The 990301-nt window shown below is 36.1% G+C and overlaps 2 protein-coding genes across 2 annotated transcripts; both read left to right on the plus strand.

Annotated features, from left to right (window-relative positions):
• Window positions 1–196568: 196568 nt before the first annotated feature.
• Window positions 196569–290660, plus strand: KYNU (kynureninase; the record flags this gene model as incomplete). Its single annotated transcript, XM_079710171.1, is given in 15 exon segments — window positions 196569–196615; window positions 201182–201363; window positions 217663–217783; window positions 225486–225568; window positions 234980–235041; window positions 236840–236911; window positions 238119–238193; window positions 240980–241126; window positions 257677–257775; window positions 258571–258644; window positions 281366–281418; window positions 283278–283363; window positions 288976–289206; window positions 290513–290629; window positions 290631–290660. Coding segments are annotated over 15 exon segments (1479 nt in total).
• An 82802-nt stretch (window positions 290661–373462) lies between these two features.
• ARHGAP15 (Rho GTPase activating protein 15) lies at window positions 373463–968880 on the plus strand (the record flags this gene model as incomplete). Its single annotated transcript, XM_079710401.1, has 13 exons — window positions 373463–373627; window positions 427285–427353; window positions 440149–440210; window positions 454624–454711; window positions 473979–474068; window positions 659516–659614; window positions 660927–661056; window positions 710623–710745; window positions 741447–741545; window positions 772135–772212; window positions 840963–841097; window positions 909146–909251; window positions 968697–968880. The coding sequence occupies 13 exons, from the start codon at window positions 373463–373465 to the stop codon at window positions 968878–968880; spliced, it is 1428 nt and encodes a 475-aa protein (XP_079566527.1).
• Between the last annotated feature and the right edge of the window lie 21421 nt (window positions 968881–990301).

Genomic DNA, 990301 nt, shown 5'->3' on the forward strand with positions numbered 1-990301 from the left:
TTCAGAAGTCTTTAGGCCTATAAAAGTATTCACTAACCCTGCCTATATTTAGGATTCTTTCTCCTATGATTTACTACTACTCTTTTCAGTACCAAAGAGCAATTGTCTTTAAAACTGGTTCTCTACTGTCCAGTGATATATGTTTCTTCTCTGCTAAGGAACCTACTACTTTTCCCACAGTCTGTTAAAGCAAATCCAAATTTCTACAACTTTCCTTATCTCTGCCTTGAATTTTGATTCTTATCTTTCCCTTTTCTTTAACATAAATTCTCTATTCCAAAAATTTTGTCCTTCCCATGTGTCATCATAATGTCTGAGTCCTCATCACCTTTCCATTTCCAATGAAATGGAATTGTCTTTATTCTCCATCAATCCAAATCTTATGCTTTTTAAAACATATGGTTAAATACCTAACTTTTCCCAAAATAACCCACCATCTCATAGATCTCTTTTTCTTTGAATTTCTAAGTCTCCTAGGGCATCTCTTCAAATTTCTAAGTCTCCAAAATAAGAATGAGATGCACATTCCTATTTGTTTTGTGTTACTTAAATTCTACTTCTGGACTGATAAATTAATTCTATTTCTTTGGAGTTTTTGTACATTTTTTCTCATTCATAATGTTGATCACCTTCTGATGTTTGCTGATCATTAGTTGTGTGCCTCAGTTTTGTGACAGAATTCTCACATTTTATTCTGGGCTGTCTGATCTCCCTTGAGGGCTGTGACATTCCATTTAGGTCCTTTTTGCTGTTGTGGAAAATTTCAATTGGATGCACTATTTTTTTTTCAAATATGTTACACAAATTCAGTGCCTCTGAGAATTCCCCTTTGTTTTGGTCATGGCTGTATACTCATTAATTAGTTTTTACATTTTTTCCCTATACTTTGTAGATTTGAGATGGCAAGCAGTGATTTCAATGTGTGTTTGGTCTGCCACTTTGATAGTGGAATAATGCACAGTACACTTTATGTTGTCTTTTACATAATTGACAGGTGTCATATTTTCATCATTTTGGCTTACACAGTAGCTAAAAGAGTATCTTAAATGTGCTAAGTGCTCAATTAAAGTTTTTTGAGTGACTTTAAATACTTTGGTTCTAACATAGGGTTGTAATTCTGACACTGTCTTGGGATATGGTTTTAAACTGGAGTGAAACCACAATATCCTCTAGAATGTAGACTGAAAGAAAATGTGTAACAAGAGGTAAATTTGAGAATTAGGATTCACTTCGGAGAAAACTATAATTTTAGATTCTATCTAGGTTTCTGTAGCCTTTCAGCTCAGACTGTGGTTTATTCCTTCATTCAGAAAAGATTTACAGAGTAAATAATGTTTTCAAGTATTGTTCTGGATACTAAGTTTGTAGAAATAAAGTGAAAAACTATCCAGCCATCAAGGAGTTTATATGTGTCAGGGCACTGATGTATAGTGTATCTCTTGTTTTCAAGGAGGCAAGTATGACTGGAACAGGAGTGATGGGAAAAGTACCAGATGATGTGGGCAAAGAAGTAATGAATGAAAAATTGTGTAGAAAATCTTAGGCCATGGTAAAGATTTTGGTTTTTACCCTGAGCTATATGGAGGACTACTGGAAGGTTTTGGTAGGGGAGTGACATTATTTCACTTTTTTTTTTTTAGCAGTATCACCCAGGTTCCTATGTAGCTGTCAGCCTGCTATGCAGATATCAGCCTGTAGGGGTAAGGGCAGAAGCCTAGACTCCAGTTAGGATATCATGTCATTATATAGGCAAGAAATGATGGTGACTTGGTTCATGAGTAATAGTGATAAAGGTGATAAGAACTGGTCTGATTCTGAGGTATACATTAAAATGCAAAGACTGAAGGAAAAATAGGTTTTGGGAAAAGATGAGTACATATTTTTTTAAATGTCCCAGGATAAATGCTAGTTTTATTAACTAAAACCATACAGGTAAAAGGAGACTATTCCAAAATTCTTATACCCACAAGAGGATCTCTCTCTCCCATTTTAGAAGACATTTCAATCTTCAAGTCTTTACTAGAATGGGACAGACTTATTGCCGGAGGGGCAAGTGCTTCACATGATATTGTTCCCTAGTCTCTCTAGGCAGTGGCCATCACTTTTACTTACTTTTACTACACCCTATAGCAGTCATTCTCAAACTTTTTGGTCCCAGGACCCTTTTAACATCTTAGAAATTATTGAGGACCTTGGGTCTAACCAGGAGTCAGAAATCACAGAGAGATTTAAATAAAGGAAGTTTAATGTAAGTAATTATTATAAAGCTGATATTTTAGAGTAACTATAAAGGTGAGAAGATGATTCTGAAGTGTATCCAGGGGCTGAGGGAGAGTTTCCAAAAAAGGACAAACTTGAAAGGGAAATGATGACCCCAAGGTTGGGGCTCAGACCTTTTGAAGGTCTGGTACAATCTACCAGATGGTAGAGAACTTTGCTGAGCTGCCTGAGCAAAGCTGGTCCAGACTCATCGGGCAAGTGGTAGAACCCTCTGAGGTGCCTGTGAGCTGAAGCTAGTTGCCAGGCTCCCAGAGGGAGTCAGAGTACCATTGCGGGAACTGCTGAAAACTGGAGCTGAACAGGTTTCCCTCTTTATGAACCTTGGATGCTGTGCCTAGGTGGTGTGGGATAAAGGTTGGGTGGTTTGCTCACTAGAAGTCAGCCTGATGGGACCTCTAGCATGTGCATTACATGATACAGGTCTGTCTTAAAACTGGTCATTCAAATATTTCAAACAAATTACCAATAACCAAAGTAATAAAAGTCCTTTAGATTTTAGTCTTCAAGATGTTCTGAAGTAAGATATACACTGCCTCCACCTCAACACCCAATTTATATCCGTTGAAATGAATAGAGAAATGACATTTTCAATTCATATATTCATAGTTCATTAGGTTTAATAGTGTACAAACATTATATTTAGAACATCATTGGTAATACCTATACTCCCCTTCCTATGGGCAACCAAAATTTTGCGTTCAAACAATTCTAGTAAAAAACTTTAAATTTGAAATGTAGTTATAAATCCAGTTACCTTCTCTTAGAAGATTTTGAAATTTCCTGTAATTTATCCATTCAATTTCAATGTAGTTCATTTCAAAGGCCTTTTTACAAAATGGAATCCTTTTAGATTAAACTTTCTACAATTGCTACTTCCACAGTTTTAGCATATAACATAATTTTGCTTAACAAACAAAAAATAGGCTCTTGAACCTTCAACCCTGTCCTAATAGCTCAGTGAAAAGTTACCAGTAAGTCAGTTCTACTCTTTTACATAAATTGGAAAGAAAGTAAAGACAGTGGATAGGTTTAGACTTTTCTAAGACAGTTGCTGGCTACCTTGGTGTGCTAGTGGATCTGCTTGATTCAAAGAACTGGGCTGGCCAAAAGGTTCATTCTTTTTTTTCTGTAAGATGGCTCTAGTAGCGCTTAGTTGTCTTTAACTTCATTTGAAACAATTTTGTTAGATTGTATTGTGACAGGTGTCATATCAGTGTGCATTAAAAAATATCAGAATTGGTGAATTTTTGTTTAACCATTTTAATATTGAAGATGGAAGAAAAAAAGCAACATTTTCGGCATATTATGCTTTATTATTTCAAGAAAGGGAAAAACGCAACTGAAACACAAAAAAAGATTTGTGCAATGTATGGAGAAGGAGCTATGACTGATTGAACATGTCAGAAATGGTTTGTGAAGTTTCCTCCTGGAGATTTCTCGCTGGACGATGCGCCACGGTCGGGTAGACCAGTTGAAGTTGACAGCAATCAAATCAAGACGTTAACTGAGAACAATCAACGTTATATCATGCGGGAGATAGCAACATACTCAAAATATCCAAATGAAGCATTGAAAATCATTTGCACCAGCTTGGTTATGTTCGTCACTTTGATGTTTGGGTTCCACATAAGTTAAGCGAAAAAAACCTTCTTGAGCGTATTTCCGCATGAGAGTCTCTACTTAAACATATGTAAATGTTCCGTTTTTAAAACAAATTGTGACGGGCGATGAAAAGTGGATACTAATGTGGAACAGAAGAGATTGTGGCGCAAGTGAAATGAACCACCACCAGCCACACCAAAGGCCTGTCTTCATCCAAAGAAGGTGATGTTGTGTATATGGTGGGATTAGAAGGGAGTCCTCTATTATGAGCTCCTTCTGGAAAACCAAACAATTAATTCCAACAAGTACTGCTCCCAATTAGACCGACTGAAAGCAGCCCTCGATGAAAAGCGTCTGGAATTAGTCAACAGAAAATGCATAATTTTCCATCAGGATCATGCAAGACCGCATGTTTCTTTAATGACCAGGCAAAAACTGTTACAGCTTGGCTGGGCAGTTCTGATTCATCTGCTGTATTCACCAGACATTGCACCTTCGGACTGCAATTTATTTCAGTCTTTACAAAATTCTCTTAATGGAAAAAATTTCAATTCCCTGGAAGACTCTAAAAGGCACCTGGTACAGTTATTTGCACAAAAAGGTAAAAAGTTTTGGGAAGATGGAATTATGAATTTGCCTGAAAAATGGCAGAAGGTAGTGGAACAAAGGGTGAATGCGTTGTTCAATAAAGTTCTTGGTGAAAATGAAAAATGTGTCTTTTATTTTTACTTTTAAAACCGAAGGAACTTTTTGGCCAACCAACATAAGGTAAGGGTATATGCTCTATAAAACTACCCAGTTTTTCTGCTCATATCTCTATTAACTTCATCCAGTATAATTATTTAATGATAACATAATTATTGAAGACTACTGATCCTCCAAAAGCCTTAGTTCTCTTTCAGCCACTTATTCATATACATATACATCTTCCTAATTTTGTAACTTAGTTTCTCAAGTGTACTTCAGTATATTTGCTGAATGGCTACATGGGCAAGCTAAGTGTCAAGTGATGTGGTAAGAAGGCCATCATGCTGACATCTCAGAGAAGATTTAGTCAGTCCAGAGTAGGTTATACTGTGGTAACAAACAACCCCGAGGTCTCTGTTTTAACAGAACAAAGATCTATTGCTCCCTCGTACATAATCTATTATGGATTAGGGCTAATGTTCAGACAACTAGGGCCCCAGCAATTAAGACTGCACTGATCTTATAGCTCTACCACATCAACATGAGGTCTTGTCTGCTGTTGCCTTAGGGGAAGGAGAACTAGAGAGTTATGTGCTTGCTTTTCTCAGTATTGGCTAGAAGTAACACACATCACTGCTACCCATAGTCCATAGGTCAGAACTCATCACATGGCCAAGAGGACCAGGAGAGTAGTGCAGATAGAATGTTTGGCAAATGCAACTCTCAACTCCACTGTGTAAGTCTGAAACTATCCACGCTTTTATAGTAACAGCACCAACAAGAAATTCTGCTAACATCCTAGGAAGGAGCAGGAATAGACAACATGAGACCATAATAGATGTAACTAGTTATTACTTGGTGAATTGGAAACTTTTTGATTTATTGATTTTCTAATTTTATACACTAGAAATAATTTGAGTTTTAGATTTGGAGAATCAAGAAATGTTAACAGACCAGATATTAAATATATGTTAATCTTCCACTTGACCTCTCTTTCTTTTACCTTTCATTTGCACTAAATTCATAGAAAATTTAAGAAAAAAATTTAAAAAGCATACCTTTTGTATACTAAAAAACATGCATTTTGTAGACAGGTTTAGTAAATTATGACTTTTAAATCTTCAATATAGCTTATGATTATAGGTCCCATTCCTACTCTTTATAGGTGAGAAAATCGAGGAAGCCCACAGAATTTAAATGACCACCATCACTCTTGAACTTAAGCACACAGCCAACTCTGTGCCTTCTGAATCCAAGCCCTGTGCTCATATCTTGCTCCTTTTATCTTATAGTTTGAAAATATCTCTGTGTTGTGTTTATCTCACACACTAGACAGAGATTCCCTTAAGGTCAAGAAACATGGCTTGATCTACATTGCAATGGATTACTTATTTGATACAGGTGATCTCACCAGGAATTCACTGACTTATATACACCAAAGATCAAGGGAGGCACCAGGGTGTATTCACTCTTATGTATACACACTTATGGCATCAAGTCCAGTTTCAATATTTTGAGAGATATCTGAAATTTATCACTGTTTAACATTTATACCACTATTATAAAACGCTAGATATGATAATTGTCCAGTATAAACTACTAATGACAAAAAGGAGAGAAATAGAAGAATGGGGGGGACCATGTTCTGCACATGATGATTGCATTACATTATTTAAAATTCAATAACTGTATTGACAAATGAGTTACCTAGCTCAGAGAGGTAACTCTCCAAAGTTAGTGTTAAAGCTGAGATTTGACCTCACAGCTTACCTGATTCTAAATGTTGTATGTTTCCTCAATCCCACAATGACCCTCTGACAATGAAACATTTAGTACTTCAGCAAATAAAAATATCAGCATGGAAAATTGCAGGTCCTATATCTCCTCCTTTCCTATTTTCTTAACATACTCTTTACTTTCATATTGGGTAAGGCTTTCATCCACATATAACACCAGTAAGCCCGCCAGTTGATCTACTTTGTTAAATAAGGTAATAGTGCATGAGGATTACTGTTTAAGTATTTCCCATAGAACAGGCTTCTGTATTTTTCTTCTTTGATTGGAAAAGTTCAGAGGGCATTACTGTCCTCAGGCTAGGTAAACATGTTTTGGGGATATCTTAAGTTTGTGAGAATAGTTATATCTCTTACATGTGTATCAAAATATTCTAAAATGGAATATATTAAGGAATTGAAAAGGGAAGGGGCATACTCCTTTTTTTCTGTGATTTTTCCAGCCCTCCTCCTATTCCAAAAAAGACTTTTTTGTAGAAATTCTTTTACTGTTTTTTTCACTGGAGGTCAGAGACATATCTGACAGCAAAAAGAATTCCAATATTTTTTAAACTTTATTCATTCAGTAAATATATATTTATTGAATATTTATTGAATATTTCAATGCCAGATACTGTAGGCATTATGTACCACTGAAAGCATATTTACTGTTCTCTTTCAATTTACAGTCAAAAAAGATGGAGCAGACAGAGATAGGAGATGGGAAGAAGAAAGAGTAGTTATCTCCTCTCCATCAATTCAAACATAACAAGATGAACAATTTCAATGTTCTAATAAAATTTTCAATTCAAGGACATTAGGACAAAGAACACATTGAAAGTCTTTTAATGTAACAGAGTCTTGGCTCTTCTTCAGCTTTCCAAGTCTTGGATCATGCTCTGGGCCAGAGGAAGAAGCCAAGCACTCTTTCTATTCACCCACATAATTGGTGTCAAGTTTATATGTCAGTCTTTTACATTTGTTGTTCCATCTAAGCAGCATGTTTTTTCAGTAAACCCTGTGATTCATTTTGGGGGCTAGGGAGGGACAGAGACAAAAATATTTAAGTAGATCTTTGTTCTGAATGGGAAGTGGCTTTTTGGTATAAGCTTGATCTACATTGTAGGGGTTACTTATTTGATACAGGTGATCCCACCAGGAATTTACTACCTAATATAATCAAAAGGTCTAAGGAAGCACCAGGATGTGTACATATACACTGATATCATTAGGTCCAGGTTCAATATTTTTGAACCTGGGGTAAAGAAGCAGCCAGAAGGTAGTTTAAATTAAGGAAGACATTTTCTGACTATTGTCTCTGGGTATAACTTGAACAGACTTCCCTGGGCTACTCAATTATTCCTGTGTGTATGTGAACATAAGTTGGATTCTCACCCATCAGGGATGTTGTCAAGGTGTTCAAGCTTTACACAGATGATTGGACCATGTAACTTCTGATGAGTCCATCCTAATATATATAGGATCAGAAAATCCAGAAGTCACAGAACATCACAGATTAAGGAAATATTTGTTCACTAGTATAGAAGAAACAGATTTTATTTTAAATTTGAAAAAAAAAAGCGCTGTCAATTTGTAAGAACATATATACTTGGTTGAATTAAAAATCTCAAAGCACACAAAACACCAAACTGAATGTATTTATAATTAAAATATGCCCTCATACTTTGTGTTGCTATTTGTAACTTGGATGTAATAGAAATCTATTTCTGATTGGAAAACTTGATAAAAGAACTACATTAAGAATTGTCATGGTTTTTTGACATTCCTGAAATAAAATCTGTGAAATCTGTTTTTTCTCCCCTGAAACTGAGTGGGTCTTTGTGACTGCCTTGACAAAAGGAATGTGGTGAAAGTGATGCTGTATGACTTCCAAGGATAGTTTAGAAAAGGCCATGCACATTCTGCTGTTTCTCTTGGGACAATGGCCTGGGGCCATTGAGCTGTCATGTATGAAGTCTCACTACCCTGAGCTGACACATGAAGATAGATACCAGGTTGAGAGAAACAGGTCTGCCCACAGGACCCAGCACCAGATGCTTGTAAAAAGCCTTCCCTATGTCCCAGCTCTACCCTGAGAAAGAACTGGCCTAGCTGAGTCCTGTCAACCCCCTACTCCACTGTTTTGGAGTAGTTTGTTACACAAAAATAAAATAGAACACACAGACATCTCACTATTATGCTTTCTTTATACAATGCTTACCCATTAACTTGAAAAGGGAAAAATTCAATTATCACTATTTTTGACTTTCTCAGCTCTAAATATAATTTTCTATTAACTTACTGGAGAAAGTACATTTTTGGGACCATGTGAAACTGTAGTTCATGTATGAATTTAAATAAATAGACCTTTCCCTTTATTGTTAGTTTGTAATATGTGAGGTATTAACTGCAAACAAGAATATATATATGTATATATGTATATCTATCTATCTATCATCTATCCAAATGTTAATCAAATTCCTGTGTTACGTAAAGAAAGTGTTTCATTATGAATAGCACAAAGTAAACTTTGTAGTGCTGAGAAAAGTAAACGTCTTAGTTGGTCAGACCCTGGAGATAAATAACCATCCCAAGAAGCAATGAATGCCAAAAAAATGAACAGTGAGTCAGTGCCAGAATTGTGTGTGGAGATGTAATCGATAAATCAGGTTAGTGAAGAGAGCCTCAACCCACCGAAGCTATCCAAATGACACATCCTTTTCAATATGTCACAGGACTCACAAGAGTTTAAAGAATTAAAATTTCATTAACCTTTTCAAACTGTAGCTTGTTAATATACAGGTGAAATCTAATTGTTACTATTTACTCATTTCATGTATAGGTAAGTATACTATTTTAATCAGTATTATCTATTATCAATTGATTAAAATTTGATAAAAGTTAACATTTTTATTTTGTAGTTTGAATGTTACAATGACATCATTCCTAATAAAAACATTAAAATATCCTATGCAAAAGTAACAGTAAAAAGAGATTACTTCTATTTCATTGTTTTGTATATTCTAGGTTCAGAGTAAAATAGAAAAGAGGTAAAATACATATACTTTCTCATGTAATATTCAGCATCTTTCAAATATATTTGAAACAAAAAAGCATGAACTTTCAACAACACATGTTCTTTATATGTATAAAAAGAATTTTATATATATTTTTAAATAAACGTTATAAAAATGAGAAAATCTTGAAAAATACGACTCAATTTCTTTAAAAATTTCTTACCAAAAGTTAGTAGCTATGAACTTTAGTTTTCCTGTGAAAACCAATTTTAATGTATATCTTGTGCATGCTGTTGTATTGCATTAGATGTTAATGTAATCCTGTTAATTGCATATATTTTCCATTCAAAATTTTTAAATGATTGATGAGATTAGTTCTCATCAATATTTTCTCTGGGGCCTCATGATAATTCTGCTTTGCATAACAGCAAATTGAAATGAACGCTAATTTTTTAAAAATACTAAAAATTCCTAATTGAAAAATGGACATTAGTTTATAGACCAAGATTTATGCTCAAGTTAATTCTTAGGTGTTGTCCTAAAACCTTTCTTTCATTCTTACAGGAATTAATGAAATCTGTTTTATTAGATGAACAGGAGATTATTTATAACAGCAAAAATTACAAGGTGATAAATATGAATAATGTCAAAGTTTAAAGACCACAACCAGTGTTAATTACCCATCCCCAAGTGATTATTAGAATTAAAAAAGGAAATAAAAACTGAAAGTTTCATTACACGACATCCTGATCGTATAAATTGTACAGTACAACAGTATAACAGTGCCTCCAAGTGGCATCTGCCAAAATTCCACATGAAAAATTAAAACACAAGATCTAAAAGTTAAGTTTTAATAACAACAGACCCTAAAGAAAGACTATCCCACTTTTCTTTCTACATACTTACACTCTACTCTTCCTATTTATGATTCTCTTTATTAGAAATCCCTGTCATTAAATACTCTCATTTAACCCCATTAATCCTCAGAATTATAGACTTTTTTTAATACATTATACTGTCTTGATATAGTGTTTTGATGGCTAATATGTAATTATTTCATTCCCATTAAATTTGTACAGTAGTAGGGCTTCCCTGGCGGCGCAGTGGTTGAGAGTCCGCCTGCCGATGCAGGGGACATGGGTTCGTGCCCCGGTCCGGGAAGATCCCACATGCTGTGGAGCGGCTGGGCCTGTGAGCCATGGCCGCTGAGCCTGCGCGTCGGAGCCTGAGCTCCGCAACGGGAGAGGCCACAACAGTGAGAGGCCCGCGTACCGCCATAAATAAATAAATAAATAAATAAATAAATAAATTTGTACAGTAAAATCTGGGTTTTTTAAATTATACTATGCCTCTTTTTTCAGTATTCTTAGAAATATCACCCATATTTATTAATCTTAGAGGAGAAGAGGGACAAAAGACTTCTCTCCCATCCATAGAATCCTAGAGTTGTAGGATTATCTAATTCCTTCTCTCTACTTTACAATTAAACACAAGAGTTTAAGCAATTTACCCAAGGTCAACCTGTTTTGTGACTTAACTAACGGAATCTGTCTCCCCAGACTTGTAATTCAGGACTCTTTCAAATGTATTTGCTATGATACCACAAGTAGAGCTCTCACCCATGCCTTAAATAAATGCACATTTAGTACATGGTCTTCTTTTTTTTTTTAATTAATTAATTAATTTATTTATTTATTTTTGGCTGTATTGGGTCTTCATTGCAGTGCAGAGGCTTCTCATTGCGGTGGCTTCTCTTGCTGTGAAGCATAACTCCTAGGTGCATGGGCTTCAGCAGTTGTGGCACATGGGATCAGTAGTTGTGGCTCTCGAGCTCTAGAGGGCAGGCTCAGTAGTTGTGGCACACGGGCTTAGTTGCTCTGTGGCATGTGGGATCTTCCTGGACCAGGGCTCAAACCCGTGTCCTCTGCATTGGCCGGCGGATTCTTAACCATTGCGTCACCAGGGAAGCCCAGTACCAGTACATGGTCTTTTTATTTTTATTTATTTATTTTTTTGATGTGGACAATTTTTAAAGTCTTTATTGAATTTGTTACAATATTGCTTCTGGGTTTTTTTGGCCCTGAGGCATGTGGGATCTTAGCTCCCCAACAAGGGATCAAACCCACACCCCCTGCATTGGAAGGCAAAGTCTTAACCACTGGACTGCCAGGGAAGTCCATGGCCCTACATCTATTTGCTTCAGCCAGATGTCTAAGAGATATCACTCTTTTGGCTACTTTTATTCTGATTTTTTTTTTCAGCTTTACAGTTCTTGGACAACATGAGTAGTATATATATATTTTTTTAAAATAAATTTGTTTATTTATTTTTGGCTGCATTGGGTCTTTGTTGCTGCACGTGGGCTTTCGCTAGTTGCAGCGAGCAGGGGCTACTATTCATTGCGATGGCTTCTTGTTGTGGAGCACAGGCTCTAGGCACGGGGGCTTCAGTAGCTGTGGCTCACGGGCTCTAGAGCACAGGCTCAGTAGTTGTGGCACACAGGCTTAGTTGTCCACATCGTGTGGGATCTTCCTGGACCAGGGATCGAACCTGTGTCCCCTGCATTGGCAGGCGGATTCTTAACCACTGCGCCACCAGGGAAGTCCCATGGTCTTTTTAAAACTCAACCAAACTCTAGAACACTAAATAAATTTTAGATGTTACCTAAAGCAAAAAAGTGCTCAAGAATTGACAAATAACTGATAGGTTCTAAATATACTTGCTAAAAAATTAATGAATGTGTAATGTCATGGAATTATCCCAGTTATATGCCACAGAAATGTTTAAATCAGTACAGCAAAATGGGTTCTAGAACCATAATAAATAGGGCAATTGAATTTATAACATAACTTAAACATTAAAATTTGTTTGCTCTGGGGAGTTCCCTGGTGGTCCAGTGGTTAAGACTCCATGCTCCCACTGCAGGGGGCACAGGTTCAACCCTGGTCAGGAAACTAAGATCCCACATATGCCATGTGGTGCAGCCAAAAAAAAAAGTTGGTTTTTTTTTTTGTTTGTTTGCTCTGAAAAGGTAGTCTTTATAGTGAAAGTTATTTTTAAACTGATTTTATTTGTAAATGCAACTATTTCCATTATTCCACAACTCTTTTAATACTTTTCTGAATATCATATTTTATTGCTTATTTTCCCTTCTTCTGTTCCATATAAATAATTGCAGTAGGGCATCTTTCTCACTTTTCCCAGAGGTGTCATACCAATGCTATTCTTTACTAATTCTTATTCCTTTTCTACTACTTAATTGCTCCTTATGGCTCTTTCTCTTTTTCTCTTGCCACTTCATCTACCACTTTCTTGGAGTGAGTGAGCCAACATTGACAACAAGATTTAAAGTTCAATCTCTGAGGGGCTATAAGTAGATATATCTAGAGTATTAAATATAGAAAAGTGCAAGTAGATTTTTAAATAGATACAGAGATATCCATATCTATCTATATATATATATAATATGAACTATTGTTAAACTTTTACTGTAATGCTGTAATATTTATGGAACTATTTTGCTGTGAAATTGGAAGAAATTTGTTCTTATTTAATGTTTACTCTTACCTATCTCCAAACTGTCATTTAAAGATTGAGCTCACACTCTACTATCTATAGTTTCCATTAATTTCTTCATCTATATCACATTTAAAAAATTTTATGTGTTTTAACTTTCTTACCAAGATTCCACCCGTTTAAGGTAGTTTCAAATTGTGCCTGCTTTTTTTTTTCTTTTCTTTTAGTGGTGTTTTCACTATCTGCCAATCTGAGCTCATCTCAATTTCATTTGTACTCTATTTACTCCATCTCTGAGATCACTAATGAGGTTTCAAATAAGACCAAGCTAACATTCATCCCTATGGCACCCAGAGAACATGACATTGTTTACCTTCACTCTTTGATTCAAGCCCATCGGTCAGATTTTAAACATTATGACAATGCTCAATGCAAAGCCTATTTAAATTAGCTTCTCTGAATTAAATCTGTGACTGAAATTTAATGAGACACATCAAAACTTGGTTATAATTAATACAAAAGTTCTTCTACATTACTATAGCTGTTAATCCTGCTTATTTCTCCCATGATTAACTATTCATATGTTTATTTTTCCCATAGTGAGTCCTTCAGATATTTTCCTTGATATTTGCTCTCATTTTGTTAGTGATAAAAGATACATGTCAACTTTCACGAATACTTCAATACCTTTTAGTTTGGTAAAGATTATTTAACTTTTCATATTGCTTGCCAAATAAATCCAGATGGTATGAATATATCAGAACTAAATACATATAATTATAAAATCCAAGTTAATATTTTGCCACATTTTTGATGACTAACTCCCAGAATCAGAACAAGGGATAAACTGAAAATGAGTAAACCACACATTTTCTGGGCTTTATGCTAATTAAATATAGCAATAGATAGAATCATTTTTAAAAGACAAAAAAATAAGACATTCAGATTAAACTGAGTTATAAGATATTTAATTAAATCTAATAATAATAATTTATTTATATTTATGGGCCACCTGTCTTTCAACCAGATGGCAATATTTTATGTTACATGTAGGGAGAGACGTAAAATTACCTATATTTTGTATTCACTCTGAATGAGGATGATTAGGGAAAATAATGTTGAAATAAAAGTAATAAATAATATATATTTGAAAATTATGTTTATTAGAAACTACTAAAAAACTACTACTTGGTGATTGTTCCACAAATATCCTAAAATCTGTGCTTATATATTATCTCCTTAAATAAACTGAAAAATACTTAAAGACCAAAATATATGCTATTGAAAGTAATACAGAGTTTTTCACTAAATAAACATTATTTGTGTTTAAAAAACAAAAAGAAACAAGGCCAAAATTAAGTCAGCTGTTCTAAGTACCACATCATCATACCAAGACTTAATTCCTCACTTAAATACAGTTTCAGCCTCTTCCAGAAATGTAACGTTTAACCAGTCAACCCAGAATTACCTGGCCAGCAGAGAGATAAGGTAATCTGCCTGACAGACCCAAGCCTTCCTCCAAAGGAAGGTTACTGCCTGAAATAATCTTTTCTTTTGCTATGACTTCCTTGTCCCAGGCCCTTTCTGCCCCTAAAAACCTTTCATTTTCTGCAGCTCCTGGGAGCCCCTTTCTATTTGCTAGATGCTGCCCAATTGGTGAATTGTTGAATAAAGACAATTAGATTTTCAAATTTACTCAGCTGCATCTTGTTTTTTTAACATTTGCAAGGTGACTGATGTTAATGAGCTGTATCCCTATGACAGTGTGGTCTCTGTATTAATCTGCTTCAAAATTACTAGATTATGATTGTCAATTACTGAATCAGAATCTCTGAAATGGGGGAGGTTATAAACTCCCCAGATGAGTTGTGCACTCAACAATGTTTGAGGAACATTGTTCTGTAAGCAACATATGCAATAAATGAATGAATAAATGAATAGATGAAAGAATGAATCAAGAATATTTAGGTGTTGTCCAAAATACATGATGAAAAAACAGCAATAGCATTTCTATTAAGCTAAGAGAGGAAAACTTCACAGAACATTTTTGAGTTGATTATCAGCATTAATAAAATTTGATGACCAGAGAATTACTCAATTTATCTGATTATTCTGTGTTGACTGAATATGACATATACTGTTGCTGCTTAATGACATAATCAAAATGTCAAATTATAAATGACATGCCTCAAATTAAAATGATAGTGAAAGCTAAAAATGATCAAAAGTGTATTTTATATTCATGCCAAAGATTTAAAGATATCTATATTGGTAAAATTGTTGTCAACTATTGATCTGGAAAACTTAGTCAAAACACAGTCACAATGGATGTACCTAAATTATTTGGTTTATTGCCTCTGGATTCCAAAATTAATATTCCAGAATAGAAGTTACCCAATTTCTTCAATAGTCCCAATAAGTTAATGTAAAGAATAAATGTGTAAATATTTTTAAAATTTTCATTATTTCAGTCAAGAAAGTGTATTTGAAGAAAGGCAAATTTATGATTAAATTCTCATCATAGGATAGTTAGTGGAGTGACCCGAGACAAGTTATTTTCATTTGTATTCTCTAAAACGAATAATGAAAAGGGGGTGAGGGTGGGGGAATTCCTGTCATATAAGATGATTAGATGTGGGAATAACACAAGCTCTGAAACCTAGTAGGGGCTTTGTGAAGGTTTGTTATTACTTTAAAACTTTGTGACTTAAGGCAATCACAATGATAGGAACTTAAAGGTACTACAGTTAAAGAGCCTGGTAGCAGAGAGCAACTACAGTTCTTCCCTAATGTAATTAAGCACACTACTCTTTCTCTGTGTGGGCCAGAGTCAATGAGTTCACAACTTCTCATTTGCTTCAAGAAAATTTTGTGATTCATGATTTTGTCCCAGTGGAAATGTTATACTGAGGAAGAAGCATATGTCAGGGAAATCTCTGTACATCCCATGAATTGCAGCCTCTGGAGTGAGTACTTGAACAAAAGAAAAGTGGCTTTGATTAGAGAGCCATGAGGAAAAAGGTCCATTTGCACTGATGCAGATAGCCTATCTAATGTTTTAATTAGTAGATGACCAAAAATTTGTTGGTGAGTTGTTTTGACATATCTAAGAGGGCACTAAAACTAAATTACACAGCTTTGTTGTCAATCTTAAATATTATTGTTAACATATAAATTGAATAAAAATAACTGATATTAAGAGATTGTAAATTACTTCTGCCCATGATGCCTCAAACATGGTTCATAGAAGTCAAATAAATGACATTTTATAGAAATTATTATTTCAACAATGTGCTAAGTACCTACAATATATAATCACATGATGATAGGCATTTTCAAATACTGAAAGTACCAAGAACAGTCTTAACCATATCTTCAAGGACTGTACCATTTTATCCAAGTTTACATTAATACTTGCAAAAAATTAGAAGACAATATAAGAAAATATATACATACAAATACTATAGGAATTTAAAGGGTATAACTTGGGAAAGTTTCATAAGGGAATGACTTTTTAAAATTAGTTCTAAGTTTTTTTGTGAAAATGAGGGTCATGTAAAATATTTTTAAGTTTAATTCCTGATTTTGCAATTATATTCATATTTCTAGGATGATCTCAGAAATGTACAATTTGAAGAACCATTTGACTTTGAGGCTCTTAAATTAAGCATTACAATGAGTAAGATTGTGAATCAACAGATTTAATAAAGAAGAAATAATTATTTAAGTTCAGACCAAAAAAAAAAAAGAGAGAAAAAAGTAAATTAACAAATTTAAGTGCAAGAACAGAAGGCAATGTAATAGAAGTGAAACCCATAATTCCAATACACAAGTAATAATACTTAAGAACAAATTCCAATTACAGAAGATATCAAACACTCTAAAGATATAAATGAAAAAGGATGAATAAAACATAAAATATACATTTTAAATAGTAAAAAAAAGATTTTTAAAAGCAAATCTAAAAGACATGCTTTTCAGTATGAAGAGAAGTAAATATGTAGTAAGAGAATATCTCTGGCAATAAAATATTAAGGGAGGACTTCATTGTTGTTAATGAAATGTTATAATATATTCACAGATTAATTATCCAATAAAGATAAATAAAGCTATTTGTGACAAAAACTTTGTGACATGATTTTTTTTAATTTTAAGAGAATAACCCTATGTGTCTATGCAGAAAGAGTCATTTATGCTTGGTCAGCATATGTCCAAGATATAGTAAAATAATTTAGTTGCAAAAAAATACCTATTTTAACATCACTAAATTTGGCACAATTTGTTCTATCCACCCTTCATTTTCTTTTTAAGCTGTCATAACTTCTTCTCTGTTTAAAAAGCATTAAATAAATATAATGGATTCTTCACTGGAAAATGTAATGCCTATTTGTTACCTCCCTGTCAAAATATAAGGTTAAAATTCTTTTAGTGAGAAGATCTCAAAATAGAAAGGTCAGAGAAGAAATCCCTTTAAGATACGTAGCATAACCAATGTTTTATATAGTACATAAAGTAAAAAATAAACAATGATGTTTGAATTATCTGGTTTTATGATGGGATCAAAAAGCAAGAGATTTTAGACAGCATTAATTTAGTCATTAGGGAACTTGTATAATAACATATATATTGGTTGGTAGTAATCATGCTTGTGCTTTGCAAATAAAAACTGCCTCAAAATTCTGGTCAAGAAAGATTTAGAATCTTGAAGAGCAGAAGATGTAATATCAATAGTTTTCAAGAGCTGTGACAATGGAATTGCCACAGTTCAATTATTTATAGTCATTTTCAGGACTGGGAAACACAACGATATCATAAATTACTTTTTAGCAGACAATATCAACCATTTACATATACACAAGAGAGATGATTTTAGCAACAGTCCAGCTAATTGCCTGTCTTCTACAAATTAACAACTAGGAAACTATTTTCACTCCTCGTGACATCTATGTCTGTACAGTTTTCTGCTTCATTTCCCAGGTCATCTTGTTCTACCTCTTTCTAAATTGATTATCTCCTAAGCATACTAACCTCATATTAAAACATTTGAATAGCCTTACATATTTTAGTGCAAATTCAACACAACAAACATTTACTGAAAACATATTATCTTGAAGAAATATTTTGGATAATGTAGGATGGTCAAACATTGACCAGAAAAGTTCTTTGCTTTCAAGGATATAGAAAGGGGAACATACATGTATGCCACAAAATTTAATTTGGTATTGACCATCAATGTGTTTTAATTTTGCATAACACAGAAGTAGCTATGGAAGCTCAGAGGAAATTGTTTTGAATACACTGGGGGGAAAATGCATCAATCATGGTATCTATGGCATCTGAGATGGCATTTTATGAATGTGTAGAATTGGAGTTGGTTGATATAGAGAAGTCAGATGGGAGGTATGAATGAAAGAGGACGAATTTTAGAATATATTTTTTAAAGGTGTGGAGACAGAAGATGGGATTTCCCTTTCGACGTAGAAAGGAGGAGTCTGAATTATATTTTAAAGCAAGAAGTTCTACTAGCCATTGTGTACTGTTCTCCTGTCGGGCTTACAGGATTCAGTTACTTACTCCGCACTTTGAAATACTGCTAACATCTGTACTGCACTGCTTGGTGACTCTTTCATATATACAACTCTCATTCAGCAAGCTGATTTTCAGGTTGAGCAAATTAACTTAGGTTTCCTTTCATTATAAATATTTTTACTTTAGCTAAGATTCAGAATTTTCTTTGGCTAGATTTGAATAAAGAGAAGACTGAAAACTTTGAGTCAATTTCATTTTAACTTAGCTTCAAAATACATCCATTTTTTTCCTTCCGTTGAAACCTTAAAAAAACTTTTTTTCTTTTAGCAAACAGCTTTCAGATTTACATAGGCTATCTAGATTAAATAATTTACATTTAGCCAGGAAAAGTTGATGAAACTCTCATTCAAAAATTGAAGACACTTCACTTTTTAGAATCTGGTGTTTACCAAATCTTAAAAAAGTTCATCTGTAGGATTATAATGAAATTGCCTAAAATCACAAGACATTTGAATTCAAACTTTTCAATTCCTACTATATAAAATTTGTAATCCATAAATTTTTAACTTCATAGAGTTTAGCTGCATAACATTCAGCACCCCAAAAATATACTGGGTAAAATTCTATTGTGCTCAGAAAAATGCAAGGAGTGAATGAATAGGAGGTTACATTGACAGTAAAGCCTTCCCTATAAAAAGCAACTCTTTCATGGCCTACCTGCATCTGCAGGAACTAGTTGGAACACGCCAGATGGACAATTTTGTTTAGCATACAAGGACACTTAGTGTCTATTCCAGTCTCTAACTTCCGTGCAGAAAACTTAGTATTAACTGTACAACTAGCCAGCCTATGACTGTGAATAGATTATTTTATTTCTCTGACCCTCAGTTTTCTAATCTGTAAAGTGGGAGTCAATAACAAACATCACAGTCCATGCTTGAAAATATCAGCTCTCTCTCCAACCCACTCTACATTCTGCAATACCCATCAGAACAACAACTATGCATAGGCACTAAACACATTATTTTCAAAAATAATATCCATATAATAAGGACATGCAGAACTTAGAAGAAAGGGTCCAAGAAGACATAATGAAAGAATGTCTCTCTTTGAGATAATGAACAGCAAAGAGTAGTTCTCAAACTTTAATGTGAATGGGAACCATCTGAGAATATTGTTCTGACTCAGTAAGTCTCAGGTTCTTAAGAGTCTACATTTTTAACAAGCCATTGACAAAGATATGCCAGTGCTGCTGGTTGGCAGACCACACGCTCAGCAGAAAGTAATGAGAGGACACTCAGAAAGCCCTCGGATAACCCAGTGAGTCATGAAGACAGAGAAAAAAATTTTATATATGTGCCCAAGCAAATAGGTGACCCAGGATCTCACAAGGGGCTGCCGTGCTCCATATGGCAATATTCATCACCAAAAATTGTTACCAACATACAAACAGAGCCTTAATTCTAGACATGACCTTGCTGTTGATTCTGCAGCTAAAAAATTTCCATCTCTTTATAGGCAGTCTAGCTGAGTATCTGGAAAGATCCAGGTCTGAAGAAGAAATAGGGAATTGAAAACATTGAGAAGGAAGATAATTAAGAAATATGAACCAACAAAAGTGGCTTTCTATTTTCTGGAGAAAATATGGTGGAAAAATAAAACTGGGAAAATAATCGCTTTGGTCATCTGAATATAACTTAAAAAGTAGTTGTTTCTTTGATCTCCAATATGGCTTTTTCTGTACTGCTCAGCTACATTTCTTTCAAAATTTTCGAAATATAGTTCATTTGTTTCAAATAATCTTTTTATTTTCCTTAATTTATAGTTACTATTCTCTTATAATATACCATGTGAGTACAAAGGCTTCAGTTTTCTCCATGTAAATTCAGAAGTTCTTATCTTAGTTCAACACTGAGTTAATGATAAAGACAGGATGATGGTAAATTCAGGGCTAAAATCTAGGTTTTTAATTCTCAATTTACTTCTCTCTCCACATTATCATAGCATTTCCTATTTACAGTGTTAAGGTGTAATGTAAAACTGAAGACTTGGAAGTAAAAAACCAGGTTCAAGTTTTGATTTAAGTAGCCTTGGAAAAGTAATTTAATTTTTCTGATCCTCAGTGACTTCATCTATGAAATGAGGATAACTGTAATATCAATTCAAAACGATGGTTTGAAGATGATATGACAATGTTTGGTTAGCCATTAATTACTATACAGCCATCTCATAAAAATTATAAAAATATGAATTATTATTAAGCAATGTTGCTGCTGTTATGCAAATAATCCATTGGGGATCATAAATTACTGTTTTCTAATGTTATCCTAATAAATTTAATTATTCATATTTTAAAACTAACCTATCATTAATGAATTTCTATTCCAGATAAACAGTTTGCCCATAATTATTTTCTAAAACAAAAAGGTATATATTCCTGACTAGTCAAATAATTATAATCTTTTATGTCAAATACATTTTCTAAAAGGTTTAACATATTTTTAAAAACATGGCATCACCCCTTTTCTTCTTAGTTGCAAGAGTTCTACTGGCACACTGTTATTAAGCAATCCTCTTCCTAAGGTTATGGTGCCTCAAACTATATTCTGTCTCAACAACCCACAGGCCTACAGTGAGGTTAACTGTTTTTGTCTGACATTTTAAAATATCAGCTTCGCTTCTTAAAGGATAGAAATGGATATGTTTGACACATATAACATTTTAATTTTGGGATACCCACAAGATTCAAAGTTCTGTTTCAAATAAATGATTTGGACAATTACATTCTATTTCCTAAACTTTAACAGCAATCCAGGTCAACAATCAAGCGATTGTATTCTGACATCTTTGAAGTATCTTGCCAATATCATATACAGGACAAAGTTTTTTCTCAGTGGGGGAAAAAACACAATGATAACAGGATCCCAGGACCCTGTAAATGCAAGACTAAATAGAGAAGAGGCACTTATTTTCACTCTGTTTCATGGAAATGCAATGGAAAGAAGGAAAAATTTATGAAGAATCCTCCACTCAAGGAAATACAAAAGCTGAGATATTTCTAGCTTCAGTTTATTTCTAATTCAGTGAGACTGAAACCAACTTTCTCTACAGGAGCCTTACTGCTCCTCCTTCTGCCCAACCACCGAGAATGAAATGTGTTTTTAAAATAACTCTTTAATTAAAAAGGATCATTTTAAATAAAATTTGCTAACCTATAATCATAAAGGTAGTATTTCCAATAGACCATAATTAAGGAGTAATTTTTAAGATCTTATGGTGGGTTTCTCTAAAACAATAAGTAAAGGAAGGAAATTCAACAATTACTGCATATCTGTCATTTTCTTTCACACGAACCTACGAAGTAGTCATTTTCAACACAGAGCAAATGAAAAAATTGGGACCAGACAGGTTATAAAACTTGTCAGATATTAAACAGCCAGTAAGTTGAAGAAGCCTGGATTCTCCCAAAATCATGTTCTGAAGGTAAGGTCTCATTTCTTCTTATCCCCAGATATGTCATTATCTTTATGATGTCACAAAATCTTTATCTTTAATCTTTCTGGACTACAATATATGCCTCTATACAATAAGGCTGTATAAGCAGAAGTTCTCATTCTGTTTTGTAACTCTGTGATATCATGAGTCTGGCCATGGCATACATTAATAGTATAATTGGCCAAGAATATAGGGTCCCGCCATAATCTCTGAAGCTTGCCATAATAAAGAAAGGCCAAATATAATAACAGCACTATTATAACTCACTCAATAGTGTTGCTTTTGCCTGGAGAGTTAACAAACCTCCCTGAATGCCTTGTCTAATATGAGACAGTAAATGAGGCATTTGGGAGATGGAGATCAATGACATTCCTACATGCACATCAACTGCAGTATAATTAACTAAAACCTAAAACCAGGAAGTTCAAAAATTGAAATGCTCTCCAGTGCACTTTTATATCACTAATCATTGTTGTACATTAATGTACAGGATGTACTTGTGATTGAGGATAGCAGCCTTGACAATTTAATGAAGAAAAGATAAAACACAGTAATCCTATAGAAAGCAAAGCTGGTCTCCTATTTATCAACAAATGCATTAGGAATCTTCCATCATTAAATTATACATCAATAATAGTAAGAAATGAAAAGAAACTAGTGTCAAATAGGTTCTTTGATATAACAAAGGTGTTGGAAATGTAAGTCCTTATACTCATGTAAAAAAAAAGAAAAATCCTACTATTCTATGGCCTAATTGTAGAGTGATATTAATAGGAATGGTTCTGTAGTACTTAATCAAGCAAAAATTCCATTGAAATAAAGGATGTGTCTTAGAACTACGTCATAAGTTCCAACAGACTGTGTAAATAATATGCAATATTTTTTAACTTATAAGGACACATAAATTAAAATAATAAGGCTGTTGAAATCACATAGTTCTGCAACATAGAAAGTAAAATAGCCTAACAAACAGAAAACAATCAAAACAAACAAAAATGCTATATATTTTAAATATAGCTTCTTCAATTAGACTTTTGGGGAAAAGAGTGGAAAATTTTGGATTAAATTTCAGAGATTACAAGATAACTTTCAAAGAACATTCCAAAAATTCAACAGATCAGGAGAGAAGGCTGGAGATTCCTTTAACTTCGAATTGTATATGTTGTCATTCTTAAATAAAAAATAATTTATTATAAATCATTTTGCTTTGCTATATAAGTATTCAATTCCATGTTTGAAATCATAGTCATGACAATGACCCATATGTAGAACTAGTTAGTGAAAATAATAAAAATATTAAGTTCGACTATAAGAAATTATAGAAAATGTAAGATTTTAATTTTTTAAGAAAGACATTGTATATCAGCATTAAAATGAGTAGTATCATTTTTCAAAGTAATTGTTCTGGTAAATTTTGCATCAACTCTTAGAAATACAACAAATGTTCAAAAATTTTTGAACTTATCTTTACAACTATAAACTCAGAACCACAGGGAGAAAAAATGTCTGTTTTTCATTTTGTTTTTAGTAATTGCAATCACCATCCTGATACATTTCAGGATGTACTTGTACTCAACATTTGTAGAATTCTTGAGAGATCCTGTTTAATTTCAATGGAGATGCAATAGACAGAACAGCAGTGTAGTAAAAGCATCTTCCACTTTCTGGCTACATAATGCTGGGCAAGTTGTTTGAACTCTCAGAGACTCTATTCTTTTATCTTCTAGATGGAAATAAAATAACTACAGAATACTCAAAACATCACACACACACACATACAAACTACATTAATGTATGTTAAAGTAAAACTTCATTAACCTTAATAAGTGAGGAATGGAAAATTCCAATTGAATATTTTTGATTGTTTTATGTTTGGGGTAGTGTTTTGCTAATATGTATATCAGCCTTCTTTTTTTCTCGATTAGGTATCATTTAGCAAAAATAAAATTACATATATATTTAATTAATTTATTTATTTATGGCTGTGTTGGGTCTTCGTTGCTGTGCATGGACTTTCTCTAGTTGCGGCAAGCGGGGGCTACTCTTCGTTGCGGTGTGCGGGCTTCTCACTGCTGTGGCTTCTCTTGTTGCAGAGCGTGGGCTCTAGGCATGCGGGCTTCAGTAGTTGTGGCACATGGGCTCAGTAGTTGTGGTTCGTGGGCTCTAGAGTGCAGGCTTAGTGGTTGTGGCACACGGGCTTAGTTGCTCCGCTGCATGTGGGATCTTCCCAGACCAGGGCTCGAACCCGTGTCCCCTGCATTGGCAGGTGGATTCTTAACCACTGCGCCACCAGGGATGTCCCCAAAATTATATTTTTTAAGCAAGTGAGATGATGAACAAAGTTTTTTTTGCTTAGAAGAGAAAGAACAGATGCATGTGGACTGATTTACGTACCATGCAATCCTAGCCCATATAAATTAAATATGTATTTTTCCTCAAATTTTCTGCAACTCAATGAGTCACTCACTGTCAGAGCACCTTTAAACAACTCACAGAGATTTAGCATAGTGGGGAATTGAGTGTTAAGTTGTTTTTATCAATATACTGAGGCTTATTATTGCATTGACTGATTCACTCGACTTTGTTCCACAAAATTTTTAATTTTCTTAAAGCAAATGTATGTAGAAAATAAAACTACAAACTTATCAGACTTAGAGATACTACAGATCAAATCAAGACTGGGAATCATTAGAATATAGATGTCCTTGTCATAGTGTTCTATAATTACTCATGCAGAGTACAAAACTTCACTCTCTTTTTGGCAGCTTGTGCAAAATAGACACTTTCACCACTTACACAGTATTTGGCAAGGAAAAAATGTTCTGGTCTCTCAGGGTATACAAAATTTTCCTCCAAGTTAAATCTGAAATTAAGCTTAAAAGTCAATTTCTGTGATATTTTCTTCCATTTTTTTAACCACTCTTATTCCTAAGCACCTCTTCCAAGAGGACTGAAAGGGAAGAGATGAACACCTACAAAAGCCTTCCTCTGCTTTGCCTAGGTCCAACCTGCCTTCATCACCAGCCTTAAAATCAGAGAGAACCCCCAGCTGCAGTACCTCCTTAGTACACACAAAAAAATTTCCTGAATCTCTAAGCATATATAAATAATCAGGCCATTTTCTAAATCAAACTTTTCTGTAGTTTTTACCACTGTGATCCAAATTCCCCCCCACCAAAAAAAAGAAAAAAAAACAAAACAAAACTCTTAAAACTAAGTTTAAGTGCTAAATTCTATCTTCTGGGAATAAATCTCAAAATGTCAGAAGCTGTGAAAAGTGATTTATATATGTTATGGTTGCAATTATGTTAAAAATAAAGGTATGGGCTTCCCTGGTGGCGCAGTGGTTGAGAGTCCGCCTGCCGATGCAGGGGACGCGGGTTTGTGCCCCGGTCCGGGAAGATCCCACATGCCGCGGAGTGGCTGGGCCCGTGAGCTATGGCCGCTGAGCCTGCGTGTCCGGAGCCTGTGCTCCACAACGGGAGAGGCCACAACAGAGAGAGGCCCACGTACCGCAAAAAAATTAAATAAAATAAAAATAAAGGTATGCATATAAAAGTACTAAAAGAAGCTAAATGTTAATAATGGTTGGTTTTTGTGTTATGGAATATGGCTGTTGTTGTTTCTTTGTTTATTTTGGAGTTTGAAGTTTATTATGTAATATGTGCTTAATACTTTTCAAAACATAAAATAACTTCATTAAATGAAATGAAACAGATGTGAATATATAGCATTAAATAAACAGAGAAAACAATGTTGAAACCTTTAAATGTACAAGGGCCTCCAAAGGATTAGGTAAATTTATAAACAATTGACTGATCAGAAACTGTAAAAGCATACATGCCACCAATACAGGCTGATGTTAAAATATAAAATCACAGTTTGAACATCTCCTAGAAATTATTTTGCTTCTCATTGCAAAGCTTTCAATATTAAGACTGTCATTGTTTGGGGTCAAAATACTTAATCCCTACTTCAAATAACCTTCCAAGCAGAGCTTGTCTTGCTTATCCTCATTCTTTTGCTTCTAGGAAAATATTGTCATTAAACTGTTGTATCATATTCTATTTTTCAGTGATTATAATTAAATTTTAAATGAACATGAGAACATGGCTCATGCTCAAAACTGATCATTCTATTATCTTTTAAGTGTAGTTGCTGAATAAAATTCTTAATATTTCTATATGCATTCATTTACTCAGAGAGGCAGGCAGGCAGGCAAAGTACTAATATTTTGCATTTTAAAAAAATTTTAATATTGAAATGTTTTAAGCATATAGTCAGAAACAATATTGTGATAGATACCCATATTCCCACCATCCAGATTTAACAACTGTTAACATTTTGCTGTAGTTGCTTCAAATCTTATTTTAAAGAAATAAAACATTTCATAAACAGTTAAAGCTTTCCACTCTATTGTATGCACCCATTTTCCTCTTTATCTAAAGGTAGTAAGTATCCTCAAATTGTAGTACATTTTTGCTGCATATGGTATCAAATGTCTACTATTTTGTATTCATAAATAATAAATAATATTGTTCAATATTTAAAATTTGCATACAGGCATCTATTCTTCTTAACTTACTTTACTGCACAGTAGGTTTTGAGTATTATTCCACTGCATCTAACTAATTTATTTTAATTGCTAGTTAATTTATTTATCCATTCTCATATTGATAAGCATTTAGAATTTTTTCCAAGATAAACAATACTGCAAAAGCATCATGCCATGAGCATCCTTATGTACATATAGTAAGAGTTCCACTAAGGTAGACACATTTTTAAAAGAAATTCTGAATCATACAACATGACTGTCATCAATTTTACTAGATATAACTCAATAAAAATCCATAACAATTTTGTCAATACACATTCCCTCCAGCCATGTATATTTTTTCATATCCTCATATCCTTGTTGAGATTTTGATCAGACTTGCAGTAAACTCATAAATTCATTTGGAGATAATGAATATATTTCTATGATTTCTGTGTACATTTATATATATAAAATCATATTTATACATACTAATTATGGAACACAGTACCTGTTGGGAGAGACAGTTATTCTTCTGCATTTTGTGTTCCTCCTAAAAATCTTGCTGAGTGTGACTGCTCTCTAGTGGACTGGAACAGGACACATCTCAGAGTTGTTTATGTAGCTGGTAAGTTTGAGAAATGAGATAATGCTTCCCCTCAACTGAAAAACAAAAAGAGGCTTGCTTACTACTTGCTATGAAAGCAGTGGATTCCCCAAACTCACCTATAATCCAGCCCACTGCATGTGCAAGCATCAACATGGTCCCATCAAATAACCCTGTTGTCTTGGGGGATCACAGACAAGAGGACTAAAGCAAATATGGCAATACGAATGCTGCTTCCTTAGTGGTGAGTACTAATGTTTCTTTTTTCTAGCTCAGGAGTCTTGTGTCTTCTGCCAGAATCTATGAAACACTAACAGGTTAATTTCTCAGCTTTGAAGTATGGTAAAATTAAATCTTAGAGCTAACAGTGTACATTTTATTTACTGAAGGCTTTATTTGTAACCCATAATACAGATTTACAATTTTTGGTATAAAGGGCTTATGCATCTTCTGTCAGAAGAAAGGAAGGAGGGACGGAGGGAGGGAAGAAAAGTGTAACACTGCATTGGTTAAATAAAACACATTTTTCAATCAAATTTGGGATTATGGTCTGCTAAATTGCTACCACTGTGCTAAGCTGTCCAACCTATGTACTTTGTACTTTGTACAAGTATATATTACTCCCCACAGCCTATTTTACTAGTTATTTGGTTGTATTTGTTTGCCTTACTGTTCCTCAGGAGTAGATACTCTGTATTAATCTTGTCATAATTTATATATTTGGTATATGATGTGCATATGTTATCTTTCATTCACTCACTTAAGATTATCATGTGCCCCCTTTAAATTGTGAAGTTTTCCAAAAGACACAGATCATATATTTTCCTTCCTTTCTAACTCACCAGTTGGTATAATATAGAATGCTCTATGTGTACTCATAAAATACATGCAACTGACAGACGACTGATTATCCTAGTTGGAAGCATATTTTAAGATGTTCACAGCAGTTACTCTCACTATTTAAGATGATTACAATCATAATAATCACTTTCATTTGTATAATGCTTTCTATTTTCCAAAACCCTTTTCATATACATTATTTAATGTGAAACTCATAACAAGCCTGGATCTACAGTAATCAACATAAATAGTATCCACTTGGCAAGATAAATTGATTATATTTATTTATACAGATAAGATTAAAATAAGCTAACATTATGAAAAACTAAAAAAGCAAAGAACACATTTGCTTGTTATTTTACCTATGGTGAGCATTAATCCAAATCGTTTACGTTGACTTTGACCAAGCTACATCTGTTTGTAAAAGTGATTTGATCTGCTTTACAAAGCAAGCTGCCCCTGGGGTATTAATAGACTGAGAAGAAGAGGGTAAATTATTTTTTCCTTTCATATTTTGAATTAGATAGCATTGCTTAGCCAAAATGTCTCAAGGCTGTGATATTACCATTCTCAATTTAATTTATAAATGTGTTCATAAGTCTTTTTTTCCTCCTTCCTAACCCATTTGTAATATTGCTTACTGCACTCCAGGTCTAAAATGTTTCTATGCTTAATCATGTTAAAGTGTAAAATTGTCTCTCAATTTGAAGATCCCTAAGATGGACTGAGTTCTTTTTATTCTAATGTTCAACAGAGATCCTCATTTCTCAATGTATGTTTCCCACGTGTCACATTACTATGTGGAAAGGAGGTCACAGGAAGAACAGTATTGACTTTTAAGGTCTCGTATTCAAAAACGCTGCTGCAGTGAAACAGCATGTTCTCAAAGCAATGATATCTAAAAGGTCATTGTAGGGACAACCACAACCACATAATAATGATGGCAAAAGTTCAAGAAATCTTTGAAGTGGTAGAAAAACTGTTTTCAACTAAATAATGTACTATTATAAAACATGGAGAATATATTTATGTATGCACCGTAACCTTCAAATAGCCCATTCTGCTTAAAGATAATACTGTAATTGATACAACTATGATGACTATTAAGATTTTAATGTAGAGACTATGTTTTCAGCAATATAAGTGAGGCTATTGAACAATACAGGCAGATCAATTAATGAGGATCTGTCTAAATGGAAAGGTGTTGCAACCAGGGATAAACTTTGACATACACAATTTTAAATTACAGGTGAAAGAAATGTTAAAAGATATGAAGGAACAAGGGGAAAATGGGAAGGAAGGGAGGGAAGGAGGTAAAAGGAAGGAGTAGAAAACCCTAACTGGTATATATTTTATCAAAATACCAATCAAAGCAATATATGTTATCTAAAATATGTTTACTTTGGCAAAAAGTAAAATTTTATAACTTTACTAGTTGGCTTCTACTTTTTTTAAACAAAAAATCAGCTTTATAGAGGTATAATTTACATACAATAAAATCTACCAGTTTAGTATATAATTCAATGAAAGCATACATGTACATATTTGGGCATCCACCACCTTTACCAGGATGTAGAACACTTCCAGAAGGTTCCCCCGTGCCTCTTTGCAATCAATCATCCCTTGCACATCTACAGATGACAACCAATCTTTTGCCTGTTGCAACAGTTTCGATTTTCAGGTTTTAGAAACCCACACCAGTGGAGCCACATGCCATATGAATATTTTTGGGTCTTCCTTCTTTTGCTCAGCATGGTAGTAATGAGTTTCAGGAGACAGTGTGTATCTATATTCTGTTCCTTTTACTGTAATCATACACTAGATTGTTTATCATTCATGAGTTGATGAGCAGTGAGCTATTCCAGTTCCTGCTGCTAAGAACTTTCTTTGAGTCTTTTTTTGGGTACAGGTTACCCTTTCCCTTAGGTAAATAACGGGGAATGGAATGACTTCTTTGTATATTAACAGTGTATTAAATTTATAACAAATCACCTAGTTATTCCAAAGTAGTTGTACAATTTTACATGGCCCCCATCAAAGTATGAGAATGCCAGATCTGTATCCTTGCCAGTATTAGGTAATGCCCATCTTTATTTTTCATTAAGGTATATTTGATTTACAGTATTATATTAGTTTTAGGTATACAACAAAGTGATTCAAAATTTTTAAAGGTTATACTCTATTTATAGTTATTATAAAATATTGGCTATATTCCCTGTGCTGTACAATACATACAATAAATGTAGCTTGCTCCTTTTATACTTAGTAGTTTGTACCTCTTAGTACACTACCCTTATCTTGCCCCTCTCTGCTTTCCTCTCCCTTTTGGTAACCACTAGTTTATCTTCTATACCTGTGACTCTGTATTTGCTTTTTTATATCCATTCATTTGTTTTATTTTTTAGATTCCCTATATAAGTTATAACATCCACTCTCTTTCTGTCTTCCATTCCAGGTACGAGACAATTCTTGGCTAGTGCTTTCGGTTGGAAGTTCTAGGATTTAGACTGCAGAGAAATACATGGTGTTAGCAAGTTCTTTTTACTGTAGATATAAAGATATGCTCTGCAATCAGCTTTATCAGTATTAAAGCTGACATGCTGAATTCTACTTGCCTCCTAGAAAATGCTACTTAAATAGTTCTAAATTCAGAACAGAAAAAAAAGAGTGTATTAGTGTTCTAAAACCATAGCAACTTGGTCTTTGTCTACGACCTTGAGAAATACACAGGCTGGCACTTGGCGACCAAAATAACAAATAAACATCAAAGTTTATGGTAGGCGACAGTCAGCTCTACCCACCACCAGTCCCTCCCATCAGGAAACTTACACAAGCCTCTTAGATAGCCTCATCCACCAGAGGGCAGACAGCAGAAGCAAGAAGAACTACAATCCTGCAGCCTGTGGAACAAAAACCACATTCACAGGAACACAGACAAGATGAAAAGGCAGAGGGCTATGTACCACATGAAGGAACAAGATAAAACCCCAGAAAGACAATTAAATGAAGGGGAGATAGGCAACCTTCCAGAAAAAGAATTCAGAATAATGATAGTGAAGATGATCCAGGACCTAGGAAAAAGAATGGAGGCAAAGATCGAGAAGATGCAAGAAATTTTTAACAAAGGCCTAGAAGAATTATTTTTGCCTAGGACAAGACTCTAGCAACTGGAGAGTGACTTGCATTTCTAAAATTTATGACAGGTGTTTGTATTGTGCATCTAGCTTATGCCATTACTAAAAAATTAAAGAACGTCTGTGAAATTTGGGTTAGATTAATTCAAATTTTGAAAGTACTGAAGAAACTGCACCTAGTCTGTTTGTGCATCTGTGTTGCAAAACCTCTGATAAGTTCTTATGTGCAAGGTAGCTGGGAACAATCTGAGATGTGGATTAGAATAAAGAATACAGTTTGCGACATGGAGTTAATTATATTAATGCCATTTTATGACCTATTTTAGAACTTTCTTGTGATAAAAGGTAAACTGAACACTAGTGTCCCCAGAAAAATACTCCCCCAAAAAGAGCAGTACTAGATATCATGGAGAAACCTGCTGAACTGCTGATTTCTCTTGCTATGGGACCAGTCATGTTTTTGATTGACTAAAAATTTAACTGTCTCTAATAAGAGACAGGAAACTACAAAGTATTAGATAGGGGTACAGAGCAGGTAACATTCATTATTCCTCCTGCACATACAGAGGACAGCAAAATTTTACTCCACTGCCCAACTGGAAAAAAGTAATGGAAGAAATATTTCCAGCTGCACCATGTCCTCACTCATTCGCCCCCTGGGAGGAATGGCCTATCTGAAGAATGACTGTGGCAGAAGAAACTTCCTTTGTATCCTGATCTCTTTCCACATTTGCCTTCCTGTGAAGAGGTTGCATTTTGCCTGTTCCTTTGGGGCAGGATATGGTTGTCCAGCTGGGTCAATAACTGGGTAAGTGAATCTGCTGAATTTAGGAGAGTTAGCCCACTTTCCCTGTTGATTCAAAACCATGTTCTTCAATCAACTTTATTAGCAGTAACTATAAATATAAGCTTGATCTCCAAATGTTTGATCCATATCTACATTTCAATTGGTTGTGAACTCAGGAGGGCAAGAGTGGAGGCACTATTTCTACTCAGGATGAAATATGGCGGTTTTGGTACTGTATGTCAATCAATAGGGCTTACTAGCTTTCTTGTACCTTAAAAGTCCCATTGTTTCCAGGTCAGCCCTGCATCTATTCTTTAATTTTGCCAGGATCATTTTTCAATGACAGACAGTAGTCAGTGTAAAACCTGATACCTCCTGCCCATAAATATTAAAACTATACATGAGTGGTAATGGAGAAAAAAAGAGGCAAGTTTCTAATATAGAGGAATCTATAAGTAATATTTTTAAATGTTAGCAATAGAAGTAACTGATTTTTGTTCAAATTATGAAATATCAAACATTATATTGATTTCCAAGAGGTAATATTTATCTCCCTAAATTCATCTTACCCCGAAATAATTAGCAGTAGGGGATATTTTTGACAAATTAAAGACTGATTTAAATAAAAAACTACTATTTTACAAGTTCACCTAGTGTTTCAAAAAGACAATGATCACATCTATTATTCTTTGTTAGAATTTTTTTTGAAAATACAAACAAATTAAAATAAATCACATAGTATTTGCAATCATTAAATGATTAAGTGGAATTTTTTCCTATTGAATATGTGTACAATTATTTGAAGCTAATGACTTTTAATCTTATTAATAATTATCTTCCTGTTTTCTTCTTTCACATTTTGCTCTCTGGTCAAGAGATATAGTACTTTTTAACATATATTTGGATAATCCATTGTATCAGGATGATTTTGGCTACAAGGAAAAGACTAACTCTATGAAAAGGAGCTTAAAAAAATAAGAACACATGATCTCATGTAACAAAAAATATGAAGGTTGGGTGGTTCCCCCAATAGATCTCTCAACAATATCAGCAAGTCCCAGGTTCCTTCCATGTCTCTGCCTAGGCTTTTGCAGTAATTAGCTTATCTTCTTAAGCTAACTCCCCTCTTGATCCAAAGGTAGCCACTATTTCCAGGTATCACACAAAGGTGGAAGACACTACCGAGATCCAGAAATGTGTCTTTCTTCCCATGACCTCTTCTCATTACTATTAGACAGAATTGGATCCCATGTACTTTTCTAAGCCAATAGAAACAAATGAATTATTTGGGAGTGATATTTAAATATTTAACAACCAGTGTAGCTTGGTCACGTACCAATTAGAACAGGACATTACTAATTAGAATGGACAATGGTCATCAAACAGTATGTGTGAATATTCAGGTTTTTACTGTCTATTTGTGTAGCACTAGGAATTACGATTATTGGCTTAGACTAGTGGTTCTTAAATTGTATTCTCTTCAGCACCTTTTTGGGAGCTAGTTAAAAATGGAAGTTCTCAGGCCCCACTTCTGATGAACTGAATTAGGAAACACTGAGGGTAGGACCCAGAAATCTGTATCTTAGCAAGTCCCCCTGGTGAATCCAATGCATGCTAAAGTTTGAAAATAACGGGTTTAGCCCAATCATCATCCCTAATCTGAAACACACAGTCAACACATACATACCTGAATTAGATATTTAATATAGCCAAGTATTATAAAGCTAGAACTAATGTTCCAATAAAAAGGAAGAAACAGAGGGAACAGATAATGGATAGGAAACCAACAGTGTTCCTGCCATATCTACTCTATCCTTTTAATCTTAAAAAAATTCTCTCTCTTTCTCTCTCTCTCTCCCCTTAACATACTATGATCTACATTGTATCATGCATTTAAAAATCCAGAAGAGTTGTAGACAGTGGTCAGGTAAATTAAAGTATAAAACTGATGCTACGTTATGGTTAATTATATTTTATTTGCTTTAAAAAAAAAAACTTGTAGTGAAAACACTCATTACCATGGTTCTTTTTCTTGTGATTATTATGATAAGCTAGAATATCTAGAGATAATTTCAAACACAAGTGAGTTAATAAATTATCTAATTATACAAATAATTACTGAGCACCTATTACATTCCTGGCTCCATGGTGTATACTGATTATCTTGTATTTCTACTTAAACCAATTTAAAAGATGTTTTCACTGTATATTAGTAGGAGAGAAGTCTTATGGTGAGGGAGTCTCTTAGGTCCAAAATTATTTGATTCTTAGGTCTCAAGGCTTCTTCTCTGAGGAGAGTCATTGCCTCGTCATTGATTTGTTATGGAGTAAAACAACATTGATAGTCTAGGTATAGAATGATTCAATGTTGAACACATATACAGATAACAAATAATATTTTACTAATCTGTAATCCCTTCTGTGGTTTCTGTCCCCTTTTATGAACTCTGTGGAGGGAATCACTTATGACAAAATGCTTTACGGGTAAAAAAACATTTTCAGAAGTTCAGATTTGCACTTCATTGACACTTTCCCTACAGAGATAGGAGGATCACAGTTATTTTCTTTAAAAGAGATGTAAGTTAAAGAAAAAAGGCAAACTTTAAAGCTTTCAGGACATCAAATAGAATAATCAGATATTTTATAAAATATATATCTTGATATGTCAGCCAATATGTGTTTTCAACAGAAGAAAAAAGTTGTAAAAACCCTCAAACAACAATGATTTTTGTGCACGTAAACATAAATGTTAGCTTTGGGCTTATTTTAATTCTACTGAAATATTTAAACTAGTTTTTTCATATTGCTTCTTATTTTCTAACCCTTCTGACAAATAGACTTTACACAAAAAGTGAGACATTTGCAAGCTGATGAATCATTATCAATTCATGAGGTATGAATATGCAGTGAAATTTTTCAACTAAAAGATATTAATAACTTGCAATTTTGCAATGATTTATTATATTTCTTGCACCCAGCAGGTAACAGTGCTTTGAACATTTTAGATTCATTATATATTATAGAAACTTACCGAAATAAAACCAAAAATTCTGTATATTGGGTTAAAATATCATATTTACTTATACATTTCCCCCTCATGTAGTCTTATTTCCACAATCAATTTTTTTAAATAAATAAATAAATTTATTTATTTATTTATTTATGGCTGTGTTGGGTCTTCATTGCCGTGCACAGGCTTTCTCTAGTTGCGGCGAGTGGGGGCTACTCTTTCATTGCAGTGCGCAGGCTTCTCGTTGCAGTGGCTTCTCACGCTGTAAAGCACGGGCTCTAGGCGTGCGGGCTTCAGTAGTTGTGGCACGCGGGCTCAGCAGTTGTGGCTCACAGGCTCTAGAGCACAGGCTCAGTAGTGGTGGCGCATGGGCTTAGTTACTCTGCGGCATGTGGGATCTTCCCAGACCAGGGCTTGAACCCATGTCCCCTGCATTGGCAGATGGATTCTTAACCACTACACCACCAGGGAAGCCCCCCACATTCAATTTTAAGAATTATGTTTTGACTCAATTTTATGTTTTTCTCTTAAATTTATCTAATATAAAAATGTAAGAGTCTTTCTGAATTTTTAGCCAGCACATGTGAATAATACACAATTATTCTGTTTGAAAAAATATAAGAAATCAGACCTGTAGAGTTAACAGTGGACTCTACACTCTCCAACCAAATTTTAGAGACTACACTTGAGTGAAAACTTTGCTCCTAACTACAGAGGCTAAATACATCAAGGCTGCTCGCCAGATACAGCAACTCCGCTAAATCTGAAAGGATGCATTCTTATCTTATATAGTGTTGAAAAAAGGGGAAAAAAATCTGAGATTAAAGTTGTAAACTGATATTGATTGGAAGACACATCCTGATTTTGGAGACTTTTCAATACGTAAATAAGTGGGTCTTAGACTGAAAAAATAATCTACGTCATAGATGTTTTCCTTCCTCTTGGCATTATTTCCAGAAGTGAGAGAGGCTTATACAAATTAAGAGTCCACTGCTACTAGAAAGTGCATTATATCTTTTGAAAACTTTTTATTAGAACAAATATCAAACTCTACAATTCAGATTTCTCAGTTTAATTCATTACTTTACTTCAGTTAAAACTAATACTAACAACTAAAAACAGTTATCTTAATGTTCAGATCTGAAAATATCACAATAGTTTATCCACAATTGGAATCTGGGACTAAGACACAGGTCTAAATAAAGAAGAACTTGATTAATGCTTATCAATCGCTCTCCACTGCTTACAGAAGAAAGTGCAAATCCTCAGCGTGACCCACAGGCAGGCTGGAGCCAAGCCTCTACCTCCCCTATAGCATCTCACTTAGGTCTTCCCTTTAAACCCTATATCACCTCCATACACAATGCAGTAAAGTTCAATGTCCTCAAGCTGATTCCTACTTCTGTGGTTTCACAGATGCTCTTCCCATTGTAGACTCCAGGAAATATTCCTCCTCATCTTTCAAGCTCTTCTCAAAGTGGTTCTTCTTCTCTGAAGACTTTTCTAACCTACTTATTAAAAAGCTTGCATTTAGTCACCATTGTTTCTAGCACCTATTTTACAGGATTATAGTGTGTTAGTGTGCGTGTGTGTATGTGTACATTTCTTAAGGAGAAGGATCATATCCTTTATCTGTTTCCAAAACAATCACAGTGCTATGCACATAACTGTCACTCAATAAAACCTTGTTGAATCAATAATTATTTAATTAAATGGAATCTACGGAAACATTTATACTTTGGTCAAACATATTAAAGTTCCTTATTAGAATTTTTTTTTCATTTTTCATTGTCTTGATTGTGAAAATGATGAAACAAGAGCTTTCTTTTATTTCTATACAGGAAGGGACACTGGTGATCGTTTTCTATAGGAAGAGTGAGATCCTTGCTTAGGACTTCATTTTTGAAAGGAAAGTTAACATATTTTGTTCCTGAATTTTCTATTTTTATTTAGATAGCATATATGGGATGGTAAAGAAATAATTTGTTTTTAGCAGGATTTTTAAGAGAAGGGACAGAAAGCTCTAAGAAATGTCTTAACAAATATTCTTTCTTTAAGACCTCAATTAGAAAAGCTTCCCAAGATTTCTGAGTGAATATGAATTAGAATTAGAATTTTATTTTCTCCCTCCTTTTTTAATAGAAATGCAGATAACACAGGAAGTCAGGTAGGACCCTCCATTTAATACAAAGGTCACCCATTCACACTTGCTATAACTACTAACAGTTTTGGCTTGATTACTTTCCAACGGTGATTATATTTCTTTAACTAGCACTCTTGACAAAATATACATCTTCAGCCACTGTATATAAGCCACCACCAAGGGCCTCCCTGGTGGCGCAGTGGTTGAGAGTCTGCCTGCTGATGCAGGGGACATGGGTTCGTGCCCCGGTCCGGGAAGATCCTACATGCCACGGAGTGGCTGGGCCCGTGAGCCATGGCCGCTGAGCCTGTGCATCCAGAGCCTGTGCTCCACAAGGGGGAGAGGCCACAACAGTGAGAGGCCCGTGTAACGCAAAAAAAACCCCAAAAAACACCAACAATTTATCCATACCAACTCTCTCCTTACACTCTTTTCTTCCCATAGAAAAAAATAAGAAAATAAGATTTTGAAAATACTTTTACTTCCTCACATCCCTACAAAGAGAGGAAACTATGTGAAGTACTTTCCTTCCTCTTCCACTCCATCCCCATTCAGTGGGTTTTGTTGTAATTGTTTAGTACTTTTACTTCCTTTACAGCAGTTTGTATCTTCTTTAAGAAACTATAACTAGGACTGATTATATATAATTAGTTACCACCCTTACCCACCACTCACTAGTATATTGTTTCCCCTCTTCCTTGCACTGAGATCACTGATCTATTTGTTTGCTAAGAATTTTTGCTTGAATATTAAATATGAGGCTAATTTTTTGAAGTCTTATATATTCTCCAATATTTCATTGCCAAGTGAAAGCTATCTTACCTGAGAAGAAGATTCTTGGATTTGTCTGTTTCTTTCAAGAATCAATACTATATTCTCTTGTAATATCTGGTGTCACTGATGAAAAATTATAGGTTTTTTTGTATATAACTTCAGCCTTCTATATGGCAGACAAGAGGATTTTTCTTTAACCTTGAGAGTTCAGGATTTTTGCCAGGATATACCCAGGTCTGTGTTCCACCAATCCTGCCTGGAATTCACTGAACAATTTTAATTTGCAGACTCAAATGTTTCTTCACACTAGGGAAATTTTCTTCTTTATTTGTTTAATTACTGTCTCTCCTCCATCTGTTCTTTTTTTCTCTTTCTGAAACCTCTATTATTCATATGTTATGTCTTCTATATCTATTCTTCTTGCCTCTTTTCTTCCACTTCATGATTTTTGTCTCTTTATATTTTTGCTCTGTGGTTTTTGTTTTTTTTTTTTTTCGCTGCACGTGGGCCTCTCACTGTTGTGGCCTCTCCCGTTGTGGAGCACAGGCTCCAGACGCGCTGGCTCAGTGGCCATGGCTCACGGGCCCAGCCACTTCGCGGCATGTGGGATATTCCCGGACCGGGGCACGAACCTGCATCCCCTGCATCGGCAGGCAGACTCTCAACCACTGCGACACCAGGGAAGCCCCTTGCTCTGTGTTTTGAGATGTTCTTCTACTTGATTTCCCAGACCACTAATTCACATCTCAACCAACAGTGATAATCTTTCCTTTTTATTCATTCTCTGAATTTTTGGTTGAAAGCATGCCCTTTTACTTCTAGTAAGTTATTATCTGTTCTGTGTTGACTTTTCAGTCATAGATAGGTAGATAAATCATACACAGATAGAAATATAAATATAGATATAGATATAAATGTATGACACTGGAAGCATAATGTGCATTTATTATCTGGATCTTGCCATAGTGCCGTATATGCTTTTAAAATATCCCTTTAATAGTTGCCTTGTAGTTTACTGTTTGGCTACATCAAATTTAACTAAACATTTAGTAAACATTACTGAAATTTTGCGGTATTATAAGTGTTGTGGGGTTTTAAATATTGCTGTGGTATTCTTCCTAAGCATGCATATTTTAAAAGTCAGTATACATGTGTGTTAAGATCGATGGGTTGGGTGAGATTATGAGCGTTTTTTTAAAATTTGCTTCATTGTCTACCTTATGAAAAATTTCTAAATTAAATGCATATTACTTTTACAATAGAAAAAATGTATTTAAAAGTTAATTGAAAAACTTAAAGAAAACAAGTCTGTTTACAGTACAAATTTAACTATTTCAGTGTTTCCATATTTCTCAGCTCACTTTCTGACCATCCATTCCTTCCTCTTCTTTGATTACTTCAATTATAATTGTATTATTTGTATATAATTACATAATATCTTTAGAATAATGAAAATTTATTCAAGGGAAGAAGTGTTTTATTCATTTACACTCATCTCACAATGTTAAAACAAGCCATTGAAAAATGCTGATAAACAAAATATGAAAAATTAATAGATAAAAGGCATTTATTTAAGTTCCATTGCTAATATTGCGTTCAATTTTCGTGCAAACTTTTGTCACTGAACATAGATGAAATTCAATGCTTACACACTTCTTTTAGCTGAATGGACTAGGAAAATACATTCATATATTCATTCTTTTTTTCCATTCCTCATTTATTCATTCCTTCATCTAACGTTTATTTTGTGTTTTGTTCCAGATCCTCAGCTTAGGGCTAAGTATTCTCCTCCGTTCTTTTAAAATGAGAAATGGCTTTCTTCCTCTCCCTTCTACACCTCACTTGCCTGGTTTAAAAGGCAATAATATTATTGATAGCTTCTGCATCCGCATCTCATTCTTCTCATTTAATCCATCTTTCAGTTAGGAAATCTCCCACCTCTCTTGTTGAGATACCATTCTATCATCTATTGCATATGTTGATACAACTATTTTGTTTATCAAAGAAAGGATTCTTTAAACTGCTACATATGATGCTTGGTCTTTATTAAGTTAGAGGAAAAAAAAAACCAAACACAATGTTATTGTTTATTCATTCCTGCCTTCACCAAACCTCTAAAAAAAGATTGATGCTTTGGGGTAATAGTAACTGTTAATGAAGTTAGCATGAAGTTTTGAAAAAACATCTTTAGCATTAGAGTTAGAGATTCTATTCAATTTGGATGGACTGCATAGGTGTACAAAATGGAAAACAGCCTAATTCCTGCCATCAGTTGTGAGCTGCAATACTATTCCTGTGTGCAGATGGGCTGTGAAGAGCCTTAAGCATTATAACGGTAATGCCAACTAATGAGAAGCAAATGTTGCCATGTGATTATGAGTGAGCAAAACCATACAGATAACTATATTTTAATAATCAAAAGTGTTTTGCCATTTGCAAGAATATTGCTTTGCATTCTACTTTATATACAGACTTCTCCTGATTAAGAAACAATGAATCAGGCCTAGGGACAAAATTCTCCTCTAGACTAGCAAGCCATCAGTTTGAACTATTTGATTTTAGTACTATCATGGATTCTTAAAATTGAAAGCAGAAAAGGTTTACATATGTAATATGAGACAACTAACTAGATAGGAATAAACTCTAATAAAGGCTGCTCTGTAAGAGTACATTTTGGAATATCTGCCTTTCTAGGATCGTTTAAAGGGAAACTATGTGTCATTTATCTTAGATGTATTTGAAAAGAAGAAGAAGAACAACAAAAAAAAAACCCTCATATATAAAACACCAAAATAATTCTGTGAGAAAGACTATATTCTTACAATAGAATATCAACCATGCAGTTAACTTGAGTCAATTTCATGGAAATCTGCTAATTCTATGCAGTGTGATTATGTCTCACTAAGGAATAAGTGAAATTCTTAGCAAAACTCTAGAATCATTTCTTTCTAATGACTCAGCTTAGATTATCTCCTTGATTAGCTCAACATCTCATATTCTCCTAGAACCAGTGGGTTCTTTGTTGGAATGGTAGGCTGTACATTATATCAGTGCATTACACTAAGTGAAAATAATTTCCAGACTCTGGGTTTGCAGCTGTTCAGATTCAGATTCTAAATAACTCCAGTTAGATATAATAACTCCAGTTAGATATAACAAAGTCCCTTGCTTTCTGTTCACTCTGCAGAATGTTAACCACCTTTAAAACTTTGGAACTGTCTCTTTGTGCATCATTTCAGTCCTCAGGTGTGTCTCTATGGGCAGGTACTGAATTACCTCTATGTTCCACTCATACCTGCAGAAGAGGAAAAGATCTGAAGCCCCTTGCTTTGTGATTCAGACTAAAAAGTTTTCCAAATTAAATAGAAGTTTTTACCATATTAATATAAGCGTAACTCTATTAAATTATCTTCCTTTAACTTTGAAATTTACTTCCCCCCACCCCCGGCCCCCTATCTTACATCCCTGGCTGCATGTCTCGGTTAAAGTTCTTTGGTTTGCAAGTAACAGAAAACTACTTAAGTTAGCTTAAAAAAAATGTGTGATAAAACTAAAGCTGTAGCTCATGGACCTCAGGTGAAGGTCACCTTGGAGGGGAGAGAACTAAAAATATATCAGAAATTAAGGCAATTCCTCTGCAGTCCCTCTGGTCCTTCTCATTCATTTTATCCCCCTCTTTCTCTCCTTCCTCCCTGTAGAAGGGTAACTGAGGACATGGGAAGAGACATGAGCCAAGAATCGGTTCACCTAGCAAGCTGGGTGCGTGAGAATGTTTCAGGACTGCAAGCAGTACTGATTGCTCTGGGCACGGATCCACGCATCTCCTTGGTATAATTGGGAACATAAGAAAATAAGGAGGTGCATCGCTTAGATGATCAAGGACGACACAGCCTGTGCTAAAAAGAACCTTTTTGTATTAGATAAAGCTTAAATAAATATGCCACAGTGGACTGAGGGCTTTGCTGTTTTGCCTGAGCGAGCAACAGCCCTCTACCACTGTGCTTTAATGCATACATCTCGTGTGTTGGACTCATTTTCGTCCCTGACTGAACAACTGCAACACTCCCTCACTGTTTAGGATCACAGAGTCTTTCAAATCTGATTCATTCTGAGTATCTTAAATTCCACTGTCTCTACCTGAAGTCTTTTCCTGCTCCTCTTTCATATGGGGAAAATATTTACCCAGCACGTTTGTAGTTTGCAAGTTTCTGTTTAGAAAAGACCCCAAATTGACTAGTATCTTTGAATTCTTAATCCAAAATTCCTGTTCCATCCAGGTATCTAAACCAGTTGCAGATAGCTACGTCCAGGAAAATGAAGTCATGCAGAACAGTCACAGCTGCCAGGACCCCCACTGGGAGCATGGCAGACAATCTAAAAGATCTCTATTACACTATCTAAAAACAAATAAACAAAAAATGTTTTTTTCCACAATGTATCCAAAATAAACACTCCTAGGTCATGAAGAAAAAAAGAAGAAATAGAAATAGTTTTTAGAACTACTATAGTCAAAAAGTATATCAATGCAAGTCATTTTTCACACATTGAGTTTATACAAAGAGGATAGGTTTGTAGCTTCTTCAGAAAAATTAATAATTAAGCAGTCTAATGAAATAGAGGGCTAACATGTAAAGATTAAGGATCTCATTGTTCCCATAAAGAAATAGATGCAGAAATAGTGCAGGAAAAACAGACAATAGCTTCTTCCTTTTAGAAGTTCTTACAATCTATGTAGAGTGTGACACATTTGATATATCCAGAGAATCATATCAGCCAGTTTAAAGTCAAGTGTCAAGTAGCATGATATGAATTATTAGGGCTACTAGAAATCAGAGAAATCAGTTATTGATGGAGGTGGTAAGAGTGAAAAAAGTTTCATGGTGAAGACTAGACTTTATCTTGGCCTTTTGTTTAAGTGTAGGATTGGCAATACAAGAAGGGCGGAGGGGTGGGGATAAGGGTGGGAATGAGAATTGTTTGGAAAATGACTAAAAGATAATGTCATTGTCAGAGAAAGTGTTAATAGAGCAAGGCTGTTGTCAGATATACTGATTACACAAGCAGATGTTTAACTTGTTTCCTCCCTAAAACGATCAGAAAAAAAAAACATTTTTCTTATCAGATTAATGTGACAACTAGTTTTTGACATCAAAGTGTCAAAACGTCATACATAAAATGTTACCAATATTATTTCAGTAATTACCGACAGACGTCTGAGAATGGCTACATACTTTCACAATTTTCAGAACGGGAAAGTGATATATTAAAGTAATTAAAATAAATATATAATTCCCAGAAAAACTGTAGATGAATTTACTTATCAAACACAGTTGGTAAAGCACTTAGAAAAGAATGTAGTTCTCATGGAACAAATCAAGTTAACCTCGTGTTTAATAAGATTACTGGATAGAAAGACAAGAAAAGTGCCATGATATAATACAACTTGATCACAGCATAACGTCCTTCAGATGGGTCTATCAGTCTTAGTTGTAAACAGAATCAAATTCTGGCTGATTAGGAAATAAAAACAAAGACATACTATAAAGGTTATCCTAAAAAGAGCTGATTAAGACGAAACCAATTTTTCCAAAAGGCTAAAGCATAAATCACAATTTGGGAGGAATGGAGAATCAGACTTGAAGATCAGGTGCCAGGCACCTAGCCCAAAGCTACAGCACAGGTCTAGTCTTCCGAGGAAATCACTCTTGCCAGCAGTACCTATCTGAGACCACTGATCATGTGATAAAGTCCTCAGTATTTTAGTTTAGGAATGCAATATTGTCTAGTGGACATGAAAGAGTTCAGGCTTTCAATCAATCTCCTTTGTAGTTAAATAACCTTGGGAAGCACTGGTTTCCCTGTCTGTATCACACAAATAAAAATAACTCAACTAACATGGTTGTTATATAAATATGTCAAACTGCTCTATGTAGTACCTGACACATAATAACTGACAAGGAGTAGCAGTATAGTTGTTAATTTACCCAATTTTGACCAGCAGAGGGGCTGGAGCACAATGACTTTAGCACTAATATGTAGTCCATAGAAAAGAGAATAGTGCGGTTACCCATTGCATTTGTTAGGTGATATAGAACACTGTTCAGTTCAGGGTGTTATTTTTTAGAAAAATTTTTAAATCTGGAAATTTAATATTTGTTATTTGGAGGAATACCATGTAGAAACAGAATACAACAATCTGTATAGTTCCATAGATGAAAGTGGGAACCAATGAGTTGGAATTACAGGGAGATAAAGTTCAGTTGAACATAAGAAAAAACTCCCTAATGATTATGGAAATAAGGCATTCTTTCATATTCAAAGAGGAATATAACGACTTTCTTTGAAGAATTGAGAAACATAGACATCTTCAAGCAAGAGTTAAATGAACATTTTTGGATATATTATGGAAGTTCCTATATTTTATGGGATTTTTAAAAGGCCCTAAGATCATTTCCCATGATGAGTGAATTGGTTTAAGATTATTCACCTACACCTGTGAAATATATTATACAAGTTAACTTTGAAAAAAATGAGATCAGTGCAGCAAATTGCCAATACCCCATACAATATACTTACATTTTAAAAAGCACTTTGTAACACATCAAATACCCCTTCTCTTACTTAGAAATTTCTATTAATGCTTCAGGAAAAATAATGACAAAATAAAGTTACCCTAAAAATATTTTTGCTTAGGTGGCCAGTTTTGGAGATTTTCTGTTAAGAGGAGTGAAAGACAAATATTTACACAAAGACAATGATCAGTGATTCTTTCAAATGCTTCATAAAAACATGAAATGATATCAGAAATTTAATGAAAATAATTGAGGCTTTCAAAAGTTTGGAACAATTTATAAAAGTTGATATTCATAGTAAATTTTACTATTTTCAAATAGCAGCATAGCTTAAGAAAAATAAATAAAGGAATTTTATTTCTTTAAAAAATTTTTTTTCCTTATTTCTTTGATTTTAGTGATCTTTTAAAATATGACTTTTTTTCTGTCATATGAAAAATAATTCTGGTTTCATAAAAGTGCTATAAAGACTGGCTTCTAATCAAATGCCAAGGCAAACTATGAGTAGTATAAAATTAGCATCCCACTGATTTTCAAACAAGGTCCCTTTCATGTGGAGAAAGCATACACGATGTTGTTTTAGCGTACAAGAAATAAACATGAAAGTATTATTTTACCAATCTAGTAATCCAGGGGATGTTACCTCTCTACCAAACAGAATCAAAGACTACAGAAGTCCAAGGAACAAGGAAGTTATGCAGTATAGGGGGAAAAAGCTTAATAAAGTATGGAGTTTGTCTTGAATTCTCTACTCAAAAACCCCGTGGCTTTGAATAATTTGCTTTTTTCTCCATTTTTTTTTCTCTGAAAACTGTAGATATATCTTCTGATTACATTATACCACTGTAAAGATGTTGGCATACTGTGAATCACTATGCAAGATAAGAGTATTATTATATTTTATTATAATTACAGAAATGAAGTCTCAGAGCTACATACTGGTTTAGTGGAGCAATTTTCTGAAAATGCTTTCCATGTAAGGAACTCAAATGCTCAGAATTTTAGACAAACGAAAAATTTAAAGTGAAAAAAAATTTACCAAACTTGCCAAGGTTAAATTCAAAACTAGCATGAACACTTTTCTGATGTTATTTTAGTGCATCAAGTATATATTGAGAAAATGAAAAAATAAGCATAAGCATTAAAATAAGCATCTGGCCTTCATCGTAAATGTCACACTACTGTCATTTCTCTCACCTCTTCTGATCAATAACTATGTACGGGAAATCATAAAAATAAATAGAAGAACAATTTCAATCTTACAACAGTCTTTATATGCATTGTTTCTAGCACATCAACAATGTTAAAGTACGGTACTATTGTGTTCATTTTGGGAAGGAGGAAACAGGTTCACAGTAGCTGCGACTTGCCTTAAGAGAATACAGTCAGTAAGAAAAAGAAATGAGTTTTATTTCAGGCCTCTGTTACTTTAAAATCTAGGTTTGCATTACTCCAAGTTTTTTTTCAAGATTCTATGGTATGTCCGTATCTAGCATGTGGATCCTCATCTCATGATTATATAAAAACTGGTATGGAAAAGATAATTTGCTTCTCTGGTCCATTATGCTCCATGTCATTCTATTCCTGAAGGCATCCTTGATCATATTCATCCCTGGACAGAGCTGCCTGTTTTTCACTTTTCTTCTAATTGCCCATCAGAAAGTATAATAGAATGACTAACTCTTATTCTAAGACAACATCTACAGTCCCAAATGTTGAGACACAAAATACTTTAGTTCCAAAGATATGTACTCAACACTAAAAGTGTCTGTGGATGTGCCTGTCAAGACATAAGGAAAATAAATCTGAAAAGTAAAGGAAAATAATCATAGAACACAGTCATGAGAAGACAGACAGATATAAAGAGGATATAGACAGGCTGCCTAAGAGAAAGGCAGTCTTGGTATGTAGACCAAAAAAACAGGTGGAGGAGAAAAAAAATAGGGGAATATAGCAGAAGAGTATTAAAGATTTGCTCTTGTGCTAAAAATGACAGCATAGATTGCCACTCTGCACTGGAGTACAATGACGATTATATGTAAGGATAACTGCTTTGGTGTATATTGTATTATATTCTCCAATCAGAAGAGGAATTTTTTTCTGAACTTAAAATTGATTATTCTTTCTAACATATAACAACTGAAATAGATTTTGTACATGAGCTATACATCTATCTATTGATCAATCAGTCTATACCTATAACTGATAAGTTTAATTTGATCATAGAATCAAAACAATGTTTGAAATTATTAACAATTGCTTTTGGTTTAAAAGTAAAAAAAAAAGTATTAGTTACTTACAAAGGTCAGATGCATGAGCAGGGTAACATTTTGTTTTGTTTTGTTTAAAAAATATGTACCTCTTTTCTATACTAAACAAATATCACTCAGCTCAAGTTAAGTCAGTTTTCTTTCAATCATCACATAAGTTACAAAGACAACCAGACGCATTTTTCTTTTCTATATCTGGTGTCATCAAGATGCTCCAATTGACTGAATATATTATGTTAGCATCGAATCTTGTTGGCAAGAGCTTTATCTGACAATCTCTACATTCCTTACCCAACCATCTGTTTTTCTTGGTCCTTAGTCATAAGGAAAAAAAAACTCTAATTTTTTGCAACACCAATATCAAGCTAAACTAATAACAGATTCCCACGGACTTCAGAGAATACTCAGCACTTGGATTCTTATCCATGGTGTGTGAAGAAAGATGTGAAAATGATTCAGAGAACGTTAAAAATGAAGCAGCATCGGGCTTCCCTGGTGGCGCAGTGGTTGAGCGTCCACCTGCCGATGCAGGGAACACAGGTTCGTGCCCCAGTCCGGGAAGATCCCACATGCCGTGGAGTGGCTGGGCCCATGAGCCATGGCCACTGAGCCTGCTCGTCCGGAGCCTGTGCTCCGCAACGGGAGAGGCTGCAACAGTGAGAGGCCCGCGTACCGCAAAAAAAAAAAAAAAAAAAATGAAGCAGCATCATCACTGGGGGCAGATACAGATGTCTTCAGTTTTCTACACTCTGGATTACAGTAAACTGAGACCAAACAGTCTCAAGTACTGAAACACATTGCAAAATAAGGTATTTTTCAGAACAGATTAGATGTACAATGATGTCCTCTATTAAATATGTTTTCACATATCATCCAGTTGATTTGACAGTACACAATACTGCAAATCAAGTTTGCCCTTGTAAACCTATCAATTAAAATTATTACTGGCCTATATATCCATGATTTAATTATAATCAACACACTGGCTTTTATTCACACCTAACAGCTTCTTTCTGCTAACTTTTCATAACATTTTCCTTCTCTAAAGATATCATCAATTTGCATATATTCAACATTTATGAGCACAAGCCATACAACAAAAGTAATAATTTCTCATATGGGATTTATAATTATTTTAGGTTCATTCAGTCACCAGCAAGTTAATGAAGACCTTCTATGTCCTCTAGCTGTGCTTAGGCTAAGACATAGTCTTGGTACGTAAGCAACTTCCACCTCCTTGAATAGGGATTACATGAGCCTGTATATTTTTCTCTTCAAATGAACTGTAAAGGCCTCAAACATTAGCAGTTGCTGTTTATTCTGTATCTCAATAGTTTGTTTAGAAACTCAGGCACAATCCCTATGCTGATAGTGAAAAGCATAAACGACCATGGGAATGGCTATATCTGGAAATACCTTCTTTCCGCCATGTTGTGCTCTTACTGTGAGTTCTCTCCATATTTGAAGTAATTTGAGGATAGACACCAATTCTATTTATCTTTATTTCCCTCCAGGATTCAGCACAGTGCTTGACACAAGTAAGCCTCTAAATGGCTGCTCCTTAATCATCTACACTCTATATTAAATCAGTTTGTAATTCTGTCATATTTCTATGTGCATTACATTATTCTACATAGTAATAGCAGTCTTTTTGTTGTTTTTTCCCTTGAGTAGAGGCATTTGATCAAAAGATCTACAATTACAAACAAATATTTATCTTCCTGACAAAAGAACATGACTATTCCATTCAGACAGCAGCCCTTATAACTGAGAGTTACAATAAAGTTCTGCAAAAATATTCCACATCAGTTCCAGTCAAGGCATTTGTGGATTTATTGGAAACATTCAAAATGGCTCCGCTAGTATATGGGATAGTGACAATTGTTAGACTAAGCATTTATGGTTTTCTGCAATCTCAACCACTTTAGAGAACTTAGTAATCATCCAAAGTTACTCCTTATGAATGATTGAAGCTTTCTTTCAGGCATTCAATGCAAACCTCATTGATTCTCTTCATGATTTATTAAGCCAGGGCACTTTTGTGGTTAAGTGACAGAATTCAGATTTCACTGTAATATCTTTTGTAATGGTTTTTCAAAAGCTTTTTGGAAGAATATGAAGATGTATATTGCCTAAATTAAGTGTGTACTTATTCAAACAAATGTGACGTGTTTTAAAACAATTTCAAAACTGCTCATAGTTGATGCTTGCATCAGAAATAGAATTATTTGACTTTAGAGTATGCTTAAAACATCTGTACAAATGTATTGCCTATATGGTATGTATTATTTTAACTAGGGCTTGGTTGGAAAGAGGATGGTCCTGTCAATAATGACCAAGACCTGGGAATCAGGTGGGTTAGAGTATTTGAGAAAGACCACAGAAGATAGGCACTTGGACTTCAAGAGGATACCATTTAAGGAGTTTGCTAGGCAACTGGCCTTAGAGGCGTCTGAAAGCCAGCAGTGAAGACTCTACCATGAAGAAGAGGAACAAGAAAGGAAATATATCTCTGGAAGGATGGAGAACAGGAGAACGAAGGATTTTGGCTCAGTAGAACTAGAATATTCCCTAAAGAACTAAGGAAAAACCCAATTGTTTGCTGATACAGCGGAGTAGCAATCATCAGAAATGTATAAAGTAAGCTCCTGGTCATAGCCACTGAAAAGCCCTGCTACTAGGCCTGGTGTATAACATGAAGGTAAGACCAAAAGCCTGGCTGACTTGATCTTAAAGAAAATAAATAATAGCCCAGAGATTTCTTTTTAACCTACCCAAGGGTTTCAAATTCTGTGAAGAGCTCCATTTACATAGGAATTTAAATGACTCCAACATCAAGGGTCAGAGGGCTGCAGAAGCTGAAAGCCTGGCATAATCTGTAGTCACTGCCTTTACTGCTTCCATGAAGATTATGGAAACCTAAGGGCATTTAAAACAGAGGAGAAAGAGACTGTAAGACTGTAGTGGCTGTCTAGAATTTTCTGTGTGAAAGTGTGCAAAAGGAATACACCTTTACTTTGCTGATATGTTTTGCTTTTTTAGAAAAAAAAAACAGTGGAATCAGGAATTTTTTTACCTTTCCAACAAGACAGAATGTTGGCTGGAGGAAAGATTTATACCTGAGGTAGAATAATGATGGAAGAGGTGGAAAATTTTGGTATTTCCTCTGTTCTTAAGTTATCAAGGGATTTAACTCACTGCCTAGAGAAAGGAGAGAAAGAGGGACAGAGAAAGAGAGAGAGAGACCCTTGTGGGCTTTTCCCTCCCCTTTAAATACATATCATTATTTATCTTGATTACTCTATCACGGTATATCACTCTTTAATTTACTGTGACTTTTTTCTTTTATTTATTTATTTATTATTATTTTTTTTTGCGGTACGCGGGCCTCTCACTGTTGTGGCCTCTCCCGTTGCGGAGCACAGGCTCCGGACGCGCAGGCCCAGCGGCCATGGCGCACGGGCCCAGCCGCTCCGCGGCATGTGGGATACTCCCGGACCGGGGCACGAACCCGTGTGCCCTGCATTGGCAGGCAGATTCTTAACCACTGCGCCACCAGGGAAGCCCCGACTTTTTTCTTTTAAAATGCCATTGTCTTTGGAATGGAGGAAAACATAAGAAAGCAGAAAATAATACTTTGATAAGAGCATCAATGGCTTTATTAGCAAAATTACTCCCCCTTTTTTCCTTCATTTTTCCCCACTTCCCTCAACAGTTTAAACCTGAAAAATCAATCCACAAGCGCACACTGGTCCTTTTCCCCCTAGATATGAAGGAGTCAGTGTGTGGTATGAGCACATAATTCAGAAGTAAGATTTCTGAATGAGGTAACTGCTTCTATGAAAAGGTTAATGAAAGTAGGGCCTGCTGTGAGGAGAACATTATTTTATGAACAACAGAGGTAGGGAGTCTTCATAATAAATTATAATTAGCCTTTTCATAATACATTTCACAAATACCATTGATTTAGATAACCACTTTCTTTGAGAAACTCAATATGCTTCAAAACTCAAAATATCTAAAACATATAAACAAATCTGAATAAATCTGAACTGACCATTAGACCTAGGCTCCGCAAAAAACTGTATGTAGAATTAGTAGGGGCAGAACCAAAGACAGGGGACTCCTGAAATTTTTGTGAGTTTATAAACATTTTATAAGCTAATTAATTTGCTTGCCCTTCTTGCCAGCTGTCATGAGTTTTCTCTCTTCTCTCTTCTATGTAGCCTCATTTTGGATGCAAAAAGATGAATCCAGGTCACTAAATAATTTACATCCTTCTGAACTCTGTGGGAAGAAACTTGATTCCTTGCTTAGGTTTCTGACGTCACTATACGATCCTTGAACCAGTGTCTTAAATTGACGGAGTCTATGTTATCATTTGTAAAAGTAGAAGCAACAAAACTATTTTACTATTCTTATGGATGTGTCAGCAAACAACAAGAGTGTACACTAGGGCTTCCCTGGTGGCGCAGTGGTTAAGAACCTGCCTGCCAACGCAGGGGACATGGGTTTGAGCCCCGGTCCAGGAAGATCCCACATGCTGCGGAGCAACTAAGCCCGTGCACCACAACTACTGAGCCTGCGCTCTAGAGCCTGTGTGCCACAACTACTGAAGCCCGTGCGCCTAGAGCCTGTGCTCTGCAACAAGAGATGCCACCACAATGAGAAGCCTGCTCACCGCAGCGTGCTGCAACTGGAGAAAAGCCCACACGCAGCTACCAAGACCCAACACAGCCAAAAATAAATAAATAAATAAATAAATAAATTAATTAATTAATTTTAAAAAAAGGAGTGTACACTACACAGCTAGATTAGATTAAAATTTCATTAAAATACAAGATACTGGGATTAATTCTGGCATTCTAAATCACTTACTCCTCTAATGCTGAGGCCACTTGAGTCTACTCCTGAAAATTATCAGAGCATTCTGAGGGTATGAATTGCCACTGCCAGCCTGGAAAAGGATATTAATTAAACCCTAAAAACGCATTCATTGCTCATTCAATAAATATTTACTGAACACCTATTATTATGTACCAGGCATTGTATTAGCTGCTGTGTACAATAGTAGATGAAATAGACATAATCATTACCCTGATGGAGGTTACATCTAATGGTGAAGCAAACTATTTTACAAGAATTTTGCTTAAGTGACTCTTCTTGTGAGAAATAAGTTTTCCTATGAAAGGCCATTAAATTTTTAATTTAAGCCTATTATAAACAATTTTATCATTCAATTATAAACAATTTTATCATTTTATCATTCAATTATCTTCTTTGGATTAGATTTTTGATTCCTGGTATGTAGAAGAATAAAATAGGAGAAATCACAATGTTAAAAAAAAAAAATATATATATATATATATATATATATATATATACACACACACAGACACATATACAGCAACAATTTACTCTTTTTCTCTGCTTTCTTTAACTTAGACTTGGATAAATTTCTCAGCTAACTTGTTTCTATAGTCTACCAAGACAGACTAAGGGGAAAAAAGACATCAAGACTGATTTATAGCTTATCAAAATCACTCCACTAGTAGAGATTCATCAAGATCAACTGAGTAATGGTCAGACCAAGTTAGTGAAGTCAACATAGTGCTGACACAGCACATCTTAAACTCAAGAATGATAGCTTTGAACTGGTGGCTAAGAGAATGGATGCTACATTTGCCTCAGTAAAATCTCAATTCACCAGAAGTTAAAAGAAAGAAGGCTATGTACATATTCGTTTGTCTGATTGACAAAACACTAAACAAAATTTTTCTAGCAGGAATTTTTCCATCTTTCTTTCTTAGTAAATGTACAGATGATTGAACTTTTTGTGATTCAGGTTCTTGTGCTTCAAGTTCCTTAATTTGTCTGTGAAGAGCCACTGAAGAAGCCATTTTACATTAAAGACAAAAATAATATTCAGAAGTATTTTATACCTTGTAAAAAATACAGTTGATAATTTTGAAATAAAAGATGTGAAAGGCAACATAATGTAGTAATTAAGCAGGTACTACAGAGCCAGACTTCCTGAGTTCAATCGAATTCCCTAAATTCTTAGGTGTGTAATATTGGACAACGCTTCAGTTTCTTTACTGACAAAATTAACATTATTGTATTAACTACCTCATGAGGTTGTTACAGGAATTAAGTTAGTAAACACTTAGAAAGGACACTGCCTAGAACAATGTCTGCATCATATTTAGCATACATAAGTGTTTCTTAAAAAATAATATGCACAGAGACAAACAATTTTCTCAGGTGACTCATAAATGGGTTTCTGAAGTTGCATGAAAACAAAACAAACAAAAAGCTTTAAAAATATTTTGAATAATAACAGTGTCATTAGGATAAATAAATGGCCCTTCCAAAGGTGACTGATTAGAAGAAAATATTAATTTAAATGTATAAGCAGAAACATGCTTTTTAAAAGCTATTTCATTTCTCTTGAATCACACCTTATATGATAGCCTAGATCTGTCTGCTAATCACATCAAAGATTTTGTTTTTGTTGTTTACTTCATCTGGAACAAAAAGGAAGCGCTGAAGGCAGATGACAGAAGTGAGACCTAGTACATTAGACAAAATAAAATATTCTTCTTTTTTCAAACTAATAAATTGTCATTAGCTTTGTAGGTAAAATCAAAACTAAAAAAGATAAAGTACAATTATTAGGGATCAGAGCTGGAATTCATGAAAAATATACAAAAATATAGGAGGATTAGATTCACTTAGCTGTTGAGGGTATGTGTGTTAAAATTTCCCAGAGGGCTTTCCTTTTAAAAACAACATTTAAATCACAATTCATATCAGTACAAAAATATTAGAACTTTTGGTGTCAACTCCAAAGAATAAAAATTTTGGAAGCTTAATGCTAACAATGAATTGTGAAAAACTGGCTAATTTAGAAATATTTTGTATTTAAATTTCTTGGACTCTATTTGCCCATGGCCAGAAAAGCAACGGGGGAAAATGGAAATTTATTGAAATAATTGTGTTGTGGGGAGGACTTTTGTTTATTTTGTTTATTCACACAACACTAAGTAAGCAATCAACTTTATTTTGCTTAATTTTAATTTAATTTTATTTGACATGTTAGTTTGTGGTTTTATCATTCTCAGAGCCAGATTTAATTGGTGAAGTTGTAGAAATAATACATGCACTTTAAAAAATATCAAGGCATGAAAACTATTCTAAAGGAAGAAACAATATAGAACTCAGGAAATGGAAACTGTAAGTGGATTTAATGGTTGTCAATTTGCTGAATGATCCACCACCACCCTACAGATAAAAATCTCCTGACTATGAGTCAAAGCTAACAATGCTGACATCATATTCTATTGTTCTCTTCCCTCACTCCCTCTGCCCCAGTCACTCTTGCTTGCCTCATTGCTGTTTCTTGAATTCACCAAAAACCCTGCTGTTTTAGTCAGGGTTCTCCAGGAAAACAAACCATCATATATACTCCCAGATGTGTGTGTGTGTGTGTGTGTGTGTGTGTGTATACACACACACACACACACATATATACATATGTATTTATACATAAATATACATGAAGGTGGAGGAGAAAGAGAAAGAGAGAGATACTTTAAGGAACTGGCTCATACAGTTGTAGAGATGCAAGTCCAAAATCTTCAGGGTAGACCAGCAAGCAGACTGGAGCCCCAGGGAAGAGCAGCAGTTTAAGTCGAAAGACAGTCTGCTGGCAGAATTCCTTCTTGCTGAAGGAGGTCACTCTTTGTTTTCTTAAGGCTTTCAACTGATTAGCTAAGGCCCATTCACATTATGGAGGGAATCTGCCCACTGATTTAAATGTTAATCTCATCCAAAAAACAGATTCACAGATGTATCCAGAATAACATTTGAACAAATATCTGGGCACTATGACCTAGCTAAGTTGACACATACAATTAACCAACACATCTGTCATATCTCACTCAAGGCCTTTGCACCATCCCCTATGACAGGAATATTCCTTCCCCAGCCATCTATGCAATACCTTCCCTCCGTCCTCTTCTAGTCTTCTCTATCCCTATTATTTGCTCCACGGTACTTATAGCTACTTCACTAGTAATAGAGACACCTGTTTTTTGTTTCTTTGTATGTTGGTTTTTGTGTAGTGTCCCTCTTCCTCTACTAAAATGAAACCAGAGATATTGTCTGTTTTGTTCACTTCTGCGGACTCCCCATATATAAGCAGTCAAATAGTCATTTAAAAATAATAATGATGAACTAATGAATGGACCATATTATCTTCAATCAACTCATTTATTACAGGGAAACACATAATCTCTTCAACAAGTTGAACAGTTGTATTTCATATGAATGTTGAGGAATAAATCAGACAACTCTCTTCAATACACCACACTGTCACTCTGCCACTAGGTCCATAGTTTAAGCTATGCAAAGTGTCCCCCAAGGAGCACACTACTGGAAGATCTGTACTTTCCTGACAACTCTCTACTTTATCTCAAATACATCATATCAGTTAGAATTTATATATATATAAAACAACAAAAGTTACAGCTATTTAAAAATTACTAGATCCAGGAGCACAAATAACGTGGTTAAGAATTAACCTTACACTGCAAAACTCAGCTCATGTTTTCATTCGGTCCTAACACAGGTTTTGCTTCTGTGATGGTAAGATGGCTCTAGGCCTACATGCTCACAGCTCAAAGTCTGGTAGAAAAGAGGAAAAAATATCTTTTTTTAGTCCTACCAGAAAGCACTTCAGGATTTGCTCTGAGTGAAATGATATGGATTATATGTCCATCTGTGAAACAATCTCTGTTTTTTTGTGTAGGAGGCAATGCTCAACTGAGCCAGGCCTGCTTCACATTTCCACTACTGGGGCTGGGCACTGAGCCAGCTCTACCAAAGTGGCATCATCTTAGAATGAACAAGTGGATTTTTTTAAAATAAGCTTTTTATTTTAGAACACTTTTAGATTTACAGAAAAACTGCAAAGATAGTAAAGAGAGTTCCCATATACCCTGTACCCAGTTTCCCCTATTATTGCCATCTTATATTAGTTTGGTGATTTGTTACAGTTAATGAACTAATATTGATGCATTATTATTAACTAGACCCCATACTTTATTCAGATTCTTCAGTTTTATTTAATGTCCCTTGTTCATGCCAGGATCCCATTCAAGATACTGCATTATATTTAGTCATCATGTCTCCTTAGGTTACTCTTGACTGAGACAGTTTTTCAGATTTTTCTTGTTTTAAATCACCCTGACAGAGTACTGGTAGGCTATTTTGCAGAATATCTCTCAATTGGGGTTTATCTGATATTTTCTCATGATTAGAATGGGGATATGAGTTATTGGGAGGAAGACCACAAGGTAATTTGCCATTTCAATGCATCACATCAACAGTATATACTATCAATATAACATCACTATTGATGTTCACCTTCATCACCTGGCTGAGGTACTGTTTGTCAGATCTCTCCACTCTAAAGTTGCTCTTTTCTCCACCCAATTCCATAATGTGTTCTTCAGAAGGAAGTCACTATATTCAATCCAGACTTAAGGAGTAGGTAGTTATGCTCTATCTCTTTGAGGGCAGTATCTACATAAATTATTTGTTATTCTTCTGCATGAAATATTTGTCTATTCTCCCCCATTTGTTTATTTATTAAACCATTTATTTATATCATATAAATTCATGGATATTTATTTTATACTTTAGGTTATAATCCATTTGTAAATTATTTATTTTGTTGCTCAAATTGCTCCAGCTGTGGCCTTTGCGTGCTCTTTCAACTGAGTCCTGTGTCCCTTTGTCATAACTCCAACATTGTGGGACTTATTTTTTTAGTACTTTCTTATCTTATGACACTACAAGATGTTCTAGAGGTGGAATTTTAAGGACGATATGGGAGAAATGATCAGAAGAATTACAAATGCATATATGCAAAAACAACTGAGGCCAACTACATGTATCAAATTCCTTATATAGTATTATATCAAGAGAATTTCTGTGAACTGAGCTCACATTCTGTTCTATGATGTATAATGTTTTGTTTTTATTTTTTCTACTAGAAAAATCTGAGATTTTGAGCTTACACATATCACTGACTGTTACACAAAAATAGTTTGTTTAAGAAATGTCTACATAATTAGGCGCTGAGGATAACATTCCAACTCAAATGCTAAGGTCTATATTGATTGGACTTCTTTTAGCTCACATATCCACATTCAGTATTTAACACAGAAGATGTTAAATAGAAGCTTGATTGTCTAAAGCAGTGGGCAAACAATTCTTTCTTATTCATCTCTAAGTTTTCATATAATTCAAGCATTCATTTTCTAGAAAATATTTTATTTCATAACAGATCCAAAAATCATGGATTAGCATGGTTAGACAGTAAACCACTCATTTTTATTGCATCAATCCTGATAAAATAGTTTCAGTTCTGAATCCTGTTGTGTAAATGCTTATTGTAACACACAAAGTTAAGGCAGAAAAAGAAAAACTTACTGTGCTAAGACTATTTCTGTGAAAAATATGAACTTGGTCTTTATTATTCTCTAGAACTCAGTCTACTGTTGTGTTTCTCCACCCAGTCATGCTCTGATTCCTACAATGATTCAGACTTTAATATGATTATTTATCCTACCTGCAATCCCTCAGTCTAAAGTCACTTTCTATCAAGAGCCTATATTTAGTCTCTTAGCCAAAGACTATTGTCTCTTAGAAAACTATCATTTACAAACAAAATGCTTTATGGCTTAGTGTTATTTGAATGTATATTTTCTGTAGTAAAATTGTTATTGCTTGTTATAATTTCCTAGTGGTTTCAGAAAGGTCTTAACATTATTTATTACTTTGGAGCCAGCTGAAAGAGAAAAGAAGGTGCGTCTCTGGATTCCTGGCCAGTGAGATTGTTTAGAAATCTATAAGCTTGTAGAAGGTTGTGAAGCTCTGTGCATGTAGTACTCTCACAACTCCATGACTCTCCAAGATCATGTTTTCTCAGTATCAACAATCTATAGGCTTGTTACTGAGTCCAAGCTCGCTCTGCTCACCGCACAACAGGCCAATGAATCAGAGACGAAGTGCTGAGGCAAGGAATACAACTTCATTTGCAAAGCCAGAAGACTGAGAAGATAGCAGACTACTGTCTCTGGTAAAATATCTTATTGGGGTTTGGATGCCGGTTTCTTTTATAGCACAGCGAGGGGGAGGAGGTGAGGAAGTAAAGTAAAAAGGCCATAAATTCTGCAAATATCCCCTGGAATGGCCAGCCTCAGTGAGGGGGATGTGTTAATTTCTCCTTTCTTGTAGCCATCCACAGGTGGGCAGGGTCAGACTGTCTCCCTGTGAGCTGAACAGAGGCACTTTAGTTTTTAATATTCAGGCAGAGTGGCAGGGTTCCCTGAGGCAGGCCATTATGTATGATTATAATAACAAAAGCAACAAAAAGCAAAGGTTAAAGTCAAAGAAACAGATTGAACATGGAGTCCGATTTAGCTCTTCCCTGTTACAGGCTTATAGCCACATCAAAAAATTCACAGTGTCTTTCCTCTTTTCTATGTTTCTCTTTCTGAGTATCCTCACATAAATTCTTGGTTGATGCCCTACAGCTCTCCATTTCTTCTGTGTGGTATCTGTTGACAATGTCCCCTGGATGACTGACCTTAAGTGCTCTTATCATCTATAGCCAACAGGAAAGGGCAAAGCAGTTAAAAAAAAGTGATCAAAGATTAGAGTGTGTGTTTGTGTGTGTGTGTGTGTGTGTGTGTGTAATTGATACTTTCAACATAACATTATCAAAATATGGGATCAGAAAAAAATGTATTACTGTTTCACTTTAAAGCGGATCTAACAGCAATATTGGGGGTGGAGAGTGGGATGGTTACATTTCCTACACCTGTGAATAAAGAATCCGAACAGCCCATGATTTCTCCCATCACCTAAAAGTGTCCACAGACACATAATATCACAAACACAATTTCAAATAAGTAATTTAAATTATAAAGTCCCATGTAACAATCAAATCTTCAAAATTTACTCCAGTGAATAGCTAGCTGTGGGGTGAGGGCAGTGGTCAGCAAACTCTTCATCCCTATTAGAAATATTCTCCCAAATTTTAGAGGCAACATAAAATACCACATAAGATTAGAATGTACAAACCTGAAAGTTAGTAAACAATAGCTTTAATTTATAAAAAGTTAAAGCAAGTGATAAAATTTGAAACACCAATTAAATCATTTTATCATATCTCCCTCATCCAGCTTAAAACCCTTCAGCGACTCCTTAATGTCAAGAAAATTATGGTCAGTTTGCCTATTAAGTTATACAGGATATGGTATGATTTGTCTCTTGAATTCCTCCTTAGCTTCACTTCTCACCAAAACTTTCCTTGTATTCTCTTGCCTTGTACAACTGCTTGCAGTTCTAAAAATTCACCATGTTATTTCAAAGCTGTCATTTTCTATCATGTTTACTTGGACTGTATCACTTCTAATAAAGCGATTAAAATCTCAACTTGCTGCTGGATATTTAGAGGCTTGATTCTCCCATCATGTTCTGTTTTTTTTGTATATTATGTTTTATTCCTTGTTATATTCGAAGTGTCTAGCAAAGTGCATAGCACATATAGGCACATGAATATAGGACAGAGAATTACAATAAAATAAAATAACAAAGACAGTATAGCACATGTAATAATATGCATACTTAGCTACTGATATAAATGGTGACAATTTATGTATACATATATATGTGTAATATATAGTGTATACAGTACATATATAAAATAAATGTAGTAGGTTGAATAGTGTCCCCCCAAAATCTATACCCATTTGGAACCTCAGAATGTGATTATATTTGGAAATAGGGTCTTTGCAGATTGGATTATTTAAAATGAGGTCGTATTGCATTAGGATGGGCCCTAAATCCAATGTGTAGTGTCCTTATAATAGGACAGGAGATACAGAGACATATTGGGAAGAAGGCCATATGAAGAAGGGGGCAAATTCCTTATGAGCCAGACATTCCAGATCCTCTTCCTAGCAGCCACAATTCCTGAATCCAATGCCTAATCACACCCATTACTAATGCCTAGGGTAGAGATCCCTTATATTTCTCCCTACAGATCATGAATCAATTCCCTCTTGGGTGTTTCCATATGGAAAGTCTTTACATATATTCATATATATATATATATATATATATATATATATATATAGAACTGAAACTAATACAACATTGTAAATCAACTTTATTTCAAAAAATTAATAAAAACATATATCAGCTGTAATTCTGTGAGGTAGCCTACTATTCAAACATCTTTCTTTTTCCAGGGTTACTCATTCCTTTTCCTTCCTCCTGCAAATGGCTTTGTAGTAAAAACAATTGCATTAACTTTTAACCAGTAATACTGCACTGTTCTACATGTGAAAGGCTGAAGGTAGCCAATGAAAGAAGTAGAAAATAACACAGGAGGAAGAAAAAGGGGACAGGGTTGGAAACTGAAGAGGACTACTCTCTTTATCAACACTATATGACACAAACGACAAGAATGGATGTACTGAGGGTCTTGTTGGTAGTCAAATATCAAAGCTCAGAGCAAGTAAGTGTGGGGAGGTGTTTAAAGGAAGGCTCACTAATGGCAGAAGCGGACTTCAACTCTGCTAATGGGGAATTTGATATTTGGACCAACCCTTCTGCTTAGGAACTCTAAAATGGTAGGACAAAATATAAAGATGATCAGACAAACATTAAATAGCTAATAAAGTAGTAAGGAATTAGACATCTGAAACTCAAGACAGGCAAAAATCACAGAAGTGAGCCCAACATTTAGGGCTGCTTACGGCTAATTTGCTGCTTTGTAAGAAACTTCAGAGATTGGTCTTTATTATTATTAGTCCAAATCTTGGAGCTGCCACCTTTTCTTAGACAGTTTGCTTCCAATATCCACAAGACTATGGAAAACATAATGCTGAGCAGAGGTCTTTTCTATGAACTTAGATGTGGCAACAATTTAGCCTTAACTCTAAAAACTGTTTATGACCCCGTGGAAGAAGGACACTTTTTTTTTTTTAATATATGAGGGTAGGAAAAACATCTGAAAATAAAATACAAATTAATAATAGACTGTATTAAAATTTCCTGTCTCATTATCAACTCAATTCATAGAAAGGTTAAATTATGCCCAGTGTCCCCAGTTACAGGAAAGTACAGGAATGTGAAATTTACTTCTATAAAACCACTCCTACTAAAATGTACTGAATAAATCAAGCAATACTGTACAGCACCTGCCTTTTTATATCCAAGCACAACAACAGCCTTATAACTCCTACCAAATAAATATTTATTTAGTAGAAAGAAACTGTGTGTTAATGTTTGTACTAATGATTTCATAAACTACCAAAAGATGGCAACAAAATCATCAATTGCAAAGTCCAAGGATCCTGGGTCTTTTCACAGAGCCACTAGGGGAACCCCAGTTGGAGCACTGTGATGACTTACTGACACTATTTTAAAAAAGAACATGGATTCATCAGGAATCCAATTTGTTGGAGGTTAATAACATTTAGCATTTGACTGCAGAGGTCTGTTAGCATAGAATTTAGAAAATGTATGGATAATTTAGACACTGATGAAAGGGAAGCTAAAGAATGCCAGATTCAGGTGTTGCTTTCTCAGTGAGCAATGTCTGTTAAGAAAAGACTATAAAGAGACTCTGAGTATAATTATTAGGTAAAGGATGAGGCCCTAGAACCACCATACTTTCCCAAACTGAGAAATAGCCATGGCATGTTATTAACATTTTCACATTTTGAAATGGGATTTTTATTTATTTCCCGACATTCTGTTGAGACAAGGTTAGGTCTTCAATTTTCTCCCCTGTATTACAAACAAAAGAGTGCTCTTAAATGCAAAATAGGAGTTGAAACTGATAAGATTCAGGATTTGTATCTTTAACATGTTAAAAATTAGCTAGAGACATCAATAGTAATGAGGAAATCTGTAAAGAGAATCTATATCATTTTAAATTGTTTCTAAACAAAATGAACATTCGAAAGTAAAGAATTTATTTTAATATCAAGCTTGAAATCCACAAAAAATTTAATTGCAATTATGCAGTGATATTGAAAAAATAATACTAATGTTGTACTCTGTTTTAAAGAATATTGATGTTTACAAGTTAACACAGAAAGAGATACAGTTTGACACAGCAACTGATTTCAGTTATTATTCAACACACTGACCAAGCACTACCAAAATTTTGCTAAGTAAACCTTATTGAATAGCTGTCTTAAAAATGTTTAAATCAATAAGAAAGAAAGTTTATTTGACTTGTAGTCAAAAAGCATTCTTTAGCACCAAATTCTCTTGTCACTGTTAATTCCACTATACCACCTATCTTAACAAAGGTCCAATTCAGTATGTGGGGTGGGAGAGTTAAAAACAACCTGAAAGATTAAACTGATCACTTATTCTTCGAGGTGAGCAAGGATGAGGAATGGTGTTATACTTTTAATCTTTTATGCTCACATTTATTTAGCAATTTCAGGAGCTTATCCAGTCCAATGCTGGGCAAGTTTTGAGATGGGAACGACTGGAATTTGATGTCCTTTCACATTCTTATGCCATCTTTATTTTCTGTGGTTCATTCTTATATCAAGTGTCTGAGACCTTCATTCTGCTCACTCATACCCAGAATTACCCATCATAACACCTAAGTAGCATTTCCTCTTAAAATAGAGCTATACTTTTCCTGTGCTTTTTGAAAACTACCTACTTTACAATTATTCTTACAGAGGATAAAATTTGAGTCTCAGAGATATTAAATATCTTACCAGAGATCACCGTAGAGAGATACTTTTCATGGATTATAAGATCCCACACTCTATTTCTTATTGAAATAGATATATTCAGTAAGAGTATTTGAGGTAGTTTGAGTTTTATCAAAACCCAGAATTCAAAAATCTATTATAGCTAACAGTATGTAGTTCCATAATTGAAAAGGACCCGGACTCAACAATATGAGCTAAACAGAGAGAAGGAAGGAAAATAAACAGAGTTTTCTTTATTTACCTTGTTGCCCTTTCCTCTGTTACAGGGAAAGATGAAAAGCAGATAATCAAAAGTGCTTTGTTTTTTCTAACACATCATTATATAAGATGCATAAAATGTATTTATCTTATTTATTGCCTGTCTCACACATTAAAATGTAAGCTTCATGAGGGTAGGAATTTTTGCCATTTTATGTTTTTAGCATCTTTAACTGTACCTGACACAAAGTAAATGCTAAATAAATCTTTGTTGAATGACGAATTCCTTGACTTTGAACTTCTAAGGGCCAACATCCTAGAGATTTAAGGGTGGTTTAAGGGATTTACAGTTTATGTGACCATGTGTTATTCTTTATTTTATTCTCTGTCTTTAGAATCTAATCCTTACATAAGCTGAGGCACTGTCATTTTGAATGAACATTTTATGTAAAATTTGTCCATGTGCTCAAATTATACATTTATAGCACAACACATGGTGAGCATTCACAAATACATAATCATTTGGCAGCATATGTGTGGAGTATAAAGGAAAAATACCAACAAACAGGAGCTACAGTCTAATAAATTAGAAATATCAAAAAAGAAAGACTAGTATTATATTTAAATTTTTAAAATACATTAACATCTAGACCCAATACTTTTGAATTCTAAATATTTTTGTGGCTTCACAAAGATTTTTAGCATTAGATGGATTCCATGAAGCCCAGCGGTATCTCATTTGGGCGATCCTCTTAAAATCATATCCAAAATGTACAGATTTTCAAATAGAGATTGCTTATTTACATTTTGCCAGGGAACAAATCCATAGATTTTATCAAATTTCAATAAAATTAAGTTAACGACTATTGATGAATGAGATTTTTAAGTTTTTTTTTTTTTTTAATGCATACTCAGTCATTTTCGTTTATTCGACAAACACATATATATGCTAGGAGTATATAAAAGGTACATGCTATGTGCTCCAGCTAGACTCTCAGGATACAACAGTAAGTAGAGGCTCCTTTAGTTAAAGTCTAGTGACTAACATCTGTAACTGTTAAAAATTATCGGGCTCCCTGGTGGCACAGTGGTTGAGAGTCCGCCTGCCGATGCAGGGGACACGGGTTCGTGCCCCAGTCCGGGAGGATCCCACATGCCGCGAAGCGGCTGGGCCCGTGAGCCATGGCCGCTGAGCCTCTGTGTCTGGAGCCTGTGCTCTGAGGAGGGAGAGGCCACAATGGTGAGAGGCCCACGTACCGCAAAAAAAAAAAAAAAAATTATCTAGTTTTGGACCAAAAAGTCCTCATCCTTTCTGATTTTACCTTACTAAAATTTAAATCAAATAATATTTCAATGAATTCAAAATTTATTACCATAGAGATAAGAATCACTCTATTTTACATTTATGAAAATGTATTTAAAGAACATGAAATCATACATTTCTCGTAATGTGATGTAGTATCATAAATTATTGACAGTCAGCTTTCCATTTACTTGTTAAAATATGCAGCATTTGGTTCTGATATTTTAAGTGTTTTACACATTTACAAAAATAAAATAGTCAGCACTTTAGAGTTGTTATGATCCCAACCTTATCCTAATGCAAATGTATAAGTTTCTTTCTTGTAAATTAATAAGAAAAATATTAATTTATTTTTAATTAATTAATTAAATTAAAAAAATAATTAAATTTAAAAAATGCTAATTTTAAAAAAAGCTAATTTGAAAACTGTCTTGTTCTCTTTAACTATTCCTAGTGCTTCTTTATACTTTTTAAAATTGTTCAGAAGTACTAGATCTCTTCATGTGGTACTTAATCTGTTAGGCTTCCTCTTCTTCTGTTTACAGAATATTAGTCTTCTGACATAAGACAATTATTACTCTTGTGGACACTTAAAAGGTCATCACTGTTTTTCTGATGTATGAATAATCAGGTCAAAGATCTGTCTAAAGTCCTTGTGAGATAATGGCTGTTAGCTTCAGGTTCATTTTTTTCTCCTTTCCACATTTCTTAATTCCACACAACATGATGTAGATATGAGTAAACTGTGATTCCATTCCTTTTATTCCCTTATTTTTGTAATCTCTCTATGTAGTTGGCATTTATGCCTCCTCTGGTAATAGTAAAAAACGAGGCTTTATTTTAATGGGGAGAGAGATCTTTTTTGGCTTTTTCCATGGACTCATGCAACTCTTTCTTTTTTTTTTTTCATGATAAACTAATATTCAAGTAAGTGCTGATTTAAGGCCACTTTTACCTATTGAAAACCAACATTATCTGTAGAACCCTGCATTGAATTTATCATCAAATTCCTTCTGTTTTGTTCTCAGCCTAAAGGATTTAATCAGCGGACCTCCAACTAAATGATTGCCATTAAATATGCACTTTATTATTTTAGGTGCTGCCCGGAACCTACCTTTTAAGCACTGTTTATATTTTTCTGCATATTTACTCTCCTCCTGCACTACATACGCACTTTAGCATGCTTTAATTCCCTTAACTGGCTTAAAAAATATTTTATACATCTTAATATTATATCCTGCAATAATGTTATAATTGCTACCAGCAATTTAAATTTATTCCCAGATTCAAACTCTTTGCTTTTTTTTCTTGTTTCATCTCCAAGATTCCACATGGAATTTTTTCTTTTCTACCTGAGGTTCTTATATTTTCCTTTGGGTTTGTCTGCTGGAGACGAATTCTTACTCTTTGTATGCAAATGCCTTTAGGTTACCTTCATTCTTAAAAATATTATCTATGGTGGAAAATTAGCCTGAATAATTCTGTCCTTTAGCATCCTGAAGACACTTCATGGTTCTGTGGCCTCTAATGTTGTTCAGTAGTCACTCAATCATTCCTCTGAGGTTTAATCTTTGGGTACTTTCAATACTCTTATGCTTTGTTTCCTTCATCAATTATGGGAAATTCTCAGCCATTATCTCATGAAAAATTTCTCTGGGGCCCATTTTTTCCCTTCTTTTATTTTCTAAAATTTTAGTTAAAAAGATATTAGACCTTTTTCACTGTATCCTCTCTTACCCCTTCATCTTTAATTCTGTATTTGTCTTTCCTTGCTTCTTTCTAGCTGAGCTGCGTGTAACTGGCTATTAAAATCATTATGTTGTCTACTTGGTTTTAGTTATACTTTTCAATTCCACAATTTTAGTTGATTTTTATTCATATATGCCATATTGCTTTCTATAGTTTCCAGTTCTTTACTCTAAATTTTAAATGTATTTAGGGAACTTCCCTGGCAGTCCAGTGGTTATGCAGGAGGCGCTATTTCGATCCCTGGTCCCTGGTCGGGATGTGAGATCCCACATGCCCACGTGCCACGTGGCACAGCCAAAAAAAACCCTGTATTTTTATTCTCCTGAACATGGTAAATCATTGTATTACAATCTACATCTAATAATTCCCCTAACCAGACTTCCTCTCAACCAACTTCTGTTGAATATTGTTCTATTGATTTTAGCTTGTGCATTTTTATTCTGCTATTTGCGTTATTTATCTTAGATTGTTTCTTAGAACAATTAATTTCAGAAATAATTTGAGTCCTAAGATGTTTCTATACTCTTTTGAAGATGACTTTTGTTTCCTTTTGCCAAGCAGAAGTATGTGCTAGACGACCAAGACCAAAACTTAAGAACTGTTTGTGTTATCTACATGGCCTGCCAGAGTCTAGTCCATACCCCACCTCCTGAAGGCAGTTTCTTCAGGTTCCTGCTCTGAGCAAGGGATTTCCACAAGGGTTTCTACTTTTAGTGATCACTTAAATTTAACTTCCATCTTTTCAACTCAGTTAGTCTCCTGACTGATAGGTTTTCTCTCAGATGTGTCCTGGGCATTGGCAGAAGTTCCCAGTACAAAGGTGGCAGTGTAGCCCTAGCAATCAGAGAAGGTCCCTGCTCCTGAAGGTCCAGGGCTTTGCCACCTGTTGTCTGCTGCCCCTCAGCTGTCTGGTATGAGTGAAAATGCCCCTAATAAAGAATTGGCTTATTCTCTCCTTTGTTATTATATGAGGACCTCAGCATATGTACTGACATAACATGCTCAGCATATATAACAGCTTAGTGTATTAGTATGTTTTCTAGGTCAAGATTTTTAGGTGCCTTTGGCAGGAAGTGCTTTGAATCACCTAGGTGACCACTTATTGGAAATGCATTTCTCTCAAATGTTAGTTTTTCACAGACTTTATTCACAGTCACGTGATATTTGGGAGAAGTTAACATTTTGTAAATCTGTGTTGGAGATCTTAAAAATATTAGTAACTCCTGCCTTGACGATTTCACTCTGGCAGTGTATTATTTGAAGAAAAGAGACCAAAGGGAAAAAACACGAAAAACTATAGGAACACTTTATACAAAAAGATATTAATTGTAACATTTTTTAAACTCCAATAAAAAAATGAAAACAAATGACATATCAAATAAAATGGAATAGATGTGCTAACTATGATTTATACATACAATGGATACGTATTTAGTAATTAAAAATAATATTTTTCTATAAGCATGCTACCTAAAATCAGAATATAAAATTTCATAGACTATGTGATTAAAATTATATAAATAAAAGAAACAGGACTATAAATTAGAAACACATGGAGACAAATCACTAAAAATCTGTAGATTATTATTATTATGAATGCTGACTTATATATTTATTTATATTTTATACATTTTTCTAATTATAAAGTAAAACCATACTACTTTTAAAATTAGAAAAATATTATTCTAAATGCACCTAAAAGTAAACATAGCAAAATATAATCAGTAATTTTATTTGGGTAGTGGGGATTTAAGTTTCCACACTTCTTTCAATTTCTTTGTATTTCACAAATTCTCTAAGATTAGCATGCAGCCATTTTTTATGATCATAATAAAATATACTCTTTTTAAGCTAAATTTTTAAAAATCCACTTTTATTCCTGCCTGAAAATAATATTACATAGACTCTTGTTTATATATTTTACATAAAACTGTCCCTAAAAATAAGGTTAAAATCATTCAATCATGTAAAGTTCTGCAAAGTATGTTCTAGGCAGCATGGCTACCTGTCAGTGTTTACAATAATTGTTCACAAAGGTTATCAACATGAATTGGCAGGAATTTTTTTTTTCAAATTCTTTTTTTTAAAAACAATTTGGTTGTTAAAAAAAAAAGCACTGTTTAAATAAGGTCTGAATTAAAGGAGAATTTCATCTGGCATTAACTTTTCAGCCATGTCCTCAGTGTAAAATATAGCTTAATAAGGGAAAGCAGTCTTTAAAGGCTTTATATTAGAAGTAAAATACCATATGCTATTAAAAAAGCAAGAGCATATCTTTTGTGTTTCTTTCTAGAGCATATCTTTTGTGTAATAAAGACCATAACGTGAAAGGGTAATATAAAATAATTGCATAAACGTACAGCCTTCTGACCCATGTAATGTGTTCCTTTCTCTTTCAGCACTGAATTGCTTTCTGCAAAGGATCCTTAAGTACTTTATCTCATTTTAAATGGTGAAAGAAAAAGGATTTCTAATTCTTCCCATTTTCGTCTTGGTGTCCAAATCTAATGTTCTCCTAATCGATCATCTCCTATTAATTCTAGCTTTGTTTCCTTAGTCACGCCTAGCAACACCCACAATTCTGTTTCTGATGCTGTGATAGCTGTTATGTAATATTCATCTAGCATAGTATTTATGAAGTATAATATTGTTCACAATAATCTTTAGTTGTAGAAATAAAACAAATTAAACAAAAATACATTATGCCCTTGAGTTGTTTCTTGCCTGCTCAATAGTTTAACTGTGACCTCAGCATAAGGAAAGAATAGCTAACTAGGCTGAAATTAGGTTACAAAGGTGGTCTGACTTGTTTAGAAAACAGAGTGTTGCTCTTTGCAAACTAATCCTGTAAAATTGTAATTTTTACTTTCTTCACAAATCAAGGACTTTCAAATACACATTTGGTTACTCCTGATATTTGGATAAGCACATCAGGAAATGTTTTTATATTCCAAACTTGTCAAGATTTTTAATCTTGTTTTCCTCACCAAATTTGTTAACCAGATAGTCTTATGGCAAACATAAATATGAAAGTTTTAAAGTCAAATGCTTTTTTTTGGTGACTTCAGATACTTTATAATGTCTTTTTTTTTTTTTTTTTTTTTTTTTTGCAGTACGCGGGCCTCTCACTGTTGTGGCCTCTCCCGTTGCGGAGCTCAGGCTCCGGACACGCAGGCCCAGCAGCCATGGCTCACGGGCCCAGCCACTCCGCGGCATGTGGGATCTTCCCGGACCGGGGCACGAACCCGCGTCCCCTGCATCGGCAGGCGGACTCAACCACAGCGCCACCAGGGAAGCCCCAAAATGAGTCTTTTTTTATATCCATTCATTCATTTGTACCTCACCTTGTCTGAAAGGTTTTAAGATATTAAGAGTGTGTGCGTGCATGTAATGAGGTAAAATACTAATAAAAGTAATGAGTGAGGAAAGTAGGACAAAGAGAAAATGACAAAATGAAAGGTAAGGTGAAACGAACATGACATTAATACAGGAAAAGCTCATCAAGGGTTTTTACATATCTGTTGGTTGCAGAATACAAATTTCACCCTAAATTAATTAATGAATATGAAATTCATTCGAGTAATTAGTATGAATTAAGAAATATGATAACATAATTCAGTAAGAAAAAACAAAGAGTTGTATAAGAGAAGTATCACACTCCCTGATACTAAGGGCCGAGAGAAATTACTTCTGTGAATTCTCATGAAAAGGATGCTATATTATTCAAACAGTAATTTTTTTATAGTAAACAAATCAACTTATTCAGTGGTGCTGTTTCCTACCTAATAGGCTCATTCTGGGTGAATGGGAAAAGACCGTCATTCAACTCAGGAAAAACAGCTAGGTAAGGGGACATGAGATGAGGCCAAGTGTATAGCTCTCTTCCAGTCTACTTAAATCTCCTTCAAAATTGTTTTCTATGAATAAAAATTCCCTTTACTGAGACTTTCATTTGTATTAAACAACACTGATTCCAAGATTTTAACCCTTGACCAGTAGCTATGTTTCAAGTTAAGCAAAGAGCCAAAAGCAACATCAGTCAGTTGAGCTAGCTTATGTGTGACATCTGTGGGGATGGAGCATCCTAGCAAGGAGCTACCAAAAGAGAAGGCAACTGTCCCCTCTTCTCAGAAATGAAGGAATACTCATGGGCTGGATGAAGTATCTCTTAGAAGTAGTTGTGAATATTGTCACAATAGGTGCCACAACTTAGAGCTATCAGTATGTCATCTAAAGGGTTACATCTATGGGGGTTTGAGAGCACCTTTTTCTAATTCACATAAAGGATCTCTAAAGCTTAGCTTTGGCGAGGTTAAGATGTATTAATAGATTAAGTACAAGCAGTCCCTGCTTTTGCATGATTCTGAATGCACAACTTTCAGTAACAATGATTTAGTTAAGTAACCCCAGTCCCCCAACGACACAGTTTAAATTTTGCTTATCATGGTATGAGGTGTGAGGAATTACATAGTGATACAAACTTCACTACCAGCACTTCAGTCCACGAATCACTAAGTAAATAATAGACCTGCATCATGATCAATGACCCAATTGTGTCACTTGTTTCAAAGTCTGTCAGTGATTGATTTCTGAGCATCTGTTAACAAGTCCACACACAGACATCAAGGTATGGAACTGTGTTGCCTTCTTGTCTCCCAGTGGTAAATCTATGTGACATTTTACAAAAATGGATAATTGAAAGACAGAGAGATACGGTCAACAAAGATGAACGTGCAGGGGGAAAAGGGAGGAAGGCAAGGAAGAGGAAAAAGAAGAGAAGGAAGAAAAGGAGGAGGGGGAAAAAGAAAAGTGGTGATGCTAGAAGTGAAATTCAAATCAAATGTAAGTAGAGTTACAGTACAAATAGCTGAGTGTAGGAATGTTGACAATGACACCATTCAAGAGACTCTAAACATGTGCCATAGTAAGTTAGTGAGGGTAAACTTGTTAACATAAATGAGTAAAGTAGTTGTGATGGAAAGGAAAGAGATGTCTCAGAGGAAGGAATGCCAGCAAAAACTTCACACTGAAGGAACTCTCAGAGATATTTCAAAACATTGAAAGCACAAAGGGTAAACGCTGGAACCTGCTCCAAATGTTGAAAGGTATAAGGAAATTCTCCAGAGCATAAGAAAAAAAAAATGCTCACTTCATATTTTAAATTATATGAAGAGAAGAAAAGGGAAATGCTATTCAAACTACTCTCTTGATAAGCTATTTTACAAATAAATAAAACACTTTAATTTTCAACATCTCCAATGTTTCAGTGCACTAAATAAATGTTTTACTAATTTTTCATATACATATCTCTATAACCAACAGAAAGAAAATTTTTAATGTTTTGACAACAAAGTTTAAAAGTCATGGAACAATCATAATTTTCCCATTGATCATTAAAGTTGCTTTCATGTTTTTAGTTTGTATGATTATTTTTACAGTCCCACACTACTGTGCAAAGAGAGGACTTCTTGTACTAAACACTATGAGTAGGTAAATATGTAAATAAGATAGATCACAGTACTGGTAAAACAAAAATAAATGCTATGTATGAAAAAGCCTTTTGAAGTATTATAAGAAAGGAAGAAAACATAAAAGAAAATTTATTCATTTAATAATATTGATAACTTCTTCAAAAGTGACATAAGCAAAATTAAAAGACAACATATTAGAAATATATATTTATAATGTGTATGGAATAAAAAAATAATTAAGATAAAGAGTTCAAACCAAAAAAATTAGCAAGTATCCCAAGAGATAATGGAATAGCTGGGAAGAAAATAAACTCTAGAAAAGATCTGGTTACAAGGAACTAAAATACACTTTAGCTTGCATGAAATAAAAAGAAATAAATGAAAAGCAAGAATTTCATTTAGTCTTCATGGGGATTGAAGCTTGGAGATAGAAAGTCAGGAATGGAAGCTGTTTTATTTTTCTCCTCATGGATTCTCTAACTTTCTCTCTGCTTTAAAGCCAGTCTAGATTTGTTCATGCAGCTTCTTCATAGCTGCAAAATGGCCACCTAAAGCAAAATCTCATCACCTTTTGGTTCAACAGCTACTGTAGCTGACTTTATTTTCTGAGATCTGTTTGTCTAGTTCTCAATAAAGATTCGGTTTCAGGGCAGACTACTTATCAGAAGATGATGCAATTTGTTGGCTATTTCCAGCAACTTTGGGCAGGGCAGATGCATTTACTGACATATGCAATTCACTTAATTAACAAAAGAAGAAATTAAAAAGTCTAATGATCATTTGAAGATATTTTAAATTGCAGTCAAATAATTGATCCATAAAATAGTGAAACATATTATTATTTATAATAAAATATGAATAACCAAGAAAAAGCAGACAAGAAAGAAAATTGACACACCCATGAGCACTGCTTGAGAGATTACAAATTAGTACAATTATTTCAGAGAGAAATTTGCCAGTGCACAACAAAAGCCTCAAAAATCTGGATTTCCAGTGATTTAATTTCACTTTTAGAAATTTATCTTCAAGAAATAATTATGGGGACTTCCCTGCTGGCACAGTGGTTAAGAATCTGGCTGCCAATGCAGGGGACATGGGTTCAATCCCTGGTCCAGGAAGATGCCACAGAGCAACTAAGCCCGTGCTCCACAACTACTGAGGCTGCGCTCTAAAGCCCGCAAGCCACAGCTACAGAGCCCACACGCCTAGAGCCCGTGCTCTGCAACAAGAGAAGCCACAAAGCACATGCACCACAACAAAGAGTAGCCCCCACTCGCCGCAACTAGAGAAAGCCCGCGTGCTGCAACAAAGACCCAATGCAGCCAAAAATAAAATAAATAAATTTAAAAAAAGAAATAATTATGACTTCATAAAACAGTTTATGTACAGGGATGTTCATTTTTATATTATGTAAAATAGAGAATGAAATGAATAACTTCAATATTCAATAAGAAAGAATGACTAGTTGGTCATGTTTTCAAATAATAAAATATTATTCACTCATTACAATTCATAGAAGTCCCCATATTCATTTTTGTAGACATCTATATTCACATGCAATAACATGGAGAAAAGTGTAGGTTCTGTACACTCTGAGAGAATATTTTAAAGTATTTGGAAGAATTTGATAAAAGTCACTTAAGACAAAGAATAATTGTAGACCAGTGTTTCTCAAACTATATGTGGTAAAAGACCAGTGTTGTTGTTGTTGTTATTCCTTCTAATCCTAATTCACTGGAGACTAATATGTTAAAAAAAAAAGCAATAATAAAATAAATCAATACAAAAATGAAATAAAATGATGACATTCAATATAAGTTTTTATATTAGATTCAATAGACAAAATATGTCATTTTGTTATATATGTTTCTAAACACGTTCAGTTTCTATACTTATCACAGACTGGTAACCAATTTGCAGACCAACGAATTGTGAAACAGAACTTGAATAGCACTGTAATTGATCTTTATTATACTGTCTCCTAAAGAGTGTTGGTTTTATTAACAGCAAAGCTTTTGATTCACTAAATGATACGCAAATTTATTATTAAAATTACTAATTATTTTAACTAACATATACTGAAGGCTTTCTATGCCTGTCACTGTTTTCTATACAAAAGAAAAAAAAAAATTCAAACCTAAAAATAACCCTGAAAGATAAGTAAAATTACTCCATTCATTTTACAGACATACTGAAGAAATTTTCCCAGGGATACACAGCCAGTCAGTAGCAGACCTGGGATTTGAACTGGGGCAATGTGACTTTAAAGCCCGTGTTCTAATGCACTATTCTATCGCCTCTCATAGCACACTGCCTTGTGACCTGAAGCTGAACTGCTTAGAACCATGGAATAGAGGTTGAGCACTAAATCCAGACTCTGTAAAGATGGGGCTCTTCTGGTGACAGAAAAGAACTCACAGACACACGTTAAAAGGAGAATTAACAGAGTTTAATGCGAGATGTGTTCCAGGAACTCCTTTGTCTATTCTAGGACATCTTTGATAAATTTGGGTATTCCAATTCCCCCAAAATATTGAGTATAACTGGATATTTAACTAAAATATAAAACGGGCTGAGGTGTGTTTCAATGTCCTAATTGTCACTACCCTCATCAATTGTGCCATAGATAACACACCAAAGTTAACTATGTTAAAAGGTTACATTTTTTAGATTAGGAGCTTATTATTTTCTTTTATTTATTTCCTTTTTATTTGATTTTCTGGACCTCAGACGCGAAATGTTGTATTAACCATATGCCTCAGTTAGTAACTCACATTGATCTGAGCAAAACTCTTTTAATTTTGATTCTCTTTTGGCCCAGTTTCCTACTCTCATTTCTCTATCCACCAAAAAAGGCACCCATTTTAATATGTTATAGATAGGTAGGTAGGTAAGCAGATTAGATAGATAGAGCTATATTAGCAGCTGTTCTTTAAAAAAATTATCTTTTATTTGTATACATTCTTATAAAACATATTTTTGTACTATTTATTTTCTCTCAATACAATGTTTCTACGATTTACCTACAGCGCTGGGGGCACAACTCCCTCATTTCCTCTGAGTATGCCACAGTGTGCCTTCAGTATGCATTTTTTAAAATTAATTTATTTATGAATTTATTTTTGGCTGCATTGGGTCTTTGTTGCTGCGCGCAGGCTTTTCTCTAGTTGCAGCAAGCGGGGGCTGCTCCTCGTTGCGGCTGGCGGGCTTCTCATTGTGGTGGCCTCTCCCGTTGAGAAGCACAGGCTCAAGGCGCACGGGCCTCAGTAGTTGTGGCTCGCGGGCCCAGCGGTTGTGGCTCCCCGGCTCCAGAGCGTAGGCTCAGTAGCTGTGGAGCACGGGCTTAGTTTCTTGGCAGCATGTGGGATATTCCTGGAGCAGGGCTCGAACCTGTGTCTCCTGCATTGGCAGGCGGACTCCCAACCACTGCACCACCAGGGAAGCCCCCTTAAGTATGCATTTTAGCTTCAAGGGCTCTTTTCTGGAAGCCCTGGGACAAAATAATTATAATCCACTCATCTAAAATAATTCAACATAACAAAAGGGATCTTGTTATGTAAAATTAAGTAAACAAAGCTCTTTTTGTGGTTTTTAGCTTAACTATATGACATGCTAAAATAAAAACTGAAAGTTAAGGTTTATTCGGTTCTGGTGAATTAAAATAACTTTTAAGTGGTTTTACTTTTTAGAACCCAGGTTTATAGGCCATTACTTTCCTATTTGCAAAGTTCTGGGAGCAAAAGGTCATTACATGTATAATTTTATGGATGTTCATGGCATTTCTAGAGTATTACTTTGAGAATTAAGCATCCTAGTTATGACTCAACTAAACCCCAAATATGCTTAGGATTCTGGATAAACAAGATAAAAAAAAATAGATGCTTTAAATTCACCAAATTTTGACAATCAGGCCTGGGTGGAAAAAAAATTGGATGATTAAATCCACCCTGTACATGCTTAATATAGAAATGGAAGACCCATTAAATTAGTCAAAATTTAAAGCAATTTAAAAGAGATTCAGGACTTCCCTGGTGGGGCAGTGGTTAAGAATCCGCCTGCCAATGCAGGGGACATGGGTTCGAGCCCTGATCCGGGAAGATCCCCCATGCTGCGGAGCAACTGCGCGCCACAATACTGAAGCCCAGGCGCCTAGAGCTCGCGTTCCGCAACAAGAGAAGCCACCGCAATGAAAAGCCCACGCACCGCAATGAGGGGTAGCCCTCGCTTGCCGTAACTAGAGAAAGCCCGCGCACCGCAACAAAGACCCAAGGCAGCCAAATATAAAAAATTAATTCAAAAATAAATTAATTAATTAATAAAAAATAAAAGGTATTCAAATTTCATTTGTATTTAGATGATTAGTGTTCAACATTCTTTTATGATTTTAATAATAATATCTCAAATAACATATGGCTAGGAATACATTTTTTGTTTCTTTTCTATTATAAAAAGAAACAACTCTTTAATGAAATTGAGAAACTGACTGTGGATAAATTAAAAATTAACAGTAGTGCCAGGATTAAATATTATTGAGACCACTAGACCATGGGTTCCTAAGAGGATATTAGATACTTACCTTCATTCACCCAGCATCTAGCATCTGGTGGGGTGCACTGCACACACAGTAAGGTTTGATAATTGGAAGGTAATTTAGCCTAGTTAGTAATATTGTCCATGGGACTTCCCATATTTTAGGGAAGAGTAAAAAATGTACAGAACTTGAGGAAAGGAAGTAGGTAAGCTTTGGGGATGTAATGTTTAATGGTGGAGATAAACTAAAATACAGTCAGAATAAATTTCAGGAGGTGAAACTTACTTTAACATACACATGCACAGAGTGCTATATATGGTGCTTTAAGAGTATACTATTAAAGCTAGTACCAGTTTAGAGGTGTGCAATTCATTACATATATGCTATCCCATCATTAATAAGATATAACTATAATAAGCTTATAAGTGCTAATTTTGTATGTAAAGATGACATTCCAGACCTCACAATTTTCAGGTTTATTTTTTTCTACGAAGAGTGAGGTAATGTGAGCCTATCCACATACTTCTTTGTCTCTACTGTAAATTTATTTATTACTTTTTTCTGGTGAGATATAGTTTGAAAGAATTTGATCCCCACATGGGGATCAAACCCCATGAATTCATAACATTTGTTTCCTACTTTGGTGAAGTCTTTCCAGCTACTGACGTATGCTCAGAAATTAATTTTCTCATTCCACCAGTGTGCACTCTGTGCCTATCAGTTCCAGGCATTCTGACTGGGGCCAGAGAAAAAACATAGAGGTTGACACTTATTACAGTACTTAAAATCTGAGAGGAAAAGCCAGTATATAAATATAATAAGATGAGAAAATATGAAATAAAGAGCAAAGGTAATTTAGGAAAGTGAGAGATCACATCTGGCTACACTGATAAAAGAGGATTTCTTGGAAGAGCTCATATTTAAGTCTGTATTGAGAGTTTTATGTCATGGAACATGTGTATAATAGAATATATTAAGATCTCAGTCATCCCCATAAGAGAGAGAGGGTCCAAAATTCTGCAGACTAGGAAATTTGAAGGATGTGGGTAGCAAGTTAACTTATGCAAATAAATCATCTTAATTGAGATTTCTCAACTAGGGTTCCACAGCTGAACCACAGAACATAGAAAATGTCTTAAGTGATTATTTTACTTGTCTCAATTAGTACCATTTGAATGGACAGGTGAAAAGATAATTCATAACCTTCAAAAATGCCTTAGTGGAATAGGACTTAATTCTCTCATGATGTTCCAGTTGAGAAAGACCTAGTGTCTGATATTTATGTTTATTGATGGATATATCTATATTTATCTATATATTCTATATCCATATCTATATATGTAATTATTTATATACCTATATCCATCTATATACCTATAAATTTGTGTATAGCTATTCATCTATTCTTTTTTCTTTCTAGAGAGAGGTTATCTATTAATAATGAGAAATATGACTACTAAATTTACTGAGCAGCATTTTCAATCCCTGAAGGTAGACCCACATAGAAGACCAATTATTATTAGAAAGATTTTTCTTGGAGTATAAAATAATAGTACCATTGAGTCATAAGGACTTGATTTATTTCTCTCCCCAAAGAGATAGTCTCCATGTGAAGACTGGATGATTACTTGCGGCCCAGAGCACATTCCCTCTCCCCTGAGCCTTAGGCATGGTGCCACTGTTTGCTTCTCTCCCTCTTTTTACTCCTTACCTGAAAACCTCTCTTCCAATTGAATCATTCTCTCTTTGATATCTCTCGTATATATTATGCTAAAAATGTGTTTGACTTAATAACTTTCGAAGTCATATGGCTTGCATGTTTTAAAGAAGGGGATGCTTTTTGCAGGAGCTTAAAATATTATAAAATCTCTAAGTGCATATCACATTTTAGATGTGATCTCTGCTGATTTATTTCAAGCATTTCATACATTTCCTACTTTGATCTTTCCCTTCATAACTGAACACACAGTTGACAGGCTTAGGTCTAATGAGCATCCATTTGAGTCAAAATAGTTTCTACTTTCAACTTTCCTAATGAGTTTCAACTTTTACCTCAAGTATATCAAGGATAGGAGACCTGAATTTCTCATCTTTAGAACTAGCACCTTCATTTTCTGTTTTTTCACTCATTCAATATAATGAACAAGAAAAAAATGCAATGCAATAAAACAGTGGTTTTAAATGTTCATAAGCAGAATGGTCCATTATTCAAATGACATGTAAAAGGAGAACGAGTATGCCTGAAGTGTAGTGAGTGTCAGGAGGCCCTCTTGCTTGCTCCCTCCTTTCCTTCAGCCTTCGCTGCAAAAAAGATTTCTAAGGTACATTTGTGGTGCCATGCTGCAAGGCTTTATAAACCACTGAAAAGACATGATAGATACAGATATTTAGATCAATAGATAAGTAGACATCCGTTCTGTAGCATAGAGCATTTGTTTCCTTTTGCTGCTGTTAACAAAATGCAACAAACTTAGAAGCTTAAACAATACAAATTTAGTATTTTACTGTTCTGTAGGCTACAAGTACAACACAAAACTCACTGAGCTAAAATCAAGGTGGCAGCAGGACTTCATTTCTTTCCAGAGGCTCTAGGGTTTTGAAAACCTTTCCTGGATCATTTGGGTCTTGGCACAATTCAATTCCTTGCAGCTGCAGGAGTAAAATCCCAATTTTCTTACTGACTGTCAGCTGAGAGCCATTTCCAGCTTCTAGATGCCTTGGCTGATGGCCCCCTTTTTCCAGCCTCAAAGGCATCAGCAGAGGTTCCACCTCTTTTATGCTTCAAATCCGTCCTCCTTCTTTCCTCTTCATCTTTCTAACTCAGCCAGGATAGGTTCTCCACCTTTAAGGATTCGTGTGATGAGGCCAGGCCAACAACATAATACAGGATAATCTCCACATCTCAGGATAATCTCAAGGTCTGTACTCATGATCGTATTTTAAAGTAATGTCTGTCATATAACATCCACAGGTTCCAGGGATTAGAGTGTGGACAGCTTTGTAAGGGGAGAGGTCATTATTCTACTTATCACAAGCAGTGTTTGTGTAGTTATTTGCATTTTCTTCTAAAGAGGAAGTCTTGACCAACAGGCAAGGCTACTAATATTTTGATGTTATTTTGTATTTAAATGACATTTAATCCATTTTTAAGTCATGAATATCATTCTTAACTTCAAGGCTTTGCATACCACAGTTTGGTTAATTATACCTTGCTTTTCAGTTAATTTCTGGAGAAGAATCTCACATCTCTATTTCCAATATTTTAATTGAACATGCGTGGGAGAAGCTCACAAAGAACCATTAACATAATAAAGGGGGTTTTATTTTAGATTATGGCTGTCAATCAGTAATAATTTATGTTTATGATAATAATTTATGATTTCAATTTGCCAGCAATTTAGCTATAAAACACACACACACACACACACACACACACACACACACATATACAAAACATAGAGACTTACTGAAGTGAAAGAACTGACCCATAGCCAGGCTGACCACAGTTTTGAATACACTGAAGGACTAAATTTTAACATGCTTATTTGAATCTAATTGGAAATTCAGATCTCTATACAGCCATTTATCCTTTTTTTTTTTAATTAGTTTCTGCTTTATAACGAACTGAATCAGTCATACATATACATCTGTTCCCACATCCCTTCCCTCATTCATCTCCCTCCCTCCCACCCTCCCCATCCCACCCCTCCAGGCGGTCACAAAGCACCGAGTTGATCTCCCTGTGCTCTGCGGCTGCTTCCCACTATCTACCTTACGTTTGGTAGTGTATATATGTCCATGCCTCTCTTTCGCTTTGTCACAGCTTACCCTTCCCACTCCCCATATCCTCAAGTCCATTCTCAAGTAGGTCTGTGTCTTTATTCCCGTTTTACCCCTAGGTTCTTCATGACATTTTTTTTTTAATTCCATATATATGTGTTAGCATACGGTATTTGTCTTTCTCTTTCTGACTTACTTCACTCTGTATGACAGACTCTAGGTCTATCCACCTCATTACAAATAGCTCAATTTCGTTTCTTTTTATGGCTGAGTAATATTCCATTGTATATATGTGCCACATCTTCTTTATCCATTCATCCGATGATGGACACTTAGGTTGTTTCCATCTCCGGGCTATTGTGAATAGAGCTGCAATGAACATTTTGGTACATGTCTCTTTTTGAATTATGGTTTTCTCAGGGTATATGCCTAGTAGTGGGATTGCTGGGTCATATGGTAGTTCTATTTTTAGTTTTTTAAGGAACCTCCATACTGTTCTCCATAGTGGCTGTACCAATTCACATTCCCACCAGCAGTGCAAGGGTGTTCCCTTTTCTCCACACCCTCTCCAGCATTTATTGTTTCTAGATTTCTTGATGATGGCCATTCTGACTCGTGTGAGATGATATCTCATTGTAGTTTTGATTTGCATTTCTCTAATGATTAATGATGTTGAGCATTCTTTCATGTGTTTGTTGGCAGTCTGTATATCTTCTTTGGAGAAATGCCTATTTAAGTCTTCTGCCCATTTTTGGATTGGGTTGTTTGTTTTTTTGCTATTGAGCTGCATGAGCTGTTTATAAATTTTGGAGATTAATCCTTTGTCAGTTGCTTCATTTGCAAATATTTTCTCCCATTCTGAGGGTTGTCTTTTGGTCTTGTTTATGGTTTCCTTTGCTGTCCAAAAGCTTTGAAGTTTCATTAGGTCCCATTTGTTTATCTTTGTTTTTAGTTCCATTTCTCTAGGAGGTGGGTCCAAAAGGATCTTGCTGTGATTTATGTCATAGAGTGTTCTGCCTATATTTTCTTCTAAGAGTTTGATAGTTTCTGGCCTTACATTTAGGTCTTTAATCCATTTTGAGCTTATTTTTGTGTATGGTGTCAGGGAATGATCTAATCTCATACTTTTACATGTCCCTGTCCAGTTTTCCCAGCACCACTTATTGAAGAGGCTGTCCTTTCTCCACTGTACATTCTTGCCTCCTTTATCAAAGATAAGTTGACCATATGTGTGTGGGTTTATCTCTGGGCTCTCTATCCTGTTCCATTCATCTATCTTTCTGTTTTTGTGCCAGTACCACACTGTGTTGATTACTGTAGCTTTGTAGTATAGTCTGAAGTCAGGGAGCCTGATTCCTCCAGCTCCGTTTTTCGTTCTCAAGATTGCTTTGGCTATTCGGGGTCTTTTGTTTTTCCAAACAAATTTTGAAATTTTTTGTTCTAGTTCTGTGAAAAATGCCAGTGGTAATTTGATAGGGATCGCATTGAATCTGTAGATTGCTTTGGCTAGTAGAGCCATTTTCACAATATTGATTCTTCCAATCCAGGAGCATGGTATATCTCTCCATCTATTTGTATCATCTTTAATTTCTTTCATCAGTGTCTTATAATTTTCTGCATACAGGTCTTTTGTCTCCTTAGGTAGGTTTATTCCTAGATATTTTATTCTTTTTGTTGCAATGGTAAATGGGAGTGTTTTCTTGATTTCACTATCAGATTTTTCATCATTAGTGTATAGGAATGCCAGAGATTTCTGTGCATTAATTTTGTATCCTGCTACTTTACCAAATACATTGATTAGCTCTAGTAGTTTTCTGGTAGCATCTTTAGGATTCTCTATGTATAGTATCATGTCATCTGCAAACAGTGACAGCTTTACTTCTTCTTTTCCAATTTGGATTCCTTTTATTTCCTTTTCTTCTCTGATTGCTGTGGCTAAAACTTCCAAAACTATGTTGAATAAGAGTGGTGAGAGTGGGCAACCTTGTCTTGTTCCTGATCTTAGGGGAAATGGTTTCAGTTTTTCACCATTGAGGACGATGTTGGCTGTGGGTTTTTCATATATGGCCTTTATTATGTTGAGGAAAGTTCCCTCTATGCCTACTTTCTGCAGGGTTTTTATCATAAATGGGTGTTGAATTTTGTCGAAAGCTTTCTCTGCCTCTATTTAGATGATCATATGGTTTTGCTTCTTCAATTTGTTAATATGGTGTATCACATTGATTGATTTGCATATATTGAAGAATCCTTGCATTCCTGGAATAAACCCCACTTGATCATGGTGTATGATCCTTTAAATGTGCTGTTGGATTCTGTTTGCTAGTATTTTTTTGAAGATTTTTGCATCTATGTTCATCAGTAATATTGGCCTGTAGTTTTCTTTCTTTGTGACATATTTGTCTGGTTTTGATATCAGGGTGATGGTGGCCTTTTAGAATGAGTTTGGGAGTGTTCCTCCCTCTGCTATATTTTGGAAGAGTTTGAGAAGGATAGGTGTTAGCTCTTCTCTAAATGTTTGATAGAATTCACCTGTGAAGCCATCTGGTCCTGGGCTTTTGTTTGTTGGAAGATTTTTAATCACAGTTTCAATTTCAGTGCTTGTGATTGGTCTATTCATATTTTCTATTTCTTCCTGATTCAGTCTTGGCAGGTTGTGCAATTCTAAGAATTTGTCCATTTCTTCCAGGTTGTCCATTTTATTGGCATAGAGTTTCTTGTAGTAATCTCTCATGATCTTTTGTATTTCTGCAGTGTCAGTTGTTACTTCTCCTTTTTCATTTCTAATTCTATTGATTTGAGTCTTCTCCCTTTTTTTCTTGATGAGTCTGGCTAATCAATTTTGTTTATCTTCTCAAAGAACCAGCTTTTAGTTTTATTGATCTTTGCTATCGTTTCCTTCATTTCTTTTTCATTTATTTCTGATCTGATCTTTATGATTTCTTTCCTTCTGCTAACTTTGGGGGTTTTTTGTTCTTCTTTCTCTAATTGCTTTAGGTGCAGGGTCAGGTTGTTTACTCGAGATGTTTCCTGTTTCTTAAGGTGGGATTGTATTGCTATAAACTTCCCCCTTAGAACTGCTTTTGCTGCGTCCCAAAGGTTTTGGGTCGTCGTGTCTCCATTGTCATTTGTTTCTAGGTATTTTTTGATTTCCTCTTTGATTTCTTCAGTGATCACTTCGTTATTGAGTAGTGTATTGTTTAGCTTCCATGTGTTTGTATTTTTTACAGATCTTTTCCTGTAATTGATGTCTAGTCTCATAGCATTGTGGTCGGAAAAGATACTTGATACAATTTCAATTTTATTAAATTTACCAAGGTTTGATTTGTGACCCAAGATATGATCTATCCTGGAGAATGTTCCATGAGCACTTGAGAAAAATGTGTATTCTGTTGTTTTTGGATGGAATGTCCTATAAATATCAATTAAGTCCATCTTGTTTAATGTATCATTTAAAGCTTGTGTTTCCTTATTTATTTTCATTTTGGATGATCTGTCCATTGGTGAAAGTGGGGTGTTAAAGTCCCCTACTATGAGTGTGTTACTGTCAATTTCCCCTTTTATGGCTGTTAGTATTTGCCTTATGTATTGAGGTGCTCCTAGGTTGGGTGCATAAATATTTACAATTGTTTTATCTTCTTCTTGGCTCGATCCGTTGATCATTATGTAGTGTCCTTCTTTGTCTCTTCTAATAGTCTTTATTTTAAAGTCTATTTTGTCTGATATAAGAATTGCTACTCCAGCTTTCTTTTGATTTCCATTTGCATGGAATATCTTTTTCCATCCCCTTACTTTCAATCTGTATTTGTCTCTAGGTCTGAAGTGGGTCTCTTGTAGACAGCATATATATGGGTCTTGTTTTTGTATCCATTCAGCCAATCTGTGTCTTTTGGTGGGAGCCTTTAGTCCATTTACATTTAAGGTAATTATTGATATGTATGTTCCTATTCCCATTTCCTTAATTGCTTTGGGTTCGTTATTGTAGGTATATTCCTTCTGTTGTGTTTCTTGCCTAGAGAAGTTCCTTTAGCATTTTCTGTAAAGCTGGTTTCGTGGTGCTGAACTCTCTCAGCTTTTGCTTGTTTGTAAACGTTTTAATTTCTCCATCAAATCTGAATGAGATCGTTGCTGGGTAGAGTAATCTTGGTTGCAGGTTTCTGTCTTTCATCACTTTAAGTATGTCCTGCCACTCTCTTCTGGCTTGTAGAGTTTCTGCTGAGAGATCAGCTGTTAACCTGATGGGGATTCCCTTGTGTGTTATTTGTTGTTTTTCCCTTGCTGCTTTTAATATGATTTCTTTGTGTTTAATTTTGGACAGTTTGATTAATATGTGTCTTGGCGTATTTCTCCTTGGATTTATTCTGTATGGGACTCTCTGTGCCTCCTGGACTTGATTAACTATTTCCTTTCCCATATTAGGGAAGTTTTCAACTATAATCTCTTCATATATTTTCTCAGTCCCTTTCTTTTTCTCTTCTTCTTCTGGAACCCCTATAATTCGAATGTTGGTGCGTTTAATGTTGTCCCAGAGGTCTCTGAGACTGTCCTCTGTTCTTTTCATTCTTTTTTCTTTATTTTGCTCTGCATCAGTTATTTCCACTATTTTATCTTCCACCTCACTTATCCATTCTTCTGCCTCATTTATTCTGCTATTGATCCCATCTAGAGTATTTTTCATTTCATTTATTGTGTTTTTAATCGATGCTTGATTCACCTTTATTTCTTCTAGGTCCTTGTTAACTGTTTCTTGCATTTTGTCTATTTCCAAGATTTTGGATCTTGGAAATAGAATCTTGGATCATCTTAACTATCATTATTCTGAATTCTTTTTCAGGTAGACTGCCTATTACCTCTTCATTTGTTAGGTCTGGTAGGTTTTTATCTTGCTCCTTCACCTGCTGTGTGTTTTTCTGTCTTCTCATTTTGCTTATGTTACTGTGTTTGGGGTCTCCTTTTTGCAGGCTGCAGATTCGTAGTTCCTGTTGTTTTTGGTGTCTGTGCCCAGTGGCTAAGGTTGTTTCAGTAGGTTGTGTAGGCTTCCTGGTGGGGGGGACTAGTGCCTGTGTTCTGGTGGTTGAGGCTCGATCTTGTCTTTCTGATGGACAGGTCCACGTCTGGTGGTGTGTTTTGGGGTGCCTGTGGCCTTATTATGTTTTTAGGCAGCCTCTCTGCTAATGGGTGGGGTTGTGTTCCTGCCTTGCTAGTTGCTTGGCATAGGGTGACCAGCACTGTAGCTTGCTGGTCGTTGACTGAAGCTGGGTGCTGGTGTTGAGATGGAGATCTCTGGGAGATTTTCGCCGCTTGATATTATGTGGAGCTGGGAGGTCTCTTGTGGACCCATGTCCTGAAGTTGGCTCTCCCACTTCAGAGGCACAGCACTGACTCCTGGCTGCAGCACCAAGAGCTTTTCATCTGCTAATGCCGCACGCCACTCCTGCTGATGATTCAGCCACCTTGGCCTCTTCATATCATCTCAGCAACTAGCTTTCACATATTTTTTTCTTAAACTGATCTTCTTTTCAATGAACCTAGATATTCCCTACTCTCTCTGGAAAGTCTAGAAACATTCTCGTTTAGTTTTTGAAATTCTTGTCTGAAATCACAGTGCCTTTGCCAGCAGTGAACAACAATTGTAAATCTCTGTTTTTCTTCAGTAAAATGAGAGTGTTATCTTATTTTCCATCTCCGAGAAAACACATGGCGCGCCTCAGCCTGGTACAACGTCACGCCGGCGTCTGCCGCCGCAGGCTCGCCCCTCACTCCGTACCCCTCCCTTCCCCCGGCCTGAGTGAGCCCAGCCGTTTATCCTTGAGTTGTAAGTCATTGCATTTCATCTGTTATTTATGATCTCATTTAGATTTCAGAAAAAATCCAATACTTCATGACACATCTTAATTTATACTTTACCTTTAAGATCTGGCTACTCTTTGAGCCAAGAGCACAATGCTTATTCATGTGCATGGGAGTTATGAACCACCACCAAAGGTCAATGAATGCAGTCATATAATGAAGATAGAGTTTTTTGTCCACCTTGGTGTCTGACTGGTGATTTGATTAGTGATAAAAATGATGCTACTCTTTCTGTTAGTTCTAAGGCAGAATCTTCCTGTGGGATCATGGTTTTTGGCCAGCCACTTCCCAAAGCACCAAGAGTAGCAGAGGAAGGTGGTGATCCTTATAGCCATCCTGGTGTTGCTTTTGCTAGCTCTAGTCACTGGGGGCTGATGTGATTGCTAGCCAAGATAGAACTTCTATAAAACCCAGCAGCAAAATGCTACACATACCTAACGTGTTAATAAGAGAGAGAAAAACTTCAACTTTCTTTTCTCTCTCACTTGGGATTCTAAAGGGCAACAGGGCAGCTACCAGCAAAAAGTCCAGAGGCACAAATCTACCAACACAGAATTCCAAAGGTACATTTCACAAAAGGTATATTTCACATTTCCAGGCTTTTTGCTGTCACTTCAGAAAATAATACAGTCTTCTCTTTCAGAGTTGATAGATCTTATTGAAATTCAATTCAGTGATTGTCTTTGGACGGTAATTAAGAGAAATTCTTGAGACTGGTGTACCAAATTATCTTTAGTTCAAACCTCAATCTTCTTCAAAACCAACCAACCAACCAGCCAACCAACCAACACCTAGTACAAAACAGAGACAAAAATAGACACTGCATATACAGTCATCTAGAATAATAAATAAGAAAATAAATAGGCAGTAATATAATGATATTTTCCAAATCTATTAGGAAAGGTAATGCCATTCTTCCACTAAGTGATTTTTAAAAAATAGGTTTTATATAGATATAGATGATCGCTAGATATAGAAACTATTTCTATCTCTGTATGTGTGTGTGTGTGTGTGTGTGTATCCAACCCAAAGAGTTATGCTATATGATTTCATTTATGTAACAACCTTGAAGTGACAAAGTTATAGTGGAAAATGCATCAGTGAGTACCAGAGGTTAGAGGTGGAAGAAGGGTATAGTTATTAAGGAGTAATATGGTAATAGTAAGGAGGGTGTGCGTGTGTGTTTGTCTAATGGAAAAGTCTGTGTCCTGATTGTGGTGTTTATACTCAAATCTATACATGTGACAAATTTCCATATAACCATACTTCTTGCTCAACGTGTGCGTGCGCGTGCACACACACACACACAAGAGTATATGCAAAACTTGAGAAATTTCAGTAAAGGTCTGTAACTGAGTTAATAATATTGTCCCAGTGTCAATTTCCTTATGTTGACAATGTACTATGGTTATGTAAGATATTATCATTGGGGAAAGTTAGGGGAAGAGGACATGGGAAATCTCTGCACTATTTTTGCAACTTGTGAATCTTAAATTCTTTCAAAGTAAAAAGTTTATTTAAAAATCTGACCCATAACTGACATATGTGTTAGAATTAGCAGCAACAAAGGTCATTAGAAAAGTATTTTAACCATATTTTATATGTTAAAAAGTTAAATAGAAATCTGATAGATATAAAAATGACCCAAATCAAGTTTGTAGAAAAATGTTTGAGATGAAAAACACACTGAGTTTTATAATTGTACTATAATTACATAAGAGTGTCTCTTTAATACATTACTAGTTCAAAATTATTTCCAAACATTTTTAAAAGAGAAATACATGGGGCTTAGTGTTGGTGATTTTTCCATGGTGTCATAGATATTGAATGTCAGAGACTACCCAGTATTCTTGCTAGAATAATGCATTCTTGTGAAATAGCTCCTTCCTTTCCTTTTTTTTTTTCTTATTTAAATTTAATTAGGTTCCTTTTCTTACATTAGATTACTTACTTTGTCTCAGGCTATGTTCTCCCTATATTTTCACTGCAGCAACATGTATCTATATACAAATTAAAGTTTTTTACGTTATCAACTCCCTCATGTACAAGATAAGAATAGTGTAAATATTCTGGCTTTATGTATTCTATATGATTTATTTAAATGAATGGTAAGAATTTGCAGTAAATTATTATAGTGCTGATCTCATGGCAAGCTCATCTGTTACTATCAAATCTGAAAATATGTTTCTGAACTCTGAGGAGAAATTTGGTATTGATGGCAAGGAATTGTATGACTCAATGACAACACTGTAATAGAAATGTTAACAAATGTGACCCACATGTTGGGATACGTCAGTAGAAACCATATGACATGTTAGTCTTTTAGTAGATTTGTTTTAAGGAACATAAAATTCAAGATGTGATTTCATTTTATGCTAAAATTTGAACAAAAGATATGTTATTTATGAGATGTTTAAATAATGGATATTAAAGGGAATAGAAATTGACTTGTAAATAAAGCTGTCAATAATCACACACTGGGTTTCAGGCACTGTTCTACACATTTTATATTCATTATCTTATGTAACTGAATGAATTTTTGCAACAGTGATGCTCTTGTGATCATTATGAAGTTGAAGAAACTAAGATTACAAACACTAAGTAACTCTGTCCAAATCACATAGCTAGTAAATGGAAAAGGTGTGATTTAATCCAGTGTGTCTGATATTACAATAAACATCCATGCCTCTATACTCTACTTGAATGAACAGCTCTATTTGGATGTCTCCTAGGCAACTCAGACTCAACTGGTAGGGGCAAAGGGCTTCCTGAAGGAACTTTAGATCCATTCTGTTCCCCTCCCCATGCACACTCACACACATATTTTTTCATATGGACAAGTGATATTTTCCCAATCTTATGCAAAATGCTATAAAACACAGCTTTGGTAACTCCATCTATCCTGATTGCCAACCATAAGGCCATGTTAATTAGAAATTCTGGAAAAGCTGCTGAAATCTAAATAAAATTTTCAAAATTGACTTTGTCATGTGATTTCACTGAACAGTAACCTGTCCTATACTCCCTGATTTTGATTATATCACAATCAACTTTCTAATCACTCTAGTGAAAAATGGCAGATCTTTAATTTTCTTTTTCCTTGTGCCCCATATCTAACCAGTTGCTATCATCTATGTATTCTGGTTCATTGGTTAGATCTTCCACTTTGTGATTTCATTATTTTCAAACATTTTACTTTCTACTCTTCTGTGATTTCTTTTTACCTTGCTTTTTCCATGCCTCCCAGTATCCATATTTCCTGTGTTCTTTTGTACTGATTGAATTTTATTTATATTCCCACTGCCTTTTCCCCCAAATATATACCCATACACTCATTCTACTAGTCTGGAAACAGCATAATCTATGTCTATTTTTAGTGGTTACCCTTAAAATATAATATGCATACTTGGATTTAGTAAGCTCTGAAACAATAGAAGAACCTTAGAATCATCTGTTTTCACTTGCCTCTGTTCTTCTACATGCTATTGATATCTTGCTTTTTTTCTTTTTTAATAATTTTTCCTGTTTTCTAATTACATGTTATATTAGTCGTCAAACTACTATTATTGTTTTATATGTGTCAACACATTTAGATTTGCTCATATTTGCAATTTTCTTGCTCACCATTCCTTTTAAGTATTTGTCTTTCCTTCCAGAGGGTCTTCTAAGAAACATACACTTGAATTGCTTCAAGGAGTGTCTGTGCTAACTTTTTTTGCTGTTTTTGTTGTTTTGTCATTTGTAATGAAAGTTTCATGAGGTATATATGTGATTGGCAGCCTCTAGATGACCCCCATTGATCTCTGCCTCTTGGTATTTACTCACTTGTGAAATGCCTTCCCCTTGAATGTAGGCCATACCTAATGTCTTTCTTCTAACAAATAGAATACAGTGAAAATGATGGGATGTCACTTCCAATATTAGATTTACCAAAAGTCTATGGTTTCCATCTTGTTGGCCTTTTCTTCATCTCTCCATTGCTCCTTCTAATGGAAGTTAGCTGCTATGTTTTGAGCTGGTATAGGCAGAGGGTCACAGAATAAGGGACTGAGGGAGACACGCAGGGAACAGTCATCAAGGAACTGAGACTGTCAGTCTACCAGCCAGCAAAGAACCAAATCCTGCCAACACCAAGTGAGCAAGTAATAGTGTCTGCTACAACTTCATTGATAACCTAACTGGAATTTCTTTTGAGCTCTCATACCACTTTATATGTTTCTCTATTATAGAATTTCTCACTTTCAATCATGTGTTAGATTTCTATGGTGCACATGTCTTACATCTCCTAGTAGATTCTAAGCTCCTTTAAGGTTAAGATTTATTTATTAATTTTTACAAAATATTATAGAATATATATAAAATATGTAAGATTTTACTTAACATATTCCTGATACCACTAGAACAAAATTTTAAAACAAAAAGCATAGAATAAGATTAAGAAAGAAAAACAGGTAGAGTAAAAAGCAAGTGTAAAGCAAATAATTTCAGGTAATTGATATAACGGGGGGAATAGGATTCCACTTTTTACATTATTTGGATGGTGGTGGCCACATTCTATATAGATGGATAGACCTGTATGAAAAATACAGAATATGGGGGGAAGGAATTAATCTATTAAATACAGTTTTGCTAGGTGTTTACTCTTTATCAGACACTGCATCAACCATGTAATATTTAGAATACCCTTGTCACTGAAGAATTTACTATTTAATGGAGGAGGTAAAAAAGTACAGAAATAATTATATTGCAGTGTAATTTATAATGATAGAGTTGTTGGACTCAAAAAGGGCACCTAACACATGATGGAGTTTGAAGAGTTGATTAGAGAAGGCTGCCCAAACTAATTTATTTAGCCAGGTGAAGAAAGCAAATTGGGGAAAATTTAGTCACACCCCCAGACTTCTGGAGAGGGGAAAGGGGATGGAGGTTGAATCAATCACCAAATGCCGGATTACCCTGGTGGCACAGTGGTTAAGAATCCGCCTGCCAATGCAGGGGACACAGTCCGGGAAGCCCTGGTCTGGGAAGATCCCACATGCCGTGGAGCAACTAAGTCCTTGCACCACAACTACTGAGCCTGCATTCTGGAGCCCGCGAGCCACAACTGTTGACCCCGTGTGCTGCAACTACTGAAGCCCTCGTGGCCTGGAGCCTGTGCTCCGTAACAAGAGAAGCCACCGTACTGAGGAGCCCGCACACCACAACAAAGAGTAGCCCCCGCTCGCCGCAACTAGAGAAAGCCCCGCGCAGCAACGAAGACCCAACACAGCCAAAAATAAAATATAAACAAATAAATAAATTTAGAAAAAAAAACTGTACATAAGTGCTTATTAAAAAAAAAATCACCAAATGCCAATGATTTAATCAACCATGCTTCCATCAAAACTGCAAAAGGTCAGGGTTGGGAGAACTTCCAAGATGGTGAACACGTGGAGATTCCCAGAGAGTGTTGTGCTTGGAGTGGGCATGGAAGCTCCAAAATATGCCCTAATGGCATACTGATTATTTTGAATTAAAATTACTTAAGAAACAGTAGATGCAAGAGGAACACTCCTCTCTGTCTCCCTGAAAGCAGGAAATAAATCTCCATGTGAAAGGTACCTTCCCTGTACTGGGAGGTAGAAAGACATCCTCATTACCAGAGATAAGGAATTCAGGGCTGAGAAACTTGTACAAACAAACCTTGTTACTTCTTTACTAATTTACTACTCAAGCTCTAACTTTGCTTAAATTTTCTTACAATTTAAGCACCCAATCTTCAGTTTCTTTGCCCCATTAATTCCTCAAATTTATTGTTTCTTTGTCTAAAATGTATAAAAGCTGCCTTCTTTCACCACTTCTTAGGTCCCATTTCTATGAGACTTCTGCGTGTACCAATTAAGCTTGTTTCTTTAATCTGTCTTGTGTCAATTTTATTATTAGTCCAGCCACAAGAACTCAAGAAGGGTAGAGGGGGAAATTTCCCCCTCCCTGAAAGATGTAAAATAGGATTGCTGACTCAAAAACTTCTACCAGAATCTCATCCCTTTCATTATGTCTCTTTAGACATTTTCAAAAATGGCCAGGAGTGACTTAAACATGTTTCCAGAGTGACTATCTATGACTTTTGGTCTCACCTTTCTTTATCTCTGGATCCCAGGGCATTTAATGTGTCTGCCAATGATGCTATACATCTATCTCTCAATGAATCTATGAATGCTTTGAAACCCATATATGCCTTCAAAATACCACGTATATCTGTATTCTCTCAGTTTCCATCTGCGGATTTCCTTCCCATCTCTTCTGCTCATCTCAACTGTATAATTCTCTTAGGTTTACAGTATACAAAGAGCTTCTTTCTTTAAGTGCTTAAGTAAGAAAGGAAGATGTCCAGCTTTAGATATTTTGAGATTCATATTGACATAATTATATGGGGTTTTACTATATGGTACTCATCCTCATAGACTGCATAGATGCTTTGAGGGTGGGGCACACAGCTGAATTTAGTGCGCTCAAGTTTGGCTTCAGCATGCATCTCAAAAAATTGCCAGTAGTTGTTAGCAAAATCTTGTCCCTGTCGTTGGATATGGTCCACCTTTATAAATTCATTCTCCTTGGGATTTTTTTCTCAGGACCACAGTTGGTACTTCTTAAAATCAGATTACTATATGGTCTTCCTATTCATTAGACATGTCTGTATAGATCTGGACTCCTACTGTGGACCATGTTCAAGTTCTTTCTCTTGAGGGTTCTAAATCCCCATAGCTCAGGGTGTGTGGCTTGACTCCTTCCTGTTGGATGCTCAGATGTTGCTTGCCCAAAGGACATTTAATACCATTAATGACGACACTGTCTTTGTGAACATGCAGTGAATTAGCCAGGCCATCGCCAGGCCATCGAAAGATTTAAACAAGATAGAAAAAAAATCCAATCTGTGTTTTAGACACAGTGGTATCAGTGTAGATGATAGAGTAAATTCAGAGACAGACTGGAGGCAGAGGGATCTTCTGGATTACTGCCATAATACAGGTTAGAAATAAGGATAGCCTGAATTAAAGCTGGGGCAGTAGAAGATGCAGCAAAAGAAGACAACCTGAGATAAATTTTTATTATCAAATATACATGGAGCAGGAGGAAAGGTAAAAATCTAAAATGCTTCCAGATCTCAATATTTCCTTCTTGTCACCACAGAATTATGCTATATTAAGAGGTGGCATGGGTTTAGGGTACCATATAGAGATCAAGTTGACCTCATTAACCCAATACACACTGTGTAAGACCAAAAGAAATTATAGCTACACTAAGGGGATCAGCTTGGGGCCCTAAATAAAATGATGCAGTGAAGCTACATAAGTATAATGCATTCTGCCTGTCCTTTCTACTCTTTGGCTCTTTAGGGAAATATTTATTTGTGAGGGAATGCTAACACATATTATGCTGAAAGTATTTACTGCCAGCACATACTTAAGCCATCTTAACCTATAATGTAATGGGAGAAGAGGAAAAGGTTATGGAAGCAATGAAAATATACAGAATTTGTATGTGAGGCTCATATGAATTTTGCAATCCAAATAGATTTTCCATAGATATAAGAGTATTCCAAAACTTTCAGTATGGGATAGTTTGGGCTTTCACAAATACGTCAGTGTAAGTTTGCACAAGTGAAAAGAGTCTTATTTCTTTCCTACAGCTGTGCACTGAAGTAAGCAATTATGTCAGTTAGCAAATACAAAGGTCATAATAATTTCAGACCTTCCAACTGTTCATGAAGTTGGTTGATATTTGTACACTCACCTCCAGGTACCTGCTTGATGGCGGTGTAGCTAGTGCTCAGTTACATTTCTTGAAGAAAAAAAGTCCACTAATCTTAAGTGCTGATGGTGCCTGCTGTTTATAATTCTCTAGCATAACCTAATCTTTAAAAAACAAATCCTTGTGCTTTCTCGCATCAGAATATGAGAAATATTTTTGCCCATTGAATGGAAAATAATAGGTGGTTGGATTTTGATAATTACTGCTTCATTCTCATCTTGTGCTAAGGGTAGACTCCATAATGCATTAAAATTGTTGTAGTTTCTAAGAAGATCATCCCATAGCCTATTCTTCCCTCAGCTGTGGCAGGTTTACCAGGGAGCTTGTTCTTTTCCTTTTTGTATTGTGAAACTTCAATTTAATCATTCCTAAAATGCATTTGTCAAGAGGTGAATCTGTAAAAGATTTTGTAACAGGCCCCTGAATTTGACCCTTTGGGACTGGGAGGTTGTTTGTCATTCTTGTTATTCGGAAATGGATCAAACTCTTTGAACATAATGATGCATTCACTAATGTACTCCTTGTATTTGTGAGATTCATTAAAATCAGGCACAGAATGCCTTTGAACTGCAGTATTTCCAAACACATGTAGTGGTATTGCTTTTTATTCAGTAAGTTCTGTGATTTAACCTTATATAAAGTTACTATTTATACACATTTTCCATTTTCAGAAATGTGCTATTCCTTTTTTCCCCATATTGCTTGTCAAGAATTTAGAAACACAGCCAAGAATCTACTTGGACATACTCTGGCACTGAGAGAGAAACTTCCCTAAAGGGTGACCGAAAGCTGTATTCTTTGAGTAAATCCCTGTGGAGTGGGGAACGGTGATTGGCATTAGCTGACCAGGACACTTGCGTTCTGTCTGTTCCCTGAACACAAATTCCTTAGCTGAATGCAAAACACCAACCATTTCATAAATGACAAAGGTGCCAATTGTGATGGGAATTGGCATTTGAGAAATAGCCTGACACTAGAGTATGCAAAGAAAACACATCTTGTGTCTGATCTTGTCAAAAAGACTGGTAAATTCTTTCATAGATATTATTTATTATAATATTTTATAATTCACAAAATTTAAATACTTAAAGTTAAACAATTATATTTGTAATAGTTTATATTTGTAGTAATCAAACCACTGTGAACACATTTGGGGGCATTAAGTAGTTAAAGTATTGCATTTGAAAGAGTGGTAATCAAACTGCTAAATTTTTTGAGACTCTTTCTACTTCTCATTAACTAGTAATAATTATAAGAAGAAGATCTGCAGCCAAGGTAGCAAGGAGCAGAAATGAATAGGGTAATCATAAGAAACTCTGCCCTATCTGACTGTATACCACAATGCACTGTGTTCATTGTGCTCCTGTGGGCACCAGAATGTAAGCATGCTCTGACCTTCTTTTCTTTACCTTGCTGGGAAAGGTAATTTTAATAGAATATTTAAATTCTCCAAAAACAGTTTTCACAAATAGAGTTGTAACTTATGTTTCTATGACTATGGTCAGTCAAATAGTCTATAATTTCTGACATGTCTCTGGACATTCACTTTAAAGCAAAGTAAAACATAGACTTGATCTCAAGAGAGGAGAAACTATGAAAACATTATTTTTGTAGGGTTCCAAGTCTCTACTGAATCTATTGTGTTGATAACATTTATGTGCTACAGGCATTGTTTTTAATGTTTGTACAGAAAATGTATGCAGATACGACTATTAATTCATTTTTAAATGTACAATACTGGTTTATAAGTGAACCAATGATGTACTCAAATTGCTTCTATTATTACAGAATTATTTTCTAGCAAATTAGACATATAACTTTAAGTTCTTCTGGCACTATGGATCCTAATGTGTATACCAGTCTGTATTTCTAAGGGTAAAACTTCCCAAAGTAAATCTCTTTGCTCAACTATATATGGCACAACAATATTGGGAAATAATAACATATTTGGTTTCCTTTCCATAGTTTTTTTTCTTGCCATCTTGATCTCCTCTAATTAGCTTAGTGGCATCTTTTGCCTGGAAGGTGGGATTTGGGTAGTGGGAGTACAAATAAAAGCGAAGTAACTAGCTAGATTTCTTAAAGAGATTATTTTTAAAACTCATAGCTCATACTATAGTCTTAAACCAAGGCACCTTTGAACTTGAATAGCTGGACTGTTTGAAAGACGTTTTAATGTTTTATAATAGTTTTCTATTTTTTTCTTCAAAAATCAAAGCATATAGTTTATATCATAAACAATAAGTGAAAAAATAGATAATGATAGAAGGGTAACTTCTTGTTCCAAACTAGATAAAGATATATGGTTTGAAGTGAGAGAACTTTGAAAGAAAATTTAAAATTAGATAACTAATTATCTAAGGCCACAAAGGCCTTCAAACCCTTTCTCACTGGTCTTCACTCCCCAAGCTGCCTACTAGGGTTAGGAGTGAATAACAAGCAACCAATGGTTTAAAAGGAACCTAAATGCACAAGAATTGATGTCTCACTTTCTTATATTGGAGCTTGTAAGGAGAGTTCCAAGAATGAATGTCATGGCATGAATTGGCAGAAACAGACTTCAACTGCCTCTAAATTTTTCTTGCATTCAGAGAATCACAAGAGTTTTAATGTTCCTTCACTTTCATCCCAAGAGGAGCACAGAGACTGCTAAGGGCTATATATTTGGGATGAAGAGGGAACAGAAAGTCCAAATTTTCACAGTGATAAAGGCCATAGAACCCAAAACTTGAGTAAATCAAAGCCCATGATTGAAAATCAGTGGGAATTACACACCACAGTAGAAGCCAGGAAGATGCTTGTTGACACAAAGATGAGACATTTTCCCTCTATTTGAGAATAATGTTTGAGCCCTTGACTGATATTCCTTATTTATCTCTCCAGAGCTATTCTTCTCTGCCCTGTTTTGGACCTAGAGGCTTACTTATATGGACTGCCTCACTTGGGCAGGTTCTGTTGCCATCTGGATCATGGTTGGGTTTGGACAATAAGAAGCATTGGAAAGAGATGAGAGAAGAGAAACAGGTCAAGATATTTACTTATATGCCCCATCTACTCTCTCCATACCTCACCCCACTCCATCTGTTTCCTGCCAAGACAAATTTTGGCAGTGGCTGCCTTCCTCTTTATAACCTGCAACTATTTATTTTCACTGGGTTCCTTTGTTGCCTCTCCTGTTGCCTCTTTAGGTATAGGGGTAGTAACAATGTCCTCCTCTTTTGAATCCCTAAGTGACTCTCCATCCCTTATTGATATTTCTTAGCCTTGCCTATACCTTTATAAATAATCTTGTCGTCATACTCTCTTCCTTTATTCCTTTGAGTGTTCCATTTGTCACCTGATCTTGAGTTTTACCTTCTAGCAAAAATAGAAGGAAAAGGTGGAGGTAGAAATTACTGAACTGATTAAATATTTACCCAAAAAACATTAGAAGCTATGAGTTTCCTTAGAACCAGTAGATAATTTTTTCCATCAGTAGAGAAAATGCTATACAAAACCTAAGTAAAATTCTATTAGACACAAAAAATTTCTGATTTTGTACACTTGAATTTGTGGTCTTTAAAATTCAACCAACTATATACAAAGACATTGTTCTTCAATATTTTTCTGAACGCAATTTCAAAAAATAAATTTCTATTCATTCCAAAAGATGTCATTTTTAAAGGAATTCTCTAGATTATTTTTAAAGTCTCATAATCGAAAATTAGTCTCAAATCAAATACTCGCAGGCTAATTTTCTTAACCTCTCTATAACTTACTTGTAAAATTGATATGAGAGTTTAACCATACATTTAAGGAGTCATTTTTAATCTAGAAGCATTACAGATGTAATTATTATTTTCAGCTTGAACAAGTTTACATTTATAAGCCATTAATTTACTAGGTTTTATTCAATTCTATGACTTACAGAGATTGAAAATTTAACCCAAATTGTCTTTAAACACAATATCCTCTGGCTGTGTCCATTCTTTTAAAAGAGATCATGCATGTGTCTATGTGTTTATTTCTCTGTATGTAGCTGTGTTGGGCAAATCCCAAATAGGATAAACCCAAAGAAATCCATGACAAGACACATCATAATCTAACTTCTGAAAAGTAAAAACAAGAAAAAAATCTCAAAAGCAGCAGAGATAAATAAGGCATTGCTTATCTGAGAACAGCAATTCGAATGACAGAGGATTTCTCATCTGAAATCATAAAGGCCAGGAAAAACTGGCACACCATGTTTCAAGTGCTGAACAAAAATAACCACAAATTCTACATCTGATGAAAATATCCTTCAGGACAAAGACATTCTAAGATGAAGGAAAACTGAAATTTGTCACTAGCAACTGTATCATTAAGAAATGATAAAGGAAATTCTACAAACAGTAAGGAAATGATCACAGAAGAAGTTTTAGAACTTGAGAAAAAAAAAGAATATTGAAATGGGTGAAAAGAAGGGTAAATACAATAGACTATCTTTTTTTCTCATGAGTCTTAAGACATATTTGATGATTGAAGAACAAATTAGAACACCACGTGATGTGGTGCTCAGTGCATGCAGAAGAAATACCTAAGGCTGTTATATTTTAAAAGTAGAGAGGGTAGGGCTTCCCTGGTGGCGCAGTGGTTGAGAGTCCGCCTGCCGATGCAGGGTACACGGGTTCGTGCCCTGGTCCGGGAAGATCCCACATGCCGCGGAGCGGCTGGGCCCGTGAGCCATGGCCAGTGAGCCTGCGTGTCCGGAGCCTGTGCTCCACAACGGGAGAGGCCACAACAGTGAGAGGCCCTCGTACCGCAAAAAAAAAAAAAAAAGTATAGAGGGTAAAGGAATCTAAATGAAAGTAAAATTTCTACACTTCACTTGAAAGGATAAAACATCAATACCAGTAGTTTCTAAGTTATATAAGTATACTATAACACTTTGAATGGCCACTGAGAAAACTATACACAGATTTTATATATATATAATGTATATATATATAAAACATATGTATATATTTTAAGCACGTTTTTAAAAATAAATCAGGATGAGCCTTTTTTCTCTTCTAAGTGTTAAAATACACCAATCAAGTGTCATAAGGGTAGAGCTATCTAAATGTTTCTTTCACAGACCATGGATACAGTGGCTGAGATGCCCTAACTAAGTAGCTGACCATGGGTTTAGGGTTATACTTGGCCTCCATAAGGCCAAATTCAAGATGGAAGGAGGTTCCCACCAGGGAGCACACTGGGTAACATGGAGTCACAATTATGTTATTAAAATCAATTATGAAAATTCAGTAAATAAAAGACAGTCCAATAAAAAAACGTCAAAATGCCAAAGTCAGCAGAAAGTTCCAAGTCAAGCCAAATGAGACCGGAGCGAGACGAGGTCTATCGGAGTTACAGAAATTAGGGAAGAAAAAGGCCGGTTCATGGCTTGCTGCTATGGGCTGACAATTGTGTGATGTATTATGCTGAAGGTACCTGACTCATCTGAAGTACAGGGGACAGGAAGTACAATGTAGGGAGCACGTAAGAGCAACTTGGTTTCTATATCTTCAAGCATTTTTTCCTATATCATCTCATTTAATCCGCTCACAAGCCTGTGTGACAAGATATTTTAGCCTCATTTTACAAAAGACATAATTGAGACTTAGAGAATTTAACACCTTGGATAAAATTATTCATTTTATGAATAATGACTCAACCAAGATAGGCATCTGGTCTAACTTTTACAGATCTTTCTCATTAGGAGGATTCTAAACTGGACTGAGCAAAGGATCTGGGTTGGTAAGAATGTAATAATCTCTCTACCACCTCCTCCAATATTATGCAGCATGGACTTGTTTAGTCCACAGTTAAGAAACCTTTTTCTTACCTTTTTTTCTTTAATTATAAGAGTGGAAAAATTCTTAAAATAAAGCAGGACTTGGTGACTGAGAGCATAAGGAGATTTTTAAAATGAAATAAATGCTAAACGTGAAAAAAAAGAGAGGATTATGCAACAGAACCAATTTTTGTTAAAATGTTAGTGTTTGTCTTTATTACTTTTTTTTAATAAATTTTTTTTATTTATTTATTTTTGGCTGCATTGGGTCTTTGTTGCTGCACGTGGGCTTTCTCTAGTTGCGGTGAGTGGGGGCTACTCTTCATTACGGTGCATGGGTTTCTCATTGTGGTGGCTTCTCTTGTTGCGGAGCACGGGCTCTTAGGTGCATGGGCTTCAGTAGGGCTCAGCAGTTGTGGCTCGCAGGCTCTAGAGTGCAGGCTCAGTAGTTGTGGTGCACAGGCTTAACTGCTCCACTGCATGTGGGATCTTCATGAACCAGGGCTCGAACATGTATCCCCTGCATTGGCCAACAGATTCTTAACCACTTCGCCACCAGGGAAGTCCCTGACTTTATTACTTTTTAAATGATGAATCTTGTAAAAAAGTGATGCATGTCCACTATTCATATTTTTCCTGAGAAATCATTTTGCCCAGTGTTTAAGAATATAGGCTCAAAGTCAACTGACATGGATGAATCCATAATCTGCTACTTCTTAACTGTGCAACCTTGGGAATTATATTTAAGCTATCTAGAATTTAGTATCTTCATTTGTAAACTGGGGGTAATCATTGGTGCGCTTGGAGATTAAATCAATGATACATATAAAATAGTCCGGTAACTTCTTGGCAAAGTATTTCTTGGAAAGAAATCAACTTTTTAAATGAATATCTGGCAAACGTTTGTTTAAAAACATTGATAGAAGATAATATTGACAAGGTCATAGTCATGACCTCCCATTGGAAAGTTACCTCTACTTCTATCTACTCTTTGAACCCTGAACAACAACAACAATTACAACAACAAAAAACTGCAAATAACTCATTATAGTCATTTGGGATCTGGGTGAAAGGGCATAGCAGGATCAAAGAAAATGCAAGCCTGCTTTGGAAAGAGTATTTCAAAGTCTATCCCCTACCTAACCTGAGTCAAGGCTATCATGTGGAACATAGAACTGCACATTGTTAAAGTGTATGTTTTATAACCTTTAAAGAAAACCAATGTAGCAAAACATAAAAGAGTCTGAAAAAAATACAGTAGAAATATAATACTTACTCAGTGTTAGAAAGATGAAAAAAAGTCTTATTTGGAAGGAAATGATTGAAAAGACAAACAAGCTGCAGCTTTTCTTACAGCTAAAGGCCATGGAATAAAAGATGAAAACTAAGCCTCTTAGGTGGAATGCTATGAATTCCAGCTCTGTATAGTGGAGGAATTGACAGAAGACTAATTTCTCAAGAAGAAAATGCTTTAAAAATTAAGCACTCAAATCAATATATCATTCTGGTTTAAAAGAGAAGAAGTGACATCTGGGAAGTGGGTTTTTATTTTTTAATCAAATGTAAATATAAAAACAAAGATCCTTTACAACTTTAAGTGATCAATGTTACCATGAATAATTGCTATAATTTCATTTTTGTAAGGCACATAATTGATTAAAAAATTAACTAGTTTCTGGTAGTCATTTATCAACAATATATTATTTTTGTAAAGTATTCTAAAATGATAGAATCATTTGTCATTGTAGAAAAATCCTATGCATTTCAAACAATTTACGAAGTATCAACTCCATAACAAGGGCCTAAATTTTTTAGAACTCATTTAAAAAATTAAAACTTCAGAATTAAGATTTCCATTTTATTATACAATATATGTCAGGTTAATTAATCATTCTTGTCCATTCTCCAATATTCAACTAGTAGTGAAGTGTGAATTGGTGAATCATATTCACTAATTCACGTCCTAGGGAAACTACTTTTGTCAAATAAGGTAATGTAATAAAAATTTAAAAAAAATGTTTCCTCAAATTTGACTGCTACTTGGTCCTTTCCAAGACTTTTAGTACAATATACTTTTCTTTTATTTAACATCAAGTTATTTCAAAATTGTGAGATGCATGTGATAATTCTTAAAGTCACTTGGATAAGTTTCTCCTTAACATTTTTCAAATTTTTTCTACTGGAAATCTTAGTATGTGTTCTCTTTCCTTGCATTAAATTTCATACATAAGAGAATGAATTTTCTATAAGAACTTCTGAAGCCAAATCTAAAATGAATTTTATCCTGAAAGAACTGTCAGTTACTATTGTATTTGCTTAGAAACATAATTGGCCATGTTTTAATGTTAGTACTAAACAGAAGCAGAAATAAAATTTAGACAATACTACTCTCTCTGTATCTCTTTTCATAGGACAGAGATTAATGTCATGCTTTGGATTTGATCTGGGATATTATTTTTCAATTTTAAGAAACCTTCAGTTGCATCTATAACCAGAGAAGTCCCAAGTTCTCTAGCTACTGAAATTACTATCTTCTTTAATGTCTAAATAAAATGACTCAAGATGGATCCTATGTGGTTGCAGAAATTAGAGTCCTGCTTTGAAAATTCAGAAAGATGGGCTAGGGGAGGGAATGTGAACAGTTGCTTTCTTATACCTCTCACTGCCAACTTCTCTTTCCAATAATGCTTTGATCATCTCTCACAATGCTATATCAGCTTACTCCAGTTTTTGGTAAACACAAAACATGAAAAAAGTATGTCTCTTTCTCCAAGGCAGAGCAATGACAAGGCTAAAACCAAATTTATAAGTTAATAAAACTTTTTTTTTTTTTTAAGGTTTGGGAGATGTGGTGGGAAGTTGGTGAGGGCAACCACATTATGAAATAGAAAATAACCAAAAAGTAGATGGTACATAAAAAGTAATGAACTCTGAACATATACAACCACAGAGATGAACCTCAATTGCCTTATATTAAGGAAAAGAAAGCTAGACTTGAACGGCATGATCCAATTTATATTATAGGTAAAGCTCTACAGGGACAGAGACTATAGGTACAGAAACAGATCAGTGGTTGCCAGGAGCAGAAGAAAGGAATAGACTACAAAGGGGCATGAAGAAAATTTACGGAGTGAAGGAACTGTCAAACACTGGTTGTGATGGTGTTTACCTGACCATATTCAATTATCAAAATTCATAGAAATATACATGTAAAAAGGAAAATTTTACTATATGTAAATTATACCTCATAAATTTCACTTCATAAAAATGGATGTTGTGCAATAATATTCTTCATATCCCTTATATAATCTTGAATGGATTTTCTTAGAAGTTCTCTTTCCACATGGCCCTCACTTCCTGATTTACTCTAAAAGCAGAAATTCTAGCTCCTCTTAATCCTGTTTCCCATTTTCAGGATACCCAAACTCCTGTCTTCCTAATCCCTCAGAAATAATTCACAAATCTCTTAAAACTGAATGAGCCAATTCACTTAGCAATTCAATTAGCAGGCAGAGAGATTTTTGCTACCTACTCATTGATTTGAACCAAATCATAAATTTTTCTTGATCATAATCAACATTTTTTTCTTTCCTATTTTCTTTTAACACAAATAGAAGAACCATCTCTCAAAGAGTGATTTGCTATCCATCTTTGGCATCTCAATGGCCTGTGGTTACATTTAGAGTCATCCTTCCACTCTCCCAGTTCCAGATGTACTTTTCAAAAAAGACCCTGCTTCCAAGTAGCAGGGTTTTCCTTCCCTGCTCAGCAGTTACCAAAAAAGGAAAGGATTAAGTACTAGAAAATTCATCTATTTGAAATTTCTTTTCAAATTTTAATTTTTGGTTACCTAATCTCTCTTCAGTCACCAGGCATATTAACTGTTCAAAGGATAAAAGAGCATACTGTATTATCAACTTATTTGTTCACTGTCCTCATAGATTACTATTTAGACAATATTTATATTCAGAACTGATTCTATATTAAGAGTAGAAAAAATGGTGTTAATCCAAAAATGAATTTTTTTTTTTTTTTTTTTTTTTTTTTTGCGGTACGCGGGCCTCTCACTGTTGTGGCCACTTCCGTTGCAGAGCACAGGCTCCGGACGCGCAGGCTCAGCGGCCATGGCTCACGGGCCCAGCCGCTCCGCGGCATGTGGGATCCTCCCAGACCGGGGCACGAACCCGTATCCCCTGCATCGGAAGGCGGACTCTCAACCACTGCGCCACCAGGGAAGCCCCTTTTTTTTTTTTTATGTGGTACGCGGGCCTCTCACTGCCGTGGCCTCTCCCGTTGCGGAGCACAGGCTCCAGATGCGCAGGCTCAGCGGCCAGGGCTCACGGGCCCAGCTGCTCCGCGGCATGTGGGATCTTCCCGGACCGGGGCACGAACCCGTGTCCCCTGCATCGGCAGGCGTACTCAACCACTGCGCCACCAGGGAAGCCCAAAAATGAAAATTTTAAAAACTACTTTGCACAGCTGCCTTTATAAGTGTTATAGTAGTCTCAAGCTTATGGATACAAATGAGATCACACTAATATCCCCAGCCTCTCCTGCCCAATAAACCATAACTCAGCCAGTCCCCAGGGGTGTCATTCCTTTTGGGAGACAATTCTCCATGGTCTCTAATATTTCTGCATGCCTTTTGAGCAAAGGCATTGACAGCTGTGCTCCCAAATATCTTATCAAGGATGTTAGTACACAAAGCGCCTTGGAAGATAAAGATAGTGTCTCTCTCTAGGGCAGTAAGCAGATTTCTTTCCTTGGAAGATAAAAATAATGTCTCCCTCCAGGACAAAAAAAGTTGGGCAGATTGACTAATAGCCCCTTGAAAAGATTAGGGTTTCTAAGCCAGGAGTACTCAGCTGTGATGCAAACCTACTGCCTAGACCTCATCACATGGGCCATCCTGCTTAACCCTGTGGGATTTAGGGTGTGAGGGGAATAGAAGTGACCATGAAGCTCATGACTGTTGTTCCATCAGTAATAAGGTCTTTTGTTTCTGACCCAGGAGTTTCATGTCTTCTGCCAGCACTCATGAAACTGTGGCAACCTAACTTATTAACTGACAAACAATGTAAAATCTCAGACCCTTCATGGTTCTTGACAACACCATATTCGTGAATCAATCCAATTCACATCTGTGTTCCTCTCAGTGGGCTGATACCACCTGCAAGCTACTGGGTTGGTGCCTACAGTGCTGCATCTAGATCACAGCCCTACAGATCTCACCAGAAAACTGCCCAAACCACCACCACGTTACTGCACCAGAACTGCTGGCAACAGCTACCCTCAAGAAGCTGCTCTTTTTGTTGTGCTTCCCTAGGGCATTCTCTTTTTGATTTTTGAAGACTGCTACACAAACCACTGATGTCATTACCAACGACTGCCCTATTCAGGCCTTTCTGAGATGTTCTATTGCAAAATGGTAGGGAGACAACTTCTCTTTCCCCCTTGTGGGCTCTTCTGTACATGTTTCATGGCAGGGTTGCTTGGCCCTATTACAGTTCCATTTGGCTTTACAAACACATTGGCCTCTGTGTCCAGGATAAACACCCAGCACTATCTGGTAGCTGTCTAAGGTGGGTTCAAGTAAAACCAACATAATGTAACCAGGTTGATCCAGCCTCTCCAACTCTTAAATCCTATTGTTGAGTCAAGCCACATTTGATGTGCACTCTCTTCTCTTATTAGCATATATTCTCTACAGAGAGCCTACAATAACTGCTAAATTAGAATAATTTGGATACTGTTATGAACTGAATCATGACCCCCCCCCCCAATATTCATATGTTGAAACTCTAACCTTTACTGTGGTTGTATTTGGAGATGGGGCTTTTAGTGAGGTAATTAAAGTTAAATCAAGTCATAAGGGTAGGACCTTAATCCCATAGGACAGATGATCTTATAAGAAGAAGGGGCACCAGAAATCTCTCTCTTTCCGCATGTATACAGAGGAAAGGCAATATGAGGGCACTGAGAGTAGGCTTCTGTCTACAAGCCAAGAAGAGGGCCCTCAAAAGATCAATTCTGATGGCACCTTTTTCTTGGAATTCTAGCCTCCAGAACTGTAAGAAAAAAAAATTATTTTGTTTATACCATCCAGCTTGTGGTATTTTATCATGGCAGCCTGAGCTGACTAACACAGAAACTCCTGTGTCATGGCTTCCCACCACCTCCTCCACAGTTCTACTACCCGGGCAAACCTTGAGTTAAAATAGTTACTCATCAAGTGACTGGTTTTGGGGAATGCTTCATGTCAAACCCTGGACTACTGTGGGCTTCTATTTGCCCAATGTGGGACATATAATGTTTACTGATTTTTATTCTCTTTTAATAAAGCCTTTTATGCCTTCAAGATGGAGACATTTGAGACAGTGGGCTGGGCTATTCAAGGGAAAGATTTCACAAGCTGCTAACAAGAAGCTGATATTAATATTATAAGAATCATGACACTTAGGATTCAGCTTTGACATACGGGTCAAAGACAATCTGAAACAGTAGTTTAAATATTTGGAAATAAAAAATCAATGTCTTTCTATGAGTACACATGATCAGAGGAGCCCAGCATGCTCTGTTGCAAGAAATGGCGTGAGCCACTGCCATGTTGCAAAACACCTGTGGGTTAACCATATACTTCTCTTTCAAGGGCAGGCAGGCCTCATAAGAAGAATGAAGCAGCATGTTTATTGCTTGTTAGTCCTTTCTTTGGGGGCTAGAACTCGCTCTCCCTGCTCCATCTCCTTGCAAAGAGGGGACATAAAGAAATATAATATCACCATTCTATTTTTATAACTAAAAATATTTTTCCCCAAACCTACACTATTTCAAGTACTCTAAAACCATATCAAATATTTGATCCCAATTAGGAAACATAAAATGCTATGATAGTAATCTTTATAATTATTATTCATTTTTATTCTGTCATATAATTTTTGTTTTTATATTTTACACCAAAATTGTATTATTTATACAGTCATAATATTTTATATATTTTTATAGAACTATGATATTAACAACACGTTTCATCTAGTTAGCTATAAAATCATGGTCCAAAGTTCCCTAAGCATAAATCTGTATGACTCAATGGGCTATGTTACAACCTGTCACTAGGGCAAGAGGCTTGATGACCATTGCCTACAGACTAGCACTAGACAATCCACACTGACACATCAGAAGTTTAAGGATAACATTGGTGATAATTTCCCCAAATGTAAAAATGTCCTTAAATTTATTAGCTCCTCTTTAAGAACTAATTAGGATTAAACTTATAATCCTCTTTTAGTATGTTTTCCTAGCACTTTGTTCTGATGGTGAAAATTTTTTAAGCATTATATATTTCAGTTAATTGAGTCTTTACCCAACACTAAGCTTTGTCATTGAGGAAGAAAAACATTTTTGAAATAAGTTATAAGAATGAAGCATAATGCATACGAGAACATTTATGATTACTTTTTCCTCAGTAAAGGCAGTCTATAGATACTAGGTTAAATGTGGAAAGAAAATACAAAACTAATTTAGTATGTGGGTATTTAAAATCAATTTATTTAACTGCAGAATGTTGTAAAAGATAAGTACATTCAATATCCATAGGTGATAAAACTGAGTTGTAGAGAAGTTAAATAACTTACCCAGTATATAAAACTAGGAGGTAACAAAGTTAAGATTTAAATCTAATGTTTGAATCTACATTTCAAGATTTTCACTACTATAATATCCTAAAACAAATCCATATGAGCAAAAATTCATAGTTTCTCAAAATGAAACTATGGTAAAACAATAAATAGAAAACTAGAGATAAAATGTGATGTCTAAGGGAAATAAAATATTTTAGATGCCTCAAATATGAAACATATAAGCATCCAGTTCCAGAAACTTTTGGCAGATACAAAATTAGAAACTGTATGACCTATTTAATGAATATAAGCATCCAGGTGCAATAGTTACATTGAATAACCCATAATCAGAAACTGTGTTGGTTATTTTTGCTATAAAAATAAATCTCCAGTAAAATGCCCAATAAGGTTAACATTTAAATGGTAATGCTTATAATTATATTCTGGGTTCACATTTCATTGAATGCCATAATTTGTTTACTGCACATTTCCCCTGTGGACAAAAGAAAATGCTTTTGTTCCTGTGAAAGTTCTTGATTATCATTTTTGAAACCTTGTTTAATAACCAGTTTGAATGGAACAACCCACATTTTTATGGAGGGGGTTTCTGAAGCAAAAAATATATTTTCTATTTATTATGCAGATATCTATCCTGGGAAACAAAGCATCTCCTAAGTAATACAATCAGTCAAAATCTTACAATTCTCAGGAAAAAAAAAATGGCTGCCATGTGTAACTGTAAGGTATTCTTTCATATGTGGCTAGAATTCAGTACTACAATCTTTAACCTCTGAGGTAAATAACTAACTTTTATGTAAAATTGTATTTGTTTTAGTTTAACATGCTAAGTGTAGAGACCAGAATACATTTGTCTTTGGCAGATGTCAAGAGATTACACTTTTTATATTTCATAACTGAGACAGGCATATGTATTTTGTTCGTCAGAACAATGGAAAGATGCACAAACTCAACCTTTTATTTTACCTCTTAATATTCAAGATAAAGAAGATGACTTTGTACAGCTCCAGAAGAAATGCCTCAAAAGCAGAGAGGAACACCAGTTGGTTAGATAAGCATCGCCATTGGCTTGTGCTAGTTTGGGATATTTTTGTTTTGTTTTCAAAAAACATTTTGTCAGTATTTTAACATTATTACAAAGAAGAGCTTGTGAATACTATGATCTATAAGTTCTTGATGTTTACTAGACTTTGATTTCCTTAATAACCCATTTCTTTCAACCTTCTTGTTAAGAAAGAAAGAAGAAGAGAGAGGAAGGAAGAAGGAAGGGAAGGAAGGAAATGATGGAGAAAGAAAGGAGAAAAAAAGGAGGAAAGAAAGAAGCATCAACAACAAAATAAAAAGACATTCTTCCAAAAAACCAATACTCTCTACCTTCAGCAATTTCTTCCCACCTTTCCCATTTAGTGTCACCATTTTCTTAAGCGGTTGCTAACAGAGTGAAGAACACGACTAAGAAAGGACATGTTAGGTTTGGTTAGTTGTCCATGCTTCATAGAACACCACTGCCTTCTTTCAGTGTCAGAAGCAATTCTGGTTCAAATGAAAGTGTGGCCTCTCAGGGCTGTCAGCACTGCCACTTACTCAGTCAAAGACATAGTATGCTTCCCTTTTACTTACTTTGAGTCTTGCTGAACTTACATGCATTGGGAATACACCAGAATTCTCTGTTCTCAGGGCATCACCTGTCAATGGGGTGGCAAGGAATGGCAGTGAACATATTCCACGTATTCCTGTACTATTGTGTATGTTCCATTCGCCTATGGGACTTCATTTACAAAACACAAGTTCAAAGATACAATTACGAAGAATTTCAAGATGGTGACAGCAGAACATTAAACTAAACATAGGTCCTTTTAAACCTGGGACCCTTTGAGACTACACAGGTTGAACATACAGGAAGCCAGCCCTGATTTCATAGTTAGATAAGTAGGTAGATAGATTGAGGTAGATATTAGAGAAGGCTTCTTTAAAAGGTAAAAGAACCCTCAAGAGAATAAAAGTGATGAGAAGTGATCAAAATATGAATATTGATTTCAAAGAAAAAAAATCAAAAGAAATTGAAGGTTTGGGGCTTGAGAAACTAGAAAGATGGAGTTATTATTTAATCAAACAGGGAATACTCCAGGAGAAGGTGGTTTGAGAGATGAGAGATAGCAGAAGTTCAATTTTGGATGAATTAAGTTTAAGTGCCTGCTATGCATCCAAGTGTAAAACTCAATTAGGCAGTTGGATATGTGTGGAGTAGAGAAGATATCTGAGCTGGAGATTTAATTTGAGAGGAGTCAGCACAGTGGTGACATGATATTTAAAGCCACGAGTGGTGAGAAAAGCTGATGTAAGAAGTACAGATGGAGAAGATAGAGGGTTAAAGACTCAGATTTGGCACACTCCAATATTTATATATAAAAGAAATGGCATGTGACCTACAATGGAAACTTGAAAACTAGTTTTGGCAAATGACAATCTCTCCAAATTTACTCATCTACAAAATAAGGGTGCTAATACTTCTTAAGATTGCTAGGGAATGAAAGATAAAAAAAAAGTAGTATCTTAACTGTCTAAAGTATCAACAACATTGCCTCCTTACTCCAACTACAGTGTCTCCCTCCTCTTGTTCATTTCCTATACTTTCCCCATAGAACTCAATAAACAACAACAACAAAAAACCCTAAATCTATTCATATATTCATTTGTATTACCACTGTTTGCTTTCCTAATACCTTCAATTACCGTTCAATTGTCCAGGACAGGAAACATGTCTTATTCATCTTTGTAACTCTACCATTAAACATATTGCCTGGAAATGAAAGACACTAATATTAAAAAAAAAAAAAAAAGAATGTATTCTCATCAAACAAGGTCATTCCATGGCCATAGAGAAGCCTTTTACACTAATGATAACTTATATAATTGTCTCAAAGGACTAGATGCTGAATGTAGGAGAATATGACATCTACTCCTGTTCAAAGTTGCTAAGATTTGAATTGTATATAGCTAAGTGAATATATATATTCAATAAATATATATGGCACTAATTCTGGCTAAATCAGTTGCCTTTCTCGTAAAGCTTTCTTCGAAGGCTAGCCACTGAGAGTATGCAGGACTTCCTAGAAACTAAAAGTTAAAAATTGACCCTAATATTTCTTTCAAATGATCTTTGATTCAAGTACGTATCCTTTGATTAAGGGGAAATCAGAGGCCGATGACATCTAGGAATACTGGCCATCCTAGAGATAGGGCCAGGACACAACTGGGAGTAAAAAAGAAACCACTATGAATATATAAACAACAGGGACTGAATCCTTTGATTAAGGGGAGATCAGAGGCCGATGACATCTAGGAATACTGGCCATCCTAGAGATAGGGCCAGGACACAACTGAGAGTAAAAAAGAAACCACTATGAATATATAAACAACAGGGATTGAAATGCAAAGAACTGGCTAGACAAATAATGAAATAAACAACAACAAAATCAGCAAACAGGAGACCAAAAGGGAATCCAGACACTCACAACAAAAGGAATCCCTTACAATCCCCATCATCAGACTGAAGGAACAAAGGGAGGAGGTGGTTTTACTAGGGCCAAGGGACCAGCGTCATCTGGTAGAAGCCAAGGATTTGTTCATAATAACTGGTCAGCACATTCTTTCTACATAAGACAGTGTTCCTCAAATTTTGTGTGCATAAAAGTTACATGGGCAGTTGCATAAAATGAAGACTCCTAGGAATCACCATCAAAGATTCTGATTCAGTAGAATCTGATTCAGTGGTATCAGGCCTAAGAATATGTATGTTTGACAAATATTATTGGTGATTTCAATGTAAGTGGTCCATGAGCCACATCTGTAAATGTACTGTGAAGGAGACATTTCACGGAAGATCAAATTAGAACAAAACTGCTTGTTGAGAAAGAAATCAGTCCAATGCTGTGTGGGGAGTGATGGGGTAGAGAATGTTTAGAATGGATTAATTTCATACTTCCTTTAAAGCCTGGTTCCTCCATTTCCTTTTCTTACACCCCGTGTTGATCACATTCCACTTATCTCAAATAAACCATTCGTACATAAAGGTATATATTAACTGCACTAAATTTCAAGTGATAGAGACAGACACAGATCACCTCAAGATTTCATATCAAGTGACTCAGGAGGGTAAGGAGCAAAGGAAACTATTTTAACAGTTGCACAACTGCTCCTGTAAAATTTAAAATTTAAATAATTATTTAGGACATCATGTCTAACATCAACCGTGGTGATCCAATTAAAAGTCTAGTGACCTAGTGTTTTTTATATTCTCAGATACAGGGGTTTGCACCTCTATTTCCTTAGCCATTCTCATGACTCAACTGCTCTTATTACCTCCCTCTTTCCATGTCTGTTTTATCTTTTCTCCATGTCTGCATCTTCCTCAAATGATACATTCATTGCTAACTCTGATCTAAAGTAATCTATAGTTTCCAAGCTCCCCCAAAATGTTGCAATCAAGTCAATTAGGTAACATCCTTCATGGAGCCTATAATAAGCAGAGGTCTCAGATTTGTTTAGACTCTTCAGTAGGAATCACATTCCAGTCCTGCTTTTATTAAGACTGAACATCCCCATGTTTCTTCATATAATATTAATGGACAGTCACTCTTGTAATTTCAGCAAATAACTAATTTTATCAATTTCATTTTGATTTTTTTTTCAAATTCCCTCAGAATTATGGACACTCCACTGTTAAACCCATGTGTTAACCAACCATTCTCTACACACAATGAATCAGCTGCTACTCAAATGTTTCACATAAAGGTGTCCTCACTATGTAATCTGTCTACCTTTTCTATCATTGCAGATCATTCATTATCTGAAGGATTTTCCTTGTAAGTAGCAGCAACTGCTTCATTAAAACTTTAATACATACAAGTGATGTCTGAAAGATTTATAGAATACATAGAATCTATTTTTTTCTCCAACAGAATAGCTACTCAAATATTTAAAAGCATCTATTGTGGCTCTCCTAAATCTTTTTATCTCCAGACTAAAATCCTCCACTTCCTTTCATCTTTCCTCATGTGTCAGAGTTTTCAGATTCCTCACTGTTCTGCCAATATTTCTTTTGCATTGTGATGTATAGCGTTAGAGAAATTATTCCAAGTGTGAACTGCATAGTAGATGGAATGAATAACCTTCTTATCTAGACATGAGACATTGATAAACACAATGTAATACCATATCATGATAATATTTTCAGTGGTATGATCAGAGTGTTGACGCACGCTGAGTTTGTCATAATCAACAAAAACACAAGAATTTTCTATTCAAAGGTGCTATCATATCAGTTTTTCCCAGTCTTTACCTACATAATTTATTGTTTTTTCCTAACTAGTAAAGGTGGATACTGTCATTTGTTCCTTTTAAATTTCATAATATTGATTTAATTCTCTTATTTGTTTTTATAACAATGATTTGAAATGTTATAATCACTGAATCTTAGAATGGAAAAACAATTTAGTTTTATCTGTATAATCAAAATAAAGCAGAATGGACAAGATAATCTCTATAGTCCAGGGCTGACTGACCTTCCCTATACATCAATTCTGTGATTCCTTAATCCTATATTCTAGCCATGCATGTGCCATATGAATATTTGATAACTACAATCAGTGAACCTAATTTGTTTCCCAGTTATTCAAAACTTGAAAAAAAATAATATTGCCTCTGATGTTTACAGCATCTCTGAGGCAGACAGCTGAAATCATTATTCACGTTATAAGAGTCACTGATGTCAAAAGTTTGCTTAAGAAATTAAAGGTAGTATAATACACAGCAAGAAACAGAACAGAACTAATCTAGACAGACAAAAAAGTAGTCCTAGGAAGGGAGGAAAGGATTATAACGGCGCATGAGGAACCTTTTAGGATGATGGATATATTTATTATCTTGATTGTGGTTGTGGATTCACAGGTGTATTCTTATGTCAAATTTATCAAACTGAACTATATTAATATTTGCTGATTATTGTACACCAGTAATATCTCCAAAAGCAATTAAAATATATTACTGAGGGATCCAAAGGTCTTTGTTCATGTTAATTATATCTACCAATATTACTGAATAGGTGATTAAAATTGAGAAAGTTTAAAAATAATTTTAGTTATTCATTTAAAAATTTTATAATAATTTCATTACATGCTAACATTTAAGATAAACTATTTTCCAAAATAAAAAGTTAGTGAAAATAGGGATAATATTTTACATTTTTGCAAATCTCTTATTACATCTAACAATAGAAAGGAACTGGATTTCATACACTTTGACTTTCAATATATTGCTAAATGTTGTATGAATTGATGTGTCTCAAGAAATTACAGCCTCACACAGATTCATAGCTGGAAATGAGAGGCGCATTTTAATAGCCTTTTCAGATAATTCTGAATATTCTTTGATGCTGCACCAAAACTCAACAAGTGATCGCTGCTTAAAGGTGCACTGAAATGTGAAAATTCAAATTATATCAATAAACTTTATATGCTCTGTTACTTTAAAATCCATTGGATTCATTGTACATTAAATAGATTTTACCCATGCATGAATGTGTGTCATGCACTGTAAATGTGAAAAAATACTGATTCTCTAAGACCTTCAGTTCTTTCCAAATTATGACCCATTTTATTTTACAATAGCAAAATGACAAATTCCAGTTTCATCTTGAGAACGGAGACTATTTCTTCTCTGTTTCACTATTGTTTTCTTGGTCCGGCAGGTGATATTCTGATTCAGTAAGGTAAAATATGTAAACAAATCTTTAACTTATGGTATGGTTATCTATCCTTTTATTGATAGAGACTGTTTCAATACAAAATGTACACTTATAACATCTTTCTATGGAATATGAGGCTTTCAACATCCGCTTCCTTATGTATATCTGCAGCCTTTTCACCATCTTATTTACTACATTCAAAGATTCCTGACTTCAACTTGTTTGTGCACATTTCCTTGACTTTCCACATATGTAAGCATCTTATTCCTTTTGACCAGAGAACTCTTACTGTCTGAAAGGATGAGATTGTTAGCCATTATTTGAGATAAGCCTCTTTAACCACGCAGAATGAGGTAAGGGTTTATTTTATGTGGTGTATACCAGCTGATCCTCCACTTCCTTAGTCTTTCCATAAAGTTAAGGAAAGGCATTCCTTCCAGCAGGATGCAGGCAAGCACAGGGCTTGGCAAGCTGATAGTACCTTATGCAATAAGAAACAGGCATATCTTCCTCTCACTGGATACAACCACCTAAAGGCACAGGGCTGAGAGGAAGAATTGGCTTGGATTTTAACCGCACAATTTGCAAAACATACAAAATTCTTTCTGGATGTCCTAATCCTTTCATAGCACTTTTCATTTGCACCATACAAAGTCATGTCTTCAGATAAACTCTAAGCACCCTGAGTAAAGAATTTCTGCTTTATTTACATCCCCAAGATGCGGCACAACAACTGACACACTAGAAGCGCTCACCAAATGGGTACTGAATGAGTGAGCATTTGGTAAAACATGTCAAGATGGAAATCTACATACAAGAAGAAATGACACTCATCAGGAACTTCTTTTTGAAAGAAGTCTTTTTATGTCATGGTATATATGTATTTTCCCTCCACTGCCAAATTCATCACATCATCAACCTTCATAGGATAGATTTGTTGGAAAGATAATGCATTAAAATGAAATTATTCAAGGGAAAGCATTTTTTTTCTTTTCAAAATGACCATGTAAAACATGAAAAAACAGATAAATAAATATACTTAAAATATTAATTTGGCTAGTGATGGAATGAGAGAAAAACAGCAATTTTCAAATCTTCTCTGGATTAACAAGGTTCAGAGGAAGTGAGACACCATGAAAAGAACATAGACTGTTGTCCTTGGCAAGTGTGTTTAGGAGTCCAGCCTCAGTCACTTTCTGACCACATGAACTACAGCAGATTGCCTAACCAATTTGATCCCAGTTTGTCATTTGTAAAACAAATGTATATTTACCTCCATAGTAGGGTTGTAGCAGTGATTCAAAAAACAAATGATACATGTAAAATAACTAAAATAGTATTCATCACATTATAGATACTAAATATTTGGTAGTTCTTCATAATTATTTATATTTTCCTCATACTACTAAAGGTAAAAACTCCATGGGAAGAGAAAATAAATTTTAGATATGAAATTCAAAACCTGAAATTCTTGATTATGTTTATACGTCATTTGTCTTGAACATTTCCTCAAATTACATTTTCATATCAGTGACAAATGCATGAAAAGGTGTACATTTTAAAAATACATCTAAATCAATATAGTGTTTAAAAATGCATATTATCTTTTATTTGGTAGTGCATTTGCCTTCAAACAACCAAAAGCATAACAAATAGCAACTTGAAAAATTACAGTTTGTTTCACGTAACATGAAGTTTTGAGAAGAGACAGACTAGAGCTGGTGAAGAAGCTCAATATGGAAAGAGGAACACAAGACCTTTCTCTCTTTCTTCTCCACCCATAGCTTGCTTTGTGGCAATCATCAGTGAAAAGTGCGTTAGGAAGGTCTCTTGACTGAGACTAACTATAATGTATACTACAGCAAGTAATCAAACTACATTTACATGTTTTCATATAAATGTTTGAGACTAAATTTAAACACATTTACCAATATTCTATATTGTACTTCTTGCTCAACTTGCTTTTGTACTTTAACACTGAAAAATGTCAATTGCAAAAAGTATACCCATTATGTCAACAAATATGCAATTAGAATATTGTAGATTTAACAAGTATTGAAATGGATATCAGCTTTATTTTGGTAGATCTAGTCATTCAAAATTGATTTTAGTTTACATGAATTATTCTCATTTCAAACAGTTTACAGAACTTACAAAATATCTTAGATTTAAACACTCTAAATATTTTTAAAACAAATCACGTAAATTTTTTATTAACTGTTAACTTGTAATATGTAGATAATTTCTTTTGCTATAATCATCAATATTTTATAACAACATGATAGTCCTTAAAATAGTTGCAGATGGGAGTAGGGAATATATACAGTGAGAATAAATTAGGTTTACTGTAGAATCTGATGCCACTAGGGATGGAATAGATTTCTGACTAAATTTCTGAAAGAGTTATCAGTAGATCAGAGAGCTTTATAAGTGGGTGCATTTCGTATTAACATCAAATCTTTTGATAACAATTTATAATATTTATAATTTGTTTACCATGTGCTTACAAAAGTGATTTTTGATCATGTTGTTACTTGTCAAAAGCTAATATACTCTATGCATATTACTATAAAAGGAGACAGCCAGATTTGAAATATGACATAACTTTAAAAACTTTCAACAGTATCATATCCTTTATTTAATCAGTCAGACTTTTTTCTTCCTCTCTAATATCCCTAGTATTTTCCTCTTCATCACCCGTTAATTTAATCCTTATTTAAGTAGGAGTCATTATGAAAGTATTATAATAGCTTTACCTTCTTTGATTTTAGAAGAAAACCAAATATTTCAAATAGTTCAATTTACCCCATAATTTCTTAAAAGCATGTTACATTCACATTATTTCCCTTGTTATTTTTTTCTTTTTTCTTCTATGCTACATTTTGAGACTTTTTAAATCTTTCATTTGCTTTTATTAATTTATAAATTATTTATCCTGTTCCTGAGGATTTTTTGTATTCTGGGGAAAAAAAACCATGAAATTGTATGTATAGAAAAGTAGTTTTAGAGGTAAAATTATCATTATATGCAGATGACATGATACTACATATAGAAAACCTTAAAGAAAATCCACACAGAAATTATCAGAACTGATATATGAACTCAGCAAGGTAGCAGGATACAAGATTAACATGCAGAAATTGGTTGCCTTTCTTTACACTAACAATGAAATATCAGAAAGGGAATGTAAAAAAGAAAGCCTTTTAAAACTGCACCAAAAATAAAATAAAATACTTAGGAATAAATCTGATCAAGGAGGTAAAAGACTTATATGTTGAGAATTTTAAAACATTAATTAAAGGACATTGAAAATGATTCAAAGAAATGGAAAGACAGCCCATGCTCTTGGACTGGAAAAATTAATATTGTTGAAATGGCCATACTACCCAAAGCAATCTACAGATTTAATGCAATCCCTATCAAATTACCCATGACATTTTTCACAGAACTAGAACATATAATCCTAAAATTTATATGGAACCATAAAAGATCCAGAATTGCCAAAGCAATCCTGAGGAAAAAGAACAAAAGAGGAGGCATAACCCTCCCAAACTTCAGACAATACTGCAAAGCTACAGTAATCAAAACAGGGTGGTATTGGCACAAAAACAGACATATGGATCAATGAAACAGAATAGAGAGCCCAGAAATAAACCCACACACTTACAGTCAATTAATCTTCAACAAAGGAGGCAAGAATATACGATGGGGAAAAGACAGTCTGTTGAGCAAGTGGTGTAGGGAAAGTTGAACAGCTCATGTAAATCAATAAAGTTAGAACATACCTTCACACAACACATAAAAATAAACTCAAAATGGTTTAAGACCTAAATATAAGACATGACACCATAAAACTCCTAGAAGAGAACATAGGTAAATCATTCTCTGACATATATCGTACCAATTTTCTTAGGTCAGTCTCCCAAGGCAATAGAAATAAAAGCAAAAATAAACAAATGGAACCTAATTAAATTTATAAGCTTTTGCACAGCAAAGGAAACTACAAACAAAACGAAAAGACAACCTACGTACTGGGAGAAAATATTTGCAAATGATGCAACCAACAAGGGCTTAATTTCCAAAACATACAAACAGCTCATATAGCTCAATAACAAAAAAATAAACTAACAACCCAATCAAAAAACAGGCAGAAGACCTAAATAGACATTTCTCCAAAGAAGACATACAGATGGTCAATAGGCACATGAAAAGATGTTCAACATCACTACATATCAGAGAAATGCAAATCAAAACTACAATGAGCTATCACCTCACACTTGTCAGAATGGCCATCACCAAAAAGTCTACAAATAATCAATACTGGAGAGGGTGTGGAGAAAAGGGAACCCTCTGCACTGTTGGTGGGAATATAAATGGGTGCAGCCACTATGGAAAACAGTATGGAGGTTCCTCAAAAAACTGGAAATAGAGTTGCCATACAATACAGAAATCCCATTCCTGGGCCTATATCTGGACAAAACTATAATTCGAAAAGATACATGCACCCCTATATTCATAGCAGCACTATTCACAATAACCCAGACATGGAAACAACCTAAATGTCCATCATCAGATTAATGGATAAAGAAGATGTGGTATATATGTACAAAGGAATACTACTCAGCCATAAAAAAAGAATGAAATAATGCCATTTGCAGCAACATGGATGGATCTACAGACTATCATACTAAGTGAAATAAGTCAGAAAGAGAAAGATAAATACCATATGATATCCCTTATATGTGGAATCTAAAATATGACACAAATAAACTTGTCTATGAAACAGAAACAGACTCACAGATATAGAGAACAGACGTGGTTGCCAAGGGGTAGAGGGGTGGGGGAGGGATGGATTGGGAGTTTGGGGTTAGCAGATGCAAACTATTATACAAAGAATGGATAAACAACAAGGTCCTACTGTATAACACATGGAACTATATTCAATATCCTGAAATAAAAGAGCATGTATTTTAAAGGATTCTTATAAATCAATAAGAAAAAGACAGTAAACCTAATAGAAAAATAAGGAAAAGACTTAATGGGCACTTCACAGAAAAGATACCATATGTCCAACCAACAAAAAGTATGTTCAACATCATTAATCATCAGGGAAATTAAAAATGAGATCCATAGATCTACTACATACACACACATATTCTCTCTCTCTCTGTCTCATACACACACACACACCCCCCCCCGAAATAACTACAAATTGAAAGACTGACAGTATCAATCATTGAAGAGGATCGACAGTAATTATAACTCTCATAGTCGGCTAGTAGGAGGTAAATTCATACAACCACTACAAAAAAACTAGCAGTATCTAATAAAACAGAATGTATATCTATTCTATTCTATTACCAAGCAGTTCCATATGTACATATTTTTTTCAATAGAAATTTTGCATGTGTGTTATGAAGGACATGTACTCAAATGTTCATGGCAGCATTATTCATAATAGCTCCTAACTTGAAACTGTTTAAATGTATGTTAATAGTAAAATAAACAAATATATTGTACTATATTCATATAATGAAATGTTAATTATTAATGAAAATTAATGAACCATGCTACATGTAAGTACACAGATAAATCTTACAAACATACACTGAAGGAAATACATGAGAACAAAATGATACTATATAAATCTAGTTATATAAATTTTTAAAACAGGAAAAACTAATCCATGCTGTTAGAAGTCAGGGAAGGTAGTTTCCTTTCAACATTATAATGACTGGGAAGTAGCACAAGGTGGCCTTCTTTAGTCTGGCTATATGGCTATTTTTTTTTTTTTTTGGTGGTGGTTAAATGAATTGGTAGCATTGTGATATTTATTTATTTAGCTGTGTACTTATTGTTTGGGTAATTTTCTGTGTGTATATTATACCACAATAAATTATTTGTAAAGCTACATCATATAATTGGGTATTAGCCCATGTAGAAAATATTTTGCTAAAGAAGCTTCACTTGAAGCAAATCTTCAGAGTAACACACAACTAATTTATAATGAACACCACCAAACTCCCTAACTATATAACCTGTAAGAAGCTAAGAAAGCTCTGTCAGTAGAAATTTGGAAGCATTATTTTAATGATAACTGGGCAAAGTAAATGTTCCTACAGACCATGATGATTAGATGGATAGATAGAAAGACAGATAAAATATAGATGGCTTCCATGACATTAAATATATGACACTATAATGTATATATATAACATTATGATATATGTGGCATTATAGATATATATGGCATTATATTATGTATAATACTAAATTTATTATAGTAGATATAACACATATATACATTAATACTAACGATTCTGAAGATCATCCAAGAGATTACTGAAAACCACTGATTTTTTAAAAATCAATTTTGTTTTAATGAGCATTAAAGCACGAAGTTCAATTTCTAAACAAACAAAATGTTTACAATGACCAGTAAGTCTCCCTTCTACTTTTTCCTCCTAGATCCCTCCTGGGAAATAACTGCTATGAACACTTTCTTGTTTATCTTTCCACTCTTTCTATATACTTTCCCACACACACTATTCTACACTTTATTTCCCCCCAAATAAATAAATCTAGTGCATTTTTATACATACAGATCTGTTTCATTCATTTTAATGGCTATGTAAATTCTATCGTATTAATATACCACAATTAATTTAACTAGTTCTTTGTTGATAGATATTCAGCTTTCCCAAATCTTTTCTATCATTGATGTGCAATGTGTATTCTTACACATTCAACATTTTGCATGGGTGAATACAGCTATAAGATAAATTCCTAAAAGTGAAATTGCTCAGTTAAGTGATATGTGGATTTTAAGTTTTGACTGATATTGCCACAAAGTTGCTCATTAAGGTGGAAGCAATTTACATTCTCATCAAGTATATATGATTTTAAGCATTTGTGTTTTAGAAAAACGATTCTGTGTGAAACTTGGAAGATGGACCATGGCAGAGAACAGTGATATGTGGGTTGCTAATTTGGAGGCTAATATAATAATAGTCTATGCAAGTATTCAGGCAAGGGCAATAAGAAGTGAGAGGAACTAACGATTTCAAGAACTATTACAGTAGGAGAGTTGAGAGGATTGAGATAATGACACCTTTGAGTGCTCTATCCATAATGGCCTTAAATATATCTTTTACTAAATCATCCAAACAGAAGTCCCAATAATTCAAGAGACAGCCAGTCCATTACCACCTCAACCTTTGACTTGTCAGCCTCTCAGTTTCTTTTGCCAAATTCTCACTTCATTAAAGTGCTACTAAAATGAATTACCTTTGTCAGATGTCTCCATTAAGCTATTAACATGGGCTCTTCTCTCTCAAAACCTTTGGTCTTAAAGGTTAGCAAACTGGAAGTTCAAGTATTTGGCCTTTATCATTAAAAGGTTAAAGAAAAGCTATTCTTAAATCTGCCTCCATGTTTAGCCTCCAAATTATATCTGGTCCAGCATTAACAACTATATTCCCCAGAGGAGAGTTGTCCTTGTAATTTACATGTGAGGAAACGTTTCAATTTCTTTCAGAGAAACTAAAGTTTATCAGGAAATACAAGCAGGAACTCTTAATCATTTGCATAAATTCTTCACCATAGACAACCAGTTTCCAAAATCCTTTTTATATGAAAAAATGGACTTTCTTCCTGATATGAGAAAATCATAATCCCTCTGTCACTCTTCCAAATGTCATCAGTCTATCAATTTGGAAGATGGTAACTAAAGCTAAAATTGTGAAGCAGTTTCTCCTATTGAATAACAGTAAGACAAACACTGATTTTTGTGAAAAATGTTACTTAACAGTTTTGCTTGGACCTGTATTCCACTTGAAAATCTCACTTTGGCATGAAAATCTCTGAATGGTCTTCCCCCATTCCCTCCCCAGGTGGTATAACTAGCTGACTGCAACATAAGAACAAGTTGGGAGAAAGAAAAGGCAGTGATACCTAAAAAGGATTACTAAGGGCATAAATAGATCTTTTATTGGTAGAGATCTCTGTAGAGGATGGGCATACCAGAAACTTTGATTCAGGCCTAGATGCAAACTTCATGCTAATATCTTTGAAATCTAAAGCTGGCATAAACAAAGCTGAGAGCATGGTGGAACAAACAAATAAATGCTAAACTAAACAAACCTGATCTTTCACAGTCAGGATGCAGTCAGGATGTTTTCTGCTTTCCAATTGTTAGAGACTTGTATTCTACTTTCATGGAGGCTGTTTTATAATTCCAGGAAAACCATGCACTGAAAATGTGCTTTTTAATTTTGAAAATGTAAAGCAGAGATGTGACTCCAAGGGATGCAATTGCTCTGTCAGATAATGCAAAGAGGTTGGCTATGCTGCAAGTAGAGTTGCATATCTGCAGATTGTGCTCCCCTTAGAGGATTTCTTTTTTCCAAGTGTGGCTTTAGAATGTGCTGTCTCTGAAAATTATAGCAAGTCCTTGGGGGAAATTCTTGTGAAAACAACATCCACAAGACATAAGCAATTAAGACCTCTAAAGACTTAAAGAAAGATGAAAAAGCCCAATTAACTTGAGCTAGAAGCAAAACTCTACATTGGAAATAAATTGGGCTTGGCTAAACACTGGACTATTGCATCAAACTGCTGATATCCCACACTATTATTATTTAAGACAAATAAATTGTCAGGTAAGGGGCTGATGCATGACTACTGTATTCCAAGAAAATTGTTCTTTTGAAGACAATGGGCCAGACTGCACCTCTGTGGTTGGAGGTGGAATCTTCCTTAAAATAAGTAGAACTGTTCATGACGACCATCCCATGAAGAGGTCAAACTGGGGACAGGAAATGAATTCGGTAGGTCTCAGATTCGAAGAAAAGAAAGACATTGTCTGTCCTCCTGTGGGTAGTAGGATTGTGAAGCTCAAGAACACTCTTTTAAGTGTGTGGCGAGCAGAGGAATTAGGAGGGAAGAAAATTGGCCATTACCACACAGATACAGACAGGAAGCTAAACAGGAGCCATCCTGTTAGAAATGTCTTAACGGCAAGTTTAGTTTAGGTGGTACCTTTGAGCTGACCTGCCCAGTACCAGTTATAAATTACACCCAGGGTTTTGTTTCATTTCTATTATATTTTAATTTTCAATGTCTTCAGTGGGAGATTAAGGGAAAGTTCATGCCCATGCTTGAGAGACAGAGCAAGAGAGAAAAACACATTCAGAGACAACATACTCATTTGTTCATTCTGTAAATGTTCGTCACACCTTCTCTATACCAGGCACTATTCTGTATGTGGGGAATAGATGGGTGAGCAAAACAGTCTTGATGAGTAAGACAATGTCTCTCATAAAGCTAACATTTTAATATGAAGAGATCAAAGAAACAGAATTAGTAATTTAAAAATCAACAAAGAAAATAATGCGAAGAATATCAGATGCTTATTAGAATAATAAAAAAAGTTAATAAATAATAAATTACTGCATGATGGGGACATCATTTAGATAGGCTGGTCAAGGACAGCCTCTCTTAGAAATGACTTTTAAACAGAGACCTGAAACGATGAGCAACCAGCCTCCTGAAGAGCTGGGTAAAACACATTCTGGGCAGAGGGACACCAAGTTCCACAGTCTTGAGGAAAAGCAGAGCAGTAATGTCCAATGGGTGGGCAGAGCAAGAATCAACAGACCAGAACCAGATGTGGAGGTAAAATGAAAACCAGGAGTGCTCTCTAGAATATGTAAGTGTACTCTAAAACCTTTCTGATATTCTGCAGAAGAGGAATTCATTGAAAAATATATTTTTATTAATAAAATCAGACTTGCCATTATTGGAATGTAATTTTGAGGGAAAACAAGAGCTAATTTGATACTCAGGGACTCATTAATACCCTGGCCATACCATTCATACTTACATCTTTTAAAAAAATAAAAGAACTAACTTATTGTGAATAGACATTAATGTTTGAAGCTGATATATATATAGGATCTCTCTCTATATATATAGAGAGAGATATATAGATAGATAGATATGTAGATATCCTTTTCTACTTCAAAAGTTGACCTCAACCTTCATAACAGGCCCTGATTTCTATTTGGGGATCTATGTTGTCCCAAACAACCCAACTATCCCCACAGTGCTAGGGCAGAACACGTGACCTAAGCTAAGGCAGTCAGTACCTTTTTTTTTTTTTTTTGCGGTACGCGGGCCTCTCACTGCTGTGGCCTCTCCCGATGCGGAGCACAGGCTCCGGATGCGCAGGCTCAGCGGCCATGGCTTACGGGCCCAGCCGCTCCGGGGCATATGGGATCCTCCCGGACCGGGGCACGAACCCGCATCCCCTGCATCGGCAGGCGGACTCCCAACCACTGCGCCACCAGGGAGGCCCGCAGTCAGTACCTTTTCACTACAGGGATTGGACTGGGGACAGGCACTTGCCCCAAGATGATCCAATCAAATTGAATCCCTAGAGCTTTTCAAGGATTTCTGAGGCTAAGATAAGATGAAGGAAGTAGGCAGTCCTCTGAGCTGCTAGATACCATCTTCATATCAGGAAGGGAGAAAGTCTTAGGATGACTCCAATAGCATTAAAGGTAAAGTGGAAAGTGAGAAAGAAACCTCATCCTTGGGAACATCACTGAGTCTCAAAATCAAGCATTACTGAGGACACTGCTCCATCAAGTCTAGGTATGTAAGTCAGAAACTTCCTTTTACTATTTAAGCCAATTTTTGTCATGTTTATTTATTGCTACTCCCAACAACAAAAACAAAACACTGTACCACAAATTTGCATATAAAATGGAGACTAGCTTGTAGTTCACTAGAGTGCAGTAACTGGAAATGTTTGTTAAATGTTGTGGAATTCTTATGAGAAACTGACAAAAATCATCAGATCAGAAGTACACAGAGTTTAATATTACAGTACTTTACAGCATCACATCTTTTATGCCACAATTAATGGTTAACTATTCTTATAGCACCAAAAGTGTATATTTGTGGAGTTTTTTTTTTTTTTTTTCCCAAGAACCTTAGAAGTCCTTGTTAAGTAACTCATCAACCCTCCTCATAATCTCTCTCTAAGGTAGTCAGGTTATAAGCAGTATTATTCATATTTTACATAAGGCAAGAGCAATTTAAAATTCTCATAATCCCAGTTATCGTAAAAGATAAAACTATTTACCTTAAACCGAAGTAAATATAACTTGGCAGTGAGATATGTGGGTCCTGAGTTGCTTTAAAGTTTAATTCATAAGGTAACTAAATGCTTTAGATCTTTAGTTTTTTTTTGGGTTTTTTTGTTTGTTTTAATTTGGAGCAGGAAAAGCTGGTAAGGAAAAAACCACCAATTTAACAAAATCTTTCTTATGTGGTAATGTATTTATATTTATGTATTCTAGTTACATTGTTTTGAAACAATATTGTCATCATCTTAAGACTAAATTAATATCTCATTTTACATGCAGAAAAATGACAACTAATATGATGTCATCAAATAGAAAAAAGTTTTGAGACACTATTTTAATTATGTTATTAATTATACTGAATAATATACTTAATATTGATTAATTTAAGTTCATCCATCGTACCCTCAGTATGTCTTTGGATTAATAATGCATATTTTGAAAGACCAATTGTCAGAATTAGAAACACAGTATGTGGCAAGAAATTATCTATGTTAACCAACTGAGACAATTCATTAATTAACAGACTGACAATCACTGCCTTGCTAATAGTGAGCAGATAATTATCATGACTTCCCACAGTAATCTGTGAATTTTAGACTCATTTTATAACATTAAACATTGTTCATACTTTGGGATTACAGTTAGTAAACTAATTTGAGGCACATTATCATTATTGAATGAATATATCTTGCCTGCACACACTGCCACAAAATCTGGTGCTATCAGTTAATGAGCTTAATTTTCAACTATTACATGATTGCTGCCCAAACAGTCAAGTGTTCTTTAAATATCTTTCTAACATAAATGAGAAATGGTGGATCTTCCATAGGCTATTTAAGAAACTAAATACATTTTAAATTTACTTTTCATAAAATCCCATTCAAATGAGGTAATGATGAATTTTCATAAAAGTAAATTCTAACACAACGTTACTAGAAAATGAATCAACTTTAACTCTTAAATCCTTTCTAGATTAATATATGTTACTAGGAAATTCACTGTAGTGTGCACATCTGTCACTTTAAACTACTAATTGAAATGTCCTGGACACAAAAACTCACCTTAGATTCTGCAGTGACATGTCTCAAAAAGTTAAATACAAGTTCCAGTAAATTTTACTCCTGAAATTAATAAAGTCTCAGTAATTAGAAGTTTCTGTAATTCAGATAAAAATCATACTCAATTAAGAATGGTTTTAATAAAAAGTAAAAGATTGATATATCTGTTTAAAAAAAATTATAAGCTGGTTTTAAAATTGAAATTTTCCAATATACACCAGTTTCCTTCTAAAATTGCTAAAAATGTTAAGGCGATGATTTACACAGTAGCTTTTCTGGCAAAAGGGATACATTAAATAGTATAAAAATCTAATTTCAGAAATTAGGCAATGTAGAAAAATGAGCAAATATTGAAAAGAACAATATTTTCCTAATCTTGTTGACACTTGGTTAGTGAATTATCTAAAAACTACAATGCCTCTACATTTTAATTAATACCGTTAGGAGCATTCATCTTCAAGACAACTAAGGATTTTAAACTTGAGCTTGTCAGTGCTGACAACACTATGTAAGTAAACACACAAAGTAAATTGTTTAACATACAGTTCATTCAACTGAAACATTCCTAAAGTTCACTTCATAAAGGAATTTTACTGTTATCTGTCTAATTCCTGCCCCATATGTGATATGCAGGGGGGCACACACACACGCACACAAATATAAATACAAACACAGCAGTGTGATCTTCATGCTAGAGTTCCTCATCATGTCTTTTATCACGATGTATAGTGTTGAAATGAGATTCAGGTTTGGGTAAGGAACTAAGTAAATAGTTGAGTAGCAGATATAAGGTAAGACTAAGGTATAGAGTGATTTCAAGATGAAGTGGGAGATGAGGCAGTTTCAATAAAATAATTAACAGTAAATTATGCTATTTAACAAAGTAAATTAATAAAAAAAAATTTAAGCTCCAAATAAAGTTACATATTTAAAACCCAGTCATCTCATTCTTGAGAATTGATTCTTAAAGAAAATATGTAAAATCCATAAGGAGTGGGAGATCAATTGTATAAATAAAGATGCTCCTTGTAGTGACAACATTTATAGTGGCAGATGTTGGAAACAATCTAAAATTCCAATAATATGCAAATAGCTTGCTTATTTTAGATACACCTACTTGATAATTTTTTTTTGCATCAATTTATTCATTTAGCAAGCATTTACTGAGTGCCTTTTCTGTTACAGGAAATGACCTAAGTGTTGGAGATAGAGTGGTGAAAAGTTATTCATGGTTCCTGTCTTATTGGAATTAACTACAAATCAGTCATCATCAATTATGACACTCTTGAAGGCTGTACAAGTGCATGGAACAATGGCTATGAATTTTTCAACTACTGATTTAAAAAATTTATTTACAAAGAAGTTGCAGGGCTTCTCTGGTGGCGCAGTGGTTGGGAGTCCGCCTGCCGATGCTGGGGACACAGGTTCGAGCCCTGGTCCGGGAGGATCCCACATGCCACAGAGCAACTAGGCCCATGTGCCACAACCGCTGAGCCTGCGCTCTGGAGCCCATGAGCACAACTACTGAAGCCTGTGTGCTTGGGGCCTGTGCTCTGCAACGGGAGAGGCCACCGCAATGAGAAGCCTGCGTACCGCAACAGAGAGTGGCCCCCGCTTGCTGCAACTGGAGAGAGCCTGCACGCAGCAACAAGGACCCAACACAGCCATACATACATACATACATACATACATACATACATACATACATAAATAACTAGAAGTTGCAAACATGATGCAGAGCATTCTCACACATCTTTCACCCAGCTGCCCCTAAAGATAAAATTTTACGTAACCAAAGTACAATTGTCAAAGCCAGGAAACTGAATAAAATACCTAGGAATAAATTTAACCAAGGAGGTGAAAGACTTGCACACTGAAAACCATAAGACACTGATGAAAGAAACTGTAGAAGATACAAATAAGGCTATTATTAAAATGACAAGAAATAAGAAGAGTTTGGAAGGATATGAAGAAAAAGGATCCCTTGTGCACTGTTGGTGGGAATGTAAATTGGTGCAGCCACTGTGGAAAACAGTATGTAGTTTCCTCAAAAAAGTTAAAAATAGAATTACCATATGATCCAGCAATTCCACTTCTGGGTATTTAACTGAAGAAAATGAAAACTCCAACTCAAAAATATATATGCATCCCCGTAATCATCACAGCATTGTTTGCTATAGCCAAGATATGGAAACAACCTAAGTGTCCATCAGTGGATAAATGGATAAAGAAATTGTGGCATATATGCAATGGAATATTATTCTGCCATAAAAAAAATAATGAGATCTTGCTATTTGCAACAACATAGATGGACTTTAGGGCATTATGCTAAGTGAAACAAGTCAGACAGAGAAAGACAAATACCATATGATCTCTCTTACATGTGGAATATAAAAGACAAAACAAAACAAAACAAGCTCATAGATACAGAGAGCAGATTGGTGGTTGTCAGAGGCAGGTGGGGCAGGGGGCAAAATGGGTGAAAGGGGTCAAAAGGTACAAACTTCAGTTATAAAATAAATGTCATAGGGATATAATGTACAGCATGGTGAAGACAGTTAATGATAGTATATTACATATTTGAAAGTTGCTAAGAGAGTAGATTTTAAAAGTTCTCATTATAAGAAAAATAAATTTTTTACTATGTATGGTGATAGATGTTAACTAGACTTACTGTGGTGATCATTTTGCCATATATACAAATATCAAATCACTATGTAGAACATCTGGAACTAACACCGATGTTATGTGACAATTATACCACAGTTTAAAAAAAATAGGAAAATGACATTGGCATGATATTATAAACTACACTACACACCTTATTTAGATTTCTCTAGGCTTTATAGTCATTCATTGTGTGAGTGTATAAATCTATACAATTTTATCACATGTATAGATCCATAATCAGGACACAGTAATATTCCCTCACTCCAAACAAAATTCCTCTCACTACACTTTGTCACATCTTCCCCACAACACTAACCCTTGACCACCACCGATCCTTTTCTCATCACTACAATTTTATGATTTCCAGAATGAGCAAAATCATACAGTATGTGACCTTTTGAAATTGGCTTTTTTCATTCAGCACAATGCCCTCAAGATCTACCCAAGATGTTGCATGTCCCAATAGTTTGCTTTTTCTTATTGCTCAGTAGTATTCTCTTGCATATGTGTATCACAATTTGTTTACACATTTACCCATAGAAGAATATTTAATAATAGATTTGTGATAATATTAAAGTGACATGAGTTATGTGTATGTATTTTAAAAGTATAAGAGTACATGTATTCCCTTAAAGTCTCAGCTCCTAGGCAGATGACTAGACGCATGTGGAGATTAATAAATATTTATTGTTTGCATCAATTCCAGAAAAGAAATATGGAAAAATTATATCAATTTTTTCAAATGATGTATATTAATGGTTGTTATAATTTGGTTTATAGAGGTCTATTTTGAAAAGAGCATGGGATGTGGAACATAATAATTAAACTTACATCTCTATCTCTTATTAGCTATAATACTTTGACATTCTATTAATAATTATCTCCACACTCTAGGTTATATTACCTCATTTAATCATCACAATAAAAAAGTTCATGAATTATTATTCTACCCACATTCCAGATAAGAAAACTGAGGCTCAGCAAATAATGAAGAATGCATACAAATTAATTTTAAAAAGAGACAAATTCCCTGACAGAAAAATGAAGAAAGAACATTAAAGTAATACCTAATAATTATTTTAAAATATTTAACTATCTTAGTTAGCAAATACATACTTATTGAAAGATCAATATTATTTTTAACTACCAAATTACAAAAAGTTTTTTAAAGGATAAATACCAAGGACTTGTATCTAACTACTTATGGGAGCAAAAGTTAGCACAAAGTTATACAGGGCAATTGACTGTAAATATTTTCACTGAGATTACTTAATGAATCCACTTCATGTATTTTCTTAAAGAAATAATTATATGTATGTGTGTGTATACACATGTATATATGCATCCACAAACACATATATACACACATACACATATATATATACTTGTTTACAAAGGTATTTATGCTGATGACAAAAAAGTTACATGCAATTTATATATATAAGAAAAGTGATTACATAAAAAATGAATAGCAATATCTACAGAATTTATAGATTTTTTCATATAGTGATCTCTCTAATTTTTATGTTTCCTAAAGTTTTACAATATATTGCAATATTTATATATACTATGATAATATATTTTAAAATAAAAAATATGTATGTAAAAAATATATAATTTGTTAAGCCACTTTCTATGCTTAAAAATCACCTCACCTATGTCTCACATGACTTTCACAATAACCATTTAAGAATGTCATTGTTCCTATTTTGCTGACAGAAAACTGAGACCTAAATTGATGAAGAGATCTGCCAATATCTCACAGATAGTGAATGTAAAATTTAGTTCTAACAATAGTGTTTTCTTTCTCAAAATGCAGTATTCTTTGTACTACATCTTGCTGACAGCATATGAAGAATTACAGTTCATCGGTAATAAATACATTTCACCAAACTTATGAGCTTTAAAACTTACATTTGCATGAGTAGTAGTTTTAAGTACACAGGCCTAAAATGGTTATAGCAATTTTTACATCATTCAGTACTTGACAGATCTAAATGGTGACAAATACATTTCCTATCAAAAGAAAGATTTTCAAATAACCAAACATTGAAGGAAACACTGCCATTGAGATTTCCAATATTTGGTAGCTGTGAGGGACAGTGAATTTCACTGTAATACAAGCACAGACCAGGGGTGCTATATTTAAAACTACATCGGAATTTCTATTAAAATTTAATCTTTTCAAGGGTTTATGCCAAAGCCATAAAAATTCTATTTGATAGAAGACAGAATTGAAAGTCTCTGTGGAGATTGTTTTCTTCCTTTTTCATATAAAACCAGCCTACCTATTTGTTTTCTTCATGGAATCCAAACACTTTAGCAGATCATGAATCTTGGATAACTATTAAGCGGTTAAGGTATATCAGCACTCTACCAACCTGAGAAAATGTGAGCGGGCCATACTGTCTGAAGGCTTGCCTATTCCAAATTCTGTTCTTATAAGCCTATAAAAAAGCTTTTGGTAATACTAATGGACTTGAAACCCAGAATATTTTGAGTCACTGTGCCAACAGTTTATACTGAACAGAGAAATGATATGTTGGTTTTTCCATGTTGTTGAAAAAACCCTATGATTTCTATTTTATTTTGGAAGGATGACACAATCCTCTCAGTTATCACTCAGAGGCATATGAATTTTAAAACTCTTTATAATTCTTTTTCTGTTATTCAATTAAATATACTTTTACTGAGCCCTAGAATTCTCTGCTTAGAATCATGTTATTACTGCAGGAGGTAAGGGGAATTACCAGAGATGGTTCTGTCCTTAAAGGGCTAACAAGTTCATTGGGGAGATAAGATAAACCTATGAAGCATCATGGTTCAAATACATAGTTGTAATCATTGTGAAACATTTGCTAAGAACAGAAATGAAAAATCTTGTGCTGTTGAATACAACTCAATTATTTCCTCACTTCTTAAGGACTTTACGACTGAAAAAAATATGACACAACTGTGTTCATAAGGAACATTAGGAAATTGGTAGAGTTATTGATCAAACTGAGTCTCAGTTTTCTTAACTATAAGGTGAGACTTCAGTGTTTTTTAAACTTAAAAGGGACTATTTCACCTCCTTTAGTGTGCATGAAATCAATTAAATGGGTCACAACCAGCAGTCTTTATAAAATTAAGTAGTACAGAGTAGATAAAATAGAAAATATCAAAGTGCATCCCATAGTGTGGGTAAGTGTTGTTTCATGAAACTTTTTTTAACTTGCATGTGTGTGTCTGCATATGTAATCCATCATAACATATATTTCCTTTGGTGGGTCATAATATGTAAAGTTTAGATTAGATGGACTAGTATCATTCCATCTATTAAGGTATATAGTTTTGTAAACTGTCTCAGATTTCATCAGGCTATAGAAACACTATATCACATTAAATATTAATCTCCACTGGCTTTAAATATTCATCAGTTTAAGCAGAAATTTATCTCATAAAATCCCTGTTCTTCAGATGTTTTTGTATAGAATATGAAGGTCGGTAGTATCTCATGTGTCATGACTTTTCTAGTATAATTTTTCTACCTTGACATTCTTTTCTAGGCATTGGACCCATCTATCCTGAGACACATTGCCAGTCCTTGAAATATTTGCAAGTGCTGTATTTCATGCAGAGTATCATGCTGACCTTGAAACACCAAGGATCATTCCTGAGATCTCATAGCACAGCTAATAAACTGAATTCTCTCAACTCTTTTTTTTTTTTTTTGGAATAAACAAAACAGAATTTATTGATTCACCCAACTCTTGAATCTGCTTTTTTTTTTTTTTTTTTAACCAAAGCTCAAACCCTGTCCAACTGGCTGGTAGGGCAACAGATGCTATCATTTTCATATTTTGTCACTTCTCTTGCCTTGAGTACTCCTGAAAAATCCCTTAGTCTTCCTCCAGCCAAAAGAGAACAGTCCTTTGTGTAGATCATTTGTCTATTTGCTTTTTGCATTCCAAACTCCACCTTTCCTGCCTCTGTTATATAGTTTAGGAGTCTTGGAGCCAGAACATTTTATTTCCCAAATCCCTTTTGACAGCTGGATTTTTGATGATTTCTTATCATTAGGAGGTCAAACAGGCAGTCAGAAAGTGGGAGGAAGAAAGAAGCTTCCAGCTTCTCGCTCCCACAATTCGGTAGTTGTTGAAAATTGCTAGAGATGCCGCAAGGGGATACGATATTGGGCCTAAGCAACCTGAAAAAGGCAGTTACCTTTTCAGAGTCAGTCTTGGTTGAGCTGAACCTCTCTGGTGGATAAAGCAGCAACTACAATGGTTTCCAACAGCTTACCAGCAGCATAAGCTCATGGACTCCAACACGAGGACTTTTGCAGCTCTTGATCTTTATATATCACATTTTTTTTCTTTTTATTTCTCTACGTAATCCATCACCACCTTTTTTCCTTTTTACTCTTCATACCCTTCCAACACTTGCACAACCAATTCTCCAGATTATATTTCCTTTAAATTACTAGAGTTGATCTGTATTTCCTAACTCAACCCTGACTGATACAGCCCTATATATGTTAAATCCTTCATTGCAATTGGGGATGGGAGACGTATCACTGAACAACACTCCACAGAAGAATCTCAGTTACAGCTCTGGTTTAGTCTATGAACTAACCAAGGGGAACATTTGCCTTGGGTTTATTAGTCATTTTAGTAACCCATTTTTTCGCCGAAAGTACTTGAAGTAGTTTGGAGTATTTTTCAACAAAAATTCATTTCCCTCTAACCTCCTCATAGGGAGTATACTTCTCTGCTCCACAGAAGTTTTGTATGGCCATATGATTTCTTCTGACCCACGGGATGTGACATGAGTAGCAGCAATAAAGTAATGAGCCTAGCCCTTATGGAGCAGCCACGTATTTCTGCCAGTTCCCTTGGGGAACTTCTGACAGTTGCCAGAAGAAAATCACAACCACGGCTTCTGCCCCTCTAGCCTAGGAACTCAGCATAAATATGCATGGAACAGAACCAACTCAACACACGTGGGACCTGCAGCATGAAACTGAGTTGCCAAACACAGTCCCATGAGCATGTCATTTGCCATTGAGATTTCTGCAATCGGTTGATTATGTGTACAAAGCTACTAATGCCACAGATTCGCACCATATTTTTTCCTATCTTGTTGACGTAATTGCTGACATAGATAATCTCTGCAATCAATATCTGTGTAACTCTGACCTGGCCATTCTGATCTGTTGTAACCTGCTACATAACATCTGGTGATTTCACTTAGAACCCTGAGAAAATGAAAATGTGATTAATATTTCAGGAACTGCATAACACTGAAAGCAACTAACAGGCTTAGTCAACACTTTTAAGAAATAATATTTCTCAAAAAAAGATATTGTACCCTGCTTAAACTAAAATCTTATCCTTCCTTCCTTCCTTCCTTCCTTCCTTCCTTCCTTCCTTCATCACTGTTTCAGTTATGGGGAATACAGCAGCAAACCAAATGAAGTTCCCTCTTCTCATTCTAGAGGTGAAGACAGACTCCAAAATATAAACACATAAATCTTTATACTGCCACTAGCTGTTTTAGGCAGATTAATCAGAGAAGACCTCTGGCCTTCTGCCAGAGTTGCAGTAAACACTAGCAGAGCTTATGTTTATGTTATTGTACATATATAATAAATTAGTTTATAAGGTTAGTCCAAAAATATGAATGTTTTTCTGTTTCATTCAGCAATAATTTTGTTAAATGAGTTCCTATGCCTTGCAGAATACCCGATGATTAAAAAAAAAAAAGTTGGCCTTTATTATAAAGTTACAAAGGGCACCTTTCAGAACCCAACAGTAAAAACTGAAACCGGACAATCAAGTGTTTAGAACAAAAAATTAGAAAATTTCTGAGCTGATTTTTCCATTCCTCTTTTTTCTGAAACTATATATTTTTTTGTTTCTGCTTTGTTCTTTGCTTCATGAACATGATTTATTCTTTTCTCTGCAAAATAACTTTCTCTAATTGCACATGACTCAACCTGGCCACTTCAGCCCCAAACTCACAGATTTTACATAAAGATAACTGGTAACATTACCCAATTCTAAATTCTAACTAAAGGGAATCTTATTATCCTTGCCCAAGCTCGCAACTTCTCTACATCAATGATTACCAGTGTGATCCCTGGACCAGTAACAGCAGCATCACCTGTGAATGTGTTAAAGACGCAAATTCTCAGACCCAGGTCCAGATTTATTAAACTAGAAGAAGCTCTGGGGTGAGGATTAGAAATATGTGTCTTTCAAGCCTTTCATGTGATCTTGATGCATGCTAAACTTTGAGAACCACTGTTCCATGCTGTAGCACTGATGAAATTAGCTCTAGGTAGATTGCTTAGGTCATAAAATAAAACGTCTTCATTTTCATGACCCATTGCGTGGGGTGGGGAATGAGTGTTAAAGGAGAAACTTCTTTAAAATAGAAAAATAAAATATGGAATATAGAAGAAATGATTAACTTCCTTCATACATTTCCTAGGATCATTCTCATCTATTGTTCCATTTTTGGAAATTGATTATTCATAGGTTTCTCTCCACCTACGAATTAGGCTGTTTCTATTAATAGAAGTTGCTTCTATTAAATATAAAAATTTTGTTTCGGGTATTTAAGTAAGTCATAAGTTGGAACACACAAGAAATGTGCTTTTAATTTTTTTTTCATATGGATGAAAAAGACATAGAAAATAACTTTATTTATATGGCTCCTCATAAAAAGTAGAGTATTTGAATTTCTCCTATATTGACTTTGGGATTTTAAACTAGGATAAATATTCTTTTTAGGGCAGTTTGATGGCTAAATAACTCCATGGGAATCCTAACACAATACAGTTCATAAATACTGGATAAAGGTATTTGACATTCATGAAGTCTTTTCTCTGACATCCTTACATGCTATGTTAGTATTAAATTCATAAAGGTAGCAATGAGATTTAAAAGCATTACTTGTTCAGAATTCAGAATATTTTCCAGTAGAAGTGTGAATAGAGGTCTTGATATTTGAGTACATGACAGTAGGAGAGGAGAAAATTCTGGTGACTTAATAACCACCATTTACCCTGACAAAGTAGAAATTAAAGAAAATCCTCACCACCATAATGCTGTCACAGGCACTGAACAAAGAAAACTTTAAGACATACACTTTGTCCTTCAAGAGATTACTATCTGAAAACATTTATTTTGCTTTAAAGAAACAGACTTAAGTGACCCAAGGCAGAGCAGAAGTCATACATACAGTTCTCAGGCAGTTAATATGTAGATAAAACAGAAATGGGAGAGACAGGACTAATTTTATATTGATGGAAATGCAAGCCTTCTAAGGGTAGGAAGAATCGCTCTTTTCTCCTGTGTTAAATACTCATAAGGCACAAAATAACTTACTTGATTTCTGTTCAAAATCTTTTCACTGCAGTTCACTACCTTTGCTTCTGTGTTTTCTCTCTCAACTGTCAACTGCTAAATGAATCATAGGAAGTAAGACAAAAAAATATTTTTCTTGGGGGGGGCTTCCCTGGTGGCACGGTGGTTGAGAGTCCGCCTGCTGATGCAGGGGATGCGGGTTCGTGCCCCGGTCCGGGAGGATCCCACATGCTGCAGAGCAGCTGGGCCCATAAGCCATGGCCGCTGAGCCTGCGCTTCCGGAGCCTGTGCTCCTCAACGGAAGAGGCCACAACAGTGAGAGGCCCGCATACCGCAAAAAAAAAAAAATAATAATAATAAACAAATAAATAAAATAAAAATCTGCACTAATTTTTTATATACTTTCTATCCATGTATTTTGATATATAAACAGTATTTTTAGTTTCTACTAGAAAGATACATATTGCATTCTGACAAGGATGAGGAGAAAGGAGCATGGTGATCAGAAAGGACTTAAGCTTTAAATGTAACACTCTTATTATTTTTTAAAACCAATGCAATAATGCATTACTTGTGTAATTAATTTTTTAAAATAAATACAGTATTAAATAAGATCAATGAGGTACTTTCCGGGAAGTGGAAGCCTGAATCGCACACTCAATCTGGACTCTAAATGTCATATATATTGTATCTTCATGGAAATGGATGTCTCAGATAATCATAACATGGAGCATGAAAATAATTGTTCTTCCTTTGAAGTATATGTTCATCTAGCATCTTACAGTTTTGACATCTATCAAGGAAAGAATATGCTAAGCTTAACAAAATAAATTCATTTGTTCAGCAAATACTGTATGCTTACCATGCAAAAGTCACTGTTCTGCATTGTGGGACTATAACTGAACAAAACTAGCCATGATTCTTGCCCTGTGGAGCTTATACTGTAGTGCAATATATAAAGATGTTAGGTAGGAGTAAATGATATGGAAAAAATAAAACAAAAAGGAGGACACAAAATTTGAGGAGGGAGTAGTTGGGAAAGAAAGCTGGGCACAAGGATCATTAGATTGTTGTAAGTTATTCTCAAGATTTTGAATCTTACTCTGAGTTAGATGAGAAGAAGTTGGTGGGTTTTAAGTGGAGGAGATTTTATTAGGATCTCTTTGGGGGTTGTGCTGTGAATACACTAAAAAAGAGCAAGGTGGAAATGAGACTCTTTAATACGTTACTACAGTAATCCAGGCAAGAGAACATGGTGGTTTGCACAAGTGTGATAACAAGGGGATGGTATGAATGTTCTAATGTGTTTTTAATGTAGAGTCCACAGGATTTGCTGTAGGATGATTGTGAAGGTTTAGAGAAACACGGAAGTCAAAAATGAGTTCAAGGTTTTTGTTTTACGTTATAAGGATCCACTGACAACTGAAATGGCTAACACTAAAGCAGGAGAAGATTTGGGTGTTTGATTGGGTGTTGAACATATTAAAACTGAGTTCAATATCCCTTAATATATGACTGCTCTAATTCTCACTGTAAATTAATAATAGAAATTCTGGTTAACATATCGTTGCTATTACGTGTGATTTAAACAATAACATAGCGCCACTCTCAATACACAGGTACGATCATGAATTTAAACTCTAAAGAAGAGGAAATGACTGGATTTTTTGGAGAGTCTCAGCAGTCGGCCAGCCAGTCTGGCATGTGACATTTTCTAGGGACATCTAGGCTTCAGAATCTACCTGCTTTCAAACTTTAGACTATAGTGAAAGTAACATATAACTGAGACTTGATAAACCTCATCTACCATCAACTTAGAAAAGGAAGGAGAACAAGGGTGTGGGCTCCATTTCCCAAAAGTATTTATTCAGTAAGATGTACTGAGTAGGAAGGAACAAATAGCAAATGAGGAACTATGTTATGAACTTGGATTTGGCTGTGGTTGACTGCCTTTCACACACATCTTCCGGAGGGTTGAAACACAAGGAAGCAGTCTTATCAAATTCAGTTGAATTTCCTTCAGTTGAATTTCCATATATCCTAGAACACTTCTTTATCTTCTTTGCTGCTTCAAAAGCTCTAGCAAAGAAAAAGCTAAACAAAGCTTCTTTTGCCAACTAAGTTCATCCCAGATTAAAATGTAGTTATAGGGCTTCCCTGGTGGCGCAGTGGTTGAGAGTCCGCCTGCCGATGCAGGGGACACGGGTTCGTGCCCCGGTCCGGGAAGATCCCACATGCCGCGGAGTGGCTAGGCCCGTGAGCCATGGCCGCTGGGCCTGCGCGTCTGGAGCCTGTGCTCCACAACAACAGAGGCCGCGATAGTGAGAGGCCTGCGCTCCGCGATGAAGTGTGACCCCCCGCTTGCCACAACTAGAGAAAGCCCATGCACAGAAACGAAGACCCAACACAGCCATAAATAAATACATTTGGAAAAAAAAAGAAGAAAGTCTATGTTAATTTAACTTGTGGAACAACAACAAAATGTTACTATATTGCTCCGTTTCATAATCACAAGACACTTTTTTTTTGCATTTTTACTCTGCATTTAATCTTTGCAATGGATGTGTATTCAAATCAATAATGCTTCCAAACAGCAGTCAGCCAATTAGCAATTGTGGCATAACTGCCATTGCCTGTGTATGGGCAACCATCAAAATGCCAGATCAAAACTCACAGAAAGGATAGCAGTGGCCTGTAAAAAGGCCCAGGGATAATTCTGGAGTATTCTTTTAAACTCTTAGACACCATCAGTAAAGACATTGAATTAGATAGTATTTAGCAAAATTTCTGAAATGGTATTTAAAAGTAAGCTAGATCTTCATCACCTCAAAGTTGTCTTAGGGTCTATTACTAAAAGGTTTTAATTCTCTTGTGTAAGATTTTAAGAAATGCTGTATCATCAATGTTCTTGAGGATATTAGTGACTGAATTAAAAAATTTCTAGAAAACTTTTGTCTGAATATATAAAATTTTCAGGAACAACTCAACCAATTTACTCTGATTATACTTTGCTTATATGCATGTATAAGATTGATAAAAGATAAAACCCTATGTCTAATTAAGCCTGGAAGAGTAATTTCAATATAAAAGTATAGAATATGAATCTAAGTCACAATAAGCACTGAATTATAGTTTAATTGGAAGCATCTTTTTTAGAGGTAACAGTGCATCTTAGAAGCAATGGTGACTTAAAGTCAATGAAATACAGTATATGCTTTAAAGTGATGGCTTTTTATCAGAAGATCAAGTTATCTTTAGAAAATGTGATACCCCAGGAAAAGCACTGGGTGGTGATCAACAGGTCTAGCTGTGACACTAACTTGCTGGGAGACATTAAGTAGCAATGAAATTTTGCTTTATTTTACTGGTCACTTATGCAAAAATGGAAACAATTCGTTAGGAAGTAAATTATCTGGCAGAAGTAATTGTGCAAATTCACTTAGTGTTCCAAATATTTTCATGGCTCCTTACATACAAAACAATAATCTGCATGGCACATAATGTTACAGCAGTCCTTTTACCAAAGATATGACAGTGCATTTCAAAATAGCAACTTTAGAATTAAGTATCTATAAACGCTCAAATATAGCATCAACTCTTAAGTCAGTGAAGTTATCTCTTCAGGGACCAGAGATAATATGATCCTTTTGGAAAATCTACAGAAAAAAAAATCTGTCCATTTGTTTCTGTGATGATAAGAAAAATAAAAATTATTAAAATCAAATAGAAATGTGAGTCCTGTCATTTCCTTGTCTACCACATATGAAGTAGAATCCTAGACACTCTTTGTTACCTGCTTCTGCCTTATTGTAGTTATAGCATGTATTATATTTGCATTTTATATTATTTCTTTATTAATTATGGTCCTTCTCTCTCTCAAGAACATAATGAGAGCAAAAGATTGGTCAGGACCTTTGTCTCCTAGGGAGTGTCTGATATATAAGGCATTTTCAATAAAAAACTGTGTGTAATGGTTTGATAAATTAGGTGTTTGGGAAAATCTTTAAGCAAAAATATTGCTTTAAGCACTATATAAATGCAAAATATTGTGAGAATGAGATAAAGGACAGCATGAACCTTACCCTATATTTTCAAAGGCACATATGTATAGGGTGTATTTATTTGCCTGGGGGCAAGTCCACTTATATGTGATGCCCAGCAGAGATGTTTTCAATCGAAAAGATAAGGCAAGGGTTAAGAAAATCAAACTTGATCTTTCTTCTATTCTCTGGCTTCTCTTGTTTTCCATCCCATTCTGACATAATTTAAGAGAAATTTTAATGTCATATATTCTATGACATGGAACAATTTAGTGATGGCTTTAAGAAGAATTTTGGAGTAATTTTTATATCATAGTTACTGAAACTTAAATTACTCTGTTTTCTTTTAAATTGCTATGGTTATGTATTTGTTATAAACTCTCAAAAAGAGCTTTTTACTGCTTTGTAGTTCTCTCTTGCTTAAATTTGGAATATATGTTTTAGTTATCAGTGAAATTACTAATCTATTTTCTAAACAATTTAATTTGAACAAGTTGCTGTTTCACATTTTTCTTTAGATTTAGATCTTTGATCATCTATATATAAATAATTATTAACAATTTTATATATTTTTGTGTTTGTAGCACATGTTTGACCTTAAGCTAAACAATTTTTCAAAAAGCAGGTAATGAATAAATAATGTGCACATATGGACATTTAGAGAAAATTAATCTTTGAAGATTTTTTTGTTTGCAATAAATGGTACTTCACTTCTAGATATGTGTCTAGTCACAATTATAGAATTGCTCAAATTTTTAAATTGTCAGACAACCATTTTTCATGTTTTCTCTCCTGATTATGCAAACTAATAAAGAGGGAACATTAAAGAAGCTCTCTGTCAGTTAATCTTCAGAATTTTCAAAATTTAACCTCATCTCCAAGTCTCAGATTACTTCCACTGAGGTAAACATTAACACATTAAGCATATTCTACAAGGATTTAACAAAAGTTGACTGCTCTCCTTCCTGTCTCTCATCAAAAGTTGAAACTATTCAGGCCATAAAAATAGTACTAACAACAACTAACATTTTTACACCCTAACTACTTGTCACTAAGCACTAACACAACTGTGTATAACTAAAGCACTCAGTACTGTATACATATTCCTTCATTTAATCTGAAAACAACCCTATGAGGTAGATAATATCTTACAGTCTAGGTAAAGCAGTATGAAGAGGTATATTGAAAAAAATCTACAGATTTCCTCCTGTGTGTTTCTCCTTTACTTTTTTTTCTTTCAGTTTTATTGAGATATAATTGACATACACTACTTTGCTTATACACAGAACACTATTACTGACACTTCTGGTCACCAAATGTGTGTGGGTTTTTTCCCCACACCAAAGCAATTCATGATACCAGCTGGGTATCCTACAAGTTAACTCAGTTCTGGAAATGGGTCAGACTCCACAGGTTAAGAGCTCAGTCCCACAAGAATGCTCCCACGACACTTTAGATACCAACTGAAAGTAGTAGGTCCCCAGAGTACCCACAACTTCTGTCTGACTTGGCTACAAAATGGAGGTTTTCACAATTCCCTCCTCGGGTTCTATTAATTTACTAGAGCAGCTCACAGAGCTCAGAGAAACACTTATTTACATTTACCAGTTTATTAAAGAATACAATAAAAGAATACAGATGAACAGCCAGATGAAGTAATACATAGGCTGGGAGGGCCGCAAGCCTGGGAGATTTTGTCCCTGTGAAGTTGGGATGTGTCACCCTGCACATGAATGTGTTCATCAACCTGGAAGTTCCCAGAACCCCCTACTCTTGAAATTTTATGGAGGCTTCTTCACGTAAGCATAATCAATTATTAACTCCATTTTCAGCCCCACTCCCTTCTTTGGAGGATGGGGGCGGAGCTGAAAATACCAAGCATCTAATCATGTCTTTCTGGTGACTAACGCCCCTCCAAGAACCAACCAGGAGCCCACCCAGAGTCGCCTCAACAGAACAAGATGTGTTCCTAGTGTTTTCATTACTTAAGAAATCACAAGGGTTTTAGGAACTCGGTGTCAAGAACTGGGAGCACAAACCCATATTCTATTACGTCACAAGAGGTAATGAGACTTACCTTAGATTAAAGAGTTTTCAACACAGGTCTTTCCAACTCTAGATCTCAGATCTTGACATCAGTGCTATAAAGAAATGCCATGAAATAATTAATTATCTTACAAAATACAACCTTGTCAATTACACAATTTTACTACAATGAAATGTAGCTGGTTAAAACTACTACTATAGTTATTCCTAATAGTTCTATGTCTCAAACACCATACTTGAGAGGACTTAAACTGATATATATTTGAGAAAATTCTAAGGTATACTAGTTAGTATGATGAGCAGATCTTTAATTCGAATAAGGAGACCTCCAATGTATCTTCTGTTATTCTTAAAAAAAAAAAAAACCCACATTGTACCTTCAACACATTGTAATTTGGCTCAAAAATTTTACTACAGATGACTCCTTTGACCCATGTGTTTTTAAATTATTATTTATATGCCTTACAATTTGTCACATTATCTAGATATATTTCAATGTAAGTTCTTTCAAAGTAAACTGCAGAACATACTCATATTCTTTTATAGATCATAACATTTGCCATGTTATAAATATTAATTTAATATTTTAATTAAAAGGAATAATAAAAAAGGGAATAATAACATAAGTATCAGAAAATAATTATTCTGAAAAAGTAGAGATACGGTATATGGGCCTAAGGAATATCTACTTTCTAGCTCTGCAGTTGTCCTAAAATGAATTTGACATGTGTGGTAAACTGAATAACCACCCTCAAAGATGTCCTTGTCTTAATCTCTGGAACCTGTAAATATGTTACCTTACATGATAAAAGAAACTCTGCAGACATGATTAAGTTTAGGATCTTGCGATAGAGAGATTATGCTAAATTATCTGGGTGTGCCCAAAGTAATCACAAAAGTCCTGTAAGAGGGAGGCAGCAGGATCAAAGTCATGAAAAGGAGTTGTGAAGATGGTAACTGAGGCTAGAGTGAGGTACTTTGAAGACAGAGGAAGGGACCATGAGTCAAGGAACGCAGGGAGCCTCTAGGAAAGGAAAATTAAAGGAAATGGATTCTCTTCTAAAGCCTCCAGAAGGTCCTGCCAACACCTTGATTTTAGACCTCTAGAACCATAAGAAAATAAATTCATGTTCTTTTAAGCTACTAAGTTTATAACAATTTGTTAGAGCAGCATTTGAAAACTAATAAATTACGGTTGTTAAATAGAACTTCTCACACTTTTACCTCTGGCCAAGATTTACCAAAAGTTTGTTTTAAGCAAAAACAAGCAAACTGACATATTGAATACAAAAATAAAAACTAAACAAAACCCAAACTACCAAAAATAAAAAAAAAACTATATGTGAAAAGTAGTTTTCAAAACAATGGATATCATGAAATGAATGTTAGTCATCCCTGACAGGCACGAAACAAATAAAAGTAGTCCAACAAGTTTTCTAGTTTAATGCTTTGAGAGACTTTTCAGGCCATGGCACAGGGAGGAGGAAACTAGGCGTAACCTGGAGAATGCACTGAGCTGAGGAGACAAGCAGAGTCTGAGGAGAACCTGGCAGCAAGATTCCACAGAACAGAGTACCTGAAGAGAAGGGGCCGCTGAAGAGACCTAGAGCTCTGGAGATCTGCTAGTGAGGAAACCACCTGAGGCTGAAGAAATGCCAACCTTAAGAATTAGAGTGAACGGGGCCTGGAACACAGACATGGTTCGAATCGTGTCTGACTCCTCCAGGCAGCCTGTGTAAACTCCTAATTCACGCGACAGAGTGCTCAGAAAATGTTTACCTCAGTAGTGGGGTATAATTATCCATAAACTGAGCACTGTTCCAGGCACATATAACAAATTAAAAAAAAACAAAAACACCTGAAAGGACCAAACTTCTTTCCAAGTAACTTCTCTGAGCCCCCAAAGCTTAATATTTATATAAATTCAACAAAATACGCACGAGGGGCTGTGTGGCGCATCCTGCGGGCGGTGGCGGGCAGGCGGCCGGGCTCAAGATGAGGAAATTTCGGTTCCTCAGGCAAGGCTTCAACCCGCCGCACGAGAAGCTCAAGCAGGAGCTCTTCGCCTTCCCCAAGACCAAGGAGCACGGCTTCCCCAACCAGCCCAGCCAGCGCCCTGGCCTTCGACCCTGAGCTTCGCGTCACGGCCAGCAGCACCAGGTCTGGGGCCGTCAAGATCTATGGTGCCCCCTGGTGTGCAGTTCACGCACCTGCACCGAGACATGGCCATCATCACCCAGATGCACCTCCAGCCCGCCCAGGGCCACCTCCTGACCCTGCTGGACGACAGCAACCTCCATCTTTGGGAGATCGTCCACCACAATGGCTGCACCCATCGGGAGGGAGCCCTCAGCTTCCAGCTGCCTAGGCGCCTGGACTTTGACAGTGCCACTGGCCGGCAGGCTCACGCATATCACAGTGGTCCGTCTGGTGGCTTCTGGTGACAGGGCAGCCCTGGGCACTGAGGGTGGTAGCATCGTCTTCCTGGATGTTCCCACCGTGACGCTGCACGAGGAGGGTACACCCTTGGCGCTGAAGAAGTTCCGTGAAGGTGAGGCTGTCAGGCTTCCCAGCATCCTCTTTTCCGGGCAATCAGCTACCCGCTCACACCGCCCCCGCCCCCCGCTCCTGCCATGCTCCCTCTGGGGGGATATACTATTCATATATATATATAGTATGTACTATATATATATATATATATATATATATATATATAGATATAGTACTAAACTATACTATACTATATATATATACTATATATATAGTACATGCACACGCACATGCACACACACATGTGGGCACACACACATAAGGGATAAATTTCAAAACGAATGGCATCTAATCAGACTGCCAGGCATGAAAGAAGTAGAAAAATAAAACCCGCAATGAGAAGAGTAGCCAATCAATTGAAACCAGATCAAAATTTACACTGATATTAGAAATATCAGAGAAGAATTTTAAAACCATCATAACTCTGCTGTATATGCTGAAAATGCTAAGTAAAGACCCGGAGAACATTTTTTAAAGACTCAAATCAAATTTCAAGAAACACAAACCACAATGCATATGATGAAAAATATACAACATGAGCTTAATGCAGATTAGAAATTACAAAATAAAAGATTAGTGAACTTGAAAGATATAGTCATAGAATTATCCAAATTATGTTATCTAATGGAATAATCCAAAGTGAAACACACAAAGAAAAAAAGGATTAAGAAAATGAAAAGAGCATAGGAGACCTGTGGAACAATTCAAATGATCTAATATGCATGTAACTGATATTTCTTAATGAGATGAGAGAGTGGGGAAACAGAAAATTTTTGAAGAAAAAGTTCTAAGTTTGATTAAAACTATAAACCTACAATTCCAACAAACATAATGCACTGTAAATACAAGAAACTTGAAGAAAGCTACACCCATACAGAGTATAATCAAATAGATCTAAACTAGACAAGGAAAAAACTTAAAAACAGCCAGAGGCAAATGATACATTACATACAGAGAAACAAAAATATTGATGACGGCAGAGTTCTCATCAGACATAACACAAGGTGAGAAAACACTGCATCAATGTCTTTAAAATACTGAATTAAAAAGAAAATCAACCAGGAATTCTGTTCTGAGTAAAAATATATTTCATAAACAAGGTGAAATAAAGGTGCTTTCAGACATTCAAAGCTGAAATAATTCTTCACTAACAGACCTGTTCTATAAGAAATGGTTGGGACTTCCGCGGTGGCTCAGTGGTTAAGAATCCACCTGCCAATGAAGGGGATAAGGGTTCAAGCCCTGGTCCAGGAAGATCTCACATGCCACGGAGCAACTAAGCCCGTGCACCACAGCTACTGAGCCTGCACTCTAGAGCCCACGAGCCACAACTACTGAGCCCACGTGCCACAACTACTGAAGCCTGTGCACCTGGAGCCCATGCTCCACAACAAGAGAAGCCACCACGATGAGAAGCCCATGAACCGCAAAGAAGAGTAGCCCCTGCTCGCCACAACTAGAGAAAGCCCACGCAGCAAAGAAGACCCAACGCAGCCAAAAATAAATAAAAATTTTTAAAAAAGGATTACTATTGTTTAAAAAAAAAAAGAAATGGTAAAGGACATCCTTAAGCAGAAGAAAAATAATAACAGCTGGAACACTGAATCTATACAAAGGTAGGGGAAAAGAACCATAAATTACAACTAAATGGGTAAATACATGATTTTTTCTTAATATTTAAATCTCAAAAAATAATCACAACTTCCACATCTAGAAAGATGAAATAAATGTAAATTTTTCTATTCCTCCATTAAATATAGTTATGCATTCTGTACATTATATATAAAACAAATATAAAAACTTTCTGAAAGAGAGAAGGCAAAATAGCTAGAGAACTCAAGATTTAAGAAATGTGCTCAAAAAAAAAAATGAAGTTCTTAGGAAGTAAATCCAATAAAACATGTCCAGTTTTGTATGCTGAAAACTATAAAATGGTGATGAAAATAGTCAACAAAGGTCTAAATAATTGGAGAGATATAGTGTGTTTATGGATTGGAGGACTCAACATAGCAAAAATATCAATTCTCCCCAAATTGATATATAAGTAATATACAATTTTTATCAAAATTCAAGAATTTGTAGAAATAGACTAAAACTATTATAAAATTTGCATAGGAAAAGGAAGAAACTTGAATAGCTTAAAAATGTTTTGAAAAAGAACAAAGTGGGAAGAATCAGTCTACCCAATTTCAGTTACTAGATAGCTACAGTAATTGAGACTATGTGATACTGCCAGATAGACAAACACAAATCATGGAATAGAACAGAAAACCCAAAAATAGACCCACACAAATATGCACAAACTGATTTTTTTTAAGGTGCAAAACTAATTCAATGGAGTAAAGATAGATTTTTCAACAAGTAGTGCTTGAAGAATTGGATAGCCATAGATTAAAAAAAAAAAAAAAGAACACAACCAGTTTCACATCTCATAAAAATATTAACTCAAAATGGATTGTGAATTTAAATGTAAAACTATAAAATACTTAGGGGAAAAAAAAACTAAGGGAAAATTTTTGATATCTAGGGCTAGGCAAAATGTTCTTGGACTTGATGTCAAAAACACATTTTATAAAATAAAAATAGATAACTTATACTATATCAAAACTTAAAACTCTGGCTCTGCTAAATACCCTGATAAAAGAATGAAAATATATGCTGCAAAGTGGGAGAAGATATTTGCAAACCATTTGTCTGGCAATGGACCAATACCTATAGTACATAAAGAACTTTCAAAACTCAACAGTAAAAAACAAATAATGCAATTAGAAAATGGGCAAAAAACATAAAGAGACATTTTATTGAAAAGAATATATAGCTGACAAATAAGCCCTTGAAAAGATGTTAAACATCACTAAAGATTAGAGAAATGCAAATTAAAACCACAATGAGATATCATCTCACATCCATCAGAATATCTAAAATAAAAATAGTGTCAATATCAAATGCTGGTAAAGATAGAGATGTGAAAGGGCCAGATGGGAAAGCCAGCCTCTCACTCCTTCCTACTGCAAGTCTTTCAGCTGAAGCTGATCTCAGCCTGGGATGGTAGAAAAATCTTATGTTAAACAAACTGAAAATTTTGATTATTAAATAGAATTGGGCTATTTTCTAAACTGAGACGGTTTTAATTCAAAGTGGCCCACAAACTATTCATATTATACAGAAATGTATTGGAACTGAACCAAGTCTGAGACTGAAGATCTAGCCTCTATTGAATCTATATTGGGAACAGCGGAAGACAGTTTCTTTATGATAAATCATTAATTGTAACCTGTAAAATATTGTGACTCATGTAATAAACAAGAGCTTGCTGAGAAATCATTCAAAATAGTTAAAATACTTACTTTTGACAAAGAATTTCAGAAATAGGAACATGAATAAGGTCCAGTATTATACAATTAATGAATCCCATTTTTTTAAACAATCCCTGTAAAAGAGGTATCCAAATATTCTCTGGAACATGAAGTCACTGATTGTAGTGCTCCTGGTGATAATGGACCTGTTAATGCATTTTTGTATTTAACCAAGAACCATGTATTAGAATACCTTTAAATATTAAGAATATTTATAATAGGAAATGTCATACCCTTTTGTAAGTAAAATTGAAAGGACTTTATTCCTTTCCATCTGCAAATAAACACCACATCTCTATTGGCATCTTTATTAGTATTGCTTAAACTGATGTTTTCACAACTGCCCCTCATGAGAACCCTGCACTGGGAGTCAGCAACTCTGGATTATTTTTTCACCCTGTTGCTGGCTTAACACATTACTCTAGACATACTACTTAACCTCTCCCTCCTCTCTTTCCACATTTTTTTTTTTTTTTTTTTTTTTTTTTTGCGGTACACGGGCTTCTCACCGCTGTGGCCTCTCCCTTTGCGGAGCACAGGCTCCGCGGCCACGGCTCTCGGGCCTAGCCGCTTCGCGGCATGTGGGATCTTCCTGGACCGGGGCACGAACCCGTGTCCCCTGCATCGGCAGGCGGACTCTCAACCACTGCGCCACCAGGGAAGCCCTCTTTCCACATTTTTTAAAAGACATGTATTATAGCTACTCCAAATAGGCCAGAAAATTATTTTCAAGTGCCAGGCATGTATTTATGGCATGGTTTCCCAATATCTGGAAGTATGCTTTACCTTGTGCTTAAAGGAAACGTATTGAAAGATTTAAAGTTGCCTAGAAACAAGCTGAAACTGAAGTTTAAAAAATGGGATTGGAAGGTGCTAGAATAACCAAGCATTCATATGGGGAAAAACATTCCCTTCTATTTCACCCAATACATAAAAAAAATATTTAATGGGCAAATTCTTAGAGACAGAAAGTACAACTGTGTCTACCAGGAATTTAAGGTGAGAGGGGAACGGGGAGTTACTGTTTAATGGATACAGAGTTTCAGTTTGGGATGGTGAAAAAATTCTGGAGATGGATAGTAGTGATGGTCACTCAGCAGTTTGAATGTACATAATGCCAATAAGTTATACACTTAAAATGGTTAAAATCATCAATTTTATGTTATATACATTTTACAAAAAAATACAATTGAAAAGAGAAAAGGAATTGAGTCTTTGGAAAGCAGGGTGGCCCTCATAGCAACCTCTGGTCCTAACTAATGTGTAGCTTATCAAGTAGGATGGGATAAAACCACTGCCTCACTTAAAGGCTGGGGTTAAAAGACTGAATAAAATAATGCTTCAAGACTTTAAAGTATACATCAAACTGGTGGAATAAAAAATGTATAGCAAGTATATGTTAAAAATGTGTGCTTAGAACTATAAAAAAAGTGAAATAGCATAATTTCCATTAGACTGAGACATCAGACTCCCTTGAGATGCCATACTTGGCGTCCTATGCGATATGTGCAGTTTAATGTATGCCAATTATACCTCAATAAAACTGTTAAGAAAATTTTTCTTAATTCAAAGTGAATGATAGAAAGAAATTTAAAAGCTAAAAATATAAAACTTCTAGAATAAAAGAGAAAAATATCTTCGTGATGTTAAGATAGATGAAGTTTTCTACAGAACACAAAGAGCCCTAACAATAAGAGAAAAAAATTGGTAAATAAGACTTCAACAACAAAAAGATGTGTGCTCATCAGAAGGAATAATTAAGAAAATAAAAACATAAACCACAGACCTGGATATTAATATCTGCAATGCCTATATGTGATATAGAACTTGTATCTAGAATATACATGTATTCATATATATATATATATATATATTTTTTTTAATCCCAAAAACTCAATAATAAAAAGACAAACACAATACAAATGGGCAAACAACTTGACAGACACTTCCCCAAGAACATACAACTGGCCAGTAAACACATAAAAGGTGTTCAATATTATTACTCATCATAGAAATGCAAGTAAAAACCACATCACGAGAATTGCTAAAATTAAAAAGAATGACAAAACCAATTGTTAGTAGTAGACATGTGGAGCCACTGGAACTCCCATATTTTGCTGGTGAAAGAGGAACTGGTACCATCACTTGGAAAACCACTTGGCAGTTCACTATAAAGTTAAAACATACCTACCCCATGATTGAGAAAATTCACCTCAAAATACTTTTCCGGAGGGAAATAAAAACTTCTGTCCCAAAAATCCTCGTACAAGAATGTTTATTACAGTTTTATTTATAATACTAAAAACCAGAAACAAATTAAAATGTGAATGAGTAAACAAATTGTAGATATTTATACAAGGGGATACTAGATAGAAATATAAATAAAAGTACAATCAAGGCACACAACAGCATGGATGAATTCCACAGAAATCATTTTGGGCAAATGAAGCCAGGTATTTAAAATTCCATTTACATACAGCTGTAAAACATGAAAAACTGGTAATAGAAATTAAATCAATTGTTGCCTTGTATTTCGGGAGAAACAATGTAAGAGATTGAACGTGAAGGTGCATGAGGAAACATTCTGAGGTGATGGAAATGTTTTCGATTATAGTGTGGTCAATAGGAATATATTTGTCAAAACTCATTCCACTGAAAACTTAATACCTATGCATTTTATTCAAATTATACTTTGTGATGGTTAATTTTATGTGTTAACTTGGAAGGTATTTGTGGATGAGATTAACATTTAAATCGGCGGTTTGAGTAAAGCTCTCCATAATATGGGTAGGCCTCATTCAACCAGGTGAAGGCCTGAATAAAGCAAAAAAGACTGGCCTCCCTAGCAAGAGGACTACCTTTCTCCAGCTGACTACCTTTAGACTTCATTTGCACCGTTGGCTCTCCGGCCTGCCACCCTACCCTGCCAATTTTGGACTTGCTAGCCTCCATATTTGTGTGAGCTAATTTCTTATAGCAAATCTCTCTCTCTACCTCTCATATATACATATACACAAACACACATCCTATTTTTTTCTCTGGCAAACAATGATTAATATGTACTTCAAATCCAGAAAATAGTATAAAGCAAATTCTCCAGAAACAATATGCTAATTCAAGGAAATCCTTCCAAGACAGTAGATTTCATTCCAAGCCAGATTCAGAGTCCACATCTCAGAGGTAACCAAAAATACTGTTTATTTTTCTTTATGAATCTTGCATAATCCTACTACTGGGAAAATCAAGTTTGAGCTTTCATTCTATCAACTTTCTGCTTCCTGAAGGTTCTGAGTCACTATCCGCCATGTAATCTATTTCTTAGCAGCTATTTCAATTTGTCCCTACTCTAGGACCAGAGTCATTATGGCTATACTCCTACAACAGAATCTTACTGCTCTTCATGACCTTTCTGGGTCATGGCTGGAAGCACTTGGAATCAAACAAGGGCCCTCCAACCTGTCAGGGTCTGAATAAAGTGTCTGCCTTCCCTGCACTGTGTACCTGAAATTCCTGCTCACCTGTTTGGCTTTTAGCCACTGTTTTCTGCCAGGTTTCTTGAAATCTTGCTCTACACAGGCATAGCTAAAGAATCAGCCAACTACTTGAGAGAAAATTTGCATACAGATTATTGTATCCACTTTGCTGAAGTTCATCTCGCCAAGATGTTTCTCCCTCAAGTCCCATCCATTTTCTCAGTTCCAAGCTCACCTTTGTAAAATAGGCCATTTTCTGCTTTGGCTCTATTCCTAGGAACTGAAAACCAAAAAATATCTTCAGACGAAACAGCCAAAATATTTGAGTAACATCATTTTCCTTCCTTTCTCTTAAAGAAAGGAGCCCTATACCCAGCCTGTCTCAGTTGCTCTCCAGGGCTTTCCAAAAGTTGCTTTGTGTAGTTTGTCCATATTTAGTAATTATTTTCAGGGACATCACAGCTAGAACCAAGGTTAGCAGAGCACATCTTTAAAAACATAAATTTTATCAAGTCACCCCCACTCCCCAACCTTAAAATCCTTCAATGGCTTCCAACTACACTTTGAACGGATTCAGATACTTAGCCTTGACCTAAAAGGACTGCATAATCTGACCCTGCCTATCTCTCCTGGTTCACCTAGAGCCACTGCTGTATTATGTTCAGAGTTACTTAGCCACATGTCCCTTCTTGCAACTCTTGAAACATAACACTACCATATATAAAATAAACAACAAGGACATACTGTATAACACGGAACTATGTCCAATATCTTATAATACCCTATAATGGAAAAGAACTGAAAAAAATGAATGCAGACATAAGCATATATATATATATATATATATATATATATATATATATATATATATAATATATAACCAAATCACTTTGCTGTACACCTGAAACTAACACAGTATTGTAAATCAATTATACTTCAATTAAAAACAAAAGACAGAACTAACATAACAAGCCTCTTGGTGGCTCAGGGCCTTTATTTTGGCTACCCCCTCACCTCTGCTTGAAACACTCTTCTCTCTTATTAGCTTATTTCTTCTCATGATTGACCATGATTGATCCCAATGCAACCTTTTCAGAGAGGCCCTCCTTAATCACATTATGTAATCTCATACTCCCTTGTTATTCACTATTTCTGTACACTCTTTTTCACTTTACTCTTTCAATGTGCATCGCAATATAATGTTACATAGCAAAATCATACCCAAAGAAATGGAGAAAGTGAAGAAGAAATAAGTAGGATTTAGCTAAGCAGAGAAAGAGAATACAATTACAACATCTTCAAAGTCACTTACATGCAGAGATTAGTAATAATATTCAAGTCCGAGGAAGGGAGATGATAAAAGGGAAGTAAATATGTAAGGCTTTACCTAAAGTCAAGTCACTTTTTGTATACTGTTGCAAGATTTGATTGACTTGTGAAATAAACAATTAACAAACATGAAATTATTTTATTTTTATCAATACTTAGGCCAAATTTGCTTTGTGTGTCTTCATCTCTTTCTATGCAAGTGAACAAAATTAACATTAGTGGTGTCTTTTGTTCTCAACTCACTCATACAATTAATGGGATTTTTGTTTTCTACTAAAAACTGTCTTCAAAGTATTTTATGTATTCATTTTGCAGTAAGATCAGTAAATCTTTATTAAATCTATTGTACATATTTTAAAAGTTCTTGACATTTATTGTAAATTTTTTGCCATATCAAAGTTTGAATTTTTGCAGTTAAATCTGTCTTTTTCTTTATCACTCCTCTTGATGTGTCACCCCTAGAAGGTGCTTCCCTACCCTAAGAAGCATTCAAGTTTTTAAGTCATCTTAAAATTTTATTGTTAGTATGTATTAAATACATTAGAATTTCTTTTGATTTATGTTGTAAATAGGGAATCTAAATTATCATTTCCTAAATGTCAGACAATCATCACTATATACTATACCATAATATTTTCCCCATAGCTTTAAAATGTCAATAATAAAATACTTAATATTTACGAATATATGAATACGTGTGAATTCAGTACATACATACATACACCCCTGTATCTAGGTATTTTGCTCTGCTTAATTGATACATCCATTAACCTTTATAATAGTGCTTCTTAATGACTATTTGTTAAATAAATAGAATTAAATTACATATTAATTAGTCATTAAATTTTTACTTAATATTTATTTAGTAACCAAATTAAATATAGCATCTCAACTTTACATGTATATTTTAATATGTTCTAAAACAAAGCACTATTTTTTACCCTTGTTTTCAAAAGTTATTGAATATTTTACTTTGTTTATTCTTTTTTTTTTTTTTTTTTTTTTTTTTTTTTTTTTTTTTTTAGGTATGTGGGCCTCTCACTGTTGTGGCCTCTCCCATTGCGGAGCACAGGCTCCGGATGCGCAGGCTCAACAGCCATGGCTCACAGGCCCAGCCGCTCCGCGGCATGTGGGATCTTCCCGGACCGGAGCACGAACCCGTGTCCCCTGCATCGGCAGGCGGACTCTCAACCACTGCGCCACCAGGGAAGCCCTGTTTATTCTTAAAGTAACAATATGAAATGATCATCTCAGACCACATTAGAAAAACATGTCACATTTGATGCAAAAAAGAGTCATCTAGAGACTGGTATAAATATACTGAGAGAAATGTTTTCTACAGAGCTGGGATAAAACTAGATTTCGAAGATTTGCTCAACCTTATTTTGATTCATCCAGTGCCCTTACTGAGTACATAGAAACCTTTCAGTAAATATTTATTGACTGAAAAAATACTTGAAGGTGTTTCAAATGTGAGCTATTTGTCCAAGCTGTACAAATAAAATTACACAGATAAAAAAAAAACTCCCCTTTATAATTTTATTAGACATGAGTTTTCAACCAGCTTGAATTAACAATTAATACATATTTATTGGCTGCTTGTAGAAGTCTCAATTGTTTTTACGGTATATACAAAGAAGTAGAAGATGTAATGAGTCTCTTGTTTCAAATAGTTTGCAATAAAATGGGGAAATGTAATGTGCATTTAACCACTAGGAGGAAATTAAGAATTCTTAGGGGAAGGAAGTTTGTAAGGTCTGGAATCGCATAGGTTCCCCTATAGAAGGATGGATGGCCTTTCACCTTAGATACATAACAATAGGCAGGGAAAATGTCAACACAGCAGAGATCCTCCCCTCTAGTACCAGGAATCTTGGTGTGAGAGCTTTGATGAACTATTCCCATGAAGCAAGTAGACTTCATGAGTCCTATGCCAATTATTTTAGGTAGAATTCTTTTTGAAAATATATTTAACTGGAAAAAAGTAAAATATGATTTTTTTACTCTACACATAGTGTGCATTTTCCTTTCTTTTTTTTATTTTTTACTTTCTTTTTTAAAATTCCATTTTCAGGCAAAAGGCTTGGGTTCTTGGCAGAGGGTATTAATGTAAGTATTCAGTTATGTATTCTCCAGTTCCTAGTACTACTCAGACATTTAGGTTATCTATTTTCTACATATTTATTTTCATTAACTGCATATACAACAAACAAAGGAAATAAGGGAAAAAAGGATTAAATATATTTAAGCCCACTGTGTGTTGTGCCTGTAGACATGATGTTAGGAATCCACATGAAAATACAAAGATCAAGCCCTTCAACAGGTTTGATTTTTGGTGCATTGGGCCAAGACACATGCAAGAAAAAAGCAGAGCAGTTAATGAGCTAGTGAAAAAATTTATTAAGATTAGAACCTACATAATTAGATGATACTTGCTGATGTTTTTCTTAGTGTGTATATATCATATATCCTTAAAATATCTGTAGTATTTTGTTTGCTTGGAGAAATAAATTCAAAACAAAAAGCTTCACAACAGATATGTCAACATAAGGATCACATTTCATATTTTATCCTGGAATGTTTATGAAATCTCTGCTCCAGTAAGTCTTCACCCCAATAACCTTAGAAAGCCCATTGATATTACAGTTTAGTTCCTGTTGGTTGATATTTATATCTTTCAGCAATAAATGCTTTTATTTTGAAATTGCTTATGAAAAGGTTAAACTAGTTCACCATATGCAGAAAATAAACACGTATTTTTCCTCGGATAAAATGCCAATAATATGAAAATAAACAGGTGGATTTATGGATGTATACCAAAACATCACTAAAGCTTAGTTGATTCTACTTACAAAGCCACCTTAATATTCAGTGGAGATCACTGCCAGATCCATTTGACAATAGTGATTGATGTAAATAAGTAAAGACAGAATCATTCCCCTAATTATATTGCATCCTAGCTCAGCTGTTCAGGCTAGGCAGCCATGGTTCCAGATACTGAACTTTCTCTGTCACTCTCCCCTTCGTTAGTTCTCTTTTATCTTCAAACATTTTGTAGAAAATAGCCCACTTTTGACCCTAGAGGGGTTTTTTGTTTGTTTGTTTGTTTGATTTGGGGTTTGATTTTGGCCGTACCACAGGGCATGCCGGATCTTAGTTTCCCAACTAGGGATCGAACCCATGTCACCTGCAGTGGAAGTGCAGAGTCCCAACCACTTGACGGCCAGGGAAGTCCCAACACAAGAGTTTTAATATAAAAGTAAAAAGGTCTCTCTCTCTCTCTCTCACTCCTAGACCTAGGTCAAGATGGGAAGGGGCACAGGGAGACTCAAGTGTCCTCAGTAACTTTACCTTGGTTTTGATATGTAGTAATGACTGAAAATGGAGTAACCAAGGCATTTAGCCCACAACTATCTCTTCTTATACTGAGGGTGAATTGATCAGCAAGGTTCATGCTCTGCAGGAAAGCCCTGTGAGCAAATAGATAACAATTTATGCTCTTGCAAATCCTTTCATAAATTGCACCCTTGCTGTTAGTGTTCTTCTTGGCAAAGAAGCTCCTGGGAGAATGGGAGATCTAGAGTGTCCAATAAGTAAGACAAAGTCCTTTGGATTTCTCAAATTTTTGGAAAAATATTCTAATCCTAGTAGATAGTTCACAACACTTAGATTTTAATAGAAGTTTTTCCAGTTTTCTGTTCTAGTCTAACCTTGCCTATAAGCTGTTTCAAAGGGGCCCTCAATAAATATGACTTCTACAACAAGTGTGATGGTTTTCATCTGTTAATGAGAATCAACTTGGATGTGTGTATCAGTTACTGTCAACATTATGATGACTCTGAACCACAGTCAGAGTGGCAGTCCCTTGTTTAATGTTTTTTTCCTTCTCCATTCAATGTGGTCATGACTCACATGTTAAGAATAGTACTACTTCATAGTGTAAAAAATTAATAAACAGAAGACTCAATTAAATAGAGCTGCAAGATCAGAAAGGGGAATTCTCATGCCCTGTGACGGTAGCAGAGCCCAACAGGAAGAAAAACTTCTCTTCTTTCCTGGCAAGGACGCAGTCAATAAAAACCCATAGACTCTTTGTTCTACTATAGAACTACCGGGCTTCCCTGGTGGCGCAGTGGTTCGAGTCCGCCTGCCGATGCAGAGAACGCGGGTTCGTGCCCCGGTCCGGGAAGATCCCACATGCCGCGGAGCAGCTGGGCCCGTGAGCCATGGCTGCTGAGCCTGTGCGTCCGGAGCCTGTGCTCCACAACGGGAGAGGCCACAACAGTGAGAGGCCCGCGTACCGCAAAAAAAAAAAACAAACAAACTACCAACTTCCTTTTCCTCTTTATAAAAGCGTTCTCCTTCCCTTGTCGGGTGGGACCTTGCATGTGGCCACCATTGTTGCAGACCCCAAATTGTAATTCTCTGCTGATTCCAAATAAACCTATCTTTGCTGGAGAAATACAGGGCAGTCTGCTTATTTCAGGTCAACAATAGTATTGGGAGAATTAAATGAATTGATACATTATAGCATGTAGAACAAAGTAAGCATTCAATGAGCATTAATAATTTGACCTTTTTGCTTCTTGCTGTGGCTGTTGTCTCTATCATTACCAGTACTGAACGCCAGCCTACATGACTGCCTCACCCTCCCATTCCCTCTCCAGCCCCCATATCCTCTGGACCATTGCAGATATGAACCTGAAAGCAGATGGGAGTCAAGGCATGATGGTAGGGAAGGAACAGCCCTCCACTTTAACTTTTGACATGGGGACTTAAAATAGGTCCTCCCCTAAAACTCTCTCAGCAGGATTGTGACTAAATTGCAACTTTACAAAAGATTTAACTGAAAGTTCATGGTTAACAAAGGGGTACACAATCAGCAGTTATTTTCAAGTGCCAATCCATGTGGTTCATTTCAGAGCACTCTAGCCCAAGATTACCCACATGGATTTCCTAACAGTCTGGCACTCTAGATGACAACTTGCCTGCAAGCAGTAAGGTCAGTTTAGCTTTCATTATCAAAAAGGCAGTGGAGCATTCTGTTCTACATTTAATAATTATGATACCCAGAGAAAAAAATTCTCCCATTACCCCAAATGAAGACTTGTTTCTCAGTTTTCTCATTTCTTCAGATTCTGGTTTATCCCAGAATCTGCCTTTTCCTCTGAATCATTTTCAACAAAAACTCTCATCTTTACAATATAACAATACAGTTTAATGTAGTGTAATCCATTCTAAGGCTTCTAAAGAAAAGAAGCATTTCTACCATGTGTTTCCTCCAGCCTTCTCATCCAGGCAAATACAGCAACAAAGTCAACAGGGACAGAAACTCTCCCTCAGCCAAATGTACACAATTTTATATTGCAAAGCTGAATATTTAGCTTCTTAATCTAAATCATCTGCATTTAGGTAAAGGGCCACTTCAGTTCTTCCCATAGAACAACAGTTGGGTACATTATGGGATACCATGAACAATTACAGATGCACTCATTAATTTATTTCAAAAATTGCTTTAATTGCTTATGATATGCCTGGCACTGGAAAATAAAAACAATTAAGAAAAAAATTTTGAAACATGAGCCTGTCTTCTGAAGCAAAAAATCTAGTGTTAGAGAAATAATAAGTTAAAAACCAAAATATTATTATAGAGTGCTATAAGTTTCATGAAGGAAACAGGGATCTGTGCAAAACAATGGCAGATGGCATTAGTGATGATATGGCATCCTTTCAGTCACTGTGTGCTTTATTCAGCAATAGTATGTTTTCTGGGTATGATCTTATTTTTGAAAATATCATTGTCTATGTTACATCTAAAAAGTACAGAAGCTGGGTTAAGAGTTGAAAATATTAGTTACAAAAAAGTGTTTCACTATAGTGAAACTAAAAGTGGTAGCAATAAAAATAATTAAATATGTAAAGAAAATGGCAAATTTGGCATGTCAGGGATCAATCTTTTGAAAATAATATAGATTCTGAGGAACAAGTAGCAAAGCATACATTATGTGAATAAATCATGCTTATGCAGAAGTCCATAACCAGCAAGAGTTGTCTGCTGCCTTCCCTCATCCCCCATCTGCTCTGTTATTCCAGAGTTTTAACCAGCATCCAACATTCCTATATATGTTTCTTATATACCAGGTTTATTGCTCATTTATTCCCATAAACTGTAAATTCCACAAGATCAGGGTTTTCTTGTCTGATGAATTTCAAGCACCGTGAATAGTACTTTATGCACAGCAGGGTTAAATAAATATTTGTTAAATCAAGAAATATGTAAGTAAATGAGTATACAAATGAACCAACAAAGAATCTAATAATTTCAAAATGAATAATATTGGATGAATTCTAAAATTAACTTGCATTTTTGTCTTTTAAAGCACTCTGAAGTAGACCCATTTAATCTTCCCTATTTTTCCTTTCTCCTATAGAAAGCTGGCATAATTTCTACATATAAGTAATTTTCATGACATTTTTTATTGAAATATAGTTGAATTACAATGTTGCATTAATTACTGCTGTACAGCAAAGTGACTCGCTTATGCATATATATACATTCTTTTTCATATTATTTTCCATTATGGTTTATCACAGGATATTGAATATAGTTCCCTGTGCTATACAGTAGGACCTTGTTGTTTATCCATTCTATATATACCAGTTTGCATCTACTAATCCCAAACTCCCAATCCAACCCTCTCCCACTCCCCCTCCCCCTTGGCAACCAGCAGTCTATTCTCTATGTCCTTGATTCTATTTCTGTTTCACAGATAGGTTCATTTCTGTCATATTTTAGAGTCCACATATAAGTGATATCATATGGTGTTTGTCTTTCTCTTTCTGACTTACTTCACTTAGTATGATAATCTCTGGTTGCATCCACATTGCTGCAAATGGCATTATTTCATTTTTTATGGCTGAGTAGTATTTCTAATTTTGATTACTTATATGTTTTATTAAAATATAAGAAAATAATGTGAAAAATACTGGGGGAATAATTCATATGAGCAAATATAGGGATTTTAAAAATATTCTAACATGATGGCCAACATATTCATTCATTAGTTCAACAGATATGTTTTGAGCATCTGCTATGTGTCAGGGGTATAGCTTTGAAAAAGGAAGACAATATTACAGAACTCATGGAAACACATGTAAAGAAGTAAACAAACTGAGTTATTTCAGAGAGTGCTAAATGCAGTGAAAACTTAAAATGGAGAAGGGATGAGGATCTTGTTTTTGGTCAAGGTAGTCAGGGAGAGTCTCCATCAGAGGTGACTTTTGAATTGAGACCAGAATGGAGACACTGCACACCCTATGGGAACGTGGAAGAACAGAGTTTTCTAGGCAGAGAGAAAAAGTATGAGAGATTAGAGGGAGGCAACATGAGCACAGGTACAGAAAGGAATGAAGGCCAGTATGGCTGGAGGCCACTGAGAAAAGAATATGATGTGTGTTGAAGTCAGAAAGGTCTCAGGGACCTAAATCACGCTGGGCCTTGTTGACACAGACAGTGTTTGGCCTTTGTTTCTTGTTCACTTGTACTTTGCTGGAAGGTTTCATCTTGCAAGTAACAAAAGTTGATTTATTTCAGTTTTAAAAATATCCCTAGCTGTGTATAGAAAATGACCAGCACTGCTGGGGGAAAGTATCTTCCTCATGTGTAATTTTCTTTTTCCTATGAAATCTCTCGGTGAGGAAAGATAGTATGTTGAATTACTATTACAATTCTACGCGCCTTGCCTTTTATGCTTTAAAAGTCACAGTTTTGCAATTTTATTGATGTGCACCACAAATACAATTTTTTGTTTATTGATCACTATTTTTTGTCTAAAAGGTGTCCACTTCTTTAGAACTAACTTAAGTTCTCCAGAATGTGGGGGAAAAAAATTAATGACAGTTACTCCAGTCCAAGGATATTACTTTTGATAGAAGTATCCCTAAATCTTGGTTTACTTCAGTCCTTTGCAGTGAAATTGCACATTAACGTTGGCAGATTGCAATGGGTAAAAATCATCAATATTCCACTTCTTATTCCTCCTAACAAACTAAAGCCTGATGGGCTAAAGTAAATTTGAAATCTAAACCACAATGTTGTATTAAATTCAGTTTTGGCAGTTAGTAGATATTTTTTATCCTACAACAACAGATGTGACTAAAAGAATTGATCTTGTTGACATTGCTACCCTTGTATGGATAGAAATCAATATTAACAATATAATTTACAATTGCAGATTTTGGCAAGGAAATTTTAACCATTCATAAAGTCAGGCTGAGCTTGTTCTCCATTGCAGTGTCACAGCCTACTTCTGATAGAAAACATTTTTATCTGCAGTTGGCTAAGTCATTTATCTTAGTGAGACATTACAGGCAGTAGATGGCATCAGCAAGTAGATATAAGAAAACCGCTATCATTAATTATAGTGAAGGCTGGAATTGGGGTTGCTGAGCTTCCAGTGACAGACTCACAAAGGAGGTAATAAAACTTGCGATTCAAGCACAATTAAGTGTAATATATTAATGTCTTTTTAGTCACCTCTTTAAGTGCAGGATTAACTCTAAGTCTTATTATAATAACTAGTGTCCAACCAAATTTGGGAGTGTTTGATCTAGATTTAGTACTGTCTTTGCATTTGAACTTCCTGACAAGATTCATGACAATCACCCATGTGTTATGGGTAAATTTAGCCAGTATCTAAACACAAAAAATAAAGTGGAAGACTGAAACAGTACTCCAGATAGTTTTTCCCATGTTTTGATTGTCTGCATGATCACAATTTCAAGAGTAATTTGCAGAGAAACAACAAGTTTTCATTTTCTGAAAAGTCTTCTGTAAAGGTTATTTAACATACAGTTATGTAAGAGCATAATCATTTTGACAAATAGGACATACTTTCAGAACATAAAATGGAATAAATAAGATTATATGAAAAATGTGCAGTACATTTTGTACCTGGCATAAGGTATTCAAATCTGGCTAACCCTAATAACTATTAATAAATATTAATTCAGTTACTTATGCATTTAGCTATTGTGTTTTATATTTTCTGTCTTAAAATTTGCAGTTTTTAAATACATTTCTACCTTTTTTCTTCCATATTTATTGTAGTTTGTTTCTCTCTAGCCTCTGGTTATTCTATTTGATGCCTTCTGTAGCATTTTTCTATGCTATTCCTTCCATTTATACTCATTCAACTCTTTAATATTTTGAGTGTATTTAGCATTGAACTTTAAATTTGGTCTGACTGTCTATTTTTTTCTTTAAAATTACTGCAGTATGTCTACTAAAGTTTATCAGAACTTTTATATACTGGTTTATCTATTTTTACCTTTCTTAAATAAGGGGAAAAAAACACCTTATACAGTAAATTTCAGCACCCATTCAGAGAATTCCTTGATTACATAAATCAGTGATAAAAAATGCACATACCTGTTACAAATGCTGTTTTTTAACTCGATTAAATTTAAAATATTTTGCTATATGTAAGGCTGGTTTTGTTAGAAATCCTAAGTTTACATTCAAAAAGACAAAATTTATAAATCACTCAGAGATGTGTATGGTTCTTAGAAACACTATTTACCTGTCACCTATCAGTATGCATATTTATAAGTTTGTGTGTGTGTGTGTGTGTGTGTTGTGATAGTGGATTTGGAGGAATCTGTTGGTTTGGCATGATCACGGGAAAGCCACATTTCACCGAACACTGAGAAAAATAATGAAAAGTTGTATACGTATCTTTTGTTTCTATTTGTTCCCTCACTTTGCTATGGACTTATATAGACTAGTATTGGGGTGGTAGCATAGCAGTTTCCTGTCTCAAGGTGGCTTCATACTATTAAAAGCAAAACAGCACACTCCCTTTGGTTCAAAGGAGACTAGAGTAAATAATTACTCACATTGTGAAGGTGAGCTCTTTCCAGATACAACCCTTCTCCATCCAGACTGATGTTTCTAATCTTCCGTATCCATTAAGAGATGGATGGGATATGGGAGAAAAAAAAAATCCCCGAGCAGGTTATTATGTGCATGCTGCTCCTGGGCCATGACTCATCTAGTGAGCCTCCTGTAGGAATATTCTTACATGAATATTATCTCATGGAATCCTCAGAACAGTTCTGTGAGGAAGGGAGACATGATATATTATTACAGATGAGGAACCTGAGACTCACAGAGGCTGCCTTTTGCAAAGGCTACATACTAGAAAGGGGCAGTTTCTCACTAAGAATTCTGTGTGTTCTGACTTTAAAGTCCACATTCTGTCCACATCATGTAGCCCCTAAAGCAGATCTCAGCACAGCTGGCAATGCCCGCAAAGCACGATGAACTATTGGGTTCTGTTATTCTGCTCTCTAAGAAATTTTTGGCCCGGTTATACAGCACCAGTTCTTGCTTTGCAAAAATAGAAAAAAAAAAAAGAAAGAAAGAAGAAAGGTAGAAAACAGTAAGAGTCGGTCTTGTGCCCATTACAGCAAGTGGTAATGTATGTAATTTTTCGATTAAAAAAATTTCAAAAGTTTCCATATATTCTCCAGTGGTCTGCCCCTGACAGCTTCGAATTCCACCAATCTTACTCTATTAATTCATGTTAGGCATTTTCTTCTCATGCTTCAAGTTGCAAATATCTCTGGAACAAGTGGGGCACTGAAATTAGTGTCACATATTTAATTTTCTTAAGTAATTGGAAAGGCAAGCAGTATGGGAGCATTGGAGAAACTGAAGTGGGAGAAAGAGGAGAATGAAGGAGGATGCCTATAAAAACACCTCTCCATTTCACTATTTCTTTATATTCGATCTTGCTCATAAATCAAGTTGTACGAGTTAGAAACATAAATATCATCATAAATGTCTTTAAAAAGGCACTGATGACAGTTCCATACAGGCTTTCAAGGGAAACAGTGGTGTTTTGGGAGCTCTTTTTTAACATTCAGGTAAGCATCATGTACCACCACATCTCCCCACAGCAATTCTTTAGTGTCCTAGTAAGTGACAGGATTCTGATAGGGACAGTGCCCAACTGACTCAGAGTAACAAATATCATACTTTTGGCTCATATGCATGGCCTCTGATATTTTGATGCCATCTGCAGAGAAATAAATCATCATAAAGTTGACTGAGTGTGTCCTATGTACATCTGCTTGACTATATTTGATATAATTGACAACAATAAAAAGAAATTAGAGAAGAGAGGCATCAGTGTTGTCAAGTGAGTGTCACCTGACCCACGACTTCCAAAGGATAGTCAGGATATGGATGGGCTGAGAGGAAAGAAGAAGCCATCCAAGAAGAGTAGGGATAGATAGTACAGAAATAGTGTAACCATGTGACATCTGTGTCTGTGTTTGGAGGGGGCTGCATGTGGTGGAAGAAAAAGGAGAGGTATTTTGCAAAGTTAGAAGGTTAGTCTGATTAAAATAGTTCATGGTACTAACAGGAGATCATTTTAAAACTGTAGAATTCAGTGAAATTATTGAATACCATAATTTGGGTTTATTTTTATATCACATTTGACATCTCAGCACAGTAGCACTTATAGCACATGGAGAAAAAAATAATTATGTTTAAGTGGGCATTCTGTATAGGCTGTGGCTTTCGTACTTGTTCATCCTCTGTATACCAGAATATAATAGAAATATAGTATACCTAACAGAAAGTCAGTGTACAGCCAGACCAGGATGCTCTATCTATAGCAAAATGTTGAGGTGTTCTTGGAAGGATTGTATAAAGAGAAAGAAAGAATATGTAGAAAATAGGTGAATGCATATCTGTTATGAGAGTCAAGTATATGTTACTGTAAATACTTATATGCAATGAACTCTAACATCCACCCAGGGGTTTTTGTTTTAATGTTTAGTTGCTCATGTTAAAGAAATCATGGAAACAATTAGCCAGTCTTTCTGATGGACTGTTTGGATTTACTGCCGTCTCTCTCCTGCTTAAGGATTGTTATTACTCATCAGATAAGCTGAGTTCTTAGCATTTTCTTGTTAATTCCTTCAATCACTTTTGAAGCTTTAGTTCTGCTTTTCTAACTTCAGTGACTTGTGTGTGTGGTCTTGCCCTTTGGGTAGCAGTGTTCTAAAATGAGAGAGAGAGAGGATTTTTTTAAACTTTTCCTGGAGGATCTTGTGACTAGAGTCAATCTAAAAAGAAAAAAAAAAAGTGTATATGCCACTTATACATGTTGAGTTCCTACCATTGAATTATCCCAATCTTAGAAACTTGTTATACTTTAAACTCTGTCTTGTAAGTAAATGGTCAGGGCAAAGTACTTAATCACTGTAGGGTAGCAGACTATGCCACCCCCAAACTATGCCACTTTAGCATAGGGGTTATTCTGAGCTGAAGTTAATTGAGAGGAATTAGATACAAAAAAGTTCTCTGTCCTCCTCCTATTTCTCTAAAAGTAGAACATAAATTTAGGAAGGTGTCTCTCCTCCCCTCTCCAATAGGAAGGACAAAAGTTAATCATTGAACATTAGTTTGTATCTCTGAATCCCATACCCCTAACTTGCACCCCCCCCCCCCTTAATAGATAAGCAACGAGGATATATTGTACAGCACAGGGAATTAACCATTATCTTGTAATAATTTTTGAGAGAGTATAATCTGTTAAAATTCTGAATCACTATGCTCTATACCTGAAATTAATATCATATTGTAAATCAACTGTACTTCAATTAGAAAAAAAAGTTAATTACTGAAGAAAACTTTAGATCCTAACAGCCTGGAGACAGCATCAGAGGAATCTACATAATGAGATTTACTAAGGAGGCTTTATCTACCATTAGTTTCTCATGTGTTTACCTTTCCACATTTTCCTGCCCTTAGAGACTCAGGGCCTTTCCACTTCTCTAAAAATGTATTATTTCTTTGTTAAGATGCTGTATAAGTCCAAGTTCTAACCAAATCTTTGAGTCACTCATCTCCAGGTACTCCCATGTGCCATATGCATGATGTACATGTTAATAAAATTCTGTTTTGGTTTTCTCTTGTTGACTTGTTTTTGGCCAGTCTAATTTATAGGGCCCCAGCTGGAGAACCTAAGATGGGCAAAAGAGATTTTTCTTCCCCTACATCACTTAATTCCAAAATTCTGTGAGTTTCTCTGCAAATTTTTATGGCTATATAATTTTATTCAATGCCTAGACATAATATTCAATATGAGAACCTTGAGTTCCAGCCATAGAGTGCTGGGCAAATCCTTTGCTCACCCAGTCTCACCATATGGTATAGCTCTAAAGATAGATAAGAGCAATGAAACTAGCGAGCTCCTGGGCAGGGAGTGAAATGGGAATGACAGCATGAAAAACAGAAGAAACAACCAATTTAATCAGTCAACATGGATATATGATGTTCCTACTAGAGTCCATGCCTGGCATTAAAGGAAGAGATAACATGGGCCTTGCCTTACAAGATCTGATTTAGAGATCCCATAATCATTCAAATATTTCCAAATATTTATTCCAATGTTCCAAAATTCCAATATTTATTAAATAATTAAACTTGTAAGAGCCAATGGTGACATTAAAAATAGTTAAATATTAATGTTATATGGAACCATTAGGACTGAAATGTTCAGGGAAAGATTTTTTTGGGTAGGACTTTGCAGCAGGGTTTAAGATGAGGGAGTTTCAGAAACAAATATGTAGGTATCATAAGAAGCGGGAACAAATGAAGCAGAGAAAGTGAGGAAAGGCTAAAGGTGGAATATTCTGGAAATAGTGAGATTTCACTCAAGAGAGGCTTTCATCAAGACAGTCAGGAATAACAAGAAGACCAGCTCTTAAGCAGTTGGAAATGTCATGAATCACTCAGCATAGGCAAAGGGGCTGCAATTCAAGGGACAAAGTGCAAAAGGTATTGAAAAAAAGTTCAGCAATTACAACAGCTTTAAAATCATGTTTCTTACTGATGGTTTGTTGACATTCTGCACATAAGAGGTGTCCAAATAATACCAGAGAATTATTGTCTGGGCAGAATGAAATATGTCGCTTTAAAAGTCAAATTGAGGCTTTTCTTCCCTGAATATGTTCTGACTTTGGAGATTTATAATGATCAATTTCTATCACTGGTAGAGAGCTATACACTGAATACTGAATTTAAGATCTATCATTTGCTTGAGCTACATTATAATAGTTTAATTTTTAAAACAATACAGCTGAAATAGTTTTCATACAGGAACTAGATAATAGACTGTAATACAGATTAGAAGAAAGTACAGTACATTTCTTCAGGGTACAAAGCAGGTGCCTTCAATGTTTGTGTATTTTAAATGGAAATTGTTTTCTTTTAAGAGAAAATATTATATAGAATATTGATACAAAGGGATTATATGTTTTTGTTTTATTTTCCTGAGTTGTAAAACTAATTTTCTTCCTCTAATGTGAGTTCCGTGAAATATTCCATGAAGTCTGTAACAAATTTGGCCTTTAAGGAAATGGATTTATATAAACTATAGCTGGGATTTTTCTGTATCTCAATGCAATTTCTTTTTTTGTAACATTTTATGCAGGCTTATTATGATTTTATCTACAGAGGCATTTAGGTATGTTTTAAATGGTAAGGAAAAAATCAAAATTTGAAATTGAAAAAAATAATTCAAAGTGAGTTACCAGGACAAAGAGTTCTTGGATACTGAATTTTAGAAGTAAGATCAAATTCTTACTATATAGAGTGCATATCTGAACAATTTCCAATTGTGACCTAGTAATCAAGACTTCTCTATAACACTGCCTATGATTGCCATCATTAAGAATGGTATGGATATTATATATAAAAAAACACTGGAGAGGCCTCCTTTGAAATTGATGGCCAATATAACTATAACTCAGAGGCATTTACACGAACAATTTTGTAATAAAGAATAAGCCCAATGGTGTAAGAACAAGTTGATTTCAATCACAGTTTTAAGTTAAAGCTTGTGGGGGCCACAGTGAGTGTCTGTAATTATAGGAATGTGCTGTAGGATGGTGTGGGGTTTTTTTCTGAAGAAGACAAATGAGGCATGATGGTGGTACTTTTTCATTGGTTATGTTTTCAATAGATCTTTTATAATGAATGTAAGGTGGCTTAGGAGAAGAAAAACTGATAGATCTGAAAATATAGATACTAGAATGATCTCTCTATGCAATGATGAGCAAAATAAGTAGTTGAATTCATCAGTGAAACATATCCATGGAAAATGGACAGACCATGTATTGTTATTGTTAGAAAAAGAGCTGGAGCTCCACAAACATCAAGTAAAAATGTAATAACCAAAAGAAATTCTGGAAAAATGATTCCTCAATAGATGTTCTGACCATCCAACCCTCTCAATTCCAATATCCTCAACTACTGCTTTTATATGAAGCACTAATGATAGATTGTAAAAGTCTTAGGCTTTGTTGGGTATTGAGGCAATGAGGAAATAATTAAGCATACCACTATCTAAACTCTAAGTTCAGGATAGTTCTATTACTGTTCAAAACTGGTCTGAAGTGTAGAGGCAGTGGGCTCCTACCCCGCTGCACTGCATCAAATCTATTCTCCCAGTAAAAACATAGGCCTTTGCCCTTTTTGAGCTCAACCCTGTCCCGATAAACTGACTACATGGGTGAGCCATACAAAATGCAACTTTTCCACAGATGATCAGTTCTAAAATACAGAAAACTCAGACGTGGTTGGAGCAAAACAGTAACTCAAGCTGAAGCTTCTCCACATGAAAGCTTGAGGCCAGAAAAACAGAACTCCTGCCCTCAAACCCAAACCCAAACTTGGATCTGGAAAGAAAGAGAAGCTATATGCAGAAAGTTTATCTTCTTTTAGCCAGAAGGATGCCTGGAGACAGAGGGTAGACAGTCTTGGGATAAGAATTAAATTCTGAGGTTCTTGGAGAAAACTCAATCTGCAGAAATCCATAGACTGCTGGGAAGGAAGGTGACATTTGAACAAGTGTGTAGTGCTAAGAGCACTCAAGCCTTGGAAGAAATGCTGGAGCATCATACCATTGGACACGCTTTAACCTAAATCTCATAAAGTAGCAAATTTTTCAGTGAAAGAGACTGTGAAGTATAAAGTGTTACTGATGGAGCCTCAACAGAGGGCAGATAGATTGAGGGTGGTACATCATCAATGCCCAGTTGTAAATACTGTAGAACCTCCCACCACTTGTATTCCTCATGATAGCTGAATAGCTTGATCTGAGTCATAAAGGCAAATAAAGCCAAGAGTAAATATATGCTTAAGAAAATTTAGCACATAACACAGAACACCCAAAGAAAACAATCCAAACAAGTAGGTTCTTCCAGTGAATTTGAATCTGGAATTTGAATTTGAATCTCACCTTGAAATTGAATCTGGAGGAAACAGATGAAACTGTTAGAGAAATAAAAAGGAACACTGAGATTAATTCAATGATCATAATAAGGCTTTCAGGTATGGAAACACAATTTTTAAATTTAAAAATTATTAGAAATACTGAAAAAATAGATGGTGATTGTTAAAAATGAGGCAGTATCCTGAAATCTTGAAATGATAAAAATGCAAAGAGACTGACAAGGAACTTGTAAGACATATCCAGGAAGTCTAACACCTGAAACACAGGAGTTAAAGAAAAAGGGAACAAAGAGGTTGGGCAGAGACAATTGCTAGAGAAATGACAGAGAAGAATTTTCCCATGCATATGCACATACAAGCATGCTCATGTGCATACCTACGAAGAAATTTTTGGGTCAAACTTCTGAATTCTAAAAATAGAAAAAAAATTTCTAACAAGATTCCACACAAAAGAAACAAGTTGTTTTTTTGTATTTTTGTTTTTTAAAAAGGAAAACCAATTAGACTGGCATTGAGCTTTTCCCTTATAATACCAAAGGAAGAAGTGTATGGAATAACATCTAAAGGCTATTGAAAGAAAAGGATTGGAACCTAAGTATCTACACCCAGCTTAGAATCATTCACCTGCAAAAAAAGAAACATATTTCTTGATAGGCAAATATTCAAAACCATATTATTCTAGATCCATCAAAGGAAATACTCGAGAATGGATTTAAAACCAAAAAACAAATAAGTGGAACAGTATCCTTATATATCATTATGGAGGATGATGGGCAAGAGAGTTCCTTCAAACAAAAGTGAGTTTTGTTATCCCTGTCCTGCAGTATTTGTATATGTTTTATATCAAGGGCATATTGCTCTCATTTCACTGACATTTCTTTATAATAGTTTTCCTCCACTGCTTTAAAGTGGGAATGGGTATCTGGGTTCATTTTTATTATTAGTCATGAATGCCAGAATAATGAGAAACCATATTTATAAAGAACAAGAATATCCTAAGTTTCCTAACAACACATATCCTAAAGTTCCTGTTTTTAGAGGGAAATGTTAATTTGGATGAAGTTTGGATTGTCTCTCTTTAGAAATAGGGTAACTGTGTTTCAGTTGCATATGGAATTGCTGAATTGGGTCCATGGACACAGGTTTAGAATTATGTATCTGGGGGAAAAGATTGGGGTTGCCAGAAGTGAAATTGTAGTGAATTTCACTACAGTATAGTAGGTATATAGTTTGGTCAGCTTAGATTAGGGAGCAGCCGAAGTCCTGCTCTATAATAATTCTTTATTCAACTGTGTCCAGCCTAGGGTTATTATATCTATGGATTTTTGTGTGTCTATCTTTTTATTACCAAGATTTCAATTGATATTTCTTTTATATTCATATCTTCTTGTTGTTGTTTTCATTTTGTTTTAAATAATTGAAAACATACTTATTCCTATTATAATTTTATGCAGAGTGAATTTATCATGAGTATTTAATCACTGAGTACGTCTTTCTTAGTACTATACTACTTAATATAATATGCAGACTTATTTTGAAAAAGAGAATGTCATGTGATTATTTACATTCTCTCTCCCCCACTCTAACTGCCTTATCAGAATCATGCCAGCCCACTCACCCCTCTTTTTCTAAGGCAGCAGTCATGGTTCTGTTAGCTCAACTTGTAATTGGCACTTTTGTTTCCTACAGCAGCCAAACGTGTAGGCTTTCTTTTTTTCACCCAGATCCACAGCCTTGCAGGACCATAACTTCAGCCCTACTCACTTCTTTGGTTTTTTGTTTTGTTTTGTTTTTCTATTTCTTATCCACAGAAATATTTGCCTTTTTATTTATTTTTTGATCCCAGCTACAATTATTTTGTTTTTCTCTTTTACTATAGTATCTACTAGTGTGGATTTGGGGGTCTATATTGCATGGAATATTCCCTTCTTCTCTCTCTCTCTCTCCCTCTCTCTCACGTGCACGCACACACACACACACACACACACACACACACACGCACATTTTATTTCCTTTGATGCATTTCCTCCTCTGTAAAGTAAAACAGTAATAGTACCTATAACTCTTTTTTTCTTTCCTCTAAAGATTAAGGGAGATAATACAAATGAAACCCTAGTACAATACTTGACACTTAGATAGGGTTAAATATATACTAGTTATTAATCCTGTTTCAAATTGAACTGACACTTCTGTGGGACTTAGATACACATATAAAATGAGATTTAAATTTAATTTTAGTCTAAATTGAAATTGAATAATTTGTTCTGTCCTATATTTACTCCCTCACCAAAGTCTCTGAGAATGTACAGTATGGTGATAAATGGAGGAGGATGTAGCTGGGAAATCAGCAGCCATAACTCTGCTCTTGAACTCACATTAGCCTGGCACTCCCGCCTGTGTGGGAAGCAGACCCTGCCCTTAAAGCTGACCTGCCTTTGTGCAGCAAGCACCTGACCTGCTAATGATGGAGGAACTCTCATCTTTTCATTTGGGCCAAATGTATCTATTGAATCCATATATTTATAGTCTCAAACTGCAACACGTTCATCGCCATTACTCTTGCCTCTAGTGCATGATTTATCACCCAACATGTCAAACCATTTTGAGGAAGGTATCAGGAAATACAAAGTCAAAGTTGTATCTGATTTCTTTACTGAAGAACAAACTTAGAAAGGAAAGAAAAAACAGCATTGTTAATGTCATGATAGAAAATGGAATCATTCTTAAATTCATGAGGCAAAATATGTTTTCTAAAATCTGTATTATAGATATTGGCAAACAGAGATAGGTACAAAAAACAGTAGGGCAAGAAGAATGTTCTTATAAGTGCATGGAGTATTCTCTTAGTAGAAACGTTTCCATTTAGTTACTAGACAAATTCTCTAAACACTGAAAATATTTTAGAACTTCTCAGGAAATGATCATTAAAGTAAATTGCTAGTGTTTGATAAATTCTCACTCCAGTGTCCATCCATGGCTCCTTCAACCAATACCTCTGTCCTCGGCCAGATTCTTTACTAGCAAGGAGTTCTGGGAGCATTTTATATTCACTTGTCTATGTCATGTTTGTCTAAGATGCTCAGCCTAGGTTGGTAAAAACATTCCATCCCTTTCAAAATTAGTTCCTGGAGTACTCTGTTAAGAAGATGAAAGACTGGACTTCCCTGGTGGTGCAGTGGTTAAGAATCCGCCTGTCAATTCAGGGGACACGGGTTCGATCCCTGGTCCGAGAAGACCCCACATGCCGCGGAGCAACTAACCTGTGCGTCACAACTACTGAGCCTGCGCTCTAGAGCCCACAACTACTGAAGCCCACATGCCTAGAGCCCATGCTCCGCAACAAAGAGAAGCCACTGCAATGAGAAGCCCGCGCACTGCAATGAAGAGTAGCCCCACTCGCCGCAACTAGAGAAAGCCCGTGCACAGTGATAAAAACCCAACGCATCCAAAAATAAATTAAAAAAAAAAAAAAGAAGAAGAAGAACATGAAAGACCACATCTAGGCACAGAGAAAAAGAGTACAGTGTGAGCTCCATTAACAGGGACTGCCATAGGCAAGGAAGAAAGGAGTAGCTTCATAAGTGTAGGCACTTCTTTGGAATACCCTCTGACTTCCCCAAGCAGAAACATCATTGCTTCTTCCCATTTCCATGGGGATGTATTTTCAGGATATTTTGAATAATTAAATTCTAATTATGTTCTCTGGAGATTTAATAGATCAAATGTAAATATGAAATAACTACTATCTTGGAAGTTTTTAGATCAACTATTCACCTTTATTACATTAATCAATAAATTCAATTAGTTAATCAAGTGGATTACCATGTACAAATCATGTATTTAAGGACTGTGCATATGCTAGGGCTATCTAAACTGAGTTAACCCTCTTATGTAATTCAACGAGCAATATATGTATTTTCTTATGGTGTTTGGATTATTAAGAAGGTATTGCACACTGTTCTGTAAACTCCATGTTAATGGACCCAAGTTTCACAATCATAGTAAGAGGTGTTTATTTTTAATTGTGTAATTATACTGTAATCAAGATGTACAGCACAAGAAGCAATAGTAGTAAACACACTAGTCATATCTCATAAATCATGAATAGGACTCTTTTAATAAGCAAAGACCTTGGGTCAACTCAGGCTAAGAGGCAGAGCTGCAAAAATAAGCTTTTCATAAAATCTCTTTAGCTGAAAATGTAAGCACAATCATTTTTGTGGTTAAACAAGGGAAATGATTAATTCTAACTCTGTGGATATGTGTGTATATATTTCCCCAACCAAACTTACGATTGCTCATAATAGAGGCAACTTCATTTTTGAAAGGATTGGCTATGAGGTTGTGATAATGAAGAAAGAAGCTCTGATAAAGCATATTTTTTTCTAGTGTTTCTACAGCTAGATTTAGTACGTGTTGGGTATTTTTATTAAGCTGATGGCTTCTCAAAGAATATGTTTGTTTTATTGGTGGGTCTTTCCTATATCTTAATTAAAATTGCATACCTCTACCATGTTTTATTTATAATTTTTATGACAATGATATATACATTAAAATAGTTTTTACAGAGCACTGACCAAAAAATGGTAGTATTTTAACATACTTTTCTATTTGAAGACCAAAAGTAGATCTCTGAATATCAGAAAAACCTTAAAAATTAACATTTAAAAAATAACTGTAACTTTCACCTTTATCAACTTGATTTGTGCCTGCTTAAGACCTCATGTTCAATTCTGATAATGCTGGGTCTATGTGGTAAACAGGTCCCCAGACTTACGGTCCAGAGTTTTGTTTTGTTTTTAGATTCATATTCCATTGCCATAATGCTTTTTCCTTTTGTTCTCGTCACTATTAATGATATTTTAATATATTTAATTTATCAGTTTAACTGGTTAATAATAGATCCTGGTGAATAAAAACAATGCAGAGGCAATCTAACTAATAAAATAATTTAACAACTTGAATTCAGGAAACATTTTATTATCTACTATGCAAAAGGAAGTAAAGAAAGATAAAACTTCATGCTCAAGTAACAAGTACCCTAGAAAGGAAGAAAATTGTGCATACAGATATATTAAGAACTCAGCCTATGCTAAGGGCTATTAACAGCAGTACAGAAAGAGCTACATGTACAAAAATGAATGCATGTATTTTTATTAGCAACAGAGGGAAAAACTGTAGAATGAGACTGGAAAAGAAGAAGAGACAAAGGAGAATGAGAAAAAAAGATTAAACTGAGATTTGCACTATGAAAGAACTGATAGGAACAAGAGCTTTCAGTGTAGAGGCTGTCAGCGGAGAAGGCAGTTTGAATTTGCCAATTAGGAAATCATTAGAGCTGTACCAGAGAAGAGGTTCAGTAATATAGTAGAAGTGGAAGTGAGATTTAAGGGGAGCTTGCAGTTAAGGAGGCACTTTAAAGGCATTTCTACTCTGTTCTTCTCTTTGAAGGCAAGAGAAAACTGAAAAGAAAACTTCTTAGAAAACGGAGAAGAAAACTCTCTCTTTAATAAAATGGGTAATGGCTATAATTGCAAATGACAAATTATGAAGAATAGCTGCTGAATACAATAAAGACTCAGACCTAACATGTCTGGGTGCGAAGAGTGCATTCATATCTCACATGGTGAGCCCTGGAGTTCTCCCAAAGCAGGTGGCATGGTCCTATGGGAAACTGTAAAGAATATCTTATCCAGAAAAGTAATTCTGGAAAATAGGACTGGCTAGAGAACAATCTCTAAACTCCATTCCACTCTGAATATAGAAAAGAGACGTAAGAGTGGAGGAAAGTACACAGATCAGCCATCATCATAAGAAACTGCAGTCATTATGGTAGTGGGGGGAAAGAGCAGGAGCAATTCACTTTACCCACAATGACAAGAGTTAGCTAAGTCATCTCACAACAGAAAAACCTGTGTCACCTGGGCCTAAATGCTAAGCCATGTTGATTTACTGCTGCAGCAACAACAAAAAAGAATTGGACCATACTGGGTAGATAAATCCCCTCACACCTCCTGGATACCTCAGTCATACTTCTGACTTTAACTCTGTCAAAGCATAATCACTGAGTTAAATAAAATATCATAAGAAGCATTATAAAACAGACAATAAACCCTGACTGGAATATAAAGAAAATCCTGAGCTAAGTGAAAACTTAAGTTCATTTTTGGAAGAGGGCAATCAAGAGAGAAAAGAACATTTCAACCAGAGGGAAGTAACAACATAGGGAAAAACAGAAGTGGGTGGAGAGTTTGGGCATCAAATTCTCATAGTGAGTTTAGCATGGCTGGATTATAGCATCCATGGGGAAGAAGGGCCCAAAATGAGGCTCCAAAGGTAGGCGCAGTCCAAACCATAAAATACTTTCTATGTCATGTCAATAACTTCATCCTTCCTGGATACAATTTTAAAAGTCCTGTAAGTAGCATTTAACACATGATTTGAAAGATTAATCTGTGAATGACATGGAATTTAGATTACAGGGGAAATATAGAGACAGGGAAGCAAGTTAAGAGACTGTCCAAAAGAAGTCAAAAGGAAGTCATAAAGTGACGACATGTTAGACTCGGACAAGCAGTGAGGGTAGAAAGGGACGGAAGGAATGACTAAACAGTACTTGGTCAAATTGAGGACTCCATGCTTTCTGTAAAGTACCTATAGGATGATGATTCTGCGATCACATAAAGAGTCACAGATAAAAGGAAATTAAGAACAATTCCTCTTGCACATCTTTTCCCTATTGATGATATTTTTGTTTTCTTTAGTTTTCTTTTATAAATTTAAATTTCAGATTGTCCTACTTGGCTATTAATTGCTGTTAGTAAAACATTAACCTCCTATTTCATCTGTACTGGATTAGGGCAGTGAGTCCAAAAGTCCATTCTTGTAGGCACAATAAAGTTACAGGAGCCTCTTGTGAGTGTAATAGTTACAAAGAATTCCTTAGGAATAATTATAAAGAACAAAGAATAAAGATAAATGAAAAGTTAGAAGTCAGAGGATTTATAAACTGCCTGGTTGAAAGTAGGTCCTAAGTAAACTGCATAGGAGATGTAGCTAGTTACTGACCACTCTACAGCTACTTCCTGGCTTGGACACCACAACAAACATCCAAACCATAAAGGCTCCTTGTCTCACAGAATAGCCTAGGGATGCTCTGATCCAACAGGGAAGGCTATGGAGATCTGACCCTGCATTTTGAAGGCTTCCTCAGAGGAAAGACCATGAGGGTGAATATTTTAAATGGATTCTCTAGAGCATATAATACTAAATCAACAGGTAAGGAGTAAATGGATTACTGAGCAGCAATTAGGGACCAGTCAAAGTGAGAGAGGGTAAATTTGTATGGGAGTATAATCACCTTCTTATTTATTTACTTATTTGTCCATTATCATTTAACCAGGGTGGTGAATTTATATTATCAATTAAAAGGCCACATGTAGGTTGAAAAATAAATAAATATACTGATCCCATAGAAAGATTATTGTACAGTAAATACAAGAGGAAATTAGAACTCAGTGATGTAAATGAAAAGTCTCACTAAAGGTAGTGCAAAAAGTTGATTTTAACCTCCCTAGCAGCCAAAGCAAAGAGTAGCACAATTCTTCATGGTTTTTCAAAAACTAAGACCTGAATGATATTTCTCCTATAATTTTTCAAAGCAAAATCATGTTTTGAGGTAAAATATATATAAAGTGAAATGCATGATTCTGCTCCTTTTACTCTCTCAAGTCACACTGAAGCAGAAAGTCAAATTGGAGTTCTGTAAGATCCAAATTCATTAAGAGCCAAAAGCAATAAGGTTCAACTGTGTAGGCTGAGGTAAAGTCTGAAGATCATCAAAAGTCATCCAGTTGTCATGGATTTCACCATGTTCCTTTAAATGCTAATGATACCTGAGGATATTCATCCTCAGAATGCCTTCCCTTGCTCCAAGGATATGTGTGGTGAGTGGGAGAATATACTTTTCATCACCTCTTTCCTGCATTCTTACTTGAACAAATTTATTTCATTTTGTAGACTATCTCAGTCCATTAAAGGTTGTCTCTTTACTCTACCAAATCATAATGTGTTGAACACCAACACTATTTTTTTAATTTCCATCAAGAATAAGACACAAGGGCTTCCCTGGTGGCATAGTGGTTGAGAGTCCGCCTGCCGATGCAGGGGACACGGGTTCGTGCCCCGGTCCGGGAAGATCCCACATGCCGTGGAGTGGCTGGGCCTGTGAGCCATGGCCACTGAGCCTGTGCGTCCGGAGCCTGTGCTCCGTAACGGGAGAGGCCACAACAGTGAAAGGCCCGCGTACCGCAAAAAAAAAAAAAAAAAAAAAAGACACAAGACTTTTGGCTGGAAACTTACATAGAAAAAGGTTTACATTGCAGGACAGTAACATGAACAATCACTAAGGTTCTTTGTCTTTTTCTTATCTCCTTGTCCATCACAAACTCTTCCTGCTTGGGCCACCCAGATTAAATGGTTTTCTATATACCATAGAAAGATAACTTATTTTTTAATATTTTAATTTTATTGGAGTATAGTTGATTTACAATGTTGTGTTAGTTTCAGGTGTACAGCACAGTGATCCAGTTATACATATACATATATTCATTCTTTTTTTAGATTCTTTTCTCATATAGGTTATCACAGGTAGAGTTCCCTGTGCTATACAGTAGGTCCCCATCGGTCATGTATATTATATATAGTAGTGTGCGTGTGTTCATCCCAAGCTCCTGATTTATCCCTCCCGCCATGTTTCCCCTTTGGAAACCATAAATTTGTTTTCAATATCTATAAGTCTGCTTCTGTTTTGTAAATATGTTTGTATCATTTTTAAGTTAGATTCCACATATGAGTGATATCATATGATATTTGTCTTTCTCTTTCTTCACTTAGTATGATAAGCCCTAGGTCCGTCCATGTTGCTGCAAATGGCATTATTTCATTCTTTTTATGGCTGAGTAATATTCCATTTTATATGTGTATACCACAACTTCTTTATACATTTTTCTGTGAATGGACATTTAGTTGGCTTCCATGTCTTGGCTATTGTAAATAGTGCTGCAATGAACACTGGAGTGCTTGTATCCTTTTGAATTATGGTTTTCTCAGGATATATGCCCAGGAGTGGGATTGCTGGATCATACGGTGGTTCTATTTTAAGTTTTTTAAGGAACCTCCATACTGTTCTCCATAGTGGCTGTACCAATTTACATTCCCACCAACACTGTAGGAGGGTTCCCTTTTCTCCACACCCTGTCTAGCTCTTATTGTTCATAGGAAAATAACTTATAAAATTAAAAGCAATTACAATTGTTAATAGTGAATATCTGAAATAACTGGGAAAGAATTAAAGAATTATGAAATAAAACCAATGAGATAAAATGAAAGAACAGAATACAAACAAATAAGTTGAGTAAAAATAAATAATAATAAACAATAAATAATAAAATAAATTAAAATGGCATAACAAGAAATAATAAAGGTCCATCTGTGTAAAGAAAATAATTTAAAATAACAAAGATTAAAATAAATAAAATAAACATTGAAAATGTAAGTGAGTTATGAAATAAAGCAGGGAAAGAGATTTTAAAAAGTAAAAAAGAGTTAAAATTATAAAAGAATCAATATTGGAGTAATAAGTAGTAAGAAGGAAACACAAGGATCAGACTGGACAAAAGTGAAAATTTAAGGCAAGAAATTTGATTGGAAAAATTAATATTAAAAATAAGTTGAGAAGGAAGTATTATATGGGAATTCTCTGTACTTTCTGCTCACTTTTTTTTTTTTTTTTTTGCGGTACGCGGGCCTCTCACTGCTGTGGCCTCTCCTGTTGCGGAGCACAGGCTCCAGACGCGCAGGCTCAGCGGCCATGGCTCACAGGCCCAGCCTCTCCACAGCATGTGGGATCCTCCCGAACTGGGGCACAAACCCGTGTCCCATGCACTGGCAGGTGGACTCTCAACCACTGCGCCACCAGGGAAGCCCTCTGCTCATTTTTGATGTGAATCTAAAACTGCTCTAAAAAGCAAAGCCTATATAAGAAAATAAAAAAGAAAAAATAGATAAATAAACTGAAGAAGAAAAAAAACCAGTTGAAAGCCATGTAAAGAAGAACAAAATATGTTAAAACAATGCAGTGGAAAATAGCTATAATTTATTTTAAACAGAATTAATATATCATGAATAAAGATAAATGATTCTAATGAAAACAGTTAAGGGGCTTCCCTGGTGGCACAGTGGTTGAGAGTCTGCCTGCCGATGCAGGGGACACGGGTTCGTGCCCCTGTCCAGAAAGATCCCACATGCCGCAGAGCAGCTAGGCCCATGAGCCATGGCCACTGAGCCTGCGCATCCAGAGACTGTGCTCCGCAACGGGAGAGGCCACAGCAGTGAGAGGCCCGTGTACTGAAAAAAAAAAAAAACAAAAAAACAAAACAGTTAAGCAACATGATTCTTTATCAACACTTTTTTTTTTTTTTTAAACGAAAATAGCCTTTTGTACCTTAGACTCCTACATTATCAAGTTTGGAATTGAGATTAGAAAAACTACAGAAAATAAACAGGAAAGCTCATTTTTCCCCCAGTGGTCTGGAATAGTTTGAATAATATGGGAATCTCCTATTCTTTTAAGCTGAACTATAATTTAACAGTAGTTGTACAAAAGTATTCAAACTTCATATTGCCTTCTGTATGACAGCTCTTTAAACTCATTTCTAACCTCTTCTGAAGGAATTGTTCTTTCAAGTATTCCTCCAGTTCAGTCAATTTTGAAAATGTGTATCATGTTAAAAAATAATCCTTTTTCCAGATTATAGAAATATTTCTATAAAGCAGGATACTATTCTCATATATAAACGCAACTTAAATTTCAAGTTTATGAATGTTATTTTCTACTTCTTACTAACTCTTCTCTAATACAATGTACTTTCCTTTTCTAAAGAAGAGCCGCTTAGAAGCATTTCCTGTTGGCCCTTAGGAACTTACTGTAACATTCTTTGGATTCTAACTAATAAAATCTCCCCCATGTTCAGTGTGGGATTTAGGAAATTGCTATATTTTGGTGGATGTGTACTATAAAAGCTGTGGGAAGTAAATAAGTAGGAACCAGCGAAGCTGGTGTCTAGATAATGGACACATGCACAATGAGAATTTTTACAGCATTTGTTAGTGGTGCTAGAAACCATTTTGCCAGAGAATCACAGGAAGAAAAGTCAAATGCTAGAGGAAGATCTTGAAGAGTCACCTACGAACATCCACCCTTCATTACCTCTCTTGATAGTCACTTTTAATATTTTAAAAATGTTTTAAGGAGAAGTGAGTTATTAAAGTAAAAAGAGGGCACTTGTCTTTGTACTTGTACTGTGAAAAAAATTCTAGTGCATAAATCTTTGCCTTTTAATGGAAATTTTGCACGAGTGACATCAGCATCATGGTAGAAGACACTTTCTTTGTCTCACCACTTCAATCTACACACAAACTACAACCAATGAAACATCCATAACCCAACAAAAGTGTTCTCTTAGCTTCATGGACTTGTATATCCAGTTCTTTCCTTAGGTTTGGAAATTTCTTAGCTATTATTTCTTTAAATAAACTCTCTACTCCCTTCTCTCTTTCTTCTTCTGGAATACCCATTATCTTTATATAGCCTTTTCTATTGGAGTCAGATAGTCCTCATAGAGTTTATTCATTTAAAAAACAAACAAACAAAAAAACTTAGTTCTTGCTCCTCTTCTCCCCGAATCATTTCTAGCTTTCTGTCTTCGAGCTTAATAATTCTCTTCCTTATGGTCTGCTCTATTTCCAATGCTCCATCTCATTTACTGAGTTTTTCAGCTCCAGAATTTCTGTTTGGTTCATTTTTAGAGTCTCAGTCTCTTTGGTAAAGTATTCCTTCTGATCATTAATTTTATTCCTGACCTCATTGAACTGCCTTTCTGAGTCTTCTTGTAGCTCATTGAGTTTCTTTTTTTTTTTTTTTAATTTTTTATTTTTTGCTTTATAACAAATTTAATCAGTTATACATATACATATGTTCCCATATCCCCTCCCTTTTGCGTCTCCCTCCCACCCCTCCAGGCGGTCACAAAGCACCGAGCTGATCTCCCTGTGCTATGCAGCTGCTTCCCACTAGCTATCTACCTTACGTTTGGTAGTGTATATATGTCCATGCCGCTCTTTCACTTTGTCACAGCTTACCCTTCCCCCTCCCCATATCCTCAAGTCCATTCTCTAGTAGGTCTGTGTCTTTATTCCTATCTTACCCCTATGTTCTTCATGATATTTTTTTTTTCTTAAATTCCATATATATGTGTCAGCATACAGTATTTGTCTTTCTCTTTCTGACTTACTTCACTCTGTATGACAGACTCTAGGTCCATCCACCTTATTACAAAAAGTTCAATTTCATTTCTTTTTATGGCTGAGTAATATTCCATTGTATATATGTGCCACATCTTCTTTACCCATTCATCCGATGATGGACACTTAGGTTGTTTCCATCTCTGGGCTATTGTAAATAGGGCTGCTATGAACATTTTGGTACATGTCTCTTTTTGAATTGTGGTTTTCTCAGGGTATATGCCCAGTAGTGGGATTGCTGGGTCATATGGTAGTTCTATTTGTAGTTTTTTAAGGAACCTCCATACCGTTCTCCATAGTGGCTGTACCAATTCACATTCCCACCAGCAGTGCAAGAGTGTTCCCTTTTTTCCACACCCTCTCCAGCATTTATTGTTTCTAGATTTTTTGATGATGGCCATTCTGACTGGTGTGAGATGATATCTCATTGTAGTTTTGATTTGCATTTCTCTAATGAGTAAAGATGTTGAGCATCCTTTCATGTGTTTGTTGGCAGTCTGTATATCTTCTGTGGAGAAACGTCTATTTAGGTCTTCTGCCCATTTTTGGATTGGGTTGTTTTTTTGTTATTGAGCTGCATGAGCTGCTTATAAATTTTGGAGATTAATCCTTTGTCAGTTGCTTCATTTGCCAATATTTTCTCCCATTCTGAGGGTTGTCTTTTGGTCTTGTTTATGGTTTCCTTTGCTGTGAAAAAGCTTTTAAGTTTCATTAGGTCCCATGTGTTTATTTTTGTCTTTATTTCCATTTCTCTAGGAGGTGGGTCCAAAAGGATCTTGCTGTGATTTATGTCACAGAGTGTTCTGCCTATGTTTTCCTCTACGAGTTTGATAGTGTCTGGCCTTACATTTAGGTCTTTAATCCATTTTGAGCTTATTTTTGTGTATGGTGTTAGGGAGTGATCTAATCTCATACTTTTACATGTCCCTGTCCAGTTTTCCCAACACCACTTATTGAAGAGACTGTCCTTTCTCCACTGTACATTCCTGCCTCCTTTATCAAAGATAAGGTGACCATATGTCCGTGGGTTTATCTCTGGGCTTTCTATCCTGTTCCATTGATCTATCTTTCTGTTTTTGTGCCAGTACCATACTGTCTTGATTACTGTAGCTTTGTAGTATAGTCTGAAGTCAGGGAGCCTGATTCCTCCAGCTCCATTTTTCGTTTCCAAGATTGCTTTGGCTATTCGGGGTCTTTTGTGTTTCCATACAAATTGTGAAATTTTTTGCTCTAGTTCTGTGAAAAATGCCAGTGGTAGTTTGATAGGGATTGCATTGAATCTGTAGATTGCTTTGGGTAGTAGAGTCATTTTCACAATGTTGATTCTTCCAATCCAAGAACATAGTACATCTCTCCATCTATTTGTATCATCTTTAATTTCTTTCATCAGTGTCTTATAATTTTCTGCATACAGGTCTTTTGTCTCCTTAGGTAGGTTTATTCCTAGGTATTTTATTCTTTTTGTTGCAATGGTAAATGGGAGTGTTTCCTTGATTTCACTTTCAGATTTTTCATCATTAGTATATAGGAATGCCAGAGATTTCTGTGCATTAATTTTGTATCCTGCAACTTTACCAAATTCATTGATTAGCTCTAGTAGTTTTCTGATAGCATCTTTAGGATTCTCTATGTATAGTATCATGTCATCTGCAAACAGTGACAGCTTTACTTCTTCTTTTCCAATTTGGATTCCTTTTATTTCCTTTTCTTCTCTGATTGCTGTGGCTAAAACTTCCAAAACTATGTTGAATAAGAGTGGTGAGAGTGGGCAACCTTGTCTTGTTCCTGATCTTAGGGGAAATGGTTTCAGTTTTTCACCATTGAGGACGATGCTGGCTGTGGGTTTGTCATATATGGCCTTTATTATGTTATCTATGCCTACTTTCTGCAGGGTTTTTATCATAAATGGGTGTTGAATTTTGTCGAAAGCTTTCACTGCATCTATTGAGATGATCATATGGTTTTTCTCCTTCAATTTGTTAATATGGTGTATCACGTTGATTGATTTGCGTATATTGAAGAATCCTTGCATTCCTGGAATAAACCCCACTTGATCATGGTGTATGATCCTTTTAATGTGCTGTTGGATTCTGTTTGCTAGGATTTTGTTGAGGATTTTTGCATTTATGTTCATCAGTGATATTGGCCTGTAGTTTTCTTTCTTTGTGACATCCTCGTCTGGTTTTGGTATCAAGGTGATGGTGGCCTCGTAGAATGAGTTTGGGAGTGCTCCTCCCTCTGCTATATTTTGGAAGAGTTTGAGAAGGATAGGTGTTAGCTCTTCTCTAAATGCTTGATAGAATTCGCCTGTGAAGCCATCTGGTCCTGGGCTTTTGTTTGTTGGAAGATTTTTTATCACAGTTTCAGTTTCAGTGCTTGTGATTGGTCTGTTCATATTTTCTATTTCTTCCTGATTCAGTCTTGACAGGTTGTGCATTTCTAAGAATTTGTCCATTTCTTCCAGGTTGTCCATTTTATTGGCATAGAGTTGCTTGTAGTAATCTCTCATGATCTTTTGTATTTCTGCAGTGTCAGTTGTTACTTCTCCTTTTTCATTTCTAATTCTATTGATTTGAGTCTTCTCCCTTTTTTTTCTTGATGAGTCTGGCTAATGGTTTATCAATTTTGTTTATCTTCTCAAAGAACCAGCTTTTAGTTTTATTGGTCTTTGCTATTGTTTCCTTCATTTCTTTTTCATTTATTTCTGATCTGATTTTTATGATTTCTTTCCTTCTGCTAACTTTGGGATGTTTTTGTTCTTCTTTCTCTAATTGCTTTAGGTGCAAGGTTAGGTTGTTTAGTCGAGATGTTTCCTGTTTCTTAAGGTGGGATTGTATTGCTATAAACTTCCCTCTTAGAACTGCTTTTGCTGCATCCCATGGGTTTTGGGTCATCGTGTCTCCATTGTCATTTGTTTCTAGGCATTTTTTAATTTCCTCTTTGATTTCTTCAGTGATCACTTCGTTATTAAGTAATGTATTGTTTAGCCTCCATGTGTTTGTATTTTTTATAGCTCTTTTCCTGTAATTGATATCTAGTCTCATAGCATTGTGGTCAGAAAAGATACTTGATACAATTTCAATTTTCTTAAATTTACCAAGGCTTGATTTGTGACCCAAGATATGATCTATCCTGGAGAATGTTCCATGAGCACTTGAGAAAAATGTGTATTCTGTTGTTTTTGGATGGAATGTCCTATAAATATCAATTAAGTCCATCTTGTTTAATGTATCATTTAAAGCTTGTGTTTCCTTATTTATTTTCATTTTGGATGATCTGTCCATTGGTGAAAGTGGGGTGTTAAAGTCCCCTACTATGATTGTGTTACTGTCGATTTCTCCTTTTATGGCTGTTAGTGTTTGCCTTATATATTGAGGTGCTCCTATGTTGGGTGCATAAATATTTACAATTGTTATATCTTCTTCTTGGATCGATCCCTTGATCATTATGTAGTGTCCTTCTTTGTCTCTTCTAGTAGTCTTTATTTTAAAGTCTATTTTGTCTGATATGAGAATTGCTACTCCAGCTTTCTTTTGGTTTCCATTTGCATGGAATATCTTTTTCCATCCCCTTACGTTCAGTCTGTATGTGTCTCTAGGTCTGAAGTGGGTCTCTTGTAGACAGCATATATATGGGTCTTGTTTTTGTATCCATTCAGCCAATCTGTGTCTTTTGGTGGGAGCATTTAGTCCATTTACATTTAAGGTAATTATCGATATGTATGTTCCTATTCCCATTTTCTTAATTGTTTTGGGTTCGTTATTGTAGGTCTTTTCCTTCTGTTGTGTTTCTTGCCTAGAGAAGTTCCTTTAGCATATGTTGTAAAGCTGGTTTGGTGGTGCTGAACTCTCTCAGCTTTTGCTTGTCTGTAAACATTTTAATTTCTCCATCAAATCTGAATGAGATCCTTGCTGGGTAGAGTAATCTTGGTTGCAGGTTTTTCTCCTTCATCATTTTAATTACGTCCTGCCACTCCCTTCTGGCTTGTAGAGTTTCTGCTGAGAGATCAGCTGTTATCCTGATGGGGATTCCCTTGTGTGTTATTTGTTGTTTTTGCCTTGCTGCTTTTAATATGATTTCTTTGTGTTTAATTTTGGACAGTTTGATTAATATGTGTCTTGGCGTATTTCTCCTTGGATTTATTCTGTATGGGACTCTCTGTGCCTCCTGGACTTGATTAACTATTTCCTTTCCCATATTAGGGAAGTTTTCAACTATAATCTCTTCATATATTTTCTCAATCCCTTTCTTTTTCTCTTCTTCTTCTGGAACCCCTATAATTCGAATGTTGGTGCGTTTAATGTTGTCCCAGAGGTCTCTGAGACTGTCCTCTGTTCTTTTCATTCTTTTTTCTTTATTTTGCTCTGCATCAGTTATTTCCACGATTTTATCTTCCACCTCTCTTATCCGTTCTTCTGCCTCAGTTATTCTGCTATTGATCCCATCTAGAGTATTTTTCATTTCATTTATTGTGTTTTTAATCGATGCTTGATTCATCTTTAGTTCTTCTAGGTCCTTGTTAACTGTTTCTTGCATTTTGTCTATTCTGTTTCCAAGATTTTGGATCTGGGAAATAGAATCTTGGATCATCTTTACCATCATTATTCTGAATTCTTTTTCAGGTAGACTGCCTATTACCTCTTCATATGTTAGGTCTGGTGGGTTTTTATCTTGCTCCTTCTCCTGCTGTGTGTTTTTCTGTCTTCTCATTTTGCTTATGTTACTGTGTTTGGGGTCTCCTTTTTGCAGGCTGCAGGTTCGTAGTTCCCGTTGTTTTTGGTGTCTGTCCCCAGTGGCTAAGGTTGGTTTAGTGGGTTGTGTAGGCTTCCTGGTCGAGGGGACTAGTGCCTGTGTTCTGGTGGATGAGGCTGGATCTTGTCTTTCTGGTGGGCAGGTCCACGTCTGGTGGTGTGTTTTGGGGTGTCTGCGGACTTTTTATGATTTTAGGCAGCCTCTCTGCTAATGGGTGGCGTTGTGTTCCTGTCTTGCTAGTTGTTTAGGGTGTCCAGCACTGTAGCTTGCTGGTCGTTGAGTGAAGCTGGGTGCTGGTGTTGAGATGGAGATCTCTGGAAGATTTTCGCCGTTTGATATTATGTGGAGCTGGGAGGTGTCTTGTGGACCAGTGTCCTGAAGTTGGCTCTCCCACCTCAGAGGCACAGCACTGACTCCTGGCTCCTCAATTTGGGATGATTTGTTGTCTATTCATGTATTCCACAGATGCAGGGTACATCAAGTTGATTGTGGAGCTTTAATCCGCTGCTTCTGAGGCTGCTGGGAGAGGTTTCCCTTTCTCTTCTTTGTTCTCACAGCTCCCGGGTCTCAGCTTTGGATTTGGCCCCGCCTCTGCGTGTAGGTCGCCAGAGGGCGTCTGTTCTTCGCTCAGACAGGAAAGGGTTAAAGGAGCAGCCTCTTCGGGAACTCTGGCTCTCTCTCATTGAGTTTCTTCATGACAGCTATTTTTAACTCTCCATCAGTTAGATTCTGTGACTTTAAGTTTGTTTTCTGGAGAATTGTCAAAAGTCAATTACAAAGAATTTTAAAGGCAGCCAGGAAAAAAAAGGATAGTAAACTACAAAGGAACCCCCATCAGGCTATCAACAGATTCCTCAGCAGAAACTGCCATGATCAAGTGGGATTTATTCCAGGATGCATTGTTGGTTCAACATCATAAATCAATAAACATAATTAAATACATTAACATGAAGGATAAAAATTACATGTTCATCTCAATACATGCAGAAAAACTCTTTGACAAGACAAAAACTCTGAATAAAATGGGTACAGAAGAAACACACCTCATCATAATAATAGCCATATATGATGAACTCACAGCTATCATACTCAGTGGTAACAAACTGAAGGCTACCACTCTAATACCAGGAACAAGACAAGGATGCCCACTCTTACCACTCTTATTCAACGTAATATTGGAAGTCCTAGACAGAGCAACTAGGCAAGGAAAAGAAATAAAACACATTCAGATTGGAAAAGAAGAAGTAAAACTGGATGACATGATTTGTGGATGACATGATTATATATAGAGAAAACTCTAAAGATGCCACCAAAGGAATCTATTAGAATTAATAAACCAATACAGTAAGCTTGCAGAGCACAAAATCAATATAGAAAAATTTGTTGTCTTTTTGTAACTAATAACGAGCTAACAGAAAGAGAAATTAAGAAAACAATCTCACTTACAATCACAACAAAGAGAATAAAATACCTAAGAATAAATTTAACCAAACAGGTAAAAGACCTATATACTGAAAACTACAAGACATTCAAAAAAATTGAAGAAGACATAAATAAATGGAAAGATATTTCATGCTCATGGATTGGAAGAATTAACATTGTTAAAAATGTCCATATTACCTAAAGCAATCTACAGATTCAATGCACTCCCTATCATTATTCACAGAAATAGGACAAAAACCTCCTAAAATTTATATGGGACCACCAAAGACCCCAAAGAGCCAAAGCAATCCTGAGAAAAAAGAACAAAGCTGAAGATATCACATTCCTGATTTCAAACTATATTATAAAGCTATTGTAATCAGAACAGCATGATACTGGCAGAAAAACAGACACATAGATCAATGGAACATAATTGAGAGCCCAGAAATAGAACCACACATACATGGACAAGTAATTTATGACAAAGAAGCAAAGAACCATACAAGGGAGAAAGGATCATCTCTTCAATAACTAGTGTAGGGAAAACTGGACAGCCAGATGCACAAGAATGCAACTAGACCACTATCTCACACCATACACAAAAATCAAAATGGATTGAAATTGAATGCAAGACCCTACACCATAAAACTGCTATTTAGACAGTATGCTGTTTGATGGCAGTCTTAGTAATGTCTTTCTGGATATGTCTCCTCAGGCAAGGAAAAAAACAAAAAAAACCAAAAATAAACAAGTGGGATTATATCAAACTAAAAAGTTTCTGCACAGCAAAATCTACTGTCAATAAAATGAAAAGATAACCTACTGAATGGGGCATTTACAAATCATACATCTGATAAGGGGTTATATCCAAATATATGAAAGATTTATTCAACTCAACAACAACTAAAAAACAAACAACCCAATTAAAAAATGGGTAGAGGAGGGCTTCCCTGGTGGCGCAGTGGTTGGGAGTCAGCCTGCCAATGCAGGGGACGCGGGTTCGTGCCCCAGGTCCAGGAAGATCCCACATGCCGCGGAACGGTGGGGCCCGTGAGCCATGGCCGCTGAGCCTGCGCGTCCAGAGCCTGTGCTCCGCAATGGGAGAGGCCACAACAGTGAGAGGCCCGCGTACCGCAAAAAAAAAAAAAAAAAAAAAAATGGGTAGAGGACATGAAGAGACATTTTTCCAAGGAAAACATACAGTTGGCCAATAGATACATGAAAAGATGTTTAACATCACTAGTTATTAAGGAAATGCAAATCAAACCCACAAATATCACCTTATGCCCATTAGAATGACTACGATCAAAAAGTCAAGAAATAACAAGTGTTGGAGAGAATGTGGAGAAATGGGAACCCTGTGTAGTGCTGGTGGGAATGTAAACTGGTGCAGTCACTATGGAAAACAATATGGAGATTACAAAAAAATTTAGGAATAGAACTAACATACGATTCAGCTAATTTGCTTCCAGGTATTTATCTGAAGAAAACAAAAACACTAATTCAAAAAGATACATGTACCCCTATGTTCATCGCATCATTATTTACAATAGCCAAGATATGGAAACAACCTAAGTGCCCATTTATGGAATAAATGGAAAAGATGTGTGTGTGTGTGTGTGTATATATATATATATATATATATATATACACACACATACACACACCACACACACACACACACACACAAAGGAATACAACTCAGCCATAAAAAAAGTAATATTGCCATTTTCAACAACATGGGTGGACGTAAAAGGTATTATGCTAAGTGAAGTAAGTCAGATGGAGAAAGACAAATAACATATGATTTCACTCATATGTGGCATATAAAAAACAAAGAACAAAAAAAACAAAAAAATCAAAATAAATGAACAAACTAAACCAAACAAAAACAAATACAACAAACACATAGATACAGAGAGCAAAGTAGTGATTACCAGAGGGAAAAGAGTGTGGGGGGAGGGCAAATGGGTAAAAGAGGGCCAGCTGTGTGGTAACAGATGGAAATTAAACTTTTGGTGGTGAGCACAGTGTAGTGTATATAGAGGTTGAAATGTAATGTTGTACACGAGACATATAATGTTATAGACAAATGTTATCTCAATAAAGTAAGAAAGAAAGAAAAAAGAAAGAGAGAGAAAGGAAGAAAGAAAGAAAGAAAGGAAGGAAGGAAGGAAGAAAGGAAGAAAATAACGTTTGCATTGCCTGTTCCCATTTTGCAGTTATCAAAACTTTAGTGCTGCTGTCATGAAGTTAATGATGTCAATATACTCATTATTTTGTGTCTTCTATTTTATAGAAACTTCAGAAAACCTCTCTTTATCGAGAGGATGATAGCAGTAACAACATTACTTTGAGAAAATCAGTTATTAAATAAACAAACAGTAAAAGCATAACTACTACTACTAAAAAATGGTTTATTTGAAAGCAAGCCCTTGCTCTAGAATGGGAGTTTTAAAATCCTTTATGGTCATTTTCTAATTCATTAAAGTTCCCTCTATTCAGATGTGATGACTCATTGAAATAGGGCCAGCAATATTAAAAGCATTTGCCTATTTCAAAACTGTTTTGAAAACTCTTTGTAGCTCAGCTCTGATTCTTTTATCTGCTTACTATTTGAATACAGAGGAAAAAATATATAATTTTGTTAATTCCAGTTCTTCATATACACAATCAGATATTTGGGCAAATCAATACGCAAACATATCTAATAGAGAATATTCAAGTTCCCCTGCTAGAGCACAACATATAGATTGCCTTGAATGCCTCTGAATTTAACAGTGAGGGGGAAAATTTGATCTAGGAAAAAGTGCGTGGGTTATAGGAATTTTAGTTTACAAATGAATTTTTTAATTAATTAATTAATTAATTAATTTGATTGTGCCGGGTCTTAGTTGCGGCAGCCAGGCTTCTTAATTGCCGCTCACCTGCTCCTTAGTTGAGGCTCTCTGGCTCCTTAGTTGTGGCATGCATGTAGGGTCTAGTTCCCTGACCAGGGATCGAACCTGGGCCCCCTGCATTAGGAGCCTGGAGTCTTAACCACTGCGCCACCAGGGAAGTCCCTACAAATGAATTTTAAGGACCAACCGGCAAAATGTCATCTGCTTATAATAAACCCTTGTATTTTTTCTCAAAAAAAAAGACTCAAAAAACTAAAATACTGCATATAGAGGCTAGGAAAGCCCGTGCTCATTACTGGGGAATTTTTCTAATAACCAGAATATATATCTCATACGAAAGAGAGAACAGATTATCTATTTAGCCTAGTGATTTACTGTTATTTGCTTTCCCTGTTAAATGTGAGGGAGAGGGAGAAGAGGGAAGAGAGGAGGGGAAAAGAGTGGAGGAGAAGGAGAGGAGGGGCAAGAAGGGGTGAGGACAGGAGGGAGGGAATGGAGAAGAAGAAAGAAGAAAAGGGAGGGCGGCAAGAGAGAGAGAAAAGGCAGGGGAGGAGGATTAAGGAGAGTAGAGGAAGAGGGGGGAGGGGAGGGAGTAAGAAGGGGGAAGGATAAAAAGGGAAGGCAAGAGACGAAGGCAGGGAAGGGGAGGAAAGGAAGGAGAAAAGGAAAGGGGAGGGGAAAGAACAGAGGAGAGAGAATTTGGGGTGTTCTGTTCTTGATATTGTTCCAATATTTTCCCCTACCCATATAAAAAAGATTTGGCATTCCTTGGTTTCAGAATGAAATTGCTTGACAAGAACCCCCCGACCTGGGTTTTGAGAGAACTTATGTTATATTGGTTAACCCTAAGAGGAAGGGGAAAGAGTGTTGGCAGTGCAGGGTGATGAGGCTGGCAAAGGAGAGGCAGAAGGGAAGAGAGAGAAGGAAGCTACTAGGCTGGCCCCAGAGTATTTTGCTATGTGTAAAACGTCTGGGGTATTTCCAACACCCCCTTGGAAGGAGAAAGAAGGAGAGTCCTAATAATGACTCAGATTAAATTTCCCTCCACAGAAGTGAGAAGCGAGTTCCTAAATGTTCTTACTTAATTAGAAAAAATAGATCTATGTGAAAGGTCCTATATACTGTAGGGGAGGAAAAATAATTTTCCCTCTACCCTTCTGAGTTCTCAGCTGGGATCCCTGTAATAAAAGACAGATTAACAAGAGAAAAAAACCCGTAAGTTTATTAACATGAATACCTCATGTATACATAGGAAATATCCAGGAGAAAATGAATAACTCTCAGAGCTGGCTTAGAATTCAGGCTAAATGCCCATCTTAATAGGGAAGGGAAGAGGAATGTATGCCACTTCGTGGAGAATAAATGATTTTTAGGAAAGATCAATGGGCCCTTAGAAGAAAGGGTGACAGATACAATAGCTTGTGACAAGGTCTGTCTGTGTGTGGTGCGGACTTCTAGTCTCTTCTGTGATAAGACTCAAACTTCCCTGGTTAATGAAACTTCTGAGGAGGGCATTTATGAAAATTGGGTTCCTTTCGGATCTATCTTTAGGCGGATATAGGGAGTTCAGAGACATCCTCTCCCTGCATTTGCTGTTTTTCAAGTGCCTACAGCTCATAATAGTCAATATGCCACAGTGGCATGTTTTGTGGTGACATGTTCTGAACTACTACAGTTCTATTTTGGGGTGGCATATTCTGCTACCCTTCGACACTCAAGTTTGAGACTGCAGCTTTTTATCAGTCCGTCCTCACTGGCCCCCGAGGTTCTCTTTTACTTCTACAGAACACTTTTAATAGTTGGACCTGAACTGGCCACCAACCAGCATCTTTGTCTTAGTCACATACTCGTTTTTACTTGCTGAACATTTAGCATTAGAGCTTCATAGTTGGATCTGTAGCCTTGGATTATTACAGAAACAGTTTGCTACACTGAATTTAATTTGATTAATAATACTGTGAGCCCCCATTGAAGTCTACTACTTTATGCCACGCACTGGCCCAGCCTTAGTGAATAAGCCTTGAAGAGTAAATATAAAGTTCACTGTTTAAGAATTAGTTTTTGAGAGAACAGACTTTCCCTCATATCCCCAATCAGCAATTTTGATGGAAGGAAATGAATCATCTTCTGAAAAACAGAAAGAAGAAAACAACCTAATTCAACAGATATTTTCTTAGCTCTATTCATGGGCAAACTCTGAAGAGGATAAAATCAAATATTCTGCCTTTCAGAGACATATCATGTTACAGGCCAGATGACATACATGGAACTTAACAGACAACTCTGAATTGGTACAACATTTATCCTGGCAACATGTTTCCTCTTTCTGTTTCCAAAAAAAGAAGAAATGGAAGCTCACTCTGTTCTTTCTTTTCTCTCCACAGCTGGCCTTGCAGTGGATCTTTCTTTCACCACTCCTGTCACAACTTGTTATCTCACAATGCTTTATATTTTTAGGGGTTTATGTGAGTATTATAAAGATTTTATAATGGAAAACAATTATATCCCCAGGAACAAAGAATATTCTTAATACTTTTTAAAAAATGAATGAAGGTAACAGATTAAAAAAGACAGATATACAAAATATAAGAACTAGAATGACAGCTTAGACCTCCAAGCAAGTTCTTTAAAAGTGGCTATGTTAAACAATAGTTTTTAAGACAATATTTTTATGGCATGGTCTTTAACATTATCAAAAGACTTTAGAAGAAGTAGTGTGAAAGCAAGACACTTTATCTCTACGTCTATATGTATCTATATCTGTCTCCTGTAGTTAAAGGAGTATAATTCTCCTACCAAAAATGACACAGACTTCACTCTCAGGCTCACTTCCTGGATATTAGAACTGGACAAATTGTCTAACACTCTTACAGCATAAGTAATAAGCAAAATAGAAAAAAAACTCACAAAATTTGAGATACTCTGGATTCAAAGTTTTATTCTTCCAACTTAATAAAATTAAGACACTCTACTTACTCTATAGTATTATTGTAATGATAAGATTCATGTGATGAAATACATTTTCTTTTCACTGTTCAAATACTTGTATGAAAGTGACTTCATGTCTTTTATCCCCATCTCTCATACACTGGAGGGTAATGCTTTTGGTCTGGTTAACTAAAAAAAAAATAGGGACATGTTACTCATTAAGTTATGTGCCTTGGTACACTGGCTCTCTAGGTGCATTGCTTTATATCTCAGTAATCTTGATGGAAAGGTACTTTTATGTCTCCATCTGATAGATGACATATGAGCCTCGGCACAGGTGAGGTAAATTGTCCAGAGTTACACAGGAAACATATGGTAGAGATGACTGAATTAAATAATGCTATACCTGGTATGGTGTGGGGCTCAACAAGGGGTAGATGTACAAGTGAGTTAATTATTCAGGCCCAGTCTCTATCTTTGATCTTCATTCTGAAACATTTTGCTCTTGGTTTTTGATACCTAAAAGGATATTCACTAAAAGACTCAAGCTCGGGAATAAGTGTAAAGAGATAATGAAGGTAGAACAATAGATAGCCCACAGGCTTAAAGGAATAATTTCCATTTATGAAGTTTCTTAGGCTAGTTTCCACTTGATCTTCAAACTCTAACTCTTTCTTCCTTGATTGTTTTGTTAACTGTCTAGATTTATGATTTAGGACTTTTTAAAATCCACCTATTGGGCAATAAAGTATATTCTAGAATTGAGGGCCAATATTAAACTTTCCACTAAAATGTTAATTCATTAAATATCAAACTCTACCTTCAGACTAGAAACTCACAATGCTTTTGACAGTGGGGTACTGCCTCAAAATCTAAGTTTTCCTTATCTCCGAGAGTTGGGAAAGAACTTTTCTCCAGTCCTTAGTGTATTCCATAGCCCAAAGCAAGGAAGGAATGCAAATTTGGGTATTTAGTTCCTGGACAAACTCATTGGTTCATTTCACACAAAAATGAGGATAATCTATTTACTCTATAGGATTATTATAGGATATAGCTCACATTCTCAAAGGTCTTAGTTGGAGGACAAAGAAGTGTTTAACTAAGTGTAAAGGTCAGAGCTCCTTAGGGAATTGCCCTAAGCAGAGCCCCTAGTGTTTGAAATAGAGACCAGGCGCAGCATTTTGTTTAGATGTTTGTCAGTGACTGGAGATTTACAATCAGCATACACAGAGTGGGAAGAAGGAAAGTTATCTCACAGATTCCCCGAAGGGTGGAGTCTGAGCAGAAGTGCTTTCAATTTCTCACCCAGAAGTCCGGCCTATAAATTTGTAAGGAACTCTTGAGAGGTTTTTTTTGTTGAAGGAGAAACACTGGGAGCTGTGGACCCCACTGGAATCCTAGCTGGTAAGCCCTGAGACACTGATATATGTACTATGTACACAAATATACATTCAGTGATTTTTCTGAAGGGATATTCTGCTAGAATTCTTGTCATAATGCTTTAGAGGTTTCTTCTGCCAGTTTCTTCTCTTTTTCTCCTCCAAATTATTTTCATAAAAACGGTGCAACACCCTAAAAGTGTTCTCACCTTTAAATTTGTGAGTTAAATGAAGAGATTTTTACCAATATAGTAAAAAAAGGATTGATGTCAATAGTATACTGCAATTCATCTACTAAAAGATAGTTATAGTTGAATAAATTAATCTTGGTACTTGAGTTTAAATGGTAAGATTTGATCAAAATTCAGATTATTAAATAAGCTTTAGGTCCTTTGTTTTCTGGTAATTCTAGTTGTCTTTGGTGCTGTTAGTCATATTCAGTTTTTGTTTAGAGAAGTGAAAATGTCTATTTCTTGAGTAAGGTTTCTTCCCCTTTCACTCTGTGAAATGTTTGCCTAAGAATGGAAGGTTGATACACATTTTTTCTATATAGCTAAAAGAGTTTCTTTTTTCTTTCCTGCTTTTACTTTGAGGACGGAGGGGTGTTTTTTAGGTAGTAATATTGGAGCAAATGCATTGAACTTATTAATGTGAAACTCAGCATATAATTCATATAAGCTTAGATATGAAGTATGTAGCTATGTCAGTGATGTCACTCATTCCTCAAACAATGATATATTTAAAGAACACTGTTCTATGCACATATATTAAGTAATACTTTCTTTCTCAGTGAAAAGCTACACACTTTCTTCATAATTTGCTTTACCAGGTTCTAATCTTTGGACTCAAGTGAATAATTTGCTCACTTCAGGCATGAAACCTGAAACTGTGTAAAGATTAACTACTGGGTACTCATTGTCATTTACTTAACTATTTAACCTTAGACCTGTGGGCAACTAGGAGATCCTGAATTCCATAATTCCATAAAAAAGTTTTTATGATTGTAAGAGTTTCAGCTTTAAAGTTTTAGCTGTCTAAATAAAATTGAAAACACAATTTACAAAATTTCAAAAGCTAAACTGACAGTAAAATGGCAATTTCCATCACAAGGTATTAATATGAAAACATATTATGAGACTATCTTTTATCTCTTTAGAAAGGAATTTACTTAAATAATTTTATTTGATCCTAACCATGACCTTCTGAAGTAGAATTTAAGATAGTTTTACATAACATTGCAGCAGAGAAATGTTAGGTGACTCGCCTAAGACCATATGTGTACATGTCCACTTTTAAAATAAAATTAACACTACATACGTGAAGTATAAAATTTGGAATTTTTTAAAACTTGGGTTGAATTTCTTTATTTCAATATCAGAGCATGTCAATTTACCTGCAAATGGTAAACCTAAACAAGGCATAAAATTACAGTTTATTAAGCACTAATTGTCTTCGTGGCGGGGTGAGTGCAGAATTTAGCAGGAATTGTTATGAGTTAATAAACTGCTTTCTTGGAGTAAGGGCACTGTGTTATCATGGGCACCGAGGATTTTATTTACTTCTGTTGGGAGCTGTGCCTGTTGGAAGGGTGGTACCCAGTTTGCTCTTCTGGAAAGACTATTTCACCAGCAGGTATCTTACTGTCAGTGCAGGTGAGGTTTTGACACCTGGGCTATGACAGGCCCAGAAGTAGGACCAGCACTTTAACCTTTGCCTGGCTGGGACTGAAAGGAGTAAAAAGAGTAGATGGATTTATAGCCTGTGGTGCTTTGCAGACTGAGTACAGGGCTGAAAAAAGAAATAAAGGGAGAGAAAGGGAATGAACCAAAGAAACATTGAAAGGAAAATCAGGAAACAAGATTGAAAGAAAAAGAAGTGAGAGGTTCAAGTCTTGGGTCAGGAATTCTTCTCTGCACATTCCACCCACATGCCCTGTCAAAGACAAGCACAATTTGACTCAGCTCCTCAGGCAAGTGCAGTCCCAAATTGTGAGCTCTATTATCCTTCTCTTTCATTTTTGTTTCTACTCTATTGATTCCAGAGTTTGGTCTCAAAATAGGGGAAAATGATTCTGATCCCTCAGAATTGTTACAGGGATTAAATAAGAAACAAATATAAAGGGGCTAATGAGTTAATACAAATATTTTTTTTAAATGAAGTTGAATTTTATTGCTAATATGGTAGAAAATTAATTTGTGTATTGATTTAGATAACCCAGTTAGAGTTTAGAGTCAACCCTGATGAACTCTGAAAGTGCTGACTCTCCAAAGGAAGTCTCAAATGTAAGGCAAGCTCTCTTGATTCTGAATCCCATTGAAAATGTTCCTTTATTATTTCCTCTGTGGTTGGAATGAGGAAGGTATTCCTCTAGTAACAAGTCATTAATCCTGTCAAACAATTCACCAAGCTATTTTGTGAATCTTATTCAATTGCCATTTGGGGGCGAACACTCTATCTAAAAGACACTGCTCAGGAATGGGTTGGCTACAAAGATAAATTAAACAAGATTCAGGTGCCCAGGTAGAATACAGTTCAATAGCAACTCAATCAAGCTACCATAAGTAATGGGTTTATAGTAAAGACACACTTGATAGACAGTAAAACAGCTCATGGGATTCTTGGAACAGTCAAGCAAGCAGCCTCCCAGGCCTTGCACATAGTTTATTGTACAAAAAGATTCAATGACTCTCCTGACTGGCTTGTCTTGTCACCTTTTCAGGAGGCATAGCTGTTTTATCTCTTGCCATCATGTAACTAAGTGATTCTTACTTGCTGTTGGAATCACTTCATGTTTTAACAATCAGTGGTTTGGTCTGAGTCCGAAAAATGAGTCACTCATGACAATACTCGTTCTAGACCCTACCATTTTATTGCTCCTGTCTTGACTCTTTTAAATTTTTGCTTCTGTTTCTAACTGAATAAATAGCTATATCTCACAGCTCAGATTCTTGGAAGAATTGGAAGAAAACAAAAGAGTGCATTGTCTTTAGTGGGTCGAGTGTCCAGCAAAGGTCTGATCTACTTACTGTGACCAGGCAATTGATAATGTCAAGCAGTGGAGACACAGTCATTGCTATTTAAAAGGCAGGTTCCTGGGCTTCCCTGGTGGCGCAGTGGTTGAGAGTCCGCCTGCCGATGCAGGGGACACGGGTTCGTGTCCCGGTCCGGGAAGATCCCACATACCACGGAGCGGCAGGGCCCGTGAGCCATGGCCGCTGAGCCTGCGTGTCCGGAGCCTGTGCTCCGCAACGGGAGAGGCCACAGCAGTGGGAGGCCCGTGTACCGCAAAAAAAAAAAAAAAAAAAAAAAAAAAAAGGCAGGTTCCTTCATCAGAAAACTATAGGTAGAGACCCAGATAAAATCAAGTTTGTAGGCATGGCAAGCATGTTTGGTTTTTCCCACACGCATATGTATCTAAATAACTATAGTACCTAGCAGAATATATTATCATAAGAGGTGTGCTCATAGGTGTTATTAGGTGTCCAGAAGAAAAGACTACTTTTAGCTCAGATAACATGACAAGCCTCATGAAAAACAACAGTATTTGAGCTAGGGCTTGAAGGGTGACTAGGATCTGAATATGTAAAAGGGAAAGTATAACATTTTAAGCAAAGGGACAGAAAAATCACAGAGACAGAAAATTTCATGAAGCGGCCAAATAATTTAGTTTGGTCAGGTATTAAAAGAACCATCAACATCAATATCAAAAGCTTTGACATTCGTACAAAAGCATGAATCGGAGCAACTGGAAACTATTAACTAAAAAAAAAGCTAAAAAACATACTCAGATAAAGCTCAGTAACCTTATCTGGGAATATAAAGAATGGCTCATCAGGGGAGACAATTGGCCATTGAAAAAGGAAGAGGTCAAATAAATAAGCAGGAGAATTTAAGTGCAGAATACAGGAAGTATGTCTATTGTAAAACACTCAGATATACAACTCTTAATTGCTTAACACTGTGTGTGTTGGTTGGGGTGAGAGGAGAGGTGAGGGGTAGAAGAAAGATGACTGAACTGAGATTCTAGAACCTCATCTCTGTTAGTTTCAGTTGGTCCCTAAGAGTTCTAGACTTTATGTACAGTCTATGAGTTGAAAAATATCAAACTTCTACCTTGTGATGCAATTTTCTCATGAGCTACAGACTCAAACATTCAATCCCCAGCTTGATATTTCTACCTGGATGTTTAATACTCACCTCAAACTTAACATGTCCTAAACAGAACTCTGATTTTCCTCCTCAAAATTCTTCTTTCCTAGACATTTCTTATTTCACCACTTTGAACATATTTGCTCATATCCCAAAGCTAAAAGTCACTCCCTTTCTTCTTCTCACCAGAAATAATTTATCTACTTTTTTCTCCAAAATATGTCATTAATCCACACATTTCTACTTTTCCCCTCACCACATTTAGTCTACTATCATTTTTTCCCTGAACTACTAAAGTAGCCTTAATTTGCCTCTCTTTTTTTCACTCTTATAATTCATCAGAAAGCAGAAAAAATGACTTTTATTTAATGTAAAATAACATCATATCACTCTTCTACTCAAGACTCTACAGTGATTTCCAGTTAAACAGAAAAACAGCCAGACTCCTTTCTGGCTTTCAAAGTTCTTTATGATAAACTTTTGCCTCTGCTTCTCTTACCTTATAGTCTTCCCTTCTCCTTGATTCCATGACTGCATTAGTTGAACAGCCCAAACCCATCTCCACCTCAGGACCTTTGCACTTTCTGTCATCTTCCTCCAGGTTCAGATCTTCACATGCCTAACTTTCTAACATGATTCAGAAATGCTCCTATATCCCTGCCTCAGAGAGATGCACTTGATCCACCCCTCTAAGGTCACAGTTCTATGCCCCAATGACTCTCTATCCCATTCTCTGCTCTCTCTATCCACAGCTCTTGAAACTATCTGAAGTTACATTATTTTATGTAATTATGTTTCCCTTCCTCCACTAAAAAGTGAACTCAACAAAAGTCACTATTTATATACCCTCTTAGATACTGCTGTTCTACTAGTGTTTGGAGCTACACTGCAGTTGTTCAATAAATATTTGTTAAAAGAGTAAATAAATGGAAGACTGTATATGTGGTGTCGACAGTAGTACAAGTATGTAAGTAAAGCTAGCCTGAGAAAATTTCTTGACACCCACCAGGTTCTAAAAGGTTCTTAGATGTGTGTGTTAAATTAGATGCCCACCTCTCAGGCCAGAGTTTTAATATAAGCAGGTGAGCCTCCTTGACTGTAAGTCTAAGCACAATCGGCTGCCTCTGAGCTGGCCCCTAGGACAGGTGAGTCTGAGCACATAAGCTCATTAAGAGCTATTACTCAGGTCCCTACTCTTTTGCGAGTCTTGGGACTCCAGCCCTATTGACTTTCCAAATTTTCTGTTTTGGGGGCTTGTCTCTTAAATGCATGTCTTAAAACTTGAGGTATCTGACGTAGGGTTTGAATCCTTTGCTTCTCAGGGAGAAGCTCCAGGTTTTGATTCCCTCCAGATTGTGGGTCACCACACAGGCAAGAGGGTGTTAAGGCTAGATTGTGTCCTAGCCTCTTCTACTCACTTCAGTGTGGTTTTCTCCTCGTTCTCCTGATGTGTAGTTGATGCTCAGTCAGCCTTTAGGTTTTTTCAGAGGAAACTGCTTCATATGTAGTTGTAGACTCAGTGTGTCTGTGGGGTCAAGCGAGTTCAGTATCTTCCTGCGCTGCCATCTTAAACAGGAAGCCTCTCCTATTCTTGCTTAATTTCAAAAAACTAAAACTTTGGGAAATAAATACAAATATAAAAAATAAAAAAATAAATATAAATATAAATCTCCATTGTCATTTATCCCTTTCCAAAATTTAAGTTTTCTTTCCAAAAAGGTGGGAAGTGTTAGATGATGACTAAAGGAAGCAGGATGTGGTTTCAAGAAACACCACAGGGTCCTGCTTTGTTCAAAAATGCTCTGTATGGGCTTCCTGGTGGCACAGTAGTTGAGAGTCCGCCTGCCGATGCAGAAGACACGGGTTTGTGTCCCGGTCTGGGAAGATCCCACATACCGCAGAGTGGCTGGGCCCAGGGCTGGGCCCATGAGCCATGGCCGCTGAGCCTGAGCGTCCGGAGCCTGTGCTCCGCAGCGGGAGAGGCCACAACAGTGAGAGGCCCGCGTAATGCAAAAAAAAAAAAAAAAAAAAAGATGTTCTGTATGACTGTGAAAGAGAAGTTTCTCATTAGCAGCAGCAGGTAGATCTCTTTGGTCTTTATATGGCAAAAATTACTAACATTATTTAAGGTGTTTAAATACTTTTTCATCGATATTGTTTTTATTTACAATAAAGAATTTATTAAGGTTTTATTGTATATATGTTCATATTTTTAGAACTATAATCCAAGAATCACTGGGGAGGGGAGAGTGGAGGTGGGCTAAGGAGAAGGAGGATAAGGTAGTTGGGGCACTGCTCTTTTATACTTTTCACAAAAGCATCTTTACTGTTACCTCCTCCTAGTAAGACACCTAAAGGAAAAAGTGCTGACATTATATATGTTTGAATATCATTAATTTGGACAACTTCTCAGAAAATAAGAATGGAAAGAGCTAACACTTATTGAGAGCTTACTTTGTCTTGAGCACCATTACCTAATTCAGTCCTTTCAGCCTCCCTAAGTTACTATTATTTTCATTATTATGTGCATGAGAAAAACTCAGGCATGGGGTTTAATGCTGATTGTTAATTATATTATTTGTAAGGTTGGGAAGATGAGAAGCTTAGTTAAAACCAAAGGTGTTTTACCTAAAAGCTAATTTTCTACCAAAAAAAAAATGATGGTGGCTAGATTCGTTTTAACTTTTTTCAAATTAATTTTTAGAGGAGAACTTATAATGGACCCTTCACCTCTTGAGTTACCAGCTGACACAGTCCGACGCATCGCATCTGAACTTAGATGTCACCCAACAGATGAGAGGGTTGCCCTCCGCCTCGATGAGGAAGATAAGCTGAGGCACTTCAGGGAGTGTTTTTATATTCCCAAAATGCAGGATCTGCCTCCAAGTAAGAACACTGGAAAGGGTTTTACTTTTCTTAATCAATTTATTAACATATTTGCTACTGCATGTGTTCATCATAAATCTTTGAAAATCATTGTTCTGTTACATAATAGAGCCATTGCAATTGTGTCTGCAAAACAGCAGGCTCCTGGTGGTATTAATTCAACCTGTCGGCCTACCTTAGTCTCAGATTCTATGTGTTTCCTCTCCTCTTCTGAAGAAAATACAGCGTTCTTATATTGTCATCTAGTTCTCTGAACAATAGACTTACTGATTGAAAATTGTAGCAGATGCATTTACTTGTTCTCTTAAGCACTCAGAGCTCAAAACAATTCTTTTTCAATACAGTATTAGAATACCTCTTGTTTTGTGGCACCTAGTTCATGATAACATATTTGTCTAAGAGAGAATATTATTTTAGGACTTGGATATATTAGGAAGGATGTTACATAAGTAGCCTTTGTGTGTTGCGGCATGTATGACTTACAAAAAATAATTAAATAAAGAAAATCAATGCCTAATAAATGCATATTGCATTTCAAAAAATTAATACAGTAAACTGACTTTGTTCTTGTTTTGGAGGATGTTCTGTTTAGAAAAAAATAGGTAGCACAGGTAAAAAAAATGAAACAATTTTTCATATTTGGCTTAGCTCCATTTTCCATCGATGAAAAAGTTTACAAGTTGAATAGAACTGATCCACCAAAATGGATTTCACATACTTAATAATTCAGTCTAATTTCCTTTTTTCTTCAGATTAACTGTGGCAGGTACAATTTTGGATACTCATAATCCAAGAGCATTAGCTAATATGATTTTAAGATGAGATTCGGTCACATAACTGTCATATTTTGCTTATATTTTATTATGTAACACAGGATGGCACCTTGTAAAATTATGGAAGTGTAAAATAAAAGGAAGCCTAGTATCCAATTTAAAGTTGCTTACTATCAATTGAGGAAGACATTGATGAGACCAGATAAAATGGGGTTGTAAGTGAAGTGATCTGGGATCACAGGAAAAAATCTTCTATGTCTTTCTGGAATCTAAAATGCAAGGGCATTTTGATTTGAAACTTAAGGAATAAAAAGAAATATTAATGTGTGAAATATGATGAAATTAAATCTAGGAATATTCTATCAGTGATGGGAAGGAAGGGGCCTCGTAACATACAGAACACAGTGTGGAAGTCCTCAAAAATTCCCAGGACCCACTTAAGACAAGTTAGCTCTGCTGACCCTGCCCCTGTGTGCTCTCCAGCCTCTGGGCTGCCTGGGGCTTTGATAAGCCCATAGTTCAGGTGTGACAGCAGAACCCTGGAGTGCCACAGAGTTTAAGACTGCCTTCTCAGCACACAACAAAACTATAAATTGGGAATCAAGGCTCTAGAACTTTCTGCCATTTATTGAAAGCTGTAATTTCCCCATGATTTAAAAAAAATATTTTATTCCTTTTCATGAGTGATAAGAAAAACAGACACAACAAAGTAAGCAAATAAATACACTAACAAGACCTTTCCAGTGAGGGAAGATGATGGTATCAGAGAGAAGGAAGAACTGAGGAGAGAAAATGGCCAGTGGTACATAGTAGCTGCAGCCTGGGCCGAGATTTCTTGGGAAATAATGCTAACTAATGGCCACATCTAGACACCCATCTATGAACAATGGCTACTTCCTCAACACTGGAGGTGATACATTAGGGTTTGATTTCTTTGTCTGTCTTTCTTCTCTTAAGATGTCTTTCTTCTGTGTACTACCATTAGGGATTTGACGTAGGACCCAACTCTGGATTTTCAGGTATAAAACCTATTGAAATGAATGGGTACACAGAAAGTTAAAATGCTATTTTGAATTTATCACTTTTTCTGTTACTGAACTTAAGCCTCATTAACTAACATAACTCTCATCCTCATGTTGAGTCACTTACATTCAACAAATATTTATTAGTTACCTTTACACATTCCCCCTCATGCCTTGCAACTTACTTTCTAATCCAACTCTCCCATTCCCAGCTCAATGGATTTGTAGTATAAACAACTAACAAAACTCACAGGGTATGTCCTGGGAGGCAGATCAACACAGGACTCTTCTACTAAGCTTTGAGATAATTTAATCAGAACTCAGATAAAGATAGTAATGTACATATAATCACTTCATTATACTTAAGAGTTGACTCTAGTATCCTGATTATAAATATCACATTTGTATAAATAGAAAATAACTTAAAAATCACAATCTTGGTTAAGTTATTGCTGATTCTTAAAGAAATATAAGGGGAAAGAAGATGAATTGATTCAATAAAAATTTAAACAATTCATCTGTTTAAAAAAATACAGTTTTGAATGATACAAAAATTTACTTCATTAACCCCAAGAGTTTTTCTAAATTAGTTATTGTCAAAGTGTGTGGTCTCCTGACCAGCACATGAGGATCACCAGGGAATTTACCAGAACTATCAATTTCTTGGGTACCACCCCAGAATTACTAAATCAGAGACTCTGAGGAGAGCCCAGTCATCTGTACTTGGTCTCTTCGGACAGGTGTCATAGAGAGTTGGATTAATTAACTTCTATTCTCATTATTCTCACTCTAGGAGTTCCTTACTCTCTGAAGGTTCATCCTTTCAACAAATATTTATTAAGCACTTTATCTGTTCAAAACATTATTCTCAAAACAGTTTATCAGTGAACTAAAGAGCAAAGTTGTCACTTTCCTGAACTTTTATTCAAGTATGAGGAGACAGATAATAAACAAAATTACAAACAATGTAATGTGTACTCTATCTGGTAGTGTTCTAAGGGCCAGGAGGGTGGGAGGAGTGTCATTTTACTCAGCGTGGTCTGGGAAGGAAACACTGATGAGATGACACCTGAGCAGAGATAAGAATAAAGTGTGAAAGTGAGCCTTAAGGATACAGAGGTGAAGATAAGCCTGGTGGCTGTTTAAGTTTGCCCTGCCAACCATCTTTAGTAAGTTAAATTTAAGCTATCCAAACAAGATCTACTATTAGTCTGACTCCGTGATATTTAGCCTTGGTTAGATAAAACTGACATAGAAAACTATCATGCTTGAGTTTGTATCCAGGGATTCTATATAACATAACAAAGCCTCTTCAGTACAACTACTGTTAGTCTCTGAAGACAGTGACAAGTATGAGGTATCAGTAAACGAAATAAAGGAAAGTGTGCTTTTCAACATAAACTAGAATCCTTTATTTAATGATAGCTAATGTTGTGTTAAATAAAGGCTTTATCCAGCTATAAAAGACATCTATTTATGACTGTGATTTTAATAATGACTTAAATAATATCCATAAGAAAAACAATGGAGTATCTCTTACTTAAAAGCTAAATTTTCTAGACATTTTGAACTTCTCATGGCAGTTGTATTCTGTAATTTAATGGACTTATTTGTATCCTTCTCTTTTCTTTTGTATTACTCTATCTGCTCCCTGAGAGTAGGGACTGTCTGATTTCTCTGTCTGAGTGGGTGTCATCTAGGCAGACCCTAGTTGGGGAGGCAGCCAATAAGATCTTATCCCTCAGAGGGAAGAGCATGTGCAAAGACACAAGCAAGAGAAAGCAAAGTTACAGACATGATCAAAAGATACTATGTAAATAGGTGGGTGTGGGTAAACAGTAAATAGTATATATACAATAGGGTAAATAGGATAAGAGGGTAATCACTATAATAGTATAAATAGAAAATAGGTGGGTGTGGGTAACTGGCAATAAACTAAATTATTCAAAAAAAATTTAACTATTAATACTTTGTAGTGTTTGAAATTTATGCTGAGTTTATACATAGCTGTGAAAAATAAGCTTGTGACAACAAAATAGTATATTCATGTTATAGATATCATTTCATCAACAGTGTAGAATCATACTGAAGAGGGTGAAAATAGAATTAAAGAAATGATTTAGAATATCTTTGCAGAAATCCAAAAGGGATTGTGAAAATCCAAGTAAATGCATTGGAGGGGAAAAAAGGGAAGAGACTCAAGAGATATTTGGAAGACTCATTGAATAAGCCTGAATCATTAGCCATTGGATAAACTATTAAGTAGGAGAAACATAGTGTGAGCCAAACTTTCTGATTTAAGTAACTAGTGGTAACTAGTTACTTAAATAACTTACTCGGAAACTGTTTAAAGAGAACCCAGGTTTTTTTTTTTTTTTTTTTTTTTTTCTTTCTTGTTGCTCTGCCCTTTGAGCCTTCACCTCGGAGTCCAAGAAGTTGGTAACTGTGTTTCAAGCAGTAGGAGCAGGTAGGGTCAAAGAAGAATGTGTGTGTGTTCTCCCTTGAAGAAGGTTCCCAGAAGTAGGCTTATTACATATCCACCTACCCACCATGCCATGACCCCATCTCTCTGCAAGGAAGACCGAGTGTAACATATCATTTTTATGCTTGTGTTACCAAACCAGGTTCATCTGCATCACGACAAACACTGAGGTGCCAAGATTTGCAGCAAGAAAAGGGTTATTCATAAGGCAGTCAAGCAAAGAGACAGGAAAACAAATCTCAAATCCTCCTCCCTGGAGGTGAAGGGCTTTAGATATTTATGGGATAAAGAAGCAGGGTAGTCTGGGGCATGGGGGTTGTGGAGAAAGGTGACTGGAAATAAGAAAAAGGTGAGGTAATTGTAATTCTGTGGCAGCACAACTGAGCTACATGCTTCTTCATGGGACACATGTTCACAAAATGGTGACCTCAGATGTTCTGAGGGTGGACTTTTTTGCCCTCTGACATCAAAAGCTCACCATCAGATGCTGGCACAGGTCCAGTGGTCAGTGGTCTCAACCTTTCTTAACTGGTTTGAGCTCAAACGGGACTGAGTTGACTCCAAGTTCCTGAAAAAACGACTTGGGCAAACATCTTATTGTTTAGGTTACATGCTGCTTAGAGGATATGCAAGTGTTTGTAAAAAAAAAATGACAGCCAGCTTAATCAGTGAAGGCAGATTACAGCTTATTATTCATTAAGCAAGTTATCATTTAACGGATCTAACTGATGACTACCCTCAGTTTCACTTGGAAGCCACATGCTTTTGTTTTGCTTTGTTTTGTTTTGTTTTGAATAAGAAGATTAGTCCCAGACCTTCTGAAATAACTATATAAGGAATTAGTTGGACAAATTTTAATAACATGCCTATACCTACATCTCACACCAGACCAATTTTTTTTTTGGCTGCAGCATGCAGCTTGCAGGATCTTAGTTCCCCAACTAGGGACTGAACCCATGCCCCCTGCAGTGGACACGTGGAGTCTTAACCACTGGACCACTGGGAATTCCCCAGACCAATTAAATTGTAATCTTTGAGTCAAGCCCAGGCACCATATTTTTTTTAAAGCTCCTGATGTGATAGACTAGTACATAAATTCAAATGAAATATATAAAGATTATGAGGGTATATATATTATTTTTAAAAATTAACATTTCATGAATAGATTATCATAACTAGTTTAAAAAGTACTATACCCATATATTTATAATTTTAAAATGATTACCTCTTTCAAAAACAGAAGAATATCTGGTACTGGTATCTAACAACATATTTGCAATTAGGATCATGTTTGGACAACTTTGATAATATTAGTTGGATGCTCCAAACACACTGAGTGCTCTTTTTGTGGAAAGCATTAGAGTAGGAAATTTATATATGTTGAAGACATAAAACTCTACTCAAAGACTCTAAAATACTCACAACTCAAAATTTTAAATAGCTTCATTAGCATGACAATAATTAATATATTAAGGGGGCATGTTTCCTTTCAGTTACCTGAACCTAGTGAAATGTAGCAGAATTTAAATCACTCCAAAAGCACCTGACCTGAGAGGGCTATTCATTGGGTTATTTTAACTACAGCAGAAAGGGTCTAGAAATATACTGTAAGAGGTGGCAGGCAGTGGTAACAGATAGGATCAAAAGACACCAGCAGAAGTGTGCATTCACTACTTTAGGCAACTGGATGTGGGAAGTCTCCAATGAGGAGGGACTGCTAAAGAAAAAAGTACCGAAATGTAACCCATAAAGGAAAGATCTACTAATATAAAGACACTAAAGCCAGATTACAGTTTTCTTATCTTTATTTTCTCACTTCATTGAAGGAATTAAAAGCAGCAGCAGTGAGGAACAAGAAGAACAAACTACAATAGACATATTCCTCTGTTCCAAACTATAATTTTCTGAATTAGGTCAACCCTGAGCTGGGGATGGGGAAAACCTTTGAATCTGAAGTGATGTTGAAATTTTGATTCATATTTAAGAAGCAAAAATGAAACTGGTTCCTGGGGTAGGTTTGAAAACATATAAAGGAACTAAAAGAATAAGCAAATAAGGTCCAGAGTGATGGACATTTTTGATGCATTGAAATTACTAAGAAGCAAACAAATGAATTTCCAGAATCATGAACTCTAGAGCAATCATAGCACAACCTCTGTCAAGAGATGAGACTTCCAGACAAATGAGGTGAGGCCTGTTTGTAGAAAGCTGAAACTCTTGAGTTCTAAGACCATTTGAAGTCAAGTGAACCTTTAAGGAGGATATTATAGGTTGAATTGTGTCCCCTAAAAATTTAAATGTCCTAACCACTAGTACCACAGAAAGTAACCTTATTTGGAGATGGAGTGTGTAGATGTAATCAGATTAAAATGAACTCAATAAGATGGACCTTAATACAATATGACTTATAAAAAGGGGATATCTGGAGACCAATGGGGAGATATGCAAGAGGACTACTGAGAAATTATAAAAGCTTATGCCCAAATCGACATCTCCTACTTCAAAGAAAAGTAATATGAAGGCATCATTTCTAAAATACATATTCTGGCAGAACACCAAATCCTCAATAAGCTAAAAAATTGTAAACAGACAGAAAATATCCTGAAGAACAAGACTGACTGGTTTAGGTCAAACCTGACTTAACTTTGGAAGAAAGAATAAATGCAATGAATGTTTTCAGAAAGGGAACTCTCCCCAGGCCATGAACATGGAAATATTAAACAAGCTGCCCAATAGACCCCACAAGATGTCAAAGTTGTGTAACAGTCAGACCACTGGCACTGAATGAATAGGAAATAAGTTCTAACCTGGAGCCCATCCATTCTCATGGATTTATTCCAGAAGACTCTAGACTCAGACTCAAGCTATAGGAAGCAGGAGACAATTATCAGCAATGATCAGTGTGACAATCAAGAACAACTGACATGACAATTGACAATTTAAAGATGGGAACCAATGAGTCATGACTGACCCTGAGGTCCAGCAAATAATGGACATCCTAACCAAGGAGCTTCTCTTGGCACAAATGCAGAACAGCTCCAGACACTCAGGGAACACACAAAGAATACATAAAGTATCATGTCATCTGCAAATACTGACCATTTTCTCTCTTCCCTTCTAATTTGATTGCCATTTCTTTCTTTTTCATGTCAGATTGCTGTGGCTAGAATTTTCAATCCTATGTTTAATAGAAGTGGTGAGAATGGACATCCTTTTCTTGTTCCTGAATTTAGAGGAAAGGCTTTCAGCTTCTCATTATTGAGTATGAGGTTGGCCATGGGTCTGTCATAAATGGCCTTACTATGTTGAGATATGGTCCTCTATATCCACTATGATGAGAGTTTTTATTATGAACAGATGGTGAATTTTGTCAAAAGTTTTTGCTGCATCTACTGAGATGATCAGGTGATTTTATCCTTCCTATTGTTAATGTGTTGCATCACACTAATTGATTTGTAAGTACTGAACCATCCCTGTGACCATGGAATAAATCCAACTTGGTCATGGTGTATGATCCTTTTTATATATTGTTGGATTCAGTTTGTTAATATTTTGTTGAGGGCTTTTGCATCTATAGTCACCAAAGATATGGGCCTGTAATTTTCTTTTTTTGTACTGGTTTTCTTTAGTTTTTATATTGGGGTAATTGTTGCCTCATAGAGTGAATTTGGGGGTGTTCAGTTTTTTGAAATAGTTTGAGAAGGATAGGTATTAGTTCTTCTTTATATGTTTGATAGAATTCCCTTGTGAAGCCATCCGGCCCTGGACTTTTGTTTGCTGGGAGTTTTTGTTTGTTTGTTTGTTTGTTTATTACAAACACAATTTCACTAATAGTGATTGGTCTCTTCAAGTTGTCTATTTATTCTTGATTCAGTCTTGGCAGGTTGTATGTTTCTAGAAATTAGTCCATTTCTTCTAGTTGTCCAATTTGTTGGCATATAACTGTTCATACTCTTCTCATGAGCTTTTGTATCTCTGTGGTATTGGTTGTTATATATCCTCTTTAATTTCTTATTTTCTTTATTTGGGTCTTCTCTTTTTTCTTCTTGGTAAGACTGGCTAAAGGTTTATCAATTTTATTTATCTTTTCAAAGAACAAGCTCTAGGTTTCATTGATCTGCTCTATTTTTTTTTTGATCTGTATTTTATTTATTTCCTCTCTGTTATTTATTATTTCCTTCCTTTTGCTGACTTTTGGCTTTGTTTCTTCTTCTTTTTTCTAAATATTTTAGGTGGTAGTTTAGGTTATTTGAGATTTTTCTTATTTCCTGAAGAAGGCCTGTATCACTATAAACTTCCCACTTAGAACTACTTTTACTGCAACCCAGAGAAGTTCTCACTCATAATTTTTTTTTTACTTTTATTTATTTCTTTATACAGCAGGTTCTTATTAGTCATCCATTTTATACACATCAGTGTATACATGTTAACCCCAATCGCCCAACTCATCTCACCACCACCCCCACCCACTGCTGCTTTTGCCCCTTTGTGTACAAACGTTTGTTCTCTACATCTGTGTCTCTATTTATGCCCTCAAACAGGTTCATCTGTACCATTTTTCTAGGTTCCACATGTATGCATTAATATATGATACTTGTTTTTCTCTTTCTGACTTACTTCACTCTGTATGACAGTCTCTAGATTCATCCACATCTTGAAGAGACTGTCTTTTCTCCATTGTCCATCCTTGCCTCCTTTGTCATAGATTAGTTAACCATAGGGGCGTGGGTTTATCTCTGGGCTTTCTATCCTGTTCCATTGATCTATATTTCTGTCTTTGTGCCAGTACCATATTGTCTTGATTACTGTAGCTTTGTAGTATAGTCTGAAGTCAGGGAGTCTGATTCCTCCAGCTCCATTGTTTTCCCTCAAGACTGCTTTAGCTATTCGGGGTCTTTTCTGTCTCCATACAAATTTTAAGATTTTTTGTTCTAGTTCTGAAAAAAAAATGCCATTGGTAATTTGATAGGGATTGCACTGAATCTGTAGATTGTTTTGGGTAGTATAGTCATTTTCACAATATTGATTCTTCCAATCCAAGAACATGGTATATCTCTCCATCTGTTGGTTTCATCTTTAATTTCTTTCATCAGTGTCTTATACTTTTCTGCATACAGGTCTTTTGTCTCCCTAGGTAGATTTATTCCTAGGTATTTTATTCTTTTTGTTGCAATGGTAAATGGGAGTGTTTCCTTAATTTCTCTTTCAGATTTTTCATCATTAGTGTATAGGAATGCAAAAGATTTCTGTACATTAATTTTGTATCCTGCAACTTTACCAAATTCATTGATTATCTCTAGTAGTTTTCTGGTGGCATTTTTAGGATTCTCTATGTATAGTATCATGTCATCTGCAAACAGTGACAGTTTTACTTCTTCTTTTCCAATCTGTATTCCTTTTATTTCTTTTTCTTCTCTGATTGCCATGGCTAGGACTTCCAAAACTATGTTGAATAACAGTGGTAAGAGTGGACATCCTTTTCTTGTTACTGATCTTAGAGGAAATGCTTTCAGTTTTTCACCATTGAGAATGATGTTTGCTGTGGGTTTGTCATGTATGACCTTTATTATGTTGAGGTAGGTTCCCTCTATGACCACTTTCTAGAGAGTTTTTATCATAAATGGGTGTTGAATTTTGTCAAAAGATTTTTCTGCATCTATTGAGATGATCATATGGTTTTTATTCTTCACTTTGTTAATATGGTGTATCACATTGATTGATTTGCATATATTGAAGAATCCTTGCATCCCTGGGATAAATCCCACTTGATCATGGTGTATGATCCTTTTAATGTGTTGTTGGACTCTGTTTACTAGTATTTTGTTGAGGATTTTTGCATCTATATTCATCAGTGATATTGGTCTGTATTTTCCTTTTTTGTAGTATCTTTGTCTGGTTTTGGTATCAGGGTGATGGTGGCCTCATAGAATGAGGTTGGGAGTGTTCCTTCCTCTGCAAATTTTTGGAAGAGTTTGAGAAGTATGGGTGTTAGTTTTTCTCTAAATGTTTGATAGAATTCACCTGTGAAGCCATCTGGTCCTGGACTTTTGTTTGTTCGAAGATTTTTAATCACAGTTTCAATTTCATTACTTGTGATTGGTGTGTTCATATTTTCTGTTTCTTCCTGGTTCAGTCTTGGAAGGTTATACCTTTCTAAGAATTTGTCCATTTCTTCCAGGTTGTCCATTTTATTGGCATAGAGTTAGTTGTAATAATCTCTTATAATAGTTTGTATTTCTGCAGTGTCAGTTGTGATTTCTCCTTTTTCAATTCTAATTTTATTGATTTGAGTCCTCTCCCTCTTTTTCTTTATGAGTCTGGCTAATGGTTTGTCAATTTTGTTTATCTTCTCAAAGAACCAGCTTTTAGTTTTATTGATCTTTGCTATTGTTTTCTTTGTTTCTATTTCATTTATTTCTGCTCTGACCTTTATGATTTCTTTCCTTCTGCTTACTTTGGGTTTTGTCTCTTCTTTTTTCTCTAGTTCCTTTAGGTGTAATGTTAGATTGTTTATTTGAGATTTTTCTTGTTTCTTGAGGTAGGCTTGCATAGATATAAACTTCCCTCTTAGAACTGCTTTTGCTGCATTCCATAGTTTTTGCATCATCGTGTTTTCATTGTCATTTGTCTGTAGGTATTTTTTGATTTCCTCTTTGATTTCTTCAGTGATCTCTTGGTTATTTAGTAACATTGTTTAGCCTGTGTGTGTTTGTGTTTTTTTTACGTCTTTTTTCCCTGTAATTCATTTATAATCTCATAGCGTTGTGGTCAGAAAAGATGCTTGATATGATTTCAATTTTCTTAAATTTACTGTGGCTTGATTTGTGACCCAAGATGTGATCTATCCCGGAGAATGTTCTGTGTGCACTTGAAAAGAAAGTGTAATTTGCTGTTTTTGGATGGAATGTCCTATAAATATCAGTTAAATCTATCTGGTCTATTGTGTCATTTAAAGCTTGTGTTTCCTTATTAATTTTCTGTTTGGATGATCTGTCCATTGGTGTAAATGAGGTGTTAAAGTCCCCCACTATTATTGTGTTACTGTCAATTTCTTCTTTTACAGCTGTTAGCAGTTGCCTTATGTATTGAGGTGCTCCTATGTTGAGTGCATATATATTTATAATTGTTATATCTTCTTCTTGGACTGATCCCTTGATCATTATGTAGTGTCCTTCCTTGTCTCTCGTAACATTCTTTATTTTAAAGTCTATTTTATCTCATATGAGTATTGCTACTCCAGCTTTCTTTTGATTTCCATTTGCATGGAATATCTTTTTCCATCCCCTCACTTTCAGTCTGAATGTGTCCCTAGGTCTGAAGTGGGTCACCTGTAGACAGCATATAGATGGGTCTTGTTTTTGTTTCCATTCAGCAAGCCTCTGTCTTTTGGTTGGAACATTGAATCCATTCACATTTAAGGTGGTTATCGATATGTATGTTCTTATTACCATTTTCTTAATTGTTTTGGGTTTGTTTTTGTTTCCCTTTGTCTTCTGTTTCCCACTTAGGGAAGTTTCTCTAGCATTTGTTGTGGAGCTGGTTTGGTGGTGCTGAATTCTCTTAGCTTTTGCTTGTCTGTAAAGCTTTTGATTTCTCCATCGAATCTGAAAGAGATCCTTGCTGGGTAGAGTAATCTTGGTTGTAGGTTCTTACCTTTCATCACTTTAAGTATATCATGCCACTCCCTTCTGGCGTTTCTGCTGAGAAATCAGCTGTTAAGCTTATGGGAGTTCCCTTGTATGTTATTTGTCATTTTTCCCTTGCTGCTTTCAATAATTTTTCTTTGGCTTTAATTTTTGTCAATGATTACTATGTGTCTTGGCGTGTTTCTCCTTGGGTTTATCCTGTATGGGACTCTCTGCACTTCCTGGACTTGGGTGGCTATTTCCTTTCCCATGTTAGGGAAGTTTTCGACTATAATCTCTTCAAGTATTTTCTCGGGTCCTTTCTCTCTCTCTTCTCCTTCTGGGGCCCCTTAACGTGAATGTTGTTGTGCTTATTGTTGTCCCAGAGGTCTTTTAGGCTGTCTTCATTTCTTTTCATTCTTTTTTCTTTATTCTGTTCCACAGCAGTGAATTCCACCATTTTTCTTACAGGCCACTTATCCATTCTTCTGCCTCAGTTATTTTGCTATTGATTCCTTCTAGTGTAGTTTTCATTTCAGTTATTGTGTTGTTCATCTCTGTTTGTTTGTTCTTTAATTCTTCTAGGTCTTTGTTAAATATTTCTTGCATCTTCTCGATCTTTGCCTCCATTCTTTTTCTGAGGTCCTGGATCATCTTCACTCTCGTTTTTCTGAATTCTTTTTCTGGAAGGTTGTTGCCTATCTCCACTTAATTTAGTTGTTTTTCTGGGGTTTTATCTTGTTCCTTCATCTGGTACATAGCCCTCTGCCTTTTCATCTTGTCTATCTTTCTGTGAATGCGGTTTTTGTTCCACAGGCTGCAGGATTGTAGTCCTTCTTGCTTCTGCTGTCTCCCCTCTGGTGGATGAGGCTATCTAAGAGGCTTGTGCAAGTTTCTTGATGGGAGGAACTGATGCTGGGTAGAGCTGGTTGTTGCTTTGTTGGGCAGAGCTCAGTAAAACTTTAATCCACTTGTCTGCTGATGGGTGGGGCTGGGTTCCCTCCCTGTTGGTTGGTTGGCCTGAGGTGACCCAACATTGGAAACTACCCAGGCTCTTTGGTGGGGGTAATGGAAGACTCTGGGAGGGCTCATGCCAAGGATTACTTCCCAGAACTTCTGCTGCCAGTGTCCTTGTCCTCACAGTGACACATAGCCACCCCCTGCCTCTGCAGGGGACCCTCCAACACTAGTAGGTAGGCGTAGTTCAGTCTCCTATGGGGTCACTGCTCCTTCCACTTGGTCCCGATGAGCACACTACTTTGTGTGTGCCCTCCAGGAGTGGAGTCTCTGTTTCCTCCAGTCCTGTCAAAGTCCTGCAATCAAATCTCACTAGGCTTCAATGTCTGATTCTCTAGGAATTCCTCCTCCCATTGCCAGACCCCCATATTGGGAAGCCTGACGTGGGGCTCAGAACCTTCACTCCAGTGGGTAGACTTCTGTGGTATAAGTGTTCTCCAGTTTGTGAGTCACCCACCCAGCAGTTATGGGATTTGACTTTATCATGATTGTGTCCCTCCTACCGTCTCATTGTGGCTTCTCCTTTATCTTTGGATGTGGGGTATCTTTTTTGGTGAGTTCCCGTGTCTTCCTGTCGATGATTGTTCAGCAGTTAGTTGTGATTCTGGTGTTCTTGTAAGAGGGAGTGAGAGCACATCTTTCTACTCCGCCATCTTGAACCAATCTCCATAATTTCTTCAAATACATTTTTGATCCCCTTCTCTGTTCTAAAATCCCTATAATGTGAATATTGGAATGCTTAATGTTATCCTAGATATCTCTTAAATTGCTTTCATTTTTAAAAAAATTTACTTTTCTGTCTGCTGTTCCGACTGTGTGATTTCCATTATTGTGTCTTCCAGATCACTTTTGCATTCTTCTGTATCACTTAGTCTGTTATTCATTCCTTCTAATGTGTTTATTTTAGCTACTGAATTATTTATTTTTGATTGGGTCATTTTTATATCTTCTAGTTCCTTGTTAAAATATCAGTGTTTAGATCAATTATTTTTTTCTAATTCAGTTAACATTTTTATTATCAATGTTTTGAATTCTTTGGTAAATTGTTTATTTATGTTTTATTAGTTTTTTCAATGGCTTCCTCTTGTTCTTTCAATTGTGGGTAGTTCTTCTGACTTTTCAGTTCACTTAACTTTGCCTCTATGAATTTACATGAAACAGTTACCTACTGTGGTCTTGAAGGGATGTTCTTAGGTGGGAGCATCCCTATGCAGACTGTGTGTGCCCAATGCTTTTGGTGGGAGAGCTGGATTTGATATGGATACTAGTCACGCCTTCTTCCAGGGTGTGCTGGCAGCTATCTTATGATGTGAGTATCTTATGACTTGGTTAGGTGAAGGTCAGAAAGTTCTTCCTACACTCGCCATTTCTCAAATTCCTTCAGCTTAAAACATCCAATATGCCAAAGTGCTGTATTTTTTTTAAATACTTTCTAAAAAATTAATTAGTTTATTTATTTTTGGCTGCATTGGGTCTTCGTTGCTGCGTGCAGGCTTTTTCCAGTTGCGGTGAGCAAGGGCTACTCTTCATTGCAGTGCACAGGCTTCTCATTGTGGTGGCTTCTCGTTTTGGAGCACGGGCTCTAGGTGCGCGGGCTTCAGTAATTGTGGCACACAGGCTCACTAGTTGTGGCTCGTGGGCTCTAGAGCACAGGCTCAGTAGTTGTGGCACATGGGCCTAATTACTCTGTGGCATGTGGGATCTTCCCGGACCAGGGTCCATGTCCCCTGTATTGGCAGGAAGATTCTTAATCACTGTGCCACCAGGGAAGTCCAAGGTGCCATATTTTGAGGTAGCATGTCCTGAACCCCATGACTGCCAAGAGTACCAACTTTTAATAAGAAATTTTCTCATCATTCTTCAGAGAAGAGAAGCCTAGGCCCCCACAGCTTAAAGTCCTGTTTGTCTTTCATGTTGTAAAGATCTGATTGCATTAGGTTGGAGAGGGGTGTGTTATCTCTTCATTCTTGTGGGTAATTACCAAAGCACTTTCTTGATACTCTATTCTACCTCTTTACATAATGCCAACTGAATGCTCACATGGTGACATTTGATGTGCTTTGAGACAAACAAACAAACAAACAAACAAAAACTCAACCAAGTAAAAGGAAAATAGTTGAAGATGGTGAACCACACTTTGCAGAGGCATGAGATGAGATAATTCAGTTTACAATTCTGCTTTTTTTTCACACTGAACACATTTTAAAAATGACTTTCTAAGTAAAAGTAACCCAATACTTATTTATCTGTAAAAGTGTCACCAATGAAAGAACAAGACAAAAAAAAAAAAATGGGAGCAGAGATCTGGGTGGTTGCCTCCTCTTCCTGGGTTGTTGATAGGGCTGACACACACAGAATGTGTTTAGTCTTTAAACTATGTATTTGAATGCTTAGTTGAAATGTGAGCCATGGTACACCAATTAAAACCTCTGGATTCTAAATTAAATCCTTCAGTATTTGTTCTCTAGATTGACAAAGAACTGTTAATTAATCCAATTTAAATGTGTGAACAGTACTTACACCTCTTTGATTGGGTCTGACTTAAGAAATGCCAATGAAAAACTGACACAGGATCTATAAAAGTAGATTGAATTAGATGGTATGCTTTTAAAAAGCCTGCAAAGATTTAAGTAGTCTAAATAAAGACAAGTATACTACCAAATGATTCAAATTTCAGCAAGAAGCTTAATCTTTCTTCCCATAGAATTAAGATAAAACTTAGTAGAACACAATTATAAACTTGTGCATTTCTAGAAAATACTTTAAGCATATAGATTGGTTTGCTAATGAAATTGCATTTACTGCAATCAAGGAAGATTATAAAACAAATCACTAAAGTTCTGATTTATTTGAATAAAAAGTAGATATAGAGAACAATCTTTGCCTACATATGTATTAATATTATATGCATACAAAGAGGACAAAAATCTATAAATTCAATATATCTTCTTCAGATGTATAATCATTTAGATTTTTTTAATTTGCCTGATCTACAACACCAGGATTATTACTTGTCTAAATTCTGGTAACCTTCTGGTATGACTAGATAGGCTGATATAATTTCTGTAAAAATTCTGGTTTTAACTCTTTTCTATTGGCTATTTATGATTGGTAGTAGCTGTTAATCTAGATTTCCTCTTGGAGCATAATAAATATGACAGATCTGAACAAAAGCATCTATCTGTTTAAACTGTATTTTAAAATATAAGTGTAAAAGATTATTTTTCAGAGAACCTGATGTTATCCTTGGGAGGAATCGTAAGATATGTATCACCTTTCTTGGAGTTAATTACATTTATTGTTTGTAGTGGATTAACAATGCCAAATGGAAGAATGTTAATTAATTGAATAAGTATTTTTTTCCTTTTCTTCTATTTCAGTTGATTTATCTTTAGTGAATAAGGATGAAGAAGCCATCTATTTCTTGGGAAATTCTCTTGGGCTTCAACCAAAAATGGTTAAAACATATCTGGAAGAAGAACTAGATAAGTGGGCCAAAATGTAAGTATTATTTCAAAAGCTATCATTCAACATCTCATATAAGAATTTTAAAAATCACGCCAGGTTGTCTAATATTTGGAACGGTGTATAGTAGAATCTTAGAATTTTAGAGCAGAGGGAACCCGAGGGATTGTGTCATTCAATACTGGATGAAATAACTGAGGATCAGTAAATAAGGTATTATGGCAAGTTAGTGGCAGAATCAATAGTAAAACTTTTGAAATATTTAAAAATTTAAGTTCTCCCTTGAATTGACACATCTACATAGTATGAAATTATTTTATTTTATTTTCTAAATGATTAACAAGGCAGTTAATATTTAGGATTCAATTTGGTGTTTTCATGATTAGTTCTTGGCTAAACTCTACCACACTCATTTTTATAAATAACAAAATAAAAAATTGTTGAGGTGGGGACAGGAGGTTGAGTGGAACAGAAGGTGCTTCCCTCCCCAAATTGAACATGATTATTGAGAAGATGCTCCATTTGGGCTTAGCTAACCATGCCAGAATCTTAAATTAGGATTCATTTTTTTCTCCTTCTTTTATGTTCTGCTTTTACACTTCTGCTTATGAAACCCTTCATACTCTCTGCTTACCTCAATGCTTACCCTCTTTAATATCAACCTTCTCAACCACTGATTAGCCCTCCCTGAATGTCTATTGCATTAATAATCAGTGCTCTACAATAGGCAGTTTAGAGGTGTCTACTTTCATTAGTTTCATATTCTTACCTATATTGTAAATCCCTTAAGGAAAATAACCTAATCTTATCTACTTCTTATCCTTCCCCAGTGATTACTGATAAAGCTGGAACTGAAAATATTTTAAAATATTTTAAAATATTTAAACATTTTATATTTAAAATATTAAAAATAGTATAACTATTTTAAAAATATTTTTTGACTCTTAGAATCTGAAAAATAGATATGAAGGGGAAGCTAAACCTGAAGGACAGGCAAAAAAAAAATTCAGGAAGATGAAACCAAACCAGATAAGAATTCTGAGCAAGATATTTGGTTCTTATAGAAACTCAGAATGTCTTTTCCAGCTTTCTATATTCTTTAGGCCAGTGGTCTTTTACATTGGGACCAAAACCTCTTCTATAAAGTTTAGTTTACACTGACTATGCCAATGATTACTATCATGGCTATTAGATAACATTGCAAAGTTTCTTAATTTAAGTGGTTAAGAATGTAAGTTCACAACTCAATGCAAGAATAATAGAGTTTTATATAGTTTATTAGGCGTATTATAACTTTATCTGCATAATATTTATGCATAAATTGAAAAATAAATATGACCATATTTGGAAGCATTTTGCACTAGCAGGCTTTAGTATTTAAAAAATGAGGGTCATAGTTAATAAAAATGGTTAGTATTCATTTTTGGCCTTAACGTAAAAGATACCAAAGAATTAGATTGAATTTGAACTTTGGAGAGTGTCCTTGACTCTTGGATATTCATTCAGCAAGACTGTGAATTTTTATCCTTCAGGTATTTTAAAAAGATGTCGTTCTTCTATCCTATTCATATTCTTATGATTACCCTACTTTATTAAAAGACTGGTTGATTTTTCTCAAGACATGTATTCCAATTATGTTCTAGGAAAGTGCCTCTCTGTCATAATGCCCTTCTACCGTTGTTACCTTTCCATTTTATATTTTACCTTGTGACAACAGAAAATTACATAATCTTAAACCCTTCTACCTATTTTTCATCAGAGAGACAATTTAGCAAGGAGGTGCATTGTAATGCTTCAGGCAATGTAAACTAAATTTTGAAAAGACTTCTTCTGAGAAAAAGATTAGGTAGCTAGTTTGTTTTATTTAGTCTTTTTGCTGTAAATTGTGGTGGCCCAGTCAACATCATAGCCCTGCCAGCCCGATGTCAGTGGTGTTTGAGGTGCATGATCGCAATCCTGTTTTCCCCTATCCCATCCTTGATCTTTCATCTCAAATGGGTTTGTTCATTACTCTTTGCTCCTAAATATTTAGCTTAAAATTCCACTCTGGCCTTTTCCAGCTAAGGTTGTGTTGGGAGGAAAACTTTTCCTCTACTAACTTACATTCTAGTGGTTGGGGGCCTGAGAATTAATTGACAACAGACAGATTAGCAGGAGAAAAGTTTATTTCACATGTGTGCAGAAGCACTCTACAAACAGTGATTCACTGATCAGCCAGAGTAAAGGTTTAAAACCAACTTAACAAAAGGGGCGAGTTTTAGGGCTTCAGTAGGAAAGTATGGAAGGTTCTGTTGGGCTTTTCCATCCTGATGATAATGGGCAGTATCTTTCTGGGCTGGAAGTCCCCCCAAGCAGAAAACGGAGGGAAAGTAAATGTGTAACTCCTAGTGCTAAGTGCCATTTTTCTCTGACGGTGGGTCAATGGCAATGGCATTTTCAGGAGGCTTTCCTCAAGTCTAGATAATGTTTCTTTCTTAGGCTGCTGTTTGTCCACATGCTTTTAGTTTAAAGTAACTTCATGCCACTCTGGTGGCCTGTTGGTTCCTTCAATTCCCTCTCTGGCTATTGCTTTTGTTTTTGTACTAAATCTCCCCTGCATATATTTGATTTGCCTCTAGATCCAGGGCCTCCCATTACTGTGGTGAGTTCTATCTGATTATCTGTTCCTCTTCATCTCCTCCAACCCCACTTCTGCCCTACTTCTTAGCTGATACCCAAGCCAGGCCAGTGTCTCCCCCTCTTCTAGATCAATGAGAGATTTTGAGAAGAACTGAGTCAAAGAGAGCTACACAGTCACTAAACACTCTAATGCAAACTGAAATTAGTTGCTTACTGGAAAAAAAAATAATATTAAAAATTTATAATCTTAACAGTAACATAGAAATTTGAGTGCTCTAAGCAAGATATTACTCTGGGATACTGATATCAAGTCTCTGGCCATCCATGACCTATAATGTAGGAAATGACATTTGGCTCACGGTTTTCATCTTCTATGTCATCATCTTTTATGGCCTATTGTAGACATACTACCTACCTATCTACAAAATAAACCACCACTGGTCACAGTGCCATCCAATCTTATAATTCATATGGCTACCATATTTGATTATTTATACTAAAGAAAAGTCAAGGATACAGGCACACTTAGAAATACTTTAAGACCCAAATGATTTCTTCTAAAACTTCAAGTTACTTAAGGCAAAACTATGAAAATAAAATACTTCCCTCTGTGTTTTTTATAAATGATTATCATTATTTTCCAAAGTCATTTTCAACTGTATGTGATTTCTAAAGTAGGTTAATAACGCTTTACTTTGGAGAATATATTATTTGTTTGGTAAAATGATAATCTTTAGATAATTTTAATATTCTGAAATAGAAAACTTTTAGTGTAATTTCACTCTTTGATATATAATAATTAGTTATCAGCAAGAAGCTACCATAAACAATAAGAAGCAACAATATCATATGCTTGTTCATTGTGGGTCTGCTAGGATGGATAAGCAATAAACTTAAATAATTTTTGAGAACATTTAAAATTATATATTTTACCAATGGTCCAGATTATTTAAAGGAGAATAACATGGGTTAATATTCATAGTGGTAAAGTTCGGCTAGAAGGAAAGATATGTCAGTCCTAAAGAGCACATTGTAAGCTGAGAAATGTATATTGTGTCCCTAAGATATAATCACTATATCTTAGGTCTTCTGGGTTGTCTTATCTGCTAGATAAATAAATTTCTTTCTTTTTCATAAGAGCAAAAACTTGCCACATTTGTGTTTTTATAGGGATTCTTCTAAGAACTGAGACATATTAGGTAGAATTATTTAAAGAGAAAAATAGCCCACTGAATTACATATTAGGAACAAAAGGCCTGGTTTGCAGACAGTGACTTAACTTACATGGCAATGTGTGTAAAGAAAAGGTACTGGTAAAGCACATGGGAGAGGTCTGCTCCTGCAGACCTGCAGTGGTTCAATTCATGGGTTTCTTTCTTTAAAAAAAAAAAAAAAAGTGTATTGTAAGGGACGAAAGACTGTCCCCCTACTCTCCTAGATCCATTAGCTGGGTCTATGAAATAAACACAACAGGCAGATTAACAAGAAAGAAGGCATAAAAGTACACTTTTAACATTACGTGCATGAGGGCATCACAGGAAAAAAAAAAAAGTGAATATCCAAAAAAGCAATGAGATTTGAGAGCTTACGTACTGTCTTAATAGGGACAGAGGAGGGGTATATAGGCTACTCTGGGGAAAGTAAACGATTTTTAGGAAGGATGAATGGAACTTTAGAAGAATAGATGGGAAGTGTGATAGCTTGTGACAAAGTTTGTCTGGCTGTGGTGCTGACTTCTAGTCTCCTCTCTTGTGACAAGAGTAAATCTCCTCTGGTTGATGAAATTCCTGAGGAGGGAATTTATGACAACTGAGTCCTTTTTGGAGGATCTGTCTTCAGGCAGATAAGGGGAGTTCAGAGATATCCTCCCCATGCATTTGCTGTTTTTCAAGTGCATTCCTTTTTATTAATTAATTAATTTAATTTATTTATTTTTGGCTGTGTTGGGTCTTTGTTGCTGCGCGCAGGCTTTCTCTAGTTGCGGCGAGAGCGGGCTGCTCTTCGTTGTGGTACGTGGGCTTCTCATGTGGTGGCTTCTCTTGTTGTGGAGCATGGGTTCTAGGCACGCAGGCTTCAGTAGCTGCAGCATCTGAGCTCAATAGTTGTGGCTCGTGGGCTCTAGAGCACAGGCTCAGTAGTTGTGGCACACGGGCTTAATTGCTCCACGGCATATGGGATCTTCCCAGACCAGGGCTTGAACCCATGTCCCCTGCATTGGCAGGTGGATTCTCAAGCACTGCACCACCAGGGAAGCCCTCAAGTGCATTCTTTGTGCTTTGTGCAAAATAATCCTTATGCCAAAGAGGCCAGTTTTAGTGTGGCATATTCTGCCACCCTTCAGTATGAATAAGAAAATATGTGGTATGACATGTGACAGAGCTTTTCCTGACACCTCTGTTGGCTAATCAACAATTGGGTCACAGAAAAAAAACTTGTGATATCATTAAGGAAGACTGTGAAGTCTTATTTATTCACTTACTGGGGGGAGCTTTTAAAAGCAGGGCCACTTTTCATTTTGTAGGATGGTTAAATCACAGTCGTATTTCAAAGAGGATCCACATTTCTATTAACTTCCTAATTAGATTTTATATTCTGAAATTTAATTTTCTGAGCAAATACCGTTTTCTAGACTTCTCTGAGGACAGCCCACTCAGGCAATAATTGATGCTATGGTAGTGAGTGAATGCTTTCCTATGCTCTCTTTTCCTTTCCAGCATTTGTAAAAGAAGATTGCAGCTACACTGCAACTATTTTAAGCCATTTTGAATGAGAACAACATAATCTTTCTCTTAACTTGAATATGTACGTTATGACTGCAGTGTGATCCACATCAGCTCTTTCTAATGACAGGCCACTTTACTTTGAGTTTATTTGGGTAACACTTTCTAAATACATTTCACTATCTCAGGTTAGGAGACTGACAAAATGAAGAAGCTGACTCTGCGTGTGATATTTTAAAGGGAGGAAGATGACAAAAGCATTGCAAGAAGAAAGTATCCTTAAAGATTATTATCATGGTGTCTACCAGAGTGAGAAGTAGGTGGCATCATATTCTGAGATATAAATTCTCTGAGGCAGAACATAGAATTTTACTACCTAAATGTAATAAGATGTATTGTGCTATCAGCAAGGCCATGGAACTCTATATGATTAAAATAAAAAAGTATCCAAGCATCTGCCTTTAAATACTATTTAATGATAATGATTTTTTTTTTTTTTTTTTTTTTTTTTTTTTTTTTTTTTTGCATTACGTGGGCTTCTCACTGCTGTGGCCTCTCCCGTTGCAGAGCACAGGCTCCGGACGCGCAGGCCCAGTAGCCATGGCTCACGGGCCTAGCCGCTCCGCGGCATGTGGGATCCCCCCAGACCGGGGCACGAACCCGCGTCCCCTGCATCGGCAGGCGGACTCTCAACCACTGCGCCACCAGGGAAGCCCATGATAATGATTTTTGTCTTTAGTATTTATATTGGAAGTCAAGAAAGAGGCAAGCTGCAGGCTATCTAATAATAATATGAATAATATGCACTAACAGTTGCCCTTCTTTTCCTCCTTAGTTCTTATAGTCTATGCTTATTCTCAAAGAAAGTCTTCTTCCTTCATCTCAGGTTATATGGTAACTGAAATATTAGTTTAAAAGTTGTGTTTTACACCTCATGCTGGTGAAGTGAGTTTTAACATTAGATTTTCATTAGGAAAGAAAACTCAGAAAAGGGGTACCATGTACCAATCTTTTTCACATGTTATTTGTTTTTCATAGCTATCCTTTAAGTTATATATTGTAACCCATTTACTTTTATAAAAGTGGAAAATTAGGCCCTATAAACCTCTAATAAATGTAGCCTCGGGCCCAATATTGCCCTGGACCTGTCTCATCCCATGTGATGGAGCCAACTGCTAAATATTCAAGATTTTTGTTGATACCAAATTGGCCACGTGAATGGGGGTAGTCATACCGCAAAAAACAGCAAGGGCTAAAAAACAGGGCTCCTCCCTTCCAGGTCCCCACTGCTCTGTAGAGGAGAAAAAATATTTTCCTTTACCCTACTGAGTTTTTACCTGAGAGCTTGTAATAAAAGATTAAAAAGAGAAGAACAAACAGAAGTGTATTAACATGAATACCTCATGTATAGATAGGAAATACCCAGGGAAAAATGAGTAACTCCCAAAAGTGGCTTAGAATTCAAGCTTAAATCCCATGTTAATAGGGAAAGAGGAGGAGAGATGAAGGCCTCTTAGAGGAGAGTAAAGGATTTCTATGAAAGATGGTCCTTGAAGAATAGATAAGAGGTATAGTTTGTGACAAAGTTTGTCTGGGGTGTCACTGACTTCTAATCTCTTCTGTGCTAAGAATCAATTTTCCCTGGTTGATGAAACTCCTGAGGAGGGGATTTATGACAACTGAATTCCTTTTGAAGGATCTGTCTTTAGGCAGATAGGGAAGTTCAGAGAGTTGAAGTCCTCTTATGTATTTTGTGTTTTTTCCATTATGCCTAGTGGGATACTTACTAGAATAATAAAATTGAGCTAGAATATGATAGATGAAATTGCTAGAAAATAGGTCAAGAAATAGTGTTGGCTTTGATTATCGCAACGTTTTACTATCTACTTAAAATGTTACCATGAGTATAGTCACATTTTATATACTTCTATTTAATTTACAGATTGTAATTATATTTTAAAATTTAATTAATAATCATTTTAATCTCTAGCCTCAAATAACAGTTAATATGTTTTAGTATAGGTACAACTATATGGTATGGTATACAAGTAAGATATTCAAATAGTCTTGAAATTTTCAAAAGAAAAGAGAAAAAAATAACATCTTAGACTCCAAAATAGAAAAAAATAATGAAATATATGGGTAATTGCCCCTATGCTCCCCAACAAAAAGGAAATCAAAGAAATTTTTTAAAATGACAAGTTAAAAAGCAGAGTTCTCAAGTATTACTTTTGGTTTTCAAAAAAGCATGCTTTTTATTAAAACACTACAAAGACTCATTTAGAAATGTCCAGTTGCTAATGCTGATATTTGAAAACTCACACACACACACACTCTCACACAGATACACACAGACACACACATAAACTAAGATTGTTTATCTCCCTTTTCAATTTCAGGGGAGCCTATGGTCATGATGTAGGGAAACGTCCTTGGATTATAGGAGATGAGACTATTTTAGGACTTATGACTGACATTGTAGGTAAGTATAAAATGAATTTTTTCCAAAAGAATCATAAAGATAGAATCATTTAGTTATACACATAGGTTATAAGGTAAAAATTTTATTGAAGAATGTCCTGATTTTCTATTTTAATCCATAATACTAAGGCATAAGCATGCCTTTAATTAAGACTTATTGCTAATGTTATTTTTTCTTATATATTCTAGGACTAGTATTTGCTCACCAATAAGAAACACACATATTTATAATTAAATAAGTTTCATAAAAATCAACTTAAATGAATTTTCTAAGGTTTTATTATATGGTAAAATAAACATTAACCTTAACATGCTAAAGGTCTAAAACACCAATATGTTTTGGTTCATTTCAAATTAACTCATGGTGATCTTTTTAAAATTAGGCTGAGTGCTGTTGAAAATAATATAGTTGATGCTGTTTTTTGGTATATAATATATTCCTTAAAGTGAATTCTATCTACTCTTGGTAAAACTATTCAAGGTAGCTTTAGATGGTAAATGTGTTAACATTTCAAAAAAAGTTATCTGTTTAATTGGGTTGATTATTCAGTATTGCCTAAAATCTTATATGAAATTTAAGGTATTAAACAAACAAAAAATATAGCTCTGGTGACCAGAGACGAGTGTGCTTCTGAGCCCCATAGTAAGTTTCCTACATACAGCCTCTTCTTTAAGATCAGGAAATGTAACAAACTTCCCTAAAACATACAAATAAATATAGAGAGTTAGTCAAAGTGAGGTGACAGAGGAGTATGTTCCAAACAAATAACAACATGAAACTGAAGAACTAAGTGAAGTGTTGATAAGTAAACTACTTGATAAAAAAATCAAGGTAGTGATTATAAAAATGCTCAATGAATTAGGGAGAATGTATGAAAACAGTGAGGAGTTAAACAAAGAGTTAGAAAATATAAAGAAGAACCAAACAGACATGAAGAACACAATAACTGAAATAAAAATACACTAGATGGAATCAACAGTAAATTAGATGACACAGAGGAACGTGTCAGTGAACTGGAAGACAGAGTAGTGTAAATCACTCCAGCTAAGCAGAGAAAAGAATAAAGAATTGAAAAATAAGGACAGTTTAAGAGACCCCTGGGACAATATCAAGTGTACTATCATTCACATTATAGGGGTCCCAGAAGGAGAAGAGAGAAAGGGGCAGAGAAGTTATTTGAAGTGATAATAGCTGAAAACCTCCCTAACCTGGGAAAGGAAACAGACATCCAGGTCCAGAAATCACAGAGATAAAATCAAACCAAAGAGGTCCACACCAAGACACATTGTAATTAAAATGTCAAAAAATAAAGAGAAAGAGAAAATCTTAAAAGCAGCAAGGGAAAAGCAAGTAATTACATACAAGAGAATTCCCATAAAACAGTCAGCTGACTTTTCAGCAGGAACTCTGCAAGGCCAGAAGGGAGTGGCATCACATATTTAAAGTGGTGGAAAAAAAAAAAAAAAAAAACCTACGACCAAGAATACTCTACCTGGCAAGACTGTCATTCAAATTTGAAGGAGAGATGAAGAGTTTCACAAATAAGTAAAAGCTAGAAGTGTTCAGCACCACTAAATCTGCTTTATAAGAAATGTGAAAGAAACTTCTGTAAGTGGAAAAGAAAAGGCCACAACTAGAAATCTCTCTCTCTGTTTTAATGTTCTTACACAGTATTCATTTGCTCTGTAACAATTCACATTTTAAATAGTGCTTCCTGACAACATGCCAGCTGGCTCTTCTTGAATAGGGGCAATAAGGATAGCAATTCACATTCAAGGTGGTGATATTACCAGACCACACTAGAAGGGTAAGCAGAGATCCTGGGGTGGGGGGGGGTGGTGTGGTGGGGAGGATATTGTCTAGGTTAGAGGGTTTGTAAGGGAAGGAAAGAGGAGAGGTTGGGAGAAGGAACACCCTTGAATTTGCAGAAGTCATTATTCTATCTAAGTAGTGGTTGTATTGGCTTTGCTGGTAACCCCATGTAGGGAGAAGAGGAAGAAAGGAGCACTTCCTTAGATGTTTGGTTGGGGGCTTGCCTGTGAGGAGAAGGAAGTTTAGGGACACATTTGACAAGAGACCAGGACCCACACCAATCAGGTGAAGCTTACTCAGTCTTCAGCCACCATTTACATCCTCTGTACTGGCTGCAAGAGGGAGAGGAAACCTCAAGCTTTTGTACTGTGTTTAACAAGGAGAGATTCAAACTTATTATAGTCAAAACAATCTAAGGCAGTTTGCAAACATACCACAAAGAATTTAGGGACATTGTTTTTCTAGCTTTTTCTTATGTATTTCTGGGAGTCACCCCAGCATAAATATAGTCCTCTGCCCCAACCAACCCCCCCAAACCAGATCCTCATTAAACAACTTTGCATTTTACTCCTGCCCAAAGTGGCTGGCTTCCCAGAAAGCCTCAACATGGTAGAGAACCAGGCCTAGATGGCCCAGCCCAGGTTGCAGGACTACTGCCCAAGTTTAGGTATTCAGTCAACTAAAAATTAGTCCTTAGAATTCTCTATTAGACTAAAATCTCACTGGTAAAGGCAGGGAGGACACAGTTCAGTCCATAATATATTCCCTGGTGAAAACAGAGTTAAATAAATGTTTATCCACCTCTACGCTAACTTAGCTCCCAGTGTCTAGGCAGGAGACTGGAAAAGTCTTCTCTGCGATATTTGGGCAATCTGAAGGTTCTGACATGGGTTTTCATAGCACGACAAACCCCACCACATGCACAGCGGGGAACACAGTGGGTGCTTAACACACCCCAAACTACCAGACTTTAAGGAAAACCTGTTTTTAGTTTATGAACTATATGAATGTGTAACCTGTCCCATTCAGCAAGTTTAAAACAAAAACAAACAAACAAACAAAAAACACTCCATCAAAGGGTTGCAAGCAAAAGCAACAAGTTCTGTTTGCTGCTAGTTATTACTGAGTAATCATTACACTACACACATTTCTGTTTTATGTGGTTATATTGTAGGATCAGAAGATTGGCTTCTAGTTTAAGATAACACATTAAGTACAAACTGAAAATGCTCCCTTCTATTCCAAAAACAGAGAAATGATAGAAAAAAATTTAGATTAACACACATATAGCAACCCCCCAAAAAAATTAAATAGAAATCCCTACTGACCAGAAATATAGCAATTGCTGAAGAAAGAAGCAGTTGAAAGCTGGAAGCACAATATATGGGGATAGTGCATGGAGCCAGGAGTGTGTAGGGCCTGAGTCCAGGACTCTCACAAGAAGCCCCAGGGCGAATCTGCAGAGCCCTGGATGCTTGGGGCTCAAACTCAAGGCCAGAACCTTGTCAGCCAGGGTGGGTAAAGGTGAAAACATAGCATCTCCTGCCAGACCAGTCAGGATCTTGGGAGCACAGAGCATTTGATCAGACTGACAGCATTATCCAGAGGAGTGTATATTCTCATGGAGGGAATTCCCACCTGAACAATCCTGGACTATATTTACAGGTGTATTAATTAGTTGTTTGACAATGCTTTCATTTATGTTCATTTTTTAGACGCCTATTATATTCATTCAAATGCCTAACATGTAAATTAAAAAAAAAAATCCTGCATTAATTTGACCTGAGCATATATGTTTTCCTTAGATGTGGACTGTTTCTTTCTTTGCTAGATTTGCTTTGAGAACATAAATTGCATTCTAATCCTATTATTTTGTGATTAGTATTTATCATCCTCTAAAGAGGAGGTCAGATGTTTATATACAGGCCAGGGAAGTGGTAAGGCTATCATTTACTGAGATTTATTTATGAAGCCCATAAAACCTACAAAAAGATTTCCTTTGATCCTTTAAAAGTTTATAGCTCTATTGCAACTTATTAAATGTGCATGTGTTTTGTTGCCCAGCAAACACACATGTCAGAATGATCACTGAAATTTAAACCAGCCCACATCTCATTATGATTACTAAGGAAATTAAAAAACAACAACAACTAAATATTCAGATTTATTTAGATAAGTAAGAAGATTGAGCTTACTAAAAACGTTTAAAGAATATTTATCAGTTCTAGATTTAGGGATTTTTGTGTGTCTTTGAAATACCATACAAAGCTGTAATGTATGTGACAAACTTCATTATGTTTTCTGTGATTTTTGTCCTTGAATGTTGTATAAATTAAATTACAGTCATTTGATCCTAATTATACGGGATATAAAAATAACAATTATGTCTTGAAATGGGCAAAGTCACATTTGTACATATGAAACTCAATAAACAGTATATGTATTGTTTATTATATATATATATATACAGTATATATATATATTCTCAAAGTTTCAAGCTTTAATATGACAAATGCATTGTCATATTTTATTTGAAATATTGTCAGTGCATTAAACTAAATCTTTAGTTTAATGATTAGTTTATTAAATGTTTACTTTGTTCTCTACAGTTTATGTTGTATCAGGAGAAATATTTCTACTTTTTTTTGTTGACAGTATCTGCAAAAGTATATTATGAGCAATATTTTAAAAGCTTGTTTTTTTTTTTTTTTTAATTTCAGTAGCTATCATCTATCCCCAAATTTCTTTACTTTTAAAATTGTATATATTAGTCCAAGAAACAGTTCTTAATTTAAGTTGAAAAATGAATGGGTTCACTTTGTTCGATTTAGTAGGAATTGATTCTTTTAGAAGGTATTGTGTGTCTGTTCATGTTTATTTTCTTTGCTGCAAATCCCATGCAGGTTCCCTTTTGCCTTGGTTACTAGTAAGTTCTGAGAAAATTTGGTAGAGTTTGAAGTAGCAAAAATATTTAATAAAAAAAAATTTTTTTAATAGCTCCTAATTTGTTTCTCATCCACATATATAGTACTCTGTTGCAATTTTTTAAAATCATTCTTTCTCACATGTAATACAAGAAACCTAAAATCCTCTTTGGAAGTAGATATTGTATAAATCACAAAATAAATTTTAAAATTATGTATTAACTACAGAAGAGAGTAGCAGAAGTCAAATTGATTTTTGCTACTTGTGGGCTGTCTAAATGTGTCATGAACAAAAAGACAAGTTGTATATTTTGGACTATGACTGAATATTCCAGGTTCTTAAAACCACAACCTGTATTTTGCCATAAATTTCTCAAAAAGAAGTAACAGGAGTATAATAAAAATTATTATGTGTACAAATTGATAGAGTAGATAGAGAAGAGGAAGAGATAGTGAGCAACCCTACTTATTCATAGACATAGAAAAGAATTTCCATTTCAGATGAGAAGAAAAACCATTAATAAAACATTTTATATGGACCTAACAATTCTGCAAAACATGGAATAACTTTCCCTTATAGTTAGTGTCATATTATCAAGATGCTAGAAATAGAATTGCTGAAGAATATTATTAGTATTATTATTAAGCCTACTTCTCCCTGGGTACATAAACATCACAAAGGGCTAGATACATACATTTCGGCTTATAAAAATGTTGTAATGTGAACATAAATTTGCTTTATGAAACTTGTGGTTGACCCTCAGAGAAGCAATAATCCCTGGGAGCTCTCTCCAAAGTCATAAATCCTCAACCACACACTAGCCACCTCTAAGGCCATAGGAATTTGCTATTTGAAAAACAGAGTGCAAAGTTCTCAGACTTAGCCTAACTACAAACCTTACAACAAAATCCACAATTAACATTTGCATCTGCTTGATAAAATATACAGAACATGGTATGGCAGTTATGAGATCCATCACTAACCTTCTTATCAAACACTAAGCAGCCTGGAACCCTGCTGACCTCACTTTGCAAAATATTTGAAATTAAATGAAGACTAGAAAGATGCAGAGGGATGTTGGTAATGAACATGGGCTTCCTATATTTGACTTACAGGGAGTGGATAATGTAGACAACACTTCCAAATATTACCTTGAACAAAGATTTTAATTAATATTTTTTTCTAAGAGAGGGTAAGATTTTGTCTCCTACTTCCTATCTGTGAGACCTTAAGCGAGTTAGTTCATTTCTGTGCACATCAGTTTCCTCATTGATAAATATGGAAATCAAAGTAGATACCTTATCAAGTTACTGTGAAAATAATACAAGTTACATTAGAAGTGTTGGCACATAATAAGGGCTCAATAAACGTTAGCATGCCAGGCATTGAGATAAGAAGGCAGTGCTTGTACATAACTTTCACCTTCTGGTAAACAAAAAGTTATGTTCAATAAATAAGCAAGCAAGAAAGCACTCTTCAAATTAGAACCCTGGCTCACACCCATCTCAGATGAAGTAATTCAAATTTTTACATTTACTGCAGTGAGTTTTATATGATCTTCTAAAATAAAGACTCTTTCAAATCCTCATAAGTTTTCATGAAGTTTTTAAAAAAACCTTGGTCTCCAATAAATTTGCCCCCAATACTTGTAGTTCTTTTTTTATTTTTATTTTTTATTGAATTTTAGTCAAATGAATGGATAAAGAAGATGTGGTGTATACATATATAATGGAATACTACTCAGCCATAAAGAAGAATGAAATAATGCCATTTGCAGGGGTGTGGATGGACCTAGAGCATATTATGCTTAGTGAAAGAAGTCATACAAAGAAAAGACAAATACTGTATGATATCACCGATGTGGAATCTAAAAAATAATACAAAAGAAGGTATATGCAAAACAGAAACAGAGTTACGGATGTATAAAACAAACAAGTGGTTGCCAAAGGGGAGAGGGAAGAGGGAGGAGCAAATTAGGGGAGTTACAATCTACTATGTATAAAATAGATAAGCAAAAAGGATATATTGTATAGCACAGGGAATTACAGCTCATACTTCTAGTTATTGATGTTTCAACATTATTTCACGAAAAGTTCTTGGGAGAAAGAAAAGGTACAAAGAAAAACAACTTGAAATAATTTCAGCTTGCTTTAAAAAAAAGATTTTTGTCTTATGGAATGCTCATAATATTGAAATATCTTAAAACAACAAATGTTGATTTCAGAAATACATATTGGACCTAAAGAGATAGGTCAATTAGATATATTTCCTTTGGAAAATAGGCTAAAAATCAGTCTGACTGGTGGCCCTTTCATGTTAACAACGCTTGATTCTTTAGTGCCTTTAGGTCATATTTGGAATAAACATTTCTGTTAATGTTCTGCAGCATTAATATTTGCACCATCCTTAGATATACATAGGTACGCATGCACACGTTAAGTACACCGAACCTCTCCTTGACAAAGTTCGTTAGCAGGTGAGGAGGGCATTGGGTGAAGAGCTTGATTGAATTTAAAGTGTGCCAAGGTGGGATAATTTTTGCGGGCAGACAAATTATTCAAGTCAGTGAGGGATTATTTACAAAGAATTGATCCAATGTCAGCATGCCATTGAGAGTGAGGGGAGGAAAGGCCACGTGTATGTCTAGATTAATTCAGCCTAGCACTTGTGGTTCATCACATTCCATGCGAGAAAAATTTTAGGTGATCCAAAATGAACACTATTATTTGAAGGACTAACATTCCTAAAGAATGAATAATTATTTTAATCAGAAGGTAATCATTAAGCAAAAATTAAATGCCTGACCTTGTATAGAGTCTCCCTCCCTTCCTGCCTCTTCTATTTCTTTGTTTTCATTTTGTGATAAAATTTATGAACTTTCTCCTCTTTTGTTTTCTTCCCACCACATTCTTTCAAATGCTTTTCTTTCTACTAATTCTGCTTTCTCAGTATGTTTGGGGCATGGCTCCCCCACGGATACCAAAATAGGAGGATGCTCAAGTCCCTAATATAAAGTGAGTCGTGCCATGAATACAGTTCGTCCTCCATATCCGCAGGTTTCATATCCACAGATAAGGAGGGCCAAATGTATTATTTTTCCTTCGTTCTCTCCTTCCACACTCCCTGCCAGAATATTTTTTATTAAAATGAATAGTGTTCAGAAAAGATGTGTGTAAAGAGCTAACAGGGAGTTAAGGGTTCTATAATATTGATATAATAGATAATGTTTTGTTTCAGAAATAACAGTAAAAATTCATACCATAATGCAAAGAAACAAATAAAATAAAGCTTGCAGCATTTCTTTCACCATATTTCAAAAAGACTTTTATACTGTAGGAGAAGACATATGCCCCTGTATACAAATTAAGCTTTCTAGTATGTTTGAGACATTTTATTTAGTGCTAGGAATGCAGAATGAGGTTGTCGTTATTGTCCCTTGACTTGAGACACTATTCACATTACAATGACCAGAGATACTACTCTTAACAGCCACCATTTATTTACCAACCTTGCATTCAAATGGGGAAATCCATCCATCAAATGCAATAAAAAGTTTTTCTTGACTAAATGAAGACACAGGCCTTTCCTTAAATGGCTATGTTGAAATATAAATTCCTAAGTTATACACTTATTTCCAGTGGCCTCCCCTCAAGTGAACTTAACCTAAAATCTATCTATTAATTAATTAATCTATTAATTAGATTAATTATTCTACTTACTGTCTATTCTTTTAGTAAAAATGGGACTCTATCAGAAGTATCTCATTGGATACAAAGTGCAAGACCTGTATGATGCATTTTCTCTAACACCTAGTACAGCCTTACAAACATTAAAGCTCACAGCCCATTTTTCTCAGTGATAGTAAAGAGAAATTATTCCTATTAAACAGGTCTAATTGCCTTTAAGAGACATCATAAGAACTAAAAATAGGGAAAGTATTATTATCTTTGTTATTGTGCTCTGAGTTCTTAAGTATTCAATGTATGCTTTGTCTCTGGGTCTGTTTCCAGTGGCAAAACCCTTGTTAACAGGAATTATATCAGATTATGATTGTGTAGTGTATATCTTAATTTTGTGTGTTTTCTTCATCAGACAATACATATCTATATTAATTATCTTATATCAGTGTGTATAAATAAACCCCTAACCTATTTAGCTCTTTGTACTTTGCTCCTAGCTCTTTTGTCTTATGAACTACAGTATTGTATATCTCACTGTAATAACAGTGAATTATGTTTAGCAACATTGCCTTCTTTTATTAAAGGTGCATTTTAATTTGATGTTAGAAATAACCAGCTTTAAAAATGTGATGGGCTTTCATTTCTTTTTAGATTCCTTTTGGAGATACACTTACCACAAAAATGTACTCTGTGGGAATTTAGCAACCTAGCTGATGATAGGATAAATCATTTTTAGTTTAGCAAATGCTTCACTATTATGTTATTATTATTTACTATGTCAAAAGGAAATATAATTTTTAGCTAGCTACGTGCATATGAGTCCAGCTATCGTTTGATAAAATGAGTCAAGTGGGAAAACTTCCATTTCTTTGTGATGACACATCAAATGTGTCCTTATCTCTGAAAACATTAAGGATGAGGAGTGATAGTTTGTTTTTCCAGGTACTCTTAGAACTAATAGAAAAATCTAAATTATGATATATTTATTTTGCAGGAGCCAATGAGAAAGAAATAGCCCTAATGAATGGTTTGACTGTTAATTTACATCTTCTATTGGTAAGCTTCCTTTTCCATCAATGTTTAGTATACACTGTTTACAGAATCTGACATTTTTCAATCTTTAATCCATGAGAATTTGGAGGTTTACTTACTTATTTAAAAATAAGTCGTGAGGTTATTTTCATTTCTACCAGGAAATGTTGGACCAGGATAGAATGGCTTCTTCATAACCATGGGAGAATTGACTCTTGCAAAGAGCTTTAGAATAATGAATAGTTCTTATCTCAGAACATAAGGAATAAGAGTCACAGTGGGTAAAAAGCAAAACTGCTGCACACACACAAAACAATGATGTACGAATGGTAGCAAACAGTGAGCTTTTCAGAAAGACAGTTTTCCAATATGCTGGGCTTTAGCAGGGTGGGACTATGGATTAGTATGTCTTTGTAGACTAATTTTGAGGGAGTAGATTAAAAAAGAATTAGAAAATAAAACTAAATTGGAGAAAAAGGACCTGGTACCTTAAATGAGTCACTGTGTTTAGGTGTTTCTTACATCCTAAGAACTTAATAATGTGTATGCCTTAGAATGTCAAATATATTATTGATTTGAAATATCTTACCTATAGTAATTGTTTGATGCTAAGAAAAATTTGTATTTCATTTTTAAGTGAGATTTTGAAAACGGCTACAGGACAAAGATGCACAATTAAGATATTGATATTTTATATTGATAAAATATAGACATGATTATTAAATATGCCTGAAGGAAAGTACTTGTGGAGTATGTTAACTATGATGGTAAACAGCATAGTTTTCAGTTCAGACACCTCTGTCTTGGCTCCCAGCTAGGCTACTTAATACCTGTTTGACTTTGGACAAGGGTTTTTTTTTTTTTTTTTTTTTTTTTTTTTTTTTTGTGGTACGCGGGCCTCCCACTGCCGTGGCCTCTCCCGTTGCGGAGCACAGGCTCCGGACGCGCAGGCTCAGCAGCCATGGCTCACGGGCCCAGCCGCCCCGCGGCATATGGGATCCTCCCAGACCGGGGCACGAACCCGCATCCCCTGCATCGGCAGGCGGACTCCCAACCACTGCGCCACCAGGGAGGCCCCTGGACAAGGGTTTTTAAATCTTAATTTTTTCCTCTGTAAAAATGAGGATGATGATACCTACCTCGTACACATGAAACATGATAATATGTGAAAATCACTTTAGCACCCTGGCCAGTGGTCAACATCCAATTAACAGTAGTAATCATCCTCACTGTTATTACTGTCAGTCAGTATTGCTTCTCCAGGAACTGTGTGGAGAAATGAAAAGGCCCCACTGAACACATGAGCTACTTCTCCCTGGTGTCTCTAGAAATGCCAAATGTTTCATTAGGGCAAAAGTACTTTGAGTTGGATCTAAAATTAGATTTCATAAAATCATAAAACTGTAGAAATCTTATGTATTAGAAACCAATTCTGCAGTGCTAGATAAATCAATATAAATAAAATATACACAGAACATGATATTTGTCTCATAATAGAGAAATTGCCATTAAACGCATTGGGAAGTTAATTTTTCAATTAACATTTAAGTAAAGTTTGAGAATGTGTTTTTATCTGATTCACATTTTCTCCCAAATTTGCTTTCCTATTGATAAACATAATGAGCAAGTATCTTCTTCCATTTTAGAATTTACTGGAAACAAGGCTAATCGGAGAAGGTACCTTTGACAGACATCTAGCTGTGTAATTAATGAATGCCTTTAAAATGCTGGAGATTATAAAATGAAAGTGTGGTATATATAAAATGAACAAATGTCTAAGTTGTGCATTAACGCATTTCTCAATAAATCCATTTCATTGCAGTTATCCTTTTTCAAGCCTACACCCAAACGGTATAAAATTCTCCTAGAAGCTAAAGCCTTCCCTTCAGATCATGTAAGGATTCTTCAAATTATATTTATATTCTTTCTACTCTTCCTAAAGGAGCAGCATATCATTTGCCTGACTTGAATGTTTATTCACTAGTCTTTTCCTAGTACCTTATAATAAAAAGATCTGTCAAATGTTTTTGATTTATGCATTTTTTTATAGATTGTAGCTTTATTTCTTTTGTTCAAGTAAAACATGTGTTAAAGGAGGAAAGAATTGAATGGGAACACTGATTTATTAGTCTTTCTAAAGACATTGAGCAAACCGCTGGTCTAAATCAAGTGCAGTTATAAATGTTTTATTAATTCTTGTTGCTGTTTTATTTTATGAAATTAAATCGATACATATACCAGTACTTAACCTTTTAAGTACATAAAGTAGGAATCTAAACATTTATTTGTCCATTTGTTTTCATAGCACACTAGCATAATTACTGGTACTTTATAATTTAAAAAGTGTATTAAGGACTAAAATAATTTCTTGTGGTTCAAGAAAAAAAATCATGCTACTTTTTCAGGAATCACAGTTGGTAAGAAATATGATTGTTCCAGACACAGACAGACACAGATTAAAGTATATTGCAGTTTTAGTGCTGTATTTCAGTTTTAGTGTTGGAGAAACTTGATATCTGTCTTTTCTAAGTATTCTAGCCCACACCTTGTAATTTTAAGGCACTTAATTAATGCAAATTAATAACCATGATCTTACTAAAAAGGATCAAACCCCTATTTTGAAAAACTTCTAGGTTCCTAAAATTTCTTGTTCCCATTTATATCTTGGGCTCTCAATGAAGGGAACTTCTTGATGTCCTTTTCTTTTACTAGCTTACTCTTTCTAGGACAAGCCACTTCTGTACTCTCTGTTGGAGCCTAGCAAATCCCCACTGCTCACTTTGGTTATTTTGTAAACTCTGTTTTGACTTGCATTAGATGATTTAATATCTTATTCTAAAAATCTATTGTACTCCTAAAGTCTAGATGACCCCTACATTTCCATCCATTTCTAATATTTTGTGTTTCAAAGAATGTTCAGACTGTTGCATGTAAATTATGTTAAGCAATTCTTCTCTGATATATTGTTTAGTCACTTTTAACCTTGACCTTGTATTTAATACAATAATATGCTTTTATTGGTATTTTATTATTTTTTCTGAGTTGTTTCAATGTACTTCTGTACACTGGACTTGATTTAATAAATCATCTTTCTTTTCCAGTATGCTATTGAGTCACAGCTTCAACTTCATGGACTTAACACTGAGAAAAGTATGCGGCTTATAAAGCCAAGAGAGGTATATGAGAAAGATAAATATTCATCATTCTTCTATTTAGTATTGATATTTTTTCTTCATTTTCTTCAAAAGTTTATTATCTTCATTACTTTAATGGAAGTTTCAAGAAAGTATAAAAGGCCTATACTCTGTTACTGTTAGGTCATTTTGCTTAAAATAGAGAATTAACTCAGAAGTGTATTTTTTTAAATTTTTCAAGGGCTATTACAAGCAAACTATTTTCCTATTAATACCACTGGAGTCTACCATATTCTTCAATGAGATGGGAGGAGATGACAAACTGCATACATCATTTTCAATTTTAAATGCCATTGCCTGTGGATGCCATTGAAATCATGTTAAAAATTAGTGATACTTGTTGAAATTGAATGATGCCTATCTTTTATGCCCCTCTTAATCTAAGGATCAAATATTTTCCTCTGAGCTTGGCCTGGGGAATAGAAAGGGATGTGGTGTAGCAGAAAAAAACTAGGCTTAGAACCTCGCTATTACTCCCCAGGGAAATCCCAGACCCACCAACATACTGGGTATGTGACTTTCTGATAGTTACTTTATCTCTGAGATTCCTTTATATTTAAACAGACAACGAAGGAAATACCTAGTCAGGCTTGACCATGTGTTCAAGGTCTAAAATACTGTGCACTTTACATTAATAAAGATATAAGGCTAAGTTGTGCAGGTTTTGACCTATAAACCCTGCATCTTGTGTAATTTTGGCACCAAGAGATCCACACAGAATAAATTTTAGGTTTCACATATGTACGATGCTCCCAGGCTGTTAAACCATTCTATATGTAAATGTTTGAACATTTATTTCTTTCAAGCCAGAACTAATTTGAGAAATTAAAGGTCTACTCTATTCACTTCTATTTGCCAACATGCAATAAATTAATGGAATAGAAAGTTCTCACAGCTTTGGAACAACATCTGTTTCATATGTTATATATAAATTGCTTATTTCCAGCAAAAATGAGCATAGCCACTAATATATCACAAGTTTTTACTTTAAAAGTGACACGTGGGGACTTACCTGGTGGCCCAGTGGTTTAGAATCTGCTTTCCAATGCAAGGGACACAGGTTTGCTCCCTGGTCAGGGAACTAGGATCCCACATGCTGCAGGGCAACTAAGCCCGCCTGCCGCCAACTAGAGAGAAGCCCGCGCTCCATAACAATAGATCCTTCATGCCACAACAAGGATCCTGTGTGCTGCAACCAGGACCCAATGCAGCCAAATAAATAAATAAATAAATAAATAAATAAAATGAAATAGGGAACAAACTGACAGTTACCAATGGGGAAAGGCGGGGGGACAGGGCGGAGGGGAGGGATAAATTAGGAGTTTGGGGTTAACACACACAGTACTATATATAAGGTAGATAACCAACAAGACCTACTGTATAGCACAGGGAAATATACTCAATATTTAAAAAAATAATAAAAGTGACAAATGTTGTAGAGCTGTATGAGTTAATCATAATTTGGGGACCACTCTTTAGCATTACTGGATTAGAGCACGTCAACATGAGAGAGAACCATATCTATCATTGAAATATATATTTCTTATTTGCTTAATACTGATTCTTTAAAGAAATAAAGCATTAGTAGATATAACACTTTCCTTACTTTTTTGAAATTATGGTGGACAAACTGTATTAGCTTCTTCTAAGGGAAAAAAGAGTTTGGGGTTATGATATTATTAATTTTACTCTGAATTTTTTCTTAGAATCACTGAAATCCTTCTCTTTATGTATAAAGTATGCATCACTTAATAATTCAAAGATTTCATTGTCAATCCTATTTTTATAGATTATCATTTTTTAAACAAGTCTTAGACTATTAGCAGAAATTAGAGTATTATTATATTTGTGATACATATTATATATGCCTAATGTGGGATACAGTAACTGGCAAATAGTAAGTTACCAAAAATTAAAAATAATTGAAGGAAAATTCATTAATGCCTTAATGAGTTTTCCCCACATATTAATGTAGTTAATGATGCTTTGACTTCATAATCATGTCAGATTTAGCACTGTAGAAAATTCATGAAGACTTCATAAATAGATGAGAATTATCAGGATACAAATAGACTATGTATATCTAAGTGAGTTATTTTCACTCAAGTTGTTTATAAGACCAAACCTAATTTCATTCACAATTTTCAGAAAGTCACTGATCACTAGTCTTAGGTGGGGAGTTGTGGGGGAAAAGTAACTTTGATAATATTGAGTTTTATTGATATTTTCTTCACGTTTGGATCTTGATCTTTAGATTGGTATGGAGGAGATTTTACTCTTAAACTAATAGAAAATATTGGTTAAGTTACACTCAGATGAATGATGTATATGTGCCTTTTTTTCTGGAAAAAATGATATTAGATTGATGAGTAAAATACTAATTTCCAAGAAATTTGCCTTGATATTTAATATTTTATGGACATCCTGTACTTTCTGGTATTTTATTTGATGGGAGTAAGAAGGAACAATCTATAAGTATGTAAATAGTAAAGATTAAGTGAAAAACTGAAGAATAAAATCAAGCAGTAGGGTTTTGCAAAGATACTTTATAAACCCCTTTTTTACTATTTTATTATCATTTCTTAATAACAAAAAGATATTCAAATACATGCTCTTGCCCGATTTTTGAAGATTATTAATTTGAAAAAAAATATCTTTGATTTTTCTTACGGTAGGAAAGACCTCAAGGTGAATTTTAGATTGGGAAATGTAAAGGGACAAATTTGTTATTGTGGATATAATGTAACTTGTGCCTAACGTGACTTTAGGGGGAAGAAACACTGAGATTAGAGGATATCCTTGAAGTAATTGAGAATGAAGGTGACTCTATTGCAGTGATCCTGTTCAGTGGTCTGCATTTTTATACTGGCCAGCTCTTTAATATGCCTGCCATCACAAAAGCCGGACAAGCAAAGGTATGTACGTCATTTCCTCCTTTGCCCCTTGTCCAGAACATCACTCTATAGGAGTATTCAACTGCACTTCTAGTAAAATACCTTTGTTTGTGTCTGTGTAAAATTATTTAAAGAGTTTAAAAAAAGAGTAAGATATATATCATATATATGATATATGACATATATATGATATATGACATATATATATAATATATATTAAATATATTTTAGAATATATATATATATTTTGCCTTAGGCATCTCTATTTAAACCTCTTTTTGTCACTTTTGTGGTCTTACCTCCTTATTAGCATCTGCTCTCCCAATGTCTACCTCTAACCAGCAGTATAGGTGAGCTTCCTATAAGTGATGTCATAGAGCTGCTCAGTCAGCAGGAAGCAGACAATACTTAGGATAGTAACTATATACTAGGACTGTTAGAAGCTCAACTCTGGTGCTTTGTCATTACTATAACTCATTCTATATATAATCCATGCTCATTAACACTATTACCTGAAAAAGGGGAGATGGAGAATAAAAGTTTATCAGTAGATGGAGTTTTACCCAGTTCACTTTAGGAAGCCATTATACTGCCTATAACAAGCAATTTTCCCTCAATACTACTGAATAACACTTACATAGTTTACTATTGTGAAAGAGTAGCTCTTTATATATAAGTGCTTGTAAGAAAATGTTTTTAGTATTTGTGTGCCTAAGGAAAAAAAAAAGAAATCAGAGGAACAACATTAAACAGTTACAGTTTGTATTTAAAATCTTTAAATAACAGTTCTATTTGATTCAGCAATCAAATCATGTATTTAAGAAGGTGACAACTGAATTATACTCTGAACATTAATAAGTTATGGGATTAATATATGTGTGATATCTAGTTAATATACTCAGTTATTGAAGTTAATGAATGGAACTAATGAAAAGAAATTTAGCACCGTTATCAGCAGTCTCTGGGAACTTCCAACCAAGACTTCCAACTGGTTTGATGGATAACTGTGACAGTGGTGCATTACAAAAGATATAAAGATAATGTCTTCTTAATTTAGATATTAAATGTTAATCACCAAAATAAAGGGAGGCCAATAAAATATATTTTAAAATGTTATTCAAGTAATCAGAAGTCCCTGATTGCCTTAGTATACATGCATGTCTCATTAAACTTCATAGAAATGAGGCAGGATGGTAAAGAAGAAAGATCATGGGTTTTGGAATCACTCAGTCTGAAATTCATATCTTGACTAGGTCATTTAATTCTTACATGATCTCAAGCAAGCTAGTTACTTGACTTTTCTGAGTTTCTGTTTTCAAAACTGTTAATTTGGGATAACAGGACCCACTTCATAAATGCAGTGTTGATTATGAAGGGTATAAAATATCTCTTGGATTGTACACATTCTACTGTTAAATGGTGGTTCCCTCCCACCTTCCACTGTCCTCAACAAATATGAAGTTATAGAAAGTGGCTTAAATATACATTTCCTTTCATTTCCCATTAAAAAGCAAAATAAACTTGTTTAGTAGATGTTATATGTAATTCATTTTTTTTTTTTTTTTTTTTGCGGTACGCGGGCCTCTCACTGCTGTGGCCTCTCCCGTTGCGGAGCACAGGCTCCGGACGCGCAGGCTCAGCGGCCATGGCTCACGGGCCTAGCCGCTTGGCGGCATGTGGGATCTTCCCAGACCGGGGCACGAACCCGTGTCCCCTGCATCGGCAGGCGGACGGACTCTCAACCACTGTGCCACCAGGGAAGCCCTGTAATTCTTATTCTTAACTACTTTGCTTACTAAAACCATTCTCTCAGTATTTTGCAAGCTTTCTTTCACGTAAAAAAATATGGTAAGTGCCTACCAGGTAAAACTCTCATTGAGTTTTCAGTCAAAGAAAGGAAGGTAGGAATGAGCAGTTCCATATAAATGTAACTGCACAGGAGTGATGGATACTATGTGAGTGAAATGGCGATCTAGCAGACTTCAATGTATCCATTATCAAAATTATTTTAACAGACATTTATACTCTGGCTAGACAATCCCCTCCATTCTCAATGGAGATTTAGAAAAATTCTTTATAATGTAGACTTATATAGCTCTCTTGGGTGGTCTATGAAGATAAAGCTGAAGAGAGAGACAAAGAGAAAATTAAAGGTGTCAATCAAGAAAGAGCTGGGAAATTCAAGGGGAAAAAAAGTCATAAAAGAGCCACTGCTAGGAACGGCTAAGTGACATAAAAAAGATGAAAGTTTCCAGAAGTATGGTTGGAACCAAAAATGATGGATTAATAAAAGTCAACAAGAGTAGATTCTGAAGTAGAAACTTCTTATGAAAGGGAAGTGGGGATAGGAATTTTGAAAAACATGTTATTAAAGAAATACATGTATACCAAAAAAAGCAGAAATCATAAGTGGCTTGATGAATTATTTTGAACCCTTATAGCCATCACCCACATCAAGAAACTTCTAGAACATTTATAACACTCAGAATCCTCCTTCTCCCAAATACTGCCTATTACCTCCTCTCCTGACTTCTAATCATATATAAAATATATATATATATAAAATATATAAGCTTTGCTCATCTTTAAACTGTATATGAATGGATTAACATATATTCTTTTGTGTCTTGCTTATTTGCTATTATATTTGTGAGGTTCATCCATATTGTATGTAGCAGTTTTGCCTGTTTTTCTTTACACTTCACTATATTATTATAGTGTATGAAATAGATCACAATTTATTTTTTTCCATTCTAATCAGAATAGATATTTGAGTTTCATTTCCATTTGAGGGCCATTACAATAAATTCTACTGTGAACATTCTTATAAATTTCTTTGGGTATGCCTTCATACCCATTTCTGTTAAATATATACCTAGAATTAGAATCCTTGGAACATAAAGTATGTATATGTTAAATCCTAATCAACAATGCCAACTTTCCAAAGGTTTGTATCAATTTGTCATATACTCCCACTAGCATGTATGAGTTTCTGTTGCTCTTCATTCTCACCAATAGCAAATCTGATTAGTTTGTAATAATAATTCATTGTAGTTTTAATATGCACTTCTCTGACTATTGATGAGGTTGAGGATCTTTCAAATGTGTACTAGCTGTCTCAGAATCTTCTTTTATGAAATGCTTATTCAAGTGTCTTGCCCAGTTTTGTATTTGGTTATCTGTCTTTTTGTTGTAAGTGGTATAGAAATTGACTCTGATGGAAAGAGAAAATACAAGATTTCTAGTGATCATCTAAAAGGAAAAATAAATAAATTAATAAAAGAACAGTTGGTAGGATGGCTCTGACTCACATAATGAATTTAGGGAATGCTGAGACTTTTTTTAACTGAGGAGAAGCCCTGGGATGGTGGCAAGTGTGAGAGGCCAAGGAAAATTAAGCATAAGATCACGCTAGAGAGCCATATTATAAGGGAAGGCCAGCATGTGAAAAGAGACATCAGTTTGAAGACACACTTTCATATTTTGTCTTAGAAGCCATCTACTTAATTTTATATTATTGGCCAACCTACCATCTTGGAGCTCTGCCTTACTTCTATATTTATATATTTTTCATATACTATTACTTATTTCTACTAATAATTTCTTTTTGTCTACACTCACTGAATGTTCCACATTGTCCTTTGAATTACTATCCCTAAAGATTTTTAACCACTGCCACGACTCAGCTCTCACTGTCAAGTAAAAGCTACAGGCTACTCACACACTTGAAAATTGTTATTTATGAGCATCTGCCTATTACACCTTGAAGTCCTATATGCACCTTGAGATCAGTATGTTCCAGACTTGTCTCCCTCCAGAATATCCCTACTGTTTGTTTCATGCCACCATCCTTATAGACCTTTAGACTCAACTCTGACATTTTCCTGTTCTTTACCTTTTCAACCAATCACTTCTTAATTCTACCCTCAGGGTTAGTCTTTCCTTTAATATTCCTGAATCACTTATGAAGGTTTTCAGCTGCAAGAAACAAAATCCCGGAGAAAAATTAGCCAAAGGTTAGGGATTTACTTTTCTCACCACAGAAGACTTGAGGCAGGAGGCTGCTAGGATGCACTCAGCAACTGAGTAGTGTTTGTGTGACATCTCCAGGGCTTTCTTAGATTTTCTTCAGTCTTTTCATGTCATGGTCACAAGGAGAGTTGTCCCAAATCCAGATAGCACAATTCTATTTACAGCAGAGAGAAAGACGAAGGGAGAAGTAGCAGTACAGCTTTATCTGTCCCTTTCATCCAAAGTGCAAAGTCTTTCCCAGAAAAACCTAGCAGTTTCCTGTTTATGCCTTCTGAAGTAGTAGTTTCAAAGAAGCATGAGTAAAGGAGTTTTTAGCTTTTATGGACCTATAGTAGAGAGAGGCTGAGAAGAGGGGTTGGGGTTAATTTACCGACAGTACTTCTTGCATTTCCCAATTACAACCCCATGGAGCATCACTGTTTCTAATCTGTTTCCCTCTTTCCTCTTCTAACCCTCTTTAATTTTTTTCCTTTTTTTCTCCCTTCCTTCCTTCCTCCCTCCCTCCCTTCTTTTTTTCTTTCTTCTATTTTCTTTTTTGCCTCATTTCACAAAGCATTTGAAAAAATTCGTGGAAGATTGATTAGGCTCCATAATGAAATATAAAGAGAGCAAAATAAAGAGAAAATATATATCATCTGGTGAAATGAATAGGCTCCCCACAAATTATAATTTCTCAAGTTGAATTATGATAAGAAATAGGTAATTAGAAATTACTGTCAATGGAAATTCTTGGTGTATAAGGTAGACTAAGTCTTGGTAACAATTAAATAGAGCCATAAATGCCTTCACTGTGATAGATTTTTTTTTTGGTTGCTCATGCAACAGTCAGGGATTAGCTTTCTCCAGTGCAATGATTCAGGTTACCAGTGGTTCAGGGTTGTATCCTATGGCTTTCATACCCTAGAGCTTCTGTCACTATTCAGCCAAAGAAATGGGATAAACGGATTTAAAGGGGAATACTAACATCTTAAAAACATTAGCTTAACAATGAAAAAATTTATTTCCACTTATATTCCCTCGACTAACACATGGTCATTTTGGGGAAATTAAGTATATTTGTGTGCTTAAGAAGGACAGTTATTAGCCTTGCCACACCTGGAATTCAGGCATTTTTGGTTGCTGATGGAGTAGGATACTTATTCTGAAATGCAGTATAGCATTTGCATGAATGAAATGTTTAGATAGTAGAGACAGAGCCAGACCTGGCCTTGAACCCACATCTTTCCATTAGTTTCTAGCATAGTTTAAATGGCTTAATTCATTTACCAATATGACTTAATTTCTCCACTTAACAAATGGGGAAGGTAAAAGTGCCTATTTCATTGGTTTGTTCTACTGAAAAACAAGGAACTATTCCTAAAACACTTAGTACTTAGTGCATTGTAAGTAATCAGTAAACGTTATCAATATATTAAAAAATCACATTGGCATATCCAACCTACAAAAAAATAATGAATCCTTAGAAAGTGAAATATTAAGAACTTTAAATGAAAGACTCTCATTAGACACTTCTACTCTAGATTATAAAAGAAAACAATAATCTAAGCAGCATGGTTAGGACTCAATAGACTGGACTGAAAACTTTAAAGTCTGGGTAATGGACTGATAAAAATTTTAATAATCTTATCCCTAAAAAAACTCAGTGCCAACTGCTTGCTTTCCACCTTCCCTCTCCAATGCCACATAAAATGGCCTACAGCACTCTGGAATTCATGGTGCCTGGCAGACAGTGGTGCCAAATAAATATTTTTTGAGTGAATGAATGATTGATTCCCTTATTTATCACATCTTTTATACTATCTTACTCTACCTTATATGGATGCTGGCATGTTAGTTTTCTTTTAGCCTACTGAAAATTGAAATGCAAATGACAGCCAAAAAGAAGACTGAATTTTGCAAACCTGTGCTTTGCTTTATTAGCTTCTACCTTGTTATGTGTCACTCTCTACTGGGTATGAGTACAAACATCTCTTAGACCTAACTATAAGTTGCCTAAATTATCCATAAATAATAATCACAATTACAGCCCACACAACTTAAAAACAAAATTAATTGGGGGCTTCCCTGGTGGCGCAGTGGTTGAGAGTCCGCCTGCCAATGCAGGGGACACGGGTTCGTGCCCCGGTCCGGGAAGATCCCACATGCCGCCGAGCGGCTAGGCCCGTGAGCCATGGCCGCTGAGCCTGCGAGTCCGGAGCCTGTGCTCCGCAACAGGAGAGGCCACAACAGTGAGAGGCCCGCGTACCACAAAAAAAAACAACAAAAAAAACCACCACTTCAAGCCTTTTATGATTGTGCATATACCTAAGTTATCAGTATCGTATTTTCCTCTGCTCTCCTTCATATACTAATAGTTAAACTAAACCAAATGTGTTGCATGTTTTCTGTCCAGATGTCATACTTTCAGTCTCTAGGCCTTTATTCTTAGCTTTCCCTCCTCCTAGAATTCCCACATATGAAGATTCTGTTTCTCCAGCTCAGCTCAACCACTATCTGCTTCACAGGTTATGATCTGTCCTAGAGATTTGCTTTAACCCTCTTTGTATATGCAAACATGGTACATTTAAATTTTTTAAATCACATGCCAATAATGACAGATCAAGAGATTTCATATAGAAACTCCTAGTTTCAAATTACAGGTTTGGCAACACTAGACCATCTTTCTTGTAGGATAACAAGTGGCAAGCCTGAATCATAGCTCTGCCCATTAGATGGGACTTCAGTTCTTCAACACAACTCCCATGTCTACCTACTGACCTCAGCACTGAAGCAGAATGACAGCTGGTGTATATATTTCTGCTTACATTGCAGCATTCTTACCAAAAACGGTAAAGTGGAGTATTTCTTACAGGCCCAACTCATATATTTCTTGACTAACTCCTGTAGAAACATGAGGGGGTGATCCTTGAACTTCATCATAAAATTTTTCTTGCTCCTCTGTGTCAGGCTAAATCTGTCTTCCTGCTGTATTTCCATAGCATGATGGAAAATGTATTATTGGTCCTCTTTTGCAATATCTTGTAATTATTTCTATGCCTATCTTAACTATGAAATTTAGGAAGCTTTTGTCAGTAGTGTGTTCAATGACTGATTGAGGGTGGACCCTACAAACTGCACAGGCTTATACTAGTGCTTTACACATACATAGTCATTTATCATTAAATGCATACCTGTTTGGCCAGTGAATGGATAAATGTGTGTTATCAGCAAGAATGGATTAGGCTGACTTTATGGATCACACATTGCATAAAAGACATAACTGTGCTCCCATTTAATTAGAATCAGAAAATTCTGAAGAATTACTTATAATGGTCAATTGCTCTAAAAATTAAAATACTTGTAAAATTTGAGTTCTTTTTCAAACTCCATTTCTACTCTTTGACACACTTAGGGCGTGCAGACTGCTCCACTAAGTTATTAAATATTAAATGAACTAAATTAAGCTTGAAAAATTACCTTGAGCTATTTTTCCCATCTTGAGTATCTGAAATAAATCAAACAAACTATATTTTGTGTGAGACCCTTGCCAGCTGGAGAAAGACTCCAGAAGAGAACAGTGTTACTTGATTTGTTTTATTTTTCTTCTTTGGTTTTGTACTTACTTCTGACCATAAACAGAGGAGACAATTGCTGTTTTTTCCTGGTAAAAGAAGTAGCTGAAATTTACTCTTGAAAGCACACTCTATTAGATAGTAAGACATTTCTACCTGTAAATTACACAACACTTTAGGGTCTCAAGGGTGTTTTTTTTTTTTTTGCTTTTCTTCTCTCTCAAATCCTTTACTCTTTCTCCCCATGTAGCTGTTAGCTCTTAGCTCTGTCTCAAACCTTCTTAACTGATACCTCCCTCCTTAAATTTCACTAGCAAAATGCTCCTAATGCTCCCCACTTTATACTTCTCATCTCTGGATTTGCTAGTCTCATCAATATTTACTTTTAAAAAGCCAGGCTAAAAGGATGAATCTAGTTTCTGCAATAGTGCTTTGTACAGATGTGAATAATACTAGGTGCTGCTGATGACCTACTGTGCTTCAGGCACTTGGCATGTAGTATTTACAATATTCTCAGCTACCCTAATAGGGAGTTTTTCCCATGGCTCAGTTGAGGAAACTGAGTCCAAGAGAAGTTAAGCACTTGCTCAAGCTGACTTAGCCAGCCAGTAAAGGTTGGACTTGGAGTCTGGCGCCGATACCATACCTCTCTTTCCACTACATTTTCTCCTTTTATATTTGTAAACTGATTGTGTAAGGGCAAAGAGGTCTCAACATTTGGAAAGTCAAAGAAAATATATATAGCCCCCTTTCTTGGTTATTTTTTTCCATGGGAGCCTGAAACCTTTGTCTTTATGGTTGATATAATTGTCTCTTCAGTTTAGAGAATATTGAAAACCACAATTTTTACTTTGCCCCTAGATGTCAAGTATAAGGAACAGAATTATTGCTGAATAAGATTCTATTCAGTGCCAGCATTCAATAGTGGCCCAACTCGGAACCTCTAACCCACTCCTCCCAACCGCTCTCTTTAAGACATGCCCCAAGACACTGGTGGGTCTCCTTCTGATGGGTCTCTTAGGTAGTTCTATTGGCAATAGCTTCCACCAATGATAGCCCCATTGTCATTCCTGTTAGCAGCTCTTCAGAGCCTTTAGATGTATTTGCAGGTGCCCTCCCTCTAATTAAGAGCTTACAAACTCCTATATGACTGGGAAGCGAATCTACATGACAATAGGGAGAATTTCAACAGGAAGTCCACTGAACCTTCTAATGGTAGCTGAGTTGCAGAGTATTCTCAAGAAATTTCATTGTTTCACAGGTATATTGACCCCTCACTTAACATCAGTTTCCAGGATTTGAGAGGGGGAGAGAGAGAGAGACAGAGAGAGCGAGGGAGACAGAGAGAGAATAGAATAAGAAAAACCCCACTGTGTATGACTTTAAAGAATCATATGGGACATAGAGACATATATATAGAAAACTGCTTTAGACTGCATTAATGCTCAACAAGGGTAAAAACAAATCCATGAAAATGTCTTAGAAAATCAATCCAGTCTAATACCACAAAAAAAACAGAGTTATACATGCTCCAATTCATTTTACCTTATGATTGGGTCAAAACCACATATTGCAAATTGACTCAAGAAGAAGTCAGATAGTATGGGGAAAAATCCCCACTCAAGTTCGGAAGCTATCATTTTCCTCCAGGCATCTGTTCACAGAACTAGGGGACATAGCTATTAGGACATAGCTAGTATTCCAGACTCTGGTTGCCAGTGTTCCCCATGGGCTACCTGGCCTGCTGTGTAAGTTCCACAGCTAAAACACTTTTGGAATTTAAACGAAGGGTACCTTGAGTTATATATTAATTTCAAAAAAACATACAGGTTCCATTTCCTGTGACATAAATAGATCCCAGAAAGGCCTCCAAAAATGCACTAGGTTGGCCATCTTCAGCACCTGAGTAGAGTTCTACCACCCCATTCAGGACTCCAAGGTTTCCATCCAAAGAAAAGCTCCTTAGTTTTCCTGTGTCCATCATCTTCTTCCCAAATTTCCACCCCCTGTCACTTTACTTTTCCAACAGGACACTTCCTTCATATTTTCTTTTGGGTAACTATAAGTTACTATACTTTCTGAAAATATGGAAGTATGGCTTGATATAAGTGGGTAATAAAATCCTAATACTGTATTAGTCTAATTTGCACAGGTTGACAAATAAATGAATATTTCAGAATGGATTCCACTTTCACTTTTTAGCTTACCCTTGAATCCAAACCAGAGTTTTTAAGTCACCGAGTGAAAGCATTCATTCTGATTTCATTTTGATTTCAAGTTAAAGGTACTCGTTTTTAATTTAATTAATTCCCTGTTATCTATGCACAGCCTTTGTCATGAAAGACTCTTTCTTGATTCAAAACTCTCCCTTATTGGATATCTTATCTTTTTCCAAATTAAGCTCTCTGGAAACCAAGAAGTATAGTCATGGCTCCCCAAATCCCTAGCAATAGCCCACATGAGAGGCACAGAACAATGTTCACTTTATCAGGGGTTGTTGTCTCTGCTGTATACACATTTTGGCATAAATACCATCAATCAATAGCTCTAGGACAATGGGGGAGCTTTCTTACTCAAATTATCATGTAGGCTAAGGGTTATTTGTGATACCATCCTTCTCTGTACACTTGCATTTTAAAATAATATTTTGATAGAAGATACATTTGAAATTATTAGACCTTAACCTTGGAGTAATTCATATGTCTAGGGTAGAATCTTGTCTACCCTCCTTATTTTTCCTGTTTCTGTTCCTGTTTGCTGCTGAACTTAATATGAACATTTAGAATTATCAAGTCACTAGCTTCCTGGATGGAATACTGTGTGTATTTTTTTTTTCTCCTGCAGTATATATGCTGATTACTTATGTTTCTCTGGTATCATATATTATCTATAAGAGCCTCAGGACTAAAATAACTTCGAGTAGCATTCAGGTTCTGCCTTACAGAAAATTTTAAGTTTTGGTTCTAGTTGCCCAGCTACTTGATTTCTAAAATATTCCCTGCAGTTCCACTTGGAAGATTGTGTTTTGTCCCTTTTAACTTGTGAAAGTTTATTCTCATTTTGTATTGTTTTATGCTTTAATAGTGAGGAACAGTTACTCCCATTAAACTACTGGTATAAATAAGTGAAGGCTTAACATAGTACTTCAAAAAATAGTAGACAAAAAAAAAATAGTAGACAGCTGTATTAAATAATTTGGGGAAGGAAACTGTAATACAAATTACATATTGACTTTAAGTGCAGAGTAAACACAGTATAAGAAATAATGCATAGTTCCTGCTTATAACCAGAGTTGGATGAAAAGGAAAAAAAAAAAAGTGAGAAGGATATTTGAAGGCCACAATAAATTTTAGGATGAAAGGACAGACTTTCACAATAAAAATTCACTCTGAAATGATATACTATGTTTACAGAGATGGTAGAGGCCCCTCTTACAGAGATATTTACTGGGTATTACTTTTTTTTTTTTTTTAATTTAGCATCTGTGGATTCTTTTGAATCATAGCACTTGAATGAATTTTACAAATTTTAGTGCTTCAAGACTATGGCAAGAGACCCTACCACCTTTCATCTGCTTCTTCTTCATTTTCACCCTCCCCAGTACAATTCAACACCTCCCTAACTGTGAGCTTCCTTGGGAAATCCCAGGATCAAAGCTAACTAGCCAACCTGTTGTTAATCCACCATTTGTCCATATCATCTATGTAGAGTTGAACAACAACACACACATACACACACACTCCTATCATTTTTTAAAATTTTTGTTCACTGTCCTCAAATTTTCCCATCAGTTTTTCCATTTAAGGTAATATTGTTCAAATTTATAGCAATGTACTTCTTCAATTGTTTCCTGTGACTTTATATCAAAACAGGAGTGATATTTAGAATACATAAAGATCTCTTTAGTATGGTGTGGAAACTGTAGTTCCCATAAACTGCCACGAGAGAAGTCACACTCCTATTACTAGTATCCAATTACTAGCCTTGAAGGGACTTGTAGGCCCCTGTAGTTTACCCACCATGATGCTAATGCCACTGCCAAGGGCATCCACTGAAGTCTGGACATGCACCCAACTGGTATGTATGAATGACCACAGGCTGTGTGACAGGCATCTCTTGCAGGTACCTCCTAAGTAACCTGGGTGCTTACTCAAGTGGCTCAAAGACAAAGGTTACTTACCTATACTTACCTATCTTAAGTATTTTATTATTTTAACAATTATTTGAACATACAAATGCATACAAGCTTTCATTTCTGTGTATAGCTACAAATATATAATTATCCCTTTTCCCACCAAATTTGCTACTTATTCATGGTCTTCATAATTTATAGGATTTTTTTTTTTTTTGGTGAAGAAAGAACAAACTAATAATATCTGTCCAAAGCCAACCTGTTATAGAATAAATCAATAAAGTTATCAGGACTTTAATGCTACAAGGGATAAAATTAAACTGTACTATTCCATATTTCATTTTAATTAATAAACAAATAATAAACTAAATTTGAGAGACAGTGATCTAGCTCTTTACCTGGAAATCTCAGCACAGACCCTGTGTATTATTCCACTGGTTAGAAAAATTTTTAGTATTGTGTTGTAAAGATGGCAAAGACAAAAAGTCATGATATTCCTTGTTTTATTGAAAGGGATTTTAAATATATTTTAAACTACTTTTGACTGTCCAAGAAACTTCATTTTAAAAGATGCCAAGCCTGAATAAATGGTTTATGCAATAAAATTGAAACAGAAATAAAGGATATCAAATAATATTTTAACATTTAGCTTCAGTTTACAGAATATTTATTGACAATTCTTTGACTTTGTTTTTTTACTTATTTATTCAACAATTGAATTATTTGAGTTCATATTATATAAAAATAGAAGACAGTTTAAGATTGGAAAATTGCTACAAGAGTTTTATGCAACCAGGGCTGTAAGATGAGAGAAGAGAGAGGGTTTGGCAAAGGTATCTTCCTATGGAAGTTATCTTGTGATCAAAATTTGAGCTACCCAGGCAAATGAGGAGGGAAAGAATACCCCAGAGACAGAGAACGGTTTATGCAAATAAATGAAAGTAGGTGTAGGGCACCCGGGACAGGAAAGCTGGAAAGAACCAGATCATAAAGGTCTTTAAAAGCCATACCAAGGAAAATGAGTTACATTCTCAAGTTAATGGGGAGATCTTTGAAGGGACACAGGAAGTCTTATAACCAAATGTATTATTTAGAAAGTTCATTGGAAGAAGGCAGGCTGGAAGTAGTCCGAATGGTTAGAAGACTACTGCCATAGTTTGGGGACTGACTGTAAAGCCAGGTAACACGGTGGCTGAACACCGCTGCTGTGCTTGTATCAATGAGAGTCTGAGTAATTGTGGGTAATTTGAATAAAAATCTGTTGAAAAATATTTGATTTCTATTTTTAAAATTACATAAAGTATGCACTCAAGGGTGAGGTCTGTTTTCACACATTCATATTGTTTTACCTACTCTTATTCGTAAAATAATGAAAATGTTAACTGCATGGCTATACAGAGGTTTTGGAGAACTGTTAGTTTTTTTTTTATTTTTAAGATGCTGCCATCTAGTGAAACTTTTGTAAAATGCCTTTGTGATGATCTCACGCAAGTTTGTATCTTACGGTCATTTCCTAAAAACAGTCACATTTTAATAATTTATGTTCTCTGCCACCCATGGGGAAAGAATTGTACATGCATTAAAACATACTGTAGGAGCCACAAGTGATTATTCTACATCGTGCCACAGATGTGACCACAGGGCTTTTAATAACAGGATACGGTAGGTGAAGTTTCATGGTTTCTTCATTGTGCCATTCTTTATAAATAATTGATAATAAAAGTGCTGCCTTTTTATTCCTTGAGTTTTCTAAGAAAAGTTGTGTTGTAAAAACTTGTCTAAGAGAAGTTAAGTTGTAAAAATTTCTTCATAAAAAAACACTTTAATTAGATGTGTTGGTGAGAAAAAAGAGAATTTTAAATTCAGAACTTTTTTCCCCCAAATTTAATTTCCATATTAAAAGTGTATCTTAAAATACAAACTAATTGCATATATGTATGTGTCTGTTTATATATCTATTGAACCTAGTCTGCAAACCTAAGTTTTGATGACCTCTAAATCTTGATGGAAATTAACTGTATTTCTTTCCTATTGCTCCAAAAATTTGTGCTAGCATGAAGCATCTGTCATATTTTTATGACATGTATTGCTCATTTTTTGTGTTTTAGAAACAAAATACCTGTAAGAACTTTTTCTTTTATGATGTTCTAGTTCTGGCCACATTACAGTAAGGTTTCTAATTAACTGACTCTCCAATATATTGAGTTTTCTCTATGGAAACCAGTGCTATAGGGCAGGGGTCAGCAAATCTTTTCTGTAATGGGCAAAATAGAAAATGTTTCAGACTTTTTCGTTCATATGGTCTCTGTTGCAGTGATTCATTCGTGCTTGCAAAAGCAGCCAAAGACAATATCTAAACAAATGAGATTGTTGTGCTCAAATACAACTTTATTCATTAAGAACAGGTCATGGTTTGCATCCCTCTGTTCTGGGGAAAGTACCTGTAATAGCAGTTTGGGGTTATTTATTCTTAAGAGGTGTTAGAACAATTTAAAATTGGTCCTTCTGCAATTATTTACTTCAAAAACTTCAATCCATAGATGTGTTTCTTCGAAGTTGCAGGAAGTCTACAAGTTTTAAGAATGTAATTATTATGTTTGCTCTTAGTAAGCTAACAACAGAAGAACTCAGAGGTAACACATGTTTGCAAAGTGAACTATCACCCCCATTTAACGATCAGCTTTTCTAAAAAATTCATATCATTAACTGAGACAGAATAGAGTCAGATAGTAAGAGACTGTTAGGGTCTCAAGTCAATGTACAGGAAGAACACAGTATAGAGTCAAAAACAGCATCATTTTTATGGGTCACCTTTGTGTCAACTGATCTAGACAGGACTTGGTTGCAGGGATCCTGCTAATCTCAGCTGAGGTCACTCATGCATCTCTGGCCAACTAAGAGAATGTGGGAGAGTAGAATCCAGGCTGAGCCCAGGGGAAGATGACTCTGATCCACAATTTTTTCATCTTCCATCTGGGCCAGTAGGTTGGCCGAAGCAAATCCTTATCATATAGGTGGCAGAGGGCAAGAGAGAGCAAGCCTCATCACTCAAGTGATTAGGAGATTCTCTTTGTATTATATGTGCTGATGTCCCTTTGCTCAAAACAAGTCACCTGACTGATCCCAGTGGCGGAGAATTGCACCCTGTTCGCAGTGAAGGAACTGAAAAGTTACGTGGCAAGGGACATGGATACAGGGAGGGACGCAGAATCGGAACCACTAAGGCAATTTACTACAGCATGAATAGACTTGATCAAATTAAATGACATGATTAAGTGATAAACTGAAAATTTTATTAACTCTTTCAGGTTAACAGGATATACTAAAGCAGCAGTTCTCAAACTTTTTAGTAATGCAAACCTTTTATATTCTTAAAAATCACTGATCACCTCAAAGAGGTTTTAATATTGTTTATATCTATCTATCTATATTTACTGTATTTCTAATTAAAACAGAATTTTAAAATACATTTACTTATTTTAGGACAAAAGTGGCAAACCCATTACATATTGACATAAATAATATATTGTTAGGGAAGCAATACTGTAGTTTCTAAAAGAAACAATAAAAGGAATGTTTTATATTTGGCAGATATTTTATATAGATAGAGAGATCTTTACTGTTTGGCTTCATAGAAGGCAACTGGTTTTATATATCTTCTGCATTCAATCTCTTGATTTTTTTTTCCTTTGTGAAGCACAGGAATAAAATTGGACCTTGTACAGATACATATTTAGAAAAAGCAAAATTAGTCTAATAGCTTTTTCAGTTAATTGTGAATAATCTTTGATACTACACCAGAATTTGACAAGTGAGAACTTCTTGGGAGTTGTGGTATGAAATGTGAAACCAAATCACTGATCTTTCTATGCTTTGCTACATTAAAATCCATTGGCTGATCTTTCATTTTGAACAGATCTTTTATCCATGCATGATATATAACAATAAGCGTTGGTCATTTGGAAAATATTGGTTCATTGTTATGCATATTTTACAAACACTGATATTTACATATTTCAGTATATGTTCTTTTAAAAATTATATATTACTTCTAAACTCATCAGAAATATCTTTAAATACTGGGAAATGGTCATATTCATAAAAGTGGATACAAGTTTTCCAAAATTCTACTTTATCTTGGTAACTACTTTTTTTCCTTGGCAACAAATCCTGTGAGTTATTTTCCTTAAATTGACAGACTCATTTAATTTTCCAAAATATGTCTATCAAATACCTAAGTATGACTTACTATTGTTTGTATATAAGTTGCTCTTTCATGCAAAAACAGGTTTCCAGTAAGCTAAAGTGGCTAATTCAGCTTGCAACTCAAATAATTGCATAAGTGCATTACTTTGAGACAACCATCCTACTTCAGGATATGGTCAAATGTCTTATGCATAATTCCCACATTAAATCTTAAAAATAGGAAAATTAAGATATTGAGATTTAATATAAATGTATTAGTTTTATACTTTTATCATGGAGATATATAAGTGAAATTAACTTTTTCATGCTGTAACTGAATGGCTTTGACGCACAATGACAGTACAAGCTTCCACTACCTCGATTTGTGCTGAGGTGCCAGCAATTTCACCCATCATTGCTTTTGCATTATCATTGCAAATGTCAACACAGTGAAGAAGGCAAAGAATGTCTTCTTCATGGTATGAAAATTGTTTTGACCTGAAAGGGTCTTGGGAATGCCCAGGATTTTGTGACTCACACTTTGTGAGTCACTGTACCAAAGGATGAACTATATTTATGGTATAGCAGTGTGTCAAAGATTTTCTTAAGTATACTGTCTTTACTATTTTAAATCATTAAGCGAATTCAAAATTTATTATGTTCTTCCACAGGGTTGTTTGGTTGGCTTTGATCTGGCACATGCAGTTGGAAATGTTGAACTCCACTTACATGAGTGGGGAGTTGATTTTGCCTGCTGGTGCTCCTACAAGGTATCAACAAACTAGTTGATATATTTTTATTATTTTATTCCATATTGACATTAATCTAAATGTAAAACTGGATCAGTGGCCAATTTTAAGTATTTGACTTACCTCCATTTCTTTCATTACTGTATTTTCTGACTTTAGTTAACTGTAGAGTCACATGATAGAATAGTATAGGTTATTAAATTCCATCCTCTATAGAATACTATTCCTTCAATTCCCTGGCTGCTCTGTAAAAGTCAGGAGGTTCTGGAAAAAAAGCTCCACACTTAGAACTTAATTCAAATTGATCTGAGTTTTTTGTTGATATGTTGTGAAATTTCTACATAAGTAAAGATAATTCTTATGGAATCAACTTTGTATTGACATTTGAAGACAAGTTAATTGACAGGGAGCATGGAAATAAAACCAATTTTATTTTAATGTAGGTGTTTTAAAAATATAATCTTTTATTATTATTTAAATATTTTGTGACAAAATAATTGAAATGAATGAGCTCTGAAATGAGATAAATGTCACTGGAACTATTATCTACTAGTTGGGGCAAAATTTGGCTAAAAAAGTAATAGCTATTTATTCTCGATTAATAATGCCATGTTTCATTTTTTTTCTTTAAACAAGGTAACTCCAAATTCTGTTTTATTATAAAAGTTCAAATAGTCACACATTCTGATCTTGTCAAAAGTTGGTTTCATAACAAAAAAGTCAAATTATTACATTGTTTACTTTTGTCATACATATTTAGGTAAACCCATACAGTTTAATTTATTCTCAATCCAGTAATTTTTTTTTTCAATCCAGTATTTAAATACAGGAGCAGGAGGTCTTGCTGGTGCCTTTGTCCATGAAAAGCATGCCTATACAATTAAACCTGCGTGAGTACTATCTTTAGATTCTTCTTTGGTGATGAATAAATGAACTTGCATTAATAATATGCTAAATTTACATGAGCTCTTTAAGATGCTATCCAATAAGAATCTGGACTGATTATAATTATTTTACTACTCTATGAAAAATGATATGCTTTATCGGAAATAAATGGTTTCCAAAGAGCTCACTTGGTTGAATAAGAAATTTAATCACAAAAGGGAAGCTTTAAGGCTAAAAATGAGTCCCTGTAATCATGCAGAGCAGATGGTTTAATGCAAAGAGACTACTTAACTTTTTTTCAAAAATTAGACTTTAGAAAATTTCAGGTTTCTCACATTGATGAATAAATCAAAGGCAACTAGAGCTGTGCCTAATAGAGCTTAAAAGTGGTATGTGATTATTAAAACTACATCTACCTTTAAAGCTGGAAACTTATAAGATGGTCTTGTAAGGAGTATCTTCTGTCCTAAAAAATTTTATAGTCCATGAAAACTGAAGAAGCTGAACCCTGAACAACAGACTGACTACATAAAAAGAAATACTTTTCAATTTTTATACAGCACTCCATTTTTTTAGAGCAAGTATAAATGCAAATGTGATACACCAACAAATTTACACATTTTTATTTGACTGGGGGACTCTTAAGTGTTTCTATTTTTTTAATCTGGTATGGAGATAAAGAAATAATATTCTTTAAAAAAGATCCTTTCAAAGTTGTATCAGAGTGTATGTGATGAGGAGACTGTCTAGACTCCTAATAGGTAATATAATAACATTTGATTAGTTTTCTGAATCTTCTCAGTCACTGGCTGAGTGGTATAATCGTTATAAGAATTGAAACTGAATAAGTAATAAAGCTTGGAGCACCTCACATTTTTGAGATTCTGTGCATATAAATCTTACAAATTTAAGATGATTTTCTATAGCTCATTTAATTATGTCTAAAATTTCCACAAGATTTTAAAGTTTTAAAATTAAATAGAGCATTTTTTAGGCAAGTATTTTGTTAGGCAGACATCTTCCTTGAGTATATTGTCAGTACATTAGATTTCTCCCCTTGTCCCAAATTCTCTGAAAAGAATATAAAGCGTATATTATAGGAATATCATACATGTTTTAAAAGGTCTCTTTTTCATTTTTAGCAAACCGCATTGACAACATTTTACCTAGCATAAGTGTTTTCCATATAGACGGTATATAAGATATTGCTTGCTTTTGTGTGAAGACTCACTACCTTGAGCATTTCCAACTCTCCACTTATTTAAATTGCAATAGAGGAATCAGCAAAGGGAAGCGAGGGTGTAGTAAGTATTCTACACAAATTCTAGAGAATGCAAGTGTTATCAGTTTAACTGATTTTACAGCATCTCTATTGCACTTCAGATTTCTTTCACTGTTATTTGCCCTTAATGGATGAGGAACTGGAGAGGGTGGAGGGGTTGTAGTGTGTTTGCATGTGCCTCATCTTGTAGAATCCCAACATCCTCTAGACCCAGTAAGCAATTGTTAAGTCTATGCTCCCAAGAGAAAGACCATGCAGACAGACCAGATTTACATTCCAGCTTGATCACTCACTTGCTGGTCCATAACCTGAAGAATGTCCTTGATTTCATAGTGTTCTAGCCTCTATATAAAGATAACATCAGCATCTACCTCATAGGCAATTACTGTGAGATTAAAATGGGATGATGCATGTAAAGCACTTAGCATAGCCACTGAAGCATGACAGGTGATCCATACATGTAGGCTAAGTATTTTGTTGCCTCAAAGTGAAGTTGCATGTTAACTTGTAGAATTTTGCCTAGTAGAGATCATTTCTCTCGAGCAGGAAACATAGCCTTAAAGATTACGGCTTGTGACCTTTAGGACATTAAACTGTTTTGTACCTATTGCCAAGTTCAGACTGACCCTGTAAGTCTCTATTCCTTGAATTCTCTCTCGTACTGGCCTCACCATCTTAATTGGCTCCCTTGCTAATTAATGAGTTGATTGAGATCTTTATATGTGTTCATTTTATATTTGTATGAGAGCCATGCTTTTAACTTTTTTGAAAATTATATGTTATTAACTATTGTTGCATTTTAACTACCTAGCTTTGGAGACTGACGACTCAATTCAGTCTGACTCATGTAGCCCTTCTTACAGGAAAGTCTGTTTGTTGTTTCTTCGTTTGTTTGTTGTTAAAGCTTCTTTTTATGTGATATCAGAGGGACTAATTCCGATGGTACCAACTTCTACCCTATAGTGGAACGTAACTGCTATTGATGTTGTAAACTTTGTCACGTAAACTTTGTTGCTTAAGAAAGGGTGACATCTAGTGGCTAAACGCATTATTTCAAATAAAGAGTGCATATAACTTTTCCTGGTCCATTCATCCTTTCATCAAGTATTTTTTAAGTATATATATTTAAATCGTTTTTTATTTTATATCATTTGACCCCATATTTATAGTGCAATGATCGTGTAGTCAAAGCCTTCGATAAAGAGGTAGGACAGGACGAAGGTGGAAGTTAGTGAGGGGCATTCTAGGTGCATGGTTTAACGTAACGCATAAATGTCTATCAAGGCTGAGAAGAAGGGCATTATGGGAGTGGTTGGCGGTTGGCCTACCTGCTGTAGTGAGTGGATCCCGGAACATGTAATCCTGCATTCTAAAAGCTTAATATTCATTATATAATTTCAAAGTATCTTTATATGATGTTCCCATTAGCGACTGGTAAATTACATCTGTACCAAGAAATTTCACTTCCTTCTTTTGTTTAAATAGGCATTTTGGCCATTGTTCAAAACTGATGATGACCTAAGACTTTTTCCAAGAAACTCTCCCAATAAAAAGAATGAGTAGAGGCCAGAGTCAGTCCACTGCATTAAGCATTATAACTCAAAGCTATTATTCTCAACTAGAATTTGACCTTTTCCTAGTTTATCATCAGTTTTTCTCATTCCAGTGTCATATTCTAAACCTTGTCTGTAGCTAAGAATTATACAAAATTAGAACTGGTTGTGAGTAAATGTCATCTTGTGTCTTTTTCCTTCAGGGCTGACTTCAATTTAGTCTACACAGTTAATTATTGCTCTGAAATATGAAGGGAAGTATTTTAATTGTAAGAATTTGACAATCAGAAATGTATCACTTTAAAAAAAATACTTCAAAATCTTGAATTTTTCTTTTTAACTTTATAAGTGTTGACCTTTCTGATAGACTTTAGATCAATAGTTAACCTTTTGGTTTTAAGGAATTCAAGCATATCTGAGGACCATAAAAAGATTCTTCTGGGAGAGCCTATAGACTGCAATTCAAGACACCACCACCCACCTCTTCTTTTTTTTTTTTTTTTTTTTTTTTGCTGTACGTGGGCCTCTCACTGTTGTGGCCTCTCCCATTGCGGAGCACAGGCTCCGGACGTGCAGGCTCAACGGCCATGGCTCACGGGCCCAACCGCTCCGCGGCATGTGGGATCTTCCCAGACCGGGGCACGAACCCGTGTCCCCTGCATCGGCAGGCGGACTCTCAACCACTGCGCCACCAGGGAAGCCCTCACCTCTTCTTTTTTTTTAGAGAGACTCTAGCATGAAAACAGGAGTGGATTATGTGAGCTATTAAGATTCCTTCTATGGCTTACTTTTTTACCCTGTCCAATGAAGTAACACATACAAGAAAACTGCTGTTCCTCACTTTCCATGCTGGCATAAAAAACCTCCAAATGGTCTCATATAGTAAATATCTTGAAATGCTAGTTTCCCCTACAATTTTTCTTTTTTTTAAGTTTTCTGAGTGGCCAAGAATGGGGCCTACTGATAATTTTTTTTAAATGCCGGAATTTCAAATCATGCCAACACATTTCCACAAACAAACAGCTAGAGGTATTTGATTGAAGACTTTAAGTAGAGATAACATTTTCAAGGCTTTATTGAGAACTTGACTCATCTCCTTTATTATAATAAGTCATTTGCAGGTTAAAAAGGACCAATAGAAGAGGCTGGCTGACATCAGTACATGGTTAAGGCATATTTTAGAACTCAGAAATGTAGGTTATTATTGTTATTAGGGAACTTAAAAAAAAAGAGGAACAATATAAGAAAACAACATTGTTTCCTATAAAACAATATAGGGAAGTCTAAGAAAGGATAATAATAAGCATCAAGAAAATTTAGTAAAAAGACTTAAAAAATTATAAGCATGTACCATGCTTGACCCAACTGTACAATTAATGTTATATGGAGAGATCATCTAATGCACATTTGTTCTGGGGAGTGCTGACTTGATATATTTGATTCTACATACTTTTCCAGGCAATACTGGAGAATACCATAGCCCAAAACTCATCTATAATTTAAACCTTGTTTTGGTTTCTGTGATTCTTTCTGACTTACTACTTATCACATCCTTGTCTACTACCTGCATAAGGTCTTGTTGTTAAATGCTGAGAGAACAAGGAAGTGTAGGTGTGTGAATTCATAAGACTCCAAATGCTTTCAAATGGACCAGGCCAGTATCAAGATTTCTCAGTGAGAGTTTTCACAGAATCCCTAGTTGATCTATGACCTAGACCTCCCAGGGCATCTGTTCTACCTATTTAGCATGTTTCTGGAGTTAGATGTTCAGTATGAATTAACATGGATGACTTCTCAGCCACAACTTCCTGCCCTATCAGACAGCCATATTAAATGTACTTGGCCATCCCCTTTGTCCTTAATGTGTACCTCCCACAGCCCTAATCTTCCAGTGTACCACTTTCTCTTGCTTCTGCTCCAATGTATGTGATTACTCTTCTATATTTTATAAGGTTTTCTCTTTCACTTTTTCATTGATTCTCTCAATGCCTCAACCCTTGGTCCTCTTGCCCAGGAGTTTCTCATCCACAGTCATTATGTCAACAACAGACATTTGTAGAAGACACCAATTTGCATTTCCAGCTTTACCACTTGCTTACTTTCTAGCCCTCACTTTCATCTGATTGCAAATTGCAAGAGTTCCTGATTACCAAAGCATTATTCCAGTCCCCAAAGAAAGCAAAAACTGTCATAGTAGGAAATTTTCACTAATGAACTACCCACTTATAAAATTAGCCTTTCCTAAACACCCTTTCCCAATTAGTATTAGCATTTATCTCTATGTTATTATAAAAAAGTTTGGACTCTTGCTGATTATAGAATTATAAGCATAACACAATAAAAACTTAACGGAAATGAATTGTAAAGTAAAATTTTTCAAGAGATTCAGGATTTCATGATGCAAGTGATACTGAAGAACTGCTGAATCACAAAATCATGGACAATGAGAATATGTCAGAGTCAGAACCACTAACAGATGAAGTAGATGAAATTAGACACGGTACTTCAAGAGCAAATGACTAGAATATCAGAGATTAAAAGGAAGTGATGAATGCTTCAAAAATTTTGTGGAAATGATCATCTTTATGCTCATGCTAAAAAAGTTAAATATAATACAAAAAAGATTGTAGTTTGCTATCACATTTGTTAAAATACACACAAAACCCCACAATTTATTATTCTTTTTAATAATTAGCATATTATAATTTTAATGTAGGTTTTGTCAAATTATATTTGTTTTACAATTCAAATTTTATTTTTCAAGAGCATCTCAATCAAATCTTTTATTCTTTTTTCCTCCATTATTTACTTCAAAAAGTATGGTTTACTGTTTTAAAATAGATGTATTTTAAATGGCCTTTTCCCAGTATTCCATTTGTAATCAAATAATGAGGACTTCCAATATATCCATACATCTTTCCAATCTTAGGAATTAAACATGATGAACCTTCCATTTTATCCTACTCCAAAACGAGTATCCTTTCTAAGGTGCTCACTGCTTTACCAAGTAAAGAGAATGTTCCTGAGTCAATTGAGGAGGCATGAGCAAATATAAACAACATAGATTTTTGTACAAGAAACTTTAATAGATAGAAATAAATATAGGCTATTGCATATGATTTTTAAATCATACAGTCTATTTGGAGAGATGCCATTTCAATAGCTGAATAAACAATTTAAATAACAGGTAACACAGGGACAGAATATGTGCCACAAGGCAATTTCTTAATAATCGCTGGGTGAATTTTCAGATATTGCCATAGGAAGAGTGAAGGAATAGATAACTTTAACTCAGAGCTGCTTTGGAAAAGCTTGAAGAAGTTGGTGGTGAAACTTACAGATACAATTCCTCTGCAAAATGGAATGCTATGTTAACTAAGTGAGTAAATTTTCTCTCTGTTACTTTGAAAGCTGAAATTGTTGCCTATGAGGGAGATTTCACTTGATTAGTTTCATAATTTTAAGGAAGTATAAAGAAGAAAGAGTTACTTAAATGACATTTCTTTAAGGAATATGTCAAGTGATCTTTTTCTTTTTATACTCTTTACTAGAATTTTTATGGAATCTGAGTTATTGACTTAACATTTAAAAGTCTGCCGATTATCATAGAATTGCTCTTTATATCTATTCTACAATATTTTAGAAATTATAAACAGTGGTAAAATCAAGTGTGCTTCATACTCTTAGTTTCAGAGCCATTCTCACGAGTGGTTTATACCTATTGTAAATCTTAGTCCCCAAAGCCTCATTGTAAGGGATCCAAAAGAAGACAATTTGATTGAAGAAAACACATTTATGGATTCATGGCATATAACCTATACCTGTTTTCATTCAGAAACCATTTTAGATCAATAACTCTAAAAGGATCCCTCATCTTCTTGGCTTGACACTTTTTTACTGTGCAAAATCATCTAGACAATTTTCGTGTGTGAATTTAGGCTGGGATCATAAAAATAACGTTTATGCACTGAGGCATGATCACAGTTAAAAATAATTTCAGTAAATAATCTGATTTTCTCAATTTAAGAGATAAAGGAATCCTGGCTCTTAAAATAAAACCAAAATAGTAATCATCAGTATGAAAAGATACATTAAAGCCATTGTTGCTCGCAAATCACTATTCTCAGATAATGATGACATAAAGACTAATTTGAGAAAACTGAAGTCCTTTGAAACCTCAAAATTTATTTTCTCTTTGAAAATTGCAGACTAGTGTCTCTGGAGATATATGAGGTCAGTGAACCTTTTAAACACAAAAAGTAAAACTTGTCAAAGAGCTTCAGCTCTTGTTTTAATTACTTCAAGTTTTGTCCCTAAAGTAACCTTCAGAATCTGCAAGGGTTTTTAATATAAACTATGAAGAGCTATTGCTAAACTTTTATTTGTTCTTGTTGAGAAAATACATGTATCCATCTGACTCTTTATGACTGTCAAAACAACCACGGTGCAATGATACTGTTGTGTGGGGCAGCTTGGGAGACTGCTTATCACACACAGACCCACTGGGTCCTGGTGCTTCCAAGACTGAGCTGTGCCAACTTCACAGGCCACAGGAATACTTGGAATGCATTACTCAGAAGAGAGGTCTGAATTCCTATGATCCATTTTCTCTTTGATCACTTGTTTTTAACTCCACCCCAGAGGAGAGGGTTTGATTGAGTGGGAGTTATCCTTTTCTCTAGAATGGAGGTTTGTCTCCATCATGGTAACATCTTGTAGAGATAGCTTGCCTTCATTCTCTTATAAATCCTTGCTCCAATCAGATGTAGTCAGAGTCTCAGAAGATTTGGCACAGGCATGGAAACCTAGGCAGAGAATGCCCATTTGATTCTTTTTTATTTTTTAAGGGGGCCTGCGATCCTTGTGAGAATTCATCTTAGTATGTCCAATGTGGTTGTTTGAAAAATTGACTAAATTAATTCTAAATGTTTAAGTACAAGGACACTGTCCTTTTGATTTTCCTTTACTTTCATAATCCACAATGCCCAAGAAAATATTTTTAAAAATTTGTTGTTGGATATATGGCTCTTTCTTTACTCTCAGCATAACAGACAAACCATCTTCTAGCATATGGAAGCATTTCTACTTTGCAAGGTATTCTGAAGTGGGTATGATTTGCAAAATACTGTCAAATTAAATATGCATTTCCATATGCTTCTACAAAGACCAAATATATCCATGAAAACCAGCTATATACAACTTCAAAAGTCCTTCATGAGTATTTTAATCAACATTTCAAATAGTTCTTTCTAAAGCCCTAAATTCAGATATCTTCTTGATATGTTTTGTGCTTTTAGCATCAGTATTTCCACAGATTATAAACCAATATTTTATAGTAATAATACATTTCAATAAATCATATGCAGAAATTTTTTCTTAATGAAGCTTTCACACCAAGAAAATATTGATTTAGCTCTTGTAAGGACAGCATATTATTCTGAATCTTCAGGAAACAATTTTCATTAACCAAAACTTACAATAACAGGAAGTACTTTCTTATAACTATGCTTATCATACTATTAGCTCACTGAACATATTTTAACAAGCCTCCTTTTGAGTAAGATTTGAAGATGTAATTGAATATGTAACAGAACCAAGTAAAGCACTCTATCTTAACGATATTTACATTATGATTGGGCAAATGAGTGGAGGAAAAGGAATTGAACCCCCATACATCCACAACTCCTTTCCAAAGCAGTGTTAAATCAGCTGACTTAGAACAGAGAAGAGCAATTGTGAATAGATGATTTTTTTTAGAAACTAGGAACTGATAAAGATCTTCTTTACTAAGAGTGAGTTGGTAATATTTTACCTGTCTAATGTCATGGCCATATTGAGTCTTATAATAGTCATGCTTAGGTACTAGTTGCTGACATCAAGGGATGAATGCACAATTCACGGACTGAAACATCCTGTTTTGTCAAGATTTTTATTGTCACTAGCACCTTTGAATCTGCTTCTATCTCTTAGCCGTAAGTTTACTTTTCCTTCAAATATGCTGTTCACCAACTGCCTGGATTTAGGTTTTCCTTGCTCCTTCTCTCATTTTTAGTTGAGCTTTTGTTTTTGTTTTTTTGCCTTTTGTTATAGTTTATATCTGTTTTCTCTGATCCTTATTCCTATGCTATAGCTCCACCTTTCCTACATGTGCCTGAACTACTGGTATTTTTGAATTTCAATATCAACTTGAACTTTAGCAATTGTGTTCCTGTTTCCCAAGCCTTTCTTCTCACTCTGCATGGTAGTTTAGCAATATTAATGCCTCATTGTGAGAAATGGCCTAAAAACTTTCTGGGATACTTATGTACCCACGCAACCATGCCCATATCCTACCCAACTGATATTACTTCCCTGAAGGCAGTGTTTTAGTATTCTCAAACTCACCCTTGTTTGCATTTGGTCATCCTATTGGATGGCTTGCTTAGAAAAGACTGTCAGTGGAGGCTTGAAGAAACACCTTGGCTGATTATAGATGAATAGAGCTTGGAGTAACCAAAAAGAAAGAGGAAAAAAGTATATAATTGTTCATGAAAAGAAGTTAATATTGTCACTGAACATTGTGGAAGAATTTTGACTTATAATCTTTCAAGGCACAGCTGCATAATGTCCTTGTACCACATTTAGATTCATTAAAGAAATATTTATTGAGCATCTACTATATTCCAGGCATTTTTTTTTTTTAAGTGCCTGGGATATATGGACAAATAAAGCAAAGATTCCTCCCCTTATAGAGCTTACATTCCAGTAAGGAAAGACAGATTATACACATAATAAAGAGTGAATTGTATGATATGTTTGAAGTTGATAAGTCCTATAGACAATTGGAAAAACAGGACATTAAAAGTAGGTATAAGAATACTCTGCAGGGCTTCCCTGGTGGCGCAGTGGTTAAGAATCTGCCTGCCAATGCAGGGGACACAGGTTCGAGCTCTGGTCCGGGAAGATCCCACATGCCGCACAGCAACTAAGTCCATGAGCCACAACTACTGAGCCTGCGCTCTAGAGCCTGCAAGCCACAACTACTGAGCCCACGTGCCACAACTACTGAAGCCCGCATGCCTAGAGCCCGTGCTCCACAACAGGAGAGGCCACCATGATGAGAAGCCTGTGTACCGCAACAAAGAGTAGCCCCCGCTCAATGCAACTAGAGAAAGCCCACGCACGGAAATGAAGACCCAATGCAGCCAAAAGAAAAAAAAGAAAAAGAATACTCTGTGGAATCCTTGGCATTGCACAGTATTAAAAAGGCATTCAGGAAAGCTCACCATTGGGAAAATATGATGTGGATGAAGAGGTGAATGAGGTGGAGACTGGACCAAATAATTATTTGGTGAAGAGGGTTCCAGGCAGTGGGAGTATTTTATCAAAAGCTCAAAGACAAGAGTGTGTTGAGAAAGCCAGCATGACTGGAATAGAATGAATAAGCTGGAGATTAGTGAGACAAAGTGGTCCAGAAAATGCAGGCCCTTATAAGGCAATGTAAAGACTTGGGATACATTGCCCATTTTGCTGAAAAGTGACATGACATAGCAAATTTAAAATGATCATTCTGGTGGCTTTCTTGGGAACAGGTTGTAGGAGGGTAAGGGTAGACTTTGGGAGACCTGCTGGGGAACCATTAAGGAATGCAGACAAGAGGTGACAACAATTCAAAGCAGGGGAGCAGCAAAGGAGGTGATAAGAAGTTGTAGGCTTCTAGATCTATTACAAAAGATAGGTGGCAGCACTCTGAAGGAGGTCAAAAACAGAAATGTGGACGTCAGTTAAGGGATGTTTGCAATCACACAGAAGTGAGCCACTCACTGTCTAAAATATAGTAATGTCAAGTGGGATAAAGAAAGCAGGACAGAGTTAAAAGTTATTAGGAAATTAGAGGACATAGAGAACAGTTTGGCTTAAAGGGATAAGAATGAGGGGAGAATCAGACTGATGTCTGTCCAAATGATGCTAAAATACTCAAATGTCATACAGTTATTTCAACTATCAACTAAAAAAAATATTTCTTGAGCATCTACTACAGACAAAGCAGTATGCAAACACTGGGGATACAGACAAGAATAAGCCTGTTTTCTTGGGATTTATCATTCAGTGTGACAGGGAAAAGGAACAGAGACGTTGGAGAAACCTTTGTTGAGGAGGTGATATTTGAACTGACTGGAGAAATCCTCCTAACTCTTAGTCAGGCTGAAAGGGAACAGGCAGTGGTGGGGTGTTCCAGGCAGGATCATCGAGGTACTTGTGTTTCAAGTTAAAGAGTTTTGATTTTTATCTTAAAAACAAAGGGGTGCCATTGACTGCTCATATGGAACAAGACTGCAAATTCAAGTCTCATCACCTCTCCAGGTATTGGTTTGATTATGGGAAAAATAAATAGTTAGGCCTGGGCATCTTTAAGATTCCCTTCCAGTTTTTAAACTCTCTGATTCTTTGGTAATAAACATGAAGCTTTGGAATAAGGTAAACTGCTGATAGGGATAACTCAGAAATTAAAACCAATTTAATGGAAATCTGTGCATCATCAGTTATATTAATGAGTTTGATGACCCTCTTCCCCTCTGTTTTTTTGTAATAGGTGGATACAGTAATGCCCAGTAAGTTCATACAAATTTATAACAAACTTTACTATAACTTTCTCATCATTTTCTTTTTCTCAAGTATGAAAGAGTACCATGTTCACATTTCCTAAGTTCAGCTACCAAATTTTTTATTATGAAAATTAAGACTATATAAAAGCTATTTGAATGAATACATTTCTCATTACATCCTCAGTAAAACAACCTTTGTGGAACTTTTCATTCTGTGAAACCTGATTATTTGATGAGGATTTTAAGTAATATACTTTCACTTGAGGTTTGGTTATAGAGGACATTAGGATATGAGATGATAGACAAACTTATTCACAATTGCTATTACAGATTTTGCTTAAAAATAAACAATTATGCTGTACCCCAAATGTTCCATTTTTTTTAATGCTATAACAGTTTTGTTGATTCAACACATTTTCTGAAACCATGAAAGCAGTAAGACAATTGTATTTAGTTCTAAGTTGTGCCTGAGAGAGAAAGAGAGAGAGAGAAATGAGAGAAGAGGGGTGGGGAGGGGAGGGAAGAAGAAAGGAAAGAGGAAGAGGGAAAAGAAAAAAAAAAAAAAGAAACTTACTCCCAGTCAGGTTTATATTCCTAAGCACAGACTTAAATTATTAAATGTGTGGTGATAAATTGCCAAATTAAAGGACATCATGAAAGCAGTTTTTAATGCAAATGTACTTCCTTAGAAAAGATTGTGATCTATTTCTTTATATGTGGGATTTTGCTCCAATGAATAACTGCACTTTTAACATAAGCTAAGAAAATCGGGATAAGTTGTTTTGTTTAGTTTTGGTGAGGTATGGGGTGAGGAGAGGTAAGGGCTTTGCAGAATAAGTTAAATTAATTCAGTGCATGAAATATTTAGGGATTCATACTGGAGATTCTGCCATTAAAGGTTTGCTAAGGAGATCAAGGAGCGTTTTGATATTTCATTTCATAACTCTTAGCATCCAAAATCATATTGATTGGATCCCTAGTGGCTTCCTCTTACTGAATCTGAATATAATGGCTCAAAGATGCCTTTATTGTAAGTGATGCTTTCCATTTGATAATACTTATTTGAAACTCCTTTTAGGAAATTTATGATGTTCAAAGAACAGAAAGCATATTAAAATCTTTACTTTTTATTATTTATTGGATCTCTCCCAACACCTTCTCTCAAAATTCTGTTAACATCCTCATTTTAAGTAAATTTCCTCACTGCTTGATTTTTAATTTTTGATGGCAAAAGATTCAAATTTCTATCCAAGTATGATGATGATCCAAGCATCTTAATTGTTATTGTTCATATTCAATTTGTAGATATGATTTATGAGCTTGTGATAATAGCTACTTATAAGCTAATTTAATGGTTTTTAACTTTACTGCATTAGCTTTAGAATATTTGTCTTTAGAATTCATGCCATGATTTCATTTATATTACATTTCTTTTGTATTTTGATTTTCCCTTTCCTGCATTCCAAGTGGTGGAGTCTTAAAATGAATTTAATTTTCCCCTAGGTTCTTAGAAATGTATTTTGAGTTTGAATAAATATTCTTTGAAATAATCATTTCTTTATTTGACTTTAAACAGCCCCCATTCCATCTGTCAAGACTTTAAGGTGTAATATATGATTGATACACATACTCAGATTCATTAAATTAGATACCTAGGTCCGTGCATTTTGAAGAAGAGAAACTAACTACAGTGATTATGAAAGGACAGAGTCAAAAAACCATTTTTTTTGAGGAAGGGAAAACATTGTATATTAAAAAATGTGGCCGTCATCTAGCCTGGCATTTTGCCAGGTCAGAACCTTAAGCGTAGTGTTTAAGTAATCTAAGGAATATTGGGGTTTTTTTTAGACTCTTTGATGAATTAAAAAAAAAAAAAAAAAAAAAGACTTGCCCAGGCGATTTTGCATGTGTTTGTGAATATACTTGGTCATGATGGTCTATATCTGTATTTGGGCTTGAAGGACTAATAACTGTATTATCTTCAACCACTTTTTTAAATTAATTTTTTTGGCCACCAACATGAGGCATGTGGGATCTTAGTTCCCCGACCAGGGATGGAACACACGCCCCCGACAGTCGAAGCGGAGTCTTAACCGCTGGACCGCCAGAGAATTCCCTTATCTTTGACTATTTATCCAGCGTCTTGGAACCTCAATTTTCTCATCTGTTTAATGAGGATGATAATAGTATCTACATCACAGGATTCTTTTGAAGATTGATTGTTTAGAACAATGTCTGATTCATAATGAAATCTCAGTTAACATTTGTTTTTGTTGCTCTCAAAATTAATAAAACAACTACAAGAACCTAAATCAGGACGAACCCACAAAATCAAATCAAATTCTTTTGAGTACTTTTACAAGATCTTTGGTTGATGTTTGAGGAGTCAGTCACCTGGTTTCACGTTGTTCACTTTCCAGCATTGGAAAATAATACGGGGAAAAGACTTTATCTTTTGAACATACTATTTTAATAAACAGAATTCTTTTTCCTTTTCTTATTTAAATTAACAATGATTTTCAAAATTTTAATCTAGTTATGGTAAAAGTTATATTAGTATGGGCTCTTATATTAAACATATATCACTGATGTTATTTATCATGAAAATATTCAGGATAACCTGAAAAATGTTAGAAGTTAAAGAAGAGATTCTAAGATTCTTTTACTTTACAAAGAATTACGGGTAAAAATAAATTTTAATAAGATAAAAATGTCATTCTCTTGCTGTAACACCCCATTTAAATTATTAATTTTTATCAAGTGAAAGTATAGAGCAATTAATTTTAGAAAGTTGTAATTATTTCCAGAAGAAATAATATTTAGAATTTCATTAAATTATAGACACCACAAATGATTAAAAGAATATGGTAATTATTAATATTTTATATCAGAATAAAGACAGAGAGGAAGAAAAGCATCACATGAAAATCAGTGACAGTTTGGGACAATTAACCACTACTGGCTTCAGGACTTTGAAGCACATACAACATGGAATAGCTCCTCCATCCTCTTTTTCATAACTGTAAGAGTGTTTGTACTATGATTTGTTGAGTTGTTTTGATGAAAATTTTCAAGTAATTGCTTTGGTAACAGAATTCAGTGATGTCACTGTCACATCTAGATATTAGACTTTACTGCCATATATATTATCCTCCTGCTCTGGAGCACTCTCACCCAATTTACTACTAATTGTTAGGGAATTATGGTATAAATAGCGTCTCTGAAGAGCCGCGTTTTCTTTCTTCTGTTTCTCTTACTCTACTTTCCTTCTCTTAGTGAGTTCAATATTCACGTTGATGAAACTGAAACTTCTTACCTTGAGTCTCTAATTTCATTTCTTTCAGGGTTTCAATCCACTCAATGTCTCACTCCTAACAGAATCTGTCAGCAACTCTGTGTTCCTTAGCTCTTGTTTAATATCAGACATCTAGGTTTGAGTCCATTTTCCCTCTCTCAATTCTTTTTACTTTGCTATGTCACCTGAATCCATTCTTCTTGAGGAAGAGACACAGGTCCCACCCACAATTCTTAATTGTGAGCCACATAAAGGCATGAACACCAGGAGTCAGAGATGGGGGGCTACCCACCCACCCTTTGTTGAATTAATATTTGTTTAATTAGTTTATACCCTGAGTCACACCCACACCCAATAGACTTTAAGCTCTTTGTGGGCAGGAACCATTTCTAGTACAGCTCACTGTACTATTTCTATCTCTTGCTTCTATCAAGGTGTCTCAACTATTTTTGAAGAATTAATGAGGGAAATATAGGAAAACTCTAATAAGCCTGATAAAAGAAAGATAATTTAATTAGTCACATAAATGATAGAAATAGAGTCCCTTATAACAAGCATCAACTCTACTCTAACTTCACACTAATTTCCTTTAAACTATTTTATTTTACCTGAGTCTACTTTTAGCATTTGCTCTTCTACTCAGCTTCCAGGGACTGACCATCTCAGCTTCTATTTACTTATTGGTTTGTTAAGATACTTGCTTTGAACCCCCTCCTTCAACTTCCTTCTGATGACGCTATATCAACCACAGCTTCTCGCTGTGGGTCAGTGTTCCTGCTCACTTACTGGGCAGGATATGGGCTTAACTAGCTACGTTCCTTTAGATGATCACTCAAACTCTGTAAGCCTTACTTTTCTCAAATATAAAATGATGGAAACAATACCTACATCAGAGTGTTGTTGCAAAGACTAATAAGATGACATGAAACGATCTTGCCCATTTTCCAGCAAACGTGTTTTTGTCTCTGCCCCTTTTTTTCCTTAGCAGTTCACTATGCAAAAGCTTTGCCCAACCATGCCTTTTGAATAGGATTTCCTGTTGGCATGAGAACAAGCAATCTGATTTGATAGATCACTCTGAAATGTTCTATAGGATTATATAATTTCCATCCAGAAGTGACATAGATGTGGTGGCTAAGGGTGATGGATAGCAAACAATTAGAATCTCCAATGCGGCTGGCCCAGAGGTTAGTCTCCCAGTATCTTTTGTACTAAGCCATTGGATAGCAAAATATAATCTCTTTAGTGAATAAATTCAAAAGAAGCATATTATCATCAAATAATGAAGCAACTCAGAAAAAATTACAATATCATATTTGTACTTTTTCAGATAAAAAGTTAAAGCACTTTTATGGATTCAGTAAATAAAGCATAAAAAATGATGCCTTGACCTCAGTTATAGACTCAGGTCCAAGTATTTTTTCCTCTAAAGAAGAAAACTTCTTCCCTCTGTGTATTTACTTGTTCCTTTCATATTTGGGCCATGAACATGCCATCAGTACTTTTAAGCACAAACTATGATTTCCTCCTATGATACCACGTTCATATCTAGGTCTTTGATGGTAACTTTGGATACCATGTATCTAGGTCTTTGATGTTTCTGTCAGATATGCCCAGCAATCATAACTCATACTCTTGAATTTTTAATAGCACTCTACAAACGGAAATGACAAATACCTAGTCTTTTTAATGAATACACAAAAATGAAGGAAAAGTTGCTAAATAAGAAAAAAAGTATTGAAGTACTCTCCCAATTTTTATTTTAAACCAGTTGAAAAAAAATGGAAAAAAAAATTCCCAGTTTTTCATTACCCTGTCTCATAGCCACTGTGTTTGCCTCAGATTTTTAAAAAAGAAAATGCCAAGAGGAAAATTTTGAATCCGTTTCCAAAGAAAGCATTACGTGCAAAAGGGCTCATACATTATTTTTTGATTTGTAACTACAGAAGAAATCATTCTCTTTAACAAACTGTAGTATTTTCTTCTCTTTCAAAAGATAGAAATAACATAAAACAATAGTCAATGCCTCTGTATTAAATGATAGTGAATGAATCTAATTCATTCAGACTAGAACTCCTTTCTTTATTCCTCTTTTTTTACGCAAACATAATCTTAGCCTCAATAGAAAAGGTGATACTGAGTTCCCCTCAGTACCCAGCACAGTTCTATGCCTGCTGAAAGAATGGGTTTTCAATAAATATACACCATGATAAATATAAGTACCTCAAATAAACAATTACATTGTACAGTGATTTGTTTTCCCACTCAATTTAACTCATCCATATAGCTCAGTTATGTGTTCAGATTAACTAAAGAAAGGTTCTGATTCTGGATATTTAATACAAAAACATATGAGAACTTTGATAAACATACTTTTCATTTTATAATTGATTTCAGTTGTCATCAGAAATTTAATAATTTTTTAGTAAGTTACATATGTAAATGTCACCAGACCATAAACTTAGGTGGACAAATAATTTTATTTTCTTTGTTTTCATCTATCAACTCATTTGATTCAGGAAATTGTCTTATAACTTTGAGGTATACTTAGTGACTTTTCTCAGTAAATTCAGAATTTAAGCTCTGTCAGTTCAGAGTTCTTTTCTTGTCCTTCTCTCCTTAGGATGGCATCTAAGGTTGCACGATGGGTGACGTACAGAGTGCCCAGACATAGATAAAGGAGAGGCATCTTGTCTACAGCCATCTCCTGGAATCCATTAAAATGTACCTGGCACTCCCTTGGTCATCTGCTCCCATTACTGCTACATCCTCCAAGATGTCTGTGGAGCTACCATGACCCTATGCCCTTTATCCCAAGCTCCAGTGGGGATGCTGACTTTCTCAGTCACTTCAATTTCCTTCTCTGGGGAAACAGGAATTTAAGGATACTCTCTTGGGTCTCTTGGGTTAGTATGATCCTAAATTATAAATGGAGGTGCTATCACAGGCCCTTCTGCTAACCTTTTTTGTATGAAGATTATGGCACCAACCTGGCATGGAGGGATTCTTACAAACCCTTTGGATTGCCTCGTAGGGCTGAGGGAACATGGCTCAGGAATTTCGTATCATTAGATACTCCCAAACATATCTGGAATTCCCACTGACCTCTCAACCATCCCAATTCCCATCCCCTAGAACTTAACTGGGGGTAGGGAGTATAGCCCAGCTCTGTATTAGGAATATGAATCCAGTCTTTCTATTTCCCTTTCTGAAGCTTCTCATTCCTCAGCACTCACAAATGTAATTTGATTCATGGGTTAGGTTTATTATTCTCTTTTCTTTTTGCTGTTTACAGCATAAACTTTATGCTAGGCTATTATATGAGACACTTGATAATTAGAATGCCAAAATGTCTATCTACTGCAAGTCAAAAACCTTGGCTTTTAAAGACTACTGACTCTGCTATAAGTTTCAATAGCTTGTTTTGAACTCAAAGCTAAAAGGAGTATACATCTTTTGGTGCTCTCCACTTAACAAATGACCCTGAAGCAATAAAATTTATTGATTCACTGTGGAGAAGAAAATTTTAGAAAATTATTTGCAAATGATTAGAAAATTTTTAATTAATACCTTCAAAGTTTTTTTTTTACCACCCCAAACATTTTTTTCCAAACAATATTATGTCAGTAGTTGTCCCTGAAGCCATAGATTTTTCAAGTCAAGAGAAATTGTCAATTAATATGTGACTAAAAATATCATACATAGCAGGAGCAGAACCCAAACTGGATCATCAGTTTTCTAATAAGTTTTAGAGCTTTATTCTGGAAAAATCATTTGAAAACTATTCTGAAGTTCAATATTAAGTCTACACCTAGAAATTTAGTAAACTCAATAAAAAAATCAGCAGAATTCATTTAAAGTCAAACACTATAACACACACAAAAATATAAAAGTTGAAAAGGGAGGTGGTGTGAAATTTGCCCTCATAATCTTCATATGTGCTGGGCCTTTGAATATGCTATTTGACTATCTGGAACACTTTTTCATTCCTCTTTTGCTGAAATATACTCATTCTTCTGCTCAGCTTCCTCGTCAGAGCCTCCCCTGACCATCACCACACTAGTCAGTTGCCTGAACTCATGCTTCTCCTAACAATCTTTTACCATTCGTCACACATCCACATTACAAACACTCTTCTACAAACACTAAGAGACAAGTCCCTGATCTCATGAGCTTACATTCTAGTTGGGGGAGAAAAATGAAGATAAGCAAGATAATTATCAAGTTCATAAAAGATACTACATGTTCTATTGTATATCTTTATTTTTTGGTTTCTTATCTCTTGCAATCATTCCCTTTCAGGACCCAGAACTCATTCTCATTCACTTTTGATATAATGACTATGTGATATTTTATAATATAAATTTAGCATAATTTATAAAACTAGTCTTTTATTGAAGGAAGTTTAGGTTATTTTCAATCTTGGACTATTACTAAAAGGGATGCAATGGCTATACTTATACATAATTCACTTCATACTTGTACAAGTTCTACTGGAGAAAAAACTCCCAGAATTAAATTTGCCAGGTCAAAGAATACATGTATTTGTAAATTTTATAGCTGTTACTCATTTGTTTTCTAGAGGGGTGCATCAATAATACATATTCCCATAATAATACATGAACATTACTTATAAAACATGTTAATACTAAAAGAGTCCTTAATAAAACTTTGGAATTTTTTCTACTCTAAGAGGACGGCAAATGTTATCTCAGTGTAGCTTTCATTTGTATTTTTCTTATCATTAGTTAGGTGGAGAGCTCTTTTTAAAAAAATTTTTTTGAGCCATTTTCCTTTTCTATATATGTTGGTCATTTTTTGGGGGGTTGTTATTTTTGCATTATTGATCTCTAGATTTTTTTTTTTTTTTTTTTTTTTTTGCGATATGCGGGCCTCTCACTGTTGTGGCCTCTCCCATCGCAGAGCACAGGCTCCGGACGCACAGGCTCAGCGGCATGTGGGATCTTCCCGGACCGGGGCATGAACCCATGTCCCCTGCATCGGCAGGCGGACTCTCAACCACTGCGCCACCAGGGAAGCCCTATCTCTAGATATTTTTATACTACAAAGATTAACCTCTTGTGACATAAGTTGCAAACATCACTTGACAGAACTTTCTCTTATGACTCATTGGTCTATGGAGATGATTCTATAACTTTTTCAGCTTTATTAATACAATGAATGGTATATTAGTTAATTTGTTAACACAGTTCCACACTGTTTTCATTTTGAATTTTTATAATATAGTATTATTTTGTCATAGCTGTTATGTTGTAGCTGTTATGTCAATGTCATAGCTGTTATTTTTTAGGAATTTTAAAAAATTATTTGTTTTTCCATATGGCATTAGAATCAGCTTGCAAGTACCAAATGAAAATAAAATCTGTTTGTATATTTTACTGGGGTTATATAAATTTATACATCAATTTGAGGAGAATTGATTTTTTAAAAAAATTTTATTTATTTGTTTGCTTGTTTTTGGCTGCGTTGGGTCTTTTTTGCTGCACACAAGACTTTCTCTAGTCAGGGGGTGATGGGGGGCTACTCTTCACTGCGGTGCGTGGGCTTTTCATTGCAGTGGCTTCTCTTGTTGTGGAGCACGGGTTCTAGGCACATGGGTTTCAGTAGTTGTGGCTCACTGGCTCAATAGTTGTAGCACACGGGTTTAGTTGCTCCGTGGCACATGGGATCTTACTGGACCAGGGCTCAAACCTGTGTCCCCTGCATTGGCAGGCAGATTCTTAACCACTGCACCACCAGGGAAGTCCTGTCGTTTTTCTTGATGTTGAAAAATTTTCAAGTATTTTTGCTCTTGCTGTTCAGATTCAGAAGTATTTAAACTTTTTTTATGTAGGTCTGGAATATTTCTTATTAATATATCAGCTTGTTGAAATTGTAAACTTCAGATATTTAGTTCTCATATTAATTTTGTACCAGATTACCAAATTAAATTATCTTTTTGTTCATACCAGCTACAAAATTGTTTAATTTGAAAGTAGTGATAATTTACTACCTCTTTTTTCAATTAGTATAACTGTAAAATCTTAGTACTAATGAAAGTAACTTTGGTGTTTCTCCATTATGTCTAAGTTTGACTTGGATGTGAATAAAGAAAAAATTAAAAATTTTAACATTTTGGCCATAATTACATATAAATTAATGCAATATATTTTATGCTAAAATTGGAAACATAGTTTAAATATTGGTATCTCCATTTTATTCTTTTTGAATATACATTCTTTCAAATATGATTTTTATAATGGCTACATAATATTCCATCATATAAAAGTTGTATAATTTATTTTATTATTTCTGTGTTACAAGATATTGTGGTTGCTGTGACACTGTAAATAGTATTGTGTTCATTGTCCTAGCACACACATCATAGTGTACTCCAAATAGTGTAATCTGAATAGTCCTTTGGATAAACTGGAACAAGTAAAAGTACTGGGACAGAAAACTATACAATATTTAATTTATATTTTCAAACTGTACTCCATAAAGGCTTTATTACTTATATATTCATTATTAGACAAAGAGCTTATTTCCTTTTTACTAAATCCTTGATGCAAATAGACATATAAATTTTAAATGACTTTGCCAATTTGGTATGTGAAGCATGGTCTGATCTTCTTGTTTTTTCATATTTTTAATTATTACTGAGATTGAGGGTTCCCCCCCCCCAGAATTCATGGGGCATATGCATTTCTCCTTTTATAAATGCCTTGTCCATGCTTTGTGGCTGTGTAGTTTTGGGGGCACTGCCCTTTCTCTGATGAAAAAACTCTTGGTGAAAACTCTTTTAAATGTGGCAAACAACTTCCTTCTCCCCATCATTGGTTTTTGTTTTGGTTTTTCATTTGTTTTTTCTTTGTAATACAGAATTTTAAATGTGTCTGAATATATAGATATGTTCCTTTATATTTTCTTTGGTTTTCATAGTTAGAAATTTTTCTTTTAAGAATCATATAAATATATGAACATATTTTCTTCATCTTTGCATTTTTTGGAATGTTACAATTATCACTTATTAAATTGTTGTATGATCTGAGGACTGTTTTTTATATTTTCTGCCATGTTCCATTTATCTCCCTGATGCTTCTTTTAATAGTATTGTGCTCATTCATTTAACGAATTTTGTAATATACTATATAATATAGAGCATATTCACCTTTATACTCTTCTATTTCAAAATTTATTATTTTCACTCATATATTCTATATAAATTAACAACATTTTGCCAAATCCAAAAACAACATACTTGGAATTTTTAATTTTGGCAGTATTAAAACTAGCATTTAGGAAGAATTGATTATCAGGAATATTGTATTTCTCTTTCTCAAATTTTATATTTTTCTTTAGATATTTTGTAATTTTTTTCATCTAATAAGCACACACACATACATATGATTTTTCCTATATATACTGTATTTTATATCTGGCTAATTAACATTCTTATTAAAATCTGAAAGTAACAATTTCTTTAGAAAATTATTTTAAATTTTTCAAAAATTATGTAGGTTATTTTTATGCCATTTCTCTTTAGAGAGCTTACTGCAAGAAAAATACATTATTGTATTAATCACTTTATTTTTGAGCTTTCTTTTCACCTTTGTTTTAATATCTAAAAAAAACAACATTTTTGTTCATTTTAGTTAATTTTAAATAAGAACAAGGTCATTAAGTACAGGTCTCCAGATGATTTAACTTTGAAAAGGTAATACAACTAATAACAAGAATAAATTGATGTTATACTCAATCTCAAGAAGGTTATAAATATTAATTGCCTTATGATATCATATAGTATTTATATGCTTAAGTATTTGATGACTTGTATCATAAATGATTTTAAAACGCAGGCCCTAGAGTCCTATATTAATTGTGACTATTTTTATAGACCAAAATATCAAATGTTAGTATTTATGTTTTAGCTTAGTGGGATGGTTTGGCCTATATTAATTGTGACTATTTTTATAGACCAAAATATCAAATGTTATTATTTATGTTTCAGGTTAGTGGGATGGTTTGGCCATGAATTAAGCACCAGATTTAAGATGGATAACAGTAAGTGTATTCAATTTTACTTCACAAGTCACTTTGTCTTAACTTTATTTCAATTTTCATGTCTTTATATGATATGTAATATACATGCCTCATGGAGAGTGCACTTTGAAAATGCCACTGAGAATTCTTAAAATAAGAAATGACATTTCTTCAGTGTAAGACTAAGTGTTCATAGATTTTAGCATGATTTTGAGTCTATCGTTTCATAGGGAAATAAGAAGAAGTGAAATCTAAAATATTCAGATCTCATCAACATGGAGTACCTAAAACATCAGGCAGGGAAAACAGAAGGAACTGTTGGCTTGAGGTCAGACCCAGAGAGACTTAGGTATCAAACCCACTTTGCTGCTTAATAGTTTTGTGATGTTGCACATATTTATCATTTTGGATTTTTTGGGTTTTTTCCTCACATATCTAATGTGAATAATAATATTTCAGGGTTTCGTTTGAGGGCAGGACACATTCTAAGCTATAAACCAAGTAGCATACTATTTAATAAATGTTCATTTTTATCCCTCTATTTTCCCAAAATTTCCTTCTTTTGTGGCTTTCACCACATACCAAATACTAACCCTAATGGGTAGAAATGAAAGTACACCATGCGCAGGGAGTTATCAAATTGCCCTATTTCTTTTTCCTGAGTGACTTTATTCTTCCATCACATGAGATACAGAGAACTTCCTAAATGTTGTGAGAATTAAACTTAAACTTGATCCTTCAGCCTGCTTCCAACCCTGAGATATGATTTTAAATATATTCACATTTGCACCAACCAAGATGCAAAGAATAAAGATGGGCTCTTCAGTCATATCAGGAAAGCTGTGTTTCATCTTGGCTGCTGAAATAATGAACTCTGTTATTATGCCAGTTATTTAAATTGTTTGTAGTGGGTTTTCCTATCTGTAAATGAGGGAGCTGGATTAGATCAGGGGTGGACAAAGGTTTTCTATGAAGGGTCAGATTGGAGATATGCTAAGCTTTTGGGGCTATGCTGTTTCTGTGGCACAACTCTGCCATTGTGGTGCTAAAGCAGCCACAAAAATACATAAATGAATGAATGTGGCTACGTTCCAATAAAACTTTATTTACAAAAACAAGTGGTGGGCCAGATTTGACCCACAGGATATAGTTTGACTAGCCTTAATTAGATGCATCTCTAAAGACCCAGAAAATTCTCTCACTCTTAGTCAGTATTAGTTTTTAACTTTATCTCTAACTAGCAGTTTTAACTCTTGGATTTAACTTGCAACTATTCAATCTAATTAATTATAATTAGGATAATGTCTGCTATTAATTTACCTTTTTAATATATCATACTTAGGCAGATCATTTTTTTTTAAAGCTTTTTTTTTTCTTCTTTCCCAAGAGAAGCTACTTGACCTAGTAATCCTAATGTTAAAAGTCACCTTCCTAGGTCATTTCATTTATATTTCTGCCTTTGGGTGACATTACAATTACAAGCCATTCGAATCTTGATATATTCCCCTTGTTGACATGGTTTCATAATAGAAAGGCAAAGCATGGAGAAGAACAAGGAATGCTGGCTTGGGGATGAGAGGGCAGAGGATGGGGTGCCGAAAATCTTCTAGATGACATTATGTTTGTCTTGTGTCTAAGGGCTCTAATTTTTGGTAGGCTGCTATGAAGGTGGGGGCAGAGGAGATGGAAGTTTTAAGTGAAGGAGAAATATGCCGGTATTTTAGGTCCATGGCGTTTCTCTTAAATATCTCAGAAATCCCAGGAGGAAAAGTTTTTAAGTCTTAAATTTTTCTTCTCTACTTTACTGTCATAAAAAAATCCATAAAGGACACCTTTTTAGGCAAACATTCTATAAAAATGACACGATATTAATTTTTCAGAACTGCAGTTAATCCCTGGGGTCAATGGATTCCGAATTTCAAATCCTCCCATTCTACTGGTCTGTTCCTTACATGCTAGTTTAGAGGTAAGTGATCTATGCTTCAGCCTTCCCACATCTTTACCTGAGACATGTTGTTTATCTGCTGATTAATCAGCTAGATTAATATGCAATGTGCATAAACAACAGAGGAAGGGCAGGGTTCTCCATTAGGACAGTGACTGTGTGCTAATGTCACTTTTTATTTATATATTCAGCCCCCAACCCAAGGCTTGGCACACTGTTGGCACTTAATAAATGTTCAGTGAAACTTACCTGGGGTGACACATTTTTAGTTCCACTTAGAATTTGTGTGAACCTGAATAAGTTATCTAATCTTCTACTGGTCTCTCTATATACAAAACAAACATGCAATATTTAAGTCTTGATTAATTCACTCATTCAAACACTTACTTATTAAGAAATTATTGTGTGCTGGACGATGTTGTGATTACTGAGGACTCTGTTTCTTCTAGTTCTGTGAGTCAATGAACTGACAAACTGCCATGTGACAAAACTATAGGAAGACTTTAGGGAGTTGGGGAGAGTATGAATAGTCAGAGTAAACCAAAGATGAGTAAGGTTGTCCCATGAGGTAGGGTGGATTTTCTTTTTCCCCATTGGGGTTTCTATAACATTACAGCCACGTTTAATTTCTACTATTACTGGCTCAATATTTTTCTTTAAGTTCATTCATGCTTCTACTTAAAATTTAGTCTCACCCTAAATAATAGGGTACTTACCTGTATCTATTCATTTTTACACACATATAATGCATATATATATGTCTCCTAACTAATTATTTGGATATTGGATATTCATTAATTTCATATTAAGACTAAATTTATCTAAGTAAATATATATTGTTAATAATTATATCTATATAATAATAGTATTAATACATATATTAAGGCAATATATATTTTATATACATACATTTAAGTAAAATATATTTTAAGTAAATATACATATATGTTTCTAATAGAGATTTTAAATATATAGATATTCAAATAAAATTTTGATTTTATGTTTTTTTTTAAATTGAAGGCCTCCTAAAATCATCTAGTTTAGGAAATTCTACTGTGGCGTATTTTGGCATGAGTGACCGGATAAAGGCTTCCAAAATCTCTTCCAAACTTAAAATTCTAGAATTCTGTGAACATTCACAGTAGTTTCTCAATTTGGCCACTGGACAGCAGCGTCAAGTTCCTCTGTTTTTATACAGCTTCACCACTAGATAGTAGTAATCAACTCATTTCATTTCATCCCAATTTAAAGAGCACATATTCAATATGACCACTAGATGGAGCTTGTGCTGTTTTCACTTTTGGGCAGGTTTTTTTTTTTTTTAAGTTGAAATAGACCCAGTAACAAGATTTCGCAGGCAGTGATACATATTTAAAAAAATCTTTTTCAGGGGGGTGATGAAATCTACTCGGCAAATCAAATAATGATATTTGATTTGCTTTCAAAATATCCAACCTGAGGAACACTTCCGTTAAACATTTTTATTTTATTCTATTCTATTCTATTCTATTTTTTTGGCCGCATTGCGTGTTCGTTGCTGCGAGCCGACTTTTCTCTAGTTGCGGCGAGCCAGGGCTACTTTCGATGCAGTGCATGGGCTTCTCATTGCAGTGGCTTCCCTGGTTGCGGAGCACAGGCTCTAGGCATGCGGGCTTCAGTAGTCGCAGCACGTGGACTCAGTTGTTGCAGTGCATAGGTTCAGTAGTTGTGGCGCGAGGGCTCAGTAGTTGTGGCTTGCGGGCTCTAGAGCGCAGGCTCAGTAGTTGTGGCACACAGGTTTAGCTGCTCTGCAGCAATGTGGGATCTTCCCGGACCAGAGATCGAACCCGTTTCCCTTGCATTGGCAGGCGGATTCTTAACCACTGAGCACCAGGGATGTCCCCCGTTAAACATTTTAAAAGAAGATAACGTTTTGCTTATTTTGAAAGTTTATATCAGGGAGAAGATGAATTATAGTAAGAAAAAACAAGGCACCAAGGAATACCTTAGGAAAAACTAGTACTTAAAGTTTCCTCTGATTTTATCTTTGCAAATGACTTCCTAGCCGTATCTAGAAAATGTCTTTTAGACACTATCACTTCGGTATTCTCTGCAGTGGACTGACTGTTGTTCGGTATTCACCTCTTCTGCCACAGGAAGTCTTATTCCTATTTTCCCTACCAATAGTTTTCTTCCACACTGTATTATAGTCACCTAGACATGGTTTCTATTCTCAGCTGGAATATGAAGACTGATTTATCTTCTCCTTTAATATCCAAACTTAAACTTGAGAAAAAGACTCTAAATGCCACAGAAGAGGTATGTACACTGCTCTGGAGCTTCTTATCACTTAAGCGTTTCCTGCATCCTCTTGGAGATATCTTATTAAATCATTCACTGTCGAGGCTATGTTCTAACCAAAATTATCTTTAAGTAATCAAACCTTATGTTAAAGAAGGTGTTTTCGAAAATCTTGCTTCCTATTATAAATTGCAAAATTCTGAAATTACAAAATAATACGTTTCATTGTTTCCCATTCTCTACTTAACTGTTAAAACACTGTACTTTCTAGATGTTTCTGAGTTTGCCATGTGAGTGTCAGTGAATTAACCGATTCAGTACTTACCTTATTTATTTAAAAGTTATGCATATAGGAGATAGGTAGCTGAAGTTTGAGTAAATGAAAGAAATAAATACATGAATCAAGCTACCTTTCGTTGTTATCTCTACTTCCCTTTCGAAAAATATTCTCACACAGTCAAATGCCAACCGAAGAAGAGATTCTATACTTAATAATCAATGTACATGGATATGATTTCAGATTTGCAATACAGAGAATTTTTTAAAAAGATTAATTATGGCTTTGTTCACAATTAATGTGTATTTGATTGATTGATGGATACCATGGAAAATAGCACCTTATAATTAGTTTCAAAATGTTTCTTCATACTGCTGCCTATTTAATCTTTTGTACAATAATTTAAAAAATACTGTGGATCAAGAGAAAGAGCAATAAGGTAGGAAGCAGGAGGCAAATACTCTATCCCTCACTGGGACACTAAGTGTGACCTTCAACAAGTGACAACTACTCTTGAATTCATTTGCCTCAATTTTTTAATGAAGATGTTTGGACCAGATTACTTCAAGGTCACCTCAACCTTCTAATTACTAACTTGAAATTAAATAATACTTATATTGTATTTTGCAGAGTCATATTTCTATGTAGCGATTAGGTAGACAATTTTAGACTTTTTCAGTACATAAATATACAATTAAATAAATACCTTAAATATATAAAATTAGAACATTCAATTAAAATACAGGGCAAGTCAGAAGAAATGTACTCTGTCTTTCCTCAGAGTTATTAGGGAGCCAATTTTAAGAATTTAAGAATTGAAAACATCATGCTATACTTATTTTTCCTATTTAAACATATCTAACTTTTCTAGCTTTGCATTTATTTTAGTTAGCAAGAAAACTCACCCAAATAGTGGAAACTCTGCCAAGAATTCTGTTATAAGCTGAATATTTTCAAACTACACTTTTCATTTTTCCTAATTAAAAAATTATTCCACAGTACTGAAAGCATGAACATAATGAGAAGCAAAAAAAAAAAAAAAAAAAAGAAAAAGAAAAAAGGACATTTATTCTACTTCACTGTTAACTCCTATTATCCCCTCTTGATATTTTTATCTGAGGCCTCAGTAGAGACTTTTACACTCTGAGAAGAACTTAAGACTGCCTCAGAATGCAGCTTCTCTTGTTGTGGTTGTAATGTGGATATTAGTTTTACATTTAAAAGTTATTTTATTATTAACAAAGAGTCATGATATGTTAAAACTGAGATATCTGTCATGAAAAAAAAATTGGTTGCTTGCTATCAAATCTGCAAGAGCAAAAAACTTCATTAAAAAAAAAACCATAAACTTAATATTCCCCAAAGTCTTACTAACCTATGAATACAAATGAAATACCATTAAAAGTACTACTTTATACATTGTCCCCATCTGCATCTTATGGGGCCCAAAGCGGATCCAGAAAGTGTACTAGAATTATTTAAATAATTAAAATGTCCTCAAATTATTATTAATCTCCAAAGAGAAGTTTGTAAAGATTCCTGTCACATTTTTTTTTAAAATTCCAAACCTGACAGCCAAACCACTGGTGGGCTACACCTTACCTGTCCCTGCTCCTGCCCTCTGTAAGAATGTTGATTCTTGGATCAGGCTCTCTTGATCCAAAACTTGGAGGTGTTCCCTTGAGTCTTCATTGTGCCAAATCTATGGACATTTTGTTTTACACAGGAAATGAAGAGATGCCTCTTACCAAACTCCATGTAACTGGCCTAAAGTAGCATTTTTTTGCACTGAATATGTCAGATGCTTTTTGACATGGACCTCAAAGACCTCAGCTTCTATTTGCAGCTGAACTCTTCCCAGGCTGCAGACACAGTCCATGACGTCTGGTTGGGAAGAGAGGCAGATAGCTTTCTATCCTCTGATTTTCCTCTCTTCCTTCAAGACATTACCTTACATACAACTCTCATCCTCTCCTTCAGCCACATCCACAGCCTCCATGCAATAGGTCAAGAAAATCTATGCCTGAATGGTTGAGTTCTAGTAGAATGCCTGCCCACACATGCCATGTGTATACAGAGAAAAAACTATTTTCATAGACTTCAAAAAGCATAGATATCACCAAATGACCCTATGTTTGCTCAGTGGCATAACATGATACAGAAAAGGGATATTAAGTGGCTTGCCAGTGCATCTTTCTCTGTTTGCAGTTATTTCAGTTGTTATATGTAGAATATATTTTTAAACTCTACTTGACCTTAAGAGATAAGCTAGAAAAGCATGTCTGTTCTGACCCCTAATGTTCCAATACCAGTTATTTTGTGCCCTTTTGTCACTCATCTTAATATAAGACACCTCAGGCAGCAACGGGCAGTATTTTCACACCAGTGTTAGAGTTTAGCAGGGGAGAAAATGATGAAAGAAGAAAAAAAGGAAGACCAAATGCTTCAGTAATAATACATGCATGATCTAACATTATTTGCTTTTCTGACAAAACTTAGCATCACTATTTAACTATTTGTTTTCTTACTGTTAAACTGAATACTGTTAAACTGAAGGAGATTTAGGAATTGGTAAAACAAATATAAATAATATTGGTAACATTGCCTTCCACATAAGCGTTTAGCTCTTACTGCACCATTTTGTGGATTAAACAAACTTTATATGGGAATAGAAAAAAATCTTGATTATGATTTTATAAAATGTTTGGAGGAAAATTTTTGACATTTATAACAGTTAAATGTATTTATTAAGGTATGTTTTACTTGTACTAATTATATGAAGCTAATTTAAAATAACTCTGAAGGAACATTATGTTCACTTTTTTTTTCTGCTTTTGCAGGTATTGTTTAAATGACATTTGTACAGTTTTTCTGTCATGGACACTTTGCGTTTAATTTTTAATAGCAAAGCACTTAAAAGAGGACATGTTTTCACAAAAAGATTATCTAAAATGGATGTTTTATTGGAAAGGTCAAAACTGGGCATTTCCCTTTTTTTATGTATGATTTACAGTTAAATTTTGCTTCTTTATAAATCAACAAGAAACGGTGAACCTGATTGTTTCTTATTCTGCAGATCTTTAGGCAAGCAACTATGAAAGCACTGAGGAGAAAATCTATTTTGCTAACTGGTTATCTGGAATACATGATCAAGCATCACTTCAGCCAGGATAAAGCAGAAACCAAGAAAACAGTTGTGAACATAATTACTCCATCCCGTATAGAGGATCGCGGCTGCCAGCTAACCCTAACATTTTCTATTCCAATTAAATATGTTTTCCAAGAACTAGAAAAAAGAGGAGTGGTTGTACGTATATCTCTTGCTTTGTTACCAGGTTTTTCTCTATGGGTTACATGTTGAGCACAAAATTTGAATTTTTTTGTTTATTCATTTTTCCATGTTATTTCACATCAGTCAGTGAGGATAAGTTAAATGCCAACTAAGTATTCAGCACTGTGCTAAGTGAAGGGCACGGAGATCTGTCATTTCTGATAAAAGGGAAGAAACCACAAATTTTGGTTGCAGGAAAGAGTTTTATGTAATTTATCCATTATTTTCATTATAGTTTGGATAGAAAAAAATTTAGTGAAAACCCTAATATATTATATATTTATTGAATGAGTGGAATTAAAGAACATACAATATAGTAAAGGGAAAAAAAGGAAATCAGTCTTACTTAGTTGTTTGATTGAACTAAATTATTTTCAACTTTTTCACTTCAGTCAAGAAAGATATGTAGACACAGCTTAAGAGTGTTAATGTTGTATGGAATTTTTTTTTTAACTGTTGGGCCTAAGTAGCCCTCTTAGTCTCTTGAAGAGAACTAAAAAGTATTTAATGAGTAATTTCAGGGAAAATGGTGATATCTATTTCCAGATTTAGAAACTGCTGCACTCAGTCTTCCGAACCTTTAGGAGAGGTATCCCCAGATTCTGAAGACACAAATCAGAATATCAGCATTCCAAATCACACTCTACCATTTACAAGCCATGTGCTCCTGGGAAAGTTAGTAAACAACTATTGACTTCAGATCCTTCATCTGTATTTTTGCTGCAAAAATACTTACCTCAAAAGTTGTTATGGAATAAAATGTGCCAGCACACATAAACCATTTATTATATTGTCTAGCCTATAGGGCGTGTTTCTTAAAGACAGTCATAGTGATCTTCAGACTATGCTGAATTATCTGAGCCGAATTCATGAGATTAGGGATTACTGAATTTAATGGAAATATAACTAAAACTCTCCAGATCTCAGTGAGGTTCTCAATCATTGAAATGTGTGCAAGGGTTCCAGTCTCTCCAGGGTCTCTCCACAGATAAACTGTATACTCGATCCATTGGTTGCTTAAAAAGGATCATTGCTGACTGGACTTCAGGAAAGTACTTAGGATATTCATGTACCAACCCATTAATATTTTAATTATTATTAAGAGGGGAGTTTCAAATAACATAGAAACACTATTCTTTACTTAAAGAGAAAAAAATTGCTTATATATTAAGTTTTAGGGAAATCAGTATGAATGTTTTATGTAAGTTTCTCTTGAATGTGGATTTCCATTATATGAATGATGCCAACATTAATGTGGTTTTACTTTTTGTTTCCCCTACAGTGTGACAAACGGGATCCAAATGGGATTCGAGTGGCTCCAGTTCCTCTCTACAATTCTTTCCATGATGTTTATAAATTTATCAATCTGCTCATTTCTGCACTTGACTCTGCAGAAACAAAAAATAGCCGAGTTTTCCATAGCAACTTAAGCAAATAATATGGAAAGCCTGTGGTTATTTTATTACTATTATTCAAGTTTTAATTATTTCAAAACTGATTACACATAACTGGCAATGAATTGTTTACTTTACAGAAAAACAAGACAATTTTTTAAGGGTCTGTGGCCTTGAGATATCTGTATGGCTGTCCAATTTCTTGGTGTTCGGTGGATCAAAGTCTTTACTAGTGCAAGTATTATGTGCACAGTCTTGATTAGCTGTCATATTTCATTGTTAATGAAATGTTTTTTGTTGGTTTAATTTATAATTTGACTGACAACTTCACAATGTATGTGGAAAATTTTGTGTCAATTTTAGAAATATAACTTTAATTTTAATTTACCAAAGAGTTTCTTATAGGCACTGTAGTTGAACAATCTGATGTATGTATGCTTTTTACAATGTTCCATCTAACTCCAATCTGAGGAAAAGAAAATGCATTTTCTAGGGCAGTGGCTTTCAAATATTTTGGTCATAATCCACACTAAGGAATACATTTAATATCAGAGTTTAATTTGTGTACAAGCCTTATTTCATTGATTCTAATACACAATTTTTTTAATCGTATGTTAACATCTGGTAAAAAAGAAATGTCTTTCAGTTTTCATTCTGCAGCTTCTTACAATTGCCATTGGCCATTCTTTCATGTTACCATCCCTGACATTACCATGATTTTCATAGTGAGTAGATATCATCCTAGATCTGGCTTTAAAAATGGTATATATAGCAAAAACAAAAGTTGCGTAAATTATTTGCTCGTGCTTTCATATTTATTATTTTATCTCATTACAACTAATGTTGGTTGAAGCTCATTAAATTGATTTCTTTACTCACTCTAGGGTCCTAATCCATTTTTCAAGGATGTCCCCTTATTTAATGTTATCATAATCTCTTGGTTTTGTTTAATGGGAAATTATCCTGATAAAAGACTTTAGATGCTACTATGTCTCTAAAATAGTGAAATAAATCACTCTAAGATACTTGTGATTGAGGATTAAAGTTAGGAAATAAGTGCTTCATCACTCAAGCTCTAACCCAAACCTATGGACCTTTGTTAATCACTATGAAAACACAACAGTTACATTCAGCCCTGTAAGATCCCCCTAGTTCTCAGCTGTTGATGCCATAACCACTATTCATGAACTGGCAAAATATTCTACATTTGCATACATAAGCAGCAAGAAAGAGTGACTATGACGGTATTAGCTTAGCCAACCACTTTGAGTGGTAGAGTTAAATAAAAAGTTGCAGAGCTCTGACACCAACACCAGCAAGTACTGATATTTATCAAGTACTTCCCATGTACCACGTATTGTGCTATTCTATTTACATGATATCTCACTTAATTGAGTGGTTGCATAATTGCTTTAGAAAACCTTCCCACCTCCACTTTTGGCAAAACTCATCTTTCATAGATGGAAAAATTGCCAAAACCTTAAAATCTGACCATACATGACTTCATCTAGAAGAAATTGTTTTTGAACATCACAGTGGTAAAAAAAAAAAGACATAATTTCAGCTCTCAGGGAACAGGTAGCTTAGTGGGGAAACAGATAGTAAACCTATAAACATCCAAGTAAACATATAATTACAAACTGTAACTTCTTCTATGAAAGATAAACGGTGATACTATGAGAGAAAAATCTTAGGGGTATTAACTAGATGGTTGAATAAGGGAACGTATATGAAGGTGCTTATCAGTTAAAGTTCTAAGATATTTCATGTTAATCACATTAAAATTACATCAAATTATGGAAACAAACCATTCAAAGCATCATCAGCACTCTGTCCTCATCACCCAGGTGAAGAAAGAGCAGTAGAAACTCGCTTGCTCACAGACTCTGGGAGGGCTCATGCCAAAGAGTACTTCCCAGAACTTCTGCTGCCAGTGTCCTTGTCCACACCATGAGCTACAGTCACCCCCCGCCTCTACAGGAGACCCTCCAACACTAACAGATTCACAGAAAGACAGACAAGATGAAAAGGCAGAGGGCTATGTACCAGATGAAGGAACAAGATAAAACCCCAGAAAAACAACTAATGAAGTGGAGATAGGCAACAACTTTCTAGAAAAAGAATTCAGAATAATGATAGTGAAGATGATCCAGGACCTCAGAAAAAGAATGGAGGCAAAGATCGAGAAAATGCAAGAAATGTTTAGCAAAGACCTAGAAGAATTAAAGAACAAACAAACAGAGATGAACAATACAATAACTGAAATGAAAACTACAATGGAAGGAATCAATAGCAGGATAACTGAGGCAGAAGAACGGATAAGTGACCTGGAAGAAACAATGGTGGAATTCACTGCTGCAGATCAGAATACAGAAAAAAGAATGAAAAGAAGTGAAGACAGCCTAAGAGACCTCTGGGACAACATTAAACACAACAACATTCACATCATAGGGGTCCCAGAAGAAGAGAGAGAGAAAGGACCCGAGAACATATTTGAAGAGATTATAGTCGAAAACTTCCCTAACATGGGAAAGGAAATAGCCACCCAAGTCCAGGAAGCACAGAGTCCCATACAGGATAAACCCAAAGAGAAACACGCCGAGACACATAGTAATCAAACTGGCAAAAATTAAAGACAAAGAAAAATTATTGAAAGCAGCAAGGGAAAAATGACAAATAACATACAAGGGAACTCCCATAAGGTTAACAGCTGATTTCTCAGCAGAAACTCTACAAGCCAGAGGGAGAGGTATGATATACTTAAAGTGATGAAAGGGAAGAACCTACAACCAAGATTACTCTACCCGGCAAGGATCTCATTCAGATTCGATGGAGAAATCAAAACCTTAACAGACAAGCAAAAGCTAAGAGAATTCAGCACCACCAAACCAGCTCTACAACAAATGCTAAAGGAACTTCTCTAAGTGGGAAACACAAGAGAAGAAAAGGACCTACAAAAACAAACCCAAAACAATTAAGAAAATGGTAATAGGAACATACTTATCGATAATCACCTTAAATGTGAATGGATTAAATGCTCCTACTAAATGACACAGACTCATTGGATGGATACGAAAACAAGACACATATATATGCTGTCTACAAGAGACCCACTTCAGACCTAGGGACACATACACACTGAAAGTGAGGGGATATAAAAAGACATTCCATGCAAATGGAAATCAAAAGAAAGCTGGAGTAGCAATACTCGTATCAGATAAAATAGACTTTAAAATAAAGAGTTTTACAAGAGACAAGGAAGGACACTACATAATGATCAAGGGATCAATCCAAGAAGAAGATATAACAATTATAAATATATATGCACCCAACACAGGAGCACCTCAATACATAAGGCAACTGCTAACAGCTATAAAAGAGAAAATCGACAGTAACAGAATAAGAGTGGGGGACTTTAACACCTCATTTACACCAATGGACAGATCATCCAAAATGAAAATAAATAAGGAAACAGAAGCTTTAAATGACACAATAGACCCAATAGATTTAATTGATATTTATAGGACATTCTATCCAAAAACAGCAGATTACACTTTCTTCTCAAGTGCGCACGGAACATTCTCCAGGATAGATCATATCTTGGGTCACAAACCAAGCCACAGTACATTTAAGAAAATTCAAATCATATCAAGCATCTTTTCTGACCACAACGCTGTGAGATTAGAAATGAATTACAGGGAAAAACACAAACTCATAGAGGCTAAACAGCACATTACCAAATAACCAAGAGATCACTGAAGAAATCAAAGAGGAAATCAAAAAATACCTACAGACAAATGACAATGAAAACATGACGATCCAAAACCTATGGGATGCAGCAAAAGCAGTTCTAAGAGGGAAGTTTATAGCTATACAAGCCTGCCTCAAGAAACAAGAAAAATCTCAAATAAACAATCTAACCTTATACCTAACGGAACTAGAGAAAGAAGAACAAAGAAAACCTAAAGTTAGCAGAAGGAAAGAAACCATAAAAATCAGAGCAGAAATAAATGAAATAGAAACAAAACAATAGCAAAGATCAATAAAAAAGATAAACAAAGAAGATAAACAAAATTGGTAAACCATTAGCTAGACTAATCAAGAAAAAGAGGGAGAGGACTCAAATCAGTAAAATTAGAAATGAAAAAGGAGAAGTTATAACAGACACTGCAGAAATACAAAGCATTCTAAGAGACAATTACAAGCAACTCTATGCCAATAAAATGGACAACCTGGAAGAAATGGACAAATTCTTAGAAAGGTATAAACTTCCAAGACTGAACCAGGAAGAAACAAAAAATATGAACACACCAATCACAAGTAATGAAATTGAAACTGTGATTAAAAATCTTCCAACAAACAAAAGTCCCAGACCCAATGGCTTCACAGGTGAATTCTATCAAACATTTAGAGAAGAGCTAACACCCATCCTTCTCAAACTCTTCCAAAAAAATTTCAGAGGAAGGAACACTCCCAACCTCATTCTATGAGGCCACCATCACCATGATAACAAAACCAGACAAAGGTACTACAAAAAAAGAAAATTACAGACCAATATCACTGATGAATATAGATGCAAAAATCCTCAACAAAATACTAGCAAACAGAATCCAACACATTAAAAGAATCATACACCATGATCAAGTGGGATTTATCCCAGGGATGCAAGGATTCTTCAATATACGTAAATCAGTCAATGTGATAAACCATATTAACAAATTGAAGAATAAAAACCATAGGATCATCTCAATAGAGGCAGAAAAAGCTTTTGACAAAATTCAACACCCATTTATGATAAAAACTCTCCAGAAAGTGGGCATAGAGGGAACCTACCTCAACATAACAAAGACCATATATGACACACCCAAAGCAAACATCATTCTCAATGGTGAAAAACTGAAAGCATTTCCTCTAAGATCAGGAACAAGACAAGGATGTCCACTCTCACCACTGTTATTCAACATAGTTTTGGAAATCCTAGCCATGGCAATCAGAGAAGAAAAGGAAATAAAAGGAATACAAATTGGAAAAAAAGAAGTAAAACTGTCACTGTTTGCAGATGACATGATACTATATATAGGGAATCCTAAAGATGCCAGCAGAAAACTAGTAGAGCTAATCAATGAATTTGGTAAAGTTGCAGGATACAAAATTAATGCACAGAAACCTCTTGCATTCCTACACACTAATGATGAAATATCTGAAAGAGAAATAAAGGAAACACTCCCATTTACCATTGCAACAAAAAGAATAAAATACCTAGGAATAAATCTACCTAGGGAGACAAAAGACCTGTATGCAGAAAAGTATAAGACACTGATGAAAGAAATTAAAGATGAAACCAACAGATGGAGAGATATACCATGTTCTTGGATTGGAAGAATCAATATTGTGAAAATGACTATACTACCCAAAGCAATCTACAGATTCAATGCAATCCCTATCAATGGCATTTTTTATGGAACTAGAACAAAAAATCTTAAAATTTGTATGGAGACACAAAAGACCCTGAATAGCCAAAGCAGTCTTGAGGGAAAAAAACGGAGCGGGAGGAATCAGACTCCCTGACTGCAGACTATACTACAAAGCTACAGTAATCAAGACAATATGGTACTGGCACAAGAAAAGAAACATAGATCAATGGAACAAGATAGAAAGCCCAGAGATAAACCCACGCACCTATGGTTAACTAATCTATGACAAAGGAGGCAAGGATATACAATGGAGAAAAGACAGTCTCTTCAATAAGTGGTGCTGGGAAAACTGGACAGCTACATGTAAAAGAATGAAATTAGAACACTCCCTAACACCATACACAAAAATAGATTCAAAATGGATTTAAGACCTAAATATAAGACCAGACACTATAAAACTCTTAGAGGAAAACATAGGAAGAACACTCTTTGACATAAATCACAGCAAGATTTTTTTTTTTTTTTTTTTTTTTTGCGATACACGGGCCTCTCACTGTTGTGGCTTCTCCCGTTGCGGAGCACAGGCTCCGGACACGCAGGCTCAGCGGCCATGGCTCACGGGCCCCGCCGCTCCGCAGCATGTGGGATCTTCCCGGACTGGGGCACGAACCCGTGTTCCCTGCATTGGCAGGCGGACTCGCAACCACTGCGCCACCAGGGAAGCCCTCAGCAGCAAGATATTTTTTGATCCACCTCCTAGAGTAATGGAAGTATAAACAAAAATAAACAAATGGGACCTAATGAAACTTAAAACCTTTTGCACAGCAAAGGAAACCATAAACAAGACGAAAAGACAACCCTCAGAATGGGAGAAAATATTTGCAAACCAATCAACAGACAAAGGATTAATCTCCAAAATTTATAAACAGCTCAGGCAGCTCAATATTAAAAAAACCAACAACCCAGTCCAAAAATGGGCAGAAGACTTAAATAGACATTTCTCCAAAGAACATACAGATGGCCAAGAAGCACATGAAAAGCTGCTCAACATCACTAATTATTAGAGAAATGCAAATCAAAACTACAATGAGGTATCACCTCACACCAGTTAGAATGGCATCATCGGAAAATCTACAAACAACAAATGCTGTAGAGGGTGTGGAGAAAAGGGAACCCTCTTGCACTGTTGGTGGGAATGTAAATTGATACAGCCACTATGCAGAACAGTGTGGACGTTCCTTAATAAACTAAAAATAGAATTACCATATGATCCAGCAATCCCACTACTGGGCATACACCCAGAGAAAACCATAGTTCAAAAAGACACATGCACCCCAATTTTCATTGCAGCACTATGTACAATAGCCAGGTCATGGAAGTAACTTAAATGCCCATTGACAGATGAATGGATAAAGAAGATGTGGTACATAAATACAATGGAATATTACTCAGCCATAAAAAGGAACGAAATTGGGTCATTTGCAGAGACATGGATGGATCCAGAGATTGTCATACAGAGTGAAGCAAGCCAGAAAGAGAAAAACAGATATCGTATATTAACGCATATACATGGAACCTAGAAAAATGGTTCCGATGAACCGGTTTGCAGGGCAGAAATTGAGACACAGATGTAGAGAACAAACATATGGACACCAAGGGGGGAAAGTGGCGGGGTGGTGGTTGTGGTGGTGTGATGAATTGAGCGGTAGGGATTGACATGTATACAATTATGTGTATAAAATTGATGACTAATAAGGACCTGCTGTATAAAAAAATAAGTAAAATAAAAATAAATTAAAAAAAAGAAACTCGCTTTCTCCCACTTACACCCCCCTCCTTCCCCAAGCCCAGAGATAATCATCGAACTAAATTTTGTGTTAATCATTCCCTTACTTTCTTTCAAATTTTATAACTATGCATGTACCCATAAAAATATATTAACTAAATTTGCCTGTGTGTGAACTTTATATAAATGTAATCGTACTGTATATATTCTTCTACTTCTTTTGCTCAGCATCCTGTTTTTTGAGATTCATTCATGTGTTACACATAGCTTTTCATTCATTTTCATTGCTGCTCAGTATTCCATTGTATAATTAGAATTATAATTCATTCTACTACTGTTGAAGATGTGAGTTGTTCCAAATATTTGTAATATTGCAACAATGCTGCTATTAACATTCTTAGTGTAAAACATATTTAGTAAAACATATTTATCCAAATTCCTGTCTCAAGTTCCTAGGGAACCAAATCTAAGACACCATTTCCTTACTAGTCTTAATAATCATAAGTATTTTATATTCTATATCTAATATATGATGAATTACAGTTCTGTTTCTGTTGCTTTTCACATATAATGCTAGTTTCCTTGTATATATTGTAATTCTTAACTTTAAAGTGCTCGTTTATCTTGACCCTGTGGAATTCTTTGAGAACTGGGTTAAAGTGTGTTATTTGAAAGGTATTCACATTTGCTTCTGCCAGTTGCTGAGGGTGATTTCTGACTTGTTTTCAGGTTTTTCAACTCACATGAACAGCATGCAACTGGATATATTAATCCATGTGAGGACCAATTAATAGTTACAAATCTTCACAAGTTATTAATTTTTCTTGCTGATCCTTTATATAGTCTTTGGTTCTCAACATTATGCCAGGCTCTCCTATCAGCTTACTTACCTTGGCCAATCCTAGGCTTGTCTCATGTCCTATTTAGTTACCAACACTGAAGCTCAGTGACTCTGGGATTCAGCAGAAATTCTGAGGATGAAAGCCATGCCTTGATCCTAAGCTTACTTTGATCTTTGCTTACTTCCCAGTTTCCTGCTTTTATTTCATTTTGGGGTTCTGAGAATTTCTCACTTCTGTGCCATCTCATTTTAAAAGGCTTTTTTGTTGTCATTCTTTTTTTTTTTTTTTTTCTTTCTGGTATCTAATCCCCTACAACATGCTAAACTGTCAAGAAATGGTTTATGACTGAAAACTATATATATATATATATATATATATATATTATATATATGTATGCTTCCTGTTTTCTTAAGTAGAATGTGTGAAAAATGAATTGCACTTTCTCAATAACTCATGCACATCTATATAAATATCAATTCTTTTATAGCGATGCCCTTGGGTGCTATTGTAATACATAGGTCTGTTTGTGTAATTGTGAAATTATTATACAAAGCTTACTGGAGAAAAGGCTGGATGTGAAGTCAATAACTTATTTTCAAATTAAAGAAATAAACTTTTTCTACAGCTATTTTCTGTGCAATAACTTTCTACTTATTCTTGAGTTCAAAACTATACGGGTTTACATTCAAATTTTGTTATGTCTTTGTTTCACAAATTGAAGTTGCTAGAGCATTGATTTGTAAGTAAATGGATTTTGGCATAATCTTAAGAAAGAAACCTGCAAACACCCTGAAAGCACACTATAAAGCACAACATGGTAATCACTGGATTAGGGCACCCTATTACTGAGATGATGGATTTGATGCTTGTGTGGGCCATTAGCATCTGCACTATGTGTTTGAGAAAGGTACAGGATATGTACCCAGCCCTCTAGTAGTAGTATTTTTAATCTCGGCAAGATGTACTCTCAAAGAACAAAATGATAAAGAGGATCACTATAATGGATTTAAACATTTCTGATGTGGTTTTGGCTTATTGCAATTATTCTTTTTATTAATGATCTAGTATTCCGATTTTTGACTCTTTAAAGTGGCTCCTGAGTCCTTTTGACATTACCTCAGCTATTTTTTGATAGCTTCATTGCTTTTGGTCTGACAAGATGTAGGCTTACTTTGTATATTTCCTACCTCAAACTTGACATCACTCATTTCTTTAAGAATATTCAATTTCTTTTGGAGAAAAGTGGCATTTAGAAACCATAATCTTAACAGTAAGAGTGCTCATTATAATTAGGTTGATCATTATTTCCACGATTTTCAGTAAAAGCATTAGGAAATATATATTTTTATGAGAAATTATATCTTTATTTCATATTCATCTTTTCAATTTAATTTAGGATGAGTTTTTATTTAACTTAATCTATTTTATATTTTTATCTCTTGTGCTGAAAAATCTTTGTTCTAATAATATTATCATATATAATATACACTATCATATATATGCATATATATTATATATATAGTTTTAGAATTAGTAATACTAAAGCTATCATAAACAATATGATGAAAACAGTTTAAGATCTTTTGGAAACTTCTTTTTGTCCTTAGAATACATCTCACTAGGAATAGTAAGTCAGATTACTGTGTTTTAAAGGCACTTGTAATAACTCGTCTCTGTATGGTTCCATCACCAATTGTATACATATTTAGGTTCAGTACTTTGGAATTATCTTTTCAATCTTTATAAATTTCATTTTAGATATAAAAATTATTTCAGAATTGTGTAATATAATTGGACAATTTCAACTTCAAATCTGCAAGCCAGGTATATTCAGAAAACTCTAGATTCTGTCCCTATTCCCTTCATCCTATTTCCTCCCAGTATTTATACATTTTTTTTCATGCTTTGGTTTATCCTTTCTTTTACTTTACATATAGATAGATAGATATAGATATAAATATAGGTAAACATATGTATATTTCTCTCCTTCCTTATATAATATATAATAAATATAGTAGCATGTTACAAATACTTGCTTCCACTTTGTAAAAACATTCTTTTATAGAAAATTATAGTTAATACTTAAGGAATAATAGAATTAGAAAATAATTCATTTTCAATTCTTATTAGAATAATTGGTTCAGGCAAAGATCAAACATTATAGGAAGAGTTGACGAGAAAGTACATAGTGGGGGCATTGGATTGTTACCACCTAAACTCACTGATCATCACTAATACCAGTAAAAATGGAGCAACCTGTAACTATGTGCCTGTGATGCAGGCTATTTACTAAGGATATAATAAACCTGAATCCAATAAAACTTTAGGGCTATTTTCCAGTTTATAACAATGTGAGGAATGGAGGAACAAGCTAAATGACCCCACAGACCCCACAGAGAAGCAAATATGGGCCATTCTATATGGCAACTGGTTGGGTTTCTTCAACAAGTCAATAGCATGAATAAGATAGGGAAGAGCTGAGGGAGAAGGAACTATTCTGGATTATGAGGCTGAAGAGACAGCAAGCAAATGCAACGTGTGTACTTAGTTTGGATCTTGATTCAAAGACCAGCTATAAAAATATATTGCTGAGAGAACTGAGAACATCTGAATGAGAAAATAATTTTTATTTAATTTGTTAGCTGTGATAGCTACTGTGGATGTAAGAAGATGTTAGTATATCTAGGTATATATACCAAGTACATAGGAATAAAATGATGAAGTCTGGAATTTGCTTTAAAATTCCTTTGTTCCCTCCCTCCCCCCCCCCAAAAAAATAGAAAGAGTTTCTTATTATATCATGTATATAATATTTCCCACTACATATTTTTATGATGGAAACAACCCCTTCTGCCTTCACGTGTCAAAAAGTTGTTTCCATGATTTCCTTATGATGGATTTTGAAAGGAACAATATATCCTATGCTTATTTGCATATTTGTCTTTTCCTATTTAATATCTTAAATCAAATGAGAATAGTGTTTTAAAGCATGACTTCTCATGAAAAACAAAGAAACAAACTAACATTGGATTCCTGGGCCTCAGTTGCAATTTCAATCACATATACTCATAATATTATTTTAGGTGAAAAGAACTGCATTTGGGTGCCAATATTTACTAAACAGAGGTCTTAATTTACTCTTTCCCAGTATGTGGGAGCTTCATTTCATGCAGCTCTCCTTGCACTCTATTGTGCTAAAACAGCAAGCTTGTCAAGAATGGAGACATTGCAATGATATATGCAGAGTCTATGGGAGACATTTTCTCTATGGGTTAAAGTAAGTAGTTGGATCAAAGTCAGGACGTAGATGCTACAGCTGGTCTGGGAAAAAACGGCAATTAAGAGGAAAAAAAAGAACAGAAAGAGAGAATCACAGACAGTCTTTTTTTAGGTGGCAACAACAGAACCAGACTGTTTGAAACTGGTAACTGACTCCAAATGTCACATTTTTCACTGAATGCTAAGTAATATTGCTATTTCATAACTGTTATTTGGTTGTATTGATGGCCATATTAACTTACTTTGTAACAAACTTGTTACATATATTTTTACATACTATATCTGTTATCTTTCTCTTTCTTATGTATCTTTCTCTCAACAATACTTAGGAGGATTGAAGAAAAGCATATCAAAGCTTAGAGAACACTTCCTTTGAATGACTTTCAATCCAGCCAAACCTGGCACGTTTATTGTGATCAACTCATGCACTTCTGTGCAGTTCAATATCCAGTACCTGTGTGATTACCTATCCATCAGAAAATTTCATCTTCCTTAAATACTTCAATGTGTATTTGTGTCAGAAACATAAGAATAAAATAAGACTAAAAGAAAACTAAATGCTTTAAATTAATTTCTCTGGGAAAGTTGACAATCATTTTAGGGGAGCAAATTTACTGTATACTAATCTATATTTCCAGGTAATATTAGTCATCTATCTCACAAAAAATGATAGTAAATGAATAAATGTGGCATAAACATAGAAATACCCCCAAAATGACAAGAGTCAAGAGTGCATGGAAGATGTCAATACACTTTCAAAACTGGAAAGTAAACTGACTCAGCAGGACAAAGAAAACTGGAATATAACTGCCAACGTGAGAGGGGAAGCTATCAAAGAGTATTAATCTAATTCAGGTCAAAGCCATTGAAATGTTTAGGAATTGGAGGTACCTGTTATTTCTGAAGATCAGGATGCACAGTGGGACAGGAAATAAATGGTTGAAAGTCTATATAATTCGCAGCTGGACCACAGATCCTTTCCTCAGCCTGTGCAACTGGAATGTTACACCTTCCCCACACCCACAAAGACAAGAGTTCACTTTCTAGAAAGGATGAACTTGTGTAGTTCTAGACGTGGGGCCATGAGGACAGCTGAGGAGATGGATGAGCCATTTGACTAAATGATGAATGATTTAGCAAAATTTTGTATTATAAGTGGTGAAAGCCCTTATTCCTTTCCCTTACTTGTCTCCCAAGAAATTATGCATGTGCCTAGGTCCATGTCCACCTCCCCTCCAGCCCACCCCAGGAATATGAGTATAGAGTTCTCTCTGGGAAAACTGTCTAGTCCAATTGATATGAACTACAAATCTTTACATGGGTCTCATTGTGGTATAGTGCCACCCACCCATCAAAAAGTTCCACCCCTGCACAAAATACTTGCACTTGATTTTTACAGTTCCAAGTTTAAAATGAATAGACATGGAGTATCACCATACGTTGAACAATAACATTTAAAATGCAGGATATAATCCAAAAGAACAAACAGGAAATAAGTAATACAATGAAAAAGGAAGAAAAAGAGGAGAAAAAGGAAAAAAAAGCTACAGCTAAAAATCTTCAAAGAGAAAAGAAAAATCTTGGAACAAGAATACTATACAATTAAACAGGGTTCAGAGAACAAGAAAAAGCTCTTGAAAATGAAAACAAATATGATATCAGAAATAATTCAAAGGAAAATTTGGAATATAAAATTGAAGAACTGTCTCAAAAGGAGAACAAATAGATTAGATAATTAGGAGGTTAATTCTAGAGGTCAACACCCATCTAACAGTGGCTGCAAAATAAAAGAGCAGAGAAAATATTGGGTTGGCCAAAAAGTTCGTTCGGGTTTTTCCATGTTACATCTTGGGCAACCCAATCGAAAAATTATCAAAAAAGAAAACTCCTCCCAAGAACTTTTCCCAAAACAAAGATGTGCTTTCAGAAGAAAGAGGCTTAGTAAGTACTAAACATGATCAACTTGTTTTGTTTTTTTAAATATAAATCACATTATGGGAAACAATGTAAGACACTGGGGATATAAAGAAGATTCTAAAAACTTTTATAGAAAAAATTGTTACATTAAAATCAGCAACCATAATGATGCAGAAATTCTTACTACAAAATCTGAAAAACAGAGAACAATGGAGGATACTTTCGTTATTCAGATGGGAAATTATCTCCATTTAAGACTTTGACTACAAGTCACACTATCAATTAAATGTGAAGATAAAGATGTTTTCAGGTGAGCAAGGTTTTAGAATGTTTACTTTCCATGCACTACTTCTCAGAAGCTACTGGAAAAGACTGAGGCAATAGGATTCCCAAAGAGGGCATGAAGAGAGGTCTCATGCCAACAGCCCTAGAGCAGAACCACTCCGGACTGGAATAAATCCTCAGAGGGCTCCAGGAGGTGGATATTTACTTCCTCTCTCTGTCCCTCCACCACACACACAAACTGATGAAATACCTAATGCCTCATATTTTTCATTATTCTGATAAGTTTTAAATTCTGTCAGAGCTAATTTGAGAATTCAAATTAGTAAACAGACAACAATATTGAGCAAATGTAAAAGAAGGCAATTATTAAGTCTAAAACATAAGATTGTACAATAAAAGAAACATGATTAGAGTAAAACATGCGGTGTAAAGACATACCCTCTATATCTCAGTTTAATATTACAAAAATGCTATGTTCTCAATATATTTTAACATATGTCCTGATTCTTTCATATCCACACAACACCAGCTGTAAATAATATTTATGTGGTTATAAACATGCAAACAATGAGTATTGAGGCAATCTAAATAATGATTTCACTATATGTGGAGGATAGGGGAAGAGAATATGTATTTGTTTGTATGTATGTGTCTGTGGGCCATGGGGGAGAGGGAGATCTATGATAACTAAATCCTCAATTTTCACAGTAGGAAAAAAATAATGTTGCAAATTAGAAGATGAAGAAATAGCTATAAATTAATATTATTTAAAAATATGGGACTAAATATAGATAGAAATAGCTAAAATAGTTGAGAGCTGTCGCCTTTTGGTTAGCAGGAATTAAAGGTAGGTGTGGGTGGGTCAGAGGACTCCTGTTTTGGGTGTAAAAGTTGAAACATGCAGAGAAGTATGCTGTAAGAGTTACGTTCACAGACTCTGAAACCAAGATACAGGGCTCAAATATTGGGTCTACCACCTACTAGTTATATGATCTTGTGACATAGATGCTCAGTGCCTCCATTTCCCTTTTGTAAAATTAGATAATAATGGTGTTACCTCACAGGGTTGTCTTACAGATTAAGTAGTTTAATAAACAAAATCATTTAAATAGTATGTGGCACACATTACTAGTGCTGGCAGTTCTAGGTAACTGTTAAGTATTTACATGAGTTACTCTGGTAAAAAAAAATATTCAAAAGAAAACACAACACATTGTGCAATACACAGAAATTAGTCAAGAAATAAGAATCATTATATTTAAAAACTAAAAATTGATGAATTGCCATCAATGGAATAAAACTATCTTAAACTACTAAAGTATGTTTCTTACTGTTTAATATCTAAACAAGAGCATTTCATTAATTATGCTTCATATGAAAGATTAATTTGTATCTATTGTAACTATCAGTATATGAACATATTGCATAAGATATGAGTTGAAATTGGCTTCTAAAAATCAGAAGCTCATTCACTGAAAGAAGTGAAGAGAGTAAAATTGATAATAATATTCATTGGACTTCCCTGGTGATGCAGTGGTTAAGAATCTGCCTGCCAATGCAGGGGACATGGGTTTGATCCCTGGTCAGGGAAGATCCCACATGTCACAGAGCAACTAAGCCCGCAAGCCACAACTACTGAGCCCACGCACCACAACTACTGAGCCCACGCACCACAACTACTGAGCCCATGTGTCGCAACTACTGAAGCCTGTACACCTAGAGCCTGTGCTCCACAACAAGAGAAGCCCCCACTCGCTGCAACTAGAGAAAGCCCATGAGTAGCAACGAAGACCCAATGCAGCCAAAAAATAAAATAAAATAAAATAAAAACTTGTTAGAAGGCTAATTAATATTTATGCAAATATTTCTTCTTTTTGGCTGAACACTGGTCCTATATCTGCTTTGATATTTTCACATAATATCAGGTATGCCCTCTATGCTTCAACTTAATATTCAGAAAATCCTCAATTCTCAATATATCTTAAGATATGTCACTACTCTTTCATATACACTTAGTGAGTCCAAAATTTCAACAAAACTATACTGATTTTTCTTTTTCTCCTCAGTAGAGATTAAGGACACATTTTTTTTTTTCAAAAACGAACTGTGTTTAAAGAGATGCTATTAAGTGGGGAAACAACAGGTAATGTGTTGACTGAGGTGGTTTTATTAATTGTAACATATAGTAAACCATGTTTTTGTTTTTATTTATATTTTCAACATGCGATGTAAATTAGAATACCTCCAGATATTCTTTTGGCAAGCACAAAAGCTGTTTATCCCACAGATGATATAGACAATAATGTATGGCTCATAATTTGGAAGAAAGCTGTAACTTAAGAAGTTCCGATGACATTCAAACAGTTTGTGTGTAACTAAACTAAGGCTGTTAGTGAATGGCAGCTTTAAAACATTTTAAACATGTGGACAAAAAATTGAATTTTTATTATTGTAAACGAAAAAGGAAGGTTTCTGGAGAAGCTAGACAACATACTGTAATCCAAGCTTGAGCAAGTTGAGGAGGTATGGTGTCGTATAAATAGAAACCTACTCTTCCCTTTATGTGTTTAACATACATAATCTGAAAAAGAGGAGAGATATGGAATGATAATGTACAATATCATACATCTAGCACAGGAATAGAAATGTTTTTATTCTGAATATCAGAAACTCAAGGAAGAATCACAATGAGACATTTATCTCTGCAAATCTAGGTACATCCTGAAAATTTTGAATAATATACATTTTATGAAAAAGATTAAATTGAGTGAGTTTGTATATAAGTGTATGTGATGACTGAAAGAGAGAAGTGACTGAAGGACAAAACTTAATCCAGTCATTGCTATCAAACATATGACAACATTTAATGACATTTCTACTAAGGAAAGTTTGAGTACAGGAAAACTGTATGATAAAAAAAATCTTTATAGTCTTCTGTTCATTCAACTCATAGTGTATTTAGTTATTTATAGCTTAGCGAATACTTTAAAATCATATTCACAGTTTTATTACATAGAGAAAGTGAAGAAAGAAAAGAATAATATAGGAAAAAAGAAAGGAAGATGGATTTAAAGGATTGAGAAAGTAAACTGCTTCTTTTCTTTTGAAACATTTGTCATAAAGAAAGTTCAATTCATTTTATAATTTTTAGGAATTTAGTAGAGAACCATTTCTTAATATAGAATCCTGTATACTGTAGGTATTTTTATAATATCCACTATATATTGAATACCTAAGCTGTGTAACCTATGTTAATGCAAAAATATGTACAAAGTGGTTAAAATTTAAAAAATAGAGATAATAACTGCTGGCGAGGCTGCAGAGAAACTTAATCACCTGTATATTGCTGGTTAAGATGTAAAATGATATATCTACTTCTGCAAAATAGTTTAGCAGTTTCTTCTAAAACTGAAAATGTGCTTACAATACAACCCAGGAATGGTACTTTGGGAAATTTATACCAGAGAAATTAAAACCTATGTTACTGCAAAGAAATGTACAAAAATATTTATAACAACTTTACTTATAGTAGAGAAAAACTGAAAACAACTCAAATGTCTTTCAATGGATGAATGGTTAAACAAACTGTGCTATATCCATACCTTGGAATACTGCTCTTTTCCCTTTATCTCTTTAGTTAATTTCAATTCACTTTCACCAATCAATAAAGACTTTATTTTGCCTGGAAGATTTTCCTTCTAGGCCAAGTTGAGTATCTTCCACAATATAGTCATTCACTTGGGAATGACTTAACACAGAGCTTAAATACTGAATGAATGAATGAGTGAATCATAGTAGGACAAATGATCAATCTCTGAGATATGGAGGCTATCTGAAAAAATGAGAATTCCATTAGTGAAAATAAACTCTTGTCCAACCAAGAATTACTTTTGTTTCTTTCTTATTCATTTTGGTTGAGTTCTTAGAAGTTAAAAACTTCCAGTTTTTTTATAATCGGTTTCATTATTTAGTCTAATAGGTATCTAATGGATATCATGATAAATAATAGTTCAATAAAGGCTAGAGTTAATTGTTCTCTTAACGTATGCCAGATTTTTGTCTTAACACTTTATATTTAATCCCTATTCCAACCCTATGAGATAAATACTATTATTTTGTTCACATTCTAGATAAAGCAGGAAAGGATAAGTATTGTGTTAAGATCAAACAACTAGAAAGTGGTAGAGTTGGGACCCAAATCTGGCGGTCTGTATCTAGGGCTCACATACTTAGCCAACATGCAATATTTCCTCTCCTGAAGCACACTGATAATTTGGTTTATTTTAATTGCTCACAGCTTTCTCACCTTTCATAACATGCATGGTAAACTCATAAAATACTAACTTTGTAAGTCCATTTCCTTAGATGTAAACCAAGATAAAATAACTACTTACTCCATTCACTTCTCAAAAAAATAAACAAGGAAGCATTTTGTAAACTCTGAAGTTCTATCATAAGGCTTTTGTCACAGGCAGTGATATCCTCTGGTTTCTTTTCTGTATTAAAGTCATCTTGTCATGTCCCTGCCTTATACCTTTTCAACTGTCATCTTTTTATTTCTTAATGTAGTCCTAATTATATTAAGTTTCCAGACTTCACCTCCCTAAAAAGGCTCACTTCAATCAAAGACAGTATGATTTGGTCTGATTCACATACTCATCCTTCAGAGGTACAGGCATACCTTGTTCTATTGTGCTTTGCTTTATTGTGTTTTCCAAATATTGAATTTTTTTACAAATTGAAGTTTTGTGGCAACCCTGCATCGAGCAAGTCTATCAATGCCAGTTTTCCAACAGTTTTTGCTCACTTTGTGTCTGATTACATGTTGTTAATCCTCACAATCTTTTGAACATTTTCATTGTTACCATGTTTATTATGGTGATCTGTGATCAGTGATCCTCGATGTTACTACTATGATTCACTGAAGGTTCAGATGATGGTTAGCATTTTTTAGCAATAAAATACTTTAAAATTAAAATATGTACTTTTTTTAAAGACATAATGCTATTGCACACTGAATAGGCTACACTATAGTGTAAACATAACTTTTATATGCACTGGGAAACAAAAAAATTCATGTGACTCACTTTATTGACATATTTACTTTATTGCACTGGTCTGGAACTGAACCCACAATATCTCTGAGGTATGCCTCTGTTAACTGAGCCCTGACTACAGACATTTCCTCATGCTAGGCTCAGAGATTAGAAAAAGGGCAATCATCCCAGCCAAGGGAGCTCAGAGTCTGGGGAGATAGCCACCATAATGTAGACGTGCTCCAGATAGTAAAGGAGTAGAGTTCTGGTAAGGGTTGTAAAGAAAAAGGACAGAGTGTGCAATGGAAGACTGACCAAGGGAAAATTTTCACCTATACGTCGGTCAGGGAAGGCTTCCATTGAGGAAGTGATTAAATGAGACCTGGAGGATGAGAAACAGGGAACGCAGGGCAGAGAAAGAGTATTCTAAACAAAGTCCATGAGGTTAGAAAGGGCTTCATGTAGAAACAAGCTTCAGTCTTTTGAGAAACATATTTAATAGGCAAGATTTCCTATTTAAAAGTTCAAAAACTTTTTCTAAGTTTTTAAAGATTTTTTCCAGTTTTCTTATTATATAATTTGATGAAACAACAATGAAAAAACACATTAATTTGTGAATGTATTTTTAAAAATGAGTTTGAGTGTTCCTGTGGCTAACCCAGTGACTATAAAATAACCTGCAGGGCAACATCAATCTGAGGTGAGTAGTAATTATTTTGAACCAAAACATCTATTGGATCTTTGAATGTTCCTTTTATTTAATCAGTTCTCACCCCAAAGGGAGATAAGTGTTTCTCTATTTTGTCCTACACTGACAATTCAACCACAAGTCATATACCAGGGTCAGCAAACTATGGTCCATGAGCCAAATCCCATCCAACATCTCTTTTTGTTCAGTGTGTGAGCTAAGAATGGTTTTTACATTTCCAAATGGCTAAAAAAATTTTAAAGAATAATATTTAAAAACATATGATAATTACATAAAATTCAAATTTCTCTGCCAACTATTTTTTTTGAGGGGGGAAGAACTCAGTCATGCACATTTGTTCATGTATTATCTATGGCTTCTTTTACTCTCTAAGGTCAGAGTTGTGTAGTTGGGACAGAGACCTCATCATCCACAAAGCCATTTAGACCATCCTCCACAAATATTTACTCACTGGTCCTTTAAAGAAAAAGTTTACTGACCTCTGCATTAAAACATTAGTTTGTTGAGGTGTTATCGGTAACACATTCATGCCACTAATCTTCAGTTCAGTTGTGTGCCCATGGCTTTATCATAAGCTTTAAATGTGTATGAGCTGCTTTTTCTACCTTTAATTTTCTGAACAGTATCTCGTTAACATACTAGACAATCAAATGATTTTATTTTGAAAAACTATATGATTTTTGTTTAATCTTAATTTTTGGTAGCTTTCTAAATTCTATTTTAGGATATTGAAATTTTTTCTGACATTATAATACATAAAGTTAACATTAGGTGTCAGTATTTTACATAATATTTAGTAAGTGTGTGTATATGAAAAAGTATTGGATTATTACAGACAGCATTTTCACTGGAAAATTTCAACTTTGTTATAATGCTTGCTCTATTGTTTTTGTTTTTTTGGTTTCTGTATTATGGAAATATTCTTTATGATATCTACTAAGAAATCTCTTTAAAATGTGGCCCATCTACACCAGTCCATTTGCCAGCTGAATATAACTGTACCCTCAATTGAAGCCACAAAGAATAGAAGCTCTACCAAATTATGGACCAAAACATTCATGAGGTGTACTAATTTTAGCCTCTAAATTTTGAGGTGATTTGTTAAACACCAAGAGATAATTAGAACAATTGGGACAATCCTCAATGTTGTAGACAACAGATGCGGTAGAGTGAAAGAGTAAGAATTTAAACGTTACTACCCAATCGAGCAAAAAAAATATAACACTCAGCCCCCACTCCCAAAAAGTCTATTGCTCGAAAGCCCTATGAGGCAACTGGGAGTAGGTGTGGGAGGGACTCAAGCCTGCTAATTAAGGGTATTAACTTATTTGACAGCAAAACCTGATCTGGTCCAAACTCATTTGATCAGCATTTACATAAGACTATATATTGCTTTTATTTATTACACTTAGTGTGAATATTCAGATATTTGGTTACAGTTATATTAATGCACTTAAGTGATACTGTCCTAGACCCCACTAGAAGTATTATGTATTACATGATGTATATATTATATTACTTTATAAACTCAGAAAAATTCTAAATTCTAAATCATAAGTGGACCCAAAAGTTTCAAATAAAGTTTTGAGAGCCTGTATTATGTGGCAGTTGAACATGTCATTTTTAGGAGTCATAGTATTCGGTTAAATTTTCAACTCTGAACGCAATCGTGGGAAAGTTACTTGGTCTCTCTGCACCTTAATCTCCCCACAATCAAATGAGATGTGTTCACAAAACATATCTTCAGGAAAGCTTATCCAAATATTATTTATAAAGATAGAAAAATAGAATCAACTTAAATGAAGAACTATAAGGGACTAATTTAATTAGGCCATCATTAAAAATTCTGAATTTTTAAATATTTTAAAATGCAGTACATTCAACACTGTAAATAGATATTGAAATAGTGAAAACATTATTGCTATTCCACAAAAGTAAAAACCAGAAATAGATATTAATACGATTAAATCTAAGCCAGAAAGAGCTAAACAGAAGTGCATTTACTGTACCAAGTTTTATGAAAGTGAAGAGGAAGGAGAGTTTTAATCCCGCCTAAGGGGAATAAATGAAGACTTCCTCTCTTTTATAGTATCTTGAAATTCTCCAAAAGTCCCAACGTCATGGGTTATCATTAATGCAAGGAGCAAGTAAGTCAGGGAGGAAACAGTGTCATGTAAGCACAGTGGCGCTGCATATACTAGGGTTCACTTTCAAAAACTCAACTAAATTATGCTCAATCAAAAAAGATTAAACATAAAAAACAGTCTAAATTGTTTGGGTGACTGATGCAGCACTACAGAATGAGGTGAGGACCCAGATAGAATGTGACAAGATTGACAGCAATTCCTCCTCACTTTCTAGATGCCTCTCAGGACATAAGCATGACCCACACCAGATGTGATTCTAGTGTTGAAGACTAGATGAAGTCTATTTTTAATAAATATTTCCAAGTATTTATTTTTCCAAAACATAAGCCATAAACTTTATCTAGAAATCAACCAAAGCATCTCATTTTCCAATAATGGAGGAAAAACTATTCACACTGGACTTACTTAAAGAATATAGGTCTCCAAGATGTTGCCTTCTTTGAAGATCTGCAGTTTGCTTAGGGGTCACTTACATCCATCCTACATACCCATATCTTACAGATGTAGAAACTCAGGACCAGCACAGTCAAGCACTAGAACCCTGAAGTTTTCACTCTATGCATGTTACTTTTTCCTCCTTTTTCTATACTATTTCTGTGAGGATTCCACAATTCTCAGTTGCTACACAACCCTCTCCGTGGGGATAACAAATGGGGCTTGCTGATGATTCTGTTTGCTGCTTAAGTGTCCCCATAAACCCGCTTCTCTACTGTTGGAAAACAATAGCACCTCAGAGGATTCTCTGGCTTCAGTTACTACACACATTTCAAATATGAGAGATTCAGCAGGGACAGCAAGATCTATCCATTGATTTGTAGGCAGTTCATGAGCAACCCTTTCCATACACGAACCTCCATCTCAGCCAGGAAGAGGTGTACCACCAGCAGGAGTCCTTGTTTTTTCTCTCCCATACCTGTTTCCACTGCTCTCACACTAACTTGGAGGATAAGTAAACAATAATTCTAACATTTTACCATTGAAAATACTAGATACTAACTTAGTCCCACCTCCTGAAACCTATGGAGAAGGGGAGACATTCTCTGAGTACCAGTACCCCCTTGTACCTTAGTTCTCCAGGTCAAAACCCCTCAACCCTTAGGAATACACTGGACAGTTTTTTCTTGTAGCCTACCAAGTTTTGAATGAACGTAAAGACAGGAAGTTAGGGGAAACAGTAATCACACCCTACCCACCAACTTTCATCTAATCTATAATAAATTATTAATCTAATTAATATTAGATGTTCAAAAAACAATGCCTTCTCCCATAACCATTACCTGACATTCTCACAGGAGTAATTTGTCTAATTTATCTCAAATAGTACTTCCTTCTCAATAGCTACATACTTTCTAGATTTCATAATTAACAAAACTAAAAGTAACTTTTAAAAAGGGTCATCTGTATGGTATAAGATAGTGGTCCAGTTTCATTCTTTCAAATGAGGCTGTCCAATTTTCCCAATACCATTTATTGAAGAGACTCTTTTTCCATTGTATATTCTTGGCTCCTTTGTTGTAAATTAATTGATACATATGCATGGGTTTATGTCTGGGATCTCTATTCTGATCCACTAATTGATGTGTCTGTTTTTATGCCAATACCATTCCAATTACCATAGCTTTGTAATATAGTTTACAATCAGGGAGCATGATGTTCACAGCTTTTTTCTTCTTTCTCAAGATTACTTTAGTTATCTGGGATCTTTTGTGGTTCCATACAGATTTTAGGATTGTTTGTTCTATTTCTGTGAAAAATGCCACTGTAATTTTGATAGGGATTACATTGAATCCATATATTGCTTTGAGTAGTATGGACATTTGAACAACATTAGTTCTTCCAAATATGAGCACAAAATATCTTTCCATTTACTTGTGTCTTCTGCAATTTCTTTCATATATTTCTTTCTTAAATTTATTATATTTTGTAGTTTTCAATATGCAGGTCTTCCACATCCTTGGCTAAATTTATTCCTAGGTATTTTATCCGTTTTGATGCAATTGCAAATGGGATTTTTTTTTTAAGCTTCTCTTTTTGACAGTTCATTATTAGTGTATAGAAAAGCAACAGATTATTGTGTATTAATTTTGCATCCTGCACAGTCCCTTTGTCATGTAAGGCACCGTATTTATAGTTCCTGGGGATTAGGGCATAAACATCTTTAAGGGTTATTATATTGCTCACCACCATTGGTTTCTGAGCATTTCCCTTTCTCTCCTACTTTGGCTTTGCTCCCATGTAGAATCCCTGAAGCCTTTTTACCCTAAAGTGCTTTGCCTCCATTTTCTATAACCTTTCAGTAACCAAAGGCAGATATTTCCTTGGATGGTAGGCTTCTAGAGCGTTCCTCTATGCTCTCTTTGAAGTTGTTAGTTGCAGGAAGCAAACCCAGATGGAGATTTATGTGCAGGAGTTTTACTGGAAATGCTCTTGGGATGAACATGTGTACGTGGGGATGGGGTTGGGGGACAGCGAAGGAAGCAGGACTGTGCTGATGGGAGAAAATGAACTTTAATACAGTTATAACAAAGTTCTCAACCAATCCCACAGGGAGTCTGGACCAAGATGACCCTTGAGAATTGCCCTCCAATTGAGGTCCCTTGTATGAGGCTCCAACATCCTTGTCATAGATGCAAGAAACTAGGGCATGGAGAAGTGAGGGAGGGGCAGGCATGACCTCAGGCTAGGCACAGAAATTCACCGAGAAATGTCTGTCCCCAACAATCCCAGTAAAAACTGTTTTGAGGAATGAGTGTTTTGCAGCTAAAGAGTAAGAAATTGGCCTTGAAATAGGAGAACAAAGATGACACTTGGGTCAGGAAAATAAGATCAAAGATTTGGGATCAAATGGAGGTGGGATAGTCTAGTATTTCCTATACCAATCACTTCTACTTCTTGTAGCTTGTATGCACAGGTGTATGGGAGATGTGGGGCTCAGCTATCAGGAAAAGAAAAGGGGTAATGATCTCATTCCTGCCACCTGCCACATTGATCCCCGCTCTCCCTGAATGGTTCCTGATCTTTTATCTTTAAACTAATAAGCCTGGGTACATGTTTATATATGTGTATTTTATGATAAGCCATCAAAACTTCACATTTAATGTAGAAATGTTATCAAATATAAATGAACCATTTTTATGTGTGTACATATGCATATATATGTATTTACACATATGTGTGAGTATATACATATATATACATATATATACACAGGTATACATACACATGGAAACACACATATATTCAGAAATCTGTGTAAACAGCTAACCTTGCTTGATAAGTGTGTATAGTTTTTTGGGGTGTGGAGTGTCCTTGAAGCTGATTTTGGGGTAACTAAAAGTCTAATCTGAAGTTGCTTTTGTTTAAAAAAAAGAAAAGAAAAAAACCCAGTTCTTTTGTAACTACTAGAATCAGCTCACAAAATTTATTTTTTATCTGTGTCCATAAAATTTAATAAATTTAATAATTTAAAAGATTTATAAAGGGAAAATTGTCCCTAACATGGTCTGGGACAGACTTTTTAATTCACAACCTTCTTCTGGGAAGAAATTAGCATTCTTGATAAACTGCTAAAGCAATTTTCAGATAAACTTTTAATGGTATTAAGACCTCTTCTGGGAAGCCAGCTGTCACCCCACTCAGCCAAATGATAGTCAAAGAGTTCAATGATCTTTCACCAGACATCTTTTTTTCCCTTTTTGTGTATGACACCTTACCACTCTTTCATATATGTTTGTATGCGTGTATGTGCGTGTGCATGTGTATGTGTGTGTATGAAAAGAGAAAGCTTAAAGTTGTCCAATTTAGAATTTGTAATAATTTAAAAATAAAATTTGATTAGCATACATAACTAAATTTTCTGGGGAAAAAAGTTTCAAACAGGAAGTATTTCATTAATATTTGGTCCCATTTAGAAACATAAGAGCCCCTAAACATTTTAAACTACAGTTGTGAATTTAATACTTGATTTCATTTTTAAAATATTTACATTTAAATACCTTTAAATATTTACATTGTCCGAAAAAAATTTTAAGTATTTACATAATTCTGTAAAATTTACTAAATTAAATTTCAAAATAGAATAAACCTGTGCCAAAAGGCATTCTACTACTGTATATGAACTTACTGAGATTTTAAGTTAAGATCTCAAGATGAAATTGATTTCACAATTGCATATTTTAAACTTGAGTCACAAGTCTGACCCATCCTAATATACTAAATTCTCCACAACATTTCAGATATTTAAAATACCAAATGTGCACAATTTACTTAAGAAAGATGGCAAAATAATAATAATATCATAGATGTGATTTTCTAAAACATTTTAATACTAATTTTAAACTTTCCCAAGTTTAAAAAAATGCTGCACATCATGAAACAATTATGTCACCCAACTCATTTTTGGTGGTTACCTTCCCATGAAATTTTTGGAATTGCTTTCACTTTCCTTGTTCTTAGAGACCAGAATATATTGACCAAAAAGCAATGGATCCTTATCTGGGATTCTGATGGATTTCCCATGTATATAAAGAGGATCCAACAGTCTTCCTAACTTAAAATGTGTAGACATTTGGACCATTTTCTTAGACTTAAGTCTCATCATTACCAAATTTTCAAATGAAACAAGGTCTGTAATCCACACCAAGGAATTAAATTTGACTTTGCATTTCTTTCTATGGAAACGTGTCTCCATTCAAGGTCTAAAGACCCATGAGCTTGAAGGATTTCACATTATCTTAGTACTCTATAAACTGAGGAGATATGAAAATTATATCAAACTAATTCCATATGTCTCTCCTGGCTGTGTGTTATTATTCAACCGTAATTTCCAAGGTCATTCTGTGAACGTTATCCTTTCCCCTAAGCTCTTCAACTTCTTGCTTCCCTTCTCTGAGAACAATTTCATCAAACCTTATTTTCCTCACTACAAAATAAGAATAATAAGATACAACTCACAAGTTCGTTGTGAACACTAAATTAGATAATATATGCAAATTTTCTTTGTAATAAAATTAGTGTTGCTGTGAATTTTTTTTTTTTTTTTTACTACAACTACTAATACCTTGTATTGAGTTTTCACTATAGGGCAGATCCCACAAGAGGGATTTAATATTATCTATGTAAAACTCTAAACAATGCTAGGTGATGACTAATAGTAATCTCCACTTCAGAACCAGGGCTTCAAGACCACAAGTTATTACTTAGTTATATAACATATTGCTAAATTATGCCCATAGTTATGTTGCTAATGCTTGTGGAGCTAGAATTTAAAGCCAGATATGATGGATTACAAGGGTTGTTTTTTAAACCTCTATTCTAAATACTCTAGGCAACCAAGAAAGAGGTGATCAGTGTAAAGTGTACTATCCAGATCTTGTTACACAGGTGTAACACAGGTGTTACACAGGTGGTTACACAGGTGGTATCCACTACTTCTTTCACCATCCTTTTTTTATCTCCACCAATGACCTTTTATTTCTGTTTTACTATTTCATCTTTGCAGAGTTTATATTACCAAGTATACAATAAGCTGTTTGAAGCACCGTTTGGTGTTCCTTGGTGAATGCCACATCACTCCTTATATGTGGAAGGTGCTACAAAAAGAGTTGTTGAATGAATGGGGCAAAGCATTGAAAAAAAAAAAGGAACACATTTGTTATTTAGTATAATACTTAGAAGAGATATTTTCTTGGCGGGGGAGAAGAAAATGAACCCTTTAAAATGTATATTTTTTAGTTCTTCTATGCATTAGGCATTAGTTCTGTAATACACTAGAAATAAAGTAACACACACTTTATTTCATTCAAGCTTTTCAATAACCTGCCAAGATTTGTTGCACAACCGCTATCTATTACTATTGTTGTGGAGACACTAAAGAAGTTAAGGAACTTGTCAAAGGACAAAGATCAAATGTTAGGACCAGACTTTGGAGCCTAGTGGGTCTGATTTCAGTAATAAAAGGAAAGAGCCTTTCTTTTGATCATAAAGTGAGTACTGAAAGCTGCTTATTGTTGAAATTATTTCCTATCAAAATGCTGAGCATTCTTAATAGAACCTTTTAAACAAATTTCCTGTATTCTTCAACTAAATTGATTTAAAGGTAATACTCCTCATATTGGGCCAGTCATTTAAGAAAATGTAAACAAATGCCAAATTGATCTCCATGTCCTCCCACCCACTTCTTAAAATATTTTTACTGAAGTGTAGTTGATTAACAATATTGTGCCAATCTCTGCTGTACAGCAAAGTGACTCAGTTATACACATATAGACATTCATTTTTTAATATTCTTTTCCATGATGGTTTATCCCAGGAGATTGGATATAGTTCCCTGTGCTGTACAGTAGGACCTTGTTGTTTATCCATACTAAATGTAATAGTTTGCATCTACTAACCCCAAACTCCCAGTCCATCCCTCTCCCTCCTTTCCTCCCCCTTGGCAACCACAAGTCTGTTCTCTGTGTCTGTCTGTTTCTGTTTTGTAGATAAGTTCATTTGTGCCATATTTTAGATTCCACATATAAGTAATATCATATGATATTTGTCTTTCTCTGTCTGATTTACTTCACTTAGTATGATAATCTCTGGTTGCATCCATGTTGTCGAAAATGTCATTATTTCATTCTTTTTTGTGGTTGATTAGTATTTCATTGTGTATATGTACCACATCTTCTTTATTCATTCCTCTGTCAATGGACATTTAGGTTTCCACCCCACTTTTTTATACACCCCTTACCCTCCAAACACCTAAGGGCTTTTTATCACCCAGTGCATCCTCACAACTTTCCTGTGCTACCTCTCCTATCCTTACACAAGTCTACAGTGAAACTCTGACATCTCGCTCTCAACATGGTTGAAATTAAGTTTACTGTCTTTCCAACTGCCCCAAATAAACCTTGTCTCTGCTCTTCCTCTTTTGTCCTCTATGTCATATAACAGCATTACCAGCTATTCATTTGACTGTTCCTCAAGCCTCAAGGGGCCTGTGGGGCCATGGCCCCACATCTAATCAATCACCAAATTTTACTGTTACTATCTCCTACTACCTCTAGAATTCTTTTTTCATTTTATTCCACTCCCATTGTCAGAATCATAGTTTAGTAGATATCTTTTTTTTTTTGCCTTGGATTCATGAAAACGAACCTCTTATATATTTTCCCATCTTGAGGTACATCCTACCTTTTGAGTTCTCTACACTATAGCCAAAAATATAACAGGCAAATAGGTTCTATTTAGATCCCTTTTTAAAATGTCACTATTTCCAGGAATTTGGGGACAGAATACATATCTGATTCTGAAACCCTTTCAGGCCTCATATTTCTTTTCTTTTTTTTTTTTTTTTTTTTGCGGTACGCGGGCCTCTCACCGTTGTGGCCTCTCCCGTTGAGGAGCACAGGCTCCCGACACGCAGGCTCAGCGGCCATGGCTCATAGGCCCAGCCGCTCCGCGGCATGTGGGTTCTTCCCAGACTGGGGCACGAACCCGTTTCCCCTGCATCGGCAGGCGGACTCTCAACCACTGCGCCACCAGGGAAGCCCATGACCTCATATTTCATCATTCATTTGTTCCTCCAAACTGCTCTTCTAGAATTAACTGTGCTTTCTCTTGATTTGTGCTATCTGCCATTCTCTGCTTAGAAGACATTCCTTATGCCTTGTCCCCTGATTACATTCTACTCTTCCTTCAAGTCTCGGCTGAGTCTTACTTAACTTGCTAGTGAAACTGTTGCTGATGGGTATCATCCTTACATCCCATAGCAGGGAAACATGAGCTATCTAAATATTCTCAGCAAAATTAAGTTCTTCTTTATCTGTGTTTCCATTGCAGTTTTGTACTTCCCTGTTTTCACCCCTATCTATTGTATTGGTCCTCATGTACTAAGTATTGGACAGAGATCTGGAACATAGTAGGCATTCGCAGAACCCTTGTTCACTTGAAATATTAGATATACTCATAATATTTATTATTAATTTAATGTAGGAAACTTCATATAACTGAGACACAAATTTTTAATGGGTTCTTCCTATATTATAAATTATATATGTAAAGCAAAAATAAGAAAATAAATCATGTTAACTAAAAGTAGAACGTTGTACTTACATAAGATGAATGTGGAAATGTTTTTAATAAAAGTGTGCTAAATTAATGGAAGAATATTTAATAAAACATATTTATAATATTCTTATATGACATAATGCTATACATTTTAGTTTTCTTCTATTTTGAGCTCTTTTTAGAACATAGCTGAGCATTCTATTGGATGACTCTTTGGGTCAATTTTATTAATTTAATTAATTAAGTGGGATACTGAAATTTAGATTAAAGAGGAAATATTAAAGTTAACGATAACAGAGACAGAGTTATAAAACAATGAAGTTTGTATAAGTGAGGGAACATAAAATGCTCAGTCAGATTAAAAAAATAAAAAGTTCAATTTTTTGATATTATGGCATGTGTCTTTCACTGAATTTAACATCTTTTCTAAGAAAACAAAAGTCACGTAAGTTCACTGAATTTGTATTGACTGGTTGGGATACATTTGATAAAAAACATAAATATTCTGCAAGACTTCTGGTGGGTAACATAGGTTTAGGTACTGTTTTGACCAGTTAAGTAATAAGAGGGGTTTTGTTTTTTTGTTTTTTGGGTTTTTTTGCTTTTGTTTTGTTTTGTTTTGTTTTTATCATGCACAAAACTTTCACTCAATATTGGTGACACATTTTATTTACATGCCCCACAATCTGCACAAATGACTCAGTTATAGATCAGTAATTCATGTTTTTTTATTCTTCAATTTTATTACCTAAACTTACTCTTCTAAGCATCGTTTTATGTTTCTAGTCAAATATAAGTGAAAATTGATTGGAGTATTTCTCAATGGAATTTTATCTTTATTTCATCATAATTGCTTCATATTTGAATAATGACAGGTGAACTGCCTCATTCAATTGCAGCTTTAAGTCTTTGAAGTCACAATAACAGCATAGGATTTAAATCCTCAAGCCATTATTATAGCAGAAAAGACATTGTTGAAAATGAAAACTTATGATGCTATAATTTGATGGGGGAAAAAAGACTCCAATAGTTAAAACATATTATTTCCTGGACAATTTCTAACCTAAGACGTTATGACACAAGAGTGAACTGGACAGTTACAAGGTGGTACCACCCTCCTAAATTACTTCTAGAGCAATATTTTATAATTATTGAGCAAAAATTCACATAGCAAGTAAATGGCACTAAAATTATTTTGCTTTAGGATGAAACATTATCTCAGTGGCATTTATAATTCTATTCAGCAACAATTCAGTATTTCACCAATAGAGAATTCATCAGATCTTTTTCTTTTTTTCTCTGACATTTGCATCAACAGCTGAGTACTTGTTAATACTCCAAGGTATGCATTCCAAAGTTCTCTTTGGCTTTGTATTCAGTTTTAAGTAATGAATCAAATACTATGCAAAGGCTAAAAGTAAAAAAAAAAAAAAAGATCCTGCATTTAAAATTTTATTAAATATGGCTAATATGTTTTGCAGTGGCTGATTTATACATACAACACTTTCATTTTTTGACTAAGACACTATATTTCTACCAATGTGGCATCAAAAGATTTTCAGGACCTCAGTAAGCAAAGTAAATAGAATAAATAAAACCTATGTAACACATACTTAACATAATTCAGAGTACATAAAATTACACACATAAGAGGGAATATTTGTGAATGATTACAGTGAATAACATGAACATGAAAATGGCTCCCATTTGAAATTACAGAAAGACCCCTTTTTACTAGGGATTTTCTTCAGCCATTTATCAAAGCAAGTTGATACTCCTAGTAACTCAATACCTTTCTTTAAGAATGAAATTACATAGAATAAAATTAATTATGTGTTATAAAAATATATTTTATACTAACATTAAATTTTGTGAAGTTACAAAACCCAGTAAATATCAGCTTCTTGTCCAATAGGAAGAACATCATTAGATGTTTCTTCTATAAAAGATCATAGATCATAGAACACTATGAATGAAGCACCTCAGAGTCAGGCAAAACCCTGCTATTTCTCTAATTGCATGGATGTTTTCCATGCTAGTAGAATCTGTTTAAATTCTAAAACTCTGCTTGTTTACATTTTAATACGGTTTAACTACTGGGATGTCCTATGTCATTTGAGCTCTAGGGGAAAAGTGAGATTGAATGTTCTATCTATGCACCCAAATTCTTCTTATGTTGCAGACTATTAACTAGATCACCAAGGACTTTTGGATCTTGAGGATGAGTCTACAATTTAAGAAAAAGATATTTTATAGCATACCATGACAAAACCTATATGCATAAAAACTTCACTGACTACTATTTTCAGAAAATACTTTTACAGTTCATTTCATCCTTTCCCTTCATCCTGTCCCTCTTCAATAGTTTTAGATTCCTGCCTGCCTTGAGGAGAGCTTACTTTGGTACATTATCTTTGAATTGAGTTTGATCTAGCTTCTTCAAATTGATCAATTAATTCTAATCTCCTATCTCGATTTACTGTGATTCAAATCTCCATGTGCCAACTTATCTGAGTTTCTTTCTTTAAAACAGATCAGGCATTTAGGAGTAAATGCTGGCAGCAAATGTTGGGGTCTAGAGATGGCAAGAGGGAAGATGAAGAATTGTATGGAAACATACAAAAGCTCATTTGCCTCTCTGTGCCTTAATGCACACAAGGATCTGGTTTCACAGATCTAGGAAAACGTTATAAAGAAAACTATTCCTGGGACTTCCCTGGTGGCGCAGTGGTTAAGAATCTGCCTGCCAATGCAGGGTACACGGGTTCGAGCCCTGGTCCGAGAAGATCCCACATGTCGCAGAGCAACTAAGCCCGTGTGCCACAACTACTGAGCCTGCCCTCTAGAGCCCGTGAGCCACAACTACTGAGCCTGCATGCCACAACTAATGAATCCCGCGTGCCTAGAGCCCATGCTATGCAAAAAGAGAAGCCCCCTCTCTCTGTGACTGGAGGAAGCCTGCATGCAGCAACAAAGACCCAAAGCAGCCATAAATAAATAAATAAATATTTAAAAAACAAAAAAACTATCCCCACGGCACATTCACAACTTACTTTCTGAACCGAACTCAGATTCTGGACACTTTATCTCCTGTCTTTCAACTCTGGTGCATATGCCTTTACATTTCTAAAACCCTTCATTGATAAACCTTGACCACAGTGCTCCAGAACTAAAATAATGCTCCTTTTCCCCACTCCCTTCTAGATCTGCCCCTAACACTTGCAGAACCCAGGGCAGGATGACAAATAGCAACTAAATATTTCAAAGTTGCAAACTACATTGTTAATAAGCTGTGAAATAAAACCAAGTTCTATCTTTCTACCTTGACATATATTCCCTTATAATGTCCTGGAAAACCAGATTCGAAGTTAGAATTCTTGTGCTCCTTAGCGTTCCCCCTTAAATGAAGGTGAAAGGAAGCCAAACCCCTGCCCTTAGTCATCAGTTTGAGCCCTGTTCTCCCTTTCCACGCTGGGCTCCAGTCTGAAGCTGAAGGAACTTTACTCCCATGCATGTGTGGCTTCATCTAAACCCTCCCCCAAAACAGCTCTTCCTTAGCCAAGCCTGAGGGTTAGTGGCGCACACAACTGGCCGTGTGGCCTATTCTTGGATAAATGGAAGCAGGGAAGAGGCTTTCATAAGGTCTGGAAGCAGGTTCAGAGCTCTTTGGGCAGGAAATTCCCTGATTTTTGATATCTGTAGATATCTAAGGGTTCAGAGACACTGATTCAAACTGGGTACATGCCTCTGGTCCTATGGATTTCCTCACTCGTGGGGAGGAACTGCTGGAAGAGAACCAGAGTAGGGACCTCTGAAATGTGGATCTCATTTCAAGGCAGGGGCTCTCTCGTCTCAGTCACATGTTAGAGAAGAAGCAAACTAAGGTCATTCATATTATTATGAGAATGGTCAATGATACTAATCTTTAAGTAAGGCTGAAATGGCCCCCTAATTCTGAAACCAATGAGGTCACCAACTTTGAATTTTAAAGATCCATTTGCAATGTGGTTTTTTGAAACTTGGAGTTCTGTTGTCAGATGGGTCAGCCAAAGCCTACTTAGATTACAATATAGTTAAATGCTATTGAAAAAAAAAATGAGAGATAACACTATATCTTGCAACATTGGTTAATTAAATTACATATAAAAACATAAAACAAAGGAAAATAAACCCTGAAGTCTTTGTTTCCTATAATTCTTCATACAATTTGAAATCTCTCAGTAGTAACTTTTTATCGTATCTGTAGTTGCCAATATCCTGGGACCATTTATATCAGAGTCTCCTAAACTCAACTAACATTGAGATTCAAGGAGAGAACTTAAAGAGCACAGTGTTGGCCTTATATTGTTCTGTCAGTTTGAACCTGGAGCACTGCCTTTGGTTATGGCTGGCATCCATCCAGTACGGATGTAAGGCTATATCTGATATTTATGGGCAATAGTCATCTAGTCAGTGTCTATGCCTTATTACTGTTTAAATATTTTATATATTATCCTTGTTTTTTGGATTGGTTCCTTGTCTTTGGGGCAAATTAAGTAAATAAATTACCTGAAATGTAATCTCAAACAAGCTGTATGCCAGAAATTAAGAAATGTATTTTAAACACAGTAAAACCTTGCAATAAATCAGAATCAGATATAATAAGAATGCTATCGGCCCTCCATTATTCAATGTTTCATTAGAAAGGGAGCTTTTTTTCATCTTTTGAGGAGAGTAGGCAGAGAGCACACAGAGGCAGCCCTGACTCAGGAGACAAGATGTATTCTGCATTTCCAGTAATTTTTCTGCCCAAATCTTACCAGATTTGTCTGACTGAATTAAAGCAGCCTCCAACTAACTATAGAACCATGTGACTGTGAGATTTCTGAATTTACTGTCTCCATACAAAAGTCCCAGGCAGCCACAAAACTCAGAATGGTCCTCAGTTATATTTAAAGTAAACAGGTGCCACAAGGTGGCACCAAACCATGGATGAAACCAATACTAATCAGCTGGCTGGACGACAGGCTAGCCCCTGTCATTTAATTAACCTCATAACAATACAATCCTAGGTTTTACATGATTTATTATTCCTTGGATTTTTTTTATTATTGCTTGGATCCCATTTATCTTGACTTAAAGGAATTTTACTCTACAGGTAAGTAAAACAAAGAGAGGAGATAGAGACATCAGTCAATCTGTAAAGACAAACAGAAAAGTTTTCCATAATAAGAGTTGGGACAGACACAGAAACTTTGAGTTTGGATAGCAGAATGTCTACCAACTGTGAAGGATACCTATATGCAATTCTACAAACTGGAGAAGGACTCAGTTACATCTTCCCACATGGGCAGCATTTTCTTACTGTGTGACATTGTCCTGTATCAGCCAGTATCCCAAGAAGTATTTCCCTGAATTAAGTGGCATAATAAAAGTAGCTACAATCTATTCACCAGAATGTTTGTTAGTACAGTTTGTATAACAAACCTTTGATGGCTCCCCTCTGATTTAAGAATACAGGATGAGCAAACTGGACCCTGGCCTTCCTTTGATTCCTTGATATGTGTATGTGTGTGTTTACACACACACACACACACACACACACACACATGCTCTAGCTAGACCCACAGAACTATTTTTCATTAATTATGTAGTATATACTTAATTGTTTATAGCTGAAGATAGAGTATCTTGTTAGATTTTACATCTTGCTAAATTTTGTGACCTGTATAGTAAAAAATAAAATCAATCATATTAATCGTTTAAAACACACCTTAGCTAAACTCTGATTTTAAAGACTAGAAACAATTATTAATTCAATGACCATTTTCCCTTTCTTCCTAATAAACAGAACACTAATTTTCTTTTAGGCTGTCATGTGTCCAGCTAAAAGATTACATTTATAAACTTTTTTTTTTTCCAGCCAGTAGTGGCCAAAAAGCTATAAGCAAAATGGTCGGTGGAACATTTGGGAGAGTGCTTTCTTGCTCATGGAACTCAGACATGAAGGCAGGAGCTAATAAGACAGCCATCTTAAGACTATAAGGGCAAAGCTAAAAGTGTCACAGGTTTCTAGACCTTGACCATCCCAAGCCACTGAATCAGGGCTAGAAACTGCCTACTTCTAGATTTCTCATTATGTGAGAAATTAACTGTTCTGTGTCCAAGCCACTGCCATTTTTTTTAATATGTAACTGAATCTAATCCCAACTGATATAGCGGGTAAATAGCAATCATCTTTTACCTGTCTTGAACATACAGGTGCTCTAAAACTCAACATGAAGCCCATACTCAATAATAATAATAATAAATGTTTATTGAAATGTATCAAACTAACATTCTGCATAGCTTTTACTATTTATAAACTGAGTTCACAAGCACTATCTTATTTGAGCATCGCAAAACTTCAAGTAATTCAGTCATTATTTATTAGGCATTTACCATATGCCAGGCACTGAACCAGGTGCTGGAGGTACATATTGTAAGCAACACAAAACCTTATTTGAACAAATAGAGCTCATATTCTTGAAGAAGGTAAAATGAAAAAATAGAAATTTTTTTAAAATTCAGTACAATAAAAAAGAAATAGGGGGCCAAGATAAAACTATGGAACAGAATGGGGTGCTTCATACATAGGTCAACAGAGAGATGGCATTTTAAGCTGACATCTGTAGAAACTAGCTATGGGAACAATGGGAGGTGGGCATGAGGAGTGGGTGCAGAGCCTCTGAGGCAGAACGGACAGATAGAATGAAGGTCATCAAAAAGAAAGAACTTTGCACATTCAAGGAACTGGAAGATTAGTGGGGATAAAGTAATGCACAAAAGAGGAGTGCCTAACATGTCATAAATTCTTAAGAAACAGTTGTTGAAAACTACAGTGAAATAATTCTATGAATCAAATAAATTAATTATAACTAGGACTGAACTAAAATATAAAAAAACAACTTATGCTAAAATAGCTCAATTTTTAAACCTGAATCTGTAACTTATGGTTTACCAACAATACTCTCTTTATTATAAACTAAAACATTATAAATAGATAACAGTAGAAGAGCTCATTGATAACACTGATATATTCTTTTTTTTTTTTTTTGCAGTACACGGGCCTCTCACTGTTGTGGCCTCTCCTGTTGCGGAGCACAGGCTCCGGACGCACAGGCTCAGTGGCCATGGCTCACGGGCCTAACCGCTCCGCGGCATGTGGGATCTTCCGGGACCGGAGCATGAACCCGCGTCCCCTGCATCGGCAGGTGGACTCTCAACCACTGCGCCACCAGGGAAGCCCTACACTGATATATTCTTAAACTTGCAATGTTTTTTCGTAGTTCAATTCACTTTTCGAGTATTCTTAATATTAATTCATTTATTAGAGTGTCCATAAAACTTATTAGAATCAATAAATGAGATTGAAAGGCATTAGAGTAATGGAAGTAATCAAGTTAATTTTCAACATTTTCTTCACTTTGCACTATGCTCTACGTATGGTCATGCCCCATCAGATACTAAAAAGGTTTGTTTGTTGTAAAGTAAAGTTTGTTGAAGAGGGTAGGGGAAATTTCTTGAGAAATAAAGATGTCAACTGCCTTCATTCTAAAAGTATCTACTTCTACTTGATCAGACATATAGAGAGTAAAATTTCTAAATACTTGATTTGATATTTGAGGTTAAAATGAACAGAACCTTTCATCTAAAACAGAGTTACTCCTTATATGTCATTTTGGTGATTATTTTAACTTACAGGTTTTAGATTATCCTAATATTTTTAATTTACCCAAGATATACATGAACTTGAAGAGAAAACAGTCACGACTACATCTTTACTTTGCCCAGTTTTTACAACTGTATGTTTATAACCAAATTTTAATGAGGAGGTTGTTAATTCTTCATCTTCTGAGTATTACTGAGCTATAGTTTATTTCATAATATCTGCAGATTATTTTTAAATGTATAAGAAAGTTAATATATTATAGCTCAAGCATGATAATGAGTATTACTATATTGAATGAATCTGAGTATGCTGAGATAAAATTGCATGTCCTAGGATTTTTTTTTTAGTGGAGATTTTCTGTACGCCATATCTAGAAACTATGATTAAGTAAGTCATTGGATAAACATTGAAATATTTATTTTTAAAAATCCTAATCATTATGGTGCAGAAATTTTGACCAGCTTTTGGGGAAAATAAACAAGCAAGCAAGCATGCCCTCAATCTTCTAGTTAGCCAGTAAAGGTTTTCCACAGAATTAACCAGAGGAAGAAGATAGCATTGTTTCCCAAGAGCAATAGTACAGGTTTTGTCCACTGTGTGGACAAATAAATATATATTTTAATTTTAACTAAGTGAGTATATCCTGAGAGTGAAAATGTAACCTAGCTGAAGAGTCATTTTAGCATTGTTTTTTAAACTGGAAAATTTTCGCCGCTAGCTGTCTGAGGAAATAAATTATTTCTCCTAATTTCCTGATTTAGTTATAGTCATAGTGTACATAAAAACAGATTTGATTTTCTTGGAATCAAACATAAAATGAAAGCCAAGGCCTTATCACTGAAACAAGACAGCAGTTTTGCAGAGCTGTGTACATCCTTTGAACTCAGATGACATTGTCTCAGAGGAAAAGATGTTTGATGAGTTTTTTACACTTTAAAGCTCTTTCTAAGGAAAATGAGCTGGGGATCTCTTTTGGTAGAAATGAAGGGGGTGGATCATTTCGTCTTCAAAAGATGAGGGAAAAAGTGTCATTTTCTATTTCCCTTAAGTATCATTCTTTCAAATGCTTGTGTGACAAGAGGTTCAACAGGCTTAGATTTGGGGTTTTAGTTTTCCAGAAATGCATGTAGGACTTAAATGGCCCTGCACATCAAAAGGAGAGAGAGAGAGAAAAAAAAATCCCCTAGAAAAAAGAAAATAGTGCAGAAAACTCTTGAAAAATATAGTTCATAAAACTGCTACAATCAATTCAATATCCTACAATTTAAAAGGAAATTAACACTTGAAACTCAAAACTGAATTAAGTAACATTTTGTACATCTAACTCAAGTTGTCAAATGATAAACCAAGTGAGAAATGGTCTTCAGAGATAGAAACTTATAAATGCATTGGTTCATTTAACAAATATATATCATGAGCCAAGTTCTGTACTAGGTGCTATTTTCATATACAGAGGATGAGGTTAGGTTGAGTAAACAAAGAATAATGAGAAATAAGGTGATATAGAGTGGAAGGAGGGATGAAAGTATGAAATGAACGGAGACTGAAATGATGAACAGTGCAAGGAAGAAAAGCCAAAACTGGAAATATTGATGTGTTGAGAATTGTGAAGGGTCTGAGATTTTGTACTACTTACAAGCTCACAAATCAGTCTGCTGCAGTTTCACAGATGGTAAAACACAGAAGATTCCTGGGTCAAAGACAAAGAACTTTTACTCACTGCACAGCAAGCAGCCTGTGTTTCATGTCCACATCAGTTTCCCTTGCTCTGCAGATCCCCTGAAGACAATATGCAGAGAGGCTCACCTGGATAAAGTACACACAGTGGGTTTGCATCACAGCTAAGGGAACTTAAAATTTAAAACTCTGAATAGTATAAAGGCAAACCTACTCAGTGAACCTTTGTCCCAAAGGGAGATATAATCTTCATTATCCTGAGCAATGAACAAAACTCCGCTACTCCAGGGCTTCCCTGGTGGCGCAGTGGTTGAGAGTCCGCCTGCCGATGCAGGGGACACGGGTTCGTGCCCCAGTCCGGGAAGATCCCACATGCTGTGGAGCGGCTGGGCCCGTGAGCCATGGCCGCTGAGCCTGCGCGTCCGGATCCTGTGCTCCGCAGCGGGAGAGGCCACAACAGTGAGAGGCCCGCGTACCGCAAAAAAAAAAAAAAAAACCTCCGCTACTCCAGAGGAAGATATTACACCTTCCAAATCTGTGTGCTATACAAAATTCTTGAACAGAGCCATTAGTGCCTCTAGTTTATAGATGGCCAGAAACGCAAGAGATCCATAGAAAATTGTCTCCCAAGAGGATGCAGAAAGTACAGGAGAATTTCAACTAGCATTCTGTAACATTGGGCCATCATTGTGCCATATGATCTTTTAAAACTCTACTCAGCTGAGTCAGTCCTGAACAAAGCAACCGTAAATGTCTTGCTCGCTTATAACACATACAGATGTATACGGCCCATGACAAAGTTATAAAGACATAGTTTTCAGCTATTTTTACCATACATGTTTTAAAAGTGATTTTAAAGGATCCTAATTAAATATTTTTATTTATTCTTATTGTTGGTTTTTTAATTATTTCTATCTATCTATCTATCTATCTATTTATTTATTTATTTATTTATGTATTTGGCTGTGTTGGGTCTTCAATGCTGTGCATGGGCTTTCTCTAGTTGCAGTGAGCGGGGGCTACTCTTCATTATGGCGCGCGGGCTTCTCTTGTTGCAGAGCATGGGCTCTAGGCACGTAGGCTCAGTAGTTGTGGCTTAGTTGCTCCGTGGCGTGTGGGATCTTCCTGGACCAGGGACTGAACCTGTGTCCCCTGCATTGACAGGCAGATTCTTAACCACTGCACTACCAGGGAAGTCCTGTTGTCACTGCTTTTAGTGTAAAATCTATCGTTGTGGTGTTTGCCAAGTCTAGCAGCTTTAAGCTGTTTTTTATAATTTTCTCCGTGTCCTAATCACGCTCATTTCTGGCCGTGAACAAAAACAAGGCACTTCAGCCTCATTATTGTGTTCTTTCACAGAGGCAATACCAGTACATTTGAACCTAACAAGACAGAAATGCTTTTATTGTGTGTCAGCATGGATCACAGTAGTGCTTTATTGTAATCTAAAATCTTGAAATAGTAACCTAAACTCTGTCTCTGACAATTTATGTAACCTGGAGAGAGAGGTGACCAAGATGGCCGAGTGGGGAGAAACTGAACTCACTTCCTCCTGTTGACACACCAAAATTACAACTACTTACAGAGCAACTATCTATGAGAATGACCTGAAGGTTAGCAGAAAGAATTTTCCACAACTAAAGACATAAAGAAAGAACCACAGCAAGATGAGTATAAGGGGCAAAGATGTAGTATAGTCAGGACCCACACCCCTGGTTGGCAACCCACAAACAAAAGAAATATCACAATCATACAGGTCCTCCCCAAGGATTGAGGGGCCTGAGTCCCATATTGCGTTACCCAGCCCAAAGGTGCTGCACCAGGAAGATGAGCCTCCAGAACATCTGGCTTTGAAAACCAGTGAGGCTTATGTTCAGGAGAGCTGGAGGACTATATAAAACAGAGACTCCATTCTTAAAGGGTGTATGAAAATCTCATAAGCTCTGAGTCCCAGTGCATGGACAACAGTTAGAAAGAGGTCTCCACCTGATGAGCTCAGAGAGCCTCCTGGAGAGGCAGAAGGCAACTGGGACTCCCTGTAAGGACAGAGACACTGGTAGCAGCCTTTTTAGGAGATCATTCTACCATAATAACACCGGCACTGATAAGTACCATTTTGGAATCCTCCCTCTAGCCTATCATACTGCCTGGGATACAGCCGTACCATGCAACAGACTGGCACTAGGCCTGTGTCCCGCCCTGGCCACACAGACAGCCCTGCAGGGACCAGCTCCCATCCTCCAGTGGGCCAGCACCAGTCCTGCAACCTCCCTGGACCACACAGACAGCTGGCTGGTACTAGCCCCAAGCCACCCCAGGCTATGCAGTCAATTGCAAGGGAAACCTAGACCACCTTCCAGCAGCCCAGAGCCACCACACAAGGCAGGGCCTCACAGCCAACTGGACTGGGGGCCAGCCCACCTACTAGTATGCCCACAGTAGTCGACCCCGCCACAGCAGGAGCACATGCAGCCCACACAGGGCATAGCCCTAGAACATAGAGCTCTGGCAATCAGAGGGGTGTGTGCTGCCGAGCCCCATGATCTAGAAGACAAAGTAGTGGAAATCTCCTAATCTGTGCAGAAAAAAGAAAAAAAAAAGAATTTTAAAATATGAGGATAATTAAAAAGACCACTGGACAACATCAAGCTTACTAACATTTGTATTATAAGGGTCCCAGAAGGAGAAGAGGGAAAGAAAGGAGCAGAGAACTTATTTGAAGAAATAATAGATTAACACCTTCTTAAGCTGCAGAAAGAAACAGACATCCAAATCCAGGAAGCACAGCATCCCAAACAAGATGAACCCAAAGAGATCCACACAAAAACACTTTATAACTAAAATGTCAAAAATTAAAGATAAAGAGAAAACTTTAAAAGCAGAAAGAGAAAAGCAAAGAAGCTATATACAAAGGAACTCCCATAAGACTACCATCTGACTTTTTAGCAGAAATCTTGCAGGCCAGAAGGGAGTGGCACAATATATTTAAAGTGATGAAAGTTAAAAAAAAACAAAAACCCTACAGCCAATAATACTCCACCCAGAAAGGCTATCATACAGATCTGAAGAAGAGATAAAGAGTTTCACAGACAAGCAAAAGTAAAAAGAGTTCAGCACTAGAAAACTGACTTTAGAAAAAATGTTTAGAAGACATACATGTAGGATCTGAAAACATAAAACTCCTCAAAGAAAACATACATAGTCTGCTTTTTGACATCAGTGCTAGCAATATATATATATATATATATATATATATATATATATTTTTTTTTTTTATCTGTTTCTTCAGGCAAGGGAAGCAAAAGCAAAAATAAACAAACTGGGACTACTAAATCAAACTGAAAAGCTTCTGCACAGCAAAGGAAAGATCAACAAAATGAAAAGGCAACCTACTGAATGGCAGAATTATTTGCAAATGATATACCTGATAAAGAGTTAATAAGGCCAACAGACACAGGAAAAGATGCTCAACATCCCAAATCATCAGGGAAATGCAAATCAATACCACAGTGAGATACCATCTCATGCCTGTCAAAATGGCTATCATGAAAAAGACAACAAATACAAGTGTTGGTGAGGATGTGGAGATTGCACTTACCCTGTTGGTGGGATTGTAAATTGGTTTAGTCATTATGGAAAGCTGCATGGAGTTTCTTAAAAAAAAAAAAAGGCCTACCATATGATTCAACAATTTCACTTCAGGTTATTTATCTGAAGAAAATGAAAACAATAATTAGGAAAGAGATGCGGCCCTATGTTCATTGCAGCATTATTTACAATAGCCAAGATATGGAAGCAACCTAAGTGGTCATCAATAGATGAATGGATAAAGAAGTGGTATACATACACAATGGAATATTACTCAGCCATAAAGAAAAATGAAACCTTGCCATTTGTGACAACATGATGGATCTAAAGCATATAATGTTAAGTGAAATAAGTCAAACTGAGAAAGATAAATACTGTATGTTATCACATATGCGGAATCTAAAAAAACTAAACAAGGAAAATGAAATGAAAACAGATTTATAGATGCAGAGAACAAAGGGGTGGCTGCCAAAGGTGAGGGTGTAGGGGTTTGAAACAGATGAAGGGGATTAAGAGGTACAAATGTCCAGTTATAAAATAAATAAGCTATGGGAATGTAATATACAGCATAAAGAATATGGTCAATAATACTGTAATAACTTTGTATGGGGACAGATGTTTACTAGACTTATTGAGACGATCATTTCATAATGTATGCAAATGTCAAATCATTATGTAGTACACCTTAAACTAACATAATAGTGTATGTCTACTATATTTCAATTTTTTAAAAAAAACAATAATTTGAGAAGATAGATGCAGCCCATGTTCATTGCAGGATAGCTTCAATTATATGTGATAAATTATTTAATAACCGATTCTGAAAACTTTAGGCCCAAGTTATAGCAATTGCCAATTTCTGTGGTAAATACCTCTATTATGGCCAATTTCAAATTACCAACGTGATGTCACTGAACATAGGGTTGAGAAGATAGGTCATATTTGAATCTTGTAAGGTGGCTTAAGCCTGCTCCAGCACACTAGTGGATAGCTCCATCTATCACTTATACTTTCCATTTGTAATATAGCTCACTGGAAAATTGGAAGGCTACCATTCAATTTGTAGTTGGCAAAATAAAATTTATACTCAGGTATGATAAGGGTCAAGTCATCACAGAGAGATTAGAGTCCTCTCCTACTTGTGAATATGGGATTTATACATTACCTTATTTACCAAAATAGAGAACACAGTTTCACCAACCAATAGCTTTCTCCACCTGCACACATGCCCATCCTGATACCTCACCAGCATGTTTCTTCAAAATTCAGCTCTGAAAAGTCTCAGCTCATGCAAGTCATACCTGAACCTACCTCTCATCACAATCCACCATCCTCTATTCTGCATTTCCATTACATCCTCAAGTCTTTTTGTCAAATCAAGCAAATTCTCAGGCTTTACCTCATTATATTTTGTTCTCCCCTATTTTCTGTATTCCCTTCCTCTGGTACTCCTTTGAGATGCATTCTGTCCTTATACGTTTTATTTATTCTTTCATATTTTACATCTTTTCAGTACACTTGCCACATGCTAGGAGTTTCTTCAAGTCTATCTTCAAGTTTACTATTTTTTTCTGCACCTGTCATTTATTTTAATATGCCTTTTGAGTTTTTAATCTTACTTTTCTTTTGTCTTAGCACCAAATTTTTCTTGAGAAACAGAGAGTGGAAAACTACAGTTTTTGGCTGAGAGTTCAAGATAATTGGTATTTATTACAACACAATTGGCATAAAGTGATAAAGTGGAATTGTCAGACATTTTACATCTGCATTATTTTTAGAAATTAAAAGAAAAAGCTTACCACCTACAATGCTATCAAAGTTTCAGTATTTGCCATCTATCCATTAGAAAGTAGATATATATTTTAAGGTTATTTCAGTTTTAAAGATGTGAAATACAAGTTGCTGATATATTCCATGAGATACAATTTTTTTCCATATGCAGTTTTTACATAGAAGTCATTTTTAGTTTCTAGTTCAATTCTATAGAAAGGAAATAAAGAAAAACAATAAAAATTATAATCTCACTAATTCACAGAATTGCTTATTTTTCAGCTAGAAAAAACGAAGTACATTCTATCTATGATGATGTAAATGATCCTTCTATTATATTTTAAGACTGACAAATTTATTTGAAGTAAATTATTTTTAGGTTATATTGTTTTTTAACTCAAGAATATTGCTTGGTCAAATCTACTTTCCAAGAGTTACATCTGAAAAATAATTATGTAAATGACTCAATCCTTGATTTATAATGATATATATTTATCAAGGAAAATCATATAATGGTGGAATACTTCAGTTTGAAGGCATCATAATACAGAACTTCCATTCTCATTCATGATGCAATATGGGTATACTCACTATGACTATAACAGGGTCATCTTTCTACTGCTAGAAAAATTCTCTGGTGATCAAGAACATATTATGATTTGTCCTTAATATGTATTTTTTTAAATTTATATTTGGTTCTTATGAAAACATGCCAGTCATTTTTTTATGGAGCTCTGTTTTTTCTGGTGGAATCTATTTCATTTCTAATCTTTGTATTCAACTGAAATATACTCATTTCGTAGATCTTTTTCAGATTGCCTATAATCTCAAATTCTGAGGAATCTCATTTTTTGTGATGACTTTTGCAAATGGTTGATGATTTTTTGATATGCAGTGTCATTTTCATTGTGAAAGCACCTTATGTGGATAGATGTGCATGTACTCTGGCTTGAGGAAGTATTTGCTACATAACAGTTTTGCATTTGCTCCTTCCATAGGCCACCTGGTTTCACTGGTCTAAAGGCAATTTTACATGAATTGTAGACTTGGAGTTTCCAGTATCTGAAAACATATTATGTATCTGGATCCTCAATATGAATCAGTTTTTAATTTCTCAGAAAAGACTTTTCTTTGTTAAACCAAGGACCCAGTATTGACAAGCTTTCTAGTTTTTATCTAATTTAGTTCCTCTTTTGTGGTGGTGATAGCCATTCTAGGGTCCTATCTTTAAGGCAGGAATCAGTTCTAACTGATGGCTTTGCGCAAGCGCAGCACCATCTTTTCATTTCCTTGGTGACCGTGAAAATCTCTGACCCCAGGGACTACCTGCCTCCTCAACCTGCCATAGCAGCAGTCTGCAAGCTTACTCCTTAAGCTTCAGATTTCCTTTTTAATCCTGTCTTTCAGTGAGTTTCACTTGCTTTTCTGGGATGCTTAGCTATGTGTTTAATATTTTGTTAATCCATAGTTTTTCTTGCATTTTTAAGCGTTTGCAGTGATATGGCAGATCCATATTAGCTCAATAGGCAATGTTGCTAGAATAGGAAGTCTCTCCATTTTGCACATACTCTTACGGCATAAGCTTCATGTTTTATAACTAGCTTGTTTCCTTTCCTCTTTCTCTCACTGGAGTAATATACTCTGGGGCTTTCAAATAGGGCTGGAGGCCAGGGACCTTGGGACCTGGCTTTGTACAGATACCCAGAATCTTAAGGCTCCAAAAGTACATTCCTGATCCAGGAGCCTTGAGACATCTCCTTCTGTCTACTTAAGTCAATAAAAGGAAGATAGCCCTTACCCCTGTTACAATATCCAAACATGTAACATGAAAAGAATGAGCCAAGATGTGATGACAGTGCCTTGATAGAGGTTAAGGGGATGGAAGGGAGGTGAAGAATTTTGTCTCTAAAGTCTCACTTCTTAGCAAAATGACTTTTGCACAATGTGCATAAAAACTATTGTTCTTATTTGGCAGCCAGTGCCCTACAAAATCTTGCCCTCACTGCCTGCTTTCTAGGCACACATGTCTCATTGCTATTCTTCAAATTGCCAAGCCTGCTCTAACTTGGCATTTACTCTTTCTTCTGCTTGGACCACTGTTCTCCATATATACCAGGGTTCTCCTTGACTTTTTTCATGTCTTGTGCCAAAAGTCACGTTGTCAGAAATGTCACTCCTGAAAACCCTATATCTAACCACCTTCATCTAGATGCTCTCCTTTTTCTCCTGTTTCTATGAATTACCTATGACTTGATGCCAAGGCCAATTTCTCCCCTTTCACTTACTCAGGGTCATTGTTTCAGGGAGCATCCTTTTTATGTTAATCAACAAATTTTCCCTTTCTACTACATCATTTCAAAATCAGCATAGAATCAAGCTATTATTATTCTCTGATCTGAAAAACAAAACATTTTTTCACCTCTTCCCCCTCAAAGCACTGCATATCTAACACAAATCTAACTTCCTTTTAGATTATGATTTCTTGGAAGAGTTGTGTACACTTGCTATTTGCTGATCTTGCTTTACTTTCTCCATGGCTCTTACTACTCTTGAACATTATTAATTAATGTGTTTTTATTCTTATTTATTGTCTCTGTTACCTCCACCAAATGACATTAAAAAATCTCCAAGAAATTGCATCCTTGGAGCTTGGTGTTATGTCTAGAATAAAGTAAATACCCCAAATATATTTGTTGAATGAGTGAGTGATTGAGTGCACACATTTTTTTCCTACAACAGTATAACACTTGGTTGTAAGAAATGTCAAATTTATTTCTCTTTTTATAAATAATCTAAGTCAGGTCTTATTCTCACCTACTTTCTTTAGTTAGAATTAAATTTCCATCATGCTTGGCCCGCCCTCCTCCATTCTACATCCAACTTTCAGCCCTTGAAACTATATGGGATTCCCTGCGGCTTCCATAGTCCTCAGGGAAGCTCCTCCGGTCATTATGAATGTCACTGAAATACTTCTTGTCTAAGTTCAGGGGCATAATGTGAAACAGGTGGTTCTGATGCTCCTGGCAAAATGTGGGGTATGGAGATGAGTCCACACTCCACCCCAGAAACCTCACAATGTTGGACTATTTCACTTCGGGGTATTTACTTTATTTGGGGTACTTACATTATTACTATTTTATTCTCTCTTAAAACCTCTAACTCTTCACCCCATTTTCACCCATTCTAATTCTCATTCCCATCTTTCTCCTTTACTGACAGAATTGTTGTAATCAGAAGAGAACTTTCACTGACCTCAAATACTGTACCCAGCTGCAAATTTGTGCCTTGCCTATGTGCTCTGGCTTCATTTCTGGTACAATGAAAGAACTGCCCATGCTTTCAGCCAAGGCTTAGGCCATAAAGCTACTTATGCCTGAGATTCTATTCCCACTCTTCTGCTTCAGGACTGCATCCCCTAACACTTTCCTTTCTATCTGGTATAATCAGTTTTTCCTTCTATAGGATCATCTTCACTTCTTCTACTTCTATTCTTTCCTGTAAAGTAAAACTCCTAAAAGATATCTGTATTTGCTGTCTTCAATCTTTTAAAATAAGATTTTCTCACTCATATGCTACTAAAACTTTTATCATAGTCACAATGACCTGTATGTTGCTGTATCTAAAGGTAATTTTGCCACTTTCATTTTACCTGAGTTTTCAGTGGCATTCGACAATCTATGAATCTCTCATCCCTGAAAAATATTTTCACTTGGTTTCCAGGACATCAAATTCATCTGTTCTTTCCTCCTTCCTTCCAGACTACCCTTTTTACATCTCCTTTGTGAATTCTTCCTCTCTCCCAATCTTAAATTAAGCATAGATACTTTCCTTGAAACTTTTCTCTTTTCTATATACGCTCTGTATCTATATTATCCAGTCTCATAGTATTAAATGCCATTTTTATGCTGATGAGTTCCAAATTTATATCTAACCTGGACTCCCTTCTTGACCTCCAGACCTTCATATCTAACTGCAAAATAGTCAACTCCACTACGATGACAAATAAGCATCCCAAAGTTATCATGTACTACAAACCAACATGCCCCAGTGTACCAGCTCTTCTGAAGTCTTTTTTGTCTCGGTTAAGAGCAACTCCATTATTCAGCTGTTCAGGTTGCTCAAAAGGAAATGGTTGTTGGATCCATTTTCAGAACACATACAGAATTTGATCATTTCTCCCTTATACTTGCTACCATCACTTTGGTCCAAGTCCCAATCATCTCTGCCGTGGATTATTGCAGTAGCTTACTAATTGGTCTCCTGGGTTCTATTCCCATTCCTTTGGTCAATCCTTCATACAACAGACAGTATGCTCTTGTAAACTTGTGAGTCAAATTATTTTAATGTTTCCCCTCCTCACTCAGATTTTTCAAAAAGAGCAGGAGAGTCCACGTGGTCTAGGCCTTATTACTTCTCTGATACTATACCCTATACTCCTCTTTCTCACTCTACAGTCACACTGACCCCCATGCAGCTTTTCAATGATCCCAGACACAATTTTCATCCAGAGTTCCTGCACTTCTATTTCCTCTCCCTGGAATACCCACCTCCCACCTCTAAATCCACATGGCTAGATGAATCACTTTCTTTAAATATTTACTTTCCTTGATAAGACCTCTCTTCTCATCTGACCTCAAGTCTTATACCTTCTGAACATTTTATGTGCCACTTCACTGCTTTTGTATTTCTTTCCTTATCAATAAATTATTTTAATTTATCTTTTTTTCTAATATTCAGTATATCTAAAGCTTGCTATATTGCCTGGTACACAGTAAGTGTTCAAGAGATGAACAGACGTTGCCTCCAGTTTAAAGTGTTTGCCAAGAAGGGGCAGCTTCTTGGGAGTGGGGCAAGCTCTCCTCCAGTAAGGGAAACCCATCTCTCTCTCTCATTCCTATCATAGGAAATTGAAATCTTTCTCAATCTAAGTCAAGGCTTTCTTCTCTTTTCTACTCTCCTTTAGTGTCTAACTCATAACCTCTGCTCAGAGGGCCTATAAACTTCTGTTTTTGTTTTCCCTAATCATACACAAACACACAGACACAATACTAGTTAATATTACCTGAGACACAAGAACCAAGACCTATATCAGTTAACTAGTTGTGATAAACGAGGGAAAACAAGGTTTTGTGAGGGATTTATCTGAACCTATATTTATAACAGAATTGGGTTGCTGGAACATAGTGCATGCATATATTTTATTTTGCTATATTTTTTTTGCCAGATTGCTTGTCAGAATGGCATCAGTTTATAGTTCCACCATCAATATATGACAGTTCCTCTCTATAAATTCTCATCCAGATTTTTGCCATTTCAATAGGAGCTAATTTAACTTGTTTTTACAGTGACTACTGGGGAGGTGTACATCTCTTTACTGATGGATATTAGTTCAGTCCTTTTCATGAATTGTTTATTCAAATTACTTTCTTATTTCCCACTTAGGTTTCCTACTGACTTACACAAATCTTTTGTGAATCTATGTATGTTCTACTAGTCTGTTATTTTTCTGTAACTTTGTTTTATAATTAACAGAATTCTTTAATTATTGTATAGTTAAGTCCATATATTTTTTCTCTTTTCCTTTTAAGTTAAGGATACTATTCATGAATGCATTTTGCAAAAATATATTTCTTTATATTTTGTATCAGCAAACGGATTTACTTTTCAAATGTAGATTTCTTCCATCTACGGTCCATCTTTGCTTGTGGTCTAATGTAGTGGCCCAACTCTATTATCTTTGATTTAGTGAGTGTGTCTTGCCAACATCATCTACTAACAAATCTGTTCCTTTTTGTTTACCATATGATGCCATCTTTGTCATATATCAAGTTCTCAAATAAATATGGTCTGCTATTGGACCAGTACTCTAATGTTTTTTAATACTGTGGCCTGGACTATGTTAATATCTGACTAATAAGTCATCAGTCTTTGCTGTTCTGTTTCAAAATAAACTTAGGTACTTTGGGACATTTGTTCTTCTATGGAAGTTCCTGGAATAGCTTGTTGTATTCCTTAAAAATTCATCTGCAATATATTGAGATTTTATTGAATCTATTTGTTGATTGACTTGGACAAACTGACACATTTTCACTGTTACTTTTCTTATCTATGCACATAGTGTATTTCCATTTATCAATTCTTTTAATCTCTTCAATATAAATTTAAACATAGAGAACTTTGGGGAGATTTGATTTTAGTATGAGTCCTAAGAATGATTTCTACCTGCTAAGTCTATCATTCCTGTCAGTGAAGAAGCAAAAAGAAATACCAGGGGTGAAACTTGTCCTTGGCATTATTTACTTTGAGTTGTGCTGAATAAAACATGGTTAGGAGATAGCATAGTAATTTAGAACAATGACTGTGGGATCAGGGCCCTTGGCTGGACTCCTGGCTCTATTCCTTACTAAACTGGGCAATTATATAATCTCAGTTTCCTCATAAGAAAGAAAAAAAGAGAGTATAATATGTAGCTCATAAAGTTGTTGGAAGGATTAAACGAAAGAAAAAATGTAAAGAAATTGGTACAATTCTTGGCTTATAGCAAGTATTCAATAAATATTAGATACATATTGAGTTGCAAGTGTCAAAGCCTAAGCTAGATCCTTAATCGTAAGGGAGCAAAATGGTAAATATATTTCCTCTAGCCACCAAACCCAGGTATATCACTGCCTGAGTTGCTCCCCTCCCATCCTGTACAAAGAAAATGTACTTTGCCTTTATTTAATGTCTACTTGTTCTTGATCAAAAATAAACACTGAAAATTTATACCTTCAAGTAGGTGTTTGTGTTTATTTATTTCCCATAAGGGTACATTGGTGTTTTGTATTTTTTCTATTCCAATATCTGTTATCAGTACCTATGTAAAAGGAAAAGCCTATTTTCCTTGTTCTAGATTTATGAGCCTGACTTGGACTTACAAAGGCTTAAATCGAGTAGGATGTACTAAATTTATCTGATGTTTCTTGGGAGGCATCATCATTTCCTAGCTCATGCTAATGTATAAGTCTGCAATTCTTCATTATTTACATCATATTTAAATCTATTTACTTATTTTTGTTGGAGGAGGTAATTGGGAGAATGTGACCTCCAGTTGAGCCCCAAACTGGACCCAGGCAATCAGAGGCTCCTCACCTCCTACCCTGACCTTGGAATGTATGTTCTGCCCACCATTCCCACAGCGGGAGCCATTTTCAAGGACGCAGCCTGAGGGAGCAATGTGTTATTGAGATGGTCTGGACTGTATGCATGGCTGAACCCCGTTAAGTCCTCTATCTAAACTTAAGATTCTGGTGGGCAGGCACAAAGATCTACTTGTCTTGCGGCCACCCAAGACAATCTTTGTAGGTAAGTTCCTTTGCTTATTAAACCTGCCACCTACCAATCTGGAGTGGTCTGCCTCTTTCTTTGGTCTCTTCTTGCCCTCATCGTATGGGGGCCAGTTTCAGATTTCACCGGGGAAGCTGCCCGTACCAACCAACAATTTTTTTCTGGTAGATGGATATTTTTTATATGTATGTTCCATTATATAGATAAATAACCTTAATTTTAGAGAACTTAAGCGACTTGGCCGAGGTTAAATAAACAGTAGTGTCAGAACTGAAGCCTGAAATCTGGTTTCCTCACTTTCATTATCATGTCCTTTCTATTTTCTCTTCAACGTTAAGGAGGAAGATTGAGTACAAACCTTCAGGGCTCTAAAAACTTAAAAAGGTGTATGCTGGAATGACAACTGACAGTGAGTTCTAGGGTGAATCTGAAATATGATTTTAGAAAGAAGAGTCCTAGAGAAATAAGATTAATTTGCAGGGACATGCCATGCATATCTTGGGCCATATACGCCACATATATTTTTAAAGTTTTTCTTTATGTGTGCCAAACATTCCACACCACTGAGAACTACTACATAGATTTCTAGTCTGATGGGTTTGTATGACAAGAGATTGTGATTTAACTTTCTCACATATTTGGAAGGGAAGATTTTCCTTTTGTGAATATCCTACAAGTCTCACAAAACCAGCCAAGCTTGCACGCCCAGGAGCTCACTTCTTGGAGCCCATGGCTCAGTAGAGAGGCACACCCTACGGCTATTTTGAGTCCCCACCCCACCCCAAACGTGTTTTGGATGGGTGGAAGTTTGACACAGAAGGGCACAGAGCAGCATGCCAAAAATGACACCCCTTGGAGCCTTTATTTTATTTTCCTTCTTAAGTCAGGCCACACAAAGAATCATTCAGCCACAGCAAAAGCTCTTCAGCACATATCAGAACTCCTTAGGCAACTGCGAGAGAGGACACACAAGTGTGAGAGCCACCTAGAGCAAATGTCAACAGTATGTGCTGGATGAGCACCTTCCATTCCGCCAGGTGACAGCAGGGCCCTGGGCTGTGTTCTCTGAAGTTCTAATGTAAGCTGTCCAAAGCCTCATGAACTTAGTAATGGAGCACCTCTTTGTGGGGCCCTCTGTGAGTTAGAAGCACCAGCTCTGTGAATGGAGATCGTCTCTTGGCTTCCGAAGCCAATAAGCAGAGCCTCCTGAAGGCATATGGACTCTAGCTGACTGAGGAGAGCAGGCTTTAGGCTTCAAGCCCTTGCTAGAAGGCAGAGAAAGAGGAAGTGTCCTCGGTGCTTAGCAGGCTGCCCCTCTCCCTGCTAAATTTTTAACCATACATTTTGCCCCATTAAATCAGAATTGATGAAACCTTTACAAATGTGCAGTGTCTGAAAATTGAAAATCACACTGAAAAATAACAAGATTGTTCACTATAGAAGGCAATTTTTTCAAATCGAGTAATGATGTGATGTGTGTGGTTAACCGTATCTACGCAGGAAGTGGTTTATTTAAAAGTTTTTGTGCTCACTCCACACCCACCCACCCCGCCTTTTTTTTCTCCTCCAGTACTGAAATTAAGCAGCATCCAACCTAGGCCTACTTTTACAACATGTGACTTGACTTTACTGTTTTCCGTTTTTGCTAAAAGAGTCATTAACAGTTAGAAGTTGATGGCAGTTTCAATAACAAGTCAGCACTGAGGAAAGGTAAGTGAGTTCATACTGAACGTGCAATTTACACTTGAAAGTATTTGGCAGACTATCCTATGCTTCAGTGGGAATGTATTAACTTTTCCTACAAAATTGTGATGTTTTCATTTGTGATTGAAACATCAGTTTGTTTCCTTTGGTGTAGAGAAGAATATTGTTTTTAAATTTGCAACAGTTAAATTCTAAAGTACTTTAAAAGATCTTATACTAAGATTTTATATGAAAATATTAAAAACAGAATAAGGTATAGTTTTAGTTTGAAAGTGCTGTTAAAAATTGGGACTTTAACTGACTGCTCTATAAAAATATGCACTCTTCATGATCCAGATAATAAAAAGAAAAAGGCATTTTGTAACAATTAGAAATAACATCTGAATTGCATGCAGTGTGAAAGATACCCACTGTAAAGTGTTGTAGTAAAGTTAGCATTAGAAACCCTTAAAAGGTGTAGTTTATTAAATTTACAGCTTATTAAATAGCTATTAAAAAGCAGGAAATTTTCAAAATGCCAAAGAAATTTCTCTATCATGACATTTGATTTTTTTCCTAAATTTTATTTAAGATATAGCGTGATATGAGGGCACGTTTCTATTTCATAAGCAAAACTGTACGTTTAAAGGAGAAGTCACAGATTACTTCACAGGGGGTTACTTCTGGGAAAAGAGGCAAATTAGAAATATACTTCTGTTATTTAGGTAATTATATAATTTTCCTTCTTTGAGATTTCCAAAACAATAACCTCAGAAATTAAAAGGATTTGTTAATCATTAACTGACAAGAACTTTTCTTTTATAGTGACTTCTTGCTTTTATAGAATGTCTTTGTGTGCTGTAACATATGTACAAAAAATATAAAAGTATTGCTCATCTCAGAGACAAATACCTAAAATAAATCTGACTGTAGATTTTTGAAGGAATTTTAATAAAAGCTCCAGATACGATCCACCCTTCCATAATATTATTTTTATTGTGCTGTTGGATGGGGGACATGAGGGCCCCACAACACCTATTTTTTTGTATTATTAAAAAATGGTTACAGGGTTGATAAGCGGCAACAATTTTCTTTTCTTTTATTGTCTTCTATTGAAACACTCATATAAATGTTTTTTGATGAGGTCAATTTGGTAGGAAATTATTAGTTATACTAGTACACTCCATTTTAAGACCTCTTCAATTGTCAATACTGAAGCTAGCTACTTGTTGACTATTAAAATGATCATGAAAAAACAGAGATTAGGACTTGATGTTCAATACATTTTTTGTTGTTAGAGTGTAAGAGAACCCTGGTAATATGTATTTGCTTTGATATTCTGATTAGCTTTTCAATTTGCTGTGTTTTCTCACAATGGAAAGCATTATTTAAATCTGTCTTCAATACTGTGGTTCTGAACCTCTGCATCTACAAAAGCTTAATAATTCAGATAGTTTTGGTTGATATGTTATTACTTTATTTCATTTTATTATAAAAGAACATCACATGAATAAACATATGTAGTACTTATATATTAGCAAGAATGAATATCCACATAAGCCTTTGGTACTGAAAAAAGTCCACTGCAGTTTTTTAAATAATTTAATATTTTTACAAGCCAAATCTTTGTAAAATGATTGTTTCTTGCAGAAACTGTTAAATTAAAAGACAAATATTTTATGGAGTATGTATAAAATTAAGAATTAATTAAACAGACTTAATATGGATTTATAAAGAGAAATAAGTAGAGATGATATTCATGTAACCTAAGATGCTCTCAGAATTGTTTGTAAAAACTACTAATGCATTATCTCTGGGATGTACAGACCAAATCTTAAGAGGGTAAATTACAAATGGGTTATTATAGGTAGGTTACTATATCTTTATGCATTTTAAGCAAATAAGAAACAAATTTTGATGAAATAAAAACAATGCAGAGAATCTCATTTGGAAAGTCTTTAAAAAAAAAAAAATATGGGGCTTCCCTGGTGACGCAGTGGTTGAGAGTCCGCCTGCCAATGCAGGGGACACGGGTTTGTGCCCCGGTCCGGGAAGATCCCACATGCCGCGGAGCGGCTGGGCCCGTGAGCCATGGCCGCTAAGCCTGCACGTCCGGAGCCTGTGCTCCGCAACGGGAGAGGCCACAACTGTGAGAGGCCCTCGTATGGCAAAAAAAAAAAAAAAAATATATATATATATATATATATATATACACACACACACATATATATATACATATACATATATATATATATATATACATATATATGTATATATATATATGCTTTTCCACTTGGGGCCAGGATTCAGCAAAATTCAGAAAGGAGACATTTCCCCCCCTTGATATTCCTTCTCTTGTTCTTTTTAAGTGTTCTGTCCCAGAGTGGCCTACTCTGTCCCCGACTTAAGGTCTGCCAGCCTTGGTCCTAGAGAAATACACCCTACACTTTTCCTTCCATCACACTCCCATTGTTCTTAAAATGTACTCATCCTATTTTCCAGAAGTTAGGGCATCTGATAAAAATAATCCATGCTCACAAGAGAGGGCTCCAGAGCTTTGTTTCTTGTAACCTGTAATTCAGGCCTCCCTTTCTCCTCCCAGTAGAATTTTAATAAATTCTCTCAGCAGACAGGATCCAAGGGAACAGCTAACTGTTGAGGACCTCAGTCTAAAGTTTGGAGACTGATGCCATTACAAACAGCTTGGGGAAAATAATTTGGGGGAGAAAGAGTGTTTTGTTAACCATTCGTCTTGTCTATGGCATTTAAACAAAATTTCTGAGTATGTTTTATGTGAAGGGTCCATCACAGAGATGTGTCCATTTCTCTAAGATATTCCTTAAGAAATATACATCTTTCTTGTAGTAGATGAAAATTAACTGCACTACATCTTCAGACTATTTTGGTATTCCCATACACTTAGAAACTATCTAACATAATCAAAAGTTTTACTTATGTATTTTAAAAATCATTTAATATCCTGAATTTAGCACCATATTTTTTGTACTGCAAGATAAGTGTTATATAACTAAACTATAAAATGTACTTATAAGTATTCTAAACTTTAGCTTACAGTAGACAAAACTCCTTTGCTTGCAAATGATAGAAAATAAGCTAAAGTTAGCCTAGGCAATAGAGATAGGCACTGATTTGTATAACTGAAAATCCAAGGAAAGAAAAGTCAGGCTGGATCCAGCAGCTCACACAGATTTACCAAGATCATTTTCTTCATCCCTTAGCTCTTTTTTTTCACTCCGCTATAAACAGTCTCTGGCAGAAGCTCACACTAAGTTGACCAGAAGGCTTCAGGTTTACCTCTGACCCTTTCAGCAAACTTTGTACAAAAGAATGCCTTTCCCCCATCACCACAGCAAAGGAACCTCAGATTGAGATCTGATTGGACTGAAGTGGGTTACGTGACCATACTGAGCCAATCACTGCCTCTGAGACACAGACACCCTGCGTGACCAGGCCTAAGGTCACTGGCCCACTCTTGCATTGATGAGCCACCTGCCCCTGCAACACCTGGACTCTCCGCTGAAAAGAGGGGTCCCTACACTGAGGAACTAAATTCTTCCCTCAGAAGAAAAGCAACTTTATGTCTTAGAGGTAATACATCCATAGAAAACTACCACACGGCCACATCGGGTCACATTTAAAACCATTACTTAAATTTTCCAAGCTCTGTAATCAGACAGAAAGACGGCGTCAGTTTAAGCGTAGGTCTGAATGAAGCAAGTGTTTCAATTAAACTGAATTTTAAAGTATTTTTCAACAGCTACTCCATGTACAAACCCCTGCCCCACGATACTTGTCTTCTAAAAGCTTATAATCCAGTAAAAGTACTAGATTAATAATTATAATGCCAACAACTTTTTATCAAGTACCATAAAAAGATATAAGAAATATTCTATTAGGATTCAGAATTTCATCAAACATTTTTGTCTTCCTGTTATATGGCGGGCAATAAACTAGAGAATTTTGCAGGTGTTATATCATTTATCATATCCAGTCAGAGAAATCAGGACAGTTTTGGAAGAAATATTTGTACAGTAGTTCCCCCTTCTCCAGGGTTTTGCTTTCCGCGGTTTCAGTTACCCGAAGTCAACCACCATCCGAAAATGTTGAAGGGAAAATTCCAGAAATAATCCACGAGTTTTAAATGACTCACCTTTCTGAGGCAGCGTGAGGAAGTCTCGCTGCCCCGCTCCGGGCCGGCATTTTCGCGTTCAGCGTTTCCCCGTGAGGCACTGAGCTGCCTTCCCGCTTATCAGATCGTCGCTCTCGCGAGTTTGAGGTATCGCGGCGCTGGTGTTTGCGTCCCCCTTAATTTGCTTAATAGTCTCCAACGCGCGAGTAGTGCTTCCGGCCAATCGGGCATGCCAACGCATAGCCTTGCAGTGCTTCCTCTAAGCCATAGGGTGCCAGAAAAAAAAAATTCATAGGCAGAGGTTGCTCAGATCTAGTGTACGGACAAGCCTGAATTTTCTACCTGTGAAATTGTGAAGAAGGAAAAATAAATCTCTGTCCGTTTTGTTGTGGCACCTCGAACTGCAAAAGTTATGGCCGCAGTGTGTGGTAAGTGCTTAATTAAGATGAAAACGGCATTGAATTTGTACAATAAGATATTGTGTGTGTGTGAGAGAGACCACATTCACATAACTTTTTTTTTTTTTTTTTTTTTTTTTTTGCGGTACGCGGGCCTCTCACTGTTGTGGCCTCTCCCGTTGCGGAGCACAGGCTCCGGACGCGCAGGCTCAGCAGCCATGGCTCTCGGGCCTAGCCGCTCCGCGGCATGTGGGATCTTCCCGGACCGGGGAACGAACCCGAGTCCCCTGCATCGGCAGGCGGACTCTCAACCACTGCACCACCGGGGAAGCCCCACATAACTTTTATTACGGTATATTGTTATAATTGTTCTATTTCATTATTAGTTGTTGTTAATCTTTTACTGTGCCTAATTTATAAATTAAACTTTACCATAGGTATGTATGTATAGGGAAAAACATAGTCTATATAGGAGTCGGTGCTATCTGCGGTTTCAATATCCATCGTGGCTCTTGGAATGTGTCCCCGTAGATAAGGCGTGGAGGGCAGACTACTGTGATAGTATCCAGAGAAAGCTAGGACTGGGGAGATGAGAAACATTCCAAAAGACAGGAAGGGAATGTGTCAGGGGACAAAAACGTGGAGTATCAGAGAATTTCCCGGGCAGAGTGAGTTGTCTCCTGTTGTTAGCTGTAAGTATACTAGCAGGAGGTCGGGGCAGACGGTTTGAGATTCTAATAGGGTGAACCTGCTGAGCAGATCATGACTAAGGGCTGTAAGTACCAACAGCGTTGTTGAGCGGGGGAAATCCATCTCTGGATGGCCACGTTTTGCATCTGGGTGGGCTACCTAGCATCAGGATTTATTTACTTCTTGTATATACGTCACTATTGGTGACATACTCTTTAGGGTGATTTGGAGAAATGGTGGTCGTCTGTGAAGGGAGGTATTCCTTTAAGACAAGTCACTGGCGCACCACCCCAGGTGCCTCGAGGTTCTTATATAGGCTGTGGTTATAATGATTTTTTTTCATATTTCGGAGCTTTGTTGTGTTGTTTTTAATTTGAGAATAAGTGATACAGTGAAATGGTTTGAAAACAAACAAAACCTAAATATAAATATTTTAGTGAAAGTCTTTCTAACATTCCTATTTCTATATACCTCTGTTTACTCCCACCTTAACCCAACAGGCAACCACTTTTCATAGTTTTTTTTTAAATCCTTCATAGTTTCTTTATGCAAAAGCATGTATGTATATGCACACGTGTGTGTATATATTTCTTTATTATATTAAAGAGAGTTCACTATATACACCTCTCCACTCTTTTTTTCTTTCAGTAATATCTTAATTACATTAAGATATTTTAATTATAAAAATAAGAAACTGTCAAATTCTCTCTGTCTCTCTCTCTCTCTTTATAGTTGTACAGTATTCCACTGTGTGGATATAGTGTACTTAATCTAACCAGTATAAAAGAGTCATGGGTGTTTTCAAATTTTTGCTAATATGAAGAATGTTTTAATATAATTGTGTAAATTTGAAAATATATCTATGGAATGAAATCCCAGAAATTTCATTTATTAAAACTATTTATTTATAAGCCAAGAGATAAAATAATTTTGATAGTTATTGCCAAACTATCCTTCATGTTAGTTGTAACTTTTTGAATTTCCATCAGCACTTAACGAGAGGGCTGGCGGAAGCTCCATAGCTTTTCTAACAGATTGTGTTACCAAACATTTCAGGTTTTGCCAGTCTGTAGAAAAATGTATCCTGATATAGTTTTATGTAATATTTCTGTTATTATGATTGAGGTTGAGCTTGTTTTTAAAAGATTAAAGGTCTATTTGTTTTTCCTAATAACAGAATGTATCCTTTCTCAGCTGCATAATTAAGGACCAAAAGCATTAGTTAAGTTCAAGCCTAGAATGAGATGTTAAAGGAAATAAGGAATCGGGGCTAGCATATGTAAAAATACTTTTTATAAAGCTTGAAATAAGCAGTAGCTTAAAAAGGATGAAACATGAACACTGAAGTGAAGGAAAAGAGAAAAGCAATGAAAATAAAAATTAAAAAAATTTTAAAAAAAGAAAATATATCCAGACATCCAACAAGGTCTCAGAGGATACAAGCACAGATGGGTGTAATCACTAGCTCAAGTAGATAAATTAACCTGAAACAGAAGGAAGAGCACTTTAATGAGTGTGCATGTAGATGAACTGGATACAGATAAGATGAAGTGAGGAGAGGAAGGTGAGGAATACTTGCTTCATGGATTCTATCTTCTTTGAAGTGGTAGGAAAGTCCATTTGATGAGAGGGAGTATTTAGAGGATGCCAAAGAATAGGCAGACTATCTTATTTTAAAAATTGACCTCGTCAAAAACATATAGTACAACTGTGAATTTTAAAGTTGATTTTTCTCTTTCAATGGGCATCAGCCCTATTCAATTCCATAAATTCCATATTTATTATTCCATAAATAATTTTGAGCTCCAACTAAGTACACTGTGCTATGCTAAGAATTACTGGGGATACAGAGACTCAGTGTTCTAACTAGCCAGTGAAACCATCTTAGGTAGCTTAGTGCACAAATACAAGAATTTAAATATAAATTTATAAGTATAAATGCAAGGCCTTAGAAATATTAGAGAACATGCTATGTCAGAGTCCCAGTGGTTTCATTTTACCAAATCCAATGGCTATTTATGCATCTTCGTATTATCCATATCTGAGTTGTATTTGATGCAACTGAACGTTCCTTCTCTCTTGAAACTCTCTCTTCACTAAACTTCTATGATATTTCATTCTCCCAGTTTTTCTCCAAACTATTGCGATGCTCCTTCTCTGTCTCTTTGCTTAACTCTTCCTCATTATCCAACCCTCTAAATGTTAAAATGTCCTGTACTCAATCTTCAGATTTCTACCTTTCTGGTCCTAGCTATCGTCTTCTTAGTTTATTCCTAGGTGCTATTATTTAGTGCCATGATTTTAAATACTATCTATATTCTTTTTTTTTTAATTTTTCATTTATTTTTGGCTGCGTTGGGTCTTTGTTGCGGTGTGTGGGCTTCTCATTCGGTGGCTTCTCTTGTTGCGGAGCATGGGCTCTAGGCATGCGGGCTTCAGTAGCTGTGGCTCATGGGCTCTAGAGCAGAGGCTCAGTAGTTGTGGAGCACGGGTTTAGTTGCTCTGCAGCATGTGGGATCTTCCCGGACCAGGGATCAAACCCGTGTCCCCTGCATTGGCAGGTGGATTCTTAACCACTATCTATATTCTATTTAGACCTCAAGACCAAAACTTTTTGTTTTTTAACACTAAAACTGTAAATGCAGTTGCCTACCTATCATCTCCAGTTGAATATTTCAAGAGACATCAAAATGAGTATGTTCAAAACTAAGCTCTTATTTACTCCCCACTTACCCAACCCAACCTGCTTCTCTCCTATTTTCATTTATCTCATTTAATGGCACCATCATTCATCTCTCTGTTCAAGATAATAAATTAAGAATTACCCCCAGGGCTTCCCTGCTGGCGCAGTGGTTGAGAGTCCGCCTGCCGATGCAGGGGAAACGGGTTCATGCCCCCGTCTGGGAAGATCCCACGTGCCGCGGAGCGGCTGGGCCAGTGAGCCATGGCCGCTGGGCCTATGCGTCCGGAGCCTGTGCTCCACAACGGGAGAGACCACAACAGTGAGAGGCCCACATACCGCAAAAAAAAAAAAAAAAAGAATTACCCCCAATTCCACTCTTTCTCTCATACTCCCTACCCCAAACCACATCCAATTAATCAGCAATAAGCAGAGCCTGCAAAATTGACTTACCTCCCATAATCCTGTTTACTTTTCTTAATGATGGCTCTTGAAAAGTTATATCTTTTTTTTTTCATACTAATGGCTCTTTTTATTTTTTGTTTCTTGGTATAATGAATTTTCCTCAAAACCTGCTACGTGAATACACTACAATATGTGACATTTAGATGACATCACAATTTTAGATAAACCACGCTTACTAATTCACTTTCTAGTTTCAAGTTAGAGAAGAATCATACAAAATATATGGAGCAATGTTGATTTGAACATTTTTGAATGAACTCAAGAAGGTTGAAGAAGTAGCAACTTGTAGAACATTCCAGTCAGGTTTGTTGGCCCTAAAATTGTTTTTTTGTTTTTTGTTTTTTTTTTGCTGTAACTATGCTTTGACAGCAAGAAAACTGTAAGTTTCATAAACATTGAAAATATTGATGATGTAAAAGATACAGAAAAAAAGGAAATTTAATAAATATACTTTTTATATTTTATGTACTTTTTTTCAAATTGTTGTTACTACTTACATAAACCCATTTTTAAAATCTATTCATGCATTTTTATATTTATAAATGTTGATTGGGTATCTTGAGCTTTTATTTAACTGATTTTCTCTTAGCAAGAATGAATTAGACATTAAGTAAGGGGTAAATGTGTATCAAAATATCCCGAATTTAATCACTTCTTACCACCTCTACCGCTGTTACTGCAGAGTCCTCTAACTCATCTCCCTGATTCTAATTTTTACATGATAGTCATTCCCCAAAGAGTAGTCAGAGTGACTTTCTTAAGACTTAAATCATACAATTCTCCAACTAAAACATTCCAAATGATTTTCTGTTATACTTTAAATTAATTCAGTCTTTTTCCATGATTTGTCAGGCTCTCTATCTAATTACTCTGCTTTTGTTTGCTTAAATAGCATTTTGGATAGGAGGAATCATTATTACATTGTTTAGTAGCTATCTTTACCCTGAACTGAATGGTCCATGAGAGTACTGACCTTGTTTGCCTTTTTACTACTGAATACCTAGACCAATGGTAGGCATATAATAAACACTCAATAAATATTTGATTAGTGAAAGAACAAATAATATAAAAGCTGACTGTGGGCTGTAGAGTCAGGGAAGGCTTTCTGTAGATTTGTGACTTCTCTTGGATATAAAAAAATAAGATAAGTTTAGGGGAAGAGAAGCTAAAAACATATTTTAAACAAATGACACTTTATGGGTTCATTTTGAGCAACGTGGCAGTGATGAAAGGTTGGAATGGAATGCTGGATCCATTATATACTGTGACACTTTTTTGAAACTCAAAACAAATAACCCTCCATCTGAAAACATATTGCGTAAATTGATAGAGAGCACCAGCTACTTCTAAGCATTTAAATTTTAAGCTGTTTTTCTAAAACCAGGGTATTAAAATTGAATAATTTTGTTTACTTTAGATTCATTTACTAAACACTTAGAGAACTTTTTGTTTTAGTCTCTGCTGATGTAATGACAAGCTTAGAGTCAAAACGAGATTTCTTTTTAAAATACCAAGGAAAGGTAGAATGCTCAGGAAATTAAGTGCTGAGTTGGGGGAAATTTTTTTTTTTAATTTATCTTTCCACTTCAGTTAATTTCATATTAGAATTTTAAGGGATAGAAACTGAGCAATGAAGCCCTTATTCATCATATTCGGGAAATGAAGTAATCTTAGCCTCTATTTATACCTTGATTGTTCTCCTAAAGGAAGTAGAATGTAGGAGGAAAAATGAGTGTTGATTACCCCAGTGGTGTCTCCAACACTGTGGTAGGTACCATGGTGTTACCCCAAACAAACAATATCCCCTTCTTGTCTAGATGCTTACAGTAGCATGAGACATTCATTAATATAAATTATTAGCGTGGCATTATTAATAATAATCATCAGAGCTATGATTTATTCAACGTGTATTCTGTATCAGGTGTTTTGCATACCCAATAGTATTTGAACCCCACAAAAATCATGTAAGAGAGTTAGTATCTCCATTTTAAAGATAAGGAAGCTTAGGTTAAGTGGGTAAGTGCCCAAATTTATAATGCTGTTTGGTTGGTGGGTTATGATTTGTAGGCAGATTTGGGTAATGCAAAATCTGTGTTATATTCACTATGCCATGCTATAATTTCTAATCCTGTTAAGTGTCAGCAGTTAAGTGATACTGGACTTCATTCATGAGGCCCTATAGTCTGAAAGGGTCTAGAAGGATCCTGCTTTATTTGATATCTAAAACTATGCCATCTGTGGAAAACCTGTTGCTTTTTCACTATATACATATATCCTTATGCAGAGATGTTATAAAATATGTAAGGAAGAAAACATTTTTTGCCTTAGTTTTTGTCATACTGTAGGTACTTTTTCTATTTCACTTCTTCTGTCTTCTCTGGACCCTATGTCTCCCTTCTGCCCTTAGATTCCCAATTCCTTCTTAGAATCATGCTGTCCATTATGGTAGAGACTAGCTACAGGTGGCTATTTAGCACTTGAAATGTGGCTAGTTTAAACTGAGTGTAAAATAAACACCAGTTTTTGAAGACAGTACAAATAAAAAAGTTATAAAATATCTCCTTAATATTTTTACATTGATTATGTGCTAAAATTATAAAATTTTGACATAGTGGGATAAAATACATGATTAAAATACATTATTTTAATATAATCACTTATTTCATTTTACTCATCTAGTATGGCTACCAGAAAATTTTAAATTATTTGTGTGGCAAATTATTTCTAGTGGATGGCACAGCTTTAGGCCATCTCCTCTTCTCACAAGACTACTTTGACATTCTTATCCACTCTTACGATTTAAATTTAATCAATATGGTCCTTAATTTTTTATCTTTGGCTTTGGTCTCTCTCCCAATGTTGTTCCTAGTTCCAATTGTCACTTGATAACCTCTTCCATGATGTCCCATCAGAAGTTCAAACTGAATATGTCCCATGTTAAACCTATAATCTCCCCACAGAATCCCCATTCTCTTTCCAACTTCAGTTAAGCTATCTCTGTTCTTCAAATCACTTAAGTAAGTGAGCTTGGTATCTCAAAGGACTCCTGTCCATACATCCAATCAACTGTCATTGTTAGGGGCATCCATTTCCTTCTCTCTGTGTTTACTTATTGTCATAGTTACTAATTTGGATACCCATTAAGTTTTTTCTAGACTATGGCAAAGGGGTTTTATTTACTTTCATACTCCTATTTCTCTTACCTCTTTATTTTGCATATTTAAGATTTATTTTATGTCTTCATGGTGATGGTTGGGTTCAAGTTAATTAATACAAGTAAGAATTCCTGTGACTTAGTTATATTCTATTTAGAGTTTTAAAAGTGATTTTGAATAATTATTTTATGTGATTATTCTAGCAAGCTAGTGGTAAAAGCAGAAGATTTAGTAGAAGACAAGGAAGCTTGGAGAAATAGAAGTGTTTGAGGACATGCTGAGAACATATTTCTCCCAAATTCTGGTCTAGAAACATTTTTATTTCTTGTGGAGATGGTGAAGTTTTTTTTTATTTGGAGTATAGTTGCTTTACAATATTGTATTAGTTTCTGTTGTACAGCAAAGTGAATCAGTTATACGTATACATATATCCACTCTTTTTTAGATTTCCTTCCCATTTAGGTCACCACAGATCACTGAGTAGAGTTCCCTGTGCTATACAGTACGTTCTCATTAGTTGTCTATTTTATACGTAGTAGTGTATATATGTCAATCCCAATCTCCCAATTTGTCCCACCCCTCCCTTCCTCCTTTGGTAACCATAAGTTTGTTCTCCACATCTGTGACTTATTTCTCCTTTGCAAATAAGTTCATCTGTACCATTTTTCTAGATTCCACATATAAGCAATATTATACGATATTTGTTTTTTCTCCTTCTGACTTACTTCACTCTATATGACAGTCTCTAGGTCATCCATGTCTCTAAATGGGACAATTTCGTTCCTTTTTATGGCTGAGTAATAGTCCATTGTGTATATGTACCACATCTTCTTTATCCATTCCTCTTTGATGGACATTTAGGTTGCTTCCATGTCCTGGCTATTGTAAATAGTGCTGCAGTGAACATCAAAAGGGGTGCATGCATCCTTTTGCATTATGGTTTTCTCTGGATATATGCCCAGGAGTGGGATTGCTGGGTCATATGGTAACTCTATTTTTAGTTTTTTAAGGACACTCCATACTGTTCTCCATAGTGGCTGTAGCAATTTACATTCCCACCAACAGTGTAGAAGTGTTCCCTTTTCTCCACACCCTCTCCAGTGTTTACTGTTTGTAGATTTTTTGATGGCCATTCTGACCGGTGTGAGAGATAGTAAAGATATTAAGAGCACTGCCTGGGAAGTCAGAAAAAACAAAGTTCAGTCTTGGGCTCCACCACTTGCTAGGTATTGTATATGTTATATTGTACAAGTTACTTAATCTCTCTGAGCCCAAGTTTCCTTATCTATAAAATGAGGAGTTTCCTCACAAGATAAAAAAAGAATGTATATAAAGAACTTTGCCTACTTTGTGTCACACAATATTGTTTTAGAAGGGTTAAATGTAGCGTGAATAGTAGTTATAGTAGTAGTTGTTTTATCAGGTTGTCTTGAATCAAATGATGACCATTCTCCCCTTCATTATGATATAAAAATCATGCCAGGATAATTTTGATTTATTTCAATTCTAAGTATTATGATAGGATTTGGAACTCATCAAAGCAATTTCTTGCTATTAGTTTCATTTCCTCAATACAGCTGTGTGGAGGAGAAGGAAGAAGACTCACTCTTTTCTTGTTTGTTTACCAATTTTTGGTTGATATGGAAATTTTCCTCTGAGCAGCTCAAAATGTGTCCTAACCAAAAATACCCTTTAATTTTGAAGAATTAATATTCATCACACAGAGCAGTTTAAAAAGTGAAAGGCAGCCACTGACTCTTGGACTTAAAATTAAAATGAAGCAAAGAAGAACTACAGAAACCAGGAGAGAGAAAAAAAAGTAGAATTCTTTTCACCCATTTTTATATTATACCTAATTTTTCCCTAGGGTTATAAAGTATTAATGCAGATTGTTCATGAGGCATGGGGGTCCTAGCAAAATGATTCTGAGGAAAAAAATAAGATGTTGGGATGTCCAAGGTGCTTATTCAGTTAACAAAGTCTTTTTCTGTTTTTATTCTGTTTTGTTTTCCCCCTGAGGAAACCTGCTCAGGATTCCATGTATGGAGGTTGACTGAATACACCAATCTCAATCCTAATCCTGAAAGCACTTGGTATTAGGATATCCCTTAAATGACAGCAAGGTGTGGCAGTGGGAAGTGACTGACAGAATGCTCGGGAGATAAGTGGCTGTGGTGCTGTCCCTGGAGAATTAGCTGCATCCTACAGGCCAGAGGGCTTTAGGTTAGAAGTCTGGCTCTAAGAAAGTGGATTAACACGTGGGCCATAGTTTCAGGATGGGAAATCAGCTTGAAAGGAAAACCAGAGACTAGTCAGTATGGCAGATGGGTAGAGTATGTCTTGAGTCAGGGATGGGGGCAAGTTGAGATGCAGTGGATGTTCTGACTTCCCCTAACCATCATGCACTGTATCCCAGGTCCATTTGGCAGCTTTTGATGTAGAGAAGTAGGAAAGAAGCATGAGAATCCAGTAACACTTGGGACTGAGAATCAGGACCATTCTAATATGGTGGCAAACCTGAACTTGTTGGAAATGCTCATAGTACTGGCAGAATTAGAGGCAGAGGATTTCAGACAGGCACCAAATATCTGTAATGTTCTTGGTCCAATGCAGAGCAACAACACTGGAAAAATACAGCGTCTGACTTTAAGGATCTTACAGTCAATTTGGCAGAAGGGACATGCAACTCAAATAGATAACAGAGAACAAAAGAAGTCAGGATATGATTATGTGCCAAAATATAATAGGAACAGTAAAGGAGGTCAGAGCAGAGGGGGAAATGGGAATTTGCTTAGCAATAGCAAAGAGCACAGCACAATATCCTACTCTTGGTAATTTCAGATCATGTTGAAAAAATTGTACAAATAAATGAAATAATGTTAATCTACAGTGAACCTCTTTCTAAAGCAGAAGTACAAATTCAGTCTCTTGGTTTTGTTCTCCATTTTCAATCCTACCAGCTTGGAATTTAAAATCATAAGATGTTGAAAATGATATTAATTTAATATGCAGCAGAAACTCTGCTCAAACCTCAAATCAGAGGAGCAAAACTCCTAGAGGTGATTGACACCTGGGGTCACAGTCATGGATATTCCCAGATCAGTCAAGTTTTCTATGCAAATCAAGGGGGAAGGGAGAGAAAGTCTGAATCAGAGAGAACTTGTCCTATTTACAAGACGTTGAAGCTGCCCACCTCCACCTGACAGTTACCATGCATACCTTGACCAGTTTTTCACATCTCATCATTTTTCAAGAGAAGACACACAGGTATACATTTTTTTTTAAAAGTAAAAATTCTCATGTTTCAATTGGAAACTGATTCAAAACACTCCAAAACATTGTTCAGGCCCAACAACATATGTCTGTGGGTTGAATTTGGTTGGCAGTCTGCTGGTTTTCCACCTCTTCTTGAATTTATAGCTGTTCCTAAGAAAACAGGAGCAGGGTGTAATGATTAGAGAGAACTAGAATCCTCCAACTAACTTCTATACACACAATAAATCGTAATAAGTGTTTAGAGAATGACTAGCACATTACTTTATGAAAAACCTCCATTTATCGGTAACTTTTTCATTTAGGTCCTTGTTTTGTTTGTCTGCCTTTCACGACCAGGCTCAGTTTCCTTACTTGGAAGAACAAACTCTTCTGCTGCCAACCCTCTTCAAAGCATTTTTTTAAACATTAAGATATGTCTCCAAAAGGTTAACTTTTCTAAATAATAGCAAGTATAGTAATCCTTAGTTTCCCTGATTTTCACAAAATCAAAAGATATTGGATACCGACCAGAACATCTACACTTGTAAAGGATGAATTGTTGTAGGGGAAATAAAAGAGAGTTTACTATGTCTTAAATGGTGATAATAATAGTAACAACAATTTAAACATATGTGCACACATGCATACACACACATGTGTGAAATTCACAGTGCATAGAATGAGGAAATGTAGCCCAAGTGTGGTTGTATAACCCATTTTATCATATGTGTTATCTATTAATAGATGATTATCTCTAAGTTCCAGAAGTGGTCATGACAATAGATATAAATGATATGGGAGGACAGACAGAAAAAGAAATATTGTTCAATAATTTTTTAATTAAAAAGGTAATCCTGATAGACATTTAAAAACTCTAACATTTATGAATTCCTTTTTTACTTCAATGTATCCAAGCCAAAATCCTATAGTTTGCTTTATGAGGAGCCTAAATTAAGATAGAAATTTAGCTACATTACTTCAAATTACAGTAACACTTAATTAACTGGAACCTAGTTCGATAATGCATATAACCATCTCCTCTACCTCCTACCTCCTGTGGAGAGGCCTCTGAACTCTACTTTGAGGAGAGAGAAGCAAAACAGGACTTATTTAAGTGGGAAAATATCGCCCAAACAAATCCTGGGTTGAGGTTCCTAATAATACAGCTGAAACTCTTCAAGAGACTATAGCATCATAATAGCCTTTAGTTAACCAGTCTAGAAAGGACGCAATTTAAGATGTATAATATACAGAGCATATTGAAGTATCTTCAAAGACTAGGATTGGAAAAACTCAGTCAGAAACTTTTAATTTAAATAATGTGGACTGCTAAATATTTTTTTTTTGCTATTTTGACATTCTCGGCTTCATGAAAGAAAGCCTCACTTCCACAAAATTTCAGATTAAATTTGAAAATAACAATATTTTGTGGAATCTGTTTTATTCTCACACTAAACACCCTTTGATATTTAACAAGCAAGAGAACAGTTTTCCAAGTGTTCAAATTGACATTGTTTTACTCACACTTACTATGTTCATGATATAAACATTAAAAAAACAAACAAACAAACAAAAACCAAGTTGCTGAAAGTTCTGCAATAGACCTAGATCGTTTGTGGTATGATACTACTGGGTTTTTTATTTATGTAAAATAATTCATTTTGCAGCAGTAGTTAGGACTGGATGTATGTTCTGGATAGCTAAACATCATATTTTAATTAATCTCAAATAGGATACTCATAGTATTACTGTCACGTACCTATGTGTCTGTGTGTCAATTTATATACTACCTACTTAGCTACCTGCTCACTTCTCTCCTCACTGTTCTCAACTGTGATCCACACCACTCCCCCAAACCACCAACATATTCCAAAGTGAGGTTTACTTCCAGAAAACTTAATTAGAACAAAAATATTAACAAATATGAACCTAGTACCAATGGGCTTTAAAAATAAGACACTGTAGTAATTGGTAACATTTTTAGGATAATGCAGATGTGAAATAAAAAATAACTTTATGTAATTCTATAGATTTGTTTCTCATCAAAGTTCAGTGTGCATTTGAATCACCAAGGGTGATGGCCAAACATGTCCTTTCTCAGCCTCCTCCTCAGTCTTGCTGAATGGAAATATCTTGGGAATGTGCAGTTAAATCTGCATGTTTATGAAGCTACTCACACTGACCCTTGAGAATCATTGCTCTATAGCTGTCTTCTTCCTCACTTCTAGAGATACCTTTTCATTATCAACTGAAGTTGAGTTATTTGTGACCCTAACTCCCAGGAGAAATCTTAGCTTAATGCAGGTGATTTTTAACTAATTCCAGTGAAATGGAGTTCTGTGAGTTCAATAATTATAACAAGTGATTATGGCTTTTAGTCTGCACTTGCGATACACAAATCAAGTGTATTGCCCCCTTATTTACAAGTCCCAGTGCCTCAGCGAGTCCTTCCTCATTAGGCATTTGTTTTGTCCCTGACCACAACTTCCTCTATTGGAAACCTGGTCATTCATTGCCTCATTCTCTTGCTAGGATGAAAGTCCTGCCTCTCTACTGAGAGGCTCCCATGTGGATAACTGAGCTAGCTCTGAACAAATACCCAGTGTTCAGAACTCTGACAGTAACAAACCTAGTTGATAACAATCTGCAAATCTGAACTTCTGAGTATCGCTCCTCTCAGAATGGTTGTTTCTTCCCACCTGTTAGATAAATCTTTCTATTCAACTTGGATACCCAGTTGCCAGTATTTACCAAGACTGTAACCAGATATTTATGTTATTATTAGACAAAACTGCACCTACTGTCAATATTTGTGGATAGGAAAGCTCTCCAGCGTCTGTTCACTTCAGACGGAGGGCCAGATCCTGGTCCTTTTTTACCTAGATAAATCACGAGATGACAAGTCCTTCTAATTAAAAAAAAAAAAAAACAACACACACACACATATATGAATTATTTATATAGAAAGAACGTTATCCTGCCTCACACCAAGCACAACAGTTATTTCCAGAAGGATCACAGTTCTAGAAAAAAAGTTTAGGGACTTCCCTGATGCCGCAGTGGTTAAGAATCCGCCTGCCAATGCAGGAGACACAGGTTCGAGCCCTGGTCTGGGAAGATCCCACATGCCGCGGAGTAACTAAGCCCGTGCACCACAACTACTGAGCCTGCTTTCTAGAGCCCGCGAGCCACAACTATTGAGCCCACATGCTGAACCTACTGAATCCCGTGCACCTAGGGCCTGTGCTCCGCAACAAGGGAAGCCACCGCAACGAGAAGCCTGCGCACCACAACAAAGAGTAGCCCCCACTCGCCACAGCTAGAGAAAGCCCACGCACAGCAACAAAGACCCAATGCAGCCAAAAATAAATAGAAAATAAATAAATAAATCTTTAAAAAAAAGTTTAAATAACAAAACTTTTTAGAGGAAAATATATGAATAGTCTTTGTAGCCTTGGATTAGGCAAGAATTTCTTAAGAGGACAAAAAAAGCACTAATCGTAAAAGGAGATAAATGATAAATTGGATATATTAAAGCTAAGAACCTCTACTAATGAACATATTACAGTAAGAGAGTAAAGAGCAACCTACAAATGAAAAAAAGGATCATTATTGCAACATATATATTAAAAAGAAACTTGTATCCAGAATATAAAAACAACTACAAATCATTAAGAAAAGGACAAACACCCTAATAGAAGAATTAGCAAAAGTTTTTCACAGGTGCTTCCAAAGAATATCACACAGCAATCAGCTACACAAATGAAAATTTGAGTGAAATAAGCCCAGAAATTAAAAAATATATACTCTAGGTTTCCTTTTATATAAAGATCAAAAGTAGGCAAAACTAAGAAGACAGAATGTTGATTATCCTTGGTGAGGTGGGTAGTGACTGGAAGGGAGCTTCCGAGGGCTTCTGGAGTGCTGATGATGTTGAGTTTCTTGGTTTGGGTGTGGTTACAGGGGTGTGCATTCAGTTTGTGACAATTCATTGAACTTTATATGCAAACGCAATCGTATACATATACACACATAAATACAAAAACGATTTTAAATGTATTTTATGCATATATAATTGAGCAAGAGAGAAACCAATTTTTAAATGCATTTAAAAAGATATGCTGCAATGTTTTATCTTAATGGTGCTGTCATTGTCACAACAGTGGACTATATTACTGTCCCATCCTCAGACAGGTCCCTTTGGCACTGAAATCCAATTCAGTCAATTCAGAGTTTGAAGACATGAGCGTTAAGGAAAGACTAATTGGATACAATAACAAATTTGCTAAGTAAAACAAATGTCATCCACATTTTCCTACTGTCAATTACTGACTCCCGTTAATTACTGTCAAACACTACGCAATATGCAGCTTCCTCATATTTTAACTTGGGCAGGACAAGATGGAGATGGAGGGAGCCTGGTGTACTGCAACCAATGTGTGATTAGATTTAATCTGCTTGGTAAAAGAGCTTTGCAACTGAGTCATGTCCTTTAGGAAATAAATACTATAGAACATGAAATTTGAGGAAACAAGAAATCACAAGTTGAAATGTATATTTGTGCACTTGATACTCTTCCAACAAAGATCAGAGAATGAGCCCTGCCCCAGAGGGTGAGACTGCTTGTTTTGCCAGTGTTTTTTAATTCTGTGGCTGCCGAACAACTTCTTCTACAGCTGATGTTTTCTCCTTAAGTGACATTTCATCATCCAGTGCCCTAAGATAGTCACCCTGTTTTCCCTTAATTGATACTTGTATGCAAGAGGCGGAAAATGGCTCAGCATTTCTTGCTAGATTAGTTCAAAACTGACAGAGGAAACAGAGAAAAGATTGCACTACTTATGCCCCTTATGGTTCTCCTGTGTATCTAAGGAGATTGCCATTTCATAAAATTTCTTATGCTGCCTGAACATAATTACAATAATGCAGGCATTTTGTTCCTATTTGCTTTTCTATTTTTTACTGCTTACCTGATCACCAGAGGGAAATTCAGAAGCAGTTTCACTAATCTTAACTTTATTTTCTTTTATGCCCTTAATAAGATGTAATTGTACCCTTAGACCTCCCTTCCGTAAATGCTTCATTTTGTCATTCCAGTGAAGCCTTTACCTTTCTCTTCATTTGATTGGTAACAAGAAGCATTAAACATGTACCTGGAAGTTCAAAGTGAGGTTCCTGAAGTTTTTCCCCCAAGTCATGGGGTGCTCTTTTCATAAGATTAGTGTTTACAAATAGATGCTGTGATATTTATTCTGATTTAAAGTTAATTAAGAACCATCCCACGAGAATGCTACTGTTCGTTGCACAGCCTCAGTGGCTGGAGATCCATTTTTCTGGGTCCTTTCCACCAAGTCTTTTGGAAAGGGATTATGCCTTAAAGTCATCAACGTTTCCAGGGATCTATAAGAGCCCACTGTTTTTTATAAAATTTTATTTTAGAATTTATTTTATTTTTTTTTTGGCTGCGTTGGGTCTTTCTTGCTGCACGTGGGCTTTCTCTAGTTGCGGTGAGCAGGGGCTACTCTTTGTTGTGGTGCGCGGGCGTCTCATTGCGGTGGCTTCTCTTGTTGAGGAGCACGGGCTCTAGGCACGCAGGCTTCAGTAGTTGCAGCATGTGGGCTCAGTAGTTGCAGCACACGGGCCCTAGAGCACAGTCTCAGTAGTGTTGCTCATGGGCTCTAAAGCGCAGGCTCAGTAGTTGTGGTGCACGGGCTTAGTTGCTCCACGGCATGTGGGATCTCCCCGGACCAGGGATCAAACCCGTGTCCCCTGCACTGGCAGGCAGATTCTCAACCACTGCGCCACCATAGAAGTCCCAAGAGCCCACTTTTTTTAATAGAGCTTCAAGTTTCTCCTAATCCAGCCCTAATCAACTATCTCTCCCTACGTTTCCAAACTAGCCACCCCCACTCTGTCATTTGTTGTGGATGTTCACTTTGCTTTTCCTTAAATCTTGTGATCTCAGCCTGCACTGCTGTTGATATCCCTTCTCTGCCTTTTGGATCCTATTTATCATACAACATCAAGTTCAATGTCACCTTCACCTGGAAATTGCCCTCAGTCCCATTCTCCATTGCACTCTTAATCAGACTTCATTGTAAGCAAGCATGCTTATGTCTAACTCTACCCCAGAATTCTTAACAATTTTTGTAGAAACTGTGGTACCTAGCAAGTCTGTTTCTCAGGGTAGAGGCTCAATAATTATTTGAAATATAAAATCAGTTGCTTTGCTCCCAGTAGGATGGAGACTAATGGGCTAAGCTGCCCAGGGGATGAGAGGTAGCAACAAGATACCAAGGTGGACTACCACACAGTTTTGTTCAGTACTTATTCTACTTAAAACATATTTTATATTTTACTTGTCATTTTTACCATTTAGGATACCCATATGCAATGACAATAACTGTATTACAATTTATCCATGCAGATATCTGCCAGACTTTGTCAGTAAATGCAATCTATCACCCAGATTTCCTGATATATGTTAACTAAATGCAAAGCCTTATTATCACATCTCCTATATATAATACCTGCCAAAGTCAAAGACAGTGTTACCCAATGGGGTGGCTATGGTCAAATTCCTTTACTGTGATCTTCCTTTCTCATTATATTTGACATTTTTGAAGCTGAATTTTATTGCACTCTCTGCGCTTCTGAAAGTGGTCTGGGAAATTAGACTTAATAGAGATGTAGAAGCTACAGGGAAAAAAGAAAAGGAGAGTGAATTGGGAGGAAAGTGAAATTAAAATGTTATTTTGGTAAATGGATGCTCTGGTGGAGACGACAAACAATTGCAATGCAAGTTAATTACTGACCTGTCAGGCAAGTGTAGCACAGAGGTTGTGCCACACATTACTGGAGCTACCACTGCCACAAGTCATTTCCACAGGGGAACAAACAGACCGTGCTCTACCACAGATAAGTAGAAGACCTTTCCAGGGGACAGAAATGAGTTTTTCAGAGATATCATATTCATCTGTGGAGTTTCCACACACTCTTACTAGACCTGGAGAAACAACTCATCTTACACATTCCGGAAAGGGAATGGGGTCATATTGCCACAGAGGGTTCCTGTGTGTTAAGGCCTAGAGGACCTTGGTGGTGACCAGACAGCTCACTGCCACACAGTGAAAACCCAGGCTAAGACCCATGGAATGGGAAAACACTGGGGCACACTCAGTGCTTATCTCTGAGACAGTTCTCCTCACAAAGTCTTTAGTGAGAATCCATGTCAGGCAAGAGAGTCCTATTAAGAGAAAAAAATGTTAAGCACCTGAAGAAAGCTGAAACTCCAGGGAGATGTTCTCTATTGTTAGAACACAGAGCCCTGCTCAATTGCAAGATGGTCAAAAATGTGGTCATTTTTAAAAAATAATAAGTAAAGAAAAGGGTTATCTGAAATGGGAATATGGTATTGTTCATATTTTTAAAAATTTTGTATGATTTTCCAAATATACTTTAATGTTGGCCTCAAAAGGTATGAAAAGCATTGCTTCTTTGCAGCCTTTAACTTATGAAATATCCATCGTTCATTGGCCCTTAGAACCACTGGGCAGAGCAAGTTATACATATTCTTTTTAAAATAAGAACTAAATTAGGTCAAAGACATTCCTACTGGTAATGCTTTCCTAAGCTATGTACTCTGGCATTACCTAGGTTCTATATTTGTTTTCCATTTCTATATTCTGCAAATATTTATTCAGTCTCTATTGTTTTGTCAGAAAGCATAGGGACATTTATAAATGATTAAATAGAAAGACTTACATGATCTATACTTAATATGGATGCACTTTGATCATTTTATATACCTTATCTCTGTCAGATTTCCTTTGGAATTCTTGTTACCTTGTTTTTCCAGACACAGTTGCCACTTGACTTGGGGGTCTATGACTAAATCAAGGGTGTTTGGAGATGCAGGACTTGAGCTCTGTCCTGGGACTACTTTGAACAGGTTGTGGCACCTTGGGGAAGAGTCTGTATCCTTGAAGTTCAATTTTCTCTGCTCTGTAGCATGTAGATAATGTCATAGTGCCTATTCAGTTTCTACTAACTCAAATAATTCTTAATATATTTTTATTTTAATGTTACTGATGGGAAAAAGATGTCAAAAATACACTTTCTACCTCAAAAGGGCAAGCTGCTGAGCCTTAGTGTAATTAACAGAGTGCAACAAATAATTGACAGAGCAGCTTTCAAATTTATGTTTAGATGAAATATCACATTCATTCCTATTTGGGTATTTGCAGTGTGAGTGGGAGAATCAGGCCCAGAATATCACTGAGCCAAGTCTGTTGAGCAGAGCCAAAGTTTGTGTGGCTCTTATGAAGTGCATTCTCATCACTGTTTCCTGTTTTTAAAACAGTATTGAAAGTGGAACTAGTGTAACATCACAAGCTATTCTTGCTCTTCTCTTGGTACATACAAAATCAGGAAGTCTACAGAAATTGTGAAGCCAGTCTTGTGATTTACATTTCAATTTCTAACTCAGGGATATTTATTTGGAGAGTTTTGTAAAAATCAAATGGATATTTTAAACACGTGCAAAATGAACGAATGTGTTGTCATTAGTCATTCACCATGCTTCTGTGTGCCTCCTGTAAGAATATAAATGCATAAATCATCAATGTTTTTTCTAATAGAATTTGGTAACAATGATGATGATGATTAGATGATATGTTATAGAAAGAACAAGAGAAATACTGAATAAGCATGTAGATCACATGAAACTTAAACTTCGTATGACTTATAGTTAACAAAATGTTTGATGTTACGAAGTTGCATAGAAATAAGCATACAAAAGTATTATTGATTTTACGAAGTCCTCTACCAAATCTAGAAAGTTAAGGGTCAATGAGAAATGAAAATACAGGTGGAACAACAGAATATGATTTCAAAACCCTGTGTATATTCTTGGAATAATAACTCAGAAAGACTCATAGATTAGAGCTCTTCATTGCCTTTCTGAGTATATTCTGAAATTGATACTTATGTTCCTGGAATTATATTCACTCCCTGATGCTGGTAGCAAGTTATGATGGACCCTGGGGTTTGAGGGTTTCTCTCTTTTTTAAAAAAATGTTTATTTATTTATTTAGCTGCCCGGGTCTTAGTTGCGGCATGGCAGATCTTTTAGTTGCAGCATGCAGGATCTTTAGTTGAGGCGTACAAACTCTTAGTTGCGGCACGTGGGATCTAGTTCCCTGACCAGGGATCGAACCCAGGCCCCCTGCATTGGGAGCGCAGAAACCCTTGAGGGTTTCTTTTGACTCAGGGTTGGGAAGGCTTTATATTGGAGTTTATTCCCCTAGAACCTTCTTTCATAAAGACTCAAAAACTAGAGCACCACGGCAGGGCCATCACGTCCCACAACTCCAAGAGGCACCCTTTACTAGAATGCAATGCTAATATCCTATCCCTAGTCACAAATGCTACCTGCCTCTACATTTACTTAAGATCACACACAAAGTAGAGTAATCAAAGGTTTTCTACTGTAAGATATTTTCCTACATAGCTGGAAGAGTTTCCAGTATGAGATTCAGGTAAATGATTCCCGGAGAGTTCATGGGAAGTCTGACTAATCATTTATGACAGCGTGTTAATTAGTTTAATCATTCCTCTCCCATATATACATCTAAGTGATTCACTGAGCAGATGGATGTAAGTAAAAAGATGTAAGTAAGGAAGAATGGATGATGGAATTTCAGATATGTTGACCCTGTAGATGAGATGGGGCCTAAGTAGGTGCTGCAGTGGGGGGCTTTGGCAGCCAAAACATGAAAAGGATCATAGTGTGCACTGTAGAGGAAAACATGAGTATCAGGATGCAGGTGAGGGGAAAATGGGAAAGTTGGAGTGTAAAGAGAATGAACTGTAAGTGGGGTCCAAACACAACTTGCAAAATTGGCCTAAAACAGCCTTATCCACCTGCTATGAGAGGTTTCTAACAGGATGAATAAGAATAAATCATCTCTGAACCCACAAGTACAGCAGTTAGAAGTTTCACAGCCACTAACACAGCTGTCATTTCTGGCCATTAGATTTCCTTCCTCCTCTGTCCTCCCTCCTTCCTCAGTTCCTGCTTGGGGTGAGGGGTCCTGCTTCCTTCTGTTTTGCACTCAATTCATCCATACAAGACATTTGTGTATTATGCCAAGGAAAGCCCTCTTCCCACATTCTCTCCCTCAGAGTGTCTAGAATACCAGCCTCTTACAGCACTGGTGGCCTTAGAAGGGATTAGGCTCTCAGTGAACCCTTCAGCCCCGTAAGAGGATAGAAAGACAATCAAACTCACCCACCCTGAGGCTAAATGCCATTTTCTTCATGAAACCCAATGCTTACCTTTTCCTTGAATTTTCTTGGTACTATAGTTTTTCTTCATGACATATTTCAGTATCTACTCTATAATATCACAGTTATTTGCATACCTCTGCACTGCTGAGCCCTTTGCCCGAAATGCCCAACCTGCCCTGACTTAGCTCCAGCGTCAGCTGATCTTTTGTGGACTTTCTCTCTCCACACCTCCCAGTTCTACTGTGGTCTGATGTCATTTCTTCTCTCCCCACCTGGGCACCACTCTATTCTCATTTAATTATTGATTTATTTCTTTATCACACTCACCAAACTACTGTAAAACACTTGGTTGAAACAAACAAACAAAAACCAAAAACACAAAAAAGAGTATCTCCAGCTTCTAATGTAGTGCCTTGCCACTCAGGAAAGTCTCAGTAAATGTTAAACAGATCATTTATTTTCTGTGTGTAGGGAGAAGTTTGTGTCATTTTCTGTATTCTTCTCAGAGCAACGTGGTGCTCTGCAAAATCAGAAACCACCAAATATTTGCAAACGTGAGAATAACTATGAATAGTATCAAGTGAATGCCATTGTAGAACAAAATACAAAAGAAGTTGAATAAAGAGAAAAAATTGAGTGCAATAAATAGAATATGAATAAAAAGTGAAGGGCTTCCCTGGTGGTGCAGCGGTTGAGAGTCCGCCTGCCGATGCAGGAGACACGGGTTCGTGCCCCGGTCCGGGAAGATCCCACATGCTGCAGAGCAGCTGGGCCCGTGAGCCATGGCCACTGAGCCTGCGCGTCCGGAGCCTGTGCTCCTCAACGGGAGAGGCCACAACAGTGAGAGGCCTGCGTACCGCAAAAATAAATAAATAAATAAATAAATAAATAAATTAATTAAATAAAATGAATAATGAAGATGAGGTCAGTTGGGAAAAGAAGTGATGGCTAGGGGAGTGAGAAAAGAGAAATAACATTAACATTGGTAGGGGGAGAGATCAGCTTAAAAGAAAGATCTGAAGGAGGAAGATTTTGAAATTCTTTTCTGTAGACTGTCCTCGAGAAAACAGATGGGAAAACCAGGTAAGAGGCTCTTTAAATTAATCCAGCCTTTTGACAGTAACCCATCACCAGGCAAATTATGGGTTAATTGTCAAATCAATACAAGAATGCAAATGTTGATTTGGCGCTGAAATTTGTTCAGAGTATGAGAAACAACATGCCCTATAAACGGCACCTGGTAGGGCTATGTAAATACAGTGGCCTCATGCTCTTGGTCAGAAGAGAGTGGCTTTAGCCTGAGTATTTCTCTTACCAGTATTACAAACACACCACCTTAGAGTTTGAATCTAATGAATAATTTGGAAGATCAAGCCTTGAATGTACTCCAAGGAGAACCCAAATTTTTCAGAAAAGATTTATATGTTTAATCATAGATCCCCTCAACCCTCACTCAAATCCTTGGGCATCAGATCATACCAAAGCATTTACATTGTTGCTAAAACTACCTAAGACTACTGAGCTCTGTAAATCTGCAGTAATACTCCTTGAGCCCCCAGACTTTTACACAGCAGTATCAGAAGTGAAAAGGACCGTACAGATCATAGCAATCCTTTTAGTTGCCCATGCCCCCTCGCTATAAATTTTTTCCAGTGATGAACAGAGGTCCACGGACTTGTTCAAGGTCACAAAGGTGGCCATTAGAGACAGTGCTGCACTAGAAGTCATCGTAGGCTCTTTTTATGCAACCAGTCTGATTATAATGAATCCAAGGCCTCCATTACAATCACAGTACCTAGATTCTCATTCTTTCATTCATCCTTACTTCATCCACTGAAATATACTCTGAAAAAAACTCATCTTTTATTAGTAGCATCTTTATAAATATAAAAAATCCAGAGATTTGCTTTATTTTGAAATAATGTCTCTTGGCTAAGAAAAATTGAAGGCCTCAATAATAAATAATACACAGAATAAAACCAAAAATGTTTCTCCTGTACTGGGGTACGTGGAGAAATAACTATATCATCTGCAGGTGATTGCATTTACTTTTTTTTTTTTTTTTTTTTTTTTGCGGTACACGGGCCTCTCACTGCTGTGGCCTCTCCCATTGTGGAGCACAGGCTCCAGACGCGCAGGCTCAGCGGCCATGGCTCACGGGCCCAGCCGCTCCGCGGCATGTGGAATCTTCCCAGACCGGGGCACGAACCCGCGTCCCCTGCATCGGCAGGCGGACTCTCAACCACTGTGCCACCAGGGAAGCCCGATTGCATTTACTTTTTAAAATACATTCATATATTAAAAACCCTATCTTATTCTAGTTAGATATAGAGGTAAGATCCCTTATGCATACATTAGTGGTCAGATTTGATACATTTTATAGTCCTTCTTATTAATGTGGCTGTCATCATATTGCTGTGGAATAGCGGGGATAAGATTTCCTTTTATTCAAATTTTTATTTCAAATGTCAAAAGAGTTCTCTTATTCTCAATTAGATAAGTTTTTAAAATATATCACTCATGTATGATTATGAAAATGAATATATTCAAAATAAAATAAAATAAGTAGCAAAATAAATTGGTTAAGGAATTCTTAATAAAACTGTCCTGTAAACAGCTTTGTTAGGTATAACTGAAGTACAATAAAGTGCAAGTGTTTAAAGTGTACAATTTGATCATTTTTATTATATGTATACTGCTGTTAAACCATCACCACAATCAAGATAAAAAAGACATCCATCACCCCCAAAAGGTTCCTTGTATCCAGGATCCACCCTGTCCCTAGGTAATCACTAATCTGTTTTCTCTCATTTTATGTTAGTTTGCATTTTCAAAAATATTATGTAAGTGAAATCGTAAGTACTCAATGAGTACTTTTTTGGTGGGGGGCTTGATTTCTTTTACTCTGCACAATGAATTTACAGTTCATCCATGTGGTTGCAAGCATTAGTAATCCAGTCATTTTTATTGTTGAGCAATATTTCATTGTGTAGGTAAACTAGAATTTGTCTATCTATTCATCTGTTGATGGACATCTGGGTCTTTTCTTGTCAGGGGGGTGGATAAAATAAATACTCCTTCACTTCTTTCTGCCCAGTGTCCTTAAGAAAGTTGTTAGTCACTCTGATCCTCATTTTTCTCCACTATAAAAATATGAGTTCAATTTCAATATCATAGGAACTTTGTAAGGATTAAACCAGCTCATTGCCTGGCACATAGTAAATACTTAATAAATATTAACTTCTTTTCTCACTAAATATCACTCAATTGCCTAACTGGTTTCAATTATGAGGAAACACTTTTCCTCCCATTAAAATGCTTTTATTCTTTTCTGATCCTTTTAGTGTCCGCTCAACTTGAACATTACCGTGATTCTAGCCCCGTTGTCTGTCCAGTCAGGTAGAGGTACCAAAACAGTTGGCTCCTTAAAATATAATCCTTCTTTTGGATTATATTGGCTTCTATGACTGGTTACAGTTTTTCTAATGTTGTACCCACGTGCCTAGGCTAGCTATGAAATGTCTATATAGGTGAGACATAGAGAAGACATTCAGGCCAGAAGAGGGTCTGTTTCTAGAAGCTTTGAAGCTATATTTGCATTGCAAATATCCTATTTAAAAAGAGTAGATGTATTCATTTGAGGAACTTGTGGGGAGGAGCAGCTGAAAAGGATTATGGATTTGGGAAGCAACTAAAAGCCCTCCTGGTCCACCCACCCAATTTATTTCCCTTGTTTTCTTTTTCTGAATTATTGTTTTCTCACAGCCACTCCTTTAAAATTTGCCCACACTGGATTTTCCTACCTGAATCAGACTCCTTCCATTAAAATAAATGTAAATTAATAAATAGTGTCAATGTGCTGATTTTCTCTTTCTTCATAGTCTTCATAAATATTATATCCAACTAAGCTACTAAATCTATTTCAGTTGACAGATGGCAGTGGACAAAGGAATTTTAATTTTTCCCTGTGGATATTGCAAGTGGGGGTGGGGACTGGGACTCTGCACCATGCTAATGAGGCCAAGCCGACATATTTGATAGTCAATGGGACCAGCTTGCTTTCCTCCAATTTTACACACTTAAATTTGACCTTATTCACAGAGGTTTTTGTTCACCAAAAAAGGCTGCTGGTGGTAGTGTCTGGAGGTGGGTTGGGATGGGGTGGGTGACAGATCAAAGACATTGTGAATGAAAAGAGCATATACCCAGAAGATGCTTAGTTGGCAATATCATTTCTATATAAGGGAGACCATGTCATATTGCCATTAGGAGTTCCTTAATCGAATTAAGAAACTACACAGAATTTGAGTGTGCTATCTATGAATTGAAATCCTCTGGCATGTATACAGTACCATCGGAATACAGAGGTCCAATTGATAAAAGCACTACAAAGTAACTACCTTCTTCTTCACCACTCAAAGAGGCGGAGACTTTATTTCATTTTTGTACTTTAATGATGTATAGGGATATGCAATCCACCAGGAGTTTTTCATGGAAAAGCATATACTTAGAATAATATAATGCTTTTATATTTCATCAGGATAGCATTGTAATATGCAGAAGTCTACAAATTCTGATACCTCTGTGGAAACACTGAATCCCACCCGCCAAGGCACTGGAGCTGTGCAAATGAGAATCAAAAATGCCAACAGCCACCACAGCAGGCTGAGCCAAAGTAAATCCATGATCCTCACCGATGCTGGGAAGGCCACTGAACCTGTAAGTCAAATACCCCAAGTTCCCTGATATATAGAATTTTGTAAAAGAAGGGGAAAAAAAAAAAACCCAGCTAATTAGCCTTGTTTTATTTGTTTTCCTAATGTGCATGAGAAAACTGTTTTTGTAATGCATTTTATCTTGCCTACTTATAGTCATAATTATATCCCCAGTTGCAAGAGAAGAGCTGGGCTTAATCCAGAGTGATAAAGTGGATTTGGAGCTAGACTGAAGAGCACCTTTGACTCATTTTAAGGGCCTCCACTATCATGCTTCAGTGTCATAAAAATAATGAGGTTATGGTAGCATGTGGTGTTTGTACTTCCAAATACAGTAGTACATCACTTTGAAAAGCCAGAGGCTAAAATTAGCTAAGAATAAACTGAGAAAAAAATCTTTTAAAAAACATGAAAATCTCTTCCTTAAATTCTCCCAACAATATATGATATTGGAAATTACAATCTGATTTGGAATGAGCTTGAACAGTTGAGATGGTGTGGAGATTTAAGGTTTGGAGAGGAAGCCATTTTGTCTCCATAATGTGTCATTAGGAAGATTTGAAATAAAATAGAGATGAACTCTACTGCCAATTGTGTCCCTGCCCCTGCACGCATCCTGAGCCACTAAACACACTGATTGCAATGAGTCTCCTCTGGTTAATTTTCTTCCATAATGGTGGTAACTTGCAGCTGAGGCCATAGGATGTTACAAAATTATTTATGCAATGTTAGCCACTCTTTTGGACCCCGGATCTATTTTGTTTCTCACAGTGAGAGCAAGAGCAAGAAATAGGTTAGCTGGGGACAGGCTGTGAGTCCCAGTCACCCTGCAGTAACATGTGAGCTATTAATTGAGTGTTCTGTTAATATCATAGGGGCCTATGAAATATTCAGCTCCCTAACTGAGTTATTAAATGAGATCAACTTGCTGAGTAGCATGTTACCGATTATATTTATTCGCTGTTTTTCACTCGAATTTCAAGTGCAAAATTAACCCGCAACGATCTCAGGAGCCTGAGAAATGTATGGTCTTAATCATCCTTTCTTCAGGTATTATAGACAAATTTAGCATGAGGAAGCCAGTGATTATATTTTGAAAGTGAGAAACATATCCCTAGTTAAGGTACTGAGAGATGCGTTTTTCTTTCTTTATTTTCTCATTTAAAAGTATTATCTGCTGGGAGGCACAACACAGCCAGCCTGACTTGGCGTTGAAACCTGCTAAAACGTTCCTCAACCATGAACTTGAGACAATGGTTAGAGTAAATTATTAGAATCTCTATAATGCATTATCAGTAAGAACTGTACCTTTGGAAAAGTTTAAAAGTTAAGTATATTTAATGATGCCTAACATATTTTATTGGCTGTGTTTAACAAAAGGCACTATGCCGCAGTTGTTTTTGACAAGCATGAAAACATCACAGCATGAGACTGCAAAAGGAATTATGGAGAGAAATTACAAGTGATCCATCTCTCAATGAATTATCCACCTCAATAGCCCGCAGAACTCAGCTACCAATTAACACCTACTTTATTACATGTTGGGATGTACTTAATAACTTTCATGTGTTTATGCACTATTACCTTGACTGATGCCTCTTGTACAATTAGGCATAATTGGCATATCAATATGCAAAAGTTAAAAGGATTAACCCTCTTAAAACTAATGAGCATTTCTGTATCCAGCTGCTAAATGAGACAAAATTAGCATTTTTCACTTTTGGGCAGGATTTTATCATGCAGTTTCTCATTGTTGATATTACCTTGTTACATAACTTTAGTTTGGGCGGTTATATGCTGGACTGCTGGAGAATCAGAGTTTTCCAAAGTTAAATTAGCTATAATTATCCCATCTTTTGTTTCCGCATTCTTAGCCTCGGCAATATGTATTCCTCGATAAGGAACAAAAATAAAAGTTACTTTTGGTTATGTGTGCTCGGTGCATAATTATATAAAAGGGGTATTTTAGTGAGGATATGTCATTTCACCGAGAAAACTTGGCTCAGAGATACTGTATTGAAAGCTTGCCATGGCACTAATTTTCTTTCTGTCTCAGTTCTTTTCATCTCTTTTTTTCCATGCACAATTTTCTGACTAGATACTGACAGAATGTAAAGTATTTTGGCATATTTATTCAAACAAGCCTGTTAAAGATATCTGCTCAAGCTAAACTAAGAACTTGATTTTTCAGAAGTTGGAGGTTGGGGTAAGGTCAAAGGGGGAGATTTTGAACTTAGGAGAAGTGGGAGGAAATGCACACTAAAAATGTGTTCACAAGTCCACATGTGGCATGGCTTGCTGTAACAGAGATACATTTAATCTGTACAGAAAAAAATTGAGTACTTAGAGACTGTATATGTATTATGCATCCTATTTAATATATATGGCGTATATATACTACTTGTCACTTGCATATCAATTCTGCAAATCTAATATGGACTTATCAGAGTATATAATAACACAAATATCTGGTATTACACATTTCTATGATTTCACTTATTACAAAAACATACAAATATTCTAGGGTCAAATCAATTGTATAATTTTGTCATTAATTCATAAAGTCCTCTTAAAATTTTGCTTAATTAAAAACATGTTAATATGACTGTGAACTCAGAACACAATAAAAAATTCTCCTATACATGTCATAAGAGCCTGTATTCTTCATATCTTAAATCGAGGAGTATTTTGAAATGCCAATATAAACATTTATTCGACCCGAAGCTGTGCAAACACAGGTGAATTTACTTGTTGAATTAAAAGTTTTGATTGCCTAAGTGCTGCAGGGAAGCATTCCAGTAAAACAGGTATCAATACTCCATTAGTATTTTATTGGTGGCATGCATCATTTTCTTTAAACACCAAACAATCATTTTTATGTGGTTCATAAGATCAATGCCTTTTCAAAATTCAGAGGCCACTTTGCTTTCTAAGAAATGTTGGAGAGGTGGGAAGTTTGGACATCTAATGACATGGTTAGTAAGAAAACTGCGTATCTGTGAGAGCCATCTGGAGACCTTCATTTGGTGGGGAGGGAGCGCTCTTTGGTCTCACTGATTTGTTGTTGTTTCACCCTGAGCATTGGAGTGAGACCTCTTAAAGGTGGACTGCTGATTTACCTGAATGTGCTAAACACAGAAGCAGAAGGCTTAGTGAACGTAAATGGGGGCAAGTAAAGTGTGCCTCTTTAAGGGCTAAAAAGGCTAATGTGCAATCCAGCAAATAGCTAATGCAAAAGGTTTAATGTGGCTTTGATGTTATTTATAAGAGGTATGCCCAGCCTACTAGACAGTTTGAAAATAGATATTAATGAAGAGTTTAAATAGCCCAAGTCAGGAAACTGCAGACATAGGATTTGCAGGCAGGAGCAGTTCCGGCATCTAATACTGGTGTCTTAAGCAGCAACATGTATGAATATTCACCATTTCTATCTTGTAAACCCTGCAGAAGTGCATCACTCCATTCATAGCTATCATGGACGGGGAAATATTTTTTTTAATTAGTGTTCAGATAAAGACTTAGGTCAAGCCATTCCTAAACATTAACATACAAGACTCCTTGTGCTTCTCTTAACATACAGTGTTCCTTCATTTTTCTTTTTAATATATTATAAGGAAAAAGAGGAAACAATTTTCCTTTGTTTCTTACTTCTGTGATTTTAGGATACTTGCCAAAGTTGTGGCTAGCTAAAAAGGCAGACATAAAAATTGCTACTAAAAATATAAGCCTTCTGTTTAGCAGAGATTTTGAGAAATATTATGAGGCTGTAGGACTTGTCCATGTTTACTTCAAATCAAGCTTATAGATAGGTTTGAGGCTTTGTTTGTATAAATTGTCCTGAAGTGGATCCTGATATTTAATTAAAATGACACTAAATCACATTGAATTGATAAGACTTGGCATCTCAAACAAAGGTAATTGCCCGTATTGGTTTTATACAAAAATAGCGCTGCTTGGAAAATGTGCAGCCAACACAGACTGTCAACTCCATTTATAGATCAATATGTGAAAACCATTGATCAGGCAGGCATGTATAACAGTAACACTTTGCATTTATTTGTTGTTTTTATACCACATTAAGGCTTACAGGATTATAGGCTTCCTAAATATTTTGACTTCCTCATAAATATATGATCTGTTGAATGGTAATTAAATGAGAGTCTGCAGCCATCTCTAAAATTGTTTTTAGTTTGATGATTTCCTTTTATTGCTGTGGATCGTATGATCTGAAAATGGATTAGTTTCCTTCTGCATAAAGATTATTAAAGCCTTAATGTGTCCTATTTAGTGTAAGATGTGGCTGCCTTTTTGCTTTGAAAAATATAGATACAGACAATTATTTTCTCTTAGCGAGTGGCTGATCTCTTTTTATTAACTGGGCATTCTCAGAGCTCAGGGTGGAATTATTTCCTGACATAGTTTGCACAATCTGTAGATAACGGGTCTTCTTGATTTTTCCTGATAGAATTTGTTTTCTTTTCTTTTTATCTAGCTCTGTAGTACAGGCATCTGATCAAACATTATGTAGAAAATAAACTCATCACCTCGATTAAATTCTAGACACACACATATAATTTGAATTCTATTTTTCTGATTCAAGAAGAAGCCTTATGAACTGTTCTTATACACTGCATACTACAGTTAAATCTTTCTTATCTCATCAGTGTAAGGACAGTGTTTTGTTCCTAATCTTTATTGGACTATTGTGGATGACATTTGTAAGCCATTTTGGTTTATAAGGAAAAGCTGGAGGACAGTGGAGTCAGACTCTCCATAGATCCAAACCTCAGATATGACTATGAAATAATGTGTCTTCCACTGCAATTTTCTCTGCCACTGAGAGGTCAGTTTTGTTGAGAAATCTTTTTATATCCTCTATATACATTAGGAGTACTGCTTTCAAGACAATACTTGGTTTTATATATGATATTAAAACAATAATAAAAGAAACAAGATTTCAGAAATAGCAAAAAAAAAAAAAAAGAAATCATGAAATTCAAGGGTTAGCTAAGGTAACCAGTCTGCTGTAAAGCAGAAGAAAATGTTTATTTAGCTAGATTTTTGACTCTTAAATAAAATGCCCTGGGGTGGGTGGGAGGAAAGAAGAATAAAAGAACACTAGAGATTTCTTTCCTTGTCCTTGCCGTCCCATGTCATCCCATGCTGTGAAAATCTTTAACTCTGTTTACCAAGCACAAATTGGACTTGCCAAATGTTCAGGAAGTTTTCATTGACAGTGTAGAGTCTGTACTTCAAAGAATGAGCTGGGGCTCTTGAGTTCACGTTCATGGTTGCATCGTTTCCATTTTAACTTGAGCATAGCTAAATTTGTTTATAATCTCCTACTGATTGAACATGGCGCTGAATGTACATGAGATACATTTTTTTTTTTTTACTTTAGTCCTCTGATTACTAATTTGAATCCAAAACTCTAACCTTGTTAGCATCTGGACTTATTTCCATAATAACAACCCCTTCAGAACCTACAAAGTAATGAATAATTGACAACAAATGAAATGTTTTGATAGTTGTCGGCACAAAGCATGTTTAATGTTTTGTGTTGCTTCCTAGCTAATTATGTAGATGACACATTTGTCAGACCTTGACTGCCATTAGAAACGTGTTTCCAGAGGGGAGAAAAACAGGCTATTCATAGAGTAATTAACTAGAATGCTCAATGACCTGTGAGAGATTCAAATCGCTGCCAGTTCAGACATTGTTTTGTTACAGAAGCAGAGGGGTAATTAAAATTCCAAATTACAGTCCTATGATGGAGCATTTGTTTGTTGACAGTATACTCTTACTCTAGTTTGTTAATTCTTTCTAAAATTGCTTCTAATCCATTTTATAGCTTTAGGAGTTCCGTCTTTGAATTTACTGACAACTAATATTATGGTAAATTGTACTTCAATGGAGTACTTACTGCCTTCCTCACAGTTTCAAGGGAGCACAAGGTGGGTGGGATAAAATAGCTCCTTCCCTAAACTGACATATCAGGTGCTGTCAGTGGGAATGCCACTAAAGTGTAACATCTTGTTAAATACTGTGCTTCCAGTTCTATATTAGGGGAAAATGTCCTGGCAGAAAATACAGAGATTAAAAAGGAGAGCAACAATGAACATCTAAAAAGGAGGAAAAAAAACTCATCTCCCAACAAGAAATGATTGATTAAGGTGTTCTATTAAACAAGGAGGAAGAGGGAGGAATTAGGGCTGAGGATGATTTGGGGAATGTGTTGAGTTCAATGCAGAAGGTGCAGCAGTCTGTAGGAAAGTTCTCATGGATCAGTCAAAAAAGGGCGTTTTTACAGCAGTACCTTCCATATCAGGTCAATAACAAACTGTAGGATAACGGGTATCATGCATGAATTTTTTCAAGGCATTATTGGCATAGTTTACAAATCTGGAAGGCCAACGTAGTCTAAAAAATTCAGCTCAAGAGAAATATTTATTCAGGTTGCTGAAAGTGAGAACATAGTTTTATTAAAAAGATCTGACAGAAGTCACACGGTATTTGATGCAGGCGAGCTGACAGAGGCATCCAGTGAGCGTTGATTATCCCGAAGTCACTGTCAGCTAGGATTGATTTTCACTTTCTCCGTTTATGTAACAGTTCCTGTAATACAGCTGACCCCGAATCATGTTACCTTGTCATTTCTCTGCATGGATCAAGAAGAGATGAGCTGAAAATAGCTAGACACTGACCTTGAACTTGCCAGAAAAGTGAGAAGTGACAGTGGGGTTTTTCTGTAGTACGTGTACAAAGATTAAGGCGAACTGTTCCTCTGTTGAGTTCACTGTAGCAGCACAAGGGGGCAGAGCAGTACTAGAGATTACAGGTAAAATAGATTCTGCACCAGCATGTAAAGGCTCTGAAATACCGAGTTGAGCCAGAGGTCTCATTTTTACGTCTTAGTGTAGACATGAAGGAGAATTACTGATGAATCAAAATCTTGGGTCCCCTGATGTTCATAATCAGTAATCTAAAAGTGTACATTCTAATTAAAAAAAGGTTACCTAATACTCTGTGTGGCAGCAGCTATGCTTTTCCACTAAGTTATTTGCAGCATCTCTTATTTAATTCATATAATACTCTTCACCCTTAAAACAAGTTAGTCACTTAGAACCTTAGTCACTATTATTATGAGGGTTTTATGGCAAATTCCTAAGGTAATATGTGCCATTTAAGGTACAATTGTATCAGAAGCTGGGAACAGTCTTTTTATACTATTAAGTATCAAAACCCCCAAATTAAAATTGGGCAGTGTTATATGTTGATGTACATGCACAGAAAGGTAAAATGCAAGCTGGTAAATAATATTTGCCATTGGATTTACGTTTTTCTATACCTTGTGCATTTTCCCACCTTAATACTTGCCTCAGTTTTCAAACATTTCCTTTAATAGATCATCACTATAACCTTGATTAATCTAAAACACAGTATGTTGAACATTGTCCTTTGATTGCTAGCACTTAGCTAAGCTAAGTCATTGTTTTACTGATGCAGAATGTTTCTTATAAATGACACTCAAAGAACTTGCCAAGTGAAGCAGAGAACTGAAGCAGGTTGAGAAACAAGAAGAAACACTGACTTGATTATCCCCTAGGCTGTAAGTGCCTTATGCAATGGCAAAATAGCATCTTTGCATGCGTGATGGCACAATAACATTGCAAACCTCCACAGTAACAAGATCCTTTCTTGCATATAGTGGATTCTTTCTGTGTGTGTGTGTGTGTGTGTGTGTGTGTAAATAAACACACGTATCTATTATGTATATATAAAAATACAGTAAACATATATATACACACAAATGCATATATACATCTCTCACTTCAGAGTGAGAGAGATATGTATATAATATTTATATATTTCAGATTATATTCTATAAAAAATAGCCACCTACATATAGTTATAAGCTGAAATATCAAGATTGCTTCAATACTCTTCTTCCCATAGATTTAATTCAGGACAGACAATGTTAAGATCTGAGAAATAAGTCGAATTCCAGTATGTTTCAAGGATGGAATAAGTAGGAGATCATTTGGTTCCCAGAAATGAGGTTGGAAATATTCAGAATAACTATGTCATCACAGAAATCTACAGTACCTAGTTTTTGGCCTCACATGGAAGAAGATAGCTTGTGCTGTCGGAGCATAAGTCCCCCAGTGTAGGTTTTGATGTGTGTGTATGTGTGTGGGGTGGGGGAGGGATGGGGATAGGGTAGATTTATAGTTACAAAATTGGTGTGTCTAAAGCTGGTGTCTTTGAAGGCAATCCTGAGGAACAGTTGCTTTCCTTTAGAGTCACACAACTACTTTGCATTCCTGCTCCTCAGACTGTGCAGAAGACCTCTTGTGTGCCCTCTCCCAGGTGGTAGGAAACCCATCCCTAAATGGTTGATTAGCTTCTGCTTCTGAGGTCAAGGCAGACATAAAGGTGTTGGCTGCTAAAACACATCCCCAGAGTTGTCATTCCCCGTCCCTTCAGTGTGTAAGGCTTTTAATAAGGGACTTTAGTCCCTCATATGTTCAGATTCAGTTTATTGTTACCATCTGTTTAATTACCCTCTCAGGTTTATGTTGGGAAGCATGAAACTATTTTATCCAGCCTTTGAATCTCTGTGTTCCTAAAGAGATGTGGGTAAAGTACATGTCAGTTTTCAAAGACCATATTAAAAACTGATAAGCAGAACCATTTCCAAACAATACCATGTAACAAAAAGGCATTTTTGTATACATTAATGCATGTTGCAAGTAATTAGCAAATGCACAGCGATGTGGCACTTTCTCCCAGAAGTGATGCCATCTTCTTTATGCGCAATCTCACATGCTTCTCCTTTTAGGTGACGGATTTTTATGATTCCCATTCACTTCCAATGCACTGGCAGTACATTTATTGAGGAAGAGATATGGGATTTGAGTTGTAACAGGATGTATGGTTGTCATATGTCAAGCAAGTTTAAGGATATGCTAAAATGAGAGATAAATCATATGCTCCAAAAATGAGGATAGACTCTTTGGGGAAGGTGTGAAACCCATAGGAAGTTCAGTTACTTTATTCTTTCTCTGCTTCCTCCTCTACCTCATTTTTATTATTGCATTCCATTCTTTTTTTTTTTTTTTTTTTTTTTCTGGAGAGGCACCAGCATGTTTTTTCTGGTGGCCACTGTAATCACCATGATATGATGCATTTTTCCACATGTAAATTCCTTTGATAAAATTACACTGGCTGACACAGACCTCTCACTCATTTATATCCAAATTATTTTATATACCAGCATTTGGGTGACATAAAACATAACATAAAGTGAAACAAAGCCAAATTCTGGTGTTTAAGTATCAACATGTTGTAGAGATCTGGCCTTGAAAACCAAAAGGAAATAAATCAGGTGATTACACTTACTAAATAAAAAAGAAATTGTCAAATGTTTACTAATGTTTCATATTTACTTATCCCTGAGGAGGTGATTTCAATAAGTGATTTTTTTCCTGAGATTCCAAGATATCCAATTAATAATGTGTTTGAAAATGTCCAGAAGTGGTAGTCTTGTTTTTATGTGAGTGCTCTTCCACAATACCATAAACACAAACGACCATGGTACTGTTTTTTTTTTTTTTTTTAAATCCCTTCATGAAGAAACCAGTGCTGTTCTTGCCTCATAATCTTATATTATTTCTATGGAGGAGGAGGAATAGTGATGACACTAACTTTCCTCCACTACTTTTGGACACCTGACCTGCTTTCTTTCCCACAGGGTAAAAGGAAGCTGCAGTCTTCGTATTCCCAATGAGAAGGGACATGTGTCTCCTTGCATTGAATTGTCTTAGATCATATCATGTAGCACAAAGTGACCCAATATAGGAAGACAGGAAAACAAAGTGACAGTGTTGTTTGCTCAAATATAAACACCAACATCAAAACATGGGGGCAAATCCTAGAGTCCCACTGCCAGATCACAGGAATTAAATAGCAAGAGCTGATATTCTGTACTTAGATAAAATGTATTCAAGGAGTAGTCTAAATCAGCAGGGAAAGGATAATGAATAAGCTTAGCTCAGGTTAGACAAAGTGAGTGTAACTACTACTCTTAAAATCCATGAGAAAGTTAATCTGGCTTATACTTGATAATATATCACCCACTGTGGTCTTACCTATTGATCATAGCCTGACAGTGGGTAACATTTCATGGCAACTTCCTCTTTTACCATGAATTATTGACAGTATTAATGCCAATAACACATGATCAAATAGACAGGAAAGAAGTTTACATTCCTGGATGTGCTATCTTTAACCTCCATGCTTTTAATATCATCGTTTAAAAAAAAAAGGAAAAAGAAAAGAAAAGAAAGAAAGAGAGAAAGAAAGACATTTTCTTTCTTGTCTTGAAATTACCAATGAATAAGATTTTACTATCACACAGATTATTAATTTGGTAGCTTTATAATTCTCATCTACAACACATTTTGGGTAATAAAGCCCTAAATATAAGGGAATATTATAATTGTTATTTTTATCCTGGCATCCTCAGTCTTATGTAACAAAAATCCTAGAGAATGTTACTCTAACAGTGTGTCCTGAGGTCCCTGCATTAATAATTTCCAGCTCATGGAGTTGTCATCATCCCAACCCATTAAGAGTCCCCAGACTGAAAAGTGGGTGAGCAGGTCAACTACTTTCATCCGTTCATTCATCAGTCCATTCTTTTATTCATTGGGAAGACATTTACTGGCACCTACTCTATGTCAGAGACTGTGTTGAAACCTGGGGATACAAAACAGAACGGTTCTCTGTCCTCTTGGAGTTTACATTCAGGTGAGGTAGAATCATTATATCTATATAGCTATATATATAGCTATCACAGGATAGCTCAGGCTCGGCCTGTTTGCTTTCTAGATGTCATCGTGGTCACCACCAGCTCCTCCTCATTCTCAGTACTGGTACTAGCATCATGTACCTTACATTTTGTCAGAAATATTATACACAGTGTTTAAAATTGACCTGTGAAATAAGAGACCTTCACTGACTCTTCCTGTAGACGCATTTCTGTGGGTTGTAAATCTCAAACAAGACTTTTTTTAAAATTTGAAATTGTGGAACTCCCACCTGATTTTAGCCTACTTTAAACTCTCTGTAGCACACTTTAGCAGACCTATTTCCTATGTCTTTTTTCCTTTGGCAAACACAAGTTATTAGAGTACTTTTTTTTTTTTGGTAATAAATCAAGGTGCAAGTATTCTCAACTGGTTAAATTTATAATGCCATTTTTATTCATTACCCATTCTTATTCCCTCTTCCTTAGTCTTCAAAAACTTATCATAAATGTTTAACTGGAGTAGTTGAAATAATAATTTTTATGAATACAAATTAAAATGTTAGTATGTATACTTGACATCTAGGGCTGTTTATGCTTTCAACAGGAAAATTGAATACAGACCCAACTTAGACTTTTACAGAGCATTCAAAATTTTCACCAAGTTCTTGACTTTTAAACATTTTTTATTATGATCTTTGCCAATTATCTGGCTGAACGTTGTCCTCCAAGTACCCATGATTTGTGAAATTTGGGGAGTTGATCATGGAAGGAATGACTTAATTTACACACCCACCTAAGTAGCCCCTATCATTAGTGTTATCCTCATCTATTTAAGACTAGCATGCTATCATAGTCCTTAAGACACATTGCCGGCTATGACGCTAATACGCTCCTACACCAAAGCAAAGATCAGAGAGCAGAGGCTCAGTTGGCAGTATGAGCTATTTTGAAGTTTATTCTATTCAGGAAAAAAAAGAAAGGAAAAAAATGTTTTGAAGAATAATTTCTTCAAATTGCATAGACAAACTAGGGTCAAAATACAGTAATATCCAGGTTTTGAAATAAGCCAATCAGTTGACCAGTTTAAAGACTTAGCTCCACCTAAAGCAAGGCAATTCTTAGGTATTTCCGAATAAAGGCCATATCTCCCTTTATTGCGCTTCATTTTATTTCACTTCACAGATATTGCGCTTTTTTTTTTTTACAAATTGAAAGTTTGTGGCAACATTGAGTTCAGCAAATTGGTGCAATTTTACCAAGAGCATTCGCTCATTTCGTGTCTCTGTGTCACCTTTTGGTAATTCTCATGATATTTCAGAATTTTTCATTATAATTATATTTGTTATGGTGATCTGTGATCAGTGATCTTTGATGTTACTATTGTAATTATTTTGGCATTTTTTAGAAATAAAGTATTTTTTAATTAAGGTATGTACTTCTTTAGACATAATGCTATTGAGCACATAAAAGACTACAGTATAGTGTAAACATAACTTTTATATGCCCTGGAAACCAAAACATTTGTGTGACTAGCTTTATTGTGATATGAGCTTTTTTGCAGTGGTCTGGAACCGTACCTGCAACGTCTCCAAAGTATGCCTGCACTTGATCATGCACAAAATAGTTTCTATCGAGACTTCATAGTTTCTTATTTCTCTAATGTGTGCATAATTGGACAGCAGTCTTGCTATGAGAATGGACAAGGAAACCCAGACTAGATCCTGGATGCATTAAAGAGAACTGTTTTACACCTTTTGACTGTCAATCTGAGCTTCTCTCCACTCATGTTGACCTTTACAATTCTGAGATTCCCCACCTGCTGCCTGACGGCTTAGCTGAAACCAATCTTGAAAGATCTATGCTTTCCAAGATCACAAACATGTACCTAGAACTCTGATAGCTTCCTTTTACCTATGCTTCAAGGATTTGTTTAAGGACAATATTGATTTCATATATACTAGTGACAAGAGGCTAATAGTCTAAAGCAGAGGTCACAAACAAGTGGATGACCCAATTTTGCCCATAGGTATTTTTTGTTTGGGATGGTGTTTTTAAAATTTTGACTTTGAAAGGCTTTAGTTGGAGTAGCGGTGTCTTCATCAACTTATGCTACCTGCTTGGCCCTGAAGATATTTCAGCTTGTAATCTTAGAGTTATTTCAGTGACTGACTATTTAGAATTGAGAACATAATGTGGCAAGTCAGAAGATGACAACTGTTAGTTATCAATTTGAGAATTTAGAAGATGACAATTGTTAGTCATACATTTGGAAATGTAGTCTCTACCACATTTCACTGAGAGTGTGAAAACATTCTGTTATATAGCTAAATATGAATTTTCTTATTCAGATTTTTTCACTTGGGATTAATTTCAATTTTAGACTCTTATATTATTATAAATTAACAAACAACTTGCTACCTTTTAGACAACACTAAAAGATAACTGTGATTATCTATGCAGATAGTGTTTTCTTCTCACTATGTTATAAATATTCTGTTTATTCTGATTTATCTATGATTTAACTTTTGTGGGTTTTGTTAAATATTTCTGAAAGCTTGATGATAAGCTGCCTTGTATTTAAGTGAAGCAGTGCACTTCTAAATATTACAAAAAAGAATCACACCAGGCCCTTAGAAATGAGAAATGATGCTATCTGACAGTTCACAATATTATACAAAATTTAAATCAATTTAGATTTGACTAGTCATCTTATCTTTTACTTTATCTTATCTTTTACATCTTATCATTTACTTTACATTTTTACTAATTAAAGTTAATTTGAAGACTATTAAACTTCGTTAGAATTTTTATATCTTTTTCAATTGACATGTAACATCCCATAAAAAATGAAACACACAAAAAAAGGAACTCCACAAACAGTCTCAACACAGCTGCTTATAGCCAAAATTTCTTTTTCTGGAGCATCGGCTTTACCAAGTCAGAAGCTGTGTGCCTTTGTGGAGAGAAGATAGGTTCATATAAGGAAGAGAAAAGCTCCTTTGAAACAAAGATCAAAGGGCTCTCAGAGATCTCTAGACTTGCATCTTGCATGCTGAATCCAACCTAAAGATGTGTTTTGTCTGGTCCAGTTTCCTTCTTGTTTTTTAATTGGGCTGACATTTTAACATTGTGACCTTTCACAAGAATTTGTATATGTGACACATCTCAAAATATCAGAAATTCTGGCATCAAAGGGCTGGCTCCCCAAAGAGCAGGCAATAACCATCTAAAGGTAAATAGATGCTGCCCTGTCTAGTTGGGGCAAGTGGCCTCTAGTTCACAGCATTCAAACGAGGTCCCCTTCACTGGATCCTGTTACTTACCTGACATTTGAGTTGGCAATGTCAGCTTTAGCATATCTATTCCAACCTTCTTTAAATGCCCACTAACGTTCAAAAAGAAGCTGTGTTATCATTCAAGTAACTGCAAAACTCATGTTTCCATTGAATGTAACTTTTCTAAGTTGCCTCTTCTAGGTGGGCATAAGGTTTGGAAATAGGAAGAAAGAGTTCATTTATGTACTGAGGTGGTTATTTACATAAATGAAACCTTGGAAAACTTGATCCTCTGCTGATTCCCAGAGACACTAATTAGTGCCCCTGTGGCACACAAATCTCCAATGACAAATCAAAGATTCAGTCATGGGGAGATGTGGCAAGTCTCTGTCCCTGAAGTGGTCCCTCCAGGTTCAGTCAGAACTGTCAGGGCAAGTGTCATACAGAGGTTGTAATGTTCTCGTTTGTTAGTTATGAGTTTGGTACACGTTCAGTATTTTGACCAGTAACATTTGACTCTAGCCAGGATTAGAATTATTTTAGGCAATGTAAATCAGGCATAAATCATCCTCTCAAGCACATCTACATGATGGTTACCTTCAAAGTGCTTTGCCACTTCATGGAAGCAAATAGAGGAGTCTGGTGATTATAAACATGAGCTAGTGCTGAGCAGACCTGGGAGAAAACCCTGGCTCTGTCACTTACTTACTATGCTACTTTGGGCAAATTTCTTATCTATCTATCTATATCTATATCTATATCTATATATATATATATATATATAATTTATTTATTTTATTTATCTTCTCTTCATTTTTTTGGCTGCATCGGGTCTAAGTTGAGGCACACGGGATCTTCATTGAGGCATGTGGGATCTTTCATTGTGGCACCGGCTTCTCTCTAATTGTGGCGTGCAGGTTTTCTCTCTCTAGTTGTGGCACATGAGCTACAGGGTGCATGGGCTCAGCAGTTGTAGCATGCGGGCTCAGTTGCCCTGCGGCATGTGGGATTTTAGTTCCCCGATCAGGGATCGAACCTGTGTCCCCTGCATTGGAAGGCGGATTCTTTACCACTGGACCACCAAGGAAGTCCCCTGGACAAATTTCTTGATAGTTTGGGGGCTTCCTATCCACAATTTTTAATGAATATAAAAATATCAGTTACCTATAGACTGATGAGAATTAAAGAAGATAATGTATATAAAATGCTAAGTATGATACCTGGGCACATAAGAAGTATTCAGAAATTGTAGAAAATCACTGTTATAATCATGCCACTCATTTGAATAAGGTTCTACAGACCTGGCTCTGTAGCTTTGAACTTCCCTGTGGGCCCCTCTGCCATTTGACCAACACCTTTCAGCAAAGTTGTTCCAATACTCACCTGTATTCTGAAACATTTTGATTCAACTACCTTGAACTCTTACTCAACCTATTCTTGATTTCTTTAAGCTTTTAATTCTTAGACAAATATTTTCTGATATCTGATACTGTTTTTACAATGCGTTAACGCCTGCCAGCTTCCATCCTCAGCTAAGACCAGAGTTAGCTCTTAAGTTACAGTAATACAAATGTTTGCCATTTGGGGGCGTCCACTATGTACGTGGCACTGTGCTAAGTGCTGTAACAAAGAAGACTTGATTAAAGCCTCACAGCAAAAAATAAGTGATGGAACTGAGACTTGACTCCAAGGATGACTGATACCAAAGCCCAAGCTCTGGCTATTCTGAGCCACAGTCAGTATTATAGTTCCTAAGCCCTGAAACCCAGCCCTGCTATAGACTCCATGGTGACACTCTGCTATGTTCAACCTGGCCCACAGAAACAGTGGGAAGCAGTTATACATTCTCTTTTTATGCCAATTAAAATTCTATTCAACTTTAAAGAATGAATTAAAGCTCAATCTCCTACACAACAGTTTCTCAACTGGCTTTTCCCTCATCTGAACTCCAATAGCAATTATTCATTTGATGAATTATATAACTTTTTATTATGCACAGCTTTAGTGTATTTCTCTCTGTTTTATTTTGAAAATTTATTACCCTTAATTATTATTGTTCAACTTTTTGTATTTTCCTATTACATATCCCCTACTAATGTGAAAACTCCTAAAAGTCAGACATCATGGCAAACCTCAACTGAATCTGACTGAAAGTGAGCATTTAGTATTTTTAAAAAAATTAAAGTACTTTTAAAAAGTTTAAAATAGTATATGGCTAGTAACATCTAACGATATCTCTTCTATTTTCTGAATAAAACATCTCTGTAACAAAAATGTATAATTTTTATCTGTACAACAGGAGTAAGAAAAAATTAGAATCTAGGGATATCTCATACTATAAAAATAAAGAAGCTGAATTGAGAGCAGGAAAACCCCAGCAGTCCATCTATGTTTCTAATCATGGACAGTGAATTCATCATTCCATCCACTGAGTCCGAAATAGGTAGCTTATCTCTTTGACTGCCTGCCTTGTAATTCAGAAATGATGGCATGTGTGCCAACCACAAACTAGGCAAGAATCCCTGTACTGAGCAGGTGTTGTTTTATGAAACAACCAGAATTCTGTTGCTCTTTATCCTTTCCCCACCTTTTTATATCCACTCAGAGATTAAAACTCCCAGAAAACACCATTGTAGAGATAGTAGGGGACTGGCAGTGGGATAAGGCGTTGTTGGAATTATAGTAACCACAAGTATATTGCTAAAGGTAGAGCTAGAATTACCATGAGCACCAGTAGAAAGGTGGGCTGGGATTTAATTTGATATATACATATATATGTAAAATTATATTTAACTATGTATATATACATAATTAGTATATAATTATACACTACATATAATAATATATTATTAGTATATAGTATATAATTATATATAATTAGTATTTAATTATATACAAATATAATTAAATAATATATATAATTAGTCCAACACATCAGAGAACAAGGCAGGGAAAGCTAAAGATGTTCCCACCTGTATCTAGCAGCACTATACTAGGCAGTCTTGTTGACTGAAACTGTGATGGAGAGTGGTGGTTACCAAACTGCTCTCAAGCTGTATCCAACTCCAAGAAGGGAATTCAGCCACCCATCTGGATAATGAATTCAGACCAGAAATAGTCACATGACCTTCATAACCATTACAGATTGCATTTGGTCCCATGGGACAGAAAAATGGACATATTGGCTTAAATAACTAATGGGCTTATTTTTGTGTGTAACAACAATGCAGAGGTAGTAACTACCAGGCAGTTGTAGTGCTTCACTAAGAAAAATGTCAAAGACACAGGTTTCTTCCAGTCACCCTCCTTAGAATGCAGTTTATTTCCTATTGCTGATCTTCTCATGGCCAGCAGATGGCTGCTTTACCTTTAGCATTTCAAGTGCATTCCAAGCAGGAAAGAAGACAAGTTAAGGGCAAAAGGCCTGTGCAAGCTGAACCTACTGTCTTTTAAATAGCTTCTACAGAAGGTCCATTCAATGATTCTACTTATATCTTGTTCAAAACTATATTACATTTTCACATTTAGCTTCAAGGAAGACTGTGATATGTAATTTTTGATCAGGAGACTTCCCTGCTGCAAACAAAATAATATCAGATAGAGATAAGGCTAATAAAAGATCAGAGTTAAAGGACAGAGTGGATTAAGAGTGAGGTGGGAGTGGGAACATTCCTTAGATCATGCAGGGCTTTGTAGTCTACTAAAATGAGTTTAGATTTTATTGTTTGATGCACAGAGGACACTGAAAGATTTTAAGCAGATGAGTCTCCCTGCTTGGTGGAGAATAGGTTAAGAGAGGAAGAAAGAAAATGGGAGTGCTATTGAGTTCAAGCTATTCTTGACCCAATAAATCATGGTAACTTGCACTAGATTGGTTGAGTGGAGATAGATGGAAGAAAACAATTAACATTTTAAGCATAGAATTGAAAAGACTTGCAGACAATTGAATGTAGGTGGAAAGGAAGTGGGGAGGTTTCCAGGTATTTAGATAGAGAAAGTGGATTGATAATAGTGCCAGTCACTGAGATGGGAAGAACAGAGAATGGACAGATTTGACAATGTGAGTTGTCAGGTGGTCAGATTTGGTTATGGATAGTTTGAGATTTCCAATGACACATCAAAGTCAAAGTGTCGAGGTGACAATGAATTATGTGGGTTTGGAGCTCAGAGAGTAGACATGACCAGGAGATATAATTTTGATGCCAAGAACCAGCAGATGATATGTAATGCCACATATATAACCAAGAGTCCATCGGAATAAAGCATAGGCAGAAAAGAGGGTTTAAACCTGCAGCCTAAGCCTGCAAAGAAGTTGAAGGAGTGACTGGAAAAGCGGGTGTGAACCAAGAGATGTCCATGAGTTTCAAGAAATAAATGGTGCCTGAGAATATTCAAGTAAAAAAATATATATTTCACTTAAGTACCTGTAGATTCAGTTTCTTTGAGTGAAAAGTTACTTCATAGGAATTGGAAATGAGGCAAAAGTAGTGACTCTAAGTGTTAGTATTATGATCTAAAGATACAATTAAAAACAGAGATGTTGTTTGTTTCATGTATAAGTATTTTAGACATCGTTTATAGTCATATATGAATATGCATGCATATATAAGTACTATTTATATACATTTGAATGTATGCTCTGATAAAATCTAAGCAATATTAGTATCTTTATATGTTTCAAATATTATTTTTCTTTTCCTGGTAGAGGAAAACTCAAAATTTATTTTGCACTTTTTTTGTTGTTGTTGTTTGTTTGTTTGGTTGGTTTTTTTGCGGTACGCGGGCCTCTCCCGTTGCGGAGCACAGGCTCCGGACGCGCAGGCTCAGCGGCCATGGCTCACCGGCCCAGCCGCTCCTCAGCATGTGGGATCTTCCCAGACCGGGGCACGAACCCGTGTCCCCTGCATCGGCAGGTGGACTCTCAACCACTGCGCCACCAGGGAAGCCCTATTTTGCACTTTTAACTTTCCCATAAAAGAATATTATCTTGGTTCTTCCAACATCACAAGGAATAGGAAAAAGTCAAAATGTCTGGAAAATACTGGTTTCAACATGTAAAACAAATGTTCAAAGATAGAATCAAAGGGCAAACATCAAGGTAAAGATAAAGAAATAAACTACACAGAGATAATAAAGATAATCCACAAAACTTAAAAAAAAACCCTGCAACTCTAATTTTATCTTGAGTAAATTGAATGGATATTTTTGAGCTTTGTTTTTCATTTACAGTTTGCCCCAGGATAAAATGATAAGCTCTATTAATCAGAAAAGGTTAATGGCATATTATTTCTTTAGTAGATTGATAACAGTTTCTGGACCAAGTTGTTTGTAACTTCTGTCCAAGTGGACTGTTGTACCCTGGCAGCAAATCACATGAAAATGTCAACCATGTGTTTGATTTTACCCACTTACAGAAAAAAATTCCTCAAGGAACATTATAAGATAATAGAATGTGTAAAATTAATCGTTTTTCAAGGGGTCTTTTCCAATTTTATTCTCCTTGGTTGAATTCCCTTCCCAATTTGGCCCTCAAATATGCATTTTCTTATTGGAAGATGTGTTTGTGGCAAGGGTACTAGAGCCCACTTTGAGTCAACTTACATTTATCAAACAATTCCCTCTCACCCAAAAATTCCCAGAGTAGTCACTACTAGCAATTCTCCTTTATTTGTACTCTCTGTTTGTACCTGGTGGATTCTATATTATATTAATTCTTAAAACCAGCTCTGCCAGACTCCCTATGGTTACAATTATTAAGGCTGGAACTGAAATGATATCTCTCATATTGATCTTCAACCAGAAGTTCTTGTCCCTAAGCTTTTGTTTCCCATTAAGACGCTAATGATAGCCTCCACCAAATGAGCAGCTTAATAGTCACAAAAAGCTGAATGAAAAGACTTTGATCATCACCTTTGAGAGCTCTATATTTCAACATCTCTCCTGTCCGTAACTGGCAAACACTAACAGAGCTTTCAATTAAAAAACAAACAAACAAAATGCTTTAAAGAAACTTTTTTTTTTAACAAAAATCATCTCCTTTTTTTGTTTGTTTTTGCCAAGTAGTTTTAGCTCTACAGGCTCTGTTTGCTTTCCAGGTCATACAAAGACTGTTTGCCTATGGATTATTTTTAATATTCTAATTTTTAACGTTTCATTTTCTTTCTATAAGAACTGAGATGTTATAAATCCAGTTAAAATGATAGAAATTAGGAAGCAGTTTCGAGTGTCTATTTGACTTATTTATTAAGAGAATTGGTACAGATTAGTCAGTGTAGTCTCCGCCATGTCTGGAGGGACAGAGGAACTACTTGATGGTTCTTTCATATTCACATCTCCTCCTGGAAAAAGTAGAATAATGACTCTATAATGAAGCTCTTATACAAACACAGTGTATCCTGAAAAAATATTAATGATATTTTGGTAATTGATCAAATGGAAAAAAATCTCTTTAGGTATTAATTAGACATATTAACGTTATTCACTCCACTGCTAAAAAATAACAACACTATGGAGACTTTTCATATCCAAGTTTTAAATCAACCTCATATTGTAGACATTTAATTTTCCCTAGAACGCTGCAGATGCATAATTTAAAAATGTACACTCTGTAGTGGTGGACTTATGCATACATAGAAATAAAACTAGAGAGGGTTAAAAAACATCAAGCCTGAAATTTTATGGGCCATTAGCTCTTCAATGCATCTCATGGGCTCCTAAACCAATGAACCAAGAGCCTTGGGAAGCCTAGCCTGACCCGAGTGGAAGAAATGAGGAAGAACACAAGTATTAACAGTGCTCAATGCTATTAAAATATTCACAGAAGACTAATTTGAAAATGTATTAACCACATAGTAAGTTAAGGCCCATCACAGATCAAAAGCTAAGTTTTGGGACAGGAAGCAATTGTTGAAAGTAATTGGCTGATACTGGGAGGAAAGACTGGAGGAGAGAAGGCTGGATGGAAAATGACCTGATAGCCTTTTAAGACCTGTGGTTGGCAGAGGTCCCTGTGATAATGATCTGCTTCCCTTGGTGTTTCTTCCTTTAGGAGACACATGCCTGAAACGTGGAAGCTCTGATGTCTCCATGGATATGGAGCAGGCTTGTGCATGGAGAGAAGGAAAAAAGTTATCCCCACCATTTTTATTGTCAACCACAGATCTTGGGGTGAATAATGATTTCTAAAGTCATCTTCAGAAGCCACTATAATTCTTTTACTCCTCAGCCTTCTTCCTTGAACTTAGAAATTAGTACAATATTTTCAGGGAGGCCTCTCTAACTATTGCAAACCTCCGGTATCTCCAGGGCTATGAAAAATGGTCATCTTGAAAACCCAACCTAATAGCAGATGTAGTTTCAATAAAAGAAGAAAAAGTCAAATTCAAGTCATAGAATCATGTCTATTTGAATAATAATAATATAATGTGTACAATACCTTAATGAAATTATTATTTTATAATACATTAAAAATAAAATACATGTTACTATCTAGAGAGAACTTTTTTATTATTTGCAAATTTCAAGGGAATCACTACACTGTCAAGCTTGAGCACAACTGAGTTCCTATATTTTGAAAGGTTCTTCTACATTACCAACTGATCATGCAAGAAAGTGAGATGACCTCATTCCTTAAGCAAAAATACTTCAGGATGCTTTTGTCACACAATTATAAAGATTCACAAAGATTATTTTATATTGATGGAAAATAAGCGAACAATGATGTAGGAAACTTTACTATTATTCATCTATACAATAATACATTTTCTCAAAGTTTTATTTGCAACTTTCAAAAACAATTATGGAAATTACTCAGTAAGAAAATAAATCTACTGCTTTGTTAATTTATCTGTTTCACATCATTCAAGAGCAAAGTGGAATTGATATTTATATGCAGAAGCCAAGCAATTAAAAATTAATCATTATATATCCAAAAAGACCATGGGCTTTGGGCAACTGGTTAAAATTATTAGATAATAGCAGAGGAAATCACTTAATATTAAATAGTGAAAAACAACTAACAAATCGGAGAATCTATATAAAAATCATCTTGTACTGGTCAATTCTTTTGTTTTCAAATGTAGAAACCCAATTTAAATTAGTTTAACTAGAAAAAAATGTATTGGTTCTCATAGAATGTATTAGTTATCTATCATTGTGTTATTTACCATCCCCAAATGTTTATGTAACTTATAAATCTTCAATATGGGTAGGACTCAGTAGGGAATGCTCATTGCATTGGCTGGGGCAGCTCAACTCAGGCCTGGAGGACTTCCTTCCAAGATGGCTCACTCACATGGCTGGAAAATCAATGCTACTGTCTCCTAGAAGCCCAACTAGAGCTGAGGAATGAGGGGTAAGGGGACTCTATTTCCTTCCACATGGGCCTTCCATGGCCTGTTTCAGCTTCTGCATGGCACATGACTAGTTTCTAAGTGTTAGTGTCTCAAGAGGACCAGATGGAAGTTGTATGACCTTTTATGTACTGATTTTAGAAGTCATATAGTGTCACTTTTGTGGTAGTAACAGACCCCCTAATTTAAGAGAAACCAATATGCAGATTCTTAATGGAAGGAGTGTCAATGTAATGTTGTAAGAAGAACATGTGGCATGGCAGATCTTGTGGACACCTTGGAAAACAAAATCTGCCACATAATCAAAATTTAGAAAGATTCTATCCTCTACCTCTGCCCCTTGCCCCTCTAAATACTAGCTTCTTTCCCCCCTGTGACAGATAATCTTTTCTCAAGAAAGTGGATAAGATGAGAGCTAGCAGTCCACATGCATAGGGAGGTCTCTTGTAGGAGAAAAAGTCCTTCCCCATCAGTTTGAGCAAGAAGAATCCCAGTCAAAGACTTGGCTTTGTTTTGGTTATGGAGCCATTCTTAGACCAATGACTGGTCACCTTGGATGGGAACTTAAAAGGCGAGAACTGAAAGGCAAGCTTATAATTTGGACAGTACCCACCAGGATGATTTCATTGGATTAGGAAAGGCTGTCCCCGCTCTCACCAAAGAGGGAGTGGATTCAAGACAGATAACATAAAGAATATTCACTATAAGATTTGATAACAGGAAGAGACTTTGCATTTTTCTGCCTTTTACTTTCAATTGTATATTCATTTGCTCATTCATTCATATATAAGTGCATGTAGATCTGACAGGCAGTGTTCTACATCAGTGATTGTCAAAAGGGTCATCTAGAGATTCCTGTGGGTTCCTCGCCTTTCAGGGGATCCCAGAGGTCAAATCCATTTTCATAATAATTCTAAAATATTATTTATATTTACAAAAAATATAATTGAATTCCTCTCTCTCACTGCATTTTTCTTTGTTTTGGAAAACAGTTATTTTCATAAATATATGGGATTTATGTTAATAAGCAAAGGATTTATTATTCCTATGTATAAATTGATTAATACATAAATATTTTTTTAAATTACTCAGTTTAAGTTCCTAATGTGATAAATATTGTTAGATATATCCCACATTGACAAAGTCTTTAAAGAACTTAAAATTTTTTAAGAGTGTAAAGTCCTCTGAAAAATGTTTGAGAACCTCTATCTAAGTCGAGAATCTGGCATCCAAGAAAGCAGACTAAGCCTCTGCTCCAGAGCATGGTAGAGATACTAACCTACTTTGAGTAGGATTCCAAGATTTATCATGCTGCAATGTACTTGTCTATCTAATTGTCAGTCTCCTCCCTAAGACTAAAAGTTCTTAGGGGGTAAGGATTTTGTATTGTTTTCAGAAAAAAAAATATGATAAAAATGATAGCTATTGTTTTTACAAAGAGAACTACAAATCAGCACTCAGTTTTATGCATTTATGAACCCCATTAAGGGATGAAATCTCTCTTTCATACTGATTTACTCTAAAGGTGGCAAAAAAATGAAATTGAGAAGTTACCAGTTAGTTTGAAAGTTCTCATTAAAATTTTCAATTTATCACAAACGGATACTGCCTAAATATTGTCTAAAGTGACTAATAAGTGTTCATGATGACTGGACCGTAGAATTCATTACACTCAGAAAAATAGCATTATGTCAAGCACATTTTAGTAATTTGGAATCGTTATACACCTAAAAACAAAATGTTTTGGCTGCTGTTTTTCTCTGACATTGTGTTGAGTTTTGTTGTTGTTGGGGATATATTATATATCCTTCATAAATCTTAAGCTTTATTTTCTGAGATGAGATGCAGAATGTAACATAGAAACACAATTCAGAATTGCTTGAGCCCTTGGAGATCATTGGCTCCAATCTCCTCATTTCACAGATAGGTTAAGTCATTGAATAGCTAACTAGCTTAAGTTGTGGCCAGCTGGTCTATGGCCAAGAAATTCCCCTGAAATTTCCACCAAGTATTATTTGTTGGATTAAAAATGTGGGCAGACAAACTAGGTTCAGATCCTGGTTTAACAACTCACTAACTGGGGGACATTTTACATGTTCCGTAACCTCTTTGTGTCTCAGTTTCCTCACTAAAAATTGCAATGATAACAGTAATTTCTCCCAAAGGATTGTTTTGAGAATGAAATGATGACCTAATACACATGAAGCACAAAGCAACTGTCACATGTGAAACTCCAGTAACCGTTACCTTCTCTTACTTGCAAGCCATTGCTCTCTGTTATTGTCATGGTTTATGATCACAAAAAATTTACGTGAGAGTTCTTTGGATTGCTAGAGGATTTAATAGTGATAACAATAACATGATTTAAATCTTGGAAAGACTCTTGGGCTGGTGTGCAGAACTTCTAACTTCTGGTATCAGTCCTGTACAGACTCTGGGTATCATTTTTCACAAGTTTAAAACTGGATATTTGGACTAGATGATGTTATATTAGGTTCCAAATTTTGTATGGTTATATTAAAATGGGTTTGGACACTGGGCAAAGTAGATTTGACAGCCTTAAATTAGCTGGAAATTCACTGAGTCAGGGCAGACCAAGTTGAGCAGAAACAACCCCCAAAAGAGCATCAGTGCTTTAAACACAGTCTCACTTAATCTCTATACCTACAAGGTAGGTGTTAGTAATATGGTAACTAACAAATTTACAGAGCAAAGATATGGCCCTAAATAAGGATGCAAATCCCAGGGTGTAAATGGCACTGTCATTCAGGTGTTTTTCCTGCCTTTTTAGCAATTTGAGGTTTATCCTCACTTATAGCCAACTAAGTAGGTGCATTGGATTCATCAGCTTTAGTTTAATCTCACTGGTATAAGGAGCAGTCCCTTTATTTGGTTCGCATTACCAGTCGCTTTTCTGGATATTCCAGGATTATCTTCATACCCTTTCATCTTTAACATTTTTATGGGCAAGCCATGTCTAGGCATCCATTCAGGACCTAGAACAGGATAGATCTCTTTTCCTGGCTTTTGTTCTTTCATTCTGGAAAATGCTTTCCAGTTATTCAGCACTGCCTTCATTCACAACCTGAGATTACTAGTTGATTTCTTTGACGATGATTTCGAAGTCACCAGACACTAAAACCAAAATCCTAGAAGTAGGGTCTTAGGCTCACTTGGAATAGGAAATGCTCTTCTACTACCACACTAGGATACATTCTGTTATGTAGGGTACTCAGGGGAATTATCACCTTTCTCTATTTCAGTGATTACAAAATGTGGCTGATCATAAGAATCACTGGCAGAACTTTTTTTTTTTTTTTTTTTTTTTTTTTTGCGGTACGCGGGCCTCTCACTGTTGTGGCCTCTCCCGTTGCAGAGCACAGGCTCCGGACGCGCAGGCTCAGCGGCCATGGCTCACGGGCCCAGCCGCTCCATGGCATGTGGGATCTTCCCAGACCGGGGCACGAACCCGTGTCCCCTGCATCTGCAGGCGGACTCTCAACCACTGCGCCACCAGGGAAGCCCCAGAACTTTTTAAAAATACAGATTCCTGAACTTAACCTAGATCTTAGGAATTAGAATCCAGCTTGTACTATTCACTGGGTGCCAAACTTTTCAGGCTCCAAAGTTAAATAAACAAACAAAAACTAAGAGTACTCTCTATTGGCCAGCCTCTGCTTTGAAACTGAGCCTATGAAACCAATAGCACTACACTACAAAGTCAGCTTGCATTTAGAAGCCAGAAATGTTCACCCTCTACTCTGCATGTAAGGTTCCAGTTCCCTCTACGTTTTAGAAAATCTAGACATATTTCATCTATGTCTTAGATAATCTATATTTTTTATTCTTTCTCTACTAAACCTTTCCCTAAGGAGTGTGTGTGTGTGTGTGTGTGAGTGTGTGTTTTAGAGAGACAGAGAGGAACTTAGAGAAAGACAAGAGAATATTGAGTTAGTACAGAACCAACATAGCATCATCTATACGGCTTCATAAACCTTGTAGGGGCTTCTCTTCTCTCTTGCTGCCATTCACCAGAAAAACTCAACCTCTACTAGGGTGGGAATTAATACATTAGTAAGGACTATCTCTGGTAAGGCAAATGTTTGATGCTGAAAGAAACTCAGAGATATTTTAGGCAATCATGTTTACCAGCTGGTTCAAGTGCTTGGCAGGAACAAGGTCACAAAGAATTTAAATGAGATGGTATTCTGTAATAAGGTATCTGTCTATATGTTGCAGGGCCCCCACTAGGCAGCAGGGATACTAAGCATATAATCTAGTCCCAGGAAATAGTATGAGCAGGATCTCAGGGGAGGCAGCCCTTCAGCAACCAACCATGGTTCAGGACAGGCCCTCTCTCTCACTGGAGAAGATCAGGGTACCAATGGCTAGCTGTCAAGGATAGGAGATCAATCTTATAGCTGAAGTCAATACTAGAGGCAGGCAAAGAAGATACAGAAGGGCCACAGGAGTTCTCAAATTTGGACCTAACATTCAGGCTTGACTGGCATCAGAAATTTAGGGTGGTTGTTCACCAACTTGGAGTCTTGAGAGGCTCACTGACTATTCATCTTCTTAAGGTAGTGGGTCAGAGAAGGCTGACATATTCTTGCTCCTGTTAGGACTGGTTCTGGAGCTATGCTAAGCCCCTTAGAAGAGCTAGTCTTCAGAATCTAGGACAAAGCAAAGGTAGGAGAAGGTCAGCAGGACTGTTGGGTGTTGTCAAATATTGTAATTTATTCATAACCAATCATTAATTATTATCAGCTTCAAGGGGTCTATGTTATTGGAATTTTAGAGATTTAAATTCTCTTTCAAATTTAAGGCATGTTTCTTCTGTGTAAAGGAAACAATGATCAATGAGGAAAATGGAAATGACTTCAGGGGACACTATCAAAGACTACCATTTTTCTTTGTACTGATATAAACATATCTTTGAAAAAATAATCAAGTATATTAAAGTATCAAAAATAGGATCAGATAAGAAACAGGAGCACACAAAGGGGAAATAAAATTATATAGCAACTGAAAGAGTCACACAGTTCCAATATGAGTATGAGAATAGGACCCTAGGTAAAACACTCTGTAGATTTCTCTGTATTGGATTGTCTTTTTCTAAAGCTAAAGATAAAATGCTGTCAGGTTATAAGTTTGTTTACTGTAAGCAAAATTGACCAAAAGAAATAGACACTGTCCTTAAATTGAAGTTTAAAGTTAGAACCACATAAAAAGGTAATCTTTATAAATCATCAAGTTGGCACAGCAGGATAAAAGACAGGCATGTAATATTAGGCAAGCCAAAAGTTTCTCCTTTGTGATTGCCCTTGCTTTTCAGAGCTCTTTCCTTCTCTTTGACTAGTAGCCCATGGCAGTCTAAGGAGGTCAGCATTCCAGCAGCCCAAGTCTCATGAAGAAAGGACAGAAACATGTAACCTGAAATGACACAGCCGCTGATGCAGCTTGTTGCTCAGTTAGCTTATATTTTGAAGTATATCATGTGAGCTGAACTGCAAAGAATAACATTCGACAGGGTGAAGGATTCCATATACTAAAGAGAAGGCAAGATTCCTGGGGAGGCACAAGTCTGAAGGACAAGTGCCTTTAGCACCAGCTGAAAGTCTATCTGTATAAATGTGACCTCAAAAAATTGGACAGCACTGATAGCAAACTGGACAAACTTACTTAGTTTTGTTGCTTACTTAGGAATACTCATTGATGACTTTGATTTGAATAAAGCAGAACTACTTTCTTTACTCATATTTCCATCTATATTTGGGATGGCATGTTCCAATGGAAAGACAGCTGCTGATTCTATTTCATGTGTCCTCAAGGAAACATTGTGGATAGGTATAGGATCTGATCTAATATCTAGCTACTTAATATCTCTGAACCTCAGTTTAGAAATCAATGATACCAATTTAAGAGGCTGATTTTTGTAGATCAAATGACATTTGGGATGTAAGTAAAAAATAAATATTATTTATTATCATTGTAATCCTACCTGGTCTATGCTGGACTCAATATTTTGCTCATAGAAATAACCCAAGAAATACCCATTTAAACTGTAGCCTAATTTCCTTATCTTCCAAAAGGATGTAATAATTTCCTGTATATTGTACAATACCATTTTTTAAGAAAATGGACTAATTATATGAAATCATTTTGAGAAATAAAGTGAAATATTTTTATTGATATTTTAATATTCAACTTAACAACATTCATTCCATGCCTGCCATATACCAAGTACTGTGCTGATCTTTGGGATTACTAGCATGCACTGCATATAGCACTGCCTTGAAATAAAAATATGTTTATTCTCTTTATAATTTATCCTACTGAAACTTTCTTTGCCCCATTGCTTTTAACTACTAACACAGATTTAAGCTCATATACTTTGAACATTTTCTATATTTTTCCTGAGTTTAAACTTTTGGTTCTCTCGTTGATTTTTAGTCTAGGATCAGGGTAGGAGCAGGTTTTTTCAAATTGCAGTCTTCTCTAAGATTCTGTAATATAAGACTCTGCAATGTCTGCTAGGAGTGCTACCTGATGCCTATAATCACTGCAATAGTAAGAATTGTTACTTACAAGTGTGTTTCCTTCAGGTATGTTGGAGGTCCAAAAAGAGTTGAGATCCTTTCTCTAGAAATATCTTTGTTTTTTTTTTGTTGTTGTTGTTGTTTTGTTGGGTTTTTTTATTTTTTATTTTTTGCCTTATAACAAATTTAATCAGTTATACATATACATATGTTCCCATATCCCCTCCCTTTTGCGTCTCCCTCCCACCCTCCCTATCCCACCCCTCCAGGCGGTCACAAAGCACCGAGTTGATCTCCCTGTGCTATGCAGCTGCTTCCCACTAGCTATCTACCTTACGTTTGGTAGTGTATATATGTCCATGCCGCTCTTTCACTTTGTCACAGCTTACCCTTCCCCCTCCCCATATCCTCAAGTCCATTCTCTAGTAGGTCTGTGTCTTTATTCCTGTCTTACCCCTATGTTCTTCATGACATTTTTTTTTTAAATTCCATATATATGTGTCAGCATACAGTATTTGTCTTTCTCTTTCTGACTTACTTCACGCTGTATGACAGGCTCTAGGTCCATCCACCTCATTACAAATAGCTCAATTTCGTTTCTTTTTATGGCTGAGTAATATTCCATTGTATATATGTGCCACATCTTCTTTACCCATTCATCCGATGATGGACACTTAGGTTGTTTCCATCTCTGGGCTATTGTAAATAGAGCTGCTATGAATATTTTGGTACATGTCTCTTTTTGAATTGTGGTTTTCTCAGGGTATATGCCCAGTAGTGGGATTGCTGGGTCATATGGTAGTTCTATTTGTAGTTTTTTAAGGAACCTCCATACCGTTCTCCATAGTGGCTGTACCAATTCACATTCCCACCAGCAGTGCAAGAGTGTTCCCTTTTTTCCACACCCTCTCCAGCATTTATTGTTTCTAGATTTTTTGATGATGGCCATTCTGACTGGTGTGAGATGATATCTCATTGTAGTTTTGATTTGCATTTCTCTAATGAGTAAAGATGTTGAGCATCCTTTCATGTGTTTGTTGGCAGTCTGTATTTCTTCTGTGGAGAAATGTCTATTTAGGTCTTCGGCCCATTTTTGGATTGGGTTGTTTGTTTTTTTGTTATTGAGCTGCATGAGCTGCTTATAAATTTTGGAGATTAATCCTTTGTCAGTTGCTTCATTTGCCAATATTTTCTCCCATTCTGAGGGTTGTCTTTTGGTCTTGTTTATGGTTTCCTTTGCTGTGCAAAAGCTTTTAAGTTTCATTAGGTCCCATGTGTTTATTTTTGTCTCTATTTCCATTTCTCTAGGAGGTGGGTCAAAAAGGATCTTGCTGTGATTTATGTCATAGAGTGTTCTGCCTATGTTTTCCTCTAAGAGTTTGATAGTGTCTGGCCTTACATTTAGGTCTTTAATCCATTTTGAGCTTATTTTTGTGTATGGTGTTAGGGAGTGATCTAATCTCATACTTTTACATGTCCCTATCCAGTTTTCCCAGCACCACTTATTGAAGAGACTGTCCTTTCTCCACTGTACATTCCTGCCTCCTTTATCAAAGATAAGGTGACCATATGTCCGTGGGTTTATCTCTGGGCTTTCTATCCTGTTCCATTGATCTATCTTTCTGTTTTTGTGCCAGTACCATACTGTCTTGATTACTGTAGCTTTGTAGTATAGTCTGAAATCAGGGAGCCTGATTCCTCCAGCTCCATTTTTCGTTCTCAAGATTGCTTTGGCTATTCGGGGTCTTTTGTGTTTCCATACAAATTGTGAAATTTTTTGTTCTAGTTCTGTGAAAAATGCCAGTGGTAGTTTGATAGGGATTGCAATGAATCTGTAGATTGCTTTGGGTAGTAGAGTCATTTTCACAACGTTGATTCTTCCAATCCAAGAACATGGTACATCTCTCCATCTATTTGTATCATCTTTAATTTCTTTCATCAGTGTCTTATAATTTTCTGCATACAGGTCTTTTGTCTCCTTAGGTACGTTTATTCCTAGATATTTTATTCTTTTTGTTGCAATGGTAAATGGGAGTGTTTCCTTGATTTCACTTTCAGATTTTTCATCATTAGTATATAGGAATGCCAGAGATTTCTGTGCATTAATTTTGTATCCTGCAACTTTACCAAATTCGTTGATTAGCTCTAGTAGTTTTCTGGTAGCATCTTTAGGATTCTCTATGTATACTATCATGTCATCTGCAAACAGTGACAGCTTTACTTCTTCTTTTCCAATTTGGATTCCTTTTATTTCCTTTTCTTCTCTGATTGCTGTGGCTAAAACTTCCAAAACTATGTTGAATAAGAGTGGTGAGAGTGGGCAACCTTGTCTTGTTCCTGATCTTAGTGGAAATGGTTTCAGTTTTTCACCATTGAGGACAAAGTTGGCTGTGGGTTTGTCATATAAGGCCTTTATTATGTTGAGGAAAGTTCCCTCTATGCCTACTTTCTGCAGGGTTTTTATCATAAATGGGTGTTGAATTTTGTCGAAAGCTTTCTCTGCATCTATTGAGATGATCATATGGTTTTTCTCCTTCAATTTGTTAATATGGTGTATCACGTTGATTGATTTGCGTATATTGAAGAATCCTTGCATTCCTGGAATAAACCCCACTTGATCATGGTGTATGATCCTTTTAATGTGCTGTTGGATTCTGTTTGCTAGGATTTTGTTGAGGATTTTTGCATCTATGTTCATCAGTGATATTGGCCTGTAGTTTTCTTTCTTTGTGACATCCTTGTCTGGTTTTGGTATCAGGGTGATGGTGGCCTCGTAGAATGAGTTTGGGAGTGTTCCTCCCTCTGCTATATTTTGGAAGAGTTTGAGAAGGATAGGTGTTAGCTCTTCTCTAAATGCTTGATAGAATTCGCCTGTGAAGCCATCTGGTCCTGGGCTTTTGTTTGTTGGAAGATTTTTTATCACAGTTTCAATTTCAGTGCTTGTGATTGGTCTGTTCATATTTTCTATTTCTTCCTGATTCAGTCTTGACAGGTTGTGCATTTCTAAGAATTTGTCCATTTCTTCCAGGTTGTCCATTTTATTGGCATAGAGTTGCTTGTAGTAATCTCTCATGATCTTTTGTATTTCTGCAGTGTCAGTTGTTACTTCTCCTTTTTCATTTCTAATTCTATTGATTTGAGTCTTCTCCCTTTTTTTCTTGATGAGTCTGGCTAATGGTTTATCAATTTTGTTTATCTTCTCAAAGAACCAGCTTTTAGTTTTATTGATCTTTGCTATCGTTTCCTTCATTTCTTTTTCATTTATTTCTGATCTGATTTTTATGATTTCTTTCCTTCTGCTAACTTTGGGATGTTTTTGTTCTTCTTTCTCTAATTGCTTTAGGTGCAAGGTTAGGTTGTTTATTCAAGATGTTTCCTGTTTCTTAAGGTGGGATTGTATTGCTATAAACATCCCTCTTAGAACTGCTTTTGCTGCATCCCATAGGTTTTGGGTCGTCGTGTCTCCATTGTCATTTGTTTCTAGGTATTTTTTAATTTCCTCTTTGATTTCTTCAGTGATCACTTCGTTATTAAGTAGTGTATTGTTTAGTCTCCATGTGTTTGTATTTTTTACAGCTCTTTTCCTGTAATTGATATCTAGTCTCATAGCATTGTGGTCGGAAAAGATACTTGATACAATTTCAATTTTCTTAAATTTACCAAGGCTTGATTTGTGACCCAAGATATGATCTATCCTGGAGAATGTTCCATGAGCACTTGAGAAAAATGTGTATTCTGTTGTTTTTGGATGGAATGTCCTATAAATATCAATTAAGTCCATCTTGTTTAATGTATCATTTAAAGCTTGTGTTTCCTTATTTATTTTCATTTTGGATGATCTGTCCATTGGTGAAAGTGGGGTGTTAAAGTCCCCTACTATGATTGTGTTACTGTCGATTTCTCCTTTTATGGCTGTTAGTGTTTGCCTTATATATTGAGGTGCTCCTATGTTGGGTGCATAAATATTTACAATTGTTATATCTTCTTCTTGGATCGATCCCTTGATCATTATGTAGTGTCCTTCTTTGTCTCTTCTAGTAGTCTTTATTTTAAAGTCTATTTTGTCTGATATGAGAATTGCTACTCCAGCTTTCTTTTGGTTTCCATTTGCATGGAATATCTTTTTCCATCCCCTTACGTTCAGTCTGTATGTGTCTCTAGGTCTGAAGTGGGTCTCTTGTAGACAGCATATATATGGGTCTTGTTTTTGTATCCATTCAGCCAATCTGTGTCTTTTGGTGGGAGCATTTAGTCCATTTACATTTAAGGTAATTATCGATATGTATGTTCCTATTCCCATTTTCTTAATTGTTTTGGGTTCGTTATTGTAGGTCTTTTCCTTCTGTTGTGTTTCTTGCCTAGAGAAGTTCCTTTAGCATTTGTTGTAAAGCTGGTTTCGTGGTGCTGAACTCTCTCAGCTTTTGCTTGTCTGTAAACGTTTTAATTTCTCCATCAAATCTGAATGAGATACTTGCTGGGTAGAGTAATCTTGGTTGTAGGTTTTTCTCCTTCATCACTTTAATTATGTCCTGCCACTCCCTTCTGGCTTGTAGAGTTTCTGCTGAGAGATCAGCTGTTATCCTGATGGGGATTCCCTTGTGTGTTATTTGTTGTTTTTCCCTTGCTGCTTTTAATATGATTTCTTTGTGTTTAATTTTTGACAGTTTGATTAATATGTGTCTTGGTGTATTTCTCCTTGGATTTATTCTGTATGGGACTCTCTGTGCCTCCTGGACTTGATTAACTATTTCCTTTCCCATATTAGGGAAGTTTTCAACTATAATCTCTTCAAATATTTTCTCAGTCCCTTTCTTTTTCTCTTCTTCTTCTGGAACCCCTATAATTCGAATGTTGGTGCGTTTAATGTTGTCCCAGAGGTCTCTGAGACTGTCCTCTGTTCTTTTCATTCTTTTTTCTTTATTTTGCTCTGCAGCACTTATTTCCACTATTTTATCTTCCACCTCACTTATCCGTTCTTCTGCCTCAGTTATTCTGCTATTGATCCCATCTAGAGTATTTTTTATTTCATTTATTGTGTTTTTAATCGATGCTTGATTCATCTTTAGTTCTTCTAGGTCCTTGTTAACTGTTTCTTGCATTTTGTCTATTCTATTTCCAAGATTTTGGATCTTGGAAATAGAATCTTGGATCATCTTTACCATCATTATTCTGAATTCTTTTTCAGGTAGACTGCCTATTACCTCTTCATTTGTTAGGTCTGGTGGGTTTTTATCTTGCTCCTTCTCCTGCTGTGTTTTTTTCTGTCTTCTCATTTTGCTTATGTTACTGTGTTTGAGGTCTCCTTTTTGCAGGCTGCAGATTCGTAGTTCCCGTTGTTTTTGGTGTCTGTCCCCAGTGGCTAAGGTTGGTTTAGTGGGTTGTGTAGGCTTCCTGGTCGAGGGGACTAGTGCCTGTGTTCTGGTGGATGAGGCTGGATCTTGTCTTTCTGGTGGGCAGGTCCACGTCTGGTGGTGTGTTTTGGGGTGTCTGCGGACTTTTTATGATTTTAGGCAGCCTCTCTGCTAATGGGTGGCGTTGTGTTCCTGTCTTGCTAGTTGTTTAGGGTGTCCAGCACTGTAGCTTGCTGGTCGTTGAGTGAAGCTGGGTGCTGGTGTTGAGATGGAGATCTCTGGAAGATTTTCGCCGTTTGATATTATGTGGAGCTGGGAGGTCTCTTGTGGACCAGTGTCCTGAAGTTGGCTCTCCCACCTCAGAGGCACAGCACTGACTCCTGGCTCCTCAATTTGGGATGATTTGTTGTCTATTCATGTATTCCACAGATGCAGGGTACATCAAGTTGATTGTGGAGCTTTAATCCGCTGCTTCTGAGGCTGCTGGGAGAGGTTTCCCTTTCTCTTCTTTGTTCTCACAGCTCCTGGGTCTCAGCTTTGGATTTGGCCCCGCCTCTGCGTGTAGGTCACCGGAGGGCGTCTGTTCTTCGCTCAGACAGGACAGGGTTATAGGAGCAGCCTCTTCGGGGACTCTGGCTCACTCAGGCCGGGCGGGAGGGAGGGGCACGGAGTGCGGGGCGAGCCTGCAGCGGCAGAGGCCGGCGTGACGTTGCACCAGCCCGTGGCGCGCCGTGCGTTCTCCCAGGGAAGCCGCCCCTGGATCCCGGGACCCCGGCAGTGGCGGGCTGCACAGGCTCCCGGAAGGGCGGTGTGGACAGTGACCTGCGCTCGCACACAGGCTTCTTGGCGGCGGCAGCAGCAGCCCCAGCGTCCCACGCCCGTCACTGGGCTCCGCGCTTTCAGCCGCGACTCGCGCCCGTCTGTGGGGCTCCTTTAAGCAGCGCTCTTAATCCCCTCTCCTCGCGCACCAGGAAACCAAGAGGGAAGAAAAAGCCTCTTGCCTCTTCGGCAGCTCCAGAGTTTTCCGGGACTCCCTCCCGGCTAGCTGTGGCACATTAGCCCCCTTCAGGCTGAGTTCTCGCCGCCAGCCCCAGTCCTCTCCCTGCGCTCTGACCGAAGCCCGAGCCTCAGCTTCCAGCGCCGCCCGCCCCGGCGGGCGAGCAGACCAGCCTCTCGGGCTGGTGAGTGCCTCTCGGGCTCGTGAGTGCCGCTCGGCACCGATCCTCTGTGCGGGAATCTCTCCGCTTTGCCCTACCCAGGTATGTGGGGAGTTTCTTGCCTTTTGGGAGGTCTGGGGTCTTCTGCCAGCGTTCAGTAGGTGTTCTGTAGGAGTTGTTCCACGTGTAGCTGTATTTCTGGTGTATCCGTGGGGAGGAAGGTGATCTCCGTGTCTTACTCTTCCGCCATCTTCTGTTTTTTGGTTAGGATGAATTTTACCTTCTTCACCAGGCACTGTAGATTCCCATATTAATTGCTATTGTAGGAAATCTATTTATCCTTTGTCAGTATCATCAGAAGGGCTTCATAAATCCTATGAAAGTGATTTCTCCTAAGCAGAAATTTTAACTTATGTTTCATAAAATGAAAAGAAAAAGTATTCTATCTTAAGTTTACAAGAAAAGTATGAAATACATATTTTAAATAATTCCAACCACAAATTTATTAGCTTTACCAAACCTTCTAACCCCCAATCTTATTCCTTTTCTTCTTTATTTCTTTATTTCTTTTTGCGGTACGCGGGCCTCTAACCGTTGTGGCCTCTCCCGTTGCGGAGCATAGGCTCTGGATGCACAGGCTCAGCAGCCATGGCTCACGGGCCCAGCCGCTCCGCGGCATGTGGGATCTTCCCGGACCGGGGCATGAACCCGTGTCCCCTGCATCGGCAGGCGCACTCTCAACCACTGCGCCACCAGGGAAGCCCCCCTTTTCTTCTTTAAATGAGACCCCAAATTAACTTCCTGTAGCTGTGTGCAATATGTCCTGTTCTCTGTGAAAAACCCCACCAAACTCTTGTAAAGGCTATTTAATAAATACGCTTTACATTCCTTCAGGAAACTTTGCCATTAAGCTACTGTCGAACTTGTGGCCAAAATTTCAAAAATAATTATCAGCTCTTTCTTTTTTATTGCTGCTGATTTGGGTGTGTCTTTCACTGTGGCTGGATGAGGAAAATCAAATAAGCAGTAAAGCCACAAATAACCAGGGAAATTTGAGCATATGAAATAGGAACAAAAACATTTTTCTTTGTTTATGGTTAAAAGTTAGCAATCTTTATTTAAATTATTTCTACTTACAAAGAGCAAGAATTTGACATTTGCACTATGAAAACATTTATTTTGAAAAGTTAATAAGTTAAAGTTTTCTGTTTTAAAGTTTAGCTGTATATAGTTTTCATTTTAGGAGTTTATATGAGAAAATTCATTTATTATAAAAATTTCCTTTTAGTATATGAACTAAAACATTGTTTCCTAGGTTTGTTTTGCACCTGTTTTCTATACCATGGTTTAAGCTTCTTTTCCCTCATTTTTGAACTGCCACTGATTTCAAATCCCTGTCCCCAAACCAATATAATGACCATTCTATGTCCCTTTATCTTCAAAACATTCCCACTTGGTCCTGTACTTTATTAGCCTTCACATTTCCCTTAAAATATCTCCTAAATGAACCACAGAGGATTCTCCCCTAAATGCTCAGGATCACAGTTTGGGAACAATTACTCCATGTGACTGATTTCTCCCCAAACAAACACTTTGATCAGTTAAAAATGATGGCCCTTGCCGAGAGCACTAATGAGCTGACTTGTGCGTTGTGGTGGGTACACAATGGAAGAGAAAAAATGGGCTCAGAATTAGACTCCCTCTTTATTTATCCAAGGGGAGCATTAGTGAGAGAGTTATTTTTAAAAAATTAATACAATTTTGGCAGCTTCCCTTGATTCGAAAATGAAAAGTTTTTAAGTAGGTGACTAGTGAAGAGGCTTTCTTTTTTCTTTGTAGATGTCTGTAAAAAACAGAAACTTGAAAATCTTTTCGTGGACATCACAGAACCAGGGATCTAATGGCACCTTACCCACTAATAACAACCAAGGGGTTATTTCCCAGCCACTCTCACTTAATGTCCAGAAAGATAAACATCTGGTTAAATAATAGCATGCATCCTTTTTGGGGATATGGTGCTAAATACAAATGTAACCATTTCACTCCTTGGCTATTTGTTTTGTGAAGGCTCATTTGTCTGTGTGAAATGCTTTCACTGGAGAAGAGAAAGTGAGGCCAGGGAGAATAGGAGAGGGGGCACTTCCCCTTGTCTTCTCCTTTGACCCTGCCTCTCCCTGCCCTTAGAAGGTACATTTAGGGAGTGAGTCTTCAACTGGGAACTCTAGGAAGATGAAAGGGCTAAGGAAGCCACTATTTTAGGAGGGCTCTCTTAGGAGTTCTTTCGATAATAATAGCTAACGTGTATACAGCGCTTATTACATACCAGGTGCTCTCGTATGTACTTTGAAAGTATTAATCTGTTTAATCATCCCATAACTCTATTGGTGTAAGCTGTTATATTCTCTATTTTGTAGATGAGGAAACTGAGATACTGAGAGGTTAAATAACTTGCCCCAAATCATGCAGATTAATGGTGAATGCAAGGCTTGAATCCACTAGTTGCTCTGTGGATGTGATTTTGTAAGTTAATCCAGTTGTTCTCTGCTGACTCAGACTTAAAATTCTTTTTGTATTCAACTCTGATAGGCAACTGGAACTTTTTCATGATAGAGATTGATTACCAAGACTCCTGGTATGAGAATTGCCTGCTCTCTTTCTCTCTTTTTCAAGACTATTTGGAGAAAATTTTAGATTTTTTTATATTAAGTTACACTTAACTCGTAGTCGGTGTTTGTTTTTTTTTATCAAAGTTATACATGAAGTTAAGACATTAGTCTAGAAAGCTTTTAATTAAACATAGCATTCCTCTGGCTTCTCCACCTGTCTACTCATCAATCTCACTTGCTAGCGGCTACCACCTTCAACAGCTTTAGTTTTTTGGTATTGTTGTTTCTTATTTCCATTAACCTTCATGTTTTTCAACACTATATGCCATCGGACTTTTCCTGATTTATCTATTTTAGGCATTATATATTAACACTTTCTGTTATGATACTTTAATATTAGCACTCTTACACTCACACCTTCCCTTCCCTCACTCTTTACATTATAGTTCTGTCACAATTTTTGTTTCAATCACTAGTTGACATTATTGTGATTTTCTAAATATTTCCAGTTGAGCCAAGAATTATTATATAATTATCATTCCTTTTGTATTCAGCCTTCTTTCATGGACTTAATAATTGCCTTAGTTTAATTTACTTACATTTTGTCATATCTATAGCTAATTTACCCAAAGGTGCCAGCAAATCTCTCAAACTCCTACCAATCTTTTCCTCAAACACAGAAACATTAAATATTGTCTATCCCCATTTAAAATTTTGTTTTCTTTCTATTGATTTCCATCACCTTACTTCAATTTGGACTGAAGACTGTTGGCCTGACACACATCTGTGAACATGGGCTCCTCTTTGCCATATTTCTGTGTCTCCAGGCCTTAATGCCTTCTTATCCTTGGTCAAATCCTTCATTTTGCTAATTTTCCTCAGGAGTTTCCCAATACGAATGTAGTGGAAACAAATGCTTTGTGTCATTTTATATCTGGAGATGTCTTTATTCAATTCTGTCTTTTGATTGATAGTTTAACAAGCTACATAATTCTAGGTTGACAGTATTTTCTCCTTAAACTGTGGAAGCATTCTTCTAGCCTCCAGTCAGTTTCAGAAAAGCCTAACACCATTTTGATTCCCATCCTTTTGTATGTGATCTTTCTCTCTCTCTCTCTATTTCCAGTGTTCTATAATTGCATGACCTACCTATTAATTTATTACACCAGACACTTGATAGTCTCTTTCAACCAGAAGGCTCATATTATAAACTTCTGGGATGTTTTCTTGTACTTTATTTTAAAATTTCTTCCCATGCATTTAAAAATTTATTTTTGTCCTTTGGGGTTTTCCTATAAGGCAGATGTTGAACTTCTCAGATTATTTTTTTTATTTATTCTTTTTTATAATCCAGCTCTTTGTTTTTCTATTTCCTGACATATTTATTATTCTTATCCTCCAAGAATTATGTTGAGTTCATATATTTATTTACATTTTTAATTTACAAATGCCTCTCTTTATTATTATCGTTCCTGTTTTTATGAATCCTATGTATTTTCTTATCTCTTGATAATATTAACGATAGTTGTTTTATAAATTTTCTTTTTTGTGTATTATTTCTGCTTATTTTGGGTTCCTTTTTAGATTTGCTTGTTTTGATATTCCTCTTCCATTTTGGGACTTTCCCCAAAGACTTTAACTTCATTAAAGCAGAGGTTATTTTACTCAGCACTTTGAACATGTTGCACGTATTTGGTGCTCAATAAATAAATATATAATATAGTGATTATAATTTATTATACATATAATGTAGTAATTATACTCATATATAAGTGTTATATAATATATGACCTATAAGTATAATATATAAATATTATATATTATATAGTATTATATATCATGTATTAATTAATTTCTTTTAACTCATTCCTGCATGCTCATATTTTAAAAAGAGGCACTAAAATGCCTCTTTTGGAGTTGGTGTGTTGGGCTTGTTGACTGCCAGACCTCTCTGTAGAACATGTTGATGCAAGCTTTTCATTGAGGATATCTGAGTTTCAGTATCTGAAGGACTTTAGAACCATTCATCCTTCTAGAGTAGACTCCTTAATTCTTCTGGGTGAAGGGATACATTTTTTGCCACTGGCATTTCTGGGTGAAAAGTTGAGAATGGGTGCTGAGGGTTCCATTGCTTGGTACATAGGCTTTAATCCCCTAGTTCAGAGTACTGCACTCCTCTCTTCCCTCTGCAATGCCAGGTGATCCTAAGTCAAGACTCTGGAAACTGCCTGATTTAACGTCTGTCTCATGCATGTCTGGGAGCAGTCTCCTGGCTATGAATAAATGAGTGCAATGAATGACTGAGCCTGGGAGTCCAGCTTTTCCATAATGGCTGTTGCAGGCAGTTTTGACCTTATCTCTCATCGTACCTTGTGCTTCCAAGTGATGAGCCTCCTGAACATTCTGTGGGGAGGGAGGGACTTATTAACTTTTTTGTCATTAATATCCTCATCTTCCACTGCTGCAAACACTGAGGTTGTAGATTTTTCATTTTACGAAGTAATATACAATGTTTTCATACACTTTTTATCTTCCAAAAGATTTTTGAGATGTATTATCCACTTTTGCTCACATTTTCATTCTCTATGAATACGTTTTTTATCCTTTTACTCTGATTTTAGTACACATGGGGGATTAAGGTACATGTTCAATCCACAAGTTTCAACTAAAAGTCCACTTTGGCAACTTTACCTCAGCTGGTATAATATCTAGAACAGATAGATAGTCATTTTCCAATTCCAGGATATACCAAATACAAATCTGTAGCACTATTTTTGAGTGAATACTATAGTAAATATATGCACCATTAGTCTATTTGTCTTCCTGATTTCCAAAACATTGCTATCATTATTTCATTTAGATAATGTTCAAGATGATTATAAAAATGTCTTATTTGAAATATGATGAAAATAGAATAGGCACTTAGGTGTAAGAAAATAATTCAGTACAAGTTGATAAACACTAGTCTATATTTTGATCTACAAACAGTGTGATATGACGGACAGGCAACAAGCATTTGTTGAATATTCACTTTGAGAGGCAGTAGATTCAGCATTTAAAAGCTTTGGAGGGTTTCCCTGGTGGCGCAGTGGTTGAGAGTCCACCTGCCGATGCAGGGGACATGGGTTCGTGCCCCGGGCCGGGAGGATCCGGCGTACCGCGGGGCGGCTGGGCCCGTGAACCATGGCCGCTGAGCCTGCGCGTCTGGAGCCTGTGCTCCGCAACGGGAGAGGCCACAACAGTGAGAGGCCCGCGTACCGCACAAAACAAAACAAAACAAAGCAAAAAAATAAAAATAAATAAATAAAAGCTTTGGAGTCAGAATGCACGCGGTTTTGAATTGAATGAATCTGGGTTAACCAACAGCCTCTGACACTCGCTAACTTTCAATCTTATTTCACTTGCCTTAGATTTATCATCTATGTAATGAGGGCAATAATCATAACTACTTCATAGCATGGATAGTGCACATTATTCAAGTTGTTAAACACCACTGGCTATAGAATCAAATTACTTGTGTTTGAATCCTGCCTCTCTTACTTAATTGTTGATCTCAGTCAAGCTCCACTTCTTTCAAAACTGAATTTAGGTGACTAGATTTTGGTCTTTGAGCTGGTGAGATAATGAGATTTAGATTTGTATGATGCGATTTTGGACTTTGAGTGGATGCTATAATAAAACAAGACTCTTTGGAATTGTGGGAAAGGATGATGTATTTTGCTTGTGGGAGGGACATGGTTTGTTGAGGGCCAGAGGTGGGATTGTGGTAGGCAAAATTCTAAAACCCCAGGATTCCCACCTCCTTGTGTGCATGTCCAGTATAACTACACTTCTTGAGTATTTAAAGAGTTTTCTATTAAAATGCTTTCAGAATATCCTAGAAGAAATAGTTGGAGTTTCTTAAAGTAAAGAAATAAATCATTTTAAAAGAGTTTTTTAAAGCGTCAAATACTTTAAAAGAACATTGACTGAATGTTAATTTTCCATGTATGAAAATATATTTACTCATTTACTAGAAGGACTGTTGAAAGAGAAATTATATAATTGGTATAGCAGAGATTATACTAATGAGTACTTACCATGCGGTTGAATCTGTATATGTTTTAATTTACTTATTTCTAATGGAATCCTATGAGGAATAACAACTATACCTTGCATATTTCACAATTGAGGAAATAGAGGCACCAAGAGGTAAAACAACTTGCCCAGAGGGTAAGTGATAATAGAATATAGAACTGTTCAAAATAATAATCTACAAAATTGTGTAATGCTACTTAAAGCCATTATTATAGAAACATATCTACCTAAATCTGTATGCATATCTATACCTATCTATATCTATTTATCTTCTCAGATTTTTCCTCTGGAAGAGGAGTGTAAGCCCCAAGCATTGGGTATACTACATAGATCAGGGAACTATAATATTATCCAACTAGTGTCAGTTATTTCAACTGTAGACTAATGGAGGCATCATTTTGAAAGTTCAACCTTATTTCAGTAAAGGATAGATGGCAAATCTCCTATGAGAAATTATGGAACTTTGTCTGGAAATCACTACTGACTTAGTCCACATTTTGGAAAGAATGATGAGTATGTTTATAACAGGGTATCACAGGGCAAGACATTATAAGCTTTTGAAGGTCTTGGTAAATTCAATGAAAAATAGGTCACATGTATAAGATGATGCAATATGAAGTTTGAAGTGACCAATTCCATAATATGTATTTCTCACTATACTAAGTTCAGTTGATTTAAAGATGAGTAAAACATGGTCCTTACCCTCAAGAGTCTCTAGATAGGACATCTGCTTTTTTTCACTTTCAAAAAGTTAGTAGTATGTAACTCTTACTGTAATATACTCAAGGTGTGGTAAGTCATGAGGAAAATGATTTATTCTGGGAGCTCGCTCTGACAGTTATAGAATAAAAATCAGATTGAAGAGTTTTGGATGACTATACCCATTCTTTGTCTATTTTCACCAGCAGCTCCCAAATAATTCCAAATTCAGTTTCTCATAAATACTTTTTCAAACTATTCAAACTTACCTCTTCTTTGACTAGTTCTCATTTAAGTATACATCTAAGCATGGTGCTAACTTGAAGGTCAATAAGGAAAACAGGATGAGGGATCTGTCTTTTATGAAAATGTGCTGCTTTTGAGAATTTTTTTTATAGGAAAAAATGGCAGATTTTCTCTTGTAAACCGTATGTTCTTGCATTTCTGATATCTGGAATCAGTAGCTTGCCAGAAACGTTCCCAGTCAAAAGCCAGACTAACCCATGAAGGTGTCCAAAGAAGTCTGTTCTGATTACTAAAGATGTTGAACTAGTCCTGACTTCAAACAGTAGATATTTCCACACTTTAGTGGTATATGACAGCTCTATTCATTCCACAATGTCAGATTCTTTGGTTTTGGCCATTGGGTATTTACACATTTCTGGCTAGGGAAGCAGAGAAACCTAATTTGATTCTCAAGCCAAAAGTTTTTAGGCCCTGTTCCTTTGGAACTTGGACTGGAGGATTTTGGCACTGTATAAAGACGAGGACAGAGCAAGTAGTCACACATAACTGACTCAACAGAACATATTCAGGGAGAAAGATCATGCCTACACATTGGATAACCATTCTCCAAGGCAGACTGACAACACCCTGAATTCAATCACCCTTAAATAAACACACAAGGAAAGCAAAGCTTTAACATACCTTCCGGCACTGCTTTCCAAAGCAGCCTGATTGGTTTGAGTGCCATAGGCCAGGCTGCAGATGCAACCATTACTGTTGTTCTTACTTATGTCTGTCTGCTAACAAGCATTCATATGCTTTAGATCATTAAAGTCACAACCTCCTATGCCAATCTATTCCTCTCCACGGATTTCCTGTAGATTGGAAAGAGAGATGCTATTTTCTGTTTCTTTTTTCTCTCTATTAGGACCTCCAGTAAGGGTTATTTCTGAGGTCTGAATATTGTAGCTTGCGCCCTTGCCCCCATTGAGCATATAAATTGTGTTCCCATTAAGCTTGTTCTTTTTGCCTGATTTATTTCGTTTTCTGTTTTACGTGCCTTTTCAATGCAAGGCAAGTGATTTGTGCTGGAGCTGCGACAGACAAAAAGTGCTGTAACTTAAGCTATTTCCTGGTGCCATTGCTATCTGTGAGAGATCTGCTGTACTTACACCCTTGCTAAATTTCTTCTGACAGACTCCAGGTGGTCGGGATTTTCACAATCCATCCCATTTCTGAATTAGAACTTGTCATTTGGGGCTCTGTGGATTCTTCCCTATCATCTTACTGTTGGTAGCAGGTTGAGTGTATTTGTATATCTACCTGTAAAAGGCCACATGTGCCCACAGGTATAATCAGAGGTAGAGAAACATAAGTTTCTCTTTCAGAGAAGGCACAGAAGACAGATACTGGAGAGAGAGAGAGAGAAAGAAAAAAATTGTCACTTGTAGTATTATGCAGGCTGCCCATCTAAACCCATCATTGCCTGGCACCTACACACTAAGGGCAAGGATCCAGCCAACTTGTGAGTGGGCACTATGCCATTTGAGCAGATGGGCATGGAAGTCGGCAGCCAGTAGACCATGTATGTGCATCAGCAGTGGGTGTTGAGGGCACGATTCCCAGAGGAGAATGTCCTAACAGCTGTCTGGCCTGAGCCAACGTACTTACGACCAAGGAAAAGTGCCATCCTTCAATCCTGCTGAGTTGGATTAACCTTCAGAACTAATCTGCTTTTTCGGCAGTAGAAGGTGAGTTTGGGGTCTATGAAAACCTCAAAGAATAACTGAAGAAAGGAAACTGGAAAGATACAATTATTAGACATTCACTAAAGATGCCAACAACATTCGTATGTATGTTTTAAATATTTGACCAAAAGTCCATTAATTCTTGAAAGAACGTCATAGTTATTAAAAGCTTTGCCTCCCACAATGCTTTTAGAAGTGCCCTTTCGACACAGGGAGAGCATTTTCAGTGAGTTACATAGTACATTTCCATCTTTGCACTAAGAAAAAATGATGTGCAAGGAAAGGTGTCAAAATACTATAGAAATCTGACTGTGGGTAAATGTCTTTGTCAAACTTTACATATCATAGATCAAGCTTGATATATCGTGGATTACAGCTTTCCAAAGAAGAGAATTTCTTCTTTAGTGATTGAACATATACCTGAAAAAGCAAGAAGTAAATTTGATATTTCAACTTAAGCCCTTCTGGACAATGAAAGAGACTGAAATATGAGACTGAAAATAAAGCCTGTTTCTAATCTGTTGAGTATTTCCAGACAGTTAAACATCATGAAATTAGATATAGTTTGTTTCTGCCCAACATAGCCAAATGGCGATTTGACAATGATTTGTTTCATTTAGCTAAAAATAGGTAGACCATTTTAATAATTTAGACCCTCAATAACTTTATTTGTTTTCTATTTTCCTTTGTTTTGAGGTTTTGTGAGATAGTTTTCTTGGTATTATTTTCTACTGCCTTGAATCTTTTTATTTAAAAAGTAACATATGACTTGCCATTGTGGAGAAAATATCTGTCTGGCCCAAGTGTTCTAGATACCCATCTATATTTTCTTAATCTACCTAAACTCTTTCCTTTTGTTTACAGAGTAAAATATCTCTGTATGGAGAGTAAAGAGATGAATAAGTTATTTTATCTGCTAATGGTAGTAACTTTAGCTCTGGCTCTAATGAATTATCTAATGTGTTAGATCTAATACCATTGGTAGTATTATGAGTGAAATAAGATGTTTCTGTGTCTATTTGGCCCTTATTTTCTCATATCAATTTGGAAATTCATGGCTAAATATATATGAACCTATAAAGAAAAAAAGTAAGCTAAAAATTAAGATAATACATAAATGCACTTCACATAAAGAAAATGTAAAAAATTGTATTACGCAGATATCTCTGTGTTTCTTGCTTCTGGTAGTTTTTATCTTACAAGCGCATTTGAAGGCTAAAATTGTGGAGCATCCAAGTTCCATATGAATGATACCTCTCAGTCTGAGAAAATTCTTGGAGAGAAACATTCTATTGAAAGTATGCAAAAAAAAAATGAGAAAACTAAAACAGTATTTAGCAATAAACAAGGAAGTGTGCACTGTATATAGTTCATTTTTATTTAAACAGGAAAGTAAGAGGCAGTTTGATTTTCTTCTTGGAGGAACACACATGTTTGTGACTAAACAAAGGAGGGAAAATATAAAGGAGTTAGAATCATTCCAGCAAGCACTTACCTTTGGCTATCTGGGATAAGAATATGTGGTTGAAGCTGAATTTCAACTAGACTTATCCCAGGATTGAAAGGCTGGTGAGAGCTTCAGGTGACCCAGATGCTGACTAAAGAATACTCAAGAAACTAAAAAAAAAAAGGCTGATAAACTTTAGTATACCCACCAAAAGGTTTCTGAATCTTTCCCTTTCATTTTCTGCAGGGAATAAAAGAAATGAGAGTGTCAGATTTCTGACTGACAATGTACAACCAAAAAAGGTTTATGGAAAAATTTTTTTAAAAAGACATTTGCTTATGCCCAATATGGTAATTGAATGATATTGTGGGCAGATGGAGGAAGAGAATACAAATGTTAAACAGAATACTGTGGTACATTAATAAGGAGTAAAACAAGATTGGGTTTTCCATGGTTTATGTCATTACTTCTCATTAGGACTATGAAGGATACATTTAGTTAGTGGTAGAATAATTATGAGGCATGCGTAAATTTTATATGTGCCTACAAATATGTAAAGTTAGAACATTAAATGCATGATAAGGTAATGTCCTTATATGTTCTTAACTTCCTTTTTTTTTCAAAATGAGTTACCTACCACATACACATGATTGTAAAAATAGAGCCATCACTTAGGTTGATGTTTATTATTTCTAAACAACTAAATTGTTGTGAGTTTAAGAAATACTGGCCACCTCTCCACATTCCAAAAAAAAAAAAGCTTCACTAACTTTCCTTAATTTCTGATTGTAGTAGCTTTAAGAAAAAGAACTTGCAAAACAAATGAAGATTTGAACATAAGACTTGGGATACACCAAAAACAAACAAGCAAACAAACAAAAACTCTTGAGAAACTGAAGATAAAAACTAAACTTAACCAAGAATTTATTTCTGTTTTTCATCCAAGTATCCAGGGAGGTTGCTAACGGGAGGTATGCCTCAGAAAATGTACATGTCTGTGAAAATGTTGGAACTAATGCTTTTATTCAAGTGATTTTATTTCAATTCTAAGCCACAAGATATAAACTTTCATCAAAAATGGTAATCTATTTAAAATCAGAGCTATGTGGAATGTTTCATGTTTATGTATTACTCTCATAGTAGATGCTCCTAAACAAGGAAAATAATATGCTCAAATTCTGTTATTTTTACAGTTTGTAATATATCAAGTACTAGACCCACCCATCATTTTCATATTTTTTAAATAGTTAAAAGAAAAAAGGAATGGAAGAAAAAATGGAGACACTTTGAAAAAGGGACTTTTAATTCCTTTTTTTGGAGGAAAAGGTATCTGAAAAACTTAATTATGATGCTTATTCTAATAAGAACAAAAAGGAATTTAAAGGAAAATATGCATTACACATCTTGAATACTTCATTTTCCACTTTGCTTTGCACAATTAGAAAGCTAAAGTACCTGGGGAGGGCAGAGGAGTGGAAGCAGGGAGAATAGTGGGCAGTGATAAAGGAGAAAACTCATAGATTTGATCTAAAAAATATGCAGTGCTATATAATATTAACCTAATTTTGAGTTCAAAAAAATCCAAGTCAAAAGATATTTGTATTTCTATTTTTTCAATGGTAGCTACAGATGATTTCTATTTACTGGAAAAATAAATCAATAGGAAGATGGCATCACTGAAAAAAAGATAAGGTCTGACATTTTTTTTTTCTCCTCAAAGGAAGGGTTGCCATCAACTCATGTATTTATTATGAAAGCTCAGTTGCTTAAGATGCAGAATACTGTGAGAGAAAAAAACAGTTTAAGACATAACCATGTCACCTCAAAAGAAACTGTTAAGTAACATTCTTAATAAATAGGCTGGAGAAGTGTGGAATTGTTAAGGCCTCTTTCTGCTAAAATGCTGGAAGTAAATTGACAGGTAGCAATTCATAAAATTCTCAGATGGGAATTGTAAAATGATATTGAAACCAATATTTCATAATTTAAGAGTAAAAGAACTAGCAAAAAAAATCAGGCTATAAACACTTAAATATGTGGTGGGTATACATACATGTTCACTTATGTTTAGAGGGAAGATCTGTATACTATTTCAGATAATTTGGAGACATAAAAAGAAATCAGACATACATAAAAATCATATTTTCAGGCTTCCTCAGAAGAAATACTTCTGTACTTCACAGAGAAAATAATGTATTAAAATTTTTATATCAAGCTACTGCTAATATTTTGACTGTTATTTTAGGTTTTCAGATTCAATGATTAATTAACAGTTCCTGCAAAAGTGAAAAGGATCTAAGATTAAACAATGGAGCCCAACCTTGCCAGCGTTCTGAAACTTATCCAGAAGCAATTTACAGAACAAGATGTAGGTTTTTTGATGTCAGGTACATTTAAAAGTTCTGATATCCAGAACTTTATCCAAAATGAAGGATTATCCAAAATGAAGTATGTGCTCTCTTTGCAATACTAGTATTAGAGATACTTTATAATGTCAACAAACAGGTACATTTTAAGCACCTACTATTAGAAATTACTGGCATATGTGTGTAACTAAACATGAAATGTTTACTGGCTAAAATGAACAGTTCATAAAAAAATCTATGGAAAAGAATATAAAAAAGAATGTATATATATGTATATGTATATATACATAAAAAACTGAATTACTTTGCTGTACAGCAGAAATAAATACAACATTGTAAATCAACTGCACTTCAAAAAAAAAACAAACTGATGTCTTAAGTGGGACTGTTTCTCAGGAGTGTCCCATAAAAATTTGCAAAATTATCAGATACTGCCAATAAGCTATTGATAAATAATTATATAAACTGTAAGATTTTCTCTATTTATACTGTGGCTTAGGAGAATCAGTTTTTCCCTTCAAACTTAACCTCATGAGACTGTAATTGACCTCAAATTTTCTTTACAATTATTATTTCAATTATGTCACAGAAACACAGCTCTTTTGAAACATCCTAAGTTTTTCAGATATCCATGCAAGACAATTGAGCAAATTTGGATCCAGAATTTCCTAAATGATAAGTCTCAGTCAGCATAATCTGATTTGGCATAACATATTTCTGTACCTAATGCTTAACTGAGAAAGACATTAAAGCAAAAGACAGGTGATGAAAGTTTTCTTTTCTTCTGTATCTTCATAACTTGATTGAACATGATAGATTAGGTAGCTTATTGATTTAGGAATGATCAGCAATATTACTTCCCCTAAAGGAATAGTAAGATGATTCATAACAGATTTGAAATCTGATTTCTAACTTCCTGCATCAATGTGTACAAATTTGTAAGCTTGGCTCTCTTCAAATTTCGACCTTAGGAATATCCACTTGTGCACACAGGGGATCTGTCGTTCCCCAAGAATTTAGTGACTGTCTTTATACATATACATTTATATTTCTGGAAAAACATAAAGTGCAATAGCTGAGGGCTTAGATCCACGTTAAAACATCACCCATGCTTTCACTAGCTGTGGATTTTCAAAGTTACTTTAAAGGTGTGTGTCTGTGTTTCTACCTTTATGAAATATATGTCATTGATCTCTTAATGTTTGGGTGATAATTAAATATTTTAGTACATGCAAAACACTTAGAACAGTGCCTGGCAACTAATAGGCACTCAGTAAATGTTAGCAGGCAGTATTATTGTTGTATCATTTCTCAAGTTGAATTCTTGCTTATACCGTGGAACCAATGGTTTCCTTCAAGGGTGGTATGGGCTCAGTAACTGGTCATTTCTAATTCCATTTCTTCCCATTAAAATTTGTTTCCCAAACTTCAGTCATTCACTTATTGTGTTTGTGCTTTTTTCCCCTCCACATTTCATATACTTATATAACTTTATATTAATGGAAAATGTATTCATATCACTAATAAATGGCTCTGATGTGATAAATTTTTCAACTAAACCTTAAAATTATGTAACTAATAATTAAAATTGAAACATTCATCAGCTAAAATCATCTCTTGTACCCCTGGCAGTATGTACACAACACATTTTGAATCATTGCCTTATAAGAAAGCTTTCTATAGGTGACTAGAAGGGAATATTTAGAGGATTGTGGACCACTATGCCCATTAAAATCCAGTAGTAGTAGGACAAAAGATGGCATGGACTTGGCCATAGAAGACGTGGTAAAACTGACACAGGTGAATGCCCAGGTGCCTATTCATTGATATCGTGGAGACATTTACATATTACTGCTTTCTCTAACATTTAAAGCTTGAGGTACTTTACATGCCAAAAGAATGACTTTTATGCCAAGGCTATAAATCCAGCAAGAAAATGGAACAAGAAAACTCCCTCTATCCCAGAATTCTGCAACCTTTGTAAGCTGAATATTACATGTACACTAAATTTTCACTGAAGATTATAAATCTTAGTATAATGAGTAACAGTTGAGAGTAGTAAGTTCTAAATGCATAGCAATATAAAACAAATTCTAGTTCCTTAAGAGGCTTAAATACCAAATATATGTGTATTCTCCCCCTGCTGAGAAGCTGAAATATCAATGAATAACAGGTATGAAGTTTTGGTTGCTAGCATTTCTCCCATTAACTATTATTCTGTTCACAGTTTTCTTATGCAACAGACCTTTCGTTTCAACATTGATTGTCAACTATGGTTATCTTAATTAGGGTAATGTTAACACCTATAAAATTCTCTAAAATACATGATGGCTCCACAAAATAGAAGTTTATTTCTCACTATATAGAAGTTCGAAGGAAATTTTCTACCTGAATTCTCTGTCCTAGCTGCAACTTTTCTCTAAGTATAAAATTATTCCAAAATAAAAAGTTTACTAAATAAAGTGAGTTTTCCTGGCCTGTGCTTGGCTTTTCTTGACATGGTGATTCAGGGCCCCCAACTTGCATCTTTATCCTCCCATAAGGCCTCGGTTAATGTTTACTCCCAGCCAGTATACTAGGAAAGAGAACATTGCAGGGGGAGCACTCACTGGTTAATAGCCTTGGAGGGGGAGTGGTTCTCATTGTTTCTGCTCATTTGCCTTTGGTCTGAACTAGCCACATGGCCACTCTTAACTGTAAGGCAGGCTGAGAAGTGCAGTCTGGAGGCATGCCCAGGAAAGAGAGCACAGAATTTGGTGAGTGACCACCAGGCTCTTCCTCCCTCCCATATATCAATTTGCACCTGTCTTCCAACACTTAGAAATACACCCATACACCTCCTCAAAGGAGACAACCAAAAGTCCCATCCAGTTACTGCCTCAAGCTCCAGTTCCAGAATCTCTGGTGATAAGTAGCTTTCTCCATCAGGCCCAAATTTTCTCCAGGGTGTTAAGAATTTAGAAATTGAAAAATAAGCTCTCTGTCCTGCTTTCCCCATCATATCCAGTAGACAATAGTGGGGCAAGAACTTGATACCTAGAAATAAACAAACAAACAAACAAAAATCCTCTCATTTGTAAAGGAAAGAATGGTAAATGACCAACAGTCTCTGGACCAAAGCAATGATTGTAATCCTGCTGGGCAGGTCCTGTGAGACCCTGCCCTGGCAGTAGAGACAGTTTCTGGCTCTTCTTTCTGGGAGAATTTCCCATATCCATTGTTCTGGGTTTCTGGCTCTGCTTTCTGGAGACTCTTCCTTCCCCATTATCCTTCTTGGGCCACATCTGAAGTGGGCGTTGAAGTAAATGGCTTCCTTGAAGGAATTCAGTTTTTTGGAGCAAATATGGGATTCAAGGATTGAATAGAATCACAGGGTTTTTAGGCCAGGTTTTTGGTTTCTTTGGGAATACAGTTCCCTCAGAATCTTAGTAGACATTGATCTAATCCCCTCAGTCTGTTGTATGTGCTGGTAAGCAGAGTCAAAGACATCCAGAGTTCTTTTCTAGACATGGTACTTGAGCCTGCTTTATTTAAAGATTCCTCGCACTCATGTCTTTCTCTCTCTTTGTCTCTCTCAGTCTCTGCCTCTGTCTCTTCCTTTTTCTTCCTAGTGCTTTGTCCCAACCCTTTCCACTCTCTCCTTCATTTAAAGTCCTGGAAAATCCCTGTTTAGTGAAATAGTACTCTTAATGAGAGCTTCTACTTAAATTTTCAAGATAATGTTTTTTAATTATAGAATCTGTCTACAATCCTTCCTCAGGAGAAAGAACAATAAGGCATTTAAAACAAATTTGTTCCAAAAGCACTAATTGTGTGATTATTATATATTTATATGTATATGGATAATAGTAGAAGACAGGGAAATTAATAGCACATTAACTCCAAAAAAGCTGAGTTCATAACATAGCATAAACACAAAGTGTTTCAATATTAAATATTTTGTTCCAGTTATTACTACAGCATTGCAGATCACACTGAAACATAGAGGTGTAAAGCAATGATTTTTTTATGCTTATGGAATCTGGTCAAAAATTCAGATAAGGCACAACAGGAACGGCTTATTTCTCCAACAGTGTTTGAGGTCTCTGCTGGGAAGACTTGAAAGCTGGGGGTGGTTCAATGGCTGGAAGAAGGAATCATCAGGATATCTTTATACTCACGTGATTGGTGGTTGATACTGGCTGGCTGCTGGAACCTCAGCTAGTCTGTCACCTAGAAGACTTACGAGGTCTCTCCCTGTGGTCTCTCTGTATGGGATGATTTGGTGACTTTTTTTTTTTTTTTTTTACAGTCCATAGCAAATTTATTACTCAATAGCCAGTGCCACATCATAGCATCACCCAGAGCCCTCACCTTCCCTCCCCACCTGTCCCCAAGGGTACACCCGAAATGGAAAAAACAAAAGTAAACTCAAATCTCTGCTTTTCCTCTGGAAAAAGGAATCTTGGCCCCGGAAGCCCCTTTCCACAGGTCTCAGCAGGCAAGGGAGTGGACACCTCCTGTGCCCAGAGAGGGGGGCTCCAGGCTCCAACAAAAGAGAGAACATGCAGGCAGGAGCAGAGCCCTATGTCTGTGGAAGAAGATGAGCTGGGAGTATTCCAAGAGAACAAGGGGGTAGTGTGTGATATTTTTATGCTCTAATATTTGGAGTCCATATAGTATTACTTCTGCCATGTGTTTTGGTTAAAGCAGGTATAAAGGTCTGCCCAAGTTTGAAATGAAAGAACATAGACCCCACCATTTGATAGGAGGGGTGTCAAGGTCACACAGTAAGAAGACCACATGCAATATGAGATATTGTTGCAGCCAGCCATCTTTGAGTACACATCTTACTCAAATTAATGTCCAAAACATTGACTTCCCATTTAAATCTACTTTATTCACCTTTTTGAATGAATCTGAATATGGTTATTTTCATGTGCACTTTTACTAAATTACGCTCTTTTAAATAATTTAAAGGTTTTTTTAAAAGAAAAATAATAGTATCAAATGTCACTATTTTTTCAGGTATCCCGACACAGAAGGAATCATTCGCAGCATGTCTTGAAAGATGTCATTCCTCCACTGGAACAATTGGTAAGTGATTATTTCACTTCAATACTGTATTATTTATCTACTGCTACAAAATAAATTACCTCAGAACTCAGCAACTTGGAACAGCACATATTATTATCTCATGTTTCTGTGGGTAAGGAATCTGGGCATAACCTAGCAGGGTCCTGTGGCTCAGAGCCTTTCAAAAGTTTGCACTCAAGGTTTAAGCCAAAATTGGGGTCACATCTGAAAGCTTGACTGGGGAAAGATCTGTTTTCAAGCTCAGGTACGTGGTTGCTGGCAGGATTTAGTTCCTTCGGGGCTTTTGGCCAGAGGCTACTCTTACTTCCTTGCCACTTGGGCTTTTCCAGCATGGTGGCTTGCTCCTTCAAAGCATGCAAACTGAGAAGACAAGAGTGTGGCTTATTCTGCTCCCGCCAAAATGACCTCCTTACTTTTTCCATAGGGCCGTTTCTCCTCTTCTTTCCTCTGCCTGATACAAAATAGTTCATTTGGCGCCCAGAAATTTTTAGGGCTCATTCGTTCCTTTTCTTTGCATCTCTGTTCAAATATCACCTTTTAAGATAGCTCTTCTCTAGTGTCCCCTAAACACAAATGAGCAAATTTAAAAACCTACCATTTCTGTCCACACTTCTTTTCTCTTACCCTAATTTAATTTTCTCCATAGAACTTACCACCATGTGGTATACTCTGCAGTTTCTTTTTATTTGTTTGTCATCTCCTTAGAAAGTTCTGTGAGAGCAGGGTTATTGTCTCCTATGTTTATAACTATTCCCATGATTATAACAATTGCTAGAACATAGTAACATAGTAACATAGAACATAGAACATAGTAACATAGAACATAGTGCACAAATGAAATAGTTAATGACTTTTTTTAAAATTTCCAAGCTCATAGTACACAGATCTATACTTGTGTACTTTCTCTTCATTATCTCATCATGTATCTTAAAGTGCTACTTAGTCATTTGTTCTTAGCGCATCTTGGTGTCATCCTTGAAATGAAATATCCAGAGTTGAACACACCATCAGCATCTTCCCAAATTGATTCCTATTTCCATTGACCCCCCCATGTCTATTTTTTAATAGCTGTTAAAAACAAAAAACAAAAAAGTTAGCTCTTTTTAATAGGGACTTGTTTTAAAATTTTATTTAGTTATTAAAATTTTTATTTTACTTTGGAGTATAGTTGATTAACAATGTGCTAGTTTCAGGTGTACAGCAAAGTGATTCAATTATACATATACATGTATCTATTCTTTTTCAAATTATTTTCCCATTTAGGTTATTACAGAATATTGAGCAGAGTTCCCTGTGCTACACAGTAGGTCCTTGTTGGTTATCTATTTTAAATATAGTAGTGTGTACGTGTCAGTCCCAAACTCCCAATCTATCCCATTTCTATTAGTAGCAAGTGTTTATCTAGGCTGAGAACACATCTTCTTTGGATCCTTTATTTTCTCTATAACCCTTCACATGTCAACATTTTCTGAGGTGGTTTCTCCACAATGGATGTGGTAACCTCATTTTTTTCTCCATGTGTACAGGCACACCCTTTCTGAGTCCTTCAAATGCTTCTGGTCTCACCCCACTGTATCCCACCATGCCTCTCCCACTGATCCTGTGCTACTGTACAACCTTCCACACCAACCTTCTTTAAACAGTACCTTCATTATTTCATTCTCCTTGTCAGAACTCTCAACAGCTTCCTATTTTCTATAGCATCAAGTCTATAGACTTCTCTCACGGCTCTGATTTACCTTATTTATTATCTACTGCCAAATACACAACCTCAAGCCAGCAATAGTAACATGATTAAGACATTAAGACACCCTGAAGGAGTTTGGATTTTCTGTAACAATTATAGTTCCTTCATCTCAGCACTCTTTTGTGTTGTTCTCTCTTATTTCATGGGTAATAGACTTGTTGCATGGCTAGACTATAAATGCTTTGAAGTTAGGGGTCATGACTTGTATTTTCTTTATTATATCATACTTCCCCTTACATTGCTTCTGGGACTAGTGTTTGTTCAGAAAAGACATGTTTGTCAATTGATTTAATGATAAGATATTAAAGATTTATTAAAACAATATTGTTGATTTTGGAGATTAATAAATATATGACTGCTATTCATAGTGAAAGACATTTTAAAATTTAATTAGATATAACAATATCTTGTTTTCAAAATTAATCTCTTAGGTTTCAACTTAGAGACCATTTTCCCTGGAAAGTATTTCTTTGCTTCCTCAACTTTGAATCAGGTAGCCCTTCTTTATTCTACCTTCCTATAGCAGCTTGGCCTTGCCTCTATCTCTAAATTGCCTCTATCTCTAACCACACTAAAATTGCCTGTTTCCTTTTACATGTCTCTTACTGCACTATAAGGTATTTGAGGGGAGAGCTATGCTTCACGTACTGTTTTATTATTAAAACTTCATAGAAGGCCTGGCATAGTATAGCTGTACAGTGAATAGAAAGTAATTGTGTTTCTTTTCTATAAATTTGCCTTATAGAACATATAAAGTGCTCTTTTTTAAATATAACATGTGCAAATGTTTCTCTGAAGTGTTTGATGAAATATGGCAAAAGTTAGACTGAAAATGAAGCTATATGAGCGTGTGTGTACGTAATATAAATATATATGCAATTATATATAATTTTACATGTACAAATATATACGGATTATATTTGAAAAATGCCTTAAAGTGTCTCAAAATTTTTACATGAAATATATATTAATTATGAACTTTAAAAATTAAAATTATGGTCATTACTTAAATTTAATCAATAACTAATGGTATATTTGTGCTATGCCTATACATCAAGCATAGGCTAATATTAAAAAAAATTAGAATATTGAGAAATAGTTTTGTCAATTTAACTTCCTACCTTTAAGGTTATTTGTTGGTTTACTGGCCTATAGTTATGTGTTTTGACTCTGCAGCCTCAATTCTCAATAAATGAAACTCATTTTAAATATCTCAAATTATGGATAGTTTAACTAAAAGAAAATATATCTATGTTCTCAATACTCTATTCTAGGTCAGATAACCTTGTAAAAGTGACATTGGGAAGTACTGCTGATAGAAGGAAAAAAAACCCAGTAATTTGTTGACCTCTTCAGTTTGCAGTCTCTCTAAATCTCTTTCTCTGCATCTCTCTCTCTCCATTACTCTCTCTGTCTACACAATCACGCTCTCTCTCTCTCTCTCTCTCTCTCTCTTTCTCACTCTGTCTCTCAACTCTACTGGCACTACCAACCAATTTACTTCCTATTCCTGAGTTGGGTTTCCCTGGACCCTCTCTTTGAGTACTTGTTTATCTTGTTTATAACAGAGGTTATGTTCAACTTTTATTCATCAATCTCTACTTGAATTAAATTGCTTATTTAATGTTACTATAAAGACAGAAATGATTATCTTTCCCCCACATGTCTTACTTATGAATTACTTCATTATGGTAGACAATGCCAAAATAACCACCAATTCCCACAAACAACAAATTCTGATTAATACTTTTGAAAAATTTCATTTAGTTATTAATTTATTTTTGGCTGCGTTGGGTCTTCGTTGCTGCCTGCGGGCTTTCAGTAGTTGCAGCAAGCGGGGGCTACTCTTCATTGCAGTGCATGGGCTTCTCATTGTAGTGGCTTCTCTTGTTGCAGAGCACAGGCTCTAGGAGTGCGGGCTTCAGTAGTTGTAGCACGCAGGCTCAGTAGTTGTGGCCCCCAGGCTTAGTTGCTCCACGTCATGTGGGATCTTCCTGGACCAGGGCTCGAACCCGTGTTCCCTGCATTGGCAGGCGGATTCTTAACCACTGCGCCACCAGGGAAGTCCCTCTGATTAATTTTTAATTATTCATTACTGTTTACATCAAGACTTGAATTATTTTCCAGAACCTATAAAGCTGTCTTTATATTTGACTAATATAACTGTATAATTATTTTTAACCTAGATTCACATATTTTTTCCACAAATCTGACATGTTCCTTCCTTCATCTCTACATCTCTTTTTCTTTCCCTCATGCCTGCCTCAGTGTTGCTTCTGGAATCATCCATAGGTTCTTGCAGTAGTTTCCCTTGCCAGTACCTACCAGGATCAACTACCATATATAAAATGATATACACCAAAACACTGTAGAAAATACTAAAATCCTTTAAGTTGATGTTATTACTCATTATTTTTACTATATGGATCTTTGAGCTTATTTATATCCCACATTTTCTGCTATAAATCCCATTTCCTTTATCTCCTATATTTAGAACTTCCTTGAACAGTATCCAGCAATCATGGGAGGCTTTGGCTTTAAGCACAACTGGCAAAAGTATCCTATTTGATGCACTCCCTTTGGAGAAAAGTAATTCACTTTATGACAGTGGAGTCTGCCATGGTGGATGCTCCCATAGATGCTATCACCCTTTGGTGACCATGCTTTACCTCTCAACTTCTCCTTTATTAAAGTAGGTTGTGATCAACATGGTTAAACAGAAACATAATGCATTTCTTTTGAATACTGACAAAAATATATTCCTACTTGGAGTCTGAAATCTTAGGGCAGAAACTACCCAGTTCACTGACAGCTGAAGTCATTTATGCCACTTGGTGTGCAAATCCATATGCTATCAATGCATGAGACTATATTATTTTCTGAGAAGCTGTGTTGTTGCTTAACCAGTTCTGTAATGCGGCAAAGATTTTAAACATGGAATGTCAGATATACTAATATGTGTTTGTTTCCTGATCTTGTATGTTTCATATTATAACTCTTTGTGAGACCTAATTATTTTCCGGGCTTTTCCCTTTTCCCCCTAAAGAAATGTTCAAGAAAAATAATTCTGTTTATAGCATGTTAAATCTTTATCATCTTTATGTTTATCAAAAGAGTATAATACATGTCTACGGATAACCCTGCAGGAGTCAAAAGCCTGTGGCAGGTTTTAGAGAATCATCTGCTACCTCCTGAGCTAGAAGGATTTGGAGGCCAGAGCTCAGGAAGTTGCCATGGCTTGGGGGCAAAGCAGGCTTTTGCAGATAAACCTGAAGTCACAGATTCTACCTTTTGGAGCCAGATATCATTTTGTGGATTAATTAATACTTGTGAGGGCTTTAAGGATGAAAGACATTGTGAGCATACAGTGTTTTCTTATTTTAAAACAAAGGACGGCCCCTTTGGGCGAATAGTTCTATTGATCAGGCTGTGCTTTCCTCAAATTGCAAAAAATTTTCAAAAGCTCTTCAGTCTTCAAAATTCTACTTTGTTAAGATAAAATTAGGTTTTCTGAAAAAAACTTCCAGATCTTCAAGCTGGCAGTATGTTAATAATGTTATATAATTTAATAACAGTAATACAAACCATCTCCAAGTTTTCATTGCTTCACGTACCCTTCCTTTACTCAAACAGCAGGAGTGTGTTTTTTATTTTTTAAAAAAATTTTATTGGAGTATAGTTTTTACAGTGTTTTGTAGGAGTGTGTTAATTGCAGTGTTTGTTGAGGCCATCCCTGTGCTGGGCACCAGGCTGGGTTTAGGGTATGCAATGATATGCTAAATAGTCATGTCCTTTTTTGGAGGGGCTGTCAGTCTAGGGGTGAAGAAAAGTATTAAACGAGTAAAGAAAGGCATAATTCTCCGAATGCAAATTACACAACATGCTATGACAGCAGACAAACAAGTTTCTATGAAAGAGGGAGAGCCTACCTTGGATTAAGTAGTCATAAAAGCACTCTTTGAAAGGGCCATTTAAATTGAGATTTGTAAGGTGACTAGAGTTTGTCAAGCAAATTATTGGAAGAATGATGCAAACTGAAGGAACATCAAGTGCAAAGGTCTGGAAGTCAGAACAAAGTGGTTACATTGGAAAAACTGCAATAATGCCACACTGGCTAGAACAGGGAAATAAGTCTGGAAGTGTGGGCAGAGTGAGGCAGTGCTCAGATGTTGATGGGCCTTGAGGTGATGATAAGGAGTTCAGAAGCCATTAAAACACAGAAACAGGTTACCATGACTTCTCCCATCCAGGCCTACATTTGAAATTCATTTAGCTGTAGAGTAGAGAAGAAGAACAAACACAACAACAAAAAAGGTTGTTAACATTGAGCAATCCTTTCTTCCCTACTGCCTTGACCAAAATTAGGTTATAACAAAACAATTGAATTAGGCTAATAAGTTGCCCAGGCAGTGACCAGGAAGGCCACTCTCACTGAATTCCAATGACGGGCAAGGAAAGAACAACATATTTAGATCAAGGAAACAAAGAAGTAGAAGTCAGGGAAGAAGAGAGAAATAAAGGCGGAGAAAGGAGATGTGATACACAGGAAAAGCCTCCGGAAGACTGAAATTCTTAAGACAAAGAGAGGTTCCCTCATCAGCCTGTTTCCCAATTAGAACCTGGATATTTTGGTGGTGAACAAATGAAACACACTGGTTACAAGATGAAAGGCTCAGGAAAAGGCTATGGGGGTTCTTAAACATCAAAATGTAGCTTATTCAAGATGATATTTTGATGAGTTAAGGGTAAATAAATCAGAGACATGTGGGTAAAATTTCTCTTGAAATACACAGGGGTTTAAAATGATGGGGAAATTCACTTGGCAAAACATTATATGTACTTTGCCAAACCCAACATTTGAAAAACAGTTTAAGACATTCAGCAGAACCCCAAAGCACAACATATTCTCTTATCCTGAGAGTAAGAGAGGGAGAATACCCGTGAACGCATTGTGCAACATACACACTGCAGGGTATAAATAATTTACAATGAGCAAACCATGCCTAACTTTGAGACCTGAAGTCAAAAACCAGCTTCTCCAGAACTTCTTTGAGAATGTTTTATTACTCCTTTACAGGCATCACTCATGTATGACACAGCATCGTTTTTCTTTGCTTTTCTTCTATTCTCCTTTTCGTGTAATTATTGTATCCAACTTGAGAATTTTGGTTTACCACTTTTTTAAAGTATGCACACAGTAAATTATGTATCTACATTAGGCAGAAATATTATATTTCACCTCTCTAAATGCATCATAGTTCATTCTCCAGCTATATGTAAGATAGTCCTATAATTAAGCATTTACATTTTTTATATACTTAGTACTTTATATGATGTACAGATAAGCTGCATTTTGAAGGTGCTTTTTTTTCCTTGTTTTTGTTTCTGTTCTACTGCAAGTCCACACACATGGTCAGCAGATCTGATATAGCAAGAAAGCTAGAGCCAGTACAGAAATAATTGGAAACTGAGAAGAAAAATGTAAGCAATGAGTCCCAAAGAGGGAAGTGGGGCAAGAGAAGGAAAGCCAATGGAGTTATGTAGGATGACTAAGTTCTAGAGATCAACTATACAGCATGGTGATTATATTGGTTAATAAGACTGTTGTACACTGGAAATTTGCTACAAGAGTAGACCTCACATGCTCTCACCACAAAAAAAAAAGACTTAAATTTTGGGGCTTCCCAGGTTGCGTAGTGGTTAAGAATCTGCCTGCCAATGCAGGGAACACAGGTTTGAGCCCTGGTCTGGGAAGATCCCACATGCCGTGGAGCAACTAAGCCCGTGCACCACAACTACTGAGCCTGCGCTCTAGAGCCCGCGAGCCATAACTATTGAGCCTGAGTGCCACAACTACTGAAGCCCGTGCCTAGAGCCCATGCTCCACAACAAGAGAGGCCACCACAATGAGAAGCCCACGCACCACAGCAAAGAGTAGCCCCAGCTCGGCGCAACTAGAGGAAGCCTGCACGCAGCAACGAAGACCCAACGCAGCCAAAAATAAATAAATTTATTAAATAAATAAAAAGGTAACTATATGAGGAAATGTATAAATTAAGTAGCTTGACTATAGTAATCATTTCACTATGTATATGTAGGTGAAAACATCATATTGTACACCTTAAATATATACAATTTTTATTTTAAAAATAGAAACTTAAAAAATAATTTTTAAAAAGCCAATGGAAAGAAGACACAGAAATTTCTATTTCTGTGGGTGGTGGAAAAGTTAAGAAGAGATTTAAGAAGGAAGAGAAGCCTCATTTGGGGGTAAAATGATGTAACCAGAGATGTCCTCCTTCTGTGCTTTATAATAGAAATTATCAAAACAAACAGATTATCAGCAAAGTACTGCGATCTATTAAAAGTTCAGAAAAAAAAGTAACAAGTGCCTAATTATTAAATAGGAAAATAATTAAATGCAAAACAATAGTAGCGCATGTTTGTAGTTATGCAGAATTGATACAAAGTTCTCCTAGGAGGCCAGTCAGTCATACAGAAACTTTCGCAGGGTGGTGCTATCTACCTCGGAGGGCTCTCTCCAGTTCAGGTCTGGGGCCTGTCTCAGTTTTGTGAATCTTGAAAAATTATATGTAACAATGTTATCAGTGTTTACAGAGATGATGATCCCTAGGATTACCTCACAGTAACCAAATTTGTAAGAGTCAGCTGTATAAATTATAATTCTGATTTATTAATTTATAATGGTGAATATACTGATGCTATTTGTCACCCACATTCTGACTATTTGTGAGAGGACCGAGGAAGCTAAATTAGGAGTCAGAGGATTGCCAGTGAACACAGGAATCAGAACAAAGGAGAAAAGAGCAACCACTTATGTACATCAGCAGCCCAAAGGGTCTGTCGTTCTGGTATTAAAAGCCAATACCCTCTCATGAAAATCTGGTGAAAGTTTTAGATTCAGTTTTTTTCCATTTATAAACATGTATTTTGACAGAATTCTTTTGGTGGACTGGTGTAGATGAAAACCTATTGTTTTCAATTCAAGTCTGTTATCTGAGAACTACGTGAAGCCTTCATATATAAAAAAAAAAAAAAATGCAGTGCCTGTACTTAACGGTTACAGGCCGGTCTTTCTGCCATGACTGTTAGCATTAATCAAAGGTTGTCATCTGCTCTCTTGCCTTGCCTCTCGCTTCCAACTTAGGTTGATAAACAGGTGCTATCTGGATATCCCACTGCCATTCTTTTCATCTGTATCTCAGCACAGTTGTGTCTGCCGAGTGCTTCCTCAATGCTAGCAGACTGGCTGGCATCCAATCTGGACAAATTGCTGATCTTTCCTGCCACTTAACCTTAAATAGGGCTTCTAAGGAGTATTGGACAAATAGCTCAAGAAGCCAGATTCAGCATCTAAAGATTGCTTGACAATTCTTAAGTATACTTTGTTTAGGGAGTGCTGCTACTTTAAAGAACTTCAAGTTGGCCTGGAACTTGGTGTATAGTATCCTAAACATACGTCCAAAGCTATACACAGTTTTGTAAATTACTAGAGGCAAGACCATGTAGGTCCTAGATGACCAGTATACTCAACTGTAATTTATAGATTACTGTCCCCTCAAACCATGTCATTAACATAAAAGAGGAATAAGTAGTTAGAATAATTACTATGATACCATATATAAACCCACATACAAAATACATAGCAATCTTCTGCTTACCCTAATACTTCTTTCTGCTCCTATGAGCCTCCTGGAATAACTGATTCCTAGTGCCTGGAACATGGTGAGGTATATCAAAGTATGATGACAAGGAATAATAAAGTAATTAAATGTACCTCATGGAAACTTTGCTTCCCAGCATGGGACTTAAAATAATGCAGTGCTTTCAGTGTAGGAAGCCTGATTGGAGTTTTCTATTCCAGGGCAAAAGTTGGCCTTAATCTCTGAGATAACTGGAGGGGAGTATGGTATCCAGTCCCCCAAAAAGAGGAACAGGAGTATCTTGAAATGTGAGCTTACAAGGATATAAGCCTCAGTAAGATTAAGGTTGTCCTATTAGTCTTTGCAGTCCCACTGTGAGCAGAGCAGCTGGTATTTAGGGGAAGAGGATGTTACTATTTAAAAATGTGTTGAAAGAATGAATGGTTGTGCAGCAAGTATGAAAGAAACAATGGAGAGAAATGAACACCTGATCACAGAAGTGGGAATAGTGCATGATGGTTGCACATGTATATAATGACATGTAGAAATGTGTATGCCGATTCATAGATAAGTAAAAATATGCACTGTAGAAATAAATATAATAGGTAAAAGTACACAGTAGAAGGAATATTAGCTTCTTCAAATGACCAGGAAGGCAACTTGGACTTTGAAAGATAATATAAAAGAAGATACCTAACCTGCTATCTACCTCTTCCTCTTTCCTTTTTCTGGACCTCTGTGTGGACATGCCTGGAAACTCTGTTGCATTGACCAAAGGCCGTGAAAATTGGTTCAGCCTGTTTGAGGGCAATGATGTCCATTTATAGAATCCTAACATGAGAAATCCAGCCCCTGGCCTCAATCTCAGGTATCCTGAAAAGATCCAGCATATAGAGAAACTTTACTTATACATTCAAGGAGAGAGAATTTTAAGTTATATAATTCAAGCCAGCTTATGTTGATTTCCTCTGCAAGAGTGTTAGGTTTCTACTTTCACATTTCCCTTCTCTTTTTAAAGAAATGGTCATCAATAATACACCTCTGGGTACTAAATATCCACCTAGTGGTCATTTAGTGAATATTTTTATGGAAAAAAGGCAATATTCTTAGCTGAGAATGTATGCATCAGTTTTTGTCATGGGTTGAGAGATTTTGTAGCTTTTTGGTAGATAGATTCAGGCTTTTGGTAACTTATTTTCATCATAAAAAGCTTAAATAAAACGGTAAATTTTATCTATGGTTACACAACAAAATTTCTCAGTATACATTCCTAAAAGGGACCTCCTCTGTGATGCTAATTGCTCTTAGCATTTTTCTTCCAAACATTTGTAGAAACTAGTGATGCCCAGATTTAAATACTAAATGTATTATATGGGTTTTAGAGGGTAGACAAATAAGACTTCCTGGAACTAAGAAGAAGAGACAGTATACATTAGGACAAAAGGTGGGAAAAGCAAATGAATAGACGTATCTAAGTATGGAAGAGGCACCACTGAACATCATGATTCTAAAAGTTATCTAAGAAAGCTTCCTCAGATTCTTCTAGGCTTGTGGAGAACATGCTGAAAGAAAAGAAATTCTCTGGAAATGTAGCTATGTGAAAAATACTATGCTATGATTATCATAAATCATCATTATCTTCATCATTATTTATTAAGAGATGTCTTGGGCTTCCCTGGAGACGCAGTGGTTGAGAGTCCGCCTGCCGATGCAAGGGACACGGGTTCGTGCCCCGGTCCGGGGGGATCCCACATGCCGTGGAACGGCTGGGCCCGTGGGCCATGGCCGCTGGGCCTGTGCGTCCAGAGCCCGTGCTTCGCAGCGGGAGAAGCCACAGCAGTGAGAGGCCCGCATACCGCAAAAGAAAAAAAAAAAAAAGAGATGTCTTCATCCAATGTATTTTGAAAGCTAAGTATTGTGCTGTGTATTAGGAATATAATAATAAACAAATCAGAAAAGATCTCACCTATATCAGAGTGAGTCTTGTAAATAGCCAATTCTTTAACTGACGAAATTTTAGTGGTTTGGAACAACTCACCCCCAAATATCTCTTCCTTTAACCTGTCATAATGTAGACAGATTATTTTTGCTTGTCCAGTTTCCTATAAAAATTTAAATAAACATTTAAATAGCCATTCATTCATCCACTCATTTGTGCAAACAATATTTATTATTGTGATCATTGGTGCCAGCAATTACTCTCTGTGCTGGGAACACAGGTGTGAAAGGAAGGGTCACAGCACAGGTGCAGGTACAACCAAATAAGCCCTGTGATAGTGGTAATGGCAGAATGAAAATGAAGATTCAGGACAGGGCATCTAAAAAGAGATTGCAGAGGAAACATGGAAAACTAACAATAGAGAGAAATATTACATTTTAAAGTAGATTTAATATATCTGGGAATTGATGGGATGAAGATATGGTGGAAGTGAAGTATTACAGTCAGGAGGAAAGCATGTAGGGTGGCACTGAGGGAGTGTGGTCCTTTGATATTAGGTAGGTGACTCCTTAAAGCTTTCAGCATATAGCATGGGGGTGCGGGTGAAGGTTGTTGGCAATTTACCAAGATCGAAAAGATGGAACACAGGTAAGATCTAGGGATGGGAGGGGTGCAGGACTGACAGGGGAAGGTAGAAATAGGGCACTAAGATTAAAACATCTATTATAGACTTTGCTGGGAGTCACCACATCACAATTTGCATTGTGTATTTATTTACCCTAGAACTCCACAAAAATCTCTGTGGAATGATAAGGAATGGTTGAATGTCCTTTAAGGAATGTGCAGCTGTATTAGCAATGAAAGCCAATAAATACAAATAGGAAAGGAAGCAAACCCACATCATGGAGGAAAATAATGAGATAATGCTGCTACAGCATCTCTTGGTAACTAACTGAATGAAATGCATGGAATGTCAGTGTTTTAAAGGCCCTTCCAGTTTAACTGGCCCAGTTACCTGCTTCTGTTGACTTTTTCTCACTCACTGGCAGCAGGTACATGAGGAAGTGGAAGTGAAGAGTGAAAAGGAAGAACTTTTCCAAGGATGATTGGTAAAATTAAGGAAGGCATTAAATTTGTTTTTGTTTTACTATGTTTAATCAATTTTGTAAGCAAGTGGCTTCAATGCCCAGAAGGAAAAGTAAGTAAAGGTGTATCACTATCTAACAAATCATTCACATTACTCTTTGTTATCTTTATTTTGGATATTTAACAGCTTGTAATGACTGATCTTGAAGGCACTTCCCGTAAGCTATATATGTATTGTTGATGAAGTTCTATGACTGGAAACTTCCATCACTGCAGTGACTGTTGGAAAGCACAGGTTCATTCAAACTAATAATGCATAGGAGTTTGTCACAGTTTTAATATATGCATTCTTCTTGCAGATGGTTGAAAAAGAAGGTTATCTTCAAAAAGCTAAAATTGCAGATGGAGGAAAGAAACTAAGGTAATAAAAGTTTTTTTAATTCACTTTTATATAACTATGCCAGTTCCCCATCTCCTCAGTTGTGTCACTGCTATTGTTTGGAAAGGTAGGCCCTATGGTACATGACTAGAATATTCCTTTCTGCTATCACTAAGATCAACAGGATTTTTCATATAATTATAGTTTTCCAACAAAGCACTACATTTTATTTTGTTGCACAGAATATATAAATGAAGTGCTTCATGACCTCCTAAGACTTGAAATCTTAAAAAATATGTGAAGAAATAAGATAATGGGTCTTGATTTCTGGGATTAACAGATTAGGGGATGAAAGGACTCATTTTGCAGTATATAAAAATTTCCCTACAATACATTGGGATCATAATTTTTTGAAGGATGGAGGATTTGAAATACATTTGTTGCTCAAATAAAAATCATTTGAGAAAAAAATAAAAGGAAAATAATTTGTCAGATAAAAAGTTGGAAGTTGCTGCACTTGCAGATGAGGTCAACACAGTAGGTGAGAGAAATTAGAAAATGTAATAAGGATTCCCTAGGCAACAACAAGAAAAAACTTGGAGAAAAAAATAAGGTTGATAGGAGGGTAGACAAACACACTACATGTTTTTTATGTATGGGATATTTAGAAATAATCATCTCCATTTTAGAATTTTACTTATTTCTCATGTAGGTCTTATGATATACTTAGCTTTGTGCTAGGTTATATGCAAGCTGCAAAGGTATGTAGAAAGTGCTTACAGTGGGAGAAAAGGCATTTATTCATGACTATATTATTAACAGTTAAAATCATACAGGATAAATTCACTAATTAGCTACACAATGGGACACTTATTAATTGTATAATACAATTCATTACTGGAATGGAACTCTGGCCAACACTAGAGAATGAAGTATGCTATTGTTTGTTTTCTATAGTGGAGTAAGTATATATTTATTTAAAAGAAGTGAAATTGGGGAAAACTATCATCCATAATTCCACTACTTAAAATAACTATTTCAATTTTAAAGAACAAACTCTATTTTCTGCCCTTATTATGTTTTATTCTTGGATAGCAAACAGGGCCTTGAACCCTCTCCTAGACTGTTCCTCTGCAGTAACCCTGCAGCCACCCTCCTTTGAAGGGTCCAGGAGGGAGATGCACAGGAGACAAGATCAAATGCAATGCTGCTTTCAAAGACTCATCTAGTCCTGGCCCCAGTGGAGAACCTGACTTAATGTGTTGGGTTCTGAAAGGACCCAGGAGGGATTCTTTGATTAACCCAATCTAGTGCCAACTTTCCCCTAGACTTTTCTCCCAGTTATATCAGTTCGTGAAAGGTGCAATGATAAATCTTCCCAAGATAAGTCAAAACCCTTTCTTACCTTACCAGCGATGTGGACAAAAAATCCAAAGAGGGACAGAAAAGGACTTGTCTAAGTTATCACTTCACCTTTCACTGGGGCTTGGCAGGAAGGAGGAGGTGATAGCTTTGGTCAGTCTTAACCTCCAGACTCATGCAAGCAAGAGGAGGAGATGCTAAAAGGAATTCCAAGAAAACAAGATGATGCGCCACCACATCATCTTGTGGTGTACATCTTACGTACAATGTCCTTGCCCATAGCTATCCATAAACCATCCCTGTAAAATGTTTTCCTAGAAAGTGGTGTCAAGAAAAAGTAGAGGAGCACACCAGGCCTTTTCCCTAACAGACTCAACATGAATACATTTTTAGGTAGTTTCAACCAGTGTGTATACCATTTTGTATTTGTTTTATTTGTTGTTACTTTAATCAGTTTACTTACCACTTCTGTGTCTAGCTTAAATTCATATAAACATTATTTTGTACTATGTTTTATTGTTATTTCAATCAGCTTGCATGCAATTATGCATTCTTTCAGCTTTTTCATTTAAAGTTATATAAATTTTAGTTTTCCTTTTTTGTTTTATCTTTGTTTTTAACCTCAGGTGTACACATTGAGTTGATTTTCCTCTTCAGTGTGTGGCCTTGTATTATCATCATTCTGGGCAAGACCCCTAGTTGGTTTTATTTTATTCTTCATCTCCACTCCTTACTTCAATCCTCTGTAGAATGGGTGTTCATCAAATCCTCTCTCCATACATTTATTTGGCTATATGTGTGGCATTCTAGAAAACAGTGTGTAAGTGAATGTGTTCTAAATTGCATAAGCCTTTGGTTTATAAGCCTCATTCTGGTTCATACTACTTTCATTCAATGTTAGTCAATGTTAGGATATCTATCTATATCTATATATTTAAAACAAGTCAATTTCTTCCAACTGCTGCCCATTTTGCCATTGTGAACACACATCAAATTTTACTTACTCAGTCTTCCAGGAGTGGATACCTAAATTGTCCCTAACTCCTTCCATCCCAAACAACATTGCAACAAACCACACCGATATGTCTCCTTACAGACCTGTGAGGAATTTTCTCTGGGGCATACCCCCAGGAGTAAAGGATTGCTTGGTGGTAAGGTACACACAGTTATAAATGAATTGGGTGCTACTGCCAAACTTTCTCCAGAATGAATGCATTGGTTCACACTCTCTCCACAATGCAGAAGGGATCGCCTCTCTCCATGATCTCATCAGCATGCAGCATTATCAGACTTTCAGTTTTGCAAGTTGATGGCTTATAGGACATTACTTTAGTGTTGCATTTATTTTTATTCTTCTGACTGGTATTTCAGTTAAACATCATGTCACCTATTTAGAGTCAGTCAGGCTCTGCATTCCAAGAATCGCCTGTGCATAAACTCTGACTATTTTCTACTGAGTTTCTCACTTTTTTTTTTTTTTTTGAGAGAACTCCTAATGTACACCAGGTAGTCATACATTGTCAACTTTAGGCTTGGCAGATATCTCCTCCAAGTCTCTCACTATCTATTTACCTTGCTGATGAAAGTCCTTAGTGACCAGAAATCTTTAAATTTGATCCATATTATTCCATAAATTTATTCTTTATTGTTTGTGGGATTTGCTTTCTTTTTTGAATTTTTAAAAAAATTTTAATTGAAGTATGGTTGATTTATGATATCATGTAAGTTTCAGGTTTACAACACAACGATTCAGCTATATATATATATATATATATATATATATATATATATATATATATATATATACATATAGTCTTGTTCAGATTCTTTTTCCTTATAGGTTATTACATAATATTGAGTATAGTTTCCTGTGCTATACAGTAGGTTCTTGTTGGTTATCTATTTTATACACAGTAGTGTGTATATGTTAATCCCAGCCTCGTAATTCATCCCTCCCATCCATGCCCCTTTCCCCTTTCATAAACATAAGTTTGTTTTCTGTATCTATGAGTCTCTTTCTGTTTTGGAAATAAGTTCATTTGTGTCTTTTTTTTTCTTTTCTTTTCTTTTTTCAGATTCCACATATAAGCGATATCACATGATATTTGTCTTTCTCTGTCTGGCTTACGTCAGTTAGTATGACAATCTCTCAGTCCACCCATTTGCAACAGCAGCAAATGGCATCATTTCATTCTTTTTTATGGTTGAGTAATATTCCACTCTGTGTGTGTGTGTGTGTGTGTGTGTGTGTGTGTGTGTGTGTATGTATATATGTATATGTATATGTAGGGATGTGTGTGTGTATATATATATATACATATATATATATATGTATATATATATATACACCACATGTTCTTTATACATTCATCTGTTGATGGACATTTAGGTTGCCTTCTTGTCTTAGCTTTTGTAAGTAGTGCTGCAGTGAACATTGGGATGCGTGTATCTTTTCAAATTATGGTTTTCTCTGGATATATGCCCAGGGGTGAGATTTCAGGATCATATGGTAGCTCTATTTTTAGTTGTTTTAAGGATTGCTTTAGTTTTTATTATAAACACGTTACAGATTGAAAATTGTAGTATATATAGTCAGCATGTTTAATAACATATAATACACCACAATGTTGATGGGACTGTAATACACCAAGCCATTGCTACGTTCCTCTTTTATTAGATTTTTAAGTTGATTCCAGTTTTATACTAAAATAGTTATAAATGCAGTAAACCTACTATTGCTTGTCAATTTTTCTTTTATATCTTCTTAAGAGAATTTCTAAGCCTAGATGACTTAATTAAATCAGAAGGCCATTTTTTAAATGACTGTTATGTATTGACATACTGCTTGCCCAAGGAGTCTGTTATGTTTTCTGTAACTAATAACAAAATGGTCAGTTTAATCATAACTTTGAAAAATTGTGTAGTTTTTATATCATTGGTAATTTAGTAACTATTAAATAGTATACCATAGTTGCTATAATTTGTATTTCTTATGTAAAATTTCTTTCCATAGCCTTTTCCCCACTTATCAAGGAACTTTATATCTTTTTATAAATTGTAATGAGTTACTGCAATAGTAACAGATGCTTATTCTGTCAAGTACTTGGATAATTGCTTTACCAGTAATTCTGAAATAATACTCTAAAATAGGCTATATTACCGCTTTCAATCTTACAAGTGGAGAAACTTGATCACTTGTATCAACCTCTCCTTCTCTCAATCTTATTGCATGTATAGTTGGTATCAGGTTTTTAGCCCTGTCCTCTGTTTAAAGTAGGTTGGATTTTTCCCTCTTGCTAGAAGATGTTTGAGGCCAGGAAGCAAAAATTGTTCTTTTATTTCATACCATCAACAGTACAAAGGGCTTCAATTGTCACTTAATACTATTTTATTAATCTCAAAGTTTTCTACTCATAAATACATGACAGGTCATCCACATCATATCTTGTGTTCTTATTTTTCTTTGTTTCCCTCCTCCTGTTCCTTTTTCTTTAGCTTCCTTTCCTCTTTCATATATTTTTTCTTTCTAAGAAAGGTTTGACCTATCTCTGAATACAACAAGAGTGGGTGGAAGGAAGGAGAACTCCTTGGCTATATCTTACATTTGTAAAGGGCCATAAATTTAGCTTTATTTTGAAATGAAGTTCTAGAAATCTCCCCAGACAGACAGGGTTGAAAGCCAAAGACATTCAGCATTCAACTTTAGTTTTTCTTTGTGAACATTGTAAGTATGCTTTTTCTGATAAAGTTTAGAAATTCCTGCATTTTGGTACATCTATCCCCAAAAGTTAAGTAGCCCAGGTTTCTCTGAAGCCCTCAGAGACCTTAGCAAAGAGTTGTTTTCAATTCTTTAATTGAAAAAAACTTTAATTTATAAAAGCCCACTGACAGCATGTAAGCTATTTCCGTACCCTTTTCTCTCCCTCTATACCCTTCAAGCCTGCCCCTTCGTCATCTCATTTGTGGCTCTGTACATCTTATCATATGTGGCTTTTCACTCTGCTCTGCTTTTCAGAGGGACCTGGGAAGAAGTACTTGAGGGTGAAAATATGGACAGAGAGGTATTTGGGAAGAAATCGAGTAAAGGTAGTGCAGTGTTATGTCTACTAGTGTGTAGTTCATCCTAGAGCCCATGGCTGTTAGACCTTTGTTTTTATTTGTTTTTTCTTCTTTTTAAACAATTGTTTCTCAGAATAGATTCTGTAGAACATGATACCAAAGTACCCTCCTAATGTAAACTTTTTTGTTTTGTTTTGTTTTGTTTTAGCATTTTCTGCTCAAGATCCCAATAAATTCTTCCAGGCTTCATCTGTCTTTCTCTGTTTTTAATGTTCCATAGTGAGGACTGGAGGGAAGGTTTGGAGAGTATGGAATACTGAAATTAATTTGTAAAAGGTTGCTTGAGTTTAATGATTTCCAACACATGCTCTGTTATAATTTCCAACTTCTAGTAACCCTTTGAATATATAAAGCTTTTACATTTCTTGCAATAGTGGCAGAAATGTATATATTTATACATCAGTGACTCTTTGACCCTTTTTTTAAAGCAGAGGCAAATTACAAGAAGCTTAAAATATAAGAGAGAAGCAATAAGTTCTTCACCTACCAGTTTGAGAACTACTCAGAACACTTAAACAGTGTCCAAGTGATTTTTCAGTAAATCAGTCAAGGACACTAGAGTAAATCACATTCACCCCCACCAGAGGTACAGAATCAAGTCAAATCCAGTGTGCCCAAGTCAGGTGGCCCAGAGTGAGTCTGATATTTACAAAGTAACCTCACATATATTTTCTTCTTGACTTTTTCGTTTGCCACCGTGTCATTACCAAAGGAGGCATAGGAGAGGTGAGTGTAAGATATAAAGCTTTGATGTTAGAGCAGATGAATACGTTAAACCTGAGTTCAAGCTAACAGATTCTTATGACGATAACAAATATTTTAAGGGCCATTTTCCATCAAGCGTTCTTCAGATAAGCAGTTACCAAGCTGCTGTTATTATGTGCTGCCATCCGGTGTCCGTTTTGTAGAATGCAGAGTTTTTGGTCAAGCTGATGCCTGTGTTGAGTCTTCTTTGGTTTTGGGGTTGTTTTGTTTTGTTTTTACTTTCTACCTTTACAACTCAGGATTTGTTTTAGGGAAGCTCTCTGAAGTGTCTCACTTGGAGAAATTGTCCCACCAATTTCATTAATTGTAACTAATTGTCCTTATTAGAATTTAGTTCTTCCTCCTTCCTAATTACATCAAGGATCTTTTTCCCCCTTAGATGTGATGTCTTGTGACAAAAAAAATTAAAATAAATAACCTGCATTTATTGTCCCAGGATCTATTTCCTGTACTGAATCACTAGTGTCAATATCAATCCCTTACTTAATTGTTACTTGTAAATTCATGTGGAGACTCTCTCACCTATTCCTGAGACCTCTGACTTACTGAAGTTGGACATTTCCTGACCTATGTATCTTGCTTAACCCTCAAGTCTATCCAACAGCTTGGTTTTTATCTCTCTGTGTGGAAAAATAAAAATGAACTCCCTCAAAGTTAAGATGATGAAGTGTTGATGCATTAATTGACTCCCATCAATGGATGAAGTTACTTGCTGGCCATCTTGGGAAGGTAGAGATGAAAGGGCTTCCAGGTCAGCATTGCAGAACAGCCCAGGTCAGGCTAAGAAGTGCCCTTGTTCCAAGGAGAAAGATGTTCAAGTAACTCTTTGACAGCAGTTGGGTGTCTTCCTCTCTCAGAGTCTATCATGAGGCTCTGCATAGACGTGCCCAATATGACTAAGGGAGAATTGCACTCCACCTGCTCTAGAGACAACTGATACAGCAGAATGAGCATGGCCTTCTAAGTCCAGAAGACTTGGTCTGAATCCCATATTTATGACTTTGATGCCCTTGGGTAGGATGCAACCTCACTAAGCCTCAATTTTTTTATCTGAATGTGGAGGATTTGTTTCCGTGTTTACTGCCTGTCTCCTCTGAGTTAGACATAAATGCCTTGAGGTCTGTGCTATTTGCCTTTATATATTCAGTCCTTGGAATTGTATCTGTCCTGTGGTAGATGCTCAATAGATACTTGTGACTGGCTTGGGGATTAAATTACTTGACACATACAAAATACCAGGTGCCATACCTAGCACAGAGTGAGAACCAATGCATGCAAAATAGCTTATCTTATTGAAACACATCTGAGAAGTCAGGAAGCCCTCTAGAGAAAGCTCAGGTATTGCCACTAGAATTATAAATTAGAAAAAGATATACTAAACCAGGAATGTTAGGTACTTTTAAAACAATGCTATGAAAGACTTATCAAAACACTTGGGAACTAAGGAATAAATAAGGGAAATGCAAGAAGTAGGTGCTTTTGTAGTCCTTGTTAGTAAATAACAACAAACAGGGCAGGAGTAATCTAGATGTGTGACCCTCCTGAAATTTGAGAATCCATATATTCTTTTACTCAAAAACCTTTGATAAGCACTCACTAAATGTCAGATATTGTGCCCAGGAGTGGAAAAGCTCTAGGAGGCTAGGGATGGTGTTCCCCTCTTTGGGGGTACTAGGAAAGTAGAGGGACTTTCTTTCCATTCTGAAAATCTCTTCATCCTCAAAAGGTCTATTTTAAAAGTCCTGCCTAAGCCCTCTAAACTCGAAGGAGTTACTCGCTCTGTGAGTTGAATCTCAATACACCGAAAAACTGTCACCTATAAGGATTTGGTTGCATGCAGAAAGCACTAAAGGTACAAGTCAAGGCAAAACCTTGCCAGCTGACCCTATTCATACTCCCTCCAGAGCTGACAGTGCCATCAAAAGCCTTGCTGTGTTAGAGTAACTGGTGAGAAAGCTTTTCTGCTGATATCCTGAGAATTACAGGCAGCACAGGGGGCCAAACACATCAAATGGGGAATGGACTCGAAAGACATTGTGAAGAAAATAGCCAAGTCTCTAGACTACTTCATTCAGAGAGGAAGGTTCTGACCTAAGTCATAGGTTAAAAGATATTCCCATTAGGTGAACTCTTAGCCGCTCCTAGACTAGAGGCTTTTGAAACACTTTCTGGTTTTAGACTCCCTACTGAGTGCAGGTGAGTCTACTCATCACAAACCAGAATAATCCCCTAGCAGGAAAGAGAAAGAGGTGGTGTCATAGTTAGAAGCACATCCCTGCTTCCGGCTTCTTATGAGGCGTTGGAAGACTCATCATGTAACTCCTTTAAATCAGTTCAATTCCCAAGAGAAAAATAGAGCTTGAGAGTGGTGGGCCTTTGACCAATCCTTCTAATTAATATTAGGTAAAACAGTTAATTTGACAGTCCAGATGGCTTATACCTTGTCACAGGTCCTGCACTCTAACTTTTATAATTTGAGACTTAAGACCAAAACTATGGTGAAATCTGACATTGACAATCTCCTTAACCAAGAAAATAGTATATTGCTGGTTTGGTTCCAGAACACCTCAATAAAGAGAATAAGGCAACAAAGAGAGTCACATGGTTTTTTTTGGTTTCCCCTTGCATATAAATTTATGTTTACACTGTACTGTAGTCTATTAAATGTGCACTAACATTATGTCTAACAAAACAATGTACATACCTTAATTCAAAAATACTGTATTGCTAAAACATGCTAACCATCACCTGAGCCTTCAGTGAGTCATAATCTTTTTGCTGGTGGAGCGTCTTGCCTTGATGTTGATGACTGCCGACTGCTCAGGGTGGTGAATACTACAGGTTGGGGTGGCTGGGCAGTTTCTGAAAATAAGAAAATAATGAAGTTTACCACATCAATTGACTCTTTCACAAACGATTTCTCTGTAGCGTGCAGTACTGTTTGAAAGCATTTTACTCACAGTAGAACTTCTTTCAAATTGGAGTCAGTCCTCTCAAACCCTGCCCCTGCTCTATCAACTAAATTTATGTAATATTCGAAATCCTTTGGTATCATTTCAACAGTCTTCACAGCAACTTCACCAGGAATAGCTTGCATCGGAAGAAACCACTTTCTTTGCTCATCCATAAGAAGCAATTCTTCATTCTTTAAAGTTTTACCATGAGATTGTAGCAATTCAGTCACATCCTCAGGCTCCACTTCTAATTCTAGCTCTCTTGCTCTCTCCATCACTTCTGCAGTCACTTCCTCCACTGATGCCTTGAACCCCTCAAAGTCATTCATGAGGGTTGGCAACTAATTCAGACTCCCGTTAATGTTGATATTTTGACCTCTTCCCATGAATCAGGAATGTTCTTAATGGCATCAAGAATACTGAATACTTTCCAAAAGGTTTTCAATTTACTTTTCCCATACCCATCAGAGGAATCATGACCTGTAGCAGCTATAATGTATTTCTTACATGATAGGACTCCTTGATACATGGGCTGCGGAATGGATGTTACGTTAGTAGGCATAAAAACAACATTAATTTCATTGTATATCTTCATCAGAGCTCTTGAGTAACCAGGTAGTTTGTCAATGAACAATAATATTTTGAAAGGAATCTTTTTTTTCTGAGTAGCAGGTCTCAAAAGTGGACTTAAAGTATTCAATAAACCATGTTGCCAAGAGATGTGCTTTCACCCAGCCTTTGTCATCCCATTTATAGAGCACAGGCAGAGTAGATTTAGCATAATTCTTAAGGATCCTAGAATTTTCAGAATGGTAAATGAGCTTTGGCTTCAACTTATAGTCACCAGCTGCATTAACCCCTAACAAGACAGTCTGTCTGTGCTTTGAGGCTTTTGAAGCTGGGCATTCTCTTCTCTAGCTATGACTTCTCTTCTCTAGCTATGAAAGTCCTAGATGGCATCCTCTTCCAGTAGAAGACTATATTGTCTGCATGGAAAATCTCTTGTTTAGTTGTAGTCACCTTCATTAATTATCTTAGCTAGAGCTTCTGGACAACTTGTTGCAGCTTCTACATCAGCATTTGCTGCTTCACCTTGTACTTTGATGTTACTGAGACAGCTTCTTTCCTTAAACCTCATGAACCAACCTCTGCTTGCTTCAGACTTTTCCTCTGCAGCTTCCTCATCTCTCTCAGCCTTCACAGAATTGAAGAGCGTTAAAATCTTGCTCTGGATTAGGCTTTGGCTTAAGGGAATGTTGCGTCTGGTTTGATTTCTATCCAAACCACTAAAACCTTCTCCATATCAGCATTAAGACTGTTTTGCTTTTCTGTCATTCATGTGTTCACTGGAGTAGCATTTTTAATTTCCTTCGAGAACTTTTCCTTTGTATTCACTTGGCTAACTGCTCGGCACAAGAGGCCTAGCTGTCAGCCTGTTTTGGTTGACCTGCCTTCCTCGCTAAACTTAATCATGACTAGCTTTCAATTTAAAGTGAGAGAGATGCAACTCTTCCTTTCACTTGAACACGTAGAGGCCATTGTAGAGCTACTAATTGGCCTAATTTCAATATTGCTCTGTCTCAGGGAATAGGGAGGCCTGAGGAGAGGAAGAGAGATGGGGAAAGGCCAGTCGGTGGAGCAGTCAGAACACACACAACACTTATGGATTAAGTTAGTTGTCTTATATGGTAGTGGTTCATGATGCCCCCAAACATTTACAATAGTGACATCAAAGATCACAGATCACCATAACAAATATAATAATAATGTAAAAGTTTTAAATACTGGGAGAATTACCAATATGTGACACAGAGACATGAAGTGAACACACGCTGTTGGAAAAATTGCACCAGTAGACTTGAAAGCAAGGTTCAATTTGTAAAAAAACACAATATCTGTGAAGCACAATAAAATGAGGTATGCCTATACTCTTTAATCTTTAAAAAAAAAAAAACCCACAACATAAATTAGTGAACAGATTTTAGGCTTCAGAATCGGAGAAACTGAGTTTGACTCTAAGTGTATGGCCTTAAGTAAGTTACCTAAAACACTCTGAACTTTGTTTTCCATATTAGTAAATGGACAGATTAGTACCTTCATCATCTTTTTTGTGAAGCTAAATCTCCAGTAGACAAGCAAACTTATACTAGGTACTCAAAATAATTGATGCTAATTATTATTTTAAAAGAGATCATGAAAAACTGAATTTAAAATGGAGCCTCTAAAACAGTATTCTACTTTTCTTTTTGAAATGAAATTATCTTAAACAAATTGGAAAAATCTTCACTTGTATTCATAAAGACATTGTTTGTAGTTTATAAGATCAAAAAGAAATGTTACTGTATGTGAAGTGCCAGAACAATTCATATTACTAAGGTTCCAGTACCTACAGTTCTTACCCTATTCAGCTTGTTCATCAGATTCACCTAAGAGGGAACATTTCACAGCAGTTCAAAGTTCTAACTGTGAACCATGAGGTAATCGAATTTCATGCAACTTCAGTTCTAACCAGTTCCAGTTCCAAGTTTAAGAAAGGGAAGAGTAATGCCAACACATTCTATAAACGATCAACATCTGAAAAAGATCAAATCAGAACCATTTACCCAGGGCTTGCTATAGACAGGAAGCAAATAAGGTATAGAGTATCTCTTGCCAGGAGATGAAAAATATAGTGGGAAATACAACAGGCAGGTTAAATATAGGTTCCGTCATGCCTGGGGGTGTCCCATTCTCCTTGGTTACATATGGTCAAAGTAAGGGGTGGAGATAAAAAAGATGCCCAGTCTAGAACAGCAGTCCTGCCAATGTTTACTCTATCTTGGGCCATCTAATATTATGACCAGCATAAGAAGAAGGCTACAGGTGTTGCAATTCATCTTGCTGCTACTGTTACCTAAAACGAGAAATGGGAACTAAGGCAAGGGAAGAAAAAGGTCTATGTGGTTTTCATTTTTCCCCCATCTTTTTCATCATTTGATTGAAAAAGTGACTATTTGCAGACAAGTGGGTCAAAGAACATAGTGTTCATATTTGCATGTTGGATAATACACATTGTGTTTGTTTTGTTTCTGTTTATCCAATTTTTTTTCTTTTTAACACAATGATGTATCATTAGGAAAGCTTCAGGCATGTAAGAGCAACCTAATCTTGTAAATATTAACTTTACTGAATCACAGCTGTCCTTTAAATCAAGCCCCTAGAGACTATGAGGCAAGTGGAACTAAACTACACAAAGATCTTAAATGGTCATTTAAAATGTATCTTTGTGTAGTTTTCTATGGATCAGAATAGTCTTTTTGTAAACTTTTTTTAAAAAATCACTTTTGTAAAATGAATTCAGCTATTCTGAACTGAGTGTTAAACCAAAGCAAACTGCAGCAATATGATGTAATAGAAACTTATGTATATTAATCTCCTTAATCTTTTACCATCTAAAACATTTGTCTTTCTTCATGACACAAATATATACACATCTACGTATTGAAGTAATACATGTTCAATGCAAAGAAAAATCAAAAGCTATGGTTTCACTCTCTGATTTAACTATTGTTATATCCAGCTTTTTTTTTTTTTACTCCCATGCCTAAGTTTAATCATTGACTCAACAAATACATATTTATTGCCTACTCTGTCCAAGGCACTGTTGCTTGTCACTAGAGGTATCTTTGTAAGGATGAAATGTTTTCTGTCGATTTGGGGATTTTTATTTAATGGGGGAGAGAGAAGTTAAATTTACAAAAAAAAAATTTTTAATTTATCCTAAGTGCTATGTGAGGAAGTCATGGAAAACATATTTGAGGACATAATATTTTAACTTCGATGAATGGGAATTGATAATCAGAAGGGGCTGGGATGGGTGAGGACAATCATAGGTAAATAGCACAGCATGGTCTTATGAACTACATATTATATTATGGTCTGCATTAAAATCTTCCCATATCAGGATTCTGGTAAGCACAGGGTTCATTAGTCCATTGTATGACTCCATTATATGCAATTTACATAACCTATCTCATTTTTTGATATTTTAGATGCAGAATTAAGAAATGGTGCACTTCATTCTTGTGTACAGAGCCTTAACTTATGAGATGATTTCTTTAGGATAAATTTAAATTCATAGTAATTGCCTTGTTCAATCAAAAGATATACACATTTTAAAATAGTTTTAAAAAACATATTGCCAAATTCACTCCTGAAAAGTTGTTTCCACTCACTCCCACCAAAACTGTATGGGAGAATCCATTTCTCCATACTCTCAGTAAACCTTGGTATTATTCCTTCTAATTCTTGCCAATTTGATTGGCAAAAAGTAAAAAGCATTTGACTCCCTTTATTTGCATTGAGTTTCAACATTGAAAAATATTGTGAACTAGGCAGGCAAATTAGCTGATTAGTTTTGCAGACTCTAATGTATACTAAACCAATGAAGAGATATAACGATGAAGAACGAGGTTCTGATTTCTATTTTTAATTTGCTGTTTTTGGTTTGCTGCAGAAACATAGACTTTTTATGGAGTGGAAGACATGGATACACAAGGTTGGATTTTTTTTTTTTTTTTTTTTTTTTTTGCGGTACGCAGGCCTCTCACTGTTGTGGCCTCTCCCATTGCGGAGCACACACTCCAGATGCACAGGCTCAGCAGCCATGGCTCACGGGCCCAGCCAGTCCGTGGCATGTGGGATCCTCCCAGACTGGGGCACGAACCCGTCTGCATCGGCAGGCGGACTCTCAACCACTGCGCCACCAGGGAAGCCCGAGGTTGGATTTTTTTCTTTTTTTTTTTTTTTTTGCGGTACGCGGGCCTCTCACTGCTGTGGCCTCTCCCGTTGCAGAGCACAGGCTCCGGACGCTCAGGCTCAGCGGCCACGGCTCACGGGCCCAGCCACTCCGCGGCATGTGGGATCCTCCCGGACCGGGGCACAAACCCGTGTCCCCTGCATCAGCAGGCGGACTCCCAACCACTTGCGCCACCAGGGAAGCCCCCCGAGGTTGGATTTTTGATAGTGGAAAAAGATTTGGGGAAGATCTACAAATGATGAAACTTTTACTATAAATGCCATAATATATAAAAAATACAGAATATTTTTATTATTATCTAAATTCCATACCACCTGTAGATTTTAATAAAGAAAAGATTTTTAGGAATTCTGGTTAAAAATAAAGATAGTCTCTACTTATTCCAAATGTTGCTCTTACAATACCTGTGAATGATTTCTTCAAGTGATAGTGCTTTTTTGCTTTTTTCTCTCCTAAGGAAAAACTGGTCTACTTCCTGGATTGTTCTTTCTAGTCGAAAAATTGAATTTTACAAAGAATCCAAGCAGCAGGCTCTGTCTAATATGGTGGGTAGTTCTCTGTTTCTACTATTATCATGTTTACAGAAATATCATTGAATTAAAAGTTTGGTTTCAACAGAAATCACACTAAAGCCTCCAAGCTATCAACATCTGAAAGCAGATGGAGGAAAATGACTCAATAAACTTCTAATCAGATGAAGGGAAAATAGAACTTAGTGTTTGTTTTATTAAGTGGTGCATTTGGAGAATAATCACAAAATGAGATGAATGGCAAGCAGATCTCTAGTAATGGGAAGGTAACACTTTAAATTAAGGTGCCATTTATAAATGCTTTATTCTTATTTATGAAATGATCACTAAATGCAGCTACTTGCTCAAATAATGTAGTATAAAGTATGTTATAAAATGCATTAGTAATAAATACTTAACGGATGAGACTATGGAAAGCTGTTTTAAAGAATATTATAAGGCATAAATCGTATTAAACCATGTATGTGCATCTTTAATACATGAATTTAAGTTGTTATCTAGCATGCTATAAAGTGCTTCACACATTAATAAATAATAATAAACTGTTTATAAATGGCACCTTAATATAGGGTGTTACCAATGAGGAAACACTCTAAGTTAACAAAGTGATTTTTTATCTTAGTCTAACTGTGACATTCACTACATCCAGCTAACCTTTCTGAACAGTTCTATGACTCCATCTAATGGAACTAATACAATTTCTGTATCCAGTAGTTATTACAAAGTGAAATTTGTAGGGCTTATTGATTTGTACCTGGAGGAGGGCCTCATATATGCCCACAGAGATTTGACAGTGATAGTAGGGGCAATTCTGAGCTGGTTACTGGGGCCATTCAAGCTCAAAACCTTGCTGCCCGAACACCAGAGCTGCCACACGATGTTGGAGACAGTGGGCAAGCAGCATATCTGACAGCCTCCTGAGTAGGAAGGACTCCGGGCAGGAACCAACCTGCCATACCCCAGCGGCCTGATGAGCAGCAGGGAAAAGGTGTCTCCTGGCAGGAATTAACCACAATGAACTAATTTGTATTTGGCATGTAATAAAACGATGGAAGTTTCTTTGCTTTCCAGCCACTAGTCATGTTTGCTATGCAATCCTCTTTAAATAGAAAATCATTTGCTAGGAGATTTTTTTTTTTTTAAAGGAGATTTTAGTAAGAACAAAAGGTAGCATTTGGCTTGCTCCTGATAATTGCAATAGCCTTTATCCCCAAGTAGCTTGCTGATTTTGGAGTCTCAGTGCAGTCCAATCTGTAAACTAATTATGAATAAATTAAAAATATATCTCAGTCCTTTGTATTTTTAATTTAAACTGCCTCAGAAATTTGTTTTAGGTTTTTGTTTTGTTTTTATTTTTTGGCTACAGTAATGTTGAGATAATCTTTTTAAGAAAAATAAGGTATCCCTAAAGGCTAGGTACAAAACAACTCCCATCCACCCACGGGTTCTTTGTCTTCCCTTTGGATGAGTTCTAAAGGGGAAATCAGGAAGGGAGGAAAGTCACTTGCCTTGCTGAATTTGACTGCTGAGAAGATGATCTTCATCCTGCTGGGTGAGAAGAATTCCATTGGAGCAGAGATTATGTGAATGTGCTGGGATAATGGGAGAGATTAGATTCCAAGTTAAAGCATTTGGTTTATTTTTATTTTATTATTTTAATCTCCTCATACCAGGAGATAGTTATCAAATGCTTAATTTTGTACAGGTGGAAGAAAACTCCCCCTTACTGTAGGCAAACCTTGCAAGTCAGCTCACTAATTGCATGCCTCTAGTTCAAGCTTCAGAACTGTTGTAAATTGACAATAGATTTTACTTTTAGAGGAAATTTGTTAACCCCCCCCTTTTTTTTAGCAGTCCCTATTTATTACTTCTAGTCCCATTTTCAGTGCTCTTATGGTTTCTCCCAGACACTCATTGTCTTCAAAGCAAATTCTGGGCAGGAACTAACTGTGTTTTGTGGTAATAGGGGAAAGAATTACAGATTCCTGTTTGTACTGCGTGAATTGTCTTGCTAGTCAAGTTCTTGGATACATTTCTAACCGAATATTAAAGGCCTGGTGGGATAGCCCACATTTACCAATTCCAGTCTCAGAGAAATGATATGATGATTACCAGGCCTTGATTAAAGATACTGTGGTTTTATTTTGAAAGAGATTTATGCTCAAGTTTCTGAATTTCTCTTGTGCCCCCTTACTCATGTCCTGGTATTACTGTTCATTGTACTTCTGGGAAAGTCTGTCCTTTTCTCCAAGGGGGTCTGTAGAAGCTGCCTAAGTGAGTGCAAAATGTAGTTTAAAAGAGTAAATGGCATTTTAATCTGTACAGGAATGATCTTTGAATGTTAATGCAGTGGTGAGACAAAGCAGCAAAGTAGCTAGGAGAAGGGCTTTGAAGTTCAACCATAGGGAGCTTTATTCTAGTGTTGCCACTTAGGAGCTGACAAACTTATTCAACTCCTTTGAGCTTCAGAATCCTCATCTGTAAAGTGGAGATAGTAATATTTGCCAAGAGAATTAGTAAGGAATAAAATTAGTTAATAAAATAAATAAAAATATGCATAGTAGCCATAAACTAGTTATTATATTCTAATATACTCCATTAAAATATAAATATACTATATTCTATAGTACATAATATAGGGTATAATATAATTATAACTTACCATCATACTATCTTAGTTTTGCACTTGAATTGATTCACACATGCGTAGAAGAAAAGGTATATTAATTCAAGAAATACCAGCGTGTACTGTCTCCAAAAAAAGAAATATGTATCCATAGGCAGCATAAAATATTGTGTCTGAGCACTGAATAATTCTGAAAATGAAGCCATTTCTCCATTTGGGGTTCTAGATGTAATATCCTGCTTGTCCATATATATTTTCCTGGGGCCCTCATCTTCCTCCATTGTCTCTTAACCTTACTGCTTTCACATTTAATACAGAATGTCACACAGTGTTGTGCCTGATCCCACATTCCATGTTTGGCTATATTTCTTTCTCACTGAAATTCTTTCAGTTCATAACCAAGTCACATTTTTATCAAAAGCAGCCTCCCCCTGAAAAGAAACACAGTCACTTTGCTGGTGTGTGTAAATCAGAGATTCATAGGCTCTGGGTCCTCAGTGACCTATTCAAGGAAAAGGAGGACTGACCTATTCTGTTTTTCTTTTTTAATGACATTAAAGAGTAAAGTACTGCCTACTACTACTGTCACTTTCTAACAGAAAGGACATTGTATAATACCCCAATCCTAAATCTAGGTGGGATAAAACCTCAAAATTAAAGACAGTCTTTACCAAGAGAGGAAACCGTCTCCCTCCTACGTCTACATACATTGTCTCTGTTTTGTTCACTTCACCTCAGACCAGAGAAAGTTTGGTTCAGACTGGCTGGCCCTCCTGTGAAAAGGAGCATTGGAAAACCAGTGGTGTCCTTAGTTCCGGATTTTCTGGATTATAAAGGAAAGGACAGTGTTCTTATTCTGTATTCTGATTTGTAACTCACTTTAAAATTTTGAAATATTGTCACTGGAAAATAATGCAGAAACCATTTTTAGTAAAATGTATAAAACATGTATGTATATTTTAACAGTTATAATCAAACTTCTACATAACCACCACCCAGGGCAAGATGCACACCCTGCCAGCCCTCCAGAAGCCCCACCCCTGCCTATTGTCTGTATGTCATCACAGCCTCTTCCCTTGCCACAGACTTAAATGGCATTTTAGTCATTATTTTATCACCCTTTATTATTTTCCCACCTATATCTATAGCCCTTAAAAATATAGTATACTTTGTCTGCTTTTGAATTTATAAAATGGAATCACAGCATGTGTTTCTTTTGTTTCTTGCTTCTTTCTCTAAATATCAATATGTCTTGCTTTTTCCTTCCTTTCATTTTGTTTTAATCATTTCATATTTTTCTTTACTGTTTTAGGAGTGATACACTTGGTGTTCTGTTACTGACTTGCCTAGAATTATAACTTATTGAAGACTAAAGCTATTCAAATATTACTTTAGAATAGTTTTAATTCACTTATCACCTTCCCAATGTATATGCTATTTCTGTCAGTATTTTAATTCTTTCTTTTCTTTTTTAACACCACTAGACATTATTTATTCTCTTTTATAGAATCAATATTGATTTTTATTTGCCCAATATTTGCCATGTTCCTTGTTATTTATATATTCCTGTATCTTAGACCTTCCTTCTAGGATTATTTTTTCTTCTGTTTCAAGTACATTCTGAGAAATTCCTGTAGTAAGGGTCTTGTCGTGACAATCTGTCTCAGCATCTGCTTGTTTCAAATGTCTCTATTTCTCCATCATTTTGGAAATATATATTCTCTCTGGATATAGAATTCTGAGTTGGCAGTAATACTCTTTTGGCACATCAAAGATATCATTCCACTGTTTTCTGTCATCCATTATTGTTATCAAGAAGTTACCTGTTAATCTAACCACTGTTCTTTGGTCCCTCATAATATTTTCTCATTACCTTTGTGTTTCCACTGTTTCACTGTGATGCATCCAGGTGTCAATATCTTTTTATTTTCCCTGCCTGGATTGTTGGGCCTCTTGAAATTGATTATAACTGTCATTAATGTATTTTAGAAATTTCCAAGCTATTATCTTCTCAAATGTAGCTTCTTTTACATTTTCTCTCTTATTTTATTCTAAGCCCCTAGTTAAACCTATGTTAAGTTTTCTCACTCTATCCTCCACATGTTTTATATTCTTCTTTCTTTCTGAACTGCATTCCAAATAACTTACCTTGATTTATCTTCTAATTCTTTAACTCAGTCTCCCTTTGTGATAAAAATTATTTTTATTTCAATTATTATAATTTTTATTTCTAGAAGTTTGTTTCTTTTTTAAATTTACTATGTCATTTGTTACAGGTTTTTTTTCTGAATGTTAAAGACTCTCTTTTATTTTGTGAAAATTAGAAGGCGTAGTTTTTTTATATTCTGTGTCTTGTGATTCTAGCATCTGAAGTCTACATCAGTCTGCTTCTACTGGTTCTCACTCATGTTGCTTTGTTTCCTTGTGTGTCTGCTTATCTTTGACTGTGTGCTAATCATTGTTATTGAAATATCATGGGAGGTTCTCTGAGGCCTGGAATAAATGTGTCCTACTCCAGAGTGTTTTGTATTTTTCTAAATTGTCTGGGGGCACTTCCAGTGATTGATTAGATCAATCTAAGTTAACAGTTTAAAATTTTTGAGCTATGTGTACATAAAAGGAGGGCTACAGCTGTGCTACACTTTATCAGGGACAGAATTATTGTTCACTCCTTCTTCTCTTAACATTGTTCATCTACAAAGGCAGTCTTCTTTATAATTCCTTGGGATTGGAGAAAGGGAACAAGTTTAATATTGGTTCTCCTTTATCCTTTTATAATGCCCTCAGGAAAGGTGCAGTTATTTTGATTTGATATTCTACTTTTCTCTGTGGGTTCAGATTCTCACCTCCAAAAAATATTTACCCTGGATGTTCCCACTATCTTTTCAGCCTTTCAATTCTTTTAAGGTTAATTTTAAAAAGAAATATTTTATCCAGCATTTTTCATTGTTTGCAGTGGGAGAGTTGATCCAAATAGCATAGTTTCTCATTACAATCTACCTCACTTTCATTTAAATATGCATTTGGTTAATCAAGTTAGTGCTATTTATATAAGCCTTGGTGGGAAAAGACTTCATAAGAATATGTATTGAAATCCTACAATGAACAGCTTGCTCGTTAGGGCTACATATAAGGCATAGAGATATAATCAAGATATAGTCTTTGCTTTATAGCATCTCTGCCAAAAAATAGGATGAGATGAAATAAGAAACATAGGAGAGTGTTTTCTTTGTTTTTTTTTTTTTAACATTTAAAGGAGGGACAGCTCACATCTGTGAAAGATTTGAATTAGGCCTTGAAGGATGGTTATAATTTCAATATGTGGAGATTTGTGGGCAGGGAAAATTCCAGTGGAGTAAAAAAATATGAACAATGGCATGAAACTGAAAATGGGCAAGGTTTGTGTGCTAAAAAGAGAAATGAATTTTTTACTTCGGTTGGAAAATAGGATAAAAGAAAAGGATTGAGAAGAATGCCATGGAGTGAGATTTGCTACCAGGGGCAACTCTTTAATAAGGTGTGTCAGTACTCTCCAGACATCTTCACCCTAGAATAATCTCTCATGGCTCTTCTTTTAGCAACTACATACTGAACAGCAGTATGACCCAGGTGTTGCTTGTCTTAAAATGATCAGTACTATCACAGGGAAAAGGCAAGAAAGGAGATGTTTCTTCTAACTTCAACTCATTTAGTCCAAGAGCAAAAACGTTTGCCTCAAAAGCAGCTACAGTATTATTTGATTCATCTAATGGCAGAGAAGTCCTAAAGAAACAAGAGTTGTCAGTTTGATTTATCCTCTGAGGCCTTGAATCATACCCCTTGCATTTTTCAGGTACACTTACCTATTTCAGTACCAGCATAGTATTTCAATTGGTTCCAGCAGTTCACTTGCAACTTTCCTCCTGTGTATGGGCTGTACTTTGTGATTTTAGAGCATCTGCTTGATAATGAGTAGACCCTGGACTATAGCTATGGGTTGTGGCAAATATGCACTCCTGGTTAAAAAAAACAAAATTGATGGATTGCCTCATGGGGAAGAAGCTGTGTAATTTAGAGAACCCATTCATTTATTTATTTTATGAACTATTAACAACTCCTCACAGGTGTCACACAATGTGTTGTTAAACCCTGAAGATATCCAGATGAATAATATATGATCCCTGCTGTCAAGGTGCTTATAGTCCGGTAGGGGAAACAGAATCATATGTAGGTTTATTATAATAGAACATGACTAACATGATAAAGATATATAAGAAAACACGCTGGGGAACCATAGGTCTAGCTACAGGTAGCTCTTTCCCAAGGAAATTGTTGTTGCAAGTAATGGTCAGCTTATGTATTTCTCCATTAGTTCATTCTGGAAATATCACTTAGGGTCCTTGATATTAAGCCACTATGTTAGGTATTAGGAAAGACACAAAAATGAAACAAACTCAGATCTGTCACTTGAGGGTCTAGAAACAAATAGAAAGCATGCCCATAAATCAAGTAATTGTAGTGAAAAAGTAAACATTGATAGTTACTCCAAAATGGCATGAACAGAGACATGGCTTAGTTTCATGGTGACTAAGAGGAGAGAGATATGGCTCCCACCTGCAAAGGATTCTAAATATATCCGTTAGAGGAAGTGACATTTGAGGAAGTTTTTGAACGCTGACTAAGATTTCATTGCAGAAATGGGGGGAAAAGACACTTTACATGGAAAGAAGGGAGTAAGCAATGATAAAATGTGGGAAATTAATTCCTTAATTTATTTGTTTATTTTCCAGATATTATCAATCGCTTGCCTTGCTCCACATACTGTGCTAGTCATTGCTCTTAAAAATGTTTCTTGGTGGTTCCCTGAGTCCTAGGGTGTATATGCCCCAGTCCAGACTATTTTGTGTTTCTTCTGTAAGTTGTCTGGACGCACTGCCAGTGAGGGATTGCCTCAAAAAAACTTGAGGAACACTGTTGTAGGACAGCAAGCACTCTAATTTGGTTAGAAAGTCAGTGTGGAATCAGCTCATGAAAGACCTTGAACAGGATTGTGGGAGGAGATGATTTCTTTCTGTAGGCACTGTGGAGCCCTTTATAGTTTATACTACATATGCTCAAATTAAGAGAGATTCAGAGTTTTCAGAGACAGTTTGGGGAGTTAAGATATATTTTTCCTACAGTTAAAAAAATGAAGATAGGACTTGTTAAATTATCTGAAAAACCTCTTCTAAAAATATATGGAAGTAGATGAGAGTAATAACGCCTGTGCTCTTATTGACAAAGATAATAGCAAAACGGCTGAGTCTGTCATCATTATGGCCCCATGCATTTAGTAAATCACAGGGCATCTTCTTACTCAGAATATATATTAATATTCTCCTATGACCGGATCTTTTAGCAGCATGGTCATTGCTAAAGAAGTCCTAGTGCAAAGAAAGCAAGCAGGGTAATTCATCTAAGAAGAACTAAAAAATATGCTGTGCCCAAAACATGGGTGTATCAGCACATTAGTGAGCACCAGTAGCAACCTGGAGGTGTTTTCATGTGATTCCAGAATATATGTTCAGTGTGGTACCCTACTGAGATAAATGCATCATGCAAAGTCTGTTTCTGATTAGGAAATTCCTTGTCTCCACATCCACCAAAAATCAGACCAAGTGGACCTTACTTCCTTTTATATTTATCTCGTGGTACTCAGAAAACTTAGTGTCACTTTTGACATAAATTCAGAAGCATTGTAAACATTTTAGGGACTATTTCTCCCCTCAAACTATATAGTTCTAAAGCCAGTATGTTTGATATGGAGCCTACATGTTGATTGTGTATGTAACTGAGATTTTTTGGGCTACTTTTATGTTTTTTAATTTACATTGTACTAATACTTCTAATCAGAGGCAAACACTGGCAAATTACTTCTAATGACAGAAAACTCTTCCAAGGCATTTAATAAACTATTAACTTTTTTAGACCACTCATTTAACCATAACCTTGAAAGCAAAAAAAAGAGTAATATAAAAGACTTCATTAAAATAATTTGTTTACTTTTTCTTAATATTGTTTACTTCCAGTGCAAATAATGAGCACAAGCATTAATTAAATAATGCAGTATATTTAATGTTCATTCACTGTAGCATGACTTTAATAATAAAATGGACTTATTTATGGGAGTAAAATGATGTGATTTAGCAAAAAAAGATGAAAATAGTTTCAATCAGAAAGCTATTCATGAATTATTGAGTAATCTGTATAAAATGAATATGGAATGATTTTATCTTTGTAAAGTGAGTGTTCAAAAAGATCATAAAAATGGAGGCGCTCAAAAAGATCATAAAAATGGAGGTGCAAACAATAGATCTACCAACCTTAGCCTAAAGAAGGCGTTTTAAATTCTCAAAATAATAGTGCTCTGGTGAAGTCAGCATGGTTAATATTGGGGCAGGTTATTAGTACAGCCATAGATTGCACTATCATATGGTCTCAACATAATTTAAAAATTAAAAGAAAAAGAAAAAACAGTCCAAAATCTGGAGGATGACAGGTTGAGATCAAAGAAAGAAAGGAAAAAACGAAAAATGAATTCTAATGTTTTATTAACACAAACTTTGTAAGGAAAAAAATGAAATCAAGTGATTGATATTAATATAAATGAAGCCATGTTCTCTGGTTATAATTTTCTCAAGATTTGGCCATTAACCACAATAAATTCTGTATCGTACATAATTTTTAATAACCACAAAAATATGAAATTGATAGGATGCTTTATAAATGGGTAATAGCTTACTGTCTAATAAACCTCACCTTAGGCTCTTTCAGAAAACTATTTTAATTATGAAGCTTGACTCTCTGTGGTTTATCATTTTGGTCAATGTAATACATCTGATTTAGAGCTTACATTTCTCTAAGCTAAAACGGACTTTTACTCCACAGTGCATTTTTAAATTTACTGAATATATGTATTTATTCTTCCTTTAAAAGTCACTACTAAATTGAAATGTTCTGGGAAGCAGTATACCATATTAGGTAGAAATAGGGGCTTCTAAGTCACACAACCTGGGTTAGGAATCCCAGGTTCACATTTTATTTGTTGCTACAATTCTTTGATGTCTCAGTTGCAGTATGGGGTTAATAAGAGTACCTACCTCATAGAGCTATCGTGAGTTGTGTGAGAAAATTGATGTAGCAAGCCTGACACACAGCAAAGATAAAAATATTAGTTATATTTATTATTGGTATTATTGGTATTATTATTACATGAAGCAATTGAGTATAGTGGTTAAGAGAACAGACTTTGGAAGCAGAATTGGATTCAAATGCACAAACTCACTTAATGACAGTATACTTCAAAATCCTTGTCTTAGTTTTCTTAACAATAATATCAAGATTTTTCAGGTAAAGAAACACTACCTGCTGTCCAAGTACAATTCAAAATGCCTTCAGAACCTCATTTCTTACTCACACCATAGACCACAACAGATATTCCTGGTCAGCTTTCTGCTACATTGTGCTTCTCCCATCTTTTGGTTCTGTCATCCCCTAGTGGCAGATGAAGGAAACGTTAAGAGAGCATAGGAAAATCTGCATGCTCTTTAAAAGCTGTGAGCCCAGAGGTGTCTCACATTGTTCTTGTTCACATTCCAGTGATGAGAATGGGTAATGTGGCCACAGGTTGGTGTAAAGGGGGATAGAAAAAAATGGAGCCTTTGGCTGGTGAGCTGTTGGGTTGGCCAAAAAGTTCTTTTGGGTTTTCCTGTAACATCTTATAGAAAAACCAGAATGAACTTTTTGGCCAACCCAATACTTTCCAGTGACAACTCTAGACTCCTGAAGAGAGAGCCCTGCACACATTTTGGTGGAGAGCTATGCCTCCCTGACACAGGAGAGTAACAACAATTGTCTCAGTCCTGATTCCCTAGAGAACAAAGCCCAAATTAAGCATCCATGCTTTATTTGGGAGGCATGAGCCCAGGACACAGAGAGTGAAGTAAAAAGGAAGTGAGGCAGGAGATGATACGAAATAGAAGAGAGGATGTGTTATCATGCTGGCTACTACTCTACAGTGAGCCTCAGAGACACACAGAACCACCGGGCAGGTGCACCACTTGACTTGCAAAAAAGCTGCAAATAAACTGGAGAAAGCATGAAGCAGTCTGTAGGAGGAAGGGATGGAGGTAGGAGAAGGAATATATCGACCTATTTCTTCCCATTTCTTGCTTCCTTTTGGTTAAAATTTATCACCCGGAGTATTTTCTCCCTGTATTATGTGGATCCTGGGCACACCTTTGGATGGCTATGCAGAAGTTCAGATCCTACACCCTGTAAAATAGTATTTTATCCAAATCTGGATGTGGTAGGGATCTAAAAGCCAGTCTGCACCTTGGCAACCAGGAGAGCCTTGCATTCCAAGAAGGTGTCTGGTCGTCTACAGGAAGTGGGACCATATGGGCCCAAGCATCACTGGTCATCTACAGGGACAACTGAGGCAGACTAAAAGAATGAGGGTCTAAGGAGGGAATCTGAGGACGTGTCTGAGGCATCAAAAATGTGCCCAAATTGCTCACATTGCAGAATTAAATAGTTTTTATATAGTGTAAATTTAAGGCAATATAAGCATGCAACAAACATAGATTAAATAGAAGCTATTATATTTATTCTAGCAAGATTTTGATTCAGGAATAAATGCAATAAATTCTTAAAAAGGGGAGAATACTTTCTCCTCAACAAACAAACAAACGAACACATAACATTCTAGTGCCCCAAATCACTAACAAGGCTTTGCTTTTCTGAAAATCTGGTTTGATTTGGTCTTGTAATATACTGAGAAATTTCAGTGGAGAAACAATTTCAGTTATTATTAACACCATTTATATTCATATACATAAAACCCACATCTTATAATCAAAGTATCCTCTTCTGTGTTGACAGCGGCCATACTTTAGACATTAATAAGATCAGGTATCCATTCAGCACTCTTTCCTAAATCATTTTGCCCAAATGAGAATTTATAAGTGAGTTTTATCCTCCTCCATGACTGATTTTCCAGAATCAAAACCAGTTATGTGATAAAACTTAATTCTTCTAAACAGATTTTGTGTTTCATGTTTCAAACTGATAAGGACAATCTGAGTCTATATTCTGGAATAGCAATTAATCCAAAATAAAAAATGGTAGCTAATAAACTGTTTCATAAAATCTGAGCCTTGACTTTTTTTCAACCACATCTAGTAATAAGGGTATGAGAATGAGTGGCCCAGTGATTTGTTGCCCACACACAGGGCCAGTCTTTATCATGGAAAATGCCATCAAGCAAAAGAGCATCTGGCCTTTGATATTTTCTTAATATACATTAAAAGCCCCCAAATATCCCATAAAGAAAAATGGGAAACTTAATCCCAAAGGTTTAATCTAAGTCAGAGAAAAATATATTATGGAGAGACTACCCTGTCAGCTATTATTGAGAAATGGTAAAGATGGACTAAGAGAATAATAAAAATCAGAAGTGGACAAGACCTAAGATCAATTTTTAATGACTTCACATTTCTCCACCAAAGAGGCTTTTATGTTTTATTGTCCAGAAGCAGTAACTTTTAAATAATTCTATTTAAATATTTTAAAATCAGTCATTTATATTTTAAGTTTACCCAGAATAGATATATGACTACTCTTAGGCTTAAGTTTATATTTAGTCAATTTTTAAAAGTACATTTTTATAATGATGTACAATGTGATACATTGGCATCATGTAGTTCAGCAGACTTTTTCATGTGTTTTATAGCTGTAGAATCAGAAATACGTTTTCTATTAAAGGATTCTTTAATTTCAGATGGAATAAAATCTTGACTCTCTTCCAAATAAATTCTACAACTTTTCTCAACTACTTATTCCAATATTTAACAACACTTAAACACTGATAATTTTCCCTTCTACTAAAGCCTAGTCCCTAAAGTCCTTCAAGCCTAGATCTTTCTGCTTTAACTTTGTAAAAATAAACAATTGATTAGGATCATTTATATATAGTCCTTCATTTACTTATCTTAGTTTTCTTGAGGCTAATATTTTTATTTGCTTGACTTTTACCAAAATCACTTTAGCTTTTTCTGACATACTTTTGAATTCACCCCAAATCTCTATTATTTGCTTCAATTTTGCCATAAGATCAGTTCCTATTAAAGGTCAGTATAAATGGGAATGTAGTGATTTTTATGTCCTAAATATTTCTCATTTTTTAAACTATAATTCTGAGCTGTATTTTTTAATTTTATTTATTAATTCATTGGAATGAATCTGGAAATTTTCTATTGCAATTTTCCATCCAGTTCATAAATCCATTCAAAGGTTAACAAACTTCTGTTGAGCGCTTACTTTGGGCTACTTTGCTAAATTTGGGGAAAATAAAGACCGATAAGACAAACCCAGCTTGTTCTCTGATTGTATAGCTGGGGGAAAGAGATATATCAAAAAGTAGTTGCAATGTGTGAATAACAAAACAAATTGTAAAAAAAAAAAAAAAATGTTTTTCAGAGTAGGGGAAATGGTAAGAAGGAAAGAGTGACTGTGCCTGCAGAGGTGAAGGAGGAGAGCCTCGTGGAAATTATTTTGGAGTTACATCATGAAAATGAGCAGGGTTGGGGCAGATGGCAGGCAAGGAGAGTGGATGAAGAGAGAAATAACTGTGTTTCAGATGAAAAGGGTACATGCATACTCAGATCCCCAAAATATAGAGTTGTGCAAGCATGTAGCATTTTGGAAGCTGCCTTGAATTCAGCATTGCTGGCGTGTAGGAAAAAAGAGGGATGAATGGAACTGAGAAGGTGGTTGGGGGATGATGAAAAGAAGCCTGTATACTAAGGGGTTTGTACATTATCTTGTAGATAACAAGTTTTCTAGGAGGAATATTGTGAGATTTGTATTTTAGGAAAAAAATTCAAAATGTGGAGAATGAATTGAAATGGTTTTTACTGAGTTCAGAGGAAACGGGAAGGAGAGAAATTCAGATGAGAGAAAATAAGAGCTTAAAAGAAATTGTGATCTCGTTCTGGAATTTGGGCTTTGTACCTTTTGGTGGTGGCTATTGATGGAAAGAGGAGAACTAAGAAAGCGAAGAGAGTGAAGGAGATAAAGAAATGATTAGCCAAGACAAGCAATGGAAAAAAAGGGACAAGTCTGAGAAGAAGACAGTGATTTCAAGGAGATGTCTGTGCTACATCCTAATGATAGTTAGAAAATAGAGTTTGGGCACATAAGAGGGAGCTGGGGGCCAGAGGAATCATGGGGAGTTAACATAAATAAGTGATGGATCAGGCGACAGGCAAAATCAAAACTCACAGGAAGCATGTAAACTATGAGAAATAACGAAAGCCTAGAACCATAAACCAGGGATTACTAACATTTAAGAAGTTGGATGAGGAAGAGAAGTCAGTGAGGAAAAAAAAAAACCAAAACAACAGAGAAGGAAAAGTATAAAAGGTGAAAGAAGAATTTGGAGAGAAAATGTCTCCTTAGCTGAAGGACAGAGGGGTTTAAGAAGGGCCAGCAGAATCTCATAGTACTACAGAGTTCAACCAGAATGTTGATGGGAGAGAAAGCATCAGACTGTTTCTGTTGACCTTAATGGTTAAGATGAATTAGATTAGCCAAGGAAGGGGATAAAAGACTGCAGTGGGTTGAGAAGAGAATAGAACAGGAGCAGAGAATGGGACTGCAGGAAACTCTGAAGAATCCTGGTAATCATGAAAGGAAATAGGTGAGAATGAGAAAACGTGAAGTTGTGTCATTGGTGCTTGCTTTCTTCTATTTTTTATTTTTTTATAGTCACTTGAGTGTGATTATAGTCTAAAGGATATAATCTACTTGAGGGAAAATAAGGAATGAGATTGGATAGAATTAGGAACTATAGAGGAAAAACCTTGAGCTGAAGAAGGAGCATCTCTTACTCAGGCAAAACAAGACGTGCCTTGTGAGTTCATGCAGTATATGGCACTGATAGGCCAGGTAATTTTGATGCTCGTAGATGGCACTGTTATGCCCAGACATGGGAGTTCATTGGACAGGTGGACCAGAGTCACAGACACAGGTCCAGAATTTTGGGAAACAGATGCAAAAGTGGGAAATGATGACACTTACAAGGAAGAAATAGAAAGTGTTAATTCTTATTTTGGGATCTGAAAAAGGCATTATGTGACCTAGCAGGAGGAAAGGATAAGTATGGAGGGGAGACAGTATATTGTGTTGTGATAAGGACTTGGGACTTGGAGTCAGATAAAAATGAATTTGTATCTCAGCTGAGGTCCTTATTAAGTTCATGAGCTTATGTAAGGCACTTAACCACTCCCTGCTTGAGTTTTCTTCACATGTCAGTTAAAGGCAATGTTATTAACTTCACAAGTTTGTTGTAAGGCATAAATGAGAAGTTGATATAAAGCTTTCAGAGGGCAAGACATATAGAAATTTATTAAAGTTTCTGTTTGTTCATTTGCATTACACAAACTAACTATGAAAGAGGGAAGAATGGCTAATGTTCTAGCACCAGGCCTCTATGATCTCTCTGAATTATGAGTAAGCCATTTGGTGGGCTTGAAAAAGGTAAAGCTCTGGGAGAGAGGTACCATGAGGAAGAGTAGAAACTGACTAGGAGCACATAAAAAGTTTGCAAAAAGTATTCATGACATTGGTCTTGGTAATGATTTCATGGATACGTTGTGTCCTTATCACCGTAATAACAGTGATGCTAAGTAGAGTCAAAAGCCCAGCTGAAGTAGGTGGCCATTATTTGTAATGTTACTACATTGAGTAGTCAAGTTATTTCTCTAGAATTGAGGGATATGAGGAAGACTGTAGAAGAAGAAAAAGTGGATGAGAGAGTGTAGTGGATCATCGAATGAGGGAGGGAGAGAGAGAAAGAAAGAGAGAGAGAGAGAGAGGGAGGCTGAATTGACTGTGGAATCAGAGGCACAGGTCTGGACATGAAAGGAAGTGAAATCAAGGGCTTGAGAGGCTGGGACAACACACAAAGTCTGCAGATTTCAATAACCTTGAAAATCAAACATAACAAGGTGGGAGTAAGGCAAATTCAGAAAATGGGATTTGTTAGGCGGAAAGCACAATGAAGATTGCTAATGTGGAGAAGAGGTAAAGCAGTGAGCTCGTGAAGAATGTAAGAGACAGGTCAAGGTCACATGAATGAGCACTAGGAGGTGACTAAGTGTATTGAGCAGTGTTCGGACTGAGATAAACCCAAGCCAGGTGCCAAAGCCATTGGATTTAGCATATGATGCTGATGAGGACCGCTAGAAGCTGGCAGAGCTAGATGGTAAGCACACTGGCAAAGCTTAGATTGCTTTTTACCCATAAGTCTTCTCTAGCTCTCTCTCTATATATAGAGAGAGAGTCTATAGATAATTATACAGAGTCTGAGGCTAGGATGCGATTCTTAAAGGAAGAGTCAAGATATAGGTCAACACAGTAGCTAACACACTGACACTTAGTATATATACAGTAAGTGTTTATTGCATGATTCTGTGAAATCCTATGTTTAATCCACATGAGTCCATTAAACTGTTTACATTTTGCCAAATCACAAAGTAAAGACTGCTTAACCATTAGACCAAATACAAATCTTGCTTGTTATAAAATTAGGAATTTTAAGATGCCCAAACCTTCCTTCCAAAGCACAAATGCTAGTTGCATTTTGGTATTTTCCTTCATGCACAAATTTAGCAAATATTCATTGAACAACAACTGTGTACCAGGCACTGTTCCATACATTGGAAAAATAGTGGAGGAAAAGGCAAACAAGGTCCCAGCTCAGGGAGTTAAATTCCAGTGGGAGAAAAACACAGTCAGCATATAAAACTATATATATATATATACATTAATTTCAGTTAGGAGGAAGGCTGTGGTGAAATTAAAATAAATAGGTAGAGAGTAATCAGGAGTCCTGGAATGCCATGATTTTATATAAGACAGAGAGAAGACCTCTGACAAGGTGACATTCAGCTGAGACATGATGGAGAAGAAGGAGTCAGCCATGTGAAGATTGGGAGGTATTCCAGGTAAACAGGTGGTGTAAAGGCCCAATGGGAAGATCAAGTTCAACAGAGAAGGACAGAAACAAGATCAATATGTCTGTACTAGTCTAGTAAGAAAAGCATATCTTTTCCCAAAATGTTTCATGTTTTGGCATGAATATGATCATAGTGTATATTCAATTTTTAAGGACTACATAGTGGTTAAAAACAGACTCTGGAGGGGCACTGCTAGCATTTAAATCCTGGCACCTCCTTTTCTACCTATGTTACCTGGGAAAGCTTACCTAACCATTCTGGCATATTCTCTTACCTGTAACATGGTAATAATTATAATACCTACTGGGCTTCCATGGTAGCGCAGTGGTTAAGAAACCGCCTGCCAATGCAGGGGACATGGGTTCGAGCCCTGATCCAGGAAGATCCCACATGCAGCGGAGCAACTAAGCCTGTGCACCACAACTACTGAGCCTGCGCTCTAGAGCCTGTGAGCCACAATTACTGAGCCCACATGCCACAACTACTGAAGCCCATGCCCCTAGAGCCCGTGCTCTGCAACAAGAGAAGCTACTGCCATGAGAAGCCCACACACCGCAACAAAGAGTAGCCCCTGATCGCCACAACTAGAGAAAGCCCACATGCAGCAACAAAGACCCAACAGAGCCAAAAATAAATAAAATAAATAAATTTATTTAAAAAAATAATACCTACTTCATACAGGTATTATAAGAATTAAAAGAATTGATAGCCATAAAACACATAGAGAAGTGTTTGTTTGGCCCATAAAAAGTGCTTCTTATATAAAATCATATTCCATCTTTTTCTCCTGACTGCGTTATGTGAGAGAGATAATCTTTTTTGTTATATATGTTTATTGGTTCTGAGTGTCCCATAATTCAATTAACTGTAGAAGCAGGTTTTACTTAATTTTTCTATGTCATAAATCACTCAACAATGGACATTATTATTGTGCCTTGAGATTTTCCACAGCCGTGATGACCTGGGTGGCAGATTATGGGAAAACAGTAAAAATATTTCTCTATCTGAAGCCATCCATAAGAGTCATGCTCATCTTGATTAGTTTTTCCTGAGATTACTACCAAATAGCAAAGGAAAGCTATGCTATCAATTGCCATCTTGCCAGCCGAATTTATCCTGAAGGACAGTTATGCTTGGCCTGTATAATGTTTCCAAAAAAATTTTTATTGAGTTGCCAAAAATCAAAAAATCTCACAATTTACTATTAAAAAACCCCATATTTCTGGCTTCTTCTGAAAAATAATTTATTTCTTTTAAACCAATAAAATATAGTGGCTATGAGGCAACAATTGTGGACAGATTTCTTATAAAATTTTTGCCATTTTTCCATAATTTTGTGCTTTAACCTAAAGTTCATACTGTTAAACACATTGTCTAAACATATTATAAGCTTTTTACACTAAAATTTTAAAGTATTCTATTGAAAATGGCTTGAGGAAACTGAATTTATCTATAGGAAAACCTAGAGTAGCTCAGAACATATGAAAATAGTTGGAGTCTTTGAAATGTGGCTTAACTTTCTTTAAAAATAGTAAAAAATCTCCCAAACAGGTAAGTTTTTGTTTAATGTTTGGAGTTCTGCAAATTTAAAGTTATGTAAGTGTGATTCACTTGAACTGAATAAAAATATGAAGAGACAAATACAGAGGATATTCCCATTAACTGATTATTATTGAATTACTGAAGTAAAAACAGATTTTCACTAACATACACATTGTATTGTGTGAAAGGAGGCACACGCCATAATCTATTTGATCTAAATTAAATTTACTAAATACAAATACACATTATACTTATGTGTATAGACTTAAAGTCTGAAAAATGAATTTCTAAAAGGCATACAGTTGGCACTTAATATTTATTAAATTTGTTTTTTCTTTTTTTCAGCTTTATTGAGATATAATTGACAATTAATATTGTGTAAGTTTAAGGCATGAAATGTGGTGATTTGATATACTGTGAAATGATTACCACACTAAGGTTAGTTAGTAACATTCATCACCTCACATAGTTACCTTTTTGTGTGTGTGTATGTGTGGTTCTAACATTTAAGATCTACTCTCTTAGCAACTTTCAAGTATACAGTAAAGTGTTAACTATAGTCACCATGCTGTATATTCAATCCCCAGAACTTATTCATCTTAAAACTGAAAGTCTGTACCCTTTGACAAATATCTTCCAATTACCCCAGTGCCTGGTAACCACCCTGTTTCTATGAGTTAGACTTTAGATTCCACATAAAAGTGAAATCATGCAGAATTTGTCTCCTGTCTAACTTACATGTGTATGTGTGTGTGTGTGTGTGTGTGTGTGTGTATATATATATATATATATATATATACACACACATAATATAAAACATTATATTATATAAAACATTTTGTTTATCCATTCATCCATTGATGGATTGATGGACACAGGTCATTTCCATGTTTTGGCTATTGTAAATAATGCTGCAATGAACATGATGGTGAGGATATCTACTTGAAACTGGAAAAAAGATAAGAAAGTCTTTATACCATAAATATATAGCTGCTAAGTCAATAAAGCTTTATTTTTTCTGACATGCATCTCCAGTGTTGTATGCTTTTTATTCTTATTGCATTTTCGTTTGCAGAAAACTGGGCACAAACCAGAAAGTGTGGATTTATGTGGGGCATATATTGAATGGGCCAAAGAAAAATCAAGCAGAAAGAATGTCTTTCAGGTAAGAATGTAGATTCAAATTATTCCTATTCTTTCTAAATCTGAGCTCTCTTGGGTAATCAAAACAAGACTACCTTGTTATGATGTTTTCATGTGTATGAACTAGTTGTGTGGAGGTCATTGTGAAAAACCTGGCTTCTCTTCCTTGTTGAATTTTGGTTGTTTTTCCCTGGTGACTGCTTGCTATCTAAACACAAAATATATGTTGTGTGGTGATTAATTATATCCCCGAAAGTCATTGAATTTTGCAGTGTATTTGATAGCTGTTTGTGGTTCAAACCTAGAATGCTTGGCTTAAATAGATTTAATGTAGGACTTTCAGATGTAAACAAAGTAAGATTTGCTAATTATGATAAACTATTTGCATTTATTGCCATTCCTGCTTTCCAGTCATAAATTATATTTACCAGTGTAACTTGGGGGGATGGAGAGAGCTGCACAGTTATAAAAATTGGATTTTTCATATTGTATAATTTAATTTTTTGGAAAAAAATAACTGTGATTAATAATTTCAATCATGTTCCTTTGAATGGAAAGCACCAAATGAAATCCTTGAAAGAAAGGAAATGGGAAAACTTAATATTTCACATATGATGTTACTGAAATCCCTTTGGCAATTAATAACTTCAGATTATGGAAGTTGATCTTTTTCTATATTTACATGACATTTAATTTACTTTTATATCTCCAAAGTAACCAGTAACTTTACAGGTATATTTTAGAATTTATATCATTTAGTAGGAACTAGGTTATCATAATTATTGTATCAAATGTCTTCTGAGACCATCTTAGCCCTTGAAGAAAAGTCAATTCTGTTCTTAAATGTATCACTAAAATTAATGTATTGGGTCTTATAGAAGTATAGGTAGGTGACATTTCTTATCTGAACTCTCACTGGGAAGAAAAAACTGATTTTCAGTTTGTTTTTGCATTTTCCAAATGCTAAATGAGTTCTAGCCAAATAATTTGGACTTATGTTAATTAAAAAAACAAAACAAAACGAAATGAAAAAACACTTTTAACATATTATGGAATAACTTATTTTTCTGATTATAGTTGAATTCAATTTAGGTATTCATTTTTATATGGTAGAGGTTTTTTGTTTTTGTTTTTCTTTTTAACCAAAAATGAGGAAGAAAGAAAGAAAGGAAGGGAGGAAGAAAAACAAAAAAAGAAATAAAGAAAACTAAACATACTTGCCAAGAAATCAAAGGACTAAAGCCCAAAGTGATTAGAAGGTGAACTTACAGAATCAAGAAGTAAAATTAAATTTTGTTTTAAAGTGAGGAATTGTAGATCAGTGATATACTCTGTCTCCCAATCTCATGCTTTTTTTTTAATTATTCTGCTATAAATAAGAAAATTTAGGGGCTATAATCCTAGCCTCTGTGACAACTTAGATAATCAGTATGGCTAGTTCTGAACAGGATAGGGTGAGCTAAGTGGTTTAGTTTTATTATGTATTGTGAGTTTAGCATCCTAATCATCAATGTTATAAAATAAAGACATTAAAAAAAACAAAACAAAACAAAAATAAAGACATTAAAATTTGACACTGACATAATTCTTGAATAGTAGAAACCCTCGGAGTTGAACTATGGAAGACTTTTTCATTTCCTTCTGTTAACCTTATGAAGAGTTAAGTTAGATCACAAATGAGGGTGATAATCAAATATGTATGATGTGTAAAGGGCTGCGAATATGGAAGAAAATATTTAAGTATAATTTTACATAGCTGTGAATATAATATACATAGATGTATATTTAAACCACTACATTGATAATATGTATCATCCTAACCTTTTTGGGGTGTGACTACCTCTGTTATAATATTTTACTCATGTTTCTTATTTCTGAATGTAGGTACCTCCAAAGATATTAAAACTATTCTCAGTTTTGGTAGCTTTTTGGAGGTGAAAATCTTGCCGGTTAGCTTTGTTTGTAAGATACCTGAGCAGTTCATGGGACTTCAGTTTTCTTACATCCAGTTTATCTTTTTTTGTCTTGTACCCTTTAGTTTAGAGAAACAAGAGGTGATGATAAGGATGTTGCAAATGATAAAACTAAAGAAAGATTCAGGTTTCATTTCCTGCTTCATGCTTTTTGGGGTGAACCGTGGTTTTCTTGTCATGCTGAAATCTTTTCATCATCTAAACATATGAGCTTAGGTAAAATTGACTAATACGTATCCATAGTGAAAGTAAGCGTTTCGAGAGGAACAGTATAGATTAGCTTTTATAGTTCTGTTAACAAAAAAGCATCGGGAAGGATTTGTCAGAGAGCTAGCTCTAGATGACTTGCATCAATATTTGATTAGGTACATTAGCTGGAATAACTCTCAAATGATCAGAATAAACATGATTATATCTAAAAAACATGGTATTAAGGCATTGTTGGGTATTTGAGTGTGTGTGTTCAAGGGTTTCATTACCTACAGGATAATGAAGTATTTTTTCCTCAGTGAAAAAGACCATCACAGTTTTAGCCGATGTGCTACATCAGAAATAGCTTTAGAATACCAAGTTTGAATTAGGCATGGTGTTCAATCTCAGTCTATGAATTATAGATTACAGATAGCAAATGACTATTCAGATTTTTGGTTCAAGAAAAATCAACGAAAAGCAAAATTAGAAATAATTTAAAATTTGAAATCTGTCTTTAAAAAGTTGATGGATTAGCAGTTATATACCACATAATTACAATGTCTCTAGAGAAGTTTAACTTAAAATGAAGAGGAAAACAAACAAATACGTGCCTGAGATATGCTTGAAAGACTCAGAAGCAAACATTTGTGACACAAAAAAATGGAAGTATTTCATTTGTTTCCTTTGTATATGTCATTTGGACATTTGAGTTCATTTTCTTTTTGCATTAAAAGTCAAATTTTCTTTATAGTCAAAGTCTTATTAAACTCTTGATGTAGATTCAATCTTATTTGATTGGTACGTAGTAACATAACTGTGACAGCATTAATTAATTAGGTTTTGTATTCAACTGTTTTCAGTAATTCAGAATGATGCTCACTGGCTGAGTTCAAGAATATCTGCCTATTTTAGAGCAGTTTTTGACATAAGTAGTTTAATAATAAATAATATATTAAAGATATTTAGCAACTTCTATAATATATAGATGTTAAGTAGACATAGACAAGTCATAATATGTGTTTAAAGTATAAATGTACATACATGTATGCATATATGATGTATGTGTCAATGTATATACCCACATGTAATAGCTTGACGTTAAGAAATAGAATGGTCCTTTCCACACACATACACTACCAACACTGAAAGACATATTGTACTTATTATAAAGGTCATACACACTCTAAGTTAAACTAGTAAATGTTCATTGATGCTAACTTTTGTTCAATTCTGCATTTAGCATAATTGTCAAGGACCATCACAAGTTTGATGTAGCTTGAAAAAGCATTTAGCAACCGAGTAAATTGTAATGAAATGTGGTACGAGTTTTCTTAGTTAAGAGCAACCCTAGGTCTTCATCAGGGAAAGAGCGAATAAAAAGATTTATGTTCAAATCACATGTTTTAAGCATTTCTGCTAAGTGCTAGTTTGCTCTTTGGTGTTTAGCCTGAAATTTAAAGCACTGAGGATTAAAAGGATTACAACATAATCTTAAATAATCCTAAATGTCATTTACAGAGAGATACTTGTAATAACTAAATAAAACCATGTGAAAGGATGGCAGTATTGTCAGGCAGCATCTGTAACATAAGCAGTGCTTCTGTCACCTTCTCTTTCCTCACGGATACGTCAAGCATTTACAAAGCTATTCAACAGAAGTTCAGTTGAGAAAATGGTTGTAAAATAATTTATAACAATCGGTAATTTTTAAACATCTAATATCTTTTTGTTTCAAAGTTGAAGGAAAAGTTTCACTCAGGTTACCTTCCTTCCTTTGAACATAAGGCTCTCTGAGCTAAACATTTTTGAAAGTCTGGGGAAAAGGAGTTCATGATATGGCTATCAAATAAATAGATGACACACCTCTAAAACATTCCCAGCCTCCAAGAAGCTGCCCTCTTATTAAATATATGATGGTCCCAAGCACTGTAATTAGTTCCATGCCTTTTAATTTAGCACTAAAATATTCTTTACTCCTGTCATGTAAATTAGTTTTGCCTCCCCAAAGAATATACGAAGATAGAGACTATATCCCATACTGCATTTTTAAACCAGAAGACTGGAAACCTTTTAACCAATTCAGTGGTTACTGCTAAGGCTAAAATTGCATTGTTTTATTAAAAAAAAAAAAAAGAAAAAGAAAAAGAAAAGAAATTCATTGTCATAAAAAAATTTTAAGAAATTGTGTCCACAATATAGGCTGTATATTCCAAGATGATTTCTGGAGTGTCAACCCTAGTCACTTTTTAAAATGGGGGTTAAGAATAAGAAAAATACTATCTGTTTTCTTGGTCCTTTTCATTACAACAGTAGTTGATTACTCATTTGAAATAATTAAACCTTTTCTCAGAGCCAGACTGTGACTAGGCCTCAGTTTTTCTGAGTTTCCTTTCAAATAAAATTTTCAAAAAATTTCACCCATGAACATGCAGCAGGCTTATCTACAGATTACGTGATTTAAATAAGATAATTCTACTATTAATGAATTATGGTTGATTAGAACTATATCAATTGCCTGCCTTAAAGGCAGAAAAAATTAAGTGACTCAAGAAGATGAAAGTCTGTTTTTTTTCCTCTCACCACCAATTTATAACCTCAACAAAAACCATGGCCAAATTTCTTGGATTTGAGATTCATTTTTAATGTATAAAAATATCTCAAGGAAGCCAATTCTGTCCCTAAAAGTAAATCTCGGAATAGATTTATCATTAGTTGTATTTCTTTTCTGACTTTGGATGGAGTCTTCTGACTATAATGTATATTAAACGTATTCATGTAATATTTTCCATGGATATGCTTTACATTTAAACATAATTTGATAGCTCTTCCTGATCTGAATATGTCTTAGCTTAAAATCTTTAAGTACTACTTAAGTTTATTAATGCGAAGATAATTTAATAACATCTTGGAAAATGTCATTTTAAGCCAAAAGGAAAACTACTGGTATTTTGCTTTTATCCATTTCCTTCTGTTAAAAGTGATGCTTTAAAATAAATCTGAGCTTTTATCAATTTTCTCTTTCATTTTTCAATGCTTGTAGTTAGACTAAATGCAAAAGGATGATTCTTCACATTCATATATGCATTAGATTTCAAGTAAAGCTGGTTTCACTTTGGAGAATTACTCACAGTATCTTAAAAGGCATGGCATTAAAAATAAACCAGAGTAAGAGCAGCATTAATGTCTAATACAGTTGTTTTTTTTTTAGTTTTTTCTTGTCCTCAATCATTTTATCTACTTATTAGATATTCATCCATCATTCAGAAGGTTCAGTGGAGAGAGCACAAGAGTCTGGGGACGTGTGTTCCAGTTTTGGCGATGTCAGTTGTAACTTTATGTAGAACCCAGGGTAGGACCCCTCCTCCAGCTTACAGTTCTTCACAGCAAAGAAATGAGAGAAGCCTTTAACTCACCTGCCTCCCATCTGTGTTAAGGTTAAAATGAAACAGCCCTGTATTTGAAAGCAACTCCAAAGGACTGATTTTTAACATAAATAAGATGGGGTTGTATTCATCTTCTAACCACATCATCTCACAGTACTTTGAGAACAATTCCAGATGTGGATTTTGGAAGAAAATGGGTAGGAGAGGTATGCCTCTGTGAAATGCAATTCAGGGTCTCTGTACTCTCTGTACTACCTTATGAACTTAACCAAGAGACTAAGATTAAATATACCATTGAAAATCTGTTCATTCATTGTCTAAGGATATGTGTCCTCAAACCTTACTGAAATTATTTTTAATATCCTAGTCTATAAGTAAATAGTATAATTAATGTAGTATCTAATCAATGCAAGTTATTTCATTAATGTCATATCCCAGTAAACACTTTAAGAAAAGCATTTTGCCCTGAAAGCCTCTACCAAGCTATTGAGAGCATCTTGCAAAAGGGAACTTAGAGACAAGTGCAGCAACTATGCCCCCAAATGAGAGACAACAGTAACTCTTTTTATTCCCCTACTTAGATATCAGGACAACACTTTTTTTCTGATTGAAGGGGAAGAGATATTATTTTTATGATTTTGGCTTCATTTTTACCATGGGATTTCACAGAAGAATTTTGATGAATGGAAGGATATAACTTTTTATAATTGGGGATTTAATTTAGGAATATTAACGTTAAGGGTGTATAAGACTTACTGCAAAGGAGAGAGCCTGGAGGCAGGAAATAAAATTGATTGCAAAAATCTAAGGTGAGACCCAAAGAGCATGTTAGCCTGATTGATAAAAGAGAAACAGAAACAAGTCCTTGGATGGCAAGTACACCCCTCAAATGAAGAACATGCCTATTTGTTCAGACCATGTTACTTGGAAACCACTGTCTTTTTTCTGGTTCAACTTTTGAGAAGTAATAAAGATCTCTGTAAAAAAACAGGTATAATCTCAAGTATAGAATTAAGATACTGATACCTTGGGTGTATTATCAAATAAAACAATAGCAAGCTTATGTTGCCTGGTGATTCCATGAAGCATGGTAGTCTGTGAGGATATGGTCTCATTTGCACAGCTTCTTTATTATACTAACTACCAAAGGGCACAATGCTACCTCACTGTCTTCATTTGTTTTTAAACTATCATCAAAGCAGAATACTACTGGATGACAGTAAAGATTGACAATAGCCATACTAGTACCTTTTAGTCCCAAATTAGCCATGAGAACCAAGATTTTAAGGTTCCAAAATAAAATAAAATTAATCAAAATTAAAAATATAAAGAAAAAAAGAGAAAATGTCAACTTGTCTCCTTATACTTCTAATATTTTAGCAGAAGAATGGATGTGTGTTACCTAATGGGCTTATGTCACTGGTTAGCTCACTTCACATCGCCTTCTGGAATAGCTGGCTCCGTCTGCTCATAGATAAGGGTTGTCCATTTGGAATAAATTCTGGATTTTAGTTTGACACCAGGCTAAATGCAACATTGCCATTCTTCATTTATTGACATCATGATGTAAATCCCCTCCTCTTATGGAACACACTCTGTTTCTTGATGTTTTGGTAGAACTGGTGTGTTGGTCACTGAGCCATACATGGGCTAACAGTGCAGTTCCCCATGTCTGCAGAACCAGAGTGAGGCTAGCTGAGTTATGTGGGATCAAACCTGGGCCTTCATAACACCCACCTGAGCAAAAGCCACCACTGCCAATGGGTGATTTCATGGCATCAAAGTAGAATCATCAAGTGTTATGGTTTTTCCATTTGTAATTTTCCTCTTGTAAAGTACAAAAGATATTACACTGATGCTAGCAAGACAACATTCAAACCAATTTATTCCTTTTTCATATCTGTTTCAAAATTCTTATTTTATATTTTAAAGGAGAACAACTGTGTTTATTTCATGATGAATATGATTTCTTTTAATAGTAAACAGGCTTTTTCCAGAAAAAGGAACGATTTAATCCCTAAAGCTGGTAAATAATAGATGGGGCCAATAAATAGTATCACATTTTATAGCTTGTCCATGAGGGTGACACAGGGTGAAATAAAATTGAGTGGTTTTGGATAATGTAGGATCACTGGCAGAGATATAGTTGACGCCATTCAGTTTTTAGAAACATAAGGTAATGAGGCTGGACCTGAAAGCAAGAGAAAAATATATATATTCACAGCATTTATATGCCACAAGTCACTGAGCAGGGAAAAATCTGGGCAGTGGTGAGCAAAACTCTCAAACCTCAAAGCAATGTTTAAAGCAGTATAAGAAAATAACAAAGCAAGCATCCATAACAAAGGTATGAAATGTACACAAGAAAAAAAATAAGTTTAAAATTAAAGGAAAATGCCAGCATTCATACAGAACTGGAGAGGCCACTTGTAGAATCTATCCAGCCTCTCAATATATGAGTTAAATATGTTACTAAAAATTTAGTAGAAAATAAATATTCAAAAGCAAGGCTGTAAACACTGCAGGACAGTTAAGGATTCTCGGTATTTGAAAAGGAGAGGAAGCTGTTTTTTTTATCTTGACAGAACGTTGAGAAATGATCTAAGAGAAAGGATGAAATGAAATGCCTGATGGTGGGGAAGGATCAGGAAGGAAGCTGTTTAAACTGTTTTCAGACAACAGATCAGTATGAGGTGATTTGACCAAGGGAGGCACATTCACTTGGAGGCTTTAGATGAATTTCTTTTTAGTAGAGAGCTATTAGATCCTTGGCCTTCATCCCACCACTTTGCCTAACATTTTATTTCCAGCACTGGGAGAAATTCTAAGTCTGACTTCCTTGGTGAACATGTGCAAACCAAAAAAATTTACAGTGGAAAAATTAACAAATCTGCAAACAGCCCAAAAAGGGAAAGAAACATTGATATTGAAGATTCCCTTCCCGAGTAATATAGACCTTGATAGTTTTTACGGATTTTTTTTTAACCTTGAATTTAAACAGTGCTTCATTTTTCAAAATTCTCACGCCCATGATAAATAGAAGAGAAACTTCTGATATTTGAGATCTGTGATAGATTTGAAATCAATTCGTGGGAAGGGAGGTTATGAACACACTCTTTTGATGCATAGGATGACTGATGAGGGTGGCAGGAAATTATGTGAAACCCTTCTCTTTTGACAGCCACACTGGAACATTTACAACCGCAGATGTTATTTGTCCATCAGAAAGGAAAATATTTGTTTCAAGCCACAGGCATTTTCTACCATGATATCAAAATGAAATTCAACAACAATTTAATGTTTAATGTATAAGAAAATAAATATTCTGGGGGGGGGCCCAAATTCAAGAAAGCAAATAGAACCCACAAAATATAACTAGTGACATGAAAAAAAAGGCTGGCCTCATTACGAACAAATCTGTCCTTTTGCTAAAGTAAGGATTGTTCTATTATTAACATAAGAAATCTTAGATGGACTGCACACAATGCCGCATTATTCATAAAAGCATTGCTGCCATCTGGTGGCTAGTTGGCATTTCAACACTGACTTTGCTGATTTGATTTGGCTGGGTGCTCTGGAGAGGTATTCAAAGGAGGTCTCTATTTATGTTGTTAAGTATAAACCTGAAATCCCATGGCCCTAGATGTTATTCATCTGATGGCAGTCCTTTCTCGCTGTCCTGTCATAGAATGGAGGATTCAGGGGAGGCAATGACACACTTGTGTAATTTTTGTCCTAAACATGAAAATATATTTTCCATGACTTATCTAAGGAAGTTATTCTTGGCTGTTATTGACTGATGAATTTTATCAACACTCATTTCTGTTAGAAAATAAATATGTAGTCAAATATTAGGAAGATTTATTGAATCTAAAGATATACTATATTGCTTAAATAAGAATATATGTGAGATGTTGTAATCCCTCTTTTGGATCTAAGCATGAATTTTTTTTAAGTTACCACTTACTGAGCTTGATTTTGGAAATAACATAATTTACAGCATCAAAAGAGAGAAATGTGTAGGGCTTCATAAAATTCAAGATTTCTTCCCAGTCATTCAATTGTTATATTGAAGAAATCTGATTAATTGTTAATGACTCAGGGACTTATGAAGTCATCTTTCTTCATGGATTTACAAGTTAAATGACAAATATTCAGCTCACACTGCACTTTTTATCAAAAACATAATAGTTAAAATGTAATTTAAGAAATTTTGATGGTTCTCAAGCATCAGTGAATTAACACATTCTTAATCAGAAGCAGTAGCGTTATCTTGGCAACTTCAGTGTATGTTTTCTTTCTAATAACTGTAGAATGTCTCATTGTATGTAATGAAAATCCTGATCCTTAAAGTGTATACTTATATAGATCACAAGTCTTTAAAGATTATAGGAGATAATGAGTTAAAATTACCCCAAGAGGAAAGTTGAAGTTCAATCCTGAATTCTCAGGGATGATATTAAATAGTTAATACTCAGTTTCTACCAGCTATTTGCCTACATCTTTAAACCACCTTATAATTTAGTAAAAGTCAGATAACAAAAGGCCATTGCATTAACTTGGGAGAATCATAATATCAAATGCATATTATCTTTGCAAAAAAATTTGTAAATGCCTGTTTTTAAAATAAGAGTGTGGGTTTTATTTTTAAATTCTTGGTTAAGATTTTCACTCTGTGAATGCATACTTGATAATACCCTCAATAACTACCTACTTTTGCCACTTAAAATGTTTTCTCCCTCAAAATATTTAATTTGACCCATGGAAGAACATTGCTAATTTTCCCTGGGAAGATCGCTTAATCCCCTACCCCTCATCTGTCTCTATTTAGGAAGAGGATATGAAAAACAACAATAAAACCTTAGAAAGAAAGTAAAATCTATAATGATTATGCCCCAGTCTCTTTCACCTATAAGTATAAAATTTCAAGTAAATTATTTTCCTATTCAACTTGGATATAACCCTATAGTGGTTTCTAATGGCTCCATAATAGAGATAGTAGCTATGGTCAGGATGACCCAGGTTGTAGTCATAAGTTGCTAATGTTTGTTTCAATAACATTTGCTTTTTGGCAGCTTTTACAGCTACTTAACACTAAATTCCCATTTAGCCAGGAGAATCATTCGCATACTATAATGAATGATGTCACCTTAAATCCTTTAGTACGTAATTGCTGGATGTTACATTTTATAGCAGGGCATTTAATGGTGTATGTGTTTATGCTAAATTTTATGACAGTGACAGCTGTATCTCAGTGGAGGAATGATCCACTCCTTTCATAGGAAGCTAGGTTTGAATTTTCTTTAAGCAAACAGTTTTGCCATATATGCCCTCTGGCTTAGGCAGGGTTCTCCCTCAAAGCAAAGTTAGAGACTAGGAATTTTGTAGCAACTAGTTTATTTGTGAGGTGTCCCAGAAAGCAATAATTCAGAACTAGAAGGAGTGAAACAGAGAAGGAGGAAAAGGCACTACAAGGGACGTTATTGAGTGGGTCAAAGTGGCTAGGATGCTTGTCAGAATTTTCACCCAAGGATTAACAGAATGAAGCATTTGTTCATCAGCTTCTCATCCCTTTGGTTTAGGGTCACCTCAGATGGGATAATATCTTTAAATCTTCTTGACTTTTAGGCTGCACATGTGTGTGTATGTTTGTGTCTGTGTGTGCACCAAGAAGACTCTTTCATATGTCCTACTCCTTAGACTAGAGAATATCAGTGACAGAAAGTGAAAGATACCTGGTGCATGCTTGAGGCAAGATGAAGTCAGGACAAAGGAATGTGAAGCCCTCACAGAAATGTTTACACCAGCTACATCTAGAGTCACAGGTAAAGCCAAGAGGATGTGAGGCAGGATACAAGAAGTATGTGATGCAATTCACTCCTTGCTATACTCAAATTGACTTGGACCTCATGTTAGCCTTAATCCATTTCTGAATATTCCAAGATGGTGGCTGGCCTCAGTTTCTTCAAAAGAGGTAGTAAAAAAGTTGTGGTGGAATAAGTTACACTCCTTTACTGCCACTGTGTCTGAGGTCATATTTGCTATTCATCATCTACTTCTTGTACCACTCATTCTAGATTTTCCTCACCCTCAGTCAGGACTGCAACTAGTCTGTTGTGTTTGCCTTATGAGGCGAATCAGACTTTCATACCTGACGGATTTGAGCCCTTAATTTTTTGACATTGCCAGGCTCTGTTTGCTGCAGTTGACAGTTCACTGCTCTCACCAGGCACAGAAACACCAAGACACGTCAGTGAATTCCCCGAGTTCCTGAATCATTTCTCCAACTCCCATTGTACAGAAGCAACTTCACCTTCTCATTATAATGGGGCCAGTTATCCTCATGATTATAGCAGCTATTTTATTTGTCTGTTGGTCCACTGCTTGAGTATCCAAAGTTACATAGCAGTGATTATAGCTTTAAGTTCAGTGATTCCATTACTAATCCTTGCCAGAAGCAAACTTCTCCCCCATCCCAAGAACAAGAATTTTTAATCTAGCAGAGCCAAAGTTGCAAAAGTCAAAAGCATCAATGCTGCAAATGGGTTACTACAGGAGCTACTCCTGCTTCTACCTCTTGGTCCTTAGACTCATATAATCTAGCTATTGGGGACACTGTAACATATATCAGATAATGATTCAGTATATATATTGCATCTTGCAATACAACACCCTAACCAAACAGGGTCTAATCCCTAAGCTATCACCTTAACTGAGACTTTAAGAAGTCATTCCATTATTCTATTAGGTTGATTGCTACCAAATAATAGGTTATTTAGTAAAAACAGTGGATCCCAGGATCCACTTTCAAAGGAAGGGCTCTGATACAGTGAATTTGTTATCAGGCACCTGGTTAGTCTCTTTTAAGGACTCAGTTGTGCTTCTGCTGCTGGAAGACTGAGCAATCAGCAGTGGTAGGAGTTATATCATCCTTGGTCAGAGGGAGCCGTGGTTTGGCATCTGTGCATAGTTTCCGTCTTTGCTACCAGGGCCACTCCATTCATGAGTGTAGTATACAAGTTCCAAGTGGCTAAAGAAAAAGGTTAGAGGACTTCAACTGATTAAGTCATCTGGTGTACTTACTCTCTGGTAGACATTAAGACATGAAGATGAAACACAATGATTTGCATGTCCTGTGCCCACTCCCATGAGTCCACTGACTTCTTTATCTCCAGTCTTCCAGACTGTTTCCTTCCAGGCCTCTGGCCAACAAGCAGAGTCATTCTCCACTTTCCGGAAATCAGTCTATATGCTTACCTCAGGCTACCCTGCTCTCTACAGAGTGAACAGGTCAAGTTTATGTCTTATATTTCTCCCCATGGGAAGATTTCTCCTCACCACTGTCCTGCAGGCTCACCCCAGGGTCGGCCTATGGTGCAGCTGCAGTTCATATTTTTGGTGTTCACCAACATACTGAGCTGACCCATTCATGAATCAGGCTTGAGTTTTTTCATCCTTCATCAGTTGGCTTTTAGGAACTTCCATGAGGCCATAGGTGCAAGCTCAGGGAGAAGCACTACTCCCTCCAATAGTGACAGATATAATGGGGCTTTGAGCCATGTGTTCATGTAACTTACATAGGCCCTCTGGACCTGCTTGGGCCAAATTCTAAATATAGCATTTCTATCCATGGATTGTTGTCCAATATTATTATTCAATGGATTTGACAATGCCTGGCTCATCGTGGGAAGCTGAAGTCACATAGTCACTTGACGTCTTGTGATCAGGTGCTCAGTCTGTTCTAACCCAGCCACAAACTCCACAGCAGCATTATACTGTAATTCCTCATTGAATTTTCTGAGTCATATGACTCAAGAGTCAAAGAGCTTGCACCATAGCCTGAGCTTGCTGCAGGCATTGCTAAGTTATGGATAGTCAGGCTGATGTGTGAATGACATCCAGAAATACTCCTGCTGCCTAGTGTACTGACTCACCTGTCATGGAGGTCCAGGACTTGTGATCATATCACTGTTCAAGAATATCTAAGAGCAACCCAGATACTTGATTGTAAACAAATACAAGATTATTGTTTTAAACCACTAAATTTTGGGCTAGTTGTTACAGAGCAACAGCTAATTGATACAAGTAATATGCCTACAAAGAAAATTCAATGGCATGATTTTTAGAAGAAAAAAATAACATATTTGAAAGTAAAATCCAGCCAGTATAAAAGGCCTTTGTAAAGGTTGTGGAAACCCAGTTCATGGTGTCAGCTTCTAATAATTAACTACTAAGCACTAGTTCCTTACAGGGTTGTAGAGAAAATGCAGGTAGTAGCATTTCATCTCATCATGTGTCTTTTCTATTACTCAGTTTGTTTATAGAAATAGCCGCCTAACAAAGTTAACTTCCAGGAAAGATGCCAGGTTACACAGAACCATACCAGAGCCTCAGAATCACTTTGGGCTTTCACCCAAAGTTTTTGCAACATTAGGTGGAGGCACCATAATTTGGCTTGAAAAGTTACAAGAGAAAAAATCACAGCAAATGCTCATGGAACAGTATGTTCAGAGTCTTCAAGATAGTATCTTTCTTGGCCTCTTAAAAATCAGAGACTATTGTATATTTATGCTATTTTTTTTAATGGTCTGGATCAACAGGACCCAGAGTTGTCACAGGTCATTGTTAGGCCAGTAACTATAGAGGTTCTAACCCAGAATTTGGGCCGTAAGACATAAGACCAGATAGAGCTACAGTTGGAAAATCTAAATATAGCTGAAAAGTTTTGGCACTTCAAGAGTTTCTGAGAGAAAGAAAATAAATTTGATTTCTGTGCTGCTGATGGAAAAGCTTATAAATGACCTAAGAAAATTATATTTGTCATATTTTCATTGCAAATGGTATTTATTTGTTCCTAAAAGTTGAAAATGACCTTCATTGAACCATTAGTCAGGAAAAAGCATGAAGTCCATGTTGCTTTGCATTTTGGAGTTAAATATTCTAGCAATTCCTCTAATTTTGAAAAGTATACACATTGAGAATGCTATTATTTGTCCTCAGAATTTTCACAGGGTATTTCAGGTCAGAAGGTATTTATTTGTGCAAGGTTAACATGTGATTCCCAGACCTACCTTCATCAATATAATTTTTAGTTTCTTTTTTTCTTCCTAAAATATGTAAATAAGAAGGTTTAATTCATTTATTTCTTTCTGTTTTTTTTTTACATAATTAAACCCAAAGATAAGCATGGTATATTCTATGTTAAAGCTGCATGATACTAAGAATACTCTGCTTTGGATTAAAAATTTATTTGAATTCCTTAATTAAATTAAATTTTCAATTTTCAAGAGTTTATTATTTCTAAATCTGTGTTAGGTTAACTTCAGGAACAAAAACTGATGAAAAACAGGGAATAAAGTTATTCAGTTACATCAAAGTCTAGGTTTTAAATAATTTTTTGGTAGTTATTTTAGAAATTGTGTGTTCAGTTACTACTTTTTCAAAGTACTGAGTAGAACTCCAGAATCTTGGAAAAAGTCAGTTTTCAAAAATGTCTAATTTATGTTAAAGAAATTGAATAACACTCAACTATTTCCCATTTATTCCTATTACATCTGTTGTTTCACAGTTTATTTTAAATAATTTTTCCACTCCATATAAAATGCCATTTTGATAACACATGTTACTTTATCTTCTAAAGTCAAACAAAATTATTTTTTTCCAGTGTAACACAAATCAAATCACGGTGCAAATTTCAGTAACTGGAGAAAGTAGCTGAGCTATTTTTCAAATGCAAGCTCTAAGAAAGTTAACTAATACTTGGGTTATGTAGAGTACTTACTTGCTATTGGTGACTAAGTAGCAATTCTACTAATTTTGCTGGAACTCCAAACAGGGTGAGCTAAAGGTAGTCAGGAGTTGTCATTGTAAGTAATTGCTTTTGATTGCTTTTACCAAAGACATGATTTATATATGACATTATTTACCAAAGAAATGATGTATGTCTATGATTACTAATTCATATTTATTATTTATTTTTTTCACTTAGCATATGAATCTGCTAAATTTACTTATTAAAGGTGAAATATTTCTGAATTTTCTACTTTGATGAGTCCAATCTGACTCAGGGGCAGAGAGATGTTAGAGGGATCACTTCTTAAATTATTTTGTGTAGGATTTCCATTGTATCAACAAAATCCTTACACTTACTTTTCTCCCATAAACTGCTTAGTATTCACTCATGTTTGCAAATAAATAAAAGATCTATAATGATTTAATGAAGTAAACATTAACAGAATGATACAAAGGACCAAATGGCATCAGGGTTTTGATTTACCATACTTCAATTTATGGCCCCTGTATCATCCAGGATAGACTTCAGGAAGAGATTTCTGTTGCTCAGCTCTGTACCGTCTTCATTCTGGGTCCCAGGTTGAAGGAATAGCCTCTGTCTGGAACAGATATGACAAGCTACATGCTAGCCTTTAAGCTCCTGTCTGAAAGTGGCATATGTCAGGTCTGTCTTCATTTCATGGGACCAAGGAAGTCACGCAGCCAGGAGACCACACACGTATAATCCTCCCATGTGCAGGGCCACTGCAGGGAGATGCACTGTTATAAATGGTAACTAATAATAGAGTCTACCACAATCCCTACACAACTACATATTCAACTCACTTGACATAACCTGCCCAATCTAAAGGGTTGTTGTTGTTCTTTAAATGGAGTAACATTTCATCAAGCCATTCTAGAGATAAAAAACATTTAATATAATTGATTGCATACTTGTAATTGATGGTGACATAGTGACTTATTTAAAAGAACCATTCAGCTTCTTTGATAAAAAGACTGTTGAGTATGAAACTAGAGTTCAAGTTTTTCAACAACATATGACAACCTGCATACTAATTCATATCTATTTTAAATTAGCTCAAAAGTGTTGAGAATATAGAAAATGTGCATCAATAATTATTTAAGTCCAAGTCAGATGCATGAATTGTAGGAGCTAAAGGTCAAAGAACTCAGAGTGAAATATATACTTTATGAGGGTGTCAAAAATGAGGTAAGGGTTGGAAAGTTCATTCAGTAATTGAACCATGTTAATAGGCTTACTCCTTTTTTCAATGGTAAATGAATATACATCTCATATCATCAAATAAGGTTGTCTTCTGGTCGTAGATATTTATGTACCATCTTTAAAGATATTGAATACATACATACTGTGCCTGATTTTGTTGGTCTCTCGGGAAATGCTTTGCTGAAAAAATATACTGTAGAGCACTTTTGTTGTTGAAATAACAGTTATTTTCTGGAATACAAGTATTTGGCATAAGAAATCATGATTCTTTTCTATCGAGTTTTATGAATTTTATCCTTCTGAGGTGTATTCTAGAGAGATAATATTAAATGGGATGGAAGACGAAATGAGGGTCCTCAATGTAAATTGTTCAATAGCACAGGAACACATTTTGCTTCATAAGCCTCATTCTTAATACTACAGATTTGTTACAAGTAAAAACTACTTTAATTTTAGCGAAAGTACCAACTAGTGTCAGTGGAAAATGATTGCAATTCAACTTAATGTATGTAGCTATCACGGCAAAGTAATTTTACAGAGTGTAGGTTTTTTGTTTTGTTTTGTTTTGTTTTTTGCTTGGAAGTCATTGGTTTTAAGTCCTATGTTTCGAATGTAGAGCGTATTGGTATAAAACAAACAAAAAGGCCCTCAAACAAAAGTCCCAGTAAACCAAGTTGCAGTTAGCTTCCACTCCTGGGAAATACTCTAGCATATGTTGCTGGCACTTGAAAATTTTATACCTTATAAGGAAAGGCAAGAAAATTCTGTCAAACAATTAAACTGATTGGAATTCCCAAGAATGTGAAAAAACAAAATGAGTCCTGTGTTAGAAAAGAATGGAAAATAGTTGTGTATACGGCTGTAAACAGAAAGAGTAAAAGATTTTTGTGCCTTGCGTAAATCAATATTTTTTTTCTTTATAACAAATGTAATGCAAGTCAGGTAAAAACTTATAGTACTGATTTAGTCTTTTAAAACTACACATTCTAGACTTGAAAATGTGTTTAATTAAATAACCTCTAGAATAGCAATAGAGTGACACATTTGGTATTAATATTTTTGGATAAATTAGATGCTTGTTAAATCCTTGGATAAGTATACATTTGACAACCAAGTTGGTAAAGATAAAGTATGGGTATGTTACCATCAAATAATGTAGAATATACCAAGAAGTGAGCAAAAAATTCAGATTAAGATTAAAACAGAAGTTGGCATTTAAAAGATTAAACCAGGATAATATTAATTGAAAGAAAATTATCCAACAAAATGAAAAGGGAAGATCCTCCTGTATGTTGCCCTTCCTAAGTAAATATACTTCAAAGAGTTGTAAAAAAGGAAAATTAGAATACCTTAGGTTCTCAAGGAAATAAAATAAGCTTTCTGATTTAGAAAGCCATGTTTGGTAGATTTCTTTAAGAAAGAGAAAATACTATGGTTTACCCGTTTCCTATTCTAAATATTCCTATGCCAACATGGGTTTATTACATTCACATGCTTTCATCTATATAGAAATTATAGGAGGCGATGGATAAGTTTATGACATTGATTGGAATGATGGTTTCAATGTTTTATACTTATCTCCACACACGTCAAGTTGTATTTATTAAACACCTATAGCTTTTTGTGTCTCAAAAAGATGAAAATGAATAACTACTAAAAAACTACTTTAAAAGGATCTGTGAATATATATTATCCCATGCAGTTGATAAATGCAGTATTATTATTATCCCATGCAGTTGATAAATGCAGTATTATTATTTTAAAAAAGAAATGATAAGTTAATTAAAGTAATGCTTCTCCAGTTTCATAGCACAGGGAGATCAGCTCAGTGCTTTGTGACCAGCTAGAAGGGTGGGATAGGGAGGGTGGGAGGGAGGGAGGGAGACACAGGAGGGAAGAGATATGGGGCTATATGTATATGTATATGTATATCTGATTCACTTTGTTGTAAAGCAGAAACTAACACACCATTGTAAAGCACTTATACTCCAATAAAAACGTTAAAAAAATAATAAAGTAATGCTTCTCAAGCTTTTCTATTAATAAATCCTAAAGAGGGAATAAAAACTCTGAAAGCTAGGGAGGGGTCAGAGATAAAGATACAGACTTAGGGAACTTCAGGATTTAGATGGTGTCTAGCACATGAGGTTGCTAAATATGAGGTTTAGCACATACAGCTTCTTGCCATTAAAGCTATAATTTTCATCACATATAAAAGAAGTGAGTCTCATACAGGTCGTGATCCTTACAATCAACTTGCTCATCCAATTCTTAAATTTCACTGTCACAGTGATTTTTGTTCCAATTTTTAAGAGTGTTCCTTTACAGCTGATGGTTGAGACTCTGGACCTTTGAATTAATATGTGATTAATGAGTCATTTTTTATTAATAAGGTAAAAAAATGAATTTCCATTTACCTAATCAAATTTTGATGATTTTCTATGAAGATAAATAACAAAATAACCCAGAAGTTAAAAACTTTGACTTAGTTAAGTATATACCTTCCAGTTGAAAAAAGTATTCCAGATCATTTCCTATGAATTATAAATTTGGTTAAAAACTTTTTAAAAAGCCAAGCTATTTTTAAATATTTATCATTTTTACTACTCTGTTGATCACACTGAAAATAAATCATGAGCAAAATTATTCAAAACAAAATTATTCTCATTGAATGATATAGTGGCTGCAAGTGTGTTCAGAGTGTGTGCTAGCAATCCTGCAGGGCTGCCTGTTATATCGATGTGTGTACAAGTCCCATTAGGTGCAAGTATCAATACCTTTTAAAAAAAACTGTCCACAATAGGTGCAGATGTTATGTCAATAATTTACAAATATGTCTCTAGTAAAATATTAATCATCTTATACATTCTTCACCAACTACAAACCTTTATTTGATTTTCATTTTGCTCAAGATGTTACTACTCAGAAGTTTTCACCTTTGTATAGATATTTCTGGTTTGCCTTGGATGTGATTTCCTTTACATTTATATGTTAAAATACAATCCTTACCCACACTGAGATCAGCAGATTTTCATTTGTATTGCCCGTTTCTGAAAGGATTTCAGTATTTTTTAACATTTAGCTAGTGGTGATATTTAATTTGTTCATAATTTATTTTGGTGTGTAGTGTAACATGACTCAAGTACTCAAACATTCAATAACATTTTGTGAATAATGTATCCTTCTCTATGGTTTTATGATGCTTATATTTTTATTATATATTATCTTCTCTTTTAATAAGTGTATTTCAGATATCAATTTAATTTCTTTGACATTGCACCCAATATTACTGTCATCACTATTGTAACCATATAATTTATTCTAATTACTGGAAGATCAAATCTCCTGGTCAGCTTTTCTTTTTTCGAAACTATCTTTTTATTGCTCTATTATCTACAGGCTGTTAGTATAATATGAAAACAATCTAATTTTGTTCTTTGCAAGTAACCTGGTTTACCTGCCTGTTTATATCTTTATTCTAGAAAAAAAATTTTAAATCTTATTTATTTTTCTACTAATTTACTAGTCACATTCAATATTTTAATGCATATTCAAAAGACTTTAAGCTTACAAAGGTTATTTTTTAAAAAGTTCATGTCATTGATGATCACTTCAAGTTGTTTGTTTTCATTTCAGTACATCTAACTTTCTGTAAAATTGCACTTCCCTATCTGTTTTTCATATGTATCATGTTTATCTCAAAATTTCTCCCTCTTGGTCTCTTTCCTCTGTATTAGAAATGGCAGAATTTTCCCTCTCCATTGTTGATACTTGGTTTTTGTTTTGTTTTGGTTTGTTTTTTTGCCGTGTAAATTCAGCTCTTTTCTGCCTCTAATAAATATTTTAATTCTGATCTAATGCACAGAGTTGCCCTGCCTTGTTTTCTTACCTTTTCCAGCCATATGCACATCTCACTCTATGTAAGCCTTTAAAAAAATCAAATCTTTTTTTTCTGGTGATATAAATTCCAAGTTTTATTTTATTGCAACACAGGTACGTTCCTACAGGTTCTGGTTTCTATAATAAATCTTTTTTCTCCCCACAGATATTTTTCTCTGTATCTTTTTTTTTTCATAAGTTAATGGTCATCTTTTTTTAAATTCATTTTATTGAAGCATACCTGATTTACAATGCTGTGTTAATTTCTACTGTACAGCAAAGTGATTCAGTTATACATATATATATATGTATACTTCTTTTTCATCATGGGTTATCACAGGATATTGAATATAGTTCCCTATGCTATACAGTAGGACCTTGTTGTTTATCCGTTCTCTATATACTAGTTTGCATCTGCTAATCCCAAACTCCCACTCCATCCATCCCCCACACCCCTCCTCCCCCTTGACAACCACAAGTCTGTCCTCTATGTCTGTGAGTCTGTTTCTGTTTGGTAGATAAGTTCGTTTGTGTCATATTTTAGATTCCACATATAAGTGATATCATATGATATTTCTCCTTCTCTGTCTGGCTTACTTCACTTAGTATGAAAATCTTGAGGCCCATCTATGTTGCTGCAAACGGCATTATTTCATTCTTTTTATGACTGAGTAATATTCCATTGTATATATATACCACATCTTTATCCATTCATCTGTCAATGGACATTTAGGTTGTTCCCATGTCTTAGCTATTGTGAATAGTGCTGCTATGAACATTGGGGTGCATGTATCTTTTTGAATTATAGTTTTGTCCAGATATATGCCCAGGAATGGGATTGCTGGATCATATGGCAACTCTATTTTTAGTTTTTTAAGGAACCACCATGCTATTTTCCATAGTGGCTGCACCAATTTACATTCCCACCAACAGTGTAGGAGAGTTAACAGGCATCTTTTGATTCAACATTATTTACAAAAATAGACAGCCGGTCAGCAGGCTGTAGTTTTCTGACCGTTGTCTCTTGTTCAAGAGACACTCTCTGAAAAACACAAACCAGTCAAAAAATAGGCAAGATCTGAACAGGCACTATGTAGAATATAATGTGCCATTAGCCAGTAAGTATACAAACAGCTCAATCTCTCAAGTCACCAGTGAGTTTGTGATCAAACTCCCTCCCTGACAGCCCAGGAGGCCTTCAGGTACATCTCCTAACAGGGCAGGAGGCTGCCATGCAAATGACATCAGTGATGAGAGCATCTGGGGCAGCTCTCCCCACCCAGAATGAGGGGGCCTTCCCTATCTATTCTTCACTTACATTGAGAGTATTCAGGACCCTCCTTGGAGCCTTCAGATACATGTAAAAACTGTATATCCTGCCGTTTAGGAAGTAAGGGAGGCAAGACCGCATATGGTGAAATCACTGATACGATGCAGAAAAAATTTCCAGACCATCCTTCCTGAAGGTTAAATTCTTTCTTCATGAGAGGAGGATTAGACAATGGGATCGCCGAGCAGAGGCAGAGATTTCCAAAGTCCTTTCTGCTTGGTCAGCTGTAATATGCTTCCTCTGAACATTGCTGATCTCAAACATTTTATTTATTTATTTATTTAAATAAATCTTTATTGGAGTATAATTGCTTCACAATACTGTGCTAGTTTCAGTTGTACACCAAAGTGAATCAGCCATATGCATACATATGTCCCCATATCCCCTACTCTTGAGCCTCCCTCCCATCCTCCCTATCCCACCCCTCTAGGTCATCGCAAAGCACTGAGCTGAGCTCCCTGTGCTATGTGGCTGCTTCCCACCAGCCAACTGTTTTACATTCAGTATTGTATGTATATCAATGTTACTCTCACTTCGCCCCAGCTTCCCCCTCCTACCCCGTGTCCTCAAGTCCATTCTCTATGTCTACGCCTTTATTCCTGCCCTGCCACTAGGTTCATCAGTACCATTTTTTTTTTTTTAGATTCCATATGTATGCGATAGAATACGGTATTTGTTTTTCTCCTTCTGACTTACTTCACTCTGTATGACAGACTCTAGGTCCATCCACCTCACTACAAATAACTCAATTTCGTTTCTCATTGTATATATGTGCCACATCTTCTTTATCCATTCATCAGTCGATGGACATTTAGGTTGGTTCTGTGTCCTGGCTATTGTAAATAGTACTGCAATGAATATTGTGGTACATAACTGTCTTTGAATTATGGTTTTCTCAGGGTATATGCCCAGTAGTGGGATTGCTGGGTCATATGGTAGTCCTATTTTTAGTTTTTTAAGGAACTGCCATACTGTTTTCCATAGTGGTTGTATCAATTTACATTCCCACCAACAGTGCAGGAGGGTTCCCTTTTCACCACACCCTTTCCAGCATTTATTGTTTCTAGATTTTTTGATAATAGCCATTCTGACCAGTGTGAGGTCAAACTACCTCATTGTAGTTTTGATTTGCATTTCTCTAATAATTAGTGATGTTGAGCATCTTTTCATGTGCCTCTTGGCCATCTGTATGTCTTCCTTGGTCAAATGTCTATTTAGGTCTTCTGCCCATTTTTTAATTGGATTGTTTGTTTTTTCGATATTGAGCTCCATGAGTTGTTTGTATATTTTGGAGATGAATACTTTGTCTGTTGTTTCATTTGCAAATATTTTCTCCCATTCTTAGGGTTGTCATTTTGTCTTGTTTATGGTTTCCTTTGCTGTGCAAAAGCTTTTAATTAAGTCCCATTTGTTTATTTTTGTATTTATTTCCATTACTCTAGGAGGGGTGTCAAAAAAGATCTTGCTGGGTTTATGTCAGAGTGTTTTTCCTATGTTTTCCTCTAAGAGTTTTATAGTGTCCAGTCTTACATTTAGGTCTTCAGTCCATTTGGAGTTTATTTTTGTGTATGGTGTTAGGCAGTATTCTAATTTCACTCTTTTACATGTAGCTGTCCAGTTTTCCCAGCACCACTTATTGAAGAGGCTGTCCTTTCTCCATTGTATGTTCTTGCCTCCCTTGTCATAAATTAGGTGACCATATGTGCATGGGTTTATCTCTGGGTATTCTATCCTGTACCATTGATCTATATTTCTGTTTTTGTGCCAGTACTATACTGTCTTGATTACTGTAGCTTTGTGGTATAGTTTGAAGTCAGGGAACCTGATTCCTCCAACTCTGTTTTTCTTTCTCAGTATTGCTTTGGCTATTCAAGGCCTTTTGTGTTTCCATACAGATTGTGAAATTTTTTGTTCTAGTTGTGGGAAAAATGCCACTGGCAGTTTGATAGGGATTGCATTGAATTTGTAGATTGCTTTGGGTAGTATAGTCATTTTCACAATATTGACACTTCCAATCCAAGAACATGGTATATTTCTCCAACTGTTTATGTCATCTTTGATTTCTTTCATCAGTGTTTTATAGTCTTCTGAGTACAAGTCTTTCACCTCCTTACACAGGTTTATTCCTAGGTATTTTATTCTTTTTGTTGCAATGGTAAATGGGAGTGTTTCCTTAATTTCTCTTTCTGATTTTTCATTGTTGCTGTATAGGAATGCCAGAGATTTCTGTGATTAATTTTGTATCCTGCAACCTTACTGATTAGTTCTAGTAGTTTTCTGGTGGCATCTTTAGGATTTTCTATATATAGTATATGTCATCCACAAACAGTGACCGTTTTACTTCTTCTTTTCCAATTTGTATTCCTTTTATTTCTTTTTCTTCTCTGATTGCCGTGGCTAGGACTTGCAAAACTATGTTGAATAAGAGTGGCAAGAGTGGACATCCCTTGTCTTGTTCCTGATCTTAGTGGAAATGCTTTCAGTTTTTCACCATTGGGTATGATGCTTGCTGTGGGTTTGTCATATATGGCCTTTATTATGTTGAGGTAGGTTCCCTCTATGCCCGTTTTCTGGAGAGTGGGTGTTGAATTTTGTCAAAAGCTTTTTCTGCATCTATTGAGATGATCATATGGTTTTTATTCCTTAATTTGTTAATGTGGGGTATCACATTGATTGATTTGCGTATGTTGAAGAATCCTTGCATCCCTGGGATAAATCCCACTTGATCATGGTGTATGATCCTTTTAATGTGTTGTTGGATTCTGTTTGCGAGTATTTTGTTCAGGACTTTTACGTCTACTTTTACATCTTTTACATCTAGTGATATTGGTCTATAATTTTCTTTTTTTGTGATATCTTTTTCTGGTTTTGGTATCAGGGTGATGGTGGCTTCGTAGAATGAATTTGGAAGTGTTTCTCCCTCTGCAAATTTTTGGAACAGTTTGAAAAGGATCGGTGTTAGCTCTTCTCTAAATGTTTGATAGAATTCACCTGTGAAGCCATCTGGTCCTGGACTTTTGTTTGTTGGAAGATTTTTAGTTACGGTTTCAATTTCATTACTTGTGATAGGTCTGTTTATATTTTCTAATTCTTCCTGGCTCAGTCTTGGAAAATTGTACCTTTCCAAGAATTTTCCCATTTCTTCATGGTTGTCCATTTTATAAGCATACAGTTGTTTGTTGTAGTCTCTTATAATCCTTTGTATTTCTGCAGTGTCAATTATGACTTCTCCTTTTTTATTTCTAATTGTATTGATTTGTGTCCTCTGCCTTTTTTTCTTGATGAGTCTGGCTAAGGGTTTATCAATTTTGTTTATCTTCTCAAAGAACCAGCTTTTAGTTTTATTGATCTTTGCTATTGTTTTCTTCGTTTCCTTTCCTTCTTTGTCTCTTGTCTTTATTTTAAAGTCTATTTTATCAGATACCAGTATTGCTACTCCAGCTTTCTTTTGATTTCCATTTACATGAAATATCTTTTTCCACCCCTTCATCTTCAGTCTGTATGTGTCCCTAGGTCTGAAGTGGGTCTCTTTTAGACAGCATATATATGGGTCTTGTTTTTGTGTCCATTCAACCCGTCTGTGTCTTTTGGTTGGGGCATTTAATCCATTTACATTCAAGGTTATTATTGATATGTATGTTCCTATTACCATTTTCTTAATTGTTTTGGGTTGTTTTTGTGGGTCTTTTTCTTCTCTTGTGTTTCCTGCCTAGAGAAGTTTTTTTAGCATTTGTTGTAAAGCTGATTTGGTGGTGCTGAATTCTCTGAGCTTTTGCTTGTCTGAAAAGCTTTTGATTTCTCCTTGAATCTGAATGAGATCCTTGCTGGGTAGAGTAATCTTGGTTGTAGGTTTTTCTCTTTCATCACTTTAAGTATATCCTGCCACTCCCTTCTGGCCTGCAGAGTTTCTGCTGAAAACTCAGCTGATAACCTTATGGGGATTCCTTTATATGTTTTTTGTTTTTCCCTTGCTGCTTTTAATACTTTTTCTTTGAATTTAATTTTTGTTAGTTTGATTAATATGTGTCTTGGTGTGTTTTACCTAGGGTTTATCCTGTATGGGACTCTGTGCTTCCTGGACTTTGGTGACTATTTCCTTTCCCATGTTAGGGAAGTTTTTGACTATAATCTCTTCAAATATTTTCTCAGACCCTTTCTTTTTTTCTTCTTCTTCTGAGCCCCTATAATTTGGATGTTCGTGCATTTAGTGTTATCCCAGAGGTCTCTGAGATTGTCTTCAATTCTTTTCATTTTGTTTTTTATTCTGCTCCTCAGCAGTTATTTCTGCCATTCTGTCTTCCAGCTCACTTATTCTGCCTCAGTTTTTCTGCCTCAGTTATTCTGTTATTGATTCCTTCTAGTGTATTTTTCATTTCAGTTATTGTTTTGTTCATCTCTGTTTGTTTGTTCTTTAGTTCTTCTAGATCTTTGTTAAACATTTCTTGTATTTTCTCAATCCATGCCAGCATTCTATTTACAAGATTCTGAGTCATCTTTACTATCATTACACTGAATTCTTTTTCAGGTAGATTGCCTATTTCCTCTTCATTTGTTTTGTCTTGTAGGTTTTTACCTTGCTCTGTCACCTGTGACATATTTTTTTGCCACCTCATTTTTTTTTTTTTTTTTTTTTTTTTTAATGAGTGAGACTGTGTTCCTGTCTTATTGTTTGTTTGGCCTAAGGCTTCCAACAGTGGAGTTTGTAGGCTGTTGGGTAGAGCTGGGTCTTGGTGCTGAGATGAGACCCTCCATGAGATCTCACTCCAATGAATAGTCCCTGGGGTCTGAGGTTCTCTGTTAGTCCAGTGGTTCCGACAGAGCTCCCACTGCAGGAGCTTCGGCCCGACCCCTGGCTCATGAACTAAGATCCCGCAAGCTGCATGAGGTGGCAAAAAAAAAATAAAAAATAAAAAGAGAGAGAGAGAACAATAACAAAGTAAAAAAATAAAATTAGACTAGGAAACTAACAGATATGTTAGAATATAAAAATAAGAATATGGATGAATCAACAACCAGAAGATACAACAGTACCACAGTAGTAAATAAGAGGAGGGAAAAGAGAAAAAGAAAAAAAGAAAAGAAAAAAAGAAAGAAAGAAAAGAAAAAGAAAAAAAAAGGGGGAAAGGCCTTGGCTGTGGAGGGTGGGGCCTAAGCAAGGGCCAGGGTTGGGTGGTGGGTGGGGCCTATGCTCAGGACCCACAGGGCTGGAAAAGGGCCTGGGGGCTGTGGGGGGTGGGGCTTAGGCTCAAGGAACAGGAGGGGCCTAGGTTTGCCCCCACCCCTGGTCTCAGAGGCAGGGGACCTCACCTGGGAGCCCAGCAGGCTTCCTCGGCTCGACTGGGTGGGGCCAACGCTCTCCGTTCTTCTTCCATTCCTCCCAGAGAGCCACTCCCACCTGCTTCTCCTGATCTCCTGGGCCTCCCTCCCTTGCCCCCAAGCACCCGTGCTGCCTGGAGGGGTTTTTGGAGGAGGGGTACTGGCCTGGGAGCTCAGCAGGCTCCTCAGGCTGGGTGGGCCAGGCTATCACCCTCTGCTCCTCTCCTGGTCCTCCCAGAGGCCCCTCTCACCTGCCTCTCCTGATCTCCCCAGGCTCAGGGGCGCCGATCCTGTCTGGCTTCCACTTCTCCTCCCCCCTCTGTCCCCCCACGTCCTACTGGTTCACTTGGGGGTTCCTCCCATCTCCTTGGGCATCAGGGTCCCCCCTTTGTATCTTTTAAGCATTGTACTCTTCTTCTAGGTTGTAGACTCTTTTTACAGCACCCAAGTTTTCATACATTTTTCTTATAGTTTTTTACAACTTCAGCTCCACTTGAGTGCTGACAGACTCTCTCATGCCTTAAAGTTGAGGAAACTTAGATATGTCAAACATTCTTTTCTATTATATGTTCTGCTAATTATAAGGAGATGGATTTATTCATGAGAATTTCAAAAATGTTTTTAGTTCTTCTTTTACTTGAACGTGGGCATGCATCTGTAATCCTCTGGAAGAATGAACCATTTCTTGGGTTCCTTTTAATCAGCAATTACTGTTAATTTTGCTCATCAAGTAAAATTTCTCCTCTTCTTGTGCTGGACCCATTGCCTCCTTACAAACTGATGGTGTCAGGAGGAGGCAATGAGGTGGGAACAGGATGTGAATGGTCCTGGTTGCCTCAGCAAATGGCTCTCTTCCAGCAGACACAAGGCTGTGGTCACAAGTCTGCATGGGCAGTGCAGGCCAAACCATAATAGGAAAAAAGAGTTAACAGATTTTCTTAATAACCATCCTTTTTTTTTTTCTGTATTATTCAGCTTAAAAAGTGTAGCAATGCATTCTCTGCTAATCTCAATCCAGATGATCTGTAAAGTATTCAGGGAATATTATTACCAATCTGTGAGATCACTAGTTTATATTCTCAATTTCCAGTACGGCTAGAACTCACTGGTATTTTCATGAATGTTTCAGTAGAAAAGTATTAATCATATATGTATTTAACCACCTGGTCAGTCCAGATTCTGCCTTTTAATAGGCTGCACTTTTAAAAATTAAATTCGACCATATTAAATGGAATTTTTTTTCTTGTTTTTGGCATTGTGATTTTAAAGTTTGACAGTGTTGTTGATGTCATTTTTATTTCACGTGTTCAAGTATTTTCTCTACATTTTTAGCTGTGTATTACTTCATTGTTTTCATGTTTTTTAATTGGATATTTTTAAGTTAAAGATTTGGTTAAAGAAATGATTTACATTGCTTTGTCTACATAATCACTCTATTTCTACTTGTCAACCTGTGTTATTTTCTTAACTTTCCACTTAAAATATTGCTACACTGATATCTTTGTCTTTAAGTTATTGATATCCAGAAATGAAGGTAATTAGGTTTGGATACCTATGTTCAGTAAAACAAATGATAAAATAGGTAAAAATAAGACAATACATCCTAATAGAATCTAATACATATTTCTGAATAATTTGATGATGATATTCGGTAGTAGTTACTAATAACTGCTTTATTTTATAGTGTAAGATGTTTGCCATAACTCCTGTTCTTAATAATAACATATTAAAAAGCCACTTTTTAATTAGATGAAATATATTACAAATAAAAAATCATGACCCATATTCTTAAGCAGCATGTTGTATGACATTTTTCAAAAGATTAAATATTTTAAAATGTAGGTTAGTATTTTATTTGTATAATTTTTTAAGATTTTATAAATCTCTCCTAATCTTAGTTACTTTTAAAATTACTATTTAATTTATTTTAACTGCTAGTCATTTCCAAATATTTCACTTCCATATTTTATTCTTATAAAATTTCATCATTAGTAATTTCCTCTCATTTATTGCTAATTTATTTCCTGGTAATTCCAAGGAGCCTAGAACAAAGTCTGGCTCATAGAGTACAAATGTTTTTAAAGAATAAATATATTTTGTACTTTTTTCTAGAATTTCAACAACCCTTATAATACATGTTACTGAGAAACAACCTTTAACACAGCTTTCCAGCTTAAATGAGCTTTCTGGAAAAGTAAAGTTCTTTTTTTTTTTTTTTTTTTTTCCTATTCACTAGCCATTTTATTATGGTCACTCTTCAACCTTTAATTTCAGATTTTAAGTAAAATGTTCTGTGCATCTTCTGTTACTTTATGTCAGTTGGATAGACACTTAACATCATTAAGTACTCTGTTGTTTGAAAATAAATAAATTCTGTAACACACAACTTTGTAACCTAGATGAAAAGTTGCCAAGGTATCTCTCTACCCCTTGTTATCTGTAACTAAGTAAGTTATCTAACTCCTGTCTGGCTTCAAAGTCCACAATGTTAGGCATATAAAACTGTTTTTAATAACTAGTTTGTTCCCATAGAGAAGAAAAAAGTCCAAAATACAACATTAATTTTCACTGTTGCATTAGAACTAGCTTTTCTCTGGTCTTCTCATCTGTACTTCATTAAGTCACATTATGTGGTATAATGTTGCAAGTTTGAAAATGCAGAAACAGTTGAAGAAGTTGATTTTATTTGTTCTTTCTGTTCAATAGACCTTTGATCTGAAATGTTCAATGGTGCCTGGCTGTTCCACGCAAGCCTCTTTTAAACCATTGTTAGCATTGTAATAGCCTTGTTATCAGGTTGTATGAATTAATTCCATCACATTGGCAGGAGGAAGTTATACTCGCATAGCACCGTCTAATAACTGTTTCATGTTACTGGCCAATTGACTGGGTAACAAGACGACATACCACGTTTATAATTCAGTCGTTTTGCAAGGTGGTCCTAATTTCAGAATTTCAAAATGACAATAATAATTTTTTATCTCCCCAGGACACCTTGCCTAACTGGCTTTGGGAACCTAACAATGTATAACTGAAAAATGTCACAATGAAGCGGGTCACCACTCTCAGTAAAATTCCTGAATCAAGAGAAAACACAGAAAAAAAAAAACCCAAAAAAACCCTTTGGCACAATGAAACAAACACCCACAAAAAAAAGAAAAAAAGCAGACACCACCCACGCACTAAAAGGCTGAAGGTCTGGGGGCAGACAGGTAAACTAGGAGAAATATCAGAGTTCTTCAAGCAGCTACTGTCCTACTTTGGGCTGACTTCAACTGCTAGAGAAAGGGGAGGAGATCCCAGGGACACCTCCTGCCCACTCCCCTCCAGGCTGACTTCACCATCACTGAACTATTGATGATGTAATCAGCAAGGGAATGGAATAACATATAATGTTGATGTTTCCATCACAAAGTGTTGACCCTGTTGATGGTGAGATGCAGTTAGACAATTAATTTGAAAACAGTAATTTCGAAACTGTTCAAATCTACATATTAACAAAATAATTACTGGACAAGTAGATTTCATTTCTCTGCTTGATTAGGTTTGTGTATGTGAAAACAGGCCCATTTATTTATTTATTTACTTGCCTACTTACTTCAGAAGATCCAGTGAGCACATTTTCCCTAAGCTTCCATCTCTTCAAGTTATCAACCCCAGAGAGGTGACCAAGTCGGTTCCCTGATTCATTTGTGTAAGGCACCTTCCAAGTCTACGCTTCTCTGATGCACAATTTCTTGGACACAGCAGTCCTCTAACAAACCAAATTGCTTGTGCCCATACTCTTTTGGTGATAATGCATGACTTCTTTGAATGATTGATAGTTTCTTTAACATCATTGTGTATTTGCTGAACCATTTCCCTTCCTGGCATGCCATTACATTGCCTCTCTTCCAACCCAGCTCTTGCACATCATTTACAATAAGTTCTTCCATGAATTCTTCCAAGTCTCATAGCTAGAATGGACTTTTCCCACTTCTAAACTTTTAAAGTAAGGATGTTGTTATATGAGTTGATGTGATAATTAAATGAGATAACTTAGGCAGAATGGTTCCCACAGAAAAAGCAAAATAAACATCAGCTATATTTATGAATACCATTTACTTAGCCAACTATTACTAATTTTATTATTACCCTTTACCAGGTGCTCTAGTGACGGCTCAGCACTCTGTTGGATACTCCACATGTATCTTTCCACTTCTCACAGCCAACTCACCAAGTCTATAGTTCGCGAAGGGTTCGTTAACTTGCCTTATTTTGTACAGCTCTTATGGCAAAGGTGAGGTTTAAACCACAGGCAGGTTATCTCTAATCCCTATGCCACTAACACTTACTGAATCTTGCCTCTGAATGGCAGTGTTGCTGTCTTTGTGCATATTATTAGTAGTAATCTTTTTGTTAGACACTTTGCTTACTACTTGGCAGTTATGTTTTCATATGTCTATACATTCTCTCTAATTACATTTTACATCTTTGGAAAGCAGGGGCCACAGCTACCCTCCCTCCCTCCCTTCCTTCCTTCCTTCTCTTTTAAATTTCTTTCCATGTCTGACGTAGTATCTTGCATAGTGATGCTCAAAGTTGTTTATTCTTTTCTTGTTATAATTTTGTATCTTACTAAAACATTGGCTCAGAATTAGGCACACCATTGAAACAAGCAAAAACTCGCAAAGTTGTTAGAAATCCCATCACTGGAAGCTTAACTACAGCATCTTTTCATTCTTCTACTCACTCGGATGCTTTGTATTTCTGAGTGTTCTTTGTAGTTTTTTGGTTTATTTGTGTTGTTTTTATTGTTATTGTGGCTTGTACTTTGATCCTGCGGTTTATCGAAATACTGCCTTAGACCCTTCTGAACTTCCAGTATGCCCAGGGAACCTAAGAGTGGAAATGAATTCATTCTTAGCCGTTTGCTTTTCAAATAACAAGAAATGAAGTAGTTTATTTTTCATTTGTTGCACACTCCACAGTGAGAAAAAAATGAACAGTTTCATTACGTATCATTTGCTGCTTGTTTGTTCAGTGTAACTGGCAGACATAGCTTGTTTACTTTTTGAAAAATGAATATGAGGTGGATAGATTCAGGAAGTCACACCAGGATTCAGAATGTACCTCCTATGCCTTAGAATTATGTATGCTCTTACCACATGGATGGACCGTCTGTCTGGGTATTTGGACAGATAGAGCTTTTAAATCTTAAGCTACTAGCCATCTTTGGGCACCTTTCTCAGAGAACTTTCAAGCAGCAAGACAATAAGACAAATCCATAGGCTTTGTTTATTAAATTCATAGGCAAACCTTGAAATCAGCTCTATAGACCTACATGGTGCTTTGTGGACATAGTGTTTATTTTTGTCAACTAGGTAATCATTGGACTATTCTTCTGTAGATCCAGGGTAAAATGGGCCATAATTTCTTCAAACTCTCTGCCTCTGCATCCCAGTTTTTCTATTCCATTATCACCAGCTTCTGTAGGGGGCTCTTCCTGCCCGTTCTTTCCCTGTGGCTTATTTAGGGGAAAGTCCATAGAACGTTTCTTTCTAATCTGTGAGGAAATTTGTGAGTATGCATCTCGGGGATCCCTCCAACCTTGTGCTCATTATCTCAGTATTTTTACACTGGTGGATAGCAGCAGGTCTGAGACGCCATCAGAAGTAATGACATAGAAATAATTCTGAAAACAATGCCTTCCAGGTTGTATTAGTGACAACTCATCTGTGTAGAAAACCTGACATTTCTATCCTAAATGATACCGAAATTTTAACTCATGTAGAAAAAGAGTGCCAAGATAAAACGGTACCAGGGGTGGCTAATTCAGTAACTCGATGACATTATCAAAGGCATAGAGTCATTCCTTCTCCTTGTCCTGTCATCCCCTTGGTCTACTTGTCTCACTCATGGCCACATGTTTGCTATTGCTGGTCCAGATAGCCCACAAAGACCTGACATGTATAATAACATGCAAGAGAAATGGGGACAAGAGTTGATTGACAAGGGAGGGCGGCTGACAGACCTCCCCAAGCTGGGGTTCTACCAGCAAAGAAGAAGATGACTTTTGCATAGGTAACAGTGCCTGCTAAATTAGTCTCCTGTTTTTGACTCTCTCTTTGGACTTTTTCTGTTGTCCTTCATGTTTCCTACCCTGAGGGTCTAATTACCTGGTCCAAATGCAGATTTCCTTCCAATCCCTAAGGTGGAGTTCCACAGCCCCTCAGATAGTTCTATTCTGATACTTAAGATGAACATTTAACTGTTTCAATAATACTAAATTGACTAGTACAGCAATTTAAAAATATAAGAAATCTTCTTACTTATAGTTTAATAAAAATAACCTCTAGCCTCTTGGCCCAGAAGCCACTGCTAAATTTACAATTACATTTTGAGGTATTTTCTTCTTTGTACCAATCAATGCTGAAGACTTTTTTGGCCAGACTACACGTAGGATGGATTAAAAAAAGGAAGATTTAATATACATTGTAGCTGCTCTTTTTACTCAAATAGCAGGGAACTTAGAACCCACTTATTTAAGTGCAAATGCCACCTCCTACCTAAGTCACTTAATCAGGAGACTTTAATTTCTACAATGGCTAAATTCAGATAATACCTGCCCCCTATCTACCGCTCTGGGAAGCTGGGAGGATTAATTAGATAAAGTATTTAAAGCCCTTCAGAGAGAAGTGGCATATGTAAAAGATGTTATTATTTCTAGGGAAGAATGAAGCAGTGTCTCTTTTATGGACAGTCCATGCTTCTAGAATTTTCCCCTCTTATTCATTCAGCTGAAGTGCCAACTTGGTGGATTTTAATTCACCATGTGAGACCCTTCTCATTCTCAAGTAGCTGTGCTTAAAGAAAAGATTTTCAAGTATTGCTTTCGATGATAGGAACCGCGTGTGATTCCTGAGTTTCTCTGAATATTTCATAGCATGGCCTTGCAAATTGGTATACATGCTAGAATCTGGTTGCATTTGTAAAAACAAGCAATGACTACATTGAAGACTGTGACCTGGGTCCTTTTTGAGGTCACACTCAATCCTGGTTTCTTCCATGAAGCATCAGCCTATGATAGCAATCCTTACTGCTGTCCTTCCCTGAGAGCTTATATGGCCAGAAGAGCCTTCACTGCTCAGTATAGAGCTGGTTCTCAGACATAGGACATCTGACTTCAAACTGAGACGTGTTTTGAATACACCAAGTTATTCAGAGGTTATTCGGCTTTGTACAGAAGGAAAGAAATCTCATCCACCCATTTACATAGAAATGGGCCGAGTCAGATCATTTTGGACATAGAAGACAGATTGAGAGCATAATCTTTATTTATTCCCAGAGGCACTTTGTGAAATAGTTTACTTTTAAATATCTTTTTTAAGCAGTTAAGTTTTCCTATTTAGGTCACAGATCCCTACCATTTTCTTCTAGAATTCTCAGTTTTAGTTATACATTTAAATTTCTCCACTTTTTTCACCTCTAACTGCATTTTATGGAGATTTATCTATGCTTGACCTTTAAGGTATTTTACTGGACATTGAGCACCTTTGTTAACTCTTAAGTTGATGGTTGCTAGTTGAGAAATTCGTTTAGCAAGTCCTCATGTGTTCTAATGACTGCAGCTGTGGTTTGCTGTTAAAAAAATCTGTGTTCTGTTTGGGGATATGGAAGCTCATTATCGATGCAGCCAGGCCTGTTTCCCCACAGCAGGTTTTGAAGCAAGTGAGCAACTGTGTCTACTACTGAGCTTGGGAAGTGACTTGCTGGGGACATCAATGTTAGCTTTCCCCCAAGCACTTTAGGACAGCTTTTGACAACTTGAATCACTCTTCCTAGAAATAAATTCAACCTATCATTCTTCACAAATCAAAACAAATAACTTCCTTCAAGGCAAAAGGGTACCCATAGAACTTTATCTGAATCTTGATTTCATATGTATAGGCTCTTAAAAAAAAAAAAAAGTCTTATTTTCCTCATACTTCTAGTTCTAAAGGAAAAGGATAGAAATGAGCATTAGATTTTACTCAGTAACTACATAATTCCAAACTTGCTTAGGCAGCCAGCCTTCCTAGCCTGGCAGTTCAGTAGGAGAAGCAGCAAGAGAGGACATGGTGAGATTCTATCAATAGGGGAAAAGGCGGGCTTCCCTGGTGGCGCAGTGGTTGAGAGTCTGCCTGCCAATGCAGGGCACACGGGTTCGAGTCCTGGTCTGGGAAGATCCCACATGCCACGGAGCAGCTGGCCCCGTGAGCCACAATTACTGAGCCTGCGCGTCTGGAGCCTGTGCTCCGCAACAAGAGAGGCCGCGATAGTGAGAGGCCCGCGCACCGCGATGAGGAGTGGCCCCCACTTGCCACAACTAGAGAAAGCCCTCGCACAGAAACGAAGACCCAACACAGCCATAAATAAATAAAAATAAATAAATAAATAATAATTTAAAAAAAAAAATAGGGGAAAAGGCTCTGCTCTTTTTTTTTTTTTTTTTGCAGTAAGCGGGCTTCTCACCGCTGTGGCCTCTCCCGTTGCGGAGCACAGGCTCCGGACGCGCAGGCCCAGTGGCCATGGCTCACGGGCCCAGCCGCTCCGCAGCATGTGGGATCTTCCCGGACCGGGGCATGAACCCGCGTCCCTTGCACCAGCAGGCAGACTCCCAACCACTGTGCCACCAGAGAAGCCCAAGGCTATGCTCTTTTACTTTTCCAGAAGCATAGAGCAGAAAAGAAGATCAAGGATTAGGTCATGTCTAGGTCCACTTACCACATGGAGAAACAATCGAGGGTACGAGAGAAAAAGAAACAAGAGAGAAAAAAAGAGGGGAGGGTGCTCTTAAGACTTGATAACACCATCCATTGATCCACGTCATGTATTGGGTGCTGACCCTTCTGATCATAAACTCCTCCCCCTCTTGGTAGAAGCTGAAAATGAGAACGGGTGGAGATGGACCTGGCATGGGAGAAGGCCGACATATTTCTTTCCCAATGTTGCTAACATGACTGGCCCTAGCAACGTCAACGTTATTCATCCCCAAAGAATTGTATGTCTATAGTGTCTTCTTTTGAAGCATTCACAGCCAAGAGGGATGCCAAGACTAACCTAAAAAGCTAAGTTTTAAGGATTTGATTAAGGGTTTGTTGAGTGATTTTGAGAAGGAAGAATCAAGGTTTTGATATTCAAATATGTCCTTAATAACTTGCCCCATCAAAAAGTAGATATTGGCCAACTTATAAGAAGGAACCCACACTTCAGTTTTGATACAAAGAAATGGCAGGTATAAAAAGAGCACCCTCATTATTTGCTTAAAGATAGAATATTACTAAGATATACTTGCAATAAAAATGTAGTAGACAGGAATTCCCTGGTAGTCCAGTGGTTAGGACTCAGCACTTTCACTTCTGGGGCCTGGGTTCAAAAACTGTGTGATGTGACCAAAAAAAAAAAAAAAAAAATGGAGTAGAGTTACCGTATATTGTACTTACTATACACTAGACTCTAAGGAGTTTATTTAATTTTACTGATTTAATCTTTACAAAATATGTGAAACAATTGTTATACCCATTTTACAGATCAAGAAAAGTAAGGCTCAGAGAGTTTAGGTCACTTGCCAGAGGTCATATAATTAACAAGTAGTAAAAGCCAGGTTTAGAACTAGGGTGCTTTTGCTATAGGGTTCTTGATGTTGACTACTCTGCTATATATATAGTGAAGAAAATTTTAAATGTAGAAAACATTAAGTACCAATTACAGATATTCAAAATACATCAAATATACACATAGGAAGAATAGTAATCATGAGACATCATTAGCCTATGTTAATATAAAAGATCTAGAGCTGAAATAAAGTCTCTTATGTGGAAAGTCTTAAGCAGTGAGTCAAAATCAAGAATATTAGACTATAACATAGCAGGAGGACAATAATTGTTAGGATTTTTTGCAATTAAGAACATTTGCTTAAAAATAGAGACATGTTTCATGAGGTTCTTTTTTTAAATTATTATTTATTTATTTATTTGGCTGCGCCAGGTCTTAGTTGAGGCACGTGGCGTATTTGTTGCCGCCTGCGGAATCTTTTTTTGTTGCAGTGTTCGGGATCTTAGTTGCGGCATGTGGGATCTAGTTCCCTGACCAGGGATCAAACCTGGGCGCCTTGCATTGGGAGCGTGGAGTCTTAACCACTGAATTACCAGGGAGGTCCCTCATGAGGTTCTGAGACAGTTCATGTAGGAAGCAGAGCCAAATAGAAGTGAAACTAAAAGAATAGAGAGCCCAGGACTTCTCTGGTGGCGCAGTGGTTGAGAGTCCGCCTGCCGATGCAGGGGACACGGGCTCGTGCCGTGGTCCGGGAAGATCCCACATGCCGCGAGGTGGCTAGGCCCATGAGCCATGGCCACTGAGCCTGCGTGTCCGGAGCCTGTGCTCCGCAACGGGAGAGGCCACAACGGTGAGAGACCCTGCGTACCACAAAAAAAATTAAAAATAAAATAAATAAATAAATAAAAGAAGAGAGAGCCCTGCAAATTGTGACTCTCCCATAGAAAACATGAGCCAACTGGAAATGGGCCTGAGAACCCATTTCTTGAACATTGTAGTGAAGCTGCAGTTTCCCTTCATGATGACCAACTATTAATGATGGTGCTTCATTATGATAATAAAATGGCCAGTAGTGCATCATGGACTAATGCATTTTATTAAGTGTACCTGTGCTTCAAGCACAATTTTCATTAGCAGTTTATTAATGGACTCCAAAATATTCTAGTTTCTATTTTTAAAAATCCTACTATTAAGATAAAGAAAAGAGAAAAGCTTCTTACTTTATTCCTTTTTTTAATACTTTTGGTAGCTGAACCATGTGAAAGTGTTACCTAGCCAAAAATATTTTTAAAGTTGTTTATGAATCCAGTATTCATAAGCGTATGTAATCTTTTACTTTCAGACTAAATGAAATTGTGATAGATGGAATCCAATAAGGTTACCATCTACTACATAAAAGACTTCTTTCTTTTAGTAATTCTTAGTTTTAGCAACTTTTCTTAAAGTTGTCTCTTCAGTATCGTGTTTCCAGTCCACTTGTACTTGTAAATAAAATTTTGAATTTACAAGTTACATTATTTGCTATGTAAATTTTTATTTCTCAAGGAAAAGTATATAGATTTGCAATATGTCCTCCTACCGACAAACCTTTATTGCTTTAATAATAATGATTTTCATAATGATAAACTAATAATAGAAATACCATTTAAAATGCATGCATCAGCTTGTCATTATTCAACATTGTTATCAGGTAAATACTAATTCTCTCACTTTACATGCAAGAAAACTGGGATTCAGAGAGGCTATATAACCTACCAGATTTCACATAACTAATAAATGACAGAACCAAAATCTGGACCCAGATTTGCCTGTCTTCAAAGCCTGTGCTCTTTCTACCCTGGCGCACTGCTTAGAAGTTTGGTCCTTTCCTGGTTCCTCCCCCTCCTTTACTTTACATGTCATTCAGTGCTGCCTCCTGTTGATCTCCCCTGGTATTACACCGTAGCCTGCCCTTCAATACAATCCAGTGAAAACAATCAGTTCTTGTTGGGAGCAGATCATTTAGTAGTATTGATTCTAAATTTGTCATTGTTTTCTGTGAAAGATAAGCATAGAGTATAAATTGCCACTCACCACATAAAGTTGATGACTTTCTATGCCCAAATGATTGGACAATTTGTGATTTCACCCCCAGGAGTTATTTTGCTAACATTTTTCAAGGCAAAATGTTCAATCCCTGTCTAAAATGATCAAATTTTGCCCTGCAGCAAACTTGTAAATTTTTGCAAGGACTTGTGAAACTTCACAAGGCAAGAGATCAATAAATTCACACCGTTCTGTTCTCACTGCTTTTCTCAATGTACAGTATTTAGTTTGAAACTGCCAAGATGAGAAAGTAGAAATTTAAGAGACAAGTAAGAAACTCCTTCCCCATCTTGTATAAATATAAGTGCTATATTTATAATAACGATGATCAATCTGTAGCCAAAAATTTAAAGAAAGGCAAAAAATTCAATTCAGATACAGGCATATCTCATTTTATTGCCCTTTGCTTTATTGCAATTCACAGATTTGGTGTTTTTTTACAAATAGAAAGTTTGCGACTACCCTGTATCAAGCAACTCTTAACAGCACCTTTTTTTTTTCCAACAGCATTTGCTCTCCTCTCACAATATTTCAAACTTTTTCATTATTATTATATTTGTTACGGTGATCTGTGATCAGTGATCTTTGACATTACTATTGCAAAAAGATTACTACTCACTGAAGGCTCAGATCATAATTAACATTTTTTAACAATAATATATTTTTAAATTAAGGTATATACATTGTTTTTTAGACATAAGGCTATTGCACACTTAATAGACTATAGTATAGTGTAAACATAACTTTCAAATGCACTGGGAAACCGAAATATTTGTGTGACTCCCTTTATTGTGATATCCACTTAATTGCAGTGCTCTTGGAACCAAACCCGCAATATCTCCAAGTTATGTCCATATTTTTTTTAATGCATTTTACCAAAAAAATGGCAAAATTACATGTTTCTACTCTTGTATTATCCTATTATATATATTCACATAAAAATATTTTTGGTTTTCGGCCTATTGTGTCCAACACTCTCAGCCTATGTTGCAAATCAGGGTTTCGGCAAAGGTCCCGCTTGAGCTTTGTGCTGTTGTTATGCCGAGGCACCACGACATTTTGTTCCTCCCTGGAACAATATTAAACCTTTCATTATTCACCATTAATTTTATGCGTACCTATCTCTTTCTTTCCATGTTGAAAAACACCAATAAATTCAAGCCAGGAAAAAGGTAGATTTTGTCACTCTCTTCAAAATTTCCATCTTTCTATCCAGGTCCTTTTTCTCTGCCTGCATGATAATTGTGAATATTTCCCTAAGTTCAGCTCTTTCTAGTTCATTCTTCTTGCTGTCTAATTTCTCCTTCAAAGAACTCATCCATTTTCCTAGCTTCAGCTCTGCCTTTACTCATATGATTCCAAAATCTCTATGGCCAATCTTTTCCTCTTGTGTCGGCACTAGCCATTTATTTCCAAATGTTCACTGGACATTTTCTACTTTGATGATTCACCCCTTCTTCCAAATAAATATTCATTCCACCCCCAAACAACCTTCTCCTTATTTCCTTTTTATTTTTGAGAATAGAAACATGTTTCCAATCACCCACACTTGAAACTTTGGACCAGGGCTCAAAAATGGCAAAACTTACATATGTACAAGGGACAGGAGTTCATTTACAGCAATATAGTAGGGCCAGTGATGCTGGTTGAACTCGGAGCCCCGCCCCTTGTAACTCAGCGCCACCTAATGGTCACCATAGAGAAGAACAGGCCCAGTTTTTTCAGTCCTATTTTTCAAAGGAAAACATAAATGTAGATTTTGTTGTGAAATCTATCAAATATATTTAAATGCCGTCAACTATTAAACAAGATTAAACCCTTTGGAAGCACTGGAAATATGTATGTGAGCATGTCTATCCCAAGGGCTGCCTATCTGTGACCATTTTACAGGCACTGAGCTAAAAGGCAATTGGAAAAAATATATAAATAAGTGAAAGGTAACAAGTAGATAAGTACTCTTGATTATGGTAATGATATAGAGCAAACAGAGCCAGTCCAACAGAGTGTAGCACAGTGTTCCAGAAAAATGGGCTTAATTAATTTAACCAGTGAGATAACTGACATTGAGCTAAAACCCATAAACCTGAAATAAAAAATCATACATTCTAAATCAGTGAGAAAATAATACAAGAAGCCAGGAACTACAAAAGGTGATCCTGATTCTGCAAAAATAAGCCACAGGTTATATTTCTTTCCTTCAAGGTTCTCCTAAGCATGAAAAACAAATTTCCAGCCTAAGACTGGTAGATTTCAGTGAACGTGCATCCCACATGTCTCTAATTCTTATTTTGTTCTTTTAATCTTTTAGAGATGATGTACATTTTGTTCTAACATAACAAAGTCATTGTAATTTGAAAATAAATATTATAGACTTATCAAATTAGACTTTTGGAGACTGACTCAAAGATATATACTATACTGACAATATGCAGTATGCAATGACATAATGCAGTCTTTGACAGGATCTCTTAAGACATCAAAAAGACATGTGCATATGAAATTAAGTACATATAAATTCAACTAATAGTTCCTTACAAAAATTAAAAATTTGATTTAATACCTCTACACTTGGGGCTTTTACTTGTAAACCCAATACTGACTGAGAAAATGAAAGAACTGTGGAAACTTAATTAATTCAATATTTTTTCAATATAGTGTAAAGGGTATTTTTTAAACATAAAAGAAATGAAAAGTATAAGCATACAAAATACCTGGTTAAGATTATACACTTAAACGCTCAAACTACCAGTGCAAAATTCATGTTAAGTATAAATTAGCTGAGTGACTTAATAAATAATACCAAACTTCTGTTTTATGTGTGTGTCCTTTGGAAATAGACTTTTAGCTTCAAATAACTTTTTTACCCAGATCAGGTGGCAAATTGGTTTGATAAGAAATATCTTAAGAATGAGAATGGAAAATACATTATATGAAATACTGTGGTATAGGGGCTTTCGAATATTTTCTGAGTTGTCGTTGATCTGTATGCATTTACTTTTTAAATTAGAAAACATCTAATATTTTGTGAGAAGTTACTTAATTTTTTAAATTGAGAAAATAAATTACCAAGTTAATACAGTATCAGTTTATTGTACTTCAAATTTCCAAAGCACAAGCATTTCAGAACACTGAAAGGCTATATTTAGAGTGAAATCTACATATTCTATACAGATGGAATAAGTCTATGAATATGTGTTGGTATCATTCTTGCCAGTCCTAATAAAACTCTATCTTTAGTGTGTTTGAACAAGACTTAAGTTATACATAAAAACTGAAACATCAAACCATTATATACCCTTTAAGTGTAGATAAAATAATTTTACATCCATACAATATTTTTAAATGTTGACTTTAGCAAAATCTTAAAAATCCCCTGAAATTTGAAATGAAAATTCATGATGCACAAAATTATGAAAGAAAAAAACTCTCTTCTCTAAATATTCCATAACTTTTTTGAACAAAATCTCAGTGTTATGATTTAATCTTTCTCATTTACATTTGCCAAGTGTATCTGAGTTTACAAAGTGTTTTCACGTAGAATACAACATTTAACCTGCAGAGTGGCCTTTGTGAAAAGAGGGGTTATTATAATTTTAATGATGAGATAAGAGTCTCATAGAAGTGCATGACCATCCTCATCATCACACATCTAGAAAAAATGGCAGAACTAAAGAGTAAAGCCCAGGTTTTCTGAATCCCAACCCAGAGCTCTCATTCTAATAGACCATGATCTGCTCTGACAACTCCTGATCAGATTTCTGTTTTCCTCCAATCATTTTACACCATGTAATATATGAGGGCAATGTAAGTGTAACCATTTAAAACTTTTGAATTTCTCTTTTTTAATTGGGCCCTTATTGTATTGCCAGCTTTGTTTGAGCATAACCGGAATGTGAAATCATGTTCATATTTGTGTGTGTATGCACGTGAGTACACACATACATACGTATACATGTAATGAATTCCTATAGAAGTAAATTTACTGCTTCCTTTTATTTTCTCTGACAGAAAGATTGCTATAGTTCTGAGAAAAGAATGTGGGGAAGAGGGGAATCTCAATAGCTATGTAGGAATCAAACACTTTAGTAAAATAGAAATAGGCAGGAAGACATTAGTTTATTGCAATGGTTGTTCTTTTTAATATATAGTCAGGTGTGTAGAGCCCATTCTGCACTGTAAATGCATAATTCTTAGAAGTCTGAAGTTCTAGAAGTGAAATGGCATGACCATGACCGGAATTTTTGAGAACGAAACACTACAGTGAATAAATGTATAATTCTGTTACCTAAACTGGCATAAACCTACTACATATTAATGTAATTGCCTGGCCATATATTTTATATAGCTTACTTTTATCTAATGTCAATATAAAATTTGTCCAAAAATATAAATTATATTAGTCGTTAGGAGGGAAGTCTGATTTTGACTTCAATGGAAAATGCGCTTAAAAAGATATTGGAAGAGGTCAGTCTTAATCTAATTATCTGGCCGTGTACTTACTTATGACAAGTGCTTTCTTTCTTTCTCAAAATCCACCCTGTCTTCTGCCTGGCTTCACTGTAGCCTTAAAATCGCAGTTTAGGACATTAGCTTGTCACCCTGAAAGGAACTGATATCCCTGATGTGTCATTGGAAGTTTGCTTCCAAAACAAAGAGGAAAATAGGATGGGCTCTCATGGGCTCGTTTAAAGAATCATCTGAGACTTTTGCTTTGTGTGCCTCTTCAGGGAAGGCTAACCCCCCAATTTAGCTCACTTCTTGGAGGCTGCCTTCTGTGCCGAGGGAAGGATGCTTAGTGTTCCATTTCTGCAAATTGACTTTCTGATTTTTCAAACTTTGGGAGACTGTATCAAAGTCATGATTTGAAAGATTATCTCCTCAAATCTCTGGCATTCCCTAACGGTTCTATAACGCATTCACCCTTGCACACAGTGCTCTCTGCATTGATGAGGGACACAAAGAACCAAGCCCAGTGTGAACCCACGTGGGAAAAAGTGCCACATGATTCAATAGTACATGAATCTGCCTCAGATGGTAATAAAAGGTGTCATGCAAGGCCACAGGCCATAGGGAGAGTGCCAACCATGTGTATGCACATTCAGTTAAGTCTTGTGCACATAATGTTTCTCTTAACTGCAGACCAACCGTTTCTCCTTTGGAGTCACGTACACAATATGCAGAATGGTTATGCAGGAGAAATCCATGGCAACAGCACATACAGAGCTTGTTGATTTATTTGGAAAAATAAGTTTACCTAATTTTTTTTTAATTTTTAACCTTTTAAAAAGATATATTTCTTTAGATTTACTTGATTCAAACTTGGAAAAAAAGAACAGTGCTGTACAATTTTTTTAGCCATAGCTTATCTTGGCCTTTATGAATAGCTAAAGGCTATTCACTCTTCCCTTTAGAAAATTTGGAGGTATTTTTCTGTGCTGTGTACATTTTCATCCACAAGAATATTTTCTTCTCATTCTCCTAGATACCTTGGGACAACTATATTTCTCTGCAGGTACCTTAAAGAACTATTTAAGACCCTATCCATTCCATCTACTCTTAGCCTCACCTGAAGGGCAAAATCCCTAAGATCTTGACACAAATACTGATAAATACATGGAATTATTAAAGGTGCCATCTCAGCAGAAAAAGGATTGCTGCTGCCTTTATTCTCAGGGGAATACATATTTCACCCAGTAGCAAGACACCCAACCGCGGCTACAATCAGAAATCTCTGAAATGCCTTTAAGTTAATCATCTTTGAACATAAGTCTTTGTTGTTCAATCAGGGACCTTCTAGATGCAAGGCAAAGAAACCTTGCTTCATTTTTTTTTCTTCTTCACCTTGCACAAAACAGCATCAAGCCTGTCACTACACCAGTAAGGTGCAGTGATCTGTCAACATTCACCCCTGATGAAGACAGTGAGAGAAATCCGTAGCTCCAGAGAGTTCAGGAGAGAACCAAACAGAGGGTTTGCAAAAGAGCATTTTTATATGTTTTCTTGTGACAGCACTAGTTTAACAGAAAGTAGTTGGAGTGTGCCAAAAGGGGGGAGGGGGAATGAAAGACAGTAGTAGTAAGTTAGGCTAGCATGACATGATGGATCTGGGCTATGACAAACCGAATTGGAAAAAAGCTTCCCTGGGGACCAACTATACCAGGTTTGCTGAATTGTATTTCTTGATTTCTGACTGTGCAACAGTGCTTTTTACTGTTAGATTGACTAGGCTTCAGAATATTTTTAAAATTGTACAAATCAAAATCCATGTAGCTTAAAAATGAAGGATGTAAAAGGTTTAGGAGTTTGACGTATTGAAAGGCATTCTGTATCCCCTCATGTGAGTATTAAATATACACTTTGTCTGTTTGATGAATTTTAAATCTTTGTGGAAGGCAGTACACTTGATAACCGTTTACAGGGCTGAAAACCCTGGTTGGAAAGAAGGATACAGGCTGCAGAGATTCAAAGCTTCTTCCCTCTTATCCCACCCAGATGTGCCCAGGAATTACAACATGCAGCCTCTGTAGGTTCTCATTTGTTCTGAGATGTTTATATAAAGGACAAGTAAAGAAACCTTAAATCTGGGGTCCTCTTAACAAAAGTATGATGCCTTGTTCTTATCACTTATCCTTTCAATTCGTACATAGTGACTTTCACATACCCTAATGTGAGGTCAAAAGAAAAATAAGAAGAGGGAGAAGAAATATTTCACAACTGATAAATTTGTCAAATCTTCATATACTGCATGACATCACATGCAGTCTGATCCTTTAAATAGCCACGCATAAAAAGCTTTGAATGAATACCTAAATGAATGGACTATATTAGCTACTCAGACAACTTTAGGTACTTGAGCTACAGAAGCATAAACAATTTGGGTCCTATTTTCAAGGAGTTTGCAACTGATTTGAATAATTCATGAAATGGTCAGATTGCAAAGTGATAATGTACCAAGTGACACTGAAGCTCAAAGCAGATAGCAAACTATCTTTTGGGCTGAGGCAAAACAACTCCACAATTTTCCCCATCAGCTGTTCACATCGAGGAGAAGGTGTTGAGAAAGTGGTTGGTGAAAGTGAGTTTTGGTTGAGGATTAGAATATATAGACAGAAGATCTAAGCACTGAGTAACGAGAGCTAAATGATAAGATGTAGGTTCAGAAAATATTCAAGTAGGAACCACATACTGGAATGCTTATGACTGGTAAAGTAAAGACATAAAATGGTATGGTTTAATGCTGAGGAAAATGTGACAATTATACACTGGAGTTTGCTTGTCCTATCTGAAAAACAAAAACAAAAACAGCTGCTTTTCAGCTGTAGATCATTGATGCATGCAAAAATATGAAACAAAATTGCCAAATCTTCTGCATTTTTACATGAATCTCTTGATTTTAAATATTAACAACTTATTTTTAAAAATTTACACATTATATGGATCAAATAAAATACACCTGAGACTTGTGTTTTAGTCCATATACTTTCAGTTTGTAACCTCTATTGGTATAAAGACTCAGCTTGAATTGTGAATACACGATGTAGCAAGTCTTTGAGTTTGAGAGTGTGATGGGTGAACTAATTATGACTCAGTTTTAGGAGGAGATATCTGGAGTGGGTAGGACTGAAGAAATAAAAGGGATTTGGAAGTCAGGCAAACAAAGATCATTGGAGAGATAATTAAAGTAGCTGGGATGGTAACAGGTGACAAGGTAGAGAAGAACAGCATTGACCAGGTGTTGACATCAAGGAATATTAAAGATTTGTCAGAGAGAAGGAAGCACACAGGGTGATATAAAGTTGCCAATGATATTACAGTGAGGGAGAAGCATTACTGTTCTGTGGCCTGACATTGAGCAGGTCACAACGAATGCCCAAAGTCTAAGCAAAAAAAAGTGAGAATTACTAACAAGAGCAACAAAGAAAGCCTTGGTGAATTTGACTTGGTTTGATAATTTCTATCAAAAATATATCCAATCAGTTGGTTAACTGAATTCAATTTATTTGCAAAAATATACTAAAGAATACAGTTTCTAAGATATTGGATTAAATATTTTGGAAGGGATACTGGGGGCAACAGTGAATATAAAGATGTATAAGACACTCTACCTGTCCTCAAGGTGTTCAAATCTATATGGAAAGCAGCAGATACACACACACACAGACACACACACACACACACACATACACATCCCTATGTGTTTTACTTTGTTTTGTTAATGCTAAGTGCTATGACAGAAAGGCAAAGCATTCTTGTATAGTAGTTCAAAATCAAATCATTGTTTTCGAAGGATTGTTTGAATTGATCTTTTCTGATATCTATATATAGATATCATGTGTCAGAGCTCTCCAGAGAATCAGTGATATGTGTGTGTGTGTCTGTGTAAACATATCAGATACATATACACATATATATGGAGATTTATTATGAAGAATTAGTGTCACATAATTATGAAGACTGAGAAATCCCTTGTTCTTCCATGTACAACTTGGAGACCCAGGAAAGCCCGTGGTGTATTTTAGTTCAAGTCCAAAGACCTGAGAACCAGGAAGCCAATAAATCCCAGTCCCAGAGAAGATGAGATGTCCCACCCCAATCAGTAATGCAGGAAAGTAGGGAACAATTCTCCTTCCTCTATCTTCTGTTCTACTCATGCCCTCAACAGATTAGATGATGCCCACTCACACTGGGGAGGACAATCTACTTTAGAGTCCACCCATTCCAATGCTAATCTCATTTGGAAACACTCTCACAGGTACACTTAGAAATAATGTTTAATCTGGGCACCTTTTACCAGTCAAGTTGACACAGAAAATTAAACATCACACCATGTAACAGTGTTTTTGCCTGTTCGGAAGAACTACAATGCATTATTATCTGGTGGGTCCTCTTCTGAAAATCCCAATAGCAAGCCAGAGTGGGTGCTCTGGGAGAGATCTTCTTTTCTTGCCTCTTTTGTTAAGACCTGACTCAGGTTAGCGCTCAGCAAATGTACACTTTTAACTAGGATGAATTGATTTGAATTCCAGTTGACTCAGTTTGAACCTTTCCCCTCCATATCTACCCATTTTATTATTGCCTTGCTTGGGTCAAAGCCCACCTCCCTTCTCTCCATCAAGGTTGGAGCTGAGACTATCACTAAAAAGCATATTCTATGTAAAGGTCTCCCATATCTTTAAGAGTTGTACTTGGATACTGGACAAAATCAACTAGAAATTCATGTAGATAGATAGACACGGCATGTTTTAAAATTTCAGAATAAAAATATTTTAGACACTGAAAAGTTTCAAAATACTTTTAGAAAGCTGTGGCTGCTTCTCAAAGAAATATCCATTTCTCAGTGGTGCTATTTGACAGTTGTAACCAAGTGCCCCCAAATTAATAACAATGAGTACAAATAACATTTGGCTTTCTGTCCTATAAGCACATCCTATTCTTATTTTGAAATTCAGTTGCTTAGGCTTTTGCAATGATTTACCAATTTCATCAGACATTTGGGGTAACTTTAGCTTCCAGCCCATAACTTAGAATATTGTAAAAGGAGAAAGTTAAGATAAATCTAAGATATCTAAGATAAATCCATATAAGTATTTTTGCTGTTTTTAAAGTTAAATTAGTTACTTTTTAATGCACTTTTACAATTTATAATGCAGGAAGATGCCAATATTACTCAATTATTTTGATCCATTTACACCTTAAACTATGGAAATAATTGTTGTGCCACCCCTACTATTCATTTACTCTTAGATTGGTATCCTCTTTGGTTTGGTTTTATTTATGTGTAAATATGCAGAGTTCAAAACTTGTTAGTCGCAACACTAATAATGTTATTTATATACTTCACCTTGTCCATTTAAAATGGATTGTTCTATTTATAGAGTAACAGCCTGTAAAATTGAATTTAAAAATTTAATAGAAAAGACAGTCCTTCTAAAAATTATTATGATAGAAAGATGGGTAATTTTTGTTCATAAATTACTCACAGAGCAGCTTTTGAAAAAATCTTGTTTTTACTTCCAAAACTTTAAAATAATCTTATTGATTTTTTAAAATAATTATTTATGTAAATAATTCATGGCAGAGTTTTCAGTATTTGAAATATAAATTCTTATAATAGGAATTTTATAAGACCATTAATTTTAGCAGGGCTGGGAAACACAACTATAATTTAGGAGCTATTGTTGATTGTTTCTAGAAATAGATATTGACCCCATTAGTTTTAAGTGATAACATTACTAAGCCAAGTATTAATCCAACAATACCAGAATTACTGATTTTAATCAGCATTTTTATTCACAACCTTCCTTTAGCACTTAAATTTCACTTAGCTTATCATACATAAATATAAATGTAAAATTTAAATAAATTATCTTAGAATTCTCATTTTTAAAGTTATTACAAAATTAATGTCTGCGAAGCTCCAGTGCCTAAAGTCTTTTGTTTGTTACAGTCACTTTAGTATGCATTTTGGTTCTGGTGGAAAGGATGCCACCCTCTCAGACATTGTTTCATTTATCAAGAGGGTATCCTCGGGGTCCAGAGAAGCCTCGTGGCCCAATAATCAATCCCTGAGTCATTTAGTTGTTATGAAATGCTCTCAAGCAGAGGAAGTCATCGTCATCAACAATAGCAACAACAAGAATAGCAGCTAACATTTATTGGGTCCTCACTATGTGCCAGGTATGGTTCCTTGACATGTATCAACATATTTAGTCCTCACAACCAAGGAAATGGTTTGGAAAATGATTTTGTGAAGTTTGTTAACTGCATTTACAACTGTTAAATATTTACACATACAGCATGTATGTCTCCATTTGTATTCTTGTTTTGAGACCCATAGATGCTAGGGCAGGGGGTGCTTAATGAAGTCTACTCACAAACAAATCTGCTGTCACCAACAAGAGTATAATTTGTGTTCATTTTGGAGAGGTTAGATTAACACTAATTTTGGAGTTTAAAACCACCTCAGTCCATCAGAGATGTCAGGCTTTGTTGATGATGCATAATTCCACAAGCACCTGATGAAAGAGACTGAAAGTATCTCAGATATGGGTCTTAAGGCTGGGTGTCTGGGAGGTAACTAAAAGTATATATGTGTTGCAAATATTAAGTGGTAAAAGAATAATGTGATGATGGGCTGTTCATATTCAACTCTGAATTTAGCTATTGTTTGGCAACAAATACTTAACCACCGCCCCAAGAAGAGCCCAAAGAAAAACCTTCCCTTTTTTGCCTATTGTTTTTTAATTCTAAACTTAAAAGTAGAGACAAGGGCTTCCCTGGTGGCACAGTGGTTGGGAATCTGCCTGCCAATGCAGGGGACACGGGTTCGAGCCCTGGTCTGGGAAGATCCCACATGCCACGGAGCAACTAGGCCCGTGAGCCACAACTACTGAGCCTGCGCGTCTGGAGCTTGTGCTCCACAACAAGAGAGGCCGCGACAGTGAGAGGCCCGCGCACCGCGATGAAGAGTGGCCCCCGCTCGCCACAACTAGAGAAAGCCCACTCACAGAAACGAAGACCCAACACAGCCATAAATAAATAAATAAATAAATAAATAAATAGAGACAACAGCAAAATCAATGATATTTTGGGTGTTACTATATAAAATCATTTAAGTTCATTTGACGAACATTCATTAAAGCTCTGGGGACTTAACTCAATGGTAAACTGGTCTTGCTCAACTATTTACTTAAAACTCCTTTGGTGTTTGTCTTGATGATAAACGATTGTCTCCATCTAAGCCTTCTCTTCCCTTATACCTGAATCTTAATAAGCACCTTTAAAGATCCTAAGACAATCTTTGCTGTAACTATTGCATATTTTGGAACCCAGAACATTTAAATGTATGGATGAGTTGAGAAGCACTTGTGAACTATTCAGTATTTTGCAATTTTAACACAAATTTCTCAGAATAAAAGCACTAAGTTAGCAGGATAATATTACCAGATGGGGGCTTCCCTGGTGGCGCAGTGGTTGACAGTCCGCCTGCCGATGCAGGGGACATGGGTTCGTGCCCCGGTCTGGGAAGATCCCACATGCCGCGGAGCGGCTGGGCCCGTGAGCCATGGCCGCTGGGCCTGCGCGTCTGGAGCCTGTGCTCCGCAATGGGAGAGGCCACAACAGTGAGAGGCCCGCATACCGCAAAAAAAAAAAAAAATTACCAGATGTATTTACTTGGTGCTTCTGAGACTTTGGTATTTTATGGGTTAATAATTAACTTTTGGTGGATGGATGGGCTTCTTTCCAATTTACTGATGGGCAATGTGTTAGTTAGGATAGCTGCTACCTGCTGTAACAAACAAACTCCACCCTAGATAATTGATCAAATAGAATAGAATGTTACTTTTCACTCTTACAGAGTCCAGCATGGGCATTGCTGATTGCAGGCAGCTTTCCTGTGGGCAGTAAATCAGGGACCCCCAGAGTCTTCCCAGAGGATGGACCCAGCATCTTTAACATGTGGCTTCTAAGGTCTCTGGGTACATCTGCATCAAGCCAGTGAAAGGAGCATGAAGAAGAGGAGGGGCATAATGGGACTGGAAGCGACACACATCACTTCTGCTTATGTTTTATTGGCAAGAATGTGATTCACCATTTAAAAGCAAGGGGAGAGGGCTGGGAAGTGTAGAATCTAAGGGACAGCACTTCTGAGCGATAAATGTGTCCTGTGGAAGGGAAGCCACACTTATTTGGTATGGTTATCGTCATCTGCTGAAGGCAATCCAGAAATATCAGTGATTACCCCCAAAGAGCCCTGGGCTGGTGCACTGACCAGTGACTGAAGAGTCAACTCCCCTAACATCCAGCCTAAGGCTCTAGGTACTACATCGCTGGTTTCCAGCCAGTGGGACTCTACATTCAAACAAGTGGCCTCTACTTAGAAACCAGAGGGAAATTTAATCGAATACTAAGCTAATGAGAAGAAATTTAATCATAACAAAATAATAGCCCACATTTATTAGCATTCACTATGTTTTGGGCATTGTTCTAAGCACTTTACATATGTTAGTTTAATTAATACTCCAGATGACACTTAAAGGCAGTTATTCTTTTTTTCTTTTTTTTTTTTTTTGTGGTACGCGGGCCTCTCACTGTTGTGGCCTCTCCCATTGCGGAGCACAGGCTCCAGACGCGCAGGCTCAGCGGCCATGGCTCACGGGCCCAGCAGCTCCGCAGCATGTGGGATCTTCCCAGACCGGGGCACAAACCCGTGTCCCCTGCATCGGCAGGCGGACTCTCAACCACTGCGCCACCAGGGAAGCCCTAAAGGCAGTTATTCTTATTTGGCCCAGTTTACAGTTGGGAGACTGAGGCACAGGAAAGGGAGTAAATTCCCCAAAGCTGTATGGTAAGCATCAGTTAGAATCTTAATTCAAATCTAGACAATCTAATTCTATTAGACTATCTTATCTCCCATGAAAGATAGAAAAATACCATTTGAAAAGAAAGGGGAAAATTGGGAAGAGCAGTTTCTTCCTGAAAGAAACTTCCTCTAATTAGACTTTGCTTAGGTTACACCTTATAATTTTGTACAATTCACTCCCAGCCTGCAGACTTCTGTCCTTTTCTCCACAGGATGTTTTCTACCTTGTGCATGTCATGTGGGTTCAGCAAAGGACTGAATTTTAAAATGACCTCTAACCTCAAGGAATTTGGATTCTGTTGAGGAGGAAAGAGATTCTAAAATAATAGAAAAGGACAGTCAAAGGACAAATAAAAGGCAGGCAATAGGATTTCCAGGAAGGGTGGGAATTTTCAAGAAAGAGTTTATGAAGGATGAAGATTTTAACTGGTCCTTAATAAATGGGCAGAAATTCATGAATAGAAAAGTACAGAAGATTTCAAAGGAGAAGGATGATGGGAACAAAGATTTGGGTGGATAAAGGCAGTATTTGTAGCAGCATGGCTGTAATAGAAGGCAATTTTGGGAATTAGTGAGAGTTATATCTTTATCCACTTTTACTTTAGAACTTATTTTTGCATATATTTTTAATTCAATGTAACCATCTGGTAAGACCTGGCACTCGATGATTTGTTGCAGTAGTAGTGTTTATCTAAGGAGCTACGTATGTAGGCACAGGAAAATGAATACTGGGTTCTGGGAACAAAGACTGGGGAGGGATTTCCAAACAAATGCCACCTTCTACTCATTTCAACAAGTGTGAGAGTTAAGGAATGTGCTTCACTGCCATTACATTTCTGGGCCCCCAGGGCTTCTTACAGAGAACCTAACCAACACCTTGGGGTATTCAGCCTGTCCTGCTTCTAAGTACTTTTAGAGTAACTGACCATTCTTATGTACCTATGTCACTTCTCAACTCTGATTTCTCATGCAGCGAACACTACATTCCTCCTTCAAATCAAGGGATGAGCCCCTGGAGGACACTAAGCGAGTTCTGAATTCTCTGAGGAGCCACCTCTGACTATGACTGTTCTTCTTTGTCAATCACAGAGTACTTCCAGTGCCATCATTGCTGTTTTCAGTATTATGTTGTTGCTGTAGGCAACATGAAACTGACAAGGGATGGCACCGAGAAGAGCTGAAAGGGTACTTCTGTTTTTTTGATGCATCTGACACCTGTAGTTACAAGAAAGAAAACAGCTTTCTTAAGCATATTGCTGGGTGACGTAGAAGGTGAAAGATTATTTAGAAATAGCTTTTCAATGCAACAGCACAATAGAATCTAAACTGCTTCTGTGTACTTCCATCCTGAGAGTATCTTCCTAAGTAGAAGCAATATGGGCAGGTAGTTTCCTAGAAGTCTCTGGATAGAGTTAGGCTTCAGTGAAGACCCAGTCTAACCCTTAGAATTTAAGTATGTACTAGTAAAACCGTCTGTCTTACCAGTACATACTTTTATATCAGGCTCATTATGATGAGTGCAAGAAGCATGGTGAGAAAAGCTTATCATCAGTCTTACTCACAAGCACTGGAGGAGAAAGAAAGAGAAAATCCTCCTTGTAACCTTTTGCATGTCTCCTAAACCATGGCAAGAAAGAAAAACTATGATTATTGAAACAGAGGTTTACATCCCAGACTAGGACAAATATTCAGCATAGAGCCTCAACGTTTCATATATATGCATTTAAATAATGATAATAAATACAAAAAAGTCCACAACACATAGGACTATAATTGAGGACTAATTAGGTGCCAATTACTAGACCATATGTTTTGCAATGCAGTATCTTATCTAATTCTAGTGACAAAGGTACTATGCACAATTGTTATCTCCCCTTTACAAATGAGAAAATTAAGGCATAGAGAAATTAAGTAACTATCCAAAGTTGGGCAACTAATGACACAGGACTTTTTATTCTTCCCCACAGGAGCCCTGCATTTTAGATAGATTTCTCTTTGCATTGTCTCACATAGAGCGCATCTTATTTCTACCTTTTACTCTACCACTCCTGTACATTCTTATATAGCTTTGTAGATTACCATTTTTATTCTTAAATTATTGCACTGTGTTCACAGGTATAATTATCTCCAGTTGGAGGGGAGTCTCCCTTATTCCCTGGCAGATATCTGGTTATTAATTGCTTAAAAATAGATAACTGGAGTTGATTTGTTCTCTGTCACTTCTGGCTGTAGATCGTACCATCCACATGTATATTATTACACAGATATTGGTACTTCAGTCTCAGCTATGAATTTCCATGTGGAAGGATTAGTAAAAAGGTAATATTAGGATTCCACCTCAAATGGATGTAATCCCTAGTTAGCATCTTAAAATACTGAAACTCCTTATTATCCTCTTAGCACACCATGGTATTGACAGAACTTTGTTTTACCTTATCATTATAACATCATCTCTGAGAATTTCCACTTGTATCATTACAAGATGATTATGACAGCTTCACTAAGCCTCATTCATGTGAATGGAAAATTAACGCCATGAAGAAAATTTCTAATAATTATTTTCCAAGACATATTGGTACTTTTCAAACTTAAACTCACTAAACTGATTTGAATCTCATTTCAGCAAATCCATACCAAGTGTTACTAAGTTATTCTCATACTACTTTTAGGTAAAGATTTAATCAGAAAATATGTTACTAAAATCCATATGCATAACCTTAATATCATCACATATGTGACAATGGTGTATGTGGATCTCAATACTTCCAAAGTAAGTCTCAAAATAATTATATAGTAAATTAAATTATCAAAATAATCAACAAGTAAATAGTACCCCAGATACTATGCTAGTTGTTCTACATTCATTATCTTATTTAACATGCACAACTCCCCATGAGAATTTTGTCCCCATTTTACAGATGTGGTAATTGAATGTCAAAGATGTTAAGAGACTTGTTCAGAGTCACACACATACAGTGTGTGGCAAGAACCATTTTGGGATATGCTTCAAGATTCTAAAGTTCTTATTCTTTTAACTTTCACATGTTAATTCACATTTCTAGTACCGGGTCCTCCTTCCATTGTTTTTTTAACATAAGAAAAAGAAAGAAAGCAGCTAATGATTAGTCTTATATAATAAAAAAGAAGTTCTGAGTTTTCATAAGTTCTAATTAAAGATCTAAAAATTAATAATTTAGGAATAATTAGATTTATTTCCTCAACTTACTCATTATAAGAAATATTTGAACAAATACATATGCAATAACTAAAATCAATATGCAAAATGCTTTATGCAAGTCTACATAGAGAGGCACAGAGAGAGTAAAATCTCACCGCTCTGAAAAATTTGGAGGGGTAGCTGTATGTTCCCAGGGAGAAATCAATCTAGAAAGTCTTCTTTTTTCTCCTTCCTATACAATAAAAGCCTATAGAAACCCTTGCGAAGGCAGCAGCAAAGTACTTCTTATCATACACAATTTTATTTAATAGCATTTGATAAGTTAAATATCTTAGATTATAAAGGGAAAATGATTGAATTCTATGTAGACAAATCAGAAAGCTTATTCTTAAGGGAACAGATGTTGAGCACTTTGGGGCAGAAAATCTGGGAACTTTCTATAGGAGTGTTACTAGCTCAGTGCTTATGTAGAAGAAGCCAGACCTGCTTGTGCCAGTGTGGCACATGGAAGCCCATCATTCAGTTTGGTCAATAGATTAAGCACATTGAAAGATTAAAATCAAGTAGAATGGGATCAGATGTCGCCATAGGGAGGCAAAATTAATAGGTAACACTCTATCCTATGTAACCATAAGTTTTTCACACATAGTAACACTCAATAAATTGTATATACTTCATTTTCAAATTATGTCTAAGTTCAAATTATGTCTAAGTATTCACTTTGTTACCCGTATAATATTCTCAATGTATAAGTTGGTGTCTCCCTAACTGGTATAACAAATAGACCCAACATGTGTAATGACTCAACCAAAACAGACAATCTGATGATGAACTAGAACATAATTTCAAACATTCTGAGTTGGGGGTTCTTGAACAGGCAGCTCTCCCCCAACTCCCGTTGGATAGGCAGTGATTCGGGGACCCTAGCCCCTTGCATCTTGTGGCTCTGCTTGCTCATGAGCCTCATTATTGTTGTCCAGAAGGAGAGAGTATAGTTAGGGCACAACAGCTGCTTAAAAGCCTTGTCCCAGAAACTGGACACATCTTATCCTCTTATAGTCCAATGACTAGCACCCATACATGGTCACAACAACTGCAGAGGAGGCTGGTAGATGGAGTACAGTTGTGTACAAGTTGGAAAAGGAGAACAGAGCTTTCTCAACTGCATTGTATATTAAATTATTACAGGATCTATATCTAACAGGGAATTACCAAACCAACAAGCGTAGCAACTGCATCATTGTATTGATAGAGTTACTATGTTGATAAACACTTTAAAATATGTACTGAAAGTCTTCTAACACTTGTGCTAATGAGTCAAGCCTGAACATGAACTCTAAGACAATGCCTTTGTTTTTTTACTGTCATTTTTGTTTTCCCCAATTACTTATTTTTGGCTAAGTTCTAAATGGGTGAATTTGATGAGGTAAATTTATTTGTTTGTTTGTTTATTAGATCTTAGATCCTCAAAGGAGAGCTGTTAGATGTTTCCAAAATAATAGATTCTGAAGATAAAATAACAAAGTCCATTTATCAGCTTTGTCAATTTATCATTTTCCTAAAGATGACAAAAGAGCACTAATTAAAAAAAAAAAGCAACAGTCAATACCTTATGAACTCTATCTCCACAGGTAACTATGATGACTTTATATTGGATAAGATATACATATCAACGCTGTTATCTCCTTATAGTATCTTTATTCTTAGAGTTTGACATAGGATATTTTTAAATGCAAAATTGTTTGATAATGAAATTGCTTAATGCTAATTCAGCACCACTTGTGGGTTGAAAATAGTTACAATATTACAATAAATGTGTGAGTTGATTATGTATACACACGTATGGATATATATACAAATGGAGATAGATAAATAGATAAGTTGATAAATAGATGATACATACATACGTAGATAGATAGAGTGTTCTTTAAAGGTTTTAAATAGTGAATATGGTCCCACTTGGTTTATCCAATCAAGTAGTGACCAAGGTGATTATATATGAAAAATTAGGAGGTTGAGTTTCTAAAATCCAGCCATGTTTACTTTTAGACTCAGTTACTTACTATAAGCATTACCTTGAGTGAATTTTAATCTCACTTATCTTAGTTTCTTCACCTGCTAAATAGACCTAATAACCTCTCCTACATAGGCATGTTGAAATTGTCACCAGAGATAATGAATGCCAAGTGCTTATACTGTGCATCCTTTGTGTTCCACATCCATTAGTCTCTTCCTCATTCCTTTTTTGTGATTTTACATTTAAAATATCACCACCACTGCAATCAGTACCACCACCTTTGCTCTCACAAGACATTGCTAAAGAGGACCTTTAATTCAACTGACAATCAGATTTTACTTTTATCCCTGCAACTTAAAATTTTGTTAAACTTTCACATTAAAAAAACCATAGCAAGGTATAAATAATACTTCTTGCTCTGACTAAAAATAATTCTGACACTTTATATTCTTTTTGAAAATTTCAGTCCAATGTGGTGTGAAATTCTGGGCTGAAAATCTGCATTTCTGGTGAAAATACTTATTTAACTTAGTGGCACAGATAATACGGAAGATGGGAAGAAATTCTGTTTTATGATTTTATGACAAAAGTTCCTTTGGAGAAGAAGGAGATCAGGCATTCTCCAGTGCACAGATGACTCTAAAATTTCCCAGGTAGTGAAATACCAACTCTTTCCCAGGTGATAGCTGAATTAGCATGTTATAAAAGCATATGTATTCCTATCATTTTAACTCAGGAGGAATAGTTCTGCCCTTTCACATAAATGACTCTTTTTTCAAAGAGAAAATTCTCAACTGAATAAATCATAAACTTGACCACAAATAAACTCTTGTGGTTTTGTAATCTAATCCTTATTTAGTAATTTGTGAGGCTAAACAAAATGGCTTATATCCTTGAGGATAAACATAATAAAACTGCTCCTTTCTAAATAAGTATAACATCACAAGGTAAATATGTACATTCACAGGATGGTAAAGTCACTTTCTTATTTCTGGCTTGTCCATTTAACCTTTTAAAGCAGATTGAACTAAAAGTATGGTCAGTCTTACAGCAATGCTCACTGAGTTTTATGGATACTTCAGAATCATTATTTAAGTCTTGCTTTAAGCTGTATGAAGTTGCTATTTTTGTAGGTCAAAGATGGTCAAATCTTGATCCTTCTACATCTTTTAAAATGGTATTTCCAAAATCAAAATTGAGCATAATGGTGATGAAATTGTAAAATCCAAATAGTTTAGACATATCAAACTTGAGACACAACCAATATATTTTTTTAATGGTGTTTCAATTGTCAATGAACATTTAGGCAAAAACAGATCTTTAATGTGAAACTGGTAGTAGAATATCAGTGCTTTAGGGAAAACTGGTCCTTCTATACAAATGGAATTTGAGCAACTGTTGTAAACAAATTAAGGGTAATTTAAAATATATAAATATCATTCAGTGCCAAAACTATGTCAATCAAATAAATCCTAGTTGATGCTATATTCTTTAATATATTTTCTAAATAAGTGTATTGTGTATCTTATAAATAATTTATTTCATTATAAAAACAGTTTGTGGAATAGTCTTAGATTAAATTTTTAACCAAGTTTTTTTTTTCAACTTGAAAAAATATTTTTTTGCAAACACCTGTTCCCCATCTCTACATTAAGAACAATTGGAACAATCTCAGTAACATTATTGGGCATACTGTGAATTTCTTATATAAGGATGTGCCACTTTTATTCAAATGAAAATGCTACATTAAGGTAAGAAAATACCTTGATATACTGACCAAAAATGTGAGAAAGACATAGAAAATCTTTCTAAGATTTCTGGGCAGAGATTGAAGAGAATGGTGCTTACTGCAGTTCTCAGATTGGTAGAGATAGAGAGGGGCAAGTCCCTGTATGGAGGAGAGAAAACTACAGAAGTATTCAGATCTTGGGGTTATTGGTTAGATCTGTGCTTAATTCTTGGCCCTGCCATTTACTAGCCACTTGATGATTGGCACATTATTTAACCTATATGTATCATCAATTATATCATCTGATAAATAGGACTGATAATAATACATAATTACTTATCTCAGGGTGGTTATGGGGATCAAAATAGATAATGCATGTGAATTGCCTTGGACAGTGTCTAGCACCTAGGAAATACTAAAAAATACTAGTCTTCATTAGTATTATTTAGGAGAGGGCTTTTACGGCAAGTGTGACTGATCTGGAGACAAGCAGAAGTGTGCATGGGTAAAACAAACTCTAGGTCCTGATTCCAGGCCTCCTTGTAATTCACCCACATCTTAGGAGGTGCTTTTATTTTCCTGAGTGGGAGTAAGCCCTGAATAGTCTTTTTCCTCCCACTCTCTCCACCTGTTTTGCCAATATTTCACCAACCTGCTGATGTCTCCTTTAGTTGTCTCTTGCTATTTAGCAAAGTACCACAAACTTGGCAGCTTAAAAAACAAACACTTACTATCTCAGAGTTTCCATAGGTCAGGATCCTGGGCACAGCCTAGCTGGGTCCTCAGGGTATTCATAAGGCTACTATTGAGATATCTTTTTGTGGTGTCCATTGGGGCTGCAATGTCACTTGAGGCTACACTGGCAGAATTCAGTTCCTTGTGGTTGTAGACTTAAGTTCCTAGGTAACTCATAACATTGTTGTTTGCTTCTTCAAGAGCAGTAGGAGAATATCTTTACTGCTTCCAGTCTTTTTTTTTTTTCAGGGGAAGGGCTGATCACCTTATAAAGGGTAGATTTGATTAGGTCAAGCCCAGCCAGGATAATAAGCCTTTGATTAACTCAAAGTCAGTGGATCTGTGGCCTTAAATACATCTGCAAAATCCTTTCACCTTTGCCATCTAACAAAACCTAACCACAGTAGTGGTATCCCATCACATTCATAGGTCCTGCCCACATTTAAGAGTGGATTATACTAGGCGTTCATACCAGGGGGCTGGAATCTTGGGAACCATATTCGAGTTTTGCCTATCCTACCTCTAAACTATCTTAAATAAATAAAAGGCCTTTCATTTTGTGATTGTGGATGAGATTTTAATGCTAAGGCTCAAGGAAGGTAGCAATATAATATGATCAAGATGCAATTGAAGTATAGTCGGTCAACGCATTCTGATCAGAATCTCCTGTTTGATGTTACAAACTGCATGAAGAGGGAAAGGATTCTGGAAGTATCTGAAGGATATTGTCAGTCTGAAAGGAGAGAAAGAAAAACTTTGCCTCTCATCCAAAGACAAATTTCCAGTACTTACTACAAATGTGTTTTGAGTCTATCCAGTTTACCTTCCAATGACTTGGGGCAGAGAAAGCGAGCATGGTGGGGTCCTGATTAGGCAGCTAGTGAACAGTCAGATTTACATCACAAAATTATAAATATTTTCTTGTTTTTCATGATATAATAATTCTTATAGTATAATTAGTTCAGATTAAATGAAGCATCACTACATTTATTTATGGATTCTTTTATTTGTTGAAATGCCTTAATCAGTTTTAGTCTTTCACAAGCATGAAAGTAGCTACACAGTTTTATAACGTTCTTGATGAAAACAGTGTAAGTCAACACCTTTCCTCAAACAAGTACACTTAAGTAACCTTTAAGAAATGACAGTCAATTAAAATATACACATTACTATATATAAAATAGATAACCAACCAAGGACCTACTGTATAGCACTGGGAACTATACTCAATATCTTGTAAAAACCTATTATGAAAGACAATGTAAAAAAATAACATATATATATATATATGAATAACTGAATCACTTTACTGTATACCTGAAACTAAAACAACATTGTAAATCAACTATTTCAATAAAAATTTAAAAAAAAAAGAATAAATGAAAAAATCTTCCCCTTAAAAAAAAGACAATCAATATGTAAACGTTGGGCCATGAATAAGACTTTTTTATACTTTTTTAAAATCTTCAGATGATATGATACACCATACTGTTAGGTCTGTGGTATAGCTGTGGATTAAGGGAGACTTGAGAAAGAACCAGAATGGGGATGAAGTAAATTATCACTAAGTAGATTCAATAAAAAGTCATACCAGAAATTGAATTAAATCATACCTAAACTTCTACCTTAGAAATTGATTTCATACTCTATTAAAATTTTGCCATTTTTTTTCATGCATTAGGTGGACTGATATACAAGTGAAAATAAGCAAGGACTTTGCAGTCAAATCTACAGTGGGATTCTAGTTCTGCCACTAGCTCTCTGGATAGTATTAGGCAAGTTACTGACCCGTTCCAAGCTTCCAGTTCTTCACCTTTAAAACAAGAATAATTGCATCCAGTTTGCAGGATTGAGTTAATGGTAGGAAAAAGAACACAAAAAAGTACACAACAGAGTGCCCAGCAATAGAAGAGCTATGGTTAAGTATTACAGTTACAAGTCTTTATACTGCCGTTGACAGGCAAGGTTGTTTTACTTAACAGTATGCTAGAAATGGCATTCCTGGAAACCTTTCATGAAATTCTAGGGAATGCAATAGATTCAAAATCATTGGGTAAATCATAGGAGAAGAAAGTGCATGTTAATTATTCAGTTTTAAAACCATTTATAATATTATTATTCTATGACACTATTTAAGTAAACTTTCTAGGAAAACACTCTGTATCTACTTAATTAAATAATTTATTCATACTTCCTAACATCTTAAAAAAGAAACTAAATCAAGGTAATGGAAAAGATAAAGAAACAGAGAATATACAAACTAGTATTTTTGCTGCTAGTGAAATTCATGTCTGGTTCTGACTTTCCTGGTGGCCAGGGCAAAAAAGAAGAAAATGATACTTTTTAAGAAGTAAAAACTTTTGCTGATCTTTAATTCTGAAAATATTTTCTCATACTATTCTTTAAATATGTTACAGCATTGCCAAAATAATTTTTATTTTTGTAGTTTCTATTAAAGGTCCTTAGTAGAAAATTAAAATATAGTATTAAATATGACTCAAGGAAGATTTGCTTAGCTAATGAGATCTACTAAAGTCCCTGTGGAATCAACCTTATTCCTTCATGTTCTATCGATATATCTTAAAATTTAATAGCAAATAGCCTATTCAAAGCAGTCAAAGCAAGTTGGAATTTTAGCCAGTATATGGGAAAACACCTGCATAATGCAAATCAGCATTGTACAATTACTATTCCCAGTTGTTGACTGCTGAGAGCAGAGGTTTCAGTGTACAAAAGATTGTTCTGGAATCTCAGAGTTCAGAAAACTCAATTCAAACCCAGCCAGGCCAAGGTAAGTATAGGCAAGTCAATTTACTTACTAGGAAAATTATTCACCAAACCTTAAGTGAAGGAATTGGACTAGACAAGTGCCAGCTTGTTCTAGAACTATGCCCACAACAAGGCCTGACACAGAGTATGCACTCCATAAATTAAAGTTAAGAATGAATCCTATTCCTCTATTACGTTAATGATCTGATTTAACCAGTCTGGTGGCTAACAGGGTTAATTGATGTAAGTACTTGATATTTCTCAATTAAAAGAGGGCAGATGTTAGCAACAAAAACTACAGGTATATCTCAAGGTTTCTCAAACTAGGTACAATAATATTTTGGACTGGATACTTCTTTGTTGTGGGAGGTTGTCCTGTTCACTGTAGGATATTTAGCAGCCATCCCTGGCTTCTGTGCACTAGGTATAAGTAGCCCTGTTCCTCAAGTCATGGGAACTAAACTGTCTGGAGACATTCAGACCTTATTTGAGAAAAATTGGCATATATGAACAGGTGTATGCATGTGTGTGTGTGTGTGTGTGCAGATAGATAGTGTTGTCTGTCAGATATTCTTTACTTTTAATGTACCTTGAATATATGAGATCAATCATTTTCAATTATTAATTTTATGTACTCCAATGACATAATAAATAATTAACACAATTAGCCCAATGGTCTCTTCTTATTTTGAATATAACCTGACTGGAGTCTAAAAGAATCAAGTGTTTTCCAAAATTAAAGCTAATGTACTTCATTCCATTGCTTATGGTTCTTGATGAAATCATGCAAACACAAGCAGTCTGATGTTATTTTTTTTGTTTACAGTATTACTGTGTTGTTTTGGTTAACAGAATGAAAAACAGCACTGTAATACTACAAGTAAAAATGTTTTATTCTTAGTTTGTTTCATCAATAAAAGCTGACATTTTTGCAAGAAAGATGTTATACTATTGAAATTAACTCTTAGTCAATTGTAAATAATTGTATTATATCGGTATGTTATCATGAAGATAAGAAATCATTTCCTACAGAATCATGTTTTTGCTTCCTCAGCACTGTTTCAATTGAAAGGAATTTGAATGAAGTGCATCTCATTACTAACATAAAGTAGATGGAGCTTGAATAATTTTTATATTTATTTTCCATGGATGGCTATTACATTTCCTATCCTATCTATCCAAATTTTATAAAATAAATTGTTTTAATCCATTCTTTGGAGAGGAGCAATGAATTTATTTTTGCAAAAGCTCTGCATCTGAATATATTGTAATATGCATAAAGCTTTGTTAACACAGTTATTTACATAAAAAGTGTAGCTGCCTTACCTTTTATTTAATTTACATATTTTATTTACTTTCTGACAGGTTCTTCTTGCATTTTTATTTACATATCAAAAATGTCTTTTCGGATAAGCCAACTAAAACTTTAATGTACTGTATAATTTAAAACTCCATAAAATGTTTTATGTATTGTATAGTTTCATAGGAATTTTTAACTTGATAGTTTAGAATTTTGGAAATATTTCATCAATTCCTCTACAACACCACCATATTTCTTAAATAGGATGGGAGATAGAGTATTGTCTTTTGTCTGAGATCATGTTTAGAAAGAATTATAAAACTTATGCTAAGTCTGTGTGCTTCAAAAAGGAAAGAAATCACCAGATAGTTTAAAGGAATGTAATTTTTTCTTAAAATATTATTTTGAACCTCATAGAATATGGGCATCTCACATCCTTAAAGAATTTGGTTCTTTTATTCTAAGCTATACAAAAGGTCATTATTTTTACATTTAAATGTTGGAAACAATACATTTCCCTTATGTGTTTCATCAGCTGAAACAGCGAAGTAATAATGCCAGTGTGTCAAATCAAAGTCCAGTTTTAGAAATATAAACTTAACTCTCACCCTATCCCTTCTTTGTATTTATCTTCTGTAAGTGTGGTTTGTGTTTGCATAACCCACCATTCATGTTCTTGTGAGCTCATGATATAAATAATTTGAAAAATTTCATTCAGTTCCCCAAATTATTCTAGTCATTATGGATGATTCATGAGAGGATTAATCTCTTGGATGTAACATAAAACTAGAGAGGAAAGACACTACCTATCATATCATTTGCAGTTAAGAACATACTGCATATCTTTAAGCTTTACTTAAAGTGCTTATAGTAATTGGGTGTGCATGCCTTCACTCGGTTAAAACCCAAACAGCAATATGGGAGAGTGTGGTTTGTTTTTTAAATGTGCAAGGAAGGAAAATTAGTGAAATCTGTTTAAGTCACAAAACTGCCTCATTCAGGACCCAATTCAGCAGCATGGAAAAAGTAACTCAAGTTAACTGTACTCTTAGCATATGTCTAAGCTCAGAAATTCCAATTCACTTCAGGTTCCTTTCTTTTCCCAAGGATCTGCTTGCAAAGAAAAGAGATCCAAAGATGGTAAACAGGTTCAATAGTTCAGTAGCTCTAGGCTCTCTCAAGGTTTTCAGAATAAAAATATGTCCAGTTAAAGAACAAGTTCCTCGTATTTTGGAACAGGGATACCCATACAAATTGTTTTCTATTTTATTATGGGCCCTTCCTCTTTTCCTGCTCCCTAACCGCTACTGCTACCACCAGCACACACAAATGCACACATGCATATGGAGTTAAAGGTATAATGTATTTTGATTTTATCCACACAAGGAAAATTTGGGGGAAGGAGTGAAACTAAGCTAACGAAGAATAGATTTAGGTATTATACAGAGGTTGTGGTTTAGTGACCTAAATTGCACCATAATCTTTTAAAGGATTACAGTATTTAGGGAGAAAAAATGATCTCTCTTTCTATAATGGCATCTCTGTATAAGAGGATATTATAGGATATGAGCTGTGTGGTAGCAGCAGATATTTTCTCTATATCTTTCAGCAATTCAAAGTAGTTCTCAGATACATCTGAGAAGTAGCACTGAAGAATTAGTCTTCATTTATAATCAAACATTCTTGAATAACATTTTCTTCCAATTTTTGTTTTAAAGGTCTAACATTTGATCGTATGTTTTCTTTAGTTAACTTTCTATATTATATGGCAATCTCTGCAGTTATTTTTTTCAAAGATAAAAAAGAAAAAAGCATGCTCAAAATGTAGAAGTTATTTTTGCAGTAACGTATGTCATGATTTTTAAACATTCAGGCCTTTAAACTTTTTTTATAGTGTATGTTCTTGCCAATCCCAGCACAGTTCTACAAAGTAAAATATTTGGCAGTGAATTCATATTAACAGATGGAACAAGAAATTAACACGTTTTTGCTTCGCTAATTCACAGTTCTTTTAATACGCTAATTCTAAATCACCTGTTCTGACTTTGACAGGCTACAGACACCTGTTTGGGGTAATATTCCACAGCTAATTATTACATGAGAAATTCAGTTTCCAACAAAAGGGTTTCTGTGTGAAATTGTCATAGTTAAAAAATTAGTAATACCCAATATATACAGATATATTTCTGATGTCTTAATTTAAAGACAGTTAATCTAGTACTTATCTTTAACTAAAGGATGGTGTATGAAAACTAGAGACTGTCCTCTTAGTGTTTGAATTCTGTCTATCACACTTTACACCATGGTTGCACTGATCAAGTCAGGATGTTCTTCCTAGTAGCAGTGATTTACTGTAATACTGTATTTTAAATGGCAGGAAAAGAGTATAGAATTTTCAAGTGGCTGGAAAAATTCCTAACTGTATGTTAAAAATGACTCAGGAGAGTTAAAAAAAAATACTGACAAATGAAAGAGAAAAAAAAGAAAAACTTAGCCTGGGTAGTATAGTATATGGAAGACAGACAATAAATAAATAGGAAGTTCACTGAATTACAGTTTGAAGTATGACTGACTCACATGAAGCACCCAGAGGACCATTGACTGTTTGTCAAAGAAAAGCAAGGTAACGATGCCAGGAATTTTACGGGTATAAAGTCAAGTGCCTCCCACCTCTTGTATCTCAACCTCTTAATGGACAAACTACTTATATTTTCCACTAAACCTTGATTTTCTTTATTTCTCATACCATTCTTCATTGTTCCAACAGGGTCCTTTCCCTTCTCTCACCTCAGATGATATCCTTTCACAGTAACTCTTTTCATTTCAATTTCCTACAAAACCCTGCTACAGGGGAAATGTGGAGGCAAAGAATGTGTATGTGTGGGAGGGTAGGTTGGTGGAACAAGAAGCAAAAATCAGAAACGTAAAGTTTTTTTGATGTTTGTAACATAACGACAGATGCTGAGGTAGAGTCTATCTTTAGGTTTGCCAAAGGTTCCATTTTGTGTGTCTGTTTTTTTACTCTCTCTAATTGCTGTTCAGCTTTGTATATGGCTTTGCTGATGTGTCTTCCTTAGCCACATTAGGGAAATGGAGAACTTGTTTCTTTAATTAACCTTTATATCCTAGTACCGTGAGAGCAGAGTTCACCAAGCAGGCGCTCTTGGAACTTTTAAGATTCATGTTGTTATACTCTGATTTTGAAAAGGTATTGTACAAAGCATATTTTTTAAATGCAATTTTATTTTGCAAGACTCCAGGTGGATAAGGAGAAAGCTTGCTTTTTACATTTAGCCTCCTTATAATTTTGTTGTTTTTCTCCCAATTGCTACTCTAGGAAGCACATGGTCTTTCTCTAAAACCATGCTTTATGACATTGCTATTTGCAGAAATTTAACTGGCAGCCCACCCCAGGAAGATAAAATCCTGTTTCATCCAAGTTTGGTTCCCCTCCTACACCCACACCTGAAACCATATTTCTGCCAGAGCCTACATTCTGCTAAGGAGGAAACCAATCTTTTATAATACTTTAACATACGTGAATTTTATTTTATTTTTAATTAAAAAATTACATTTCTCATCCAAAAAATGCTAGATGACATTTTAAGCTAGAAAAGAGTTTCCAAATAACTCACCTTTACAATTAACTCTTATCAGAACTAGACAGTTATTTCACTGCACAGAGCATAAGCAAATGGCTGTGATGTACCTTTGAAGTGGAAAGGCCTCCATCACTACTCAAGTTCTTGGCAAAGTTCAGAAGCACATTGTCCTACAGGGAGTTGGTCAGGTCTCAAAGTTTGGAAGACAGTTACTGGTACAGAATTAGAATAAAATCAATTTTTTTTTTAGCTAATAAGATGCCTCAAGAATAAACCAAACTTCCTGGTCTTTAAGAGAGGGGAAGAAAGACTCTCAGAAGCTTCTCTATAAATCTCTTAAGTTTCCCTGAAAATAGTTACAGAAATACATTGCTACCTCTAAAACAACTTGAATAAATTAGATCTAGATTTTAATGCAAAATATTCAACATTTAAAGGATAATGACCTTGAAAAGTGTGTTTGGGATTTAGATTCAATGTGAAATTCTTAAGAAAATTGTTCAAGGTGATGAATGACATTGCAATGCAGTTCCATTCATCTGTCCTTAGTTAAAACACTTTGACAAGTCAATTAATAAGAAAAACTGATATCTCTGATATGTCCTACTTTAACATTCACGTGCAATGGGTTAAATAACTATGTCATTTTGCCATGGACTAATACATATGTATATAATTTTATTTGTATTCATGTATATATGTGTATACACACACATACACACATGTACATACACATACATTTTAGGGAGCTTATTTAATCCTTCAGAGAGGATTGAAGATTAGAACAGATTAAAGAGTTATTGCAGCAACAATTATATTTCACTTAATCACTTTTCTAAGCAAGTAAATGTTCAACATATCAGACATTTAAAGGGAAAACTTTAAGTAACTAACAGATGCCATTAATTTATAGTCACCATTTATGTCCTTATACATATTTTAAATAGTTGCTTATATATATATATATATATATATACACACACACACACACACACACATATCTCAAGGTGTTATATTTACTATCTTATTTATAGAATATATTTTAGAAAGAAGTAACCTACATTTAAAATTTAATTATATTAATGTAAGTCATCCTAAGTCATTCTATTATGTCATCTATCTTAGAATCATGATATTATTATTATAACAATAGCTTACCATTTACTGAGCACCTAATGAGCACCAAATACTCTCCATAAATTATTGCTAATCCTAGGCTTATTGTTCCATTTCACAGAATAGGTAGCTGGAATCTAAAGAGGTTAATAACTTCTCCTCTAGTCTCAGAGCAGTGGCCAAAATAAAATGCCAACCTGGAACTCTGTAATTGCAAACCCATTTTTTTTTCTCACCACTTGATACTGGTGATCAACATTTGAGTAGCTAGATATGTAGAGTTCAGGTTTAGCAGCAACTATCATCAAAAACCAGAAAGGTACACAGACTGTGATAGAGTCAAATGAACTGTCTAAATAAGAACTTAAAACTAATCTGCATAAAATACCCAAATGAGCAAATCACTTTGCCTTAGTAATCTGCAGGGATGTTTATTTATTCCTGGAATATTGAACTCTACCGGATCATGATGTCAGCTATCTTATATTTTAAAAATTCAGTTTTCATGCTGTTTACAAACTATTCACTGACATTGCCTCTGCCTTCAATGAGTATACAATTTAGTAAATTACAAAGTTCATAACTTGATTTTTTTAGCTTTACAATGCTGCTTTATATCTCTTTAAAATAATATATTTTTATCAGCAAATTTTCTTTAGATGTGTTGTCACTTTAAAGGGTTTTCTTTTAATTTTTATTCTAAAATATATTTGGCCTGGCCTGTTTATTTATGACCCATGACTAGATCATAATATTCCTGTGTCAAAGACCACATAAGTCTTATTTTCTAGCCTTTATCCCAGTCATAGGTATTATAGTGAAAGTTTAATAACTCAGTGTTAAATGATTGAATGGATGGATGGATGGAAAATGTATTCATGTAAATTCTGGCAGATAATTGTGTGGCAGTGAAAGTGAGGAGAAAAAGAATACACACATAGAAACACACATAGTTGTAATCCAGATGAGAAAAACTGAAGACCTGAATGACTTCATTTAGCAAACCTTTACTGAATATCAGGCACTGAGTTAAACATGAAGATATGATGTTGATGGAAATTAATAGTAGCTAGCCACATGGAGTTTGCTTTCCAATGGGAAAGGTACCAAAATACATTAATAAATGAACATAGTCAATAAGATAATTGCTTAATTTGATTATTGCTATAAAGGTAAAATATGCATGATGACACAAACTCACTCAGGGGATCTCTTTAGAAAGCAGAGGCAGGGAAAACTCAGAGGAAGACTTTTGAGTTGGGATTAGGCAATGTGAAAGAGGAGGAAAAGAGCAGTCTCCTGAGAGTAGGTGGAAAATTCCTGATTATTAGCAATGAGGACCAAGAAAAGGGAGTTATATGTCCTTTTACAGAGTCAGTAGCTGCCCATCATGACACACTCTTTGTCTTCCTTACTTAAATATACATGTGGCTCCGAAACACAGCTACACATAAGAATTTCTGGGGTAATTTTTTAAAATCTAGATGCCAGGACACTTACTGTATTGTCAAGTGGTAGGACACACTTTCTGTATATTATAAAACTTCCCAGGTGCTTCTGTACAGGATAGAAAACAACAGCAGCAACACTATGCTCTTCTTGTGGTTTCTAACTAAAAACCACAGTTACAGAATAATACTAACAAACATTATAGAAATAAACACCAAAAAGGACCACTGAAATGTATTCTGTTCAATACGTGTAACCCAGAAAATGACCAGAATCATGTTATACATACCTGCATCACCTTAATCCCCTAATAAATATATATTAAACATTTATTTGTATGTATCAAGTAATTTTCAACTCAAATTGATCCAAATAGGGTATGATTTAATGAAAATTCTAACCATTAGCCTTTCTTCCTAGTTTAGTCAATCAATTAACCAATAAATCCATTAAACAGTCATCTAATAAATATGGTCCTCAAACAGGCAGCATTGGCATGTTCCAGAACTTGTTACAAACACAGAATTCCAGGCCACCCCAGACCTAATCAATCAGAGTCTATATTCTGACAAGTTTTTCAGGTGATTTGAATGCATAATAAAATTTGGGAGCTTCTTGAACACTAGCTGTATGCCCAATCCCAAAATATGTGCTAGAGTACACAGAGGCAATACAAGTTTATCAGGATTTAACTTTTTCCAGCAGAATCTAACTAGTTGAAACTGGGAAGAAAATACCAGTTTTTGGCAACGTTGATTTGAATATGCATTTGAGTCAAATTCCTAAGTAACTTACTGACCCTGATCTATGACATGAGATTCTCTGATCAGTTCTGTTTCTAAATATGTAAACTCGCTGTATGTATAATACAATCAATCCATCAACCTTCAATATACAGTCCAAATTCCACCATTATTTTCAGTCTAGATTATAGTAAATCACTTCCCGATTGTGTCCCTGCTTCCTATATTCCTATTATAGTTTAGTTTCCAATAAGTTGTTAAACTCAGTGACTTTTTAAAGACCTTGGGCTTATTTTCTCCTCCCAAATTGATCTTACATAATTACAGCGTATATACTTCCCATGTCTGCTCATATGATAACACCTCCTTCTCATCTCTCTCTCTTTCTCTCAATCTCTCTCTGTCTCTGTCTTTATCTCTCTCTCTCTCCCCCACCCCTGACTCTATCTTACATTTTTCTTTATTGTCCTTATAACTCTCTGTAAGCACATTATATCATATTATTATATCATATTATCAACTAGTGTCTTCACACCAAAGTACAAGATCCAGAAGGCAGGGACTTGGTCTTTCTCTTCCACCAGTGCCTGGAAGAGTACCATATAAATAACAGAGGCTGAAGAAATAATTCTTGAGTGAATGTTGAATGAAATTAGCATTCTAGGATGTCCACAGTGTGTGAGGCTATATAATTATCAGAAATACTTATTGAGCACCTAATATTTGTCACTGTGGTAGACTCTAGAGAATGGCATGCAAAAATATATGCCTTCTGAAGACATAATGCAATTGAGTAATAAATAAATGAATGAAAATAGGGAGGCCTGTAGTACACAAAATAAGAGTTACATGAGTTAAAAGGTGAGTTCAGTGGCGGAATGTGGAAGAAAGAAGACCATTTTGATAAGCAGGTAATATGGTGATGGCATTTTCAGAAGCATAAATGGCAAGCTTTAGAGTTGAGATATATATGGAACATTATTCATGAAACTGTGAAAGTACCTGTGGAACCCACAGTTTGTTACAAAGATAACCAGTGACCAGCTTATGGTGGCTTTATCTCTGAAAGTAAGGAATTTGTACTTATTCTATAGACAGTTTTTTTGAGAAAATAGTCATGTGTTCAGAATGATGGTTTGGGAATATTCATGCAAAGGCAGTGTGCAGGATGAACTGGATTGGGAAGAGGCTGCACAGAGATACAGTTGGCTAAGAGATTCCAAATTGTACATGGAAAGTAGCCTAGGTTAAGAGGTGACATTGGTAATACAACGTATTAAATGTGCTAATAATACATAAATGTTAGAAGAGCACATAACAAGGAAAAATACTATATGAGCAATTGCTATCATCTTGTTTATCACTATTATGGCACATGAAAACAACACAGAACTTTCCCACAATAGGAGCTATGAGGGTACTAATATAAGCTGTGTAGAAAAAAAATTCTTCCAGAGATAAGGATATTATCAGTTTCTAGTGATTTAAGACTCAAATCATTGGGCTACATTTTAGTGCAACAGTTCTTACCATTACAAATCTTAAAAAAGGAATTTATTCTCATCTTCTCAGAAAAAACCATAGCCTTGCTTCTTTCAAATAGTCAACACAAGAGACAAGAGTTTTTCCTAGATTCCAAAGTGCCTTTTATTTGTTTGCCAGATGGGAAACCCCTCATCCACACAAATCTTTTGTATTTCATTGTTTCCACTTTCTAAACAACAGTTTTCTTAACCAAAAATGAGAATATTAAAATTGACCTGAAAGATTGTGATGAGGGTGTAAATGACAAAGTATAAGTTAAGACTCAGTCTTCATTCCGGAGTGGGACCTTAATATAAATATCTGTTGTCCTTTCTTTCCCACCAGAATCAAGTAGAGTGCCTTGACAATGTTAATGCTCAAAAATTGCTTATCAAATCAGTGAGTGTTGCTGAATTTGTACTTACGAAGCACCGCACTTTTAAATCATTGACCAATAATACACTTTCAAATGTTCATGTTCAGAAAACCTGCATAGAAATATCTTTTAGTGTTGAACCTCAGTTGTAAACTTGACTTTTCTCTGTATCTTCTAATCCACAACTTTCTCTTTCTTTATATGTGCATGGTTACCTATTCTCCCCACAGTATGTATCCTAATACTATATCTCATCTCCTAACTCAATATTTGTTTATTTGCCATGATATATTTTTGATACTTTTAGATTGATTTCTTTTATTTCCAGTTTTGTCCCTTTCACTCCCTTCTTGTGTTTCCCAGTGTATTTTTTTAATCAGGTCCCACTTTATTTTAAAATTATATTTTAAAAATATATTTATAAAAATATAAATTCCTGTCCCCCTATTCTATGTATCCTAAACCATTACTCTCTTCTATGTATACTTCTTCCCTCCCTCTTTTATGAAACTTTTTCCCAGTCTGGAAACTTATTTCCATCTCTTTGCACATTTTGTCTGTTGCCCAAGGTATTGTATTCCTAATTGGATTAGAAAACTCATCCTTATAGGACCTTTTATGTGTTCAGTGCACTCACGGTTTTCTGTAAACAAAAATAATAAATAACAGGTGGGTAGCTAAATATATAACTCACTGGGAATCAAGTATTTCAAAGAGGAGGAAAAGGCTATGTCAGAAATACTTTACGTTGGTTATACTGAGTTCAGTAGAAAAGTCAATGAACACAGCTGTCACTTTTAATAGACTAAATCCTGCTATTGATTAGCCAATAAAAAGTAAACATTTTAAACGTATCTCAATTTTTTTCAGAAATGTATTGTAATAAATGTTATTATAAATGTGTGTTTTTATAGCACCAAACATGAAATCTCTCTTCTGTCTCATCTTTACCCCCTTCTTGGTAGATAGAGAGACAGATGGACCCAGTGAAGGATAATTAAAACTGTGTGGGCAATAACCAAAACTTAGATGTTTCTAATATAAAATACAAAACCTGGTTAGGATTCTTTAACTTTAGCAATTCCCTCTTCCCATATCCTACCTCCTACCAGAAAAAAGGAGGGGCCAGGATGCTGGTGGACTGGAGCTGGCTGCAGAGCTGACCATGTACAGCTCTACCCAACTCTGCATTCTGAGATATCACTTTGTTAGCTTGAAATGGGCAGTGGGAGTATTCCCATTAGGAAAATCAGTGAATGCTACAAATAAAGACTTTTCCCCAGAGCCTTTGATATACAGTTATTTTTTGACCCTGCCACTCCGCTTGTGGGATCTTAGTTCCCCGACCAGAGATTGAACCCATGCCCTCAGCAGTGAAAGCATGGAGTCCTAACCACTGGAACACCAGGGAATCCCCTATGATAAACATATACTAGCACAACACTAGGGAAGGGCCTGAAAATCTGTGGCAAAGATATGCTGGAAGTCACTTGACTTCCAGCATAGAAGGTAATCCCTGAGAGGGAGCAATAGGAAGTAAGGCAGACCCTAGAATCTGACTGGGCTGAGCAGAAGCAGGGGATTCGGATATGAATCAACAAGATGATATTCTGGGAGAAAATATCAGAGCAAAGAGTTAAAGGGGAGACTAGGCAAGGAAAACTGGGGACTATCTCTGAGCAAAAAAAAAAAAGGGAGTTGTGCATACTTTGTATTGGACAGTTGCAGTCTTTTGGGGGGAATGGGGAGCTGGGCACTAAAGTGAATGGAATGAGACTTTAAACAGAAAGGGATTTCTGGAGTCATAATACAACAGAGGAAGCAAACTCCAGACAAGTAACAGATTTACCTGGTGAGAGGAGCTTGCTGTATGTGGGTGCAGCACCAACTCCCATACAAGACCTTTGCACGGGGCTCAGTAGCCTCCCCTCCCTGTAGGAGGAAGTCACAGCCAGAAACTTGGATGACAATGGATAGCCTGGGTTGCTGGATGCCTCGCTTGGCTCTGGGGGGCCCATTAGCATTTTCCTGGAGAAGGACAGAATCTCAGAAGGAAGATCTTGTGTACTTAGATAAGAGGGAAAAAAGCCTCGAAGCATCCAAACCAGGATGCTCAGGTTTATACAAAATGTATAAACGCATGTTTAGTTTAAGAGCCTCAGTCCAACATTAATTCATGGGAAGTATAGGGCCCTTTAGGTTGCAAGTGACAAAAACTCAACTCAAACTTGTGTAAGCAAAGAAGGAATGGACTGGTTTGTCCCTCTCCTCTTTTGTTGTCTGTTGTTTTTTATTTCTAAACAGGTTTTCTCTTATAGAGGGTTCACACTGATATGCACCTCAGCACACAGACAATTAGCATAGGAGAGATTGCCTACTTCCCCTAACTTCTGGCATAAAAGTCCTGAGAAGACTTCTCAATGGCCTGGCTGTGTCATGATGTGCCTTTCCCTGAACCACTAACTATAGGCAGAGAAATGAAATTTCTGCTGACCTGGGCTCGGTGCCCATATATGGAAAAGGGCTCGGATCCCATGGGCTGAGAGGGGGAAGGGTATTTTCCCCAAAGGAAGAGGTGTAGATTGGACATAGAGAGACATCCACTATAATTGTCTTCTTATTAGGGTTACAGTGAACTTACTGGTATCTTCTAAAAGTAGATAGAAGCTTAATCATAATCACTCTATTTAGGACATTGTTTCTTTTCTAGCTAAGATTTATGTGCTCATTTTCAATTTCCCCAAACTCGACACCTTCTAAAATTTCGTTCTCCTGCATGTGTGCACTGCACTTTATTTCTACCGTGTTATTGGTCTAATCCCAATAGGCTGCTCAACCCTCTGTGCCATGTCCCCCCTCCTTTTGGCTTCCACATCTGTACCAGGGTTGGGCTCTCTCTGATGGTTGGTCTCCTATGCAATTTTTTTTTTTTTTTCTGTCAGACTGAGTGAGGCACTTAGGAGAGGCTATGTTGCTTCAGCCAAGAAAATTCATTGTTCAAGTGACAAGGGACTGTTTTATTAGCAGAGAGAAGCTAATAAATTAACTACCTAAGATATTATTTTTATTCATAAATTTAAAAATTTGATCAATCAAAGATGAGGTTATGTGCTCTGTAACTCTCCATAGCCCACTCTTGTAACTTGTCAAATGAATAGTGCAGAATTGATGGGATAGTGATTATTTAATCTAAAAATGCAGTTATGAACTTCCTACTATATACAACACAATAATACAATAATATGATAGTAATATTATTACTATTATTGAATAATAGTAAATAATCACAAAAGTAAATATTTTCATTTAGTTAGAATTTTGAAGATCAGAAACGTTTTGCAACTTTCCCATTTTAAACTTAAAGTTACCTAATGGGAAAAATGGAAGGTCAGTATTACTATGGACAGAATAACCCAAGACCTAGACTAATTATTGCTGTCACTGAATTTTTTGTTTACTTTCTGTCTGTGCCTCCCAACGCTTGTATGTGGTACTGGAATAGAGGAGAAGGAGGAATTCATTTGTGAAATGTTTGTTCTGATAACTGGAAGAATGGCTAAGGAGAAGGTTTTATGTCATTATAAGTAAACAACATATTTCCATTTGCAATTATATGAATTTAATTCCTTATCTTTTAATGTTTATACCTGTAGTTATTAGTCAACTTAATCTCTCTTAGACTAATGGAAATCAGTTGACTTTGGAAATAATATTTGCTGCCATAAGGGTAAAGGATGGTACCCACCTGCTCTTCCCCTGACTATACCTCCTAGTTTGACTGGGACTCTCCTGGTTGATCCTTGTTTTCTCAGTATATTTTTAATTGTGCCTCCTTGCATGCTATAAAAGTATTTTAGTTCAAAGAATGTAGATAGGCTAAGTTTATGTTACACATGAGAATTATTTTTGCTTTGAAATGATAGGCTGTTCACCAAAAACATTGGAATTGGTTAATGAAGGGGTCATAAAAACAGCTTTCTTCAGAAATCTTTAACATTGATGAAGTTAGATATGTGCATCACCCTGAGACAGCCAAGGAAGAGTCTATGAATGTAGGAATTGACTAGTATTTGATGATGGCTCTTGCTCAACATGCAAAACTGCAAACATCTTAGAAAGGAATGAAATGTCCATGAGTGTGAGAAAATCTATATTAAGATTGGAAATCAGTCTTAACTCAGAAATGAGTCACTGTTTTCATTCTGTTTTATTATAAATTTTCTAGTTTAAAAAAATTCAAGTTCGGCAGATGATGGATCATAGATCAATAAGTTTCAAGTCTTAGGATTTCCTTAAAAGGTTTTATAATTTCCTTTGGAAAGACTGTATGAAGAGATATAAGCATGGAGGAGAGGCCAAGGCCATGTGCTATGTCATCACATGCACCTGGCGTTCAAATCTCAGCTCTACCGCTTATTAGTTTGGTCTGTGCTTCTTTGCTTTTAAATTGCATTATTAACACCATGTATGCAAAAACACACCCACACATAAAATTACAGGGAGAACACAGATTAGCATTTGATCACTGCTTTCATTAGTTATAACATCTACTAACGCTAATATTTGTCTGTCTTGTATTTTGGTTTCCTAGCATATTTTTTTCTTTCTTGGAATTATAACACAACCTGCATGGACTGGAAAAATAGTCTGTGGCTTTCTTTCAGTGTTTACATACTTAATTCCGGAGGTGAATTACCTGCTAAAATGATTTATGTTTGTCCTTGATGGACTGCCACCAATGTAGAAAGTCTGAGCTACTCTTCATGGCAGAAATACTACTTTGTAACCTAATACTTACTTGTTTTGCTTTTTAATGAGGAAATGCAGGGAGAGTAAAACTGTTAGTTCAGGTTTAAACATTCACTTGTGCTTTCTTTTCTGTACTGTACAAGCTTAGCTGAGAAAAATCTATACATTTTGGTTTCAAAACGATAATCTTACATTCAGTATGCATGCTGGTCCATTGTGTAAAAATGAATTTTTAAGCAATTTAGCATTTCATCAAAGTAACAGGGCACTTGATTTTCATTCATCCATATGAAAACAATTAGAAAAAAATGCCACTTATCTTAAACAGTATTTGTCAGATTTTCTTCATCAAACTTGGTAAATACAGATCTCTTGACATTTTGATGAATTTTCATCACTCCGTGGTAAACCTAAGTGACTAGGCTGTGGCCCGTGAACAGCTTTTGTTTCTATGTGACATTAAAATGTATTTTTTTAAAAAACATGATTATAATGAATATTCAAAATTAGATTCATTCTCCAGCATGTGCACAATAGGTTAGAAGTCGTGGCTGAAGAACACTTACTAGTCAATCTCAAGGCTTTATTATTTCTTATGAATCTCATCTTTTCACATTGTTCAGAGATATGACTATCAAAGAGGAAAGCCAGCTAAATATATACCAGTTTCAGTTTACCTAGACAACTTTGAAAATTCATTTCACATGTAGTTAAGTGAAAAGTTGGTGTATCTCCCTAGCTGTATATTGTCTCGACTCAAAATTTCTTGGACCGTATGTTCAAGACAGCTTGAAACAGACATTATAAATGAAGAATAATCAGTTACCATAGTTCAGAGCATTTTCTTCAAATACTCTTCAATTTCTGGTTCCAGCAGAATTTTATTTACTCAAATATAAATCTTTTTTTTTAATACTCTAGAGCCTCATCCTCAACAAAACACCTCATTTTAGTACAATTGTTTTTATATCCTGTCACAGCGTGATGATGATAAATGGAAAATGATTAAGTATATTGTTTGTCAGATTTCTTCTTTCACAATTCAATAAATATTCCCAGAGTCCTCCCATGTCACCTTACTTACATGATTATGAAGTAGAAGATATGTTTGAAATCCAAGGTTGAAATCTAGTTTTTTATTTTGGTTGTTCTTCTTTACCAAAAATATAAAATATAAGTTAAAACTTTGGATGCTTACAAGCCAAGTTAATCACTTAGAGACATTAAATCCTTTATTTGGAGACCTTGCACTGTGTATACTTACATAAGAAAAAATCACTTTGAGTTTCTAATTCAGTGGGAGGTATAGCTGTAATACAGTGCTTTCATTTTAGACACACTTTTAATATTTAAATCACTGGCTTCCAAATACAGTGCACTTATTCAATAAAATTTATTACATCTACTATTACTTAAACATCAAAAACAATCACTAACAAGAATGGTGACAAATGAAAAAACAAAAGCAAATCCTTTTGCTAAATATCATCCATACTGACCTTCATGTTTCCTGAAATTTCCACCTTTTTTAAATTTTATTTTCATGGTATTAAATTATAAAAGTTCTCAGTCAAAAAGCTAATTTTATTATTTATTTGTCTGTTTATTTCTAACTTCCTTGTTTCAGAATGGTCTTGAAGTTGCTTATACATTTATTATATCAAATACAGTAAGGCAATAAATCAGAGATATTTAACTAATGAGAGAACATCACTGGGGAACTTATGACATGAGTGGCCTACATTTTTATGGCACTTTACAGTTTTTAAAGTCCTTTTCTCTTTTAATATTTTTTGTTACTATATTCTTTCTGTGATCCTATGAGTAAGCAATCCGGATATTTGATTTTCTCTTCTCTAACACCTATGAAGTAGGCATTTTTACTTCCTTTTTTATAAGTGAGGGAAATGGAAGTTCAGAGAGTTCAAATACTTTACCCAAAGCCACACAGCTATGCATTGACAGACTAGAATTCAAACTCTTGTCTGCCTGGCTTTACACTACACTGTTAAGAAAGAATGTTAAACAGCTGTATAAACTGAACCTCTCTTCTCTGTCTGTTCACCCAGACCTTTCTTATCTTTTAGAATCCAGCCTAAATCTCTTCTTTAGTGGGGCTTTCTCCAACAGTTAGAGCTCATTTCAAATGAACTCTAGTCAATTTCCTGAGTTATTGTACATGCCATTCATTTTGACTGTCAATCATAGATTATTTTCCAATATTATTCATGAGTGTATGCATTCCTGACTTCTCTCACCTATAGTATTTAAATGAAAGCAACTTATCAATGTGTTTTGTACAATTATTTCCTCTAAGTTTGCCCATGATTGCTGAATAATACAAACTTGTCCTCACCAGTGTTTAAGCAGTAGCTTTACCATGCTCAGTAAGGTATGGTAGCCAAATTCGAAGAGGGCCCCATGATCTTTGCCACTGATATTACACCCATGATAGGTTACATTATAGGGCAAAGATGATGATGTCACAACCTCGATTTGGTTATGTTTTATGGTAATGGTGAACAGATTGTGCAGATATAATTAAGGTCTTGAAGCAGTTGACTTTAAATTAATCAAAAGGAGATTATCCTGGATGGACTTCATTTAATGAGGTGAGCCCTCTAAAAGAAGTTTTATATGTCAGTGATAATCTCCAACTAGCCTTGCAGAAGCACACAGCCATGAGGTGAATTGTGTATGGAGAGGAGCCGTCTCTAGGAGCTGGGGCCTTAGTCCAACAGCCATAAGAAAGTGAATTCTGCCAACCACAACATGAGCTTGAAAGAGGACTCCTTAGCCTCAGAAGAGATAGCAACCCCATCTGACAGCTAGATTAGAACCTGTGCAGTCCTGAAGAGACAACTCAGCCAGCTTGTGTCTGAACTCCTGACCCATGGGAACTGTGAAATAAGAAATGTATATTGTTTTGAGCTGCTAAGTTGGTGCCAGTTTGTTACACTGTCATAGAAAATGAACACATTTTTACTAAAATAAGTACTAATACTAATACATAAAGTAATGTCTAGTATACTATAAAACTTGTCAATTATATGTTATATATATATGTATATCCACATATATATCTTACACTGATTATTTATTTACACTTGCACACAACACGTGCCTAATTTAGCAGCAGCATCTCTATCTTAAAGTTTTAGTGACAGAACTTTCACCAAAGTTGTGGAACCACTCTACAAAAGTTATGAGAGAACATATTTTAAAGGAAACTGCTTGGTGTTTAAGAATGATTCCAGGAGGAAAAAAAAGAAAGTTGACATTAAACTTTGAAGTTTAGTGTCTGTTTGTCCACAGTCAAAGAGAAGAATTTAAGTAAAATTTGGCCTACAAGATCTATAAAGTATAAGTAATGTAATACAATGTTAATATTTCAATGCCCCTGCCTAAGAGATTTTTATCGATATATTTTTCTACTACGCTACCATTTCCCATCAAATTTTAGCATATAAATAAATTTGCATAATAGAAATAAACTCTCAAGTAGCACTGTATAAGACAATATCATATAAGATATGACATATCCATGGTCATATGTGTGTTAAATTTATGAGTATTTCATAGTAGCCAGGTAAGATTCCTAAGTCTCTATCATTGACATGTATGTACATGTACATGACGTTGTATTAGGGCAAAGAAACCTAGTGATTCAGGCCTTCAGAGTTTTGAAGTAGCATATGCACAGTATTGCTACACTGTTTATGCAATTTCAACATATTACCCAAATAGAATTATGATTTTTTTCTAATTTCAGTTTGTCCTCAAGGTTTCATTTCTCCATCAGTGATATATTGGAAAACTCCTCTAGGCAATAAATAAACACAGGATGAGTTGTAATTTTCTATTTCTAAAGTAATATGTTTGGTAACTGTCAGTGTCCCCAGATCAATTTGGATGTCCATAGAGAAAGTATTTATTTTGCACGTTAAAGATAAGTAGCCTAAGTTGTATACATACTCTTTTAAGTTTTTTTATGAGGATGTTCAAGTAACTATTGCTAATCTATGTCACTTTCTCCCTAAAAATATCATTTCTTTGGTTTGAGTTGAATTTGATGTCCTCATTCTGTCCTTAATTAGATATGGATCTTTGAGTTTATCATTTATTCATCTATTTCTGCTCCATAAGGACAGAAATTATATCTGCAGGAGAGGCTGCTAGGAGGATCAGATGTATATGAAGTTTTGCTAAGTATGAACCCAGTCATAAACCAGAGTTGTTTGTCTTTTACATGATTCCAGTACATAACAAACATATATTTTCCCCTGAGAATTACATGTTAGCAATATGTTTTTCATTATGTTCTATTTTTTTTTGTTCTATTTTTTTTAATGCAGAAGGCTTTTTAAAAATATTTTGTTTATTTGTTTATTTATTTATTTGGCTGTGCCGGGTCTTAGTTGCAGTACACGAGATCTCCATTATGGCATGCGGGATCTACTTCCCTGGCCAGGGATAGAACCCGGGCCCCCTGCATTGGGAGCGTGGAGTCTTAACCACTGGACTATCAGGGAAGTCCCCATTATGTTCTATTTTTGTAACTATTGTGCACTGATTACCTTTAAGATCCCTTGGTAAAGCTCCTCCCCTCCCGCCCCCCCCTTTTCTTCCCAACCCTCCTCTTTTGTAAAAGGAACCATACCTTCTTGAGGCCACTAGGGTACCATGGGCCTATTTATCTTTATTCTGGAACTTAACTATAAATATCTCTTTGCGTGTCTCCTCTGCTAGACTATCAACTCCTCAGAACAGGAACAGTGTCTTGTGCGTTATTTGTTTTGTCAAAATCCAGCAGAATACATAATGCATAGTAATCATTCAATAAAATGGCTTTGATTTTTCCTTTAATAAAATAATATATGAAAAAATGAGGAAATAGTCAAAGTCTAAGCAAGGATTACATAGACTAGTCTCCCTTCAGTCATCAAGCTAAACTTTCGGAGAGGAATACTGTTGATACTAGAACAACAACAACAAATACCCTTAAGAAGTACAGGAGGAAAGAGCTTGAAATGTGTAGCCACTTTAGAAAGGCTGAGACCATCTTTTGGAGTAAAAAGGGAGATGACTGGGTATCTTGACAGTAGAGGAAGGGTTAATATCATTTCTTAAATCTAACCTCAAGTTTAACTTGTGATTCTAATGTTAATCATTATAAGACATAAGCTTCACATCTCATAAATTCAGTCAGCCTGTTTCCATTATTGAGAACCATGTTAAATAAAGAACAGTTTCACAAAGCATACATTTCTAGAAAGTCCTTTCTGTACTTTTTCCAAATTATGTTTCTTGTCGTACAAGCTACCTTTCATGAGCTGTCTGCCACGAAGCCCTAAGAATAAAAATGCAGATGTTTGAGTCAATAAATTGTCCACTTCTCTTTCAGACAACCTAGTGTATAAATAGAAAATACCCCTCCCATTCCATTATATATACCATGCATAGATCACAATATCAATTCAAACAAAGAAATGGATGTTCTAGGAACTGGGCATACAAATACATTATTTCTTCTCTTTGAAATGAGTGAAGGAAAGGGAACTAATAATAATGCGACATTGTTGTCTGCTCACTAACAACAGCCTGGAATAAATAAAAAAGTCTTCCTTTGGTTGTCCTGATGGTGAGATATAACTGCCTTTCATAATGCTAGAGGTACAAATGTCCTCATATTTTAAAAATGTTTGGTAAGATCCTTATCTGTCATATATTTCAGTTGAGGTATTTTATGCTTTGTATTGTATCTAATAGGTCTATTCACAAATGAAGAGTATATGAGGGAAAAGATGAACATCACTTCATAACAAGACATTGCGATAAACCTCCTAAATTATGAAAGCTTCCAAATGCATATGGCCTTTTTATTCATGGCTTTTTCTATTCACATATCAAAGTGCTTCAAGTGGCTTTGATGACATAGTTATGAATTCATAGAAGTGTTTTTCATAATGTGCTCACCTTTGGTGCTGAGAGGTTATGCAGATTGCTTTTATTTGCTTGGCTGGAAAAGAGGAGCTAAGAGTGTGTTGCAGATACATCACACTTTAAAACAATTTCTTACATTGTCCTTAGCTACTTCTCACAAACTTGCCGGAACTCTCTACCCAAACTTCAGGCAATGATAAGAATAAATGTCAAATGTTATGAGTTCTGGAGTATAACTACTAATTTTGGCTTCGACTGCACAGTACATAGAAAAACCTTGGAACATTTCCAGTTATCTTCACTATCATTTAGTCCTTAAAACCCTGAACAGAAAAAGAAAAAAGTACACCATCGTATTGAGGCGGCAAATGCAAGTTAGCATTATCAGAAGATGAACACTTGCAGCCTTCACTGGCAACCTGATCAGATATATTCTGTATAATTAAATAAGGGAGCAGTTTAAAAAATCAAGTTATAACGTCTTGGGCAATGCTTTGTAAATAATGGTGTAAGTAGCAGAGAGGACAGCAAAAAAAGTCCAAATGTGATTAGCAGTTGCTCTTCGTGAGAAATTTTCTCCACCTCTAATCTGACTTTTCTGAAAAGCTTTAATGAACACTTTCCTCAGTGATACTGTTTGTTGTTTTAAATATCATCATGTAATCTTTGCGGTGTTATTACTGTATGAAGATGACACACTGACGAACTTTGTAAAATACCAAGTGGCTCTTGGCAGGACGTGTCTATATAACTCATTTCAGCCTGTCGTGTCCCTGTTACCGAGCTCTTTTGCACAAATGTTAAGGTTATCACAATTCCAGAAAGAAACTGGACTTTATGAAGCCTTGCTTTCTGAAGAAAAGGACTTGGAAGAAAGCAGGAAATATTAATACATCGAGCAAAGTGAAAGACAAGGTAGTTTAACTTGTTAGTTTGTTTACTGGTCTCAAAAGTAAATATACTGCAGCTGAAAGTGTTCCATTTTTATCCGCCTGCTGCAGTAATGGTTGTGTTACTTCAGGGCTTCTACTTCAATAATTGATCAGGGTTTGTATAGCACTGGCTAAGAGCAAAAATAAGAGCGTTGCTTTGAACAAACTGTGGCAATGTTATAGCATTAGGCACAGAAACAAGATTTGGGAAATATAGATATAGAAGAAACAGGAAAAAGATGGATACGTTGTGTGGTAAATACTGCTTCGGGCTAGAAAGTAATGAGAATTTTTCCGTAGAGAGTTTTGACCTGCTATTCAGAAATTGTTTCTTGTCTTAATAAATCCTAAAAGTATAATTTACTTGCAAAAGGGAAAGAACAAAGGCACCAAAATTCTTTTGATAACAACACTTGTTAAGGTTGATAAGTTGGGTTTCAAATGTGTGAAGAAAAATGTGTGACAGTTTGTTTTAAGGTGACAACCTAAGTGTTCAGATACTTCCATCTTTTGCTACTTATCAAGCAGTAGCCAAGTTGTAGCTTCCACTTGTACATTTGCAGCATAGACCATACCGAAGTAATATCAGTTGAATTCATGGAGAAAATATACTCGTATTTTTTGGTAAATTGACAGCCACAGATCTCTATAATTTTTCTTAAGGTAGTAAAAGTAAGACTTTTTTCTTTGGTTTTAATTTGTTTTGCATTACAAATAAGGAAACACCAGTCCTTTCAGAAAATAATTTTTTTCTCAGCATAGAGTTTTCCAAAGATAATAGTTACATATTTTCTGCTTTTTCTGAATTGAATCTCACATGACTCACAGGGGTCTCAACTGTTAGATGCCAACGACTGCATACATATGTGTCCATTCAGCAAAAATTTGTGTTTGTCTTATAAGCTATTTATGAATTTTTAGTTTAGACTTCTTTTTTAAAATAATTTTCTTTCTCTTTTTGGGGGGGCTGCATTGGGTCTTCATTGCTGCGCACGGGCTTTCTCTAGTTGTGGAGAGCAGGGTCTACTCTTCATTGAGGTGCGAGGACTTCTCATTGCAGTGGCTTCTCATTGCAGAGCACGGGCTCTAGGCACGTGGGTTTCAGTAGTTGTGGTATGCGGTCTCAGTAGTTGTGGCACACAGGCTTAGTTGCTTCACGGCATGTGGGATCTTCCTGGACCAGGGCTTGAACCCATGTCCCCTGAATTGGTAGGCAGATTCTTAACCACTGTGCCACCAGGGGAGTCCCTAATTTAGCCTTCTTGATTGTGTGTGTGTGTGTATGTCTGTGTGTGCACACACACGAAAATCAACTTGAAGATTAGGAAGCAAGAGGTGGTAAATTTTAAGTTTAAATTACGATTCATGCTATTAAAATAACTACTGTAACCTGCTGCAGTGGTGTGGTAATAGTGATAAGATGTAAAGCAAGATTACCAAAATTTAATAACAGTGTAGGAAAGACACTATGATGTTAATAATAATGTGATTTATTCCATTATCAAACACATTGCAAAGGAGTGATTATTTATTTTATGCCTAATTACCATGGAGAAAAAAAATTAAAGTTATATATTTCATACCAAAGAATAAGCAAAAAAGGATCTAAAATTATTTGTTCTCGATTATATAGACCCTTCATGGTAAAAACGATGTACCAAATAATTGCTTCAGTTCTCTACTTTGCGTGTACATGTACCACTGTAATTAAAAGGCATGCACTGGGTTGAGAATGTGAAGATCAAGATTAGCTTTTTCCACAGTGAGTACCTAAAATGTCCGTAGAGCTCCACAAGCAAATGAGTTTGGATATGTTGAGCTAAATGAAGGTAAATAGGCTTTTTTTACTGAAGAATTTCTCAGGGCTTTAAGGATTTTAGTGTACATTACAAACCTCCATGCAGGGCCAGGAATGCAGTGTTCCCAAGCATATCTCATGATGAACATTTTTGTTCAGAATCTCAAGGGACTGGTGAGTCTTGGAACATACTTTGAGAAATACTGATCTTGACCTATACCAGCACCAACGCTGATCCGCTGTGCAGTGAGAAAATCACTTTTCTTGTTCTTCAACTTTCTAAATTAAAAAACGTCCACAGAATTCTCTGTATATTTCACAAGAATTGAAAACCCTCTTGATAATTCTTGTCATAATAAAATATTATTTAAAATAAAAATGACAAAATGGTTAGATCCCGAATCAGAGCAGTTGACTAGACTCTCTAACCAGCTAAAGGGTATATGTGGGCAATAGGCACCGTGCATGCATGATTTTGTTTGGGATTCAGCTAATTTCTCTGTGGTACACACTTTGGGGAATCTCACAATGAGTTGAAACCATAAATATTAAAGGTTTAAATGCCAAGGAACTGTTCAGAATGATTGGAACGTTTCTTCTACTCATTCAGGGTACATTTAGTATGTCAAGTGGTAACCTAGGAAGTAGGAACAGAGCTGAGAAATGCAGAATCTGTATTTAAGGAGATACCTAGGCAGGGAAGACAGACCCGAAAGTAAACAAGAACCATACTTATTATCAAACAATGTGTTAAGGCCTATGGTGAGGTGGAAACCATAGAGTCCTGTGGGTGCATGTGGTAGGGGTTTGGGTAAATTATCCAGATTGGGAAAAGCAAATGGTAATATTTGAGCTAGCTCATGAAGCAATTGAACAAATTATTCAGGCAGAGAAAATACATTCCAAAAAGACAGGACGGCAAGTACACAGGCACAGGCATAGGAAAAAGTATGATATGTTTCATGATTCATATATAAAGCTCAAGGGGAGGGGAGGGAAGCAGGAATGGTAAGTGAAAATAATGATAGAGTTATTAAATGTTATGCCATAGACTTGGACGTTTTACTCTGGGTATTAGAGGAACCACTAAAGGACCTACGTTTATGAGGGGAAAGATAGATGATAGAGACAGCCACAAATAGATGATGATATCTGTGTTTTCTGACATGCATGAATGTATGAGAGCATGACTTAGATTGGGAATAGAGTTTGGAGAGTTGAAAAATTATGTAACCTAACAAAGTTTACCCAGGACAGCTTGCCCTTGTTATGATATTTAAAAATAAAATAATTGATCATTATATGATTGTATCCTATATCACTGATTTTCAAATTATTTCTATCCTCTCAATCCTTCGCTCATGCATTGTGCAATAAAGAAAATGCAGTTAAAAAAAATACAAAGAGAGGATGGCTTTGGTTGATATAAGAGGCCCCAGGGAACAACCCAAGTAGGCCCCTGGGAATTTAGAATAAAACCATGGAACACAGTGAGGCAGAGTTTTAAAAGTACTCTTTTTTTAATATATAAATTTTATTTATTTTATTTATTTTTTGGCTGCATTGGGTCTTTGTTGCTGCAGGCAGGCTTTCTCTAGTTGCAGCGAGTGGGGGCTACTCTTCGTCACGGTGCTCATGCTTCTCATTGTGGTGGCTTCTCTTGTTGCAGAGCACAGGCTCTAGGCACATAGGCTTCAGTAGTTGTGGTGTGCGGGCTCAGTAGTTGTGACTCGCAGGCTCTAAAGCTCAGGCTCACTAGTTGTGGTGCATGGCCTTAGTTGCTCCGTGGCATGTGGGATCTTCCCGGACCAGGGATCAAACCCGTGGCCCCTGCATTGGCAGGCAGATTCGTAACCACTGTGCCACCAGGGAAGTCCCAAAAGTATTCTTCTAAGTATTAGCAAATAGCATGTATGACATTCTAACGGCTTATTTTGTATTTAAAGGAGACTTTTTGCTTTCTCGTTCAAATTCTTTTAAAATTTTGGTTTTCTTTCTTCATTGCACAATATTTATTGAGAACTTAATACTGGCCCTAGGCTGGATGCTGGAAAAATGGTGGTGAACCTAGAAAACATCCCTACGACCGAGACAAGTAAATCATTCCCTAAGTATCTATGAAGCTGCCACTCTGCAAATGTTATGGGAGAGACCTCCAGAGCACCATTCAGGACTGTGCAAGTGTTGATCTGGTGAGCAACGCCAGAGGAGGCTCCCTGATGGGCTGAAGGTGGAGCTCCGTGGAGTAGGAGAGGCTGGAAGTGAACCTCAGGCTGAGCTAAGTGTGTGAAGTGCTGTGAAACAGTGAGCATGGCACATTTGTGAGGCTGTCTGCAGGCCAGTCTGGCTATGGGGGCGGGAGGAGGTGTTAGGAGTGAAGGGGGGACAGGATAGGAAGCTGGGGAGGTGAGAGGAAGGCGTCAGACTTCGGAAGGTTTTGTAGGCTGAGTTAAAGATTTGATATTTATCCATAGAGCAATGGGAAGGCATTAAATAAATCAAAGCAATGTACCAAAATGTTTCTCGAGGCTGCGTGTGGCATTGCTTCTGTAGGCTCTAGGTGGCGAATATGTCAAATTTTGCATTACGTTAAGGATTCGGGGATTTTGCCTTAGTAGGTTTCTGACTACCATTGACCTAAGAGTCAGGGATTTTTAGGAATGTAACCTAATGTAAATAACCCCTTCTGGAGTTCTCTCTTAGGCTTTCGTACTTGAGGATCACAGGATTTATTTTCAAAATAACTCCAGGTCAACTAAGTTTAGCAATGACTGGCAAAATGTCAAACAGTTAAAAAAAGAATGGAAGGTGTTCTGCTTATAAGATAGCAAAATTCTACCAGGATACTCAAAGGTAGAATGCCACTGACCTATGATAATTATTGAAGAGGAATTGAAGAGGAAAACACAGAGTTAGATTAATTGCTCAGCTGGAAATTATTTAGTAATTCTCTGACTTTTAAGTCCCAGGGGTTTACTTCTTGATATAATATTGTTAGACAACTTAAAATCATCTTAAAATGTACATTTTGGAAGGCATTACTTTCCTTCACTTTTAGTTTGCAAGTGTTCATTTATGTGTCTAATAATAATAAACATTTATTGACAGCTCAATATCTTGAGTGTAAACACTAAATCTGAGCATTTTAAATGATATATCTCATTGTACCCTCACAATTACTTACATAAAGTAGGGGCATTTTTACTCTTATTTACAGACAGGAAACAGGCTTTAGAAGCGATAGCTACCCAAGGATGTACCAGCTGGTAAGTGGTTGAGTGGAGGTTTGAACCCAGGAAGTCCAATAGAGAACCCGTTGATTAATTGCTGCAGTGTCCTGCCTCAAAACTCAATAAAAATAAACATAGAGTTGTACATTTTGTGGTATTCAATAAATTTCTGACATGTGGAGAAAAGTACTATCAGTTCATGGTTAATGTGGATGGGATTCAGTGGCCCTTCGTATTTTAAGGAAGATAATTGACAAGGAGAAAAACAACATAAATCAGCTATTAGAATTTATTAATGCAAGACTCTTTGACATTGAAATATTTTCAACAAAAGGCATCCATAGTCTCTCCAACCAGTAGAATCGGGACCTGTATTTGGTTACTTGACAGGAAGTAGGAGGTGAAAAGAAGACTGTAGAATTATCTAGTGACAGACTGGTAAGTAATGGGAGTAGGGAAAGCTTCAGGGTAACGATTTTATATATTCCATTTCAGTAGCTTCTTGCTAACCCACTTGACTCCTTTGAGGCAAATAAACCAAATGAAAACCTCACTTTAGGGCGTGACTTTGACTCAGGTTTCCATCAAGGAAAAGAAAGTACACAAAGCTGTGCAGGAACATCACTGTGTCAGGCTGCCATGTTCAAATTCTGATTCAGGACTCACTTGCTGAGTGACCCTTTAGAACCTGTTCAACCTTTCTAAATCTCAGTTGGTTCATCTATAAAATTAGAATAATAGTACTTCCCTCATTGCACTGGTGATGAAAGCCCTAGATTTACGGGTCTTCAAAGTCTGTGTTCCTTTCCCCGTGTCATGCTAGATGATAGAAAACAAGACAGATCATAACAGGGAATGAATATGAGGTGTGTCCTCTGGGTTGGAGTGAGCTATCCATTTTTTCATAAATGCTGACCGATTGAATGGACATTATATGTCAGACTAGCTTCTATTGGATATGCACCAGTGTCATGCAGTCTTCTAATACCTAAGTGAAGAGTAAGAGAGGGCTGTTGCTGTTGTCACTGTTGTTGCTGAGTGGGAGTGTAGTGTGAAGTAAAGAGATGACTGAACTAGGACTAGTGACCTCAGGTGCAGGCCCAGCCTTCCCAGGTGGGTGCCCTTGATCAAGTCTCTTTACTCGTGGGCCCTTCATCTCTAAAGGAAAGAACTGGGTGAAGTACTGGACCAGATATTGCTCACAAATTTATGGTTGGATTCACAAAATTTTTAATAGTCAGATACAGGAGTTAAGCAAAGAGATGTAATGGGATAGCAAAGATGAATTACATAAAGAGTAGGCAATACTGCTTATTGGTGACATCAAGCAAACCTACCAGGTGTCAGAGGGCTGTGGCTGGGAAGACAGAGTGGATTATGTTCCTAAGAATCGTGAATTCCCAGAAAGAAACCTCGAATTATTCCATTAGGCAACAGGGCCACCAAAGAAAGGCAGTTCTGGAGTATTTCAGTCATGTCATCAAACCAGAAACTCAGATCTGGAAGCTTTCTATTTAAATTATCTTAGATTCCTTCTTGCTTTTCTTTGGTATCTATGGTCTATCTACTAAGGCTCTTTCGCTAAAATTCTCAAGTTATACTTTTACATATGATCACATAAAATACCGTAATATACTTTAAAACGTAACCGGCAGTAGTATTCAGCAGCATCGTTGTAATTTGAATTTGGATCGTTTTAGCTACCTTGTGTCTCACTGTATGAAACTCTCTATGTAGAGAGTATTTTGGTTTTCTCACACTCCACTTTCATAGGGTCCATAAATCAACAGGGATCTTCTTTCAGTTGAATCATTTTCCTTTCTGAATTCTAAATGCCTCAGAGTCACATAACCCAAAGTTAGTTCTTTCCTTCTCTTTGAAAACTACAATCAGTATGTTTCAAACACACGGCTCTCAAATACAGAAACAATACATGTGTAGCAGAAACAAAAAAGTATGAGCATTCAATATCTTGCATCCAAAAAAGAAGAGCATTTTTTTCTTGAGGCAGATACCTACCAGGTTGGGCTTTCTACACTTGTAATTTGCTGATTGGAATAAGGGTGAAGCTGCAGAACGAAAGAGAACCAAGACAGATTGGAAACCATTCAGGGTGAGAGTGACCAAGGATAAACCAGGCAAAGGAAGAGGAGAGAGCCTTAAAAAAAAGAAGGGTGGGCAAATGCTGAGTTTTAAGTGAGAGTTTTGAGAAGTTTTGTTGGAGAGAGTTGGTTGATTTTGAGGTATACTCCACTGTGTGAGATATTGGACTAGAACTGGGAAACGATTTCTAAGATTTTTGTTTCTTCCTAATATATATTCTATTTGTTGTCTACTGAGGATTAAAATTGTTTTCCCCCCAATTTTTACTAGTGGACATGTTTCTCTTTTTATAAGTTTAAAAGAAATCAATATTTTTATGGGGGAAGGAGCATACTGGGATGGAGCAGTACGCAGCAGCATTGTTCACATTGATTATAAACCACATATCTGGTAACCTCTAAGGTGGAGAACTCATGGTAGCAGAGATTCCCAGGATGTTTACTCTCATTTTTCTGATGAAAGTCCATGCTGGTGGGAATGATTTGATACTCAGACCATAAAAGTCTAGTTCAAGTGGCCAGAGTTGAGAGTGGGAAGCATAATGAAGAAGAGAATTATTGAAAAAATATTTTCCTTTTCCTGTTTTCTTGACATTTGACTTGACAGTGATAAAAAAAATGGTAAAAGAAAAACTACAAATATAAAAACATAGAAACTGATCTAATAAGAAATACTGAAACTTTTAAACAATGTGAATTAACTAATGTAAGACTGCTTTATGTTTTCACACTTCGAGGGACATCTATTCTTTCATTGGACTTAATTCTGTCCATTGACAATTTGTTTTCCATAATATGTAGGGAAAACATCTCTTCTCTGTGAACACTTGCGGGTCCTGCCTTTGCAGTTCTGTCATTTTGTCCTTTATTGTGTTAATTTACCTCTCTGGCTTTCCTTTTTCTGGGGAATTCATTAGAGGAGGAACTAAGTCATATTTTTCTTTCATCTTCATTATCTTAGAAAAACCCCTGTATGGTAGCTACTTATTAAATGCCTGAAGAATAATTTTTAAAGACACTATTACATTTGAATTGAGATCTTTACATTATTCTCTACTGTTACAAATATATAAGGAAATATTTCATCTACATGACAATTTTACAGATAAAACTAACAGACTCTTCAGAAGTCTCTGGCAAGGGCAGCCAATACATGAGACTCTAATGTAAATAACTCTCGTAAACACGCTGACTAATACATTTTGGGATATTATTTTGAAATAATATACAGTCAATCTGTTTAGTTCCACCCTCAGATCCCTCATGTTCTCCTATTTTCCTTCTTGGCTGTGACCATGCTTGGTCTGAAGCAACAAGTGCATGTGTTGCACTTGTTGGAACACAAGGAATGGAGCATAAAATCCCTCTACATCAGATTCTGTCTCACCAGAGTCATTCTATTTTCCCTTGCATGTAAGCTTCTAAAATTTCTCACTCTGCGTATACTCTGTGTTAATGCTAAATAACGACATATAGAATGTCTCTCCCTGATTTCCAACCAAAAGAATAATAATTATTGTTTCTCCCTTCGCTTTTTTAATAAATTCAGTGTATACAAATTGCCCTGACTGGTGTAACAAGACGCAGTATTAAATTTACACAAAATTTAGAATTTAACAAAATCATGGTTATTCTTAATTCTTGACCATCCTACTTTTTAAGTGTCTTAAAATGTAAGTTGCTTCCAGTATGGTGATATGAAAAATTACATTGTTTTGAACTTTAGGAAATAGTTTTAATCATTAAAATAAATACAAATCCTATTTTATATTTGACCTATCCAAAAACTCTCACACTGCACATGTATTATGGCATAATTGGAGACAGCTCTGAATTTATGTTTCCAAATGCCACAGGACTTACTGTGAGCTATATGTTCATTTAAGAGCAGAATTTTAGCCATTGTACATAACGACATCATAGACGATTATGATGATTTGGATATTTGTGAAAATTGCAAGCTATTTCCCACATATCAATAGATGCTTTCTGGGCTTTTCATCGAAATCATGGGTATTGCTAGTGTTTTGTGGGAAAAAATGTGCTCACATGTGGCAAGTTTGTATGTCCAAGAAATGCAGGACAGGACAGACTTCAGAAGGAAATAATACTCAGTTATCAGTATAATATTTCATAAGGAAAAGAAGTGCCTGGAACTGGAAAGATGATTTATTTTTCATGCTATTAATAAAGCCTTAATAAAGGGATTTTTAATGTGAATATGCCATGATCATTCTCTCCTGTATGGCGATAGAGTAATATGCCTACTTAGAGGATATTCTTCCAGACGCATGATGATTCTTCAGTGTTATTGTATAAGTAATTGCATTTTAAAGGCTATAAGCCTCACAGGGTCTATGTCTCGCACTAAAGTTCCAAGAGGCAGAAATAAATCATAGCATTCCACTCATCACTCTGACAACCTTTAAGTTTGCATAGAATTATTTCTTCCTAAGTCCCAGACTCCATGTATTCACTTACTCCAATGTGCCAAAAACTATGCTGAGTTCTAGATGAGGCAAAAAGGTGAAAAAACCTCAGAAGAATAAGTTTGAAAACTATTGGGTAAGATGCATTGTAAATAAATGATTGCTAAGTATCTTTACTCAAAATCTCTTGATGGTGAGTCCTTCCCTGGCCACAACTATCAACATTAATCACCCCCTCTAATACCACACATCTTCTTTCCTTTAATCTTCTTAGAACTCGACACTATCTAACCAAAAAAAATATGTAATATAATATTATATAATACATGATATAAAAATTGTCTCTTTTTTTCTGTGATTGACTTGAAAGTAAGTTCTATGAGATTAGAAATTTTATCTGTTTTGTTCAGTGATATGTTCTCAGTACCTAGTACACAATGGAAACTTGATAAGTTGTTGCTGAGTGAATGAAGATCGTAGTATGATTGGTAGCATAGCATACTTCTTTCTACAGTGATATGGAAGCACAAATGGGAAGCCTGCATACAGAGAAAAAATTTTATATAGGGACAAATGATATTTCATCTGGGTTTTGATGGATGAGAAGGAGTGTTCACTTTGCAGGCAAGGAACTGTGCAGAGAGGCTAATTCAGGAAGATTGAACAGTACCTGTGAAGCATGGAGATGTGTGTTGACAAAGAGCTGTCAATTCTGGGATAGAGTATAAAGTCAACAAGTGTTGAGGGGAATTTAGCAGGGACTAGCATGATCAGGAAAGGTCAGAGAAGAAGGTTGGTGAAAGAGGATCAGAAAACAGAGATTGGACAATTAAGAATCTTACATACCATGGTTAGAAGTTTGAATTTCATTCTTAAGGCCATGAGTAATCTTTGAAGGATTTTCTGCAGAGATAGATCAGATTTGTCCTTGAAAGACCATTCTGGTGGCAGTGTGGTGAATAGAAAGGTACTCAATATTTGTTGAGTTAATGAAGGATTTCTCAACATTACTATAGACCTTACAATTTGGTAATTCTTCAGACTTCACTATATATATTGACAGATTGAGAGGATAAGTATCTTGGAATGATGGAGCAGTTCTATTGAGGAAGACAAGATTGCACCCAATTTTTCAGAATGTTAAAAATGGAGAACTTTCCCTAAGCCTCTCACTGGTTTCATAACTAATCCTATCATTACACTAATCTTGGTTACTCCTATTAATGATCTCTTTTCTCTGAAAATCTTCAACTGTCTTAAACAGAAGCTTTCTACTTTAGAGACAAAATCAACTTTTTGACTTTTTCCTGTCTGCCAAAATTGATTTGCTACAAATCAAGTTTAGTTATGTACTTCTTATTCATTATGGAAAGTAGTTAATGCAAATTTAAAAATCAACGCTCCCTACCACAGATAAAAACAAACTTACATAAAAACAGATTGCCAGGCAGGCTTTGAGAAGTCTCTGATGTACACACATTCAGAATGATTACTCATTCCGAATTCCTTTCAATAACATACCTCTCACTCTCTCACCTACCCCAGTACTGTGGGAATTGGATCTTAAATGAAAAATCATTTTTTTCAGATGGTTGTTTGAAAGTAGTTAACATCTTTAACCTTGCCTAGAAAAGTAAATACCAAAGTAGATACCTAGAAAATTAATATAGGTAATTTGGTATTCCTTCTTTCAAAGCCTAATATGGTTGATATCTTTATCAAAAACAGAAATTACAGGTAGTCTCACAATTGCTATTTGTATCTAAATGTCAACAAGTTTTTTAGGTTGTATATATTGGCTTAATTAAAGAAGTCTTTTTAGCTAAGCTTTCAATTCTGAAATTATTTGAAAAGTTTAGGTATAGTTAATATTAAGGAAGTGCTAAGCTAATTTTTCTTAAATAAAATCTGTCTGGACTATATAAAACAGAATTAGCACCATATGAAAGTATTCATTTGTCATTAATGAAATGGTATTTTGTCTAAAACTTGACATAAAGTGATTACAAATGTATACCAGGCCAGTAAATTCTGACTATCCTAAGGAAAAGTTGAGAATATCATGCACACCATGGTTGGTGAAGGACATTGAGTGAGTCACATTTATCCATTCATCTTACACGTGTTACTGAGTGTCTCATAGATGTCAGGCAGATAGGAATGAAGATCCATAAGACCCCTTCTATGAAAGAGCTCACACTTCAGTAAAAAGGGGGGAGAAAGATAATGAACAAATAAAGAAGTAAATGATAAGAAATATCAAGTAGTTGTAAGGCTTTGATGAAAATAGAACTAAGGAAGAAGGCTGCAAGGCTACTCTGCCATGCAGGGCTGTTAAGTGATCAGAAAAGTCTTTAAGTAGATCCCTGATTTTCTCAGAAGGCCTGTCTTACTTCAGCCATGTGTAATTCGACAACAGCCATGAATCACCCCAGCAGCTCAGTGCTTTGGGTTAATCATTTACCAAACTTTTTACCCTACCATGATGACATTTGAAAGTTACCTGGATTTATTAGGAAATACGTTTATTGTCAATCTCATTTTCTATTAAGGGATTTAAACTACCTCAAAAAATGCAAATTATGCTTTCAATAGTTAAAATTATCTTATGGGCTTGGAGCATATAAAATCCGAGAGAAGAGCTACAATTAGCCTAAGCCACTATCAGTTCAAGCTTCCCCCACATGATTTTACTAATACCCTTCAAATTCTGACTTCTACCATTCCAGACATATGTCTCTTTAAGCAGATCCACTCTGTGGTGCCAAAGTGTGTCAAGGACAGTGCTAGGTTACCAAAAACATTTTTTTATGTGCAACTTTTTATAATATTCTAAAGCACTCTTCCACCTGAACCCCACCCCACCCCTAAAATATAATTTTAATAACACACATTAAAATGTCATGCTGATAATAAACCCAGAGATATACGACAGGGAATCTGTCTGCATTTTTTTTAACGCCTTTTGGCACTAACATAATGGCGTAAGCACATGGACTCACACACATTGCCTAATGTCTTTTCTTTCTTTTTTTTTTTTGCAGGTTTTGGGTACAAAAGTAGTGCAAAAATTTATCGTGATGTTATTCAGTGCATAAATGTCAATTTAAGAAAGAGCTAGGAGGGTAGGAATATAAATTTGTGTTTGAGAGGTGTACTAAGAGAGTAGAACTGTATGTGTATGGGATGTGGCTTTTTAGTTTCAGATCGCAGTTTTATAATCATATTATCCTGTGTTGCTGCTGGGGAAAGCAACAAACAGTGGCTTCTGCCATCTCGGTGAACAGAGATCTCTGGAAATTGCACCTGTTCATTATTATGTGAGAAAGCCTTCTGTGGGCAGAGAGGAGGAATTCAGTTTTATTCTCAGACTGTTGCCTAATTCTTATAGCTTGTGCATATTTTTTGAGTGATGATTGTACAATCTGCTACACATTTTGGGATAAAAACATTATTGAAATTGAGCATACTAACTTTAACCAAGCTGCATTTTTTGTGAATCGGGTTGTAAAGTTGATTGCCACAATAAAGCCATGTCCTGTAAAAATTAGCATACATACACACACTCACCAAGCCCCCCCCCACACACACACACACATTGATGCACACATATACTCTCTCACAAACACACCAGGGAGGACATAATTTAACACTTGGAAGCTCATTACTCTTCTAAAATAAAGAGTTAATTTTTTTTTTCCCTACTGCTCTTCCCATCTTTGAAACACCATGAGTCACGGTGTTTCCCATTTAACAAACACCACGGATTCTTTATTGTCTGTGAGGCTTCCATGTACTGCAGTAAATTTGAATTGGATATGTTATGTCCCAATTGACAGTAGTGATTAAGCCAAAATAAGTGCATTCTCCTTTAAATGTTAGCTGCATCATCAAGTAACATCCTCTACATTTCTACATTATGCTATACTCAAACAAGTCAGTCTGCACAGACCAACATGTTGATGGATATACAGCAGATCAAAAAGAGGAGAGTCATTTTGAAGTGCTCGCCCTCTGTCTGAGATGATAGGCTTCTGCATTTGTACCTCTTTGCAAAAGAGACCACATTATTTTGTCAGTTTGTTTCAATTTGAGAGGTGTTGAAATTGGTATTCATTTTTTGATATAACCCTTAAATTGTACAATTTACAAAAACTGACTGAAAGAGATAAATTAAATGGGTAGAAATATTTTCAAATCAAAGACCAACTGACATATATAAAAATGATGTATGTTTCCTACATGGTCCACAGGGAGAATTCTGTAGGCTTGCTATGATCTGTACAATTTGCTTCAAGGCAAACTAGATTCTGGGATATTCTATTATCCCTTTGGTCTGTTTATCATGGAAACTGATGTACAAATTGAGAGTTCTTTTTGGTCTCTTTCTTTGTATATGGTTGGAACTGGTAAGAATTCACTTATCTCATGTCCTCACCTTCGGTAAAGTGCTACAGAAGAGTTCAGTGACCAGTAATCAATTATTATTGAGAAGCAATCAATTGCTAATTTCCATAATTATGCACATCTAAACACTATGAACAAGAAAGAGAAACAAAGCTGCACTCCAAGCATTGCCTTGTTAGCAGTATTTTGTTAACACAGGCTCTAAAAAAAGCTGCCGCAGCTGGTACCACAAATGTGTTTCCAGTATTCAGGCCATCAACGTGATTCGTCGCTAAATGTATAGAATCAGCTTCTTGCTAAAAACTACAATTACAGGTGATATACAGATTGAAATCACAGGGCTGGTTTGTCGAAGAAAATTGTCCTAATGATGGGTTTTCGGATGGGGAATGCAGCTCTTTTCTTTCTCTGTGATGGGTTGTGAAGGCAGCTGCACCTGCCTCTATGCTGTATTCTGCCGCACTTAATGATATCTGATGATATCATTAGGCAAAGTGTTCATAAACAGATGTTGAGCCTGTGCCTAAATGCTGTCAGATGAGCGGTTGCTGGCCTGAAACAGTATTATTTATATAGAACATTTACGTTTGTTATGTTAATAACCCCACTATTAGCTCTCTGGATGTTACGTTAGGAATGTAAATGTAGTTAATATGAATAACAACCTCTTTACTCTTTGTGCTGCAGTTGAGTATAACTTTTAGGCTTTGGGAGAGAAACAAAGATACCCCCACCAAGTCCTTTTGACTTCTTTTTTTTTGGCACCATTCGAAATTTTGATCAAAAGATAAATGGTAAGAATTTGTAGGACAGATGTTAAATATTAGGATTTGATTTTCCTAACAGTTAATAATTTCAGGAGATTCTGATATCTATGGGTGTTCTTCTGTGAGCCCAATCCATGGCCTTAATATACTTAGAGTGGTCATCATGGACACCAAATTGACAAGTATCCATTTCAACTGGAAAGTCCCAAACAAACTGTTAGATATGGACCCATTTTGTTCCAGCTCTTTTTCTGACACTACCACATTCCATGCAACACATTGGGACACTAAAGTCATGTGTCATAGTCATTTTTTTCACATTTGTGTTAGTGATTTAGGCTTTACCTCGATGTCATAGTTGCAGTGCCTAAAACTGTCACATGATAATTACTGTCTCTATGTGTATTTAAGCCAAAATTGAATTTTATACCTCATAGTTAATTCATGCAGAGTAAGTTATGTAAATTCTGACAGTCATCAAATGTGCAGTATTTTTCTGAAATACTATTCTACTGTGATAGCCACATTATTTTTTGAAAGTGCCTTTGTCATTTTTTATGACATTTTAACTCTTCCAGGAGTTTTCAATACTGAACAATTGCACTTGTCTATTTTTAAGGTCAGGAAAACTGTTATTTGGAATGTTTAATGAAGAAAAGAACAAACAAACAGTGTTAAACAGGTTTAACATATAACCATAATTAGAGGTTAGAGTGATTCTTGACATGTCATTCTCATCTCAATTATGAAATCATTCATATTACTAAAACTGATAAAGATGTCCTTGTATGTATGTTTCAGACTATAGGTGTGAACAATGTACTAGAGATATGTGTTCACATATGTAACGTCTTTCATTTCATCTTATTTCTAAGGATAATCTGAATTATCTGTGATTTTAAGTAATCGTAATGGAATCTCAAGGATGGCACTTTTTCTATGCTTCTACTACCTGTCATTTCAATTCTGATCTTCTGGGAAATGCAAGAAACTCCAGCTTTTTTTGATATGGAGATTTACTAACATCTTCCAAATAAGGAAATGGGAAAAAGTAAATCAAATCAGGATATACTGTTCCATACAAATTGCTTCCTGACTATGATGTTTACATGGATAGTGTTTTTAATTGTAACTTCTCCTAAAATTGGAACACTTAAAACAACATTTCTTAAAACGTAGCTTCAGGTAGTAAAACTATCAAAACTTTGCTTGTAAGAGAAATTTGGGTACTGGAAGGAATGAACTAACTCTCAACATATTCTGAACAACACACGCAAATATAAAATGTCAGAGGACTCTGAGGACCTGTTGAGTTATTTAGACTTTTCAGCATGTCCAGTATGCCTTTTATAAGGGGAAATCGAAAGAAGGGAGTGGGGAGCTTCAACTAGCATGGCTTTGTACTTTGATTTGCTTGATACTGCCTGAAGTTGTTCAGAAGAAACTTGAGGATTGCCTTTGTATTTGCTCATCCAGTCAACACTTTGGAAAGCTAACCCATGAAAATATTCATTCTGAACTCCTCAGAAATTTAGATCGATTTGAGTGAGAGGATAAAGGAACTGCTGAAAGCATCAACTATTGTCGAAACAAGATCAATTCATCAAAGTCTATTTAAGAGGTATGGAAGTCCACCACCCTCTCCAGGAAGTCTTCATTTCCTGTCTTCTCTTCAGTAGCAGTAATTCTGACCAGTTCCTTAGGATGAATGCATGTGTGTGGCATATATTAATTTCTCTTCATTCTTAAAGATGGAAATGATGCAATCATCTAGCTTGTAATTTTCTAAAATGTTTTAGTTTGTTAGGTTGAAATGAGGTGATGGTCACTTTGAAGGTGAAAATATCTCTGCTGAGGCCAGTTGGTGCATTCTACTTTTTAAAACATTTCTGCTTACTAAAGAACTAGATTCATATACAAATCTCTTGATGAATAATAAATATTATTTTATTGGTCTGATGACATAATTATCCTATATGCAAAGATCGTTGCTTTTCTATGTCTTTCTTTCTATGTCCTATGTCTTATAAAAGAACTCCAGGGTTCAAGAGTAAGGCAATGAGTACATCAGGAATCAAGCAATGTGTATTCTAGTGTTGGCTTAACAAATTCATAGCAAGTGTATGATTGCATACAAATGTTTAGCAAATGCATTACCTTTCTAGGCCTCAATTTATCTGCTGTAATATATTTATGCCTTCTTATTCTTCTGCTTCTTGGAAAGATATCTGTATACATGATAAAATATTAAGATTTGTAGGACTATAATATATGAGTCCAATTTTAACTGAGACTTAAAAAACCTAGTGGCAGTATTGTTTTATTAAAATATGGCCAAAATATGGCCTTTTGAGGAAATACATTAAAATAAATACTTATTAGAGAAAATCTCCTTGTGATGACAGCAATAATAATCTTGTCATTAATTTTGTTAGCTTTTTGTTATGATTATTGTAAATTTTTCTTTAGATCCCCAAAATGGAGAGGAGATATGCAAAAATATTTTTTACCGACATGAATAATACATATTTATTTATTGTCAGAATATTCCCCCTTTAGTGAACCCCACTTAAAATGAATCTGTTCATATTTATAATTAGCTTAATTTTCAACATATTTTTATAAAACATATCCTGATTCACTGATATGACATTTTATGTCTCCTGTGTGTGTTCTCACTGGAACAACTAGCGACTTTTATCAGCTGCCTGAGTTTCAGCATCTATAATATTTAGGACATCTCATGTAGAATTTCTTGCATGAATATAAAAAAAAAAACGTTTGCCTTTTAAAAGTAAAGCTATATCTTCAAAGATGGGTCATAACTGTTTTTATATCAAAGACAAATTAGAATCACTTAGGAGATAGTAATCAATATTTTATTTTATCATTTCTTTTTTTAATTTATGAAATTATATTTTTTGTTATTAGATGGACCTCAAGGAGCAAATAGGAAATACAAAACATTTAGTTACTTGTCCCTGCTCTTTTTATGTATCTTACTGGGCTTTCTTAAAATATTCATTATGTGATAGTATGTGCATAGAGCCTATTTGAAAGTATGTGGCTTATATTGTGCCCAGAAGGTCATCAGGGTCTCTGTGAGAGGAAATTTGGAGACATCAGGTTACTCATGCCTTAGTTATTAAAGTTAACAGTTTAAGAATAGATTAAGTATGCAGAGACTGCTTTTGCTAGTAAAAGGTAAGAAGTATGTGTGTTGATGTGAATTCTTACTTAGCATTTATAAAAACTATTGGTCTATTCCTACAGCTTGGTGTTGGTGCCTCAGTATACAGTGGCCATAAGCAATCAATTAGTAAGAAAAATATTTTAAAGGATCATTATGATAACAAGTTTCTGATAAGACATATCCTTCCACTGGGTGCTTTAATATCATCAGGGAATTGTCCAACAAATAACTGGTACCTCGGAGCTGATTTTCACCTTGAAAGGAGGGGAAAGAAGAGAGGGGGGAAAAGGTAGAAGGAGAAAGCAAGACTACTGAATTTCTGGATATAACACTATTTAACCAAATTCTTCCTTCATTAAGCAAAATGCTTAAATTGACAAAATATGCTTGCCATGATGAACAGAACTTGCTTCAGGTGGTCAGAATAAACAGTTACTTGGGTCCATTTCTTCTGCAAGAAAAGTTTTTGTAACCTGGGAAGATACGTGATGTGATGACTGTGATGGTGGCCCAGATTTGAGCACTTGTCGTTACTTTTGATTAAGTAACAGACTTGTGGTGGGAAGGTTAATATCAGAAGATTCCCCATTTTTTCTGTCTTGTGTCTGAATCAATAAGATTGAACCAATTGCTAATTGGCATTTAGAAAATGAACTACTTTGGTACCTTGGAGCTTCGCTGTAATATGACATGGAATTAGGACTATGATATTTTTATCTTAGATAACAGAGAATGGTATTTATTCCTAGAAGTAACATAGAGTCTCATTATAATATTTTTATCTATAATATGGCCAAATATATGGACAATCAGAAGTTCATTATTTATAGCATACATTTATTCAAAAGATGTGGGTTTGCTAGAATTCATTACCTTAAACAGAACTGTTAGGTACTGACATCACTCATCAAGAATTAAGACAAAGCTTCACCCTAAATAACCCTGTTTGTCCCCACCTTCCAACCATCATTACAACAATCATTGTGGTTTTGATTCAGGTTGTGTTGTAGAATTTCAAAATTTTTTTCTCCATTGCCTTTGGCATAGAATATCCTAACATATTTAGTGATTTTAAGGTTCTTATGGTATATTTTCCAAAGAAATTTATAGTTTGGGAAACATTTATACAGAAAGCTTTCTTTATGAACTACCACCAACTTCTCAAGAAGTTACTGCTAGAAAATTACATTTTTAAGATTCATTTAATATACCTTTAATAGACTTGCCTTTTCTTACCTTCTAGAGTCATTGAAATAAAATAATGATTTTAAAAATGTGGTTATCTTCAAAGTACTTAAGTATTTGGGGTTAATTTCAATCATCTATGATTAGCATTATTTTTTTTTTGAATAGCATTTTCCAAAATGTGGCTCATGGTCTTCCTGATACTCTATAGAAAAATCCATAGCCAAGTAAGTCTGAGAAAATTTGGGCACACTATTACCCTCATAGAGAATCATAATACATATTAACGTTAAAAAAGAATATAAGAAGTCCTGCATAAAAATATTTATTTGCCTAACTCAGCATTTTAAAAATTTATATAATTATGGAATCCCTCTTTCTCTTTGTATATACTGCAGACTTGCTGTTCAACCCAATTCCCTTCAAAAACATTGTTTCAATAATCATTTCTCATGAAAGGGGTAGGTAGATCACTTACTCATAAATAATCTGAATCATCTTGAAAATTCTAATTTTTTACACATTCTCTGAACCTGCTAATTGAATATCTAAAATATGTTACCCAGTTGGTTATAAATCTTTCGTAAGGAGTGGACAATCTCTGAAAGTTTCATTACCTCAATATTAACATCAAAACCATTATGTTCAAATTTTACTTTAATAAATACTATGAATTTTCAAGTTTAGGATTTCTTGTACTATTAAAATGACAGATAACATTGAATCAGAACAAAACTTTATAAAATAATTTAAAGAAACATTGTTTTTCAAAAAAGGAATAACTATGCTCAGGCATTTAAAAAAATTAGAAGGCGAATGAACAAGAAATGATTGACATTAAGGCAAGGCCAAGATGAAGTTGGGCCTTTAAGAGAAACTTGTTGAGATCCAGAGAGTTTCACTGCTTTTTCAGCAAACTTGGAAAGTGCAACAGTGTATTGGTACACCATCAAATAAACATCCTACTGATCTCCACACCCTGGATTTAGGCTAAATTTATGGTGTAAAGGTGGTTTTGCATTTATAAAAAATTTTCTATTTTTTGAGAATCTCAAAGTTGTTATTCATTCAGTTATATAAATGAATAACCTGAGTAGGAATTCTATGACATGGGAGAGATATACAGAAATACTGCCCATGAGTCTTCAATTTAAACCAATGATCAAAAGCTTCTTTCCATTTCCAAGGATCTAAAGTTATAAAATGGGTGCAACCTAATTTCGTTATTTCCTTTTATTTGTTGATTGATTACAAAACTAAGGAAATAAAACTTAGAAACTGTTTCAAAAAGCACTGAAGTTATTCTGAAGTATCCTAGTAATTGATTCTTGTTGCTAAATAAATATTTCCTTGGAATGTTAGTTATTCTTTTTCTTTTTCTTTTTTTTAATTGTAAAATGCGCTTTAAAATATTGTTAGAGATCCTGTTTTGTTTAAATTAGGAAATTAAAAAACAAGGTAAATTTGGACAGAGCACAAATTTGAATCTGTAGCAGAAGAAGCATATGTACTCTTAGGCCCCAAGGTAAATGATGAAAATGGACAGATATCAAAAGAAAAATATTGAGTCTGTTTATGATTGATTAGTGAGGAATTTGTTTTGTTTTCCTAAAGATGAAGATTTTAGTTATTGGCTCCTAGAAGTTGGGGCTGAGGTTGCATGTGAAATTAAAGCAGAGAGCCTTAGAAAACAAATGATAACCGCTTTTTCAGCAGGCAGCTATTTTGATCATAACGGAAAGAATAATGCACTTCAGAACCAATGTATCTGGAAAGGAAGAGCATTCTACTGTGTCACTTAAATGTATTATAGAGATTAGAACAATATTAATCCCCCTAATATGCTTTAAATGATATTAAGTGCCCAAAAGAGCAAAAGTTCAAATACCTGGAGCTAATGTGAACTTTGAGCTCCATTCAAGAATGTCAATAACCAAATCATCGTTGAAGTCTGGAGCCCCAAAGACGTAATGATGGAGCAAGCATTTAAGGCTCTAAAATGATGTTCTTCACAGTGTGATTTCATCTGCTTTGTTATTATTTTTCTTAAAATAAGAACCCTCCATTTGCATTGGCTTCTGTAAAACATAAACTACTTCCTGATGAATGAATTCCTAATGGGAATGAAAATTATCCCACATTCATAGATTAAAACAAGAAATTCCTATCATCTCCAAGTGTCTTCACACTTACATAAAAAAAATGGTGAGCTGTGAGGTTCAGTACAGGAGGCAGAGTATGGAAACTGCAGCTCTTCCTTCCAAAGAACTGTGCTTACCTCAGAGTGAAAATGTAGAAATCTGTGACACAATGATAGTGGCAGTATTTGAGTAAGCAAGTGTCTCATTGAAAGCAAAGAAGCACGTTGCTTGAAAGGATCCCTTAGAACCTTGAAATAGAAGTATGGCTGCCTAAGAACACACTCATACACACAGTAGTATTTCAGCTCTGCTGGTTTAGCTAGGGAACAAAGTGTGGTTCAAATGGCTTAACAATCCTAGAAACGGAAGGCACCAGTTTAATGAGGTCTCTTCGGCTTGAAATTAAAATAGGAGTTTTACAGAGAACAGTATTCAATAACAAAATATTAAATGATAAACACAGATTGCTTAAAATCAGACGGGCCATTTTAAGAAAAGCATTTTAGCTCATCATGATATGTAGCACCTTATTTAAATTAGGAGGTGTTAATTCGTAGCTTGAATAATATATTAATATAATATGTAAAGTGAATGGCATTGTTAATCACAGTCGCGCCTGGAACGACTTTGCTTCTGTGCACTGAATGTTAATTTTGCAAAACATTAATTTCAAAGATTTTGCAGCAGTGCTTTTGTAATTAAATATTAATGTCACATGTTATTGCAGTAGCATGTTTATGAAAGCCGGCAACACTTCAAGTCAACTCATTTGTTTTTATATTTATTCTTGTACATCTGCAATCCCTTCCATTTCACAATTTCAAAGTGAAGGCCATTTTGAATAGTCAATATGTGAACATTTTTCATTGTAAGCGTTTTTTAACATCCAACAGGGTAAATATTTAATGTTGTGTTTTTAGCTGGTATAATTTTTCAGAAAATTGGCTATAACTTTGAACAACTCAAAGGTACCTAAACTGTCTCCAGTTTTGGCTTAAGTAATCTGAAAATAAAGTAGCAATAAATGTGATGAAGCTGTGTAAAAATATTTAGGAATTAGAAGGCTTTATATGAAAGTTTGAAATTAGAACTGCAATTCTGTGCATGGGATATCTCAGCTGTTACTTATTTTCATGTATTTTCATTATGACACTGTATTATCTCAAGAAAATTTAAAGGATGGAACTGACTTTCAGTTAAGTTTGCTCAAGTTGCATAATGAGACAAAGAATAGAAAAATATCAGTTTTCAATGATGTGTACCACCCTTAATATGTGTTTTGAAGTTATACATTTCCTTTAAAAGAGAACCATTTAGTTTTATGCTCACCAGTTTACTCCAAGTATACACAATATATATTTCATTATATTGGTTTACCCATGACTATTTTGGCTAAATTGCTACATCTAGTGATCTTGCCCATGATACTTCCAATCTGCTAATTACATTTAGCCTAAAAATTAAGTCACTTCCATTTTTAAATCTTGACAAGAAGTAACATTAAAGGGATTATAATTTAAAGCTATTATTTTAGCCATCTAGTAAAGTCATCTTTTAGAATCATATCCCTTAGATAAATGTTTTTGAATTATGGAATGAGTTCCCCATACTACAAAAACAGAAAACAAAAACAAAAACAAAAAACAACCAGGAAAAATCAAGATACATTATGTTTGGTTATGGGCACATTTAACAGTTAAAAATTATATCTGCACCTGATGTTGCATGTTAACAGCTAATGCCATTTGACAGTGATGAAATTAAAGGATGAAGAAGAGATACAAACTACATTTTACAAGCATGATGGGTCTCCAACAATGCCATTTAAATATTATTTGTCACTATTTAAAATGAACCTTTCCCCTTTAAGCTATGCCATTACGCTCATTTGTCCTGTCACTGCTGACAGGCTATATGACTCACACACAAAAATGGTCATTAGGTACTGCATCTTCATCTTATTTAAAAAAAAAAAAAAGAAAGAAAGAAAGAAAGAAAGCATTCTGATGCCTCTAAAAGCCTGTAATTATTTTCATCCAAAGAGATAGTGTTGCTCGGAAGGTAATTTAATAACCTTTTGCATGTACCTGGGGAATGCCTCTCCAGGGGACCAAGGTGCCGACATGCCATTCAGTCGTCAAAACATGACCTTTAATGGTTGCTTGGAGAGAAGTTAGCATGGAATGTTGTACACAGTGCAATGCTAATTCTGCTTTCTAATATATGCAAAATTTAGTTCTTGAGCAATGATCTTTGTAACATGAATTAATACAGGTACTGCTCCAGGAAACAAAAGAAATTACCACGTGAAAGCCTCCTTCCACCCATGATCTTTTATACTTCAGTTTGAAGTAGCTAACAACTCGCACAATCTGTATAAAAAATAGTGTGAAACATTCCAGAAGTCGTTTGCTTCTTTTCCCCCTTTAAGTTTGTTGATGAATTCTATTCTATATACTATGGAAATGTAAAACAGGATTAAAGGGATTTCTTTGATAAGTTTATTTCCCAAAATAAGGCACCGGCCCCAACTCCGTGAAAAAGAAAAAGAAAGGCTTACCTTTAAAATACCCTCTCTTTTATAACACCATCTATGTGGCTCACTGAAATTACTAATGCAGTTACTGAATTAATTAAAAAAAGAAATCCTTCATGGATTTTCCTGTTAAAATATGATATTTTGAACACTTGCATATACAATAAGATGCACAGGCTGTTTTCTGTGACAACCAGGTTCAAAAACTCCTTATTTTGGTAGTCTGATATTAGATCCCGCCTTAGTTAGAAATGCTGGGATTTCAACTCCTACCCCTGACACGCCATCCGTCAATTTATTAGCACGCTGGTGCAGTAAGCCACTGAACAGGCTATATCAATTCGTTTAGTTTTTTTCTTTAAAATGTCTGTAATCCTCAGCTCTGCTCTCTCAACCGATCAGCATTAAAGATTTATGTTGCACTTTTTTTCATTGCCACACCTGAATATGGATTACTTAAATGGGCTGTAAATAATTCATATCTGGGAATAAGTTTCCATTACTGACCAATGTTGTAATTTAATATACTGTATTATGGGTTATACAATTTTAGATTGTTTTCTGTGTGCATTCAGCAGTCAGGCAGACAACAGTTTAAGTTAAAAGGGTGAGATGTTTGTTCAGCTTATTTTCATGTTCACTCTGTGTGCTCAAATCAGCAACAAGGCTAAAGGAAGCAGAAGGCTACTTTCAATTGCATGTTTTTTCTGCTATTTATGAAAATCTTTTAAAAAGACAAAAAAAAAACACTTGACCTGAAACAAAATACAAAAATGTGTAATAGCATATTATTGATAAAACTGAAGAAAGAAATAAAATGTGTTAATGTAGGTGGCTAGAAATCTCTTAATTCTTGAGAATTGAAAAATAAGCTTGATTCTTGAACACAAAGGTTAACTTTCCTGTTCAATGCTTGATTATTCTATGCATAAAATACCCATGATAAAATTATAATTTTTTGACAGTTAAGTTTGAATGAGGCTACTGGATCAAATACGCAAAATGTTAAAGTGCAAGCTATCTTTAAAACATAAGCAAGTGTTTACTCTTAAAAGAGCTTTAAACAATTTAAGATTAAGTTGAGTATAGTAAAAATTAATAATAGATTAATACATGAAAATCTATGAAGACACATAAGATAATGATTTAAAAAGGAATAATTTAAAAAGATGAATTAAAAAGTCGAATCAGAAAAGAAGGCCAGCATAAACTAGGGAAAAACATGCTGTGAATAAAGTCTGTTAGATCTTGAAATAGGAGAGCTGCTAAATAATGCATAGTTTTATTTTTCTATAATTTGCATAAACCTTAAGAGAGTATTTATTTGTGTAAAACTTGATATATCGAGTAAGGAGAATGAAAAAATGGCATTCATTTTGTTTTCATTTTGGTATTTAGGAAAAATATTCTGTTACATATGGACTACTTAGACCTAATCATCTGACTGAATGTGATGTGTGTCTTGAGCCAGGTTGGAAAGGGGCTGGCTGGAGAACAGTGCCCTGGTCTTGCTGCAGGCGATGCAGGTTGGCCCATACTCTGCTGGGGAGCAGATGGTGAGCCAATGCTTGTAGTCACACTTACCTTCCTTGCTAAATCCATAATCCCTCACTGGACACGGAGCCAAGGCAGGCTTTGGAGGCAGAAAGGAGGTTACAATCTGGACTTGGGTAGTGACTGCCAGAACTGAGAAAACAGCTCAGAAATTTCAAATGCTTAACAAGTTATCTGTCTTGTCCCTAAGCCAGTGCAGCATTTTTAAAAGTAATTAAGACATGATTGAAAATGTGTATGCCATCTAAATACAAAAATCTTCAAAAATCATCAAAACCAATAATGAAAAGCCACATTTAATATGACATTATGCAAAAATACATTTAAAATGAATTATATTTTTGAAATTGAGAGGAAATATACATAGTAAAAGAAAACAGGAAAGAGGGAAGCATTTTTTAATAGGAAAAAGCATTTTTTTCTTTACAAACCTGGACCTTATAGAAGAAAAATATTTCATACATGCCTATAAATATGCGGCATGTATGAAATATTTACCTTCTATAAGGAAATGCATAGCTATGCAACATCTATATCTATACTAGCATATGCTCTTCTCTATAAGTTATTCTTTCAGAATATTAAATGATTATAGTTAATTTTTCTATATATAATGATACTTATTCATGTAAATGTATGTTTTTATATGTGTGAATGGAGTTCATCATCAACACAGACATTAAAACTTAGAAAGACAAAATAAAAATATTGAGTGGGTAGCCAAATTCTAATCATTTATAATAAAAGGGATAGTAAGTGCCATCTGTTAAATGTAAAAAAAAAAAAAATGATAAAATGCATACGTATCTAGTAAATTGAAACCATAGCATAGTTCATATGAAACAAAATATATATAAGATATCAACATATTTTAAGATATCAACATATTTTATTAGGGTGGGATTGACTTAAACAAGTACTACTTATATAATAATTATATAAAAATAAGCAAAATCTGATTATTTTTCGTGTAATACCACCAATATATATATATATATATTTTGAACATCTTTATTGGAGTATACCTGCTTTACAATGGTGTGTTAGTTTCTGCTTTATAACAAAGTGAATCAGTTGTACATATACATATGTTCCCATATCTCTTCCCTCTTGCATCTCCCTCCCTCCCACCCTCCCTATCCCACCCCTCTAGGTGGTAACAAAGCACCGAGCTGATCTCCCTGTGCTATGTGGCTTCCCACTAGCTATCTATTTTACGTTTGGTAGTGTATATATGTCCAGGCCACTCTCTCACTTTGTCACAGCTTACCCTTCCCCCTCCCCATATCCTCAAGTCCATTCTCTAGTAGGTCTGTGTCTTTATTCCCGTCTTACCCCAGGTTCTTCATGACCTTTTTTTTTTTTTATTAGATTCCATATATATGTGTTAGCGTGAGGTATTTGTTTTTCTCTTTCTGACTTACTTCACTCTGTATGACAGACTCTAGGTCCATCCACCTCACTACAAATATCTCAGTTTCATTTCTTTTTATGGCTGAGTAATATTCCATTGTATATATGTGCCCCATCTTCTTTATCCATTCATCCGATGATGGACATTTAGGTTGCTTCCATGTCCTGGCTATTGTAAATAGAGCTGCAGTGAACATTTTGGTACATGACTCTTTTTGAATTATGGTTTTCTCAGGGTATATGCCCAGTACTGGGATTGCTGGGTCGTATGGTAGTTCTATTTTTAGTTTTTTAAGGAACCTCCATACTGTTCTCCATAGTGTCTGTACCAATTCACATTCCCACCAGCGGTGCAAGAGTGTTCCCTTTTCTCCACACCCTCTCCAGCATTTATTGTTTCTAGATATTTTGATGATGGCCATTCTGAACGGTGTGAGGTGATACCTCATTGTAGTTTTGATTTGCATTTCTCTAATGATTAGTGATGTTGAGCATCCTTTCATGTGTTTGTTGGCAGTCTGTATATCTTCTTTGGAGAAATGTCTATTTAGTTCTTCTGCCCATTTTTGGATTGGGTTGTTTGTTTTTTTGTTATTGAGCTGCATGAGCTGCTTGTAAATCTTAGAGATTAATCCTTTGTCAGTTGCTTCATTTGCAAATATTTTCTCCCATTCTGAGGGTTCTCTTTTGGTCTTGTTTATGGTTTCTTTTGCTGTGCAAAAGCTTTGAAATTTCATTAGGTCCCATTTTTTTATTTTTGTTTTTATTTCCATTTCTCTAGGAGGTGGGTCAAAAAGGATCTTGCTGTGATTTATGTCATAGAGTGTTCTGCCTATGTTTTCCTCTAAGAGTTTGATAGTGTCTGGCCTTACATTTAGGCCTTTAATCCATTTTGAGTTTATTTTTGTGTATGGTGTTAGGGAATGTTCTAATTTCATACTTTTACATGTACCTGTCCAGTTTTCCCAGCACCACTTATTGAAGAGACTGTCTTTTCTCCACTGTATATTCTTGCCTCACCACCAATGTTTTTTTAACAATATGTAGTCTACTTAGTGGGTGTAACAAAATTCCTCAGTTTTCTCTACTGGATTTTCATTGGCTCTCATTCTCTTAGGCAGTACTTCTCCTTGCAAATCATTCCTATGCATACTTGCATTGAAGTTCATTCATTTGAGCAAATTTCTTATAGTTTCATTAGTCCGTTGTATTACCTACATTTCCCATTGGTAGCTGATAAAATGCTACAAATACTTTACTCATATATGAATAACTTGAGCTCTCCACTTTGGGGCCATTATCAACTCCTTTCATTAATTTCTTTTGCTCCCCTTTTCATTGCCTCTCATTCTTATTTATACTTAGTAAATGTCTTACATTCTTCTCTTTGTGAATCTTCTTCAGAATTCATTTCTTGACAATGCCCTCCATCCCTCAATGTGTCCTTTCCTGATAATGCTGTTTTCTTCCAAAAAATGGATATAAAACAGTAAACAAAGAAAAATGTAGAAGCACCTTTCTTTGTCTCACCTTAGAATTTAAGAAATTTGCCTTGATATGTAATATGTGCAGGTCAGTATTTATAAAAGAAGGTGTAAGAGCAAAAATATTCAATAGTAATAACTTTTATAAATATTATATGTAGTCTTTATCCCCATAGAAATACGCATGTTATTTTTAACTTTTATCTTAGTCTACACTGGAAAACTAAATTCCAAATTATAATGATATTTATGACAAACAAATTTTTCATGATTTTGATAGAAAAGTTTTACTATAAAATGGCATCATAGAATAGTTCACTTCACCCTCAAACCTAAAATGAAGACATATCTTATGATATTTACATTCACCTATTTTTTTTTTGAGGGAGGGATAATTTCATAGACTTTCAAACAGGCCTGAAGAGATGGATTTAATATGATTTCTGCTGTCAAGATAAGAACAGAAAGAAACAAAACATTAAAGTTTGCTTTCAACAATACAAGTTTTCTATAAAATCACATTTCTGTTAATATCAAAGATTAATCTAGAACATTGTGGACAACAACAGTTTAAAAACTAGCAAAACAACAAAAGATGTAAGATAATTTACTAAGAGGTAAAGACAATGCAAAGAAGTAGAAGACATAGTCTCTCCCTTCAAGAGTTTTAAACAAAGATATTGGACTTGAAAACAGGAGACCTGGGTTTGCATTACAGCTCTGCCACTTGCACACTACAGAAATATAAGAAGTACCTACATTTTTGGATCTCAGTTTCCTCATCCATACAATTATAACATTTGCCTAATGAATTCTAGCATGTTGATAACCTACAAAACATTTTATGACTATGTGAAGCTGGAGAGACAAACTGAAGAGGTAAATAAGGAAGAGTTAAGTACCCATGATAACACAGTAAAGATGATGTCTCTGGGAAGGAAATACATGATTAATGACCAAGTAAGTGGTTCAGGCTATGCTTTAAGCCAGTTAACAGGATAAGTATTTATATGGGTTCCTAATGTTTTATATTTAAAATTTTTCATTGCATAATTTTTGATATATAATTTGAAACACATTTTGGCCAAATTAAATTGAGACGCTAACAATGGAAAATGTTTCAAATATAGACCTCCAAGCAAAATTTTGTAACATGCTCCATGTCTCAGGACAATGCCACGAGAAATTCCATTGCCATGTACCATGCATGAGTCCCACATTTTTGGGAACTCTAAGGTCCCAGAATTGCAGAGAGAGGAGCTATATCCATAGACACCAAGGAGAAAATGAGTAGCAAAAGTGAGCTACACAAGCAAAAAATGTACTGCAGATTGAATTAGAAATCCAATTTATCAAAATCCAGAGGCGGCTTCTAAACTCTAGCTGAATCTTCAGCATTTTGATATGTCACCTATTAAACTGCAGAGAGGCATATGCCAATTCTTATGTGGTATACAAAGCCTCCAAATAACTATTATATTATCCATCATCATTATCACAAACATTATTATGAGAGACCTCTTTATTTCCTTAAAAGGGAATAAGTGCTCTTATGGAAAATGACCGATTATAGAATTGGAAATGGCTACGTTGTAAGAATTTGCACCTCTTGGATGAAGCATAAAGCACACATCTTGATGTTAATGGTCATGGAAGATTCTGTGTTGACATCTGTCTGGAATTATTTACCAGTTCTTGCTGACCAAATTCCAAATTAAGGGGCTCCATTTACTGGCTCAAACTTACCCTCTATCTTAATTACGAATAGTGTCCACCTTTACTGTTTATGATCTATTATAAGATATGTGAACTTTGATGGACTTAGGTAAGATTTTTTTTTTTTAATTCTACTTCCTCTTCTTTTGTTCAGGTACTCATCTTTTCTTGATAGAATTTCTACCACAAATCCCTAAACAATATTCACAGCAGCTTTCTTTACTCACTTTAAGCCATACTCCTGGGGCTGGCTGCCAGAGAAATCATTCTAAAATTCAAATTGGTTTCCTAGTTGTCCACTTTTTATAATTCCTCCATGACTCCCCATAACCTTTAGAAAAAAAACGTTCAAAATCTTTACTATAACTTTCAAAGCTCTCCACGATCTGGCCCCTACTTATCTTGTTAGCCTCAGGTCTCATGCTGCATCTAAGCTCTGTGGATTCTGGAAACATACCTACAGGTATCAGACTCTGCACTCCCTCCTTTTGTTGGCTTTTTAGAAACTATTCTGTTTACCAGGAATGCTCTATATGTAGCCACATCTCCTAATTTTTCTTCCATCAAACTCATACCTTCCCTGTAGATGACCTGTCCTCCAAAGACCATTCCTAATTGCTCTCCTCAAAATCTTGGTGGACATGTCCTTCTTATGTGCTCTCATAATACCCCGAACTATCACAATTATACACTGAGGGAAATTGTCTGTTTGTTTCTCTGCTTACCCAATTAAGTTCAGTAATTAGGTTATATTCCTCTTTGTACTTCCAAGGCCTAGGCTATTGTGTGGCAAAAAGCAGTATTTGTCACAGTTGACCTCTCTGTCCTTGAAATATCTTCTCTTAGTTTATTTGGCATCATACTTTCAAGGGACAACCTTTTGTCTTAGTTTTCTGCCCTCCTCCTCACCATTTGTTACTTGTGCAGTTACTCAGGGTGCAGTCTTTGATCCCTTTAATATCTGCAATTATCTAGTTGGTTTTATTCAGGATCATGGTTTGAAATTATTCTCTCCATGCCACATGCACTCAGATCTCTACATCTAGCCTTGACCACAGCTCTCCAGACTTGTACATCCAGCTGCCTCCTTGATGTCTCCATTTGAATGTTTAATGTGTATCCTAAACCATCCAAACAAAACAAGAATACTTGTTTTCTTCATCAAAATCTGCTCTCTCTTGGAATGTCCCATCGTTATAAACAAACCACTCCAACCACTTAGTTGTTCATGGTAAAAATCTAGGATTCATTCTTGTTTCCTATTTAAACTCAACCCAGTGAAATCATCATTATGACCTCTTGGCCCTACATCAAAGCAACCTGAATACATCTGCCTTTTTGTATCTCCATTAAACCACCCTGGTCAAAGTCACCGTCATCATTCTCTGAATACTGTAATAATCTTTTAGTTGGTTATGTCAACCATGTCAATGAAATTATGTCAATGAAATCACACCATTTATCTGTTCAAAGCTTTACAATAATGTTCATTCTATTTAGAATAAAATGTTGATATCTCATTTTGGCTTAATGCACCTGCACGGTTCAACCCCTTCCAAATGCACTGGTCCTGTCTCATCACATACCCCTCTTTCTACTTTTGCTTCAGCCATACTGTTCTTCTTTTACTTTCTTGGGAATGTTAACTCAGTTTTGCTCTACAGGTTATGCCCCTGTTGTTTCCTCTATCTAGAAGATTCTTGCTCTTTATCTCCATATAGTTTTCTTCTCTGTCATTCAAATTTCACCTACTTGCCAAGGCTTTTTCTAACTGCCATTTCTAAAAGTAGCCACTTAGTCATTTGCTATCACATTGCACTATTTTAACACTCTGCAAAACACCTATCATTACCATATGTTTCTGTTTGTTAATCAATATTTTGTATATCTTCTTTAAACTCATCAAAATTCTAACTTCATCAGAGCATAGGACTTGCCTATCTTCTTCATTGCAGTGTCTCCAGCACCTAGAACTGGGTATCAAACAGTAGAAACTTAGTGAATACATGTTAGACAAATGAATAACAATCCCAAAGAAAATCCAGTTTGAATGAGTGAAACTTAGAACATCATGAATTTGAGGGTTGCTACTAATATATGAGGAATAGAAGTTACCATGTTTTTGTTTCAAATTTTAGAGAGACTGGTGGTATCAATGAGCAAGCATTAAAAAAAGTAGATTGCTAGCGTAGTTAAGGACCTTACAGAGTATCTGTTGTCCTCCTAAGAAGTGCTGACGAAGCCAAATCTTCTGTTCCGACTACTTTTTTCCAGAGAAAAAAAGCCAGAGAATTAGAAGTCAGAGAGGAAACAATAGCATAAATGACAAAACATTCAGCTGTCCATTACATACACTAACAGACTTCTGAATAATGTTCTCTCTAATCTCAGAAATCCTAATGAGCAGTTCCTAGTTAACATGAGCCTATGATAAGATTACTTGGTTTATTTTAGACACAGATCCACCTTAAACTTCGTTTTCCTTCCTTGAACTTTCACTTGGAAATTATGTTATTCTCCCACAGAAGAGGTTTAGGTCAAAACCTTGCCATTTCACCATTTATTTATTCAGGAAATGTTTATTAAGAACTTTTTATGAAACTTGAAGTATAATAAAAGATGTAAAACATGAGTATAATGTTTATCATATGGGCAGAACAATTGTATAGAGGGTGTTATAAGTACCAAAGAAATGCTAAGAAACTTCGGAAGAGGGAGGAATTATGCCCTAATGATGGATCAGTAAGTATCACGTATTGTAATATCAAGAAAGCTGGGATTTGAAGTATGCCCAGAAATTTGCCATGTGCATAGAGCAGCAGAAGAAGAAGTAGGAGGGGGAGGAGGAGGAGGGGGGAAAGGGGGAAAGGAAGGAAAGAAGGAAGGAAGAGGGGGAGAAAGGAAGGGAAGAGAAGGAGAAAGGAAGGGAAGAGAAGGAGAAAGGAAGGTATAGAGGGAGAAGGCATTTCGAGAAAAAAGAGCAATTTGAGCAAGGTATAAAAAAGGATTATCATGGGGTATGTGCACTATTTTAAATTAGTAGTTTCATTCCAATGAGGCACTGCGGGGCAAGGAGGGGAGTAGGAAGTAAGGATAGGAGGGTATTCTTTGGGCCTTCTATAACTCTTATTCTTTCTGTATATACCAGCAAGAAATTGATAGAGCCTGGATTATGAAGATAGACTTTCCTAGAATGTATCTTGGCTCCTCATGTAAGACTTCAAGGATCTTAGGTGATTTTTGCAAACACCTCTAGTTCTAAGTTGCCTTATATATAAAGTGGGAATAATCATGCTTACCTTTTAAAGAATTTATCCGTGGAGTCACAATCACAACTGTTTTTTGGCTTAAATAGACAAATGTTCTAAGGATCAATGACAGAATCTGTAAAACATCAGGCACACACTAGGCACTTAATAACTGTTAGCTCCCTTACCACATCCTTTTGTGGATTTCCTGATTCCTTCTGGAAAATTCCTTATTCCACATTTCCATGGGTTTTTCTTTTACCCATCTTTCAATATTCTGAAATATTTTTTGAATGACCAATTGAATGAAAGGCTGATTGTCACAAATCTGTCCTTTAAATTCCCTAGGCATTTTATCTGAGCCTTTTATGGTGGTTTTCACTCTCTACCTTGATTACAGCAGCACAAATTTTGCCCTTATTTTGTGTTAAGTTCCAATTCCTATTGTGTATCCTCACAGCATCTAATACAGTATTTTTCAAGCAGTAGATCCTATATATATATACATGTTGAATCAGTTTTTCTGAATAGTTCTTTTCTTATGTAAAACTACTGAAAAATCATTTAGATTGTGGAAAATCTATACAATTATGTCTAGAACTTTACCTAATAAAGTATATACTTTGCTAAATCAACTAGATAGTACAGTAAAAAGATATGAATGTTCTTAATTTCTAGTTAACAAATTTATATCATTCAAACTACCTGAAGTCTATTGCCTTTTTATAACTATTAGAGAATATACATGAAAAATTTGATACATATATAAAAATTGGATCTCAGAAATTTCATATACATATGAAATTTAGATCTCAGTTCAGTTTCTATCACACCCACATAATAGAAATCAAGATCACAAATCCATTATAACAATAATTTTCATATCTAATAAATGTTTCAAAAGAAAAATAACCTCTGCCTTAAGGTCCAAGTTATAGTGTTGATAATAAACTTAAAACATCAAAAATTATGCATTTCAGGATCATGTGGCTTTTTTCCTTGTGAATTTTCTTTAGCAAATACGATATAATGGTTATTAGAATAATGCTATAAAAGTGAAATCTTTATATTTTAGTTTATCATTTGAAGATTTTCCAAATAGGCTTATAGAAATTCAAACTTAAAACAAATTTTAAATCTTTATTAAAAAACACCAACCGAAAAAATTCTTGTCAGATAATTATTTATTCTTTCTGAAAATTAAAATAAAATACATAAAGCATGACCGAGATATTTCTCTGTCTTCAGCAACTTCTTTTAACTCTATCTGCAGTCCTAGTGTTTACTGGATTTCTCTTAAAGATATTTTTTAAAGTGTTATTTATCTTCTTCACATAATAGGCAGGTTCATGGTACTTGTAATCAACTCCGAAAACGCTTACTGTAACCAAGGTGCAGTATTAATATTGTTTAGTTATACCTTTTGTTTTCAAATAGAATGAAACGTTGAAGAAAAAAAAAAAACTGCTTCAATTGATTAGACATTCCATAGCAATCTTAATTTCCTTTAACATTTCTTTTCCATCTCATGGGAAATGTATGTCTGTGTTTGCCACGTTAACCTCTCCACTATTCGTGGACACTGAGGCAGAAAAAAAATAATAATTTTGTTTTATCAGCTCCTCTACCTTTGCTGTCAATAAATTATCTCTTCTGTCTCTTCCAGGGTCTGACCTCTTGCCCTTCCTACAGTTGAAAAATGTCATTGTATTTATCTTTATCATCGTCACAATTTTCCTTTTATTTGCCACCTTTCCTTTCTTATCATGTTGTACTCCCTTCACTTCATTTTATAATCTTCCACATAATGTTTTGAATCTCATGCAACTTACCCTGCATATTCCTCTTCTTTATTCCTGATTATTTTTGCATTTTCTTGTTCATACTAATTGGCTGTTTTTTTATTTCCAGTATATTTATTACTAAATGGCATTCATTGCCTTTGGGCATATATTAATTTATCTTTCAGGACTTTCCATTTGCTCCCTATGTCTTTTCTTTATATATTTCTTCTTGCAACCTCCATTTCACTTCACTTTTCTCGTATGTGTTGGTGTATTATTTTTGTTGTTGCTTTTTTAATATGCCTTCATATCTCTAATTCATGCTTTATGTATTATTATGAAGGTTTATAAAATAAAACACTGTATGTTTTTCACAAACAGCATTAATTTGAATCATCTTAAAATAGATTTGGATTCACTGTACTGCAATTTGTCAGCCACCTTTTTTACAGCCATATTATAGAGTTTAACTAAATAAATAATTAGAAGCTAATTTTGCAAATTAAAAGGACTATATATATATATATATATATATATATATATATATATACTGACCTGAGGTCAGAGAAGGGGAGTTTATTGAAAGGTGAACAAAACAATGTAAAAGTTATGATTTATTTAAAGAGAGATATGTTTAGACCTTTTGAGGTATTTAACTGATAAAGTTACATATGTATATATATAATATATAATTAATCTTCATACTTCTCTATGCTTTTATGCACATAATAAGGTAATATGGTAACATTTAAATCCAGATATACCTTCTCTAGGAAGACCCTTGAAAAACAGAATATCTAATGAGGCAAGTGAAAATGTACCAAATAAATTACAGCGCCATGTGATAAATATTGTAAGATTAAATAGAATTATACTTGACTTGTGATGGAAGCAAAGCGATACGAAGAGTGTCTTAGAAGACTCCCTGGAGTAAATGATGTCTCAGCTGAGTATCAAAGAATCACACATGCCTTGCCACCTGGAGATGAGAGGAAGGGAGTCTTTAGAGAAGATATTCCATGCTGTAACTGAAAAGTGAGCTTCAGTAGAAAGAATGGCAGGAAATGAAGTGAAAACTAAGCATATGTTTACTAAAAAATTCTGGAATTTTCTTGTAGTTCAGTGGGAGGCATTGGACATTTTAAGCAGAGAAGAGACATGATCGGATTTGATTTTAGAGTGAAAATTCTAGTACAGATGAAGAAACTGTGGGCTTGGAGGCACCAAGACCACTTTGGATAGTAAAATAATAACATTGATGAAAGAGAATGAGACCCCAAAGTAAAGCAGAAACTGAAAGGAATAGTCAGAAAACATATGAGTCAGTTAAAGGGTTCAGTCAAGAGAACATGGGAACACCTGGGCACAGGTGCAGGCAAAAGTAAGGGAGACAACATTTTTCTGTAGAATTGAGGACCATCCACTTAATTTAAATTAGAAAAATAAAGCTTTGAAGTGTCTGTCCATTAAGTCCAATTTCATCCAGACAGATTCTCCGATTTCCATTGACTACCTCTTGACAGTAGTTAATGAATTATGATTAACAATTGATTGAATTAAAATATGGTCAACCAGGAAAATAAAAATAGCTAAATATTGGATTAATACTTTATTGCATAAATGGTGACACAACCAGACTTCCTAACACTCAGCAATGGAGACCCCCCCCAAAAAAACAATAAAAAACATTGCACATACATTCATGCAAAATGAACACTGATACTAGTAAATTCTAAAAATGGCAGAATTTGGTTCTAAATCAAATGCAATTTCCACATTTGCATACTATGTTAGAAAGCATCTTATAACTATGTTCATAGTATATTGTTCAGTTCATTTCCATAATCTAATTCAGTGATACTTATGCTCTTCAAATAGTATTCACTGATCATATTTTATCTCTTCTTTTTCCTAAATTGTGGTTCTGTGAACTATAGACCACATCAGAGTAAGATTGTAAATATCATAAATATTATGCCAATTTCCTTAAAATGGCAAATTATGTAAAATTTATTTTCTGCTTTTTCTTAGAAGAACCAAAACCAGATAGACCTTTGAGCTTAAAAGTGGATTTTAATATCTTTTCAATACATAGCATAAAATTTAAAAATCCTTTAATTTGTTAAAAAATAATCATTTTGACAAGGTAATCATGTAATATAGAGCTATTGATTTTAAACAGACTTCAGTTTGGTCAACTTTCTCATCCAAACTTGCAAAATTTCCAATATAATTGCCAGTTGAATTTGTAGTAAGTAAGGCAGGTATTTGTTCCAAAGATAAATCCACTATTTATTCATGCTGTGTTAATTTATTATCAGTAAAATGATGATTGTGATATACTGAGACCATATTAGGAGCAAAGTACTCTACCAGGCACTTCACAAAGTATGTGTGATATACTATGTAATATTTCTATGTAATACAACAGTCTTTCAGAGAACGCACGCTTATTATTATTGTCATTTTTGCTATTGTTGTTACATTTTATTTCTTTATTTCCCAGAAATTGAATGTAAGGGAGGTTATGTAATTTGCCCAATATTTATCCGCTTGTAATGTAAATCCTGGATTGGAGTCCACATCAGTCTTTTTCTAAAGTCCATGCTTATTTCCTCTGGATTATCCTGTCATAATGTGACATTAGCACTCTCATTTGCAAAGCAGTAATAGATAACTAGGGAGCGGGCCTTAAACAAAACATTTCTTATTTGGTGCAAAAGAACTACATTATTTTATGCACCAAAAAGATGAACTATATGAACCCCAAGAAATAATAACGCAAGTGTCGAACAACAAATAGGACTTGTGCAAAGATATCAATTTCCCCCAGATATGTTTAACCTATGTTTTTTCTTTAATATCAAATCTTTAAAAAAAGAATTTCATAAATTAATTACTTTAGACTCAAATATTTATACCTTGTTTTTTTACTTATTCAGCCCACTTCGAAAAACCTGTTGTATCAAAAGCCATACTGACTAATTGTAAATACTTGCAGCTTTTTAAATTATTTGAATTAGCTCTGATGTCTTATGGGATATCCTAAGAAATTTAGTGTGGCATACAGTTATTTATGAAGAAATTACATAATTAGAAGACAGCATCTTATATGTCATTTCTAAGATTATTTGATTATATTTACTTAACCATAGTTGGAATTCTTAACTCTGACAAGTATCTGCAAACTGGGCCTTGAGTTTGTTCTAGTTATGTCCACATTTCAGAGTTACCCACAGTGACTTCCGGTTTCTTTCCCCAGTGATTCCTTTCATTTATTCTTTTATCTTCTATGGCATCATGTAAACCCATGTGAAAAGTTTAAAGTTTAGCTTTTTCATGTTTCAAAAGATTATGCAAGTTAAGAAGGCTTGTCTCCTTAATCATTCCTTTTTTCCTCCTTTGAATGTCTTGGCCCAAAGTGCCTATCAGGATATTTGCATAATGTACCTAATTTGGGAGAATAGGTCGTTGCTGGGGATGGGGGAGTGGTTTTCATTTGTTTGTTGTCTGGTGGTTGTAGAGGTGGTGGTGGTGTTTGGCACTGTAGAAACCCGTGCTAGGTCTACTTTTGACAAAGAATGCTTTTGAATGTAGAAAGTAATTCAAATATCATTGATCCGATAGATTCTGAAAGACGTGTCACAGTAAGGATCAGTTGGTGAGGATCTCTTCTCCAACAGTGAAGAAAGAGTTCTGCATATTATTCAATGATCTCTAGAGTTTCTGTGTGAGATTCCAAGCTTGCATATTCTCTTTCCCTCTCTGTCTCTCTTTCTTCACACACACACACACACACACACACCACACACGCGCGCGCGCACAAATACAAGAGAAATTGCTACATTCAGAATAGATACAGATTCTGTTTGGTTTGGTTTGGTTTGTAGCAATTCAGGCACTGAGCCAAGTATTATATTCTTCTTTGGTTTTGGTTTTGGTTTCATCAAGGCTAGCTTAAAACCAGTACAAGGATCAGTGTAGTCTCAATCTTAATTTTGGAATCCTGACTGTTAGGTCTATGAAAGGTAGGGCTTCAAACCACTGTTTTGAGAAATTTCTCCTGATTGAAACATTTTATAATCCTGATGATCTACTCTTAAGCAATCATTTATCTGTGCTACCAGTGCTGAAGACATCAATGAAAGCTTTCAATTTGTGTACCCCATTACTATGAATGTGTTCAGAAATGACTTAATGGTTTATTCCTTAACTCAGTTTATTTTATTTCTTTGATTTTCATAAAAATGTCATTAGTCTCTCAAAAATAAAAACCAAGTATTCTGTTTCACTAATACCACCACAGCTTTTAGCTAACTCATATATGTGTATGTGTGTATAAATTCAAACTTCAAAAATTATTTGTAGATAAATTAAGATGAAAGAAAAAAATAAGACACCACATTACCTTGGGTTTTTGGGTAAATTCTTATATAAACTTCAGGTTACACATTCCAAATGGACTTGGAAATATTTTAATTGTTGTAAAAGTTAGAAGATTCTTTCTTTACTATTTTTGTTACATAATTTTATTAAGAATTTGATGAGTGATAGGAATACTTGCCTCAGAAAAAATTGCACATGAGCAGTTTCAAAGTACGGAATTTTTGAAGATCATTCATGGGGTTCCTTAGAGTCTTTGATTCCAGTGTTATGTCAGTCAACATTTATTAAACTCCTACCATATTAAACAATTTTTAAGAGACTCCGAAAGGTGTGATGCACAAAAACAAATGACATGTTCTCAGGATTAAATAAAGGCTATGCTATTGAGGAAGATTCATACATGAGAGAACAATTATATTAAATAGATACGATAGGACTGATAGATAAAAATAGCACATACACAGTATTTGCTGTATGCCAGACAATTTTATTATTCCTTTTATATATTTACTCATCTCATCCTCAGGACCTTATTAGTTAGGTACTGCTATTTTATCCTCTTTATAGATGAAGAAATTGAGGCACAGAATGATGATGAAACTTGCCTAAGATAACACAAGTACTGAGAGGGAGAACCAGGATTCAAAACCAGGTAGTGTGTTTCAAGAATCCATGCTCTTAGCCATTACATTTGCTGTCTCTCATAAAAATATAACAGAATTATTAGAGCGACATGGGATGACAAGATGAAAGAGCAATCAATTTTGTTGATAGTCTAGGAAAAGTCTCAGGGAAGCACATCAAATTTGAGTTGAGCATTGAAGGAGTAGAAGATATATAGCAGGTAGTTTTGGGTGATTTCTCCTTAAATAAAAATATGATTCACCATGCTTAGTTTCATGTTAACAAAGTTCCTTGTTTTCTAATGAAAAAGTAGAACATAATAATAATTGAGTTACTCATGAACAAGAAATCCCAGATAGATGAAACATTCTTTGGACCTAGCAAAGCTGCAAATCCATTTTACTAAGGTTAAACTGTTATTAGAATCATGGTTAGCTCTTAAAAATAGGTGCATAACAACAAATCCCAAATGTTGTATATCTATGAGGTAAAATTATCCTGTTAATCACATCTAGCTGGATTTGTAATTTTGTTACTTCTCAAACAATTGGCAAAGGGCCCTGCAAATTAAGTTGTTGAAAGCCATTATAATGGATGAAATAAAAGCCAGTGGGTAAGAAAGAACATATTTCCTAAAAGGGAACATATTGCTTATTTCTTACTTTAAAAAAATAGGATATAAAAATATTGTAAGTGGATTATGGGATGTTGTTACTGGAATGTGCCTCTTTCATGTACCGCCACTATTTGCCATCATTAGTAGATCCCTCCTCTTGCCAACCTCCCACCCCACTTCTTCCCCACTGTGCTCCACCCTGCCTCTCTACAATGATGATTCGTTCTTTGATTCGTCTTCGGGCTGCAGTGGTAGCTTTCACACGCCCCAACTGGAGAGTCTGCCCTGTGGCCACAATAGCTACTCATTGAAAGAGTTGTTTTCCCGAAGCAGACTAATGACTTCTCTAGGACAAGTACAATGCTTTTTCCATTTGCATAATCTCAGAATTTAACACTGTTAATAACGTGTGCCAAAACAATTGATCAATAAAAGGAAGAGAAAAATGAATAGACGAAGGCCATCACAGCTTCACTACAAGAAAGAATCACTAGAGGAATCTAAATTTGTAAAATAAAGCAATGAACAAACAACAGGTTGGACAGAAAGGAAATTGGGCTAGATGTTTTGATTAGGATGTGGACCTTAAAATGTATTCTAAGTTAATTTTCTGATAAGACAGGTAGTGATATATGACATAATTTATATTTTTTTAAAAAACCAAATGCTTTTTTAGCTTAAAGGCAAACATTCAGAATGGTTACACTAAAATGTGTCTTACTACTAATAATTGTATTATTAACACGATGCTGGAATCAGAACTCTCTACCTACTGGTCTTTGGAAATGTCACTGGCCTCTCTCCCTCTCTTCATCTCCCATCCTGCCATTTCTCCCTAGGGCCCTACTAAATATAAGTTTCCCAAATTCTTTTTTGTGACTTTTAGTGGTCTGAAAGTAAGTAATCTGATTGGTGATGAAAATTCAGAACAACATTGCCCAAATACCCTGGGAATCAGAGTTCTGCCAAGCACTTATGAACTAAGAAAAATATACTCTCTTGCACATGTGGAATGTTATGGAGGAAACCCAGCAGCTCACTGGGTGTTAGAACAACAGTGCAAGAGTGTCCAGTGGTGACACGCATAAAGACATGACCTCCCTGGGAGCTCCAGTGATTTAGAAATGAAATCTTAGACAGCTCTGTGGAAGTTGAAGATACTGTTTTTTTAGCAAAGCATGGAAATTGTATAGGTTTAAGGTAAAGACAGCAAACTCACTGATAACACTGCCATGGTTAAGTGTTCCTACTGAAAACTTCTATCAACACTCGAGCTCTAAAGAGTTCATTCTGGAAGCCAAGAACAGTGAAATGCCAACTAAGAACCCAACTTCTCCAAACATTCATTAAATGGATTTTATTTTTCTTGTTGATGGTTGCTTGGAGCGAGGAGTGCTTTAGCAAAGAGCAAGCCCTGCTCTAAAGAAAATGTGTTGACAAATAACAACAGAACAAGTTCACATTTTTAAATGCATTATGCAAAGAGAAAAACAAACATATCTGCTATGGCCTACAGTGCGTATGCATTCATTCTCATCTCTAATATCTTCAACCTCTACATTTTCCATTGGGTACAATGAGAGCTGATTTTTAGAATCATGACTGCTGGGTACAGTAAGTTTCTTACCATTACAGATACATTCCATTGTACAACTCTTCAAAATGCTAAAAGTAGAGAGAGGAACTAAAACATTTTAAAGATAAATTTAAATTATAAGACAGAAAGTAGAGAACTTTTCATTAACAGTGAGCTAATCAAGAAAATCAATTAACCAAAATTCCTCATTCCCAGAACACTCTATATAAATTTGTAAATTTCGATTTTACTTAACTTGGATTGTTTGTAGCCTGTCGATGATGTTTCCTGAAGTGTTCAAGTCTATCAATCATCACTGATAGAATTCACTCATTGACACCTACTCTGTCTGGCAGGGGTGAGGTATGTGTGGGGAATAGAACTTCTAAAATCATGATCCTGACCATGAGGAGGGCTTTCTAGGCTATGGGCTAAGGGGATTTATTTTGATTAACTTCAGGTGTCTATATGGTAAGCCTTAGAAAACATAGAATAAAATTCAGGACTTAATATGTAGCATGGAGGCTGACACTAAGCATTAGAAAATCTGATCTTCACTAGATTGCTTTTAAAGGGTATTCCATAGGATATCTATCACTAATATTGTAATATTTTAACATTCTAATTTAATTTAATAAAAATTAGAACTCTACTTCCCATTTTCTTCTAGCTACAACTTTCTCACTTTATATTTCTTTTTGAGCTTATAAAAAAGATAAAACTGATCTAAGTGCCAATTTAATATTTTGAAATGTTGGATATTTAATTTGATCAAACATACTTGCCCACTCTTCAAAAACATTCTTTCTTTGCTTTTTAGATTACACATATATGCATAAAGGTCAGATTGTCAACCCCCAATACTGTGTTTTATATTGTCAGTAGTGGTAAATATTTTCTTGTAATCTCTTTTAAATATTTTGCTCTGGAAGTAATAAACTGAAGAATATCAGTCCATTTGCCTGGAATTAAAATGAGGCTGTGCTCCCTTACTGAGGAAGTACAAGCTTTGGATTCTGTTTACAAATGGCATATATGGACTACTTTCCCCAACATCTAATAAAATTTTCAAAGACAGAATAATTTTAATAAACCGTGTCTCAAAACATTTGGGTAAAATTAAAATCCTGTAAAGAGTAAATAAGTTTTTTAATGTATAGTCAATATTTACCTAATGAAGTTATATACAGTACAATAGAATTTTAATGTAGGAAGAAACGTTAGTGATCATTTATTCTAGTTTCTTGTTCCAATTAACATATTTTTTTAAAAACCTCCTTCTAAAATATTGAGGAACAAAGGATTTTTAGCACATTTTCAGTAATTTTATTTTCATGATTAAGAAAAATATTATTTCGTAGCGTGATTACTTTAGAAAAATTGGAGAAAAAATACAAATAACTATTTCTGAAGTATTTATTATTAAATATATTACAAAATAGAGTTATGTATTTCCCTTCTACATTTATTTTTCTTTGCATACATATTTTTATTTTATAAATTGGGATCCTATAGATAATTCTGTTTTCTGATTTTCTTTTATTAAATTTAGAGTGGGAACGTTCCAAGTCACTAAATATTTTTTGAAAAGTAATTTAATGGCTACATAGTTTTATGATAATTAATATTACTAATGCAATGTAAAAGAAGTTTGATTTGGAATTTTTTCTATTAAGGTTAAAGCAATAAATTAGAAAGGTGTTAGTAGTAAAAAAAAAAAACAACTATATTATAGAACATATGAATTTGCTTTAGAAGTTTTCCATTCATGATTTTAGGACACTGACATTTCAGTCTTCTGAGAGAAGATTTTCTTGAAGACTGCTTCCTTGAATGATGCTCATAAATAGCCTTTTTAATACATAGTCTAAATCTCTCCCTGGTACCTTTCCCTTTACAACAAACATACCAAAATATTATCTTCAGTTAAACATTAATAATTAATTTAATATACTTAATATGTCATAATACTTAATAAGTAGATAATTCTAGCTTTAGAAATAGCCTTTGAAGACAAATGCAGAAAGGAAAACAAGCAAACAAACAAACAAACATTATGCTTACTGAGATTTATTAAAATGTTGAAGTTTACCCTGAAATTTGGATTTGTATGTGTGTCTTTGGGGTTTCAACTCAGCAAAGCAGGTGATCTGATAATAGTAACTAACATGATTAGCATATGTGAAAATGAGATCATAAAGCACAATTTCTAAGATCTTTTAGAAATAACTTGTGGGTGATTGGAAGTTCAAAGCCATTCTTGAGCCTGGAGATACTAAACAGTTTATTAAACAGATATTAAAGTATTTCTAAAATTTTAAGAAATTAAGATATTTTTCTATAAATCTGGTCTGATATTAAGGCTAATATTATCCATGTTACCTCTTGGCATATTGAGGTCAATTCTCAGTTATCTATCCAACATGACACAGTGAATCAAACTCATTATCCTTCCTATTCTGAACTCCTTCATTGATAACAGGGATAGTTTATAAAAGAGCCATAGTCACCCTTAGCACCTTAGAGAAAAAGATATAATCAAAATCAATGAAAACCTCAGATACTCAAAAGTATCATTTTAGCTAGCTTTTTCAACATCTTCCTATACACCGTCCTCTAGCAGTTCTGCTAAAACATTGATTGATGTGTTTTATCTTCTTCACTCTCCATTGCCACCCTCTAGCAGAGATTCTAGGGAGGGAAGAAATGCCCTAGAGACAGGCTGCTTGAGGGAAATGGAAAAGTCAAGGACTTGAATTATATCCACAGACTGGATAATCAATCTCGGAAGTATTGAAAGTTGACTGTACAGGAGAAGTACACTAGATAAACTATAAAGGGTAACTGTTTGTAATTTGGAGAATTAAAAATATTGAAGAGAATAGGCACACTATTTGGTGGTACATGTAATGAACCTTGGAAGCATGAAGTTGTTGATGTATTTATTTATTTTTAATGAAATGGAGATTCAAAAATTACCAAGTTAAGGTAACTTCAGTGAATTGTCTCGGAAGTTTAAATTTCCAAATATGTGTAGATTAAAAGCAAAGAAGATTGTGTTATATGCATACAGGTCTTCTAGGTACATATTAAAGGATAAATTGAAGCAAGGGTTGGGAACTCAGTCTGTGCACAACGCCACAAATAAATTATCCTCCAAGCATACAGCTTGCCTGTTGGTGCTGATCATTGCTACAGTTGAATTCATAGTGAAATGATCCACACTGACCATTAAAAAAGCCATTTCCAGACATTGCAGTTTCAATGTGGCAGTTTACAAAATTATCTTTTTAGCTTCCTCAAAACCCACCTGAATTTCCTAGTTTGAATCTTCATTGCTTTTGTCTTCTGCAAAGACAATATTGTCAACTTTAGAGAGGGGTGATCAACCAAAAATTGTTATGAAAATTCAATTGAAAATCAAGTTTAAATGACAAGACTTGCCTTTTTGTAATAAATACATGCACTTCAAAATGCTTTAGTAGGAAAAAAGAATGGCCTTTTTTTTTTTTCAAAGAAGTGAAGATACAATACAGATAGATTTTAAAGAGGGTTCTTATTCCACATCCATTAAACAGATATTTATTGTGCCAGGAACTGGATGCTCATTTGCAATTCTCAAAATATGTAGTGGAATAGAACAAGAAGAACAAAATTTCCCATTTTCGTAAATACCTACTTTATGCACATTACAGTAGACACTTTGCAAAGAAAAGGGTAAAGGAAGGAATGAGGATAAATACATCAGACCTCTGGTTATAGCCTTTGAGCAGATCTAATCTAATTGGAGACTTGAATATGCATGTGAGCGTAGGCAAAACAGATTAAGTAGATTAATAAGGAGTACTAATATATTATAATGATATGTTAGTACTCTGCTTCTTATTAGTCTCCTACTTAATCTACTCTGTTTAAAGTAACAATGTAGTATAGTGGAAAGAATGTTACTTTGTGTTTTCCATTCCTGGCTCTATTGCAAACATTTGGGCTGACTATGGGCCAATCACTTAATAACAAGAATAATACCATTGATTTGATTGCTTGGGTGCTTAACATACATTGTTTCATTCAGTCCTCACAGCTACCCTATCATGTCTATATGACTCTCACAATACAAGTGACTATAAATCGAGTTTGTCAGAAATAGCCCTGCTTTATCTCCACTGTCCCAGCATACTTATCATCAGTGTCCCCCTTTCCCCTTCAAGAGTGTCCCTGTTTGGATGCTATATTAAGTTGCCCCCATGTAATGAGAAATTTGATAGTCACAATCAAACAAGTAGTGGAGCCAGATTTGATCCAAGGCTGTTGATAGCCAAAGCCCATATACATAACTCTCTGTGTTCCCTCTGGTTAAATAGTTCCACTCATTCTTTGTGTATAAATAAAATTAAGCCATTAAAGTAAATGATCTCCAGGATTCCTTCCATCGCTAAACTCTAAAATGCTAACTACAAAGAGACTAAATATGTGGGCTCATTATACTGGGATTCAGACTTTACACCAGGGCTAGCAAACAGAATTGAGAAACAGTGAAGGAAAGAAGGGGAAAGAGAATGGAAGATTTAACACATTGCCTGGTTCATAATATAAGTGTAGTTCTGAATGATTAAAAAGCTAGCCTCTCTTACTAATTGTGCATGGCAAACAGATGACCCTTGACATAAAGTAGGGGGAGCTGTATCTTTTCATATCTTTCTATTAAGAGCATGGAATAATGTGTTATCTTGGTCCTTATATTTTTAAAGTACTTGCATATTGTTTTAGGTAGTTCTTTCACTTACTTGAGTCCAATTCTAGTTTATAATATTATGAGATCTTCATTCAAGTTCTTTATTTCACAGAATACGATATTGCCTACAAAGAATTGTTTGGCATTCTCCCCAGATAATTATATTTTCCTGGGAAAAGTTGATGCATTCCTGACAGCTTTGACTTCTCATATTCCCTTCTTTATTCTCATCTTATTGGATGCTTGCCATCAATACTAAATTGTCTTAATCCCAATTTTTCCACCTATTGCTGCTTTTGCAGTTGGCGCTGATTCTTATGCCCCTTGAAAGGTACTTGTGTGGCAAAAGATTGAAAAAAAATTGGCAGTTGCTGTCAGGGTTAATGTAGAAAAATAAATCTCTTATATTGCCAGTTTGGATTTACTTTTCATTTTTAATGGCCCCAACAGATGTTGGAGGAATCCTCTACTTCCTGCACTCTTCCATTTTTACAGCTGGTACTGCTTGACTGGTTCTTGACTTTGGGGGAGCAGTTCCTGGGTGTTTACACAGTGATTTACAGACACCCTCTCACTACAGACTCTGACCAACCTCTAGCTTTCTTTCACCATTTTCCCTGAAACTGACTGATACCACCATTACTCAGTTCCTCACCAGGTTTCCCCATCTCAGTGTTTCCTAGCAATTGCTTCTTTCCCCATTGTGCCACATTTTGAAACGTTTGGACTGTTAGGTAAAAGGCATAAAGAGGAAAAAGTACACATAAGAGGAGACTTTTCAACATAACAGATGAGGCAGTCCATCTTTTTTGGTACCCTCTTTGGTACCTTTTCCACATTTTTTACAAAAGTGCTTCTGACAATTTGCATTTGGGTAGTTCACTCCTTTAGGACGTTTCCCTCTCCTTTCCTTTCCTTTTCTTTTTCTATAATTTTCTTTTCTGAAATACTAGCCTCAGTGGCACTAGTTTCACCAACTGTATTCATTTGCTAGGGCTGTCGTTACAAAGTACCACAAACTGATGGCTTAAAACAACAGCAACTTAATGTCTCACACTTCTGGAGGCTGAAAGTCTGAATTCATGGCGTCATCAGGACCATGGTCACTGTGAAACCTGAAGGAATCCTTCTTTGCCTCTGGTGGATTGCTAGCAATCTTTGACATTTCTTGACTCGTAATGGCATAACTCAAATCTCTGCCTTCATTGTCACCTGACATTCTCCCTGTGTTTCTTTACATAGTCTTCCCTCTATGTGTTTGTCTCTGTGTCTAAATTTCTCCTTTTTATAAGGACACCAGTCATAATGGATCAGGACCCACCCTCATAACCTCATTTTAACTTGATTATCTCTGTAAAGACCCTATTTTCAAATAAGGTCATATTTTGAGGTACTGGGGTTACGACATCAACATATCTTATTGGGGGAACCTGATTCAACTCACAACACCAACTAAGAAAAGAATTCTCCCCCACGCTTGCTTCCAAAGGAAATGTTGACAGCTTTTAGCAATTGGTAGCATCCTGCAAGGCTGAAAGTGCCATTCAGGGCTACTCTCTTGTCTGTGACTACTTTGCACTGTTCCCTTGCTCTCTTGGTTTGAGGGTTTCCATGGAAAAGGCAGAATCAGATACAAAACACTGATGAAAAAGCATTGCTTAACCTTTCCATTCTTTTAATAATCTTTATAAGTAACCCTTTTATGTAATATATAAAATTGTGTTGGTAATCATCCTGACTTGAGAAAAGAAAAGCTAAGCTACACAGCATCGTGGGAAAGAAAATTATCAAGTATCAGTAACACCAGCCATGGTTTTATTTTCCTTCACAAATTTTATTACTTAGATATGTATCAAGATTGCTGAGGGTTCCAAAGAAGCTTATCAACCCACAGTTTTAATGCCTTGTTCCAGTAATCATTGAAACCATTTTAAATACTTTTGAATTATGCTAGGGAGAGAAAAAGGAGAGAACACATTTAAAATATATAAAGCCATTTCAAACCCGAACTACTGGAGTATTTGCCTAAAAATCCTTCGAAGTTTTTTCTGATGATAAATAATTTGTGACTGTCATTGTGGCCTCTATTAACTTTTTAATTTTCTTCTGGAAAATCGAAGAAAATAAAATATTTTACTCAAGCAGGTATCTTGGCTCATTTAAATAACAGTAATATGACAATGCTTTTCTTTGAATGTATCTTTAATTAAAATTATAGCTAGCTATCAATGAATAAAGTATTCTTGAGGTTAGTAATAAAATTAAAATATTTAATGTCAAAAAAGAATTATATTTGCAAATCCCCTATTGCTAATAATACAGCTATAACGCTATAGCAGATCCAAACCTGCTCTCTTGGAAGTGCTTTTTAAAAAGTAATTATGACAAACATGGAAAGTATAGAAAATAATTTGTCACATATTCCATATTCAGCCAGATTCTTGCAGTTCTCAAGCAATTCTCCACTGTGTTCATTTGATTAAAAAAAAAAAGTTGATTCAGGAAACTGTAGAGAAAAAAAAAAAGTTAAGCCAGTTGTTCAGACAAAACCAGTAATTATGTGTCTAAATTATTTTGCCTCCTAATTCATTTGCTTTGACATCACACAGACCTAGTCTTATTCACATATGGTAGCTGGTACAAGACCACCGGGGTATTATGCAGTGAGTTACTAAACAAGTTACATTGAGCAAATCTGATGAAATCAGGATTCTAGGGCAGGACTTATGAGACTGTGTCTTGGAGTGAATGATGAAATTTTTACAGCAGCATTAAAGAAAGGGAAAGGTATTGATTGGAGAGGCAACTAAAATTGACAGCCACCTGCATGCTCTTCTGGGGCCACCCTGTAAAGTCCTTGTCATCCTCATGAGGCAGAGAAAAGTCATCATTAGGCTTCCTGGGGTAATTCAACCTTGCAGATGACTATGCTTTCACTTGGAAATAGTTTCACAGTATGTAAGTGAAAAATACAAATTTTATTTTAGAATTTTATTTTAAAATTTTCAGAACATTTAAACACACGGGTTTTGATTTATTTTTTCTGTTCGTTGATTTTTCATGGAGTTGATGGAGATAAAAAGATCAGCTTGGCAGCTTGCTGGCATGGAACTGGAGTGTTTAGGGTTTGTTTTGCCTCTTTGCAAGATTGGTCCACAAGAACTTTAAAAGGAGAAAAAGACGATGCAAATTAAGTACGTTAGAAACGTATGTCCCATCTGTTTTTATTTCATTTTTAGAATAAGGTTTTCATACCTTCTTTTATTTTTATATTCTATGATACCACACTATAATGTTGGCCACCTCAGAGACAAACTAAATTAGCTATCCTGACCATATGGAAAGGAAAAGCTTTACCAGCTAAAGAAACAAATTTAACTCAGGCAAAAAGGCCTATGTGTTTTAGAGTTTTAAAAAAAAATACTGTTAAGTGCATAGTAGGGGAATGTAACCCACCTGCATAAGTAAAATTTGAAAAAAAGTTTGGGTATTCCAAAATAGCTTTCTCTTTTCCTGGCGTCATTCAGGAATCACACATATTTGAAGCATATTTCTGTTTATTTGTATCTGGATTTATTTGTAAGTAAACGTAATCAAAGGCACGAAGGCCCCTTGAAAGGCCATCCACTCCTTCTTTCTGCCTCCAAGTTTAATTAAATCTAACCTGCCTAAGTATACCTTATCCCACTATGAAGAAAAGCTTCAAAACTCTCCAGAGAACAAAACTTTTCCCCTACTGTCTATTCTTTGGAAAATTGAAGAAGACGTGCCTTTATAGAAAAAGAGATTTTATTTCATTCTACAAATGCCCATAGTGTAAAACATTTGATAGAAGCCCTAGGCTACCATTTTATTTACCTGGAGAGAAGCTTCTCATAAATTCACTATGTTAAATTGATGGCTGCTTCAGAAATCTCTCAATTTTAGGTTTTTATGTAGACCACAGTGAAGGAATGGAACTCACAGAGGTCAAGCATGTGTTTTCTAACCACACAGAGCAGAGGAGTGTCAGCCTGATCCAGGAAGACTTCATAATGACATGTGCAGTTATTTACAGTGATTGAGAACATCAGGTTTTATGCACAACCCATGAAGACAAGATAAATAGATTGGTAGAGAAGCTTTGTCTAAAGGAGGGTCAACTGAAGTGTTTGCTGTCACCTGACTGTAACTCTCAGCATGGCCAAGCTACGGCCACTCGACTTCTAGAGGACTGAAGTTAAAATTCACTTTATTTCATCAAAATAATAGCTAAACTTATAAGTGAAGGCATATGTTTTGAGAGTTTTTCTGTAGACATTGGAATGGCTTTTTTTCTGGACATTCCTACCAGCAGGCATTTCACCAAATGCACACTGATTACTAAAATTACCTGAATGTATTCAAGATGTGTCTCAGTATTTTTTCAGTACTAAAGGGGGTGGAATTACAGTAATAGTTCCCTTTCTCAAATCATGGGGCAGTCAGTGTAACCATTAGCTAGCCTGCAAGATAACTTTCCAACTCAGACACTAAACTAGTACAAAGATTTCTGAAGTGCCCTGTAGTTCTCCTAAAGTTATTAATTTGCACCAGACGAAATGGACTAATCAAGCAAAAGTAATTTTGGTTTAGAAAATATGAAGTCTACATATTGATCTAGCTATTTTGAGTTTTCCGATTAATACTTGTATTAATGTTGATATCAGAAGAGACAGATAAGCAACAGAAAAAGGGCCATCTCAGGCCCAACATTGGTCTTTGACAGTGGAACATAGTGTTAATGCTCTGAGCTACATAAATAAATACTTCCTCTCTTTTGTTTCCTGGGACTTCTTAATGTTCATACTCAACTAGTATTGTCTAGTTTATGGCCAAGCATAAAAAAAAATAAATGGTTTCCTTGAAACATCCATGGTGTAATTCATTATCAGTGAAGAGAGGAAATTCAGATGAATTCCACTTGAGGTATATTACAGCCTGAAACCACTGAGCCACCAACACAGTGTTGATAGATCATCTGAGTATTGTCAGGTGGGATATTACTAAGCAGGCAAAAAATGGCCATGGGTTTTTCCAAAGAAAAGGATTGTTAAAAATCTATATAGGCTGAATGTGTTAGGTGTATCACTCTGATATAGAAAAATGACTTATGTATCAAAAAAGTTTTTCTTTGTTTTAACTTAGAGCTTGTTTTGCAGTTAAGGAATGAAGTTTTTGCAAAGTCCACTGAAAGGAAAAAAAAAAGAGAAAGTACAACTTTTCCTGGATTGAAAGGAGGGGGGAAAAATCAATGCTTACTGAAGACAATTGTTCAAGAAGTTCTCTTATAAATACACAGTAAGACTGGTCTTCAGGTAACATGAAAGGAAAATATGTGGAAGGAATAGACAGGGTCCTTTGTATATTTATTTTTTTCCATGTGTCCAAAAAAGACTATCAGAAAAAAAATTCTGGAAAGATGTTTTGTGTAGGCATTTATTTTTGTTCAAAATGGCCAAGTTGGCTTTTAATTTTGCATAGAGAGTATCTGTTTCAGAGCACAAGTCCATACAAAACAGCCTATTTTGCCATATAATGTTTTATTGAAAATAGTTTAAAAACATTAATCAATAGGAAAAAACATGATGAAAAGGAGTAACATAGGAACTATACATTTTTATAATAGTGGAATTTTGCCAGTTTAAGGGAATTTAGGAATATCAATGAATGTTGAATGAATGTGATTTTTACGTAAATGTTCTACACACACACTAACAGTTGGCAACAGTTTTGAACAATTAAAAAGAATTCAAGAGTCCCAACTCTGGGTTTTCTTTCCCATTTTTCACTAGAGCTTATTTCTGGTGAGTGAATACTTAAAAGAGAATAATGATTACGTGGCAATAATATTGATAATGTAATATTACCTTACATTATTGATAATTATACCAATTACTGAGCACCCACTATGAGCCAGGTCTTATTCTCTGCTCTTTATACATTTACTAATCCACAGAATTCATAAAATAACTTGACATTTTATTATCATTGACATTTTACAGATGAAGACGTTGACACACAGAACTTGCCTAAGCTCATAAAGCTGGTACACTATTAATCACCATGTGTAAACCATGCACTGTGCTGGGCCATGGGGATAAAAAAGAATAAAATGCAGTACTGAATCTTTCCAAAATAGGGGAAACAAACAAACAAACAAAAAATCCTACTAATTCTTATTGTAAAAAGTGGGAAAAATTGTTGAGTTCTTAACTGCCACGCCATTCCCTTGCCTCTACCCTTACCATGGGGTGTGAGAATATACATACACACATACACACACAATGATAAATACATATTCATAAGATATTTTAAACAGTCTCACCTAAGTGCCTCAATGATTAGCTAACATTTTTCCTATTCTTTCTGAAATGTACTGATGTCAACACCATGGTAAATGCTCACAGGTAGTATTCCACTTTCTGGTATGCCTGTACTATTGTGTGCCTAACAGTTGAGTAGGGTTCTTTTGGAGAAAACTTTTCATTTTTTCCAAAACTATTGACATCATTTTTATGTATAGAAATACATAACTTAATTCAATATTATGTGAACTGATGACATAAAAATGTTCAAAGAAAGGAAGCTATTGTTTGTATGAAACCGAAGATGAATGCTTTGGAAAGACTTGATAAGTGAATTGTTAAAAGAAATTGTTCCAAATCAGGTATAGACAAGACAACTGCAAAAAGTTGACAAAAATTCCGGAAAGATTCTGAACTTAGTTTATTTTGCATGTATCACTGAATTTGCACTCTACATCAAAGAAACAAAAAAATGAAATGATACATGTATTACAGACAGGTTTATGGAAGAGAGCATGAAACCCAAAGTTTGACCCTCAAACAAAGAAAAACTTTGACCCTATATAAAATATATATTTATTTTAAATTTAATTAATTGGTTTAGGTAGGTATTGTATATATAATTCTATAATAATTCCTCGCTTAACTTTTTAAATTAATCATTAAGTATTGGTCCAGATTGCTTCAGATAAGAATATTTCTATGATTACTAGATCTAAATTCTTTACTTTTTCTGTTAATTTGTAATTTAATGTATGTTATGTTCAATGTAGAGTAAGAACAATCAGATTTTTCACAAAAGCCTCTGCCATTTGGAGAACTTTTTTAAAAGTTTAATTTGATTATGTTATAATGAAATTAAGGCATCCGTATGCATACTATTAAACCTCTAGTTTATTTTATGACGTGCCAAATGAAGAATTTACCTTTCTAAAAAAAATTTGGTAAACTAGTAGTTTAGAGGGCTTCAGGCTAGGTAGTCCTATAAAAGTATCTAAGTAGACTGAGATATTTTCCCATATGCCTCACTAGTTTCAGTTTTTAAAAAGAACATCTTGAAATATGTATTTTCCTGCTTTTTAAAAAAACTAAGGCATTACTTATTTTTGCAAACTGTGTTCAGTATGTTTTTGAAACACAAACAAGATTTTGTATCTGGTGCATTTACTAATAAGCCCAGGTCTGCACCAGATGGGCAGGTGAAAATGTGATTATGAGGTGTGTGGAGATAGTTCCATTTCTAGGATACATGACTCTCCAGATTATTTGTGCGTCTGTTATGTTTATCAATTCACTTTACGATTATCCTTAGGTGTACTTAAAGAGGCAATCTTACACCACGAAAGGTCTCTAGAAGAGGAAACATTCCTTCTTTTAACACAATTACAATAAATGATTCTCCTTGTTTCATAACAATCAAATAAATAGAAAGATGTCAGCATTTTTCCCTGGCAGGTTTAGAAGTTTGTTGCTGAAATATTGGATAGTGCACGTGGAACAAGACTAAAGTGAGTTTGCTCTTTAGTACATAAATGCAAATTGAGTCATAGGGTATACTTTGCTGCATCATGGCTTTGGGAATAACACATAGGGCAGACAAAGCCAAACCCCATCCAGGTGGTTGAACTCCCCACATATTCATTTGGACTGAAACTTTCAAATGTCAGTTGCCTGGAGAGCTCATTTAATGAAAGAGTTATCTCTGCCAACCAGTCAGTAGTTGATATTTTTTTTTTCGCCAGAAGTTGTGAAATATTATTTATGTATGTAGTAGACAGGTGCTTCCTGCCGTTGTTGTTTACTTGTGGGTTTGGGCAAATTTCGTCTTTTCCAAAAAGCAAGTTTTCCATAAAAGCAACTTTGCAACAGCCTTGCTCCTTTTGTTTGGTACCCCAGGCAAAGAGCTTTTCATGGCACTGAAATCATTCTCATTTAAAAATGGGAGCTCAGATGAACCAGTTCTTTATTGAAAATACAAAAAAAAAAAAAAAAAAAAGCAGTAAGGTATCCTTGGTTAACTTTTTAGTTATTTAAAAGTAGCTTGTTGAAGATTGAATATTTCTGTTTCACTAGAGCCTTTAAATATAAAAGAGATATGAGACTATATCTGACACCATCAGGCATATTATATTAAAATTTATGAACAACTTCATCAAAAACCACTTTCCCTCTCCTGCATAGAGACAGATTTGTTCTGACATAAACGTTACATGGCTGGTTGCAGCCTCAGATTAATGCGAAGACCCTGGCGATTCCTTTTAGACGTTATTTTATGAAATAATACCTGTCAGCTGCTGCCTGATCCTAGAAAAGGGGGCAGGTTTTCCAGGTCATCTTGCCATCTGTCAGCTAAAGCTCATCTGTCCCTCCACATTACCACCTGATCTGTGCTAACAGGCCTCACAGGGAGGCCTGCTTCATTGGCCCAGTGGGAACCTGGGAAAGAGACTGTGTGAGGACATCACCTGTGATGCTGAGATTTAATTATCGCTGAAGTGATGAAGATGTGCAGGCAGATTGCAATGCTTTTGAATAAATTCATGGAGCGGGATGTGCTGTGCCCCTCTCCCTGCTTCCCCCTCCCTTCACTTCCCCCACTTTACCCCCGACCCTCAGCCTGGTGTGCTCACCGGTTCCAGCAGAAGCTTTCAGATTCACCCTTAGATATTTGCAAGTACACCCTTGAAAAACACACACACACTCTAGCACAGGCACATGGGCACAAATATGCAAACACAACTAAATATGACTGCTGAAGTATCAACCTGAAATGAAAGAACAAACCAGGTAGCTGGGAGAAAATTTGCCTCAGCTTTTTACAGCAAACCTGATTATTTTCTGCCAAAGTTCCTTGTTATCAAATTTTAAAGCCGTATTGATTGTTGCTGACTTGAAAATCAGATTTCATTGTGGTGCCGGGCTTTTACCTACGGTTTTACTCAGTCTGTGGTAACACCAGCACAGAGTTACCTGGGGTCTCCTGTGGAGACTTAATGTGAGGGTTCACAGTGGAGGGGGGAGTGTGGTAGAATACAAAGGGTAAAGAAGGCCATACAAAGCCCCCCGACACCCTGGGATGGTGGACTCCCTCATGATTTCTGAATCAATACCCTGCACAAAAGTTATTACAGGTCCAGGCCTTTTTTCCTTCAAAGCTGCTTAGGCCATATGTGGCATTAATTCCCTCCTGTACAAAAATGTAGTTGATAATCACCTGGCTGAGGAAAGGATTTAGGGCTAGAACAGCAGATTTCCTCACAGATTACAGAATAAAACCTAGTTTCTTGGGATAAATCAGGATAATTGTAGTGAAATACGTTACCCCCGTTGATTCATGCCCATGTGATACCTTTGTTAGATATCACCAAAGAGAAACATTTATGCCATTATGTGCGGTAAGATCTGATTTCCACCCTATTCTAAGACATGCTATGCTGCACAATACACATATTTATTTTCTTGGTTTGGGGAGCCTGCCTTCAGTCCAGAGGCCAATTATTAAGCAAGCACTTAACTCAATTGACTCCCAATTATAAAGTTACAAAAGAAAATGATATGCTACTACTAGGCCTCTTTCTTGTCACCTTGTGAGCACAGTCATGGCCCTGAATTGCACTTGACCACATGGCTGTCAGGCTACAGAATTTCCTTCCCAACATACACCTCTCCCTGAGAAGGAAGATTTTGAACAGCCAGAGAAGACCCAAGGGTTTTTTCCAGCACAACAGCAGACTGAAATTGTATATTATCCTTTTTTTTTTTAAGGGAAATCGTGAGCAAACATTGCCTTAATTCACATTTCAAAAGTAATTACTACAGATTCAAGACATTTATCATGTTGTCATTGGAACCTGGGAAAGGTTATTCTTGTGGTACTTCAGGTCACAAACAGGAACGTATTGTTAGAAACTAACACACAGGCTATCCAAGAGATTCCTGGGGGAAAAATAGAGGTCCATTGGCTTCGAAAAAAGGTGGCAGGAATGAATTAGGTAACAGGGGCCCAGAGAAACTTATCAGGCTCTGAGTGGGTCAGTTTCCAAAGTAACTCCTATCAGTTACATTATGTAGCTCTAGTGAGAACATGCTGGGAAAGTACCAACAGTCACTATTATATTTTTCCAAATACTACTTTTAGTCTCTGAAATGGTATGGATTTTTATGAAGCTGCCATTTTCCAATAACTCCAAAGAAAATGTAAACATGAATAAACATGTTATATAAATATAGAAATTTTAAAACAGAAATATTATTCTCCCAAGTCTTTTGCCAATTGGCCCACATCTTTAACCTTTTTCTATTTTCAAAAATATATTGAAGTCATGTTTTCTGGAAGAATTATTGTATATTTTGTCCACAGATGTAGTATTGATCAATTTAAAAACCTTAAGCATTCTATTCAGTGTTAAATTCCACCTAGATTATGTGAACATGCATTTAGAAATGCGACTTCAAGTAATGAGTATATCCCCACAATATGTACCCTTTAGCGCACAGTAACACTGACACATACACTCTACTTATAAAAGACAAATGAGATAGGGTTTGGATCGCTTTGGATGAGTGTGGTTGTTTCAGCAGCTTGAAGTGATGCTATGAAATCAGCAAGCGAGGTAGATGGAAGAGGTTTTAAGAAGCATAAATAGAAAATAACGAACATGCTGAGAGGTTTTTGTTGTTTTGGCTTTTGGGGCATTTAGGAAAATTTCTGTACAACATATATGGCTCCTTGATATGATTTTGACCTCTGGATGTCTGATTAGCTTTCGACAAAAGTCATTGTCATTTGAGTATTGTTCAGTAATCAGTAAGAAAATGTCATATTCTTAAGCTAACTCAATGTAGATGCATATCCCAAGATAAAAATCTTGACAAAAAAATGTTCTTAAAAGCCCATAGTCAAGCTTAAAAATGTAGGGAATTTGTCAATATATTCATCATATATATATGAAAATATATAAGATGAATAAGAAAAAAATGATTTTTCTCCACATACATCTTAGCTTTTTTCTCCTTTTTTTACAAAACAAATTACAGTGTATACTTACTTCCAAAAAGGTTATTTAAAATATCTTTCATTGTAAAGATAAAACATTGTTTATGTTTTCAGTTTTGGATTTGTTAATTAAAAAACCGATTGAACCTAGATATCCCAAAAGATCTAGACAGCCAAAGTTAGCCTTCTTTATGCTTTGCCTAGATTATAAGATTTAGAATTATGTAAATTTTATAATCTAGGAACTGACATTTTCGATATGGCAATATGTGCACCAAGAGCTATAGGACTTGTATCACCAATAGTAATTTATCCATTAGGCAGACATCATTATTAATATTACTAAGAATAATGCCACCTATCCATAACTTATCCTCTGAAAAAAACACTTCAGTTAATTTAGGAGAAAACTGCTGTTATTACTTAATTGGTACATAAGAAATGCAAAGTGAAATTAGGGGGAAGGCCATTAAAAGAGGTGTCTTTCACAGGACTGTTTTTCCAGTTGGAATGTAATTGAAACAGAAAGAAATACTTCAAATTGTTGTTACTGTAAAGCCAATCTGTCTCTAGGGAAGGCAATCCACTGAATATGTTCATGGAACAAGCATTACTTCTCAGTACCCTTTGTCAACATTGGCCTTCTTATGTGCCAGAGGACGGGACACACCCGGATCACGTCCAGCTTGCTTCTGTGGTTTAGGACACAGCAAAAATTTACAAGAATTTTTCTAAAAACTCCACCCTTTTCTAAAATAAGTGTTTAATTGTTGACGAATATGCACAGTGATCACTAAATAAGCACACAGAACATACTATGACAATTAGAGCTTTTCAAATAGACTTCTTTGCTCATCCAATATGACAAACACTTAACAACTTCCCTACAACTTTAAGCTACAACCTCATTATCATTCAGTATAGACTAATAGACTCTTAGGCATCAACATAGCCATAAATATACTAGTTTGTGAAGAATATGGAAATGTCCAAGGTGACTCAAGAGCTAGTGACGGCCAAGACTAGAACACAAGTGATTCTCTTCCTTGTTGGCAAGTTAGAAAAAAAGATTAAAACTGTAAAACACAAATCCTACACTAAACTTGTGGGCACATGGAAAAGTGATGAAAACCATGGCCAGAATGCCTGCTCACAGTGCAAATGTGCTTCTGCAGGGGCCCAGACTAAACATTATAGATATGTTACACACTCTGTGCAACTTTAGGTTCACTTTTAATAGTGATAGTTATAAATGGAATGTCTTCCAATCTCCCATATCCCAACTGATAACCTTTGATGACTAGTACTGTCTTCTACCTAGTGAAAACAGTAGAAATGAAAATATGAAAGGAAACTCCCAGAAAATGGCATGTTTCAGGAGTAGGCATATTTTCATCTTAGTTAAGGACTTCTGAAGTACAAAGAATCATCCAATATACTTCAATAGGACTTTTGTTTACCATTTTGAAATGATTGTTATTTTACTTAGAACTAAAGAGATGAGTAAAGTCTCAGAACATGTTAAAATGTATTTTCTAACAAAAAGAAATGAGGCAACTTAATGATCAGCAGAAGTTTTTCCTTGCTACACATTGTGACAAGGAGAAGATAAAAGATTATAAGACTCCATTCTATATTGTATCTTCAAGAAAAAATTAGTGTGAAAATGGTCAAAAATTACCATTCATGGAGGATAGGGCAAAGAAGGAAGGGAGGAATTGAGGGTAAGAGAGAAAGATTATTATACCTTGCCTGAAAGACACTGTATATCTGGATCACCTACCACCATAGTGTAACAAGAAAACCACACGAGTAGTAAAAGCTCAAAGCACCTGGAGTATATAATGTGAAGAATACAATAATTTTTAAGTGCCTAGTTGTTAACATTAAATGAGCTTGAAATTTATTGAGGAACAGTCATTATTGTACAAGAATATCAAAGAGAGATTAAATCAGACTACAGAAAGGAAAGGCCAATAAAGAGATGGCATTTCAGCCGGACCTTCAAGAATTTAGTAGATATTCAGTAGGCAAGGAGTTTAAGGGGATTGCAAGTGAGAATGAGGGACCACTCAGTCAATAATTTTTGAGCCACTCTTACAATCTAACATTGACCTAGAACAAAGAATTCACTAGTGAACAAAACATAGTCCATGTCCTCATGATGTTTATAGTCTAAATGGAAAGATATAAAGCAAATATTTAAATATTCACACACATACAGAGTGCAGTTCAGGAAAAGTACAAAGTACAACGAGAGCACACCAGTAGTTATCTCCAGAAGATCTCCTTCCTATATAAAAAGCAAAAGACATTATTAGTGTTAAAGACTATTTTTAGCTGTATCTAGTCTAACATGTCAAGAAAGACTCTCCTGGGGAAGAGGTCTTTAAATTAGGAGCGGGAGAATGAGTGAGCATACACAGGTAAAAAGAGAGGCTAAGAGAATTACACACACAAGGAGCATCTTGTTCAAAGATGCTATGACAGGAGATAGCATGGTATGTTTGAAGAACCAAAACGTTCTGGAAAGAATGCAATGAGAAAGATAGAGCATGGAAAGGCATAAAGCCATGAGGTAGGCAGAAACAGATGATGCAAGTCCCTGTCAGCTATGCTAAACATGTTTCACTTTTATCTGAGAGCAATGAGATGCCACTCGTGGTTTTAGGAAACAGAAACAAGGTAAGTTTGTCCTGGAGTACAAGGCATATAGTGGGGCATGGAGGAGGATGAGTGCTAATCAAAATCTGAACCAGAACACAGAAATTCCAGGGAATGCCAACACTTCATTCCTATTGTATTCATTAATGGTGTAAAACTATTTGTCTTCACCACTTCACCAGAGATGCTGTCAGCTTCTGTGTACATTTTACTCCCCTAAAATTTCATCATAAATCAAAGATGCTTTACTAAAGGTCTCATAGAAAAGGAGGTGAAATAATGCTGCATACTAATATTCTTATTTGCTGAGTCTGTTTTACTCAGCTGTGTTTAAGGGCAACAGAAATAACCTAAACATTTATATTGTCATTGCCATTGTGCTTCCATAAAATTCTTCCATTTTAACAGATTAAAAAACATTATCAGAAATATCACCAGATGTTCATGAACCAAATCATAGGATCTTCTCTGTGCCATGACTGCATTTTCAATAATATACCAAGGAATGTTGACTGATAGCTAACGTGAATCAGGAGCACAGCATCACCTGCTATGGGTTTTCACAAGCAGTGAGGCCCCCATTCAAGTGGTCCCTAGTGACTAGAGTAACATATAATTTAATGATGCTATGACAGACCATGTAAAGGATCTGATTCAATCAAAGGAGCCTATTGTTTCTTAGAGTGAGCTCCATGTAAATATCCTAAAGAAAAAGTGATTCAAATTATTTTCTTTTTAATCAAAGATGGTGTTTTCAGCTTTCTGAATGATTTCATGAGCCTTTACTAAAGAAATAAAAATATCCTAAAGCACAACCCATCTGTTGAGATTAGTTGTCACTCTGCTAGATGTACATCAAAGCCTAAATGGTTACAGCACATTCAGTCAAGAAGATGAAGCATTCCAATACCCAATATCCCAAGAACACCCTGAACTGCAGTACCAATTGTGATTATAGTAGCTTCTCTCTTGGATATAGTTCTTTGAAGTTTGTAATGAATATTTATATGAATTATCTCATGATTTCTCACATTTAACAATAGACACAGGGAGATGTAGTATGACTTCATGACATACCCAAAGTTAGCGATGGAGGAGGTGGGAGAATTACTGAAATATTCTTGACATTTCCTTAGATTGAGTTCTTGTCATCCATGTTATTTTCTCACTTTCCAATGCTGCAAAGAGTAAAAAGCCAAGGAAACTACTTTTTGCTAGCTCAAGTACAACCTGTAGATGGAGGAAAGTAGATACAATCTCTTGGCAAGAGACTATGGCTAGGGGTCAGAAGACAAAAGTCCTAAACATAGTATGGACAATTATTCCATCACAGTGAATGAAGTGTATTCACTGATTTATCAGTACATTACTGATTTATGCAGAAAATAATGATAAATAAGAATGATGATAAAGATAAATATGAACAATAACAATAAATAAGAGTGATGTATGTTCTCAACTTTAGTTTTATATAATGAATGTGTGAATAGTATTTAGATTTCTGGTCATTTTTCATGGGTGGTACGTTTTTAATATAGTTTTTAATCGCTTATTAAAAATTGCTGAATTCCACAGATTCTCAACAGAAGATAAAGTTGGCATACTAGAGATACTTCTATGAAAGTAACTAATATCTTAAAGATATAGGAATCATAACTTTACTGATAATTAGCTAAAAATAAAGAAAAAATACAGTATAATCCTAGAACATTTTACTCATGGACTTTTCATTTTTTGCTTATTTTTTTTTTCATGGATAGTAAGTTGTAACAAAATTAAGAATGCCACAAATTCTAACACTTTAAGTAAAACTGGGGTCTACAATGCATTATACCTGGTGTGGTGCTGGATGTCACTATGGTCATGAATTTCCACTAATTTGAAATTTCCCTAACATATAGGTCTATCTCACCATGCTTCATCTTCATTTGGAATGTTTAGAGTATTCCTCTGAAATTATTTGGAATGTGTACAGATAGATTCATACCTTCAATAAATTAATTATAAAAATCACAAAAAAGAAAAAAAAGGAAAGCAATAAATTATTTTACTGAGTAGCTCAATGAAAGTTAAAAGCTGAGTATAGACCATCATCATTAACTCCTTTCAACCTTGAAATATCTGCTTTCTGCCTTGAGTGGTAATTTCTCAAATAATCTGCCTTTAAAAAGGCTCAAATTGTATGGGAAGTCCCACATGTATGAGTCATCTTTATTACATCCTTCCATATTGGAGACATAAGAGCAAGAATAAGATTTCATACTTCTCAGCCTGAGCAGTTAGACTCCAGCAAGAGATGCTGGTTAGGTTGATACTGTTTTATAATTTACACAAAGTTAATGTTCCCTTCAGTGATGGGTTAAAAGTCATTCACCAAAACTCTAAGAGAAGTGGACTTTCCTGGAATTTTACTGCCTCTACCGTATTTTAAACTAAGCAGCCTAGCTGGGGTTTAGGAAGCTTTAAGTTCTGAGTTTTTGTCTAACTCGGCTTGTCGTAAATGCATCCAACCTGCAGCGTTGTTGATTTTCTCCAGAAAATACTGAGGCACACTCGGTTTATAGGCACAGATGACTGGGTTAAGGGCTTCCTCCAAGCATAATGCCATATATGACTGAATGTAAACGACCAACTCTCATCATCACCCACACAGTGGAATGGAAATAAGAGTTGCTGAATGATCCTGAATTTTCTGGTTCATAAACAAATAGAAAATAACAAGTCTAATATACTGAGTTTTATGTGCAGTTTGGCCACGAGACAAACTTTTTTCCCCTTGCAATGTTTAATGAGAAGCATCCCTCTCGTTGCTCTTCCAATTTAGATTTAAACTTCCCTATCTCAGATAATCAATTGCTTGTAATACATGGAAAAATCCTTAATTTTTTTGAAATGGTTTCTGGCATCTAATTACACAGGATTTTTGACCTGGCTAGACAGATAATGTTAACACAGCTTCAATACTAAACAAGTCTGAACATGTGTGCTCTTGACTTTTATTAAACTCCTACTGAAGAAACAGATTAATTGGAGGCTGATTCACTGGTGAACAGGCGTTAAAGACAGAAGGACCTTCTCACATTTTGTTCTGTTATCCAGGCTTATGCCATCTCAGGTTGGCAAGGAGATCCCAACTGTAGTGTTTTGAAATATAACTGAAAGAAATTGTAGAATACCAGGTGCAAAAAAAAACATGCAAACCACTTATAAAATGTTGATCTGATTTCTTCCTTTTTCTCTTGCCAAATGGCCACCTGACACTTTATGGACTCAGGTACTGCCCAGACAGCCTTTCATATAAGAATATTATGTGGAGATTGATTAGGGAGGCTAGCAGCTGTCATAATTATTCCTTACACCATTATTACTTTTTTCCCCCTTTTACAAAATTTTTTTGGAAGAACATGGGTACAAGCTGTGAGGAAACCATTTCAGATAGCCTCAAAGAACATTGAGGTGTAAGAAACTGCCCTTCTTGTCAGCTTTGCTTCTATCTATAAAAGCTGGAATTTTATCCCCTGATGTTTCCTTTGCTGTTTAATGGTTTATATCCTGTAAGATAAGGCATAAATAAATAAATAAATAGATAGATAGATAGATAGATAAATACACTAGGAACTAAGTTGCTGGTGAACTGGAGAAAGGCCCTGTAATGTATTTGCAGATGTAATGTATTATAGTTTACAGGGCTTTCCAATGTATTATCTCATTCATAATATCTCTGAAATACGTGTCACCAGATTTTTACAGCTGGGAAAATCGCCTCTTAAAAAAGTTAAGAGACTTCCTAAAGTAAGTTGGGCAATAATGACTCCAGCCCAAACCTTTTGACCCCAGGTCTGCTTGGGGCTTTCTTAGGAATGTGCCCCCTGGAAAGTCCCTGAATACTTCTGGGTCTAAATTTTTTCCTCTGTCAAAAAAGGACATTGGTGGAAAGATGATCTTTAAGTCTCCTTCCAGTTTCAAAATGTGATCTTGAGATTTGATTATAAAACTCTGGAATCATAGAAATAAGCAACAAATTTCAAGAAATAGTCAACAAATATCTGGTACAACTTGACTCTAGGAAGGTATGACCTGTGCAGGCCCTCGAGGTCACCTGGAGCACACCCTCAGGTCTAGTTCACACCACCTGGAGGTTCTGTTAACTGTTTCTTTTTGACAAAGTTCTATTAGCATCATCAGTTTCCTCTGTGTAACTACTTCTGTGCAAGCCAGTAACATAAATGTTGGGATGAGTGTAAGGGTTTCAGTGTTATATGTTTAAAGTCCCAACTGTTAGAAATTAAACATTACTATGGAAATTTGGAAAGATTACATTTCATCACATTTCAGGGAGTTTAAGGTTCAGCAAAAGGAAAGAAGTAGTCAATTGGTTGAAAGTGAAGGATGAGAAGTTAAGATAGTGGCTCTCCATAAGGAGCTTGCACCTCACATTCTATTTGTAAAAAAATTTTTATTTATATTTATTTCACAGAGGTAAAAGCAATGATTAGTTATTTACTTGTTTGTTTATCTATACATTGTGTCCTTTCCACCAAAGTTTTGAGACAGCCCATAATACTACTTTTAAATATTTGATTAAATGCCCTAAAACCTCCTGAATATTAGCTATCACATTAAAAAATTCAAGTGCCATGCACGTCATTATATTAATTCACTTCAAGCTAAAGTGGACATCCATGCAGTTGAACTGAAACCACAGTAGGTACAAGAATAATAAAATGCAAAGTGAAGCACTTACTTTCAGTGAATATTTTAAAAATATTATGATGGACTATACTTTTTATTTTTAATGTATGGACTGATTGTTCAGCTCTTATTTAGGTTCTGTCCTGAATAACAAATAGTTAACATGAAATACAGTAGAACTGTGGGACGTCTTCTAGTCTCGATTACTAATAGAGGAGTCTAGTAGAATTTTCTATGTGTGTTGTGCAACAGCTGATTGGAGACTTTCTGATTTTTTTACTACATTTCAATTTCAATGTAGAATGAAAGTCCAAGAACTGAGTGAACTTTTTCATATCTAAACATGCAAGCCTGGTAAAACCATTCCGCTTGCTAAAAGATGTTATAAATATCGAGATTAGTTTCTTCTAAAGTTACCAGTGCCAGGTGCATTCCATTTCTTATGTCATATAATATTCTGTTACCAGTGTTCACAGTTTAAAAGAAGGTTTAAAGAATGTGTAGACAAAAGAAAAATGAGTAAAGACATTTAAATGTAACAACTGTATCTACACAACCTACATGGTAAGTGCTGAAGAGTAGGATTTTTTTTTTTAGTGTTGTCTTTGTTTCGCTTATGTGGAATAACATGATGGGGATATGTATGTACAGTTCTGAATTAGCTATTGTCTCCATCATAAATAAGTATAACAGTTTGAATATATAAATCAGTTGCAAAACCAATGTTACTATATTTTGTTTGTTGTACTTCCCATGCATAAAATCTCAGCACTCAAGATGTCCCCATAAAATCCTTCACTAAACCTTTGTTTTAAAGTATTTGAAAGGACATCATTCCATGTGGGAATATTACGTACAGCCACTGATTCAACAGTAACTGAGAACTTATGTACAAAACATTCTTTACATATTGACAAATATTTCTAAAAAATGAATTGGTATTTTTTGTTGTTGAGTGTTTCATGAATGACCTTTACCTCTGTAGACATATGCAGTTTTCAGTTTTTTGGGTGAGACTTTCAAAATATTTTTTTAGAGTGTTCAATGTTAGCAGTGACATTTTTACAGTGATTTCAGAGCCTTGTAGTTTAGAATATTCTATTTGCTTTATTTCTAATTACTTATACCACCCTCGTTTTAAATACTGTGCAGATGTAATTGACAGTGATGATACACAATATGTATTAAATGAGCTTTTCTCTATCAGTGATGTGTGTCATGCAAGATTCCATTGCAATATTTACAGTTAAACTAAACTTTTTAGAAGGAGCAAAATTGCATTTGTTTTGCAGATTTGCTCATCATTAAATGTGAAACATTTCACATTTGTCTTTTTGAGTAATTGGCTTTTTAAAATGATAAGGTGCTCTGAACACTTGTTATGTGGATAGGTCTGACGTTGTATCCCAGAAATCCATATGCCATACAGACAGAACAGAAGAAAGATATTCACAAGCATGTCACAGATTGGACTAAAGCAAGCCAAAAACCCAAGTGCCATGGCATTAACAATAGCACCAGATTTACTGTCACGATCACAATCTGTGCTGCATCACAGACAGAAGGAGAACTTTTGATAGGTAACACCTCAGTGTTTTTTTTTTTGTTTTTTTGGCAAATTATCATTTATCATTATATTTTTGCCTGCTGTATAATATTATTATAACGATATAAAAAATACAGGCTAAGTTTACTAGTCCCCAACAAAAAGACAAACTTATTTGCCAGGCTAGGTAGGATTAGAGGCAGGGCAGGGGGAAGAAGGGAGAGAGAAAGAGGCAGATATTCTGTTGTTTTATTACAGACAAAACAAGTTGGAAAAATAGAAAACAGCTAAGGTACTAGTGAGGATTTTAGCTTCTTCAAATTCACAAAAGGAAATGGCTTATTAATGACAGGGAAAACAAAAGAATTACTCCTCTTGAGAACTTGAAAACTCTGATGTTTCCAAAATATGTGGTTTCCCAGGATAAAAACTCACAGCTAATTTTATTTCCCAAATTGGAAGGGGGTTGGGTGGGGATATTTTGAGATGTGAAATTGTCCAGTCCTTTCTGGTCTGTGCACATTTCCCCATGATGCAGATATGAAGCGACCACAATTCACAGGATGCCCCAATAGGTACTAAAAAAAAGATTTACAAAATCACAGCTTGCAGCACAATCTCATCTTGGGCTGATTGAAGGAAGAACTCTAGAAACACTGCACAGAGCTTCCTAGCATCAAATAGAGACACATCAGTCAATTGCTTTTCTTAATTGAGGGACACTTTGGGACGTCACTGAAAAGAATGTTTGCACCTTTTAGCTGTCTACTTGGCTAGAAGACATTCTGGAGAATGGCCTCAATGAGAGTTTTGTTTTCTTGCAGAAGAATGTATCTTAAAGTTATCTAGTTTTGTTAACATAATTAAAAATATTAAAGCTAGCTTCTCAAAGATATAAAAGGAATCTTAAGGAAAACTTGAAAGGATTAATTAGCAAAATGCTAAGCTGTTCACATATAGCTATGTAGACACAAAAGGATATTAATCCGTAAATTAATTTGAAATTGAGTTGGCTGAAATTGAGAAATGTCTTTAAAGTATATATGATTTATTCTAAAGTAAATAAACATGTTTCCATCCTTTTCAAGCCATGATTTTCACGAAACTTAGAATAAATTTTTGTATTCCTTAGCCTTGAGACCAGTGAGCATTTGGTTTCCAGTCTTGTGTCAGTTTGGAGACCTGGGCACAGTATTTTCTCCCAACATTCCACTTGCCAATGTCAGTCTTCCTTAAAGCCTTGAGGATTATTTACTGTTGTCCACTTCCAGTTCACATGCCTCACTTTAGCGGGACTTAATATATGTCTTCTAATTTTCAAACTCTGTCAACTCAATTTTTACCTTATTAATCATTAAGAGATAGACTAAGTATTTTGAGGGTTACAAAGAAGCACAAAATAGTTACTACTTTCAAAAAAGATATGTTGTTACTAGGGAGCAAACAAGAAGAAAACCACCCAAGATAAAATACAACAAACTGCTTAAATTGCTTTTAAAAATGTATAATACATGGGGCTCCCCTGGTGGCGCAGTGGTTGAGAGTTCGCCTGCCGATGCAGGGGACACGGGTTCGTGCCCCGGTCTGGGAAGATCCCACATGCCGTGGAGCGGCTGGGCCTGTGAGCCATGGCCACTGAGCCTGCACGTCCGGAGCCTGTGCTCCGCAACGGGAGAGGCCACAACAGTGAGAGGCCCGCATACCGCAAAAAAAAAAAAAAAAAAAGTATAATACATAATAGTGGTGAAGTTATGCTCAGAAATCAAAGAAATCTATGAGTGAGATACCTAGAGAGACAGAGAAGGAAAACTTCAGTTTTATGAACTATTAGGGAAAGAGAGAGAAAGAGATGCAATTTTTATCAAGATTTATAAAACAAATTGTTCTACAAATCACTCATTTGCTTTTATTGTTGCATTTCTACTATAAGTATATAAAGACAATATAAATGAGACAAACTTTTTGCCAGAGACATAGAACAACTATTCATACAAGATATATGAGAGCAACACAGGAAACATCCTGAGAGTGATACTGGTATATGAAGGTTGTAAGAAAAGGAAAAGACAGTGGGAGCCTTATTACTCAAATCTTATTCAGGTGAGAGTATATTGAATATTTTCCAATTTAAGTAGAGAATTCTTGTAATGTTAATTCTTGAAGGTTTTGCAGTTGGTGAGATATATGATATAAAGAGGGTATTGAAAGGAAGGGGTCCAGAGGTGGCATGTCAGGGGCAAATAGAGTGTGGAATAGACTGACAATTCTGAACATTCAAGGATGAAGGAGACATTATAAATGATCGTCTGCTAGGGACAAAGGAGATGCAAGAAATAAAAGTGATAGACTTGTAGAACAAGAATTGATGAAGTGGATGATGGTGTGCACTGGTAGAATTGTGAACATCTGGAAGGTAAAACATTTTAAGGAAAAAATTTTTATTGAAGAAGCAAAATTTGATAGAGGCCCTATGACATATGTAGAATGAGTGAATGTGTTAACAGAAAGATGTGGAAATCAAATTATAGACTAAAAATTTTGATGGGTGTCACTTAAGTTAATCCCATAGAAAAATTTATATTATTTTCAGGAACATGTTTATCTCCTAAAGCATGGTATACTTGTAATTTTCAAAAAAGTACCTGCTACTGCATATATGGCTTCCATTAGTTTTGCATTAGTTTATTAATATTTCATTTAAATTGTCTTTGTTCAGTGTAAATAAGATGTAAACTCTAAAGTCATGATTTATGTATTCAAAAGTCAGCAAACACTTATGAGTTCCTAACATGTGGGCACAAGCTAGGGATATTTCTTAGAGAGCCTCTAGCACAAAGCAACCAAATAAGATGTTACCCTTTGGGCAACAGCGTTAATGAAAATTGGTGAAATGAATTGAGTTTATAAAATTTGAAAAGGTAAATTAGGGGACTCATGGTTATGCTCTTAAAATAAATAAAAACTTATTATTACTTGGGTTGTGTTAAGAACTTATGCCTTATGTTCTCACATCTTAAGTTTTTAGTTCTTTAGTTCTTTCAAGTTCTTAAGAGACCAGTTCTGTCTCTTAGAGACCACATGAAGTTTCTCTAAGATTACCTGAGATGAAACTCATGTTACAAAATGTACAACTTCTACTTCAAAACAATGCATAGTTTAGATTTTTCTCTCATTGCAATGACTACAAAGTATGAAGGTAATTTCTGGGAAGTCAAGGTAAATTTTAGAAAAAAAGAAATATTTCTAGTTAAATAATTTGATATACAAACATGTCCTTTCAATGAATTTTATACCAATTTAATGTGTGATGAGAGAACACATTTTAGGAAGTGTGTTTAGTAAGTTTGATGGTATAAGGTAGACTTCCCTATAACAAAACAAATACATGAGTGCCCATGAGCAAGTTCTCTTTGATTTTTGTTTGTTTTGCATTGTGGTCTTCATCAAATTTTGTTTATCATTTTGTGTTTTTTATTTCTGCCATTATGGGAATTAGTTACTCTTGCAATTATCCTTATAAATATAATACTTGCTTCATTAACTTAAACAGCATTGACTCCCGTTATGAAAAATGAGAAATGTGTGCACTTATACTTCTTCCCACTTTGTCATAGTCGATAGATGTTTAGTTATATTTTTATATTTTCAGGTTTACAATATTTATATATTTCTGTCATCCTAATTTTCAGAGAGTTCTAGCTTAATTAAGGATTGTATCTCATTTTATACAACTTCCTCAAAAATATTTTTTTAGCTTTTGACATTTGGTTGCTTTTGGTTGTTTGGAACCAAATATATTATGAGACTCATATAGCCCAAGGAAGTCTTCTGTTGCCTTTGTATGTGAACATAAACTTGACTGGGTACAAAGTACTTGATTAACACTTTCATTTTACCAAGACCTTTAGGCTTTCTCCACTATTTTCTGTATATAAACATTGATATGGAGAAGTCTGAAGCCATCCTGTTTTTGCTCTAATAAGTGACTTCATGTTTCTGAAGGTCTATAGGACTTTTTTCTTTATCCATAAAGTCTGATAATTTAGCAAAGATATCTCTTAGTATTTAAATTCTATAGCAGAATTCTCTAGAACACAGTCAACTTATCCACATAAATTCAGATTTCTCTCTATGTTACTGAGATTTTTGTCTGTCACATCTTTGGATATTTTATTTTATTTTATTAAAATGTTCTTTTTTGGGGTTCACCAATGATGAGGATATGACATCTCCTATGTTGTGTTCTCATATTTAGTCTTCTATAAATGAATGTACCTCAGTTAATAAATTTTCTGATTATTTAGTATTTTGATCACATCCTCACAGGTTTTATAATATAAGGTTCATGTTTAAAATTTTGTAATTCTAGTTTTAATGTCCTCTTTAATCCAAATATTTTCAGGAGAGTATTTTCTATTTGCTTATAGGTTATTACGGAGAGTATTTTCTATTTGTTTATATGTTATTACTTTCAAGGAAAGATATTCTTTTCAGCTATTCTGTTTGCTTTTAATTTCTAATTATACGACATCATGGTTTAGAGGTATGGCTATTAAAGTTTAAAAATAGAACTACCATATGGTTCAGCAATCCCACTTCTGTGTATATTTATGAAAGTAATGAAATCACTATTTGCAGAGATATCTGCACTCACATGTTCATTGCAGCATTATTCACAATAGGCAAGACATGGAAACTAACTCTCCATCAGTGGATGAAGGGTTAAAGAAAATGTGATATATCTATATAGATATAATGGAATATTATTCAGCCAGAAAAATATTCATGTCATTTGTGACAACGTGTATGAACCTTGAGGGAATTTCAGTAAATGAAATAAGTAAGACAGAGAAGGAGAAATACAGTACAATCTTACTCATATGCACAATCTAAAAAAGTCAAACTTGTAGGCTCAGAGAGTAGACTGGTGGTTTCCAGAGCTCAGGGGTGGGGGAAATAGATGTTAGTCAAAGGGTGCAAACTTTTAGTTAGATGATAAATAAGCTCTGGGAATGTAATGTATAGCATGGTGACTATAGTTAACAGTACTGTACTGATACTGGAAGAGTTGTTGAGATAGTAAATCTTAAATATTCTCACCAGACACAAAAAATGATAACTATGTGGAATGATGGATATGTTAACTCACCTTGTGGTAATCATTTCCCCATATATATATACACATCAAAACATCATGTGGTACACCTTAAACTTACACAACGTTATTTGTCAATTCTGCTCAATGTTCTATGGCAGCCTGGATGGGAGGGGAGTCTGGGGGAGAATGGATACATGTATATGTATGGCTGAGTCACTTTGCTGTGCACCTGAAACTGTCACAACATTGTTAATCAGCTATAGTCCAATATAAGATAAAAAGTTAAAGAAAAATCTCAATAAAGCTAGGTGAAAAAAAATCTGGAAAAGAGGCCAGGAGTACACATTTTTATAAAAAGAAAGAAAGAAAAGAAAGTGCCACATGTGCCATGCACTTTTTGGTAATATTAATATGAACTTGCATTCTTACTTCCAACATCATTGTTCCCTTAGTCTTGTATCTTGTAAATAGTCTATTGATATATTTCTGTTTTAAAAACTCAAACTAATAACCTCCATTCATTAATAGGAAAAGATAACCCATTCATATTTTTCAGGTTAATAAGGTATTTGATATTTCTATGATTTTTATGTTATTATTTTTGGTGTTGGCTTTTGAGGGTTTGTTCGTTTTACCTGTAGGTTATTTCTTTTTCTTCAATTTGTTTTATCTCTAGGAAATTAAATTACTCTTTTTTGTTTATTTTTATCCATTTGGTGGAGTCAAGACCCTTAACATGCTTTTTCTCTCCCTACTGGAAAAGAACAAAAACCAAAAAAACAAAACCCTGGTATATTCTTCATATAGATATTGGTTTTTGTTGCTTTGATGGGAATATGCCAAGAAAGCAGAATTAATGCTTGTATTCAGTCTACCGTCTTTATTAAATCTCTCAAATATTCTCTCCAATAACTTTGATCTCATCGTTCTTTTTTCATTCATGTGTTTTCCTTCAGTATATCATTATACCTGTTCTACTTTTTGCTACTTTACTGTGGTTTAATTTCTCTAATAATTCTCACTGTAACACTCAATTCTTTTTATAAACCCGAAAATTCTTACTTTATATTTTTGCTTACTCATCTTTTCTTTGACCATGTATGTTTATTCTTGTGTTATTCTTTCAATAGGTGCACGGTCCTATATCTTTTCCCTGAGGGTGTAGAATATTATGCGTGACATTTTCTCCTATTTCCTGGAATAGTTTTTCTTCTGATGTGGGTTTTTACTATGACTTCTGTTTATTTTTTATCTTTTTTCCCCCACTCTTTTCTAAGGAGGTGAGAACAAGAGTTGCAGTGTCTGTGCACTAGTTCCATATGGCATGCTCTCTGCTTATTAATCTTCTTAGTATGGAAATTATTGCATTTAAACCCAAAGTATTTAATCTGAAGAAAACTGCACATTTCTTTCTGGGCAATCTCTCTTTCTCTTTCTCTTTCCCTTTCATTTTTAATCCACATGCTGACTTTTTGCACTTTCTTCTTTCTGTGTTCCTATTTCTTCCTTATGGAGAACTCTGGACAAGACTGGTAAAGTCTCTTCCAGCTTTAGGCTACATGTATCAGTTTGTGGCTATTTTTGAGAACATATTATTATGTTTTAGGAATTATTTAATTCCATCTAAAAGATGAGATTGGGTAAAGGATTGTCCAATACCTAATTTTCTAGACACTTTTCCCCTCAATTATGCTAATAGTCCTCAAATCTTTTTTGCCAAAGATAATTTTGAATACAGTAAAAACTCTGCAGACAATACATAGGCTTTTTAAATACATCAGTATAACGTGTGTATTTAAGTGTCTCCATTGTGTAGATTGCTGGAAAGAAAAAGAAATGGCCTCTTTAAATACAAACGGTATTTGCACTATTTGAATAGAATTTGTATACAGGTATAAAAAAATCATTTGTTAATTTTTATAAGTTTGAAAACAGAAGACTTGATTACTGTAATAATGAAATAATTTTTCAGCCCTACAGAAAAAATATTTTTCATGCTGTTTGGGGAGGAAGAGTGGTGGCTTGAATCAATCATCATTGTGAGATTTTTGTTTTAGTTGGGACTGTGGATAAAGGAGGAAGATATGTTTTTTACTTTAAATCTTGGTTTGAAATATGTATTACATACAATATAAGATATTCTGATAATGACATTGTTTGATTATGAGGATTTGATACAAAAGACACTTGTCTCTGACACTTTCATTTTTTCAGAATAAAATATTACTTGCTTATAAAAACCATTCAGGTGCCACCAACTTCTAGAAATTGCTTATTGTAAAGCGACTTCAGCTTCAGAGAATAGCTAACCTATGTAAAGCGTTTTCTTTGAAGGTACAAGTCTAACACGTTGACACATATATCACACCCCCACACCTACCAATAGAAAAACAACAACAACAACAACCTCATTAAATTTAATGAGGCAAATGGTGCTACTTTTGATGGGACACTAATGAGAGAATCTTTTTTTCTTAACCAAATAGAGTCTTATTAATTTATGTCAGAAACAGAAGTGGAGACACAGTCATATTAGAAGTGTTAATTCCACAAGGGAATATCTCCAGTGGTCCTTTAACTGGGCTTAACCACTTATTTAATCAAACTTACTGAGCTTCATTTTAATGTTCCATGATTTAAGATCATTGCTGTATCACAGTATGTTTCTCAAAGACTAGAAATATATTTTTTCGCCTGTATATCCACTATTACAGGGAATGGTACTTCAGACATTACAAAGGCACCCTTTCTTCTTTTCTAGATCAAGAAATTCACTTTATTTTACTTTTATAGTTTTCACATGTAGAAAATAAATGAAACTGAGATACCGATTTTTTCAAATCCAACCAAAAATCATCCTGAAACTACTATTGCCATGCATATTTTTAGAAAGTAGTGTATAAAGTCTGAAAAATCAATAGAATTTTAATTTAAATGCATTATAGAAATTTGCCATTTAAATTAAAAATCATGGTGAATTCTCTTAAAATGGAATATTCTTTGTAACATAAAAATTTTCTACTTTTTTGTTTTGGTAAGTCTGAAGACACATTTGCTATTTCATCAATTACAGAATGGACACATGCACATAGACAAAAATTCATCTTTGGGACTAATGTAAAAATGTATTCATTGATCAATAGCAGTCTACATGATTGTCTATTATAATATGTCCTCTTCTATATCAGCATTTTCTAATGTTCTGAATAGGTTACTAGTATTCTATCCTGGAGAGGGAAAACATGTAAAATGTGTGATTGAAGATTCAAAGAACATTCAATCTTCTTTGTGCCTAGTTATGGTGTGTGTGTGTGTGTGTGTGTGTGTGTGTGTGTGTGTGTGTGTGTGTATATATATATGCCAAACATTAGGATGGGTACTGCTCTACAGCAGTTAACAAACAGAAAAATATTCCACTCTCGTGGAGTTTGCGTTCCAGTTTGATGAGGCTAGAAATAGGCAAAACATTAAGATAAAACAAAATATATAGTATATTGATGTTGCTATGGCAACTAGAAAATTAAGGCAGAGAGAATAATTTAGAAATTTAAATAGGATGGCCAGAGAATGCCATAGTAAAGTGATTATGTGAGTCAAGTCTGAAGGAAGTAAGGATTAATTAAGGTTAGGGTTAGGTTTTGTTGATGACTGATTTATATGATCATGATAGCTTCAGTCACAGTGATAATGAAAATGAGAATATAGTAGGAAAAGCTATATTAATTTAAAACCTTTTAAAACTGTATATTTTAAAGACCATGGCATAATTCATATTTTAAGAACCACAGCCTTTAATTCTGTACTTATTAAAATTAAAAGACAAGTATCTAGGACAATTATTAACTAGCTGTGTGAAGATGATAAATTCATCAATTTATTTTCTACCAAAAACAAACAAAAAAAAACACCAAGACTTCAGAATCACTGTATATGGACATTGTCTCCCTATTATAGTTATCACATTGATTACAAGTTCTTTATCTGTTTATCTCCTATTATCCTATGAATTTATTGAATATAAAGATACGGATTTATTGAATATATTGAACTTACTGAATTCATCTTTTCTTTGCACAAAGGCAGAGCAATGCATGGCACTCACTCATTATAATTGTTGAATACATTGATTGATCAAACAAATATTTATTGAGATACTATTTTAAAAACTGGAGATACACTGGTGACTAAGAAGAAAAATTTTCTGGAATCATGGAGTTTACATGTTAGTAGAAAGTAGTCAATAATCGAGTAAGTAAAAATATATAGTATGCCAATTAAAATATATCATGAGAAAAATAAAGTGGGAAAAGGGGATAGAGGGTGATAGAGAGTAGTAATAGGGTGTATTGTTTTGGGAAGGGTGATTAAGGGTGTATTAAGAGTAGTAATAGGGTGTATTGTTCTGTGAGGTAGTGATATCGTAGCAGAACCAGGAGTGAAGGGCAGCATCTGAATAAAGAGCATTTCGGGAAGAGGGAACGAAAAGTCCAAAGGCTCAGTAGCAACAGCAAGAAAGCTAATGCAGCTGAATCAGAGTAGGCGGTGAAATGTGGGAGGAGAGAGGGTCAACACGATAGATGATGCTCAGATAACATAAACGTTGGAGACTGTGACAGTTTCAGCTTCAATCATTAGGGTATTTTAAGCAGAGAAGTGATATGATCCTATTAGCAGTTTTTTGTTAATTACTTTGTCAGCTGTGTAATGAAATTGAGTGTAGAGGGTTAAGACTGGAAGCAAGGAGGCCACTTAGGAGGCTCTTGTCATATAGATAAGAGGTAGCTCCTGTTTTGGTCTAGAGTGACCAGAGGTGATTAGAGATGAAATAGAAATGGGTTAAATATGATAGTACAAAGGGAAATTCTTTGAAAACAACTTGTCGGACTTTTCAACACATGGTTTTAAGTAACTGTAATGATATTAAAAAATGGCGGTATTTGAATTTTACCACTGACATGTTTGGTAAAAATTCCAGATACTGAAACAAAATATTAACTGGAATTTACTTCAAGGAATGGCTAATGTGGATGAATACTATCTTTTCATAAGTCTTTTATGGGCTTATGGGAATTCATTTTACCTAATAATATTAACTGGTGATTTATTACTGCTCCTTTAAATTCACGTTGCTTTTTTTTCTGGGTGCTTCTAAGAATTTCTCTCTTTAGATTTCAGCTGTACAATTATGATATAGTAAGGGTGATTTTCTTTACATTTATCCTGCTCAGGGTTTGTAGTGATTCTTGGATCTGTGGCTTGATGTATTTAAGCAGCTTTGGAAAATTCTCAGTCATTAGCTTTATTTATGTGTTCATTTATTTATTTAAGTATAGTTTACTTGCAATAGTATATTAGTCTCAGTGTACAACATAGTGATTCAATATTTGTATAGGTTATACTCCATTTAAAGTTATTATAACATATTGGCTATATTCCCTATGCTGTACAATATATCCTTGTATCTTATTTATTTTATACATAGTATTTTGTACCCCTTTATCTCTTACTCCTATATTGCCCCTCTCCCTTCCCTCTTCCCAGTGGTAACCACTACTTCGTTCTCCATAACTGTGGGTCTGTTTCTGTTTTGTTATATTCATTTGTTTGTTTCATCTTTTAGATTCCATATATGTGATAACATACAGTATTTGTCCTTCTCTGTCTGACTTATTTCACTAAGCATAATACCCTCTAGGTCCATCCATGTTGTTGCAAATGGCAAAATTTTATTTTTTTTGACTCAGTCATTGTCTTTAAATATAGCTCTTTCCTATTCAATTTCTCCTCTCTTTTTGGATTCCAAGTATGTATCTCTAGGACCTTATGTCTTTTTTTATGGTCTTTTTAGTATTTTCCATTATTTTGCTTTCTGTGCTTCAGTGTGCATATTTTATTCTGACTTAATATCAGTTCATTTTTCTCTGTATATATTATCTGCTGGTAATCTATCTTAATTTCTTATTTTTATATCTTAATATATCTTAATTATGTTTTCAGTTCTAAAATTCATATCATTCTATTGATCATTTCCAGGTCTCTGCTAAGACTTTTATTTTGTAAATTATTTTTGAATATATTATATAATGTCATAGAACTGGATTATCTAAATTTATTGTAGGTCTATTTTCATCACTTTTTCTATTTGTTGTAAATCATTTATCTATAGCAAACCTGCTTTTTAAAGCAGGCGCAGGACATTGTTTTGAAAAATTGTAGAGACTATTTAAGCATCTCGATGATGCCATTTTCTTTCACAGGGAATTTATTTTTTATTTATGGCAGGAGCTTTAGGCTAGGATATCACCTTAATCCAAGCAGGGATTAAATTAACTCAATATTGGCTTTCTGCATTTGTGAAGGCTGGTAGATTCCAGGTTCATTTTAATGCTTAAGGCCCAATCCTTCAGGGTCCCAATTGAAAGCCTCAGGTCCTTTCCATCCTGGTAGAATTTAAACTCTACTTTTGTTTCTCAAGCCCTGTGAGACTACCATAAACTCTGATGAGCTTCTCAGCCTATCACCCATAGCTTTAATTGGAGAATGTCTGAGGGGAAGAAGCAAGACCAAATTCTGAGCTCACTTCTCTGGGCTTGTATTCTTTTCAAGATCTTAGTTTATAAGTTTTCTGTGCCTTGTTGGCTCTTCTGTGTCTTCAAAGAGAAGTGTTATTTGTGTGTGTGTGTGTGTCTGGTTCTCTGGTAGATGTTGATCTGAAGCCAGTCAGCCTTTGTCTGAAACTTGTTTAATGAAAAAAATAATAATAATGGTAGAATACAAAGCAGTTTTTTAAGGGGAATATTTATTATCCTAATGCATATATTTAGAAATAAAAGTAAATAATAAAACAAAATTTTAAAAGATTAAAGTTATAAAAAAATCAAAATAACCCCAAAGAAAATGTAATTTAGAACTTAATTAAGATTAAAAACAAAAAGTAATGATGGAATAAACCACAAATAAAACATACTTTATCAATAAAACTAAAAGCTGATGCCTTAAAAAGATACAACAATAAATTTGAACAAAAAAAGACAATTATAAGCAAAAAAGAGAAAAGACATTATGTTAGAAATAAGAAAATGACTACAAATGAGACATGATTTACAAGAAAATTTACATAAAACTTGGTTAATACTCTGAAAACCTGGATGAAATGGATTATTTTTTAGGAAAATTTAAACCTACAAGCTTAACTCAAGAAATGGAAAAGCTGAATAGAAAAATTATCCTAGAAAAATTTTTAGAAGTAATAAAATATCTACATTTGAAAAGGCATCAGGAACAAACACTTTTTATAGATGCATTTCACCAAAACTTCACAGATCAAGCAATCCCCATGTTACATAAACTTTTTCACATAGAAATATGGAAAGTCTCCCAATTTATGAGACTGACATAACTTGAAAATAAAATCAAACAGGCAGAGCTCCAAAAAAGAAACTAACTGAAGGACAATCATAATGATGAATAAGATGCTAAGACCTCTAAATATAATATCTATATATAATATTAGCAAACAAATCTTAATAACCAAATGAAATACTTATCCCAAGAGTGAATATCTCCAACATGAGGAATTCTATTTTTGTACATTCTTACTGTAACTTACTAAAAGATAAAACTATATAATATCTCCAATATTAAAAAAAATCCTTTTGATAAAATTCAGTACCTGCTTAAAAAAAAATGGTGTGCCAGCAATAGAAATAAATTTCTTTGGCAAAAAACAAAAAAAACCTGACATATATGAACATATAAAATTAAAACCTCTGTGGGACTAAAGATACTATGAGTAAAGTAAAAAAATAATATGACAGATAAAAAATATTTTTGCAAGGACAAATATAGAGAGAACACCTCTAAAAGAATAAGAAATAAAGAAACATGCCAACAGATAGCTGAGAAGAAAAATTGTAAAAAAGCAATTAATTAAAAATTTCTAATAAGCTTACAGAAAAAAATGTTTAACTTCACCGAGCATCAGAGAATTGCAGCCTTCAATGGGATACCATTTTCACTCATCAGATTGATAAATATTTAAAATATTGATAATGTTTAGTTTTGAAAGAATGTTGGGAAAAGCATTCTCATTCACTGTTGGTGTAATTGCAATTTTAGAGAAGAAATGGGCAAGATTTATTAAAATTAAATGTCTATTACTTTTGATCCTGCTCTTCCACTTTTAAGAATCTATCAAACATTTGCATGTACATAATAGGTATATGTACAAGGGGTTGATTGTAACCTTGGCTTTTTGTAATAGAGAATAATTTTATTAAATATCCCTTTATAGGAAGGTATTAAATAAATTCACTGGGAAAGGTGTATGGGAAAACTAGTCAGTGGTTAGAAAGAATGGTATGCTACCGTGGGAATCACTCTTTATCTGTTGGTATCAGGAAAAGAAATGGCAGGAATGGCTAGAGTGAGAGAAGAATTTGGCTCAAGAGGGAACATTTCAATGTTGTTTAGGGGAGTAGCAAAGCAGACTGAGAAGGAGTCAAAGAATTAGAAGAAAGCCAGGAAAAGAGATTATTCATGATAGAGGGTTAACTTGCTTATAGCTTCTGAGATATCAATTATGAGGGAGATAATTGTAATGGGGTCAAAAATCACTTTCTATAAAGCAAATATTCTTTAAAAGAATATTATACTCAATAATTTAATTCTTAATTCATTTTGGTCCAGATCCCCCATTTCCTTGGGGGGGGGGTTGTTAATTAAAACAAAACAACAAAAACAAAAGTACTTACACTTAACAGTTTCAGTCAACTTAGTCTTCTGAGATATAACGTCTTCCTTAGTCTGCCCTCCCAGGTATCCTTCCCAAGATGGTATCTGGGTAAAATGAGAAGCTTACTGGCCTCACGGCAAATGGCAAATAAGAGAACGGTCTCTAGATTCATTGTTTTTCATATATTCATTCAATTAATACTTATTGAGTATCTATTATGTGCCAAGCTTTATTCGAGATCCTGGGGACACTGCAGTGAATAAAGAGGCAAAAATACCTGCCCTCATGGAGTTTACATTCTAAGGAGAGGCCTTTCTGGTCTCCACTTTGTGGTTGGTCTGGTCTGTGCCCTGCTGTTCTCTGTCCTCTGCTCTTCTGTTACACCTGCCTGGTTTTCGTTCTTACCTGTTTGTTTGCTTTGTTTTGTGGCTGGCATCAAGCTGCCCCACCCCCAAATTTTGTGATTTTTACTGTTTGCTTCAACTCTGAGATCCCTTCTTTCTTCAGCCTCTTTGTCCTGGCCTCAAGATGGAGATTTTAGCACATCTATGTCTGCCCTCAGGGGCACAGGGACACAAGGGGTCTCCTCAAAGCTGTGTATAAACTGAGGATGAGGTGTTGCTCCTGGGCCTGGTCACGAACACTGCTCCTGCCCTGCAGCCCTGCCTGCCACTTCTCCCCCAAGCCCCAGCCACCACACACTGGAAACCTAGCCCCAGACAAGGGTTTTCCCTCCACATATCTGCCCCCTTCTAACCCATCTATAGACAGTGGTCCAAACCCACTCATTCCCTTCTCAGGAGCCCCGAAGTCAAATTCACCCTAATTGTGATTCTGCAAAGTCTCCATAGTTGAGGCGTTCCTTTTATTGTTTGCTTGTTTGAAACTGCTGTTGTGGTGACACCGCCTTTGAAAAATTTAGGATAAGTGGTAGTGGAAGAGTGTGGTACCTGAGTAAGCAAAAGAAATAGAGACTGGGACTCCAGAGTCTTCAGTCAGGTGTCTTTATAACTTCTTATACAGGAATTGATTCCTGCAGCCCACAGGGTTATGATCATTGATTCTGTCATATTCTCCAGTTACAGTTTAGAAATTATCAGTCCACAATCCTCCTACAGGGGACACATGGTTTTGAGGGCATTAGCCCACTGTGGCCCCCTTTTCCTGGCAAAGCAATAAAGCTATTCTCTTCTACTTCACACCCCTCTCCCCCTGCCAAAAAAATCCTCATACATGTGGATTGTGGAGGTACTCCACACATGTTTATGCATATATGTAAATAGATATGCAAAGTTTCCCCTTTTTCCTCCCCATTTATTTGAAGTGAACTTGTCTTCTTTCACAAAATAGGCTGGGAACATTTAGGGGAGGGGAGATAGGGTAGTGGTTACAAAGATATCTTGTTCTTTACTTGTTTGTACATCTCATGGGTAATTGTATTAATAGTTAAGACTCTTTGCCAGGCACTTTGTCATGGGATTTTCATGGATTACACTTAATTGTCACCACAATCCTATGAGGTAGCTCCTCTTTTTATCCCCATTTTAAAGGTGAGACTGAAGCACAGTGTGGTGAAGTGACATGGGCAGGACTCAAGCCTGTGTGAGGCAAGCCCAGATCTGCCCAGCGTGGTATCTGTAAAGCTCACGTGTTTGAACTTGAGCTATACTGTCTCAAGCTATCTTTCATGTCCCGCACATTTGTACTTGAAATTATAGGCTCTCATTTTGTTAGATATTATGAAGATGTGAAAGAAATTAAAGCCATACTCCAAGTTTTTGAAAATGGGATATGATATATCCAAATGATGAAATATTACACAATTACCAAAAGGTTGCATCTGAAGAATTTACAGTAACTTGGGAAATCGATTTTTGGAAAATGGTAAAGATGTGGGTCTAAAATTAGATGAATGTTTTTGCAGCTGCTGATGTGGAGGGGTTTTAACTGCCTTGATCAAGAAAAGGAAACTCAGACCAATAGAAATAGTACATTTTGGGTATCAGTAATTCTATTTTTTATTATCATAAAATGAGCATGTCTTTGGATTAGTTTACTCTAGTAGCACCTGTTAGCTTATCGTCATTTATAGGGACAATGTCCTGTGGGAAATGCTTACACAAGCCAGATGATAAGAACAGGGGAATGAGTATTCTGGGCTTCTTGGGGTCATTACCACAAAGATCGCTGACCTTGTGCTAAACACTGCTGTAGAAAAAGCACTCCCCATCTATTTATTCTGAGCCTCTTCTTTCTTTGGAGTCATAGTTATGTTTGCCCTCAAGTCTCTCTCTATTCTTCTATCAAAATTCTTTTCAAATACCGAGAACTGAGTGTGTTTATATGAGTACAACAAAAAATTTATTAAGAGATACAAACAAAATCTTAAGATAGACATACTTTGTTTCTGAGGAAGAAGTCTTACCATTTGCAAATTTTCCATTTTGCAAATTAATATACAACCCTATCAAAATCCCAGTGGGAGATTCTGGGAGAAGAAAAAAATATTTTTAATTTGTTTAAAAGGTTTAGAGTCAAGATAGTTCCAAGAAAATCATAAAAGGAATAACAGAGGGGAAACATGCCATGTGAAGTACAGGAAAAAATCTAAAATAAGAATAATTAGAGGTTGAAATAGCATGAATCCAGAGAGAAATCACACAACTGTGTAGACAGCCCACAAAAAGACCATGGCATCTATAAATAACAGGAGAATCGCAAACCAATAGGGAGAGGAAAGATTAATCAATAAATGGTGCTAGGTAACACATTATTTGGAATAAAGTTTTAATAGTAGATTCTCATATACCCATAAAACAAATCTAAGAGGAATTAAGTATACACAAGTTTTAAAAAATCATAAAAAATAGTGGGAAATACATGAGTCAAAAATCTGACATCTGGATGAGTAAGGGATTTCTAAGAATTAAAATATTAATTAGAAAAAATCACCAAGGAACAATATACAACTTTTATAATGTAAAATTAAAACTTACACTTTTATATATAAATAATTTAATTAGAAGTGCCATTCAAAATAAATTAGGGAGAGTATTTGTAGCAATTATGGCCAAGCTTTAATAAACTTTAATTCAAGTTCTCTTTCAAATAAATCTTAAAAGTCCTATAATTGAAAAATGTAAAAGGATATTAGCAACAAATTTTTAAGAAACGACTACTGATAAGAGAAATGCAAACTTAACAAAAAATATATTTTTATATTTACGAAATTTGCTAACCATACAATAATAAGATAAAGTATGAATTGAAATGGTCCCACTTCTAAATTTTAGTGAGATAATACAACTTAGAATAATGTTTCTAGAAAGTAATTAGGAATGTATTTCAGTAGCCTTCCAAAATTATATTATTTGATGTAGCAAATCTCTCTAGGAATCTCTTCTAAGAAAAACAAACCAGAAATTAAAAAAAAAAAAAAACAAGTTTATACAACATGGCCTCATTTGTCATGACAAAAAATGGAAACAACTAAATTATGGAAAAACAGAAAAACTTAAATATATTATGATAAATCTCTATGACAGAATGCTATGAAGTCATTAAACCAATTCTCTCAAAGAATAATGTCATAGAAAAACCCTTATAATGTTAAAAAATTAAGATATAATACTGTATATTTAATTCAACCTATTCTATATACATATTTTATATATATATGCATTAAAAAATCTGAAAAGAAATGCATTAAGTGTTAAGAGGGCTGTCTTTGAGTAGTGTGATTAGAGGTGGGTTTTCATTTTCATTTTACTTATTTCTGATTTTGCTTGTTTTTAAAGTGTTTATATGCTATATTTATAATCAGAAATCATTTGTTTTAATATATTTTCTCAGGAAAAGTAATATATTGATATCTGAACAATTATATAAAAAGATGATCTCTCCATTTAATTGTTTAAAAAGCTTCATCTAAAGTAATAACCTGATCATTAAAATTCCAATCCTGAGACAGCAGGTTTAGGGAATTTGTCATCCAAAGAGGCTTCTTAACACTCCTGGAATCACACTACATGGCAGTTGACAATACTGCCAATATAAGTTTTAAGGTCAGGTCAGCATATGGATACTGAAGTCTCATGTATGGGAAATGCAGTTCATCAACTTATAAGGAGATTGCCAAACTTTCTCAAATGTAGTGGCAGTTTTAAAATATAGTCATGATAATGAGTTACATAGAAGAAAGTTTACTCAGTTTTTGAGCTTGAGAATTTTGGAAAAGAATGTCATTGGGCGAGAATGGAACACAGAAAAAGGAAAAGTGTGGTCTCAGAGCAGCAATCACTTGGAGTTACAGTCTTGTTAAAGATGGCATAGAACAATCAGTATACCTGGGGGAAGATTTACTGGCTCTCTGAGATATACCAGCTCCATTTTGTCAGCCTTCTGCTGTCGTATTGTCTGGCTTACATTACAAGAACACTCGGAGCCTAAGTCTCTGGTAATTTTGGTGCATAAAGGATGAGTAAGTTTCACTACATCTAGTTATCATAGTGGTGAGTGTTCTCTGAGAACCTTGATGTAGTCCGAGCCTCTGCCGAAATTTACCAAAAAGTCTTTGGAGTTTGCTTTCAAATCTTGCCATCGTGGGCCCTTTGAGAGCACTGACTTTCTGTGATTTTCCTCAAGATAGCATATCAGGTATCTGCCTGACATCATGGGAGCATAATGGCATCTGTTGATGGCAAGGAGAAGACCATGGAGTCATATTATCTGATAATGTTTATTCCACATCTGTGATTTGTGTCCTACAAGGCTCTTGGGGCTTAAACCACATGTGCTGTATTTGCATTAATGGGAACTTGAGAAGGAGAGGCCATAACACTATTAAAATGTTTAGCTTTCACTCTCCCATCACACAGACACATGCTAATAACTACTCCCAGACCTTGTATCATGGTGCTGCAGGATGAACGTGGAGTGCGCTCATTGTTTCGATACAAGGGCCTTAAAAACAAATAGCTACCATCTCTGCCTCTGATAGCTTGCCAGGCTTTTAACTTCTTTGGTTTTTCCCTCTTCAGATCATGGTGAGGTATCTCAAATGTATTCCAAACAGCGCATTACCGTCAAGTCTTTGTTTCTTGTTTTATGAAGAAACTAGTGCTTTAAGGTATATTTAGAAAAGACAGGGTTTAAGCCACATTCCAAAGAGCCACATCCTAATTCTACTTTCAAAAGGCAGGAAATGATTTATCAGAGCAGAATCCCCACTGCAGGGTTATTGATCAACCAGGCCTAATTGTCAAAAATGTGACAAATATTCTGGAGTCTTTCTGTAGGGTTAAATATCCAACTGTTAAATTATATTTGGAAACATTTTGAAGCATCTTATAAACGAGAAGAAAGAGAGAGAAAGCCAAGAAGCAGGACTTGAAGACTGGATTCTTCATTACTCCTAGGCCAATGTTTTTCAAATAGCATTCAAGACCCTTTAGTGGATCACGAAATCAATTTAGTGAGTTGGGACTATATTTTTTAATGAAATCAATTAAAGAAAGAATAGAGCAGAATAAAAATATCAGACTACATTACACATAGTAAGGGTAACTATTATTTTATGAAACTTTTGTTTCAATTATATAAGCTGTGCATATATTCACAAACATATACACAAACATATGTATACAGTATATATATTGAATATTATATACAGAATAATGGATGGCTAGATAGATAGATAGAATTGTGTGTGTGCATCTAAGAAAGAGAAAAAGAGAGAGAATGAGTGAAGGAAGAGGTACCAGTTGCCAATGTAAAATATATATCTTACCATGGATCATGGCCAGAAAAGTTTGAAAGCCATGACCAGACTATACCTCCTGGGCAGTGGCTTCTTTTAACTTTGGAATAAATTCTCCCCCTCAATGCCTCCCTCATCAGCTTTCAGATAAATTCACAAGCTACTTATAAATGTAAATCTCAAACATTTTTAGAAAACTTTGTGGATGAAACTCAGGAAGATGTGGATCTAATGCCATGAGCCATTCATCAAGAGTAGCAAATTACAAGCCAGGTAGATACTGGTTCCAATGATGGGAAAGTGTTCTTAATGTCCCACTCCTCATGATCCTAGAAAATGATAAATCTCACAATAGTTCATAGTGAGCCACAAAAATTGAGGGAGGAACTCACTGTATTGATGATACTTACTTATAATATCATTCAGGGATAGGGACTATTTCTTAGGATTAGGAGTAATCTGGTTGACGGCAATAGAACCATCTTGATGAAGCCAGCAAAAAACTATAGTTGAGACAGGTGCTAGGGAAAAGTTTGAGATGATAATATTGGAAGGAAGTGTGTCTGCTGGACATAATACAGAACCAAAAACTAAGATAACAGAATACAGTCCAAGCTGTTAGAGTCAGAGTATGATTTCCAACTTGAAATAACAAGAATATTTAATAGGCCAATTGGATAATCAATGAATACCCGGAAATGGCTCATTTTTGGGTACTCATATGACCATCTGCCTTGAATGCAAGCAAGGATTATTGTTTGATTACATGTCTAGTAATTTAGGTGGGTGAGACAGATGGAAGGTGGAGTTAAGAATAGGGGAGGGGGGGCAGTGAGGATCAAGGAGATGCTCAGCAGAGCCCCAGTTCCTGAAAGGGATACTAGCAAAAAGCACTCCTGCCAGCTGAGAGGATCTGGTGCACAATGTAAGCCATCAGAATAGGGAATCAGAAGCCAAGAAACAAGATAAGGGTAAAGCTACAGAACTGAGTTTCAGCGAAGACAGGATATTGAGAACTGGGTGCATTCTAAACTGTCAGGGTCTGAGATCATGTCAAGCCACCTAGGAGTAAGCTAAAGGTCTGAATCCAACGCCAAGCATCTCAAAAGCCTAGCGTCTAAAATCACAGGCAGAGAAACAGACTACTTGAGCTCTGTGGAAAGGAGGACAAAAGACTGAAAACCAACAAGAGCCTTGGAAAGTCCAGGAGACCATGAAAGAGGCACTGTACAACTTTCAGAAGAGCTACATTGTCACAAACGTAGAAGGCAGTGCCATCCTGATAGGGAAGTTGCAATACAGATCCAGCTTTAAGATGCCCCCACTCCTCTGACACTATGGTATGGCTCTACTGATATATCTGCTCAGGAATCTAGTGCTGTTTTCCTCTTGCCTAACGTATCAAATCAAACTTACGTTTTCTAAATTTTAAGGCCTTTTGTTATCTGAATATCACAACTCTACAGTAGTAACCTAACTCAACTGAGCCATCATTCATTCCATAACCCTTCTGAGGGCCCACGGTGCTCGGCTGTGTGCTCAGGACACATGGTCTTTGTCAACCGTGAGTTTAAAGTGTAGCAAGGGTGGAACAAGAAATTAGATACTTACAGTAGTGAGATAGACTCAATGGTGGAGTAAATACAGGCTACTGAAGGGACACTTCCTTTTTGACCTCCATAGGTTAGAAGAGCCTTTCCTAAATAGGTGATGTCTGAGTAGTTTCCTGAATAAAGAGGAGGAGTTTGCAAAAATCCAAGAGACAATCAATGACTCAATCAAATAATAACAACCACAATAGTTTCAAGGGCTTACTATGTGACAGATACTATGCTAAATTATTTTCCTGAATTATATTTTATATACCCTACACACTGGTCCTATGAGGTAAGTATTATTATTTTCCTCACCTTATAGGTGAGGAGAGGGAAACACAAAGATTCTACTATAAGTAACTTGCTCAAAGCTATGCAGTTAAGATATAGAGGACTTGAAGAGAAAGGTTAGAGACAGAAAGAGAAATCATGAAGTGCTTGGTAATCCATATTAAAGAATTTGGGTTTTATCTTGAGGACAATATGAATCCAGTCAGTGACTTTTAAATGACAGGTGATCAACATGGGTTTGGATGGATCATCTGTCTATAGTCTGGAGTGGCAGGTGCCAACACAGAGTAACTTCCAAACCATGTGTGGAACTCAGTAAACAAAGAGATTCCTAATCCCTACTCCAAGGGTCTGATCCTTAGATTCCTGTGAGCATGAGAATCAATGCTTCTTATAAAGACCTTGAAGGACAATTCTGATATCAGCCAAATTAGGAATTTGCTAATGAGTAGATGTAGAGTTTGGATTGTAGCAACACAAATCGGCAGTAGGGAGATCAGACAGGGAATAACAGTGGCTTGAATTAAAATAGATATCAAGAAAGAGGTCTGAAATAGAGATAGTAATTAAGGATTCATTAGTTTATAATTCTGATTTAAACAAATAACAAAGTGGGTAATGTCATTCAGGAGCATGTCCCTAAGTGAGAAGAATCATGGCTTATGAGAGAATGCTGATAAACACCTCCATTTAAAGGATGAGTGAAGGGAGAATAGCCCACAAAGAGGACTTAGAAATAGATTCTTAATGTCCTCTAGAGATGCCCTCTTCTATCCTGCCTCTAAGCCATCATACATTCTGCTCCTGTCACCTGTGTTATTCTCTTCCCCCTCCTTTTCTTTTACTAAATCTCATCTGTCCTTGTAAGAACCTTCTCCAACATTCTTCCCTGAAATGCAAGTTTATCCTTAGAGAAACTTTGGTTTGTTCCTTAAAAGTTAGTACATATGTCCCATCTTGGATCATGATTAATTATTGCTTTCTAGTTGTTTTTCCGTGTTGATTTTGTATGTCACCCTAGATTATAAGCTTGTTAAGAGCAAGGGTCACTGTTAACTTTTTTTTGCAATACCTCATCATTCCTAGAATTGAACACTAATAGGTGTTCACTAGGCATCTAATGATCAGTGGTTGCTGAATGGCTCTCCAGTGTTGTATGTGATGAATAGTGATCTATATGTCCCAATATACACAAAGTACATGGACCTGTTGTCCTGGTGCAATTACTAGTAGTGCTTCTTTTGCCTTCAAAATTGTCACAGTTTAGGCAATAAATTATATGGTCACTCTACTGATAATGCAATCAATATATATTTTTTTAAATCTACCATTTTGGGCTTCCCTGGTGGCGCAGTGGTTGAGAGTCTGCCTGTTGATGCAGGGGACGCGGGTCCGTGCCCCGGTCCGGGAGGATCCCACGTGCCGCGGAGCGGCTGGGCCCGTGAGCCATGGCCGCTGGGCCTGCGCGTCCGGAGCCTGTGCTCCGCAACGGGAGAGGCCACAAGAGTGAGAGGCCCGTGTACCGCAAAAAAAAAAAATCTACCATTTTAAAATGGTGCTATTTCTAACACAAATATAGTTTTGTTTTGGAAATTAAGGAGTGTTAAAGTTTTTTCTGCACACATGTAGCATAAGTAATGTGTCATTCCAGATGTCAGATGTCCCCATTACTGGCCTGTTTTTCAATTGACAGATGTCATTGTCTATTATAAAGTCATGAGTGGTTTATTTTTTTAAAAGTGACATCAAATGATATATCTACTATTGTATTATATATACATTATGCCACTAAATTATAGTTTTAGAAATGTCAGATACTTTTACATGTTTGTTTAAAGAGAACCCTTTTGAATAAACAGTGATTTTCTCCCAAAAGCAGAATTATCACTTTTGCTCATTTTCAGGGAAAGTTTCATCATTTTCAACTTATTTAAACCTATAATTCATGGGGAAAGAGAAATTTCTTCTCATTCATGAACTTCCTAATTACACATATGCTTAGTCTATTATCCTTAGTGAATAATGATGCTGTTTTATAAAGGCCAAAATCCAGATTGTCAAGCTCTTGGTTAAATACAATTTCAAAATTTTCAGAAACCAAAAGTAAGGTTTTGCTATAGTATTAACTTTACTTCTTGGATTAGGAAGTTTGGATTCCAGACAATAAAAATTCACTAGTTGATCCCCAAATCCTCACTGAGTATTTGTTATTCTGCCCAGACCATGTAGTGAGACATCAGAGAAGGAAATAGATACCCTTCGTTCTTGTGATCTACACACTCTCCCAGAGTAATTCTCAGTTCCCTCATTTCCCAGGTTAAAGTGGCATTAATTCTGTGAGAATAGTTCATCTGTGCCTGGGTAATTGGTGTTTACTAGAACAGCACAGAGGCGCTCTGTTTATGTCTGACAAAGTAGTTATAAATCATATCTCTTCAGATCATAAATACACATTTATCTTTAGAATATATCACCAACTGAGTCATTTTGATGTAAATATTGCACCTCTTAAATATAATGATGATAATCGAGGCTGTGAATCTACAGATTTGTGCAAGTGCTCCCTTTTCGATAACTGAAAATATTTAAATCGCAGAAGTTTTAACATCCTATGAGAAGTGGCAGACAGCGTGGGACCTACCAAAGTTGCAACTATTTTCTCTGAGTTATGAATAAGGCAGTCTCACTGGCTTCTGCAAGGAAATCACAGTACGTTTTCTAAGTTGGTAGGCTCTTGTTGCGCTGGGAGCAGCGGCCCGGAAATGACTGACTCAGAAGGAGTCCTCAGCTCCTTCCCTCCTTTTAGTTCTGGCATCACATAGAAAGGGCTCTATGGCAAAGCATTATAAACAAAACAAAGTGAGCAATAGTCTGCAAATTTTCTCATTCAGTCAAAAGACCTGTGGGAATCATCCAGCTTTCTCAGACTGGTAAAGAGTCCATCTTTAGAGAGGTCCCCAAGATGATGGAGAATCAACATTGTGATGGCATTGCCATCTCTCTCTTGTTGGCATCCTTGTCTGGAAACTGTCTCAGTTGGCTGTAATTTTACTTGAAGATTAAAGCCCAGATTTTTATATGTATCTTCTGTTCTCTGAATGTAAAAAATATAAAATACACCTACATTCATTTCTCACTGGCAGTCTTGTAATTCAGCAGATTTCTGTTTTTCATTGAAACCTGGAGTTGAATTATCTTGAGCCGGAAGGCATTCAAGCTGCTGTTTTCTGCTCAGCTATATTTCTCTATAAGCACCTAATTGTTTCAAAAAGTGATGTACAGTATGCAAAAACCTGAGTCTACTGCAAAATAAGTCTGTACAGCACTCACGTTAACAGGTGTTCTCGTTAATGTAAGTAGACATGGAACAATTCTTGAATGTTTTATAAACACTCATAATCGTGGCCAAATATGTTACAATAGCATAAAGATACATACTTCAACATCTTTCATCCTTGTGCAATCTCAGCACTTATTAACAGAAGACATGCGTGAGTAATAAACTAGGGGCAACAATACCTGTTTCTACTTAAGTCACTTTACCTTAAATTAGCTAATACTTCTAAATAAAAAGTTTGCTTGTTTACTAATGTTAATAATGCTTTACTGAACATAATGGCTGCAACATTGATGGACCAGCAATGAGCACTTTTGCATCACTGAGGTTCTCTAAAGGCTTGACCCATTAACCTTAGGATTAACTCTCGAAAATCTTCAACTGTATCCAGTTTTGAGTATTGTCAATGCTCAATTAGAAAGATCCACACATAGGGCGAGATTCTTGGATGATCTAGTATAGATTACCCCTGCAAAACACATGCTTTGGAATATAATCAAGAACATTCTATTCTAGCAATATGCATTGATATACAGACCCACTCTTGGTGCTTCCTGACTCCCTCCACGTTTAATCCTATTGTCTGAAGTCTAGGGCTTATTGACTGATGGGAAAACATAGTTTCAGATTGTTGTTCCCAATCTTCAAAATGGATTGCCTACTCTACTCTGATAAAACGTGTTATCAGGGGGCTTCCCTGGTGGCGCAGTGGTTGAGAGTCCGCCTGCCGATGCAGGGGACACGGGTTCGTACCCCGGTCCGGGAAGATCCCACATGCCGTGGAGCGGCTGGGCCTGTGAGCCATGGCCGCTGAGCCTGCGCGTCCGGAGCCTGTGCTCCGCAACGGGAGAGGCCACAGCAGTGAGAGGTCCGCATACCTCAAAAAAAAAAAAAAAAAAAAGTGTTATCAGTAGATATCCAAATAAACTACTTACGTTACCTGACAGTACACAATGGTATTTTAACTTTCAAAATTCTGTTACAATGGAGGATGAGTTAAATACTGTGTGCTATGGCATATCAAACAATAGGATGTAATGCATTCACTGAAACGTATAAGGTAGATAAAGCTTACCTATATATTATTTACTTAGTGCCCCTTAGGGGTGGGTTGTGCAGCCACATACTGGATACACAATTGCCCTTGGCTTCAGAGTAATTATAGTGTAGTGGGGGGAATAGAGAAATCAATAGGGAACTGCAATGGAGACCAGTATGGCCTGTGATGAAACAGAAGCAGGATATCATAGAAGCACATTAGGAGGAACATCTATTTCAGAGAACGCTTTCCTGAAAAGCTGACATCTAAATTGATTTGAATAATATCATAGAGGAAGGCACAAGGTTCTGCCCAAGAGAAACAACCTACTCTGAGGGAAGAAATAAGAATTAGTATGGGACAGCTGGACAAAAAGAAAAAAGAAAAAAAATCAATATGGCTGGATTGTAGAGGTGCAAAGGAAAATGTGGAACAGGGGGTCTGCAGAGCAGGTAGGTGGCAGAGCACACAGGGTCTGGCAGCCTGAATTAAAGGTTTTATTTGCACTGCAGTGTACAGCTGTGGGGAATCTCAGAATGATATCAAGCAGAGGAATGGGATGATCAGATCCAAATTTCAGAAAGATCACTATGGCTACAATATGGAGCATGGATTGGAAGGGAAAACATAGATGAGATGGTGGGGAGACAAAAAGATATTGTCATTAAATCCATGTGGAAGATGATGGTAGTATACATAGTTAAATACATTAAACTTACATAACTGTAAACATGACTTTTCATTAAAATATAAACACATATAATGTTTATCCATGAGACAAAAAAATTGAACGATAGACAACAATTTGGTATACCTTGGGAAAAGGGAAATTTTGTGTTTGTTATACTTTTATATTTGGTAAAAAACTTTAAATTGGGCATTTCTTAAGTAAACACAGAAATAGTGAAAACCATTCCAATTTGAAAATAGTGGGCACAGCAGATTCCCAAATGTCATGTGACTAAATGAGTAATTTTGCACAGTGAACATAGCTCAAGCTAGAAGCTGATCTGTGGTTGGCAGGGATTGAGTGGTGGGTACCAGCGAACACGAGCCCTGGGATGATGAGTTTACCTAGAGGCAGTTGCTCCCCCCAAGTTTAGAAATTAACGTTAACAGCAATAAAACTCTAAGCTGATATCTTTATACACCAACTGCTTCGAGTAGTCACTTTTTCCGTTATTTTTCATGTGAGCACCACACGCAAAAGTTTTGGTGTAGCTGACTGCAAACGTGTAGAAACTGCTAAACTATCTACTCATTACTTGGATAGTATTCTTTCATGAATATTGAGAAGACTGTTTCTCAGTAGTTAAAATATTTTACTACAGGTAAAAGAATGAACAAGAGTTTTTGTTTTTTTTTCTTTGTTTGAGTTTGGGTATTCCATTCATAAACAGAAAGGTAGAGTAGGCAAGTGATTCAGGGTGTGAATGTTCACTACGGGACCAGTTTTATTACGCAGAACAAATCTGTGTTGTAGGAATGCAGGGACCAAATTATCTGAGTGTCAAAGGTACAGCTCAATTTCAGTTAAAAAGCACTGTTTCTTGAAAGTTTGACCTTAAACCTTAGATTTCAGAACACACTTAAAATCTGTCGTGTATGTTGCCCAACATTTGTTTACTTTCCATTAAGTAAGAAATTGCTTACATGAGCAGGTTATTTTGATATGATGACACCACTGAGGGTTCCAATAAATGTACATGCAAATCAATCAACCCCAAACACATTGAAAACATATCCAATAAACCTCTCGAAACTAATGAACGCACGTTTGTTAACACAAGGGGAGTTGTGGATACGCAGGATCCTTTGGTGGCCAGGCTTATTTAGTAGCGTGTGGATTTTAGAACATTTCTCAGAGTCAGAAGAAACAGGGTAATTATAACATAAGGTTCAACATCTTTAGATATGTAGAACATTTTCCGTTGCTTAAAACAAATATTCCCTAAGAAAGTATAAAACATTTTTCTGACTTGCAAAGTTTTTGCAGTCTATCATTTAAATTACTTAAATAAAGGGAGCTTTACTGGTCCCCAAAGCTGAGAATATAACACCCTCCATGCATATTAGCTTGATCTTCTTGACAGACCAGAAAAGTGTTTGTGTGTGCCAATTAAAACGAAAATGGATCCCTAGTGGCTTGTTCCTCACCCGACTTCTGAAGACTGCTATCATTGTTTGCTAGGATAAGGCTGCTATCCAAAGTAAACAAACTTTTCAAAACTTTCATGACAGATGGGGGTTACAAATGCATTTTAATAAGAGAGTTGCCAAAGCAACTTTTTTTTTCTAATCAGCATATATTTACTTAACATCTAGCAACATTGGGAACACAAGGCAGATACTTTCTCACAAAATGTTTTAACAAGTAACATTTTTGGAAAGACAAATTGAAGACCTTTTACTTCTAACTGATATTTTACCCTCAGTTTTATGTTAACTTTGCTCGACATGTTAAGAAAAATGTTAGGAGTTACTCAAACCAGATTGTAATTTGAGACAGACATGCAGCTTGATAATGTAATTTCTTTGGTGGTCATAAACACCTTTTTTTTTTTTTTTTTTTTTTTTTTTGTGGTATGTGGGCCTCTCACTGTTGTGGCCTTTCCCGTTGCGGAGCACAGGCTCCGGACGCGCAGGCTCAGCGGCCATAGCTCACGGGCCCAGCCGCTCCGCGGCACGTGGGATCCTCCCAGACCGGGGCACGAACCCGCGTCCCCTGCATCGGCAGGCGGACTCTCAACCTCTGTGGGTGGTCATAAACACCTTTGAGACCAAGTAATTTAACTATTAATATAACCATGACAACGTCCGTATCAAATGTGGAGTGTGATGCAAGATGAAAAAAAATGTTAATCTGAGGGTTTTTTTCAAAGCATTATTGCTTCAATTTTAGGTCTTGACATCTCACTATGATGTGGCCAAGGTATATATTTCTTATGCTATTAGAATTAAATAAAGATACAACCAAAATTAATAAAAAAATTTATTTTCACTTCAAATGAATTTGCTATACTTTGACATAACTTTTTATATCTACTTAATTTAAACATAATGATTTCATCAAGAAGTCCAAAGTGTCTCCAAATATAGTAGCAATTAAATTCCATTCCTCTTAAATGGGTAATCTGCTTACTTGTAGAATCACTGTAGCCACACGATTTAACATTTCTCAAGGCTCTTTGGATATCTGGCATATTTTATTACACATTTCCCATATACAGTTTCAACTTTATTAAGATGGAATAAACCCTCCTTAGGCTCATCGTCAAAGTTTGATCTTAAGCAAAATGTGAAAGATATTTAGTTCAAACATAGGATTGTTTTAGTTCTTTCTAGAATCTCAAAGAGTTTTTTGGGTGCTCCATTAGATTTTTTTTTTTTTTTCGTAGCAGGATAGTGGCTGTTTTTGAGGGGAAAAAAAAGAAAATATCTGAGAAACAGTATTGATTGATCTTTTAAAATTGTGCTATCTTTAGCATAACAGTAAAGAAACAAGCAACTTTTGTCTAAGATCTGTATTGCAAATTTCACAACTGAAACCAAGTCATCATGGTCCTTTTCCCATATGCACAGAGTCCTTGACTGTATACAACTGTTTGCTAAGAACTAGTGAACTAGAAATCAAGATCTTTGTAATCTCTTAATTCTGTCATTTAAAGTGATGCCAATTTGATAGAATGGCATTTTCATTTTCCTCAGTTGCTTCATTTTCTTCATTTGCAAAATTACTTTATGATAGTGGAAGAAAGCTGCATTTGAAGAATGTTTAATGTGTGCTTTGAGATCATTAAAGCTGATATCACTTTGCATACCAAGTGGTAGTATTCATATCCTTAATATACTAAAGTTCTGATAAAGTCAACCTTTAAAGAATAACATATCATGACCAATAGTTTATATATAATTCCATGATACAAATGCATCTGCAGTAATTACTCCCTCTTCTGAAATCTTGACATGAGCATTGTCTGTGCCACTCAGATTGGGACTTAGTATAAGCCATTTTCTATTGTTATTTATCCTTATACTCATATGTCCTATTTTTCCAAACAGATTGTGAGCTCTTGAGGGTGAGGGTTGTGTATTCTTAGCTTCTAACAATGTGCCTTGCACTTAATAGATGTTTAATCAGTCCTTATTGATGATTAGGGGGATGTTCGGTGAGAAATACATCTTCTCATTCTCCTGAGCTAAAATTATGTGTGGGGTTTATTCTGCAGTAGGAAAGTTGTTACTATCAAAGAGGGGAACACATGTCACTTGTTAACTCTAGCACCTTTGATAGTCTCCCAACATTCATTTGAGGTCAACTGGAATGGAAGTAGCTGACAATATTTAACCATCAAATATGTTTTACTGATGAGGTATCTATATCGTAAAGTTGTTCATTGATCATTATCACATACATTTGGTTATTATTTATAAAAGACTGAAAAATAACTAAAGTAATATGTCTATAATGTTTCCTCTATGGAGCTGTGAATAATTTTAATTTGTTTTTTTATTATCTTTAGTTTTTCTAAATTCTCCACAGTAAATTTAATGTCTTACAATCAGGAAAAAAAAAAAAGTGATGTTCTGAAAATTTTTTGTTTCTCTTCTGGTAAACCAAAGTATGGAAAATGTTAATAATATAAATACCATCCTACATATTAATTTCTCATTTAAATGAACATCCAACAGGGGAAAGACTAACTGCCAGAATGCATTTTGACAAGAGCAGTACTTAATTGACAATATTGAAAAGGGCAATACTTAAACATAAACCCTACTCATTAAAAGTCCTTTAAGCAGCTTTAAATTAGCATAACTATACTCCATTTGTTAATTAAAGGTTAGAAAACAAATTTCTTCTCTCCTTGTCTCTAATCAGCGGAGTTTGGAGCTGGGATGTACCTGCTTTCATCTTCAGAGGAGCCCTAACAAGGACACAGACTAAGTTATGTCCCTAGCCCAGGGAAACTATTGCAGAATTAACACCAGAGTCTTGAGGAATGTGTCTATTCTGCGTGTTGCCCAGTGGATATGCTTATATAATTTCTTAGGCATACGCTTATTACCAGCAAGAATTCAGATGGTCATTATTTAGTGAGAAAAAGTTTCAGGCAAATTTCCTGACAGGTATTTAAATATATCTATTCTTGACAACACCAGAAAATTTAATTGAGATGGCTTTGGTGCCAGGATATATCCCTTCAAAATACAACTTAGTGGAGATAAGGGATTTCAAGAGGCATTTGTCTAAAGTAGGCTTTGCAGCCGCAGAGCACAGGGAGATCAGCTCGGTGCTTTGTGACCGCCTGGAGGGGTGGGATGGGGAGGGTGGGAGGGAGGGAGATGCATGAGGGAAGGGATGTGGGAACAGATGTATATGTATGACTGATTCACTTTGTTATAAAGCAGAAACTAATAAAAAAAATAAATAAATAAAGTAGGCTTTGAAGCAAAGTGGAGACCAACAGCTCTTGCCTAAACCCATCTTTTCTGTAAGTTCTTCCTTCATCTACCTTATTCCAGCATCTGTCACTTAGACAAAGCATGATACAGAAAGAATACATTAGCCTGGCTTAATATCAAACCTTTTATGTCTGTTATCAGTTCTATATCACTCTATAGTGTCATCAGGAGATACTCAGTCAAATGGTTTAGTCAAAGCTAACGTTTACTGGTATCTTTTTTTCTAAGAGTGTTGAAAATTTGATTGTTCAAAGTGCAAGTATGATTCAGCAAACCATTTATCAGAAAACCTAAAGAGGTAATGTTAAAAAAGTGGATTGAGAAACCTGAATTAAATGTGTTTTACCAGCCAAAGACTTTGAAACTTCTTTCCTGTGAGTGATTGGAATGGAGTAGAACAGTCAATTACTGACTGTAATTAAGAAGTGGATGCATTTAAACTGTAGAGAGCAGTAGCAGACTTCTCCAGACTGCCTAGTAACTTGAAAGATTAGTGGGAAGACCAAGGAAAGGATGTAAACTGTATCTTTCTGATAGTATGTTTTGAATGAATTGCATTCACATAGTTCTCTGATCCAGCTTCTCAAAATGAATTCATAAATCACTGATTATGTACAATTAATGCAGTAATATATTTGGACAAAGAAACTTTTAAAGTACATTTTGCTCTTGGTTGTGTTAGCAGTAAAGATCCCCTTTGCATTGCGTAGCATGCACCAAAAATGCAAATGCACTGCTGAAGTACTTAAATTTTATCACTGTTTGAATTTACTAGACTGAAAACTGAACCATATTGGCTCTTTCCTAAACCCTCAGAATATGTTTGTTTCTGGTACTTTGAAAATGTTCCTTTTTATAATTTTAATAATGGTTTATTTATAATGGCAGAGAAATAGGTTGTACACTGCATTTGGGCTAATTGATTTTTCTTTGTGTATGTTAACAAATTGTAACATTATATAATACATTCTTAATCAAAATATTTACCTTCAGATTAGGACGAAGGTAGAGGTCAAGGACATTACTAGTTTTCTTACGTTAGTTAGAAGTGACCTTATATTTTTAGATTACTATTTCTGTGGCAGCACTCTATAAAGTAAATATTTGGAACTTTATGTAAGTAAAGAACATTGTAAGTGTGTTCAGATAATTAAGCAAACATCAGCTTAACTGTCTTTTACTAGATACATAAAACAGAGGACTATTTGGAGGCTATTTTGAGCCATTCCGAATCTTACACGCAATTTTACTTAAAAAAAAAGAGTGATAGGCCCTGGTAATCTGTCAAATGCTAGTGTGGATAATTAAATTCCTCTTATTTTCTAATCTTTCACTTCTCATAATTTGCATGTACTTTGAATAGTTCCTTTTCTTACAATTGTAAAAAGTTGGGATCCAACTCACTCAAGACTGGTTGCATTGCAGCACTGAGTAATGTTGCATCTCTAAATAGTTTTTTCTAAAAATCAATGCAAATGAATATATATGTATGTGTGTAATCAAAGATTGCTTTAAAACTCCAGGATTATTGTCATTAAATGTTGCCATAAGAATCACTGAAACCTTCGGAGTGAGCTATTTGGAGTAATAATTGTCACTTTAATGATAGAATTACAGAGACATTTTGTAGCATGATTTGTGATTTTCTGAACTTGTGCCACATTTCAGCGTTTACCTCCTATTTAGAGGAAGTAAGGCTGAGAAGAGGTGACTAGCTCCTGACTGAGTATTTTGAAATGTCAGTCCTCTAAACCTCTGAAGCCTTGCTTAATGTGTGACAGTAGTTGGGAAATGTTCATCTTCCTGTTGAAACAAAAAGTCAACAATACAAAGGGAAAATCTTCACAGTTCAGATTGATAGCTTAATACGAAGAGCATGTCCACACCCACTCTAATCAAATTCTTGTCTAAGTAGTCCTTTATGTGTGAAATCAAGAGCATTGCTCTGTTTTCTATAGGGTCACATTCTTCTCTCACAGTTCCAGGGAGAAAAAGATTCCCTGCAATGAAAAACGTATAGTTGCATGCTAAATATTGCCAACTACTTAACAGCCCTAAGAGTCTGGAACAGGAATGTTCATTTGATAAGTACTCTCCATGAGAGGTTCAAATATGTAAATGAACTTTTATTCTAATGTACTCCCTTTGTGGGGAAATTGGTCCTTTATTACTTTCCTATAGATCTTTATGATAGGAAAGTAGAAATAGCCAAATGTTATCCGTTAGAATGACCTTTTAGAAAAGTCTGCATTAGTCTCTTTGGTAAATAATCTGTTTTAGTGCCCTCCATAAAAGAAAATCAAATATAGAGATACTATTAGATTTGAAAGAGACAAACAGGAAAGAGCCAAAAGTGCAGAATGAATTCTGACACACCCGGGTGCATTTTTCTGAGGTTCTGACTTAAGTGGATACTGTCTGCATTATTCTGAACTTCCTGGCTTGCTTTCTCCATGAGTTGGAGTAATTCAGCTTTAGGCCTACTCTGAGTTAATTGTTCTATTATTAAAACAATAATATATTTTTTATGACATGAAAAAATCGTTTATAGAGAGCAGTTCAAAATGATCCTAGTCTCCCAGTTCCCAGAAAGACAATTACTGGAATACAAGAAAATATCTGAGTGTATTAAAGTGTGTTTTTTAAAAAAGTATATATTTTTTAATGTAAGAGATCTATTTTATTTTATATGGTTTGCTTACCTCTCGATTTTTTTTTTTTTTTTTTTAGATCACAACAGTATCAGGAAATGAGTTCCTTCTGCAGTCAGATATTGACTTCATCATATTGGATTGGTTCAACGCTATCAAAAATGCAATTGACAGATTGGTATGTATTTGTTTTGGCTGTTACCTTTATTAATTAGAATGTAGTCATTTAAATCTATTGCTTAGGCATAAGCACACATGCATTTAAGTAGATCCTATGAATTGAGAGTTAGTAAGTTATTTTAAGTTTAAATAGTCCACGAAAACCATTTTCAATAGAGAGGATTTGTGGAACTAAATGTCATTTAATTTCTCTCTTTCAAAAACACAGTGCATTCATTTTTTTTTCTGAAATAACACAGACATTCATTCACTGAAGGCTGTAAAAAGCACACAAGAACTTAATAACTACTGAATTTTCACATTTTCAGTTTATGCAATCTATAATACATATTCTTGAAAATAAATATCAGTGTATTTAAGCCCATACTCACTGTTATAATACCAGTAAACAATAATCCTTTGTACTGATTTTCATTGTTCTTCCAGCTAAGCTAGATTGTTCTTCTCATGAAAATTACGTATCTAGAACTTCATGAAATTACCCTAAATTCACACATTTAGAGTATGTTCTTAAAAGAGTCAAATTATTTAAAACTACTCATTTTATACTGTTTCTTGACCAAACATCTTATTTTAGGACACTAATATTTGCAAAATCTTGAGAAGAAAATATTCTTGAGCGCTTTTAATAATGTATACAAAAACTACGACATTTTTGTGTAATTTTACTGCGATTTAATCACACACTTCCGTTATATAACTTTGGGATCAAAACTTTAAAAAATAAAATAACAAATTGACTTTTCCCCATCATCAATATAGTTCCCTTATCCAGGCACACATGAGTGCTCATGCACACACACACACACACACACACACACACACACACACACACACACAGATTGCTGTTGTCATTAAGAATGGACTCTGGAGTCAAACTTCCTGCATTTGAAAGTTTGAATCCAGGTTCTATCATTTACTAGCTGTGTGGCCTTAGGCAAATTACTTATCTCTTTTGGCTTCAGTCTCCTTGTCTGGAAAATAAGGATAATAATAATAATACCTACCTCATAGGATTACTGTGATGATTGAGTTAATGCATGGAGTGCTTGGGGTATGCACAGCATTTAGTAAGTTTTATATATATATATATATATATATATATATATATATATGTATATGTGTGTATATATATATATATATATATATATATAATTATTAAATTTGAAAATTGAGCTTAGTTTAGGGGCCCTATTCCAAAATAATTACTTATTTCAAACTCTTTAATCTAACAGCAAAATAGATCACAGAACTATTCAGTGCATTTTTTTCTTCCTTGTAAAATTATCCCATCTAATTGTCATTTCCAGCCAAAGGATCCAAGTAGTCCTTCAAGAAACCTGGAATTATTTAAAATTCAGAGATCCTCCAGTACTGAACTACTAAGTCACTGTGATAGTGATATAAAAGAACAGAAACCAGAGAACAGGAAATCTTTAAGTAAGTATTTTTTTTTGACTTGCTCATTTTAACTCTGTTTAAATGCAGTGCTTATGAAATATAAATGCATTGAAATGAGATTTGAGCCAAACTCATACTACTCATGGAAGATTCGTAACCATTTTCTGGCCAGGGATTCATGCACTGGAGGGCAGTCTGGGCGCTTTGCATGCGTCATTGTTGGTAATGCCTTTTGAAAAAATAATTGTTCCAAGGTCGTGGTCTCTGCTTACAGCAAACCTCTGAATCTCTGAGTAATAACCATGGCGTTCAGATTGGTGATTGATTTTGAGAGTGGGAAATGTCAAGTGTCTCCAAATCTTGGTAAGCTGACTATTTGATTTCCATACATTAAAAGATATATGAGTGACCAGCATAGTTGGTTCAACATAAACCAACAGACTATGCAACTTTCTACACTTTTAGACCACCAGAAACATTTAGAAATGTGGAATGTGGATTAGATGCCCTCCAAGGTCACATCTATTTCTAATATTCGAAAAGAAATGAATTTGAAATGAAAAGGACTAGTCTGTCCACTTATATAGTGACCTTGAGCATATCTCTTAACCTTCTTCACCCTGATTATTCCTTAATAAAGGGAGTTATGAAAACGTGTCGTGCATATCTCACAGAGTTGACATGAGTCTCAACTTCCTAAAAGAACAAGTAGATATCTCTGGAATTAGAGAAAAACAATTTCCCAAAGTCTTGTAAATTATAATACCTTTCTTGCATCATCTGTCTACCTACACTGAATCTTCTGAATCACCATTTTTTCTGCAATTTCCCTCTGACCGAAGATCAGTGTAGTTATATCCTAGCTTTTTGAACTTAAGGAGAACTCAGTAAGTAGAGAAAGGCTGATTATGGAATATCTCCTTATCTACATATGTATATGAGTAAATATGCTAGATGACCATATGTGTAGATACACATACTTGTGTGCATTAGAGAATATTATACATATGTATACATAAATATACATGTACATTCACCCACACGACAAGAAAGAGGGAAACTATTTATATGTGATACTATATCTTCCAAATCTAAATTATTAGGAACCCAAATCTAGAAACAGCATGACAACTTTGAGTTGGAACACCCTTTCAAAACTGTCATTATTCAAAGAACCATACCATAATTTCAACAACTGTTAGGTACATATTTAGTTAGCCAGTTGTGTTAAGTTAGAGCTTAAAATTATCAGTGTTAATGTCTTGGACTGTATGGTGCTTTCCAAATTATTTGTGGAAGATAAACAATGCCATTTTAAAAACTTTTCCATATGATGGTACAGTTTGAAGTTATCTCATTTGAAGATTTCTCTTTAATTCCTGGTCATTGTCCCTCTTGACTTTATATGGGATCAGACATAAGATTTTAGAATTAGAATTCAACTGTGAGTACATAATTAATGTTAACTACATAAACATTTGTAGTGGATGTAAAAGGATGCATGAGGCAATGAGCAGTAGCTCTGGAATCTCAGATACAATTGCTGGTTTGGAGGAGACCTTGGCACATTTCTGAAGCCTAAAGCTCAGGAGAAAATAAAGGTTTATAAAAGTGTGTGTGAGAAACATTGAGGTAAATGGATTTTGTATTCAGCAGTAGTCACTTGAAATGTTTTCAGACCATACTGGGGAAAAAAATTCCTACAGGTAGAATACCAGCCACTTCTCTTTAGAATTTATTTTTAACTGGGAAAGACAATTATTTGTCTATTTTGGGCTTAAATTCGATCCTGTCTAAAGACAAGGAAAGAGACATATGATTCATTCTATTCATTTCAAAATGTATTTAACTGTATAATGACCTCAAATTAACCTTTTTCTTTGCAGTTAAAAAGTAATGATAGCTAGCAAATACTGAGTACTTACTATTCAGGCATTGTTCTAAGTGCTTGTCTTATATTGACTTACTTAATCCTTCTACTAACCCAATGACATAGGTACCATTATTAACCCTATTTTTTAAGGTGAGGAAACTGAGGCACAGAAAATTAAAGCAACTTGTACAAAAACAAGTTATGGAGACAAGTTTCAAACCCAAGCAAACCGATATTAGAGTCTGTGCTTTTAACCATCACACTATAGTGAAGTGAACAAATAAAAGGTAAACTTAGTTTATATCAACCTTGGACTTGGGTGGAAATATTACATTAAAGATGAGATCCATATAAATCAATACATTTAAATAGGGACCCAAAAACATATTAGCAAAAGAATTAAAACCAGATGTTGCCTTTGGACTTTGATTTCACTGTTAAACTAAAAGGGTCATTTAATCTTTACTGCTAGCTCTAATTTTAGAAAATGCTTCTTTTCTGTATTTTGGTGGATATTTATAGTTGTAAGCCTTTTTTAGGACTAGTATATTTTTTGCAACGTAGGATACAGTTAATATCCATCTAATACTTTGAATGAACTTCATTTGGTATTTACATATTCATTTTCATTTGAAAGGTATAATGATTGACCCACCCATACAATATCAAATTAGCTATGCATTTAAAATAGTGATTGGCATATTTTATATTTGATGCTTTTTAAAATATTTTTTCAAGTAGGAAATAGGCTCTGTGAAACCCCTCTGATCTCAGTCCCAGATTTGAGCACGCAAACTTAGGTTTTTAAAGCATGCATTCGGTTTTATGTCACCCTCTTGAGATTAAATAATTATGTGGAGTTAGAGAGTCACAGTATCTCCTTCCTTATTAGCAGTCTAAGAACAAACTTTATTGTCAGTTTGCTGCCTTTGGCTTCCTGTGCCCTTGATGTTCCCACGAGTTTTGTCGCCAAGATTGTAGACAGATAAAGCCAGAATTACTTTTTTTAAAGGCATGTGAACATCATTAGCAGCTAACAGGTGGTCATTTCATTGTCCAGTTTCTCTGTATAACATGGGAAAAAAAATATGTACTTTCAGTGAGTGAATCAGAAAGTTAAGAGCTTAAATATACTTTCCTTTTTAAAATATGATTCTAACCTGCCAACACTATTAAGTACTAATCAGATATTTTAAGATATCAGTGGAGTCTAATAGACAAGAAGCCAGAAAATTCAATGTAAGGGCCAAATCACTGTGGGAAATTCAGGACACCAGCATGGGATGAGAGTGGGAGAGCAGCTCTCCAGGGAGGGCCGTTATGGAAAGTGGAGAGTCAGTCAAAGAAAATGCTAACATATTTTTCCGAGGAAAGAGAAGTGTCTTCCACTGATGGCAAAGAGGAAAAGCTCAAATATAAATCCAAGAAACCTTGGAGAGCTTTCTCAACTTTTCTGAGCTTTACTTTCTAGATCTATAAAAATGGATCTAATACTGTCCTTGCAGGATCAAGTGAGAATGTGAAATTAGATATGTAAATACTTAGCTCACAGCAGGCACTCAATAAGTAGGAGCTCTTATTATTACCCTCTATGTCCCCAAGCAGATGGCACCAAACTAGGGCATGAGCCAAGGGTGGTGTCTGATAGAAGACTGGAGCAAGGCATATATACTTGACGTCTTCTCTCTGAGTGTAGAGAAAATAGGGGAAAGGAGCCAGAACTGGATATGGGAGTTATGGCTGCAAAAATCTAAATATGAGCAGCTGGTCTTTCCCCTGTCGACTCCCTAGGTGAAAATGGCAGCCAGGGCATTCTTGGGAGCAGCACACCAGGAACTAGCACAAGGGAGCCAAAAAATACTCTTTGATTCATTTATGCCCAGAAGAGCAGTTCATTAAGAAATTCCAGTTGATGGAAAGGATTCAGCATCTAGCCATCTCACCATTGCTTTAGCCATACCATACCTTTAGTTTATTCCCTCATTCAATGTATTTATTATTTTTCATTAATAGATATATCTGAAGGCACACCTCTAAAATTCTTGGCTCCACACATCTGTACTTTAAACTTTTAAAATTATTTTTGTATTTAGATTATGCTTTAGGAGTAGTATATCTCATGCTAATCAATTGCTAAGCTGTAAATCCATGTATGGAAATCTTGAATAAGTTTATACAAAATTGATACTTAGCATTATAAATAAGCACCCCAAAATGAACATAAGTTAGAAGAATAAAATCAAAAGTAATAGAACCGAAAGGAAATGGGTTTCCTGTTAACTGTCTTTTGATGAAACCATCATAAAAACCAAATGTGTTCTGAGTGAAATCCTAAAAGTATTTTAAATATGGATTTCCTAATTCCACAGCTCCTTAGTGATGTATGTAACAAGAATGTATGTACAAGGCTACAGGAATAAAGATAAGAATGGAAAAATTGGATTGAGATATTTATACAGTACAGAAAATGAAAATGCTTGTGAAACTTTAGTGACATTTTTGTTTAAAAATTTGCCTGCAAAGTAATAATGGCCATGCCAAGTGAAAACAAGTGTGATAGAGAAGACAGTTAATTTTTGTGCTAATCTAAATAATTATAATACTGGCCATCCACAACTGTATGTAGACTAAGTTCTCAAAATCCAATTGTAAACTGGTTGCTTAAACCTCAACACATTTTCGTAAGGAAACCATGTACTAGCCGCAAAAGCACACTTGAATCTTATGCAATCATTTTGAATGTTGTTTCTAGGGAACAGTTCATTCTGAGTTTGTTGCACCTCTGTCCTAGGAGCTCTGCCTTCCCAGTAGCATTGCTTTCCATCTGGTTTCCCTTTTTCTCCTCCCCCCACCTTTACACCAACTCCACCAATGCAATCAGGATTCTCAGAATGGCTTTGTCCAGGAGATTCCTGGACCCTGAAAATCCCCAGTGATGGCAAGTAGGGAATGCAAGGCCTCCAAGCCAGAAGAAATAGTCAGAAAAGGAGAGAATGAAGGACTGGAGAGGAAGTTTTTGCAGCATGGGTGGGGAAGTGAGTCCTCAGCAAGGACAGATGTTCTTTGTAAGACATGTATGTAATGAGAGATTAGTCTGGCATTGTCCCAAATGTTAACATTTGTTGAATCTAGGTGGTATCTATAGGAGTGATCATGATGCTATTGTTTTCTCTATGTTTGAAAGTTTCACAATTAAAAACTGGAGTATACACACACATACACACACACACACACACACAATTAGGCATTACTCATGTTCACAATTCAATAAAAGAATATATACATTTTCTAATTGTAATTTGAAAATTTTAAAAGAAAAGTCAAATTTTCTGAGTATGAGTTACATTAAGACCTCTTTAAATATAAAACATTGATAAATCATTATTTTCCTACTTTTTCTCCAAAAGCCAATATATTTTGTCTTGTGACTACTGTGACCTTTCTGGTAACTATATAATTAACAAAATTTATTAAAATGTTTATTATTATCCAAAATGGAAAAGTCATACTAGTTTCCTGGATAAATATATAATTAGCAATTGTTCACAACATATTGTGAGGCCTGTTCTGGAGAGTCATATAAATACATATGTTAAAGTTTCTTCTTATTAAGAATTTTGTATAAAACAGCCTAATCTTGCCAATGCATGAAAATAGTAAGATGAATAAGCCATCTGCCAAGAAAATGAAAACAATATTAAAATTGCACAAAGAAATTATATCTAGCTCTGAAGAAACAGAAAATCTCTTACCTGGACACACATACAAAAAATCATAATAGTTGTGTAGAATATTATGGATAAATGTGTTGTCAGAAAGATCCAGATTCAGATAAGGTGGTCAATTATCTGATTTTTTTTTTCCCACTAAAATCAATATTGGTACCCTGGCACCAATTTCATTCAATATCCACCTGAGAAAAATAAACTATTGAACTAAAGTGTGAAAATAAAAATAAATTTGTTTTACTATAGTTACGTTGACTTAAAAAAAAAACGCACAATGTGAGAGTTTTATTTGGGGCAAAATGAGGACTGCAGCCCGGGAGACAGCATCCCAGATAGTTCTGAGAAACTGCCCCACAGAGGCAGGGGGCAAGGTCAGTATATATGTGATTTTGGTGAAGGGGAATACATGCAATCAAGCACATATTTTTTACAGAAGGTTTCTGCTAGTCACAAGGAGCAGAGGTCACCATGAAGGATTTTAGCACTTTTCCAGATATGAAGAGATACAAGAATTGGTGTCATAAAATTGGCTCCTGAAAAAATCTAACTATCTGAAGACCTGTTCTGCCAGTTTTTCCCAGAGCACAGAGTGCCTCATTTCTGCTCTCCACCTGAACTCCTTTCAGGGGGTGTTGAAAGTCAGCAGCTGCAGCAACATATGATTTAATCCTTGTAGAGGTAGATGGCAAGGGCCAATAGAAAATGCCAGTTCGTAGTTGACATTTAAGACAGACAATATCTAAGGAACGGTGAGTGTCAGCTCTCTTCTTGATTGTTTCCCACAGGTTAAGGGAGTTCTTTATTTCAAAATATTCCAGTTTCGGGCTTCCCTGGTGGCGCAGTGGTTGAGAGTCCGCCTGCCGATGCAGGGGACACGGGTTCATGCCCCGGTCCGGGAAGATCCCACATGCCACGGAGCGGCTGGGCCCATGAGCCATGGCCTCTGAGCCTGCGCGTCCGGAGCCTTGTGCTCCACAATGGGAGAGGCCACAACAGTGAGAGGCCCGCGTACCACAAAAAAAAATAATAATAATAAAATAAAATAAAATAAATTCCAGTTTGGTGAAGAAAAAAATGAAAAGTTTTAAAAGAAAATTTACATTGCCAAAGCTGGAAGAGTTAAACATTATGAGAAAAACAAACAAACAGTAAAGATTAGATGCACACTTGATAATCAGACATCTGAATTACTTTGTCAAAACAGTATTATTCACGAAGGTTCCAGGGCTTCACTGAGGCACTGTGTGACCACAGCGATTGTTCTGACATGTTTCCAAGACAGCAGCAATTCAACTTTCCTGGGACCCATAGATTACAGTCTCTTCAAAACATTCAGTTCTCCGTGAATCATTGGATAAGAGGACTTAGTTATAAGCTGAGCAAAGGATGTTCTGATTAATCTCTTCCTTCCCATCTAAGGGGTTGATCTTGCTCTCTGACCTGTCGGTGTCCATTGTCATGTATCTTGTAGCATCAGCTACTCTGAAAGTCTATCTAACCCTATCAGCACTCAAGCACTAGATCACCCCATCTCCTCTTGACCCTGGCAGTAACTCCCTGACCATATTTCCCCTTAGATGAACTGCATTTAATCAATTTCTGATTTCATTAGGTCAAATGGCATCTTTCTTTCAATAATAGGCCAGATCCAGAGGGCTGTTTGCTGTAACTCTCCAGCAATACTTCCTTAGCATTAATACACTACTGTGATTGTAAACAATGGAAAAAAATGTCCTTTGATCTCCTCTGAAAGTTTCTCCTCTCTTTATTCCATGACCCTAGAATGGGCATATATTAATATTTTCTTGTAAAGTTAGGTATATGATATTTGTTTACCGGTGTCATATCAAGTTTAAAGTATCTTAGCTAAACATGATATTTAAAGCATTCTTACAGTGAATCTCTGTGCAGAAAAAAGCATTCTTTTGAATGCAAATGATCAACTCTTTCTGTATACAGAATTTATCTGGTATCCTTTTTGTTTCTGGAGTGTAGGAATAATGCTACTTTTCTTCAAAATCCTAAAAAAAAAAAAATTTGATTTTTAATGTATTTATTTGGGTGTCCCAAATAGGCCCAAAAGTATGCTTAGGGAAAACATTTAACTGTAAACATGTATAATCGATGAGATTTTCTTGGAAAATAAGTTTATTTCTCATTATTCATAGTAAAGCCCACATCCATGTAAGGAAAATCAGGTATTGCTTTCCTCCCAAAGTATGAGTTGTATCCAAAAATACCAGCTCTTTCCATCAAAATGCAATAAAATGTGATCTATAACATTAGGACTCTTAGCTTCCTTCAAGAAATGGCTTATGAATGCCTGGAGAATGGTATATCAGTCTGCCAATTCATCTTTCTCTGATTATTTAAATAGAACCTAAATACTCCTGCTACCCAATTTCAGTAATGTAAATATACCCTTTTTGTATACAAAATCAATTGGCCTAAAAAAATAGAGGTAAAATAGGAGATGCAATGGCTAAATACGAAATGTAGGACTGGGATAGTGCCGTCAGAGATGGTGACCTTGAAACTGAAGTCAAAGGTTAAGAACAATTTCTAATCAAATTACTGCATTGGAATGGCTCAAGTCCAAGTTCCTCAATAGAAAGCTATCACTGAGTCCTCTTTTCCAGTTTTTTCCCACCTCTCTCTGACCCAAGATTTATGTTCCAGGAAAATGACAGTTATAATCCCTGATGCATGCTACTCTGTGCTGATGTTTATATTTAAATCAGTGTCTATTCTTTGCTAAATTAACATCCTGTTTGACTCAGCTCAAGCCACACCTCCTCCAGAAAGCTTTCCCAAACCTCTGTGGTGAGTTAGGACATCCTTAGTACTCAGTGCGTATCTCTACCATCGCAATAGCCAAAGTGGGTTACAACAAGCTAATTATCCATGTCTGTTTGTCTGTCCACTAGACGTCCAGACTCTAAAGAGAACCCTAGTTTACCTTTATCTGCAACTAGCAGAGTGGCTTGATGATATTTGAGAGTACTCAAAAATGTGCAGTGTTAAATTAGTGAATGAATAGATGAGGATATTCAAATGGCCATTATCAATGTACTTCTCATTCTGTGCTAAAAATGAAGATAAAATTGCTGAAACATTTTTAGGAACAATAATGGATTATTTCTTCATCCTGACTACTTGTACTGGTTTGGTATTTTAAGGTCACTATTTGTATGTCTCTCTTAGTTTTCTCTTAGAACTGTAAATCTCAAAGCAATGGTATATTTTTGCAGGTCTCATGTACTGTACCTAGCAAAATCATGTATAAGTAAGTGTTTCAATGAGGATTCAATGAGGATAAAAGTGACTAAGATTTGGGGGAGAGAAAAGAGAAAATCCTAATCCCTTTGCTTAAAGTTACTGTCCTCTCAATATCTTTCTACCATGCATTCTAGCCTATATTTTTTTAAATTAATTAATTTATTTATTTATTTTGGCGGTACGCAGGCCTCTCACTGTTGTGGCCTCTACCGTTGTGGAGCACAGGCTCTGGACGCGCAGGCTCAGCGGCCATGGCTCACGGGCCCAGCCGCTCCACGGCATGTGGGATCTTCCTGGACCGGGGCACGAACCCGTGTCCTCTGCATCGGCAGGTGGACTCTCAACCACTGCGTCACCAGGGAAGCCCCCTATTTTTTTAATAGATTTTTATTGGAGTATAATTGCTTCACAATACCGTGTTAGTTTCTGTTACACAACAAAACGAATCAGCCATATGCATGCACATGTCCCCATATCCCCTCCCTCTTGAACCTCCCTTCCATCCTCCCTATCCCACCCCTCTAAGTGGTCACAAAGCACGGACCCAATCTCCCTGTGCTATGCTGCTGCTTCCCAGCAGCCAACTATTTTACATTTGGTAACGTATATATGTCGATGCTACTCGCACTTCTCCCCAGCTTCACCCTCCCACCCCATGTCATCAAGTCCATTCTCTACATCTACGTCTTTATTCCTGCCCTGCAACTAAGTTCATCAGTACGTTGGTTTTTTTTTTTTTCAGATTCCATATATATGTGTTAGCATACAGTATTTGTTTTTCTCTTTCTGACTTACTTCACTCTGTGTGACAGACTCTAGGTCCATCCACCTCACTACTAATAACTCAATCTCGTTTCTTTTTATGGCTGAGTAATATTCCATTGTATATATGTGCCACATCTTCTTCATCCATTCATCTGTTGATGGACATCTAGGTTGACACTATTTACAATAACCTTCTATTTTATTTGAGAGAATCACTCTGGTTCATAATTATTTTTGATGCTGTTCTCTGGGCTCTGACTTAGAATTTTCAAGGCTGTATTGGAGGTGAGAAAAAAGAAGACGCTCTATAATGTACAAAAAAGATAGTATTGATAATTTTTAGAAGACTCTAAGAATAGTTTTGTTTAAGGTCAGCATATTTATAAAAATCGAGTAATTTTATAAAAATCCACACAAAAGTTAGAAAAGTGTTGTATGCACCTTCTTCAAAAGGTTGTATGGGATTGTGTCAGAAATTTGTGTCTAAGAATTGGGTATTTTAAGTACAATTCTTTTTTTTTTTTTTACAACTTTATTGGAGTATAATTGCTTCACAATGGTGTGTTAGTTTCTGCTTTATAACAAAGTCAGTCAGTTATACATATACATCTGTTCCCATATCCCTTCCCTCTTGCGTCTCCCTCCCTCCAACCCTCCCTATCCCACCCCTCCAGGCAGTCACAGAGCACCGATCCGATCTCCCTGTGCTATGCGGCTGCCTCCCACTGGCTATCTACCTTACGTTTGGTAGTGTATATATGTCCATGCCTCTCTCTCGCTTTGTCACAGCTTACCCTTCCCCCTCCCCGTATCCTCAAATCCATTCTCAAGTAGGTCTGTGTCTTTATTCCTGTTTTACCTCTAGGTTCTTCATGACATTTTTTTTTCTTAAATTCCATATATATGTGTTAGCATACAGTATTTGTCTTTCTCTTTCTGACTTACTTCACTCTGTATGACAGACTCTAGGTCTATCCACCTCATTACAAAGTACAATTCTTACCTCCACGATAAGCTAACTATAAGATTTGGACAAATTTCTTAAGTTTCCAGAAACTGACTTTTCAGATAAATACAGTGAATAATTTTTATATAAATATAAAGCATATATACAATATTATATGATCTAAAGAGATAATATATTAGATCTAAGGATAATGTATATACTAGATCTAAAATATATCCAAGAACTATGTAGATTTATATTACAATATAAATATTAGATAATGATTTCTAAATGGGTTTACTCTGAGTAAAATAATCATGACATTTGTCTACTATAAGTTCATCAAATTTTCTCTTTAGAAATATAGCAGGAATGCACTTTGCCACTGATTTGAACAGTTGGCAAAATCAGATCAAACAAATGCATAATTTATCAAAGGCTTAATTTTTTAATATCTTCATTATTCTATTGACTCATAGCATTATGTACACTTTTATCTCTGTTTTATTAAGGGATTCCGAGTGTTATGGGGAATAAACCCTTGGTTTTCCATTCCTGAGTGTGAGCCTGATGTTATGACAATCTCTAGAGATTAAATGTCATGAAGTGTCAATTGCCTTTTCATAAAAGAGTAAAATGATGCAATGGTAGAGTTCTGACAGAAAGTTATGTAATTTCACTTAAAAACAGGGAAAGATATTGTTAATTTTAATGTTTTATATATGTGTGTGTATGTGTGTGTGTATATATATATATATATATATATGTATATTAGAACCAAGCCAAATGTCATAACACATCTGGTGATAAAGAGATAGCTTTTCTTTTTTTATTTTTTGCAATACCTTTTTTTGACTAAAGTAAAACTATCAAACCCACATGAATACAGAGCCACTTATAAAGAATAAAGTGAAAGATGCTTAAGGTCTGGTCTCACCAAAGCACACTCTATTGACAGACTGGTAACCATTCCAGGATGCCTCCTAGGCCCACTCTATCTGAATGAAGGGGGTTGATATGTGGGAGGGGCAACCCTAGCTGACCAAGGTTTCTGTCATCCGCTGAAGCCAGGATCTCCCTGTTCCATTAGATTGCAAGTGCCTGAGGGTATAAATCATGACCTTCTGATGATTATTCCTCGTCATCCCCGCTACCTAAGGGCAGAGTCCGAAATATATTGGTGTTCAATATTAAATGTCTGACTGAGTGAGTAAATAAATGACAGATCGAGTGAGTTGAAAAAAAAAGAAAACAATTTTGAATTTTATGTATGAGAAATGAAGGGAAAGGCTGAAATGTGAGGCACTGACCTCTTGATGGGTGTTTTAGTTTGGATTCCTCCAGAAACAGTCCCTGAGACAAAGATTTGAGTGTAGGTAATATTTTTGGGAAGTCATCCCTGGAAATACATGTAGGAGATGGGGGTGTGGAGAGAACCAGGGAAAGGAAGGCAACAAAGGAAAATATAAGTTACCTGGAGCTTAATACTGCTATGAAATGCTGGGAGTTTTTCAGGTTGAGAAGACAGGAATGGCAGAGAAGAAAATGGGTACGTATTAAGATAAGAAAGAAAGAACTATTAGAGCATAACATATTTGGAGAACACCCTAGACTGGCGAGCCCATAATACACAAAACATTAGGGCAACAACTGGAGATCAGATTGGAAATGAGCAGGAAACATGGGCAAAGAGTCTTGCGCAGAATGCTAAGAAATTTTGATTTATACTATAAGTAATGGGTGCCTAGTGACAGACTTTTATGCAGGCAGGCAGGAGACATTTACAGATCTGATATTCAGAGTGATAATTTTGGCAGAAATGTGGAGAATGGCAAAGAGACAGGTAGCACAAAAAAAGTGAAAAATCAGACATAAGGAGATACATCAGGAAACTATTACAGTGGACCAAGTAACGTAATACAGGCTGAAACTAGGTAATTAGAGTGGAGAAGGGAGAAAATTCCAGAGATTTCTGAGGGGATATTGACAGGTTTTCTTGATATGTATTGTAAAAATTCTTGGCAGTTCCCAAATACCCATTGCTTCTGTGGTTAGGATAAAAGAAACATCAGGATGCCTAGGAGTTCAACAGAACTGGCATCCTATGTCTCATTCTTTTAGGATCTTGCTAGATTCTTGTACTTAAAGTACGATCTGTGGATCAGTAGCAACAATATCACTTGAGAGCTTATCAGAAAATACAGAATCCGGAGCCCCATTCCAACCCTACTAAACGGAATCTCTGTTTTAACAGGTGATTTATATGCATATTAAAGTTTGAGAAGGACGCTCCCATATGACAAAAATAATTTCTCTAAGTACGCTTTTGGAAGTCTTGAGCCAGAGAGTGGCCTTTGAGACTTTGACAAGGCCTACTTATGGAGAAGAGCTATCTGGTCTGCCTTTATGTAAAATAACCCTACACGTGGTTATTATCACGTTGGCCATGCCATGGCACTGATTTTGGATGGTGAGTACTTATTTCATCTCACCAACCCCTTTCAACCCCTAATTGCAGACTAACTGAGACAGAACCAACTTACACTTTCCTTGCAGCTTTTGCCTGTGCAAACACCCAAGTCATGAACTCTGAATTATCCATGTCAAAAAGTCAACAGCTCTAGCCAAACAACAACCACAATAATGAAAATTTAGCCAAGAATAAACTACCCTCACCAAGACAAACAGCCAAGGAACCAAAGCTCCAAACAATTCCTTGGAAGTGATTCACGAATTCCCTGGATGTGCTCATGTGCGAAGTCCATCTGAAAGGCTATTTACCTCTTATTTTCCATTGGACTCTTATGGGAACACACAATCTCATACATAGCCTTCTTTTTTTTTTTTTTTGCTGTACGCGCGCCTCTCACTGTTGCGGCCTCTCCCGTTGCGGAGCACAGGCTCCGGACGCGCAGGCTCAGCGGCCATGGCTCACGGGCCCAACCGCTCCGCGGCATGTGGGATCCTCCCAGACCGGGGCACGAACCCGTGTCCCCTGCATCGGCAGGCGGACTCTCAACCACTGCGCCACCAGGGAAGCCCCTAGCCTTCTTTTTTTTATTTTTCTTCTCCAAATGCAAGAATTATAGTATTTTATGGCTTAAATGTCTTTTATTTTAATGTTGTTCTTGGGTACCTGAATTCATTTCTCATTGGCCTTTCAGGTTATATGTCATAATTCTGAATGAGCCACGAAATAGCTGTTTTACTCATAGAGTAAGTTTATCTGTTGTGCCTGCCAAAACAATCAGGGCCTACCAGCTTGCACGTTAGTGAATCAGTTTAGAAAAATTGCCAAAAAAAAAAAGTAGGCTCACAATTTAGTGATCAAAAAGTAAAGGATAGATTCCAAATAAAGTCTGATTACTTCTTCTAGTAGTATGAAATTTCATTCACCAGGAAGAGGTAATAATAACTGTCTCGGAAATAAAGCATCATTTTCTCAGATCCACCTTTATTTATTCTAGGAAATGCAAACTGAGCTGGGCAAATGATAATCTTTTCTAAGTAAGAATCTTTCTCACAAATTTGCCCCTGAATGCTCAGTCTTTTAAAAACTTGTTGGATAGTAATGAGACAGATTGAAAGAGTATCCTCAAAATTTTAGTAGTGCCTGGATACACTTCACTTAGTTTTATTACTCCAGGACGGCTTACGTAAGAATAATTAATCTTCTTTATTTTTCCTCGTCAGTACCTAGGTTTGTTATTGAGGTTCCATGCCTTATTTTTAAATTGGGCATAACTGATTTCACCGAAGGGTTTGACAGAGAACCCATACAATTTTTGCTTAACTCATTTTTATTGAACAAAATCCTGAATTTTAGTCAAGAAGCATTAGATATTAATCACATGCAAGTGGAATCATTAAAATTTCCTTTACCTTCCAGAATAGCAATAGCGGGTCATTACAGAATCATAAGAAGTGAGCTCACTTAATACTCTTAACAATTACATAAAAGCAGTCATTTTCATAAGTCTTAGAAGAAGCTTTTAACTATTACTTGAAGAGCATATTGGAATATTAGAATGTATTATGTTGTGTTATTATAGATGTGACTTGTGAATTGAAAAAAAGTGTTCTCTAACTCAAGACTCTTAGAAGTTATCCTTTTCAGCTTGAATAGTTTTGTTTAACACAGTTTGTGATTATATTTTTTACATGGCAAGTAGAGACCTTTTTGCTGAAATATTCCAGTATCATTTCTTAATTATTACAATCTTTAGAGAAAATTAGAGGAGAAACGCAATATTTTCTACTGCAGTTAAGTACAACAATTGGTGATACTTAATTTAAGGTGAGTCAGTTTAGAGGAAAAACTAAAACAAATCCCTCCTCTAAATTATTATCGCCTTTCTCCTTCCTTTTCTTGTAACCACTTCTCATCTTTGACTTTGAAACCCAACATTTTAAACTTGGTTCTTATTTCAGTGGGCTAATCCCCTTTCATAAATCATGCTCAAGAGCTGAAATAATTTGCACATCATTTAAAGAGTATTTGCTTTGAAATATTCACCTCAAGCCCTTTGTATATCCTTTCTCTCTAAAGATTTGTAGTATTTGTTTTGTTCTCTGAGGTATAAAAGACCTGGATAAACTTTACTCCTGTTGTTTCAAGATTAGTTAACGAAAATGCATATTAATTCAGCAGGAACTGGAACAAACCTCAGTAAAGATGATCATACATATGCCTCTTGGGAATAGCAAAGTACAAAATGTCAGTCTTCAAATCTCCTCGGACTTGCTCAAGAGAGCATTGAGGGATTTAAATTTCCAGAATATGTCTACAAATGTATTTTCTTTGTTGTGGAGAACAGGAGCTAGACTGATTATTTTTCCCCAGAAAATTGATTCTAATTTGTATTTAAACAAAAATTAAGCTATTTACAAAGTAGCTCTTCCAGAATACAGAGAAAAACTGCCACAGAAAAGGTAAATGTAACATCAACAAATTATAGTCCTGACATGCCACTAAATTTTTAATTTCTTTTGTTTCAGGCATCAAATCCCAAAATACAATTTAACAGAACACACCTTTTTTTCTAAAAACAAGTGGAATTGAAAGGACCTCATAAAATCAGAATTAAACATATTTAAGTAAAGTTCAAGGATACATTTAAACATATAAACTCAAATTTTCCAATTTGCTAGTAAACTCAGGAAAAAAATGACAATCTCTCCAAATAATATATCTGTTTTGTATGTTAAGATGTACCCTGTTCTTTTCTTAAACTGAAAATGACCATAACCTTTGGCACTTAAGTGCTTATCCGGAAATGACTAAGTGGATTCAGGGGTAATAAATCAGTCATATGGATCCAGCCACCCACAGTCTTGTTCCACTTCTCTCCTTTACAAGTGTAGTAATAGACATTTCCATAGTCCTCAGGGTGCCAAACTTTGCACCATTAGGAAAATCTGCAAGTAGCTTGATTTATCTTCCTCACTCATTTAGCTAAGACCCAACTAAGTAAAAATCTGCAGGAATGAACTTGAGTTGTTAAACTTTTTTTAATAGGTGCAACAATTAGAACTTTCCTCCTTTGCCACTTCAATTTACTTTGGGTGTGAAGCCCCTTGTGAAAAATATTCAGATGAGATCTCAAATTATAGGTGCATGGCGGGATGATGCTGACTCTGAGTTTTCATTATACACAGAGGATTGTCTGCTGTTTGCAATTAATCCAGACACAATTCTCTTGGTACTTTGGGAGGAATGTGGAAGAAATAGCCATTTTATAAGTTGTAAACTCCTAAATTACCCTAAATTAGAGACACTATTAATCAGACACTTAGATATAGATAGGGTCTGCTTATTGCGTAGGCTCATCTTCCCCTGATGGAGAAATCAATTAAATATTTAGGATGTGGAATACCTTCCAGGTTGGATAACACATTTCATTTAAATTATGGCCCTCCAATTCGAAACGTTAAAGGGGATCTTAACGGATGGAAGCACATTACTGTCTCTTGGATTGGACGCATTAACACTTTAAAAATGAATGTGCTTCCCCGGATTTCCTATTTGTTCCACCAGCTGCCTGTCGATGTGCCAGATAAACAGTTTAAGGGTAAGTATGTAAAAGATGTATGTGCAACATTCTGTGTGCTGAGGTGCACCCTTGTAAGAGAAGTCCCCAGCCGTGACCCCTTTGGATGGTTTTTCTCAATGTCCTAGCAATCTAAAATGAGAGGGCTCATATGACCATGAAAGAGTAGGAGGGAAAACCTAAAAAGAGATGCAGTTAGTCCTCTCATAGAGGTTCTGTGTATTTCTAATCTTGTATCATTTCTTCCTATCTTAATAAATAACTAAGTGACTGTCACAAGAAAACATTGGGACAATATGGTAGAATTTTAAATAAACATAAGATTTCCCATTATAAAAATATTTGTTAGGAAGATCATCATTAGATGATCACTCAAGGACCATCCCTATGCCAAATTTATGAACAGTACTGTAAGAATGAAGCTTTCATGTCCCCCATGCTACAGAAGTATGGTATAGAAATAGCTATTGTTTGGGAGTGCTCACCAGGCTGTAGGCCCTGTTTTAAGCAGTGTACATGTTCTCTCTCATTTAATTCTGTCAGTAAACCTATGAGGTACAACGGTATTATCATCATCCCCATTTTACGTAGTGGGTAAGTGAGGCACTGAAAGGTTAGTCAATATGCCCAAGGTTACACAGCTGAAAAGTGGCAGAGTTAGAATTCAAAAGCAAGCATTCTGAATCCACAGCCTGGAGCCATAACCATTGTTCGTGAGGATTCTGGGTTTGGGAATGAGGCTGAAGGTTTCTGCTGCTTACTAGCTCTTTAAACTTGTAAAACTCACTTATATTCTGTTTTACAATCTTGAAAATGTCAATAACGATAGTACCTATGTTGTTTGGAAGCATAAATTAGATTATGTATGTGGTGTTTGTAGCAGTCCTTGGCATAAAGTAAGAACTCAATAAATGTTAATACTAGCATTGGTACGCATATTTAATTTTCATCCACAGTATTTTGAAGAGTCTTCCTAATTTGGTTCAGGAAAGGTTACCTTAGAGATAGATGATTGAAGTCTCTTAGATTAATGTATTTTCAAAAATTCTTTGGGATTTATAGGGGAAAAAATAGCATATGGAATGACTTACAGAAGACTGAACTGTAGTCAGTCTGAACTTAGTCAGACATTGTCCTCTTTTGTTTCTATTTATAAAAGTCTTGATTCAGAATTAACATAGATATATTAGCTTACTTAGTGAAAACAAATTTACTCAATCATAAAAGAGATGATGAAGATAGGAGTCAATTTCTTTGTTTCTAGAGACAGACTCCTCTTGCCAAATCTGATAGAACACATGCTTCAGTGCATTTGCCTTACTTCAGAAGACAGCAGAAAACTCAGCTAACTGGTATAATTATATAACTTGGATGGTCCTACTGAGGGGGTTAAGCTTTGGCAATATAATACGGAATTACAAAGTGCAGTGAAGTTGCAGGACTTTAACTGAAATTACTTATCAGCATTTTGACTGGGAATAAACAGAAAAGGAACAAATTGATCCTTTCAAAGTTGGGTGGAAAGAGTGTTCCAGAAGCCTTCCTTTGTAATCACTGTCATTGAGAGGCCCTGAGGCCTCTTATTTGTTAGTAATTGATACCTAGACTTCAGGCTCAAATACTAAAGAAACTGTTATTTTAAGGGCTTGTCAAGAAAGTCAGGAATTAGAGTTCTTTTTTCCTACCCAGTCTTTCACTAGTCTTTCACTATTGGGCCAAGGTCATTGTAAGTCAGGGGTGAATCATATACAGATAATTTTACTCTTTCAATATCTTAGGAAAAATATTGGGATAAAATCAGAATCTGATATTTAAAATAACCAGAGATGTGCTTTATTTGTCTGGGAAAACAGCCTAACCAGCAACCATTCTATATTTGTTTATTTGCTTGTTCATTTGGCGGTTCTAACAGTGGAGTAAAGCTCTTCATTGACTCTTAAATTCTGCTTTTCTTCCACTGAATAGATAGAAAGGAAATGACTTTAGATGGAATGGTAATAAAGGAAAGCGATCCAGGCCCAACCAGATAGATCAGCCAGTCAACTCTGAAAACCAGTGAAGAAACAAGTTACACAGAGCAATATTCCTCTCAATGTATTTGTTACATTCCAATTATAGAGGGACATTCTTTTTTTTTTTTTTTTTTTTTTTGCGGTACACGGGCCTCTCACTGTTGTGGCCTCTCCCGTTGCGGAGCACAGGCTCTGGACGCTCAGGCTCAGCAGCCATGGCTCACGGGCCCAGCCGCTCCGCGGCATGTGGGATCTTCCCGGACCGGGGCACGAACCCGTGTCCCCTGCATCGGCAGGCAGACTCTCAAATACTGTGCCACCAGGGAAGCCCTAGAGGGACATTCTTAATGTCCCTGTATTATAATATGTTCATAATATAAATGGATTAACTCAGAACAGAGAGATCTGTATCTGGGGACTGAGGGAAGACAAATAAGCTCTAAAAAGCTAGAACTGATATTTGAGGTCTAAGGAAAGTTGACAAGAACCCTAAAAAGCTAGAGTAGTAGGAACAAGCACTCAGTTCACATATTCCTGTCACAGGCGCATTTGAGAAGTTGCTTGCACTGTTTGAAGCACTGATGTGAAAGAGGTGCCAGATGGTCTCAATTCTAATTGACAAAGAGTGTTTATGATCACATTTTAAGTAGGTATTTACTATTCTCTATCAAAATGATTTAATGATGAATTTATGCATGAAATATTGTTAGAATATACCTTTTTTGATTTTCTCAACAAAATGAATACAGTAATGACTGGTTAAATATGCTTTTGGTAAAGTACTTTGCTTAAGTTTACATTTATATCTCACACTGAACTTATCAGAAATTTTGCATCCACATTAAGAACAAGCTCCTATCTATGGAGTGTTAAGTAGCACCATGAGCCATGGTCCACCAAGAGTTCATAAGGGAAGAATTTGATAAGTCAAAATGCTACAAGCTTGAGTCCTAGTGTCATTGTTCCTCCTCAGTCTTCTAGAGGCTGGAATTGTTTCCTATCTGGCCCTAGGAATGAGGATCTGTCACTTTACAGTAATTGAAACAGTGTTAAATGACCTAGGGCCCAGCTGTTAGGAAGCAAGTGCTACTTTAAGTGCAGATTAGGCTAGGAGCTCACTTGGTTGTCCAGTTACAGTGCAGTGATGAAAAGCATTGATGCTAGACCCAGATGGCTTGGGTGTAGGTCCTGGCCCTGCCAGGACCATCTGTGTGACTTGGGTAACATTTCCTCATAGATTTGCAGCGAGGACTAAATCACTTAGCCCCTGAAAGTGCTTAGAACATTGCCCGGAATAGAGTAAGTGCCCTTGAAATGTCACTTATCCATATTAGGGACTCCTATTAGACCAAATAAACCTAGCAATTTATATAACTTGAATAACTTTAAAAACAAATGGTAAAAATATAAACCACAGAGTGGCAGATTAATTGAAGGTTGTAGAAAATTTTAGAATAATTATAAATAAAATAATAAATTTGAATTTTCCATTGTCTTATGTATTAAGATTAAATACATTAGGTAATGATATGAAGTAAACAAAGATATAAAGTGATATGGCTAACTTTATTTCCAAAAAGTTAAAGGATTCTCCTGTTACAGGGGAAATAATTTTTGTCAATTTTTACATATTAATATCAGTATTAATAAAAAATATAAACAGATGTACCATATGTTGCTCTAATCACATAGCATTTTTCATCTTTAAAACACCCTATATAATAAGAATAATTTTGTATTCATTTATAGAGGAGAAAACACAAATATTTTAGTTTTGGAGCCCAGATTTTAACTTAAGCACACATTGTATCTTTTAAGCTTTGTACAATTTTGTTTTTATTTTCTCTTACCTTTAAGTTTTACTTGCAAATATGTATAAATAATTATATTGTTAAATGATTTTTGTACATGTGTTTTGAAGGATAAAGAGATCCTTATACAGATATAAATGCATGTGTGCATATATACAGTATATAAAAATAAAATTTAAGGGCCATATTGACAGATGGAAAAAGCACAAATGTCAAGGAAAGTTGATTTAGAAATTAATATATAATAACAAAAATTAAACTCCAGCATTTATTGATTTAACAGATGATGAGTTAAAAAGTAAAAACAAAAGCTTAAAATGTAGTTTGATTTTTTAAATTAGTGAGATTACTCTATGAACTTGTTCAGATGTTTGTTATTTTCTAATTATATTTAAAATAACTCTAACCTTTAAGTTTCCAAATGACTTATGTCATTTATTTAATTGTTTCTGTTTAGAAATCTGCATATGTACAAATATTTAGTATGAAAATATCATATTTAATCCTAGATAAATGTCCATAAGATTATAGTGGAGGTAAAAACATTTTTCACATATTTGTATTGTTGATTACTAAATACATATTAAACTTTGTACCCGAAGTACAGACTCAACACATTATTTTAAAATATCCCACATAATAATTATTATTATCAATCATATACTAGAGCCACAAATAAATTTTTAAAAAATCCTAAATGCAGAGATTACAAAGAAACATGACATGAATAAGATATAATAAAATATAAGAAAAATCGAAATTGATAACAAGATATTAAGCAAAACACCCCAAGTCACTTGTTAGTTAAAATAACATTTCCTTCAATTGCTTTTGCCCTAAGGAAGAGCCCAATAAATATCAAATGTAATAGTATGCAACCAAAATATTATTCTGAGGCAAATGCATAGCATGAAGTGTTTTTAGCATTAAAAAGAAAGTTAATTCTGTAGTTAACTCAAGAAACATTTTTTTAATAACTAAATATAATTAAAGAAATCTCAAGGTAAAAATGGTAAAGTGAAGAAAACCAGTCAATTATAAAACAAAAATTACCTTTAAACTAAGAGATACTCCTTTGAAAATAATCTTATTAAGAATAAAAAATAACTGAAGACTCTAATTTAAAAGAATATAAAGCACAATTAAAATTTAAAATGTGAAACAGATACAGAAGTTAAATTTCAAGACAATAGTATATAAAATTGTATTCTCATCGATGGAAGACCAGTGAAATATGTTATTTTAGAAAAATTAACCAAAAGAAATAAGGAGAAAGTAGAATATTCTAAAATATCTCTTCAAAATCTGCCTCAAAACTGCTTCACGTCTAAAATTTTACTGATGTCAATTTTCTAAAGAGATCATTTTCATGGCATTCTAAAGCACACAAATAATCAATGAGAAAAATCTTAAAGTACCCATATAATCAAGGAACTGCAAAATTAAGCAATAGAGAGCATACATCACCACTGTAGCCATAGCTGTCATGAACAGCAGGGGTCGTCTGCACAGAAATGAAGGCTAAATATGACCAGAGTTCCAACCTGATTTTCCACGAAGTTCCTCAAAGGAGTCAGCTCTGGAGACCTGCACACAGATTCTTTTAGCACTACCAGCAGTGTGTTCAGGGAAAATAGGGAAAGGATTTTTCTATTGAAAAGCTGGTAATCATAGGCCATGGGAAAGAAAGTTGGAAAGTCTCTAGTGCTCTTAACTGTTGAAAATGGACTCCTCAGATCTGGAAGATAGGAACTCTAGATTTTGTTAGTTAAGATCATCAAGATAGACATCTGTTTGATGAATAGTTTAAGAGGAAAGAAAAATTTTTCCCTCCTTCCTAATGATTTTCTCTCCTTTGGGAATGAACCATCATTCATTGCTTTGAAGTCAAGACTCAGTTGCTTTGGTATCTCACAGCAACTAAATGTGGCAACACAGAACAATTTTTTTGGAATGATGGTTGCAATACTTGATCTGTGATCAGCTTGAGATGTAAATAATGATAAAGTAGTCAGGATAGTCAAGGCCATGTGACCTCTTAAGTCTGGCTGTTAGGTACACCATACTTCTGTTTTTGTTTTTATGGAAGCATTTGGCTAGATCTTTTTTAGCCTCAGAGAACTAGTGCTCTGAAAATCATCCTAGCAACATAGTTTCAATGTTTGGAGGCATAGTTTTATATTTTTATATACCGACTTAATTTTTTTTGACTTAATTTTTAAGATTGCCAGTAGCTTGGGTTAGTCAAGAGGGAGAGAGGTTTTAACAGCCTACTTCCTACCTTAAAAAGGAGTGTCAGATTGAGACTTGAAGACTTCAAGAAAGGTCATGGTGAACACCATCTCAGAGCTACAGTGTTGTACAAGAAGAAGGATGATTTGAGTGGCCATAGAGGAAGATCCAAGTTGCAAAGATTTGCTTTTGCCAGCATCCAATCCAAGTCAAAGGGTCAAGGCATCTGCATATTATTAAAATACCAGAATGATGCATCTGGTTAAATGAGGAAGAGAAGAATGCTTTATTTGCCTTGTTTCTCCACGCTTCCCTGTAACATTTTGAATCATAAAGATGGAATAAATCATAGTATTTCGTATCCATCATTTAAAAACAAAAATAAAATTAAAGAGAAAGAAACATTATATTTTTATAAATTTTATCAACTATTACACTTCCTTGTACATAAACAGGTAGATATAAAAGCATATGTGTGTGTGTGCAGGTGTATATACAAATATTCCACCTGTATTGTACATAAGCTTTCTGTGAAGCAATTTGGAAATGAGCACTGAGAACCTTGAAAATATTTGTAGTCTCCAAACTTAATTTCAGTTCTAGAAATCTGTTCAAAGAAAATAATAACAATATGAAACTCCGAATTAAAATGCTTTTGAGTATAGTGAAAATTTATAATCTAATTGCCAACAGTGGGCATTTGTTAAATAAGTCATTGTGCATTTATATGGTGATGTGTTACACAACTATAAAAATTTGTTTTCAAAGAACAATTGCAGAATGAATGTGCATGGTATAATATGAAGTGGGGGTAAGAAAAAACAAGCCACAAAACTTGTTTGATAAGGAGTATGAAAGCAGGGCCTGATCTACTTGTTCAGAGATGTATCTCTAAACAAAGTGAGGGCTCATTAAATATTGTTAAGTATGTGAATGAATATATGATATAAAAGAAAAATACACCAAAATAGCTTTTCTAAGTAATAAATTTGTCATTGGTTTCTTTTATTGTTGTGTTCTCTGTTCTTTCTGTATCTTCTGAATTTTTCACTATAAATGCATATTTGCTTTCAAAATCAGAAAACATATAAAATAGGGCATTATTGTAAAAGATGGACATTATGTACAGGAAATACACCTCACAAAGTGTCTGCTGGACTGTACTTATGAGTATTTGGCTCTTCTCAGGTCAAATTCAAAACTCTTGAGTCTACTCACACCAATTTTCTCCCCCAGATTTCATCTACTGCCCCTACATGTGTGTGTGTATATATATATATACATACATACATACGTGTATACATATATATAAAACAATACATACTAGTTTTATTAATTTCACTTTTTCCTCTGCATATGTGAAAGCACAAATGACACATCTGGAAAAATACATATCCAGAGACTAAAAACATAATTTCTCATCAAAGAGCTGGAATGCAAAGGTTTAGAAGACAAACTACTTGAATAATGATAAATTGGAATATTTATTTTATACTAACCAAACCTCAGATATGAAGCACAAATTGTGGTTTATTGCTAGATATGGTAATTGCATTAAGGTTATTATTCTCTTTACTATCATTTTTTTTTTCTCTGAGTTGGATTTAAGACAAGAAATGATACAGTTTTCTAGGAAGATTCTACCTAACCTAACATATATGTGTGATTCCTCCTCTCCTTAACAAGAAGAAAATGAGAGAAGGAGGAGAAAGCTGAGATATTGCCATGTAGAGGAAACTTAAGAAAGGAACCAAGAGCACAGATGGCCTCAACTGAATCTCTGTATTGTGCCATGATTCAGGGAAAGGGTCCTATCCTGTTGGGTTGAACAGCTGGCAGCTCCCTGAGTACTTCTGCCACCCTGACAGAGGGGAACAGACACACAGAACATAGGTAACATACCTGAATTTAGCCCCAGGATAGAGGCCCCTTTTGTCAGAAAAAATTTTAATTTGAAGTGAGACCATAGCTTTTTCTTCAGGCTTTAAAATGCTTAGTGAGTCTAGAAGACACAAGCCCATCTTTAGATTAAAATCCTTGAACATTTTCTTCAGATTTGACTTGTACTATTAAACTATCCTTTCACTTTTGGCACATCTGTGGGGCAGTGAATTTATGATTCGGGATCTTCATTCCTCTGAACTTGGAGGAAATCCCAGGGAGATGCATCATTTCTTCATTTGGCCTAAATGTTATAAGAAAAATGTAAGGACTAAATGACTACTTTTACTATAATTAGAGAAAATAATTTCCCCCATCATTAAAAGAAAGCAAACTAAAATAATGGAATATATCTATATATGTAAGAGCATTAGTAAATTCATCAGGAAACTTTTTTAACTGTCAAAAAACCCACTCTTTTTCAGTATCCATTTTCTTCAGTATGACTTATAGTACCTTTGCCTATAAAGAAAAATTTAGTAATTGTAAAAATGAAGGTACCAGTTAATTCTGCTTCTGAAATTGTCCGTAAATATGAATCCCCTTTGGGGTGTCTTCTTCAGCATAGTTCACTGAACAAATAGACATTAATCCTAGTTCCAACAGGCCTGAAGTTTACCATTAAAAATGGACTGTTCAGTAGGTACACATGATATGTAAAAACGGTTGCTGTAAAGTGTATTTGACTGACTATCTGCATTCTGCCAGGGCATTTTGTTTTCTTTACTTGGATTTTTTTTTATTAATTTGTTTTGTGGTAGAAGTTTGCCTTTCTAAAAATGACAGATTAAAGTTTAACTCTGGAAAAAAACTAAAAGGCTGAAAGGAAGAAATCATTCCTAATCATTAAACCTTCTACAAAGACATGATAGGAAAATGCAAAGCCCCACTGAAGGTTAGATATATTTCATATTTCCAGAAGACACAGAGAACAGAGTTCCATCCACTCATCCATCCATACATGCATCCATTCCATATATGAGACACTGTCCTATGCACTGGAGATATAATTTTGAACACAATAGATTAGTTAATATTCTCCAAAAATGTCCCACACATAAGAGAATGCTGGCCCTAATATCAGGGCCAAGTTCATTGAGAATTGAAAGGTAACTCAAGACTACACCTAATCAACCTTCTACTTTTACAAAAGACAAAAGTTAGACCAAAAGCCACTGTGTAAGTTAGGGTTCAACCAGAGACGCAGAACCACTACTAGTAGGAAGGATGGACAGAGGGGAAGAGAGAGAGGAGGGAAGTTGGGGGGAAGGCAGGGAGAGGGAGGGGGAGGGGAAGGGAGGGGAGAGGAGATGAGAGGGATAGATAGATAACAAGGAACAGACTTACACAGTTATGGGGCCGGCTAAGTCTGCAGGCCATAGGGAAGGCAGTCAGAAAGGGAAGACCACAACCAGGCTGGAAGTCCTTAGGCAGCTGCTGAAGCTACTTGTCCATGGACAGTAAGAAAAGGGAGATTAGGCAAAAACTGAAACTCCCTGGGCAGGAGTTATTTGGAGTCTATGACACCAGGGAAGACTTAAGCCCTCTTTTAAATAGTTCAGCTGATTAGATTTTAAGAAATTTATTTAAATAACCTCTTTAATTTATCAAACTGATGTTAGGACAATCAAGAAACAATTATAATTTCTTTAATTGTATTTATTTGAATGGTAACTAGTAAGTTAGATATAATTTGATACATATAAGGAATAGACCGAAATTACAATAATTTTAAAGAAAATAAAGGTCTACCCTTGAATAAACAGAACAAATTGCATTGGTGATTGAGGACATACAACAACATAACCTAAGATGAATTTCTATTAATATGGCAAACATAAAAAGCAAAAGTAAGTAAATAAATAACCCTCTGTATATTCATGTAAATTTGGAAAGCCGTGCTTAGTCTTGCCAGAAAAGTTATTTATATTTCTAAATGTAAGTAACAGAAACTTCTTTGACAATTTCTATTCAAGACAACTTCTGTTACAGTGGAAACGATGTAATCAAGGCTAGTTTGGCTTCTTGTTGATGATCAAGACATCTCAAGAAGTTTGTGTTGGAGGGTGATTGCATTTCTAGAGATTTTTATTATAGACTACACCCTCATAATGTTTCTTAGTTCTTAGTTTTTTCCCTTTATCTTATGTAATTATGAAATAAAAATCCTATTGATTTTCTTTGGATTACCACATCACCTTAAAGCCTTTTATTTGATAATTTTCCTTTATCTGATAAGAAAATCCTTTTCATGTTCTATAAAGCAGTGATGTCATTTTCACAGTCAAGTATTAGAACAAGTTTTACTTTTTTAAACTTTTTAAAAAAATAGTTCCTTAGCTTAATGAAGGTGTTTTAGCTTTAAAATGTTGAGATGGACAGATTTTTCTCCCATCATTCCCTCAAAATGGCTCTGCTATCTCTCCCGTTGCTATTTTCTTTCCCTCTTTCTTATTTCTTCCCCACTTAACCTCCTCCTATTTTTGTTCTTCTGTGGCTGCCCTTCCATTAACATTTAAAAATACACTTTAATGAGCATTAACCAAAAGATTTAAGATGAACAAAGGAGGGGGCAGAGAAAGCAGGAGAGGGAGGAGAAGGAAGAAGAGATGAACAGTGGGCGTTACTCTCAGTCTTAAACTAATTTCTGCAGCTGGCTCTCATGTCCAGAGCTGGTCCAAAATTCTACAGTATTTACTGAGGTGTCCAAATCAGAGAAAAGGAAGGATCTTGGTAATAAGAAGTCTACAGTCCTTGAATCATGGATTATTGCCATAGTATTTACCTTTAAATGTAATGAATATGGGCTATTCAAAGTACAGAGAGGGCTTCTCTGGTGGCGCAGTGGTTGAGAGTCCGCCTGCTGATGCAGGGGACATGGGTTCGTGCCCCGGTCCGGGAAGATCCCACATGCCGCGGAGCGCTGGGCCCGTGAGCCATGGCCGCTGAGCCTGCGCGTCCGGAGCCTGTGCTCCGCAACGGGAGAGGCCACACAATAGTGAGAGGCCCGTGTACCGCAAAAAAAAAAAAAAAAAAGTACAGCGTATCTAGTCACTGACGGTCTTTATTTTATTGATATATGCGTTTTTAGGGTATGACTTACACAGGTATTTATTTTAAAATCTTCGTTTACATTTTTATTTAAGCAGAAAGCTAATGCTTTATATTTTCCAGTTTAAAAATCTAAATGCTGATATATTACATGTAAAAAAGCATAAAATGTTTGAAAATATAGTTACCTTTTCGACATTAATCAACTGAGAAAAAGTATAAATATGTTTTTCTTTACATCACTACTTTTTGACAGCTCCCCACATAAAAATTAACTAAAGGCCACCTTTTGTTGTATTAGCAACAGTGATATTTTAAATTAGCTTCACTACCTCCATTTGTGCTTAGCTATGACACTTTCCACAAGCCCCAGTTCTCATCAGCTTTCTAGTTCCTTCTTTGGAAGACAGAAAAATCCCTCACCTGCCTTTGATACTTCGTGTCCCTCATTAGGGTCTGTTTAACAGAAACCCCATGTTTGTCAGTCAACAAACCAGTTCCTTGAACAGTGATGACCTAATATGAAAACTGAATATTTTATTTAGTTTGTTTTTGTCACACTGGGTCTGGGTCGTGGGGAGGGTTGGGGTCTCAGCAAATATCCCCAGGATGATAAAGTTATTCCAGAATAGAATTTTTATTTTGATCAGCTATTGTATTTTCAGTCTATCGTGGTTCCCTACATCCATATAGGATAAAGTATGTGGGCCAAATAATACAGGGCGGTTTGGAAACAATTGGCTTTTATGGGCACAATCTTATTCTTTCCATATCCATTTTTTTTTGAATTGTGAAAATGAAGCCAGTTTTTTTTCAAAACAATGCAACTTCTCAACACTCTTGGAAAAGACAGCTTGGGTTGAATCTTTTTTTCGATTTCAGCTTATAAGAAAAAAGAGTCAGTTGTTTAAATTGAGCATATATGTTTGTCCAGACATTCACTGTGTTTGAGTATTAGTGGAAAAGAGTATTTCATGTGATAGGCTTTGTCTCCTGGTTTAGTTCTTCAAGTTCCTGACTCCTATACTCATAAATCAAGCATATTTAGGCACAAAACAGGTAATTGAGGGGAGCCATTCGCTTGGTAATTCCATCCTCTCTTTTGTGCACACACTTGCAAATGTAAATGATTTGCATCTGTGCAGACACCCTTGAGGGGCTTGTCTATCCTCATATCATTTTTAGATATCCAAGAAGTTTCTTTGTGAAACTCTCATTCTGCATTGCCAGATGGTTGATACAACCCTACAACACCATATTTTGAGCAGAGGACCAGTTTAGCAGGTAGATGAAACAACACCCATTACAATTATTGTCACATCTCCCGATTTGATAATGGCAAAATGTACTTCTCATCACATGTTCACTCCAAACACAAAAATGAGTAAAATTGATATGGTTTTCCTTTTACATTAAGAATTGGGCACAGCTGCTCCCTTACAAACGTTAAAAGCAAAAATAAAAGATAATAACATCTTTAATTTCTCATGTTTCTCAGCATCTCTTAGAAAAACAGCTTTGTGATACATGGCTCAGTGGCCTGAAAATACCTACTCTTGGTACACTTTTAAGTGTTTTCCTTCATGTTATAATTCGAGAGAGGGAAGATTTCTAGCAAACATAAAGACTTGGGGATCTAAGGAAGAGAATCTGAAAACTTTGAAATAATGCCTTGTCAAGCTGTTCGCTTATTCCAGGACATTTTTGCAGTCTTTTGTTTGATCACTACTGTATACCATTCATTTACCTCGTTTGAAAAAAAAAGGTTAAACTAGTAGCTATATGCGTGGCAAATACTAAGTAAAGATGAACATTTTAAATATTTGTCATACTTTCAACTATTTGTTCTTCTGAGTAAAATTAAAATGCACTGATCAGATAAGTAATTGTAGTTGGGTTTGGAGTATATAATCTTCAGAGAATTATATACACAATAAATCAATGCACTAATATAATAAAGTAAGCATTTTTTACTAGATTAAAAAAACTTAAAGTAAAGCCAGGTGTCCAAAACTGTTGTTTCTCTCCATCAAAAGGATTGCTTAGAAACTTCCTTGAGACCACCTTCAGATCACAACATAGGCATAATACATAATTCAAGTTATTAACTTTTTCCATTTAGGCTTACAGATCTTTGAGACACAAGTATTTTAAAAGAAGAACAAGATTTTCATGGAAAAGTATGAATTATACAGTAGTTTTATTGAGTCTTTATTGCTAATGCACATGGGGTTCAGAACCATAATGACGATATTGGGCACTTAAGTCATTAGGCTGTCATATTACAGCAAAATTATTTGTACTATATAATCATTGTTTCCTTTTTTATATTACACATATCTAAACTTAGTTCATCTATCTTTGCCATTACAGTACTACTTTGTTGTTGTAAATACCTATTTTTTAAGGATGATTTGAGTATGTTCATTGTAGTTCAAGTTCATGTTTATTAGACCTCTGCATCCTTAAAGCTGGGAAACATGATCGAGGGAAGTTTTCAATCTGCCTCATGGTGTCTTGTTTGATTATGTATTGCTTCACAGCGTCAACTGCTATATAGTTTATATTTTAAGTACTTGTACACACTAAAAATTACAAGCAGAATGGGAGGAGCCAGTTTCTTTTTTTTTTCTAGCAAGATTTCCATCACACTCATATTTAAGACACACTCTTGTTTTTAAAATTAAAGTGAAGTTCAGTTTGTATTCTGCTTTTTTAGGGGGGTGACTTTAAAGATGAACACATTTCAATGCTCTCCAGTGATTATTTGCAATAAGAGGAAAATCATTTGTGGGGAAAGGTAAAGCTGAAGCTCAAAGCTTCAGCTGAAAATCAGGTGAATGTGGCTTTGGTTTTGAGAACTGGTTCGAGGGTTTCACAAACCCTTTAGAAATGAATATTGATTATTATTATTCAACTAATCAAACGGCTTTCTCAGAATTTGCTTTGCTTGAAATCAGTGCCATGATGGATTGTTCGTTTTATTATTAAATCCTAGGGGTTATGGCAAAATATAGCTCAGCTCGCCCATGCTATGTGTTGCCTTGTGAGTGTGTGTGTGTGTGTGTGTGTGTGTGATGTAAAAGTTGAGAGACATACACACTTCTAAGTTTGAATAATTTTGGGCCGAGATTATGTGAACTGATTCCCTTACAGGGAAATGACATAAAAGTAAAATCAGTAGTCTATTCAAATCATTGCACAGTCAAGTCAACTAAATATATGGCACTTAAGAGCAAAACCAAAACTCAAATTGAACAAAACCAGTTTATTCTGTAGCTAAGTATATACTATGTCTGAGTGTGTGTGCCTCCAACTTTTCTCACCAGACCAAAACCATTACTTGGATAATGCACTATAAAGCAGACAGTGCCCATCCAGTCTTTCTTATATTAAAATAGATCATCTGAAACTGACCCTTTGTGATAATTTAAAAATTTTACCTTGCCATGAATTTTCAAAAATAAAATACATTTAACAGGAGAGAGGTCAAATAAGTACTACCACTCTGAACTGTTGTAACTGTCCTGAGAACAGGGAGTACATCTTATAAAGTTAAAAAACCCAACACCCCTGAGAACCTAGAGTTAACCCATTCAGTCCTCCCAGATATATTTTAAGGTTTGGGTATAAATTCAGTTATGGTGGAGAGATGACTAGCACATGTGAAATTTCAACAGAACAGCACTTGAAAGTAGGCATACTAAAATTCAGAAGCCTAATTATCAGTATTACAGATAAAAGAACAGAGTGTGTCTTGCTTGATCTGCTCTACCAGCTTGAGATACAGGTAAAATCACCTTACTTTTTTCCTAACTGTTGTCCTTTTTGATGAATCACTCTGGCTCCCCCATGCAATTGTCTTACTTAGACACTAACAGAAAGCTAGGTGGAGAAAGAACTGGAAACACAAATTAATTCAGAAATAGTCTCTGGTTTTGGTGGCTGTGATTCCAGACACATGACTTTGCAGCTTTCTTTTCTGACATATTGTTGCCCACTGCTGTGGTAAGGCCCACCTTCAGACATGACACCTAGAAGCTTGCTTTAGATCTGCACTGTCCAGTACGGATGCCACTAGCCACAAGTGTTTATTGGACATTTAAAATGGGGCTAGTCTGAATTGAGATGTGCTGGCTGTAGGTGTGACGTACACAGGAGATTTCAAAGACTTAGTACAAGAAAAAGAATATAAAATATCTCACTAATATTGTCTATTTTGATTACATGGAGAAGTGACAATACTTTGGATAGATTAGGTTAAATAAAATATACAAATTATTAAAATTAATGTCTGCTTTTCCTTTTTTAATGTGACTACTAGCATATTTATAATTACATATGTGAACAATGCTGGTCTAGGAGGTCTGCAATCTCAGCCACATGAGAGACCAGAATCAGCCTCTTGAGGAAACTCAGCCTCTCTCTCTTTCTCTCTCTCTCTCTCTCTGCTTAATTGATACAGAGAATTGAGTTTATATCATCCTCATCATCCTTGTCATCCTTATTATCATTAGCCATGCAACTCTCTAGCTTTACAATTTTCTTCTTTCTCATTCACCTTCCTCCCAATAAATACCATATAGAATCATTTAATATATCCTTGAACTTATGTGTCCTTAAAAGATATTTTATGTTTTTAATATGAATTCTGTTTTTCTTATTTAAATAAGATAATAAGGATAGCAACATAATTTTTCACTCATGTCTGTGAATAGGTAAATAAGGAAAGAATACCAAAACTCTTTCTAGATGTTCAAGTTTTGAAGAAAAGGGCCTGAGGGCCAGGATCTGTTTCTTTTCTCAGACCTGTTGTGGATATAAACTCAGACTGTCATTCAATGATAATAACCAATCATAATTTCCTTTCTTCATAAAACATTAGGTGAAGGTTTACTTTCTAAGAACATAGGGTTTTACTCATGTGTTAAAAATGTTGAATAAAAGAAATTAGAACTTTCATTTTTCTAGAAAAAAAATCAGAGTATTCTTCTATTCAGTCAACAAATATATACCAAGCACTTATCATTCGCTCAGCACTGTTCTGGGTACTGGGATTAGAGTCTCTAAAAAATCAGTAAAATAAAATACAATGAAACATAGGCAAAAATCCTGCTCTCCTGGAGCTAACATTCTATTGGGGGAAAAATAGATGTTAAAAGGAAGTAAAATATATATTAGTGAGACAGTGAAATTTAAAAACTTAAATAAACAAACAAACAAACAAATAAACCAAGAAAGGGAGATAGCACCTAAGTGGGGAAGGCTTGCAATTTTAAATAGAGAGGGAAAACCTATGAGAGGTGATGTTTAGGGGAAGATCTGAAAGAAGTAAGGAAAGTAGCTATGCAAATATCCAAAAAAAGTTTTGGGTCAGAGGAAGCAGCATGTGCAAAGACCCTGAGGTGGGATGTGCTCAGGAGAGAAAAAGAAGACCAGTGTATCTAAAGTAAAAGTAGTGACTGACAAGTAACTATAAGCGATCAACTCCATCTGGGGGTATGGAAGCTTACCAGAAAGACACTCATTCTGAGAAGTTTTCTTTTACTCTACTGGTCAGAGCTGATCTTGCTTGAATGTTGTGAATATGACCCCTATGAAGTACAATAGCAAAGAGTCTTCTGCCTACTAACCCATTCCCTCACTCCCCACCGCACAAACAGTTCAGCTCCTCAGATCTTCAGATTCTCCCCCAAACTGATATTCCATCCACTATTAATCAAGTGTTAAGGGTCTTTAAAATTTTTTTAATATATAATATATGTTTTAGCTGTGATTATTAAAGTACTTATCTGTGTACTGTAAGGCTGCATGAGATGTACTTCTGACACAATTCTGATAAGAAGTACCATTATATAAGACAATGCTGCTACCATATTTATCAAAGCAAAATTTCTGCCATTTCTATTTGGGTAGACGCAAGATTTCAGTCTTAAATTAAAGTATAAATAAAATATTTTTATTTGTTATTTTTAAAATTATTATTATTAGCAGAAGTTGTTGTGGTAACCCACATCATGCATTCATGTGGGAGGGTTTATACCGCCAGGACACTTATTGCCATCAAAGCTGCAATAAATAAACATTCATGCAGTTGGAGAATTTGGTATACAGTGTGTTAAAAGTGTGAGAAGGTATACTCTGTCTCAACCAGCAATTCCTAGGGCTCTTCCTATGCCATATAGACATATCTCTTTACTGACAGCTAATATTAATATAAGCTTAACTTAATTTTTATACACTTACTCCAAATTTCTTAAATTATCCATATCTACTTTCTGTTTAGACACATCAGTTTTGTAATTTTTAATTGTTAGCTCCCAAAGGTCCAAAGGACCATCTCTGTTTAATTCACTTTACAGAGTCTAGTGCAAGCTGTAATTTATGGTAATGATGGTGAGAATGATGAAGATGAGGAAGAAAGTGAGGAAAAGGATAAAGATAGTAATATATTTGTGTACATACAAAGACTTGTGACATCATAACATTTAATCCTTACAACATTGCATTGGAGCTTTTGTATCCCTATTATACAGATAAGGAAATTGAGATTCAGGGAAGCCAAGTCACACACTTCCTAAGTGGTGGATCTGGGAGTCAGGATCAGCTCTCTTGCCCAAATGCCTATGCGCTTTCCACCATACATCTTGCTCAGAGTATTCAATTATTAAACATTTTTTTAACTGACTACTGACTCTGTGTCAGCCTTGATTAGTGTATAGGGAACACCCTTAAATTCCAAAGTGCTATGTGAAGATCTGCCTCAGCCCACTCTCATCTTTGACTTCCACATGTATTCCAACAGCAGTTTATTTCATGTGGGCACAAAACTGGCAAAAGAAGTATTTTTGCGAAACTATTATGTGACCAAGAGCACATAATTCTTGGTTGGCCATTCCCTCACAGTGGAGCTCAATTTTCCTTTGCAAGGCCCCACCTTTGATTCACGACTCTGTTCTTCTCTGACTTCTTGAGCCATTACATAAGCCAACACCTGTTTTTGTTGTCAGGAGTGTTTTAAGAGTGAAGTCCACAGGTGTTTTTTCCTTTTCTTTTGTGCCATGCTATAGAGTGAAAAATAGCTAAACTTGCTTTCCATTGGTTCATTTAAGGGAATATTTCCTGATAGAAATTTCCTAACTGAACTCCTTGACACAAATGGGGAGGGAGTCAGATCCTGCTAGAATATTTCCCTTTTACTCTTGGCTGTGCTTTGACAGTTTGAAGGATTAAGGGATAACAATGACAGTAGTTATTGTTATTATCAAGTCTGACCATGTCTTTCTCACCATTCATTGTGTCCCTGTTGGAATAGATGCTGTTGACCACATCTGTTGTGTTATTTAAAGTAGATCTTTAAGTCAAAATAAGGATGTGTGTGTGTTGCCTCATTCTGTGTTTGCTTAATGTTTCCAACCATGTTTTAGAAGTAAATCCCAAATGCTTTTTTGCTAAGTGCATTTTTCTTTTGAGTTTAAACCTATGTGTATTTTAAAGGTCATTTAATCCACGCACTTCCAGTTTCTCTGGTCTTAAATCATCGCTGTATTATTTTTTATACAAGAGGTACTTAATGTCTCAAGAAGCTTTCAGAGACCTTTAAAACCCAAAGACATTTTTCCCCCAAGACCAGAAGTTCTATTTTGTCGAAAGTAAACAAGCTTGAAGAAAATCAAGATCTCAGCCTGTTCAATAGTCCAAAAGTTCGAATTTCAGAGGGGTTGGAACTTGGTGAAATGCATGTTCCCATCCCTAGCTCAATCCTCTTTATTCCCTCTTAGCTTAGGCTGAAACACATGGAGGGGATATCCAGCAGAGGACTCTCCTCAGTGACATCTGTGTCCGGAGGAGTGTCCTGGCAATTGGCAACAGGATCTTCTCCCCACAGGGAATGAGAAGGGTCAAAACCCTAAATAATAATAATCTCTTACAGATTTCAGGTTACCAAAAGTTAAAGAAAAGTATAATAGCAAACACAGCATTGCTACATGTCAAAAGCAAGGCTACTGTAATTTCCCCCCTTGAGGCATGTATTTTTCATATTATTATGCATAATTATGCATATGAATTTAAATATATTTCCAGGGCTTCCCTGGTGGCACAGTGGTTAAGAATCCACCTGCCAGTGCAGGGGACACGGGTTCGAGCCCTGGTCCAGGAATATCCCATGTGCCGCAGAGCAACTAAGCTCGTGCTCCATAACTATTGAGCCTGCGCTCTAGAGCCCATGAGCCACAACTACTGAGCCTGTGTGCCACAACTACTGGAGCCCGCATGCCTAGAGCCTGTGCTCCGCAACAAGAGAAGCCACCACAGTGAGAAGCCTGCGCACCGCAATGAAGAGTAGCCCTCGCTTGCTGCAACTAGAGAAAGCCTGTGCACAGCAACGAAGACCCAATGCAGCCAAAAATAAATAAAATAAAAATAAATAAATTTATAAAAAATATATATATATTTCCATATTCTATTCAAAACTCTTTTTCCAGATATGTAGAATAAAATGAAATTAATTGATGGCAATGACTGCATTAAGATTCAAATCTAAAATTCCTGATCACTGGAAGAATTGGGCTAGTAGTGGGTGCCTAGAGCAACAGACCTGGCTCCTGTAGAACATTCTTCTGGATTTAGGGCAGTTTTTCCAATAAAGTTAAATCTGGGATTAGTGAGACATAAAAGATGTGCTGACAAAAACCCAGAGATGGTGCTTGAGACTTTGGAGAGAATCTTTACCCTGCTTCTTACTCTGTGGCCTAAGGCAAGTGACTTAAACAATTTGGGTGTCTTTTTCCTCATCTCTAAAGTAAGGGGCATTTGGGCTTCCCTGGTGGCACAGTGGTTAAGAATCCTCCTGCCAATGCAGGGGAAATGGGTTCGAGCCCTGGTCCAGGAAGATCCCACATGCTGCAGGGCAACTAAGCCCATGTGCCACAACTACTGAACCTGCACTCTAGAGGCCGCAAGCCACAACTACTGAGCCCGCATGTCACAACTACTGAGCCCGCATGTCACAACTACTGAAGCCTGTGCGCCTAGAGCCCATGCTCTGCAACAAGAGAAGCCACTGCAGTGAGAAGCCTGCGCACTGCAACGAGGAGTAGCCCCCCACTCGCCGCAACTAGAGAAAAGCCCGTGCGCAGCAACGAAGACCCAACGCAGCCAAAAATAAATAAATAAATAATTTTTTTTTTTTCAGTAAGGAGCATTTATTTTATGTTCCCTCAAGTTCATTCCAGATTTAATATTTCATGTTTCCCTGACTCCAACATGAACTGCCCCCAAGAATGGGGTTATCTGATGGTCAAAAACAAGGAAAAGCTTGGCAACTTGATTACAATTAACTCATCTAGGAAAAGAAATAAAATATTCGGGATAATAATTGGATTTTGGCAGAAAGTAAATCTCCTATCACTATTTTTTAATGGAAAGAAGAGTTAATCTGAAGGTGTGACTGGAAAGCAGAAAGCAGTTTCATTTGTCACAGACCTGGGGACCATCGTCTCCATAAAGGACTCCACATAGACTCCAAATAGACAACAAATAAAACAGCGTATATCCTGACCACTTCAAGTGTCACAATGATATGGGTCTTTCTGGGTCTTTTCCTAGTTTTTTCTCCTTCTTTAGCAATGTATGTTATGAATTATGATTATTGCAATGGAGCCAAGTATTCACCGGCTCCAGCTAGATCTTTGTTTAGCAAGCATAAACTCACTGCCAGCTGCAAATTGCAGCTGTCTGTCAGCATTTGTGAGGACAAACCGCTCCACTATCCCGGATCACTTAGCTGTAGACTGCATACTGTGTCCTCAGTTCTGCTCAGCCCACCCTTTGCATTTTCAATACCCTTCCTGTGGGGGAGGGTCTCAGTGGTTTACAAGCGCATTTTGGAGCAAATAGCTTGAAGCTTACATCAAAACGATGCCTCTACTAGAGGGTCCTATCCCAGCAAAACTATTTTGTGAGAGACTGACTGACTCTGGCCTGACATTCCCTGATCTCCGATGTCCTGAAAAAGGCACGGGAGGCTGCCACGCTGACAACCAGCCGTTCTTCAGGACAGAGTGACCCCTGCAGAGAGTGCCAAGAAAATGGGCCCAAGGCCAGGAGCCTGTCTCAGAGCTAGGGAATGTGAGGGTTGAGAAGGCCGTGGCCAAGGGGCCAAGCCAGAGGAAGGACATGGTCCAGGGGGTTGAGTGAGGCCATTCTGCTGGGCCATAGCGTGGACGAGCAGGAGGCAAGGCTCAATGGGACCCTTATCTTGGGAGAAATCCTAGTCTCGAATGTTCAAGTAAACTTGGAACTCTGTCACTTAAGGAGGGGATTTGCACAATGATACATTTTGCTTGTGTAGCATTTGCCAGCCTTCTAAGCAAATTTTTTCCTTCAAATTTCCAGGCATGCTTAGACTGGGGAAGAAGCTGACAGCACCACACCAGATTTAATTAAAGTATTTGTAGACTTAACCAAGTCTTCCCCGTTTTATCATCAGAGTAACTCGTGAGTTCTAAGGATCACTTTTTTAGAGGGTTGACAATTTTAGGAATATTCTGAGAATTATCTCAAGATCGAGGAATACCCTGCTTTCCCTAGGCATTTGCATACAGTAAACTCTGAGCTTTGTAGAGGGTGAAAACTAAGACTGAAGGTTCTTTAGGCCCTGGAATGCTCCTCGTACACTGCAGGAAGCATGAGATATGATCAGCAGTACTTGGGGAAGGTATGCTTTTAGATTTTGTTTAATAATATTTTCAAATAAAAAAATAAATCTGGAATTCTTCCCATTCATGAGGGTATTATGAGAACTGTTCTTTGTTATGTAAGAGTGTTGTTTCAGTAAGAAAAATGTGCCCTCTTGGGAAGAAAGGCACAATGCAAATTCAAATTAGTAATGAAACTGTACAATGTGTAGCATATGGCCAAAGCTGGCCTGAGTCACTCATGGGAGAAAACATTCTAAGACTTGGGAAAAGTCACATCCCTGGTGTGTGTGTGTGTGTAGGGCTGTGTATGTTTGTGGACAGGGGAGCAATGACCCAACATAAACTCTTTCTTTCCCACAACTTAAACATACACACAATACTTAAAATAGTTTCATTCAGGGGTAGAAACCGTGAGAGTCCCAGGATCATTAAACAATAGCAAAGCTCTGTTAGTCCATGATCTTTCCATATTCAAGAGGATTGTAAAATAAAAACAAGACTCTGCAAGAGATTGACATTTTCCAAACGGATAGCAACTTACAGTACAAGAGTATTTGGATTGCTCAGTGCCTTCCGTTCTCTCTGTGCTGCAGTTTGCTGCTTTGTTCATTGTGAAACCTTTTTGCTGGATGTGTTACATGCGATGAGCTTTGGTGTTAAAATAAACAGAGAGGAAGGCTGCAATAATGTATTTCAGTTAGGAAGAAGCACTTGAAAGAAATTGGTTTTGCTATACACATGATGTGAGCCAATCAATAGTGGTTTAGTCTGACAAGCACTGTCAATATCCATTGTCACAGTTCAGAAAGTCTTTAATGGATAGTTCTTCAAAACCCAATGATTTCAACGCATGTTCAAAGTCTTGAAATACACTCTACCTGGCAGAAATTAATCACAGATAAACTCTTGGGGTTGTATACACGTATTTTTTTTAACTGAGAGCGAAATAGCCGTCAATTAAAATGTGTATGTATTAATATATATTAATCATATAAACTAATATAAACTTAATGTATGCAACAGCTAAAGGCATAATCTAATAATACCAGATACATAATAAATGACCAGTAAATGCTGAAAAAATGAGAGGCACTGGAATGGAAGGTGAAGAGTGCACTTTTCATACCACCTGATCTGTTTACTTACTGATTATTACAACCATGATTGTGATACGGGGTAACTCTCATAACCTCACAGTTCATAACAATTGTTAGTTTTTATTGAATGCTTACTATACCCTAGATATTGTGCTGGTGTTTTGCATATATCAGGGTATTTACCTGCTATAACAATCCTTGGTAAGGATAGATATTGTCAGTGCCATTAAACAGATGAGAAAATAGAGGCAAAAAGAACTTATACTGCTTAAATAAGATCTTGCCACTGTTAAGTATCAGAGTTGAAATTCAAAATCCAAAACTGGTAGTATTCAAAAGAGAGAAAAAATGCATGAGAGAGAATGGAGCACACATTTTTGAAAAGGAACAGCATTAGCTGTTAGAAGGGGGCCACATATTAGTGGTTCTTATCTGCCTTCCCCTTAAATGCTGATCCTGAACTTACTCCTATGAAGCAACTAGGAATAATACAAGCAGACTCTGTGGTTGGGTATAGAGAAGAATGAGATTTCTGGTTGGGCTGAGAGAAGAACTAAGGAGTTTGTAGGTGTGAATATATGTGCTTTGAATGTATTGTGAATGTATTGTGGGCCAAGGGTGCATCATCTGTTTTTGAAAAAGGATTGTGTGATGACAGGAATCAAGAACAAGGACTAAGAAATTGAGAGAACTGGCTAGGTCACTAGGCATTTTTGCTTAAAAGGAAGCCCCAATCTCCACCCTATAGCTCTATTTCTATATTCATTCTTATCTTGCTACATTCAGCCACCTGGAGCATGGTGAGTGATCCTTGTATTCACCTTCTGCCCAGTAGCTGAAGAGCTCAATTTGTGTTTATGATGGTTATGGCTCTGTTCAGCCCAGAAGCCACCTTCAGCTGTTCTGACTGACAATCCAGAGAGTATTCAGCTGTCAACACTGTTGCTGTCCTGTGATTCACTAATCTCGCCTAAAGCAACTCATTTTCCCTTTTAGGTCTACAGTGACACATAGCACCTAGAGTAATTTTGTCAGCAGTTCACCTGAAGCAGATGATTTAAGACCTTAGGTTGGAAGTAGTTGACCACAGTGGGAGGCTACTGCCATCTCTCTATGTCCTTAGAACTTTGACAGCATTGCCAAACAGAGAGGCAGGCAGTGGGGCAGGCTAGGCATGCCCAGGGGCTCCAAATCAAACAGCCCTGCATTTGATTTCTGGCTCGGCCACTATTGGCTACTTGGCTTAAGCTCTCTGAACCTCAGATTCCTGATCTGCGGAATAGACAGCAATAAGAGAACCTACCACAATGAATGATTATAAGGACTAAATGAGATATGACATTCTTAGTACAGTTCCTTCTCACACTGGTAGTACTCTACAAACATTAGTCATTATTAATAATACATGTGATTTTTAGATGATCAGATTGACTAGTCGAAATGGAAATTGAGACTGCTTTAAAAGAATCAGTACTATATAGATTATTATATGTAATTATGTAGATGATTATATTTTTAAAATTATAATATTTAGATTGTGAGAAAAGTTAAATATATATATTTATTTAACTTTTCTCACAATCTAAATAAACACTTTATTCCACCACTTCTTAAATATTTATTTTTTTGACTATATATTTTCCTGTCCTGGTTCAAATTTTTTTTTTTTTTTTTTTTTGTGGTACGCAGGCCTCTCACTGCTGTGGCCTCTTCCATTGCGGAGCACAGGCTCCAGACGCGCAGGCTCAGTGGCCATGGCTCATGGGCCCAGCCACTCCGCGGCACGTGGGATCTTACTGGGGCACGAACCCGTGTCCCCTGCATCGGCAGGCGGACTCTCAACCACTGCACCACCAGGGAAGCCCCCCTGGTTCAAATTTTATGTTTGAAAAATTAAGGATACATTGTAAAATATTCTTGATCACACGTAGGGCCAAGAGTTTAGAGATTAAAGAAAAAGCTTCAGAGTTGTTATATATTTCTCCCCCCTATGCCTGCTGAGAATACAGTATCTGTACACACATTTTCACAAAGGTACAAATACATACACGTGCACAAAATACATAGTGATAGCTCTATTTATGTCTGTATGGAGAGAAGATTTTAATACCACCCACCCAATGCAAATACTGCTAAGCATGAGTCAGTATGTAAAGTAAGCATGGAAATTGTCTGATGCTCTTAAATATGAATATTATTTCTTTCTCCAACTTGACTTTTTTTTTCCATAGAAATCTAAGTGTTAATTTCCTAGAATTTTGTCATGCTTCTACCTCTATGGGGGGGAACTGCCATGCCTACAATCCTATTGTTTTGGTTTTTCTTTATTTTGTTCTCTGTTTGTTGACTGATGTTCTCATTCATCTGTAAGGCTGTTCTCATTTGATTTGGCCATGGCCTGTTTTCTATCACTAGGAGAGAACCCATCCCTGTATTTAATATGCAGCCTTTCCTCATGGAAAACATGTTTCTACTTCATGGTGCCCTTTGTCTGGATTGGTGCCGTATGTTATTTTTTTCTTTCTTTCTTTTTTTTCCTTAGTAATTTTACTTTCAAAATCAGTTACAATTTTACTTTCAAAATCAGTTACTGCCTTAGCTTAGTAACCCCTTACTCTATTAGCAAATTTATCAAAGTTTTGAAATAGCTCTCAAGTGACAAAGTTTTACCAACACTACATTAAGTTGTAAGAAGCCAAGATAAAATATGTAGTCAATAGAATATGTCTTGATGATCTGAAACTTTACATCTTATACTGTATCTGTATCTGATTCTGTTTCAGGAAAAAATGTCATCATATGTCTCTACACACACCATAGGTTTTTACTATTTAGGTGTATTCTCTTTTTCTTCTTTCCTTTTTTTGTGAATATGTAGTATTTCCATAACCTTTGATGCAAAAATCTTTTGCAACTCTGGCTTATAGAAAGAAACCAGATAGACTAACAATTGAAAGAAAATTATATTTGTGATGAAATTATTCAATATTTGCAGTACAGTTTTGAAGTTGTCATCATCATCATTATAAACATCCTGAAAGTTATTCTTTAAGTAACTCAATGCTATGCTAAATGCTGTAAAAAGAGTTTAAATATAGTACCCTGACTCACACTATAGAAATGCATTATCAACATAGACACATCTAAGATATATCATGAGCAAAATTAAAATATTAGGTCAGGGCTTCCCTGGTAGTGCAGTGGTTGAGAGTCCGCCTGCTGATGCAGGGGAGACGGGTTCGTGCCCCGGTCCGGGAAGATCCCACATGCCGCGGAGTGGCTGGGCCCGTGAGCCATGGCCACTGAGCCTGCACGTCCAGAGCCTGTGGTCCGCAACAAGAGGGGCCACAACAGTGAGAGGCCCGCGTACCGAAAAAAAAAAAAAATTAGGTCAATACATGAAAAGACAATAAAGAATTTATACATTACTGGAAAAAGCAGTTAATGGCATTTCCATATGGCTGAATTACAGGGCCATGACAGTAAACTGCCAGCTCTTTATTGACACTGAAAATATAAAAATATGATTAGATTTGTCTATTTAAACTAGATAATTTAGCCTAAAAGTAAACATATTTCATTGCATGAATTCTCACTCCTCTTTAAATGAGTTGATAGCATAAATATGAATCATTGGCAAGAGAACGTTTTCATACCCTTTCGTTTCCAACTGATTATTTATTTTATATTTCTACAATATCTAAGTGGGAATTAAGTGGTTAAAATAAAGCATTGCTGTTAAAATGCCCTGCATTCCCTCTTCCAATTATTTCCAGATTTAATCATGATTTGTGTTTCAAGTAAGTCACTTAAAGTTTCAATAACTTAGCTCCTCAGGGGATTGAAATTATGACTTCTGTTTACACTGAGCATGTGAAAAAAAAAGATATTAAATGACCAACAGTACATTTCAGTACATTAAGTCCAGACTTACCCTTTCTGCCCACTGTGACATGGAGTTATGTGCAAAGTTTTGGAGCTCTAAAACCACACTCTGGAGAGAGCAAAGCAGTATTTATTACAGCCTAATGAATTAGGGCAAGCAGATATGCCCTGTAAAAGAATCAGGCAGGAGACTGGGAAGAAACTTAATAAACTTTATTTCTCTATTTTGGGTAAGGTGCTCTTGTTTTAGTAATTTAGAAAGTGGTACAACAGGATAATTCCACATACAAGAAGGTCATATTGGAAAATATGAAAGGAGACAATCAGCACTTTGTTTTGTAATCCGTGTGATGGTTTGAGAAGTGTTTTCGAATCCCTGGGGATGAAGAGCCTGATATAACCCTATTTTGTCATTTCTTTCTGGATTTCCCTCTCCAAACACTGCAGTGCGGTAAGATGATTGCACTAAGCAACTGCCGCCAGTTTTGCTCTGAACATCCTACCAGACTCTCTGTGTTGGGAGCTCTTAGCTGCTAATACAACTATCTATCTACACCTGATGTTGATCCCTATGTAAAACCCCATCAAAAAAGTGACAACAAGTAGCCTAGAAATTTGTTTGTAATAGCATTTCTGAAGGGTAATGACTCTACTTTCCTTTAGCAACATTCTGAAATGTTAGCTCTCCCAGCATTTCCAAATTTAAAAAAATAATAATATTAACAACATGTAATTGTAACATGGGAATACCGCGAGAACAGCAGTTTGGCAGGAAAAGGGGATATTTCAAAATAAGGTCCATAGCAAGAAAAATTCTGGCAGATGCACAATTCTGGATCATATTATCCAAACCGTTGGATTCTGGAAGATTTGAAGGTTTTTCTTTTGTGGTTCCCATCCCTTAATAGAATGGTAGTGGATATTCATCATCTAAATTGTGTTGCTTCCTCCTCCCATTACTAAAGTTGAGAAATAAATATACAAAGGGCATCCATTACAATAAGCATTCCTACCTCTAGAGGTGGTTTTAACACCATAATGGCTGCGTCAGGTATAAAACTTATGTTGGGCTAATGCCTTATTCTCATATGTAATGATATTTATTGAAGATCATCTTGAAAAACCCAGGATCCTAACTATTCTCTGGTGTGAGCAGCTTTAACACCAATTAAATCTTTCCACTTGTTAAGAATGGTGCTTAAAGCTAATGCCTTTGGCCTATGAGTGTGGAGACTTAAACTGCATATTGTTATTCAAAATTCTTACGCTTTGGAAAATAGTCTATTTGTTTGGGCTTGAAAGAAAAGATCACCCATCAGTGGTAAAAAAAAAAAAAAAAAAAGAGGAAGCATAAAGGAAATAAAAGTAAATTCTAGAATACCTGGAAAGCTAATCCAATTCAAGTTAAGTTTTCGTGGAGGTGAAAATATGTAGAATTAAGAATGATTCCTCTGTAAATCAGATTAAATGCTTTGGAATTTAAACCCCTATCTCTTTAGTCTCTTTTCATTTTTGAATAAAAAGTTTAAATGGGAACGGAAAAAAACTGCTCATTGGCTTAACATAAATCTTTAAATTGCAGTAAGCTTCACCCTCAAAAAGTAGTTGAATCTCTGAGGAAAGAGAAAAGGCTGAATTCTATTTTTCATAAATGATGGATTATTGTACCACACTGTGTATTTTCCAGTAAAGTGTCCTTTTATTTGCACTGTGTGATTACAAGTTTCTAAAAGTATGTGTGGGGTCACTTGGGTGCTGTGGGAAAGTGGAAGGAACACTGTTCTGTTAAAATCAGTAGTGAAATCAGAAGCAAACTATGTCCTGATTACCATAGGCATGTGTTTAAATTTTGCTTTCCTTAATTGGTTATGTTGTATTTACTTAAAATGAACAATTTGGCAAGTTTTTCTCCCTTGACAACAGAAAAGCATAAACTGTTTTATAAGTTTGGCTGTTAAAATCAGATTTGTAAACCACAATATTCAAAGAGTTTTATTGCTGTTTACAGGGGTCCAGTGATAGACTTTGCTTTATAACCATGTGCTTTTTACATTTTTAGTTTGTATTTACAGCGCTTTCAAGTTATTTGGTTAATAAAAATTATGCCATATATTATAGTCATCTGTTGACTTTAACTTCTGCGTATCTCTGCGAACAACTTCTGCGAACAAAGTGAGCAGAATGAATGATGGCAAAGGCCTGGCAATTTGACTTGTCATCTGAGGACGATTATTTATGGCATCAGGAAATGGAAGTTGACACTCTAGTCTGTCTCCAGGAAAGTCGTCATTAGAGGCAACTTCGGATAGTTGGGCTATGTTAAAAACTGTGTAATCATATTCAAGACTCTGCTAGTTTCTCAGAATGTATGAGAAAGAAACAAGCTAAAGCATTTTAAAATACACTTTCATTTTTCTTGAAAAACCAGTGCACCTTACATAACATTTCTCACATGTGGAGGCAGAAGTTGGTATTGAATATATATATATATATTTACACTATATGATTAGTTTCATAATCTCACATTTATACCATATGTATGTGTTTTAATTTACAAAGTACTTTTTAATCATATCATATTTACTAGTCCCTAACTGGCAGAAAAAATACCTCTTTTGGCCCTTAATTTCTTGACATTCTATCTTGGAAAATAACAAGATTTTGAGGTGAGACTAGACATAGAAAATGGTAACCTGTGAAAATTTAGATTGATTATTCCATATCATTTCAAAGGCAGACTTGAGACCAGAATTACTGAGGTAGATTTTTCCTGAAGGATAAGTGTCCCTTTAGCTCCCAGTACTAGAACCAGAGCCACGGGGCTTTGATACAGCTGTCAATTGGAGCAGATTATATACGACTGGACCCAGATGAAAGTTGATAGGATAGCATATAAGCACAGTATATTAAGACACTCAGAATGACTCATCCAATCATACAGTTTTGAATCAGTTAATGCCTGACATTCACGGTCCTGTAAAAGCAACTATGGCTTGCATGGGTTTTCAAGGCACTTGCTATTTCTCCAAAATGACCTGAGGTCAGTTCCTCCTCTAAGAACCCTTAGTCTCTTATACTTCAAACTCCTTATCATAATGTATTATTACTATATAGACCATATGCATTTCTATCCACAACAGTTAAATCCAGCACTGCCATGTATTCAGTAGGTGGTCAATGTGTGTATGTGTGTGTGTGTGTGTGTGTGTGTGTGTGTGTATCACCTAGCAGCACTGTCCAAAAATATCTGAGCTATGTGTGTAATTTAAGATCTTCTCATAGCGACATTTTTTTAAGTAACAAGAAATAAGTTTTAATAATATATTATTTTAACAATATATTTTTTAACAAAAATATCCAAAACATTATTATTTCAACCTATGGCACAAGCTGCATTTCAAGTACTCAATAGCTCTGAGTGACTAGTGGCTACCATATTGGACAGCACAGGTCTAAAGCAGTGCTCCTCAAACCCTTTTACGTTCAAATACACAAAATAATGATAATATTTGCATAGCCCACTGGAACAAATAAATAAGACTGCTCATAGCCAACAACAGCTTCCCAGGGGCTCAGGTTGCCTTGGTCCTGCTCAATTACCCAGAGTGCTGAGGGCATCCGTAAATCTCACTCTACATAACCATCCTGTCAGATACAATAGTTGGGACGCTCTGGTCTACAGCAGTGCTTCCCAACCTCTTCAAGTGATAGCCCCATTGACCACCCTCACATGAGAGTGGTTGTACTTTTATAAACAGCTCATTTAATTAATAGATAGCAGATAGATAGACAATAGATAGATCAGATATGTATGTTTTACATATATATTTTATATACATGCTACTTATAGAGAGATATATTATTAAAATAATAGGGTTTTGTTTTGCTTTTCACTGTTGCTTTACATTTTGTCAGTGTGGGAGTAGCCCTTCCACCACCAATAAACAAAAACTGAAGCAGGTCCTATAACTTGTCCCTTCAGTTTAAGGGAATGATTCTCAGCAGGGAGCACTTTTTCCCCCTCTCACCCCAGAAGGCATTTAGCAATGTCTGGAGACATTTTTGATTGTCACAACTGAGGAGAGTGTGCTACTGACATATTGTGGGTGGAGGCCAGGGAGGCTTCTCAACATCCTTATCCTGTACAGAGCAACTCCCTGCAAAAAAAATTTTCTTTTTTGAATATCAATAGTACTAAGATTGAGAACCTTACTTTGAGGTAATATAAGATATTAAGGTCTTATAAGTGGCAAGTACTGTCTCAACTCAGTATTTAATAGTGTATAACCCCATGTGATAATCAAAATTTTGAACTTAATTTAAAATTAAAACTCCACTCTACACTTAGCTAGGAGGAGGGCAGGATGTCTTCCTCTTCTTTTCCTTAGCCTAATACTTCACTCCAACTCCCCATTTTGCTAACACAAGTTTATAACTACTTTGTGGTTAAAGCTAGAGGAAGGAGGTTGCAAAAATATCCTTATTTGACCAGTTATAAGAAAGCTTCTCACACTCTAGGCCAGGCAGAATTTTTAAAGCATACACTCTCCCTTAGGCACTTTTGCGGGTTCCTTGGAGACCCCACTGGGAAAATTTGACTTCAGATCCTCTAATTCAGGCAATTTATTTTCTTCCAGCTGCAGCTCCCTCCTAAATCTCTCTCTTTTTTCTTCTGAGATCCTCAGGAGAGGATAGAATGACTCAAGTAAAGCTCCCCTACAACTGTTAACTTAGTAAAATGTTTTGCACCCAATAGCTACTTAAAAAATTTTAGTTGATTAAAACCATTCTACTTTAAATGACTACGTGAGCTCCTGATGTTTATGTTTTCCTTCCCCTTCCATTCTTTCACCAATACTCCAATACATTAGAATACCAGATAAAAATCCTATGAGACTGGTCCCATATCCAAACTGGACCTTGGACAAGTTACTTAGATTGACTCTTTGACTTAGCTTCTTCATCTCTAAAATGGATGAATTAGTTTATATACTTCAAAAGGTCATTTGAGATTTGATTCAACAAATATTGACTAAACACTAATTCTAAACAGTGTTTGAGGTATTAGGGACACATTAGTGAATAACATTTGTAAAAGTAGATAAAAATCCCTGCCTACATGTAGCTTACATTGCAGTAGAATTAGGTTAAATCATGTTAGGTGCTTAGGAGAATATCAAGCATAAATTACGGTGTCAATACATTTTAGTCATATTATCATTAACCCATCTGAATGATTGGCTTATTCTAAAATATGATTTGAGAGGAAAAGAACCTCTATGTTCCTACTTAAGTGCCACAAATCCTCACATGACGTCAGTAATTAGGTTAAGACAGTGAAGGGCCCACTTACGATCTGTGTCTCAGGTCGTAGAGATAATAAATTCCTATCATTTCAGGAATTATTAATGATAAGAATCATTATTAACAAGTTAGTTAATAAAGTCATTAATAATAAGATAACTTGAATGTATTTAGACTCCATGCTTAATGAAGGTACAGACCTTAAGTGTTACGTTCATCATTGAATTCACAGCGTTTAGCATGGGATGTGATAATCAGTAGACATTCAGCAAATATTTGCTTAGGAAATGAATTTGATGCACACCTAACTTTGAATATAACAGTGAGGCTAGGAAACTGAGGATGGGGGACTGATGAAGACATGGCAGAAGTTTGAGGCAATATGTGTTACAGAATTTCACCTAGTGGTAATTTCACACAAATAAGAAGAGTAAGAAATATCTGCTTTCTGAAAAAGAAATCACTTTGGGTTAACTTGATAAAGAAAATTGATGAAATTATTTGGGCAAGCAGGATCTTTGAAAATGCCTACATTTCCTACAGGCAGTATATAATCACAATTAATTGAAATTAACCAGAGCTTTTTAATCTCTAAGTTAGATGAACTTTTCTGCAATTTTGTGTATGGATACAGTTTGGTGGAATTATACAGATAAAGATTATTGTGGTAAATATGAGGAAATGAATGTGAAAATAAATTGTGAAAATATGGAGCTAACCACATTCTCATTACACATGCATGTTGCAACAGAGCTAATATTTTCATATGGGCAAATTTTTACTCCTATGCCCTGTCTAAGCAGAAGGGCCTGAGCTATTAATTCAGGTAGTTGTCCCATAACTACTATTTTCTATTCATATTTGCATAAAGTAATAATCATAAAGGAAAAATTTACTGAAAGCCTCTGACTTTTTTTTTAATCTCCAGTGTTCAGACTGCATCATAGTGCTTCTGATACAAGCGACAAAAACCGAGTTAAAAGCAGATTAAAGAAGTTTATTACCCGAAGACCTTCCCTGAAAACTCTGCAAGAAAAAGGACTTATTAAAGGTATAGAGCATTTTATACTTTTACTGTAACAGTGATAAATAAATGTGCCTCTGTGTCCATAGTTATTCAGCTCTAAAGGAGTATTAAGATATTTTACTCTTTTTAGGTTGCTTATTAAACGTTCTGCTCTATAACAGAGGAAAAAATAGTTGTCCAGAAAACTAATCCTCAGAAAATAAAGGTTGTATCAGAGGATCATTGAAAAAAAACACCTAGTTTTGCCCTCAGAGGATCTGGGCTCTGGACCAGGAGCCGAGAAGAAGTATCCTGGTGACCCATCAGAATGATCCCATGTCCCCACGTGCCTGGACAATCCTAGTTATACCTATTGTCCCAGAATACTTAGTAACAGCAGCCCTTTTCATTCTCAGATGAGTCCTCATTTGTATAATAAGTTATCTGATCATGTAGTCATAGTCTGAAGTAAATGAGAGGAAGAAAGTGCTAGGAAGAAAGTCCAAGCTAAACCAGTGTCATGAAAACGTACAGATTTGAGAGCTGGAGAACCTAGAACTCAATCTAAACTGAAATAAGCAGGTACTTTTGCAAATATATCTAAAGTATATAAAATATCCTAGACCAGCCCAGCCACCAGAATAAAAAAACACTCTGGCAAGAGACTGTAATTGGAATTCAGACCTTGGTTCTACCACTCACTAATATGGACATTGAACAAGTTATGATCTCTGAGCCTCAGATACTTCTTCTGTTAAATGGGTATACTTATACCCACCACCGAGAGGACCACTAAAACAAATAAATGAGATAATCCATTTAAAGGATTTAACAGAGTTTCTGGAACATAATTATTCAAGAAATGTCCTCTGCTATTATTAATGCTATTATTATTCATTACTGTTGTTATTACCAGTAGTATACCATATAGATGAAAGGATAGATGGACAGATAAAACCAGTGATGTAGATTTCTATAACTGGAAATCATCACTTAGATCACACAGGCAAATATATTATTTTCCTAAGAAGAAAACATGCATCAAGTCCATTATTCTCTCTGGTTCTCAAATTTTCTAACTGATGCATATGTTTTGAAAGTTAAATACAAGAAAGAGTTTGAAAAGAATTTGGGCTAAAATGAAGTCCTAAAATAAACTTTGAGAACAAAGTTGAAAGACTGATCCTTATAGAAATCAAAAAGTGATTTAATATGCAATTATTTCTCAGGAACAGGACAAAGCAGATAATATTTTCAGCACTACTTAGAATGAGAATTATTTCAATAGTTTAGACTAACTGTTTGACCTATCAATTTCAGTCCACTTTAAAAGAGGTGAACATATCACAAAAATCATCTAGCATTCTGAACCAATTGTGAAAGGTGAAATTCTATGCAGCATGAACATACCTATCACTAATAGAATGGAAAATTCTTAGAATGTAAGCATTTGGAAGTAGAACTCGAACATGCTTTAAATCAATCTTAGCTCAGACTTTTACTCTCTGAAGTGTCCTTTTCAGTGGACAGCATTTGGTCCTCTATGATCCAACTTGATATAGTAATACAGTAGTACCTTCAATTCTGCCTTCGAATTTATCCCCTAGATTAAAAGTTTCTAAGAAAGGATTCAGTAGCATGTTACCTGCCATCCTGACAAAATATAAAACCAGATAAGTAGCCCAAACAATCCCAATCTGACATAAAGTCCAAATTTTTCATGACTGTGGCAAAATAAAAGGGGTTTTAATTCAGTGGCACAGTCTGGCCCCAGTCAAAATGCTAAAGAATTAATAACCATAGTGCTCTAGAATTGGTCTCGGAAAGCAGCAGAGAAACCGGATGCCTGATGCAGTTTTCATACTGATGTAATGGAACCACTGAACACACTCCAATGATACATTTCCTATCTTAGAGCTCCATTACATTTTCACCATAGCTGACCAATGAGTCAGTATTCATTAGTAGGGCTATGGAAAATCTATGTGAAATTCCAATTTGATAAGCTTCCATTGTTGTCTTCAGTGGAATTTTCTTCCAAATACAGTTCAAGTTATGCAAATATAGTCACTTCTTGGGCTTGTTTCAGTTTTAACTGTGAATTTTTTGTAAGGCTTCTTCTGAGACTTTTTTTTTAACCGAGTAGAAAGGATTAAACCAATTTTTAAAAAACGCAGGCCTAGTCAAATTTAGTACTTTAAGTCCATTTTCTTAGCACATCTAAGGCAAAGACTTAGGAAAAGCCAATGAAATCAGTGTTTCTGGTTGGTTATGAAAACTCACATAACATAAATTAATGATTAACAGTTAAATATTTAATTTCTCCAAGTAAAATGACTTAACTCTTTCAAGAGAAGAATTATTTAGAAAGAGGGATAATGCCTTTAAATTTATTCTGCAGTGCATTTGCCCAAAGAATATATATCAAATTCTTTAAACTGTCTAATTTTCCACATGTGGAATAAAGGCCTCCACTACCAAGGTTTGGGAAAGCTGTACGTGGTGTTTTGCGTCTTACAAGTGTGCTTCCTGATACCTGGCGGGGGGGCTTGACAAGGCCACAGACACTTTTCAAAGTGTTTACTCTTTTTTTTTTTTTTTTAATAAATTTATTTATTTATTTATTTTTGGCTGAGTTGGGTCTTTGTTGCTGTGCGCGGGCTTTCTTTAGTTGCGGCGAGCGGGGGCTACTCTTCGTTGCAGTGCACGGGCTTCTCATTGCAGAGATTTCTCTTGTTGCGGCGCACGGGCTCTAGGTGTGCAGGCTTCAGTAGTTGTGTCTCGCAGGCTCTAGAGCGCAGGCTCAGAAGTTGTGGCACACAGGCTTAGTTGCTCCGCGGCATGTGCGATCTTCTCGGATCAGGACTCGAACCCATGTCCCCTGCATTGGCAGGCGGATTCTTAACCACTGCACCACCAGGGAAGCCCCAAAGTGTTTACTCTTTTATGTAATGTTCCCAACAGACTGAGAGGCCTGAGTTTTGAATTCAGCCAGCCTTCGTTGAGCCCTCACTGTGGGGCAGGAAAGGCTGTGTTTTATGGACTTTAAATGCCCAGCAGAACTATATTCACAAAGTACTTTATGTGAAAAGAAAACTGTCCCAGTATCACACAGTCTAAGCTCAGTCACAAAGCCTTTCTTCAAAACCTGTTTTTAGGACTCACGGAGACCTAGCCAATATGTGATTTCTTTGGCTAGGTTTTAGATCTGGAAACAGTCTCTTGATTGGGGCTGCATTTCCTGATTTCTTTAATATGACTAATGAGAAGGGTACATTGTGATGCCAAAAAGGGGCCAGCAGATAATTCTGAATGATCACCCAGTGGAAGGAAATCGTAATAGCTCAGGTGGGCGTTGCAATCATTGTGTCATTGCAGTGGTAGCTTCTGAAAAGCTTTCAATTTCTCCAAGTGCTTTCACATTTGCCAAGGGAATGGCAAGAGCTTTTTAAAAGTATGAGTTTATTACATTGAGCCTCTCATAGAAAACAAAACTCCAATCAGTATAATATGTAAATTATAAGGAAGAGGGTACATTTTAGGGTGGTAGGTGTGCTTATACATGTCCTCTACTTGCTTTTGGAACTGAGATAATAGCTCTTTAGCATCAACCAAACTACCTTACGTAATCTTTCAAATGGCAGCATTGACATCCAAGAACAGAAAACACTTGGCAGTGCAATTTTTAGAAAAGATAACAATTGGTTGGTTTTTAGGAGCAACTAGTGTTTCCTTATATCAAAATGATAGAGTTAGAAAGTACTGTATATTTAGAAAGTGGTTTCTTTCATCTTTGTATGGACAAAACCATACTGGATGATATTAGTAGAAATTGAGAGTAATGCTGCACTACTTATATTTTTTACTCAGTATATTGTAAAGGAAACAACCAGTCTGAGGATAAAATAGTATGCCTCCAGGATTTATGATGAAAAGCAGTGTTTTCCTGCCTTACCCCAGTTTTCTTTCTTGCAGTGCACCATTTGGAATGGTTTCTGTTCGCAGTTCTTCTGGTGGCTGCCTCCCTATCTTATGTTATTGTTATTTGGGGTATAGATTTTTGTCAATATCTTTCTTATCTGTCATGTTTTAATATCTTTATTTATAAAGCTTAGACATTACCTCAGATTTATTTTACAATGAATCTTAATTAAACTAGACTTCATCTACCTGGCCCTCTCTTCCCCAAATACTCAAATATAGCTGGTCTTGCTGTTACTGTTGGCTTCCTCTGAAACATCCAACATACTTGAACCTCTATTTATTGTTCTATTAACCATAGAAAATTGAGACAATGCATCCATTGGCAAGATGAGAAGCATAGTGTCCTTTTCCCCTTTCATCTCCTCTGCCTTTGCTATTGAGTATTCTACATTTTGAAATTTTATATTATTTCACTGGTTTCTGTAATTATGACTTATTTATAGGTTGACTCTAAAAGCAGAAAACCAAAAAAACAGCGTTCGTGTGATTATGATTAGGTAAGGCTGCTTACTGCAGCACCAGGTATTAGACTTCCTTCCCTTTTCTTACAATATCATGACTCTGTGACCCTCAAAGAGAAATGCCCCTTGATCCTGGTGAAAAAGATTCTCCTTTCTTTTACATTTGAAGGTTATATTAGTAAGTTTATGTTGTTTCACAACCACAATCAAGTCTTCTATTACACCGCCCCGCATATTTTGAATCTAAATGTGAAAAAAAAACAGTCAGTCATGAGCATTTACTTCATATTTATCATGTAAATATTATGGAATTTTTCCCCAGGTGATTTGCCAGATTGGATTAATTTATCCATGGGTACAATGCTATGCCATATCGGCCACACATATTATAATGTTCTTATTTTTAAAGCTTATGCTTCATCATTTGCTTATAATCATGCTGTTGTTTAGTTTGATATACTTTTGGATTGTGAATTTCTTATACAGATGTTTTTTCCCCCAGAGTTTTATTTTTTATTGCTTTCTGAGCCTTTACATCCTCAAAGGCTTTAATCCTCTCAATTAAACATTCTATATACTTTAGTCTGTGACTCCCTGGTTTTTAACCCAGAATGTTTTCTAAAGTCCTTCCATCATCCTACTTCATTTGTATTGGTTGCTTTCCAGGCTTCACCTTTATCACCCTGTGATTTCCTTTCACTGATCTTCTGAGTTGTATTCACTGTCTTCTGAATCACATGGCTTTTCTTTCTTGCTTTAGTTTCTTCTATTTCTATGTAACTCCAGTAACTCATTTAGGAAACATGAGAACTTGACTGCTTAAAAATATCTTCAGGATGCAGGCACACTTAATCAATAGTTTAGTTGGGCATAAAATCCTGTTGCCTCTAGAATACAGAGTTGCAGCTTCCATTCTTACTCTTGTTACTTTAAATTTTTTTTCTTTCAGAATCATTGAGGGATTTTTTTGTTTTTGGTTTTTGTTTGTCTTTGAGATTCTGTAATCGAGATAATGTATATTGGCAGAATTTTTAAAATTTATTCTGCTTGGCACTCAACTTGAAGAGCAATGACTCTTTGGCTCTGGAATTTTTTCTCTTTATTATTATGTTAATAAGTTTCTCCCATCAGTTTTCTCTATTTCCTCTTTTGTGATCTTTATGATGTGAGTATTAGACCTACAGGATTGATTTTTCTCATGTTCTGAAAGAATTCTCAGTTTGATCCCCCCTTTTTAAAAAAATTTTCATTTATTTATTTATTTATTTATGGCTGTGTCGGGTCTTCGTTGCTGCAGGCAGGCTCTCTCTAGTTGCAGTGAACGAGGACTCTGTTGCAGTGCGCGGGCTTCTCATTGCGGTGGCTTCTCTTGTTGTGGAGCACGGGCTCTAGGTGCGTGGGCTTCAGTAGTTGTGGCACATGGGCTCAGTAGTTGTGGCTCACGGGCTCTAGAGCACAGGCTCAGTAGTTGTGGCACACAGGCTTAGTTGCTCCGTGGCATGTGGGATCTTCCCGGACCAGGGCTCGAACCCGTGTCCCCTGCATTGGCAGGAGGATTCTTAACCTTTGCGCCACCAGGGAAGTGCCCCCCCTCCACCTTTATATTAATTTATTTTTACTTAAGCAATTATATTTTCAATTTTCTAGCTGTCTTTCTTATTCTCTGTTCTTTCTTGCATGCAAGAAACATGCTATGAAGGCAAAAATTTTGTTTCACCATGCTACTCCCATTCCCAATAGTGAGGATGGCACTTAGCACTCAATAAACATTAATTAATTGAATAAGTGAGAAAACAGAAAATAGATTATATTTTTTTCTAACTTATCTAAGGATATAAATTAAAATTTGTTGTTTTGTACTTTTAGGTTTTTTTTTTTTTTTTTTTTTGTGGTACGCGGGCCTCTCACTGTTGTGGCCTCTCCCATTGCGGAGCACAAGGCTCCGGACGCGCAGGCTCAGCGGCCATGGCTCACGGGCCCCGCCGCTCCGTGGCATGTGGGATCTTCCCGGACCGGGGCACGAACCTGTGTCCCCTGCATTGGCAGGCGGACTCTCAACCACTGCGCCACCAGGGAAGCCCCTACGTTTTTTTATTTTAAAATTTTCTCTACTTTGAATCATCAATTTCATCTGGTTCCTTTCGTTCATATATTTTTCTCATTCTATTTGCATCACATTAGTGACTTGACTCAAATATCTGGTGGGCCGTGGTTATCCATTCTTATTACAGAATGAGGCTCCAAAAAGATAAGCTGGAACTCTGCATACATGGGTAGAGGTAGCTTGTCAATGATATGTTTTTGCTGTAGGGTGACTATAGGGACTACCACACCTGTCTCAAATATCAAATATTTCCATTGGATACCGTATGCCTTATACACTCTTGATAAACTGAATCAGGCTTTATAGAATTTTTTGTGGTGATAGAAAATTTTCAGCTCTATTTTACAATTAAGAAAATTGAATTTATTTGAAAGTAGAGCAGCTTTAGAATGTGACTAATCTAAGTTTAAAGGTAGATCCTATCATTTACCAGCTATATAATTTAATATTTGGTTATCAACTTCTTGATATACAAAATTTATATCATAAAAGTTAAATGAAATGATATATGTAAAGAATCTCACACAGTGCCCAGCTTATCTTAACCATTTAGCAACTCACTCCCTCCCTTCTTTCCTTCTGTCTTTGCTTCATTGTTTTCATCTTTCTTTCTTTCCTTTCTTTCCTGCTTCTTTCTTTTCTTACTTATGTTTATGGAGGAAATCATGGCCAAGATGACCCTAGGAAACCATTCTCCCAAGTATTCTTTGAATGTATGAGAAATCAATCCAAACAAGTGTCAAGGAAAGGCAGCAGTAACTCACTTACTTTAAGGAAAGTATAAAGATCATTCGCAGTTGTCTCATATTTATCTTTTTTGGTAATTTGTATCATGGTACTCTTTATACACAAATGGGCATGAGCTCATTTTCTTTCCTATCTACACCCATTTACATGGTGTCTTCTAATTGCTAGAATGCTTAATAATTACCCACACAACTAATTATTTAAGGTTTTTGTCATATGAGAAAATAATGTCCTTTAAATCACAGTACTTTTGTAAAAGATGTCAATTATATTGAGAAGTAAAGAAAGCTTTGCTATCCAAGTTTCAGGTACAAGTTATCAGCCATAAAGTTTCCACAGTTATGTTTATGAATAGCAAAATCATTAAGAGGAAAGTATTTTTTAAATAATTTGTTAGAACTAATGTATGACAAAGTAACCTTCCTGTCACATCATTAATTTAAGCAAAATATATATGCACAACACTGCAATATACCTTTGAGTAGAGGTATGCTCCAACTTGCCACTTTATCAGTGTTAGTCTAAGAATAATTATATTTGAATTTATGTACTGGGGCATGGGTCTATCATTGCTTGGGCCTGAAATACTCTCACAACTGCCACAATGTGCATTAATGTGCTTAAAAATATGTTGTAAATCTTCTTTTCTTTAAACTTCTTTATGGTTCATAATTGAACTGTGATCCTTACGTGTGAGCTGTGTCATGATTTAATATTAACCAAAATTAATAGCCAACCTTAAGCTGCTTTATCTTGACCTATAAGCTTCCTGGTTCCTCTGCCTTTAGAGTTCCCAGGCAATTTCTGTTATTTAAAGGCTCTTGGGAGCTAATGTGTTGGTAACAGAGTACCATATAGCTAGCTTTTGTTCAATAATAAAACACAGGTCACCATGAAAGGTGACAAATGTTGAGAAAAAAGTGCACCTGGGTAGCAGGTTAAGCCCATGTCTTTTAAAAGCCTGTTATCCAGGGAGGAAATGATCCTGATATTATGAGATATTAAAATCAAAATAACTTTAGAACAACAGGAGAAAAATGAGGTCCAGAAATGGGAGTGAATTAGGTAAGCAGGAAAAGAATGAGCCAGAATAATAAATTGGTTTCCCTGAGGTTCAAGAACTTATTTTCTTATGGAGGGAGACCTTTTCACACAGGATTAGTTAGAATATATTATTTGAGATGGTGACTTATATATACTTGATTTTTAGTACCTACAAAATGGTTTTACCAGTAATTTCCTGGTATAACCTACTATATTTTGTATATTTGCAAATAATAATATTTTCTATTATTGTTATTTTTTCTTCCTTTAAATTATATTACTTTCCCTTTGTGTCAAGTTCTCAAGATCTTTGTGTTTTTTTAGGTAAAAGAAAGTTCCAGATAATAGGCATAAACCATAAAGCTGACTGGATTCCTGGTAACAGGCATGCTAAATGCTGAGAATATAAAATGAATAAGACCCAGTTGATTTGAAACCAGCATATTGGCATTTTGTTGTTAGCCAGTGGCCTCTAAAACCCATGTTAATTCTTGCCCTGGCAGTAGATGCTGGTTTTATTCATTCCATGGACTATCTATCATTAAAAGATTGTCCAGAGTTTTGGCATGCTCTACAGGGTTAGTCTAATCCTAGTGCCAGTTCAAAATACTGTCTTTAAGCCTTCCAGTTAAAGGACTGACAAGTTTCCTTAAAATAAGAAGAAATCAGCATGAGTGCCAGTAAGGAAACAGTAACAGGTAGAGACAGGTTTTGTTTCATAATAAACCATGTTTTAAGCATGCTCTAACTCAAATTGTGTGTGTGTGTGTGTGTGTATGTGTAGACTGTATAAAGGCTAGGAAACCTCCCCTCCCCATCCCTGACATTGCACCAGCCCAAGTTTATATGCTTTCTGAAGCATATCCTCAACTAGTTGCAGATGACCAGAAGTCAGGCCAATGTGATATTTCCTTCCTGTGCCAGGAGGCTGCTGCACTGCCCTCTGGAGAGGTGGTCTATGACCCGTTCAATCCTCTAATCACATCCTAAATCTTTCCTCCATGAAACCACCTGAAGAGAAGAAAAAGATGTAGGGCTCTCCTCAGTGTTCACAAGAATCCCCTTTTTAAAGGTTAGCATTTATTATTGATACCCTGCTGTTTTCCAGCAGGTGTTCTCGTACCACATAGTTCCCTCATGACTCCTAAACCCAGCTCACAGGCAGTGGAAGATTCTTCAGCTTAATTCTTGTTAGCTTTTCAGCGCCTCGGTAGACTATACGAACTGTATCCAAAGCCAGTGCTGGCGCTTCACTTTCTCCTTTGTAGTTTTTATTATTCTACTGCTTATACAAAATACTAGCCGTTGATTTCTTTTTGTGGTGAGGTGGATAACTGAGGGAGCAGAAAGCAGAATTTCTTCCTGACCTGCAGACTGATAATTTGAACAAATGTGTGAATAAATGCTTCATTTATAGTGAGATGAATTGAATTTTTCATAGTGCTTGGGAAAGGAGGTATTCATGCTATGATTGGGATTTGAGAGTCCACATTATATGTATGTTGAATGTGTTTCTAAAGATGGTACATATCAGAGCTCTCCCAACCTGCATCTCCTCATCAGGGTCCACATTCAGCAGACGTGTGGACTGCTACAAGCACAGGAAATATTAATATCAGCAATTCATTTAGACATATCCTAAGATTAAGAGAGTGTTCTTTTATAATATTTCCTTTAACATCACCGACAGTCTGGCCTACAAATCTTTCCCCTCAAATTCATTTCTATTATAAATCAGCAATGTTCCACAAATTCCCAACATAAAGAAAAAAAGAACTGTATCATTTTATTTGGGGGAGGGGCAAATTTTGTTCAGTATAAATATATCTCTTTTGACTTGTTACCCTATCTGATTACAGACATTGAAATTTGACCAGCCTCTGTAAAATTTAGTCATCAGAAAAATAACTCTGGTGTGGCAGAAGTGCTATTCCAGCATATTCTATTTTCCTCTTTGGGAAAGAGGGAAGAGGCCGTATCAGAATTTGGATATTCATAATTGGTAGACTGTCAGTATTAGTCAAATTGCAATAAGGAGAGGTATATCTCCCAACTTTCCTTTGAAATTGACTATGTTGCTCTAAGTGTGTTTTTTTTTTTTTTTTTTTTTTTTTTTTTTTTTTTTTTTTTGCGGTAGGCGGGCCTCTCACTGTTGTGGCCTCCCCCCTTGCGGAGCACAGGCTCCGGAGCACAGGCTCAGCGGCCATGGCTCACGGGCCCAGCCGCTCCGCGGCACGTGGGATCCTCCCAGACCGGGGCACGAACCCGTGTCCCCTGCATCGGCAGGCGGACTCCCAACCACTGCGCCACCAGGGAAGCCCTCTAAGTGTGTTTTATCAAAGCATTTTCTGGGGCAACAGATCTGAAAACATAAACTTTATGTAACATTGTTCCTCCTTAGATATTTCTGTTTAATATGTCCTTTCTTTTTGAAGATAAAACAAAAGTACATAAAAGAGTTCTGGGATAGGCAGCTATATGTCATAAACACCCTTCACTCCCCCTCACGCAAGGCCCTCAGAGCTCCTGAAATTTGGAAATAATTTGATTGAAGTGATGACTGCCTTGATCTTGTTTGAATACTCCTCCTTCTTCATTGTCTTTTCTCTATGGGAGGCAGCAATCCTGTCATGGAGTCATTCCTGGGAGAGAAAGAGGTATTTCAAGCAACCATATTTTCCAAACACAAAATTGAGACACATGGCCTGACAGTGACATAATATTTGAAGTGGAGACTGTGCTCAAAGATCCAGAACATATGGTTGAAAGAGTTTTCTTATAAAAAGCAACTATTAAGACACTTTCTAGATTCTTATTCACAAAAGGCACATTCCTCCATCCCTTTTATTCTTGTGTAAAAATATTACCCAAACATGGGAAGACTGACCAGTTTTCCCTCAAACATGTTGCCTTGGCAGTGCAAGAAGCACCCTGTTGACTAGAAAGTTAAATGCACAGCCATCAAGGAAGCAATGCAAACCAGACTGCCAAACATATTATGAATATATTGCTCTTCTTAAAAATGCTAGTTGGTTTTTCATACTGGAGTATTGACTAACTGTCTGTGTTTGATGAATGGTTTACCAGCCTGATGTCGACTTATGGTTAGAGCTTAACTTGTTAGTTCTGCTTTTGCAGCCAATTCAGAATAACTACAGATGCCTTGAGATATTAAAATTGACTGCTCAAATGGACTCAGTGTGGGAGTTTCATTGGTTTTAAATTGATAACAGCTGAAAGAGTGAGTGATTAAAGTGTACATGGGCATAGGACACAGCTCTTTCACAGGAACTCTTGTGAACAAACTCCCTTAGTGTGGGAATTTTTTCTGTCTTTTTATATCATAGTTATGTCTAAGCAATCTTGGGTTAAATTTTAAAATTGCACAGGAATATTCAGAAGCTTACAGAAGAAATAATTCCTGAGAAACTGAGATAAATTTTGATGAAGTGGGTTTCTAGTCTGTAGGGAACATTTAAAGTTAAGCAGCATTCCATAAGGTGGTAATCGTGTCTATTTCCCAGGCATTGGAGTTAGATAAGCTGTACAGGAAGCATAAACTGTCATAATAGAAGGGTTGAAATGTTGTGTACATCTCTTTCTTCAACTCGCAAAAACCGAAGCACCAAAGTGCTTTATCACAGATAAGTCCAACAAAACCTCTTCTTTGCTGTCTTATTCTCCTGGGAACAGTTATTATTATTTTCATTATTTTAAAAGATGATCTGAACACTTTCTTCTCACACAGGAAAAAAAAAAACACAAAAGAGAAATAAGAAAACTTTTCTCCCCCTCCTCAAATCAACAACACTCATATAATAAAAACAAATTTATGAAAATGTACTTTGACAATTTATAGTAGCTTAGGGAAAAAGCCTAGTAAAGAAAAGAATACAGAGAAATTTAAAGAAGTTTATAAGAAAGGAATATCTGTTTATACATGTCTTGGTCAGCTTAGATTTTTCCGAGAGTTCAGTGCCTTTACTATCAAATATTGTAACCTAACTCCATTCTATTTTCAATTGTCTCTAGTATTTTTTACCTTTGATAGTCTGTTAAAAATTATTCAAAGCACTTTGTATAGCTAACTGATAGAGAACATCAATCTATAATAATAAAGTTGGGGTTTGTTGAAGGGATATAACGCCAAATGTCGGGCTTCCTTGGTGGCGCAGTGGTTGAGGGTCTGCCTGCCGATGCAGGGGACACGGGTTCGTGCCCTGGTTCAGGAGGATCCCACATGCTGTGGAGCGGCTGGGCCCGTGAGCCATGGCTGCTGAGCCTGCGCGTCCGGAGCCTGTGCTCCGCAACGGGAGAGGCCACAACAGTGAGAGGCCCGCGTACCACACACACACACAAAAAAGCCAAATATCATGTACCCATTTCACCTATACATTTTAAAAAGAAAAACTAAAACATTGTGCCCAGCTAGCATACCCTAAATATGTAGCAATGTCAAGTGTTAATTACAATTAGTGGACTAAGAAATTTAGATATATTTGACAATAATGTCAGTGGATACTGATACATATGTTCAGACATGTAAGATAATCAAATTATAAAGGAGACTCTAATTTTAAAGCAAAATAAGTCGTATATATTTGGCCAATATTTATAAGAAAGTTTGTTATGTATTTACTGCTGAAGTTTTGCCCCAAATTATAACCTAAACTTGCCTAACTTGATGCCTTCCTGAGATGCATCCAGCCATTGAATCATGCTTTGTGTTGTGATGGATAACTCGTGCAGATAGTCATCTAAGAGGTTGTTACAAGGTTTGACATTTTCATAAGATTTAATTCCCTTAGAAATGTAAGAGCAAAGGAGAGAAATTTTCATTCTCTTTCAGCAGTTGTTGAGCTCCAATTTTTTAATGATTTTCTTATCTACCCATATTAGACAGGAGGGAGATTTTAGAGGAGATGTCGTCCAAGTTAAACACATGTGAGGGTCATTAACTTGAATATATCACTCCTAACTTATCCCTTTGAACTTGGAACTCAGACTCATAGAAGGAAAAGAAATGATGCAGGCGGAAGAGGACTGGCCTCAGTTAACCTCACAATGGTGGAATCTATGATGCACTAGAGGCTGAGAAGTAAGAAAGCAGATGGTCTGGAAATAATGTCTTGAGGATATCTTTGTATCTTGATATTCCAAATAATCTAAATCTCAGAAAAGCCATTATTCACCCAGACTCCCTCATCATTTGCACCACTTCATACATTCCTTCTCTGAACAGTGAAATACTGTATTTACATCTTTTGTGACTCTACATTTCAAATGCACTGGAGCCCTGAGCATGTTACAATTTTTCCATCTTAAAAAGAGTAATTAGCATAGGAGAACATTCAATATTATGTAAAGAATTTGACAGGACCTCACTTAATGTTTTTTAGAAACAATTAACATGTCAAAAGAGGAACTGAGAGCCCTTTTTGGTTATAAATCTGTTTACATAATTACCAGTTGAAGAAGTCAAACATTTTAGGGGGAAAAAAAGCAAGGTTAGATCCTCTCTTCATCAAAGGCAGTATTCCCAGTGATGTCAGATGTCTCAAATTCTCTAGCATAAGGTTTTTTTATTCATGTACACACTTGTATGCATACCTCTTTAATCAGAAAGATCACATGTTTATAGTATGAATGAATAATATTGAAGAAAAGTAATATTGGCTAGAAATAAACTGTCCATCACACAAGAGGAGAGACAATTACATCTGTGTGTGAGGTTATGTTCAACTCAAGATGCCACAGTAATATGGAGAAAGTATTTCAAGGGTGGCTATGCAGTATAGGAATATAAGCTTTCCAAATATGACCATACGGTGCCACATACCAGGGCACTACATTAGTAGATATATGCCTGTCTCATGCTGCATCGCGGAGGAGAGAATGGGAAGCAGAAACCCTGGCCAGGGAACTGTGACCTCAGAGGGGACTGATCGGCAGGAGGTAGATAGTGGGAGAAACAAAGACCACAACCCTGGTCCAGGACCAGAAAGAAGATAGAGAATAAATAGCACATTGGAGAAAGTTAGGGAGATGGGACATCTAATCTGAGGAATTCTGGAGAAGGCAGTAAGTACTTTTGTGTAAAGTTCTAGTGGAAAACACTTCCATGTGATAATCCAAAGCCATTTGTTCCTACAATCAGTTATTATAGTATGAGCACTACCAAAAGCCCAGAGGAGGCTTTTGTCTCCCTGATGCAGTTCTCTGATTCTGAGAAGCTGCCATGGATATGTGTACTGAGCTTCAGTTTTGCCTACTGAGCTAAATGGCAGACACTCAACTGAGATCTGCTAGAAGGAGTCTGTGCTAATCCATTTGCCACACCATCTGGAGGCTAGGAGTGGTTGAGGCAGCCTCTGCTGGACAAGGGTCCCAGGCTGTTGGCTCCATTATCAGCAGCCTAGAGTCCTAGACTCCAAGAATATCTTCCAAGAAACTCAGCAATGCCGTGCATTCTTGTGAAAAAGAGATACTTGAATACAAAACTGTACTTAGTTTTGTGTGATATTTAAGTACATAAAGAACACTTGAAATAATGAAATATATGAAAGACTATTTTCCCTATTGGGTCTGGAGACATGTGGTGTGAAGTGTTGAGATAGTAGTGACAAACTCTCACTGTGCTATTTGAAAGAGCTATATGTATTCTACTTTACTCAGGGAAACAATGTATTACAGTCATTAAGCCCTAAAGATGGCTGAATTTTGAAGTAGATTTGAAGTCTAGTCTTGGCTCTGCTACTTATTTTTTGTGAATTAAGGCAAGGTAATGAAATTTTCTGTCTTAACACTTTCCAGATAATGCCTTTTAGGAATGTTGATACTGTATAAAGAACAATCAGCGTAGCAAGTAATAACTATCCCTTCTTATACTCCTAATTCTACTCTTACTATTGCATTGCATATTGCAAGTTCACCTTGTCCTGAATGCAGAGTAGGTATTCTGAAAATTGCAAACCAGATAAAATATGGTGAGATTTTTGTGACATTGCATTAAAAAAGCCAATATATTGAGCATTCTGTGTGCTTCACGCTGTGCTTGTAGCATTGCATGCGGTATCCAATGACGAGAATAAAGAACTATTCTTGGGCTTCCCTGGTGGCGCAGTGGTTGAGAGTCCGTCTGCCGATGCAGGGGATGCGGGTTCGTACCCCGGTCCGGGAAGATCCCATATGCTGCGGAGCGGCTGGGCCCGTGAGCCATGGCCGCTGGGCCTGCGCGTCCGGAGGCTGTGCTCCGCAACGGGAGAGGCCACAGCAGTGAGAGGCCCGCGTACCGCAAAAGAACTATGCTTGCATTTCTTTAAGCTTTGATGGTTTTTCATATTGCCTACTCATACATATTCTCTAAATCACTATGTTCTAAGAGGATACAAAGTTACATAAAGCAGAATCCGCCAAGAAGTGAGTGAGGGGGGAAAATGTACAACAAATACGGCATAATATATCAAATGTCAAATGCTTCAAGGGGCATTCAGGCTATAGATTTGGGAAAATTACAAGTGGAAAAAGTGTGGGTAAGATTAATATTTATTTTATTCTATGGTCTTTGAACTTAATCTTGACTTAGAGCATTTGGATATGTGAGGAAATGGGTAAGACATCCAAGGTGCCCAATTGTAGGAAAGCATGGGGAATGGTGGCTTGGATGAAATGCAGAGGGTTTGATGAGAAGTCATTGTGGCAGGTGTTTTGCATAGTGCCAGGCTAAGGAGCTTGTACTTTATTTTATAAGCAATTTTATTATTCATTCAGTACCCATTATATATTTTTATTTGTTTGATGAACATTTATTGAGGATCCACCATGTGGTAAGTGATGGGCTGGATACTGGGCCCATGAAGATGTATAATGCAAGATTCCTTCCTTCAAAATTAGATACTGCCTAGGAAGAAGTATTCTATATCAAAAAAAAAAAAAAATTCATGTCCATACCCTGCCAACTTGGCTCCATTTTAAAAGACCAGTGGAAATATATATTGTTGTCCCTTACTATCCACAAAGGATTGGTGCCAGGACCCCAGCAGATACAAAGTTTGAGGATGCTCAAGTCCAGTATATAAAATGCCATAGTACAGTCGTTCCTCTGTATTTGCCAGTTCTGCATCCCTGCATATGTGGAGGGCTGATTGTATTAGAAAGCTATATTATGGAATTAATTTTACTTAATTCCTATATAACCTCAATGGGCCATGCCCCAGCAGCCTGTGAATATGAGTGAAGTAACACTGACATTAAGGCACAGTTGTCACAAGTCATGGCTCCCACCTGTATAATCATAACAATTCAGCCTTTCTCTGTTTCCAAGCTCTCCCTAGCTATTTCTGGGAGCACCTGGAATGTATCACATCTGAGGAGAACTGCCCTCCTCATGTTCTTCTCCTTTGATTCTTCTTCTTTGATACCTCATTGCCTACAAACTGGCCAAGGAAGGCACCTCACCAGGCCACAGGCAGCCAACATCTTCCAGTCGATGCCTGCTTCACTGCCTAGGTACTGTCCAGGAGTTTCCAAACCTACAAAAACTTCTGGGTGCCATACAGTGCTTTGATTCCTCTGGTTCCACTGCATTTCTGGGTTCACTCTGTCTCCAGAGAAAACAGGAAGAATGCTCTTCTCCCCAGCCACCTGCACGTTTCACTTGGTATTTTAGGTCCTGAAGCAATAGCGCTTAGGCATTGAATCTCACAAAGTGAGAAAACAGCTTCTTTCCATTCTGTTTGAGGTCCTTTCCTCAACAGAACTCAGATCTACTCCCTGGGACTCAGCTGGGTCACATAAACCATTTTGCCATCTCTCAGAATTCCCATTGACCTCCACAAGCTCAAAATTCCTCTCAAGTCACTGTGTTTTCACCAACGAATATCAATACCTGCAATTAGACATCTGGGTGGTGACCATCATTCTGCCAATTCAGTAGGCAGACCCAACTGAGGTACTCCATTTTATCTTTAAGTGTGCCCATCCCCCCATGGGAGGCCCTGTTAGCTGGGAAAGTAATATAAATAAAGAGTATGAAATAAACTGATATTGCATTTTCATGTGCAATATGCAAAGTGCATCTCCCAGGGAGATATCTATTTACTCGGTTCTGTGGACAGCTTCGGGACAGGATAAGGTGTTTTAGAAATGTTACTGCATAGTTGCTTTCTACAGTAAGGGCTGAAAAAGAAATACACACCGTGTTTGACTGGAAACCCAAAAGAGACAAAATGTTTTCGGAAATGTGTGCATCATGGACTACTAAATTTGGGTTCATAACCCCTTCTCTCCAATTATATTCCTGGAAATGTTTTTCAGTTTCTTTGCATAAAATAATCAGTGGACCACAGGGAACAGGCAAACCTGTGCAGAGTATACACCACACCTCCATGGAGCTAGCCAACACTTCTACAGAGCCACATGATTCCCCAGCTCTTAATATGGTTTATTATAAAATCCTTTACCTGCCTCAAAGCACTTTTCTTCAAAGCAGCTTTTAAGCTGAAGCTGAGGACCAAAGAATGCCTTTAACAGAATCCTGAAGTAGCTTTTAACCCGAGGCTGAGAAGAGAAAGTGCTTTTAACCTAAAGTGCTTTCCTCTTAGGTGCTTCAGTATATACCTAGCACTCAGCATTAGTGGCTGTGAGAACACCCTTAAGACCCAAATGAAAGAGACTCCATTATAGATATTCAAACCCATTATATTAATATATTACACATAATATTTGAAATCATTAAGCAGTTTTACTCCAACTAAATTTGAATCTTTTCTTATTGAACTATGCATTCATGCAAATAAATTGAAGTCTTACCACCTGGGATTCTAACAAATCTATGCCGATATTAGGAAAAGTACATTGTTCTTTCCTAGATTTTACTTAAATCCAGAGTGAGTCAAAATTTCCACGCCTTCTCCACCCTAGAAGAAACTTTCAACTTTTATCGATCACTGAATGACATTTCCAACTTTAGTGCATATTTGTTTGGGCTAAAAAGGTAATTTTATTAAATCATTTAGAATTAATTCAATCAAATATCTGAATAAATTTTATGTATCAAGTTTTCTTCTTAGTCTCATCACTCAAACAGAAATAAAAGTACTGATTTCACAGTAATTTTAACTGCAGTGATGTTCCTACTAAGTAAAGTAAGTAGACAACCCAACCTATAAAAGTTTTAATTTCAGAATAATTGCAGTAAGTTGTGTGCTTGAGCAGTTGAATTCCATGGACAGTTTTCTATTTTAAAAACATAAAATGTACACAAATAGGGTTAAGGTAGCAAAGTTTGACATCTTTGAATTTTATTCCCTTTTCCTTTTGTAGACCCCGTGTAATTCTAATAAAATGAGGACAGGCAAAGGAAAAACAGAAAGTATTGTCAACCTAAAATATAAATAATCAGTCTTTGCTAAGCAAAATTTGGCCATGTCAGTCATCCAAAATGCACTAATGCAAACTAAACTGAAATATATTTCTTTCATACTCAAGTGACCGTGGCACAATCTTTACATAAAAGTCACTTTCTTTTATACATTCTCTTCTCTTATTCATTCATTCATTCATTCATTCACTCATTCATATATATTTCACTTGGCATCCAGAAGGGAATGTAATAGGATGCAATAGAAATACATATATTTCTATAGGAAAGAGGAAGAAATTACGTCTGTCTTGTTCTACTGTGTAAAGCTTCCTTCACCTTGAATATTCTCCAGCTTACTCTATATAGTAAACTTCTATTCATTTTTAGTCCTCCAGCTCAAAGTTACCGACTCTGTAAATCCATCCCTGTCTTCCTCATTCTGAATTAGTCCTCTCTTTTCTTTATCCCCAAACTATAATTTCATTGGTTGAATATTTTAATACCTTCCAAGGAGACTGTGAACTATCTCTGGTAGATAGAGATCACCTTACTTTGCTCTGCTTTGTTATTGCCTAAAAGAGGGTAGGAAAGAAAGGAAGCAGGACATGAAATCTTTCAGTGGTTTTAGAATTGCTATTTATTTACAATTTCTCATCCTTCTTGTGGAAACTCTTATGCCCGTGGGTGCTCCTTTGGTAGAGCCTGCTCCTCCCACCAGCCTCACAATGTTGGGCTACTCCTACGTTGTCTTTGGATTTTTCTTTTCTTTTCCTTCTCCTTCACAGACTACTGAGCACTATTCAAATATTCCAGGGCTGAAATATTCCAGCCCTGTGGCTTCAGATTCCATCTGCAAGCTTTCCAAACTTAGTACTTCAGCTTCAAACTCCAGACCCTTGAAACTCTAGTCTTGCATGTTCAAACATCTATTTGACATCTCCTAGGATGTTTGGTAGACATCTCACATTTACCTAGAGCAACCCTTGGCTTCCTGGCTTCCACATGCTCTCGACCTCAGGAAATACCTCTGCTCTTTGTCAGCTGGGGTCACCCTCCATGCTATTCTATCTCTTCTACTCTCATCAACAAATCCCATCTTAAAACTATATTCTAAATTCAACCACTCTCAGTTACTTCCACTGTTACCACCCTACCTAAGCACTGTCATCTCTCACTGGACTATCTCACCAGCCCCCAACTGGCCTCTCTGCTTCTTTTCCTGACGCCCTTACATATAGACTCCACATGGCAACTAGAAAGATCATTTAAAAACATAAATCACTTTAAGTCACTTTCCTGCTCAATAATTTCCAATTACTTAGAATAAAATCATACTTAAAATAATATCTGTTGCCCTTCCTGTGACCTATAGGGTCCTACCTGCTTTGTCCCCCAGGCTACCTTATCAGGTTCATCCTCAGCCATACTTCCTGTTTATCATTTCACTCCAGCCACACCGGCCTTCTTGCTGCTCCTCCAAGGTACGCAACTTACTCCCATTTGCTACTCCTGTGATGAAATGCTCTGCCTGTGTCATTGGTATGGCTCATGCCTTCACTTCTTTGGGTCTCTGCTCAACCCCACTGTCTAGCAAATGTCTGCCCTAACAACACCTCTCTCTTACTCTCTATGTCCCTGCCATGCTTTATTTTCTCATAGCACCTATCACCATCTGACATTGCATTCCATGTTAATGTCTTTATGTGTTTGTTTCCCCCATTTACATACAGACTGTGTAAAGACAGAGTGTTCTGTTCATTATTCCATCCTCCAAAAGCACTGAAAAATATTCAGGGATGGATAGATTGAATGGATGAATACAAAAATGCAGTAACATTCACTTGGTCAAACCATTCTCTTTAGTATTGTGATTCTGTGCACACACATATAAGGGGAGGGTGTGTGTGTGTATGTGTGTAATTTATGTGTTGTGTTGCTCTGGGTAAGCAGAGGTAAGGAGAAGTATAGGGCAAAGTGTTGCCTAGGGGAGACAAATACAGAAAAATTTTATTCTCCTTGTTACATTTGGGTTAATAAACTCTTCATTTAAGATACAAATTCCTTCCTGACTAGTGGACCCACCAATGTGTCCGTTGCATTAACTGGACCAAAATTGAGTTGAGATCTATTTTTAATGAGTTTAGGAGCTTAAAACAAGGGGCCAAAAAGTACTTCATAAAAGCATTGTTTGGGGTTGAGGGTGAAATTGTGAAATGTGGAGATGGCTGGAAGCCTGAAAAGGGAAGAAGGAGAAAACATGGAAAGGACTGGGGAAGAACTCACCATACTGTCTGGATGGCAGCTAGCCTGTCTCTGACACTCATCTTTGGGCCGATCTTGTCAAAGGATGCCACCCTTGCAGCCAACTGTCCAACATCTATTGGAAGCTGCAGACCCCAGCCTACCCTTGTTTGAGAAGATCCCCCTAGAGCCTAAGCCAGTTTCCTCCAGGCCAGTCTTTCCAGAGTAGACATTATCATTTTCCACCAGCGACTTTAAAGTCTGTTAGTAGATGAGATCCAAAAATATGAATAAACATGTGGGAGGAACTATACACAGAAGTGTATATACTTTAAATTCCTATTTATTTAGATTCCAAACTACCTAAAAGTTAAAATAATTAAGCTTTTCCCTGTACTTGACTCTTGGGAGAAAAGAAATCACAAGTAAACAAGGCAATGAGAGAGATTTACTTTCAGTGTATATTAGAGACTCAACTGTGTATCAGCCCAATTTTTGATATCTGTGTAACAAAAAGCAATAGCTGATATTTTTAATCAAAGCCCTGAGGCATCATAAGACAATACGGTACCTTCTGAAGCACTTAAGACAAATTAAGTTCAGTGCTAGTGTTTTAGCATTAAACGTATTTTTCCACATCTTAATTCAAAGACATAAGCCATCAGTAAACTATAGTTCTTAACTTAAATCACCTATTTCTCCAAAACTATTCAGTAAAGTTGTGGGAAAGTTATATGATGGGGGCTCATATAGTGGGTATTTTAAAGGTGAGGAAGAGAAAAATGTAAGAATGGAAGTGGAGAAAATATAAGAATAGAAATACGATTCCCTCATAAGCAATCTGAAAGTTTTGGTCTGGAAACCTACTCCCAAAAGGAAAACCAAATGTCACTTACAGTTTAAAATCAAAAGATGAACTCAGTTAAATTGCTGAAATTACCTGTGTTGAGAATATTATTTTAGCCCTCCACTCTCCACTGCCCTGCCCTTGTAGCAACCTATTGGGAAATGATCTGCCCATGTGTGTGGCAGTCCAGAGGGAGAAAATTTCCAAGTGAATGCTACCTACTATGGAAGCTACATGGACTGTATTTTTTCTCATTTCAACCCATTTTTTAGACAAAATCTCAACCCCATTGGACATTGTCTATTGGAACTTCAGATCTCGAGTAATTGATGAACAGAAGTCACTAGGACAGTACTGGTGGTGGAGGTGACAATGCATATAGCATCCTGGCCCAGCTCTCAGAGTTACAAGGCAGTTGCTCTATTTCCTTTTTCTTATTTTGTGGATCTCCTGAGAACCTTGGATTAAACATCTCTAAGACTGGTCCCTCGCCTCTAGTAATTTCTTTGAGGAATTAACAAATTAATTTTTTTTAATTTTTTATTTTATTTTGGAGTAGAGTTGATTAACAATGTTGTGTTAGTTTCAGGTGTACAGCAAAGTGATTCAGTTATAAATTACTTTTAGTTCTCAGTAAATTCTTTGAGTTTCCTCCTACCCCCATCCTTCACCATCATTTGAATAAATTTTTCTTTGCTTAAGATAGCCACAGTGGATTTTTTTTCTATTGTAGCCAAAATCCTTGATGAATATGCCTCCTTACCAAAATAATTATCCAATATGTGTGTGTGTGTCCAAACAGTTCAGTTTTTTGTTGTTTTCTCTTCCCCTCTTTATTTCTTCATGTATGTAGTTCTAGGTGATTTGTTTTTCTTCTTTAAAATTCACTAGAGTGGCCGCAATAGGCCTCTGTCCTGAAAGCAGAATAACATCATTTTGAAAAGCATGTGGAGACTGTCTTCCTACGTAAATGATGATAACACCGTCACATTATTTGAACATTTAACTGCCTCTATTGAGTAGTTTTCCTCATAGTTTTGATTCATTTGGAATCTAACTGACAAGGATCCCATTACTGGGTGTTCTTTTCATTTTTTGTCAAAAAATATATAGCAGAGATGAGGGAGAATGAAGCTAATTTGTGATCTGGGAGGCTTAACCTGGTTATGCTGATGAACTAACTAAATCAGTCAAAAGTTTGAGAGCTTAAAGATTAAAAACCACCATTCCCTAGTTAAACTCTAATTCATTATGTAAACAACATGATTTGTAAGTGCAGTCATGTGGAAGGTCTATTTGTTTTTCTCACCAAAAGATGCTTTCAAAGAAAAATTACAGAAAATGGATTTTCTCCAACCAGTGTGTTGCCTGCCACCCCTGGTACAAGCGCTGAAGCAGGAGAACAAAGATGTAATGATCACACCAGCCAAGGCCATAGGCATTTGCAGAGCATTCTGAAAATATTGGCACCCCTAGCAAGAGGTGTTTTCTAAATACAAAAAGTTGTTAAGAGAGGAATAAAGGATTACCAGTGAGCCCACAGATGGGACTATAGATGGGGAGCCGGGAGCTCAGGGTTCTGGGACGCCTCCCTTTTTTGGAATGCCATAAGGAGGGGAAAAGCAGAAATAATCTTTAATGTTGTGCCAGCCTAGCAAGCATGGAAGTTTAGGGGGCAAAAGCTAGGTCATCAATGCTTGCCAAGAAAACAAAACACCTTCTCTCTCCCTCCCCCTTTCTTTACACGGTTTTAAGATAGAAGGTTCTGTGGTCCAAACACATTCCTATAATTGAATGGTCTTCCTTGTTGTATCAAACTCTGGACTGTATCAGAGTTACAGATGGGTGGCAATCCTACAACAGCCCCTAAATTGGACAATGATGTCTAAGCTAAATCTCTATGATTTACTTCCTTTGGATAGCACTTTTGACTTTGCAAAGTCGTTTCATGTATAACACCATCTCCTCCACGTTATATAATTCACCATGTAATGTTGAAGGCTAATGTTGTAGTCAAGTTGTTTTTTAGTTGTAATTGATAGAAACATATACAAACTGCAAACGTAGGAATGGAATTTATTGGACTACTTAACTGAAAAGTCCAAGGGACAAGGATAGCTTCAGGCATGACTGGACCTCTGGCCACAAAATGCTATCGAATCTTTATCTCCTCCATCCCTCAGCTATTTTCCACTCTGTTGGCTTAATTCTCCAGTATGTTTTCCCAGAAGCTGGCAATATAACTTCTAGAAGCTTAGACTCATATCCTCATAGTTTACCAACTCCTATAGCAAGAGGGCTCCTCTTTCCCAGTAGCACTAAAAAAAAGAAGCCTCAGGATTTGCTTGCCCAGATCCAACTGGGTCATGTGTTCATGTCTGAACCAATTACTGCGGCCGGGGGAGGAAATGCATGTTCATCCCTGGAGCTGGAGCTGGTGAGGTCAGCACTACTCAAAACAAATGGCAGAAGAATGAGAAAGTATCATCCCCAAAGGAAAACCAGGGTGCTCTTACCGGAGGATAGAAGAATAGTTCCAGGGCCAGCAAAACCAACAGACGTACAACATACTCTTCCTAACCAGCATCATCTGTAACAGGGGGTCTCATTTAGTTATTTTTCCAAGGCTGGTCCTTTCTATTGTGATTGTAAGCCCTCTTTGAAACCTTGTAGACAATGCTATATCCATGTGCTAACCAAATTTGTCTAGTTGCATTAAACTGAAATTCCCTCTAACTTCTAATGCACCTCCATGGCAACCATATATGGTGCCTAGGCATCAGGAAGTGAGAAGTTGAGGTGTGTCTGTTTCATTCACCTCTCTCTCTGCATATTAGCTTCAGTAACACTCATTCATTGCACATCACCATCTCCCCAAATGGCTGCTTTTGCCCTGCAGTGTCTAAATCTAGACAGCCTTTCAATTCAAATCCCTGGAGCAGGTAGTGTCTCTGATACCACCTCAGGCTGTAGTGTTCCAATTCTAAAACTTTTGCAGGGCGAATTGCATTGACCCAGCTTGGGCCACATGACAACCTTTGATTCAATCAGGTTTACCTGGAAGGCTAGGTCCTTCTACTACACCCATACCTTCTTGGGTAAGTATAGCCACTTTAAAGGCAGGATATAAGTGAGATGGAATTTTTTGACCTTTCTGGTAACTAGTGAAAGCAAACGTCTCCCTTCTATCTAATGAAGTTCAACATATCTAAGCTCTTTTTTCACCAGGGCCTTATTGGCAATCAGGGAGGGATTGTTTTCTCTCCCAGTGAGGGATTGCCTGCACTTACCTGGACCACCCAGTAAGTGGCAGTAGCACACCTCCCCCATCCCAGGCATTATAGCAACCGAAAACGGCCAAAAGGGCACCTCACCCCCTCTAGAGCATTCTGGCAATCAGAAACACTCTGCAACCGAAATTCTCTCCTATCCACCCCAAATGAAAATCTTTCCCCAAGTCCCGTCTTTCCTTATAATTAGTGAATTCCCACCACTAAACTTCTAAAAAAGGGAGTCTATTTGCTATCTCTACTTCTTACCTTCTCTTCAAATCTTTACCACAAACATCTGCTTCTCAGTTTCATTCTATGAAAGCCATTTTCCTTATGATCAGCAATAGTCTCTGAATTTCACCTGGATATCCCATCAGTGTTCTACTGTGTCTGAAATGCTATCCTAACTTCTAAATATCAATCTCTCTTTTCTTCTCCAAACCCTCAGTTTTCAGCATCTTAGTCTCCTTCAACCAAGCAAAAAACCTGAAAGTCCCCTTTGCCTGGTGGGTTGGCTCACCTCCTGCATCCAGTTTACAAATCCCACTGAATCACCCCCATCTCTCCATTGTCTTAGTTCAGGTCCTTATCTTTTTTTTTCCCCCAGAGCCTGATGTTTTGTAACTATGGACAAACGACTCAATATCTTTGTGCCTCAGTTTTCTCTCCTATAAAATCAGGATGGTAATAGTATCTACCACCAAAGTGTTAAGGATTGTTATAAAGATTAAATAAGTTAAAATATATAAAGTACTTTGACCTTTGCCTGGCTAAATATATCTTCTCTATTTATTATTGAGCGCCCTTGCAATAGCACTAATCACATCATATTATAACTGGTTTTGAGAGCTGTTCTTCCCCCTACACTGTAGGAGATCATGCTTCATGGATCATTGCATCTTTAGGATGGAGCACACTGTCTGGGCTACGGTGGGCATGTAATAGATAGCTATGGATGAATGTCAATCTTTGCATTCTTTACAATGCCCTGCATATGGTAGGTGCTTATGAAATATTGGCTGAATTGAATTAAATAGAATTGAATTGATCTGGAGAGAATACATAATAAGAAATGCCATAATATAACATAAAACATAATGAGTTTAAATTTTAAGGTGAGAGAAATTTCCTTTGAGTCTCCTCCTTAGGGTTGACTCTAAACGAATGCATATTTCCACGTTCTAACCAAATTTAGATTTTTTCCTCTATTTATTTGCTCCCCAGTTTTGGTTTCCATGTCCTGTCACCCCTCTTTGTTTTCATTCTCACAGCATAGCTTAGATCACCAAAAATCCAGACTCCTATTATCATCTTTATCAGTAAGCTATTGCTGCCTAACAAACAAACATAGAATCTCAGTGGCAAACTGCAAAAAGCACTTATTTTTCATGTGTCTGTGGGTCAGATAGTTTAGGGCAAGCTTGAATGGACAGCTCTGCTTTAAGTTGTAGGTCTGACTGGACTTGTCTCCTCACTGAGGGTTGACCTCAGTTCTGTGCTATATGTATTTACTCTGGAGCCCAGACTGAAGGGGCAGCAGCTACCCAGGGAAACTCTTGTCTTGGCAATAGTGAAGACGCAAGGAGATGAGTAGAAATCTGTAATGTGTCTGAAGGCCTCAGTCTTGAATTGACACATCATTTCTACACATGCTACGTTGTCCAAAGCAAGTCATATGGCCAAGCCCTATAGCAGTGAAATGAGGAAAATAAATGTTGCCCACGCTAGTGAGTTTACTACACAGTCAGATGGCAGAGGTGGTGAATGTATGAATCTAATTCAGAGAAGATGAGATGAATTCTCAATGATGATTAAATTTACCACAAGCCTATCCTGATTCTGGTCTTCCCAAGCAATCACATTAGCCTCTTAACAAATCTCTTTGTGTTCAGTCTTCCCCACGATCTGTGCCCCCGATTTGGTTATGAATCTTTTGGTTACAGGTGATAGAATACCCAGTTAAAAATTATTTATATTATATTTAATTATTTTTATATTCATATAACAGGAAGTCTAGAGAATGTGTTTTAGGATAGGTTTAAAAGTTCAACAATATTGTTGAGGTCTCAGGTTTTTGTACCTTCTTTTTTAATCATGTTTAGCTTTTGTTTGCAAGCTTCTTGCCTCATGGTGACAAGATTGCAGCAGTAGCTCCAGGCATTGCATGATTGCACAGTGATGTTCAAAGCAGGAAGGAAGAAAGAAAGAATGTCTTCATATACCCCTCTCCATTTATCAGGGAAAAAAATCTTCTCTTGTAGATTCCCAAGTCATGTTCCCTTACATTTTACCAACTAGAGCTATCTAATTTAAACTAACTAAAGCTATAGGGGAAGCAGAAGTCAATGGAGAACACTTTCAGGTTCTGTCTTATGAGTGGACTTTAAAAACAAGAAAGAAGTTGGGAGGGGAATAGCGTGTGTATAAGAAATTGATGGTATTTGCACACTCTCAAATAATTACCTACCTGACTTAATATTTAAGACTCTTCATAACATAATCTTCATCTCCTTTTAAAGCTTAATACATCAAGATTTTTCTAAGTAAGAAAGAGTGAATGTTTTCCTCAGCACACCACATTCTTCTCATCATTGATGTGTTTGTTTGCCTCTCCTCCATCTTCTCCAAATGCCCTTTTTGTCCTCTTTCTTACCTCTCCAATCTAAGTCTTACTTATCCTCGAGGATTCATTTCTTCTTTGGGAAGTCTTCCATGTGCACTCAAGGCTGTTCAGATTGCCCTGCCACATGCTCCCATTGCATCTGTTCTCCCCCAGGTATAGTATTTTTCACGATATGTTCTTACCTGTTTAGTTATATGATGCCCACACTAGACAAGAAACTTTTAGAGCATAGGAACTGAGTCTTGGTTATTGTATTACCAGTGCCATTCCTAGGTCCTGATGCAAAGCAGGCACTCAGAATTTTTTTTTTTTTTTTTTTTTTTGGTAAATAACTGAGTGAATGAAACAGTAAATACACTAGAATGCCTTCATCTTCATCTTCCTGTATCTACCTATCAGAAGAAAAAATAAATAAACAAACAAAAGAAACCTCTCTCCAGATTTTAACACCACTCCATTCAGGAATTTATCTTTTTGGAATGATCTCCATCTCATAAACTTCCCTCCACTCTGCCCCCACCAAACACTGCATCTGCACTACATGACACAAAAAACTCGATACTATAGAGCATCCTGCTTAGCACTGAGTACCTTTTATGATACCTGTTATAGTCTATTTTTTATATTATTTGACTATTTCTTTCAGCCCTACAGTATTATGACTTCTTGATATCTTTTTCACAACCTAATATGCCTACTTCATCACTACAAGTATAGAAGATAATAAATATTTGTGAAATTCATTTAAATTATGATTACTATTAAAGGATTTTCTACTCTATAACAATTCCCCCTGACTATAACCTCTGGCCAAATTAAATGATCAAATCTGAAGTTTTGGATTATTTTTCTTAAGTAATATTTTATTTTATCCTTTCTTATAGTGGTGACTCACTGTTTTTGAACAAATATTTGTTACTTGACCAGCTATTCAAAGCAAATACCTATGATTATTTCCCACTTCTCTACACTATCTTACTGTGTTTATCTTCTTCCTCTCTCTTGCAAAAAATGCACATTTCCATATTGAAGTGCATTATTATTGGTGTTTTAGCCTTAATTCTTTCCCTCTCTGCTAAGTTCTCAATTCAAGCCATCACCTTTTCTGAGAAATGGATGAAAATCGTGACTTTCTTGAAGTCTCACCACAGTCCATGTTGACTACCCCTTTGTAATAATGCATCGTTTAGCATTCTGTTATGCTGCATTTTATATTTTTCTCCCCACTTCTGCTAAAAATATGTTTTAAATGCATTGAAGACCTCCACTGATGATTAAGATGCTGTCTTACAGTCAATAATTCAATAAATATTTATTGAACTTCTAATGTATGCCAAACGTTGTCGAGTTACTGGGGATCCAGTAATAAAGGAAATAGGAATAGTCCTTACTCTCCTGGGTTTTGCATTCTAAGCAAGGGAAGCAACTAACCAGTAAACATATCAATCTAATATATCAGGTGGAGAAAAGTGCTCTAAGAAAAGTAAGGTGGGGCAGCATGGAGAGTTCTCTTGGCAGTGGTTGCCAGGTTTTATTTAAAGGTGGATAGGAAAGGCTACAATAAGAAGGTGACATTTGATCAGAGAGCTAGGGCAGTAGAGCTCCATGCAGAGGAAATAATAAGTGCAATGTCCCTGAGGCAGAACATGAATCAGCAACGTCAACAGAGTGGTGGCAGGCAAGTGATGAGCGGGAGAGTGTAGAGAGGAAGCAAATGAAATCAGTTAATTGGTGGAAGGTCAGGTCGTTTACTGCCTTGGAAGTGATGTTAGGGAATTGGATTTCATTCTGTGCGAGAGGGGAAGCCCTTGAACCTACTAAATATTTGCTTCATTATCAGTAATCAGCATCTATGCTGTTTAAAAAGGTTCTGGAAATGGATGGTGGTGATGGTTGCACACCAATGCACATGTACTTAATGCCACTAAACTGTACACATAAAAGTGGTTAAAATGGACACTTTTATGTTATATATATTTTAGCACAGTTTTAAAAAATCTTTGTGTGAATACCACGGACCCACATTTGTGCTAGGCACTGGTGACCGTAAGAACATATAAGCAATGCAGCACTCAGAATCTGCTTTGAGAAAATACATTCCGTATATTATAAGTGTAAATACACAATGCAAGGTAGCATAAATCATGTTCCAAATGAGAGGGCTAGGCTAGAATTTCACAAAGTGTGTTCTGGGAAACATTAGTCTGGAGAGATGCCCTTTGAAATAAAAGGATCTTACTCAGATAAGTTTGGGAAATAATGCATCCTCCAGTCCCGCCTGGAGATTCCCAGTGCACACTGGCATAACACAGGCTCTAAAAATAAGTACACATGAAAGAAACCTGTTTAACTTTGTTTAACCCAATGTGGCTAAGCCATTTTGATTACAGGCTTTTTCCCCCACATCGCCTATTAACATCCTGAAGAACTGGTATTCCAAAGAACCTATGTTACAGGAGACATAAAGCTGAGATAGGAAGGATAGAGTTTATGGAGAAAGAGCCATCTGAGCTGAGCCCTAAAAGAAAGGGGATACTTAGATTAGAGAAGAGGAAGGGCATTCAAGGCAGGAGAGATGTGAAGAAATTCACTTCAAAGTAAGTCTCCGGGAACTTGCTTTCTTCGAATATCATTGAGCCACAGGGTGAATCTTCTACATATACAAACAACATCATAATTTTGATAACCATTGACAAATTTGTTCTCAAACACTAAGACCCCAACTCGCTAAGATTAATTATTTTATAGAAGTTTTCTTAATTCCTTGTCATTATCTTATAGACAACAAAGTTAAGCCCAGAGAGACTATAAATTACTCAGTCATCCCTGCCTAATCGATGGCAGAGTGTTAGTTTTCTTTCTCTGGGGCCGGAGTCCTGTTCCATAGAGAAGGGAGTTAGGGTCTTTGTATGTCTGCAATAGACACTTTGGAATTAAAGCAAAAAATCGATTCCTATGCAAGATGCAGATTTCATCATTCAGTGGATATGGAAACAGAATCAAATTAAAGAACAACGCAAGCTTGGATTTTAATGAAGCTCATCTTTGTTTCTTTTGCAGATCAAATTTTTGGCTCTCATCTGCACACAGTGTGTGAACGTGAAAATTCCACAGTTCCGCGGTTTGTAAAGCAGTGCATTGAAGCTGTCGAAAAAAGAGGTGGGTAACTGAATATACAGCAATTTTCCCCAATACTGTACCCTCTACACAACCAGTGCTCAAGTTAACAGCACTGACAAGCTATGAAATTAAAACTTGACTTTTGTTAATCAGTTAAGAGGATCAAGTTTCTTATTAACTTCAGTTTGTTTTCACAGTAGGGACATCAATAATTCCCACTAATGTTCTTTTTTTAATATTTTTTTCTGTCTGACATGTTGTTGATTCAATTGCAAACTTCTTGTTTTCTCGCCAGTGATAAAACATTCATAAAATATCAGCACTCACAGTGTTAGAACCCTCCTAACATTCATGCTGGTAGATTTTGTGCCAGAACATATTTTGGTAAGCCCCCAACATTACCCAAGTGAAGCAAACAGCGTTTCTACTTGCACATGGTGATATTCCATCTTCCACGTGTATCTGTTCAGCACAGAATATGCCTAACTGGTTTTCCTGGAACAATTAACAGACACACCTCCAGTGTTAAGATGACCTTTGATTCCTATATTTCAACATTCTGTTTTTCATTTGAAATTATTTTATCTTACTAAGGGGAACAAAACAAAACCCATTTGACTCATCATTTCTATGCTAGTCTATCTGAGGGGTGTTTTTCCTTCAGACTGTGACTTTATTCATTCAAGGTCATTTTCCCTGAAAGATACATACAGTAGGTGCAGAATCTCAAAAAATATATTGTATAGAAATGTGAAACATTTCATCACCATCTGTTACAAGTTTACAACATATTCCCAGGATCTAGGGGAATATATATCATGTAAAAGACAGAGGTGTTTCCAGAAAAAGAATTGGTGAATCTATTCCCCTTTTCAGCTCCCAGTCTCTTAAAACAATAGAACCAAGGGAAGAAATCTTTACCAAGTTATCTGCTAGGGAAAAGCCATTTTAATTCTCTCGATGTTACCTGGCTTTATTATAGAAACATAATAAAAATGGTCTGCAATTTCCAGCTCCTGGAAATTCATACTTTGATTATACTGTAAGGACAGCCTTGGGATCCTATTATTCCCATATCAGTAGGGAATGAGAGAATAACAAGAAGGGGATGAGTGGGTAGAGAAAGTGGATAAAGTGAGCAGCTTTGGGGAAAAGCATATCAACACATCAGAGAGAAGAGCTGAGGGTTCAAAGAGAGCGTAGAAAACAGTAAAAGCAGAATGAACACAAGGAGAGGTATCTGTGAGGAATGGAATCAATTGGAGTTTAGAGAGAAATGTCTTTTTATTGTATGTTGCAATCTCATTTAATTTTATAGGTACATATTTTAGGAATAAATATTATTTAATAAGTACTTAAAGCCAAATGGATCACTGAAAATGTTATAATGCTATTATTGCTAATAGTTAAATTATCATCATTTTCAGGAAATCTTCATTCTCTTATAAATACTCAGCATTGATGGTGTGAGCACTGTTATATTAGAGCAAAAATCCAAATAGGACTTTGGGGGAAGCTGTACATAATAAGATGTGTGCACATAAAAAAAGGGTACTATAACTCTCTATTTATGTACATACCCCAGGCAAAATGAAAACTCTGCTAGATATAGCCTTGTGGCATGCAAACATCATGGTATTGCAGAATAGAAAATGCCCATAAATAGAAACTGTATGTTTTGTTCATGGTATTTTGTTGGTGATTTTTAATAAAATAAGACAATGTATTTTCTGACAGGGGCAATCATATTTGGCATTATATTTCATTGTCCCAATATTTACTCTTAAAATGAATTTGTAGATTCAGCACTGAACAGGCACTAATCACACATATGATTATTAAAATAATTCCTAAGTGTTTTAATGAAACTCAAAGACTGCAATTCCATAAAGCAACTGATAATTCAAAGCATTTTGGCAATGTCAGCTTAAAGGAACTGTATGGAAATGTTCAACAAAAACTCAGAGACACAAGGTAAACCTCTCACATCACTGCAGTATTTACAAGTGTGTGCTTTTGATTTTATTTTTCTATGATCATTTTGTTGGATTAATATTCTTACATTGATATGCCAATTCTGTTTACTCAAAGTGTTGTTTTTACTAAATTTTGGCATAAAGCACCTCAGGACAGAAATAATTTATGTGAATCTAAGTCCAATGTTTATGCAGGCTTCTGATGACATTTTATGCTGGGGTTGTTGTTAGGAAGTAGCATATAAAGGTGCCAAGTCTCTCAGCACGGCTGGACTCTGCATATCTAGAGCCCTCCTTCTAATGGCCAGATCCTCTTCCAGCCAAGATACTTAACTGCAGAGTCATGGGAAATGCTTATGGACCAGTTATGGGAAAGGCACTTTTAATGAAAACTGTGTGTTTACTCTCACAGTCATAGGAAAATGGTCTCAATCCTCACTACAGCAGCATGTCAGCTGTTATAAAAAATACTTGTTTCCTTTCTCTCTTTTTTTCTTGAGGTTATTTCCCCCACCTTAAAAAAATAATTTACAAAATGTAGCTGGATTTTTTTAATGCTTCTTACATGCTTGATTTCAAATGAAACAACATCAGGAGGGCATTTCTCACCATTTATTCATTCATTCCTCCATTCATTCATTCATTCATTTAGTTAGTTACTTGCACTTGGCAGAGCCAATTTGCCCATGCTCCTCTAGTCTCCACAGGGAAATCCTACCCAGCCCTTGGCACAAGATACATTCTCTATTCATCCCTGGTAAAGTGGTATTAGTTACATTTTAAATTTTGCATCTCTTGGACATACCTAGAAAGAAATCTCTTAGTGAGCCGAATGTAAACCAATTTAGCGAATCACTTGTTTAGTATGTTTCCTTATCTTGATTTGGATTTCCTTTATTCCCCTAAACCACCAGAGCATTCTCCTTCTTACCAACTATTATAACTAGATTAAAGTTATTTCTGTGGTTTCTGACATTGTCTGCTCGGCCTAGAAAACATACAGATAACTTGGAGGGCAAACTGTAAAGGAGTGTGTTAGTCTTTAAAGCTTTTCCAAGTGGTTCATTCTCCCTTGCCTTGCCTTTACATTTTTAGATTATATATATATATATATATATATATATATATATATATATATATATATATATATACAATATGTGAAATCATAAGCAGCCAATGAAAAATTCAACTTATGTTTCTTCTTACAGAGCAGTTTCTGCAAAAATATTGAATTATTGTTCAGCTAATGCTCAATACATATGGTAAACTGACTAAAAGCAGGAGATCATCTGATACTTTTTTGAGGTCTGGGGGGACAAGCCTGGAGAGGATAACATTGTGACACACTGGTGGTATGTAGATCTAAACAGGGAGAAGTCCAGTTTTCAGTGCTTTATAAAATACTTTCCGTAGTTTATGATGACCTCAAAGGTGTATAGAAATTGCTTACTTAAAAATAGGGTCACCTGTATCACTTAGAGACAAGGACCTAGGAGACATGAACTAAACAAAGTACTAAACTGGTATAATTAGTACTGAGACCTTAATCCATAGTTTTAATATGAAAACTATGTAACTGACTGACTACTCTTTGTGAAGGCCAGTTACTGATATTTGGAAAGAACGACACACAGTGTGTGCGGCACTGTAAACACTCACTGAAGTAACACACTAGTGTTTATTGCATTTCGGCAGTAAGTAGCTATTCAGTACCTACTCTGTGTCATTCTCCATACTACCAGCTGAGAATATAGAGCAGGTATACATTAAGCAAACTGTGAAAGAAAAGAATAGATATTGTGCTAAGAGAAAGAACAACCACTACAGTAATAATAAAAAAAAAACAATAGAAGAAGTTTGTCAGCTTAAAAATGGCATAATAGGGGATGGGGGAAATGGAAAGATCTTGGTCAAAGGGCATAAGGTTGCAGTTATGCAGGATGAATAAGTCTAGAGACCTACTATACAAGCATGATGAACAGAGTTAACAATACTGTGTTGAATACTGAAAATAAGCTAAGAGAGTAGATTTCAGGTGCTCTCGTCACAGACAAAAATTGGTAGTTATGTGAGGAGATGGTATGTTAATTAGTTGGTCATTTTGCTGTGTCTATGTATATCAAATCATCATGTTGTACACCTTAAATATATACAGTTTTGGGGCTTCCCTGGGGGTGCAGTGGTTGAGAGTCCGCCTGCCGATGCAGGGGACACGGGTTCGTGCCCCGGTCTGGGAAGATCCCACATGCCGCGGAGCGGCTGGTCCCGTGAGCCATGGCCGCTGATCCTGCGCGTCTGGAGCCTGTTCTCCGCAATGGAAGAGGCCACAGCAGTGAGAGGCCCGCGTACCGCAAAAAAAAAAAAAAAAAAAAAAAAAATATATATATATATATATATATAATTTTTATTTAGAATATATTTTTAAGTGACATTATAAACTCTGAATAATAAAACACATACTCTTCTGGTTTTAGCCTCCTGATAAGACCATAAGTTTAATTACAGCCTATTTCCCAGGTTATTTTCTTGACACATTGTGACAGCACAGTACAAGGAGTCACTTGGTGTGAGATACCCAAAAGAACATGCCATAAATGATGAACCAGTCCTTTTTCTACACAACAATACAATACATTGCCAAAGACTTCCTTTATATAATAATGGAGTTAACTAAATGAATGAACGCATTTCTACACTAAATGTATTTTTATGCATTGAATATATTTTTGTTTGTAAAAGAATAGGGCTGATTTTAAAACAATTTTTAAATTACATTTGGATTGGCATTCATCCTTTGGAATATGGTTTAACAACTCATTCTTCCTCCATGATTCCCAGTTCTGATTATTATGCCCCTGAACTATTTAACAACATTAAAATGATACCTAGAGATCTGTTGCAAACAATGTGTACACACTCAACACCACTTAACTGTACACTTAAAAATGGTTAAAATGGTAAATTTTATATTATATGGTTTTCTTTACCACAGTTAAAAATCAGTGATACCAGGTCTTCCAAATTTGATGATTCCACCTATAAGCTACTTTGCAGAATGCCTCAGCAGATGCTAACCGACAATTTTGCTCTTTCTTTTTTATGGAACACAAAATACTATGACAAGAATGATACACAAAATTACATATTTGACTTGGTGCCTAAAAGCCACCCTGGGATCCATAACCTTGCTTAAAGATTTAAGAAAGACCTTTAGTCTACTTCTGAGAAGGTCCTTAGCCTCAAAAACTTTATCTCTCTACTTGACTTCTTAGCAGCTGTTATATTTTTTTGCTGTCGTTTGTTTGACAGGATCCAGTTATAGGTTCCGATGTCTGTTTAAAGAAACAAGGAGGCTGTTGGCTTTAAAATTCCTTCATTGCTTGTGTGATCAGCATTTTCCCAGGCTTTTCTACATAGTTTGCCAAGCAAAGGGACTGACCTTTTGTAGCAAACACTTTTTCATTTCAAAATGCTCACTTTGATTTTTGTCCCATTTTATGCTCATTCCAAACTGTTTACAACCCACTAAAAATGACTGTGAATTATATGTTTGTGTAATGGATTCCTTTTGTGGTCAGAGTGGAATGTTTACTTTGAACAATTAGTTATCTTTGGGTAGATTATAGCAACTTGGAAAAAGAATGGCTAAGATTATTATTATACCTTAACTGTTTCTTTTTGGTAATTCAGCTGTTGTTACGTGAAGTTTGAGAGAAAGACACATTAAGAATCCCATGCCATTATAAATGAAATCTATTTCTCTAATTGTGTCAATATTTATTTAGATGTATTTATTAATATCATAAGAAGGTAAGGTTATACACCTACACAGGAGTATACTTACCGAGTCATGAAAATTCAGAACAAGGACTATACATAAATACATGGATATTTACTATTATATATAGTGCATGCCTTGCTTAACATGTACTTGCAAATTAAGTAAGGCATGCCCATGTACGTACTTATTATAAAAACAACAGGCAAGATTCAGTGCACCAGTCTGCCTCTTGAGATTCTACCAAGTGTTCACTTGCAAAAATAAAACTACATAGTCTATTCCCATTGCCTGATGATCTAGGCCCCGAAGGGCAGATCATAATGCCTTCCCTAGACAAGCTCTGCTCCCAGTTCTGCTAATTTTGTCCTGTTCATTCTTTCCCACTTTGGGATAATCTATTATAGTTGGATCCAGGCACGCACCAAAGGCTGATACTTCCATGAAGAATGTGCAATTTGTACTGTTTAGTTTGTGACGAGATTCTTGAAAACTTGTATGATTCTATCTTGTTCCAGAGGGACTTCTGCTTGCTAGTTTTAAAAGCAGTGAGTAAAAAAAAAAAAAAAAGTAACAAAACAAAACAAACTGATAAAAATGACATGCTCAAAAAATAAAATCAAGAGTTCAAGATAAGCACTATTCCTTTTTCCCCAGAGAATATTTGTGGACTGAACAAAAATGTTTCTAAGAGCACTGACCTATGTCTTCCTTTTTTTTAAGTGCTTGCTTTTTATGCCTAAAGTTAGGCATCCACATGCGTTTACAATAGCAATGATCCTCCAAGAAACTCCGTGAAAGTTTACAGCAAATTTTCCTTAGTTTTTACTTCTGAGTTAAAATCAAGTCCAGTTTAGCGTTTTTGGTGTTTTATGTTTTGTTTTAATGCAACCAATGACATCCACCTTCCTGACAGCAGTAGTCTTGTGGGTCCAAGTTGGAATTGGCTCTTTGGGGTAGTCATGCTGGGGCCTCTGTGTCTGTAAGAAAGCCACATTCAGGGCTAGAGGGGAAGACAAAATCAAAAAAGAGTAAACAGGAAACAGCCAGCGAGAGTATAAAAGAGAAACTGGGAAAAGACAACCAAAAGAAATCAGAGATGACAAGGTGGAGAGAGAGAAAAAAGCTGTGTTTTGCAATTAAGAAAACAAATATGGATAAAAGGACTTGCTTGTGAGGTCTGTAATGAAGAGAAGGCAGACTATTGCACCAGTTACCATCTCTGCCATAGTTACCTAATGCCTACTTCCCTGTTCCAGAGAAATATACTACTGTTCCAGAAAACGCTTGACAGTTAAATCTTGCCATGAATGTTCACAAATTCTGAATGTTCACAAATTCTGTGTATAGACGTGGCTACGAATTAATTCACTGTACTTATTAGTGACATTTAATGGAGTTTATCTACATTGAGCAATACACAACAGTCTTATTATCAAAAAAAGAGAGCTTAGGTCTAACAGAAGTTAACAGAGAAATGCATGTGCAGTTCAATAACCAGAAAGGCTATCTAACGTATCCAGCAATGTGGCTCTGGTCAAATCAGTCAGCGGATATTCCCACACTTTTGAGTCCAGAATGCATACGAATAAATAATGTCTCTTCCTAGATAAAGCCTGAGTCTAATTTCCAACCTCTGCCCCCACTCCCACCCCCTGTCTAAAGTTTAGGTTCTTAACATATTTTTCCCTTGGAGTCAGTTGGAAGGAAACAGAGCCAAAATTAATACCCTAGGAAATTAGCCTTTTGTTGTGGATGGAGGATTTAAATAATGCAACACCTCAACATGTCAAGATGCAGTACTCTAAATTATCCTTTAGTGGTGCCATTTATATGATGGGAGTTCTGGGTCTGGGAGTTTTGTCCATTATAAACCCCAATATTCAGAAGTTAATAGTTCAACCATAAAAATAATCTTGGCTGAAAGTTGGCAGGATGTTTAAGCCTGAAAGCAAGTGTTTACAAAATTTGAAGGAAAAAAATCACATGCTTTTGGAAAGCTTTCAAGTTTTTACAAAATGGGAGTAATAGTGATAATAATACTGCTAATAATAAGGCAGTTAGAGATTTTCAGATATTTGTTGCCTTGGGATTCAAAAATGGATTTGTAGTTTTTAAATAATTTTTTTTATTCTTGTTGCGTAATGTGAACCAATTGATTAAAAAGTAAATTATCAACACTTTCACAAGAGTGTCACTTTATTTTTTGAATTCATCTATTCATTAGTTGAACAAAAATATATACGTTATATTTTTATAGGCATCTCCCTAGAGCTTAAAAATGTATGATAATTGAGAAGTCTTAAGTTAATTCAGGAAGCTATGAATAAGACCAAAATTTTATACTCTTTTGTGGGTTTCCTAATGAATAACATTCCCTTTCTAAATGCCTAGAAAAAATTGCCTTTTCCAAAGAATTTTCACACTTTCAGATGAAGTGTGTCCAACTTAAGCATTAATCATTAATCTGTGTATACCGTAAAAGAGACGTACAGATTCCAGGAGAAATAGTTGCATTGGTCTGCATAATAGAATGTGGCATATTTTCCTCTACAGGATGTTTTAAAGTAATTTACTCATCTCCTTAATAGATTCGTGTCTTAGAGATTCTTCTGAACTCTATGAGAGGTTATCTTAAAGTCTAATGGGCTGTTGAGTTAGAAATGTTCTTCCTGGGTTTAAATAATCTTTTCTTTGCTAGTTTTATTCCTTTTGCCAAATTTTATACTCTTCAAGCCACTTCTATTTTCAGTTCAGAAACAAACAAACAAACAAACAAACCAAGGGCAGGATAGTTTGAAAAGAAAAACTGACCGTGCAAAACCAAAATAAGTCTGAAATGATACTGCTGGAAGAGTTCTTGAGGTTTTAGTAGACTATAGACCCAAAATGTAAAGTCATACTCTTTTTAAGGAAATAAGAATGCCCTGAGATGTAGGGTGAAAGCACCACTTATAGAAGAAAAGTATTTAAGACATCACCTTCAGTACATTGTGTGCTCCTTCCTATAGGGAGCATGGATTTATTTTTAACTCTTCACACAGTGCCTTGCACATGATGAATTCTCAATAAATGATGAAAAAATGGTTAAATTACATTCAACATTGTTTAAATTTTCATTGGAAAGTTGCACTCCATTACTACACCTGCAAATGGTTGAAACTAAAAAGATGAATGACCAGCAGTTGTTGGTTGAAGGGAGCTACAAGATGTGCAGAGAATAATGTAGCTTGCAAACCTTTCTTTTAAACATTTAAACCATTTCTGATGGTATTATATTATATTCTAAATGACATCATTCTTTCCCACTGATACTCAGTTATGCTAAACATTCGAAGTTATGTTTACTTTAAGATTTTATGCTCATCAATTTTTGGAAAGCACGTTTAAGTTCAGCAGCTAATAGAACATCCATTCTCATTTCATCAGAGGAAGTCATATCCCACTAGGCATTATTTCAACACCAATAGCCTGCTGTTTTTAATTAAGTAATTGAATGGTAACTATGACTTGTAAGTGACATGTCTGAGAATGGTCAGGCATAGGCTCAAGTCCCATAACCACACAGAAAGTTGAGCACCACATCTTTTCCTTTAATTCAGACTTGGAATACCATGCTGGTGCTCCTCTGTGTTAGTTTACTTCCCTGTGAATATCTCACCTTCCTGATTTAGTGTTTCTTTTCTATGTAAATCTTAGGAAATTCTTAGTTTGAAGATAGTTTTTTGAGTTTACAGATTCTGTCAAAGAATTTGAAATATGAAAGATGGTCAACGACACAGACCTATCAATTTGAAACTAATGAACAGAGGATACCAATCCTCTACATTCTGACATGGTTTTGCTACTGGATATTGATTTCATTTTCTCCAAAATATACTTCACAGCAGAAAAAAGTTAAACTCTGCTGACACTATCAAAAGCTCTATAAAAACTAAGAGTACACCAGTGTCATTAAAAGAGGACTATTGCCTTTCTTGTTTTAAACATAATGCTCTTCTTGTTATGTTTTGCACTTTTGACAGTTTGGGCTAACTTAACTCTTGAGTGTCCCTACAGAGTGGTGAGACACCCAACAGCACTGTAATCACTGTGGTAAATTTTCTTTACTTTTGTCTTAAAGGTGAGCAGTTGGCATGTATGTGAAATTGCATAGCATAATATTGGAGCCTATGTGTCTGGCCTAGAGTTTGACAGCATAAAAACACACATTTCCTCTGGATTTAATTCTTGACTGACATTTCATGCTACTCATTCTCTCAGTGTGATCTCAGTGCCCCTAAAGCTTCAATGATTCCTTCAATGACTTTAAAGTTCCTAAACGGGCATGACTCCTCAAGCTACTTTTTTTTTTTTTTTTTTCGGTACGCGGGCCTCTCACTGTTGTGGTGTCTCCCCTTGCGGAGCACAGGCTCCGGACGCACAGGCTCAGCGGCCATGGCTCACGGGCCCAGCCGCTCCGCGGCATGTGGGATCCTCCTGGACCGGAACACGAACCCATGTCCCCTGCATCGGCAGGCGGACTCTCAACCACCGCGCCACCAGGGAAACCCTCAAGCTACTTTTTTATACTCAGACCTGAGGTCCAGGAACAACCCTTTTTTGAGTTTTTCCCTGGCATTCCAAATTCACCTTTTTTAAACTGAACTTATAACTTTCCTCAACAAACCTTCTATTCCTCCTTTAGTCTTTAATTCAGTCAGTGGATTCATGACTATTTCCCCATTGCCCTAAAAAGAAATTCATTGGACATCTTAAATTCTTCTCTCTCATTCTGTACAGCATCTTTCATCAGATCTAATGATCTGTACTTTTTTACTATCTCTTGAATCTGATTCTTCCTCTCACCTCCCATGGCCTTAATTGTGCTCCCATAATTTCTTTTGAGATAAACCCTCTAATTGATATCACTGCCTTTGTTCTTATTTCTTCCCAGGCCATTCTTCTCCATGCTGCCAAAATTATCCCTCTTAAATATAAATAGGATTATATTATCCCTTCTGAGAACCTTCCCATCAGGATAAACAAAATACCATACTAGTTATTACCATAAAAAGGAGAAGCATATGACCTCTGTCTACTCTCCAGCTTTATAACCTCATAAACGGCTTCCTATGCTCCAACTACATGAAGTTTTCCAAAGGCTGATATTCCTTCCATGAACTGTTTTCTCTCCTTAAAGACCCTTTCCATACCCATCTACCTGCCAAATTCCGATTGATCCTCTTGGGCATAGCACCAGAGTCACCCTCAACAATGAATGTTCTCTGACTCATACCCTCAACCACTTCTCTGTGGTCTCTTGAACATTAGTAGCCACCCCTCTCCACAGTGTTCCAGTAAGAGCTTTGCTTCCCCAACATAGCCTTTACTGCATGTGACCATAACGACTGGTTTCATAGCCCTTTCCCCACCTAGAATGTGAGTTCTGGAGTCTACAGACAGTCTGGTTCATCCCTGCCTCCTCACTGCTCAGCACACTAGAGCTGGCATATGTAGGGGATCCAGTCAAGATGGACGATTAAATGTATGAATAGATGGGTATTATCCAAGATTTCTTTTCATTCATCTACCCATGCATCCATCCTTAGAGAATCAAATTCTATGCTGAGTGGCTGCTTCCCACCAGCTATCTATTTTACATTCGGTAGTGTATATATGTCCATGCCACTCTCTCACTTCGTCCCAGGGAGATCAGCTCAGTGCTTTATGACCACCTAGAGGGGTGGGATAGGGAGGGTGGGAGGGAGGGAGACGCAAGAGGGAGGGATATGGGGATATATGTATACATATAGCTGATTCACTTTGTTATACAGCAGAAACTAACACACCATTGTAAAGCAATTAGACTCCAATAAAGATGTTAAAAAAAAATTCTATGCTGAAGACTTATTGAACTGCTAGAAGAGATAGTGATTAAATGTCTCTTAAAACACAATGTAAAGTTACATTATCTGGAAAGGTAAAGAAGCTGCCTTAAAAGAGTTGTTTTGTTTTGTTTGGCATTTACATCATGGTATGATATGTGTATATATATCCACCTCAATCTATATCCATGTTTATACCTATATGACATACCATATTAGCAATAGTCTCTAATAGGATAAGACAGAACAAAAATAGAGCAATGACTCTGGTGTTCAGGACAGGTTTCAGACAAAACTGACTTGCTCATCCTTAAGAGGCAGAAACCAGTCTCTCAACAGTGTTAGATTGCTTCATAAACCTGAGAGATTCAACTAACTAAAGAGAAATTTAATGCTTTTGAGACCTACCAGTGTCATAAGTGTAGAACTATCAAGTTCCTGGTTCAAAAAATTATGTTTTTTATATATAAACCTCCAGGCATTGTGCCTACTTCCCCATAAGTTTGTGTATAATTTTTCCCATTATCACCCCCTAGGTCTCTTTCACCATCACCACTTTCCAGGCATCTACCATCCACTGAATAGCCATGTTTCTGATTATCTTTTCCCAAATGTATTAACTTGCATTATTTAAGGCTGAATCTCATTTTATTATTTCCTGCTCGTATTTCTAAACTCCTGAAGTCCATTTGTATGATTCTTTTGTCTTCACAGATGTCCACAGTTCCTCCCAATTTAGTATCATCAGCAAATTTAATTAATGCTCTGTTTACCTTTCCTTCTAATGAAACCAGTCCCTTGTTTCATTTCATCATACAAAGTAAAAATGTATTGGCAATAAAACAGTCTGAAGAAATGTTCCTTCACTGTAGGAGGGGAAGTTAAAGATATAGCAAAGAACCATGTGGTGAGGAGTGGACAGGGCAGCAGGGCGGTGAGCTAGTTTGCTGTTGCCCTAAAGCAAAACCTTCACAGCAACCACACTTTGGCAGATTGCCTGGGTTGGTGCTGGGTGGGCGGGGTGTGTGTGTGTGTGTGCACACGTGCGCGGGTTCTGGAATGTAGCTCTATTACCCCAACTGAGGACTTTTTATGAAAGATATTTATTGATATCTGAAAAGCACGTTTAAAAGTATAAATACAAATATAAATGTAAGCTAGTAACATTTAATCCATAGTGTAGCCACAAACCTAGATGTGAATATATACATCTGGGTATATACAGGCTCACAATTATTTTCAGCGGGCTTTTTCTAACATTCACCACTGTCTAAGTTTTTATCTTACTCCTTAACTTGACAAAAGCTTTAAACCCAAATTACCCATTGGGTTTAAATCAAATCCCTTATTACTAGTAGATTTATAAAATAAGGTCAGAGAATATTTTCAGTTGTATCCAACAGGCAAATGTCTGTAAAAATATTTTAACCTCTAGAATTAATAGGCTGAAAAATTGAACTTGATCGGAGAAAGAAGCCTTACTTGTTAACTTTAAGGTAGGCAAGTTTACACGCAAAGAATTACACCATTAGTCTTTGAAGTTGTGGTCATGCAGATATGTTATGATTTATGTAAGGAAAGCAAAGGTGACATTTATTAAGCACCCACTATGTGTGACACATAATGCTAGTGCTTTCCAACACGAGTCAATACTATACATTTAAAGCTTATATTAATTACTACCTGATACTCCAAATTGTATTCCTAATTCCAGTAAATCTCTTAAACATTTGCCATGTTGTATATGAAAAGTCAGTCTTCAGAATGTGGGTGAATTAGTTTAAATCCATTGACTCCACAGGAAAAAAATCTTTCAAATTTATGCTTTGATTAGGACAGACAGATGGTAGACCAGCATCTCTATTGTTATATACAGAAGATAATGCACGTTTGCAATGTTGAAATTAAGGCTGATACATACTTTACATATAGTGCAAGGTCACCAAAGATGTCATCACTGAGACATGGTGTTAACAAAATAGTGACTGGGAATATAGTTAAGCAGTTACAGCCTTGTATTGTTTTTGCAGTGAGAAAAATCTGATGCATGATGCATTCTTATGAGAGAATTTTCTCAGATGCCAAGACTTTACAGGCATAACTTCCATAAGCTTTAATGGGAGTTTCCTGCCAGCACCTGTTACGGTGCAGAGTTCTTACTTTTCACACATAATCCAAGACTGGCTTGGAATACTGACTTGGAAAAACTAATATAGTGAAACCTTCTTGTAATGTTTCCTCACATATAATGTTCATCATTTAATCCTTGGTCTGATATATGTATGAGCATGTTTTCCATACAAATTCTTTTCCCACAAGAAAGACTTCTTTTCACAAGCTGTTTATGAATAGGAGCAGATAAAACAATTATTCTTAGCAGGTAAACTAAGGGAAAAGTTATTAAGCTAGAAATTGAATTAATGGTAGAAAGCAACTCTTCTTAACTGAAAATAATTCTAGAACTAGATTGTAGGTTCCTGAGGAACCAACAGAAACAACTAGAGTACCACGTGCAAAAAGCAATACCAGTGGCTCTAAAAGAAGATCACATGTTAAAATAATATAGTTTGGCCATATTTTCTCATATATTTAAAGACTAAAGTGTAGGGACTGTTAATATTTAAAGGGATATTGCATATTTAATCCCATGGATAAATTAGCGGGATAGAGTTTTGTGTAGAGGAGAAAGAGTTTAAAGAATTCTTAAATTTCCGTATTTTGAAATTAACTGCCACAAATTCCCATTACCAAAACTAAAACAAAAACAAACAAACAGGGCTTCCCTGGTGGCGCAGTGGTTGCGAGTCCGCCTGCCGATGCAGGGGAGATGAGTTCGTGCCCCGGTCTGGGAGGATCCCGCGTGCCGCGGAGCGGCTGGGCCCGTGAGCCGTGGCCGCTGAGCCTGCGCGTCCGGAGCCTGTGCTCCGCAACGGGAGAGGCCACAGCAGTGAGAGGCCCGCGTACCGCAAAAAAAAAAAAAAAAAAAAAAACAAACAAACAAAGGTTATAGCACTTCTGTTTAACTAAAATTGTTGGAGATTGCACAGAAATACTATTTATGAACAACCTCTCTCTTTTTTTTTTTTTTTTTTACTCTAAGGCTTTTATTTATTTATTTTTTACATCTTTATTGGAGTTTAATTCCTTTATAATGGTGTGTTAGTTTCTGCTTTATAACAAAGTTAATCAGTTATACATATACATATGTTCCCACATCTCCTCCCTCTTGCGTCTCCCTCCCTCCCACCCTCCCTATCCCACCCATCCACCTGGTCACAAAGCACCGAGCTGATCTCCCTGTGCTCTGCGGCTGCTTCCCACTAGCTATCTATTTCACGTTTGGTAGTGTATATATGTCCGTGCCAGTCTCTCACTTTGTCACAGCTTACCCTTCCCCCTCCCCATATCCTCAAGTCCATTCTCTAGTAGGTCTGTATCTTTATTCCCGTCTTACCCCTAGGTTCTTCATGACATTTTTTTTCTTATATTCCATATATATGTGTTAGCATACGGTATTTGGTTTTCTCTTTCTGACTTACTTCACTCTGTATGACAGACTCTAGGTCCATCCACCTCACTACAAATAACTCAATTTCATTTCTTTTTATGGCTGAGTAATATTCCATTGTATATATGTGCCACATCTTCTTTATCCATTCATCCGATGATGGACACTTACGTTGATACAGGAACAACCTCTCTTTTGAAGGTATTTGAAATCCCTTCTTATTTACTATTTCTAACACACCTAGCATATAAGAGGGAAAACAGACCTTCATACTCAAAGTCCTGAATCATTTATTGGCATTTTCTTGTTTGATAGCATGCTGGGCAGGGGAAATGCTTTTCACTTGTCAAACATTGTCAGATATTAAATTTTTAGCTCATATTTATAGCAAGATTTTATAATTAATACTGGTAGGTAACAGAGTTAAAGTTGAAAGGAGTCTGAGACCCTGAAACTTTAAGAAGACAATTACAAACCTGTTAGTGACATTTCTCATGGGGCAAAACATGGGTGCTGAACAAGGATAACTCCAGGATGATGATGATGTATTTTGGGTACTCATTTACCCCCTTCCTTCTTTTTCTTTGCTGGATGGCTGCATTACTCCATACTGTTCCCTTCAGCACTGTGTCTGACCTCTAGTACCCTTCTCCTGGCCAACCTGCCTCAAGAATATCATTTATACTTCAGCCTGAAGTTCAGACACCCTTATGACTGAATATTACCTTGAGTACAGTTGTTCTAAAAGGCATCAATAAACTGGCATCAAATGGCTTTGTCTCTTATTAGAGTATATTGAAGCACCAGAGAAGGGGTTTTGTTTTGTTTGACAAGGCAAAGAAGGGAAAAGGGAATCATATTGACACCTCTAAGAGCAGACTATGTTCCCAAGCTTAGTACCTTCCTCCTCTCTAGGGCTTTTGCTTGTAGTACACTTTGCTCTAAACTTTGGCAAAATAAGGTCATTATTTTGTTTTTATATTATAACCAATGAGTTGGTAGAAATGCATTTGTTTCTGTTTATAGTAGTCTTTGTTAAGGTTTGTTTGAAAACTTGAGAATCGGTTGGGAATCTAGGACCTCGTGAGTCTGCCATTGTTCAGTGCCACGTGATCTCCAGTTAAGGCTGAAGAGTTTTAGGCTAAGCTACTGAGAGACTTAAGGACACGAGAGAGGAGAGGTGTCTGATGGAGCTAGTCATCTATACACAGACAGCTCCATATGCAGTGCAGGTGCAGAAGAATGATGCAGTGAGAGAAGAATGATGCCAGACTGTGTTTTCTGCAGGCCCTACCGAGGGGAGACAGGCTTGTGTACGTCATTATTCCAGGGAGATACAGAGGTCTTATAATTCCAAGGAAGAACAATGTGTCTCTTAACAACATTTCAATCTGTAGAGCAAAGCCCTATATGGATTTATATAAGCTCAGTTTTTGAACTTCAGTTTAGAGCATTACACTCACCTAAAAGAAAAAGCATGGTATAAGTTGTCCCAGAAGAAAGATAGATCATTTATTACACTTCCCATATATTGGAAAATTATCATGATAATAAAAATAAATCATATTTAAGAATAAATTGTGTTTAGTCAAACTGAAAAACGTGCCTCTCCTCCCCCAAATCTTTAAAACAGTAAGAACACTCCATTTTCCTATGTCCAGTGTATCTGAGAATAGAAGGGTGAGCATTTGGATAATAGCAACTACCCTTTTGCATTAGCTTGAACCCAACATGGTACATCCACTTCCTTTTCTTTTCTTCTCCCATTATTTATTATACTTGACACTTATCCTTCATCTCTTCGTGTTCCACATCCTCCACAAGTGAAGTCTTGCTGTATTTGCCTTCCTTTTAGCTAAAGTCTGCTCTCAAGACAAGATCTAATAGATTGATCCACACTGAAGTGTACATGATTAGTGAAGTTTTATGTGAAATCCCTCCATGGGATTTAAAGACAAAGGAATAAAACTCTAATTACAGAATTTTGAACATAAGCAATACTATGTAAAAGAAATATTTTAAGATGAAATTATCTTCCCAAAACTTCTAAAAAATATTGTAAATATAGCCTCTATAATCAATGTTAGGGCTAACCTTGGGGACCAATGAAATAAAATCTATGTCATCAAATTGTTAGTCTTTTATTTCTGTCTTCTGTAGCCCTGAAAGTCAGCTATAGTAACTGATGATGGATTTTCTAATATTATTTTCAAAATTCAAGATTGGCCAGACCTTGGTGGAATTAGGAAAATTAAGATACTCTTTACTTAAATTTAAGACAATGGAAAACATGAAATGCATTTGTAACTTGGTTTCTTACCACTTCGAAAAATCACACATGTGGAAGAGACACTCAGTAAATAGTGTGTTAACAAACATCAACATATGTAACACATCTTTGCTTAATATACCTTCTTTCCATGACAACAGGTCAGAAAGAAGTGATAGATGCTAAATATCTAATGATAGATGTTAAATATGTGTGTGTATGTATACACACACAAATATTTCAGTAAGACTTTTGATGTAGACCCAAGTGACAAAATCATTCAGAAGCAAGAAATCTGGTTTGTATTACACTAGTGCTAATGAGTTTAAAAAGAGAACAATTGGTACTGGAATGCCTTTTTTTAAGGCAACAAGTAATGTTTTGAGCAACTAGAGTCTGTGCAATTGTTTGCTAGATAGTTAACAGTCCTCAAGTAGCCAAAAATGAAGCTGAGCAGTTAGGTCTCTCTTACACCACTAAAAGAAGTCTTCCCCTAATCTTTCTGCTTATAATATGATAATAGAAATTTAAAAAGCCAACCTCAGTGATAGCTCTGAGCATTATCTATATATTCCAATTTGTAGAAGTCTTAAAATCAATGGTTTAAATTGTCCAGGTATACTTAGAGCTTCGAATTAGGGGAAATGATTGTCTTTTTATCTCTCTTCCAGTGACTTATATTTATATCTCCAAACCTGGGTGTGATTTGTCCAGTAATTTGTGAAATACCTAAATTTTGAGATTTTTACTGTGTCACCTAAAGATTTGGAATCTGATATCATGGGTCTTAAAGCATCTTTCAGGTAAATTAGAGGTATAAAATAGAACATTCAAAGACATGGTAGATTTAGGATAATCTCCCAATCTTTTTCAAATGAGCCCTTTGGAGCACACACCCATATCATAAAAAAGACATGTAATCTATGACATAATTCTTTGGTAATAAAATAAATATAATTATCATTTGTTTGCAAAAGCTTTATATATTTATATATATATATATATATATATATATATGCCTACATATTTTACATTAAACATATATATACACACATATGAAACTTAACAGTTTTAGGATATAATGTGAAATTGAATATATATCATGATGGTGTTTCCTTCTAAAGTATTAGAGATTACAGGTGCCATTGTCACTGATGCATGACTAATGCATGTCACTAATGCATTGTTGCTTCAGAAGATGCTGGTGCTATGGCTCCATTACATCTGGACTGTGTACTCTTTGTTCTTTGCTGTATTCCAAGTGCCTAGCACACTTTTGCTACATAGTAAGTGCTTAATCAATATTCATTAAATTGCATAGACAGTTGGAGTTTACCAACGCAAGGTCTTTCCATCTAGAATGTATTGAAATTTTTCTGTCCTTCCATTTAACCACAATCTAGCACAGGTCCATCTGCCAAATAGGGAGGATTATGCACTAGCCCCATGTTTCTGTTTAGCAAAAGTATTAACAATACCTACTCAGTAGTTTATCCTGTATTCTCAAAAAGAAAACAATAATCTTATGTTTCTTGAGAAAAGGAAGTTCAGTCTTTTTAGTCTCATCCATTGTCATGGTTAGAAGCATATTCTTTGACTAGGAAAGAGTCTAATAACACAGAATTTCTCAGAAGTTTGGGAGAGCATTAAGAAGTTGAGAAGAACCATCTTGTCTGTGATCTAAACAAGACTTGTGGGTATTGATAGTATTAAACAGGTTTGTAGACTGTTTTGTCTTTGTGGATGGCATTCAGCTTCCCTGACCCACTCTAGAAGCAGCAGCCAGAATGGGCTCTCTCTCTCACCTGAATGCTTAGCAGAGCCAAGCCATCAAAACCCTCCAGGAAGTGGCTAGCCAAAGGGTCTGAATTAGAGGCACCTCCCCAAAGAAGATCAAAAGTTATGCTCCACCAACACAGAGACACTGAGAAATGGTTGAATGTGTTCTAAATTAAACTGCCCTGGTGGTGAGCAGAGATCTGCCAAAATCTTTCAATTAATCACTTTTACCTCAGGGCAGAGTTAGGCCTAAGAGTATTTCAATAGGTTTTTATTGGAACAGAGTTATTTCAGATATTAAACTATGTTGCACAAAGTAAAAATAATGTTATTTTTAAGTTGCTACTCTTGTTAAATAAAAGTTGGCAAGCATTCTTGGGGTCTGTATTGTGTCTGTGTATTTGTATGTGTGTGGCTTTTTCCTGTGCCATAAGCCTCATTGATTTATACAAGTGAACAGCAATGAATTAGGTGGTAAATATATTCATATAATCATTTTCATTAATAATATGTTGCACAGAATAGAAGAAAAGTTTTAAGTGTATAATTCTTTGCAACACAATTGAGATATTTTTTTCCTACGTCTTCAGCAATAAGTTAATTAGAATCACCTGCATTTCCTTGGATGGACACCAAATGGATTGCAAACAAAAACAGATTAAAATAGCTGCTGGAGCTCATGGCATACAGATGACAAGATTCACAAAAAGGACAACAAGGCACTGAAAATGTTCACTTTTCAAGCAATTTTAGAGGAAATTTAGCTCTTGCAACTTCTCTGTAAAAGCTGCTTGTAAGTGTTTTGCTGAAAGGCTAGAATGGCTTTGTTTCTGATCCCTTGATGAGTGAGAGAAATGTTTAAGAAAGATCACTTTACAGAGAGATTCAGGCTGAAATGTGATGACTGTGATTCAAGCCAAGCCAAAAATTACAGTTCAGAATGAAACGGGAGGGGACGTGGTTTGGGAATCCATTTTCCCACATTCCTGAATCTCAATCATCCCAGCCAATGTTTAAAAAAAAAGTCCAATGGAAAACAATGAGGTCACTTTGTTTAGATGTTTTAAAAAATAGAGGTGGAGGGATTGAAAAGAATGAGAGTGAATTTATAAATTTTAGATCAATATCGATTTCAAGTATGATGGGATCAAAGTCTAGACTTCATATAACTATAATGACTTCATCACACAAGGGGCAATTTTTAAGTGTTTTCTTCTTGTTTGTGTTGGTAAGCCTTTTATTGCATATCTTTAACTTATGAGAGAGTTTGTTGCTAGAATTTTAAAAAGAAAAAAGTATACATGGGCATAGTCTACAGATTACTCTTCCCTAGGCCTCAAGCTTTCCTTAGGAATGGCATCGTCAGGCAACTAGTTTTCTATCCATAAACCTGCTGTGGCCATCCACTCCTGTCTGGACCTCAGGTTATGCTGGCGTGTTTACTTGCAAACTACCAAATGATAATGGCTGACCAAATTAGACTGTTTATTCATATGACTCCTATTTATTTTAGAGAAACACTGAGCAAGTCACAATACCAAAAGAATGATTTATTTACATCAGCATGATCACAGCATAACATAACAATAGAACTCAAACCTACAAGAAACTCAGAGAACGATAGGAGATGAACTAAATACAACCTCCAACTTCAATATCTTCCAGACACATGAGATTTTCCTTCAAGACAAGTGCTCTCACTTAATGATACTTAGAATCATTCACCAATATTTGTCTTCAAGACTAACATTTAAAAGAAAGAAACATGTAAGAGAATTTATTAAAGACTATTTCTAGGTACTTTGTTTTCCACTTTCCAGAAATCATTTCAGGTGGTTATCTTTAGTCTTATCAAATCACACAGATTAGGATTCCTAGTCAAATTTCACAAGCATACTCAAGCTCTCTCTGAGGTTCTTCTTTGAGTTTATTTCCAATATTATTCAAGTCTTAAGATTGGTATAATTCTGTAAATTATGTTTATTTCTACCATCCTTCAGGCTCACACTCATAGTCCTCAAATTCTCAGCTGAGTTTAAACAATTATTTTCTAGCAATGTAACTCTTTACAAGAATATTTGGGCTTCCTTGGTGGTGCAGTGGTTGAGAGTCCGCCTGCCGATGCAGGGGACACAGGTTCGTGCCCCGGTCCGGGAAGATCCCACATGCCGCGGAGCGGCTGGGCCCGTGAGCCATGGCTGCTGAGCCTGCACGTCCGCAGCCTGTGCTCTGCAATGGGAGAGGCCACAACAGTGAGAGGCCTGCATACCACACCAAAAAAAAAAAAAAAAATATTTAATAATAGTGAAAAGATAGCCAGCTCTTCCCCCCATACACAATCCCTAAGTGCTAGTGTTGTAGATCTTTTCAAGGCATAAGTGATACAATACAGCCCAGTAGAAATAGGATCAGTAACACCATTAACACTCAGGATATTTTATCCTTTTCCTCTTCCAATTTTAAGTTTGTCTTCCCAGGCTGCTTAAGATGTTAGGACTGCACAGAATAGTGAATATGACTTGATAAATGGGTAGATAGGTAGGTAGGTAGATAGATAGATAAAGAATTTTTTGCTACGACCCTTAACAATTTTATTTCCTAGTGTAATAGCTTAAACAGATGGGGAGGTTGGGTGGGAAATATGATAATGATCCTAACCACCCAAGTGTTCAATGAAAAGTCCTTGAAGAGGAAATCAACATCCTTCCTTCTGAGCCAAGATTCTTCGTGTTTGGTATCATTTTGTCCTTAGTCTCATATATTGTTTCATTTACTTTGCAATTTCAATTTTAGGATATTTAATTTAAGTGTGGAATTTGCTCCTATCTACAAAGTAGGCTACATAAACAATATAAAATAATGGTTCATTTATTAGCATCACAGTTTCTAAGCAGTTTTCCCAGGGGGAAAAAAATATCCTTCTCTTGGTGACCTATTTAAAGTCTAACATTTTTTAAAATTTATCAACAAATACTTGGTTATTCCATGTGTTAAGAAAACAAAATTCTTCTTTTCCATATGAATATACTATAAAATATCTGGTAGATGAAAAACTTACTTCGTTCAGAAATGAGTAACCTAAAATGCTAACAAAATCAAACAAACAGACAAAATGTAAAGGAAAATTGAAGAAAAGTATTTTGATATGATATTAAAAAGAAAAACTTATTACAACAATTGTCTCCATGCAACAAGAATTTATTGCAGAGAATAAGGAAGTAGGAAAAGGAAGGTAGGAAAAACATCAAAATAAGATAAAAATTAAAAAGAAAGGGCTCATGAAACAAATGGAAGAGAAAAATAAAACAATCTCAGTAATAAAGGGAACATTGGAAAAAGCATTAATGACAATAGGAACTTCTGAAGACAAAGAAAAGGACAGGAGTGAGGCAAAAAAATGAGGGGTATACTGATCCTGGACCCTGTATGAACAAATTCTGCCAACATTAGATTTGGATTCACATAATAAGTGTTTTAAATATTCATAATTTATGTCACATGGATCATTTATATCCTATAGGTTATTACTGAAAAGAAAGTTATTATATAGCAGTATCTTTACAATCCAGTGAAACTTTTGTTTTCAGCATTAAAAAGTCTCTCTTTATGAAAAACAACTCAGCCCCCCCCCATTAAGTTGGCAGACTGAAAAAACATGTCTGATTCTCCTTCCTCAAAAATATCCAATTAAATAATAGAAAAGATATGTTGGAAAAGAAAAAAAAAAGTGGTGCTGAAAGCAGAAAAGGTACCATCAGCAGACCAGAAATAGAAATTCCAGGAAGACAGAAAGCAGATGGGATCAAACAAGTGAAGATATTAGAGCAAAAGAAACACCATTCTCAGACACCATAATTAGGCACAGTTCTTCCCAGGGATGTCCTAGAGATTATCCAAGCTTAGAGTTAACAAATAAAAAGAGCAAAAATTGGCAAGAGGGCAGTAAGTAAAGTAATGCACCAAATATTGGATCTAATGCGTGGGAGAGCTGGGTCCCTCTCCATTTACCTTGAAGCAAGGAAGCTCTCCCATGAGAATAGGTTCTCCAAGGACAAATAAGAGGATGCTGGAATCTAAGAAGGAAAGCAGCGGAGAATGAAGTATCTCAGGTCTTCTACAGCAGGCATAGAATTAGAGAACTTTGCCGAGAAGCGAAATAGTTGAAGTATTCCATATCACGAAATCAGTCCTCCTTACTTGGTAACTGAAGACCTCTAGCCTACTATCTACTCACCACCCATTCATCCTGCAGGAACCTCTCACTGAGCCTAACAATTTAAGACTGAAGCCTGTTGAGGGTAAAAAGATGTGTACAAATACAGAAATACCCACGACCATCATTTATTCTAGTTAATTTTGTCTTTCATCATAGGAGTATTCTGATATTTGAACATCCATCTTAAAGAAATTCTAGATGGAGAGAAAAGAGACAGTAGAGGGAAGGGTATATAAAGCAAATAATATAAGAAAATGTTTTCTGGTTGAAAGAGCCTAGATGTAGATACATCTGAGTGAAATTTTACTTATACAAGTTTAAAGAGAAAATCTTTTTTTAAAAAAATCATGAACGAAAAATTAATTTACCTACAAAACATTAAGAGTCAACTTGATATCTTTAGTTGCTAGAAGATAGTGGACCATTACTTTTCAAAGTTAGAAAAGTAAAAAATAATAAAGCTCAAATACTTAAATCAACAATTAAATATGAAGCAAAAGAAAACAGTCTTTTTAAAATTTTTATTGAAGTATAGTTGATTTACATGTTGTGTTAATTTCTTCTGTATAGCAAAGTGACTCAGTTATACATATATACATATAGAGATCTATATTCTTTTTCATATTCTTTTCCATTATGGTTTGTCACAGAATACTGAATATAAATCCCTGTGCTATACAGTATGACATTGTTTTTTATCTAAAACAGTCATTGAGATGGAAGAAGTAAGAAAATTTACCAACCACATACTTTTGTGAAAAAAAGAACACTTAAAAAAATAAATCCAAGAAAGAATAACAGTGGAATACAAGAGAGGAGCAGTAGTTGACTCTGACCTAGAGCTACACCGTCCAAGATGGTAGTCATAAGCCACATGTGGTTGAGTTATTTAAAATAAGATAAAATAAAAATTCAGTTGTTCAGTTGCATTAACCACATTTCAAGTGTTCAGCAGCCAGCCTCATGTGGCCGGTGACAGCTGGTCTGGACAGTTAATATATAGAACATTTCCACCATTACAGAAAGTTCTATTGGGCAGCGCTTAATTTGAGGAAATGAAGGAACCTACAATGGAAGAAGACACGTGAGACCTTGACTTTGGGGAGATCTTTGTGAAACAAAATTTTAATGTGGAACCCAATCACATTCGTTTATTTAATAGTGACTAATATTAACCCATAGATAAGTCAAAAATATTTATAAAGAATAAAATGTTCTAAACTTTGAGAACATAAGAAATTATAACATAAAGAATAAAGTTGGAAGTTATGAGGGAGAAGAGGAGGGGAAGGAAGAGTAAATGCACTAAGTTCCTTATTTTTTTTAATACACAGAGGTAGTTTGATATATTAAGATATAGAAATAGACAAATGTAACTAATAATAACAAAGAGAGGGTACATAGATAAGTGGTAGGAACTATGGAGTCTTTATTTTTTATGATAGGGAGTGAATAAATACCAAAGTTAATAAATTAATAAACAGAAATGTGATACATTAGCATAAAATGAGTAACAATAAAAGAACCAAAACAGAACTGTTAACAATGACTGTATTTGGACAGCAGGATGAGGTAGATACTTAGTTTTCATTGTATAATCTTGTGTGGTTTAAATTTTCATTTTTAACAAGGAAGTATATTGCCTCTATAGTAAAAAAAAAAATCCATTTAAAATGGTTATTATAAAGTCATAAGGTTTTCCTATAGAATAAAATCCTTCTTGTTTGACAATCAGAATTGTGTCAACTATTTGCTAAGGTAGCTATTCTTGAAGGATGGGTATCTCACAAGGAATTAGTAATAATCAAATAGAGCCAGCAAAAGATACAGGACAAATACAAGCCATTGAGACAGAGTAGAAATTAAATTTAGAAAGAGTTTCCATTTATATCCTGTACTCTCAGTCACTGAACTTAAAGTGTATGATCAGATAAGTTAGCAACATAAAGTTGGAAACACTTCACTTTAAAGGAGGAGGAAATGTGTGCCATTTGAAATGGTCCAAAACCTCTCATATTCAGCTCTGAAACCAAGCAGGACCTTTAGAAGGATAGAGAAAGAAACGTGCAGCACTCTTTGGGGGCTGTCTGGGTGTTCCTGTGCTCATTTGTTCTTGCCAGAGGGAGAAGCCAGAAGACCAAAGCATTGCGAGAATGACTCTTCTTGTGGTAGCTCTGGCCTCCTAGGAATTAGGAAGTGCCATAAATCTCAGGAGAGAGACTGTGCAAAATTCCCAGCCCATATTTCAGACTCCAGAGGTTCAGATGCATTTTGTTATATTCCAGGAAAACAAGCAGGCTTTTGGGGCACACCTCTCGACCAGGCTCAAACTCCACATCTTTGTGATTTGTCCATCATTTGAGCTACCAAGAATGCTACCTAATCCACAGTTTGCAGCTATTTTTAACAGACTCATATGCATTGTTGAAAACTACCCATATTTTGGCAGATAAGTCAGTCAACTCTGGAAACCATGCTGGTCTCTTAGATTTCTTTTTGGAAAGTGTCTAAGATTTATGGTGGGAATTACACATGACAGCTGCATTCTTTCCACTGGGTTTAGACCACCATTTGGTCTAATAACTCCTAATTGTGTGTCTATCCTAGTCTAAGCTTCTTCAGAAAAAAAAAAAAAAAGGAGGAGGAAGACTTTTGAAAATCCCCTACAGCAGTACCCAGTGATTTCTGTCAACAGTAAACACTATTTTGAAACTTAAGAAGGTCAGCTGATGAGGAACAAATAAAAGACATTTTGGTGAATGTGAATTTCTTTAGAGAATTTTTCATTAACATTACATTAATGCTGGTCTGATAAAAATAAATGTAAAATGTTTTAGTTTCATTGTGTTCCCAAAGTATTTTTAGCATAACAGGCAAAATTCCTGTCAGCATTTTCAGTCACGGTATTTTCTTAAAAGAAGTACCTCTTCAGTGATTTTTCTCCAAACTTCACCAAAGCACAACATAGATACCTTGAAGACATTGCTCATTTAAAAATCATAAGAGGTCTAATTATATTTCCAAAATAAGTAGTTTCCAATCCAGCAAGGATAATGTGGTCATGAAAAGGATGTCCAAATCCACCAATTTACATTGGTTTGGCTTGGCATGAATTTCAAAGTTCTTGGAGCAAAAAGAGGATGGCACGTGAATTATTCTAATTTGATTTCGATTCCCAGGACTTAGGGTTTGCCATTCTGTGAGCCATTCGGGGGAGAGCTAATCAACTACAAGACTGTACCTATGTAATTTATAACTGCTAAAATTCACTGATGTGTTCCAGATTATTTTGCAAAATGTAATACCCTCCTTTTTAATATATACTTTGTCATTTTCACTCTATTTATGTAATTTAAAAAGTATGATAGCAGGGGAGCATGAGCCATTCAAAGCAGGAGCCAGTAATGTCAGAGATTGTTATCCTTCATAAGATATATGGTGTTGATATCTCTATATCTAAAGGGCTTGGAAGTTCTGTCAAGTTAGATTCAAATTGCATCTAATGTGTTTTGCTTTACTCCTTCTTTCTGGTTTCTAACATAAGCCACAAAGCAGTTTCTCTACTGTGACTTAGTTCTGCAACCACAGTGGTCACACTGGTCTGAGTTACCCTCCCTGTCTCCATTCCCAGCCCTCCCTTCTTTTATTCCAGAAGAAAATTGGGTTATTAATTTAGGATGAGGCTGCTTTGTTTGAACAGTATAGTGCTTTCCAATTGCTCATACGTAATATAACCAACCCATACTGCTCTTTCAAATGTTTTTGATTACTGAACTTAAAAAAAAAACAAAAAACCTTGTACTGAAATTTATGAAAGATCAAAGGGATACTTCCTATGTTGTAACTTTAAATTTCTATAAGAGAAAAACTTTTCAGATAGTAGGGAATTTCATTAATTGAAATTCAGTTTACAACTCTAGACAACACATGCATTTCAATAACATGTAAAATAATATTAGAAAAGAAAGAGTTCTAGCTTCAAAATAAAAATGCACTTGATTTATACCTATAAAGAGATATGCTTATTAAAATGAGGCTTAAGGTCCTTATTTGTAATAAAAATTTGTTGGGATTCAAATAATTTTATTTACTGTTGACCTTTGATAAAGGTCCAACTAATTAGCAAAACAAAAATTAATTTAAAAAGAAATATATAGTAAATTTTCTCATTTTTTATTATAATAGTTGTTGACATTTCATTTTTAATCATTATTTTAAATAGGGCTAATTTGACCGATTCTTTACAAAAAACATATATTATTAAGGGCTTCCCTGGTGGCGCAGTGGTTGAGAGTCCGCCTGCCAATGCAGAGGACACGGGTTCGTGCCACGGTCCGGGAGGGTCCCACGTGCCGCAGAGCGGCTGGGCCCGTGGGCCGTGGCCGCTGAGCCTGCGCGTCCGGAGCCTGTGCACCGCAACGGGAGAGGCCACAACAGTGAGAGGCCCGCGTACCGCAAAAAAAAAAAAAAAAAAAAAAAAAAAAAAAAAAAAACCATATTAAGATTTCTTGTTTGAGAAAAATGTAGACCTGCATACTGCATCAATGTTTCTATTTTCCAAAATATTATTTTTCTCAAGTTCCTTCAGAGCAACTGATAACTCGTGGAAAATCATGAACGCTTTCATTTGGTGAAACTTTGTTTGACTTTGTGATGGCAAGGAAGATGACCTTATTCACCATTTGTGGTTCTGAATGACCTTTGACTATTTCCAAACCAAAAACTATCACCAAAGGCCCCAACTTGCATCAATAAACATTTTTCTATAGACAATATGGAGTCACTGGTGGTCATTTTAGAGAAGAATTTCAAAATGTTTTCCCTAAGGACTACATGTTTAGAAAAAGTACAGATACCCGCAAGAGGGAGAACTTTGAAAGGGACACACTTACTTTAATGCATAAGTTTTAAAATTTTTAAAATCTATCACATTTTTTAAATTACATAGGTTAAAGCTAAGTACCAAACACTAAATGACAAAGCAAAAAAAGAAAACAGTTGATAAATTATTAAGTTTCTGAGCACATGTGCATAAACTGAAGACCAGCATGATCCAATACTGAAACTAAAAATCAAACGTTAGGAAAGTTTTAATTAAGATGATTGTCACATTTAAGTTGTCGAGTGCACACTGTACTTAAAAATGAACTGGAGTGCCCTTTGATTAATGGAGCTATTTTGTGCATCAGAAAACAAAAAAAAAAAGAATGCATTTGATTTTTATAAATGTATGTGTCTTAGACATTTTCACCACACACTAATAGGTGTCCAGCCTCATCTCAGTTCCTCACCAATTCACAGATTCATAGTTCTCAGGAAGGGACAGAGACTCACTAATTTATTATTAGACTATTCTAGAATGACAAAACTCACACAAATTAATACATTTGTTAATAGCTATTCCATTTTATTGACATTATACATAAGTTATTACATGGAAGAGTATAGTGAGGATGAATAGGTGGGACACAGAGGGCTTTTTTTTTTTCTTGGCCATGCCGCATGGCTTGTGGTCTTAGTTCCCCAATTAGGGATCGAACCAGGGACCTGGACAGTGAGAGCATGGAGTCCTAACCACAGTGAAAATGCTCTGTATGATGCTGTAATGATGGATACAAGTCATTATACATTTGTCCAAACCAATAGAATGTACAACACCAAGACTGAACCCTAATGTAAACTATGGACTCTAGCTGTATCAATGTTGTTTTCATCAGTTTTAAGAAATGGATCACTTTGATGGGGGATGTTGTTAATGGGAGAGGCTATGCATGTGCAGGGGCAAGGGGTATGTGGGAAACCGCTGTACCTTCCCTTCAATCTTGATATAAACTTAAAATTGCTCTAAAAAATAATGTCTTAAAACTGAGTGAATAATGGCTTTGATTTATGCCATTAATATCAGTATTACACATTATGTCATTCTGTCCTAACCTACTGATGATATATTTTGCACAGCAGCGGAAATGTTCCTACTATAAAGCATTGATACTGAAAAACAGAGATGGTAAAGCAATAAAGGAGCTCATTTCATGTCAGTAAAGAACTTTACAAAAATTTTATTCTTTTAGATTATGACAATAATTTCTATCAATTTATCTAGTACTATCTATTGTGAATTACAATGTTTAATGATGATACTATACCACCTCCCTAGAGAAACTGCTGAGATACTGACCTCTACATTAACTGGTAATCTCATCCAGGCCTCCTTGAGGGCCTAGACACATCAAGGAATATGCAATCCTGACATTAAAATTATGTTATCAACATTTCTTATCAACAATAATAGTGTTTGAATAAATGTTTCTCTTTTCATTTTCCTGTTTCTTCATCTTTTTGATAACTGAGTCATGGAAATAACCTGATGATATAAATAAATGTGTGGAAAACAAGTGGTTGATTATCCAAACCCACTGCCAGGATAAGTTATTTTGAATTATAGATAAGTAGTTTTAAAATAATCTGGAACTAATGTCACCATCTTGTCAGATTTCTTTTTATTTTTCCCTCCATAATGGAGCACCCCATTACCTACAATACACTAGAGATTTTCAAAGTAGTTATACATCCGTAGTAGAATTTTCATTCTGTAGTTTCAAATAATCAGACCAATATATGTTATGCTATAGTAATTGCAGGAAAACAGAATGAAACAATGGAAATGGATTGGAATCCCTAGGAATAGAATAAAACAGAATAGAATAAGAATAAGAATAGGAGAGAGGGAAGAAAGGGAGACAGTAAAAAGAGAAGTGAGAAGGGAGTAAAGGAGAGGGAGGGAAGGAAGGAAGGGAGGGAGGGAGGGAGGGAGATTTTAAGGAAAGAAGACTTCACAAGCACTTTGGGTTACTTTATCTTTCCAACAAGGGGCAATAATACACATATACATGAAGGTTCTTCTCCCTACTCCACCCCAAGTTTGATTCCTGTCTTTTTTGGCGGAATGAATCTTAACTATACTTTGAAATCCCATGCTACCTACTGCTGTTTTATGGTTCAACTACACTCAAGTTTGTTGATGATTAACTGTTACTGAACTTAATGATTAGTTTGCTTGTATTAAAATATTGAAGATTGCTTGGTGTAGGACATAGAAATTTGTTTTCTCTGTGAGGAAGAGAGAGTTGGTGGTGATTTACTACTTTCTTCCTTCCCATAATTATTATTATTATTTTCCTTTACCATCTCAGTTCTTATATGAGTGAATATAAAACATGCCCTTTTGTTTTCAGGCCTAGATGTTGATGGAATATATCGAGTTAGTGGCAATCTAGCAACAATACAGAAGTTAAGATTTATTGTCAACCAAGGTAAGTGATTTCTTCACTTCAGACCTTTTTACAAGTAGTTTCATCTCCAACAATATTTCACACTCTCTGCGTATGTATTATGAATATATACTGATAAAGGCTTTGAAGGGAGAAAGAGAAATTTGAAGAAATTAAACAATTATTACCAGAGAAGTAAAAGATAGCCAGTTTACATGGAGGTAAATAGAATAAAGAGAGGGACTAACTATTATGTTGTGTTAAATAAATAACAAGTGAAATATGACAAACTAAAAATGAAGAAGAGAATAATAAAAGAAAAAATAAACTAGCTTTGAAAAGTGTTACTGGTATATAATACACACTTAATATATGTTGATAAGTGAATAACTAAATGAGTGGTGGAAAATGTAAGAGTCAAGATCACAGATGTTAGAAAAATATATAATAGGTAAATAAAAGAATTAAAAATTAGGAAATACAAATATCATCAAAGGATTACAAACTAAAACAACTATGAAATACTACTATTAAGCCTATTAAAATGGCTAAAATTTAAAACACTGACAACATCAAATGCTGACAAGGATGTGGAGCAACAGGAACTCTCATTCATGCTGGTAGAAATGGAGAGTAGAACAGCTAGTTCGGAAAATAGCTTTGCAATTTCTTATGAAAATAAGCATATTCTTACCTTATTACCCAGCAGTTGTGCTCCTTGGTATGTACACAAATGAGTTCAAAACTTATGTCCACACAAAAAACTGCACACAATATTTCCAGCAGCTTTCTTCATAATTGGTAAAATTTGAAAGCAACCAAGATATCCTTCAATAGGTGACTGGACAAACAAACCATAAAATATCTATAAAATGGAATATTATTCAATGGTAAAATGAAATGAGCTGTCAAGTGATGAAAAGGCTTCAAGGAAACTTAAATGCATATTGCTATGTGAAAGAAGCCAGTCTGAAAATGCTATATACTCTGTTGTCTCAACTATATGACATTTTGGAAAAGGCAAAACTATGGAGATAGTAGAAATATCAGTGATAGCAAAGGATTTGAGGGGAGAGGGGGAAGAATAAGCACAGGGGATTTTTAGGGCCATGAAACTATTCTGTTTGATATTGTAATAGTGGATACATGTCATTATATATGTCATTATACATTTGTCAAAATCTATATAATATACGACACTAAGAGTGAACCTTAATGTGAACTATGGATTTTGGTTAATAAAAACTTATAAATATTGGCTCATCAATTGTAACAAATGGGGCTTCCCTGGTGGCGCAGTGGTTGACAGTCCGCCTGCCGATGCAGGGGACGCGGGTTCGTGCCCCGGTCCGGGAGGATCCCACATGCCACGGAGCGGCTGGGCCCGTGAGCCATGGCCGCTGAGCCTGCGCGTCCGGAGCCTTTGCTCCGAAACAGGAGAGGCCACAACAGTGAGAGGCCCGCGTACCGCAAAAACAAACAAAAAAACAATTGTAACAAATGTACTACACTAATGCAAGATGTTACTAATAGGGGAAGTTTGGGGGGAGTGGTCAGGCATAAGAGGGAGTATATCGGAACTCTGTATCTTCTATTTTTCTGTAAACCTAAAACTTCTCTAAAAAAGACAGTGAATTTTAAAAATAAAAATTAGGAAATGTTGAAAAAAAAAAGACTAAAACATCTTGAGATGGTGTTATAGACAGCTCACAGGTTTAGAATTAGACACATGGAGTAAAACCCAGACACTCTCTCCTTGTGTCCTTGGCATCTTATTTAACTCCCTTATGCTCTGTTTCTTATCAGTGAAAACAGGATGGAACTGCCTTGGAAATATTTTTGAGAATGAAATGAGATAGTGTGTGGTATTCCCTTAGTAATGTAACAGACTCATGGTAGTTGTTCAGTACATCTAAGTTTCCCTTTCACGTAAAAAGCCAATGATAAAAAAAAAAAAAAAAGTCAATGATGTCTCATTACCTTCAGGAGAATTTACACAAAGTCTTCATAATCTGGCTTCCCAGCTACTTCTAGCTGACTGCAGGTCCTCTGAATTTCCTTCACGATACATTCCTAACTGTACTTCCTTATTTACATACTGTTGTATTTCTTAATGCCTTTGCATAGTCTCTTCCATCTACTTTCAATATTCTCCTGTATTTTCCTTCCCATCCCACATAGAAAAGCTTCCTGCCTGGTTAGATTTCTCCTTATTCTTAAAGGCCCAGATTATAAATAATTTTCTCCAGGGATCCTGCAACATCCCTCAGTCAGATTCCTTCTCTGTGTGCCCATTATGCTGGGTAGTTAAATTTGCATTCGTACAGGCACATCTAACTTCTAAAATTCCATCTATTATAAGACCTAGAGATTTAATGCCATCTTTTAAAGAGAATTTTATCAAATGTATTCAATGATTATATTTCACAAACATTAAAATTTGAAAGTCTTGGAATAAAAAAAGAGGATATTGGTAGAAATATGTGTCTCCTCCATAAATCTCTATACACCTAAAAAGGTAAGATTTAAATTAGCCTTATATCTTCCCTCACTAACCACCAGTAGCTCTGGAGCCTCCATACAGGGAGCTCTTAATATCTGTTGTATAGTGTGTGTGTGTGTTGCAAATAGTAGAACTATTAATACAGAGAATCATTAACCTCTCGAGCAGTTCAACTTGGGTTGAACCATACTTTTAAGTGTTAACTGCAGTGCTTTTGGCTAGTGGCCACATGATCCTTATTTCTGAACATTTCTATAACCTAGAATCTGTTTGCTCACTAATGTGCACTATTGTCTTTCAGAATTACTGTCCTTCCTGGGCAAAAAACAGAACTGAACATTACCTTATATATTCATATTGGCCATTGGCCTGAACCAAAGTACCCCACTGTCGATAAAAATTGGATAAAATACCCCAGCTTTTTATAACCATTCCTGTTTATAACCAGCTAAAATCATTCTTGTAATATATTTCATACGGAAACCATATCCTGATTGGGATTCTAGACAGGTGGGCAACACATTTCTTCTACAAAGAAGAAATCTCAAAACAGAAGCCATGCTAGAAACAAACACTAGTTGCATTTCCTGCTTTAAAAAAAAAATATGCTCAGCAGTCTGAAAAGGCAAAAAAAAAAAATCTGCAGTGAGAATATGAAATCTGTCCATCTCATCTTTTGCAATCCAAACTTCAGCATCCTCTGAGGCTGTGTAACTGCTCATGTTTCCATGAGAGTTGACAATGTAAAGCTGGACAGAGGCCTGAGTTGGTATCTGGTAGCACAGAATTGTCAGTAAACTGTCTCCCTGGTTTATACCACTGTCAGAATGCAACACACTCAACACAAATTATGCTATATTAGAACCTTTGATACTAGTATTTTGTCCAAGCTGTGTTGTGGAGTTGTTTTGAATTAGATAATAAAAGATATGCGTATACCATCCTCTCTCAAATTTTGCTAATCAGATTATCCTGTGAATGAAATTTTCAGGAGTGGACCTGTAGCATTTGTTCTAACACCATACCTTCCCCTCCATCTGCATGCTGGTTGCTGACAGCAGAGCTGATATGAGAGAGAATCAGTGCTGGATACAAAGAGACTGAGTGTGTACATTGTGGTCTCCCCTCTGTGTGTGTATGTGTGTGTGTGAGTGTGTGCAATGAAGTGGCAGTGCAGTGATAATTCCTTGAAAAGCATAAAGGAATATGTGAATGCAATGCATTCTTTTTTTGTATTCAGAGATGGAACATACCTGGTTTTGTCATACCCTCTTTGTATCAACACCTTTTATCTCCTCCATGTTCACGTTCCACAATGTTTCCTTTTCAGAAGGTTCTAAACGTACAGTTTTTAAAGTGAACAAGCCCTACCCACCATTGGACTAGACAAATGAAAACTGATTTTGGGGATTTTCAAGAACAGTTTAATTGCAATTTATGTATTTCACTAACTTTCTTGAATGCTATAATCATCAGCAATTCTAAATACACCAGTTGAATGATTCAATTTGTTTTGGTTTTCTGTTTGACTCACTAAATCAGTAGGAATTGGATACCCTTATTATACTTCCAGATCAGATGGCATGCAAATTAAATTCAAAGTGATCACTTTTGAAAAGTATTTCCTAATTATAACTAGTAATGAAGATAATAATAATTATTATTGTAAAAGTAGCTAACATATTTTCATAATTTATTATGTGCCAGGCACTGTACCAAGTGCTTTACTTATATCATTTAATTTAATCCTTTCTGCTATCCCATAGAATGTGTTCTATTACTGCTCCCATTTTAAAGTTGAGGAAACTGAGGCTCAGAAATGTTAAATAATGTCCTAAGGTCATAAAGGAATAAGTGAAAGAGCTAGGACTAGATCCCAGGTCTCTCTGTCTCAGAGTGTATGCTAAAAACCACTGCCTGATTTGACATTTCCCATTCATTGATTGTTGATTACCTCCTTACAAAAGTGGAACTCAGTCTTTTCATGTTGTACCCAGTTGTTAGTGACTTTCTTTCTGTTTTCTGTAAGTGACAAGTACTGTCATAGGAGTTTGGCTAAAACTTTTCAAGAAAGAGAAATGCCTGGGAAAACACCAAATGCCATAGTTAGGAAGAAGCCAGGCACTACCATTCTCTGTAGGGCTTCACGTATCTATGCTTGGACCAAGAAACTACTTTAACACAATATTCTGTTGCAACCTACAGGAAAGGCATTGAAGACTCTAGATTTACTGGGCTGTTGATGCATTACTGAGCAGTGCTCTGCCTTGTTTGTTGTATTTGGTGACAGCTTTCAGTAACATTTTGCTGATGCTGCTCTTCCATTCTATGAGGACGTCCCCAAAGAAAACTAGTCCGTGACCTTAGATGTCAACTTGTCATCAGCCTCTGAGACTGCGTCGATTCTTTGGGATGATCTGTGACGTGATGGTTTTCTTGTGTGGGGTACTTTTACAAAGGACAGACTTTAGCACGGAGGATGCTACATAACTGTCTTGAGAACTTTTTGACAGTGGGTCTTAGAAGTCCCACCAGTCTGAATTCCCCCTCCTTCTGACATCAAAATTCTGGTTTGAGCTGCCCATCTAGCTTATTGTTCAAACTCCAAATTCAGTTCAGACTCTCTTTGGTATTACTTAGATGTTCTCTTTCACCCTTTAAAAAAGGGACAAGGAAGACTGGCATCCTTTTTGGAAGATATTAACTATGAAGCTTCCCAAGCCCATAAGCCAATGGGAGGACTCTGAGGCAGTAAAGGAAGAACTGACTGGGAATTTTCCAAACTGGTGTTTCTTAGTACACAATAACAAATATTCCCTCTAAGCATTTCTCTGAACTGGAGGAAGTTACTTCTTACCAGGATTTTAGACATGCTTTCCATATATAGAAAAATAATTTAAAGGAACATTCTTAGGGACACCCTCCTTCACTTTTTCACACCCGGAGGAACAAAATATATAAATGCCATAAATCTACACGGCCAAGAATCTTAATTGGGTATGTGGGTGTGTGTACGTGTGTGTTCATACGATTGTGTGTGTGTTATTTTAAAATGGAAGAGGATTTTTTTCCCATTAATTTACAGTCTTGTACTTTGCATACCTTTATTCATCCAGATCTTATTGACATAATGATCCAAATTAAATATTGGCTTAAAGAGATGAACTTGCTTATTTTGAACATACTAAGAATAAGCTTCATTGAAAATAAACCATTAGAGAAACAATTTTGTGTTGCCAACTATATCTAAACTACTTTTTTATAGATTTGTACCACAAAGCAAAGAAAGCAAAGCATTAACTTCAGTAGCTATCCCAGTGCTTTTCATATTATTTGCAGCATCAAAAATTGAATAAATGAAGAGGAAAGCGAGAAAGAATGTGAACAATTGGCAGTTTCACCATGAAATAAGCAATTGTATGAAACAGAAAAAGATCTGGAAAAGGATTTCAAAACTTCTAGTTCTGTTCTCATAAAATAGACCTTGCATCAAGTCCATTCATTTTTCTATTAAGTGAGTTTATATTGCCCTCTTATTATTTTTAAAACGAGGTATTTCCTTAAGCTTACTTCCCTCTCACTGCCAACCACAGCAACAACAAAACAAACTGTGTTATTTGCTTTATCCGATTCCACAGGGCAGTTTTTGGAAAGTTGAATCATTGATATTGCACCTTTCTGGCTTCCATGTGACAAGATTATCGTTTAACAATGATTTATTTTTCCCATTAAAGCTGAAAAGATCACTTGATCATAAAAGGGCCAGACTCTAACATCGTTCAGGGCTTTGGAAACTTTCTTAGACCTCATTTTTTTAGCCGCGTTGAGTCAGAGAGCTCAAAGACTTGTATTGCTTTCTAGCTGCTTAAGAAAATGTATTTGTCATTAGTAAATAATGGTAAACACAGAGGTCAAAACAATAAGCTCTTCACGTACATATATATTTATATAGTTTTTAGTTTCATGTAATATTCAAATAACACCTTTCTGAATATAGTCTCTAAAGTAAACAAATTCTAGCTACTTATGTTAAAGCAAATTATACCATCCATTTATTGTGGACTATATTTTATAATTCATTACATCCCAAGCAATAAGGAACTGACTTAACTGTGTGGTGAAACAATCAAAGACAGAGACCACCTAGTGGGGAAAGAGCACTGGATAAGCATCGATGAAACTGCCTCCTTATCTTGATTCTGAGCTATTCGTTAGTCTAATGGAAACTATTTTAACCCCTTTGAATCACAGACTCTTCATTTCCAAAATGGGAATAATAATGAAAATGTTAGGACTTTAAGAACTCTGAATCAGCCAAGTGATCATCAGTATTAACTTTAATTAAGTGACAAGTGGTTACATGAAATCAGATCAATATTACTTAGTTGTGTTAATAATAGCATGATACTAAATATTAATAATCAAATATGGCTTTTAGCTTCCACATGATTGAGTTTTCTCTGATGATAATAAGATTATTTTTCTTTGGAGACTCCCTGCTATCCAATGATTTTTCTCATTCCTAGCCAAATTCATAGGAAATCTGGGTTAGCTTTATCTTATCCATAGGCTTTTGGGAGATTCCAGATTCCAAAAGACTAGCCTCATGTTCATTGGAGAGGAGGAGAAAAGTCTACTGAAATTTTAGGGCCTAGTTTAGTTTTGGCTTTTCCATTGGGTCAAGAAATTGAGTCCAGAAACTAAATCTGTCAGAGTTGTGCCACTGCCAATCTTCAAGGAAAACCCTAAGGTTATTTATAAAAATCCATCATCATCATAAATCATTATCATCACCATAAGAATTAATGTGTAGTCATTACAAATTAGTGGAAAAACACACCAATCTTACTTCTGCTCTAACCAAGCTTGAAAGCACTGGTTCCCAACCCTGACTATATTTCAAATTTTTCTTGGTTATCTACTGCTGCCTAATAATATTACCACCAACTTAGCTGCTTAAGCAACACACATTTATTATCTCCCAGTTTTTGTGGGTCAGAAGTCTGGGCATACATAAAAAGAAACGAAATTGAGTTATTTGTAGTGAGGTGGATGGACCTAGAGTCTGTCATACAGAGTGAAGTAAGTCAGAAAGAGAAAGACAAATACCGTATGCTAACACATATATATGGAATCTAAGAAAAAAAAATGTCATGAAGAACCTAGGGGTAAGACGGGAATAAAGACACAGACCTACTAGAGCATGGACTTGAGGATATGGGGAGGGGGAAGGGTAAGCTGTGACAAAGTGAGAGAGTGGCATGGACATATATACACTACCAAACGTAAAATAGATAGCTAGTGGGAAGCAGCCGCATAACACAGGGAGATCAGCTCGGTGCTTTGTGACCACCTAGAGGGTGGGATAGGGAAGGTAGGAGGGAGGGAGGCACAAGAGGGAGGGGATATGGGAACATATGTATATGTATAACGGATTCACTTTGTTATAAAGCAGGAACTAACACACCATTGTAAAGCAATTATACTCCAATAAAGATGTAAAAAAAAAAAAAAAAAAAAGTCTGGGCATGGATTAGCTGAATTCTCCATAAGGCTACAGTCAAGGTGTCAGCCAGGGGTGGGTCCTCTCTGGAGGCTCAACTGGGGACTGGTCTGCTTCCAAGCTCCCATGATTGTTGGCAGGATTTAATTCCTTGTAAGTTGTTGGACTTAAGGTCTCAACATTACTGGCTGTTGGCCAAAGGCCTTGTGGACATTTCCATAGGCCATTTCACAGCATGGCAGCTTTCTTCATCAAGGCAGACAAGGATATAGACCAGTGGCTAAAGCAAAGTTATAATCTTTTGTAAGATATCATGAAGGTTATAACTCAGCACCTTTGGGGCATGCTGATGGTTAGAAGCAAGTCACAGTTTGTATCCATGCCCTAGAGGAGGGGATTACAGAAGGCATGAATACAAGGAAGAGGAGAGAATCAGGGATCACTTTAAAGTCTGTCTGCCATGAGAATCAAGTAGTGGAACTTTTTAAAAATAAAGATTTTTGGAGCTCAGTCATAAAAACTCTGATGTAAAAACCTGAGGTTAGAGCTATAAGTATGCATTTTAAAAGAAAAACTTTACAGGTGACTCAAGTGCGTAGCCAGGTTTGGGAACTCCTGCACAGTATCCAGCTAGTTTTATTCTGGCTATTTAGAGGAGACATGACCTACAAGCCATAAGATATGTGAAGTTTATGTTTGATGAAAACAGGAATAGATTATGAACACTTTTTTATTAACCAATTTTCTAGTGATGAGAAGTTTTCTTTTTGACTATTCATTGATATAATAATGTTAACTAAGTCTTATGAACTCTGAGTCATGATTTGGAATATAACTAAGAAATGAATGTCATGAATGTAACACATATATTATTCATATGATTAAAATTGCTGACATTTTTCACAGCTGCAATCCTTTTCCAATATTATAGATTTTGGAATAAATGAAAAAGAAAGTTGTTTTACCTAAGGATTTGCTAACAAAGCTAAAGAGTAAATAATATTTTTAAATGTAACAGAATAATACTGATGCTGATGATAGCTAGCATTTAATTGAGAATCTGCTACATGGCAGGTATGCAAAGTTAGAGTTATCTCAAACCCTCATAAAAGTTTGCAAGGTAGATAAACTTTATTATCCACATTATTTACACATGAAAATCATAGTTCGGAAAGTTTAAGTAACTTTTCTAAGGTTACAAAGTTATTATGTTTTGAAGCCAGACGGTGAGCCCATTTTAAACTTACTCCAAAGAATATATTGCTCGTTGCTGGATTCAATTTACTATAGGGGAGGGGGCAGCTCTCTCATTTTCTTCTTTTTAACATCAAAGAACCAAAAACCACTTCTTCTCATTATAATACTATACATTCTTGATGTCCAGTCTGTGGGACTCTTTTATAAAAGGAAACTTCATTTTAAAATGTCCTTTCAATAAATAACCCCTAACTGCCTGTGACTTCCTGAAGCGTAGTAAGTTTGATTCATTTTTGTATCCCCAATACAACAAAGTGCCCACTACTGTTTATGGGTTAAAGATTTGTTGCAACAAAATAAGAGAATGATGAACTTCTTAAACAAATCAACTCTCTATCAAATGGTCTCATTGGTACATTGTGTTAGGTTCTACTTCTTGGATGTCTCAGTAAAGAAGACTCAAGCTGTATCTCACATTTATTTTCTCCCAGACTCCTATAAATTAACACAATTTTAGACTGTGTAAAAAAATCATGGGACAGAAATAAAGAGTGAAAAATCCTGTATTTCCATTCTCTGCCTCAGTAAGACAGAGCTTGAGGAGAGATGGTTTACCTTGTGTCATTGGCAATTGGGCAAGTCAGGCACGACATAGGAAGTAGTGGTGTAACTTCGCTTGCCATCTTGGCTCCCCAGAATGTTGGAAATGACTAAGTAGAGAGAAAATAGGAATTGAATAAATAGCAATGAAATTAATTATATTGCTCTTGTTAAGTCCATGCCTTGAATTTTGAAAGTATGCTTTGATGTTTGTTTTCACCCAGGAGGTCCCTGTTGCCAGTAATTATGGCTTCAGTGACTCATATATATTTATATGGCACCTCTTTTTCAAGGTGCTCCATGTAATTTAGAAGGAGTTCCTAAAAATGTGCTATAGGAAAAAAGGTATTCTTATTACTTCAAAGCTGCTTCTAGAAAGAAAAAGGAACAGGTATAGGGGCAGGAAGGAATTTTGGGGGGTCTCCATAAACTCCCTGAAGAGAAGCATCCAAAATTTACAAAGGTAAGGGCTGAAGCAATGATCAGATGAAAATCTGAATGGCTTAGAGTCATGCAGAACTCAAAACCCATCCTCTCTGTGCCCTCACATTCATGGCCCACCAGGGATGGAGTGACAGATATCCCTGTCAGCTTTCCTTTTCTCTGAGGGTCCTGGCACATCAGGATTGATACAGAACTGAGAGGTGAGCTCCATAAAATAAGATTTTGGCTTTTATATCATTCATTCATTGACAGACACTTAAAAAGTTCTTACTATGTGCCAGGCAACATGCAGGATGCTGGAAATAGCAGTGAATACAACAGATGACATTCTCATTGACAGAGCCTGTATTTCCATGGATATTCCAATCCAGTAGCCAAGAAGATTGGTGGTCTATTCAATGTAAATTAGTAGGAAAATTCTAGGATCTGCAGGCCCCACAGATTCTTTTTCCTGCCTACCTCTCTGATCTCACCATGTACCTCTCTCTCATCTCATTATTTTCCAACCATCCTGGCTTCCTTCCTTCCTTCCTTCCTTCCTTCCTTCCTTCCTTCCTCAGACACATCAAGCTTATTTCCTTCCCAGGGCTTTGGCTTTTGCTCCTGTGTACCTGAAATGTGCTTCCTCCAGACGCCTACAGGACTCACTCTTCTCAACATTTGAATCATCTTCTCAGCAAGGCCTTCCATGACTAACACCTCTGAAACATGCCTCCACCCAGTTACTCTCCACCCCAATATTTGTTTTGTTTTCTTCAGAACACATACTATCTGAAACTGCCTTGCTTCTTTATTTGTTGCTTCAGTGGCTGCCTTTCTCCTCTACACTGTAGCCTCTATACAAGCAAGCTCTTGCCTATTTTGGTCTCTTAAGTATCCCCAGTTCTTACTGTACCTGGCACATAATAGCCTTCAAATAAGTATTTGTTGAATATTGAATGAATTCCATAAGGAAATTAATGAATAATGTGGACCACAAGTGATGGTTAGACCCTAATCAAAGGTAACTTTAGCTTTTAGGGCCAGAAAAAAATATAGCCTCAAGAAAAAAAAATCGTCAGAATTTGAGAGTCTATGTCCAATCGGTCCAATAAATCACAAACTTCTCCCCACCTCCCATCTCCACCTGTGGTCATAATCTGACTGTCCAACATGGACCACATAAGAAAGACTTGGCAAAAAAAAAGAAGAAAAAAAAAAGAGACACCTGTCAAGATGGAAGACCATAGCCAGCTCTTACATCCTGGCCTAATAGGCCAAGAAAGGCTGCCTAAACAATGAGCGACTCCCAATCCAGGTGGTAAGACCACACTCAGGACTGTCATCTGCTTATGTAAATTTCCACAGTGTGATTCCTCTCAGTAATATTGCTTATCCACAAGGCTCTGCCAACCCCATGTCAGTCTGCCAAAAGCCACCTCTCAAATTGCAAGGCTCAAATTGCAAGGGACTTTCCTGGTCTTACCATGCCCCCCGCCACAAAAGTATTATAAAATGAAAAGTATATGAGAAGAATCAGGAAAGGAGGAAAATTAGTTTAAGGAATAAAATAAGGCTTTAATTTGCCTAAGGACAACTTGAAATGGAGATTTATTCATTCAGAAATATCTGTTGAAAACCTATGAGTCAGAATCTCTTCTGGGTACTGAGGAGAGCCCAGGGGAATCAGGATCTGGTGGAGTGTACATTTCGGTGTCAAGAGACAGATAATAATCAAATACACAAGATGCTTACAGATCAAGTCAAGAGTCAAGATGTTGACATGATAGAAGATAACCAAGGAGATGAGGGAGATGGTCCTCATTTTGGACGATCTGGGAAGATCTCTTTGAGGAGGTACCATCTGAGTAGAAACTTGCCCTGATAGGAAGGAGAGAGGAACACAAAGATGTGGGGGGAGAGCAGAGCAGGCAGAGGAAAACTGGTCCCAGGGAATGAGGGCTTGGACGACATCAGGACACAGAAGTTAGAGAGATGGGCAAAGCCAGCCCAGGGAGACCCTTGCAAATCAAGATAAGAAGTTTTGCCTTTCATTCTAAGTTCAATGGAAAGTCACTGGGGTAGAGGGAGGTGGGAGATAATCAGAAAATGATCTGACATTATTTATTTTTAAATCATTCTGGCTGCTATGAGTATCTATTTTTAAGTCATTCTGGCTGCTATGAGAAGAATAGATTGCAGAAGAGTAGAAACAGGGGAACTGTTAGGAGGTTATTACAGTAGGTCAGTCAAGATATAATAATGGTGACTGGTTTACATGAGGTAAACTCCATATTCTACTGTACTTTGTCTCATTTGTCTCATTTTCTATGTGTCTTGTGAACAATTTCTTTTAGGCCATTAGGTACAAAGAGAACACCGATGTCCAGGAGTTAGAAAACTTAGATCAGTTTCTGTATCACCTCTTATTAACTGTGTCCTCTTGCTCAAGTTACTTAGCCTTCACAGGCCAATTTTCTTATCTTTAAAGCAAGACCTTCTGTTCACTTGAGATGAGTTAATCACATGAAATAATGAACCAGTTATACCGGAAAACGCTACACCATACCTCATTTTGTTGTGCTTCACTTTATTGCGCTTCATAGACACTGCCTTTTTCACAAATTGAAGGTTTGTGGCAACCCTGACCAAGTTTATCCATGCCATTCTTCCAACAGCATTTGCTCACCTTGTGTCTCTGTGTCACATTTTGGTAATTCTCACAATATTTCAAACTTTTTCATTATAATGACTGTTATGGTGATCTGTGATCAGTTATCTTTGATGTTACTATTGTATGTTTTGGGGCGCTGTGAACCACGCCCATGTAAGACAGTGAACTTAATCCATAAACGTTGTGTGTGTTCTGTCTGGTCCACCAACCAGCTATTTCCTTGTCTCTCTCCTTCTTCATAGGTTTCCCTATTCCCTAAGACACAACAAAACTGAAATCAGACCAATCAATAACCCTACAATGGCCTTTAAGTGTTCAAGTAAACACTTAAATCAAAAGCTAGAAATGATTAAGCTTAGTGAGGAAGGCATGTCAAAAGCTGTGATATGTAGAAAGCTAGGCCTCTTGCACCAGTTGGTCAAGTTATGAATCAAAGCAAAAAAAATTTTTTTTAAATTAGAAGTGCTACTCCCGTGAACTCAAAAATGATAAGAAAGTGAAACAGTCTTATTGCTAATACAGAGAAAGTTTTAGTGGTCTGGATAGAAGATCAAACCAGCCACAACATTCCTTTAAGCCAAAGCCTAATCCAGAGCAAGGCCCTAACTCTCTTCAATTCTGTGAAGGCTGAGAGAGATGAGGCAGCTTCAGAGGAAAAGTTTGAAGCTAGCAGAGGTTGGTTCAGGAGGTTTAAGGAAAGAAGCTGTCTCCATAACATCAAATTACAAAGTGAAGCAGCAAGTGCTGATGTAGAAGCTGCAGCAAGTTGTCCAGAAGATGTAGCTAAGAAAATTAATGAAGGTGGCTACACTAAACAACAAATTTTCAATGCAGATGAAACAGCCCTATATTGGAAGAAGGCACCATATAGGACTTTCATAGTTAGAGAAGTCAATGTTGGCTTCAAAGCTTCAAAGGACAGGCTGACTCTCTTATAAGAAGAGGCTAATGTTCTAGTGACTTTAAGTTGAAGCCAGTGCTCATTTACTATTCTGAAAATCCTAGGGCCCTTAAGAATTATGCTGAATCCACTCTGCCTGTGCTCTATAAATGGAACAACAAAGCCTGGGTGACAGCACATCTGTTGACAACATGGTTTACTGAATATTTTAAGCCCACTGTTGAGACCTACTGCTCAGAAAAAAAGATTTCTTTCAAAATATTACTGTTCATTCACAATGCACCTAGTCACCCAAGAGCTCTGATGGAGATGGTCAATGAGATTAATGTTTTCATGCCAGCTAACAGCACCCATTCTGCAGCCCTTGGGGCAAGGAGTAATTTTGACTTTCAAGTCTTATTATTTCAGAAATATATTTCATAAAGCTATATAGATAGTGACTCATCTGATGGATTTGGGCCAAGTAAATTAAAAACCTTCTGGAAAGGATTCACCATTCTAGATGCCACTAAGAACATTAGTGATTCATGGGAAGAAGCTGAAATATCAACATCAATAGAAGTTTGGAAGAAGTTGATTCCAACCTTCATGAATGAGTTGGAGGGACTCAAGACTTCAGTGGAGGAAGTGACTGCAGATGTGGTGGAGAGAGCAAGAGAACTAAAAGTGGAGCCTAAGTCTGTGAGACTGTTTCTGTTTTGTAAATAAGTTAATTTGTAACATTTTTTTAGATTCCACATATAAGCGATATATGATATTTCTCTTTCTCTGTCTGACTGACTTTGCTCAGTATGACAGTCTCTAGGTCCATCCATGTTGCTGCAAATGGCATTATTTTCTTCTTTTTAATGGCTGAGTAATATTCCATTGAATATATGTACCACATCTTTTTTATCCATGCCTCTGTCGATGCAGACTTAGAGAACGAACTTATGGTTACCAGGGGGAAAGGGTGGGGGGGGCAGGGATAGTTAGGGAGTTTGGGATTGACATGTACACACTGCTGTATTTAAAGTAGATGACCAACAAGGACCAACTGTAGAGGACAGAGAACTCTGCTCAATACTGTGTAACAACCTAAATGGGAAAATAATTTGAAAAGGAATAGATACATGTATATGTATAACTGAATTACTTTGTGGCACACCTCAAACTAACACAACATTGTTAATCAACTATATTCCAACATAAAATTAAAAGTTTAAAAAAATCATTTTATAGATTATAACATAGGAAAAAATGTTTTTATTTTAAGACACATGATCATCTATGAAGAAAATCCCTGAGACTACATAAAATAGCTATTACAACAAATAAATTAATTTAGTAAAGTCCCAGGAAACAAAGCAGGATGGCTTGATTACTGCAGGAAATGAGAGAATTTTGTTGGAGTGTTGGAACTATACTGTATGTTGATTGTACTGGAAGTTATATGATTGTATGAGTTTGTCAAAATGCAGATCTGTACAACAAAAAGAACAAACTTCAGTGTATGTAAACTGAATTAATAAGCAAAGCATTATTGGAAAACAAAAAAGAAGTGGAGCCTAAGATGTGACTGAATTGCTACAATCTCATGATAAAACTTGAATGGGTGAAGAGTTGCTTTTTATGAATGAGCAAAGAAATTGATTTCTTGAGATGGAATTTACTCCTGGTGAACGTGCAGTGAAGATTGTTGAAATTGAAGAAGAAAATGATTTAGAATATTACATAAACTTAGCTGATAAAGCAGTGGGAGGGTTTGAGAGGATGGACTCCATTTTTTTTTTTTTTTTTTTTTTGCGGTACGCGGGCTTCTCACTGCTGTGGCCGCTCCCGTTGTGGAGCACAGGCTCCGGACGCACAGGCTCAGCGGCCATGGCCCACGGGCCCAGCCGCTCCACGGCATGTGGGATCTTCCCGGACCAGGGCACGAACCTGTGTCCCCTGCACTGGCAGGCGGACTCTCAACCATTGCGCCACCAGGGAAGCCCATGGACTCCAGTTTTGAAAGAAGTTCTACTGTGGGTAAAATGCTATCAAACAGCACTGCACGCTACAGAGAACCTGTTTGTAAAAGGAAAAGTATCAATGTGGCAAACTTCATTGTCATATTTTAAGAGATTGCCCCCAGCCACCCCAGCCTTGAGCAGCCACCACCCAGATCAGTCAGCACCCATCCACATCAAGGCAAGACCCTCCACCAACAGAAAAGATTATGACTCACTGAAAGCTCAGTTGATGGTTAGCATCTTTTAGCAATAAATTATTTGTGATCAAGGTATGTACATTGTTTTTGTAGACATAATGCTACTGCACACTTAATAAACTACAGTATAGTGTAAATATGACTTTTATATTCACTGGAAGGCCAAAAAAAGCTGTGTGACTCACTTTATTGTGGTATTCGCTTTACTGCTGTGGTCTGCAACAGAACCCACAATATCTTTGAGGTATGCCTGTAGAAATGAAAGTTATATCGAAATGTGTCCCTGACAACTATCCTGATGGAGACATCTATTTTAATAGGATATAGGATGAAGTATATGTTTTTTAAAAGGAAAGAATACTTGAGAAAGGGCTAATCTCATGTCCTCCTTGGGTTATTTAAATGTCACTCAAATTTTCCCTGGATCACCCCAATGCACAAAAATTGTTGCTCCTTTTAAATCCTATATTTGCAGTTTCAACTACTCGATTCACAAAAATCTCATGTTGTGTATGTTGTCATATATTATTAGCAAACATTATGTGCCTGTCTGAACTTTTTTTTTTTTTTTTTTTGCGGTACGCGGGCCTCTCACTGTTGTGGCCTCTCCCATTGCAGAGCACAGGCTCCGGACGCGCAGGCTCAGCGGCCACGGCTCACAGGCCCAGCCGCTCCGTGGCATGTGGGATCTTCCCGGACCGGGGCACGAACCCATGTCCCCTGCATCGGCAGGTGGACTGTCAACCACTGCACCACCAGGGAAGCCCTATGTGCCTATCTTATCTTCTAAACACACTGAACACTTCTTAAGAGCAGAGCTCATATCTTTTAAGTCCGTCGGTCCTACTTCACTTTGAAGAATATCTCGCACCTGATAGAATCTGTGTACATTTTAATTAATATATTGATCAGATCCAGAGTTGGGACATGTCATTTAAAAAGAAAAAGCATTTTGCACATGCTAGAGATCACTCTCGACATGGACTATGTCATTGCATATTGCTGAACTCTGTTCAAGAAACAATGGCAAGAAAAGCATAAAATGTTTGAAAAGTCACTAGGTGCTGGTGACTTTTATTGTCTTCTTTTTTCTAAACTGTGTACTAACTTCCTACAATTAATACATGTTTCTTTTGAAATAACAAAAGAAATATATGTTTTGTTTTAAAGAATTGGGTAAATCCACTTTAGGAGAATGATGTTCACTCCTTAGAACATGCCAAGGTAATGTCAGTACTTGAGCTCTCAAGCATTTTTCAATGCTGTCTCACTAGATCTTTATAAAAGAGCTCTTCACTTTATAGATGAATGAAAGTCCCTATGAGTTTAAATGAATTGCTAAAAGTTGCATTTGTTTCATTCAACTGATATTTGAGAAGGCACTATGTGTCTCCTGGTAATCTAGAGACGAACTGGATTTAAAGCCCAGCTATGGTCTTCTAATGCCTGGCCCCTATCTTGGAGACTCTAAGGCCAGCAGGGTGTCCGATAGTCTACTTAACATAATGTCCATGAGATTCTGAGAAGCTCATTGGAATAATTTTGTTTAAATAGCAGTTTTTCTTGCTGTTTCACTATCTCATCTTTTACAGTTCTCCAAATTGTCTTTTTGTGGTCTCCCCACTCCCTGCTACGTTTTTCCCCAGTGAGTGGCCTGTTCTCCTTTCTACTTAATTCATTCCTTTAATGTTCTGACAACCATAAGGGATTCACTGTCCTTTCTCTGCTCGAGATGTTGGAATTCAGTGTCCCATCAGCCACAGGGACTGGAGTATGTATGTATATTATTGTTTGTTTAGTCCCAATGGAAGGAACAGCAGATCTATCTTTCTGAGCAAGAGGCACACAATCATTGGTTTTGCTGACTGGTAAACTCACCTCCTTAAGACAAATCTCATGATTCCTATGAATCTCAACAGGATTTAGCTTCTTCTTCCACTATGTTCCCTTAGCATTTTGTACCTGTGGTTTAGCACTGGTTTTAGTCTATCTGGTATCGTATCTTTCTCCCTTTCCCAACTGTTAGATGCTGGGAAGTGAAATGTGCTTCACACTTACATCTGGATTTCCCATTATGCCCATCATGTGCCAAGCACATTATAGGCCCTCAGTAAAGTTGTACCTGCCAGAACCTATAATTTCTGCTTGCCAAATACTCAGCCAAGAGAAGTGTATGCCTTGGCATCAGCATTACACTTCTACCCTCAGAGAGTTATCTGACTTGAAACTGGGGTCAATCATCAGTCAAAGCATAGAGGGACGAAGTGTGGCTGCAGAGCCTTCAAGTCATTCTACCTTTACCTCTGACACCTCCAAAGCCTACTTTCTCCACACTCATACTCACAGCACCCAACCATCTTCTCTATTCCATCTCTCCCTCTCCCTTTTCCCTTACCCTCTGCTGAAGTTTATCAGTCCCATTCCCAAGAGTCTGTTCAGACCTTCCAAGGTGACAATCTGTTAATCTGAATACACTAGCTCAGGCTCTGTACTACATAATAGCGTAATATAGGGGCCTCCTATAACCAGGCCAATAGTGAGGATATCAGGTTTCTATGTAAGGTATTTTCAAAACATAATGTTGACTCACCTCAAGTCACACCACTTAGACAACTTTATAGCCAACTATACCTGGAATTTTCTTTTTATGACTCAAGAAAATGTTGTATCTCTCATATGTTTATTCTTACTTCTGAATTAATATAGCACTTCTGAATCCTAAATCCAGGTGTAATTTCTGAGATCACTGTTCTCAATACTAATCTAGTTACCTAGAAATTTCTTCTAATCAAAAATTTTAAAATGTACCAAATACAATTGAAACAAAAAAGACCATATAAAGAGCCATCTAAAGCACTTTAAAAGTTAAGTATACCAGCTAGATAAATTCAGATCTCCAAATTACAAAAATGAAAATTCAAAAAATTCAGATACCTTTATATCTGTTTCTTCATTTATACCACCTTGTGTGTTTATAGAAGGAATAATATACAGAAACTTTTCATTTCACTGGGATAAGAAAAGAAAATGCTAACCACAATGCAGCCTCATGACTCAAAAGTCTGTAACTGGTGTTAATGAACTTTTAAAATGCTAATTTTAATGCTTACCCCTCTAAGAAAGACGCCTTAGAGCAAAACCTCTCATTTCTTATCTGCTGAAAGCAATGTGTTTGCATCCCTTACAAAATAAAATGGTTGAAATAGGGTTTTTGAATGGTTTAAAGTTTCAAGGACTTCTCTTGTTCACAGTTATTCCTCTAGAGAAAAGAAATTTATAAAATCACATCCCTTAATGGTCTCTCTGCTTGAAAATGGAAATATTCCCAAATATGTTCCACTGTAGGAAAATCAAAAATAACATGTAAACTACAAATATGTTAGCCAATTGAGAATATTTATTAACTAAATAATTTAATAATAAAGAAAATGCCTACTTGATTAATTGTTACAGAGTAAAAATTACAATAAAACTGTCTTGATCAGTGCTTTGCAGAAGCGCCATTACTGTCTGTGCAGTTGTTTAACAAGGATTTAATTGGAAAGATAAGTGAATGCACATTTAAAAGTATTGTTAATTTGCTTTATAATCACCCCATCCTTCACAGTATTGACAGCACAAGGCACAAACCCCTTTCTGTTTTACAAGTATTATTTTCCATATGTGCACAATAAATTCTGAAGCAGTAATTGGAAATTTTATGGGTTCCAACATACCTAGTATAGTGTGTTTAGAGGTGCACTCTTCCTTTATAAGAGGTAACCCAGTTCTAGTTGTTGGATACAGTGACAAATCTGACTTATGTATTTCCCCCATTCACTGCAGATAATAATCATATTTTGTCCATTTATAGAAAAATTGCATCTTCTATATTTTATGTTTAATAAAATAAGGATTGAGAGGAGGAAAAAAAATTGTCTGAATTATCTTCGTTCTGTGACCATTTATATTATTTTCTTGAAAATGTGCCTAAACAGTAGAGGATGGTTTCTAGACTGTATGGATGGCTATAGCAAAACATGTTTTTCTGAAAATAGTTGCTCCTGAGTCTGTTAAAGGAGACAAGAAAAGGGGCAAAGAACTTCTTCTAATGCACGATCTCTATTTCTATACCATGACCGCTAGCACACAGACACTCCCTCATCCTCACACACCTTTTAGAGTTTGGAATCATCCCGTCAAAACTCCAATCAGTATGGCTTTCAAAACCATGTGAGTGTAGGACTTCCCTGGTAGAGCAGTGGTTAAGAATCCGCCTGCCAATGTAGGGGACACAGGTTCAAGCCCTGGTCCGGGAAGATCCCACATGCCAGGAAGCAACTAAGCCCGTGCGCCACAACTACTGAGCCTGCATTCTAGAGCCCTCAAGCCACAACTACTGAGCCCACGTGCCACAGCTACTGAAGCCCTCGTGCCTAGAGCCTGTGCTCTGTAACAAGAGAAGCCACCGCAATGAGAAGCCTGTGCACCGCAACGAAGAGTAGCCCCCGCTCGCCGCAACTAAAGAAAGCCCAGGTGCAGCAACGAAGACCCAAAACAGCCAAAAATAAATAAATAAATTTATTAAAAAAGAAAGAAACATGTGAGTGTACTACCTCAGATTTCTAGGAGTGGGAACCTTGCTGACCAAGTCTCCATTGACTAAAGCCCAGAGGCCTTCTTTACTGTTGAGTCTAAAGCTGCTTTAGAAGCAGGTAGTGTAGATGTTTTTCCTGTGGACAGCAAATACTTCAACTATACAAGCTTAGAAATTCTTTCGAGGAAAATTTTCATTAGAATGTTTTTCAGTATAAAACCCTTTGCCCTCTTGATAAAACATGTGACCTCATATTTGTCATGGGAAAAATTATTTTTATCTTTAGTTTGGCTATGCCTCTAAACCTCTAAACCTCTCACATTTACAGTAGCTTTTTATGCTTACAGAGTAAAATAGATACATATTGAGTTTCACATGTCTAGAGATTTGCCAGTAAATGCTAATAACCAACCATTAATAACAACTCACCAATCACGTGACTCCTTTTTCATTTCTTTCTACATATATGTGTGAAAAAGAAATAAAAGTAATCTTTAAAGTATGCACATATGTGTGCCTGTGTGTTCTCTCTCTCTCTCTCCATACATATAAATACAATTTCTCTAGTAAAATTCTTCCATGCTGAGTTTCACTCTCCCTATTTATGTATGCATTTGTATGTTGTGAAAACCATACACAGGCACACATATGTACACACTTTATTTTTATTTATTTTTAAAATTTCTCCCTTAGAGACATGAATTTTAAAATCGTTTGCCTCAGGAGAAAGTGTCTTTGGGATCAAGAACCTTACATGCCCCATTTCAACTTGTCAGAGCTGAGGTTGGTGCCATAACGAAATGTCCAGCTGTCCTTCAATTAACTGAAATGAGGAAAATGTAATGTTCTGATGAGAGAACCAGGATCGTGTGCGGGATAATGGGAAGACTATATGTTTCTGTGTCTTCCTGCATATGACGGAGCCATGGGGTGCAGGAAAGCGATGAGGCCTTTTTATGCTCCAGTAGGGGGAGCTTTCTTTTCCCTACTGTACAAACAGCATGGTGCATGTGTTGAAATACGCCATCCTAAAATGCAGACTTTTCATTTTCATTTTGCAAGTGGGAAATTTCACTATGTGATGGGCACATTACTTTTCCTAGCAACACATTTTGTGCAAACTCATTTGGGAAAGAAGAGGAAATTTAGAATACTGCCTTCATATTTCTTCTGGAAATGTTAGCCTGAATCCATTATTTCCAAACCTGATGAGGATTACAGTTCATTTGTATTTCACAGCAACCCATATTGTATTCTGTTTTGTGAAGTAAATAAGAGATGATACCATTCTAATGGTGCCTGTATTTTGTTTTCCATATGAATAGTCCTATTCTGGGGGCAAGAGGGAAGGAAAAGAAAGCAGGGACTGGAGTACTTGATTTAGCCTTCTCTAGATGGAATATGTTATTTTGACAAAGAAGTGCCCTGAATTATTTTATAAATAATCTAAACTGGAGGAGGTGGAATATAAACTCACTTAGGTCACTGAGTACATCCATATTCAAATGACAATATAAAAAGCACTGTTTGGTAACACCCAAATCTATATCTCTTATTTAACAAGTTTAAAATACTCATGGACTAACCTGATTTGACAGCAGTGTAGGTGGTTTCTTTGTGCCAATGAAGAAATTCTTTATATACAAAATAATTTCCCACCACTATTTCACTGTGCCTGAAATGCCACAATTAGAAAATCAATTCATCAGCTAAGGCAAAAAAGGCAAATAATTTTACCTCTTATACTAAACACAGTTGATTATTAGTGGCTGATTAGATGGTTGTGTTAAGAAAGATACTGAAGCATTGTCCTAAAGAGAATGAGTTCTGTGATCCATTAGTGATGTGTGGCATTCGCATTATTTTTTAAAAAGAGCCTCAGTATGCTTGCCCCATGTTTTCTGTTTCTGGGTTACGGTATTGCATTAATAAAAATTGATTATTAGAATTCAAATATCATATGAGGTTTACACATTAAGGAAATATAATGAACACAAATCTGTTTATCAGGCAGGATAGCATATATCTTAGGATACCTCCAACAGAATACAACAAAAAGTAGGAGATTTTGGAAGAGTCACAAGAGAGGAGGAGTATATGATAGAGAATGAAGAACTCAGAAGTCCTAGAAGCTTAAGAGCAAAAAAAAGCCTTGACTCTAACAATGAGTTAGATGAAAAAGCCACATTTTACTTAACAATTTTACTAAGACTAGCCCTGTTTTACCCACTAACTAAATCTCCCGTTTGGTATAAGGTATGACTAGACTAGTTTGGTTGACTCTTGTTCATTAGGCAAACCATATATTGAGTTGACTCCCACTGGAATGACAGGAAGTCCAAAATAATCTTCCCGACAGGAAATGTCCCATCCCACTTCATGACTTCAGCTGATGACCACAGACACTGTCTTTCTGTCTATAAAGCTGTCATTTAACTGTGGATGGAACAAACCCCCTAACTGAGAAATAAAAGCAAGTCACAAATACAGAAAAATTAGGGACTTCCCTGGTGGTCCAGGGGTTAAGACTTCACCTTCCAGTGCAGGGGATGCAGGTTCGATCCCTGGTTGGAGAGCTAAGATCCCACATGCCTATCGGTCAGAAAACCAAAACATAAAACAGAAACAATATTGTAACAAATACAATAAAGAGTTTAAAAATGGTCCACATCAAAAAAATCTTTTAAAAAAATACAGAAAAACTAAAATGATGCATCTAACCACAGTCTTCCCACTTTACTTTCACTTTGGGTTCAGGTTGATGAGATTTATTTTCGTTAAGTCACATTTTTTGACAGACCCTTAAAAAGTTGATGAAACTGCCATCTGCATTCAAGATCTCAATGTTCAATTTAAGTTGTCTGTTGAGTTTAAACATACTATCAGCCCATTCCTTATATCAGCTAAAATACAGTCCCCTTCACTTGGGATAACGATGAAATGTTGATTTTTTTCATTTATTGACATGTTTGGTCTCTCACTATGCAGCAGCTGAAAAACTCAGCACCATTAAAGAAAAAAAAGGAATAAATAAAAATTACAAGTGAATCAGTTAGGATTCTTTTGATTTCAAGGAATAGAAAACCAATCCCAATTGACTTAAAATAAATATTTTTTTCATGTAACTAGAAAAGTCAGAAAATAATCCAGATTCAAGCATGACTAAAATTGGTCGTTTAAACAGCTTCATCAGGACCTAGTCTCTCTGGATCCCTCAGCTCTGCTTAGGCTTCACATGGTGGCAAAAGTGGCTGCAGTTATCTCTGGGTCAACAAGGTCCCTGCTTCTAGTTCATCAGGAATCTCTTTCCTAAACAGACTTGAGTACTAATGACCAAAATTGGCTCATTAACGAATATACCTGAGTCAGCCACTGTGGCTAAGAAAATCAGATGGGCAGATTGGCTTAGACAAACATCACATGGTCCATACTTGGAGGTAGGGCTAGGGTACCATCCAGAGCACATGAACTGGGATGGAGGAGAAATATGTTCCCCCAAGGAAACTTGGTACACTAGGTCCAGAAGTAAGATGCTCTCTACAATGAGTAGATGAACTTTTACTGTTAAGACAATGAATGTCATACCATGGAGATTGGTGTGTGCAAGAGACATCAGGCATCACTAAAGCAATGTTCTTATCTTCAAACAGTCTTCAAACATGCTTAAAACTCTTTAGATAAATCCATTTCATAGGGTTTAGGAGCTTTTTTAAACATGCAGTAATTGCTTTGGGAGATGATGTACACAAACTTTGCTGTAATTGATAGGTTCAGGAAAGGGGTAATTGCATCCCAGTTAAATTGGTTAGCTTGCTCCAGCACAAGCATGGGCCCTAACATGTTCCCAGCATTTAATTAATCTATAATCTTTGAAATGTTTTAGGAGCAAAACCTACATGCTTTCAAAGTATTTTAGGCTACCAACATTGAAAAAAAAAAAAAAAACACTTGATTGTATACAAGCATGGACCAAGATATACAAAATTACAACATAGAGTATTAAAAAGGAGAGACTTAACCTTGGACAGGCAAAGGTGAACATTGGGAGAGTCAGAATAATGATGTAGAACTACGTACCCCAGAAACAGGTTAAGTTGTGGTAACAAATACAGTTCAGCAAAGGGTCTGAAAGAGTAGTATTGTGATCTTTGGTGACTCCAGGATATTTAGAAATCCTTAATGACTCTCTAGGCATAGGGTAAGGTGATTTTTTGGTCGATGCTTTTGTCATTGTTAGTGGCATCTGTGCATGTGAAGACGCCTTCATACAAGAAGAGAAAACGGTTTTTTGTTGTATCACGGACCCATGATAAAGCATTCAAATATAATGCAAATAATTGCAAACTGATGTATCCAGCAGTAAAAAATTGAATAAATAATTTAGCTTTTACACATGGGCAACTCTTGCTAAAAAACTACAAATCAGAATCCTTCTATTTGATTCTATTTTATTTTGTTAATAGATGAACTAATATGATAGGCATTTAATTGTATAATGTATTATTAGCCATTTTCTTTGGCATACCATTAACTTTAAATAGTATTAATATTTTACATTTCATAATACACACTACAAAATTCTTATTTTTTCCAGCCAAACAGAAAATGTGCTTTGATAGTAAATATATTTAAAGTGGGTTTTAAGATCCCCAGTATGCAAAACCTGTTCCATTTATATTGTTTGATCAAAAATACTCAAAATGCCACAGCATAATAAGGCAAATGCTGTAAGATGATAATGATGCCAAAACTGTATTATTATTTTGTAATCAAATACAATGTATTATATAATTAGACATAATTGTATAATTGGAATATTTAAAAGAGCATTTAAAATGTGATAGGAGGCGTCTAAGTACATGGTCTTCTCAGGGGTAGTGAAATCAGAAGGTGTAAAGTTGCCATTCATAGTTGCTATTGAATGGGCAACTAATTCAAACACAAGTTTGCTAGAAGAGGACTTGTAGCTGATTCGCATCATGGGCACTATCTTGACAAATCTGAATCTGTTTGAATTTGACCTACCGTGGTTTTCTCCCCTTGAGAAAACACTGTCAGAGTTTAGTTAGCTGAGTTAGGGCACAATACTTCTAGTCTCCGCGTGGGTCAGTTTGATCCTTTCTTTATATTCCGTGGGTATACATTGTGCCCTTAATTCAGATCCATGTTCTCAGAAATGTGTGCCCATGATCACGAGGGGAGCTGGACCAGAAAGAATAAGTGGAGCAACACAGATCCATCCCCATTTCCAGAAAAACTGCTCAAAGGATATGCCTCACATGGAGGAAATTAGCTAGATATTTTGTCAAGAGAGGCCAGTGTTTTAAGGCAACTTTTAAAATAGACGAAGAAGCTTGATTTTCTGGTTAATAAATATTTTGGAAGGGCACACTTTTAAGTGAGCAACAATTCTGAGCTTTACCCAGCTCTCCCCACACAGAGCTTCTCCCTCTGTTACCAGCACTGGAACAACATTTGTTTGTTTTATTAAGGAAGAATGCTGGGAAATGAGGAAAGCCTTTTTATTTACAATCTTGCCTAAATTTTCCAGTGATCTGGAGACAGAGCCAATAGAAGACTAGGTTGATGGTATATTCTAAAGTTAGAGGAAAAACTCAAACAATATTTTCTGTTTCATATTTATTTAGTAGTGACTCCATTAGGGGGCCAAAGATAGGTAAAAGTAATTGTCTCAACTTAGAGTATTCAGTATGTCAATTATTTCAGAGATTTGTGCTATCGCAATTAAATAGGAAATGAAAAGACAAAATTACCTGAGGATTTCCTGTATCTGTTAGTACAAAAGCCAGATAAATTTCTTCAGAGTTCACCACGTTCTCCAGAAGCTGACCACATGCTATTATTTTCAACCCATGCCCAGTATGAATCTTATGCTCGTGCAAGTGAATGTAATTATTACAGGCAGAAAATGGTATGTTTATTTACATTTCTATGGCTTGATGGTAGCAACAGATCCCATGTTCTGGGTCTTTTGTTTTCCTGATATTCCCTTGCTTAGACCATGTTTCAAAACCCAGGTCAAGTTCCAAATTTCTTTGATGAATTCACCTTATTTCTGTACTCTTCCTCCTATTATATGGTTTTTTAAAAATTTAATAGTATTTTACAATAATTAATGCCTTAAAGTAAATTGCTCTATTTTCGATGGTATTTTTCATTACATAAGTACATAGTACTAATTAATATATGTAATTTTCTTTTTACATAATTCTGCACTTGATGCCTTGATTCCCCAGCCAAAAATATCTAGATCCTCAGGGGTAGATTCATATCATATTCTATATTTTTTACCCTCAAAGTGCCCATAATGGATGCTTAATAGTGATGGTGAGAATGATAACTAATGTTTATTGAGCACTTACTATGTGCCAGGTACTGTGTGTGCTAAGTGTTTGATTGACATTTTCTTACTGATCATCACAATAATCCTATGTACCAGGTACTAGTATTATTCCCATCTTCAGACTAAGGTATAGTGTGATAAGGAATTTGACTAAGGACATGAGGCTGGTAACCAGAGTCAAACACAAATATGCTTAAACAGAATCCACGTTTTCAAGCTTAGTTGCTTGATTAGCTCCACAAAAAGCTAAAAGATGCAGGAGCCAAGCAACATCTACCCCGATATACTGTAACATTTGTTAAACAAGCTGCAATTTTCTATAGCTTCACTTTATGAAGAGCTGGGCTAATGGTATCAAACCAGCAACTTACTATGTCTGCTAGTGCATAACTATGAACCACTGCACACACTTTAGTCCTTCCCAGAATACACTTGCACTCCACAGCCCCACAAATGCCTGCAAATTCCTTGTTCATCCTTCAAAATCAAGCTGAAATCGTCAAAACCATCACATCTCTGAAGCTGTCCTTAAATCCCTCAGGCACAGATAACCCCTCCCTTTCTCCTCTTGTCTTCCTCCATTTTATACATGCTTTTTTCATAGCATTATTTTCTCACTTTGAAGAGCCTGAATTCCATAAGGGCAAGTATTGCGTCTCACCTTTGCCTTTACTACCTGGCATAAGGACTACTGCAGAAGTGATATAAATAAATGAATCTTAACTGAGTTATTGCAAAAAAGAAAAAAAGTGCAGTTTATTTGTGCATGATATTAGCTGCTCCAATTCCAGAAATGGCACATTCTGAGCTCCCCTGGCAGCTTCCCCAACTTCAGATTCTCAGAATCTATGGAAGAGCAAAATCTTATCTTCAAAGACAGTTTCTTAAAACCTTCCAAGGATTAGAGCTTCTCTCACAATCACTTCATTGGTGGGAAGGGGATTATAAGGGGTGGAACAGGACCAGTTTTTTCTCTGAAAGACATGAGATGAGATGAGTCGAGATGAGATTAGATTACTCATCTAAAGACTCTGGAACGTGATAACAGCCATTTAGCATTCCTTCATTTCAAGTATTTATGATGCAGTTGCGTTCTTGCTTCTGCATGCTGAGCAGTCCTATTTGAGTCTAATATTGGACGTGATATAAAGACTTGCACATCTTTTACCTTAATAAGGCTTTTTATTTCAAACCCCATATCTTGCATCTATGTGTTTGACAGCTGGTGTCCTGCAAGGCAATGGCCAGTAAGAGGCATGATTGCGCTAAATTGGAAGCATGAGGCAAAAGAGTGTGTTTTTATTAGGGGGGCAGGGAAGGAAATTTGAGGGTAGTGGGTTAGAAGAAATCATCCACAGATGCCGATCTCTGTCCTTTAGTGGATGGGATTTTTGAATTGTGGTAATTCCTGTTTCTGTGACAGTTCATCAAAAATTGAGAGCACCCCATTTGAAAATTACCCATGGTTTCACTTCCAAACTAGATGCAGACTCTGTGCCTTTGATTATTAGAATTATTCAACTCACTCTGTAGGGCAATGAGGAGGGGCATGGGTAAATACTAAGCCAACTGATATTCTGTAAGAGATTCATTTCAGAAGCAAAAGGCAGCAGAGCAAACTCCATCACTTTTTAACAAGCGTTATCTAAACACACAGCAGCAACTGATGAGTGAGCCAAAGTGACAATTTGGAAATTAATCTGTTTCCTTCAGAAATGTCTATGTGGGTGAGGGGCCAGTCATACTGAAAGATGAGGAGACAACTTTTCTCTGCTTTTATTAAGCATTTTTAGATGAATTGTGGAAGGCAACTCAGCAGATGTCTCCAGGTTTCTCTCTACTCTGCAAAACTTCTTTAAAAATAATATAAAAAACATCTCTAACCAAAGAGTGAGGAGGAGATAGTACTTCAGAAACTTTTCACGGGTAACACTAAACTGATTGTTCCTTTAGCAAAAGCAAAACTTCAAAAGCTGCTTTCCTTTCATTCCACCAAACACTGACTGAGGTCAAGTCCCAACTTTCTCTTCAGGAATAGGAGAGAACTCAGACGGAAGGTGTGTGGAAGGGAGGAGGAGATGAATGTACGTTAGTCATATCCACTGTAAGGAAATTGTTTCTTCACTGGTCTCATGTAGAGCTCTGTTACACTCCTGATGTGCTGAAAGGCACATGAGCGCCATTGTGAAGAGCCAAGACTTAAACTGTAAGGGGGATTTCAAGAAAAGAGGGCTGTTGATTCACATAGGAGCATGTCAAAGATTATTTAAGTGGCCAGTAATATAAACATCATGCTACTAACACTGAACAGTTTATCACATAAATATAATTGTCTTCTTTTAGAAGAATAATAAAAGCTGAATCCATATGTTTCATATTATTTAAAATTGTTTCTGCAAGATGTATTAGTCCCACAGAAGAAGCAATTCTTCCACCAGAGGAGGACAACAGCAGTTTTATTATTTTACATTGTCATTTGTTTAATTTGTTTGTTCCCAGTAGTAGTTTCACAGATTTTTATGAACTGTTACTTTTATAGAAAGTCAACTTACTCATGATGGATGTTGCTTGCATTCATTTAAAAAAAAAAAAAAAAGGAGTCAGAAAGGTAGATGGCATGGATTTACTTAACCGAATCTGTTTAAGACAATGTTTCTGAATTCTTAGACAAATCGAAAATTAATGTAGGGAGTTAGGTTCTGTTAGGGATATTTCTAATATTTTGTCTGAGTTTATTTAAACATGGAGATCAAGTTAAAGCTCAGACTGGAAGACCTCTTGTGAGCAAAGATAAACTAGCAATTCTTATGTTTAGAAATAATTCTGAATAAAAGAGAGTTCTCCAAGGAGTTTTTTTTTGTACAATTACTGCAAAATACTAATTTTATTTACTTATAATTAAATGTCTACTACTAATTTTTAGGCATTTTATTGGTTGAGAAAACTAGTTTCTCCTGTCATTTCTCACAGTTTCAACTAAATCTTATTTTTTATCTATATTGAGATTTTTCCAGGTAAATTTGAAAGTTTAAAACTGAAACATTATATTTTGTATTCTCCATTAACTAATAGATTAAATAAATGCAATATGAGAAAATATCACCCAAGAGTTACCATTCTTATTTTTTGGAACTGCTAAAGGTGCCTTCTACTGAAGTCAGATATTTGGCAAGAAGTGTCATGAAGGTAAACGTCCAAAAGAATTTGAACAAAATTATTCCAACAGTATAGACACAAGGCAGGCCAGGGAATCAGCAGTACATTCAAAGTCTTCCAGATATCAAAGTACGTGAACATTCACAATCTATGTGCAACACCCTGGTAAACTAAAACTCTAGAAGAGAATAACAATATTATTGCAACATAATCTGGATAATAAGAGCATTAAAAAAATCTGACAATATAGACACATAGCACGTATCTACTGAAGCTAATTGAAGTCAAGCTATAATTCAGCAAAGCAGTCTTTAAGAATGTAAATAATTTATCATACATCTTTTATTCTCAGTTGCAAGATTTTAAATCTAAATACCTGAAAATTTCTGAAAATGAAATATGACCAATATCAGAACAACTGGACATGAAATCTGTAATTCTAAATAGTCCCAAATAATTGGTATTTGGCTTTGGAATATCTTGCAAATATCTTCATATTTGTATTTTACTTTTTGCTATGAAAACAATTTTATATTTCCTAAGCATATTGATAAAGGCACAGAGAGATGGATCAGAAACATTCTGGGTGTTAAGAAAGCATCCTGAGATTTAAAATGTCCTTTCTAAATTTAGACAAATGCAAGATAAATCCTACAAGAGGTTCATAGTTCCCTAGACTAAAATTAAAAGAATATAGAGATTTGTGTAACCCTGTACCTTTTCTTTATAATCATATGTTGACTGAATAAAGAATGATAAAAAACACTTCAGCCCTGATCTTATGCAGCTATATTGCTGTTTGTTAAAAGAATATTTTAAAACTTTTTATATTAAAATCTTAACTGTTACAAAAATTCAAACAGTACAAAAATAGACAAAGAAAAAGAAAAAATTGTCACCTAGTCATTCCATAAATAAACACATAATTAAATACACATATGTATAAACATGTTAATATTCAGTGAATAATATTCAAGATGGTGCTTGATATAGTGATGTACACAGAGATGAATAATAAGGTAGATAAAAATACAATTCTCCCACAGTGGTTATTCCTTAGTAAAATGTTTTACATTTAGTTTTACTTGAATTTTAAGAAGAAAAAGAAGTTTAAATGAGCTTGAAAGAATGCCTAAACTTCAAATAAATGTTTACTTGACCCAAGAACAATTAGCTCCTAAAAGATAACTTAACCTTAAGGAAAATGTTAAGACTTTGAAGTCAAAAGAATTACTTCCATTTTACACTAAATCTTTTTTTTTTAAATTAATTAATTTATTTATTTATTTATTTATGGCTGTGTTGGGTCTTCGTTTCTGTGTGAGGGCTTTCTCTAGTTGCGGCAAGTGGGGGCCACTCTTCATCACGGTGCGTGGGCCTCTCACTATCGTGGCCTCTTTTGTTGCAGAGCACAGGCTCCAGACACGCAGGCTCAGTAGTTATGGCTCACGGGCCTAGTTGCTCCGCAGCATGTGGGATCCTCCCAGACCAGGGCTCGAACCCGTGTCCCCTTCATTAGCAGGCAGATTCTCAACCACTGCGCCACCAGGGAAGCCCCTACACTAAATCTTTTGTTATTCAGAAGATTTGGAAGGTATTCTTCCTTCCAGATGGTCTTCCAATTTATTTAGGATTTTCTTATTGAAAGGTTAACATTCACATTTGTAATCATCATTCCCAATGCTGTTTAGACTTAGTTCTATGCTGCAAAGGAAAAAATGCTCACACCTAGTCATTTTACCAAGTTTTCTCCATTCTCAAGGGCTTCATTTAAACTTTCTGTTTATTGTATTTTGTCATCCAGTTCCATTTTCAAGAAAGGAGCATGAGTAGGTTACTCTCAAGTTTCTGAATGAAGTTCTCTGAATTTTGCAAACCTTTTCATCAGGCACTGAGTATTGCTGTGAAGTATTCTGAGACCAACCTTTTTTTTTTCCCTCTCTTAATATGAATTACCTGTGCTGTCTAGAAAACCATATGGCTTTTTATTTATCCTTAAATTTCAGTAGCCCTACTAGGATATGTTAGATTAATCACGCTGTATCAATTTTTCCTGGGACTAGGTATGTTTTTCAGTAAGCAAATTTAAGTCTTTCTCTATTTCCAAAAACTTTTCTTCTGTTACGTCTTTGTTTTTTTCTGTTCCATTTGCTCTTTGATCTTCAAGAGCACAAGTTTTGTCTTTGTATTATAATCATCTTTATTCATATACATAAAATTATTCATAGGAATATTTTATGTCTTTAGTCTTTTCCTTTTCATTTTGTATAATTTCTTCTAGTCTGTATGTCATCCTCTGTTTTCAATTATATATATTCAATTTTTCTTCTACTTTGACACTCGTAGGTTTTTTTTTATTCTACTTATTTCCTGAGCTTGATAAACTTGCTTTTCCTCCCTTTGAATACATATAGCTCTTTTTAAAAATTCCTTCTGATACATTTTGTGTAAATAATTTCTTTGCAACCATAGAATAGCTATTTGTCTGAACTCTCCTGGTTTCTTGAATAATTCCTCTTATGATTTATATCCCTCTGCTTTTTTATTCTTGTTTAATCAATGATCCCTTGGTGCTTCTGTAATCCCTACTTAATTTTTCTGATTACTACTAATCCTTGAATTGGCTCATTTAATACCTCTCTCTCTCTCTCTCTTTCTCTCTCTCTCTTTCTCTCAGTAACACAGCTCTGTGTGTGGAACCTGGAAATTTCTGTCTCCTCACCCTCCTTCATAAAGCTTCCTCCTTGGAACTCTTCCTAAGATATGTGACTGGGGAATAAACAGTAAAATGGCTTTGCTTCCATGCCACCTTCCTTGACTTTCTGTGTCATAAATTTCTAGCATATTTCCCTACTCACAGGCTGCACCCATTCCATTCCCATGGCCTGATATTCTATCAGATCATCAGATATCATGCTCAAAACTATGACCCTTTTAAGGAAACCCCTTTCCTCTTCCATTTCTGAAGTTTGTGTTGGCTCTTAGTTTCTCTCCTCACTGTGGCACAGACTCCACAGTATTTCACAGTACACATGACTGTGTATGGTTTGAAGCTGTGGCTATTTTTGTTTTATTGAAGATTGAGGGGTTTTGCTGTTGTTGTGGTTCCCTATTTTTTCAGTCTTTATTGCTTTTGGTATGTTTTCAAAGCCCTCAATCCAGATGCTTTTTAAAGGAAATAATCTAAGACCCAAGTTCCTCTGGACTTTTGAAGTTTGTCTCATTGTGTTTTGATCTTTATTCACATATTCCTGAAAAAATCTCTTCCTTTCTAATGAATTAATTTAAACAAATCAAATATACTACTCCTTCCCAAATCCCTCTTGTTTTAGTTGATTTTATCCTTCCAAAAATGAAGGATAAAGACCTTCCTTTCTTTCATCTTTCCTCTTTCATAACAATTTCTGTAGTGCCAGCCCTCCCTCTAAATTGAATGGAGACGTGGACACCACTGGCATGATAATTTTGCACTATGGTCAAACATATCATTTGACCTACAAAGCACACCAATAATTTGTCACTTCCTTAAACTGATATAAATATTTATTAAACATTTCTTAAAGACAAACTCAAGTATTGGGGGTTGGAAGAGCAGAAAAAAAATCTACTGTTGCCAGCCTCTCAACTTACAGACCCCGTTCAGCACAACAAAAGCCTTTCTCTTAACTGGGCTCAACTTCCTTAGAAGACAATTTAACAGTATTTTGGTTTTACTCAAGCATAACCTAGGATTTTAGCTCCTCTCCTTCTTCTCCAACAGCTTATCAAAGAACTGTATGCAATTCTCCTACCAAGAGAAGTTCTAGTAATATAAATTTGCCCTGCTCATTACATTTTAAGTGACCTTTTAAAATCCTTTGGATAAGTTCTCTGGAGCACCAATGGTACTCTCCGGGCAGCTCCTGCATCTGGCTTTCTACCCTTTATCACATTCTTGAACAGTGATCTCAATTGCTCTAAGTACTCATGTTCTCAAGTTATTTACCTTCTAAGTAAATAGGAGAAAAATCAAGGTTTTCATTTAAAAAAGAAGAAAAAGAAGAAGTCACACTCCCGTGGCATCCCAGTTTGCTTTTACGAGCAGAAGAGAAAGGTATGGATATCTGAAATTAGATTGTGTCCATCCTGGGCATACCCGTCAGAAATTCTCCCACAAAAAAATACCACCTGTACTATGTTGAACAATAAATGATTCTGGAATCTGTTATTTTCTGCCCAGTTTAATACATTTACTTTCTGGCTTGGACAGGTTCCCAATGCTCTATAGTAAATTTACATTCATGTTTGGCCTCCCCAACCATCTGCCTTCTTCTATGGCCTTTTTTACCTACTTCCTGGGTCAAGACTTGAAAAAGGCCTTAAAGGTCCCTTTTGCTTTTTCCTCCGCTGTATTTCACCTATTGAACTAGGCTGGAGAAAGTTCAACTTTAGGCCTTCTTCTCTACACACTCCTTCTTCCTTAGAGAACTTGCATATTTCAGCTGTCACTTGCAATCAAGTTATTCTCAGGCCTTTATTTCTATACCTTAATTCCAACCTTTCAGCATATTATTAAAAGTGTGATTTTCATTACCTGAAAATATATCTCCACTTAAGCGGGCACTAATCACTGGAATGATAGAGAAACTTAATCTCTGTTCTGAGGAATCCACTCCTCTGTGTACACTCTACTGCCTACAGAAGTTGACTGCTCTTACTATCCTAGGATGACAAGTTTGAGTCAAAAATTTCCAGCATTTGCTTTTTGACCATCTCAACTACTACAGCTTTAACAGCATTTCTTGAACACTTTTATATACCACCATGGCATGGTGTGCTTTACAAATATTACCTCACTTAATAAACGTAGACTACAAAGAGGTAGACCTCACTGTCTCAGTTGTGCTGACACAGAAACTGAAGCTTAGTGAGGTTAATTTGCCTAAGGGTGCACAGCTAGTAGGTGACAGAGCCAACATTCAAACCTGGGATTGATTGAATCTAACGTCAATGTGCTTTTAGTCAAGATGCAGTGTTGTCTTAAATTCTGCCTCTCTCTAGGTCTAGGGTAGGCTTCGTGAGTCTGCAGTCACTCTCCTTTAACAATCATGAATTGAATGGCTGTTATGTCCCAGGCACAATGCAACAGAGTATAAAAATGAATAAGATGTGGCCCTGGCTCAGAGGACTTTTGGGGCTAGTGAAAAACAGTGAGACTAAAGCTTGGTGTAGGGGTGGGCATCTTTCATGAGTTGATGAGTATTATAGTTGCAATTTCAAATAATTAGCTCTTAGTAGTTAATACATATACATTTTCTTTCCCTTGATTCAGTATCTGTTGCAGATGATAGTCTCATTTGGGGAACTTCACTGAAAAAATGGAAAGCAAAGCCAAGTGGATTAGGAAAGAGGATCCTCTCAACAGAAAAGAAGTTTGTAGGAAATGATTAGTAGCAAAAATAATTAATAAAGCAATTTTGAACAGTGAGATGGACAAATTCTCATTTTGTAATTTATGTTCTACTCAGGAGCAATTTGTTCTCAAAAATTAATTAGGCCTCCAATTCAGGGCTTCTCCTGATGATGACCCGTGTGAGTTTGGGATATCATGTATTCAGGAGCCTGAAAAAGATTCTTCTTGTAAATTTCCAAAAGTACCCATTTGGTGTACCCTGTCCACCTTACTGTTCACAACTGCTTGGTTAATTATTTTTGTTGCTTCTCCTTTCCTACCAACTTCCGTTCTGTCCAAAGGATCCTCTTCCCCAATCCACTTGGCTTTGCTTTCCATTTTTCAGTAAAGTTTCCAAAACACATTCATTAAATCCTAAAATTAGATTGTGATAATCAGCATATTTCATTTCTAAGCACAAAATAATATGTGCTTTAAAATGTGAGTCCTGGAATCACATTGCCCTGGGATAAATTCAAGCCTTGCTTTGTAAAACTGGCACAGCCTTGAATAGGTTGAAACATCTCAGGACTCTGCTTCTTCAATTATAACACAAAATTAATCATCCTTCCTACCTTATGAAGTTCCAACATAAAATGCAAATGAGGTAAATGGTTATTATTATTATTCTGCAAGTATTGCTGGGATAAAATTTCTCATAACTCTATTTTGAGAAGGGTTTGTGTTTGAAGAAACTTTCTTTTACTAATTTAGTTTGCCCCAATAAAGCAGCATAGCCCATTTCTCTGTTTCAAATATTATTTATTATATTCAATATTTCCTGGATGAAATGCTCTTTCTGAATGATTGGTATTCAGACAACATTCAGCAACTCCTTCTTTCAATTTTTCTAATGTCAATCCTAGTATATCCTAGTGGAGTATATGAAAAGATTTGTTTATAAAAAATTCATTTTTTAAATTATACTCTGAGATAATTAGGTGAACTATCTTTATTTTTCCAGATATTTATTACTTTGTGTGTGTTTAACTTCACAACTCAGTAAGAAATTACAGTATCATTTTGGAAAATCTCCAGTCAAACTCTGATCTTTGCCTATGATGTATCTGGTTTTATTTAACTGAAATGGGGGAATTGAATACTTTTAGATTTTCCTGCTATTCTTTGTTGACTATTTGACTTTCGTTGTGTCATTTTGTAAGAAACCTTGACAAGTTAAATTTATCCACACAGAAACCTGTAGTTAGGAGACCTGTGAGACGACTATAATTTCCTTCCCATTAGTTTCAATGAATTCCATGCACGTGAAAGAAAACATGGAGAGTGGAGTCTGGAGCCCTGTATTTCCCGTTGTGCAGGTATATTGAGGAGAGAGATATAGTCCAGGTCTCCTTACGTTGTTCCTCTGCTGCACATTACCCTTAATCCTCCTTTGAGCAAATACAGACTGAAGCAGCAGTGCCAAGAACTGGAGACTTAACTCTTTAAACACGATAGGCCTATGGACAAGTAGCTTACTCTTTGCACAAAATCTGTGAAATGGTTAATATATAAATGTGAGTGTCTATTGTAGCCAGTGTGAACCAGAAGAATTGAGCTGTAGCCAGCATTTATTTAAGCATCATTTTTGCCATCTGGATTCTTTTGTGAGGAAAGAAATATTTGAGGGGAATTGCCTTCGGTCACAAAAGTGATTTGACTTTCCTACCTATTTATATGTTAATCATCCCTAAGCCTCCATTGTTCAAAGTTCCATAAAGAGGCATTTTTTCATACTGCTTTGAGACTTTAGGTAGCTTAGAGATCTTGAATAGGATGTGGGAAGGTATATCAAACATTCTGTGGACAAAGCACATTGGCCTGTGTATGTAAAAATCAACTAAACAATTTAACCCAGGTGAAAAAGCATGCAACCAGTCACTCAGAGAAGGCCAATTAGCCTGTACTCATTGGTTCTTTTCTAAATCACATGCCATATGATATGACAAATCATTTGGAGATCAATGATCAAATTCAAAATCTTATTGGCCACATAGCATCAACTGTTTTAGGTACCGATTCAGTCCATTCTTCAGTATTGAAACAGAAGACAAAAATATTACTATAGCCCAGAAATCATAATTTCTAGTCCCCTTTGACCTATGGCAAAGTAGAAAAATTCAAAGACAATAGTGAACATTTATCACACAAATGTTTCAAAGATTAAAACTTGAGAAGACTGGCATTCATATCTGGGAATTATACATTTTATACTTGTGTTAGAGGAAAGGTTTTTAACTTAGTATGGTTTATTTTATTACTGTGTTTATAAGATTCAGAATCAGTGGTTATTTTATGATTATTGTAAGATCAGGTAATTTTTATCTCATGTGAGAGCTCTTTAAAAATAATTAATAAAATCTCTTATCTGAATAAGGGGTTTAAGTCTTGCAATGGGCAATGAGGCAGTTTGTGGGATTCCCCAGCCATAGAATCTGTTATTTTAAAGTATATTAATATAAAACTATTTACAGAAGTACTAACTCCTGTAACATATAAAAGAAATACCCACAAGTAAAGCTCTTTTAGACCAACAATAAATAGATCAACAAATGCAAAATATTATAATTCATACAAAATATTTTTGTGCTATTCACATAACACACTAAAAGAATGATTGGAATGGAAATGAAAATTATCAGTATATAACTCTAAATATTCACTCCTAGTCTTAATTGGAAATTGATACCTTATTTAACTCTTGAGCAAGAATGTGTGATGTTTAAAAATTAAGAGAAAATTATAAAGTCCAAAGGTAAATGTTAAAATACATATATGTGTGTGCATGTGTGTGCGTGGGTGGAGGTATTAATCTCATGATTAAAAGGAGAAAAAAAAAGAGCCTTTAAAGTTTCCATTATCCGTTATGTCAGGTAGCAAATATCTTCTCAGTGTAACTCCGGACATTAAATCTGTCGAGAGGAATGCTGTAAAATAAATGTCTGGGATACCTTCATAAACAAAAATCTTATTTCCATAATTCATACAGCTGGCTGGCATTTATTGGCACGTCAGGTGCAATGGGGACATTTCAGGAACATTAACATGTACAGCATCATTTGTCAACAAAGCAACAATGTAAGCAAATCGTTCAGAACTCATATAGATTTACAGCTTTCTCTGCCAGCTGCTAATTATGGTGTGCTCTGCCTATTTGGTATGGTCTTTTTATTGGAAAATGACAAAGGGGTTATAGTATCCCAGTTTGGAATATAGATGTGGCTTTTAGTAATAATATGAGTGTAATATGACCACGTAGCTTGGAGTTGTGATCCAGTTTTGCTGGTCTTATAATTGATCAGCTTTGATTGATGAAGGACAAAGAGAAATTCACAGGCTATTTCATTTCTGATATAAGTAACCTCTAAAACAAAGGGAAAATAGGGGGAAAAATTATCAAAAACCATGTCATAGCAGTTCTTAATATTTTCCCCTATGGAACATGACACATAATATTTACCTCTCAAAGAAAAGCTGATGTGTTGATTGCTGATGGAGCAAATGTTACAGGAGCCTGTACATTTCAGAATACTAGGTTGTGCTTTGAACAATCAGGAAGCCCTTCCACAAATATATTTAAATAATGTTAAGGTTATGACATAAGGTGACAAACGTCAGCAGCATCAAAGTTAACATCTATAATCACCCCCTTCTTAAGTTGTTCAGCTTTAGGAAAAGACACAATTGTGCAAGCAAATGATGGAGTGTCAACTCTACCTTCAAATTCCCCGGATTGTGTCAAGATATATTATAATCCATAAAATGAATAGTGGCGCTGCATTCATGCCCATGATGTAAATCCATATTGAGAGATATAAATGCCTCCTATTCAACCAAAATATAAAAAGTTAAATTGGTAAATACTTACTCAAACATTATTTAGATTTATCCCATCCCGAACCTTATTAAAACCCATTAAATTCCAGAGTGAACAGATTTGACATTCAGCAAATCAATTGCTGTCAGAGCAGCTGACTTGACCAGATATTAAAATATTTTAAGCTTTGTTGGCACCGTATCTTCAGAGAAGAAATGTAGTGAGGCATTCCAAGAGCTGGTAATGTAAGGCCAGCAATGGTTGACTGGATTCAATGTACATTATACTAAATGAGCATCATCTCATAGTCCTGTAAATAAAGATTTTAACTTCAAAAATAGTTTATAGATAAATGGAGTCCCTCTATTTTACATAATCCTCCAGTGGAATCCCTTAAAGTCTTCCCTTACACATTTGTCACTATGTATTTTGATTGTTGGTTTATTTCTCCTCCACTAGAGTAGAATGCCTAAAAGCAGAAAATATATTGTGTTCATTTTTGCACCCCCAATCCTTAGCACTGCCTGGAACACAGGAGATACCAAATTAAAGCTAGTCAAGTGAATGAAAGAAGGTATACATGCATGAATATTGAGGCAGCCCTTGGTAAATAAGATTCTGAGGAAGCAGAAATTTGCTTCAACATTTGTCCACGAGTCCTTTTCTTCAGGATACCTTCTAAATCCCCTAAGAAGCACATTTCCTGTATATTCTTCTCTTTTTTTTCTCGTCTAAAACCTAATTTCAGAAAAGTATCTGAAACCCACAAATATTAAGATATAAAGTATAAAGAATCTTCAAAAGTATTGTCTTTTTTCAGGAGAATTTATATTCTAACCAAGATTCAGCTCTTAAACTAAGATTGATTGTTAACTTGAGGATTTTAGGCATTCCTTTTATGTGAAGAAGAATTTTTAAGGTGAGGGTAACATTTTGGTTTCCCTTAATAGATAGATGATCTCAGATTTTGCCCAAACCACTCCTGTTTTGTGCCAAGGGAGGAGGTGGTATTGAATCTGCACTTCAGGATTACGGAGCACACAGATTATACCAGGAATTAAAACACAGGCCCTAGAATGGAAATGTGACTTTGCTAAGGAAAAATTCCATGGTCTAATTCTCATTAAAATGAAATTTTTAGGTTGAGTCCATATGAAGAGAAACATCTAGATTGCTACATCTGGGTAGAGCCTTTTCAACCTGTATTGCCATTTCCTGTGTGAAGCAAAATTTTCTACTGAAATTAGAAACAAGCAAGAGCTTTTATTTTTTACTGTTCAAAAAATGCTAAAACTTTCAATTCATGTCATAACAACCCCAGAGAAATGGGGTCGATGGAATCAGATCATTTGGAAGAGAAGCACAATAATTACTTGAATAAAAGTCACGATTTGTGAATCTACCCAACTTGCCCAAAATAAAATGATTACTTCTGAAAGTAAATTACATATAAACTAACATTTATCTTAACCATTATCCCAATTGTTATCCTTATTTTTATTTAGAATCATTAAGCCGGTTCTTTAGAATATTCTGTATCATTACTTCCAAATAATTTAGGTTGCACTAATTAATGATTCATATATACTTGAGATAGAACAGGTTTATGTTTACCTGTTTATTACGCAAAAAAATCGTCAAAGAAAATACTTGCAAAATTCCAGGGACATTTTTAAACATTCTTAATTACTTTTAGAAGTATCTATTTTTCTTCAAGTGGCATTCTAACTATAAAACCTTCATCACTAATCATTAACTCAGATCTTCTAAGCAATTCCACCAAGAATCATTTATTATCCTCAATAATATATAACAATGCTATTTTAAATGATATCAAAGTTGACCATAATTTTATTTCTCAGTAATTTAAACATGCCTCTCCTTTTCTTTTCCTCTTCCTACCACTCCCTTCAACCACCACCTTTGCCCCACAGTAATGCATGTCTATAGGCATATTGAAAATATAACCATATAAATAAGAAGTTTTGAGAATTTGCAATTCAGGAAACATGGCAGAATCCCGGACTTATTATCACTTGTTAGTTGATTTGCTTAAATACAAAATATGGTAATAAAGAGATAAACATATAAAATTGATATGCTTTTGTAAGAGCTATGGAAAAATTATTATTTATGGTTTATATTACATATAATATATAAGCCTACAGATCTTAATTCAGCTGCAGATGCAGGTAGAAAATATACCTTTAATCCAGTTTATATGGAAATGCCCTCATCGGGCCTTTCTAGAAGAAAGCAGGAGGCCACTAATGAGAACTACTCAGTCCAGCTCTCCCTCACCATGTTAAGTCAGCAGCTTAATAGGGGGCATTTAATCAGCTTAATAATTCCCTCTTATTGTTCCCTTCCCAAATCTAATTTAAGGGAGAGAGAGACTTTAATCTCAAAAGGTAAATATTTTACTTAAAAAATGGTGCAGAAAGATAGAAAAGATAGTTTGATACGTGGCATTTTCTTACATGAAAAAATAACATTCAAACCAGTAATGTGTGTCTATATATTTTTAAGACCCATAGCAAAATAGAAACATTCTCAAGCAAGGAAATATGAGAGTTTAACAACAACAGACTCTCCTGAAAAGATATTATAAGGATGTATTTCAGGAAGAAATTAAATTATTCCAGAAGAAATGTCTGAACTGTTAGAAGAAAAGATTAGTGAAGAAGCTAAACTTATGGGTAAATCTAAAGAAACTGTAAAACAATGAGAAATTTGTGGAGTATAAATCTAGACACAGATAAAATCTTGGTCAAAAACAGTATATAAGTAGGTAAGGGAGTAAATAAAGTTAAAAAAAAAACTTCCAAGGTCTTCAAAAATTATGAAGGGATGTAAAGACTTTAGAGTGCGTTAAATGAAATACACATGTTAAAATTTCTAGGCCACTGTGTTGTCACATGGTCACCATTATCTGGAAGGTGCCACAGGGAAAGAGGTTAGGAGCGGGGTTGGATCAGCCAGCCAATAAGATGTCTCTTTTATCACACCCTGCTTGTCCTCCACAGCAGTGAGCATTCCACTCTTTAAAAAGAAGTTTTATTTTATTTTATTTTTGTTGAGGATAGAAAGTGTGCAACCAGAAGATAGAAATCCTAAGAAATATACTGGATAGAAGGAGAGTAGAGATACATTTCTCAGGGTTGAAAAGTAAACTTAAGAGTCTTAAAGACAAGGAGGTCTATGCATTTGCTTAAAAACCAAACATCAACAGCAAACAGGAATACAAGTGATATATTCTGGAAGGAATGTTAGCTATTGAGAAAATTATTTGTCTATTCACAGATTGCCAAACATCTAGATGCTTCCACTTGGAAGAACAGCAACAGATCATTTTAATAAACATGGACATTTGAATAGTGTTTTTGCTGTCCACAGATGAGAGCCTAAGTAATTTTCCTACCAGCAGAGAACAATGTACTTTGAGAAACATATATGTGCACCTGTAAGTTCCTGTTAATGCACAGTTCTTTCAAAAATAAATCTGAGCATGAGCCATTTGAATGTTTCATAGTTAGGAGGGAAAAAATGACTTTTGTAGTAACAAAAATACAGTGAAAAAATTGTCAATTATAAACAAATAATAAAGATAAAGAAATGAAGACATCACTACCAAAACCAGAAAAATAAGCCTCAAAGACCAGAAAGCGCTTTCTGTCCAAAATTAAATGTCCAGTATTTTCATACAGTTTGCATTCGTCATGTATTTCCAGTTTAACCTATTTAAGCCCCTTCCCATTGCTACTGATGTTCATGGATCGCTTTCTGTCTCTCTCTCTCTCTTTCAGTTCTACTATTTCTTATCATGTATATCTGCCTCAATGAGTTTTAAAGGCTAAACTGTTTGCTTAGAATTCAGGTGTTTTTCTTAGCAGATTATTTCAAGCTGAAGCTGGTCCTTTCACATACTGTTGAATTCCAAATGTCCCCCTAAAACATAACCATGAAAGTAATTTCTTTCCTATCCTCATCAACACTTCAGATAGTTAATAGCTGCAGGCACATGTTATAAAAGAAGTTGCTGAAGAAGGGAACGTGAAGTGAATTTGGCATAGAGTCATGGATGGTACTAAACACATGGATGAAGTTATTTACTTAAGATTTTTCTTGTCGGCCTGATTTGGCTATATTTTCAAAATTGACACATACTAGGCTGTAGACTTCTATTTTCACTAGCTGAGAAACAGAATGATTGCAGACTTTTGCATGTTATGCATTTTTAAATATCACCAAGTTAAACTTAGATTTTGATTCCGTGCCCAGGACCAAGTGGAAAAATCTCCATCTTCAATAGTTCCTATTATCTTTTAGTCACAGGGCCACATACTGTATTTCTTCTATGAGTAAAACTCCCACTTGGAATTCCAAGCATTGCATAACCAGCGGAGTGTTCATATTATATGTAACTCAGTTGACTTTCATATCTGAAACAGACATTTTATCTGCATGATATTCTTCTTAGCAGTTAAAACTCTTAAAATCATGGTTCAGAATGGAGCCAACATTTAATTCATCCAATAAATATTTATTAAACACCTACTTCTACTACTAGTATCACAACTATGACTACCACTTTACATAGTTCTTTACTGCTTTAAATTGCTTTTACAAACCTCATCTCATTTAACTACCATGTGAAATTGTCCACTATATTGAAGGAGCTTAGAGTCCCATAAAGCAAATTAAATCAATTGCCAGAAAAACCAACCTTTAAAGTCGTTGTCTATCGTGAGCTAAATGGTACTGGCTAATGTAGTATTTTAGATGGTTTTGGGGAACTGACAAGTGATCTTAGGTAAACAGTTCATGTGCACAAGTGTACATTTATTTTTTATTGTATTCTTTTTTATTCCAATATAGTACTTTTTTGAGAACTAAGGAACTTCACATAAAAATATAATTTAAAAAAATGCCACCTATATGAATGACATTTCTTGAAGAATGTCATATTTTAAATATGACCTATGTTTAAAATGTTACCTGTCTGTGTTATGAGCTAAATTTGGCCCATGGGCCTTAGTTTGCCAAACCCTGTACTAAAGCAGTAGTTCTAAAAGTTTGGCTGGAGAACATCGATTGCTATAGAAGTCCCAGACTGGTCTTCATGGCTTGAATAATACAACTGCTCTGTTTGAAGGAACCTCAACAACTTACCTGATTTACTCTCCAAACATGATTCAGTTTCTCTTTATATCTTTAACAGGTATTTTACAATGTGGAGATCTGTAAATTTGTTTGGATTTCATGAGTTTATAATATTTTGCTCACAACCTGTACTGTTGTCTCTTCAAAAATCTTTACTGTCCTTAATCATAGAAGGTTTCTTGCCAGGGGAAATTAGAAGTAGACATGATAAGAAGTAAAAGGCAAAGAGTAAGTTTTAAAAATTAATTTTGTTTTCTCTAATACAGCAAGCATTCATAAACCTTAAAAATTAGCATTAGCCAGTAATCAAGCAAATGTTGTTAGTTTCAAACACAAGAGGGAGGAGGTTGCCTAACCACAGGGCTTGACCATTTAAAACTTGAGCTGTATCATTTCTCTGGTAAAATGAGTTGGAGACTCTCAGTTTTCCCTTGGTAACTATTTGTCTTTCATATCTCAATCATGAGAACATAATTGAGCATTTTTACTTCATCTGGTGTTGAAAATTTTGTATGATGCAGGATTTAAGGTTTTCCATCCTAATTCTTAAAAGTCTTATTTCAAACCACATTGTATTAAGTGTGTTTCACTTAAAATAAGAAAACTATTATATAGCTTAGTTTGGATTATTTTTTCCTAAATCCACCCAATTGTTTGTGACTTTCTTTGGGAATGACTTGCTAATCTTACCCCAGTCCCATTTGTGAGCCGTCACTTTACAATGAACATTGACTACTGGACACTTATCCTTTCCAAGATATATTTTTCAGGGTTTTTTTCCCTATATAACATAAAACAGTAAAGCATTCATTAATCATTATTAAATCCATTCTTCTTTTTCTCTTTATTGAATTTAAAAGGCAAATCAGCTAGTCTTTTTTTTCTTTTTGGCATGCATCAGCAAAAGTATGTTATTATGAGGTATTCTAAAACAATATATCTTCATAAAACAATATAGGTGGAGGTTTAAAGAGAAATAGGGAAAGAAATTGGAACCATCTGGAAACCAAAGTAGAGAAAAGTTTTTGCTAATGGTTGTCATGTACACATTACAAAAATAACATTGTATGGCTTTCTGAGTGGATGGGAAAACACAGAGCTATCAAAAAGTTTAGAAAGAAGACAGTTCTGGAGTGTAGCAATTGAACAAATAAAATTATTCATAAGACCTGTACTTAGAAGGAGAGTGGAGATTCACACTTCTTGGGTCAGTAGGGAATTAAACATATCTCAGAGATGATTTGCTCGATCATGAGATTGGAAATCCAACTGTGTTCCAGGGAAGATGGAGGGGATCAGATTTTTCTTTATTGGCAGAGGTGAATGGGGAGAGCACCTTTTACTGATTTGTTCCTAAATCAGTGTGATGAATTGGAAAAGAGTAGAGATTTCATGAAAGAAAAAAAAAGTATGAATACATGCCTTAGAGATAAGAGGGGAAATGGGAAAAAAAGAACAGAATGAAGGAAGGAGGAAGGAAAGAGGGAAGGTAGGAAAACTCTCCAGAAACAAGCTGAACTCCCTCACATGTCAATGTTACATACAAGAAGCAATGTTATTGAAATCCCATTTCGAAAGATATTATTTAAGTATTAATACATAAATTATAAATCAATTTTAGGAGGGTTATCCATCCAATCTAAACATTTTTCAGGCTTTTCTTCTTTTTGTCATTTCATCACTAAGTAACCACGCAGGCAGGGAGTATGTCTTTAAAGGAGATTAATAAAGGTGGTCTGATCAATTATTTTTAAGCCAAACCAAATAGGCATGCTCTAATTTTGCATATTTCAGCATAATGTTGACCAGCATGATAGAATACTTATTTAAGCAGGTATATCAATCTCAGAGATCTATATGTATAGTTACCTTGAAGTCAATTGAAAACAGAATATTCCTTATTAATTTTGCCTGCTCAGCTGCTGTATGTAGTCAATGGGACTCATAAGGTTGTATATAGAATGAATCAACTCCTTGCTGGCCCTGGGCCTCCTTGAGTCATGTGAAGTAGGTTTCTGATTCCTTTATGTTCAGGCACAGCCAGGGAGACAAGAGTGCTACTGTCTTCTGCTGGTGTACAGAGTTACCTCAGGCTATGCAGGAAAAATGCTTTTTTCTTATTTTTAGACCTGAATCAGTCTCTGCCACAAAATGTATTCTTGTGAATACAGATAGCACTTTGTTGTCGTGCTCATGGGAAGGCGCTGGACTAACCTGTTTGGACGCAGCTGCAGGCCACCTGTAGAGAAAGTCAAATTAGGGAGAGACCCCACTGTTCTCTGCATTAATGCTTTTTGTATTGTTGTTTGACTTTTCCCCCCTCTGTCTATGTATCTTTTTCCACTAGGGAGATCGGGAGCACATTTTAAGGCCTTCTGTCCCTTTAAGGCATCTCGTGATTGAAAGGACTCTAAGGTTTGAAAGGCTGTAAAAACTCCCCAGTTACCAATGAATGATGGCAATACAAAGAATTTTAAAGCTGTTGAAGTTGAAGTAGTCTTCGTACAGATTTAGTTTGTTTGGTGAACTTCCAGCTCTTGCAAAGTACTGTTCAAATATTCCCACCTATCTGTGCTGCTTCTCCTTGTGAGGATTTCTCATGTTCTCCGTGGAAAAGTAGTCATCCATATTAGCAGTTAACTTTACTGTAGATAAGGAGAAAAAAGAAAGAAATTCTCAAAGAAAAAGGATAAACTCCTCTTCTTCCTTTCCTCATCTACCAATTTGAAGCTTTAAAAAAGAAGCCCGTAAATGAAATATCTACATTAGCCACAAATTTAAGGGGGGGAAATGCACAAATAAAACTTGTTTCTGGAAAGCTTGATTTTGGCTGAAAATCAAAAACTATTTCCTGACAATGAGAGCCATTAGACTACAAAATAATTTCTCAAAGTAGTGGTTGCATTGCTTATAAGATTTAAAATTTAAGGTTAAACTGAAGACAGCAGGTTCAAATGCAGAGTTTTATTCTGGCAGTTGGAAGGACCAATTCTTCTGAGCCTAGTTGTTTCTCTTGTTTTTGTTTGTTTGATTGAAAATTCAGATCCAAATATAGGATTGAAATTTTCCAAACCCTCTGTTATGAATCCTTGCAAGCAGTTTTGGGAAACTGGAATGAAATCTCACGTAGAGACCTGGTTTTGTCTGTGTATCTACATTGTTCTTCAAACATCGGAAGCAGAAGAGTCATCACAGTTATCATTTAGAGAATTCTCTCTGCTCCACTTTCCAATATTTATCGAATTTAAACATCATACAGTTACAAAAACGTTCGATCATCAGCATTTTGCCCATTTGGGGCATTTTGCCTGTTTGTATAAACGAAATGCCCCTTCAGAGAAAGTATTGTATGTAGGTAGCTACTGAGATATTCCCTAATTTCTCTAGATAAGGCTTTAGAATTTTCGTCCTGATGACCATGATTTGATACATGCAAGTTATACTCCTACTAAAACTAAATAATATAGAACAGAATTTGCTGCAACTAAATAGTGACATTCAGACAACTTTAAATCTCAAATACATGTTCTGTGCTTTCTCCTAAATGTCCTACTCTCTTGAGCATCTCTATTCTGGTGAAGAAAAGATTGGAGTAGTAATGCCTTATGTAGCATAATATTTTGCAATTTCATAGGTTGCTTCTGCATATAATTCCTTTAATAGATCCTTACAAAAACCCAACAATTGATGCTAAGAGATTAAGGGACAGAGCAGAGACTTGAAGTAAGGAGTTCTGACTCTCAGCTCCTTCCTGCTTTGCTCCATGGCTGAAATCTCACATGAAGAGCATTTTCCATTTGGTGTTCTCTTTCACTGGGACTAGCACATAATTAGCACTTTGAACTATATATCCAGGTAAAGACATAGTCCTAAGGGAAGAATGTAAAAAGTACCTAACTGCACAGAAACAAGGCACTCGAAGAAGTGTGAGACATAGCACCTCATGTCAAGGTGCTTGAAACCCATGGTCGAAAATAGGACAGGCCCCAGGAAGAAAGCATAAATGATCCCAAAGTAACAGTTATGCCAACATATACTACTATGAAGCAGATTCAGGGCACTTAATGTAAAGATGCTTTCCTCTTCCAGGATAAAGAGATGAAATTAATTGACCACAGGGAGCTAATTGAGACCTACCTTAAAACCATTCATCTGTAACTTTCAAACTACCTGTGTTTTGAATTTGAAATGGTTTTACTATTTTTATCCCTGAATGCTTTCTTCATAGTTCAACCTAGATATGGTTTAACCATTAAAATGGAAAGCTGATTTAAATAGCAGCAATGGTGCTATAATGGTGCAGCAAAAAGAGTGTTTGACTCAAAGACTTGGTTCAAATCCTGGCTCTCCTGTCTACAGTGTTTGTGTAGTTATTTCACTGAACCTTCTTTTACTGTCCTCTAAAATGCAGGGAATGCCAATAATAACTTTTTCCCGGATTGTTGTATTTAATGAGATGCTGAATGTGAGTGTGTTTTATCTGTGATGCATGATACCAACATAATCTGTTATTATATTTTGCTTCAATTAGTTTAGTAGCTTAGTAAAAATAATTTCTTAAATTATTCAGATAACTACCCCTTTAACACCCCAATTTGATCTCTGTGTGTGCTCAGTCCATGTCAGGGTAATTAGCAGTGAAATAGAAAAGACATTTGTAATTTATAACAGTCCTTGGACTCCTGTGTATGGACAGCCTCTATTTTTTTGTCAGCTTGTTTATGAGACATTCATATCCAAACTTAAAGCCTACTCTGTAAAGAAGTTTCAATGCCAGAAATCCCATATGGTTTTGATGTAAGTAAAAGGTGTACATTTCCCTCAGGGTCAAATCTAAAAATTGGACCACTGCAGGCTCTGACCACATGTGTAAGAATCCACAGGACCTGTGATCTCACCTGCTGCAATCATATGCCACTATTTACTCCACTTGCCTCTTTTGAATAGGTATGATCCTAGCCAAACACAGTGGATGAGAAGGTTAAATAATACTAGGAAAATCATTACAGATGAAAATACTACATTATATGAGTTTTGACATAATGCAACAGAATTACAACTTTATACATAATTCAAATCCATATAAGCCATCAACGTGGAGGAGTCCTTGAAATTACTTTCTTCTCCCAAATGAAATGTCAGTCCTTTTTAGTTTTGATTTTTGCAAAATTTGGAAAATGGTTATTTTACACATCATAAACAATTACTACAGATACCTTTCAATCACACTGCTCTGACTTGGGAGGAGAATTAGCACTAAAATTCTACTATGTTTCAAAATTCTACCCTGTGGGTCAGAGTTTAAGGCCACTCAAAGAGAGACTAGAGAGTCTTAGCAGAGACCTCCAGATCTCACCTCTTTCATTGGAACTTTTCATAATACTTGTGTTTGAACTCTGAATATTTGCCAGAGAGACTTTACTTCCTAGAGCAAATACCCTGGTATTTTAGAACCCAGAGATGTCTCATAATTTTGCAAACATCTATGCATTATCAAAAGCCCTGTGAATTACTAGTCATTTAAATATGTTATCTATATTTTTCTGATTGCTTTTTCATTTCAATTGCTTCCATTTCCTGTCCTGACCTTAATGTTTCAGAGAAAGGAAGGAATCCCACAAGAGAGTGATCTTTCATTTGTGAACTGCAAAGCTTCCTAGACCCTAATTTGGCAGTGCATTTACTGCAAAGCCTTGGAATGCTGTTTTGCAGTTTCAAAAGTGATCATACTCGGCTTCCCAGAATTTTTTATGCCTGGAGGATGCCACCAGAACAAGGGCAGCCTTGTTAACAGTTGTAATCTCTCAAAAACAAGATAGGATTCGGATATAAATCATCACTTCAGCTCACAAAGCTATGTTTTCCACCCTACTAAAGGATTTCATTTACATCTAAAATGGTTAATACTGATCTCCACTAGAACTCCTAAGTGGAGGAATGCAGCTGCCATGTGCTTAGTGACTTTGGGGTTAGTGAAGAATGACATCACCAAATTTAAGCATATTATCATGCTGACATAGAGGCACCTTGTTTTCTCTTCTGTGGATAGAGCAAGGATTGTGTTCTGAGTCTTGTTTTTTTCCTCCCAAAGAATACCTTTCCACCCCACTTCTTAGCAGCTGCAATATGAAGGGTTGAAAATGTCACTTCAACTAATGATGAATGATGCTTGACCTCTGGACGGGTTACTCTGAATTTTATGCAATGCTAAATTAACATGAAAGATCCCAACTCAAAGGACTTTGGCTGTTACGAATTGCTTCAAGGATAGATTTGTGTAAAGCAGTCAGTAGCTTCAGGGTTTTTTGTAGTTGTGTCCTTGGTGGTGGTAGAGGGGTGGCGGGTGCCCTATAAGCAAGGTAGAAGACAGAGTGTGCTAGCACTTTAATGTGTTTTGTCCTGTGAGATTAATATCTTTTCATACTGGAAATATTGTCAGTAAGCAGAAACAGTCGTGAAAAAAACATTCTCAAAAGGGCAACTGGCCCACATGTCTTTGTTGTTTTTTTTTTTTTTTTTTTTTTTTTTTTTGCTGTATGTGGGCCTCGCGCTGTTGTGGCCTCTCCCGTTGCGGAGCGCAGACTCAACGGCCATGGCTCCCGGCCGCTCCGCGGCATGTGGGATCTTCCCGGACCGGGGCACGAACCCGTGTCCCCTGCATCGGCAGGCAGGCTCTCAACCACTGCGCCACCAGGGAAGCCCCGTCTTTGTTGTTTTTATTTGGATATAATTAATTATGTAAAGCAGTAGTTAGTAGAAGATTAACAATTAGTAGATTCTGTCAAGTAGTCACACGGAAATTACTAACTAATTGAACGACTGGTCCTCTGTTGTGTCAGAAAGCAATGCTGAGTGTCATTCTTTTTATCTTTTTACTTTGTTGTTTTCACAGATCCCCTTGTTCTAAGATGTATGTTTCACAGCAGAGTAATAAATAAATAACCCTGGTTGTAATTTCATAACATGCAAAAGGGTTTGAAATAAAAACACCTGTTTTAATTAGCATTATGATTTGTTCACTTAAAAAAAAGTGATAATCCTGATGCAGTTAGCTGACATTTTTAAGCTTTGAATTTCCATCTGTATCTTATATCATGATGTTTCAGGATTGTCATGAGTTAATTATGTTAACTTGGGAAGCATTGCTTGCATTTAGAATGAAAAACTTCAGCTTGAATAGACAGAAAAGCAGATGCTATCTTTCTTGTCAATTGCTTTGTTGTGGGCTGGCTTGCAACTTTTCATGTATTTCTGGATGTAAAGGGAAGTGTAAATCTCTATTTATTTTAAGTTTAACATAAACTACACAATTTCAGTATTCTGTTCTGGCTGTACGTGTCTTGTGTATCTTTACATGTGTAGCTTTCCTGCCGCCAAATCCAAAAATCCAAGGTCAAATTATCTCTTCTTTAATTCTTAATCTGTTTTGTTGTGCCTAGCTATTATGAAGATTAGAGCATAATAAAATTTAAGAATAGGACAACTCTACATGGCTCTCTCCTTTGCTTCAGTTAATTTTTCTACCACCTTTTTTGCTTTTGTACATCAGCCTTTTAAAAGGTGCAAAAATACACGCAGCATCTGGGCACAACAAGCCATGTTAAGAATGGAGTAGACACTCTAAGTAGGAATTTCCATGCTTTTGTGAGCTTAATGTTCTTTAACATAGAGAGCAGCTGTGTTTATGTCAATAATTACACATTGAAATAAGTGCATGTACATGTGATTCTTTATGGGATTAAGGACGTTAGGGATGGCCTTACACAAAAGATTTTTGTCCCTCCCATCTCCACCCAGAAAGTTTCTACAATATTCAAAACCAAGTTACACTGTTTTGAGATTCTGAAATATTGCTCTGGGCAACTGGATCCAAGGTGTCAACGAACAGACTATTGGAATGATATGATTGTAATTTTCTGTTTGCCTCCCTACCCCACATTGGTTCTGCATTCCTTACTACCTTGCTCCGTAACCAGGCTCTGACCCGTATGCACTATATCACCAAGGTCCCCTTACCAAAAGGCTTCCAACTAGATTGAACCAATAGGAGGCATCTGCAGGAGAGCAGAGGGCAGGAGGAGACAATGCAAGAATGCAGTGATTGTTAATGCCTAATCCCCAAATTAGTGTCATAGGCAATAAATGCTCAGCTTTCAAAGTGAAGTGAGATCAAGGAAAAGTGGATCGCTCTAGGCAGGATTTCTGGAGATGTGAAGGCTTCCTTTGGGCTTTAAAGAATTGGTAGGTTGGGGTAGAAGGAGGGAGTGGCTATGACAGCTTAGGTCAAGAATGAGCAAGAACCAAAGTATGGAGGTTTTAAAGTACAGCTCTTGTTTGGGAATAGGGAGTACACCAGTTTAACAGGAGCAGATGACAGGGGTCTGAGTGAAGTGGAAAGTTAAGATTAAATGGCAGGTTGTGTCACATAGTAGAGGCCTTGAATGGATGGAATAAGAAATCATAGTCTTTAAAGTACATTACAAAGGTGTGTTCAGTATATAAATACAATCTGTAAATGATACGTATTGTGGAGGTTTATTCAAGTGCCTTATCACACATTCAAATTAACTTACGGCTGTTCTATCACTTAAAAATAGCTCTGTTCATTAAAGGAAATGTAACCTAGATTTTCAGAAAATCAAAACATAATGTTCCTAAAATGTTATTCCTTTAACCAGGAGTCACCATTTAGCACTGTCTTCCTAAACATTTTGGACTAAGGTGGAGAGTTATAAATCTAACAGGTTATCTGTACTTGACCAAACAAGATTCCAATTTGACTTCAAACTATCAACTTGTTGTTTGCATAGACATGGCCACTGAACCTGGGAAACACCTATCAGTCCGTGTGTTTCATTTCTCTCAACTTTATATGTGTTTTGCCCCATAAACTTTACAACATAGTAATTGTTATTAATCAGTAACACATCAGAGAGCACTGGGTTTGCAGTGATCGCTATTCTTCAGGACAGATGACCTGAATCACAAAGTGTGACTTGTTCCGTGGACTTAAGACTGCTGCCGCTCCTCTAGAGACCATGGAATTTACCTTGTCAAGCAAGCTGACTTGTGTAGATGCTGATTTGGGGAGATTAACTATTAACACCAGAATCCATGTTGTTGGTTGGATATTTCTTTCATATCATAGTCTGGAGCTGTTTGCATATAAACTCATGTAAAAATAATTATATTCTTACTTCCAGGACATATATTTAAATGGCACTCTTCTCTTCTTGCTCTGTTTCTACATGACCATTTTCCTCCCTTATTATTTTAGGTAGTCTTGCAAAAAAAATAGTTTGCAAGTGAGGAAACAATGTTAAAAACTTAGCTGTGACACTAACTTCCTGTATTAACTTGAACAAGTTAATTTCTCTGGTCCTTACATCTTAACATGTTAAGTGAGGACTACTACATTGCTTGATTGCTGTGGAAGTTAAGTAAGATCATGAGTGTTAAGTGCCTATCATAGTGACCGGCACATAAAAGGTGCTCGGTTAACGGCTTTTGTTGTCATTACTGTAGTAATCATTGTTATTCAACTTTTACTTCTCTGTTGATAATTCTCAAATTGACCTAGTCATCAATCTTTATCCCCTTTGCTAAGCTTCATATTCAAATATCCCAATGTCTACTGGACATTGCCACCTGAAAATGTCAATAGCATACCCAAACCAAACTCATACTCCCTAGCATCTTCTTGTTGAGAACAAATTGAGTGAATAAAAAATCCTAGGGCTTCCCTGGTGGCGCAGTGGTTGAGAGTCCACCTGCCGATGCAGGGGACACAGGTTCGTGCGCCGGTCCGGGAAGATCCCACATGCCGCGGAGCAGCTGGGCCCGTGAGCCATGGCCGCTGAGCCTGCGCGCCCGGAGCCTGTGCTTCGCAGCGGGAGAGGCCACAACAGTGAGAGGCCCACGTACTGCAAAAAAAAAAAAAATCCTAGCCACTCTTTCTCAGGTGTCTAATACAAGACAACTATGTCAACACATCAACGTCCTTCTAGCTAGAAACAATAGTTTCACTTGATTCTCTTTTCCCTTTACCACCACTACTTTCATTACATTTTAAGGCCTCACATACTCAGCCTCTTTGCGTTTCTACAAAAACAACTTAGTTTCGGCCTTCATGGTGCCTTGAACTACAGCAATAGCTTCCTAAATAATTTGCGTATTCCTACCTTTTCATTTCTCAAATACTGTGTCCATTAAATACAGTCTGAATGGTATTATGTCCCCACTCAAACTTTTGATGGTTCTCTCTTGTCTAAAGAAGAACATTTAATCTCTCAGCATGGAAGTGAAGGCAGTCGACTTCCAAGCTAAGTTCTCACCACGTTTCATAACCCACTTTTGCCCTAGCCATAAAGAGGCTTGACAATAATCAAACTTTCATCCATTTCTTATCTGTTTGCTAGAAACCGTGGCTCTCAGCCTTTAGCATGCATGCATCAGAATCACCGGGAGGACTTGTTAAATCACAGATGGCCAGCTGCACCCCAGAGATTCTGATTCAGTAGGTCCGATATGGTTTGTTAATCTTCACTTCTAACAATGTCCTGTGTGATGCCAGTATGGCTAGTCCTGAGGCCACATTTGTATGACCTAGAACATCCTTCCTTACCCATCTCAGTCCATCAGAATCCTATGAATCCCTTACTGCCATTGCCTTAGAGAAATTTCATCTGTCACCCTAGTCAGAATGAACCAGTTCATACTCTGTGCTAACAGAGGGACTAAGGGTTCTGAAGGTTTGGAGCCAGATTGACTGGACTCTAGCTCAATACCTGAGTGAACTTGGACAAATTACTTAATCTCTGGACCCATCTCCTTATCAGTAAAACTGAACAAATAATAGCACCTATAGCATGTGTTAATGTGAAGGTAAAATAACTTAATACACGTGAAGCACTTAGAATAGTGCCTGAGAAGGGCTCAAATATATTATGTTTAGTAGTTCATACCTTTAATCTAACACTCCACTTAGCCATGTAATGACATTTGGGGTTTGCAGACCAAAGTCCTTTATTAGATGTTAAGTTCCCTGAAAACAAAGACCACATCTCCATGAATGCCCAGAAACATAGCCCCAGGCTTAGCACTTTACAGAAATCAAGTACAAAAATTTTTTAACTAAATTGAAATTCAGAAAAGGTTGCAAAGGAATCTTAAGTAAGTAAAAATCTTCTAAACAGTAAACAAACCATCCATTTCTTTTTCCCTCATCATAAAGATGAATAAAGATTAGGTCAATTATTAATAATACATTGAAAGTAGGTTTGCCTTTTCCTTTGAATTTTCTAAACTCTATAATTAAAACGGCTTCAAATTGAAAGATTGTAAAGAAGGAATTAATCTTATTGGTAAGTAAAAAGCAAATCCCATGGTTGATGATAGATATGACCTGTTAGCAATAGTTACACTTCTATACTTTCTTTTCTTACAATCAGCGTGTGGAGACCAGCATAATCCAATTAATTGTAATTCCCTTTTGTAGAGTTGGTAAAGCAGCGCATGATACTGAAACACCATTGAAGTCTTATCTCTGGTAGTATAATCCAAACGGATTCTCACTTTCCAACTACCAGCAGATCTTTATAAACTTCAGGAAAATAGAATATTTTGACTTCCTCGAACTTATGATAAATGTGATACACAATAATTGTCTCTGAACTTTAATCCTTTGTACATGCCTAACCATCATTTCTCTAGACATCTTTCTCGGCTGTGCAATGGTTTCATGAATACACCTGAGTTTTTCTCTCTTATTTCCTGACTTCCTTTAAAATATTGTTTTTCCACAGTAAATATGCAGTATTTTAACACAACAGAGCCTCTCAGCTGAGCTCCTTGCTCCTGGTACCTCTTGGACATACCACCTCTCGTTCATATACTCACTCTGATCCATCCTGCTCACTCCTGCCAATGCACAGGAACAATTATAACAATATGCTGAATTAAAAGTTACGTGAGGGCTTCCCTGGTGGTGCAGTGGTTGACAGTCTGCCTGCCTATGCAGGGGACACGGGTTCGTGCCCCGGTCCGCGAAGATCCCACATGCTGCGGAGCGGCTGGGCCCGTGAGCCATGGCCCCTGAGCCTGCGCGTCCGGAGCCTGTGCTTCGCAACGGGAGAGGCCACAACAGTGAGAGGCCCGCGTACCGAAAAAAAAAAAAAAAAAAAAAAAAGAAGGTACGTGAATGTGGTCTCTCTCACACGCACAAAATATCTTATTGTACAAATTTAATGCCTTTTCCATCTTAACTAAGCACTTATCAAGCACCGTGGCCATAAGTTGGGCAGTTTGAGGTACAACAGTAAGACTAGCATGAATTTATTTTTCCTTTTTCACAATTTCACAGTTAGAAGGTCCATTCTTACCACAAACCTTAGTAACTTCAGCATACAACTCTTTTTCTTTCCTTCTTTCCTTTTCCTTTCTTTCTTTCCTTTTCCTAGACTTAGAACTTTTACCTTTTCACTTAGAGGAAGCACCTTATGGCTTCTCTTTGGCATATCCGAATTGCCAACATCACCACTCTTGTGCTTTGGGGCCAGTATTAAGTAAAATAAGGGTGACTTGAAGACAAGCACTGTGATATTGTGACAGTCAATCTGATCATTGAGATGGCTACTAGGTGACTAACGGAGGCTGTGCTAGACAAAGGGAAGATTCAGGTCCCAGCGGGACCAAGCAGCACTGCGTGAGATTTCATCAAGCTACTCAGAATGACTGGTAACTTAAAATTTGTGAACTATTTATCTGTAAAATTTATCACTTGGTATGTTCAGACTGTGGTTGACTGCAGGTAGCTACGGAAAGCAGGAACCAAGGATGAAAGGGGACTGCTGTAGTTAAATTATTTAGGGTGTGCCCCAGGAGTAACGGGATTACCAGGCTAGGATGAGTAGCACAGTTAACAGGATCTGAAATGAAGCAGAATGTAGGCCAGGGTGAAGATTAGCAGCATGGACATGGGTGACATCAGGAACCAGAGGCAGAGACCCAGGAGTTAGTGCCACAGATTTGTTTCATGTTAGATTGGAAGAGAAGAAAGGCAAGGAGAAGAGCAACTGGCCGAAGAAGCCTGTATCTTTCCATTTACATCACTCCTCCATTGATATCACATCCTCCATTTATAGCTTCCTCCACTGACTTTCTTGTGTGAGAACATGTGTGGTGAAGTTAGCCTAAGTACATCTCTGCTCTACAGAGAGGGGAGAGGCTCATATGGGCCAGAACTGCCTAGGCTGCTTGGAAATGTGTCTTACTACTAATAGGTCACCTGAGACCATAGCAAATGATGTCTTCCTATTTTTCTACAAGAGGAACTGTAGATAACTCTCAGACTTGGAAGTTTATATAGTTATCATCATCATCATCATCTTTATTTAAAAGGTACTTATTAAGCAACTAATTGAGCATGTCTGTGCACTAATGAAGCAAATATAAATTAAAGGGGGCAAAAAAAATTATAATAAATAAATAAATAAATAAAATTTTAAAAAAAAATTAAAGGGGGTAGCTCCTTCCCTAGAGACAGCACAATCCTAGTAGTGATGTTAGAGAACTTAAGAACTGTCAGACTTTAAGAGATTATATACCATTTTTTAGATATATTTCGATCCTCATTTATAACTGCCTTCCCACCCATACCTTTTGCACTTAGCACATCTGACATCTTATAGGTGTTCTATTTTTTAATGAGTGAATATATTAATTTATTTGATTGATGGATTTGTTTCACTTTACACCACAAATGTATTGCTGAAATTGACATAACTGATAGAATTCCATTCATTCATTTCATTTCAGCATGCTCAGTCCTTTGTCTTTTATTTGACTTTGTTCCTATTTAGATTTTTATTTCATCAGAAGACAGTCATTGCTATTGGGTTTATTTTTTGTTTGTAGTTACAGTTGACCCTTGAGCAATTCAAGGAGTAGGTGCATCAGACCCTCCATGCAGTTGAAAATCGGAGTATAATTTATAATCCACCCTCCATATATGCAGTTCCTCTGTAACCGCGGTTCTGCATCCGCTGATTCAACCAACCATGGGTCGTGTAGCACTGTAGTATTTACTACTGAAAAAAATTTGTGTATTAAGTAAACCCTTGCAGTTCAAACCCAGGTTGTTTAAGGATCAACTGTATTATTGTTATATATTTATTAAACATCAGTTGTTTTAAATATTCAGACTTTTCTTTATCAGAAGTTAAGTCTCTCACAAGTCTCTTATGTTTAACAAAGACATTATATATATTTTTAGTCTGTATCTTTCCTCATTTTACTCTTTGTTATGTATTTTTTCAACTATACAGTCAAAGGCATGATTTATTCATGGGCATCTGAGAACAGTTACAGGCAGTAATGAATATATATTCCCGATCAACCATAGTTTCTCAAATATTGTGATGGTAACATAAATTGGTTCACTGGCTATGAGGATAACTTGGCAAGGTCTATCAATAGTTTACAATATACACACAACTTTTCACCTAGAAATTCCAGGTCTAGGAATTTGTTCTACTCACACAGATACATACTTAGATATAAATGATCTAAGTGCAAGATTATTCACATTAGCACTATGAAAAATATTTGACATTTGGAAACTGGTCAATTATTGTACATCCATAAAAGTAAATATGCAGCTGTAAAAAAAGAAAGAGAATACTCTCTGTGTCTCAATTTTGAATAATCTCTATGATATATTGTCAAGTGAAAAGAATCAAATGCAGAACAGTGCATAGATATCACTGTTAGTGTTTTTTTTTTAACATCTTTATTGGAGTATAATTGCTTTACAGTGGTGTGTCAGTTTCTGCTGTATAACAAAGTGAATCAGCTATATGTATATATATATATCCCCATATCCCCTCCCTCTTGCGTCTCCCTCACACCCGCCCTATCCCACCCCTCTAGGTGGTCACAAAGCACGGAGCTGATCTCCCTGTGCTATGCGGCTGCTTCCCACTAGCTATCTATTTTACATTTGGTAGTGTATATATGTCAACGCTACTCTCTCACTTCATCCCAGCTTACCCACTGTTAGTGTTTTTTTAAAAAGTGGTAGTTGAGGATAATGTTGCTTGAGTATAGAAAACAGCTTTGAAAGGATACACGGGAAATTGACAATATAGGTTTTCTGTAGAGGTGTAAACTAGTTAGCTAAGGATAGACTAGAAACAGACTTTTGCAGTATACTCATGTACGTTGAACTTCGTATAAATATATTATTTCAAAATAAAATAAATAAAAGTGTTCAAAAAACAATAAGCAGCACACACTTCATATTAAGCAATTGTAGGTTTTTGAGTATCATCTTATTAGGTGTTTTGACAATTTTTATCAACTAGTTTTTATAGCTACTTTGCAATAAAAACAACCCTCATTGTGAATTATTTGTATGAATTATGATTCTTCAAAGTCATAGTAGAAAGGAACACAAGAGTAATTTTGTGCTTCATAATTGGAGGCCTCTGGTGTCAGACAGGCAGACTTTCTTTTGAGGTGGGAAAAAAAAATCTCTAAAACTTTTCATTCACAAAGAAAAAACCAAAAACAGTTATTGATAATAGATAGGTCCATTAAAGAATCTGTGTCACTATTCTGGACTTGGAATATTGTATAGATGCAGAATTAAGAGGATAGTGTTATCGTGTGGTTTCACAAAGAAAGTTTTACATAGATCTCTAGCTATCCTAACTTAATGCAAGTAGTTGTAAAATTTATAAATCTTCCACTCTTATTGTATGTACCTTTGCAGAGTTCTGGCTATTGTTGTGATATGAAGTAGAAAATTTACTCAACTACTACCATGGATCAATTCATAAAGATAACTTATATGAAAAAATATTATCCTCAATAATTGCTAGAAATCATCTCTTTGTTTTGGTTATCTTTAATTGACAACTAATTTTTGTCCTATCCAGGTGTAAAATGGTTTCAAGAAATAAGAGTGGCACTGTCTTACTCTATCCATTTTGTTTCTATTTTATTGATTTTTGTTATCCTTTTATTTCTATTTTTCTGACAGAATATTTCCAGACCAGAGACTTCTAAATTAGTAAAAAGCCCAGTCTTTTTCCTGCTAAATAATACCATTGCTAACCCCATGTACACCAACAGTGTAGCAAAAGGAATAGTTTAAGCCAGAAAGTATACTAAATTCTGGAAATATCTGCCAAATTCTGGCTGACAAAGAAGATAATGTCCAAATAAATTTTCTAATAATGTTATAACAAACCTGTGCTCGATCTTTTACGTATATTACTTCACTGAATTCTCACACAAAATTAGGAGGGAGAGATGACAGTTCTCCTTAGACAAGTGAGGAAACAATACATTAAGTAACTCTATATATGTGCATATACCTACAATAAACATGTTATCTGTATATGGGTATTTATAGGACTTAGTTATGTTTATTTCCTAGATATCATTATGAGATATGTTTTGATCTGACCTTCCGCTTGGTATTTACAAATGTAATATAACTTGGAGAGAACAAATAGCAATAGTGTTGAAACTTAGAGCCGATAACAAAGAAAACTTTCAAAAATGACTCTGTTGAAGTTTAATCCTACGGATTCTCTACCCTTTGGAGTATGTAATGTATGAAATCATCCATGGAATTCAAGTAAATTCAGAATCTGTTTGGAGAAGACAGTCAAATAAAACGAACCATTGTGTATAGTGTCTGCAGAGCACAAAAAGCCTTTGACTGCATGGAATTAAGAGCAGTGTTGGAAGCTCTGAGTAAGAAAGTAATTAAAGAAATATATATTGGTATCATGAAATGCATCCTTTTTTAATATTTATGATCCTAACAAATAAAGTCAATTCATTTTTGTCATTGTTGTTGTTGTTGTTGTTAGAGTCTGAACAGGGCTACCTCTCCTCAGGTGCCTAGAAGCCTGGAGAGAAGCATAATGTCAGTAACACCATTTTATAAGATGGCATTATACATGGAGTTATGATGTTGGGGAGATGTTTTATGTTATGCTGTTATAAATTAAAAATGCACAAAGCAATGACACATTTGTTATACTTTCCATCTGTGGTGCTTGCTTCACAAATTTCAGTTGTACCTATTTATTATGTTATTATTTACATTCAGATGAAACCTGAGGAAAAATAAAAATAAGACATACTCATTCCTGACTCAGTTCCTGTATTGGATATAGTAGAAGGCTGCTTCACCACCTTCAAAGAGAGTAACGAAAGATATTCCATATTAGCCTGTGACATTATTTGCATGCCTTGGGCCTCTTAAGTGATTTCCAAAGAAATATGCACAGCATGAAGTCCATAGAAAGCAAACTAACATGGCATGCCAAAATATCCCAGTGGATTTAAGAAATAAAAGCTTTTATGAATAAGGTTTTAGTATCTTAGAGAATTTCTGCTTATTTTCTTGGTTCCTCCCTCTTTCCTACTGCAAGGGGCCACACAAAACTGGGTTTGGTAGACCAGGTGGCAAAAGTGCCCATTCTCTGCATAGGTCAAACCCTCTCCTCTTACAGTAAAGTAACCATTTTCAAATGTAGGCATCCTAATAGCTTCCTGGAGGTTACTGTGATAAACTGTAAGGAATACATCTCTTTGGTTTTGGAATATGAAGTTTCATATTTAAAACCACTTTCCTCCTTCTTCGATAGATACTATGGCCATAGAGAGTTGATGTGGCTTGTGTTGAGTTTTCCTGAGAACGTTTTAAATGTTCCCTAGTATTTCATGTCTTGGGCTATAACATCAATGAAATATTTCTACTCTTGAAGTAGTAGCTGGAAAAAAGAGTGAGTAAGAAAATAGCAATCATGATTTTATTCTTTGTCTGGGAGCCATGCTAGAGAGTACCCTTCATGTTTATAGAGCAAGTAATTAGAAATAGGTTGATCTTGAATAGGCAAGCAATTAGTCAACTTATTCCACCTTCAAACCCTTTCTCAGAATCTAGATAATATTTTTATTTAATTTGAATTACCTAAACAGCTCTTTCTGTTGTCTATAATATTTCATAAGTGTGGCATAGCCCATGTGTTGAGAAAATGTCTAGATATGATCTAGGAACATGACATCTTTCTCTGCACAGAGTCTTTGGGCATCATATTCATTTTCTAGGGCTGCCATAACAAAGTGTCACAGACTAGGGGGGATGGAGGTGTGGGGGATTAAACAACAGAAATGTATTTGCTCTCTGTTCCAGAGGCTAGAAGACGAGGATCAAGGTGTTGGCAAGGTTGCTTTCTTCTGAGGCCTCTCTCCTTAGCTTATGGATGCGTGTCTTCTTCCTATGTCTTCACATGGTCTTCCTTCTGTGCATGTCTGTGTCCTAATCTCCTCTTCTTATAAAGACACCAGTCATATTGGAATAAGGCCATCTATATCACTTCATTTTACCTTAATTACCTCTTGAAAGGCTCTGTCTCCAAATACAGTGACATGGTGGGGTACAGGGGGTTGAGACTACAAATTATTCACGGGGGTGGGGGGACACAATTCAGCCCATAAGAAACATAAAGCACATTTGGGGGGTGAATTTGTCCCTGCTTGTCATTAAGGTCAAAAGAGTATTATTCTAGGGGACAGAAATAAGATGTAAAATGTCTAGAACCTAATTTATTTTCACCTGAGTAGTATTTCTGAGCACCTGGTAAAGCCCTCTCCTTTGAGGACTATAAAGCAGCCTCAACAGCTGTAGCTTTGAAAGGCACAAAATACAGTTCCTGGTATGTAGTCTCCATTCAATCTATATTTGCCTAATAAAAACTAAGTGAACAAACAGATTAACTGGTCAACCAGCCTAGTTTTCAAATGTATTGTCCTCACTGAAGTCTCATGTTGCACCCAAGGTGTTATAGGAGGGGCTTTAGCGAGTGCAGCGTGGAAAGAGGATGGTTTTGGCACGGGGTTTATATCACCGTGTTTGAGAATTTGGAACCTCTCTAGTCCACCAGAAATCAGATTGAACTGTTACTTTAAGGAGCCAACACAGCAGGAAAGGTCGAGCTAGTCAAATGATTCAACCAACTTCCTTTTGATCCACTCCTTTAAATGCTAAACTCAAAATCAGCTATATCCTTATAGATAAACAGTATGTTTTATCCACTTTTATATCTACCAGTTTGATTTTATGGACAAACATATTATTATTTTTCGGATCAATAGTCTCTCTGGCATCTCTTTCATTCATGATGTGACTTTCATGTACCCAGCAGGGCTTTCAGATAAGGTTTCCAAATGGTCATCTGCGCTGGAAGCAGATACCACATCCTTTATGAGAGGTTCATGATGTAATAGGTTCTTGTCACTATATTAATGAAATCAGAGCTATTCTCTCCATATCCTGTGAAAGCTGGGCTGTCTTTTCCTCTTTATTTTTTTATTACAACAGTAAAATAAAAGTTAGTAAAGGGCTTTAAAAACTACAAGGTAAAAATGTACTTGTTTTTCAATACACAAAGAAGTGCCTCTTTATTCTTATATAACTATTCTATTCTGGATAGTCCAAGTTTATCTTCAGCTGCATTTCAACCAATACTAGGTTAACACAGTGAGTTTAGTTAAAGTCAGTCTTGATATTGCAACTTCTGGTTACACCGGTCTATAGAGCAATATATAATACAAGAGGAAAGTGATGATTAAGCTATTAGTGATATTTAAATGTGCCTTTTTCCATGGAAATTACCATGACCTACTGTGGCTATCAAAAGGTCCATCCTTCAGTTCTCCTTTTTAAAAAAGATTATTCCTAATAGCTATTGTCAAATTTTTTTAATTTTAAATATAATAGTTTTTAGCTGGATATAGGTAAGTTTTTATTTAAAAAAATAAAATACACAAAAGTCCCTTCAAGGAAGGACATTTCAAGATGGACTTGAATGCTTGGATACAATATTTAAATATATTTTTTGTGATATCATAAAAGTCACATAGTGACTTTGGATTCTGGAGGTTAACCTATCTTCAATTCTGTTTAAATGCTTTAAGCAAAAAGCCATGACCAAAATGAATTTATGGTAGCCTAAGTAGAGGGCCAGGAGAAACCAGCACAGATTATCAGCATGATAATTGTGAGATATCTTGATTCAACCAGACTTCTTCCCAGTATTGAACTCCAGCATGTAAAGTTTTTGTTGAGCTCATTTGACAGATTGCATCACACTGAGGTAAATCCTCTAAAACAACCAAAATGGTTTATGATGTTTGCTCAGTATTTCCATTGCTTTAATCCCTAATGTATTTTGCCCTTTTGGCCTTTATTCACTTTCCTCATCATAGTGGTGTCTTGGATATATATATATATATTTTTTTTCTCTCCAAATGTTTTTCAGACACATTTTCTCATTTGATACCAACAACTCTCCTTCTGAATATCTTCATTTCACAAATAAGTAAATAGATATACAATGAATTAGTGGTAAATCCAGACCTGATGTTTTGTATCATCTCTTTCTCACCCTATCATATTTCCTCTTCACTCCATCACCACATAACAATTTGCTACATCTTCTGTCCCATTCCTAATGCAGTTTCTTTTTATTGCCAATTTGCTTTATATCTGTTTATATAAGAATCTGTTCCTTCTATAAATGAGTAATTATGAAAGATCAGAGTAAGTTTACAGGTAAAAGCATAGCCTCAAGTAAGATACTTAGGGATAAAATATAAAAATCACTATCTTTGAAGTAATAGTCAATCTACTACCACTGGCAATTGCTATTTATTTGCCTTTATCCTTTCAGCTTCTTCCAGCCAAGATTAGTCTGACCATAGTGGTTTTGAGGGGAGGCTTACTGGCTCCTATCCTGGGTTTATCACTTGTCATCCATGGAAAAGTTACTTAATCTACCCATGCCTCATTTTTCCTATCTGTAAAATAGGTGATGATAACAATAGCATGTACCTCATTGTCTTATTGAAAAAAAATTATATTAGATAATAAATGGAAAGTGCATAGCATAGTCCCTAGTATGGTGTCAGCACCGAATAACTGTTGGTTATTCTTCCTGTTGCAAAGCTTCCTGAAATATAGTCATGTGAATTTTTAATTTTGTTCTGTAAAAGGTTTTTATTTTGTCAATAATAATTACCAACTCTTAGGTTCATATTAAAGAAATTCACATATCTAGTTTTCTATTTCTCTGCCCACCTAAGGTAAACTTCATAAATCGATATTTATTGAGTAACTTTTATAGACTCTTACAGGCTCCACTGTTGTGGTTCTCAACTGGGGATAACTTTGCACCGCCAGGAGATATTTGGCAATATCTGAAGATATTTTTCATCAGCAGCCCTGGGAAATGCTATTGGCATCAGTGGGCTGAGGCCGGGGATGCTACTAAATATCCTAGAATGCACAGGACAGACCCTATAACAAAGCATTACTCAGCCCCAAATGTCAACAGTGCTTCACTATTGAGAAATCCTGCTCTGTTGAAAAGAGGGGAAGCAGAAGACATCATCACTGCTAACAGATTAGTTAGAAAATGCCTATCAGGTAATACAAATGTGTTCATAATGATACCTGTTAACGAGGAGACAAATATCACTTCATCTTCATTTCATTTTCAGAACTGATTGGATTCATGAGAAGGTGTGCAAATATGGACACAACTGCATGTTTAAATAAGTCACAGTGGCCTTGAAAAATATGCCTTAAAGTCCTCTGGTTTACAAGGAATATTAACCTTGGTTGTTCACAAAAAATCTTAATGTAAAAATTAGGTATTCTATACCAAAAGACTCTTTCCAACCACTTGCCATATTATTTATTGAAGCTACTTGTGGAGGGGCTACAAATTATCTTTTTAAAGTGAAGACTACATAGTAGGAATGCTAGTTTAAGTAACACAAGTTGATATATTATATGGCATTTTGAGTGGATATAATCAAATGGTATTTATTGACTGGTAAATTATCTTTTTTATGTATATTAAAATATTTCATTTTCACAGTCAATTGAATTAACTGATGTTTGTGTGGAGGTGACAGACATCACTGGCATCTGCCTTTGGTTAAGCAATTATTTGTTCTTATTGTTTTCTTGCTCAAGATAAAATCATTCTCTTTTCTTACCTGCTGAGCACTTTGATTTGGCGATCTTAAACCTATGCACCGAAACGACATTTTGTATTGGATTTTTGTGAAAAATTTTTGGTAGAGATAGTTGTGTGTGTGAACATGTGTGTGTGTGTTGTGTGTGTATGTGTTTATTTAGGTTTCCACTTAAAGTTCAGTGCCAAAGCTACCGTACTTATACATTTTCTAAATGTACTTTAAGCAATAAGTTGTACAACATTTTTAGAACATGTGTTAAGCTATTTCTCTAAGAATGAAGCTCTTAACAAAACATAAGCACTCTGCATGAGATCTTAGCAGCAAAGTGCTTAAAAGATAAAGTAAGAATTGGTACCATGGGAAGAACACCAGCTGTAGAACGCACAGGTCCATTATGAGAAGTATGGTAGTGGGTAGGGAGAAAATGATTTAATCAGGAGTAAAACCAATTTTATTATAAGGGCACGCAGGGGGTGTGGCACCATAGTGAGAGGGACATTTCAAAATATCTGACAGATTTCAACAACGTGAAAAACCCGTTCTTTAAAGTGACAGTAAACCCCATCAGGTCTCCCTTTTTGATGCTATTGTTAACAGTTGACTGTTTAAAGCTGGCCTGCTAAGATGCTGTCGTCCTATTTCAATAGTGTGTAGCCAAATAAAAGACTAATTGTTGAAATACAATCAATCAAAAATGATTGCAGGGCAGAAAGAAGGTCTCCGCTGCTGATTTTGTTGTGGATCAAATTATTGTGTTATGACTGAGGTAGGCTGAAAGGGGAGAAGAAAATAGCCCGTCTGAAATAAACAGATTCACCTTCATTCCTTCTCTTTGCAAACAGCCAATTTAGCAGGGACATAACTTACTAGCCCAGGGAGTAATAGTCCATGTAGAAAAAAAATCTGATAAAGATTTCGGCTAATATTTTTAAAAGGACATGAACACTATTAGCAGAACAGCCCATGCAGAGCTTCCCTATAGTGACAATTCTCAGCTTTTCTTACATTTTTGGTGTAAATTCTCCTCTGCATTCATAAAACTGACACAAGCAAGCATCTGAATATGAGCTTCAGACATCGGAAAGGAAACACAATTCTAGTTGACCAAATACCTATTAAGTTCTTGCCAGGATACTCTGCTTTCCCATTAACCCTCAGGTTGTCCAAAATGATTAGCATTAGTTTTCATTAAGCCCAGAATCCAAAATCTTTTCTGTGTTGTACGTTCAGAAAGACCGACGCTGTGGGTCAGCAGCAATGCTTTTATGCCTGCCTCCTTTTAGTTGTATGTAAAGATGTCACTTTCAGACCCTATTACATCCACTTTTTGGGTGAGAATGATTCCAGACTTTCATACTGAAGATGAAAAGGAAGGAAATAATTGCCCAGCATCTCCTTATTTCTTCTAAGAACTTTATTGTGGCCTTTATTTTCTTTAATATTTAAATGTCTCAACTCACTCAAGCTTCCCAAGCAAACATTTCCATTATTTCTAAGAGGAGTTAGTAAGCACTTGTGGTTTGTCTTTAGTGTGTTATCATTTTTGACAGCTTTGCATAGCCTACGTAGGCCAACAGGGGTCTGTCTAATATTGTTGCTGGGCACATTTTCCTTGCTGAGATGAAAACTAAAAAAAGATATTTTTGAAGCAGTAAGAAGGAATTAATATCCTTTCTCACTATTCTATTCCTTGCTGACTTTATATTCAGTGAAAAGAGGAAAAAAGTGTTACCCATTATTCCCTTGTACATAGCAAGGCTAACACATGTAAAGCAATAACTCATTTTCTATTGCCATGTTTAGCATATGTCTCCTGTTGGCTCAGCAAGGCCTTTAGGCCGGTCCCTTGAGCCGGCCATCATTGGCAACTCTTAGCCCCTCGGCCTCAAAACCAAATAGCTTTGAATCATGTTGAGCTGTGATGCTAATTTTCATACTGATGCATTATGGGAATAAATGTATCTGACATACTGTGTCAATGGCACTGTCTCTTTGTGTCTCTTGTTTTTTGTTAGCTGCACTCCTACAGATGGTATTCCATTGAAAATGTTCCTGTCCTACGGAAAAAAGGAAAAAAAAAAAAAAACATGCACAGCACCAAACCTCTAGGTGCAGAAGGCTGTTAACGGTTGCTGATGATAGTAGGCAAACATTAACATAATAATTAGTGTCTTGTAATTGTTTCATTAAAACCAGTTGTTCCATTTCTCCTCGTGTTTTCCCAGAAGAGAAGCTGAATTTGGACGACAGCCAGTGGGAGGACATCCACGTTGTCACCGGAGCACTGAAGATGTTTTTCCGGGAGCTGCCTGAGCCGCTCTTCCCTTACAGCTTCTTTGAGCGGTTTGTGGAGGCGATCAGTAAGTACCTTACAGACAGGAGCGGTTGGTGCAGTAACCTGGCGGTGTGGAATTACTATTAAGTAAATAATAAGAATGGCGCTAATAGCAATCATGGAGATGATAATATCCCCAATGCTCCACAGCTTTCATTTTAGTTTTGGTGGTTTTGATGGCTTATTCATTTCTGCAATATTATCTAAGTATTTTTAAAAATTAAGAAGAAAAAGAAGAAGGCATCCTGTTTAGGGTGGCCAATTTTCAGCTAAGCCTCCTCAAATGAAAATAGCTTCTCATGCAATCTGCTTTGCAGGGGCCACCTTCCGCCTCCCTAGCCCCTACCTTTATACCTTCAGAATCACAGTGAGTGTAACTGAGTTCAAGGGGATTTTGAAAAAGAACCGAAGTGAATTAAATATTACATTTCATTAAAGAGGTGTTAAATCATCAGCTGAGGCATCACCTTCTCAAGGCTTGCTCACCCTACACCCACCAACACTAGTAAAGAGTTGGCTACAATTTGCTTACAAACAGTGTGAATATTAAATTAAGTAATGGAAAGTTTCTTCTGTTAAGCTGGTGGCTTTATGGGAGGTTGAGTTGTATCACTTACTAGCCAATAGTCATTGTATACTCCCTGAAACTTCCTTTCTATTGTTTTCTCATTCATAACACACGCACATGCGTGCACGCACACACACGTAAAAACGAATGAATGAATGAATGAAAATCTTTCCAAATGCAAGGAAACTTCTGCTATTGATTCTCGGACCATCAACGATTAGTACATCTCTAAATTTAACATCTTAGGGTGTACTTACTATGATTGTGACATCTTGGAAAAGGTTTCCTGGCAAGCAAGCTGATTCAAGGAGGAAAAAGAAAGAAGAAAGAAAGGTAAAATTAAAAAGCTTGCAAGGCTGGCAGGAGCTTAATTAAAGTCCAAATGAGAATAATCTCCAAGAAAAAAAAATGCTCTACTTAGGAGGTCTGATCTTGGATGGCTGTGTGTACAGTGTTCCCATTAGGAGGAGTGGGATATGGGGAGCCTGTTGGAAACAGCCCCTCAATATGCCCTTTTATTCTGTTTTTCATTTCACAAAAGTCTTCACGCTTGTTTAAAGCTCTGGCAAAATGATATCAAGAGGAATAAAGCAGAGCTTATTCTCCCAAGGTCTTTCTCTTGCTGCCTGCTCACAATTTCAGATGTTGTTGTTGTTGAATAGAGTAGCAGTGCTTTAAATATGGGTTTTGAAGGGAGGCTGGAGCTCATATACCCTGTCAGAGTTTTTATTTCATGAGCCCTCTGCTTCTCAAGAAGAACAGTATTTTATAGTTCCCAGGCTCTCTTAACTTCTTTTTAAGAGGAGGAATAAAGAAAAAATAAACAAGCATGAACTTCCATAACAGTTTATTCTGATATTCCATCTTGGAACACTCAAGCATGGAAGATCACTCATAATGCGAAGACAGTGTTCCGGTAAGACATTGGGGGATTTTGCTTTTGGGTACATATTTCTGATTATGTATATTTAAAGAAGTCATACAGATTTCACATCGTGGTCGCCATACTTTTAAGTGAGAATTGTCTCATTTGGAAATATACTTGTGCATGTGCTGATTTGAGGGCTATGATGTAGGATACCCATCATTTAAGCTTCCTTTAGTTAACCTGATTCTGAAGATATTAGGCAAGCCATTCCCTTAGTCTAAGAGATGTGGGAAGCAGGCCCTCAAACCCATGTGAGGTTGTGTCCTTTGAACTTCCATAAAGAGGAGACCCATCTCTGGACTGTCCTAGACTTGCCTCCAAACTGGACAGAATTTCAGAAGTATGGGCATGGTCAGAACTTAACAAAGCAGAACTGAGGTAGGCAGCATGCTGTTGTGACTGATGGCTGTTGAGAGGACTTTTTCCAACACCTGTCAAATAGGCTATGGAGAAAATGCATGAGAGAGTGCTTTAGAAAGTCCTTTAAAGATGTAAGATACTGAACAATTGCTGACGGTGTTTCTCCAGATGAGCTTTGTTTGAGAAAGTAATCTAGAAGCAAAGAGACGGGAGTTTTTCCTTCATTGCTCAAGGCAAGGAGAATCACTCTCAGCAAGCTTGCCTTACCTAACTCATGTAGTACTTAGTATTTTTAATATGTCAGATGGAGGGACTAACCAAGAGGCTAATATGGCTGAGAAATATGATGTTGGAAAGGGACATGTGTTTGCTAATCCATGCATTTTTGACATAACCTTGACATTAGTTCTTGAATTCTCAACTCAGCTTGAGGTTGTAGTTCATGCTTAAATATCCTTAAGTAATGGCAGAATGGCCACATAGTTCCTTGGAAATGGCAAAACCACACCAGAGGAGGCACTTTTACTCCACGGTGCACTAACTGAGTAAAAAAGTGTTTCCAAAATATAAGGACATCCATATCCAGTCCCAGAGAAGTGCTGGGCTTTATCATAGCTCTCACTGCCTCTTGTAAAATCTATACCATGAGAAGCTTAACAGACCTGCCCGTGAATTCTTCACTCTTTATGAAAAGGAACCAGCCAGGTGAGGTCTTTCTGCAGGGGAGATGTCCATATAGGCTGGCTCTAGGCTTCTTTGACCATCTTCATCCATCACTTCTTTGCTCTGTACCTGTGGAAGGTTGACCCTAGCCAGCTGTATCGCAGAGGTGCTCTTGGGGGCTGGCTTCCTGCTGCTACAGTCAGTGGAAGTCTCTGGTGATGGATGGCAGAGGGAGGGGGAAGGAAAAGACCAACCAGTTTTTTAGTTTATCCTCCACGCCCTCTCCCTTGCCCACCCATCTGCCTCAGATAACTTCTCTACCTGAGGATCCATGTCCTCCATGTCTTCAGCCCATTCTGGTTCCATCTTCCATCTGGTGATGTGGACCCTCCTCCCTTTGTCCCTCCAGCCTGGTAGTGGCTTCCTGCAGTGGCTGGTTTCTTGGTGACTTCGGGCTTCCTTATTTGGTTCTCAGCTTCTTCATCACATGGGTAACCAGTTCCCTGCATCAAAAGTATTCCCTCTGTTGGTGTAAATGCTTGAAGTGATGTCTGGTCTCTGGTTAGCCACTAGCAAAACTCCATGCCAGTCACTGTCATGGTTCATGTACCTATAACGTTATTTTCCTTTACTGTCTCACTACCCCCAAGCCCAGTTTGTGAAGGCTTAAGATTTCTATTTGGCCCCAAATTGAGAGACCTTCTGTTACCCTTTCATGACAGAGTGAAAAGGTAAGTAGACCAAAAGGAATTTTACATCCAACTGGAATGCTTTGCTTCTGAAGAAGAACTGTTTTTTCATGTACAAGCAATTAATGATCATTTGTGCTATTTGAAATACTGTTAGTTTTTATTATATGTTTGAAAGTCATCATTACATATTCCAAGAAGAGGGAACAGAAGGCATTTACTTTTTTAAGTAGTTTCTTTTTGGACCAAAAACAAGCATTAATATGATAAGAACCAACAATTGCCATAGTGATTCCCTGTCTGATAACACCCATTGGGGTAACAAAAACACTAGCAATTGTTTCATATTTCAGGATCCAAGTACTACAGCTATTGATCTGAAATTCTATACTTGAGGTCAATGCAACTGGGTCACCTGCAGGTTATTTCATGGGGATTTAACCCACTGACTGCAAGGGCTTAATTCCCTGGAAATGACTTGTGCTGAAGGCATGATTAATACTGTAAGTGTGAACTCAGTACAAAAACATGGCTTTAGAGTTTTATGATAGGTGATGCAATCTTGTGGCTAAAAGCCTGCAGGGGGCCTGGACATTTCCAGTACATCTAAATCCTATGAAATGTACTAAGTTTACCTCTATTCCCATCTCTTTTGTTCTGGTACCTCTACAGATCCAAAGAAAAGAGACAGCAAACAGTGTCTTTTCTATTTTACTATCTGCATTTTTCCAAAATTCCTGGGAAAGGGAAAGAGAGGAGGAAAATTTGTTGACACTTTTTATAATTATCTAATTTATTTCTGAAAATAACACAGGAGACACAGAAGAAATGGAAAAATCACGTGGAAAGTAATTTCTAGCTCATAAAGTTACTATGAGAATAATACAACATAACATTTTCTTTATATTAGGTGCTCAATAAATGATTTGAAAGAAATTTATTTTTCAGAGGAATAAAGTAAGTCACAAAATATTTCCCAAGTTCTCATGGCTCAGAAGATTAGGTTTAGCATTAAGCTGCAGACTCTAAAACATAAATACTTTCCATCAGCCTACATTGCATTTCTGGGACTGTTTATCTAAAAGAAATCTTGCTGGAAGAATAACTAACTAGCTGTTGCCAAATATCTGTCTGTTGCATCATCCTATATAAAACCTATGTATCCCATATCATTCTATATAAGATCGTGTCATTTCTGTCTTTTTTTTAAAACCAAGGTTAGAATTAAATGATCAGAAATTTTAGTATTGGAGTTCTAGGTTAAAAATAAGTTAAAACTTTCCAAGAGTGAGCTATGTTTCAATATTTACTATTAGATATTAAAAGCATCAGTGCTTTAAATATTGCCCTCTTTGAGTACATTTTAACCCTCCACTGTATTATTTTTATAACCAATTGTTCACCCATCCCCTTTTGAAATTCATTTAGATATATACAATGTTACTTTCCTATTTCATATGAGTACTTGTTTCAAGTTGAAGTGTTATTAATGTTCCTTTTTACAGTTCTTCACTTATCAAATTACAACATGCACCAAACCAGATTCTACAGAGGAGTTTATGATGGAAAGTGATGGATTAGGCCCTATCACTTCACATCCCCAGGCCTATTCATGAGAGGAAACCTCCTTCAACTATTTCAGTTTTCATCTCTTGTAGTAGCTACTTTCATAACTCTGGATAATATCTCTACTTCTTGACTTATCTACTATAGATAATACCTAATATGAAATATTAATTTATTCTACTTCACTTCCTCCAGCATTTGATACTCATATTATTATATGTGGATGTTGAATAATACACATAAACCTCTGTTTCTTGTTTCATTCAGCATTCTACAGTAACTCCTAACTTTCCTTTGTAAGGTAAGTATATTTTCCTTTCTACCCTTTCCTTTACCTCTCTTCCTTTCTTTCACAATCACTGGTCATTAACTCCTTTAAATTTTAATAGTTTGACCAATTAGAAAACTAATAAACAGCGTTGATATTTGCATTACTATGAGTTTGTAAGTCTTGTTCATTACCTGTCCAAGAGGTTTCACAAAGATTCCTTCTTTAGACTTCACTGTCACAATCCCTACACTTGTCAAAGAGTATTCCTCACCAAGTCCAATAGAATCTATTTTATTACACTCCAAAAATTGCTTCAACTCTTGGCCACATTTGGTTCCCTTTATAGTTGGATTGTGCTTTTCTTGTGCAGAGTTTTTATTTATTTTTTTCCTGGTGTCTGTAATTGCTTTTCTTTTTCTTTGCTTTTTTTCTTTTATAATGTCCTTACTCATTTCTGACACTATTGCACAGAGTCCCGATTTACCAGGATGGCTTCTTTCTAGAGGCTTCTGCCATTCTAATTCATATTGGAGTGGTGCTTCCAGGGCTGCTTCAGGGTGTTCAGATTTCTTTGTGTTTTCTGAATTAGAGGCACTCTTTCCTATAGGACATGTGTTTTAGCTTCCTTTTGCAGCTGTAACAAATTACCTTGAACTCAGTGGCCTAAAATAACAGTGATTTATTACCACATATTTCTATAGGACAGAAGTCTGAAGCTTAGTCTCACTGAGCTAAAATCAGAGTGCCGGAAGGACTATATTCTGGAGGCTCTGCAGGAGAATCCACTTCCTTGCTTTTTCTAGCTTCTAGAGGTTGCCTGCATGCCTTAGCCAGTGGTCCCCTTCCACCCCCTTCACAGGCAGCAGTCACATGACATCACATCACTCTGACCTCTTCTGTAGTCAGTCTCCCTCTGACTTTCTCCTCAGTCCATTTTCCACTTTTGAGGACCTTTGTGATTACATTGGGCACCCCCTGGATCATCCAGGCTACTTCCCCATCTCAAGGTCCTTAATTTAATCATATCTACAAAATCTCTTCTGTCATGTAAAGTAACATATTCACAGGCTCTAGGAAGTAAAGTATGGACATCTTTATGGAGCCATTTTTTTTTTTGCCTACACCTTCTCTACACCCATGTCACAAATGTGCTTCATCCATCAATTTTCATCTTCCTGTCTCAAATCTAAAGAATCATCAGAGTTGAGATAACAGTGAAACCATAGGTTGATTAGTAGATGAGCAGGAAATAAAGAGAAATGACCTCGTGAATTTCCTTACAAGATGTTTTATCTATTATTTGTATGGGATAGGCTTAGAGATTTGTCTCAAGCCTGGGCCAAAGCTCATTTATTCAAGGACTATCTGATAATTTCACTTTGGTCACCTTCACCTCAGCTCTGTGCTGCTCTTGCTAGAGCATGATTTGGGGTTTGTTGATTTGTTGTATTCTAAATTTCCAAAGTTGCCTTTTGTGTATAAAAATAATTACTTTTCCTCCCATCCCTGAGCAGGGCCCCATTATGGGAATGCAATCAATGCTAACTCCAAGATCAAAACAACCTTGTGGGTCCAAGAGCAGTCCCCTTATCCTCGTTTTCAGTTACTCTTAAGTAATATTATGCATATAATGTTTATTATATATCCTGTTTATTATGCATCATATTTGTTATATATCATGTTTATTTAATATATGTGCATATACATATATATATATGTATTTATGTATATAACACTTGGAGATTAGGCAAGCCAGCAACAAACTGAGACAGTAAAGATGCTTCATACAAGTCTTCAATTTAAAGGTTGTAGTCACACACTCATTTGAAGACAATATTTATGCCTACTTTTGCTACACAGTGATCAGTTAAGCAGTGAAACAAATTGTGAGAAATGGTATCCATAAGTTGAATAAGCATCTTTAAAATCAAGGCACCAAAGGTAGAGCATACCCCATGCCTAGTCCTTAAATATAACTCATCCTACTATACATCTGACAGTCACACCATCCTCGTATAAAAATGATCTAAATTAGAGACATTGCCCTATGTCAGAAAGTATCTACTGCATGTCTTAATGGTTTTTTTCCTATGGCCATCATGCCATTTTACCTTTAAAGTATACTTTCAATAAGTAATTGGGAAAAAAAACTAGTCAAGTATATTGGCAAATATTTTCTTTACTCTTGACTTTATCTTGCCCTTTGGTCAAACTATTTCTGATGCATCATCAACTCCATGATGACAGTCTTTGGGAGAAAAGAAACGGAGCTTGCAAGGCACTTGACTACGAATAGTTGCTAAACATGAAAGCATGATAGTGACAAATTACCTTAAGACCAGAGAAAGGAAAAAGCAGGGTTTAAAGGGTCACCACAGAGAAACCAGAGATATAAAAATAATGTAGTAGAAAAATATTCTCTACAGCACCATTTCAAGGAAATTTGAAATTAAAATAAAGGTAGATTTTACAAATACTCCCCTTTTACTACAGTTTCCACTGCAAGCTCACAGACTTGGCGGGGTTTTTGTTGTGGTTGCTTTTTAATCAGTGTGTGTGTGTGTGTGTGTGTGTGTGTGTTTTAGCAAACTAGAAATTTTATGGCTGATGCCTAGCTTGTCTCTTAACTCATTCTAATTATATTCATAATTAAATTGTAAAAAAAAAAAAATAGTTGACTAGAGCCAAATGGCTTGCACAGGTGTCTTTTTGTAGGAATGGTTTAGTGCTAGATAATAAACAACTGGACCTCCATCTACTTAATTTGGCTTAATGAAAAGTCCTTTATAAGTAAAACTAGAAGGTGATTCAGAACTAAAATTGGACCTTGATGCTGAAATTAATTGAGTGGTAACACATCAGCTCCATTAGAAAATGCGGTGCTTGTCTTTTTGCTTTTCCTTAAAACTTTCTTGCACTTCTTTCTTCCATATCCTTATGAGGTCAGTTTTCAAAGCAATAAACTTCAAGCTGAGCGATCAGCCAGTCAGCCTTCATGAGTCAGCTTCCTGAGCATCTCTTCCCACTGAAGAGAGATGCTTTTAAAAAATAAATAACAAAATGCAGAATTTCTCCTCAGTACCTCAGTGGAAAACAGTTATCGTGACCCTGTCCTCTAATGTAGATTTAGGTCACTGGTTTTCATCGGCTGTTATCAGGGTCACAGCATCAATAGATCCTAATGAAAATGAGGGTTTGTGGCCTTTGAGATGCCAGTCTCATTTCACATTCTCAGGTTAATACCAGTACTGCTTTGTGATCACCACAGAGAGACCTTCCAAAAAGTTTTCTGCCGACCCACTCCCAACTCAGATTCTGGCCACATTTCTGGGAGGATGACCTCTCCTACTTCCCCAGTAGGTTTCTTTTCTCTCACCCAGTCCAGCGTGGTTCTAATTATAAAGATAAGCTAACGATGCAACTGGCTTGCCGTTTCCTTTTGAGGAAAAGCCAAATTCTTTGTGAGGTCTTCAAAGCACTTCATGTCTGGTTACCTGAAAGCTCTCTTGCCTGGACCATGTCCTTCAAGCCCGCTGATCTCCTGGCCTTTCCTTGAATACCCCAGGTATATGGAGGGTCTTTGTCTGCTCAACCCCTCTGCTACAGGTATGTCCCCATGTTGCCACTCACATGTTCACTTTTCAGTGAGGCCTACCTCATCAGAGAAGCTAACATTTCTACCTGCGGGGCACACCACCACCTCCATTCAAATTCTGAGTCCACTATTTACTACCTTTAAGACCTTGAGCAAGTCCTCAACCTCTCTTCACCTCAATTTCTACATCTAGAGAAAGGATGTAAAAGTAGTATCTTCCCCATGGGGACTGCAGGGAGTTTAATGAAATGCTAATTATGACAAGGCACTTATTTACGGGTTTCTGGCATGTGACATTCAGTGAACGTCAGCTAGTAATATCAAATCAGTGTACGATCAGCCTATCCTTCAGGCCATGCTCTCAAATGACCTTCCCGTCCATTCCCACAATCTTTCCTCTCCTCCAATAACGTGTCTCAAGTGACACATATGACCATCTTTATTCTGCTTTAATATTTGTTTCCAGAATTCCAGACAGCACCAAATATGTTTAAGATAATAATCCAGGATATTCTCTTGCTTTGAGATCCAGCAACTCCCACTTTTCTTTATCTCATGACATCTCTCCTTTGTTCTGTCAGCAGTTCCCAGGCCCAACTCCACCTGATTATTCCAAAGCCTGTCACTTCATTATAGAACATACATCTTAATCATAACTCAGAGGCTAACCATCTTCTCCAACCTGACGCTGCCTTACTTCTACTGGATATTAGTAAATGTGACATTGATAGTGACACCAGAAAAGACAATTTCAAAGTAATGCCTTCTCCCAATTGGGAAATTAGCTTCCTTGCTGATGGTGTTCCTGTGTTTTCTCTTGTGAAGGTTATAGGCTCCATTGGCAGGAGAGGAGTTTAGGGTGTGAAAGGGGGAGGCTAGACACTAGCCTGTGCACGTATTCATAACACTGTAGATCTTTCTCACAGAAAAAACATTCAAAGAGTTGTCAACTAAACCATATTCTACAAGAAGTCATTTCTCCTCATACACACGCATAGACACAGGGACACACACACACACACACACACACACACACACACTCACACACACTCATTCTCCAAAGCTGAAATGTTTCATTTTTTTTCTTTTCAGCTCTCACAACTTATGACATTCTAGCTTTAAAAGGTAGACTTATTTTGGAGAACTCCCTGGCGGTCCAGTGGTTAGGACTCCACGATTTCACTGCCGAGAGCCCGGTTCAATCCCTGGTCGGGGAATTAAGATCCCACAAGCCACGCGGTACGGCCAAAAAGAAAACAACTTTCACAATTATCTCAAGAGAACTTTCCTATTAATCTCCCTGAGCCATTTTTGAACCTTGATGTGGAGTGAGAACTGATCCCTTACCCTGTTTCCTCTTGCTTGCTCACAGGCAGGCACATGCTCTCATCGACTCAGGCACCTGTCCTTACTCTAATTCTCCACCTCTCAGTTGATAACAGAGTTTTCTTCTAATAGCTTCTAGGGCTATCACGGGCTCCTTGAAATGCAGCATGTCTTCATTGGCTCACTCTTTATTGTTTTGGAGAGTTAAACTTTAGAAGTGATGTCTGCCAGAGTACTATACATCTCCTGGGGGAATTCTGCTCATGTTGGAACAGCACAGTATACTTGCTGAGAATTGCCATGTGGTTTGGAGATTGGAGCCTTTCCCTAAGGATCGACTCACACATTTTCTACCTACACTTTGGGAAACAGAAACATGGAAAATGGATACCCTTTTATAGAAAGCAAGTAGCAGTGCTGGTTTTATAAGTAAAAGTAATATGCTTGAAAAAGCAAAAGCAAACACATATTTTTTAAAAATCCATGCACGATAGAAAAAAGTTGCACTGGATAATTATGAGTTTCCTCCTTTCATTGACTTATAGTTTTCTATTTAAATGCGCAGTCCCTTTTATTTCATGCAACACCTTCACTTTTCAGAAAATTGAAACTCTAAAAGGGTAAACGTCTAAGGCCCTGAGTCCATGATTACTGTCTAACCAATCAGCTCTTGGCCCCTTTCTCTTTTACTTCTCATTTGGAGCGTCCAGCAGGTGAAAGGTTGACTCTTTCAGATCTCAAGTCCATTTGTCTGCCAAGTAACGGATGGGTAGACCCAGTTATTGCCGTCTGTCATGCTAGTTTAAAGGCTAATACTGTCCTTCCAATACATGAAATCAATGATCTTTTGAGCTTCTCCTCCAGGTTCCTAACTCTAAGCACCATGGTAAGATTGTTCTTTGACACCTTTTGTGTATTATTCTCTGACTATCTAATTGGCACCTAAGAAGGAACTATTACATCATTGAAATATTTTTTTGAAATTTCTACTCCTTTGTGCTTTGTTATGAAAATGTTTTAGGAAAAAATCATCCTGAGCAATATTAGACACAGAAAGACCTCTGAAACCCCTATCTATGATGCTAGGATCTGTAATGCTCAGGGCTTCTGAGAGCTGACCCCTAAATGAATATGTCTTAGCCAAGCAGAAGACCCAGAGTTCTCCACAAAGGGGAAAGACAGACCAACTAGAACATAACTAGAAGAATCACACTGGTCAATGTCAGAATCCAAACAGCATCTTTCTCTAACAGTTCCTTAATATTTGAAAAGACCTAAAACATAAGCTCCAACCTCTGTTTAGTATTCTCCTTTCTTTCTCTGTTCTTTCAATAATTCTCAAGAATTAAGATCACGCTCTTCCAAGTGTGCCCCTCTAAAGTTTGGAAATTATCTTAGCTTGGACTGCCATAACAAAATACTATAGACTGGGTGACTTAAACAACAGAAATGTATTTCTCACAGTTCTGAATGCTGGAAGTCTGAGATCAGTGGGCCAGCATGGTTGGGTTCCAGTAAAGCTCACTCCCTGGTTTGTAGATGGCCACCTTCTCACTGTATACTTATGTGGTGGAGAGAGAGTAAATTTGGTCTCTTCCTCTTCTTAGAAGGATGCTAATCCCATCATGAGGCCCCACCCTCATGACCTCACCAGCATGTAATGACCTCCCCCAAAGGCCCCACCTTCAAATACCATCACGTTGGAAGTTAGGATTTCAACATAAGAATTTGGGGGGCTGGGGGGAACAAAAACTTTCAGGCAATAACAGAAATCATCCTTGAATGAATATTTTAGTTGTACAACTTAACCAGTGTAGGATGAAGTTTCTTCCCTTATTCTGGCAATATCTTTCTATTACTGCCACACACGATTTAATTAGCTCTTTATTAATATTATTTAATTATATTATGGGGGTCTAAAATTGAACTTAAACTTCCAGGTGTCACTTTTACCCATTTCTTTCTCGTATTAATTTTGTGTGTTTTTTAACCTACGTGCAGAACTATGCATGCAACCCATTGTGCTTTTATCCTCATGATGCCAGGCTGTCAAAACAATAACACTGGCAGTGGAGTTTTGCTTTAAGTTTTAAGTTTTGCATAGTCACAAGACTAATCTCACCTGAGTCACATAACAATTGGAACTGGGACCAAAATCCAAGTTTTTAACCATAAATCCTTCAGTCTCATCACTCACTCTTCCTCTCAGCGTTATGACATTTGCAAATCTGAACAATGTGTATTCCATACCCACATCCAGGTCCTTGAGTGCATTTCAAGACCGTATAGCATAGACTGGAAGGCCATTTGGAACAATGGGGCAATGAGAGAGAACAATTTTATAACATTTTGGGAAGAATTTCAAATGCTGTGCCATTAAGAAGAATTGTAGAGAGGGGCATTAAAAATTTACAAAGTGTGGGCTTCCCTGGTGGCGCAGTGGTTGAGAGTCCATCTGCCGATGCAGGGGACACGGGTTTGTGCCCCGGTCCGGGAAGATCCCACATGCCGCGGAGCGGCTGGGCCCGTGAGCCATGGCCGCTGAGCCTGCGTGCCCAGAGCCTGTGCTCCGCAACGGGAGAGGGCAGAACAGTGAGAGGCCCGCGTACCTCAAAAAAAAAAAAAAAAAAAAAAAATTTACAAAATGTAATTCTTTAGACATTTGGACAGTTTTAAGAATTAATTTAAACTATAAATATTGTAAACTAATCGAGTAATGTTAATATATAAATAAACCCTGAAACTGGTCATATAATTACAGTTTTAATTTATGGTTTACTTACCATATTTTCACTTGGATAAAGCCCAGTACGATATGTACAGTTTGCCATTTAAATTAGTATTTAAAACACTCCTGGGCTTCCCTGGTGGCGCAGTGGTTGGGAGTCCGCCTGACAATGCGGTAGGTGCGGGTTCGTGCCCCGGTCCGGATCCTCCCGCGTGCCGCGGAGCGGCTAGGCCCGTGAGCCATGGCCGCTGGGCCTGCGCGTCCGGATCCTGCGCTCCACGACGGGAGAGGCCACAGTAGTGAGGGGCCTGCGTGCCGCAAAAAAACAACAAAAAAAAAACCACTCCTTTGTGATGTTATTATTCCCATTATTTCAATTTAGAAAACTGAGGCTCATGGACATTAAATAGCGTGCCTAAGGCTACCAGCTGGAAAGTTGCAGAACTGAGATTTGAACACCTATCTGGAAGACTCCAAAGCTGTTGTTCTTAACCAGGAAATTAACAGTCTTGCCTAATTTGGACAAAGTGATAGCAAGAGTCTACTTAGAAATGAGATAATTAGTAGATTTAGATGTGGCTCAGATGAAGACTCTGTTGTCAAGAATTATAATGAAAGGAAACTAAATAGAACATGAATAAATTGCTATGCTCATACACATGGTCTCAAAACCTCATTATTTAAGAAAGGCTTCTGTCCTGGCTGTTCAACTTAAAACAAATTCAACAAAATTTTTTATTGCTTTCTGTATCCAAGGCAACATTACAGGTACTCATTCTCATGCCTGGGTCACTGGAAAAACTTTTAAAAATTAAATTAAGCACCAGTGAAATTCAAACACTCCTAGCAGATGAAGAAAAAAATGCTTAAAGTGTAGAAACAAGGCACTATGTCCTTATTACATTTTCTAGCAAGTGAATTAAGAAATAACATAAAATTTCTTACAACTTTCATCATATGTGTTATTTAATTGAAAGGTAGAACTACAACAAAGCTTTGCTTTGACTCTCATGTCATGTGCTAGAATATATTTTCATGGAGTCTATAAAATAGATTCACTATTTCAACCCATCATATTCATAACAGAAAAAGCCCAACCAGAGTTAAAATACTGATACTATGTCCACTCACATGCAATGATCGTTCACTTTTTAAAAAATGTTTCACATCTTTGTTGAAACAGAGCGAACACACAGAAAAATACACCGATCTGGAGAGTGCTGTTAACTGGGAATTATTTTTTATAAAATTGGTTTTCCAGGCTTATATGTTTGTGACTCTATTCTCTGATGATTAATCATAAACTATCTCTGTTGAATTTTTAAGTATGAAACTGAGTCTAAGCTGTCTCATGTCTAGGTATAGAACTGTACAATATTGTTTTCCATCTCTTAATCTGACCTAAGGATCTCTGGGGTAGGAGCCGTGTTTTAGTATCTTTGTAGCTGCAGCACTAGGTGAATGCAAAAGCATAACGTGCTTTGTGTTGGTTGTTTCATGTAATTCCTCCTTTAACAATCCATTGTAATTAGCAGCAATGGACTGCTGAAGTGGGGGAGTGGGAAGGACTGGTGGTGAGTTAGGTGAGTAAGAAGAGAGGAGGAAACCGTGCTTAATATAGCCCATTTTACTGAGAGCAGATTTAAGAATTAACTGCTTACATCTCTCCAGATGTTCTTATCTGCCTTTAAAGCTCTGTTTTACAGCTACCTTCAGAGGAATATGCTGACTCTAGTCTTCATATTTTCTGTATGTCAAAATGGTATTACCATATAATTTACAAAGTCTTCATCTTGGTGGTTTAAAAATTTATGAGAGAAGAAAGGGGAAATTAAATGAGCAAATAAAGTATTTTGATAAGGCTAGTGAACTTTTGCAGTAGTCAAAGGGTTACCTGAACTCCTGCTAATACAACTTGCCCGACTTCAGTGCAGGGCAATGGTGGAGAAAACAGTGAAACTGTACTATAAAAATAAATTACTGTCATGAATATTAAGCAACAAGAATATAATAAACATGACTGTTTGCATGATTCTGATTTATTGGTACTGATATGTGTATAAATTACGACACTAAGTGTTTACTCTAGTTGTTTCAGAATATGGGCCAAACAAAACTGGGTGGACACTTCCCGCAGACCTTTCCATCTGCCACCAAATTCCTCTTTTACTGATCCTGTTGCTGAGTTTCTTATGTCGGTGGCATCAGGACCAAATGTGAGCAGCCATTCCTTTTAGTTTACTTTGCAGACTGGGTAGATAGCCTTTACAGGAGCTGGTGTTACAACTACTACCATCATGCAGTTTCTGCTCTCTTGCAATAGAAAAACCCCAGCTGCAGAGCATCCCGAGGGCCATTCCTACTTGCTCTGTTAAACAGTGCTCACTTTTGACACGGGAGGGTTCATTACTATATTCATGAACTTCTTGGCACCGGATTTGGGATTTCCCAATGCTAAGCTGTACTGTGTTTTACAAACTTGCTTAACAGTGGGTGTTCTGGATTACTTGTTCTGAGAGGTTAAAAACAGAGAGAGAGAGAGAGAGAAAGAGAGAGAGAGAGAGGGCAAAAACCACTCAGTGTATCCATGTAAAATCTGGTGGTACCTCAACTGCCGTAAGATAACTACACGAATAGCACAAAGTTGGTCTTGCTGATATTCACAAGTCGATGTTATTAAGATTTGTCATCAGTTTTAATTGACACTCTTTGGAACCAGATATTTGTTAAACAGATGGCCAGAATAAGGTATCGCACAAGAAAATAGCATTCTCCTGCCTCGGGTTTTTAGCTTTAATGTTACATCTCATCAAAGTTTACTTCAGGAGATCAATTATTTTGGAGATGTCTTTTCTCTAACATTGGTGGCAACCTGCAAGGAAGATAGCCAAAAATTTAATAACCTTAACAAAAGATGCAGTTTCCACATAATGGAGTATGCTGTACAGGTATAAGTTGATGATACCTGTAAAGAACTGCTGATCATATAAACACTTGGCTACAGATGAAATGCCAGCTAAAGTTCATGATGAGGCAAGAATTGTTAGCTACTTAGAACTGGAAGTCTTACAACATTCTTGAGGGCATTTTAACTACATATACACCAGAAGGTTTAAAAATCTGCATACCTTTGTATTGGCTACTACATATCTAGAAACTTACCTTAGGAAATTGTTATAGATATGCACAAGTATGTGTACAAAGTTGCTCATAGAAATGTTATTTATAATCGTGAACAATGTAAAAGTAACATATTTGTCCAAATTTGGGGAAAGTTAAATTATGGCACATTCATATAATGAAATATTATACAGTTGTTAAATTATGTTATAGAAAGCATTACTTACAAGGTAAAATGCCAGTAAATATTAAAAGAGAGCATAAGGGTGTACGGGTATTAACCTATTTTAAAATATGTATGTAATTATTTATAAGTAGAGAAAGGGCAAAGTATTTATTTCAAATATTAACAGGGGTTATCTCTGATTGGCTATATAGCCTTCATTTTTTATTTTTTTGCTTTTTTTATATTCTTCAAGTTTCTTCAATAAGTACATCTGTAATAATTAAAAAAAAAACTAAAACTAAAAAGTATAAAAAGAGGGCGAGTTGACGGTGTTGTGAGAGATCCCAGAAGCAGTTACTCTAGAGGATCCCAAAAGTGGTTTTGACCCAAATCACCTTCATAGAAACAGATTCCTGGACCCATTCTGCTAGATTTTGATTCAGTGTGCCTGAGATGAAGTTGAGAAATTTTTACTAAAAAGCAGTGAGCAAATTCTCAGGTGATTCTGATGTGCAGTCAGATTCGGGAACCATTGGTTTCTGTCCTTTCTCCCTGATGAAGCCAAAAAGGAGAACATGTACAGACTATGTTCCTTCTGTACATAGTCTGTTGGCATCACAGCGTCTTACCCCAAAACAAGGTGTGCAATCCTTGAGTGGGATACTGAAGAAGTAAGAGGTAAATTCTCTAAACTAGAGAAGAATATGCGACCCTGTATGATCTAATGGCACAACAAGGGATAAAGACAATGAACACTCTACAGAAGAGAGAGAGAAATGTACAGTGGTTGCAATAACTTCACTGTGGAGTCATTCAGTGTATGTGGTGTTTGAAAAGTCAGTCAGGGAAAGAACATGAGTACCGGCTCCAGCCCTGAGATGAATGTGTTATTCTGGGGAGGGTGAAGAATCTGAATAAAAAGCAGTAAAGATTGTGGAGATAACAACAGAAGGTAAGGAGTGGAGATACAGTTAAGCCAGTGTTATAAATTCCATGAAGGTTGCAGCCCACAACTGTAGTATTTGACCCTGTACCCTCCCGCCTAACACCGTACCTTCCACAGAAAAGCTACTCAGTAAATATTTGGTCAATAAATTAACTAATTAATTGCACAGAATTCAATACTACAGAAGGGTTTTCATTTTGATCCACAGCAGAGAAAACCCCATTAAACATTTTTGAGGAAAGCAGTGAAAAACTAAAAAATATTTTTTAGAGAAATTATTTTGTGGTAATTGACAAGATGTATTTAAGAGGAGAGACAGGAGACATAAAACCCTATTGTGTTATCCACCTGGCATTATACCTGGCTACCAGTCGAGTATGACCTTGGACAAGTAAACTAACCACTCATGGACTCAGTTTTTTCTCTCTAAAGTAATGAAAGTATACCATATCAAAATTTTGAAATTGAGATACGTAGATATGCAAGAGGTTCATGATCCACTGCCCAAAGTGTTGGCCAGGTTTCTGTATATGTGCACCTGTGTATTTTCTGGGACAAGATTCTCAGAAGATATGTGACCTTGCAAAAATTTATAGAATATGTGCTACTCAGAATGTGGTCTGAAGACTGGTAGCATCAGAATCACCTGGGATCCTGTTAGATATAAAAATTCTGGGGCCTGATTCCAGACTTTCTGAATGACAATCTCTGGGAAAGGAGCCCAGGAATTCCTTTTTTACAAGCTCCCCGGGTTATTCATCTGCATGCAAAAGTTTAAGAAGCATCTAGTAGCTAGATGAGTTCTAAGCTTCTCACCAACTTGAAAATCTTTGACTGTTTTGTAAAAAAAAGGAAAAGAAGAAAGTATAGATAAGAAAGATGAACAACAAAAAAGAAAATTTGCAAAGATTTAATGGCAACTTGGATAGACAGTTATGGTCAGATTTTAAACATGCATGACCAAGAGAACAGAACTGTATTTGACAGAAATAGAGAAGCTATGATGACTGTTTTGCATGCATTAGAAGACTGGACCAAGCACAACTCATCTATGAACTGATTTTTCTTCCTGGCATTGTTCTTATAGACCAGAGCAAGACAGTTCAGTGTACCTTTGTGCTGCAAGAAATTATTCCAGGATAACCGAACTGAATACAGCTGTTGGAACACCTAATAGCTGATCAGAAGTTGAGAGTGTTCAGAATGAAATATTTGGCAAAATCCAAGATACCGTCATATATACTGATGCATGTGTGTGTGTGTGTGTGTGTGTGTAGCAAAAAAAATATTAAAGCCTAAAATTGGGATTTCCACATGTGAAAAAGGTAATATGATTTGATGAATATGTATAATGTAAAATTACTATTTCAGAGGTGAGATTGTTTTAAATTTTTAAACAGATCATTGAGAAATGACCAAAAATTGTTAACAGGACAAGCAAATTTAAACCTTGACTAATTTTGACAAAAGCTCTACAAACCAAAAAATATCCTTAAAGTAAATGAAACCAACTCCTTTGATTCAAGAAAGAGAAAAGATATGCAGATTGAAAAGAATTTTTAACTCTGTCTGCACTATCATTAAGTGTACTTAGATTTGCACCATATAATTATTATAATTGTGGCAATTAATCAACTGATTAACATGTAGGGTCAGCAGGATCCAGTGATCTTATCTTGAAGCTTGAATTAATTAATTACACTTTCTTCAACATTATTATTTTCTATTTGTGTGCCCAGTTTGTGCAGGTTGCCTCTATTGACAAAATGTGGTTTAGTCTCTACTTATCACAGCAGGTATGAGCACTCACTGAGGTACTTTTGCTGATATAAAGTCAGAATTATAAGGAAACAGAAATATATTCAATACTTTCTGAAGTAATTGCTTTGTTATTTTTCAACATTTAATGTGTTATATAAATTATAGAAATTAACAACATTCTTGTGAATGATTTTTAACATAAGATCACACAACTTCTGTCTGTCAGAATAAGAGAACTTCAATTAAACTATTGTAGATCATATAATAATTCTATTATTCAGATAATTTAGTGTGTATTGCAAGAAGTGCCCAAACCTGCACCTTGCAAATACATGCTTTTTATAAAAATATTTTTTTAAATTTTTTCGAATATATCACCTCTTTTGCTAATTTTTTTTTTGTCAAATGTTTAAAGTAGCATGAGGAAACTGAAGCTAAAACCATGAAGTGGTTTGTTCAGAATCTCCCAGTTCACTAAGAGCAGTACTGGAATAGAACAACCTTTTCTCCAAGTACGTATTGAATGACTTTTTTTTTTTTTTCCTTTTTTGCGGTACGCGGGCCTCTCACTGTTGTGGCCTCTCCCGTTGTGGAGCACAGGCTCCAGACGCGCAGGCTCAGCGGCCATGGCTCACGGGCCCAGCCGCTCCACAGCACGTGGGATCTTCCCGGACCGGGGCACGAACCTGTGTCCCCTGCATCAGCAGGCGGACTCTCAACCACTGAGCCACCAGGGAAGCCCTGAATAACTTCTTATGGACACAATACATTGAAAGTTAGAGACAGTAAGATGAACAGAACATGCTACCACTTTCATGGAATTCACAGTCCAGCAGGAGAAACAGGCATGTGATGAGATATTTACAAGGGCAACCCCACAGTGAAGAAATGAAAGGCCTTGAGCACATGAAGGGTCTCTCTTCCACTGCTTACGGTGTTTCAAGGTGACATCCTTGATGACGATGCTCCAAAAGAAAGAAGATAGAACACAAAAGAAGTAAATATGTTGTGATATGAGACCTGTTGCATATGTTAAAGCTGGCTCCTTTTTCTTTTTACTAGAAGCCACTTATTAGCAGGGCCTGTCTCAGTTGGAGGCTCTGCCTTTTTGCTTACAGACTGTCTGACGCCTTCATAAAGTGGGCCACTACATTGTTGATTACTGCACACCAGGGTGGTCTGTGAACCGTTGTTTTCTGCTGTCCACAGTGAGGCAGCATCTTCTGAAGTTCTGGTCTCATATGTCCTTGGAGAATGGTTTGTGTTTCCTAAGAAGCTTAAGTCTGGATGATTTACATGTAACATTTTAAACTCCTGTTGTGTAATGCCTGGGCTGAGATTTATATAGGCTGAAACCAGTTTTTCAGGTCTGTGCATGACATGTAGTTACGTATTGTATCACCTAGCCCCGTTTATCCATGTGGCTGGAGATGTTCATGGGGTGCACAGTAACGAGGATCTGAAAATTCTGTATTCTACTGCAAAATAACATCATGCACATAGATGCTCTGGATCCTTACGATGATCTCATAGTCAAATGATTAAGTGTCTTGTCAACCCAAATTAGATATGTTTAATTCTGACTTGAAAAAAAAGAGAGAGGCAACTGGGATAAGTTAAGACATGAAATGGTCAGAGTTTGCTTCTGCCTGATTGGAGTTCATTTTCTCCCATTTACTTTTTTGCTTTCTTCCAAGTGAACAGCATATTTCCTGGATGTGAGAGTTTGTCAAATGACAGAAAAAAAAATCTGAAAACAATTTCAATCTGTGAATGAAAAATGAACATTGATACTCACTCTCATAAGCATTAAAAGAAAATAACACACGAAAATCCATAGAAATGTGATTGTCGAGCTACACTGACTCAAACTAAGAGACCCAGAATGTAGTACGTCTACTATACTACATGTGGTGGATGTGTGGGTGTGGGTATGAGTGTGTATGTGAGATGTATCATTGCCATAGTGTAAAAGAGTTGAATTAGCTTCCACTTGACTAGATGAGAGCTCTTAGTTCTTATTTTGAAAGCAATCAATTGAGCATGGTTAATTAGAATATCACCAAGTAGTTAAGGAAAAAAAAGGCAAGCCACTTACTAGAAAGTATATTTTAAATCTGCTTACATTACAGTGCTGATCAAAGGATTATGAAAAGAATTCACCAAAACTGTGGTTGTTAGGTGCTTTCTGCACAAACACATTTTTCTTTAATTACAGCAAATTATTATAGTTTTTTTATGTGGTAATACAGTGCTGCCTTTATGGGAATCATTGAGTTATAAACAAAGAACACATTCCAGTCCTTCAAGCAATAATTGTAAAAGGACAAGCCAAAAAGATCTCATTTGGGAAAAAATTATCTTTAATTCTGCTTTTATTCAGTCCATCAGTGCTCTTTTAACTCAATTTACAAATATACATAATTTTTATGAAATGTTAAATTACAGTAAAATTCAAAATGACTAGCAGTATTAACTAGCTATCTAAGGTTTATGCTGTACCATTTTATTCAAGGTATGCCTTTCACGTGAAAGTATTTCAGAGTCCTAAGTAAATTAACTCTTTCATTAATATGGAAAATGAGAATGGACTCCATGTTTTCATACACATGCCCTCTTCATTTTGTTCTGATGGTGTATAACACTCTTTTCAAAATAGTTCCAGAAATCTAACAGTCAGAGAGGGCTGAGTATTAATACTCAGAATATCAAGCCACTCAGAGGATTGTTACTCTACCACCACCCAGATTGTTCCCCACAAACACTAATAAGATCAATGCAGGTCTTCTTAACCTTGGGTAAGGTTGAACATTTACATGATTTGAGACTTGAAAACAAAAGTACAAAGGCAAAATCCACATTTTCTTCTAATGCTTGAATGGCTTCTTACTACCCAGGTTCTAGATTTGAGCAGTAGCCCCCTTTCATGCATTAACTTGAGAGTTATTGTGAGCACAGTATCCTATTATTTGTGTGCTTGAATGCAGGAGAATACAAATGTTAAAATTTTACATATATGCCTTAATTGTTTGAATGAAGTATTGGGCAAGTGTTAAGTATTAGTAGCCTACAGGGAACTCAGACTTTAACATATTTTTTCTGCCTTCAAGAGGCTCTAACATTTTCAAGAGAAATTTGTGAGGTGTTTTTATGTCTAGGATAAGTCATTTGTCCTCCTTCTCATGTCTGAACCTAAGCGAGTAGGACTGGCTTACACTCAGACCCATATGTTGAAGTTGGGCATGGGGAGTCCTTGCCTATTCATGTCAACTGAGTCTGGGATATTTTGGGTTTTCCCCTCCCTTCTCCCCTTTTATAATAAAAATACTTCAATTCCCTGCAAATAAGTGAGAATCTAGGTAAGAATCTAGATTATCAGAAATAATAGCTGTAAATATTTAAATGAAAACAGTTGCCTGATATCCAAAAGTTAGGGCAGAGATTCCCACCACTGGCTTATTTCCTGTGATTTCCACCCAACCACAGTTTTCCAAAAGAAAACCCCTCGCTCAAAAAGATGCATTGTTAGCACATGTCTATGTCTTTATTGATTTTCTTTTCTTTTTTTAAATTTGTTTGCCATTCTGGGAGTGAATAGTAGGGTAGTCTTTACAATTCAACTATCTAAAAGGGGGCCATATATGTATTTATATCATGAGACGCATGAGGAACACCTGATTCAGCCCACTGGACTCACTGTAATACCAACCCCATAGTGAAAACCACACATTCAGTTCTACACCAAGTGACTTATAAGCAAGTCAAGGAATTTCTCTGACCTTACTTAATCACCTCTAATCAATGTACTCACTGTGTTTTAGCATACTCAAGGTCAGAGAATGCAAAGTATTTCCTAATAATTGCTGCCATTTCTTTTTCAAATAGTGTATAAAAGCAAAACCTCACTTCAGCAGCAAGCTTAACTGTCTTCTGTCTCATTCATCATTATCATCATCACCATCAACATCGTCACCATCTATGTAACCAGTTAAGTAACCAGCATGTGGATCTATCCTCTAATCTGTATTTGTTGAAGAAGCAAGAGGCTGAAATTCAGATCTCTTGTTCATTTCAAAACAGTTGTCAAATTCTTCCTTGGACTGGAAAAGAAAACTTTGGAGAAATTGACATCTCAGTCACTGGTTAAGAAGTAAATATGGAAGCACAAAATGGCATTTTTAAACAAAACTGCTATCCTGACCATAGCTGAATTTTCACATTGTCAGCACTTCCATTATAAACATTTTTTTTAGTTGGGAGTTTATAACGCAAATGTAAAGATTTGCTATGGGCTAAATCTCAACCCAAGAGCAAATGTTTATACCAATTTTGAAAACAATCAGCTTGCCCATTTGTAGTTATGCATGTGTTCATCTGTTATTGCTTGTCCAATGCTCTCCAACTTCTGGGAGAAAAAGCAGACATCTGGAGAGAAGAAACAATGTTTGCTCTCCAGCAGATGTAGTCTGTTTTCCACAATCATTGAATAAAAAAGGTATTGAATAAATCTGTGCCCTTTAATACAGGAGAATGAAAATAACAACATTCTGCCTGCATATCAATACTGTTGAAGTACATAACTGGGCAGTCTAAGAATTGATCACCTTGGATCACTAGAACTCAGGGTTATACCCATTTTACAGATGGAAGGAACTGGGATACTACCATGAATCACAGCAGTGAAAGGACCTCTCTTATAAAGTACATCATACTTCAGGGATTGCCAGAGTTAAATGAAAAATAATCATTTTGGTAAAAAGTATTCTTTACTAAGAATAATATTTTCCAAAAGCTTGTAAATGAACCTCCAGTTTCATATTGTTCGAGTTTTTTTCCTTTTCTTTTAAATTCATTCAGTAACCTAAATGTTCAATTAGCACCTTGCAAAAAAAAAATGGATCAGAAACTCATTTATATCTGGAACAACTCTGAAAATGTTCCCTAGTTCCATGTCCTGATGAGCTGGGAGATCAAGGCTGGGTGTACAGTTTATTTTTTTCAAAATAATATGATAAAATTTCAGTGGGTCTTTTTGTCACCTACATTGAATGGCACCATGAATAACAAAGGGCAAGTATGGTTTACCAAGAAAAGAGTGGGTTCACAAGTGATTACATTCTCCTAGATTGGCTCAAATTAGCTCCACCACATCAAGCAAGTAATTTGTCCTCTCACACTTGATATTAGAAGTTATTGAACGAAGGGATCTCTAACCATCTCATCCTACTCTAAAGTTTCATGGCTATAGTGCTATACCTTACAAAATTACCTTCCTCAAAAGTTTGCAGTTTCTTGGTGAATCAAGTCAAGTCTCTTGTCTGATTCTTCTGTAGTCTTGTATACTCCACCCAGTAAGTAGTCTCTATGTCAAGGGCCCAGCCAAGTGAAAGAATCAGGAATGCACCTTTGTCTTGTTCTGGGGCAGGTAAAATCAAAGATCCTTATACATAGCAAATCCTTATTGCCAATATAATTTATTTGGTATTGGTGGGGATTTCTGTAGTACTGGGGACAAAATAAGATTCTTGACTTAATCTGTCATGTATTTGGTGGCACTTAATATACCTCTCTATTAGGTAACTTTTGAAAGATAATCAATTATTATTTTATTGTCAAACCCCTTAAAATAAAATCTTATCTTCAAGATTAACTTCAGCGTATGATTACATAGCACCTATCACATGGCTCATTTTCCCCCAAAATCAACACATTCTCATATGTTGTCCATTTTTGCTGTGCTAGAAATACATTCCCATGGTGACCTGAAGGACTCTTGGAGGGAAATCCTATATGTCGATGTACTAGTAGATTTTTAGTACATAAAACCATCAGTTACTTACGCCTGTCATCAGCAGAAAAGAAGTCAAATACAATGGGTTTACTGCAATGCACATGTCCTGGTCTTACCCAGAGTGAAGACCAGGGTACATGTAAGTCTGGGTGCTGTTGTTTGTATGTTTGTTTTTTGATAAAAGCTGTAGTAGTAAAAAGTAAACGTGCTCAGTATTGGAGCAATTCATGTGGATTTTCTCCAGCTGTATTAAGGTATAATTTGGGGCACAACTTTAGTATACAATTTGATAAGTTAGACACAATTTGAGATATGTATACACCATGAAATCATCAGAACAATCAAAATAATGAGCTCATCCTTTGCCCCAAAAACTTTCCCCATGTTCTTTTGTAATTCCCTCCCTCCACCCCTGGTGCCCCCCTCCCATAACAAATGATTTGCTTTCCATCACCATAGATTAGTTTGATTTTCTAAAGTACTATATAAGTAGAATTATACAATATATACTTGTCTGGTTCATTTCATGTAGAACAATTATTTTAAAATTCATTGATGTTGTGCATATTGGGATTTATTCTTTTATTGCTAAGTAGTATTCTACTGTTTGGTTATCAAAGTACCTGTTGGTGGACATTTGGATTGTCAAATTTTTGGTTATTACAAATAAAGCAGCTATGAGCATTTGTGTAAAGTCCTCATATACTTTCATTTCTGTTGTGTAAATACCTAGGAGTAGAATGACTAGGTCATGCAGTAGATGTATATTTAACTTTAAAATTAATTGTCAAACTGTATTTTAGAGTAGCTGTACCATTTTTCATTCTCACAAGCAGTATGTAAGAGCTGCATTTCTCCACATCCTCATCAACACATGATGGGATGGTCAGTCTTTTAAATTTTAGCGATTCGAACAGGTTTTGTAGCGGTGTCGCATTGTGGTTGTTATTTGCATTTCTTTAATGGCCAATAATGTTGGACATCTTTTCATGTCATTATTTGCCATCTTTATGTCTTCTTTGGTGAAGTGTCTGTTCAAATTTTTGTTCATTTTTTATCAGGTTGTCTGTTTGCTGATGAGTTTTCAGAGCTATTTACATATTCGAGATATGAACCGTTTCTTAGATGTATGCTTTGCAGATATATTCTCCTAGTTTGTGTCTTTTCATTTTCCCAGCAGTGTATATTAAAAACCAGAAGCTCTTAATTTTAATGAAGTTTAATTTATAAATTTGTTACTTTTATGGATCATGCTTTTGTTGTCATATCTAAGAAATCTTCACATTACCCCACATCGCAAAGACTTTCTCCTGTGTTACCTTCTGGAAGTTTTATATTTTATATTAAATCTATGATCCAGTTTGAGTTCATTTCTGTATAAGTTTGAGAGGTATGGATCGAAGCCCACTCCTTTTGCCTATGGATATCCAATTTTTCCAGCACCCTTTGTTGAAAATACTATCCTTTTTTCACTCAGTTGCCTTTGCACCTTTGTTGAAAGTCCGTTGTTCAGGTAATTGTAGTTCTATTTGAGGAACTATCCATTTTGATTCATTGATCTATTTTAACTCAGTGCCAGTGCCACAAGTTATTACCATAAATTTAAAAGAAGTCTTAAGATCAGGTATTATTTTTTATTCAACTTCACCCTTTATCAAACTTGTTTTTGCTACTTTAGGTCAGGGATTGGCAAAGTTTTTTTTTTTTCTCTGAAGGGACAGATAGTAAATAGTTTAAAGTTTATAGCTGTATAGTCTCATACAGTACTCAATTCTGCCACTGTAATACAAAAACATCCATAGGCAATATTTAAACGAATAATATAGCTATCTTCCAATAAAACCTTATTTACAAAAGCAAGTCATAGTTTGCTAACCCTTGTTGTAGGTCCTTCACATTTTCTCATGAATTTTAGAATCATCTTGTCAATTTATAAAAAGAAAAAAAAATATTTGCTGAGATTTTGGTTGGCTTTGAATTGAACCTATAGGTGAATTTGAGAAGAATTGACATTTTAACAATATAGTGTCTCCCAACCAATGGACAAATTATATCTAATCATTTATTTATATCTTAATTTTTCTCAGCAATGTTTCACGATTTTCATTATATGTATCTTGCACATCTTTTGTCAGATTTATCCTTAAATATTGAATATTTTTCATTGCTATTATATATTTCTTATTTCAATTTCTAGTTATTCTTCACCTCTATACAGAAGTACGGTTATATTATGTTTTGTTCTTATATCCTGCAACATTGTGATACTAATTCATTGGTTCTGGTAGTTTTTTGGTACATCAGCAAATTTTCTACATAGATGATTATGTCATCTTCAAATTAAAACAATATTACTTTTTCATTTCCTATCTGAATGCATTTTCTCTCTTTTCCTTGTTTCATTGCACTAGCTAAAGCCTCTAGTACCATGTTAGATGGAAACGATGAGAGAAGACATCTTTGTCTTACTGTTGCCTTTAAATGGAAAGTATTCAATTACATTGATAGATTTTTCAAATGCTAAACCAAACTTGCATTCCTGGAACAAGTCCCACTTGGTCATGATCTATTATCTTTTCTATACATTGTTGGTTTCCATTTCTTAAAATTTTGTTTAGAATTTTACATCTATGTTCATGAAGGATATTCATCTTCAAAGGGTTTTTTTTCCCTTGCAATATATTTGTGTGGTTTTGTTATTTGCTGTCAACAGTGCTGGCCCTAACAGAATGAAGAACTGTTTCTTTCTCTTCAATGTTGTGAGAAAGAGTTAACTAAAAATTCAACTTCTCTACTAGATACATGAATATTCAGGTTATTTATTTCTTCTTGTGTGAGCGTTGGTAGATTTTGTCTTTAGGAAATGTCTTCATTTCATCTCATTTGGTGAATGTATTGGCATAATATTTTCTTATTGTTCTTTTATTATCGATAGACTATATTGTGATCTTCCTCATCCATGACTTTAGTAACTATCATCTTCTATGTTTTTTTCAAGATCATTCTAAGGGACAAGGAAAAGATGCCTCAACGAGGAGAATACAAATTTTTAGGAAATGGATTAGATCTTTAAAAACATGAAACAAAAAAGATGAGAAATAAGAGTTCCTCAAACAGTACTAGTTGCTCCTCAGTCTGGGTTAGCATCCCCTACCCCCAGTACTTTCCCTCAGTCATAGCACTTTCATTAATTTTATTTATACATCAATAGTGTGAGGTGATTAGTTGTTTGTCTGTTTCATTTACTTCCATAGCACCAGAACAGGACACAGTACCTGTCACCTGGTAGGTGCTTAAAAATTATTCTTTTAATGTGTTATAAATGAATTAGCATAATCATTTACCAGATTTTGAACACTTTTCTGTGACTTACTCTGGAGGTAGATTTAACCTGAGGGCAAACAAAGTCCCCTGAAGATTTTCAATAAGTGCATGACCTACTGAGATTTGCATTGCCACATGTGTACTTATGGCATGGAGGGTGGCAAACAAAAGAAGACTGGGGAGCTGGTTAAGAAGACATTGGTTATATGAGCAGTGTTTGGGGAATCAAACTAACAGAATTTGTTTGCCCACTTACAGTAGAGAATGAGTGAAAATTAAATGTAAGGAATGGGAGGATAAAGGAAACAGAACAGATTCTCAAAATTATAGCTTGAGCAATTGATTGGATTTATGGTGCCACTAAGTAAATTTTAAAATAATGGAGTAAGGGAAACCTTTCTGTTCCAAAAAGACAGGTACCCAGTTTGTTACCTGTATAAATCAGCATTATGATTCTTTGTCCCTGCAGTCATTCCAAGTGAGGTTGCCAAAGCTTACTTAACAAGGAGATAAGAAAAGCATAATATATTACAGTTCCCTAATAATATTTCATTATCAGTATAGCACTGATTCAGCCTAGTAGGTACAATGGATTCACATAAGTGAATTCCCCAATAAGTGAAACGCCCCTTGTGTTTTCATCCCAGTTTTCTCATTGAGGTTGCCCCAGCTTGACAAGTGAAGCAGAAAAAAAGTTTGAGAACGAAAGAAAGCAATTCAGCATTCAGTATGGCTATTTTCTGGATTTATTTCTACTAGAGACTATCCTTTGGTTTTCTTCTAGGACCAAAGACCATTAGCTTCTGTGCAATATGTGGTTTTCACTCACAGCAGGTCTCATTTAAGCATGTTCTAATTCTAAACTGATTAAGTGCAGCTTGATTTCTGGATGGCATTTGTTTATAAGTTGTAATAGTTTTCTTAGTTATTGGGCAGAATCCACAATGATGCTTACCTTGCATACAAGATGATATCTTTGTCTGTAGAAGTCATCTCTGACCACACTACCCACAGGTCTAGAGTAAAAAGACACCACAAATGGCTGAAAGTGTCAACATAAATAACTATCAATAAATATTATGGCATGTAGCAAAGCACTTGGCTTGCATCTTGCTAACCTATCAGAGATAACTGTATGGCTATTACTGTCACAAGGGATACTCCCAGTTTAGCTACATACAGTATTTATCAAGTGCCCATCACCGTGGTACCTAAACACTTGGGCAATCTAATTAGGCTAGTCCAATTATTGTGTAGAAGTAGAGGAGGTACATTCCTTATATCCCACTCCACTGGAACCAATTTGATTGCATTTTTTAAAGCAAGAAAAGCCTTCTGTGAGAATAGCTTTCTAGGCCTCTTGTTCCAAGATTAAAAGACTGTCTGGGTAAAGAAATGACTGTTTCCTATTCCTGAAGGTGGTAATGTGCAGAATCAAGTGACTCTCCAGTGGTAGAAAACACCACAGCCCAGAGCTCTTGACTGAGAACATTCTACTCCATTTTCTTTTGAACTTCACTCTGGGGGCAGGTAGCTGAAAAGTGCTTTCTAAAAGCAGTTCCCCTTAAGGTGAATTACGTCCAAGCACCTCCTTGGTGAGAAAGCTGTGTTCTTTCCTGACCTAGCAAGGCAGAGTCCTTCTCCTCCTCTCTAGGAGATGGAACTAGGTCAGACCTGAATTTAACCTTGGTACGAAGGCCTCCCCCTCGGAATTTTATTACTAACAGACACAGAGAACTTAGGATATAAGTTCTGGGGCAGGGGGGGTGTATGAGTATGTTTTTAACAAGGCACATATACATGGTGGCATCTGTCTGAATTCTGAACCCAGTTCCCAGTCTCTCCCTGTGTGTGTGTTGGGGGCAGGGGCATATTATCCATTAGTTTAATCACTAAGAAACATTTTTATAATTTAAAGCTAATCAAAGATTTCAGAAAGCTATTTCTGTGCACTGAGGCAAACTGTGAATACCATGCTTATACAGAAAAGTAGTAGCTTGCCAGTACAGACCTCAGGATAAAGAGCAGTTGTCCTTTTGTACTACCAAGACTTGTCTCTGAAATTTATCACTAATTCAGGTTGATATGAATCTTATTTATCTGATATTTTATTTTATTATGTTTCATAACTTAGTAACAAATAAGTCAACATGGCCTGTAATGTTTCAAAGTATAATTTAAAATTTCATAGAACTAGCATTTACCTTGAAAATGGGTAGACTATTATTTTACTCTTTGGTGGTTCCATCTATATTATGCATATTATTATTGCTTGTTGCTCAGTTCAGTTTTGTTTTTGTTTTTTTTTTGCGGTACGCGGGCCTCTCACTGTTGTGGCCTCTCGCGTTGCAGAGCACAGGCTCTGGACGCGCAGGCTCAGCGTCCATGGCTCACGGGCCCAGCCGCTCCGCGGCATGTGGGATCTTCCCAGACCAGGGCACGAATCCGTGTCCCCTGCATCGGCAGGCGGACTCTCAGTCACTGCGCCACCAGGGAAGCCCTCTGTTCAGTTTTTAAACAGTCTTATTTTCTCCTTGTCCCCTCTTAACAATATAGAGTCTCTACATGTGTCTTATTGATTTGTTCTTATTGTTGTGGCTTTGGAGCCTTTTTGTAAGTTGATATTCTTTCTGTGCCTCAACCCTCCCGATCCTGTTCTTGGAGTCTGGCACTTCTCTTTTATATCCATTCTTGGTTGTAAGACTTTTCTTCTCTCTTTCAATATATATATATTTTTAAATTACCTTAGTTCATGGAAAATATTTCTGTACAGCTACATCAATTCCCTTAGCTACCTACTCATCTTCTTTCTCATCATAACCATTTGCCATTGTATTTTCAGAATTTCATTTTTTAGTGTTCTATTTCTCTTGAGCCATCTTCCTATAAAGAAATTCTCACTGAGGGTTCTTAAACAATATTTTTTCTCCAGCCCTTAAAATGATGGTTGCAATTATTGAGCATCTACTTCATGACAGGAATTGTATGTGCATTATCTCATGTACTGTCTACCACTATACTGTCTTACAAGATAGGTTCATTGTCTTCATTGTACCAGTATGAAGATTGGAGTTCAGAGAAGACAAGCATAGGCAGTAATGGAAAGAGCAGGGTGGAATTTCAAGTATATTTGGCTCAAAAGCCTATACTCCTATTACATTCATACTGGAATACTCATCTGAGGAGCCAGAATTTAACCCTACTATGTTATCTATTCCTATAAATTACTAATTTAGCCATTCCTATGTCACTATCAAATACTGTGTCAGTTGGATTGTGTTTGACTACAGTTGGCAGAAGGTCAGCTCAAAAGGATTTAAGCAGTGGCTCATGTAATGAGAAAGGGTTACATGAGATAGGGGGAATTACAGGATTTATTGATACAGGGATTCAAAGATGGACATCTTGGCCCAGGGCCATTCTACCATTGCTCTGCCATCCACGAGACTGGTTTCATCCTCATGCTGATTGCCCTCATTGTATAGGATGACCACCAAGAGCAACACAAACCGTGTCCTTCCTCTGTTACATATGGTGAGAGGTAGAAGAGCCCATTTCCCAGAAATCTGAAGCAAACATCTCCTTTCACCGAATTAATTTGAATTGTATCACATGCCTATTTCTTAAAATAGCCCAGAAAAGTGCATTGGCTTCAATTAAGCAAGGCTGAATCCAGGATCAGGGACTGGGGTCTGCTAAGGATTAGTCAGATAACAGATCCCTGAACAACATGAAAGTTCCATTTAGAAGAAAGAGAGGAGAATAGATGTAGGATAGGCAGTCAACGGTATCTCCACTTCAGCTCACTGACTGTCCAACACTCACATGCTCCCTTCTGCTCCAACCTTTACCTCTGAAACCTTCACAACTACTTGAAACTGCTCACTCCTCCCCAAAGCCTCATCCAGCTACTGTAACTGGTTCCAAGAATCAAGGTTTGTGCTCAGTTTTCTTTATCAGGTATGATGTGACTTCTCTAAATAAATGACAGCTATCTGCCACCAAAGCACTTACTATTCAAGAGTAGAGGAAAAAGAGAAAACTACCACTAAAATTTCTATTTGTAAAAGTGAACAATGGAGAGCACACAATCGTGCTTTGTCCAAGGAATATATGAGATTCTGCCGAGAAGGAAAGTGTGAGCTCCGTGCCCTGGCTGTGGAATGATTTTCTGGGTCAGCCAGTCTGGCAGCTCCTGATACTACTTTCTGGAAAATTCTCACTTACCCAATGTCTCCCATGGTCACAGTGGAGAAAGGTATAGTGAAGGATAGCCTTTAGCAGCATCCTTGTCCTCAGGGTCCCAGGGAAATTTTAAGGAGTTGTCTGTCCTCTAGGCAAACATGCATTTATCTGGTAACAGAATCCCTTTTAAAAATTGAGAATACTTTGGGTTTATTTGTTTCTAGTCAATTATATCAGCTTTCAATAATTTTAGAAATCTTTTGTGATCATATTCTGGAAATCTTAGCCTCTTAGCAACAAGCTTCTGTCTTCTGCCCATTTCTCTGGCACTCTGTTTAGTTGATGCTATCTTCATCTTAGAACATTCTTCAAGATAAATTGAAGCAATAGATGGATATTTTTCTTATGGAAGGACACGGGAAATAGCCAACATAGACCAACATCCTGAATTTCAAATTTCTCTGACCAATTTTCCTAACAGGATAGTGGGGATATGCACATGGTCTGTGTTCCAAAATACAACAGATCTGAGTCTAATAAGATGTTTTACTGCTATGTGACAAAAATCATTGCAAACTTCATAGCCTGGAATGATGGTGTCCTCAATGCTCTCACTAACCCCTACATTCAAACTTTCCTCTATGTAAAATCTGTTAACGCATACTTGCTTCTATCTATTTTCAGAAAGTACATCTATTTCTCCCTCTTCCTCCACATTTAGTTTAATTCTTCAACTCTTGACTGTCTTTTCCTCTCTGTAATCCCGGGAATTCTAGGAGAACCAATGGGGACACCAATTGCATTTATAAAAGTCAACTTTGCTTATTACTCTCAACCAGATTTTAAAGTTCTGTATTTCTGGGCAACATTTCTGGAAACAGAAAAGAGATCTGTGCCCTGAAAGGCTAAAGCAGGCTTTAGCCTGCTTAACATTGCCAAGGAATGAAGGGTGAAAAAAAGAGGATTTTATTAAAAAACAAAACAAAACAAAAGAACAAGAATCAATCCTAAAATGCACAGCTTATGAATTATTAATGAAAGATATCAGGAAATTACTCATTTAGAGATAGGCCTGCATAAATATCAGTGAACTGTACATGTGATATATCTCCACAGGGGTTATCTTTATTTGAGTATAAGTATGTTAAATTACAAAAGTAGGTGCTAAATTGTCACAGAAAGAAAAAGATTGGACCTATCATATATGTTTCCTTGAGAGAAATCTTCTCCTAACCCCTGACCTTTTACCTAGGAGTAGTAGCAACAAAGTGAGTTTGTTATGGCCAGGAAATAACATAAGGATATGTCCTCATTTATCTCATTCCACGTTGTATTAGTTTTGTGGTGCTGCTATAAAAATTACCACAAAGCTAATGACACTACCCTACCCTTCTGTAGCTTAAAAGTCTGACATGGGTCTCACTGGATTAAAATCAAGGTGTTGGCAGGACTGTGTTTTTTTCTGAAGACTCTAAGGAAGAATTCATTTTCTTGCCTTTTCCAGCTTGTAAAGACCACCCACATTCCACAGGTCATGGCCTCCTTCCTCCATCATCAGCACCAGCAACAAACGGAAACACTGTATCTCTCTGAACATTCTTCCATACCAGGAGAAATCTCCCTCTGACCATTACCAGGAAATCTCTGCTTTTAAATAACCATATGATTAGATTGGGCTCAACCAGATAATCCAGGATAATCTCCTCATCTCAAGGTCCTTAATTTAATCACATCTGCAAAGTCCCTTTTGCTATGAAGATAACATATTCCTCGGTACAGAGATGAGGACCTGGGCATCTTTGGGGGTCTGTTATTCTTCCTGCCACACATGTTAAGTAGGATATAACATTGCTTAAATGATAAGTAGTTGAAATCCTGCATTGTCCTTGCCAAAATAATGAAGCAACAAATGTTTAATGAATGTCAACTATGAATAGAGAGAGAAGTAGGAGATAAGGAGGGATACAAGGCTGAAAAAAAGAAAGACCCCATAAGGGTATGCAAAAAATCCATACCTTTAAGAAGTATATGTTCTTACTATGAAAATAAAATTATCGGTGATAACTACCTTGAAAATAAATGCTCAACAGAAGTGTGTTGATTTAATCTTCCAGAAAATGCAATCTATAATTTAGTATAAATCATGATCAAGATTCAGAAAAGAAAATTATATTGACTAGAAATAAGGAAAACGTTATGAAGTGTGTTTTGTAGGTTTCATAATATTAGACTGGAGAATAGTTAACACTGTTGTTAAACCTATATGCAGTCCAAGTTTCAAATCCCATAGGATGGAAAATACTGTGAAGATACTCATCTGAAGCTTGACAGTATGTTGATCTAACACTCCCATCTCCTCCTAAAAGGCTTCTTCACTGTCTTGATTCTATTTTCTTTTTATTTTCAATCATGGTATTGTTTTTAGCATACAGAGCAAAATTTGGCAACAGCTTTGAGTTCTGAATGACTAATGAATTGTTCATCTGTGTGAAGGATCTCCCTGGTGCAAGCTCTGTGTGAGTCTCTATTCCTCCCTATTCAAAGATGACATGGTTGATTGTGGCGATATCACCCATGTATGCAGACCCAGCTGAAAAGACAAATGAGAGACCAGCATTCCTTTCTAAAACCCCATGCCCTTAAACTATGTCCTTTGTTTGCAGGCACAATTTGCTGTTTGACAAGCCTGTACTCTGACTCTTCCTTTTTTGTGCAGTCTACATGACAGTCTCACTCTGAATAAGTCACCCTGTTCCTTTTTCTGCAGTTGATCTGTCAGTTATTTTTTCTTAGAGAAGCCCAGAGTTCTGATGTACTTGTGGCTCAAGTCACCTTTATTCCAATCCTTTGATGAGTAATTCCAACTTTTTATTTGAAGTTGAATACATAGACAATCTTGTAAAGTCAATACAGGCCACAGAGAGCTACAGAATCATTCAAGTTCACAACACAAAACTTATCCCAATAGCACTTCCCAAAGAGGAGAAATAAGAGAATGATTTAATTCATATGGGTATAAATTTATTTGTAAATATATTCTTCTCTCCTGTATGAAAGAATCAGAATTTTAATTGTTTTTGGATATTGGAATTGGTAGCTAAGTGGAAGGTTTACATTCTGTTAGGCCACAGATCCCTGAGTTTAGACCTTAAAATTTTAATGTAACTAACTTACCATAATTTATTATGTGCCAAGTACTAATCTAAGCACATTAAGGGTCTCACTTTCAGCATTTAGAGCAATCCTAGGAGATATGTACTATTATTATCTCTATTTTGCAGAAAAGAAAAATTGAGGTATAGAAAAATTGGGATATAGAAAAATTATCTTAGTTTACTCAGCCATCCAGTAGAGGGACTGGCATTCAAACCTAGGCAGTATGGTGCCAAAGCTAGCTTCCTTAGCCAGCAAAGGATATTGCCTCTCCCATGTCTCTTATCTTGGAGCATAGTTGACCATAAATCTGTTACCTACCCAAGGACTGAACCCAGTGAGAAAAGTCCAGAATTAGAACTAATGCCCAGAACATTGCCTGGAACACAGCAGGTTGAATGAATGAATGAACAAACAAACTAAATCTACCATGTCATGGGTCAAATATTTGAAGGACAAACACAAGTGTAGGTACCATATGGAAATCCAAAAATATAATGACAGCAACAGTCATGATTTGTTGAGCACTAGCTATATACACAAACTGTGCTAAAGGCTTTCCATAATCTGTGTAGCTTAAACACCATGATCACGCACCTATTACTCTCCCCATTTTACAAATAAGGAAACTAAGACCTAGAAGTTTATGTGGCTTGTCCAGGGTCAGACTTCTAGTAATTTATAGACCCCAAGATTTAAATCCAGGTCTCTCTGGTTCCGTGATCCAAAGACTTAACCTCTTGTGTACTAACAGGCTTTAGTCCAGTAGGACTTATTCTCTATCAGGAGACATATATCATATGAAGCTATAAGGATGAATCTAAGATTAGGTTATATTTTATAACCTAGACAAAGAACTGTCTTAGCAAACTCTGAAGTTCTGAGATTACAGGACAGATTCCAGACTTGAAAGCAGGAAGTGGAGCTTGAAAATGGAGATTTGCCTCTAGGTATATGTGCATGGTGCTCTGTTTATACTTGAGCAGAAATATTTCTACCTAAAAAAGGTAGGGAGAGGACGATAGGGCTCCAGTTATCAGAGGGATCCAGGATATACCTGATCTCATCACCAACACAAAGATTCAAGCAAAAAGGGACCAAGTGGAAGTCCAGTGTTTCACACTGAATTTAATTTTAAGCTGAGACAAGCAGCAGAGGTGACATGGCGTACAGGTCCCCCATGTAGGGCACGTAGACTGGAGTTTCTTAAGTGCCCACTACTGCTTAAGGTCAGGGCAGACCTTGGACACTAGGGAGAAACTGGGCTCACATGTGGCAGTTAAGTGTTCCATGGATGGACAGAAGAGACTTGAAAACTCCAGGAGTCAGGCTCCACCTAAAAAGGCTCTTGCTGCTTCTTGAAGTTCTTAGAGCAAACCCCATCTCTGCCCCTAACCTCATCCCAGCTTTTTTTAATTTATAACATCTACTTTTTTCTCTCCCCTATACAACCTCACCATTTTCTGGATTTCTAGTGCTGTTGTATTTCTTCTTGGTGTCAACATATTTTCTGTGCCACACATGTCATACTTTCTATTGGAGTATGATAGAAAGGGTTTGAAGATTGTAAGACTGATGCCTCAGACTCAGTTTGCTTTCTTTTTGTCATACCACCTTACCAGACCAGCAAAAGGCAATGCAAAGGGCACATAAAACCAAGGATACACATGTGGACACTTCTGCTTGCCTCTGCCAGTTCCATACAATGTCAAATCCTAAATTTTATGCTTTCAACAGCCTGCACACAGTGAGGGATCCAATGGGTCACTGGAGACCAGAACCCTCTGCAGGCATCCTGCCCTATGCATTGTTCTGCTGGTGGTGGTGACCACGCCACCATTCCAGTCCACCCTACAACCATGGTTCTGTTTATGCCAAAGTTATTTCTACCAAATTCCCCATTGTCTCTTATTCTAATATCAGGTCCCCTTCAGACAGCTGGACTGGGTCTGACCTATTAACAAATCTAGAGAAACTGAATTTTATATATTGAATTCATCACCAACACAAAAATTCCTGTTTAGTGCATATTTTTAATTGTTTTGTGTATTTTAAATTGTTTTGCATATTGTAGGTTTCTAAAGATGAATATTTTATCCCTATTTAATCAGCTGGTAAACTCACCTGACTCGCTAAACAGAATGAGGTAACTGGGTTAAAACATCAGGCCCAGGCCAAAGGAAACCACTAACAGAAATTATTGGAAAAGAATTATTGGGAATACTCATTAGTTTCTTCTAGCTTTAACGACACTACCCCCATTCTACAACTGTATTTTCTCTGAGAACAATGTGCTAATGGCACGCCTACTGAGAAAATGATGTGTCAGAAAGCTAAATAACATAGTCTATGTTATTGGTTGAACAGTAATTGAACATTACTATGAACAATGTTCATGCAGTATAATGCAATGAAGAAGCAGCTTTAGGTTTTGTTTTGAATGGTTCTTTTGTAAAACTATCATTTTGGTTCAGTGGTTCAAAAGTTAGGGTCCATTAACCAGTTTCCTTATATCAGTGGGAGATTTGCTTCTAGGTACATGTGTGTGGTGCTCTGAGTAGTTCTACTTGAGTAGCCCCCTGAAAGAGTAGTTCCTTGGAATCTTTCATTTGCAATGGCTTTTTTCGACATATTAGAGCAGTTGGCTACAATGCATCATTTCTGATTTAGGAAATAATTTTGCCTTTAATATCAAAAGTGAAAGATTATTGATTTGACCAAAGAACTTCATCTTACAGATACCTTAAATAAGATTATGTTACAAGGGGTTCTAGCAAAATTTTGGGGCGATTAAACAATTGACAAATTTATAGGTGTCCAGTTAAAGCAGTGATGGCCAAAAAAGACATGCAGTTTAATTTAGTAATGATCTGTAGTCTACATGGATCTATATATTTTTACTCTATAGTTATGCCTTCAGTTTGTTTTGCTGGGGGTAGTTCCATGAAATCAGGTGGTCTGTCATTTATCCACACCTTTATATAATCTTTAAAGATGATTATACAGCATATTAACTGCCTTATAACACGTTATTTGGAATGCTTTTATTTTTTTATGTATTTACTTAAATGTAATGTAGAATACTCATGTAAGTAGAGTTGTAACAGTTGTTTAATACATATTCAGGACTACTCTCACCTCTTACATCATCAGCTGAAGAGAAAATAATTATCATTATTGATCTATTCAAGTCTCCATGATAGAAACTTTGTATAAGTTTTATATACGCCACAGACAAATAGTGTGTACTTGGTGCTACAAAAAGCCTGTTATTAATAATTTTTATTTATATAGCAGTAATTGTAACCTAGACCATCCCATGCCTGATCTAATAAAAAGAATATTTTTCCTAAATGGGAGATAAATAACATTACTTAGAACATATCAGTAGATTTTCATTTCAGGAGAGGTATAAGTAATTGATAGAGTAATTTGACTCTGGTAGAACTAAAAAGTTGAGATACAGTATTTGACAGACTTACCTGACCTTAACGTCAGTGTAAACCAATATTCTCAGGTCAGAAATCAAAGTGGAGCAGAAAAATGCATATATGAAACAGACAAAACTCAGAAATTGGCTCATTGTTCAAATATGAGGAACTACCACTATGAATGTCTATAAAGAGCCCAAAGATGAGATAAATCCCCCATATACAAATATTAGAAGACTCAAATGATTTTTAAGTTAATTAATGGACCTCACTACAGACAGTACATGATAGATTGAGTGTTGGTTGATTGCAAAATTTAGCAAAACTGTGCACTTGCATTGAATTGGTTCAATTTAATAAAAAGGATAAAGAACCTCAACTCAGCCCTGCTGATTCATGTACAAATCATGAAGAAAATGCTGGGCCAAGAATGCAGAATAATATTTCTATAATACTGGGCCTTTACTCACTTTCCGTGGTAACTTTTAATGGTCCAGTCTAAGAATTAGTTAAGCTAAATGAATATCTACATTATTTGCTTTGCCTAAAGTAAAAATATCCAAGGGCAATGGTAAAACACTTATTTAGGGTTAGTTTAAACTCTAATTTGAATAAACAAGCAGATAAAAAAATTAAAGAGATAATTTTGCATTCCTACTCTTGACTATTACTGAAAAGTTGAGTTTAAAAATGCATATATCAGGAAGGCAGTGTTTGCTTCTCTCCATATTGGAATAACTGCTAATAGACTTTCTCTCCTACTTTAAACAGCGATACAATTTGACAAAATGTAAGGGTCATTAAGATATTGAAAAAATAAAAGAAGGGAATCACATGGAATGAGCCTCATGATTGCTCTAGCTTTCTATCTGGATACACTTTGATATTGCAGCATAGGGAAATGGAGACCAAAACGGATGGTAGTATTGTTGACTTAAAGAGGTAGACACCAAAGTTCAGGACTGCTAAATTGGCTAGAATTCATGGAGGATGGTATGAGAAAAGAAGGGGCTTTGCAAATGGGACTTCCAGAAATCTGCATGGCAATTCTCTATATGTGTGTGCCTGAGAGCTGTGTTACACATGCAGAAGGCTTCCATGAGGCCAAGCAGAGATACCCTGTTTCAGGGTTGACAGTTGAAGCAAGATATCTTACAGTACTGAGGTCTTACAGTACTGAGAGACATTGGGATTTCAGTTTAGTCAGAGTACAGAAATCTCTCTGAGTAATTTTGACATTTAGGTAAGACCTCAGAAAGGCTGTAGCTATCTAACAAGACCTGTAATTGAGTTCAAAAGTGAAATAAACCAACCCTAACAGAGAAATAGCCAAGTCTCACAAGATCAAAAAGATCTGACAGAAGCTTAACAATCCTTCATTAAAAACTTCTCCTCTTTAAAGAAAAGTGACTAATCCAGATTCCATACAACATGTCATCTGCAAAGACACAATGAAGATTGCTAGAGATGTAACAAAACAGAAGATATGGCCCACAATCAAGAAAAACGCAGACAACAGAAATAGACCTTAAGATGACGAGGTTAATGAAGTTAGCAGACAAGAATTTTGAAACAGCTACTATAAATGTGTCCAAAGACTGAAAGGAAAAGATGGCCATATTGAGTAAACAGAAGGGGGACCTCAGCATAGAAATGTAGATAAAAGGATTGAAGGAAGGAGGGAGGGAGGGAAAAAGGAAGAGAAAGAATGAAAACCTAATAAATGTTTTAAAACTGAAAAGTAAAATATCCAAAGTGAACAAATTTACTTTGAAATGAATGGGCCTAGCAATAGACAGGTATTTATATTATAAAGTGTCAGTGAACTTGAAGACAGATCAATAGATATTATCCAGCAAGAAGAACAGAGAAAAAAAGTACAAAAAAACCCCCAGAATTTCAGTGACCAATGGAACAAAATCAAACAGTGTAACATACATATAATTGGACATACAGTGGGAGAGTAGAAAAAGAATGAGCACAAAAAAATATATATTCAGAGAAAAAAGTGATCGATATTTTCCAAATTTTATGAAAAACTTCAACTTATAAATCTAGCAGGCTCAGAAAACCTTAAGCAGAAAATATACAACACAAAACAAAAATAAAATCCGTAAACCACATATTTGAACTTAAAACGAAAGATGGAAATAAAAAACTTAAAACTTTATGGAGAAAAAGGCTATAATTCATGCATATATAAAAACTGTAAATTATGACTGACTTCTCATCAAAAACAAAAAGCATTGTTAAAGTGCTGGAAAAAAGTCAACTCAGTGTCTTGCCACTTCTATTCAAAGTTGTACTGGATTTTCTAGCCAGTGCAATCCTAAAGTAATCCATAAAAACATTACTGGAAATAATAAGCAAATTTATAAACATCACAGATCAAAATCAATAAAGAAAATGCAATTATATATCTGTATACTAGCAGCAAACAACCAGAGATAGAAATTTTAAAAATGTAAATTAAAAATTGCATTAAAAATGGCTTTGAATACTTAGCAATAAATGTATCAAGTCATATAACCCTGATACTTCAAAGACTACAAAACATTGCTGAGAGAAAATTTAAAAGACCTAAATAATGGAGTAGAATATTCAATACTGGTAAGATGTCATCTCTACTCAAATTCATCCATAGTCAACACAGTCGACTTTCCAACAAGCGTTTCTATAGACATTACACGTTGATTATACAATTAATAGCAAAATGAAAACAGCATGGAACAGTTGAAACAATTGTGAAAAGAATAAAAAAATCAATGGGGAAAGAAAAGTCTTTTCCACAAATAGCACTAGAACAATTGAATAAGGAAATGGGGAAAAAAAGGAAAAACTTTGGTCCCTATCTCACAACATACACAAAAGTTAATTTGAGTTGGACCATAGACTTAAAAGTAACATTTAAGTCTACATAGCTTCTAGAAGAAACTATTGTAGAACACAATATTGAGGGACACATTTAAGGCCTAGGAAGTAGGCAAAGATTTTTTAGACAATATATAGAAAGCAATAACCTTAAAAGAAAACATTTTTATTGGATTTTACAGAAGTTATCATTAAGAACAAAAGACAAGCCATAGATTGGGAAAAAAACGTTTATAATACATCTGACAAAAATATATGTATATATGTATATACATATATATATTATAAAATCAATTAGAAGACAACATGGAATCCTATTTTTAAAAATGGACAGAAGACTTGAACAGACCTTCACCAAAGACATACAGATGGTCAATGAGCACATGAAAAGTTTCTTGACATTAATAGTCATCAGGGAAGTGCAAATCGAAACCACAGAATACAACTTTATACCCGTCAGAATGGCTAAAATTAAAAGGACTTATAACACCAAATATTGGTGAAAATAGTGAGCAACTAGAACCCTTGTACAATGCTGTTGAGAGTGTAAAATGGTACAATCATTTTGAAAAAATGTTAGTCAGTTCTTAAAAATCAAACTTATTCCTACCTATGATCCAAAAATTGTACCCCTAGTTATATACCCAAAAATAGTAAAAACATTTGTCAACAAAAAGACTTGTACAAGAATCCACAAACTTTGTTCATCATAGCCAAAACATAAAAATGACTCATTTGTTCATCAAAAGGAGGATTTGTGAACAAATCACATAACAGAATACTGTTAAGCATTAAAGAAACAATGAACTATGGATACACACAATAACATGATGAATCTTAAAATTTGTCTTGAGGAAAAGAATTCACACACACAAGAGTATTTACCTACATGATTGCATTTATATGAAGTTCAAAAACAAGCAAAATTAATCTATTATGATGAACTCAGAACAATGGTTGCATATGAGAAAGATGGAGACTGACTGGAAAGATGTCTGAGGGAAGTTTTGGAAGTGAAAAAGATGTGCTATATATGTTCTAACTCAATTGGGGTGTTCGTTATTTGAGTGCATGCATTTGTCAAAACTAATCAAACTGTTCACTTAAGATGTGTGCATTCCCCTATTTGAATTTTAACTCAGTTTTACTAGAACTGAAAACTGAAAGGAAAGTATTTCAATAATTGAAAGATCATTTTGGTTTGTTTCTGTTATTCTGTTTTGATTCTACTTGCTTCCTGTAGACACCTCATTCATTGTTTCATTAATTCTTCATGGTTCCAATGATTCTAATATTGACTCAGAGCCTCTGAAAATGGTGAAAACCCAGAGTACCAGTTAGTTACGCTTAAAGCGAAGAGAAGAAATAGAAGATTTAGACCTGATTGGTCTTGGGGATTTCCATTTTGTGAACACCAACTTTTGGAACACATGGTTAGTGTACTTGGTAACTAAATCATGAGTTTGGATACCAGAATCAGTGAGTAAACCAGGGAATGTATATTTCTGTATTTATCTTTAGACACTAGAGTAGGGAATGAACAAAGCTCCTGGTTACTGCAACCTACTTTCATGCAACCTTTCTGGATTATCCCAGATAAATATGATATTTTTCTTCTTCAAATCGGCATAGAAATTCATACCTCTTTAGTATGCCTTGTATTTTAATTGTGTCCATGTCATATCACCCCTCCTAGTTGGTGTGCTCTTAAGGCTAAAAACTGTTTATTATCTCATAGCACCTAGAACATTGTTTAATTTAGATCGAGTGCTTGGTAAGGTTTGAAGTATTTGATGGACTGGATTTGATTGGACTGGATGGAATAACCCTTGTAGGTAATGAAGCTACAGATCAGGCAATATGAATAGGGATTTGAGGAGCTGGATTCATTTGTGCCTTCTTATAACAAAGTTATTGAGTACTTACCACGAGTAAGATAATGAGATGAGAAATTTAAAATCAAAGAGAAATAAGGCATAGTTCTTGTATGCAAAGTTCTATCAGGTTGTCGGGGGAAAAAAACAATGTGTATAACTGAAACACAATAAAAAGTGGAAAGTCATGTGAAAAAACAAAGAGATACATTCTTATGAAAATGCAAAGAGGAAGAATACGTTTGCCTGTATTTTCCCTCTCCCATTAGAGAGGCTTGCTCTCTTTTAGAACAAATTTAACTCATGTTTAGTGTATGCATGTTGGGGAAGCCAAAAGAAATACTAGTAAGAAGTGTTAGGAATTCTCTTTCAACAAAGAGTCAAGAAGATAACCTTTTATAGGAAGAATAGTCAGTATTTCTTCCAGAAATCAAGTGTGAGTGAATGGGAAGTGATTCCAAAATTTATTTATTCTTTTCCTAACAATGAGAGCCTAGTCTGTGACGAGCTCTGGTTTCTAATTGTGTCTTTGCCCATAACTGGATGGGTGGCTTACTCTCCTCTATCATAGCCTTTACATCCATAAAATTAGAGAATAGGACAGAAGGTTTCAAAGTCTACTCCAACTCTAAAAATGTCATGACTATATTCTGTGCCTCTGTGATTCTTATTATCTTTAATAAATTTTTTTATGTGATTTTGGTGAAAGAGGTTGCCCGGTTTCCCAAACTTTGTTGATCCACATGCTATTTTCACGGATAGTATTTTCAGTAAATCAATGTTAAATATCTTTCTTAAAATTAAATGACATTTTTATTTAAATAGATTTAGCTTTATTCCCAAGTAATAATATCCCTGGAAGCATACATTCTAAGTGTTCCTTATGCTTTCATACACATGAAAATAAATACATAATCATTAAATTTGTCTCTTATACAACCAATAATATGCATATTCTACTTTAAGAAACACTGTTTTACTATATTAAAAAAGACTTATCCAGTGTCTTTGCCAGTTGACCGTCAATCATAAATGTTAGCAGAATAGGTCAACCTATATGCACTAGTATCTATAAAGACTAAAAAATATATGTTGCACTCAATCAGAATCTTCTAAATCCTGAATTCAACTCTTAAGTGAGTATGTGCATTACCTGGAAAACGATTTGCAAAAATAGATTTTTAAAGTTCAGAGTAAATTGGAGAAAAGGCTACATTACATTTGAACCTTAATAAATACTTAATAACCCATAAGACAAATAGCCATGAATTACTAGAATGATTTCAAGCACAGTGCTTCTGCATAGAGCCAACCTGCTCTCTTATTTTTCTCATTATACAACAGGAGTTATAATATTGTAAAGTTTGTTAGCTCTGTTGATTTGTGTATTTTATAAAATAAGACATTTGAATAATATGGAACCAGAACCATAGGAAAATCCATTTCTTTCTCTTCTTTCTCTTCTCTGTCTAGTCTCCCCTGCCCAAGACAGCTTTAAAATGTCTCTCTCATAGAGTGGGAAAAACAAGAAGATTCCTCTAACTCTGTCCTTTTTTATAGAGGTTGTTTATTTCTTGAATGAGGGTGTGTGTGTGTGTGTGTATGTATATGTGTGTGTGTGGGGGGGTGTACAAGCTTAGGTCCTCAGGTGGAACCGTGGTTCTGTGCTTTCGTCCTCGAAGCTGTTTTTCTGGAAGGGAATGGAGGCAGCTGTGTTTACAGCTCAAGTCTTGGCATACATTTACCAGAATCTATTATTCATATCATTCAGTATCAGGGAGAGATCTCAGGCCACCTGTCTATCTGACAAATTCACCCTTTTGTGAGCTTTCTGTTCATAGCAAATTATGTTCACATTGATGAATTGAGTTTTTATGAGCACTGCTAACTAACATTCTCACAGAAGGCCAGGGGCAAGAGCCTGCAAGTGTTTCTGGTCCACAAGTAAATGATAAAAAAAAAAAAAAGAACGAAAGAAAAAAAAATAGTAGTGTTTAAAGACAATTTGCCATGGAGGGATAGTTAAATCATTTGGCAATGGCGTAATATTTATAATTCCAAGACTTTCCATAAATTATTGCAAATACTCTGCTTATAACAAACAAAAACATGGAAAAAATCCACACATTATTTTTCTCTGTAGCACAGAATATTCTTTAAAAACTGTTTTACATTTTGACAGGTAACCACTGACCAGGGCAAAACACGGAGTACTTGAAGTATGCCCAGCATTAATAAATCGAGCAATTTTATACTATAATGTGGAAAACTTGCAGCAATTATAGCTTAAATTCCAGCTTCATATTTCCATAGATACAAAATGGATTTTTTTAATCTCTAGAAACCCTATACTGGTTATGAAGCTAAGCCATGTGGCCTGAGTTAAATAAATGAGAGCAATCTTTCACAAAAGACTAACAGAAATCCTTCTAAATGGTGGGTGGGGAAATATCCACTGTTCATGATAGAAATGAAGATTTCCTTCAGTTTACATATAGAATTGGTTCTTCTCACATGCTTCTGAGAGAAGTTCCTTGCATTTATTCTGACTCTTAGTCTGCATTTCATTTAGAGCAACTGAAAAAGAGGAGAGGATTTCACGAGAAAGACACATTCTAGTTTTACTATACCCACGTTTCAAAGCTCTAATTCAGAATCTACTTAAAATGATAAACCTGCTTAGGTGGCAGATCCACTAGTCAATATGTTTTTTTTTTTTAAAAAAAAGGAACAAAGCAGAAATTTTACAGGGTAGTGAGGAATATCATCAATAAAAATCCATGTTCTCCTGGTCTCAGTTCACTCCGGAACTGTGACCCTGTCATTCCAAAAGTCAGATTATTACCTTCGATAAAGTACACTCTTATTCTCTTAAGTCTTATTGCAAGTCGGTGGAAAATTCTAAAGCTCTTCAAAATGTAGCCTGCCAAAATGTGTCAGACACATCACCTTTCAATGCAAAGAAAGACACCATAGCACAAAGAACGCTTGGCATTATCCCTGGAAAATGCACACCTTTCGGAGGAGCAAATGGGAAGGGTGGTCTGTTCAACACCATATGTGAGAGAGCTGAACCAGTCTCATTTCTCCTTCCAAATGTTACAAGCTGCTACCTCATTGTGGTGTGTGTGACTCTGGAATGAAATTGGTGACAGCCAAGTGTCTACCTGGTCCCAATGTCAGTTGGCCTGTTGACCACTCGAGCATACTGCTCAATATGATACTATGCTGTAGTGGCCTCTGAGACATAGAATGCCTAGGTCTTTATGTTAATTTAGTAGCACCTGTGAAACTTTTACAAACTTCCCAGTGGCTGCCACTGCCCTCAGATTTATGGGTTAAATGAGGAGACTGGGTTTGCCATCCTTATAGTATACAGAGATGCAGAGACAGGCAAATTTTAAAGATTTTTTTTTTATCTTTCCTTCTGGTCTAAATATATTACAGATAGGTGCTTATGTCATTAAAAATAAATTGGAGAGAATCATAGCAACAAAATGCTGCAATCACAGGTGTGATGGCAATTTTCTGTGGTAAGCATGGTGACCATTCATCTCAGATTCTCTATAATAGTTCAGTTTTCAAATAGTCCATCCTTTTCTCCAACCATGTGTTCCTATTTTACTTCAGGAAAGATGGTAAATGCAGCTTTAAGGCAATAGGACAATTTTACCTGCAAGAATTTTTCACTGTAAGATTGTGGAAATGAACATAGGAGGAAGAGATTGAGGGTTTTCATTGCTAAGTAACCAACTTGAGATAACGTGTACATTCTCCGGTGGTGAAGGCATAGCAGGCAGCATTCTGCAGCTCGGTGCCATATTCGTAGTGTCAGGCAGCTGAAGGACCACCATTTTGCTCCCTGGAACAGCTACTGCATTTCAAGCATTGCTAGAAGGCTGAACGTTGGCTGCAGCTGGCAGAGCATTGTTCTTTTTTTAACCCATGTGATAGGTATCTTCAACAGTGTCAAACAAATTTGTAGAGCTGGTGATTAGTTGCCCAAAGAGCATAATGTATGCATTATTAATTAAAGAAGGTAAGTTTGGCTAATTGTCATTTCTATACAGTAGCAGTGCACTAAGATACATTTTAACAATCTATAAATAATTGATAATTTTTTTTCTTTCATCTTCCTTCCTAGTTTGCATAAAACTAATGACTTGGTAAATGTTACTCACTTCAAAATATTCCACCGCTTCTATGAAAATTAAACTAACACTGTAACCTTAGCAAATAAGGAGATTTTTTCCCTTTTATTGCAGGTTAAAAAAAAGATAGGAAATATAATGCTTGTAACAAAAATGGGATTCTGTGAAATCCAAATGAGAATCATAAATAATATAAAATCAGCACTGAGTGTGAATTTAATAAATAGAATTGACTTTTAAAATATGAAGATTCATATATATGTGCTCGTATGTATATTCCATCGGCCCCAAAGTATTGCTTGTTCAGCTTTCAAGAGCCTATGACCCAAAGATTTGCTCCAGGATATCTTCTCCATCTGGCGTCAGCTGGTGTTTCAATACTTACTAATAACTACATGAATATAATCCTTTAACTCTGGTTGGCAGAAGAAGCAAATTTTTTCTCAAATGAAGTGTTCAAATCTAGTTTCTGTATGCTTTGTTAATTTGCTTATAACACCTAGCTGGATCCTTGTAACAAGAGATTTACTGCAGTAAAAGTACCTACTGTCCTTTTTTCTTTCTTTCTTTTGACGAGTTCTCTGTTATTTTTACAAATCCACAATCCGTCAGTCTTGTATAATAGCACAAGATCTTACTCTCTAATTTTCACCACAACTGAATACATTCCCGAAGTTATTGATGGCAACATAATTTTACATTTATTTTGTTTGGAATACATTGTGGTTACAAAAAGATTTTTTAAGAAGACCCACAAACTAAAGTATTGCCTAAGTGACATATTGTTATTTTAAGCCTTCGCCGAATCTTACATATGCTTCATTATGATAAAAAACAGGTTGTAAGGACTGATTCTGTGACCTGTTTTTCTCATTTTAACCCTACTGATATGTCACCCATGGCAACCTTAAACTGATTTTAATAGAGTCGATCCTATTATTCATTTAAATTGAGGTGCAAGAGCACTTAGACCAGGGAAATTTGCATTCAGCAAATGGGGATTTGATGAGTAAAAATGATAAGATATATGTTGTATAACATGGCCTATTTTGCTAGCAAATAAACAGCTCTTGAAATTGATAAACTTCAGAATATTTTATCCTCAAATGTTTATACATAAATGATTAAAATGCATTAGCAATTCTGCTTTAAAAAAAATATTGGGAAAACAACACAGTTGTGTTGCTTAAATTTGTAATTAACAAATTTATTACTAATTCTGTTCAGTTCTTTAATATGCTGCATTCCTGAAGAAGAACATTAATACACAATGGCATAAAGAAGCTAATTTTAAGACTTTGGAGAAATGAATGTCTTTTAATGCTGTGTGTTTCTCTTATCTACATGCCACATTATTGTAATAAGTACATTCAGGAATAATTTCTTTTCAAATATTTTTACAAATCTTGCTCTTATTTGCATGCAAGTAAGTTGTCAGCTTAAATCTTTGAAATGCAAAATATATCTCATTTCTATATTTCATCAAGGAGCCTTTCATGTTTAATAAATTACAACTTAGATCCTCCAAGACTTTGTTTTTCATTAACTAAAAGCAAAAGGATACATTTAAAATCTTAATCACAACCTGCAAGGGTATTTGCATGTTGCTGATATTTGTCTTGATGGGACTTTTTTAATATTTGCAAACTAATCAGGATAGCAAGGTTATACCAATAATTTCTGAAGACAAAAAACTTTCTGCATTATTTTCTTTATTATATTCAAGCAGAAAACTTAAAAAAAACTTTCAGTGCCTTAGCCCCAACAATCTGTATATTTTTTTATACATACTCCTCCTCTCTTAAAGATTTTAAGTGGAGAAAATGGCCACATCACAGGAGCACTATGGAAAAATGTGTAGAAGAATGTCACATCTGGGTTCGGCCTAGTCTTTTATTAGTGCTCGATCAGCATGTATTGGACAGAATCGTTAACAACACAAAACAAGCAAAAGGTAAATCACCCACTACCGCCACCCTGATAACCACCTGGTGATACTACAGAGAGATGTGGACCAGGAGAAATCAAAGGAGAGCTGCACTCTTTTCATTTAACCCCAGCTTAGACAGGAGATAAGGTTGTTTCTGCTTTTTGTGGTTGTGGTTGTTATTTTTATTTTCTCCAAACATCCGAGCTGATCTTGCACAAAATCTTCTGGACTCTGAAATAGGATGGATCAGATCATCTCATCTCAGCAGAGGCAAAAAGAAAATCGGGACAGTTAGCATGGTATCCTTATTGCGGGGGTCCCTTGGGCCACAGCAATACAATGTCACAGAAGAGGCAAACTTCTGCTGAACTTGCTGCCCTGGGACCTTCAGTTAATCTTTTGCTCGAGAATGGAACATCAAAAAACCCCGAGCAGTTTAAAAAATATGCAGCTAATGTCATGCAGTTAAACTGATGTAGCATGCATGTTGTTTTGCAAGCTAACAGGTTAAATATGGCTTTGCTTTAAGATTCCCATCAAATTTCGTTTTTATAGAAGAATCTCTGAAAGCAGAAGGGGTTGAGGGGGGGTGAGGTAAAAAGAAATAAATCATTGTAGTCTCAGGAACAGTAATCCTTGTTGAGGATTTTGGCTGATTGATATAAATAACATCGTCCCCGCCATCTGTCCGAAGAGGGACCTTTCCAGTCAGTGTTAAGCTGCAACGGCAGAATAATTAATGAATGGTGTCCTTTGTGCTGGTAATAAAGACAAGACAAATTATGTTATAATCCAACTGCTGCTCATTTGTCACAGCCAAATAAAATGTCAAATAAAAGTGAGGGGGGCACTGTGTTTGTTTAATGGACTGCAAGCTACCTGTTTCTATTGTTGACAGACAACTAGAGTGTAAGTTCTGAATGTTGCAGGAGAGAAAAACCTCCAAATGGAATTCGCATTTCCTCGGGAGCAGGGGTGGGAATGTAGGGAGACCACGGCGGAGGACTGGCAGATAAACATTGAAGTAAGTTTTAATTAGAGAGCCATAATACCACCCGCTTCTCTGAGTAAGTTGGTTGCGATTACAGTGCAAAAGCGCTGCCTGGAAAGTCCAAGCTATTTGCAAATCTCTAAGATTGGTAGGGCTCTCATCTTGCATTTTCAGGATAGACACATTCATCCAGTTGCTAGGAAAGCCAAATAATGAAAACATAGCTGGGATTTAGCAAGTTCCACTGGGAATTACCTATGATAGAGGGCAGAGCTGCACTTCCTCAGAACATGCTCCTGCTGTAAAAATTCACAAACCTGGCATTCATACAGGCATCTGTCGCTTGCTCTAATGCCAGTTCATAGTATACATACAAACATCTGCTTCCGTGCACAAAGGGATACAGAGCGCTTGACAGGTCTGTGTTAGCAGGGTTCGCAATGCCAGTTCTTTATGCAAAAACCCTAATGCTTCCCGTCAAGCCATTAGAAGTGATACAATCAGCCCAGGCCCCATTAAGCCATCAGTGTCCACCTGTGATAAAGATGGCCATTTGTTTTCTTAAAGCCCACTTAATGTCTGCTTAACTCAATTTGTCAGGAAATGTAGAACAATTTCCTCACAGCCTGAAATTTGGTAGTGGTTCAAAGTCAAAAGGCCAGGTCTAGTCCTATTCAAATGATATAATAAACAGTCTTCAAATCGAAATCTCCCTTGAGGAGCTGATGTTTACTTAAAAAAAAAATTATGTTAGCTAGAAAAGAATAACATTTGCATCCTTTATTGTTTTTTTTTTTTAATTTTTAAAGTCCTGGAAGATGTCTACCGGTGAAAAGGGCCATTGCTTGATTATATGAGAAAATAACTTTATTCTCTTTTTTAAATTCAGCCTGAAATTGGTTTTAGAAAGAACAGAAGAGCCTTTGCAAAGCAGCAGTCCCTTACTATAGCAATCACTTCCAACCTCTTTAAGGAATCCCACTGTAATGTGCGCAAGTATACTTTTTAGTCTAATTCTGTTTAAAACATTCTCCATATTGCTTATATTTCTAGCTATTTGTTGGAGGCCGATATTGCCTTTTTATATACCTTAAGAGAGAGAATTAATAGATTTTTTTTGAAAAATGTTTTATTTTGAAAATGATATTAATCAAATCTAGGGGCTGACTTTGCCACCATCCCAATTTACTTTTAAACACATGGCCAATTACATATGCTTAAATATATCTGGCCATCTGGAGGACAGAAAGGAATCAGAAGACATTTCTAAGATTAACCAACAGGGGGCTCTCTTAAATATCCCAGATATACTGACTTCCTACCATCCCATATTAGTTGTCCTTTCAAATCTAACCCCAATTTTGAAAAGAATTTAAATCAAAAATTTAATTTTTGATTGTCTAACAACTTCTGTATTCAGAATATTTAACTTTTGGTTCCTTGTGTTTCTGCTTGGTAAAACTAGGAGCTAACTACTGATGCCAACTCTGAAGAATAATTTCTCAGCTCACTATGCATGCAAGGTGAACTGAAGAACCAAGTCAGTTATCTGGATAATTTAATCAACATGTATTAATTGGGCATCTAACATGTACAGAAAAATTGAGACAAAAGTAAAGTTTAAGGGTTTAAATTACCTGGATATGACCTCATTTCTCAACTTTTCACGACTAGTAGAGAAAGCTTTAACGAATGTAGTTTCCAAAAGAGAAGAGAAATTGATATGACTTAAAGGGATAGGTAGGAATAAAATGTGTGTTTCAATGTAAGCTCTATAGCAGTCTATTTTTTACTTAGAAATATCACCATTAAGGCTCATCCTTGAACTAGTGTTGTGTTGATAGGTTTTATTTCCCACGCTTCAGAGGTTCAGTCCAATAGGTGATGTAACTCCCTAAGAAAAGATTTGATTGAGGAAGAATCAGAAATCAGAATGTGGAACTAGAATATATTTACATATATTGCACTGCATCACCCTGGGTCTTTCTTCAAGTTGCAAATATATAATCCTGTGGCATTTTACATTTTCTGTACTCTCCCTGCAAGTACCCTATACCCAATATTTTCGTCCATGAAAAGAAAGTATCAAATTCCAACCTTGCTTTCTTGATTCTAGAATTTAGTCACTAAATAAAAGATTAACTGCAACAGAAAAACCTAGAGGAAAGTCCAGTATATTATTTTCCTAGAAATGGTTTGATCTGTGAAAACAGTATATTTTTCTATGGCTTAGAACAACTAAAGGTTCTGTACCAAACACAGAGAATTATTTTAGTTATCAAGATAGCACATACTCATTATAGAAAATTTGTAAAATGCATTTAAAATGGGGAAGAAAGTGATCTATATTCCTGTTATTCAAAGATAACTTATCATGGTTAATATTTTGGTATATTTTTCTACAGTCTTTTTAATTAGCTGTTTAGCAAAGCTAGAATTATATGGTATCTAAGCAATTGTATAATTTAAAGTTGTCTCTTTTAACAGATTACAAAACTAATAAATATTTATTGAAGCTAACTTGAACAGAAAAGTAAAAAGAAAAAAATTAAAATTACTCTGAATTTCATCATTGTATTTTATAGATATTTCCTTTTGACCTGTTTGTTCTGCATTTTTTCCCCTGGACTTTTTAAAACATATGCAACATAGGATAATTTGTATATAATACTTATCATTGCTTAATTGTCCAGTCTTTATCACTTTAATTGTCCCCCGATTCAGTTTTTTCAGTACAGTTATTATAGATATAAAGGATGTTTACTAAAGATTCAGGAGTTATACAGTTATTATAGATATAAAGGATGTTTACTAAAGATTCAGTTTTTTCAATACAGTTATTATTGTTTACTAAAGATTCAGGAGTAAACATTCTGCTGTTCTCTGAAGCTTTGATTTTTGCAAAGGGAAAACTTTAGTAACTCTCCAGTGCAATGTCCTAATAATGGTGTTTGCTAGCAAATGCCAGAACTGAATAGCATCAGTCACTGTTTTAAATGGTCATTAGAGCTTTCACCTGAACTATGAAGGGTGGAGCCCAAGAAAATCATTTCCTGGTACTGAGAATGAAATGGAAGCCAGAGAGAAATAATTCAATGGAGCCTTCTGAATTTGGGGTCCAAATAAGTATAAAAAGATACTTAGTTTCATTTATAGTGTCTCTACTCTTGAGTTCTAAATTTTGATTCATTAGTCAGTAGGGCTTACATAATAAACCTTCAAGTAAACTTTTCAAGAAAGCAGTGCTATTATAATCTTTGCATAGATGAGCATGTCTTTCTGTTATCCTAACATGAAAAAGATGATTGAAGTATGCACACAGTTTGAAGACCACAGTTTTCCCTCTGAACAACAGATACTGCTTTTACTTCAGAATTTAGTGAGATAAGTCTTAGGAAAGCCTGCATGACTACTTAACTTAGTTTTATTTTTGTTCTAATAATTGTAGGATAGTGCTTGATCTTCATCATTACAAAGTTTTGCCAGACTATATGAAAATAATATATCTACCCAATGATGTTTTCTTAGAACCTAGCTGTCATTTTTAAAGAGAGAGTTTTTTTCACTCACAGACATTTTGTTTAATTTTGTCTTTGATTATTGAATATTTTTCAAATGTTCTGGTTTCTTCCTCAAGTACACTTACAAGTTGTAGATAATCTCTCAATTCTCTGACTTCCAACATGTCTTCTTCCTATCATTTTTTGTTTCCACATTCTGGGGAAGCTTCTCTAGTTTGTCATCCATTTCACTGACCTAATTTTTCTACAGTGACAGTTTGGCCTTTAATGTAAAATTTAATTTTGTTTTGCATTTTTAGATTTCACACTGTCTTTCCTCACCATCTATCTCCTTATCATCTCATCCTAGTATGTTTTCATCTTATCCAGTTCTCTCCCTATGGCTTGCTGATCCTTTTGATTAGACTCCTTGATATACAAAATTCAGTTGAAAATACTAAGTAGTTTCCTAGTTGTTTCATGGTCATTGTGAGAGTTCTGCATTTCTGAGCATTGTTCTCTTACCTGAAATGAGTTTTTTCATAGGTCATGCGTTGTTGGAAATTTTGTTATGTTTACTCATCTCAAAAGGTGGAAATGGGGCTTCCCTGGTGGCGCAGTGGTTGAGAGTCTGCCTGCCGATGCAGGGGTCACAGGTTCGTGCCCCGGTCCGGGAGGATCCCACATGCCGCGGAGTGGCTGGGCCCGCGAGCCATGGCTGCTGAGCCTGCGCGTCTGGAGCCTGTGCTCCACAACGGGAGAGGCCACAACAGTGAGAGGCCCGCGTACTGCAAAAAAAAAAAAAAAAAAGGTGGAAATGCATGCAACATTCTGTGCACATTGCATTTTGCCTTTCACCCTCTGCTTTAGTTTTAGCCTAGTCTTTGTCCTGGAGTACCATCCAGTTGACAAATTGATAGTCACAGCTCTTATGTTTATTCTTTTCTTGCACACTTACTGACTTGTGGCCCTACTATCCTGATGATATTTCTCCCACCATGTTTCTTAACTCACTGGCATTCTAAAAGATGAAAGACATACAACATTAGAATTCCAAGAATGTGCTCCTAATAGAATTTTGCCAGTCTCCACCTCCCTCCTACATTTTACATATGGGACTACAATTCCTATGGTGATATGCGCCATGATCTGCCTTCCACTCTCAATTATTATTATTATTGTTATTGTTATTGTTATTATTCTGCCTTCCATTCTCAATCTCCTTAGTTATTTTGTGGAAATGGCTATCTCTAAATTGTTGCAGGCAAAAGAGAAGTCTTCATCCATAGTTAGAAGGGCAGAGGACAGGTGAGGAAGGGAAGAAGGAAACTATACTATTCACAGTAGTCAACACTATCAGCTGAGGAAAGAGAGTTTTTGGTTGGCACAGACCTTGAGTCTTTGATTCTGAAATCAGACAGTTGAAGGAAGAAAGAGAAGGATGTTTCTAGCTGCTCTGAGAAAGGCAGGCTCTCTGGTTCAATAGTCCAATAGCACAAGTGGTCCCACTTGTGCTGGCACTTTCCAGTTAAATTCCATCTGTCTTGAAGGAAATTACTATTAACTTTTTGTCACCACGTTGCCTGTGAGTCCCTGTTTAAGAATTCTAGTCTTTTTTCTTTGTCTTCAAGCATATTTAGTGACAAGTTCCAAGAGGTGGTTAGGTGTTGCCAACCAGATGCCATTTTTAAACCAAAGGTCAAGATTTGCATCAAGGACATCACATTGAAAGTCTGCATTCAAATTCTCCCTTGGAGTGTGACCTCTGTCTATGACTTCTTCTTTACATTTGCGTCTATACCTGGAAATGGTAACAGACCTGAGAGGAGGATGTTTATTTTTAGTCTTGTCAATTGCAAGGAAGGCCCTTTGAGCTTCTAAGAAGATGCTTAGTATCACAAAATGCAAATCAATCATTTATCGTAATGATCGATTTCAAAATATTATTTTTCCATTTGGGGGATTTTTTTTTCATTGTCTAAAAAAACCACACCTTGGTTCTTTATAAAAAGAATTTTGGACTTTACACCATAGGAAAAAAGAGTTTCTATTGGCTTGAATTGTGGGTAAGGAGGTGTGCAAATGGCCTCAAGTTATACATTTGCAGAGGAAATATCATCCAGATGCTGAAGTCAGCCTTTTCTTGCCAGACAACTAAGAACCATACCAAAACTGAGTCTAAAATCTTTAACAAAAGAATTCCACAATCACTTACCTTTGAAACGGACATTAATTAAAGGAAACATATCCCTTGTGATCAGAGTTTAACTACTATTAATCAGAGTTCACCACACAATTAACACTTTGAACTGATTAGCAAATGGAAATCATAGCAAGACATTTTGAGGTTAAAATAGTGAATGGACATATTCTCTTACCCAACTCACTGTCCCTCATCTTTTAAAAGAAAAAAAAAAATTAAGCACTCCAGTCATAACGAACTGGGCAGATTTTGTTTTCAGTGAGGTGTTTGCCATTACATATTGCACATAATGTATGGCACTGTTAAGAGGAAAAAATTGGAGTCAAAGTGGCTGGAAAGTTAGGTCTGCTCTGTAGCACTGTGAGATTGTTGACATCTGCCGAGGTTGGAGCGCTCAGTAAGCAGGAAATGGGGTGTCACTCTGAGTGGTAGTTTACCATTATCCTGGCATCCTAATGAAGTGTCTGCAGTGCACAGAGCTTCTGGATGGCATCTTAACGCACGGCTAAGCAAAAGCACTTCTCTCCCTGTCACTGTCATCCATCTGCCTGCACCCTACTGTAGCCAATGGGATGGAACCATGCTACAATGTGCTATAAGCCATTTAGAGTTGCACATTGCATAATCAGTCCCATCAAATATGTTAAAAATGGCTATTATTGGTTATTTTCTTCAAACTCTGGCACCTGGAGTTTGATACATTCAAGTTAAACTTTTCCAAGTGCTGTTTATGCTATTAATTCCGCATTCTCCTTCCCCCCACTATCTAAATGGGAATGAGTTGCATCCTCATTGTCTTAAGTCCTGTTAATGGACTGAAAGAGTTGTATGAATATTCATTAAAAACTTCACTGTACATCACACTTGGTGAATTTGTCAATTTACAATGTAATGGAATGGTCATTTTCTTCAAGATAACCATTTTTAAGAAAAGGACAAAGAATAAATCAACTCAAATCACAGATTGGTTGTTTTCATCTTTGAGCACATTATTTAGTTTGCAGTGATAGTTTGAGGTCTTTTGATAGATTTCTTTAAAGACACAGTGCATTTCACCATGTACATTTGCAGTTTAAGCTAGTATTGTCAATGTCGGATGATTACATTTGATGCTTTAACATTACCTCCGATGAAATTCACATGCAGTAGAGAAGGGGATATATCTGTTATGAGGTGGCATAAGTAGAGCAAGGCGTGTGTGTTATCCTCCCGGAACGTCTAAATAGATCATGTGTGATCCTCCGGCCGTGACTGCAAAGCAGCTGGATTGTGGTGGCGAGAATTGACGTGGTAAGATGGCCACCAAGTTGAGAAGGCGCTTTCTGTCACAGGCAGGGGCAACAGGAATCTGCTAAATTCGGGGGGTAGGGTGGGGTTAGATAAACAAGAGGGCATAACATAATTCGGTTGCATCAGGAATTTTTTTCACAGACATTAAAACTATGGTAAACATAACAGCGGGGAGGCTTGTACTGCAGCACAGTGGGAAGCTCAATGCGTCTGCCCGCACCGTGCCTGGTTCAACCACTGCTAGAAGTCTACGAATTTCATTAGCACTCAACAATTCACCCAGTTCCCCAGAAAAGGAGAAAAAACCCAGGCACCAAAGCCCCTCACTAATTATTGTAAATGCTCCCAGGTTACAGTTTTGGGGGGACAATAATGGCAGAATGATGTTAAACTAGAACGAAAGAGTCATTCTGAAATAAAAAAGAATAAAAGGGCTCGCTTGTTTGTTTATTTGTCTGTTTGTTTGAAATCAATGCAGTCTTTCATTCGATGGGTAAGACAGTGTGTTACAATATTAGACCACCTCTTTACAATGAAATTTTAGATGACCTAACCAAAGTGTGTACAGCTCTTTCTGAGCAGTGAAAGTACAGGTTGGTTTCACAAATGACATCTTCCACTCCACCCCCTGCCCCCAAATTTATGCAAGTTCATCTCACAAATCTCTGAACCAGAAATTGTATCCTTTGGAGGAAATTTGTAATAATACAAAAATTAATGTGGAATCAAATGTAGGAAGACTGGCAAACTACGGTAGATTATTGCAAAATACTGCATGTCAAATTCAAGTTTTTATCTCCCCCTCAAAGAATGGAATTATTTGAGGAAAATATTGGCTTTTTCAAAGGGAGAGAGGTCTGCTATTAATGCCCGTAAACATTTAAAATGGCACAATTTTTTAGTGGAATGATAGGTGTTTATTTTTGCTAAATCCAGGCTTGGGAATCTGGTTTCTTCATTCATATCCCCCCAGCTGCTGTCAGCATTACAGCACATCAGCTTCCCTTCATGTGCGGATATTTCTCCAGAACTCATTTGCAAAAAAGTCGAAGCAATATTCAACACCACATCCAAACCTCTTTTAAACACACAAAGAGATAGGAAAACACATCAGAACTAGACCATTGAGAAAATCCTCCTTTCAAATTTACTGTCTGCTTCACATGCTAGTATAAAATATCCCACAAAGTCCTGTTTGTGATCCATTTGAAACAATCTTGATTTGCTTAAATTGTCACATTCTTCTTGCACATTTCTTCCTAAATGCAAAGATGGCAAAGAATTCTCCTCCCTCTTCATTATAAAAGTGCAGAATTTCTGGTTTGTTTATTCCTAATGGAACACTTGAGAAAGAAGAAAATATATAAATATCTCCTTCAGAAGATTAGTTGTCTCAATCTTTTTAAAAGAGAGTATTTGTTCATTTCTTCCCCATGGTAAACAATTTGGGCTTTTCATTTTAATTTTCCATGGTCAAATTAATGCATTTCACTTTACTGTCTTGGTCCCATGGTTCCAAAACATCGTACTTTTTAATATCCTTATTTCTTCTCTATATGTTAATGTATGCCGTTTAGGACATAGATAGTTAGGGATAGAACCTAAGCTCCTTTTTAAACAAATTTGTTGGGAGAACCTTCTACTTCATTGTAACTTACTGGAACAGAATCTGGAAAAACTCACAATCGAACAAAGTAAACTACATTGTACTCCTTATGAGAACACATTTCCAAGCAAAGGATTTCAAGCAACAAATGGCATACGTGTTTTGAGTATTTCAAATCAAGCATCAGAAATTTCGTCTCATCTACTGGTATATATTCTATTGACAAGGTCAAGAACAGAGAAAACTCTGGCCCCCAACACAGAAGAGAGAATAAGCATTAAAAAAAAGTGGACAGTTTATCAACTTCAATTTCTAAAGGATTGTGCAGTACCTTTATAGGATGTAGAGGAAAGTCCCCGAACTCTACTGAAAGTATGTCCATATGTATGTGATTCTTCAAAGATTATGTTAAGGATGTTAATGAAAAAAGTGGCTAATAATTTCAAGAAACCATAAAGAAAGAGAGAGAGGGAGAGGGAGGAAAGCAAGCTGTGGCAAAAAAACCTGGGCTCAGCAACTTTCTGGGGGAAATGGTGAAATGTGACTATGTGATTTATAATGAGAAAAGGTATCTACAACATACAATTTTCTACCTAGCTGCAAATAATAATTCATAGTGATGTCCCTTCCAGATAAAAGACCTTTGCTATGTAGAACCCATGTGGTAAAATGATCATGATAAATGTCAGACCAGTGCAGGTAACGGCTTTACAAACCATTAAGATTAGCTGGCTCTTTTTTCCGATGATAACAGTAACCATGCTGTGACTCTATGTGGTAATAATATCTCAGTCCTGATAAATGCCAGAGCCAGGCAGAGGTGTTTATCATTCCCAGTTCAGAAATGCTGACTAAAGTTACCACATGTTGCCTGTCTTTCTTCTTTTACAATACTCTCACAATTAGAAAAAAAAAAAAAAGCTGAATCATACAATTATTTTATTCCCCATTTCTTAAAGGAGTTTGATGCTTGTGCTATAAACTCTCCCCTGCTCTCAATGTCACTGTGCAGCCATGTCGAATGAACTGGCTGGAGAAACAGTTCACCTCATACTAACCACTATCTCCTCTTGAGAGGTGTTTTGTTCCAAATGAATAGTTACGGATAAAGTTGAATACGCTTCTTCAAAAAATATTTTTAACCTACAAGACGGGGGAAAATATTTCTTCATTCACATTTTTCTTAATTGTGTGACAGATCCTAGTTGTTTTCAAGTGTGATTTTTTTTAATCCCCTATAAATTTAATTTGTCTACCAGTGGAAAGAGGTAGACACATTAAAACTTTAAATCTAGAAAAGTATTTCTAGGATTGCCACCCTCATGAAAACGTACAAAGATAATGCTTAATGTAAATAGCTACTTGAGTATTTGAGAAGAATTACTGGTTTATGGTTAGAAAGATGTCAAATGTCTCAAAACGATAAGCCTGTTTTATTTAAAGCCTTGTAAAACCAGATATGCATGGATAAATATAGTTTAAAGAAAATTCTCAAAGGAGAACTAAATAAACTAGTGAGCTTTATTTTCTCAGCACGCACTCTCACCTGAGGATGAATTAGTATCATTTGTAAGTTACAGAAATGTACTTGGCCACCATGACACTTGCAAAATTACTTTGAAAACAAGAAATTTTAGGGAGGATACTACGATCATGCTTTTCCTGTGAAGATTGCTGCCACTACCTTACACTTTGATTCAGACAAAGAGCGGCATTGCTGCAAAACTGAGGAAATTTGTTTTAAGAGACAGTTCCAGGTTGGTGAATTTTAGAAAATGTTATCATCCCCAAATTGATTGCACCAAAGCAATAATACAAGTTATTAAAAGTTACTTAGAGCCTAAAACTTGAATACGTTTTCCAAACTTGCCCTCAGTGTGAGGTCAATACACCAGAAATCCCTATGATAACATAGATACAGTTACATGAAAAAGAAAAGGTGATTAAATTAATTTCTTGAATGTATTTGGGGACGTACAAAGAAGTTAAGAATAATGATTCGAAGACCTTCAGAAATCGATTAGAAAAAATTTTACATTTGTGACTTGATATTAATTGCATTTCCCAATTATTTTGAATTTTTTGGTATAATGAACTAACACCCAAGAAGCATTTTGAGTTTAACAATTATCTTAGAGGATTCCTTCAGTCAAAAGAAAGATACAAGCTCCACTGATAACTATATAATGATATGTCTTAAGTTTAAACATCTCTGGGACATATTTTGTATCTTATCCGCCCCTCTAGGCTGTAAAATGACAGTAGATAGGGATCAACTTTGTGTTTGCCACACGCTGCATGTTGGTCTTAATAAACATTTTTTTCTTCAACCGTGTGTACATATATATGTTTAGTACTCTAAAAATTATTTAACAAAAAGGTATTTTTTTCTTTTCAATAATTTTCTAATTGGTATTGCCAGAGACTAGGAGTAGAGGTGAAAAGAAACAGAAGTTGGCCTTAACAAAACTGTCTGCCCCTAACAGCATGCTGTAGATGGCCTAGCTCCGCCTGCACAAGGACCAGAAATGCCCTCTGGAAATGATGCTAAACTGGCCAGGATGCTGAAACTTTCCTCACAGGTTGAGGAATCCATGGACTTATATCAATCAGTTGGCCAGAGAATTTTTGTTACTGACATTTATTAGCTACGGAGAGTTATTTTTTAAATTCTTCCTAAAAGGGAAAAATTGTTCAAAAATCAGACAGCACATTAATATCTCCTGGAAGTAGAAACAAAGAATACAACAGAAATCTGGTGTACCAGTGAGGGAATTAGATCTAATATGCAGGTGATCCCTACTAGAGAAAGTAGATTCAGTTCCGGCTGCATCTTTCCTTCCCTGTGTTCTCAAGTTGAACTGCCTTGACATAGATTATCAGCACCTAAAATCAAACTTACCAGGTAACTGCAGACATTAAGAATGTGTCTTCCTTTTAAATAACTAATAAAAAATGGCTCTTCAGTTTGGAGGGGGCAAGGGGAGCAGAATCTTGAAAAATTGCAAATTGCAAACTCCATGTTAGCCTGAGTCCATTGTTCTTCCTTTTTATGATGCAATGGCACATCTATTTATAATACACTATGTCTACTTATGAATTAGAACCAAACACTCTTTCATAATGGACAGCATTCTAAGTATTTATGGCTTCATATGATTTGGGAAATGGCCTTGAATTCTGAACAATCCTGTGTCAGGGCAGATAGGATGATTCAAAAGAAAGATTTTAATGGGAAGGGTACTTACATTCAATAACCACTTATAATATGTGCATTTATGTATGTTGAAACATTTAATTCTACAAATGGGTTGTGCGTGTGCGTGTGTTTAAATAAGGAACTGGAAGCATCGAAATTCAAGCAACTTGTCCCAAATCATAACTGCAGAGCAAGAATTCTAACTTAGTTCTTTCAGACTCCTTCATGATATACCACTTCTCTTAATTTATAACAGGGATTTAAAGCCTCTATTTGTATCCATTTGTAAGTCTTCAATTTGCTCCCCTCCCCCTCAGTGTTCCTCCCTGAAGTCATTGTAAATTATTTAAAGAAAGTCATCAAGCGATTGTTGTCATGCCTTGGATGATTCCTCAACACCCAATTCAAATTTTATAATTAAAAATCATGTCCTCAAAGATTTGCATCCAGTTGTATGGTACACTAAAAAAAATAAAATGTTCTCTGAAGATAATCATTCCTTCTGTAAGCCGGGACAGTCTCTAGCTGAATTCTGAAATGGTGATGATACAAAGAATAGAAAGTGAATAGAAACTAAACTGCTTTCTTCCAAATATAGCCCTGACGTATAAGTGACTACCATTTTTTTCATACAGGATGCACTATACATTCCAGAGTAACTTTCAGAAGCAGAACAGCTGTGATATTTCTGACCTCCTCAAAACAAAGGGGTACAGTTGTCCTTTAAGAAGTACAGACAAATAGAAAGAATAGTACTGCTGATACATTGGTTACTGGGAGAATCTGGTCTTTTCTTCCCCTGGGTGAACCTATATAACAAAGCAGAATTAATTTTGAAATATGATTTAACATGTGACTATAAATAAGTTAAGAATAATAAATGCATAGATGATAAGGCCGGAAAAGTGTCCAGGGGTCATCAGGTCCAGGGTTTTGCACTGCACAGAACTCTTTCCATCGTTGTATAACTTTCTCTTATCTCTGCAAAAAAAGGCATTCGGTTGTAAATGTCCTTGTTTTAGTAGCAACATTTCATGCAGATAAATGCAAATGCATCATAAACCATATTTTAAAAAATGTGTCCTCAAAACCATGAATCAGAGGAAAACTATAAAGCTACATCCTTACCATAACATTAAAGGCTATTTCACATCGTGTAGGAGCTGTTACTTCTCTAACTGGCCTGCAGTTGTTTTTGAAGAAGTTCATTTACAAAAGAGTTTGAGGTAGTTTGAGAATATGGGGCCAGGTGAGTGAGGAATAGGCATTAGTAAAAAACAGTTTACTATTTCAATATGTACATGTACACTATGCATGTTTTTACGTAGACATTTTTGCTACTGTTGGGTAGCAAGAATGAAGCACTACAGAAAGATTTTGTATGCAATGTGGGTTCACAGCTCAGAGATTGGAGAGGCTATTGGGATCTGGGTGGGAACTAAAATGGACGTATTAGAGAACATAGAGCAGATACAAAAATAAATCATAAGGGAATGAAGGTAGGAGCAAATGTGAGTGAAAAGGGAAAGAATCATGGATTTTTTTTTTAATTACTGGCAAGATTTTGTATAAGTCTCTTAGTATACAGTTTACCTAAGAGGTTCTCTAATTCTCCATGTAGAAAAGGTTCATTTCCCCCCTTTTAGACATAATGTAAAAGAGTCAGAGATATCTCAAAGTCTTCTCAAAACTCTCCATACTTCACAAGAATGAGAAACCATATGCTGAAGGAGAAATATTAATAGAAAATGCTGTCTTTCAGATGCTCACTGAATCAGTTGAAGACAGTTGACGCATGTTTAGTAAACTGTGTCTGAATCTTAGCTCATTAACCACTGCCGTATTATGTGTGCTGATTCCAGCTCCTAATATGACACATCAATAAACCAGATCAGAAAAGGTGTCATTTTTATTTTAATGTATCCAATTGTATTTTTAGATGTTCCTCTACTTAGAAGTGTTTGTGTTATTTCCTGATTTTACAAGCTATGGAAGAGTGGGTATGGTATTGATTTGAAGGGGAAACCACTGCTTTCCTATAACCTTTTCAAAGATTTTGTTCTGATTATATTGTAAGAACAATAAATTGTTCCTCCTTGATAATATTTCAGCCCTCTCTAAGCCATTGTCCAGTACCCCCTCCACTACTTAAGTGTAACTCAGCCACAAATGTATGTACCATATGTATATGGTATATACATATACCACCATTCATTCCAATTCCTCAATTATGTGTGAAAGCAGAGGAAGAGAGAAAAATGTTTCCATAAAGTGTCCTTCGTGTAGGATGTTTCTTACAAGCAGATATGGGAACCACCATGTACTCTTATAAGAATTCTTGCATGGAACTGAGCTGCTCATCCATCAGATCATCAGTCTCTCCGCCCACCACAAGTTATTTAGTGTGTTGTAAAATGTCAGGCTACCATAGCAAGTGTATCATCACCAACTGGCACCAACTCAGCTCAATTATTAGAAACTACATTTTGAACGCTCACTGCAACCAGGTAGTATGCTCACTGCTGAAGATAAAAGGTGAACCATACCCAGCATGGGCCTCAAAAAAGGTGGGGGGTGTGGTGAACATTTATGGATTACATACTTTTTACTAGTCATTGTTAGGTTCATTACGTACTATCTTGTTCAATCCATAAAATTGGCCTCAGACATTTTTCAAAGAAAATAAGAAACTTGTCCAAGACCACACAGCTAATAAAAAGTTGTTACAGAATTCAAACCAAGGTCTGTCTGTTCCAATCTGTGTTCATGTCTTTCCTTTGTTCACTAATTCTTTCTTTATTCATTTAACCCACTATATACCAGTATATGAGCTGCCTCAGTTTATGAGAAAATTCTCAGTTTAATAGGAAAAATTGAAAGGCATTCAAGCCATGAAAATATCATGCAGAATGTTATCTACATCGAATATCCTAAGTACAATGGAACATAGAAGAGGGACTTTGTCTAGGGAAGGTCATAATTCTTTTACCTAGTGGTTAAACAGACAAACTAAAGTTTCAATTCCTGCCCAGGCACCATGGCAGTGACCTTGCACATTCAAGTTTTTCCAATTAAGCAACGCCAGCCTTTCTTAAACCTACCCTGACTGGGACATATTTCCCTAAAACTGAGGTTTGCTGGATATAGCCATTTAGACCACTCTCCATTTATTGTCTATCAGGCTTAGATTATGGCCACTACTCCTATAGTCCTCAATGCCAACAGATCCCTTTTTTGGAGACTCTGACATTGACCTAATCATAACCATGGCCAGAGACTTCAGTGAAATTAGAAAGGTGTCCTCTCCTTCCTTTCCCTCCTCTCCCTTCCTCACCTCTCCTAATTTCATCTTAGTTGCTTGAATCAAGTAGTTCAGCAGATCCTTAGGTAAATTAAACTAGTAGCATCATGCCAAACTATGCAGAATGTACCCATCTCATAAATATATAAATGTATGTATATGTACATGTTTATGTATATGATCATTGGTGTATTGCATTAGCTTCAGATGACTAGATACAAGGTATCCAAGTATCCTTAAGTGCTCTGTCCTGAACATACTGTACCAATTTTACTCTCATCTTTATTGACTTTGTTTTCCTTCTTTTTCTGAGTTTCTCATATCCTATAGGCTCCAACTGGTCCTGTGAAGCATCACATTGTCTTACCGTCATTAAGCTACAAGGTGGCTTTCTACCCTTTGGCAGAAAGGTCAGATCTGCTGTCTGCTGTGATGTTGCAACTGGCTTTTCTGTTTTTCTCTCTCTTTTTCTCTCCCCTTTGTCTCTTTCATTTGCAGTTGTCCAATCCATATTATGCTGGAACTCTTCTAAGAATATGTGCAGTTTTGAAAGCTCAGACTGTGGGAGGCATTATTTATAGGCCTCTGTGGTTTCAGGAAGAAGAAGAAATGCTTCCAAGCAGAGTTCTACTAGGAAGACTGCCCCCACCCTACTTTAGCCAAATACTATCTTCTGCAGGATATTTTCCTGTAATTCCTTATAAAAAGTTTCTTTTGCAAGAGTGTATTAAAAAAAAAGGGAAACAAAACACCCTACCAGTTTCTATTCTAACTCTTTCTTGCCCCACTGTAGAAAGTTTATATACCTAATAACAGGTGATTATGAACTGGGCTTTTGGAAGCACACTGTATTAGGAAGTACGTTTGGTTTAGTATCAGAGACCCACCTTCAAAGTCTTCAGTACACAAGGACTTATTATGTTAAAGAAACTCAGAGACCAACAGTGCAGGACTGGTCTGACTGCTCCACAGATTCAGGGAAGCTCTTTATACTGTGTGTCCCACTCTGCGTAGCCTTAATTCTCAAGGTCATCTCATGGCACAACCATGCCGCCTACATTCTTAGGAGCAGAAAGGCCAAAGGACAACAAAGATAAATTAGCCTCCTGCACGCAGCCTCCCCGGAAGTCCCACATAACACTTTGCCTTCTCATTGGCTGGACTCTGTCATACGGTCATTCCAGCTGCCAAGCAAGGAAGCTAGGATGAAGGATGTGGCCATCCCTTCAACAGTGGGATTGTCTAGCTAAAGAAGAAGAGAATGGATATTGCGTGGGTGGGTGCCTTACATATTATTCTCTTATCTATCATCTTTTCCAGCAGTGGCCTCTTTAGAATCATCAGGAGCTCTGTGCTAGAAGTTAAAGTATAGAAAGGAAAGGCACCTGAGTCAGTGTATCTAAAGAGTTTAAGTTTGAGAAGTAATTATAATTCTGGGCCCTGGTTAAAACTGTGGTAAGATAAATTCTCTAGTGTACTAAGTAACTCAGTTCTTCTCATGCCACCCATGCCCAGAAAGGCAAAAAGAAACAAAATGAAGGAAAACAACAAATGTGGTATGTAGTTTTGAGCAACTCCCTATTTTTTTAAATATATATGACCAAAAAATTAAAAATCAATAAAAAATACAAATTAAAAAATAAAACGTATATGAATAAGTATTATGCTTTCAAATTTATTTGCACTTTTTTATTTTACAGCAAAAACAAAATGTATTAGGGAGAAAAGATAACACAGAACTAATTTTAAAAATTCTTTACTTCTCCACAAAATCAAGCAAAATAATAGAATATTGGTAATTGAATCAGAATGTATGTCCTTGTGTGTTTGTTTTATATTGTTGCTGTAACAAATTGTCACAAACTCAGTGGCTTCAAACCATAAGAATTTATTATCTTACGTTCCTGAAGGCCAGAAGTGTGAAGTCAGTTTCACTGGGCAAAAATCAAGGTGCTGGCAGGCCTGTGTCCCTTCTGGAGGCTCTCTTTCCTCAGCTTTTCTGGTTTTTAGAGGCTGTCTTTACTCCTTGGCCCATGGTCCTTTAGCACATAGCCAAATCTCCTTTTGTTTTCATTGTCATATCCCCTCTGTCTCCGACCTTGACCCTCCTGCTTCCCTCTTAGCCACCTTTGTGATTACATTGGGCCTCCCAGATAATCCAGAATAATCTCCCCATCTCAGAATCCCTAATTTAATCACATTTGCAAAGTCACTTTTTCCATGGAAGGTAACATTCACAGGTTCCAGAGATTAGGACAGGGACATCTTTGGAAGGCCATTATTTACCCTGCCACAACTTGTAAAATAGTAAAGCATTTATGAAAACTGATGTAATACCTGATCTTAATAAGAAGATCGTGTCAGAGCCACACTGTTGCTGCTTTCAGTTTCCCATGATCTAATTCAGAGTCAAAATAAAGAAACTTCATGATACTGATTTAAAGTGTAACTATTCCCTCTGGCTGCTAATTAGAACTTTAAGTTGCTCAGACTTAGTCCAGAATTCTCCTAAGAAAATTCCCTCATGCACCTAAGAAATCTCATTCTTTTCTAACCTTCCTTTTTAATTTCTTTTTTTTTTTTCAGAAAAGCAAGACAATAACACAAGAATTGAAACTATAAAGTCTCTTGTACAAAAACTCCCTCCACCCAATCGTGACACCATGAAAGTCCTCTTTGGACACCTAACTAAGTAAGTTGCAACGTTTCTGGTTGTTCTATCATAGTCTCATTTCCCAGATGAGCAATATTTAATTTCAAATCTCTAATACAAGAGATGCATCAATCTCAGGTTTCCCTCTCCAGCTAATCTACGTCTTCCTGCAGAAGCTGGGGAATGTACTAGAGGTAGGAAGGGGAATCTACAAAAGGAACTTTTAAAATAATTTCTTTTTTCTGGCTTTTCAACAAGTAGATGTTTGCTGATTGATTGTCAGAACTGTAGCCAGAGCCCTGGGATGGGCTGGGTTTACTTTGTTATTTAGTATAATGGCAAGAGCCTGAAATGATTCAGACATGAGTTCAAAACCTAGCCTCACCACGTACCAAGAGTGAGGACCACAAATAAGTTACTTAAACTCTCTGATATCCAATTCCTTCGTCTGTAAGACATTGATTCAGATTGATAAGGTGCCATCCATGTAAACAGCTAAAAGAAGAGTATTTCTGGCAGAAAAAAAAGACAGTGTAAAGACCCAGAGGCCGCACAGAGCTTGATGTATTTGCAAAGCAGAAAGCAGGCCAGGCGGGCTAGAGCCTAATGGACAAGGGGCATGGTGGTGGAGTTGAGGTCATAGATGTTGGACCAGTGTAAGATCACATAGGTTCTTGTGGGCCACAGTGAGAGAGTGGAATTCTATTCTAAATACAGTGAAGAGCCATAAAGAGTGCTAAATTGAGGGATATACAAGATCACCCTGGCTGACAGGTGGAGAATGATTTGCAAAAGTGAAAGCAGGGAAATTTATACAGAGGAGACCATAGTAGTCCAGGCAAGAAGTAATGGTGACTTCAGTGGAGGCCTTAAAGAGGTATTTTGCTGATGGGTCAGATTGGATTTGCTGATGGTTGGGGTGCAGTGGGGAAGGGAAAAGAGAAATTAAGTGTGCCTGTTAGGGTTTGGGTTTGGGCAAGTGGAGAAATGGTAGTGCGGCACGGATGGGTAAAACTGGAGGAGGAACGGGTTGCATAGGAAGAGCCGACTGGAGAACTTCATTCTGGACACATTAAGTTTGAAATGACTGTTCCTCATTTGCCTTCTGTTAACACCTTCTTCAGATAATTCAGAGTGCAATACAAGTGATGAGGTTGTAGCTTTCACCATATGCATATAGTAATGTTGAAGCCTGACAGAGTTTCAAATAGATTGGGCAGTTTTGCTTTTGTGAGATTAAATCTCTTTAATCACCCATGCCTTAGGTTCAGTCATTCCTACAGATTATTCAACTAATCCACTACATGATTTTTCATTGTAAATGTAATGTGCAGAATTGCACACACAAAAAATTTAAGCAACTGTCGTACATGTAAGTCAAATTTGCCTACTAGTCATTCTTAGCCTGCTGAGCAGAAGCAACTAACATTTTTTTATCTACCCTTCCAGACCTGTTCCTAAGGACATGCAAACATACCTCTGTATGATTGTTTATTGCATTAGAGTATATTATTCTGCACATATTGTTCTTCTACTGTTTTGCAACTCATGGACAGCTTTCCATTTCATGGCATAGTATTCCATGGTATGGATAGTCCATAATTCACCTCACCGGGCACTGCGTTAGGGAACGTGTTTCAATCTAATTCATCATATTTGCTTCTTACTTATTTTACTCCCACAGGGGAACCTATGTCAAAGTTCAGAACATCCCTTATTGTTAGAATGCCCCTTTTTGTCACCTCCACATTACTGGCTTCAGTGGGAAACCCAGTGTGGTTAAGTGAAAGGATCTTGGGCTTCAAAGAAATAAAGAGAGAAAGCTAGAGTCAAATTCTTGTTCTATACTTTATACTCCCTTTATGATCTCAAGCACATAAAATCAGATTAAATAATATCAACCGTATCTTGTGGTTATGAGAATTAAATGAGATAATGCATATAAAAAGCCTGGCACAAGGTAAGCATTCCTCAAATGTTAATTCTTTTTCCTTAGGATCCAGACACACCATGAAAGGGGTTTCAAGTTACAAGTAAATACTGGAGTGCTTATCTCAGTAACTTTAACTGGACAAAGTCATAAAACAAATGGAAAAGTGTACTCTTTAATGCTATGCAATACCTAGTCTCAGAGATCTTGAGAAATATCCATTACTCAGTCTCAATTATTCCTTTTTTTTCCAACTGAAAGAACAGCTATAAAATGAAAAAACTGAGAATCAGCTAAATCCAACTCTGAAAAAAACACACACAGATGAGAATCTATCCAATTAAAAACCTTCAAAGGAAGAGAATCTTCCACCTTCATGCCAACAATCCCAGTATTAACAATTAGTGCCTGATCATGTTTCTTATATCTAAATTAATTTCCTAATTTTGTTAGAACTTTCAGTTGAGATGGAAATAGATGTTTTTAACTAAGATTTAAGATCAGATGATTATGTCACCTTCACAGCATTCACATGATAAGATTTTTCATTACAGATGGAGAAAAAAGTGTTATTTGCTAGCCACCCGCCTTTCTTGAGTGGTGTGACCATATTCCACCCTGCAATGATTTATAAACGGGGTTTAATTATGCAGAAGTGTGTGCACATGATTATATCTTGTTAAGCATTTCTTGTTAAGTTTTTGATAAACAGCCAATCGTGGCATGTCATCAAAGCTTGAGAAGGCTAAATAAGAAGATTGTTTAACGAGAATTTAAATGTATTCATCTTTGAAAGAATCATTAGAATGTTTTCCTTAGTCTTGATGCATTTGGTAGTTCTTCAGAAAATCTACCATCAACACTTGTATGCAGTGTTTATTCCAAATTGCTGCAAATATATATATATTTTGAAGTTTGTTTAGTAAGGGTCAGGGAATGTAATGAAGTGCCAAAAATTCCACTTGACCTGCGTCGTACTCTACAGCCAACAGAATAGAAGTCCATTTTTGCAAAGCTCTGAGTTAAACATTCCCTTGAAAGCAGAGCAACTACCAGCTGAGAAAGCTTAATACAGCACAGTTGGGCTAGAAGGTGGATGCAAGTGCTGTCCACAAAAGCCAGAATTTTTAAAGGACTGTGATTATATTAAGCATAAGATTACACAATAGCTGCACAGACTGAATAGTCTCAGAGTCCAGAGTCCTCATTCTCGATCAAACTCAAGGTGAAGTATGTGCTTCTGCTGTGATAGATTGAGACCAGGAATTCAGAATACACTATCATCTCAAAATGCCATCAGCCAGAAACCTTTATTAATAGGCACTTTCACCAATTGACATTACAGTGATAAGGACTGGAAGGTCCTGTGACAGCTCTGAATCATCATATAAATGGCAAGTTCTATCTCTGTTAAAATATAAGTGTCGAATGCATGTTCCTTCAGCCTGCTTCTTTGGAAAGGCAGGCAGGCAGGCAAAGTGAAGATGAAGTTAATGGGAAGGAAGACCTAGAAAGATAAGGGTTGCTTGCTGATGGGTAGTGGTTGGAGGTTGAGAGCCAGGCAAAGAGGTTATATAAGAAATAGAGGACCATTGAGACTTTATCTGCTGGACATTTGCATGATGTGCTCTGTGTTTATGAAAGAGTAGTCTGACAATAGAGTGCAGGGTGAACAAGATAGAAGGAGAAAAAAAACCTAAAAGGTCACATGGGAGTTGTAGTTGGTTTGGAGTGATGAACATAAGATGGAAAGCAATGGTCCAAATCCTGAGACTTTTCAAAGGAAAATTCCATACAATTTTTATTTCTCTCATTTCTTTATCCCCCTTATCCAGTCAGTCATGGGAATAAGTCTGCGGTTTCAGTGCTGAGTAATAGTAAAAATAGTTCCTCTGGTAGCAAGTTAAAAAGCAAAAAGAGGCAGTGTTTAGAAGGGTGTACTTTTTTCTCTGTTTTGAAATGCAGAGGGGGAAAGAGGAAGATGAAGATGAGGGTATAGAAGACTAATGAAATAAAATAAACCCCATTTTGTCAGGTGTGAATTGAATCAAGCCCTCTAGATCTGCTGGTGGGGATGTTCCAACCAGCATGGTATGAAGCCATATATGTAATATAGCTCAAGAATGAAAACCTTTCCAATCTTCATGCCTTTTGAGCCAATCATCTTAATTGCTAGGACCCTATCCTAAGTAATGCTGGGGGATGAGGGCAGTTTATGCAGATAAAATTTTACTATTTTCACTGGTGGAAACTTGGAAACAACCTAAGTGTTCAGTGATAGGGGAAGGTTATATAGAACATGGTACATCATATCAGCTTCATAAAATGTGGTTCACAGCTAATTGTTTTCTTAATTAGAGAAATGCTTGTATTAAGTTAAATAAAGTCAGGGATACAATATTTTATATATTTAAGGAGAGTATAAGTATAAATATGTGGGAAAGTTGTGCATCTAGAAAAGACTGTAAAGCTATTTGCTGAGATGTTAATATTTCTTTCTTAGAGTTGTTGAACAATGAAAGTTTTTTTTTTCTTTGTGTGTTTCTTTTTCTCTCCTAACAATGGGATAGAAAGAGACATTGAGGTTAAGAGAACCGGTAAAGAGAATAGACTTTGGAGTTAAGCAGAATTGAATGTGAGCCTTGGCCCTGCCACTTACTGGGCATGTAACTTAGAACTGACCTAACTCTAAGCTTCCTTCCCATCTGCAAAACAGGGATCATAATACAACCTATTTCTGTGGTGAGGAGTAAAGGAATAATCCTTTTAAAGAGTCTAGCACAGTACCTGGCACATAGCTGGTTCTAGTTAAGCATCAGACATCAACATGTATTATTTTTATAGTGAGAGAAATATAAAATTATTTCTAATGAAATAAATATAGGAAGAATTGCAGAGACTGGGTTGCCAAATTTCCTGGCTTCCAGAAAATTCTTTACCCCACCACAGAATCTTTTGCCAAAACCTGAGTTTCTATACTGGACTGACTCGGCCAGTTTCCCCTAGTCCCAGTGAGGCTGTTTTCACATGTTTGACAAACCACGTGACGCCTCCATGTGTTGCCCAGTCCCTGTGTGAATTCCCCTGCCCAATTCTGTACTGTCACCAACTCTCCATCAACCTGATCTGAATCTTGTCCCTTGTTCTCAAATCCAACTATTTTCACCTTCAAAGTTGTAGCTTGCTGATAAGAAAGTCTGGTCCGCTTGACTTCTAGGCAGGCATGGGAACACTGGAGTAGGACACAGGTCCTGCTCTGCTTCCTGTCCAGAGCCTCTCATCACAGCAGTTTCCTAGGGACAGTTCTCTTCTTGTTGTCTAACTTATCAGAATGGTTCTCACAGTGAGAATTTCCTACCAGGCAGAACAGCACACTGGCCACGTGGAAGCCTGGTAAGTGAGATAATTTGGAGCTGGTAGGGCCTTACCCTATGCCTCAAATCCCTAGTGTAAACACTCCTAGAATTTTATCAGCTACATATCCACCTAGAATGGACACTGACCTTTTCAAGTTCTAGAATTCCTGTTGCCGTTCCTATAAGTAAGCTGTCCTAGCTATTGCTGAAGTCTTTTCTCACATTTTTATTTCCGGGATAAAAGTAATACATGAGAATTACAGAAAACTTAGAAGATAAATACAAAAATATTTTTCCCCCAGCTAAATTGAACTTGTTATCCAGATTTACTTTGTGGCATGCATTTTGGAAGCCAAAACAATCTCAAATGTTTGATGGTGGGTGGGGGGAGGATATAAAAGAACATTCAATTCCCACATAGGTATATATTGTCTGGAGAAAGTCAAAATGTCTTAGAAATGGGTGGCTTTTAGAGGTGACATAAAATAATGTTATTCATTGATTTTCAAAAATAGCCTTGGAAGAATATATTTGCTGCAGATTTTAGATGCAAATAAACATTCTTATAGGAGACTTGCACTTTGTAAAATAGGCTGGAAGGAGAGCATTGACTCTAAGAAAATCGTCCAGCTGTTCATAGAATTCCAAGGTGAATAGACAAGTCTCATGGAAGCATGCCAGTTGAATGCCTCATTGAAAGGCGAAACTGTTGAGCTGTGGCTATTTTGTGAGAGTAAACTGATATTTAAAGCTTCTCTGTGGTCTTCATGGATGTTAAATAAATACAAAAGCATGTCAGAGGCAACTCAAATGATGATGACTTAGAAATATAGGGGTTGTATGAGGAAACAATGGTGAGGAAATAATTCATCCACTCTATCTTTAAAATGGCATTGTGAGCATTTCTGATATTTGGGGGGGGGGGGGGGGGCGGTGAGACATGGCCAGAGATGGACTGGAAAGCCCATGAGCCCTCACCCTTCTCTGTGGTCAAGAGCAATGGCTGGTGAGGCTCTGCCTCTCGTCAGGCCTCTGAAGGCTCAGCTCTGGGGTGCTTTGGAGCAGGCTGTGTTTTTCTGTGCTGCCTTCTGGCATTCCACCCTTTTTCTGTACACTTTGGTCTCTCACCCAGCCACAATACCTGATATCCAATGACTTGCAGGCCATGGGTGTTTTTACTGGAAAATAAAGAACCTTAGCAAATTGTTATTTTCCCTTTTTCTCTTTCTTTTTTTTTTTTTTCCCTGAGAAACAGGGGCTGCAAGTTGTTTGAAATAAGCCAGAAGCCTAATAGCTCCTTTGCTTGTGTATTTGAAATGGCACCCTAATCACTTTGAAGAGCTAATGTACTTCCTATGGGCCTGAAATTTCTCAACTGGACTCCCGTGGCAGAATTTGGCCTGTAGTTAAGAAAATTAATTACTCTGATAGTGAGGATGAAGCAATAGTTCCCAACTCCCTGTAGTAATCATTAAAATGTCATCTACTTAGGAGACATCTTGGCATGGGATTTATAAGGTTTGTGAGCTGGGGACTAAGTTCAATGATCTTTCCAGTGGTGGATCCTTGTTCTAGAGGAAGGCTTTGGGAGATAAGGTTTTTAAGATGGGAGTGAAATTACTTTAGATCTTTTGATTTAACATTTGAATGTTAACAGTTAACCACTGAATAATAAAAAATAAAACAAAACTTAAAATGGCTACTGACCATTTATCACTGTCTTCTCTATTGTTAGTGGTGGCTTACCTTATGGGGCTATTTCCCTCATAAGAGGTACATTTTTTAATTTGCCTCACCCTTCTCCACTGTGAATCTTGGCCTTTCTCCTAATGGAAAGAACCAGGGATTTGGAATCAGAAGACATAGGCTCAAGTCCCAACCTCAGCCCTTAGAAACTGCACAACATTAAGAAAACCTTTAATGCCTCTAACCCTCCCTTTTGCTTATATATGAAATGGGTCAAATAAATTCACACTTGTGAAAATATTTGTTAACTGTGAAGTCCTATCCACCCATTCCTTTAGGAAGTCTTAAATGAGTGCCTACGGTACTCCAGGCACTGGACCAGATCAGAGGTTGGCAACCTATGGCCATGGGCCACATCCAGCCTGCTGCCTACTTTTATCAACAAAGTTTTATTGGGAAACACACACACACACCTATATGTTTATGCATTGCCAATGGCTGCTTTCATGCTACAGTGGCAAGAATTAAATAGCTGTAACAAGTTGTACAAGGCCAAAAATATTTACTATCCAGCCCTTTACAGAAACAGTTTACTGACCTTTCACCTAGATACCAGAGGCATAAAAAAGATTCCTACCTTCACTTATCCTACAGTTTCCCAGGGTAGATAAATTAATAAACAATTATAATAAATGTGGTGCGATATCACAAGACATTATGAGAGCACCAAGCAGGAGCTGAAATTTAGCCTAGAGAAACTGAAGAATGCCTCCCAGAGGAGAAGACATGGCTATCTTTAAGGAGGTCAGTTTGGCAGACAAAGGCCTGCTACAGGCAGAGGGAAGACTCTGTATAAAGAGGCAGGAAGAAGGAGAACTACAGTGTGGTAAAGACGTGCTGACTGCTCTGGAATGCTGAATTAGGAAACATGAAATAGGTGACAGGACATAAGCCCGGAATGTAGTAAACTAGAGCTAAATTGTGATGAACATCATGTGCTTTGCTTAAGGAGTTTGAAATTCATTCTGTAGACGTTAGGTAAATCACTGAAGGGTCTGAAGCAGGCAGATGAGGTGATGTGATTTGTGTTTATAAGGAGGGCAATGCTAGAGGTAGTGGAACCAGTTAAGAGGCTGGTATAATGTCTAAGTCAGAGATCCCATAGTAAGGGAGTGTGGGGTGGGGGAAAGGAATGGATACAAGAGGCATGGAGGAGGTCGATTGAATAGAACACGCTCACTGAGTGCATGTAAGAGGTTAAGAGGAAGGAAGATTCCAAGATGGCACCCAGGTTTTGAACTAGCTGAATGGTGATACCCTTAACTCAGAGCAAAAGGAGAAAACTAGAGACATAAAAGAAGATGAAATTTTCTGGACATGATGTGATTTGGTCATTGTTTATATTCCATTAGAGAATAAGAAACATATGTTGGGAATGCAGGAAAGTTGATTGGAATCTAGGGATGAATTTGGGAGTCATCAGTTTAAAGATGGCCTTGGGGTGAGGTCATGAATAAACCCAAGGGAAGGTGTGAACCTAGAAGAGAGTTGAGGGCTTCCCTGGTGGCGCAGTGGTTGAGAGTCCGCCTGCCGATGCAGGGGACAGGGGTCGTGCCCTGGTCTGGGAAGACCCCATGTGCCGCTGAGCGACTGGGCCCGTGAGCCATGGCCGCTGGGCCTGTGCATCCGGTGTGCTCCGCAATGGGAGAGGCCACAACAGTGAGAGGCCCGCGTACCGAAAAAAAAAAAAAGAAAAAGAAGAGAGTTGAGGACACCCCATTGAAGAAGTGGCCAGAGGAAGGTATACTGAGAAAGGGGTCTGAGACTAGCATTTCTGGTAATAGAAAACATGGTGAGAGCAGAGGTATTATATTTTGTGGTTAAAACTATTGCTTCCACAAGACCTAGAAAATTCTTATGGTAATGGGACATTGAGCAGAATTTCTAGTGATGATGATCTCCTATTCTAACATTCATCCTTTGGCTCTTGAAAAGCCATAGGAATGAATATATAGTAATCCAGAAGAAAAAAATTTGTTCTTTAGTATAGTCAGGTCCTGGAAACATTGATAAAGTTGGAAATTATGACCTGGTCCCTTCTACCATTAGTGTTTGGGCTCCAGGAGGGCAGGAATTTGTATCATTTTGATTCTTGCTATATCCCCAGAGCCTACTACAGTGTTCCACACGTTATAGATACTCAATGATCTTTGCTGAACAAATGGAATCACATGAACTCATTGAAGAGAAGATGAACATCTAATAGCCATTGGTGGTTCCAATTAAGATCAACTTCTTAAGCTTGTAATCTTGGAAACTTGGTATACTTCAGACTAGCACTAGGGAATATTCCATTTTGAGGTTATTGTTAAGTAAATTGTTTTTCTCAAGTTTCTCTCTCCTCACCTGATATTTATCTTTTCATGGTGATGAAGAGAAGAGCAGTTTTAATTGTAAAAGAGGCAATATTATCACTAAGACTGCAAGTTAGGAGGCCTGGAGTATAATGATGAATGGGAGCTAAGGGAAGCTGACCTTGCTGAGTGAGTCTTGGGAATCTGTGACCACACACCAGTGTTGGAGCCCTTTAGATCAATTAGTGCAGCCCAGGGTGGGATTGCCAGTTCTTCTGATTTCTTGATCATCTTGGATTTGTAACAGGTCTTGGAATTTCAAAACTTAGTTCTATACCTTCTGTGAGTACTCTTACTACTAAATTAAAGAATCTCTAACACTCCTGTCTCCTATCATATCAGCCAACCTCCCTGTCCATCTTTTGTTCCAGATTCAATATTGACTTCCTACTACCTTGAATTATTTAGCATCAGGTCAAGGAAAAAAATTATGATTACAAAAACTTGACCTGTGCTATTAAGTGTATAAAGAAATTTGGTTCTCCTGTTTTATGGAGCAGAGACACATAACTTCAAACTGGAAGGGGGAAAAAAATCAACCAGACCTCAGGTCACCTGATTTCCAGTCCACTAGACCACACTCTGCTTCCTTGCCAACACCAATACTTGATTGTTTCCAGGGAAGAAAGAGGGAGAATGACAGGCCAACTGTGAGAGAGGCACAGGCCCATCACTTGAATAACTTTTTAAATTGAACATCAGCTATAATCCCAGTCTTTTAAATAAAATAACCTAATTAGTATAGTGACATATTTAAATAAGGGGTTTCTTGATGTCCTTCTATCTCTGTCTCTCTGTCTCTCTCTCTCCCTCTAACACCTTGCTTTCTACCTAAAAAGCACTGGGAAAAGTTTTATTTTTAGGGGTCCTTTTTTTTTTTTTTTTTTTTGCGGTACACGGGCCTCTCACTGTTGTGGCCTCTCCTGTTGTGGAGCACAGGCTCCGGACGCGCAGGCTCAGCAGCCATGGCTCACGGGCCCAGCCGCTCCGCAGCATGTGGGATCTTCCTGGACCGGGGCACGAACCCGTGTCCCCTGCATCGGCAGGCGGACTCTCAACCACTGTGCCACCAGGGAAGCCCCAGGGGTCCTTTTTAAAAACAAGTTCCATGACCATATTTATTAGTGCTTCTGTGTGTGTGTGTGTGTGTGTGTGTGTGTGGAGAAAGAACACATTTTTTAAAAGGCAGTGATGGTGCTGTCTTTTACCACCTTCTTTCTCCTCCTTAAATGGAAAGCACTGAACCCAGATGCCCAACCATGGAAGATATTCTTCCAGAAGCAGCATCTGGCTTCCTGGCAAGCCCTTCAGGCGAGTTGTTTGGGGAGCTTTGCAGTTGTCTCTTGGTCTGTCACGTGTATCAGATACCGTGGCCCCTCTGGCTGGCATGTCCAGACAGCTGCCAATTCCTTTCGGTTCACCTTTAATTCTGAGAACTAGTTCCCTCATTTTCATTTCTTATTGGACTTATTTTTCTCCCCACCGTCCATAAGAATTCCAGGACAAGACTAATTTCTCACTGCTGTCTGCCTGTCAACTTCCTCTCCAGGCCTCTGTCTTTTGAACCCTAGTGAAATCCTCCATCGTTTAGCCCTACATTAAAATAGGTTACTTTTAATAGTGTTTCTTAGCCACTCCTTGTCAGCCTAGCTCCTTGTAATCTGCGGGGTTGTTCCCTGAAAAGAAAACAAAACATTCCATCGGAGTAATTTATTCTGGTCTGTACACAAGATATGAAAGTATTCCTGGCATTTGTGTATTATTTAGTTAAATCATATTGGCTCCCCGCATCCTCGTCACACCATGAACAAAAGAGCATCTCAGGACTGGAAAAGAGGAGGCCACACGGCAGCATTTACAAATAGCTCCTGCTTCAGGACACCAGAATTTTTCAAGTAGCTTTCTTTTTTTTTTTCTTTTACCTGTTAATGTAAATATATTGTTTTACTTGTGAAGGATTCTGTGGGGTTTTTTATGGATAATTATTAAGAACACAGAATCCGATGGTAGCCCACGCACAAGGAAGCCGTGACAAGGTGCTGACAGGTCCGGCTGCAGCACCCAGAACGCAGAGGAGAAAGAAGAAATTAGAGCTGCAGGGCGACATCCAGGAATAGTTCGCATGGGGTAGCTGCACATTTCCACGTTGCTGGGGGGTTTTGCCTCATGCAGGAAAAAGTGCAAATTGTATATGAGATTTCAGATCCCAAGACTGTATTGGCTGAGCTGAGAAAAGACTGGGCTTTAGTAACGGACAGAAGGAAATCTCAGCCATAAGTAATACTTAGTCTGTGGCCAGTGGCAGACTCAACCCACACTTGACTTTGAAGAGGTACTCAGCTAAAACCACGGGCTTACCTGGAATGAGAGCCTCTGGGGGACAAGGAAATGAATTTAGGGGCTGTTTGGATCAGGACATTGGGAAAATCTTTGAAATCATCTACAAAACAGTGGAGCTCGAATTGAAGATTAGGATTTTTAAACCTTTTTAAATCTCTGCCTCAGTGACATTTTCTGGTCTATAATTTTTCCTCAGGTTAATTTGTTAATGTGAACAAAGGAAGTTGGAAATACATTCAGAACTTAGAAGCTTTATACTAAATATTGCCCTTTGTACAGAGATTACTTTTTATCACTTCTAGTAATTTCTTCTCCTCTGTGTCGTACATTCTTTTGTCAGACTCTTTTTGCTGACATTTTCCCCTTTCTTTTTTCTGCCTTTTCTCCCAATATCCTCCTCCTCCTCAAATTCTTCCTCCTGCCCCTCACTCTGAGAGCTCTTTTCACCTTCAAAGCATTGCCAAATACGTCATCCATCTCCCCATTTATTCTTTATACAAATAACAGATCAAGTGCCTCTCACGTGATAGACTCTGAGCTGGAAATAAGGATAATTTTACCAGGAAAACAATCAGTTCCTAGCATCTGGGAACTGTATTCAGTTATGTTATCAATCTCTCTGCCCTTATCTGGGAATGTTCACTTCCCTCAGTCTGACTTTCACTCCCAACTTTCCGGTTCTAGCCTTGCCCCTCCTCTGCTTCCAGGGATATGCAAACCAGCCTATCTGTTATAGGCGTTCGGTTAGTCCATTGATGAGATTCAGGAAGCCCCTGATCTTCTTTTCTTTCCTACTTTCAGAGAGACAAGTAGAGTACTTTGGGGCAGGGCCATAGCGAGGAGTAGGCAAGACATGGGTGCTGGCACCTGGAGAACTAGAAGCATTTTCTTTCCTACCCTCCATGAACTGCCAGTCAACATATACCTCTTAATAAATATTTTTCCCTTTGTCAGTGAGTTCACTCATTCGTTCATTCATGAATTCATTTAGCGCATAGTGTTTGGGCTGTGAAAAGATAAAAGAAATTACCCCTGCTCTAAAGGAATTTTTATCTAATTAATTTGTGTCTCTGAGCTTAGACATCAAAACAGGATAAATGTCCTCACTTAGTGAAAAGACATGCAGAGTGTGATACTTTACACATGCAAAGTGTGATACTTTACCTAAATCTGGGTTCTTTTTCCCCATCTGAACACTTTTTGAGCAATCATTTTACAGCCCAGAAAAATTCCACCCTCAAATGCATCTCCTCTTTGATTAGAGCACAACTCTGTCCCCTTGGCTCCCTGCTCACCCACCTTTTTTCCACTTCCTTTCATTTCCGGCTGCCATTCCAGAGCTGCAAGTGCTCCCTTGGTACTGACCTTTGATTCATCAGAAAGGGACTCCGTTCACTCTCCCGGGGCCACATTTCCTGTTTAGGGTCAAACATCCCCCACAGAGATAGTGAGGTATTTTATGGCTGGTTTACATGTCCAGCTGTATTTTTCTAACTAGTGGGAAAGGAGAAATAAAATGCACGCCCCATTCTCTTTGACCTCCCTCTCCATTCATATCACACTGAAAATACCCAATTCCTAGGGTGCCAGGCTCTTAAAGTAATTCATACTTCCCTGGCAGTCACAGGCATTTACCTTTCATCTTGGCAGAGGAAGGCCTGTTTTATCCACCCCTCATCACATTCTTGCCATTCTGTGCTTGAGTTTCCCCTCCAACACCCTACAATAGGCTAGGTAGGCTAAGAAGCAGGTGGCTAGATAGAGAAAGTAAAGAAAGGTTCACTGTCACATTCTAGTAATTTCTGATCCCAGAGCACTTTTATCCAAGAAATGGTGATATAGAAGAATACAGGCATGAGGTTGTGTGGGCTGGTGGCCACGGAGATAGCGGGACTGGGGAGGGAGATAGCCAGAGAGAGACGTTTTGTTCATCACGAATGCAGCCACCTGAAAAACACCAGCTAATTAGCAGTCTGTAGCCACACAACACAGCAGTTTAGTACAAGAAGTGAACAATACTTTACTTAATTGAAACTACAGAGCAGACTTAGGTAGGTTGAATGCAATTATGCAGATTGGAAGTCAGCCAGGATACACTGAGGTTAACAACCCTTTCTCTCACAAAAAGCACCGCGGGAACATCAGTGACCACAAATGGTGAAAGCTGTCATCCTGGGGCCTATCCAAAAGGCCTCACCTCTCACAACCTAGGCTCCATCAGAAGGGCTTAATGGTATCAACTAACTGGCTGGAAGAAAGAGTGCCCTCTGTCTGTACAGGTGTGCCTGTGCCTTGTGCTGTGTGACTAATTCAGCCTTCTCAGGAAACAAGCTTTGAAGAGGTAGAGTGGAGGGGGATTTAAATGGTGGAGGACATCCAGGGGGGGTCCAGTGGTGGACAATGGGAACTGTGAGAGCTCTTGAACCTGCTAGTCTTGCGGCCAACACGATGGCTGCCTAACCGTTGCAGAAAGTTCTAGCTCAGGATTTCTCAAACTTTAAGGTGCTTATCAATTAAATCACCTAGAGATCCTGTTAAAAATGTAGATTCTGATTCAAGAGGTCTGGAATGGGGCCTGAGATTCTGCATTGAGAGCAAGCTCCCAGGTGCTGCTGTCCGGGAACCAAACTTTTAGAAGTCATTTCTTGCAGGGAAGAGGACAGAGGCTGGACAAAGAGAAAGAGGACTTTAAAATGAGACATAACACCCAGAATCATCAGGCTCACTTTCATTTGTCCTAGGAACTAAAGGAAGCAGAAACTTGGAGAGTTCAAAATAGTAACGAATCCAATCCACTCCTAAAACTCACTCCTAAAATGGCTTCTACCATTAGAGGATGGGGAGAGGCACAGAATTTGGCCCCTGGACATGTTTCATGAATGAGATGCCCACTCTGAACAGTGTAGCATTTCCCACTCACTGGTTGGTGCTGTAGCAGAGACACACCAGCCAGCAGTGGTCTGGGATGACCTCCCAAGAACGAAAACTGTCTGTCTTTCAAGGTGAGTCAAGAGAAGACAAGATGGCAGAATGCAGACCCTCAAAGCTTGACCAATGGACAGTGAAGGGAGTAATAATCTTCCTGCAAAGCCTTGTAAAATAAAATCAGGGTTGCTGAAAAACATCAGAGAATGGGCCATTTTAAGCTTATATTATGCAAACTTCGTTTATTGCTGTATGCTGTGGAGACTTCCATGCTAAAGTCTGCATGTACTACTAAAGACTTAATTGTTGGGTGGATTATTGATTACATTCTTTATCTAGTTATTTCCCAAGTGCTTTTTATACTAATATCTACATATTTTGTGACTTCTTAATGATAGAATTCACTTTAGATGTATGGAAATACACACACACACAAACACACACATGCTTAAAAGCAAGACCCAATTAATGAAAGCAGTATGGGTTCCTACATTTAGACATGCTGTAAACACGCTTTAAACCAGATAAGGCTGGAGTTTAGATATACATTTATCCTAATATGTAGCTCATCAGTATAGCTACAAAACTTTTATTACTTGCCATCATTCAAAATATATCATTTGGGGCTTCCCTGGTGGTGCAGTGGTTGAGAGTCCGCCTGCCGATGCAGGGGACGCGGGTTCGTGCCCCGGTCCGGGAAGATCCCACATGCCGGGGAACGGCTGGGCCCGTGAGCCATGGCCGCTGAGCCTGTGCATCCGGAGCCTGTGCTCCACAACGGGAGAGGCCACAACAGTGAGAGGCCTGCGTACCGCAAAAAAAAAAAAAAAAAAAAAAAAAATATATATATATATATATATATCATTTGAAATGTTCAGCTATCTAAAGCCAGCACAGGAAAGCACACACACACACACACACACACACACACATGAAACAGAAGAATATAAGCATCAATCAGTGAATCAACAGTAGCTATGGAGTGCCTACTCTGTGTTCCATACCACACTGGGGAGGGTTGGGAAGATAAAAGAAGTATAAAGTTCTGCCATTGCAGAGATACTTATCTAAAAGGGAACAAAGCACTTAGGAAAAAGAGTAGAGAATAATTAACTGTTAAACAGTATGTATGGGAAGAAGTAGACTAAAATAGTTAAGTCTGCAATGAAAAGTGGACCTTAAGTTAGGCTTTGAAACACAAGTAGGATTTGGCAAGAAATGAGATGTTCTGTGGGTCCACTTGAGAAAAGCCAAAGGAAGCCAGATGTGACAGGGAGCAAAGGAGGAGGAGAGACCTGAGTGCAGGGAGAGACCAGGTCATGGGTAGGGCCTGGCAGGAAAGTCGGAATCTGAAGTCTTAGATAATAGGGGCCCAAGGCAGGTTATTGAGCAGTTGAAGAATAGAAGTTTTGCTTTTGTTTCTGTTTTAAGTATCTCAATTCATTGAAGGATCAAATGTGAAATGGATTTGGGGAGGGATGCTTGGAGTAAGTAAGGCTGAGGAGCAGTTTAGTCCTGTGTTGGCTGAGCTCAGTGGGAAGAGGGGAATTTCTAGAGAAACTTTAAAGTCAGTCAATAGTATTTGCTGATAGGTGTGATATGATGGATAAATGACTGGAAAGAGTTTGAGACAATGCCAGGATGCCCAATTTGTAGACAAAAAAGAGTGGAGATGTCACTTATAGAAACTGGGTTATTGATGGACTTTAAGAACCAAGGATGTGACAGGCACTGTTCTAGGAGCTTAGCATCATCAGTAAAGTTTACAGAAGTCACCTTTGCCCTCACAGAATTTACATAATAAATGTAATACACATAATATAAATAAATCAAACAAATAAACATAATAAGCAAGGAATGCTATAGCATATTAGAAGATAATGGCTGCTAAGGAACTAGTAAAAATGGGGCAGTGTGAGGAGGGTCAAGGGTGCTGCCAGGGTCCTGAGTCCAGTGGTTTGCAGTCATTGGGGAAGAACTCATTACAAAGGGGAGATTTGAGAAAAGACCTGAGAGAGGGGACGGAGTTAGTGAGGCGGATTTCCTGGAGTCGAAGCATTCCAGAGATGTGTAGAGAACATCGAGCATCTTGGTGTCTTCAAGCTACAGCAAAGCAAGGAGGCCGGTGTGGCTTGAGCAGAGGGAGGGTGGGGAGAGGAGGAGGAGAGGAGTCACCTAGTTGACAAGGCCACATCACACAGGGCCTTCCGAGACCATTATAAGGACCTGGTCTAGACACTAAACTCTTAGAGGAAAACAGAGGCAGAACACTCTATGACATACATCACAGCAAGATCCTTTTTGACCCACCTCCTAGAGAAATGGAAATAAAAACAGAAATAAACAAATGGGACCTAATGAAACTTAGAAGCTTTTGCACAGCAAAGGAAACCATAAACAAGACGAACAGACAACCCTCAGAATGGGAGAAAATATTTGCAGACGAAGCAACTGACAAAGGATTAATCTCCAAAATTTACAAACATCTCATGCAGCTCAATAACAAAAAAACAAACAACCCAATCCAAAAATGGGCAGAAGACCTAAATAGACATTTCTCCAAAGAAGATACACAGATTGCCAACAAATACATGAAAGGATGCTCAACATCACTAATCATTAGAGAAATGCAAATCAAAACTACAATGAGGTATCACCTCACAGCAGTCAGAATGGCCATCATCAAAATATCTACAATCAATAAATGCTGGAGAGGGTGTGGAGAGAAGGGACCCCTCTTGCACTGTTGGTGGGAATGTAAATTGATACAGCCACTATGGAGAACAGAATGGAGGTTCCTTAAAAAACCAAAAATAGAACTACCATATGACCCAGCAATCCCACTACTGGGCATATACCCTGAGAAAACCATAATTCAAAAAGAGTCATGTACCACAATGTTCACTGCAGCACTATTACAATAGCCAGGACATGGAAGCAACCTAAGTGTCCATCGACAGATGAATGGATAAAGATGTGGCACATATATACAATAGAATATTACTCAGCCATAAAAAGAAACAAAATTGAGTTATTTGTAGTGAGGTGGATGGACCTAGAGTCTGACATACAGAGTGAAGTAAGTCAGAAAGAGAAAAACAAATACCATATGCTAACACATATTTATGGAATCTAAAAAAAAAAAATGGTTCTGAAGAACCTAGGGGCAGGACAGGAATAAAGACCCAGACGTACAGAATGGACTTAAGGATATGGGGAGAGGGAAGGGTAAGCTGGGACGAAGTGAGAGAGTGGCACGGACATATATACACTACCAAATGTAAAACAGATAGCTAGTGGGAAGAAGCTGCATAGCACAGGGAGATCAGCTCGGTGCTTTGTGACCACCTAGAGGGGTGGGATAGGGAGGGTGGGAGGGAGGGAGATGCAAGAGGGAGGGGATATGGGGATATATGTATGCATACAGCTGATTCAGTTTGTTATACAGCAGGAACTAACACAACATTGTAAAGCAATTATACTCCAATAAAGATGTTAAAAATAAAAAAATAAGGACCTGGTCTTAGCTCTCAGTTAAAAGAAAGGGGGAGCCAGTTGTAGAGTTTGGAGCAGGACTGACATGAACTGATTTCAGTTTTAAAAGAATCACTGGGTTGAGAATACATTCTAGGAGAACAAGAAAACCAGCTGGAAAACTAACTTATCCAGTTACCAATCTAATTAGAAAGAGTTATTTGTGGGTGGAAAGTTCTTCATGCATTTGCCTCTGATAGGTTGAAGGAATCTAAAAAACTGGATTCCAGCCCCCTGCTTGGGTATAAGTTTCCCAAATAACTTTAGGCCTGTTGCTTCACTTCTCAGCTGCTGCTTTATTGTCTTTAGCATGGGAATAATGCTTAACTTTATCTACCTTGTAGTGTGTGTTTGTGTGTGTGTTTGTGCACCCCCCAAATCTAAGGAGATAAAGTAAAAGCCAAGACTACATACTGTTATTAGAGTTTGACACAGTTGGAAATTCAAGCAGAGTCCAGACAAGACACTTGATCTTGTGCTGAGTCCAAGTGAGAGTGGAGATAGCACTGGATTCCGAATCAGAAAACCTGAGTTTGGATCCTGAGTCACTGACTCCTTACCCCTATCGCCTTGGATAAAACAGCTTCCTCAGTTTCCTCTTCTGTGTTAGAGGAGATTACGATACTGATACCTCCAAGGACTTAATCCAGAGTTACAGGTGAATAAAAATCCTGTTATAAACTGTAAAGCACCAAAGAGATGAAGCCCCCCAAAGCTCCTATTGAAACTGTAGACAGCTCTACTCAGCCTGTTAAAAAATCTTAATTAGGGCTTCCCTGGTGGCTCAGTGGTTGAGAGTCCGCCTGCTGATGCAGGGTACACAGGTTCGTGCCCTGGTCCGGGAAGATCCCACATGCCACGGAGCAGCTGGGCCCGTGAGCCATGGCCGCTGAGCCTGCGCGTCCGGAGCCTGTGCTCCGCAACGGGAGAGGCCACAACAGTGAGAGGCCCGCGTACTGCAAAAAAAAAAAAAAAAAAAAAAAACCTTAATTAATCCTTCCATATAGGTAGTTGTTAATTTTAACTCCTTGAGGGCAGAAATCATTTCTTCCTTTAGTGCCCCATGTAACCAGCACAGGGTAGAGCAACAGGGGGTACTTAGCAAGTCATTTTAGCGAGTGGTAAGTAAAGGTATGATATTAAAGGAGGAAATGTAGATTTGGGAATCAGTTTTTTTTAGAGTAAATATTCCAAACCATGAGAGTGAATACATTCACCGAGAGAGTTCAGAGCCTGAAGAGGCAGGATGGAGCTAAACACCACATTGGGGACCAGAACAGTAAATTCACTAACCAGCAAAGGGAAACAACATAGAAAGTAAACAGATAATTCGGAATCATCAGCATGATAAAAACCTGAAGAGCATCATCAACTAGTATAACTTATTATAAATAACTTCCACTCAAAAAGGATCCAGGGCTTCCCTGGTGGCGCAGTGGTTGAGAGTCCGCCTGCCTATGCAGGGGACACGGGTTTGTGCCCCGGTCCGGGAGGATCCCACGTGCCGCGGAGCGGCTGGGCCCGAGAGCCATGGCCGCTGAGCCTGCGCGTCCGGAGCCTGTGCTCCGCAACGGGAGAGGCCGTAACAGTGAGAGGCCCGCGTACTGCAAAAAAAATACAAAAAAACCCAAAAAGGATCCAAACAAATTTCCATTAGCTGTCATTTCACCAGTCTGAAATCCGTAATGACCACCCACTTATCTAGTAATCATACTCCAGCACAGAGATAACTGAAGTTCCTTCACGATTCAATAGTTCTGTGTGAATTATCGAAGGACGATAATGCAGTGTCTGTTGTAATTTTAATATTAATTGTGTTGTTTGAGTCCTGCTAATCCACATATGGTAATATAATGTAAGTGTTTTTTTACCAGAGTATTTGCTTAATCAGAGCCTTATACTCCCCAGGCCTTCTAAGTAAAGGAACTTTACTGGGAATGAAGGAAAGTGGCACATAAAACCATTTTCCTAGTCTGTTTGTTAAGTACATACTTAGCAAGCCATCTTGCAACATACCTAGCCAATAAATTACATCTCCTCTCTAGAGCCCTCTTTTTTGTGTCTTCTTAACTGACATTTTGGAATTCACCTGAAAACACCAACGATTTGCCAAGACAAAACTTGGCCTGTGGAGAAGACACCATATTCAACACCAATCTGGAGAAAACAGCATACTCAGTTCCTGTATTCACTATGATCGTAATATTTATTTTAATCATTGTCACAATTTGTGGATTATAACTTGGTCCTAAGAAAACTGGCCTCCAAGCAGTAAAGAGTTAAGACCAGAAAGTTCACCCCCTGGGCCCTTTGCTCAATCTCCTTATTTCAATCCCTCCTTCCCTGTGATACCACAAAATGAATAATGCCTTAGACATAGTTTTTGCAATGCTAATATTTGAACAGTAAAAGATACCTTAAGACCTTCATCAAGATTTTTTAAGGCCTCGTTTAATGTCAGTGTCAAGGTTCTGTGAGGAATAATTAATATAACAAAACAAGGTCTATGTGCCCATCGATTGCCAGGGGATTTATGCAGGTAACTCATTAATGCTGCAGGGGTTTCTGCATGTAAATCCCGAAGCCTTGATGGGGAAATGGGACCCAATGATTTTCCCCCTATAAAAAACACAAACAATGACAAGTATAAAAGCAGATAACCTGAATATCTATACAAACAGCTATATGGCTTGTAAAAGTTTTCCATTTACATCCTGTCACCTCTTCTTTTCACATGTATAAAAGATGGGACAATTATTTCAACAAACTGACCCATATAAATCAATGCAGTTTTGCTGTGGGAAGACTGGGTGTTTAAGGCATTTAATATTTCAGCATCACCAGATTATCACCAGGATCCATTTCACTTTGCGGTCAAGTGCATGATTAGCGCTGTGACAGGATATTGGCCATTTTCGTAGGAAGATCTGCAAATCCTAGTAAACAAATACCAGTTGGAAAAATTAAGAACAAGTCTGTGGACTGGAATGCACCCTACTTGTAATGGGAACAAAAAGCTGGCAATCAAATCTAAAGAAAAAAGCTAAATCACAGCAGAATGACCTACTTTAAGGCATTTGCCAAAGAGGCAGTGTTTTTAGACAGCTCTTCTGAAGTAGCGTCTTTCTGTCTGTGCCATCTGCAGATTTATTACTGCCTGAGAAAAACAACCAAAAAAAAAAAAAGCTCTATTTGAATGATGCTAGGAGCCTGGTCTATAGGAAAGATTCCAGTATTGTGGGCACCACACCCACACCTACTGATGTGGTCCAAGGTTTTGCTTTAGAGGCACCTAATTAAGAAACCCTGACTCATTTACATGGAGACGTTTGATCTAAATTACACTCCAAACCGCACCAAATTGGGAGCATCTGTGAATGTGAAATGTTTGTTCCCTGTGACGGCTAGAACAGGGCCAGCTCTGGACGGCACATGTTCAAGTGACGAAAAATATTTCACATGTAACGTACTTCTGAGACCCACTTTTCCACTAATAATTCATAGTGATGCTAACCAGTATCTGTACTTCCACAATTATTTCAGGCTGTGAAAAATTATGTCACTTTTTTTTTTCTACAGCTAGAAAGAGGTAGAAGACCACCTACTTTGTTTGTTGTCATTGATAAAAGGCCTTAAGTGCAGCCAATAGCAAAAAGGCAAAGCTGTATGGTGTAGAGGCTGGTCATCACATATATCTCTTAACTGGGGGGTCCAGAAATGCAGAGCAGCAATCTAAAAGGATAAACCTCAAGGATGACCCCCCTCTCATCACTGGCTTAACTTCTCTAGTTTTCCACTTGGCTTGCTGGCTCTCAGTAAAGGTTTGCTTCTCAACTCCTCTGAGGCTGTTTGTGCCCAGAAGACACAGCCCATAAAAGTGAGAATACTGATAGATTAAAAGTCACATTATATGCAATTAAAGGGCATTCAGATACAGTCCATGTCATTTCCATCCTGTAAAATGCCTAAGAAAGTTTAAAAAAAAAATTTTTAATGTTCTGCCATTGGATGCTAAGAATAGTACTTTGCACATAATACTCATGAAAGAGTGCTGTATATCAAACACAATCAACAGTGTTTTATAGATGCAGTCAGCCCTGCACTCTGGCACCTGGTGAGCACTTTACCTTATTAGGCTATGTATCACCTATGTTTCAACTGGAGTCCAAGGAATAAGAAAGAAACTTTAAAAAAAATTCCAGATTCTTTTGTCTAAGAAGATACTAATACACTGATCTGACGTACCGTTTTTTTGCAGTAGCTAGAATGAGATTTGAATATATTGATAGTTTCAGCAGCAGAACCCAGGGAGCCCAGTTAATAACTTATGCATGGATATATAGATATACTTCAGACAGAGGTAAGGTTTTCAGCTCTCATGTTGGTAATACTTAGAGGGATCGAATGAAAGGGGCTGTTCCCCCAGAGTCTTTGTTGTGGGCATGCATTGTGACAGTATGGAGCCAGAGTTCTTCTGGTTGTCTACACAGCCTGGATTCAATAAACTGTTATATATGCATATTATGACAATGTGGTCAAGGAAACCAGATTTTTCTACTCTACCTTCGAGTGCCTATAGAGCCTAAATCTGGTGTTTATTTTTCTTGTCCCCCTTCAATATGTTAACATATTCATAATTTAATACAGGTTATGTTCATTTTATAATTAGAGTTATGGACTTAGTTGAGAAAGCACTCAGACTATACTGTATGGAAAATATTTATCTTTTTCTATATCTGTCTGGTTCAGTGTGAATCCTAAACGTAGATAATCCCAGACTATCTTAGTTTGCTAGGGCTGCCATAACAAAATATCACAGACTAGGCTGCTTAAACAACAGAAATTTCTTTTCTAACAATTCTGGATGCTGGAAGTCTGAGATCAAGGTGTCAGCAGGTTTGCCTTCTTCTGAGGCCTCTCTCCTTGGATGGCAGATGGCTGTCTTCTGATTGTGCCCTTTCATGGTCTTTCCTCTGTGTGTATGCATCCCTGGCGTCTCTCTGTCCCAGTTTCTTCTACTTATAAAGACATCAGTCATATTGGATGAAGGCCCATCCCAACAGTCTCATTTCAACTTAATTACCAAAAGCCTTATCTCCAAATTCAGTCACATTACTGGCATATATGAATTGGGGTGTATGGGGGGCAGAGGGGAAGGGACATAATTCAGCCCATAATGTAGTCCAAGACAATATCCATATCCATGCTGCTGACATGCCCCTTGCCAAATGTGTATTTATTTGAGACCAAAACTAAAACTAAAGTTAATATTTTAAAATCTATGGTATGGGCTTCCCTGGTGGCACAGTGTTAAGAATCCACCTGCCAATGTAGGAGACACGGGTTCGAGCCCTGGTCCGGGAAGATCCCACATGTCGCGGAGCAACTAAGCCCGCGAGTCACAACTACTGAAGCCCTTGTGCCACAACTACTGAAGCCCGCATGCCTAGGGCCCGTGCTCCGCAACAACAGAAGCCACCGCAGTGAGAAGCCCACGCACCGCAACGAAGAGTAACCCCCGCTCACCGCAACTAGAGAAACCCCACACACAGCAACGAAGACCCAACACAGCCAAAAATAAATATAAATATATTTAAAATAATAATAATAAATAAATAAAATCTGCGGTATTTTTCCAGTATGATTCTCATTCACTTCTTCCATCAGTAAGAAACAAGGATGACTTTCTAAGGTTTAAGAGAAGGAGCAGCAGCGTGACTCTTCTTATACCTTCTTGCTAGACTGGAAGGAAGCAGTTACCGAGTACAGTAAGTGTTACCACAGTGCCTGCCTGAACTCCACCCCGCCTTCAGGGACCCCTGGTCTGGAGGCATAAGTGCCTCCACCTCCATTACTTCCGCCCTCCATTAGGAAGAGATAATGCAAGAGATATCACTTTCACAATAAAACATTGCACTTACACCACACCTTTCAACTCAGCATTTCCAAATGCTTTAAAAATCATTATTATTTTTATTATTTATTTGTGGAATCCCAGCAGTCTACTCGGCACTGGGAAGTGCAGTCAAAGCCACAGAGCTATGGTCTCAGTTACACAGCCTTAAACTGACGCTCAAGTTTCCCCCTTGATGTGCCAGTAAAAAATCTGAAGGTGGGTGTTTGTATGTGTGTGCATATTTAGGAAAAAAAAGAGAGAGAGAAAGGAAACTTATCTGTTACCCTGCCACTTATATAGCTGAAGAAATTTAGAAACGAGCCGTTCAATAGCATTGCTCTAATAAACTAAGAACCACACCAAGAAAAAAGCAAGAAAGCAAACACATAGTTTTGGACCTAAAATTCAGAAAATGGAAATGAATTGCCCTAATCAAGGACAACTACAATAACACTTTTAAAGGGTTATTAAGCAATGCAGGAAATAGAAATCAATCATGCTCTGCATATTGTTCACTGGTCATTATTTCCTAGGTCAAATCTGCTTGACATTCAATTTAACACAGTCTTTCATCAAGTTGAAAGGCCCTGGAGAAACTTTCACTGGCCACCCACATTTTCCAACAGGGCTGTTGCCTGATCCACCTCATTTTTGTTTTCTGACTTGTTATTGTTATTGCATAGTCTGCCTTCTCCTACTGAAACAACTCTTCTGCTTTACGTGCCTTCCAAGATGGTGAATATATGCTGTCCATTCCTGTAATGCTAGAACCTGGTCCAGTGGCTGGCACATAGTAGGTGCTCAATAAATGATTGTGAGATAAACGAACAACACATTTTCATAGCACTATGCAAAGCAGTCTAAAAGTGTGTTTGACACATCCTGTTTCATCAATAAAGTTATAAGCTAAGACAGATCACAAGAAAGAAGAGATAGTCCAGACGCAGAGTAAAAAATCTAATGAAATAAGGATTTAGATTGCTTTAAATCAGAGTGACCAAATGCATTTGTAGAAAGTATATGTTGAAAGTTATCTTGACTAGTCTTGAATTTAGCCAGCAAAGGTTTTCTGAAATAAGTATGGGTTCAGGAATTTTTGTTATAATGGGAGGGAGAAGTCATAAACTGGGAAGTGTTCTAGAATGTGGGGTGGGGCCTCTGAGGAAGGCTGAAGGTAAAAATAGAGGTCAGTAATTGGATTTAAAATATCAGAAGAGGCAAGAGTCAGGGAGCTAGAGGAACATCAGATTACTAGGAGTATTCTAATGAAAGGCTTTCCAAGAAAACAAACACCCCCAGGTATAGAGAACTTCTTTAAGGGGATTGTTGTACCATAAGAATGACATTAGTAACACAACTGGGGATACACTAAGGTAGGAATTCAGACAATAAGGGCTGCCACAATGTAGCCAAAGTGAGGAGAATGTTCCTTGGGTCCTCTCTGCTTGGTGGCAGCCACCACCTTCAGCAGTCCTGCATTATCCCCAGGCAGAGAGCTTAGAAAGGGCCTAAACACACACTATAATCATATGTCTTTCTCAGTCTACATGGGGAGTGAATCACAAAAGGGCATTTCCTGTGCTTAGAGAAAAGTATGCAATATTTGTCTTTCACCATCTCAAATCAGTAATGCAGAAAGACTATATACCCTTCTGTATTGGGCTATTTTCAGGCTTAAGTATCCCCAGCCCCTCAGAGGAAAGATGCTGCAAAGCAGAGGAAAATATGGGGCATCTTCCAAAAGTGAGCGAATTAAGCCACTGGAAGGTGGCTGGCCTCATCTCGAAACCCACCAAAGAATAGTAGCACAGCTAGAAACAAGTTCAAAAGTGCTTGACGACCCTAAATTAAAACAACAACAAAGTTCAAATTGTGGCTTGGCTCAAGCTGCTTTATTATATTTTGTATTTAGATTTCACACGTTTATATTCCAAAGTGTGATGTCTCTTTAAAAATGTAACTGTTGAGTTTAAAATCAGGAAGTAGTAAAGTGCCTTCACAGGAGACACATATGGAAGGTTTTTGTTTTGGGGGGTGGGGAAAGGAGTTGATTTTGTCTTTAGTTCTGTGGAATTTCAGTCCAGTCAACACCTAGGCCACTCCTTGAAAAAAAAAAAGAGGAAGAAGAAGACGTTTTTAAAAATTTAAATGACTCAGCATGCAGAGGATTTCTTGCAGACATCTGGAAGTTTAAACGGAGGCATCCAAAAGGCAAGTCGAGGTACAGCAGCAATAGCAAGCATCTGACCTTTATTCTCATTTTCAAGAGTGAAATGGCTTATAGGTTTTTGAGGTGTCAGTGCCAGAAGGGAAGCTGGCCAAGGCTCTCATTTCAAAGATGAGCAAACCTGTACTTTCCCTGGTCATCTAGCCGGTTTGCAGGTCCTATAACCCAGGCTGACTTTAGTGGTAAAAGGAAAATGGAAATAAGCTATGTCGAAGGCACTTGAGCTCCAACTGGCTAATTATTCTAGATGGTTCTTACAGTTAAAGTTCTTAGATTTTCAATTTCTAATGAAGGAAATTTCATCACAGAGGTCCCTTTTCTATAAAATTGTCAGTACTTTCTCACTGTCTTAGCTCTACCTGGAATGCTAACCATTACTTCCGTGAACGAATGTGTCACTTCATCAGATGAATGAATTTTCTCATCAGCTCCACCCATACCTCCCGCATCCCCCTCTGCAAGGCTTGGCCCACACTCTTCTGCTCCTTCCCAGACTCCTTTCTATGCTCTCTGCTCATCCCAGATGCTACCACTTCTTTGAAGCATCTGGCTCAGTGTCCAGCTATATTCAGATTTGCTTGATCACAGATCTGACCCCATCTGAGGAGATCTTTCCCTACTCAACTCATAGCCCTTCTTAGGAATAGCTATGTAGGGGAGCTTGACACATACATACAGCATAGTGAATATAGAGTAGAAGCTATTCTCATTCTTTTCTGATTCTTGCGAATACACAGCATGAAGAGACATAGTTTACTGAGCATCAGCCAGGTGTCCCATACTCTCCTGAATATTTAAAAATACATCCTCTCAATTCAGCAACCATGTAAAGGAGGTATTACCATCCATTTATGTAGCCAAAAATCTAGCATCCAGAGGAACCACGTGTTTTTCTTAGACCCCCCCAACTAAAAAGTAGTGGGGTCAGTATTTGAATGCAAGTTTTTCTGAATCCAAAGCTAACGTCTATGCAAAACTGCTTCCCTTCTCAGAGTAACCTGCACATAAAAGTCACTAAATATTTGTATGAACGGGCAAGTTAATATGGGAACTGTACCCTGCTCCAATCTGACTTGAAAAAAAAAAAAGAAGAAATTCAGAATCTTTGGTGCCTCTGAACAGACATGGTCACATAGACAGCACAAGGAAAGCAGAAATGTTCTCAGAAGTTAACAGTTAAGTTGATCAGTTAAGTTGACAGTCTACCTGGAAGTGATATGACTCACAGGGAATGACAAACCTTGAGTCAAACTTGGCAAGCATTTGTAACTTTACAGCACGCACCTTAAATATTCTACTAACCCCTTATTTTCCCTTTGCCCTTATTTTCTCGCTCATTTTATTTTATTTTATTTTATTTCGTGTGTGTGTGTGGTACGCGGGCCTCTCACTGCTGTGGCCTCTCCCGTTGCGGAGCACAGGCTCCGGACGCGCAGGCTCAGCGGCCATGGCTCACGGGCCCAGCCGCTCCGCGGCATGTGGGATCTTCCCGGACCGGGGCATGAACCAGCGTTCCCTGCACCAGCAGGCGGACTCTCAACCACTGCGCCACCAGGGAAGCCCCTCTCACTGATTTTAAACATATTTTAACCTTTTATATGTAATGTATTTTTATACAGTAAAATACATTTATAAGGTGGAAGTATAAATCAGTTTAATACATAATGAAAATAAAATTAATTAACAAAATAAAATGGGTGCTCCAATTTACAGAACAAGTTCAGAAATGTTCGCTGCATAGAAGTGCGTGGCTCGGGCCTCACGTATTACTTCATTAAAGCATAGGACTATAATTGCGACGTTGTGTTTTAGGGAAGATTTGAAATGTGTGGCGTTCTAGAAGGTATTTAAAGATGCAGCTTATCCGTATTAAAATCAGAAGAGTTTAAAGGCCAACGGAAGAGATATGGGATTTTCATAGATTTTTTTTTAAATCCCACTAAACAGTACAAAGATCTCTGAGTTTGAAAATGATTTTATCCTCAAATACCATAACGTTTGCACACTGATATTTTAAAACACAGAGGGGAAGGTTGACTAAGACTGAAGGTTATGGTTTTCTCGAAGTTTTTAGCTAAATGAATATCAAGACAATAAAGAGAAGCTTATTTGATTGCAAATTCTGAGGCTACCAGATGGTATTTCTCTCTATTGCCATCCAACCCTTAGTTGTGTTTTCTAATGATAAGGGAGGCTGGGAACCACTGATCTACTCCAGTCATATCATATGAGTATCTCAATTCTCAGAAAGAAATCCCTTGTCCAGATTTTTCCAGTTGTTTTTAAAGAGCAGTGATGTTGAGGTGACTCTCATGGGAACCAACTTAGTTCCGAGAATGAACCATGGAAAGGAACTCAGTTGGGGAAAAGGAGAAAGTATTTCTTACCAAATTGTCATTGCCATCTGCTCTGTCAGTGGATGTCATTGTCTACTACAAATTCTTAAAGACCTCCAAAGAATCAGAGTCAAGCCCTTCCTAGGAGTGTTGAAAGGAAGGGTATCTGGTTGGTTTTAACTGCAGGCATGTGTGACCAAGTAAAGCAGATCACTGAAGAGTCTCCTTCCAGATGTATGTATGACATTTGTGCATTATTCAAGCTCCTTTTGGACAGTGAAGACCCTTCAAAAGTAGCATAATCTGTGTGGATTGAGGGTTTGTTACTCAAGAACCCAGATATCGCTTCCCAGTTACATCAATGAACTATACCTTCAGTTACTGATTTCAACTATAAGATGGAAAAATAAAAACTGGCCCAACTTCATTTTTCAGAAAATATTGTGGCAAATTTAACAAACCTATTTCCCAATTCATGTGTTATAAGACAAGCTACCATAAACTTTCAATCAGAAACTGTCTCTAGATTTATTCAGAGACTAGAATTAATTTCCTTTTTTTTTTTTTCATTTGCTCAGTCCATGGAATAATGAAGCAAGAATGTTCTTTCCTCTCTGTTAAAGAATGTTGACTCGTATCTATTAAGATAGAGGGTCAATGTTTGAAGAGGAATTGGGGGAGTATGTATGATGTCTTAGATTGAATTTCCAAACGTCTTTTAAGTCTTTAACATGCATCATAGAAGTCCAAACTATAAAAAACCCTCGTCTAAATTTATTTTTACAAAAATTGAATATAAACTAACAAAGCCAGCAACTTCAAATAAATCTTCACTCTAAATTTAATTTGCTTTTATGTTGGCCTACCCTCATTCATATTAACATTTGATTCATGAGCTTTATCTTTTTGTGAAGTGTCCAGCCTAACTAGTCTAGGATGTGAGGGCAGTGCTTACCTCGGTTTAGATGTGCGTGAACAATGACTTCCCCTTCAAACAATCACAGTCATTTTCTCATCAGAGATGGCCAGGAGTAGCAGCAAAGGGTGAAGGAGATCCAGCATGAAATGTCCAGCGTCGATGTGTTCTCCCAATTTACTTCCTGACCTTCAGCGTGCAGCCACACTCCTGACCCTCATGAGATGGAGCCTAAGGGGGAAATGGCACAGAGTACCAGTTCCTATGTCCTGTTGTTCTGTGGTTTCAATTAAGTGCTAATTAATTACCACTGGCATCTTTGGCATTGCTTGTCAAATTGCATTTAGGAATATCTTTCCTGTGTTTAAATATCAGTAGTCCAAAATCCAAAGCTAAAAATCCCATGTGTTACTATACCTTTTTTTTTTTCCTTTTCAAAACTGTGTTTTAAAATTCAACAAATATATCTATAACCACCGAAGGTAGCTTTCAAATACAACAAACAGGAATTGGTATTGTCAATTTTGATTAATAGTACTTCATTAATAAACATCCTGCTATTCAGTCTCCACCTGCACTTACTGATGTTGCCTGGAATCAATTAACTCATATAATTTGATTTATTTTACAAAGACATTTTGGGATGTGCTGTGCTGATGATAAGGTCCTATTTTAGTAGTTCTTGATTGCAAGCTAGATTGTACCTGAATGGATTTCTGTTTCTGCATGGTTGTGTATACACAAGTGTGTGTTTTGCAAGTGAGCTGGAAGAAAATGCTGCTTGAAGAAGTCTTGAATTAAAGAATTCATTTGAAAACATGGTGGGGGTATTCCTCCTGAATATTCTGACTTGATCTGAAGACTTCCAAGAAATTCAGATCTTGCAATGTTATGTATGAAGCCATTTTCTTAGCAGATTAGCTAGTCTTCTTTTAAATCAAAGAACAAAGGAGTGTTACTAAGCACCAAAGTTAAAACACTAGCTAGAGCTAAGATATTAGAGCCAGATATTAGATTCAGCTTTGTGTTTAATTTTTTTTCTTTGCTTTGTTTTAAGTGTAATTTCTTTTTCTCCTCTAAATATTTACAAGCCATGGTTTCCAGATCAATCCATTTGATCCCAATTATGCACTCTGAAAACATTTCTTAGGCTTCTATAAGTTCTTAAGACACGCTAAAGTTCGGTGCAAGTGACAAGGCCAACTCAAACCGTTTAGGTATAAAAGAGAATTTATCGGATTACTTAACTTAAAGTTCCAGGATTAGATATGACTTTGGGCATGACTAGATCCAAGTGCCAAAGTATCTTGCCGGGAATTTTGCCTCTTTCCATCTCTAATCTCTGCTCATCTTTGGGTTAGCTTCGTTTTCGCTTAAAATCTTTCCTCCTGGCAGCAAGATGGCAGCAGCAGTATTGTATCATATCAGCTTAGCCTCCTCAGGGGTAAGTACGCTTGTCTTTTGCCGTGGGAATAGAAAATTCCCAGGAACAATTCTCCTTGGCCTGGCTTCGATCCCATATTTATTCCGTATTTGTTCATGATCCATTCACTGTGGCAGAGGAATAACATGCTTTTCATTAGTTGGACTTGGGACATAAGCCCAACCCTGGAGGCAGGGACTGGGTCAACTCCACTCACACCACAGAGACTGGGAGTGGGCAAGAGGTTTCCCCCAAAAGGAAGAAAAAAGATGCATAGAAGACAAAAAAAAAATAATCCACTTGTCCACAACAGTAAATTGTAACTATATCCTCTTATTTCCCCAACACAACTATCCTATATCTGAATATAATAGTATTTCAATCAATGAGAGACATACATGGAGGATAAGTCACATTAAGCAGCACTGTTGTCTATGAATAAGAAAGGTTGCCTATCTTTCTTTCGTGATCTCTGGCAAAGTGACATCAAGGCCTATCAAGCAAAACTGAAGTAATACCCATCCATGCATGCATTCCTTCATCCATGTAACACTAATGACTCCCTACAGTGAGATAGGACCTGAACTAGGCACTGAGGCTACAAAAATAAATAAGGCAGCTCCTTAAAGAGCCTATATGTGGAAGTAGTATAGTGTAGTCACAAGAGATAAGGTTTTGAAGTTACATAGAGCTGAGTTTCAATACCAGCTCTTTTACTTATTAGTTGTGTGAGTGTAGACAAAGTTCCCATTCCTTCTGTGTTTTAGTTTCCGTATCTAAAAATTGGTGTATTGTAAGAATTAAATGGGTAATATTTATAATTTGCTCAACAAAAGGCCAAGCACATAAGGTCATTGTTCAATAACTAATAGTCATTACTGTGTTTATCAAATGAGATAATGCAAACAAACCATTGTACACAGTGCCTGGCACATAGTAAGTGCTCAGGAAATGGTAATTGGCAGCTGTTATCGTATGAAATAGAACTTGGGACTCAATCCAAAAGGAAACAAAATTTAAAAACCAAGAAATATCTATTACGATAGATTTGGAAAAAGCCTTGAGAATTCATCCAGACCTACCCCATCTTCAGAGAAAACCCTTTAGTCAGTTTAGATTTAGTAGAATTTATCTTCTCTTCAAAAAAAGTGTTCCACAAAGCAACTGTCTTCCTTTTTGCTCTCATATTTCATCAGTTTACATAATATTTAATTAAATTATGTAATTACAATAATAAGTACAACTGGTATAAACTTGTTTGGGACTCTCTCCTGGGACTTCTCTCTAGTGGGAACAGATGTGCACAGTTGAGAGTCATTAACTAGCTGCGAACATCCAGTGTGTTGTGGGCATTGGTCAGTATATTTTACAGAGGAAATAGAGAGCTGGTTAAGTAGAAGTGAGCCACCGGAACCTCTGCAGTACTGTAGCAGTCTTCTGCGTGCTCTTATCTTCTTGAATGCCACTGATTCTTGAAAATTTGTCCCATATTAACTTGTATTTTTTTAAATTCTATAGGTGAGATGATCAGAACTTTATAACCAGAATTTTAAGCCTGCCTTCTGGTCAGTTTTCCTATTCTATAGTCACAACTATGTACTGGGAAAAAATGTAATGTGAAAAGAAAATGGTAGAACATGAAGGATTAGTACTTGGTGCTGCCCTAAATCCATTTCTAACTCTAATCTTAAATAATAGGTTATATATTCATTTCTTAGAAGGAAAAAATAGACAGTTATCTCACACATTGAAATGACACTAACAACTGGGTAGAATCTAAAAGAAGATTAGAAGTTGCTTACCATATATGCCTGTCCTAATGCATGAAATTAAGAGAATATTCTTTCCATTCTTCATGGTGATCTCATGAAGATTTTTGAAATCTATTTGTCTACTGTCTTGAAAACCTCAGAATCAGAGTGCCACAAAAATTGGAGGCATGGACAACATATATATTTTAAAATTGGTGGTTTGAGGGAGATTAATGACTGTGTTAAATTTTAAGGAATAGTCATTAAAGGCTAAAATCTAATGAAGTTCTTATTTGTAACCAGGTACTTTTGCTGAGAAGAGCATTAGAAGTAGTTCAATCCGTGCCTCAAGAAGTTAAAATTTTATGATCAGAGTAGAAAATAAGCTATCATTACTGCTAAGTCTCAACCAATGGGAGGGTGCTGAGCAAAACAAGGGGTGGGCCCTGGGATGGGTGCTGGAGTGGCCCAGCCTGGGGCAAATAATTACAATATTAATAAATATCAATAGCAGACATTTAAAAAAAGAAAGAAAATAAGCTGTCATATAGAATTGGTCAAATTCAGAAGACACATGCCTTTCGCTGGTGGTCTGTGAGGTAATTTAGAGTCCTAAACATTAAAGGCATCTTCCACTCCTCAACTGTATTTTAGACGATTTAGATTTTTCTCTAGTAATCACTGGCCACCCAGCAGACACTGACCTTGTATAGAATGGTTCACTATTAAAGATGACTGAAGCCAGATCATTTCCTTAGATTTGAACTTCCAGGTCTCTGTTCGAATATCATGGAGATCAACTAATTTCACTACTTATGTGAACTATGTCATATGTAGTCATTATAATTTTGAACATTTTGGTATAAATAACAATTTAAAATTTCATAATTACTTTTGGTGAGAAAAAGAGTTCTGAGCCAAGGTACCTTTTTTAGTTTTTCTTAATGTATTAATTGAAATAGTTACACAATCCAAATCACATGCTCTGTTCTGTGAAGACCTTCTATTAACAGGCATTGCAAAGATTAGAATGTCCTTCTTCAAACCAAGTTTAAATGCTGAGAAAGGCACTCTGGTTGGTCCCATTTCTTGATTCAAGCCTCTACCCTTGGTCCAAACAACCATAACAAAACATGGCCAGGTCTACTCACTGGGAGAAAAAGGAATATTTTGATGAGTGCTTATTGAGAACATTGAATGGGGAGCACTGGAAAAAGACACTGGAACAGGTTATGAAAGGGCTAATATATCCTAATAAGGAGCTGGGATTTTACCTAATTGGTAACAGAAGGCCACTGCTGGTTTTCAAGTCAAGAATATTGATCCACATAATGAGACTAAAAGAGCCCAGGTGCATGCAGACTCTATCGTGGAAGGCTCTGTAACCTGTGTTTGGGGAGAGGCAATAATAGTGGTTCAGGTATACTTAGGAGAGCAGAAAAAGACAACAACCTTAGCAGAAGAAGCTGGCAAGTCTCCCAGCAATCCCTCTAGGGTTCAGAGCTGGGTTCTGGTCCTTGAGGGGGGGAATTGAAAGGCAGAATGAAGTATCAAAACCGCAAATGGAAGGGTCACTTGGGGAAATGGGGCACATATGGCTCAGTCCTGCTGCATCCTGAAATCTATGAACTAGCAGGTTGCATAGGCCCTTTAGAAGAAACTTGGGTACTGCTGAGGCAGGCAAGAAATGGCACCAAGAATCCCAAGGAAATACCCTTTGTCAGTCTGCTTCATCATTCCTACTAAAATTAAAATAATGTGTTCAAACTTACAATCCTTATGAAATTAGAAACCTGGTGTCTCTCAGGTTATCAGAAAGGATTTATGTTTCATCTAGTTGTTTCTGGCTTGATTTCCTGCTTTGGCTGAAACCACAACTCATGCATGCCTCACCACTTGCCAGTGTTCCCTTATCTTAACAATTCCTCTGCCTTGCTGTCCAAAAGCTCACTCCAGGACATAGCACTTAGTAGACATTTACTGAAAATTCATGGAGGATGGAAAGATTACATCACACCCAGCCTAGCAGATAATTGAAAATTTAAACTTCAGTAATAGGCATTCCTATTACTACTACCTTGGTCATTCTCCCTACACCCTCCACTAGGAAATTTTTGTGGGTTGTCTCTTCCATTTGGCCTCCAACTTTCCACCATGTAATTCTGCCCCAACACCCTTCTTTCATATTCTTTCTTTTCACACACAACCTCCATAAGTCCATTTCATTTTTTATACAGAAAATTTGTTTATCTCTTTTTCTGGCTATGTTTTAAGGATTATCTTTCCAAAATGGTCCATCAAAATGTTTTGCTAAGAAAGAAAGAAAAAATGATTTTTTTTTCCCTTAAGAGGAATTCTGCTACCAGCTATTAAATAAGACTTTTTCCCCAGTATACTTGAATCTGTAAGTTGAGCATAATTGTACCTCCTTTTTACCTAAGAATGGATTAATATATATAAACTGACCTGCAGATAGTCTACTGGGATACCCTGTATTATGCTGGCCCTTCTGGCTATCACTGTCTGACAGCATATTAGAAACAACAGTCATGTCAGACCCTACCTCTTGCCTTTCCTCTTGACAATTTATAGATCTGATGCTATTTAGACAGGTGTAGAAGTAATCTCACCAGTGAGGCAATTCCCTTGGGCCATTATACATGCAAGATATTTCAATTCAAAAATGCTATTGGAGGATTTCACTGAGAGCTCCAGTAAAGAAATTCCTGAAACGGCAGTGCTGAAACTAGTAAAAGGGCTCTGCTACAAGAAGCACTCTTCTCACCAAGCTGTTGATACCATTTGAGAAATTTACATCTTGAGACAGGATCGGATGGCAGTGATAACAAGCTCCGTATCAATGATCCTCCAGGTCTGTCAATTGATCTCGTCCCAGGTAAAGCAAGAGCAGTGACTGTCTTATTGCAAAATAAATGCAGGCCCCCAAACTGTCAGAAGCACAGCATGAGCTACTTAGTGCCTAAAAGAGAGGGAAATTCTATCAGAAAACCATGAACATAGGGTCTATTCAGTTTCAATTTCAAGGACCATATTTATGTGCTTGGGAGTTGATTTAAACTGTCTCTTGTTTTTCAAATACTCAAACCATCCTACCCATTTTGGGGGGAAATACTGAAGTTGTGGATAATTGAGAGAAAAAGTTAAAACAGGCAAGGATCTAGCAGCTATATTCAATGTACTGTATTGTTGTGGAACTGCTTCAACACCTTGTCCCTCAACACTCCCCCGTGGTTGTCCCACCACAAATACCTGAACCCAACGACGACAAAAATGTGAAAGACCAAGATGACTCACCCTTGCTGAGTAGCAGTGGTCCCTTGGCAACCATGGTGAAAACATCACCTTAGCAGGTGACAGACATTCGGGCCTTGGCTAGGGCATTAGTGACCAATATTAATAAAGACTAATTAGATAGTTTTTGTTGAAATGTCTCCAAAGTGATGAGCAAAATAAAGCCAACCTAAAGAAAATATTTTAAAACCTCCCAATGAGCATGCTCAGAAAAAAAAAAAAACAAAACACACCAAATTGGCTAGGAAAAAAACAATGAGGAGAAATTAGGAAGTGGAGAAGAGAAGGAGAAAATAAAAAAGATGGGAGGAAGTGGAAGTTTATACATATTCGGGAGGTGGTGATTTTTGTTTAATGAAATAGAGAAATGAATATACCATCAATCTCTACTGTCCAATAAGGTAGTCACTAGCCACATGTGAGTATTTAAGTTTAACTTAAAATGGATTAATGTTAAAATTTCAGTTTCTCACTCACACTAGCCACATTTCAAGTACTTGATATCCAACATGTGGTTAGTAGCTATTGCATTGAACAGCACAGACATAGAACATTTCAATAGTCTTAGAAAATTCTCTTTTACAATGTTGCTATTGATGTTTGTTGTTATAAATAAAAATATATAAAGAAAAAAGATAGAGCATTTTAACTTCTTTTAGTTTTAAAATGCTCAACCATTTTCTTCAAAAACTTGGCTTGATCTTCCTGATTCAGTGATAACTGAAGTCATGCCAACTTTGATGTTTTTAGCTTCAGCTGTTTTAGAGCTACATGTGATTCCCCCTCCCCAAAAGGTTGGAGTGAATTTTTTTCTGAGTGAAGAAGAAAGCATATGTTTTAACCCTCATGTGCCTTTTTTGAAAAGGATGAATTAACATCCTATAATATTTTACCTTTGGGCTTAAAATAAAGAATGTGGTTTGAAAGTCAAGGAGACATTTTTCAGAAATTAAAATGGAGGCTCCAGCTTTCAGGATTAAGCCTGTGGATTTTGTCTGTTTTACCAAATACGTTTGGTGACTTGCGTGTCTGCTGCTATTGTTTTAAAATGGCAGCAGAGACAAGGCAGTTTGGAGACTTAAGCAAGATGGACCACACACAAACCTAACTTCAGGACATCAAAAGAACAAGAAAACTAATATGCAGAAACACTGGAGCATCTTGAATACATTTTTTTCTAACCAGATAAATGACAGAATGGGAAATAAAAATGAATTTAGAAAGCTTTAATCCACCTGACAGTCTAATTTTCCTTTCTAATTATAGAAATAGGAAGGAAGGAATAAATAATGAGAAGTTAGAGGCTGAGTGGTATCAAATATAACTAATCCCATTGAAGAAGAAGGAACATAGAAGAGAGGGTTGTCAGGGTTGCCTCTGAGAGCCATGTCTACATTCTTTTCTATTTTCAACCATGCCAAGGCTTCCCTCAGGTTTCCCTTGGGATCAATTTGTCATTGGATTTCCTTAGGACACACCAGAGATGGTAAGGAAAAGAAATCAGGGTAATTATGGCTGATACAATTATTAGCTAGAAAGTTAGACAACAGTCCTGGTAATGGAGGACAGATATGTCAAACGGCTCCTATAGTTGATGCAAAACTTAAGTGAGAAGTGCCTTTGGACTTAGGGTGGAACGTTCCCCAGGTCACTATAGGTGGAAACATTGGATGATTTTCGTGCTTCCAGATCAGACCTAGGTCATTTTTGCAGATGATGATGCAATGCCAAGTCTAGTAGTATCAAGTTAAATTTCACTAGGTCACAACTCCGACTATACTCTCGTACGTACCCAAAACTCTGGATGAACAACAAAAGGAAAGAATTGGTAAAGAAATGACAAATGTCTCACTCTCTTACAATGTCAGAAAAACTACGGGCAGAAAAATTGAAACCAGAATGAAAGAAAGGTTTAAAAGGAAATTGAGTCTGTGTTTACAAAAGGATTCCAATTCTGGGTGAACTGTCCAACTCAACCAGTTGCTTTGGAGAAACATGATTAAAGTGATGACTGAGGTGTTTTGTGTCCTAGCCTCAGTTTCCTTTAGTCCCCTCTGAGTCCTGTAACAGCCAATCAGAAGGAACCTGGCCCGGAGGCTTGTCAGTGATAATAATTGAAAACATCTGTCCATGTAGCAAGTGTGGGAAGCCAAAGCAGTTCCCTGACAGAGGGAGTTCTCAGACAGCAAAGCCATAACCACGACTGCGCTCATATTCTCCTTCACAGGCTTTTCTCACTGCCAGCTGTCTTTATTCTCCTGCCAGGAAAGCAAGGGGCCTGGGGCTCTTACCCTGGCTGGGGTTAAGTGAGCTGGGACTGGGGGAAGGAGGGGGAAAGGCTGGCTCAAAGCTCTGGGTACAGAGATGAGGGCTATCTGATTGGGAACTAAAGAGACCCAGGACTGGGGGGAAAGAATAGCAAACAGAGGAACCAGTGAGGTATGAGAAGGACAGAGGGATAACAATGTAAGAAGAGTTCATATTCTGCACTCAGAGGACCTGGCTTTAAATCTTAGCACAACCGTTTCTGTGTGACACAGGACAACCTCCATGAGCCTCAAGTTTTTCATCTTTAATATGGGGATAATAATAGTACCTATCTCGTAAAGCTGTTGTCAGGAAAAAATAAGATGATGCATTTGAGGGGCACAAGGCAAGGACTGAACAAACATTAGCTCCTTTATCAGAGAGAGAATGGCTTGCCAGACAGCATTTGAGGTTTAGAAAAATAGGGGCAGAGACTTCGACTGGAGGGCCTGATACCTTGGTCATGAGTAGCGATGTTCCTGCTGACCATGTCTATCTGTCTTAGACAGTCGCCATGTTGTTCCTACAAATAGGACTCATCCCCTGGCTGTAGCTTTTTAAAACTACTTTGCCAACTTGTGTTGCTTAGCTTTTTGTGATCTCAGTACTGACTCTTTCTGGTAGCTTCTCTCTGCCCCTAGAGCCATGGTCTGGGCTGCACCAGCTTCTGTCTGATCTAGCTGGCTTCACCTCACTCCTAATGTACCAATGCCTCATTCCCTCTGTCCCAGCGGTTTGCCAGATCTTTCAGCTTGGTGTTGAACATATCAAGGGAATATCTGGTCAGAGGAATGCCAGTAAAACATTACTTCAGCCAATTGAAGAGAAAATTCCAAATTGTAGGTTAGAGAAAATTTAAAGCAAGGAAAGTTGGAGCAAGGAAAAGAAAGAAAATAAAGTTCTTAATAGGAAGACTTAGATGTTTTCCCTGCCTGCAGGAAAAAAAAAAAAAAGCTTTCATTGAGAATATAATAAACCAATAGATTCAGAAAGAAAATATAAACAAAAGATCTTAAAGGGCAACATTAAAAAATGCCAAATTAACTAGGTCATTTCATTGCTTAAGATACTCTGTACATAAATTAACCACCTCTGGAAATTTCATTAGCAGCCACATCACCACAATTGTATGTACAACTAACTCACAGTTATTTGATGTATGATATTCCCTTGGAAGCTAGAAGGAATAAATCCAGCTTGCAAAGAAGCCGAACTTACTTTTAGGGTGGGGCTTAGGTCCTGAGAAAATCTTGCTTAACACATGGGTGGCAAGAAATAATACAAAAGGAGAAACTTGGGGAGGCCAACTTTGTATCATTAGTTAAGAACAGTTATGTATTGTATATGTATCCAACATAAACACTTGGCTAAGGATGTTATTCTACTGACAGTGTTTGCCTTTCCTTATGGTCATCAGCTGGTGACTACTGCTACTTGGCTGCGAAGCACTTCATCCATAAAGAAAAGCACCATAAGTAATAATGAGTGTGAGTTTGTGTTCGTTGCAAAGCAAGAATTCAGCTTCAACAAGAGTTTTTTTTTTATCCAATTGAAATGAATCAAACTGTTTAACCTAACTGGGCTTCTATAAATCAGGAGTGTTGTCATATTAGTAATCCTCCTAGATAAGGCATTGCAATGAGGCGCCATGCAAGAGTACAAATGTATAAACACAAAATGAATAGATTCCATTGACCCTCTTCTATTCCACAGCCTTGTACATCTTCCCTCTATTATCACTATTCAATAAAATGACCACTTAACCACTGACATTAGTAGATCTTTTTAACCATAGAGAGACTGTATTTTTCCTTTCTATGACTTTCTCTTCAGTATTCATATACAACCAGAGAAAGGTCTGATCTTTTGATGATTATAAGTTAATAAAATATAGGGGTGGGGTGGGTAATGTACATCCATTGGGAACTGGGTTTTTTAAAATACATATTATAAATACTGAGTAATTTCTTTTAAAAAATGAAGCAGGTATATATGTTCTAATTTGAAAAGACTACCAATTTATATCTTTTGTATATATTTCCTTAAATCTCTTTCAGACAGTTATCTTTGAAACTCATATATATCTAAATTCACTCTTTGTCTACTTTGACACCTCTATGCAGCTACAATTTTCCCTTTTTTTTCTATACTTACTTAAGGGCAACTTGGTTCAAATGCCCCCAACAGCTTGCCTCTCAAGTTTCCAGATTCTTTCTCATCCAGGAAGGCTTTGTAATACTTCTATAGATGTATCTGATTTCCTTTCAAAATTACTTTGGCCCTGAATGGCACATTCCTGGCACATGCACCACCATTCTCCATCCAAATCCCATGTAGGCATTATTGATTGGTCACATCACTCTTTCAACTTCAGGGTCCTTCCCCACAGAGCAGACAGCCACCATCAGCCAGGTAAAGCAAACCTGTGTGTCATCTCTGCCAGAGCAGGTCTGTTGGTCCATTGCCACCATTCTTTTATAGGTGTTATGAAAACAAAAATGCAGACTACAGACACACCCTTATGCTTCCAAAAGAACAGGAGGCTCGTGTCTGTTTCTTTAAAAATTCCCAGTGTCTGCCTTTTTGTTTCATTCTTTATTTTAATAAATAAATGTATGTCTTATAGTAAAAATATACACATACCCTTTATGTGTCTATTATATTTAAAGCATGTACACATATACCTAAGATATTATTACAACCCCTTAAATTTTAGGGTTTCCTTTTTTTGCAGCGGAGGACTATGCTTTGCATGTGTTTCCGAGCGTGTCAACTTTCCTTAAAAATCATTTCAAATTTGAGGACGAAAAGAGTTTAAGCTTTTTTTAAGTGTTAAATTGTTCAACAAGGAAATTAGAACTCTTCCAGCCCAACTGTCTGATTTTCCAAAGAGGAAACTGAGGCTGAGGAAGGCTAAGTGAATCCCCAAAGTCCTACATGCAATAAAAAGTGGAGCCAGGGGAGGAAACCAGGCTTTCTCTTTCTTTGTACACATTGATCTTCTACATCGATTAAAATTGTGTGCATTACTAGACTAAAGCTTCCTCACTGAATCACCTTTTTCTCCAGGTTCCTATGGTGTGCTGGGTCAGTAAGCCTCAGGGATGTCTACACAATTCTCTAGGTCAGTGAGATGGATTCTTTTTCATTTGGATGATGTAGACATTTCTGTGAGGAAGCAAGACTGCTCAACACAAACCTCATAACTCCTGCATTCTATTTTTGACACCTTAACCTAAAGTAATTTCACACTACCTCATAAAACCTTTGAAAATGGAGCATCCAAGGATGATATTTTGCACTTACTGAATTCTCTTTTCCAAAAAAAAATACCTCCAAATGTTACATAAGATTGCTGTATTTCCAAATTCAATTCTCCAGTCATCCTCTGTAATTTTTTTTTCAAAAGAAGTAAAAAGAGGAGACAGGGGAAAGGAGAAACGGAGAGGATTGACATGGAAAAGGACTCAAGGGTTTCACTGATGATCTTGACTTCCCTCCTGGACTTAAGAAACAGAAGCTAACAAGAGTGGCTGTGGGTTTCCCTGGTGGAACAGTGGTTGAGAATCCGCCTGCCAAGGCAGGGGACACGGGTTCGAGCCCTGGTCCGGGAAGATCCCACATGCCGCGGAGCAACTAAGCCTGTGCGCCACAACTACTGAGCCTGCGCTCTAGAGCCTGCAAGCCACAACTACTGAGCCTGCGTGCTTCAACTACTGAAGCGCGCCCTAGAGCCCGTGCTCCACAACAAGAGAAGCCACCTCAAGGAGAAGTCCGCGCACCTCAGCGAAGAGTAGCCCCCGCTCGCCACAACTAGAGAAAGCCCGCGCACAGCAACGAAGACCCAACGCAGCAAAAAATAAATTAATTAATTTAAAAAAAAAGGAGTAACTGTGGACAGCTTTGCTCTGACTGTAGATAGAAAAGTATAAGGGAGTACCTCATTTTTGTTCAGTTCAGCTCACTTTCTGCTTGAGCAAAACATCTGGGTGAGGAAAAATTTAACCTGCCAGTGACCTATAAAGCAAAATCAATTTGTAATAACAGGAAGGTATAGAATACCCAAATTTCCTACTGCAATGAAAATAGGAGTAAAGTAGAAGGTAACACATCACCTAAACTCAAAGATTTTGCAATCTAATTGAGGGAGATAAAACATATGTGCATGAAATAACTTAGAGATAAAAATAAACCGTCAACAATAATGTAATACAATCTGAATGTTTAAATGCCAAGAAAGCAAATAACGAAGTGATCAGAATACAATTCTTAAAGGCTTCCTCATAGAAACAAACTTAAATATGGTTTTGGATATGGTGACTGACATACAGTACAAAGCCATTCAAATGTGTGTGCCCATAAGGATAGACAAACAGGGAAATGGACCTCTGGACCCTGAATGAATGCAATCTGCTTTCGTTATCTTTTTTTTTTTTTTTACTTTTTTTTAATTAATAGATTTTTCAGAACCGATTTAGGTTTATAGAAAACCGAGCAGAAAGTACAGAGAGTTTTCATATGCTATCTAGCCCCACACACCCCCAAACACACATGCAGAATCTCCTCTATTATTGACATCTTGCATTAGTGTGGGACATCTGTTACAATTGATGAGCCAACATCAATACATTATTATTAACTAAAGTCCATAGTTTACATTAAGGTTCACTCTTGCTGTATATTATATAGATTTTGACAAACATGTAATGACATATATCCACCATTATAGTATCATACAGAATAGATCTACTGCCCTAAAAATCCTCTGTGCTCTGCCCAGTCATTCCTCCCTCTCCCCTAACTCCTGGAAACCACTCATCTTTCATTATCTCCAGAGCTTTGCCTTTTCCAGAATGTCAGATACTTGAAATCATACAGGCTTTTCAGACTGGCCTCTTTCACTTAGCAACATACATTTAAAATTCGTCCACATTTTTTTTTTTTTTTGTGGTACGTGGGCCTCTCACTGTTGTGGCCTCTCCCGTTGCGGAGCACAGGCTCCGGACACGCAGGCCCAGCGGCCATGGCTCACGGGCCCAGCCGCTCCACGGCATGTGGGATCTTCCCGGACCAGGGCACGAACCCGTGTCCCCTGCATCGGCAGGCGGACTCTCAACAACTATGCCACTAGGGAAGCCCCGTCCACATTTTTTCATGGTTTGATAGCTCATTCCTTTTTATCACCAAAAATATTCCATTATTCCATCCCATAGTTTGTTTATTCATTCACCCATTGAAGGACATTCATAATCTTTTTGAATTTAAAAACAAAGTTTTTTCAACTTAAGTTTTTTAACCAATGCATTACTCAGGTAGGAAATACAGTTCTCAGAACACATATTCTTTTCACCTTGAGACTTCTTTGTCTAGGGGAGTATGTTGTCATTTTCTATAACATGAGAGTAGGTCATCATTTCTCTCCTTATACTTGTGAGTCATGGGCCACCTCACCCTTTTGCTTTCATTCTTTGGTAATGTGCAAGCAAAGCATTTTAAAATATATAACCAAAAGATGAAAGTTACAAAATTAAGTTCTGAATTTTTAAATTGAACATCGTTATTATCAAACGTCTATTGGGGTTTATGTCTTTTCCTTTCCTCTAGAACTACGAGGATGTTTTGTCTTCACAGCAAATCAGGCTATAAATCTAAATTTGAAATTATGCCTTTTTCTCTCTTTTTTAGTCACAGTGTTAATTATATCCAAAGAAACAATTTTATGACTTTTTCAAAAGTGACATCCCAGGCTGTTGTTGATTCTCTAAATGGAGCCAAATGTCACCTGGCATCCCTGTATCTTCCTTTTTGACACCAAATAACATTGATAACCAAATTACTCTAGCAATAATAATTTGAAAAGCCTCCCCCACCTGCCATTTGAAGGAAATTTTCAATGAAAGCCACTTATTTGGCTCCATAATCATGTATACATTGTTGATTTTAAGACAGCACACAGGAGGCTTTGCCAGAAAAAATTTAAAGTTCAAGTAGAAAAAATAATCACAATATCTTTCTGTCATTTGCTGCTTGTATTTGTTTCCTTAAAATGCACAGCTAAATGCTCTCTACACACAGATATCACTTGGTAGGAGGGGTGTATCTTATTACTGGGTTATTTTCCAGTACATTTGGCATAGTTAAGGTAAAGTATATTAACTTTCTCTCAAAATAAAGATGAAAACAGAGTTGTAGCAGTTGTGAATGCTTCAGTCATTGTCAGGAAGTTAAGAACTGACAGTAGGTCCAAATAATCAACTCTGCCTGGTGCATATACCGTAGTTTTCCCCTGGGATATCCAGTCTAATCCTACAATGTATCTGACTGGCATGAATGTAGAATTACTTTCAATAAAGATTTTATTTCAAGCTTGGATGATTTCCCCCAAAACATCTTGTCACTAAGGCAAAGTATATCATAGAATATCTGATTTTTTTTTCCTCCAAGTCAGCTTTTGAGGGTGAAAAATACACATTTCAACTCAAGTACTCAACTCAGGTCAATTCGCTGTAAAAATCACATTTTAACATATCTAGGCTGATTAAAGATTTGCTGCGTTAAAGAAATTGGGGAGCTGTCAAGGAGAACTAACCCTAAAGTCTGCAAATGTAAAGAATAAGTAACACATTTACTCATCTACAGTTTTCAACCCCCCTGCAGTAACCTCCACGCAAAGAGCAAGCAGGACAGATGCCTCCACAAGCTAACACCGAGCTTCTAGAATATTTGTCTTTTTGCAAGTAAGGAATATTTAAAGGTCACACCTTCCAATAAGTATAAGATTGGTTCCAGGCTCTAGGAGAAATATGAATGGCCTGGTCATGATCACACTAAAAACAATCTTCATTTCTCTCTTTATCCTTCTCTCTGTCTTTATCCTGTTCTCTTCCTTCCTGATGCCAGATTAAGTCAGCATGTCAGGATAGGGGAACCGTCAGTAGCAGTACACTACTCTATTTTGAATTCACTGCAGTGTTTCACTTGGTGCTTGCTTACATTATTTCAGCCTTGGTGTCACTTTATTTAATTTATGCTTGGTTCATATACACTTAAAAATATCTTAGGTTACCTATAGTCTCACCCCTTACTCACTAAAAGCACACAAATCACATGGTTTAGTTCTAGTGGGATAGAAGTAATTTTTTAATATTTAATAATTATAGCACATTATACAATGTTTTAAATTCAAAATCCCTCTTAGCTCTATTATACTTTATGACTAACATATAATATTATGATAAAATGTATGTGCAAGAATGAAAACTCAGCATGGATAACAGCAGATGAAACTTGAGAGAGGCACAAAAAGGTCTAGATGTGAGTCATAACAGGTGATTACAGAGGTGTGTACTGAACAATAGACTCATGAGTTAGCCTGATGTCCATATGTACAAGGACAGATGCAGAAACTGGCACAATTTATTTCTCCACCACACTACAGATTATAATAAATTCATGTGTGTAAAAGCAAAACAAATAGTTTCTATCTTTAAGCCAAGTATTGTAAACATTTTGAAGGGGTTTGCATTTCTGCAGATACATCAAGCATTTTACCTAAAATAGAACTTGATGGTCAGATTTTAGATGGCCAAGAAAAATGGTGTCATTATCTTTAACTTCAACCATCCATAGTATAAACCAGATAAAAATTACATTTTATTCTAAACTCCTCTCACCAGTTTTGTTCAAACTGGGTACATGTTAGAAACTCACTGTCAGATAATACTTGGGAAGGAAAGGCACCCTGCACACTTACAGGCCCTTAACTAGCTCTCAAGAAATATTATCTCTGTTCATCTCTGCCTTCATGTTCTCAGCATCTCGGAGTAGGTATGAAACTCAGGTGTGCCAGAAATGTAAATATTGTGCCACAATTGAAACTAATTTCCCCTGTGAGCCCTATTCTTCTAAATGATCTAAATTTAGTCCATTCAGAGTGTCTTCTAGACACTTCTAGACATTTTCCTGGGTCCTTTCTAGTTCTGGAGGGCTACGTATGGCCTAAGCATTTGGTGGGGGGCAGGGAGAGCATCTGTTTATACAGTATTTCAATAAGTATTTACTGAGCACCTAGTACTCAGTGAGCCAAACACTAATCTGGGTCTAGGAATACAGCACTGAACAAAAACAGATAAAGTCCTGGTCCTTAAGATGTTTACATTCTACTAGAGAAAGGTAGTAAAGCAGATAAGCAGGGTAGAAAGTGTCTGGCTTTTGTCACCTGTCCTGGCTTGTCTTCATTTCCTTCTGGTTTTCTGTCATCATCCCCAACTTCCATTTTCAGGTCTTGGTTTCAGTCACTGGTCAGACAGACACTGTGGAGTTATCTTATTCTACCTTTGCGTAGATACACAATGCAGTAATTTGTCTTTGTTTCTGATACCTTGAACACGAGGAAGTCTGGAATTTTTTTATAACCCTAGGTTTTCCCCAAGGAGGGGAATATGGGTCTATCTGATCTCAGAATCCTCAAACCTTCCAACAGCCTGCATCCCCAGGGAAGGGGGGTAAGAAGGACTCAGGATTGGGCCGCATCCATGGGACCTCACCAAAGTCTCAGCTCTCTTTTTAAGTCTCTTTCTACCGATCCAGAGAAATCTTTCTCTTGTCTGGCAGCAGGGTAGCCTGGCTCTTGATCTACCTTCCAATCTATTGGTTAAGCCATTGCTGCAACTCTGAGTCCAGGGCACTTAGGCCCAGTCCTTTTCAATTCAAATGCCCTAGCTTACAAAAATCCAAAGCACTTTCTTTGCTTTTCTCTTGTACCATCCCTCCACTGAGGACACAATGCTGCTGATTGAATCTTGGAGAAAAGAAAGAGGCATAAGGAAGGGTGGGGAAGAAACCTGTTATTATATATTATCCCACCTTATCTCTAAGGATAGTTTGACTCTCCCAGAATGTTCATTTTTTCGTCATTAATCTGGAAGCCCAAACCAAACCACACTTTAAATGTCACTCACTTTGCCATTCAATACGGGAATCTGCAACATCTCTGAATGCCTCCTGATGGGGAACTCATGTTCTTTTTAAGCGCAGAATATTTAATAACCTTGATAGATAGTCCCCCTATTTTTCTAGTATACATTTGGAAAAATCTATACCAAATATTAATAATAGTAATATCTAAGTGATGGAATTATCAGGGAGTTTTAGTTTCTATTTTGACTCATCTACATTTTCTAAATTTTCTATAATAACTGTGAATCTTTTGAAGGAGCCTAGTCTATTTTCATAACTCTAATTCGTTGTATGGAGTTGAAATTTGTCTCTGGGCTGATTCCAGGAACTGGATTTACTAGAGGAAAGTAGACTTTTTCTTCCATATCATGGCTTTTTGCTTTCAGTCATTATGGCTTCCCTAATTGTTCTTTTTTCCAAACCAAAACACCAATCAGTCCCTGCCCTGTGTCACTGAGGAGCCTATCACTCTGCTTCACACATTCACCCTGGAGCCTCTATTTGTGCAGCCTCTCAGAGTCAAGTCACTGTGAAAAACATCTAAAGCTTATTTTTCCTCAGAAAGTAAAATTAAGTGTGGACGAATGAATGCTGACACCCAAACTACAACTGATTCTCTTTCAGCTATTCTGGGACCTTTTAAATAAGGAAACAATTTTCTAGAAAACTGCTGAAGATTTGATAGATGCCCTTAGCGGAATAGCTGTTCTCTTCACCTATGTGAAAAGAAATTAAAAAAAAAAAAAGAGAGATTGATGAATCCTGACTTTGCATATTGATAGTATTCCTTTTAGTTTTATCTAACATCACAAGGCAAATATTTAAGTTATATTTTCCACTAATGTCTTATAATTAGGTGCCTTATTCTGCTTGGCCTAATTAATGCTGATCCACGCACAACCCCCAATGTTCTATATAAAATGTTACTAGCACATACTAGTGTTTTAACTGCCTTATTGGACAAATTCCAAGTAAAGAATAATAAACAGTCTTATATATTTTTTTCTTTTCTAAAAATACTCCCAACATGTAACACATTTCCTAGCCTTTCTCCCCTAAGTCCAGGGCAATGTCTTCCCAGGATGGTGATATTATCCATGGTTATTGGTAGATCAACAGAGCTCAGGGAATAAAAATTAAGACTTCTTTTACTGCTGACATGGTCAAATGTGAATGGCTAAAACCATTTTAAAGCTTAAGAGAAAACATCTAAGGGAAACAATAGCTGAAACTCTCAACCAATCTCACAAATAGTGCATTTCTTTTCACAGTGAGAAGTGAATGCTCTCAGAAGTTTAAAACACTGTGTGAATCTGGAGAAAAAGACAATATGTATTAATTTGGTTTTTCTTCCACCTGAACACCCTTCTCATCCCTATAAATATATCCTTGGATGTGAGTTAGGTGATTAAAAAAATCAAAATATGTCACCCAAGACTTGTGCCGACTTTCTGACTCACTTCTCTTCCACGTCTGCCTCAGGCCTCAACATTAAGAAACCCCTTGATTTCAAACCCCAAATTCTTGAATCTTAGTTATTTGTGGAAAGAATATCTATCTCCCAGAGTAATAAAGATCTGCATCTTCATCTAGGTGCTACTGCCACTTAACTACATGACTTTGATCAAATTATTCAATCTTTCTCAGGCTCCTTTTGTCCATCTGAAAATTTTCCTTCCCATCTGAAAAAGAAAAAATGGGAAGATTCCTAATGTATATTAAAGTTATCATGATTTAAACAGCAAAGTACTAGTTAAGAATACACACAGAAATCATCCACAGAGTAAAAATACCAGGTGTGTGTGTCTGTGAGTTGTAGGAAGGTAGCATCACAAATCAATGGAGAATGGCAATTTATTCAAGAAATGTGGTTGGGGGAATCAGCTAGCTTTTGAAGAAAAAGAAGATTGAGATTACCATCACATTTCAAACAGTAAAATATACTGAGATGAATTAGAGGATATGAAATGAAATCATTTTTTAAAACTAGGAAAAAATATTAATGACATTTATCTGATTTATTTAAATGGATGAATTTTATAATAACAAAAACAATGATAGAAATTCCAAAAGAAATAGTGCCAGATATGACCACACAAAATTTAAATAAACAAAATTAAGGAAAAAAATAATTGGGAGAATGTAAGTACAACAAAAGTAATGAAGTATTATGCATCTTAATACATAAAAACTCACAAATCTCTATGCACAAGGATGTTCATTGTAGCATTGTCTGTAATAGCAAAAAATTAGAAGCAACCTAAAAGTCCATCAGCAGGGGAATGGTTAAATAAATTATTTCCATATTATGAAATGTAACAACATTTTTTTAAAGGGTGAGGTATTTTTATATGTACTGACTTGGAAAGATTCCCATGATATATAGTTAAGGGGGAAAAAAGCAAATTGTACCATATTATGTATTTTTTATCTCATTCTTTTTTAAAAAGAAAAAATATATATATAGATAGGTAGATGGATAGATAGAAAAACATCCAGAAGGAACACCCATCTGTTAATTATAGTTATCATGAAGGAGTTTGACTAGAAAACCAGAGAGTATTTTACCTTTTTATTCTACATACCCCTGATTAGCACACTGTTAAAGACTATGTGTTAGTTTTGTTATACAAAATAAGTAAGTGGATTAAGTAAACAAATAAAATGATATGCTCTCAATAGGAAAAAGGCAGGTGATATGAACAATTGTTCACAGAAGAAAAAATCCACATGGCTGTTCTTTTTTTAACTTCTTCCCCATTTCCTAACTTCAAAGAATCCTAAATTCAAACAATGACAATCATTTTTCACCTATCAAGTTAGCAATTATTTTAAAAAGAATAAAACCAAGTGATAATAATGCTAACAGGACTATGGGTTGTCATGTTACATATCCCACGTTATCATATTTTAAGAGAAGAGAACCCATATCTTAATCTAGCGCAAGTTCTCAAAGTGTGGTCCCGGGACCAGTTGTATCATCTCTAGGAACTTGTGACAAATGCATATTCTCAAGTCCTTCCCCAGAGGTGCTGAACCAAAAATCTGAAGGTGAAGTTCAGCAAACTTGCATTTCATATGGTTTCCAAATTACTCTCATGAATGGTAAAGTTTCAGAACCATCGATCTAATTATTACATTTCTACTATTTTACCCTGAGGCAGGGTTTCTCAACAGCAGCACTATTGACATTTTGGGCTGGATAAATTCTTTGTTTGGGGGACTGTCCTGTGCATTGTAGAATGTTTAGCAGCATCCTTTGCCTGTACCCACTAGATACCATAGCAACTCAACTCCCCCACCCCACCCAGTCATGACAGTCAGAAATGTCTCCAGACCTTGCAAATGCCTAATAGGGGGAGTGGGAGTGGGTAGTTGCCCCTATTTGGAAACCACTGCCTAAAGAAATACTCCAAAATGTGGAGAAAGAGTACACAAAAAGATTTTTTAATACATCAGTTTCACTTATACTAAGAAATCATAGGGTACAGCCCATTCTGTCCCATATAAGATAATGAGTAAAAAATATATACTACTTATATAAAACATGGGAATTGCTCATGATAGAACTGAAAAGCGTTGAATACAAAATTTTATAGAAAGTATTTTCTTGAATATGTATGTAAATAAATTACTTATACATTTATATTAAATGCTGGCAGTGTTATTCTCTTGCTCAAAACCCAAGGTTGAATTCCCATCACTGTTAGAATTAAGTCCTAAATCCTTACCAAGGCCCATGAGTCCGCCCACAGCATCTCCTACATTCGCTGCCTCACTCTCCTCTTCTCTATTCCTAGAACCACCCACTGGGGTGGTTCACCACTGGGGCTTTCTACCTACTTTTCCCTGCCTGGTGTTTTCCTTCCCTTGGTTTGTGCACATAAGCTGGTCTCTGCCCCAGCGTCCCTTCCTTAGAAAGAACTTCTGAGCACCTTGTCTGCCACATGTGCACTTTCCACCTCTCTACACAGTGGAATAATCTGGAGGCTGTATTATCTACAGCCAGCCAGGCTCCACTCATTCTTGGTAAAGAAGAATCTCTGGGGATGGATTCTAGGCCATGAGAAACTTTTAAAATGCTCCCAGGGTCAGTGGAAGAACCACCACTTCTCTTAGTTTTACTTGAAGTACCTCAGTGCCTGAAACCACACCGTATACTGATTAGTGTATTGTTTGTTGTCTGGTTCCCCCACTAGATTGTATGCCGCATATGGGCAGGCACTTTGTTTTACTCACTGCACCATCCTCAGCATCCATAACAGCATCAGGCACCTAGCAGGTGTTGAGTAATAGCAGGTCTACTGAGTAACAGGTTTTTATGAATGAATAATGGGTACCTTGAGTTACTGTTTACAGTTGCTGGTGTGGTTTTTTCTTTACCAAACTTTACTAAATTTTCAAATTCTAATAGAATGTATTACTTTATAATCATAACAAAAGAAATTAAAGCTGATTTTTAAGTCTACCTTTGAAAATTGTGATATATTTGAAGCACAGTGATTAGCACATAAAAGGTATTCAACAAATAGTAACTACTGTTAGTGTTCCTTTTGGTATTATCTACTACGTAAGGGCTTTGGCTATGATATCCCATTTTATCCATGGTTGTTATCACCTTATAGAATACATATTCCAACCAGAAATAAGCCATTTTGAAGTCTATGGGCTAGTCACTTTGTGTGTGTGTGTGTGTTACGCGGGCCTCTCACTGTTGTGGCCTCTCCCGTTGCGGAGCTCCGGATGCGCAGGCTCAGCGGCCATGGTTCACAGGCCCAGCCGCTCTGCGGCATGTGGGATCTTCCCAGACCGGGGCACGAACCCATGTCCCCTGCATCGGCAGGCGGACTCTCAACCACTGCGCCACCAGGGGAGCCCTAGTCACTTTTTTAATTTTATCACTCCTCCTATCTTATTGTTCTGAATATTGCTTTAAAGATACATTAGACTCTCCCTGTAATGGCCAATGAATATAAATATGAAACAAGTGAATAATTGAAAATGTTTCAGTCTTTTGCAATGAAATCAATGCAAAGAGGGTACTCAATAAATGCAAAGAATAGGGCCATGTTACCTGTGAATGTGCGACTGCCATATAAAGTACCTTTTCCATGATGTGCTTTGAAAGAATTACATACACATAGCTTTAAAGATAATTTAAAAGCAAAAATGTCAGAATATAGCAGTAATTCCCTTTTAGGAGGATAGTTTTTTGCTTACTTTGGAAAACAATACTAATATGATATTTAAGTATAAAATTGAAGACTTTACAATTAGTTTAAATCAATTAATTTATAAATTTGCATATAAAAAATGACTGGATCACCAGTGAATGACCACCTTGAAATACATTAGTATTAAATGCAAAAACATTTGTGAATGCTCTTCTGCTTTTGCAATACTTGAAAAATTTTCTAACATACAGCCATGACTTCAAGGGAGAAGGTAGAATTCCTGCTAAGTCCCCAATCTTTAAAAAAAAATTAAAAGGCCAGTGTAGACAGCAGTATAGTTTGTGCAAATTGAGAGTAGGCAAGCATATGGTTAGCATGGACCACCCCCCCCAAAGTAGTTATAGCACATAGGAAACATAAGTTGAGCACATTGAAAATTTATTCTATTTTTAACAGCCTCTCTTCACTGAAATGGTCAAAGTCACAATTAACATTTCACATACAGTGGATGAGCTGTATTTTGCAAGTGTGACCTGATGGCAAAAGTACGTTTACCACTGCACTTTCCCCATTCAAGTTAAACCATCCTAAAGTTATGTGTGTTGGAAAATCACAGCAATCCAGAGATAGGGAAGGGAATATTTTTAGTACACCTCCAATAACCTGAGGCTTGTTCTGCAGGCAGTTATGTGGCTTTCTACTTGCTTTGCAAGTCACTATGGTAACAGCAAAGCACAAACTTAAAAGGAAGTTTGCATCCATATATCTGTTTGGAGCTGGACTATTATTAAATGCTTTGGTCTTCTTAATTCAGCATTAATTTTTAGTTTTATAGTAAATCTCTCTTTCATTTTGAATCATTTGGCTGTGATTTTAAGCAACTAAGAAATTCCTTTGAGTTAGCAATTCAGCTCACTTTTGGAAAAACTTACCCAGCATGAGGCTCTGAGGATTTTTTTTGTCTGGGGTCCAGCATCTATAGCTCTGGGTTATAGATTGTTTCTAAAATAATCTAAAATTTATGGATCATTGCTCCGTCCATTTGGGCCCAACAAAAAGTAGCTCTGGGGGCTTCCCTGGTGGCGCAGTGGTTGACAGTCCGCCTGCCGATGCAGAGGACACGGGTTCGTGCCCCTGTCCGGGAAGATCTCACATGCCGCGGAGCGGCTGGGCCCGTGAGCCATGGCCACTGAGCCTGTGCATCCAGAGCCTGTGCTCCGCAACGGGAGAGGCCACAGCAGTGAGAGGCCCGCGTACAGCAAAAAAAAAAAAAGTAGCTCTGGCATTTCTTCTCCTTCTTATGCTGTAAACTGTATATCACCTTTCTGATCTCTTGCCAGAAAAATGAATTCTTACCCACTTCAAGATTTTATAAACTTGAATTTACTTAACGGTATAAGAGTTTCTTTTAAAATGAACACATATCAAGTGCTATTTTGTGAACAAATTCATAAAATCATAATTATTTTTGTCAGGCTATTTTAAACTAAGCTGTGTTCATAAATAGCCTTTTTCAAAAGAGTTGCAGTTTGGGGTCTTTTTCCTATTAGTCAAGCATTCACAGGCACTAAACTTTGAGCTCTTCATGTGGCTGCAAATCACGTATCTTTGCTATAAGGATTTCTTGGGAATAATCTAATGGTGAGTAAACAAACATGTAGAAGAATTTCCAAATATTGATCTAAGATCTAAATGTTTTTGCACCTTCTTACCATCCATCAATTTACTGTATGGTAATCTCTCAACCATGTCTCTGCTCTCACCTTTCTCATTCAGATGTGGTCTTTTGCCTTTTGGCCTTTGTTTTGTCCTAAAAAGGGAGTTTCTTTCATTTCTTTGTTGAAAACAGGTTAAATTGTAGCTCAAAATTTACAACACTGTCATGGAGTTTAAGGCCAGATGAAATCTAAGCCCTACCAGAGGGGTGGAACTTGCCAGAAATGACCACAATCTGACCTCTTTGAATTAGCTGCTACGGAGTTCTGAAGCCTGGGTGGCATAGGAGGGTAAAATCCATAATGTTTCAGACTTAGTAGATCCTTAGCAAAGCACACTAGAAGTAACATTTCTTAACATATGCTGCTTATTGTCTCTCAAGAAAGAGGACCCACAACGTGCAAGTAAGTTAGGGAACACAAGAGTTAAACAAAGATGAACAGGGTTAGTTTTCTGCAGGACTTGTCAGAGCCTTTATTATGCTATTGTGCATTGTAAATTTCCAAGAAAGAAAAATGGCATATAATTTTCTCCAAAACTTTTCTTACTCCAGATTGCTATTTTTGTGAAGTATGTCACAGAGATGGTGTTTTGCAGAACTCACTTTAGTGAAAGCTGTCTTGGAAGTACTGCCAAACCCATAGTAAAAATGTATTTGGTTTCTGAATCAGATCCCTCCCCTCCAATAATACAACTCAACTGCATTTTAAGCTACTGGAAGTACAGCTTACTGTTTCTGAGAGTTTTCCATCTTACATACTAGATTGCATCTTTTTCCATGCAGGGCTTTTATTTCTTTCGATAGCCTCTATTTCTCCTCTACATATGTTTTACTAGTTGAAGCCTTCAGAAATCATGACACTTGCAATGCCCAGCTAGTCCTCACAGTGAGAGTGGAAATTATGACACCCATTGATCTGAGGTAAAAAACTGAGATTTGAATAATTTCGTAGGATTGTATTCTAGCTGTATTTTGACATTGTGGTTGACTACTTATGTGGTCCTAAATCAACCACTTAACTATTTAAGAGTCTGTTGAGGTACAGAGTAGGTAAGTTCACATTTGAATAGTGAAGTCTATAACAGCATGAATACATCCATAACAGCATGAATACATTTTCCAGACATCCCCAGTTTGGGAGCCTTCTTTGCTAGAAATATCTATCACCACTCTTTACTATAAAGGGGTTTAATCTAATGTGAATGTTGATGTGAGAATATTTTTGCCTATCTACATGAATCATATAGTTCAGTAGTTGGTGACTTAGACCCCAAAATAGTCTTCACCCTCAGCATCTTTTCTAACCTAAAGATTGATTGATTTCTCAATATACCAACTACTGGTTGGTTGATATTCAGAACATAAATTGCCAATGAAATACATACACACACACACACACACACACAAGCACACGTTTTGTAACAGAATAGGCAAGAAAGCATGCATTCTGTATAATACACATCCACATTTTCTTAACATTCTTTCTTAACTACATTTGATTTTTCTAAAAGTTATTGCAAGTAACTTAATTTTCCCAACTTGGAAAAAATTCCAAGGTGCTAAGAAAATTTAACCTGCAGTAATTCAAATATAACAAGAATACAAGACTAAATGTTATTTGGTAAAATCTACTTGTAACAAGATTACTTGAAAGCACCCATTAGTTAAAACTGGTTTTATTAAAGTCACATGGAGAATGTGAAGAGAAATGGACACAAATAACACAGGTTGAGATGGCATGAATGTTCCACATTTACACACGCAGAAGAGCTCAAAGTGAACACTTGTCCATGGGAAATTTAGGAAACTGATGAATTGGCAGAAATCCATTACAGGAGTCCTCTCCCATGATCTGCTGGCCAAGAGAGAATCGTTTCCCTGAGGGGGGCTCTGACAGCCCGCTGTAGCCTCCTACTCTTCACTCCATTGAAACTCAGCCTTGCTTTCCTCTAGATTTGGTCCTGCTCTGGATTCTCAGATCAGGACGTTTGCTGAGCAAGAAAACCATAAAGAACCCTGGGAAAATTAAAAAATAATCTAGCCCCATTTCAGCCTTCTTTTTCTCCTCTCACAGCTCAAGTCCCACCAGCTATATCTTTCCTGTATGCCCTGGAGACCCCTCCAGTCACGCCAGTTCCTCCAGGTAGCCTAGACCTCTTCCAGCTTCTACCCCCATAATCTCCAATAATGACAGCCACAACTGTCCCCTTCAATAATCAGCTCTTGGACGTCCCTTGATTTCTAGCCTCACCTTGAGTTTGACACAATTCTGGCTCCCAGCTACCCCAAATCTCATTGTTCCTGCTATTGACTGAAATTATAGCCATTATTAACTAGGAAACTATATCTCCCATCATCAATCTGTCTTGAGGTCACCCCTTTCCCCTCTCAGTCTCCCTGGACTCCAGGTCCTAATGTTCTTCTTCTCCCCTGTTGGCCCTATATCAGCCATTCACCTTCATACTTGAATAGGCTTTTGTTTTTTTTGTTGTTTTTTTTGTTTTGCGGTACGCGGGCCTCTCACTGTTGTGGCCTCTCCCGTTGTGGAGCACAGGCTCCAGACGCGCAGGCTCAGCGGCCATGGCTCATGGGCCCAGCTGCTCTGTGACATGTGGGATCTTCCCGGACCGGGGCACGAACCCGTGTCCCCTGCATCGGCAGGCGGACTCCCAACCACTGCGCCACCAGGGAAGCCCTAGGCTTTTGCTTTTAATTTTACCATCTTCATGCCCCATGCCTTCTGAGCCCTGTTCTCTGCTAGATAATTCTTATCAGCTTAGACCTTTGCTGCCTATGGGTAATGTTTTTAAAGCAACTTTTACCTAATAGATAATTAATTGATCAGTTATGTTATCTCTCTCCATATTTGTTTAACAAATTTTTAAATTATTATTGTGGCATAGTCAATGAATGAGTTAGCATCCCAAAAAGGAATTACTTTAAATCCAAAAGAGAAAAACTGTCTTCCTTCACAATGAATCATACAAGTGATTTTTATAATCAAGAGGTCTGGGAGAGGCTCAAGAGAGACTTTAAGCCAAGGTAAATAGGTGTGTTAAAGAGAAGCAAAGCCCCACTCCATTTGTGCCTACTCCAGGTTAGGAGAGTGTTTTAAAATCATTCTACAGACTTTTGGTAAATGTAGTAACAAAGTGGCACAGTTTCTTACATTGCAAAGGAAACTCTAAACTTGAAGTCTCTGATAACTCACTGATACTTTAAATGTGAGAATCCCTTCCAGAATTGTAGTCATGCCAACATTACTCACAGGTACAAATGCTTTCCATTTGAAGGAGAAGAAAAGTGAAAATGGGAGGCAGAATATCTTGAATATTTAGTCCAAGTTGAAGAGTCATTCTTCCCACAATAAATCCATTGTAACCAGGCTGTCAATCACAATGCTGCTGTGAGGAATAAAACTCCAGACCCCCTTATGGAAGGACCTATAACCATGTGGAGGATGGTAGAGTGACAAGTCAGCCCAGTTATTAAGCATAGGAGCCATAACACACCCCAGGGCAATGATGTTTCCACAGGAGCTGCAACCCACCTGCCTGAGTCTGAGCCTCAGCTCTGTGTGATATCAGGCACTTTGCCGCTCTTGGCCTCAGTCTTCTCGTTTGTCAAAAGGGCTTAAATAATAGATACTACCTCATGGGATTGTTATGAAGATTAAATGAGACCAAAAAATTGCTGAGAATAAAATCAACTATATTTCAATTTAAAAATTAAATTAAATAAAAAATAAATAATAGGGACTTCCCTGGCGGTCCAGTGGTTAGGACTCCATGCTTCCACTACAGAATAGGGGTGCGGGTTTGATCCCTGGTCAGGGAAATAAGATCCCACATGCCTCTGCGGCCAATAAATACATACATAAATAAAATTGCTTAGAATAATACTTGATTTTGCTTGATTACTACCGATATTGATCAGGTCAAGGACATCTTGCTGACATCTTGTGGGGAGTCACAAATTGAAGGCTTTGGCCCTCCTCAGTCTCTTTCAGGAGAGAGAAGGCATGGGCTCTTGGTCACAGAAATGGTATGTCAGAGATCTGGGTTTGTGGAGAGATGGAAAGAGAGCAAGTCTTCCTTCCTCCTGCCTCCTCTGAGTGGGGACTCAGTAGGCCCACGCAGACCAGAGTCCGCTAGAGCTCAGCCAGTGCCCCAGTGGGCTCTGAGACTGGATGCCCCACTGCCTTGCAGGAAAGTATTCTTTTGCCCCACTTTATTCTCTGAGCTTATATTTCCCTTGGGTCGGGGTTCTGGAGGAATGCAGATACAGTATTTCTTAGCACCCTGTCCTTCCATGTGCTCTCCCTATATCCCTAACATCACTAAAACCTAATTTTAATATAAAACCAAGGAGGTTTCAGTGGTGAGAATAAGCATTATTTTTTTTATGTTAAAGTCTCAATTGATAGGAAGGGGCTTTATTTTCTTTTTAAGAGTCCCGTGTTGAAGCAGGCAAGACGTTACCAGTAATAAAACCACATCCTAATGTTTCATTGGTATTCCAGCTCTCCACAGTCCTCACATAAGCAAACATTTCTTTGATTCCAGTGGGACTCTTCTTCTGTGCAAACGGCACAGGCTTCTGCATTTTATTGAGATGTGAGCTAAATTGAGTAAAATGGGTAGGGACACTTAGAATTTTGTTATACGCCTAAATGTCCCAGAACCTACCCTCTCTACAAAACATATTTCAGTTAGCATTTGTCAGGAATACTTTACTCATGCTAATCACTAAAAACGTAATTATTTTTTCGGTCCTTCAATCATGAATTATGTATCTATTGTTGTGTTTGGCTTCTTATATATTCTGTGCATGTCTGACCTGTTTCCTCCATTGACTATAACCACTTCACAGATTGAATCTTGTTAACTCTCCACAGTAATTTTTGTCATTTTTGCTAATTTATTCATTCATTCATTCCACAAACATTTATTAAGCACCCACAGTGGCCAGGTATTATGGGGATAGAATCCTCCCCCCAAAAGTCATAGGTTCTATTTCCATACAGTAAAGCACACAGAGTAGAAGATTAAATAATGCTGTGGTCTAGTGGTTTTTCTGGAACCTGAATTTTTCTTTTTTTTTTTTTTTTGCTTGTGTTGCATTCTGTGTTTTGCCAAAGCCAATCACTGCCCTTATTCTCCTTCTTTAAGTTGAAATTTAAGGAAGAAAAAGGATTCAAGAGCACAGAACTTTATAATTCAAAAGTAGCCACAATTTTATTCAAACTCCAGTGGGTCTTTTTTTTCTCTCTCTCTCCATAGGATAGTGGCCGAAGCATCCAAGAACCTCATGTCCACACAAAGCCTAGGGATTGTATTTGGACCCACCCTTCTGCGAGCTGAAAACGAGACAGGGAACATGGCGGTGCACATGGTGTACCAGAACCAGATCGCCGAGCTCATGCTGAGCGAGTACAGTAAGATCTTTGGCTCGGAGGAAGACTGACAGACAAGGCGAGTTACTATGTTCACATCTGTCTCGATGCCTAATATTTTTACGTTTCTGTAAACATATTTCTGAAATATTTTTTCCTTTCAAGCGACAGATGCCTCATTTTGTGAAAACTTAATGATGATTTTGTGTTTAAGTTCCAAACATTTGAATAAAATAGTTGACAATATTTGCCTATATGTGTTCTACATTAACCCCTTCAGTTTTGTGCCTTCCAGCACTTCTAGGCATACATTATGCATGCTCCATGCTATAAAATAGTGTGCAGAGGACAGCACATAACCAAAAATAGCCTTAATTCGACTCCCGGGCATTGGATGTGTGGTTGTGTATGTGTAGACATGTGAGTGAGTGTGAGTGTGAATGTGATTGAGAGTGTGGGTATGTGTCCACACAGGTGAGCCTCTTCACTACCCTGGCTGCCTCAAGCCTCTGCCCATACGCCCACGGGTACACGAGTAGAACCAAAAGAGGGGAGAAGGCAGAAATGAATACTTTTTAAATAGAACAAAGGAAATCAGGATCTCAACCAAAGTAGACATATTTCCTCTTTCAAGAACCTTTTCATTAAGTGTAAATCTAGTCCAGCTATCCTTCGTGCTAGATGCTGAAATTTACAAATACATGTTGAATGGCATTTTTTCTGAAGAAAAATGGCAGGTCAAAACATTTGCCATTGGATATGTTTTTTGGGGTTTTTTTTTGTTTTTTTTTTTTGCAGTACGTGAGCCTCTCACTGTTGTGGCCTCTCCCGTTGCGGAGCACAGGCTCCGGACGCGCAGGCTCAGCGGCCATGGCTCACGGGCCCAGCCGCTCCGCGGCATGTGGGATCTTCCCGGACCGGGGCACGAACCCGTGTCCCCTGCATCAGCAGGCGGACTCTCAACCACTGCGTCACCAGGGAAGCCCTGGATATGTTTTTTTACATATACTATTTTCAGTCCCATAAACATATTGTCTTATAAATGAGAAGCAAAATTAGTGCCCTGCAGTTCTGATCTTTATATTATATAGGAATTGCATGGCTGCTCATTTTTAATGTTAACATCTATTTTGAATCTTCTTCAAACTGTATATCTTCCTTTTCCCTGGCTATGTCATTTTATGTAGAATTTTTATTATGCTTCTGAGGATGCTTTATTGGTGGGTTACATTAAATCCATCTAGAAAGAACTTTTTTTAAAAAGACTTTTTTTTCATACGCCCTAAGGATGCTTGACTGGACTTGGATTGCTTTATCCATTTGATGGTTAATTTCAGTTGTCATGGATAAACAAAAGGGTAACTGTCTAGAATATATCAAACATTGTTTTATTTTGAAAACTGTGTTCTAACTGAACACATCTCATAGCCGGTTTTGTGAAATTATTCTGCTGATAAAAATGTAGACTTATGTTTGACAGCTTTTTAATCAAATTCAAACGGAATAAATAAAGCTAATCCAGTGCGATAAAGAGTAAGTCTAGTTATCGATTTGTTCATAAAATGAAAAATAAAGCATGTAAATAAAACACGTGAAGCACGGATCCAAGAGCAAACACTTAGAGCAATAAGGAACTCAGAGGCCTGGGCTGTCTGCATGGGTGGGGTATATGGTGGAGGGAGAGCGGCTGCTCGAGAGACAGCCAGATGTGCACGCAGCTCCAGCATCCACGGAGCTGCCTGAGGAAGGAGAGGTTTCCCTTACCCCTGTTGAATGTCTTCATTTTGGCAATGGCGCCAGTAAGCTGGCTGATGGCCAAGAACACAAGCGACCACAATAAATGCTGAAGTGTGGTTTCATGGAGTGGGACATATACAAATACCACAAAGCCAAGGAAAGTCACATGAGGCAGAACCCCATGATCTAAAGTTGCTGGTAGCAATGAGTTAACAGACTTGCAGCTTTAAGCTCTTCTTTTATTCAAAGTTGTGCTTGTGCCTTTCAGAAGAACATGGAGACATGAAACAAGAGTTTCTGGCACTCAAGTCCTTCTCATTTCCATGACATTTCATATTCTTAATCAGGTCTTCTCCAAGACTTTCATTACTTCTTAGTAGTCCAAGTGTTAAAATCTTATCCCTTCCCGTGTCCATCTTTAAAGTAATTCTGGGAGCAACAGCCAGAGAGAAGAAGGGCTAGCAGCCCCAGAGAAGTGGCAGTACCTTCTCTGAGCAGGGACTCACAGCCCCTTGCCTCTGCTGCTTTCCAGATTTATGATCTTCAAAAGCAGCAGCTTCTTGATTTCCAATCTGATGGGATTTAGCCTTATTCAAACCCCAGCTGTGTCCTGTCCCTGCCTGCTAAGGGCATTTAATCAAAGACTGTGTTTCCTCTCTGGAAGAAGACCATTCCAAGGTGCTGAGCCAAAGCACCCATCACAGGATCTGACTTATACACACTAGAAGCGTAAAAAAGTTTACACCGAAAGGTCATTAGATTCCATAACATCTCAGGGACAACGATGATGCTCATTTCAACTGTTCCAAGTTTAAAAGCCAAGATTGTAGGTATACTAGGTTGCCTCACTGAGGGGTTAGATTTTATAAAACTGATCAGCATTCTCCATCAAGAAGACATTTAAAGACAATGAGCATTTCTTAATCACCTTATTTAATCCAGGTGTAAGTCTAGACTCTGCTGATCGAATACAAAGTAAGGCAAATATTACTACACTAGGCAGTTTCACAGTCCAGTAAGGGAAACAATCACCTAAGGATTAGTTACAGTTCAATACCAGATCAGGCGGTCAGCCCTCTTAGTGACCATGTAGCCCCAGGGTTTAGCACCTCTACACAGAGATGCTCAAAAAGTATTTTTTCCAGTTTTATTCATCAGAAAGTATTTTTGAATGGGTGAACGAGCAGAAGCTAGTACAGAGGTGTTAAAGTTTAGTGGTTGACAAAGAACCAAAAAACTGATTGTGCCTGGGAGAGTCAGGTGAAGCTTCACTAGGAAGGTAACCCTTTCAATCTAGCCTTGACCAATGAGTAAAATTAACCAAAGAAAAATGTAGAAGACACACTAGGGAGCAGGAGTGGCATGAACAGAGTTGTGAAAGATCTAACCTCTCCAAGGACAGGTAAAAAGCTCATGTGAAGCACATGCCTGGCAATTTTGGAGAATAGAGTTGGAGTCAGATACAAGACGTGATAAAATATTTAGATTTTACCCTGTAGGCAAAAGAGATCCAGTGGACGTTGTAAAATGAGAAACTTTGTTTCTTAGAAAGAGAATCTCTAAATTCACCAGTGGGCAGAAGAAAACAAGGTACTTGGAGGACACTGGCGTTTTCTCGTGTGTGTGCTTACGTGTGTGTGTACAGCTTTTAACGGTTTCTAGGAATGCAAGAGATAATCTTGTATTCTTAGAAGCATTTATATATTATCATGAACAAATATTTTAAAGAAATCATAACCTTAACATAATGGAAGTCCAAAGCAGTCTCCCTGGAAAATCAGGCTAGTTAGCATGTCCCATTGCAGCATGGCTTTACCTCCCAGGACACAGGAGCTTGCCCCTCTTTCCTACTCACACACAGAGCTTCTTGGAGATGGTATTTATTCCATCTTATATGTTGCAGGTCTGACTTTACTTAGCATGTGCCATATGACAGGATCACCATGCCACAGCTAGTAACTGAAAGCCATGTGATAGTTCTCTCTCTCCAATTAGAAAACAAAGGATCCAATTAAGAGAAATTAGAAAAGCTGTTAAAAGGGAACAATCACTTGCCACTGGTTCTGTCCTTACAGTTTAACACAACTAGAAATTGACCTGTACTTCTCTTTTCCACATTTTTTTTTGTGAATTATAAGTTAATCACCCCATCAATTCCTAATTAAAAAGGTCCCACAAAGATTTTCTGCCCAAAGGACTGTCACTAAGAGTTCTGGGTCAAATTGCTCTGTTGTCAAAAATGAGAAATAAAACCAAAACAGTATCAACTCTCTCCTGGGAAACTCAAATCTTAATATGAAAAAAAAATAATAAACCAACAAAAAAGAAAAGACTTTGTTCAAACATAATAATCACATATTATTTCCTCAATTAAACTGTTTCCTCTCATCTTTAGAAAATAGGTGGATCTTTTTCTTCAAACCAAGGGTTGCAAACTAAAATGCTTACTTGGGCCGGGCAGTAATGTAAATAAGTTGTAAAGAAGAGCAGACAATGTATTAGGAAGTGTAGCCCCTGGGGAGAATTCAAGCTCCACCCCTGGACAGAAGGGCCGGCTTCCTCTCGGCCCAAGCTGGTGTTGCTTATATGGGCACATGGGCACAATGTTGCCAGACCTTCAGATCTTTCATGAAAAGCCAGAAACTCAGAAACTTACGTGAAACCTGATTTTTAAGGGCACATAATAAAACGTACCTAAGCTGACTCAGCCCGAGGACGTCCATTTTTTTTCAACACAGTGTTGTCAAACCTTCCGATGTTGCAAAGCCAGCTCCCCAGAAAATGGTAGCACATGAAGCAAACAGTGGGGATACGTAAATAAGCCAGAACAGTGGATAAGAACAGAAAATGAGCAAACTAAGAAATAAGCACTTAGGAGAACTTGCCATTTAGGTCCTGGGCAAATTATTTACTCTATCTGGGTCTCAGTTTTTCAGTTTATGAAATAGAATCGTATTTGCCTTATCTCACCTCTTAAGGCTGTCTAATGGAATCATGTGAAGGAAATTAAAACAGGTAATACACTGTGAAAATAAAAGTTGTCCCATCTACCTCTGTCTGGAGGTAGATGATAGATTTCCAGCTTATTGACTAACAATTAACTTTATTATCTTCTCTGAAGATGATGAGAAGGCAAGTTGGAACCAGACTCCATAAAGCCTCGAATGTCATACCAAGAGGTTTTATATTAAGTCCATAGTCAATTTTGAGACCCTGAAGGTTGTTTAGCAGCGAAGTGACTTTAGCAAAGCTGTGAAGATTCTCCTGGAAACTTTATGAATTACAGTTCGAAGCAGGGAGAAATTATAGGCACCACTGCCAGACAGATTATTGCCATCGTACTATTAACACAGATCTGAATTCAGACAGTGGCAGAAGATTCAGAAACCAATACTAAGGAGCATCATCCGACTGCATTTCTGAGCTTCACCCGCCACCTCTGAATTACGACTGCTCTGTGCAAAGCAGCATCTGTTGTTACACAGGACTCCTCTAGCAGGCCCCTTTCCAGATGAATTTTTCTGGGTTGGGGCAGAGCCGATTCTGGTATTCTGACATGATTCGACATTTGACAGTAACGTCTTAAGATATTTGGACCAAGTCATACCCAAGTCAGATGAGCACACATGCTACCGCGTTCTTCCACCAGCATGATTCCCAGATGATCATCAGGTCGTTTCTATCTCACCTGCTCTGATGTCTCCCCCTTCTCTCAGGGCAGTGTGGCTTCTCTGGCCACTCAGAGGACCACCAAGAAAAATTAGTCCTGGAATGACTAATTTTTGATTAGCGAACATTTCTTGAGTGCTTGTTAAGAGTCAGGAACGGCACTTTATACATACTGCTGCATTTAATCTTCATAAGTCTGTGGAGGAAGGTACTACTATTATCCTTGATTTATACTTGAGGAAACTGAGGGGAAAAAGCAATGAAGTTACCCAAGTTCACGTAGTTAGTAAGTGTCAGGTTAGTGTTTGAATCTATATAATATGGCTCCAGAGGCCCCTGCCTTAACCACTAGACCATATATGCTTGCTCAATTAGAAAAGATAAATGATGAAGAAATGTAAACAGATGAACACCTAAATATTTATACCCCAGAAGTGAGTAACTCCTCCCTCCCCTGTTAAAACACCTGATGAGAGTTTCACTTTCACACTAATTTTCATGAAAGAACAAGAGGGATATTATGTATTTCCCCAAAGAAATACAGAGTACCTTTGTTGTTATGAGTAGATGGCTAAATCTCATTCATGTTATTGCTATTATGATTTGAATATTCACGTACCATTTCATTTTTCTACGTTGTACCGACCATGTCACTACATTATGGAGAGGACGGCATGGAAGCCTCCTTGCCCACATCTTTAAAAGTGCTTGTTTGGGTGGCTTCTACTCTATGTTACATCATATTATCCTGTGTTGGATTGTATTTGTCAATGTCCTGTTATCATTCATCATATCATACCACTTAATATTGTATTGAAATTAAATCTGGCCCTTTGGGGGTCCTGTGCAAGATGAAAAAAAAAAAAATGGGTCCCCAGCAGTCTTCCTCTTAGATATAATTGAAAAAGAGGCAGGCATCAAAACATGCTGTGTCTCATGCTGCTGGAGAGTGATCCTGAATCACCCAAATGATGAGACTACAACAAACATCTTGTACAAAAAGATGACAATTTTCTGTAGCAGTGTTGTCAAAATGAAAACGTCTAGCTGTCTCGGTGAGAGACCTAGCAGAAGGATACACATGCACGTGCACACGCGTGAACACACACACACACACACATCCCTTGTAGACTCATCCAGCTGCTTTTTGCTATCTTATGCTTGAAGTGAAGCATGCAGGGTCCACGAAATTCTTAAGCAAGCAGCTGGATTCTATAGAACACTCCTCATTCAATTAGGAGAGTGCTAGGAAAGCAGTGAGGGAGAGAGGTAACACTAAGCCCAGAGTTGGTACTCAGTATACGCTTGTTGGATGAGTGAACCAAGACAGACACTCAGAACATAAGCAACATTAAATACGACTCTGATCCACCATCGGGTTTCTTATCAGCTAGTCACCACAAGTTCTATGTAGTCTCAACTCACTGGTATCTGTACTGAGTCCTAGTCCCGCCTGCAAAGGATCATCAAACAGATAGGCCTGGGGCTTCCCTGGTGGCGCAGTGGTTGAGAGTCCGCCTGCCGATGCAGGGGACACGGGTTCGTGCCCCGGTCCGGGAGGATCCCACATGCCTCGGAGCGGCTGGGCCCGTGAGCCATGGCCGCTAACCCTGCGCGTCCGGAGCCTGTGCTCCGCAACGGAAGAGGCCGCAACAGTGAGAGGCCCGTGTACCGCAAAAAAAAAAAAAACCAGATAGGCCTTCAACTGCCTCTCTTGAAGTCTAAGTGCACAAGAAATACTTCTCTCCAATAGCTCAGCGGAGAGTCAGTGAGATTCGCTCACCTGACTCATGCAAGTCTAACATGCATGCAAATTCTGACGTCCTGTATCAGATCTGGAAGAGTCCAGGCGTCCGGGACACCCAGCGGCATCTTCCATTCACTTCCCCTGCTCTGTCAAATATAGGGTTTATGTGTCGGATAAATGCTATAGAGCATAGACTCTTTGACCAATTTACGAAAATCTCAAAAGCCAAGAGATTCGGCAAATACAAAGCATCGGCCTGAGAGATCCACACTTTCCTCTGGCACCATTTAAGCTGACACGTTTACTTGAGACACGCACACTCACATTTTAAGAGCAGGACTTGCGCTAACCATTCTCAGATCACTAGCAAAATGTGTTCCGAGTCCATATTGGGCATCATGCTTGAAGACGTGTGGATTTTTCCACATGATTTGGTGACATTTTGCACGGTTTAATTTCTGCTCTTTATTGCTAGACCCTACCTTTTTTTTCCCTTGCAAATATTCCACCAATGGGATTCCCTTCAGTATTTTAACCCTGGGCTCAGATTCCTCTCCTTCAGCATCTATTTGCGCTGCTGCTGCACTACTTTGCCGTGACGTGTCCCTCGGTCAGATTCAAGCCTCCCTGATTGAAAGGAAGAGGACAGAGGTGTTCGGCTGCTGAGGAGAGAAACAGAGTCAGGGGACCAGGGGCCAGCCTATGAGGGTCTGAAGGGAAGCCTTAGAACTCCAGCGAGAGGTCAACGGGGAAGGCTCCCGGGACCGATGGTCCAGCTCCGGGTGCCCGTTCCTAACGTCTCCTCCCAAATCCAGGTGAAAGGCAGCTTTTAAGTGGGAGGGGGTGAAGAATACAATTGAAACCAAAACTGGTTTGAGCTCACCATTTTTCTAGCTATCAGTTCTAAGGTCACAGTCACTAAAACTGGAAACTTAAAAATGACTTCAAAAAGGCAAACGCTAACTAGATTTCACACTGGATTTCATTTTACTTGGCATTACAGAAAGAATGCAGGTATTAAATAGACTGTTTCCTGTATACAATAAGGTTAATTAGTAGTGAGGGATGGAAAATCAGTGTAGACATAACTCTTTTCGACAGGTATCAAAAATAATCCCCTGATCCCTATAGACCCCAGCTGCACTGAAAGAGGAGCAATATAAAAGATTCTTTAAGCACAAAATTTTCAAACATTCTCCAGGTGTCCGCAGCACCAGTGCAATAGGCCCTGAGTCCCTGGGCAGGCTGCTCCACGCGCCCTTCCGTTGCTGGAACTTAAAGGCGCAGCTACTCACGCTGAATTTTGAGGCGCAGCATAAAGGCTCTCCATCCATACAAAGCGGCTGGGATCGCAGGCGGAGACAGGAGAACAAAAAGAAGAATATATTGCGGCCTGAATGGGACTTCCCTAAGCTCCTTATCAATAAGGTTAATAAGGGTCTCTGCAATTTACTGATCACTAAGATGGAACAAGCCTCCTGGCGCTCCAAAGCTCCGCGTTGGCGCTGGCTTCTAATGCTTTTCACAGCCAATCACATAAAAGCCCCTTTGCCCCGCACCCCAGAGAATAAACTCCGGTTCACCATTCTGGCCTCCATAAAATCGCTGGTCCGTTATTACACTTCTACCTGCCCTAGTTAAACAGATGAACAGTTATTTCCTAGAATTTGATCTATGAGGTTCTTTGTAATTGAAGCTGGAGTACTCAGATATTTCTTTAACAAAAAAATGTATTTCTGAAAAACGCATTTCTTTTTTCTCTGCTTTAATTTTGTTATCCTCAATCGTATGTATGATATTAAAAAAATTCCAAACTTCTATCTCCTCTATAAAATACATGTCATATCAAAAAGGTGACAGGAAGGGGGAAAAGTAATTAGTGAGTTCACAGAGTTCAGTAGAAAAGTTAAAATGGAGTAACACATTACTTTTTATGTTAAGATTTCACAAGACAAATCTTGCCTGTGGTTTAATTGCATGTGACCCTGGCAGTCCTACTCTGAAATGAAGTGCCGTAAAATTAAAGATGACAGACGCTCAAAACAAGTCTTGTGATCTTGATTAGACTACAAAGACCACACTCTCTCTCTACTGCAACTCAGATATCATGGACTGTTTTATTTGGGGAATTACTTCATTAATGCCTTCTTTGACTAGACATGTTTATTATTAAAAAAAAAATACACTGAATATGGTGATATCTTGCATAACTAAATAATTCCCAAAAAGCAAGTTATAAGTGAAGAGTGTTTAAATAACCCTAAGACCTAATTTTTATAGACACTTACACATGAATATATATATGTGGATGTAGATGTATGTGTTATGTATCCATCTTTGCTACATATATTACCTATTCTAACCTAGGATTCTCTATTATAGCTTGAGAAGCAGAACAGTTAATCTGTCATATTTCCTTATGTGGTCCCAGGCCAACAGAATGTGCAAAACTATACATTATCCTATAAAAACTATTTCTGAGAAACACTGTTGGAATTTTAAACTTTCCAAGCATCACCTAAGTGGAGGACCGGATTTGACTCACACCTAATATTTCAAAATTATCGCCAAATCACTCTACCTAAATGACGTTGTAAGACATAGAATAGATGCTTTTACACCCCACTTCTTCCTAGTTCAACAAAAGCAAGAAATTTGGGACCAAGTGCTCATGGTATTAGACTCTGTCACCTCTGCACATTCCTGCAGGCCAGCTAGAGGCTCTGCGTTAGTCTCAGGTCCTCTGAGTCAGGGCTTCATCCTTAACATGAGGAGGCCAGATTAAAATTCATCTCTAGGACCGCCTACCCTCTAAATTTCTATGATTCTCTTATTTTGTCCCATTTCAAGAACACTATTTTAAATTCATATATTTCATCTTCGGAAACAAAAGATTTATGTTCGTTATATGGATGTTACTATCAACACGGGTATATAAATTCAACCTAGAATCAAAGATTGGAAAATCAATTTTCTAGAGTTCACTTATTTATTGCGTATCTGTGATTCCAGGAAAGTCTCTCTACATATTCTGTCTCCATTTCTTTAAATTTAAAATACATATAGCAATTTCTCTCCTACCTAACATCAGGGCTACTGTGAGAATAAAATATGATAATGTATATAAAAACTCCTTGAAAAATATATGAGGTAAGGCTTCCTAATCAGTAGTATTTTTAGTACAATTATTCGATCAGTGGTCTTCAGTGTACACAAAAGGCTTTTTCACTTACAAACCGAATAGTCCTTTAACCTATAAGACTGTGTCTTCAAGCGGCCTACATACTTGCCTTTAAAATGAAATCTGTGTCCCTGTAGAGTTTCTCCACACTAAGGTCAAAAATCCTCAGGTGTGGGATGTGTTGTGTCTCTCATATGAGAGATTTAATTCACCAGAAGAAGGAGAGTTAGGAACATGTGAAAACATTTATTAGAATCTAGTTGATGGGCTTCCCTGGTGGCGCAGTGGTTGGGAGTCCGCCTGCCAATGTAGGGGACGCGGGTTTGTGCCCCAGTCCGGGAAGATCCCACATGTCGCGGAGCGGCTGGGCCCGTGAGCCATGGCCACTGAGCCTGTGCGTCCGGAGCCTGTGCTCCGCAACGGGAGAGGCCACAACAGTGAGAGGCCCGCGTACGGCAAAAAAAAAAAAAAAAAAAAAGAATCTAGTTGAGCATAGTGTTGAGAAGTTGTATTCTGCTAAAAAAATTGGAGTTATACGCCCTGTCTCTGCATCTGCCTCTGCCTCTGTGTTTCTTTCTCTGCTTCTCTTTGTCTTTTTCTATCTCTGTGCTTCTCTGTCTCTCTGTCTCTCTTTATTCCCGCTCCCCACCCTCACACCCAGAGCAGGAATCTTAACCTAAAATTCATGGTTCCCTCAACCCCCTGGGCTTTGACAGATACATGAACTCTCAGAACTTTCAGACTGGATAGTTTGTGCATTTCCCTCAACTTAAAGTCTGGAGTTTTCATTAGATTCTCAGTGAAGTCTGTGATTAGGGTTTACTGTTCTAGATTCACTTCCCAGCATAACAATGCTACTACCTTTTATCTGAAACTAAGAATGGGTCACTTCAGTCAAATCCTAAGGTCTACCAGGCCCCAAGGAGTCTTCATGGCTTTCTGTCTGGTTGCCTGACAGGACGGGCTGGTCCAAGGAGTGAAATATAGATCCGACAAAATCAACTAGTGCACATCGAAAAATGATGATGCATTCCTTAGAGGACCTCCCATTTACAATTGATGAAAATAGTAAATAAGCGCACCCATGAAATTGATACTTTGCCTGTTATTCAATGGAAGATATTTAGTATTTTAAGAATAAATCCAGTAATAACACAAACAGTCCATTCTCACAATGCCCACTTTTAAACTGTGCCAGACACATGTCCTATGCCTGCATGGTACTTCTACACCATTAGCTGCCACAAATCAAAGGAAATGTCATTGCTTTTAATAGGATTACATAGAACACAGTCACAAGCAGGAAGACTAGCTTTAGTCTGAGTGGCCAGTAATTTGGATGTTTAACTAAATGATTGGCTGCCAAATTGACAGGTCATCCACACTGAACTAGCCACTATTCCATGAATTTTCATGACTAGGATCACAATGGTTCATTTGCATGCGTGAAATTCTGCTGTGAAGCTGGCTTTTGAACTGGCTAGCTCAGCCAAAGATGTGTTTCCCAGTGCCATGCATTAATGCCCTAGAAATACCATCACATGAGGGTAGCATAGATCTTCCCAAATCCTGCTATTAAAACACAGTCTACAACTAGAACAGCAAATCAACAAAAATGGCAACAACTGGGATGTAAAGAATACAGGGGAAAGTTTGAACATTAGAAAACTAAGATTAGTACCAAAAACGAGCATTTGGATGAGGAGAGAAAAGTTTAAAGACTTTAAGTTGTAATAAAAGTTTTGGGTTTGCCCACGACTATTACTAAGAGTAACTTCCTACCCAGTGAGCATTCAGTGAATATTGAGGCATCATTGTTATGATCATTAACAAATATCGGTTTACCACCAATTTTGTATAATACAGTGGGACAGACATGAGGACAGCAACACAAGCCCCATGAGACAAAGTATTTCCCTTAAGGGACTTATGATCCAGTTATAGGTGAAAAGACATGAGGCCAAAAAATAAAAATTATACTAGCCCACATTTATTATTGACTTACCATGTGCCCGTTATCTTGCAACAAGACTGTGATATAGCAGTGATTTAATGAATATTTCAAAGATGAGGAAATGTAAACTTAGAAAGGTTTACATCATTGCCCAAGGGAAAAGAGCTAGGAAGTGGTTTTAAACCAGGTATGTCTACCTTTAGAGAAATATTCTTAGTTCCTCCATATTAAAAAAATAAGAAGTCCAAAATATATTTACTGCACCATATAATAGAAAAACAATGTAAATATCTACTAATATAAAATTGAATAAGTAAGCAAGGGAACATTTATATGATGAGGTGTTATGAAGACATTTAAAATCTCTGTGTACGAATACTATTGACAAGAGAAATTTTATTAAGAGGAAAAACAAGTTATGAAATCATAGGTACAGTGTGATGCCACTGTTGTTATATATCCTGTAATGTATATGTACACACACAGCAGACTATTAGCAGTGCTTATCTTTGGGTTGTGAGATTATCAGTAATTAATTTTCTCCCATTGTGCCTGGCACATCCCCAAGTTTTTGCTTTGAGCATTTGTTACTTTCATAATTAGAAACAGAGCAAATACAATTTTAAATATACATAAGTGGTAATCTAAGACTGTATATGGTAATTGATACAGACAATAAGAGCTGAGAAATTTCAAATGATATCATATTAAACAAGAGCCTGAAGAAATGAAGGAGGCTCCAAGATGGCAATGGCCCTTGAAGCAGGGCAGGTTGAGAAAAAAGGAAGGCATCAAGGCAAGGTTGTAACGTGAGCAAAGGCCCAGAGGCAGAAATTGTGAAGATGCATTTGGGGAATAAGACCTGTTTGGCTACAATGGAGAGTTCTAACAGAGGAGGGTTCAGAGCAGCAATTGACTTTACATCTTTTATGGACCATGTTTTAAAAGGCAGAACTAAGTAAAACTTGGATGCCCTTATGTGACAACATTTCTAGGACACAAAAGCATAGAGCACCAGACGTGTCCCTTGGCTTAGAAACCCCGTTCGCAAGCCAGCTTCACAGTGGAATTTCACACATGAGAAGATAGGTAAGGGCCAAATTGTGGAAGCCCTGAAACGCCAAGCAAGCAAGTTGGACTTTATCCTGAAGGCAGTGGGGAACCTCTGAAGTTTAAAGCAGGAGGATAATGAGAGCAAAAACATTTTAGTAAAATTAATCTGACAGCACAGGGTAAGTGGATTGGAAGGGAAACAGTTACATGTCTCTTGTCATATGCTTCTTCATGCTGATTTTTTTTCTGTGAAGATCTTTCTCAGTTAGGATTATAAACTCCTTGAGAAGTGAAGCCATGTCTTTTACTTCTTTGTATCTCTGGCCTTCCTGGGCGACAGAGGAGGCATTAAACAGTGGTTCAAGGTGCCAGCTTTGGCTTCAGAGAGTCCTCTGTGGGATTCCCAGCTCCTTAAAGGAGTAACCTGACCTCTCTTGCCTCAGGGTGCTCACCTGTAAAATGGGAACAGTAACACACACTCCGTAGGACTGTGGTGAGGATTAAGTGAGATGATGAAACTGTGTGTACAAAGCCCTTGATTGGAAGTGTGCACACCTTGATAACTCTTGCTCCAGCAATCACTATTATGCCTAAAAATATTATCAAGTTTGTGGATGAAGATAATGATGTCGATGTTTGATTGTGACTCTAACTTAAACACTGAGTGGAAGAGTGTGTGCCAAATATAAGTGAGAAGGCAATTATTCCATGGGCGAGGTTGGACACTAGACATATTCGGAGGGCAAAGACTGAGCCATGGAAGCTAAGACATACAGAAGCCAGCAGGATTGGTGTTTGTAAGCCAAAATAAGTCTGGAGCAAGTTGTAAAAGAGGTAGCTGGCTGGCATAGGCTCACTGTAATAACAAGTGATATCTGTGAGAAGCATGGGCCACCCAGGAGAATGAACAATGATGTCTGGTAGCATTGTCCAAAGAAACCTTCCCATTTCTGCTAACCAATATTATCACAATGTAACCTTCCTTCACAGTGTCCCCTCCTTGTAGTTAGATGAGGCAGATACCTCCATGGCTGAGATGAAAATGCCCTGAGCTCTTGGAGAGATAACAAATTCTAGGCCTTGGACCGGAAATGCACAAGATGACTCTGGAGCTTCTGGTCCTGCCCAAAGACAAGAAAGCCACCAAACACTAGTGGGATCCTGTCAAAAGGGCACAAAAGCCAATTTGAAGAGATTCCCACTGGCCTAAGATGGGATAACTTAAGCACCAGAATGTATAATAATTGCAATGGATTGAAAGATACCAAATTTATTTTTTTAATCAAATAATAATACCAATAAAAGAAACAAAAATTCATAGTTCACCAAAAAAGGAGTACCTAGAAAATAGAACAGTACTCTGAAAATTGATGTGTAAAGGAAACAAATCAAGTATTTATTCTGACTCTCTTCTATCAGTAGTATTTCAGGATAGCCAAGTAGTTGATGAGGAAAAAAAAATTTTGTAGAAGAATTGTAACTAAGAATGCAGAAGGAATTTTACACATAATTCCAAAGTAGATAGAATAGTGTATTAAACTCCAAGTAGTCATTGCCTAGATTTAACAAGTACTAACATTTTTCTAATCTTATCTCATCTATCTGCCACTTTTTTTCCCTTGAGTATTTTAAAGCAAATCCCAGACATCATCTCATTTCAACTGCAAATTTTTTTTAAAAGAGATACCTGAAAAGCTACCATTACACAGTTACAGCATCCAGAAATTATGCTGAAGGTAAAATAAAACTATATCAGACAGAAGTGGCTTTTCATTAATTATCTCACCTAACCATCAATCAACTCACAGAACAATTAAGTATAAAAGATAAATCAGTTTGTGAACAAGATTGGGTGACGGATTACTGTGACTGACCATTGCTCTCAAATGGACTTGATACCTAGAGAAGCAAAAGAAACCACCAGAAATTATTCCAATGGAGCAGAGTAAACAGGCCCTAGTGCATTTTAATTTATTTGACAATACAGAAGAGCTTTATTTACCTTTCTAATAAATCTGAGGCTTGATAATATTCCTGCTATTCCCACCATGAGGTGACCCTTAAGTATATCCATGAAGAAATAAAAAAGAGAGGCCACAAAGGAGACATATGTAATCTCAGAAATTTTCCATCCTATGATCTAATCTCTCCTTTCCATTTAGGTGATTTATTTAAAACTTCTACAAGTAAATCCACTCCCCCAGGTGAGCACAAAGTGACTTATAGAACTGCCCTCTATATCCATGAAATTGATTTTTTTGTTAGCTTTTAAATTCTTCAAAATCCTGAGTAAGGCTTTGAAAAAGCCTGTGGTGTTACAGTTACTGTTGGTATCGTTGTTATTCTGGCCGATATACATCTGTTTTAAAGCCCACAAGCTGACATTCCGATGAATCAAACAAAATGACATCTCAGCAGTAAATGAGAGAAAACATACACCTATATATGTTCATGTAAAGTGTTATTTTCCATTGATTTAAGTTGATAGTTTCCATGTCTCAATTTTTTTAAATTTTCTCTTTCCTATATTTTCAGTATCATGGTTACAACTTAAAAAAGAAATCAAACCTTTCTTGCCCACTCTTATTTACATCTAAACTATGTTCTTTATCTGCCTTCATTACAAAAACCTCTATTCCCAGTCAGCAGTGAAAAACAAAACACTATCTACATACTTCCATTAAAAAAAGCATGGTCACACATTCCTCAGCGTCCTGATGGGATCCAGTATGATGGTCTGAATACCAGAATTATAACACACAAAGAGAGAGAAAAAGCAGCAACATACTTGCTTTGAGACACATAGAAAGATCATTTCCCTAAAATATTTTCCTTATTATTTTTTTTTATGGCATGATGCCTGAAATTCACACAGAGTCATCATGGGGGCGGGGAGGCAAATGAGACAGACCTTTTAAGTCAGGGAGTGTGGGATCGACATGTACACACTGCTATATTTAAAATGGATAACCAGCAAAGACCTACTGTACAACACAGGGAACTCTGCTCAATATCATGTAACAATCTAACTGGGAAAAGAATTTGAAAAAGAATAGATACATGTATACGTATAACTGAATCACTTTGCTGTACACCTGAAACTAACACAACAGTGTTGATCAACTATACTCCAATATAAAATAAAAAGTTTAAAAAATAAAATAAAGGAAATATGAGAATAGAAGAAAAAAATGAAAATGTACCACTTGTTACAGTTACAATATTGGCCCTTGTACATTAATGAATACAGTCACCCCGATTTGTCTTTCTCACCAGGAAGCAATAAGGCTGATTCATCTTTAAGGGAATGTTGGTAAGTGGGAGCTACTGGGAATAGTACCTAGAATGGGTTCTGGAGGGTGGGCTCCAGCACCTCAGACCAGCACGGAAAACTCAGTGGTGGGGTCCGTGAGTGAGGTGAGGGATAGGGTCCCACATGGGAGATGGATGTCAAAACATGTCACTCACTCAAGAAATTTACAGGTAGAAACACTGCACTAGCTACAAAGAGTGACAAAAAAGTAATAATATAATAGCTCCTAAGAAAATAAATCTTGTCTATTTCACAAAGCTCAGCCGTGGTTAGCACAAATCCAAAATTTTATGAGTACAGTTCTTTTTTTCTTTTTGCGGTACGCCGGCCTCTCACTGTTGTGGCCTCTCCCGTTGCGGAGCACAGGCTCCGGACATGCAGGCTCAGCAGCCATGGCTCACGGGCCCAGCCGCTCCGCGGCACGTGGGATCTTCCTGGACCTCCCCTGCATCAGCAGGCTGACTCCCAACCACTGCGCCACCAGGGAAGTCCTATGAGTACAGTTCTTAATAATACTTATCTGCTGCTTCAAATTTCCCCCACTTTTGTTTGATATCTTTTGCCAAACTCTCTTAAGACATACACATACAGTCCCCCCATGTACATATATACATACATATCTATATACTTATACATAGATATATACATACACACATATGTGTGTGTATGTGTGTGTGAGTGTGTAACTACAATAAAATTTCGACTCTGTTTTTACTGTTTTTCATCCATGAAATTCCAGTTTGTAGCAGGGGTACTGGGTACTAAATAATATGACTCCCCATCTCATCTCTTAGAATTGAAACTCAGCTCTGTTTAAATATGTCTTTCATGAAAGGGATAGATCACTGACCAAGTACATGAGTGAAAGGAAGGCAGCTTTTAAATCTGAAGCAAAACCTGAAATGAAAAAACTAGAAGTTAAAGAGGCACTTTGTGGTCAAACAGCAATAGGCAAAGTTGTAGAATAGAAAACCCCCAGCTTTGGGTCAAATAAACTTAGCTCTGACCTCTACCTCCATCGTCTGCTGGCTGCATGGCCTGGCACAAGTTTTAGTCTTCTCACCTATAAAAAAGGGGTGGTAATATCCACCTCAATGAGTTGCATGAATGAACATTGATGAGACAGTGTACAAAGAGTCCCTAAGATGTAGTGTGTCCTCAATAAATGACATTTGTTATTTTTGCCACTCCTATGTCAGGAGGAAAAAAAGAAAAAAGCCAACCCTGGAGGAACAGAGGAGAGATATTTGAGTTAGTGCACAGATGTTTTCCGTCCTATTTCCACATTCCACACCCCTTCAGTCTGACCCAAAAACACAGACGCCAGCCAGAAGGAAGCCCACCCAAGAATCATAAAGATAGATGCCAAATTGAATTAGTTAACCCCTGATTTAAATACAAGGACATTATATTTTATGAATCAATTCCTTAAGTTCCCCTCAGACCACAGGTATATAAAGCCCTTAACTAAGTTTATTTTTAATGTTGAAAGTACAGTAATTATAAAGAAAAAGATAATAAACATGCATCAACCCACCCAACTGCAGAATGTTAGCACTTTGTCAAATTTGCTTCAGACTTTTTAAATAAAAGAAATGAAACTTTGTGGATAAAATTGAAGTCTCCTTTGTTCGCTGCCTGAGTCCCATTCCCTTCCCATCTCAGAAGTAACCATGATAATGAATACGGAATGGCTCCGTCCAGAAAGTCAGTGTTTTCTACTTTTACCACATAAGCTGCGTATGTAAACAAGACATGCATATGGAGTTTTACATTTTTATACATGGATACAGTATGCATTATTCTGAAACTTACTTTTTTGCTTTCATTTTGTTTTTAAGAGCTGGCCATGATGATACATACAGATGTAGTTCACTCATATTAAATGTTATATAGTCATCATTTTTTTAACCAAGGGAATTCTGCTTGAAGAAGAAAATACTAAACTCAGTACTTTTTATGAGACTCATCAGGATATACATTTACCATTCCAGAGTTATTTCTGCTCTCTGCTCTCTTGCAGGCATGTCTCCTTGTACCTGTGAATTGCTGATGGGCAATACTAATTATCATTCATTAATTCATTCAACCTATATTTATTGCAAGCCTTGCATGGGAAAGGCACTATTTTAGGTGGTGGGAATAGAAGAGATGAAATCAGACAAGATTCCCACCCTTGAGTAGTTTCCGGTCTACTGGAAGAGACAGACAACACACGGTTATTCAAATAATAAGCAAGATAATCTCAGCTTGTAATAACTTCTCTCAAAAAATGAAGACAAAAAAAAAAAAATGAAGACAATCGGGCTTCCCTGGTGGCGCAGTGGCTGAGAGTCCACCTGCTGATGCCGGGGACACGGGTTCGTGCTCCGGTCTGGGAGGATCCCACATGCTGCGGAGCGGCTGGGCCCGTGAGCCATGGCCGCTGGGCCTGCGCGTCCGGAGCCTGTGCTCCGCAACAGGAGAGGCCACAACAGTGAGAGGCCCGCATACCGCAAAAAAAAAAAATGAAGACAATCATATTATGAGGGTGAGAGGAGTGGTGGTAAGAGATTTGCTTTAGATAGGGTGGTCCAGGAAAGCTTTCCGAGGAATGGTCACAGTCGAATGGAAATTTTAGGAACAAACAAGAAGAAGGCAATGTGTGATGAAACCAGGGATGAGCATTCCAGGCAAAGGCAACAAAAAGTACATCGATGAGCTCTCTTGCCCTGTTTATGACACAGAAAGGAGAGCAATACGGTGGGAATATATTGAAACAGGGAGTGAGTGTTATGTGATGATGCAAAAAGGAGGGATGGAGTCCCATGAGGAATTATAAGGAGTTCAGGTTTTCATCTAAGTGATACTGGCAGTCTGCAAACATTGTAATCAAGGGAGCTACGCGATCTGATTTAGAGGCTTAACTGATCGTTTTAGCTTCTGGGTAGAGAGTGGATTGTAAGAGTATAAAAATGGGAGCAGGGAGACCAATCAGGACACGATCTCAGCAGACCAAGCAAGAGATAATGACAGTGCGGACAAAGAATGTGGCAGTGGAGATGGGGGAAAAAAATAAAGAGATTTGAAATATCTTTGGGGGTTACAATCAAAAAGAGACACTGATAGGTTGACTCTAGAAGATGAAGGAGAAGAAAGAACCCAGGAGGACTCCTAGGTCTAAGGTGCTGGGTGCAGGTGCCCTTTGTTGAAATGAGGAAGGTTGGGAAAGAAAATGGTTTAGTTCAGGAAAAATCAAGACTTCTCTCTTAAACACATTTAGTTTGAGATGACTAGATGCCAATATATATCCAAGGGGACATCTTGAGTAGTCAGTAAGCATTTGGGCCTCATGGGAGAAGTTAACACCAGAGATATAAATATAAGCATGTAGGCATCATATAAAACTGTGGGACTAGATGAAGTCACTTAGGGAGAGAAGGTAAATGAAGATGAAACAGTACAGGATGGATCCTGGGAGGACTCCGATATTCAGAGAGGGAATAAGAAAGAAGGAGTCATTGAGAAAAGACTGAGAATGAGTAACCAAAAAGGTAAGAAAAACCCCAGGCGAATCTGGTATCAAGGAAACTAAAGAAGGATGTGTTTCATGACAAGGGTATTTTTAATGGTGTGGAGAGGATGAGATCCAGATTGAAGAGCATGAAGAGTGAATAGGAGGTGAAGACGTGGATAGATAGAGAGTAGATAATTTTTAGAGAAATGATGCTTTGAAGGGTGGCAGAGACGAAGCACTAAAAGCACTGTGTGGTCATTAGAGATTTTTCATAATGTGAGAAAAGAAATTGGTGGTGCAGAGAGAGAACAGCAGAAATTAGGTCTTCAAGAAGGTAGCAAAAGAGTATGTATATACATATACATAAACATACATATATGTGTGTATATATACATATATGTGTGTGTATATATACCTATGTGTGCATAGCATTATGTATTTTTTTCTTCCATGTTAAAAAGAAGAAAGACAGATGGATATATGTAAAGTTGGGTTTCTATGTTAGGTGGTGGGAACGTAAGGAATGTGTATCTCTGATTGCTTCAATTTCTTTTTCAGTGGCTGTCAGACAGTGTCATCAGATGAGAATGAGGGATTGCAGAGAGCACGTAGGATATTTTAGGTGAGAAGACATGAAGGAAATTGTTTTTAAGAAAACAGAAAAAGGAGTCTCTAGGGAAATCTCGCAGTGCTGAGTGTAAGCTTTGCTTCATTGGTTCACTGCTCTATCTCTGGCTCTAAGCACATGAGTATTCCATAAAAAACCTGTTGGGTGAAAAAATAAACAAGTAAATGAATGAATGAATAAAGTAGGAGAAGAGAAGCTGAACATTTGAGTTATATCAGGGTTGATTTTGCCACACTAGTATGATGGGGGAAGCAGGAGCAATGTGGTCGAGAGGCAGTGAGCACGGTAATGGATCTTGATATCAGGTGGGTATCTAAACTGGGTAAAGATAAAAGAAAATGATGATTTATTTGGTTAGTGAATTGGTGTTTTGAAGGAAAAGTGCTTCTGTACATGTAATACATCAAATGAGCTAAAACATAGGAGAGGGTGGGCAGAAGGATGACTAAATTAAGATTTTGGAGATGATGCAGATGCTGGTGACAGAAAGGTCACAGAGGAATCCATCAATGAAATCAGGTGAGAAAACTATTATTATGAGCAAGAAGGTCTAGGAACTATGAGGCCAGGCTGGGGAACAGGTCGTCCGTGTGGTTATTAAAAGTTTGCAAATTGTTATGAGTGGGAGGGGAGAAAGCAAACAATGGGGCAGGAGTGGCAGAGAACCCGAAGTATCGGGCAGCAAAAGCAGATGGCTTACCCTTCACAGCATGA

The sequence above is a fragment of the Hyperoodon ampullatus genome, assembly GCF_949752795.1.
Source record: "Hyperoodon ampullatus genome assembly, chromosome: 8".
NCBI lineage: Eukaryota > Metazoa > Chordata > Mammalia > Artiodactyla > Ziphiidae > Hyperoodon > Hyperoodon ampullatus.